This window comes from Anabrus simplex, chromosome 10, assembly GCF_040414725.1.
Source record: "Anabrus simplex isolate iqAnaSimp1 chromosome 10, ASM4041472v1, whole genome shotgun sequence".
NCBI classification, from domain to species: Eukaryota; Metazoa; Arthropoda; class Insecta; order Orthoptera; family Tettigoniidae; genus Anabrus; species Anabrus simplex.
In genome coordinates, this window is record NC_090274.1 from 129,765,971 (window position 1) to 130,919,403 (window position 1,153,433).

Consider the following 1,153,433-nt stretch of genomic DNA (forward strand, 5'->3'; position numbering starts at 1 on the left):
TTTCGCACTGAACGAGATTTTTGATCCAGTTTTTAGAGAGTATGGTGTGAAATTATAATTATGCGTGTTCTTATTGTGAAGATATAGTATTATGATGATGATCATGAACGTACTTCACATTGAACTACCTAGCTATTGCGAGTAAACGTCTGTGTGATTGTGCTTCTTACCTGCTGTTTGGAATAAATAAATTCAAAATATAAACTGTGTGCATTATGCTGTGTTTTACTTTCATCCTTTCCTTCTCGTGTTTTCCATTCCCATACATAAAAGTCGTGGGAAGTGTTCAACGAACGAACGAAATAATTAGGTTATGTTAGATCGTGATTTAGGCAAGTATGGGGGTTTTGGGGTTTTATATGAATTGCATTAACATTTTCAGTAATCAATGTTGCATTTATCACTTAATAGATGTAAATTTACATTAAAATGCGAACGGTGAAACAAGGATAAAAGCTAGCGTTATAACAGTATTGCCAACATACAAATACGGTAATTGCAATTTACTTTTCAAGTAAAAGACACGAGAGAAGCTTTAGATACAACTTTCCTACCGAAATACAATCACTATCTCTATCACAATTAAAATTTTAACAAAGTAACAACTATCATCATCGTGTTTACTACGAGGTACTATCGTGGGATTTATTTCCTTATGTTGGCAGAGAGAAAGTGGCCACTGTAGCTTCCATGACCTGTTTTCTCAGCCAACTTTATTATACAGGAGTGACGGATCTATTTCTCTTATATGATCCTTGCTTGCTCGGTAAATGGCTTTATTACGCCGCACTTCTTTGTAACTGTAATACATGTATATACATGTTTATTCTATAGAAGTGAATTAAAATGTCAAGAGAAAACAAAAACTATTATTACCACGGTTAAGTAGGTAAACTGTCAACATTTACTCCTCTGTCGAAATTCGCTTTGTTTTGTAGCTTTTTTATGTTTTCAGTTTTGTTATCTACCCCCCCCCCCCCATTATGACCTAACAGACAGACATTAACAACTGAGCAATTTCTAACACCGTACCAGAGCTCTAGCGCCTAAGGTACCTGGTCATTTCAGCTATTTCTACCGTAGCTGAGTTATTTCCTAGTTCTAATGACCGAATTTTAACAGCCAAATTACAATATTTAGAGCCTTTTTTGGATTTGCTCGCGTGTTCTCGCAAACAGATGAATCAAATGAACGGCCAGAAACAAAATGAGCAAGAATCCGTTCCCTAATACATCTGTATATTATTACTGTTGTCTAGAGATATCAATTTTGTATTGGAGTTACTTCCCAATAAAGCCATAGGTTACAACATTTTAGTAAACATTCTTGTTGACATGGCCTTTTATCGTGACAGAAAACAATGTGAAATTATTTTCTTAACACGGCAAAAGCTTATTATTAACGGGTCGTGAAAGCATTTTGTTGCTTAAATTAAACAATAATTCATTTTTAACAACAGCCTAGAGACTACCCACAAGGATACTTCCGCCGTCAGCGGAATTTTTGTCGCAAATCACACCAAAAGTGATGCACATGTTTTGTGGGTGTGTTCTAGATTTATCGCTTTCGCTCGAGATGACGTGCTGATTCAAAGCTCGTCTATCCGGTTTTACTGAGGCAACAGTCACGCTTCTGGCCTTGCTCTGACTTTAATAAACGAGGAGTCGAGGAACGAAGAGCTCGACGCTAGCAGCAATGCGACCTATGTGAAGTGAAAAAGAAAAACCGCTAAGGGTCAACTTTTGTTTCATCATCAGTGTCAGTTTCTGTGGCACGTGTTTCTCTCTCAAGACCTGGCCACACTTGCCGGGACTGCGGGTAATCCCGCGCTAAAAATGTGCACCACTGACTTTTTAGAAAGGACGTAACCCTTCACAGGGGGAATGAAAATAATAGCATGGTACACTGAAAAACGCTGCTCTGTGGTAGCCGGTGACAAAATGAACTCTCTTCTTAATTTCCATTCACATAACCTTATACATCATGCACCAGTATACTGAATACAAGTCGTTTGCGGACAACAATGCTGAATTATTCCAATTGATAGCAGAATGTTGTAATAAAATTAATACAAACAGAAAATATTGGGTAAGTTTCACGAAGATAAAATCGGCTTTCATACCTTAATAAGGGACATGAATGAGACATTCAAACGATAAAACATGAGATTGAATAAGACACAACTGTAGACATTTTTTGGACGTAATAAAAGAAAGTATTGGCAAACAAAAAAATCTGCAATTCGAGACACAATTGGGACTAAAGAAAGATTAGCCGTAAGGCTCTCACCACGCCTTAGTGGGGTTGCGGGTGCAAACTTTGTTGTTCACGTAGATTTAACTGTTTTGTAGCCGGATGCCCTTCCAGACGTATTTCTGTGCTGGATAGTAGTGTGTACAATGACCACACGTCCGCCTTTTTTTACCACTGTCCGGGATCCTTTTTTACTGAGTCTGCTTATTTTGAGGTAATCTGTTTTACTGCTTCGTTTTTACAAGTATTATTCATTACGCGACGCTCGTACTCGTAGATTAGTGATTATGGATATACAGTAGAGCATGCCTTGTATTGCGATAGTGAAATATGCCGGGAGTGTCCGAGGACATGGGTGTCAAATCAAAAGACCTGCTCTTGACGAGCCGAACAAGTCCTCGGACACTCCCGACACTAAAAGCCGTACGCCATTTCATTTTTTCTTTTTTTTTTTTTTTTTTTTACTTCATATGGCCATTGTGAGCCACATTTCGAATGTTTATTGGAGTTCGATAACCTATGAGTTTACGGAGTGTTTATTTGAATGTATTTGAGAAAAATGGTTTGTTTAGAACAGAAGAGAACAGCACCGGTAGTCTCTCTCTCTCACAGATGAGCATCAAGGAAGCCTCCAGGTTATCCTGACAGGTTTTTGTTTCCCTAGCCTGAAACCCTAGAACAGACGGTAAACAAAACAGCAGGTCACAGCACCGGTTTTATAGCGGGACATCCGGTCTACAGATGAGCGTGGGAGTACAGACGACTAAGTGAAGCACCAGACTCAAGAAAATAATTCTTTCTATTGCAAACTCAGCGCTCAGTTTCTCTGCAGCCTTTTGCTCTCCAACAACAGTTGTTACTTACGATACAAAAGCCGAAACTAAGTTGCGATGTTTTCTCTCCTTGGATTGTGTTTCCTTTTCGAAATTCCGCTTGGTTTCCTTCCCCACCTGTTCTATATAAACCACCGCCGTCTCGATCCTCTTTTCTGTGTACTGATGCACACCTACAGGTGTGTGCCCTAGCGGGTTTAATTCTAATTTCACATTATCAATATAAATTGTTTCTGTAATCACTTTAAGGGTGCACATATGGGGCAACTGATTTGTATAATAGCGATCTGTTGAAGACTCCAAGTAGTTCTTTAGCTTCTCATAATCAGCTAAATTTTATCAGCGTGATATTTGAATACCTGCCGGCAAAAAACGTTGTGACCCTCACTTTTCTAGAATCCTGGGTTTCCGTGCATAAACGATGTATGCGCTCAGAGTGAGGCATGTAGGAAGTTATGTTGGCAAACTTGAACGTTAAGCGCCTTTTTTATTTTGTTTAAATTTCGCCACGGGTCGTGCGGTGCAGAAGCGTTGAATCAATGGAAAAATTTTCATTTTCTAGGTTACAACGTTTTGCCGGCAGGTATTCCATTTCAGACGTTCACGATTTGTCAAATTCCACTATAAGAGTAACGGGCTGCATGGTCAGGAATTCGAAAAATTTAAGAAATGAGATTTCCACTTTCGGAGATGCACATGAGGCTGGGGACAAAGGCGGCCGGGCGTAGAGTGCCGAGTTATCGTTAATGAACTAACTAGTTCATTTGAACGACTCGTTTATTTGAACTGGTACGAGTTCATTCAAATATTTCGAACGTGTCGTTCACACCGCTCTTTGGCTAAGATAGCGCATGATAAACTACCTCGTTCATTGAACGAAGTGCCGTGAAAGGTGTTCCCTTGAAGACAGCACAAATGAACTACCTCGTTCATTGAACGAAGTGCCGCGAGAGCTGTTTCCATGAAGACAGCACAAATGAACTACCTCGTTCATTTGAACGACAAAATAAGCTCGCACGCGAATTGTCAATGGCGTGCCGTGTTATTGGTCACATGGCAGCACATTTCCTCTCAAACATCTCAACTGGGGGAAGGGGGGGGGGGGGAGGTTATAGAAAATTCGAAAGCTTACCTGCCTCTCCGTCTCTCGTGTATACTATTTCTCCATTTAAACTGGCGCCGGCATTCGGTAGTCGTTTTTCTGCTCGTGCTCATAATTAACTCGTTCATTTGAACGAAGTGCCGCGAGAGCTGTTTCTATGACATCACCTCATGAACTACCTCGTTCATTTCAAATAGTTCATTTGAACGACTCAGGCGAAGAACGGTGCCGAATGAACTAGTTCACGCAAATGAACTAACTGGACCCATACCTTCGTGCTCACCAAGGGGCCTTCATGGTCTGTACTGATGTGGAGGGGACTGCCATGTGGTACCATCCCAGGTGAAGTAGCCTCTTATTGCCGCTCAGGTGGCTGCTTCCAGCAAGCACATGATTTTTCCTGCGCCACCCTTCTGACCCTAGAGGGAAAGCTTGAGTTTGCTCTACTCACTGTTCTAGCCTTTACAATTGTCCACTCTTGGGTACCAGGGGTGCGTTTAGAATTTGACGTTATGACAACAGTTTTACTATCAGCAAAGGACATGGGCGGGGTACTTTTATGGGGTGTGGTGGTAAATATTTTTAATAACTGGAGGATTTCCAACTCTGAATCATTGGATTGCAGGAAAGGTAGGCAGAAATCGCTACAGCATTTTACACTTTCAATGTTCTATCCTTTCTTCACTCGATAACTTCAAGGAATATATCTATCAAATGTGTGCTTGCAAATTTCCAAATAGGAAATAAAATGAAACAATACAATACTTACCCTAAAACGTCCCTCTCCCACCGGTGGCTGAGCGTAGGGAATTCCCAGGAAGACGTCCACGTTGGCGAATGAGTTCTCGACGACAGTTTGCCCGGGCCTGTACCCTGACTTGGGATCGGGATTGTCGTACAAGTAGACCTTGAATCCTTGAATCTGTCCGTACGACGTCTGAACGAACACATCTCGGTCGAGGAGACGAGATTTAGGCCTCTCCTTGCCTTGAAGATCTGGTCTCCAACCTGCCAGGACTCCAGGCAAGGGCACAGGTGTAGGAGGGCCGTAGTTACCCTGAAACAATAAGGTTCAGATGTTTGAGATGTACTGTGGGCGAGGTGTAGGAGCGTAGTGGAATGGCCTAGGGAGCGGTGATAAGGGAACAGGGAACTGGAAATCAAGTAGGGATGACATAAAATTGTTAGTGTTGAACTGTAGAAGTATTGTAAAGAAAGGAATAGAATTAAGTAATTTAATAGATATATATTTACCAGATATTGTAATAGGAGTTGAATCATGGCTGAGAAATGATATAATGAATGCAGAAATTTTCCTCACGGCACTGGAGTGTGTATCGTAGAGATAGGATAGGAATGGTGGGAGGGGGAGTGTTCATTCTGATGAAAGAAGAATTTGTAAGCTACGAAAAAGTTAAAGATGAGACACATGAAATTCTAGGTGTAAGGCTCATTTCTAAACATAATAGGCAACTTGATATGTTTGGAGTGTACAGATCGGGAAAGGGTAGCACTGATGCGGATTCGGAATTATTTGATAGGATAGTCAGCTATGTGGGAAACGACATGGAAAGAAATGTGATTGTAGCGGGAGATCTGAATTTGCCAGGGGTAAATTGGGAAGGAAATGCGAACGACAGGAAGCATGACCAACAAATGGCAAATAAGTTAATATGGGAAGGACAGCTGATTCAGAAAGTGATGGAACCAAGCAGAGGGAAAAATATCCTGGATGTCGTGCTGATAAAACCAGATGAGCTCTATAGGGAAACTGAAGTAATAGATGGTATTAGTGATCATGAAGCTGTTTTTGTGGTAGTTAAAAATAAATGTGATAGAAAGGAAGGTCTTAAAAGTAGGACTGTTAGGCAGTACCATATGGCTGATAAAGCAGGCATGAGGCAGTTTCTAAAAAGTAACTATGATCGGTGGAAAACGGTAAATAAAAATGTAAACAGACTCTGGGATGGGTTTAAAGAAATTGTTGAGGAATGCGAAAACAGGTTTGTACCTTTAAGGGTGGTAAGGAATGGTAAGGACCCACCTCATTATAATAGAGAAATAAAGAGACTAAGAAGGAGGTGCAGACTGGAAAGAAATAAGAGTTAGAAATGGCTGTGGAAGTAAGGAGAAATTGAAGGAACTTACTAGAAAATTGAATCTAGCAAAGATGACAGCTAAGGATAACATGATGGCAAGCATAATTGGCAGTCATACAAATTTTAGTAAAAAATGGAAGGGTATGTATAGGTATTTTAAGGCAGAAACAGGTTCCAAGAAGGACATTCCAGGAATAATTAATGAACAAGGGGAGTATGTATGTGAGGATCTTCAAAAGGCAGAAGTATTCAGTCAGCAGTATGTAAAGATTGTTGGTTACAAGGATAATGTCGAGATAGAGGAGGAGACTAAGGCCAAAGAAGTAATAAAATTTACATATGATAACAATGACATTTACAATAAGATACAAAAGTTGAAAACTAGAAAAGCGGCTGGAATTGATTAGATTTCTGGGGATATACTAGACAATGGGTTGGGATATAGTACCATATCTGAAGTACTTATTTGATTATTGTTTGGTCGAAGGAGCTATACCAGATGAATGGAGAGTTGTTATAGTAGCCCCTGTGTATAAAGGAAAGGGTGATAGACATACGGTAAAGCTGAAAATTACAGGTCAGTAAGTTTGACGTGCATTGTATGTAAGCTTCGGGAAGGCATTCTTTCTGATTATATTAGACATGTTTGTGAAATTAATAACTGGTTCGATAGAAGGCAATTCAGTTTTAGGAAAGGTTATTCCACTGAAGCTCAACTTGTAGGATTCCAGCAAGATATAGCAGATATCTCGGATTCTGGAGGTCAAATGGACTGTATCGCGATTGACCTGTCTAAATCATTTGATAGGGTAGATCATGGGAAACTACTGGCAAAAATGAGTGCAATTGGACTAGACAAAAGAGTGACTGAATGGGTTGCTATATTTCTAGAAAATAGATCTCAGAGAGTTAGAGTAGGTGAAGCTTTGTCTGACCCTGTAATAGTTGAGAGGGGAGTTCCTCAGGGCAGTGTTATCGGACCTTTATGTTTTCTTATATATATATAAATGATATGAGTAAAGGAGTGGAATCAGAGGTAAGACTTTTTGCGGATGATGTTATTCTCTATAGAGTGATAAATAAGTTACAAGATTGTGAGCAACTGCAACGTGACCTCGAAAATGTTGTGAGATGGACAGCAGGCAGTGGTATGTTGATAAACGGGGCTAACAGTCAGGTTGTGAGTTTCACAAATAGGAAAAGTCCTCTCAGTTTTAATTACTGCATTGATGGGGTGAAAGTTCCTTTTGGGGATCATTGTAAGTATCTAGGTGTTAATATAAGGAAAGATCTTCACTGGGGTAATCACATAAATGGGATTGTAAATAAAGGGTACCGATATCTGCACATGGTTATGAGGGTGTTTAGGGGTTATAGTAAGGATGTAAAGGAGAGTGCATATAAGTCTCTGGTAAGACCCCAACTAGAGTATGGTTCCAGTGTATGGGACCCTCACCAGGATTACCTGATTCAAGAACTGGAAAAAATCCAAAGAAAAGCAGCTCGATTTGTTCTGAGTGATTTCCGACAAAAGAGTAGCGTTACAAAAATGTTGCATTGTTTGGGTTGGGAAGAACTGAGAGAAAGAAGAAGAGCTGCTCGACTAAGTGGTATGTTCGAGCTGTCAGCGGAGAGATGGCGTGGAATGACATTAGTAGACGAATAAGTTTGAATGGTGTTTATAAAAGTAGGAAAGATCACAATATGAAGATAAAGTTGGAATTCAAGAGGACAAACTGGGGCAAATAATCATTTATAGGAAGGGGAGTTAGGGATTGGAATAACTTATCAAGGGAGATGTTCAATAAATTTCCAATTTCTTTGAAATCATTTCGGAAAAGGCTAGGAAAGCAACAGACAGGGAATCTGCCACTTGGGCGACTGCCCTAAATGCAGATCAGTATTGACTGATTGATTGATTGATTGAAACATAACAAGGTTCAGTAATGTTTGAGATGTATGTGGGCGAGGTGTAGGAGCGTAGTTACCCTGAAACATAACAAGGTTCAGTGATGTTTGAGATGTACTGTGGGCGAGGTGTAGGAGCGTAGTTACCCTGAAACATAACAAGGTTCAGTGATGTTTGAGATGTACTGTGGGCGAGGTGTAGGAGCGTAGTTACCCTGAAACATAACAAGGTTCAGTGATGTTTGAGATGTACTGTGGGCGATGTGAAGAAGGAGCGTGGTTACCTTGAAAGATAATAAGGTTCAGTAATGTTTGAGATGTACTGTGGGCGATGTGAAGAAGGAGCGTGGTTACCTTGAAAGATAACAAGGTTCAGTAATGTTTGAGATGTACTGTGGGCGAGGTGTAGGAGCGTAGTTACCCTGAAACATAACAAGGTTCAGTGATGTTTGAGATGTACTGTGGGCGATGTGTAGGAGCGTAGTTACCCTGAAACATAACAAGGTTCAGTGATGTTTGAGGTGTACTGTGGGTGATGAAGTGAAATGTCCAAATAATCAACTTGCTGTACGTATTTCTTAGAATATTAGAAATGGTGAGTAAACAGGGGTCCTAGCTCAGTCTGGCATTGCTTGCAGAGTCATCTTTCCTATCCGACCTTCCTTGGTGAACCCTTGTTCTCTTCCTACCCCGACAGTTTTAGGTATGCTAGGCCCTGCCCTTTCGTTCTTCGAGTTTCACTTTCTCTTATAACAATGTTCACCATCACTAACAAGGTAATGATTTACAACAATCAATCGTCATTTCCCTCTCTTCTGATATTTTCCTCCATTTCACCAACTTTCTTTCTTACTTTTGTGGAGAACTGTTTCTACACAGTCTGCTCTCTGATGGAGGTAGATTCATCCCTCATGCAGTTCATAACTCGGAGGGCACACAACCCACATAGGACTTCATAACTGAATTTAATTACTGGTAGTTCGAGTTTCAGAATTTCAGGGAGATATTCAACATAATGTAACCTGTCAGCATTAGAGACACGTTCAGCACATCACTTTAAAATGGCGCTGGTGGTGTGGTGAATGTTCATTGGGAAGGGACGGATTTCGTGTTAGCGTAGTGAGAAAGCATGTAATACCTACTGAAATTTGGTTAATTCTCTGTGTGTGATCCATTTAGTGCTATTCACATTGATTTTTAGTGTTTCTTGAGAGTACAGTTATTAAAATTAGTGATATTTATTACCGGGCGAGTTGGCCGTGGGCGTAGAGGCGCGCGGCTGTGAGCTTGCATCCGGGAGATAGTAGGTTCGAATCCCACTATCGGCAGCCCTGAAGATGGTTTTCCGTGGTTTCCCATTTTCACACCAGGCAAATGCTGGGGCTGTACCTTAATTAAGGCCACGGCCGCTTCCTTCCAACTCCTAGGCCTTTCCTATCCCATCGTCGCCATAAGACCTATCTGTGTCGGTGCGACGTAAAGCCCCTAGCAAGTGATATTTATTTACATATTGCATTGAGTAGTTCCGTTGGTGTTCGCTAGATTACGTGTTCTACGTCATGTTTCGTATCTGGGTTGGAAGAAATACGAAATAATATTTCATTCTTTGGTTTAAATACCTACAGTTTTGTCGGTAGGATACCGGTACTTATAAAGATACCTCATTATATGAAGTTATATCTTCCGTACTTTCTACATTTTAGCCTACACTTGAATAGGTAGCATACCATACTAGACATGTTATTTCCTAAAGCACTTTAATAAAACCGACAAACTGCAGGGACTTATTCCTGACTGGAAATGGAGGAAAAAATGTCCCAAAAATGTCCGGAAATGCATCGTTTCGACGGTAGATGGCACTGACGAATGAAATTTTCTCTGACTACTTGCAGTGTGTTTCTTCTGTTGCAGATAGTGTGATTGAATCAGCGTACTGTCGGAAGCAGAAAGGTCCGGTATTCATGTCGGTAACAAGCCGAGATGGTGTTTATGTACGGCCGAGCCAATGGAAACGGTCGAGGGGCAGCACGGCTATAGCAAAACAAGTACCCTCACAGACACCAACCACATCACACAACGTTTCAAGCGATTTTTGGGCGTTTGTGTGATCATGGGTCCTTTCAGACAGCCGAACGTGCAGGGAGGAGGCAGACTGTGCGTAGAGGAACAGGTTCTACAGGACATTGAGACGAACCCTAGTACAAGTGGCCCGCCAACATGGTGTAAGCCAGACTACGATTATGTGTATCCTGCATGACAACCGCTATTACATCTATCATCTGCAAAAAGTGCAAGGATTTCCCTCTACGGGAAGGATATTGTCGATGGTTTTTCACCAGGCCATCACAGTTATGGGATTTCTGTCGTCAGTCCTCTTTACCGAAGAAGCAACTTTTATCAGAAATGGCATCGCCTTATCTGCATAATCTTCATCAGTGGGCTACAGAAAATCCCCGGGGAATGGTTGAAGCGTATCACCAGCATCGGTTCAGCATTAATGTTAGGGCAGGGATTCTTGGCGACGATATACTTGGACCAGTTATTATTCCACAACGCCTCAACGGAGAAACGTTCCTGGAGTTCCTGCAGAATACTCGGCCTGGATTGCTTGAGAATGTGACTCTGGAAATAAGACAGGTTACATGGTTTCTGCATGATGGAGCGCCACCCCACTTCCGCATCACAGTTCGCCAACACCTCAACATCTTCCCCAGGCGCTGGATAGGACGCGGAGGCCCTGTTGCATGGCCTCCTAGATCACCGGCTTAAACCCCCTAGATTTTTACCTCTGGGCACATCTGAAAAGCGTTGTGTATGCTGAACCAGTTCCTGATGTGTAGACCCTTCAACAGCGTGTTCACGGCGCCTGTGACGCTATTCGGTGAGAGGGCGGAACGTGCGAAAGAGTGAGGCAATCCATGATACGACGTCTGAACGCGTGCATTGCAGCACATGGAGGCCACTTTGAACATCTTCTAAGTTCAAAATAAGTAAGTTACGGCATTTCAATTTGGGTGAAAATACCATGTCTCCAGGAAGGTATTAGAAAAGAATCAACTCTAGAAGATATTTTTGGATAGTTATAAATAATTCGGGACTGAAAGGGTTAAGTTGCCTGAGGGTCAGTTTCGGCGTTTTATTTTGCCTCACCAGATGGCATAACAACCACAACTCTATTGGACGACGTATAACTGAGTTGAAATGACTTCCCCCTCTGAAAGCGGGTGGTGCGCTGTAACCCTGAGTTACTCAGTGTCGACCTCTCTCGGTCAACTCTTGTTCTCTTCCGGCCCCGAAGGTTTGCGAGTCTTCATTTTCACGTCCTTCGTAGGCCTTCCCTTTATTTCGCCGATACCTTCATTTGTTGAAGTGTGGAGCTCCCCACACACCAAAGCGAACATGACCACATGTCAGAGAGGACGGGGATCCTCAAATAGCACCACAAAAAGCGATGGGACGCGAAAATGAGACATATTAGCCTGGATGAAGAGCGAGGTAGTGGCTCAAGGGCCACACTGGAAACGATCGCGGACCGCCAATTTTCGTATAATGTTGCAAATAGAACAGAAGTAAACCCATCTCCGTACAAGACATGAAGGCCCTTGGAGGGGTGGAAGCTAAAGGCTTCCACTAGATGGGGTAGTGTGGTTAGATCTACGCCCGGCCGCCTTTGCTATAGGTTGAGTGCATCTCCGGAAGTGGAAATCTCATTTCTTGAATTTTACGACTTCCTGACGGGGATTCGAACCCGCCCTCGACCAGGACAGAAGTACCGGTACGAGTATGAAATAATATGCGCAGTTCAATTGAAATGAAGGTTTAATTGCTTGAAACACTATTTTACATTGTATAAAAGAGTGAAATTAAAAATGAACACTATTTTAGCCAGGACAGCAGTTGAATTCGGAAGAAATCCACCCAGCAATTGCATTTCATTGAATTAATGAACACAATGACAAAGTTTTAAAAAAGACGAAGTGAAATGAATAATGTAGTCAAAACCGAAATCAAAGGAAAATTTAGTGCAAGTAGTGTGAAGGAAACAATGATATTCAGCAATGTCACTGCCTTCGTAATGTCCAGGCCGTACTGTACCTCTGATGACGTCACGCTTTGGGGGGAACTTGAAGGCGATACGCATACGCTCCGCTTGAATAACACACTCGTTTAAATTACTTAAAGAACCGTTAACACCTTATAAAACCAAAACCTATCGTCAAATATTTGTTAATTCTGACATCCAATGCATATTCTTCTCCGTAACGTTCTATTTCTCGCGTATATACGTTCGTTTGCGTGAGTACAGCCTAACACTTTGAGACATATTCTTGCGATTTTATCCATTTTCTGGTCAACTGGAACATTCATATCATAAACACTCACAGAAAACATGCAGCCAATTACCATACTATTTATTACAAATATAAATTATTTCTGTACCTCACTGTTTCCACTCCATGAACACTGCAGCTTTCCTGGACCTCTTCCAGGAAGTTACACGAGTATGCAGTAGGTCTGCTCTCTTTGAAGCACTTTGTTGAATACACAAGTCGGTGTGAATTTTGGAAAAGTTATTTAAAAACATATTCACCCAAATATATATATACACTGTCCGGCCAGGTCTTCCAATTTCTTCCCGCAGTCACAAATGACTAGGGAATCTGCCAACTGCATTGACTCCAAAGCCAAGGATTTTGTGACACACTCAGGATTGTCTGACTTTAGAAATACCATCTTATATGCATCTGACACTAACACACAAAATACTTTGTACACCTCAATTCTAAGTTCTATTGACATGTCTGATGGATACTTTAAGCCCCCTCGATTTAGGAAATTCAGATATCTTACTTCTGGAGGTAATTCATATATAAGATCTGAATCTGTCAGAAGATAAAATTTACATAAATCACACTGCTGTTTGATACTCTTTTTTTTTGTTGCTATTTGCTTTTCGTCGCGCCGACACAGATAGGTCTTACGGCGACAATAGGACAGGAAAGGTCTAGGAATGGAAAGGAAGCGGCCGTGGCCTTAATTAAGGTACAGCCCCAGCATTTGCCTGGCGTGAAAATGGGAAACCACGGAAAACCATCTTCAGGGCTGCCGACAGTGGGGTTCGAACCCACTGTCTGCCGAATACTGGATACTGGCCGCACTTAAGCGACTGCAGTTATCGAGCTCGGTGATACTCATAAATAAGACTTGCATTTTCAAATACACCGAATTTAGATTAGCCGTAGGTCTGATTACATAAAAATATAGGGCCTACCTAATGTTACCCATGTTTATGACATAATAAAAGAAATTAACTCACCATCTGGACGGGACACTCTTATTTCTCTCAGGATGTGATTTTCAGGAAAGTGCTTGATACACACAACTGTGTTTTGATTAACTATTAAATTTTCCCTGGGAATAGCCTTCTTCCATAACTTAACTCGTTCTTCATCAGAAGGAAACACAAATACCGGAGTGTACTCTCCTTGTTTATAATTGGCTTTGCAGCCAGGCACACAGCAACTCTTAGGCATGGTGATTTCCCTCACTGATCATCTTAATTCAAGTATATACAATTCGTGATTAATAATAAAACACAGAATGCACAAACTCAATTAATTTTGCACTATAAATATAAGTTTACACAAATAAACTACAAAATTAAAACACCGAAGAACGATCTTCTTAACCTATAGCTTCACATAAATACACGCTCACACTAAGTTTTCTTCACTAATTAACGACTTTTCACTTAATAATGCAGTCGATGACGACTTATTCTCACACATATCTGAGTGAACATGCAGCCATCGTTAAAGGTTTCAATAAAACTGCGAAAATCTATGTTTAACTCTACTAACTCATGTGCTAAACTTCCCCCCTAACGATCAGCTGATTGCTTTCCCGCGCTCATTATAGTACGGCCTGGACATCACGAAGGCAGTGGCAATGTGTTCGCGTGTGCCAGTGAGAGAAGAACCTCCTCTTACACCAACGGCAGTTAAACTACTGCGTGCTGCGTTGCATAAAATGTCCACAGTGAGGTTGGAATGGAGCTCTACATTTGGTATGAATCCCATAGATATCTTTATAATGGTTAAGACCTAGCTCTGGCATTTGTGAGGGCTCATTATCCGCCGAAGTTTGGATTTCATTGTTTTAATAAAAATAATCTATTCGGTCCCAGTGAATACTTAAAACCAGGAAATAATAATAAAGAGTGAATTACTTCTGACTTGGGGCTATAAAGGCTATAATACATTTCTGAACGATCTATGAAATATTTTTCGTAAATTTTCTTCACAATTCTGAAACTATATGTTTTTCTAAATCCCTCACGGGCCGCCATTTGGGAACCCTTGCTCTACATGTACTCAGCTCCACCGAGACTTGCGTGGAACCTACAGACAGCGAAGAGTCTGTAAACAATCGACTGGGAGGCTTGGACAGACCATTCACGTGAAGTAAACAAATTATACCGAGGGAATTAGCCGTGAGGTTCGGTGCGCGCAGCTGTTAACAGTGGCTTCCAATCTCACTGTCGGCAGCCCTGAAGATGGTTTTCCGTTCTTTTCCATTCTCACACCAGGAAAAGTCTGGGGCTGTACCTTATTAAGGCCTTGGCCGCTTTCTTCCCACTCCTATCCCATCGTCGCCTCTGAGCGACGTAAAACGACTTGTAAAATAGAATGAACAAATTACGGTAGATATTCGTTCGTAGATCATCGCATTGTCCCCAGCATTCCAATGCATTTGTTACTGTCGACATGCTACCGTCCTTTAGTATACATAAGCAACAACAATAATATTCAGACCTGGTATTTCCGGCGACACCCACGCCCTCTGTCCGTTGTCGTCACATGGGGTCAAACTGCCAGCTGAGCTATGACCTGCACAGTGGCAGCCAATACTACTACTACTACTATGCTTGTTTAAAGGGACCTAACATCTAGGTCATCGTCCACTACTACTGCTACTTCTACTACTACTACTACTACTACTACTACTACTACTAATAATAATATAGCCTCAGCTAACATGTGCCTAGGCCTACTATCAGGAGATGTGTCACCAGATACTTCTGTTTCTTTTCTCTACCATTTGCTTTACGTCCCACCGACACAGATAGGTCTTATGGGGACGATGGCATAGGAGTGGCATTCGGCTGGTGTGAAAATGGGAAACCATGGAAAACCACCAGTGGGGCTGACCACACGGACAACTCGCTCATTCACAAGATCTTTTACATACCGACATCGCACGTCATGGAGTGACACTTTTAAAAACTCTGACAGTCGACCAGTGGGAGCTCATTATCGATATTCAGCTTGTTATGAAGGCCAACACCCAAGCAGACGCTAGACAGACAATAACGGCTATTTGTTTCAACAAATCCATAACATTTTTCGATGTGTCTCTTTTCCTGAAATGTATCCAAGTAAATAAAAACCATAGGAAAGAAAAATACGCAAGTATATTAATTGTTCGCACATCTAGCGCAAAGCCCGTAGCAACCCCCCCCCCAAAAAAAAAACTCAAATGAGCCTTGATAATAATGCTATTGTTTTTACGTCGCACTAACTACTTTTGACGGTTGTCGGAGACGCCAAGGTGCCGGAATTTAGTCCCGCAGGAGTTCTTTTTACGTGCCAGTAAATCTACCGACACGAAGCTGATGTATTTGAGCACCCTCAAATACCAGCGGACTGAGCCAGGATCGAACCTGCCAAGTTGGTGTCAGAAGGCCAGCGTCTCAAGCACCTGAGCCATTCAACCCGGCACTCTCTTGATACATGTGAATCTGAGTGTTAGTTATACTGCTCCAGTGGGGAAAGCAACGGCAAACTACATCACTCCTCAGTATGCCTGGCTTTTGCGTCACATTCCGTTTTTGCGGATTCCCAATAACCACACAACTTCTTGTTATGTGAGGATCCAAGCAACCTCTCAGCAATAAACGAAGTTTAGTATCTGGCAAAAAAAGTGAAGAGACAAAATAATTATTTTATTTATAGAAACATGATCCGATGTCGGACTGTTGACCTCATCCGTGTCAATTAGCCTCACTTTAGCGGTCTGTACAAATATCAGCCAAGAAGGACCAGCTGAAAGCATTCCTTGTGTTTAAAGTCACGCTAGCTTGGCTCGCGTGGGAAGGTTCTCGCAAGCGGTGAAGTAAGACAAGTTCACGGCAGCAGAAAGAATGTTTACAACGGAACTTGACGTACATCTGTTGGTTCTATTGTCATCATTTTAACTTCTCTCGACGATAGAAAGAAAAATACGGATTGAAAAATAAAACCATTACACTCGTTTGAATTAAGGATTGTTCCATGTCATTATGATCTCACCTAATAATAATAATAATAATAATAATAATAATAATAATAATAACAATAACAATAATAATTGTCATCTATCCGCCATGGCGCAACAGCTGTGAAGGTCTTTGGTCTACCACGAGACCGCTGGCCTGCAGATTACGACATAAAATGAACTGAAGAGTGAGGTTTGTATGTTCAGGAAATGTGATACTTTCCCCCAGTCTGTTTGCTGGAATGGAACGTATTTAGCCTTACAGCATATAAATGCATATTTTGTTATTGTTTTGCTCATATTTCCGCCATTTTAGTTGTTTATATTTGGTTGATTATATTTTTCAAGAAAAAAATGTACTGTACTTAGAATGTGATGTCAGGAGTTGCTTTGTGGCACTGACGGGCCTCAAGGATGAACAGTGGACAGTTTACATCACTTTAGAGTAGCCATGCCCAGGGATGCCACCCTTGTTAAGAGACAAGGTCTCATCTTAGCACTTGTAGCTCGTCATCACTTCAGGTAGCGCCTTCTCCCCTCACCTGTCTTTAAAATGCCAACAGAGACCATTTTCAAGGCTTCATTATCGGCGATAAAGTTGATTTAAGGATACCTAAAGAAAATATAGTGAAAGTATAAAATTAAGAAATTGCGTTAAGGAGTTTACGCCGAACAGCACGGATCAATGGAATGTGTTAGTGCTAGAAGGCATGATCCCGAGTGCATCCTATTGCCATGCGAGGTCATCATTAGCGACCGGATTTTTTGAAAATGCATATCTGCAAACGTAAATGCATATCTGGTGGGTTTATTGGAGTTACTACATGTTCTAAACATATTTCAGCAAATACATTTGAAATCAAGTATAATTTAAAACATGTGGAGCATAATTGGTTTCACCTCCATGTTGGACATCGCTTGTAAGCAACTTTCTGAGTAACAGTTAACGCAAGCTCGCAAGAAAGGGATGGGTTGTAACACAGCACACCTCACCGACTGTAACTTGAGCACATTTGAAAGAATGAATGCATCAACGTATTGGTATTAATGGAGTACCATACCGCAATTGCTTTTTAAACGGACTATGATAATAACTGCACCCACGTGGTCAAGTGCGGTAGCTCCGCATTGGCGACACTACTGTCATACCTCGTGCTGACATATGGCAAGAAACACGCGCTCTCTTGTCTTCTGGCCAATAGCCCTACTGGTGGAGGGACACCACACAGGCCGCTGTCACCCAGTGCCCATGTCTGGTTTCCCTGTATACCTGATATCACTGTCACTGTGTCACAACTCACATGGTTGACAGGGCACAACACCCCGCGGTTTTTTTCTTCGTGCATCTCGAAGATCCCTTAACTTACCTTATGGACATGAATGTAGCAATCGAAATTAATTGAAATAGATTGTATAATGAACTGTATATTTAATATAAAAGAAGTAGTTGCTGGAAGTACATATGTTTGGTTATATTTACCACACTAACCTGTCTAGTAGCGTCTAGCACCACCGTTCACCCTGATGTGCTCAATAGGATTGAGGTCGGTGACCTCAGGGACTAGGCCCGTGGAGTGTTCAAAGAACCAATCAGCCACAATTCAAGAGCGACTGGACGGTGCACAGTTCCTCGGTGAGGGACGTAGTCACCCACAGTCCCCATCTCTGGACTCCCCGCTGATCCGTGTACAAACTGGCACCACATGCTTTGAGAGTTCAATAGTGTTCTTCCTGTGCTGTGCCCTGTCACGTGCCCGGAGCGGCCTTACCCAACCTCACACGGCCAGTTCGACATCTGACGACACGGCAGTCAACATCTTTCCAATTCCTATTTCAATGTTCGAAGGGAGCAAATTTATTTTCTTAAGAAAGGCTTTCCTTGCTTGTGCTAGTCCTTACTTCTGCCATCGTTAGTTATTTTACTACCCGAGTAACAATATTCATCTACTTCCTTTAAGATCATTTCCTAATCTAATATTTCCTGCATCACCTGACTTTGTTCGACTGCATTCCATTACTTTTGTTTTGGACTCCTTCCCCAAGACTTTGTTCATGTCATTCAGCAGACTCAGAGAGGTATACAACATTCCGAGTCTGTTTGTTAATGACATCGCGGGAAAACTTCTCGGTTCAGGGATATGTGACGGTGCCTCTGCTATGGACTGATCTGGTTCAGTCTCATCCTTGGCTTTGACAATAAGAAAGTGACTGAGATACGTGTGACGCAGCCAGTCCCTGTTATGAACGGTGTAAAAATGTCAGTCGACTGGTGTGGACATTTCAGTGAGCTGTGCAAATAACTACTTCTGTCTCGGCGAAGAAAGCAACAGGAAAGTATTTCACTCGTTCCCCTCTTCATTGACGCCCAGGCCATGGTTCATAGCGGAGCTGTTGAGGATTAAATCAACATTCGGGCTGAGTACACAGTGACGTGTTAATATTAGCCTGGAAAATACGAACGTTGTGTGAAACTTACAAAGTACGGAAAATGACACTTTATCGTTTACCGATGATATTATTTTATCTGAGACTGCAGACGATTTGGAGAAATTGCTGAAATGAAATGCGTATGGCTTTTAGTACCGGGAGTGTCCGAGGACAAGTTCTTTTGATTTGACTCCCGTAGGCGACCTGCGCGTCGTGATGAGGATGAAATGACGATGAAGACAACACATAAATCCAGTCCCCATGCTAGCGAAATTAACCAATGATGGTTAAAATTCCCGACTTTGCCGGGAATCGAACCCGGGACCCCTGTGACCAAAGGCCAGCACGCTAACCACTTAGCCACGGAGCCGGACGGAGAAATTGCTGAATGGTATGGAAGGAGTCGTGGGGAAGAAGTGCAAAATGAAAACAGTCGAGTGATGCAGGATATTTTAGATTAGGAAGTGAAGTCTTAAAAGAAGTAGATGAATATTGTTAGTAAATTAACTAACGATGGTAGAAGTAAGGGGGACATCTAATGCAGACTAGCACAAGCAAGGAAGGCCTTTCTGGCAGGAGGGCGAGGAGGAATTAACTCTATTTGGGGTCATGTAAGACGAATCGATGAGGATGATTCCTATGACACGATTTCAGTTTTTTAATTTCGTGTGGCTATTTCTAGCCGAGTGCAGCTCTTGTAAGGCAGACCCTTCGATGAGGGTGCGCGGCATCTATGACACGATGATGTAGGGTAAGAGAGGTAGTTGCAGCTAGTTGCAAACAGAGGACTTTGGAGAGAGATAGTTAACTCGGAGAAGATGTGCAGACTGAACGGTGAAAGACATAATCGTCTATAATGAAGATATACGTAATTTATTTACGCTTGAACTTTTGCTGAAATCATGCTATTGTCTTCATTAGCTGACGAAACCGTAGGCAGTGTTAAGACTTGGCTGGTCAATCTGCTAACGGGCGGACAGTCTCCTTTCATTTCTCTGAAGGAAATATTAGTTCCCTCTGTTTTATGTGTTGTTATTTATCCTCCAGGGTCGGATTTCCCCTCCGACTCGGCGAGGGATCCCACCTCTACCGCCTCAAGGCAGTGTCCTAGAGCTTCAGACTCTGGGTCGGTGGATACAACTGGGGAGGATAACCAGCTGTACCATGGTCGCTTCCTTCTTACTCTTATACCATCGTCACCATAAGACTTATCTGTATGGGACAGGAAAGGGCTAGGAGTGGGAAGCGGCCGTGGCCTTAATTAAGGTACAGCCCCAGCATTTGTCTGGTGTGAAAATGGGAAACCACGGAAAACCATATTCAGGGCTGCCGACAGTGGGGTTCGAACCTACTATCTCCCGAATACTGGATACTGGCCGCACTTAAGCGACTGCAGCTATCGAGCTCGGTTGTAATTTATGAACCACCGTAGTAAAACATATTGCGCAGTTGTTCCATCATATTGAGAGAAAAACTGTAGACTATTACACGTTTCAACATGCTGAAGTACTGAGAAACGCACGCGGAGGCGCGATATCTGAAACAACAAAACGAAAGTTTTCATAACTGGAGGTATACTTTCGAAGCTACCGTCAGCCGTTTGACCACTGGGAGCGCTGCGGTCACGTTTGTGTTACGCTCTAGCATAACTTCTGTTATAAATATTTGCGTTCTGTGGTGCAAGCCAAACCGGTACTGGAAATTAATTGAGGTCACCCGGGGGTGGGGACCCATACCGTTACATTTGGCGCCTCAGTCAACACGCATCATGCCAACCCTTAGGCGACTCGCCTTGGACACATGTCACAATCACAAGCAACTTTCCCTTCTGAACTTTGAAGACTTCGTGTTGGTGTTCAGGTCACGAACTGAGAGAACTCCCCAGTACCTGTCGTCAAACCTCTTTTCACCGCATAATACACGCTCAGTTAGGTCAGCTGCCTATAATAGATCATTTATTGCGACCTCAACTAGATTATAGAACTCTGTACCAAATAACATCCGCAGCAGTAACTCTTTAGTGTTTCAAGTCATAGTACAGAAAGTACCTCTTAGATTCATAAACCAACGGTGTGAATATTCATGGAGGGTGTGTTATTTATTTCATTTTCATTAACTTAATTTTCATTTAGTAGTTTCAGTAACTGACATGTACATATTGTAATCATTACTATGTTACATTTATCTTCTTCTTCTTCTTTATCTGTTTACTCTCGAGGGTCGGTTTTTCTCTCGGACTCAGCGAGGGAACCCACTTCTACCCCTCAAGGCAGTGTCCTGGAGCTTCAGACTCTGGGTCGGGATACAACTGGGGAGGATGACCAGTACCTCGCCCAGGCGGCCTCACCTGCTATGGTGAACAGGGGCCTTGCGGAGGATGGGAAGATCGGAAGGGATAGACAAGGAAGAGGGAAGGAAGCGTCCGTGGCTTTAAGTTAGGGACCATCCCGGCATTTGCCTGGAGGAGAAGTGAAAAACCACGGAAAACAACTTCCAGGATGGCTGAGGTGGGAATCGAACCCACCTCTACTCAGTTGACCTCCGGAGGCTGTGTGGACCCCGTTCCAGCCCTCGTACCACTTTACAAATTCAATTTCCGTGGCAGAGCCGGGAATCGAACCCGGGCTTCCGGGGGCGGCAGCTAATCACACTAACCACTACACCAGAGAGGCGGACTGTTGCATCTATTCTGAATTTATATAACAAATGAGTTTCTTTAAAAATATTCTCCATTTTTTCTGTACAATGATGTGGTTAAGTGTGAGTTCTAACTTCGGCACTACTAAAGACAAATAAATAAATAAATAAATAAATAAATAAATAAATAAATAAATAAATAAATAAATAAATAAATAAATAAATAAATAAATAAATAAATAAATATAATTACTTTAAACCAGAATGTGCTGAAGATCCTGTTTCCTACATGTGTATGTGTACCTCGGCTCTACTGTCACTTGAGCATTCTGAAGCTCAAAATGACGTGGGTGACAGTGATGCTAATTTGTCTTTATCTCAATTACTGCGAAAAATAGACTGTGCCATTCTCAAACGAATGAAATAATGGACGATGGCCTAGCTTGAAGGAACTGTAAGTGAAGTGACAATGAAGAGTCCCCAACAGCGAGTGATGCTCGAACCAATCTAGGGGAAGGTGTATTGAAATTGTGACGCAAATTATGAACAAGCACGAGAGTTTAACTGAATACTGCATTTTATGTTGTGTGCACTTTGTGAGACTCAGCTCACTCGACTATACCAGGTCCCTTGGATGTCGTTACAACTAACACAGTAGCTTGTCAACACTTACTGAATGGTTATGAAAGCATTTTAGTAAAATATTACTTACCTTCTAATAAACAAGATCAACTCTCCGGTTTTCCGTCGATAAGTCAGGTAACAATTAAGAAAACAAGACGCGCCTGTGATGGTCAACACTCACTGAGAGAAAGGCACTGATCTCTATTCTCAATGTCAGGGAAAGTACGACTACTGAAGTGTCCAAGTAGGTTCGAAGTTGATTGTCGTACGGGCCGGTTGCATAAAAGTTAAACTGAGTTCAACCACCCGAAACTGATCTCCAGTCAAGCTGAACTTAGAATTTTGGTTGTATAAACATTAATCCAAGATCAAATCTGACTGGTGAATTTTCTCAGATTAACCTGGTTGAACTAAGTTCAGCAGAAGGAATATAATTATTATTTTTGTGAGAAATAAATCTGTTTAGGTTTCTATGACATAATAACAAAGAAAAATAATAAACAGGCCTACTGTTGATTAAAGTAAAATGATAAGTAGGCCTAATGCTAATTGTAATTATTTGAACAATAATCCTACTATTAACAAGTTGTTTGTTCTCCACTGTTTTATGCTTAGGGCCTATAGGTTATGGTATTTTCAGATTTCAGATTACTCTGACGTTTCATCCGAGAATGGAGAGTTTGAACTCCAAAGAGCTCCTCGCGTGTTTCAACATAGAAGGAATCCCTTGTTAGAACTAAATGATCGACAATTTAAAATACGGTTTCGATTAGGAAAACGTGTAGTTGAAGAACTAGAACAAAGATTACATCTACAATTAAGGACACAAACTAAACGAAATCATGCACTGAATCCAATGTTCATGATCCTTCTCACACTAAGATTTTACGCAACTGGAAGCTTCCAAATAGTAATTGGAGATGTATTCAATGTAAATAAAGGAACTGCAAGTAGGACTATACACAAAGTCACTAGAGAGATTGCAGCTCTAAAACCTCAATTCATCAAGATGCCTGCTGAGGAGGGTGAAGTAGGAAGGAAATATCTTTTTCCTCTTTCTTAAAATTTGCAGTACGCGTCTTCTTGTTACTCATCTTTCTTCTCCATTTTGCGGCTTTGTTTACGTATCGCAGACAAATGAATGTCGAATGGCGTCGAGAATTGTCGATCGTTTCTATCTAAATCGCATGTTCGATACAACTCGATTCGATACAATCGCAATTATCTCTCTTGTTTAGCGATGTTGTCAACTCTGTTTCGTCGACCTTAGATCAAAACTGAATTTGGTTCAGTGATCTCAGATTAGTGTTATACAACTCACACAGAGAAAAGAACGAAGTTCGTTTCCGATCTTCGATCAAAACTGAACTACAGTTAGCGATTTTTATGCAACCGGCCCGTAGCGTGCCACGATGTTCAAAATCTGAACACAGATATCTCTGCTCAAAGACACAATACTTCCTTTTTGACCCCTAAAAGCAAGTCCCTGAGAATCTAGCTACATAATTTTCCTGTTCTGTTTAACAGTTTTATTGTACTTTCCCATAACTATTTTATGCTGGTCTCGTAACCAAAACTCAATTTGCGTATTTTTTTTTCAGATAACGGAAGCTTTTTTAAAAAGTGTCGTTTATCTGCTTTATAAATTTTATTCAGATCATCGTGCCCATGCGTGTTCCATACGTTCCTTTCTTTTGGAAAATAAAAGGCAGGGCCAATACATTCTATTTAATTTTTTACAGCCACGGTATAGCGCTCACTGAAATGCTGAGTAAATGCCTTTGTTTTTGTGTTTTAACAAAGAGTTTTGGTGGCTCACTTTCAACAATATCTAATTTCTCACGAAATGGTAACAAAAAGGAAGGAGCCTTCCAACTACTTTCTGTAATCCCTGTACCGCAGTCCGTACTTTATCTTCCATGCTGGGTTCAGTAGGACCTGAGTTCACAGCGTACTGCAAGACTCGAATGTGTGACTTAATTTACCTCTAGCGCAACATAAAATTCACTTCCCCGATATACATAACACCATGCTCTAATTAAATGTACTACTAACTGTGAGAATGCACTAAACAGCAATACGGAAGTGAACTTCGTCATCTTGCCTGTAACTTCAGAATCACTCCATAGGGTCGGGAGTTCTTACCTGCCACCCGACGGCAGACCTTGCCAATGAGTCTGCGCTAGCCAGCATGCGGATTTACTCGAGGAAGTTAAACGAAATTACAATATCGGATACAAATTCTAATTCAATAAATGTGAACACAGCGCGCCTCGTTATAACCAAGTTCTACTCTAGGAGCTGGTGAGCAACATGATCGCTGTTTGAACACAGCGCGCCTCGTTATAACCAAGTTCTACTCTAGGAGCTGGTGAGCAACATGATCGCTGTTTGAACACAGCGCGCCTCGTTATAACCAAGTTCTACTCTAGGAGCTGGTGAGCAACATGATCGCTGTTTGAACACAGCGCGCCTTATTATAACCAAGTTCTACTCTAGGACCTGGTGAGCAACATGATCGCTGTTTGAACACAGCGCGCCTCGTTATAACCAAGTTCTACTCTAGGAGCTGGTGAGCAACATGATCGCTGTTTGAACACAGCGCGCCTCGTTATAACCAAGTTCTACTCTAGGAGCTGGTGAGCAACATGATCGCTGTTTGAACACAGCGCGCCTCGTTATAACCAAGTTCTACTCTAGGAGCTGGTGAGCAACATGGTCGCTGTTTGAACACAGCGCGCCTCGTTATAACCAAGTTCTACTCTAGGAGCTGGTGAGCAACATGATCGCTGTTCATCCTGCGAGACGCCTTCGAGCTGACACAACCGGACCACGCAGTTGTTATCTGTTAGACGGGGCTAGGACCGGGAAGGAAGCCTAGTCTGATAACTGTGAAGCACTGACAACCATCTTCAGTGCTACCGACGTCCATGCTGGTCCAAGAGGTCCCAAGTTCAATTCCCGACCAGGTTGGGAATTTTAACTTTGATTAGTTAATTCCGATGGCTTGGAGACTGGGTGTTTGTACTGTCTTCAGCATTAGAATTCTTTCCATGTAGAGCCCAATCGCGTCAAACCCAAAGACCTGCATCAGGTCACACGCCATTTTATTTAGTACTACCGACAGTGGGGTTCGAACCATCTCCCGAATGTGAAACAGCCACACGTCTTGAACCGCGAAGACAACTCGTTCGGTTTTATCATTGTTCTCTTAAAACAGTGCTTGTACTGAATTAGTAGCAAAATCAAGCTCAACAAATGACAGAAACCCGTTCTGTGCATACCTATCTATCTCATGAATGCTCAGTTGTTTAAGATATTGGTATTCCTCGGCCAGATATCATACAAACAGCGCTCAGCCTGCAAACCTCTGTGAATTGACTAAGCGTGTCCGCTCTGATAGTTTCACACCTCTTCTCATTAAAAACTCAGTCTAAACATCGTCCCTTTGGTCTCCCTCGACTTTTCTTACCCTCTATCACCAAGTCAATTTTTCTCCTAGGTAATATTCGTCCTCCATTCGTCTGGCATGACCAGGTGTTTCTTTTTCGTACAGCTTCATCCATGGAGTTAATTTCCAAGTTAACCTCCTCCCATTGTTACCTGTAATCAATCTCGGTACTTTCGTGTCTCTTATTTCCAACTTCCTGACTCCTGACTTCGTGACACTCGCGCTCCTTTCTCACAGAATACCGTTGAGAATCTGACGCGGGCCCTCTTCTGCTCCTTCCCTACTGACATTACTTTAGTGCGTGAAATTTTGATTTTCATACAGTCGTATATTCGTTTTACCTTGAAATATCTACATATTAAAAGAACATCTCGACATCCACATATGGTTTCGTACAACGAGCTTCTACTAAATTTAGAAAGAAAGGGTTAGAAGACCAAAGCCAGAAAGATGAGGTATAGTTCATTTATAAAATAATATTCGGAAATTAATAATGCTGAGTTCCTTTCCCTCCCGAATTTCGATCAAGATTTAGTTTAACATTTTTAAAAATAAAAATAAACTTTGAACATATGCCCAAAACAGATGGCCATATTTTAGCATTGGCATGTACAGTATATTAAACTATGTCTGGGATGACTTGTGAGCCCAAACCCAGGATAACAGGATGGATTGGATTTAATTGCGTTAGACTGGGTAATATAAATTACTTGTAATTCTACTTTGTATCACAAATAATGTTGCACATGCAATAAATGAAAGTAAACCTCTTTTCAAGCTATGATATTATTATTAATTCTGTAGGGTTCGTGAACTGAGGTGAGAAGTAATTGAGTAATTTACTTCTTGAATTATAATTGTAATCAGATATACTGCACATAGCATGGGAGCAGAAACGGGTTTTTTTTAAAGGCAGTGGCCGCGGCTTAATTAAAATACAGCTCCAGCATTTCCTGCTGGTGAAATAGAGAAACCACGGAAAATGACAATTTATAAGAGGTGCTAAAAGTCACCAACTAAAATAAGAATTATGGGAAATCGTCATTTAGAAAGTAGCATGCTCAGTCTTGCTTACTAATAATCAGAACCACTTATTGTCTCTGTGCTAAAAAGAAAAGACTACATAAAATGAACTATTTTTTGTTTGCAAACTTTGGTATCACTCCAGCCCCATGAGAAAATAATGTCGGCGTTCTCCGATGCAATTGTAATTTTACTTGTTGGAAATATAATTTGTAACCGAGTACAACATTTCTCAGCTAAGTTACTTGTTGCCATAACAGCTGATACAGACACCTGGTATTGTGTCCTACACTGGACCGACCTTGAACGGAATACAAATACGCTCGAGTTCAGTAACCCACGAGTAGACAGACTGTGTCCAACCTCACTTTTCTGTGAACCGGAAACTGAAGCCTTTGTAAAGGTGTTGAAAAATTATAGAGAGCATTCATGCAAGCCAACATTCCTGTAAAGAATAGGATAATCCTGGCGTGAGGAAGAGAATGAATATAAAAGGAAAGATAAATAATACTGTCTTTACTGTAAAACATGACGGTATTGATAGGCCTATTGTAAATAAATCGCCTGTTTAAGTAGTAATAATGTTATTGTTTTTATGTCCCACTGACCACTTTTACGTTTCCCGGAGACGCCGAGATAGCGGAATGTTGTCCCGCAGGAGTTCTTTTACCTGCCAGTAGACTAGTGACACGACGCTGATGTACTTGAACTCCTTCAAACAAGACCGACTCCAATCCTCAGACCTTAATGCTACTCTCGATCGTTCAAAGATGGCGAATCGAGTAGCCGAAATTGTTGGAAATGTGGGTTTGTTTTGGTTTGTTGTTATCGTATGTAGTCAGTGTAATTTTATATTCTACAAATAAACTAACATTTATCGTCAAATGTAATGAGTGTGCGAGTGTATTTATATGAGTCGGTGGGTACATAGGATCTGTAATTATACGCAGTAATGTGAAAATGTGCTTGTTTTGATCGTATTTTTACTCATTAAAAAACATGAGTGCACTAGGTGGACCAGTTTTTAGTCTAACTATGGCAATGCCTCTCATACAACTATTCTTAAGTTTCCTACGAAATAGAGCATTAGAAGGGAAATCGATTAGGAATATACATCGTGATTATTTTGAAGTCCATGGCAAAACCGTACCGTGCATACATCATTTTGAGAATAAGTCTGAGGTTAGGAAATCTAGTTCTCTACTTCCAAACTATTCGTGTTCCTTGAAAAATATTAACTTAGACACTGACGGAATAACACAATATCAATTATATTCTATCTATGTGCTTCAAAGTGTCTAGTGATTTAGATGCAAGTGTATTTTACAATAATCTGTGCTTTGCCTGCGGAAATGTTTGGCTGGAACTTGGAGTATAACAAAACTTATAAGTATGACAGATGGAGCAATCTGTATACTGTTACACAAAAGAAATAGTGACTTAGAGGGATTAGCTGGGTTTGTAACGTAGGGTTTTACACTACCAACACCTTCCGATTCATGCTATGTCTGTTATCAAGCAGACTGTGTCGAACTGAAGCTCATGCATGTGGTTAAATATCAATGTTTAGTCAATAGAGTTTTTCCACTTATGTTATTTAATGGGTAAAAACCTATTAGGCTATATTTTTAGTGTCTGAACGTTTCATTACTAAGGTTACTATCATTGCGTGAAGTGCTGTTATGTCATATGTCAACATTATATTAACATCATGTTAACAATCATTTAGGGTGTACTTGATCTGAGTGACACCGAGCTCGAAAGCTGCAGTCGCTTAAGTGCGGCCAGTGTCCAGTATTCGGGAGATAATAGGTTCGAACCCCACTGTCGGCAGCCCTAAAGATGGCTTTCCGTGGTTTCCCATTTTCACACCAGGCAAATGCTAGGGCTGTACCTTAAGGCCACGGCCGCTTCCTTCCCACTCCTAGACCTTTCCTGTCCCATCGTCGCCATAAGACCTATCTGTGTCGGTGCGACGTAAAGCAATTAGCAAAAAAACTAGCAATGATCTGAGTGACTTGGCCTTCTGATCCCAAGTTGTTGATTCGATCCTGAGTCAGTCCGGTGGTATTTGATGGTGCTCAAACACGTCAGCCTCGTGTCGGTAGATTTACTGGCACGTAAAGAAACTATTGCAGGACTAAATTTCGGCATTTCGACGTTTCCGAAGCCCGTAAAAAATGTAGTTAGTAGGACGTAAAGCGAATAACATTATGATTTCGGGTGTACTTCCCATTCATTGGGTGGTGAATTTAAGAAATTATCTACCACTTCAAAACTAAGGCAACAAGTTATGTTTGTGTTTCACAGTTCTCACGAGAGCGAATAAATCGAGGAATTTCGCACCTTCGTTTTGAATATTTCAGAATAAATTATGCTAGAAATATCATTATAACAGTTTTATCACGCATTTTCATCTATCCAGCGAAGTGAAATCTAAGAGAAAACGTTATTTGACGAATTGAAATGTCTAAATAATCAGCTTGTTGGTCTCTTTTCTAGTAGAATATATGTGATTCTAGTTGATTATATGTGGTGCGTACTTGTTGGCGAAGCGTTTTCATACGTGTAAAAGTGATTTTCCTTACGATGTTACATTTATCATATTAAATTACCGCCGTTTATATAAAATGCACGTGATATATTCGTGTTAGCCAATACCAGCAATCCGGCTACTTCGGCCGCCATGTTTTTCTTATATTACGGTCTGAGGATTGGAGTCGGTCTTGCTTCAAATACCACCGGACTGAGCCAGGATCGAACCTGACAAATTGGGGTCAGAAAGCCAGTGCTTTAACCATCTGAGCTGCTCATCCCCGACCGGGGAAAAAGAGCATATCAATGAACATCTTCCAGAGCTATATGACTTTGCAAAATGCAATGAAAGCACGTCTGGTTGAGGAAGTGAAAGAAGACAGTGTTAGCAAGGTTTTAGAAGGTTTTATAAAAGACCACAGTGAATTTGCATCCAAGTGTTCGCAAGCATTATGGTTTCGGACGTCTAATGTGGTCAGCGAGAGGAGCTTCTCTGCTTACACAAAGACACTTTCTGCCTGTCGCACAACTCTGCATCCTGATAATGTTGAAACCATGCTTAGTCTGTACTTTGGAGACAAGTAATTCAACGTCTAAAATGTAGGCTATGTATAAATATGTATCACAGGGCAGATCACCTAACTTCATTTCGAAGTGTCAGTGATTTATATATTTATTTCTATTACAATTTGCATATTTGGTTTTTCTAAGATTTAATAACAATGATACATTACAAGAGTTTACTTTAAAACCCCTTATCACAAAGTTAGTTACATTTACACCATACACTACTACAAGGAGGATTTCGCAGGAAACATCGATCAGTATAACAATTTATTTCACGAAATAATACCGAAATAGTGTCAGTTTTAACACCGAAATTAACAATTTTATTTCACATAAAATAAGGCCCTAATTACATCCACTTTGATATTTCGTTTTTTAAAGCTTTTCTCAACGAACCTGCGCCATGCGGCGCGCTTTCTGCGATACCAGTTATTGATTATTTCACCGATATCGGTAAACATTCGACTTATTTCAGTGAGTCTGTCTTGGGCCATAGTTCTTAATAAGTTCTACTGATCGAAATCAGATACAAGGAAAAAAGAATTATCTATAATCTGTATAAAAATGAGTGTGGAGCGATAAGAATCGAGGGTTTTGAAAAAGAACAGCAGTCCAAAAAGCAAAGAGACAAGACTGCCGTTTGTCCCCTCTCCTTTTCAAAGGCAAAGGAAATCAAAGACGATTTTGGAAAGGGAATCACAATCCAAGGAGAAATCAAAACCTGAGATTTGTCGATGATATTGTTATTGTATCTCAGTCTGCAGAAGATTGGGGGAAATAGCTGAATGGTGTGCACAGAGAAGCACAAGATGAAAATAAATCAATCCAAAGCAGGAGTTATAGAGTGCAGTCGAACAAAGTCAGGTGATGCAGGAAATATTAGATTAGGACATAGTCTTAAAGGAAGTAGATGAATATTGCTATTTGTGTAGTAAAACAATTAACGTTAGCAGACGTAAGGAGGACACAAAATGCTGACTACCACGAGCAAGCAAAGAAAATAAATGTGTTCACTTCAAACACTGAGACAGGAATTAGAAACATATTTTTGAAGACTTTCATCTGGAGCGAGGCATTCAGAAGCGTAGCCAGCGGGTGGGGGGTACTGGGGGTTAGGAGACAGAATTATAAGACACAAAAACTAAGACACCCAGGACTTGTTCAGTTGGTATTTCAGGGAAGTGTAGGCGGTAAGAACGGTAGAGGCAGACCAAGGTATGAATATGCCAAGTGGATTAGAGCAGATGTAAGATGCTGTAGTTACGTAGAAAGGAAACGGTTAGCACAGGATAGGGTGGCATGGAGCGCTGCATCAAACCAGTCTGTGGACTAATAATTCAAACAAAAACAACAAGAATAATATATACTAGCTGATGTACCCGTGCTTCGCTACGGGATTCTCAGAAATACTGGCTTGGTGGTTTTCCTAACTGAATTCAACATAGGTCAGGAGGAATGTAGCGAGTGAAAGCAATGTTATCATATAAAATACTCGATCAAATGAAAAACCGCACACTTTCTCACATTCAACGAACAGTACTACGGTGCCGATCTAACAGTCCAAAGTTCCAGAGCGGGAATAACCAGGTTGCAGACTGCCGTGAACACTCCTCTGTCATTATTCCGTTAAATATGCACACCACTCATTCCAATCGGTGCCTCAGAGTAGGGATTGAACAGCTCGAATACTATGATGAACCAGTGTGTTTTCAGAAAATGTATGAACCAGAGGAATGGCATGCTAAAGAAGAAAGTTATCTTACTCCCCAGCTACTTCCCGCCAATATACAGGCAGGCTGTTACAGTCGGTACGACCAGGCGAGTTGCCCGTGTGCTTGCATCCGGGAGATAGTGGATTCGAACCCCACTGCCGGCAACCCTGAAGATGGTATTCCGTGGTTTCCCATTTTCACACCAGTCACACCAGGCTGTATCTTAAAGCCAAGGCCGCTTCCTTCACACCACTATTAATTTCCTATCCCATCGTCGCCATAAGACCTACCTGTGTCGGTGCGACGTCAAGCAAATTAAAAAGACCTCGGTACGCTGCAGTAATCCTATCTATCGGGGATGAGAGGAAACAGAAGACAAGAAGTACATAACAACAAACAATGGTCAATGTAGTGTTATTGTTGTTAACGTTTATGAGCTTTCTATATTGTAGGCCTTCACATTAGTTTTCTTTCGACTCTGTGATACTAGGGTGTCTTACAAAATTATTTATATCGTAGATTGTAGTTCCTTATTCTCAGACTTTACATACGGATTTTCACTAAATTCTGTTTACCCATTTTCTCGTGACTCGGCGCTGATATGGACTTAGTAACAAAAATCCAAATTCATGAATATCTCTGATTATACGCGGTACGGTAACAATGTACAAGACATAAGTGATCGGAAATTTAATAACTTCTTACATAACTACTACTAAGTTACGACATAACTAAAGTTATGTTAGTTATGTAGTATTTATCGATACGACCACTAATAACATAAGTAACTTATTTGAGAATTGCATTTCAGGCCATCCCCTAAACTACCATTTCACTCAACGTGAATAAAATAATTTGTAGCCTAGATTGCAGTGGTTCGTCACCCGACATTACATACCGTTCATTAAATTCTCTTCAGCCGTTTTCTATTGATGCGTGTACATACATACATACATACATACATACAGACAGACAGACAGAAATTACGGAAAAGTAAAAAATGCATTTCCTTGTTACTATCGACATGACAGATACAGAAATTACAAGTAACAACTCTCATTATTGTTCCGTATTGAAGATGACGTTAGGCATAGATATCAAGGATAATTTAATAAAAAACCACCTATTCAATACTTTCCACGTTTAATGTGGTTATTATCTACATGATTTTATGTAGACTTATTTGGTCAGGTACATGTTTCACCCATTATTTTGGGCATCTTCAGCCTGATACGTCAAGAACTTAATATGATATAGGGGTCACATAAACCCCGATATGCAATCCTCTTCACCGAAAAGAAGATCCATTTTAGTTTTGGACATTTTCCATATTAGATAGATTAGGACCAAAAAACTTTACTGTATTGACTTATGTTTGTATATATTGTATATAATGTATATGTTGTATATAGTGTATATATTGGTATGTTTATATTGGTTAAAAAGGGTCCCAAACCTTGACCTAAAGGTTGTTTACAGGCTGAAGATGCCCAAAATAATGGGTGAAACATGTACCTGACCAAATAAGTCTACATAAAATCATGTAGATAATAACCACATTAAACGTGGAAAGTATTGAATAGGTGGTTTTTTATTAAATTATCCTTGATATCTATGCCTAGATACAGAAATATCATTCATTTTAAATTCTGAGCAATGCACAGGCAAAACACTTATTTTATATACAGATTACATTTCAGGCCTTCCCCTAAACTACCATTTCACTCAGTGCGAATAACATTATTGACAGCCTAGATTATAGCGACCTATTCCCCGACTTTGCATACCAATTTTCGTGAAGATACGACCACTAATAAAATAAATATTTGACAATTAAATTTTAGTTCTTCCCCTAAACTACCATTTTCTCAGCGTGGATAGCCTATATTGTAGCGAATTATTGCCCATCTTTGTCTAGAGATTTTCATTAAGACACGACCACTAATAACACATATTTGAGAATTAAATTTCAGGCATTCCCCTAAACTACCATTTCACTCAACGTGATTAAAATAATTTATAGCCTGGATTGTAGCGGTTCATCACCCGACTTTACACTCCGATTTTCATTAAATTCTCTTCAGCCGTTTCCTCGTGATGCGTGTACAGACAGACAGACAGACAGACAGACAGACAGACAGACAGACAGACAGACAGACAGACAGACAGACAGACAGACAGACAGACAGACAGACAGACAGACAGACAGAAATTACGAAAAAGTAAAAAATGCATATTCTTGTTATTGCGGACATGACCGATACAGAAATACCATTCTTTTCAAATTCTGAGCAATGTACAAACAAAACTCTTATTTTATATACCGTATATATATATATATATGACGTATGGCTTTTAGCGCCGGGAGTGTCCGAGGACATGTTCGGCTCGCCAGATGCAGGTCTTATGATTTGACTCCCGTAGGAGACCTGCGCGTCGTGGTGGTGGTGGTGGTGGTGGTGGTGGTGATGAAGACGCCACTGGCATTCAGATAACATTATTTATGTATGCGCGTATTTATTTATTTGCGGAGCCCCATAAGCGCCAGCTCTAACGTTACACCATAGAAGTAGGAAGTAGCACGTTGTTTCTGGGACATGAGAGAGGCGGATAGAATTCACGATCGGAAGAGAACAGAACAGACGATGAGGGGAAGCAGAAGCAAGAGTATGGTGATGGAAGTTCCAACAATAACAGTACAGCGATAAAAGATGATATCTTAATTTACTTGTCAAAAGCTAAACCAATATCCAATGAATACACCTGCATCACTGAAATTCTGGTGACTTGGAGCTTCTCAATTGCGTCGTGATTCATGAGCCCACCATTCTCATGGCCATATGAAAGTTAAATGGAGTGAATCATCAATGGATTACACACACAGACAAACACACGCACGCCTCTGATCATTCATAAACTATAGGATGAATGCAGAAGTTCAAACCTGACGGGGTCGCTGCCATCTCGGTATCGTATCGAACTAGTCATGGGTACGGAAATTATCGATCCAAATACTGCCCTCAATATCCAAAAGCATTCGCTGTTCTCTTGGAATACATTATATCGTAGAACCTCGTTTGTTGGGCCTACTTCTTTAGTCCGGGCCCTTCAGGTAACTCAATGTTGAAAACAACCTAGGGATATGAACTATGAATTTTAGGTAAATTTTGATTCAATACTATACAATAAAACATTCACCAAAGAGACAATATTACACACGTATTTCAATTAAACAGAAGCACGGCGTGATTATAAAATTTAAAAAATCATTTAGTATTTGAGTACACTCTAAGAAACTAACAGAGACTGCCAGACTGAGGACTGCACGCGGCAAGCAGGTAAGTCATACCTCAGTGTCTACGAACTCCGAAAAAAATATACCCCTGTTACCCTTCCTCATAGCATTTGCGAAGTCTCCACTACTTGCTGTGGCGCTATACAAATAGGTTAGCCGCTACTATCGATATTTTGTGCGTATTTTCGATAATAATTTTGTTAATATTTAAAAATTTGCACACATTCTTTTTAAATAATTATAATTTCTAGTTTCAGCCGGCCAAAATAGAATAAAAATGTTATGTTTTCTCTACAAAGTGCCCCCGTCGCCTCCCCCCCCCCCCCTCCCGCTATTGAAAACACCCAGAAGGAGACAAAAGCACAGCCATTCGTGGGAGAGTATCAGTGGCTGCGTCCTGATCCAACATGTGAAGAAAGGGCAAACTGTAGCATTTTCTTACCTCTAGTAACACGTTTCAGTCTGATATGATTCATATTTGCTATTATTGCACGCATTCTATTGATTTTAGTGTATTTGGGTGAATATCGGTACTGCACGGTTTTACAATAAACGATACGGATTATTTTGAATTTCTCTACGGTTTTTCAATTTTCGGAGGTTGGGATGAACAGGCTTGCCATCTTTAGTACCTTAGTACTAGATCTAGTACTTCGTGATATTTTTAGTACGTTACTTGTTTTTATGGGAATTTTTTGAGAATCTGTTTTACGTTGCACTGTCAGATAGGTCTTATGGCGACGATGCGATAGGAAAGGGCTAGGAGTGAGAAGGAAGCGGCCGTGGCCTTAATTAAGGTACAGCCCCAGCTCTTGTTTGGTGTCAAAATGGGAAATCACGGAAAACCATCTTCAGGACTGCCAACAGTGGGGTTCGAACCCACTATCTCCCGGATGCAAGATCACAGCCGCGCGCCCCTAAGCGCGCGGCTAACTCGCCCGGTTTTGTGGAAATGAGTAGAAGCTTCTCTGCTGCAGAAGAACACGAAATAAATTTATAGAAAGTTTCAGAGCGAAGTGGCTATCTTTTCATGTTGAATTCTGTGAACACACTTTTAAGACGGTGGATATTTGTGATTTTATCGTAAGAAATCTGTCCATGTGGAACCTACAAAATTGCAAAAGAGATGGCAGTTCCATCAGTATAATCCCATTAGCTATATATATTTCCCTGATATAATTACAGAATGGTTCATGGTGCGAGTTACTGTAGTAACGTCCTAGTCCGCGAAGCACGGGCAACGGCTGAGTGGCCTAGTAAATGGTCCTGAGAGTCGGGATACCAGTTGCTATGGAATGGGAGTGGGCATCTCAGACATATTCTGAGTCATGGCCCTGCTTGTGCTCAGGTGGCTAGGACTATACAATCCACCGGTGGTCCATAACCCGTTAGAGGAGAGATCCTCACTTGGACTATGTGCAAGTAGGGTAGCATCCTGCTTCATGAATTTACCGAGCTCAGAACATTTTAAGCAAGCCTCGGACCTATGGGAGTAACGGAGTCCCACTCCCATTTGACAGGCGAGGGACTCCTTGGAAACAACTTGGCGAACAAAATTAAATTCGGTGGGTGTTATCAATATTAATGGGGCTTGTGGAAGAAAGAAAGAAAGTAGAACTGGCTGAGTCAGCAAAGAGGATGCATTTGGATGTGCTAGGAGTAAGTGATGTTCGGGTAACGGGAGATAACAAGGAAGAGTTAGTAGATAATAAAGTGTACCGGTACTTGACGGGTGTTAGAAAGGGAAGGGCAGAGTATGGAGTAGGGCTCTTTATCAGGAATAACGTAAATGAGCGAATGATGTGGGTGGTTGGAGGGATTAGGACTAAAATTGTCTACGTGTATTCACCATGTGAGGGTGCAGATGAGGATGAAGTTGACAAGTTTTATGAAACATTGAGTGACATCGTGGTCAAGGTCAACAGCAAGGATAGAATAGTGCTAATGGGCGATTTCAATGCGAGAACTGGAAATAGAACTGAAGGATACGAAAGGGTGATTGGTAAATGTGGGGAAGATATGGAAGCTAATGAGAATGGGAAGCGTTTGCTGGACTTCTGTGCTAGTATGGGTTTAGCTGTTACGAATACATTCTTCAAGCATAAGGCTATTCACCGCTACACATGGGAGGCTAGGGGTACCAGATCCATAATAGACTATATCTTGACCGACTTCGAATTCAGAAAATCTGTTAGGAACGTGAGTTTTTTTCGAGGATTTTTCTATGAAACAGACCACTATCTGATCTGTAGTGAACTAAGTATCTCTAGGCCTAGGATAGAGAAAGCGACATCTGTTTGTAAACGAATAAGGATAGAAAATCTCCAGGATGAGGAAATTAGGCAGAAGTACATGGATGGAAAACGAAGTTTCAATATTCACCGCTGAAATACTTGCCATTCACTCAGCCAGCACGTACGGCGTCCAACACTTCAGCAGAATATTAATTCTCACGGACTCCAAGAGTGCACTTCAAAAACTAGAACAACCATGCAGGAACATGCGTTCGAATAAATACATCATGGACATCCTAAGTAGTATATACCAAGCTAAGGAAAATGGAAAAGAAATTCATCTTATGAGGATCAAAGGTCACACTGGAATTATACACAATGAGACCGTAGAGCAAGTGGCAAAACAGAGCATTACAGAAGGCCACTTCCAAGCACTACGCCTACCATACACGGACTTCCAAAGCCACATCAACGAACAGGCTTTCACAGAATGGTCAAACCACTGGGCAACAACTCAACTCATCAAAGGCAAGCATTACGCCGCTATCCAGAACACATACCACAGAAACCATGGATCAATCTACTGTATCTAACTCGCCCCCAAATTACATCAATTATCAGAATGAGACTTTGACATGCATCTTACCCCAGTCATCTGTTCAGACTCAAAGTTATAGACTCCCCAAATTGTCCCTCTGACCCCAATCAAGAAGCAGACCTCAACAATACAATTCTAGGATGCACTAGATACAAACCACAAGTGACCAATTTAGGGCCTATATCAAACGCTTATACAACTCAAAGTTCCACTTCCCACTTCCGTTTCGTCGTTGTTCAGCAGCTATGACATCCGTATATATCAAGCAATAGCCAAATTTTTAAGTGAAGCCGATTTAACATTGTGATACGTTTGTTCTGTAGTTAAACTGTTCTCATCCAACCAAAGTTCCTGTACCATGGCTTTCTATCACCAATTAGTCACAATGCCATGAACGGTCCCATGTTAAAGATTTGCTCTTTTACCTTCCAGTTTTCTAAATGTACAGAGCTGGCAGCATGGTCTTACGGACCAAATGCCAAAATGTTATTTTTAAAAAAAAAATAGTAGGAAGTTCCGAACAGTGGATAGTAAGAAGGTTCCAGATATATAAAGAGAAATGGGTGGCATACAGGGATGCGAAATTAAGAACAGCTGTAACTACCTCATATCTATGAATCTGTGAAAACTCAAATTTCGCAAGTGAGATTTCCGATGTGCTTTTGACAAGCTATTGACAGGCAGCATCCAGTAAGCAAATGAACAGGCATTCAGTTGGAATAAGTAGACAACACATCATGTTGCTAAGCGAAGTTCTTGACAGTTCTACGCTCTTTATTATTGGTGGCACACAAGCTACGTAAACAATGTCGCTCATACACGGAAACAGATCTTTAGGAATATTTTTCAAGATTTTGATAATGTTTACCCTCTGTATACATCTTTCAACTTGCTACACTCTGAGTTTGTAACACTTCATCTTCTGTAAATCTCCCATTGTGAAGAAAAGGCGGCATAACAAGTAAAGAATGAGGTGACTGTGTTTTAATGCCGGGGAATCCCTTGTCGGCTAATATAACGTCCTCTTCACTCAAAAGATTTAGGAAGCCTCAATTGTTAATAATAAAATATCACTAGTTCTTCCACCATAACAAGGGGAAACAAAAACAATAGTTCCGTTTAGGGCCACAGCTAATAAAAATTTAAACGTATAACATGACTTGTACGAAGAATGCATGTAACATCTCTCATCTATTCTTGCTGGCTTTTCTGATTTCATTTCTGTGCAATCTATTAAAACTCGTACGTCAGGATAAAACGTTTTAAAAGCGCGAGGCAAAGTATTATGCAGGGATAGTTTGCTAGGCCAGAAAATAAAATTACAAGTGCGTTTCTAGACTACTCCGAGAGCAGTAGTAGTCCGATGTACACCAAATATGACTGCCAAGGCAGCAAAGGTTATACCCAATTTCATTTTCATTAAAAAGAGTAAACAAACATCGTTATTAATTATATTTATAGACACTTTAGAAACAAAGAAAGAAAGTAGTGCGCCTTTGCGGTGTAGTGGTTAGTGTGATTAGCTGCCACCCCCGGAGGTCCTGGTTCGATTCCCGGCTCTGCCACAAATTTGAAAAGTGGTAAGAGGGCTGGAACGGGGTCCACTTAGCTTCTGGAGGTCAACTGAGTAGAGGTGGGTTCGATTCCGACCTCCGCCATCCTGGAAGTGGTTTTCCGTGGTTTCCCACTTCTCCTCCAGGCAAATGCCGGGATAGTACCTAACTTAAGGCCACGGCCGCTTCCTTCCCTCTTTCTTGCCTATCCTTTCCAATCTTCCCATCTCCCACAAGGCCCCTGTTAAGCATAGCAGGTGAGGCTGCCTGGGCGAGGTATTGGTCATACTCCCCAGTTGTTTCCCCTGACCCAATGTCTCATGCTCCAGGACACTGCCCTCGAGGCGGTCAACCCTGGAGGGTAAACAGATTAAGAAAGAAAGAAAGTAAAAAACTGAATGTTTTAAATGAAACACTTGTTATATCCTTCAACTGTGCCTCGCTGCTTATGCTGTGGTATCCACGAAATCCTCTGCATATGTCCAGGGGGGTGTAGGGACCACAACTTTCATCCACCTTCTCCGAAATACTTGGAAGTACTGTGCCTGAATTACACTGTGTGCCTACATCATTTCCACTTAAAACACAAGTGAATTCGAAAGTCGTTGCTTCAGTCTGAAATGCTGCTTGCACCGACTTATGTAGTTTCTCACACTCATTTCTCACAATAAATTCATGAGTTTCCTGATTAGAAGACGTATGTATATTTCAGCATTTCATTCATTTACTCGCTCTTTCAAACCGAGATACATCACATTCTCTTTTCGGTTTCTTTTTATAGCTCTCATGCAACACAGATGATAGTATATATGATGGATGATTTTCAATATTACTTGGCTTTCCTCCAAGAAAATGTTCACTGCAAATGACAGAGTATTTGGTGGGTTCCCATAGAGTTTCATCTGCACTGAAATGCAGGAAAACATTTATTATTATTATTATTATTATTATTATTATTATTATTATTATTATTATTATTATTATTATAAATATTCGGCGTAGTCAAGACACGTGCAGGAAGGACATGAATGTAAACATAGGAACCTGCTGCAACGCATACTTGAAATGAAATGTACTATTTCAAAGTGTACTTAAATGAACGTGTTCTTTACTTGGCATACCTGGTATGTTTGAAATGTGCGATATGAAATGTGTGATTTAAGTCGCAAATGAAATAAGGTACGGTATTGTACTTATTTGATTCTTCCCACAGCCGAAATCCACTTCTTGCGTCCGTCCAATTTCCATGGACGACCAGGAAATGTGTGAAATGTAATTCTTTTTCCATGCGTGTTTCTTTTTATGTTGTGGCAGTTCACTGCACAACAGTTCCTATTTGATTTAGGCATTTTGATACACTACTACTACCACCACAATTTCACACCCACAGTTACACAGCCTGGACTGACCGCTCAAGGCAAGATCACCGAAACGTTACCGATTTCTTCCGCGAGAGGCGCTGAGAGCGGCCGTGCACGTTCCCTATAGCGCCACAGCAAGTATTGTCGCGGCCACCAAATTAGGCGGGTGAGGAAAACTGCGCTGTCGCACTGCCTTCGTAATGTCCAGGCCGTACTGTACCTCTGATGACGTCACGCTTTGGGGGGGACTTGAAGGCGATACGCATTCGCTCCGCTTGAATAACACACTCGTTTAACCCCTTCAGACCTACGGTGCATAATTATGCACATCAGTTTTAAAGCTTCTTAAATGGAAGCATGTTATTCTTACAAACGTTCAGAAGATTTGTTCACAATTCTGGACATGAGCTGAGACTCATAACAACAGCAGTGGTGCTTCCTGTGTGGAAAACAGGGAACTAAGCCACATTGAAGAAAGCATGGCTGACTGCTACTCTACTGACCAAGGTAAGCTCACATATTGTTGCTTTTATATAATATAATCCAACTGCAATTTTGAAATATCTGTAATGAATATTACAGAAGAGAGTTATTAAGATAGTTGTACGTCATAATATTCTTAATTTGAGCCAGGTGATACTCTAGTTTCTCATCTTGAAAATGATGTGCATTATAATGACCACCCAGGCTGAAAGGTTGCATTGCTTAGGTAAATTGTTTACTTGTAGTAATGGTGTGTTACTAGCCTAATTCGACTTCTTGTATATTATTGTGTGGTGGAATCATCATATTTCCTATCATTTTGCTATATTTTAATTCTTAATTAATCCCTTATTTATTTTAGAGATATTAACTACCTTTATTCAGCTGACACTGCCTTTGAAATCAGTGTGAATTCTGTAAGTGTGTCAACAGAACTGTTTTTACAGAGATGTATTTTTTTTTTTTTTTTTTTTGCAGAGGTGTTCCGAGCAGATGATGTGGACAAAATATTACAGCTCCTAGAATCTGGAAACCTATCGGATTTGGATCTGAGTGATGAAGGTGATAATGTGGAACCTCATGTACAGTCCAATAAATTTTTTATTCGTGAAGGAAGTGATAGAGTGCTGCCTGAAGATACAGTGCAAGAAAATGGTGCAGCAAGTAACTGGGATAGGGATTTTTCTAGTGACAATGTGGATAGTGCAAGTAATGCTAATTTAGAGACGACTGAAAAGCAAAATATAAAATGGAGAAGGCGTTCATTTGACAGACTTCACAATCCTTGGCACAAGTCTGAATCTGAAACTGACATAGTGCACATGAATCCTATCAATTATTTCAAGTTGTATCTTCCTGATAGTATTTTTGAACAAATGGCAAATTTTACAAACATTTATGCCCTACAGAATAATATATTGAATTTTAACCCTACAGATATGCTCGAAATTCAGACTCTAATTGGCCTCCACATTGCAACTGGTACTTTGAAGCTTCCAAGGATTAGATTGTTTTGGGATCAGTTCGTTGGAATGAATTTATTCTTAGATTCTATGTCTAGAGACAGGTTTTTCAAACTACGTACAAACCTACACATTGTCAACAATCTTGACAGACCTGAATCATGTCAAGATAAAATGTTCAAAGTCAGACCTTTGTACAATTCTGTTAGGGAACGATGTCTTCAGTTAAGTTTGGAAGAAAACCTTTGTGTAGACGAACAAATAGTACCCTTTAGAGGAAATTTGTCATTTAAGCAGTACGTTAAAGGAAAGCCCACTGCTTGGGGAGTAAAGATTTTTGTATTGTGTGGGAAATCAGGTCAGGCCTATGACTTCCTGGTGTATCAGGGCTCAACAACTGAGCTTGATCAGGATACCCTCAAGAAATTTGGATTGGGAGCTTCTGTTGTTCTACACCTAGCAAAACGAATAGACGGAGAAGGTCACAAACTATTTTACGACAATTTCTTCTCATCATACAATCTTCTTCAGCTATTAAAAAGCAGAAAGATATGTGCTGGAGGTACTGCAAGGCTCAACAGGTTTGCTAACCCTCCTCTCCTATGTGATAAAGACTTGAAGAAGAAGGGGCAAGGAAGTTTTGATCAAGTTGTTAGTGCTGATGGTGATGTAGTAGTGGTTAAATGGATGGACAATCGGTCAGTAGCACTTGCTTCCAATTTTGTTGGGTCTGGTGAGTTAAACTTAGTTGAAAGGTGGGACAGAGTACTGAAAACCTACGTAAAAGTTTCACGACCAGAGATTGTGAGACTGTATAATCATGCAATGGGAGGTGTCGATCTATTGGATCAGCTGATTGCTCTGTATCGTATTTATATTCGCTCAAGGAAGTGGACTTTGAGACTTATTTTCCACATTATTGACTTTGCTATTGTTTGCTGTTGGTTGGAATACAAGCGCGACTGTGCTGCAGTTGGAGTTCCAGTGAAAAACGTTCTTGATCTTCTGCATTTTAGAATGCGTATTGCAGAAAGTCTTGTAAAGGCAGGAAAACCCCAATCAAAGAAACGTGGAAGACCAAGTTGTGCAGAAAGTCAACCTAAAAGCAATCCCAAGCGCAGCAAAGAGGAACAGCGTCCTATTCCAGAAGTTCGTCAAGACCTTGTTGACCACATGCCACATTTAGATGGAAACAAGGAAGGCAAACGGTGTAAAAACAAACTTTGCAATCAGAAAACACATTTCTATTGCGACAAATGTATGGTTCACTTATGTATTAAGAAGGACAGAAATTGTTTCGTTGATTTCCATCGTCCTGGCAGAATTACAGTGACACAGTAAAGTGACTTGTTAGTTTCGAAAGACTGCTGTGACGTATAACAGGATTGTATTCTTTTTTAAACATAATATATTTCTAGTATTTCATTGTTTCTAATGTGTTGTATATAAGCTATTGTAACATATAAATAAACATTTTGCAACTAATAGATGAATTTGTATTACTGATCAAACAGGAGCAGTTCACCTTGAATATGCAACGTTTGGGTAGAATTGTGCACAATTATGCACATCAAAATTCGGCAATTTAGAAATTACACCCAGAGAAATTAGGTAAATCATGTTACATAATTGAGTATAATAAACAAAAAATAGTATTAAAATATTTTTTTCCATTGCACAAAATAATTCAGGTTTGAAGGGGTTAAATTAATTAAAGAACTGTTAACACCTTATAAAACCAAAACCTATTGTCAAATATTTGTTAATTCTGACATACAATGCATATTCTTCTTCGTAACGTTCTATTTCTCGCGTATATACGTTCGTTTGCGTGAGTACAGCCTAACACTTTGAGACATATTCTTGCGATTTTATCCATTTTCTGGTCAACTGGAACATTCACATCATACACACTGACAGAAAACATGCAGCCAATTACCATACTATTTATTACAAATATAAATTATTTCTGTACCTCACTGTTTCCACTCCATGAACACTGCAGCTTTCCTGGACCTCTTCCAGGAAGTTACACGAGTATGCAGTAGGTCTGCTCTCTTTGAAGCACTTTGTTGAATACACAAGTCGGTGTGAATTTTGGAAAAGTTATTTAAAAACATATTCACCCAAATATATATATACACTGTCCGGCCAGGTCTTCCAATTTCTTCCCGCAGTCTCAAATGACTAGGGAATCTGCCAACTGCATTGACTCCAACGCCAAGGATTTTGTGACACACTTAGGATTGTCTGACTTTAGAAATACCATCTTATATGGATCTGACACTAACACACAAAATACTTTGTACACCTCAATTCCAAGTTCTATTGACATGTCTGATGGATACTTTAGGCCCCTCGATTTAGGAAATTCAGATATCTTACTTCTGGAGGTAATTCATATATAAGATCTGAATCTGTCAGAAGATAAAATTTACATAAATCACACTGCTGTTTGATACTCTTTTTTTTTTGTTGCTATTTGCTTTTCGTCGCGCCGACACAGATAGGTCTTACGGCGACAATAGGACAGGAAAGGTCTAGGAATGGAAAGGAAGCGGCCGTGGCCTTAATTAAGGTACAGCCCCAGCATTTGCCTGGCGTGAAAATGGGAAACCACGGAAAACCATCTTCAGGGCTGCCGACAGTGGGTTTCGAACCCACAAACCCACTGTCTCCCGAATACTGGATACTGGCCGCACTTAAGCGACTGCAGCTATCGAGCTCGATGATACTCATAAATAAGACTTGCATTTTCAAATACACCGAATTCAGATAAGCCATAGGTCTGATTACATAAAAATATAGGACCTACCTAATGTTACCCATGTTTCTGACATAATAAAAAAAAAATTAACTCACCATCTGGACGAGACACTCATATTTCTCTCAGGATGTGATTTTCTGGAAAGTGCTTGATACACACAATTGTGTTTTGATTAACTATTAAATTCTCCCTGGGAATAGCCTTCTTCCATAACTTAACTCGTTCTTCATCAGAAGGAAACACAAATACCGGAGTTTACTCTCCTTGTTTATAATTGGCTTTGCAGCCAGGCACACTGCAACTCTTAGGCATGGTGATTTCCCTCCCTGATCATCTTAATTGAAGTATATAGAAGTCGTGGTTAATAATAAAACACAGAATGCACAAACGCAATTAATTTTACACTATAAATATACCTTTACACAAATAAACTACAAAATGAAAACACTGAAGAACGATCTTCTTAACCTATAGCGTCACATAAGTACACGCTCACACTAAGTTTTCTTCACTAATTAACGACTTTCCACGTAATAATGCAGTCGATGACGACTCATTCTCACCTATATCTGAGTGAACATGCAGCCATCGTTAAAGGTTTCAATAAAACTGCGAAAATCTATGTTTAACTCTACTAACTCATGTGCTAAACTTCCCCCCTAACGATCAGCTGATGGCTTTCCCGCGCTCGTTACAGTACGGCCTGGACATCACGAAGGCAGTGGCTGTCGTCAGATATGGGAACGGCAAAACGACAGATGGTCGAAAGTCGCTTACCTCCGAGAACGGATTGCCAACGCTGATCGTGCCGTGCTGTCTACTTGAAGCCCATTCGCTCCAGACCACCTTAACCCGAGTCATTCCCTGTCATGCAACTGCTAAGCTCGCACCGTTGCCTACGTTATAATACAAGGCCTGGAAACAGAGCCCGTAAAATGCTGTCGAAGTGGTCACACTCAAGTTCAATGCCGGGCCGCTAGGATCGCTTTCTTGCCCCCAGTCTACCAGGTTAGCGCCTTTAAACGTGTTTATTAACTGAGTTGGTTGTGAATGTATTATGTATTCGTCTGATGTTAAGCATTCGCAGTTCCAGCCATGGTTTATTCACGAGAAATTAAAGGTAGTGGAATTTCGTTTCACAAGTTTCCAGTGAATGTTCTGTGTTCGAAAGATTACACAGAGGAAGTATTACGCATGAGATACGACTTCCATCTGATGAAATTAGGCCTCCGTTCGTAAGTTTTGATCCGAGTTACGTCATAAGAATCGTGCGATCCCAAAATTGTTCACTGGACATTTTTGTAAACAATGCTACCGTGACCGGCGATCATTTGAGAGGCCTCTTCAAACTCGGAAATCTTAAATTAGGAAGCCAACCAGAAAAATAAATTGCCCAACAAATTTCGAGAAAATGAAGATAGCAGGAGCTAAAATATTGTATTTTCCCCTGAAACAATCTCTGGTTTTAAAAGTATGCAGGTGGTTTGTTCCGAGAGCATTAAATACTGTTTAAAATAAACCATTTGTTTTATGGAGCATTTTATGAAATTGTTCCATGCGCATGACGTCTGCAACACCTTACATGGGACATATTCCAGGAATGAGAACAAACGACCATCTTTTAGTACTGTTGAACGCCTCAGTTGGTTAATTAATGATTCCCTGTCATATATTAAGAAGATTCAAATGCATTCAGAGAAAGTAAAAAGAAACCATGAGGGAAATGCATCAGGCATAGATCTTGACTACCCAGTCCACTGTGGCCTGCGTGAAATACCTCATAATTATATATTTGCATTATGCATTGACGAGAAACCTAACAAGCGATGACACCGAGCTCTTCTTCAGCTACCTAAGACGCCAAGCGGAATAAAATGACATGGTTCGTGCGGCAAAAGAACATACAGACTGTAAAGGCTGTTTAGAACATATCTCTTCTCCAGCTATTCAAAGTCCAACATTGTGTCTTATTCGTTTTCAAGATTGAGGAGCCCTCAGATACCGAAAATCATCGTCTGTGGCACTTCTGCAGTGAACGACGGAATTTGTCACTTCCGCTACGAAGTACTTGTCCCGAAGAGAGTTACTAAAAGGTGTACGTTTATTTTTTTGAAAGACATATTCAACAGTGAAATTAAGTGTAGAAAGCGTAAAGGCGACAAATCACCTCTTTTTCTACTATGAAAATTTCTGAGACCTTTATTAGACAACATTGCTTCGAGCTAATGTAGTAGAAGAAAGTTTTGAAACTTGATAAGAAGCCCCTCAATAGGAAAGTTTTGAAACTTCAATGACATATCCAAGCCAGTGCAGCACCGCTCTATAAGTAAAGCACTGTCAACACTCGTAAAAACATCCAGTTCTTTTTATTTAGCATATAATTTACTTATTCACATATACGGCCATGCGAATACAACGCGGTCTTAGCGGCTGAATGGTGAACTAGGATGCCACCTGTTTCCATGAGTGCATTTCAAGGCCTTGTATTATAGCGTAGGCAACAGCTCGCTGGTGTTTCTTCGGGTCTATCATCTCAAGAGGACGAACAAGAAACTCCTCTGAAGCGTTGTCGGTTGGAAGGGCTTAAGAAGAAGGATTTAGCCAGCCAGACAAAATCCTTAACAGTGAATGTATTGCAATACGTGCAGAAGTTGGCCGAATAAAATATTTTGCAGACTGTGAACTTCAGGAAAAGCCAAGAATTGACTGCAACAGTGTGTAATGTTAGCTTTTGTTCAGTCCAGAGATGTGTTAATGAAGCGAAATATTTACCCATCCAAAAAATACTTTCATCTCCAAGGAAAAACTTGATGAATTAGCTCTCTCTTGGAGCTCAACCCGTACCCAGCGGCATTCAAAGAGTTCGGCAAACGTTTGGTCACCCTGGCCACTTACGGGCCTAGCAGGGGGTGATTTATGACGGCAGTGGGCTTTAAAACGAGAGTTCGCATTCCCCTTCAGAAATCCTCACAGCTCTGTTGCCAATGCACCTCTTGTTAAATAGACGTCAGTCTCTCTTTTCAGCTCAGACAATTCACACTTGCTTTGTTCGCTGTTTGAAAGTGTTGGATTATTTCTTTGCTTCGTTAATTATTATTTGTGAAGTGTGTTGTTTTTCACTTCGCTTCACGCAGTAATGTGGAGGCCGTGGGAATCACACCTGGAAATTATCGCATCAGAAAATCCTGAATTAAATCTGCCAGTGCAGGCAAACGATCCTCAACCGAGCACCGGTAACAGTGATATTCGACCGAGTAGTACTGGTTCCGTGTCCGCGAGTGATACTCAGCCGGGTAGCAGTGGTTCCGCGCCCGCGAGTGATATTCAGCCGAGCAGCAGTGGTTCCATGTCCGCGAGCGATACTCAGCCGGGTAGCAGTGGTTCCGTGTCCGCGAGTGATAATCAGCCGGGTAGCAGTGGTTCCGTGTCCGCGAGTGATACTCAGCCGGGTAGCAGTGGTTCCGCACCCACGAGTGATATTCAGCCGGGTAGCAGTGGTTCCGTTCCCACGATTGATATTCAGCCGAGCAGCAGTGGTTCCGTGTCCGCGAGCGATACTCAGCCGGGTAGCAGTGGTTCCGTGTCCGCGAGCGATACTCAGCCGGGTAGCAGTGGTTCCGTGTCCGCGAGTGATACTCAGCCGGGTAGCAGTGGTTCCGCACCCACGAGTGATATTCAGCCGGGTAGCAGTGGTTCCGTGCCCACGATTGATATTCAGCCGGGTAGCAGTGGTTCCGTGTCCGCGAGTGATACTCAGCCGGGTAGCAGTGGTTCCGCACCCACGAGTGATATTCAGCCGGGTAGCAGTGGTTCCGTGCCCGCGAGTGATATTCAGCCATGACGAAATGACAGCTCAAGTTTTCGAAAACTTGTTTAGGTCTCATCTTCTAGACAACCTGCCACGTGACCGAAAATGTGTAATCGTGATGGACAACGCAAGCTATCATTCGCGGCAGCTGATTAGGTTTCCTTCCATGATCACTAATATTAAGGACATTATTAAGTTTATGGAGTACAATAACATTCCCGTGCCAAAACCTGTACCCTTCAAGGCAGTTATGTTGCAGGAAATCAAATCAGCCAATATCAGTCAAAGGTACGCTGTAGAAGAGATCGCAGCCTCACGTGGACACGAAGTTTTGCGACTCCTTCCATATCACTGTATTTTAAACCCCATAGAAATGATCTGGTTTCAGCTGAAGACATATGTTAGGAAAAATAATGTTACGCCAACTTTGAGTGCTAGTGTGTGTCAACTTCTTCGTGAAGGAGCTGGAACGATCGGTCCTGAGAGGTGGTCTGCTTGTGTTCGAAGCACCATTAAGACAGAAGAGAAGTACTGTACGCGCACTTTTTAGTGATAGATTTTTGTACTCGATGGGGAGTAAGAAGGGAGCACTGCCGGTTCCGGTAAATACTGCCAACTAAATGGAAATGAAATCTCAATTGAATCGATAATATGATCGATCGATATGAATTTTCTAAACCTTTATTATCTTAACGCCAACAACTGTGTCACACACACAATATATAATACTATATAATATTTCCCGATGCGAAACGTGTTCCTAGCATGAATTCTATAGTTTGGCCAGGACGAATAGAAGTACATAGTGTGACGACTTCTGCTGTTTGTTATGTTCCTACACTACGCGGCGCTGGTGTAGGTAAACAGGGATCAGCTGTCCCTGAACATGTGATTTTAAATGAGATCTGATGTGACTTAATTCGGAATTCATCGTTTAAATAAATTATTCAAAACCGTGTGTTTATTATTGCTATGTTTCAGGAATGTGCATTCTCTTTACTCACCGTTGACTGTGTTTATGTGCGATCTGTGTTTCGTGCAAATTAAGATATAGTGTTCCTTGTTTTGAAAGTAATATGTGACAAATTCATAGGAAATATTTTACATTTAGTAATGATTTAATGACATTACTTCTGAAATTGGCTCGTCAGTGTCTTAACGAATATGTCAGAGCTATTTCATTAATTCACCACAAAAGCAAGTTCAGTTGCAATTATCCGCTATAACCTTTAAAAAACACATGTTCGACTGTTAGTGTACATGCTGCGTAATATAAACACATTAAAACTCGATGGATAAATAAGATAGTTGGATGCGTTAAAATATTCTTCTAGACTTGTTAGGTCCTCCTCTGTATTGTTTTGCATAGAACCAATACATGCTGTACAGCCTATCACTTCGCTTGCATGTTTAACAATATACCCACAGAACTGATGAATGACATTAATTTTTGAACTGGTGAAAGGAGCTATTTGTTCATCTTCCCAACTTGATAATGGTGGACCGAGCTAGTTGGCCGTGCGGTTAGGGGCACGCGGCTGTGAGCTTGCATCCGGGAGATAGTGGGTTCGAATCCCGCTTTTGGCAGCCCTGAAGATGGTTTTCCATGGTTTCCCATTTTCCCACCAGGCAAATTCTGGGACTGTACCTTAATTAAGGCCACGGCCGCTTCCTTCCAACTCCTAGGCCTTTCCTATCCTATCGTTCCTATAAGACCTACCTGTGTCGGTGTGACGTAAAGCAACTAGCAAAAAATGAAAAAAGATAATTGTGGCTGATCAAAGGTGAAAAAAAAATGAAATGGTGTATGGCTTTTAGTGCCGGGAGTGTCCGAAGACATGTTCGGCTCGCCAGGTGCAGGTCTTTCGAGTTGACTCCCGTAGGCGACCTGCGCGTCGTGATGAGGATGAAATGATGATGAAGACAACACATACACCCAGCCCCCGTGCCGTTGGAATTAACCAATTAAGGTTAAAATCCCCGACCCGGCCGGGAATCGAACCCAGGACCCTCTGAACCGAAGGCCAGTACGCTGACCGTTCAGCCAACGAGTCGGACTGATCAAAGGTAAGCGTGTTGCAATTTTTTTCCTGAGCTGTATTTGTGATTTTGGCATTCTCTTTGACAACAGCTTTTGCCATAGCTCTAATCTGACTGAAAAATTATGTTAAGGGTACTATCACTTTAAGAGCAGATGTTGACGTGGGATAGCCTTCGACCACTTTGAGAACAGAGTGGGATCTTTTGGGAGTGAAACAAAAATGACGCTTATAATTCGAATGTTTATTGTAACCCGAATTACAATCCGGGACATTGCAAGTTGGCATATTCACATGCAGTAGTAAATTGAAGCATATGTCAAAGTATACGTCCTACTTCTCAAATGCATAATCTTTTTCACTTTTCAGTTCATGAAAAGTTAATGCCAGCTATTTTGCACTTATACACTGGAGGACGTATAAAACTACTGAAAAAGACCACAAACTGTTTGCACACTTCCACAGTAAGCCGACGAAAAGCGCGCGTACTTGGCCCTTTTATCGACAGCAGCGCTGCAGGTGGCGGAGAACATGTACACCGTGTCTGTTAACATGTGATTCAGAGGGAGTCGTTACACTATTCATTTCTATTCGTCCTGGTTTGGCTTTGCTGTGTAAACAACAACAGTACGAGTACGTCAAGTGTACGCCAGATGTCGCACAGCGATGATAAGCGATTCTTAGTTTGTGTTTCATAGGTTGCCAATACGAATCTCGAAGATAACCAAAGTCGACCGATTCAGCATTAAGGTGTAAATCTATCACTAAAAAGTGCGCAGATAGTACATGAAACATGACACGGATAGCAACCAAGATAGATTTGTAATTCGCCTAGCAGACAATGACGAGGACGACGAATAGAGGTAAGGTAAATACTGCATTTGTTTTAAAAGTAGCTAAGTTTGCTGGCTATTTTTTTGTCCGAACTACATACTCCGATATTTATTATTATTATTATTATTATTATTATTATTATTAATAATAATAATAATCTGCTTACCCTCCAAGGTTGGTTTTCCCTCTGACTCAGAGGGATCCTACCTCTACCGCCTCAAGGGAAAGTGTCCTGGAGCGTGAGACATTTGGTCGGGGGATACTACCGGGGAGAATGACCAGTACCTCGCCCAGGCGGTCTCACCTGCTATGCTGAACAGGGGCCTTGGTGGGGGATGGGAAGATTGGAAGGAATAGGCAAGGAAGAGGGAAGGAAGTGGCCGTGGCCTTAAGTTAGGTACCATCCCGGCATTTGCCTGGAGGAGAAGAGGGATAACACGGAAAACCACTTCGAGGATGGCTGAAATGGGAATCGAACCCACCTCTACTCAGTTGACCTCCCGAGGCTGAGTGGACCCCGTTTCAGCCCTTGTACCACTTTTCAAATTTCGTGGCAGAGCCGCGAATCGAACCCGGGCCTCCGGGGGTGGCAGCTAATCACACTAAACAACTACACCACAGAGGCGGACAATTATTATTATTATTATTATTATTATTATTATTATTATTATTATTATTATTATTATCCCAGTCCCTAGTTCGTGATTTTACTTTTCCTATGCCAGGCGAGTTGGCCGTGCGGTTAGGGGCGCATAGCTGTGAGCTTCCATCGGGGAGATAATGGGTTCAAGCTACACTGTCGGGAGCTCTGAAGATGGTTCACCGTGGTTTCCCATTTTCACGCCAGGCAAATGCTGGGGAAGTGCCTTAATTAAGGCCACGGGCACTTCCTTCCCACTCGTAGACCTTTCCTAGCCCATAGTCGCCATAACACCTATCTGTGTCGGTGCGACATAAGACAAATTGTAAAAAATTGTTGCACTTTTCATTTCTTTACTGAAAGCGAGACACTGATATTAGCAGCATAAAATTAATATTTTAATGGGCCTACTTTGGTATCAATTTACGTTTAGTCTTTGTCGAGTTTATTTGCCAATGCCTTCCTCCTGTTTCTTTCTTTCTTTCTTTCTTTCTTTCTTTCTTTCTTTCTTTCTTTCTTTCTTTCAACATCTGCGACCACCGCATGGGTTAATCACGAAACAAATTATTCTGCGATATTGGTTTGTGCTGTGGTTCATTATCAAGTTTTTATATTTATATTTTGACTTTAGAATAAATTAAATGTTAACATGTTTAAATAATCGACGCAAAATATGACAACCTTGCTTTTGACAGAGCTCACTTGCCTTTTAAACGACACGCGCCTCTTGTGTCCAGAGGAAAGGAGCCGACTGTCAACCCTCATTATTACCAGGGTGGGCCAAGTTTTGAGATCAGAAGATACCGCTTGGGTATACGTTGAGCGTCAGGACTATAGTAAGGTTGCCACCCTACCACTGCCAATAAAACCCAATTGAATTGATTTGTGCTCAAGTCAAGAGAGAAGTGGCAGAGAGGAACAAGACATTCAAACTAAGGGTCGCAGAAAAACCCACGTCAGAAGCCATAGACCGTGTGACTGCTGCGGACTAGAAAAAAATGCTTCAATAGCCCGGAAAATCTTCAAGCAGACGATTGGGCCAAGGAATAGTAAGGGACGAAAGAATGGAGCCATTCTTCTTCAACGTAAATGACCACACGACAGACAGTGAGATGAGTGATGACGTAGACTGTAGACTGCCGATTCTTAATTCATTGCAAAGTAATGTAAACCCATTCTTTAAAGTAGTTATTTTTCTATATTACTCAGTCCAATATACAGTATTCTAATATTTGAAGTTATAATGTAATAAAACTGATACAGATTAATATGTAATCCGAAAGCATTTACGGCGTCCTGCAACCTGTGCTGGCGCGCGCGCCCCGAACTGCCTCAACTAAGCGACGTTTACATCATCGCTTTCCGAGCCATTTTCCAGGAAAACTACAAGACTCACGGAAATATGTTTCAGATAAGAAATATAAGTCGGGCAATTCTTTACATTTTTCCCGCAGATAATTTTTTTTGGCTGAAGAAATAAAAACTTGGCCGCTCACTGAAATTATCAATACATGTTTCTACGGATTTAAATGTACTCGTTCAAGATTATATTTTTAATAATTTAGTTAAAGCGGTTTATATGAAAAATAGCTATACCACTGAAATCAGCAGTCTTTTCTGAAGCTTGTAGTATAATTTGTTTTCAAACATTATATGAAGTAACATCAAGAGCTTGAGAGAGAACAATCTTCCTCACGCTCCGAAATTATGTGTTCAGTTGGACATTTCTTCCCCAGTTGCTGCATAACCTTGGCAACAGCGTAATTTCTCTGACCGCGACAATAGTGCATGTGCTACGAGCAAGGGGAGCAGGGGTACATTTCGTCAACGGTTGCAAAGTGGTCTTTGGCTGGTCCGATGGCTCTGCACTCCGACCGACCAGCCGAGCAGAGGAGGGGTGCATTCGGGAGACGGCTGTTCTGAGAAGGGATTTCCGTGGTTTTTCATTCTCTTGCACTAGGGCGAATGCTGGGACAGTTCCTAGTATGGGCCACACCTTCTCCTTCAGGGGAGGAATGAAAACAACTGTGAGGACTCACTGCAACACGTGCTGCAAGCCAGGTATAGAAAAGTGCGAGATATTTCAGTGAATAAGTTGAATTTTCTTTGCTTTCAGTTCCTAAACTCAGTTCATTGTGTGTTGTGTACTTCAAGCATGTATCTTATGCGGCTTGATTAATTTAATAGTGCAGCATGCCGTACTGCAAGTGAGGCTAAGGTAGAGTAGTTGATGATATGCGATTCTTTTCGCCACCGAAGGAGAGAAATCAATTTGAAAACTGGGCAAGAGCTATTCCACAGAAGGATACTGAGTTAACGCGTAATAGCAGAATTTGTCACGTTCATTTCGCTGATGATTTGATAGTAAAATCATAATTTGTAGTGAATGGTGAAAAAGTTGATATCTTTCGCGTGAGATGGAAATTACGTTCAATGCCTCAGATTTTCCTTAATTTGTCGAAATACCATTCAAGTGAGATTAAGTCCCGTGAAACTCCCAACAGGAAAAATAACCTAGAAACCATCAGGAAAAGAGAAAGAAGAATGAAGACGGGAGTGGAGCAGCGAATGGGGAATTAAAAGGTCAGTCTAATGTTTATCAAAATTTGGGACATTTTAGTGTACTTTCTGTCGCCGATCGCTCAAAAGGCGCTTAAAAAACGCTGATCGAAATTTAATTCGAGCTTGATCTTGTCTCAACTTAGCAAAATCGAGGATTAATTTCCCTGAAGTAGCTGATTAGAAATACACAGGCATTTAATTATAGAGATAAGTAGATAATAGTTCACGGGGGTTGGTTTTAATATGCTGGGAGTTGTGTGCTACGTATCTGTGTCACTCCAGTAACCTCTCCTTTCCGCACCATGTGATGAAGGCCGTAGCTCTTATTTCCTGTATGATTTTTTTTACATTGTACCCTGCCGTGGTATTTTAATTGTAATCTCTCATTGTTTTTAAAAGACAGTGTGTATACTTATCAGTTACGTAGTAATGCGTTTCCTCTGGCATGATTCGTAAGACGAGTGGAGCTTGTCCACTCTAGCGGTAGCTGACGGGGCGGGCTTGAACTCGAGGAGTCCCACATGACACTCATGACGCTATGTCTAAGCTATCCAGCCCAATGGTTTTGTCACTAACCTAACACACTGAACCCGGTCCGCATGTGCGTTTGACCATTCCAGTGTTCCAGACGCATCCCTCCCCCACCCAGGGCCGGCGACAAGGGGTCCAGACGGGACAAATGACCAGGGGCCCGGAACGAAAAAAAAAAAAAGTGAAGTTCAAATAAATTTAAATGCCAATAAGAATACAAAGTTCTGGTGTTTAAAAAGTGAATAACGAAAAAGAAATCAAGGTAGAGCATGTGTAAGTGCGCAGCAGAGAAGTATGACGTTGTTCTTACCATTTTATACCAATTTTGTATTATATTTTTGGGGGTAAATGCGAAGGAAGATGCACTAATTTTGCAACAAAGTGGCAAAAAGGTTACTCCTCAAATGTAACACAATGCTTACCTAGAAAGATACACAAAAAATACGCCAACTTTAGACCAAGATTACACCAATTTTGAATCACATTTGCGGGTTACGTACGAAGAAAATTGCACAAAATGACACCAAGGTGATTCCACAAATGCAGCCAAATCCTTGGTGTAACTCTGGAGCAGTTCAACAGTGGCGTTGACAATGAAAAAGTTTGAAAGAAAAACTTTGGTGTATTTTTGCGTTAACTTGGTGCAGAAATTGTCTGATTAACGAACTGGTGTAAAATGTCATTTCTCTTGCACCAACCTTGTTGGTGTAAATTAATGTGAAAAATATGTAGAGTAATTATGGTGCATTGTTGTTAAATCCACTGTCACTTATACACCAAATACATCACATTTGTACTGATAAACATTCTGCACCAATTGTTGGTGTAAACTCCGCCGCCAGGGGCTGATAATCACGTAAGTCTTGGTTATAAAATAACCTGCAAGTTCGCAGTTCTGGTCTAAATTAAGGGGGTGGGGATTTAGGGGAGCGAGAATATTGTCAATGGGCCTGCCCCCATCTTACACAACCATTACTCTCGTGAACTGGGGACTCGGGGTGTCATTCCATAGTTAGTCGCACTAGCGACATTTGGTCTCGGATTTTCCCCCCACAATAATCAACAAGAAGTCAGTGCTGGGTTTCGGCTTCGGGAATACGGGGTAGTCGACGCTTGTTGCTTTAGTGATGTTAAACGCGGTGGCCGGTTCGCTTCTTCCCATGCCCAGGTGTCTGGAGACGAACGGATCCACTCACTTCGCCCTTGCCCTGGCCTGGTGACCATACCTCTTCCTTAAACTCAACCAAATATTCAAGGCAACCTCCCCAAACCAAAATGCTATCAACTCAACCCCCCTCCTCCCCCTACAATCTCAACCAAGTAACTTTGAACCCACGACCTAAACCAGATCAATCAGGGCTTCTCGGTGGATAGAGTCCCCAAGCTCTCCGCTTCACCCTCCCAAAACTAACAGCCCCCGTGACCGAGCGCGTACGGATGTCAGAGTCCTTCCATTGAGCGCACTGATCTCTATACCTGGATGGCTGGTAGCTTGGGTAGCAGTAAGCCGAATAGAAGATGACTGGCGTAGTAAGATGGCAGCGAGCGCACGGTGCAATAGACCACGAGGAGCGCGCTTGCTTTGTTTATGCTTAGTTCAGTGACGCCAGGCCTCTTGATTGTAGTTTCACGAGTGTTCTGTGCTGTGTTATTGCAAAGTAAATAGTAGTGTATTTTACGAATTTAGGTTCGTTGCCTTGTAGTATGCTTGTGAATTACAAGATTAAATTTAAATATGTATGTGTTTACCTGAAATATGAATGAAGAAACATTCTACGAGGTATTAACATACCGCAGTATTCAGCTTATGGATTTACAAACAGAACCGATCAGCAGAAGGAGAAATCATTTCATCGGGGAGTTTTAATAATAATGTTATTTGCTTTACGTCCCACTAACTATTTTTTTAAGGTCTTCGGAGACGCCGAGGTGCCGGAATTTAGTCCGCAGGAGTTCTTTTACGTGCCAGTAAATCTACCGACACGGGGCTGTCGTATTTGAGCACCTTCAAATACCACCGGACTGAGCCAGGATCGAACCTGCCAAGTTGGGGTTAGAAGGCCAGCGCCTTAACCGTCTGAGCCACTCAGCCCGGCTCGGGGAGTTTTATACTGTACATAAGAATCTTCCTAGGGTAGTGTTTTGAGTTTTAGGTTTATTGTATCTTATTTCGCATATTCCGGGAGCAAAATGGCAATTAATTTTTGTAGGTTTCCTTTCTCGAGACCCGAACATCTAAGATCATCGATTAGGAGTATCAGGCGGGAGAATTGGGAGCCTTCTAAAACAGCTGTTCTCTGCTCGGATCACTTAGAGGAAGACTGTTTTGATAGAAATGGACAAACTGTACACCTTAGAAGTGATGTACAGCCAACTGTTTTCAATTTTACTTAACATTAACTGCAAGTAAAGATTTGCTTTTTTTTTTTCTTCTCATAATTAAACTGACGGTTTCGATGAAATAAGTGATGTGACCTTATAACAATCTTAGAAAATGAAGTCTGGAGGAATTCTAGACCTTATTTACATCAGTAATAATTATGGGTTTCAGACACTGGAGTGGTGGGAGAAGGGAAAGTGTGGTGGGTGTTTGGGGCTATTTCATTATACTATTAGTGGTATTTGGGACTCTTTTAACTGGTGTTACATATTTCTGATGATGACTATCAATATCGCTTTGCTAGCTGAATTTAATTAAAGAGGTTTGTAATAGTACATTAAGCTGCAGGCAATGTGATATATTGACTAGTTTTGAATATTTTCTGGTTTTATAAATGTGTACATTTGCTTCAATGATATTTTAATTTGATAATATGCGCGTTATTTCTTGGAAACAGGAAACAGAAATTCATTATCAAGCACCGATTACGATATGTCGAATCTAGGCCTGTATATTGAGCTACGTTTATAGGTACATCATTTTAAGAATGCATAATTTCGTGGCATGCATGTATACAATTTACAGCAATGTTTCCAGAAACTGGTTTTCACTCGTATTGTGTTACCGATCGCTAATTGCATGTATTCAGCAGCTAAGTTAATATTTGCCGGCCGTTATTATACACTCATGTTTATTGCTATCCCGGAGATTTACTGACCTCGGAATGACGTGTCAGTGATCCCAATGTCCTTATGCTTTGAGTGAACATGTCTCTATATTTTTAATTATTCCAATGCACCATTAATTGCGACTTAAAATTGACTATATTATCATTGCTTCCCCATAAGGAGAGCTCGAGGTTGGGTACGCCAACATGGCGAACCGCGCGTTCAACTTGGCGTACTTTCTCCTGCAGCGGAGACCTGCCATCAGCGATCCATGTATAGAGATCAGTGATTGAGCGCTAGTAGTCTCACCCCCTCAGACTTCGCCCAGCACGTCATGTAAACATTACCTTGCCACAACCACATCTCAAATCACCCAATGGTCGCCCCCAACTCTTCCAAGAAACACTGAAATATGGGGGCACTTCACTTGTCGCAACGACGTTTAGCGACAAATATTGGAACTAAACCAAAACAGTTGTAATTCACCACATCATCCAGCGTGGTGCTACTCGAGTGTGACTGAACAATGGCTTTCGGCCTAGCTAAACTGATGACGTTCATTCCAAAAACAGATCCATTATTTGAAAATGCTAGTAGAACGTGACGGAGGAGCGGTGTCTGCTTTCTTACGGTAATACTATTTGGACTACCCGCCAATGACGGCGATCTGAGCAATAAAATCTAGGGCAGAAGTTCCGTTAACACAGCTCGCACGGGACGTAAAATATTGGAAACTGGAATTTCTACATCTTTTGTTATGTACAGCTTTTAGATAGAACTCATCCTGTCGATAATTTCATGAATAGCTTGAAGATGGTTACGGGATAGTCTGTTGAGCCCTTGTCCCGTCATGTAACAGACTTGAATACATAATCGTGTACAGACAAATTTGTAAGTTTAAATATATATCCAGGCCTACCGAATGAAACAGTGTGGAACACGAACACACAGTCAACTAAATCTGGGCGTACGTGTAACCTGCTGTGAGGCTTTTAGGCTTTCGTAAACATCACACAGAGACGATTCCAAATTATAGTTACCACTTCTTTAAAATACCACATGCATTTTTACCTTTCAGGTGTTCTTTAAATGACAGACTTACAATTCAACATTTAAACATACTTTTTGATATTACAAGTAGACTTTATTCGGTTTGTTTCTCCCTTTCTTAATATGTTTATCGTCCAGTGTTGTTTTCTCCCTCAGGCTCAGCAAGAGATGCGACCTCCACCGCCTCAAGGGCAGTGTCCTGGAGCGTGAGACTTTCGGTCGGAGGATACAACTGCGAAGAAGGACCAGTACCTGCTGAACAAGGGGAGGATTGAAAGGGATGGACAAGGAACAGGGAAGGAAGCGGCCGTGGCCTTACGTTATGTACCATCCCGGCATTTGCCTGGAGGAGAAGTGGGAAACCACGGAAAACCACCTCGAGGATGGCTAAGTGGGGAATCAAACCCCCCTCTACTCCGATGACCTTCCAACGCTGAGTGAACCCTGTTCCAGCCATCGTACCACTTTTTCAAATTTCGTAGCAGAGCCGTCAATCGAACCCGGGCCTCCAGGGATGGCAGCTAATCACACTAACCACGACACCACAGAGGCGGACAATTTGGTTTGATGCTTTATTGTAATTCGGTCAATCTGAAGTATATTTTCACTTACTTACAATGGCAATTTAATCTGGAAGTTTAGATGTCCAATACATTTTGTAATTTCAGTATCGATCAGCCTGAGTTCCTATTTTTCACTTTTAATAAACCACGTAAATCGACTTTGAAAATTGTGTAATATGAGCCGTACTATACACCAGGTGTCGGTATATGAACCAACAAAAGTGTGTCCGTACTGACCTTTTACAGGACCGGTAGAACCTTCCATTTTATTATTTCCTTATTTATTTAAATTGTAGGGATATTGTGCCATATGTACAACATTATTCGGAAGACCGAAATACAAATAACAACGCACCACATTGTGCGATGTTCGATCTTCTTCAGGTTTCTGACGAGTTTTGCGGCTACACAAAGCAGGTCTACGTAATAATACAAAGAAATTAAAATATCAGAATGAATTTAATTTCGGAAAGGAGCCGCCATGCGAAATAAGTCGATGTTTAATTCTATATTGCTGACAATGTGAAGGATCTACCTTTAGAATATATTTCCCAACCGAAGCACTGAAAAACCACGCACAAATCAAGGAGACTGTGTACTGATGTCTAGAGAATAACTCGTGAACGGTTAAAGATACTTCATTCTGATTTCCCTCTCAGAAATGGTACTAAGGGGCCCATAATCGGACTTTTTCATGGCGTCAGTATATTCTGAAATAATGGTAATAGCTAGAGCCTGGAAGTTAGGCCAAGCCGGCCTCGTGGTGTGCCTGCCTCTTACCCGGATGTCCCGGATTCTATTCCCGGCCAGGACAGGTATTTTCACCTGGATCTGAGGGCTGGTTCGAGGTCCACTTAGCCTACGTGCTTACAATTGAGGAGCTATCTGACGGTGTAATGGCACCCCGGTCTACAAAACCAAGAATAACGGCCGAGAGGACCACATGACACCTCTAATATGCAGGCCTTCGGGCTGAGCAGCGGTCGCTTGGTAGAACAATGCCCTTCAGGGCTGTTGTGTCATGGGGTTAGTTTAGGAAGTTAGGCAAAAGCTTTTTTTTTTTTTAAATCCGGGTGGAAGTGTCACACGAACATGCTTCCGTACGACGAGTTGTGCCTATTTTTGTTTCCGTAGTCTAATGCCTTTTAAAAAAGTTTTTGTGGATATTTTCTGCTGTTAATTAGGCTATGTATTAAAATTAATCAATGGAAATAAAAACATATAATTCCAATGTACTGCATCTATAAGAGTTTTGTCTGTACGTTGTTCAGAATTTGAAAAGAATGGTATTTCTGTATCGGTCATGTCCACAATAACAAGGAAATACACTTTTTACTTTTCCGTAATTTATGTCTGTCTGTCTGTCTGTATGTATGTACACGCATCACGAGAAAACGGCTGAAGGGAATTTAATGAAAATCGGTATGTAAAGTCGGGGGATGAACCACTACAATCTAGGCTATAAATTATTTTGTTCACGCTGAGTGAAATGGTAGTTTAGGGGAATGCCTGAAATTTAATTCTCAAATATTTATATTATTAGTGGCGCTATCGATAAATATTACATAACTAAAGTTATATAAAATTGAATTTCCGATCATTTATGTCATATACATTTTTACTCTACCGGCTATGATAACAGAGATATTCGTGAATTTGTATTGTTGTTGCTAAGTCCATATCAACGCCGAGTCACATGAAAATGGGTGAACAGAATGTAATGAAAATCGGTATATGGAGTCGGGGAATAAGAAACTACAGTACAGTCTGTTATAAACAATTTTATTCACCCTGGATGAAATTGTAGTTTAGGGGAAGGTATCAAATATTAATTTTTAAGTACCTATGTTATTGGTCCTATCGAAAAGCACTACATAACAAAGGTTACAGAGAATACAATTTCCGACCATTTTGTTTTATTCAGTTTTACCGTATCGGCTTTGATAAGAGTGGTATTTCAGAGTCGGAAGAAAACTGAATGTGAAGGCCTACAATATCGAAAGCTCTTAAAATTGATCAACTATTGACCCTTGTTTGTTGTGATGTTCTTTATCTCTTATGCTGCCACTGAACTCCGGTAGATGGGACTACTGCTGCGACCAAGTACAACAACCTGACTAAATATTGGCAGGAAATAGGTGGGGAGTTAGAAAACTTTACCATGCCATTCTTCTGTTTCATACATTTGCTGATACTACTGGTACGTAACACACTGGTTCATCACAGTATTCCAGCTATTCGATCCTTACTCTGGCGCGCTGTTTTGAATGAGCAGTGTGCACAGTTATGTTAATGGCTCATTTAGTAGTAGTAACTTAGTACCGTAGTAGAAGTAGTACGACCTGGTCTAGAATTACAATTTAGGCCTATTCCAAATTATTACACAACCATTTGCTAAATAACTTAAAATTCAACTCCGAAAAGAGCTGTTTCTTAAGAAAAGCGTCTTCCTCTTCACTTTTATTAAATTCTATGTTCATTTTATTCCAAATTAGCAGTGAAGAGGAGGTTTCTCCTCTTGCTTGGAGGAAGAATTTGCCTCCAATTCAGATAGTTCTTTACGCCGCCAGTGTAGTGAATTGTGATTTTCCGATTCATCGGGTACTCCTAGGAAACATTAGCAAAAGAGCATAGTTTTTGGCCTGGGACTCTCCACTATTCGACCCCCCGGCTGCCGGAAAAAGACGAAGAGCTGTCTGCGGCTTGGTAATTCCAGCTCTGGAACTTTGGACTGTTAGATCAGCAGCGTAGTACTATTCGTTAAAAGTGAGAGATTGTGTGGTTTTTCATTTGATCGAGTATTTCATATGATAGTATTGCTTTTAATCGTGCCATTCCTGCTGACGTCATTGTAATGACCTATGTCCATTTCGGTTCGGAAAACTACTAAGAAAGTCTTTTTGAGGATGTAAAAAGGCGGGTGGAGATTGAGTGCCTACAAATTATAATGCAAACTCCCCAGCTTGATTGTGATTGATAGTAGGCAAGCGGGCCTACCGTTACAATGAAAATTTCCTAACCCAGTCTTCATATGAGTAGATACGTCTGGTGACTTCCCCGTCGCATTTCTAGGGTAACGTTAAGCTTTTTTTTTTTTTTTGGTAGGGGCTTTACGTCGCACCGATACAGATAGGTCTTATGGCGACGATGGGATAGGAAAGGTCTAGGAGTTGGAAGGAAGCGGCCGTGGTACAGCCCCAGCATTTGCCTGGTGTAAAAATGGGAAACCACGGAAAACCATTTTCAGGGCTGCCGATAGTGGGATTCGAACCTACTATCTCCCGGATGCAAGCTCACAGCCGCGCGCCTCTACGCGCACGGCCAACTTGCCCGGTCGGTAACGTTAAGAGCTATGCAATTTAATACAACGTGTACTCTACCTAAGCTAGAATTCTGTATACAATGTAGAATTCCGTAGAGAAGCACAGGTACATCAGCTAGTTAATCTATATATATAAAATAAGAGTGTTGTCTTACATTGTTCAGAATTTGAAAAGAATGGTATTTCTGTATCGGCCATGTCCACAGTAACAAGAAAATGCATTTTTTACTTTTCCGTAATTTCTGTCTGTCTGTCTGTCTGTATGTATGTACACGCATCACGAGAAAACGGCTGAAGAGAATTTAATGAAAATCGGAGTGTAAAGTCGGGTGATGAACCGCTACAATCCAGGCTATAAATTATTTTAATCACGCTGAGTGAAATGGTAGTTTAGGGGAATGCCTGAAATTTAATTCTCAAATATTTATGTTATTAGTGGTCTTGTCTTAATGAAAATCGCTAGACAAAGATGGGCAATAATTCGCTACAATATAGGCTATCCACGCTGAGAAAATGGTAGTTTAGGGGAAGAACTAAAATTTAATTGTCAAATGTGTATTTTATTAGTGGTCGTATCTACACGAAAATTGGTATGAAAAGTAGGGGAATAGGTCGCTATAATCTAGGCTGTCAATAATGTTATTCGCACTGAGTGAAATGGTAGTTTAGTGGAAGGCCTGAAATGTAATCTGTATATAAAATAAGTGTTTTGCCTGTGCATTGCTCAGAATTTAAAATGAATGATATTTCTGTATCTGTCATGTCGATAGTAACAAGGAAATGCATTTTTTACTTTTCTGTAATTTCCGTCTGTCTGTATGTATGTACACGCATCAATAGAAAACGGCTGAAGAGAATTTAATGAACGGTATGTAATGTCGGGTGACGAACCACTGCAATCTAGGCTACAAATTATTTTATTCACGTTGAGTGAAATGGTAGTTTAGGGGATGGCCTGAAATGTAATTCTCAAATAAGTTACTTATGTTATTAGAGGTCGTATCGATAAATACTACATAACTAACATAACTTTAGTTATGTCGTAACTTAGTAGTAGTTATGTAAGAAGTTATTAAATTTCCGATCACTTATGTCTTGTACATTGTTACCGTACCGCGTATAATCAGAGATATTCATGAATTTGGATTTTTGTTACTAAGTCCATATCAGCGCCGAGTCACGAGAAAATGGGTAAACAGAATTTAGTGAAAATCCGTATGTAAAGTCTGAGAATAAGGAACTACAATCTACGATATAAATAATTTTGTAAGACACCCTAGTATCACAGAGTCGAAAGAAAACTAATGTGAAGGCCTACAATATAGAAAGCTCATAAACTTTAACAACAATAACACTACATTGACCATTGTTTGTTGTGATGTGCTTCTTGTCTTCTGTTTCCTCTCATCCCCGATAGATAGGATTACTGCAGCGTACCGAGGTCTTTTTAATTTGCTTGACGTCGCACCGACACAGGTAGGTCTTATGGCGACGATTGGGATAGGAAATTAATAGTGGTGTGAAGGAAGCGGCCTTGGCTTTAAGATACAGCCTGGTGTGACTGGTGTGAAAATGGGAAACCACGGAATACCATCTTCAGGGTTGCCGGCAGTGGGGTTCGAATCCACTATCTCCCGGATGCAAGCACACGGGCAACTCGCCTGGTCGTACCGACTGTAACAGCCTGCCTGTATATTGGCGGGAAGTAGCTGGGGAGTAAGATAACTTTCTTCTTTAGCATGCCATTCCTCTGGTTCATACATTTTCTGAAAACACACTGGTTCATCATAGTATTCGAGCTGTTCAATCCCTACTCTGAGGCACCGATTGGAACGAGTGGTGTGCATATTTAACGGAATAATGACAGAGGAGTGTTCACGGCAGTCTGCAACCTGGTTATTCCCGCTCTGGAACTTTGGACTGTTAGATCGGCACCGTAGTACTGTTCGTTGAATGTGAGAAAGTGTGCGGTTTTTCATTTGATCGAGTATTTTATATGATAACATTGCTTTCACTCGCTACATTCCTCCTGACCTATGTTGAATTCAGTTAGGAAAACCACCAACCCAGTATTTCCGAGAATCCCGTAGCGAAGCACGGGTACATCAGCTAGTAATAAAATAAATCACTTTAACTTATTAGATAAGAAATAATAATTACACAAACTATATTTTCACATTACACAAATCTCTACTGAAAACTTCACAAGCCAAATTGGTCGAGAGGGTTGCCAGGTCCCGTCCTTGCTACGTTAAATTAAGTGATGGTGGTGAGTATTATTTTAAGAGGAGGGACAATTTGGTGACCTTCCTCTACTAACACTAATCACAAGGAAAACGGAAGAGATCCGAAACTTCGAGAAATGAAGATATCGGCAAAGGACCATGAAGAAGAGTAAAAATTAAAGACTCCCCAGGCATCGCGAATTTAATACCGTCGGGGCCGGAAGAGAACAAGAGTTGATCAAGGGTGGTCAGACAGGAAAGGTAAGAGCGAGGCACCTGACACAAGTAAGACTCAGGTAGGGGAACCGTGGTCGCCAACCTTCACTCCAAAATTAAGAGACCCTGGTCCCCCTCTTAGTCGCCTCGCACGACAGATAGCAGATACCGTTCACCCACAGGGGGTACCAAAATGTGATGCAGATGTGTGTTATGCAACTTACATTAAAGCATTATTTTCGAGCCCATTTTTTTCATTATAAACGCCTATTTTAATTATTTTACTGTCTACTTCCTAAATGTGAAGTGCTTATTTGGCTGCCTATTTTAGCAGAAGTAAATGCCTGAATTTTTGGGTTCCCCTTGCTTTTGAAATAGAACTACAGTACACTGTTTCCTACACACAGCCTTACAAATTCAGCACCGTGATTGTTTTGAAAATCGGACAAGTGGCCTACTTCTCGAGAAAATGTGATATCTACCAGCTGCGGACTCCCCTGTTCCCCGAGCGAGTTGGCCGTGCGGTTAGGGGTGCGCGCAGCTGTGAACTTGCGTTCGCGAGATAGTAGGTTCGAACTCCACTGTCGACAGCCATGAAGAGGGTTTTCCGTGGTTTCCCATTTTCACAGCAGGCAAATAGTGTAGCTTAATTAAGACCACGGCCGCTTATTTCTCTCTCCTAACCCTTTCTTATCCCATCGTCGCCGTAACACCTATCTGTCTGTGGGGGGGGGGGGAAGTGAAGCAAAATTAAAAAAAAAAAAGTCCCTCTGTTCGATTCGCGCTACGTGTGAAACATGAACTTGCTGGTGTCATACAGAGTTGCTTCGCCTTCTTATAGAGAGGTGTTCTCTCTACTCTACGATGATAACATGTATCATTTCACCTTTAATGTCGGCGTAGGTAATAGGATACGTGCCTGGTTCGATAGCTGCAGTCACTTAAGTGCGGCCAGTATCCAGTAATCGGGAGATAGTGGGATCGAGTCCCACTGTCGGCAGCCTTGAAGATGGTTTTCCGTGGTCTCCCATTTTCACACCAGGCAAATGTCAGGGCTGTACCTTAATTAAGGCAACGGCCGCTTCCTTCCACTTCCTAGGCCTTTCCTACCCCATCGTCGCCGTAAGACCTATCTGTGTCAATGCGACGTAAAGCAAAAAAAAAAAAAAAAAAAAGGTTCTGTGAGACTACATTTTTATCCTGGCGTCTCATTGAGGACCAAACGAGCTAGCTGCGTGGTGTGGGGCGCTTAACTGTTCCGGAGATGGTAGGTTGGAACCCAACTACGTGGTTTGCCATTTCCACACCATTTTTACTTCAATAGGCCATGACCACTGTGTTCCCGGTTCTAGTTCTTTTCTAACCGATCACTGAAAACCCACCTGATGAGTTGCGACTGGAATCGCGAAGAGTCTATTCCATATGCCTGGAGAACCGGGTACCTGGTTCCGTGGAACTGACCACACGACACCTCGTAATCTGCAGCGGTCGCTTGGTAGGCCATGGCCCTTCCGGGCTCTTGCGCCATGCGGTTTGGTTTGAATTACTTTTGTTTTCATCGCTGCTTAACAGTATCTAAGGTTGTCTCTGTAGTATAATTGTTGAAGTAGATGTTTTATTAAGTCATAATTGCCGTGCACGTTTTGATTTATTGAGAATCCATACCATTTGATTAGTTTAAAACATAGAATCGTATATTCTGATCAAATTTGCTGATACTACTGGTACGTAACGCACTGGTTCATCACAGTATTCCAGCTATTCGAACCTTACTCTGAGGCACTGATTGGAATGAGCAGTGTGCCGTCGGGATCAGAAGGGTTGACTGAGGGGACTGGGCTAGGAAAGGAAACCCGTTACGTACGGCGTTAACGGTGTTAAATCATACATTTTATCACAGAGTATTTATGAGCACGCTAGAGAGAATAGCTAGCTGCCACAAGGTTCATACGTAATGTTGTGTTTAAAGTGTATATCAGGGATTTTCCCAAAAATGTTTCATCTGTTTCCCGTATTGCACACTTCTTGGCAACGCTTAATATGTTGATAACATTCGTCCGTCTGATTAATTCTCCTGGTTCGGGGACCGGGTGTTTATGTTAGTTCCAACACTCTCCTCTTCCTATTCAGACAACATGCCACAGAAACACAAAGGGAGGAAGGGCATCCGGCCGTAAAACAGGGCTAAATCAACATAAGATAACATACATACAATGTGTGTGTAGGTGGGGGGGGGGGCGTAGTAGAAGAAAAAAGGATTATAAAAAAGAGTAATCAACGTCGGCGATAACAAGAGACACCGTCATCCAACGCAACCCAGCCTTGTTTTGCGGCAGCTGGTCGTGAAATACTATTAGCACGGTATTCGTGGAGACGTTAAGATACAGAACTAAGGGTTCTGAATAATAATATGTGGATAAAATAATCGTGACATCGCCAAATGGTGCTCCAAAACCGAAATAAGAACACAATCACGAATTACCACTACCGTATTTTTTATAGCTAATATCACATCGACGTATTTAAAAGTATTTGCTTCTGCAGAAAGTTTTATTGTTCACTTGGATTTAAGTTATAACCAGAAACGGGATGAAGCTCCTTGCATATCTCTCGATTATCAAACCACGGAAAACCACTTCGAGGATGGGTGAGGAGGAAATTGCAACCCCCTCTACCCACTTGACCTCCCGAGGTTGAATGGACCCCATTCCAGCCCTCGTACTACTTTTCACATTTCGTGACAGAGCCGGAAATCGAACCCGGACCTCCGGGGTTGGTTATGGTATTACGTCTTCGGTTTCGGCACTGCCGTAAATCAAGGGTGGGTTAGGGACGACGGTGTCTGTCATTAGCATGTTTAATTGCAAACAAGAAAATATGATCAATGAATATACCTGTGGATCTTAAGTATCTAAAATATTCCGTAAATCAATTTAAATTGTAGTATTAACGTAAAAAAATACTGTAGATATATCGGGAAGAGTATTAAAATGTATAACAATATTATTAGTATGCTATCGCCAAAGTGTTAATATTTACAGTTGTACAATTCATAGTTTTAAAATCATATCGGATCATTACCAGGATCCAAGGAGTCCTTAATGTTAATTACTAATTTATGGCACTGGAAAGTATAATACTCATATTGATTTAATACTCCAGTTACAAAGTAATTGCACTTTCCGCAATTTCCCATACATCTCCCCCAAGAGTATAAAAACATCTCCAACGACATCAATATTATAAAAAAGGAAAAGAAACATAAGTGATAATATCAATCTTCATAAATACCTCCCCTGGTGATAACGACCTTCTTCTTAATGCGTTTACCGTCAAGGGCTGCTCGGCGAGGGGACCCACCTCACCAGCTCTGCTGAACAGGGGCCTTGTGGGGCGCTGGGAAGATTGGAAGGAAGCGGCCGTGGTCTTACGTTAGGTACCATCCCGGCATTTGCCTGGAGGAGAAGTGGGAAACCACGGAAAACCACCTCGAAGGACCACCGGGAGTGGCAGATAATCACACAAGAACCACCTACTGGGTAATTTCCCTTGATGGCGAGAGCTAGTACACTGTCTTCTGCTATGGGCTAGAAAAAGTTCATTCATTGTTTCAGTCTCATGCTTGCTTTTGCCAATATCAAAGTGACTGGGGAATGAGCAATGCCATGCATATCACTGGGCTTGGCACACTCGTATGTTATATCAACTTCTGACTCAGTGAAGAAAGCAATGGGAAACTCCTAATTTCCCTTGTATGCCTCTTCAGTGATGCCTAGGCCACTGATGACAGCTGATGGCGGGCGAAGCTGTTGGGGATCCGGGTTCACCCCAAACAAACACACACACTGTGTATGCAAGGGAAACAAAGTATTTTATGATTTTGCTTTACGTCGCGCCGAAACAAATAGGTCTTATGGCGACGATGGGATAGGAAAGGACTAGAAGTGGGAAGGCAAGTACCGTGGACCTTGCCTGGTGTAAAAATGGGAAACCACGGCCATTCTCAGGGCTACCGAAAGGGGGGTTCGAACCCACTATCTCCTGAATGCAAGCTCACAGCTACGCGACCCTAACCGCACAGCCAACTTGCTCGGTAACAAGGTATTTATTGTTAAGAAAAAGAACCGTGCTAAGAACAGGTACTTACATTTGAGAGGGGGGCGATGGAACTAATTGCCAAAGAAACCGACCTCTTACCACTTAAGAAAGGTTCTGGTGCTTTGACAAAACAGAAACTCACCTGGAACCGGTACGGGTCTTGATCTGAACCCCTTCCTCTATTGAAATTGTAGTTGGCGTCCCCTTGCTGCGGTTGCCCGTAGCGACGGTTGTTGTACACATACGTCCTCTGAGTTGGGCTCATGTAATCACCGTCATAGCGTCTTCTGGAGTCATACTGGCTGTACTGACCCACACAGATGCCCACAAGGAATCCAGACCAAACTACTACACGTAATATCGCCATTTTAATACTCCACAGCCCATTAAAACACTTGATATTTCGAGGAGGTGAAGGGGGCAACGCCCCAAGTGGTAGAAGGCTCCTCTACCCACACGAACTCACATGCCTACACAAGAACACACGCACACACTTTTGTTCTAAAAGCCTTCGCAAATCAAATCACTACTGTTACATTCGTCATAACGCTTTGAGGTAAAATGGACTTGAACTAACAATGGAATATTTCCTTATCTAGCTGTTACATGTCATCCTTACACTTTTATAAGAAGCGCACGTCAGATAACTTATCAACCAACTATTCACTTCTGATTCACTGATAAGGACTACAACTCAAACAATGTTTATAAAAAGGATGCAAGCCGTTCCCTTCCGAGACCTTGAAAATTCAGGTAAACGTTAGGAGAAATTTCTCCGTGCGCTACCTATGAGCGCTGATACTCGTTTGACGCGTGTTAGGTGTATTATTTTGAACGTTAGTTCTCATGTTTCGTAACAGGTGGCAGACGAGCACAAAGTGGAGTGTCATTTGAAGCTGGTAGCATCTACCGTAAGATGGCAACAAATTCGCTTTTGATCTTCATTCTTCATGACGTCGCTAATTAGTCGCCAAATTAAAGTTCTGTACTGGTCCTCGCTGGTTTGTGAATATTGGTTTTAAGGACAAAATTATGTTATCAAGCTGATGCTCGGCGATCGTTAAACAAATAATAAGAGTATTATACGTACGTTTCAATCATCGCACACCTACGACCTGTTTTAACACGAAATAACTAAATAACTCAACGTTAAACCCCTGAAAGGAGCCCTTTGTTAAGAAGGGACGTTTGTCCCCACCATCTTGAAAGTAGCTCTCCGACTCAAAATTAGAACCGTTCCCCAGCGAAGAGGGAGTTTCTTCTGTGACGGGAGATGAATATCGCCTCTCAGCCAGATCGATTTTCCCCCGCCAGTGAAGAACCAAAGACTTTTCCGACTCATCAGCATTTCTCGGAAACAGATGAGGAAAGGGGCATAGTTTTCGCTCTGGGAATAATAATAATAATAATAATAATAATAATAATAATAATAAATTGCCCAATAAGTGCTGGGATTACAAAATCATTCCATCTATGTAAGTAAAATTCTAATAGATTTTTCACTTCCAATTCTTGACTCTTATTTCTTTTTTAATCTCATATTAGATGTACGAAAATCGAAAGCAGGTTCGGTTGAGCTTTGGCTGTTTTACATCACGGCAAAATTTTCGAAAATCGGTGTTGAAGTTCAGGGATAGCTAGCTATAAATTACTTGACAAGTATAGAATGGGTCCGTCTCTGTGGTGTAGTGGTTAGTATGATTAGTTGCCAACCCCGGAGGCCTAGGTTCGATTCCCGGTTCTGGCACGAAATTTGGAAAGGTGGTCCGAGGGCTGGAACGGGGTTCACACACCCTCGGGTATTTGATTCCTACCTCAGTGATCCTCCAAGTGGTTTTGCATGATTTCCCACTTCTACCCCAGGAAAATGCCAGGATAGTACCTGTCTGTCTTAAGGCCACAGCAGCTTCCTTGTCTATCCCCCCTCCCACAAGGCCCCTGTTCAGCATAGCAGGTGAGGCCGCCTGGGCAAGGTACTGGTCCTCCTCCCTGGTTGTATACCCCTGACCCAAAGTCTAACACCCCAGGACACTGCCCTTGAGGTGATAGAGGTGGGATCCCTCGCTGAGTCCGAGGGGAAAACCAACCCTGGAAGGTAAACAGATTAAGAAAAAATGAAAGAAGAGCATACAGTAGCACAGGACTCCTAATGTCAACGTTCTCCATTAACGATGTTATAATAATTTGGAGATATTAGGTCGCGTAATGTAAATTATCTGCCGGCACGTTTTGAATCTGCGACCAGGATTGTCTTCTTATTTAAATTTTTTGTTTTTGCTATTTGCTTTACGTTGCACCGACACAGATAGGTCTTATAGCGACGATGGGGCAGGAAAGGCCTAGGAATGGGAGGGAAGTGGCCGTGGTCTTAATTAAGGTACAGCCCAAGCATTTGTCTGATGTGAAAATGGGAAACCACGTAAAACCATCTTCAGGGCTGCCGACAGAGGGATTCGAACCCACTATCTCCCGGATGCAAGCTCACAGCCGCACGGCCAACTTGCCCGGTAGGATTGTCTTCAGAACAGTAACAAAGATGTTAGTGGAGACACACACACAGGTTTCCGCTGGGCGTCAACTAGAAAGACCTGCAACAGGCCTCTCTGGAGGTCACATCATGTCACCGCATGTGGAATAATCCAATAATGGAGATATTTGTTATTATTACAGTTTTCACAAACTATGATATACAGTGGTGGTCAAAATAATAGAGCCACCTGGCAAAGGTTTAGAATAAAGTGCAAATTTATTACTAGACATGTTTGTACTATGATGGAAACAAAATTTTATGTTGTACAGGAACCATTACAACAGAGTCACATTGTACCACAGTCAGTTATATAGATAACACAACTGAAACTAATCAATAATATTCCAAATAATACCAGACCACAGGGTAAAAAAAAATAGAGCCAATTGACACAAATATTTTGTACTTGATCTAAGTCTTATGAAATTTACAGGAACAGTCGTTTTTCATAGGAGTGCATTAGTACTTCGTGGTGTAACCCTTATTTTTGAGGATTTCCCTGCACCTCTTACCCATAGAGTCGACTAAACGCCTGCATTCGTCGCTGCTGAACGCATACAAGGCTCTCTGGATTTCTTCCCAAAGTTTATCTAAAGACGTAGCTTTTGAGCGGTCAATTCTCTCGTCTACAATCTCCCATAAGTTCTCGATGGATGATGCGTCAGGGGATTGAGGTGGCCACTCTAATACTTCGATATGGTGATATTGAAAAAACTGCCTTATGATCCTTGCAGTATGCTTTGGATCGTTATCGTGCTGAAATTTCAATTTCAGCGGCATTTCCTCTTCAGCATAAGGCAGCATCACATTTGCTAAGATGTCGTTGTACATTTCTGCGTTCATTATGCCGTTGATACGGTGTATTGGACCAAGGCCATACCATGAAAAACATCCCCATACCGTAACACTTCCGCCACCGTATTTCACAGTTTTTAAAGTGTACTTGGGATTAAATTCCTGGTTTGGTGGGCGGCGCACATAGACTTTTCCGTCTGAGGCAAACCTATTATACTTGGATTCATCGGACCAAAGGATGCTCCTCCATCAAATATTGGGTTTGTGTTCATTTCTCCGGGCGAAGGCCAACCTTTTCCGAACATTAGCTTTTGAAACATGTGGCTCCTGTCTCGCAATGCGCCCATTCAATTTTGCGGATCTCAGTCGTCTTTGAATCGTTAAAGTTGATGGTTGAACATCATTTTTGTCGCTAAACAAAATGGCTTTCAGTCGTGGTGGTGACAAAAATGGGTTTCTTTACTTCCCTAGTGATGAGTCTGTCTACGCGAGGAGTAGTTACACGAGGTCGCCCCCTGTTCCCCACCTGCGGCTTTGTTTGTTTTGCCAGTCTAATGGCGTTCTGGACTCGTTTTCGCGAAACGTGTAAATCTTAGGCTATTTGATTCATGGATATCCCACTTTAGAACATCCGGAACATTTCTATACGACCATCATCACTTGTATGCTCTGCTCTGCCCATCTAGAAGAATGTAAACAAAACCAAACGTCAGTATACATACAAAATAATATTGAGTGGAGGTTTGTTGACAAATAATATCACTAGCCCCCAAAACAACTGCAAAAAATCAATTTGAACGGGACTTCTGTAAAACGGCTCTATTATTTTGACCCATAAGATTCTTACCTTTATGCCTCTTTTCGAACGTCTAGCTCAAACGCTTCCTTTCGCACGACTACAGACAGCAGCGACGTCTTCCCTGATATTGTCTAAAAGGGACTGACAACACGGTACTCGTGGAGATTTTGTGAACTAATAGATATCCTAGTTCTTAATCTCGTCAATAGAGGTGGCTCTATTATTTTGACCGCCACTGTATGTCTGAAAATACTGTTCTATCTAAAATGTGTATTTAAGAAAGATGATAATTTTCATCTTTTATTTCTGAAATATTTTATACCATACAAGCTATAAGCTAATTATGGAAACATTCACAAATTGAGGAACTTCTTCAATGGCAAGCCAGCATACTTACATAGTTTGATATATTCAGATACCATTTTGGGAAAAGGACTTCCATGTCACTGTCCTCCATTGACGAGAAAAGCTCTGTGGGGGGCAAGTCCGTCCTGGTAGAGTGCAGGGAGAGAGACTGGCGGGAGATTGCTTCGCAGGCGTGTTGTCCGACCATTGGTCGCTTTGAGTGAGTTTTGGTGCGTGTCATTTAGCAATAACATTAATAGTAACCCTATGGCTTCAGCTTCCATGTGCAGGCCATCTGGCTGCTTGCTCATCAATTTTGACGTTCCGTTTTACTCTAGCCCTTCTAGAGGGCAGAGTGAATCTCTCTTGGGCGTCTATGTTGGGTGAACACCAAATGTGCCATCAGAGATCTTTTACAAACCAACATCGTACAACGTGGAGTGTTGAATGGAATTTTGTCTGCCCTTCAAAAATCTGACTACCTTTGCTGCGTTTGTACCCGCTATCTTGGGATTGGGACGCCAGTACTCGGCCAAGATACACAGATGGAGATATCTAGAACTGTCCACAATGAAGCAAGGGAAGTAATTGCCATCATCATAACGACAGAAAGACTTCTGCTGTCTCGTGCAATGGCAAAATGCTTTGGGGTTTCACAATTCCTGACAAAAACTATTAGGCACCAAGCGAAGGAGTGTGATGAGGAGATTCAAGTCTCCTCTGCGCACACCTGAAAAGCATTGTCGTAGACCAGGGATGGGGAACTCATGACACGTGAACACATCTTGTGTAGCACGTCAGAGAATATGCTAACATATTTTAATGCTATTGACATGTAATAAATAAGTCAAACACTTACCAACACATTAACATTACACTTGATTAAAGAAGTATGTCTCAATTAATTCTAATGCCATATATTATACAAATGTTACTAGGTTAAAGCAAAAATTTTTCTTATTCGTAAAATTTGCCTGTTTTTAAAATGCAATTTTCAGTGAGTTTTGCAAAATGAAATCATGAAACATTCAGGCGAATGTTATGCAACCTAACTGAAGTCAAATTAGGGATTTAAACGAAAATGACCGATGGCGCACTAGAACACAAGACCTTAATTGACCCACTGGCCTAGACCGATATCACAGTGTTGATGACTTCAGCATGGCAGTAAACAGTCATGATAGGACCTGTTTGAGTTGGTGCGACGTGAAACAATAATAATATTATTGAAAGCTTGTGTTCCATGTTTAGGCCTTCTTCAGCAGTGAAATACTCTTGTGGTTACGGGAGAAAAATGCACTTAATGTTTGTTAAGAATTGAGACATTGAATAGGGTGGAACTTCAATACTTCATATAACATTTAAAGTAAATACAGAACAAAAAACATAAGATTCATAAATTGTGACCCGTTACGCACAATGTCGGCAGAGCTGAACAAAAGAGTCTTCACCGCTCGGTGTGATGAGACAGTTAGTAAGAAAATTAGAGAAAGCTGTAAAATGCAGTCTTCTTAATAGCAACAGTCAATAATTAATATCTTTGAAGTATTGCATTCTTCTTTCATGCCAATTTTAGAACCACAAAAATCACAAAAAAAAATCGGATTTTAGGTGTTTTTCGGCCCAACAGGTCGCAATTATAGTGATTTTCGATTCTAGCCATGGAATCCTCTTCCGGTTCTAAGAGGTAACCAAAAGGGAAATCATACAGTCTTAAGAAATATAATAAAGAAAATGGTCCCAAGTTGTGATAAATTATTAAGGTCTGGTAAGAGAAAAAAACCTTCCCATAGGGAGTGAAATCTCTGAAGCTCATTTTACACACACTAGGTTTTAAGTGGAAGAAATGTGTAAATAAGTGGAAAGGCCAGATATCATTAGGTAGTGTTCTAGATATATAACAATTTTTCAGACCTTCAAAGAGAAAAAAAAAAAAGTAGATATTCTACCTGAATAAAAGCTGGCTGGACACCAATCTGATGCCTGACGATGTCTGATTTCATGCTTAATACATCTAAACATTTCCTCAACACTTTCTCGGATTTTGATCATTTCTAGGGATCTTGGGGGATCTCATCTTGCCTGGTACAGGGTTTAAAGTTTTCTGCATTTCTGGAAGTAATTAATGTATTTTTTATTTGTATGTGTATGTCGGTACACTTCCATTTATTAATATTGTTGGATTAGGAGAAAGGTGGTAAAAATGTTTTCAGTAGTGCCAGGACAGCTCATGAATGGAGGACATTCTCCTGCTAACCTATGGCTGTAAGTTGTTCTATCAGTGACAACCAGTACAGCTAGTAAATCAGTAATCTTATGAAGGTGCAAGCTGTAAACAACAATTTACTTTTTCTTCACTGTCAGGATGTTAACGCTGGGAGAAATGGAAACCACTGTTTGTACTATTCCTAGACACCGGAAAGGCTTATGACAACATACCTCAGGAGTGTATCTGCGAATGCCTACAAGAGCTGAAGGTTCGCATACTTATATGATGCTACAGTTGACAATCGACTCTGTACAAGTTCTTGACACACACAAAAAGCTATATACTGTATAATTGACTCTGTGTCCGGCTCCATGACTAAATGGTTAGCATGCTGGCCTTTGGTCACAGGGGTCCCGGGTTCGATTCCAGGCAGGGTCGGGAATTTTAACCTTAATTGGTTAATTTCGCTGGCACGGGGGCTGGGTGTATGTGTCGTCTTCATCATCATTTCATCCTCATCACGACGCGCAGGTCACCTACGGGTGTCAAATCAAAAGACCTGCATCTGGCGAGCCGAACATGTCCTCGGACACTCCCGGCACTAAAAGCCATACGCCATTTCATTTCATTGACTCTGTATCAGGTGTGGCTTCATAATACGATTTGCAAGAGACAAGAGGTTTGTAGTGGCTCGTATTGAATAGGAGGTGGTACAGTAGATAAATTATTTTGTGATAATTTGCTTCATAATACGATCCTCAGAGCTGCAGAACCACCAGAATGCGCGATCCCATCCTTCATATTGTGTGTTATTATCAAGCCAAAAATTGATACCCATTCAGATACTGGTGATCTGGCAACTTTGTTAGGATCTGTGAATGACAGAACATCAGGAGAGCACACTTAACTACAGCTCTCTCCAATAGGTGGCTAGGATTCACAACTAAATATTTTTATTTTCCACCTTGTAGATACACTAAATTGCTCAAGGCAACTTATTGGTTAAAAGTGGTACATGTTTCGTATATTATAAAGATCTTCATCCAGATGACACTGTTTAGATGAAAAATTCATATGACAAAGTATCAGTGCTTTAGAGGAAGTGTCCCTAAAATTAACATGAGAAATTTAGTGTATCGACACAGTGGAAAATAAAGATACTTAGTTGTGAATCTTTGTATGTGCGATACAGACCATGAAGCTGATTTTAGGTGGCTAAGAGTCGTCCATAAGGAACTGCACGCCTTGCAGCAGAGCTGGCCTATTTGCATGTGTCGCTGAGACCATAGAGTTAGTTCTACACCAGATCCACCACCTGCGAGATAATCACTGCAGCGAGCGAGCATGTTGAAATCTCAGCCCCCATCACTGCACTCATCAGTGTAAATAGAGAACTTATAAAACTGTGTGGATATTGCTTAAAATTCTTACATATCAACATTCTCAGATGCTACAGTATAGTTGTGAAGTTTCTGTTCAGTAGAAAGAAAGCCTAAATAGCTTAAATCCAGGAGATAAACGTGATTCAGTTGTGATTAAGTAACAGAAAATCAATTTACTGTTCATATTAAGTCTTCAAACAACATGCTTTAAGATTGCGTGTTCGCATATTTTTCTATCTTTTGTGTAAATGGCCAGGACATAAGCATAATTCTATCCATCGACCGAAAACTTCTCTCTCATACGAAGTGAATGAGCGAGTTCTTAGGCCTACAAGTAATCGTGAATATGTTTCTTCATAATGGTAGCGAATTCTTCCGAGTTATGTAGCCATCAAAATGAAAACAGGAATGTTAGTACCATCAGATGATGTTCCCCCTCCATTAAGAAAACCGGCTCCTGAAGATGTATGCAGGTCTCAGAACCTCCATAAATATGAGTGTGTCGATATTAGATCAACATTTTTTTGATAAGCAGAAGAAAGGCTTTTTTCGAAACATTTTAACTGTTGTTTTTTGTACAAGTTGATGTCCCTAGAAATGGGGGTCTTACAATTTGAGATTTATGTTAACCTGTAATTTTTCTGTACATTTTTGGGAACTTCAAACTGATAGGACATGGAGTAAGGCGTTTCTGCGCAGTTGGAGGACGGATGCACACGAGCTTGCTGGCACTTCCCGTATGCAGAAGGAATTTAAATTTTTCTCTTACACTTACTGCAATGGACTGGGCGTCACAGAGCAGAACCACTAATATATTTCACCATGAGCCACCACTGCTCTATATACACCTTAAAAAGTATACATACAAAGTCCACATTAAAAAAGGTTAATGTGGAGGGCTTTCAGTCTCTTATAGACATATGTCCAGCTCTTCCAACCAAAAGACTACCTCAGGAGTCACATGATGTATGTCCTCGATGGAAACAGCAAGAGCTCGCAGAGGGCAGTCCTTCAGAATGTGCACGATGGTTTCCACTTCAGCACCAGAGTTGCAAGCTCGAGAATCTTTCCAGCCCCACTGATGCAGAGCAGAAGCACTTTTTCTGACTTCGCAGCGTATCCTGTTAAGTGTGGCCCAGGTGGAGGAAGGGAGGTTGAACCCAGACAACTTTATAGTTGGATCCATGATGTTGACAATGCAGTGAGGGTGTGATTGAGACTATTCATGTTTCATCAGGTTTAAAATGTGAATTAACTAATTCCTTTGCAAAGACCAAGATGCTGTATGGAATAACCAGAAGTTGTGTGCAAGTGATCTGCCAGCTGCCCATCAAAACAAAGAGAGGAGTACAGCACAGTCATCCCTCCTATTTATCACTGTGATGGATGCCATAATCAAGGCACTAAAAAGGAAGGGGCAGCAGGAGTGACTGCAGATAACGTGATGATCTGGAGCTCAAATTGAAAAGGATGTCAAGGATAGGCTGCAGAGATGGGGTTGAGAGACATGATTTAGACATCAACAAGGCTAAGATGGTGCTTATTTATTCATTGTATGATGAATCAATGTTATTTACATGTATGCAAAGTTGTGGACAAATGTGCACAGTCACAAGCTCGTACAATCTTACAATTCAAGGTCTAGTTCTCTGACCGATTCTATTGCTTCAACTGATGTATCATGGATGTCCGTTATCGTTGCTCTGAAAGCACGAAGAGGGCAGTCAGTGACAATGTGGTGGACAGTCTGCAAGGAGGGACCACAGTCACAATTTGCAGAGGTAGCCTATCCCCTTTGTGTAGCAGATACCCACATCTGCCTTGTCCAGTTCGGATCCGGTTGATGATCCTCCACTGACGCCTGGGAAAGTATTTGCTTAGAAGGGTCTTCAACTAGATGTATATTGACTACTGAAGACTGCTTCCACTGGTCATTTGAAGGAGGATCTTTTAAGGTTAACTGCTGTATGCCACAGCGTTGATGTTCTGTGTGTGCAATATCTTGGCGAATGAGTAGCTCTGGATTCTGTGTTTTTCTACACCTTTAGAAGTGCTCGTCATCTTCTTAGGGCTGGAGGTGGAATATTGCCACAGTGTGTTCGAATGCATCCCGTGATTATTCGCATAGCTTGATTGAGTTATAGATCTATTCTCTTAGTGTGAGCACTACTGATGCAGGTTAGACAGCAACAGAATATGACAGACTGTTGATGGCGATGAAGATATAATCACAACTCATTCTAAATGACACCAAACTGGACAAAGTTGAAGTAGTTGGGTTGTACAGTATCAAAAGACAATTTTGCAAAATATGAGGTGGACAACAGAATTGCGGGAGAAACAGGTACGCTGAAAGCTCAGGACTCAGTGATGGGAGAAGTACAAGAAAAATGTAATTAATTGGGTTTGATTACAGTTTCATGAGAAATATTTTAATGAATTACAAATTACTTTCTCAACAAGTAGTCCATAAAATGAGAAATTAACTATTGTTTTAAGGGAATAACTCACTACGGAATAACACGAAAGCTTGTGAGGAGAGGATGTTGGTTCGTTCTGAAAACATCAGACTGTCATCACTAAACTTGATACCTTGGAACTTCCCGCATCATTTTTATTTTAGTGTCTCGAACAGTTTGACATTATTGCAAATTTATTGGTTCTTAAAATTCTCATGACTAATCCTTGACTTTTTTTTGTGGGGGGAGGGGGGTCGTCTTTGCATTTACTGCACTGAAAATACACCCCTACAGGAGCACTTGTGAGAATATCGCTGGAATTGGTATGATGTCTTTGAAAGTACTGGAGCGGTAATAAGAGAAAAGGGAGCTGGAAGTCAAGTAAGGATGACATAAAAATGTTAGTTTTTTTTGTAAAATGCTATTTATTTGGGGCGTCAACCTAGAAAGATCTTCTGCCCCTACTTCGGACCATATGTTATGAACCTGCGTGTATTTGGAAATTGCGGAAGTGTAAAGTGTTGAAAATTAAGGACGACATAAACAACCAGTCCCCGGGGCAGGTATATTAATCATTTACAATATAAAACCCCTGACCCGGCCGGGAATCTAACCTGGGGCCGCCGGATAACAGGTGGACGCGTTGCCCCCTACACCGCGAGGCCGGACAATGTTAGTCTTAAACTGTAAAAAAAAAAAAAGGGAATAGAATTGAATTTAATACAAGCAATATAAAAGCAATAATAACTAAACTTATGTCGTAATGGTCCACCTTTCCAGTACTATATTATTCAATGTTTACATTACATTTTAAATCGAGGAACTAGTTTCGGCCTTGGCTGGCCATCATCAGACTTAATGAAAAACTGTAGAAACACATCTAATGACTAAAACAAATGTACAAACACACACAAAAGATGTTAAAGGCATCTGGGATGAACTATGTGCACAGCACGTAAAACATGATGAAATTAAAATCAGGCTCTTAGTGTTCTATTAGTGCTTCTTGTTAAAATATCATGAAAATGCTGAAAAGTTCTCTTGTTGGAAATTGTCAATGGCTGAATCAAGGACGGCATACAAAGCTGGCACATTCTTAGATTGCAGTTGGTAGAGATTCGCAATTCAGTGCGGTGAAGTTAACCAGGCAAAGATTAATAAACTAAAAAGAGAGAGTGTGTTAATCAAATGGCACAGGTTATATGAGACTTATCACGTGGTGCGTGGCCTCGTACTAATGGGGAGGAGACGAATTGTGAGATTCAAAGAAAAGAGAGAGGGCGGGGAAGGGGGATTAAGGCGGGGACAAAGGATGTGGGAAAACAGATGGCTGCTGAGGAAAGGTGCTGTGAATAGTATGAAAAATTGAATTACGACTTTTTGGTTTCACGTTTCTAAAAATGGGAATTAGAAAGTCTAACAGGATATTTGGCTTTTCTGAAATGTATGAAGCAGCTTTCTATAATGTTAAGGAAGGGTCCTTTGTTGATGATTTTGAGAATTACCATATCTCGTTTTATGCCTGTGAATTTGTGATTATAGTCATGCATATGCTGTTCCACAGCCAACGATTTAACCAATAAACGGTTAATCTGCGAAGGACAGCTGAATCAGAAAATGATGTGGTGCTGGTAAAATTGGAGCTGTTCAGCAATACTGAAGTAATATATGGTGTAAGTGACCATGAAGCTGTTTTCGTCGTAGTTGAAAAATACATGGAATGGAAGGTTGTAAAATTAAGACTTTTGGGTGGTACCATATGGTTGATACAACAGTTTTAAAAAAGTAATTATGACTGGTGGAAAATGGTAAATAGAAATATAAACAGTCTGTTGGATCGGTTTAAAGCAATTGTTGAGGAATGTGAAAACAGGCACGTACCTTTAAAGGTGATAAGGAATGATAAAGATATTCCACCGGTTACTGTAACAGAGGAGTAAAGACACTAAGAAGGTGCAGGTTGGAAAGAAATAATTATAAATGGTTGTGGAAGTAAGGAGAAACTGAAGGAACTTACTAGGATATTGAATCTAGCGAGAGAGTCATAACATATTGAGGAACGTACTGAAATTGCCCACAGTCTAGGTAAAACCAAGGACAAACTGTCCCCACCTTTACATCCTGGGGTATACGAAATTTCCTGTACTTACGGCAAGGTATACATTGGCCAAACATGCTGGTCCATTGGTACTTGTATCAAGGAACATGAACAAAATATTTGGTTCAACCAGCCAGGCAAATCGGCAATAGCTGAACACGCCCCATTGTCAGGTCATGATGTTGTGTGCCAAAATGTTTGAGCTCTTGCCCACACTAGACACTACAGGTCCAGGATTATACAGGACGTTGTGGAAATTCGTAGAAATCCTAACACTTTTAACAATTTTAACGTGGTTGCCAGCCATTAAGGATTTACGTAGGTAGTTCCCTTCCCTGTCCCTTCACTACTGTTATTTCGTTTCGGTATTTGCCAAATTCATACGTTCCTCATCGCCAGATGTTTCATTCCAAGTGTGTGTCAATGTCATGCTTTCATGTGTATGCACACCTGTTATGCAACCCCCTCTCCCTGATTCTGATGGTTCCTTCAGCTTCCGCTTCAAATGCTAGCGCAGTGCTGCATACAGTAAGCCATTTGGTGATGAATGAACAGACCACTTATACTTCTATTATTAACGTCTAAATTCATACATCATTCTTGGAGAAGTCTCCCCCGTGAACAGTCGAGATTTACTTCTGAAGACGCAGAGCACAGTTCTCTGTGAAACGTAAAGCCATATCAATATTTACTGTTTCGTGCATTACAAGGTGAAGTATTGTTGAACACAGCCAGTATAAAAGCTCAAGTTCTCTACTGTTCAAACACTAAAAATTGTAAGGTAAGAAGAAGGAATTTCCTGAAATGATTGTCTTTATCTGCTATCATTGACCTGCAGTAGATGAAGAAGAAACATGCTGGATGTGGTTGAGCTTCCTGCAAGGAACATACATGTGAGAGTCTAAGAAGGTGATTTGACAGATGGAACAGAGAACATTATAACTTGCCCTGTGCAGGTCAATAAGTATCTGCAACTTTGCTCTAATTAGCTGCTAGATGGCACCGTTGTCTATGTCTGTGCTAGATTTCAGGATTATCAGATCAGTACAGCTTGCGCTGTTGCGACGTAAAGATGGCCATGCCACTCTGTTTGCACTAAGAAAGAACAGCGATCCGTTTTTTTTTTTTTTCATGGTCTGAGGGTCCGGCTCTATTGCTAAATGGTTAGCATGCTGGCTTTCGGTAACAGGAGTCCCAAGTTCGATTCCCGGTAGGGCCGGGAATTTTAACCATCATTGGTGAACTTCGCTGGTGCGGGGGCTGGGTGTATGTGTCGTCTCCATTATAATTTCTTCCTCATCACGACGCGCAGGTCGCCTACTGGTGTCAAATCAAACAGACCTGCACCTGGCAAGGCAAACATGTCCTCAGACACTCCCGGCACTAAAAGCCATATGCCTTTATTATTATTATTTTTTTTTTTTGTGGTCTGAGGGTGTACCAGGAGTGGAAATTCATAGAACAGTCACTCGTCTGTTAGTCAGGATCATATCACGCACTTGTTCACGGCTGCAGATGGACGCCACGCTCGTGCTCGTTTTCAGTCCACTGTGTACCCGTATTGTGCTGCAAGTCTGATCCTGGTACACTCTCAGACGCTGTTCTTCCTTGGTACAATCAGAGAGTGGTGCGGCGCAACAGCGCAAGCTGTACTGATCTAATAACGCTGAAATCTACCACAGACGTAGACATCGGTGCCATCTAGCGGCTGGTGAGCAAAAAACGCCATAGAGACAACCTAAAGACAATTAGAGCAAAAATGCAGATACTTATTGACTTGCCCTCGTATATTAGCAGTTGTTTGCGTGAAACAGATCTTAGTTGAAAAGGTTCCAAGTGTGCAAATATTTTTCATTGTTACATTTTCATTTGGTACAGGGTATGATAAGGTGAAATTTGCAACTGTTAGTGATGTGGGTAAATAACATGTGGAGCAAATGAGTTATTTTCTATTATTATGTGGTGTTAAAGCATGGGCTATGAAGTACACCATGAGCCTGTTCCTGCATAATGCCTGTTGGAGGATTAATCGTTACCAAATATATATTATTTGTTCCCCTCAAGTAACTATTATAAAATAAAATGTAATATGCAGAATGTTATTTTCATCTATACTTTTGGAGATGTCGTCGTCTTCATTTATCCATGCAATCTCCGTTCTGAAAATGGAAATAAAAATGAGCTTCAGAGCGACCCGAGTAGATTGCGTTGTTGAGCATGCTACAATAATCAGGAGTTTTCCAGTCATTTTTCGTTATCTTTTGAAATTGATAAGCCGAGACGGAAAGCGAAGATACTGTAGGTCGTAGCGTTTATCACATAACAATGAAACTGACCAACAACGGGATTCTAAAATGTCACCGGACATAGATAGAATTACTTCACAAATACAAAGGGAGTCATCTTTCTCCAAATTCACTGCCCAGCTTGAAGTAAAGACAGTAGTCGACAGTGAAAAAGTTGTTCATTACCATACAGAATTTCTAAATTCTTTACATCCTTCCGGCTTGCCACCACACAAGCTGATGTAATCTACACCTGCCAAAGATGCAATGGGATGTGACTGGTAACAAAAATCTGTGTGGTCTTACAATCCCTACGATCTGCCTATTGATAGGGACGTGATTTTTTCGCATTAATTTATGTTCGATTTCATGAAAAGGAAACAATTTTTGCGTTATTTAGCAAAATAGGGCTAACCCTATCACTTTAATCATTTCCTAAAATCATTCATAAAAAGTTTAATTCATGAGATTTGTGAATTATTTATGCGAAAGATAGATAAATAAAGAGAAACAATAATGATAGTCATTCATTATTGCTTATGTAATCTTCTTTAGAACTATAATATATCCCTAATCAAGATTAATAACAAATTGCTCCTTCACTCTACACGGCCGTAGATTTCACCCTTGTATGGCCATAGTGAGAAGAGATTTCTTAGAATATTAATAGAAATGAGAAATCCTTATTCTGTCTTCTGTTTCCTTTCACACAAGTTATGTTGGAATTTTATGATTTTATGATTCAGGAGCCACTTTGTATTTGGACACATACCAGCAAAATATCATAGACGAGAAAAGAGGCACCAACCTGCATGTGAAATATTTACGCATAACAGAGACTACATTCAATACTTAATGTATCAATCACAGTTGCACATATCTACCTCCGTTCATATACTGGAATTGCTATTAACAATATGATAAACCTATTAAATATACAAGTGGATATATCTTAATATATAGTAGAACCCCCACGAGAGCACTGCCCATGAACGCAAGTACGGACATTCTTCATCTACACTGGACTCAAACAAGAATATAGACATACGCAAGATGTATAAATCCACTCCAATGAAGTGACCTGAGCCATCATCAAGGATTTTAACACGCACTGTATATTTTAACATGTGTTTAATATACCTGTACTTTTTAAAAATGAGCTAATTTACATGAATTTTAGGCCTAAAAACAAACTCGCTTTTAACCATCTAGAATGTACCATATAACCAGTTTTTACTCTTAAACATGCCCAATTTGAATGCTTGACATAGTGCTTCCCCACAACTTCTCCATTTGGAAAGGCAATTCAACCAATATTTGACTTATGTAAAGGTACCAATGTACAGCTGATGATGACTGTTCAAAAAGTCGAAACCGGTCCTGTAAGTTAATCTTATATAAATAAAATTGGTATTGATAAGGTGGAACCTTTTCTTATCTATATTACATCTCCCAAATTACTCATAGAACAATGAAATGGCACAGTATATTATGGTTCGAGACCTCCTCCTCCTGCGTCTGTTCTGTGTTCCTAGTCTTAACTATCTGTATTCATCTTTTCCCTTTACCTGTATGTATCTGCTTTCTTCCTGCCTTTAAATAGGTCGAAACTGCTCCCATTAAATGTTTATTTAATAAACACTAATTTGTATCGAAGAGGTGCAATAATTCACTTATTATTTTATTTGGTTTAATCAAAGTTCAATACGGACCCACAAAATGAAATTCATTTCTCTAGACTGCCGGCAGTGAAAAACAAAGTGGGTGTTTCCCTTTCTAAACCTTGTGCTGCAATAACGCCCCTCAAACATTGCATTACAGTTGGTATTGAGTGCCTTTCCATTTGTTTGATTTGCCGTGATGCATTTGAAGCGAGCAGGATGCAGGCTTAATCACCCGGCTCAGTTTGTGGCGTAAACCTCTGTACAACTTGAAAGAATAATTAATTTTCATTCTGATTAATTTGGCGTTAAAAACCTTTCTTTCCTTACTGTATGCATGCTCATGTTTGGGTACTTGGGAAAAAAAAAGGTAAAATACTATAAGGCTCTATTTCCCATTCTTCAGCTGGATTTCTCTGCAAGTTTGTGAAAATTCAACCTATCAATGTTTGGTAAACCGAAAACTTTGAAAATATACGCAACACCTGCAGAATTCAACATTTTAACATTATTTTTTTTTTTTTTTTTTACAAGTTGCTTTACATCGCACTGACACAGATAGGTCTTATGGCGATGATGGGATAGGAAAGGCCTAGGAGTGGGAAGGAAGTGGCTGTGGCCTTAATTAACGTACAGCCCCAGCATTTGGCTGGTATGAAAATGGGAAACCATGCAAACCATCTTCAGGGCTGCCGACAGTGGGGTTCGAAACTCACCTGGTTCAACATTTTGGGAACTATATCTGAACAGAGTATCTACAACTTTCAAAATGTCAGAAACATATCTTCTTTAAATTCAATTACCGAGTGTGTACAGTTTCAAAAAGAATACATCAAGAAACTATTAAAATTCCATGGATTTTTGTATCAAATTTTAAATTAAAATGATTTTTCATTGTGTCCGGCCCCACAGTGTAGGGGGCAACGCGTTTGCCTGTCAACCGGCGGCCCCAGGTTCGATTCCCAGCTGGGTCAGTGGTTTTTAATTGTAAATGATTAATATCCCTGGCCAGGGGACTGGGTGTTTGTGTCATCCTTAACGTTCCTTTCCTCACATTCAACACTTCCTCCATTCCAATTACACGCAGGTTCATATCACATGGTGCAAGTAGGAGCAAAAGATCTCTATAGGTCGACGCCCTGAACAAATAGCATTAAAAAAAAAAAAAAAAATCGTTGTATATTTCAATTGTAATAATTTCACTCGAGTTCTCTGTAACTGCCGAGAGAAGCCGCTGTTCAGTCCGTAACCTTACGGTGATTTTTATTATCTTCTGCGTTCTTGGGAATTGTCTTAATGGTTCAGCATTTGGGATTTTATCCTGTGTTATTATGGTTTCGCTTTCGTACCTGGATTCCTTTTCTTGTTTTATGTTTTGCTGATTTCTTATATATTTTTCTTGAGGTACCACTTTGTCTTTCATGTTAGTTGGCTTTGGGTTTATTATTTAATTTGAAGGTATTCACAAAGTTGTGTTGTTTGCATACACCTAAGAGCATGACTATAGCTCGTTATGGGATGTAAAAAAGCTATATTGTAATATGGTGACTGTAAAAGTCTTAACTAGTCAAAATTTTAATTAACGGTTCTAGTGAAGCGTCCTCAGTGGAACCTGAAGTGGTTTGAGTTCTAACAATTCAATTTTCCTTTGCGTTTTCTTATTTCTACCATTTTTTCCTTGGTTCAAACACATCACTTTAGTTCCTTAGTTCTTTATTTTCCCACTGACACCTACCATTGCTGTTGTTGTTGGTCCTTTGAGAGTTTACATAATGTTCGGATGGGTGAAATTTTATTGTCTTGGCGATGTGGATCCTTTATTCGCGTGTTATTTATGAGAATCAAGAATGACCGTCATGTATGTTATTTGATCATGAATGAATTATTTTGAGTTTTCTCTGGTTTTAATTACTTTTCTTTTCATGGGTAAAAAAAAACAACTGTAAACTCGTTTACGTAGTATTCCCATTGGTGTTCTCTCTTGTTAAAATATTTTATTTTAACTTAATAATTTTCCTTCTATATTGTCCTAAATTTTTGAAGTTTAAGATTTTACTGGCAGCATTATTTATTACAAGTTATCAGTAACCAAAAATGTAATAATCTCAGCCTACTGTCCTGATGAATAATAATAATAATAAATAATAATAATAATAATAATAATAATAATAATTGGTAACTAACAATGAAGTATGAAGTTTTGAAAGTAAGGTTCACTAAATGTGCTGCGTACTACATCAAGGCCGGCCTTCACATTTAAATACTGAAAAGAACAATCATTAAAATAACCCTGTGAATAAGTTGGTTACTATCGAAGAGTCTGAACAATTATGGTACCGGCACTGGTAAATCATGAAAATTTATCAGTGTAAAGGTTGTTTACTACATTAAAGAGTGTAATGAATTTGTCAATAATTTCTTTTATAGACTTTTAAGATAATTTCTCTATTATCTTGTATTGCCACTTGACGCCTTTTAATTTGATGAAACTTATTTTCTCCTTTATTGTTTATTGATATTTTCAGTGGAGTCATGGAGTGTAACATAAAACTGCATTCACCCTGTGTTCCCTTGTGCTTTGTTGGTCATAATTAGGCTGTATTCTCCTCTTGTTGGTTGTTACCCCATGCTTTCCACAAAGAAATGGCCCCTCACCGAGCGTTGATATTCTCAAATCAAATCAAATCAAATCAAATCAAAATCTGTTTATTTGCAAATGAGGTGTCTACCTCGGTGGCAAATGGTACACTAAAATACATTATTGTCAAGCACTAAATAATAAATTAACAAGAGAAGAAAATTTTTCCTATAATACAATATTATACAATTTACGCTTACAATTTTTTCTATTAAATACACAGCTCATCCTTAATAAATTTATATTGTTTACAAAATTCTACTTATAATATCTCCTGTACTACTTACAAATATAGTCAACTGATATACAGTATGTGGAATTACTTCAAATGATACTATACAACTGGTATAACATTAATATTTACATTGCATTTATTTATTTACTATTTTTTTTTTTACCCGTTCTGGATCCTAAGTAGCATAACGACCTGCTGCCTCTTAACCAGAGCCCCTTTTGCCACCACTTTTCAGAGTTCCTGAAGGGCCTTCACAGCTACCGTAGCGGTCCCAGGGCCCTCGAAGTCCCCACTGTACTTCACCCCTACAGGCAGTCCCCTACTTTGGCTGTCCAAACTCCTTAGACCAGGGGATGGAATTAATTTATTCACACACATTTTTTTAAATTTACAATAACCTGCACTGGTCGAATGCCCTTTAACACTTCATTTATTTTCTCTGTTGCTGTTTATTCTCTTCTTGAATATCTGTACAGATTTTGGAAAAGGATCAAACACTACCCCTGGTAAACTGTTCCACTCCTTCACACCCTTCCCAATGAATGAAAATTTACCCCAATCGCTTCTGCTAAAATTCCTTCTAATTTTATATTTGTGGTCAGTCCTGCCAATATAATTATTTTCCAACTGAAGCCTCTCACGGATATCTCCCCATGCTTCTTCTCCTGTATAGGCTCTATATAATCCTGTAAGTCTAGTTTTCTCCCTTCTCTTACTTAAAGTTTCCCACCCAAGTTCCTTTAACATTTCTGATACACTACTCTTTCTCCTGAAATCCCCTGTTACAAATCTTGCTGCTTTCCTCTGCACACTATCTATTTCTTTTATTAGGTATTCATGGTGAGGATCCCAAACACTGTTTGCATATTCCAATAATGGACGAACCATACTTAAGTAACTTTTTTCTTTTAATTCTTTGTTGCATCCTTTAAGTAGCCTCATTATGACATGTAATGATCTGTATGCTTTCCCAACAATGTCATCAATATGACCCTTCCAGTGCAAATTACTTTCAAATCTCACACCTAAGTATTTGCACTTGCCATCTTTTGGGATAACTACCTCATCCAAAGTATATTCAAATTCAGTTTTAAAGCTCCTGTTTGTAAAAGTTGTAACAGTTGATTTGCCTCCATTAACCTTCATATTATTTTCTTCAACCCATTGTTGGATACTTTCAAGGTCCCTTTGTAATTCTGAACAATCCTCAATGATGTTTATTTCCCTATAAACAATTATGTCATCTGCATACAATCTTATTTTTGATGTTATATTGTTCCCTAAATCATTTGCGTATATTAAGAAAAGTAACGGACCGATTATACTACCCTGTGCAATTCCCTTCCAAACTTTCTCTTCCTGAGATACATTATTTCTTACTTTGACTTTCTGAACCCTTGAATTTAGAAATGCTTTTATCCAACGTGTAACCCTTACGTCCAATCCTATTCCCTCCAATTTCTTTAATAATATTCCATGTTCCACTCTATCAAAGGCTTTGGAAAGATCTATGGCTATGCAATCTAACTGACCTCCTGAATCCAACTGATCTGATATGTCCTGCTGAAATCCCACCAGTTGTGCCTCACAAGAAAATTTCTTTCTAAATCCATACTGGCTCCTCATGAACCAATTTTTATCATCACATATCCCTCTGATGTACTTCGATATTAAACTCTCCAGAATTTTACAAACTATACTGGTCAGGCTGATTGGTCTGTAGTTCTCTGGTTTCCTTTTATCACCCTTTCCTTTATAAATTGGTATTATTATAGATTCCTTACATTCCTTTGGTATTACACTATTATTTATGACATAGTCAAAGAGAAATTTTAAATAAGGCACTATGTACCACCCCATTGTCTTTAATACCTCCCCAGTAATTTGATCACTTCCTGCAGCTTTTCCTTGCTGAAGCAGTTGGATTTCTCTGAAAATATCTTCGTTTGTGAATGAGAAGCTTCTTGTTTCCCTCTGTCTCTCTCCCTCTCTATCTTCTCTTTCGGTTTCCAACTCTTGACAATCATCTACTGAATCTTTAAATTCCCTACTAAATAGGTTTGCTTTCTCAGTATCTGTTAAATAGTGTTCACCCCCTTCTCCCACCATTGTAGGAATTTGGATTCCTTTTCCTTTTTGATTCCTGATATATGAATACAGCTTTTTCCATTTCCCTTTGTGGTCATTACCCTCTTGAAGTATGCCATTCATATAATTCTCTTTTGCTTCCTTTTTCACTCTATTCAGTTCCCTCATTAGTTGTTTTCTAGTTTCTCTACTCTCCCTACCCTCTTTGATTTTCCTGTTTACTATTCTACATTTTCTTTTTAATTTTCTTATTTCCCTTGTATAATAAACAGGGTCTGAGGTCATTTTACCCTTCTTAACAGGTACAAATCTCTTCTCTCCTTCCCAAATAATTCCTTTAAATTTAGCCCAGAGTGTATCCACGTTACTCCCTTCACTTATCCAACAACTGAATTGTGATTTAAGGTAAGTCCCAAATTCATCAACTTCAGTTTTTCTGTATAATTCTTGTCTTGTGTGACCCTCTTATTAAGCCTTTTTGGTACGAGTCCTACATCCATTATTACAGCCTTATGGTCTCCTATTCCTTCAATTACCTCAGTTTTATCAACAATTTCCCATGGTTTAACCAAGAATACATCTAGTAAGTTATTGAGATAAGTCAGTTCTTGTACTACTTGTGTAAATCCTCCCTCCCAAATTAACTTATTTGCCAGTTTCTGTTCATGGGCTTCACTTGCAGCTCCTTTCCATTCAACTTCAGGCAAATTTAGATCTCCCCCAATTATTACCATATCATTATTATTGTCTTTACGAGTATAATCTATTATTTTTTCAAAGATTTCCATGTCTCTTTCCTCTCTTCCAGGCCTGTATGTTCCTATAATTCCCACCTCCTTCATATTATCACAAACTAATTTTATCCCTAATATTTCATCCCTTTCATCGGTAAACCATTCATGTGAACAGTAAGTTTCCTTCACCAGAATAAACACCCCCCCTCCCTTTTTATCTCCTCGGTCTCTACGATAGACTGTGTACCCTTCTGGAAATACTTCTCTATTACCCACCCCTTCTTTCAACCACGATTCCACTCCTATCACCACATCAGTCTCATAAGATTCCATCAATGTACCGAATTTTAATTGTTTATTTACTACACTTTGACAGTTTACCAAGAGCAATCTCAGACCCCCTTCCTCCCTAAAACTTGACTGTTGCAATTGGGTAACTTGAAATTCCTTACTATCCTGAGTTTCTTTTTCTAGTTGACTGAGCCAGCTTGAAGTACAGCTGGCTCTTTCTACTAGTTTTCCTGGTCAGTATTATAACTCAAGGGAGTTGCCTGTTTTACAGTACATATCTTAAGATTAATAAAATCTAGTACAATATTTGCTATCTATCGTTTACCTGAATTGTTTAGATGGAGGCCATGTTTTGTATAACAGTATCTCTCAAAACTGCTGCATTCAATAATCTGAGTATTCTGAAAATGTTTACAAATTTTAACAATATCTGTATTGGATATATTTCTCCGGTTGCTGCTATATTCTCGTCGTTAATCACTCCCGCAATTCCCCTTCCTTGGCTATCACCAAACACAGCTACCTTCGCTGATTTAGGCCTAACTGGGTCTTGAATCTGAATTCTAGGCCTAAATTTTAAACTCGGCACGGCAACGGATCGCGATGATTTGGTTTCACGCGCGCGATCACTTTCTTCCAAGATTAAATTATTTAGGGCAGAAAACCTATTTCTAATGTTTATTTCCGGAAATTCAGTTGTAGATTTCTTCTTAGCCGGCCATCCACGAACTACTTGACACCACGTGCTCGAGTTTGTTACTTGTACCGGTATATCACTCGAAGAATGGTCAGTCCCAAATTCTAGCGATCGCAGTCTTTCTTTTAATTCTTGATTTTCAACTTTAAGAGTCTCATTGTCCTTTTTTAGAATGTTTATAATTTCTAATGCACTTTTATATTCCTCATCGACTGTTTTCGGTGCTTCGTCAACGCCGTCCCCAACAACAACATTCCGAACACACTGCTCACAAATCCAGTCAACATTTTCATTGGTTTTTACGTCTCTAGGGCAATTTCCGCACTTATAATGCCACCATCGATCACATGAATCACACAACATTCCATTTTCACTAATTTTCGACATTTTCCGCACTTTTCGTCACATTTTACGGTTAATTTACTCGGAGAATAAAACACTACGTCGTCATTACCGGGCGCCATTTTGAATCTCTCTTCTCATGATGCTGGTAAGGAGGAATGAGACTCATCAGGGGCTGAGGAAAGAAAGATTGATGTTTAGGTTTACTTGTTATGTTTTCTGAGGGGGTGATACTTGCTTACGAGTTTTGCTTTTTGTCGTGTGTTACTACGAAGGATCTAAGAGACATGTATGTAGAGTAATTACAAGTAAAATTGAAAAAGTGAATTGTCTATTAACTTACGAGAGTTAAAGTAGGGCCAACGAGAGTTGAAGTCTGACGTTTAGCGCCACCGGCGAGAAAAAGTTGACTAACGCTGCTCGAAAATGGCCTGTTGCTATGGCAACGATAACAGAGTTGCAACATTTTAGGACGCTATCACCACGTGGGTTGGCTTGCTCTCAGTCCCTTTTGTCATTCATATTCTGACGATGAAGTATCTTCTTCCTATTGTGTTTATTATACCGTAGATTATTTTTGAATTGTACAGGTACCGTTAACAATCGGAGTTAAATAATAAAAAACTATCAATGTGGGTAGTGTTGTTCTATTCTGTGATTAACATGTGCATTTGTTGAGGTTATTGTCAGAAACTGATGATTTTGTTAGTGATTATGAAATCTTTTATATATATATATATATATATATATATATATATATATATATATATATATATATATATATATATATCGACTAGCAAGATACCCGTGCTTCGCTACGGTATTATACTGAAATTTATAATTGAATGATTATTGTTTTAGATATATAATCCGCCGAAATTCGCGATCTGACTCGTTTTCTGCGAGAATCCACCAAAATTCCCGATCTGACTGGTTTTCTATGATTTTAGGGCACGTTTCCTCCCATTTTTAAATCTTCCATTCCAGCAATCGATTTCGTACTTCCCGGGCTAAACTCAGGTATTCCTCCCGGTCAGTTGGGTTCGTAAATCTTTGCCATCTTTTCCTATAATATTTTTAATATGGATAAAATCCTTCAGGAGATCCGGCGTGGTGTCATATTGGGTGCCTTGGTGGCACTGAACCCGCGTCCGGACTGCATTCTTAGTCATTACCCGTCCAGGAGCCGTTTCCAGCGCGGTCCGCGCATTTGACGACGGTCCGGAATATTATTATTATTATTATTATTATTATTATTGTGTGTTGCTGGAATGGCTGATGACAGGGAAAACCGGAGTATCCGGAGAAAAACCTGTCCCGCCTCCGTTTTGTCCAGCACGAATGCCACATGGAGTGACCGGGATTTGAACCACGGAACCCAGCTGTGAGAGGCCGGCGCGCTGCCGCCTGAGAAACGGAGGATCCTGATAAGTACATTAATAACAGTAAAATCAATTGGTCTCACCTCCTTCTACACCCCACCCCCCACCGCCGTTAAGTTTAATTACCGCCACCCCCACCCCCACCAACAAATTTAAAAGAATGCTTGTTTCTTTATGTTTAAGGGAGATTCCAGACACCAATGTTCACGTCTATTACCTTCGGTTTTGAGATGTAAATATCCCCATAAAAATAATTCAATTTTTTTCACTTCCTTTCACACTCCATCCCCCCCCTCCCCTAAGTGAATTTTCCCGCAAAAAGTACTTGTTTCTTTAATAGTAAAGGATCTTCTAAATACCAATTATCACGACTCTGACTTCTTCAGTTTTTGATTTATGTGTCCTCATGAAAGGAATTCAACTCCTTTACACTCCCGCCCTCCAAGATGGTTTCCCCACCAAAACGCGTTCTTCTTTTTTTTTTTTTTTTTTTTTTTGTTATTTGCTTTACGTCGCACCGACACAGATAGGTCTTATGGCGACGATGGGACAGGGAAGGGCTAGGAGTGGGAAGGAAGCGGCCGTGGCCTTAATTAAGGTACAGCCCCAGCATTTGCCTGGTGTGAAAATGGGAAACCACGGAAAACCATCTTCAGGGCTGCCGACAGTGGGGTTCGAACCCACGATCTCCCGAATACTGGATACTGGCCGCAATTAAGCGACTGCAGCTATCGAGCTCGGTGCGTTCTTCTTTGTTTTTAAAGGAGGTCCAAATACGAATTTTCACGTCTGTAACAACTTTAGTTTTTATTAGATGTATGTATTCTCATACAATTAAGTCAATTAATTTTTCAATTCTTTCACCCCACGCCCCCCTCCCCCTTCTTTGGATTTTCCGAGAATACGTGTTTCTTTACTTTTAAAGCAGATTGCAAATATCAAATTTCACGTCTGTAACATCTTCATTTTTGAGATATTAGTAGCCTAATTAAAAGAATTCATCACCATTTTCAGTCACTTTTACCCCCCCCTCCCTCCAACCAAGTGGTATTTCCGAAAACTAAAAGTACACTTTTCTTTATGTTTAATAGAGATAAAAAAATACCATTTTTCTCTTCTGTAACATGCTAAGTTTTTTTAGATATACTGTAAAAATTCTCATTTTAAAATTTCACCCCTTTTGAGTTCCCTTTAAGTGGAGTTTCCAAAAACAAATCACCTATATTTTTTTACATTTACAGGAGATTTACACCCACTCTTTACGTCTGTAACATTTTACGTTTCCAAGATATTCTGTAGATAGTCTTTCAAAAAATTCATCCCAATTTGTCACTCCTGTTTAACCGCCATTAATTGGCTTTTCCAAAAACTAAAACATACGTGTTTCTTTATTTTTAAAGGAGATCCCATATGCAAATTATCAGTTCTGTAATATCTTTCGTTTATGAGATATGTGTATCCTCATTAAAGGCATTCAACCCATTTTTCACCCTTTTACACCCCTCCTATTAGGATTTACGGGAAACAAAAAAAATACGTGTTCCTTTATTTTTAGAGGAGATTCTAACTACCAATTTTTACATCTGTAAATTTTAAAGTTTTAAGATGTAGACACACTCATTTTAAAAAATTCACCCCCTCTTTTCACCCCCAATATTTGGATTTTCCAAAAACGAAAATATGCGTGTTTCTTTACTTTTAAAGTAGATCCAAAATACCAATTTTCAGGTCTGTAATATCTTCAGGTTCTGAAATATAAGTAGCCTCATGAAAGGCATTCAACCCATTATTCACCCTTTTAAACCCTTCCTATTGGGATTTTCCGAAAACAAAAGAATACGTGTTTTTTTATTTTTAAAGGAGATTCTAAACACCAATTTTTACATGTATAAACTTAAAAAGTTTTGAGATATAGATACACTCATTTTAAAAAATCACCCCCTTTTCAACCCCCCCCCCAATTAATTATATTTTCCACAGACAAAAATACGTGTTTCTTTATTTTAAAAGGAGATCCCAAACACCAATTTTCAGGTCTGTAATATCTTCAGGTTGTGAAATATAAGTAGACTCATGAAATGCATTCGACCCCTTTTTCAACCTTTACCACCCTTCCTATTACGATTTTCCGAAAGCGAAATATACGTGTTTCTTTATTTTTAATGGAGATTCTAAATACCAATTTTTACATCTATAACTTTTAAAAGTTTTGAGATATAGATACAATCATTTTAAAATATTACCCCCTTTTCACCCCCCTTAATTGGGTTTTCCAGAAACAAAAAAATACGTGTTTCTTTATTTTTAAAGGAGATCCCAAACACCAATTTTCAGGTCTATAATATCTTCAGTTTCTGAGATATAAGTAGCCTCATTAAAGGCATTCAACCCCTTTTTCACCCCTTTTCACTCCTCCTATTGCGATTTTCCGAAAACAAAAAAATACGTGTTTCTTTATTTTTAATGAAGATTCTAAATACCAATTTTTACATCTGCAAACTTTAAAAGTTTGGAGATATAGATTCACTCATTTTAAAAATTCACCCCCCTTTTCACCCTCCCATTAATTGGATTTTACAAAAACAAAAAAATACGTGCTTCTTTATTTTTAAAAGAGATCCAAAGTACCAATTTTTAGGTCTGTAATATCTTCGGTTTCTGAGATATAAGTACCGGTATCCTGATTAAAGGCATTCAACCCATTTTCCCCCATTTTCACCCTTTTTCATCCCTCCTATTGGGATTTTCTGAAAACAAAAAAATACGTGTTTCCTTATTTTTAAAGAAGATTCTAAATACCAATTTTTACACCTGTAAACTTTTAAAGTTTTGAGATATAGATACACTCATTTTAAAATCTCACCCCCCTTTTCACCCCCTTAGCGACGGAATATCCAAAAATCCTCTCTTAGCGAGCACCTACATCATAATGTGAATATATCCCCAAAATTTCATTTCTTTATGTCCAGTAGTTTTGGCTCGGCGATGATGAATCAGTCAGTCAGTCAGTCAGGACAAGTTATTTTATATATATAGATAATGTCGTGTTCTGTCTTAAATGCTGGAATTATTAACACGCGCTTAGGAACCGGTTAAGGTAAATGAATTGTAGTAGGCCTAGGCCTACATGTTTTATTAAACACTCAGCCTGTCTGAAAGGGTGGTAGGCTGCAAATGGAGGTAACTATGACAACACAGCGTACTTCGTAGTTACAGCTTTCGCCGCTCACCTGTCAGACTTCAACTTTCGTGGGCCCTACTATAAATATTTATCCCTCACTTCCCACATCAAGACTGCTGTAGGTAGGAAGCAGGAACAAGCTTGTCAGATGTAGAAGAATCAGCGAGAGCCGTCTCCTCTTTCATCACTGACCTATCATCTGCTTCCTATGAGGCAAGTACTGTAATGTTGTTTTAGAAGGGGAGGTGCTCCAAATGCCTGAAAAGGACCTCTCACAATGTCTTATGCTGAAAATGATATAGATGTTGATTCCGATAGGGAATCTGAAATATTTGTTCCGAGTGAGTAAATTTATAATACCAATATAAATGGTCCGTTATTGGACATTATACATTAGTAGGTGTGCTAGGTACCAACTGATGAGCCCAGCCTAGCACATGGGGGCGAAATGCTGGCAACCAGGAATGAGTTAGCTGGAAAATTTATAATGTCCAATAACGGACCATTTATATTGGTATTATGCTGAAAACTCACCAAACACCATCGCTGAAATGGAGAACAAGTAGAATGGTTGTAACATAATTGATTAATGTTACAAGAAACGTAGCTGATGTGCATCGCAACGCTGCCCGTTGGCGTACTGAAGCCTCATCTAGTTGGTGGCGCTCCTAAACTGCGACAATGACGCAAATAATTGAGACGGACAAGTGACGAAGGTTGTTTGTAGTCGACGCTATCATGGAGGCGCAATGTGGCGTTTCTCGCTAAAAGGGATGGTAAGAGGAATGAAATATGATCCTGGTAAAGGATCGTTTTTGGGTTAAGGGTTGAAGACCCTTCGCTTCAGTTTATTTTATGTTGGGCTAAAATTTTTCTACGCCCATTTAGGCTTAGTAGAGTTTTTATTTGCTTATGTAATTCTACTGTATTTATTCCAGAAGCTCTAACTTAATGTTGTAATACTATTATTATGTATGGCTATATTCGGTGTCGATTTTATCGCATATATCTGATGTTCAGGTGTTATTCTATTCAAAATCAGTCATATTCGCTAAAATCAAATTTTTTCTTCTGCTAACATCGTTACTAGTAAAATTTGAATGCGGTTTCCTTACTTTATCTTGGGTAAAGTTTATTCAAGGTCTATTGATGTCCTTGTATATGTGAGGTTAGGCCTAATAATGAAGGATATTGTATATCACATTCATTTCTTCTAATGTAACTGAAACCTCAAAATTATTACCGTAGCTGCCTTTAGCCAAGTTTTTGGTATGTTACATTTGGTCTTGGCTATTGTTCTGGTTGTTGCTGGTTTCTAACATTTAGTTGATGATGATTTGCTTTTTTGCACCTTCCCTTTAAAAAAAAAAAATAATGAGAGACTTCAGATGTTACTGATTGAAATGAAGTATGGTTACCGGGTGACTATTTCTTGTAGTCCTTAAGCTTGTGACTTCGTGGTAGTATCCTAAATGGTTATCTGTCTCAAACTTAAATGATTCTCACTTGTATTCTTGAACCTTAAAAGGTGGGAACTGTTTTTTTAAATTCTGATCTTACATTACTGATCTCACCAAGCAGAAATAATTTTGGGGTTCCGGATGTTATGTTCTATTTAGGAATAATCTGTTTTCTTCAAGAGATAATTTAAGTAAATGATTTTCTTTTGATTGAGGTACTTCACATAAGGTTTTCAATTTTGATTATCAGCAAACTTTAATATTCCAAGTTGGTCATTTAAGATTATTTTTTATAATCAACAAACCTTAGCATTTAAGGTTGTTTATCTAACTACATATGTAATACTTGTTAATTTCAAATAATTTATTAAATTTATTTTATATTAACTGGTCTCATTTCATGAGACATGGGTAAGAGAGACAAAACTTTAATTTTTGTTCCCGGCCTTTTGAATTATCTTGCTTTGGGGTGGGTTGCTCTGCTTCTACATATAATTATTGTCATTGTTAAGTATTATTTGTTCTGTGACAAATGGTCATGGACAACCCCTCTTGATGGCTGTAAAACTCCATTACCTTGCTTTCCCCGCAGCTGACTCTGGATGTCGGGGGATGGTTCGTGCCCCATATTGTCCAACAGTAATTGAGGAGCTAGATGCAATAACAGCGTAAGTCTACTTACGCTGTTATTGCATGAATACTGTTTTCAGATTCCCTGGTCCCTTCACTACAACCCAGTCCAGGTCTTAGTTCGCTAGGATGCCGCTAGAGGTCAGGAGCTCACTAAAACTGGTACCATGCGCTACGCTGTTATTGCATGATGCATGCTTCACGAGTGGCACGTTCAGTTGCAGCCAGTTCTCTGGCTGGAGAAGATGTCACCGAGTGGAAGAGAAGGTTTCGTGGTGTCACATTTAATAAAAGACTGGGTATCAGCACTTTGATCTATGTTTCTAAGAATGCACTCTGCTAAAAGCAACAGATTCATGATACAGAAGTTTGTGTGACTTTATTACCATAATGATGTTGTATCAGAGCCATAGTCCTACACTCTTAACTATGTGCCATTTACCTTCTTAAAGAGGAATGATAGCTTTCTCAGTTTAATGATTTGAGGCTACATGATGTAAGAAAGTGTGGCGTAAAGCAGACAAAAGGGTTGATGTTATTTCACTAATGAAATACTTAAAAACTGAAAATGTTGAGTGGTATGTGAAAGTCATGTCTGTGTGTAATGATTCCCTAGAGTCTGCTAATGCAGCATGTGAAGATGAATCATCCTGATTTTGATCAGTGATGCATTTGAGTATTTCAAACAAGTAAGACACACAATGTCTAAATCCCAATTATATACCTTGTGATCTGTGTTTTGTTCCTTTTCTTTTCTTTTAGGTTTAGAGAATCATTTTGTAAATGAAAATAAGAATAAAAGTTGTTCAGAAAGGAATGTTACTAATGACCATAACCTAATACCATAATTGGAGAGAGAGCACTAACAAAATTCTCTCGACCCAAAAAGAACAAAAAAGGTTAATGTTAAATAAAGAATAAACTTAATGGTTTTACTTTTCTTAATTCACAATTTTTTTTTTTTTAGGAATTTGTTCTTAATTTTAGTAAGTTTAGACATTGTGGAGAACTGAGGTGGGATAAACAGCCACTTTTGTTCCTCTATAGTGGGCGATCATGATTTCCTAACTCCCTGATCAATACTGGTGTATGGCAAAATATAATATTCCTGCTCTTCATGCAATAACAGCGTATAAAAGGAAATTTTAAATAACTCTGTCTTTCTTATTAGCTAACAGATCAATAAAATTCTTTGGGAAATACATTTCCTGGCTCTTTTAAATGTCCTTAAATGAAATTCAGGTTGATTCCTAATATTACTTTTAACTCAGAACATTTGTAAACTTCAAGCTTCTGTTTCTCAAAATAATGTAAGTCTACTTACGCTGTTATTGCATCCAACTCCTCAATTATAGAAGGACACATTTCTTTCACCCTGTACCAGATGGTACAAACATACATGGCAAAATTGAAGGGTTGGATCTCTCATATGTAGTGTAGGCATAGGTCTGAGCTATCATAGCTGGAATATTATTTACTGTGATGTCTCTATATCTGAGGAATCCAACCCTCACATTTTACTGTAAGCCCTTGATGGAGAAAGAATACACATCAATCAAAGTATTAAATATTGATAGTTTATTTTTAAAACATTTAAGGTAAAATGTGATTCTAAGGATCAGATTGTCTTACACATTTTATTAATATGAAGGTACAAAGGCTATTTCTTAGACTACAAATAACTTATACTCAAATATACAGAATATATAAATTAAATAAAATTTTGGGTTAGATACAAGTTGCTTTTATTCTTGTCACTCTGCATTACAAACTGATCATTTGGAGAACATTTTAATATTATTTTACTCAGTAGACACAATCCTTTGCCAAGATATGAGTGTTTCCCCATAGAATTCTTGAAGTACAAGCTTGTTGCTGCAAGTTTGACAGTTCTGTACTTCCTGGGAAGCCTCAGCCTTACCAGAATCAGTCTTCAGTCAACACTGACAAAACATACGATAAACTCGATAACTTATATTAGTGTCAATGTTTCTGCTACACTAAGACAGAACAGTTATTTTGTTTCGACATTCAACACTTACATGGCCTAATAACCTAAAAAACAATCTAAGCTTTTTGATTGATACCAGTCTTGAAAGCGTGCACCAGTATATTTTGGATACTGTTATTCTCATTGTGCTATTTTCTCTTGTTCGTACACTTACGAGGGAACACATACCTGTGTTACGCTCGGATTCGGTTGAAATTTGGTAGGAATATTCGTGGGAGGCAGTAGAATGCTAAGGTGGAAACTGCATGTGCCCAGCACAAGTTTAAATGCCAAAATTGAACAAATAAATAGTCATAAAAAATTCACGCCCGAGTTCTTGTTACTCGTAATTTTTCAAACCTTACTGGCATCATTGTTCAAACATCGTCCTTTGTACTCTTGTTTCATGTGCTGTTTTCATATTTACGTTTTGCACATCTGATCGGGAAGCTAAGGTGAACGCGCTAACTATACGCTGCCTGGCTGCTGGCGCAGCTCGACACAGCCCGGTTGGTTCACGTCCGCTGCTTCGCTCCTCCCTACCTCTCCGTTATACCCCGATACTCCCGCGGCACTTCTAATTTTACGACTATTTATTTGTTCAATTTTGGCATTTAAACTTGCGCTGGGCAGCACATGCAGTTTTCACCTTAGCATTCTACTGCCTCCCACGAATATTCCTACCAAATTTCAACTGAATCCCAGTGTAACACATCTAGTTAGTACGGTGAGGCAGTTGGCGATCATCACAAAGTAAATGCTATGAACAGAAACCATGTGGAAGTAGAATTCCTCTCCGAAGCAATGGTAGCTCCTAGCCCCTTCCTTCAATGACACTGCTGAAGCTTCTCAAAGAACCGAGTTGAATTCGTGGAGGTGTTAGCTGTAGTGTCTCGTGAGTCCCTCATCTAAGTTGCCTCACATAGTTTTACCGACTGAATGCAAAATCAGTACCAACTGCATATAAAATATTTCTCTTCAATGAAAGTGCTTATTTTCAATACATATGATATTGTTGATTTTTAAATTTCCAAAATTTTGAAGACTCCGTACAATACTTTTATCTTGGGTAGTCTTCCCTATAGGGATGGACGGTGAAGAAAGTAGGTGTGAAGGTGAACAATACACGGTACTGAATTGATTCCGAACTCCAAACTCATTGTTGCTACATGCTTTGGAAGTAATTCTGAACAAATGAAAGCAGTTCTTGGTCTAGAGCAAGAATTATATGTTCTCGTCATGCACACAACTCCAGCTGAAAGGCACTAAAATTAACCTTATATTTCTTAGATTTTATGACAAATTTAAGGAGTATGAGCAATTTAGAAAACCGTGACCTTTTTGGTGGTAAAATGACAATATAATACTTTACAGAACTCACTGCCAGTCAAATCCTTTCCCAGCACTACAGTAAACCCCCTGTTATTCAGGCCAACGAAAGGGAGAAAGTGCATGAAATATCAAAGAAAAACAGTGATAATTCATGGAATAACTTCACTTTCTCTGCACACACAACACTGGTGAAATAACTTGTTCTTCCCTTTTAATTTTTGGCCAAACAACTGCAGCTCTTCATATGTGTGTTTTCAAGGCCGACCACCATCACTATTCAGCACAATTGTTTAGTTAACAGATGTATTACATGAAGGCCAAGCCCAAAACTAGTCCCTAGTTTAGTAGTGTAACAGTACTGTGTACCATTACGACAATTATTATTGTGATAAAACACAGTAGTCAAAGTGGAATGTCTAGTACCGAATTACACGCTGAATAAAGTGCAAGTACTGGCCTGCTAAGAACTACACAACTCTGGAAATCAAGAAGTAACGACGAAATATACTGGAACATAGAAAACACTGTGGAAGGGACATTTATACAGAATGGATGACAACAGGTTAACCAAACAGATCTTCAAATATCTTTGGAACAAGAAATCAACCACAACCTGGATTATGAAGTCAAGAAAGATATGGAAAGAAACAACATAAGGGAAGAAGCAACAAGGGGGGGGGGGGGGGGGGGGAGAGAGAGAGAGAGAGAGAGAGATTTTTAGAAAGAAAGTGTTAAAAATGAAAGGATACGAATCCTTTGCCAGCACTACAGTAAACAGGCTCGAAATGCTCTGAGAAGAGGATAAGGAGACATAGTGAGGATATACAGGAGTACTGGAGGAGGAAGACCAAAGGATGAAGCATTGAAATTGTCTCATGGTCTCTAGAAGAGCCTATCAGAGAAAGAAAGAAAGAAAAATAAAGAATAATAAATTTTATGGCCTTAGCTGGCATTTTAATTTGATGCCATCTGGCTGTATGCACATCAATTTCAATGTTCTGTTTTATTCTAGGCCCACTAGATGTATCATCGGGTAAACTGCTTCTGCTGGCTGTGAACCTGCTACCTTCGGATCTCTACTGATCCGCAGAGGCAGCTGTTATGCTTTCACGGCCCGTACTTATAGACGTGCCGTGTCAAGAAAATAAGGTGGAATTCTTTACGTTTTGCAGAGAACTGTGCTCTGCGTGATCAGAAGAAAATCTTGACTGTCCACGAGAAAGGCTTCTTAAACAATGACCCTTTAAAATGTAGATGTTATAATAGAAGTGGAAACGGTAAGTTCATTCACCACCAGATGGCTCCCAGGACGTGGCACAACGCTAGCGTTCGAAGAGGAAGCTGACTAAGCGGTTCACATAACGTGTGTACGTAACATATGACACTGACAGGTGTATGATATAGACACAAGCCTGGAATGAAACATCTGGCGATGAGGAACGTACGAATTTGGAAAACACCGAGACAAAATAACAATAGTGAAACGACAGGGAAGGGAACTACCTATGTAAATTTTTAATGGCTGGCAACCAGGTATAACTTAATTGATAGCCAGTGTCCCTATTGAACTTGTTAGCATTTCTACGTATTTCCACAGCTTCCTGTATAATGCTGGACATGTAGCGTCTAGTGTGGGTAAGAGCTCGAGCATGTTGGAACATGACATCATGACCCAACGATAGAGCATGCTCAGCCATTGCCCATTTGTCTGCTTGGTTGAAATTAACATTACGTTCATGTTCCTTGATATGGGTACCAATGGAAAGGCATGTTTGGCCGATGTATACCTTACCGCAAGTACAGGTAATTTCGTATACCCCAGGGTGTAAAAGTGCGGTCAATTTGTCTTTGGTTTTGCTCAGACTGTGAGCAATTTTAGTGGCGGTGCCAAACACGGTTTTCATATTGTGTTTGCGGAGGACCTTGGCAATTCGATCTGTGGTGTTGTGAATGTAAGGCATGTGTGTTTTGACGCCATGAAGAGAGTGGTTATCAAATGAAATTTTCGCAGAGAAACTAGACCAATAACGAAGGATTTGGTACGCTCGTCATGTGGCATGGGATTTATTGCTGTTCTTAAGAATTCAGCTCAAAAGCAGGAAAAATAATGTACACTACAGTACACTTTTAATTTTTGTTTTTCATTGTTTAATTATTTTTGGGATGCACAAACCGCTTAACCCACTCACGAATTAACTGGGAGTTTACTATATATATCTCTTACAAGTTGCTTTACGTTGCACCGACACAGATAGGTCTGTGGTGACACAAGCTGCCAACAGTGGGGTTCGAACCCGCTATCTCCCAAATGCAAGCTCACAGCTGCGTGATCCTAATCGGATGGCGTACTCGCTCAGTGTTGCTCCCTCCCCCTACAGCGACCTGCCATTATGTTCCTCTCTATATAACAACATCATTTTACAACTTCCGTAATTATGTTGATGTCAAAATAATGCATTTGTCTTTTCCTGTTCAGAATAAAACAGCATCGTACCAAGTGTTCAAAATCAATATTATAGAACGTATTTTAGAAAAGTACTGTCAGGAAGGTGAAGATACGCTGCGGCGCGATCTCTGGATTTAGTCAATGAAACTATGCGAGGCCCCAGGGCCAGACGGTAACCGTTGTAATTTGTCTTAGAAAGGGAAATTCCTTACCACAAGGCTCGTGACGCTCTACAGCTAATGCTTTCATGGGCTCAAAGTTTGGGAAACTTCAGAATGGTTCATCAAAATCACCAAAAGCGGGAACTAGGAGCCGAGCTAACCTTGCTGACAATATGGATTGCTACAGAGAACCGAGTCGAATTTGTGGAGATGTTAGCCGTACCAGCTCGTGAATCCTACATCATCAATCACCCCACCACTAAAAGTACAAAGAAGAGAATCACTCAATGGGTAATATTTCAACAGTTTCCAAAATTATAATATATTTGCTAGTATTGCACAACTCCCCATATATTACTACAAAACATTACAGAAATTCACTTTTTGACCCCCTCAAATGTATATATCACCATCCACCACATCAGTATTTGAAATATGGAATCTGTCCTTACCAAAGTCATCAGTGAAGAATGTTCTGAAAATGATCATAACAGTATATTGTAATAATAGAAGAGTTGAACAATTAATAATCCACAACAAATGCCTTAACACTGTATTGTGGTACAAATCCAATACTCAAACTTCCAGCGACTATAGAAGAGACCAAAACAAACTGATAACGTACTTTTTGACGTGATTGAGAATTTAACTGTAATACTTCACAAAAACTTTTCAGAAGTGGGGGCTTGCCCGAGCTGCTCCTCTTGTTACTCGACGTGTGTTGCAGTGAAAGTCTTCATTTCTCTTGTAAAGTATCAGATCGTTTGATACACAGATTCCGTTAACAATCGATTGGCCTGCTCGTTCTCCCAACCTCATCCTCACTTGATGTTTTTGTGTGGGGCCTCTTGCAGAGGCTCTAAACAAATCGTAGCTCACGACTTTACAACACACCATGGAAGAACTGGATTGCAGAAGGACAATCAGACACTACAATGTCCCAGTTGATAAAGTCGCATTATACTTTATAACGTGCATGTATTGATTCGACATCCATACAACACTTTTACAATAATATAAACATTTATTGTATCCTCCTTCATTGGAGTCTTCCTCAGTGGATTAAACATTATAAAATATTACTATGTTTATATTGCTGAAAATTATCTGCCCATCTTTGTGTAAGCTCCATATGGCATATTAGTAAAAGTGTAAGAATAAAAAACAATTTTGCGAGTTGCAGTCGCATGACATCTTATTATATGTTGTAAAGTCCATCTTGAATTTCTTCTGCTGTCAAGGTTATGCTCATCTACCAGCATTCTATTTGGCCATTTACAGTCTCATTTTCTATTAAATTCATATTACCTAACAGGTAAAGTCATGTACTAATTCAGTATTGATAAGTAAACGAAATAAATCTCTACTTAGCATAAAATGAAGTCCTTGATCCTGTCTGTCTGCTAATCTCAAGAACTATTGGCTGGATTCTGATGCAGTTTCCACTATTCTATTAAGCATTTCTTGAGAAAAGTTTATGTATAGAAACATTCATCCCTAACCGATTTGAGTGAAGCAAGTTGAAGAAAATTCGTCGTCCGTGCACCTTTTTAGGTTATGCTGGTTAAACCATTTTCTTTTTTTATTGTTTCATTTACGTTGCCCCGACACAGATAGGTCTTATGGCGACGATGGGATAGGAAAGGGCTAGGAGTGGGAAGGAAGCGGCCGTAGCGCCCGGGGCATTTACCTGGTGTGAAAATGGGAAAACACGGAAAACCATCTTCAGGGCTATTAACAGTGGGGTTCGAACATACTCTCTCCTGAATGCAAGCTCACAGCCCCCAATCACACGGCCAACACGGTCAGTTAAAAAAAGTTTTATAAAAAGTCTGCGACAGCATATAATCTGTCTTTAACCCACTATAACTAATTTTATCTTACAGTTTACAGGAAAAAACTCCAAATTTAATACGAATTTTAAAATTAGTTAGTCTTTACCAAATATATAATTATTATTTGCTCCCCTCAAGTAACTATTGTAGAATAAAATGTTATTCACAATATGTTATTTTCATCTCTACTTTTCGAGATATCGTCATTTCATTTTTTTCACGCAATCTTCATTCTGAAATATGGAAATGCAAATAACCAGCTTCAGAGCGACTGAGTAGATTGTGAGCCAGTGCTTTGGTCAGCATTTGCTGAACATGCTATGATACAATAATCAATCGTTTTCCAGTGATTTTTCGTTATCTTATAAAATCATGCCGAGACTGAAAGAGAAGATACTGTAGGTTGTAGTACATTGCATTAAAAAAGTGTGTTTATCACATAACAATGAAACTGACCAACAAAGGGATTCTTGAACGTTACCGATCATAGAAAGAATTACTTCACAAAGACGAAAGGGGTCATCTTTCTACAAATTCACTATCCAGATTCAAGTAAAGACAGTAGTCAACAGTGAAGAAGCTGTTCATTACCCTACAGAATTTCTGAATTCTTTACATCCTTCCGTTTGCCACCACACAACCTGATTTTGAAAGACGGGATGGCTATTACGAAGGGAGTTCAATATTAAATGCAACACTTTTTTTCTCGAAATGCAGGTTAGTTTTATTAGGGATTCAAATGCACCATGTTATTTCCCAATCCTTTTGCAACAATATCCTATTTTTCAACATAATCTGCCTTCAATGCTACGGCAGTACGCCAACGTAATGTGAGGGTGTGTACGCCTGCATGGTACCACTTGACTGCTCGATGTCGGATAACTTCCTCATCATTCACGTAGTGCTTCGCGCCGAGTGCATCCTTCATTGGGCCAAACAAATGGAAGTCAGAAGATCTGGGCTGGAGGGTGGATGAAGAAGAACAGTCCATTGAAGTTTTATGAGCTCCTGTCAGGTGCACAGACTGCCAGCTCTCCATAGACATTCTGCAAGCGCCATGGTTTTCTGTCAAAAGAAACTCCATAACCGCTCCCTGTCTGGAACGCACCTCCGTTGCAGACGGCATTTTAAAGGCTAGTTATAGCGCTGCTACCTATTGGAAATCAATGAATATGAGACGAAGTGGAAAGATTCAAAGATGTCCCAAATAAAATTCAGTTTAAAAAAAAACTAAAATGGGCCGAGAAATAAAATAGAGTGCATTATATATTGAGCGCCCCTTGTATATTGTTACGTAATCTACACCTGTCAAAGTTTTGCAATGGGATGTGATTGGTAATGAAAATTTTGAAAAACTGTGTCATTGAATCTACTAACTTAAATGGCTGTGGCACAGGAGAAGTGGTCTTAATACTGACTCGGTATGATTGCTTCAGATTTGCAACGAGTCCAATTCTTGGCAAGAGTCTGCTTTGGCACGACAATAAACAAATCACAGGGTCAGAAACTTAGCATGGCTGGAGTTGATCTCAGTAGGGAATGTTTTTCTGATGGACAGCTCTACATGTCAAAACAAAATCTTCTATTGTTCATTAATGGAGAAAAACAACAACTAATGTTGTATACAAGGAAATCTTAAAAGTAATCTATCGCTTTAAATGTGTAACTGCTTCTGTGCGAAGGCAAGGCAGGTAGCTAGTTGAGTTATATCAAGACAACGACGAGCCCTTGAATTGCTGATTGAAACCGAGTGCAGAGCCTGACTGACGAGGGGGAGGCCACTCCTCATTCTGCTATTCCCACTTCGCACACTCACACGTCAATTTCGCATTGTTCCATGTAAAAAAATATAAAGAAATTATTTTCTGGGCTTGTAGGCCCAATTACTAGCGGTTGCGAAGGGCAGCCCTCTAAGCCCGGCTGTCTTCAATTTTACATGGAGAAGTTTGCACAAATCAGAGACACGGTTGCACTGTGTTGATGCATGGAGAGTAGGAGCTTGATATCGATCATCAGTGATGTGCACTTAGGGCGGTCAACCAGGTGGCAGATTCCCTGTCAGTTCTTTGCCTTAAACGTCTTCAAAGAACTTGGAAATTTATTGAACGTATCAATTATTCCGATCCCTACTCGCTGTCCTATAAGTGAACATTTGCCCCAATTTGTCCTCTTGAATTCCAAGTTTATTTTCGTATTATGTCTTTTGTACTTTTATAAGCAGCATTCAAGCTTATTCGTCTACTGCATCTCTCCAGTGAAAGCTCGAAACATTTACAATTACATTAAAAATTAAGAGTAAAATATTTCCACCTTTTCAGTACATAATCAAGTAATGTGTGTTACATTACGGAAGAAGCATTTATTAGAACTAGTAACGACCTATTTTTTAAGGTCATCATAAGCCAAACTGCGAGTTTCACAATGTATCTGATAGTTCACAGAAATTGTAAAAAAAGTCGTGAAAACACAGTGGTTTGACATTATAAAGGTGAAAAAGTTAAATTGTGTAAAAGTTTTGGATAATGCATAAATTGATGCACTTAGCTGTTGTTAAAGGAAAAATTCAAGAATAATAATTTGGGCATTGAAGATTTCCGTAACAACCACCCAGAACAAACTGTGCTGCTTTTCCAGTATCAAGTAGCCCTGGTGTGGGTCCAATACTCTTACCAGAGACCCCTGAATGCTCTCATAGCCGTGTGAAGACATCTGTAACCTGTAAAAAAAGAAAAACACCTAAAAGTACGGTTCAGCACGTCGCCAGTCTAGCCAGGACGAGTACGGACTAACTAGCCGACGGCAGAGTGCCGGTATTAGAGAAACTTGCAATCTACGTTAGAATCGGGAGAAGCGAGGACTGCATTAAGATAACTTGCAAATTTCAAGTTTTTATGGATTTAAACAGAATTTAGACAAATGTTTATGCATTTCTAAATATTTTCAGTGTCATTTGATAGAATCTGATGATGTTCTTTAAAGGCGAGGTATAAGAAGTTTTCAAATAGTTGATAAATTTATTTACTGAAAATTACTTTGAGCAGGCTGCAGAACACATACACACAACGCTCAACAAGAACTCCACTCCACCCTGCGCGGCAGCACCGGCTTTTCACTGTAGTACCACAGAGCTGTACAATCCCAGTTCCACTCTCCAATTGCTCAAAGAATATTTTCATCTATCACTTTTTCAAGTGCATATTAACCATTTAGCATTAACTTATGAATCGGAATTAACTATACAATTGTGTGCGACACTCTCATCTCCACGCGAGTATACGAACAAAACAGAAGTAAGCGAGTTAGTCGCAATTTGCTTTACGTCCCGACACAGGTATGGCTTACGGCAGTAGGAAGGAAGTGGCCTTAAGGTACAGCCCCAGCATTTGCTTGGTGTGAAAATGGGAAACCATTTTCAGGGCTGCTGAGAATGGGTTTGAACCCGAATGCAAGCTCATAGCCGGGTGCCTCTAAACAAAACCAGAAGCGCATTCTACATTAATAAACTTCAAAGCTGAAATTTACCAGTCAGAAGAAATACATGACTGAAAATACAGAAATTAAAAATGGTATCTGGAAAGTGTTTAGAGGCAGTTTATTTTCAATTACTTGTACTCTCCCATCAGCTGGAGTTGAGAGTTTACAACCACAATACAGTTTAACATTTGTTAAAACAAACACACACCTGAAATACAAAATTATGTACACAAAATAATAAATACTTAATTCTCCTCTGACCTCAGTACTACAGCTTTAAAAAAAGCAACCATTCCTCCGCCTATGGTTCTTTTTCTTTTTCCAGTCCCTGAGTAGTTTATCATACACAACCTTTGTAACACAATCACCAAAAATATTCTGGCCAGCAAATGATCTTAAAGCACAGTAGAGCTAATGCGAGTCTAACTTTGCCTTAAGGGGTACTCATATTTATGGATAAATTTCAGTTTCCTTTAGTTTTATCTTCCTACAAGCAAGCAGCCGCTGCTCAGGCCGAGGCGACGGGAGGTCTCGCGTGGGTCAAGTGTAACTCCAAGTAAGAGACAACAAGTGTTTTACTTTGAGAACTAGCAGCACGGGAATTTACACGCCTGTATTCAAACGTTGAATGTGGCTGATATTCTTGTAGGAAAGCAAGTGGCAGGAACGTGATGAACACAGAGAGTTTATTGGTGCTGTGGCGCCTATTCTATCAGGAAAAGTTCTTCCCGTGAACTAACATGCACCAAGTGTTTCACAGGACTTGGACTAAAAATCCAATTTCTCGAAAGCATCTCCGTTATGTACCATCGTACAATAACTCGTATACGATATGAAATAACGGAAATAACATATATATAGTAATTTTCTCCATCATGTGAAGAGTAAGCGAAAGTTGTTTAAAATGAACGATGTTCCAGTTCTAGTCCACAGATAGTAGAAGAGAAAATGGAAGAAAACTGTTCTGGTTTTCCTATAAACCCCCAGTCTATTCAGTGATTTTTAAATCATATGCATATATCAACCTTTTTCTAGATGAGAATGCTCTAAATATGAAGTTTGGTCGAGATTTATCCAGCCATTTAGCTGTGATGGTGGAACAAACAGACAAGAAAGCTAAAAACCACTGATATGGTCAAGTTGACTTAAAATGGATATATATCTGAAAAATTGGCAAAACAAACAAAATTACAGACAGTGAACCCCCCTACAACTTTATTCATATAGATTCGGATCTATTGGACACTTTCTGGGGATGTTTATTGTTGCATGGCGTTACACCTGTCGACTTCTTTTTCTACACCATATTGTTTGTGCAAAGATATATGCTGACAGAAGTTTCAATGGACTCAGATTTTATTTTAACTGCACAAAGAAAGTGGAAAATGACTAAAAACTAACGGTGCAACATTTATAGACAGAATGGGCAAATTTCACTTCGTCAACAGGCGTACCTCCGACCTTCCACCGTTGAGAGAGTGCCTTCAAAGACATGATTTAGAAAAATTCAGTTTCCATTTGTCAGTAAATTACAGGACATCTTTAATGTAATTTAAATATAATCTTACATTAAATTTCAATACATAAATCCAATAATGTTACCGTTTGCAGCAGTCCTCACCACCCTATCCTGTTGTGTCTATTCATGGAGACATCAAGCCCCTGGTTTCTGCCTAACTGTTTAATGATGAGTTTGATATCAAATCTCTCCACAGCTAGAAATGACAACTGACATTGAAGAAATTTAAGACAGAAAAGAAAAGAAATGAGATGATGTTTTAAGAAAGGATTTGAATGAGACGATGATACTGCCGGGTGTGAAAATGGGAAACCACTGAACACCATCTTCAGGGCTGCTGACAGTGGGGTTCGAGCCCAGTATCTCCTGAATTCAAGCTCACAGCTGTGCACACCTAACCGCATGGCCGACTCGCCCGGTAATGTAAAGTTTTAATTCTCACCCAAAAGTTATTATGGTATATTGATGAAATTTTGTCACTGGTCCATGATATTGAGAAAACGAGCTGATTATTTTAATTACAGATTGTGCCACAAGTGACTGATGATAAAGCATGATAAAGTTCCTGCATTCGAAGGGTAATAGTGCCTGCCAATTTCATGACGAGATGCTTTCAGTTTATTGAAATGGTTGCCCATTTTATGACATTATATTTAGGCGGAAAAGGAATTTCCAAAATGGTCACATATCCGTCACAGATACGCCATGACCAGTGAGACCATTGTGGAAGGACAATGCTGAAGAAAGTTGAGTGTTCAATCCTCGCAGAGAGACGATCATGAATGTAACTGGTCTCAGTTATGGTACATCCATACATCTTCGTTATAGACCACTGTGCCTTTCAGTTATGGCAGTGTGTGAAACTGCACATGTCTGCATGCTGGGTTCCCTTTCCCGACACAATAGTCGGATAACCATGGATCTATCAGCAGGAGCATGCAGATTCCCTTCCTCCCAAAAGTCAGCTGCAAAGGTCATGCTGTCAGTTGTTATGGAGCCATGCTCACAGATTACCTTACAAATGGACAAACCATCAACGGAGCACACTACAGCAACAAACTGAAAGATGCTCTGGAAAAGAAAGGCTCATAATGCACCAGTTCATTCATCTCAAGTTGGAGTTGACAAAGCAAGGGCATGTGGTTTTGTGATCTTGCAACATCTACCACCAAGCGACTTCTCTTGTTCCCAGATATGAAAAGTCCATTGCAGGATCGCCAATTTGATGACTCAAATGACTTTCTTGAAGTATTATTATTATTATTATTATTATTATCATCGTATGGCATTTACAAGCATAATCTGTAAAAATATACAATTAACATACACATTAAAATATAGAGGTAATTAAAGTAGAATGTCCAGCTTCGACAACCAGTCCACTGCACTTGGTGTCAATTCATGCAGAGTCCGTAAACCGTCCTTAAATGCTGACAGTGGACAGCTCTCAACAACACGGCACCACACTCACACGCAGCACTTTCACAATATCCCCACTTTTTCAACATATATCGGCACCTGCCGTGGCTTGTTCTGAAACGGTTGAGTTTTGACCACTCCTGTCGAGGAAGATCGAAACCTGGCACTTTCTTCGTTGGGTCTTTAATCAGAAAGGCGTTAGTGGGTGGACATTGTTCCCATCGCTCTCCATTCTGCTGTTACACTGAATTTTTCATAGGAGTGTAGATCAGCCCAGAGTGGATTCCTGGATTTTAACCTCATCACAGGTGGATCTCGTAAGGCATTGAACAAAAGTGAGTTCCTGTGTGCAAAGGTCTTCTTGAGCAACTGTACTTTTGCTGCTTTTCTCCTCAGATCTGGAGGAGCAATGTTTGCTAAAACAGGCAGCCACTGAGTAGGAGTCGACCTCACTGTACCAGTAACAACTCTCATGGTTTCATTGAGCTGTACGTCAATCTTGCTCGAATGTACGCTGTTTTCCCACACAGGAGCGCAGTACTCACCAGCCGAGTATACTAGAGAAAGTGAAGCAGTGCGAAGAGTGTTTGCATCTGAAGTGCAAGAGTGGTTTACAATAACTGCATTTGGAGGGTCAAGAAATGCTGCGGAAAATATGTAAATCTGGATGGTGACTACGTAGAGAAGAGTCGACAATACAATCAAAATAAAATTTTTATTGATTTTTTTGAAAAGGAATAATTAGACCCCTTTCTGTATGTCCATCCACATCATCATTTCCTCTTGTCCACTTTATTCCAGGTTGGGCTACTGTGGTATCCATCAGTCTTCTCCTCCAGCTGCAGTTCCTGTTCTGTCATCTTTCCACTGCTCATCCGTTTGGTCTCTATATTAACATTCAGTTTATCCACATACAGTAACTGCTTTCCTCGTGTCCTCATTTTTAACTCACGGGAACGGTACGAAGTCAGACGGCGAATTTTGATTTGAGTTTTACATATTCGTGAAGGTCTTTATAAGCTCAAACAGGTAGTGGAGGTCTAATTTTTTGCTGATCCTTTTTAAGGGAGCATTTGGGAGCTCCAAGTTGGCGGTGCATGCCCTGAATCGTACAGTATATGCCGGCACACGTCAACGCTCACAGCCAGCAGTCGTCTTGCCTCGCCTTTCCTCTCCACTATCCCCCACCACGTAAGGCTGCCTACAGTTGTGTACTGACGTTAGTTTGGATGTTTCACGAGTTCAATAGAAATGGTTTACAAATCCCTACTTATCATACAAATAATACATAATAAAATATCATCTGCATCATCATGACAATTCCAAGTGTTCAAGAAATTACTTTATTCTAACACAGTCTGGCATTGGTTCATTGTTCATGGCATGATGGTGAAAATCTAGCACAAAATGTGAATAACAAAACACAAGAAAACAATGTGCGCACCTTATAAATGAAAATTTGGTTCAATCATTTCCAGCACACAGTTTATCAGTGAAATCATGAAAATGACTTTGCGAGAGAGTACGAAATTGTGGTATATCGTCAGTAATGGAATAATCACCCGCTTTTCAAGCATATTTCACATTGGTACAAAACAATCAGCTTGTAATTGATTATGCGCTAGCATTTGACTAGTTATCATGAAAAGTCTGTTTTTTGGTTTTAATTTTGACTGGCCATGTAAATTCCTTACTCTGCAAATGTTATCCATTCAACGGACTAGATATTTTAGTTGTTGGAAGAGTCCAAGTTCACACGGCTGGCAAAGATACGTAGTTCCTTTCTGTATGTATTCAATTTGTACAAGTTTGTTTGTCAGAGATTCAAGTTGTGCATTTTTGCCCTGGCCACTGTAATTCCTGTAATTACGGATGGAAAATGTTTTGGAACCAGTCACGTACATGGAAGACAAACAATCAATGACAACATATTTATTGTACCTCCCATTAATTTCTTGGAAAACAATCAAGAACAAATGTCCCATTTCTCCGGCTTTGGAAATGTGATGTTGCACTGTGTGGGAGTGCGTAAAACTATTTCAGCAAACAACCATAGCAAGAACATCTTTCACTCCACGAAAATCATCTTATCTGTGTTGCCATTTAGTACTCGAATCGGGACTGGTCAGAATTCCAGGTATTTCTCTTTCTCTTCTTGCAATTCATTAATGTATGTTACACACTTTTTAGCCAATTCATGTCGTACTTCGTCGTCTGTTTTAAACATTTTTCCGACTAGTTTGGTTACTTTTCGGAACCAAATTTTCAAACGCCTTTTAAGGTTTGTCAAGTAGGAGTCACTCTGGAGAGTGTGTTTGGGCCAATACAACTCTCTACCCTCACCAATCCAGCGCTCAATGTTAGATTTTTTGACATAACACATCCTTGCCTTGGTGAACTCTTCTTTCACATAAGCTCGAACCATTACACATTTCCCAATTTTCCATTGTGTTTAATGTGGTTGACGATTCCGTAACTTTGTCTCAGAGTCTTCTTATACTTCTGTACAGTGTACATAGGTCCTCGTTCTTTTATTTTTTTATACATGTACAACACTGATTTGAAATCATAATCTTCCACTGACTTACAGGGTCTTCCTCGGCCATCACAAGACGTTATCTTCGTTAAAAAAATCCCCGTGTTTGGACTTATTCCTCCAGAATAAGTTCGCTTTTTTCCTCCGAAATTGCATCAAACGTCGTCTTTATTTGTGTGTACACGATTTGCTCTTCATCAGAAAGCTGAATAGCTTCCTCAATATTAACACCGTGGGCATTACTAAGAGCTGCAATGATGTTCAAGCGGTCATAACAAAGCAAAGAATTCAATGCGATTGCCTGTATGTGGAATAGCCATCAGTCGTGGAGAACTTGACTCGCCGTCCCATACACACAACTGTAGGCAACCGCATGTGACGGGGGATAGTGAAGAACCGAACGAGTGGAGAGGGAATGCGAGGCAGGATAGCCGCTGGCTGTGACCGCGCACTGCCAACTTGAAGCTCCCAAATTGCTCCTTAAAGAGGACCAGCGAAAAATTAGACCTCCGCTACCTGTTTCAGGTTAAAAAGACGTTCACAAATATGTAAAAATCAAATTCACTGTCCGACTTCGTACCGTTCCCTCGTCAGTCTCTTACACTCCTCAGTTGCCTTTATGTGACAGGCCTAGTCAATGGTCTGTTTGTATATCTTTATTCCAGAGCAGGTTTCTTACACTGTGGTAGAAAGCTGACTTCTACATCTTTTTTTAACAAGTTCACTTCGTAGGTAATTAAAGCGCTCTACTACTTCTAGATCACAACCTCCTCCTCCTCCTCCTCTGGTCATTCTACTCTTCTCTGCACTGATCTTCATTTCCCATTGTCCACTCCGTTCCTGAGACTCGTCCTTCTCCCAGATCACAATATCAGCAGCACCTTCATTTTCTTTCATATGGTTTTTTCCTTGCTTCCCTCATAATCTTTCCACATAGTACACAAATTATCTCTGTATTCTCCTCGCAGAAGGCTGCGAACCATCATGGAGTAGTTGTCCTATTTTGGGTTTCCCGTAATGAGGTTGCCATATCGTGACAGAGTGAAGAAAAATCTGTCATGTTAGAGGCAAATTGTACAAAAAAATATGAAAATCTTAAAATTCGCATTGAGTGTCCATCTCTAGGTAGGCTTATTGTAATTAGTGAAAACTGTAGTGTAAAACAGATCTGACAGTAATAGACAACCAGTTAAACTGCATTCATCACAGAATGGACAAATCAATGAGGTGATGACAATATATTTATTTTATTTTACATTTTATGGCCAACATAGGACCACTCCAGTTAATTATAGAAGGAACTTTATTGGCCATTTCACCTTCTCTTTGAAGGTTGTACTGTTTGGCTCTTGTGATCTGAGCAGTACTTTTTCATTTGTTCTGATTGTAATTTTCTCAATTTATTCATCTGAACTCTCTATAGCCCTTTTATGTATCATTTTTACTGAAAATTTGCAAGTCTTCAGAAGGGTGTTAATTTTACTTATGTTCTGTGCATCTGCTATCTTGAGTCCAATTGCTTTGAGATCTTCTTTCCAAGATTTCTCATCACTAGTTGTCATAAAATCTTATTTCCTGGCAGTCACAAGATTTGAAAGAAACAAGAGATTCTTCTTCACTGTGCTGGTGAATGGATCAATCTCTCGACAGATAGTTCCATTAGGAAGGATTCTTCAGACTCTAACCTGGTATCAAGTTCTTACAATTCTTCTTTCGGTTTTGAGGAGCTGATCAGTTGTTTCACTTTAAATTTGGAACAGTAAGTGGCTTTCGGGAGAGTTGCAGCTTAGAAATTGGTTTTTTTTCATTTGGTCGTTCTAATTGTCAATGTTTCTTTTTCGTTTAACTTGTATGACGATTTCTCCTAGATATTTAAATTATATACATATGTTAATTTTTTGATCATTTATGAAAACATTTATGCTTAGTTGGTATGAAGGGCATGATCTCAGTTTTCTCGATGGATATTTGAAATCCTATTTTTGGGGTAAATTTTTGGAGACTGGTGATCTGGGCACAATCTTCTTTCAAGTCAACGGCTGAATCATCTCCAAATCCCGGACAGTTTATTCTTATTGAGTTTTGCTCCAATTTTGATTTTAAATGGGATTGCCATCTGTCGAATAATAATAATGGCGCATGGCTTTTAGTCCCGGGAGTGTCCGAGGACATGTTCCGCTCGCAAGGTGCAGGTCTTTCGATTTGACGGCTGTAGGCGATCTGCACATCGTGATGAGGATGGAATGATGATGAAGAAAACACATGCACCCAGTCTCCGCGGCAGCGAAATTAACCAATGATGGTTAACATTCCCGACCCTGCCGGGAATTGAACCCGGGACCCCTGTGACCAAAGCCCAGCACGCTAACCATTTAGCCATGGAGCCGGACTCCATCTGCCAAAGTTTTGTGATGTAATACAGAGTAATAATAATAATAATAATAATAATAATAATAATAATAATAATAATACGTCCTTAGCTGCCGAGTTAAGTGGTGCCATCTGAGCGGCATGTCTACCAATTTTGACATTCCATTTGAGCTGCTGTCTAGCAATGAAAAAATCTACAGGATATTTTTTGTGGCTATGTTAATGTAATTTTCTGGGGCAACATTGAATGCACTGCCAGAAATCTTCATGACAATAACATGGAGTGCCAAGATTTTTTACTTGAAAAACAGACTACGTAAGCCAGGACAAAACCCGTGAACTCGGACACTCTACCACTAATCTACCAAAGTACGTAATCAGCAGGTTTAAGAGATCTTTCGCAACTAGAGAATTTGATGGCGTCTCAATTGTTTCCATGTTAGGTTTCCCTTCTTTTTGTTTGACCGCTCTTGGTCAGATCTTATTCTCTCTCTCTTTCTTTCTTTCTTTTTGCTAATAGTTTAATGTCGCACTAACACAAAGATTTTTGGCAAGAAAAACACACACAAATACGGTGAGCTACTGGACTGTGGAGGGTTGTTTGAAGAACATGCAAGCTTGTAAAGGCATCACTCGAGGAGCATGAGAAGTAATTAGCAAGACTTCTAGACAAAAGTGATGTCGATTAGAGCGATAGTGCTAAGTGATGAAGACCCTTATATACGAGATGACAGTGCTGGTACCTCTACTGATGGCTCGAAGGATTGCAGTGACTCGACTTAGACTCCAAACGAATCCCATTTACAGATACCTCTCGTTATAAACCACACTAAGAGACTACACCTAAGAGTGAACTTTTATTATTTTCAATTATTCACGACTGATGGGTTATCAATTGAAATTGTGCACAAAACTAATTGGTATGTCAGTGTAAACATTCACAAGGTTATGCGCCTAAATGGTCATCTCCAAAGTGAAGAAGTGACCGGGAAGTGAAGGGGTGAGTGTGTTGAGAAGTAAAGCACCATTACCGCTGACATTGCACATGATATTGCATTATACTTTTATTATATTTATTTTGTATAGTTTGATTTTTATAAATATGCTGCCCATATGTTTGTGCCTCTATAAATGGAGCTGGAGAGGCAAGCGTGTTCACGATGAAATGGAGGACAAAGGACGTACATCATCATCATAGACTGCCGGCCTCTGTAAATTTTCTAAACGTCTCCACAATCCTCTATTTGCAACTAGTATTGTCGCCCCATTTAGTTTTATACATCTTATCTTTAAACTGGTAAGAAACTGAGTCTAACCATCGTCGTCTTGGTCTACCTCTACCTCTCTTACCCTCCATAGCAGAGTCCATTATTCTTCTAGGTAACCTATCCTCCTCCATTCGCCTCACATGACCCCACCATTGAAGCCAGTTTATGTATAAAGCTTCATCCATCGAGTTCATTCCTAACTTAACCTTTAACTCCTCATTCCAAGTATCCTCCTGCCATTGTTCCCACCTATTTCTACCAGCGATCATTCTCGCTACTTCCATGTTAGTTACTTCTAACTTATGAATAAATATCCTAAGTCCACCCAGCTTTCGCTCCCGTAAAGCAAAGTTGGTCTGAAAACAGACCGACGCAAAGATAGTTTCGCCCAGGAGCTAACTTCCTTCTTACAGAATACTGCTGATCACAACTGCAACTCACTGCGTTAGCTTTACTACACCTTGATTCAATCTCGCTTACTATATTACCATCCTGGGAGAACACACAACCTAAATACTTGAAATTATCGACCTGTTCTAGCTTTGTATCACCAATATGATATTCAATTCTGGTGAATTTCTTACTTACTGTCAAGTTAGTCTTAGAAAGGCTAATTTTCATTTACCATACTCATTGCACCTATTTTCAAGTTCCAAGATATTAGACTGCAGGCTTTCGGCACAGTCTGCCATTAAGACCGAGTCGTCAGCATAGCCCAGACTGCTTGTTACATTTCCACCTAACTGAATCCCTCGCTGCCATTTTATACCTTTCAGCAGATAATCCATATAAACTGCGAACAGCAAAGGTGAAAGATTACAGCCTTGTCTAACCCCTGTAACTACCCTGAACCAAGAACTCATTCTACCATCAATTGTCACTGCAACCCATTTGTCAACATAAATGACTGATTGATTTTAATAATCTACTCTTAATCCCATAATCCCCCAGTATGGCGAACATCCTTTCCGTCTGTACCCAGTCATATGCTTTCTATAAATCTATGAAACATAAACAACTGCCTATTCCTCTCGTAACATTTTCCAATTACCTGGCGCATACTGAATATCTGTTCCTGACAGCTTCTCTGTGGCCTGAAATCACACTGGTTTTCATCCAACTTCCTCTCAACTATTGACTGCACCCTCCCTTTCAAGATGCCAGTGAATACTTTGCCTGGTATACTAATCAATGAGATACCTCGATAGTTATTGCAATCCTTCCTGTTCCCTTGCTTATAGATAGGTGCAATTACTGCTTTTGTCCAATATGAAGGTACCTTACCAACACTCCATGTTAATCTTACTACTCTATGAAGCCATTTCATCCCTGCCTTCCCACTATACTTCACCATTTCAGGCCTAATTTGATCTATTCCTGCTGCTTTATGACAATGGAGTTTATTTACCATCCTTTCCACTTCCTCGAGTGTAATTTCACCAACATCATTTTCCTCCTCCCCATGAGCTAAGTTGTTCGCGACACCACCAGGAAGATTTCCTTTTACGTTGACAAGATTTACAAAATATTCCCTCCACCTGTCAAGTGATTCCCTGGGATCTATTATGAGTTCACCTGAATTACTCAAAACACTGTTCATTTCCTTTTTCTCTCCCTTCCTAGGATTCTTTATTACTGTCCAGAAAGGTTTCCCTTCTGCTTGACCTAGCCTTTCCAGGTTATTACCAAAATTTTCCCAAGACTTCTGTTTGGTCTCAACAACAGCTGTTTGTTTCGCTCTGTTTCATCTACGTACCAATCCCTGTCTGCCTCGGCCCTTGTTTGGAGCCATTTCTGATAAGCCTTCTTTTTACGTTTACAAGCTGCTCTCACTTCATCATTCCACCAGGATGTTTGCTTGTTCCCCACAGCATCCCTGTATACCACCCATTCTCTTTCTATATCCTGAACCTACTTACTCTCTACTGTTCGAAACTTCTCACTGAGGATTAATAATTTAATTTTCCTGCATATAAAACATAGTAAAGAAAAATATTGAAAATACTGCTCAAATGTGAAATCTTAGCGGATTCTAGTCAGTGGTGCTAAAGTGCAACTGTCCGCTGCATACTTCTAAAACAGTTTGTTTGCGAGTTGTGATTGTCAAGTTTTCTGATTATAATGAGCAGCACATCAACATTCAGTTCTGCTTCAAACTGGGAAAAATGCATAGAGAGACCGAAGAAAGAGCAGCAGGTCGATTCGAAGGTGAAAGTGTAATACCAATATAATGGTTCGTTATTGGACATTATGAATTTTCCAGCTAACTCATTCCTGGTTGCCAGCATTTTGCCTCAGTGTGCTAAGTTGGGCTCATTAGTTGGCTAGTGCATACCATGGAGGCTGCTTGGAGCCACCAGCAGTGAGACTTTGTCTCATTTTCAAACATTGATGCCTGCCTGGCCATCAGATGATACAGTGTATTCGACTGTTTTTTTTTTTTTTTTTTAACATCAGCGGTATTTTGCAACATACATTCCTATCTGAGGGTCAAACATCGAGTCATACTTTTGGAAGGGGGAAAACCCCCCCACCTTTCTGGAGTCTCCACCATGACAACAGATCGCTTTTAATTTGTGAATTTTGATTAACATGAAGATGATACCGCTTTCCCATCCACTCTATGCACGTGGCCTAGCCCCAGCAGAGTTTTTTTCCTATTCCCCCAAACCCTAAAAGGACAACGATTTCAGTCATCTGAAGTCAAGCTGAAATCACAGGCAGAGTTGTGCGCATTATCCCCCGAACTGCCTACAAGGACTTCTTCCATACGTGCAAACAAAATGTTCTTTAACAGGCCTCATATTTGTATTGCATAATGTCTCTGCAATTTAGGAATAGAATGCTGTCAATTTCTTTGCAACAGATGTACTAAGGTGCAAATACATATCAAGAAAGATACTGGAAACATTATTTAGAAACCCATGCAGGTGGATACTGCAAGAGGCATACGCCAAAACCTTGTGTTAACATTTTCATGAGTCTAATTTTCCTGTAAGGAATAATACTTGAAGGGATAGTGAAATACTATGCCAAGACGTGCAGACAAGCAAGTTTGTTCCAGATTACGCAGTAAGTTTCCAGCCTCTTGGCATAAAAACCAGATCAGCTGCAAAGTTTCCAGTAATAACGTGAACGTAACAGTTCAAGAACCAAGTTTTATTCAGAGCAACTGCACAGACATAGTGCATTCTGGAGGAGATATCACTCAAAAGTCACTGTTCCAATGGCTTTCTTCTTATTAGCTGCCTCTGTGGATCAGTTGGTAGTGTGTTGGCCTCCGGATCCCAAGATAGCGGGTTCAAACCCGGCAGAGGTAGTCGGATTTTTGAAGGGGGGAAAAAAGTCCATCAGACACTCCATGTCGTATGATGTCGGCATGTAAAAGATCTCTGGTGACACATTTGGTGTTTACCCGACAAAATTCATTAAATCTCAGCCATAGACGCCCAAGAGAGTTTCGGTTTACTCTGTCTGCCATCTAGTGGGCCTAGAGTAAAACGGAACGTCGAAATTGACGAGCAGACAGCCAGATGGCGTCAAATTGAAATGTCTGCACACGGTAGCCGAGGCCATACGATTATTATTATTATTATTATTATTATTATTATTATTATTATTATTATTATTATTATTATACTGACAAAGTAATTAAATTCCATTGTTTTGTAACAAGACTTCAAGGGGAACATTGGAGTCTTTATTCACAAATTGGAAATGCCGATCAAACTCCAGTTTTCTTTGTCGTGCAAATAAACCCAATTGGTGTGTCGAGCGTTCTAGTAAGAGATTCACAGTGATGCTGCCTGTGACTACTGAAGGCAGAAAGCTCCCACCATATTTCAACAATACAGTTTATTCCAAACAGACTACCTGAAGGAGGAGGAAGGACAAACAAAAGCAACTTTAATGAAAGACAGTACGAGAACGACGATTAAGACATCTTCCGTGGCCACTTGAAGTCAATGCCGTGAACGAACAAACAAATCGCAAGCAATGTTCTAATTCAGCACTGATAAGTCATTCAAACTGTGACCACAAGATAAGGGCAGTAAAATCAAACTGCCATGGGGCTAGTCACTCCTGATATAGTGGAGAAGAGGTTAAAACTGGAATCTCTTCTGCTAAGGATGGTGAAAGAATACCTTCTTTGGGAAGGACAGAGTGACAAAATTGAAGACTCAGAGTAGCCGAGTGACTATTACACTTTGCGATCTTAAGAAAATAACAATTAAAGTGAAGATGCCATGGAGTCTCATGAATATAGAATATATAAGGGAAACCCTGGTAAGAGAGTCATGATGAATGTACCCTTCCTGGGGACAGGGTTCGCAGTACACCACAAACTAGTTGCTAGCATACTTGGCTTCTATTCAGGTCTAGCAATAGGGGATACTCTCTGGTTATCTTCCATGCTCGAACCAATGACTCTAACAAGAAAACAAAAGAGACTAAAGATCAGTATTGGGACACCCTTGAGGAAACCCTAGACCACATCCCACATCATCATACGACAATACTGCTAGGAGATTTCAGTGCTCAGATTGGGAGAGAACAGAAATACCGGAAGATTGTAGGAAGATACCCCGCTCATAAGAGAACCAACAAGAATGGGGAACGGCTAATCAGTCTGTGCACCAAGTATGGATAACTCTTGAAGTCTACGGCTTTTAAACGCCTACCTAGGAAGGCCATGATGTGGTGCAGCCCAAACAGCATGATGGGCAAGTTCCAAATTTACCACGTAGCAATAGACAAGAAGCACCACTGCGACAATATGAACGTGAAGGTTTTACGAGGAGCTAACATAGACTCTGATCATTACCTGTCCATGGTTAAGATGAATCTGAAACCACTGTATAAGACCAAGGCTATGCTTATGAAGAAAAAGAAGATTCCTAGGTTTGATATCACCAAACTTAACGAAGACAATGCAAGTTACCAAGAGAGCCTGTACCAACACATCAATAGGATTAACACCACTACAAAATGTGACCCACTTCGGGATGCTATAACAGATGCGCCTCAGAAGACGATCCCCAACAGACCTAAAGGAAACAAGCACTCATGGTGGTCTAACGAATGTGATGAAGCTAGAGAAAAATGAAATGTCGTATGGCTTTTAGTGCCGGGATATCCCAGGACGGGTTTGGCTCGCCAGGTGCAGGTCTTTCTATTTGACTCCCGTAGGCGACCTGCGCGTTGTGATGAGGATGAAATGATGATGAAGATAACACATACACCCAGCCCCCGTGTAATTGGAATTAACCAATTAAGGTTAAAATCCCCACTTCGGGATGCTATAATAGATGTGGCTCAGAAGACGATCCCCAACAGACCTAAAGGAAACAAGCACTCATGGTGGTCTAACGAATGTGATGAGGCTAGAAAAAAATGAAATGTCGTATGGCTTTTAGTGCCGGGATATCCCAGGACGGGTTTGGCTCGCCAGGTGCAGGTCTTTCTATTTGACTCCCGTAGGCGACCTGCGCGTCGTGATGAGGATCAAATGATGATGAAGACAACACATACACCCAGCCCCCTTGCCATTGGAATTAACCAATTAAGGTTAAAATCCCCGACCTGGCCGGGAATTGAACCCGGGACCCTCTGAACCGAACGGCAGTACGCTGACCGTTCAGCCAACGAGTCGGACATGAGGCTAGAGAAGCCAGGTGACTAGCATGGCTCAAATGGAACCATCATAAAAACGAAACCAACCTACAAGCCTTTATTACACAAAGAAAGAACACCTCCAGCATCATAAGAGGGGCGAAAAGAAAATACAACAAAGAACTGATTAAGCAAGCTGAGGAGGATTTTGGAAGAAACAACTCCAGAGACTTATATAAAGGTCTAAAACAACAGACGACCCAGTTCACACCCCAAACTTTACACTTCCAGAGAACAGACGGATCACTGTGCCTCAATGATGATGACTGCATCAAGACCCTAGCTGATTATTTCCAAGGACTTTTGAATGCTGAAGAACCTGCGCAGCGCCTCCCAGTTAGAGAACCAGCTAACCTGGGCACCAAATACATCCCTCCTCCCACCTATGAAGAGGTAAGAGAGACCATTCAACTTCTCAAGAACAACAAATCTCCTGGAGAAGACAGAATAGTGGCAGAAATGTTGAAACAAGCTGGTGAGCAAACATTCAGGCACATACAAAAAGTAATCCTGGACATATGGGCTAAGGAAAGGCTCCCAGATGATTGGACATCAGCTGTTATCCATCCAATCCACAAGAAGGGAAGCAAAACAGATCCCAGCAACTATAGAGGAATATCACTCCTTTCAGTATCGTATAAAGTCTTTTCCAAGATTCTGGAACAGCACATAACAAGACAACTGGATAAAGAATTGGGAGAATATCAAGCAGGGTTCAGAATTGCAAAGTCTTGTGCTGAACAGATACAAAATCTGAAGACCATCCTTCAATATAGCAAGAAAAGATGCCGACAGTGGGTAGCTATCTTTGTCGACTTTCAGAAGGCATACGACTCCGTGGATAGGATTACACTCTTCAACACCTTAACCCATATGCACCCACCCGCCCTTTGCTCTGACATTGCTAGGAATCTGCCAACTTTTTAGTATGCAACCTGGGAGTTGCAAGCTTTCGGTTAAAACAGTATTATCACGGGACCTGTTTTATATTATTGAGAAATTCTACACTATTGCTCATGACACAAAAAACAGAACAATACAGAAATATAACACATAAAAAAATCCCTTTAAAATCCAAAATTTTTCATTAACTTCTCTCACCTCGGGAGTTCTTTAGTGTGTGTTATGGCCTTAATTATACGATAAGAGCCTAACATTTGCCTGATTTTAAAATAAGGAAATAATAGGAAACGAATACGACATGAGCCTAACATTTGCCTGATTTGGAAATAAGGAACTAATGGGAAACAAATCGCGAGTAAGTGAATGATGAGATTCGAACCTATATCCCAAATACGAACTTACAGCCATATGTCTCACTCTGTATTATTATTATTATTATTATTATTATTATTATTAAGATTCAGTCTGAGGATCAGTGGTAAAGTGTTCACATCCAGGTACCAAGATCGTAGGTTCAAATTCAGCAGTCGCAATCGGATCTTGAGGGGCGGGAGAAAGTTCACTTGGCATTCCATGTTTAGTTTATTGCCTTTCTTATATGGCGGGGCTCAGGCTATGAAGCCTGCTATTATGCCAAACCATATTATACAACAGCTTTATACAATTTACAGAATAATGTACATAAAATCATTTTTACATATATTTCTAAAAATCACTAAAATTAATTTACTTAACCTCTATAATTTTGTATCCTTATTGATAATTAAGAGCTAATTATTAAATTCTTACGTTAGTAACATCTACTTTTTACATATTTGTGTACCACATTAAACATTTCCTTTTAAATAACTTCCGATTGCCTATGCCTCTAATTTCAGCTGGGATTGAGTTCCAGGAACGTATGGTAACAGGTATGAATGAGTTGTTGTACGAGTTGCTGTGGTGAATGGGAATGGACAAGAGGGAACGTGTGGATGACCTTGAGGGAGCTCTATCGGAAGGGGAGAGGTATTTAAAGTCTGTTCTAAGATAATCTGGTTTGCTCGTTTGCAGAATACTGTGGAGAAGGGAAACAGCGTGTTATTTACGTCGTTCAGTCAATCTTAGCCACGACAGCTGAGAGAGGAAAGGGCTAATATGAGTTTGGATTGGGATATTTAATACGAATCAAGCACAAGCATTGTAGGCTCGCTGTAGTCGACATGAAAGTGTTTTGCTCATACTATTATAAACTACATCTCCGTAGTTAAACACTGGAAATATTAGACTCTGTACTAATAATTTTCTTGTGTTTCTTGGAAGGAAGTCCCTCATCCTTTTTGCAGAATGTAATGAGTAGAATACTCTTTGAAAATTTTTTGTGATGTGTTCCGACCAACTTAAATATTTATCGAATACTACTCCAAGGTTCTTTACATGATCGCTAAATGTTACTGGTATTCCACTGAGCATAACACTGGGTATAGACGTGTTTTGTATTTTAGCATGAGATTTATACGTGCCAATTATGATGGCCTGTGATTTTGATGGGTTCACTTTCAGGCCATGTCTGCTAGTCCAGTCATTAACATTTGCTAGGTCTTCGTTTAAGTGATTGAATTGTTTAAGTCATTAGGCTTTGCGTGAATATATAACTGTATATCATCTGCATACAGGTGATATTTACAATTGGTCAGCGTCTCAGATAAGTCGTTCATGTACAGTGAGAACAAAAGTGGTGACAATACTCCTCCCTGAGCCACGCCCATCTTAGTGGTTTGCCACGAAGATGTATCGTTTCCCACTGAAACGCGCTGCTGGCGATCACTAAGATAGGAGTGTACCCAGGTTAAAGTGCTGTAAGAAAATTTCAGCGCCTTAAGTTTAGCGAGTAATATGTCTCTATCTACACAATCGAGGGCTTTGCTTAAGTCCAAGAGAACAAGTATAGTCATTTGTCCTTTATCTATCGCTAGTTGCATGTCATTTGTCACTTTAACTAATGCAGTGGCAGTACTGTGGTTTTGTCTGAATCCCGATTGATATTTGTCAAGTAAGTTGTACTGGATAAGATATTCAGTCATTTGTTTATGTACTATTTTCTCCAACAATTTTCCTAATATAGGAAGGATACTTACAGGACGATAATCTTCGGGACTGTTGGGGTTGTTGTTTTTAGGGAAAGGCCGGATGATTGCATGTTTCCAATTCGAAGGAAATACTCCAGTCATGAGTGAGTTATTAATGATATGTGTGACCGTTGGAAGTATGATGTCAATGATTCTTTTTAAAAGAGACAGGTTGATTCCATCATGGCCTGTGGACCCTGACTTTATTTCACTGAAGACTTCCCTAACGTCACTGGGGGTCACATGAGAAAAGTAGAACTGCTCGCCATTATGTCTTGTTTTTGAGGATATTCTGTTAATTACTGCTGCTTTGGTCCAATCGTCAATATGAGAGGATCGTGAGCTAAAGTATGAGTTTAGGTCAGCTAGTGGTACATTACAATTGTTGTCATTTGTCTTGTTTTTGCATAATCCCATTTCGCGAAGAGATTTCCAAATCTGACTAGAATTTTGAGTGTTCAAAATATCATAAGAGTGACGTATTTTAGCATTTGTAATTAACTGTGTTGTTCTGTTTCGGAGTTTTTTATACTTTCCGAAATTGTCAGATGTAGGATATTTCACGTAATAATTATAGGCTGCGTCTCTTCTTTTCATCTGGTCGCGTATTTCTTGGGACAGCCATGGGTTTGAAGGTCTCTTTACCCTAACAGTGCGTAGTGGTGCATGTCTGTCATACAGAGTCAGAAGTAGTTCGTTAAAATGATTTACTTTTCCTTCAATGTCATTTATGAACTGAATATTGTGCCATGGTGTGTTAAGAGCATCGTCAAAAAATGCGTCTTCATTAAAGTGTTTAAAATCTCTATATGTAATTAATTTCGGCTTGAATTTAGGGCACTTCAAGGAATATGCAGCGTAAACCATGTCATGTCGGGAAAGACCGGGAACGGGCATTTGTCCATGAGTTAGGATTCGGTTGGTATTATTAGTAATTATTAGATCGAGGAGCGTACGTGAGTTGGCAACATGGTGTGTAGGGTTAAGGGGTAGTATTGTCAAATTAATGGATGAAAACATCTCAGTCAATCGTTTTGTTTCGGTAGATTTGTTTGTCAAGTGTATTATAGTCTCCCATTAAAATCAAATGCTCATACCTGGTGTTAGATCATGTAGGGCTTCCTCTAGATTTGCGATGTTACCAGTCTTCGGTGGACGATACACCACACCAAGCAAGCACTTCGTCCCGCGAACTATGAGCTCAACGAACAAGAATTCAGGGCTATTGGAGAACTCACTGGGGGATTTTAACATCACCTTATACTTCACATCATCCCGTATATACATACCGACTCCTCCGCCGAGCTTACCGCTCCTGTCATTCCTAACTAATGAATAACCATTCATACTAACAAGAGATGAAGGGATAGACTGACGCAACCACGACTCGGAGAATAGTATGGCATGCAGGTTGCAGGCTGAGAATATTTCAGAGAATTCCGGGAAATGCGGGAGAATGCTCTGAGTGTTTACATGAGCTATTTGTAAGGAGGTAGGGTAAGGCGAAAGAATGTCTTGAAGGTGATTAGCGGTACTTAGGGTGGGGGCTGAGAGATCCAGGTAGTGACCTGCTTGGGACTGTGGGTTGGTGAGGCTGAAACTAGAGGCATTTGTTTCCTGGTTACTTGTTGCTGCCAACTTAAAATTTAACTGTAGATATAAAAGGAAAAACTACACTAGATAAAATTAAGAAACTAAAAATTGAAATTAATGATAAAAATGTAGGCTATAGCTACAGTTGAAATTCTGATTAAAGTTCTATACAGCGGTATTTAGTTTACAGAATGTCGGCTCATGGTTAGCGAATACGATCGAGATCTTCGCGGTTTGACACAGGTATTTTACGAGTTCCCTGCTTAACATAAATTATGCCATCCTTCGACCACACGTTCCGCACACTGAACTTGCTTATAGCGTCCTGTAGAAGCCGCAGTCTCTCTGGGGTTAGGTCCTCTCTAATTGTTTTATTTGTGCCCTTGAGTTTCTTTTTGTTTGTAAACATCGCATTTCTTTTCCAGTACGAAACAAACTTCACAATTATGGGTCTTGGACGGCCAGTTTGACTTTTCCCTACCCTGTGCGATCTGTCTATTTCGTCCACTGAGAGTTCCACCCCAATTTCACGAGCAATATCAATGACAATATTGTCGGTGTTTTCTCCTGCAGTTTCTTCCACACCAAACACACGCAAGCACTGTCTTCTTTGGTACTGCTCTAAACTGTCTGTTTTAATTTGCAGCTCTCTTTTTAATTCCCTTATGGTCGTGTCTCTTTCTTCCAGCGTACGCTTTAGTTCTTCGATCACACTCGTATTGAAATTTATGGTTTCTTTCAGTTGCTCTACAACTGTCTTCGTCACCTGATCTTGGATGAGGTTGGCAAGAGTGTTGAGAGTCTCCTTACTGCTCAGCGCTTCCTGCACTGCTTGCTTCACAATGGCTTCCATTGGCACCTCTTTAACTTTGGGGGGCATGGTTGTTTTTGTAGATATTTCGCTTCAGGTTTCACTGAACGCTTCACGAACACAATGACGTGAATAACTCTACTAGTTCGAGTAATGTATCACACTTGCGACTGTCAAACTGCTAAAATTCACCTCCTAATGCCGCACAAACCACGAGCCTCGTATTTCGTGACTATACGCTATCCGCCATCACTAACGATATTACTACGCAAAAGATCTCTGGTGATATATTTCGTGTTCATTCATGCACAGGATCACTAATAACTTCTTCCTCACTAACACTGCTGTATCAGAGCCTAAAACATCAAATATGCTTTGAATTTTGCTATTACTGAGCATTTCGCACGAGCAAGCGACTTCCTTCTCAGCCATCTTGTCAACAACAGAATACAGATTTCTCGATCGATATTTTAATCAATTCTCTTTGCCGAAGAAGCATACCAGAGCACTCTGGTGACACTTTGAGACACCAAGAACAGATTTCAATTAGAAATGTTTCTGGAAAAAGCCAACAGATGTCACAAATGTCTCCAATATGCGACCTTGCATCCCGGCGTACCAGTCCGCTTGTGGAGTCCTGGCCCAGCCGCTCGAGCGCTTACCAGTCCGCTTACGGGTGCATGGGGGTTAAGAGAACTGGGACTAAACAAAAAAATTAATAGGTTGGTGCAAGCCACCCTGCACAACACCACTTCCAAAGTTAAGTTTAGAGGTCAATTATCAGAGAGCTTCACAATCAAAACAGGGGTGAGGCAAGGAGATGGTATCTCATGCAAATTATTTAACTGTGTCCTGGAAAAGATCATAAGAGAATGGAGCAGGTCATTACCTGAGAACACCGGATTAAGGATGGAGTCTAAAGCAGACAACTTGAGGATTGCATACCTGGCCTTTGCTGATGACTATGGCTCTTGAACAAAGGAAAACTGTATGCCTCAAATCATTTATCAAAGAATGTGAAACTGAGACACTATAATGCAGAAATCAGACCATCAGCCCTCTATGCAGCAGAATGCCTATCCCTAACTATAAAGACCCCACTGAGAGCCCTGGAAGTGCAAGAACGGAAATTCCTGAGAAGAATAATAGGGCCAAGGATCCTACCAGATGGAAGGCGACGGTACAAACCCAACAATGAGCTCTACTAGCATCAAGAAAACCTCATAGATGCCATCAGGAGAAAACGTCCGACTATCTATGGACAATTATACAGAATGGATCCTAATAGATTATCCCATAAGATCTTCAAGGTTGCTAACAAAGGCAAAGCTACTGGATTCCGCTGGACCAAACAAGTGGACAAAGATCTTGCAGAGCTTAATATTGACCAAGCCGCCGTTACTGACAGGAATGCATACCGTTTAATGGTCAAAACTAAACCTTTCCTAACATCTCTTTCATCAGCTAGCCACAAAGGAGCCGGGAATTGGTCCAAGAAGCGCAGGAAAGAATTCAGCGAGAAAATGAAGGAATACTGGGCCAACAGGAAGGCTCAAGAGGCTGCTAAGAACACAATCCAGTACACCAAAAGGGGCAGACGACGACAAAAACACAGCTAGAACACAGGCACCGTGCTCCACAGATGGCCTAAATGCAAAGAAAAAAATTATCATAGGGAAATACAGTATCAGAAGATGTTAAATTCAGTATTTTTCTATTTTATGCAGCTACCAGCCATCTAACCGCTTATGACCATTACAATGCTGTGCTTGCCATCTAGCAGCACACGTTCCGATGCAAGACATTTTATCCCAAAAGGGAGTCAATTTAATGTGTGCGGTCCTCTTTCCCACCTTCACGGTGAGAGACCATAGTATTGTATTGTGAAGGTTAAGGATAGGTCATGGACCATCTATGCACTCTTACCTCCTAAAGAGAGAAGACTCCCCAGTGTGTTCTTGTGGTGCCGAATTCACCGTGCGCCGATCTCTCTGGGCTAAGACTGAGCCTTGGTCTGCAGGAAGCACTCGAACGCATATTAGACAACGACGCAACTACTGTTGATCTTTATGTGCGACAGTCGATTAATGTGCTGTTACTCAGGGAACGCACGTTCCCTTTTGATTTGTTAGTGATTTTTCAGCTTAATTCAATCATTTTTTGTTTTATTTGTACTGCGTTTCCAAATTTGTTCATTGAATAAATAATTTTGTTTAATTTTAAATTTATTTTCCACTTAATTTGTTCAAAGAGGATGATTACAAAGTTGTACTTCGTCTTAAAACAAAAATCACCACCACCACCACCACCACCACAACCATAGTTAAACGAGTTTTGTTTCTTATTACGTCGTAGTAAATAACTTAAAATAATTTTTTTTGCATTGGTTGGATTAAAGGTCGAACAAGGCATATCATTTTGTAATTATAACTCTACCAAACCAACCTATTTTTTCCACATAATCAAAAATTAAGAAAGAAAAAAAAGGGGGATCTTACAGGCGAGTAAATATGGTGTATTCTAAACATTAAAAAAAGGAGTATGTACAGGTAGACAAGTAGGACAGAGGAAAATACAAAAAAAAAAAATTTAAAAAATCAGAAAAATAACTTTTAGAAACAATTTTCTTTATTATAATTAAACAAAGTGAAGTGTTTAAGATTAATCAACAGGTGAAACTGGTCGGTCTCTACCACACATTACTGCCACTTTTCTTTTAAATCTAAAATTAATTTATTGTGGTCCCATGGCAACAGTTATGCATTCAACACCTAATTTAACAATAAAGGTGAACTAACACATAACACATTAATAGACTTTAAAAAGAATAATAAAAATGTAGGTTAAAGGACAGTACCAAAAGCGAATCACTTCAAAAACCTCACAATCAAACAAATTACAATCATTTTCCACCAATTTTATCACAAGGTATACCTAACATCATTATTTACTTCCACAACCCGTATCAAGTTTTGTTCACAGAACCACATGTGATTTTCGGAATGCGCTCTTGACTATAGATGTGCACAGAAGGTACAGGCCAGCACACCACCAATTAATGTCTGACAATGAAGAGTAAAGAACTGGCATCTCATTTTAATACAAATTATTTAACTTTAAAAACCATGGGAATATTCCCTCAAAGAAAGGGCCAGTGATAATCGCAACCACTTCTAGAACCATGCTGAACTCTAGAAAAGTGAAGAAAAGACTAGCATGCAACAATGACAATCTAATAGTACAGCCATCATATCTTTGGTGATTCGTTGTAATGACTGGCAAAAAATAATCAACATACAAATATCTCGCTCTTAGTGAGAGTGTTTACATCTCTCTTGTGCAAAATATTTCTTTCTTAGAATACAAAAGTTAGCCAAGGATTGTAGACTACATTTTAATAGTAGTTATTATTATCATTATTACGGAATTGTACTAAAAAACTGTGGTGTTTAAATTAATGCTACAGCCACACGCACTTAACTGGCAAGTTCCATTGCTGTCAGTCTCACAAACGGATGCACTAGACATTCTCTTTGATGGCCTGCAAAGACACATACACAATCGTTAATATTGTCACTACAATATGCCCTAATATGAACTAAAAACTTGCAAGTTTGCAAGCTTTCTGTAGTATGGACACATGAAAACACTAGCAACACAACATAAAATATCCACTGTTTTACTCATTGTATTTTTGGTAAAATAGGGAAACTTATTTATCAGATGGCCTTCGTATATCGCATCATCCATTTCACCCCATTAATGTCTCTGATAAGGTTGATGCCAGGAAAGGCATCTGATCGTAAAAACTCGCTATATTATTTCATACCCGAGTCTGTAGAGAAATGGGACAAGGGTTGGACATACATACAATCATCCATCCATCCATCCATGACACAAGGAGAATCATCTACTAAATGTTATGTCGGTGCAGGCAATATATGAGGGGGTACCCAAAAATAACCGGATAACATTGCCATGAAAAACAATATATATACAATTCTCCACCTTATCAATACGAGTTTATTTTACATTACAAATATTCAAGACTAGTTTCGACCCCTATGGGGTCATCCTCAGTTGACAATTGTAAATTGTTCATAAAAACATCACATAGTAAAAGTTAGACTAGTTTAGGCTGATCATTAATGTTTGGTGTGTCTAGTACATGACTAGTGTGCATTGTTCATAAAGACACATATTACCTTACTGCTACTACTATCCAATTTTAAGTTATATAGTATGGAACACAGATATGTTTGTGTAACTCAACAGTGACAAGTTCAAATATTTACAGAATTGGCTGTTGATTAGTCACATGATATAATAGAACACAGGCTTGAACATTTTTGATTTAAGTATCAGTGCAACATCTTGCTTTTGTACATACTAGAAGCTAAATTCATTTTGTAAAGTCATTACATTCTGATTGAAACTTAGTGTGAGGTTAAAATTGAATAAAAATATATGCTAATGTGGACATTAAAATATTGTTAAAATGGGCATATAATCAAAAACAGTGGTATGTATGCCACACATGTCTGGTATAAAAACTCATTACACTGGTGCTGTTAGTGTGCAGTACAGCATATACACTGATTTGGAATAAATGGACTTGTATATATATCGTTCCAACAAAGTGGATCCATAAAAGTATAAGATATATAGGTAATTAGTATTATAATGATCCACTGCAAATTAGGTGATGCTGTTGTTTATCTGAAGATCTATTGGCAGCTACAGATGTTAAAGTTATTAAAAATGTTAATGGAGCATGTTTTCTTCCGTAGACGCGATGTTTAAGATTGGTGGCATTAGTCAAATATGATGAAAGTTATGCGTCTTGGTGCGTTCTGGAAGCTGGTATGTTATGAGAAACCAAGGTGGAGTGTCTGGAAATAGAAATAAAAGTGTGATAATGTTGTGGATAGAAAGTGTGATAGTGAAACGTATGTCGTTTACTTACGTAAAGTGCTGGAGCCGTGCGTTCTTAGTAGCTGCCTGTTGGGATCTGGTGCGCGTAGCTCTGAGATTGTAGTTAGCGGCGGTAGAGGGGAGGTTTGGGGGGATAGGTGGAGTGTTAGTAATAGGAGTGGGGTTGGAGGGGAGAGGGTTTTGAGGCGGTTGATTTGAACATATCGATTTTTGCTTGTTTATTCTTTTGATATAGAAATCTTTTAATAAGGGAATTACTGCATGAAAAAGGATGTTGTTTCTGTCTATACTTTCATTTAGGTTGGAGTTTGGATTCACATATTTGTCTAAATTTATATAAAATTCTTCTATTATACTGACTATTATATTACTAACACTCCACCTATCCCCCCAAACCTCCCCTCTACCGCCGCTAACTACAATCTCAGAGCTACGCGCACCAGATCCCAACAGGCAGCTACTAAGAACGCACGGCTCCAGCACTTTACGTAAGTAAACGACATACGTTTCACTATCACACTTTCTATCCACAACATTATCACACTTTTATTTCTATTTCCAGACACTCCACCTTGGTTTCTCATAACATACCAGCTTCCAGAACGCACCAAGACGCATAACTTTCATCATATTTGACTAATGCCACCAATCTTAAACATCGCGTCTACGGAAGAAAACATGCTCCATTAACATTTTTAATAACTTTAACATCTGTAGCTGCCAATAGATCTTCAGATAAACAACAGCATCACCTAATTTGCAGTGGATCATTATAATACTAATTACCTATATATCTTATACTTTTATGGATCCACTTTGTTGGAACGATATATATACAAGTCCATTTATTCCAAATCAGTGTATATGCTGTACTGCACACTAACAGCACCAGTGTAATGAGTTTTTATACTAGACATGTGTGGCATACATACCACTGTTTTTGATTATATGCCCATTTTAACAATATTTTAATGTCCACATTAGCATATATTTTTATTCAATTTTAACCTCACACTAAGTTTCAATCAGAATGTAATGACTTTACAAAATGAATTTAGCTTCTAGTATGTACAAAAGCAAGATGTTGCACTGATACTTAAATCAAAAATGTTCAAGCCTGTGTTCTATTATATCATGTGACTAATCAACAGCCAATTCTGTAAATATTTGAACTTGTCACTGTTGAGTTACACAAACATATCTGTGTTCCATACTATATAACTTAAAATTGGATAGTAGTAGCAGTAAGGTAATATGTGTCTTTATGAACAATGCACACTAGTCATGTACTAGACACACCAAACATTAATGATCAGCCTAAACTAGTCTAACTTTTACTATGTGATGTTTTTATGAACAATTTACAATTGTCAACTGAGGATGACCCCATAGGGGTCGAAACTAGTCTTGAATATTTGTAATGTAAAATAAACTCGTATTGATAAGGTGGAGAATTGTATATATATTGTTTTTATGTAAAGTAATATCCATCAATACGGAAATGAAACTTATAAACAACAGTAACATTGCCATGGGCGAAGCTTGGGTAGTACGCATTTCTGCCGCTAGGCATGTATAGAGCAACTCATTGCCAGTTTAATGCCGCCTGTGTTGTCTCCCTGGCTTGTTCTGTTCATCTTCAGCGATTGTTTTTGCTAGTGCTGTTTTGTTCTCGTTTCATTTTTTATGATGGCAAGTTTAAATCAACAATGTGCTAACCTTTAATTGGGAAGTTTTAAGAAGATTGCACAACAGTGTTTGTAAAAAAAAGAGACCCGATTTATGGCAGACAGGAGACTGGTTCGTCCACCACAACAACGCACCTGCACGCACAGCCATCTCTGTTAAGATAGTTTTTGGCTAAAATGGCACGGTTCCGCTACCCCACGCCTCACCTGTCTCCGTGCGGCTTTGGAGCATGAAAGTACACCAATGTGACAACATTGAAGAGGTGAAAAAAAAAAAAAAAAAAAAAAAAAAAAAAAAAAAAAAAAAAAAAAAACGAGGGAGGAGCCATCAGCCATTTCTAAAGATGACTACAAAAAATGTTTCAAACAGTGGAAGCACTGGTGGACAAATGTATTAGTTGTAATGGAGAGTATTTTGAAGGGGATAAAGTTGTTTCATAAAAAATTTGAAAATATATAGCTTTTAAAAAATAATTCTGTTTTTTTTTGGGTACCGCATCATACATAGAATTAGTCAGTGGTACAAATACACTGGCTCAATTTTAACACAGAAAACGGGAAACTCATCATAATTTTCCAACTTCTCTTTTACAAGCAGTCGCCACCTCCTGTTTTCCTACATCATATTTTCCAGGACATCTTCCCATTTGAGACCTCTCCTCTACTGTCATTCATCCTCAAAGACGCCAACTGATTGACGTTTTCTCCTCAGAAACAGCAAATGCCACCCAGGCTCACCGCTGTGGACTTGGCTGTGAATCTGTAAAGAAATGGGCAGGAAACTTCTCTTGTGGGCACGTAGTCAATGGAACTCTGAAGTGAAGAGGTTTCAATGTCAGCACATCTGCAACAGGAGATGTATTGAAGGGCCAAGTGGACGAGTACATCCAAATACTGGTGAGCAGCAGAAGTGGTTTCCAGATGATGATGATGAAGTTTTCAGCAAAATCTGGCTCCTTGCCATTCTTCAAAGAAAGTGAAAAATTCTTCAGTAAGAACAATATTAGTATCTTAGATTGGCTGCTGAACTTCCCTGATATTAATGGCAAAACTATGCTTGATAGTGTCTCTAGTTACACTTAGGTTTCATAATGAGAATTTAAAATCATCTACGCCAAATAAAGCAGAAAGGAGGACATATTACGTGTTAGTGAAGATTATATTATTAGGTGAACAAGTATAAAAGTGAATGTAGGATTTGGCAGAATGCTGTTATGAGAAGACAGTAACAAGCTCCACAACAATGGCTAACTGAACCGAGGTAGACTGAGTTTGCTGAGAAAACTTATTTAAAAAACAATGAATTTGTTCTTTGTGAATAATTAAAACCGTTACCAGTCACGAGTCTAGGCTCCATCATCAGGTGGTGAAATGATGCCATTTAATTGTTATATATGCAACAGGTGTTCACAGTCACAAACATGATCCATATTGACAAACATTCGCATTAATAAGAAGTTAAAATGAAGGTCTACCACCACTTGATATGATCATAATTATAAACCTGGATTTTCCACCTAATCAATACTGGATTTATTTTTGAGGTATTTAATAGATTTAGCAGTACCAGTTTAGAGGCCATATACAGCTGCTGAAGATAAAACATACAATAGTGTTTCTTGTCAAACTGGAGTCTGAAAGTTCCCTGATGCTCCAATCACAAAAAGTTTCTATATTAAAACAAGTACGTAGTTTTGAAGGATACAACGAGTTCAAATCTTCTTATCACTACCTCAGATTTGCCTTGTAAACGATATAAGCACGCAAGCGACCGGCTCGATACAACTCATTGCCAGCTTCTAGCATATCACAATTTTCGCAAACAAAATCACCATTTTACTTCAAACAATGGACAATTAAACCCACAAGACAAATCTGAGGTCAACAAGTACCCTGTCTATCTATATACGGTATATAAAATAAGAGTTTTGTCTGTACATTGCTCAGAATTTGAAAAGAATGGTATTTCTGCATCGGTCATGTCCACAGTAACAAGGAAAAGCACTTTTTACTTTTCCGTAATTTCTGTCTGTCTGTCTCTGTCTGTCTGTCTGTCTGTCTGTCTGTCTGTCTGTATGTATGTACACGCATCACTAGAAAACGGCTAAAGAAAATTTAATGAAAACTGGTATGCAAAGTCCCCAATCCCTACAATCTAAGCCATAAATAATTTTAAATTTATTCACGCTGGTGGAAATGGTAGTTTGGGGGAAGGCCGAAAAATTAATTTTCAAATATTTATGTTATTAGTGGCCCTAATTTAATAAAAATGGATATGCAAAATCGGGGAATAAGTTGCTACAATCTAGGCTATAAATAATTTTATTCACGCTGAGTGAAATGGTAGTTTAGGGGAAGGCTGAAAATTTAATTTTCAAATATTTCTATTATTAGTGGTCGTATCGATAAATATTATATAACCAAAGTTATATAGAATTGAATTTCAGGCCATTTATGTCTTATACATTTTACCGTACCGGATATGATAACACAGATATTCATGAATTTGTATTTTTGTTGTTAAGTCCATATCGACGCTGAGTCACGAGAAAATGGGTTAACAGATTTTAATGAAAAATCGGTATATAGAGTCGGGGAATAAGAAACTACAGTCTAAGCTATAAACAATTTTATTCACCCTGGATGAAATTGTAGTTTAGGGGAGGGCACCTAAAATTTAATTTTTAAATACGCATGCTTTTGGTACTATCAAAAAGTACTACATAACAAAAGTTACAAAGAATACAATTTCCGATCATTTATGTTTTATTCAGTTTTACCGTACCGACGATGATGAGTGGCATTTCAGAGTCAGAAGAAAACTAAATGTGAAGGCCTACAATATCGAAAGCGCATAACATTGATGAACAATAACATTACATTGACCACTGTTTGTTGTGATGTTATTTGTCTCTTGTGCTGCCTCTCAACTCTGATAGATGGGACTACTGCTGTGTACCGAATATAATAGCCTGACTGAATATTGGCGGGAAATAGGCGGGGAGTTAGAAAACTTTCTTTTTTAGCATGCCATTCCTCTGGTTCATGCATTTTCTGATACAGTTGGTAGGTAACACACTGGTTCTTCATAGTATTCTAGTTATTCGATCCCAACTCTGACGCATATTTTGAATGAGCAGTGTGCACACTTAAAGCAGACGCTGACTTAGTAGTAGTAGTAGTAGCAGTAGTAGTAGTAGTAGTATGGCCTGGTCTAGAATAACAATTTAGACCTATTCCAAAGTATACCACCACTGTTCACTAAATAACTCAAAATTCAACCCTGAAAAGAGCCGTTTCTTAAGAAAAGCTTTTTCCTCTTCACTTTTATTAATTTTACATTTATTTTTATTCCAAATTATCAGTGAAGAGGGGGTTTCTCCTCTGGATAGGAGGAAAAATTTGCCTTCAAGTCACATTTTTCCGCCGCCAGTGTAGTGAATTGACATTTTCCGACTCAATGGGTACTCCTAGGAAACAGATTAGTAAAAGGGCATAGTTTTTGTCCTGGGAGTCTGCACTATTCGACCCTCTCTCCGCCGAAAAAAGACAAAGAGTATTCACGAATCACGGGGCTCTGCAGCTTGGTCATTCCAGCTCTGGAACTTTGGACTGTCAGATCGGCAGTGTAGTCCTGTTCATTAAAAGTGAGAAAATGTGTGGTGTTTCATTTGATCGACTTTTTCATATTGCTTTTAATTGCGCCATTTCTACTGATGTCATTGTAATGTATGTTCATTTCAGTTGGGAAAACCACTAAGACTGTTTCTGAAGATGTAAAAAGGCAGGTAGAGAACGAGTGCCTGCCATTACAGTGAAAATTCCCTAACTCAATCTTCATATGAGAAAAGATGTTTGGTGACTTCCCCGGCGCATTTCTTTTTTTTGCTATTTGCTTTACGTCGCACCGACACAGATAGGTCTTATGGTGACCATGGGACAGGAAAGGCCTGGGAAGTGGAAGGAAGCGTCCATGGCCTTAATTAAGGTACAGCCCCAGCATTTGCCTGGTGTGAAAATGGGAAACCAAGGAAAAACCATCTTCAGGGCTGCCGTCGCGTTTCTAGGGTAACTTTAAGAGCTATGCAATTTAATACAGTCTTGCTCACAACGTATACACTAGAATTCTGTATATAGTGTAGAACCTTGGAGTAAACTATCACAGTGCTATCATATTTGATGCTAAATTAACGATGGAAAAATTTAAGAGTAAACTAGACGCATTAGCATCAACTCCACTATTCCAACCACACCAGAAATTTAATGTGCTATCAACCTACATATGCCCATCTTTGATCTATAAATTCCACACTACACCTTTACATCGTATACCTGCGAGTTTCCTAATTGATACTGAAACTAATCAAAAGTACTTTGAAAGAAGTTCTTCAACTTCCAATAGATACACCAGACAGCATGTTATACTCCGACAAAAAGTATAAAGGACTCTGTCTTTTCAAGTGTGGTTGGGAGGCTTATCTACAGCACATAAATGCATGCCAAGTTCGCCATTGATCCAACAATATACACATCAGTCATACCAGAGACCTCCATACAGAAACAAAGAAGTGCTTCGAAAAACTTGGCCTACTCCTGAATACTGAACGCTCCTGCGACAACAACTCCGTGAGAAAGAATTCGATGCCTGGTGTGCCTTACCACAAAAAGGTAAGGGTGTTATACTGTATAAGGAATACACTCCAGCCAATCAGTAGGTGAGAAAGCCCGAAGGTTTAACCAGCAGCGACTGGAGAAATGCCATAAAACTGACAGCAAATGTAGTTCCAGTTCGTGCATTACCTGGCAGCTCCTAAGACTGAAACACTTGGTCACGTCTTGGGTTCCTGTCCATTTAGTGACGCCCTGCAGAATTCACAACATCATCGAATAAGATCTACGATTGCCGAAGCCCTGAGAGAAAAGCACTATAGAGTCCACGAGGAGGTACATGGATTGTCTCAGACATGTCAAGCCGGCGGATTGACATGATTGCTATACCACCTGGCTCAAGTAAAGGGTTCATAATAGACCTCACAATTAGAACCGAAGCATCATCCACTCAACCACATGATGTACACAAGCAGAAATGTGATATATATGAACCCACAATTCCATACTATGCCGAGAAATATCATCTGGACTCCATAGATGTGTTAGGATTGATGATAGGAGCAAGAGGCACCATTACTCACACATTCCACAACTTTTGTAAGAAATTTAATCTGCATAACCAACTCATTAAGGGGTTAGCAGCCCTGAAAGGATCGTTAGCAATAGTAAAAAATCATTTATACTCCTAGTTATATCTTTGTCCTATGAGGAATTTCTCATGGATTTCATAACTATTGACTGATACATTTTTATTATTATTTAAGCTTTACTGTAGTATACCTATTTACAGACACATTTTAAACAGTCCTTGCAATTACTAATCAAAATTTTTATGTAACCTTTGTCTTTTTGACAGCCTCCGAATGGGTGAAGCAGAAATAAATGCATTTCTAAATAAATACATCAGCTAGTATTATATAAAAATAACACGTCCTGACTGACCGACTGAATGATTAATCATCGCCGAGCCAAAACGACTGGACATTTATATTACAGTGTAGGTGCTCACTAAGGAAGGATTTCTGGACAGTTTAATGATGTGAAAATTAGTATTTGAAATATCCTTTAAAAATAAAGAAACATATATTTTTTCGTTTTCAGAAAGTCCTCTTAAGCAGGTAAAAATAAGTGAAAAATGTGTTGAATCCTTCTTATCAGGGTACTTATATCTTAAAAACTAAAGATGTTAAAAACGTAAAAATTGATACATGGAATCTCATTTAAAAATAAGAAAATTTATTTTTTTGTTTTTGGAAAGTCCATTTGGGAGAGTCTGGTGTGTGTGTGTGTGTGTGGATGGATGGGAGTGAAAAGAAGTGAAAAGTGGGTAAATTTTTAAAATGAGTATACAGTAGAGTCTCGCTCATCCGACCTTCGCTTATCCGACATTCCGTGTTATCCGACACTGTTAGACTTAATTTCAACTTTTGGTGGAGACTAAATTCAGGCACACCCGCTGTGGAGGGTGCGACCATGGGACAAGCACTGGCCTGAACGCTGGCGGTAGGACTGAGTTTTTCTCAAGGACAGGTGCAGTGAGTCTTCAGTCATTGTAGTATTGGTTGGGTGCGGATGTTATGGTTTTCATATCCTCTGTGAGTATGGCGAGTAAATAGAAGAAAGTGATTGTTTCTATGGAATACAAATTGAGTGCATTAAAGAGACTGGACAAAGGGGAAATTCTTCCAAATGCGGCTTCAGATTATGGTGTTGGACGTGTTACAGTGGGAGACTGGAAAGAACAGAGGGAAGAAATTGAAAAGTTGTACTCTACCAGGATGAAAAATGTCAGTACGAAAAAGTAAGTGAAGCACTATTTCTTTGGTATCTGAACACCGGGAAAAGGGCCTGCCAATATCTGGCACCATTCTGCAGGAAAAGGCTGTGTATTTCCAGAAGTAGTTTAATGAAGGGGACCCTAATTTTCCTGCCAGTGCTGGGTAGCGTGATCAGTGGCAGAAACGGTACGGTATTAGGTAGCTTAATATCTGTGGAGAAAAGTTTCCTTTCGTAAAACATCTGGAATGTTTTCGTTTAATACTGCATGCAATGTACAATTGAATTGGTAATTCATTAAGTAGAGCACCGTAAAACATGTCATTATTTTAGCCTTCCGGTTTGTTTCAGTTCATTTTCAAAGTTATTCCGTATTATCCGACATTTTCGGTGATCCGACGTACTCCAGGTCCCGTTTACGTCGGATAATCGAGACTCTACTGTATCTCAAAAACTTAATGTGTTACAGGCATAAAAACTGGTATTTGGAATCTCCTTTTAAAATAAAGATGTCCACTTAATGGGGAAGGGGTGTGAAAAGAAAGGATATACAGTTCTAGCTTCTGTCAGAGGAACCAATTAATTATAGGAAATACGTGGTTCAGGAAGAATAATAGTCAGAAGATAACGAGGTATGGATGGGGAGATAAAAGAACAAAAACTCTGATAGACTATATACTAGTGTAAAAAGGACATCGGAAAGAGCTAATGGATGTTACAGCCATGCCAGAAGAAGCTTTTGGGGGTGATCATAGGGCAGTGGTAGCAAAACTAAGAGTGGGAAAGGTCATTAAACTGCCAGAGAAAAGAGAAAGAAAGATTAAGGTCTGGAGATTAAAGGAAAAAGAGGTTGGAGAAGAGTTTAAGAAAGATTTAAGACTACAAATACTAAGGACAGATAGCAGCGATGTGGAGCAAGAAGGAAAAAATTTTAAGAGGGCATTTGTAAGTAGTGCAGAGAAAACATGTGGAAGAACATCAGGAAAAGTAAAGGAAAAAGCGACAAAATGGTGGAATGATAGAGTGAAGGAAAAGGTAAAAGAGAAGAAGAAAACTTGGAACGAATGGAAAACAAAAAAGACTGAAGAAAGTACATACATACATACATACATACATACATACATACATTATCATTATAGACTGTTATGCCTTTCAGCGTTCAGTCTGCAAGCCTCTGTGAATTTACTAAACGTCGCCACAATCCTCAATTTGCAACTAGTGTTGTGGCCTCATTTAGTTCTATACCTCTTATCGTTAGAAACTGAGTCTAACCATCGTCGTCTTGGTCTCCCTCTACTTCTCTTACCCTCCATAGCAGAGTCTATTATTCTCCTAGGTAACCTATCCTCCTCCATTCGCCTCACATGACACCGCCACCGAAGCCGGTTTATGCGTACAGCTTCATCCATCGAGTTCATTCCTAAATTAGCCTTTATCTCCTCATTCCGAGTACCCTCCTGCCATTGTTCCCACCTGTTTGTACCAGCAATCATTCTTGCTACTTTCATGTCCATTACTTCTAACTTATGAATAAGATATCCTGAGTCCACCCAGCTTTCGCTCCCGTAAAGCAAAGATGGTCTGAAAACAGACCGATGTAAAGATAGTTTCGTCTGGGAGCTGACTTCCTTCTTACAGAATACTGCTGATCGCAACTGCGAGCTCACTGCATTAGCTTTACTACACCTTGATTCTATCTCACTTACTATATTACCATCCTGGGAGAACACACAACCTAAATACTTGAAATTATCGACCTGTTCTAGCTTTGTATCACCAATCTGACATTCAATTCTGTTGGATTTCTTACCTACTGACATCAATTTAGTCTTCGAGAGGCTAATTTTCATACCATACTCATTGCACCTATTTTCAAGATCCAAGATATTAGACTGCAGGCTTTCGGCACAGTCTGCCATTAAGACCAAGTCGTCAGCATAGGCCAAACTGCTTACTACATTTCCACCTAACTTAATCCCTCCCTGCCATTTTATACCTTTCAGCAGATGATCCATGTAAACTACGAACAGTAAAGGTGAAAGATTACATCCTTGTCTAACTCCTGTAAGTACCCTGAACCAAGAACTCATTCTACCATCAATTCTCACTGAAGCCCAATTGTCAACATAAATGCCTTTGATTGATTTTAATAATCTACCTTTAATTCCATAGTCCCCCAGTATGGTGAACATCTTTTCCCTTGGTACCCTGTCATACGCTTTCTCTAGATCTACGAAACATAAACACAACTGCCTATTCCTCTCGTAGCATTTTTCAATTACCTGGCGCATACTGAAAATCTGATCCTGACAGCCTCTCTGTGGTCTGAAACCACACTGGTTTTCATCCAACTTCCTCTCAACGACTGATCGCACCCTCCCTTCCAAGATGCCTGTGAATACTAGGGTTGGGCACTATGTCCCTGTTTCGGCACAATGTGCAGGTGCACAGTTATGCTCCGCTGTTCCAGAACACCGAGTGTCAATTGTTCCGAAACATTCTCAAGCGAGCCGGAGACACTTACTCGCTGTCCCATCAGAAGTGCCACTATGCACTGCCCTTCGCCTACTAGCTGAACTGTGCAGCGGGCACACGGGACGCGGGACTGTAACTGCGCAGTGTAGAGAGAACTTCGAAAGGCAACTTTACATGCTCCGCGCCAATGGGAACTGGGAATGTGCCTGTACGGAACGGGCTGTGTGGTGTGTGCCTGTGTGTAGTTATGGCCATGGTCCAGCATAAAGCTGCAGGGAACGTGAACGAACAGTCGGAACACTGAAATTCGCACCCACTAATCATGTTTAAAGGCTGCTTTTGGGTTAAGATTTTCCCGGTCAATATAAAATACACATAACACGGTTACAATGGCAGTGCAGGTGTTTAAAAGTAACCAATTCAAAAATATTTTCACCAGTTGAATGTATTGGCCTGTATTGTGAGTAATTAGTGAGTAATTAATATCTCGAAAATTTCCCTCAACACTTTCTCGGGGATTGACGTTAAACATTAATTTGGACTTTAAGGAAACTTTTAAGCCCAAGAAAAATATGGGTCGTCGCTTTGGAATTAAAAATATACCTGGATGAAAAAATTGTTGTACTTTGGTGCTGTTAGGCCGGGCGCACATTGAGAAGCAGTTGGCCGCAGAGCAGAACAGCGTGAAGCTTACGAAACTGCGAAGTGGACGCGAGCGCACATTGCCACACAAGGTCTTGTCGGTTTTCAGAAATAACATGTTTTCTTTAGACTCTGTGATACTGGGGCATCCAGTATAAAGAGGCTCTTCTTTTTCTTCAAGCATTCGCAATTTTTCTCATTTTGTTAGTCATCTTCACAATTTCCCTTGTGCTGATGGCAACGCGGTTATTCAGCTTAAGACAATCGCAATAAAAACAACCACCTTCGCCAGTTTACAAGACTGAACAATATTTCTATGTTACCGATGTTCGGCGTTCATATGGACTAAGCAAAGAATTTAATTCATGACTATTTTTTATATTTTTTACGTCGCACCGACACAGATAGGTCTTATGGCAACGATGGAATAGGAAAGGGCTAGGAATGGGAAGGAAGCGACCATGGCCTTAATTAAGGTACAGCCCCCCAGCATTAGCCTGGTGTGAAAATGGGAAACCACGTATCTTCACGGTTGCCGACAGTGGGGTTGGGGTTCGAACCCCCTATCTCCTGAATGCAAGCTCATAGCAAGGCGATCCTAACCGCACGACCAAATTGCATGGTAAATTCATTAATAAGATCACAGTGGGGGAGAGGGAAAAATATGTAGTATTTACAAATGTACTGCTAGATTTTCATCTAGTTGTCACAAGATACTAAAATCAATCAACATTGACAATCTGTTGTGAACGCGTTTGCATTTATATTTGACAAGACATAATAAATGATTTTCGGTATTTATCTCTTCACATAAATGTGATGATGGATGATGGCGACGGAGTCGGCGATGATGCTCTCCATAATCAGCATTAGATCTTTGTCTGAAATTCTATATGTTGCGAGAACTTGGGTCACGGATTGTTTCATAGATATTTGAGGATTACATTTTTTTTTGCTGTTTGTTTAACGTCGCACTAAAACATTGAAGGTTTTCGGCGACGGAAGGGTGGAAGATTGGGAAGGTAGCGGGCGTGGCCTTAATTAAGGTACAGCCCCAGCACTTGCCTAGTGTGAAAATGGGAAACCACGGAAAACCATCTTCAGGACTGCCGACAGTGGGGTTCGAACCCACCATCTCCCGAATGCAAGCTCACAGATGCGCGACCCTAACCGCACGGCCACTTGCTCGGTGGATTACATTTTAGGCCTTTCTCTAAACTACCTTGTTACGCAGCGTGAATAAAATGATTTATAGCCCAGACTGTAGTGCCTTATTCCCCGAATTTACATACCGATTTTCATTAAATTCTGTTCAGCCATTTTCTCACGAACATACATACATACATACATACATACATACATACTGCATTGCAGTCCACGCGATTCACATAGTACCTACAAAACATGGTGAGACTGAACGGCTGTGGTAATTTTCTCCTCCATTTCTTAACTAACTGTGTGACACGTGCGCAGGAAACTGTGTTTCGAAGACTGCGCGTGGTAGGCAGAAGTAGGTGCAGAACCGCTCTGCTCTGTCCTGCCCTGTCTGTCAACTTGTGATGGTGCAATGATTTGTGTGGATTACAAAAATCTGCTCTGCGCTGCACTGCTTTAGCTGCTTCACCTGCGTCCCAATGTGCGCTCTGCCTTATGCTCTCTGCACTTCGAATTCCTTCCCTCTCAACTTCCATTTACTTTCTTCAGTATCTCGAAAATTTCCCTCAACACTTTCTCGGGGATTGACGTAAAAATTAATTTGGACTTTAAGGAAACTTTTAAGCCCTGTCATATGCTTTCTCTAGATCTACGAAACATAAACACAACTGCCTATTCCTCTCGTAACATTTTTCAATTACCTGGCGCGTACTGAAAATCTGATCCTGACAGCCTCTCTGTGGTCTGAAACCACACTGGTTTTCATCCAACTTCTTCTCAACCACTGATCGCACCCTCCCTTTCAAGATGCCAGTGAATACTTTACCTGGTATACTAATCAATGAGATACCTCGATAGTTGTTGCAATCCTTCCTGTTTCCTTGCTTGTAGATAGGTGCAATTACTGCTTTTGTCCAATCTGAAGGTACCTTGCCAACACTCCATGTTAATCTTACTACTCTATGAAGCCATTTCATCCCTGCCTTTCCACTATACTTCACCATTTCAGGTCTAATTTCATCTATTCCTGCTGCCTTATGACAATGCAGTTTATTTACTATCCTTTCCACTTCCTCAAGCATAATTTCACCAACATCATTTTCCTCCTCCCCATGAGCTTGGCTGTTCGCCACACCACCAGGATGATTTCCTTTTACATTGAGAAGATGTTCAAAATATTCCCTCCACCTCTCCGGTGATTCCCTGGGATCCATTATGAGTTCACGTAAATTACTCAAAACACTGTTCATTTCCTTTTTCCCTCCCTTCCTAAGATTCTGTATTTCTGTCCAGAATGGTTTCCCTGCTGCTTGACCTAGCCTTTCCAGGTTATTACCAAAATCTTCCCATGACTTCTTCTTGGATTCAACAACTATTTGTTTCGCTCTGTTTCTTTCATCTACGTACAAATCCCTGTCTGCCTCGGCCCTTGTTTGGAGCCATTTCTCATAAGCCTTCTCTTTACGTTTACAGGCTGCTCTCACTTCATCATTCCACCAAGATGTTCGCCTTTTCCCATCTTTACACACAGTTGTTCCTAGGCATTCCCTTGCTGTTTCTACTACAGCATCGCTGTATGCCACCCATTCACTTTCTATATCCTGAACCTGCTTACTGTCTACTGTCCAAAACTTCTCACTAATCATATCCATGTACTTCCGTCTAATTTCCTCGTCCTGGATATTTTCTACCCTTATTTGTTTGCAGACAGATTTCACTTTCTCTACCCTAGGCCTAGAGATACTTAGTTCACTACAGATCAGATAGTGGTCTGTATCATCGAAAAATCCGCGGAAAACTCTTACATTCCTAACAGATTTCCTGAATTCAAAGTCTGTTAAGATATAGTCTATTATGGATCTGGTACCCCTAGCCTCCCATGTGTAGCGGTGAATAGCCTTATGCTTGAAGAATGTATTCGTAACAGCTAAGCCCATACTAGCACAGAAGTCCAGCAAACGCTTCCCATTCCCATTAGCTTCCATATCTTCCCCACATTTACCAATCACCCTTTCGTATCCTTCAGTTCTATTCCCAACTCTCGCATTGAAATCGCCCATTAGCACTATTCTATCCTTGCTGTTGACCCCGACCACGATGTCACTCAATGCTTCATAAAACTTGTCAACTTCATCCTCATCTGCACTCTCACATGGTGAATACACGGACACAATTCTTGTCCTAATTCCTCCCACTGACAGATCTACCCACATCATTCGCTCATTTACGTGCCTAACAGAAACTATGTTGCGTGCAATGGTATTCCTGATAAAGAGCCCTACCCCAGACTCTGCCCTTCCCTTTCTAACACCCGTCAAGTACACTTTATAATCTCCTCTCTCTTCCTCGTTATCTCCCCTTACTCGAATATCACTTACTCCTAGCACATCCAGATGCATCCTCTTTGCTCACTCAGCCAGTTCTACCTTCTTTCTTCCACAAACCTCATAAATAGCTCCCCATCGAATTCCATTTCGTTCGCCAAGTTCTTTCCTAGGAGTCCCTCGCCTGTCAAATGGGAGTGGGACTCCGTTACTCCCATAGGTCCTAGGCTTGCTTAAAGTGTTCTGAGCTTGGTAAATTCATGAAGCAGGATGCTACCCTACTTGCACATAGTCCAAGTGAGGATCTCTCCTCTAACGGGTTATGGACCACCGGTAAATTGTATAGTCCTAGCCGCCTGAGCACAGGGAGGGCCAGGACTCAGAAAATGTCCGTGATGCCCACTCCCATTCCATAGCAACTGGTATCCCGACTCTCAGGACCACTTACTAGGCCACTCAGCCGTTGCCCATGGTTCACGAACTAGGACGTGACTACAGAAACCCACAAGCATGAAAAGTAAAACAAAATATATAGAAGCAAAAAGAGATTGCAAGAAAGTAATTGCAGAGGAAAAGAAGAAAAGCCGGGAAGATTTCACCCAGGAAATCAGGGAGGATTTAAATTGTGGGAAAAAATTATTATTTGGAGTTGTAAAAAATAGAAGGAATGAGAAGGTGAACACTGGATTCATAAAAAAACAAAGGAGAAATATTGACTAAACCAGAAGAGATAACGGACAGATGGAAAGAATATTTCAGCGAGCTACTAAAGGTGAGACATCAGATAGGTGCAGAAATTACACAAGCAAACAAAAGTGAGGAGTAAAAAATAAAAGAGGAATCAGACATTAATATGGCTGAAGTGGAATGGGTAGTTAGTAAAATGAAGATGGAAAAAGCTGTGGGAATAGATGAAGTGTCAACAGAAATGATCAAAGCAGCAGGACCAGTGGGATTGCAATGGACATACAGACTTCTCCGATGTGTGTGTGTGCGGACAGAGAAGAAAGTTCCTGAAGACTGGAAAAAGGGAATAATATTACCAATATTCAAGAAAGGAGATAGGAAGATATGTGGTAACTACCAAGGAATCACAATCATTTCACAGACTGCCAAAAATAATGGACAGAAAAATGAATTAGAGTAAAAGTAGAAAGCCAAATAGAAGAACAATTTGGATTTAGAAGAGGCAGGTCAACAGTGGAACCCATTTTCATCCTGAGACAAAATATGGAAAAAAGTTGGGAATATGGGAACGATATGATAATGACCTTTTATTGATTTGGGGAAGGCTTATGGTAGCATCCCTGGAACAAAAGTTAGGGAATGCCTAATAAACAGAGGGATTGACAAGGAATTCAGAAACATAAATGCAATGTAAAAAGATTATTACAGTAGTGTAAAGTCTGCAGTCGGGGCATCAGAATGGTTTAGAATTGGAAGTGTGCTGTCACCCTTACTGTTCTTAATGGTGATGGATGACATCATGAAGGCAGCAATGAAAGATTGCAGTAGGAAGAAGACGAGGGTGATGTTGTTTGCAGATGATGTGGTGATTGGGGGTGAGGAGGAAGTGGAGGTTCAAGAACAGTTAGACGCAATAAATAAAAATATTTGGGGACTAAAGATAAATGTGGAGAAGAGTAAAACAGTAGTGATGAGTAGAGGCGAGAAAGGAGGAAAAGTAATTATCAAAGTGGGAGATGAGGAATTGGAAGTAGTAAAACTCTTCAAGTACTTGGGAAATGTACTGTCTGAAGATGGAAGAATAGATTTGGAAATTAACAGAAGAATACAACTGGGGAGTGCTTTCTATGAACAGATGGGAGGACCAGTATGGAACAAGGATATACCAATGAAGGCTACAGAAGTTCTGTATAAAGCTTATTATGTTCCTATAATGACATATGGAGCAGAAACTTGGACAATGACTCAGAGGGATGAGAACAGAGTACAAGCAGCTGAAATGAAATTCCTGAGAAGTATGGTACAAAAAACGAGGAGGGACAGAGTAAAAAATGAAGATATACGGAAAGAACTGGGAGTACAGAAATTAAAGGACAAACTGGAGCAAAACAGATTGAAATGGTTTGGACATGTCAAATGGATGAATGCAGTAAGACTACCAAGACGAGCAGTGGAAGGACGAATGACAGGGAAGAGAGGACGAGGAAGACCAAGAATGCGGTGGATGGACTTGGTGAAGAGTAGCATTAGAAACAAAACATGCATTGGAACATCGTGTCGGAAGAAGAATGGCAGAATGACAGAACAAAGAGGAGAGGAATCATATTTGCTCCCACCCGGTGTCAGCTGGAAATGGGAAAATTATGATGATGATGATGATGATGATGATGATGATACAGTTCCAGGAATATAATCTCAACATCAGCGAAACAAAGACAGTGGTGACAGCAGTCAACAGAGAAGGTCATCGAGCAAGTGTAAAACTAGGAGACCACCAGCTAGTGTGTGTGTGGATAGTTTTACTTATCTTGCAGGTGCAATCTCCACTGATAATTTGGTCAGAAAGGAAATTACAAACAGAGTGAAAAAGGGATCAGAATTCTACCAACAAGTAAGAACACTTCTATGGGATGAAATGATTCTAAAACTGGCCAAACTGATGATGTTTAACAGCTATTCCATAGCAATATTGACCTATGGTAATGAAGCGTGCACCCTCACAAAAAGAGATTCATCAAGACTGCAAGCATCAGAGATGAAATTTCTCAGATCCACCATCCAGAAGACCAACATGGACAAGTTAAGAAATGAGGAGGTGAGGAGAGAAGCCAGAATAAAGACATCCCTATTAGACAGAATTGGCACATCCAAACTACGGTGGTACGAGCATGTGATGGTGATGGAGCCTACAAGAACAGCCAGAATAAATTTGGAAAGAAAGCTGGAGGGGAAAAGACCTGCAGGAAGATGATCTAGTTACCGGTACGGACAGTGGATGATGATCTCCATGACAAGTTGTATATGGACAGGAAGAGGCTCATTAACAGTACCCGGGAAACTGGAACTGGATGATGATGATAATAATGACATATTACAGAAACTGAAGTGGTTACACATGTGAAAATTGGTACTTTGAATCTCCTTTGAAAATAAAAAAAAAAAACACGAATTGTTTTGTTGTCAGAAAATCCACTTAAGGAGGAGGGTGAAAATAAGTGAAGGAGGAGTTTATTTCTGTTCATGAGGATACTTATCTCAAAAACTGAAGATCTTCCAGATATAAAAATTGGTATTTGGAATCTCCTTTAAAAATAAACGAACATACATATATTTGTTTTCACAAAAGCCACTTAACAGGGCTGAAAAGAGGTGAAAAAAGAGTTTAATTATTTTTATATCTCAAAAACTGAAGATGTTACAGATGGGGAAATAGGTATCTGGAATCTCCTTTAGAAATGAAGAAACATGTATTTTTTTTTTTGACTTGAGAGAGGACCGTTTCTCACATGTACAGTTCTATGTCACATGTTCCAGAGTGCGCTCTGCCAGTAGCCTGGTTACCTTAGCCCCAAAAGGCAATACCACAAACGTGGTTTACAAAGAGCTTCTGAGAAACTGAATTTTCTGGTGTATTTTAGCTGTTTTTCTGATAATGTCTTAGTGCAGTACCGAGGAATGATTAATTTTATCAAATTATGAAATTCATGAAAGGGCTAGTTTTAGTGATAAGATTTCAACGCTTTTCAGCAAAGTTTGCATCCTTCAAAACATGCTAAAATAATACATGTTTTAATACTGTTTGTGAATGGAGCATCAAGGCCCTATCAGTGACACTTCACTCAATTTTATAACTCCAATTTGACAACAAATTGTAGTGTTTTAACATTATTGTATGTTGTTTTATAAAATTAACTGGTACTGCTATATACATCAAAAATAAATCAAGTATTGATTAGGTGGGAAATCCAGGTTTATAATTGTGATTGTTGGAACTATCAATATAGGGCTAATGAAGCTAATAAACTACGACATGGGTCATCTTCAGCCATAGACTAAAACTGACAAATTAACGCTTTAAAAAAATATTATGTACATATTACAAATTATTTTGTAAAATAGGTGTTACACCCAGGGTATGTGTGCGTGAAGAGACCTTACTGACAAACAGCTCGTCAATTACGATTTTGACTTTTGGTTTTGCAAGGTCCCCTCTAGCATATAATTTAATTGTAACATCTCAAGTCTACCCACTTTGTGTATAGCTGTTTCAACATTTGACACAACTCTGTTCCTCAGCAACACAGACTTTCACCAACTAAGCACACAGCTCAGCTCCTAATTGTATATATACAGGGGTTACTTATTAGCACTGTTCATTTTAGATTAATATCAATGGCAATGCTGCTTATGAAAATTTGACTAGTGGACTTTAAATTCACTAATTATAGTATTATAGACTGAAACATCTTTAGCTCATTATGGCAAATGAGTTTGCAAAACAATGAGAAAAACACCACAAACAAACTGTTGTTTCTCGACCCAGGCAAGCGACACGAGTTAGTTTGGGGAATTTCCTAAGTCTCAAATCTATAGTTTATTTCAGAGTACATACAAGGGGCAAGCACCAAGCTTGTCAAATGATTTAGAACCATAATGATGCAACTTTCAATTTCAAATCTCACTGTGTTGAAAGGGAATCAAACTGCAGGCTCTGGCTCATAAGGATGAAAGGTTCTACTTCTATTCATGTTTAAATTTAACATGTGCCACAAGCTAACGCTCTACTTACGACTGGATCCCAGCCTTCTACTTCGCCGGCCAGCTGGTAGTGTTGGCGTCTCAGAGCCGACAGTCTTAAACGTTCCTGCTGCAGCGAAGCCTCCAACTCGATGACTCGTACCTGAGATTCCATCTCGAGTCGCTTGGCTTGGTGCAGCGACAAGCCAGATACATCCAACTCCTCTGCAAAAGGGAGTAAAGGGTATAGGTGGCAGTGATTATCATCTCCTAGACATATAAATACACAGTAGTATGTCCTGAAGCTCATCACCTTGGTGAGATAGAGATGATCCAAATGAAAAAGACGACACCTGTTTTTACACTGTCAAAAACATTCCTTTCTGTTGGGTAAACATGCAATCTGCCAGAATTGTTCAATTTACAGGTTTGTGATATCTAATAATAATAATAATAATAATAATAATAATAATAATAATAATAATAATAATAATAATAATAATAATGTTATTTACGTCCCTCTAACTACTTTTATGATTTTCGGAGACTCTGAGGTGCCGGAATTTAGTCCTGCAGGAGTTCTTTTACGTGCCAGTAAATCCACTGACACGAGGCTGATGTATTTGAGCACCTTCGAATATCTGCCAAGTTGGAGTCAGAAGGCCTGAGCCACTCAGCCCAGGTTTGTGATATCCCTCTTCAGTTGATTTACAACTGTTATACTCTATCTCAAATAACCTGGGAGATAAATAAACTCGTGTTGAATGCAGTGGTACTATCTATATTTTAGTAAGGCGTTAAAAATACTTGACGTGTGTTAAGTAATGTTATTTCCATGTAAATGTTATGTACGCCATCTAAATCTGTTTTATCTTCACTTTTCAGTCTTAAAAAGCTGTTTAGTTTTAATTCATGATTGATAATCGTGCATTAAAATGCCTTTTGAGAGGGGCAATGTGTCAACAGCAGAACAGCCATTACACTATTCAGTAACGGTAATTTAGCTAACATACAACCCACGTGCTTTCTGTTTACTGCTGTGTTCCGGTTGTTCTTTGCATATTATTATGAGTTTCTTTCGTGCTAATATTTTGTAATATTTCATTGTTAATTTAGTTGGTGGTCAGTCTTTGTTTAGGATTTAGTTAACCATTTTAATTGAAGATGGGTGAGCCCGGCCATTCTCATGCAAAGCGTAAGAAGGGAGAAAAACAGCGTGTTCTCAACGTTTAGTGACTCAAATCCTTGTGACGCTACTTCGGCATATGACGCATATCGAGTAGATGATATCGCATTGCAATCGGGAAGGCAAGTTTTAAGGTTACCTCTGTACCATTGTCCAATGGAAAGTGTGTGGAGCCAAGTTAAGGGCTATGTGGCCAGGAAAAACAACACTTTCACCCTTGCAGAAGTAAAGAAAACTGTTGCTGGAAAGGATTGAACTAGTGACCCCTCAACGTGTAAAACACGTCATCGAGACAAAAGAAAAACGAATGTGCGATACAGGCCAGTTAGTAGTGATGACGGCGATATGGAGGGAATCGAGTAACCTATCTTTCTTCCGCGGGCGACATTGGTGAGTACATTAACCTTCAGAATTGTATTGAATATCACCTTGATTTATTCTGGTGATTGTATAAATGTTGTATTCATGTTAGTTACAGATTATTTGAACTAGTTATCGATCTCTTGAATGATGTTTTTATGCGACTAGTACTGCAACACGCACGCGGCCGGACTATGAGATAGGGTATAGGTTCTTCAGTCGACCGAGAACTGGAGAGAGTTTGATGTAAGTGGCCAAGTTCTTTAGGATCCATTTCTTTCTCTTATGTGAATGAGTTTCAGCATATGTAAGTTACTTGTTACATAAATGTATTGGTGTGTCAGACGTTAGGACAATCTCATGTGACCAGCATGGACACAGACGTGCCAACTTTTCAGGATCATATCCCGACATTTTACGATACATCATTGATGACGTAACTTTGAAGAATATTTAACACATTATACTATTATGTCTTGGTTGTGGCATTATGCACAACCATTAACCCACTTCCCCTATCCTTCACTTGAGTAATTCTTGTCTGGCGCACCCACGTTGCAGGGTCTGGTAGGCCGGTGTGAAGGAGAGCTAAGTTCGGGCAGGGACTCGGTCTCGTGGGTATAACGTGGAACCCGAGCCCAGCTTACGGGTGAAGACCTTAACAGCGAACAGGGAACCCATCCTCGCTGGGGAAAATTAGAAGAGGAAACCACTGCCTTGTGAAGAAGAGGGATCTTCAAAGGCTAAGGGAGTAAACCCCGAAAGAAAATCCTCAGATACGTTAGGCTTAGCAGGTCAGCAGATGAGTAAATTTGTACTTGCTTTCAACTATAACACAAGCCTCGGTTGGAAGTTTAAAAATGGAAATGGAATTGAGAAGTCTCTGGCTACAGTTGCACAGTATGATGGTAATGCTGATGTTCGTGCAAGTGTTAGATCAGAGAACAAAACCCGATTTGCGACAATAAATATTTTAACAATGAATGGGAAAGAAAATGAATTGACTGACCTAATGGAGAGACGAAAACTCGACATCCTGAGATTAAGTGAAGTAAAATGGAAAGGGTAAGGAATGGAGAAACTAAGAAAGGGGTACAACTTGTACTGGATGGGTAACAGTAAAGAGAAAAGAAATGGAGTGGGATTTATAGTGAATCAGAATGTTGAACCAATAGCTGAAGTTGAGTATGTAAATTAAAAAATTATAATAATGCACAAACATGTAAACAAGGAACATACAGGTGTATGCTCCACAGACAGGATGTAGCGTGGAGGAAAAAGAAGATTTCCTCAATGAACTGGAAACACATATTGTTGGAGATGGGATCATGATAATGCTCATGTGGAAAACAGAACGGGATATGAGAATGTTCTGCGCTCACATGGGTATGGCGATAGAAATGAAGATAGAGAGAAACTGTTGGACTTTTGTATCAGAAATAACCTGATAATAAAGAACACATGGTTTATGAAGAGCAATAGCCGATATACAGTAGTTGGGATGGACAGTATGGAACACGCATCGATGTTATAAAAACAGACCGAGGATGCGGAAGATATGTCATGAATACAAAGATAATCCCCAGTGAAAGTATGGAAGGTGATCGTAGATTATTAATTGTGGAATTAAAACAAGTAAAAATTCCTAAAATTGTATTGAAGAAGAAACCAAAGATCAGGATTTGGGAATTGGAGGGGGAGGATAAAAGAATGGCATTCCAGGATTGGATAAAAAGGAAGTTGCCTAAGACAGAAATACGAATTGGAGAAGAAGAGTGGGACAATTTAAGACAAACATTTGTGGAAGCAGCAACTGAGGTATGCGGGAAAACAAAAGCAAATGTTAAGGAAAAGGAGGGGGGGGGGGGAAGAGAGAGAGAGAGAGAGAGAGGAAATATAAGAAAGGAACAAGGTGAAGAAAGAAATGGATAAGGAAAAGCAAAAAACATATCAGAGGGATGAGAATAAGATAGAAAGGTTACATGTGGAATGCAAAAGATGGAAACTACAAGTAAGGAGGATTATCAAGGTAGAAAAGGAGAAATGATGGAGAGAGTTTACGAACAAAATTGACCAAGATAGTCAAGGAAATCAGAAACTATTATACAGGGTAATAAAATCGAAAAGAATAAATCAAGAAAAAAATCAAGGCATTAGAGAGAGAAGATGGATCCATAGTACATGACAAAAAGTGTCTTCAGAAGGTGATGGCAAAGTATTATGAAAAACTTTACAATGAGTATGAAGAAGGGGATAAGAAAATAAAAATAACAAATGGAGGAAAAGAAGAGAATCCGATAACATGGTTGGAACTTGAAAGGGCAGTGAAAGCAATGACCAAAGGTAAAGCAAGCGGAAAAGAAATTCAATGCGGATATGAATTTTTTTAAAAGTTGTTTTACGTCGCAGATAGGTCTTGTGGCGACAGTGGGACAGGAAAGGTCTAGGAGTGGGAAGCATTTGTCCGGTGTGAAAATGGGAAACCACACAAAACCATCTTCAGGGCTGCCAACAGTGGGGTTTGAACGCACTATCTCCCGAATACTGGATACTGGGCGCAGCTATCGAGCTCGGTACCGCGGATATGATTAAGGCAGCAGGAAGCATTGGACTACACTGGCTATACCGACTCCTCATTGCCATATGGAAAGACGAAAGAGTGGCAACAAGGAATCATTGTACAATTGTTCAAAAAAAGGAAATAGGGTTATACCTCTATAATTTTCACATTTCTTCCTATTATCATATGGGCTAAAAATAATGGAGAAAGTCATAGACAAAAGACTGAGGGATATAATAGAAACACAGAGGAAGAACAATATGGATTTAGACCGAATAGATCAACAAGACTTGATATTTACAGTGCGAACAATAATGGAAAAAACATCTGGAAAGGGACAAGGAAATAATCTTCATATTTTTGGATTTGGGAAAAACTTATTATTCAGTTAAGAGAAAACATGTATGGGACAAGGAAGTGCACTGTCACCATGACTGTTTGATGGATGTAAAACAGGGTATCAGTAGTGATGAAGTGAATGCTTTGGTATTTGCAGATGATGTGGTGATTTGGAGAAAGGGAGAAAAGGAAGTACAGAGGAGACTGGACATTTGGAATGAAAATCTGAATGAGTTTGGAATGGTAGTTAGTAAAAAGAAAACTGTAGTCATGCACTGTGGAAAAGAGAAGCCAAGTGAACATAGAACGGTTAGAGAATGTAGAACAGTTTACATATCTGGGAAGCATTATTAATGGAAGTAATGAAATCAACCCTGAAATTAATAACAGACTAAGTAAAGGTACAAAATTTTATCAGGTCAGAGAGCTTTTATGGGATGACAAAGTACCAAAGAGAACGAAATTAACATTATATAAACAGTATGTCATACCGGTTGTAATATATGGACTGGAAATGCTGGTGACTAATAAGATCCAAGCAGTAGAAATGAAATTTTTAAGAACATCGGTTAAAAAGGCAAGAAGAGACAGAATTCAAAATATTAAAATCAGAGAAGAGCTAAATACAGAACATACAGAAAGCAAGACAGATGGTTCGGACATGTAAAAAGATGGGAAAGGAACGGGTAGCAAGAAGGGAATTGGAAAGAGAAGTTAAGGGAAAGAGACCAGTTGGAAGAGCAAGAAGAAGGTGGATGGATCAGATTTGGAAGGACATTAGAGAAGCTGGATTGGATGTGGCAGAAGTAATGGAGCAGGAAGAGTGGAAGGACAGAAAGGAATGGAGGCGGCTTATTAAGCAAACCCGGGCGACTGGAGTGGGATGTTGTTGATGATGATGATGATGATGATGATGATGATGATTATGATATTACTCAATTATGTAATTTCTCTTATTTATTTTTTAATAAATACTGAAATACTGCTTGCATCTTAGCTTTAAAACACACAATTATTCATTATAATTCATAAATTTCAGAACTAGATTTATGTTTAAAGCACTGGGCTGGTTGAAGGGGTTTTAAGGTTAACATTTTTTCCAGAATTCTTTTTCGGGAAGCCTTGATTTGAATTGAGTTTTTGTCCTTGTAAGCATGCTAAAAAAATAGTCTCACAGTCAGCATTGCTATGTGGAAATGAACATTACATTAGAGATTTAGCCATATTTAAGAACACCACCAGCTGATTGCATCAGTCTTGCCAGTGCCCCCTGAATATCAATTCTCTTCACTTACTTAAAGAACCAAGAATTAAACAAATACAGGAATACTAAATCTGTTCTTGAAATAGAGAGATGAAGGAAGGACCAAAAAGAGGGAGTCTCACGCTTAAATCAGGGGAGTTGGCACGTCTGAAGAGACACTGTGCAGGACGAGAAGAAAGGCTGGACTGAGACGGGAATCAAGGCAGGAGGGTTTGAAGAATTGGAGAAATAAATATATGCCAGAGCTTAACAAAAGAAAGGTACAGGAAAAGGATAGGGAAGCACCAACAGCGGGCAGACAAGAAGCAGAAAGATGATGAACGGTTCTGAGACTAGGAGGAGAAAATCCACATAATGACAAAGCTACCCCTGGTCCCATAGAGGCTGTAATGAAAGGAGGAGTAAGAGGACCTGGGTATAAAGTGGTCTGGAGAGTGAAGATGAAGAACATAATTAACGCTTGTCAGCCTAAGTGGCGACCGCATGGATAGAGTGGAGGATAGAATAATAATGGTAGAGGTTACTGTTGTCAAAGTTAGGTAAAGCAGACAAGAGAATAGAAAAAAGGACAGTTATCTAATGTTAAGGCCAGGTGCTTCCCTAGACCTCAGCATCAGTTGATGCCCAACAAGGGCAACAGGGTGGGAAGTTAGGGTTTATTGGTGCCTGGTGCGAATGGGGACAGGAAGATACATGCAGGTCCTGCAGTGGCTGCAGGTATGTGTAACCAGCCAGTCAAGGCAATGTAGAAAGCTCGGCAGAGTCTGCACTGAAGGTGATAGACGATGATGGTGGTCATGACGACCTGGTCTGGGGTAAGAGTTACTGAAGATTCTGCTGCTGATAGACGTAAGCGGCAGGTCTATGTCCAAAGGGGAAGAGCCAGACGGTGGGGAGGGGCGAAGATTGGTACAGTTCATAGAGAGTGAGAATGGTTTTAAGGTTAGGTAGGCACCTGAATGCGATTATGGGGCTTTCTGGAAAACGCCCTGGTGTAGAGTGAGGATGAAAGAAGACTGGAAACTTGTTTTAAAATGCGATTGATTTCGTGTAGGCCAACATGATATGCGGTTCTGAAGGATGGTGGTAACAGCAGTAGTACGCACAGGCTTTAGAGGTTGAACACGTCCGTTTGCCCTAGACTGTAACAGATCATTTTGTGTGATATGGGTGATAATGGAGATACTGCTAATGGTTGGTGGGTTTGATTCTGCCATCCTGGACGTAAGTTAGAGATGTGGGGGAGACCTGCCAAGTGAAATCGGCCCTCTAATTAGAGATGAGGTGGTGCAGGAATGAATCAAATAGGCTTCCTTCCTCATGCCACGGGAGAAAGATATTGCCAATGAACCTGCCTGCACCAGACTAGTGGCTGGAGATGTTCAGTAGCAAGAAAATCCATAGAGTTTTTCCACGATACGTACGACGGAACAATCCTGGAGCCTGTAGCAGTGCCACAAAACTGATGGAATAATTCCCCCTTGAAGTTGAGAAAGGTGTGGGGTGTGGATGTACTGTGAGAGGTCAACAAGGAAGGAAGTATAGGGCACAAGCATTGGGATGCGGTATGTTCAAGAACTCAATGGCCCTAAGTCACCTACGTGAGAGATGATGATGTAAAGCGAAGTGACATCAATGGAAGAGTAGCCACACATTCTATTTAATGACCAGCATCACGAATGTAAGAGTCAAGGGACCGTAGAAAGTGTTGAAGATGCTGGTCAAACAATGCTGAAATGGATTCCATGAAAGAACGTTGCTCGGAAACAACAGGGCGTCCTAGATTGTTGGCCTTCTGTCTTGGGAAGCATGAGAAACTTTGGAATATGAGGCTCGTAGCTGGTTTGGGATGAGAAGAATAACAACACAGGATTCAGACAGACCCTCATGTGGTCCACAGAGTTTGATGTAAGAGCCCAAGTTCAGAATCTGATCTTGTGTGAGGTTTTCTATCCTCCACTCATGAAGGCTGTAGCTGAAAATATTGGACCCACGTCTTTCTTGTATGTGTAGACTTATAAATATTTTGCTCCTGCTGGTTTTCTTAGCTGAACATCTAATCTAGAATTAATTTTACATTAGGACATACTACTGTGATGTACTTACAGTATTTGATCAGCCACAAGATCGATTTGGACTGATACGTGGCTTTACAGAGGTAAAATGCTATTTGCATTTGTCTGGCTTCAATAATAACAACAGACATACATCTTCAATAGCGTTAAGTCTGCAAGCCTCTGTGATTTTATTAAACTTCACCACAATCCTCTATTTGTAAGAAGCTCTGAGGCCTTGTTTAGTTCTATACATCTATACAGAGTATAATCATCATCGCCTTGATCTCTCTCTACTTCTCTTACCCTCCATAAGAGAGTCAATTATTCTCTCAGATTCTCCCTGTACAGCTCATTGACAGCATCTGCATCTTTCCATCCTATTAAAATCACTTTAGAAATTGCGTTATTTGTAGCATTTTGGGCAAAAGGAACATCCGTGGGACTCGATCGGCATGTGCTCAGAACCGGACCCGTGAAAGATAGCCTAGCAAACAATGGAAAGGTGTAACCAAGGACAAGCCCGCGAGAAAAAGCGCTCTCAACTATGAGACAGAGTTGGAGATAAGATGTGACCCAATGACAGTAATACGTCTATTTTACAGGGTTCCACACTAACAGAAGAAACTTCCTGTTTTTTCCTGCATGTTTCACAGGTGCCACCGAAAAATTTTGGCACGCAAAATTATGTGATATTTTGATCCAGACATAGGAAAAATATGTGAGACACATCAATGAATAGAGCTGAATTTTCTATGTATCCCAGACTGAAAATATGGGATACTTTATTCACATGGTGAATCGAGGTCACCAGATGTCCGGTTGTAATGTATTGCTAAAACACGTGTCAATGTGTTGCATCTCCCAAGCCGAGAATTGAGCTCAAAGTAAGCCCCTCCTCCGATAGGACGCGAGTGATCTCATTAATTGCGGGAGCTTGATTACTTAAGAACTGCCGATTCGATTGCAATCACATCTGGCTCAACTGAAAGAGGGAATCGAGGTCTACAATACAAACTCTTTAAATGTCTTCAACTCCAGTTATTAACGCCGCAGATTTCCTTAATTAAGCGTGAAAGAGCCTCCCACCCCAAGGACCAGCAAGTTGACAATATAAGGCCGACCCTGGCCCACGCTGAGAACAGTCTATTGACCACTTACAAAGACGAAGTGAGTGCCCGTTGCGATCGTAAACTTCATAACGTGAACTGTGTGTTATGAACTTTAACAATAGCCAATCGAGCCTAGGCAAGTGTCTCAGTGCTGTGCATAAATTAAGTACGCTGCCAGAAAGCATTTGTATAAATGAACTGCAGGAGTTGGCTACGAACAATGCCAGCATAAATTGATATGTGCTATCAGTAAATTAGTGGTATCCAATTCGTAGCAATAACGTTCGGCGGTAGGATAGTGTCGACAGGGACAATCCGCTATTCGGAGTCAGGGTTTCTCAAGCTTTATAAGTCATGCTACTCACTGCGTTAATGAATGCCGCCCGTGATTAGAGTGACTTTTTTTAAATTTTAAATTTAAATCTAAGAATTTCATTTTTGTCCGTATTGAACTGAGAATGGAAGATAGGTAAAACTTAAAAGGGTCCACCTTTTCAATACAAAAATGTTATAGTTTATTTATAACATATATTTGCACTTGGAACTAGTTTCGACGCTGTTTGGCGTCATCATCAGCCAAAATGTGGGAAATAGGCTAGCATGTAGGCATTTATATTACACAAGGCGTTACATTAAACAATACACATCTTACAAGGAGATAAAAACAGGGACGAATATAGAAACAAATGAATCGTTGAGGAAGCAAAAGTTATACATATTAAAAATAACCTTAACCACACATCTTGCAGTGCGAAAATATTCGTCTTGAATGATTCCTGAATACAAAACACACGCGCACACATTTCTGAAGAGCCAGCAGGCAGGACAAAGTAAAGTGAAACCTTAAGAGTTCTTCTGAGAAGAGTTCATCATTTTTTCTATGTTCCGACTAACTAATGAAGTCTCCCTTGAGTTCCTGATAAACATGCACAACAGGAAATTCTCCTTCACTCTCAACAATAGCTATAAAGACCAACGGTAAATTTCATTTTAAATATTGTGCAGAGACGTGAAAGCATGATCTTGAAACATGATATAACTTCTTCATTTAACCCAATTTTTTTACACAAGGTGTTACATTAAACAATACACATCTTACGAGGAGATAAAAACAGGGACGAATGTAGAAACAAATGCATCGTTGAGAAAGCAAAAGTTATACATATTAAAAATAAGCTTAACCACACATCTTGCAGTGCGAAAATATTTGCCTTGAATGATTTCCTGAATACAAAACGCACGCGCACACACTTCTGAAGAGCCAGCAGGCAGGAAAAAGTAAGGTGAAACCTTAAGAGTTCTTCTGAGAAAAGTTCATCATTTTTTCTATGTTCCGACTAACTAATGAAGTCTCCCTTGAGTTCCTGATAAACATACACAACAGGAAATTCTCCTTCACTCTCAACAATAGCTATAAAAGACCAACGGTAAATTGTATTTTAAATACTGTGCAGAGATGTGAAAGCATGATCTTGAACATGATATAACTTCTTCATTTAACCACCTTTGAAAGTCTCTCTCTATATTACATAGCTTCATTAACACCACCATTCTGTAGATGCACAAAATAATCTTGTAATCTTCACAGGTCCGGTATTCAGCTCGACAAGAATATAAAATTGGTATTAAGGAATACGTTTTCTGAGAGTTTGGAGGTTGACTGTGCCAGTATTTGTGGTGTATTGTTGCAGCGTTACGTGTAGGGTGGGGGCAGGTTTCTATGATGTTTATTGCGGGACATGAGACGGTAAAGCTATGGCGCGAGATGAAGAGGAACAGAGCGTGTTGGATAGTTTAGGTCTGGGGAGCGGCCATTGTTGGATTAGGAGGGGAGAGGGAAGGAGCGGTAGGGGAGGAGGAGTGGAAGGATGGGAAGTATGGAGGCTGATGTGGTGAAAGTGTGTGGCGTGACGAAGTATTATGCATAATCTGAAAGACAGATCTGTTTTTCGGGATATTCATGTTTTTGAAAAATTCAATGAGAAAGTTGAATAGGATCTTTGGTTTCTCTGAGATATCATTTAAGTTTAGGTTGGGATTGAAATATTGGTCTAAATGAATATACAGGTTTTCAGTGACGTCTAGGAAAGAACCTTTGTTTAGAATATCTAATACCTATCTAGTCCTTTTTCTAAATCAGGTGTATATAGGTTTTCTTGCCAAGACTGCAAAAGTTCTTACCTAGGGCAAACAGGACGCAGCTTTAAAATCAGATATGCAGAACATGTCAATGCCATAAAACACAACCGTTTCTCCGCGGTCGGCCTACATATAAAAGAATTTAAGCACAACTTTACTGAAATAAATCAAGATCTTGAGGTATTAGATATTCTAAACAAAGGTTCTTTCCTAGACGTCACTGAAAACCTCTATATTCATTTAGACCAATATTTCAATCCCAACCTAAACTTAAATGATATCTCAGAGAAACCAAAGATCCTATTCAACTTTCTCATTGAATTTTTCAAAAACATGAATATCCCGAAAAACAGATCTGTCTTTCAGATTATGCATAAAACTTTGTCACGCCACACACTTTCACCACATCACCCTCCATACTTCCCCTCCTTCCACTCCTCCTTCCCTACCGCTCCTTCGCTCTCCCCTCCTAATCCAACAATGGCCGCTCCCCAGACCTAAACTATCCAACACGCTCTGTTCCTCTTCATCTCGCACCATAGCTTTACCGCCTCATGTCCCGCAATAAAAATCATAGAAACCTGCCCCCACCCTACACGTAACGCTGCAACAATACACCACAAATACTGGCACAGTCAACCTCCAAACTCTCAGAAAATGTATTCCTTAATACCAATTTTATATTCTTGTCGAGCTGAATACCGGACCTGTGAAGATTACAAGATTATTTTGTGCATCTACAGAATGGTGGTGTTAATGAAGCTATGTAATATAGAGAGAGACTTTCAAAGGTGGTTAAATGAAGAAGTTATATCATGTTCAAGATCATGCTTTCACATCTCTGCACAATATTTAAAATGAAATTTACTGTTGGTCTTTTATAGCTATTGTTGAGAGTGAAGGAGAATTTCCTGTTGTGTATATTTATCAGGAACTCAAGGGAGACTTCATTAGTTAGTTGGAACATAGAAAAAATGATGAACTCTTCTCAGAAGAACTCTTAAGGTTTCACCTTACTTTTTCCTGCCTGCTGGCTCTTCAGAAGTGTGTGCGCGTGCGTTTTGTATTCAGGAATCATTCAAGGCAAATATTTTCGCACTGCAAGATGTGTGGTTAAGCTTATTTTAAATATGTATAACTTTTGCTTTCTCAACGATGCATTTGTTTCTACATTCGTCCCTGTTTTTATCTCCTCGTAAGATGTGTATTGTTTAATGTAACACCTTGTGTAAAAAATTGGGTTAAATGAAGAAGTTATATCATGTTTCAAGATCATGCTTTCACGTCTCTGCACAATATTTAAAATGAAATTTACCGTTGGTCTTTATAGCTATTGTTGAGAGTGAAGGAGAATTTCCTGTTGTGCATGTTTATCAGGAACTCAAGGGAGACTTCATTAGTTAGTCGGAACATAGAAAAAATGATGAACTCTTCTCAGAAGAACTCTTAAGGTTTCACTTTACTTTGTCCTGCCTGCTGGCTCTTCAGAAATGTGTGCGCGTGTGTTTTGTATTCAGGAATCATTCAAGACGAATATTTTCGCACTGCAAGATGTGTGGTTAAGGTTATTTTTAATATGTATAACTTTTGCTTTCTCAACGATTCATTTGTTTCTATATTCGTCCCTGTTTTTATCTCCTTGTAAGATGTGTATTGTTTAATGTAACGCCTTGTGTAATATAAATGCCTACATGCTAGCCTATTTCCCACATTTTGGCTGATGATGACACCAAACAGCGTCGAAACTAGTTCCAAGTGCAAATATATGTTATAAATAAACTATAACATTTTTGTATTGAAAAGGTGGACCCTTTTAAGTTTTCCTATCTTCCATTAGAGTGACTTGCCTATATAAGGGAAAACCTGTGTAAATTCTGTGTGTGTGTGTGTGTGTGTGTGTGTGTGTGTGTGTGTGTGTGTGTGTGTCACTGTAGACAAAGGGAACATGTGACGAGTTCTGGAGCTGATACCAATTGGATTATTTCAAGATTTGTAGCAGCTGAACGAGCCAACCAGGATAATGGACTGTAGCAGACCAGGTTCGAAGGCTGATACTCTCGTCTACAGCGCCGAGAGGATGGACAAGTAGAACTCTACCGTGGGTCTCCCGTGGAAGGAAAAATGACCACCACACAGATGAGTTGGATTTTTCTTTAGTTATGTTAATGTAAAATTAAGAGACCTAATTCTCCAGACAAACCATTTCTTTCTTTTCGAAAAGTCTTTCGTGAGGAGTAGTTTATTGTCAATATCCTAGCAAGTACGAGAAACATGGATAGAATAGTATGAAGTGATGAATGAGGGATACCTGGTTGGTGGGGAGCTCAGCTGATATGTACTATTAAGGCATGAACATCAAGAGAGAAGAGTCCTCACAGAGAGATCCAAAACTGTGTTATTTAGGAAGATAATGTTACAGACAGTCAGCAAATTTCCCTTGATTGTTGATTATTTTACCAGAATCTGTCTGGAGTGTGAAGTGCGGTGGTACCGGATGCTTGAAAATGGTGAGCAAAGAGGAAGGAATAATGATAGCCCAAGGAACTAGGATTCGCAGTATGAGAAGTAGACGATAAGATGAGAAATTCGAGTGTTATATTGCCCCAAGATGAAGGATGAGAGAACAGAGAATAATATTTCTTGGGAAGTCTGCAGTAATATGAAATAAATGGAATAAAAAAATTAATTGAGCAATAATAAGTATCCTAGGAAGTGAAATAGCAGCTGTAATTAGGTTACGGTCCGCCTTGGTTCATGAATGGGGCGACCATTCTCCCGGCGTGACAAACGAACGTGCGCTTGCTTTTATTTTAATTTTTTTGTCCTCCCTTCGCGTAGACTGCTATGTATTGAAGTTAAAAGCTATGGACCTTTGGATTTCACACTGTCTTTTTTTTCAATGGTTCGGTTTAAGAACGCTTGTGTTAAATGACAATATCACGATAACTTAGATGGTAGTTAATAAATAATTACATATCCCCCCAATGTCCCGCAGTATGAGGCAACAGAGAGCTAGGAATTTTCAGATATGTATCAGTCAGAAGGAGCCCGCTTCGAACCAAAGTCAGAATGAGGCAGCATGTGAAAGCAAATAAATAACTTGCAAATAACGTGTTTAAAAACTTAGTGATTCACCTAATCTTAACAACAGCTGAAGATGTTCCCAATTGAGAATGAAACATGTACTGTTTACAAATAAAAATTTGCTAAAAGGCAAATAAAAAGTATCAAAAAGGTGGAAGATTTTCTATTATTGTAAATCTCTGTGATTAGATTTTGATACGGAAAATGAAGCTGATTACTTGCAATGGTGGTGACCAACCGAAGCAAGTAAATTAAAAATAAAAAGATAGATGATGTTAATTGCCAGACTTCGATTATACTTTATTCCCAAATGAAGCTTGTGCTGAGTGAACGCCTTTCAGGCGAGTCCATGTAATTTGCTTATTTCTTTTCTTTTTTTCTTCCGTGTGCGGAGAGTTTATTGTAACAACGTTTTTTTTTTCTTATGCCACAATTCAGGAATAAACTGATATTCATGACCCCATTACATGATTCTTGACATTTCTAGCAGTGCTAAGCAGTATCCACTAGTTTCACATTAGATAAGACTCCATCTGAAGTATTTTCCTAAGTTCCTTTCTTTCTTCAGAACGTTACCACCCCCAACTGTTTGAGCATGCTGAGGCTAGCACAGAAAGTAGGAGGAGGGCAGTTTGAAGCCCATGTTGGCAATTCGGGCTGCTCTTCGATACAGTCTCATCCGAGATTGATTGTCAGGTTACGCTGATGCATTATTATGCTGGGTCTCCCATCCTAAGCCCAGCAGGGCGTACTAACTTCCTCCATTCACCTCGCATCACTCCACCACCGAAGCCTGTTTAAGCGTACAGCTTCATTAATAGAGTTCTATAATAGCCATTTATCTCCTCATTCCGAGAACTCTCTTGCCCTTGTTCCCATCAGTTTGTACCAGCGATCATTCTTGCTACTTCTAACTTAAAAGATATGCTGAGCCCACCCAGCTTTCACTCCCGTAAAGCAAAGTTGGTACGAAAATAGACCAGTGTAGTTTTGTTCGAGACCCAACTTCTTTCTAACAGAATACTGCTTCGCTGCTTGATTCAATCTCACTTACTATACTAACATCCTGTTCCAGTTTTATATCACCAATATGACATCACTTGAGTCTTGGAAAGGCTTTCAGCACAATCTGCTATTAAGACCAAGTCATTGGCATACGCCAAACTGAATCCCTCCCTGCCGATCCACGTAAACTATGAACAACAAGATTACAGCCTTGTCTAGCCGCTGTAGAACTCCTTCTGCCATCAATTTTCACTGCAGCCCAAATGTGAATTGCCTTTGATTGATTTTTGTAATCTACTCTTTATCCCGTAGTCCCCCAGCATGGTGAACATCTTTCCCTCGGTACCCTGTCATACGCCTTCTCTAGATCTACGAAACAAACAGAACTGTCTATTCCTCTCGTAGCATTTTTCAATTACCTGGCGCATACTGACAGCCCCTCTGTGGTCTGAAATCACACTGGTTTTAATCAAATTTACTCTCAACCACTGACTGCACCCTCCCTTAGTATATCGATCAACTAAATACCTCGATAATTGTAGCAATCCTTGCTGTTCCCTTATAGATAGCTGCATTTACTGCTTCCATCCAATCAGTACGTGAAGCCTGCCTTCCCACTATATTTCATCTATTCCTGCTGTTTTATGACAATGGAGATTATTTACTGTCGTTTCCACTTCACGAACATCGTTGTTTTCTTCCCCATGAGCTTGGTTGTTTGCAACGTCACCATAAAGATTTCCTTTTACGTTGAAGATTTTCAAAATATTGCTTCTACCTGTCCAGTGATTCTCTGGGATCTATTATTTCACCTGATTTACCCAAAACACTATTCATTGCCTTTTTCTCCTACCTTTCTAAGATTCTTTATTACTGTCTAGAAAGGTTTCTCTGTTGCCTGTTCTCGCATTTCCAGGTTATTACCAAAATCTCGTACGACTTTCTCGGACCAACAACTATTTGTTTTGCTCCATTTGCCTATTCCTCTCATAGCACCTGGTGCATACTAACAATCTGATCCATGTTTGAAGCCATTTCTGATACGCTGCCCTCACCTCATCATTCCACCAAGATGTTTGCTATTTACCATCTTATATGATATAGACTTTTTTGTGGGGGCATGGATAGAGGCATGGACATTGAGAAACGAAGACGAAAGAAAACTGGAAGCATTTGAGATGTGGATTTGGAGGAGAATGGAAAGTATACAATGGATAGAAAAAGTAAAGAATGAAGAAGTCTTGAGAAGAGTTGGGGAAGAGAGAAATATATTAAAGGTAATCAAGAACGGAAAGCACAGTTGGATTGGTCATTGGATGAGGAGAGATTGCTTGCTTGTAGAGGCTATAAAAGGAACAGTAAATGGAAAAAGACGAAGAGGGCTGAGAAGATATCAGATGCTGGACAGTATCACGGTAGAATACAAGTATGAGGAAACGAAGAGAAAGGAGACAGGAAGAGACAGGCAAGAGACAGGATTGCAAGGAGAGCTGCCATGTGAAGACCTGCCATACGGCAAAACACTGATCATGATGATGATGATGATGATGATGATATTAATTTAATTTTTCAATACTGATGGATGTTCAATTCATGAAATGTAATGATAGGATGTTTCCACTTAATCCTTACGTTCTGTGAATTTAATTTCCCATCTTTACATTGTTGTTTCTACAACAGCATCCCTGCGTGCAATCTTTCTTTCTATATCCTGAACCTTGTTACTGTCTACTGTTTGAAGTATTTCACTTATATCCATGTACGTCTAACTTTCTCGTTCTCGAAATTTTCTACCCTTATTTGACTCTAGACACTTTTCATGTTCTCTATCCTAGGCCTGGAGATACTTAGTTTTCTACAAATCAGATAGTGGTGTGTATCATAAAACAAGGAGGTGGAATAAATTTTAACAGCTGGCTGTAGAAAGTTCTCCAAATACTACTGTCCTGACCCATCTGAAGCCCAACCACAGCAAACCCCAAGTATGTGAATTCTACCTCAGAAGCGGAGGGGTGAGACAACAGCTTGGAATATCCTCGGAAGGTGCCATAGTGGAACACAGCTATCGCCCAAAATACCTTGGAGTAACACTTGATCGTAGCCACTGCCAAAACACAAAACACGTAACAAAATAGTATTGCATGTTATAAATTTCATATTAGAGCCCGTATTGTCAAAGTATCAACTTATGAAAATTTGAATTTATAATTCCGACCTTTACAATAGTGTAATTGTCTTTCTTCTTCTTCTTCTTCTTCTTCTTCTTCTTCTTCTTCTTCTTCTTCTTCTTTTATGACCACATAGGATCACTTTAGTCAGTCCGTCGTTCAGGTCTCTTTGAAGGGATTGTTCGGGCTTTGCGGTCCTCCCAGTACTTCTTCAGACGCTCCGATCTTCGTGCCCTTTCCTCAGTTGAAAATGTGCGTGTTGTTGGTTTGTTTTGTGTAAGGGTAAAGCGGAGGTTTGTATTCTTGAGTTTTGTATTCAATTTTATCTTATTTTTGGTGTCTTCTGTTGTAAGGCCTATTTCCTTCAGATCCTCTCTTACTTCTCTGATCCATTTACATCCTGTTGTGGTATTTTTTGAGACGAGATTGTGTTGTACTAGTTGTTTCAGAAGTCTTGAGTCCTGCATCCTCATGATATGTCCAAAGAATCCCAGTCTCCTCTTACGCATAGTATCTGTAATGGGTTCTAGCTCTTTGTACACGACTTTGTTAGGTATTAACCGCCACTGTCCATCTTTCTGATATTTTTTGTTGATACAGGTTCTTCCAATCCTCCTTTCAATTTTCTGAAGTCTGTCAGTCTTTGATTGTTTATTCAGGTAAAAGAGTGTTTCTGCTGCATATGTAGCTTCCGGTTTTATAACTGTGTTGTAGTGTTTTATTTTTGAATTTATTGATAGACATTTCTTTTTGTAGATATCCCATGTTAATTTTTGTGCTTTAGCTAATCTATTTGTTCTTACTTGGATTGAGATTTTTTCATTTAAGTTATGTGTTATTACTTCTCCAAGATATTTAAACTGAGTTACTATTTTGATTTTATTACCATTTATGGTGACTTCTTTTAGCTGTGTTGGTTTTTGGGGCATAATTTCTGTTTTTTCAAATGATATTTTGAGGCCAATTTTATTTGCAATGTTTTGAAGTTCTGATATCTGGGTTTTTGCTTCTTTTATGTCCACTGCTAGTAATGCTAAATCGTCAGCAAAACCCAGGCAATTTGTTTTGATTTTTCGGCCAATCTTTATTTTGGGGGGACATTTTCTAAACCATTCCCTCATTACCATTTCTAGAGCACAGTTAAATAATAGTGGTGAGAGCCCATCTCCCTGCCGTAGTCCAGTTTTAATTTCAAATGTCTCTGATGTTTCACCCCTAAACTTCACTTTTGACTTGGTATTGGTGAGAGTCAATTTTATCATGTTTATTAATTTGGGGTGTAGTCCAAGGTGTCTTAAAATTTTAAACAGAGATTCTCTATGGATGCAATCATAAGCTTTCTTGAAATCTACAAATGTTATCACCATATCTCTGTTTCTTCTCCTGTTATAGTCCATTATCAACTTAAGACTCATGATCTGATCAGGACAGCTCCTCCAGGGTCTGAAACCTCCTTGATATTCTCCTAGTTCTTTCTCAAGTTGTAAACTTATCCTATTAAGGATGATTATTGAAAATATTTTGTATGTTATGTCTAGGAGAGAGATTCCCCTGTAGTTATTAGGGTCGGTTTTGTCCCCTTTTTTGTGCAGAGGATGAATGAGGGCTGTTGTCCAGTGTTCTGGTAGTTCTTCTTTAATCCAGATAGAGACAAGTTGTTGATGGAGGGCAACTTTTGCTGAGGTTCCTGCATATTTCCAGATTTCCGCAAAGGTCTGATCTTCTCCTGGCGCTTTGTAGTTTTTTAATTTATTCAGAGCTTGGTAGACTTCCTTTATTGTGGGGGGATTGATGTTTTCTGGTGATGTTTTTATCGGGGTGTTGGTGTCCAAATGAAGGAGTTCTGTAGGTTCCTCACAATTTAAAAGCTTGTTGAAATGTTTAGCCAGAATTTCTGCATTGTCTTTATTGTTATGGGCCAGCTTACCATCTTCATCTTTCATCAGTAGGGTCGGGGGTTCATATTTTTGGAGCTGCTTTCTGAAGGTTTTGTAGTAGTCCCTTGATTTAGTTTTACTGAACTGTTCTTCAATTAACTGCAGGGTGTCCTTATGATGTTGTCTTTTTATTCTTCTTAAGACTTGGGTAGTTTCTTTTCTCTGTTTTACTAGCTTTTGATAGGTTATTTCTGTCTTTTGGGACTGATGTAATAGCCATGCCTGATGTCTTTTCTCCACTGTTTCATCACATTCACTGTTCCACCATTGGTGTTTTTTACGTGGTTTAATTGGAGCTAGGTCTTCTGCAATTTGTTTAAGGTTGTGTACTAAGTCTTCAAGTTTGTCTGTGATTTTTATTTTTTCAGTTGCTTTCTGGTAATTTTTGTTGTTGATTAGCTGGGTAGGATCTATTTTTCTTTTAGTTTTAAGGGCTTGCTTTTGTTGTCTCCTCTGGGGAGTGAGTTTAATTTTAATTTTAACTACGTAGTGATCTGAACCTGTGTCTATTCCTCGGAGGACTTTGACGTTATAGATCTCTTTGTGGTGGTATTTGTCCATGCAGACGTGGTCCAGTTGCCATTCTCCTTTAGTGTAGTCAGGGTGTTTCCATGTTTTGAGTTTTTGAGGTTTCCTCTTAAAACATGTAGATTTTGAGATTAAATTATGGTTTCTACACAGGTCAACTAGTCTCTCTCCATTTTTATTTGTTTTCTTGTGTGCTGGCCATTTTCCGATGATGTCACGGTATTTTCTTTCTCTGCCTAGTTGAGCGTTGAAGTCACCTATTAATAATTTTATATGGTGTTTGGGGATGTTATCTATGGTCTGGTCCAATAGGTCCCAAAATTCTCCTGTTTCCTCCTGGTCTTTTGAGGAGTTGTTTTTATCATTAGTGGGAGCATGGGCATTTATTATAGTATAGATTTTATTAGATGCCTTTAAGGTGAGCGTTGAGAGTCGTGGAGACTGTGATCTGAATTCTTGAACTGAGTTTATTATTTTAAGGCTGACCAAAAATCCTGTTCCAAATTGTGGGACATTCTTCATCACTCTCTTCCCGGGTATACCTTTATAAAGTCTGTACCCTTGAGATTCCAAGGCATCCTGGTCAGTGTTTCTAATTTCCTGTAATCCCATGATAAGAATTTTGTGTTGGTCCATTATGTCGGTGATCACTTTTAGTTTACCGGTTTGCATGAGTGAGTTTATGTTGTGTGTAGAGAAGTATGTTATCTGCTTTGGTTTGATTCTTGATTTTGTCTCATTCGTGTATGTAGTACTGGGGTATTTCCGTGCCTCCGACTTCACGGTATCTTTCAGGTGGCAGCCCACCGTATCCGAATGCTGCCTTCTCTGAACTCTTGGTTCAGCCGGTGGAGTATTCCTTAAAAGACCTTCCATGGTTGACTGTCAAGGTGTCACCTGTGTGGGACTAGGTCCCGAATTACAACTCTGGATGTGATCCAGTGAGGTGATAATGAGGCCGCTCCTCTGGAGTACAGACGCCTTGTGCAGCCGCCCCTAACCTGGAGAACAGACGCTGCATAATGGATTCCAGTGGCATTTCCTCCACTGTGGGGACCATCACCCCACCCAAAGGGGCTCATTCGCCCGAAGCCGTTGGCCCCCTTAGGGAGTCAGGTTATTTCCCGCCGCCCAACACTCGGCGTGTAATTGTCTTTATTAAAAAGACTACATTAGATTATACACGTGATACATGGCATCACCATCACACTGTTTTATGTACAATATGCATATAGTTTTATTCGCACAGCCACTCACGTTGTTTTAAATTGGACAATTCGTTATTTTTAAAAACAATTTAATCTGCGATTTTAACTGAACTTCATGCTTCATATCATGTTCATGCCGCACCATTTTAACATTCAAGTTTGACAAGACACCATCACACCGTGTCACAGGATCCAAAGACTTATTTATTTCAATGTGTCCTTACCTTATTTTTACCGTTTTGTATTTGTGATTGAAGATGTCCCACAAGAGGAGGAAGCATGTATCACGAGTATGATCTAACAGACTATTTAATAAAGACAATTACAGTACTGTAAAGGTGGAATTATACATTGAAATGTTCACAAGTTGACAACACAAGATGAGGTGCACGTCCACAAAGTCTGCGGACAATTGCCTGCCCAGTATGGTGCCAATCCGTGCATGCCATGTTGGCAGATACAGCTCTGAACGAGTCATACAGGATCATCATAGGCTCCCTCAGACGAACAAAGTGCAATGACTCCTCATTTGATTAGAAAGGAAGCTGCATTGTGTCAGGAGAAAATTGAGGCCATGGTAAATGAAAAGCACCCTCTATATGGATATATTCCCTCACAGTAAATAGAAAGATGGATAATCCCCCTAGTCAATACTACGTATTAAAATTGTACATTTAGATCTAAAAATGTAAACAAATTTTTAATACATAGTATTGACTAGGCGAATCATCCACCTCTCTACTAAGGAGACACTTCGGAGATAAAAATCGATATTTTGGTCATTTTGGGAATTTTTTATGACAGATTGAAAGGACTGAATTTCTTCTTTCTTGTCACAAAGTTATTTCGTTGAATTCAAATAATTTATCACTGTAATAATGCTTTGTTTGCCAGTCTACACACAGTAGAAATAGGCGTGGCATCTGTTGAACTGCGCTGTTATGTAACAATGTCACCGTCATGTTTCCATTTAATCAGGTATGCCTATTCTTCGCAATTACACATCCATGGGATGGGCCAAGAGCCCCCCTCCCCTTCTCCCAATATATTTATACAGACTCAAACTGTAAGATCTACCATATTTCTGAACAAATTTATAAAGCCTGTTATGGACTAATATTTTAGTACTCAACTATCATTGAGCAACATTTTATGCTTTTATTGGTATTCCTGAAGGCAACTACAATAGTGCCGACAACTATAAGCTTTGTTATTCTTGTATGTTTAATCTTTTTTGTGGGTTCTGTGGTGGTAGCCAGCCTGTTATTTTTGTGAAGTATGCGCGCAAGTAACTTCTTTTAGTTGCGTATAAAGATACTGTTATTATTGAAAGACAGTGTGCAGTAATAATTGATAGCTTGTATTCAAGGGGATAAACAATATGCGTAAACATGAACCAGCCTTAGCTAAGCAACGAATTGCTGAACTTTGGATAGGAAAGAGATGGGGATCAGCTATTACCAAACAGGAGTCTCCATTGAAGAAATCAGGGACAAAAGGCCATGAAATGTTATCGGAATCAGATTGTTCTCATCAGGAAAATGTCGCATCAACTTCAAGCCATGCAGGTACTGCACCTATAGCCGACAATCATGACATGACAGAAACTACAATCCCAATTGTTGCATTGTGAAAAACAAAACACAGGTGAATCATATTCCGTTCTCTGGAGAAGGAGAAGAAGAAGAAGAAGAGGAGGAGGAGACAAGCTTCCAGTTACCAGTATTCGTACAGAAGCTGCTAAGAAATGAAGGGAAGGAGAAACATACGGTTCTAGTAAAAAAATGAAATGGCATTTGGCTTTTAGTGCCGGGAATGTCCGAGGACAAGTTCAGCTCGCCAGATGCAGGTCTTTTGATTTGACTCCCGTAGACGACCTGCGCGTCATGATGAGGACGAAATGATGTTGAAGGCGACACATACACCCAGCCCTTGTGTCAGCAAAATGAACCAATTATGGTTAAAATTCCCGACCCTGCCGGGAATTGAACCCGGAACCCCTGTGACCAAAGGCCAGCACGCTAACCATTTAGCCATGGTGCTGGACATGGTTTTGGTGACTTTTTGATAATGAATCAAGAAGAAAACTTCACTTGAACTTTGCTTTAATTTTCCTGCCAATTGTAATTTTTACACTTAAATTCAATTTTTCTCCCATAATATTCAGTCAATTGTAACAAAATGTGTATGGCATATGTATCACAGCTATATTAAGAAACCTGCATATGGAATCTTTGATTCCAGAATTTTTTCAGGTTGTAGAGATTTTCAAGTCCAAAATTTTAGAACGTAAAAATTACACAAACTTTAATACGATATATCTCCTTATATAAATTATGTACAGAAAAATTGATAAGTAGTGCTTTTAAAAGAAGTATTATCTACCTAATTACAAATTTACATTAACATGTTAATTAAATTTAATGAAAAAAAGGAATTAATTTCAATTTCTTAAAAAACTATTAATTGTATATGCATGAAATTTTCATGATATCTCTACTTTTATTTAGGCGACATTCCAACCAAGTTTCGTGAAAATCCATGCATTAGGTGAAAATATCTTGATCTCCAGAGTGTCTCCTTAAGTCAATGGTCAAGATCACATCTCAAAGGAGTTTCTTCCCAAATCCTCCAGTTCTCGACTAAAGCTCAGAAAGAACTAAAATAGAACATGGAGCACCCAGACTGCAGAAACCACCAGGTCACGAGTTTAACTGGAAAACCTAGAAGACCCTAAACAGACTCCAAACAGCTGCAGAAACGTGCATGTGACCTGCACCCAGAACGTGGCTGATGCCATATAACACAGTGTTTTACTGTTACATTTGTATTACACTATATTTTAATGTTGTACAGAAAAACGTTCATTTTTTAATGCTTCCATGTTGTAATGTTCTGATATGAATAAAGTAAGAAAATTCCCTCAAACTTTTGTGACAAAAAAACAAACAAAAAAAATTGAGAGCCCGTTTTAAATACTTTTTGGATACACATTATTGTAGGTAATATAGATGTTGATTCCCATAGGGAACATGAAATATCTGTCCCGAATGAGTAAATTTATAATACCAATATAATGGTCCGTTATTGGACATTATAAATTTTCCAGCCAACCCATTCCTGGTTGCCTGCATTTCGCCCTCGTGTGCCTAGTTGGGCTCATCAGTTGGTACTTAGCACACCTACCAAGACGCAAGGCTAGTGCATACCGTGGAGGCAACGACGACGAAAATGTTTTTATTCCCCGCTCGGAGGGCGAGGCGGGCCCCTTAAAGCGTAACACGTTCTCTCGGGCCAAGGGAAGCGAACAGAACTGTGTGAGACAAGGAATGAGTGAGATGGGAAGGGCGATGTGACAAATTTAATGAGGTGGGCTACGGAGATGTGAATTTTAGGGGATTTTCGCTAGGATTGAAATTTAGAGAGGAGTACTAGGTAAGGAGATGCAAGGACGTAGTGAGATTAGATTATGAAGGGAAGATATTAGGTACCAAATGATATCGAGTGGCGGAGGTGGGTAAGGAAAGAAACTACATGGGTGAGGAGGTGGACGAGGTGAGAAGTTGGCTGCCTGCGGGCGGTGCTGAGAATTGTTGGATGTCTTACAGAAATGGGGAGGGGGAGATGGACAGTTCTACTCTATGACGTTGGCCATATATGTGTAAGCTCCGTGGTCAATGAGGCGTTCAACATCTGTGGCGCTCGGGATGTGGATGTGTACCATGAATGTTGGCCCTCATGCATTCTTGATGCGGAAGACTCGGCGGACTGCGATGTCTTCAGCTTGTAGTTGGTGAAATATGGTCCTTTCGGAGAGAGCCAGGTCCACTCCACGCATGACACAGCTGGACATTCTGTGAGAAGTTGGGGATGGCTGCGAGGTCGATGATGTTGCGGAGGCTGCTGTTCTGGGTGAAGCTGGCGAAGGTGGTGCGTCGACTGTAGTATACGTTGTTATAGGAAGTACATAGTGATGTGGAGGTTGTGGAGGGAAGTGAGGAGTGAAGAGGTGGGTGGCATGTGACAACTGTTGTAACAGTGATCTGTGAAGTAGTGAGGGTAGATGTCGGAGTGGTCAATGTGATGGTGGTGGTCGTGGTGGTATAGAAATTTGACGAAGTCTGTAGTTGTGGTGGCTGGAAAATTTATAATGTCCAATAACGGGCCATTATATTGGTATTATTGTAGGTGATAGCGTTATTAAAAGAATTATGACCGAACGCGATAGCTGCATTCACTATAGTGCGGCCAGTATCAAGCATTCGGGAGATAGTGGGTTGGAACACTACTATTGGCAGGCCTGAAGATGGTTTTCTGTGGTTTCCCATTTTCACACAAGGCAAATGCTGGAACAGGCCACGGCTGCTTCCTTCTCACTCCTAGCCTTTTCTGTCCCATCATCACCACAAGACCTGTGTGTGTCGGTGCGACGTAAAGCAACTTGTAAAAAATGTTTTAAAAAATTATAATGTATATGACTCAAAGTAATACTGTACCTAAAGGCGTGTCAAAAATTTGAATGTAATTTGTTGCTATCTGCATGTATTTTGTTAAAAGATGAACACAGTTTGATACTCTTAGTTATGACCCAACAAAATAGGCTAAAAACATGTCAGGTGCCATTAATTAAAACATTAAATAATTAATTCAATCATTAGAAAAGCCTTTTGTACATAAAAAATAAAAATAAACCTTATTATCAAAGGATGAAAACAACGCAAATCTATATTCAATATTTGCTTTAAGCAGGTCTTGGAAGGCTGTATTTAAAACATACCATTGTCGTCGACCATCTGCGAACAAGACTTGGAGGTTGCTACCACTTGGCCCGTGGCCTGAGTCACTCCTTTGGATGCTTTGGACAGTTCCAGGAGGTTGCTGCTGTTCCTGTCTGCCTTCACTCGACTCGCCACCACCAGCTGCGCCGTGCTCGCCGCAATCTCCTGCGACGCCACCACTAGCTGCTCAAACTTGCCCTGGCCACTCACCACCTTGTCAGCCGCCGTGCTGAAACAAGACAGTCTTGTTGGTTTGAAGATGCATAGGAAAAAAGTTACATTTTTTCTTTACAGAATATACTTTCCTCTTATCAGCTAATGTTGGACGACTTGAGTTGCACACACTGTAGTGCCGAAGTCACAGACTGCTCAATGGGACGATGGGGTAGTCTATCCATTATCTAATGTGACCCACGAACTCTAACAGACCAAAAGCTGCCAACAACTGTTGTAGAACAATCACTACACATATTGAATGGCTAAGAAAGCTTCTTATACCAGAGTAGTTGTAGATTACAATGAAAGAGGTTAATTGTGCTAAATGTTATATTATAAATCCCGATCATTAATGATTTCAATTGAACTTGTTACGCCTTATTCTTACGTTACAGGTCACAACACTCCATAACCTTTTCCTTGCTACTAATCACAATGCTGTCATTTATGCCCACTCAGAGACCTGCTCACCCCCTTGAAGTGTCTGGTGCGAGATACATTAGAAAATGTCCTTTAACTTTGATTCGAGCCGCCTAGATGTAAAACTGGCCATGTTCAAGTGGTCAAAATTTTCAGAAGAGACTAAACAAGTGTTTACAAAATGTGTAATTGTTGTAAACATTTATTGAGTTTGGAGATGGCTGCTTTTGCAGCAGACAGGTTTACAACAAACTGAAAGGCGTATGAAGTACAAAAATGTCTTTTATCATCTTAGCGGAAATATTATTAACATAGATAATAATATAGGACGCATGTTAAACAGTTCAGCAATTACTGTATGGCAGACAGAGTAAACCGGAACGTCGAAATTGACGAGCAGACAGCCAGATGGCGTCAAATCGAAATGTCTGCAAACGGTAGCTGAGGCCATACGATTATTATTATTTTACTGTATGAACTTACCGTAGAACACACACTAACCCCAGTTTCTGATAAATATTCACATATTTCTTCCTTACAATTTGTCACCATGATTTGTTTGAGTTTTACTCATGAGTTTCTCATAAAAACTAAGTTTATACATGTTTTGCCAAATTTACTGACTTCAGTTTTGCTAGGACAGATCACAAATAAATATCCAATTTTAAGCTAATATCTAGTAGTGGGACTTATTAGTCACATGTTTGTAGTTTCCAAGGTGGAAAACTGTTCCATGTTCTCTCTCTCAATGGTACTGAAACCACGAACATGCACTAAATTTTTTTGATGTTGGGGCGCACTTTCCATAAACCAGAAAGAGAGCACAGTCGTTAGAACAGAGTTTTAGAAACTGACAAACATTCAGACGACCTGAATCCCATCTTGCTACACACAGGTTGACCCATAAACAAAATTGCCATAGGGAACCAAGAAATCAAAATTGTAGATAAATTTAAATATCTGGGAGAAATCATAACATATAACCTCAATGAAAAGCTAGCATGGCATAACAGAATAAATAAACTGACCAGAGCACACAATATGTCACCAAGAATACCTACAACAAAAAAGGCCTGTCAATAGCAACAAAATTAAAACATTACAAAACAGTCACTCAACCAAAAATAGCATACGCAAGCGAAACCATCTTCAAAACAACTAACACTGCACAAACAGACAAACTACTCAAGATAGAGAGAACGTGCATCAACAAATCATACCAAAGAGATGGACACTGGAGAGTAGCTTCTAATGAAACAGTCTACAAGGAAATAGAACCAGTAATGAGCTCAATCAGGAAGAAACACATTTCATTTTTTGGACATCTAATCAGGACACCAGAGAACAGGATCATCAGGAGAATAATAGAAAAATTGTGGAATAGTAAGTGCAACATTAAGTGGATTACAGAAATCAAGGAAGATATGGATGAACTACAAATTACAGTGGAAGACCTAAGAAACATAACCGACAAAATCAGGAAACTCGCAGACAAGCAAACCAGGCTGCAAATCAGAATCAACAAACAGACAACAGGAAGTGTGATTTCCGATGAAGAAAGAAGGATAAGATCAGAGAGAATGAAGAAGTTCTGCCTGACAGAAAACTGAAAAATTCTTTCTATAAATTTGGCTAGAGTGGTGCAATGAATGCCATAAAATGTAAATAATAAAAATCATAATAATAAAAGAACGCTCTTGTCCGCCATTGTCCGGTCCCAAGTCCGGAATGAGAAAGGAGGAGGGTTTGCTGGTCTGGCACCCAGCTGTAAAATTGCCAACGCCGAGTGTTGGGCGGCGGGAAATAACCTGACTCCCTAAGGGGGCCAACGGCTTCGGGCGAATGAGCCCCTTTGGGTGGGGTGATGGTCCCCACAGTGGAGAAAATGCCACTGGAATCCATTATGCAGCGTCTGTTCTCCAGGTTAGGGGCGGCTGCACAAGGCGTCTGTACTCCAGAGGAGCGGCCTCATTATCACCTCACTGGATCACATCCAGAGTTGTAATTCGGGACCTAGTCCCACACACGTGACACCTTGACAGTCAACCATGGAAGATCTTTTAAGGAATACTCCACCGGCTGAACCAAGAGTTCAGAGAAGGCAGCATTCGGATACGGTGGGCTGCCACCTGAAAGATACCGTGAAGTCGGAGGCACGGAAATACCCCAGTACTACATACACGAATGAGACAAAATCAAGAATCAAACCAAAGCAGATAACATACTTCTCTACACACAACATAAACTCACTCATGCAAACCGGTAAACTAAAAGTGATCACCGACATAATGGACCAACACAAAATTCTTATCATGGGATTACAGGAAATTAAAAACACTGACCAGGATGCCTTGGAATCTCAAGGGTACAGACTTTATAAAGGTATACCCGGGAAGAGAGTGATGAAGAATGTCCCACAATTTGGAACAGGATTTTTGGTCAGCCTTAAAATAATAAGCTCAGTTCAAGAATTCAGATCACAGTCTCCACGACTCTCAACGCTCACCTTAAAGGCATCTAATAAAATCTATACTATAATAAATGCCCATGCTCCCACTAATGATAAAAACAACTCCTCAAAAGACCAGGAGGAAACAGGAGAATTTTGGGACCTATTGGACCAGACCATAGATAACATCCCCAAACACCATATAAAATTATTAATAGGCGACTTCAACGCTCAACTAGGCAGAGAAAGAAAATACCGTGACATCATCGGAAAATGGCCAGCACACAAGAAAACAAATAAAAATGGAGAGAGACTAGTTGACCTGTGTAGAAACCATAATTTAATCTCAAAATCTACATGTTTTAAGAGGAAACCTCAAAAACTCAAAACATGGAAACACCCTGACTACACTAAAGGAGAATGGCAACTGGACCACGTCTGCATGGACAAATACCACCACAAAGAGATCTATAACATCAAAGTCCTCCGAGGAATAGACACAGGTTCAGATCACTATGTAGTTAAAATTAAAATTAAACTCACTCCCCAGAGGAGACAACAAAAGCAAGCCCTTAAAACTAAAAGAAAAATAGATCCTACCCAGCTAATCAACAACAAAAATTACCAGAAAGCAACTGAAAAAATAAAAATCACAGACAAACTTGAAGACTTAGTACACAACCTTAAACAAATTGCAGAAGACCTAGCTCCAATTAAACCACGTAAAAAACACCAATGGTGGAACAGTGAATGTGATGAAACAGTGGAGAAAAGACATCAGGCATGGCTATTACATCAGTCCCAAAAGACAGAAATATCCTATCAAAAGCTAGTAAAACAGAGAAAAGAAACTACCCAAGTCTTAAGAAGAATAAAAAGACAACATCATAAGGACACCCTGCAGTTAATTGAAGAACAGTTCAGTAAAACTAAATCAAGGGACTACTACAAAACCTTCAGAAAGCAGCTCCAAAAATATGAACCCCCGACCCTACTGATGAAGGATGAAGATGGTAAGCTGGCCCATAACAATAAAGACAATGCAGAAATTCTGGCTAAACATTTCAACAAGCTTTTAAATTGTGAGGAACCTACAGAACTCCTTCATTTGGACACCAACACCCCGATAAAAACATCACCAGAAAACATCAATCCCCCCACAATAAAGGAAGTCTACCAAGCTCTGAATAAATTAAAAAACTACAAAGCGCCAGGAGAAGATCAGACCTTTGCGGAAATCTGGAAATATGCAGGAACCTCAGCAAAAGTTGCCCTCCATCAACAACTTGTCTCTATCTGGATTAAAGAAGAACTACCAGAACACTGGACAACAGCCCTCATTCATCCTCTGCACAAAAAAGGGGACAAAACCGACCCTAATAACTACAGGGGAATCTCTCTCCTAGACATAACATACAAAATATTTTCAATAATCATCCTTAATAGGATAAGTTTACAACTTGAGAAAGAACTAGGAGAATATCAAGGAGGTTTCAGACCCTGGAGGAGCTGTCCTGATCAGATCATGAGTCTTAAGTTGATAATAGACTATAACAGGAGAAGAAACAGAGATATGGTGATAACATTTGTAGATTTCAAGAAAGCTTATGATTGCATCCATAGGGAATCTCTGTTTAAAATTTTAAGACACCTTGGACTACACCCCAAATTAATAAACATGATAAAATTGACTCACCAATACCAAGTCAAAAGTGAAGTTTAGGGGTGAAACATCAGAGACATTTGAAATTAAAACTGGACTACGGCAGGGAGATGGGCTCTCACCACTATTATTTAACTGTGCTCTAGAAATGGTAATGAGGGAATGGTTTAGAAAATGTCCCCCCAAAATAAAGATTGGCCGAAAAATCAAAACAAATTGCCTGGGTTTTGCTGACGATTTAGCATTACTAGCAGTGGACATAAAAGAAGCAAAAACCCAGATATCAGAACTTCAAAACATTGCAAATAAAATTGGCCTCAAAATATCATTTGAAAAAACAGAAATTATGCCCCAAAAACCAACACAGCTAAAAGAAGTCACCATAAATGGTAATAAAATCAAAATAGTAACTCAGTTTAAATATCTTGGAGAAGTAATAACACATAACTTAAATGAAAAAATCTCAATCCAAGTAAGAACAAATAGATTAGCTAAAGCACAAAAATTAACATGGGATATCTACAAAAAGAAATGTCTATCAATAAATACAAAAATAAAACACTACAACACAGTTATAAAACCGGAAGCTACATATGCAGCAGAAACACTCTTTTACCTGAATAAACAATCAAAGACTGACAGACTTCAGAAAATTGAAAGGAGGATTGGAAGAACCTGTATCAACAAAAAATATCAGAAAGATGGACAGTGGCAGTTAATACCTAACAAAGTCGTGTACAAAGAGCTAGAACCCATTACAGATACTATGCGTAAGAGGAGACTGGGATTCTTTGGACATATCATGAGGATGCAGGACTCGAGACTTCTGAAACAACTAGTACAACACAATCTCGTCTCAAAAAATACCACAACAGGATGTAAATGGATCAGAGAAGTAAGAGAGGATCTGAAGGAAATAGGCCTTACAACAGAAGACACCAAAAATCAGATAAAATTGAATACAAATCTCAAAAATACAAACCTCCGCTTTACCCTTACACAAAACAAACCAACAACACGCACATTTTCAACTGAGGAAAGGGCACGAAGATCGGAGCGTCTGAAGAAGTACTGGGAGGACCGCAAAGCCCGAACAATCCCTTCAAAGAGACCTGAACGACGGACTGATTAAAGTGATCCTATGTGGTCATAAAGAAGAAGAAGAAGAAGAAGAAGAAGAAGAAAACGCTCTTGGCTTGTCTACGTTTACAGTTTTCCGAGATGCTGAGGTGCCGGAATTTAGTCCCGCACGAGTTCTTTTATGTGCCAGTAATTCTACCGACACGAGGCTGACATATCTGAGCACCTTCAAATACCACCGGACTGAGCCACTCAGACCGGCTACACGTTGTTTCTGCAACTAAAACCACAGCCGTGATATGCTGTCGTTGGTAACGAACATAATATCTCAGAATTACCTAATTTTCATATTTCTGAAGATGGACACTTTTGCAACTAGATGGCTCATTCTTACACTTGCTTTCATTGTAATTAAAAAACTATAGACTATATTTGCACTGAATTTTACATATCAGTGTATTTTATTTATCTAGGTTCTTTTCTTTCACCTTTTAAAAAATAATTAGTAATGAAAACATTTCTGAAGGAATTTCTTGGACATTCTAGAGAATGGTGTTGATATAAGTCATTTGAATACACAAATTTTGATTTACTCTGTTTTTTAAAAATGCGATGATTATTTAATGAATGTACCGACACATTCACCAATGTATGTACCAGAAAGAATACATGGGTGATACACAGGCCTTGGAACTTGAGAAGCCCTGTTGAGCATTCAAGTCGTGGTTCAGAGATGCAGGGAGATCAGTTGCTTCCTTGACTCGGAAAAGACATTCAACAGAGCAAGTGATGACCACACTGAAAGAAACACAGAAGGCCTGTTTTCTAGTGGGACACAGGCTCGTGAATGAAGTCTCGATCAAATGAGGCGAGACGCATTCTGGAATATTGAAAGTACCTACTCCTCTTCAACCTGTACTCAGAAAACTCGCTGCAGGATATAGACTATAAACTTAACGTTGGATCCATATTATTAATTGTACAAATTATGTTAAATATCCTTCTAGTCAATACTTAATATTACATCCAATTAAGATGAAATTTCAGAGAGACGTTTCAACCCAACATACGGTCATCCTCAGTAAAATATATATATAATAAATTAAAAACATTAGACACACAATATGAAGTGCTTGTTAGAAAGTTTTTCCTTAAAAAACATGATGAAAATTTAAAATATCAGGTGAAAGTCATTAAAACCATTTTCGAGCTGGAGGTCTTTTTGTTGCAATATTCTCGTTGTCCTCTGATGTAGTTCAAATGTATCTGTACACTGTTGGCTTAATTACAGAAGAACCTCGATTATACATTCCCGGAAGCTATGTTTTCCCGTATTATTAGTTCAAATTACGTGGTCCCGCGAGCATCTTAATTAAATCACGTTGTCAAAATTCTGCATTATCCGTTACTCAAAGAAACAATTTCCTATATCAACCGTCCAGAAATTTCAGTCCCATCAATGCTAAATCCTCGATGATGTGTTTTTCAAGAAACGGTATCTCACAAAAGGACGGTTACGGAATACTTAGGGATCTTGGCGTTAACGTCGCGTCTTCGAGGTAATTTCAGAAAGTACTATAGCGGAAAAGCAATCGGTGGTGAACTTGCGTAAGGGACTATCTTAGCATTGCATTCGGGTGGTATTGTTTAGAGAATCAAAATCATAAAGCAGAGAGTGTCCACAACAATCACATTTCATCAATTGTTTGTACTTGAAAACGTCTACATTATGTCTAGGGTTAGATGTATCGCACTGTATAGTCACCGAGCTTTCAGGCAGCTCCTTCTTAGGCAACACAATGTTATCGAGACCAGAACAGGTGTTGCACCTTACATATATAGAGCCAAGGGAATTGCCTATTACTGTTTTGGTCCTAATTTAAGACCGCGAATTTCACGTTTTTGTGTTAAAATGTTACAAAAATCGCAGTTGTTTTATGTGCGCACGTTACATTTAAAAACTTTGTATCATTTCGCACTCTTACGACTTGTACAGCGAGCGTGTTTTCCAGCTGAGCTCAAGGTCATGAATAACAGTAATTTCTGAAGTTTTTACGATATATTTTTTTTTTCCAATTTGTGATTAGTGACGGGCAGAATTGAATATAATGCATTTGAGAACTTTAGAATTGATACTTACATTCAAAACCATATTTTTGAGTTCAACATTAACCTTTAAAAATCATGTAGACCTAATTTACACCGTACAAGATTTCCATACACTGACTATGAACAGTATACCAGTGAGCAAATTACAATGGAAGATTTAAAAAAAAAGAGATTTCGCCATCATGTTGGGCGCTTTTCTATCCAATGTGCTTTATTTTATAAGATTAGAGAATTAAAAACTACTTGTGTTCGACCGTTGTTTGGCCTGGTGTTATTAGGATTTTCTAACAGTTTGACTGATCAAAGTTGCTGAAGTGAAATAAGTTTTCAGAGGAAACCGACGAAGTTTCCCGGTAAAACTGAATGTGAAGGTTTGAAATTTTTAAATCGCATACCGGTAATTAATGTTTGAAGCTGGCCCCGCAATCTAACTTGCCTGCCTCTCACCCAGAGGGACCAGGTTCGATTCCCGGCCAGGTCAGACATTTTTACGTGGATATGAGGGCTGGTTCCAGGTTTGCTCATTCTACGATTACCTTTAATTGACGAGCTATTTAATGGTGAGATGCTGACCCCGGTCCAGAGAGCCAGGAATAACAGCAGAGAGGATTCATCACACTGACCATGCGTCACCTCATGATCTGCAGGCCTTTGGACCGAGCAGCGGTCGCTTGCTAGGCGGAAGGCCCATTAGGTGTTTGTAGATTATACATATAGATATTTCTTTTTTGTGATGTTTAGCTAAATTGTTGATCGTTTATTCGTTCCCGCATTTTTAGTTTTCCCGTGTTGTACAGGTTTTTTTTTCCCCGGGGTCCCTCCAAAAGCAGAGAATCGAGGTTCCACTGTATTGTGTTCAGTCATAAACTTTTTTTTTTGCTAGGGGCTTTACGTCGCACCGACACAGATAGGTCTTATGGCGACGATGGGATAGGAAAGGCCTAGGAGTTGGAAGGAAGCGGCCGTGGCCTTAATTAAGGTACAGCCCCAGCATTTGCCTGGTGTGAAAATGGGAAACCATGGAAAACCATTTTCAGGGCTGCCGATAGTGGGATTCGAACCTACTATCTCCCGGATGCAAGCTCACAGCCGCGCGCCTCTACGCGCACGGCCAACTCGCCCGGTCAGTCATAAACTGACGTTATGTAAGTTGTTATTGAAGTGGCCTGCTTGAACTTCCTGTGTTTTTTGACTGCGGAGTCCAGCTCTCGACTGACGTGCTCCCGCAGTCGAAATATTGCGTGTCTAATGTTTTTAGTTTATTATATATATTTTCGTATCTCATGCCTGCAAAATTTTAACACATATTATTTACAGAAGAATGGAAAGACAAGTTGAAGCCGAGTTGGGAGAAGATCAAACTTGGCTTCAGAAGAAATGTGGGAACACGTGAAGCAATCCTGACTTTCCGTCTGATCTTAGAGGACCGAATTAAGAAAGACAAGCCTACGTACGTGGCGTTCGTAGATCTAGAAAAGCCATTCGATAATGCTGAATGGACCAAACTGTTTGAGATTCTGAAGGTGATTGGGATCAGATACTGAGAAAGGAGAATTATCTACAATCTATACAAAAATTAGTCTGCAGTGATAAGAAATGAGGGCCTTGAAAAAGAGACAGCAATCCAGAAAGGAGTGAGGCAAGGATGCAGTTTGTCCCCTCACCTTCTCAATGTTTACATACAACAGGCAATAAAGGAAATCAAAAGACAAATTTGTAAAGGATATTATCCCCTACCACCTGACATCATCTCACTAATCTGCTTCAAGAACGGGGGTTAATGGCATAAATCACATATGGCGGTAGTAGGCATATGTTCCTGCCAGCTTCTCAGGGTAAAAATATCAACTTTGTACATAAAAAGTGTTAGTATAATCGCAGGTTCTGTTGAAGAGTAAAAATATCCGCATATCAATCATTCAACCCCCCATATTCAAGCAAGTAACCATGATATTGATCATATCATCTCAGATTACTACTCATCATCTTCATCCTAAACCACCTCCAGTTTCCTGGGTGTGGTATATGAGCCTCCTCCATCTCATCCTGTCCTTGTACCACTCTTCCTCCAACAACTTGTCCCAGACATGACCTCTCAGCAGTACATCGCTCTTAACTAAATCTATCCATTTCCTTCGTGGCCTTCCAACGGGTCGTCTTCCTTCTACTTTTCTGTCAAATTCCTTTCTTGTAGTTCTGTTTACTGGCATCCTCTTCATGTGACCAAACCACTGCAGTCTTGATATCTGAATCTTATTGAGGAGAGAATCATCTATTCTTACTTCTTCTCTAATTTTCTCATTCCTAATCTTTTATCTCCTGGTTTTCTGGATCATAGTGCGTAGGAATTTCATTTCAGCTGCCTGAAGTTTGGAATTATCTCTATTGGTCAGTGTTGTGGTTTCGAGACTGTATGTAAGGATTGGTGTATAATAGGACTTGTACAATGTCATTTTTGTTTTCATGGGTATTTGCTCATCCCACAGCAGGTGTCTTACCTGGTGGTAAAATTGTGTTGCCTTATTGATTCGATTGTTCACTTCATGTTTTGCTAGGTTGTCATTTGATATAACGCTACCCAAGTATTTGAAAACTGGAACGCTGTCCAGTTGAGCTTCATTTAACATGACTATTGGTTCTGCTCCTTCCCCATACACTTTCATCACCACCGTCTTGGTCTTGCTGATGTTTAAACCATATTTCTTAAACTCCTCATTCCAGCTTTGTATTCTCTCTCCCAATTCCTCTTCTGAGTCACTCCAGATCGCAAGATCATCTGCAAATGTGAAGGCTTTGATATCTCCATGTTCTTTCCTTTTAATAGATTTCATTACTACATCCATTACAATAATAAATAGAAGTGGTGACAATGAGCTGTCCTGCTGCACTCCTCTCTCTGTTTCAAACCAGTCTGACAAACCACATCCTACTTGAATACAGCTTCTGTTCCCACTATACAACATTTTCACTTTGTCTATGAGGCTGTCTCGCACTTGAAGTTCTTTCATGCATTGCCAAATTCTTTCCCTTGGTACACTATCGTATGCTTTCTCAATGTCCAAAATTATTAGAAATAAAGGCTTGTTCTTCTCCCAGTATTTTTCATTTAGCATCCTAATTGCAAATATAAGGTCTGTAGTTGACCTTCCTGGTCTGAAACCATACTGCTCTTCTTCCAAAATTGGTTCAACAATATCTCTGATTCTGGTCTCTATTATTTTTTCCAATATTTTCAGGACATGAGACAGTAGTGCGATACCACGGTAATTAGTACATTTTCGTCGGCTTCCTTTCTTGAACAGAGGTACAATGATGCCCATCCTCCAGTCCTCAGGAATAGTATTTTCCTCCCATATCTTGTTGAGCAGTCTGTAGAGCCATTGGATTACTGGAACTCCCGCTGCTTTCAGCATATCTGCACTTAGTTCCTCTATGCCCACTGCCTTTCCTTTCTTCATGCTCTTGAGGGCATTTTCAACCTCAAGCCATGTAATTGGTGGTTCAGTTGTGGTTCCTCGACTTGGCTCTCCTCTATCCGTTGTTATGTTTTCTGTATCTCCATTCAGCAGCTTTTCGAAATAGATCTTGAGTTCTTGTTTAATTTCTCCCTCTTCTTGTGCCAGAGTTCCATCATCACGTTCTATTGCTTTTATGGTCTCTTGATCCCTTCGCTTGTTTTTCACTAATCTGTATAGCAATTTCATATTTCCTCTACTGTCCTCTTCCAGTTTGTCTGCAAACTCATTCCATTTCTTCTCTTTTTCTTCCCTTACAATGTTCTTTACAGCAAGTTTCTTGTTCCTGTATACTCCTTGAAGTCTTTGTATTTCTTGTTCATTCATTTCAGATTACTACTATTATCATTTATACTACCTTATGGCTACATATCATTACCTATTTTCAGAAAGAAAACCCAGAAATAATCCTAACACTAGTTTATTAGCATGCTAATATGGTATCAAATAAGATTAAATTGAATTGTAAGCCGTAGAGAAAAGAAAATGAAAATATGTTACACATTCAACTTAAGTACATAAATTATTTCAATCGATATAGTTGAAGTTGGTTTACTACAGTCTTTCATTCATAACTTATCATTAATACTTCGCTGAATTATTTCAGTTCATTTTGCATTCAAATACTACATGGGGTTAATTCTTATGAGGACCGATTCTTTATTTCTGGTGGATGTGGGGATCCTTCATATTTAGTTTGGATTTTTGTATTAACTTTTCGAGATACGAGAAAATCAATAAGTTTCCTGAATGTGGTATCAAACTGTCACCACAATTTAAAATACTATATCAATAGTAACACTAAGTAAATATAGTCAAATTCATTCGTACATGCCAGTGGAAATCAAATATATTATCAATAAGTGCCACTCATAGAATAGCCAATCAGTACAAACTATGAAAATATATGTGCTACTGTAACTGAAATAAACTCTTATATAATTTACCGCTGTGCCAATACTATGTTGTAATTCAATTCACCAATCTACATTCTCATTGGGAAACATTCGTTCTGTTCCTTAATATCCCTACATTTACTCCATTAAGCATGTGAGATTCAATTAACCTTGCATAATCTCTCATGTTATACTTCCAATCGACATTTAATCACCTGGACTGTATCTCTATATTCATATGAGCATGACCTAACCTTGCAGCCTGCATCTTATTTATCATACAATATCCATAACTAACACATAAATGCGTAACATCATCTTCCTTCAATTGCTCACCCAACGAAACAAATAATACACCCCAATACTCTCATTTCTTCATATTTCTCATATATCTCTTCATCTGCATATATATATTCTCAATTCATTTCTTCTAAACAACATCTCTGTTACGGTTTACTAGTCCATCGACGACATATTATTCTTATTAACTGCGAATTCCCAATATTTAATCCATTTCTTCTTATAATACAGTTGTAATGGCCATGTCTGCCGATTTGGTCTCTTCAGTATCCAGGTTATACTCTGCAATTCATAGATTCTCTTCCTGATCTCGCCTAGTTCAAAACTAAATAATCTTTCCGAGTAGATTGGTACATTAACATCGATATACACACTCCATATATGCTTACAATAACCTAAAATCATGTTAGGAGCATAATTATTGCTCAAATGGGCACATGCTCGCAGTTAACTTCTTAAAATCTAGCAATGACATTCACAAACTGGCACATATAATTTATTTGTAGGCAATTCTTCACTCCTACTATTTTATTTCAACAACTACAAATAACTGTGAAGAGGTAATTTGGAAACTCGATTGGGTCAGCTGCTGGCTCCTGCTCGTGTGTTATGCCATCTCCGAGTGATCAGCTTCCATCTCCGTACACGTCACAGCTGGGCATCGTTCTCGGCAGGCTTGGTTTGAGTCATAGCATCTCTGGCAGTCCTCCACCAGTTTAAGCGTGTGTCATCACATCGCTGGTGTCCATGCAAGAAGAAAACATCATTAATTGGGCAGAATACATATCTAGTTCTTCCATCATAAGCCTTCTAGCAAATAGGAATGGTTGCTAGTATTTCCTAATACTTCAAAATTGTGCTCTATAGATATCCAATATAGCTTATTCTCATTAAATATATCGTCTGCCGAACGTTGACTAATGCTTCTAATTAATATTTCTGCTGTTCTTGACGGTATTCAGCCACTTATTATACTGTAATTTGCCCTTTTCTCCTCAATCTTACACTGGTCCGTAGCTTTCTTTAACTCCAATATTTTTAAACAGAAATGTATGCGTTTTCCTCTTGTCTCGGCTTATTTTGCAGCCGTAAATAGCTAAATTCTCCGCTAGAATGTAAATTAATTCTTGGCTTTCTTCTTGTATGTTAATAACACTCTTCTTGGTTTGCAATAAATTACTATTTTTTCAAATGCGATCTTCTTTCAAGGTAGTTAAGAATAGATTGAATTCAATGATTTTTTTTAAAATACCATAGTTGTTCTATCTAATTACAATCACCCTGCATCTTGGATACACTTCATATGTGTTTGCGTTGTCTGAAGCTGCTCCGCTCCATGTTAATGATCACCCCAACTGTAACGTAATGGTACAGTACCAAAGTTCCAGGAGAGGAAATCAAAACTCTCAGATTAGCCGATGATGTTATTTTATGTAACTTCAAAAGATCTGGAGAAATTGCTGAATGGTATGGACGAAGTCTTGGGGAAGGAGTACGAGATGAAAATGAATAAGTCCAAAACAAAAGTAATGGAGTGCAGTCGAACAAAGTCAAGTGATGCAGGAAATATTAGATTAGGAAATGAAGTCTTAAAGGAAGTAGATGAATATTGTTACTTTAGTAGTAAAATAACTAACAATGGCAGAAGTAAGGACTAGCACAAGCAAGGAAGGCCTTTCACCTCGAACATTGATATAGGAATTAGAAAGATGTTTTTGTATGGAAGTGAACCATGGACGATAACTAGCTCAGAAAGAAAGAGAATAGGAGCTTTTGAAATGTGGTGTTTCAGAAGAATGCTGAAGGTGAGATGGGTAGATTGAATTATGAATGAAGAGATACTGAATCAAATTGGTGAGAGGAGATTGATTTGGCTAAATAAGACCAGAAGAAGGGCACATCTTGAGACACGCAGGTCTTGTACAGTTGGTTTTTGAAGGAAGTGGAGGTTTTACTTTACGGTAACAATGGTAGGGGTAGACCAAGGTACGAATATGACACCCAGATTAGAGCAGATATAGGATGTAGTAATGTAGAAATGAAAAGGTTAGCACAGGATAGGGTGGCATGGAGGGCTGTATCAAACCAGTCTATGGACTGACAACTCAAACAACATTTTACTGAGGATGACCCTATGTTGGGTCGAAACATGTCTATTTGAAATTTCATTTTAAATGGATGTAATATTAAGGAGGATATTTAACAAGGATACAGATGTGAAGTGAAGATATGCTGACGACACTGTCCTTAGAGCCGACAGCAGACCCCATCGATAGTGGTGGAGGCGTGTAAAAACCTTGGTCTAAACTTGAATGCAAAGAAGACCAAATACACGATTGTGAGCATGGTTTGTCATAAACCTCAGTGTGTTGGTCAACAGAGTTTCAATACAGAGACTGAGAAGTGTAGTCAATGAACACCAGGACCATTCCGAAGGAATCAAGCGCTCCAGCATTTTCAAGCCTATGCCAAGTGGTCTGCAGCTTCCGGTTAGGATCGTATGAAGCTGTGCCTTCTGTGCCGTGGTGTGCGGATTGAGTCCTGGACTATGGCTAAAGCCATAAAGATTAGAAGCATGTAAAATGTGGGTTTACCCTTGCATTGGGTAAACACAGTATGGAATAAGGTGGTGTTAATAATAATAATAATAATAATAATAATAATAATAATAATAATAATAATAATAATAATAATAATAATAGTTGTTGTTGTTGTTGTTGTTGTTTGAGTCATCAGTTCATAGACTGGTTTTATGCAGCTCTCCATGCCACCCTATCCTGTGCTAACCTTTTTGTTTCTACATAACTATTGCATCCTACATCTGCTCTAATCCGCTTGTCATATTCATACCTTGGTCGACCCCTACAGTTCTTACCACCTCCACTTCCTTCAAAAACCAACTGAACAAGCCCTGGGTGTCTTAAGATGTGTCCAATCATTCTACCTCTTCTTCTCCTCAAATTTAGCCAAATTGATCTCCTGTCGCAAATTTGATTCAGTATCTCTTCATTCGTTATTCGATCTATCCATCTCACCTTCAGCATTCTTCGGTAACACCACATTTCAAAAGCTTCTGTTCTCTTTCTTTCTGAGCTAGTTTCCGTCCATGTTACACTTCCATAAAATGCCATGCTCCACACGAAAGTCTTCAAAAACATCTTTCTAATTCCTATATCAATGTCTGAAGTGAGCAAATTTCCTTTCTTAAGAAAGCTTTTCCTTGCTAATAATAATGTTAGAGTTAAGAGTCATTACTTTAAGTCATGAACACCTGTTAGCTGGAGTATACGTTCTTCCAAGTTATTCTGGTATGGTAGCGAAGATGCAATAAGAACACAAATCATAAAAGTGTCCATGTAGGGACTTCAAAAAGTAAGTTACACATGTCGTCCCATGCCAAGACCACTGCACAACAAGAGTGGCGCATAGTCACAAGAGAGTACACGTTCCAGGATTCCTGCAGACACATTTCTGCTGCGGTATTGATAACAGGTGCAAGACGGTGTACGAGTGAAATGGTGCGTCAACTGGAAACGTATTCCAAAGTTGAAGTTTGCGGGACAGTAAGATTCCTGTGGGCAAAACTGACTAAATTGCACAGAGATTCATCGTGAAATTCTGGTGATATACAGACTAAATTACGAACAGCTCAGTAGATGTGCACCTCAATAGGCAGTGCTCATTCAATCGTCTAAGACTGTCTTCAGTATTGGAAATTGGGCTCATGCTGAACTCTGGGATCACTGACACCTGCACACAAAGACGCAAGGTTTATGTCGTCTCTGGACTTTTAGCATTACTCTGTGCAAGACAATGTTTTCCTAAACCGCATCATCATGGGCAACGAGACATTTCACACCTCAAACAAAAAGAGCGTCTATGGAACGGAGACACACCTCCTCGCCTGTGTGGAAGAAATGCAAAGTTGCACCATCAGCAGGGAAGGTCATGGTCACCATTTTCTTTGACCGTGGAGGAGTTCTGTACACAGAGTTTATGGCAAAGGGCACAAACATTCATTCATGCTGATTTTTAATGCACAACACCACAAAGAACAAAAGGCATCGTTCTTCTGCACAACAATGCAACACTTTGCTTCAACATTTTCGATGGGAGATATGGAAGCGTCCGGCATACACTCCAGATCTTGCACTCATAATTTCCATCTTTTTGGAGAACATCTGGGAGGGAAAGAGATTTTCCAATGACGAGGAAGTTCTCAAATGGCTCCATGACCAAGGAGCCGATTTCTATCGTCGAGGAATTGAACGATCAGAAGAACGTTCAGACAGTTATTTACAGAGACTCTGTGACTGTGTTGAAAAATAGTGTCGTGTATCTGTGTCACTTTGTATTGTAGTGCAGCATTCAATAAAAGTTACTTGGCCTGCCATAATAATGTGCAACTTACTTTATGAAGTCCCCTTGTAGAACAAGGAATACATGCTGAGGTAAGACAGGTAATGAATATGAAGCAGAGAGCCACAATAAGCAAAACGTGAAACTCAAAACATAATGTATCTGACCTCTTTGGGAACGGGAATAACTGGAGGATACTTAAAGAAGAGGTGTTTGTTCTCTGCTATCCACATGAGTTTGGCTAAGAACCAAGGTCCTGCCATACTTACAGAAGGAACTTTGCTCCAACACCTACAGACTTGGCAGCTGAAATCAGGCCTTCTGTCCACTGATGGTTTCGCTTGTAGAATTCTTTGGCAGATGCAGTTCCCTAGAAAATGACAAACAGAATAATACATTAAAATATATCCGTGACAGCTCTCCTACTATTTTAACTTAAATTTTAAGATATATCTTTGTAGAACAAATCATTTAAAATGAAGCCTTTTCTGTGTTGAACCTTCCACAATCTCGAACATTTTTGCCAAAATTGTTACTTAATTAGCACCACCCACGGGACATGTACAGCTTAAGGAATGCTGCGGACATGAAACAATAAGTCTCAAACTAAAGAACTAAAGACTCCACAAACAGATCTCATTACAGTGGATTCCTTCTCATGTAGGAATAGCAGGTAATTTAGAGGCAGACAGATTAACCAAACAAGGTACCACACTACAACAACCTGCCAGTCAGACTGATTTTATGTCAGTAAAAAGGATTATTAAAAACAGGATGAAGAAATGGCAAAGAAAACAGCAGAAACAAAATTATGGAAGGATATTGATGCTAAATGGGGCCAGTATAAAATAAAACCAAGAAGAGAAGCTGTTGCCTTCTTCCGACTTAACACTGCCCACAACTGTCTTGCAGCTCACCTGAAACTAATCAACATCCTGAGATCTGAAAGAATGCACACTTTGCCATGACCCTGGAAGCAAAATGGATAAGGAACACCTGCTAAATTGCAACAAACTTGATGTGACAGCCAGAACTTCAGGAAATCTCACTCAACTATACTAGAACGCAAGAAAGCTGATGGATTGGAATCCAGGCTAGCGATAACATAACACCACCTTCCACAATCTGTTGTAACTTTCTGTGCTCTTGTTGGATCTTCCGGCACTGTTTATTTGTGTTAATGGTAACATTTTGGTTTTTGCCAACTCTGGCAATGAAGTAACAGTTCTGATGGATGGATGGATGGATGGATGGATGGATGGATGGATGGATGGATGGATGGATGGATGGATGGATGGATGGATGGATGGATGGATGGATGGATGGATGGATGGATGGATGGATGGATGGATGGATGGATGGATGGATGGATGGATGGATGGATGGATGGATGGATGGATGGATGGATGGATGGATGGATGGATGGATGGATGGATGGATGGATGGATGGATGGATGGATGGATGGATGGATGGATGGATGGATGGATGGATGGATGGATGGATGGATGGATGGATGGATGGATGGATGGATGGATGGATGGATGGATGGATGGATGGATGGATGGATGGATGGATGGATGGATGGATGGATGGATGGATGGATGGATGGATGGATGGATGGATGGATGGATGGATGGATGGATGGATGGATGGATGGATGGATGGATGGATGGATGGATGGATGGATGGATGGATGGATGGATGGATGGATGGATGGATGGATGGATGGATGGATGGATGGATGGATGGATGGATGGATGGATGGATGGATGGATGGATGGATGGATGGATGGATGGATGGATGGATGGATGGATGGATGGATGGATGGATGGATGGATGGATGGATGGATGGATGGATGGATGGATGGATGGATGGATGGATGGATGGATGGATGGATGGATGGATGGATGGATGGATGGATGGATGGATGGATGGATGGATGGATGGATGGATGGATGGATGGATGGATGGATGGATGGATGGATGGATGGATGGATGGATGGATGGATGGATGGATGGATGGATGGATGGATGGATGGATGGATGGATGGATGGATGGATGGATGGATGGATGGATGGATGGATGGATGGATGGATGGATGGATGGATGGATGGATGGATGGATGGATGGATGGATGGATGGATGGATGGATGGATGGATGGATGGATGGATGGATGGATGGATGGATGGATGGATGGATGGATGGATGGATGGATGGATGGATGGATGGATGGATGGATGGATGGATGGATGGATGGATGGATGGATGGATGGATGGATGGATGGATGGATGGATGGATGGATGGATGGATGGATGGATGGATGGATGGATGGATGGATGGATGGATGGATGGATGGATGGATGGATGGATGGATGGATGGATGGATGGATGGATGGATGGATGGATGGATGGATGGATGGATGGATGGATGGATGGATGGATGGATGGATGGATGGATGGATGGATGGATGGATGGATGGATGGATGGATGGATGGATGGATGGATGGATGGATGGATGGATGGATGGATGGATGGATGGATGGATGGATGGATGGATGGATGGATGGATGGATGGATGGATGGATGGATGGATGGATGGATGGATGGATGGATGGATGGATGGATGGATGGATGGATGGATGGATGGATGGATGGATGGATGGATGGATGGATGGATGGATGGATGGATGGATGGATGGATGGATGGATGGATGGATGGATGGATGGATGGATGGATGGATGGATGGATGGATGGATGGATGGATGGATGGATGGATGGATGGATGGATGGATGGATGGATGGATGGATGGATGGATGGATGGATGGATGGATGGATGGATGGATGGATGGATGGATGGATGGATGGATGGATGGATCGATCAATCAATCAATCAATCAATCAATCAATCAATCACTACTGATCTGAATTTAGGGCAGTCACACAGGCGGCAGATTCCCTATCTGTTGTTTTCCTAGCCTTTTCTGAAATGATCGCAAAGGAATTGGAAATTTATTGAACATCTCCCTTTGTAAGTTATTCCAATTCCGAACTCCCCTTCCTGTCCAGCTCCATGGCTAAATCCAGTGGGTGACCACGCCCGTTGTTGCTTTCAGCAGTTGTGTATATAAACTGTGTATTATAAATGGCTAAATTTATATGTGTATGTGTTTGTGTGCATTGGTGTGTATGTGTGTGACAAGGTAATCTGATCCATTCAGTGTCTGACTGGCACAGCAGTTACGTGTGTGTCAGCTGTGGTAGTTCTGGCCTATCCAGAAGCTAACCACGCCCGATTTGCGTTAGGAAGTCTGCAGTGGGTTTTTGACCGACGTCGTACAGCAGTGACTCACACATAGCGAACTTAACGTTGACTTTTAGTGCAAGTGTGCAGCGTTAAATTTAGAAAAAAAAAGCATAATAATGCAGCAGTTTGTTTGTGGTGCACCCGCCTCGGTTTCCGGGTGTTCCAGTGCTTTTAGTTGAGGTTTTAGGAAGTGAGGACTTTACAGGTTTGCTGGGCGGGGGTGATTTGCTTGGTGTGGGTCTAAAAGTATTATTAATTGTCTGCTTGGCATGGTGGGTGGAGGGTTCTTGTTTTGGGTCAATAGTAGGTTGAGTAGAAGTAAGTTAAGGAGGGTGGAGGTGTCTCGGCTAAGTTGGTTACTGGGCTGGTGAGTGAGGGGTCCGGGGTTTGAAGGAGGCTGAATTTTGAGGCTTAGAAGTGGAAGAGGTTTGGGGTTTGTGTGCAAGTGTTGTGGACGTCTGTAATGGTCCTTCACTGGCTTTTTAATTAAGGGACAGCCAGGGAATGAGGTGGCATGACTGCCTTGGCAGTTTGCGCACCTCGCCTGGTCCCGCGGCACCGTGCAATCAGTGTGAAGGTGTGAGCCTCCACATCTGTTGCAACGAGTAGGTTCTGAGCTTGTAGCTGCAGAATGATGTAGTAAAAGGCAGTTGAAGCACTGAGTGACAAGTGTGGGGTGGGAAGGGTGAGGGTTCGAGTCACTGTTGTGGTGGTGTGGTGTGCTGGTGCTTTTATAGTCCTGGGAGCAGGTTTTTTACGTCTGCTCGCAGTATGAGTGTACTTGTTTAGTGTGTCTTTGCCTGGTTGTGAGATTAATGGGGGTCTTAGTCCCGGGTTCGGTTTCAGGGAGGGGGAAATGGGGGAAGTGGGAGGTGTATCTGTTAGTGTGTCTTTTGTTTGTGTTGTTTTGTGTACATTGTTTGGGCTGGTTTGAGAGAACTTTGTGAAACTTGAATGGGGTGTTTGACTGTACTGATGGCTGTGTATAAGTGCTTTCGGTGATCGTGTAGTTCTCTCAAGCGCTGGCGAGTGTTGAGGTATTGGTCACGGCACAGGGGAATGGAGAAGGGATGGTAACTTACGTATCGTGCATTAGAGTGGATTTCAAGTGGTTGGTGGAAGGGGAGTTGGGGTTGCTGAAAGCTGTGGACATGGTTAGGAGTGTCAGTGTCCTGGCTACTCTCAGTCCACTGGAACGGGACCGGCGCGCTGTAAGGAGCTCGCTCAGTGGGCACGGTCGGAACAAATGTAGTTTTACCGTGTCACAATGGGACGAGTTCCGAACCAGTGACCACACTGAGGGCTCTGACAAATTGCTTTCAGTGCCTGCGGAAGATCGTGAGTAGCAGGCGAGCTTGTTTCTGCGCATTCTTGGCTGGCAGTTGTCTATTGTTGATTTGAACAGGCTGTGTTGCAGGTGGCCTGCTCAAGGCGACCTAGGGGCTCACTGGTAGCTGTGTTCTGGAGCTTGGTGGTACGGAGTACCGTAGATATCGCAGGAGGCGGCAGTAAGGCTAGCGTTCTGGGTACTAGACTCTCAATTGCCGGTGCTTGGTGCTGGCAGGACTGCTCAGTATGAGCGCTGGGCTGCGAATGCGTGTTCACTGCAGACTTCCTAACGTAAACTGGGCGTGGTTAGCTTCTGGATAGACCAGAACTACCACGGCCGACATACACGTAACTGCTGTGCCAGTCAGACACTGAATGGAGCAGATTACCTGGTCACACACAAACCAATGCACACAAACACAACTTTAACACATACACATATAAGAAAACCAGATAGCATAATATACACAATTGCTGAAAGCAACAACGGGCATGGTCACCCATCCAGTGGGTGACCACGCATCCACACACAACGGCTCATAACCAACTAAATGGTAACACACACACAGTCACACACACCTGAACTACACTCATTACAGGCCGACAGAGGAGCGCAGAATAGCGGACCGGTATCGGCACGTCACAAACCACCTATCCTCGAGGAGATAGGTGGAACATACAGATAACCAGGGTTCTATTTTCTAGAAATATAGCCACCCATTCAGCCACTCTTTTTTCTAGTCCAATAGCACTCATTTTTGCCAGTAGTCTCCCATGATCCACCTTGTCAAATGCCTTAGACGGGTCAATCGCAATACAGTCCATTTGACCTCCTGAATCCAAGATATCTGCTATATCTTGTTGGAATCCTACAAGTTGAGCTTCAGTGGAATAACCTTTCCTAAACCCAAACTGCCTTCTGTCAAACTAGTTATTAATTTCACAACATGTCTTATATGATCAGAAAGAATGCCTTTCTGAAGCTTACATGCAACGCATGTCAAACTAACTGGCCTGTAATTTTCAGCTTTATCTCTATCACCCTTTCCTTTATACAAAGGGGCTACTATAGCAACTCTCCATTCATTTGGTATAGCTCCTCCATGATCAAGACAAGGTGCCCTACACACTGCGCTGTGTGGAGTAACGGAAAGATGAAGAAAAATTTACTTCTCTCCCAAAACCAGGTCTTCACCAAAGTGTTTGCTGTACAGAGCGTAAAAGGCACGTACCATTTCCAGCATGTGTTTAACGCACTCGGCGCCAAGCACGTCGATTGACGTTTAAGTGCATATGTTGTAGCTCCCACAGATGTCACTCAAAATGAAGGAACAATGTATCTATCGATAAACATGCGACGGCTGAACACGTGCTATCTTCACTTGTTTGTTCTCAGTTAGTGTCTTTGCGCTCTTGTAAAATGCCTGTAAGTCGTACAAAAGTGCAGATTACTTGCAGGAAGGTGATATACAGGGTATGTTATGTCGATTGTGAGTCGGGGTAGGATGTCGCGAGTTCTGAACCTCCACGATAAGATATCTATTAGGTTCAACCTTTTCAATACTAATTAGGTACGTGTTTATGTTACTAATATCTTTTATTCAACCTGGGGACCGGTTTTGACATATATGTCATCATCAGCTATAAAATGAAATTTTCATGCTATTGTGTGCGCTACTTTTCTTATATATTTGTAATTCATTTTATGGCTGATGACTATATATATGTCGAAACCGGTCCCCAAGTTGAATAAAAGATATTAGTAACATAAACACGTACCTAATTAGTATTGAAAAGGTTGAACCTAATAGACATCGTTGATCTCAGTTCAATACGGAAACATTAAAGAAGTTCTTATCTTTAAAGTTCTGAACCCGATGAGATAGGTCCAGCAATATTAACGATTTATTTTCGAAGGATATATTTGGTGTTGAGTCAGACACATGCCCAATTATTCGAAGAACGCAGGTATGATAATTGGATTCCTGTTACTCTGGATGAGATGAGAATGTTTTTAGGAGTCTGGATGATGACCGGTATCATAAAATACTAACGTAGAAATGTACTGGACAACGAACGTGTTTGCTACTCCAATATTCCTGAAGTTATGCCTAGAAATTGCTTTCAGCTCATTTTAAACATTACTGAAGGTAACTACTATTGTGTGTGCTACTTTGTCACATCTGGCACATGATGCACATCCTGGTGTCCATCATCAGCTATGCCACTAGCTCTACATGAACAGCAACACAGAGCTTCTGGTTGATGTGTCACTTCCTGTGTATTTCAATGGAAAGCCACACATGGCGCTACCAGTTTGTGACCTGCGGAGCCAGTCACCAGCGAGTTTAGTTTCTCAGTTCCCAGTGATCAAGTGCCTTTTTACAATGGCGAGCGAACACGTTTTCAACATAAAGTGGGAGAAATTGAAAAACACCCCGTACTGTACAATTATACGCTGAAGGATTACGCAAGAAAGGACATTACGGAGAAAACATGGAATTATTTTCTAAGCTTTTTTTTTTTTGTAAAAATAAAGATCACTTTTCGAGCTTGGTAGCTGCAGTCATTTAAGTGCGGCCGGTATCCAGTATTCGGGAGACAGTAGGTTCGATGCCCACTGTTGGCAGCCCTGAAAATGGTTTTCTGGTTTCCCATTTTCACACCAGGCAAATGCTGGGACTGTACCTTAATTAAGGCCACGGACGCTTTCCTCCCACTCCTAGCCCTTCCGTCCCATCGTCGCCATAAGACCTATCTGTGTTGGTGCGACGTAAAGCAAATAGCAAAAAAAAAAGTTAACTTTTCTTACCTTCTTACCTTTCCTCAGAACTCACACATTCCCTCATATTTGTATTTTGCTGTCGAATGGCAGGCGCAATAAGCTGCACCAAGTCCATATAACTGTGTTTGGTCATACGATAAAAAGAAATAAATTTAGCATCCGTTTGTTCGAACTCCTTTACTGCTATGAATAATCTGCAGTGGATGTTCTTTTCAAGATATGGGTGAACCCAATCTCCTGAAATAATGAAACACAATCATGTCTTCTTCGTCACTTGAGTCAGTGATCTAGCGAGTCTGCAACAAACTTTACAAACGGCTAATCAGGAAGAATCCGTCACCGTACAGTAGCTTCGTGTGTGGAGCCGAGTCACTATTCAGTTACTAACCAATTATGGCGTATGCATATACAGTGGTGGTCAAAATAATAGAGCCACCTGGCAAAGGTTTGGAAGAAAGTGCAAATTTATCACTAGACATGTTTGTACTGTGATGGAAACAAAATTTTACGTTGTACAGGAACCATTACAAAAGAGTCACATTGTACCATAGTCAGTTATATAGATAACACAACTCAAACTAATCAATAATATTCAAAAGAATACCAGACCACAGGGTCAAAAAAATAGAGCCAATTGACACAAATATTTTGTACTTGATCTCAGTCTTATGAAATTTACAGGAACAGTCATTTTTGCATAGGAGTGCATTAGTACTTCGTGGGATAACACTTATTTTTGAGGATTTCCCTGCACCTCTTACCCATAGAGTCGACTAAATGCCTGCATTCGTCGCTGCTGATAATATACCAGGCTCTCTGGATTTCTTCCCAAAATTTATCTAAAGATGTAGCTTTTGAGTGGTCAATTCTCTTGTCTACGATCTCCCATAAGATCTCAATGGGTGATGCGTCAGGGGATTGAGGTGGCCACTCTAATACTTCGATATGGTGATCTTGAAAAAACTGCCTTATGATCCTTGCAGTATGGTTTGGATCGTTATCGTGCTGAAATTTCCATTTCAGCAGCATTTCCTCTTCAGCATAAGGCAGCATCACATTTGCCAAGATGTCTTTGCACATTTGTGCGTTCATTATGCCGTTGATACGGTGTATTGGACCAACGCCGTACCATGAAAAACATCCCCATACCGTAACACTTCCGCCACCGTATTTCACAGTTTTTAAAGTGAACTTGGGATTAAATTCCTGGTTTGGTGGGCGGCGCACATAGACTTTTCCATCTGAGGCAAACCTATTATACTTGGATTCATCGGACCAAAGGATGTTCTTCCACCAAATATTAGGTTTTTGTTCATTTCTCCGGGCGAAGGCCAACCTTTTCCGAACATTAGCTTTTGAAACATGTGGCTCCTGTCTCGCAATGCGCCAATTCAATTTTGTGGATCTCAGTCGTCTTTGAATCGTTGAGTTTGATGGTTGAACATCATTTTTGTCGCTAAACAAAATGGCTTCCAGTCGTGGTGTTGACAAAAATGGGTTTTTCTTTACTTCCCTAGTGATGAGTCTGTCTACGGGAGGAGTAGTTACACGATGCTGCCCCCTGTTCTCCACCGGTGGCTTTGTTTGTTTTGCCAGTGTAATGGCGTTCTGGACTTGTATTCGCGAAACGTGTAAATCTTTGGATATTTGATTCATGGACATCCCACTTTTGAACATCCGGAACATTACTATATGCTCATCATCACTTGTATGCTTTGCTCTGCCCATCTAGAAGAATGTAAACAAAACCAAACGTTAATTTACATACAAAATAATATTGAGTGGAGGTTTGTTGACAAATAATATCGCTAGCCCCCAAAACAACTGCAAAAAATCAATTTGAACGGGACTTCTGTAAATCGGCTCTATTATTTTGACCCATAAGATTCTTACCTTTATGCCTCTTTTCGCACGTTTAGCTCAAACGCTTCCTTTCGCACGACTACAGATAGCAGCGACGTCTTCCCTGATGTTGTCTAAAACGGACTGACAACACGGCACTGGTGGAGATTTTGTGAGCTAATATATATCCTAGTTTTTAATCCCGTCAATAGAGGTGGCTCTATTATTTTGACCGCCACTGTATATCACGCATTTCGAGTATGCAGGGACTTGAAAATTATTTAAAGGTTGTTCAAAGCCTGATGGAATTGTACACGATTCATTAGAAGCGGGTTCTTACTAGTAGAAAAGTCGGCTATCAGACTGAGTGTTCCATCTGAACTGCATCCTACTGCCATCTGTGAGCACAGCGTGAAGTTCAGCGCTGCTCATCGATCGAGTTCGACAATATGTGCGTAGTTGTGAACTTGATTGCGGATACTTGGTTTTTTAAAAGAAACCCGATCAATAAGATGAAGACGAGCGAGATGTGGTTGATTTTCGACCCTGGTTAAATTTGTGGGCAACCGGCCACAAATTCTAGTTGGATTTGTGGTTTGTTTATCAACTTATATATGCTTCCGAGAAATTGTAAGTACCCTGCATGATGAAATCTGCATGAATAGCCTTTCCCACCGAGGTATCTCCACAATCTGCAAGGACTGAACAAGTTTAAAAAATGTGAATTGCGAGTATGTTTTAAACTACGGTTATCAAGAGGAATTTCTTTATCATGCGGTAGCCTTTACTCTGGCGTTAGTAAGATGTAATTTGTTAAAATCGGGACTCAGATTTCTTATGTGTTGGTAAATTTTCATTTCAAAACTTCTTGTAACAGATAGTTAAGCGTTATTTCGGTGGATCACAGATGAAAATCGGTAAGTTGGAGTTGTTTGGTCGATGTCTATCTGATAATGTTTTGAAGCCATGCTTTAATCGCGGCACGTGATTCGTTTCTATGGGAACTGTTGTAAACAAAGATGGTTTCCGTGTGTTGAAAAAAACAGCTGATGGCTGTCGATTGTATCTTTGATCCGGTGTGTGGACCGTATTGTACTCCAGTTTACTCATTCTAAAATTGAAATACGTCTTCCTTTCCATTATTTAATTTAATTACTATTGGGTTCTATTTCGCCTAATCTTGGTAACATTTATTTGCCACTTCAGTTATTTCTGTGAATTATACTAGACGTGTCGAGAAACAAGCCTCAACTTACCGTTAATTATTCCATTACTGCTCTACTAATTGATTAATTTGGTTTTCAAGGATTGTGATCCCAAGGTTTATTTCTTATATTTTCAAGGGTCGACCCAACTTATTTTATCTTTTCTTTTAATGTGATGATAATTTTCTTCTTTTCTTTTAATCATCGAATTGTAAGTTCGAAAGTTATTACTGTCCTTTGAGAATTGAAGTCCAGATCCATTAAAGTTGGTTTAAATTTTTAATCTGTCTTTCCTTTATAGTTAGTATATTCTCTTGGGTTTTGATTCACATAGCCTCTGGCACCGAGTGTCCGTTTCTCATGCCTTTTCTTCTTTGGACATGTGGTAAGTATTTCATTTCCGTTGTTTTCTTGTAAGGTCCAGTGTTCCAACTACTACCGATTGGGAAGTTTTGGAGACACCAAGGTAGAGTTGGTTGTTGTAACACAGTTTGTGACCCCAGAGGGCCTTACACTATATATTCCTAACATACACCATTTTAAACTTATATCACCACCAGAATGTGCAGCTGGGCACCAGCCACTTGCGAGCACACTACCAGATTTCTTCGGGCCCATCACCCATCGCCCGCGTGTGGTGTTCGAGCCCCCTCCACCTGTGTCTGTCTATGAACCACTCTTCCCTTGCTCTCCTCGACATCCTTCTTCACCAGACGGGTCCATTTTTCTCTGGGTCTGCCCACTGGTTATTTTTCCTATTACTTCTCTTTCATATTCTCTTCTTACAGCCCTGTTTGCACTCCTCCTCACATGGCCAAACCACTCCAGCGTTGCTTTCTGGATCCTCTGTAGTAGGGAGTCTCCTATTGCCACCTCCTGAACTTGGTCTTCTGTAGGATGGTGCGTCGGAACTTAACTTCTGCAGCTTGGAGTTGTCTTGTTTCGTTAAGGTGGTAGTTTCCAAGCTATATGTGAGGACGGATGTATAATATGTGTTAACACATGGTCCCCAACTAAAGGGCAGGAGTCTATAAGCAAATGGTGCAAAGTTTCTTTGAGGCATCATCTCCGTAAAACTGTTTACATCGCACAGACACCGATACGTCTCATGGCGATGATGGGTGAGGGAAGGGCTAAGAGAGTGAACAAAGCGTCCACGGCCTTAATTAAGGTACAGCCCCAGCATTTGCCTGGTGTGAAAGTGGGAAACTGAAAACTATCTTCAGGGCTGCCAACAGTGGAGTCTGAACCCACTATCTCCCAAATCAGAGTCTTGGATAGGAAGTACAACATGAAAAATAAGTCCAAAACAAAATTAATGGAGTGCAGTCGAACGAAGTTAGATGATGCAGGTAATATTAGATTAGGAAATGAAGTCTTAAAGGAAGTAGATGAATATTGCTACTTGGCTAACGATGGCAGAAGTAAGGACTAGCACAAGCAAGGAAGGCCTTTCACTTCGAACACTGATGTAGGAATTAGATGTTTCTGAGGACTTTCACCTGGAGCGTGGCATTGTATTGACGGTAACTAGCTCAGAAAGAAAGAGAATAGCATCTTTTGAAATGTGGTCTTACAGAAGAATGCTGAAGGTGAGATGGGTAGATCGAATCACTAATGAAGAGATACTGAATCAAATTGGCGAGAGGAGATCGATTTGGCTAAATTTGACAAGAAGAACAGATAGAATGATGGGACACATCTTGAGACACCCAGGTCTTGTCAGTTGGTTTTTGAGGGAAATGGAGGTGGTAAGAATGATAGGGGGTAGACCAAGATACGAATATGACAAACAGATTAGAGCAGACAAAGGATGTAGTTATGTAGAAATTAAAATGTTAGCACAGGATAGGTAGGCATGGAGAGCTGTATCAAACCAGTCTATAGACTGATGACTCAAACAACAACATCATCCGAATGCAAGCTGATAGACAAGAAAAATGTTCCACCGATCAATACATTTATTGTGAATGAATTATTGCACTACTACCGGTTTCGACCTATCTTGGCCATCATCAGCTAGCACACAAATTTACAGTCATAGGACAAAATTACAAAGATGTTACGCAAGACCATCCGGATGTCTAATGAAAAATGGAAGTAAAATATATTGCAGTATGTTGCGTTAAAAATATCTCTGATTAAAAGTGGTGATGGTTAGAATAAACTAAAACCTATTGATTGAGCATGGACATGAGTACATAAACACATTAAAATATATATGCCACATCATAAGACACTAAAAATTATATAGCACATTAAACACATTAACCCTACACTGCATGGTGGGACGATTCCGGCACATAATACATATTTCACCGTAACTATAGTTACGCAAGATAAAGTGAACCTTTATGAGTGATGGGACGAAAGATTGTAACATCTGTGTATGTAAGCGAGCATTTTTTATATTTCATAAGGTTGGCAGCACAAGTGGAAGCAAATATTTGAAAGTCCTCCAGAGCGGGAGGGAGTTCATTATTCGCGCTAAAAATCACACGCAATAATAGCACGTAATTGTATTCTTGTGCAAATAAGAAAAATCATACTGTTACTGGTAAGTCTTCTGCTCATACTCAAATACACTAAAAAGCATTTTGATATTTGGTGTAGATTTATTTTAGAAAAATAAATATGTGACTAATTCGTCCCATTATGCAGTCTGTTCATGTGGTGGTATGATAACCTCAAACATGGAATGGCATATGCTGCTTACCTACTTTATTGCATTTTATGTGCGTAAATGTCAACAAATATATTAATTCCGTTTTGAATAATATTTTAGGTGAGAAACGTGATAGAAAATGTCATTCTTGAGAGAGAAGGAGATATTGCAGGCACTTGCATTGTCGGATGAAAGTGAAGACGAGAGTGAGCCTGGAGACTCAGATGATGAAACATTTACATTGCCGACGTTCTACTTGGATAAACCTGATGACCAGGGGGAATCAGCAACTACAGCACCGGATTCTCATCCTACTGAACAAGACCTCCAGAAGCCAAGTACTAGTACTGTGAATATGTTGATCGCATCCATGGTAACAGCAGCAGGACAAAAACCAAACAATACTTCTCAACCCATGAAATATAAAAATGTGCAGTGGAAAAAAGGTTCATTGTCAGTTTCTGCTGATGAAATCTCGTTTTTAGGTTCAGAGAAGCTTCCAGATAACATTTTGGCGTTATCTTCTCCACTACAATTTTTTAAATACTTTTTCAGTGATAATTTGCTTGAAAAAATTTGTGAAGAAAGTTGCCGGTATAGTGTACAGAAGACACCAGAAAAACCAATTATATTATCCCCAAATGAACTGCAGAAATTTATTGGAGTTTCTGTTTTGATGTCAATTGTGCACTTACCTAATGTAAGAAGTTACTGGAAGGAGACCATAGGTAGCAGTATTGTAAAAGAAACTATGCCAGTAAATGTGTTTGAGACAATCCGACGGTACTTACACTTCAATGATTCATTGTTAGCTGTACCAGCAGGCGAGCCAGGGCATGACCGACTATATAAACTTCGTCCAGTTATCGATTCCCTCAATGAAAAATTTAGGAGCATACCTCTTGAAGAATCATTGTCTGTGGATGAACAGCTTTGTCCAACTAAAGGTCGTTCATATCTCAAACAATTCCTGCCGATGAAGCCGCGAAAGTGGGGTTATAAACTATTTGTGCTTAGTGGAGTGTCAGGATTTGCGTATAACGTGGAAATATATACAGGACAAGAGAATCGTGAGGACTGTAGGCCAGCTGGGGAACCAGATCTTGGGGCAAGTGCTAATGTTGTAGTACGTTTGTGCCGAATTGTTCCTTGTGATGTTCACCATAAGATTTACTTTGACAATTATTACACCACATTACCCCTTATGGTTTTTATGAAAAACCGAGGTATTTACTGTCTTGGAACCCTACGAAGGAACCGCGTACCTATACTGAAATTGCAGAGTGAAAGTGATATGAAGAAAAATCCCAGGGGTACATGTGAAGAGTGTGTTGCTAAAGTTGATTCTGTTGATGTGTCTGCAGTAGCATGGAAGGACAACAAAGTTGTAACACTGATGTCCACATTTGTAGGCTCAGAACCAACCAAAAAAGTCAAAAGATTTGATAGGAAAGAAAGAAAAACAATCGAGGTAGACTGCCCAAAAATTGTCATTGTGTACAATCTACATATGGGAGGAGTCGACCTATTGGACTCAATCATGGCACGTTACAGAATCATAATGAGAACTAAGAAATGGTACATCAAACTCTTCTACCATTTCCTAGATGTCACAATTGTGAATGCCTGGATTTTGCATCGACGAGTTGCTGCCCAGCTGGGTATCCAAAATACCATGACACTGGCTGCATTCCGGGAAGATTTAGCCCTTTCACTCTGTCAAGTGGGGTTGTCAATCACCCCAAAACGAGGACGGCCAAGTTTTGAAGTAGAAGGAGACCTCGTAAAGAAGAGGAAGAAGTCCTCAGCAGCAGTTTACCCTCCACAACCAGTCCGTCAAGATCGCTTGGAACACTGGCCAAGTGACAAAGACACTAGACAACGGTGCAAATTTCCCTCATGCAAGGGAAAAACCCTTATATTTTGCGAAAAGTGTGATGTAGCATTGTGCATTACAAACAAAAAGAACTGTTTCAAGGACTTTCACCTCAAGTGAGCAACCTGAAAATGGGAAGTGCACCTTCAAAGCAAATATGTCGTCAGTGCATGGTGGGACTAATTAGGCACATGTTAGTTTTCATGCAATAAATCTCCCAAAATCATTTTAAGAATTTTTTAACTATTTTTCCCTTACTCTGTATTAGATTAAACATGTCTAGAATTAAAATAAAGAGAAAATAAAAAATCATGCAGTGTAGGGTTAAAACATGGTATATTTTAAAAACGTCTATTAAAATTTGAGTTCATGTTGCGTTGCATTCATTCTTCAATCCTCTTGTAGTTCTTGTGTTGATTAAGTTGAATATCGAGAATGTTCTATGGCTGATATACTTTATATTGGTATGTTATAAGAACTCTTGTCATTAAAATTTGAAAATTGAGTACTGTGCAATTCAACTGTTGATGTAGTCGGGTAAGATTTATATATACAGCAAGATAGGGTTTATTTTAGAGCAGTTGGTGGTGACACTTCTCTCGTCTATGCACGTTTACAGATAACAACCATATAACTAAAATGAGTAATTCCGGCTTGTAGAAGCCAGTTAATATCTGCCCGCAGGACACACCAGACCCACTTCTCCTGTAACGGCACAATGATAGTTTATTGTGTGTTTTTCGCTGGATATTCAAGTATTTTGCGGCGTATTTGCTGTAGAAGTACACTTCGGCATGCTGACAGTCGCTTGTTTACTACGTAATTAATACAATTACGTTATGTTAGGAAATATTGTAATTTGAACTGACTGAGAGAATGTTGTACCTCTTCCAAATAGTACTCAATTTATATCTGCTACACATGTATAATGCCTTTGCTGGCAGGACCTAGTGTTTACAGTGCACTATGTCTTCTGGTATAGGCTAGAGCAATTTTGTTACTTTCATAGATCTGTCTCTGTCTTATCCTTGGCTTTGACAATATGAAAGAGACTGAGGTATGAGCAATGCTAGTAATATCATTCCTTGTGCAGCCAGTCCCTGCTATGAATGGTGTGAAAAGGTTGCTCATAGGCTCGGCTGGTGTATGCATTTCAGTGGACTTGGCAGACTGATATGTAATAGCAACTTGGCTCGGTGAGGAAAGCAACGGGAAACTACCTCACTCCTCATTTCCCTAGTAAGCCTCTTCAGTGATGCCTAGGCCATTATGACAGCTGATGTCAGAGCTGTTGAGGATCCCACTAGCGGAATCGCTGACGGACTGAACATACATACGTACGTACATACATACATACACATGTATGCTTTGATAGTGTAAAAATATTATGTTTTGTATTATTTACATTTACGAATTCGTATTTGTGTTAATTGTAGTAGTACAAGCATGACTCCCTTGTTTGTTTATATTTTACTAACATGTAGAAGACCGAGCTCGATAGCTGCAGTCGCTTAAGTGCGGACAGTATCCAGTATTCGGGAGATAGTAGGTTCGAACCCCACTGTCGACAGCCCTGAAAATGGTTTTCCGTGGTTTCCCATTTTCACACCAGGCAAATGCTGGGGCTGTACCTTAATTAAGGCCATTGCCGCTTCCTTCCCACTCCTAGCCCTTTCCTGTCCCATCGTCGCCGTAAGACCTATCTGTGTCGGTGCGCCGTAAAACAACTAACAAAAAAAAAACATGCAGAAGTAACATGTGGATTCAATTCAGCGAGTGATATATCTAAATTAGTGATTTTTCATTGATGTATTTCATCTTAATTCCTTTGTAAATGGGAGGGGTATTGCAATAACACAGCACAGAACACCCATGAAACTACAATAAGGAGGCCTGGCGTCACTGAACTAAGCACAAACAAAGCAAGCGGGCTCCTCGTGGTCTACTGCACCGTGCACTCGCTGCGATCTTACTACGCCAGTCATCTTCTATTCGGCTTATTGCTACCCAGGCTACCAGCCATCCAAGTATAGAGATCAGTGCACTGTCCACAAGATCCGGACGTTTCTCCCGAACGCCACGTCGTAACTGCCGCACCAGGAAGTCCCTGTAGTACTGTGTGGTCACTGTTCTGCCATGTGGAACAAAGTGGCAAACAATGACACCTCTGACGTCATACGTGACGATTACCATCAATTTGACTGGGGACGGATTCTGACGGACCTTCTGCCTCCTTGGTAATCCAGCATGTAGCCACTCCGCGGACTGACGTTTCAGTTCTGGTTCGTGTGCCTTGGCCCAAAATTCATCGATGGCGATTATTCGTGACAAGAATTGATCGCCGTCCTGTTGCTAGCGTGCAAGGTGGCTGGAGCATATTGCATAGCGCACCCACCTTTGAACTTCCATCAGTGCACGAGGTACCCACTGCGATGCGATTTTGCGCAGTTGCAGCTCATTACGCAATATCCTGCGGACGGTGCGTTTCTCGATGCCACTTGCCCTCTCTAACTCCAGTAGCGACCATTGTCTGTCCTCATCCAGGAGCTGCTCGATGTCAGCACATGCCACGTCGGTCCGCACACTGACAGGTCGTCCCAAACTTTGCTCATCACTGGTTCACACACGTCGTAGCTGAAACTTTCCTACCCACCGTGCTACTGTATGGTATGGTAGGACATTATTCCCAAGGGCTTCCACTAATTCACTGTGACATTCCATCGCATTTCTCCCTCAGAGAACGGCTATTTTGATGTTAGCGCCCTGTTCAACACTGGTTACTTCCATCTTGCACAACACTCACCAACTGACTGATGTCCCAGCACTCGCTGCACTACTACCAAGTATCACAGAGCCATCTGTTGTTCTGCATACACACTATGCCTGCAGAACTTCCACACGACACATACGTTTGTGATCCGTTCACAAAGCCACAAGAAAAAAAAATAGTTGCCATGACTTTTGCCCCAATCCTCATAGAAAACTTACGGAAGAATAAGAATAATATTAGATGGATCACAGAACTTAAAGACGACATGAGAGAGTTGCATATTACAATAGAACATTTAAAATACAAAACAAATACACTCAAGATATTGAAAGATAAACACACTAGACTACAGACAAAAAACAACAAGTAGAGAACAGGAAGAGTGATTCCAGGAGCAGAAAGAAAATTATGTTCAGAAAGGATGAAACAGTATTGGGCTGAGAAGAAAATCCTCCATAAACCTGACTAAGTAGTCCTATGTTGGGTAAAAAATTAAAATAAATAAATAAATAAATAAATAAATAAATAAATAAATAAATAAATAAATAAATAAATAAATAAATAAATAAATAAATAAATAAATAAATAAATAAATAAATAAATAAATAAATAAATAAATCAATAAATAAATAAATGAAGTACTGGGAAGACCGCAAAGCCCGAACAATCCCTTCAAAGGGACCTGAACGACGGACTGACTAAAGTGATCCTATATGGTCATAAAAGAAGAAGAAGAAGAAATAAATAAAGACAAAACAAAAACTTCAAGTATACAATGAAAATTACTGTTCCCAGCAGAAATTAGATTTCACTGTATTTTAAAGGTGTCAACTCAAAGCGGAGGTGGGACAGGTTTTTCTCCGGGTACTCCAGTTTTCCCTGTCATATTTCATTCCAGCAACACTCTCGAATATCATTTCATTTCATCTGCCACTCATTAATCATCGTCCCAGACGAGTGTGACAGGCTTCGGCAGCCGGCATGATTCCTATCCTCGCCGCTAGATGGGGTCTTCATTCCATTCCTGATCCGGTCATTGACTGGAACAAGCTGTGGATTTTCAACTCTCAACTGATGTGACATTCACAACCCACCTCTCTTTTCTCCAGGAATCCAGATTTACCTTCTGCTACAGGAGTCATCCTAATACACTGTATTCAGGGCACAAAACTGCAGCTCAAGAACCGACATAAACCGTATTTAAGTTTTAGCGTAAAGTCACACGGTAAAATTATCCTTTTCTATTGCTTAACCGTATAAGGCAAGTTTTCGAACAAGAGCCATGGATAAGGTGAGTTATGGAACAATAGCATAACTTTGGTTACAGATTTCTATGGGAACTAGGCAAGATTTGATGCCTATTTTCGTGATACAATTACCACAAACCTAACCAAGAAGGCAATACTACCTCCAACTCATTTTTTTTTAAATGTTGGAAACTTGAAAAATGGCGGACGACACGGAAGCTCGTGTAGAAGATGCTATAAAGTACCTAACAGATTTAGCAGAAACAGGAGGTTATATGAAGAAAGAAAAGGAGGAAATCCTAAAAGCGGCGAGTGTACTGAAAAATTACTTCACTGTTCAGAAAAAGGCCCAAAAATCTAAAAATAATGATGAAAATATGCCATCAATGGAGGTTAAGGGAATACAAACGGACTATACAAACAGAGTATACAAGAGAAGAACGACAGCTATGCAGCAGGACAAGTGGCACCATCTAGCGACTGAGAACAAGAATTAACAAGAGGCACCCAGCACACGTTGTCATCTACCGGAGAAACGGCAAACGACCTGAACCCTGAGCTACATCGAACACTAGAATACAAAATTACCGAAAAAATCAACAATCAAATGAGAACAATGATAGAAGAGGTCACACACAATATGGCAGCTACAAAGCAGCAGAACCCTGTACCACCGGAATTTGTAAGAATAAATAAGAACGACATCATACGAGAGAGAATCAACCACCTCACGGAGGAGAGTAGTGGAAGGGGAAACCACTCCACCTGGGAGCAAGAACAAGTATCGCATCAACACCAGGAACATGATCAGACAACGGATGAAGAAGAAGAAGAGGAAAAATTGAAAAACGTAACCTACAATAGGCACAGACGCCCGGCAAGACAGCAACCAACCATGAAAGGTACAGGATCGGAGGGCGATGACATTCAAGCAAAAGGAGGGCCTAGTTTTTCGTGGGAAGACTAAAACAGGAGACTATGAAAGATGCCGTAAAAAGATTCCTAGCCAAAAAGGGAATCACAGAGAACGTTACTTGCGAAGAGACAGAAACAAGATACAGCACCAAAGCTTTCAAGGTAGGAATACCTTTCAACTCCCTTGAAAGTGCAAACAAGACGGAATTCTGGCCAACGGGAGTAACAGTTAGACGTTACCGCTTTATTCGGTCTTTTCGAAGCGACACAGGGACAACACTTGAATAAAACGATTCAGAAGCTCTAGAAATTTACAAGACTTGGAGAAATCGATAGGAGGAGAAGTATGAAAATTATGTTATGGAATGTAGAAGGATTAAAAAGCAAAGCATGCATAGCTCCACCAGACTTTCTAGAAGGATATGACGCAGCTATATTCATGGAAACCTTTCTTACAGACCATTGGCAACACCCGGAATACTATACCATACACCTGCTAGCGAAACAAGGAGAAAGAGGAAGACCCCAAGAAGGAATAACAGTCCTCCTTAAACCGTGGATAACACCAATTGTACCGACATCTGAGCAGAACCAAATAGAGACAAAATACATCACAATATTAGCAACCTACTTTCAGCCAAATGCAACGGCTATAAACATAACAGACAAAGTGGGCCACAAATAACACAGAGCAAGAAAGACATCCCTTTAATTATTGCAGGGGATTTAAATTGTTGGTTGGACATACCAAATCACAAAACAAAATTAGTAATAGATTCACTGCAAGAAGGTTTCATCCTGCTAAATGACACAAATATCCCTACATATATTTTCCACAACGGCAAAAGCACTATAGACATCGCCTTCATAAGAGGAGAAATAAAAGGGGATATCAACCCACTTTGGAACGCGAACCACATACCAACAAGAAAACACTTTCAATGAGCATCAATATACAAAGTGAATGGAAGGCAAAGAACAAACAAGAAGGAAGAACACTCTCAAGGAGATTGGATGTCAGGAAAGTGGAACAACAAATCAAAACACTAATTGAAAACTCAAATATAGAGGAAGCAGTGCATGAACTGGAGAAACTCTTAACACAAGCAGCCAGCCCCAGGAAAGTGCGAAAAGCAAAAGCATGGTTCGATCAAGAGTGCTTCCTACTAAGGAAAGAGGTGCTTCAAGCTCTACACTGACTAAAATCGGACATCGAAAATCATGCACTTCTTCAGACATACACCGAGAAAATAAGACGATACAAAACACTAACACGGGAGAAGAAAAACAGCATACAGGGAAGAAGAAGCAAGAATAATAATTGAGGAAGCCAGGAGAGACCCATTCATAGCAATCCGTCCTCGAAAGCAGGCTCAGACCCACTATATCAGCATGGAAGAACGGACGAGACATTTCAAAGACACCCTCAACAAAGAAGGAAGAGAAGGAACACCGGAAACCAACCAAGAGCATACAATGCATGAGACAGCAGCATGGTCTCCACTTACTACAACTGAGGTTCAAAACATTATTGAATCCACAAAAAGGAAAAAAGCTGCAGGACCGGATATGATATATAATGAATTCCTTAAGGACACGGTTCATCTACTAGCACCAATTTGGATGAAACTTTATAATAAATGCACAGAAACAGCCAAAATTCCAGATCAGTGCAGACAATCCATAGTAAAGGTAATGTTCAAAGGAAAACAAGATCGAAGGACACACATAAATACAGAGGAATAGCATTGGAAAACAATCCTTTTTAGGTATTCACAAAACTAATCACAGAAAGAATAAGGGACACAGTAGAAGAGCACCGCCCAGAATGTCAATTCGGGTTTAGGAGAGGAAGATCCACTGTCGCAACGGTGGAACTACTGTTGAACAACATATGGGAAGCAAAAATACTATACAATCTTTATAGACTTCACAAAAGCCTTTGATCTCCTGGACCGAGCATTAGTACAAAAGAAGCTTGAGGAAACTCCATAAATAAATAAGGATCTCTGACAGCCCAGATCTTTCAGAACCAATAATTCAAACAAACGGTGTACTCCAAGCCCTCTGCTGTTCATCCTGGCAGCGAAGGACAAAATGAAGGTGTAGCTCAGAACACTATTGACAATGTGGGAAGACGGTGTTCAGATCAGGAGGGCAAATACCAAAATCGACAAGAATCACCTTGGAAGGAAAAATAATATCTATCACCAAAGAATACAAATATCTATGGATAACACTTCAGCCGTCTGCAAAATGCTTCACTAAGCACACAATAGAGAAACGACACAAGCCATTAGTATAATATAACTATTCATAATAGTTTATTTAAATCCGCCTTGATCAATACACTCATTAAATGAAAGAAACATTATTTATTAAACCATACATGTTTCGGGAAATCTCAACCATTCCCTTCATCAGTGGTTAGAACAAAGAATAACACAATATGACACAATCTTTTGTTTTACAATTTGAAGGAGTATTGTGTCCCAATACATCATATCAAAGAGTAAAGAGAACTTAGGAAATATTATAAAAATGATCAATACATACAATTTTGGTTGAACTGAATGAGAATACTAGGCCTATATAAATTTAGGATCTTCAAGTTTTTCTTCTTTTCTTCTTCTTTTTGTTCCTTAAATGATTATATGCTAGCCTAAACAGTGGGTTATCTTCTGTACTTTTCTCATTTAAACTTGATTCAGAATTACATTTTTGTGTAAGATAAATTTCTAAATTTTCCAAAACATTCATCAGTTTTCCCTTTTTGGTCGAATGTAATAATTTCATGTCATTGGAAATGTCTGTAAATTTATGATTCATTTCAACCATATGTTCTCCCATTGCCGAAAATCATAAATTTACAGACATTTCCAATGACATGAAATTATTACATTCGACCAAAAAGGGAAAACTGATGAATGTTTTGGAAAATTTAGAAATTTACCTTATACAAAAATGTAATTCTGAATCAAGTTTAAATGAGAAAAGTACAGAAGATAACCCACTGTTTAGGCTAGCATATAATCATTTAAGGAACAAAAAGAAGAAGAAAAGAAGAAAAACTTGAAGATCCTAAATTTATATAGGCCTAGTATTCTCATTCAGTTCAACCAAAATTGTATGTATTGATCATTTTTATAATATTTCCTAAGTTCTCTTTACTCTTTGATATGTATTGGGACACAATACTCCTTCAAATTGTAAAACAAAAGATTGTGTCATATTGTGTTATTCTTTGATCTAACCACTGATGAAGGGAATGGTTGAGATTTCCCGAAACATGTATGGTTTAATAAATAATGTTTCTTTCATTTAATGAGTGTATTGATCAAGGCGGATTTAAATAAACTATTATGAATAGTTATATTATACATTCAGACCAGTCAATATGGACCAAACACAATATTAACCTATCATGGTTAACTTTATTAACAACAAGCCATTAGAGCGATAAACGAAATAAGCTTCATCAGAACAGTAAATCTTGACACAGCAATGGCGCTTTTCAAATCGAAAATCACTCCAATACTTACACATAGGATTGAAATTATATGAACACACCTGAATGAAAAGAACTTAGCAACACTGGAAAGAGTCAAAAGAGCAATTGGAGTGGCAAAAGCAACAAGATCCAGATTAGTCTACCTTCTCGTGCGGAAAACTTTCCTCAGAGGATTTGAGGACAATGTACCCCCTACCTAACACAACGGCATCGGAGAACCTACTAAGAACACTAAATAGGAAAAGAGAAGAAGTTCCCATGGAATTCTATGGAACTGGGGCCATGATCGATCGTACACGGACAGCAGCAAATTTCGAGACGAGGCACGTGTTTACAAGACTTGCAGTACAAGGATTCCACCATGCCATTTGCGAAAACCCAACGTACCACGAACCGTCAAACTCATGCAAGTGTACATTATGTGGACAGTTATGTGAACGATATCACTTAGAACTCTGCAACAAGAGGACTAGATCAATGCGTCCAATGGTGCAAGTGTTAAATTGTTATAACACCTTTCACTAATGTATGGCTATTTTGCTGCAATAAATGTTTTATTTAAATATTGGACGAGATGAGTTTTGGAATGGACCACCCAATAACTGAAAATTTTCCTTGTCTCCTCTTTCCATTACAAAAATTCTCTCTTATATTCTGTGTCATCACCATCATCATTGTACAGTTCCAGTTTTGTTAATGAACCTCCTCCACTTCTTCCTGTCCATATACAACTTGTCATGGAGAACATCATCCACTGCCCATCCGTTGGCAACTAGATCAACCTTGATCATGTCCATCCATCTGGTTTTAGGTCTTCCTGCAGGTCTTTTCCCCTCCACCTGTCTTTCCAAACTTATTCTGGCTGTTCTTGTAGGCTCCATCCTCATCACATGCCTGTACCACCGTAGTCTGGATGTGCCGATTCAGTCTAATAGGGATGTCTTTATTCCGGCTTCTTTCCTCACCTCCTCATTTCTTAACTTGACGATCTTGGTCTTCTGGATGGTGGATCTAAGAAATTTCATCTCTGATGCTTGCAGTCTTGATGAATCTCTTTTTGTGAGGGTGCACGCTTCAATACCATAGGTCAATATTGGTATGAAATAGCTGTTAAACAACATCAGTTTGGCCGCTTTTGGAATCGTGTCATCCCATAAAAGTGTTCTTACTTGTTGGTAGAATTCTGATCCCATTTGCACTCTGTAATTTCCTTTCTGACCAAATTATCACAGGAGATTACACTTCCAAGGTAAGGAAAACTATCCACACACTCTAGCTGGTGGTCTCCTAGTTTTACACTTGATGGACGCCCTTCTCTGTTGACTGCCATCACCACCGTCTTGGTCTCGCTGATGTTGAGGTTATATTCCTGGAACTGGGATTTCCATTCGTTGAGTCTGGTATGTACTTCCTCTTCTGTTTCACCCCAAATCATGGTATCATCAGCAAAGGCCACTGCATTCAGTTCACGGAACTTTTCCTTGACGTTCTGCATTATATTGTCCATAGCAGTGATGAACAGTAGTGGGGAAAGTGCACTTCCTTGCTGAACTCCACTTTTGGTATGAAACCATGACGATCGACCTTCCCCAATTTGTACACAGGTAGTACAGTCTTTGTTCAACATCTGAATTTTCGTTACCAGTCCTTCAGGCACATTTCCTTTCCTCAGGCACTCCCAGATCTTATCTCTTATAACACTATCATAGGCCTTTTCTATATCCAGGAATACAATGACCAGGTTCTTGCCTTTCTCCCATCAACATGCGGGTGCTAAAAATTAGATCTGTTGTTGATCTGTTACTTCTGAATCCATATTGCTCCTCCTCTAACTGTAGTTCAGTGACAGTTCTATGATCTCTGTACTACACCCAGAGGAATGGGTTGCCTCCTCCGTCAACTCCACCGTACCAAATCATATTCTTCGCTTTTGCTGGCATTGAGGTCTTCACTTGTTATCCTGTTACATACCGGGTCAGTGTGCTCTGGGACTCCCTATATTCTGTGTATACTGCTAAACTCGTGTTTATCTCTCTCCAACAGTACACATTTACCATGTGCGGAGAAATGTACCGGTGAAGGCTTAAGGGCTATTACTTACACAGCGACAATGACTCAGAGATAAGAGTAGAGTACAGGCAGGAGTTTGGTACAGAACATTGAGTGAGAAATAAGACATACAAAAAGAGCTAAAAGTGCAAAAAACTAAATGACAAACTGGAACAGAAGAGACGGATGGTTTGGACATGTCAAGCAGATGAAAGAAGAAAGACTCCAAGACAGATGACAGGGAAGAGAGGACGAGGAAGACCAAGATTATGATGGATGGATTCTGTGAAGAACAGCATAGGACAATGGAACCTGGACTTGGTGATGAATGAGGAATGGTGGAGAGACAGGACGAAGTGGAGAGGAGCAATATCTGCCCCCACCTGGTGTCAGCTGAAAAAGGAGAAATGATGATAATTATGATAGTAAATATTTGGTAAATAAGAAGTACATACAAAGAGAATATGAATTCACAAGAATCATGGCTGACAAGCCTCAAGATTTTCATGTGGCAACATTTGACAATCTCAAAGAATTAGAAAGTTCACTGCATTTTACACATTGGGAGATCAAAAGTGAAAGTTTATTTATACAACATATATGTCGCATGTTTGCCTTACAAAACAAATTTCACTTAAAGAAAGCCACGACTGTTTGCGCAGTACTTTACCTTGCCCTGTGCGACGATCTCCGCCTGCAGTAGTCTCGACTTCTGCACCAGCAGCCTAATGGCTTTCATCAGGTTCGTACAAGAGTCTAGGATCTTCTCGTTCACTTCCAACTTGATGCCCGAGTCTGCTTGCCGTGACTTGTTCAGCATATCCTGAAAACAAGAATTCTCTGTGTAACAACCAAGATGACATTCTCAGCTCTGAATTCAGCATTTCAGTTGGTCTGTACTATTCCAGCCTTTGGCCCAGCTACACTTCTACCGAGTGCTCGATTTCTAGAAATAGAGGTGCCGGAACTGTGATCTTTAAAATTACTGGCCTGAAAAAAAATACAAAAACGTGAATATTTAATTCCAAAACTTATTTTTTGCAAAACAAGTACAAAAATGTCCGGCTCCATGGCTAAATGGTTAGCGTGCTGGCCTTTGGTCAAAGGGGTCCCAGGTTCGATTCCTGGCAGGGTCGGGGATTTTAACCATCCTTGGCACGGGGGCTGGGTGTATGTGTTGTCTTCATCATCATTTCATCCTCATCACGACGCGCAGGTCGCCTACGAACGTCAAATCAAAAGCCTGCACCTGGCAAGCCGAACATATCCTCGAACACTCCCGGCACTAAAAGTCATACGACATTTCATTTCAGTACAAAAATGTGTTGTAAAGTAATAGAAGCAGTAAAAAAAAATAGAGCACAGTTTCATGATTAAGTTGTCTGCCCATCCTAAAAGATTTCCAAAACTTCAACATGTTTTCATCAAAGTCCTTGTCTTTTGACCTCTCATTACTCAACAGCTAATGCTGACTACGTCCGGGCATAAGCCAAGAGTAAACATACTCAGCTGGGTTAAAGAGCCGAAGAGGAAGTCTATCGATCTTTACAAACAGGCCAGAAATGTTGCAATATTCAGTGATGATCTCAATGGTGTGATAATTAGGTTCACCTTTGAGGAACTTCTTTCACATTCACTCAACGATATGGCTATCAAATTGATTGACTGTTTCAATGGAGTGAGAATTTCCGGGAACACTTTGGAGTGGAGATACTCTCAGAATTTTGTAATTAGTTGCCTTTTATTAAGTTTGAACTTGGACAAAAGTTTCCTCATTTCGTATTCCCCAAACGTTATAGACACATTTTGTGGGCAGTTTTTTTCATCCATTACTTCGATGGTGTCAACAAGCTCAAAGTCTTTTTCACTGAGCAGTCTTATCTTGAGCCATTGATGAGCAACGATTTTTTTTCCTCAAACAAAGTAGCTTTAACTTGTTAGCATAGCTTAGATCAACATTGCAAAGCTTCACTTAACTCAGAACTCTTGCAATGCATCAGCCAAGTCTAGAATGAAATCAGTTTCAGCAATTTTTTGAGGAGGCCTTCGAACATACTTTTTTCTTTGCTGTTTGGAGGTCGTTTGAAGCTTCTTTGAAGTGATGGACTAGTGCTTCAAAAGACCTCCAAACAGCAGACACAGATCTGAAACTAGACTCAACGCAACATGTGCTCAAAATTCTTGCAATTGTTAAAAGTTCTATCTCTAGTAAACTTGCTAACAATGTCTTTTGAAAAAGTAACAACTCTTAACTGTAATACAGAATACCTTAAAGATAAAAGATACACCTGTTGAGTGCGACAACGTCTTGCCAGATTGCTGGACTCAGTAAAATTATTTCAAGAATAAAATTTACTGTGTCCATCTATTCAATACAATTATATTGTGTAGTTGTTAAATCCTACATGAATTACGAACACTAATTAGGAACATGTTTCGCCCTAGTTTTGGGCATCTCCAATAATCGTAAGGTCAAGTCTTTAAACCTATTAAACATGGTCTTATGCTAAAAGTTGTGCTTTAGGTGATATTTACAATGTGTACAAGGAAGCAACTGAAATTATCTTACAACGACTAGAAATTGTCCAAAGCGTAAATTGGAACTTCTCCTACTGTATGGATGTGTTTCCCCGTGCTGGAGTTCGCCTCAGGGGAGCAGCTGAGGAAGGAGGCCGTGCTCGCTGTTGCAGCAGTGCGCTTCAATTAGATTTTGTGTTCTCCGGGACAGACCTCCAACACAAACAGTGGCCAGCTTACAGAGAGGAAGCCATGGGTGGCACAAACGATTTACGGAGGGTAAAACTGATCTTGAGGATGCTTCATTGCCCGAATTGATGTCATGTTGCAGGAAGACCATCGTTTAATCACTGAACAGATTGCTGGAATGATAAACATCTCCTATGGATCAGCCAAAGACATTATACACAATGTTCTAGTGTTCAGAAAAGATTCACTAAAGTTGGTGCCACGTGTGATGAATGATGAACTGACTTTTTGGACAGGGTTATCACATGTGATGAGTCCTGGTTCCATCATAATGACCCAGAGACATAACAGCAAAGTGCCCAAAGGAAACATCCTTCCAGTGCGAGACCCAAAAAAGCCGAAGTTCAGGCGAGTGCAGGGAAAGTCATGCAACTTGTCTAGTGATAAAGCAACGTACTGTTACTGCTCATTACTATTGTGAAGTGTTAAAGGGGCCAGTGAAAAGAAAACTTGCAGAAAAAAGACCAAACTTTGCTCAAACAAACGGATCCCGCAACAGGACAAATGCACCTGCGCATCGGGCAATCAAGACGAGACACAATAACCGAATTAGGCACTGAGGTGATGCCACATCCACCTTATTCACCGGACCTAGCACCATGCAACTTCCAACTATTGCTCGCAGTGAAAAAGGAACTTGGGGGTCGTCATTTTCAAAGTTATCAAGAAGTAAACAATGCAATTTCAGGTAAATTCAACGGTCTATCCAGTAAGGGCTTCAGGGAGTGTTTTGAACAGTGGACTGAACGCTGTGTCTATCACCTCGTAACATGGTTACACTGTGAAGGAGAATTACATTTACCCTGATGTTTAAGAGAATTCTGAACCCTTGACATGCAATTTGACGAAGGTAACTTAAGGAAGAAGTCACCCATTCACCCCATGACAAGCTTTTGTAACACCCAGCAGGTCCCTCTTTATACCCAACGTCGACCAGTAACAAAAGCAAAGAAAAAGGACATCGAGGATTGATTTTTTTTCATTTTTTTTTTTTTTCATGGTCGCTTCACCGTAACATAGGCTTTGTCTTTCTTTGACCATCGCCTGCATTCATCCTCTTTAGCCACTCCATCACATGACGAAGCCAAGACCACAGGCTTATTATCGAACCATTTTACTAGACTTATCTGACCATTATTTCTCACAAGCTGATCTGATGTTCCTTGCCCAAGACGCTTGATTTCCTAGTCTGTTTTGAAACATGCGTTTGATGGTTTGATGGATGATGCGTTTTTATTTATTTATTTATTTATTTATTGCTACACATTTTTTCAAAAATGTTTCTTGTAACACTCTCACAAGAGATTTCTCGGTTTCACAAGAGCGAGACAACAAAGGAGAATACATATTTATTCGAAATTAAATTGTACGAGATAAGTTTCTCTTCTGAGAGATACGGAATAAAATGATTAACGACTCCTAGTTTTACGGATAAGTGAATGTTTTAGTTTGTTATCAGGAATATTACATGTTTTTTACTATAATTGTATCAAGGCTGAAGATGTCTCATAAGAGAGATGAAACTTGTCGCTCTTTAAATAGAAAAAAGGAATAAAAATTGTATAGTATTGTAAAGGTGCAATTTATTTATTTATTTATTTATTTATTTCGTATGGCGTATACACGGTACAGAGAAACTATATACCGTATTTCACGGCATAATCGTCGCACTTTTTATACCAAAATTTTCGAAAAAAATTGTAGGGTGCGACCATTATACGATGAATATTTAATACCAGTATTTGTATTACTCAAAAAATGTATTTATAACTAAATTGTATTTGATACAAATTTAAGATGCACGTAATACTCGCGTTTATACATCAAAATAATTAAAATAGTCTAAAACAAAATTCATAATTTTTCGCAACAATTCGGCGAACGTTTTTCCAACCTGAAAATAAAAATGAACGTATTAAGTTAATTTGTCATTAATTTGAGTATTAAAGTTAAAATATTACACTTGCAAAAAATTATCGCTTTGTTGTGAAATGCGGACTTACCGGTACGCAATTTATTCCAAATCTTCGGTGTCGCTATCGCAGGTTTCGCTATCTGATGCGCCGTCCTCACCTCTGTTAATACCAGTATCAGATTCTTCGTCTCCCTGCCACACTGCGTCATCTTCGGAACCGTCTAGTGCATATTCTTAGGCATCGTTTTCCCCTTGAAAATGATGTAAGGCGGCAACTTTCTCCCGTCAGCTGTAATGGCTAGCATTGCCTGCATCGCATCTTCTCACTACCGCTAGTTTTCATTAATACACTCCGTGATCCTTTTAGCGCAATAGTGCTGTTGCGAGGCATATCAAAAAAGATTGGAGTCTGATCGGCATTACCGATTTGAGAAAGCAAGTACGAAGTTTCCTTGCGCAAACGTATGACAAATCGGTGAAAATTTACAATCTTGTCCGTGTAATCAGCAGGCAACTTTTGGCTTAGTGTTGTTCTCCTTCGCACTGACAGATTGTGTCGTCGCATGAACCCCTTAATCCACCCACGAGTCGCCTTAAACTGAGTTACCGGTATGTTGTGTTTGCGCGCTACCTCCTGTCCCTTAATTTGTAACATTTCATATGATACACTGCAGCCATTGTTACATATTTCACTGACGTACCTAAACACTTCTTCGTCAATTATAGGAAACTTCCCTGTTTTAGGACCTCTAAACGCGCGTCTAGAAGGGTTTGTGCTTTTTAGCTTGTTTTTTTTACTTTCCGCCAGTCACGCACCAACTTTTCACTCACAGAAAATTTTCTTTCTGCAGCTCTGTTCCCGTGCTGTTCAGCGAAGGCAATTACGCTTAGCTTGAAGCCCGCAGAATAGTTTCTATATTTACCCATAATCGCTTATAAATGCTTCACACGTTAATGTTTTGCGATATAAATGACTTTCCGTAATTGTTCACTATTAAAACAAATTATTTCTGCAAACACCCAAAACACAAATTAAAAACTTAAATTCTCACGCACACATGTCTACAGTAATCACGTAAATCTGAAACAAATAAATGCATCTGTGATCTGTCCATTCCAGAGCAGCCAATACTGTTAGGCAGCAAGGAAGCATGCAACAATTTATCAGTTTAGCTCGTTGGTTGCGACACACTACTGCACATGCGCAAAGCTCGCAAACCGGAGCTCTAGCTAGCGCGGAGTAGATCTACTGTATAGTTGACTGTATTCCGAGACGTCAGTAACCAACATTCATTTTTTTCAATTTCTTTTAAACATACGGTAATTAGGTTAATATTTCTTCCCAGTTATTGATGATTTTACATTACATTACTGACGAGTTTATAAAATAAAACTTTAATAGCATTGGATAATAATTATCTTGACTGCTTGGATAAAAGTTTTCATCCCATGCCCGGACACTTATGACGTAGTAGTAAGATAAGAGTCTAGCGATGACAACTGAGACATCGTAAATAATTCGGCTGAATAATTCCATGGAAATCTACGTTATCGTCTTGGATTTCACTTCGTGCGCAATAACACAGGAGCCGGCCCCATGGTGTAGGGGTAGTGTGCTTGCCTCTTACACGGAGGTCTCGGGTTCAATTCACGGCCGGGTCAGGGAATTTTACCTGTATTTGAGGGCTGGTTCGAGGTCCATTCAACCTACCTAGCCGGTATTTCCTGGCGACGTTGCCGATAAGCGATAACTTACAGCCTTACGTATTTCAAATGGGAACTCATAATATGTAGGTGGTGAATAAATAGTACACTGTCTCGCGACCACGTTGTCAAACTGCCGATAGCCTACCGGTAAGCATAATATGTAGGTGGTGAATAAATAGTACACTGTCTCGCGACCACGTTGTCAAACTGCCGATAGTCTACCGGTAAGCCATGCGTCGTACATATACCGGTATTATTTATTTATACGTTGTGCAACATGTCGCAAACGTGACTGTGTTGCCAAATTGCCCATAAACCATACACGTATTTAAATTGTGCATTCATGTGCAACTTACGTTGCAGTTCCATTTACCTTTTAACCAGATTAGTGAACAAAATTTGGACGTGCGACGATTATGTAATTAAAGGTTTAAAGTCCGATTTTTGTATTGAAAATAAAGGATGCGACGATTACGCGGTGGCGACGATTATGCCGTGAAATACGGTATATAATATACACTTAAAACTATATACACTTAAAGTAGATAGAACAACAATCGGACAAAGAATCAATGGATAGTAATATAACTTATAATTTAATGTCCAGAGAATTTAGCCAATTCACTGCCTCTTCACTTGTCGCATGAAGTTTGTGGTATCCTCCCTGGAAGCTCCGAAGTGGGCACATCATTACAACATGGTGGACAGTCTGAGCCATGTCACCGCAGTCGCAATGAGGGCTGGAAATTTTTCCCCACTTGTGGAGCCAAAAATTGCATATTCCAAGACCGGTCCACACTCTGTTCAATGAAGCCCAGATTCTCCTTGGCAAGTTGAACCCAGCAAGTTTCCTACAAGGGTCAGATATCAACCCGTCAGGGTTTGAAGCAGCCCCCTCTTCCCTGTGTGATCCCTGTTGATCGTTGCTTTACGTCCGTAGGTATAACCTTAAAGTGCCCTACACGTGTCCCCTGGGTGGTGCTAAGTAAGCAACAACATCGGCTGCTGGATCAAAAGAACTTTTCTTGCGGATATCCCAGCAAATAGAGGATACATCACAACCGTGATCATGAGTACAAACGGTTCTTCTCAGAAGCAAACAAAAACAAATGTGCAATTACCCAACCATTAACATGTCACATTCCGCGTCAAATATTAAAGCTCGTATTTCTACCAATATATATGTAAACAAACAGACCTCTTATCTGTGCAGTGTTAAGGTGTTATTAAACATATGCGCCATCCGGGCATCACATCAATTGTTAGTTACAATCTCTGTAGCCATTAAAAGTCGGCATACATTTCCGCGATGTCAAAAGGGAACAGTGAAGATTCAGACCCTCTCACCGGAAGAAACCCCATTTTAGTGGAATAAACAGGTGATTTGCAATTAATAATGATAAGTCTGGAAGCTCTCCTGAACGCTAGTGACAGTGACAGCATTAATAGTGACGACAGCGTGAAAAGTGACTGTAGCCAACTCTGAGTGAGAATTTTAATCACGGATGTGTGTGTCGAGTGTCTACTCCCAATTCTCACATTACGGAAGATGAGGAAGACGTAAGTAACATCTCATTTCCAAATTTCGCACCAAATAACATGGGCATTATTTCAGGGGTCATTTCTTGGAGTTCAGATTCGTACTCAATGAAACAAATAAACTTTATTGGTCGGCCGGGAATGAACGTTCCACTGCCAAGTGACGCGAAATCTACTGATTATTTTAGCTTGCTTGCAGATGACAACTTCATGAAAAACATTGTAAGAGAACGTAACGCATTTGCAGAAGAGTTATTTTTGTGAAAATGTCACTGTAGCACACTGTATTGTACAGCTTATGGAGTAATGTTAAGTATACACAGCAATAATAAGATTCTGCTGCACAGTATTTTCATGTGAAATGTTCAAAAACTTATTTTTCTGTTGTAAAGAAGTTCTACAATCGAACAAAACATTATTTTCCTCGTTCCACTTCATTACCAGTCATGACGCACATGCTGCGTCAAACGGCACCGAAGGCGAAAAGCTCATCAGTAATGCCGCTGATGCAGCATGTGCGTCATGCACATAAATAATACTGAAATAATTAAAATAATAATTAAAATGCATAAAGACACAGAAATGAACTCCTTTAAACAAAAAAAGTATCACGGTACCACGGTAATGGTTGCCGATATCCGAGCGGCCCCGGACGTGTTGAGAATCCCTAACTTGTTAAGGCTGACAATATGACTAACTAAGAAATTCATTTCTTGTGGTTTTATTTATTTATTTATTTATTTATTTATTTATTTATGTGTTCAAGAAAGGTGTTTTCTTTGCTGTTTCCTCAACAAAACCAAGAAATCTAGAATAAATACAAAAATGCAAGTATAATACATTCAGAGCACAAAAGAACAAGTCTAATTTTACATTTCCACTTAAAATATAAAAGCACTCAAATTCTCCCTTCTTTAATACGTGAATATATTATACAGAGTATCTTCTATTATTGAAACGTTTTAAAACACTAAGCTTTTCTCTGTAATTAAATATGCAGCAAAAACTTTGTCTACTTTTCTCAAAACTGTCTTGATACGCACCTCTATCCTCTTGGCAGCCTCCTCTATAGCCTTGTCCATGGCGGACAGCTCATCCTCCAGCATCTCCTCGATCCTCTCCACCGAGTCTCCCTTGATGGCGCCGCTCAGCTTGGCCACCATGTCCGCTACTTCCACCACCCTGGTCTTGACAGTCGTGACATTATCAGGAACTTGGTTCGCCTTGTCTGTGTCCTTCAGGTTCGCCAGGAGGGTCAGCGACTCGTTTCCCACCACCTTGCACATGTCTGCGATATCTGCAAGCACAAGTCTCTGTAGAATATTCTGCCACATACTAGTTATAATAACCACATCGCTCACTCTTCTAGATATTGTCGTTCCATTAACAAACTAACTCTTACAAGTGAAATTCTCCAGATTCTTTGGCATTAAGACTGGTGACCACCCACTCTTTTCAACTGTGTTCTTTGATGATGATGATGATGATGATGATGTTTACGTCATCGGCCCCTAATGGTACGAAATGAGACAAAATGCAATGGTAATTTAAAAGTACAAAATTCATCCACTGACCAGAATTCAAAACGTGACGAAGAATGAATGGATGAATATGCGTTTAAAACGAACAGTGGATCCGACCCACAATGCCTCACGTTCCCAGAAACAATATTACTGACCAAAGCACAATCCTGAATCTATGATGCTCGTTGTCTAAAGGGGTTCAATATTCAGGTCAATGGTAGCTCATAATTCACTTATCGCTAGTAAAGTAGAATCATGATATTTCTCAAGTTGCGGTACTAATCAAAGGTAGCGTAAACTCATGGCGTTCAAAACATTATAGTACTACTCACAAGTATTGTATGCAGACCTATGATGTTTCTCACATAATGGCGCCACTCGTAGGCAACGCAAACACATGGTGCACCTCACATAGATATACTAATCACAAGAACTCTTACTATCCCGTGGTGTTCCTCACCTAGCGAGTATAAATCACAGGCAATGCAGACTAACAGTGTCACTCATATAGTGGTACTAATCGCAGGCAATGCCCAGACCCGTGGTGTTTCTCACATAATGGTACATGTCACCGGTTGGTGGGACGGAGAATTGGAACTACAGTGTATTTAGAAATATAAATTTTAAAGTTTTTGTGTAACTGAAATATGTTTGTAAATTTTTTAAAATATGGAAACATCACGATGATATTGAACTGTATGAACATTGCAACATGCAAAAGTGTTTTGAAGTGATTTTTGTTTAAAAAGGTAGTTTTTATGTAATCTGATGTAAAATTTGTAAGGTGATTTATTTTGGAGCATCCTGTACCTGTACTGCAAGCGCGGTTTCCTATGATGAAATTTTGGTGTTGTAATCGTAATGTTCCAGAACTTGTGCAATTGCTAACGATGTTAAAATGACCATATATGGTCACGAGATTTCCTATTGGCAAAAAGGTCCAGGAATCTAGGGTAAGTTTGATCTTATTGTTTGATTGTAATCGGGCCATTTCCGGCCTTGTGGCCGGCTTCGAATAATGATGCGTGAGCTCGGCGTCAATTTCCATCCGACCGCCCAAGCGAGCGTTCGTGCTCGAGGGCTACTACCCTCGGGAGCTCCATCTTTCCGAGGTATGTGTTATTTCAGTGTTTTGCAAAGTTAATCTCAATGTTTTCTGGTTTCGTTTCATTTAGTTTAATTGCTTTTGTGTTTCATTATTTCTTTGCTTAATGTCATTTTAAAAGTTTAATTTAATGTGTCCGAGTTTACCCTAGGTTCCAATTGCCGTAGTTTCTATTCTTTCATCCATTAAATACTTTCGCTTTAAACTATACCTTTAAGGTAGCATCACCTTCTTGTTAAATCACATTTTATGTTAAGTTACTTAAGTATGTCTTGTTTCCATGTCGTGGAACTGTATTTTGTAAAACCTTCTTGTCATTTTTAATATAGTTGAGCTAGAGGGTGTTTCTTGTAAGTCTTTTCTCCCCCATAATAACGTTATACGTTTCCATGGACCTCAGTAGGGCTTCCCAGCACGTTCCACGATCCTGTCTTAGTTGTCATTTTTAGGCCTGTAAGTGTTCCGTTTTGGTTTATATGAATTCTCCGCCACTGCGTCATTTTCCTATCTCATCATTATTATTACTCTCTCTTCATCATTATTATTATTACTTTTTTTTTTTTTTTTTTTTTTTTTTTGCTAGTTGCTTTACGTCGCACCGACACAGATAGGTCTTATGGCGACGATGGGATGGGAAAGGCCTAGGAGTTGGAAGGAAGCGGCCGTGGCCTTAATTAAGGTACAGCCCCAGCATTTGCCTGGTGTGAAAATGGGAAACCACGGAAAACCATTTTCAGGGCTGCCGATAGTGGGATTCGAACCTACTATCTCCCGGATGCAAGCTCACAGCCGCGCGCCTCTACGCGCACGGCCAACTCGCCTGGTATTATTACTCTTATATTACTTTCTATTATTATTTTTATTTTATTATTATGTTATTTACTATTTCTATTATGATCATTATTTATGTGTAACTGTAGTTGTTCCCAAACAGCGGTTACATGTGATATCAGAGCGTGTGTTATGTAAGGAGTGAAGACTTACAATGATCATTCTCGGCTAACTTTTCTAAAATTAATTTTAAATCTTTTAAGTTTGAATTTAGGTTGTAAGTGTTCCGTGTGTATTCGTAATTCCCGGTTCTTGTTTTCATGATTCTTGCGCGAGTTTATCTCACCACGTGTTTTTCGTTCCGCGACGTGCAGTGTTACTGTCACTATTTGTAACAAGTTTTTGGTTTCGTTAATTTCAATAAATTTTCCTGTGTGGCAAGATTTCGCTTGACCCTGTGTTTTGTAGCAAAGTGATATCTTCACATTTCGTGTGCTGTGTTCGCTTTCCGAAAGTCTTCTTTGATAAATTTCAATATGTTTGATTATGTCTAGTTTTCTTCCATTTGTGTTCCGATTGTAACATTTGTATAATTTCCGGTTGTTTTAAACTACGTCGTGATATCATGCTAAGTATTGTCTCGATAGTGTATTTGGTACTGTACTCCCGTGTTTGAATTCATGTTTATCTCTTGAACAGCTGATGTGTCTTGAAAACAGCTGAGCGTTTGACCCATTGCGAAGTGTACACACCCTACATTCTAAGTTATCGAGTGTCCGTTCTGTTTGTTTTCTTTCTAGATCACGTAAATTGTAGTGTGAATTGTCAGAGTGATCATTGTGTTCTGGTTAAATTTTAGCACGGAGTTTCCTTAGTTTTTCTGTAATTTCTCTTTTGGTAATTTTTCGACAACAATTTTAAGGTTATGTTGTGAATTTTCGTCTATTTCTTCGAGTGTTTTCCTGTTCGTAAATCTCGTGTTTCCGCAAATTATTTTCTAAATTTTGTTTCTTGTCGCCTGGTATGTTATATTTGGTACTATTCTACGTGTGTGATCTTCTAAAGTAATTTTTACGTTGTATGTTAGCTCAGTATATATTTAAATTTCCGGTCATGTGTTGTTTTTGGTCTTTTGCTGGATCTGGGTTCGTTTCCAAGTAGGTATGGGACTATTTTGGTGATTAGTTTCCCAACTACCTGCTAATTTCGAAAGTTTCCTAGTTTGTTTGCTTTTCCATCGTGTAAGTGTCTGTTTTTTTGTCACGTATATTTATTTACCCGTGTATTCCTATATTTGCTAGGGAGGGTTCTATGAGGACTTGGATAGGCTCATAGGGTGACACGTGTTCACCATATCTTTAGACCAGGTAATGCTGAGGCTCATTTTGGGCAAAATTGACGGGTTACAGATCTGCACTTGTGCTCGTGACATGTTCGAAATCTAGTGTATCTGGTATGAGATTCCTCGTAATCTTTTTCTTGGTATTAGGTGCATAGATGGAAAATGATGTCCCTTGTTATTGTAGAGTGATTGCTCGGAAGATTTTCTGCAAATGTTCATTTTGGTGTTCTTACGCTGAGCTATAAATTATTGTTAAATTCTTACGTCTGCAGATGATCAAGATTTAATTTTCTGTTAGTTTAAATTTGTCACTAGCGAAATTTTGAAGGTATCGTGATTTAGCTAAGCCATTCAGTTAATTTTTCTGCTTGTTTTGTCTTGTTCGATTTTATCGATATTAAAAATTCCTTGCATTACGGGTTCGTGTCTTCTAAATTTATGTACTCAGTATGGGATTCTGTAGTCTGAGTACGGTTCTAAATTTGTAGCTGTGCTGTATCTGTCCTACGATTTTTGAATATAATTGTGCCTTTGGTAGGCATATGTGTGTGTGTACTGAGACTTGGAGTTAAGGTGCTGAGAGGCCGTTCCTCTTCTAGGAGTACGATATTGGCCCTAAGAGTCTCATTGTCGTGTGATAAGTTCAAGTGTACTTGAGGTCATGTTCTGATGTTCTGTCCTTTTATTTTGTGGGTACTTCTTGATGTGTCATCGCACGTGTGTGTGTGTGTGTGTGTATGTATGTGTACTGTGTTTGTATGTCATGTGATGAGAATCAGTATTGAGGTTGTCTGTGCCTTTTACCATTCGTCGGTTATGCTGATTCAGTGATCGTCGCACTTGTTTTGGTATTTAAAGATAAAAATTTCATTGTTCCGTATTGAAATTATTAACATTAAAAATTAAATGATTGAAGTTCAACCAATTCAATACATAAAAGAAAGAAATGTAGTAATTACATTCTTATTTAAATGGGACCGGTTTCGACCCTAGTCCAGGTCATCGTCAGCCGTAAAAACAAGTAGGCAAAATCACACAATGTTTATGAATATTGGAGAAATGGGTCAGTTTCACACTCTGTCAGGCACAAAGTCACAACACTATCAAATAATATATGAAGATTATAAATAAACTTGAAGTCGCAGACGAATAGATTTGTAGAAGCAAACCGCCAGTTCCCGGTGATCAGCGCGGCACATTCAAGGTAAATCTATCTAAAACAACTCTGAGTGATGCTGAAAACTCAATTCTTTCAAAGGGCTTCAAACACAATTGGCCCAATCTCAACACTTTCAATGTAGCCACCAATTTAATTATTGAATCTGAAATAGCCATTAACAAAATGCCAACAGATGTACAAGATGAAATCAGATATGAAGTAAAAAGGAAACTCGAAAAAGTCTTCATTAACAATAACAAAAACACTTCTCTTAATAATTATAATAATAATAATAATAATAATAATAATAATAATATTAATAATTTAATTAAAGATAATAAAATCATTTCAGATCTTAAAAAGAAAATCAATGTACCCTAGTATTCCAATTTCAAAATTATTCCCCATTATAAACAACAACCTAAACAAATTCAGTAACCTAAGTAAACTTGAAATTCAAGACTTCATGTCTATTTTAATATTAGTTCTCAACAATAATTATTTTACCTTTGACAACACCATTTATCAACAAGATGGCTTGTCTATGGGCTCACCAGCTTCTGGCATTCTTGCTGAAATTTACCTTGACTTCTTAGAAAACACTAAAATGAATAATAATAATAATTTCTCCAACATCCTCTTTTGGGCGAGATATGTCGACGACACATTAGTAATATTAAATGAGGAATCAACCAACGCAGCCTCTACACTTCTTCATCTCAACAACTTAGACTCTAACATTAAATTCACCCTCGAATCAGAACACAACCAAACTCTTAATTTTCTAGACCTAACTATTACTAGACATCCTTCCTCTTTATCTTACAAAATTTTCAGAAAACCAACCCAAACAGCAACTACAATAAGACAAGATTCTTCGCACCCCCAAGCTCATAAACGTGCTACTTATAACAGCTTAATTTTTCGTGCCTTCAACACCCCTATGTCCAAAAAAGATTTAAATAATGAATTAAACACCATCCGCAACATTGCTAAATTTAATGGCTTTAACAACTCCTTCATTAACCGCATCATCAACAAATTCAAACACCGTCCAAAAACCACTTTATCTAAAGACACAATAAAATCAACTGCTTTTTCCACCTTCACTTTCAAATGCAACAACTGCAATTCCTCCTACGTCGGACAAACTGGCCGCAACTTCAATATCAGGTACTCTGAACATGTCAACGCCATTAAATACAACAGATTCTCTGCCATAGGACAGCACATACAAGACTCCAAGCATAGTTTCACCAGTATTAACAATGACATGAATATACTTAAAATCATTAACAAAGGCCCCCTCTTAAACATTACTGAAAATTGCTTTATCCACCTTGACCAGTACTTCAACCCTAATTTCAATTTAAACGACATTTCTGAAAAACCCAATATCCTTTTTGACTTCCTAATTCTTCTTCTCAAAAATTCCAAATTCCAAAACCCCAATTCTATTTTCCATGCCTTACAAAGTTTCCACCCACATTTTCTACCTCCAATAACCCACCCTCCTAACCCACCCTAAACTACCCCTCCTTCATTTTCCCTATCTTATCCTTCCTCAATACCATCTAACTTCAATCTCTTTTATTTTTTTCTCTTTTTTCACTATCACTCTTCCTCTGTTAATGTATTCTACCTTCTCTATTTATTAAAAAAAACAACACCCAATCGACCTTCATTTTGTTTCTCCTCTTTCAAATTTTAACTCTTGTCTTGCGCCAACTTCGACTACTTCAATCATTGCAAGTCATAAAAATCATTGCTATCCGTATTGAAGATACTGAATGTAGGATGCTAAAAGGTTAGTTTTTTCCACCTATTCAATACATATAAATTTTATAAATTAGGAATTTATTATTGATTCCACTTGAGACATGTTTCGCCCTTCATTGAGGGCATCATCAGTCAAAAACAATACAACACCCAACACAAGCAAATAACATTCATCACATTAACAAATAGGCATCAATATTATCCGCGTAACTTTCGGTTCCTTATACCCCCCCCCCCCCCCCTCTTTTTATAAACCAACACTACATCAACCTGCACTCCCAATACACAACAAGCTCGCCCCTCCACTCTACCTTCCTCTATTCTGACAGCTCACCTTTGCGCATGACTCCGCCCATGCCCCTCCCCCCCAAAAGCTCTCCACCCCTCCCGCCGCCATTGCTAACCGCATGTGCGTATTACCGACTGAGCCGCCTCCTTAGTCCACCAATACTCATCATCAATCACCTCTCAGCGACACATCAGGTATGTAACATAACATTCACTCTTCATTACTTACCATAAACCTTTCTTACACACTAATTAATACTATTAACATCTCAATTACAGATAACTTCCACTGCATACAATACAACTTTCAACAACACGCCGGAACCCAGCGCACATCGGCACAAATATGGCGTGCCACTACGGCTCCTCTTCGCAGTCAGAATGAGAAGATGCCTCACCCCAGCTTTAACGCTCTGACTCTGCAGTTGCCGCATACATTCTAATCTCTCCACAGCAGTTCACAACACAAGCAACTCTATTCTTTCTCACCAGACCAGAAAAGAACAATAACTTCATCCCGAAGTCCACCATACTTTATTCCACGGAACAATATCAATTTATCTCACCGGCATTTCACACCGATGTCTTCACATCACATTCGATGCTACAGAAGTCAACTAAAAGAATAAGCGAAAGTTTCAACCCGCAACATTTTCATAATTAGCAATTACCCATATAACTAGCAATTGCCCACTAATAACTGTCACCATTGTTGCCGTTCAAACGCACGGAATACCCATGAATCTCCATCCACACTGACCAGTCTCCGTACCGATCTCGGCACTGCAACTGAAAAACTTCCAGCTTGATGCCTATAAAACCTCATTTGGCTATGAAATATTTCCCTACCCCCGGTGATTTTAACTAAATTAAACTGCTCTACATATTTCTGAAATGTCAACACTAATTCCTTCTTCCAACCTCTAAAACATCAGGACGCACTTGGTACTAAAAATTTTTTTTTATCCTTGCACACCAGCTGCTCTTTTGTAATTATGTATATATTTGTAAATTCTCAACTATTCAATTAGATAATGTAATTACTATATAGTTACCAACTATTGACATTAGTTTCTATTACAAACATTTATGCTGAATGTTATAATGTAAAAATATTTTTAAAACTTTATCTCAACTGTTCAATTGAACAATGTAAATACTGTATAGTTACCAACCTTTGACATTAATTTTTGGTTACAAACATTGACGCCGAACACTACACCTTTTCTCCCTTAATTGTTTTAATGTAAATATTTTTTAACTTTTTACTTCCCTATGATTGCGTCAACTGTTTCTCCAGAGCACCACTGCCGAACTCTACTATGTTAATTTTAGGCATTGGTGCTGACTTTTCATCTATAAACCTATATGTTCAACCATCACTTTTGTACAACTATTTCCCATACTTAATTTTTGTAATTGTATTAATAATATGTATTAATTTGTACTGTCAACTACTAACCAGTTACCTGATTTTTTACCTTGAGGTGATATTTTGACTGATGATGCCCTCAATGAAGGGCGAAACATGTCTCAAGTGGAATCAATAATAAATTCCTAATTTATAAAATTTACATGTATTGAATAAGTGGAAAAAACTAACCTTTTAGCATCCTACATTCAGTATCTTCAATACGGATAGCAATGATTTTTATGACTTGCAATGTCAAAGCCAACCAGGCTACAGTGAAAACCAACAAATACCTAAACCTCAAGGTAAAAATCGGCAAAATTTCAAAAGACATTAATTTCCTTAAAGAATGTGTTAAGCTAAATTTAGTACCTAAATTCTTGAGACCACTGCAAAGGAAAAGCATTCCGTTTCAAAACTCGACTATCACCCAAAACAAAGTCAACAACATCTGGTTGAAGGACGAGATTAAACAACTATACAGGAAAAAGTCATTCTTAAATTTACAGCTTTATCAAACACATTTAACCCTTGCACAACACTTATCCCCTCTTGAATGGCAATCTTTCCTAAGACATACTGACAATAAATTAACCAACGTACTAGAAAAGAAACAGGACACATTAAACCTCAAACTAGCCCATCTGAAGGGAACCAAACCAAGCACATCAAACCACAATAAGAACAATAATACTACATCCATTATTTCAAACAACACCCCTACTACCATCAATTTGTCTGACACCACCTTCTCTGACATAGAAATGAACCTCCTAAACAGAGGCCTAAAACACAATTGGCCTAACCCCAATACTATCGATGACCTAACCACCACTATTGCAGAATTAGAATCCAACATTAGTAAACAGATCACCACAGAGAAACAAAATGACGTCAGACACGAAATAAAAAAGAAACTGCCCTCCCTAGTTAATGAGTTAAAAACCAACAAAAACACTACCCTCTCAAAACAAATCCATGCTTTAAAGACCAAAATAAACACCAACAACGTTATAGTAACAAAAGCCGACAAAGGTAACACAACTGTACTCATGAACAAACAGGACTACATCAAAAAAACTGAAGAATTCTTTTCCAACACAACCTACACCACCATCAACAAGGATCCTATACCAAAAGTACAACGCAACTTGAAAACCCTTCTCAAAAATTCAACTTTCCTCTTAAATGACCATGAAATCTTTAAACTAGTCAACATGAATCCAACTTTACCCACAGCCAAGTCCTTACCCAAAACCCACGAAAAAGACATCCCCATCCGACCAATTATCAACAGTAGAGGCAGTCCAACATACAAAACTTCAAGATTTCTACACTACTTTCTCAAAAAACACTACAAATTCAACAACAAATACCCCATTAAGAACTCAATTGACCTATGTCAAACCCTGAATAAATTTACACTGCAACCAAACCACATTCTATGTTCCTTTGACATCACCAACATGTATCCGAATATCCCAGTTCTCGAAACCATCAACATCATAAAAAACAACCTCTCCAAACACAGTGGACTAAGCAAAATAGAAATTGATGAGTTCATTAAAATATTAACCTTTATTTTGAACAATAATTACTTCACGTTCAACAACAAGATTTACCATCAAAAGGGCTTAGCTATGGGAGACCCTATTTCTGGCATTCTAGCGAACATCTATATGGACAACTTAGAACACAATAAAATTATAAATTCCATCAATGGTATTCATCTTTGGCTCCGCTATGTCGACGACACACTAGTAATCATCGATAAACAGTGCAACAACAGCGACAACATCCTCACATTCCTAAACACTTTAGACAACAACATAAAATTCACAAAAGAAGATGAGGACAACGGCTCCATCAATTTTTTAGACATCAACATCACACGAATGGACAACGCATTTGAGTTTCGAATACACAGAAAACCCTCCTTCACCCCACTAACAATAAACAATAATTCCTTACACCCAAACTCCCATAAACAAGCCCCTTACTACAGTTTAATATACAGAGCTTTAAAAATTCCCCTTTCACCTACCAATCTGAAAAAAGAACTTGATTACATAACAGATATTGCCAAGTTCAATGGCTTCAACACCAACATGATCAACAAGATCATCAACAAAGTAAAACTAAAATTAACAACTAATCTTTCCCCAACAAAACCCAATAAACACAAATACGCAACTTTCACATACACTAATCCAGTCATCCACCAGATAGCCAACCCCCTAAAAAAGCACGAAGTCAACATTGCTTTCAAAACGCAGAACACGAACAAGAACATATTTTTCAACCAGAACTCTGTCAACCCAAGAAGAAACCACTACGCGGGCTCAGGTATTTACAGACTCACCTGTTCACAATGCAACTCCTCGTACATCGGACAAACTGGCCGAAGCTTCCAAACCCGTTATTTAGAACACTACAATGCCCAAAAACATAATAAATTTTCCGCAATGAGCACCCACATGAGGGACACTGGCCACCACTTCACCACAATAGAACAAGACTTAACAATCCTAAAAAAAGTCGAGAAAGGCAAACTAATGACTGAATATGAGAACCTATACATCTATCTAGACCAACACTTCAACAAAGATAAAAACCTCAACGAGATAATAGATTTAAAAAACCCCCTTTATGAACAAATTCCCACCTTACTACAAAAAATAAATTTTCAAGGCAACAACTTGTCTAAAATCTTCAATACCACATTAACTGACTCACCCAGCATGTCGACAATTACCCCCCTACCCCCCACCTCCCCCTTTCCGACCAATTCCCCCACACACAACGACAGCAAGCCCACACATCCTCCCACCCAAGCACCTCCCCCTCCACCACGACCCCACCGATACAACACGAGAAATAATAACCACGCGACCTTCAAAAACAATACAACACCCAACACAAGCAAATAACATTCATCACATTAACAAATAGGCATCAATATTATCCGCGTAACTTTCGGTTCCTTATAACCCCCCCCTCTTTTTATAAACCAACACTACATCAACCTGCACTCCCAATACACAACAAGCTCGCCCCTCCACTCTACCTTCCTCTATTCTGACAGCTCACCTTTGCGCATGACTCCGCCCATGCCCCTCCCCCCCAAAAGCTCTCCACCCCTCCCGCCGCCATTGCTAACCGCATGTGCGTATTACCGACTGAGCCGCCTCCTTAGTCCACCAATACTCATCATCAATCACCTCTCAGCGACACATCAGGTATGTAACATAACATTCACTCTTCATTACTTACCATAAACCTTTCTTACACACTAATTAATACTATTAACATCTCAATTACAGATAACTTCCACTGCATACAATACAACTTTCAACAACACGCCGGAACCCAGCGCACATCGGCACAAATATGGCGTGCCACTACGGCTCCTCTTCGCAGTCAGAATGAGAAGATGCCTCACCCCAGCTTTAACGCTCTGACTCTGCAGTTGCCGCATACATTCTAATCTCTCCACAGCAGTTCACAACACAAGCAACTCTATTCTTTCTCACCAGACCAGAAAAGAACAATAACTTCATCCCGAAGTCCGCCATACTTTATTCCACGCAACAATATCAATTTATCTCACCGGCATTTCACACCGATGTCTTCACATCGCATTCGATGCTACAGAAGTCAACTAAAAGAATAAGCAAAAGTTTCAACCCGCAACATTTTCATAATTAGCAATTACCCATATAACTAGCAATTACCCACTAATAACTGTCACCATTGTTGCCGTTCAAACGCACGGAATACCCATGAATCTCCATCCACACTGACCAGTCTCCGTACCGATCTCGGCACTGCAACTGAAAAACTTGCAGCTTGATGCCTATAAAACCTCATTTGGCTATGAAATATTTCCCTACCCCCGGTGATTTTAACTAAATTAAACTGCTCTACATATTTCTGAAATGTCAACACTAATTCCTTCTTCCAACCTCTAAAACATCAGGACGCACTTGGTACTAAAAAATTTTTTTTATCCTTGCACACCAGCTGCTCTTTTGTAATTATGTATATATTTGTAAATTCTCAACTATTCAATTAGATAATGTAATTACTATATAGTTACCAACTATTGACATTAGTTTCTATTACAAACATTTATGCTGAATGTTATAATGTAAAAATATTTTTAAAACTTTATCTCAACTGTTCAATTGAACAATGTAAATACTGTATAGTTACCAACCTTTGACATTAATTTTTGGTTACAAACATTGACGCCGAACACTACATCTTTTCTCCCTTAATTGTTTTAATGTAAATATTTTTTAACTTTTTACTTCCCTATGATTGCGTCAACTGTTTCTCCAGAGCACCACTGCCGAACTCTACTATGTTAATTTTAGGCATTGGTGCTGACTTTTCATCTATAAACCTATATGTTCAACCATCACTTTTGTACAACTATTTCCCATACTTAATTTTTGTAATTGTATTAATAATATGTATTAATTTGTACTGTCAACTACTAACCAGTTACCTGATTTTTTACCTTGAGGTGATATTTTGACTGATGATGCCCTCAATGAAGGGCGAAACATGTCTCAAGTGGAATCAATAATAAATTCCTAATTTATAAAATTTATATGTATTGAATAGGTGGAAAAAACTAACCTTTTAGCATCCTACTTCAATCATGTCCTAATAATTTTTTCAATTTAAAAAATAGCGCACTATGCATATAAGTTTTCATTTGTTTTCCGATATTGCGCTTTTTACTACATTTTTTTCTCTTCACAATTGTTTTTTCAAGTCAACTGTTTTCCAAGAACTTAGCAGGAGCACAAGTTCTCATACAATTATACTGATTTGCGTCGTATATTTTTTATATACGTACTTAACTTCCCGCAACTGAGACAAATATTGGACCTTCAAGACATTCTCCACTCTACTTTGGCGTTCGAGACCGCAGCGCATGACCTTGAATGTGCCGCGCTGATCACCGGGAACTGGCGGTTTGCTTCTACAAATCTATTCGTCTGCGACTTCAAGTTTATTTATAATCTTCATATATTATTTGATACTGTTGTGACTTTGTGCCTGACAGAGTGTGAAACTGATCCATTTCTCCAATATTCATAAACATTGTGTGATTTCGCCTACTTGTTTTTACGGCTGACGATGACCTGGACTAGGGTCGAAACCGGTCCCATTTAAATAAGAATGTAATTACTACATTTCTTTCTTTTATGTATTGAATTGGTTGAACTTCAATCATTTAATTTTTAATCTTGTTTTGGTAGTTTGATGTTGTCTGTGTGTATGTCGAAGGACAGATAAGCTTGGTAGTCTTGTGTGTCGTGCGGTTATCTGGTAATCTCTGGTATGAAGGTTGTACTTGTACCTTTTTATTTCTTATATCAGTGAGTAGGATTTCTGCATGTGCACTCTTGCATCGACATTGTTTTTTCATTTTTGAGTTCCTGTTGTTAAAGTAATATGATTTTGATTTGATATTCCTGGCTTAATTGCACCTTAATTTGACTGGTGTGACACATAATACGTAATGTGAGTTTATCTATGTAAAAATTTCATGAGTACATGACATGGTAATAAATAGTGACTTACTAACCTCAATTCATTGAAAGTGGTTACAAGCCAACGTAATTAATTATTTCTCGGTTTTGAGTTCCCTTGTAACATTCTAAATTCTTCCTTTTATTTGTTTCGTTCTGTTCCTTAATGTTGGGTGATTAAGAATGCACACAGTAACTTAATTTGGTAGTTATAAGGAATTAGTTGTAAGCAAATTTTAATTAATTGGCGCGCACCATTTTACGGGTTCTGTAGTTAATAATTTAGTTAAGTCACTTTAGTTGTAATGGGAAGGGTTATTTATAATCATGTTAGATATAATTTAATGTAATGTCTGTTGGGGTAAGTTTAGAAGTTTATTCATGATTAGTTAGGGATTTTATAATGTTTTTGGCACTAGGGTAAACTCTGGCAAATTTTCTTTTAGTTTTTTTTAATTTTCCTAAATTTTGAAATTCTGAAATAGCACTTGCCAGGAGGGCTGGGGTTTCCCAGAAACATGAGAGGGAATATCCCTAAGGAGGCTTGTTATTGTTAATGAAAAAACACCAAAATTCCACCCTCGAAACTCAAGGCTCCTTTTAAAGTCATCAATAGTTCAGGCCAGTGGTCTCATTTCTTCAATTCCAAATTTCTGCTGCGTATGTTTATGTTCCAGTTACTATGCCACTGACTTTTCAACCTGGGATATCTATTTGGAGTCTGCAACCCACCTATTGGCCACTAATATGGAAAGGTGTTTAATGGTGGCAGTAGTCTGTGCTGTGCCACCTACCTTCGCCAGTTATGGACCTGTTCACTAAGTTGGGTGGGCTGTGCTGAGGCTGTAAGTGAGCAATGGTTGGACTGCAATAGGGATGGAGACGTTGGCAACGGCCACGGTCAGTGCCTTCGTTTGACAGCGATACCCACGCTCTGTCTTTGATTGTATGGACGTTCCTGAACAGAACGATAAGAAATTGTGGTGTGGTGCAATTTGTGGCGTTGTGAAAATATTCAGATCTCCATTAAGCCTCCCTTTTAAGTTCATTTAAATTTTGTTATTTTCGGTAATCTTTTGTCGAGCGGAGCTCGACGTTGGGAGGAGGAGAATGTCACCAGTTGGTGGGACGGAGAATTGGAACTACAGTGTATTTAGAAATATAAATTTTAAAGTTTTTGTGTAACTGAAATATGTTTGTAAATTTTTTTAAAATATGGAAACATCACGATGATTTTGAACTGTATGAACATTGCAACATGCAAAAATGTTTTGAAGTGATTTTTGTTTAAAAAGGTAGTTTTTATGTAATCTGATGTAAAATTTGTAAGGTGATTTATTTTGGAGCATCCTGTACCTGTACTGCAAGCGCGGTTTCCTATGATGAAATTTTGGTGTTGTAATCGTAATGTTCCAGAACTTGTGCAATTGCTAACGATGTTAAAATGACCATATATGGTCACGAGATTTCCTATTGGCAAAAAGGTCCAGGAATCTAGGGTAAGTTTGATCTTATTGTTTGATTGTAATCGGGCCATTTCCGGCCTTGTGGCCGGCTTCGAATAATGATGCGTGAGCTCGGCGTCAATTTCCATCCGACCGCCCAAGCGAGCGTTCGTGCTCGAGGGCTACTACCCTCGGGAGCTCCATCTTTCCGAGGTATGTGTTATTTCAGTGTTTTGCAAAGTTAATCTCAATGTTTTCTGGTTTCGTTTCATTTAGTTTAATTGCTTTTGTGTTTCATTATTTCTTTGTTTAATGTCATTTTAAAAGTTTAATTTAATGTGTCCGAGTTTACCCTAGGTTCCAATTGCCGTAGTTTCTATTCTTTCATCCATTAAATACTTTCGCTTTAAACTATACCTTTAAGGTAGCATCACCTTCTTGTTAAATCACATTTTATGTTAAGTTACTTAAGTATGTTTTGTTTCCGTGTCGTGGAACTGTATTTTGTAAAACTTTCTTGTCATTTTTAATATAGTTGAGCTAGAGGGTGTTTCTTGTAAGTCTTTTCTCCCCCATAATAACGTTATACGTTTCCATAGACCTCAGTAGGGCTTCCCAGCACGTTCCACGATCCTGTCTTAGTTGTCATTTTTAGGCCTGTAAGTGTTCCGTTTTGGTTTATATGAATTCTCCGCCACTGCGTCATTTTCCTAACTCATTATCATTATTATCACTATCTCTTCATCATTATTATTATTACTCTTATATTACTTTCTATTATTATTCTTATTTTATTATTATGTTATTACTATATTATTGTTATTATTATTATGGTAACCGTAATTGTCCTGAATTACGGTTACAGTACAAATCACAGGCAATGTAAGCCCATGGTGTTCTCCACAGTGATACTACTTGCAAGTAAAGGCGACCCATGGTTTTCTGAGCGTGATGGTACTAATCACACGTAGTTTCATGGTTCTAATTCAATCGTCCCTTGGTCGCCTCTTTTAGTTGCCTCTTAGGACAGGCAGGGGATACCGTGGGTGTATTCTTTGTCTGAGTCTCCCAGCCACAGGGGGTCAACTGTGTTCTTTAAAAGGTCCTCTGTCAGCGGAGAAATTGACTGGTCTTTGACTGGAGAATTTCAACTGCCTTGCTTTTGCAGATGACCTCAACATTGTTCGCTTCCAGCCATGCATCTTAGTGGGTGTGCTATTTACCAAATGATAAGCCTAACTTAGCAAACTGTGGCGAAAGTCTGGCAACCAGGAATGAGTTAGCTGGAAAATTTATAATGTCCAATAACGGACCATTTATATTGGTGTTATAAATTTACTCATTCGGGACAAATATTTCAGGTTCCCTATGGGAATCAACATCTATATCAAGAAAGATGACAGCAGACTTCAGGCTTTAGAAATGAAGTTTCTAAGAAGCATGCTTCAAAAGACCAGGAAAGACAAAGCAAGAAATGAGAAGATTAGAGAACCAGCTGGAATAAATAAGTCCCTGAAGGAGACCATAACTAGGGCACGTCAAACAAATGACAGAAAGAGGAATTGCAAAACAATGGTTGCATACTGAGATTATGGGAAACAGACCTGTTGGAAGACCTAGGAGGAGATGGCTGGACCAAATGAAGGAAGATATCACATCCAAAGGAATCAACTGGGATGAAGTCCTGAAGGAGAAGTGCTACATGAATAGACTAAAATGGAGCGCGCTCGTAAACCACACCCGGGAAACTGGAGTGATTATGATTATTCTATGTTTAATTATGTAAGAGTAGAATCTCTTTTTTATTGTACCCAGTTAAATTTTTAATGCAGGTTGAACAAAGAAAGTGCCTTTTTTATTTTCCATTTCCAACGGAACGTTCACTTTGAAAATTCATTACTTTAAAAGTATTGATCTATTGGTTACCAAACTATAATGCATTTTAAAGTAACTTATTGTTGATATATACACCAAGTTTTTATTTCATCTCATATTTGGGAAAAAGGTTGTAAATTTGGTGTAATAATATTTTCCCATTACTGGGTGATCATAGAAGTTATAAAGCTCGTGAGAATGTCACGCCTGCATGCAACTGTTCATGTAATTGAGTGGTTGCAAGAGAAGAAAGCAGCGTATCGGCTGAGCAGTGTTGCCCAACTGAACTCTGTCAATGTTCTGTACGAGCTTCGCAATCAACGTGTTGTGTTTTGGAGTGAGAAAGTGGAATAAGGGAAGAACATGCTAGATAACGAAGCATCACCCGGAACTTTAAATACAAAAGGTTTCAAAAGTTGAATGCGACCCGCCATTACTACTTCGAATAAGCCCCGAGAGAGGATAAATTTCAACGACCTGGCCAGTAATCAAACTTGCGACCGTTGTATCCGAAAACCAACACGCTCCCTGTTCAGCTACGGAGTCTGACGAAGTAAAGAAAAAAATCCATAAAGCCGCACTTCTGGACGCCTGAAAAGAAACTCTAACCGATCATCAAGCACGTTTGTCCTGACGGTGAACTCGTCTGGCTCCCGCTCATTGTGAGCTTAACCCCAGAGAGTCGATGTGGCCATATGTAAAACATGAAATAGCTAAAGAGAGGAAGGTCAATGGAGGTGACGCCAAGAAACCTTGAGGTCTGTTACTCTGGAGCTATGGAAAAAATGCATTGGACACACCAAAAAAATTGAGAAACAGTATTGGCTGAAAGATGCTCTCAAGGAAGACGTCCGTACTATTGATCCTGTTATAATAAATTTAGCTGACAGTTAATCAGACAGTGATTATATTTCAAACATTAGATTTCGTGATTTATTTTTAAAGTTTGATCTCTGCAAATAGGCAATGAAAACTTGTCAATACTGTGTGATAGGAGTCACCAGTAGCTAGAAAACGTGAAGTCACAGTTAACAGTGAAGTGGCTTGTCTGATATTAGTGTTTTCGTTATTTATGAGTGGCCCAATCAACTGCAAGAGTATCTCACAGTCATGTGGAGACATCCGAGTAAAATTATGATACAAATAGTTATCAATACTGATGTCTTTAAGAATATTTAATGTCATACTCCGACCCCGCATGGTGAGTGGCTCCTGACCCCGACTTGTCAGGTTCAATCCTGGCTCAGTTCAGTAGTGTTTGAAGGTGCTCAAATACGTCAGCCTCGTGTTGGTAGATTTACTGACAGGTAAAAGAACTCCGGCACCCTGGTGTCTGTGAAAACCATAAAAGTAGTTAGTGGGACGTAAAGCAAACAACGTTACGTTAGGAAGTCTGACACGCATCACTTTCGATTACGTTTGTGTTTATTGGCAATAATTATCAGAGTAGCAGCAGTGGCACTAGCACATTTAAGCTGTTTAGAAGCCATTTTTGAATACAGCATGCAGTGTTGCACAAGAAAAGTAAGCAGCATTGTAAGCAGCTGAATGTAACTCTGGAACTAACGATTCTAGTTTTAAGAGTGTAATGTAAAAGAGAAAAAAAAATCCTTGTTTGAGGTTTAAGTAACTTCCAAATACATGACAGAAACTTCCCAGGAAATAATTCCTCCTGAAACGGTAATCCTCCGTCGTCTTAAGCAGCACAATTGCGTTTATGGATTCTGGAGAGCCCAAACCAACACGTAAGAACGAGTCTCAGCATTCTGAAAACACCCTGTCAAAATTCAAACCCAAAAACATTAAACACAAATTCAGTTGTAAAAAGGTAATAAAAGGTAACTTTGTGAGAACTACAGAGGAATAGCATTAGTGTCATTGCATGAAGATGTATGAAAAGATAATCTTACAAAAAAATCAAGAACAAGATACATTCACAATTAAGAGAAGAAAAACAAGGATTTTACCTCGAAGATCAATTATTGATGCCATATTTACAGCTAGACAAGTAGCAGAAAAGAAATGGGTATTTGGGAAAAACATTGCATTTGCATTCATAGATATACAAAAGGCTTATGACACGGTTAGAAAGGAAGAGATATGGCAAGGGGTGAATAGCTTTTTTTTTTCCTTTTTTTTTTCCTTTCAAAATGGCGCCCAGTAATGACGACGTTGTGTTTTATTCTCCGAGTAAATTAACCGTAAAATGTGATGAAAAGTGCGGAAAATGTCGAAAATTAGTGAAAATGGAATGTTGTGTGATTCATGTGATCGATGCTGGCATTATAAGTGCGGAAATTGCCCTAGAGACGTAAAAACTAATGAAAATGTTGACTGGATTTGTGAGCAGTGTGTTCGGAATGTTGTTGTTGGGGACGGCGTTGATGAAGCACCGAAAACAGTCTATGAGGAATATAAAAGTGCATTAGAAATTATAAACATTCTAAAAAAGGACAATGAGACTCTTAAAGTTGAAAATCAAGAATTAAAAGAAAGACTGCGATCGCTAGAATTTGGGACTGACCATTCTTCGAGTGATATATCGGTACAAGTAACAAACTCGAGCACGTGGTGTCAAGTAGTTCGTGGATGGCCGGCTAAGAAGAAATCTACAACTGAATTTCCGGAAATAAACATTAGAAATAGGTTTTCTGCCCTAAATAATTTAATCCTGGAAGAAAGTGATCGCGCGCGTGAAACCAAATCATCGCGATCCGTTGCCGTGCCGAGTTTAAAATTTAGGCCTAGAATTCAGATTCAAGACCCAGTTAGGCCTAAATCAGTGAAGGTAGCTGTGTTTGGTGATAGCCAAGGAAGGGGAATTGCAGGAGTGATTAACGACGAGAATATAGCAGCAACCGGAGAAATATATCCAGGAGCTTCTATCAGCAGTGTTGTGGAAAACGTAGAAGCAGCAACTAGGAACTTCGGGAGCGGCGATGCAGTGCTTATCATCGGTGGGACGAACGACGTAGCTCGCGACGACGCCAAGAATGTAAGATCACAACTTAAACATACACTAGGGAAGCTGACCCACACTAACGTTTTTGTAGTGAACGTGCCCCACAGGCATGATTTGAGTAGAGACTCGTGTGTGAACATTGAAGTGGACAAGGTCAATACAGATATTGTTAAAATTTGTAAACATTTTCGGAATACTCAGGTTATTGAATGCAGCAGTTTTGAGAGATACTGTTATACAAAACATGGCCTCCATCTAAACAATTCAGGTAAACGAAAGATAGCAAATATTGTTCTAGATTTTATTAATCTTAAGATATGTACTGTAAAACAGGCAACTCCCTTGAGTTATAATACTGACCAGGAAAACTAGTAGAAAGAGCCAGCTGTACTTCAAGCTGGCTCAGTCAACTAGAAAAAGAAACTCAGGATAGTAAGGAATTTCAAGTTACCCAATTGCAACAGTCAAGTTTTAGGGAGGAAGGGGGTCTGAGATTGCTCTTGGTAAACTGTCAAAGTGTAGTAAATAAACAATTAAAATTCGGTACATTGATGGAATCTTATGAGACTGATGTGGTGATAGGAGTGGAATCGTGGTTGAAAGAAGGGGTGGGTAATAGAGAAGTATTTCCAGAAGGGTACACAGTCTATCGTAGAGACCGAGGAGATAAAAAGGGAGGGGGGGTGTTTATTCTGGTGAAGGAAACTTACTGTTCACATGAATGGTTTATCGATGAAAGGGATGAAATATTAGGGATAAAATTAGTTTGTGATAATATGAAGGAGGTGGGAATTATAGGAACATACAGGCCTGGAAGAGAGGAAAGAGACATGGAAATCTTTGAAAAAATAATAGATTATACTCATAAAAACAATAATAATGATATGGTAATAATTGGGGGAGATCTAAATTTGCCTGAAGTTGAATGGAAAGGAGCTGCAAGTGAAGCCCATGAACAGAAACTGGCAAATAAGTTAATTTGGGAGGGAGGATTTACACAAGTAGTACAAGAACCGACTCGTCTCAATAACTTACTAGATGTATTCTTGGTTAAACCATGGGAAATTGTTGATAAAACTGAGCTAATTGAAGGAATAGGAGACCATAAGGCTGTAATAATGAATGTAGGACTCGTACCAAAAAGGCTTAATAAGAGGGTTACACAAGACAAGAAATTGTACAGAAAAACTAAAGTTGATGAATTTGGGACTTACCTTAAATCACAATTCAGTTGTTGGATAAGTGAAGGGAGTAACGTGGATACACTTTGGGCTAAATTTAAAGGAATTATTTGGGAAGGAGAGAAGAGATTTGTACCTGTTAAGAAGGGTAAAATGACCTCAGACCCTGTTTATTATACAAGGGAAATAAGAAAATTAAAAAGAAAATGCAGAATAGTAAACAGGAAAATCAAAGAGGGTAGGGAGAGTAGAAAAACTAGAAAACAGCTAATGAGGGAACTGAATAGAGTGAAAAAGGAAGCAAAAGAGAATTATATGAATGGCATACTTCAAGAGGGTAATGACCACAAAGGGAAATGGAAAAAGCTGTATTCATATATCAGGAATCAAAAAGGAAAAGGAGTCCAAATTCCTACAATGGTGGGAGAAGGGGGTGAACACTATTTAACAGATACTGAGAAAGCAAACCTATTTAGTAGGGAATTTAGAGATTCAGTAGATGATTGTCAAGAGTTGGAAACCAAAACAGAAGATAGAGAGGGAGAGAGACAGAGGGAAACAAGAAGCTTCTCATTCACAAACGAAGATATTTTCAGAGAAATCCAACTGCTTCAGCAAGGAAAAGCTGCAGGAAGTGATCAAATTACTGGGGAGGTATTAAAGACAATGGGGTGGTACATAGTGCCTTATTTAAAATTTCTCTTTGACTATGTCATAAATAATAGTGTAATACCAAAGGAATGGAAGGAATCTATAATAATACCAATTTATAAAGGAAAGGGTGATAAAAGGAAACCAGAGAACTACAGACCAATCAGCCTGACCAGTATAGTTTGTAAAATTCTGGAGAGTTTAATATCGAAGTACATCAGAGGGATATGTGATGATAAAAATTGGTTCATGAGGAGCCAGTATGGATTTAGAAAGAAATTTTCTTGTGAGGCACAACTGGTGGGATTTCAGCAGGACATATCAGATCAGTTGGATTCAGGAGGTCAGTTAGATTGCATAGCCATAGATCTTTCCAAAGCCTTTGATAGAGTGGAACATGGAATATTATTAAAGAAATTGGAGGGAATAGGATTGGACGTAAGGGTTACACGTTGGATAAAAGCATTTCTAAATTCAAGGGTTCAGAAAGTCAAAGTAGGAAATAATGTATCTCAGGAAGAGAAAGTTTGGAAGGGAATTGCACAGGGTAGTATAATCGGTCCGTTACTTTTCTTAATATACGCAAATGATTTAGGGAACAATATAACATCAAAAATAAGATTGTATGCAGATGACATAATTGTTTATAGAAAAATAAACAACATTGAGGATTGTTCAGAATTACAAAGGGACCTTGAAAGTATCCAACAATGGGTTGAAGAAAATAATATGAAGGTTAATGGAGGCAAATCAACTGTTACAACTTTTACAAACAGGAGCTTTAAAACTGAATTTGAATATACTTTGGATGAGGTAGTTATCCCAAAAGATGGCAAGTGCAAATACTTAGGTGTGAGATTTGAAAGTAATTTGCACTGGAAGGGTCATATTGATGACATTGTTGGGAAAGCATACAGATCATTACATGTCATAATGAGGCTACTTAAAGGATGCAACAAAGAATTAAAAGAAAAAAGTTACTTGAGTATGGTTCGTCCATTATTGGAATATGCAAACAGTGTTTGGGATCCTCACCAAGAATACCTAATAAAAGAAATAGATAGTGTGCAGAGGAAAGCAGCAAGATTTGTAACAGGGGATTCCAGGAGAAAGAGTAGTGTATCAGAAATGTTAAAGGAACTTGGGTGGGAAACTTTAAGTAAGAGAAGGGAGAAAACTAGACTTACAGGATTATATAGAGCCTATACAGGAGAAGCAGCATGGGGAGATATCCGTGAGAGGGTTCAGTTGGAAAATAATTATATTGGCAGGACTGACCACAAATATAAAATTAGAAGGAATTTTAGCAGAAGCGATTGGGGTAAATTTTCATTCACTGGGAAGGGTGTGAAGGAGTGGAACAGTTTACCAGGGGTAGTGTTTGATCCTTTTCCAAAATCTGTACAGATATTCAAGAAGAGAATAAACAGCAACAGAGAAAATAAATGAAGTGTTAGAGGGCATTCGACCGGTGCAGGTTATTGTAAATAAAATAAAATGTGTGTGAATAAATTAATTCCATCCCCTGGTCTAAGGAGTTTGGACAGCCAAAGTAGGGGACTGCCTGTAGGGGTGAAGTACAGTGGGGACTTCGAGGGCCCTGGGACCGCTACGGTAGCTGTGAAGGCCCTTCAGGAACTCTGAAAAGTGGTGGCAAAAGGGGCTCTGGTTAAGACGCAGCAGGTCGTTATGCTACTTAGGATCCAGAACGGGTAAAAAAAAAAAAAAAAAAAAAAGTAAATAAATAAATAAATGCAATGAAAATATTAATGTTATACCAGTTTTATAGTATCATTTGAAGCAATTCCACATACTGTACAGTATATCAGTTGACTATATTTGTAAGTAGTACAGGAGATATAATTAGAATTTTGTAAACAATATAAATTTATTAAGGATGAGCTGTGTGTTTAATAGAAAACATTGTTAGCGTAAATTGTATAATAGTGTATTATAGGAAAAATTTTCTTCTTTTGTTAATTTAATATTTAGTGCTTGACAATAATGTATTTTAGTGTACCATTTGCCACCGAGGTAGACACCTCATTTGCAAATAAAGAGATTTTGATTTGATTTGATTTGATTTGATTTGATTTGAATGGAACTGTCAAGAGAAATGTAATTCAGAATTAGAAACATGTATAACAAATGTCTGAAATGTGTTATAATAGATGGCAAAAAAATCAGAATGGTTTAGAGCAGGCAGAGGAGTTCGACAAGAAAGTGTACTTTCACCAGTGCTCTTTAATATAGTAATGGAGAACATTATCAGGAAAGTTCGCCAAGGGTCAACAGCAAATGTTATGAAAGTCACAGCATATGCAGATGATGTAGTGATATGGGGAGAAAATGAACAAAAATTGGAAGAACAACTAAATACCTGGCAGAGGGCAATTGAAGAAGCAGGCATCGAAATAAGTTTAACGAAAAGTGAGGTAATGAAAATCAGTAGATTAAAAAAAAAAAAAAAAATGGAGGATGTTACGTGTAATGGAAAAAGTAGAATCTTTTAAATACCTAGGAAGTAAGCTAAGTGGGAAAGGAAACATGAAGGAAGAAATACTGTGCATCAGACATAATTAGAAATTACCTAACAAAGCAATAATCATATTTGCCAATACTGACCTATGGACAGTAGAGTAGATTACAAGCGACAGAGATCTTGGGTAAAACAAGGAGGGACAGATCAACCCTCTCTATGGAGAGAAATGGTTCCGCCACATCAAGAGAATGGGACAAGAAATTCAACATGGAGGGATCAGGTAGGACTACAGTGATGAACGATACAATATGGGGAAAAAGAGAAGACTGGAAGAGGCTCTGTGAATGACCTGCATAAGCATAAACTCAGCCTAGCTCTAAAGTAAGAAAAGGCTTTAGAAATTGCTAAACAAATTGGAGTTTTAGATTTCACTGCTAGTAACAGAAGATTTCATGTTTGTTTTCTGCTCAATAAGTGATGAGGCCTTCCCTCTCTTATTGAAAGTTACAATATAGTTGAAACTGGGTTATTTTTTCAAGCTTTACCATCTAAATCATTGATGATAAAGTCAGAACAGTGAGCAGGATGCTAAACTGTGTCCTTGTGCATAAATTGGGCAGGTGAAAAAGAACCACCTGCAGCAATCATTCTAAATGTTTCAGCAATACTAACTTCAGACAGATGGCAAGCAAACCGGAAAGACTTTAAGACAGGGGAATTTCTGAAGGATGCGCACTAAATTTTGAAAAAAAATAAGTGTCAATTTAAAAATATCATGTTGAAATGTTTAAATTATAAAAACATGTGTAGTTAAAACAGAAAGGCTGATTTTTCATCAGATAATGTTCCTTGCCATGTCAATCAATTGAAACGGAAAAATATGAAACTCCATTTCCTAACACAACTGCAAAATTACAGTGATCAGTGAATTACCCAAGCTGATGTGATTGCACACATGGGTGAAGTTGCCCATTCATCAGATTTAGCAAAGAAAATAACTGTAGTGATGCTTCAGCTTCGGAAGAAGTACTTCCTGTGTCAGTGCTGCAAGAGCACTTAGATGTTCTTGCTCAAGTGGTAGATTCAGCAGCTATGATGACCTGAAGGAAAACTTTACAGAGCTGTAAGATTGATTTTAATTAATGCTACACCCCTAACTTATGCTGCTTGCAAAGTTTTAATACAGTGTGTTTTTTTTTTCATATGATTACAAAGACCAATGATCAATCTGTTGATGGCGGTAATGACGGATGATGATGCAGATTGTGTACATGAAACAAAGTCGCTTTATGAAGTTTTGTCTGCCACTGACAGATTTCAACAATCAGTACCACTGAAAGACTATACAACTGGACAACATACAAACTTCTTAACATGATGAAGGACAATTTAAAAAAAGATTAAGGTGAAACAAACTTCGTGATTTTCTACAGTGGAAGGAACAATATTAAGGGATAATTGCGTTTTCAAGCTGCATTCAGTAATTATGTTCAATAAATCATACCAGGCATTTTATTTTTCATTGTAGTATGGTAGTATAATATACATCACCTCAATAATGACCAGACTGAAAGACATTTTGTTGGAACAATAGTTTTCAAGAATAAAGAAACTTTCCTTCTGATAGCAAATACCAGAATCATGACTCCAGAGTCTTAGTTCTTGAGAAATCGTGCAAGAATTGGCCACCTCTGCCATGAGCTTCCTTGCCAATTTCAATACGGTGAACTCTGCTCAGCCACAAGATCCTGTCGTGCCCCTTTGAAGCGCTATAAAGACTGCTTCTTTTGGTGCCGAACCTTCTCTATTGCTGATGAACTGTTTGAGCAAGAATGTCGCAGGAATGAAGAATCTGAACAAGAGAACCGTGCAGCCCCATCCTCCCTCATACATTGGTGCAATCTTCGATAGTAGAAGCACTAAGAGCACCGAGTAACAGTTGACGACTCACAAAATGAACACCAGAAGAATGTCAAAGTTCATCAACATAGAAGAGTATTTTGCTAGATAAGGAAATTCAATGCAAACAGAGAGTGGTATGTCTGTGGCAGACGACTGACATCACTCTGAGTAGATGGGTTCAGTTGCTGTGAAGCCTACAGGATGTTGCAAATGTCCACTAGTAAACATGGAAAAGCAGGTCAAAATTTTCATAAAGAAAATAAAGTCAAGTCTCCAGCAGGGCTTCCCAAACTACTACTTTTTACAGCACTCAGAGGTCAGAACATTCGTTATGGTTGGTTAGTGTGCCTTAAGTTAAAATAAACAAATATTTTAAATTAAGAACCATTTTAAGTGCTAAACCAGCAAAGATTTTGAACAATCATATCACTGTTTGGTATTGATGCCTGCTTAGAAAAAACTTTTTTGTTGTATTATTTCTTTAAATTTTCTTTTGAAATAATTATTAAGTTTACTGACTATTTTTGGATTATTAATTTCTCAGTGCCATTTTAGTTTACTTGGTAACATAAATCCAAAATTCAAATAACTGTCATCAAATTGATGGTATTTCTACTTCCTACCACTAGTTTGTGGTGTGCCCTCATTCCTGTAATGCTTATTAGTGCTCAACAAAAACTTGTCCATTATTTAGAAAGTAAAGAACAATGGTTACTTCAACACATCGTTCACTAGGTTAGATATTCCCGTGAAAATGTATATAGAAACACTAGGTAATGAGCAAGTTTGATGCCTGAAACAAACTCTGGCTTTGCACTGACTAGATTTAGAAGAATCCAAAAACTCTGTTAACCCCTTCCCAGCGTCAACCGCTTATAAGCATCAGGATAATTATTCGCAAGGTGGGTGAACCGCTTATAACTGTCACCCAAGTTTGTGCGTTTATTACAGATTGCGTCAACCGTTTATAAGAGTCAGAAGTTTATAGATACTTCTGACATCTACTGGCCTTATTTTGCAATGAAGTATTACATTGTAATTCCGTATAATATCATATTCCTGGTAGAATTTAAGTGGCCACGCACACACATTTTCCGTGTGGTCAGGAGTCGAAGCTATATGGCTTCTATGCTAATCCCCCCACCCCCCACCGAGTGTAAACAAACAAAGTAATTTAGCAGCGATATTGAGCAAATGCTCTTGCTTTGCGATGAAAAGTGAAGATGAAAGTAATTATAATTATTCTTCCGAATCGAGTGATGAATTCCACGTCGATAGACATGAATGTGAAGAAACTGAAGACATTCAGACTGACTGGGTTATGTTCGGAGGGCTGCACAACAGATTCTGGTAATAGAGGGATTGATGCTAACTTTGGAGATAATCCTGAACCACTGACAATATGTGAACATTTTCTTAGTAATGAAAATGTATCTGAAGTATGGCTACAATGCCACTTACAAGTGAAATACCAATTTCTATAGTGTCCGTTTGTCTTGCTTCCTATCACGGAATGAACGAACTGATACAACAGTCAAACTCTCACACTGGCTAAAAAGTATCCATGAAAGTATCAGAATATGTGGCGAACAACTGGTCTACAGGATTAAGGATCAGACACACCTCGGCCTGAAGGAGCACATTGGGATCGAAGGAGGACGAGGAGGCAGAGCATGCAGAGTAACCACCAATATACTTACGTTCTCCAAACTCTATATCAGGCGACTTGTTAGAGGTGGTCTTTCCTTGGATTAAATAAGTCGACAACAGGTGGGCCATGAGCGGTACAGTGTTAACCAGGCCTTGCAATGATGTTCCATCAGAAATGAATTTAGCAAACGAACTGTCTAAATCATCTAGTGACTTCAAGACAGGCTCAGGTAAGCTTTGGAAGTAGTCTGTGAAATAGAACGCAAACAATTTAGTGCAAGGACAGAGGAACAAACACAACAGGGATGAAAGGGACACCATCAGCAGGAAACTCGATACACCAACATGCAAAGGATATCCACAACTTACTTTCTGAGAAGAAATTTTACAGATTTCATTTTCTTTAAGTACATTCATACATTTTCATTTTAAACTGTTACGTCTTTCAGCATTCAGTCTATATTTATAAAAAAACAACTACTAAGAACTTTAAACAGGTGGTTTTCAGTAAGAATCTAGAGGGAGAGTAGAGAGGCCCTCACCTGGAGTACACACGACCGCAGACAGGGCTGGATTGTCGACTTCATGGACAGCCTTCTTGACCATCGCCTCAGCCTGGGATATACAGGTAACTGTAAACAACAAGGTTCCCACATGTGAGATATTGAAAATCTGTTTTCACTTTCAGTAATGTTCATCATCAAACTTGCAGGGAATTGATATTCTACTGTCCACCTCTGTAGTGCCGTTAGCTGCTGCCGCAGGAGGCCCGGGTTTGATTCCCGATATTGCCAGAGGGGGCTATGTGCTTAGAAATGGGAGCGAGTGCCACCTCAGGAGAGGACAAGAATATACAATATCTGTCGAGATAACAATGCTAACTTTTTAACCCTAGAACTGGCAACTGTCACATATTTGACACTTTGGCCCCTGCTGTAGTGGCACTGTCAAATATTCAATACGTTCTTATTTCTTCTCGTAATTTCCTCATTTTTTCAACAGATGCCATAAAAGTCCACTTCTTGTCGTTCTCGATGTCGACAGCAGCCATGAGTTCACTTTCATTCATATTTACAACCTTTTTGGGCGCAATTTCACAGAAATAAATGAGTGCAGTTTTTCGATGATCTGCTCGAGTCCTATTTCTGTAGTGTTTGTAAACAAACCTATTCTTTTTTTATTTAGTAGTTTTCCATTTGGTGAGAGTTATTTTCTTCTCTATGTATCTTGTTATTTGTTTTTTTCTTTGCGTTTAGGCCATCTGTGGACCACGGTGCTTGTGTTCTAGCTGTGTTTTTGTCGTCGTCTGCCCCTTTTAGCATACTGGATTGTGTTCTTAGTGGCCTCTTGAGCCTTCCTGTTGGCCCAGTATTCCTTCATTTTCTCGCTGAATTCTTTCCTACGCTCCTCTGACCAATTCCCGGCTCCTTTGTGGCTAGCTGGTTTATAATATACAAATTTAGTACAGTCTGTGTCTAAACAAGGCATCTTCACTTCATTAGGGAAAGTAACTAATGACGTAGGACTAGCGCTAAATTTGTTGGAAGATGACTGAGGTTATTGAGAATGAACTAACAGATTTAGAGTCAGATTTGGAATGTTTATCAGCTATTTCTTCACATCAATATCAGAAAGTGATGAAGAACCTCCCATAACAAAGTAGTCCAAGAGCGCACTTCCAAATGATTGCATGCGAATATATTTTCCCTAATATTTTCAAGAATATACCTCTCAGAGTGATCAAACGTTTGCTAGTACATTACAGATACATTAATGATGATCTGTATATCTCAATTTGTTTGCGACATGTTCAGTTTTGTGTACATATGATCAAAAGTTTTATTCATCATCGTTGCCATCATCATCAATGTCCTGTTCCAGTCGCCTAGGTGTCGTTAACAAGCCTTCTCCACTCCTTTCTGTGCTTCCGCTTTTCCTGCTCCATTACTTCCGCCACATCTAATCCAGCTTCTCTAATGTCCTTCCAAATCTGATCCATCCACCTTCTTCTTGGTCTTCCAACTGGTCTCTTTTCCTCAACTTCTCTTTCCAATTCCCTTCTTGCTACCCGTTCCTTTCCCATTCTTTTTACATGTCTGAACCATCTCAGCCTTGCTTTCTGTATGTTCTGTACTAGCTCTTCTCTGATTTTAATATTTTGAATTTTCTCTCTTCTCGTCTTTTTAACCGATGTTCTCAACAATTTCATTTCTGCTCCTTGAAAGTTTTATTACTATTTTGAATTTAGGAATTACAATTTTTGAACAGACTGAACATTTTTGTAATCAAAACACTTATGCAATTCCATGTCACCACAACAATCCTCAGTGAATTAGTTTTACGTATATAACACTTTGTAGATTTATTTCATATCTTGCGGATATTTTGTATTTTATTTAGACAAGTAAAAGTTGCCACCACAGGAATGAGCACTGCCAGTTCTAGGGTCAACAAGCAGTTCAAGAAAAAATGTGGTTCATTCGCCAATCCTGGACTGCTCTATTAGAATAAATCACTAACTCTGATCTGTTGACAAACAGTGTTCCGACAGCATTGTGTTATAAAAAACATGGCATTTAACCAATGTCTGTGAAAGTTATATTTACTTGCTAATGACGTAACAAGAATACACAAAAAGGCAAAGGTTAATATTAGATATCAAGATAGTAATGGTATGCCCCTTTCCTAAGACGATATTGAACGAGTGGCTCAGCGCCATCATGGTTCATTTCGACATTTTCGGTGTAATGAGTAGAAGAGTTACCCAGTGGACAGCGACTGTGATGTGTGATCCATACAGTACATGAGAGGTCATTGGTATGATAGGACATATCAAATAGAAGAAAATACCTCTACTAATGAATCACGTATGTCTGGTATCTGGTCGACTGTCATTGCATCACCAAAAAAGAAGAAAACCTCATTTCCACATCACTCACATGAACAGCAGCATGTTCTATTCCTGCAAACAAGCCCAGAATGTGATCACTAACAGGAAAGCATCTATCGCAGGACAAAAAGTGCAGTGGTTCCACATTCGACATATTGTTCCCCATAAAGACAGTCCACTTAAGTTTGCAGCGTTCAAGAACTTGTTTCGGTGACCGTTGATCTCAGTAAGAAAACAGTTGGTCGCCCAAGTGGATTTAGGGACACAAACCCCCCTCCTCTTGTAACCTCAAAGGTACAGGATAACGCCTGCAAACAGGACTGACCTACTGAAGCTGTTGACGTATGTCCCTCCCATTGATCATCAGTGGAGGCAAGAGCAGATCGGGATGAAGAGGGGATATTATAGTTTAATTCCTGTGATAGCGTATGTTCAATCATCCCAGGAGCAAAAAAACACCTCCCCAAAACATGCTGACTGTCAGAGGGCATTTCTTTGAGGACATAATTTGTAGTACACATACTAGCATAAGAGTAACTTTGGAATACTTTTCATTATGAAAAGGATACTTTTCTCATTGTCCAGGTGCCTTGTTGACTTTATCGTTCATTTACTCTCAACGTGGCAGGTGGTGCTTAGTCATCTCTGGCACTGAACCCTCCAAATGTAGTTTCATGATACGCGAGTGTGGCATTTTCAAAAAATAACTCTTTAGGGGGACTTATTTGTACGCCCCCCCCCCCCCGTTAAAACGCTTCCAACGCTGTTTCCACTTATGGTAGGGAATTTGGGGAACCGAGTAGTTCTGTCTGCAATTTCAGTTCGATCTCGTCCATTAATTTCCAGGGTGAATTTCAGTTTGGGAAATAGAAAAAATTGTACAAGGACTAGGTCAGGTGAGTGTCCGTCCACAATTCACAAATCAACAGCGATGTGGTCTCTCACACATCGCATGACATTCAGGGACCGCTCAAGTCTCGGGTAAGAATTTGTTAACTAGTGAAAATTTAGATCTTATAATTCCACCTTTACAATACTGTAATTGTCTTTATTACAAAGACTACATTAAATTACACTCGTGAAACATATTTCGTCCTCTTATAGGACATCTTCAGTCACAAATACAAATACATAACATTAAAAATAAGGCGAGGACACATTAAAATAAGTAAATGCAAAGTCTTTGTATATTGTGACGCGGCGCGATAGCGTCTTGTCAATCTTCGATGTTAAAATGGTGCGGTGTAAACATGATATGAAGCATGAAGTCCAATTAAAAATCATATGTTAAAACTGTTGTTCAAAACGAATTGTCAATTATAAAACTCCGTAAGTGGCTATGCGAATAAAATTATGTGCATATTGCACATAAAACAGTGTTGTGGTGATGCCACATTGTGATAGATTTCTTGATTAGGAGGTGGAGTTATACTGATGCAAGTTGAACCTGATTGTGTGTTGACAATAGGGGCCTAAAAAGAAAAAGAAAATATGAATGAACTGAAGAATAAAATGCCGTTAAATGTGAACTAAGTGCCCATCCCGTCACTCACCTCCTTGCCCGTCCTACATCGACCACTCCACCTCAAGTGCTAAGGCTAACTGAGTGACGTCCTCGAAGGTCGTTGATGACTGACTGTGAGGGGAGGTTGAGAGGAGTTTGACGTAAGGGGAGAGGCGTGAGGTAAAGTATTACTCACGTGCCTTCGTGAAAAGAATTTACTGATTAACTCCTCGAAAAGTATATTAATATCCTCCAATATCTCATTAAGATTATAAATCGGGTTGCATTTTTGATCAATATTTATAAAGATGTTTTCTAAAATATTCAATAGATTTCCTTTCTTACATAAATGGAGAATTTGAAGGTCTTGTTGTATGCCCGTGAATGTATGATTGGTATCGTCCATATGAGAACCGAATGCTGAGAATCTGCCGTACTTTGACGCATTAACATGTTCATTATATCTTATGTTAAAATTGCGGCCTGTCTGTCCAATATAACTGGCGGGACACTGCTGGCACTTTAATTTGTAAACACCTGATTTCTGAAATTTGCTATTCCCGTTATTGATAGTGTGCTGATTGAAGAAAAGATGAGTGTTGTTATTGGTTGTTTTAAAAGAAACTTTCATATTAAGTTTCTTGAAAATATTCGTGATTTCGTATATTTTACTGTGACTATAAGTAAAAAGGGCGTAACTATCTTCTTTCTTTTTGGTATCCTTGGTTAATGTGGAAAATGATTTTTTTTCAATTTTGCTAATAATTTTATCTACAAATTGCCTGTTGAACCCGTTTCTTTTTGCTATAAAATAAATAGTATCAAATTCATTTTTACGATCTGCTTCTGACATGGGTATATTATAAGCTCTATAAATCATACTGTAAAAGGAGGCCCTCTTATGTGCTGCCGGGTGTACAGAATTTTGTTTAATTACGTTTGCTGTTTGAGTAGGTTTCCTAAATATTTTAAACCTAAATTTATTAGAGTCATTAATAATTGTAATGTCAAGAAAGTTTAATGCTTTATTATTTTCACTTTCGAAAGAAAGTCCATATTGTTTAATTGTTCTAATACCTCCTGTCCATTAGTAATGCTATGGTCAATTATTGTAAACGTATCATCTACGTATCTCAACCAGGTTATTATTCCTTTAATATTGTTAATTTTGCTATTTTCAAGAAAATCCATATAAATTTCCGCCATAATTCCCGAAGCTGGGGGCCCCATAGGAAGACCTTCCTGTTTATATATTTGACCGTTGAAAGTAAAGTAATTATTAGCGACGGCGAACTCCAAAATATTAATAAAATCGGCTATCTCTTGCCTACTTAAATTACTGTATTTAAGTAGATTATTCTTTACAAGATTTATCGTTTTTGATACTGGAATATTCAAGAACATATTTTTGACGTCGAATGAATACATCTTATGGTTCGATTGTTTGTTTAAATCTTTAATACGATCGCAAAATTCTTTGGAATTCTTAATAGATCTATTACCCTCAAATCTATAATGTTTTTTTAAGAAATTGTGCATAAATCTAGACGTCTTATATATAGGGCTATTTCTGAAATTAATGATGGGTCTTATAGGTATATTCTTTTTATGCACCTTCAGTAGTGCCTTAGCCGTCGGAATACCCGCGTTCATATTAATAAGTTTTTGAGACTCCCTTTCATTAAGGATGAAAGAAGATTGTTTAAGAAGTTTCTTAAAGTTTCTCTGAATGATATTCGTCGGGTCTTTTTTTATAATTTTGAAAGAATTCTCTGCGAAAAAGGTTTTGGTTTTCTGTATGATTCTTTATTCATAATGACTGTCGCATTCCCCTTGTCCGCCTTAGTCACAATCAAATCGTTCTCCTTAATTTTCTGTTCCAATGAAGCCATTGTTTGGTTATGATGTGTAGAAAGTCTATCTTTGTTATTACTTATTAAATTAGGAAGTTTTTTCTTTATCTTAAATCTCGTTTCTGTTTGGTTCTCTATCGGTAACTTTTGTATTGCACTTTCGGCTTCCGCCGTGATCGTGATCGCGTCTTTAAGTTTAAATTGAACGGGCCAATTGAATTTGGGACCTTTCTCCATAACACTTATTTCAGACTTATCAAAACAAGTCTCTGAAAGATTAATAACCGGCTCTTGAAATACAGGAATGGTTGAATGAGTCTGATTATTATGATCCTTAGATGAGGGAGGATATCAATATACTCTTCGAGGAGTTAATCAATAAATTCTTTTCACGAAGGCACGTGAGTAATACTTTACCCCACGCCTCTCCCCTTACGTCAAACTCCTCTCAACCTCCCCTCACAGTCAGTCATCAACGACCTTCGAGGACGTCACTCAGTTAGCCTTAGCACTTGAGGTGGAGTGGTCGATGTAGGACGGGCAAGGAGGTGAGTGACGGGATGGGCACTTAGTTCACATTTAACGGCATTTTATTCTACAGTTCATTCATATTTTCTTTTTCTTTTTAGGCCCCTATTGTCAACACACAATCAGGTTCAACTTGCATCAGTATAACTCCACCTCCTAATCAAGAAATCTATCACAATGTGGCATCACCACAACACTGTTTTATGTGCAATATGCACATAATTTTATTCGCATAGCCACTTACGGAGTTTTATAATTGACAATTCGTTTTGAACAACAGTTTTAACATATGATTTTTAATTGGGCTTCATGCTTCATATCATGTTCACACCGCACCATTTTAACATTGAAGATTGACAAGACGCTATCGCGCCGCGTCACAATATACAAAGACTTTGCATTTACTTATTTTAATGTGTCCTCGCCTTATTTTTAATGTTATGTATTTGTATTTGTGACTGAAGATGTCCTAAAAGAGGACGAAACATGTTTCACGAGTGTAATTTAATGTAGTCTTTGTAATAAAGACAATTACAGTATTGTAAAGGTGGAATTATATAATCTAAATTTTCACTAGTTGATACTTTGACAATACGGGCTCTAATATGAAATTTGTTACGCGCAATACTGCCAATGGCACGATGCTGACCTGTTGTGTCTCAGTAAAGTTTGAAGTAATACTGCAACACACACACAAGCAAACTTTAACTTTGCACCCGCACATGGGATAGGAAGCAGCTGTGGCCACAAGCTGCTCAGTACTCACAAATTAAGAACAGCTAAGTGATACTGACTGAGTTTATTAATGGACTATAGTGGTCCATATTCACTACTTACAGTGATAAACTTACCGCACTGAAAAACTGGACATACTACTCAAAACACAAATTGATATAGTGAACTAGCTTTACAAAATCTCCAATGACTTGATTAAAATTATAACAAAATTACATGTTCAATTGTTGTATGAGTCATCAGTCCATAGACTGGTTTGATGCAGCCCTCCATGCCACCCTATCCTGTGCTAACCTTTTCATTTCTGCATAACTACTGCATCCTACATCTGCCCTAATCTGCTTATCATATTCATACCTTGGTCTACCCCTACCGTTCTTACCACCTACACTTCCTTCAAAAACCAACTGAACAAGTCCTGGGTGTCTTAAGATGTGTCCTATCATTCTATCTCTTCTTCTTGTCAAATTTAGCCAAATTGATCTCCTCTCACCAATTCGATTCAGTATCTCTTCATATGTGATTCGATCTATCCATCCCACCGTCAGCATTCTTCTGTAACACCACATTTCAAAAGCTTCTATTCTATTTCTTTCTGAGCTAGTTATCGTCCATGTTTCAATTCCATACAATGCCACGCTCCACACGAGAGTCTTCAAAAACATCTTTCTAATTCCTATATCAATGTCTGAAGGGAGCAAATTTCTTTTCTTAAGAAAGCTCTTCCTTGCTTGTGCTAGTCTGCATTTTATGTCCTCCTTCTGCCATCGTTAGTTATTTTACTACCCAAGTAACCATATTCATCTACTTCCTTTAAGACTTCATTTCCTAATCTAATATTTCTTGCATCACCTGCCTTCGTTCGACTGCACTCCATTACTTTTGTTTTGGACTTATTTATTTTCATCTTGTACTCCTTACCCAAGACTTCATCCATACCATTCAGCAACTTCGAGATCTTCTGCAGTCGCAGATAAAATAATATCATTGGCAAATCTCAAGGTTTTGATTTCCTCTCCTTGGATTGTGATTCCCTTTCCAAATTTCTCTTTGATTTCCTTTACTGCCTGTTCTATGTAAACGTTGAAAAGGAGGGGGGGGACAAACTGCAGCCTTGCCTCACTCCTTTCTGGATTGCTGCTTCTTTTTCAAAGCCCTCGATTCTTATCACTGCAGACTGATTTTTATACAGGTTGTAGATAATTCTTCGTTCTCGGTATTTGATCCCAATCACCTTCAGAATCTTAAATAGCTTGGTCCAATCAACATTATCGAATGTCTTTTCTAGATCTACGAATGCCATGTACGTGGGCTTGTCCTTCTTGATTCGATCCTCTAAGATCAGACGTAAAGTCAGGATTGCTTCACGTGTTCCTACATTTCTTCTGAAGCCAAACTGATCTTCTCCCAACTCAGCTTCAACTTGTTTTTCCATTCTTCTATAAACAATACGTGTTAAAATTTTGCAGGCATGAGATACTAAACTAATGGTGCTGTAGTTTTCACACCTGTCAGCACCGGCTTTCTTGGGAATAGGTATAACAACATTCTGCCAAAAATCGGATGGGACTTCTCCTGTCTCATACATCTTACACACTAAATGAAATAACCTTACCATGCTGGTTTCTCCTAAGGCAGTCAGTAATTCAGAGGGAATGTCATCAATTCCAGGTGCCTTGTTCCTATTTAGTTCGCTCACAGCTCTGTCAAACTCTGGCCTCAAAATTGGGTCTCCCATTTCATCAGCATCAATAGCCTCCTCTTGTTCCAGAACCAAATTATCTACATTTTCACCGTGATACAACTGTTGGATATGTTCCTGCCATGTTTCTGCTTTGTCTTCTTTCCCTAGAAGTGGCTTTCCATCTGAGCTCTTAATATTCATACACCTAGATTTCCTTTCTTCAAAGGTTTCCTTGATTTTCCTGTATGCAGCATCTACCTTACCCAGGACCATACAGCCTTCGACATCCTTTCACTTCTCCTTCAGCCATTCTTCCTTAGCTACCTTGCACTTTCTATCCACTTCATTCTTTAATCGCTTGTATTACTTTCTGCCCTCTTCATTTCTAGCATTCTTGTATTTTCGTCGTTCATCAATCAGGTCTAGTATCTCCTGAGTTATGCACCGATTCTTAGTTGATCTTTTCTTCCTTCCTAACATTTCTTCAGCAGCCCTTCTGACTTCATTTTTCATGACTATCCACTCTTCCTCTATTGTGTTTCCTTCAGCCTTTTTATTTAGTTCTTTTGCAACATGTTCCTTGAAACAATCCCTCACACTCTTTTCTTTAAACTTGTCTAGATCCCATCTTTTTGCATTCTTTCCTTTCTTCAATTTCTTCAGCTTCAGATGGCATTTCATGACCAACAAGTTGTGGTCAGAGTCCACGTCTGCTCCTAGGAAAGTTTTGCAATCCAACACCTGGTTTCTGAATCTCTGCAGAATCATCTTCTTCATGTGCGATGTCCTCGCAGAACGTTGGCGATCAGTAGCATGATCTGTTGTTTGTTCATAGCTGTTCTGAACAGAGTAAGCTTCATCACCCCAAACCACTGGCTCAAGTTGCCGAGCCATGATGTCCTCCTTCTCCCCGGACCACGTTTTCCATTAATTTTCCCTTGGAGTATTACTTGCAGAAGGTGGTATTTAGAGTTCCGCAACATATGACCAAAATATTCTAGTTTCCTTCTCTTGATGGTAGTGTTCTTTGTTCATACAGTGCAAAACATCTCTATTGGTCATTTTAGCTGTCCAAGGTATCTTCAGCATCCTTCGGTACATCCACATTTCAAATGCTTGCAATCTCTTACACATGGTTTCAGTTAGTGTCCATGCCTCAACGCCATATAACAGAATGCTGAAAACGTAGCACCGGAGTAGTCGTGTCCGTTGTGAAATGAAAAGGTCACGGCTTGTTTCCTAAGTCTCTGAAAAGAAGTTCTGGCCTGCTCAATTCTGCATTGGATCTCGTGAGTAAGGTCCCAGTCATCATTGATGTGACATCCCAGTTATTTAAATGTTGCCACTCTCGCGATCTGGTCCTTCGCTGTTGTGAGATTACCTCAAATGCCATCTTCTTTCCTACTTATAACCATCCACTTGGTCTTCTTTGCATTAAGCTTCAAGCCCATTGCGCTGCTGGCTTCAGTGACAGCATTAAGTAGATCCTGGAGATTGGTTGCAAGTAGCACAGTGTCATCGGCGTACCTGATGTTATTTATGATGAAACCATTAACCACAATTCCTTGAGTCTTTCCGTAAAGAGCATCTCGAAAAATCTTTTCTGAATAGATGTTGAAGAGCATGGGGGAAAGAATACAGCCTTGGCGAACTCCTTTCATAATTGAGACTTCTTCCGAGACACGACCATCAACTCTTATGCCAGCACACTGGTTCCAGTAGAGATTACCAATAATACGAATGTCCCGTCCATCAAATCCTAATTCCCGAAGAATGTTCATAAGTTCATCATGGTGGACTGTATCGAAAGCCTTTTCGTATGATGTAGATGTTGATTCCCATAGGGAACCTAGAATATTTGTCCTGAATGAGTAAATTTATAATACCAATATAATGGTCCGTTATTGGACATTCAGGACAAATATTTTAAATTCCTTATGGGAATCAACATCTACATCATTTGATGGCCAGGCAGGCATCTATTTTTGGAAATGAGACATAGCTCTCATAGTGCATTGGCACTGCTGGTGGCTTCAAATAGCCTATGCAGTGGCCTCCACGGTATGCACTAGCCTTGCGTCTTGGGTGGTGTGCTAAGTCCCAACTGATGAGCCTAACTTAGCACACGAGGGCGAGACGCAGGCAACCAAGAATGAGTTAGCTGGAAAATTTATAATGTCCAATAACGGACCATTATATTGGTATTATAGCCTTTTCGTAATCGATGAAACAAGCAAAAACATCGACATTGACATCTCGACACCGTTGGACTAATACCTGCAGACTAAATAATGCCTCTCTAGTACCAAAAGCATGTCTGAAGCCAAACTGCGAGGTTCCGATATTCTTCTCACATTTATGATAAATTCTCGCATGCAAGACTTTTAGGAATACTTTCAGAACGTGGCTCATCAAACTAATTGTTCTATATTCAATGCAGAATTTTGCATTGGCTCTCTTAGGCAATATTATGAAAGTCAACTTGAGCCAGTCTCGAGGAATGGTTCCACTGCGGTGAATACTGTTGAATAGGTCAACTAATAATGAAAGGGATTTTTCTTTCTCAAGGAGTTTCAGTATCTCAGCATACATGTCATCAGGGCCTGGAGCCTTCCCATTCTTCGCTGTTCTTATGGCATATTCTACTTCTGCACGTCTGATATCCACACCATCGTCTGCCCAAGCACCATGATCCACATTTCTGCGATCCAAGAAGAGATTTTGAACATATTCCATCCATTCCTTCAGTTTCTCTTCAGTGCTCGCTAAGATGTCACCATTCTTATTAAGGAGGACTCCACTACCCTTCCTGTTATATGCACCAGTTACTTGTTTCACTTTTTTGTACATGTTGAAAAAATCATGTTTGGAATTTATTATTTCTATTTCGTTGCATTCCTCAGAGAGTTGTTGTACTTTTGCATTCCTTATTCTTTGTTGTATTAAATTCTGCAAACTTTTGTACTTTACAGGATCTTTGTTTTTAAAAGACCTTCTCTGGTCCATCAGCTTCAGGATTTCTTCTGTCATCCATGGCTTGTTTTTCCTTCTTCCAGCATTCATTAATTTTACTTGACTTACGTCGTTAATTGCAGAATCATAATGAAGTCTATTTGATACCTTCCAGTGTCTCCAGGTCTCGTCCACATAAAGCCGACGTTTGTGGTGTTTGAACGAAGTATTGGCAAGGACTAAATTATGATCAGTGCAGAATTCAACCAGCCTACTTCCTCTTTCGTTCCTTTGTCCCAATCCAAATTCTCTTACTGTGCTACCTTCTCTTCCTTGGCCTACCACTGCATTCCAGTCTCCCATCACAATTAGATTCTCGTCACCTTTTACATATTGTATTAAATCTTCTATCTCTTCATATATTCTTTCGATTTCCTCATCATATGCTGAGCTAGTAGGCATATAGACCTGCACTATTGTGGTGGGCATTGGTTTGGTGTCCATCTTAACGACAATAATTCTTTCACTATGCCAGTCATAGTAGGTTACCCGCTGAGCTATTTTCTTATTCATTATTAAACCAACTCCTGCATTTACTCTGTTTGATTTTGTGTTGATAATTCGGTAGTTGCCTGAACAAAAATCTTGCTCTTCCTGCCAACGTACTTCACTTATACCAACTACATCTAATTTTAGCCTATCCATCTCCCTTTTCAGATTCTCTAACCTACCACAACGATTCAAACTTCTAACATTCCATGCTCCGACTTGCAGAATATCAGTATCCATCTTCCTGATGATCGCCCCCTCTCGTGTAGTCCCCACCCGGAGATCCGAACAGGGGACTAGTTTACCTCCGGAATATTTTACCCAGGAGGAAGCCATCATCAGTACATCATTCATACAGAGAGAGCTGCATGTCCTCGGGAGTTAGTTACGGCTGTAGTTTCCCGTTGCTTTCAGTCATGTAACAGTATCAACACAGCTAAGCCATGTTGAGTATTATTACAAGGCCGTATCAGTCGATCATCTAGACTGCCGCCCTTGCAACTACCGAAAGTCTGCTACCCCCCTTTCGATGAACCATTCATTAGTCTGGTCTCTCAACAGATACCCATCCGATATGGTTGCACCTGCGGCTCGGCTATCTGCATCACTGGGACACGCAAGCCTCCCCACCGCGGCAAGGTCACATGGTTCGCATTATCATAACATTATTTAAACAATTGAAATATAGCTATTACATGATGTCTATTGTTTCATCTTCAAAGATAAAATGTTCTGCTCGTATACACTTGTCATTCAATCAGCAAGTTTAACTCTCATTGGAAGAGTGTTCTACACTTGGATAGGGATAAAGGCTGTAGACTCATTATTACTCAATTTTTTTGACACATTAGTTTGTCAATTTAAACAAAGAGTTTTCTTCTGAATATGTTCGCATGTAGCTGAATATCTTCTCTGCTTCAGTGCCTTCATGTGTTCTTTATATCAAATTTCTAACCTTCTTCCTGATTGACTGATGTACTATTTTTGACACTCCTTGACACGTCAAGATATAAACACCTGATTGATGATATTGACCAACTATCAACCTTGTGTGAATTAGATAATAATAAAATCTTATTTATTTATTTATTCATTTATTGGTTCATGGTGTGGGTTCCTCGAGTATCTTGGATAGATATTCACACTTAGCTCTACTAATGCCCTCAATGTTAAGCTGACAAATAGTTAATTGAGGGCCCAGGGTCCGAATATTGAATGCAGAGTCCTTAGAAGGACTTTTTGTCTTATTTCTACTGTCATAGGGCAGTATGGCGGCCATCTTATCACTGTTGCTTTCTTAGCACCACCTGCAGGACATGTAGGGCAATTTAAGGTTTTACCTACGGACGTGAAGCAACTTAGTAGGTTAGCTGGAACATCATAGGGTGCCGATGCCAGAACACTCAGGACTACTGCTTTGGCTGTTTTATATTCCCAGCTGAATATTGTGCAGGGATTTAGTTCAATAGCTCTCACTGCCATCTAGTGGATATTCAACTTCGCCAAACAATGTGTATCATCTCCGGTACTCTACGTTGTACTCCCTCCCAGTGGTTGCCTGTACTATGTAACATTACTCCACCCCATCTTAGGAGACAGCAAGCTCTTGTTCACCTGTGGTGTAGGATCTTGGAAAACGATCCTCTTCCAATTCATTATGATGTCAAACATCTTTCTAAACCGAGATTGAAATCAAGAAAGCCAGCCTGCAAGACGGCTACAGATCTTACGTCCACCAGGTTCAATCTCCAAAATGCCTGGAGAGATTAATGGTTAAACTCGACAACTCATGGCCTACTTTCAATCAGTGATCCCACTACAAGGCTTGCTGGCTTTAATCTACCTCGGACAGTCTGGTCAAGGTGTGGTACTGGTCGAACTGGTGCAGCCCTATATCAATGGGGTTGGATAAATTCTCCCCAATGTGATTGCGGTTTCGAATTGCAAATCATCAAGCATACTGTGCAGGAGTGCCATCTACATGCATATCCCGCCTCCTTGAATGAAGTCCACTCAACATCTTCAGACGGAATTACATGGATGGCAGACCTTTCTATCCATATTTGAAAAGTGGTCCTAATGCTGTGAATTGTATATATGTAACCATATAATTTAATGTAATTCTTATTGTCTTGCAAGCATCATACGCCTAATAATAATAATAATAATAATAATAATAATAATAATAATAATAATAATAATAATAATAATAATGGTGTGGGTTACTGTAGTCACGTCCTAGTTCGTGAACCGTGGGCAACGGGTGAGTGGCCTAGTAAGTGGTCCTGAGAGTCGGGATACCAGTTGCTATGGAATGGGAGTGGGCATTTCGGACAAATTCTGAGTCATGGTCCTCCTTGTGCACAGGCGGCTAGGACTATACAATCCATAACCCGTTAGAGGAGAGATCCTCACTTGGACTATGTGTAAGTAGGGTAGCATCATGCTTCATGAATTTACCGAGCTCAGAACATTTTAAGCAAACCTCGGACCTATGGGAGTAACGGAGTCCCACTCCCATTTGACAGGCGAGGGACTCCTTCGAAACAACTTGGCAAACAAAATGGAATTCGATGGGGAGCTATCAATATTAATGGGGCTTATGGAAGAAAGAAAGTAGAATTGGAGTCAGCAAAGAGGATGCACCTGGATGTGCTAGGAGGAAGTGATATTCGGGTAAGGGGAGATAAGGAGGAAGAGATACGATATTATAAAGTGTACTTGACGGGTGTTAGAAAGGGAAGGGCAGAGTATGGGGTAGGGCTGTTTATCAGGAATACCACTGCACACAACATAGTTTCTGTTAGGCACGTAAATGAGAGACTGATGTGGGTAGATTTGTCAGTGGGAGGAATTAGGACAAGAATTGTGTCCGTGTATTCACCATGTGAGGGTGCAGATGAGGATGAAGTTGACAAGTTTTATGAAGCACTGAGTAACATCGTGGTCAGGGTCAACAGCAAGGACAGAATAGTGCTAATGTGCGATTTCAATGCGAGAGTTGGCAATAGAACTGTAGGATACGAAAGGGTGATTGGTAAATGTGGGGAAGATTCGGAAGCTAACAGGAATGGGAAGCATTTGCTGGACGTCTGCGCTAGTATGGGTTTAGCAGTTATGAATACATTCTTCAAGCATAAGGCTATTCACCGCTACACATGGGAGGCTAGGGGTACCAGATCCATAACAGACTATATCTTAACCGACTTCGAATTCAGGAAAACTGTTAGGAATGTACAAGTTTTCCGGGGATTTTTCGATGATACAGACCACTATCTGATCTGTAGTGAACTAGGTATCTCTAGGCCTAGGGTAGAGAAAGTCAAATCTGCCTGCCAACAAATAAGGGTAGAAAATCTCCAGGATGAGGAAATTAGAAGTACATGGATATGATTAGTGAGAAGTTTTGAACAGTAGACAGTAAGCAGGTTCAGGATATAGAAAGTGAATGGGTGGCATACAGGGATGCTGTTGTAGAAACAGCAAGGGAATGCCAAGGAACAACTGTGTGTAAAGATGGGAAAAGGCGAACATCTTAGTGGAATGATGAAGTGAGAGCGGCCTGTAAATGTAAAAAGAAGGCTTATCAGAAATGGCTCCAAACAAGGACCGAGGCAGACAGGGTTTGTACGTACATGAAAGAAACAGAGCGAAACAAATAGTTGTTGAATCCAAAAAGAAGTTGTGGGAAGATTTTGGTAATAACCTGGAAAGGCTAGGTCAAGCAGTGGGGAAACCTTTCTGGACAGTAATAAAGAATCTTAGGAAGGGCGGGCAAAAGGAAATGAACAGTGTTTTGAGGAATTCATGTGAACTCATAATAGATCCCAGGGAATCACTGGGGAGGTGGAAGGTATATTTTGAACATCTTCTCAACGTTAAAGGAAATCATCCTGGTGGTGTTGCGAACAGCCAAGCTCATGGGGAGGAGGAAAATGATGTTGGTGAAATTATGCTTGAGGAAGTGGAAAGGATGGTAAATAAACTCCCATTGGCATAAGGCAGCAGGAATAGATGAAATTAGACCTGAAATGGTGAAGTATAGTGGGAAGGCAGGGATGAAATGGCTTCATAGAGTAGTAAGACTAGCATGGAGTGTTGGTAAGGTACCTTCAGATTGGGCAAAAGCAGTAATTGCACCTATCTATAAGCAAGGGAACAGGAAGGATTGCAACAACTATCGAGGTATCTCACTGATTAGTACACCAGGCAAAGTATTCACTGGCATCTTGGAAGGGAGGGTGCGATCAGTCGTTGAGAGGACATTGGATGAAAACCAGTGTGGTTTCAGACCAAAGAGAGGCTGTCAAGATCAGATTTTCAGTATGCGCCAGGTATTTGAAAAATATTATGAGAGGAATAGACAGCTGTGTTTCATAGATCTAGAGAAAGCATACAACGGTACCGACGGAAAAGATGTTCCCCATGCTGGGGGACTATGGAATTAAGGGTAGATTATTAAAATCAATCAAAGGCATTTATGTTGACAACTGGGTTGCAGTGAGAATTGGTGGTAGAATGAGGTCTTGGTTCAGGGTACTTACAGGGGTTACACAAGGCTGTAATCTTTCACCTTTGCTGTTCGTAGTTTACATGGATCATATGCTGAAAGGTATAAAGTGGCAGGGAGGGATTCAGTTAGGTGGAAATCTAGTAAGCAGTCTGGCCTATGCTTACGACCTGGTCTTAATGGCAGATTGTGCCGAAAGCCTGCAGTCTGATATCTTGGAACCTGAAATTAGGTGCAATGAGCATAGTATGAAAATTAGCCTTTCGAAGACTAAACTGATATCGGCAGGTAAGAAATTCAACAGATCTGAATGCTAGATTGGTGATAAAAAGCTGGAACAGGTGGATAATTTCAAGTACTTAGGATGTGTGTTCTCCCAGGATGGTAATATAGTGAGATTGAATCAAGGTGTAGTAAAGCTAACACAGTGAGCTTGCAGTTGCGATAAACAGTATTCTGTAAGAAGGAAGTCAGCTCCTGGACGAAACTATCTTTACATCGGTCTGTTTTCAGACCAACTTTGATTTACGGGAGCAAAAGCTGGGTGGACTCAAGATATCTTATTCGTAAGTTAGAAGTAATTTTTTTTTGCTAGGGGCTTTACGTCGCACCGACACAGATAGGTCTTATGGCGACGATGGGATAGGAAAGGACTAGGAGTTGGAAGGAAGCGGCCATGGCCTTAATTAAGGTACAGCCCCAGCATTTGCCTGGTGTGAAAATGGGAAACCACGGAAAACCATTTTCAGGGCTGCCGATAGTGGGATTCGAACCTACTATCTCCCGGATGTAAGCTCACAGCCGCGCGCCTCTACGCGCACGGCCAACTCGCCCGGTAAGTTAGAAGTAACAGACATGAAAGTAGCGAGAATGATTGCTGGTACAAACAGGTGGGAACAATGGCAGGAGGATACTCGGAATGAGGAGATAAAAGCTAATTTAGGAATTAACTCTATGGATGAAGCTCTATGCATACACCAGCTTCGGTAGTGGGGTCATGTGAGGCGAATGGAGGAGGATAGGTTTCCTAAGAGAATAATGGACTCTGTTATGCAGGATAAGAGAAGTAGAGGTAGACCAAGGCGACGATGGTTAGAGTCAGTTTCTAACGATTTAAAGATAAGAGGTATAGGACTAAATGAGGCCACAACACTAGTTGCAAACAGACGATTGTGGTGACATTTAGTAAATTCACGGAGGCTTGCAGACTGAACACTGAAAGGTATAACAGTCTTTAATGATAATGTATGTATGCAATGTATGTTATTTATATACACTCTAAACACGCACATTAGAGCACCAAAATCAAACCTTATGCAACGAAGTCTTCAAAGAATAAGTTCAGCTTTTAACACTTGACAACTTTTTCCTTTCCCAAAACTCCTTCGTTCTGGATGATCTTACAGCCTGTTCTTCTGTGGATATAACATACTGCTTACGCTGTGATATTTTTGTGATAGTCTTGTGTACTTGTTATTTAGAATCAGTTTCTCTTCTCTATTTTCAATTTAATCTTTAGTAATTTTCAATTCATCAAAATCCATTTGTATTTCTTTAAGCTAAGTGTTTTTTGTTTTTCTATTCCAAAAGAAATCAAAAATTTGTTTCAGGAGTCTAGTATTTGGTGATATATGTGTCCGAAGAATGCAATCCTCCGTTTTTTCATCATGTCAATGATCGATTCACTTTCCTTGTGAAGTATTGAATTTGGCAAAAGTCTCCACTGGCCATCAATCTTGTGTTTTTTATTAATAACTGTCCGACGAATTCTTCTATCAACTTTGTACAGTTTGTCTGTCGTTGAATGAATATTCAGTTTAAACAATGTTTCACTTTCATATGTTTGTTCTGGCTTAATGACGGAAAAATAATGTCAAAAAGAGACTGTTTCTTGTAACTCAATTTGCTGTGCTAGTCTCAATTTTTGAGTTCTACTATCTACGGATGTTGGCATTCCAAGTTATCTCACCAAGATATTTAAATTAGTCTGCAATCTTTATTTTCTGAGTATTATTTTGCATAACATTGGTCAATCAGGAAGAAGAATAGAAATTCGATATAAAGAACACACAGTGAAGCACAGAAGATATTCAGCTATGTGCGAACATATTCATAACAACAATCATAGTTTTATTTACGAATATAGAAAAGGTCATGAAATTACTGTACACAGTTCAGAAAGGAAATTACATGAATATCTTTGAGAAACTGATTATCTACCTGTCAAAAAAAAAAAAAGGTAAGAGTGCCTCAAATTTGATGAAATTTCGGCAGAAGAAAACTATGTTTAAATTGGCAAACTTGTATGTTAAAAAAAAGATTATCAAATAATAATGAATCTACAGCCTTTATCCCTATCAAGGTTTAGAACACTCTTCCAATGAGAGTTAAAAAGTCACAACCCCACTACTTTCCCGTTACCTGCAATACACTGCATGCACTAGATTTATATTTACAATCTTAGAAGAACAAGTGTATAGAGTTATCTGAGCAGTGGCGGTGATTAGTGGGGAGCCCCACCCTCTCTACTATTTGGAGAAAACATCAAATTTTTATTCCATTCTAGCTACCCGAACTAGGAATTACTTATCAGCTAATTCATTCCTTTATTTTCTTTAATTTATTAACGAACAGTACTTTCTGTTGTACTATAATCATCAATTTTTTTGCTCCCCACTTCTAAATTCCAATCACCACTACTGTACCTGAGTGGACCATTTTATTAGTTTGAGATCTTTGAAGATGAAAAAAAATAGACATTATGTAATAGCCATATTTCAGTTGTTTACCGTAATGTTATGATAATAACTGAACATCTAATTACCGTATTTACATACCCCCCACCCCCACCCTCGCCCCTTTTTCTCACTTTTTTTTTCCCGCTTAACGTCGCACCGACACAGATATGTCTTATGGCGACGATGGGATAGGAAAGCCCTAGGAATTGGAAGGACGTGGCCATGGCCTTAATTAAGGTACAACCCCGGCATTTGCCTGATGTGAAAATGGGAAACCACGGAAAACCATCTTCAGGGCTGCCGACAGTGGGGCTCAAACCCACTATCTCCCGATTACTGGATACTGATTGAGATCCCCCTCCAGCACAAAACTTCAGTTATAACACACGTAGCAAGAAGTCTACTGTTGCAAATACTTCTAACTCATAATGTTACAAGCTATCTTTGTCACCGTCAAATGATTCCACTTTTATATACTTTTTCAACTAGAATATCTACAAACTCACAATTTACAACATTTGAACAACACTTCAAATTTTGAGATGGTCCATAGTGATCCTATTTGAAACTGTTCTTCAACTTCTATTCACCAACTTCATATCCTCAACGTGTTCTACAACTTCACCATATGCATCTGACTTTCGTCTTTTATCTTCAAGATCATGATTAACTTCGGATCTCTCGACTAACTTTGACTTTTATTCTCTCTTCTTTACTTTGATTATATACGATTTTTCGCCATCGTCTAATTATAACCGCCAGACTATCAACTTTACTTTTATGCAATCTTACTACTTGTTGTATAACAATCTGTTGTTTTATCCATTGTACTTATTTTAACAGCCTTCTAATGTTAATTTTGTTAATACTTCCACTATTATATCTCATCACATTGTATTATCAAACCATCATTGTTATTTTTAATATTATTTTACTTCAAATCTCTTCAAGATTTTAAAATTCATTTCATTACTACATGTTATTTAGACGCTTATTTTTAATTTAAGGTTAAGACTATGGCTGATGATGCCTTCAGGGAAGGCGAAACATGTACCACTATTAGCTAACAAATTTATGTAAATCATCCAAGACGACTTTTGTATTGATTAGGTGGTCTAATAAATAACTTAATGTTATTATTTCAATCAAATATCATCAATACGGACCAAAAATGATATTTATTACATGTAATACTGGATACTGGCCGCACTTGAGCGACTACAGCTATCGAGCTCTTTTTTCCCCCTCACTTTTACAGCAAAAAAAGAAAAGAAAGAAAGTGGGGGGAGGGGGTGGGGGTCCAATATGCGATAACCTCATATTTTGTGCAATGAACACATGATTTCTAGGCCATAAAGAGCTATAAATTATTCATGTAAACATTCTACACTATTCTTTAAAGAAACCTATGAATGTTTGAGTTGTGTTAGCTATTTTTGTTGGAAGGCAATATTTCTTAAAAAAAAAAAAAGGTGAACACGACTTTAGGCCTATATATAAAGTGAATATAGTCAGTTTTAGTTATATCAGTAATTCATTTCATCTCATTAATTCCTCTGATTAGGTGAAGTCAGGAAGGGCATACGGTCGTAAAAACTAACTACGAAGATCCGTCTCGCTTTGTACTCGACCCCGTAGATAAAAGGGATAAGGGTATCATATTATGCAATACTGATACAAAAGAACTTATTGGCCAGCCATTTATCTCTGTCAGTTCAGCAGTAGGCCTGAGTAAACCTAATCACTGCTTACATTTGAATTATCGTCTTGTGCCGCCAACTTCCCTGTTACCGGCATCTTCACTGCCATCTCGTCAGCCATGCATCGAGACCATTCGAGGTCCTGCCTTTTTGAGACTTTTAAAAATAGTTTTGTTCCCGACTATAGAGCCCAAACAGTGAGAATCTATTCCCAAATGGTTTCTGGAGATGGTCTCTGATATTCCCAGTTGACGTATGTGCAGCAGAAGCCACTCCTTCCGAATAAAGCCATGCTGTAGAAAGCGTACCAAACCACCAGCTAATAACTAACATATCGTCGCTGCCAGGACAAAACCTCCTATGTGAAATATTTTAGCTTAGAACTTGGGCCGGTAAGGTTCAATATTGTGTGAATACTGTCAACGTATTCTCGCTCTTCATAATGTATGTGCTGCGGGTCAGTTTAACTCCAAAAATATTATCACATAGGAGGTTTTGTCCCGGCAACGACTATATGTTATGAGTTTTACTTCCGAATGTAATACATAGTGATTGGAAGCGTTCTTTGGATAAGTGCGACTGTTGAAAGACTAACCCTTATTTTTCAAGTACATTTCATGCTTGTTCTCCACATTTATCACATCAGGAGTCTGGCTGGCTCCATGGCTAAATGGTTGGCATGCTGGCCTTTGGTCGCCAGGATCCCAGGTTCGATTCCTGGCAGGGTCAGGAATTTTAACCGTCATTGGTTAATTTCGCTGGCAAGGGGGCTGGGTGTACGAGTTGTCTTTGTTGCCATTTCATCATCACGACGCGCAGGTCGCCTACAGGCACCTGGCGAGCTGAACATGTCCTCTTGACACTCCTGGCGCTAAAAGCCATACACCTATTTTTTCTTAATCACATCAGGATTTACCGTAACAGCTTTAGGTTAGGTATGCTATCAAGAGCCCGGAAATTGCCACAAGTTCCACGACGGAAAGATTATAATTAAATGACAGGAAAGTTTGCTGCATTTACGGATATCTATAGGTGTGGCGATGATGCGTTTTATTATCATAATGTTTAATTTCGTACGATCGTTGTCTCCATTTTTTATTAACGCATGGTATGTTTTGTTTGGCATCTCCAAAAATTGTTAATAGGGGACATAAAATTATTATTATTATTATTATTATTATTATTATTATTATTATTATTATTATTATTAGGTATGTTGGTGAGTAAAACAATCTTTATGATTGGAATTTTTAAATATTTTAAACCTACTTGTCTAAAAAATACCTATACTGGCCTGAGTTAAGAGATATTAAATGATCACGTTAACAATCTCGCCTGCTATATTAATAGCAACAACTGTGAATATTTCTCAACAATAGAAAACTTGTTTCCTTATCCTGAGGTGGTGCAGCTCTTTTTAGACCCCCAGTGCAAGGGAGTTGCACGTACAACTTGTGCTGCATATCAACCTTGCTGCCATTCATAAATCTCTGGCAGTATGGTACCGGGAATCAAACTCAGGCTCCTCAGAATGGAAGCTAATTTTGCTAACCATTACGCTGGTGAACATCCTTAACTACAAAACACAGACACACAGCACGACTGATGCGCGTTCACAATGCATGGTTCGGACACGAAACTATTTGTGCGAGGTCATCAGAGCTGTAGTAGGCCTATCCTACGGAGGCAGACATTTCTTAACTATGAAACAAAGATGTACCGCATGACTTGTACCCGCTTCCAAGTGGAATCTTTGTTCTTCTCTGACGAATTATTAAATGAACTAAAATTCCTTCCATCGAATGCATAACAAAGGTATAAACAAACATGTAATATCACTCCGCGAGGTCCACATGGTCTTTACGCAAATATGAACATGTAAATTTACGGATATATCTGTCTTGCCTGAGATGATTAAAATACATTATCATTGCTATGAAATATATTTGCCATGAAACTTAACAAGTAGGTCTACTTACGTGACAGATAGGCTGAATTCCCTGTAGATCGGAAGATTCGTTGTCTCTTGCATCACTAGAATCCTCTCCTAAATGACTTACAAATTCATCACACCTGACGTCTAAAACAGTTCTCACACGTTGTCTCTTTTTACGCAGATAGTAACACGACCAGCGGTGGATAATTCTTTTTGTGTAATGTAAACACTTGAAACAGACACGCTGGCGAATTAGGATGTTAGTTTTGCGATAAAATTAAACCTTGTTTATTCGAAGTCTTAGGAACGCAGAAAACGGATTTTGAATTACGTGATTTTGAATTAACCACCAACTTGTAATTCAGAAATGCCAACCTCGCCGCGTCACAAAATTTTCAAATAATACTGCACACAATTAACATCAATTCACAGTTTAAAACTTTCAAATGTCATGAAAAAAACTCTTTCCAACATTTATCTAACAGTATTCATTTATGCCAGCAAGTGGATTACTGTACTGTATGAATTTTAGATGCCCTGCATCTGATGCCCTTAAAACGTCGTGGCTCATGGAACTTTCTTATGACAAGGGGAGGAAGGATTTCGCTTCCGTCTGCATTGCAACACACTACAGTACCACAAGTCTGTTTGGGCTTGGTATTACAAAAAAATTGCAGTTTCATCAGCATTGACAATACTGTTCGGTGCATACGAATTGATTACAATTATGAGCCACGCTTTTTCGCCAATTGTCGGCATCGCCAGTTTTCACGGATTCTGCTTCTCGGCACACTGCCCACTACGTGATATTGTAGCGCTCCTTGACACATTCACCACCATATCCGAGTTACTGCCTATAGCGCGTGACCACGCTGTGGACCGTATCCGAGTTAGCCCGGATAAGCGCAACCTCGAACTGGAGCCGTTCCTACGCAGCTGGGATCTATGAATGCTTATGAATGCTTCTACTCACCAGAAACCACATGGCCACGGTGATTTTCCCTCCCAATGCACTTCTTTTGTTTTGTTTCTGAAGGTAGCCTTGCGCGGCGCAGTTGGTTTGTGATTGCACAAGCATGTGTATAATCGCGCTCTGAAGCGTAACCATGGCGAGTAGGGACAATATAAATGATGAAAGTGGTGCGAATTTACAAAGCACAGTTTTTCAGCTGCTTGAAAATTATCTTGGCCAGGGGTATATAATCTATATGGATAATTATTACAATAGTGTTGGAAGATAGGAAACTTAAAAGGGTCCACCTTTTCAATACAAATAAATGTTATAGTTTATTTACAACATATATTTACACTTGGAACTAGTTTCGACGCTGTTTGGCGTCATCTTCAGCCAAAATGTGGGAAATAGGCTAGCATGTAGACATTTATATTACAAGGTGTTACATTAGTGTGATTAAATGAGAGAACATGAAGACGCGAAGTACAATGTCAGTTTCAAAGTGGTCATGAAGGGCGAGTCAAAATTGTATAAACATGAGATAACATAATCACTTAAACAATAAAACATATAAACATATAAACTGTAACAAAACCATGCAGAAGTACGAGATGATTGGCATTGGAGATTTAAATTATTTCAGACACTCTTCCATTGAATGTTGCCTGCCGCGAGTGTAGTACAAAACATAGGTTATATTTCAATAAACACAATCTTCTCAAAAATGTGCATAACATTATAAAAAAATATTTGGGTTGAGGTGAAATTTGGCAGTTAGGGATTGAAATCACTTATTCAATAAGCGCCAATTCAAAAAACAGCTGTAAAGGGTGAGACAAGAATAGCACAAGCGTGAGTTTGGATTCGATAAATGCAAAAAACACACGAGACACACTCGAAAATGTAGGTTCGTAATGGATTTGGCACAAAAGGTCTGCGTTCAATCATTCGTTGAATGGCACCGGTGCGAGTGTAGTTCAAATGTGAGTTAGGATTTAACAGCCTCATAGAATTGCTGTTATCTCATGTTTATACAATTTTGACTCGCCCTTCATGACCACTTTGAAACTGACATTGTACTTCGCGTCTTCATGTTCTCACATTTAATCACACTAATGTAACACCTTGTAATATAAATGTCTACATGCTAGCCTATTTCCCACATTTTGGCTGAAGATGACGCCAAACAGCGTCGAAACTAGTTCCAAGTCTAAATATATGTTGTAAATAAACTATAACATTTATTTGTATTGAAAAGGTGGACCCTTTTAAGTTTCCTATCTTCCATTCTCAGTTCAATACGGACAAAAATGAAATTCTTTGATTTAAATAGCGTTGGACTTGCGAAACAATTACGGGAACAGAACACTGCCATATGTGGAACAATACTGTCAAATAGGGGTGTACCAAAAGATCTAAAGGAACATGAGGGAATTCGCAAATGGGGGGAAAAGTGAACCCGACATACAAGTACAGTCACCTCTCTCTGACATTTCAGCTTCATCTACTTCATCAGCTCCAAGTCAATGTCCCGCGATTTTGCCACCAAAAAGGGCACCGGCCAAGGTTCACCATTTTGGTTAGATGGGAAGAGAAAAGAGCATATTCAAATAAAGTTAAGTTCCCCTCAAGAAGGTGCCAAGTGTGCTTCAAAAATAAAATTATTAGTGAAACACGCTATTTTTGTGGAAAGTGTGGTGTTCCATTCACCCAGGACAGTGTGAAATTATCTACCACACTCTACAGAGATACTAGAGGACTTCATTAAGGTATGTGGAAAATTGTGTTTCCATATCTTGTTTAGTTTAGAACTTATTGTGAAAAGAATTCGTTGTTGTTTGGTCTGCCACTAACAGCTGGAATAGCTGGGCGAGCCCTTTAAATAGCCCGCTCAGATGATGGGCGTAAATATGTTAAAACGCTGAATACAAAAGAATTACGATTTCACTCGAACTTCAACTATGAAACACACTATACACATACTGAAGTGAGTGAAAGTGGGGAAAGCTACTCCTGCTCGTTCCGGAAGAAGCGTTCTATCGTGAGGCGGAGAAATTTTGAATTACTCTGTAAAATACTATTTTTTTAAAATGTAAAGGCAAGTTTAGAATTAAAAGTCCGAATTGGATTCTGTTTAACTATGACATATGGGGAGTTTTGTTCCGCCTGCTGTTACACAAAGCATAACTGTACACTTTACATCGAAAAACTAGGTGAGCCTGGAGCTTGTTGCCAATCTTGATGCAAATAAAACCCGCACCCCAATTTCGTGCCTCAATTAAAAAAAAAAAAATATTATGCAGGGATTATTCGTGCAAATACGGTAAATAATTTTTTGAGCAGTACTGACAAGGCGGACTCATTATCTCCTGTTTTTTATTGGAGTAACATTGTAACCAAATGTCTGGTAACAGATGAAGGAGAATCACTATACGTAGTTATCTTTCGAACAGGTCACTTACCCAGGAGATGGTAGAGTCTATCGAGGTTCTCCCTGTGCAGCCGAGTCTCCATGGCCTGCATGCGTTCCTCCATCTCCCTCAACCGCACGTCAAGATCCTCCTTCTGGGACAGTAGATCCTGCAGCTCCCCTTCCAGAATGCTCTTCTCGTTCACCACCCAGTCCATCTTGGAGGCCAACGACTGTGCATAACCAACATCCCCAATTAAAACTCTAGTACCGTAAATTAAAAAAAAAAAATTCTGGAAAGTATTTAACATAATGTATAGGCTATTATCAAACAAAGGAACATATTTATTATTTATTTAGCATATGGGATAAACTGAATATATTACAACAAGAAAACAATATTCCATAAGGATGTTCAGCCCTTCCATCTACTCCAACACTGCCTCTGATGGTATAAAGAAATCAACCGAGCTACCCAAGTTTGCCTGATATGACTCTTTGGCCGATGATGGCACGCCGTAAGTGCCGAAACTAGTACCTTATGTGATTAATTCACACTAATAAATGTCAATGTATTGAATAGGTGGACCCCTAATAATTTCAATTATTGTAAGCATGTAGCTTGCAGCTGCCAACCATGTGAGCAATGGTTTGCTGTGGGGCACCACAGTCTCATTCCAGTGACGTTATGCAGTCCTACTTGTAGAGTGAATCCAAACCCTGTTAAGAGTGACCCACTGCCTCTGTGGTAGATATAATTTGAGCACCAGAAAACATGTTGTGAAGGGACTGCAGGTCATGTCAGCAGCATGGCTCGACTTCAACCTTTGAAGATTGAGTGGAGGGATGTCTTCTTGTACCAGTAGTTGGGGTTTTTTGTAGATTCTACAGTACTCTCCTAAGAGGGCATTCGATCTGTGCAGATCAGGTAGCATTATTGCCATGAGCAGGGGGAGCCAATAGATTGGCGCGGATCTGATCGTGCCCGAAATAAGGCGCAGACTGTGTACCAACATATTAAGCCATACAGGAGAACAATACTCTGCACTCTAATAAACCAGACCAAGAGCAGAATGTTGTAGAATGCTTGCAGTAGATCCCCAAATTGTCCCGCACAGTTTCCGAAAAATATTGTTTCGAGTTTTCATTGTTTTTTAGATAAGTTCAATAGATGTTGCTAGGATGATAAAGTGTGATCCAAGGTTACGCCTAGATATTTAGGAAACCAGTAATGACGAACTCTATTGCACAAGCTTATGTTCAATTTTGTGTTAGCCAGTCTGTTATTTAAATGGAAGCATGACACACTGTTTTACTTGCACTAGGACTAAGATAGATAGATAGATAGATAGATAGATAGATAGATAGATAGATAGATAGATAGAGCCTTTATTTTCTGTGGCGAAGTTAGGGCTCTTGGCCCTTTCTTACACTTAACCACACACATATTGTTATTATTCCATACAATGACATTAACTTAAAATACCAAGAACTACAAATAACACTAATTTTTAAGACAAAAATATGAATATATACACGCAAAGAAGAATAAAAGAAAAAGTAACTGCCTACATAATACAGGTTTGAGGAAAAAAAAATCAATACACAACGAAAGAAATACAAATGTAAAAATACTAATAAGCTTAATAAAAATACTAAATGAAATTGAACTAATTGTATCCTAGATCTAAGTTAAATACTGTACTTACTACTAGCTATTTTTAGACTACTTCTACTTCGTAAATACAATATGGTTGTTTTTAATTTAATTTAAATTATCATATTAAACCAATATTTAATTTATTGTGCAATAATCTCATATCATTTTCACACACAATCACTCATTCCACTCATACAGGTCGACAGCTAACTCCAATGGTAGTTACATCGCGGGTGCATAGATGTCAGTATGACAGGCCAAGGCCGAGCGAGCGATTCCCCTCTCACCCTCCAGCGTCACATAGTCTGTCACCAGGAAGTTGTGATACAGTACTTGCACGGAGCTGATGGTGTTGACATTTGTACGGAATGCGAAACATTCCAGGAAATTATTGAGCCTGGGTTAGTGCTGAGCAAAACAGTCAAAATAAGGTACTGTTTCCGACAAATATAAATGAAATGGCGTATGGCTTTTAGTGCCGGGAGTGTCCGAAGACAAGTTCGGCTTGCCAGATGGAGGTCTTTTGATTTGACTCCCGTAGGCGACCTGTGCGTCGTGATGAGGTTGAAATGATGATGGAGACGACACATACACCCAGCCCCCATGCCAGAGAAATTAACCAATTATGGTTAAAATTCCCAACCCTGCCGGGAATCGAACCCGGGACCCCTGTGACGAAAGGCCAGCACGCCGGACACTGTTTCCGATGTTGAAATGAAGTAGAGCATCAATCCCGTCCCCGCCTCACGTCTTCCCTGTACCGGCCAGTCAGTGATACATAATATAATTCTATCCAATGAAAATACAAACTTATATAACAGAAGTTAATTCATTTACGAATTTTTTAGTCACACAGTGATAATTTGGACATATGATAAATATTGTAACGCGACCAAGAACGGAATTTTCCAACAACCCTGAGTAAAAAAAGAGCCTTAGAAATTTATAACATTTTTTTCCTCTTGGAAACAAACAGTTCTGAAATATATAAACAATGTATAAAACATCCCATTGTATATTGTGTTAAAATTTGAATTCGATCAAATAACTTGTTTTCGGAGACACAGAGGTGCCGCAATGTTGTCCCGCAAGAGTTCTTTAACGTGTCGACCTTCCAATAACACAGCCCTGAGCCAGGATCGAACCTGCCAAGGGGCAGAAGGCCTGCGTTCCCGAGCCATTGTGAGAGTCTCTTTGTCTTTACAAAGACGGATTTGAAGTCGTATGCTTTCGTATAAGTTTTAAATAATAAATGTTACCGCATCTAAATATCCATTAGTTCTGTATTTCATGACTTAAGTGGAGTGTAATTAGAGTAACTAAGCTCAAAAATATACTTCATTCTCGCTCTCGGTGACGTCAGGCACTTTAGCCAATAGCAACGCTGCTCACCGGAATGACCTATCTGACCTGTGAGTTATTCCAGTTGCGTTGGATAACCCAATTTCCAAGCAATACAAGGACTGTAAACGACGGTTTTGTATACCTACCCGTTATGAAACTCGGAAACGGTGCTGGTAAAGAACGCAACAGCTGAGGGGCACTGCAACTTCCCTCTGTAGGTGGGGGTAGTAGAATAACACCCACAGTATCCCCTGCCTGTCGTAAGAGGCGACTAAAGCGGGCCACATAGGCTCTGAACTTGGGAGTCTGGGTTGGCGACCACAGAGCCCTTAGCTGAGTCCTAGCTTTATTTCCACTTACTTGTGCCGGGCTCCTCACTTTCATATATCCTTCTTCTTCGAGTGACATCTCCTTTTTTTGCTAGTTGCTTTACGTCGCACAGACACAGATAGGTCTTATGGCGACGATGGGGCAGGAAAGGGCTAAGAGTGGGAAGGAAGCGGCCGTGGCCTTAATTGAATCGATTATTTCAGAAAGCAGTCAAGTGCCCAAAAATGAGTAATACGCACATTTTGGTGCTGAAACCAGTCAAGAAACGTCGTCCTATAATAGTCACGCATTACGTTGAATTTCGTATTTAGTTCAGAAACCAGTTAAGTGACACCGCTTGGTTGGTTTCTGCGATAAACTGCTGGTACCTTTCCGGTTGGCGCTGCTGTTCTGAATCCAGAATAACCAGCTGTTCATCTGCTTTTGTTGTCATTGTAGTGTTTCTGGAATCGTATGTTCCTAGTTTTGTGAACAACTGATTCAAAAAGTGTTTCTTTTGTTCAGTGCAGTGTTTTTTATATTCTTAGTAATATGTCTCGCCTCTGTGGTGTAGTGGTTAGTGTGATTAGCTGTCACCCTCAGAGGTCCGGGTTCAATTCCCGGCTCTGCCACGAAATTTGAAAAAGTGGTACGAGGGCTGGAACGGGGTCCACTCAGCCTCGAGAGGTCAACTGAATAGAGGTGGGTTCGATTCCCACCTCAGTCATCCTAGAAGTGGTTTTCCGTGGTTTCCCACTTCTCCTCCAGGCAAATGCCGGGATGGTACCTAACTTAAGGCCACGGCCGCTTCCTTCCCTTTTCCTTGCCTGACCCATCCAATCTTCCCATCCCTCCACAAGGCCCCTGTTGAGCATAGCAGGTGAGGCCGCCTGGGCGAGGTACTGGTCATTCTCCCCAGTTGTATCCCCGACCCAAAGTCTGAAACTCCAGGACACTGCCCTTGAGGCGGTAGAGGTGGGATCCCTCGCTGAGTCCGAGGGAAAAACCAACCCTGGAGGGTAAACAGATTAAGAAGAAGTGATATGTCTGAAAATTCAGAAGCGGGTTCGAATCCCACTGTCGGCAGACCTGAAGATGGTTTTATAAATGTATACACACAGAGATAATACAGAAACATTAGTAGCAACTACTATTCAGTATGCGGATTCTCAACCATTACTACATCTCTTTCTGTAACGTTACGCCGTTTAGCCATTCTTTTAGTGAGATATGTTGTAGCTTATTCGAACTGACGATTCACCTCCGACCTACAATTACCAATAAAAATAAGTTAATTGTCTTAGTTTGAATAGTAATCATCATTGCGTCACTAATATAACAAAGACAATTCAATAAAGTCGGATAACACCTACCTCAGATAAGGCAGCTGTTCCAAGTTCATTCGCAATTTCATGGTGTTCTTCACCAACATATTTGTCATATTCTTCGGCGTGTTTTAAAGAATAATGTCGATGAATGTTAATTTTTTTTTGCTAGTGGTTTTACGTCACACCGACACAGATATGTCTTATGGCGACGATGGGATAGGAAAGGCCTATGAGTTGGAAGGAAGCGGCCGCGGCCTCAATTAAGGTACAGCCCCAGCATATGCTGAAAATGGGAAACCACGTAAAACCATCTTCAGGGCTGACGACAGTGGGATTCGAACCCACTATCTCCGGGATGCAAGCTCACAGCCGCGCGCCTCTAACCGCACGGCCAGCTCACCCAGTGTTAAAATTTTTAATAAAGTTTAATGTCTTATTACAAATCAAGCATTTTGCCATTCCATTGCACTCGGTAAAAAGATACGGCATAATGAAACACGACAAAATATAACGTGCTATTGAAAGGTCATACCACAACTAGCGAGTAACAAAGTATTGTCAGCGTGTCCACTGCCGCTTGTTATGAAGCAAGGGTGAGGAAGCGACTGATAGCAGCTGAAGATCTCGCTCACCACATCCCTGCGTGGGTAAGAGCTAATCTGTCATCATCCCTCTTCAAGGACAAGGCGCTGCGGCATCTGACGGAAACTGGCTGAACTACCAGCACTAGAATTCGGCCGACACTCGTAAGTCAATAAGCAGAGCTTTATTAAAATCACGATTAAATATATAAAGAATCCCTAATTTTGAAGTATGTTAAAGTAGCCCCTTAGAGAAAAATATAAACTTCGCTACGGTATAGTTTGCTTCCAATTTGAACACCATCTTGACTTAAAACAAGTTTAGGAAAACCGCGGTTCAGAGCTCAATTTCATATGGAGATTCGTTATTTTAATTACCATTTTATAACTATATTTGAATTTCTTTTTGAAATGTTTTTGCACTAATGAAAAGTGTATCACAGATTACCGTGCGCTATAAAAACAAAATAATTTTACCTTGTTCCGTTTCCTTATAACAACTCTTACAAACTTTTGACCCATGTTACAACAACTACTGAGCTGGTGGCCGGCCGTTCCAGCTCCGGCCGCCTCTTAACTTGCGCTGACCAGTTTAGAGTTTCTGTTATAATAACACCAAGGTTTGAAACTGATTCACAATAAGGTATAACAGTATTATTTAAAGTTACGGGAGGAATGCAATTTAGTTTTAAAATGTGAAGATTCTTTGATGTACCGATGATAATGGCTTGCGTTTTATGGGGGTTTAATTTAAGGTTGTTTTTAATTGCATAGCTATTAATTTGCTCAAGGTCAGCGTTTACATTACATATTGCTTGTTGTATATTATTAGTTCTAGTGTGGTAATAAATTTGCAGATCATCAGCATAAAGATAGTACTTGCAGTGCTTAATTGATCTGGTGATATCATTTATATATAAAGTGAACAGTAGAGGGCCTAGGACTGACCCTTGTGGAACACCAATATTTTTTGTTCGCCACATTGATTTATTATTATTTGCAACCACACACTGCCGGCGGTTTGTGAGGTAAGAATAGAAAAATTCCAGCACTTTCTGGCTAAAGTTTAAGGACTGTAATTTGGAAAGAAGCAACCTAGGATCGACAGTATCAAATGCGCTACTGAAATCTAAAAGAGTAAGTATTGTCACTTGTTTGTTGTCCATTGCATATCTAATGTCATCTGTCACTTTCAGCAGAGCTTTCATGGTACTATGTTTTTTTTCTTAAAGCCTGATTAGTAAGAGTCGAGTAAAGCCTATTTATGTAAGTACGTAAGGATTTGCTCATGTACCAGGCGTTCCAGCACTTTGGACAGGGGTGGTAGGACAGAAACTGGTCGGTAATCTGAAGGAATACTGGGTCCATCCTTTTTTGGGATTGGGATGACGAGGGCATCCTTCCACGCCGTAGGGAAAATTCCTTGGGTTAAACAGTAGTTAATAATGTGTGTTACGATCGACAGAATGGCGCCAATGATATATTTGAAGAAAGACAGAGGTATGCCATCATGTCCAGCAGCATTTGATCTGAGAGAATACATAACTCGTTTTAAGTCATTTATACCAACCTCTTTAAACACAAATGTATCTTGAATTGGCATAAAATGATTATTATTACTGTTATAAAAATTATTATTATTCGTACAGTCATGAAAATTATTATTATTTGCTCTTACAGTGGATTCGGCCGACGTGAAGTGTACATTTAAGTCATCAACGGATACATTCGGCGCCTGCTTTAATAACTTTCGACCTACACCCATCGTTCGTAATTGTTTCCATATTTCTGTCGAGTTCTTGCATTTCGATACTTGACATATGTGTTTATATTTACCGTTTCTGATTAACTGTTTAACCCTGTTGCGGAGACCGCGGTAATTTTCAAAGTCATTAGCATTACCCGTTTGTTTAAACCTTCTGCACCATGAGTTACGCTTTGCCATTTCTGATTTAATCTCACTAGTCAACCACGGAGAAGGTGGTCGAGTCACCCGGATCTCTTTCTTTTTTGCTAGTTGCTTTACGTCGCACCGACACAGATAGGTCTTATGGCGACGATGGGACAGGGAAGGGCTAGGAGTGGGAAGGAAGGGGCCGTGGCCTTAATTAAGGTACAGCCCCAGCATTTGCCTGGTGTGAAAATGGGAAACCACGGAAAACCATCTTCAGGGCTGCCGACAGTGGGGTTCGAACCTACTATCTCCCGAATACTGGATACTGGCCGCACTTAAGCGACTGCAGCTATCGAGCTCAGTGATCTCTTTCTTGGGAGCAAATCTGTCGTACAGTTCTAACACCAGATCAGATAGTTTATTTATTTTTACGTCAATATCATCCATGTGTAAAATATCGTTCCACGGCAGTTAATATGCTTCGTGTCGTATTCTTTCCTTGTCCAGATTTTTTATATCCCTGCGTGTTATATATTTAGTTTCATATTTTGGCATCTTTAATGAATAGCAGACATATATTAAGATCATGAGTAGAAATACCTGGCACTGCAAGCTGTCCGTGATTTAAAACTTTCTGAGTATTGTTAGTTATGATCAAGTCAATCAAAGTATGAGTCGTCCGGTTTACTGTGTGTAGATGGTTAGTAGCATTTAGATGTAGGATGTTCAGGTCTAAGCTAAAGAACATATTTTGTAAATGTAATGAGTCGTTTGTTGCAGTCAGCAGATTTGTATTAAAATCTCCAAGTATAATTATATTTTCGTACAGTGGAATTAACTTGGCTAAGCAAATTTCAAGGTCCGATATATGTCTTACGTCTGGGGGTTTATAAACTACTCCGATCAGTACTTTTTGATTGTTAGCCAAAACTTCTATAAACATAAACTCAGGTCGATTGGGAATTGTCTGGTCTGAAGTAGCCACTATTTTACTTTTGAGGTCATTACGACAGTATATAGCACACCCTCCCCCTATATGTTTTCTTCAGTCTAGACGGTGTAAAGTCATGTTATTTAATTCAACCAAGCCTGAGTTTAGTGAGGGTTGTAACCAAGTCTCAGTTACACATATGCAGTGCAAGGTATTACTATCATGAAAGAGGGATTGCATTTCGTCAATGTGAGCCATTAACGATTGCCTGTTAATATGACAACACTGTAGGGCTCGCCGATATCTTGAAAGACTTTCCCTGAGAATGTTTCCCACTGACGTTGTTGAAGGGTAGGGTGAGGGTGGCGACCGGGGAGGGGGTGGGAGCGGGTCACTGACATCAAGGTCACTACAATCGGTAGAAATAGCACTTGTATTGTGACTAGCCATTATCTAGAAAAGACTTCTGCTTACTCACCTTGTTTTCACCACAAGTACTTCCAGGGGCACAATCACATTCACTCACACACATACACGCACATTTACTTAAAACTACAACATTATCCATTAATGCCATCTCAGTAATGATTCCGTATCAATGCTCACTCGTGTTTTACATTAAACTAACAAGTTGTACCATTGTAGTAATTAACACCTTTCGTCCATTGTCACATAGCACAACAATGCGACCGTCCTGGCTCCAGACACGATTTAAGCCAAGGTGATCTCGTGCACGATTTAAAATGTTTTTCCTGGTACCCGTGAGCGATTCCGTCAGGAGAAGGTGCGTGCCTTTTAGCCGACGTTTAGCCCTCCAAATGCGGTCACGATCCTGGTACCGCAGGAACTTAATAATCAGTGGGCGTTTACCCGTGGCAACCACATCAGCCGTTGTTCGCTTCGCAACACCTAGGCGATGGCAACGGTCAGTGTCTGACATATTAAGCTCGATATCCAGTTTTTCTTTAATAGTTGATAATACTTTAGCGTACACGTTTTCACCTGGTGCTTCCGGGACGCCATGCAAAATTAGACAGTTTCGGCGGCTGTATTGTTCCGCTTCGTCCATCCGTTCTCTTTACTCGTCCAGCTTTTCCTCTATTTTTAAAATATTGTTTTTTATGTCTTTCAGTTCAGCAGACACTTTCTCTTGAAACGCACAGAACTCCTCCTCCAGCCGCTGTAGTATCTCCTCCCGGTTGGCGCTGCTGGTCGCCTCCTTGAGTTGGGCGCGAAAATGCTGCATCGCATCTTCAATTGCCGATACCTTTTGAACTACATCCCGTGGCATCACGATTTTTGTCAGTATTGGACGGTGGAGATTAGGTCGCGAATGGCACTTCAGATTTACGAGTTAGCCTTGACACACGCTTTACACTATGACTGAGCTCTCCGGCATAGACCTGGGGCAAACACTGGCAACCAGGAATGAGTTAACAGGACTAACTATATTGGTATTATAAATTTACTCATTCAGGACAAATATTTCAGGTTGCCTATGGGAAACAACATCTATATCATAGACCTCTAGAGTGGACAGGCCGCTTGTTAGGATTTCCTCAGTTTTCTTGAGATCTTGGTGTTATTTATTATTCTATCTTTCTGAAACAGCTGCAGGTTGCTCAAGGACAGAGTACTTTAACAAAATTTCTTACAATTTGACTCAGAAAGATCAGAGATGTATAGAATGAACAGCAGAGAGGACAAAAAGCCATTCTTGCGTTTTCTCTCCGTGTCCTTACTGTTGCCTGAGCAAACCTGGAATCTCCTATAGTAAATCAGATGTGTTTGAAAGAATACTAATTGTTGTGTGTGTCTGTGTCATTTGAATGCCACAGGTTCCTTTTTATTTTTCTGTATTCAAATCAATTTATAGACAAATCTCAGAAGAAAGTGATGTGGAAAAGCTGGGACTGATAAGGAGAGAGCTCATCTATGTTAAGATGTGCATACTACTCTTGTCTCAGACTGGCTAAGTGTTCCACACAAACATTTGGTTCAATACTTCATACACAGAACTACTTCAGACTGTAGTCAAAAGTTAAATTGCCAAAATCTGGTAATGGATCAGCACTTGAAGAAAAAGAACCATGTTCTCATCTTTCTGTCTTTTATTTGAAGGTCTCAATCATAAAATGTAAGAGAATGTATAGCCATTTACAAAGTTCTTTCTGTTGTTATAAGGACTTTCTCATCCAACAGTTGTCTGAAAATAAGTCTCAGCACTGTTGTTACAGTAAGTACACTGTGTGTAGAAGATCTGGGATTGATGGGAAGACATCCTATCTATTTATGACCTATCATGTTTCTCCATGTTGCCAACCTTTTCACAATCCTTTCACATCTTGAGATTTACACAACAATCTGGAAGACTACTGTTTTAGCGTTAACCATTCCAACTTGTACCTCGGATAAATTTTCAACGTATTCTCACCTGATAGTGTTTTAACCAATTTAACTCAAGAAATAACATGAACTGTTCATTCCTGACCTAATTTCTACAATAGGAACATTTCTTTTATACATATCTTTTTCTTCAAATCTGCTTGGTGGTGAACACGACAATAACATTCACTTTCACCAAAAATTACAAGAAGTGGATCCCATTTCAATTCCAGACGAATGCCGATATATATTTTTAGACAATATTGCAAAAATGTACTACAATAGTTTTAACTTGTGTCTGTAACATTCGCGTCAAACTTTCTAATCATGACATCGAAAATATCTTTTAACATCACAACATCTCATTCCAATTTTATATGACCAATAATTGTAAACGTTCTTAGTTGTAATTATTTGTTTTAAGGTTATACATTGTGCTGAAGATGCCCATTAAGAAGGGCGAAACATGTTCACAACCTATCATTTATAAATATTTAACCACAAAATGTGGTATTGTAAGTATTGACTAGGTTAACATTAAATGCATATTTTGTAAATTGTATGTAATTTCACATTTTGTCAGAGTTTCTTGTTTTTTTAAATTTCTCAGTTTCAGAGTAACGCCACCAGCGCAGATCAGTGGCAGTGTAATGTTAGTGTTTTACAGGCTTAGGACATTGAAGGCTACCAACTTGGCATTACTAGGACATCGAAAGTCAAGGGAGTTGACAATTTTCACCTCCCTTTTCTTGTACTACAGTTCTAGTTTTTCTTCTCATTTTGATGGTTGTCTTCCTGATCAATTTATGCTGATTGCACCAAGGACTGGCAGCGATATGGAAGTAAGGCTGAATACCAATAACGAGCAAGGGAAGCGATAACACAGTCAGCAAAAACCGAGTCGTTGCAATGCTGAACATTTATTACAGTAGTAAGTGCGAACAAGAATAAAGTTCGTATTCATTGGGGGACCTGCCCTCCGACAATTCCAACACTACAATTCTCGATTCTTAGCAATTACAGGGGACTTAGGCCACATACCGATTCAACTATCACGAGGGCTTCACTCATTTTACCAAGAAATCGAGGCTCAGCCTCGGGAACAATGTCCTTTAGTGACAACATACCGAATTCCTTAAAAAACCAAGTTAACACATTAGCCTTTTCAGAAATAAGCCCTCTTACTATTTACTGAGGCCCTTAGCCTCTACTGACAAGAGAACAAATATGTTACATTCTGAATATTAAACAACTCCCTCCCTAAGCCTGAAGTTGGTTGACAAGCATTTCTCCTACCTACACGCTCACGGGTAGGCGACTAGACGGCTTGCTCACTCCAAGCGAACTGAACCAAGTTCTCTCCGAACTGCACAGCGTGCCCACCCTCTGCAGGGGAGAGGAGGGGCAAGGTGGGGAGACAACACGACAAGTGTGCAGGGCGGAGGAAGGCTTGCCAACGTAATATGGAAGGTGCCACCAGGGCGGAAATTTTTTTCATTTTTCCCTGGGGCCATAAGGGGGACGGGACAACATGTGTATTTATTAAGATACAAGGAGAAAACATACTAACTACAAATATACAATATACACAGATCGATCTGTATAAATTGAAGATTTAAGAGAATACGGCGAAGGAGAGTACCTCTTGGTACAGACCTCCCTCTCTAAGTTTCCAACCAGGTTGGAAAAAGTCTTTCTTCTTTTACTTAGACACCACAAGAGCTCTTGATAAAAGGTTCATTTTTCAAACCAATAAATAACAGTTTGCTTGAGCAATTGAAAAAAACACTTGGAGAGAGAGTCTTTGCTTAAGATACACCAACAACTGGCCTAACATTTCATTAGGTTAACACTTTTTAGCTTGGTCAAAGGCAATAAAAGCCAGTCCGTGAGAATCCATATTTCAAAATGAACATCTCAATAACAAGATTAGAATAAGTTGGAGTAGAATCGCCGGGCGAGCTACCGGCTTGCAAGTCCAAGTTACGACGAAACTGGCATGGCTCAAAATGAATGATGAATGCCGAACACGCGGCAACCAGGCACACCAAGATGCAATAAGCCAGATGGACGATGCGTGCCACAACTGGCGGCGGATGCTAGCCAGCGCAGAACATACAACATGCAGAAAAACGGCCCGAAAAGATGGCCGATGGAGTCAGCGCATGCCAAAACACGCCCACATGAGGGGCCCTTCTCACAGAGCGACAGCGAAGATGGAACCTCCATAATGCTGAAACATACAAGTTTAAGGCCAGCAGTTTTGTCTTCACAAGAGCCGATAAGATCTAAGAGTCAAGGTGGAGGGAGACAATCCCTGGTCAGCGCGCCGGGCGTGGAGGTAGGAGGCAAGGTAGGGCTGCAGGAGGGCTCGCATACCAAATTTAAAAACTCTTACAGACTAAGTAAAATACAACTCCCCATAAAATACAGAAGTTAGTAAAGCAACAGGGGAACAAACCCCGCAGAAATTAACACCACAGACGTATCGGTTCTCGCCAACCAATTAAAGCAAAAAACTTCACTGAGCAGACTGAAGCTGAGAAAGATGAACACGAAAAACTCCCTCGGTCACGGGGTCTCTCACCAACAGGGTGACTGAGGTAAGAAAATCAATAATCCGGAAAGGACCACGGAACCTGGGTGCCAGCTTACCAGAGGGAACAAAATTCTTAATGAATACCTTATCCCCGACGGCCAGGCTGGTAGGCTGACGCCTCTTATCGTAGCGCTCCTTTTTCCTCTGGTAGGAGACCTGAAGATTCTCTTTAGCTTTCTTCCAGTTAGCGCGAATATTAAGAGGATCCACCCTCTCAGGCAACAAGTCATTAATATGCCATAAATTGGAAAGCGGTGAGTTCGGAAGAAACAAAAACATGAGGGAGAAAGGGGAAAACTGGTGCGCCTCATGTACTGCAGTATTAAAAGCATAAGCCAGCCACGGCAAGGTGGTGTCCCACCTCTGAACATCGTGGTGATGGAAAGCGATGAGGGCCGAGCGTAAATTCCTATTAACTCTCTCCGCGTACAAAGGCTGGGGGTAGTAAGGGGAAGTCGTGACGTGAGTAATCGACAGGCTAAAACAGAAGTTCTTAAATAGATTAGATGTGAAGGCTTTAGCATTGTCTGAAACTAAATACTGACTAGGACCAAATGATGAAAATATAGTTTTTAAACATCTAATGGTTGTTTCAGCGTTGGCCATCCTCGTCGGAAATAACCATGTAAAACGAGTGAAGCCATCCACGCAGACCAAAACAAACCTATTTGATTCAGATTTCGATCTCGGGAGAGGTCCTACGAAATCGATATACAGACGTTGCATAGGACGGGTAGCTTGGGTAGAGGATAACAACCCTACCCGAGAATTAACACATGGCTTACTAATCCTACAAATCTTACAAGCCTTGACAAGTACGTGAACTTCTCCGTCCATTCCCTTCCAGATGAAATTTTCCCTGATCTTCTCCCTTGTTTTAAATACTCCCTGATGACCTGCAAGGGGAGTTTCATGAAAATACTTAAAGATCATAGGGACCAACACTGATGGAATTACAACCTTCATCTTACGATCATGACAGGAGGGGCAACAAAGAACTCCGTTCCTCAATACGTACGGATTAACAATTTTCCCATTCTTCAAGTCTTGGATGATAGGAGCCAAGACCGGATCTTCCAATTGAAATTTACCTATATCGTGATACAAGAGAGGGGTACCAGATAAAATCGCTCCAACCAAGGGTATTGCTAGAGAGGACTCAGAAAGACCTGACTCGTCATCAAGAATAGGTTGGTCGGAAAACATCCGGCTGAGAGTATCCGCTACAACGTTCTCAGAGCACCGAATATGACGGACGTTGAATTGAAAGGCGGAAATCCTAATGGCCCAACGAGCCAAACGACCAGTTTTCCGTGGTTTCCCAAGCACCCAACTTAACGCCTGGTTGTCAGTTTCAAGCTCAAACTTAACATGCTCTAGATACACACGAAAGCATTCTAGAGCAAAAAGAACAGCCAAACCTTCGAGCTCGTACACGGAGTACTTAGCCTCTAGTGAGGTAAGAGTCCGCGAAGCATAAGCAATGGGGCGTCTCCCTAACTCAGATTCCTGGAGCAAAACTGCTGCGACAGCTGACGAAGAAGTGTCGGTTTTCACAATGAAGACCTTAGTAAAATCCGGCATAGCTAACACCGGAGCGTTGGAAATAGCCAGCTTGAGATCATCAAAAGCAGCCTGCTGAGAAGCTCCCCATTGAAACCTTACTCCCTTACGCCGGAGTGCATTAAGAGGGGCCGCACGACTGGCAAAATTCGGGACGAATTTTGGGAAGAAGTTAACCATTCCGACAAAGCGGGACACACCTTTCACATCCTGCGGAGGAGGAAAGTCCTGAATGGCCTCAGTGCGGGACTGATCGACCGAGACACCGTTAGCAGATACAATATGCCCCAAAAAGGACATCTGGGGTTTGGCGAACGAGACTTTGGACAACTTGACTGTCAAGCCAGCCTTCCTCAGGCGTGACAATACTTCATCGAGGTGCTGGAGATGATCCTCGAACGTCTCCGAATACACAACTACGTCATCAAGATAGTGATAAAGGTAGTCAAATTTAATGTCGGAAAACAACTGATCAAGGAGTCTTGTGAGAACGGCGGCACCTGTCGAGATCACAAAAGGCAGCCGGCAAAATTCATAAAGGTTCCAGTCCGTCGCGAAGGTCGTCAGATGACGAGACTCCTCCGCGAGCGGAATCTGGTAATAAGCTTGATTGAGATCCAAGACAGTGAAATACCTCGCCCTCTTGAACCATGAGAAACACGCAAGTAAATCCGGGAGCGGGACTGACTGCAAGACCATCTTACGATTAAGAGCCCTGTAATCCAGTACAGGCCTATAACCACCCTGGGGCTTGGGCACCAGGAAAATGGGGGAAGAGTAAGCTGAAGTAGAGGGCCGGATGATCCCTTCCTCAAGCATGTTGTTAATGATCTCCTTTAATGCCTGCATCCTAAGAGGAGATAAATGGTAGGGCGGAAATCTGACGGGGACCGAATCCGTGACCTCTATTTTATACTCAAATATTCGTCATCCCCAATTTCTCAGTAAACACATCCGAGTAGGCCTCGCACAACTCCCTAATACGCTGCGCCTTATCCTCAGTCAAATGGCTAAGATCTGACACCACTTCGTCCTGAGGCGGCGATACCGACGACGCTGAAGCAGAATTACTAATGTACAAAGGGATTTTATTCATTTGTGAAAACTTAAACCAACATGAACGCTCCTGAATATCTAACACTAAACCAGAATGGTCGAAAAAATTTGAACCAAGAATGAAAGGATACGGTAAATTACTCGCAACATACAAGGAAAATTTCCAAGTAAAATTGGAAAGACGAATTTTACATTTTACCAGTCCCAGGACTTCAATTCTGGAAGAATTAGCTGACACAAACGAATGCGAAACTGGAGATAAATCAGGAAATTTACAGACAGCTTTATGCAAAGCAAACCATCTTTCACTAATAAATGACACTACACTGCCAGAATCAAGAAGGGCCGAAACGGACTCATTGTTTATTTTGACCTCAACCAACGGACTCGAACCTTTAATTTCCGTAGATATCTCTAAACAGCCCACAGGGCAAATAGGAGACGGTTCACCAAACGAACAAGATGTTTGATTATTAACAGGGGAAGGCAAAAATTGGATGTATGGCTTTTCAGGCGTTTGCTCTATTAACCAGCATTTCGTCTTAGGTCTGACACTAGACTCGTCAGAGTGGGATGTGTCAGACCCTACCCACTGATGCTGGGGTGTGGAGTTTTATCTTCCGTATGATGTTATCAGACTGTGCCACACAAGAGGCTTCTGCTAAGTTCACCTGCATACACCCCAGCATCAGTGGGTAGGGTCTGACACATCCCACTCTGACGAGTCTAGTGTCAGACCTAAGACGAAATGCTGGTTAGTAGAGCAAACGCCTGAAAAGCCATACATCCAATTTTTGATCTGATTTTTGATATGCTCTATTGGTGGAAAAATATCGAATTCCCTTCATGGGAATTTAGTATTACCATTTGGAATTGCTAGGCGGGCATTAATTCCATTGTGGAGTTTTATCTTCCGTATGCAGTTATCAGACTGTGCCACATAAGAGGCTTCTGATAAGTTCACCTGCATACACCCCAGCATCAGTGGGTAGGGTCCGACACATCCCACTCTGACGAGTCTAGTGTCAGACCTAAGACGAAATGCTGGTTAATAGAGCAAACGCCTGAAAAGCCATACATCCAATTTTTGATCTGATTTTTGATATGCTCTATTGGTGGAAAAATATCTAATTCCCTTCATGGGAATTTAGTATTACCAGGGGAAGGCAAGGCGGTACCATTGTCCTGCACCACCTCCCTCTGTAGTCAAGAGCTATTTGAATGGGTGGTACAATGTCGCGCAAGATGACCTCCGACCCCACACTGAAAGCATACAATATTAGTGGTTCTGGGCGGAACCTCTACCCTAGAACCAGCACTAGCACCCTGACTGTTGTTACAAGACCGAGAGGGGCATTTATTACGCAAATGATCAGAAGCACCGCAATTATAACACTTTCTTAATAAGTTAGGCTTACGAACCACCACAGACTCCCTGACATTAGAAACAACTGGGGGCGAGCTAGTAATACGAAGTGAGTCCGCATGGCGAACACCTTTAGCCGATACCACTATCGCTTCGAGCTCCGCAAAACTGTGAGGTTGAGCAGCAAAACAAAGACAGGAGCAGTATGACGGGGAAATGCCCTCTACGATCGTGAGAACGATCTCTTCTTCCGTATAATGTAACGCAAACACCCTAGCGTAAAATTTAACATCAGCAACATATTCTGTTAAAGGCTCGTCCGAGCGTTGAACCCTGAAATAAAATTTCAGCACTAGAGAGCTGAGAGCCCTAGCCGGAATAAAATGAGTAAACAAATAAGCATGAAACTGCTGAAGTGACAACTGATCAGAAATAGCACTAACTATTCTATTGGAAAGCACTCCTATAGTATACGGATAAAGAATTTGCAATATTTGAACGTGAGTTAGCCCGAACACAAGGGCATGATCCTGAAATTCCACAAAAAAAATCGCAAAAAGGTAACTACATCATCAGCGGAATTTACCAAATAACGAGGAACATTTTTCAACATACTACTTAACGGGTGAGGGATACTAGATAAAGGCAAATTCACAGAAGGCAAGATCGATTGCTGAACTGGGAGATTAGCCTGGGGGAGAATCCTAGATAAGGAACCTTGCTGCGATTCCAGCAAGCCTTGCGCCCCATCCAACTCAAGATTACAATTACCCTTATTGGGTTCCTCCTCAACCCTATGAAGAGAAGGAGTGACAGGTTTAGATTTAACGGAGAGTGCGGCCAACCAAGCCTCAACCTTTCCTACAAATTGGACTGCCTTGTCCTTCAAAGCTCCAACTTGACTTACTAGTTCATCCTTTAATTCTAAGGAGAGTAAATCTTCTGTCCGATGAACATAATGGGTTAGACGCCCTTGTACTCGTTTTAACTGATGAAGAGACGCTACATCGTTCTCTAAAAAATCCATAACTGAGGATATTTCAGTCAAATTGGCCTGAATAAGGGACGCCACACTTGCAGCCTCACCGTCAGAGACCTTGGGCACCACAACAACTTTATCTAAATTAGTTCGTAATAATAACTCATCCGCTTTAACTCTCCCTTTAGACTCTACATTACGAATTGATAATTCGTATAACAACTCTTCTTTTCGAAGAGACCCAGGATATGCCACGTCTCGAGTAGCCATGGTAAAAATATCTCCGGCCACCAAGCTGAACGGGAAACACCGTAACCGAAAGAGAGAGAGAGAGAGAGAGAGAGAGAGAGAGAGAGAGAGAGAGAGAGAGAGCGAGAGAGACCACGCACGCTCAAAATTGCCCGAAAGCACTGGTAGAAGCACAAATATACGCTCTGCTACCAGACTGCTGCACCAAGGATTGGCAGCAAAATGGAAGTAAGGAAGGTGCGGGCTTTAAGACCGAAGGCTGAATACCAGTAATGAGTAAGGGAAGCGATAACACAGTCAGCGAAAACCGAGTCGTTGCAATGCTGAACATTTATTATAGTAGTAAGTGCGAACAAGAATAAAGTTCGTATTCATTGGGGGACCTGCCCTCCGACAATTCCAACACTACAATTCTCGATTCTTAGCAATTACAGGGGACTTAGGCCACATACCGATTCAACTATCACGAGGGCTTCACTCATTTTACCAAGAAATCGAGGCTCAGCCTCGGGAACAATGTCCTTTAGTGACAACATACTGAATTACTTAAAAAACCAAGTTAACACATTAGCCTTTTCAGAAATAAGCCCTCTTACTATTTACTGAGGCCCTTAGCCTCTACTGACAAGAGAACAAATATGTTACATTCTGAATATTAAACAACTCCCTCCCTAAGCCTGAAATTGGTTGACAAGCATTTCTCCTACCTCCACGCTCACGGGTAGGCGACTAGACGGCTTGCTCGCTCCAAGCGAACTGAACCAAGTTCTCTCCGAACTGCACAGCGTGCCCACCCTCTGCAGGGGAGAGGAGGGGCAAGGTGGGGAGACAACACGACAAGTGCGCAGGGCGGAGGAAGGCTTGCCAACGTAATATGGAAGGTGCCACCAGGGCGGAAATTTTTTTCGCTTTTCCCTGGGGCCATAAGGGGGACGGGACAACATGTGTATTTATTAAGATACAAGGAGAAAACATACTAACTACAAATATACAATATACGCAGATCGATCTGTAAAAATTGAAGATTTAAGAGAATACGGCGAAGGAGAGTACCTCTTGGTACACTGATTATCACTTGCTTTTGTACCTTTTACTGTGGTGACTGAACAATATTTCATATCAGCAGTGTTCAGTGTTGACTGTCTCTCTGCCTGTGATAATGTGATAACTGGCAAAAGTGTAGAAAACTTAAGATATCAACTTTCATAGCAAACTTTTTGGTCCCTTACGCCACCGTACACATAGCCAAATGCAATCTCCACACATGTAAGTTTCCCGCGATGTTAAGAAAAGCACTGACCTGAACCCACTTTCAACTTTTGTACATCTAATCCAAGATGAAATCAAATCATGAAGCATAAAGATGGAAGTGCTCCTATCCAAATGTCTACCTTTGTAAGATGTTTGTTACTTGAGAATACAGTACCAGTTTCTCACTCTCGACAGCCTCCTGTGCCGCCTGTAGAGCCTCCAGCTCTGCCCTCGCCTGGCTCGATGTTTGCTGCAGCGAGTCCTCCACCTTCCTCTTCTCGTTCACTGCCTCCGTAAGTTTTGACACTGCCTCCATTTTAGACTTCTCCGCTTCCTCGTAGGAGGTCTTTGCTTTGTCCAGCTGCTTGTCCACGTCTGCTTTCTGGAAATAACATAAACATTCCTTCTCTAAACCCAATACAAATACAGGGCTACATTAAGTTTGCAGGTGTATGCTTCATCTGGACAAGAAGACAGGCCAGTGACACGAGGATGTCGGGGGGAAAAAAAAAAAAAAAAAAAATCACAGAATGGAAAGAAGTATACCAAGATGATTTAGAGGATGACGGAGGCTATGAGAACAAGAGGTTGGACTTTATCACTATATAAGAATGATTTAAAGTTAAAAACTTCATTATTGTTCCGTACTGAATAGAGAAATAAGATGTACAATATTATAGGTTAGGATCCACCTTTCAATACTCCGTAATAAGATGGTAAAAAGTAGTTACAACCTGTTTAATGGGACCGGTTTAAACACATTTTAAGTGTCATCATCAGCCAATTTGCGAAGATCTTAAAACAACTAGCACATTGAATACAGGCAAAAAATTAACATTGTATCATAACGTAGCAATTCAGTAAATGTTCAAAACACAATAATCACAGTCAACTCTCTTGACTGTGATTATTGTGTTTTGAACATTTACTGAATTGCTACGTTATGATACAATGTTAATTTTTTGCCTGTATTCAATGTGCTAGTTGTTTTAAGATCTTCGCAAATTGGCTGATGATGACACTTAAAATGTGTTGAAACCGGTCCCATTAAACAGGTTGTAACTACTTTTTACCATCTTATTACGGAGTATTGAAAGGTGGATCCTAACCTATAATATTGTACATCTTATATAAGAATGAAACTGGATTGAAAGACAATTGAGGAGCAGCAAAGTGGTTGGAGGGGTGCCATTAACGTCCCACCTGGCTAGAGCTACTGATGCTACACAGAAAACCTTTTCTTGTCTTTAACGGAAAATTATGCCAGTCTCTTAACCCGGGCATAAAATGTAATGCAAAGATTGAGCAGAAACGGTTGAACATGGAAACAGAAGCCAAAATATGCGCTTAAATGGAAAATTTCCAATCCTTCCAGTAAATCATTTAGCAATATTTCAACCATCCTATATATTCTAGATCAGGGGTTTCCAAATTATGGCCCACAAGGGATTTAAAAAAAAAAATATTTTAAGAAATGTGAAGATAATTTACAAAAATATATTTCATAGCTCGTTCAAAAAGTATTTGTTTTTATACCCTTTAGAGACCCGAGTCAGAACTAATTCATTCTTTAATATTATTTCCAATTTTTAATTGGGCTGAATAGATTATTTTTCATTAAAAAAAAAAAAATCCAAACTTTGGCGGAAAATGAGTCCTCACAAATATCGTCATAAAAATGGCTATGGGATCCAGACCAATTCTTGAACTCCATGCCAACCTCACTGTGGACATTTTATGCAACGTAGCATCCAATGAATACCAAGAAATACTTTAATTGCCATTGCTGTACGAAGCGGTTCATGTCTCATTGGCTGCTGCACTCAGGGAAGTACATTCTTCCCTTCACACTACTGCCACTAAATTGTCCTCCTTTAATTTCAGTTTGTCTTTCGCTATTTTTTTTTTAATTTTTTACTTTTTATCATTTGTCAGATATTAATTCAAATGAAATGACATTGTTGGATGATCTTGTTCCAAGTTCAATTGTCTTGCGTATAAGAGTGTTTATTTCTTATGTAATTGTAAAATAGTGTTTTAAGCAGTTAAAATTATTAAACCTTCATTTCAATTGAACTATGCATATTATTTCATACGGGTATGTCTGAAGTTTGCACGTCGTGCTGGGAAATCTCGCAAAATGCAGCCGGAAGCAGTGGGTGGACTCCCACCATCTCCCACGCAAGAGACATGAAAGTGATGCAGCAAGTATAATATGAAAATCAGTATTTCCATGACTAAAGGGAAATCAGTAGGTAAGAAATTCAAGAGTCAGTTTCAAGGATTTAGGATGCGAGTTCTCCCAGGATGGTAGTAGAGTAAGCTCAGCTGAATTGAGGTGCAGTAAAGCTAATGGCACAAGCTTGCACTTGCGATCAATGACATTCTGTAAGAAAAGAGTCAGCTCTTGGGTGAAACTATTTTTACAGTGGTCTGTTTTCAGTCCAACTTTAGCTGCCTCTGTACATCAGCGGTAGGATGTTGGCCTCCGGATTCCAAGATAGCGGGTTCAAAACCGGCAGAGGTAGTTGGATTTTTGAAGGGGGAAAGAATGTCCATTGGACACTCCATGTCGTACAATGTCGGCATGTAAAAGATATCTGGTGACACAGCTGGGGTTTACCGGACAAAATTAATTAAAACTCAGCCACAGACAACCAAGAGAGTTTCCGTTTACTCTGTCCGCCATCTAGCAGGCTTAGAGTAAAACGGAAAGTCGACATTGACAAGCACACGGTAGCTGAGACCACACGATGATGGTTGTTGTTATTATTATTATTATTATTATTATTATTATTATTATTAGTCCAACTTTGCTGTACAGGAGTCAAAATAGTATGAATTTGATTACAAATACAAACAGTTCGCAACAATGGCAGGGATAAAGGCTAAGTTAGAAATAACATTGATGTGTGGGGGCGGGGGGGTACAGGAGAGTAGAGACTGGGGTGACGTAGGTTATAATCAGATTTTAATGATATGAGGCCAAGAACTAAACAACAAGGCCACAGAGCTGGTTCAATTTCTGTACACACATTTTAAATATAGAAATGACACAGTTTAAGCAAACATTGAGATGAAACCTCACCACCACTCTACCCCATTATCGTGCAGCACTCATGTATACACCGTTAAAGTTGCTTTAAAATAAGAATATAAAAATTAAAAAGACACCAAAACATAACTAAAAGATTTGCAGCAAAAAATAATAAAGGAACTCAATCATTTCTACATATTTACAAGGGAGGGGACAAAAAGGGCTTGATGGACAACGCATTTACAAATATACAGAGGCAGTGATTGTCCAGGTAGTTTAACCACTTAATTATGTGGAAATAGGCTGAGATTAGAGATCTAAAATGGCCTTAACAAGTTGGCAATTATGACGACGATAAGATCGAGCGTGAACGCGAGGAAGGGACGTGTTTCCAGAAGACAAACTCTTTCAAGGTACACAGAACGCATTTAATGAAGCAAATCCGTGTAATGTTTCTGACACGAGGACAAACGATGTGTTTGGCGACACTTAGCACTCCTAACAGACATTGCAGGTAGGGTTTAAGCCTGCATGTTTTAACGCCCATTAACATCTACAACGGGGTGCCCCTATTGTCAGTTGGCACTAGCGGCCATAGTTCAGTTGATAGTTGAGGTTGTGAGGTTAGGTTGGTATGTATGCAGCGCTCTGTTTATACTGCAAATGTGGTGGAAACAGGACCATAATTACAGTGACACTGTCGAGTTGATTGCAGAACACCTCCATCTAGAGAAGTCATTTGTGAACTTAGCGATTCGAACAGAGCGGAATGGCAGCGGAACTTGCTCGATCAGCACATTACAACAGAAGGAAATTTAAGTATTGTTTTGCAATGTTTCATACAGTCCACAAATAAATCAACATGAAAAGCATCCCACTCGAACAAGCCAGAAAATGAAGTGGAGACTACTTTACTCCCAACATGAATACAGAATTCTTCTGTAAAACGTACAGAATACAAAACCATTCCTTGAAGTGACGAAGCTACTTTTAAGAAGAATGATGCAGTGAATAGCCACAACTTGGAAACTGCAAATCTACACATGGTGAAAGAGACAGAGTTAAACCCTCCAGACAGGGATATTTATTGGCGAGATCATCGGTCCCTACGCAACAGTGAATGCAGAAAGTGTCGAAGGAAAACAGTGCTGTTTTTTAACATCTGCAGCCAATTCAAGAAAAGTTAAGGCGGCAAAGGGATGGGCACCCCTTCATTATGGCCTGATTGTGAAAGACTTCTTGAATGGATTGGCAGACAATATAGTGTTGAATGGCCTCCAAATTTTCCTGATCTTACCCCAACGGACTTCTTAGTCTGGGGTATACTAAAAACTGTAATATATTTTGTGAAGATTTGTGATGTGAAACAAGTGAAGGAATGCATTCAATCTCAATGTGAACACCTACAGTTCCTGAATATTTTAGACATCATTTGTGCTTCAATAATTTCAAGATATCAAAATTTGTATAGAAAAGGATGGAAGCAATTTTTGTAGATCATGAGGATTATACTATAACTATATGCATGTTTTATCTGTATCTTTGTTGCACCTCTGCACTAAAACTACCATTTGCAATTTTGCCAATTAACTTATGGGGCACCCAGTAAATGGATATCAACTATTAATCTCCCTTAGCTCATAAACATAATTCAGATAGTAGCAGACCACATCTAAAAATTGATATTTCTGCCACAACTTTAGGTACAGTATTACTTCGGCAATGATAGCAATAGACGGGCTGACATTCTTCATATGCATGCATTATAGATCCCACCATCAGATCTGAAACCACGGAGCTAATCTGATGAACTCTATGCAGAAAAGAGAGATATCTACAAACCTTCTGTTAAATACATCAAGTCACTGGTTTAATGACAAGAGGCAGAGGCAAGTCTTTGCAGAGTCCTGTGAAAGGTTCAGTCTCACCAAAGCCTTTGTTACATCAGTCACCTTAATTGCACTCAGAAGTTCTATTTGTATAATAATGGTTTTGTCATATACTTAGGCATTATTTCTTACAAACTATCACCTACACATAATTGGTCATTCTTTTTTGCATTGGGTACTCTTTGTGATTAAGACAATTAGTTGCCTCAGGAAGGTTATAAATAAAAAATATAGTGCAAGTTAATAATGCTGGTACCTACAATACAGTGTACCCTATTCAAATGGGCAAAACAGTTCCTTGTTCCTTTGTGTAATGCTTTACTTCGTATTAACTGGCTTCTGACATGGCGAAGAACAACAACACTAATTGTACAAGAAAAACTGAAGGATCTAAACGACTCAGATGGTTGATAAGAAAGACGAAGTGCGAGCCAGGGAGGAAGGGATGTTGCAGATCAACTGAAGAGGCGCTGTAATACAAGAAGTCTCATGCTGATCAGGATAGTCTGCCCACAACCAAACGAACACCCTCCTCGTACTCCACTACCGACACCTGGTGATGGAAGATCATAACAACAAAAGATACCTTATTACAGGAATCAAGTCTCTTCTCCAAAGCAGCTTTCTGCAAACAAAAAACAATTGGTAACATGATTACAGTTAATGGAACAAATCTCAAAACAATGGGCAAATACTGAAATACTACATTCTGATCATAAAGTGGACTTTATAGCAGTGTAATTTTTACTCCCTTTCTCTCCACTATCTCCATCATGTGAGTGAAATATTGTCGCCTCTCTTCCCACACACTGTCAGTACTTTCAATACATACAACTACCAAATAAAACTTAGGCAAACCCATTAATACACATATATTCTGAAAAACCACAAAAAATGCTACAGAATGAACACACACTTATTTGAAATGATCACCATATGCGGCAACACAGCGGTAAAGACGTTGAGGCCACTCGTCAATAGCGGCACAATTCGTGTCAAGTGGAATGACGTGATCATTTTTGTTAACGTCTCAATGTTGCGGTACATTTTGACTGCTATCGCCTCGACCTTCTGCCACAGGAAATAATCCAATGGATTGAAGTCCAGACTTCCACTAGGCCCGTCAAAAGCAGCGATGAACCCATACTGGCTCTCCCAATACGTCGCTCACAAAGCCTGGGATCAAACCCAGTATATCTCCTTTAATTTTTCAGTTTAGTAAATGCTGTGTGTATCTTTTATATGCAGCAATACGTAAATCATCCTTCAAAATATGTGATGGAGTTCGTACAGATATATTCATTTCACAAGGCAAAATTGTTTGTTTATGCGAAGGATTGTGTTGAATCCTTGCACGAACAGCATTCACAACTTTTTTTTCTGTATACCCACCTAGGATGGGCCTGATATGATGCGATCAACAGTTGCACCTGTTGTTTAAAACGTGCTATTGTCCGAAACACAAATCGTTCATTGATAGCGAGAGGTTTCAATGTAGAAAAAAATTCCTTAGCTCTCTTTCCGCAATGAATTAATGCCAAAACATCAATACGATTCTAATACTCGTACACTCCCCACTCAATCTTTCACTGCTGCCTGCTGTTGGCATGCTGCAAGCCGGTTTTGTTTTTTTTGTTTGTGGCATCGACCTATGAAGATCTTTTGCCATTACTCACCATTTGAGAGGAAACTGCATGTAAGTAGAATTGGGGAAGTATAGAGTGTTGAATGTGAGGCAAGGAACATTAAGGACGACACAAACACCCAGTCCCCAGGACAGGGACATTAACCAATTACAATTAAAAACCCCTGACCTGGCCAGGAATCGAACCCGGGGCTGCCGGGTGACAGGAGGACGCGTTGCCCCCTACACCGTGGGGCCAGACAGCAAGCCGGTTACTGGTGGAGTCGTGCAGGTGATCTTGTGGACAACATACAGCGTTGGCCACGCTTCTTTATCCACAATTAGCATACTACAGCATGTTTAGATTTTACTGACAGAACTTACAGCAGTAAGTCTGAACCAATCATTCAATTTCTTTGTTGTTAAAGAAAATTCTCTGCAACAATTATACCTACATACGAGCTTGTACTGCTTAAGGTTGAGATGACTTTCTACATTAATTCAGTAATTAAGTGTCAAATTTCTTATTTCTAAAAATAATTATGATATGACCATATCAAGCGGAGTGGCTGCACCTCTTAATGTGCTAGCTCTAAGTTCGGGTTTGGAACTCACCGTTGGCTGTACGGAGAATGGTTTTCTGTGTTTTCCCAGTATTACATCCACGCAAATGCCAGGACGGTTCCTATTCACATGCCATATAAGATTCATTCCACGTCCTCACCCAATGTCATTCAGGAGGGGCATCCCGCCGTAAAATTTATCTTGCCCCATCCCCGACCCCACATCAGGAAATGGGCCTACGGGGTAGACCACCACCATCTGACCATCTTCTGCTAGCCTCTTCATGTTGCTATATGAGCTAATACCACTTTCTGGTGGTTCCCTCAGTCTAAGGGGTAGACCACTACCATCTGACGATCTTCTGGTAGCCTCTTCATGTTGCTATATGAACCAATACCACTTCCTGGTGGTCCCCTGGGTCTAAGGGGTAGACCACCACCATCTTACCATCTTCTGCTAGCCTCTTAATGTTGCTATATGAACCAATACCACTTCCTGGTGGTCCCCTCGGTCTAAGGGGTAGACCATCACCATCTGACGATCTTCTGGTAGCCTCTTAATGTTGTTATATGAACCAATACCACTTCCTGGTGGTCCCCTGGGTCTAAGGGGTAGACCATCACCATCTGTAGCCACATGTGACGATCGTCTGCTGACCTCATATTGCTATATGAACCAATACCACTTTACGTCTCTGCCTGGCACTAAAAGGGTTAAGGTGTCGCTTTGTGAGACTTTCTATTTCCCGGCGCCTTCAGTGTTTGCCAAAGTGATTTCTGCAAATATCTTAAGGAAACTCAGTTTGAGTCAAATAATTAAACCAATTACTATGAATCTGTCCTTTTTACTGTAGAATCAGCTGCCTCATGTGTCATGACAACATTTTCAGGAGATCCAATCGAGGCTGTGATTATGCCAGTAGGAGAATATTGAAATCCAGTCTTAATTTTGGCTGCAGGTGCTACAAGCTCTGACTCAGCTGATGCCTGTTGTCTCTCTCTCGCTGGAATATCCTTGCGAGCCTTGTGCAGCAGTGCATGCTAATTTAGAAACTGCTTCTCAAGCAATAGCATGCTGGTATTTACTGCTAGCAATTGAAGGAAGAATTTGATGCTGTTTATGTCCAATAAACGCTTCTACTCCATCTAATGATGATCCATTTATGGGTCTAATACGTAGGCAAGTCAATAAGTATCCGCAATTGGCTCTATGGCGTTGCGTGCTCACCAGCCGCTAGATGGCACTGTTATCTAGGCCTGTGGTATGTGTTTTTTTTTTTTTTTTTGCTTTACGTCACACCGACACAGATATGTCTTATGGCGACGATGGGATAGGAAAGGTCTAGGAAGTGGAAGGAAGCGGCCGTGGCCTTAATTAAGGTAAGCCCCGGCATTTGCCTGGTGTGAAAATGGGAAACCACGGAAAACCATCTTCAGGGCTGCCGACAGTGGGGCTCGAACCCACTATCTCCTGATTACTGGATACCGGCCGCACTTAAGCGACTGCAGCTATCGAGCTCGGTGTGGTACGTTTTAGCGTAATCAGATCAGTACAGCTTGCGCTGTTGCAACGTAAAGATGACCGCGCCACACTCTGTTTCCGTCAATGAAGAACAGTGTTCCGTAATCCGTATTTTTTGGTCTGAGGGTGTACCAGGAACGGAAATTCATAGACGACTTTCAGCACAATACGGGGAGAATGTTTTTCCACAGTGAAGTGTTTACCAGCGGATCGAACAGTTCAAAAGGGATCGCACAAGCGTGAAGGCACAGATGTTGAAAGGAGAGGAGCTGGGCTAATGAAGAGAGCAATAATGGAGGCCGAGTAGCTCCGCTGCTCAAGGTCTCCATGTTTCCATACTGAACTGGGAATCGTGACATTGATTCAAATCATGATCTTCACACGACCACATTGTTGGTTTTGCAACCACCTGAATTAAGCCTGTTAATTACTGCAACTTAAGAGAACACTGATAACAAATGTTGCCTTATGATCTATGCACCTCAAGCTGGACTATTCTCTTGTTTATCAAGACTCAACAACGGAGATATCTTCTCAAAAATGTGATGTTTTACGGTCAGACACACCACATCATTTCAACTGGTTATAGGCGCTGATAAACAAACAAACAAACAAACAAACAAACAAACAAACAAATAAATGTGTTTCAGATGTTCATATGCATCATACCCTCATCATTTTAAAATTAAGTGTTGTACACCTTATGTTCTAGAAACCTCAAGCTGGACTATTTTCTCGTGTATCATACCTTAACAATTGGGTTACCTTCTCCGATTTGCTTTCATGTGTTTTATACGTCAACTAGTCATAGTTTAACATTTGTCTTGTAGCTGCTATCATGTGGTATATATTGCTATTCGATAAGTTGCATTTTGCTAAATTAATTTGTTGGCTGATGATGACGCGCAACGGGCGTCGAAACTAGTACCAACCTTCTTTAAACATTATGTGATATATATTCACATCAATAAACATTCATGGTATTGAAAAGGTGGACCTTCAACATTTTCATTTTACTGTAATCCCAGAAGTTTCTAACTTTCACCAACATGGATGGCGGACGTAACCAGTCATCATTCATCCACTCCTTTTCCTGCACTCTCACTTGCATCCCTGACGGCAGCTTTTCCTTTTGCGTTGTTTTTTGCTTAAAAATTGCAAAAGGCGATAGTTTATCCCCATCGACAGTGATAGACAACGCTGCTTTTCTGTCCCTGCAGTTCAGAGTTGAACATTTATTTCGCCTGCATTGTTGACCGTAGTTTCCCCAGGCATTTTGACAGCATTTCCCATTGCTCCCATGGTGTCTTAATTAATCTTCCTTAAATTCAAGACGTCTCGCTGAAATGTGATCAGTTTCTCCTGGTACGTTTTGAGTAGCTGCTGAGCCAATGATTTTATTCTGCGAATCACCAACTCATGAAAGTTGGTAATTTTCATGTTCGGATTGATGACGATGTAATTATTGTAGACAAATGAGGTAATCCATCTAATCAATACAATATAAAATTAGTACTTCAATTTATTTGAATCTTGGTACCAGTTTCAGCGTATTGATATTAGGCCATCATCAGCAGTAAGATCATTAAACATTTACAAAATTAATTGGCCATACGTATAACAAAAATATATAACATAATACTTGAAAATTTTTCTGATCCAATATTCAATACCCACTAAAATATGTCACTGTCTTTAATGGCATCCTTGTTTAATTTTAATAGCATTTATTCTGTACAGTCGCTACTAAGTAGGTTCTCTAGCAGCTGAAGATGACCTATTTACAGGTCAAAACCGGTACTGTCTTTTTATGTAAAACACTGTTTGTTTGTTTGTCCAACCCTTGTCCCGTTTCCCTACGGGGTCGGGTATGAGGTGAGATGAATTTGTTGTGGCGGTTTTTATGACCGGATGCCCTTCCTGACGTCAACCTCATCAGAGGAGTTAATGAGAGATGAAATGAATGACGTGATATATGAGAGTAGGGAGAGGGTGAAACCCGGTGCCGGCACATAGCCTACTCCTGTCGAATAGCACCAAGGGGTCTGCTCAAGGCTTAACGTCCCCATCCGACGGACGAATCACCATCAACAGCGTCATATGCCCTCACTCCATATGAGCACTGCGGAGAGGTTTGGAATTTAATCCAGGCTTTTGGCACGCAATCTAGTGATTAGAAATTGTATACCACCACCTCCCCTACCCTGCCGGCCAACATTCTGATGGTGAAAATTTCTTCGACCAACGGGACTCGAACCGGCTAACCTCGGTGTTAGACCGTTTTTAGACTTCAGCGCCTTAACGATCATGGCCACCAGGCGGGCTTTTTTTTATGTAAAACACTATGTAAAATAAAGTATTGATTAGATGGAGAACTCATCCTTCATACTTGTGGATGTAACACAACACTTGAAAATTCTTACGATCTGTTGATAAACTTCAATAAATATAAATCACTGTCTTGAAGATATATAAATAATTTGTTGAACACTTGTATAAAATTAAAAGCAATTGGTGAAAAATTTAGAATAGATTGGTTATTGCTTTACGTCGCACCGACACAGATAGGTCTTATGGCGACGATGGGACAGGAGTGGGAAGGAAGCAGCCGTGGCCTTCATTAACGTACATCCCCAACACTTGCCTGGTGTGAAAATGAGAAACCACAGAAAACCATTTTCAGGGCTACCAGAGTTTGAACCCACTGTCTCCTGAATACTGGATATTGGCTGCACTTCAGCAACTGCAGCTACCAAGCTGGGTAATTTACAAATTCTGACAATAATAATAATAGCCTATATTGAATCCTGTCGTCTTGGAGGTTTACTGTACACTGGGTATGACAGCAACATAGATATTAGAGCAGAAATAATTTCTTTGCCACTTTTGGATTGTCTGGTCTGCCACAGCAGACTTCTCTCGCTGGCAAAGACCTAAGTGCTTGCAATTTGTAAAGAGAAACTAGAATAATTTGTGAGGTGATAGAATCTGCTAAACACCCAAATAATTGTACCAAGCGTGACGGCTACCCTCCATCTTTCTCCTGGAATGAATCACATTTTCAACAGGCTCTGGTTGCGTCCGTGGTTGTGAAGGTCTAAGTTTTAAGATTACTTGTCTTATGTTTAATGTTTACTAGATCTTTTTACATAGCTTGTGAAGAAGATAACCAAAGTAATGAACATGTATTCTGCTAAGTAAAATGTGCAATGTTTAAATGTCAGCCAGTGGTTTCCTTTACACCAGACAAAATAAAAAGGCAAGTGGCTCCAGTGAACCTTGTGTGTTACACATTTTACGTCAGTATTCTTATAAACCGTCTGCAAGGTCATTTCTAAGCTCGTGTAGAGGGCAAGCCGAATGACGAGGCAATACTTCACAGAATATTCGAGGTAGAGAGGTGACAATTGACACACATGATTGGCATGACATGGGATTGTTTTGACACCAATGTAAAGTACAGTAAACTTGACTAAAGGTAACGTAACGTCAACATGGCACGATTGCAGGTGCATCCGACAGCCTCTCTCGTGACAACTCCTCTTATACCGTACACGGGTCTCGTGCGCCATCACTGAAGCGTGCGTCCAGCGCCATCTGTCGGGCTGTTTGTGCACTCGTTTTGTGTGTCAATAAAACCCCATGTCATGTCAAGCATGTGTGGCCATTTTTACCAGACAAGTTGCTGTCCAGCACCGTCTGATGGTCATATGTGCCAATATTCCGTGAAGTATCATACAGGGTCATCCTGTATTTAGACATGCAGCAGAATGTGGACATTCACCTGTCTGATGAGCTGAACATGTTCTTCTCTCAGCTTGGTGTAGATGTCTTTCAACTTGCTGAACTTCTCCTCTGTTGCTTTTGTCCTCTCTAGAAAGAAAAAGAAACCCACCTGTTATTAAGGACAAACTTGCAATGTAACACAGCGAATGAGAAGCTCAACTGCTGGGGGTCTAACTGTCAAGTGCTACAGTTGAAACAGCAGGAAACTATTTACAAATGAATACCTTTTTTAAAAGGGGTAATCAAAAAGTTTCCGTTCGACAGCCGTACAGTCTTGAATGGAGATGGCAATCGGGCAAAATCACCGTGAGCATCGAGGCAATCACCCCACCGATGCACCAGGTTGAAGACCTCCGTGTAGTAAAACACCGTCTCCTGCTGCGTGAAGAAGTCCGTAAGTGCCTGTTGCACATCTGCGTTCGACAGGTTGCGTCCACCCTTCAAAGCCTTTTTGAGAGGACCCAAGGCATGAAAACTGCATGCGGAAAGATCAGGACTACTGGGCGGATGCTCGAGTGTCATCCACTTGAGATGTTATTGTCTGTAATGCAAGAGGCTGGCATCGCAGATCGTGTCGAAACACGACCCGCACGGAACATGGAGCACCATTCCACAACGATCATTTTCGACAGACGTGCTGCCCCATACACAGTCTTCATTTGTAGGGGTATAATTTGTAGGGAATATGTGGAATTACCGCTACACCTGAATTTAGTACATGTGGAATTTAAAAGAGAAAAAAAACAACCCTATCATTTAACTTGGCGCCATATCATACAACACAGCAATTGGCCGTAAATAGTTAATTATTATGCATTTAAAAGACCTGATTGGACTAAATTATAATATAACTGTGGCCAATTGCTTCGCCATTGGACTTTTATTGTATATGAACTTGCTATTGATCTTCAATTGTTCTGCATGGCGCTCCATAGCTCCCGACTTCTGTTCCAGCGTTCGACAAGAGCAGGGGTGATGCCGCTTGGCTTACTGCCATCCGCTATGGCAGGCGAGAATGATTTGAAACCACCGTAAGGCGCAAGCCTGTGTAAATAATTTTATATTTACATTTTGTTTATTTGGTAGTGTTGTAATTTAAACCTGTGTGTAAATTTGGAAAGCAACTCTATGCGTGACTCAGAGTGCCTGCAGCTGGGAATATTTTGAACAAAATTGTTAATCACCAGTCTGGTAAGTGATCGTCTCGCTTGATATTAACCCCAACAGACTTTATCCATGTAAAATACGGTGCATTTTTCTGCAGTGAGTAAAACGCGAAGATGTCTACCGTCGTCGATGTTTTAAATCCATATTTTTGAGAGACGTCTTGTGAACCACAACCTCAACTTAGTGTTCAGAAATGATTTTCGTGTTAACTTACAGTATATGAAAGGCTGGTATTTAAATTCATCACAATTAATAATAATAAAAATTGTTTTCTGTCAAAAACTCATAAAATCTAGTTGAGAGTCATGTAGGCCCTACTGGTTCCATAAACATTCTTGTGCTTTTTTTCTTTTTTTTAACTTCCAAAACTCGCTAGGGTTTAAAATTAATATCGTACTGAATCTTGATGATGTAATAAAGATGATATTCCAAGCATTAGTAATATGGAATTGTTTCGAGCCTACCGGATAAATGTACTAGCTGTTAAGGATACTCTCACATTTAATTATTGTAAAAGGTGAAGTTTTAGGTGGATTCATTATATTTTCTTCCTTCTATGGTATACTGAAGTTGCTAATTTTCTTATTTTGTCTTGTATGCACTGTTATATCAATCCTGAGAACATTAGATTGACTTGTCTTGATATTATCTATGATATTCCGTCACATCTTTCATTATTGTCTATTATTCTGGTAACGTCAATTATTGATGTGGGCTTGTTATTGTTTTGTTTGTTTGGTAAGATCCAAGGGATAAGGTATTTTAATTAGTTTTGAGTTTAAAAATTGGCACTTCAGTGTTCTTGAGGTATTGTTCCCTCAACCTTCAAGGCCTTAATTACGTTTGAAATAGTGCACCGAGGTAAACTAAAATAATCTTGTTATGGAGAAGGTAAATATGGTAATCTGAAACTTAATGTACTGGTTATTCTGAACTCTACTAGTGTTAATGATTTTATTAATCTGAATTTGAGTCCATACATTTTTAAAAAATATTCTTACATTAAAATTTTATGTGGTTAAAACGATTTAGTGTTCTGGGTATTTCACATGAATTGCTGTATCGTATTCCCCTGGATTCACCCTCTGTTGAGGTTACTTTTCGACCTTTGGTTCTGCCCAGATTCCATCGCTTCCCAGTCCTGTGTCTGTTTTTACCGAGGATTTCCCTAAGTAGTTGGCGTGATTTTGCACTGGGATGGCCTCTTGTCTCTTATGGTAGTGCAGGCAATCGAAGGCCTGGGCTGCGGTGTTTCTTCGATTGTTAGAACGCCACACATTGTCCAATGGATGCCCTTCGGCAGCCAAGAATAGAATAACAGCACACTGGTGCTGTTTGGACGCACTTGGTAATAACGTTGCCATAGTTTGCGTGGCCGCATTTAACGCACGCATCTCCACACGACATGACATGTCTGTGCTTGTATACTCGCGCTCCGTTGCATGTCCGCTGCAGCAACTCCCTCAAATGGAGACTTCTACCTTTATTCATTTTGACAGCAATGTGTATTTGCCAAAGGACAGAGAACAGAACACAAGTGGTTTTAAATAATTGAATAGCAGGTTTCGTAAAAAAGATCAATGAATATTATGAACACTGTTCATCATCATCATCATTTTCATTTATCCAGCTGTAGCTCGGTAGGGGCAAATATGGTTCCTCTCCACTTTCTTCGATCCTCCAACACTGTGTCCCAGTCCAGGTTTCTTCCTGTAATACTGTGTTGGATTGTGTCTGTCCATCTCAATCGTGGTCGTCCACGGCCTCTCCTTCCTTGCATTTGCATCAGCTTTATTTTTTGGCATTCTTTCATCACTCATTCGCTTTATGTGCCCAAACCATCTTAATTTGCTCTTCTCCATTCTATCATTCATTTTTTCCACTCCAATTTCTTCCTGGATTTTCTCATTCCTTATTTTGTCTCTTCATACTCCTCAAGAACTTCATTTCGGCTGCCTGTATTAGACTCTCATCCTTTTTTTGTCATTGTCCAAGTTTCTGCTCCGTAAGTTATGGGTACGTAATACATCTGGTACATAGTTTCCTTTACTTCCATTGTCACATTTTTGTCCCATAACATGTTTCTTACACTATGATAGAAACAGCTTCCAGCTCGAGTCCTCTGACTAATTTCAGCATCCAGTCGAGCATTCTCCAGTAATTCACTCCCCAGGTATTTAAACATCTCCACTAACTTCCAGGGGCTTGTCTGCAAGTCTAATCTGACCTTTTCCTTCTTTCTTCCCTCTATAGTCATAACAAGAATTTTACTCTTTTCTACACTTATTTTCAATCCACATTCTTCGATCTTCTCATTTACCACATCCAACTATTCTTGAACATTCATGTCCTCTTCTCCCCAAATCACAATATCATCTGCAAATAACATGTTAAATTTCTCCTCCTCCATATGCTGTTTTTGCTGTTCTCATGACTTAATTCATTACTATTGTAAGCAGGATTGGCGACAGAACACTTCCCTGTCTCAGCCCACTAGTGATTTTGCACAAACTTGTCCTGCCAACTTGTGTTTGCACGCAACTACAACATTCCTTGTACATTGCCATGATCATTTTTATTACTCCCTGTCCAATTCCTTTTTGCACCAGACTGTACAAACTTTAATCCTGGGGACACTGTCATATGCCTTTTCAATGTCAATGAATGTCATCACCGTATCATTCCCGTCCTCCCATTGCTTTTTTATTAGTTGTCTCGTAATGGAAATGGGCTCTATTGTTGACCTTCCAGTTCTGAAACCAAACTGATTTTCCACCCTCAACCTTATCCTACTTTCCAGTATGCTCTCCATTATCTTAGCAACATGGGATATCAGAGTAATTCCCCTGTAGTTCTTCAATACATTCTTATCACCTTTCTTGAAAACTGGAATGATTATTCCTTTTTGCAAATCCTCAGGGGCTTCCTTATTCTCCCCGACATTCCTGAGAACTCGATATGTCCACTGCAGGCCTACAGGTCCAGCTGCCTTTATCATCTCCACTGAAACTTCATCTATTCCAGCAGTTTTCCCATTCATCATCTTTCTTACTGCCATTTCAATTTCATTCATTGTAATTTCTCTATCCATTTCTTCATCAACTAATTGCCTTTCCTGGTCGTCCATTGAATGACTCATTAGTTCTCATGTTCAGCAACTTGAGAAAATACTTTCTCCATCTATTTCTTATTTCTTCTGTATTTGTTAATATTATGCTGCCTTCATCCTTCACAAGTCTGGTGTTTACTTAATCTCTCTTTTTGTTTAAGATACCATACAGTCATTTCTTGCTGTCCTTTGGTGGACAGAGTACAAATCGTCTAAACAACTGTGAAAGGGTCAGCAGGCATTTTGAAGTGTAGTGTGACTATCCATGTGGATTTTTATGTGATATTTATAGGTGGATCTGTGAACACCTTTATTATTTTTGAAAATTATTGGTGAATCATAAAATCACGGCTACTAAAAGGACCTGTGGTGTGCTGACAGTTTGTTTTGTTTGTTTAGAAAGTCTACTTCAAGAAATCATGATTGTTAGGGTCATGTATCGTTACTATCTGTACTGTGTGAGAACATTTTTATGGTTGAGCCACGAGCGTGGCTCGACTTTCGGGGGAGGAAGATGTCACAGGTGAACAATGTAGTGGAAGTGGAAAATGTTTATTGAAGACTTTATTTGTAAAGTGTGGTACAGGTGAACAACGTAGTGGAAGTGGAAAATGTTTATTGAAGACTTTATTTGTAAAGTGTGGTACAGGTGAACAACGTAGTGGAAGTGGAAAATGTTTATTGAAGACTTTATTTGTAAAGTGTGGTAGTACGTTTTATTTGTAATGACCTAACCTGTACTGTGTAATATTTGTAACATATGTATTTGTAAATAGTAGATTTCAGTTCTGTACTTACTGGAAGTATCTAGAAAATTGTTACATGAATTTTTGAACAGGGTGTGTTGCCTTTTGTTGGTAGTGTGTTCTAGAAGGCATTTTCTAACTATTCTGGAAATGGAAGATTCGCGAACGTGCGTATTCTAGACACTTATTTAAAGTTTGCGACTGTAGTAGGAATTGTGATCGGTGAACCTAGGTGGGGATAGGCAGACTCGTGCATTCCGATTGGCTACTCCTAGGCCAGGGTTTACCTTTATATAGAGTGAGAGGTAGCATTTCGTTGTCTTGTCTTGGTCTGTCTGAAGTTTTACGTCGTGTGCGACGCCTCCCTACCGGGATGGGCCACCTCCGGGTAGGCACTCTTGAATTCCGTTCCTGCTAAAATTTCCGTAATGTTCGGTTGTTATTTCGTATGGGAGCCTGCCCTAACCTAACCTAGATTCGCCAAATTAATTATTTATGACGCCTTAGCTTTTCAGCTGTGCTTGCCTGTTTGTTTTCGAGGCATTCCCTTTTCTTGTTTGACTAAATATGCAGATGTAGTTTAATATATTTACCTTGCGGTTTGCCTCTAGTAGTTTGGCATCACTTGATGTACGCTAGTGTTTTGGAGAGTACGTTTACTTCACAACTGGATTTGTAACTTTCGAACTTGTACGAAGGTATTATCAAAGAACCTCTAAGTTATGTGTATCACAGAGCTTATAGTTCGTAAGCGCAAGTTGGCACATTTTGTTCGGAATGTATTTGTAAAATCCTTTGGTAAATAATATTGATCATACAGTAAGTTCTTGCTGCCCTGCATATCATCTCTCAATTTCTGTGTGAATAAGGCCCAGCTTTTCCTCTTTTCTTCCTACACTACTTTCTTGGTCAAATTCTTTGCCTCCACATATTTTCTTCTACTTAGATGCTTTCCATGCCACTTTCTTTTCCTTCACTAATCTTTACCCCACTTTCCTGATGTTCTACCATATACTGTACCTTTGTGGCACATCCAAGCATTGCTTCCATAAATCTTTTAGATTCGTCTTCAACATTCCCAATCTCCGTTCTGGCTACCAGAGGGTATTATTTCTCTTTGAAAATCTTCTTGTAAGCTTTTCTCCAACTTCCATACTTTAATTCTTTTCCTCTTCTTAATGGGTTTTTTTTCAATCTTTCCCACTTTCAATTTTTCTATCACAACTCTATGATCTCTACCAAAGGCTTCTTCAGGCATGGCTGTAACATCTGAAAGGTTCATGTGGTGTTCCTTCTCAATGATTATATAATCGATTGTCTTTGTTCGTCTGTTTCCCCAACCATACCTTTTAATCTTCAGACTGTTGTTCTTCCTAAACCAGGTGTTTCCCAAAATTATTTGGTTCCTCATGCAAAAATCCACCAACAACTCGCCTTCTGGATTTACATTTCCACATCCAAAGGGTCCTACAACATCTTGCATTTAGATCTCACATGAATAGCACTTCCTTATCTTCTATCTGTCTCTCCACTTCCTCTAAGAAGTCCTCTAGATGTTCATCTATGCAACCCTTTTGTGGGGCATACAAATGAAATAGATCTTTCATGCCATTTTCAAACTGGAGTCTCATCACCATCAACCTATCGCTGACGCATTTTGTATATTCCACATATTCTTGGATTTCTTTTCTAAGTATGATGGCCACTCCATTTTTTGCCTCAGGTCCTCCACTGTAATACAGCCTGTATCCTTCTTTCAGAGGAATCTCTCCCGTACCCCTCTTCTTGGTCTCGCACAGTCCAAGTATGGCAATATCTTTTTCTTTCATGAAGTCGACCAGTTCTCCTGTCTTTCCCGTCAGTGTCAGGACATTTACTGTCACAATCTTGATGTAGTTTGGTGCTGGTTACCCACTTCTCACAGTTCCCCCAGCACCCGAAGAGCTGCGCATCGCTTTTAGCAGGGGATGCCAACCTTTTCCGAGGCACCATATCTGCTTTATCCATATAGGCTATTTTTACGATGGGCTTGCCAAACCCGAAGGCATTTTATACCTACTGCCAGGTTTAAAATTAGGCCGCCCCTAACATGGAGACAGGCGCCTTTCGTAGCCGCTCCTCTGGAGTACAGACGCTACGGGTTTGCCCCTTCTGCCATCTCCAGCATACCAAAGTCCACCTTCTCCATCGTTGAGGTCTTCATTCGTAACCCTGAGCTGGGACCCATACCAGATGTTACACACCAGATCAGTGTGCTCTGGGACTCACATAGGCAGTGGCCCCATTCCCTGGGTAGGGCTGCCTCGGAGCGGGGTTCCTACCTGCTACCTGTTAATGTTTTAAAAAATGTTATCTGAAGGAAATTAAGTATTGTGCTTTCCATACAAATGGTTCCGCATTATTACCACCGAGAATTTCAAACTGTAGTGAGAATTTTATCCTGCATATTTATGTCCAGCCTAAGTTTACTGCCATCCAACAACATTTCTGGGAATGGTCCAATAGGCTTGAGCGGAGCTTTTAAAAGTAGATAAAGTTGGAATTCAAGAGGACAAACTGGAGGAGGAGTTTGACACAAGTTCATTGAAAATATTTAAGAAAAAGGTAAGTAAACAATACGAGGTAAACCGTTGATAAGGAGTCTGCCAGCGGGGTGACGGTCCTTAATGTACATCACTGATTGTCTAGCACCCAGACATTACAGATATTGTAGGCTCTATGCAAGAAGGTATATAGAGTGTCTTCAAAACTTGTCATAGTGTCAATGATTTCTCTGGTTGATGGCAATTATGTCAATATGACTGCTAGATCAACGTTCCGCTAAATGGTGGACTTCCTCATGAACCTCGAGGATTTTCTCTTCAAGACAGAGTTATGTGAAGTAACTTGAGAGCAGCTCCTGAGCACATGTGGTAGGATTTCATACTCGCTGCAGTGGCCTGTAATCATAGTGAACTACACACTGGGATCACCGTTGCTGTCATTATGAGGATGTCAGTATGCTACGAGAACTCGCTCTGCCTTTGTGTCAACAGTTACTCCAAGTATACAATTCCTTTAATCCCAGATTCTCTCCGATCTTCTTAACACTCTTGGATCTGTTGTCAATACTTATCCGCAGCTCTCATAAGCAATAACTGCTGACAGCATTCATTATAAGTAATCTGTTGAAGATGCTTCAAAGATGTATTTTGTAGTATTTTCATCTTTTTATGTGCATTATTCATATTCTCATCAATTTCCACAAATACATTGTGTAAAAATAGAGTATAACATTCTGCTTCAGTCCATCAGGCATGTGAATATGTATAATTATTGTGTAAATGGAAAAATCAAGAGCTACGAGTACAAACATTCAAAGACATTTTGTAATTTTCTACTTATAAATTATGCATTTCTCTTCTATTTCAGGAGACAAAAATGAATAAAAGTTATTTTGTGTGTTATCTTTTACTGTCATTTACTTTACTCTATGTGATTTGTCAATGTTGTAAGATGTCTAGCCAACATAGACTGAGCCGAGAGACAGCTGTTTTCACCTAGCAACCAGCTGTCGCCTGATGAACTGGACAGGTGGGAATCTTTACAATTACCTAGGTGTCTGTCTGGTTGCAACGCCACGCCAGCTAACATGTTAAGGGGGCAATCGTACTGAGATTTACAAATTGAGACACATAATGGTACTATTTTTCTATATGCATGGTCAGTTTTAAAGGTCCTGCAGATACATTTAAGACACACCCACTCCAGGTTTATTTTTTTCTAAAATAAAAAATGTTCAGATTGTATTCCTTTGATTGGGTAAACTTACTTTCCATCTCCTGGTACTTGGACATATCTTCCGTTTGCAGCAAAAGATCATCCTTTAGCTGCCTTTCCTGAAGAAGTTCGCTTTCCTGGAAAATGCAGAAAAGGTTGCAGTCACTTAATATATTACAATAAGTAGAGGTATGAAAATATTGCAACATAGAAAACACTATTTCTGAACCTCTTTTGCACTTCTGTTCACGTCTCGTAACTGCTCTCTTTTAAGGCCAGTTCCTTTATGGTGACGACCGGATATTATGGGAAGTAACTGTATTTGCCATGACATAAGAGTGATTTTAAAGAATGCATAGAATATAGAATATGTCCATAGTTTCAGAATTTATAACTGGAAGACATGAGGAGCAGCCAGCAAAGCAATAAGAATAATCATAGTGGAAAATTCAGTAACCCAACCAAATTTTAAAACTCAAAGCTAATGAAAATCTTTAAAAATCAAAATAAGAAACTATTATCTAATAGTCACAAAAGCAGGTGAAAGGAATATGATCATAATAAAATGAATAAAAAATAATTCATACCAAAATCCCAGCACTAAGAGTACTCCCCAAAATAGATGTGTCCTTTCAAGACCAATAAAATTTTTAAAATGCTGAAAGAATCAACAAAAACAAACCAGTAAAAGAAACGATACCAACCAAAAACAACAGGTCAATTAAAACCACATTAGAATTAATGAAAGAACTAAATATAGTGAAAATAATAGGAAGCACAAGAATGATTATTATAGTTTTACATCACCAATATATCAATTAGGGAACTGATCAAATATGTTGTAGCGGGAACACCCGTACATTAATGTATTTCTTAAGAATTTACATTCTGCATAATTTCAAAGTGTCACAGAGCGAACAGCTAAGTGAGGTTACCTCTCGTACGACGTCTGATAGGGAGGGGATACATAACCTGCTGTGATCTTTGCAGTGAGCTGCCAAGGACATTCTCGATGTTTCAACGATGGAAAGTTTTACCAACTTCTGTAATAATCAAGTTATCGACATAAGAGTAACACCATTGTTGTCAACCAGTTTTCAAATGTCTGCACATGTTAATTTAACTGAGATCCATCCAGGGATAGCAAGAGATATTCTCAGTCATAGGATGATGCAATCACCGGGAAATCGGCTACGAAGGGTGAAACGTTGGGACTAACAGAGAGCCAGCGACGATGGACTTGTGTTTTTCGTGAATAAATTCTACTTCGCAACTCATACATTTCACGAGTAAGAGTCTTCAACGGACTTGTATTTTCATGAGTGAACTTGACTTTGAACTTTTACTTTTTCTGTAGAGTCGAACTGGTACTCGCATCCAGTTCCAACGTTTTTCTCAAGATATAATGATTTCCAATTCTGATGAACTTTGACTTTGATCAGTGAACGAGTGATAGATTTAAATTTCCAAATGGAGTGGTTTTGAATTCTTGAGTACAGGTGAATAACATTCAGAAATAAACTTGAACATTTCTAATGAAGTCATTTTACATTCTTTTGTGAAGTGAATAGCATTTCCATGAATGAGTGCAGTAGAACCTAATGCTGATGTCAAGTTGTAGAGTATTTTAGTGTTAATCATGTCATTGGACGCTCAAAAACCATGGCCGATGATTTATTATTTCAGTGCAAGTAGACTGTATGAATCTCAACTCAAAAGTATTTTCTTTCTCTAATTTTTGTGGAAAGCTATCACAGATTAGAGAAGCTTTGAACTTAGTACAGTTTCAAGTGGAAGCTCACCACTAGTTTATTTCATGTGTGAATTTGAAAATTCATTTTTCCCCACAGGACAAATGTGCAGGTTCTAGTAACCATAAAACCTACCCAGTGACCATAAATCGTGACTTATCACACAACTGATTCTGGTGTTTGGGAGACTTAATATTGGCCATTCGCACAAAGTAAAACAGCGTGTCATTACCCCGACTGACGTGGGAATATGGTACCGTGGTGATGGCAGCCGATGAGGAAACGTGGCTATGGAGAGACTCCATCCAGATCTATACGCACTTGCAAGCTGAGATGCATTAAACTGTTAGTGAATACGAAGCATGTTTTTTAAGTAAGGTCCATTTTGTTGTAGACATTAGTAGTTCGCATGCATATCGCAACGAGCGCATGCATCGAGAACAACCGTGTTCAGTTTCAGCTCTGTAGCTAACCTGTACGGTTCTGTTCTGTGCTGTGCTTTCAAAATGTTTAAGACTATCAACTCGCCCGCCGCGTGTGAGGTTCGGTCAGCGATACGTTTTTTGTCAGCAAGGAACCTGTCTGCTGCAGAAATTCATCGACAGATTTGCGAAGTGTACGGTGATACTGTTATGAATGAAAGCAAAGTGCGCAAGTGGGTACGACAATTCAAAGATGGCCATGAGGACCGCTCCGGTCGCCCTTTGATTACAGACGATTCGGTGGCTTCAGCTGAAACGAAGATTCGTGAGAACAGGTGCTTCACAATAACAGGTCTCTCAAACAAATTTCCTGACGTGTCGAGATCAGTGCTTTAAAACATTGTTTCTGAACACCTAAAGTTTAGGAAACGGTGCTCCCGTTGGGTCCCAAAACTCCTAACAGAGACCACAAAAACCAAAGATTTGAGTGTGCGATGAAGTTCTTGACTCGTCATGACGAAGAAGGTGACTGCTTCTTGAGTCAGATCATAACTGGAATCGAAACATGGGTTTCGCATATCACGCCCGAATCGGAGCAACACCCACTTGCCTGTAAAGGTGAAGGCCAAACAGACTCTGTCCCAGCGCAAAATCAATGGTGTCGGTGTTTTGTTGGTCGACTTCATGCAACAAGGAACCACTATCAATGCAGAAGCATACTGCCAAACCCTGAGAAAGCTACGCAGAGCGATTCAAAACAAAAGACGCGGCATGCTGACAAAGGGAATTGTCCTTCTCCAGGACAATGCAAGACCTCACACGGCAGGTCAGACCCGCAATTTATTGGACAGTTTTGGCTGGGAAGTTTTAGACCACCCACCCTACAGTCCTGATCTTGCGCTGAGCGATTACCATCTGTTCCTCCACCTCAAACATCACCTGAGTGGCAACCATTACAATGACGACGACGTGAAAACGGCAGTGAACTCATGGTGATCAGAGCAGGCGGCAAGTTTCTATGAAGAGGGTATTTTAAAACTGGTTATGAGGTATGATAAATGATTGAACAAACTTGGCAACTATGTCAAAAAATAGAGTGAAGTATGTACTTTCTGAAAATAAATTTACTTTTTTGAAATAACTTTTCCTTGTGTACTTATTTTCAAACAGACCTTACTTAAAAAACATGCCGATAAATTCAATTCCCAAGAAAGACTTAATTACTTTAGTTAGAACGTACACTGTTCCATGCCCCGAATGAAAATTCATAAAATAGTCTGCCATTTCCTGGTACAATATAGAAAAATGTGTAAACTACAACACACAAAATGAAAGAAATAATCAACCCCTTAAAAACAACCTTAAACCAAACCATGTTTACATTCAACAACAGAAAGGATTATCCAGTTCTGTTTTTCAGGTATATTCTGTTATACTGAACTACTTTTGAAGCAGCTCACAGTTATAAATTAACTGGAGCAACATAACAAAACTGAAGTTTCAGAACCATATGGGATCATTGTACACATGAAGCAAAAGCTACCCAGCATGTAGCTCTCGGCTCCAGCGCGGTCTTAGATGTCATTTGATTCGTCTCTGCAAGTTCTACATATAAACAGGGAAATGTCAAATACTGAAGTTGTGGTGCGATGAAAAGCGAAAAATGTATTTCTTTTGCAAAATGTTGCAATATATGGATGCCTTCGAAGTTAATGAAATCCCATTCGAGACATCAGCATTTTAAAGAGTTCAAGAATATCAATGTCTATTATCATCATCATCATCATCATCATCATCATCATCATCATCGGTTGTTCTGCCATCCGGCAGGTCCAACTGTGGCTGTGACCTCGATGTCTGTCGATCTTTTCTTCACTTCTGCATAATCTTCCTTTCTTTTTCTAATGCTGTCTAATAACTGATATCGTCTCTTTCCCCTCCCTCATTTTCCTTTGATCATCCGTTCCATTGCTACTCGTAGTAAAGTATTATGTCTTAGATTATGCCCTATCCTTTACTTTTTTTTGGATTACTGTCAGAATGCTCCTCACTTTTCCCACTCTCTTCAGAACTTCCTCATTTGATATTTTATCTTCCCAGCTTACTCCTTCAATTCTTCTCCAAATCCACATCTCAAATGCCTCTATTCTTCTCTGTTCTTCCCTCCTTAATGCCCATGTTTCAGCACCATATAGAGCTATACTCCATACGTGACACCTTGCAAATCTCTTCCCCAGATCTTTCTCTAGCGGGCCACAAAACAGTTTGAGCTTTTATGTCTGTTATAGAGTGAAGGTCTTCAGTCACAATACTACCAAGATACTTAAACTCCTTCACCTGTCTAGCATCAAAAGGCTTAAAAGAAAAGTATATTATCACATGTGATTTTTTACAAGTTTTCTATAAGACACGTTTGTGTACTGACTAACGTGGAATAATTATATACTTTTCTTTTACTATAGAGTCAATATGGAATAACCCAAATATGAGATTCTTAATTGCAATGCAAATGCTCAACAGGCTCAAAAAGTCTCAAATCAATACTTAAATCTAAAAATTCAACTTACTAAAATAGACATTGCCTTTTGAAAAATTGTTCAACTAATAATTTTACCCCATTACATTTGTCGTCCTCCTCTGCGAACCATGTGACATTGCCGCGGTGGGGAGGCTTGCGTGTCCCAATGATGCAGATAGCCGAGCCGCAGGTGCAACCATATCGGATGGGTATCTGTTGAGAGACCAGACTAACGAATGGTTCATCGAAAGGGGGGTAGCAGCCTTTCGGTAGTTGCAAGGGCGGCAGTCTAGATGATTGACTGATACGGCCTTGTAATAATACTCAACATGGCTTAGCTGTGTTGATACTGCTACTCGGCTGAAAGCAACGGGAAACTACAGCCGTAACTACCTCCCGAGGACATGCAGCTCCCTCTGTATGAATGATGTACTGATGATGGCTTCCTTCCGGGTAAAATATTCCGGAGGTAAACTAGTCCCCCATTCGGATCTCCGGGTGGGGACTACACGAGAGCGGGGCGATCATCAGGAAGAAGGATACTGACATTCTGCGAGTCGGAGCGTGGAATGTTAGAAGTTTGAACCGTTGTGGTAGGTTAGAGAATCTGAAAAGGGAGATGGATAGGCTAAAGTTAGATGTAGTTGGTGTAAGTGAAGTACGTTGGCAGGAAGAACAGGATTTTTGGTCAGGCGACTACCGAATTATCAACACGAAATCAAACAGGGGAAATGCAGGAGTTGGTTTAATAATGAATAAGAAAATAGGGCAGCGGATAAACTACTACGACCAGCATAGCGAAAGAATTATTGTTGTCAAGATAGACACCAAACCAATGCCCACCACAATAATGCAGGTCTATATGCCTATTAGTTCAGTGGATGATGAAGAAATCGAAAGAATATATGAGGAGATAGACGGTTTAATTCAATATGTAAAAGGTGACGAGAATCTAATTGTGATGGGAGACTGGAATGCAGTGGTAGGCCAAGGAAGAGAAGGTAGTACAGTAGAAGAATTCGGATTGGGACAAAGGAACGAAAGAGGAAGTCCGCTGGTTGAATTCTGCACTGATCATAATTTAGTCCTTGCCAATACTTGGTTCAAACACCACAAACGACGACTGTATACGTGTACGAGACCTGGAGACACTGGAAGGTATCAAATAGACTTCATTATGATTAGGCAGAGATTCAGAAACCAGGTGTTGGATTGCAAAACTTTCCCAGGAGCAGACGTGGACACTGACCACAACTTGTTGGTCATGAAATGCCATCTGAAGTTGAAGAAATTGAAGAAAGGAAAGAATGCAGAAAGATGGGATCTAGACAAGTTGAAAGAAAAGAGTGTGAGAGATTGTTTCAAGGAACATGTTGCACAAGGACTAAATGAAAAGGCTGAAGGAAACACAATAGAGGAAGAGTGGAGAGTCATGAAAAATGAAGTCAGTAGGGCAGCTGAAGAAATGTTAGGAAGGAAGAAAAGATCAACTAAGAATCAGTGAATAACTCAGGAGATACTAGACCTGATTGATGAACGACGAAAATACAAGAATGCTAGAAATGAAGAGGGCAGAAAAGAATACAGGCGATTAAAGAATCAATTGGATAGAAAGTGCAAGGTAGCTAAAGAAGAATGGCTGAAGGAGAAGTGCAAGGATGTCGAAGACTGTATGGTCTTGGGAAAGGTAGATGCTGCATACAGGAAAATCAAGGAAACCTTTGGAGAAAGGAAATCTAGGTGTATGAATATTAAGAGCTCAGATGGAAAGCCACTTCTAGGGAAAGAAGACAAAGCAAAAAGATGGCAGGAGCATATCCAACAGTTGTATCAAGGTAACGATGTAGATAATTTGGTTCTGGAACATGAAGAGGCTGTTGATGCTGATGAAATGGGAGACCCAATTTTGAGGCCAGAGTTTGACAGAGCTGTGAGTGACCTAAATAGGAACAAGGCACCTGGAACTGATGATATTCCCACTGAACTACTGACTGCCTTAGGAGAAACCAGCATGGTAAGGTTATTTCATTTAGTGTGCAGGATGTATGAGACAGGAGAAGTCCCATCCGATTTTCGGCAGAATGTTGTTATACCTATTCCCAAGATAGCCGGTGCTGACAGGTGTGAAAACTACCGCACCATTAGTTTAGTATCTCATGCCTGCAAAATTTTAACACGTATTGTTTACAGAAGAATGGAAAAACAAGTTGAAGCTGAGTTGGGAGAAGATCAGTTTGGCTTCAGAAGAAATGTAGGAACACGTGAAGCAATCCTGACTTTACGTCTGATCTTAGATGATCGAATCAAGAAGGACAAGCCCACGTACATGGCATTCGTAGATCTAGAAAAGGCATTCGATAATGTTGATTGGAACAAGCTATTTAAGATTCTGAAGGTGATTGGGATCAGATACCGAGAACGAAGAATTATCTACAACCTGTATAAAAATCAGTCTGCAGTGATAAGAATCGAGGGCTTTGAAAAAGAAGCAGCAATCCAGAAAGGAGTGAGGCAACGCTGCAGTTTGTCCCCTCTCCTTTTCAATGTTTACATAGAACAGGCAGTAAAGGAAATCAAAGAGAAATTTGGAAAGGGAATCACAGTCCAAGGAGAGGAAATCAAAACCTTGAGATTTGCCGATGATATTGTTATTCTATCTGAGACTGCAGAAGATCTCGAGAAGTTGCTGAATGGTATGGATGAAGTCTTGGGTAAGGAGTACAAGATGAAAATAAATAAGTCCAAAACAAAAGTAATGGAGTGCAGTCGAACGAAGGCAGGTGATGTAGGAAATATTAGATTAGGAAACGAAGTCTTAAAGGAAGTAGATGAATATTGTTACTTGGGTAGTAAAGTAACTAACGATGGCAGAAGTAAGGAGGACATAAAATGCAGACTAGTACAAGCAAGGAAGAGCTTTCTTAAGAAAAGAAATTTGCTCACTTCAAACACTGATATCGGAATTAGAAAGATGTTTTTGAAGACTTTCGTGTGGAGCGTGGCATTGTATGGAAGTGAAACATGGACGATAACTAGCTCAGAAAGAAGGAGAATAGAAGCTTTTGAAATGTGGTGTTACAGAAGAATGCTGAAGGTGAGATGGGTAGATCGAATCACGAATGAAGAGAGAATTGGTGAGAGGAGATCGATTTGGCTAAATTTGACGAGAAGAAGAGATAGAATGATAGGACACATCTTAAGACATCCAGGACTTGTTCAGTTGGTTTTTGAAGGAAGTGTAGGTGGTAAGAACTGTAGGGGTAGACCAAGGTATGAATATGACAAACAGATTAGAGCAGATGTAGGATGCAATAGTTATGTAGAAATGAGAAGGTTAGCACAGGATAGGGTGGCATGGAGGGCTGCATCAAACCAGTCTATGGACTGATGACTCAAACAACAACAACATTTGTCGTCACTGTGACACTCCATGGCAAATGGAGCCAAGTTCTCTGCAAAAAGTAAAGAATTGTCACCTCGTTTTCTTGACATGGTATGTCTATTGTTTACTAACACGGCAAGATGGTGACGTAAAACTGTGCGAGACAAAGCAACGGTCTGGTGTGTAGTCACATTTCCAACAGCCAGAGTGAAACGTTCCCTTGTCTTTGGGGTCATATATCAGTGCAAGGTTGTTTACTTCAGCTCATTCCGAGACCTTAGTTCCATTTTCGTCTTGCTTATAGCCCCAAGATGTATGGTGGCTGTTGAAATAACCAAGGATGATGATATTTTGAGAAGGCTGATGTTATTTTGAGAGGGTATTATGTGAATGGGATCAGGCCACGTTTCATTGGGTGGCTTGTAAATATTCGTTATCATGATGTCTTCTATTTGTACAGAGGTGGAGAAATAGGTTGGATGGTTGCTTACTGGTAAGGTACTGTAGTTGCAAATGTTATTTCTAATGTAAGTTGCAATTCCATATTTAGCATGGTCATGAGCTGCCATCATTTTAAATCTTTCCCCTTGTCAATAATTGTTCAGTGTTCTCTGTGCGAGTTTCCTGTAGTATGACAATGTCAACTGAGTGCTTCTGTAAAGTGCTTGATAAATACTCACTCTTGGCTCTACTAATGCCTTCGATGTTAAAATGGCAGATGTTGATCTGTGGGCCGATCTTCCCGCACAGCCAGCATAGACCAATAATCTACCAAATAGGAATTCAGATCCCAGGTACACACTCTACACCCAGAACTCGCTGGAACTTTCAGAAAGCAGACTGGGTTGCTTATGCCAAGTCTACTGATACCAATATCAGATGGATTAAACCTGTCCCAGAGAACTACATGAGGTTTGTTGGCTTAATAAAATCAGTAGCAAAAACATGTATTCCTAGAAGATTCCGTAAAGACTATATACTGGGATGGAGTGAAGAGTCCAGCTGACTGAGTAAGGAATTTGAAGAAAACAGCAGTCATGAGAAAGCATCAGATTTACTACAATCACTTGATCTTGCTAGAAAAGAGAAGTGGGTAAAGACTGTAAAAGACATGAATTTCACGCATTCTAGCAGAAAAGCATGGTCACTTATTCGGAAATTAGATTCCACATCCATACCACCAAAGCATCATTCCCCAATCAAGGTAGAAGCAATAGCAAATCACCTCGTTTCTACCTCTAAAACAACAAGGAATAAACTGACCACGAAAGGTGTTAAAACTGAGCTTAAGCAGGCAAAACGAGAAAAACAACCGCACGCGACCTATTCACAACCTTTCACGTCACAAGGGGTCGACGAGGGATTAAAATTACTCCGAAATGGCAAAGCTGCAGGACTAGGTGGAATCCACCCAGAACTACTAAACAGCTACAAGAAGATGGCTTGCTGCATTCTTCAGCTCCATACTTCAGTCAGGAAGACTTCTCCCAATCTTCAAGAAGTCAAAAATTATTGCCCTTCTGAAACCACAAAGCTATCGACCTATAGCTCTACTCTGCGTCGCCTACAAGTTATTAGAAAGACTGATACTGAACCAAACAGCACCAGCCATCGAAGCATTCCTTCCAGTTGACAAGCAGGATTTCGACCCGGCCGTCTGGAGGGAAGGTCTTATGCTTACACTGATTAAAGCTGTTCCTTGCTTAAAAATGACTACACTGATTGACAGAATGTTAAGCAGCTGACTATTTCAAGTTCACTCAGAACACAACAGAAGCAAATTCCACAAAGTCAACAATGGTCTGCCTCAAGGGTCGGTTCTATCTCCTACTCTCTTCAACTTATACATCCACGACCTGCCTGCAACAGTGTCCCGAAAGTTCATATACGCGGACGATATTTGCCTTACAATTCAATGACTCAACTTCGCAGAAGCTGAAATAGTTCTTAACTGAGACCTTGAACTGTTGGATGACTACTTTCAAAGATGGTATCTTCATCCCAACCCACAGAAAACAGTGACATCTACATTCCATCTGAACAATGCAGAAGCAAACTACCATCCAAGGGTATTCTTCAAGGCTCATGAACTACAATATTGTCCTAATCCCAATTACTTAGGAGTAACATTGGATAGGTCTCTTACATACAAAAATCACCTGCAGAAAACCGCCAACAAACTAAAAAGTTGTAATAACATTCTCCAACGACTGGCTGGAACTTCTTCGGGAGCGGATGGAAACACATTACAGACAACATCTCTGGCCTTGGTCTATTCTGCAGCAGAATACTGCTCTGGTGTCTGGCATAAGAATGCTCGCACACGGCTAGTAGATTCACAACTTCATCAAACCATGCGGATCATAACTGGTGCACTTCGTGCTACACCGATCCAATGGTTACCGGTTCTTAGCAATATATTACCTTCACATATCAGGAGACAGAAGGCCCTTTTCCAGCTATGGACCAGAATGCTGAAGAATGAACATCTACCTGTTCATGAGGATATCAGACAGAAATGCACACGCCTTAAGTTTCGCCAGTCTGCTTGGAAGAGTGCCGTGAAGACAACATCCAGCGACTTCAACCCCACCATTCAATTCAAGCCCATGAACAAAAATCTAGGCATTTGTATCAATAAATTGCACTTTTTGAAACATCGCGATATTTCATCGCTGCCGGGACAAAACCTCCTATGTGAAATAATTTTAGCTTAGAACTTTGGCTGGTAACGTTCTGTCATCTAAGGTGCAATATCGTGTGCATATTGTCAAGGCATTTTCGCTCTTCACAATGTATGTGCTGCGGGTCAGTATATCTCCAAAAATATTATCACATAGGAGGTTTTGTCCCGGCAACGACGATTTGTTAGTTTGTATTTTCTCTTTTGACAACTATTACAGGACTAGTTATTCAACTGACCATTGTCATTTTATCCCTCTCAAACAGATCTAATAAAATAGCAAAATATAGCTAATGAATGAAATTTCTTCCAATAATTAATGCTATAAAATGCTAATTCAATAGAATTTTAGCAATAAACAGAAAAAAGTGAATGCTTTAATTTCGCACCTCTGCAATGAGACACAAGGAAAACAAAGCAATGGAAAGGAAGAGAAAGACACGAATGTGATGAGAGGAGATGAAGACAAGCTTCCCCTAGCTGCAGTGTAAGCCTCACTCCAAGTGCACTCAGGCTGTCTCATCCTAGTGGACCTCAGGAACTTCGTGGTGCAGGTCTCGATGAAATACGAAGGCAGTTCAATATATAACACAACACATTTTTTTCTAAAAGCAGGTTGGTTTTTTTGAGGATTCAAATACACAATTCTTTTGCTACAATACCCTATTTTTGAACATAATATCCGTTCAATGCTACAGCCTTACACCACCATAATGTGAGGGCCTGTATGCCTGCATGGTACCACTCGACTGGTCGATGTCGGAGCCAATGTCGTGCTGCATCGATAACTTCCTCATCATCCATGTAATGCTTCCCATGGAGTGCATCCTTCATTGGGCCAAACAGATGGAAGTCAGAAGGCGCGAGATGCGCGCTGTAGGGTGATGAGGAAGAACAGTCCAGATCAGACGGGTTTGCTAGACCTTGTTGTGGTGACGAAACACGCCTCTGTTGTCTCTGGGGACTGCCACACCGTGGTCACCGTCATCATCATCATCATCATCATGATCTCAGTTTTACTGATCTTGGACTCCTGAAACTTGGCCTTCCATGTGTGGTCGAGTCTTGCGTTTCTCACCAAATCATGAAGTCATCAGGAATGGCAACTGCATTGAGGTTTTCTGAATGCTCTTCCTTATATAATCCATAACTGTGGACACAGTGCACTGTTCTCTCTGGTACAATCCTTGTACAGTACAGTAGAATCTCAACGCATCATTCCTGGAACTGTCATTTTCCCGTATTCATTGTTCAATTTATTCAGCCCCAAAAATGTTCCATATAAAGTAATGATAAATTTTCCCGCATCTATCTTTCTTCGAACGCTCGTTTTATCACATCGATCGTCAAAAGGTGTATTTTTCCTTGGCCACAATTTGCGTCGTATATTTTTTATATACGTACTTAACTTCCCGCAACCGAGACAAATATTGGACCTTCAAGACATTCTCCACTCTACTTTGGCGTTCGAGACCGCAGCGCATGACCTTGAATGTGCCGCGCTGATCACCGGGAACTGGCGGTTTGCTTCTACAAATCTATTCGTCTGCGACTTCAAGTTTATTTATAATCTTCATATATTATTTGATAGTGTTGTGACTTTGTGCCTGACAGAGTGTGAAACTGACCCATTTCTCCAATATTCATAAACATTTTGTGATTTCGCCTACTTGTTTTTACGGCTGACGATGACCTGGACTAGGGTCGAAACTGGTCCCATTTAAATAAGAATGTAATTACTACATTTCTATCTTTTATGTATTGAATTGGTTGAACTTCAATTATTTAATTTTTAATGTTAATAATTTCAATACGGAACAATGAAATTTTTATCTTTAAATACATACTTTAATGTGTCACTGCCCCAGCTTTATTATGCTGTTGCTCTTTTGTTTTGATGATGTATTTGACACATGGTGAGAATGGACGTATAAAGACTTTTAATGTACATATTTCAATGTGTAACTACACCAGTTTTAATTAATATGTCCTTGCTCCTTTGTTTGTGATTTGTTTATGGCTGATGATGACATTTAAATGTTAAAACCGGTCCCATGTTAAATAACTGTTGTAAATAACATGTAATTAGTATTGAATAGGTTGAACCTTATAAATAACTCATCTCTGTGACCTCTGACATTCAAACATTCTATGCGCCATCTCACGGGTTAAGAATTCTGTTATTAATGTGCTCTTTTACAGGGACATTATAGTGTTTTAAGTATTATATTTGTGCTGAGTCAACTGTCAAAAAATATGGCTTCCTTGTTAAAAAAAAAAAAAAAAACCATTTACCCCAAACTCAAAAATTTGTCAATCCAAAGATGCCTCAGTCCAAATTAGTGTGAGTCCACTGCATTATCTTAGTATCAACGAAGCCTTGAATCGTGTACTCCAAGTGAATCCCTACAAGATGCAGTACCTACCCTCGTCGCCAATGTCGTCTCCAGCTCGTTGATTCTCTCCTTCAGCTCTTCCACTTTCCTGTTATGCTCTGCCACCATCCGCCTTACCTCCATCCGGAGGCGACTGAGTTCCGTCTGGAGATGTTCAATCAAGTTGTCCCTGAAAGAAATACCAGTCTGTATATAACGAGCATGATGCTGCAGCAAAGGTACGCTACTGATACTGTCAGCCATCAGCAACTTCTAGCCACTACATCCACGGGCAGTTCAGCCGATAGAAAATACAGAAAAAGGGTCTACCCCAAGGAAGCGTACTGGGCCCAATACTTTTCAACATATACAGAGGGTCTCATATAAACTAAGACCGGCAAAGCAACGTTATTACTCTACAATACGTAAGGTGCAGTATGTAAGGCACGCGTACAGTTCTTGACCTTGCAAGCAGCCTGAACGAGTTCGATCTGACAAGCATAAGTCACCAATCTGAATCTCAGCTGTTAACATAGCGAGACAGTTATCACTTCAACACCATATTTTCATACCTAAAAGTTCTGGTTTCATCTTAATGGTTGTGTGAACTCTCGCTACTGGTGTTTATGAAGTCCCTCATTATGATAGGAAGAATAGTGTTTAGTCTGCTATTGGTGCAAGACGAATAATTGGGTCTATTTTTTTCAAGATGACAGTAAATGCAAGAGAAGTACCAATATGACATTTTGCCGCAGTTCTTTAATCAGTTAACGGAAGAAGGAAAACCGCGTGGGAGGTTTCAACAACATTCAGCCCCTACGCACACAGCAGAAGATTCCCTTCTTACAATCTCGGAAGCGTTTGCAGACAGAGTGATCAGTTCTGGTCTATTTCCCCCCCTTGTTCTCCAGATTTATCAGTGTGTGGTTTTTACTTGTGTGGTAAACTGAAAGAAAAAGTGTATCAAACAAATCCTCACACATTGGAGGAAGTGAAAGAATCCATTACCGTGACAGAACTCGCTCGCATCAGCCAGAATGTGGTTACCCAATACAATGCCTGTATTTTATAAGAGACCCTGTATAGAAATGACCGGCCAATAAGTCCAAATACCGGAAATTTCTTGCATACTGATGATCTTGTTATGGGCACACTAATTTTGAACAGGGCAAAGAAATCTTACTACTGCCCTCAAAAAGTTATCAATCTGTTACAGTGTAAACCAGCTCGCACCTACTGCTGTGAAATAACAGGATTTTGCTTTGCATCTGAGAAACAAGCACATCGAAGGCTGAAAGTTGTGTGGTGAGGTATTGAGACACAGTTCTGAGACAATAAAAAAAATCTGGGAGTAAGACAGAGCTCTGACTTTCGAAGTGCACTGCATAAACTGTAAACAATGTAAACACCTGTTATGCAAACTGGCTGGATGGAAGTGGGGTATGCACACATCTTACGACATGCTCTGCTCTGGACAACAAGCTCCATCAGACTGGACGGACCTTGTCATCACATATTCAAAGACAAAGGGCTGCGAACGAGAAAGTGCTCATCCAGCACATGGTGATGTACTCCCAGCTCAGGACAGTTTTTACGAACATCTCAGGTTTCTTAAGCGGACTGGCAGCCAATGAAGGAGCAACAAGTTTGTCAAACGCCATACAGTGTATGCTGGATTTGAAACAAGGTAGGACTTCATTAACACAAGTTCCAAATTTCAAATTCATAGGCATTTTGACAGAAATAAACATCAATATTTCCAAATACTGAAGGTGACTTGATAGAATCTGACATGTTGAATAGTGTGTTGTTTCTTTTAGTTCGGTTGGGTCGCTTGAGGACCACTGTGCTGTGTTGTTGCCATCTTTTCTGTTGGCACAGTATTCCTTCATTTTCTTGCAGAATTCTATTTTACGTTCCACGCACCATTTCCTCGTCTGATTGTGATGTTAGGAAGGGTCTAGTTTTGATAGATGAATGGTAGTCGCTTGTGTTAATTATGATGCCATTACTAATATGCCAGATTCTTCTCTACCTGCTGGATCCACTTTGAAGATCTTGGAGGACAGCCTGTACAGGTGTCCGGAGAAAGCTAGCCGTTTTCTGTCAGGGTTTCTTTGTGTTGGTAGAGTTCACGGTTTAGTTTGTACCATCGCCTTCCATATGATAGGATCTGTGGTCCTAATATCCTTCCCAGGACTTCCTTTCTTGTACTTCGACAGGTCTTAGTGGGATCTTCTTGCTTAGAGATAGACACACTGTTGTGTCGAGGTCTGACTACTGTATTTGACAGTCATCGATAGGTGTTTTGAGGCGAACAGTTTTCTGCAGGTACGGTATACCTTGTCTAGTTTGATTCTCTTCTGTTCGAGAGCAAGCAATTCACTAGGGTCTTCTGAAACCAATTCTCCAAGTTACTTCACAGGTTTTGCTCTCTTGACATGCTTGGTGTCACTGACTCATTGTTCGAGGGGCGTTTTTGATGTTGGTAATGAACTCGGGTTATCCAAGTTTGCTTTCTTTTTTTCCTAGTGGCTTTATGCTGCACCGACACCGATGGGTCTTGTGGCGATGATGGGATAGGAAAGGCCTAGGAGTTGGAAGGAAGCGGCTGGGGCCTTAATTAAGGTACAGCCCCAGCGCCTGGTGAGAAAATGGGAAACGACAGAAAATCATCTTCAGGGCTGCAGACAGTGGGATTCAAACCCACTGTCTCCCAAATGGAAGCTCACAGCCGCGGGATTCTAATCGCACGGCCAACTCGCCCGGTTTACCAAGGTTGATAAGGAGACATGTTTGGAGTTGAGTAGTAGCCTCCTGCATGTCCTTTGCTAGTAAGGCCAGGTCATCAGCAAAGGCCAGGTATGCGATCCTTACGTTTTGTGTTGGGAAGCTTTCGGAGAGTTATACTTTGGAAGTTGTGTTTCGCTTGCGCCAACCTATTTATTTCCTCATTGAGACCTAGTTTTTCTTTCTTCTTTTTCTTTTTATTTTTTATTTTTACAGGTATGTAATAATATTTATATTTAACTTGTGTGGTCGACAAGTTACACGGAACATCTCGAGAACTAACTGGATCAGCCGAAAAAGTAAGAAAACAAGGGCTTCCAACAGCAATAGCTGAATGCTTATCACCGGGCCACAAAAAGAATTGATCAATGTGACCTTCGTGAGATGGGGCTATCTCAAAGCTGACAAGATGGAAGACACATGCGGGGAAGACCAAGCACATGCTTCAAAGTCTGTTGTACTGATCTCGATGTAAAGAAGATAAACTCTTTCAAGACACACGGAAGGTATTTGACGTAGCTAAGTTTTGCTCTAAATGTGTGTAACATCACTCAGTATAATTGTAACTGTATATTCTGTTCTGATTACGTGAGTGTATTTAGTTTATGGCTGCCAAATGCAAGATCTAGTGTGGTGTAAAAGCATCAAAAATATATATATAAGGGGAACTGTGCTTTGTTAGCGACTTCCTGGCAGTATTTATGACACTGTGGCATATACGGTATTTACGCGAATAATACCCGCACATTTTTTGAAAAAAATTGGGGCACGAAATTGGGGTGCGGGTTTTATTTGCGTCAATATTGGCATTTTTTCAAAATCAGCCTTCCTAAATTTAGGGTGCAGGATTATTCGGTGGCGGGGATTATTCGCGTAACTACGGTATTTACTGTATGCGAGTGTTGTCTAGTGAATTTGTGATCATTTGATAATGATATTTTTAAGTCTATTGTGTTTTTTATGCCATAGGCGATAGTCATCTTGTTTTGCCCTCAATCCATAGACAACATTACTAAGAGACACACTCAATATATTTATTTACTATATTTGCATTTGCCCTAAGTGTCAGCCATCAATGCCATGGAAACTATGACAAAGACGGAAACTATGCATGCTCTTATTGACGTTGCCTGTTGGACGTATTTTGGACCATCTTTAAAACGGGCAAATCAGCAGCGTCTGTACTCTAGTGGAACGACTGTGAATGGCGTCTGTTCTCCATATTAGGAGCGGCCTAAATATCGCCTGGCAGTAGGTATAAAATGCCCTCAATGACAGACTAAGCGACCAGCCGGTTGAGGTAGACTTAGTCGCATCTATGGCTACGTCTTCTCTCGAAATTCAGAACATGCTAAGACGTTCCCCAAAGCAACATGCGCCACTTGCACTCGAGTGGCGTGAGAAGTGTGCAAGGGTTACCTTGTCGTGACACAGGTTTTGCCATGACGTGAAGTGATGAATAATCAGATTGTTTCCCCGTTCATTTTCCTTGGAGGTGACTTAAATGGACATGTCGGATCTCAACGGGATGGATATGGTCTTGGCACGCAAAATGATTAGGGATATCGTATACTTGATTGTGCAAAGGCTCATGACCTAGTTGTGACCAACACATTTTTCAAGAAAAGGATAACACACCTAGCTACATATACCAGTGGAGGTCATGCAACTCGCATCGATTACTGGATGGTTCAACAAGATCTAAAGATGGTAATGGATACCAAAGTGATCCCATATAACAGCATTGCCTTCCCAACACCGCTTGCTTGTTCTGGATATTCGAAAAACTGTCAAACGTTCTAAGACACCTAAAACTGGACCTGAGCGTATCAAGTGGTGGAAAATGAATGTCCACAAGAATGAAATGAAGACAGCATTAACCAACTTCTTAGTGAAGCCTGACCAGTCAGTTGAGGACATGTGGGAAGATGCTGTAAAACAGATACATTAGGCAGCAACAGTAACTCTGGGAAAATCAAAACCCAGGCGTAAATACATTGATATACAGACTTGGTGGTGGGATGATGAAGTCCAACAAGCTATTAAGGTAGCCTTTAACACGTTCACTGCGTATTAACAGAGCGTGACATACCCGCCATAACATAAGCATCACGACACAGTCAAAAATGATTACTGCACGTTATTTCAAGTTACTTATAAATGTGATGAGGAATAAATAACAATTATAAGTTCTTTCGTGTTATACACATGTATGATGCAAGAATAAACGACAATTACAAGTTCAGTTCTTTTACTGAACATATTGCAGTAGTGGAATTTATTTATTTCAAAAGCAGAACCACTCGTAATTCTCCTGAAGAATTAATAAACCGAAAATGCAGTGTCTTAGCTCGCACAGAAGTGGTCTTGCTGCTCAAAGATCCCATAAATGAATGATGACTTATGACGACAACTCTGGAGAGGAAATACGCAGGAAACGGAATACGCATGCGCAAATATGGCTACGGATGAATCTACTAGTAGAGTGGACTTACACGATGTGCGGGATGACAATTAGAGCCTTTCTTACCATACGGGAAACCTGTGATTCACATTTCCTGGCAACCGTCCCATGACGCGCTAGGTGCGTGCTGCGCACCTGCTGCGCCCAGCGCGTGATCCGCATTGAACGTGTTAAGACTTGGTGGAAGACACGCCTGGATACTGACCTTCAGAGGTATAAAGTGCTGAAATCAGCAGTGAAAGAGCAGTGGCTGCTGCAAAAGTTCGTTGTTACCAGGATCTGTATGACCAGCTTGACACACCAGCAGGAGAAAATAACGTTTATCGCCTTGCGAAGTCCCGTAACCGTTCAACCCAGGACGTTGGATACGTCATGCATATCAAGGGAGCTGACAACAAATTACTACGAGACCAACAAGCTATCCTTCAACGATGGTCAGACTATTTTACAGATATCAGCAACAAAGAATTTCATCATCCACCGATTGCAAGCTTTGATCCTATCTATGGACCCGTGCCCTTGATTATGGCAGAGGAAGTAATGATTACCATAAAGAAGATGAAGAATGGTAAAGCAACTGGCCCAGATGACATACCAGCAGAAATCTGGAAAATTCTTGGCAAGCCCGCTGCAGAATTCCTTGCCGCACTCTTCAACCAGATCATCATCGAGAACAAACTTCCCCATGCATGGACAACTAGCACGACAGCCCCAATCTGGAAGGGTAAAGGAGACTTGAGCGACTGCTCAACATACCGCCCTATTCGACTCCTCTGCCATACACTGAAGATATTTGAACGAGTGCTGGACAACAGGCTCAGAAACATTGTCACAGTAACATCCAACCAGTGTGGATTTGTTAAGGGTTGCAGCACAATTGATACCATCCATGCCACACGTCTATTGATGGAAAAACATAGGGAGAGGCAGAAGAGTGTACACATGGCATTTCTGGACCTAGAAAAAACATTTGACTGAGTCCCGCATGACCTCATCTGGCGAGCTCTTCGTAGTCATGAAGCCCCGGAAGCCTATGTAAGCTGGGTACAATTTATGTATCATAACACAACTAGTGTGGTTCGGAGTCCAGCTGGAATCTCTCCGCCTTTTGTTATCACCGTGGGTGTACATCAGGGCTAAGCTCTATTGCCTTTATTATTTATCCTCTGCTTGGATACAGCAACGGCTGACATACAGACATCACATCCCTGGACCCTTCTTTATGCGGATGATGTGGTACTTGCCCAGCAAACATGCCTTGGACTCTAACGCCAGACAGAAACTTAGAGTGACAAATTAGCTGAGAATGGTCTGCGCCTCAACACCCAGAAAAACCGAATACCTAGAATGTGGCCCCCAAACTAGTGGGACCATAAGGATCAATAATCAAGACTTGCAGAAAACCATGCATTTTAAATACCTAGGGTCAGTTGTCACTTCGAACTGTGATGTCACTTTTGATACCTGAGCGCGAGTAAATGCAGCTTGGCTCAAGTGGAGACAAGTCAAAGGAGTCCTCTGCGATAGAAAGATGCCTCACCGTCTAAAGGCAAAAATTTACAAGACGATGGTACGCCCAGCAGCTGTTTACGGGGCAGAATGTCGTCCAATGACAAAAAGGCACGAGCAGACTCTTCATACAATGGAAATGAGGATGCTTCGATGAACTCTTGGACTGACTCGATGTGACCACATAAGAAATGAAGATGTTCGACAAAGGCTGGGCATCGCTCCAATTGTGGAGAAAGTGAGGGAAGCGCGTCTCTGCTGGTACGGTCACGTTATGGATGGCTCGGTTGCTAAAACAGCTCTCCAAGTTGATCCGGGAGGATCACGATCACATGGAAGGCCTTTAAAGCAGAGGACTGACAATATCAAGGCCAACATGGAGGAGATGCAGCAAAGCAGCGGACCCCATAATTTGAGATGAACGCTAGAAAAGACAGAGATTCTGTTCTGTCAAGAAGAAGAAGAAGAAGAAGAAGAAGAAGAAGAATTGGAAATTTCAATAAGGCAGCAACACACTCAGCTGTCAGCTAACACTGCATTTCCAAAAGCAACATTTTTAAATATGTAGTCAAACTACCCTAACTACTACAAGGAAGCCTTGCAAATAGTATTTCTTGTAGGAGGACGAGGAGGAGGGTGCTAATGATCTCCAAAATTTTTACGAGAAAATGCATTTTTGTTTTTGAGCCCACTTTTTGACACCCAGGAGCTCTTACGATCAGCAAGAGAATATAAGAAGAAACCAGTTAAAAATCAATGCAGAGAACATGTTCTGTTAAAAGGGGGCTGAAGGGACACAGGGACCTTGGATGCAAGACATCTGGTGGGTACGAGTTTAACCGCGCAGTCAAATATGTGCGATATGATTATCAGTTTTAACTGCGAAAAGTTCTGAGTAAACTGAAAAAAGAAATAGAAGAAATTGGACATAATGTTGGCTAACGAAAAAAGGCAACTTTTCTCACATTAATTTGTTACAAGATTTGAGATTTTATTGAAATGCCGTAACTACCTCCCTAGCTTTTCTGTCCCTTAATTAGAGGTGGACGGAGACTTCCTCCAGGTCAATTTTATTTTGCACATAACAGCATTTCTCTCCTCACGATTGTACCGCCCTCTTCATTCACGTAGAGTGTGCTTCCGTTGTAAGAGCGAGATGTCATGAGAGAACTCGTTTCATCTGCTGATTTGACTGCACAGAAGCCACATTCAGACACGGTTCAAGTGATTGAAATTAATTATTCCTTTATATTTTCTTTTTCTACCTTCAGTGCAACAAATATAGGTTATTCTTCATGTTGTTACGAATAAAACACCAATTTATTTCAGGATGACGCACACTCACAATTCTAATGGTCACACTCACTAATTACAAGTCTCTCTCTTCTTTACGACACAGCAGGCTGTACCTGGGGACGCTCAATCCTTAGTTTCACTTCCCCAAGTTCAGTCACCTCGTACAGCAGTGGTGTGTAGACCAGTGGATCTGAACGCAGGGCTACCGGCCACACGACACACGATGACTGTTTGTCGTTTCGACTGCAGAGACAGTCCAGTAATTCACACAACTAAACTGCTCAGCAGTATCCAATACTTACAACAGCAAACATTAACACAGGTCCATTTGTCCCAACACTCACTATAGCGGCTTCCCGCGCTGACTCACGCCGAGCCTCGGTCCACAGAAATACACGAACACATAGTACAGTACTGCATTCCGTCGTCTGCAGGCCACTCCGACACCACAACAACAGCTCCTCGGTGGGACACTAGCGGCAGCCACCCAACAGTAACGCACCAACTTCACCGTGGAGTCCAACAAGCACCAACACTGGCTCCACCACGGAGTGTCCGTGGCTAGCGTCCCATTTTATAGCTTGGGTGATTTAAGACAGAATTTTCGCGTGGTGGCTAGAGGAAGAGTCTCCGAGAAATTTGCAGATAAACCGGCTGCCGAGAACAATAGATGGAAAGGCCGGCTGGGAGTACCAAAATGGGCCACACCGGAGCTGGCACATAACACAATGCAATGCTAAATTTAGAACAGAAATATTTATCTTCGTTAAACTGTAACTGCAACATGTCTTATCTACTTTCTGCAGAAAAAGCAATACTCAAGAGGAGGAACGAATAAAGTGAAGCCGAGAAAATTATCTAGTATTTTACAGCATGCTTAGGGGCTTTGAAGGTTGAGAACCTTGGTTTTTCCACTTTTTTTTTCTTCTTCCAAATTTGTAATTTAGCAGTTACTAATTTATGTTTCATATGGTGTTATTAATGTAAATCATGACTAGTGTTATGTATTTAAGGTCATTAGTTCATTTACAACTGTTAGGGACACAATACAGTGCTTTTTGTTTTGGAGAAGCATGTAAAGGAACCTACAGGTAGCTAAGATGGCATCATCTAATCACACTGAAAGACACTGCAAAAGAAACGTATCAAGTGATAAAAGACCCAGAGATTAGCTCGTTCCCATGCTACTAGACGAGCTCGCACTGCTACACGAGGAACAAAAGAGTGTCTGATCAAGTCAGAGAAAGGAATTGCAAGTGATGATGGGAGAGCCTTTCTATTTGAAGATGAAGATGATATTTCTCCTATTTCTGTTATTTGTGACACAATGATACAACGTAACCTATTATTTCCCTAAAGGATTTCACAGCAGAAGTTTGAAATCTATTGAGCATCTCCCTTGGTAAAGCCCTCATTCCTCTTCCTATAAACATGAAGAACTGGGAATGAAACTGTCCAGATGGATGGAAGGCAAGGAACAGTTTCAAATACTTAGAATCCACTATGTCTGCTGATGATTACTTGCTTGCCTGGTGTCCTCTATGATAATGAGAAAAGTCTATAAATGTGTGCCAAGACCTGCAATGCTATATGGTCGCGAAATTTGGCCAACAGTGCACTCAGAATGTAAGCGACTGGAAGTATCTGAAATGAAGATGCTGAGATGGATGTGTGGGGTTACAAGGAAGAACCACATCAGGAACACCTTTATGAGAGGCAGCATTAAAGTGACTGAAATATATAGAGAGGTCCAGAGAAGAGAATTGCTCTGGTATTGCCACGTTAAATGCAGGGATGAAATTATGTGGGAAGGAGAATGCTTGACATGGAGGTGGAAGGGAGGAGGGAGGGAGGGAGGTAAACCTAGAAGAAGATGGATGGATCGTGGGTGTGCGGATCTCAGGGAAAAAGTTAAGAGATAATGCCGTTTGGGATCGAGAGAAATTGGAATGACTTGTCAGAAAGTCAAGGAAAAGACAAGGAAGAAGATAAACAAGTATAAACATGGTATGTAGCAGAGGGCCTTGGAACTACTGTACTTGAAGAAAACTGTGCAAGAAAACTGGCAATTTTAACAAGGACCTGTGCACTTTAACATGAAAGATTGCTCAATGAAATCTGCTGTCATTTTCTCACAATATCCATTCCTAGAAATGACCTGCTACTGTTGCACATACAGTACAATAAATTAGCTTGTCACATGCAGCCATCAGCCATTTTCACAACAAAAATCAATCAATCAATCAATTGGCAGAAACCAAGAATTGCAAGTGACTAATCTCATGTTTTAATCCGTACTGAAATCTGTCGATATACAATAACAAAGTTTTACTATGAATCCACCTGTTCAATACATTATAATAATTTATAATAAAACTTTGTTATTATTGTATAAAAACCAAGAAACAGACACATCTGAAATATCTCACCAAGAGCAACTTCCAAGCAGAAATAATCACATCAAAAGTCCACAGATGGCATAATCATCTAGTACATGAAAGCTTAGGTCATCAGTAGAGCTACATCTTTCAAACCTAAACCGTTTGAAGTTGTAGCACAGGTAACCATGCGCTTGTCTTTACTCTGCGAGAATGACGCTTCGAGCTCCTCTACCGCTCACAGCATTAGCCACGCAAAGCTTCTCTACTGAAGCATCTGCAGATATACTAGCAAAGTACTGTTCATAAAATCCTTAGTATTGTCAACTATAACAGTGAAATGCCAGTATAAAGAACTTGAAGAAAACTGTGTTGTTTTAATATTTCAGAATATATGGCAGTCTGGTTATGACACACGAGCCGGTTTACACGAGTCACTTTAAGTGACCAATGCAGACCACAGCAATTAGTGTGGCAGATGTCTGCCACTCTCATGAGGTTTGCCCCACGACTGCTCTGAACAGTCCTTTTAAAAAATATTTCAGTTCAATAATAAAATAAGAGTTTTGTCTGTACATTGCTCAGAATTTAAAAAGAATAGCATTTCTGTATCGGCCATGTCCACAGTAACAAGAATATGCACTTTTTTACTTTTCCGTAATATCCCTGTCTGTATGTACGCGCATCACGAGAAAACTGCTGAAGAGAATTTAATGTAAATCGGTTTGTAAAGTTGGGGAATGAACCACTACAATCTAGGCTATAAATAATTTTATTTACGCTGAGTGAAATGTAGTTTAGGGGAAGGCTGAACATTTAATTCTCAAATATTTATGTTATTACTGCTCCTATTGATCATTTATGGCATACACTTTTAAGGTACTGGCTAGAATAACAGAGATATTCATGAATTTGTATTTTTGTTGCCAAGTCGATATCATCGCCGACCACGAAAAAATGTGTAAACAGAATTTAATGAAAATCGGTATATAGAACAGGGGAATAAGAAACTACAGTCTAAGCTATAAACAATTTTATTCACCCTGCATGAAGTTGTAGTTTAGGGGAAGGCGATTAAATTTAACTTTTAAATCCCTATGTTATTGGCCCTATCGAAAAGTACTACATAACAAAAGTTATACAGAATACAATTTCCCATCATTTATGTTTTATTCAATTTTAATGTACCGACTATGATAGGAGTGGTATTTCAGAGTCGGAAGGCCTACAATATTGAAAGCTCACAAAACTGATCAACAACAACATTACATTGACCAATGTTTGTTGTCAAATTGTGAATATTTTAGATTAACTTAAATATTATATTTAAGTGTGCTTCTGTGACTCACGCGGCAGCGCACGGGCCTCTCACCGCTGGGTTCCGTGGTTCAAATCCCGGTCACTCCATGTGAGATTTATGCTGGACAAAGTGGAGGCAGGACAGGTTTTTTTTCCGGGTACTCTGGTTTTCCCTGTCATCTTTCATTCCAGCAACACTCTCCAATATCATTTCATTCTACTGTATCTGTCAGTTATTAATCATTGCCCCAGAGGTGTGCGACAGGCCTCTGCAGCCGGCACAGTTCCTATCCTCGCCACAAGATGGGGGCTTCATTCATTCCATCCCTGACCTGGTCATTGACTCGAAAACAGGTTGTAGGTTTTTGATTATATTTAAGTGGTTCACCTATTCAGTACATACATAATTTATTACCTTTAGTAATAGACATCTAAAATGAAGCTGTTCAAGCTTCTTACATCTAATATTTGCTGTGATATTCTTTGTCTCTTATGTTGAGTTGATACTCATCTTCGATAAATGGGATTACTGCTGCGTAACGAGTACAACAGCCTGCCTGAATACTGGCGGGAAATAGCTGGGGAGTTAGATAACTTTCTTTCCTCTGGTTCATACATTTTCTGATAACACACTAGTTCATCATAGTATTCCACCTATTTGATCCCTGGTAGATCGGTAGCGTAGTACTGTTAGTTAAAAGTGAGAAAATGTGTGGTTTTTCATTTGACCGAGTATTTCATACGATAGCACTGCTTTTAATCATGACATTCCTACTGGCTTCACAGCTGTTTTCATCTTTCTTCAGCCACATAACAACTAAGACTCTTTTTGAGGATGTAAAACGGCAGGTGGAGCATGAGTTTCAGCCATTACAATGAAAATTTCCTAACCCAGTGTTCACATAAGAAAAGACATTTGGTGACTTTCCTGTCGCGTTTCTAGGGTGACGTTATGAGCTATACAATTTAATACAATCTTACTCGCAACTTGTACGCTACCTAACCTAGAATTCCGTAGCGAAGCAAGGGTACATCAGCTAGTAAAATAATAAAATAAAAACTGTATTCCCCTTCTCTCCGAAAGGTTCTACATTAAATTCTTTCAATACTGATCTATACAAGCACAGGGCTGGAGGAAAGAGGAAATTCTGGCTATACTTGCATTCTCCATGAAGAAATTTTACAGATTTTAAAACTTCACTCAGTTTCCAGAACCACGACAAAACTTTGACAGTCTTCACAATTTTCCTCCAGCCAACCAATAGTTCTGTTAAATATGGTTGGACCGAGCTCGATAGCTGCAGTCGCTTAAGTGCGGCCAGTATCCAGTATTCGGGAGATAGTAGGTTCGAACCCCACTGTCGGCAGCCCTGAAAATGGTTTTCCGTGGTTTCCCATTTTCACACCAGGCTAATGCTGGGGCTGTACCTTAATTAAGGCCATGGCCACTTCCTTCCCAATCCTAGCCCCTCCCTGTCCCACCGTCGCCATAAGACCTATCTGTGTCGGTGCGACGTAAAGCAAAAAAGGTTGGACCCACACCTGTTACAACTAAATTCATCCAAGATTGAAGCTATGAACATTTTAAACATAGATTTTCATTGCATTTGTTGACTATTTTATTTCATGGTTTTTATGTATTGCAGTTCTTGTATATGTCTTTCGGTCCCAAAAATGTTCCATATAAACCAAAGTTAAATTTCCCCGGATCTATTGTTCCTCAAACTATTGTTTTATCACATTGAACGTCAAAAAAATATGTCCTTGACCACAATTTTCCCACATGGATCGAGCGTACATAGGAAAAATATACGCAAAAGTTTCTTGAATTTAAGGAGACAGACTCTAGCATATAATAGCAGCAACCTGGTACATGAGAATGCACGAGCGATTCCAAGTTGCTAGTCTTGGGCAAGGATCTTGCAGGCTGGAGTGCTGTGCGCAGGTTTTTCACGTCCAACCTCACTACGAGCTTCCTGGCACCAACACTTCTCCTCGACCCACCCATCCCTACATGTAATCTTATTTGCAAGAATTAAAATGGAGGCACTGTAAAAGTCAAATTTTCCACCATTTTCTGTGTTGCTATTGGCTGGCTAGGGCTGTCACCTTTGTTGAAAATGAGAAAATCGCACAGTTTAAAATAGTTATGGCATGCGCCGGGTACGTTTTAATTAGTCACCAGGGTTATTAATTGCATCGTGCCTTGTGATGTGTGTGGGATGCTAGAGGCTGTTGACCACTTAAGCCACACCAATGATCTTTTCACTAGCTTGGTCCTGAAACTATTTCCTATGTTGGCAGCCTCACATAGTCCGCTGTGACATCCTCCAACGCGCACCATGTTGAATTTCTAACCTTTCTGACATCGTTCGATCCTCGCCGTGTGGGATCTCTAACCCATCGTTCGCGAAGGGTTATGGAATCTTTACCAAATTACAGGTAATAATAATAATTAATATGCAATAAGAGAACTGACCTCAAAAGGTTTTCAGTTATTACAAGATGTGAAGACAAGTGAAACAAAATGGGGCAAAAGTCATGCTTTTTATTTTCATTGGTTATATCATGGTTGCAATATTTTAATAGTGTTATGTATAGTATGAGTCTGTCCGGCTCCATGGCTAGATGGTTAGGTGCGTGTTGGCTTTTGGTTCAAGGGGTCTCGATTGGGTCAGGGAATTTAACTTTCGTTGGTTAATGCCGACGGTTTGGGGGCTGCGTCTGCGCACCGACTCACGCATTAGGTGGGGCTGGATTTTCATAAGCACGTAGACTGCCTATCGCAACAACTCGAAAGACCTGCACCAGTCTTCGGAGGCCACACACTATTATTATTATATTTACATGAAGAAAAATGCCCAAATACGTTACCCGTATTTTATTATTTTCCTTTCCCCCTATTGTTTGTCACCTGCATTTATCGTTTTCCTGCATCCATAGTCATTTCTCCCCCCTCCCACGAGAAAAACGGTGCATCGAGTTTTCACTGCACATGTACTGTCACAATCTTGTGCGCTAGTGTCATTACCTTTACACCATATACGATCAACCTTTGTTATACTGAACATTTCATAGCACTGGCATTTGTTTAACTACCACTTCACTGTACACTCGTCCTCCCTTTTTCTGCATTCTTGTCCTACATTTGCCACATCAAGTGGGAACCTCTCTCTACCAAGCAGAAGTGAGCTCGTAAGCACTCCGTGTCTCCCTTCCCACACATTCGTGTTCCTAGTGTACACAAACTGTCCATTTTTCACGCACTGTAACACGACATGTTTACTACGAGTGTACATTGAAATGGTCTGCAGAGAAGCAGACAGACAATTTAAAGAGCAACCTTTGGTACGAGAGCCTGGCTCCTCTCTCTGAACTACTGGAAGACGTGCAGTTTGAAGTCGAGCTGAAGACAGAAATGTTAAAAGTTAGTAGTCACCTCCAACAAAGCTGGTCAGTAATGTGACAACGAGGCACCATCACTTACCTCTCCGCCAGGACATCGGGCGAGATTGAGCCATTGTGGTGCACAAGATCCACCAGTTCACCCGTCGAACCCGTGTCCGAAGTGTCCACAAGGGACGAGCTATCCACGTTATCGCTCTCCGATGTGCTTGTGTCTTCGGGAGGCAAGATAACCACCGGCGTAACGTAACTTCCCAGGTCGGACTGGACCAGAAAGTTTGGTGGGTTCTGAAAACGAGTATAAAATCAACACTTCACATCACAGCTGACACAGAGCAGTCAATTGACCATGCACGTCCATACAGATTTAGAACACTCGTTCAAATATCTCGTTAAACAGAATGTCTAGGTTAAATGTGTACTAATATAAAATTTAATAACTTGAGAAGTAGTCAGTTTGTTTCTACAAATAGGGTAACATACCTAATACAGTTCGATATGCGCACCATTAGTGTCGCGACAGACATCTAATGTGTATTCCACTTCTCTCCAAGTCTTCAGCAGTATTGTTCTAGGCATAACATTCACGATAGCTGCACGAATGTGATCCAGTGCCATAACATCGGGGCTTCTAGGGGACCAAGCAATCGATGGACTACCTCTCCTATGCGGCGATCTGGGAACTCATGATTCAAGAAATCCCTCACAAGTTCAGCATATTGACGAAGTTCTGGCACAACATACAGCTCCAACACGTGTAGGCTCAACAATGCACACTACACATTCACTTTCGGAGAGTCCCATTTGTACTACGTGGGGGTATTCATTTCCCCACATGCGGCAATCGTGCTTGTTTACCGTGCTGGAACTATGGAATGTAGCCTCATCCGACAAACAGACCAAATCGAGGAATGCCTCATTTCCATCAGCTTTTGTCAGAACTGTCTCTGCGAATGCCTTCCGTCGCAGCCTGTCCTGAGGTTTGATTTTGTGACAAAGCTGCAGTTTGTACACTCGTAGGCGTAATCTTTCATGGACGACATCGTGTAGTGTCAAATGAGATAACTGTAACTACCTACTTGCTTGTCGGATTGACTTACGAGGGCTTCACTTGAAGGAGGCCTGGGTTAATTCAACAGTAGCCTCTGGAACTGCGTGCTTGGCGTGGTGCCTCGACATTGACAGCAAGCTCCCAGATTCCCAAAGGCGCTGTCCCATTTTTTGATAGTTACGTAAGTGGGAACATCGTCAATTGATAACAGTTCATACTCGTGTCACAATCTACATTGTACCAGTGTAACAGATTTTAGCTGAGCGACAAAAAGCACACAGAACACCTTCTGCTGTGGAGTCTACATGGCTAATGGCTACCGGCGTGCGCGTTGCAATTACACGCATGCACTCGCGGTACCACCTGCTGCAAGCGAACACAGAAAACATTTTCAGTTACCACACTTGTAGAAAGAAAGCGCCAATAAACATTTCAATTATTTCTCAAGTTATTAAATTGCTACATCAATCAATGAAACTTTGATTTCTGTGTTTAAGTTTCAACAGCAGCACAAAATGACTGATAATTCTGAGGGAACTGAGAATGTTTTGAACAAAATAAATGCATATGGCATTTCAGTTAATGAAAATATGATGCTGACTGACACAGTCACATTGTCTGCTCTGTACCTATATTCAATGTTCATACAAAATGGTACTTTCAAAGCTAGAGTGGTGATTTTATTGATTTTTTCAGCAATTTCGGAGTTAACTTCATACCTTTGAGAAAAAAATCAGTGTAATTTATGCAGTTTGATTTTACATACATACATACATACATACATACATACATACATACGTAATCATTATAGACTATTATGCCTTTCAGCATTCAGTCTGCAAGCCTCTGTGAATTTACTAAATGTTGCCGCAATCCTCTATTTGTAACTAGTACTGTGGACTCATTTAGTTCTATACCTCTTATCTTTAAATCGTTAGAAACTGCATCTAACCATAGTCGCCTTGGCTTCCCTCTACTTCTCTTACCCTCCATAACAGAGTCCATTATTCTCCTAGGTAACCTATCCTCCTCTATTTGCCTCACATGACCCCACCCCAGCTTCATCCACCAAGTTCATTCCTAACTTAGCCTTTCTGAGTACCCTCCTGGCATTGTTTCCACCTGTTTGTACCAGCAATCATTCTTGCTGTACCTGCAAAGCTGAAAGGGAATCTAATTTCCTTTCAACAGCACGCATTTTCTTCACGGTTTCGGACAACAGGTTAGTGGATTTTTCAAGTAGGTCTATAGTTTTACACAAGAAGATTAGATTGGCAGATATAAATGCCAAATCACTTTTCAAAGATCTGTCTTTCAGTAACACTTGAATTTCAATTGAAGACTCGTCATTTTTATCTAGTGCATTCACGACGGATGCAAAACTTTCAAAACTGGATGCATAGTGAACCACTGCGCAAAGCCAGGTACCCAACCACATGACAATAGGCAAAGGAGGAAGTGCAAGACCTGCGTTTTTGTCTTTACACTTTCTTGAGGGTGCTTTTGCAAAGACTTTTTTTCCATTCGACACTAATTTATCACTTTAGCACACTGAGCCCTTACACATATCCTGTATAGAGCATGAACTACGCAAGTTACAGTCGGCTGCACTGTAAGTAAGTAGAAGCAATACATTTTACACGTTTTGGTCAAAGTAAGAGCATGGCTGGTTTGCAGCAGGCATTTTTTTACACACTGGCAAACAAGAATGTTCACAAGCAGTTTTGCCATTCTTCAACACACCAACTACATTTCCTACTTTTCTGCCACTTGAATCAGTGGTTTTGTCAATGCTCACGCACAGTTTCTCCCTATCACATACTGCCCGAATTCTTCGTAACATTTTGGAAGATAGTTTTTCCTTAATGTGGATTCGTCTGGAGGCTCAAAATTAATGTATTTTGTTACGATATTTCTCAGTTTTGGATTATTTAATTTGCCTTGAGGAATGTCAGGGCAAACAAATGCCCTGCATAAATCTAGATAATACTGGGAGTATTTGGATGGACCTACATTTGAAGTAGCTGGTTCATCTATTAGTAATTGTCAGGAACGCACACGCGAAGCAGCCGCTTATTTCCAGACAAATGCTGGGTTACTGATCTGCACTAACTGTTTTACCATATGGTTGGCAAAACAATACTTTTCCTTTGGTAGTGAAAATGTTTTTAAATTCTATATTCCTCTACGTATTGTTGAAGACGCGATCTTGTACTCAACTTCACTCTCAACACTGTGCTGCAAGCATTTTCAGTGAATAGCTGTTTCAATAAAAAAGAATAGTAGCAGACACTGAACAAAATATTTCTTCTCTCTTAGAAATTCAGAAAAAAAGCACACGACCACGGGAATGTTATATAACCTTACTCTTAGCAGTGGCACAATCCCACTGAGAATATGTTTCCAGTCCCCAGTGCTCACCTTCACCTTACCTCTCTGAGATTGCCTTTTGTTGAAATTCTGTAAACAAAACCAGAGCTGGCTGACTAATATCAGCGACCAGCAAGTCTTCGAACTTCCGGAGAGAAGTCCATAAATAGCCACAATATTCAGAAACATACACTGTTAAAAAACAAGACCGCAATCATAAAATGAGAATATGAGCACCATTTTGTAACACAGTAGCATTTTATTGCAGATTTATGTGCTCATTATGGATTTTCTTAAAATATGTACTTACACAAAAAAATAGTGAAAATACGTGTTTTTATGTGAAACAAGATTATGTTTTAATGCTGAGGGATACACAATAGGAATAACAGACATTGTAAATTGTGTTAAAACATGCACAAAAAAATATGTTATTACACAGAAATCTGCTCCCTAATTATGAGCCCAGGATTTTGTTAGCAATTTTAATCTGAAACACAGGAAAGCAGCTGAAGATGCCTATAAAATTAGGCGAAACATGTCCCACAATTAGACATAATATCATATATGGTATGTAATTCACAAAAATCACAAAGTATTGAGAATGTGGACCCACAAGAGACATTCTTTCATAATTCCCCCAGCTTGGGGATGGGGTGTTTTGTGTTCATTTACATACACTGACTGACAGAGCAAATGCAACACCAAGAAGGAGTGGTTCGAAAGGGATGAAAGTTGGGGAAAAAACAGAGACGGCACGGACGAATAATTGATGTTTATTTCAAATCGATATGCAGGTTACACAATGCGCACGGCATCGACTCAGTAGGATGTAGGACCACCGCGAGCGGCGATGCACGCAGAAACACGTCGAGGTACAGAGTCAATAAGAGTGCGGATGGTGTCCTGAGGGATGGTTCTCCATTCTCTGTCAACCATTTGCCACAGTTGGTCGTCCGTACGAGGCTGGGGCAGAGTTTGCAAATGGCGTCCAATGAGATCCCACACGTGTTCGATTGGTGAGAGATCCGGAGAGTACGCTGGCCACGGAAGCATCTGTACACCTCGTAGAGCCTGTTGGGAGATGCAAGCAGTGTGTGGGCGGGCATTATCCTGCTGAAACAGAGCATTGGGCAGCCCCTGAAGGTACGGGAGTGCCACCGGCCGCAGCACATGCTGCACGTAGTGGTGGGCATTTAACGTGCCTTGAATACGCACTAGAGGTGACGTGGAATCATACGCAAGAGCGCCCCAAACCATGATGCCGCGTTGTCTAGCGGTAGGGCGCTCCACAGTTACTGCCGGATTTGACCTTTCTCTACGCCGACGCCACACTCGTCTGCGGTGACTATCACTGACAGAACAGAAGCGTGACTCATCGGAGAACACGACGTTCCGCCATTCCCTCATCCAAGTCGCTCTAGCCCGGCACCATGCCAGGCGTGCACGTCTATGCTGTGGAGTCAATGGTAGTCTTCTGAGCGGACGCCGGGAGTGCAGGCCTCCTTCAACCAATCGACGGGAAATTGTTCTGGTCGATATTGGAACAGCCAGGGTGTCTTGCACATGCTGAAGAATGGCGGTTGACGTGGCGTGCGGGGCTGCCACCGCTTGGCGGCGGATGCGCCGATCCTCGCGTGCTGACGTCACTCGGGCTGCGCCTGGACCCCTCGCACGTGCCACATGTCCCTGCGCCAACCATCTTCGCCACAGGCGTTGCACCGTGGACACATCCCTATGGGTATCGGCTGCGATTTGACGAAGCGACCAACCTGCCCTTCTCAGCCCGATCACCATACCCCTCGTAAAGTCGTCTGTATGCTGGAAATGCCTCCGTTGACGGCGGCCTGGCATTCTTAGCTATACACGTGTCCTGTGGCACACGACAACACATTCTACAATGACTGTCAGCTGAGAAATCACGGTACGAAGTGGGTCATTCGCCAACGCCGTGTCCCATTTATCGTTCGCTACGTGCGCAGCACAGCGGCGCATTTCACATCATGAGCATACCTCAGTGACATCAGTCTACCCTGCAATTGGCATAAAGTTCTGACCACTCCTTCTTGGTGTTGCATTTGCTCTGTCAGTCAGTGTACATCACACGACCACACAAACATGCAGTAGTAAACACATCCCTCCACACAAGTTTGTAATCACCAAGCAAAGTGCTGACCCTAAGAAATTGGGGGAGGGGGAAAGCCGAGAAGAAGAGGAAGAAGAAAACTGTAATACATTTATATAATTCAACAGATTTAAGTTGCACCAAGAGCAGTATATCCAGGAATTCGACCTCTGCTTCGCTGGAAAACATGAGTTTCCTGAATGGTGACAATATTGACGTTATTGTCCAACAGAAATTTCGACAGATAGTCACACTTTGCCTTGCTGATGCTTTCGACGTTCAGTTGTAGAGTCTGATAGATGGACCAATGTTTCTCGTTAACGAGTTCTGAGAAGAACTGTTTCTATTATTTTGTTGATATGTCACTGCCAGGAGATCCTGTGGATGGTCTGGCTGCCTGTTTTTGCTGTTGCTAACTTAACACCATCCAGGAGGCACGTGTAGGGCAATTAGAGTTTAAACCTATGGACATGAAGCACAAATTACTTTGTTTCTCATCTGTAAATATAGCCATACGCTAAATAAATAATAATTCAACAAGTCTAATGCTTCACTTTCCCTGTTCATTGAGTTTTGTTGTAGCGTTCTACATTATATCAACTGCTCTCACTGCTTTCTGCAGGCCATCCCATTTCAAACTCTGCCACTGCCACTTGCCATTTACCGAGCTCAAATGCTATTTTATTTGATGGTAAATAAATATCACATGAGAAGACGTTCACTTCCTTGTGTCACTGTAAGTCACAACACACAATTACAAGTCACGTCCCACCATCTGCGTCCAGAAGAGTTGAACAGCGGCCTCTCAGTACCAAAAGCAATGTAAGAGAAGGGGTCGTAGATTTAAGAAAAAGATAACTCAATCCCAAGATCTACGACAATGTCTTAGTGGAATACATAATCAGAAAAAGTGAAAGTGCCCAGTGTTCCATGTGATACAAATATATGAGAATAATTTAATACGTATATGAGAAACCACAAACCACAGTTAATAAAGGCTTGGAACATGCCAGGGCATGGCAAAATATTAGGACATATCACAGGATGTTTGGAGGCGCATGTTCTCTATGCTTCTAGAAAGCACAGATAACAACCACCTTCCTGGGGAAGGAAAAATGCCAACTCAGAGTCACAAGCAGGGCGAAGTCGAGCGCCGAACAGTACATTCGAGAAAATAAGAGGTTATTTAAGGAGGTGCAGAGGGAAAAATTAGGCAGGAAAGCCAGGGCAGACGAGTTGAGTCAAGTCACGTACAGGCCGTCAAGGTAGAGTCACACAGAAAGTAGTAGTTGGTTAGGCAGTCAAGCCGTAGTCAGAGAGTTGCTCACGCAATTACAGACAGTCCCAGGCTAGTCAGTCAGCAGTCAGTAAGACAGTCTCCGTCTTAGTCTTGAAGGTTGAACGAGAGACGGTTCGTGGAGGAAGCCAGGAAGTTAGCCTACAGGCTTTACAAGAAACAGTTCGAAGGAGAGCCAAGCGAGGTAGACTTCTGAACTAAACGGGAATAGGTTCAAGCAAGAAAGAAGGGACTTGTCAGACGTAGTATGGAAAGTTGGTTATGGGAAACCACGGATAGAGATGAGCAATTGTAGTAACCACATACACAGTAGAGTAAGACTCCAAGCCATAGAGGACTACTAGAATTCGGTAGCCCCAGATTAGTCTGACAGTAATCCTAGAGCACCGTACGGGCAGGTGAAAGCAGCCTACTACAGGGAAGAGTAATGCGATGCGGGAAGGTGAATCTAAAGACAGACCTAGAGCCCAAAAAGAACTGCTTTCCCTTGACGGTTAGCAAGGTGTGAAGTGCTGAGACCCATCAAGTATCTGTGTGTGCAAGAAAAGCCAGAAGAAAGAAGACGCCACAAAAAGATCATCTCTCTTGGGAGATAAGTATTTATTGAAACAGACTCTTTGAGGGACAAAGGGAACCAAAGACTTCTTAGGTAGCTTGAAGTGTATTCAGGTTAGGAAGTTCCCTTCTTAAGAAGAAAAAGTTCACTCATACATAACTGCATAGATTTTTGTATATATCTTTTGTATAGTATTTCTTGGTGATTTTAATATACTTTAGCTTGGCAAAAGGCCATTCAAATTGGTGTCATTATTGTCTCAAATAGTTGTGTATCGAACCCTTTTCCAGTCCCCAGCCTGTTCTATCCTTAGGATACAAAAGGTGGAGTTAAAATTTATGGTGTAAGGTGTGGGGTAATGCACAATTAACACGCGGTAAATATTAAAATTTATGGCGTCAGGTTGTGGAGTACTAATTAATTCACGATAAAGAGTAAAATTTCTGGTGTATAACTGTGATTGTTCAGAGGTACTTAATGGTGTCAGGCTAACAACTGATTCTGTGATTTGCTGTTTCAGAAGTCTTATATACTGCTGTTCGAGATATCACTACCGGACAAGGAGAGGAAGAATACTTTGCAGTCCACTGAGAGGCAGCCAGTATAGTAAGCGGAATTCAAGCCCAGTTCCAGAGTCTTGCAGTCATCAATCAATTTTAAAATGGAAGGATCTTCTTGGTCAGTTAGCCCCACCCCGAGTAATGTAGTTAATGAGCATGGCGAGGTGTTAATACATGCTGAACAGTATATGTCAATGACTGAGGCTTTATGAATAATAAGTACAGAGTTTGACAGCTCTCAACCAGCTAGACTAAGAGTTTTGAGAAAATGTAGAAACCACATTAGAAGTAGTGAGGCAAGACAAACGAGATTTGTTTTACAAATTAATTCTGAGGAAAATCAGTAAGGAAGCTCGTAGTAAACTTTTAGTACGACTCGATGTGCGGACTTGGGATGAAATTAAAGAATATTGTAGTGAAAAGAGAATGGTAGAACATTCATGGCTAGGCAATACGCAGGGGAAACTGTGTCCCAACGGGCACATAGAACACAGCAATCCAAGGGAACACCAGGCGTGATTTATTCAAAGGTCACTCAAGGCTAGTTTTGTAAAGGATTGAGCAATGAGAGAATACAAAGTAGAAATGCACAAACTCTCAAATAGGCCATAGATTACATGTTACAAATCTCATATTATGGTTCGTATTGAAATGTACTTCAAGTCAAATAATAATACTAGATTATAGATTCCACCTGTTCAATACATAAGAGTTTTTTATTTAAATTCAAGAAATAGTTCTTAACATATTACATATAGGGACACGTTTCACCTATAATGATGGCATCATCAGCCTAAAAATCTCATACGTGAAAGAAAGATAGATCAGGATCCTGATTGTTCTTATACCTAAATAGGAGGACACTGTACTCTTATGATAAAGTCTTATAATCAATCCTTATTGTAGATCTTTGCGAATGTCTCTCGTTTTTTAAAAATGTGGTAACAAGTGGTTAGTTAAGAGTTCAAAAATAACACGTAAATTGCTGCGTTGAAATAAAATTTGGTAAATGTGGTGCCTTATTCTGGAGATGGCGTTAGGAGCTTATAATATCTTATTAATTTAGGATAAAAGTCGCTCTTAGTAGTAGTAAGTTATGAAGAGATAATACGACAAACTTCTTGAAGCACTTAGGAGCGAGGACAAGCACTCATCAGAAAACGTGTCTATTTTTATAATTAGCTGGTAGACGTGGTTGTAGCTTCTTGTATTACAAGTGCGAGGTTGAGTAGAGCATTAACCAAATTAACACAACTGTCTAAGAGACGTAACTCCACAAGCTCTACTCAACCTCGCACTTGTAATACAAGAAGCTACAACCACGTCTACCAGCTAATTATAAAAACAGACATGTTTTCTGACAAGTACTTGTTCTCACTCCTAAGTGCTTCAAGAAGATTGTCGTATTATCTTCTCATATAAAATTTGCTGGCGAGATGTAGTGTTTACAGTGCATTATGTCTTCTGGTACGGGCTATAACATTGACCTGTCTCAGACTCATCCTTGGCTTTGACAATATGAAAGTGACTGAGGTATGAGTGATGCTAGTAATGCCATTGCTTATGCAGCCAGTCCCTGTTATGAATTGTGTGAAAATATCGCTCATAGGGTCAGTTGGTGCAAGCATTTCAGTGGGCTTGGCAGACTGATGTGTAATAGCAACGGCTGGCTTGGTGACGAAAGCAACGGGAAACTACCTCACTCCTCATTTCCCTAGTACGCCTATTCAGTGACGCCTAGGCTATTTATGACAGCTGTTGGCGGAGCTGCAGAGGATCAAACCAGCCTTTGGGCTGATTACCCAACATACATACATAAAACTAACAACTTACTACTACTAAGAGTGACTTTTATCCTAAATTATTAAGCTATTATAAGCTCCTTACGCCATCTCCAGAATAAGGCACAACATTTACCAAATTTTATTTCAACGCAGCAATTTACGTATTATTTTTGAACTCTTAACTAACCACTTGTTACCACATTTTTAAAAAAACGAGACATTCACAAAGATCTACAATAAGGATTGATTATAAGACTTTATCATAAGAGTACAGTATCCTTTTATTTAGGTATAAGAACAATCAGGATCCTGATCTTTCTTTCACGTATGAGATTTTTAGGCTGATGATGCCATCATTATGGGTGAAACGTGTCCCTATATGTAATATGTTAAGAACTATTTCTTGAATTTAAATAAAAAACTCTTATGTATTGAACAGGTGGAATCTGACTTTAGGCCATAAATAGCGCAAAGGAAGAGGAACATTACAAACTTGTTCCGTATTGAAAACAGCTATATCACTAAGTTTACACAAGGAGTATTTTTTACACCGCCTATTCAATACAATTAATTCCACTGTTGCGTGGTCAAATGAACATAGAAACTACCAGATTTTTACGGTACATGTTTCGCCCCTCTCTCATAGGGCATCATCAGCCTTATTTAATCCTAAAAACAAAATTTGATCCGAAGACCTTATCAGAGTAACGAACTCTTAATAGTATTAACACTGTGGATTTACAAAGATATTAGATAAAACATACTAAAATCACTTTGAAAATGTTTGTTTAAAATAATTTTTCGTCATATTATTTCTCAAAAATAATTCATGTCTGACGCTGAAATGGATCCTTTTCGTAAAAAGCTTGATTAACATATAACGCTTGGGGACCAGAACTGAATCCAAGGCTTCAATGGATAGGAATAGAATGATAACCTACATATATATATTAAAAAACTAGCAATTACCCGCAGCTTCACTCGCGTGGATTTCGTAATTTGATCAAAGTAATCGCTCCTCGGCATTGTACTAAGACATTATCTGAACATTCCTAAAGTATAAAAACTCACCTGAAAATTGATTTTAATTTACCCCAGAAATTCTTGTAAACCATGTTTGTGGTATTACCTTTCGTGGCTAAGACGTCCATGCGACACAGAACTGTACATGTGAGAAACGGTCTTCTCTCAAGTCGAATAATATTAAATACAAGTTTCTTTATTTTTAAAGGAGATTCCAAATACCTATTCCCACATCTGTACCATCTTCAGTTTTTGAGATATACATAAGTATCCCCATAAAAAGAATTCAACCCCGTGATCAGTCCTTCCCCCAACCCACCCCCATTTTAGTGTATTTTCCTAAAACAAAAATACATGTTTATTTTTAAAGGAGATTCCAAATACCAATTTTCACGTTCCAATACAATACTTGTTTCATTATTTTTAAAGGAGATTCCAAATACTAATTTTCACATCTGTAACATCTTGATTTTTTGAGACATAAGTATCCTCATAAACGTAATTCAAGTCCTTTTTCATCCCCCCCCCCTTCGTACCCGTTAAGATGATTCCCCCCTCCCCAAAAGTGTCTGTTTCCTTATTTTTAAAGAAGATTCCAATACCAATTTTTACGTCTAAACTTTTAAGTTTTTGAATATCCTCATTTTAAAAATTCACCCCCCCCCCCCCTTTTCACCCCTTAGCGCTGGAATATCCAAAAATACTCCCTTAGTGAGCACCTACACCCTAATATAAATGTATCCCCAAAATTTCATTTCTTTATGTCCAGTAGTTTTGGCTCGGCGATGATGGAATCAGTCGGTCGGTCGGTCAGTCAGGTCAGTCAGTCAGGACATGTTCTTTTATATATATATATATATATATTGTCCCCTTCAAAAGTGGTAAAAATCATTTACTGGAGAATATTTTATTTCTACTGTAAATTGGAACATTATTTCGTGAACCAGGAAGGGAGTTTTAGCACGTCGTGTCGACTAGAACCAGTCACCAGGTGTACGGAAATCCCAGCTAAGGGCGAGCAAGAGGGAGAGAGCAGATACCGCTAGCCAAGTAACCTTCAAATCAGCCGTGAATACCACGTGATCAGGCGAAATGTGTGTCAAGTGCTCGATCGATATTAGTAAAGGTATATGACGTCTGACTATGGCAGCCAATGAAGTAATCAATTTGGTGTGAAGTTAATGAAGTGACCAATCGTGTATAATGAAAAGACGCACCCCTGTCTTAAGACGGTGAATTATGGATTTTCCTAAGGAAACTTTACTCTGAATTTTCTACCTCTGAACGCGACGAGTGTGGATTATTCTGACTTAAACTACAGACGTGAAAAGACGCACTTTGCTTACTGGGGAACTTCGTCTTATTTAGAGCTTCCAACATCTTGCAGATAGCAGTTCAGACATTCACGGATTCTACTTACAATCAACTGAAGATATTAAGATAAGTTGCTTTTCCATCTCGTCAAACAGCGGTGTGTGTTTTGGACTTGTCTCAGACTTAATTTTCAGTTTCAGCTTTCACAAGAACTTCTACAGAGGAGATCATTGGTTCGAGTGCAAGTCAGGATGCCTGTCTTCCTACGAGATGAATGGTATGGTTTCCAGCGCGCCAGCATGTCCTCAATGAACGAGTAGAATGTAAAGCAGCTCAGACGGGCGAGACCAGGATCGATGGTGCGTAATGTGGTAATGCACTAGGTCATCAGCCCGAGTTCTACGATCGACAGTCACCACCAAGTAATATTTAAACATTGTTATTCTTTCTTCGTATTTGTAAATGTAAAGTGTAATGATATAGCCTCTACTTATTTGCTTAGAAGAATTTCTATTAGTTAGAATTTTTTTCCGCCTCTTCTTTCTTGGTGAAGGTAGTTTGGGAATGAGTGTGTGTATTTTGAACCTATTAGCTTGTTTGAGTGAATGTCATCGAGAAATGTTTCAACTGTCCCGAGTTCATTGTGGCAGGAGAAATAAAAGTAATACGACCTCAACGTTAAACTAGGATTGTTTGAATAATTTTTATACTTGAATTGAGATCAGATGGGACAGTAATTTCGTGGATTCCATTATATCAGAGTTCATTCCTCGATTATACGACGTATGGTTGGATTCCGAGTGCGATAGAGTCATCTGAGATATTGTTGTGCAGTAGCTTCCGCATGTATGATCTTGCGCGGCCAGGGATAATAATAATAATAATAATAATAATAATAATAATAATAATAATAATAATAATAATAATAATAATAAAAATAAATTAACCTAATTATCGCGTAAAGGAACACCTAAGGTCATGAGCATAATAATAATTATTATTGAATAAGGTTGATGTGTGCTCATTTATATTAATTTAGGCCTGGGAAATGGCAGTATCTGACCGATACATTTATATATATTTTTGCTGTGCTATTATAATTATTTGACTGATAGATGGATATTATTGAATTTAGCAGATAAGTTGTGCATCCATTATTGAGTCAATTTAAGAAGAAAATATGTTACCTGACGTAATTTCTTCGTTGTGAGCGCAGATTAATTGAGAGCCACAATTATGGTGGAGAGATAAAAATAAATATCGCAGCTCATGAACCGCGTGCGCGGAATGTTAATTCTGACCTGTGTTTAGACAATTTTGTCGATGATTTTCGGATGATTTTTGCTCGTAAATTTCCTTTGAACATAGTCGTATGACTGAGTTCTTCAATAAAGTGATAATCATTGCTCTATCACATCTCAAGTTGATGAGAGGAAGTCCCCACGATATTGTCATCATGAGAATATTTTCCCTGACTTTGACTAAACATGAAAATAATAATCAAGGGCTAGCATTCGTGTAAATATGTATATAATATTTCCGTGTATCTTTGTGTGAGTGTAGTGTGTGTGATTTGTCTGTATTTTGCTTATTGTAAGTTTACAGTCCATATTTGTGATGATGCTCTTCGTTGTTTCGTGGATTTTTTGGCCAATTTTATGCCAACTTTAGTGGTTCACTATTTGACAGAATTTAAACCTTTAGTGGATTTTATTCGTTTTTAAGGAAGGATAGGGTCTTAACTAGCGAATACATATAAATAAGTATAGGCCATGTCAGTGGATTGAACTCACAAAATCGAAGTTGTAAGAGTGACATAACTAATTATTTTCAATCAATGGATAAATGTAGGTTAACATGATGTCAAATTCCAAATTATTGTGTGAAGATCAACTACTGAATAATTATGAAAGGGAATTTATTAACTAGTTTAAAGGTCAAGGAAGACGATTCAACCATAATTTCATGGGAGAGAATTTTTTATTTAATTTTCAGAAAGGAGTGAAAATGATCATTTTCAAACTCGATTTCAATGAAGTCCATTGAGGAAGGAAATTTTATTTTCAAATCATTTAATTATTAATGGAAGAGATAATCTCAAATTAATTATTATTAATCATTTAATTAATTTTCAACTAAAAATCTAAATATTATATTTGCAGATTCAGGCATTTGCTGTTCCATTTATCGATGGAGTGTCCATGTTGATAACGACATAAAAGAAGACGAGTTACATGAAAATTCCTAGATTTTGTAAATTATTGTAGAATTTGAGAAGAGCAGTAGTTGTAATAAATGTGTGAAACCTATTTAGCTTTCTCTCATTTGCCACTAGTTCATCACCTATCCCTGCACTTAAAATTTTCGCACAGCCGATAAGCGAACGATCTACCCCCTGGAGATCCTCGCTCACCGGCCGAGCTGAGCCCGGCATGACGGGTGCAATAAATATATATATAAGAGTTTTGTCTGTACAATGCTGAGAATTTAAAAAGGATGGTATTTCTGTATCAGTCGTGTCCATAGTAACAAGGAAACGCACTTTTTAATCTTCCATAATTTCTGTCTGTCTGTCTCTCTGTCTGTATGTATGAACACACATTTCGAGAAAACAGCTGAAGAGAATTTAATGAAAATCGGTATGTAAAGTCCGGGTATAAGTCGCTACAATCTAGGCCATAAAAAATCTTATTCACGCTGAGAGAAATGGAAATAGAAGGTCTCAATTTATGGATACGCTTTGTAGATGGCACTTTTGTAGTAATAGATCATAGAGTGAACAACAGTGATAATATCCTCAATAAATTAAATGCATTAGATTCTAGAGTAAAGTTTACTGTAGAAGATGAAAAAGAAGGTTCCATAAATTTTTTAGACATAAATATAAGACTGGATAAGGAAGAGTTTGTTTTTAAGATACACAGAAAACCCACTTTTAATCCTATCATGATAAAGAACTACTCATTGCATCCGGAATCACAAAAAAGATCGGCTTACTAGAGTTACATATATAGAGCATTTAATATACCCCTCTCCCACACAGAACGAGAAAAAGAAGTGCTCTTTATCCGTAAACAAGCCCAATATAACGGTTTTGGACTAAATATGGTAAAAATAATCAGAAAATTCAGACGGAAGTTTCGCACTAATCTAACACCCGAAATAAAGAAGAAAGATAAATATGCCAAGTTTACTTTCAACAATCCTAATTTATATACAGTAACGAATTTGTTTAAAAAAATAACTATAAGATCGCGTATTCAACCAGCAATAACAAAGCAAAAATTCTTTAATTACAATAGGTAAAAACAAACATTCACAATCAGGAGTTTACAAATTGAAATGTCATCAGTGAGAAAAAACTTATGTTGGACAAACTGGGCGTAGTTTTACGGTAAGATACTTAGAACATGTCAATGCTAAAAGGCATAAAAAGTTTTCCGCGATGGGCCAACATACGAGTACAACCGGACATCAGTTCACAACTATAGAGCAGGATTTAACAATATTACGTAAAATAAACAAAGGAGCTCTTCTAAATACATTACAAAATCTATGTATTTATTTGGAACAACAAAGTAATCAGGATAATAACCGAACAATATAACTGACAACAGGAACCCTTTATTCGAAGGGATATTATCAAATCTTGGGCAAAATAAACAACACAGACAGTAAAAGAAAGAAAACGAACGAGCTTCCGCCATCTCGTTCATCCACTCCCCATACCCCTTCTAAAGCTGAAACCGTGACTGCAAGAGACACGCCTCCTCCCCTCTCCACAGCCTTACCTCCCCCGAAGGTGAAGCAAGCATTAGAACACACACATCGTTATTACACAAGACGGAAGGCTGCTTCAAGCGTAGCTCCTCCAAGGTCACAGTAGGAATGGATTTTGACAACATGTAATACAGCAACGTATGAAACCATTTTTATATACTAAGTTTCCTTGTACAGACACATTTTTTATCAAAAAGCAAATCCCCCATTTTATTTTATTTTATTTTATTTCATTTCAGAATATGGGGAAGCTCCTTTATTATCAGCAAACGGCAATCACCTTCAAGGTTTCGTAACTAACCCAATTCAAGATATATTATGCAAGTTCAAAAACCAATAGCAGCCACCTTGGAGGGAGTGAACAATATTCAGAACAGTGTCAAAGGAAAGACATACACTTTTTCAAAAACTTTTTACTGGAAGACAAGTGAAATATTTTATTGAAAAAGTGCTGGATACTTTTTAACAACAACTGTTCAAATGAATAGAAATAGTTTTTAAAATATGCTAACTATAAGTATATCCATTCCATCCCATTTAACCACCACATTGTTTTTAATTCATTTTAATTCAATTTACATTTACGTAGTATGTGAGAAGAACGAGGTACCTGATTATAATGTACTTAAAAAGATAAACACTTAGTGAATCACCTAAGCTATGTAAACAGCTGAAGATGAACGAAACATGTACTGTGTGTAATTAATTAATTTGCTAAAATGCAAATATAAGTATCAAAAAGGAAGATTTTTATTGTTATAAGTCTTTGTAAATAGGATTTGATACGGAAAATGCAACTGATTTCTAGCAAGCTAACCGCACGGCCAACTCGCCTGGTCGTACCGAGCATAACAGCCTGCCTGAATATTGGCAGGAAGTAGCTGGGGAGTCAGATTACTTTCTTCTTTAGCATGCCATTCCTCTGGTTCATAAATTTTCGGATACTACTGGTACGTAACAAACTGGTTCATCATAGCATTCGAGCTATTCAATCCCTACTCTGAGGAACTGATTGGAATGAACAGTGTGCATAATTAACAGAATAATGGCAGAGGAGTGTTCACGGCTGTCTGTGGCCTAGTCATTCCAGCTCTGTAACTTCAGACTCTTAGATCGGCACCGTAGTACTCTTCGTTAGAAGTGAGAAAATGTGCAGTTTTTCATTTGATCGAGTATTTTATATGATAACATTATTTAAAGTTAAGAACTTCATATTTAGGTTCCGTATTGAAGCAGAATTCACATCAAAGAAAAGTACAATAAGTTCCACCTTTTCAATACATTATATTATGTGACAGTTTTACGTTACAGTTAAACCTTCACATTTTTATACACTCGGGACCGGTTTCGACAGTGTACCTGTCATCATCAGCCAAGAACAATTAATCGAGGACAATAAGCCTTATAATACTTCAGGTATGATATAACAGTGAATATAAAATTATACATTATCTATCTACAAAAAGGTGTGAACATGTCCAGGTAAAAAATCACGATTTAAGAAAAATCATAGTCCTGTAGGGTGTACACTTATAAAATTTCTAATTAAAATAACGTGTTAAAAACCTGCTGTTATATTATAGCTATAGCAGAGATGTTTATAGGTGTAAATCTATGGAGTTTTGGCACTCAAGACATATAGCTATGTTTGACAAGTTAAAGTGTTCAAACATTTAGTTAAATGGTGTTCCACTTAGAATATGTGATACAGTTCAGCTGAGGTTATAGTAATATGTTTGTAGGCTTAGTTTTGGTATTTTAACACTCGGGACATATAGCCATGTGTGACAAGTTAAAAGTTGATAAAACATTTAGTTAATGGTGTTCCACTTAAAACATATGGTAAAGTTCAGCTGAAGCTACAACTTGGACTTGAGGAGCAGATAATTATGTAAAATATCAATATAAGTAGAAATGAACAATTTGAATGGGTCACTGCTTGTTGATATAGATGATCAGCGAGTCCTATTAAACAATTATACATGTCGACATGTGGTTGTATATCATCTTGCTGAGAAGTAACAAAGGTCCTGGCTAAAATGGTGCTTGTAGATCTTATGTTGTAGGTTGTGATTACATAAATTGACTAGAAGGGATCCTGATCCAAGTCGGAACCTATAAGAAATAAAACGCGATATAAAGTTACCGTATTTAAGAAACGAAAGGGAGTTACATTTCGCGAAGTATTAGTGAATGAGAAACTCACCTCAGGTGCCAAGTTGATGGTAGACGGAACGTAGTGGAACTGACAGGCTGAGGAGAGACGAGGCCTAGAAGGGAGCAGGGAGGGGCGGAGTTACTGAGTTAGGGGAAGGAGGCAACGCGGTAGAGGCGGGACTGTGATCAGGTGGGCGCGTGCGATGGTAGGGGAAATATGTAAGCGTGTTGTGTATTGTTTTGAAGATGGATCGGTTTTTTGGTATTTTAAGAGTGTTCATTATTTTAATAAAAGTGTCAAAAAGTATTGTAGGTTTTTCGGAGAGATCGTTAAGGTTAAAATTTGGGTTATGGTATTGATCGAGTGAGATGTAGAATTGTTCGGTGAAATCGAGTATGGGGCCTTTGTTTATTATTTCAATGATGTCTATGTCGTTATTCATACCATAAAATTTATGTTTATAATCATGTATATGTTGGCCTATTGCGGAAAATTTTCTGTATTTTATCGCATTTACGTGTTCAGTATATCTAATTTTGAACGATCTACCGGTCTGTCCAAGGTAGGTGCTGAGACAGTCGTTACAGTGAAATCTGTAGACGCCTGATTTGTCAGAAGGGTTAGAGGTATTGATTGAGTTAGAATTGTATAGGATATCTAGATTTCTGTTATTAGTTTTGAAGGAGATGTTAATTTTCTGTTTCTTAAATATATTTGTAATTTTGTGAATATTACGGTTGTAGGTAAAGGTTGAAAAAGATTTCGATTTAGTAGCTTCTTTAATTAGGTTCGATTTTGGGCGATGTCTGAATTTACTGATTATATTTTCTATAAAATTCTTGTTGTATCCATTATGAGCTGCGATATTGCGTATGGTATTTAATTCTTTGTTGAGGTCTGATTTCGACATTGGGACATTAAATGCTCTATGTACTAAGCTATTATAAGTGGCCCGTTTATGGCTTAGGGGGTGAATAGAGTCTTCTTGTATTGTAGTGGCAGTATGTGTAGGTTTTCTGTAGACATTATATTTGAAGGAAGATAGAAGTCTGGTGATAGTGAGATCAAGAAAATTAATAGTATTATTGGCTTCGGATTCCAGTGTGAATTTTATGTCTGTATCAATAGTGTTAAGGTGCGTTAAGGTGGTAGCTGCGTCTGTAGTGCGTTGGTCCATAATAATAAATACATCATCGATATACCTGGACCAAAGATGTATATTGCTAAATGTTATGTTATTGTCAATTTTTGTATGTTCTAAAAAATCTAAGTATATTTCTGCTAAAATGCCGGAGGCTGGGGATCCCATGGCTAGGCCGTCTTGCTTGTATATTGTTTTATCGAAGGTGAAATAGTTGTTATTGATTAAAAGTTTCAAGATAGACATAAAGTCAGTGATCTCAAGTTGACTAAGTTGACTATGGTTATGCAAATTTTGAGGGATAATTTTAAGAAGTTTTTCTGGTTTAATACTAGTGTACATATTAGTGATATCAAACGAATGTAAAGAGTGGTATGGTTGAAGTGTAAAGTCATCCAGTTGTTTGATAAGTTGTAGTGTATTCTTGATAGATTTTCTAGACTTAAAGGTGTAGTGTCTTTTTAGAAATTGTTGAGTGAATTGTGCTACTTTGTACAATGGGCTCAGTCTGTAGTTTACTATAGGACGTATCGGATATTAGGTTTATGTATTTTAGGTTGTGCTTTAACGGTGGGAAGTCCTGGGTTCATTTTAATTAGTTTGCTTTTTTCACTGTCGGTTAAAAGAAATGATGTGTTTTTAAGCGTCTGTTTTAAAAGCCGTTGGATAGTTTGTGTAGGATCTTTGTTAATTATTGTAAAAGTGCTGTCTGTGAAAAACATTTTGGTTTTGGATACATATTCTGTTTGATTCATAATAACAGTGGTGTTGCCTTTATCTGCTTTCGTGACGATAGTATGAGTATCTTTAATTTTATTTTTAAGTTGAATGATTTTATTTCTATCTTCGAGTTGAGATTTGGTCATGCTTTGGGTAGGTGATGTAAAGGTTTTCTTAAGCTGTTTGTTGGCTTCGTGTCTGAGTTCATCTTGTATATCATGAGGCATCTTCTTTATCGCTGTTTCTGTTTCTACTATTAGTGTTTTCGCAACATTTAATGGGTTATAATTAGGCCAGTTGTGTTTAGGGCCTTTTGACAAAATAGTAATCTCTTCATCATCAAATGTTGTATTAGATAAATTGATGAAAGGAGAGTGAAAGTTAGCTATAGGGTGACTGGCAGTGTTTGGGTTGATCAGGTTATTAGATGGTTTGTTGGTTATGGGAGATCTGTTGAGGAGGGTTTGAAATTTGTTATCTAATGTGGACTGTTTTTGGACAAGCAAAGTGGATAGTTTACTGTAAATTTTTTCTTGGAAAATGTTCCATTGTGAGTCTGATAGCAACATGGCAACTTCAAGGTGGGTTTCATACAATCGGTTGTTTAAGAGTGATTTTTTCTTATGTAGAAATTTCAATTCATTTTTGAGCCATAATTTGTTAGTTTTACGGTTAACTTTATATTGATGTGGTAAAACATGTTTCTTATTATTATTCTTTAGAAAGTTTGGAGTCAGATCGTAGGCGATGCATTTCTTTAAGAAGTCTATGTCTTTGATTAATTTTCCTATTTTGATTCTTAAGTTCATGTAATAATGAGCATTGCCTACGATCTGACTCCAAACTTTCTAAAGAATAATAATAAGAAACATGTTTTACCACATCAATATAAAGTTAACCGTAAAACTAACAAATTATGGCTCAAAAATGAATTGAAATTTCTACATAAGAAAAAATCACTCTTAAACAACCGATTGTATGAAACCCACCTTGAAGTTGCCATGTTGCTATCAGACTCACAATGGAACATTTTCCAAGAAAAAATTTACAGTAAACTATCCACTTTGCTTGTCCAAAAACAGTCCACATTAGATAACAAATTTCAAACCCTCCTCAACAGATCTCCCATAACCAACAAACCATCTAATAACCTGATCAACCCAAACACTGCCAGTCACCCTATAGCTAACTTTCACTCTCCTTTCATCAATTTATCTAATACAACATTTGATGATGAAGAGATTACTATTTTGTCAAAAGGCCCTAAACACAACTGGCCTAATTATAACCCATTAAATGTTGCGAAAACACTAATAGTAGAAACAGAAACAGCGATAAAGAAGATGCCTCATGATATACAAGATGAACTCAGACACGAAGCCAACAAACAGCTTAAGAAAACCTTTACATCACCTACCCAAAGCATGACCAAATCTCAACTCGAAGATAGAAATAAAATCATTCAACTTAAAAATAAAATTAAAGATACTCATACTATCGTCACACCGAGCTCGATAGCTGCAGTCGCTTAAGTGCGGCCAGTATCCAGTAATCGGGAGATCGTGGGTTCGAGCCCCACTGTCGCCAGCCCTGAAGATGGTTTTCCGTGGTTTCCCATTTTCACACCAGGCAAATGCCGGGGCTGTACCTTAATTAAGGCCACGGCCGCTTCCTTCCACTTCCTAGGCCTTTCCCGTCCCATCGTCGCCATAAGACATATCTGTGTCGGTGCGACGTAAAATAAATACCAAAAAAAAAAAAAAAAATACTATCGTCACGAAAGCAGATAAAGGCAACACCACTGTTATTATGAATCAAACAGAATATGTATCCAAAACCAAAATGTTTTTCACAGACAGCACTTTTACAATAATTAACAAAGATCCTACACAAACTATCCAACGGCAATTAAAACAGACGCTTAAAAACACATCATTTCTTTTAACCGACAGTGAAAAAAGCAAACTAATTAAAATGAACCCAGGACTTCCCACCGTTAAAGCACAACCTAAAATACATAAACCTAATATCCCGATACGTCCTATAGTAAACTACAGACCGAGCCCATTGTACAAAGTAGCACAATTCACTCAACAATTTCTAAAAAGACACTACACCTTTAAGTCTAGAAAATCTATCAAGAATACACTACAACTTATCAAACAACTGGATGACTTTACACTTCAACCATACCACTCTTTACATTCGTTTGATATCACTAATATGTACACTAGTATTAAACCAGAAAAACTTCTTAAAATTATCCCTCAAAATTTGCATAACCATAGTCAACTTAGTCAACTTGAGATCACTGACTTTATGTCTATCTTGAAACTTTTAATCAATAACAACTATTTCACCTTCGATAAAACAATATACAAGCAAGACGGCCTAGCCATGGGATCCCCAGCCTCCGGCATTTTAGCAGAAATATACTTAGATTTTTTAGAACATACAAAAATTGACAATAACATAACATTTAGCAATATACATCTTTGGTCCAGGTATATCGATGATGTATTTATTATTATGGACCAACGCACTACAGACGCAGCTACCACCTTAACGCACCTTAACACTATTGATACAGACATAAAATTCACACTGGAATCCGAAGCCAATAATACTATTAATTTTCTTGATCTCACTATCACCAGACTTCTATCTTCCTTCAAATATAATGTCTACAGAAAACCTACACATACTGCCACTACAATACAAGAAGACTCTATTCACCCCCTAAGCCATAAACGGGCCACTTATAATAGCTTAGTACATAGAGCATTTAATGTCCCAATGTCGAAATCAGACCTCAACAAAGAATTAAATACCATACGCAATATCGCAGCTCATAATGGACACAACAAGAATTTTATAGAAAATATAATCAGTAAATTCAGACATCGCCCAAAATCGAACCTAATTAAAGAAGCTACTAAATCGAAATCTTTTTCAACCTTTACCTACAACCGTAATATTCACAAAATTACAAATATATTTAAGAAACAGAAAATTAACATCTCCTTCAAAACTAATAACAGAAATCTAGATATCCTATACAATTCTAACTCAATCAATACCTCTAACCCTTCTGACAAATCAGGCGTCTACAGATTTCACTGTAACGACTGTCTCAGCACCTACCTTGGACAGACCGGTAGATCGTTCAAAATTAGATATACTGAACACGTAAATGCGATAAAATACAGAAAATTTTCCGCAATAGGCCAACATATACATGATTATAAACATAAATTTTATGGTATGAATAACGACATAGACATCATTGAAATAATAAACAAAGGCCCCATACTCGATTTCACCGAACAATTCTACATCTCACTCGATCAATACCATAACCCAAATTTTAACCTTAACGATCTCTCCGAAAAACCTACAATACTTTTTGACACTTTTATTAAAATAATGAACACTCTTAAAATACCAAAAAACCGATCCATCTTCAAAACAATACACAACACGCTTACATATTTCCCCTACCATCGCACGCGCCCACCTGATCACAGTCCCGCCTCTACCGCGTTGCCTCCTTCCCCTAACTCAGTAACTCCGCCCCTCCCTGCTCCCTTCTAGGCCTCGTCTCTCCTCAGCCTGTCAGTTCCACTACGTTCCGTCTACCATCAACTTGGCACCTGAGGTGAGTTTCTCATTCACTAATACTTCGCGAAATTTAACTCCCTTTCGTTTCTTAAATACGGTAACTTTATATCGCGTTTTATTTCTTATAGGTTCCGACTTGGATCAGGATCCCTTCTAGTCAATTTATGTAATCACAACCTACAACATAAGATCTACAAGCACCATTTTAGCCAGGACCTTTGTTACTTCTCAGCAAGATGATATACAACCACATGTCGACATGTATAATTGTTTAATAGGACTCGCTGATCATCTATATCAACAAGCAGTGACCCATTCAAATTGTTCATTTCTACTTATATTGATATTTTACATAATTATCTGCTCCTCAAGTCCAAGTTGTAGCTTCAGCTGAACTTTACCATATGTTTTAAGTGGAACACCATTAACTAAATGTTTTATCAACTTTTAACTTGTCACACATGGCTATATGTCCCGAGTGTTAAAATACCAAAACTAAGCCTACAAACATATTACTATAACCTCAGCTGAACTGTATCACATATTCTAAGTGGAACACCATTTAACTAAATGTTTGAACACTTTAACTTGTCAAACATAGCTATATGTCTTGAGTGCCAAAACTCCATAGATTTACACCTATAAACATCTCTGCTATAGCTATAATATAACAGCAGGTTTTTAACACGTTATTTTAATTAGAAATTTTATAAGTGTACACCCTACAGGACTATGATTTTTCTTAAATCGTGATTTTTTACCTGGACATGTTCACACCTTTTTGTAGATAGATAATGTATAATTTTATATTCACTGTTATATCATACCTGAAGTATTATAAGGCTTATTGTCCTCGATTAATTGTTCTTGGCTGATGATGACAGGTACACTGTCGAAACCGGTCCCGAGTGTATAAAAATGTGAAGGTTTAACTGTAACGTAAAACTGTCACATAATATAATGTATTGAAAAGGTGGAACTTATTGTACTTTTCTTTGATGTGAATTCTGCTTCAATACGGAACCTAAATATGAAGTTCTTAACTTTAAATAATGTAGCCAACCAGGCAAAAACTAAAGCTCATTATTACATGAACTTAAGAATCAAAATAGGAAAATTAATCAAAGACATAGACTTCTTAAAGAAATGCATCGCCTACGATCTGACTCCAAACTTTCTAAAGAATAATAATAAGAAACATGTTTTACCACATCAATATAAAGTTAACCGTAAAACTAACAAATTATGGCTCAAAAATGAATTGAAATTTCTACATAAGAAAAAATCACTCTTAAACAACCGATTGTATGAAACCCACCTTGAAGTTGCCATGTTGCTATCAGACTCACAATGGAACATTTTCCAAGAAAAAATTTACAGTAAACTATCCACTTTGCTTGTCCAAAAACAGTCCACATTAGATAACAAATTTCAAACCCTCCTCAACAGATCTCCCATAACCAACAAACCATCTAATAACCTGATCAACCCAAACACTGCCAGTCACCCTATAGCTAACTTTCACTCTCCTTTCATCAATTTATCTAATACAACATTTGATGATGAAGAGATTACTATTTTGTCAAAAGGCCCTAAACACAACTGGCCTAATTATAACCCATTAAATGTTGCGAAAACACTAATAGTAGAAACAGAAACAGCGATAAAGAAGATGCCTCATGATATACAAGATGAACTCAGACACGAAGCCAACAAACAGCTTAAGAAAACCTTTACATCACCTACCCAAAGCATGACCAAATCTCAACTCGAAGATAGAAACAAAATCATTCAACTTAAAAATAAAATTAAAGATACTCATACTATCGTCACGAAAGCAGATAAAGGCAACACCACTGTTATTATGAATCAAACAGAATATGTATCCAAAACCAAAATGTTTTTCACAGACAGCACTTTTACAATAATTAACAAAGATCCTACACAAACTATCCAACGGCAATTAAAACAGACGCTTAAAAACACATCATTTCTTTTAACCGACAGTGAAAAAAGCAAACTAATTAAAATGAACCCAGGACTTCCCACCGTTAAAGCACAACCTAAAATACATAAACCTAATATCCGATACGTCCTATAGTAAACTACAGACCGAGCCCATTGTACAAAGTAGCACAATTCACTCAACAATTTCTAAAAAGACACTACACCTTTAAGTCTAGAAAATCTATCAAGAATACACTACAACTTATCAAACAACTGGATGACTTTACACTTCAACCATACCACTCTTTACATTCGTTTGATATCACTAATATGTACACTAGTATTAAACCAGAAAAACTTCTTAAAATTATCCCTCAAAATTTGCATAACCATAGTCAACTTAGTCAACTTGAGATCACTGACTTTATGTCTATCTTGAAACTTTTAATCAATAACAACTATTTCACCTTCGATAAAACAATATACAAGCAAGACGGCCTAGCCATGGGATCCCCAGCCTCCGGCATTTTAGCAGAAATATACTTAGATTTTTTAGAACATACAAAAATTGACAATAACATAACATTTAGCAATATACATCTTTGGTCCAGGTATATCGATGATGTATTTATTATTATGGACCAACGCACTACAGACGCAGCTACCACCTTAACGCACCTTAACACTATTGATACAGACATAAAATTCACACTGGAATCCGAAGCCAATAATACTATTTATTTTCTTGATCTCACTATCACCAGACTTCTATCTTCCTTCAAATATAATGTCTACAGAAAACCTACACATACTGCCACTACAATACAAGAAGACTCTATTCACCCCCTAAGCCATAAACGGGCCACTTATAATAGCTTAGTACATAGAGCATTTAATGTCCCAATGTCGAAATCAGACCTCAACAAAGAATTAAATACCATACGCAATATCGCAGCTCATAATGGATACAACAAGAATTTTATAGAAAATATAATCAGTAAATTCAGACATCGCCCAAAATCGAACCTAATTAAAGAAGCTACTAAATCGAAATCTTTTTCAACCTTTACCTACAACCGTAATATTCACAAAATTACAAATATATTTAAGAAACAGAAAATTAACATCTCCTTCAAAACTAATAACAGAAATCTAGATATCCTATACAATTCTAACTCAATCAATACCTCTAACCCTTCTGACAAATCAGGCGTCTACAGATTTCACTGTAACGACTGTCTCAGCACCTACCTTGGACAGACCGGTAGATCGTTCAAAATTAGATATACTGAACACGTAAATGCGATAAAATACAGAAAATTTTCCGCAATAGGCCAACATATACATGATTATAAACATAAATTTTATGGTATGAATAACGACATAGACATCATTGAAATAATAAACAAAGGCCCCATACTCGATTTCACCGAACAATTCTACATCTCACTCGATCAATACCATAACCCAAATTTTAACCTTAACGATCTCTCCGAAAAACCTACAATACTTTTTGACACTTTTATTAAAATAATGAACACTCTTAAAATACCAAAAAACCGATCCATCTTCAAAACAATACACAACACGCTTACATATTTCCCCTACCATCGCACGCGCCCACCTGATCACAGTCCCGCCTCTACCGCGTTGCCTCCTTCCCCTAACTCAGTAACTCCGCCCCTCCCTGCTCCCTTCTAGGCCTCGTCTCTCCTCAGCCTGTCAGTTCCACTACGTTCCGTCTACCATCAACTTGGCACCTGAGGTGAGTTTCTCATTCACTAATACTTCGCGAAATTTAACTCCCTTTCGTTTCTTAAATACGGTAACTTTATATCGCGTTTTATTTCTTATAGGTTCCGACTTGGATCAGGATCCCTTCTAGTCAATTTATGTAATCACAACCTACAACATAAGATCTACAAGCACCATTTTAGCCAGGACCTTTGTTACTTCTCAGCAAGATGATATACAACCACATGTCGACATGTATAATTGTTTAATAGGACTCGCTGATCATCTATATCAACAAGCAGTGACCCATTCAAATTGTTCATTTCTACTTATATTGATATTTTACATAATTATCTGCTCCTCAAGTCCAAGTTGTAGCTTCAGCTGAACTTTACCATATGTTTTAAGTGGAACACCATTAACTAAATGTTTTATCAACTTTTAACTTGTCACACATGGCTATATGTCCCGAGTGTTAAAATACCAAAACTAAGCCTACAAACATATTACTATAACCTCAGCTGAACTGTATCACATATTCTAAGTGGAACACCATTTAACTAAATGTTTGAACACTTTAACTTGTCAAACATAGCTATATGTCTTGAGTGCCAAAACTCCATAGATTTACACCTATAAACATCTCTGCTATAGCTATAATATAACAGCAGGTTTTTAACACGTTATTTTAATTAGAAATTTTATAAGTGTACACCCTACAGGACTATGATTTTTCTTAAATCGTGATTTTTTACCTGGACATGTTCACACCTTTTTGTAGATAGATAATGTATAATTTTATATTCACTGTTATATCATACCTGAAGTATTATAAGGCTTATTGTCCTCGATTAATTGTTCTTGGCTGATGATGACAGGTACACTGTCGAAACCGGTCCCGAGTGTATAAAAATGTGAAGGTTTAACTGTAACGTAAAACTGTCACATAATATAATGTATTGAAAAGGTGGAACTTATTGTACTTTTCTTTGATATGATAACATTGCTTTTAATCGCTACTTTCCTATTGACATTTCTGTAATGGCGTAAGTTGACTTCAGTAAGGAAAACCACAAAGTTAGTCTTTATGAAAATCCCATAGCGAAGCACGGCTACATCAGCTAGTATATATTGGCATAGGGTGTGGTGACCCCATCGCCCAGAGGGAAACCACTGCAGTCAGCCACCTGAGTATTGGCAGGAAAACCATAGCTACTGGGGGGTATGGAGGAAATTCCTACTCCCAGCCCTGACCAACTACGGTGAACATTATCCTGGCAGAAGGTATAAAATGCCCTCTGGGGCTCACTACCTCAGTTGTAACAACACTACCGATACTGCGGTAGCCCAGCTTAATACTTTGACTTGTGAAGTAACCATGGAGCACATGATAATCGCTAGTTTACCCCAGGGGGTTAATCCTCCATTGACCTCGCTCGACGCAAGCAGGTTGTCGGATTCTGGGGAACCTGCATCATGTGCGGTGGGAGAGTCAGAGCTCCCCAATACCACAGTCTAACATATACAGTCGCGAAGCTCTAATAAGAGGAAGGTTCATCCACTTAACAGCTGGAGCGACACTAGCACCTCTAGCAGCGATAGAGGCAACTTGCTAGCAGACAAAAGGGAGCGAATTACCACTACAGTCTAAAATGGTCATAACTTCTGAACCATTCATGCAAATAATGTCCTGACAAGGTTATTGTAATCCTTATGAAATAGTGGAGGAGGTAAAAACTATTTATTTCGATGGGGAGTTCGAGGATAATATCAAAATATTTGTTTAATCTATAGGAATTATTTTTCTTTACCACGGACTATAATATAAAATCGCTTCTAGAGGGCAACCGGTTCGAAATACGTATATACCATCGCGGACTTTTTTGTAGACGTTTCTATGCTCTACAATTCTTATGCGTACACTTGGGGGTCTATCGTTGACAGTTCAGGCAGCGTAAGCCAAGAAAGCAAGTGACGACCATGGTAGAGCGCTGCGCTGGCCTTCTTAGCCCAACTTGGCAGGTTCGATGTCGGTCGGTCGCTTTCTTGGCTTATGCTGCCTGAACTGTCAACGATAGACCCCAAGTGTAAGCGTAAGAACTGTAGAGCACAGAAACCTCTACAAAAAAAAAGTCCGCGATAGTATACACCTATTTCGAACCGGTTGCCCTCTAGAAGCGATTTTATATTATAGTCCGTGGTAAAGAAAAATAATTCATATAGATTAAATAAAAATTTCGATATTATCCTCGAACTCCTCATCGAAATAAATTATTTGACCTCCTCCACTATTTCATAAGGATTACAATAACCTTGTCAGGACATTATTTGCATGAATGGTTCAGAAGTTATGACCATTTTAGACTGTAGTGGTAATTCGCTCCCTGTTGTCTGCTAGCAAGTTGCCTCTACCTTGCCGCTTGGAGAGCTGTAGTCGCATCGGATGAAAAATATCATCAGAGCTTCGCGACTGTATATATAAGACTGTGCCAATACCTCAACGTCCTCAATACGCCGGACAATAAAGATCAGACCCAAGAGAACCTTTAAATTAGGAACCATCAACATACAGACCATGATCAGAGCAGGGAAACTGAAACAAGTCCTAGATGCAATGAGAGAACATGGAATCGGCATACTGGCTCTACAGGAAATGAGATTCAGAGATGAAAATACAGTGGAATTAGAAGGATATGTAATATTGAAGGGAAAACCGGGTATCAGGATGAAGCAACAGCCGTTTATGTTTGGTACGGCGTTTATAGTAGGCCAAAGCTTCTTGAGTAGTATAATTGACTGGAGGGGTGTGAATGAGAGACTGTCATACTTGATGATGAAAATTGGCAATAAAACATATACTTGTCAATGCACATGCTCCCACAAATTATAAGAACAAAAAGACAAGGCAGGGACAAAACTTCTGGAACGCACTGGATAAGGTAGTAACGGAAGCAAACAAGAGAGGTGTCACGATCTTGCTGGGTGATTTCAATGCACAGCTAGGCACTGAAAGGATGTTCAAAGGCCCTGTAGGGGATTACCCTGCACACAAGAGAAAAAATAAGAATGGGGAAAGGCTTGCGAACTTGTGCAAAAGACGCAAGATGAGAATCATGACCACACACTATAAAGCCAAGGTGAGTAAAAAGACAACCTGGGTAAGTCCAGGCAATAGAATTGGTGAAGGGCAGATATAGCCCGTAGCGATCCAAGACAAAAACCATGCGGAGATCATGAACACCAAAGTCAGGAAAAACAGCAGAACGGAGTCTGACCACTTTCTCACTGAAATCAAATGTAGATGGATACCAAACAGAACTAGGAGAAACATGAACACAAACTCACACCAGATCGACAGAGAACTGCTGAACAAAAACCGAGATCAGTACATGAAGAACCTGACAGTGGAGAGTAAATGGGAAAACTTAAAGGACAAGGTTAGAGAAGAATCCAAACGACTGGCCTCTAATAACAAAAGAAGGAAGAATGAGTGGTGGACAGAAGAATGTGAAGAGGCGGTAGAGTACAAGAGGTAGACGTGGGTAAGGTGGCAGACTACTAAGATGGAAGAGGACCTGTCAACATTCGAGACAGCAAGAAGGATGGCTGCGAAGACGATCAGGAATGTCAGAAGGAAAAGGTGGAATGAGAGGCTGGAAGAGCGTTTAAGAAAAACAAATCACGATCCTTCTTTAAGGAGATGAAGAGCAGGATAAAGGGTTATGAGGCAAAGGAACCTTTTGTGAAAGGACAAGATGGCAAGCTGAAAATAAGTGAAAAAGATGTATACAAGGAAATGGCAAGGTATTTCATCAAAGATCTACTGAACACAGAAGCACCCACAGGGAGTATGACTCTACAGTACAGCAGAGACATCAACCAAGGATGAGCACCCACCAGAACAGAAGTTGTGAAGGCAATCAAGGGTCTCAAGAACAACAAAGTGGCAGGTAATGATGGTATATGTGCTGAGGAGATCAAATGGGGTGGTCCTGCAATGGAAGAAAGCATGTACAGAATATTAATGGACATCTGGATAAACAAGATACCTAGCGACTGGAAAGAAGTCATAAGTACATAAGAAAGGAGACAAAAGAATACTGGATAACTACAGAGGTATCTCACTGCTGAACATTGGGTACAAGATACTCTTGAGATTATTGCTGAATAGAGTGGAAGCACTGATCCACTGATGCCAGTACAGGATAGGTCCAAATACAGAAAGCTCACGGAAGGTCAGAGAAGGACGGACACGAGGATCCAGATTCAGATCACGGAAGCAGAGAGAAGGAGGAGGAGTGAGAGAATGAAGAGGTATTGCGAAGAAAGAAGATGTGCCGAACAAGTCATTTGTTATTCTCAGGGGTCGTAACGAACCAAATAGAATATATATATATATATTATACATATTATTCAAGCTTTTTACGAAAAGGATCCATTTCAGCGTCAGACATGAATTATTTTTAAGAAATAATATGACGAAAAATTATTTTAAACAAACATTATCATGTTCAAAGTGATTTTAGTATGTTTTATCTAATATCTTTGTAAATCCAGTGTTAATACTATTAAAGAGTTCGTTATTCTGATAAGGTCTTCAGATCAAATTTTGTTTTTAGGATTAAATAAGGCTGATGATGCCCTATGAGAGAGGAGCGAAACATGTACCGAAAAAATCTGGTAGTTTCTATGTTCATTTGACCATGCAACAGTGGAATTAATTGTATTGAATAGGCAGTGTAAAAAATACTCCATGTGTAAACTTAGAGATTAGGAAGAGGAAACCTCAAGTTGATTTGTATATTTTCAACCAGTGCAGTGTTCTGTGTTCCATGAACACATGACAATTAAGTTCCAAGTACCATGTGTACGTTACAAATCAAGGTGTATGTTTTGCAACCCACTGATGTGTTTTTAAGCACTCGCCATTATGTGTATAACTTATTATGATGTCTTATGTCAACCAATCGAGATGTATGTAGACAACCCTAATGATGATTGTTATCAGATTTCCCTTGATTTGATTTTCAACAAGAACTGATGATGACTCCAAGGGAGTCAAAACCTGTCTTCGCTCAATAAATTTAATATATTTTACAATGTGTTGAATGATGGAACATCCCTCAAACTCTTACATTAGTTATACGTCAACACAGAAATGAAAATCATAACCTATGATAATGCATTTTTGGCAAGTTTCGATGTGGAGTCCTTGTTCACTAAAGTGCTGATTGACTCGGTTATGTATCTCATTGAACATCTGTTCCCTAAAGACATTACTAAGCTATTTTACCACTGCACGACTTCCAGCTATTTGTTGTGGGGTGGGAATTTTTATGAACAGATGGACAGAGTGGCTATGGTAAGTCCACCTTCGCCCGTAGTGGCTAATTTCTTTATGGAGCATTTGGATGAGGCTATTGATTCGGCGCTTGTCAAGCCCATGATCTGGTAAAGGTATGTTGATACATTTATGGTCTGGACAGAAGGTCCTCAGAAACTTCATCTGTTTCTAAAACACCTAAATTAGCAACATCCTTCAATTAAATTCACTATGGAGATGGAGTCTGATGGATGCCTTCCATTCTTGGATGTTCCAGTAAGAAAGAAACCGGACGGCTCCATAGGACATAACATCTATTGTAAGCTTACCCACACAGATCGCCATCTTCATGCAGATTCTCACCACCATCCAGCACAAAAACAAGGCATTCTCACAATACTCACCAAGAGGGCGAGGCGAATTTGCGAGCCATCAAATATCCAGGTGGCGATGGACACACCCAAAGTTACGTTCAAGGGTGTGAACGTTCACAACGTCACCTACAGTATGCCATGATACCCAGGAGATGAAGTATGCCATTTTTAGCGTCATTCTACGGTAAAAATTGTCCAAGTTACGATTTATCCACCCGCTCCAGGATGCGATTTGCAGTATGCCAGCTCGCGCAACCCAACTCTCGTTGTTGGTAATTAGCAGCGAGGCGAGGCATTGCAGGAGCGCTGGTACTCGAAGTTTTCTCACTCCAACCATGAGCAAGACAGAAAGAGACGCGTTATCACGTGACAGAGAATCTAGGTCACTAGCAGAGTTCAGGGAGTATATCCAATGTGAGAACTAACATTATACCCTATTTCCCTCATTCACCCACCACTGCCAACTCATCGAGTTCAATTGTTTTCCCCTGATAATTTTTATAAATCACAAGATACTCGACGGATAGTCACGTGTAAATATTCATTTCAATCAGGGAATTTTACACATAATTATGAGACCGAAAAGTGCTCTACATAATTGAAAGAGCGGTAACTACGCCGTAACAAGGGCCTGTCTAAATGGTTACCAGATGTTGGGTCCCAACCGCGGCAGCCAGCTCGAGGCTTGCCCTGGCGCTCGTCATCATTCACCGACAGAGACAAAAGGACGCTTTTAAGATTGCTTGAGAATCTATGAAGCTATTTCATTAATATTCACTCAGTGAAAATGGGAATATAGGAGCTACAATTTGATATCCTGTTCGTCACTCTACGTTGCGTATTACCGGAGCACATTTTGAGAAGGGGATGTGTTTTACCCCCACTGCTAGTACCAGGGCATCTCGCCTATATAGTAAGGGGCTGTGGAATGGACACCACCAGTTCATTACCAGTTCGTTGTGATTTGTGTGCGAGTCCTTTACGAAGAAATCATTCTGTAATGTGAGCAGTGTAATGCAGCGATTTATTAAAGTCTGTGAATGTACATGGAAAGAATCACAATCTGAGTAAGTTGTTGGCGCGTACAGTGTGCCGCTAACAAATATAGTAGGAACGGTAAGAAACCATGATGATCGCTATCCGTGAGTCGAAGAGGTCGTGCATCGAGCCTCATATATGCCTAAACTAATACGGCTCAATTAACATAAATAGGCACGTATTTAACTAAGTGCGTGGAGCATGTGTACTCGATATGAATGTGAAATATAAGGAAAGGAAATGAACGGCTCATTGTCGGCATGATTACGGGCAGTGCCACGTCAGATCGATCCCTAACGCAGTAGAGAGCTCGACTTACGTATGACTAAGTGCAATATAGTATGCCTGAATTACTGTTGTGTAAAACGAGAGTGCTAACACATTAGTGGCCTAATCCGTGACGTCCTAAGTGAACCAGTGGAGCTTCAGGACTTAGAGTAGCTGTTAAGTAAAAATATAAGTGGATGAGAAGGGAATAATGTCGGGCTTCAGGGACACAACCGACGTTAGGGTGAGATGCTTGTGTTACTGAGTAGACCCAACCACATATTTAATCTGTGATGTGTAATATAAACTAACGCATTCACATGAGATAACCTCCCCTCATTTACATAAGGAGTCTACAAGAACGTCTGAGTGAACGAGACATCTATCTGCCTGCCTGCCAGAATTTTGCCTTGCGTAGCAGAGAGAATGAGACATCTAGCCGCCTGCCGGAATTTCGCCTGGAACTTCGCACGAGATCAAGCCACTATGTTTGTGACTTGCCAGTTGATCATCAAAGGACTTCACATCGCTGATGACGTCATGAAGGCAGAGTAAATACATGGGTGTGCCTCCCCCCACCCCCCCCAAATGCTGTGTTCGTGGTATCCAGAAGGATGAGTACATTTCCAAATTTTAGTAGCTTTGAAAGTCATATCCTATTGTAAATATAGAATAAATTTGCATGTAGACATAACGTAGATTGCCAATATGCCATTTCAGAGGGATAATAATAATTTCATTTTATTCTGGTTTTTTTTATGGAATACCTTCATCATGGTTTTTAATAATGCATGACGTAATTTTAAGGACCTTAGATTAATTAAGTGTGAAGCGCTGTCCAGTAAAGAGGGCTTAAATATTCCGCAGGAATGACTCCAGTTATCATCTTCTCTATAGCAAATATGAGTCGTCAAAGATCTCTCAGTAATGGATTTCCCTCTTTTTTTTTTTTTTTTTTTTTTTTTGCACTTCACACGCTCTTAGGGAGTCCTCCTAACTAGTAATTAAGGCTGCTGAAACAACGGATGGAGACATGACATTGGGGTATAATAAATCGTCGAATTATTTAGCTCGAGAGTATATGATGTAATTTGGACATGTGTGGCAGGTGTTCATCAAAAAATAGCACTGTATTCGAGGTACCGACAGGAGAGACGAGGCAACTCGGCAGGCTGTAGCCCTAATGTATATTGTGAAGTAGAAATATAAAGTTTCCCCTGGAATCTGTTATTAATATGCACAAGGTGCATACCATGCTTCGAAGATGACGATTAAGGCCGGATTTATAGCAAATATTTAATGTGCTGCCATTGTGGCTAGAAAAGAAAGAAGTGAGATTATTTGCCGTGAAGCAATTGGATGAGATGACCCGGTGGCCACTATTGGAAGTGGGTCATGGGCGACGCAGAGCTGGGTGATTTACGAGCCCGTCAAAAGGGACACAGTAAAGTGCTAAGTGAAAGGGAAAAGAATACAAGTAGTTGGTTCATTCCTCTCGGCACAACGATTACGCGCATCAATTTAAATATTACCAACGTCGCATAGATTCCAATGTGCATTAGAGGAAGGTTCTCTCCAATTTCTTTCCTTAATTATTTACCACATGCAGGGAAGTCCAGGTTAAATATACCCCGTCTCAGAAGATCCTGAGTTCATGCCAGGAGACAGTGAAAGCTTCCACTCACTGCCACCAGCAACAGATGATTTGTACCATCTGTGACTCATCGTGTGTGTTTGAAATGTATTTGTTCTTGTCCATCTCTTGCAGGAAGTGCTATGATACTCTGTCTATGATGTTAGGGTATTTGAGTTGCTTTATGTTTTGTGCGCAGGTAGCAACGTTGTGTAAATAATGTCGTGTTATGTGTATTGATAAAAATCCTAATGAAACGAGCGTGTGTATTATATTGCATATTCAGCTATGATTAATTTAGGGAAGTGTTGTGATACGACTTTCAAAGATTTGGGAATGTATACATAAGTAACATACGCCTACTTCAGTTCATACGATCATATTATATCGTAACTTGATACAATTTGAATACATTCATTCTCAACAGGTAAACAGAATTACAGCAGGGTATGTCCATACTAATCAAACGTGTGCGCAAAGTGATAAGTGTAAATGATTCGAGAGGAAACGCCTCTCTACGTTTAAAATAATGTAAATAATTCAGGATGAAAGGCTTCTCTGATTTTGAAGTAATGAGTTGTAGAGGGAGACTAACGAACACTCACAATGTCAAGATAAATTTATATAATATTTCTAAAGCGTTTTATGGCATATCCATGTTAATAAGATGTGTTTCACTAGTATATTAAAACTGTTATAAAAGATATTGTTTCTCTTCTCATTAGTAATGAAATAATGTTCCTCTCATAATTGATATTCCCCTACTATAGAGATTATTAGAAACTATAGCCCCATCGGACGCACCAGTCAGATCCAAAATGCAATACCGACTCAGCTAGTGAATCATTCTAGTAGGGGAAGGTGAGGCTTCGATAACCAGGCTGAGAATGGAATAATATCAATAAGTTAATTTATTGAATTTACCATCTAATCAAGACAAAATGTCATACTTTAGTTGGTTTACTTTGGCATATTAACTAAAATGGTACATGTTTCGCCTTGAATTCAGGCATCAACAGCCATTATCTTAACTTAAAAATAGAAACAGGCATCTGATTTATATATACATGAAATAAACTTAAAAAACCTTGGAGAGACTAAAATTACAATTAACATATAGTAAAAGAATTAAAGTTAAGTTGGTTCTAAAGATATTACAATGAGTCAGTAAAATTACAGTTGGTGAAAGTAATGGTGATATGACATTAGAAGGTTTCTATTATACTTAAACAGAAAGAACAAAGCAACAGTTTGTCATAAACGAGTGATAGGATTTCAACGAGTGATAGGATTGCTAAAAATTATGTTGGCCGACCAGCGGTTACAACGAAAATTACAATGATGGTCGTATTTAATAAAAATGTAGCATAAAATAATAGTGAAATACGGTCATGTGACCGTCAATACTTGTTGACTAGAGATAAATCGAAAGTCAATGGCATATGGTGATATGGTTCAGTTTAATAAAAATAAAAATACGAAGTTGAATAACGATGTTTAAATAGGGCCTTTATGGACCATCTCAATTTGTTGCAAATACTGCAATGTTCTTAAGAATGTGTGGATGATTGACATTCGAGTCGATACAGAAGTGTTACAGTTGAATCTGTAAAAGGAAACAAAAAACGTGGTGTTAACTGAGTGAAAAAACGTAATTGAATGTTAAAGTGAAGATTGTGTACACTTACCATTAGACTAAGAGAGAGTAGTTTGTTACGTTATTACGTTATTAACTGAACGTTATTGTCAACTGTCTGCTTCTTACTGCGAGTGTTGTAACAGTATGTTTGAGTATCTTTTTTATATATTACAATGCCATTGTAAAGTATATTTTTAAGTATCTTCACTTTAACATTCAATTATGATTTATGTTGACAATTGGGCTTCAGTGAGAATTGATGGTAGAATGAGTTCTTGGTTCAGGGTACTTACAGAGGGTTTTTTTTTCTATTGGCTTTACGTCGCACCAACGATGGGACAGGAAAGGGCTAGGACTGGGAAGGAAGCGGCCGTGGCCTTAATTAAGGTACAGCCCCAGCATTTTTCCTGTTACCGATATTTATGCATCCCAGTGTTGATATTGCATGCGATTGATTACCTTCGGCATCGTTTCCTCGCTATGTGCACTGCGAGTTCTCTCGTCGACATTCGTAGGCGATGTTGGAGTCGATTAGTAATACCCGTCGACTGCTATTCGTAAAGAAAATTTGAAATGAAAGAGAAACATATTTTCGTAATAAATGCGTAAATAAACGGCTGTTAACTCGTTAAAAATTAAGGCGGACTAAACAACGCTCTTAATTTTGAGGCTAGATACTGCAATTAAGTAAGAATGGGATACACCTCGAGATATGGCAGAGTGCTTAATTTTGATTTCGGAGGTTAGTTTATATTTTCTCGCGTGTGGTTAAATTTCGGAAAGGCTAATATGAAAATGTATAGCGAGAAGGTTATCATTTCTCTACTGGCGCTTGAAGTGTGTTTTCATCATACGTATAGTATGGTTAAGTTAGGATAGGTGACGCTGTTTGAATAAGAAAACTGAAACGTTTGCAACAAAATGCCATCGACCTTCTTCGGTACCGTACGGTATAGTTTTCTCACTTTGTGCGTTTGCGAGCTCTCTCGTCGACATTCAAAGGCGATGTTGGAGTTGATTAGTAACACCCGTCGACTGCTGTTCTCTAAAGAAAATTCGAAATGAAAGAGGATAACATGTTTCGTAATAAATGAATAAATAACGTGGCCGATAGCAGTTGTTAACTCGTTAAAAATACTGAATTAAACGATATCTTAATTTTAATGTTACCGGTATATACGGAAATTAAGTAAGAATGTGATACACATCAAGATATGGCAGAGTACATCACTGATTTCAAAGGATATTTCACATCTTCTCGCGTCTAGTGAGGAGGTTATCATGTTTTCTACATGCGTTTGAAATATGTTTTCATGATACATATACGGTTAGGTTAGGTGACGCCGTTTGAAGAAGAGAACAGAAACCTCTGGACCGATACCGTATTTCTCCGTATCCAAGACTTTTTTTTTTTCTTAGAATCTCATGCGAAAACTCAAGGGTTGCCTTGCATTCGCGGCCTAACAGTAAGTTAATGGATACCACTGGCAACTACCGTGGTAACCACGCTACTTCTTTTCACACGCACACAAAACTCGTTGACAATAAACGACCGGCTCTTTACTATAGCCTACATCGCTAGCCGCGGAGTGCCTATGTGTAACGTCACTAGATCTCAGGAAATAGTGAAGAGAGTATGGCGTTCCATTAGTCTCTACAGAAACGTTTCTCAAATCTGCAGAATGACATCAAAACATGCGAGCCTTCCAATTCTTAGAAAGGCCGTGGCTGCTCAGAGGCAGAGTTATAACGCGTCTATTGTACTTGACGCTTAGTAAAATTAAGTCTTATAGACAGCTGGAATATTTTCGTGATGGATAGTCTTATTGTAAAGATACGTGGAAAAGGTGCTGCCAGCAAATTTTCAACGGGTTCTAGTCGATGTTATGATGCCAATTTTAAGTTAATGGTTATTAAACATTCGGAAATGTAGAATAATTGTGCAGCCACAAGAAAATACGGCATAGGCCTAACTAAAGCCAATATTTGGCGTTAGCGTGAAGACGAAGTGCTAAAAAATGCGTACTGTACAAAAAGTGCATTCAGTGGCCCGCAACAAGGACGCTTTAAAGAAGTCAAAGATGAAATAGTGAGGTATATGCACGAAAAAAACAGGGGCGAAATGGCTTTCAAAGTCCGCGATTAGGCCTATACATCGCTAGCTGATGAATTTGGCCGAACCCGGCAAGCGAGACATGCATGTAGCGGTAGCCGGTTATATCCGACGCTGAGTAAATGTAACAGTTTTATAGACAGCAAGAATAATTTCCTGATGGATCATCGTAATGTAGAGACGCATGGAACAGGTAAAGCTGGCAAATTTTCAACGGGTTATCTTCGGTATTATGATGCCAATTTTATGTTAATGGTCCATAAACCCAAGGAAATAAAGAATAATTGTGCAGCCGCAAAAAAAAAAAAATACGGCATGACGAAAATCAATGTTCGGCGTCTAAAAATAGTCTAAAAATGCGAAGTCCTACTGTACAACAAAGGCATTCATATGATTTTACAAAGTACTCTTTGAGTCTGATTTAAATTTTTTGAAGGAAAAAGTGGGGTTCATCTTGGATTCGGAGAAATACGGTACTATATTTTTTTTCAGAATGTCATTAAACATACACTTTCACGTAGTATCAAATTTCGAAAAATAACAAACAAGTAAGCCGTAGTGTGGATATCATCTGCGGAAACGCAAGTTCTGAACAACATGATTGCCGTTTCATACCGATTTTTATATGCACGAGGGGTTTTCCGACTTTTATACAAAATCGGATGTAACGACAATCCGCTATAGCGAGTAAATTTTTCGACGTTATGAATTCTCGCTATAACGGACTTCTACTGTATTTTGTTCATAAAATGCTATTTGGCAGACCTGTATATTTGGTGTGCAGGCATTTGTTTTTTAACAGTGACTCCATTAAGCAACAAAGGAAGATTAAAGGAGTATTTTAAGATAGTTCAACATATTATGAGGTGAGTTTATACGGTATTTTTACTTAAATATATTTCAAATATCTTAATGTCACACCCGTCACAAAAATTGTATGCTTTTTTACATAATTATAACGTGTGTTACTTTATGAAGTGAGGTTGTGCAAGCTCTGAATCTATGACTTAAATAGCTGTTTCTGGTAAATTAGCTGTGACGGGTGTGACACATTCCTGTGACGGGCGTGACATTATATAAGAAATAATATTTACTACATTTTACTGCTTATAAGAAGGATAGTAATGGCCAAAACAGATCTTCTAGATAAGGAGCAGCCTGAATTTAAAAAGGATTAAATTAAATAGCATAATTTGTACATTAATTATTGGTTTAATGCTAACATGTTTAAAATTCGCAGTCTTCTTGTATTGCTTTGTATTACTGAAATGACTGACTCTGCTACTAGGAAAAGGCAATCACGTCAGAAACTCAAAGAAGATGAAGAAAAATGGCAGGAATACCTTCAGAAAGAACGTGAAAGAGACAAAACAAGACGTGTGAGAAAGAAAAGTGAATGGACTGGCAGTAGTTAGAAACTAAAATTTAAAAGACTGAAGGATTCTGAGAGACAAAGAAGGTGTCGTGAAAAAAAAGCGTATATCTCTTAGTGGAGCTCAAGAAATGTCCTTAACTACACCATCCAGTTCATCGATAGGCTCTTATCAAAGTAATCGTTCATTTGGTAAGGCAGTTTCTCGATGTCGTAAGACTATCAGATAGTCCAACAAAGAAGAGTGCGGAAGTGAAGAAATTAGCGATGGAAGTAATTCCTGAAGTTGCTAATGCACTTTTTAAAGAAGAAAAGCTCAGTACTAAGGCATTAGCAAGTGATGTGAAACAAAAGGTCATTGAATTCTATTGCAGAGATGATATAAGTCGATAAGCCGCTGGAAAAAAGGATGTGAAATCAGAAAAAAATAAGGATTCGGGGAAACATGAATTGATCCAAAAAAGACATATCCCTTTCAGACCTGAAAGAAAACTGGAGGTGTGAATTTTTGTTTGTACGCCAAAAACTGACTAAAATGCTTTTAAATACTTATATTTTTAGTTTATTCTACAGAATAAAAATTAACATCTGGAAAAAAGCACCCGCACAATTGTGCGTGTCAGGACTGAATTCACTACTTACAAAAAAGAAAAATTACCTCAATGCATGTGAATATACATATGTACATGATCAAATGTTCTATTGTACAGTGGGGAATAATTTAAAACAATTAAATCTTCGTTCAAACACAAGTAAACCTTACAATTTCTACATTGAGGAAGAGTTTTGCTTTTACTGCCCTTTTGGCAGCAGCAACTTGTTGTCAGACCTGAAATAAATCTGGAGGTGTCAAAACATCAAAAGCTTACTAAAATGCTCTTAAATACATGTTTTTACAGTTTATTTTACAAAATAAGAACTAGCGGCTGAAAAACAGAACCCACACAATTGTGTGTGTCAGGACTTCATTCACTACTTGCAAAAAATTTAAAAATTTCAACTCAGTACATGTGAATATGCACATGTACATGATCAAATGTTCTATTTTACAGTGTGAAACAATTTTAAACAATTATACATTACATTTCTCATGTAGAGTACGAGTTTTGCTTTCACAGTCCTTTTTGTGACAGCACCCAGCACTCCTGCATGCATTGCCTGTAAGGAAACCTAGCCCGCACATATGCGCGTATCAACATTCAAAACCTCATGGTATTACGTACGATGTTGTAAGTTCACAATTTACGTTTGCTACACAATTTACACACTTCATTGATTATATTCTGATATTCAGTAAAGCTTCTAGACTAACATGAATGCAATAAATAAATACTTACTTTAGGCATTACTGCTTCCCCCCCCCCCCCCCCCTCTTGCTAATGAACTTTATTTTTAAACTCTTCTTCCTGCCCCCTGGTGGTCAAGTACTAAATAAAAACAGCTGAAGTACATGCTACGTGTCAGGCACAAGCACTGCAATCTGGTCTAGTGCCAAAAAAAAATGTCAAATAAGCTCAGACGTAAATAAAATACGAACCCGCACAATTGTGCGTACACGGTCTGAAAGGGATATGCTGTTTACTATTGCAGAATCATATGCCATTTTCAAACAAGAAAATGAAGATCTTTCGATCAAAAAGTCAAAATTCTTTGAGCTACGTCCTGAATATGTCTTACCAATAGCACAAACACCACACAACGTATGTGTGTGTAAATATCATTCCAACTTCGAATTTCTTATTCAGGGTATTAAGAATGTGAAATCAGATTTTCCAGGCTGTGGAAGGGAACAATATGCTGTGATACAAATAATGAAAAATGCATGACTGGGCTCTGCTCTGAATGCCAAATCAGCATTGAAGCATTACTTGGAGACACTAAATTAGATACATTGATCACATGGAAACAATGGAAGGAAGTAGATGGATTTCATAAAGTGGTTTTGGCAGTTGGATCCCTTCAAGATGTTTTAACTGAGATGAAGAACCAGGTGAAATATTATAAAATTCACACGTATGTTAAATGTGTTCAGTCCCGATACTTTGAAGAGAGAAAAAATAAAATTGCAGCAAATGAATGTATTCTGCAAGTTGATTTTGCTGAAAATTTCAGTGCTGTAGCTCAGGATGAGATAGAGAGTGCTCATTGGAGATGGTGCCCCACGTTCCATGGCTGTGGTAAGTGGCACGATAGCAGTGTGTTACACAGACATTAAGACGAGAGTGATCTCTGATGGCTGTACAGCTCAGTTCAAAAATCGCTTTAATCTTCATAATCTTTGTTACATGGAGAGTGATTTTGGATTGGAAGGAGAATGGAGCTTTTTTGCTACTTCCCATGGAAAAGGGGCAGTAGAACTATAAAGCTAGAACTGCTGTGGTCAAGTCTATGGCAGGATCAGATCCGTAGTTGCAGATCTATTTTAGACCACGGCCATTCCTTATTTGCTGTCAAAACATTATATCAAGGTGTCTGAAAAAAGAGGCCACCTTCTGGTAGGAAGGACAGCACATGCAAGAAATAGAAGTAGAAGATTTACCAGTGGACATAGATACATGTAATGGAGATTTTGTTTTAGTATCTTTGCAAAGTTCAACTCGTACCAGAAAGGAAGCAGTACTTTGCCACTGTGCTTGAGATTGATTGGAGCTACAATACATGCATCCAAGTGGTACTTGCTGGCTTTGGCCAGATAAAGATGACATTTCATGTGAGAACTTTAGTGCTGTTATCAGGAACGTTTCCCAACCTATACCAATCAATAATCGAGGTCAGTTTCAGTTTTAGTTATGTTAACAGAAATGAACTGCATTATGAATACTTTCATTCCTAGTGTTCAATTACAAAGATTTTACAACAAGTTGTATGTCCAGATATTCAAACAGTATTGGAGTTCTATTATTTGCCATGTGATGAGAAATAGTGGCAACATCCTTAACATAAGTTATTGTAAAGACAACTACAGTACTTTATAATCACAGAAGGTCATTTAATTGCACTTTATAAATATAAAATGTACACCATGTCACACCCGTCACATGTTGTTTTATTTTTTTAATGAAATTCTGTACCTTGACGTGCTTATAATATTGAGAGAAGTGTGCTTTATGAAAAAAAAATACCTATTTGGCAATAAAACTTCATATCTAACAGAATTTTCCTAGTAATTGAAATAAGTCAGAAACTCTTGTCACCTTATCAAAAAATGTACTATCTGTAGTAAAAAGTGTGTGAAATTTTATTTTTTGCTCCAGCTGTAGACCTTACACACAAGTCAACTCAATATCAATAATTCAAAGAACTATCTACTCAGCGTAATGAAAAAAATCAATTACAAATGGGATGTATAATTGTGTAAATGTCACACCCGTCCATATGGAATGGCTGAATTTCAAGTATTTAGGTTGTGTATTCTCCCAGGATGGTAACATAGTAAATGAGATTGAATCAAGGTGTCGTAAAGCTTATGCAGTGAGCTCGCAGTTGCGATCAGCAGTATTCTGTAAGAAGGAAGTCAGCTCCCAGAAGAAACTATCTTTACATCTGTCTGTTTTCAGACCAACTTTGCTTTACGGGAGCGAAAGCTGGGTGGATTCAGGATATCTTATTCTTAAGTTGGAGGTAACAGACATGAAAGTAGCAAGAATGATTGCTGGTACAAACAGGTGGGAACAACGGCAGGAGGGTACTCGGAATGAGGAGATAAAGGTTAATTTAGGAATGAACTCGATGGATGAAGCTGTACGCATAAACCGGCTTCGGTGATGGGTCATGTGAGGCGAATGGAGGAGGATAGGTTACCTAGGAGAATAATCGACTCTGTTATGGAGGGTAAGAGAAGTAGAGGTAAATCAAGACGACGATGGTTAGACTCGGTTTCTAACGATTTAAAGATAAGAGGTATAGAACTAAATGAGGCCACAACACTAGTTGCAAATCGAGGATTGTGGCGACGTTTAGTAAATTCACAGAGGCTTGCAGACTGAACGCTGAAAGGCATAACAGTCTATAATGATAATTTATGTATGTATGTATATATGTACGTATGTAGTTGCTTTACGTCGCACCGACACAGATAGGTCTTATGGCGACGACGTCTAAATTCCACCTCATTATTTGAGAAGCCTTTCTTGTGGTCAGTCGAGATTTTCTTCTGAAGATGCAGAGCAAAGTTCTGTGTGAAACAAAGAATTTCACCTTATTTTCTTGACACATCATAAACCCGAAAGCCTATATCATGTCTACATGTACGGGCCGTGAAAGCAGCAATGGCAGCACTAAGACAGTTGAACCTGGACTGGATTGAGAGTAGCAGAATAATAGAAGAAAATAAAAAGGAACCCCTAATGGCCATAGCTTGAAAATAAGAATTAATGATTATGAATCATAAAGAAAAGTTAAAGAAGAGCAGTGTGGGAAGGTCCACAGTAGACCTTCTAGTCCCAGCAAGACAACTACATGATCATCATTATGAGTGGGGTTTGCGAAGAGCAGTGTGTAGAAACAAGGTATGGGAAGGCTTACAGAAAAAAGGTGTCGAGAAGCAGACAACAGAAAGAGTGAGGGAGTGTCAGTTGTCAGAGAGAGAACAGACTGGTTTGAGCAAAAATGTGAATTAAGACAAGGAAGTGCTCTGTTTCCTTTGCTCTTGATTGTAGTAATGGACGAGCTAATGACAAAAGTGGCAAGGAAAATTAAAGTGATGATGTTAGCAGATGACCTGTTAGTCTGGAGAGAAAAGGAAGAGGATATCCAGGAACAGTGAAAATACATGGGAAGAGGAGGTGAAACGATATGGAATGAAATTTAATGCCAAAAGAGCGAGATAATGATCACAACTAGAAAGAAGGAGAGATAAGGGAGGGTAAGGCTTGGAGGGGAACAGCTAAGGAAGGTGGAGAATTTCATGTACCTGGGAAGTATCATAGAGGAAAGTGGAAGAAATGATAAGGAAATCCCTCAGAGATGCAAAAGATGTACTACGTACCTATGTACGCAGCAGAAACTAGGGTAATGAGGCAGAGAGCCATGACTGGGATACAGGCAAGTGAAATGATAGGATGGGAGTGACAAGAATGGATAAGATGCGAAATGAGGTTAGAGATATAGTACAAGAAGAGCCAGTACAGAACAGGATAGCGGCATCTAGACTGAGATGGTATGGACACATGAAGAGAATGACAGAGGAAACGATACCCAGGATGATGTATGAAAGAGAGATGACAGGAAAACAACCAAGAGACAGGTGGAGTGGAAGAGTGTGTACAGAGAAGAGGAGAGAACTGGGTAAGAGTAACGAAGAAGAAGTGGTGGGAAGACAAGAGGCTTATGTTCCAGGCAGACTTGGCCAACAGCTCGAAACTGCATATGACTATGATGACGAATATTTTCTTTCCAAATCATTAAACTACACAACCTGTGTGAAGAACAAGTACACACTTACTTCAGGTAGAAGAGGTATTTGGATAAGGTTCTTGAAGTACTGCAACGTGTTGGCACTCAGGTAGAACTGTCGCAGACTGCGGAACTGCTTCAGGAACCTGTCCCTGTGGCCTGCTAGTGTGTCTGGAGGAAGACCTGCAACACACAACAACAGTGTCCGAACTCTGCTCACCATTGCCCAAACATCTGAGCTTCATAAGCCATAACTCAACACCAGATTTCAAGAAAAAAGCACGCAATGCAGAAAGTTAAGAATGTGAAAGGGAGCCAACAAATTATGTAAATAGAGCTGAAAGTATTAGCAGGCATCTTGGCAACGCAAACACTGCAATATAACTTTCTATGCCGCGAGACTTTACGAACACCCAGCAAATCTCAAGAACAAACCAGAGAACATCGATTGTGCTGGGCTGAAAGGCAGAGCAGTGACTACTTTGAAATTAGGAGACCACCTCTTCCAAAGAAACTCACATTGGAGACCATGAATCTGCTGATCTACAGGAAAATAAAGCCTACAAGACCCAAGCAATTTCAAATCAAGTTACCATCAACAGCAAATACAAACTGCAGACAACAAAGGGCAATGCAATAATATGCACCTATTAGTTTTGACAGATGAAGTTAACAGTTCTACATTGAGCGGCTAAAAGTCACGGGAAGGGATGTCCCATTAGAAAATGTGCCGAGTAAGACCCCTGAGGGTTGCGGCTAGCTGCGGCTGTCACAGGTACCAGTGTCGTGAAGATGGCAACATGTCGTGAGTTAATCGACTTTGAACATGGGATGATCATCTGCGCACGGGTCATAGCATTGTGGAGATTACATGCAAATTCGGGTTTACAAGGTCAACAGTGTCGAGGGTGGGTCTTCAATATCGCAGAGAGAATGTTACCACCTGCGGAAACCGCTGCACGGGAAGACCACAGGTGTTTAACGAACGCACATCATGTTGCCTCCGCAGAACCATACTGGGCTCTCGACGGGCTACTGAGAGATCACCGTCCAGTTGAATGTTGGGAGTCGGGAACCCATTTCTACTAGGACTGTAAGGAGGCAACTGCACCGTACAGGCTTGATAAGCCGACAACCAACTCGTGTCCCTTTGCTGACACTTCGACACAGTGCCCCACGAACATCAGCAACAGAATAGTGGCGACGTGCGGTGCGGTCCGATGAATCACGATTCCAGTTGTGTAAAGCTGATGGGCGCGTGAGAGTGTGGCATATGCCCCACGAAGGTTGCGTCCAGGCGGGAGGTGGCTCAGTTCCGGCCTGGGCGGCGTTCTCACGGTCGCAATTAGGCCCCATTGTCCGGCTGCAGGGAGCGCCGAAAGGTGCACGTTATGTGGACATTCAAAGACCATTCTGGCCCTAGAGTACCCTAATGGGGATGCAGGTGGTTGGAGGAGCACTCCAGATCCCCGAACTTAATCCAGTCTAGCATTTATGGGATGCTGATGTACGCTCCATGTAGAGTCGTATTGCTGCCGTTTTGAGGGCTTGCACAGGAGCAACATTCTGTGTCTTCGCATGACTTTTGGCTACTCAGTGTATGAAGATCTAACAACAGCAAAGTGGGCAGAAAATGTTAAAAATCACTAGCTTTGTTGAGGACTTAATGACAAAATCGAAGCAAAAAGCGCAACAGATCCTTCATATACTGCCACCTTTGGCTTGGTTGAACATATGCAGACAGGTTTTCTTAGCAGAGACAGAATCTGCTGCTTAAATACATTTTTAAAGAAGTAATGGAAGAGGACTGGATCACACTTTTCACTCTGGTGCTAGATGTTTTCTTCTTCTTTAGCAGTGATCCTGGTGAACTCTAAACAATGCTACAAGAGGTGAAGGACTGAAAACGAACCTGCAGAAAACAATTTTTTTTTTGCTATTTGCTTTACGTCGCACCGACACAGATATGTCTTATGGCGACGATGGGACAGGAAAGGGCTAGGACTGGGAAGGAAGCGGCCGTGGCCTTAATTAAGGTACACCCCCAGCATTTGCCTGGTGTGAAAATGGGAAACCACGGAAAACCATCTTCAGGGCTGCCGACAGTGGGGTTCGAACCCTGTATACTGGCCACACTTCAGCGACTGCAGCTATCGAGCTCGGTGAAAACTAAAATTATGAGCCCAAACATCATTCAGGCTACCGTCGACAATAACATCCTAGAGAAAGTTTACGAGTGTAGGTACCTCAGGCGCAACATTGAACCAGATAGCCGAGACCAACAGAAGAACAGGCTTGACCTGGGCAGCCTTCGGGAAACTCTGCTACATCCTCCAAGACTCAAGAAGTTCTAGAACATGTCACAACCTGTGGGCTTGAAACTACAATCATCACGAAGACTTCAAGTTTGTAGGCGAGTGATGGAGCACGAAATGTTAGGGTCCACTTACAAGACCAAATCTGGAACGTGATCAAGAGAGGAATCACAGATGTGACGGAGCGAGTGATCAGGCTCAATCCCTGTGAGGATACTTCCACTTCCTCAAACCCCACCCGCAGATGGTTATCCGCGGATACTGCAACTATTTGACCATATTATACCCAAGGTATTGAAACGGATAGATCTGGTTACATAATACAACAGGCCTGTTCCCTGGCACTAGACCCCTACAGTGTTCCTCTTACAACAACTACAGACATATTGAGCAGTTCTCTTTCACTAACTGCAGACAGTTAGGCTTAGGTCAGATTTACGGCTTTATGGATTCAAGGTTCTTTATATATCACCATTTTCCCACACCAATGTTAAGAGTGGACAACTACGGGCTGAAGGATAAGAAGAATAAGAAAGAAGCCTTTCTCGTTGACAGTTGAGATTTTCTTCTGATGACGCAGAACACTGTTCTCTGCAAAACTAAAGAATTTCACGTTATTTTCTCGACACGGCATAAGCCCAAAAGCCTACACGGTACCATGTCTAAGTACGGGCCATGAAAGCATCAATGGCAACATCCGATAATTTTCAATTAGTATTTAATTTTAAAAATTAAATCTTTCTTCTGATGTAAAATTCATTATTCAGGAAGAGAGTGTTTTCTATCAACATCCGGCAATCCAAAAAAAAAATGTCTACATCTGATTATATAATTGTTTATCTACTGCATGATAAGTTTTTGTAAAACACACATTCATGCACAATTAAATGTAATTGTGAAATATAGGCCTTGCATTAATTATGATACAGATTTATCACCTGCGGGGGGTAGCGAAAGACAAGGCTAAGTACGAGTACGAGAGAGACAAATACTACATTTAACTCCATACTCTCTTAAGGTGGAGACCTTGTCTTCATGTGGGAAGTGTAGACTAAGAAGAAAGATGGATTAACACAAAGTGTCTCTTCTATTCCCACACTGTGTTTATCATATTGTGTGTTCCTATCTATCTACACTCACTGGCAGAAAAAGCAAAACATTACATGTTTCAGACAAAATTAATGTTAGTCCATTTGAAACATTGTAAAAATTAAATATTATAACATTACTGCAATATGGCAAAGTATCATAAGTCAATCAGCCAATTTGAGAAGTTTCAGCATAATAATTGATAAAGATTGTTGATCGTGACAATCACAAAAGTCCACCAACACGAATTTGGAAATATCAAAACCTGGAGCTCTGCACAGTTTCATATGCACTCTATTTGTCCACATGTTTTGAACACATTTCCATTGCCTCAGTAACTGGTATTACCACCTCTAGCCACAGTTACAGATCAGGCATCCTGAGGATGTAATCTCGAATGTTCTCTTGTGGTAAAAGCTCCTGTTCTGCCTGGAATACAGCCCTAACTTGAGCCAGTATGTGAAGGGAACGAATCCTAGCACTCTCCCAAGCACATCCCAGACATGCTCTATCGGGTTTAGCAGGCCACACCATGCGCTAAATTCCGACTTCATCCAGGTACTCGCGCACACTAACAGCAACATGTGAGCGAGCATCAGGATAAAGTTCTCGCCGATGACAGGTGCAGAAGGCACACGTGATCCAGTAAAATCTCCTCGATCTATCAGTGGGCTGTCAAGACTTCCATTCTCGGCGAACACAAGCTCTGTGTGTGCATCAGTAGTAATTCCAGCCCAGACCAACACTGAGCCTCCATTGAACAGTGTCCTTGTAAAGTACAGGGTGAGTAATGTTCCCTGGACCTTCTCTTCTCCATACTCTCTCCCTTTCATCTGGTGCCCTCAAACAGAATTGCAATTCATCTGTGAACACCACTGAGCTCTACTGCTCCAAAGTCCTGTTTCGATAGTCATTGGCGAATTACATCGGAGAGGTGCGGAACTTACAGGTAAGAAGAGGTCTTGTGACGGGCCGCTTCATACAACCTCCTTCTTACTGCTTTTTCATTGATGTTAGTGCCCCATACTTTCTGCAAATGATCTGACCTCCACAGCTGCTGTGTGTCGATCACGAAGAACTTGCTTTATGAGAAAGCGATCATCGCACTCGGTAGTGCTTCTCCTACGATCAGAACCGGGCCCCCTGGTGTAGGTACTGTCCTCTCTGTACCTTTTAACAGTTCTGTACATGTTAGAACAAGACATGCCTATAACAACTGCTACATAGCGTATACTGCACCCGTCCTTCACTAATGCTACGGCCCTTGCTGCTTTTTCAGGCAAAAGAGCCATTATGGCATGACTTAGGAGCAAGACTAACTGTTGCAGACAAGCCGTAATGTCCATAAAAATAAGCGGCTTGAGAATTCACAGCAATAAACGTTAAGACAAATGTTTGTGGTTATTCTTGTCAAAAGGCAGGAAACGGCAGTATTGGTGTTGTGATTGTCACGATAAGTAATGTCTATCAATTATTGTGATGAAACTTCTCAAATGGGCTAATTAACTTACAATACATTGCCATATTGTTGAAATGTCATAACATATAATTTATACAAGGTTTTAAGTGGACTAACATTAAAGTTTGTTAAATACATAGTGTTCACCCCCCCCCTTTTTTTTTTTTTTTTTGCCGGTCTGTGTATTTTATAGTCTGTATGCAACCACCCATGGTCAAATGACACTGCCATGTTTAGGCAAGGAGGATTACCCGGGACATTATGCATGCACGTCCTTACGTCAACAGCAGTAAAGAGAAGCTTTGTGCAGAGCAACAAAATTCTTACTTGCATGAAGTTTGAAGAGGATCTTGACGCAGTAGTCGTACAGCTGCGAAGAATCTTGGATGCAAGGAATGAGCGGCGCTAGCCGGCACTGCCCAGAACTTGTCATGGAATTGGCTCTCGACATGTCCAGCGACCCAAAAACTATGGGGAAAACATTCGCTATTAATGATATGAAGCAAATGAAAAAAACACACATACTGAGATTGACATGATCTGGAGAACACCACTCTTCTACTCAGTCCATTTCAAATTGTGTTTATTATGTAGCAATGACCAAGTTTTGAACTTCATTGGTTTTGTAGCTTAATTTTTTTTTTTTAACGATTTGCTTTGCATCACAGACACAGAGAGGTCTGATGTTGACGATGGGATAGGAAAGGGGTAGGAATGGTACATCCCCAGCATTGGCCTGGTGTGAAAATGGGAAACCGCAGAAAACCGTCTTCAGAGCTGCCAACAGTGGGGTTCGAGCTTGCCATCTTCCGAACGCAAGCTCAACCGCAGGCCAACTCACTCGGTAACTTTAAATTTATAGGTTTCTACTGGTACTCAGAGCTCAAGTTTTATATCCGAGACTTTTTAGGTTCATTTTATGAACCACAATATCTTCAATGTAAATGATTAATTATTCTACTTAAAAAAAATTCAAATTCATTTTTTTAACAATATATTCACAAATATTGTAATAAAATAGAGAAACTGAATTTCCCATAATACAATGCATAGAAGTATGCAGATATCAGGTCTATTTCCTGTAAAAAATTAACTGTGATTGATTAATATTTAGGATGAAAACGTTGGCACTGAAGACAGAAAAACAAACTTACAGGAAAATGGATTTTAGTAAAATGCCCAACTTCTATACCAGGTGTCCCATTTAACATTGGGCAGGCGCCTTTTGGTGACAGTACAGCTTTCCTGGTAACTCTGCCTTGTCATCAATACATATAAAATAAGAGTTTTGTCTGTACATTGCTCAGAATTTGAAACAAATGGTATTTCTGTATTGGTCATATCCATAGTAACAAGCAAATGCATTTTTACTTTTCCATAATGTCTGTCTGTCTGTCTGTCTGTCTGTCTGTCTGTCTGTCTGTCTGTCTGTCTGAACACGCATCACAAGAAAATGGCTGAAGAGAATTTAATGAAAATCGCTATGTGAAGTCGGGGGATGAGCCACTACAATCTAGGCTATAAATTATAATTCTCAAATATTTATATTAGTAGGGGTCCTATCGATAAATACTACATTACCTAAGTTATATAGTATTAAATTTGCGATCATTTATGTCCTACATTGTTACCATACCAGCTATGATAACACAGATATTCATGAATTTGTATTTTTGTTGCTAAGTCCATATCAACAACGAACCATGAGAAAATGGGTTAACAGAATTTAATGAAAGTCGGTATATAGAGTCGGGGAATAGGAAACTACAGTCTAAGTTATAAACAATTTTATTCGCCCTGGATGAAATTGTAGTTTAGGGGAAGGCGCCTAAATGTAATTCTTAAATACCAATGTTATTGGTCCTATCGAAAGCACTATATAACAAAAGTTAGAGAGAATACAATTTCCAACCATTAAGTTCTATTCAATTTTACCGTACCGACTATGATAAGAGTGATATTTCAGAGTCAGAAGAAAACTAAATGTGAAGGCCTACAATACTGAAAGTGCATAACATTGATCAACAATAACATTACATAGACCATTGTTTGTGGTGATGTTCTTTGTCTCTTATGCTGCCGGTCAACTCCGATAGATAGGATTACTGTTATGTACCAAATATAACAGCCTGACTGAATATTGCCAGAAAATAGCTGAGGAGTTGGAAAACTTTCTCCTTTAGCATGTCATTCCTTTAGTTCATACATTTTCTGATACTGTACTGCTGGTACGTAACTGTAGTATTCCAGCTATTCGATCCCCACTCTGATGCGCTGTTTTGAATGAGCAGTGTGCACTCTTGAGGCAGAGGCTCATGACCTGGTCTAGAATTACAATTTGGGCATATTCCTCATTATAGCACCACAATTCACTAAATAACTCAAAATTCAACCCTCCAAAAAGCCGTTTCTTAAAAAGAGCTTCTTCTTCTTCTTCTTCTTCACTAAATTCTACATTCCTTTTATTCAAAATTAGCAGTGAAGAGGGAGATTCTCCTCTGGCTTGGAGGAAAAAAATTGCCTCCAAGTCAGATAGATTTTTCCACCGCCAGTGACTCATCGGGTACTCCTAGTAAAGAAATTAGTAAAAGGGCATAGTTTTTGCCCTGGGTCTCTCCACTTCTCTCCACTATTCAACCCCCCCCTCCCCGTCTGAAAAACTAAGTGTTCGTGGATCACGGCTGCCTGCGGCCTGGTAATTCCAGCTCTGGAACTTAGGACTGTTAGATCGGTAGCGTAGTACTGTTCGTTAAAAGGGAGAAAATGTGTGGTTTTTAATTTGATCGAGTATTTCAAGTGAAATCATTGCTTTTACTCGCGCCATTCCTACTGACGTCATTGTAATGACATGTTCATTTCAGTTGGGAAAACCACTAAGACAGTCTTTCTGAGGATGTAAAAAGGGAGGTGGAGAGAGTGCCTGCCATTAACCCCTCAGCGCCGACCTCCATGCGTTGTATAGACCCTCTTTTCTTCCATAGCCGCCGACCTCTTTATGTGGCATAGACCCATACATTTACGGCAATAGCACGAAGAGTTTTGGAGTTACTGATATGCAAGTTGTTTTGTTTCCAAGAAGAAATGTTGGGGTTTATCAGTGTTGTAAAATAAGAACGAAGATCGTTACAATATAGTTGTTTTTGCAAGGGTAAATATTTGTCAAATAAGTCTGAGCACTAGTAGTCTCTGCCTGTTTGCTTCATTCTTTCCCACAGAATAAAATAAACAAATGATGATCTGAGAAGTTTGTCTTTTCGCGTGATGTTCTTTGCTCTATTTGTACATTGGGAGTGCGAATTATTTATCATATTGTCTTTATTTCTCGGCTTGTAATATTTTCGTAACTCTCCACAAGCGCTCTGTGTAGGCATCAGTTAGTGCTGCTTTCTGTCATACGATACGAGAACCAGTTGTTCATGGTATATATCGCGCTTGAAAGACGTTGTCTCGACCTTTCATCTGAAACATGTATCGAGTTGGTTTGTTATTCCCCTCATTCGGTTTCGTCCTGCTGCAGCGTCATCGGTCCGTGTGACGCACCGCGCTCAGCCGTGGTTTGACTGACAGTAAAGTGCTTGAAATATTGTATAATTTAGAGGAAAGTTTAGTCGGAAGTAGTAGCGACAGTATTAGCAGCAGTGATAATGAAATAAATGATGCAGCTGTGGCGGATGCAGTGATAAATAATGAGAGTGACGATCAGGAGGAACCAGTACTTGGAAATTTAATGTGGGAGACTATGGATAATTATACAGGTCAGAGGGAAGTTTTCAACAGTGAATTTGGATTCCTAAATTCTCTAATAATATCCAGACAAGTCACAGGGACAAACACTGAGCAGTTAGGCCTATCTTATCAGGTTCAGCTGGAGGAAAGTTTGTGTACATAATAAGCTCGCTCGGCCGGGGAACGAAATATTCAAGGCCGGCGCGCATCAGATAATACAGTTCCAACGTTGCAGGAAAGACATTTTATCATGAAATTATCACATAAGGGTGAGAAAAACAAACCTCAGAGACGTTGTATCGTGTGTTCAAAACACGGAGAAAAGACGACGTCGGTGTACTGCTGCCAGGAGTGTGACGTGGGTCTCTGTCTCGAAGAGTGCTTTGAACTCTATCACATGGAACTAAATTACCATGACAACGTGAAATAATTATGTCATTATCTGCATGTACATAGTTATATCATAAGGAATTCAAAATTTCGTGAATATCGGGCCACTCTTATACTTGTAGTAACGCTTTAAGTGAATCAATGTATTTCAGTCGAGCGTAGTTGAAATCTAATCCGGCCGTGGGGTAGGAAGCTCCTAAAATGGTTGCAACGCTGAGGGGTTAAAAGGCAATTCCCCAACCTGATTGTGACTGATGGCAGGCAAGCGGGCCTACCATTGCAATGAAAATTCCCTAGTGCAGTCTTCATATGAGAAAAGACGTTTGGTGATTTCTCTGTCGTGTTTTCAGGGTAACATTAAGAGCTATCCAATTTAATACAGTCTTGCTCACAATGTGTACTCTACCTAATCTACAATTCTGTACACAATGTAGAATTCGGTAGCGAAGCACGGGTACATCAGCTAGTGATGAATAAGTTGATAGAGTCCAGTCAATAATGAATATACTGTAGTAAGAAGGGCGTATGAAACTATTTCAGTAAGCAGTACGCCTGATTATAATAGATTATGTATCTGGGAAGTCTTTCATTGTCGAAACCAAGGCATTAGGTCACCAACATGAAATTAGGTCGACAGAAGTGGTTTTGATATACTAACAATTTGTTGGTTATTTTGATCCACCTTTTCAATACAAATTACAGGTGGATCAAAATAACCAACAAATTGTTAGTATATCATAGCATAGTTCAATACGGGTCTAATAATGAGATTAGTTACATGTAATAAGAAGTGGTTTTACCAGATTCACTAATAAACGCGGCCCTTCAATAAGCTTCAGAACAACTAAGTACATTTCACAGGAAGGATATCTTTCTACTTTTGATATCAGTCACAGAGATGCCAACTTTCAAGAAAGGCAATTCGTAATGCAGCCGATCGGGCACGGGGGCCATATAATTTTTTTCGAGATCTTACTAACTTATGAGTAACAACACAGTAAAGGTTTCCACCAATTCAATACAAAATATATTCACAATATTTTAAAATTACATGGAACTAGTTTCGACCCATCTAGGGGTCATCATCAGCCACATCAAAGCTGATATTGTGAATACATTTTGTATTGAATAGGTGGAAACCTTTACTGTGTTGTTACTCATATGTTATTCTCAGTTCAATACGGACCAACAACATGAAATTTATAACCCTCTTACTAATTTACATATAATTGAAAAATCAATGAACAACATACAATTCAACCACACATTCAAAGACTGGAATATAAAGAGTGTATGATTCTTACGTGTTTAAGTAACAGGTGATCTGCAGTACATATCTGAGTGGAGGTTGAGGGATCATTTCTTTTGTTGAGTACTGTTGTTGCTCCCTTAGCAGCTTGTAGTTGCTGTTTGGTAAAAATTCACTGGTGACACGCTTTTCCTTTTGATATCATGTGCATCCTCTGCACTAACAGAGCACTTAACAGTTCAGTGTTCATATTAGCACGGCACTTAGTCTTGTTCTTCCTCATCATGCGCAACTGAAAAATCGCGGCTGCACGCACTACAAATCACGTGTGAATGAGATTCTGAGAAATGCAGTAAACAGGGCCATTTTTTTTAGTATTCCTCCCTAAATTTTGAACTATTTTTGGTTTATTACTAGCATCACTAATCACGGTAACAACACCACACGTATTTTCATGCATAAGAAATCGCTTTATTATTTCAAACCTTTTGCATTTTGTTACACATGATTAGCATATATCCTACAATAACAATATATGCAAATTTGGTAACAAAAATCGCTATAAATATTTCTTAAATAGTCACGCACACAGCATCCACAATGAAACAGAGTTTGTCACCATTTTGCCGCCAAAACAATGACAAAAGAACTCTCATACTTGCATGGAAGTCTGGTCATGTGACGAACAATGACAACAACTCCGCAAGATATACCACTTCACAGGTGCCTATTTTTCCGGTACTGGAAGCGCACACTGCGTTCGGCGCATGAAAACTCTAACTATTCTTAAAAGAGGGACAGGAAAGGGGTATAAATTATTACTGAGAAATCTGAAAATAATATTCTAAGAATTCAAGCCGTAATGGCATTCCTTGTGTATCGTTTTCAACACTTGTTACACTTGGATTTAAAAATCAACAAAAAATCATAATTTGTGGTGTGTGATTCGTAAAGGCGTAATTGTGATGGGAAATTCGTAATTATTACAATTGAATCGTAATAGTTGGCATCTCTGCATTCAGTAGTTCTCTGTTACTGTGTGCGCGTTGCAAAACCTGCTCTACTGTATTCGTTAAGGACTCGTGCAAGCTTGTGTGTTGTACCAACCCTTTACAGTAAAGATAGATAATCTATTCGATGCGATCTCACTGTATTTTGATATAAAGGATGACCCAAAAGTCCGTTAACATTTGACGAGGCAATACGTCACGGAATATTGGAGATAGAGTGCTAATAATTGACACACATGATTGGCATGAGATGGGGTTTTATTGACACCAGAATAAAGTGAATAAAGCTTCACTAACAGTTACTTTTCTGGTAACATAAACACGCTGAGATAGCACATGACAGCTCCTTTTATCAGGCAGATGTTGATTCCCAAGCTGAAATATTTGTCCCGAATGAGTAAATTTATAATACCAATATAGTTGGTCTGTTATTCTCCAGCTTACTCAGCGTTTTGCCCCAGTGCGGCATCACTGACATGTTGCTGTCCAGCGCCAACTGTTGGCCTGTTTCTGCACTTATTGTTGGTGTCAAACGTGTGGCCATTTGTACCCGACATGTGCCTCTGTTGGTCATTTTGTGTACTTCATTTTAGTGTCAATAAAACATCATGTCATGCCAATCATGAGTGTCAAGTATTACTTCACTGCCTCCAATATTCCGTGAAATATTGCGTCGTCAAATGTCAACAGACTTTTGGGTCATCCTGTATCTTTAAAAAGTCTAACTTTCTTGTGAACTTTATTATCAACTTTTTTTTCCTTTTTCTTTCTTTCTGATGTCCATTCTAACTCTCCAAAGTAAAATAATACCAAAAAATGAAGTGTTATCTTCTTGCTCCATAAACTGGATGAGGGTTTCTGCTGATTCAAGTGTAATTAGTAGAGGAATATGGAATCAAGCTATAGTCTCCTCTTTCCTGTCACTCCCCACAGCAACCAATTCACTGTTTTCAAATCCTTCAGTGTTTCAACTTCGTGTTTTCTCCTATTAACTTGCTGCAGAAAATGTCATGCTGAAGCTAACCCAACTAAAGTTGACAAGAACTGTTATAAATAAATAATCTAAACAAAGGAGAGTTCATCTTTGTAAGAGACGCAACGGTTTATTATATTCCAGCTCGGATTATTTTAAAATATGAAAAGACGGTCAAATAATCTGATGATTGGTTAATTGAGGGGCAAATATGAAGGTTCTACTAAATCCATGTAATTTGTCACTCTGTCTCTCTAAACCCTCCGTCAGGCACAGGAAAACACATTCTGGCATGCCCTCCCTCCACCTGACTCCAAATAGTTTCCCGACTCGTGGCAGTACATAAGACACCGTATCTCAGTTGACTGCCAGTCTTCATGCGGCTTGTGAGGTCGATTGCGCTCGATTGAGTCATAATTTTGTAGGTGAGTTTTTCAATATATTTTTATTGCAATGGTTAATTTTACTCAAAATAAGCTTGTTCTGTGTGGAAATTTGTCAATATCTTTATTCTGAACCTGGCCTCTCAGGTCGAGTGTGCCTCAATGTTATATCAATAACTAATTTAAGTATTTATGTCTTTAGTTTCAGATTTCCTGCTGAAATGGCCCAAAAAATGTATGTCTCCAAACCTAAGATGTTGTGGAAATACGAAGCATCCTCCTTGAGGATAATGGTGATGATCCTGCTTTAGTCGAGGATTTGAGCGAAGAAAACAACATTGCTTCTGAGGATGAGGTTGAAGAATGTGAACAGGAAGGAAGAGGAAGACGAAGGAGAACAGCACATAGTGGATGCCTTTTTTTCTTGGAACAGATAAACAGACAAAGTGGACCAAAAAGCCATCTCCAGCTGCTGTTCATCGTGCACAACATCACAACACACTTTCCAGGTGTAAAAGGAGATGCAAGATATTGTAAAACCATATTACAATGTTGGGAATGTTTCTTCAATACAGATATTTTGGAATTGATTGTCAAATATACCAACCAATATATTGACTCAGTCAAAGCCAAATTTGTCAGAGATAGAGATGCCAAGGAAACAGACCTCATAGAAATTAAGGCATTCATTGGTCTATTGTACCTGGCTGGAGCTTACAGAGCGAACCGTCAGAGTCTGGAGCAGCTATGGGCAACAGGAGGAGACGGGATTGAAAAATGAGTATACAACGGTTCAAGTTCCTCATACGTTGTATTCGTTTTGACGATCGTACGAGCCGTTCACAACGGAAAAAATATGATCGACTTTGCCCAATCCATGAACTGTTTGAGTGTTTTGTTCACAACTGTCAAAAGAACTACATTCCGGGAGAAAATGTCACAATTGACGAGATGTTGCCAGGATTTCGTGGAAAGTGCGGTTTCAGACAATACCACCACTTGGCTTATTGCTTACTGCATATGGCCCTTCAGGCTGTCTTCCTGCTTAAATTTCCATATTGTAGGTGTATAATATTCTGGCATCAACAAGGGAAAATATCTTTACCCCATACTTGGTGGGTATAGTATGTATAGTAAAGCCTGATGGGCCATATGTAGTAGGCAATAAGCCAAGTGACGTGGTCAAACAGGGTGTAACATAACCTGTGACAATTGGTTTTCAGACATTGATCTCGTAAATGATTTGAAAAAGAAGAAGCTGTCATATGTTGGGACAGCAGGAAAAAATAAAAAGCAGTTGCCACCCAGTTTTGTCAATGTCAGAGGGAGGGATCAACATAGCAGCCTGTTCGGACTTTGGTTTCATACACACCAAATGTAATTCTCGTTTCATCACTCTGCCATTGATCAATCTACTGGAGTGCCAGAAGGGATTACATTCTACAATATGACCAAAGGTGGAGTCGACAACTCCAATGGGAGCCGGAACACAAGACGCTGGCCGATGGTCATTTTCTTTGCCTGTCTGAACATAGCCAAGTGATTTCGATTGGAAACGGACTGGAAGCACTAAGAAGGAGAATCTTCCTCAAAACTATGTCTCATCAACTAGCCGGGCGAAGTCTGAACACAAGTGGAATGCCTACTCAGCTGCAATTCCGCTTGAAAAGGTCCCCACCCCGCCCCCTCAAAAAACCATGAAACGTCTTCCTCCATACCCCCCAAAAGATGCAAGTGTGGTACATGCATGGCTGTGCCAGACCTGTTATTGAGCTGCTCAGTGTATTGTACCTTTGTATTTTAGTTCTTTTCTTTTACAATGTTTAATTCGTCTAATTTTAAAATTTCTTTTGTGATAAATGATCAATTTTTGTTGTTTTAGTTTAAGCTTTATTTCATGTAATAAACACTTTCTTTCCCATTAGTTTGGTATATTTGCCTTCCTTACATCCTAGCAAAGTATTAGGTAGAGAGGAGGGGTTAAATATATGGGTCGGGCTGGCTGCGCCCGATTTTGTTTCATTCAGAGGTACGCCCGACGGAGGGTTAACTGCACTGTTTTGTTTTGAATGTTCTACAATACTAATCACAGTTGGCAGAACAAAAAAAGCAATTCCCCAAAATAAGATAATTTGGTAGAAGAGAATACAGCATGCAAACTTACTTGCTGATTGCAGGGTTAGGATTTCATCCATGTAGTCAAACATCTCCACCGACATCTGGAAACTGCAAGAAAACGAGTTCGGTGTTAACACATTGGATACATTCATTTATTTCAGTTCCTGGCAGACCTTAAATGGTCAGTGGGTACTAAAAATCTCTGGGTCAGGCGTCAAAATTGCAACATGGAATGTGAGAAGTGTTTATGTTACAAAAGAGATGAGGAGAACGAACAACTGACATTCTTGGCGCAAGAGGGTGGCCAGGATCAGAACAATGCGGTATTAATGATCCTAATCACAGACAAGTTGTTGTCATTATTTAAACGTCTCAGGTTTGTTAACTTAGGGTTAATATTTTAACTCCTTCTTATGAGTCACGAAACTAACTAACATCGTATTAGGCTGCCGTACCGATCAATGAGGCAGTGACTAAAAATCAGAGGTTATGAACACACTTCCCACGTGATTCTTTTGTACATTTCTTGTGCAGTATTTAGTTTTCCTCCTCAGGTCCGTGGTACATATTATTTTTTTGTGATCGTGAGAGAACTGATTGCAGTGATCGAAAAATGGAAGTTCAGAAGAGAAATAGGGAAACAAATTTTTCTGCTTTAGGAAAAACATGACTTATTGAATTAGCCACCAAGTACCAAAGCATTATAGAATGCAGGAAGACTGACAGTGTAAAACTAAAAGAAAAGGAGACATGGGGAAAATAACAGGAGAATTTGAAAATGTTGCCCAAGTTAGAAACCATCTTACAGTTATACGACGAATTTTGAGGTTAGAATCGGTGATTACTTGACAACTGACAGAAAAATAACCCTTGTTGTCTCTCACTGCTATATGAAATGACCCTATGGTATAAAACCTTAATGCAATCAATACCTTTAGTAAAGGAGAGAGAGGCCTGTTTTGGTCAGTTGTGTATTCTAACCTCTCTCAAATTTAATCGATGACTTTACTGACGACTGATTTGGACAGTGTATACCTCTTCAGAAATTGTTCCTCAGATAGATTTTGAAAGTTGTTCTTTCTTATTATAGACCCATTTCAGTTAGGAACACCATTCAACAAATCTAAATAAAGCAACACGTGATTTACGGCAGACATTTTGCTTTCAACCTTGAGTTAATAGACTAACCCAGGTGAAAAGAGGGGTTGACTTAACTCCGGCTTTGACCTCCTTGATGAAACAAAATGAATAGTCAAATTCAGAGTTAAAACTGTTTAACCCACGTGGATGAAAGCGGCCCTCAGACACGTGCAGAGGAAGTCTGTGAACCTTAATATCACACAGATACAAGCCAGATAATTGTATTGTAACTCATCACAAATAATGATTATGTTAACCTTAAGCAACATTTAATTTGCAGCTAATTAATATTTTATTTTATTTTGTGACAAGAGACCAAAACATTCTACGAAGAAAAACACCATGAACTTACAACAGGTGGAAAACAGGGTCAGAAACGACAAGGAAAAGCACGAAATACGTTCTGACCTGTCAGAAGAAAATCGCAATAAATTCACTGGAAGTCTGTGGACCATATAATGTATTTACACCAGAAAACAGGCTGAACCATAGACAAGTCAGCAAGGGAGGAGCACAATCTTGAGGCTTCAACATTCATTGACAGGTCATCCAAAGAAAGCCAGATAAACACAGGAAATGAGAAGAACAAAAAAGACAAAGATGAACCCAGGTGACAAAAGAGTAGAAACACAGAACAAACAAAGATGGAAGTGAGTGTTTATGTCTGACCTAGTGCTGAAGCTAGATGTAATGAAGAGGAACTGGGATTGATGATGATTTCTCCTCTTTCTCTTCCTCCCTCTGTCTTTACTCACCTGTCACTGTAATTACCCCATATTGTATGTTCTGTTCCATTAGTTTTACTGGCACACTGGGATCTCCCATCTTTGTCCTCCGTTCTTAAAATTGTAATTAGGCTAATACTTGACCCATCTAACTGGAAATTCAAGACACTGGTGACTTTCGTTATTACATTTTTGAAACTACAGTTGAACCTGCTTTATACGTAACTCTGTTCTACGTAATTCGTATTTGTAAGTAATTTCCTTTAGGTCCTGGCAAAATATAATTTAAAATAGTGTTAATTAAACCTTACTTATACGTAATCCGTTTATAGGTAATTCGCTGTTATACGTATTAAATGTCAGTGAAATATAACTGAGTTTTGCGTAATTGTAATGAGAATGTGCTTTTTAAAAATAAACTACTGTATTTACGAAGTTTCCTCTTTGTCGGCGTGGGCAGAAGTAGACTGATCGGGTTTCAGTGCTGAAACAGAACACAGAGTTTCGCCGAGTGACATTGTTGATGCTTACTTACTAGCGGCTTAACAAAGGCGAGTCCCCTTCGCTCCTCCTCTACCTTCGTCGTTTTTTGACACGCCGCCAAAGATTAAGATACATTACAAGCAAAGTGGGCGGTTTGGGTGCGGAAACAAGAAAATACAGTAAATTTGTTTGAATATGAGAATTTCTTTCGTGGAAACAACGGAGGAGTAAAATGTCCATGATGCCGGTATCTGGTGTTTACCGTTGAACAGTCATTTTGTCATTCAGTTGCTTTTGATTAGCCATGGAGAACAGGAAAAGGAAAAGTTATACGAGAAGTGGACCCTAATCCACACAAAACAAAAACTGAAATCGCTTCAGACTTAGGGATTGCTTATACCACGCTATGTACAATCGTCAATAAAAGAAACGCTATTTTGGATGAGTTCTTAAAACTGGGTTCAAAATGACCAAAACACAGCCCTCAGACGGTTAAGGCGCTGGCCTTCTGACCCCAACGTGGCAGGTTCGATCCAGGCTCAGTCCGGTCGTATTTGAAGGTGCTCAACTACGTCAGCCTCATGTCGGTAGATTTACTGGCACGTAAAAGAACTCCTGCGGGACTAAATTCCGGCACCTCGGCATCTCCAAAAACCGCAAAAGAGTAGTTAGTGGGACGTAAAACAAATAACATTAATTAATTATTAAAACACAGCCGTCAGCAAGAAGGGTGGTACGTAGATTTGGAGAAAGCACTTTTCACATGGTTCCACCAAAAGCGGGCTGTAGCTCTACCAATTAGTGGAGACATGCTGTAGGCAAAGGCAATAGATTTATCTGAAATGATGATTATCACTGCTGATTTCAAGGCTTCGTCAGGATGGTTGCAAGGATTTAAAGATCGTCATGGAATCAGAGGGAGAACAATTTCCGGTGACTCAAAATCCACGGACGACGTCACAGTGCAACACTGGAAAGAAGAGGTTCTGTCGGGTATTGTAAGCGATTTTCAGCCTCCAAACATCTACAACTGTGATGAGACTGGCCTATTCTACAATCTCATTCCTAATAAAACATTAGCTGAAAAAGGTGACTCATGCCATGGAGGGAAGAAAAGTAAAATTTGTGTAACAGTACTTCTCATTACGAATGAAGATGGATCTGACAAACTTCCTCCACTTGTGATAGGAAAATCGAAGAATCCGAGGTGTTTTAAGAGTGAAAAAAAAAAAACTACAGAATCCAATGGAACAGTGGTTGAAAAAACTGAAAAAGAAACAGAAGAAGATCCTTCTTCTTATGGATCGATGTGCAGCACATCCACCTCAAATCATTCTGGAGAGAAAGTCCGAGTGGAATTTTTCCCTCCTAACTGTACCAGTGTTCTACAACCACTTGATTTGGGCATCATTGCAAATTTCAAAGTGCATTACAGAAAAATGCTGGTTCAACATTAAATAACACTGAGTGATGCAGGAAATGAACCTCTCTCCATTAATTTGCTACAAGCCATGGATTTTATTTCGGCTGCCTGAAAGCAGGTGTTTTCCTCCACAATCAGCAACTGTTTCCCCAAAGCTGGTGCCTTACTAGAAGAGGCTGTCTCTAATGATAATTATGGGACAAAGTTTTGTCTGGCAATGAGCTAACGCTACCAGAGGGTGGAGAATTCGATACTTTTGTGCATTTCGATGATAATCTGGCCGTATGTGGAGAACTAACGGATGAAGAGATTATTGCTGACGTATGCCAACAACGCGGCGGTGATGGACCAGCAATAAGCGATAGTGACATTTGAGGTGGAGATAACGACTTGAATCTTGACCCCTGAACTGTGTGAAGTGTTAAGTGCAATTGAAGTGTGTAGGCGTTACATCAGTGCGAAAAGTTGTAGTGAAAATGCTTTGAATTCATTACTAAGTTTGCTAAAGGAGGTTTATACTCTTAATGCTAGAAAAGTGAAACAAGCCAAACTATCTTATTTCTTTAAGGCTGGACCAAGTTCAAAATAATATTTTCTGTCTTAATGTATTTATTATTTGCAAGGATTTACACATGTCGGTCTATTCTACTGGTTTTTCAGTAAATACGTGATGTATTGCGTAAGTCTGATTTCTAAGTAATTCTAAGTAATTAGGGGTTGTAGTAAGGATGTAAAGGAGAGTGCATATAAGTCTCTGGTAAGACCCCAACTAGAGTATGGTTCCAGTGTATGGGACCCTCACCAGGATTACCTGTAGCGTTACAAAAATGTTGCAATGTTTGGGTTGGGAAGAATTGAGAGAAAGAAGAAGAGCTGCTCGACTAAGTGGTATGTTTATTACAAGTAATGAAAATCATTTTATTTTCCGTATTGAAAGAATCTCAATAATAATAATATAAGAGAATTTATTGGACTCCAACCTATTCAATACATTACAGGATTTTAACATTTTTAATTAAACATCGTTAAAATGGAGACATGTTTCGCCCTCCATGGGGGGCATCATCAGTCATATCAAAGCACCTCAAAATTAAACCAGACGTCTGGTTGGAAATTATGAACATAATATGTAAGAAAGAATACATTAAAAACACGTACAAAGTCCTATCCTAAACGAAATAACAACAGACTAGTTACACATAGTAAAACACGCCAGTGGTTTCTTAATATTAAAATGAGGCCATCATATGCACAGTATAAAAATGGAAGTATTCAAAGTCCATAATGATATTGAGTTCGATGGTAGTTCTACGTAGTATATACAAATGTTGGCAAAATAAAACACAATTTATAATTACTGTACACTTATTTATAATTGTTAAAATTGATGAGGTAAAACATTCCAATTTGTCTATTTGTAATTTGGCTCCAACCAAAATAATTCGCCCTAGGATTCATGAGGTAGTCAACTCCGTTGGTCACTCTCTATTTAAATGGAGTGCACAGTGCAAGTGAACAGCTTTTGTTGATTATAAACTGAGGCTGTGCTAAGACAGAGTTAAAACAACACCGGCTTCAAATGAAGATAGTTAAAAACATCATTAGGTTCTTCCCAGTTGACTAAAGGTCTGCGTATATTTTGTTGTTGAAGTGTGGGAAAGTCAGTTGTTGGTTGAATGGGCAACGGTCGAAAATGTTGTGCAGTGCAATCGGTGTTTGAGCTGTCCTACATGTGGGGGAAATCTGGAAATGGAGGATTTGTCTTAATTAGTTAAGTGAAATGATGGAAAAAGAGAAGAAACGGGAAATCATTGAGAAATGAAAAATGTGAAAGTTAAAAATTTACCTTGAAAGCTGTTGAGCTGTTACCTCCTAACAATTAGGTAATAGCTCAACAGCTTTCAAGGTAAATTTTTAACTTTCACATTTTTCATTTCTCAATGATTTCCCGTTTCTTCTCTTTTTCCATCATTTCACTTAACTAATTAAGACAAATCCTCCATTTCCAGATTTCCCCCACATGTAGGACAGCTCAAACACCGATTGCACTGCACAACATTTTCGACCGTTGCCCATTCAACCAACAACTGACTTTCCCACACTTCAACAACAAAATATACGCAGACCTTTAGTCAACTGGGAAGAACCTAATGATGTTTTTAACTATCTTCATTTGAAGCCGGTGTTGTTTTAACTCTGTCTTAGCACAGCCTCAGTTTATAATCAACAAAAGCTGTTCACTTGCACTGTGCACTCCATTTAAATAGAGAGTGACCAACGGAGTTGACTACCTCATGAATCCTAGGGCGAATTATTTTGGTTGGAGCCAAATTACAAATAGACAAATTGGAATGTTTTACCTCATCAATTTTAACAATTATAAATAAGTGTACAGTAATTATAAATTGTGTTTTATTTTGCCAACATTTGTATATACTACGTAGAACTACCATCGAACTCAATATCATTATGGACTTTGAATACTTCCATTTTTATACTGTGCATATGATGGCCTCATTTTAATATTAAGAAACCACTGGCGTGTTTTACTATGTGTAACTAGTCTGTTGTTATTTCGTTTAGGATAGGACTTTGTACGTGTTTTTAATGTATTCTTTCTTACATATTATGTTCATAATTTCCAACCAGACGTCTGGTTTAATTTTGAGGTGCTTTGATATGACTGATGATGCCCCCCATGGAGGGCGAAACATGTCTCCATTTTAACGATGTTTAATTAAAAATGTTAACATCCTGTAATGTATTGAATAGGTTGGAGTCCAATAAATTCTCTTATATTATTATTATTAAGTGGTATGTTCCGAGCTGTCAGCGGAGAGATGGCGTGGAATGACATTAGTAGACGAATAGGTTTGAATGGCGTTTATAAAAGTAGGAAAGATCACGATATGAAGATAAAGTTGGAATTCAAGAGGACAAACTGGGGCAAATATTCATTTATAGGAAGGGGAGTTAGGGATTGGAATAACTTACCAAGGGAGATGTTCAATAAATTTCCAATTTCTTTGAAATCATTTCGGAAAAGGCTAGGAAAGCAACAGATAGGGAATCTGCCACCTGGGCGACTGCCCTAAATGCAGATCAGTATTGATTGATGAGTTACAAGTAGTTTTTTCTCTTCTCCTTGATATACGTATATGTCAGGTTCAACTGTATTACCAGTCACAAGTTTTAAATAATAATAATGTTATTTGTTTAACGTTCCACTAACTACTTTTTAAGGTCTTTGGAGACGCCGAGGTGCCGGAAGTTAGTCCCGCAGGAGTTTTTACGTGCCAGTAAATCTACTGACACTAGGCTGTCGTATTTGAGCACCTTCAAATACCACCGGACTGAGCCAGGATCGAACCTGCCAAGTTGGGGTTAGAAGGCCAGCGCCTTAACCGTCTGAGCCACTCAGCCCGGCTGTCAGTCACAAGTTTTATTAATCTGTATTCCACAATGCATTTCTATCATCGGGCAGTGAAATTGTTGCTCTATTTGACACACAATTGTTTTCAGAGAATGTTATATGAAAGGCTCATTAACAATATCAGAATATTATTAATACTTCTTGTAGCCCGCCTGGTGGCCATGATCGTTAAGGCGCTGAAGTCTAAAAACGGTCTAACACCGAGGTTAGCCGGTTCGAGCCCCGTTGGTCGAAAAAGTTTTCACGATCAGAATGTTGGCCAGCAGGGTAGGGGAGGTGGTGGTATACAATTCCTAATCACTAGATTGCGTGCCAAAAGCCTGGATTAAATTCCAAACCTCTCCGCAGTGCTCATATGGAGTGAGGGCATATGACGCTGTTGATGGTGATTCGTCCGTCGGATGGGGACGTTAAGCCTTGAGCAGACCCCTTGGTGCTATTCGACAGGAGTAGGCTATGTGCCGGCACCGGGTTTCACCCTCTCCCTACTATCATATATCACGTCATTCATTTCATCTCTCATTAACTCCTCTGATGAGGGTGACGTCAGGAAGGGCATCCGGTCATAAAAAAAACCGCCACGACAAATTCATCTCACCTCATACCCGACCCCGTAGGGAAACAGGACAAGGGTTGGACAAACATTAATACTTCTTGTACCATCTCTTAGTTATATTTCTGTCCTATAAGGAGTTCCTCATGGGTTTCAAAATATTGATTGATATGATTTTAACTGAGTAATAGGTACAATATGGCATTGAGATTCTCAAAACATTTCAATTTAAATATCTGGAATGACTTATCCAATCGAACACGCTCCCAGAGGTTCGAAGCAGAATCAATGCTGCCTGGATGAAGTGGTGCCGAGTCACAGGAGTTCTTTTTGATCAGAGAGTACCAATGTATCTGAAATCCAAAATCTATAGAACAATCATTAGACCAGTGGCGCTGTATGGAACCGACTGTTAGCCAGTCACAAGGAGACACGAACAACAGCTGCATGTCATGGAGATGAAAATGCTTCGCTGGCCAATGGGACTCACTAGACTGGACAACATCAGAAATGAGGATGTTGGGATGGCATTTGGTGTGGCCCCAGTACCTGAGAAAATGCAAGAGAACTGTTTGCGATAGAATGGTGACGTGCTATGCAGAAATGGTTCTTCAGTTGCGAGAAGAGCGTGCGGGCTGCAGACCATGAGGCGACCAAAGAAGCGTTGGCTTGAGAGGACCTGCATGTGGCAAAAGTCTCTTGTGAAGAGCACAAGGTGATAAAGATGTTGATTCCCATAAGGAACCTGAAATATTTGTTCTGAATGAGTAACTTTATAATACCAATATAGTTTGTCTGTTATTGGACATTATAAATGTTCCACCTAACTCATTCCTGGTTGCCAGCGTTTCGCCCCAGTGTGCTAAGTTGGGCTCATCAGTTGGTAAATAGCACATTCACCAAGATGCATGGCTAGTGCATACCAAATGCTGGCAACCAGGAATGAGTTAGCTGGAAAATGTATGATGCCCAATAACAGACCAACTGTAATGGTATTATTAAGATTTACAAGACCCCATCAAGTGGAAAATACCCTGCAATAAATGCTAAGAAAGAGAAGAACAGGTACAATACTATCCTTTATACACAATACTGTACCTTTGTAGTTGTCAATATACATTTTGTGTAAGCTTAGTCTTTTTGGCAGCCTCCAAATGGGGGGAGGAGAAATAAATGCTTTCTCTCAGCAGTTATCCCCGTGGGTGGGTGAGGTAGAATAACGCACGCTATCCCCGTCTGTCGTAAAAGACGGCTAAAAGGGGCCCCAAAACCTCTTAACCTGGGAGCAGGGCCCTCAACTAAGGCCTGACATTGCTTCCACTTGTGCCAGGCTCCTCACTTTCATCTATTCTATGTGACCTACCTTGGTCAACTCTTGTGCTTTTCTGACCTCAACAGTATTAGGTATCGAGGCCTAGGGAATGTTTCATTTTCACGCCCTTCGTGGCCCTAGTCTCTGTTTGGCCGATTCCTTCATTTTTTAAGTGTTAGATCCCTTCCATTTTTTCTTTCCAATTAGTGTTATACTGAGGATGGTCGACTAGTTGTACTTCGTCTTAAAACAATAATCACCACCACAACTCTCAGGGGTTATGGGAATTATGAATTTATTTTACAGTTATAGGCGTGTATACAGTTGCTATGGAAGCTTAATACTGTTTTTAAATATTCATTTTCAATTTTATCATTGAGTATGCATTGATGTTCATAAATTTCTACAGTTTCTAAAATGCTTTAATTGGGTGTGAGTGTAAAATTGTAAGAATTTTGTGTATCTGATACTTCATGACCTGTGTCATGCACGTGTGCAGCATGCTTATGTAGTGAAAATGGCTACATTCACAGTTTTTACACTAGTCTGTTTGAATGTATCTGGTGCCAACTTTGTCTGAATACAAATACTTACTAGTTGTTGATGTCGTTCTCTCCTATACTCTCGAGCTCTTCCTTGGTAACTTGCAGGTTCCCGGGAAAGCGCGGGTTACGCCGGTGGAAGTCCAGTTTTGTGATGAGCAGCTGGCAGTACAGCTGGATCAGCTTGCCGTAGCCTTCTCGGAGATGGACCTGTAATCGACATCACCATGTTAAGAACATCAGGTAATGTAACTAACGCTTTTCAGTCTGTGGAAGACACTGACTATAACACAACACTATAATAACATACCTGTAAAAAATATACAACTACAAGAACATCCTCAGATTCTATCAAATCACTTGCGTAATATTGTTTATGTTCCTTAATGATTGAGAGTTGGTGATATTATGAACAAATAAAAATAAACAATGCTATTCAACAGTCACCCTATTACCTCATAGAAATGTTTTGTATACTTATCTACGCAGCTAATGAGCAGTCACTCGCCTTCAACAATTGCTTCCGGACTGTGGTCGTGAGGTTGCTCCGTATCTACGCACAGGAGTGAGTGGCACTGAACTCCGTTCCTTGGAGTGGGGAGGGTTAAGTTGCTTCTTCATGTTATAATGTATTTTTATGTATTAGGGAGCAATGCAAGTTATAATGATTTGATTAAATAAAAGTACGGAATCAAATTAAAGAGCATCTTACAAGATGTTTTTAGTGATAAATAAAAACCTAAAAGACTTAGACTTAGACTCAGACCATTACCTATCTCTGGTAAAAACCATCCTACAACCACTGAGAAGGCCACCGAATGTCAGCAAAAAGGCTAAAATACCGAAGTTCAACATCCTCCGAATGTGCGATGAAGACTGTGATGTCAAAGTCGCTCTGAATGAAAACGCACAGAAGCAAGGGTGGCCCAACCTACAAAGAGCTCTACTGGACGCTGCTCAGAAGACCATGCCTGCCTCATCCAACAAAGGAAAACATCCATGCTGGACCACTACATGTGACCGTGCTAGATGCAGAACCTGGGTCACGTGGAATCAATGCAAAAATGAGGCTAACTACCAGGCCTTCCTTACTCAAAGGAAAATAACTGCCAGTATAGTACGACAGGCTAAGAGGAACCATAACAAGGTTCTAATACAACAGGCGGAAGAGGACTTTAAGAGGCACAACTCAAGAGATTTCTACAGCGAGCTCAGAAAACAGACAACGAAGTACACAGCTCCCAACCTTCATCTTCGTGGACCTGATGGGAAACTTCAGTTCAACAACAAGGGTTGTACCAATACTCTTGCAGGGTATTTCAAACAGCTCCTCAATGCAGAGGAACCTAAAGAGAGACTCGCATTCTCTGAGCCTCTTTCCAGAAACCAAGACTCCACACCGCCAACCATTGAAGAAATAAGAGAGATTATCAAGAGCCTAAAGAACAACAAGGCCTCAGGTGAAGACTGTATAGTAGCAGAGATGTGGAAACGTGCTGACGAACAATCCATGCAAAGCATCCATCAGATCATAGAGGATATTTGGGCAACAGAGACCTTACCTGAGGAATGGACCTCAGCGGTGATCCATCCTCTACACAAGAAAGGTCGTAAGATAGACCTCAACAACTACAGAGGCATCTCTCTAATATCTGTTACAAACAAGATCTTTTCTAAAGCCCCGCAAACCAGAGTGGTCAGTCAACTGGAATTCCAATTAGGTGAATATCAGGCCGGTTTTCGCGCAAAATAGATCTTGCACAGAGCAGATACAGAACCTCAAGACAATCCTGAGATACAAGAATCATGGCGGACACAAATGGGTAGTCATACTAGTGGACTTCAAGAAGGCATATGATTCAATAGATAGGCAGACCCTCTTCTCCACCTTATGGGAATTAGGCCTGGATGAGAAGACCACCACACTAATCCAGGCTACGCTGAAGAACACCACCTCCAAAGTAAAGTTTAGAGGTGAGCTCTCAGAGAGTTTCTCTATTCAAATGGGAGTTAGACAAGGTGATGGAATTTCTTGCATTCTCTTTAATTGCGTTCTAGAGAAGATTATCAGGGAATGGACTGCCACATTACCTCCAGAAAGTGGACTGAAAATTGGCTACAAGAAAGATAATCTCAGTGTACCTTCCCTGGCCTTTGCTGACGACCTCACCTTATTAGCCAACAACATAGAAGAAGCTACTCACCAGCTACAGAGCCTCTATGAAATAGCAGCTAAAACCGGCTTCTTGAGGGTCAATATAAAGAAAACTGAGTTCATGACTAACATAAAGGGAGTCCCACATACTATGCCATTGAAAAACACCACCATTCGTAAGGTTCCTACAGTGAAGTACCTAGGGGAGTGGATTTCAGCAACCGAGAATGACACATTAGCAATAGACACCAGATGCACCAAGTTGGAAAGGATCTACCATACCTGTAAGAGCATCTATACATCCAAGTGCCTCTCTAAGAACCTTAAACCCCAACATTACAATTCAGTAGTAAGACCGTCCATACTGTACGCCTCTCAGTGTCTTCTGATGAACAGAAAAGGTCCAGTGAGGAAGCTAGAGCTCAAGGAACGAAAAATACTAAGGAGGATTTTAGGACCAATAAGAGAAGGGGATGGTACCTACAGGATAAGGCACAACAATGAGATCTACGATCATCAAGAAGACATAGTTACATCCATGAGGAAGAGGCGATTGACTTTCTATGGGCATTTGACTTGTATGAGTACTTACAGACTTGCCAGCAACATCTTTACCACTATAGGCAGAGGGAAAGCGTCCAAAAATAAATGGATCACCACAGTGAAGTCCGACTTAGAACAGCTGGGGATTTCAGAACAAACCATACAGGATCGTGTATTATTCTGGCAGTTGACCTTTCAAGGTGTCTTTCCAGAGTCTCTCACCAGCAGACAGAGTACAGCCACCACCCGACCAAAGTGGACCGAGGAAAGGAAACAAGCACACAGCCAGAAGATGAAAGCTTTCTGGGTGAAGAAAAAACAGAATTTCCATACAAGGAGTCGAAACGAGCCCCATGGTCCTCAGTACGCCCAAATGACAAGAAGCAGAAGAAGAAGAAAAACCTAAAAGAACATATCAGATCATCATGACATTTTTATCTTTAAATGCAAAATTCGGTGCGTGAATTCCGAGATTTACTAAAGATAAGAATATTCTAACCCACATTCCAGACATTTAAGTCAGGGATTCCTGTGCAATTCATTAAGCACTAATGCAAAAAGTGTAACTGTTGTCCACATATTAAGTAGCATGAAGTAGGGAGAATATTTTAAAATGTATATGACCATTCAGGTCTGTTTTACTAGAATTTTTGCGATGTAAATTTTGATTGCTTCTTTAATATTCAAAGATTTACTTTTATTTTCGATGTGTAAAATGTTTAGATCTATGTTGATGTCTGAAGTGGTGTGAACTGTCATGTGCCCTCGAAGGATGAATGCCAATTATATCTGATGACGTTGGTGATCTTTGTATTTTGTGTGGAAATTACGTCTTGGTTGTCGTATATATGTGGCAATGCAGTTATGTTCTTGGCAATTGAGTTCATAAACCCCTGACTTGGAAAAAAGTCTTTCTTGCTTATGGTTGCATTTGCTGATGTGTCTTTGCAGTGTGTTATTTTTTAACTTGTTTTTCATCCACTCATAATTCCTTTTTCTCATTATAGATGTTACACACGTTTTAATCCATAGTACTGATGGTCTCACTACACTCCTCAGCACAGTGTTTTCATTTTAACAGTCAGCAAGTTTTATTTGACAATTCAAGAACGATCTATTAGATGAGAGGACTTTGTACCTCAATAGGTTTTTAATTCACTAATTGATGATCACTGTCACTTCACTTCACTTCATTACGATTTTTAATTTGTTTGTGTATTATGTAATTACTGTTCTGCTACTGAAGATGGCCTTGAGATTAGGCTGAAACATGTATAGACTTTGCTGCATCTCACAGATGACTTAATTTGTATTGATAAGGAGGATTTTATAAATATTTTCATTTGTAAAGTGATAACCGTTAATACGGAATGAGATTTATAACTTGCAATGGTAATGCCATCCAGGCTGGTAAGAAAGGAAACCTATATTGTAATGTGAAGATAAAGGTTGCCAAATTAGGTAAAGATTTATGTTTTTTAAGAAAATGCTTAACCAATGATGTCACACCTAATTTTTTAAAATTTACTAAGAAAACTCAGAGACACGGCTAAAACCTGCGCGATTCAACGAAAAACAGATAAAATTTGGATAAGAGGAAATTAAATTCCTACAAAAGAAAAAAAGCTCTTTTTAATAATAATCTTTACGACACTCGTTTAGAAGTCTCGACCTTATTATGTCCTCTCGAATGGACTTCTTTTCAGGCTCACGTCACCAATAGACTCGATAAGGTTTTACTGAAAAAAAAAAAGCACTTTTGATAAGAAGTGGGATAACTTAATAAAAGCTTCCCACAATATCCCAAACATGCAGAATTACATGTAATTGAACGTTTTTCACCCGCCGGTAGTGAACCTCAGTCAAGTTGACCTTGATCCTAAGGACCTCAAGATATTGAATAAGGGACCAAAACATAACTGGGATACGTACTTCAACCATGACAATTTAATCATTACGTTGGCTGAATCTGAATTAGCAGTTAATAGGTTACCTACAGATGTTCAAAATGAGGTTAGATATGAAGTTAAGCGAAAGTTACTTTCTTCTTTCTATCAGAAACATACCAGTACTGGCAAACCCAATAAAGAACAAGTCACCAACATACGCAATCTCAAAGAGAAAATTAAAGATAACAAATTAATAGTAACTAAAGCAGATAAAGGTAATGCTACTGTAGTTATGGAGAAAAGTGACTACGTAAATAAAGCACAATCCTTCTTTACTAACAATAACTTTAATGAAATAGAAAAAAGATCCTACTAAAAGAATACAAAGAGAACTGAAAGCTTTATTAAGAACCTTTTATTCTTGTTTAATGACCTAGAAAAAATCAAAATTGATCATCATAAATCCCAAGTTACCTACGGCGAAAGCATTACCGAAGATTCACAAGGCAGATGTCCCCATAAGGCCCGTTATAAACTTCAGAAGTAGTCCGATGTACAAAATGTCCCAATATATTCACAATTTTCTTAAAACACATTATTTCTTTCAAGCTAACACGTCAGTTAAAAATTCTCTGGATTCTACAATAGAATTTAAAATCTCACGTTACCGAAACATTACACCCTTCACTCCTTTGACATAGTCAATATGTACGCCAATGTACCCGTCAATAAAACCATTGAAATAGTAAAAAACAATCTTTCCAAATTCAGTAAATTGACTATAGGGGAGATAAGAGTTTGTTCAGATCCTCAAGTTTACATTAAATAATGGTTTCTTCACTTTTAATAACATCATATACCAACAGAAAGGTCTTCCTATGGGGTCACTGGCCTCGGGAATCCTCGCTGATATTTACGTAGATTTCCTTGAATACATTCATATTACAGGTAAAATTATCAAACACTGGACTCGGTACGTGGATGATACTTTTATTATCCTGGATTCTCACATTACTGATAGCAACACCGTTCTTGAATTACTTAACTTGGATCCACACATAAAGTTTGCGATAGAATCCGAGAACAACATTTCCCTTAATTATCTTGATTTAACTTACTCGCAATCAGAATAAAACCCTTTCTTTTAATATTTACAGGAAGCCTATTCACACAATAAACAAAATCCACCAAACTTCTCTACACCCAGGGACACAGAAGAAGACAGCTTACAATAGTATGATTTTCAGAGCTCTTAATGTTCCTTTATCCCGTAAGAATTTTAGAAAGGAAATCGACACCATTTATGCAATAGCCGAAGGTAATGGTTACAGTAAAACTTTCACGAACAAAATTCTCAATAAATTTAAAAATAAACCCAAGACCACCTTAGAAAAAGAATCTTCCCCTAAAGAGAAGTTTGCCATATTCACCTTTAATAATAATAACATATATCCTATTTCAAACATCTTTTAAAAAACACAGGTTAAAAGTAGCTTTCAAGATCGTTCACACCAATGCAAAAACTTTTTTTTATTCTCATACTGTCAACAGCAACAAAAAATTTTCAAACTCTGGGATATACAAATTAAAATGCCAATCATGTCTTTCTACGTATATTGGGCAAACAGGCCGCAGCTTCAATGTAAGATACTCCGAACACCTCGATGCCCTAAAGTACAATCGCTACTCAGCCATGAGCGAACATTGTAGAGAGAAAAATCATAAATACACAACAATTGGTCAAGATTTTAAGATCCTGTATTACGAACAGAAAGGTCCCTTACTTAATATACTAGAGAATATTTATATAGATATCGACCAACATAGCAATCCCGTGTACAACTTCAATGAAATCAATGAAAAGAAAAATATTTTATTGGAAACCTTTGTCCTGCTCATCTGTGAACAATTCATTAAGAAAAACGAGTTTCACTACCAACATTCTAGAACAAGACCCACCCTTCAATCAACACCCTCCTCCCATGATTCACATCGTCCCTTTCTCCTCACCCCTCCCCCTCCATTCCCCCTCCCAACCACATCGACACAGATACACAGTAAGCACCACACAGGCTTAGTTGACAATGTGACTTGAGGCTGACAAGGTCATCTCCATTTTATTATTTATAAGTTTCATTTTCCGTATTGATTGGATTCAATGTATAGACAAGAAAAGTGTTCCACCGATCAATACTTATTTATTGTGAATGGATTATTACACTAGTACCGGTTTCGTCCTTTTATGGCCATCATCAGCTAGTACATAACATTTATAGTCATTAGACAAATCACAATGATGTTACGTTAGGTCATCTGGATGTCTAATGGAAAATGGAAATAAAATATACTGCAGTATTGTTAGGTTAAAATATTTGTGATTAAAGGTGGTGGTGATGGTTACAATAAACTAAAATCTATTGAGTGTACATGGATATGAGTAAATTAAACACATTAAAACATATAGGCCACAGTATAAAACACTTAAAAATTTAACACATTAAAACATAGTATATAAAATGTCTATTAAAATTTGAGTTCGTGTTGCGTAGCATTCATCTTCAATCTTCTTGTGGTTCTTGTGCTGATTTAGTTGTATAAGGTGATCATGGAGAATGTTCTATGGCTGATATACGTTATATTGATATGTGGTAAGAACTCTCGTCATTAAAAATTTTGAAAATGTTTTTGAATACTGTGCAATCCAACTATTGATGTACTTCAGTAAGATTTTTTATATATAAACTGTGAGACAGGGTTTAATTTTGGAGTAGAACAGAACTCTCTTTACAGAAAATCCCATACGATATACGAGACGAAGTTAGACACGAAATCAGTAGAAAGATCCCACAATACATCAATAACATTTACAATAATAACTTAAACATGAATACCACCAATAAATCGAACCTAAACAAACTCAAAAACAAAATAAAACAGAACAGTCTACTAATAACAAAAGCCGACAAAGGCAACACTACGGTAATTATGGATAAGAATGAATACATAACGAAGACTAAAGAATGTTTCCAAGACAACACTTTTTCAATTAAATGCCGAAATCCAACTGATAACATACAAAGGAATTTAAAAAATCTGCTCAAGAACACACACTTTCTTCTCACCGAAACAGAATCTGCTAAACGTATAAATATGAACCCCCAATTACCATCCGCAAAAGCTTACCCTAAAATACACAAAGAAAATGTACCCATGAGACGGATTATAAACTATAGAGCCAGTCCAACCTATAAATTATCACAATTCATTCAAAAAAAATTGAAAAAGCATTATTCATTTTTAGCAAACAAAACAATACAAAACTCAACAGATTTTTGCAACAGAACCAAAGAACTAAAGATCGAACAACATCATACCCTTGTTTCTTTTGACATAACAAACATGTACCCTAACATTCCTATCAAACAAACAATCAAAATAATAGAATATAATTTAAGAAACCATAGCAACTTGAGCACCTTAGAAATAGAAGAGTTCATGAATCTACTTGAATTCGCCATAAATAATAACTACTTCAGATTTCATGATACCATATATCAGCAACAAGGTCTACCTATGGGATCTCCTGCCTCTGGAATATTAGCAGAAATATATAAGACCACCTAGAACACACGTCAAGCAACAAAATAGATAATATATATTTTTGGTGCAGATTTGTCGACGATATCTTCGTAATTATAGATAATAGATCCACTGACGCAGATACTTTACTAGACAAACTTAACACTTTGGACCCCCAAATTAAATTCACTAAAGAAACCAAAAATAACCGTATTTTAAATTACTTGACAATAACCAGACACGACAACCACTTATCTTACAAGATCTACAGGAAACCGACATACGCTTTAAATACCATAAAAAATGACCATTCATCCTAACACACATAAAAGAGCAGCCTATTATAGCATGATATACAGAGCTTTTAATATCCCAATGACAACAGAAAATCAAAATAATGAATTAAAATCAATCCACGATATAGCCAAACATAACGGATATAGCAAAGAAATGGTCAACAAAATCATTCACAAAATAAAATCCCAACCTAAAACTAAATTAACTAAAACAGCCAAACCCAAAAAAGATTATGTCCTATTTACCTTCAACGACACCAATATATATAACTAATATTTTTAGGAAGCACAACCTGAAAATAGCATTCAAAACCACACACAACAGCACCAACACTATACACAACACCAAAACAGTCAATAATAATAATAATAATAATAATAATAATAATAATAATAATAATAAATACAACCAATCAGGTGTCTACCGTATCAAATGTAACAACTGTGACACAAGTTATATTGGACGTGCAGGCAGAAACTTCACCATCCATTACAATGAACATACAAATGCAGTAAAACACAACCATTTCTCATCAATAGGCCAACATGTAAAAGAATCTAAGCATAGTTTCACAGACATCAATAACGATATGACAATATTAAAAATAAACTCTAAAGGCCCCCTGCTCAACATAACCAAAGATTTCTATATTTCTCTGGACCAATACGCTAATCCCAATCATAATATTAACGACATTACAGAGAAAACCAGCATCATCTTTGATAAAGCCATTCCTGGATTAAAGAACGACTATCTCAAAATAATAAACACATGCCCTAATGAACCGACTAATCACAAGCCCGAACCCGCCCCTACCTCCACAATAGCCACTCCTTACTCCTCCACCTATTCCTCCCCACAGCTAACATGAGCCCCAGACGTACTCGTAGTAGAACACAGCAAGTCTCCAGACATATCGGTACACAACCTCCACAATAACAATAGTAAGTACTCTTTTCATTTTCATACATACATCGGACATTCCTTCATACGCACACTATACTTACATTAGCTTATCTTTACAGATAACCACATAACGAGCATACACGAGAGAGGTGTCGCCACCAACTGCTCCAAAATTAAACCCTGTCTCACAGTTTATATATAAAAAAACTTACTGAAGTACATCGATAGTTGGAATGCACAGTACTCAAAAACATTTTCAAAATTTTTAATGACGAGAGTTCTTGCCACATATCAATATAACGTATATCAGCCATAGAACATTCTCCATGATCACCTTATACAACTAAATCAGCACAAGAACCACAAGAAGATTGAAGATGAATGCTACGCAACACGAACTCAAATTTTAATAGACATTTTATATACTATGTTTTAATGTGTTAAATTTTTAAGTGTTTTATACTGTGGCCTATATGTTTTAATGTGTTTAATGTACTCATATCCATGTACACTCAATAGGTTTTAGTTTATTGTAACCATCACCACCACCTTTAATCACAAATATTTTAACCTAACAATGCTGCAATATATTTTATTTCCATTTTCCATTAGACATCCAGATGATCTAACGTAACATCACTGTGATTTGTCTAATGACTATAAATGTTATGTACTAGCTGATGATGGCCATAAAAGGCCAAAACCGGTACTAGTGTAATAATCCATTCACAATAAATAAGTATTGATTGGTGGAACACTTTTCTTGTCTATACATATAGAAGGTCATCTCCATTCGAGACAACAATTTATATTTACAAGTAAGTTAAATGAGTTTTCTTTTTGTACCGGTACATTTAACTTGTTTTTCATCCACTCATAATTCCTTTTTTCCATTACAGATGTTACACACGTTTTAATCCATAGTATTGATGGTCTCACTATACTCCTCAGCACAGTGTTTTCATTTTAACAGTCAGCAAGTTTTATTTGACAATTCAAGAATGATCTATTAGATGAGAGGACTTTGTACCTCAATAGGTTTTTAATTCACTAATTGATGATCACTGTCACTTCACTTCATTACGATTTTTAATTTGTTTGTGTATTATGTAATTACTGTTCTGCCACTGAAGATGACCTTGAGATTAGGCTGAAACATGTATAGACTTTGCTGCATCTCACAGATGAATTGATTTGTATTGATAAGGAGGATTTTATAAATATTTTCATTTATAATGTGTTCATTCTAAAAGCTACTCTTTGACCTTGTTTTTTGAAAATGTTAGCTATTTTGTATTGTTAACGTAGTTGAGAACAATAAATTTTTCTTTTTGTTTTCCCTTTGTTTATTTAATAGTTTATCTACAGTGTCGGGAGGGTGGTTGTTTTCTTTTGCAATTTGTTGCATCATTTGTATTTCTTCACTCAAATTCATTGTACTTATTGGTACGGAAACTGCTCTGTGAGTCACTGTATACTTTGTGTTTGTATTGGTGGTTCGAATTGTTGTCAATAGTGTGTGATGTCTGAGTGGGCTTTGTGTATATTTTGTATGACAGGCTGTCATTATTAAACGTCATTACATTGTCATAAAGACTCAACCGGTATCGATAGGTGGTTTCAATAAATTAATGTTTAACATTTAATAACTGAACTTCAATACAGTCAATATGAAAATAATCACTTTAATAGGTTGACATTATTCGTACTGATTACGATATCCCCTCCACAAGGAGCAGAGTCGATAATAAAAGCAATCTTCAAATAATAAAGAAACAATCCAAATTGAAAAAGCAAAAAATGCTAACCAAGCCAACCTGAATGATACACATCTAAAATCCCCTCCCCACTTTTTGCCCTACTTAACATCCAAACAACATTTACACTCTTTGAATGAGTGCGTAATGAATCCCACAGGCGGAAATCTGACTTAAATGCCTGGAATGTGGGTCAGGATATTCTTATCTGTAGGTAATTCTCTGAATTCTCAAGATGGATTTTTAGGTTATTATTTATCACTAAAAATGATGTCTTGTAGGGTACATTTTCAATTCTATACTTTATTAAATCAAAATAATTACATTCCATTTACTCCCTAATACACGAAAATACATTATAACATGAAGTAGCGCCGGGCTGTGTGGATCAGACGGTTGAGGCGCTGGCCTTCTGACCCCAACTTGGCAGGTTCGCTCCTATTATTATTATTATTATTATTATTATTATTATTATTATTATTATTATTATTATTATTATTATTATCATCCTATTAGAGGACTTCAATGCCTAACTAGGAAGAGAAAAGAAATATCGAGATATCATTGGGAAATGGTCTCCACATAAACATACAAATAAGAATAGTCAAAGACTTGTGGGAGGATATCAGTAGACAAATAAATTTGGATGGTGTCTTTAAAAGTAGGAAAGATCACAATATGAAGATAAAGTTGGAATTCAAGAGGACAAATTGCAGCAAATATTAGTTTATAGGAAGGGGAGTTAGGGATTGGAATAACTTACCAAGGGAGATGTTCAATAAATTTTCAATTTCTTTGCAATCATTTAAGAAAAGGCTAGGAAAACAACAGATAGGGAATCTGCCACCTGGGCGACTGCCCTAAATGCAGATCAGTAGTGACTGAGTGATTGATTGATTAATTGATTGGACTTGTTGAACTCTGCAGAGAACACAAACTAATCTTAAAGTCCACCTACTTCAAAAGAAGGCCCAACAAACTTAAAACTTGGAAACATCCTGATTGGAGAAAAGGGTAATGGCAGCTGGATCACGTATTTATGGACAAAACCTTCCACAGAGAAATCTACAATGTTAAAGTATTAAGAAGAGTAGATATAGGTTCAGATCATTACATAGTCAAAATCAAAATTAAGTTCACACCACTAAAAAAGAAGAAAAAAATGCAATAAATGAAAGAGGAACTTTGATCCACACCAATTAATTAGGAATGTAAAATATAGAGAAGTCACACAAAACATAAAACTGATAGATAACTTAGAAGAACTGGTTCCAATTCTCAGGCAGCAAGCTGAAAATTTAGTCCCATTGAACACACGTAAAAGACATGCCTGGTGGAACTCAGAATGTGACAAAATTCATGAAGAAAGACATCAGGCATGGTTAAAATTTCAAACACACAGAACAGAAGAAAGTGCAACCAACCTCAAAAATATCAGGAAAAAGTTCACACAAATTATCAGGCAAACCAAGAGACAATCACAGAAAGATCTAATCAACTTGATAGAAGAAAACTACCACAAAAAAAAATTCCAGAGACTTTTACAAAATGTTTGGAAGACAAGTACAAAAATTTGCCCCTCCCACATTAATGCTGAAAAGTGAGGATGGAAAAACGACACACAATGACAAAGAAAATGCCGAAGTCATGGCAAAAGCATTCATTAAACTTTTGAATTGTGAAGAACCCCAGGAACTTTTAGCAATTAATACAGACACGCCCATCAAAACCCCGCCTGAACTCATAAATCCCGCAACAATCCAAGAGGTGGAAAGAGCACTCAAAGAGTTGAAAAATTATAAGGCATGTGGAAAAGACCAAGTTTTCGCAGAAATGTGGAAATATGCCAGTGATACAGTTCGAACATCCTTACACATGGCCCTAACAAAAATCTGGATAACAGAAAAGTTACCCAAACATTGGACCACAGCCATAATCCACCCACTCCACAATAAAGGAGATAAAAACAATCCAGATAATTACAGAGGTATCTCGCTCTTAGACTGCACATACAAGATTTTCTCCAGAATCCTATACAGGAGAATCAGAGAGCAACTACAGGAAGAATTAGATGAATACCAAGGAGGCTTCAGACCTTGAAGAAGCTGTGCAGAACAAATCATCACTTTAAAATTAGCCATAGCATATACAAGAAGCAAAACAAACCGCTTGCAATAACCTTTGTGGACTTTAAAAAATCTTACGACTGTATCCATAGACCTCCAATGTTGAAAATTTTAAGAAATTTCGGGCTCCATCCAAAATTAATCAAATTGATCGAACTCACCTTAACCAACACTAAATCAAAAGTCAAGTTCAGAGGGGAATTCTCTGAGCCATTCATCATAAAAGCAGGCTTGAGACAAGGAGGTTGCTTGTCACCACTGCCGTTCAACTGTGCCTTGGAATATATAATGAGGGAATGGTACAAGAGTAACCCAAAGAACATCTGAATTGGAAGACCCAAAGACAACATAAGTTTAAATTGCCTAGGTTTTGCCGATGACCTTGCTCTCTTGTCCAACAATATTCAGGAAACCAGACAACTTATATGGGAAATAGCACAGAAAATTGGTCTTGGAATATCTTTTGAAAAGACAGTAATCATGTTTGCTGACCCACCACTCATAAACAAAATTGCCATAGGAAACCAAGAAATCAAAATTGTAGATAAATTTAAATATCTGGGAGAAATCATAACATATAACCTCAATGAAAAGCCAGCATGGCATAACAGAATAAATAAACTGACCAGAGCACACAATATGTCGCCAAGAATACCTACAACAAAAAGGGCCTTTCAATAGCAACAAAATTAAAACATTACAAAACAGTCACTCAACCAAAAATAGCATACGCAAGCGAAACCATCTTCAAAACAACTAACACTGCACAAATAGACAAACTACTCAAGATAGAGAGAACGTGCATCAACAAATCATACCAAAGAGATGGACACTGGAGAGTAGCTTCTAATGAAACAGTCTACAAGGAAATAGAACCAGTAATGAGCTCAATCAGGAAGAAACACATTTCATTTTTTGGACATCTAATCAGGACACCAGAGACCAGGATCATCAGGAGAATAATAGAAAAATTGTGGAATAGTAAGTGCAACATTAAGTGGATTACAGAAATCAAGGAAGATCTGGATGAACTACAAATTACAGTGGAAGACCTAAGAAACAGAACCAACAAAACTCAAGAAACTCACAGACAAACAAACCAGAATGCAAATCAGAATCAACAAACAGACAATAGAAAGGGTGATTTCCGAGGAAGAAAGAAGGATAAGATCAGAGAGAATGAAGAAGTACTGGGCTGACAGGAAAATGAAAAATTCTTTGTATAAAGTTGTCTAGAGTGGTCGAATGAAGGCCATAAAATGTAATAATAATAATAATAATAATAATAATAATAATAATAATAATTACGGAGTTACACGTGGAGTAGAAGAGGTTAAAGAAGGTGCCGAGGTGAATGGTTTTAACTACAATGTCAAGAAAAGAATTTAAAACTTAAACTGAAGGTTATATTTTCTTAAATAACAAAATTTTCATAACAATGAAATGTCAGGTACACTGACGAATTCTTGACAAGACAAGAAATCCAAAATTTAGTGACTGTTTAAAAAAAAACTGGGCTTTAGGCCCCTCGCTTTACAGTTCTTGAGCTTCTAGCTCAAATTTACAAAAAGCACAAATTTACTCAATGGCAGAAATCCCTCAATACATGGAGCGCTTGCTCCCAACTCACAATATCAAGCCTCCCAGAGGCACTTGTACAACACTAGAAAAAAGTTGACGTGCTCTCAGTTCTCCAAGCCTTTTCAAGGCGATATCAGAAAATTACAATCACTCGCCATCAAGGCACAACTTACAAATTTGAAACAGAGGTATCTAGTACCCAAACTATTGGGCCATTGTGGAAAGAATGAGGGTAAGTAAATGGCCAGAAACACAAATTGACTGGAGGCATGTACTTGCACTCCTAGAAAAGAATTCTTAAAAGCGAAAGGGCCCTAGGCTATGAAACAGAGGCTATTTCCAAACTGTGGAGGTGACTCATATGAGAATAAATTAAGACATTACAGACAGGAAGGAAACCAGTTACAAAACGTAGTCACCTCAAACCAATATGAAGGGGAGCTCGAGAGGGTACATCACTCACTATCCCCGATTTACAGTTGAAAGATTTTATGAAGTTTTTACATTAACTGGCAGAAAGTTACATTTGTAGGAAAACTAGGTTACATAGTTAATTATTCGGACCTTTCCCAAAGGTTCAACAGCAGAGCTAGCAAGGAATAAAGATGTTATGTGGCCATTACCTTGTCGGTACACACACACACACACACACACACACACACACACACACACACACACACACACACACACACACACACAAGGTTAGATGACAATCAATTGGCCAAGAGACGAGAAAATCCGCAGTTTATAAACCCTCGGGGAGAGTTCGAGACCTTTCATGAATAAACCAGCCACACCCTCTCAATTTATTGGTCAGTTTGAAAGCTTACACTCCAAATCGAAGAAGAAGGCTGGGATTGGTTAGATTCAAAACTGGCGGAAAGAAAAGATAAATATTGCCAACCCAAAAATAAATGAACATCAATTAGTAAAAAAAAAAAAAAAAAAACCCTTATGAATACAAAACTTCAAAAGTTAAAGAAAGTCCAGACTTCTTGATGAATGACAAACAAAACAAGTAGAAATTCACACAGTACAGGAAACTTCACAATAACAAAATTATATCAGATTTTAGAGGTGACATCTTCAGAGTAAAGTTCTAACTTGTTGTATTATTGGTTTCACCTTTGGTAGATAGAGGAGTTCTTTTGGGCGCAGGATTTAAATACGCGACGTTAGTGTGTACCTCACGGTACAATTATAATTATAATAATAAAATTATTATTATTATTATTATTATTATTATTATTATTATTATTATTATTATTATTATCATGAAGTAGCAACACAACCCTCCCCTCTCCAATGGGCAAAAGCAGGATTCACAACACTACCCTCACTCCCCAACTTCCCCTCCCCGCTCCCAGAAGCCACATAAATTTTCCACTCGCCCCTCAGCAATCTCACGGAGAGCGACTACTCATTAGCACCGTACAAAACATTTCTATAAGTGAATAGGGTGACTACAATAATTATTTTTATTACTTGTTCATAACATCACCAACTCTCAATCATGAAGGAACGTTAAGAATATTACATCTGATTTACACTGACTGAGCAAATGTCATGGGATAACGGAGAGCTGATGCGCAGATGTGTTGTCTGCGCACCACACGCCCCCTGTACCAGCGGTAGTTGTATAGGAGACCTTGTGAGCAGTGGCTGTGCATGTGACAGATGTAACATGGAACGTCGTCGTGAGATGACACCGTTCGAACGGGGTATGGTGGTCGGTGCCCGACGGATGGGAAGTGTGATTTCGGAAGTGGTGCGGGAATTCGGCTTCACACGATCAACCGTGTACAGGGTGTATCGTGAATGGTTGAATGCGGGTGTCACCGTCCACAACAGACGAACGACCGGCCGTCCAGCCACCCTCGATGACCGTGACCGGCGACATCTGAGACGGATTCTCAATAGTGACAGACGGGCAACCGTGCAACAAATCACGGCTCAATACAACCACAGGCCGTACAAGACACGTCTCCCAGTGGACAATCCGTAGGAACATGGGTTCTATGGGGGTATGGGAGCCGGCGGCGCACACGGGTGCCACTGTTAACCCAACGTCATCGGGCACAACGACGCGCATTTGTCGCCAGTCACCAGGGATGAACACTGGAACAATGGCGTAACGTGATATGGTCGGACGAATCAAGATTTCAACTGCACCATGCCGATGGGAGGCACCGTGTATGGCACAGACCACATGAAGCGATGAATCCCGCCTGCCTCGAAGGTGTGGTCCAGGGCGCTGGTGTCTCTGTTATGGTCTGGGGTGCATTTTCCTGGTATGAAATGGGGCCCCTAGTTGTTCTGGAAGAGACTTTGAATGGTTCGCGGTATGTTGAGCTGCTCGGAGACCATCTCCACCCATTTTTGGCCTTCCAGCGCCCAGACGGTTCTGCGGTGTTTCAAGATAACGCGCAGCCACATCGCTCCTACGTCGCCCGGGAATGGTTCCAGGAACATGCAGCGGAGGTCCAACGACTGCCATGGCCTCCCAGGAGCCCCGATATGAACCCCATCGAGCATATCTGGGATGTCCTGGAACACAGGCTCCGTGCCATGGATCCTGCGCCCACGAACAGACCAGCACTGGCGGCCGCTCTGCAAACGATTTGGTGTCAGCTGCGTCCAGAGGACTACCAGGGACTTGTCGACTCACTTCCACGGCGTCTCACTGCAGTTCTCAGGGCTAGAGGAGGCCTCACACGCTATTAGGTGACTATCCCATGACATTTGCCAAGTCAGTGTAAAGTGATGTGATATAATCTGTGAATGTTCTCGTTTGTTTAATAGTATGTTACAGTGCTGTGTTATAGAGAGACTGAAAAGCGTTAACTAAGTCGACGCTGGAAAATATGGCTTCCATTGTAACAAAACATGAGACGACTGATGAATGTACGCACTAATGAGGTGATTAACCTGTGGGTTATGAGTCCCGGACACCATAATACGATATTTTAAACGTCATGGTCTTCTTGCAGGTATACTTTTCTCGGAAACAAGTGAATTTGTTGTATCGTATTCTGAAAATGAAAATAAAGTCGGCAACATATAGTCACACACTTTTAAACGACTATAGATGGCTAGATTTTAAACAATCTTGTCCGTACACTTAAAACTTTTGCATCACACTTTGTTTATACCACAGCATGTTGTAGGTTTCATGCAATTCCCGTCTTTATCGACGGTTACCAGACGTCCCATTTCTCTGGAGAAAGTCCCACAATTTTGTTTTATGACCAAGAGGAAAGCTGTCCTTGGAATGTCTGCGGATTTAATCGTTTGTCCCCAGAAAATGCCGAACTTTTAGTGTTCATTATTAGTATGGTTTTGCGTTAACAATTACAGTCTATGATTTCTTAAACTCGTGATCTTATTAAAAATACACGAGTAGTATTTCAGCGTAAACTGTGGTTGACAAGTCAATGTCGGTTGTTTATAGCGTATGCAATAGGCTAGGGTGCGGATGTTCAAGAAATAATCAATCAATCAATCCAATACTGATCTGCATTTAGGGCAGTGTCCTAGGTGGCAGATTCTCTATCTGTTGCTTTCCTAGCCTTTTCCTAAATGATTTTAAAGAAATAGGAAATTTATTGAACATCTCCCTTTGTAAGTTATTCCAACTCCCCTTCCTATAAATTAATATTTGCCCCAGTTTGTCCTCTTGAATTCCGACTTTATCTTCATATTGTGATCTTTTCTACTTTTATAAACGCCATTCAAACTTATTCGTCTACTAATGTCATTCCACGCCATCTCTCTGCTGACAGCTCGGAACATACCACTTAGTCGAGCAGCTCTCCTTCTTTCTCTCAATTCTTCCCAACCCAAACATTGCAACATTTTTGTAACGCTACTCTTTTGTCAGAAATCACCCAGAACAAATCGAGCTGCTTTTCTTTGGATTTTTTCCAGTTCTTGAATCAGGTAATCCTGGTGAGGGTCCCATACACTGGAACCATAGTCTAGTTGGGGTCTTACGAGAGACTTATATGCACTCTCCTTTACATCCTTACTACAACCCCTAAACACCCTCATAACCATGTGCAGAGATCCGTACCCTTTATTTACAATCCCATTTATGTGATTACCCCAATGAAGATCTTTCCTTATATTTTTTTGCTAGGGGCTTTACGTCGCACCGACACAGATAGGTCTTATGGCGACGATGGGATAGGAAAGGCCTAGGAGTTGGAAGGAAGCGGCCGTGGCCTTAATTAAGGTACAGCCCCAGCATTTGCCTGGCGTGAAAATGGGAAACCACGGAAAACCATTTTCAGGGCTGCCGATAGTGGGATTCGAACCTACTATCTTCCGGATGCAAGCTCACAGCCGCACGCCTCTACGCGCACGGCCAACTCGCCCGGTTTTCCTTATATTAATACCTAGATACTTACAATGATCCCCAAAAGGAACTTTTCACCCTATCAACGTAGTAATTTAAACTGAGAGGACTTTTCCTATTTGTGAAACTCACAACCTGACTTTTAACCCCGTTTATCAACATACCATTGCCTGCTGTCCATCTCACATTTTCGAGGTCACGCTGCAGTTGCTCACAATCTTGTAACTTATTTATCACTCTATAGAGAATAACATCATCCGCAAAAAGCCTTACCTCCGATTTCACTCCTTTACTCATATCATTTTTATATATATAAAAAAAACAAAGGTCCGATAATACTGCCTTGAGGAATTCCCCTCTTAATTATTACAGGGTCAGATAAAGCTTCATCTATTCTAATTCTCCGAGATCTATTTTCTAGAAATATAGCAACCCATTCAGTCACTCTTTTGTCTAGTCCAATTGCACTCATTTTAGCCAGTGTCTCGCATGATCCACCCTATCAATTGCTTTAGACATGTCAATCGCGATACAGTCCATTTGACCTCCAGAATCCAAGATATCTGCTATATCTTGTTGGAATCCTACAAGTTGAGCTTTCCTAAAACCGAATTGCCTTCTATCGAACCAGTTATTAATTTCACAAACATGTCTAATATAATCAGAAGGAATGTCTTCCCAAAGCTTACATACAATGCATGCCATGTCAATGCATGTCAATGTATGTTTTAACTAGACCAAAGAGGGCACCCGTCCATTAAATACCTCTAAATTACACCCTGAAATGGGCCGTTTGTTAAGAAGGCTCCTTCCTCTTCACCGCCACTAATTTTTAGAAGCATATATTTTCCAAATTATTGTAGCGAAGAGGGGGTTTTCTCCTCTGACTTGTAGGTACTCCACCTACAAGACAGATCGCTTTTTTCCCCCGCCAAAGCAATGATTGAGATTTTAAGACTCCTCGGCTATTCCTTGGAAACAGATGAGTAAAAGGGCATAGTTCACCCTGGGACTCTCCATTTCTTCGCCCACAATATAAAACTCAATGATAAATTTCGGTACCAAGCCACTCGGCGCTAGTAGTTTCAGCCTCCTATCAGAGATAGCGCCACAGTGCGCATTTTGTGCACTATCTTACTGCTATTATCAACAGATAGCGCAGAGAAGCGACGTCCGGCGCAGTGACGCACTTCCGGCTCTTCCCCCCTTCCCCTCGCCCCCCCCCCCTAACGGCGATAATAATGCAGTTCTACTACTTCCATACCCAATACATTGTAATTCATATATTTTTATTTCCAAGTACTTACTATGTTGTAAATAATGATCTGATACTCCTAGTTCTTATGTTACTGAGAACATAACCACACACCTCAAAGCAGCTTTCACTTCAAATGTATGATTGACACATTAACACGAAGTTGATATAACAAATTCCCTTCGAAAGCAAGACAGCAGAGCAAACCATATGCAAGAGGATGGGGTATCACATGAATATCCAAGTATCACATCAGAATTAAATGCACTGAGACAGGAAATATATAGAACTACATTAATAGAACCATTCAGCGTTCAGCCCCTGAGGTATACTCAAACAGGAAATATAGGACTGGCGAAGATATATTTCAAATAAACAAGCACATGAGCACTTGGAATTCAAACAACGCAAATACTGTGGCATCATGGGAACTATCGCTTAAAATCGCTATAAGTTCGAACAAGGTTAACTGATTGGTAAAGTCGGATTCAATGCAATCCAGGAATATTATCTCCATAATACTTGACGTGATACGGCTAATGCTTTGTTAGAAGGGCCCACTGATTGACGTTAGACGTGAAATACTTCACTTCGAGACAAACAGCTTTTAATTATTAATATCGCTCATTTCATGCCTACTTGCCTGCCATCTACAGAACCTTTCTACAACTATCTACACGTTCTGGATGATCTCCAGCGCCATCTAAAAACGGAGACGGAAACTACCTGAAGCAGCTACAGATTGGACAAGACTTTCACCGGGTGGAACTAGACTTAGGTTGAGACGCTTTTAGTGTTTGGGTAGAACGCGTGTATCGCCGGGAGTATTTAACCTTTAATGCCTCAGTTGACAGATAAAAGAGAACGTCACACGCATGGCGCGCTCTTGACGAGGACGTACGTGCCTCTCTCTCCGCTGTCACTCCCCTCGCCAGGCGCTCTGTACTTTCTAAGTGCTAGTCAGGCAGCTGTAATTGTTAGTACAGTTTCGAAAGAGCATTTATCAGAGCTGAGCACTTTCCAATGCTCACCTTTTTCAGGAGCTTTATTTCAGGAGGACCAGGATGACCACGGCGAACAGGAACATTTCCTATGGCATGGGGTTGGCGCGCGGAGTTATCTACAGTCGAGGGCGCTTCTAACGAACGCCACAATGGATGGAAGACAACCCAGAACCGAGGACACCGTCGCCACCGACGGAGCCGGAGCAGGAAGCGTCGCAGACCGAGGTGGAGACAGAGCCGTACAGGGACGGGTACGACCCCCCAACGGCTTTTACTTCTCCGAGGGCTACACGGATCCGGAGTACGAGGCGCTGCTCGTCTACTACAGGCTGCGTCGCCCTGTTCATTCCGAACAGGGCCTAGTCCTGGACAGAGTGCGAAACCCTCTCCACGGAGGCAAGAGGCTCCCGACGACCATGTCCGTGGAGAGCTTTCTACCAGGAGGCCTCATCATCAGGCATCACGACCAGGAGCTGATGCACGACGTGGAGAAGGAGCTCTCTACTGTTTCAGGTCGTCCGACTACCAGGGAGGGATGGCGTGCCAGGGACGATCGCCGGCGCCCTCAGGAGAGCCGAGACGAAGACCGGGGAGGCCATCACCCAAACGCAAAGGACGCTAAGGCATAGGGCGGTTAACACCGACCTAGTCCAAGCCACTCAGCCGGAGACCAGCGACGCCACCACGGAGGTGGAGCACGCCGCCCCCTGGCGCTGCGACTGTGCGACCAAGTCCGAGCGGCTCGGAACTGCGAAGTGGACGCAGACCACTCCTCTATGGACCACCTTCCCGAAGTGGACGCAGACCAAGGCCTACCAGGAAGGGCCTATCACCCGAGCGCAATCCAGTAAAGCGCTCCAGACGGCGGGCGGCACCAAGGCAGTAGAGGACGACGCCCCTGGCGTTCAGAGGCTGCCGTCCAGGCCCTGCCTGCCAGCGAGTCCGGCGAGGTGTAGACATCCATAAGCGCCCCACAGGACAGGGATCGCAATCAGGTGTCAGAACCGATCAACGCCACCGCCGCCAGCCAGGAGGAGGGCCACCAGAACGAGGCCTCTTCTCCAGTCAAGACACCCCCGGGGAGGAGACGATGCCGCCCCCGGACCAGGAGGAAGAAGACGACGCCGGGCCACCACGAGAGGGCCACCCAGCCACAACCTACGACTGTTCCTACGACAACAGTCGACCGAGGAGCCAACCAGGAGAGGATATCAGCGGGAAGCGGCAATCAGATGAGATCGAAAGGTCCCCCTCAGCAGCTCTTGCAGTGTTTCCGCTGCTTGAGGTGGGGCCACCGGGAGGAGAGGTGTGAGCTCTTAGTTAAGTGCAACCGTTGTGGGGATGATCACCACTACACGGCCTGCACAGCACTTAAAGAGGCGCCGGTGTGCGCCAACTGTGCGGGGGGCTACCCGGCCTCTCACCGCAGTTGCCCTGTGTATCGGGCCATGGCGCGGGCAGAGAGGAAGGAGGCCCGGCGTCATGACCTACCCCCATCCAGGAGGCCCCCGCCGGGGCGGGCTTGGCTTCATTCTCCCGGATCGGAGACTGGGTACGAGGGACCCCAAGGAGGCGGCACTGTGCGGCGGGCCCTAGTGGAACTTGACGCATGGCTCCGCAACAGGCAAGGCCCGCGCTAGTCACAGCAGTGCCCAGAAGGACTGATTCCCTGAAGAACTGGACTGGCGAGGAATAGGCTAATGACCTGTTCCCAATTAACGCAATTACCTGCACCTCTCCAGAACCACATCCTTGCATGTGCCACAGTATTTACAAAATGTCAGATTTTACATGTGGGCATCTTTCTATTTCCGCCTATGTGGTTTTTTCCTTACCCTTACTACCCGATTACACCGCTATTGATACCCACCACCACATCTGGCCTGGTAACATGCTGAGCATGGGATCAGGCAGACACTCCTGTAGTATCACTTCTCACTCTTCCGTGCTATCTCTTTTCTACTTAGAAATTAATAGCATGTCGGAGGCCATGTAGATTGAGTCGATGGTCACGCGGAGGGAACGGGCTTTGCCCTTCCCCCCCCCCCCCCCCCCCGAAAAATCTCGCGCGCTCAGTTGGAGGTTAGCTGTCGCATCGTGAGCAGTATAGAATAACAAATGTAATAATGGAAAAGAAATATTTTATTAGAATTCGGCAAAAGTGTGCGAAAGGAAAGGGAAAAGAAAAGTGAATGATGAAGGAATAAAAGAAATGAAGCGAAAAGCGCGTAATATGCGTTGATATGAGAAATTGAAACAGCAAAAACGATCTACAGTAAGTAACTATGTCTCTCATACCACAGACCCACGTACCAAGTTCTATTGAATAATATTTATTATCCCCATAATATTTGCCTTTTATTTCTAATAAGTAAGTCTACAAAGCCCTCACAGCCTAACGCTAATTTGATTTATTTCAGTCTTCGCATGTTAATTAGGCACGACCTGGACGTTTGTGAACATATTTCGCCTTATATTACCATTATTTATTGTTTTGCTCATATTTCGATCATTTCCGTCCTTGAAGGCCATATTTCGAAGGAAAAGTGTGATGACTGATGACCGATGTTGCTTGTGTAAATGTGTTTGTGGCGTTGTCACGAAACGCGAAGCTCAGGCCTCAACGCTCAATTGTTGACGCTGAGTTTAGAGGGCTAGTTTCAGAATAAGTTCCTTTAGACTTGAGGTGCGCGTATTCAGTTCCACTGGAATATAACCCTTGTTACGAGAGCAGCTCGTGATCACTTCAGGTAGCGCCAAAATTACCTTTCTGTGAGGCACCTCGCGAATATTCTGGTACACACCACCCGAGCTAGTGGCTTTACGTCGCACCGACACAGATAGGTCGTATGGCGACGGTGGAATAGGAAAGGCCTAGGAGTTGGAAGGAAGTGGTCGTGGCCTTAATTAAGATACAGCCCCAGCATTTGTCTGGTGTGAAAATGGGAAACCACAGAAAACCATCTTCAGGGCAGCCGACAGTGGGGTTCGAACCCACTATCTCCCGGATGCAAGCTCACAGCCGCACGGCCAACTCGCCCGGGAGTGTTGGAGTCTGTGTGAGAGCTGACATGAGGATACCTAAAAGCAATTGCGATAAAGAGTTCGGGAAGGAATGCTTCTCTACCGAAGGAAAAATCCTCTTCTGCAAAGCGTGCAAAGTTAAAGTCGCAATGCTGAGATGACGTCTGCAATCTACGGTACTGACCACAGCCCCTCTCGGTACTTCCTTGAAGGGGCTAGTGAATCAGACAACTTTTTGGGAGATGCAACCAGATAGCCACATCACCCTGGGCCGTGTGTCACGGTAGACATCCGGAACAGTTATTATCTAGGGGGTGTTGGGCAAAATCACCATATATGGTTTAAATAAACAATATTTCAATGCTTTAAGATTTTATTTATTTTGCTTATACTGTGTACGCCTATAGAGGGAACCATCGACTTCCCGTATGTACAAACAAAGGGCAAAGTGCACAATTGGCAACTGAAAATTTCGAAGTTATACATTAAAGGTAAGTTGATTGAAGCCATATTGAAAAACAAAAATGTGGATTATAGGTGACGTTCACAGGCTGCAGGTTCCCAATGAACCGCGTATTACAGATATGAGCATATGGCGATATCCGAAAATCCTGTCCTTTGCTACACTTAAGACTAGCACTTCCAACATTAGACCTCGATCTCATCAAGATAGTAAGGTATGGTTCGGTTTCTCAATCTTAACTTCTTCAGCCAGGCTCAAACTTGATAGTCGTACAATACACTATTATATATATTAGTATTTTTTTTAATATTTAGTCAGACTACTTGACAGATTCTTACGTGATATATAATAAACAAGTCACAATTATTCAAGATTTTAGGAATTGTGTGTTGGCAGCTAGGCCTACAATAATATTGATATTACTGTACAACACCCCACGTGGGAAATAAGAGTATACTCATTCTCTTGAATGCATGTCATGACTAGAGCCCGGAAGTTCAGACATTTACTTCTGCTAAAATAGGCAGCCAAATAAGCACTTCATATTTAGGAAATAGGCAGTAAAATAATTAAAATAGGCATTTATAATAACAATGGGCAAGAAAATGATGCTTTAATGTAAGCTACGTAATGCACGTCTGCATCCTATTTTTCTACTTAATCTCCTGTGGGTGGGGCACTCCTGCCTGTCGTAACAGGCAACTAAAAGGGGGATGAGGGGCTCTCAACTAGGGAGTGTGGGTTGGCGACCACGGTTCCCCTAGCTGATTCTGGCATTAGTTTCACTTATTTGTGTCAGGTTCCTCGCTCTTATCTTTCAAACCCGAACTCCCCCGGTCGACTCATGTTCTTTCAACCCCGACGGTGTTAAGTTTCCGAGGCCTAGGAAGTTTCCTTTCCCTTTCTTCTGCCGACATCTTCGTTTTTCGAAATGTCAGACCTCTTCCATTTTCCTTCGGATTAGTGTTAATGGAAGATGGTTACCAAGTTGTTGGTCCCCTTAAAATAATAACTACCACCACCACTTCATCTCACGCAGCAGGGTCGGGACCTGACAACCCTCTCGACCATTTGGTTTGTGGACTGCGTTTCCAGTAGAGATCTTGTTTAATATTAAAATATTGTTTGTGTAAATGTTATTTTTCATCTATTAAGTTAAAATGAAATTGTCTTTATTATTGACACAGGACATTGGAATCATTTTCTTTTTCTTCCACTGAATTATTTCAATATATAATGTACCCTTTAAATCCTTAGGGTTATCGGTGTAATAAATAACAGCAGAAAATATTCACAACACAAAAGGAGGGAAAAAAGGCAAAATAAACACTGGTCCTACCGTTCCCAAACGTGCAGAAACATGTTTGTCTATTCGACATTTCGATATAAGCACCCAATTAAAAATGGCATTTTGCCGAAGTTCCGGGCTCAAGGAGTCATCAAAAACCTTCAACATTACCATATCCTTGGTTACATCGTTTTACAACGTAATATCATCAAACAAATACATACATACATTACATTACATTACATTACATTACATTACATACATAACCATTGTAGACTTAGGCCTTTCAGCGTTCAGTCTGCAAGCCTCTGAGAATTTACTTAACGTCGCCACAATCCTCGATTTGAAACTAGTGCTGTGGCCTCATTTAGTTCTATACCTCTTATCTTTAAATCGTTAGAAACCGAGTCTAACCATCGTCGTCTTGGTCTCCCTCTACTTCTCTTACCCTCCATAGCAGAGTCCATTATTCTCCTAGGCAAACTATCCTCCTCCATTCGTCTCACACGACCCCACCACCGAAGCCGGTTTATGCTTACAGCTTCATCCATCGAGTTCATTCCTAAATGAGCCTTTATCTCCTCATTCCGAGTACCATCCTGCCGTTGTTCCCACCTGTTTGTACCAGCAATCATTCTCGCTACTTTCATGTCTGTTACTTCTAACTTATGAATAAGATATCCTGAGTCCACCCAGCTTTTGCTCCCGTAAAGCAAAGTTGGTCTGAAAACAGACCGATGTAAAGATAGTTTCGTCTGGGAGCTGACTTCATTCTTACAGAATACTGCTGATCGCAACTGCGAGCTCACTGCATTAGCTCTACTACACCTTGACTCAATCTCACTATATTACCATCCTGGGAGAATACACAACCTAAATACTTGAAAGTATCGACCTGTTCTAGCTTTGTATCACCAATCTGACATTCAATTCTGTTGAATTTCTTACCTACTGACATCAATTTAGTCTTCGAGAGGCTAATTTTCATACCATACTTATTGCACCTATTTTCAAGTTTCAAGATATTAGACTGCAGGCTTTCGGCACAATCTGCCATTAAGACCAAGTCGTCAGCATAGGTCGGACTGCTTACTACATTTCCACCTAACTCCCTGCTTTTTTATATCTTTCAGCAGATGATCCGTGTAAACTACGAACAGCAAAGGTGAAAGATGCCAGCCTTGTCTGACCCCTGTAAGTACCCTGAACCAAGAACTCATTCTACCATCAATTCTCACTGAAGCACAATTGTCAACACAAATGACTGATTGATTTTAATAATCTACCTTTAATTCCATAGTCCCCCAGTATAACGAACATCTTTTCCCTCGGTACCCTGCCATATGGTTTCTCTAGATCTACGAAACATAAACACAACTGCCTATTCCTCTCGTAGCATTTTTCAATTACCTGGCGCATACTGAAACCACACTGGTTTTCATCCAACTTCCTCTCAACGACTGATCGCACCCTCCCTTCCAAGATGCCAGTGAATACTTTGCCTGGTATACTAATCAATGAGATACCTCGATAGCTGTTGCAATCCTTCCTGTTCCCTTGCTTATATATAGGTGCAATTACTGCTTGTGTCCAATCTGAAGGTACCTTACCAACACTCCACGCTAATTTTACTACTCTATGAAGCCATTTCATCCCTGCCTTATGGATATTATTGTCATGGATGGCTCTGAAAAGAGCCGTTTCTTAAAATACAGATTGGGTGAAGTGGAGAGCACTGAACAGACGCTCTGGTGTTACGCGGTGCAGGGTAAACCAGAAGAAATGGGGTTTCGAAGTGGACAGTACCTTGTGTGTATGTGGAGAAGAGCAGACCACAGCCCATTTGCTGCAATGCGGTTCATGCCCATTCAGCTGCACAACAGAAGACCTGGTTAAAGCGAAGCCAAATGCACTTGATGTTGTAAGGTTTTGGGCTCACATAGTTTAATGTGGCTCTTCGCCATTGGAGTATTTATACTATGTTTTATGTTTTTTCCTTATCTTTAATTTTAAACTTATGTATGCTTCCGACACGAAATAAATAAATCCTTGCCTTCCCACTATACTTCACCATTTCAGGTCTAATTTCATCTATTCCTGCTGCTTTATGACAATGGACTTTATTTACTATCCTTTCCACTTCCTCAAGCGTAGTTTCATCAACATCATTTTCCTCCTCCTCATGAGCTTGGCTGTTCGCAACACCACCAGGATGATTTCCTTTTACACTGAAAAGATGTTCAAAATATTCCCTCCACCTCTCCAGTGATTCCCTGGGATCTATTATGAGTTCACCTGAATTACTCAAAACACTGTTCATTTCCTTTTTCCCTCCCTTCCTAAGATTCTTTATCACTGTCCAGAAAGGTTTCCCTGCTGCTTGGCCTAGCCTTTCCAGGTTATTACCAAAATCTTTCCAAGACTTCTTTTTGGATTCAACAACTATTTGTTTCGCTCTGTTTCTTTCATCTACGTACCAATCCCTGTCTGCCTCGGCCCTTGTTTGGAGCCATTTCTGATAAGCCTTCTTTTTACGTTTACAAGCTGCTCTCACTCCATCATTCCACCCAGATGTTCGCCTTTTCCCATCTTTACACACAGTTGTTCCTAGGCATTCCCTTGCTGTTTCTACTACAGCATCCCTATATGCCACCCATTCACTTTCTATATCCTGAACCTGCTTACTGCCTACTGTTCGAAACTTCTCACTAATCATATCCATGTACTTCTGTCTAATTTCCTCGTCCTGGAGATTTTCTACCCTTATTCGTTTGCAGACAGATTTCACTTTCTCTGCCCTAGGCCTAGAGATACTCAGTTCACTACAGATCAAATAGTGGTCTGTATCATCGAAAAATTCGCGGAAAACTCGTACATTCCTAACAGATTTCCTGAATTCGAGATCGGTTACGATATAGTCTATTATGGATCTGGTACCCCTAGCCTCCCATGTGTAGCGGTGAATAGCCTTATGCTTGAAGAATGTATTCGTAACTGCTAAACCCATACTAGCACAGAAGTCCAGCAAACGCTTCCCATTCCCATTAGCTACAATATCTTCCCCACATTTACCAATCACCCTTTCGTATCCCTCAGTTCTATTCCCAACTCTCGCATTGAAATCGCCCATTAGCACTATTCTATCCTTGCTGTTGACCCTGACCACGATGTCACCCAATGCTTCATAAAACTTGTCAACTTCATCCTCATCTGCACCCTCGCATGGTGAATACACCGAGACAATTCTAGTCCTAATTCCTCCAACTGACAAATCTACCCACATCATTCGCTCATTTACGTGCCTAACAGAAACTATGTTATGTGCAATGGTATTACTGATAAACAGCACTATCCTATACTCTGCTCTTCCCTTTCTAACACCCGTCAAGTACACTTTATAATCTCCCATCTCTTCCTCATTATCTCCCCTTACCCGAATATCACTTACTCCTAGCACATCCAGATACATCCTCTTTGCTGACTCAGCCAGTTCTACCTTCTTTCTTCCATAAGCCCCATTAATATTGATAGCTCCCCATCGAATTCCATTTCGTTCGCCAAGTTGTTTCCAAGGAGTCCCTCGCCTGTCAAATGGGAGTGGGACTCTGTTACTCTCATAGGTCCGAGGCTTGCTTAAAATGTTCTGAGCTCGGTAAATTCATGAAGCAGGATGCTACCCTACTTGCACATAGTCCAAGTGAGGATCTCTCCTCTAACGGGTTATGGACCATCGGTGAATTGTGTAGTCCTAGCCGCCTGAGCACAAGGAGGGCCACGACTCAGAATATGTCCGAGATGCCCACTCCCATTCCATAGCAACTGGTATCCCGACTCTCAGGACCACTTACGTGGCCACTCAGTCGCTGCCCATGGTTCACGATCTAGGACGTGACTACAGTAATCCACACCATGAACCAATATACACAGAAAAATACTGTTTATGTATCCCTTATCGGTAAGGTACCTATATCATTTTAGCATACGCAGAAAATAGAAAACTATTATAATCAATTAGGTCTGTATTAACCGATGGTCACACAAAATGATATTACCTACCTCCATATTTGATTGATTGTTGTTTAAAAGGGGCCTAACATCTAGGTCATCGGCCCCTTATGGTACGAAATGAGATGAAATGAGACGACAAATTAAAAACTCAAAATCCTCCACTGACCACAATTCAGAATGAATGGATGGATGGATGGATGGAATGGAATGGATATGAATTTAAAACGATCAGTGGAACCAACCCACAGTGCTCGGATGTACAGAAGCTGGAGTAAAACAATAGTATTACTGACCAAGGGACTGCTTCTATAGCAGGATACTGAATCGATGATGCGTGTAGTCGACGGAGTCCAAAATCCAAGTCGTCGGCTCTTCATAATGGTACTTATCGCTAGAAAAGTAGAACCCTGGTATTTGTCATGTTGCGGTACTAATCAAGAGTAGCGTAGACTCGCGGTATTCCACACATTATGGTACTACTCACAGGTAATGAAATTCGCACATGTATTACGGACCTACTGTGTTTCGCACATTGCAACGCAAACCTATGGTGTTCATCAGCTAAGTGTAGTAACCACAGGGACTCGTACTATCCCGTGGTGGGTACTACAGTAATCATGGGTGTCGCTCAATATAGTGGTACTCATCACAGGTACTGTAAAAGCCATCGCGCTCTCGTTTGCTACTGATCACAAACCTATTTGATACCTAACATAGTGGTACCACGCGACCCATGGTGTTACCGCGTGGTGGTACTAATGACAAGGCGTTTCATGGTTCTAATATAATCCCTTGGTCGCCCTTTTTAGTCGCCTCTTACGACAGGCAGGGTGCATCCCCCAGCGACAGGGGGTACGTTAACACAATGCAGTATACTGTACCAGTCATCTCGTACTGTCGTTGTGTACAGCGCTCTGTAAATGACTGTCAGTTGTCCTCGTCCCGGAGTATTCAGGGCTGTTACCGACCACTCGCGGTTCGATCCCGGTGATGTGTCGCGTTAATACTGGTGAATATTCTAAACATTCTATTTGTTAGAATAGGTTTTGCTATTATATTGTTGTTAATGGTATCATTATAATATATGGGGAAACACAACTTGATGCTAAGCAACATTTATAGCCATAAAAGCTCTTAAAAGGGCCATTGGACCTCCCAGGCAAGCCTGGTCAGACAGGAAAGGATAGGAATCAGGAAAGGATTTAACTTTAAAGTATAATATTGCATTACCAAACAGATTTAATTTTAATGAACTCTCTTTTGATTTTATATTACAACACCGAGTACGTGTCCCCTGCATAATTTAGCCTTGCTTTTAGAACACCAACATAATTTGTTAGCAGCAGTCATTGCGTCCTGTGATGCATAAGCACTAAGCAAGTATTCGTACACCTATGGAATGTGATGGAACATCATTACGGCTTACGAGCTGAAGTCGGGTTTTGACATCAGATACAAACTGCAGATCGTACCGCCAAGGAAGTCTTCGTACAGTGCGGTTAGGCCGCTGTGCTCGCAGGACGGGTTGTTCTGTGCTGTCGTTGCCGCAAGGGCTAGACAAGGTAAAAGTTGGAAAACCGCTCAGCATTTGCTTGACTACGGTGAGTACAATAGTTAACACAATCATAGCGGACAAAAGAACAGATGTGGTCGTCCAAAAGTGCTGACATCACGGGAGGGACGCATTATTGTGCATTCGGCACGAAAAGAACCGCTCCGAAGTGCTGCACCCATCGCTACAGAACTCGCTTCAAGGGGCAACAAAACGGTGAGTGTGCAAACTATAAGGAATGTATTGCACAGTGCGAACTTGCCCAGTAGATGTCCACGAAAGAAGCCACTTATAAGTGAAAGAAATAGGCAGGAACGCCTCCAGTTCGTGAAAGAGGATTGTGAAACGACAATGGCCTTTGGAACACCGTTATTTTTTCTGACGAAGAGAAGTTTATACAGTTTGGAACTGGTAGGAGCAGCAAGGTATAGCGAAAGCCAAACACCGAACTTAAACCTCAACACGTAATCCCCACGGTAAAACACGGAGGAGCGAATGTGATGGTTTGGGGCTGCATGGCCGCAAATAGAGTGGGAAACCTGGCATTTATTGATAGTGATATGGATGTCAGGAAGTACACAGATGTGTTGCGCCATAATTTACATAGCAGTGCACATAAGCTTCGTCTGGAAGGAGCCTTCCCCTTCCAACAGGACAATGATCCTAAGCATTGTGCCATGATAACCCGTGAATGGTTGTTGTACAATGTCCGAAGAAGACTTCTCACTCTACCGCAGAGTCCAGATCTCAATCCCATAGAGAATCTGTGGGGTCATCTTGGCAAAGAAGTGCAAAAACGCCATCCTACTAGCAAAGAACGTCTTAAAGAGATACTCTTAAATGCATTGTCCAACATATCTGAAGAGTACACCATACATTTAGTTAACTCAATGCCAAGACGTATGAAATAAGTCATCAAAGCTAAAGGCATGCATTCAAAATATTAAGACCGTGTTTGAACAAAGACTTCGGCAAGCGTTTGAATTATCTAGTAGTGTACGAATACTTTTTGTTGTTTATTACGTTAAGCGCTGTGAATATCATAGCAATTGTACAGCAAGGTGTATTTCCCTTATACACTAGTCTCACTGGATGTGTTTATATTAATTCATCGTATTTAATATACAAGGTATACGTTAAAATGTTGGTGTACGAATACTTTCTGTGGCTACTGTAATTCGAGCATATATCCATCATGATAGCTCATACGGTGAAAATGAGTGAAAGTGACCATTCCTGTAAATTTTGTTATGTGCAGGTTTTAGATAAAGATATTTTTTTTAAATTGGCAATTTTTGAAAAAATATAATAATCGTAAAAATCACCTTTACTCCCACAGTAAAACCGAACGAAACGTATAATACATGAAATTATATCCTAAACAACTTTTGTTATATTAACGGAGAATCTGACATTTACTGCATTGGCCTCCATTTTTTTTTTTTTTGCTAATTGCTTTACGTCGCACGGACACAGACAGGTCTTATGGCGATGATGGGATAAGAAAGGGCTAGGAGTTGGAATGAAGCGGCCGTGGCCTTAAGGTACAGCCCCAGCATTTGTCTGGTGTGAATATGGGAAACCACGGAAAAACATCTTCAGAGCTGCCAACAGTGGGATTCGAATCATGTCCCGGATGCAAGCTCACAGCTGCGCGCCCCTAACCGCACGGCCAACTCCCCCGGTAGGCCTCCAAATTACTAACTCATTTTGCTATTATTGTGACCATTATAATGTATGAGAATACTCCACTCGTCAGGTAAGTCTTACACTGACTGAGCAAATGTCATGGGATAACGGAGCACTGATGCGCAGGTGTGTTGTCTGCGCACCACACGCCCCCTGTGCCAGCGGAAGTTGTATACGAGACCTTGTGAGCAGTGGATGTGCATGTAACAGATGTAACATGGAACGTCGTCGTGAGATGACACCGTTCGAACGGGGTATGGTGGTCGGTGCCCGACGGATGGTAAGTGTGATTTCAGAAGTGGTGCGGGAATTCGGCTTCACACGATCAACCGTGTACAGGGTGTATCGTGAATGGTTGAATGCGGGTGTCACCGTCCACAAAAGACGAACGACTGGCCGTCCAGCCACCCTCGATGACCGTGACCGGCGACATCTGAGACGGATTGTCAATAGTGACAGACGGGCAACCGTGCAACAAATCACGGCTCAGTTCAACACAGGCCATGCTAGACACGTCTCCCAGTCGAAAATCCGTAGGAACATGGGTTCTATGGGGTATGGGAGCCAGCGCCGCACACGAGTGCCACTGTTAACCCAACGTCATCAGGCACAACGACGCGCATTTGTCGCCAGTCACCAGGGATGGACACTGGAACAATGGCGTAACGTGATATGGTCGGACGAATCACGATTTCAACTGCACCATGCCGATGGGAGGCAATGTGTATGGAGCAGACCACACGAAGCGATGGATCCCGCCTGCCTCGAAGGGCGCTGGTGTCTCTGTTATAGTCTGGCGTTCAGTTTCCTGGTATGGAATGGACCCCTAGTTGTTCTGGAAGAGACTTTGAATGGTACGCGGTATGTTGAGCTTTTCGGAGACCATCTCCACCCATTTTTGGCCTTCCAGCGCCCAGACGGTTCTGCGGTGTTTCAAGATGATAACGCGCCGCCGCATTGCTCCCACGTCGCCCGAGAATGGTTCCACGAACATGCAGCGGAGGTCCAACGACTGCCATAGCCACCCAGGAGCCCCGATATGAACCCTATCGAGCATATCAGGGATGTCCTGGAACGTAGGCTCCGTCCCATGGATCCTGCACTCACGAATAGACCAGCATTGGCGGCCGCTCTGCAAACGATTAGGTGTCAGCTGCGTCTAGGGACTACTAGGGACTTGTCGACTCACTGCAGTTCGCAGGGCCAGAGGAGGCCCCACACGCTATTAGGTGACTATCCCATGCCATTTGCTAAGTCAGTGTATAACGTGTTACTTAGAGCTGAAAGCAAGCAGTTGTCCAATTTCGTTTTAAAATCCTTTTCGGATCTACTTCTGCAACCATAAGCACAACAGCTTGACGTCCTCGCTCTTGAAAACTCAGACCTTAGAAATACCTAAATTCACACACATTTCAAAACGAATAATACCGAATAATCCCATGTTCTTAACAAAACATTATTTTCGGCACTATTAAAGTTAAATCACTGAAATTGTATGAAGAGTGATCTTGCCCTGTGCTGAATACAAACGTTTTAATCAGTTACGGAACACTTGGCTAAAAGATAGCGTTGGCCACACTGTCCATATACACAAGAGAAGCCATGCATACTCACCCATAATTTGCCAAGGTCCTCAATCTTCCCGCGGTGCCTCTGCGAGTGGGGTATGACGTGCGGGTGACCTTCTCGAAGGACCTTATGCAGGACATGGCAGAACTTCCAAGCCACTATACGATTCTCCTGAAGGGGGAGGCGTAGAACACACGACCAGAAGGTAGCACCTCCTTTCTCGTGGAATGTACCAATGATCGTACCTTTACTAGATGTTAAGGAAAAACAGCTTCACAACCACTAGCTTCGACATGAATTTCCAAGAATAAAGTAGCTACTATAACACTGATAAATATTTACGTTTCTCTTTACGCAAATGTTTCAACATTTGGTGTGAGGGAGTTTCTTAAGAATCCATGAGGGGTTTTATACACTAGTAAACGTCCAATATCTTTGAAACTACTGGAGTATTTTTGTTGAAGTTGGACCCGCATGTACATACGCAGGGTATTGCATTGTTAGTCGCATTACTTGCTATATAGATACAAACCCTCTCAGGCGACTATACATTACAGAGCATTTTTATGATGTGGAAAAACTGATTCTGTGTCAAGAGATTGGTTATAAACAGCTTTTCAAATTGTTCCCCCCTACTAAAAATGTCTTCAAAATTAAAGCAAAAATGGACATTTTACTGTTCTAGAAAGCGGAGTTTCCTTTAGAGGATGAACCACCGTGATGTTAACAGCTACAGTACATCTATATAGATTTTGGAAAAAGTCAGTCGTATAGTAGAATATTTTGGTGGCTTTTCACCTATAACCGCTTGAGTTTTTAATGTCTTGTGACAGTTTTGGTTCATCGTCTACGATAGTTACATCTAGAGAATTGTGCAAAATTTTAAGTGAATCACCTAACCGAGATGAAAGAATAGCTTGATTCTCTGTTTAGTCAATTACCAAGAGAGTAAACAATCAACAAAAGTCATGCTCTGAACGGAGCATACACATGTTCAACAACACGCAAATACAGTTCATGAAAAATATTTTTCTCAGAATTTTATTTTCAAAGATAGGCCCAACGAGTTTCTTTGTCCAGACCCAATTTCAGGGCCACTAAGTAGCGCTCGTAGGACCATTCTCTTGTATATCGTATACGTTGTATTTCTTCACTAATACCCGCAAAAAATTGGACTGAAATAGTCCATGCGTTACATTTTCGAGCGTGACCAGCGACGGGTTAAGAACATCTTTTCACATAACTCAGCACTCAAAACCCAAGAGATAACAGAGCTATAAGGAAAAAGGATACTTCTCACATGCTTTTCCTTCACTGGGTTTTCAATCTGGTTGACAGCCTTCCCAATGCTGATTGCCTGCAACAGAAAGAAATCTACTTTTACTGCACAAACTTTGTGTTTCACACTGGGGAACATCACAACATAACTATTTCCAAAAACATAATTGGTCCCAAATTTCTCTTATACACAGTCAAAACTTAAAACAACAGATTTCAACACCAAATACGAGGTTAATTTTTTAAATACAAATTTCCTAATGTCAAGCTAAAGAACACATTTCGGCATTTGTCAACATAATCAATCACGGAAACATCTGTTTAAGCACAAAGCGACGGCGATAGAAAGTGGGGTTCTGTTGCCCCGTTCGATTTCATCAATATCTCTGCTCTTTGCCTTTCACTCGCTGAACAGACACAATGCTCCGGTGTTCCGTGCTCTTATACGGAGCACATGCGGAGACCACTCGTTCGATAACTTCGCAATTATGCAACAGTCGCTGTAACAGTATTGGCAACCTCAGACGACGCGAAAATCGTTCGCGAGATAAGTGCAGCGTATTTACACCCAGAGGAACGAAGGAAGGGGAGTTAGGGATTGGAATAACTTACCAAGGGAGACGTTCAATGAATTTCCAATTTCTTTGAAATCATTTAGGAAAAGGCTAGGAAAACAACAGATAGGGAATAAATAAGTTACAAGATTGTGAGCAACTGTAGCGTGACCTCGAAAATGTTGTGAGATGGACAACAGGCAACGATATGTTGATAAACGGGGTTAAAAGTCAGGTTGAGAGTTTCACAAATAGGAAAAGTCCTCTCAGTTTTAATTACTGCGTTGATGGGGTGAAAGTTCCTTTCGGGGATCATTGTATCAAGGTGTTAATATAAGGAAAGATCTTCATTGGGGTAATCACATAAACTGGATTGTAAATAAAGGGTACAGATCTCTGCACATGGTTATGAGGGTGTTTAGGTGTTGTAGTAAGGATGTAAAGGAGAGGGCATATAAGTCTCTGGTAAGACCCCAACTAGAGTATGGTTCCAGTGTATGGGACCCTCACCAGGATTACCTGATTAAAGAACTGAAAAAAATCCAAAGAAAAGCAGCTCGATTTCTTCTGGGTTATTTCCGACAAAAGAGTAGCGTTAAAAAAATGTTGCGAAGTTTGGATTGGGAAGAATTGAGAGAAAGAAGAAGAGCTGCTCGACCAAGTGGTATGTTCCGAGCTGTCGGCGGAGAGATGGCGTGGAATGACATTAGTAGACGAATAAGTTTGAGTGGCGTTTATAAAAGTAGGAAAGATCACAATCTATATATTGAACCCATGACCTTTGTGCCCTAAGAAAATTATGCGTAAATTGTCAATTTAATAAGAAGTTCGATTCTTGATAGCATGGAACTGACACGTGGCAATGGGGTGATTACCTTCGGTCCCACGCTCTGGGATTCGTGACGTCAGTCGCACGTGTCAACGGCGGAAGAATGTTAAGTCATTTTTGTGAACTATTTCAAAGCGCGTGTATATGGCGTGCCCAAGTCAAGTCAAAAATATAGTGCCTATCAAAGGAGGTCATTTATCCCACAAATTGAACACGTATAAATTTTAAATGTCCATGAACACTACCGCCGGAAATGTAGCGAGTAGGTAGTCACTTTCAAAACTCTTGTAATTACAGTTCAGTTAAGTCAGAAAATTTATAGAAATTTTCTTGGCGGCAAAGGCAGATGCCCGAGGAGAGGGGGTAGCTGCTATATATAAAAATTGACGCCATGACGAAAGCTCCTCCTCCTGCATTTTGTGTTATGAAGCGGACGATAAAGTGTTGAGCTGCTCTGTGAAATCAAACAACAAAAGTAGACTAAGTTCAACCGCAGATTTTAGCCATTGTGGCTGGGGTCTTGACTCCATGTGGAGATAGTTTTCTCGAGTGGAAATAATTGTACCAGATAGGACGGTCAAAGTACCGAATAAAATTTTACATGATAAATAAATAAATTCGTGTGCGGAAGTAACTGCAGTCCATCGTGTGCGCTCAACAAAACAAGTGAAGGGTATTTTCTTTTTTTTAATGCTTTATTTCCAGGATACCTGAAGAAATATGATATGTAAAGCCAGAAATGTAAAAATGGCTAAATAAAAATGCCAGGGTCGCTGGTGAGCCCATTGATCACCGATGGCGTAACATAAGGTATGTGACTTAGCATCTTACTACCTATTATATCTTGTTTCATGATCTCTAAATGTGTATTTGAATGGGGTATATACGACGCAGTGGTCACCCCTATGTGATTTATGTAAATGTTAGAATACGACTAAAAAAAGAGTCATTTGTTTTATTTTCCACTTGGATAAAATTTTGATGTCTTGCGAGTGCCGTATGATGATGTGAAAGTTATTAAATAGGGTTTCGAAATGATATCACGTCCAATGTAGATTCGTCATTTCCGTGTGTTTACTGCCTATATTTTGTGATGTCAAATTAAGATGTTCATTAGACGTAAAATTTTTCGGTCTGAAATTTTGACGTAAAATATATAAGAAATCCATGGTTACTCATTTTCAATCGAGTGGAAGCGTGCTGTCGGGTGAGAGTATAGTGTGATGAATTTGGTCATGGAGTGAAACGTTTTTATAGGCCCATTTTAAACTGTGTCTGACTGACAATAAAAAGATCTAGTAGAATTTTTCAGTCATTTTCGTGAAAATCCCGTTATTAAAATACGATATCATTTTATGCGAAGTTATTCATTATTAATGCGCTGTGCGTATTAGACGTCGTGAATTCTAGTAAGGATTTTATTCCAGTTCTTTTGTCGGTGATAGTCGTGAGTTGGGAAACAGAGGTTAGTTTTGTCGTGTGAGTCGAGATGAGATTTGTGAATCAGGTTAGAGACCTGTCAATGAAGCCGGGACTTGTGGAAGCCCGAGGAAGATTTTATAATGTTGGGAATGGAAAGCAATATGCAAGGAATCCGCGGGGATATTGATTTGCGACGTGTATAATTAGTGTGGGACGTGTAAAGGTAAATCTAGGTGCATATTTGGTTGGTTAGAATACATCGTATTTTGAAATTAGTCTTTCTGCGAAGTTAAACGTTTCATTCTTTGAGGTCAGTCAGGCATGATGAACAGATGTTCCATATCGAGACTGACAGACAGGGAAGGGTCGTTTGTAGCTGAGACCGCCAGCGGATCGAAGGCAAACGGGTTGTAACGCGACATGTAGTGGTTTACGTGTAGGATTGAGATTTCATTCGTGGCGGCGGAGATAAATAATTATGGAATCTAGTTGAAATGTCCATCCGGAAATAACGTGCGAGTTGTTGGATACTGTGAATTTGTTTAATTGAGAACGTAATGAACATTTGAAACCACGAACTTAAGAGTATAAAGAGTACGATTAACCAAATTCAGGATTGTCCAAAATATAGAGCGATGGTAGTGATGATTGTTTGTCTGTGAGGGGTGCGCAGACTTTATAAAATGTTATGACGAGATATGACATCGTACTTATATGGCGAGTTGCTTTTGGTTTGCACGTAGATTATTAGGGCTATCCAAGTGTTAATAATGGCTACGGTTAGATTAGATTTAAAGTGTGAGGTCATGAAACAAGATACATAAACTGGACATGAATGATGTAATAATTATTTTCCAGCCAATAGGAATAAACAGATAAACATCACCGGATTTAAATTGTGAGAACACAATTGCGTAGGAATTAACCAGAGTCCGCGGAGATAGAATTTGTTGTCCTTTAAGATTTCATTAAATCATTTAAATTTATTTAATTATTAAATTCAGTGAAACCGCATTTCAAAATTACTTTAAATCAAGCGAATAACTTGGAGATGCATTCTAGAAATCTTAGTTTGGTTTCTGGGGGATGTGTAAATATTAACGTAACGATTAAGGGGACATATCCGAAGGTAATGGATTTTACTGCCACAAAGTTTGTGAACATTGCTATTGTTGTATTATTTAACTTTGATTGATTGAGCAGTGAATGTGCTGGGGATAGTAAAGTGGAAACTTTGGTCACCAACCGATGTAACTTAATTGTGTTTAGCCTTCAGCTTAGAAACTTGGATGGTCAGGGGGGCATCAACCTCAGTGACTTAGATTAGGGCCATATGCCACTGTAGCATCATTTTTCTCGCGGTCATCATCCACAATGACTTTAAAGTAACTTAGAAGTTTAGATCTCGGTCCATGACATAGACGCAGGTCACATCGATTCAATTAAGGGTCCATGCCGTAGAACCACTGTGTGGCACACACCGATTGGGCTGTCTTAATTATACCTAGAGTCCAGAGTTCGTGTTACGAGGGCTGGACCATAACGAATCACTATGATGGTACATCTGGCCTCACATGGAAGCCGAATTTAAGGATTTCCAGACTTTCCTTTCTTTAATAAAAAATGAGACAATGGTTTCTAGTAAGAATGCCCATCAGGCAGACACGTCAAAGGCTCACCAGTGTTCTAACCTTCTATGTAATAAAATGATTGTGGTGTCCAGTGGACACGATTAATTTCAATGATACTGTAGACAAATCAGGATGCATTAGAATTTCATGAATAAATAGGAATCTTTTAAACAGACCTTTCATTTAGTAGATAGATTAGAATTACTGAACCCTACCTTTACATCAGCAAGTGACGAAGAACCCGATACGACCCAAGAGACAGATCTCATGAACTTTGCTGATAGGTAAGAAAGGTAGGTATCCCTCAATATGGACTAAAAGGGTTCAATATATATATAATAAGAGTTTTGTCTGTACATTGCTCAGAATTTAAAAAGGATGGTATTTCAGTATCAGTCGTGTCCACAGCAACAAGGAAATGCACTTTTTACTGTTCCGTAATTTCTGTCTGTCTGTCTGTATGTATGTATGTATGTATGTATGTACACGCATCACGAGAAAACGGCCGAAGAGAATTTAATAAAACTCGGTATGCAAAGTCGGGTAATAAGTCGCTACAATCTAGGCCACAAATAATTTTTTTCACGCTGACTGAAATGGTAGTTTAGGGAAGGCCTAAAATTTAATTCTCAAATACTTGTTATTAATTGTCGTATCTTAACGAAAATCGGTAGGGGAAGTCGAGGAATAAGTCGCTACAACCTAGACCATAAATAATTGTATTCACGCTGAGAAAAATGATAGTTTAGGGGAAGGCCTACAATGGAATTCTCAAATATTTATGTTATTAGTGGTCCTATGCAAAGTCGGGGAATAAGTCGCTACAATCTAGGCCATAAATAGTTTTATTCACCCTGAATGAAATGGTAATTTAGGGGTAGGCCTAACATTTGATTCCCAAATAATTAATTAATTAATTATAAATTCTACTTAAGTTATGTAGTTATATTTCCGATTATTTATGTCTTATACATTGTTACCATACCGGCTATGATCAGAGATATTCATGAATTTGGATTTTTCTTACCAAGTCCTTATCAGCGCCGAGTCACGAGAAAATCGGTAAACAGGATTTAATAAAAATCCGTGTGTAAAGTCGGAGAATAAGGAACTACAGTCTACGCTATAAATAATGTTATAAGACGCCCTAATATCACAGTCTAAAGAAAACTAAATGTGAAGAACTACAATATAGAAAGCTCATAAAATTGATCAACAATAGCATTACATTGACCATTGTTCGTTGTGATGTGCTTTGTCCTCTGTTGCCATTCATCTACGATAGACAGGATTACTGCTGCGTACCGAGTATTTTTTAACATTTGCCTTACGTCGCACTTATACAGTTAGGTCTTATGGCGACGATGGGATAAGAAAGGCCAATGAGTGTGAAGGAAGCGGCCTTGGCCTTAAGGTACAGCCCTAGCAATTTCCTGGTGTGAAAATGGGAATCCACGGAATAATATCTTCAGTGCTGCCGGTAGTGGGGTTCGAATCCACTATCTCCCGGATGCAAGCTGCGCGTCCCTAATCACAAGGCCAACTCGCCCAGTCGTGTAAGTGCAACAGTCTGCCTAAATATTGACGGGAAGTAGCTGGGGAGTTAGGTAACTTTCTTCTTTAGCATGCCATTCCTCTGTTTTATAAATTTTCCGATACTACTGGTACATAACACACTGGTTCATCATAGCATTCGAGTTATTCATTCCCTACTCTGAGGCACTGATTGAAATGAGAAGTGTGCATATTTAACGGAATAATGGCAGAGAAGCGTTTACGGCTGTCTGCGGAATGGGGATTCCAGGTCTGGAACTTTGGACTGTTGGATCGGCACCGTAGTAGTGTTCGTTAAAAGTGAGAAAATGTGAAGTTTTTCATTTGATCGAGTATTTTGTGTGATAACATTCCTTTAATCGCTACATTCCGACTGACGTTTTTGTAATGACCTATGTTGACTTCAGTTAGGAAAACCACAAAGTCAGTCTTTCCGAGAATCCCGTAGCGAAGCACGGGTACATCGGCTAGTATGAAGAAAAAGTTGGAATTCAAGAGGACAAACTGGGGCAAATATTCATTTATAGGAAGGGGAGATGGGGATTGGAATAACTTACCAAGGGAGACGTTCAATAAATTTGCAATTTCTTTGAAATCATTTAGGAAAAGTCCGATTCGTTGGCTGAACGGTCAGCGTACTGGCCTTCGGTTCAGAGGGTGCCGGGTTCGATTCCCGGCCGGGTCGGGGATTTTAACCTTAATTGGTTAATTCCAATGGCACGGGGGCTGGGTGTATGTGTTGTCTTCATCATCATTTCATCCTCATCACGACGCGCCAGTCACCTACGGGTGTCAAATAGAAAGACCTGCACCTGGCGAGCCGAACCCTTCCTGGGATATCCCGGCACTAAAAGCCATACGACATTTCATTTCATTTCATTTAGGAAAAGGCTAGGAAAAGAACAAATAGGGAATCTGCCACCTGGGCGACTGCCCTAAATGCACATCAGTATTGATTGATTGACAATCGAATTTATTACGTAATCGCTTTATTTTTATAGCCTACTTACGATCATTTTTGCTGTCCTCACAGATAGTTTACATTTTTACTTGTAAAATAAACCTATTAATTATCTATCTATATAAAATAACATGTCCTGACTGACTGATTCATCATCGCCGAGACAAAACTACAGAACACATTTTCAAAGATAGGCCTAATTTTGGGGATACATTAGAGTGTAGGTGCTCACTAAGGGAGGGTTTTTGAATATTCCGTCGCTGACTGGATGAATTGTTTAAATGAGTACATCTATATTTCGAAAACTTTACAGGCGTAAAAATTGGTATTTGGAATCCTCTTTGAAAATAAAGAAACACGTATTTCTTTTGTTTTTGTAAAATCCGCTTAAGGGCGGTGAAAAAAGTTGAAAACCTTTTATGAGGATACAAATTCTCAAAAACTGGAGATTATGCAGACGTAATAAAGAAACATGTATTTTTGTTTTTGTTTTTGGAGAATCCAATTAATGGGGGTGAACAGGAGTCACAAAGTGGGCGAATTAAAAAAATACTATATCTACAGTACCTATACCTGACGAACGTAACATGTTACAGATGTAAAAATTGGTAGTTTTAATCTCTTTTAAAAATAAAGAAACATGTATTTTTACGGAAAATCCACGTAAGAGGGGGATGAAAAGGACTAAAAAGGAGATAAAATTATTTGTATTAGGATAGATATATCTCAAAAACTGAAGATGTTGCAGACGTGAAAAACTGGTATTTGGAATCTCCTTTTAAGATAAAGCAGCATATTTCTTCGTTTATGAAAAATCCACTGAAAAAGCGGGATTTAAAAAAAATGAATATATCTACAGTTAACATGTTATAGACCCGAAAATAGGATTTTGGAATCTCGTTTAAAAATAAAGCAACATGTATTGTTTTTTTTTCGGAAAAGCCACTTAAGGAGGGTGAAAAGGGAGTTGAATTATTTTTATGCATATATTTATAAATAAAAAACTGAAGATTTTACAGACGTGGAAATAGGTGTTTGCAATGTCCTTTACAAATAAACACTTTATTAAGAAGCCTGGTCATTCAGCCCAAACGTGGTTTACTACGGTAAATGAAACTCAATTATTTGGACAGTTTTTATACTTTAGGGATAATGTCGCACGCGGGTCTGTTTCACCCTCCAAAGGGACGTCGCTGCTACTTGTGATTTTGTGCTCGAACTGTGACTCTGTATTGTATATGTATCACTCGTCTGGTTTCAAAGTACAACTCACATTGTCGATTTTGATTTATTTATAACATTCACTTTCAAGCTCTCTCTCTCTTTCTTTTTTCAGATGCCCTACGTTTGAACCAGACGAACGATATATTAAATACTTTTCTTAGGATAACAGGCACATTAGTAGGCCTACATTTAGTGTACCTTCTATAAATATTATTATAAAAACATTAGTCTAATACGTAATACGTGGCGCACGACTTTCATTGCTGCGTTTTATTGTGTCCTTGTTACATATTTCGTAACATGTAGACTGTCTAGTTCTTGTCAAGTTCTTGACTTTAGTTTTTTTAATCGATTCTCAAAATGACGACACGTAAGATTTAATACATGTTCATTAATCCTACTACTGGTCCACGGCTAGGCATAATTTGATATTATTACTGCTGCAGGGCACATGTTATTTATTTGTGAAATAATTGTAATGAGAGTTGCTTATCATATCCCGACTTCACAGGCTGCACCAGTAACGCGGGTTCAGTAATGATTTTGAGTTGAAAACGCGAATGGTTACGTCGCGCATTCCTATCTACGAAATATCACTGTAAAATTTGTCACAAATGGAACATAATAATTGCTTTTATACAGCTGAAGTCTAAAATCTGCGGTAAATTGAGAAATATATTATTTTTGGAGAATATTATGTATACCTACCTTACTACTTTACAAGTACTTTTGGTGCTATGCTAACAGTAACACACGTATGTCTTATGTTTGTCTTACACTTTCAACAATTTCAAGCGTGATGTCTGTGTTCACTGAAGTTCTTTGCTTTCGTTTCGTTACTTCAGTTGTCAATGACATTTCCTGAATTGTATCGCGATATGCAAGATTTAATAGGCGACAAAAAGCTATGGCCAATGTACATAAGAATTCTGTGGATTTATTGATCCAGGGATCATGCTATTTTTCTTTCAACAAAAATCATTTTTGTGGTATTTACGATATTTCTCTGTAATGTGCAGCACCAAGTTGTTGAATGCGTCCTTAGTTTTTCCGCAGAGTTGGTCATTTGCCTCATTGAAGAACGAAATAACATCGTGAATGCTGTTGACCTCCACTTTGCTGTTTCAACTGGCCGCTCTAGTCATATGGACAAAGATAATGAGAATCCACAGACATAGCACTCCCATTCCTCGGTGCTACCCCCGGACCTCAAGAAATTAACAAAAGACGGCACCAGCAGCGGAATACGACGGTAAAGGAGTCCTGTCTACAGGCCTCAAGTATGTATTGATATTTCTCTAATAACGACGGTATTTCTTAATTTACCGCAGATTTTTCACTTCATTTAAGTAAAAGCAATTATTATGTTCCATTTGTGACAAATTTTACAGTGACATTTCGTAGATGTAATTGCGCGGAGCTACAAGTCACCAAGAGCCACCTCAAATCACATTGTCATTGAAGTAAACCGGTAACAAGCAGCCGACTGCTATGGTTCGTACCGGGGAATGAACTGCACTTTACTCCGCATGCATTGTTGGAATGTTTCGACACAGATAAACAGCGCCAGGATTTACTCTTTTCGGATGATTATGCAGAGCCTGTTTGTTTTGCCAAAACAGTTCCACACACGTTTTCGCAAAACGCTGACAATGAACACGCGCTGCACCACTGAACTGGCCACTTGACACACTGATGGAGATACGCAAGCGCACAGCAACCGATTGGTGCATCGAAATCACGGTTTCCTGTGATGGGCAGTTCCCTGTTCACTTCAGAGTCAGTCTTAAACCGGGCCATTTTATTTTGTCCACCCTGTATAAAAGCAGGAGCGAAAGCTGGGTGGACTCAGGATATATCATTCATAAGTTCGAAGTGCAGACATGAAAGTAGCGAGAATGATTACCGGTACTAACAGGTGGGAACAATGGCAGCCGAGTTCTCACAATGAGGAGAGAAAGGCTAAGTTAGTAATGAACTCCATGGATGAAGCTGTACGCACAAACCGGCTTCAGTGGTGGGGTCACGTGAGGCGAATGGAGGAGGACAGGTTACCTAGAAGAATAATGGACTCTGTTATGAAAGGTAAGAGAAGTAGAGGGACACCAAGACTACGACGGTTAGACTCAGTTGCTAACGATTTAAAGATAAGAGGTATAGAACTAAATGAGGCCACAGCACAAGTTGCAAATAGAGGATTGTGGCGACGTTTAGTAAATTCAGAGGCTTGCAGACTGAACGCTGAAAAATATAACTGTCTGTAATCATGTTTGTATAAAAATAAATACGAAAGCCGATGCAATATACTGTACATACATCATTGCCACTAGTTTCTTGTGCAGTTTGTATTTGCTCTCATGGTTTTAATTTGTTCGTACATTTGTATTTTATCAACATTTTATTCTTAATTTACTCGCAATCAATGCTCGTGCAATGACAAACGTGGGAACAGGGGTATGGTTCGCAGGAAATTCCTTAAGTTGTGACTTCCCCTCTTGGAAAACAATCACTGAACGAGAAATGCAACCATGCAAGCTAAGGGCGCCAATCTTTAAGTTGATGACTTAAAGATAAAAATTTATAATCAAGCTTGGACGGACTCTTATCACAGGGGTGGGGTGATAGTGCACTAATCATTAAGCAGGAGAATTAGAAATCAAAAGGCTAATTAAGGCAGATTGATTCAAGTGAACTAGGAAAATACTATTTATTATATTGAATATAAATGACGACGGTTTAACGAGAACTGAATTTAAAATAGGAAATGAATTTAACAAAAAGTTGAATGACTCTACTTCGCGAAAACTTGCAATATTTTTAACTCGCTTGCTCACCATGTAGTCTTGTTCTGCTGGTCCTTGGAAAGCTTCCATCCTTGTAGCTGGAACATCACCGGTCGTCTTTGAGATATCTTCATCTGCAGCTCATTACCATTCCTGCCTTGCTAAGTGCACCCACCACTAATTGGAAGATGGCTTCAACACTAACACTCCCTATTATGCTCTATCCCATATATTGGAGATGAGCCCTAAGTCATAGTTAGAAAAACCTCCTTGGGTTATGTGGAGAGGATACTCAATTAATAATCCTTCCAACTTTACTGAAAATGTGCCCTGAAGTTTCATTTCTATCTAGTTTAATACTACCTATTGTCTTAGACTGGTACAAACCGGTCTAGTAGCCGAGCTGTACGTAGTTCCTGATGAGAGTGGCGATACACCCCTCATTCAGAAATTCCTAAGTACCACGTCGTGGTAATGAAGTAATTAATGTAGAAGTGATAAACTATCACACTAGTCCACTATGGTACAACAACCATTAGACAAGTTCTCAGACCTACAGCGAAATACAAGATCGAAGAATCAAGAAGATTAATAATAACCAATGCAGAAGACGAATGCAGAATCAAGAAGAAGAATGAAGCCAAGAGCTCCAACACACCCTTTTATAACCTTCTCTGGCGCTAATTACAGGTCGCAACACGTGGTCCAATCAGTTGACACGTCTCTCCCCACTCCAGATATTAGAGTAGATGGGTCTTAACCATGATATCAACTGTTCTTCTATTAGCCCTTTCACTCAGTATCCATGGCAACATGACGCTCCTTTGAAAATATAGGCGTTGATCAGTTTGAATTATTCTGGTCGAAATACGGTAGTTGTCGTTACAACGCTTGAACACGTGCTCGCTTTTCCCAGAATTTGATGTCTAAATTTGTCCTTCCTTCTTCCTCGGTGATGTGGCAAGATAGAGGAAAACTACTGCAAGTTAAATTTAAACGAATGTCGCAAGAATCTAAGTGAATATTAGGATATTCAGCCCTCGTTTACAAGTCGTAGTTACAAAGTAATGAAATGATAGTGAGCAAATGATCAACCATGAATTATAATACAATTACATACCAAGATAAATATCACGACGTTAAATTCCTGAATTAATTACACATAATAACATTAACATAATTACACTGTGACGTCTGGAACGTTACAAAGTTATTAGGACAGGAACTGCTTGTGAATTTTATGAGATTCAGAGTGCACCGGACGAGTCTGTCAAAGATATTGAGGTCTGAAAATGATTTATACTCAAAGAAGATGAGGAAACTCACAGAAAGGCAACAACCCATTAGGAAGGCGATCGAAAAAGGAAGAGATATGAGTTTTGTCCCAGCAACAAGGAAAGAAAGACATGTCATTCCTGTCCAATTTGTAACAACTTTGTTTCTGGAAATCACGGGAAGCTGATATGTAATGACTGCGTGTAATGCACATAAACAGACGCTCTGTTGTCTAAACAAGACAAGTAGAAAGGACGTGTTTATAACAGTATTCCTGAACATTTTTGTATTTTCATTAGCTTGTTCTAATAAGTGTAACTTCGCAATCCATTTCCTTCTGATTTAATAATGTTATTGTAGATTGGTTAATAAACGCAGTTCATTTTAATTTTAATTCCACAACGTCTATAAACGCATGTCAATGTGTATGAATGGGTTTCTAAAACATCCCCATTGAGAACACGCATTGAGAGGGCCACTAGTGCTCCACTCACGGTTCTGAGCGTTTCTTCAGTAAAATCAATCCAATTAAAGTGAAACGCCGAAATTAACTCATTACGTCGACGGTTAGTGCAATTCGCATAACTGGAACAATAAACAAGGAGTCTCGAACAGTGAAGCACTGGCTGAATGGTCACTGTTGAGGCCTTCGGTTCGGGTCCCGCAATCGGGGATTTTAATCGCGTCTAGTTAATCCTTCTGGCTCAGGGACTGGGTATTGCCTATTCAGACAGCACACTACAGAAACACGCGATAGTGATTACATCCTTCAATGCAGGGTTGGCGTCAGGTCATGACTCAACAGCCCCGACCAAGCGACCGCTGCTCATTACGTGTGCCGTTCTAGACCGGGGTCGCCATCTCACCTCAATTGTAATGACGTAGCTTCCACCCGCGACTCGCTCACCATTTGTTTTTAAACGGCCCAACTTTTGTCTTTCCTTGGCCGTCAACTAGCAAATGCGACTTCCTGCGATCTCTGGCCTTAAGTACGATATTTCATTTTTGAAATTTTTGTGGTTCTAAATCTGGCATTAACTTCTAGGTGCACCACAGAAACACGCTACTTGTACAAAGTTTTCATGACATCTAGTGACAAAGACACGAACTTAGTTTGTTAAAAAGACAGCACAAAACACAGAAATGCAATGTTTGTTCAACTCTGCCGACTTTGGGTCACATACTCAGCGTGTCCGGCCCCATCTTCAGGCCACACGCCATTACTAACTGTGACATCAACGTGGCTGAGCTCAGAAAGCATTACGCTGTTGACCGAGCGACTCCAATGCGGCTGGCTTGCTTGCTGCTGTTGTTCGTAAGACCAGAATCAACCAGTTGGGAACATTGTTCAATCTTGCAAACCGCGTGGTCATCGGCCAGTATTGATCGCCTATCGAAATGAGAATGCGATAACCTTGCCAGCACCAGCTGGACAGGCAGCTGCTCATCAGGTGCGTATCAGCTGTCTCGCCATCAGTCAATACCAAGAAAGATGCTGGTAAACTCTCCACAAACCACTCTACACTCTTTGCCATCCTGGATCTCACTCATTTACTCCAGAAACGTGTACGTTATTTTGTATTCAAGGCTGCACAAATCCCAGGCGACGGAACAGAAGTTTACGTTCCTCAAATGTATGATGATCTTTGTTGTTTAAAATGGACGTAACAACTAGGTCATCGGCCCCTAATGATACGAGATGCAACGAAATGAAACGATAATTAAAACTTCAAAACGTATCCAATGACTAAAATCTAAAACGAATGATGAACAAAATGACCATGAATGCATAACAATCAGTGGATCCAATACAAAATCGCTGAGATGATTCTTGTCCAAAAAAGTCTAAAATCCAGGTCAACAAGTAATGTATCACACAGGTAACAAACCAACTCATGGTGTTGCTCATATACGATACGTACTCACACGCAACGCAGACCCATCTTGGTACTAATCACGGGCACCAGCCAAACCCGTGCTGTTTCCCACCAAGTCGTAGGGACCTGAACAATTAGCATCTATTTACAAAGTTAAAATAATCGCACAGATTAGGAGCAGCCATCTTGAAACTCGATGTGGACGTTCAATGTTGTATATAGGCGATTTTCAGGTTTTAAAAATGCATGAAGTTCACAAGAACTGTTAAAATTAGTTTTTTCTCTCAAATGACATGATTCTCATCTTATACTCCCGAATGAGGGGTTACAGCCATGTACACCGAGCTTGGTAGCTGCAGTCATGTCAGTATCCAGTATTCGGAAGATAGTGGCTTCGAATCCCACTGTCAGCAGACCTGAAGATGGTTTTCCGTGATTTCCCATTTTCACAACAGGCTATACCTTCATTAAGGCCACGGGAACCTCCTTCCCACTCCTGGTTCTTTCCTATCCCAACGTTGCCATAAGACCTATCTGTGTCGGTGCGACGTAGAATAACTTGTAAAAAAAGTTTTCCAAAAACCTGCGAATTTTGAAATAATTATAGGACATTATTTTGTCGGCAAAAAAGAACTCTGGTTTGATATAGGCTTACCGAGAACAGCTGCCATGGAATTACAAACAGGCTCTGTGACAAAATTATTATATCTTTTTTTAAGCACCTAACTCAACATTACGACAAATTCCCTTTTGGGAATCTCCTTCCTTCTGCTCTCTTTAGTTCGAATTGAGATTCCTCAAAACGAAGCTACAGGTCAGAAAAACTATAGTTTAATAATAATAATGTGTTACTGACAAAACAACATGCATAATCCAAAATCAGCCTCAGAAAGACTCACTCTGCCTCATTCTGATGGTGGTCATGGACTAATAGACCTTGAGAAATTACACAATGAACAAATTACATCACTAAAGTGCTACTTCAAACATAAATCAGAAACCTCTGCCCTACATAGTGCAATGGTTATAGCAGATAACGGTTTTACACCCCTCAATCTGAACACCCCGGCTTCACTTACAATGTTATTCTCCACAAATGAGGAAAAGATCGTTTGTGTTTTAATTTTGCTTTAGGCTGACGATGACCTATTACTAGGTCGAAACTAGTCCCTAATCATTTATGTAATTTAAACTATTTACATTTTGTATTGAAAAGGTGGACCCAAATAATGCATTAATTTACTCTATTGTACTCACAGTTCAATACGGATCTATCATTATGAAACTTATTTCATTTAATTAAAGATCGTTCTGTGGAAAAATACCTCTTCATGGACGGTATCCAAATGAGTTAAATCAGCCATATATCGACAAACAAGCATCGCATGAGTTGCTGACACACTCGGATATATACCCAGAAACAGAGGGCTTCATGTTCGCCATACAAGATCAAGTCACTGCCACAAGGAACTACTGCATGATCCGTCTGTCTATTCAGATCTGTGCCGACGATGTAATACATCTCCAGAAACCATCCAGCACATAACCGCAGGTTGTCAATTAATGGCAAACACAGACTACAAGTACAGACATGACGAAATTGCAAAAATCATTCACCAGAAATTAGCCCGACAAAATAACCTAATCCGCTGTACCACAGCTTATTGGAAGTACAAACCCCAATCAGTCTTGGAAAGTGAAAATTACAAAATTTACCGGGATAGAAGTATCATCACTGATAAAACTATTACCTGCAATAGACTAGATATAACTTTTGTAGATAAAAACAAGAAAATCTGCTTCACAATTGACATAGCATGCCCTAATACTCGCAACCTTCAATCAACATATACAGAGAAGATTTCCAAATACACAGATCTGGCCACAGAGATAAAAACCATGTGGAAACTCAACAATGTTATCATAATTCCAGTAGTGATTGTATGTAATGGTATTATAGCAAAGACACTTGTAACTTTTTTGATGATAATAATAAATAAATAATAATAATAATAAAATATAATCATGAATAAAAATATATAAATAAAATTACTCAAAAACTTAATAAAATTAATAAGCATAATTAACCGAAATGTCCGTAGTATGGGCGCCAGAGTTCACCAGAATGGATCCCTCGAATTTAGATAAGAGCATGATAAACTGTATATCCCAGGGCGTGTACATAATGGCTGCGTACTGGTACATCTGCTGCAGGCCTTACCTAACCTCCTGGAAACGACTAATTAGGTAGGAACTGCACCTAGGTTCATCAATAACACTGATTCTAAAATAGCTAACTATATTCTTAACAAATTCCGTGCATGAGCACCTCATCAACATACAACATTCTACATATAATACACACATAAAATACTGCTGGAAGACTCCATATTTACAACAACAATAATAATGAAAATCGTGGGAAAACGAAAGCGAGAACTAAGCTACCATTTGTAGATAGTCCGATGAACAACGTACATGTATGAAGATATAAATACCCTTCACTGTCTCTATATCAATTCGACTTACCGATTCTCATAATCGGCAGTTATCACATCACACAGATACTGTACCTTGTACTACTGTGTTCACATATTTTAACACTTGTTGTAAAGATATATACACACGTCTGTCGATCCTCAACATATAAATTTATGGAAAGTCTGAGATAGCTTTCACCAACATATAATGCTAGGCCGCCACAAGTGCTACAATACTTAATGCGCAAGCACTCTCCACAATCAGTCACTTTCCACGAACATAACAAGACTACGCTCCACGAACGTTTGAAGTCCAGTCCATTGCAGCCGTGGCATTCCAGTACCGTGTATCAGCACCACTTCCTTCCCGTACAGTGCGTCAGTTGTAGTTATCTTCCTTCTCGTTCCTTTACAATCACCTCTACAATCACAATTACAATGTTCCTTACAATGTTTTTAGGTTGCCGCCGTATGATCAACCTTTATAGACATCAACATCCCCCTCCTCTCAGATGATACGTCTGGATTGGTGCTTGCCAGCCAATCATGGGTGGTCCTCTTCTCAAGCCCAAGCCCCGAACTACTTCTTCCTCCCAAGACAATAAACTCTGGGGTATATTCCATGAGTCACCAAATTTTCCTAATACAACAACAAGCTCATCTCATCAGGCTGGGATATATACATGACTCATGAATTTCCCGACACAAGTACATCACAACAAACACTGGGGTAGCCATATGACTCATTCAAATTACCAGAGTTATTAAAGCAATGTTTTCCCACTCGTGCAAAACAAATTACTCATACCTACATATGTGGATATCTTCCAGCTTACCAATATAAATGGCAAAATATATAAATGAAATACTGATAATAATAATAATAATAATAATAATAATAATAATAATAATAATAATAATAATAATAAATCGAATACTGACAATAATATCTCTAACTTCTACATATAATTCTGGGGTGTGATATATGTACTATCACACACTACACAGGAGCATTGCAGTTCTTAATCTCCATCCTCTCACTTACAGAGAATTACAAAAAGAAGCAATCCTGGCCACTTGCCATATACTAAGGAACTTTATGGGCATGAACCATCCACCATACACAGAGGACTAATGAAAATCGTCCACTAATAATTTTGCCAATTTATGTATAGTAAATATCTCAAATATCTGTCAAGTTTATTTGTCAACAATGTAAGTATATACCGATATGTATGAAGCATATGTGCGTATGTACAAAATAGTACTTCTTCCATGTACATTGCACCGAAGAAGCTCAAACCCAATTATAAAATTGTGAATTATGTATAATAATAATAATAATAATAATAATAATAATAATAATAATAATAGTTACCGTTGTTTGGTGAATCCGCAGAGGTGAAAGAAGGTGCGGGCTGGAATGGGTCTAACTACAAGTCCGAAAGATGAATTTAAAATTTAAATAAAGGTTATATTTTCAACAGACAACAAAATTTAACAACTTTTCACTAGGTGAAATAACAATGAAAATTCAGGTTCGATAGTAGTTTTACAAACGAAAGCACAAGTTAAGAGGTCTTCACAAATTCTGGGCTTCGAGCCCCAAGTTACAATTCCTGAGCCCTCAGCTCACAACCACAAATTACCAAAGGGCAGAAAACCCCTCATTACATGGAGCAGTTGCTCCCCACTTTCAACCTCGAGCCTGCCAGAGGCACTTTTCAAAATACCAGAAAGAGCTGAGCTACTCTCGATTTTTCAAGCCTTATAAAGGCATTACCTAGACTTCAGAATTCACTGCCGTCAAGGCACAACTTACAAAAAAAAAGGGGTATCTCGTACCCAATCTACTGGGCCTTCGTGGAAAAAGAACAATTTAATTAAATGGCCCCAAAATACCAAGATGAATGGAGGCGTGAACTTGCACTCCTACATGAAGCTTGTTAAACCTAAGTGGCGCTAGGCCGATAAGCAGGGGCTATTCCCAAACTATGGAGGTGACACGCATACAGAGTAAATTTAACACATTAAGAAGGAATAGAAGAACGGTTACAAAAACGTAGTCACCTCAAATTCAAGACGAAGGGGAGCTCGAGAGGGTAAGTCACTCTCTATCCCCGATTTACAGTTAAAGTTATATGAAAATTTTACAAAGACCGGAAAGATTTTACATGTTTCAATGGATTGTTTACATATTAAAAGTTTCGGACCTGCCCCGAGGGTTAAACTGCTGAGCTAGCAAGAAATAAAGATGTTAAATGGCCATTACCTTGTTGAAGAACGGCTGCCTGAAGAAAGAGGCGTTTCCGCCCTCTGCTATGCTTCTATACACTAAGCAAGATGATGTTGAAGTGGCGAAGAGCCGTGAAAATTAGCAGTTTTTAAACCCTCGTGGAAGCTTCGAGACCTTTCATGAATAATTAAGACATACCCACTCCACTTTATTGGGTAGCTAAAAGTTACACTGTACATCAACATCAAAGAATTAAAGAAATTCGGGATTGGCTCAGTTCAAAACTGGCGGAAAGAAAAATTAATATTGCCAACCCAAAAAATGAAAGAACAAAATTTAGTAAAGACAAACTTTCGAATACAAAATTTCTTCAAAAAGTTCCTTCCCTTCGTACCAGGGTGCATGACCATAGTTTTTAGTAGAGACATCTGTCAGAGAAGGTCCACACTTCTGGATAATAAAAAAACATATCGAAATACACACAGTGGCATCTTGTGAGGAACTGTTGAATTAATTCAGTTGTTAAAGTTCAGAGTTTCAGCTGTAGAGGAGTACTTTAAGGCGGAAAATTCAAATGTGCGGCGTATAGGTGTACCAACCGGTACAATAATAATAATAATAATAATAATAATAATAATAATAATAATAATAATAATAATAATAATAATAATAATAATTATAATTATATATTATAATTATAATATTATAATATTATTATTATTATAATATTATATTATATTATTATTATTATTATTATTATTATTATTATTATTATAAATTAGGGCGATGCCTTCGGACAGGCCTGGTTCAGATATTTCAAGGTGACCTGCACGTCTGTGAAGATGGGGCCCTACTTATGATGAATTTTAATGATGGGACAGTCATCGGAGTTAACCAATAGAGGTTAATATCCCCGACCCTGTCGGGTCGAACCCTGGACGTCGTGGACCAAAATACAGCACGCTAACCATTTAGCCGGACAAAACTCGTGTCTTCGTCCCGACGTGGAGCACTGCCAATGGAGGTACCATTTTAACCACGGCCCAGCCCTCCTGGCCGCACCGAGGATCGAACCCGGCAGCTAATAACACTAACCCTTACGTTACGGAGGCGGGCTTCATTTTTATCAAGCGAAGTTATACTAACCTCGCACAGCTATTCTGCACCCATTTTCCCATCCTATTGTTCTCTCTCGGAAATCTAGTGTAGATGTGTGCATTTTACAATTTAGAGCGACACAATAACCCATTATAACTTCAAGCTAATTGCACTGGACAACATGCAGACGACAGTCTAGTCTCAAAATGGCCGCTGCCGCAAAGAATTCTGGGAAGTACCGGTATGTCATTAACTTACTGCATTATGAAATTGTGGGACATGAAAGGGATCCGCGTTTCGCTCGAGCGTGAGCGAGGATGGCTAGTACACCGCTAGATGGAGTGAGCGACTGAAACTTGTGAGTCACGAAGCCAGTAGTGTTCTCTATTGCAATCAATCATGATGGTAACCAGGTAGATTATGTAAACATGTGAACAGATCACACCACATCTGAGGTCACACGTCTGTAAAGTATGTGTCTATAGAACAGCTGTTCAAAATTGTTTACGCAGAAATGTGTAAAAAGGTGCACCTTAGGTCGTGTCTGGAGATGTATGGAAGAGTAAATGGGGATGATGTAGTAGCCCCCTCTAAAACGACCTCGCATAACAGAAACAAAGGCCGCTGAAAAAAGTGCGAAGATGCTCCTTAGGTGGATTCTAAATGGACAACGAAAAGCCTTGTTTTAGCGACATCCCTTTTCCCAGACAAGAGAAGAAACTAGAGAAAATATTAGAGAGGAAATCGAAGACAAGCTCACTGAACTGGGAATAGAGCCTGAACTTACACGAGATCTGTTTCACGTCCGATCGAGGATCAAATATCTTGAAGGCCCTTAGACCTTACCTAGTGTAAGGTAATTATTATTATTTGCAATTTGTCTCACGTCGCAGTGACACAATGATGTGAGAGAAAAGTGGTAGGTGTGGAAAGGAAGCGACCGTGGCCGTAATTAGGGTACAGCTCCAGCATTTGACTTGTGTCAGAAAGAGAAATGACGGAGAGCAGACGGTGAGGTTCGAACGCGCTATCTCCCGAATACAGGCTCACAGCTGCGCGACCCTAACCGTACGACCAATTTGATCGATCAAATCATTTTTTAAAGTGCATTTATTCTATATCATCGTTACTTTTTACCGCAAGACAATCTAATTTACGTTCGATCTAGTATACAAGAGTGGTATAATACAGGGATTCGGCCGCCGCCACCACCCCCACCGGCTCCCAGAGGCCACCTCCACCACCACCACCACAGCCAGAGGCCTCCCAGATGCCTCCTCCACCACCACCACAGCCAGAGGCCTCCCACAGGTCTCCTCCACCACCCGCGGGAAATTTGAATTTGTAAACAAAGCCACGTGCTTTTTGACAGCTATCATCGACAACAACGCATCGCTAACCTCAGTACTGCCATCTTGACGGGCCTAAACCTCAGTGGTACCAACTTAACCTAAATAGCGCGAGATAAACAAATCCACGTGTTTCTTGACAGCCACGTGCTTTTTGACAGACAACAACGCATCGCTAACCTCAGTACTACCATCTTGACGGGCCTAAACCTCAGTAGTACCAACTTAACCTAACTAGCGCGAGATAAACAAATCCACGTGTTTTTTGACAGCCACGTGCTTTTTTGACAGCTGTCATCCGCCATCTTTAAACTACAGAGCACTGTGCTGCCCTCTTTACCGCAGTAGCTGCAAATTCGTCACCTGTCATCCGCAGTGCTGCCATCTTGGCGGGCCTAAACCTTAGTGCTACCAACTTAACCTCACTAGCGTGAGATAAACAAATCCACGTGCAGCTGACATCCGCCATCTTTAATCTATAGAGCACAGTGGTGCTCTCTTTAGCTACTTACCTTTGAAATGTGGTGGCGGATAATTTGAAAAATGCTTTTTGACAGCAGCCATCTTGCATCGCAAGCCTCAGTGCTGCCCTCTTTAGCTAGATACCTGTGGTGGCAGACAATTCCACGTGACAGCAGCCATCTTTGAGCACAGTGCTGCCCTCTTTGTGGTGGCGGTAAATTCTACGTACTCTACAAACTCACGTGCTTTTTTCTGACAGCTGTCATCCGCCATCTTGCATCACAAACCTCAGTGCTGCACTCTTTAGCTAGATACCTTTGAAATGTGGTGGCGGCAATTTGAAAAATTCTACATTCTCTTGTTTGGAAACAAACCTATGCGCTGTCATCCACCATCTTTAAACCACAGAACACCGTGCTGCCCTCTTGCGTCAGCTGTCATCCGCCATCTTTAAACTACAGAGCACCGTGCCGCACTCTTGCGTAAGCTGTCATCCGCCATCATTAAACTACAGAGCACCGTACCGCACTCTTGCGGGCAATTCCGTCAGCTGTCATCCGCCATCTTTAATCAAGAGAGCGCAGTGCCGCACTCTATGTGGTGGTGACAAATTCCACATTCGCCATCTTTAATCTACAGAGCGCCGCGCTGCACTCTGTGGTGGCGGACAATTTGAAAAGCTGCCAAGAGAGCATCGTGCTGGTATCTTTATTCTTTGACATGTGGTGGTGGATAATTTGAAGAATGCTTTTTGACAGCAGCCATCTTCAACCAACAGAGCACCGTGCTGTGCACTCTTTGTGGTAGCGGTAGACAATTTAAAAGAACATGTCAAGGAATACCTTTGTTCTAAGAAGATATTACAAGAGAAGTGATTAAGAATATAATCGAACATGGTACTCGATACAACATATGATTAGAACATCGTTTGATGTGTTTACAACATATCTGGTGTATACCTTTGTTCTAAGAGAAAAAGTAAGACTAAAATTTTGAACAGCTTACGTAAGATAGCAACTCTTATAACTTCCTTTACATTGCTAAGGCATAACTTTATCGAATATACAACGCAATCTGATGCATAAGGCAGTGCACATATCGCGTACCTGCATGTTTATACTTAAACACATACTGCTGTTCATAGTTCGATGTTGTAGAACACTGCTTTGCAAGACTAGAATCAAACACTTTTGAGGAAAAAAAATTATGTTCTCGACATACTTACCGAACTAGACGATACTATACTTACGAATCTGCTCAACACCTTCTTTCTTGCTTTTCTTCTATGAGTAATAAAAAAAAACTCTATCTTGCAAATAAGGAGCGGGAGGAAGGTAATACCTAATCTAAAATAAAAGAATATGCTAATTCTACATTATTTATTTACATCTTGTATGTACAAGTTTTATCTCGAATCGTTTTACCGTAGTGATGTTTGCGTACTTCTCCCTTCTCAACACAATTCTTGTATGTACAAGTTTAAACTTGAATTATTTGCTGTTCTATACTCTCAGCGTACTACTTATTATCTTTATACAATATGTACAGTGAATTGTGATGTAAGACAGCTTAACGTATATATTTTACAAAGTACACACCTCTAGCATAATGTTTACACACACACACACACACACACATGCATCTGCTTTATGTAAAGTAGTACCGATCAATACTACTATGCCCCCAGGCTAGAGTGTTGGTAGAATTTGGAATGACAAACCGTTTGCAATCAACATTATTAAGGGCTACCTTACTAATTAAATGAGTGTACAACTGGTGCTTCTTGCTTCTTATGACAGACATTTGCTTATGCAAAATAGGTGGATTACTTTTAATGCAATTGTTATAATTTTCAGAACTTAGCTGATTCTGAACTACATTCTTTTTAATCCCCTTCAATCTCTTTATTTGTAGTTCATTTAAGAGTTTTATGCAATATGACTTGGATTTAGTACCTACAAATGAATCGATAATATTCCCAGCACATTCATCTTTCATTTTACCTAGAACCTTTTTGTTCACTAGGGGTAGATAATATTGATTATTTGCCGGATAGTTACTTGTATCAAACCTACCCAAGTCAGGCTTTATATCATTGTAATAGTCATCAGTTTTGATTTGATAAATAAACGAATCGGTATCTATGTAGAGCAATTGCGCATTATGCGCGTACTTCTTCATCATATAATCGTAATGGAATTCATACATGAGTGTTTTAGCCAATTCAAGTACTGCGAAGCCGACGTAGGTAGGTTTGTCATACTTAACCTTAACACGATTCATCTGTATAATAACTAAATTCTCATGTATGATGGTGCAGCTGTGGAAATTTGGTTTACTTATTAAATAGTTAGCACCATACCTTTTCTTAATATTCTCCCAGTTTGTAATCAATTTTACATCAACGCGTTTGTCAACATTTTCCATAGTCTTACCAAACACACTGTTATTCATGAGCTTGTAGAAATCTTTTTCAAACTCGTTAACCGTATTCGTTCATAAATTATTGTTCAGATCGATATATGGCTTTAGCCACGGTGACTGATTAAATTCTAGTACGCGATGAATTTTGGACAACTTCAAACCATGCTGCAAACACAGTTTTAAATTTCGGTAACGAATGATATACTTAGATTTATCACACAAATTAGCAATTAGCATTTTCGTCGTTGATACGATGTACGGGGACTTCATATTTTCAGGGCAGAACGGTAAGTCATTATGAGAAGTGTGTAACTCTTTAGGATACTGTAAGTCAACTTCGAGGAAATAGCCTTTATCAGCTTCATCGCCTAGGGCGTGCAGCTGTAAAGCATCAATTTCGCACTGCGTTAGCCAGCGGAAACCACTCACCGGTAGATGCTGACTCATCGCCCACCCATACTGATTATTAGCATCGAGATAAACGATATACTGAGATTCCTGACTAGAATCGAAACTCGGCATGTACTTATTATTTGCCTTGGAATACCGCCCGCTGCACTGACTTAGACCGCCTCGAATAGATGATTTTATAAAGTGCACCATATCAATATCGGTTAGCAGTTCCAAATTCACCTGCGTGTATTTTAACATCGCATCCCAACTTAACCCAGGCGCAGTAAAATACTGACATGGGTCAAGGCTGTAAGTTTTCTTACAAACACAGCGAAAATTTTCAAAAACATCAGCTAACAAAAGTACATCTGTCTTTAAATATAAATCGGTGTATTCACCCAGCGTTCGAATGTGGAACTGCTCCCAGATATGTTGTGCATGTAAATAGTCATCATCACTAATATCCGCTGAATTCAGCGAGCTGTAAAAGGATTGTTTCGATGGTAAGGCACGTTCTTCGAGGCGTTCTAAGCAGTCAAGATATTCATAACAAAAAACACCCTTACGCCGAAGTAAATTAAACCAACTGCGCTTCTTCGGGAAAAACGCGTCGAATTTCCGTAAATTGTTCAGGCTGTAAATGACTAGAAAGTTTATCGAGGCTACTCGCCATAAAGCGAAACGAGTCAAGGAATCTCAGTTTTATAGAATGCTCAGCATCTACTTTTACAGACTTTGCAAACGCAATGTACCGCTCTTTATTCTGAGGGATTATATCTACTTTTTCATCTGAAGCTCCAAATTGTGAAATGATGAAATGAGGGTCGTAACCAGATAAGTTATGAAAAATTACAGGGATAAATTTAGGAACTTTGTACTTAAGATTACAGCTATAATGAGCGGCACATCTGTAGAAACCAGTTAAATGATCATGATCAAAAACTTTAGGGTCATTTTCGGAAAATTCCTCATCACAAATGCTACACTTTGTAGCACGTTCATGATCATTTAACTGAATTTCGGTGAGTGGCTTCATAGGAATATTACTATTTAGAATACGACTAAGACGAACTGCATCACTTTCAAGTATTTCTAAAAATACTTTAGCAGCATCATGTCCTCGATACAGCTCTAACTTGTTAAGCGTACTATCATAACTACACTTGATGTAATACGCGAAGCTATACGGGACATGCATGTGCGTAGTATTAGTGAAAGAGTTGTCAGGATTAGGTGAGCATGTGTTGCATGGCGTGAGGATGGCTTCAACGTCTGCATAAATCACGAACGGTACCCACATCTGCTTGTGAAAATTTGTAAATTTTAAAATATTATTGCCCGTAGTAGGTATCTCTGTACGTACATGATTGCAGTCATTCTTGGAATGCTTCGTTAACTGATCCTCAGTTCTAAAACACTGCAAGCATCCATCACATAGCCACTTTTTACACCTTTCTTTGGACAACTGACTACCAACAAGTCTACTCAGATTTTTAATCCAGCAAAAGTGGCTATTTTCACTGTTTTCAATATAGAGTAAGTTAACATGAGTACTCTTCTTATGACATGTATAATACAGAGGACCTACTACAGACTTTTTCTCTACACCATACACATTAATGCTAATGTTATTTAGTTCCTCAAAGCGCTTAATATCCTTTATCTGCACAGGAAATTCTATACTATCGAAATTTAGCTGCGTTGAATAGTGTGGATACGATGATGTTCTATTCGCTACATTCGATTTAGCAGGATTTAAAGCCGACATCACCGCCCATGCAAAACATGCTTCGTCGTTGTTTTGGATGTTTACAACAGCTTCTTTTCGCTGAATCCATGTCGGCAGCTCGATGTGTGAAGATCCTCGCATAGGATTGTACTTATTGATGTTAACTTCTAGATACATTATTTCAACTAAAGCCCACCCTGATTCCTTTTCCTGAAATTCCTCGCTCTTAGTTGAAATAATGTTAGAGACATCCCTAAGTACATCACCAAAATTAGTCGACTCACTTATGACAAAATTCTTCGTATTAAATGATTTAATGTCCGTTATTTCGGATTTATCCGTGCTTTTAATGTACAAGGCGAAAAGTTCAAAATTAACTTTAAATAAATTATTATTGGACAAAGATTTAGCAAGAAGCTGTTGTACATCCGGTTGAACACAATTTAAAAAGTTTGAAGTGCTCTGAAACTTTTGACTGGTGCGAATTCTGTAACTAGAAATCCTACTTTTAAACGCTGTATTAATTTCATCGATGGTTGCGTTACTACCACTTCTACACGCATTATTTTTATGCGCATTACTCCGTAAGTGTCCCTGAAAATGTGAAGATGGTACATCAGTGTTACAGTGCTCGCAGTGAATAGTTTGAAGTTCATTTTTCCTAGGTTTTTTACTACTAGTACTTTCTACAGCTACATCAGTAGCTGCACGCTTTTTCTCTACTACCTGAGAGCAAGTAGATATTTGATGTACCTCTGCTAAGTGAGCCTGATATTGCTCTACATTAGCGAAGTACAGCCCACAAACTTCACATAAAGCGGATGTTATGCTAGGGTGTTTTACTTTTTTATGCCGCCTAAGGGCATCTACCCTCGTAAACGTCGCCTCACACTGCTCGCAAGTGAACGTAGTAGACGCTTCTCCATGTTTCATTTTTAAATGTCGTGTAAGAGCATCTCGTCTTGTAAACGTTACATTGCATTCCTCACAGCAGGGGAACATCTAAAAAGAGAACAACCAATAGAGATTAGGTGAAAGTTACGATGCTCGGATGAAACAAAGTTTCAACAGATAGAGGTCGGGCATGGCTGTGAGTTTGAAATTATAAGATTAACCTCGTCTATAGCATGAGGATTGAAGAGAACGACTATTTATCAATAGACTAAAGTTACGATGTTTTAGAAGAAACCAAGTTTCCGCCTGTTGAGGTCAGACATAGCTATGTATGTGTTTGAAATTATAAAATTAACCTCGTCTATAGCATGAGGATTGAAGAGAACGACTATTTATCAATAGACTAAAATTACGATGTTTTAGAAGGAACCAAGTTTCAGCCTGTTGAGGACAGACATAGCTATGTGCCAGCTTAGCACTGGCCAGCAGGTATTCATCGCTGATCGCGCGGAATTTAAAATGTCGCAACTTTTAAGCCCCGTAGTTAACGCCCTAATGAATGTTGGCACCCAAACTTGATGCCGACATCGTTTCCGATGTTCGGAAGAAACCAAGTATCAGCCTGTTGAGGTCAGACATAACTATGTGTGTGTTTGAAATTATAAAATTAATCTCGTCTATAGCATGAGGATTGAAGAGAACAACTATTTATGATTAGCTTAAAGTTACGATGTTCGGAAGAAACCAAGTTTCAACGAATAGAGGTCAGACATACCTTAAAATCTTCGCGCTGTAACTGTTACTCGGATGAATAAAATGCGTACTTTCAAGCCTGTAACTCGAATGATAATATTCTGGTCGTACCTAAAAGAAAAGAACAAAAACATATATGAATGTAGTGTAGGGTACATCAGCTAACCTAGCTATCTTCACAACTCAAAGTTCGAAAACATACCTTAAAAATGCATGTGCTGCAGACTGTTACTCGGATAAATAAAATGCGTACGTTCAAGCCTGAAACTCTAATGATAATATTCTGGTCGTACCTAAAAAGAAAAGAACAAACATATATGAATGTAGTGTAGGGTACATCAGCTAACCTAGCTATCTTTACAACTCAAAGTTCGAAAACATACCTTAAAAATGCACGTGCTACAGACTGTTACTCGGATGAATAAAATGCGCACTTTCAAGCCTGTAACTCGAATGATAATATTCTAGTTGTACCTAAAAAAAGAAAAGAACAATCATATATGAATGTAGATGTCTATTACCTAGCGTAGAAGTTGCTTTGCAAACAGTAACTAACAGTTCTGACTTACCTTAAGATAAAGGCTGAAGAATAATATTCACAGCAGACAGTACTTAGACGGAAGATGTGTACGTAATAATCGCATACAGAGAACTGTGAGCGCTTCACGCAGACTGCAGCGAGTAAATATGCTGCATGTTACCAAGCGGATGTGAAAGTCGCTGACAACTGCAGTACAGTTGGAACTAAATGTTCATGCAACAAGAGCTCTCCTGAGGATCTTACGCTGAGTTCTGCAGGCTGACGTATTTAAGACGGAATCGAACCTGCTGTTGATGCCGAGGTGTCAGAATTTAAGAGTTCTGCAGCGGATCGAGCCTTGGAAAGTTAGCGCGCGATCCTCGACCTCTGGACTTAAACGGGAGGGTACTAAGCTACATCCGCGGTATTCCTTACCTGTAGGCACTTAAAAGTATTGAGCTAAATCTACATTTAGCTAGATCATGTAATTACACGTTATGACGATCGCGCAGGCCCCTCGCCTAGCATTTGCTAATTTTTACGGCTTCCAACAGTAGGAGTTCAACCCGCTATCTTCCGAAGTAGCGAGAATGATTGCGGGTACAAGAGTGTTGAGGGTGATTCATTTGTCGGATGGAGGTGATAAGCCTTGTGCAGGCTTCTTCGGTAGGAGTAGGCTATGTGCCGGTACCGGGACATCTAGTTATAAAACCCGCTATAACAAATTTATCGCGTATACTGCGATTTAAACCTTGTACAGGCTCCTTCAACAGGAGAAGCCTACATGCCGGCGCCGTGCAGGCTCTTTCGATAGGGGTAGGCTATATGCTGGTACTGTGTTTTAACCTCTCCGTACAATCATAATATTTTATGTTAGGAACTTACACGAGCTAAATGCTACTCAGCTAAGACGACGTTCCGTGAGTTACAAGTAGCTTATCAGCACGCAGGGTCCCCGTTCAAGGTTAGTGAAGCCGGAAGATGCGTGTACAATTTCAGTCAACACATGCATTCAGCACCTCGCTCTGAATGACTGCGCCGATACAACTTCAAAGATAGTGCTCTATGCGGTAGAAGAAAAATGTAACCCATAGGATGCTACTAAAGCTTAACACTGTAAATGTTTGCAGCTCCTGTTTTACAGCTAGATGTAGTTCCTAACGTAACAGGACCGGGATTAAAAATATGTTTTACAGCCGAGTATCCCCTTCCATAACATGAGATTTTAAATCGCAAGTATCTGTTTTACGGCCGGCTGCCCTTCCTTACGCGAGATTTTAAATCACAAGAATCTGTTTTACAACAGGATGCCCTTCTAGGATTTTAAATATCAGTATCTAGCCTCTTACATCATACACTTGTTTTACGGTCGGTTGCCCTTCCTGACGTGGGATTTTAAATCACAAGAATCTGTTTTACAACTGGATGCCCTTCTAGGATTTTAAATAGCAGTATCTAGCCTCTTACATCATACACTATTGTTTTCGACCGGTTGCCCTTCCTGACGTCAAAGAACTGGGATTAAGAATCTGTTCTACAACCAGTTGCTCTTTTTAACACGAGAATCGGGGTTTTACAGCTAGATGCTCAAAGCAGTATCTAGCCTCTTACATCATACACTATTGATTTCGACCGGTTGCCCTTCCTGACGTCAAAGAACTGGGATTAGGAATCTGTTTTACAACTAGTTACCCTTTCTAACACGAGAATCGGGGTTTTACAGCTAGATGCTCTTCTTAGATTTTAAAAAAGCAGTATCTAACCTGTTACATCATACACTATTGTTTCACGGTATGGCCGGTTGCCCTTCCTGACGCTGAAAGACCAGAATTTAGCCAGTTACCCTTCCTGATACAACAAGACTAGGATTTTTTTAGACTGCACTTGGCTAGAAATAGCCCACACGGAATTATTATATAGAAAGAGAATTACCGGCTCCTACAGTTTGGTTTAGTGTGCTTGCCTCTCACCCGGCAGTCTCGGGTTCGATTCTCTTGGGATTAAAAATATGTTTTACAGCCGAGTGCCCTCCCCCTCCTGACGTAAGAGTTTAAATCGCAAGAATCTGTTTTACGACCGGTTGCCCTTCCTAACGCTGAAAGACCGGGATTTAGCCAGTTACCCTTCCTGATACAACTCTAGGATTTATTTTTAGACTGCACTTGACTAGAAATAGCTACACGAAATTATTATATAGAAAGAGAATTGCTGGGCGGATGACAGCTGACGCAAGAGTGCGGCACGGTGCTCTGTAGTTTAAAGATGACGGATGACAGCTGACGCAAGAGGGCAGCACGGTGTTCTGTGGTTTAAAGATGGTGGATGACAGCGCATAGGTTTGTTTCCAAACAAGAGAATGTAGAATTTTTCAAATTGCCGCCACCTCATTTCAAAGGTATCTAGCTAAAGAGTGCAGCACTGAGGTTTGTGATGCAAGATGGCGGATGACAGCTGTCAGAAAAAAGCACGTGAATTTGTAGAGTACGTAGAATTTACCGCCACCACAAAGAGGGCAGCACTGTGCTCAAAGATGGCTGCTGTCACGTGGAATTATCTGCCACCACAGGTATCTAGCTAAAGAGGGCAGCACAGAGGTTTGCGATGCAAGATGGCTGCTGTCAAAAAGCATTTTTCAAATTATCCGCCACCACATTTCAAAGGTAAGTAGCCAAAGAGAGCACCACTGTGCTCTATAGATTAAAGATGGCGGATGTCAGCTGCACGTGGATTTGTTTATCTCGCGCTAGTTAGGTTAAGTTGGTACCACTGAGGTTTAGGCCCGTCAAGATGGCAGTACTGAGGTTAGCGATGCGTTGTTGTCGATGATAGCTGTCAAAAAGCACGTGGCTTTGTTTACAAATTCAAATTTCCCCCGGGTGGTGGAGGAGACCTCTGGGAGGCCTCTGGCTGTGGTGGTGGTGGAGGAGGCATCTGGGAGGCCTCTGGCTGTGGTGGTGGTGGAGGTGGCCTCTGGGAGCCGGTGGGGGTGGTGGCGGCCGAATCCCTGTATTATACTACTTACAAGAATAAAAGTACATAGTACATGTATTTCAACAATTGCAACGGCAAGCAAAATATAAGAAACTGAATTAAATAAACAGAACGAAAACAATTTACTACTTTATTTCGATGTACAGAGTTCTAATTTATATATATTTTTTCCGAATGTACTGTTTAAAATAATAATAATAATAATAATAATAATAATAATAATAATAAATCCATCAAAAGAGATCCAACAAGGAAGTCTACAGCAAAATAGAGAAAATTACCGACACAATCAGAAAAAGACGGACACGATTTTACGGTCATCTGAAAAGAATGGACAGAAGAAAGTTAACTAAAGAAATCTTTCACTTTTTTGATTCAAACCCCAAAACCAAAATTCCTTGTGTACCGGGCCGTACACCTCCACGCCGCTAATTCAAACTTTGCGCCAGTTGAAACTCCCCTACTGGAGGAAGTCTGAACTTTATCTACTGTATTAATTTTCAAGTTTCTCAGAAGATGTCACTACTTGGAAATTTTGAAGTTTCTGAACTGGGTCGTTTTCGACGTATTTTGTTTTCCCTGTAGTAAGAAGTGTGAACATTCTCTTCTAGAGGACACTACTGAAGAACTACAATGGTGCACCCTAGTGCGAAGTGAAAGAACTATGTTTTTGGAGAAATTTTGAATTCATAAGTTTGTTAATTTTTTCAGTCATTGTTTAAGTTGGCAATATTAACCCTTTCTTTCCCCTTGTTTTGAATTTAGCCAATCCCGAATTTCTTTAATTAATTTTCCACCAATTATGTGTTTCTTCTTCATATTGTGTAGGGTTTTCTTGGTTATCCAATAAAATGATTGTGGGCGGGTGTTTTCATTCCTGAAACGCCTCGAACTTCCCACGAGAGTATATAAACTGCTGATTTTCGGGTCCCTGCGCCACTTCAGTACCAACTTTCAAAGTGTAAAGTACGTAGCAGAGGGCGGGAAGCGCCTCTTTCTTCGGGCAGCAGTACAACAACAAGGTAATGGCCGTTTAATAACTTCTTTTCTTGCTAGCTCAGCAGTTTAACTCTCGGGGCAGGTCCGAAGCCTTTCACCATGTAACTTTCCTCTAAAATGTAAAGACACTTAGTTTCAATTCTATCTTTTTAAACTAAAAATTTGGGATAGAGAGTGCTTAACCCTCTCGAGCTCCCACTCATATTGCATTGAGGTGAACTTATTTTATTTTTTTTCTCAACCGTTTCTTCCTTAACGTAATGTAAATTGTTTCACTCTAAAGTCACCTCTTTAGTATGGGATTAGCCCTTGTATTAGCGGCCTAGAGCCAGATTAGGTTTTAAACAAAATGTATTAGGAGTGCAGATCGCCTCCTCTCCAATTGGTATTTTAGAGGCCATGTAATTAACCTTTTCTCACTTAATAGGCCTCAGTAGGTTGGGTATTTTACCCCTGTGTTTATGTCCTTAGAGGACAGCTTGAAGGTGGAATTTGGTGTGGCCTTTGACAGGCTTAAATTTTGAGAGCGAGTTGCTCTTTCTTGAAAATTTTGCTTTCTGCGCGCCTCAAGGAGGCTTTACTGTGTAATTTGGAGCAAGTGCTCCTGGGCATGAATGGGGTTTTCTGCCCCTCTGTTGAAACTTGTGTTGGGGTAAAACTGGGCTAATTGCTCAAGAATTGTGAGTTCGGGGCTTGAAGCCCAAATCCTGTATATACTGCGATTGTACCTTTGTTGTCTTGCTACTCTGTACCTGCCATGCTTGTTATTTCTTGATTTTGCAAAGAAAATATAACCTGGTTAAATTTTAAATTCATTTTAATTTCGTAGCCTGAGACCTGTTCACCCCCGCACCTTCTTTCACCTCTGCTGTTCCACAGATACCTCGGAACAAGTGGTAGCAGAGCGTGGTTGAATGCGTCTCAATTTAGCCCCTTTTGACGGCTAAACATTGCTTTGATTACAACTCTATTTTCTCACTTGCTGGAATTTTTACTTTTTCCTTTTTCAAAATTGTTCTGTCATCATGCCCGGCCCTCGCGATGTTCTCCATCTTAACTATTTGCGCAAGGGGGAGTTGATCTATGAATTGACTATTAGAAATGTGCAATCTGGAGGCACGGTTGCGGTAGATACAAATAAGCTTAGAGAGTCCCTTGATTTGCCCATTTCCATCCCCACTTTGGGAGAGAAAGAAATTGACGACTCTCTTTCCACGATCACTGACAATACTACTGAGCTAGCATCTGTAGTTAGTTTTTTTGAAGAAAATGATCCTTCTCCTAATCAAATTAAGCGTGTGCAAGCCAGGCTATTTCATTTTTCAAATAGAGTTAACGATCTGTTGTCTCTGAAGTTGAATGACGTTCAGAGGAAGGAAGCTAGTATGGTTCTCGAAAATCTTTCTGAATTGTCCAGTAAAGTTACCCAATTGTTAACTGGGGAAGTTCCTCCTAAAAATGATCAACCCGTCACGGTGAATGTAGGTAGCGAGGAAGAGCCTCCTAAGGGAGACGTCAATAGGAAAACCGTTGCAGCTCAAACAACCTCTGCCCCATTGGACGAGTCTGAACGCCGAACCTCGTTGAATAATGTACGTTCTGAATTGACATCCTTGCCACTTAAACCTTTACCTACTATGTCACCTGGGTTCAGCAGCTTGCCTCATCCATTAGCAATGTTGCTTAGAGGTATCTCTAAATTTTCTGTTAACACTACCAGTGAAGTTATTTCATTCTTAAGGTTTTTAGTTGAGTTCCAGCATCATGCCCTTGTTTTTTCTCTTTCTCCATGTCAGATTTTGCAAATCATCTATCCCTATGCAATTGGTATTCTCTCAGACAAAATAGTAAGAGCCATTGCCGAGCAATCATCTATTGAGGACTTCCACGCCCACTTGTTATCTAACTTCATCCCGGCTAGGGCAAGGTCCTCCCTTATTCAGAAGTACTACTATCGTGTACAACGGTTGGATGAAAACTTGGCAGATTTCATCCAAGATATTAAGTTCTACACTAGGGTGTTTGCTCTTCACTTCCCGGAGGATCAGATCGTACAAGCTATTGTGGAAGGTATCTCACCATCCTATAGGTCATATTTGTGTTTCGCGGCGTGCCCGCAAACTTTCTCTGAACTTGAAGCATTGGCTGTCTCAGCGGAAGGAGTTAGATACGCCGATTCCTTGCGTGTCGCGAAAGAACCTCCTCCTTCTTTTGGTAATCCTCGGCCTCCTCCTCACCGACCTGTCACACCTCGTAAATGTTATGCTTGCGGGTCACCTGACCATCTTCGCAATAAGTGTCCATTGATCAAATCTAGTAGGGCAAATAATGGAGCTGGCTCGTCACCAGGCTGTTTTAAATGTGGGGCTTTCTCACATATCGCCAAGAATTGCCCAAATTCGAATAGCACCCCCTCCTGCTCAACGTCTGGTGCAAATTCCACCAATGCCAATATTAAAAAGTGACTAGTGGCTTCGGCTGAGTCGACTAATCCATCTTCCCGAGGCTCAGCCCCTGGTAAACAGGTCGAAAATTCAGGGAACGATCAGTCTTCAAATTCATCTTTTGAATGCCCCAAAGAATGTCTTAGGATTGCGGCGGATACCCCCGCACCTGTTCCTTTTCTTAAAATTGAGCTAAATAATGAACCTGTAACTGTTCTATTAGATTCAGGCAGTGTTTGTTCTATTATTTCGGCTGAATGGTATTCAAAATTGAAATCTGTTTGTAAACTACCTGACTATGGCTCATCTCCTGTTCATTATGTTTCGGCTAATTCATCTCCATTAGAAATTCTAGGTTCTGTAAATGTCAAAATCCGCATTTTAAAATTTACATGGAAGATTAAATTGTTTGTGGCCAAGCACTTGTCTTGCCCCATTATATTGGGAGCTGACTTCATTTCTCACACTGGTCTTGTGCTCGATCTTCAGAGTAGGTCGTGCACTTTCAGATTTGCGTCTAATTGTAAAATTCCATTATTGAAATGTAATTCTGCATCATGTTCATCTATTTCGCCTACCCAGGATGAGATGTTGTTAGACCTTAGACATCTACTTGAGGAGCAGGCTGATAGTATTCGTAAGCTGTGTCAGTCGTTTCCAGAGGTGTTCTCGGATACTCTTGGTGTTACTGACCTTATTGAATTCAAAATTGAGGTCACGGATTCGATTCCTGTCCGTTTTCCACCATATAGGCTATCTCCACCTAAAATGAAGGCTCTGAAAGAAATCATCGATCAGATGTTGAAGGATGGTATTATTCGACCCTCTAAGTCGGCGTATTCTTCACCTATTTTTCTAGTCCCGAAACCCCAAGGTGGCTTCAGGCCTGTCACTGATTATAGGACTCTCAATCGGAAGGTGGTGTTACAATCTGTGCCCCTTCCGGATCTTCATTCTTGCTTTTCATGGTTTCGTAAGGCCAAGTTCTTTACTATCTTGGACCTGAATCAGGCCTATAATCAAATTCCCCTAGCGGAAGAGTCTAAACATCTTACAGCGTTTGCCACGGATTGGAATTTGTATGAATACAACCGCGTGCCTTTCGGGCTCCCCACGGGAGCAGCTGTACTCACTAGATTGCTAGATAGGGTCTTCTCCGACATCAAATTTGAGTACTTGTATCACTACCTGGATGATGTCGTCGTATTTTCGGAGACCTTTGAAGAACATCTAGATCATCTGCGAGAAGTTCTCAATCGCCTTCGTAAGGCTGGGTTAACTGTTAAGTTGTCCAAGGTTGCCTTCGCTAAGCCCTCTATGTCATTCCTAGGGCATATTGTCTAGGTGCTGCAGTCGATCATTCTAGAACACAGGCCATCCGTGATTTTAAACCTCCCAAGGACATCAAAGGTATCGCCAGGTTCATTGGCATGGTGAATTTCTTCAGGAAGTTTATTCCTAACTTTGTTAATAGAGCGGCGCCCTTAAACCTTCTTCGTAGGAAAGGCATCAAATTCGAGTGGGGACCTTCTCAACAAGCCGCTTTTGAAGATCTTAAATTAGCTCTCTGTAATGCCCCTGTCCTTGCTATGCCTGATTTCTCAAAGAAATTCATCGTCCAAACCGACGCGTCGTCGTCGGCGGTAGCTGCAGTCCTTCTTTAAGAGACTGAACTAGGGAGGCGACCCATCGCCTATGCATCTAGGACTCTATCGGCTCAAGAAACCAAGTATTCTATCTATGAGCTCGAAGGGTTGGCAGTCTTATTTGCCTTAGAAAAGTTCCGTCTCTATCTGGAACATGTCAAATTCGACCTGGAGACAGATAATCAAGCCTTAAGCTGGGTCTTAGGTAGGCCGCGTCGTACTGGTCGTATAGCCCGTTGGGCCATCCGTATTTCTGCCTTCCAATTCGATGTCAGGCATATCAGAGGTACCGAAAATGTTGTTGCTGATGGACTCAGCCGTATGTTTTCCAACGACGTCGAGACCCATGAACTGGTCGACAGGTCATCACCTCCCGAGTCCATACTATCTGATGTTAATGCCATCTTAACAGATGCTCCCATGCTCTTCAGGGATATCGAGAAATACCAACGTGAAGATCCGACGCTGGCTCCGATAATGGAAACCCTTTCTTCTGGGGAACATGTCGTCCCTTATGTTCTGAGGAATGGTGTTCTATGTTGCCCTTCGAGGCATGATAAGATGATGAAAGTTGTCGTTCCAGCTGTTCTTGTACCTATGATCTTTAAGTACTATCATGAGACCCAATTAGGGGGGCATCTAGGCATCTTTAAAACTCGTGAGAAGATTCGTGAAATGTTCATCTGGAAGGGTATGGACGGTGAAATCCGTGAACTAGTAAAGGCTTGTAAATCCTGTTTGCTTAGTAAACCAACCATGTCCACCGAGGTAGGCCTGTTGACTTCTCATCAAGCGTCGCGCCCCATGGAACGCCTGTATATCGACTACGTCGGACCCTTCCCCCAGTCAAAGGGAAATGCCAACAAGTTCATCTTTGTATGCGTAGATGGTTTTACAAGATTTTCCTGGTTATTTCCGACTAAGCTAGCTACCGCTCAGTCCACCATTACTTGTCTAAATTCTATGTTTGCTTCTTTTGGTCCGTGTCAATACATTGTGTCTGATAATGCTAAGGCTTTCACATCAAATCTTTTTCGTAAATTCTGTTTTGACCTGTCCATCTCTCATGTGACGACTTCTGCTTATTACCCTCAACCATCTCTGGCTGAACGGGTTAATCGTAATCTCAGGTCCGCGCTTATTGCCTATCATCATGAAGATCATTCTAGGTGGGACACGTCCCTGCATTGGTTAGCTTTTGCTTTGAATTCGGCGGTTCATGAATCTCACAAGTTTACTCCAGCTTCTTTGATGTTCAAGTTCGTTCCCAACACGCCGCTCTCTAACCTCTGGTCTCTGAGTGACATTCTACCTGAGACAATAGATCCGGATAACATTAAAGATCTTTGGAAGAAGGCTAAAGCCAATCTTAAGGTGTCTCATGAAAAGGTTAGGGAAAGATATGATCGTGGACGGAGACCCACAAATTTGAAGATAGGTGACCACGTGATGGTCAAGAATTTTGTTCCCGCGGGCAAGCTTGCCCCCAGATTTCATGGGCCGTGCATAATTCTCGATTTTCTTACGCCGGTCACATTATTGTTAAGCAATCCAGCCACCGAGAGGATATTTAGGGTTCACCTGTCACAGATGAAACCGGTGTAATTTCTGTGTTAACTTGCTTCATATAATTTTGAAAGAAATAGGAAGGTTATTTTTTTTCTGAGGGGTTTCACTTTTAAGGCCTTCTGCTCTTGGAATCTGTTTCCTTTGTGCGTAATTATTTATTGTAAACCTTCCCCGCACAGTTAAACTGCCATCCTGTCCTTGCCACGGCCATTACAACGCTCCCGTCTCTTGCTCCACAACACACAGTGGCTTATAAATGCCATGAATATCTGCACGCCGCTGGCCCCTCAACCTCTCCACAAAGCCTGTGCCCTCAAAAATGATGATGGTCCAACAAAATTCTGCCGCCGAGCTTTAATGTTTCAGTGCCCCCGCAGCAGCGCGGCGCCGTACCGCTCCTGAGGCAGGGTACGGGCCCGCCCTTCCCCAGTGAGGCCAACCTGTGTACGGCGAGCCGGAGTCCTCCTCCCGGCCAAGGCTGATGTGCGGCGCACAACCTGTAACTGGCCCGCGTCCTGCATGTTCGCCGCGGGCGCGGCGTGCTTCAACTCCTCTACTCCTCTCATAGTGCGGGCGAGCGGTATCTCAGGGTACTTGAGGGGTCCGAGCGGCCTCCTCTGGACTCAAGCAGCGGCGGCTGGCCTGGCCGTCAAAGTCATCGGCAACTGATATACTTAGTCAGTTACATGGACGTTTCACATCAACAATTATTACCTTTTTGGATTTTAACGCAATATCTGGTGGACTTAGAAAATTTTCTTCTCTTCGAATTTAAAGTTTTTCCTTCTGAATTCAACTTCTACAGACATAAAGACATTACTTCAACAGTTACTACAAGAATTTGGATCCAATCATTTTAAGAAAATTTGTTGGTAAATACTTCTGCAATTAATATCCATATCAACATCATAACTTGGACCTTGTTTTCAAACAAATTTCATGTGTCACCAGTAGTATAATTGGATGGTTCGGCCGCCGCCTCCTCCTCCGGCTCTCGGAAGAGGCCTCCTCCTCAGCCAGTGGCCTCCTCCTCCTCCTCAGCCAGTGGCCTCCCAGTGGCCACCTCCTCCTCCTCCTCAGCCAGTGGCCTCCCAGTGGCCTCCTCCACCTCAGCCAGAGGCCTCTTCCAGTGCTGCCAACTTAACCTAACTAGCGCGAGATAAACAAAGCCACGTGCTTTTTGACAGACAACAACGCACCGCTAACCTCAGTACTGCCATCTTGACGGGCCTAAACCTCAGTAGTGCCAACTTAACCTCACAAGCGAGAGGTAAACAAAGCCACGTGCTTTTTGACAGCTGTCATCGACAACAACGCATCGCAAACCTCAGTACTACCATCTTGACGGGCCTAAACCCCAGTAGTGCTAACTTAACCTAACTAGCATGAGGTAAACAAAGCCACGTGTTTTTTGACAGCCACGTGCTTTTTGACCGATTTGTAAACAAAGCCACGTGCTTTTTGACAGACAACAACGCATCGCTAACCTCAGTACTGCCATCTTGACGGGAATAAACCTTGGTGGTACCAACTTAACCTAACTAGCTCGAGATAAACAAAGCCACGTGCTTTTTGACAGCCACGTGCTTTTTGACAGCTGTCATCCGCCATCTTTAAACTACAGAGCGCTGTGCTGCCCTCTTTCGTCACCTGTCATCGGCAGTGCTGCCATCTTGGCGGGCCTAAACCTTAGTGCTACCAACTTAACCTCACTAGCTCGAGATAAACAAATCCACGTGCTTTTTGACAGCCACGTGCTTTTTTGACAGCTGTCATCCGCCATCTTTAATCTATAGAGCACAGTGCTGCCCTCTTTAGCTACTTACCTTTGAAATGTGGTGGCGGATAATTTGAAAAATGCTTTTTGACAGCAGCCATCTTGCATCGCAAACCTCAGTGCTGCCCTCTTTAGCTAGATACCTGTGGTAGCAGACAATTCCACGTGACAGCAGCCATCTTTAATCAAGAGAGCACCGTGCTGCCCTCTATGTGGTGGCGGCAAATTGAAAAATTCCACGTGCTCTTGTTTGGAAACAAACTCACGTGCTTTTTTGACAGCTACCATCCACCATCTTTAATCAACAGAGCACAGTGCTGTACTCTTTAGCTAGATACCTTTGAAATGTGGTGGCGGCAATTTGAAAAATTCTATGTGCTCTTGTTGGGAAACAAAGCCACGTGCTTTTTTGACAGCTGTCATCCACCATCTTTAATCAATAGAGCACCGTGCTGCTATCATGCGGGCAATTTCGTCACCTATCACCCGCCATCTTTAATCTACAGAACACCGTGCTGCCCTCTTTATGGCTACTACCTTAAGCATGTAGTAGCGGGCAATTTGAAAAGTTCTGTTAGCTATCATCCGCCATCTTTAATCAAGAGAGCACCGTGCTGCCCTCTTTAGCTAGATACCTTTGAAATGTGGTGGCGGCAAATTGAAAAATTCCACATGCTCTTGTTTGGAAACAAACTCACGTGCTTTTTGACAGCTACCATCCGCCATCTTTAATCAACAGAGCATAGTGCTGCCCTCTTTAGTTTGAAATGTGGTGGCGGCAAATTCCACATGCTCTTGTTTGGTAAACATAGCCACGTGCTTTTTTGACAGCTATCATCCGCCATCTTTAATCCAGAGAGCACCGTGCTGCCCTCTTTATCGCAGTAGATGTAAATTCGTCACCTGCCATACGCAGTGCTGCTATCTTTAGCTAGATACCTTTGAAATGTGGTGGTGGATAATTTAAAAAGAAAAATTCTACAGCAGTCCTCTCTCGACGCTAATTGCATAAGATGGCGGCTAAACATGACTCCTTAAGGGTGCTTACGCAAGATGGCTGCTATACACAGGTTCTTATGAGACGCCCTTGGGATGCTTGCGCAAGATGGTGGTTATACAAGGCTCCTTATGAGACACCCTAGTGATGCTTGCGCAAGATGGCGGTTGCTCTTATGAGGCGGCTTAAGGGTCCTTGCACAAGATGGCTAGAGACGCCCTAAGGATGCTTGCGCAAGATGGCGGACACAAGATGGCGGCTATACACGTCTCCTTATGAGACGCCTTAAGGGTGCTTGCGCAAGATGGCTGCTGCTCTTAGCTTAGAGGCTAACGTGTCGTGCTAGTTCGATTCATTAAATTTAGGGCTTAAATGCAAAATGTTAAATATCTCGAAAGCAGTGCACCGTAGAGCAAAACGGACAAAATTTTTCTGCCTAATACCTAGGTTCGCAGTATGAGGAACAAGAAAATCATAGTCTAATGATGGGATCAACGGTTCGGTTCCTACTTAGGCCCTTTGGCATTTGCTCTGTTTTAGCTTGTATTGAAGCGAGTCTTCGTAACATGATCAGGTTTAGCTATGGTAGAGAGTATAACGTGCCGTGCAGGTTCGATTCATTAAATTTGGAGGCTTAAATGCAAAATGTTAAATATCTCGAAAACGGACAAAATTTTTCCGCCTAATACGTAGGTTCGTAGTATCAGGAACAAGAAAAAACATAGTCTATTGATGAGATCAACGGTTCGATTCCTACTTAAGCCCTTTGGCATTGGCAGCTATCTATTTCTACAAGATGGTGGCTGCTCTTATGAGACACAAGATGGCTTGAGACGTCCTAGGGATGCTTACGCAAGATGGCGGACACAAAATGGTGACTATACATAGCTCCTTATGAGACGGCCTAGGGGTGCTCGCACAAGATGACGGCTACTCTGATGAAGAAAGCTAGCTTAGAGGCTACTGCGCAACATAACAGCTGCTGTTATGCATGCAGTGGAGGGCAATTTGAAATTCTATGTGCTTAATCAACAGAGCACCCTGATGCCCTCTTTAGCTGAAATGTGGTGGTGGATAATTTGAAAAATTCTTTTGACAGCTATCATCTTTAAACAAAGGCGACTATACATAGGCTGTTAAGGCCTTATCATTCTCCTCCTCCTCCTCCTCCTCCTCCGCCTCTTATGTCAAGGCATAGCTTTATATCGAACAAGTTTAAACCTGCATCGCGAAGGCAAGCGTGTGCAGCGATAACATTATTGTGCATGTTTAGACTTTCGAAACATAAGAAGAGTAGAATCAAACGCTGTACTCGATACGACATGTGATCAGAACATTGATTGATGCGTTCAGAAAACAAAATAAGTGATCAAGACTAGAATCGAACAATGTACTCAATACATCATGTGTTTAGAATATGTCAGGGGATACGCTTGTTCTAAGAAGATCAGATTGAAACATAACAAGACTAGAATAGAACACTGTAATCGATGTTGTTTACTTCAACATGTGATCAGAACATTGATTGATGTGTTCAGAACACAAAATAAGTGATCATGACTAGAATCGAACACTGTACTCGATACAACATGTGATCAGAACATTGATCGATGTGTTCAGAACACGAAATAAGTGATCAAGACTAGAATCGAACACTGTACTCAATACAACATGTGTTTAGAACATGTTAGGGGGTACCCTCGTTCTAAGAAGATCAGAATGAAACATAACAAGACTAGAATCGAACACTGTAATCGATGTTGTTAACCTCAACATATGATCAGAACATTGTTTGATGTGTTCAGAGCAAAAGTACAATTTTGATGATTTGCGCAGCTAACTCGCTCGGTAAACGATATAGCCAAAGTATAACTTCAAATTATTTACCTTCCATCATTCGTCTTGTGTGTAAAAATCAGTCGAACAAGTTATCGCATAAACATGGCTGAAAAAAAATCGTGATAGGGTATGGAACCCAGGGGTTACATCTTATCAGAAGGGCAAAAAGGATGAAAGGACTCTTCCTCCTCCTTACCGCACATTCCTTGGCTAAAGGGCTAATAGGCTAAAGGGCTAATGGGCTAAAGGGCTAATGGGCTAAAGGGCTAAAGGTGCAACAACCTCATCGATCGCTATCAGCAAGAACGCTTGTACTTTGTTAAGTGTAGAAAATTAATCTTTATTGGTAAATGGTTTTATGTTCAGAACAAGGAATGGAACCTAGGGGTTACGTCTTACCTAATAAAATCCCCGAGGTGCGATGAGTTACGTTTTTCGAACTAGTGTTTGGAACACTGAACTTTTCAAGATGGCAAGAGTGAGGTTAGCAATGTTCTGTTGTTGGATTTTAAATTCCGCGCTACAACATGCATAAGGTGGCAGCCCTTGAGGTTTACTCCCGTAAAGATGGCAAGAGTGAGGTTAGCAATGTTCCGTTGTTGGATTTTTAAAATTCCCCGCTATAACATGCAAAAGGTGGCAGCCTTGAGGTTTACCGCCGTAAAGATGGCAGCAGTGAGGTTAGCGACGCTCTATTGTCCTTCAAAGTGAGGTTAGGGTTCGTCAAGAAGACAGATGTCAAAAAAGCACGTGGCTATGTTTACCAAACAAGAGCACGTGGTCGTGACGTCACGGTCACGTAGTATGTTGCCTCAGCATGTAAAGTTCAATGTCCACACCTACGTAGTTAACACTCTGCTATGTTCACAAGATTTTTTACACATAACTATTCTTTATGCTTTAAGTTCATGCACATAGGCTATGCTAAGATAGCAGTACAAACACATGCGAACTTTGTACATTCTAATGGAATAAGTTTAGTACTGTGTGCGTCATGGATACATGATGTGTGCACGCATTTAATCTTGACTATACGTAATGCTGCTGCTTTGTTTACAAGATTTTTATACATTGCTATTCTTTATGCTTTATGTTCATGCACGCACAAGCGATACTCGTACGCTCTAGCAGGAGAAGTTTAGTATGATATTCGATACATTATCGATAGGTGATGTGTACACGCTTTAGAACATAGCTCATCTTTATGCTTTAAGTTCGTGCACATGGGTTAGGGATACACAAAAGCGATTGCTACATGCTCTAGCGGAAGAAGTCTAGTACGATAGTCGATGCATGTAAAAATCGATAGGTTATGCTAAGATAGCAGCACACTTACATGATTTTAGCACAATCTAGTGGAAAAAGTTTAGCATGATAGTCGTTTCGTGCAAAATCATTAGGTAATGTGTAAACGCTTTGAAACAAGGCTATTCTTTGTACTTTAAGTTCATGCGTACAGGTTATGCTAAGATAGCAGCACAATCTAGCGGAAGAAGTTTAGTACGATATTTGATGCATGCAAAATCGATAGGTGACGTGTACACGCTTTGAAGCATGGCTATTCTTTGTACTTTAAGTTCATGGGTATAAGTTATGCTAAGATACCAGCACAATCTAGCGGAAGAAGTTTAGTACGAGATTCGATGCTTGCAAAATCGATAGGTGTTGTGTACACACTTTGAAACATAGCTATTCTTTGTACTTTAAGTTCATGTGTATGAGTTATGCTAAGATAGCAGCACAACCTAGCGGAAGAAGTTTTGTACGAGAGTCGATACATGCAAAGTCGATAGGTAATGTGTACACGCTTTGAAACATAGCTATTCTTTGTACCTTAAAGTCATGCGTATAGGTTATGCTAAGATAGCAGCACAATCTAGCGGAAGAAGTTCAGGGTGATCTGTACACGCTTTGAAACAAGGCTATTCTTTGTACTTTAAGTTCATGCGTCTTAGTTATGCTTGCGATAGTCGATGCATGTAAAATCGATAGGTTATGCTAAGATAGCAGCACGCTTACACGATTTTAGCACAATCTAGCGGAAGAAGTTTAGTACGAGAGTCGATGCTTGTAAAATCGATAGGTAATGTGTACATGCTTTGAGACATAGCTATTCTTTGTACTTTAAGTTCATGGGTATAGGTTATGCTAAGATAGCAGCACAATCTAGCGGAATAAATTTAGTACGAGATTTGATGCATGCAAAATCAATAAGTAATGTGTACACGCTTTGAAACATGGCTATTCTTTGTACTTTAAGTACATGCGTGCAGGTTATGCTAAGATAGCAGCACAACCTAGCGGAAGAAGTTTAGTACAATATTTGTTGCATGCAAAGTCGATAGGTAATGTGTACTCACTTTGAAACATGGCTATTCTTTTTTACTTTAAGGTCATGCGTATTGGTTATGCTAAGATAGCAGCACGATCTAGCGGAAGGAGTTTAGTACGAGAGTCAATACATGCAAATTCGATAGTTGATGTGTACACGCTTTGAAACATGGCTATTCTTTGTACTTTTAAGTTCACGCTTTGAAACATGGCTATTCTTTGTGCTTTAAGTACATGCGTGCAGGTTATGCTAAGATAGCAGCACAACCTAGCGGAAGAAGTTTAGTACAATATTTGTTGCATGCAAAGTCGATAGGTAATGTGTACACACTTTGAAACATGGCTATTCTTTTTTACTTTAAGGTCATGCGTATTGGTTATGCTAAGATAGCAGCACGATCTAGCGGAAGGAGTTTAGTACGAGAGTCAATACATGCAAATTCGATAGTTGATGTGTACACGCTTTGAAACATGGCTATTCTTTGTACTTTTAAGTTCATGTGTATAAGTTATGCTAAGATACCAGCACAATCTAGCGGACGAAGTTCAGTACGAGATTCGATGCATGCAAAATCGATAGGTGATGTGTACACACCTTTTTACTTTAAGGTCATGCGTATAGGTTGTGTTAAGATAGCAGCACAATCTAGCGGAAGGAGTTTAGTACGATATTTGATGCATGCAAAATCAATAAGTAATGTGTACACGCTTTGAAACATGGCTATTCTTTCTACTTTTAAGTTCATGTGTATAAGTTATGCTAAGATAGCAGTACAATCTAGAGGAAGAAGTTTAGTACGATATTTGTTGCATGCAAAATCAATAAGTAATGTGTACACGCTTTGAGACATAGCTATTCTCTGTACTTTAAGTTCATGCGTATAAGTTATGCTAAGATAGCAGCACAATCTACCTGCAGAAGTTTAGTACGAGAGTCGATACATGCAAAGTCGATAGGTAATGTGTACACGCTTTAAAACAGGTTATTCTTCGTACTTTCAGTTCATGCATCTTAGTCATGCTAAGATAGCAGCACAATCTAGCGGGAGAAGTTTAGTACGAGAGTCGATGCGTGCAAAATCGATAGGTAATGTGTACACGCTTTGAAACATGGCTATTCATTGTACTTTAAAGTCATGCTAAGATAGCAGCACGATCTAGCGGATGAAGTTTAGTTCGATGGTCGATGTATGTAAAATCGATAGGTGATGTGTACACGCTTTGAAACATAGCAATTCATACTGCTGCTCTGTTCCCAAGACTTTTAAGCATAGCTAATCCTAATGCTGCTCTTAGCGACGTCGAGCTAATGATTGATTACGTGACCGTGACGTCACGACCACGTGCTCTTGTTTGGTAAACATAGCCACGTGCTTTTTTGACAGCTGTCTTCTTGACGAACCCTAACCTCACTTTGAAGGACAATAGAGCGTCGCTAACCTCACTGCTGCCATCTTTACGGCGGTAAACCTCAAGGCTGCCACCTTTTGCATGTTATAGCGGGGAATTTTAAAAATCCAACAACGGAACATTGCTAACCTCACTCTTGCCATCTTTACGGGAGTAAACCTCAAGGGCTGCCACCTTATGCATGTTGTAGCGCGGAATTTAAAATCCAACAACAGAACATTGCTAACCTCACTCTTGCCATCTTGAAAAGTTCAGTGTTCCAAACACTAGTTCGAAAAACGTAACTCATCGCACCTCGGGGATTTTATTAGGTAAGACGTAACCCCTAGGTTCCATTCCTTGTTCTGAACATAAAACCATTTACCAATAAAGATTAATTTTCTACACTTAACAAAGTACAAGCGTTCTTGCTGATAGCGATCGATGAGGTTGTTGCACCTTTAGCCCTTTAGCCCATTAGCCCTTTAGCCTATTAGCCCTTTAGCCTATTAGCCCTTTAGCCAAGGAATGTGCGGTAAGGAGGAGGAAGAGTCCTTTCATCCTTTTTGCCCTTCTGATAAGATGTAACCCCTGGGTTCCATACCCTATCACGATTTTTTTTCAGCCATGTTTATGCGATAACTTGTTCGACTGATTTTTACACACAAGACGAATGATGGAAGGTAAATAATTTGAAGTTATACTTTGGCTATATCGTTTACCGAGCGAGTTAGCTGCGCAAATCATCAAAATTGTACTTTTGCTCTGAACACATCAAACAATGTTCTGATCATATGTTGAGGTTAACAACATCGATTACAGTGTTCGATTCTAGTCTTGTTATGTTTCATTCTGATCTTCTTAGAACGAGGGTACCCCCTAACATGTTCTAAACACATGTTGTATTGAGTACAGTGTTCGATTCTAGTCTTGATCACTTATTTCGTGTTCTGAACACATCGATCAATGTTCTGATCACATGTTGTATCGAGTACAGTGTTCGATTCTAGTCATGATCACTTATTTTGTGTTCTGAACACATCAATCAATGTTCTGATCACATGTTGAAGTTAACAACATCGATTACAGTGTTCTATTCTAGTCTTGTTATGTTTCAATCTGATCTTCTTAGAACAAGCGTATCCCCTGACATATTCTAAACACATGATGTATTGAGTACATTGTTCGATTCTAGTCTTGATCACTTATTTTGTTTTCTGAACGCATCAATCAATGTTCTGATCACATGTCGTATCGAGTACAGCGTTTGATTCTACTCTTCTTATGTTTCGAAAGTCTAAACATGCACAATAATGTTATCGCTGCACACGCTTGCCTTCGCGATGCAGGTTTAAACTTGTTCGATATAAAGCTATGCCTTGACATAAGAGGCGGAGGAGGAGGAGGAGGAGGAGGAGAATGATAAGGCCTTAACAGCCTATGTATAGTCGCCTTTGTTTAAAGATGATAGCTGTCAAAAGAATTTTTCAAATTATCCACCACCACATTTCAGCTAAAGAGGGCATCAGGGTGCTCTGTTGATTAAGCACATAGAATTTCAAATTGCCCTCCACCGCATGCATAACAGCAGCTGTTATGTTGCGCAGTAGCCTCTAAGCTAGCTTTCTTCATCAGAGTAGCCGTCATCTTGTGCGAGCACCCCTAGGCCGTCTCATAAGGAGCTATGTATAGTCACCATTTTGTGTCCGCCATCTTGCGTAAGCATCCCTAGGACGTCTCAAGCCATCTTGTGTCTCATAAGAGCAGCCACCATCTTGTAGAAATAGATAGCTGCCAATGCCAAAGGGCTTAAGTAGGAATCGAACCGTTGATCTCATCAATAGACTATGTTTTTTCTTGTTCCTGATACTACGAACCTACGTATTAGGCGGAAAAATTTTGTCCGTTTTCGAGATATTTAACATTTTGCATTTAAGCCTCCAAATTTAATGAATCGAACCTGCACGGCACGTTATACTCTCTACCATAGCTAAACCTGATCATGTTACGAAGACTCGCTTCAATACAAGCTAAAACAGAGCAAATGCCAAAGGGCCTAAGTAGGAACCGAACCGTTGATCCCATCATTAGACTATGATTTTCTTGTTCCTCATACTGCGAACCTAGGTATTAGGCAGAAAAATTTTGTCCGTTTTGCTCTACGGTGCACTGCTTTCGAGATATTTAACATTTTGCATTTAAGCCCTAAATTTAATGAATCGAACTAGCACGACACGTTAGCCTCTAAGCTAAGAGCAGCAGCCATCTTGCGCAAGCACCCTTAAGGCGTCTCATAAGGAGACGTGTATAGCCGCCATCTTGTGTCCGCCATCTTGCGCAAGCATCCTTAGGGCGTCTCTAGCCATCTTGTGCAAGGACCCTTAAGCCGCCTCATAAGAGCAACCGCCATCTTGCGCAAGCATCACTAGGGTGTCTCATAAGGAGCCTTGTATAACCACCATCTTGCGCAAGCATCCCAAGGGCGTCTCATAAGAACCTGTGTATAGCAGCCATCTTGCGTAAGCACCCTTAAGGAGTCATGTTTAGCCGCCATCTTATGCAATTAGCGTCGAGAGAGGACTGCTGTAGAATTTTTCTTTTTAAATTATCCACCACCACATTTCAAAGGTATCTAGCTAAAGATAGCAGCACTGCGTATGGCAGGTGACGAATTTACATCTACTGCGATAAAGAGGGCAGCACGGTGCTCTCTGGATTAAAGATGGCGGATGATAGCTGTCAAAAAAGCACGTGGCTATGTTTACCAAACAAGAGCATGTGGAATTTGCCGCCACCACATTTCAAACTAAAGAGGGCAGCACTATGCTCTGTTGATTAAAGATGGCGGATGGTAGCTGTCAAAAAGCACGTGAGTTTGTTTCCAAACAAGAGCATGTGGAATTTTTCAATTTGCCGCCACCACATTTCAAAGGTATCTAGCTAAAGAGGGCAGCACGGTGCTCTCTTGATTAAAGATGGCGGATGATAGCTAACAGAACTTTTCAAATTGCCCGCTACTACATGCTTAAGGTAGTAGCCATAAAGAGGGCAGCACGGTGTTCTGTAGATTAAAGATGGCGGGTGATAGGTGACGAAATTGCCCGCATGATAGCAGCACGGTGCTCTATTGATTAAAGATGGTGGATGACAGCTGTCAAAAAAGCACGTGGCTTTGTTTCCCAACAAGAGCACATAGAATTTTTCAAATTGCCGCCACCACATTTCAAAGGTATCTAGCTAAAGAGTACAGCACTGTGCTCTGTTGATTAAAGATGGTGGATGGTAGCTGTCAAAAAAGCACGTGAGTTTGTTTCCAAACAAGAGCACGTGGAATTTTTCAATTTGCCGCCACCACATAGAGGGCAGCACGGTGCTCTCTTGATTAAAGATGGCTGCTGTCACGTGGAATTGTCTGCTACCACAGGTATCTAGCTAAAGAGGGCAGCACTGAGGTTTGCGATGCAAGATGGCTGCTGTCAAAAAGCATTTTTCAAATTATCCGTCACCACATTTCAAAGGTAAGTAGCTAAAGAGGGCAGCACTGTGCTCTATAGATTAAAGATGGCGGATGACAGCTGTCAAAAAAGCACGTGGCTGTCAAAAAGCACGTGGATTTGTTTATCTCGAGCTAGTGAGGTTAAGTTGGTAGCACTAAGGTTTAGGCCCGCCAAGATGGCAGCACTGCCGATGACAGGTGACGAAAGAGGGCAGCACAGCGCTCTGTAGTTTAAAGATGGCGGATGACAGCTGTCAAAAAGCACGTGGCTGTCAAAAAGCACGTGGCTTTGTTTATCTCGAGCTAGTTAGGTTAAGTTGGTACCACCGAGGTTTATTCCCGTCAAGATGGCAGTACTGAGGTTAGCGATGCGTTGTTGTCTGTCAAAAAGCACGCGGCTTTGTTTACAAATCGCTCAAAAAGCACGTGGCTGTCAAAAAACACGTGGCTTTGTTTACCTCATGCTAGTTAGGTTAAGTTAGCACTACTGGGGTTTAGGCCCGTCAAGATGGTAGTACTGAGGTTTGCGATGCGTTGTTGTCGATGACAGCTGTCAAAAAGCACGTGGCTTTGTTTACAAATCTGTCAAAAAGCACGTGGCTGTCAAAAAGCACGTGGCTTTGTTTACCTCGCGCTTGTGAGGTTAAGTTGGCACTACTGAGGTTTAGGCCCGTCAAGATGGCAGTACTGAGGTTAGCGGTGCGTTGTTGTCTGTCAAAAAGCACGTGGCTTTGTTTATCTCGCGCTAGTTAGGTTAAGTTGGCAGCACTGGAAGAGGCCTCTGGCTGAGGTGGAGGAGGCCACTGGGAGGCCACTGGCTGAGGAGGAGGAGGAGGTGGCCCTTGGGAGGCCACTGGCTGAGGAGGAGGAGGAGGCCACTGGCTGAGGAGGAGGCCTCTTCCGAGAGCCGGAGGAGGAGGAGGCGGCCGAACCATCCAATTATACTACTGTCACCCCTGGAGGGACTTTTGGGGGGGGGGGGGAGGTCTGTACCGGGCGGTACACCTCCACGCCGCTAATTCAAACTTTGCGCCAGTTGAAACTCCCCTACTGGAGGAAGTCTGAACTTTATCTACTGTATTAATTTTCAAGTTTCTCAGAAGATGTCACTACTTGGAAATTTTGAAGTTTCTGAACTGGGTCGTTTTCGACGTATTTTGTTTTTCCTGTAGTAAGAAGTGTGAACATTCTCTTCTAGAGGACACTACTGAAGAACTACAATGGTGCACCCTAGTGCGAAGTGAAAGAACTATGTTTTTGGAGAAATTTTGAATTCATAAGTTTGTTAATTTTTTTTCAGTCATTGTTTAAGTTGGCAATATTAACCCTTTCTTTCCCCTTGTTTTGAATTTAGCCAATCGCGAATTTCTTTAATTAATTTTCCACCAATTATGTGTTTCTTCTTCATATTGTGTAGGGGTTTTCTTGGTTATCCAATAAAATGATTGTGGGCGGGTGTTTTCATTCCTGAAACGCCTCGAACTTCCCACGAGAGTATATAAACTGCTGATTTTCGGGTCCCTGCGCCACTTCAGTACCAACTTTCAAAGTGTAAAGTACGTAGCAGAGGGCGGGAAGCGCCTCTTTCTTCGGGCAGCAGTACAACAAGGTAATGGCCGTTTAATAACTTCTTTTCTTGCTAGCTCAGCAGTTTAACTCTCGGGGCAGGTCCGAAGCCTTTCACCATGTAACTTTCCTCTAAAATGTAAAGACATTTAGTTTCAATTCTATCTTTTTAAACTAAAAATTTGGGATAGAGAGTGCTTAACCCTCTCGAGCTCCCACTCATATTGCATTGAGGTGAACTTATTTTTTTTTTTCTCAACCGTTTCTTCCTTAACGTAATGTAAATTGTTTCACTCTAAAGTCACCTCTTTAGTATGGGATTAGCCCTTGCATTAGCGGCCTAGAGCCAGATTACGTTTTAAACAAAATGTATTAGGAGTGCAGATCGCCTCCTCTCCAATTGGTATTTTAGAGGCCATGTAATTAACCTTTTCTCACTTAATAGGCCTCAGTAGGTTGGGTATTTTACCCCTGTGTTTATGTCCTTAGAGGACAGCTTGAAGGTGGAATTTGGTGTGACCTTTGACAGGCTTAAATTTTGAGAGCGAGTTGCTCTTTCTTGAAAATTTTGTTTTCTGCGCGCCTCAAGGAGGCTTTACTGTGTAATTTGGAGCAAGTGCTCCTGGGCATGAATGGGGTTTTCTGCCCCTCTGTTGAAACTTGTGTTGGGGTAAAACTGGGCTAATTGCTCAAGAATTGTGAGTTCGGGGCTTGAAGCCCAAATCCTGTAAATACTGTGATTGTACCTTTGTTGTATTGCTACTCTGTACCTGCCATGCTTGTTATTTCTTGATTTTGCAAAGAAAATATAACCTGGTTAAATTTTAAATTAATTTTAATTTCGTAGCCTGAGACCTGTTCACCCCCGCACCTTCTTTCACCTCTGCTGTTCCACAGATACCTCGGAACACCCTGGTTTAGAAATACCAAAGAAGACCTGCAAATGCTTCATATCTCAGCTGAAGACGCCTTTAACAGAGATCTCTTCCGCAAGAAAATATTGACGAACGGGCTAAACCGAGACGAGCAACCGAAGAGAAGACACGGTGCCCCTTGGACAGAGGAGCGTAAGCAGGCCTACTCACAAAGAATGAGGGAAATTTGGGCTCTAAAGAAGGCCAGGTTCAGTGACAAATGCAACAAGACTTAACGTGGTCCTGGATGGACCCAGCTAATTATATAATAATAATAATAATAACAATAACAATAACAATAATAATAATAATAAAAATAATAATAATAATGTTAACGTTGTTTACAAGATAAAATGTATCTATTTAATTTTCACCGATTCAGTGTCTGTAATACGAAGATGGCAGCGAGAATAAAAAATTGTAAGTAATATAAAGACAAATCAGGACAAGCGTAAATGTTACGGCATTATTTTACAGGTGTCTAATAAAATTTGAAATGATTGCCTGCTATTTGTTCGCTCGGGGAAACCCCCTCGAACGAATACGAGCGAGTGAAATACAAATGCTCTAGCTGCCAGGCGATCGCAGATCACGAGGTGACGTCGTTGTCTCGGTCGATGCAGACACTGACACGAAGGTGGAGGAACAAGGGGAGAAGTGGTAAAATACGAGAGGAAGAACAAAGAAAGCAACACAGTCATTTCCTGCATTAGAGTTCACGAAGAATCTTATTATTATTATTATTATTATTATTATTATTATTATTTATTTATTTATTTTCCTTAGGGGTGGTAGATGGAGAAAGGGCAAGCCCCACATACACGGAAGTGCCTCCATCTCCGCATGTGTACATAAACTCTACTGAATATTTACATACAAACTTATGTAGACAATTTTAAATTTACATATTTACACTACAAACACTGTACCCTTAGAATATTAATTATCTTGATTTATCCTGAAAATATTAGATTATGAACACCCAGCCATTTATACTCTCACTCAGACCCCTGTATACTAAAGGTGTACAATTTGTACTCCAGGCTTGCCTGCCCCAAGCAGCTCTGCAACAAGCGAAGCAGCTTAGCTTGAACGTCAGCGAAGCAAGAGTGCACGCGTACTGAGCGCGCTAGTCATAGCAAACCAAAACCTGGGTTTCCCTAAGCCTGACAGGTTGCCTGGGACCCGTTCGGACTGCCGGACTTGACAAGAGTAAACGTGAAGTTCGCTATCGACGCGACGTGGATGTGCCGTTATATGTATTGCGTCGAGTGCAGCTCTGTTGTAGTTAGAGGTGCAACCAGCAGGAAAATGAACAAATCAACCGTATAGGAAGTCGAAGAAAAATTAAACAGTGGTGAATTTATTCTAGCAATAAAACAGAGCACAAATCTAGCATGGGAAAAATTATCATGTGTTTATGAACAGGTATCAAATAAGCCAGTAGGTTACTCGCAATGCAATTTTTGCAAAAAGCTACTCAACACCCATTCAAGGACCTCAAGTATGTTGCGACATGTCTGCAAATTTGATCCAAATTTTCCACAGTCTAAAAATATTTTGAAAGAGGACAAGGACTTCGTGACTGACAAGTGCGTGGAAATGTGCGCCAAGGACTTGAGACCGTTTAAAACTATTGAGGGTGAAGGATTTTTAAATTTAGGGCGAACGCTGATAGAAATGGTCAAAAAGTATGGCTCGCTAGATATTAAAAATGTTATACCCTCTCGAAGGTATAAACCTCCGCGGACAAAGTGCGCAGTAAAACGCTTCCCGATATAGTACATGCTATTAAATCTGGCATCTGTCCGAGTACCGCTGACCTGTGGACAGATAATTACAAGGGTGTGCACTATTTGTCTGTCACAATGCACTATATAAATGCAAATTGGTCTCTCAGTAAGAATGTATTAATGTGTTCGGCAGTTCCTGACTGTCCAAAAACTGGTGAAAATATTCGCAGTGAATTGGAAGATCGTTTGAAAGGACATGGCCTTTCTCATGAAGATATTTGCAAAATTACATTTGTAACAGACCAGGGAAGCAATATTGTTAAGGCCCTCAGCATATACAATCATCTTACATGCATGGCTCATATTATTAATACGGTCTTGAAGCATGTTCTGAGCGAACCCTTTTTGAAAGAAAGTGTTCCTAATGTGTTAGCTGTTATCCATTCAGTGAAATATCTGATTTCGTACTTTAAGAGAGGAGGCCTATGTGTAAGGTTACAATCATCTTCGAAACCGTATGTTTCTACTCAGTGGAAAGTTATTTTGACATGATGCAATCAGTTCACTCCCAGATAGATGCTGTGAGAACTGTTTTAGAGAAGGAGGGTGCCTCTGATAAAATGCTCGGTTATGATCAGGATATTACTGGCCTGCTTATAACATTTCTTAAGCCATTTAAGGAAGCCACAATTGATCTTGAGGGTGATGAGGAGCCGACTTTGCAACTGCTACTTCCGTGGTTTTATGCCTTAAAAGCCCATTGTACTCTACAGGATGACGATGAACAGGTAATATTTCATTTTCAAATTTTAACGCGAGTCTCCTGATATTTAAATTTTTCTTCTATTTGCTTTACGTCGCACCGACACAGATATGGGATGGGATAGGAAAGGCCTGGGAATTGGAAGGAAGCAGCCGTGGCCTTAATTAAGGCATAGCCCCGGCATTTGCCTGGTGTGAAAATGGGAAACCACGGAAAACCATCTTCAGGGCTGCCGACAGTGGGGCTCGAATCCACTATCTCCCAATTACTGGATAGTGGCCGCAATTAAGCGGCTGCAGCTATCGAGCTCGGTATTTAAATGTAAACATGCTTTCATACTAAATGGATTTTTAGTACTTGAAGCGTTTGAAACAAACCGGTGGTGTCTTCTTGCAGCAGAAAATGGAAGTCACTATGTTACGCAAAATTGCAACATTTTTGGTGCCTAAATATCGCACTAAATGCAGGAGAACAAAACGTTTGTTTTTGAGGCAGTTCAGCAAATGTGTGCTGAAGGTAAGATTCTGTGGTTATTTAATAATAATAATAATAATAATTAATAATAATTTATTTATTATTATTATTATTATTATTATTATTATTATTATTATTATTATTATTATTATACCTATGAAAATGAGATATTTTAATATTCTAACATAAGCATAAAATATCAAGAACTTGGGCATATATATTTTCAGAGCAGCTACCCAATCAAAATAGACAAGACAAAAAGTCCCATCTTCTTCAAATGAAGAAAATTCAGTGCAACGTAAGGAAGCGAAATTTGACGATTGGTCAGAAAATTCGCCAATGATACATGATGAGGTCAGTAGGTACTTGCAAGAAGGGTTTGTTAGTGACGAAAATATACTGCGGTGGTGGAAAAATAATTCGCACAGCGAAAACAGTGCTTAACATACCCGCTACGAGTGCCTCCATCGAGTGGGTATTGAGCTTCTCGGGAAATTTAATCAGCGAAAAGCGTTCCCTTCTTGATGCGCAAAGACTTAATGACCTCATAGTAATGTACACAAACGATAGTGTGTCCATGCATTAAATATTGGTATCCAGTATGCACAGTATGAGGCGACCACAAACTAAGAGAATAAGCGGTAAAATTACACTTCTGAACTGATTAGGTTTATAATTATTTCTTTTGGTTTTGTGGGGAAGGGGTTCCTTGAATGTATTTCAAAAAAGTTACCTCTAAAATTAATACTTACATTTATGACTTGTAAACCCTACCTACATTATGCATATCTTTGCTTCTAATTTTCTCGAATAATAAATAATATATTATATTTATTGTCATACTAGCTGTAGTACCCGGCGTTGCCCGGATAGTTTTTGAATGTTTACATTTAATATTTGTATTACCAGTTAGTTGAGTGTGAAGTAAATGCTTATAGAATTCTTTTTGAGATGTTGATTTTACGACTTATCATGTAGTTTTATAGTTATTTAAATGTATCTGACTTCAAGTTTTAGATTATTTAATTATCGAGTAAACACTAATCTCGGTCATTTTATACTATTTACTTTTAAGCCCTTCTCAGCTCCTGCCTCGATGGAGGCTGAACGTGGACTTAAACGCTATCCACAGCGTCACAGTTCGTATCAGCGACACATAAGCAATGGATTTCGACATTAATATTGGTTATTTTTCCTTATTTTTGCACGTCAGCCCCTCTCACTCCCCAACACCAGCGGGGGCTAGGTGTATCTGACCTCCACAGTAATGTTTTCTATATAGTAAGTCATGTGTATACCAAGTTTGATTGAGAGATATGCTAAAACATACACACATCCTTAAACTCTGTCCCTTTGGACGTTTTCAATTTTTTGCCAGTTCTCATCCGCCTGCCGAGTAGGATCGAGCTTTATCTTAAACGGCATCCAGAGTGTTACAGTTCATCTCAGCGACCCCGAAAAATATGGATTAGACACAAATTTCGGTCATTTTCGGTTAATATTTACATTTCGCCCCTACTTTAGAGGCTAGGAGTCTCTTACCCCTAGGGTATATTTCTCGAGACAGTAGGTCCAGTATACACACATGCGTCCATTCTCTCGGTCATTTTCGAAATTTTGTTTTTCAGTTTTTCTCACCGCTATGCGAAAGGAGGCAGAAATTTGACTTCTAAAAAAATTGGAGCGTTACTATTCATCTCAGCGACCCCGAAAAGAATGCATTCGACACTATTTTCGATTATTTCTACACCTCATCCCGTCGTAGGTGTGCTAGGGTTGTCATACCTCCACGCACTTTGTCTCCTGATAATAAGTCATAAGTGACCAAGTTTGTTTGAAATTGTTCCCGTAGTCCCGAAACTTATGGATTCAACACTAATATCGGTCATTTTCAGTCTTAATTACATTTCGTACCCTTATCTAAGGATTCAAGGGGTGTCTTTCCCCCTTAGTATTTTTTTCAGGTAATAGGTAATATTTGTATTAAGTTCTGCCGACAGTTATAATGGAACGTAGAAAAAACATCCTTATTTGGATATTTTCTGTTCCTGACTCCTTCTCACCCGCCTGGCAATTGGGGATCAACTTGGATTTAAACGACAACCGGAGTGCCACTCCTCATTTAAGCGACACTTTAAACCATGGATGTGACATTATTTTCGATTATTTTATCTCTAACTCCCTTCCTAACCAATCACCACAAAAGGGGCCTTAATTTGGACCTTAAAAGTCCAGAGTGCCACTATTCACCTCAGCGACCCTAAAAACTGTGGATTCGACACTAATTACGATTATTTTTATATATCACTCCCCCTTGCCCCCCGCCCCTAGTGGTTCCTGGGGTGACTTATCCCCACGTGGTTTGTCTCCTGATACTAAAAATCCGGAGTGTTGCTATTCACTTTGGCGACCCCGAAAACTTCGTATTCGACACAATTTTCGATTACATGTATATATCACTTCCGCCTCGCCCCCACGCCAAAGGGCCTGAACTTGGACTTAAAAAAATTGGAGTGTCACTATTCATCTCAGCAACCCAAAAAAGTATGTACTTTGATGATTTTCATATCTCAAGCCCCCCGCCCCCCACCCCTAATGGTTCCTGGGGTGTCTTATTCCCACGTGGTTTGTCTCCTGATAGTAAAAATCCGGAGTGTCAGTATTCATCTCAGCGACCCCGAAGAGTACTCGACATTCTTTTCGATTATTTTTATACATCACTCCCCACCTTGTCCCCCACCCTAAAGAGGGCTGAACTTGGAATTTAAAAATTCCCGGGATGTCACTATTCACCTAAGCGGCCACGAAAAGTATGGACTCGACACTATTTTCGATTATGTGTATATATCACTCCCCCCTCGCCCCTACTCCAAAGGGGGCAGAACTTGGACTTTTAAAAAATTCGGAGTGTAACTGTTCATCTCAGCGACCCCGAAAAGTATGGATTCGACACTATTTTCGTTTATTTTTATAAATGACCCCCCTCGCCCCCGCCCCTAAGGGTTCCTGGGGTGTCTTACCCCCACGTGGTTTGCCTCCTGATTCCAAAAATCCGGAGTGTCGCTATTCACTTTGGCGACCCCGAAAACTATGTATTTGACACTATTTTCGATTATTTGTATATATCACTCCCCCCTCGCCCCCACCTCAAAGGGGGCTGAACTTGGACTTTAAAAAAATTGGAGTGTCACTATTCATCTCAGCGACCCCGAAAAGTATGGATTCGACACTATTTTCATTTATTTTTATATATGACCCCCTCGCCCCCCGCCCCTAAGGGTTCCTGGGATGTCTTACCCCCACGTGGTTTGTCTCATGATACCAAAAATCCGGAGTGTCGCTATTCACTTTGGCGACCCTGAAAACTATGTATTCGACATTATTTTCGATTATTTATATATATCACTCCCCCCTCGCCCCCACCCCAAAGGGGCTGAACCTGGACTTTAAAAACAAAATTGGAGTGTCACTATTCATCTCAGCGATCCCGAAAAGTATGGATTCGACACTATTTTCATTTATTTTTATATATAACCCCCCTCGCCCCCCGCCGCTAAGGGTTTCTGGGGTGTCTTACCCCCACGTGGTTTGTCTCCTGATACAAAAAAATCCGGAGTGTCGCTATTCACTTTGGCGACCCCGAAAACTATGTATTTGACACTATTTTCGATTATTTGTATATATCACTCCCCCCTCGCCCCCACCCCAAAGGGGGCTGAACTTGGACTTTTAAAAATATCGGAGTGTCACTATTCATCTCAGCGACCCCGAAAAGTGTGGATTCGACACTATTTTCATTTATTTTTATTTATGACCCCCCTCGCCCCCCGCCCCTAAGGGTTCCTGGCGTGTCTTACCCCCACGTAGTTTGTCTCCTGATACTGAAAATCCGGAGTGTCGCTATTCACTTTGGCGACCCCGAAAACTATGTATTCGACATTATTTTCGATTATTTGTATATATCACTCCCCCCTCGCCCCCACCCCAAAGGGGGGCTAAACTTGGACTTTAAAAAAATTGGAGTGTCACTATTCATCTCAGCGACCCCGAAAAGTATGGATTCGTCACTATTTTCATTTATTTTTATATATGACCCCCCTCGCCCCCCGCCCCCAGGGGTGTTTGGGATGTCTTACCCCCACGCGGTTTGTCTCCTGATACCAAGTCATAAGTGTATCAAATTTGGTTGAAATCGCTCCGATGGTTTGGGAGGAGATGTGGTACAAACCCACCCACCCACCCACATACATACAATGACTTTTATATATATATATAGATTTCCATCAACTGTCATTATGTTTATTTAAATATTCAAACGTTTTTTTTCAGAGAACCTACTTTTTATTAAGTAACTATTTTTGACAGAGAGAAATATTATTTGTTAATTAGTTACATAAGACGTCTGAATTACGAAATAAATTTAAACATATCTTTGTAATGATTAACATAATACTAAATAACCATATATAATAATATTATTGTGTTGACAAATCCTATATCAATTCTGGCATGTAACAACCCCTTCCTGTCTGCATTCACGCGAGTCTCATATCACCACAATGAACGAACAAACATCAATTAACGCAGCAGGAAGAAGAAAGCAAGCAAGCAAGCTAACCTGTGGCCTGCCCAAGTTGGGCTGAGCTTGATCCGGCCAGGAGTGCAGCAGCCTGCTTGTACTGTTGTTTACGTGCAACTAGCTTGCTTGCCTACTCTCCAGGCAAGCATGGGCAAGTTAAATGCGGAGTTTGTACACCTCTACTGTATACACACTCATTCACAACCACTCCCACACGCGCACGCATACACATTCACCCACATTCACCTGTACTTGCACCCATCCTTCCTGCAATTCTAATTTATACAAGTTATATACACAGCATATGGGTTTCTATTTACATATACATTTTCTTTACTTCGCGGAGGAAGTGAGGAAGAGGAAGTAGCTTTACCTCAGATGGTATAAGGTTCCAGGTACGAGCAGCCCTGGAGTAAAACCCATTTGAATATGCAACATACCTAAAAATTCCATATTTTTGTACCAATAGTTCAAGTGTGAAATTCTCAAAAATATGTCTTATTAAGACGGTGTAGAAAATAGATGAAAGTGTTGCTTTGTGCATGTAGATGCACGAAAAAGTGAAAAAAATTATGTAAATTACATTTTACCGTTACAATGTTTTACCTTTCTCAAGTTAACCGAAAGCAATCAGTTCTTTAGTGTAATTATAAATATATATATTTTTGGTTAAGAAACGGGATAGTTAAACATTGTAATCATGTAATCTGCATTAAAATAAACTAAATATTGACCTATAACACTGTAATTGGAAATAAAGTATAAAATCTGATAATAAAACACTGAGAAAAAATGGATCTGAAAAAAATCCAAAGAAAAGCAGCTCGATTTGTTCTGGGTGATTTCCGACAAAAGAGTAGCGTTACAAAAATGTTGCAAAGTTTGGGTTGGGAAGAACTGAAAGAAGAAGAGCTGCTCGACTAAGTGGTATGTTCCGAGCTGTCAGCGGAGAGATGGCGTGGAATGACATTAGTAGACGAATAAGTTTGAATGGCGTTTATAAAAGTAGGAATGATCACAATATGTAGATAAAGTTGGAATTCAAGAGGACAAACTGGGGAAAATATTCATTTATAGGAAGGGGAGTTAGGGATTGGAATAACTTACCAAGGGAGACGTTCAATAAATTTCCTATTTCTTTGAAATCATTTAGGAAAAGGCTAGGAAAACAACAAATAGGAAATCTGCCACCTGGGCGACTGCCCTAAATGCAGATCAGTATTGATTGATCAGTTGATATGGCTTTTTTTTTTAAACATGCTGGACTTCGTTTTGTGATGCATTTAGCAGGTAGAAGACGAGCAAGTCGGGTGACGTCACACCGGATGTGTAGCGTGCTCATCCTGGCTGGTCCACCTCTCAATCTACACAGGATATCCGCCAGATACTTTCCTTCAGCTGGGGATCCCAGACGTCCCAAGTTCCCAACAAAGTCTAAGTAGTATGCAAAATGTCCCGGTTTTCGCCAATGCAGCTTAAATATACTCGTATAATGGGAAATTTATAAATTCCCGCCCTCTCCAGTTATAAGAACGTTGATCTTCTGCTTGAATCTGTCTGCCTCAACAAATCTAATCACACAGACGATTTTCTCACTGATGGATGAACAGCTTGTGGAGCAAACAGAAGAAAAGACTTCAAGTAAAAACTGCAAAGACAATTTTGCTGTCTGAGACATTTTACAATCATCTTTCTCGCCTGAAAACTGTTGAAAGTTGTTCTCTGTTGCGAAATACTGCACATCCAAGCACTCCGAAATCTAAATCTACAAATATATCCGTGACTGAAAAGAAGTATAAATAGACGTGTAATTAAATTATTTCCGCTGAAATTTAAGATTGTCCAGAAGGCTGGTATGTGGTTAGAAAGGTAACCTTGACTGGGGAGTGTGTGAAAAAAGCTGCACAACCTCGGGACGAGGATACCACTTTACTTATTGAAATTAATGTACCCGCACTTTAAAACAATAATTGGCCTTTAAGGATAGAACCTGCTCAGAGACACGCCCGGAGAATGGATCTAAACAAACGTTGCAATATGTCCCGCTCGTCACCGTAAGTGCTAATGTCGTATGTAAATTAATTTCTCTGTTTATCAGCTCACATGTTCCCTTTTTATTCTGTGGGTTGCAAATCACTCACCACCCCCGTTTGGGTACGCCTGATTTTTGTTTCCCTTCTCGTCATCCTCCTCCCTATTTCATGACTATCACCTGTTAACTGTTGGGCTGGGAACTCTACATCGCAGATGTAAATGCCCTCCTCTTTCTTCTGTGCTGTGCAGCCAGGGTCCCAGTCTGGCAGCAACTGGGATATTAAACCTCAGAACTCTTTCAGCTTGGAGGAAAGAAGCCGCTAACGGTTTATTTACGTCACTAGAATTAGTTTCCCTATTCCCCTTTCATGTCCCTTCCCGTACTGCCAGAATGAAGACCCTCCCTACTGCCATCTACCCGAAGTCCAACTATCAGTATTCCAGCAATGTATCTCAACAGGAACCTAGATATCTTATCACATCCTTCCTTCTGTCATATTTCTCATATAATTTACCTTCATTTTTTCTTCTTGTTCTTTGCTATTCTTCTCTTGTACTTAAGTGAATTTCCCTTTGTTTCTGTCGTTGTCAATGTAAATATGTAAAGTAACGTACAGGATTTTGCACTTGTGTGTACACGTTCGTATTTTTCTCATTTTTGATTAATAAATAACAGCTATCAATTCCAACCACATCAAGGATACCCATTTTTATGTCACAATAATATTACACAAATTACATCGATTGGAATTAAGTTTTCGTAATTATGAGAGAAATGGCAGCGACACCTGTGCCAGCGATCTGTTATGAAACAGTTGAAGCGCCTGTGTTCTTTGATCCAGGACGAGAGCTATGCACAGTAGGCCTACATATTATCGTAAACAAACGACAATGGCATCGTCTCTTGTCCTTCCGTTAGTTCCATAAGCTCCCTGATATTTTAGGCGCGGACACTCGATGTCGGCATGTAAACGATCTCTGGTTTGTTGTTTAAAGGGCCTAACAGGTAGGCCATCGGTCCCTAATGGCACGAGGTGAACAAAATGAAAATTAAAACCTCATAATCTATCCACTGACTAGAATCTAAGACGAATGATGAAACAATTCACAATGCCTTCTTTTGCTACCGCCTTTTCCCACACCTGTATATTTGGCCGTGTTTCACGGCCGGATGCCCTTCCTGACGCCAACCCTACATTGGATAATTATAATCACTTGCGTGTTTCGGTGGTAGTTGGTAGTGCGGTATGTTGTATGAATATGATGAGGAGAGTATTCGGACGGACACACACACCCAGTCCCCGAGTCAGAAGAATTAATCCGAAACTATTCAAATCTCCGACCTGGCCGGGAATCGAATCCGGGACCCTCTGGACCGAAGGCCAGTATGCTGACCATTCAGCCAACGAGTCGGACCCAATTCACAATGCCTTCATTACTGAGATAATACGCATCTTTTTTGCTAGTTGCTTTACGTCGCACCGACACAGATAGGTCTTATGGCGACGATGGGATAGGAAAGGGCTAGGAGTTGGAAAAAAGCGGCCGTGGCCTTAATTAAAGTACAGCCCCAGCATTTGCCTGGTGCGAAAATGGGAAACCACGGAAAGATACTCATCTAAAGGAGTCCAAAATCCAGGTCATCGGCCCATCGTAATGGTACTAATCGCTCGTAAAGCAGAACCTATAGTGGTACTAATCACAGGTAATGTAAACCCATGGTATGTCATACACAATGGTACCGCTCACAGGTAACAAACCTATGGTGTTTCGCACAAGGGTACACTTACAAGCAACGCAGACACATGGGGTCCCTCACATAGTGGAACAAATCACGGGCGCCGGTATTGGAACTCATCACAGACCTCGTATACTCACGGTGTTGCTCACATTATGGTAACACCCACAGGCAACATAAACCCATGATATTCCTAACATAGTGCACTAATCGCAGGCATCGTAGACACACAATTTCTCATAAAGTGGCACTAGTCACAGGTAACGCAGACATATTCTGAAAACAGTGGAACTCCCTGACCCGTAGTGTTCGTCACAATAGTACTGTTCCTCGGTAACGTAGACCCACGGGTTTCCTCCCAAGGTGGTACTAGTCACAAGTAACGTCCACCCACGGTGTTCCACACATAATGGCACACATCAAAAGTAATCTTATGGTTCTAATGTTATCATCCCTTGGTCGCCCCTTTTAGTCGCATTTTGCGACAGGCAGGAAATACCGTGGATGTAGTCTTCGTCTGCGTCCCCCACCCACAGGGGGTCATACGGTGTGTATCTCATCCATCTGCTAGAATATTGTAGACGTCAAAATTCAAACGCAGCCCTGCAGAAATAGCCCAGAACATTAGTTCATTAACGCAGACAAATCCATTTTGTTTAAAGAAAACTTATGCTATTTTGCAATCGAGTCGGCCTTCGTAATTCCTTCGCTTAGCGTCAATGGACTACCTTGTTTTTAAGGGCAATAAGTAAGTCACTTGAGGGCATCGTGATCTATTTAGTTCGACTTTTACGAACCACAGAACCGTTTCACACATCGTATATCTGACAAACCTTAGTCGGCCTGTGGAGGTATCTTAGTATTGTTATTCGTTATCTCGGTCGGTAACGTGCCCAGTCAGCAAGTTGAGAATGTAGGTTATTCGACCGACTAACTGTAGTATTTCAAGTTGTTAGCACAACCTCGTTCAGAGTCACGTCCACATGTGTTTTCGTTAGTTACTATCACAACACTGCATTCCTTACAGCAAGGAGGCCTTGAGCTTGGCTTTAAACAAAACTCATATACTGGATACTGTGTTGGCATTTGCTTTTAAAAGAGACCAGCAGTAAGTACAAAATAAAAGTAAATAGGTTCAATTACAGCTACCTGAGGAAAAAATGTACTCAATTGCAATTACTGACATTTTTTCATATAGGGATGGAATGATACCAAAGTTACTCCATTTTGTGTTCCTTACCATAGATACATTAAGTGGGTATCATCGTTAGGCGAGACAAGTCAGACTTTCAAAATGATTGCTGCCAAACAAAGTTTGCACGTCACTTTCGTGTTTGTATTATTTTCAGGATAAATAATTCATAATATTTATTCGAATGGGGGAATGGAAATGCCTTAACCTCTTCACCATCACATGGCTCCGTTCTCGACCACGTAACCTCCGTAGGTCGTAGAGGTATCCCCTGCATTTCGCTAGAGGAGACCTCTTGCTGGCATTGTTTCCACTTGTGTCGTGTCCTCGGTCAACTCTTATTAGAGCATTCGAGGCCTTCGTGGCCCTTGTCTTTCTTTGGCCGATATCTTCATATTTCGATATGTCGAACCTCTTCTTTCAGATTAGTGTTGTATAGAGTTGTATCACCACCACCACTTACGGAAACAGGCCATGACGAGATGTTGAAGGTGAAGGGTTTCAGACAACTGTAACGCCATCTACAATTCAGGAACCACTCTGGAGGGCCGGCTAATATCTACCTTCGTCACCACACCGAAATCATTTACGAAGAAATTTGAGGATTTCCGAACCATCAGCCTTATGAGTCACATGTTAAAAGTATTCCTGAACATCATACGTGCCAGAATGTATAAGAAGTGTGATAAATACACAGGTGAAACGCAATTTGGACTTCGCGACTCCACGGGCACCCGCGAAGCCCTTTCCGCGTTGCAAGTACTCGTTCAGAGATGCGGGGACATGAGCTGTGGCATGTTGTGTTAGCACCAAAAGATGATCCAGGCCCTTCGCAGATTGGGTATGGATGAAAAATACCAATCCGTATAGGTACCAGCGAACGCAATTGAAAGTCGAATACCACATAACGGAGTAAGTAGAAATACAAAGGGGCGTCAGGTAAGGTTGCGAATCAGCGGGAAGAACCTGAATAACCTACGGTACGCAGACGACTCGGTCCTCTTAGCCATCAGCCTGAAGGCTATGAGAACTGGAAGCGAAGAACTTATTACTAAGAAGACCGAGTTCATAGTGGAACGAGCAGGCCCGCTGATGACAGGAATCCAAGAAATCGATAGAGTGGACAAATCTGTCTACCTAGGAAGCAGCCTCAACGCACGGTGGGACCCCGATGCAGCAATCAAAGCCCGAGTAGAAATCGCCAGATCGATCTTCATTAAACTTGCTGTGCTCCAAAGATCTGAGCCTATCGATACCATCAAGTCTGTTGTAGAGCAGAGGCGTGGACACGAACTCCAGCAAATGAGAGAACAATAGAAGGCTGGATGAACCACGTGACCAACATCGCAGTACTGCGGCGTATCGGCCACTGAACTGATTAAAAAATTAGAATATTTCGTACAATCCAATTCATCATTCAAGGCAAGATATTCGAAGAGGTCCTGGCTGCAAAACCTCAGCCAATGGTTTGAACTGCCATCTGACGAGCTGCTCCTCTCTGATGATCGCCGACATCCGGATCGGATAAGACACAAGAAGAAAGAACGCCCTTCGTGGCCCTGTCTTCTTCGAAATGTCGGACCTTTTCAGTTTTCCTTCTTATTAGTGTGAAGGAAAACTGTTGCCCACTTGTACTTCCTGTTAATACAGTAATCGCCACACACATTCAAACTGAAAATAATCGTATGAATTTGGTGTTCTGGATCCTTGTGGTCACCTGCAATTCCAAGCAGACGAAAATAAGTTCCTGAGATATTTGGGAGCATAACAACCACGCGTATCTCCGTAATTGTTCCTGGTGTGGTAACAATGTAACGACCGCGAGTATCTCCGTTATTGTTGTTCGCGTGGTAACAATGTAACGACCGCGAGTATCTCCGTTATTGTTGTTCGCGTGGTAACAATGTAACGACCGCGAGTATCTCCGTTATTGTTGTTCGCGTGGTAACAATGTAACGACCGCGAGTATCTTCGTTATTGTTGTTCGCGTGGTAACAATGTAACGACCGCGAGTATCTTCGTTGTTGTTGTTCGCGTGATAACAATGTAACGACCGCTAGTATCTTCGTTATTGTTGTTCGCGTGGTAACAATGTAACGACCGCTAGTATCTTCGTTATTGTTGTTCACGTGGTAACAATGTAACGACCGGGAGTATCTTCGTTATTGTTGCTCGCGTGGTGAAAATGCAGGAAACATAAAAGATCGGGAATTGTGTTTTGCACAATTTTTGTTATGTTTTCGATAGAGTTAATGTTCTGATCCCCTCGCCAGTGAGTAATAGCCTAATGTACACCTTGAAAGTTTCCAGTTTACCCGTCATGGCTTAACAGACAGTTGAACCTAATTCGAAATAAAAACTAAAGCCTGTCTAATAAGGGAAAAAGTCTATCCTAGCCAGCGATTGGGGACAGACGTGCTGACTCGAGGTGCCGGTAGAGCCGGTGTGGAGTGTGACCGGTGAGTGGAAAAGTAAGACGGGAGGGAAGAGGAAGATGATTGGTGTGGATCAATATCGGGTAGTTATTGGAAGATGGCAGGGGAGATGGAAGAAGGAAACAGCCAGGAATGAAGGAGGTAAAGTGGAAACAAGAATGATGGGCGAGATGATACTGGTGGCAGCAGTGATCATGGTTCTGCTAGCTATACGGGGTGTGGAGGTTAACCCCGGCCAGACTTCCAGTGGCAACATGAACTGGGAAGACGTGGAGGTCATAAGAAGAGTAGTTAAAGAAGTTGTGAAAGAAGTATGTCCATTTGAGCAGATTAAGAATATGATGAAGGAACAAGTGAAAGAATTTGAACATATGAGGCGTTGGATACAGGGAAAAATATACGAAACAATGAACAAAGTGGAAATCAGCAAGAGAGAAATTATATCACTCAAGGTAAAAGGGAGATGGAGGAAGAGGTGGCGAAGCTGAAGGAAGAAATAGAAGACAGTAGCCAAGAACGCAGGAAGAAATGCTTATTTATATATGCAGTGCCGGAGGAAAAAAGTGAGGACAAAGTGCTGACAACCTACAAAGTTGTGGAAGTCATCCAAAAAATGATGAAAATTAAACTTCAGTGAAGTATATATTGATGATGTGGAAAGCATATGTAAAAAACGGGGTAACAGGCTGATAGAAGTGAAGCTGTTTTCCACCCTGATGGCGGAAGTAGTGATGAGAGGCGCACAGACAATATACGGAACACAAAAATTTGGATTAAAAGAGATATGGGAAGAGAAGGGGTAAAGAATATGAACACTCTGAAGAAACATTTGGTCAGGGCTAAAATGCAAAGGTTAAGAGCCTACATTAAGGGTCAACAATTAGTGGTAACCAATGGACAATGGACTAGATTTTAGACAGTGATGAAATTACGAGAAATGGAAGAGAATATGAAAAACGAAGTGGTTATGGGGAAGAGAGTGGAAGAAAGGCAAGTCAGAGGCAGAAAAGTTAGTGAAGACGGGCATGGGGACAAAGAAAAAAAAGAAAATAGGGCATTGGAACAGAACTTGCAGCAAGAAAAGATTAGCAAGACAGAGGAAGGTGTGAATGCTATCTTCAAATCCATCGTAGAAGGAACCAGGGAAGCAGCAACTGAGATGAGGAGGGAGATAAGGAAGGAGACCCGGGAGACCAGGGCATTAGTTAAGGAGCTGATGACGGAGGCCAGTGTGAGAGAAGAAAGGAAGATACAGGGAGTGATTGTGGGGGCGGAAACACAAGATGTGTCAAGTGCTCATAAACGAAGTGAAAATACGACTGGGAGACAGGAAGAAGAAGCAAGAGGTGCCTTGGCGAAAGGGAGAAGCTTGAGCCTAAGAGAGATATGGGGTAAGAACAACAAATTGGACGAAGGCATAGTGACAAGAAGAAAAAAATCAATCAGCAGTAGGAAGTAAATTGTGTATCACATGAGTATAGTGGAGTGTGCGTGTTATTCGTAACTGTGATAAGAGTGATTAAGTAGTTAAATTAGTAGGCGGTAAAGTGTGTTTATTAAGTTCTGGCACTAGATGGTATTGGAAGGCTGTAATCAGGATGCGGCAGGTATTTGGCTAGTGAATAAGGAAGAGAATGATTGTAAATTGGATAGGTGATAAGAGTAAAGCTAATGGTAAGAATACAAGTGGCTGCAGGATGATTTTGCTTCAAAGTTGCGAGGGCATGTGTGGTAACTTTGTAAATAATCGTGAGGTTGCGTGATAAAGTTAATATGTGGAGATGGGTGGTATATGAGCTGATGGTCTAAGTTAACTGTGTGTGAATATGGTTTCATTAAATGTGGAGAGTTGTCTGGAATTATAAAAGATAATAAGTGTAGCAGGATAATAGAGTTTAACAGTGGTCAGTATCAATGAAACATAATGAGAAAAATTGCACGCCGGCACTACAGTGGATGTAACACGAAGTCAGGTTTGCAATCAAGTAGAGAAACAGAGAGGTCAGTGTGCAGGAAAGATTGCGCTGAATTGCAAACCCGGCCGGAAGTGATATACACTTTGTTTAAAGTGCAGATGCCGTCTGCCAACACCATTGACTCTACACAGAATTATTGTTATTATTTTAGTTTCTTATTATCATACTGCCATAATGCCTTATGCCATGGCCAACAGACCACCAATAAGGGTTGATCTTGCGCCAAGCGACAGTGTTTATTCTACCACATTGTCATTTTATTATTATTATTATTAATATTATTATTGCCTTTTTCCCTTGTTTTCATTTATTGCTGTAGTATCATGGCTATCGGCTCGGTGCGCTAATTGGTAGGAGATACCGATTATGTTCGCTCTATTTATTATACGTGTATGCCAGCTTAAGCATTGTCACCGGTGGTGAGTTGATAGTCGGCGGAATCATTCTTGATTTGACAAAAGAAACTAAGGAACTAACATTTTTGAAGAATTCGACTAACATTTTTGTTGTTGTAAAAATGATGTAAAATTTGTGCGTTTTATTTCTGATGAAGTTGTATTTTAAAGTATTTTCAGGACTCACTGAAGAGACAATTATTTACTTAATCATTGACATTGATATTGGAGATCTCCAGTAATATGCTTGTTTGTAACCCATTTTTTGTATCACCCTGTAGTGCCACGTGGAGGCTTCGATCACGAAATCGCTGAGTTTCGCAATCGAAACCTCTAGAATGAATTTCCCACATTCCCATTATGGTGCTGTAATTCTATTGGTGAAAATAACACTAATTTGTATTGGTGAAACTTCGGATCGAAACATATGTAGCTTCCCTGATTGGCTCTTTGAGTATTTCCCAATTTCCGGCCTTTTGGCTCCTTAGCAAGAGCAAGGCTCTGTTCAGCGTCTTTGGTTTTCGTACGTCGTAACGATCGGACGCACCTTGTAAGGTGGTCCGCTCACCGGCTCCAGCCATCCCGGGGTAAGCATGTTTTCTGTTCTCAAGTGTTAAATTAAAATGTAAATTCATTCGTTCGGAGTTTGCCTTAGACCCTGGTTTTCACCGCTTTTGATTTGTAATGCCGTAGTTCGTCAGCTAGGCATATCCTTTATTTTGGAGGCAATTCCTTTTATTAACCTTTTGTGAATATGTAAACTTTAATTTATTTTTTCCGAGTTGCCTCCAGTAATTCCGTATCAATTAGTGCACACCTGTTGAGCTTTGCGTCCCTCACTGATGTGTATTAGGAGAGGACTGCTCCTCTATAGGCCTCTGCGCTAAATTTAATTTCCGTTGTTTCCTTCCCTTGTAATATTTTTCAACTGGCCTTATATGATGTTTGTAATTAGGTCATTGTTCCCTTTAAATTTTCATTGTAAATTTCAACATCGAAATTATGCTCACTTATTTAAATGTCATTGTAATTTTGTGTAAATATTCACTTTCCTGAAGAAACACTGATAGGAACCTCGTGGTTCGATTTGATTTTTTTAAAATTAATGATGTTATTTTACCTTGTGCACTTCATACCTTGGTTCTATTCTATATGTTGAGTAAATTAGACAAAGGGTTAATGTTCTCACGTTTCTTTCCCTACAACGTCACGTAAGATCTCGTCCTCTGTAGGGTTTCCCGGCCTGCTTCCCATACGTCCTTTCTCTAGTTGTCATGCTGGTTATCCTGCGAAGCCACGTGTTGGTAAAAGGTAAAAATGTTTTCCTGGTTTATCATCGGCTGATGGTCCGACTCGTTGACTGAATGGTCATCGTACTGGCCTTCGGTTCAGAGGGTCCCGGGTTCGATTCCCGGCCGGGTCGGGGATTTTAACCTTCATTGGTTAATTCCAATGGCTCGGGAGCTGGGTGTTTGTGCTCTGTCCCCAACATACCTGCAACTCACACACCACACAACACTATCCTCCACCACAATAACACGCAGTTACCTACACATGGCAGATGCCGCCCACCCTCATCGGAGGGTCTGCCTTACAAGGGCTGCACTCGGCTAGAAATAGCCACACGAAATTATTATTATTATCATCGGCTGATGTTCGTTAAGGTTTGTTATTTAACATTATCAAATAATTACGTGTTTTATATGTATCTTGTAGTATGTGCTCTCTTCTGTTAAAAGGGGGGTTACAGCATTATTATTTTTCTCCTTTAATAGATCAATAAGGTATCCATACTGTAGATGTGGAGATGCGGCCGTGACTAGAACTGCATCCATCAGCTGATTTGTCGTTGAATCTCCAAATGACATTATTTCTGACTCAGTTTTTGTAATGAAACTATTTTTCGCTTCCCTAATTCATTTCTCAAAACACAGAAAGAAAAGAAGCACTCAAAAAGCCATTATAACGAAGTTATAACATTCCTGCAATGAAATACTAATGGCGCCTGGTGCACGTCCGTAGGCGACCTGCGCGTCGTGATGAGGATGAAATCATGAAGACGACACATACACCCAGTCCCCGTGCTAGTGAAATTAACCAATTATGGTTAAAATTCCCAACCCTGCCGGGATAGAATCCGGGATCCCAGTGACCACACACAGTTTATTTTATTTTCGTTAGCTGTCTTTTACATCGTAATGTTCATTTTAATGATTTAGTAGGGAATTCAGGTTTGTTACCTTACCACTGTTTAGAAAGAGCTAAGTTATATTTGGTCTTGTCCGGCCCCGCGGTGTAGAGGGCAACGCGTCCGCGTGTCACCGGGTTCTTTTCCCGGCAGGGTCAGGGGTTTTTAATTGTAAAGGATTAATATCCTTGCCTGGGGACTGGGTGTTTGTGTCGTCCTTAATGTTCCTTTCCTCACCTTCAACACTTTCCACTTCCGCCATTTACAAAATACACGCAGGTTTCTCGCATATGGTGCAAGTAGGAGCAAAGGATCTTTCTAGGTCGACGCCCCGAACTCGTTATTTTTTAAAAAAAGTCTTTCAGGTCTATGTGGTCATCCGCAAGTGCGGACGGACGTTTCTATTTGAGATGTACTGTATACATCAATCAAAGAGAGATCTAACTGAAATATACCCACCATCCGCGAAACTTCTAGTGCTGAATCGGTACACCTCGGTTATCTTCGAGATACGGAGTTCATTAGCCTATACCTCGCCGGTAAGACGGTGTAATCACAAAACTTCGAATACGTGAATGAATACTGATCTGCATTTAGGGCAGTCGCCCAGGTGGCAGATTCCCTATTTGTTTGTTTTCCTAGCCTTTTCCTAAATGATTTCAAAGAAATTGGAAATTTATTGAACATCTCCCTTGGTAAGTTATTCCAATCCCTAACTCCCCTTCCTATAAATGAATATTTGCCCCAGTTTGTCCTCTTGAATTCCAACTTTATCTTCATATTGTGATCTTTCCTACTTTTATAAACGCCACTCAAACTTATTCGTCTACTCATGTCATTCCACGCCATCTCTCCGCTGACAGCTCGGAACATACCACTTAGTCGAGCAGCTCTTCTTCTTTCTCTCAATTCTTCCCAACCCAAGCTTTGCAACATTTTTGTAACGCTACTCTTTTGTCGGAAACAACCCAGAACAAATCGAACTGCTTTTCTTTGGATTTTTTCCAGTTCTTGAATCAGGTAATCCTAGTGAGGGTCCCATACACTGGAACCATACTCTAGTCGGGGTCTTACCAGAGACTTATATGACCTCTCCTTTACATCCTTACTGCAACCCCTAACACCCTCATAACCATGTGCAGAGATCTGTACCCTTTATTTACAATCCCATTTATGTGATTTCCCCAATGAAGATCTTTCCGTATATTAACACCCAGATACCTACAATGATCCCCAAAAGGAACTTTCACCCCATCAACGCAGTAATTAAAAGTGAGAGGACTTTTCCTATTTGTGAAACTCACAACCTGACTTTTTAAAAATTCAACTTGTTCGGTCATTATTATTTCCCATGTTTGACTACTGTGATGTAATTCTTACGGATATAACAAAAGAATTAAGCTTGAAGCTACAACGCACTCAAAATGCTTGTCTTAGATATGCTATGGATTTACGGTATGACGCTCAAGTTTCTCCCTACTATAAACAATTATCTTGGTTACGACTACATGACAGACGTAAACTACATGCAAATACTCTTGTGTACCAGGTACTTTCGGAAGACATCCCTGCTTATCTCTCCAGCAATTTTCGTCACCTTGGTTCTTTACATCCTCATGATACTCGCTCAGTGTCCCTCCTAGAAATACCAGTCCACTGAACAACCACATACCATCGATCATTTACTATCACCGCTTCGGGATGGTGGAATGCTCTTCCCAAAGACATCAAGGATGCTGCATCAAAAAGTATATTTAAAACCTCTTACCAGCAGTTCCTCGTTAAGTGCTTCCAGCAAGGTACAGTACCTGTATGAGTGGAACGAGTGATTGTGTGCGAAAATGATATATTATTGCACAATAAATTAAATATTGGTTTAATATGATTATGGAATAATAACAATATGTGTGTGGTTAAGTGTAAGAAAGGGCCAAGAGCCCTAACATCGCCACAGAAAATAAAGGCTTTATCTATCTATCTATCAACCCCGTTTATCAACATACCATTGCCGCTGTCCATCTCACAACATTTTCGAGGTCACGTTGCAGTTGCTCACAATCTTGTAACTTATTTATCACTCTATAGAGAATGACATCATCCGCAAAAAGCCTTACCTCCAATTCCACTCCTTTACATATACCATTTATACATATATAAGAAAACAAAGGTCCGATAATACTGCCTTGAGGAATTCCCCTCTTAATTATTACAGGGTCAGACAAAGCTTCACCTACTCTAATTCTCTGAGATCTATTTTCTAGAAATATAGCAACCCATTCAGTCACTCTTTTGTCTAGTCCCATTGCACTCATTTTTGCCAGTAGTCTCCCATGATCCACCCTATCAAATGCTTTAGACATGTCAATCGCGATACAGTCCATTTGACCTCCAGAATCCAAGATATCTGCTATATCTTGCTGGAATCCTACAAGTTGAGCTTCAATGGAATAACCTTTCCTAAAACCGAATTGCCTTCTATCGAACCAGTTATTAATTTCACAAACATGTCTAATATAATCAGAAAGAATGCCTTCCCAAAGCTTACATACAATGCATGTCAAACTTACTGGCCTGTAATTTGCAGCTTTATGTCTTTCACCCTTTCCTTTATACACAGGGCCTACTATAGCAACTCTCCATTCATCTGGTATAGCTCCTCCAACCAAACAATAATCAAATAAGTACTTCAGATATGGTACTATATCCCAACCCACTGTATTTAGCGTATCCCCAGAAATCTTATCAATTCCAGCCGCTTTTCTAGTTTTCAACTTTTGTATCTTTTAGTAAATATCATTGCTATCATATGTAAATTTTAATACTTCTTTAGCATTAGTCACCTCCTCTATCTGGACATTATCCTTGGAACCAACAATCTTTACATACTGCTGACTGAATACTTCTGCCTTTTGAAGATCCTCACATACACACTCCCCCTGTTCATTAATTATTCCTGGGATGTCCTTCTTGAAACCTGTTTCTGCCTTAAAATACCTATACATACGCTTCCATTTTTCACTGAAATTTGTATGACTACCAATTATGCTTGCCATCATGTTGTCCTTAGCTGCCTTCTTTGCTAGATTCAATTTTCTAGTAAGTTCCTTCAATTTCTCCTTACTTCCACAGCCATTTCTAACTCTGTTTCTTTCCAGTCTGCACCTCCTTCTTACTCTCTTTATTTCTCTGTTATAATAAGGTGGGTCTTTACCATTCCTTACCACCCTTAAAGGTACAAACATGCTTTCGCATTCCTCAACAATTTCTTTAAACCCATCCCAGAGTCTGTTTACATTTTTATTTACCGTTTTCCACCGATCATAGTTACTTTTTAGAAACTACCTCATGCCTGCTTTATCAGCCATATGGTACTGCGTAATAGTCCTACTTTTAAGACCTTCCTTTCTATCGCATTTATTTTTAACTAACACAAAAACAGCTTCATGATCACTAATACCATCTATTACTTCAGTTTCCCTATAGAGCTCATCTGGTTTTATCAGCACCACATCCAGGATATTTTTCCCTCTGGTTGGTTCCATTACTTTCTGAATCAGCTGTCCTTCCCATATTAACTTATTTGCCATTTTTTGGCCATGCTTCCTGTCGTTTGCATTTCCTTCCCAATTGACATCTGGCAAATTCAGATTTTTAAAAAAATTCCACAGCCTGTTTCGTCATTCGACCGGGTCAGGAATGGAATAAATGAAGCCCCTATCTTGCGGCGAAGATAGGAACTGTGTCGGCTGCCGAAGCCTGTCGCACTCCTTTGGGGCAATGATTAATGAATGACAGATGAAATAAAATTATATTGGAGAGTGTTACTGGAATGAAATATGACAGGAAAAACCGGAGTACCCGGAGAAAAACCCGTCCCGCCTCTGCTTTGTCCAGCACAAATCTCACATGGAGTGACCGGGATTTGAACCACGGAACCCAGCGGTGAAAGGCCATCGCGCTGCTGCCTGGGCCACGGGGGCTCCTCCTCGGAAATATCACAGAAAAATAAAAGCAAAAATAGAAGGTAGCTGTAATAGAGAAAAAACAAAATAAACCATTGCTCTTCAGCCTGAGCAAGTGGATTGAGCGGTCGCACATACGGGAAAATACTTCACCACGACTGAGAGGATTAAACTATTTTCTGCCTCTCATCCTAACAAATCTCTAGGCAACCCTGGTAAGAAGAGGTAGGCCAGGCTAATAATTTTATTACGGGTGAAAGCATTCTCGAGACATGATGTGATGCAGCCGTGGGTTTAAGACAAAGGTTTGGAAAATCCACACTCATACTGTAGATTCAATTCAGATTTCGGCTCCATTCAGTTGGCAGTTCTACTGAAACATGCGAGTTCCCTCCTTGTCCCTCACCCCCGTGAAACAAAGTGTCACTGAAAGTTTCGCGGATAGTACCTAATGCAGAAAATGGGTGCCCAGTTTCATGAAAATCCTGGGAACAGTTCTCTAACGTAAGCTAACTACGGAGTGAAGATTTTAAAAACTTTAAAGAAAATGAGGACCAAGAAGAGCAGAGCAGAGGATTATCAAGAAGAGGAAGAATAGAGTTATGTTCAAACTTCCCTCTCCTAACTGATTTTTTCAGGAACGACAACTCTCTCATTGTGAACCAAACCTCGCCATCCTGTGGATCTTGGTGAAATGAAGATTATGCCACCGTTTTCGCTAGAAATGATAAAACATCTCAAAACAAAGTGAACCAGCCGCAGACTTCTCTAACACGTCTATCAATTAAGTAAATATGTGAGACATCTTGAGAATAGGGCCAGGAACTAGCTCTGCTCGGGTACTTTTTTAATATTTACTTTTAAGATTTGAAGTTAATTTTTGTAGATTTCTTTATTGTGACGTTGACTGTTTGTTTACGAACACTTCTGTAGATTTAGAAATATTTATGTGTATAATTTTAAGTTTTGATTTCAGAGTATTTAGTTTCGCGTTAAACTATTTCCTTGTGGTATTCCAGATTGTCTCGAAAATAGTTGATCCAAGAAACTAATAAAAGTTACAACGGTATGCGTCGCGCTATGGATATTGTCACCAATCAGCGTCGAGACTATGTACAGTACGTTTTCTCTGAACCCCAGTGCCATTAAAGGCTGAACTTGGACTTAAACGGCGTCCAGAGTAACAACGCTGAGAACTATCGCTCATTATCGCTTATTTTTATATGTCAACCCCTCCTCTAGGGGTTCTAAGGATGTCTTAACCCCACAGTACTTTTTCCAGATAGTAAGTCATGTGTGTCGGCGGGAGCATCTGCTCCTGGTAGGGCCACCCAAGCCTGACACGTCTAAGGTGATGATCCAGACTAAGAGTGATACCCTGGTCCTCCAGGTTGGGGGTTGAGCGTAGGGTTAACTCCCCTACCTCGTAAATAAACAACTGTTACGGATACCTTAAGAATGAATAAAGCAGGACTGGAAAACTTGGTGACGAACCGGCGAGAAAAACGGCTAAATAGAAGGAAAAAGGATATTATATCAGCAACGTGGAATGTTAAGACATTGAAGAGACCTGGCAAGCAGAAAGAATTAAGGAATGAAATGGGTATGGAGTGAAAATAGCAGCTCTACAGGAACTAAGATGGAAAGGGCAAGCGATGATGACGATGATGATGATGATGTCTGGACAACATATCTTGATGTACAGTGGAGAAGAAGCAGGCAGTAATGGCACAGGATTCCTCATACATAAGTCGGTAAAGCAAAGCGTCATCAACGTTACTCCAATCAATGATAAGATGTGCTCTGTGAGAATTAGGGCAACATTTTTCAACGTAACTGTGTTTTGTGTGTACGCCCCTACTGAGGAGGCAGAAGATGAGAAGAAAGATGCATTTTATACTAAATTGGAGGAAGAAATTTATAAAGTTCAAAGACAAGATGTGAAAATTATCCTTGGAGATTTAAATGCAAAAATTGGAAGAGAAGAGGTGTCCAAACACTTAGTACGGAAAGAAAGCCTGCATGAAATTAGTAATGATAACGGATTGAGATTGATTGACTTTGTGAGTGGAAAGCAGATGATAATTAAAAGTACTTGGCATCCTAGGAAAAACATTCACAAGGAGACCTGGATTTCACCAGATGGTGTGACAAGAAATCAAATAGACCATGTTATCATAGACAGGCGACATGCATCAGATATTATGGATGTTAGAAGCTGCAGAGGTGCTGATGCAGATACAGACCACTATCTTGTTAGAGTCAAGTACAGACAAAAAATAGATCTTGCAAGAACGGAAAAAGTAAGAAGAAAGGCAAAGCACAATATTGAAGGTCTAAAAAATGAGGAATTGCAAGAGAAATACAAAAAGAAAATGGCTGAATATTTGGAAGTAAAAAGGGAATTATGGGGAAAAGGAGAAGTGGAAGATAAATGGTAGATACTGAAAACAACTATCAGTGAAGTTGCAGATAGTACCCAGGAAAAGAAGAAATTGGTAAAGAGAGCAGAATGGTTTGATGAGGAATTTTCAACATTAATCCAAGAGAGGAATGATGCTACGAACAGAATGCTTCAAAGGAGAACAAGACAAACAGTAGAAGAGTATAGAGAGAAACGAAGAAGAGCAAATCAGATATGTAGATATAAGGAAAGGGCTTTTGAAAGAAAGAGAATCGAAGAACTAGATGAAATGAAGGATAGAAACGAGGTACGAAAGTTCTATGAAAGAACAAAAGACCTTAAGAGAGGATTTCACTCAAGAGCTGTTTTCTTGAAGGATAAAGATGAAAACCTTCTGGGTGATAAAAGCTAAGCGCTTGGAATATGGCAGGAGTATTTTTACGAGTTACTCAATGGAAATAATGAAGATGATAGAGAGGAGGAAAATATAAATGTTGATGGGGAAGAAAGAGAATTGGAAGGGGAATCCGTAAAACAGCCAGACTTAGAAGAGGTCAAAGCTGCAATTAATGCATTAAAGAATAATAGAGCCCCAGGTGAAGATGGAATGGAGTCAGAGCTGTTGAGATATGGAGGAGAGGGAATAGAAAAGGCTGTTAATGAATTGATTAAGGAGGTTTGCACAAAGGAGGAAATACCCAACGATTGGACATTGGGTATAATTTACCCAATACATAAAAAGGGAGATAAGGCAGTATGTGGAAATTATCGAGGGATCACCTTGCTGGATGGAACGTACTAGGTTTTTTAGTAAGGTACTAGTCTTCAGATTGGAATTATGGATGGAAAGAATATTAGGGGATTACCAAGCAGGCTTTAGAAAACATCGCTCTACACTGGATCAGATATTTATATTACGACAAGTGCTAGAGAAGTTTTATGAATATGACAAACAGCTACATCAGCTGTATGTTTATTTTAAACAGGCATATGACAGTGTAGATAGGGGTAAATTTACAAGATTATGAAATAATTTGGAATCCCGAGGGAATGGATTAGATTAACAGAAATGACCTTGAAAACAACAGTATGCAAGGTGAGAGTGGAGCAAGGTCTGTCAGAGGAGATTTTAGTGGAGAGAGGACTAAGACAGGGAGATGTACTTTCCACACTGCTTTTTAACCTAGCATTGGAAAAAGTAATCCGCCAATTGCCCATCAATCGAGGGGGAACCATTTTGAACAGATTAGTACAAATGATAGCATATGCTGATGATGTAGCAATAATTGCAAGAAATGAAAGAGCTTTTGAAGAGAGCTACTCAGTATTAGAGGATAAAGCACGGGGCCTAGGACTAGAAGTGAATATAAACAAAACAAAATATATGAAGATGGGAGATACAGAGGGAGTAAGAAGAAGGACCACGGTAAGATTAAATGGGAAGGAGTATCAAAGAGTCACATCTTTCAAATATCTGGGCTCTGTAATAACAGAGGACAATAAAACCTCCGTGGAAATACAGGAGATGATAACAAGTGGAAACCGATGCTTTTACGCCTTGCAAAATATGTTTAAATCCCGGAATGTCAGCAGGAATACAAAAATTAAAATATACACAACAGTACTAAGACCAATAGTTATGTATGGATCAGAATCCTGGGTGATGACCTCCAGAGAAGAACAGTGGCTGTTACGGTGGGAAAGGAAGATATTGAGAAAGATATTCGGTGCAAGATGGGTGGAGAATGAGGACAAATGTAGAGCTGCAAGGAGTGTTTGGCCAGCTAGATATCTATATATATATATATATATATAAAATAAGAGTTTTGTCTGTACATTGCTCAGAATTTGAAAAGGATAGTATTTCTGTATCGGTGATGTCCACAGTAACAAGGAAATGCACTTTTTACTTGTCTGTCTGTCTCTCTGTGTCTGTGTGTGTGTCTGTCTGTACACGCATCACTAGAAAACGGCTGAAGAGAATTTAATGAAAATTGGTATGTGAAGTCGGGGGATGAGCCGCTAAAATCTAGGTTATAAATCATTTTACTCACGCTGAGTGAAATGGTAGTTTAGGGGAAGGGCTAAAATTTAATTTTCAAATATTTATTTTATTAGTGGTCCTATCGATAAATACTACATAACGAAAGTTATATATAAAATTAAATTTCCGATCATTTATGTCATACAGTGTTACCGTACCGGCTTCGATAATACAGATATTCATCAATTTGTTTTTTTTTTTTTTTTTTTTTTTTTTTTTTTTTTTTTTTTTTTTGCCAAGTCCACATCAACGCCGAGCCACGAGAAAATGGGTTAACAGAATTTAATGAAAATCGGTATATGGAGTCGGGGAATAAGAAACTACAGTCTAAGCTATAAACAATTTTATTCACCCTGGGTGAAATGGTAGTTTAGGGGAAGGCGCCTAAAATTTAAATTTTAAATACCGGTACCTATGTTATTGGTGCTATCGAAACGTTCTACATAACAAAAGTTATAGACAATACAATTTCCGATCATTTGTGTTTTATTCAGTTTTACCGTACTGACTATGATAAGAGTGGTATTTCAGAGTAGGAGGAAAACTAAATGTGGAGGCCTACAATATTGAAAGTGCATAACAATGATTAACAATAACATTACACTGACCATTATTTGTTGTGATGTTCTTTGTCTCTTATGCTGTTGCTCAACTCAAATAGGCGGGATTAATGCTGCGTAACGAGTATAACAGCCTGACTGAATACTGGCGGAAAATAGCTAGGGAGTTAGAAAACGTTCTTCTCTCCTCTGGTTCATATATTTTGTGATACTGCCGGTACGTTACAGACTGGTTCATCAGAGTATTCCAGCTATTCGATCCCCACTCTGACGCACTGTTTTGAATAAGCAGTGTGCACACTTAAGGCAAACGCTTACTTAGTAGTATTAGTATGACCTGGTATAGGATTACAATTTAGAACTAATCCAAATTATAGCATCACAATTCACGAAATAACTCAAAATTTAACCCAGAAAAGAGCCGTTTCTTAAGGAAATCTTCTTCCTCTTCACTTTTATTAAATTCTACATGCATTTTATTCCAAATTAGCAGTGAGGTGGGGTTTCTCCTCTGGCTTGGAGGAAAAATTTGTCTCCAAGTCAGATAGATTTTTCCGCCGCCTGCGTAGTGAACTGAGATTTTCCGACTCAACGGCTACTCCTATTCAACAGATTAGTAAGAGGGCATAGTTTTTGCCCTAGGTGCCTCCACTATTCGACACCCCCACCCGGCCGAAGGTAAGACGAAGTGTGTTCACGGATCACGGCTCTCTGCGGCTTGGTCATTCCAGCTCTGGAACATTGGGCTGTTAGATCGGCAGAGAAAATGTGCGTTTTTTTCATTTGATCGAGTATTTCATGTAAAAGCATTGCTTTTAATTGCGCCATTCATACTGACGTCATTGTAATGACCTATGTTCATTTCAATTGGGGAAACTACTAAGAGTCTTTCTGAGGATGTAAAAAGGCAGGTGGAGAGTGAGTGTGTCATTAAAATGAAAACTCCCCAACCTGATTGTGACTGATGGTAAGCAAGGTGGCCTACCCTTACAATGAAAATTCCCTAACCCAGTCTTCTTGGTGACTTCCCCGTCGCGTTTCTACGGTAACGTTAAGTGCTACGCAATTTAATACAATCTTGCTAACAACGTGTAGAATAATGTATACAATGTAGAATTCCGCAGCGAAGCACGGGTACATCAGCTAGTTGTTACTAAAATTAAGCAGGGAAGAATTAGGTGGGCCGGTCATGTTCAGAGAAACCTGCACCGTTAAAAAAGTGTTCATAGGAAAACGTGATGGAAGGAGGAGGAGAGGAAGACCCAGGAAAAGATGGATTGATGATGTTGAGGATGACCTTAGAAAGTTAAGAGTTAAACGTTGGAGAAGAAAAGCTGAGGACCGAGATGAATGGGGGCCAAGGACCTACAAGGACTGTAGCGCCGACCAGTAAGTAAGTCATATGTGAATCAAGTTTACCTGAGAACTGTTCTGGAACATGCATGCATACATCCGTAATCTCGGTCATTTTGGACATTTTTTCTTCACCTCTTCTCATCCCTGTGCCGACAGGGCTGAAGTATGACTTGAACGACATCTGGAGTGTCACTATTCACCTGAGCGACCCATAAAACTATGGATTCTAAATTAACATTGGTCGTTTTTATACTTCACCACTTTCCATCCCCGCACAAACGGGTGTTGTGGGTGTCTTACCGCCTACAGTGTTTTTTTTTTCATGTAGTAAGTCATGTGTATCAATTAGGTTGACAATTATCCATAATCTCGCTACTGTAGAATCGTTGAGTTGACGTTGCCATGGTTACGGCCGGTCGTTTCTTCATCAGATTTCTAGAGCAGGAGTAGTACGGTACCAATATTCCATAACGGTTGGTTTTAGAGCCTATGTTAATGCGCCAACGGAAAGGAGAGGACTGTTAAAATTTCTTGCAGATAGGGTTACCCGCACGGTTTTAAAAGGTAAGTATACTGGTTTTCCATTCTGCAATTGTATCTTTGATAGACATGAAAGCAAGGAAATGTCCCCCCAAGTAAGTTCAGTGGTGGCTCTGTCACCTTTCAGCTGCATGGTACTGCGTACTGAGATGGAATGGTTATACCGCCAGAGCCTCGTCTGTAAAAGCACGGACAGAACTCAAGTCACAAGGCGGAAAGTAATCCAGTGCGATGGCTATTTCACAATGAAAATCCTTCTAGAAAAACACAGGGAATTTAATGTAGAAACACATATTGCCTTTGGGGACTTCAAAAAAGCTCTTGACAAAGTAAACCGCAATACCTTATGTACCCGGAGGTACACCTCTACCCCGCGCATTCAAAATTAGCGCCTTAAGAAACTCCTCTATCGAACAAAAGTGGAAACTGACACAACATGAACTTAGAACTTTAATTAGAAGATGTCACGACTGAAAAATTAAGTAATTTTGTTACTGTGTAGTTTCCTAAACTGATTGAATTTCTCCTTGTTTTGTTTGCCATTCATGAAGAAGTTTGGACATTTTTCCACAGATGACACTACTAAAAACTCTGATCATGCACTCTGGTTCAAGGTGCAAGAACTTATAACTTAAAGAAGTTTCATATTTCTAGGTTTTCCATAACTGATCTATGTTCATTTATTTTTGGGTTGGCAATACTGCCTTTTCTTTCCACCAGTTTTGAATCTAGCCAATCACGAAGTTTTGTAATTAATTTTCAACCAATCCCGCACTTCTTGTTCACTTTGAATCTGCCAATAAAAATTAAGAGGGTGTGTCCTGATTAGTCTTGAATGATCTCGAACCTTCCCTAAGGGTAGATAAACTGCGGCTTTTCATGTTTCCTTGCCAATTGATCGTCGTGTAAGTGTGTGTGTTAAGGCAGGAGGCAAGGCGCCTCTTTCGTCGGCAGCCAGAACTTCTACAAGGTAATAGCCACATAATTCCATCTTTCTTGCTGTATCCGCAAATTATTCCGAGGGGAAGGTCCGAATCTTTAAACATGTAACATACTTTTCTAAAATGTAAAGTTTATTTCAGCTAATGTAAAACATAAAACTTCATTAAGTCTTCAACTGTAAATCAGAGATAGAGAGTGAGTTACCCTCTCAAGCTCCCCTTCATCTTGGTTTGATGTGACTACGTTTTGTAACTGTTTTTCCTCCTATAATGTGTTAAAAGTAATTCCCATGCGAGCCATCTCAGTAGTTTGGGAATAACCCCTGTTTCATCGGCCGAGAGCCCTGTAGTTTAATTTTTCATTATCTCGGAGCGCAGTGTACGCCTCCATTCATTTTGTGTTTGGACCAGCTATCTAACCTGTTCTTTTTCGTAAAGGCCCTGTAGATTGGGTACTAAATACCCCTGTAGAAGTAAGTTCAATTTGTACATTGTGGCTTGAGAGGCCAGAGAGTGGGCAGTAAGAAACTGAGAGCATGTTTGCTCTTCTTTAAACTTTTGTAAGATTAACGAGTGCCTCTGGAAGGCTAGAGATTGCATTTTGGGAGCAAGTGCTCTTGAATTAGGGGATTTCTGCCCCTGACTAAATAATTCATTGTTTTTAATTAAAGTTTTGTAAACTGGATCCGGTATCTCGGGAATTGTAAAACTAGGGGCTTGAAGCCCATTATCTGTAAAATTCTCTATCTTGGATCTTCCTAGTCTTGCTTCTAGATTGCTTTGTATCTGACATGTTATGTGAAAAGTTGTTGAGTTTTTTTTTAAAGAAATATAATCTTCAGTTCAAGTTTTAAATTAATCTTGGTATTGTAGATAGACCCATTCACCCCGGCACCTTCTTTAACCTCTTTCTGCTCCACGGGTAACCCCGGAACACCTTACTTAATATTTTAATATCTGATCACACCCCACAACAGATGGTACAGAACATAAGTAACCTTTATGAACATAACCTGATTTCCGTAAAAGTCAACGATAAATTATCAAAGTGGAAAACAATAAGCACAGGAACAAGACAGGGTTGCGGTCTCTCTCATCTCCTGTTCATAATCTATATGAATGCTCTCATACGATAATTTAGAGAAACAAGACATGGTTCCATCCGCATTAACAGAAATCTACAGCTGAACACAATATTATTTGCAGATGACTTAGTGCTGGTCGCCACCTCAGAAGATTATTTGCAGCGTTCAATGTACAACCTAAACATAGTCTGAGGAAACTATTCAATGGAAATACCCCCTGAAAAAACTAAGATAATGGCTTTCTGTGGCAAGGAACCAGTAAGAAGCAAGATCTGCTTAAATAACAACATTTTGGAAAGAGAAAATGATTATGAATACCTTGGCTACAAACTGTCTTTCTTTGAAGAACTGGACGTACCCGAGAAAATTTCCAAATTCAACAGATGTTTGGGAATCATCAATAAAGTTTTTAGACCATCATTAGTTCAAAAACACACCCGTACAGGAATGTACAAAACCTTGGCAAGACCTGTACTTTACTATGGAAGTGAAGTGTGGACCGCGAGGAAATGCGATGAGAGAAGAATAACTTGGGGTTTTTTTTGCTTTACGTCGCACCGACACAGTTAGGTCTTATGACGACGATGGAAGAGGAAAGGTCTAGGAATGGGAAGGAACCGGCCGTGGCCTTAGTTAGGGTACAGCCCCAGTATTTGCCTGGTGTGAAAATGGGAAACCGCGGAAAACCATGTTCAGGGCTGCCGACAGTGGGGTTCGAACCCACTATCTCCCGGATGCGAGCTCTCAGCTGCGTGCCCCTAACCGCACGGCCAATTCGCCCGGTAGAAGAATAAATACAGCTGAACACAAAACAAATACAGAAGTGCTGAATGATCTTAAAAGCAGACCTGTATTGGAATACCAGAGAAATTGGCTAGAACACCTAAACAGGATGGACAGAAGCAAACTACTGCCCCGGTGGGAAGAGATCTCTGGGACGCCCCAGGAAGAGATGGCGTGAAAACGCAAATATTTTTGTATTATAGACCGAAACAGTTCTTCTCCAGGACTAATACACGAAACGATGATGATGATGATGATGGTTTAGATTGGTGGAACGGTATGGATTTGTATTAGGAACGGGCCCTATCCGTACTGCTGAGTTCGACGGATAATCATTTGTGAAATGACAAAGCAACGCGACGGCTAAGCTACCGGATATCCTCCAGGCTGTAGTGCACCGCGGATACCAAACTTTCTGTCAATTTCGCGTGGAGTGGCGATGTTCCGCCCACATCAGCCTCAGTCAGACCGGTCGATTTGCTTCATTTTTAACTGAAAGATTTGTCATCACTTCACTTCCGCCTTCCTCAAATTATTTGATTTTTTCAATGTTTTGTCTCTTTGGTTCTAATTGAGGCAGGGAGTTCGTTTTGGCCTAAGAACACTCATTGGATCAAGCTCTTTCATTTCAGATCTTAACTATTCAAATTGGTTGCTTCTGAGGAAAGTTATGACTGCACATTTAATTTGACGTCTCATTTCTTCAACATTTTTTCTCACTGAAGCAATCATATCTTTCATTCTAATTGAGGTACGGAGTTCGGTTTGGTCTAAACACACTCAGTGGGTAATAACTACTAAAATTGGTACATTCTGAGAAAAATTATAAGTACATTTGTCTCCATGACGAAGATCTTTGAAGCTCGGCGCGTGGTGTTGTTCCAAGGAATGTTTAATTCAATTTCTTTGTGTGATATATTTTCAAGTGTTTTGTTGTCATGTGCTTTATTTCATTAACTCGAAACTTTGCAAATGCATCCGTGAGGATAGTAACGAACACCACCATACTTTGTACATTGCGGGCGGAGCCAGCGGGAAACTGCTAGTTATATTTTAAAATCTACGTCACACGGAAATTCAGAATCCACGAATTTCACTTAAGAGATCAGTGTAAGAAGTAGCCACCAGAGATCGTGTCATCACCAGCACAGACATGGCAAGACTCGACTGACGCTAGAACTATATTCCTACTGAATTTTGTATATATTTAATTCATTAATCGACTAGCACTTTTACTGAGACCTTCAGTTCTTGCTATGTTCCTTCTTCCTCTCCGCCCACATCTGTTTCCGAAGCTGTTCTATGGCTGTTTTCTCCTTTCTTGTTCATCCCTGCAGATCACGTTTTGAATTTTGTCCCTACACAATTTCCTATAATGTGTATCCTTATTGTTAACTAGCTGATGTACCCGTGCTTCGCTACGGAATTCTACACTGTATACAGAATTCTAGGTTAGGTACTGTACACGTTGTGAGCAAGATTGTCTTAAATTGTATAGCTCTTAACGTTACCCTAGAAATGCAACGGGAGGTCACCAAACATATTTTCTCATAGGCTACAGTATGAAGACTGACGGAATTTTCACTGTAATGGTAGACCCAATTTCATACCATCAGTCACAATCAGGTTGGGATGTTTTCATTATAATGCCTTTTTACGTCCTCAGAAAGACTGCCTTAGTGGTTTTCCCAACTCAAATGAACATACAATGACGTCAATAGGAATGGCGCGATTAAAAGCAATGCTTTCATATTACGAAATACTCGTTCAAATGAAACACCACACATTTTCTCATTTTTAACGAACAGGACTACACTACCTATCTAACAGTCCAAAGTTCCAGACCTGGAATGACCAAACCGCAGACAGCCGTGATCCGTAAACACTCTTCGGCGGGGAGAGGGTCGAATAGTGGAGGCTCCCAGGGCAGAAACTATGCCCAATTACTATTCTGTTTCCTAGGAGTACCCGATGAGTCGGAAAATATCAATTCACTACACTGGCGGCGGAAAAATCTATCTGACTTGAAGGCAAATTTTTTCTCCAAGCCAGAAGAGAAAGTGAAGAGAAAGAAGTTTTTTTTTTTTTTTTTTTTTTTTTAAGAAACGGCTCTTTACAGAGTTGAATTTTGCGTTATTTAGTGAATATTGTTGTGCTGTAATTTGGAAAAGGCCTAAATTGTTCTTTTTTTTCCTATTTGCTTTACGTCGCACCGATACAGATAGGTCTTATGGCGACGATGGGATGGGAAAGGCCTAGGAAGTGGAAGGAAGCGGCCGTGGCCTTAATTAAGGTACAGCCCCGGCATTTGCCTGGTGTGAAAATGGGAAACCACGGAAAACCATCTTCAGGGCTGTCGACAGTCGGGCTCGAACCCACGATCTCCCGATTACTGGATACTGGCCGCACTTAAGCGACTGCAGCTATCGAGCTCGGTAAATTGTTCTTCTAGGCCAGGCCATACTACTACTACTACTACTACTAAGTGAGGCTCTGCCTTAAGTATGCACACTGCTTATTCAAAACAGCGCGTCAGAGTGGGGATCGAATAGCTGAAATACTATGATGAACCAGCTTATTACGTACCAACTGTATAAGACAATGTATGAACCAGGGGAATGGCATGCTAAAGAAGAAAGTTTTCTAACTCCCCGGCTATTTCCCGCCAATATTCAGTCAGGCTGTTATACTCGGTACGCAGCAGTAATCTCATCTATCGGAGTTGAGCGGCAGCATAAGAGACAAAGAACATCACAATAAACAATGGTCAATGTAATGTCATTGTTCGATATTATAGGCCTTCCCATTTGGTTTTCTTCCGACTCTGAAATACCACTCTTATCATAGTCAGTACGGTAAAACTGAATAAGAGACAAATGATCGGAAATTGTATTCTCTAACTTTTTATATAGTACTTTTCGATAGGACCAATAACATTGGTATTTAAAAATTACATTTTAGGCACCTTCCCCTAAACTACAATTTCATCCAGGATGAATAAAGTTGTTTATAGCTTAGACTGTAGCTTCTTTTTCCCCGACTCTATATACCGATTTTCATTAAATTCTGTTAACCCATTTTCTCGTGGCTCGGCGTTGATATGGACTTGGCAACAAAAATACAAATTCGTGAATATCTGTGTTATCCTAGCCGGTACGGTAAAAATTTATAAGACATAAATAGTCGGAAATTTAATTCTCTATAACTTTGGTTATGCAGTAGGGGAGAAGGGGGCACATTTGAACAAATTTTGAGAAATTTTTTTTTCTTACTACCCAAAATATTTTATTCATCAAAATCACAATATTCTTGAAAGAGTAACATATTATACATAGTTTCAAATGGAATGAACCACAAAATTAAGGCTCTGATGCACCCTATTAATAGAAAACGATAAGGATGTAACATGTTCATAACTACCCCACCCCTGGGGTACCTTTGAACTACACATGGGGCACTAATGAACATACATAAATCGGTACAAAATACATCAATTATGTAAGATTTGTGTTGTTTGAAGGACACTTTTCACTTGATTACATAACTTTGTCCTTGCAAAAGTTGAAGTTCACACCGAAAGTTTTCAATGCTGCACTGCGTGCAGTTCCACCTGAAGTATATGGTGGTGGAAGTTTGACAACAATATCATCTCTTTCAACTTCACTGATATCATCTATTTCCGGAAATAGAAATTTCCATGTCTCCCCGTACCTGCGCATGAATTTTATCTTATATGTAAGACTGTCGGATATTTCGATTACTTGACCTACAAACAACACCTTGTTTTTCTTTGTAGCGTATCGAATTAACAGAAAGTCACCTGTTAATATTTTTTCATTGTCTGCCATCTCAGGAGAGACCACGATTTCTTCAAATGTCTCAAAATCTGATTCATCGTGAACTGAAATATCCTCATCACTTTCACTGGACGATGAAAAAGTCAGTTGTTTCTTAGGTTTCTTCTGACTTCCTCGAAATTTGCTGTGATTGTTAGCCTCCCTGCCATATTTGTTCTTTAGAGCAGCCCTCGCTACAGTTTTCTCCTCTATGCAGTCTTTAAATGGGGTAGCTGTTAAAATACGGGATTTGGCTTTCTTTCTTTGACTTTTTTCGCAACTAGGTCCAGCTTTCGGAAAGGGTCGAACATCTTGTGGTGAAAGGTTCTCCATTTGTGATCTTTGAGTTTCCTCGCAAGGTTTTCCAGTAGGCCTGGGTGTTCCAGGCCTGGTAGCAGAAAGGGCAGAGTTCTTTGAAACAGTGACTTCCTCACTGGTAACGCATGATGGCTCAAAATCGTCATCACTGAAAGCAAGCCTAGAAAAAGGCCATTTTCCTGTCTTAGAAAAAGCAGCAGTTATGTTCTTCACAGTGAAGGAAGCTTGAAAAGCAACATTCGTTAATGCTGCTAAGTCATGAATTGTTATTGTTTTACCAGGATTAGCAGTCATCAGTCGTGCTGTGCGATTCGTAGCTTTCCTTTGAATAGCCCCATGACTCCTACATCTAGTGGCTTTAGCCAGTGTGTGCAGTGCGGGGAGAAAGTGATCAAAACGATACCATGCTCTCGGGCATACAGAATAGAATCTAGAGTGCAATGGGACTCGTCATTTTCCATTAACAAAATGATAGGGTCTTCCTTCGAACACCTAGTCATTTTCTTGACATGCTCCAGTACCATTAAAAACAAAGGTCCTGTCATCCAGCTACTTCTAGGACTATTGACTAGGCCCAGGCTTCCAGGTGGTGCACCAAACATCAGTGAGTCAGCAAGTCTCGCCCTTGGAAAGACGAAAACAGGTGGTAATCTGTTACCAACAGCATTGATTATCATACAAACTGTTATCATTGTTCCACGCTCTCCAGAAACTACTTGCCCAAGCTGCTTCACCCCCACCTGTGCAACAACATTTGGAGACTGTACAACTGTAGATACCCCCGTTTCATCGAGATTCAAGATTCTGTTGCACTGATCGGCACCAATTTAAGTGCTTGCTCATAATTGTCATAAAATTCCATTCCATTTGGTTTGTTGAACGCACAGGCTCTGGCGAGACTTGTATTTGCAGGCTTACGAAGAGCAAGTTTCTTATGTCGCTTCATAAATCCCTGTACCCAGTCAATTCCTGCAATGTTGTTTTCATCCCAGGTAGTTGGATATTTACAGCCTGATTTCTTAGCATAATCGTACGCGAATTGACGGATTTGCATGTAAGTCATTCCGTAACTAATTTGAGAACACTTAACCATGTAATCTTGTAGCATTAGCTCTTGATTTTCACTGAACACTTGCCGACTTGCATACCGCGAAGAAAACACACGAGATTTGTTTAGGTCATTCTTCTCCTTTTTAACTCTATAGTACAATGCAGTGTGAGTCATTCCATATTTTGAAGCAGCCTCCCTCAACGAAAGACTTCTCTCCATGACAGCTCTTACAGCCTCCCTTATAACTTCCTCCGGGACATCCGGTTTGTTTCTCTTCTTAATGTACGTACGAACCATAGTTTTCCTCAGTTCTAAAATAAATTCTAACTAATCAGTAGGAGTTTTTTGTTATATTTTGCTTCATAAACATGTGTACTTACAGTGGGGCACATTTGAACAGTGTTCAAATGTGCCCCCAAAGGCAGTGTTCAAATCTACCCCGCATGCAGCCATTAACCATAACCTTAAATTCTGCTGAAAAGCAAGACCTTGCAACAGCTTTGTTCTACTGGCACGCTTCACAACCCATTAATATGTAGTACTGCAGAAACAAACTTACCTTTTATGGAACAACACAGTCACAAACACCTTACAATGTTCACTTGGCAAATTTACTTTCAATGCAGCGTAATACTTGTTCATTCACCCACACCAAACACAGCAAATGAACGGCGGGAAAACAAATGTCAGCTGAAGAGCAGGAGTGCCACTCTCAAATAATGAAATTAGATATTAGGACTTTCAATTGTTTGGTGGATTATTCAAATTGTTCAAATGTGCCCCATGTTCAAATGTGCCCCCTTCTCCCCTATTTATCGATACAACTAATAATATAAGTATTTGAGAATTACATTTAGGCCTTCCCCTGAACTACCATTTCACTCTTCGTGAATAAAATTATTCATAAGCTAGATTGTAGCGACGTATTTTTATGAAGATAGGACTACTAAAAACAAATATTTGAAAATGAAATTTTAGGCCTTCCCTTAAACTACCATTTCTATCAGCGTGAATAAAAGTATTTATAGCCTAGACTGTAGTGACTTATTCCCCGACTTTGCATACCGATTTTCATTAAATTATCTTTGGCCGTTTTCTAGTGATGCGTGTACAGACAGACAGACAGACAGACAGACAGACAGACAGACAGACAGACAGACAGACAGACAGACAGACAGACAGACAGACAGACATTATGGAAAAGTAAAAAGTGCATTTCCTGGTTACTGTGGACATGACCGATACAGAAATAGCAATATTTTCAAATTCTGAGCAATGTACAGACAAAACTCTTATTTTTTATATAAATTTTTGCTCTTTTCACGTCATTTAATGTCTGTGTGGTTGTGCTTTTAGCTTTATGATTTTATTAACGACTAGCTGATGTACCCGTGCTTCGCTACGGGATTCTCAGAAAGGCCGACTCTCTGCTTTTCGTAACTGAAGTCAAATATAAGTCATTACAAAAACGTCAGTAGGAATGTAGCGATTAAAAGCAATGTTATGGTACAAAATACGGGATCAAATGAAAAACTGCATATTATCTCACTTTTAACGAACAGTACTACGGTGTCGATCTAACAGTCCAAAGCTCCAGAGCTGAAATGACCAGGCCGCAGACAGCCGCGAACACTTCTCTGCCATTATTTCGTTAAATATGCACACGTCACATTCGAATCAGTGCCTCAGAGTTGGGATTGAATAGCTCGAATGCTACGATGAACGTGTGTGTTACGTACCACTAGTATCGGAAAATTTATGAAACAGAGGAATGGTATTGCTAAAGAAGAAAGTTACCTAACTTCCAAGCCGTGTGGTTAGGGGCGTGCAGCTGTGAGCTCGCATTCGGGAGATAGTGGATTCGAACCCCACTGTCGGCATCCTTGAAGATGTTATTCCGTGGATTCCCATTTTCACATGAGGCAAATGCTGGGGCTATACCTTAATTAAGACCAAGGCCGTCCAGCCCCGCGGTGTAGGGGGCAACGCGTCCGCCTGTCACTCGGCGGCCCCGGGTTCGCTTTCCGGCCGGGTCAGGGAATTGCAATTGTAAATTATTAATATCCCTGGCCTGGGGACTGGGTGTTTGTGCCATCCTTAACGTTCCTTTCCTCACATTCGACACTACACTTCCGCAATTCTAAATACACGCAGGTTCATGATATATGGTGCAAGTAGGGGCAAAAGATGTTTATAGGTCAACACGCTGAACAAATAGCATTTAATAAAAGGCCAAGGCCGCTTCCTTCTCATTCATAGCCCTTTCCTATCCCATCATCGCCATAAGACCTAACTGTTTCGGTGCGACGTAAGGCAAATTAAAAAAAAATACTCGGTGCGCAGCAGTAATCCTATCGGAGATGAGTGGCAACAGAAGACAAAGCACATCACAACAAACGATGGTCAATGTAATGTTTTTGTTGATAAATTTTATGAGCTTTCCATATTGTAGGCCTTCACATTTAGTTTTCTTTCGACTCTGTGATCTTAGGGCGTCTTATAACATTATTTACAGCGTAGACTGTAGTTCCTTATTCTCCGACTTTACATACCGATTTTCATTAAATCTTGTCTACCCATTCTCTCATGACTCAGCGCTGATAAGGACTTAGTAACAAAAATCCAAATTCATGAATATCTCTGATCATAGCCGGTATGCTAACAATGTATAAGACATAAATAATCGGAAATATAATACTATATAACTTTAGTTATGTAGTTTATCGATACGACCACTAATAACAATTACTTGGGAATTAAATTTTAGGCCTACCCCTAAACTACCATTTCATTCAGCATGAATAAAATTATCTATGGCCTAGATTATAGTGACTTATTCCTCGACTTCCTCTACCGATTTTCGTTAAGATACGACCATTAATAACAAATATTTGAGAATTACATTTTAGACCTTCCCCAAATCTACCATTTCTCTCAGCATGAATAAAATTATGGCCTAGATTGTAGCAACTTATTACCCGACTTTGTATACCGATTTTCATTAAATCTCTTCAGCCGTTTTCTCGTGAAGCGTACAGACAGACAGACAGACAGACAGACAGACAGACAGACAGACAGAAATTACGGAAAAGTAAACATGCATTTCCTTGTTACTGTGGGCACGACTGATACAGAAATACCATTCTTTTCAAATTCTGAGCAATGTACAGACAAAACTCTTATTTTATATATATTTGTTATGTCAGCCTGTCATTATTCAATCTGTACAAGTGTCCGAAAAAAAAAAAAAAATCTTCTCCGAAAAAGCAAAAACAAAAAACAATCTTCTTTAATGCATAATGTGTACAATATTCTCCACATCCACGTAGAATTATTTATTAGATCGTGGCCTGTTATATTCTGCTTCTGTTGTCCTTGGGCCAAGTGTGCTTCTAACCAGTCTTCTTTCTATGTTCACAATGTTGTTTATTTTACCTCTACGCATTAGTTTTAGTGTTTCAGGTCTCACCATTGTATTGCAATACTGCCTTTCTTTTTTGGTACACATTTCTAGTGATCTGGAACAGTACGTTCATCTTCTTTGCTCTTATATCTGAACTCTTTTTTCATTGTTCTTTATATTTATCCATTCACCTAAATATTTAAAGGAGTTGAGTTTTTGATTTTGTTTTGATTTATGATTATTTTAACAGGACAATTTTTAACGTTTGTCATAAATTCTCCCTTCGGGAAGGAGATTTGTAAACCTATTTTTCCTGCTTGCTCTATTACGTTTTCGATTTGGATTTGGATTTTGGCGTTTTCCGGTGTGTCCGTAATCAAGGCAATGTCATCCGCGAAAGTCAAGCAATGTATGGAAATATATATATATAATCTTTTTTATATTTCAATTTAATGCCTTTCGTGTCTGATTTTCTCCACACTCTAATCACCTTCCCCAGACCACAGTTAAAAAGTAAAGGTGGCAACCCATCACCCTGCCTGACTCCTGTATATTGCATTATTTTTTTATTTTTTTATTTTTTTTTGAGAATTCTCCACAGAATCCGAATTTAGATGAGGTGATTGTTAATGTATCTTGTATAATGTTTGTATTTTTTGAATCTAACTTGAATTCTTTACAAACATTGTTTAGGGATTCTCCATCAATGAAATAATGCGTTTTCTTGAATACAAAAAAAAAAAAAAAAAAAAGTTGTATCTTGGATTCTTAGTTGTCTCAATTGCAGAATTGTTTTTTAGATTCCAGATGTGTTTTTCCGATATTCACCTTGATATTCCCCTATTTGTAGGTCTAGCTGGGGTTCTGAACGACTGAGTAGTGCTGTTTATAGAATTCTACATATCGCCGGCACAAGAGACATGCCCCTATAGTTATTTGGATTAGTTTTAGGTCCTTTCTTATGCAGAAGGTGTATGAAGGCTGTTTTCCAGTCTCCCGGAATTTAGTTCACCGAGATTTTATTTACGTATCTGGGAAGCGACCTCAGGAGAGCCTATGCGATCACCTTGAGACTCTGGCTAAATGGGGGTGTGATGCGATTATAAGAACTCACCAAGAGAGTTCTCTCAGCCTCTCACACCTCAATTCTTCGATTACTACCTACACACGGTGCCCCTGTTAAGCCGAGCAACCCACTGGAAGATTGGGTATTCAATCCCAGCGGCAAACTGGGTCGGTGAGCAGACAGGAGTGGTGGGTCAGTGGAAGGCAACGGGAAACCACCACTGTTACTTTCCCAAGACAACCTCATGGCTTTACTCAATCTCAAATTAGATTCCGGAGTAAGTCCCCCAGTCGACTCTCCGGGGGAGGGGGGGGGGGGCGAAGACAAGGCTGAGAGGAGCCTCGTAATATCAAGAATTATCTAAACCATCCTTACGAGTCGTCAGAAGAATAGCAACCTGGACCGTACGAGGTCTCTTGCAGATGGAAAAACTTCACATCATTGAAAGAGAAATGAAACTTCATGATCTGGACATACTTGGACTTAGTGAGACACATTGGAGAGGCTGTGGTCATTTTATAATTCAAACAAATAATACAGTATATTTTTCTGGAAGTGAGGGTATGAGTCAATGGTGCCGTTGTAATGATTCCAAAGAATCTTAACAATGCTGTTATGAGTTATGACCCCATCTGTGATGGAATCAACTGTATTACCTTCTCCTTGTTATATCAACATCACTCAGGTTTACGCCCTCACTTCAGTTTCACTAGAAGAAGAAACAGAAGAATTTTATGGCCATCTGGAATTTACCATCAGCAGGATACCTAAAAAGGGAATATTAGTCATCCAAGGGGATTTTAACGCGAAGATAGGTAAGACTATATATGATAGACACATGAGACCTATGGTTGGACTGTACGGTATAGGGTGAGAAATGAACGCGGAGAGCGTGTATTAGAATTTTGTGAGAATAACAACTTATCTATCAGTAACACCCTCTTCCAACATCATCCAAGGCGTCGCTACACGTGGATTTCTCCTGGGGATAAGGTTAGGATTCAAATTGATTTCATTTTGGTGAAGCAACGTTGACAGACTTCAATCCTGGATTGTAAGTCCTACCCTGGAGCAGACTGTGGTAGTGATTATATACTGCTATCTATGAAACTGAAATCACTGAAGAAGGCGAGAGTAAAACAGGTACGCATTACTGACAAACATTTTCTCCATGAGTTTGGCGAAAGAATAAGAACAAAATTCCAGCGAGTAGAGGAGGGAAGAGCTTCTTCTCAGACATGGACAAGATGAAGGAAATCATCAATTCATTCCTACCCGAACAAGTTCCTAAGACCCCTGAAGCAAAACATCCCTGGATTTCAACATCTACACTACTACTGATTGAAGAAAGGAGCACATTGAAGAAACGTGGTATACAAACTGCGGAAGATAAGGAAACATATAAAGAACTTCGCCCAAAAATACAGCGTAATTGTAGAATTGAGATGACAGTATCTTACCAATATCTGTGATGAAATAAACCACCATCACAAGCTAAATGAAACACTTGACCTCATCACCCGAGAGTTCAAACCACGTACATGGGTGATTGAAGACGCACAGGGGAATGTAATTGGTGGCAAGAAAGAAGCAATATACAGGTGGAAACAACACTGCGAAACCTTATACTGCAAAGGCAATAGCATAAGAGAAGCGAACACGAGAGTCAATAACAAACATGAGGCAGATAATTGAAAAATGCCGCGAGTTCTGTGTGCCTGCCTAATTGTTTCCTCGATTTTAAGAAGGCCTTCGACTGTGTCAAGTGGGACAAGTTGTGGGAATTGCTCAATTAATGTGGAGTCCCAAAACACTTAACGTCATTACTGAAAGGTCTTTATAATAGTCATAATGCAACCGTAAGGGTGGATGCTCAGAATTGTTTAATGTGACAAATGGAGTCAGGCAAGGTTGCATATTGTCATCCCAACTCTACAACATGCATGTAATGAGAAGAGTACTGGATGCCTGGGATAGTGGAATTTCAATCGGTGGTAACAAAATCAACAATTTACGCTTCGCTGCTGATACTACACTCATTGCAGGAAGTGGACAAGAAGTTGATGAATTGCTCTCTAGAGTGAAATCATTAATTACTAGACCAAAATCCGAACTAACATGAAAAAGACCAACCTAATGGTTATCAAACCGAGCGAGTTGGTCGTGCGGTTAGGAGCGCGCAGCTGTGAGCTGTGGGTTCGAATCCCACTGTCGGTAGCCCTGAAGATGGTTTTCCGTGGTTTCCCAGTTTCACACCAGGCAAATGCTGGGGCTGTACCTTAAGGCCACGCCCGCTTCCTTCCCATTCCTAGGCCTTTCCTGTCCCATCGTCACCATAAGACCTATCTGTGTCGGAGCGACGTAAAGCAACTAGCAAATATATATGGTTATCAACCGACAAAGTCAAATTCCAATCCAAATAACAGGATTCCCTAAAGATGTGGAGTTGGTGAATGATTGTGTATATCTGGGCTCCATAATCAGTAACACGGGAAATTGTGATAAAGAAATAAAACGACGGATTGACCTAAGTCGTACCGCAATGGTTAAACTTACAAGGATCTGGCAGAACCGGGCATTATCCAAAACAGTGAAAATACGGTTGGTGGAATCTGGTGTTTTCTGTTTTCCTGTACGGTTGTGAGACCTAGACTGTGAATCCATTGCTAGTGACAAGATCGGAATAGATGCCTCTATTATAGAAGAGCTGAGCATCACAAAACGTTTATCTTCCCGCGTTAGTGAAAGTCACCAGTTCCTGCGACGCAGTTTGAGGAGAAAAGGAGACAATTTAGAAAAGACCATTCTGCAAGGCAACACTGAAGGCACCAGAACAACAGGTAGATGGTTAGACTAAGCAAAGATCACCGGTCTACCTCTTCACAATATCTTAAGGGCTGAAGACCGCTCAGAATGGAAAAATCTCGTTAAGGATGGAGTTACTAATGAAGTGAAGGAATGAGGTCACGACGCTCATCAATGAGTAAACCGAGTGATGATGATGATGATCTTTATGTTTAGGGATATCATCATCTAGCACTTCCCATCACCACCTGCTGCGTTTTTATTTTTCAAGGACCATATAATTTCTTCTAAATCTGTGGCTGTAGATTATTATTTTTTAGTATAATTTTCACTAAAGGTAAATTTGGATTTCGTGTTATGATCATTATTTAAACCTTCAGACAAATCTGCCAATATTTTCCCAGTATTCATCTACGTGATGTCGATAGTTGGAGCATGAACATTTAAAATGGTGTATGCTTTATTTGTGGATTTGAATGTTAACTGGATCGAAGCTCACAATTGAGTCAATTATTGTATTATTTTATAAATAATGAAACCACTGCCAAAAATAGGTGCATCTTTTAATATCCTGTTCCTTGATTTGTTCTAATTGATCCTGTATTCATTTGACTCGAAGGGCTCATTGTCTAGGAAATCTGTTGTTGTTTTTAACTTCCCAACTTTAATGAGAGACTGAACATTTAATGTTGCTGTTCCCTATTTAACACCGTACCATTGGGTATGATGGGAGATTGTCCCCCTGGGGTAGTTTATCAGCTGCAGCACCCTTCGGTGACGGGACACTCCGCAGCTACTTTCCGCCATTATTAGTCGGGACGCATCGGAGATGAGTGGCAGCGGAAGAAACAAATCACACCACAACAATGGTCAATTTAATGTTATTGTTGATCATTTCGATATTAGCATATTCAGAAATTGTAAAACAAATGACAATCTCCGATTACACTCACCCAGTCAAACGACGAGGGTATCGCCCTGCAAAATTGGATTTTAGACTTTTTCTACACTACGTAAAACTATATTCCAAGTTAGCAGTCACCCAGCGCTGAGGACCTGCCGAACACCGGTAACATCAGTTGTGATCTCAGTACCGCAGACTTGTTTTATGTCTCTGTATATGTGACGTACTTCCTGGAGATGTTCCATTGTGTTCCTGGGCAAGGCTACCTACCACGCTCTACTTGACGTAATTGCAGCTTGTTGGTACACGGCAAGGTCGTTGGCCTCTCATATAAATATAGTGGGCGACCACCTCAGTCTCTCTTTCTTGTGCCGATACCTCCATTCCAGGAAGTATAGGGCTGTGCGGATGGTGGCCCAGTTGTACTTCCTCACCACCTCATGACGCGTTTCTCTGAAGGGCACCCGATCCTAAAACTGGGCTAATTGGTACGCTGGCTATTCCTATCTTAATTCTTTGAAGGGTCGGGCACTCTCAGATCATTGTTGAGAGAGAATCGTTGCCTACACAAACTACGGTGAGTTACATTAAGAATGTCAACAGCTGCAGTCGCTTAAGTGCGTCCAGTATTCGGGAGATAGTAGGTTCGAACTCCACTGTCGGCAGCCCTGAAAATGGTAGGCATACGGTTTTCGGATCTCGATGAAAAACCTGCGCCTCTGGAATTATAGCACCAGGTGTTTCAGCCGTAAAGCAGGCTCCATCCCACGTAAGTCATCTGACTGACCTCTTTTGAAAAAAGTCACTGTGTGTGTGTGTGTGTGTGTGTGTGTGTGTGTGTGTGTGTGTGTGTGTGGAGTCGAGGACGCAATGCTGTTGTTATGTGTGGTCTATATATTCCATCTTGTCAAGTATCAGACCAAGGTATTTGACCTTGCTCAACAACACCAAGTCCTTATTGCGAATTTTGAGACGAATTCTTGGCCTTCTGTTCGTAAAGGGACCGCTTCAGCAGATGCATGGAAGATGGAAGTTACTGAGCACTTGAATACTCGTATTAGAGCAAATGCAGCCATCCACAGTTTTAAGACCGTGTACAGCCATCCTCTATCAACACTGATGGTGATTACAGTTTTAAGAAGAAAAAAAGGGGTGTCCTTGGAAGAGTGAGGGTAAGGCACACATTAGACGTAAAGTCCCAGTAAAGTACTGTAACAACAATGACGAAATATCAGATTCAATTTTATAAAAAAACATTCAGATATCAAGCAAACAATGTTTATTTAAATCAAATCATTTCATATGATGGACACAGTCTGAGTGAGCGAGGGAACAAGATGAAGTCGTCAGGGTCAACAGCAAGGGTAGGATAGTGCTAGTGGTAGTTTTCAATGCGAAAGTTGGAAAGAACTGAAGGATATGAGAAGGTGATTGGTATATGTCGAGGAGACATGGAATCAAATAAGAATGGGACTTCCGTACTAGAATGTGGGCAACTGTAATGGATACATATGAGAAGATTAAGATCTGGCGCAACACGAAAATAAAGTGGAAATGTAGAAAGGCTGAGTAACTCAACTGTGGCCGAAACGATGATAATGACAACAACAACAATAATAATAATAATAATAATAATAATAATAATAATAATAATAATATGCAATTATCGCTCAAGTAGACAAATTTAAGTATCTAGGTAAAATTATTGAACGAGCAGGATTAAATCTGTTACCTAACAAAGAATTGCAAAACTTCAAAAGAGCATACAAAATTACTTAGAACAAAGACCTATATCAAAAAACACAAAATTACGACATTATAACGAAGTAGTTAAAACAGAAGCACTTTATGAATCTGAAACTATTGTAATTGGTGGCAAATCTCGAATAATGATGGAAAAAACAAGAAAGAAAAATCTTCAGGTAAATCTTAGGACCAAAATGCGAAAATGGGATTTGGATGGGAAAAAAAAAATCACGATACCTATGACGTAACAAAATCACAGATACAGTCAGGAAACAGCGATTACAATTTTATGATTACTTATATAGAATGGATAAGAACAGGCTCACTTATCCTTATCAATAAAAAATCACAATAATTAGCTAAAAGAAGTCAGTGAAGACCTAAATTAACTTGGCATTAATGAAAAAAACCATTCAAGACAGAATAAAATTCAGAATTTTAATTCACAAACATAAATTTTCTGTAAAGCCCATCCGACTAAATACGAAATGGACGGAACCGCGTAAAAAGGAACACAGCGATATTGGAAAAAAAAAGTGCTGATAAATTCAATATTGGGCATAACGAATGAAAATAATAATAATAATAATAATAATAATAATAATAATAATAATAATAATAATAATAATAATAATTGTACCGGGCGGTACACCTCCACGCCGCTAACCCGTGAAAAGATCCGGGAGATGTTTATTTGGAAAGGTATGGACGGTGAAATTCGTGAACTAGTTAAAGCTTGTAAATCTTGTTTGCTTAGTAAACCCACCATGTCCACTAAGGTAGGCCTATTGTCTTCTCATCAAGCATCGCGCCCAATGGAACGTCTGTATATCGACTACGTCGGACCCTTCCCCCAATCAAAGGGGAATGCCAACAAGTTCATCCTTGTGTGTGTAGATGGCTTCACAAGATTTTCTTGGTTATTTCCGACTAAGCTGGCTACCGCTCAGTCCACTATTTCCTGTTTAAATTCTATCTTTGCTTCTTTTGGTCTGTGTCAATATATTGTCCGATAATGCGAAAGCTTTCACATCCAATCTCTTTCGTAAGTTTTGTTTCGATCTAGCTATCTCTCATGTAACAACTTCTGCTTACTATCCTCAACCATCTCTGGCTGAACGGGTCAATCGTAATCTGAGCTGATTGCATATCAACATGAAGATCATTCTAGGTGGGACACGTCCCTGCATTGGTTAGCTTTTGCTTTGAATTCGGCGGTTCATGAATCTCATAAGTTTACTCCAGCTTCCTTGATGTTCAAGTTTGTTCCCAACACGCCGCTCTCTAACCTTTGGTCTCTTAGTGATATTCTACCTGAGACAATAGATCCGGAGAACATTAAAGATCTTTGGAAGAAGGCTAAGGCCAATCTTAAAGTGTCTCATGAAAAGGTTAGGGAAAGATATGATCGTGGACGGAGACCCACCAATTTGAAGGTAGGCGACCAAGTAATGGTCAAGAATTTTGTTCCCGCGGCCAAGCTTGCCCCCAGATTTCATGGGCCGTGTATTATTCTCGATTTCCTCATACCCGTTACTTTATTATTAAGCAATCCAGCCACCGAGAGGATCTTTAGGGTTCACCTGTCGCAGGTGAAACCTGTGTAATTTCCGCGCTAACTTAGCTGGTTTTAATTTTTTACCTTTTGAAAGAAATCTGAAGGTTATATTTTGGGTTTCATGTTGAGGCCTTCTGCCCTTTGAATCATGTCCTTTGTATTTAAATATTCATTGTACAACCTCCCCCGTCAGTTGAACTGCTGTCCTGTCCACCTAGGCCATTACCAAGCTCCCGTCTCCTGCTCAAACACACCAGTGGCTAATTAAAATGAAATAAAAACTTCCACGCCGCTGGCCCCTCAGCCTCACCACAAAGACTGTACCCGAAAATCATTATGGTCCAACAAAATTCTGCCGCTGAGATCTTAATGTTTCAGTGCCCCCGCAGCTGTGCGGCGCCGTACCGCCACTGTGGTGGAGTACGGGCTCGCTCTACTCCAGTGAGGTCAACCAGTGTACGGCGAGTCGGAGCCCTCCTCCCGGCCAAGGCTGAAGTGCGGCGCGCCACCTGCAAACTGCCCGCGGACTGTAAACAATCGTCGCGTGTGCGGCGTGCTTCACCACCACTACCCCTCTCATAGTAACGGGAGAGGTGTATCTCAGGGTACTTGAGGGGCCCGAGCGGCCTCCTCTGGACACAAGCAGCGGCGGCTGGTCTGGCCGTCAAAGTAATCGGCAACTAATGTACTTATGCAGCTACGTGGACATGCCATATCCACAATTACTACGTTTTTGGATTAAGCATCAACATCTAGTGGACTTAGAAAAATGTTTTTCTCTTCTTCCAAGAATTAGTTTTCCTTTGGAATTCAACTACTACAACCGTAGAGACCTTTCATCAAAAGCTACTACTAAGAAATTCCAAAACTGGATTTTATTTAATCCCACTTATATCAAATAACTTCTGAGACCTTCGACTACTGCAAAATTAGATTTCTCTCTTCTAAATTCTGCAACTCATCAGAAAAACTTGGACTTTCTTTAAACAATTTTTTGTTTTCTCCTGTGTCACCCACTTGGATGGACTTTTTTTTTTGGGGGGGGGGGGAGGTCTGTACCGGGCGGTACACCTCCACGCCGCTAATTCAAATATTGAGCCAGTTGAAACCTCTCTACAGGAGAAACTCTGAACTTTAAAATCTGTATTAAATCAAAGGTTTCACGGAAGATGTCTCTACTGTAAATTTTGAAGTGTTTTGAACTATGTCTATTTCGATTTGTATTTGTTTGCTCTCTAGCAAGAAGTGTGGACATTCTCTTCTAGATGGCACTACTTAAGAACTATAACTGTGCACCCTAGTGCGAAGTGAAGGAACTGTTTTTTTTTTTTTGAAGAAATTAGGTATTCATAAGTTTGTTCTTTGTTAAATTTCTTTCATTCACTTTTTGGGTTGGCAGTATAACCCTTCTCTTTCCGCCAGTTTTGAATCTGATCAATCAGTAATTTCTGTAATTAATTTTCCACCAATCCTAGATGCCTTCTTCAGTTTTGACTTGTAATCTTTAGCCGACCAATAAAAGTTTATGGGCGGGTTGTTATCATTCATGAAAGGTCTCGAATGTTCCACGAGGGTATATAAACTGCTGATTTTCTTGTCTCGGAGCCACTTCAATAACATCTTTCGCAGTGTGTGAACATATATAGCAGGGGGCGGGAAGCGCCTCTTTCTTCGGGCAGCAGTTCATCCACAAGGTAATGGCCGTTTAATAACTTTATTTCTTGCTAGCTCAGCAGTTTAACCCTCGGGGCAGGTTCGAAACTTTTCTCATGTAACCTATCTTTAAAATGTAATAGACATTTGGTAAAATTTCGTCTCTTTAACTAGAAATTGGGATAGAGAGTGCCTAACCCTCTCGAGCTCCCACTCATATTTTTTGAGGTGACTACGTTTATACTATACTAGTATAACTACGTTTTCATAACCGTTTTTCTTCTCTTCGTAATGTAATAAATTTTTCTTATCGTGTCACCTCCATAGTATAACTGGCCGAGTGCCACCTAGGTTTTAAGAAGTTTCATGTAGGAGTGCAAGCTACGCCTCCAGTCAAGTTGGTTTGTTGGGCCATTTAATTAACCCAGTGTTTGTTTTCTTCATGTGAAGGCCATGTAGGTTGGGTACAAGATACCCCCGTTTCACTGTATGTGTGCCTTAAGGGCAGTTAGGAATGAAGGTTGTTGTAGCCTTTGATAGGCTTGTAAAATTGAGAGCGGGTCTGCTCTTTTCCTCTTAACTTGGTAATTAGGAGCAAATGCTCCTCGTACTTAGGTCCGGTTTCACAGTATACGCTTAAGCCTTGGATCGGGCTTAAGCGGGAGCTTAAACTCTGGACGAGTTTCACAGTGGGGAGTGCAAGTGGTAAGCCGAGCTTATCTGTGACTGGCTTAAGCTGTATGAAACTGAGGTTTAAGCTAAGGATTCAGTTCAGATGGTAGAGCGCTGGCCTTCTTATAGCCCAACTCGGCAGGTTCGATCCTGTCTCAGTCCTGTGGTGAAGGTGCTCAAATTCATAGTTAATGCGACGTAAAACCAATAACATTAAATAACTTATATTTCTGAATATATTTCGAGGCTCGTGAAATAATACAGTTTCCGTGTTCCGATATACAGTAAAAGAGACAAAAATGTCTGTCGGTCACTTGCTTTCTTGGCTTACGCTGCGTGAACCATCAACGATAGACCCCAAGTGTAAGTGTACGAATTGTAGAGCATAGAAACCTCTACAAAAATGTCTGCGATGGTATATACCTATTTCCAACCGTTTGCCCTCTAGAAGCCATTTTATGCTATACTCAGCGGTAAAAAATATAACTCCTTAGCATTAAATAAATATTTCGATATTATTCTCCAATTCCTCATCGAAATAAATTGTTTGACCTCCTCCAGTATTTTATAAGGATTACAATAACCTTGTCAGGACATTATTTGCATGAATGGTTCAGAAGTTATGGCCATTTTAGACTGTAGTAGTAATACGTGTCAGCAGGACGGGCGAGTGACCTTTTTTAAACTTTATTTTTGTTACTATTATTGGAATCACATTTCCCGTTTTTTCTTTCTAAATTATCTTGGCTGATAAACGATGTATAACCTACAAGTCAATCAATCATAGGCTACGGATGTAAACAAAGATGAGAATTGAATCATTGCGCATGCGCAAGCATTACCAACTTCGGAGATGTTCAGCTTAGTAAAGCTGCACATGGTCCCCCTACTGTGAAACTCGTAGTGTTTAAGCCAAAGAGTAAGCCTTGCTTAAGCGGCGTGCGTGGCTTACTAAAGCTTCGGCTTAAACTCAAACTGTGAAACCGGGCCTTAGGGGTTTTTCTGCCCTTTAGCTATTGTGGTGGTGAGCTGAGAGCTCAGAAATTAATCTTGGGGCTCTGTAAATTCTTAAATTGTTAACCTGCTACTTGGTACCTGTTACATCTTTGTTATTTGTTGTCATTTGTTGATTTTGAAAAGAAAATATAACCTTTGTTAAAGTTTTAAATTAACTTTAATTTCGTAAGTTGAGACCTATTCCCGCCCGCACCTTCTTTCACCTCTAACTACCACGGATAACTCCGTAACAATAATAATAATAATAATAATAATAATAATAATAATAATAATAATAATAATAATAATAATAATAATAATAATAATAATAATAATAATAATATCTCTTCATGGTCTGTTTAACTGATGCGGATTTTCAATGATGCCGGAAGAGATTTACGCTGCTACTTCGTGTATTCCCCGCGGTCCACACTTTGGGGTTTGGTAGTGTGATGCGAACCGAGAACCAAGGAGCGCGACCCTACTGTCACAAGGCGGGATTCGATCCCACAAACGAGAAGCGAGGCGACGCCGCAATTCTCGGAAGTGCGATCTGTTTAGCCGACTGCTCCACCCTCCAGCCAAGTTTATTTTTGTTGCCATTTAAACCATGTTTCAAGGCCACATCGACACCCTCATCTATATATAGTCCAGTTCCGGAGAAAGAAAACAGCTGTTGAAGTCAAAGTTCATACATTCATCAGCATGAGTCACGTACAAGGCAGCGCACACCACAGCTATCCGTGCCATATTAACAATTGTCAGCTCGTTTCTCTTTGACGACACTCCGCCCAGCACAGTTCAGACGATCGCGGGTTCGATTTTAGCCGCGTTTGGTGCTTGTGCTCGTCGCAACAAACAATGTACTGTACACACGAAACCAGCAACAACTGGCCGTACAAACAGGGTGTTGGAAATGCGGCGGAGTTTCGTCACAAGACTGACTGTACACGCTGTTCAAGCTGTTTCAAGGTGAATCACAGCCTGCCACGTGTGTACCGCCTTGTGACGTTGATTCCAGAGACTAGTAGAAGACGCCCAGATCGACTTCCTGACTGCCTTGTTTTGCTCTCACACGTAGGCACGGTGAGGGACACGATGTTCAAAATAACGTTAAAACATCAATGAAATAGAGATCGCTCGCCTCGGGACCTAAGCCAACCTGGGCCGCTCAGAGTTACTGAAACATGAACCAGAGAGATTTCAATGTCTCACTGTAAGGAGGAAGTTATATATATATATTGCTAGTCGCTTTACGTCGCACCGACACAGATAGGTCTTATGGCGACGATGGGACAGGGAAGGGCTAGGAGTGAGAAGGAATCGGCCGTGGCCTTAAGTAAGGTACAGCCCCAGCATTTGCCTGGTGTGAAAATGGGAAACCACGGAAAACCATTGTCAGGGCTGCCGACAGTGGGGTTCGAACCTACTATCTCCCGAATACTGGATACTAGCCGCACTTAAGCGACAAGGAGGAAGCAGTCCGCTGTACAAGTATAGGGCGAAATAAAAAAATCTTGAAGACAAGATGAGCGAAGTGTGAATGAGTGCGTGAATGAGCATATTTTCATAAAAATTAGAAATGTATTTGCTAGTTGCAGGTTTTTACTGTACTTCATTCTATTATTATTATTATTATTATTATTATTATTATTATTATTATTATTATTATTATTATATCATGTTCATTTACAGTATATTGTTATATTCTACATTCTATAATTATTTCTATTGCTATTTCCATATCTGCTATTAGTACTACTACTTTCTCCGTTATGCCCGTTTACAGAGCGCGTTGGAACTTGTTAGCTTGATGAAGGTCTTCCTTCCTTCTCCTCCTCCCAAAATCTCTTCATGAACTCGCTATGTTGTTTTTTGCGTTCTTCCGTCCATTGCTTCCCTGTGGTTCGTTTAGCCTTTTCCGTGAACGTGTGCTTTGCAACCAGATTCCCAAAAGCCTTACGATCCCTGATGATATCTTCTGTGATATTCAATTCTTTTAAGTCCTGTTATATTTCCTTCTTTTCCTTTATTTCCTTTATTTGACCTCCTTTGATTTTGTTACGGAGTTATCCGTGGAAGTCAGAGGTGAAAGAAGGTGCGGGCTGGAATGGGTCTAACTACAAGTTCGAAAGATGAATTCAAATTTCAAGAAGGTTATATTTTCAAAACTTAACAATGGTGACATAGAATTTTGAGCGTACAACAAATAACAAGTTAAATCAGGTTCACAACCAAGAGAAAAATTTAAACAGTTTCCAGTAGGGGGAAATAACAAAGAAAATCAGGTACAATGCCGCTTTACAAGAAAGCACCAGTTAAGTGGTCTTTACAAATTCTGGGCTACGGGCCCAAATTCATCAATCCTTGAGCTCTCAGCTCACAATCACAAAACACCAAAGGGCAGAAAACCCTTACTTACATGGAGCATTAGCTCCCAACCTTACATTTCAAGCCTCTCTAAGGCACTTTTACCACAACACCATAAAGAGCTGACCCGCTCTCGATCTTTCAAGCCTATAAAGGCAAGAACAAACTTTTACGCAAACTGCCATCAAGGCATAATAAAGAAACAGGGCTATCTCGTACCCAATCTACTGGGCCTTAGTGTGCAAAAACCAGGTTAATTTAAATGGCCCAAAACAAAAGGATGGAGGCGTGAATTTGCACTCCTAAATCTACATTTTAAAACCTAAGTGGCTCTAGGCCGATACACAGGGGCTAATCCCAAGCTAGGGAGGTGACTCGTATGAGAAAACTTTAATACATTAAGGAAGAGAAGAAACGGTTATGAAAACGTAGTCACCTCAATTTCAAAATGAAGGGGAGCTCGAGAGGGTAAAGCACTCTCCATCCCCGCTTTACAGTAAAAGAGATTTGCAGTTTTTATTTAGACTGAAACGGAATTTACATTTTAAAGAGATGGGTTACATATTAAAGGTTTCGAACCCTCCCCGAGAGTTAGACTGCTGAGCTAGCAAGAAAAAAGATGTTAAAAGGCCATTACCTTGTTGAAGAACTGCTGTCTGAAGAACGAGGCGCTTCCCGTCCCCTGCTACATATTCACATACTGAGTAAGATGTTATACGAGTGGCCCGGAGACAAGAAAATCAGCAGTTTTTATACCCTCGCGGAAAATTCGAGACCTTTCAGGGGTAATTAAGACCCGCCCTCTTAACTTTATTGGATAGCTTAGAGCTACATATCCATATCGAAGAAGACATACATGATTGGCTGAGAATTAAAGAAATTCGGGATTGGCTAAGTTCAAACCTGGCGGAAGGAAGGATTAATATTGCCAACCCAAAAATAAAAGAACAAAATTTAGTAAAGACAACAACTTTTGAATACAAAATTTCTTCAAGAAGGTTCATTTCTTTGCACCAGAGTGCATGATCATAGTTTTTTGTAGAGACATCTTGTAGAGAACGTACACACTTCTTGATCAATGACAAAAACTCATCAAAATTCACACAGAGCCATCTTCTGAGAAACTGTTGAGTTAATACAGTTTTTTAAAGTTCAGGCTTTCTCCTGTAGAGGAGTTTCAATTGGCGCAATATTTGAACTAGCGGCGTGGAGGTGTACCGCCCGGTACAGATTTAATTATACCGAGCAGTCTTTTTTTTTGTTTTTGTTTTTTCATATCTAGTGTCGTCCATTCTACAGATGTGGCCCGAGAATTTCAATCGTCTCCTGCGTACAGTATCGGTGAACTTGTCGATTGCTTTTTACAAATTTACAGTTTTCCTTTTGATCCATATTACCATTTACATGAACGGGGCCATATATTTTCCTAACAATTTTTTGTTCTTGTTTTTCAATTTCATCAATTTTAGAGTGGCCTCGTAGAGATGTGGTTTCTGGGGCATACAACGCTTCCGGAAGAACAACAGTCTTATAATGCCGAAGTTTTGCATTTCGTGACATCACTCTTATTGTAGTGGTTCCATGTTATTCGGTATACTTTCAGGAGTTTTGGGGGCTCTTTCTAAATTAGATTTCCTGTCCAATCCGGATGGTACAATGATTTCTCCTAGATATTAGTACTACTATATAATTAAAAATATATTTATTGTATTTTTAAAATTACATTTCTGTTGAATAATTTCTTAAATATTGTGCTTAAGTGTAAGGGAGGGCCTTGAGCCCTCACTTCGACACGAATAAAGATTAACTCTTGCAAGATTCGACAAAACTGCGGTGCGAAGAAGCGTGATCCCCTTATCACGAATATTGCCAATAAATGTCTTCACAATGATCGAAACACCATTCGAGAGATCAGACTTACTTGTATCGAGATCGTGACCTTGCTGCTGCCTTACCTACCATGCGCTTCCTATTCTGTGATACCGACACACTTCTACAGCAGGAGCTAATAAGGTAGGGGGGCCAAATTCCATCCACGCACCTAATTTCGTCCCCCTAAGGATTTCGAGTTTGCACGGTTGGTACCTACACGCGTTGTCTTGTTGTGAGAGTTGGTTGTGTGCACCACGTTTAGTTTCCGGTGTACAAGGAGGAGGAGCTGAGTTACTCCTAGAGTGAGCACTGATATGTGTATGAAATACTGGACTGCATTTCAGTCGTGTGGTGTAGTTCCTGGCGTGTAATTGCTACAGCGAGTTACTGTAGCGGCCATTATAACAAATCGGGGAATGTTCGTAATTTCGTCCCCCTTCAATTTGTTATTTATGAAGTTTATTATTATTATTATTATTTTCAGATGGGAAAACGCAAACAGTGGGATAAGGAGGCTATTAAAGCAGTAAGGGACAAGGTTACAAACGTGCAAGTAAAGCGTTTAACATCCCATGAGCAACGCTGAAAGATTATGTTAAAGAGAATACAAAGAAAACATTTTTCAAAAATGGCCTACAAGTAATTCATTGTAGCGAAAGTGTTTGGCAAGGTTAGAAATGAAAGGTATATTAAAATTAATTGTGCTTTTCGTCCGCCTCTGTGGTGTAGTGGTTAGTGTGATTAGCTGCCACCCCCGGAGGCCCGGGTTCGATTCCCGGCTCTACCACGAAATTTGAAAAGTGGTACGAGGGCTGGAACGGGGTCCACACGGCCTCGGGAGGTCAACTGAGTAGAGGTGAGTTCGATTCCCACCTCAGCCATCCTGGAAGTGGTTTTCCGTGGTTTCCCACTTCTTTTCCATGCAAATGCCGGGATAGTACCTAACTTAAGGCCACGGCCGCTTCCTTCCCTCTTCCTTGTCTATCCCTTCCAATCTTTCCATCCCCCCCTCAAGGCCCTGTTCAGCATGGCAGGTGGGGCCGCCTAGGCGAGGCACTGGTCATCCTCCCCAGTTGTATCCCCCGACCCGGAGTCTGAAGCTCCAGGACACTGCCCTTAAGGCAGTAGAGGTGGGATCCCTCGCTGAGTCCGAGGGAAAACCGACCCTCGAGGGTAAGCAGATTAAGAATAAGAAGAAGAATTGTACTTTGCATAAATTTGGCAGGGGACGAAATTACGAACACATTTCTGGTAGTTGGTTACGGTGCTGGCATTTGGTCACAGGGGTCCCGGGTTCGATTCACGACAGGGTCGTGAATTTTAACCGCCATTGGTTAATTTCGCTGACACGGGGGCTGGGTGTATGTGTCGTCTTCATAATCATTTCATCCTTATCATAACGCGCAGGTCGCTTATGGGTGTCAAATCAAAAGATCTGCATCTGGCGAGCCGAATATGCCCTCGGACACTCCCGGCACTAAAAGCCATACGCCATTTCATTTTTTCTGTATCAAATTTAAACTGAGTTCAAAATTAAACCTTCTATATCGTACGTTTGAACTGCTGTTCATATTAAACCTTCTTGACATGCTATTAGTGTATTTGTGATTTTCCCAGTAAAAGGGTTAGTTTTGACTACCAGTACTACACTATTTACTTAAATGCTAATTGGACTAAAACTAGAATGTAGTATTAACATTAGAAGATTATTTGATGTGCTAGTGAGGTTAAGAAGGCCCATTCCAACAAGAGTTAATCGTTTTGGAAAATGGGATGATAGATTTAGAACTGATACGCGAACAGCAAGCATTGTCTTGTATCAAATAAAGGATGCAAATAAAACGCTATTTCGCCAGAAGCATGATACTGGTTACTTTAAGATGTTATGCTGCAGGCAGTTTTCTCATTAACGTCGGAGACTAGAGAGATATTTATGTGTCAACAACAAACAGAATACAGCCCTACGACATTTATATCAACAAATGCCAGCTACACATCAAGAAACTGCTAGGGTTTTAAGAGACTGCTATTTTTCCTAATAGTATTAGTGCAATTGACTGTACTCACATTAAAATAAAATTCTGTTACATTTTCTTTACTTAGAATAAAGTACATTACAGGCAAATTTTCCCCATGACACCAAAACGATTACGTACTTTTAGGCGTTAAATTTCTTTCTCGAAGCAAACTAACCCTATGTGATTGTAGAGTAAGATATAAACAAAGTCTCATACTGTTGATGGCATGAATAGCGTACTATAATTGTGCGCATAAAACATATTCCTGCATCAATTGTGTAATACGTTAAAGCGTCACGTGTGACACTGATTAGTCCCGCTGGTCACCATCAGAATGTTGGCCGGCATGGTAGGAGAGGTGGTGGTATACAATTTCTAACCACTAGATTGCGTGCCAAAAGCCTGGATTTAATTCGGAACCTCTCTGCCGTGTTTATATGGAGTAAGGGCATATGACGCTGTTGATGGTGATTCTCTCTTCGCAGATGTAAACCACATATTAGTAAAGCTTGTAACCCGTCGAATTTGCTTATTCACTACGTATGATCGCATTATTGTACACAAACAGCTTATATTAAAACAAACTTATGGTCACTCTGAATGAGCAGTTCGAATCGACCCTGCCTCGACTATTATTTCAATGCAGCCAACACTAGCGCAGACTTGAGCTTCGAGAGACAACACTAATTTACACGACCGAGATGTTTAAACTAAACGATGGAGGAAATTGAAGCAGGTTTAAACTAGATACAGGTACTAAGGTTAAACCGGTTAAATCTATGCGAGGTTTAATTCAACTTGGTGAAAATGGCCCTAAGTTAGGGTTTTACCCGCGACAGTCCCGGTATCACAAAGAAGTCTAAGCAACGAATTTTAACTACGGTATAGTTATGCGGATGTTGCAGTAACATTTTTATTGAGTTAGCAATAAGGTGCAATTTAGCGCGGTGGTATACCTGTTCCCTGGTGCTCGTTTGTTTAACGCTATTCCTTTTGAAATTGTTTTACTACAGTCCAATATTAGACTCTTAATATGGAAGTTGACGTCCAGAAAAAATTACGAGTAAAATCGCCACATACGAAGAAATGTTGAAATTAATTAAAAATGTAATGAAACTCAAATCGCTGGACGTAAACGGTAAGATTCCTACCACACGATATAATGTTGTTCTTTGTGAAATACTAATTACGAGGATGCGCATTACGGCGAAAATAAAGTTCATATTCGTAATCAAGGCCACCGTATGCGGAGGAGGATCATTTATTGTATTAATTATTCAATTCATTGTTAATTTAATTAGGTAGGTAATTTATTTGTCCAATACAATGTTAGACCTGTAACCGGCAAGTATTTATCTCATTTTACTTGAAAGTAAGTTGTTATGAAGTCCTCATTCGACGTACGAATAACTATGAAAAACGTCGTGCTCCATAATTATGAGCGGCGCGGAGAGATTTGGAATAACAACCAAGCTTTTGGGCACACAATCTAGTTATCACCTCTAGTACCCTGCCGACTAACATGGGACTCGAACCGATAAATAACGACCATTGCGTGCAAGTCATAGTCAGTGGCAGGAAGTGATAGCTGGACATGAAGAGCTACATAGATTGCATTATAACAACTTATTTTTCCTATAGCATCATGTACATGTAGATTCATCACGAAGTGCCTCTCCAAATTCGTCATAGCTATACTAGAGAATATTGTCCCATGAACGGTAGTTGGAGTATGCGTTTTCAACCGAACTTCTAAATAAATGTCCAAACTGCCACATAAATGTAAACTGCACTTTTATCTGCGTGTCTTAGCATATACCCTAAATATATAATAGGTACGGTAATTTGCAGTTTCAGTGCCACAGCTCATCTTCTGATATCACGCTCTTTCACTCTTCCTTCAGTCTCCAAGTAAGATTTACCTGAAGCTCAGCAATGGATAGCAAATATTATGACAATTCACGAAGGTTCAATATCATATTTTGTAAAAATTAAATGTAAATATCAATTTGCAGCTAAAATAAATGCTGACAATTAGCTACTTATGTTTATTTTCATTTAGAAAATATGTCGAAACGATTTTCAAGGACAGTATCAAACCTAGTCAATACAATACACTTATGATGATGATGATGATGATGGTGCTATGCTTAATGTTTAAAGGGACCTAACATTTAAGGTCATCGTCCCCGAAATACACTTTTAAACCCCAAACATTTACATTAAATCTACATTAACACTGCTGTGCTAGTAAAATATTTTGTATACAGGCGTCCAAGTCTGATTCTGAAAATATGGGGTTCCTAAACAAAGTACACATATGCACTATGCTATACGACTGCTATACCTCCCGGATTACAATAATCTACACCGGGCCTTTTTGGGACATAAATGACCCAGTTTTGATCAAAACTCAAAATAAATACCGATTTTTTTACTTCGTGCAACGGGACGATAAAAAATTACCGTGCATTCAAACACGTATCTGTAGTACGTATAACTGTATGTGGAAACAATGAAAAATCCGGATACATTTCATAAAAAAAAGATCATACTATACAATCCTAAAACCGATTGGCTCATTGTTTGCGAATCACATGTTATTTTAATCTGAATTTAATGGAACTCTACGGCAAACAGCTGCTGGCTGATGTTCGGTGATTTAGGAAGTGAAATAAGGATGCTTTTGTTTTCTTGAAGTGTTTTGACTATTGTAGTGGCTCCTAAACGAGACTAAGTTCAATTAATACCCATACTTAAAAGCGGTATACGCACAGCAGTTTGTATTTGAAGTGTAATGCAGAGGCTCATGATGGGCGGTCTCGTATTGCCAAGTCTCAAAAATGTGAATTATTTCAGACTCCGCAATAAACTTACGAACAGGTCTGTTCCCCTTGAAAAACCTGATAGCGACTGTTACTATTAGGCAACGAGTGAGGATAAGTTCTCCTTTCACACGGACAAATCTAAGTTTTTATTCGATGACTCAAGTCGGAAATCGCTCGAGAACTAAAGTACTGTACTACCATCAACAACAACAACAAAATCTTTAAAATTTCAATTATCTTTAAAACACAGGATGCCAATCAGTTTCATTTGCAGACGTTTTTCATATACATTTCCTTTGCTCCACACAACTCAGGCACAATAACTGAAATTGGTTGTTTTGATACTCTATTTCAGTGAAATGTAGGAGTCCCCAGTAGCTAAGGAATCTTAAGGTTATACCTTGCCTGTCATTAGTAGAGACGGCTTTCCGATAATCTGTACCATTTCTTGCTATTTCAGGCCCAATTACTGTGAACAGGAACTGAAGTGATGTGGGGGCATTTTCGAGAAAATTTTGAAAGTCTGCTGCATCATGAATTACAAGTTGTGAACGCCTTTCCAATATTTTCTTTGCCACACTTTTTGTCTGTCTTCATTGTGCTCACTAAAGCTCCAGCTTTAAGTATTTTCTTCTTCCTGACCCTATGCATCGAAACCTGAGAAACAGCTTTTGTTGGTGTGGACGCAATGTTGAAGAGGTTTGTAAACAAAGTTTATTAACTATGTAAAGAAATGCTTTCATTAACTTTACTAATTTCGTTTTGTTAACCTTGTTTATTAACTTAAGTGTGGACTAGCCATAAGTTATGTGACAGGAGATCGGAAATGTCATTTTATCCATTTTTTAAATTATTTCATTTTAGTGCCGGGAGTGTGCCTAGTTCAGGACTTTCTATTTCACTCCCAGGGGCGACCTGCGCATTTGGGTAGAGAAAGGGTGAAACCCAGTGTCGGCGCACAAGGCTTAATGTCTCCATCCGACGGACGATATCACTCCATATGAACACAGCGGAGAGCTAGTATACCAGCAGCTCTCCTATCCTGCCGAGCCAGTTTAACCACGACCACGCTTTAAAGGCGGGCTTTATAACTTTTGTTACTTACAGATAGAACTGACACTTGAAGATATTGGGAAGTTGAGAAAGTTATCATACGGTACAAACGTACAAAAGGCACCAGGTCGGTATCACGTTTCACATAACTTCTATTATGTACAGCTCATATTGACAGAGACATATGGCATTTCTTGTTTTGGTATTGTTGCTAATCAAATCGCGCATCCCTGCACTGAAATACTTAGTTTCGAGAAATAAACATACAATAAACTCGAGACATCATCTCTTTCTGCTGTACCATTCTGTCCAGAACAGTACCTTTGCCGATTGATATGGCCTGTCTAAGAAATCCTTAGCATCCGACGATGCAATAGGCTTCCAGTTTGTGACTATCTGCATCAAGGTCCAGAACTCAACTACGTACAACAGTAGTAGGAAGAAAAAAAAAACATCTTTACAGTGTTGGACAGATGCATCAACATACTCAGAAAGGCCGCCTTGGACTTCTCTATTCCGCACTTGGATGACTGATCCCAATGTCGTTAACTGACGTCCATCGGTATGTACATATCTGTACCACTTCCACGGGTTGACTGGTTTCTATTGGTTCTTGGAATAATCATATATCTTCTTTTTATGGCGAGTGACAGTGCATAATTTTGAGATGTCTCAAGACAATTCAATTCAATTCTTCTTCATCATCATCATCATCATCATCATCATCATCATCTATAGGCCCACTACACTCTCTGCAAACAACGCTGTATTATCCGCATATCGAACGCTGTAAAAACATTTTGCATTAAAAATAATAACCGTAGTTAAAACAGAAGCACTTTAAGCACCTGAAACTATTATAACTGGTGCAGAACTCAAATAAAATTATTTAAAAATTATTATTATTATTATTATTATTATTATTATTAACAAGTACACTGCAAATGGGAAACATCCCGGTGGTAATGGCCACTTACAGTAATGTAATAATAAAGTAAACATAATTACACAACAACAAACAAATAATTAAGCAAAGAACAAGAGTACAACAAACAATTCCATGGAAAGCAAATGTTACAAGAAATACTACTAGTTTAATTTTCTAAATCCAGCATCATCACATACAAATTCACACACAACTTAAGTATTTCCAGTTCTTAACACCACGGCCTACAATACTATAGCCTGAACTGACTACAGTACTAGCTTAACATTACAACTGATAATAAAGTAAAGTTAAAAACATTGGTAATTACATCATGAGTACAACAAGCACTTCCCTGCAAAGAATGCCACAAGAAAAAACTCCTAGCATACCTGCCAATTTTCAAAAAGAGAAATCCCGAAGATCCTAAAGCGGAAAATTTTTACAACACGCGCATGCGTCGCAAAGTCTTGAGACATAATGAAAAAGGACGGCAGGCGGGGACACTGATACAAGTCAAATATATGTTATGATAACCCCTGAAATTAAATACGTATACAAAGTTACATCCTGATGAGTGTTCATCTGTTTCCACTTAACACTTTCCGTGATCGTATAAAACAAGGAAATTAAGCAGAATATGCCTCCCTAAAAGACTGATAATATCGTTTCTTCGTCGAACTCATTACGAACACCACTAAAATATTAAATCGATTAACAATTCGTGACACAATTCCACGATATTCAGAACTACTTTCCTGAGAAAATCCCTCGCAGGTAACATTCATATAAACCCTTTCAACCGCTTACAGCTGAACTATCGTTCCGCTCAAAGAGGTCGAGGTGTGTCCCTTTTCCCTCCATTTGCAAGAACAGCATCATATCAAAGTGGCTTCTTTAGTCGTTCTGCTCGGTTGTGGAATGAACTCCCACCGCAGATAAAAGAACTACCTGCAGAAAAATTTTGTAAAGACGTAAAAAGGATGTATATATAACGAATCCCTCTGTACAAAACAATTTATTAACTGTGAGAATGTTCAGTATGAGTGGGAGGATGGATGAAAGTTATGGGGTCCCGAGTGATTGAGACGGTAAATGGGTATGAGTGAGCCGGCCTAGCTAAAATATATGTGGGGTTTCGAGAGAGAGAGAGAGAGACTCTCTCTCTCTCTGTGTGTGTGTGTGTGTCGAATGACTTGAATGTTGAACAGGTCTTGTGAGTATTTTGTAAATATGCCTATGTAAATACGGTAACTGTAGGCCTATATAAGAACACCATGTAGAATGTAATTGTATATTTGTATATTATAATTTTAAGTGGTGATGGAGGCACTTTTGTGTATGTGGGGCTATGCCCTTTCTCCATTCACCATCCCTAAATTGTAACTACAATTAGTGGAAAATAAATAATAATAATAATAATAATAATAATAATAATAATAATAATAATAATAATGTTACACCCACACACAAAGCGAAGCACGACGCAGTTACTAAAGTTGTTATATCACAGAACACCAATATATAAGTGATATACATAAATTCACAGCCTACTACTTTTCACAGACTTCTTTTCTTCAAAATCACAGCCTGCTACTTGTATGGGAACATCTCAGTGAATGAAGGAGCACTTGAGGCCGAACAGGTGACAAGAGCACGGTGATTATCGATACATTTACCGGTCGAATTTCAAACACTGCATCTCGTATTACCAGTTACTATAGCAAGTCAAACAAATCCGATTTGACCGCAGAAAGCGAAACCAAGCGCGGATATTCAAAATCCGTACAATGACGTCGTTTATCCGTACAGTCGTAAAACACACTCAAAATCCGTACATGTTACGGAAAAACCGGAATACTTGGCAAGTTTCACAATCTAAATAAAGCACAAATTCAGAGTCTGTAATCTACAACTAGCACTAATGGTCTTCTTAACCCTCAAACACGCGCTTATGGGGTGGAATCCACCCCAGGTCATTTTATTTCCTAGTGAAATGTACAAATAACTCTCCCGTGCTCTGCCCGCTCTTATATATTTCTGGCTGGATCCCCGCAGACAGAGTCATTCTTATATAATCTATCTTAAAATCTCCAAATAATGCAGTAATTCATATTTTACAATACAATGATATGTGGGGTGGAAAGCACCCCAACGCGTGTGTCTGCGTCCTAAAATTTGGCGCGTGTGCTTGAGGGTTAAATGACGATACCGGAAGGGAATCTGCTGCAGCTAATTTATTCCAATCCCTTACGGTCCTGTTAACGTTCGTATGCTGGTTTCTGGCCCTAATTTTATGCTTATGATCATTTCTCGATTGCTATGAGGGAGGTTCCAACCTATTCCTAATACTACTTCAGGCAGGCCTTCCCGTATAGCTCTTATAAAGACCGCACAGACGAGCTCTAGTTCTTCTAGAATTAATGGTATTCCTCCTATTCCCGGTTACAAAACGCATCGCTCTTCTTTGAATTTTTTCTAGGGAATTTATTAAACCCATCCTGTACGGATCCCGGCACGCAGATCCATATTGGAGAATCGGTGTTACCAAGTATTCACAAGCTTTACTTTTGGCAACAGAATTAGCTTTCTTGAGATTCCGCATAATAAAATGTAACGATTTCCAGGATTTCTTAACTACATTTTCAACTTGCTCTGACCAGTTTTTGAGGATTTTCTAACAGTAACACCTAAGTACTTACAACTATCAATTTCAACAACACTTTCTCCTCCAATTTCGTAATCCCCCTTTCCTGTCATTATCTTTTCCGATTTTATCGAATCAGGCATATCATTAATGAAAAATATGAAAAGAATATTGGCCCAATAACACTACCCTGAGCCACACCAGATGTAACACTTATTGGCGAAGATAGCGTTTCCCCCACTCGCATCCTCTGAGTTCTTCCGTTGAGGAGTTCTCGTATCCATTTCACAACTCTGATGTCAATGCCCGTACGCGGTAGCTTGTCAACGGGGATGTCATGTGGCACAAAAACGCTATTTGATTTACGTCGCACGGAGAGACAGGTCTTATGGCGACGATGGGACAGGAAAGGCCTAGGAGTTCGAAGGAAGCGGTCGTGGCCTTAATTAAGATATAGCCCCGGCATTTACCTGATATGAAAATGGTAAACCACGAAAAACCATTTTTAGAGCAGCCAACAGTGGGGTTCGAACCCACTATCTCCCGGATGCAAGCTCACAACTGCGCGCCCCTAATCGCACGGCCAACTCGCCCGGTAAAGACATAAATGATCGGAAATGAATTTAATAGTAAACTCTAGTTATGTGGTATTTATCTATAGAACCATTAATAACACAGATTTTTAAAAATTCAATTTTAGGCCTTAGGACTGAACTACCATTTCACTCAGCGTGAATACAAGTATTTATAGCCTAGATTGTAGTTACTTATTCCCCGACTTTACGTACTGATTTTCATTCAATTCTCTTCAGCCATTTTCCGTTATGCGCGTAAATACAGACAGACGGTATTTCTTGTTACTGTGAACACGACCGATACAGAAATTCTGAACAATGTAGAGACAAAACTTATTTTATATACTGTGTATAGATTTGAATAACTAAGTCGTACGCAACAGAAATTTAATTCATTTGTTGTAATGAGTCTTTCACTGTCACGCCCTTTGCCTTTGGCCGATACCTTCCATCTTTTTTCTCTCTGATTAGTGTTATATAGAGGATGGTTGCACTTCCTCTTAAAACAACAATCCCAACTACCACCCCGCGAGTTACCGAACATAAGGCCGAGATGACACACCCACAAGCTTCTTCCTGCGTTATTTCCGGCATACTTAGGCTGGGCTGTGCACGTTGTATGGTTGCAGTCAAACGAGAGAAAGTCTTACTGCAGCTTACCCCAAGGCCGGTGACACTGCACCAAACAGAGCTTGGAGCAAGGTTGGGAGGAGGACTCTCCCAAAACAGCTGAACTTCCTTTAATAGCTGCGGCCAGTATCCAGTATTCGGGAGATACTGCGTTCGAACCCCACTGCCGGCAGCCCTCAAGATGCTTTTCCGGAGTTTCCCATTTTCACTCCAGACAAATGCTGGGTATGTACCTTAATTAAGGCCACGGCCACTTCCCTTGAACTCCCAGCTCTTTCCTGTCCCATCGTCGCCATAAGACCTATCTGCGGCGGTGCGACGTAAAGCAACTTGTGTTGTCTTCTTTTAATTGAAACCTAAATCTACATAATAATAATATAGAACACAAAAGCAATCAGAACACAAATTAGCTGAATATCAAGCAGGATTCAGACCAAACAAATTTTTAACCTCAAAACCATACTCAAAATGCGAGCTTTCAGACAAAAACCCCTCGTATGCACATTTCTAGATTTCAAAAAAGGCTTACGATGCGATCGACAGCCCTTATTGTTCCAAATTCTAGAAGAGAGGGGACTAGATCCCAAAACACGAGAAATCAAAACAAACGCTGACTGGCACGAAATCTGAAGTGGAATTTATGAAGGAATCTCGGAACCCTCACTCCATACGAAAATCGTTATACCCTCACTCCATCTGAAGACTGCGGAGATGTTTGAAACTGAATCCAAGCACGCAACGTGCCAACATTCGACCAAGGACTCGAACCAGCTCATCACGGTGTCAGAACTTAACGATCATGCCCACCACACAGGCATTATCATGCCGATATTCAACGAGTATAGTATACCTTTTAGATAGACATATTTCCGGAGATATTTGCAAACCCGTCGTCCAGCTCCTTGGTCAGCGTCAAGGCCTGGGTTCGACTTGATAATTATTCTGATTCGCACCCTGGCTGGGTGTTTGTATTGGTCCAAACTCCTACACACAACACTCCCAACCAGCACACAAACACACAACAGCGAATAAATCTTTCCACTTAGTGTTGGCGTAAGGAAGAGCACCCGGCCGTAAAACAGGAACAAGTCTAAAAGTGCGAAACAATTCACCAGGGTGTGGAGAAAGCCGAAGACATCTACGGCAGTTATTAATTTAAAAATAGCATAGTATACCGCCTGGAGAAACGACTTGTATATAAACTTATTCGTGGGATTCCCTGTGAAACCATCGCCCGCCTTATCAACAGCATGTTGACCAATAGAATGTTCAGAGTCATGACGGGTGATTCAACGAGTCACCGAAGAAGTTCAATAACGGTCTACCTCAAGGATCCGTACTTCCTCTACTCCTTTTCACTTTACATTGCCGACATGCGGACACCACATCCAGAATATTTGGTTATGTGGATGACTGGGCTAGGTATTGAAGATGTCGTCACTTACGATTTCACTGCCCTTATAAATTACTTTTCTAAATGGGGACTTCAGCCAAGCATGACCAAAACAGTAGTTTCTATCTCCATCTTAACAACCACGAAGAAATGTTTATTTTAGAAATATATCATTAAACCACAACACGTTTCCAACGTACCTTGGAATTATGCTACATAGAACTCTATCCTTCTAGCAACTCCTAACGTGTAGTACCACAAAACTAAACACAACATGGAGATGAAGTGCCACTACCCTTCGCTGCTCAGCTGTTGGTCTATTACTTTCTGCTCCGGTTTGGTTAAACAGTCCAGAGAATTGATGTACAACTCAACACATGTCACCAGCAAGCCAGCGGTTCCCTGTAGTGGGCTCAAAGCAAAGAATCCACCCCTATGCGCAGTCGAGAACTATATGCACCACTGGAACTCAACTTGTGCTTTTGAATTACACGGTAAGGACAGATCTACCCGGAAGGAAGTTAGCATCTCCCGCGTGTGTCAGACTGTGGCTGATCTTTGAGAGCTTACCATGGCAACCTCGAGGATTTTGTGCGCGCAACAGTTAAGTGAGTGGAGTATCTAAGATGATGATGATGATATTTGTTGTTTAAGGGGGCCAATCAGCTAGGTCATCGGTCCCTAATGGTACGAGGTGAAAGAAATGAAAACGAAAACTTCAAAATATATCCACTGACTAGAATTTAAAACGAATAATGGTGAAAAAGTGATAGCGAAACAAAACCAGATCAAATTCACAATGCCTTAATTACTGGGAGGGTCCAAAATCCAGGTCACCGGCCCCTCATCACCATGGTGTTTCTCGCATGGTTGTACTAATCACAGGTACTGTAGAGCCACAGTATTCGTCATAGGTAACACAATGAAAACGACCGGTGGAATGTACACGCTGACACGCCCAGACCCGCAGTGCTCCTCGCAAGGTGTTCCGCACGTAATTGTAGCCTTATGGTTCTGTCGATGATATTTACTGATTTACCTTATTTCACCACTTCACTGCTTTTGTGGTGTCATTTATGAACTATTTCCTACGATTTAATTCCTAAAAATTGGATTAAGCAGTTCCTTTTTGTTAATTAATTTGGTATTGAGCCAGTTCTGCACCTTGTTTAGGTGGGATACCATATGATTTATAATAATTCGGATACTGCTTGATATTCTTTCTCTGTTAATTTATGCACCCTGTTCTGTATTAACACCGTGCTAAGGATCGGATTCATTTCTCTCTATTTGTGCTTGAGAATTCATTTAATTAATTAACTACTCGCTCCATCCTTCTTGGACTTTAATTTCAGATAATTCACTGATTAATTTAACTTGGTGTAATGTTCACATTGCGTTGTTATTAAATTCAACTATTTCGAAAAACCTAATTCTATCCCTTTATGATTAAGGTTACTATATTCATTTTAAAGAAAGAGGCATGATTGCAATGATCCATTGTAAAGGCACCTTCCACATTTACACCTTTGAGGTAAGTTGTCTTGCCTTTTTACTTGTATTAACTTATTCCATTTACTGCTTCTGTGTGGTGACTATGTGATAATTTATTCTGGTTTTTCTGTGCACCGGGTTACTTACCGTTATTGAATTGTTAGCTGCCTGTCACCTGGTATCTTGAGACTTGAGTACCGCTGTGCCATTATATCTAATTTCTCTTAATTGGTGCCTTACGTTACAGCGGTACAGTGATTTTTATGTATTTGATTTGGAAGTCCGCATGTCACTGTGTTAATGTTGATTCATTCTGATTTGGCTCGTATCTACGCTAAATGGTTTACCAACTCGCAGGTCGCACTGGGTTTATGTGGTATGTATTCTAACCTGGCACCTCACAGTGTTAAAATGGTTTTCATGTCATCGCACACTACATATTAATGTTTTATCACTAATCGATCGTCACAGTTCTAATGTCATCTGTTGGTCGCCCCTTTTAGCCGTCTCTTACGACAGGCAGGGGATACCGTGGGCGTATTCTTCATCTGAGTCATCCACCCACAGGAGTACATTATCAAAGGAGCCTGGACATTCATTTCTGACTTGTGTAAATGTGTGTGTACCTATGCTGTTCTTGTATAATACACATGTTCATAAAAACTAGAACACCTTGTAAGACTAGAGATACGAAGTTCATATTCACCGGACATGCGCATTAGTATGTTCTGAAGAAATGATTAGTAGTTGAACCATGTCGGCCCTCAGGCTCAAGGTCGGCGCACCACCACCGACTGGTAAAATGTGCCTGCGGCTTTCGTTGGCGCTATAAACCGAAGGTGACTTGGGCAGACGTATGAGAGAACCGTACCGTCAAATGAGCGAGTTTGAAAGAGGGCCCATTATTGGTATGAGAGAACGTGATGCATCCATCCGCGAAATTGCTGCTCGTCTGGGTGATTCTCGGCAGGGTCGGGAATTTTGATGATGATGATGCTTCTTGTTTAAAGGGACCTAACATCTAGGTCATCGGCCCCTAATGGTACGAAATGAGACGAAATGGAATGACAAATTAAAAGTCCAAAATCATCCCCTAACCAGAATTCAAAACGTGAGGACGAATAATGAATGGATGGATAAAATTTTAAACAATCAGTGGATCCGACACGCAATGTGTCGCATTCACAGAAACTGACGTGAAATAATGGTATTACTGACCAAGGGATTGCGTCTATAGCATACTGAATCGATGATGCTTTTAGTCCAAAGGGGTCCAAAATCCAAGTCATCGGCCCCTCATAATGGTACTTCTCGCTAGAAAAGAAGAACCATGGTATTTGTCATGCTGCGGTACTAAACAAAAGTAGCGAAGACTCGCGGTATTCCACATACTATGGTACTACTCACATGTAATACAGACCTATGGTGTTTCGCACAGTGCGGCGCCATGGTGTTTATCACGTACTAACTACAGGGAGTCGCGCTATCCCTTGGTGTTCCTCATCATAGGCAAGCCAGCTCATCCCATGGTATAGTGTTACCAATCACAGGTACTGTAAAAGTTGGCAACGTACTGTTTTGTTACTAATCACAAACCTATTTGGTACCGAACATGTACGCGCAAGAAAAAGCGACTGATGGTGTTCCCCGCGTGGTGGTACTAATCACAAGTACTGTAGTTTCATGGTTCTAATACAATCATCCCTTGGTCGCCCCTTTTAGTTGCTTCTTACGACAGGTAGGGGATACCTTGGGTGTATTCTTTGTCTGAGTCCCCCACCCAAAGGGGGTTGTGTGTTTGGTCCGCCAGAGGTATTTTATTTCCCTCAAGTCCTCCGGCAAGCTGGTTAGGACCCCGCTATCCGCCACCTGGGACGTGCCACGTGGGAGTATCACCTTAGCCTTAATTGGTTAATTTCTCTGGCACGGCGCGCAGGTCGCCTACCTGCATCTTGTCCTCGAACACTCCCGGCACTAAAAGCCATACGCCGGAGTGGCGCGTCGTCCACATCCTAGACTGCAATGGCGTATGGGACGACGTCACTGGGGACAGGAATGGCAGCAGATAGAGTTTTCGGACGGATCTGATGATGATGATGCTGCTGCTTGTTGTTTAGAGGGGCCCAACATCTAGGTCATCGGCCCCTATGGTACGAAATAAGACGAAATGCGATTATAATTTAAAAATAATAAAAAATTCATCCACTGACCAGAATTCAAAACGTGATGATGAGGAATGAACTGATGAATATGAATTTAAAACAATCAGTGGATAAGCCGCGCAATGGGGGGGAGCCTGAAACCCCTACAGGGCGCGTCCCCAGGTGGCGGATAGGGGGTTCACAGAAATGTGGGCTGGTTCAAATACCACGGAAAGGAACCCGCGGACCAACAGGCAGCCCAATTCCTGGGGGTTGATAATACTGGGACACCCTCTCTCCAGGGGTCATAAATATGGAGGGCCCAACCCAGGGTTATGGGTGAAGACCTCAATGGCGTCTGCGGCAGAGAAGGTGGACTTCGGTATGGCGGAGAGGGCAGAAGGGGCAACCCTGTACTCAGGGGATTAAAACGAGTACAATATAAATCCAGAAGAAGGTCAACAGCTTTAACGGCGGATGAGGAATATAATTCCCAACGGCGAAGAAGGTGGAAGAACTATCTTTGAAACACATACAGCGTCTGTTCTCCAGGTTAGGGGCGGCTGCAAAAGGCGTCTGTTCTCCAGGTTAGGGGCGGCCTAAAATAAACTCTGGGGCTCACGACTTCAGTTTTAACACTGAGGTATGGGCTGTACCCATCATCTCAATTATTTTCAACTTAAGGCATGATGGAAACACTTTCGGTAAAGATTACTCCAGGGGGCAGCCGGAAACGGAAATCCCCCATCGCCATGAGCGATGCAATCAGGCCGTCGGATTCTGGAGAGCCTGAAACATCATGTGGGGAAGAGTCGGAGCTTCCCAGAACCTCATCACAGAAGGTACGACCCAAGCAAAAACACCTGCTTGGAACGTTGAATGTCAATACCCTCCTAAAAACGGGAAAACTGAAGCAGCTAACCAAAGTTATGGAAGAACGGAACATTTGCAAAATGGCATTACAAGAAACCAGATACCTTGATGAAAACCCAATGGATTCAGAAAGTTGCAGAATCTACAAAGGAAAACCTGCTATAAAGAACAACTCCAACGTAACGATTCTTGGAACAGCCTTTGTAGTCAAAAATAACATAATTGAATCCGTAATTGATTTCGCTTCACTATCAGAGAGGATCTCACTCCTCTCTTTCAAGTCGGGAAATAAGGTGTATACGATTATCAATGCGCACGCACCAATAAATGAAGATAATAAGAAAAACCCAGAAAAGGTGGAAGATTTCTGGGAAATGCTCGAAGATGCAACTTCAAACATCCCTCCACATCACACAAAGATCTTGCTTGGTGACTTCAATGCTCAGGTGGGCAGGAAAAAAAAGTACAGAAAAATTGTAAGAGACTACCCGGCACATAAACGAACAAATAGGAATGGTGAAAGACTCATTGCCTTCTGTAGACAATTCAGCCTCAAATTAATGTCCACATACTTCAAAGCACTCCCAAAGAAGAAGAAAACATGGATTTCCCCTAATGCAATGCTGGGGGAATTTCAGATAGACCATGTGGCAATAACAGCCAGAAATCGAAAAGAAATTCTTAATGTAAAAGTAAGAAAAAGTGCCAACATTGATTCAGACCATTACCTCTCGGAAATCAAAACAAGATTCCTACCGAACAGAATCAAGCCAAAAGCTAACAAGAAACCCAGAATCAATACAGAAATACTAAAGCAGAAGAAAGAAAAGTACATCAAGAATCTGTCAAACCTGGACATGAATAACTGGGAAGAAATGAAAGTATCCTTGATCAAAGCATCTGAAGGTTTGGGGAACCCTCCACGAAAACGTAAGCACAGGTGGTGGACTGAAAAATGTGATGAAGCACTTGAAAAATGATTAACATCTTGGAAGAGGTGGAATTCCAACAAGACAGAGGAGAAGTGGGAAGAGTTCAGGAATCAAAGGAAGGAATCAGCCAAAATCATACGAGGTGAAAAGAGAAAATATGACAGAGATAGGGTGGAAAAGGCAGAAGAAGAATTTAGAAAGAACACCAGAAATTTTTACAGAATATTCAAAGAGGAACTACAAGGTTATCAACCACCAAGTCTCTGCTTCCAGCGAATAGACGGCAGCATTGCTACCAATAACAAAGAAAACTGCCAACTCCTAGCAGACTATTTCAAAGAGCTGCTAAACAGTGAAGAACCTCTGGACAGACTAGAGACCCAGCAACCAATCCATGAGAACCCAGATTCTAAACCTCCAAATCTAGACGAAACCAAACAGGTATTCAAAGAGCTTAAGGATAACAAAGCGCCAGGTGAAGATGGCGTAGTTGCAGAAATGTGGAAGATTGGAGGAAAAATCACAGCGGAAGCAAATCGCTGTATAGAAGATATATGGAAAACTGGGAAGATCCCCGCACACTGGAAATGTGCGCTTATACATCCGCTTCACAAGAAAGGTAACCGAACAGACCCGAACAACTACAGAGGGTTCTCTTTACTGACAATTGCTTATAAGATATTCTCTAAAGTTCTACTAAACAGAGTTCAGGAACAGACTGACCACCTCATTGGAGAATACCAAGCTGGTTTCCGAAAAGGAAGGTCGTGCGCAGAACAAATTTTCAACCTCAAAAATATACTGCGAACAAGAGCAATAAGAAGTCAGAACACCGTAGTCATCTTTATCGATTTCACAAAAGCATATGACTCAATAGACAGACAAACCTTATTTAAAGTCCTAGAAGAGATTGGAATTGACAAGGAAACTAGAGAACTCATTAAACAAACCCTGACGGATACCATCTCGAAAGTCAAGTTCCTCGGAGATATATCTGACCCGTTCGAAATCAAGACAGGGGTCAGACAAGGAGATGGACTGTCCCCGATCCTCTTTAACCTAGTTTTGGAGAAAATAATGAAAACTTGGGAAAAAACTCTGAAATCGGAAGGGATAAGAGGAATACACCTTGGAAGAGAAGGCCAGAACTTGGAAATTAAATGTCTAGCTTTTGCCGATGACCTCGCCGTCTTAGCTAAAAATCGAGAAGACGCTATAAAGATGATAGAGAAACTGCACGAAATCGCCGGAAAAGCAGGTCTTAAAGTTTCTTACGGAAAGACGGAGTACATGGAATATAGGCACCGAAATGAGAAGTATATGGAGATAAAGTATGGGAAGTTTAAAAGGGCAGAGAAGTTCAGATACCTGGGAGAATGGATTCAACTCAATGGGCTAGACAAAGAGGCTAGCCAAGGAAGAATCAGAAAATTAGAATTTGCCTACAAACTAACCCAGAGTATATACAACAAACGGGCAATATCCTACATGACCAAAATCCGACACTATCATTCAGTAATGTAACAAGTTGATGATAATAATAAATAAAATAAAATCATAAAATATATCAATAAAATTACTCATAAACTTAATAAAATTAATAAGCATAATTAACCGAAATGTCCGTAGTATGGGCGCCAGAGTTCACCAGAATGGATCCCTCGAATTTAGATAAGAGCATGATAAACTTTATATCCCAGGGCGTGTACATAATGCTGCGTACTGGTACATCTGCTGCAGGCCTTACCTAACCTCCTGAAAACGACTAATTAGGTAGGAACTGCACCTAGGTTCATCAATAACACTGATTCTAAAATAGCTAACTATATTCTGAACAAATTCCGTGCATGAGCACCTCATCAACATATAACATTATACATATAATACACACATAAAATATTGCTGGAAGACTCCATATTTACAACAACAACAATAATAATGAAAATCGTGGGAAAACAAAAGCGAGAACTAAGTTACCATTTGTAAATAGTCCGATGAACAATGTACATGTATGAAGATAAATACCCTTCACTGTCTCTAGATCAATTCGATTTACCGATTCTCATAATCGGCAGTTATCACATCACACAGATACTGTACCTTGTACTACTGTGTTCACATATTTTAACACTTGTTGTAAAGATATATACACACGTCTGTCGATCCTCAACATATAAATTTATGGAAAGTCTGAGATAGCTTTCACCAACATATAATGCTAGGCCGCCACAAGTGCTACAATACTTAATGCGCAAGCACTCTCCACAATCAGCCACTTTCCACAAACATAACAATACTACGCTCCACGAACGTTTGAAGTCCAGTCCATTGCAGCCGTGTCACTCCAGTACCGTGTATCAGCACCACTTCCTTCCCGTACAGTGCGTCAGTTGTAGTTGTAGTTATCTTCCTTCTCGTTCCTATACAATCACCTTCACAATCACCCTTACAATGTTTCTCATACAATGTCCTAATCTCCAGGTTGCCGCCGTATCATCCACCTTTATAGACATCAACATCCCCCTCCTCTCAGATGAGACGTCTGGATTGGTGCTTGCCCACCAATGATGAGTGAACCTCTTGTCAAGACCAAGCCCTGAACTACTTCTTCCTCCCAAGACAATAACAAACTCTGGGGAGTTTTCATGAATCACCAAACTTTCCTGGTACAACAACAAGCTTATCTCATCAGGCTGGGATATATACACGAGTAATGGAATTTCCTGACACAAGTACATCACAACAAACACTGGGGTAGCCAGATGACTCATTCAAATTACCAGAGTTATTACAGCAATGTTTTCCCACTCGTGCAAAACAAATTACTCATACCTACATATGTGGATATCTTCCAGCTTACCAATATAAATGGCAAAATATACAAATGAAATAATAATAATAATAATAATAATAATAATAATAATAATAATAATAAAAATCGAATACTGACAATAATATCTAACTTCTCCATATAATTCGGGGGTGTGATATATGTACTATCACATAACGCCCCCTTGGTGAATCGATGATATCATATATTATGATTCACCATAAAACAGAACTTCATACATAACCTTATAATGACATAACTGAACACATAATTTACTGTAATAATGATATATACATTGCGTCTACTGCATTGTATTCGCACACACGAAATACAATTTGTCTAAACAATAATAATAATAATAGTATGGCTATATACACACAACTCTGATTGTTTCATATAGCATTGAACACAATCCCTTCTTGCTACTGTACACATACATTAATATTGATAATATATACATCCAAGGTGCAGATCCTATCTCTTATATCTGCGAAGGCTATAGATATTAAATGTCCCAAGAACCTTATTTTCAGCGGTTAGGAGCCTATAAGCACACTTGCCTATTCTACTGTCCACAGTATACGGACCCTAATATAAATGAAAAAACTATACATAAACTTAACATCAGCATCGATAAGCGAGGAATGCGTACCGTAATAAAAACTAACTACGTCTAAAATCCACTCTATCTCACACACAAAGATTCATCCCATTCGGTCACACAAGAATCATACAAACTTTCATTCGGAACATTCATAAAAAGGAAATCCCTCTTTCTGAAATGCGCGGGAATCTCACTACGTTTACTCTTCCACAAAACCATAATTAATGCAAGCAAACAGATCACATACTTTTTCACACATTCCACATCGCTATCACTCAGCAAGTCATTCAAATCTTTCACACAACTCTCAGACTTAAATAAAACATTACGCACTCGCTTGGATAGACTTTCTTTCATCTCACGCACACTTCCGTTCTCACTTACGCTCACTCTATTACTAAAGTTCTTACCATAATACACATCGAAATTGCTGCCATTACTACTTAATGACCCAACAATTAATCCATCTTCACCACCTTCCATATCAGCTACTACTTGTACCACTTTCATGCCAACAACACTGCTACTTTCGACTCTCTTATCAGAAGTTTCATTAATCTCAAAGTCACCATTTTCACACATAATGGACCTAACTTTACTCTCCTCACGTACACTTAAATCAACAAAAACATCCTCATGATGTATACTCCGTGAACATTCTTCACTTACTAAACAACCTTCATCAACTTCACAAAAAACTTCACTTACAATTTCAGAAACTTCTGTAAGATTATCGATCGCAACATCGCTATTACCATCACCACTAGTACAAAGTAAGTCATCCGACACATCTTTCTTACCTTCATCACGCCCCCTATTCTCAAAATCTCCCTGAACACAAAACACGTGGTCATACAATAATTCCTCTTTCACGTCTACCTCGTAACTTACCTGTTTCATCGCGTGAATAGGAATTTCGGTATCGGACTGCCTATCTGACCCAACTAAGAAGTCCGATTCCGGTTTAAATTACTTGACGTGGACTGTTCACTATTATCATGTCTCTGCACTTGATCTGGAGGTCTTTGATCCGTACGCCCCCTACTTTCTGATTCCTCTTGATTAGGTCTTCTGCCATAATATTCCTGGTGATTACCTCCCTGATTAAAGTGTCTGTTTTCCCTTCCGGAATTACCACCCTGATTCCCTTGCCTAGAATGACTGAAATTCTGATTATTCCTATCTCCCGCTACCTGATTACCTTGTCTCCCATTATCCCCGTAATTTCTACCTTCACTTTGCCTAGTCCTCCCCTGCCCTTCTAAAGCATCAAACCTCTCTAACAGCTGCTCTAATTCCTTAATCGTAACAATATTCTGCATACATGCAGCTAATCCGACCTTCTCAGGAAAATGCCTCAACATCTGGCGGACTGTATCTCTCTCCGATGCTAGACCTTCAATATTCTGGCTGATCAGAACATGCGCCAAGAAATATTCCGTCATAGACACACCTTCCTGAGGTCTATATTTGCCAAATAGCACGCGATCTCTTTCCCTTCCCTGAATAGCTTCACTCCAAAATTTAGAACTAAATTTCTCCCTAAATTCCTCCAAACTCGAAATACCTTGTCTATAAACTTGAAACCAGGATCTCGCTTCTCCAACAAATGCAATATCCAACATCTCATCAACCATACTCCACTCGATCAAACCATCGTCAAGATTCTTAGAAAACCGTTTCTCCACCGTTTTCAAGAATTCCATCGGATTAAACTGCCGACCATTAAACTTGGGTAATTCAGAGTCCTTCGTACAAGATACGTACCTATTACATATATTGCTACCTACTTGGATTTGACTGATCTCCTGCCTTAATTTCACATGACATGATTTAATTCCTTCTTCCACTATCATTCTGGCATTTCCTTCTACTGACTTGAGGTCATCTTTTACTGACTTAAGGTCTTTCTCCAATTTCTCATTCTTCTCATCTATTCGCTTCACTAAAACATTCTGACTGGTTTTCATTCTGTCTATTTCTTCGACTTTATCTTCCACTATTTTTATTCTTTTATCACATTCCTTGCTGTTTTCAACAAATTCTTTCCTAACTACATTAAATCGGCATTCAATTTTCTCAGTCAATTCCAAGCGTTGAGCTTCTACCTTATTGTTGACTTCCTGAATTTCCCTGCTTTGATGGTCAAACTTCTGGTTCAATTCATCTATTCTACCATTCACAGCACTACTTAAACTATCAATTTTACTAGACAATTCAACACTCACTAAATTTAACTCCTTACTTTGATTCTCAATCTTACTGGACAATTCCGTACTAACTGAATTTAATTCACTATTAATACTGTATATTTCATTACTTAAAAAACTCAATTCACTCTTCAACTCTTTACTCTGACTATCAATCTTGCTAGACAATTCAACATTATTATTATCAATTTTACTGGACAATTCAACATTATTATTATCGATTTTACTGGACAATTCACCCTTCAACTCTTCATTTTGGATAAGAATCAACTGTAGCATACTACGAATGGAAGCCTCCTCTAAATCCCCTACATTCTGAGTTTGAGACGGATTGCTCGGTTCCTCACCCATCGTTGCCAATAGATCCTTCCTACTATCAGCCATTTTGCCACTCTCACTTAAATTAGATAAACTCAATGTGGTGGAATTCTTTTGACTTCTCCTATCCTGATTCATGGTATCAACAACTTTAACAACCTCTCTACTTCTCAACTTTATAATACTAGACTCGCTACAACATTTCTTCATACTCCAAAATACACATGAAACATATAAAACACTTCACTGACATAGTTTGTAGAATTCCATCCACACCTGACAAGTGCACCTACGCTTATCAGCCTAACAGATGTACCAATCATTCAGCCACACGTTGGGAAGCCAATTGTAACAAGTTGATGATAATAATAAATAAAATCATGAATAAAATATATAAATAAAATTACTCATAAACTTAATAAAATTAATAAGCATAATTAACCGAAATGTCCGTAGTATGGGCGCCAGAGTTCACCAGAATGGATCCCTCGAATTTAGATAAGAGCATGATAAACTTTATATCCCAGGGCGTGTACATAATGCTGCGTACTGGTACATCTGCTGCAGGCCTTACCTAACCTCCTGAAAACGACTAATTAGGTAGGAACTGCACCTAGGTTCATCAATAACACTGATTCTAAAATAGCTAACTATATTCTGAACAAATTCCGTGCATGAGCACCTCATCAACATATAACATTATACATATAATACACACATAAAATATTGCTGGAAGACTCCATATTTACAACAACAACAATAATAATGAAAATCGTGGGAAAACAAAAGCGAGAACTAAGTTACCATTTGTAAATAGTCCGATGAACAATGTACATGTATGAAGATAAATACCCTTCACTGTCTCTAGATCAATTCGATTTACCGATTCTCATAATCGGCAGTTATCACATCACACAGATACTGTACCTTGTACTACTGTGTTCACATATTTTAACACTTGTTGTAAAGATATATACACACGTCTGTCGATCCTCAACATATAAATTTATGGAAAGTCTGAGATAGCTTTCACCAACATATAATGCTAGGCCGCCACAAGTGCTACAATACTTAATGCGCAAGCACTCTCCACAATCAGCCACTTTCCACAAACATAACAATACTACGCTCCACGAACGTTTGAAGTCCAGTCCATTGCAGCCGTGTCACTCCAGTACCGTGTATCAGCACCACTTCCTTCCCGTACAGTGCGTCAGTTGTAGTTGTAGTTATCTTCCTTCTCGTTCCTATACAATCACCTTCACAATCACCCTTACAATGTTTCTCATACAATGTCCTAATCTCCAGGTTGCCGCCGTATCATCCACCTTTATAGACATCAACATCCCCCTCCTCTCAGATGAGACGTCTGGATTGGTGCTTGCCCACCAATGATGAGTGAACCTCTTGTCAAGACCAAGCCCTGAACTACTTCTTCCTCCCAAGACAATAACAAACTCTGGGGAGTTTTCATGAATCACCAAACTTTCCTGGTACAACAACAAGCTTATCTCATCAGGCTGGGATATATACACGAGTAATGGAATTTCCTGACACAAGTACATCACAACAGACACTGGGGTAGCCAGATGACTCATTCAAATTACCAGAGTTATTACAGCAATGTTTTCCCACTCGTGCAAAACAAATTACTCATACCTACATATGTGGATATCTTCCAGCTTACCAATATAAATGGCAAAATATACAAATGAAATAATAATAATAATAATAATAATAATAATAATAATAATAATAATAATAATAAAAATCGAATACTGACAATAATATCTAACTTCTCCATATAATTCGGGGGTGTGATATATGTACTATCACAGTAATCAAACCAGAAGGATTGTATGCCTCAGAGTGTCTTATTTTGAATAAAAAAGAGGAGCTACAAGAACTGGAAAAGAAAGAAAGGAAGATCCTAAGGAAGATTCTGGGACCCCAGAAAACTACTGATGGAACCTGGAAAAAAAAGGTAAAACAAGGATCTTTATAAACATACGGAAAAGATCTCAGACACAATGAGGAAGCGAAGGTTGAACTTCTACGGACATCTAGTAAGAATGGATGAAAGCAGACTGACCAAAAAGATCTTTAAGTACATTGTAGGATTGAAGGCCACCACTAAGTGGGTAGAAGAGATCAAAAGAGATGCAGAAGAAGTTGGAATTACACTAGAGGTGATCAATAAAAGGAAAGTTTAGAAACAATCAACAAAATAAAATTGTTTGAGGACAAACCACCTAAAAAGAAGCCCGACCGGATAATCTCTCAGGAGGAGAGAAAAATACGAAGCGATAGAATGAAATGGTCCTGGGAAGAGAAGAGAAGAGAAGAGAAGAGAAGAGAAGAGAAGAGAAGAGAAGAGAAGAGAAGAGAAGAGAAGAGAAGAGAAGAGAAGAGAGGCCAACAAGCCTTAAGTTCTATGCGGTCCACAGTTGGCCAAATTCAGAAGAAGACGCGCAATGTCTCACATTCCCAGAAACAATATTGCTGACCAAGGAACTGCTTCCAAAGCCCAATCCTGAATTGATGATGCTTGTCTAAATGGGCCAATATCTATGTCAACGATCCCACATAATGGCACTTATCGCTAGTAAAGGAGAACCAAGGTATTCCTCAAGATGCGGTACTAATCAAGGGTAGCGTAAACTCACGGTGTTCCAAACATTATGGTACTACTCACAAGTATTGTACCTCGTACAGGTAACGCAGACCTATGGTGTTCCTCACACAATGGCGCCACTCACACCCAACGCAAACCGATGAGGCTCCTCACCTAGGTGTACTAATCACGGGCGCCGGTATTTCAGTGGTGTTCCTCATATAGTGGGTACCAATCACAGGCAACGCAGACCCACGGTGTCGCTCATATAGCGGTACAACTCACAGGCTACGCCCAGACCCGCGGTGTTGCTCACAAGGGTAAGACTCACGGGTACTGGAAACCCACAGTCCACACATACTGCTGCTACGATTCACAAACCTATTTTGTACGTAATATAGTGGCACTACTCGCAAGTAAAGGCGACCCATGGTGTTCCCTTCGTGATGGTACTAATCAAAAGTAGTATCATGGTTCTCTGACAATCATCCCTTGGTCGCCCCTTTTAGTCGCTTCTCACGACAGGCAGGGGATACCGTGGGTGTATTTTTTGTCTGCGTCCCCCACCCACAGAGGGTAGAGAGAGAGAGAAAAAGGAAAAAGAAAGAAGGGATCCGTCACTGCGAAAAATGAAGTAACGGACGAAGAAAGGCAAGGGCCACGAAGGGCGTGAAAATAAAAGACTCCCTAGGCCTCGAATGCTCTAATACCGTCGGGGTCGGAAAAGAACAAGAGTTGACCAAGGGAGGTCGGACAGGATAGACGAAAGTGAGGAGCCTGGCACAAGTAAGTGGAAGCAATGCCAAGACTCAGCTAAGGGCCCCGTGGTCACCAATCCACACTCCCAAGTTGAGAGCCCCTTCGGCCACTTAGTCGCCTCTTACGAAAGGCAGGGGATACCGCGGGTGTATTCTACATGTGCGTCCCACATCCGCAGGGGGTCGGACAGATCTTGACTGCATTCGCACAAGACATACAGCGCCTTAAGGTGTGGTGTGCTATTGGGTACAACCACAAATCACAGTTGGTGCGTGTCCAGGGCACTGTGGCCAGTTTGACCAATGTGAATGACATCCTGCGACCTGTAGCACGACACCCCAGAAGCCATATTTCAGGAGGACAATGCACGAACACGTGCCTTCTTGTCACAGGATGTCAGACTGTTGCCCGATCACCGGACTTGTCGCCAATCGAAAATGTGTGGGATACCGCGGCGCTGTGACCTAGTGCTGAACTGTGGAACAAGGTGAATATAACTCAGGACGCCATTCGCGCCTTACACCCGTCGATGCCATCACGCATGGAACCCATGGAGGACCCAGTGTCTACTGAGCAACAAGACACATGGTGAGCCTAGGTGACAAATGCTACTTGTTTCTGCAGAACATATTAATGAACATGTCAAGTGAATATGAACTTCCTATCTCTCGTCTTTCAAGGTGTTCTGTTTTTTATGAATATAAGTGTACTTTTATTGCATGCCATACGAGTAATAATAACACCCAATATCTCCGTTATGGGACATGGGTAAGGGCCGTGATTAGCTGACCAGCTTAGTTACTAGCTACCTAATCGGAAGTCTGAGGTTCGAATCTCGGGTGATCTTGGGTTGAGAATTACACCTCAAAAATCCCGTGGTGTGGGGAAGGACATCCTGCCTTAAAACTCCGGCCAAAATCTAGGTCGCTGAAGTCGACAATCTCTGAGACGTGACTTCGAGTTTCACTGATCGAGACTCGAGCCGCGACCACCTTGCTATGCTATTTTTATGTAAGCACACGCTGCAGCTACGAATAACGTGGAAAATTATAAGCTATTAGCTCACCCTTGATTAATGCCTATTCGTAGTCTACAGCCCGGCTGATTCGTTAACGATACTTCATTGTAAAACACATTTAAAATCCCACAGGGGAAATGATCAAAACATGCATCCCATCGTACGGGTTTCGACATGCGCGCGGAGAATAGCTTGGATTTGCGGTCCATTCGGCTCATCGCCACCATTCAGGGAACACACAACTGCACCGCTGAGAACATCACTTGATAATTACGTTTAAAAACAAGTAAGGTAAATTTTTGCTTTGAGTGATTGATGATTGTTGTTTAAAGGGGCCTAACATCGAGGTCATCGGCCCCTAATGCTACGAAATGAGACGAAATGAAATGACAACTTAAAATTCCAAAATCCTCCACTGACCAGAATTCAAAGCATGAGGACGAAGAATGAATGGATGGACGGATATGAATTTAAAATGATCAGAGGATCCGACCGACAGTGCCTCACATGCACAGAAGCTGGCACAAAACAATCGTATTACCGACCAAGCGACTGCTTCTATAGGACGATGCTGAATCGATTATGTATATAGTCGAAACGGGTCCAAAATCCAGGTCGTCAGCCCCTTACAATGGTATTTATCGCTAGGAAAGTAGAACCATGCTCAGTGTCATGTTGCGGTACTAATCAAAAGTAGCAGAGACTCGCGGTATTCCACACAGTATGGTACTATTCACAGGTAGTGTAATGCGCACATGTAACACAGACCTATGGTGTTTCGCACATTGCGGCGCTATTTGCAGGCAACGCAAACCTATGGCGTTCCTCACATAAGTGGACTAACCACAGGGACCATACTATCCCGTGGAAATTGTGGAAACTGAGTATAGGTAAGGCAGAACCATGGTGTCGCTCATATAGGGGTACGAATCACAGGTACTGTAGGACCCCCATCCTGATTCACACACTGTCGCTACTAATCACAAACCTATTGCGTACCTAACATAGTGGTACTACGCGCAAGTAAATGCAACCCATGGTGTTCCCTGCGTGATGGTACTAATTACAAGTAGTTTCATGGTTCTAATTGGATTATCCCTTGGTCGCCCCTTTTAGTCGCCTCTTACAAGCAAGGGATACCGTGGATGAATTCTTCGTCTGCTTCCCCCACCCACAGGGGGTAAATTTTTGCTTTATCCTCACAAAATGTGCAAAAAAGAATATGGCCATAGAATTGAGATATAGTTCTTTCTTTCTTAATATGTTTATCCCCAAGGGTTGGATTTTCCTCCGACTGAGCGAGGGATCCTACCTCTACCGCCTCAAGGGCAGTGCGATTACCTGCCACCCGCCGGAGACTTCGTTCTGCCACGAAATTTAAAAAGTGGTACGAGGGCTGGAACGGGGTCCACAGAGCTTGAGGGGGGGGGGGTCAACTGAGTAGAGGGGGTTCGATTCCCACCTCAGCCATCCCCGATGTGGTTTTCTGTGGTTTCCCACTTCTCCAGGTAAATGCCGGGATAGTACCTAATCTCCCCACAAGGTCCCTGTTGCATAGCAGGCGAGGCCGCCTGCGCGAGGTACTGGTCGTTCCTCCCAGTTGTATCCCCCGACCAAAATCTCACGGCCTTGAGGCGGTAGAGGTGGAGTCCGTCGCTGAGTCCGAGGGAGAGACCAACCCTGGAGGGTAGCGGATTAAGAAAGAAAGAAAGAAAGTTGTCTGACGTGGCACAGAAGTCGTGTTTGCGTGTCATAGGTTCGCCATCCTTGGCCTACAACGCCATCTAGTCCAGGCTTCATCAAAATCAATTTCTAGTTGCTGCTTGTCCACAACTTTGCACTTGTTCGCTACTTGGGAGTAGGTGTTTATGTTCCCTACACGAAGTGCCGACACGGCAGCGCGAGTCTTGTAGCCACACGATCCTTTTGAAAACACAGCCTTGCCTCCATCATCAAGGTCACAAACATGTGAGTCCAGTCCTTCCTTCGCCTTTTGAGGAAGGAGCTAAGTCTCTATGCTACCATACCAACATTTCTCCTTTGTGAATGCATACTGCATCACGGTGCTAAGTCCAAAACATTAAAAATATAGACACATGGCAAGCTGTATTCCAAGCGGTCAGCCGTAGAGATGGAAGTTTTATTTTACGGCATACACGGGCATACATACAAGGTCTTCCGCAAACTACAAGAGATGCAGTGTGGGAGGTCAGGTTCAATCTTCCATAGTGGTAATGCAGATCCTCCAAGATACAAGCGAGAACCAGTATGTTGCCTTATATGAGATACTGTATCGTTCTTATGGCCTGCAGTACCTAGGTGATAATGTAAGGAAAGATTTGAATTGGGGCAATCACACTAACGAGGTTACAGATCTCTCTATACGATTATGGGGGTATATAGGGGTCAGGAGACCAGGAATAAGCCACTGGTAAAATTCCAATTAGCTTAGTCTCTAACAGTGGTATTTAACATTTGGCTGGCGTACCACCAAAATTCGATTGTTTTTACCTTCGTATGCCCGAAGAACGAATATATTGCGATTATACCAGAAATAACAAATGATTGTTGCTGGATGGCAGATGTTAACTGTCATCATCATCATCATCATCCGCAGCTCTTCCCACTTGCTCAGGGTACCTGCACGCTGTGAGACATGAAAGAGTTGTGGCCGGAGATTTTTTTTTTTTTTTTTTTTTTTTTTGCTATTTGGTTTACGTCGCACCGACAGATATTTCTTACGGCGACGATGGGATGGGAAAGGCCTAGGAATTGGAAGGAAGCGGCCGTGGCCTTAATTAAGGTACAGCCCCGGCATTTGCCTGGTATGAAAATGGGAAACCACGGAAAACCATCTTCAGGGCTGCCGACAGTGGGGCTCGAACCCACTGTCTCCCAATTACTGGATACTGGCCGCACTTAAGCGACTGCAGCTATCGAGCTCGGTGGCCAGAGATTTACCGTTCCTGACACCACGGATAACACCGGCAAACAGCCGAGCTGCTACACCACCCTGTTCCTCATTGTATATACAGAAATATAATATGATCGTGTGCTGCTGTCAGAGAACACCGAATCAGATACAATGCAAGGTAGCAGTGAAAACCGGGCTGCAGATATCGTTTGAAAAGACCCATTTCATGACCAACATTGAGGAAGCCCCGAGATACTTAATGACAACAAAGGAGAGTAAGATAAACACAGTTGTTAAATTCAGGTACCTTGGTGAGATACTTCAGCCTAAGGGGCTCGATAAAGAAGGAAACCGTGAGAATCAGAAAAATGGAGCTTGCATTTCACCTTACGAAGAACACATACAACAAGGAAGCGATTTCTATTAGGACTAATCTACGACAACCTCAGGCAGTAATCCAGCCGGAGTGCCTGTATACTTCAGAATGGCTAGGACTAACAACCAGTAAAGACATTGAAGAAATCGAGAAGGAAAGAAAACTTCTCGGACCAAAACGATGTGCTGACACATACCAGTACGGTATATAAAACATGCAGCAGGATACGCAAAGGAAGGGTTCAAGACTCGCTAAGAAGATTACAACGAGCCCAATAGGGAAGGCAACTCTCTTATGACAAATAGACCAAGAGGGATCTGCAAGAAATGCACATCGTGATTCAAGACATCTTCACCAGAACCACTTTCAGGAACGAGATAGGCAGATTTGAGGAGTTCCCAGATCGAGAAACAGCATTGGACGGCTGTAAGCAAGAGACTACTGGCACCAAAGAAAACTGAAGTCATGAAGAGTTATTCACGTGGTCCATAACAACTGATTATGAATAAATAGTCGTGGGCAAAGAAAACCTTGTAACTCCTTCGCATTAAAGTTTGCAGAAGAAGGCCCAAACTGAGCGGTAAGCTTAATTAGAGTCCAATTATTCTGTTCCCCTCTCAGGCAAAGCGGTAAGCCTTCAGAAGGCAGATGGAGAAAGGTCGTTTTTTAGTGAGTGGAATTATGTGCCTAGCAATACGAGTATAATTACTATTGCTACTGAAGAAAAACAGAAGTGAATGAGTGAATTTCGAAGCAAAATTTTAAAAAAGAGCAATGCAGCATCTTTACAAACCTAACTCACATTTTAAATCAAAACAAAATGAGCAGACTGAACACCGGTCCACAGCACCCTCGCCCTCACCACGATTGCTTCAACTGGAAAAGATCCGAAGGAGAGCAGCACGATTTGTTCTCGGTGATTTCGAACAAAAGAGTACTGTTACGAAAATGTAACAAACTTCGGGCTGAGAAGACTTAGGAGTAAGGAGAGGAGCTGCTCGACTCAGCGGTATGTTCCGAGCTCTCAGCGGAGAGATTGATGATGCTCAACTGTTCGTGGGCCTCTAAGGGTACGAAAATGATATGAAATGTAATGACATTTTTAAAGTCCAAAATTCATCCATCCACTGACCAGAACTCAAAGCATGATAAAAAGAATGAAAGGATGAATATGAATTTAAAAACAATCAGCCGATCTTAACTATAGTTTTACTGAACAGGAACTCCTTCCGAAACAGAATCCTGAATCGATGAAGCTTCTTGTCTACAAGGACCCAAAATCCAGGTTATTGGCCCTCATAAAGGTACTTATCGCTACTGAAGTACAACCATGCTGCGATACTACTCAAAAGTAACCTAGGCTCACGGCGTTCCACACACTGTGGTACCACTACTGCTGATGCTTCTTGTTTTAAGGGGCCTAACATTCAAGGCCCAGGTACTACTCACAGGCAACGCAGACCCACGGTGTCGCTCATATAGTGGTACTACTCACAGGCAACGCAGACCCACGGTGTCGCTCATATAGTGATACTACTCACAGGCAATGCAGACCCACGGTGTCGCTCATATAGTGGTACTAACCACAGGGCAATGCAGACCCACGGTGTCGCTCATATAGTGGTACTAACCACAGGGCAATGCAGACCCACGGTGTCGCTCATATAGTGGTACTACTCACAGGCAATGCAGACCCACGGTGTCGCTCATATAGTGGTACTAACCACAGGCAATGCAGACCCACGGCGTCGCTCATATAGTGGTACTAACCACAGGCAATGCAGACCCACGGCGTCGCACATATAGTGGTACTAACCACAGGCAATGCAGACCCATGGTGTCGCACATATAGTGGTACTAACCACAGGCAATGCAGACCCACGGCGTCGCTCATATAGTGGTACTAACCACAGGCAATGCAGACCCACGGTGTCGCTCATATAGTGGTACTAACCAAAAGCAATGCAGACCCACGGTGTCGCTCATATAGTGGTACTAACCACAGGCAATGCAGACCCATGGTGTCGCACATATAGTGGTACTAACCACAGGCAATGCAGACCCACGGCGTCGCTCATATAGTGGTACTAACCACAGGCAATGCAGACCCACGGTGTCGCTCATATAGTGGTACTAACCACAGGCAATGCAGACCCACGGTGTCGCTCATATAGTGGTACTAACCACAGGCACTGCAGACCCATGGTGTCGCTCATATAGTGGTACTAACCACAGGCAATGCAGACCCATGGTGTCGCTCATATAGTGGTACTAATCACTTCAATGCAGACCCACGGCGTCGCTCATATAGTGGTACTAATCACTTCAATGCAGACCCACGGCGTCGCTCATATAGTGATACTAACCACAGGCAATGCAGACACACGGTGTCGCTCATATAGTGGTACTAATCACTTCAATGCAGACCCATGGTGTCGCTCATATAGTGGTACTAACCAAAAGCAATGCAGACACACGGTGTCGCTCATATAGTTGTACTAACCACAGGCAATGCAGACCCATGGTGTCGCTCATATAGTGGTACTAACCACAGGCAATGCAGACCCATGGTGTCGCTCATATAGTGGTACTAACCACAGGCAATGCAGACCCACTGTGTCGCTCATATAGTGGTACTAATCACTTCAATGCAGACCCACGGCGTCGCTCATATAGTGGCACTAACCACAGGCAATGCAGACCCATGGTGTCGCTCATATAGTGGTACTAAGCACTTCAATGCAGACCCACGGCGTCGCTCATATAGTGGCACTAACCACAGGCAATGCAGACCCATGGTGTCGCTCATATAGTGGTACTAACCACAGTCAATGCAGACCCACGGTGTCGCAGATATAGTGGTACTAACCACAGTCAATGCAGACCCACGGTGTCGCAGATATAGTGGTACTGACCACAGACAATGCAGACCCGTGGTGTCGCACATACAGTGGTACTAACCACAGGCAATGCAGACCCATGGTGTCGCTCATATAGTGGTACTAATCACTTCAATGCAGACCCATGGTGTCGCTCATATAGTGGTACTAACCAAAAGCAATGCAGACACACGGTGTCGCTCTTATAGTGGTACTAACCACAGGCAATGCAGACCCATGGTGTCGCTCATATAGTAGTACTAACCACAGGCAATGCAGACCCATGGTGTCGCTCATATAGTGGTACTAACCACAGGCAATGCAGACCCATGGTGTCGCTCATATAGTGGTACTAACCACAGTCAATGCAGACCCACGGTGTCGCTCATATAGTGGTACTAACCACAGGCAATGCAGACCCACGGCGTCGCTCATATAGTGGTACTAACCACAGGCAATGCAGACCCATGGTTTCGCTCATATAGTGGTACTAACCACAAGCACTTCAGACCCATGGTGTCGCTCATATAGTGATACTAATCACTTCAATGCAGACCCACGGCGTCGCTCATAGAGTGGTACGAACCACAGGAAATTCAGACCCACGACGTCGCTCATATAGTGGTACTAACCGCAGGCAATGCAGACCAACGGTGTCGCACATATAGTGGTACTAACCACAGGCAATGCAGACCAACGGTGTCGCTCATATAGTGGTAATAACCACAGGCAATGCAGACCCACGGCGTCGCTCATATAGTGGTACTAACCACAGGCAATGCAGACCCACGGTGTCGCTCATATAGTGGTACTAACCACAGGCAATGCAGACCCACGGTGTCGCTCATATAGTGGTACTAACCACAGGCAATGCAGACCCACGGTGCCGCTCATATAGTGGTACTAATCACAGGGAATTCAGACCCACGGCGTCGCTCATTTAGTGGTGCGGTTTTGATCAAAGAGTATAAAATGTCTTTAATTCTAACAAAAGATCACTCATCACAGCCATTTCCAAACACAAAGGCTGTCTTCTTACATCATATCAATTCAGAACGCAGTCACTGGTGCCGTACTAGTTTTCATTCACGAAATCATTCGGGAATTTAGTTGCATTTTCGGTCTATAAGGTATAGAAATCAAACTGCCGCACAAATCACTTTCGTTGTCCTTTAGTGAAGAGGAGGCCGACCTTGTGCGACGAGTCACGCACTGCACCCTGCCTGCCTCCTTGGTTCAGTTTGCCATCTTGGGCTACATCCAACCGGACAGCTAGTTCCATTACATTCCCGATAAACGTTTTTCCTAAATGAGAAATAATGTTACTTGCTTTTCGTCCCGCTAACTACGTTTACGGTTTTCGGAGACTCCGAGGTGCCGGAATTTAGTCCCGCGGGAGTTATTTTACGTGTCAGTAAATCTGACATGAGGCTGACGTATCCGAGCACCTTCAAATACCTGCTAAGTTGGGGTCAGAAGGCCAGCGCCTCAACCATTGAGCCACTCTTACTACCAGAATGCAGCTGTCGTTGTCTGCAGTTACTGTCTTTGGTTAGGTGACATTCACAACATGGTTGCACTTAAGCGCTAGTGGGGCGAGCATGGACATGGTACATTTCGGCTGAGAATTTGTGACTGCTACAATGTCGGGCGAGTGCAGTGACGTTAGAATGAAACGGACAGATTTATCAGTAAGGACTAACTGAACAGCGGGCGTAGAGCACGTCTTACCCTCCGACCCCGAGAAAGAAACACCAACAATTAAGATTAAGTCAGTCGTAATCCTAATGTTAAAACTTCCAACCTGCACTCCAGTGAATTTATCAGGAAAGGAAAACGAACATTTTGAAAGGAATAAAATTCCCAGGATTCAGTGCATTTTAAATTACCTAAATAGAACGCATCTTTGGACGCTATTGTTTCTGAAGATATTTCGAAACGTATGTTTTCGACCTAAAGTGCTTTGGTAGCTTTCAAAATATTCTTCTGAAGGAATCTGATTGGCCATGGAGGAAGCCGTTTCATTTCTCCACTTTCTGGACAGGCGACAGTGGCCTCGAACTTCCAATACGAAAGGAAAAGTAGACAGGAGGTTTTAGAATTAGGACCGTGCAATGTTGACAGAATTATTCAGCTAAGATGTCGACTTCAAGTAAGCGACATCTTGCGCAGAACGTAAATTAAAACTCAGAAGAGAATTCTGTGGTTGAGTATTTTTGAGAAGCGAGGATACGGGAAGATTCCTTTTCAGACCAGTTTCATGCCCCTTAGCGGACATCCAGTTGTCTGACGTACCCACTTTGCCCACAGATGTATGACAAAATTATAACGTGGCGGGTCACTTTAATATTAAAATAAATGATATGTCATTGTTTCTCCATAAACAGTATCCCAACGGCGCCAGTCTTCAAGCTTATGGCTTGAAAACAAAAGTAGATAATTAATAATAATAATAATAATAATAATAATAATAATAATAATAATAATAATAATACGTAATGAGACTCAAAAACTCCCAGGGGTGAGGTGAACGGAACACAAATCATTAAGTACACTAACTTGTAATTTAAGGATCATTAATAATCATTTCATAAAATACAAATTAAAACAGCTATTTATTAAGATGAAAAACGTGACGTAACGGCGTTTTAACGAAATCTGAACTTACGGAAGCAAAATAAAAATTGAATGAAATTAATTTTAAAAATGAACTATTGCGCGAAGACCTGCAGTAACTTATGTCTTTAGCTTACCATTTGTAGACTCTTATCATGAAGCTGATGATGGGTGGATCTCTCGTGCCGGCTGCATCCTCTGTTGTTGGATTCCAGTCCTACTTCCTGTCTTTAACACATCCTGCTGTACTCCTTACATAAAGTCGTAATGAGTCCTAATTTTAAATGCAAAACCACCATGGGTTATGTTCATGGAGAGAATACACTTGTATTCTTCCATATTACGGAACAGTAGCGTAGCTAAATTCATAATAAAAGCTCTCCTCCCCTAACTAGTCAAAACCGGTCTCCTGTGGACTACCTCTCGTCATTGAGATACCAAGTCCCAATGAGAGTAACTTTTGAGTAGAATATACTCAGATGCGAAGTGAACTAAGTTAAAATCTTCTCCGACGTGCAGACGTAGATTCGTAGTAAGAGTCTCTTCCAAGAGTGAGAATCAGAATGTCCAATAAGAATGTGAATGTGAATCTGAATAAGAATGCTAATAAGAGTGCTAATAAGAATGTCCTCTCCAGCTCTTGTCGGTGGTATATATCGGTTCAAAAGCCATATCACATGATCCAGTAAGATTCGAGGTCTCATCCCTTCTTCGATGTATTGCTGTGAATCCATCACGTTGCTTCATTACGTTCATTCACATAGGCTGAACTTTCCCACTGAAATAAAGCGTCCCGAAGCGGAGTTTGAAAAGTGGGTGTTAATAATGTATCAACTGTCTCTTCATGAGGTAGAGAGGGTAAGGTCTCTCGTAACCTAGATGACGTACTTTTCCTGGAATTGGGCTGAAATTAGCCTGCTGACTCTGGTCACTTCACAACGGCTATTGGAAAATTTACTGCAAGTTATAAATATGCATGATGTTGAAATACTTTACCCAATAATTTGTTCGTTCAGAATACGTTATAGCCGCGATACAAAGAAATGAAATAATGATTGAAATGGATGATAAAAACCCTATATATATGTACATATTAATTTAAACATGACCTATCCGTGATTAAATATACACATCTTATCAATTAATTACATAGTTCAATAATTAAAAACATGCAGTGATGTCCCAAACATCACAGTTGTAAGGGTATAAATTAATGATGAACCAAACTACACATTTTGTTAAACAAGCCATGACGTCTGTGCTGCGACAACACGTTCATTTAGAGTGAAGTGAGAGACTTTCTGGTACTCCCGAAGAGCTGTCTTTGTGCAATGCCACTCGTGCAGAAGGAGGACACACCTTTGAACAGTTTGTTTTTGTTTGTTTGTAAAAGATTACAATTACACTGACTTATTATCAACCAGCTCAAAATGAACTACAGCTATTGATTTCCCAACGATAGTTATTTAATAAAAAGTATTCGCTTTTGTCTCTCTGATCGTAGTATGTATAAAGGGCGTATAAAGTATGTATAAAGTGCACACAAAACAAGTAAACTATACTCATCAAAAGAGTATGCGCAGTATTCCGACAAATTAATACTGATGTTTCATTTATGGTTAGACAAAAAGTACGCTATTTAAATCATGGCAATACTGCCTTCTTCACTGCTAAGGGCATTCGATTCACGACTGGTAAACAAATACAGCACACTAGAGCCGAGATGACGTCCAAGCAACCTTGTCAGTGAGTTTCGCTTGTATGTACTGTGCACTAAAATGCCTCGTTATACGCTGTCTATGGCAGAACATGACAAGTTGACGCTGGCAACATTGTTCATGTGAATCAAAGTGTTGTTTCCAGACAGTTCCAAACCACCGCGCTGGCCATATGTACTCAACTACTACGAGCCACGAGTTATTGTACTGTACGCAGCAGACTACCCTCAGGACATCACAGGGTGGCTCGTGTTCGATCCGTTGTTCACTGATGAAGTGCGACAACTCTCTGCGCATATGGACGCCAAGAGGCGAACGTTACAATGAATCAGTCAATCTGAGTAGAACGTCACCAAAACTCGAATGTTCAGCACTATTGTGGCCAGGAACCATGCTTACCACTGGTTGACATTCAAGGAAACACACCCGTATAGGGGAGATGTCAGTCGTCCACATCGTGCAGCAGTCCGCCTGCGTAGCGTAACGGTTAGTGTAATTACCTGCCGTCCTCGGAGGTCCGCGTTCGATTCCCGATACTGCCAGAAATTTAAGAATGGCAGGAGGGCTGGTGTGTGGTTAAAATGGTAGCCTATATGCAGCTCGCCTCCACTGGGGGTGTGTCTACCTCGGGGTGAGGACACGAGTTTACCAGGAGGGTCGTGGTATCCTCATAATGGACTGGCCAGCCATTTCCCGGGACATGAACTGGATGGAGCACATGCGTGGACCTTTCTTAAAAGAGCAACACCCACCACCCAAGACCTAAAAGGTTGTTGCCATGAAGGAGTGGGACCGTTTGCCTCAAGAAAGGCACGTCCCGTCACTATCAAGAGTGCCTCAGGCCTCGTAAAGGACCAAAACGTTACTGACTCATGTGACTACACTGGAAACTGTGTGGTATGTGGCGTTCTAACCGGGAGTCACCTACTGAGAGTTTTTCTTTTCATATTTGGTGCAAAGTTACCGAGAAGTGTACGTGTTTGTTGAGTTTCACATTAAAAAATACATCGGTTGCGCCTTACCACAAGAGAATCTGGCATATGCTGAACTTTTTGACGAGTGTAAATACAAGAATTATAAAGGAAGAACATCCCGATCACATAATCAAGTCGTCTCTTCTGCTCTAGGGAAGAACCATTCCTCCAGAATGTGACAATGTTTAAACAGTACCACAGCCACATGCATTGTCCATGCAGAAAACCTATTTATGCTTTGGGTATTTGCACACTCCTTGACCATTACGGTACGGTACCTATTGAGCTGTACCCACACTTGTCTTGGTTGATTCAAACCAGGCACTCTAGCAGGTGGGTTGCGATTGACTGGCGAATTCTTGCGCTGTCCGCCAACCAGTCACGTGCCCATTCCGCCTTCGGGTCGGATCCACTTTCAAGCAGTCGTGTTAATTCTTCATATGTTAGTCGTGTGGACGTCAGCCGGTTGACAGGTAAAAACTGAAGGTGTACATTTAGATGGATGTAGAGACTTTTCTCGATTCTTTCACGAGCGCGGGAGGTAGGTAGGACAGAATGAATGTGAGTTAGAAAAGTGTAATGTATTTTTGTGTAGGTTATTATTTACTGTATAATATGATGTACTCAAACTGTATCACTACAGTGGTTAAGTGTAAGAGAGGGCCAAGAACCCTAACTTCGCCACTTAGAAAGGCATAATAAATAAATAAATAAATAAATAAATAAATAAATAAATAAATAAATAAATAAATATATGAAAGGACGGCAAGCCAATTAACGTGCCACTGACAGTTCTGATGGTTGAATTTATTGCACATCAACTCACTGGTGTCAGGTGCGGAATACACAAGAGCAACGGACGCTCCACCTTCGCCCTCTACTTTTCGCGGAGTATTTGAGATTATTTCGGAATGTCAGAGCTCTGTCGATAGTAGCGCTGAAGTTACTGAACTTTACGGTGCCTACAGGATCAAACTTTGGAACAATCTGAGCTGAGGTGAAGTGATTTGGAAGGTGAAAATATAATACTTCTGTTCTTTTGACATTCTGTTGAAGCTGAAGTAATTATGACGTGTGTCGAGAATAGACGTTAAGCGCTGTTCGCATACCTCTAAGGATCTTTTCCGGTAAGATATTGCAAAATCATGCATGTAGTGTGCAACGTAAACTCAATATCAACGGAAATATTTCGAATATTTTATATCATGTTTCGTGCAAACCACCAGTACATTCAGGAATTTAGAAATGATGCTTACAGAAAACTGTATCGTTGAACTCGGAACCGAGAGTGAATTCGCAAAAAAGCAGACGAACGCACCATAACCAAAGAAAGGTCAGGGATACACGCCGCTGACGTGCTTCAGGGAGGGGAAGTAGGCACAAGTTTCGCCGTTCGACTCGCACCCACAGTGCACTTGCTGCCACCTTCACTCACAATTAAATACTGAACGAAGGAAATGGTTTGATCCTACTGCGATGCACAGTTCACAACGGTGTACTAGTGACTTCTTTCAGGAAGCGTGGTGTGTGGCGAATAGGGAATTCGATCCCGGCCCTTATTTCTAATTCCGGCATTTCGGGATTACAGTTGGTCGTCCCGGGATTGAAGGTTACAAATAAAAAATAAGAACATCTTACAGAAATCAGCCGTTTAATTTGCGAATCGAAATTTAGACAAAATCAACATATTTTACGGTATACACCTACCTAATGTAATCACTCTAATCAGACTTAGGGTCAGACTAACCAGACATAAAATCACTCGGTCTCTATGTTAAAATTATTCATTTCCAAGAATCAGTGAGATCTCTTTACACTTACATAAATTTAAAAAAACCTTATGTAAGAAACTATGCAAATAAACTTTGGAAATTAACAACAATCTCTTTCAGCACAGACTAAATAGAGACTTTCATATAACAACACAATAAGTAGGTAGAAAGTTTCTTAGCAAAAAGTATTTAAAAACAACACTAATCAGTCACATTTCATATTTCTCGTAAACATAAGAAAACTAATTTAATAGGAACATTCTAATTTGAATTGCGAAAATATGATCTGAGAAATAAGAACGCCTCCAGTGTTTCATCATCAAGCCTGCTTCTCAATTTGTCATATGCTACAGAGGAGAGGAAAGCCAGCAACCAGTTCACTCGTTACTCTCCGTCAATATCGCTATTATTACAGCTCGCAAGGTCTAAGACACTTCCAGAGATAACCGCGTTCTTATTCTAGAACCGTTTATAGCGACATCGCTTATTACGACATATCGCACTATTTTGATCACATATCGGCTATAACGTCCAATGTCGATTTTTGTTTGCTACGTATTTGGGGATTGATCACAACAATGTAACACTTACTACTGTAGAATTCAAATTAGTCTGTCTGATAAACAGTCAATAATCGCTGTGAAGATGAAGTGTTTAATACCGAACACATAATATGGCGATTAGAAAATTGCGAAACAAACGTAAGACATAGCGAAACAAATAATTGTGTATATTACACTGAATGATTTCTACAATTTGTAAGGACAGAGAGGAAATGCAGTCTCTTTTCGTAGACAATTCTTTAAAAGTCACGCGGGCCATATCACCGGAGTACATCATTGGACCTCGCAGTCTCACTCCACTGTATTTACATGTTTTGAAGTTTTAACTTCATTTTGTTAACCATTTAAATGTGCAGACTAACACGTGCTCGTCCTGTCACTTGCGGCTCTGTACATGTCCACGTTCTGATGTTCTTAAGCCAGGCTATTCTTCTTCTGCCAACGCTTCCTTTTTCCTGGAATTTTTCCTTGCAGGATAGTCTGAAGGAGATTGTATCTGCTGTTGTTCCGCATCATGTGTCCCAGGTACTGGATCTTTCTTGCTTTCACGGTGGTCAATACTTCTTTCTCTTTCTTTATTCTTCGTAGAATCTCGACATTTGTGACATGCAATGCCCACGGTATTCTTAACATTCTTCTATATAGCCACATCTCAAAAGTCTCCAAGCGTTTACCCAATGATTCTGTCAGAGTAACGGCACTACACAGCCTGGACATAAATACCAAGTTAACGAGAAATTGTGTTCAGCCCGCTTCCACTTTTGTACACTCAAACAAGTACACCAACATCCACCTAACGTAGAAAAGAATAAGAAGTCAGGGGAATGCTTCCCGCAGGTGGACAGGTGCTACGGGAATTTGAATGTACCGCTGCTGAGCCGGTGCTTTGCCAGGATGTCTGCAGAATCGCTTTGCACGTGGAGAGCTGGGCTGCTTCAGTACGCCATGAGTGAGCAAGAGGTGCACACGTCTGCTGCGCAACGCGTCATTATTAAAAATTCTCACAAAAGAGGGCACCAAACCTTCCGAATTTTTGAGACGGCTCCGCGCACACTTTGGAGAAAAATCACTTTCGCAGACTCAAGTCTATGAGTGGGCTAAAAAAATTGTGACAGGAAGAGAAGCTGTAGGAAATGAACCTCGTGAAAGGAGACCGCGGACAAGCATCACTGCAGACAACATTGTTGCCATTCATGACATTACTGGTAAAGATCGGCGAATACAAATTTCGCAAATTGTTTTAGCCGTAGGAATAGTTACGGAAGTGTTCAAACCATCATCCGAGATCAACTCCATATCAGAAAATTGTGTCCTCAACCAAGAACAAAGACACTCCTGCGTCGCTATGAGGAGAAAGAGGATTTCTTGCGTCATATTGTGACTTCTCATGAAACTTGGGTGCATCATTACACCCCAGAGTTCAAGCAAGCAAGCATGGAGTGGCGGCGAAGAGACAAAGCAAGTCCAGTCAAGGCCAAAACACGCCCATCCGCCGGAAAGATGCCTGCAAACGTTTTCTGGGACTCCGCGGGCGTTTTGCTGGTGGACATTCTTCACGAACAAAGGACAATTAATGTAGCCTATTACTGTCGCCTTTCGGATGAAGCGAAAGCTGCGTATCGCAACAAGCCACGCCGGCAACCGATCAGAAACGTCACTCTACTCCATGACACTGCAAAGCCCCCATATTGCCGCTTTAACGAGGAAAACCTGGACATCTCAGGAACAGTCTAGACTAATATTTGTTGGGACCACTCAAACAAGACCTAGGAGGACAGTGGTCCGATGATGATGCAAGTGTAGAAGAGCTCGTGCACAACTGGCTCCGCACACGTCCCTCTTCTTCCTATCAGTACGGCATCAAAAACTTGCCAATCCGATGGAGAAAATGTGTCTCGAAGGTATGTGTGTATTTTTTGGTTGATGCAATAAATTTAAAAAATAAACCCCGTTAATATCTGATCTGCCCTATCAATGCTAGAACTATCTGCGTCCTTTGACGAGAGGCTTCAGGCCAGTTCTTACCTTGGAAGAAGACTATTGTATCTTGATGGCGTCATTTACCCCCTAGCACACCCATCAATCTCAAGAACAAGTAGCATTTTATAAGGTACGTCGGGCGCGGTGAAGTGTGCCTGTTTCAGGATACACGGCCAGCAAGCCAGTTCCTGTCACCTACTTCAGCGCTATTGCTATGAACTTGCCACAAAATGCAAACTTTTCCATCGATGAACTGACGTCAGTAAATAAGTTTCTTGGTTAATAATAATAATAATAATAATAATAATAATAATAATAATAATAATAATAATAATAATAATAATAATAATGTACGGTCGAACCCTTGTCCCGTTTCTCTACGGAGTCTGGTACGAGCCGAGATTTTACGATTGGTTGCCCTTCCTGACGTTAATCTCAGAGGAGTTAAATTAAATGAACGACGTGTATACGATAGTATGAGGAGAGAGAGGTCGGAAGCCAGTGCCGGCACGTAGCCTAATCCTATAGAATAGCACCAAGGGGTCTGCTTAAGTCGTCTCCGTCTCACCATCAACTCACTCCACTGCGGAGGGGTTTGGGATTGAATTCAGGCTTTGGCACGCAATTTAGTGGTTGAACATTGTATACCACCGGCTAACATTCTGATGGTGAACGGGACTCGAACCGGCTACCCTTGGTGTGAGATCATACAGATTTGACGCTCATGGCCACCAGGCGGGAAACAGGTTTTCTGCCTATCATCAGGTTTTCGCATGCATTTTCCACGCCGATCTGTCTTCTGCCATTCTGCCATCCTTTTAATCTTCGAATATCTTCCATTAATGTTCACACTGTCCATCATCTGATATCTCTTTCTTCCTTCCAATGCCTGTGTTAATAAACAGTGACCTCAGCAATTCTTTCTCTTTTGAAGGTTTCCTGTATTGTCGTCCTTGCTTACCTACTCTATCCAGTACTGCTCCATTTTTCTCCATACCCACATTTCTTCCTCAAAGTCCCATAAAAAACAACGCTCCTTCTTAAGGTGCGATCTCACGCCTAATATTTGAATGCAGATACTTGTTCTAGAGAACTATCTTTGCCTTAATCTTCTTTCTGTTAGTTTTCACACGATGTGCTCAATTTTTCCGTCATGACATTAATCATTTGCTCGCTTTCTGCTAGAGCCAACATGTCGTCAGCAATCCCACATTAACACCTTGCTTACCCTGATAACTTATAATTTCCTCAAGGTTTATATTAAACAAGGTGCAGGTCTTGAGTTTTGACTCCTACAGGGGACAGTCGCGCCTTTGAGGATGGGGCTTTATGTTGTTAAGGGGCCTAACATCTAGGTCATCGGCCTCTAATGGTACAAAATATAATGACAGTTTAAAAGTCCAAAACTCGTCTACTGACCAGGATTCAAAACGTGTGGTGTACAAGCGCTCGCCATCTCCTCCACATCTCATCTTACAGCTCTATCCAGCGTTTTCTTGCTGTTGGTTGAATATGAATTTAAAATAATCAGCTGGTACAACTCGAAATATTGGAAGTTAAAAATAATTCCAAAATTAACCCACTGACTAGAGACCATTAACAATCATTATGAACCTAAAATAACCAGCGGATTCGACCCGCAATCTCCACATGACGACAAACTATAGAATACACCGACCAAGGAACTGCTTCCAAAGCACAATCCCGAATCGGTGATGCTTGTCCAAAAGCCAGATCAACGGCGCCTCATAGTACTTAGGAACCACGGTATTTCTCATGTAGCGGTATTAATCATGAGTAACGTAGACTCAATGTGTTTCTCACATAATGGCGCCACTCACATACTCTAGGTGTACTAGTCACGGGCGCCGGTATTCCTCACACGGTGGGGTATTCATCACAAGCAACACCCAGATCCGTGGTGTTTCTCACATAATGGTACCAATCACAGGCAACGTAAGCCCGAGGTGTTCCGCATATAATGGTACTAATCACGGGTACTGTAAAACCCATCCTGATTCACGCTCTCTCACTACTAATCACAAACCTATTGTGCACCTAACAAAGTGGTACTACTCCCAAGTACCGGCGATCCTTGGTGTTCCTCGCGTGATGGTACTAATATTACAAGTAATCTCATGGTTCAAAATCAATCATCCCTTGGTCGCCCCTTTTAATCGCCTCTTACAACAGACAGGGGATACCGTGCGTGTATTCTTAGTCTGCGTCACCCACACAGCCCCGATCCGGCTGGGAATCGAACCGGGATCCTTTGGACCGAAGGTCAGTACACTAACCATGGGAGCGAACAGATGAAGATGCTGTGTTACTCCTGTCGTGACGCACGAAACCTTCAACCCGTTGGGATGTTCCAGGCACGTTACTTCATTCTCGTTACAGCAGAACCTTACCACACTGATATTATATCGAAGATTTTTTTGAATCTAAGACGTTTTCCTTGACAAAAAAAAAAAAAAAATCAATTCTACGATTATTCTGAAATAATTTTCAGTTAAAATGAATCATTTTTAGAATTTAGAATGTTTGTTCCGTTAATGAAATCCTCTTATTGTGAAAACAATCATTTTAAGAGTGCTACACTGTTATGCTTGTGTTACCTTCAATTACAAGAAAAAGCTGAACTACAGCGCGGACAGAACTGGCAGTGGCACTCACCTGGAACAGAAAAAGAAACAGCATTAGCATAAATTACAAACGCTCATTAACACAAATATTTTAAGTACTGTATAGAGGAGGATCGTCCATTGGGCGGCACAGAAAAATGTGGTTGTAACAGCTAGGTCATGGTACGAGGTGCATCGAAATGAAAATTGAAACCTCATAATGTATCCACTGACTAGAATCTAAAACGAATGATGATCATGAAACAAAAACATCATTGGATCCAATTACTGGAATGATTCTTATCTTAGGGGGTCCAAAATCCAGGTCACTGGTCCCTCGTAATGGTACAAATTACTGGTAAAGCAGAACCATGGCCTGCCTCCTATAGTAGTACTAGTCACAGGCGTTTCTCGCATGGTGGTACCAATCACAGGTAATGTAGACCGCGGTGTATCACACATTATGGTAACGCCAATAGGCAACAAAATCCCATGGTGTTGCTCATGAAGTGATACTACTCATAGGTAGCGCAGACTCACTCTGGACACATTCCAGCGCAGCGTGCGGCAGCCGTCCGTGGAATACACACGATGGTACAAACCACACATGGTGGTACTCATGTGCTGGTACTAAGTGCATGCGACCCTCGCCAGGATCACTGGCAGCTCGATTTAGTCTAGCTGATTTCCGACAAAGAGTAGCGTTAAAAAAATGTTGCAAAGTTTGGGGCTGGGAAGACTTGGGAGAAAGGTGGTGATAGTGATGATGTTTGTTGTTTAAAGGGGTCTAACATCTAGGTCATCGGCCCCTAATGGTAGGAAATTTAATGAAATTTAAAAGTTCAAAATCATCCACTGACCAGAATAAAAAATGTGGTGAAGAATGAATGGATGGATATGAAGTGGATCCGACCCGCAAACTATCACAAGCAATAACGAACCATTTCAAAAGCACAATCGATAATGCTTGTTGTTTAAAGGGGTCTCCAAAATCCAAGTCAACAGCCCCTCATAATGGTACTTATCGCTAGTAAAGTAGAACCGTGTTGCGGTACTAATCAAAAGTTGCGTCGACTCACGGTGTTCCACACATGATGGTAGTACTCACAAGTATTGTACGTCGCACAGGTAACGCAGACCTATCGTGTTTCTCACATAATGGCGCCACTCATAGGCAACGCAAACCCATGGTGTTCCTCAGCTAGGTGTACTAATCACGGGTACCGGTATTCCCGTGGTGCTCCTCATATAGTGGGTACTAATCACAGGCAACGCAGACCCACGGTGTCACTCATACAGTGGTGCTAATCAAGGCAACACCCAGACCCGTGGTGTTTCTCACAATGGTACTAATCACGGGTACCGGAAACCCACATTAAACCCTTCTCTGCTGCTACTAACCACAAACGTATTGTGTACCTAATCTAGTGGTAGTACTCGCAAGTAAAGGCGACCCATGGTGTTCCGCGCGTGATGGTACTAATTACAAGTAATTTCATGGTTCTAATACAATCATCCCTTGGTCGACCCTTTTACTCGCCTCTTACGACAGGCAGGGGATACCGTGGGTGTATTCTTCGCCAGCGTCCCCAAACCACAGAGGGTTGGGAGAAACGAGACGAGCTGCTCGACTAAGTGGTATGCTCCGAGCTGTCAGTGGAGAGATGGCGTGGAATGACATCGATAGACGAATAAGTTTGAGTTGGAATTCAAGAGGACAAATTGGGGCAAATAATCGTTTATAGGAAGGGGAGTAAGGGATTGGTATAACTTACCAAGCGAGATGTTCAATAAATTTATAATTTCTTTGCAATATATTTTTTTTAAATGCTATTTGTTCGGGACGTCGACCTAGGAAGATCTTTAACCCTTCTTGCACCATATGTAAAGAACCTGCGTGTATAATGTAAATGGCGGAATTGTAAAGTGTTGAATGTGAGGAAAGGAACGTTAAGGACGACACAAACGCCCAGTAATCATTAAAAATTTAAAAACCTTGACCCGGCCGGGAACTGAACCCGAGGCCGCCGGGTGACAGGAGAACGCGTTGCCCCCTACACCGCGGGGCCGGACTTGAAATAATTTAATAAACAGCTAGGAAAACAACAGGTAGGGAATCTGGCACCTGGGCAACTGCTCTAAATGCAGATCCACCGGGCGAGTTGGCCGTGCGTCTGTGCGCTTGCATGCGGGAGATAGTGGGTTCGAATCCCATTGTCGGCAGCCTTGAAGATTTTTTCCGTGGTTTCCCATTTGCACACCAGGGAAATGCTGGGGCTGTACCTTAATTAAGGCCACGGCCGCTTCCTTCCAACTCCTACGCGTTTCCTATCCCATCGCCGCCATAAGACCTATCTGTGGCAGTGCGACGTAAAGCAACTAGCAAAAAAAATTGCAGATGAGTAGTGACTAATTGATCACAAGTAGTGCCATGGTTCTAAAATCATCAACCCTTAGTCGCCTCTTACGACAGGCAGGGGATACCGTGGGCGCATTCTTCGTCTGCGTCCCCCAACCCCAGGGGGTACAGAAAGATATATTGAATATTACTGGTGCTACGTCCCATAAAGCCGGAATTTCGTCCTGTAGCTTATTTACATGTAATGAGGTGGAGATTACTCCAAGAGAAACAACCATCCTCTAATAAGAAGGGAAATAACGATGATACCGGCCAAAGAAAGAGAAGACTCGTTAGGTCGCAAACCTAATACCGTCACGGTCGGAAAGTGACAGACAGGCGCAAGTAATTGGAAGCATTGCCAGATCTCCCTTTCAGTTCCTTCTTAGGTGACCCGTGGCATCTAAGTTGGTCTTGGAACATTCTTCATGTTAAAACAATTAAACTAAAGCAAACCCACTGAAGACGAACTGCATTATACATCCAAGTCTTCTTGACTCGGAGACAGAGTCTAGCCTTCTAGAAACACACTTCCGATTACGCCTAACTTGATCATTAACAAGGGCTCATAGCACAGACCGGGAGTTTGTGCTGGACACCTACTCGTTCTGTTTGTCGAGAATTCACAACCTACAGGTAGAACATCAACAGTGAAATTAATTTAATGTGTCAATAAAAAATACTCTCATTTCACATCCGACGCTTAAAACCTGATTGCGGCCACGTCCCGACACAGCACGTACCAGCATAACTTTGATAGCCATTCAACAATGAATAAGAGCAATGATGGCAAAAGTACACGAAAAACCTTATTGGGCTCGTTACAAGCTGACAAATTACTGTACAGTATTTTGTGCGTGTTTCTTTAGCATATACAGCAGGGGTTCGGGAATGGCGGCCCGCGAAGGCGTTCAAAATCTATATATATAAAACAAGAGTTTTGTCTGTACAGAATTAGGAAATAATGGTATTTCTGTATCGGCCATGTCCATAGTAACAAGAAAATGGTCTGTCTGTCTGTCTGTCTGTCTGTCTGTCTGTCTGTCTGTCTGTACACGCATCACGAGAAAACGGTTGAAGAGAATTTAATGAAAATTGGTATGTGACGTCAGGAGATGAGCCTCTACAATCTAGGCTATAAATCATTTTACTCACGCTGAGTGAAATGGTAGTTTAGGGGAAGGCCTAAAATTGAATTCTCAACTATTTATGTTATTAGTGGTCGTAATTTAAAGAAAATGGGTATGCAAAGTTGGGGAATAAGTACTACAATCTAGGCTATCAATAATTGTATTCACGCTGAGAAAAATGGTAGTTTAGGGAAGGCCTAAAATATAATTCTCAAATATTATTGTTATTAGTAGTCCTATCTTGATGAAAATCGGTATGCAAAGTCAGGAAATAAGTCACTATAGTCCAGGCTGTAAATTATTTTATTCACGCTGAGTGAAATGGTAGTTTAGGGGAAGGCCTAAAATGTAATTCTCAAATATTTCTTATTAGAAGTGTAGTCGATGAATGCTAGATAACTAAGGTTATATAGTATTAAATTTCCTATTATTCATGTCTTATACATTGTTACCGTACTGGCTATGATCACCAAGATATTCATGAATTTGAATATTTGTTACTAAGTCCATATCAGCGCCGAGTAACGAGAAAATGGGTAAACAGTATTTAATGAAAATCGGTATGTAAAGTCGGAGAATAAGAAATTACAGTTTACGGTATAAAATATTTTACAAATCACAGAGTCGAAAGAAAACTAAATGTGTAGGCCTACAATAGAGAAAGCTCATAACATTGATCAACAATAACATTACACTGACCATTGTTTGTCGTGATGTGCTTTGTGTCTTCTGTTGCCCCTCATCTCCGGTAGATAGGATTACTGCTGCGTACAGAGTATTGTTTATTTGATTTACGTCGCACCGACATAGACAGGTTTTATGGCGACGATGGGATAGGAAAGGGCTAGGAGTGCCTTAGGCCTTAATTAAGGTTCAGGCTCAGCATTTGACTGATGTGAAAGTAGGAAACTACGGAATACCATCTTCAGCGCTGCCGACAATGGGGTTCGAATCCACCATCTCTCGGATGCAAGCTCACAGCTCACAGTCAACTCGCTCGGTAGTACAGAGTGTAACAGCCTGCCTGAATACTGATGGGAAGTAGCTGGGGAGTTAGATAGCATGCCATTCCCCTGGTTTATAAATTTTCTGATACTACTGGTACGTAACACACTGGATCATCATAGCATTCGGGCTATTCAATCCCTACTCTGAGGCACTGATTGGAATGAACAGTGTGCAAATTAAGCGGAACAATGGCAGATGAGTGTTCAAGGCAATCTGCGGCCTGGTCATCCCAGCTCTAGAACTTTGGACTATTAGATTGGCACCGCAATCTAATCGCAGCACTATTCGTTAAAAGTGATAAAACGTGCGCTTTCCACTTGATCGAGTATTTGATATGATAGCATTGCTTTTAATCGGTACATTCATACTTACGTTTTTGTAATGACCTATGTTGATTTCATGTTAAGAAAACCACAAAGTCAGTCTTTCTGAGAATCCCGTAGCGAAGCACGAGTACACCAGCTAGTATTTTATAAAATGGGAAGAAAATTTACAAAAAAATTCATAGCTTGTCCAAAATGTATTAGTTTTTACATATTTATAGACCCAAGTCAGAACTAATTCATTGTTTAATATTATTTCCTGTTTGTGGGTATTCACTTGAACTCAATAGATTATTTTTGATTTAAAAAAATTACAATTACTTCACAGAATGCCACTGTTTAGGAAATTATTGACTTGTCATCGGAAAACATGCGTACGGAAGTATAACCATTAGCAACCGTCCAGGCAGTGATGTAAGGTGTGGAGGAATGGTCAGACAATGTTAATTCGCAACTGTGCAGGCAGTGATGTAAGGTATGGATGGGTGGTCAGACAATGTTACCTCGCAACTGTGCAGGCAGTGATGTAAGGTGTGGAGGGATAGTCAGACAATGTTACCTCGCAACTGTGCAGGCAGTGATGTAAGGTGTGGAGGGATAGTCAGACAATGTTACCTCGCAACTGTGCAGGCTGTGATGTAAGGTATGGAGGGATAGTCAGACAATGTTACCTCGCAACTGTGCAGGCAGTGATGTAAGGTGTGGAGGGATAGTCAGACAATGTTACCTCGCAACTGTGCAGGCAGTGATGTAAGGTGTGGAGGGATAGTCAGACAATGTTACCTCGCAACTGTGCAGGCAGTGATGTAAGGTGTGGATTGATGGTCAGACAATGTTACCTCGCAACTGTGCAGGCAGTGATGTAAGGTGTGGATTGATGGTCAGACAATGTTACCTCGCAACTGTGCAGGCAGTGATGTAAGGTGTGGATTGATGGTCAGACAATGTTACCTCGCAACTGTGCAGGCTGTGATGTAAGGTGTGGATTGATGGTCAGACAATGTTACCTCGCAACTGTGCAGGCAGTGATGTAAGGTGTGGATGGTTGGATGGTCAGACAATGTTACCTCGCAACTGTGCAGGCTGTGATGTAAGGTGTGGATTGATGGTCAGACAATGTTACCTCGCAACTGTGCAGGCTGTGATGTAAGGTGTGGATTGATGGTCAGACAATGTTACCTCGCAACTGTGCAGGCTGTGATGTAAGGTGTGGATTGATGGTCAGACAATGTTACCTCGCAACTGTGCAGGCAGTGATGTAAGGTGTGGATTGATGGTCAGACAATGTTACCTCGCAACTGTGCAGGCAGTGATGTAAGGTATGGATGGGTGGTCAGACAATGTTACCTCGCAACTGTGCAGGCAGTGATGTAAGGTGTGGATTGATGGTCAGACAATGTTACCTCGCAACTGTGCAGGCTGTGATGTAAGGTGTGGATGGTTGGATGGTCAGACAATGTTACCTCGCAAACGTACAGGCTATGTCTTATGGCTGGTTGCCATCTGAAATTAGCAACCGTTGATGGATGGCCATGAGGCCGAGGCACATTTTCGCAAAGGGAAAGTTATTTTTTTACGTATAGACTGAAATGATACCAAAGTTGGCAAGGCAATATGTACAGTATTTTGTGCGTGTTTCTTTAGCATATACAGCAGGGGTTCGGGAATGGCGGCCCGCGAAGGCTTTCAAAATATTTTATAAAATGGGAAGAAAATTTACAAAAAAATTCTTAGCTTGTTCAAAATGTATTAGTTTTTACACATTTATAGACCCAAGTCAGAATTAATTCATTGTTTAATATGATTTCCTGTTTGTGGGTATTCACATGAACTCAATAGATTATTTTTGATTAAAAAAATTAAAATCCAAGTTCCGGCGGAAAATGAGCCCTCACAAATGCCATTATGAAAATGGCTGTGGGATCCATACCAATTCCTCAACTTTAAGCCAATCTCACTGTGGACATTTTATACAACGTAGCGTGCAATTAATACCAAGAAATACTTTAATTGCCATTGGTATGAGAAGTGGTTCCTCTCTCACCGGCTGATGCACAGTGCTGCACACTCCAAGAAATATTCAGCGAAGTACATTGCTGTATATTATTGTTCCCATCCTCTCGTAAGTTTTTTACTACATTATTAATTTTAGTTTGTCTTTCGGTATTTTTATTTTTGTCATCTGTCAAATAATATTAACATGTTGCAAGCTCTTCTTCCAAATTCATCTGTTCTGGGTATAATAGCATTTATTTTTAACTTCACTCTTATGCAGGTACATCTGATCTATTTACGGAATTTTACGAAAACTGGTCTATTATTAAAGTGCGGCCCTCAACCCCTTACAAGCTGGAAACCCCTGACTGAAACTTAACGTTCATAATTATTTTTTCCATGACATTCAGGCCGCCAGGTGGCCGTGATCGTTACGGCGTTCAAGTTTGACACCGAGGTTTTTTATAAGTTGCTTTACGTCGCACCGATTCAGATATGGTAGGTCTTATGGCGACGATGGGACAGGAGAGGACTAGGAGTAGGAAGAAAGCGGCAGTGGCCTTAATTAAGGTACATTGTGAAAATAGGAAACCACGGAAAACCATCTTCAGGGCTGCCGACAGTGGGGTTCGAACCCACTATCTCCCGAATACTGGATACCAGCCTCACTTAAGCGACTGCAGCTATCGTGCTCGGTCCATGACACCGGCCGGCAGGGTACGGGAGGTGGTGGTACACAATTTCTAATCAAAAGCCTGGATTAGATTCCCAACTTCTCCGCAGTGTTCATATGACGCTGTTAATGGTGATTTGTCCATCGGATGGGGAAGTGAAGCCTTCAGCAGACCGCTTGGAGCTAGGCCATGTGGCGGCACATTCTTACCTCGTCATGAGGTTGACGTCACAAAGGGCATTTTCGATCGTAAAAGCTCGTTACGAAAATTCATCTGACTTCATAGCCGACTCCGTGAACACACTAGTGATTTTCAATAATTTGTCCTTTACTCCCTCTGGGGGAGGGAGTATATTCTAGTATTTGATGAAGAGACGCGTGAACATCCCTAGCAGTACTCCATGCGATGTGTATCATATACTGGAATGTAACTACACACATCTTCATTATAGACCGTTCAGTCTGCAAGCCTCTGTGAATTAACTAAAGGACTCCACAATCCTCCATTTCTCACTATTCTCTAGCGTCATTTCTATTCCTCTTAAACTTAAATCGCCGTCTTGGTCTCCCTCTATCCTACATAACATCCTCCTCCAATCGCCTCACGTGACCCCGCCACCGAAGCGCACTGCTTCATCCATCGAGTTCATTCTTAACTTAACCTTTATCTCCTCATTCGCGGTACCCGCCTGTCATTGTCCCCACCTGTTTGTACCAGCGATCATTCAGCTACTTTCATGTCAACTTATGAATAAGGTATCCTGAGTGCACCCAGATTTCGTTCCCGTTAAGCAAAGTTGGCTGAAAACAGACCGATGTAAAGATAGTTTCGTCCGGGAGCTGACTTTCTTCTTATAGAATACTGCTGATCGCAACAACGAACAGAGGTGAACGGTGTCTAAACCCTGTAACTAATTTGAGCAAAGAACTCATTCTAGTCTCAATTCTCACTGCAGCCCAATTGTCAACATAAATGACTGACTGATTTTAATAATCTACCCTTACTCCCATAGTCCCCCAGTATGGTGAACATCTTTTCCTACGGTACTCTGTCATAAGCCTTCTCTAGATCTACGAAACAAACAACTGTCTATTCCTCTCCTAGCGTTTTTCAATTACCTGGCGCATACTGAAAATCTGATCCTGACAGCCCCTCTGTGGTTTGAAACCATACTGGTTTTCATCCCACTTCCTCTCAACCACTGATCGCACCCTCCCTTCCAAGATGCCAGTATACACCTTGCCCGGTATACTGATCAATGAGATACTTCGATAATTGTCTCAATACTTCCTACAATTACTGCTTTTGTCCAATCAGAAGGTACGTTACTAACACTCCATGCTAATCTTATTACTCTATGAAGCCATTTTATCCCTCCCTTCCCACTATACCTCACCATGTCAGGCATCATTTCATCTATTCCTGCTGATTCATGACAAAGTTTGTTGACCATCATTTCCACTTCCTCAAGCGTAATTTCACTCTCTCGCCATGAGCTCGGTTGTTTGCGATGTCACCAGGAAGATTACCTTTAACGTTGAGAAGATTTTCAAAATAATCTCTCTCCACCTCTCCAATGGTTCCCTGGGATCTATTACGAGTTCATATGATTTGCCAAAAACATATAATTTCCATTTTCCGTCCCTTCCAGAAAGGTTTTCCTGCTGCCTGACCTAGCCTTTCTAGATGAATACCTAACTCTTCCCTCGAATTCTTCCTGGATTCAACAATATTCGTTTCGTTCTGCTTCTTTCCTCTGCGTACAATTCCCTGTCTGCCTCGGATCTTGTTTGGAGTCATTTCTGATATGCCTTCTTTTTATGTTTGAAAGCTGATCTCACTTTATCATTCCATCAACACGTTCGCATTTTCCCATCTTTACACACAGTTGTTCCTATGCATTCCCTTGCTGTTTCTATTACAGCATGCCTGTATGTCACCAACCGTTTACTTCTAATTTCCTAATCCTGGAGATTTTCTAGTCTGCAGGCAGATTTCACTCTCTATCCTAGGCCTAGAGATTCTTAGTTCACTACAGATCAGATAGTGGTCGGTATCATCAACAAATCTCCGGTATGCCCGCAAATGCCCAACAGATTTCCTTAATTAAAAGTCGGTCATGATATACAGTAGTCTATTATGGATCTGGTACTCCTACCCTCCCATATTTAGCGGTGAATAGCCTTATGCTTGAAGAACTGCTAATCCCATACTAGCATAGACGTCCATCAAACTCTTTCCATTCCTGTTAGCTTCCATACATTCCTCACATTTACTAATCACCTTTTCATATCCTTTCTATTACCAATTCTCACACTGAAATTGTCCAACAGCACTACCCTATCCTTGTTGTTAACCCTGACACCGGTGTCACTCAAAGCTGCATAAAACTTGTCACCCTCACATGGTGGTTACATTGAGACAATTCTGGACCTAATTCCTCCAACTGCCAAATCTACCCACATCATTAGCTTGTTTGCGTGCCTCACAGAAACTACGTTGCATGCAATAGTATTCATGATGAACAGTCCTACCCCACATTCTGCCCTTCCCCTTTTTAATTAATACCCGTCAAATACATTTTAATATCACTTATGTATTCCCTCCACTTAACCGAATATCATTAACTCCTAACAGATCCAGATGCACCCTCTTTGCTTACTCAGCTAGTGTTTCTTTCTTTCATAAGCCCTATTGATATTGATAGCTCCCCATCGAATTCCATTTCGTTCGCCGAGTTGTAACTGAGGTCCAAGGCTTCTATAAAACGTCGTGAACGTGCTCGGTGAAAATTCAGTGAAGCAGAATGCTACTCTTAGTGAGGATCTGTCCTGCACAGTCCTAGTCACCTGAGCACAAGGAGGGCCGTGGCCCACTCCCATTCCACAACAACTGGTATCCCAACTCTCAAGACCACTTACTAGGCCACTCAGCCGTTGCGCATGGTTCACGAACTAGTAACCCACACCATGAACTTACATCGAGGTGTGCAACCGTCCTTAAATACATCCCTGATGGAACTAACCGGCTGCAATCGAATTAATAGAGTTTCACATGCGATTATTCCGATCAGCAAATTAGATAATTATGAGGTTACCTACGATATTAAAGTCGAGCTGGACAGTCAACGCAAAATATACTTTCTTAGTCACCTAGATATGGCGTCTATGGTTGTCGGGTAAACATGAAATGTGTCGCCAGTGACGTACGCCCTTAAACAATCCGTAGGAGAGGGAGCTAAGTAAATCCTTGAAACTGCTGTTACTGAGCTGTAACCGAACACGATCAACTGTTACTGCGACTATGATGTCTTTGCTCGACATGAACTGCGCTGTTGCCAGATTCATTTCCTTTTCAGATTTTCTATCAATAAATCCGAGCAAATTGATCGGGGAGTAGGATTTTTGCAATGCAATCAGAAATCAAATTGATGGACCTCGGCATCAACATTAGTTTACTGTGTTACTGTACATGTTTACGAATGGAATGAGAAGATATTAAATTATTCTTCGGAATTTGAGACTTTTGAAGAGAGACAGATTTTATTTCATGTGATGAATCTTCGAGTGCATCTTTTTGTTTTATGGCCATGCATAAATACACATTCGTACCTACTCGAGTATTCCTGAGGCAGGGTCTGCCACCCTTGCTCAGTTTGGATTTGGGCAGGGTTCACAAGCCCGGGTGTGATTTGTCCCATGAAAATAGCAACCCCCGTGTTACAGCACCATCATGCCTCCTACGTTATTATTATCCATACATTAAAAACGCCGGGCTGATTTTCGTTATATCGATTTTGAGGGAACGGCTGAACCGATTGACATTCTGACGAAAGCTCTTCGCCTGTAGAGAGCCTTTAAAAGCAAATACAATGAGTAGGTGGCACGCATGCGCTGTCATGCCGGGTGCAGTGCACTTCACTCCAAGACGCACATATTGGGTGGGGAACTAAAATGTTTTCATTCATTCCCTGAAGGGGGGGAGGGGGCTCTTAGACGGTAACGCCGTCTCTCAGGCCCGGAGATTTGTTACGGTGAACAAGATGCTCGGAGAAAATGAGGGGGCTAGGGGGCTGACGGCCGTGGCCTATAGTAACTGTCCCGGCATTCGCCTTAGTGCAGGGGAATGGAAAACCACGGAAAACCATTCTCAGGACAGTGAGGTCCAGCCCTGTCCTGTCTCCTGAATGCAGAGGCGTAGAACCACGGTAGAGCCGTGGACCAGCCGTGGCCAGTCTGCATTCGCCGACGATCTTTCTTCATTAATGAGCAAACGTTTTCCATCCAGTTGTGCCTGTGCAGCATTCGCGAGAAGATCGCGTTGTGTTTAATTTTTTTTTTTGTTTTATACAAATGTTCGTAGTTACCTGTGTACATAATGGTTAAGTAGAGTAGCAGTAGTGATGATGAATTTACGGTAGCAAGCAAACTGTAGTCGTTCTGACAGAAAGTACAGCGCCCATCCAATTAAGAAGAGAATGCAGAAAGTCGGTAAATTACACCATTTATGTTTGTCTTTGTCCCAAGAGAACACACCACACTACCAACCACAGCACAAACACGCATGCATGAGTCCTGTACTGTCGTGTGTCTTCGCGCTCCTCCGCACACGCAACAACCTGGATTGTTCTCGACTCGAGACGTCTGCACTGCGCTTGCCTGTTACATCAGCCTTCCAGCCACAGGCGAGGACTTGCCAGTGCCCAGCACCAGATTACGCCGAATGTCGAACACGGAGGCTATCCCTCTTAAAAAGGTGTCTCGAATAGGTGGACTGATTCTGAGTGTTTGAGGTTTCACCTCGGGTTGCTGCCTCCGCTCCCGTTTCCCGCAGCCGCGTCAGCCTCAGTCCCACCTAGGCTCAAACACATCAATTAGTATTCTACTAATTATGCATTTCAATGTCAGTTCCTGACAAGTTACAGAAACAACTAATATTCTATTAGTGCAAGCTTTCGCTACTGATTACACTTGTGACGGTATAGAGTAGATAGTTTTCAACTATCAAGAACTCTAGCTTTTCAATGGACTTTCGCATCAAGATAGATTCATGTATATATGTATATAAAGTGTACATTCTTTTTGAACTTCAGTCTACAAGCAACGTTAACTGTTTATAATTTTCATACTGCTTCGAGGAAAGTTTTATTTGAATGTATGTATATATGTTGTTAAGACTACCTGAAGCAATAAAATATAGTTGCGTTCCTGTATACCTGTTCTTGTATACAACATGTACCTTTACCATTTCCTATCCCAAACCAAACTGAAAAGAAAAAAAAAGTACCAGGAATGTCGTATATAAGGAAATCCTTCAATAAATATTTAACCATCGACCATCATGTCTTGACGGGTTTCAGCTAGTTATTATTATTTAGACCGAAATAGATCTCGTGAGTCGAGTAGAGTTTTTGTGTAAAATACGAGTAGTGCAAAGGAAGGGAGGAAGGAAGGATAAGGGGGCGGCCTAAGACCATCGCGCATTACACTTGTGGAGGATGGGACTAAGCACGTTGTGTAGTACTCGGGAACACTGTACTTGATATTAAAGGTCAAGAGTAATAAAATGGACTCAGATAAGATTAGAGCGTTTTATTACCGGGGCTGATAAGACAGAGACGATGCAGCAGATTCTAAGAAACAGGCCTCTGCTTCCAAGAAATCAAAGCGCACCGATGTAATTCATCGCCCAGCATCGCCAAAGAACGGACGTGTTGCGCGGAGGCTGGTTGGATTCTCAAATAGCACTAAAATGGGATGTACATGGTAACCCAGACCGTCCAGCGGCGTTTCTACTCTCAGAGACCTAAAGTTGCGGAACACGTGTATCGCGACAAGTCCCAGGGATGTCCTGCGACATTTTTTCCGTGTTTGGGACTGTCGCGACACAAAACCTGCATGTCGCAGGTCTTCCATTCGAAATGGGATACATGATACAAATGTTGCGCAAAATGATGTAGTCGGGACGTGTCGCGAGACGCCGATGCCAGTGTGCAGATAGCCGCCAAGTGTTGGTGTTGTGTTTCGTGTTCTGTTGTTTTGCGATGGAAACTACTCTAAAAATAATTGAGAATTTACACACTCTCCCTTTTCTTTGGGATATTATGTCTACTGAGTATAAAACAGAGACGAAAGGAGGGAAGCAATGGAGTCTCTGGCTAAAAGGTTCTCTATGTCCATTCACGAGATGGAGAAAAAGATTCACAACATTAAAAGCACACTAACTTTTCACCACACAAATTCTTGTAGCACTCCAAAGAGATGTTTAGAGAGAGAAACAACAGAACAGTCACCGCTTACATCACTGAATCTCAAAAATCTCTCTTGAATTTCGCCTCCGGAACATTATGTTCGTCAATTTTCTTTCTGTAAGCTGTACTCAAACAGAACTCTATTCTGGACCTTCCGAACCGAATCATACCGGCAAGAGCGTTGATGTGTGCCTAGGACACCTCATGGCGTCTCTTTAAAACTCTGAAAGTATCTACATTGTCGACTCCGTCTTTATTCCAAGCATTATTTTCTGAGGAAAATAGAATGCATGGCTAACAGCACAGTTTAATCATTTTTTCACAACCACATAATCAGTCCAGATTTATGTACCACGAGTAATGAAAATATAATACTGTTCTTTTCGATTTCTTGAATAAATTTAGAAGAGAATGCATGGGTCTACCTTTTTCAATTACGTTTTTGTTTTCTTCAAAAGTTCTTAACGAAATGGCGTGTTCATTAAGCTTTCTATTATACATGAACATTCTGTGCCCAACTCATTTTCGAGGTGGAACCGACAGCACTCTTTTTTTTTTTTTTTTTTTTTTGCTAGTGGCTTAACGTCGCACAGACACAGATAGGTCTTATGGCGACGATGGGACAGGAAAAGCTTAGGAGTTGGAAGGAAGCGGCCGTGGCCTTAATTAAGGTACAGCCCCAGCATTTTGCTAGTGTGAAAATGGGAAACACGGAAAACTATCTTCAGGGCTGCCGACAGTCCCACTATCTCCGGGATGCAAGCTCACAGCCGCGCGTCCCTAACCGCACGGCCAACTCGCCCGGTCATTTTAATGTTTAATACGTTGTGCAGTCCTATAGGCTATCCTTACCTAACAAATATAAATTCACATTTTAACAAGAAGTCACATCGAATTATAATAGAAAATAATAACACAATAATATAACAATGCACTGTTGAGTGCGGCGGAACGAACGGACGGAACAGCTCAGCACCGACGTTTCTCTTTCCAGTGTGGTAACATGACCGGAGAACGTAGTAGGATACATGTCAGTGCCGAGGGGAGAGGGGCCTTGCTTGGCGCAGGAATACTCGCCTAGCTGTTAGAAGAGATTCAATGCGTAACCACTTCATGGAGTGGTAACAGCCTCTCGCTCAGCCTTGAAGGTGGCAAACTGCTGCGACACGTCCAGGCGTACAAACAAAAATATTAATATTCAAGAAGATTCGATTTGTATATATTCAAACTGTTGCCAGTGGTAACAAGAGGATACTAGCACGCTTTAGTAGTAGAGGAGAAAAAGTAAAAGATGCTCTTTAGGTTGCACCAGCTCTAGGCAGGTCTCATGGCGAGAATGGGATAGGACAACAACCGTGGAGTCCCAGCATTTGTCTGCTCTGAAAATGGGAGACCAAAATGGGGGACAACGGAAACCCATTTCAGGGCTACCGATGGTGGGGTTCGAACCTACCACCTCCCAAATGCAAGCTGATAGCCACGTGGCCCGAACCGTGCAGCCAACTCGTTCAAAAAGGCAACGAAGTGCGAGAAAATAAAAGTACAGGTCGAGTTGGCCGTGCGGTTAGGGCGCGTACCTGTGAGATAGTGGGTTCGAGTCCCACTGTCGGCAGCCCTGAAGATGGTTTTCCGTGGTTTCCCATTTTACACCAGACAAATGCTGAGTCTGAATCTTAATTAAGGCCACGACCGCTTCCTTCCCACTCCTAGCCCTTTCCTATCCCATCGTCGGTGCGGCGTAAAGTCAACTATAGAAAAAAAGGAAATTGAAAGTACCTAGGCTTCGAAAACCTTCCAGTGATGGCAACCATCGTCTCTGCACAAAGAGAAAACACAATTTACGTATTATACAACGAACAATTTTCAAAATTAAACAAAACAAAACAAAAAAATCCGAAATGGACAAAAACTCGCAGGAAGAGAAGAAGAATCGACTAAAGGATGCCGTTCTTACCACCTCATGCTCCTACAACATACACGGGATATCGTGCGTGTATTTTACTATTAGTTAATACAAGTTTTAATTAAAAACTAAATGCCAGCACTTTTACTGAACAAGCAAGAAAACAGAACCTTATAAAAAGTTTTTTCAGCATCAGCACAATCATAGCGTCGATTTTTCCAGTCAGAACGAAAAATAAAATACGTAACAAAACTGGTAACTCATCTCAAAGAAGTCTAAATGCCCTACAAACGTTGAAACGTGTCTTCAAAATGCAGGAAGTAAAACATGGATCGACAAGACTACGGCAGAGGTTGATGGCCTGATGTTTTTGACACGGTCACTACACACCGCAGCTCGCTCGAGACGAGGGGATACATCTAAACCGGAAGTTGAATGGATCAGTTTCCTCTGCATCTAGTACGAGAAGCAGCTCCCTCCAGCACGATGCTGACACAGCTAGTTTAGCTGCGCATTGTTTTCAGGAGAGATGATTATGATGTCCAGTCTTCATTGAATACTATTAATGTTGGAAGCAGAACAGGATTCAAGTTGGTGCAAGAAGTGAAAGCAGTTTTAGACTATGAACAAACGCACCCCGACAACACTTCGACAGGGGACCCATGTCCGGGGGGCCATGGGCAGTCAAAATTTGACAACGCTTCGCAAATGGAGATAGTTGCGTGTTGCATATCTCGTCAAAGAACCTCCACCAATCCAACATGCACTGAATTATAGGAGGGGTTCGCAACTTGATTGCAGATCGGCCCACATCTGGTTGTGTATTTCAGTTCAGTCTGACCGGGCGAGCTGACAGCCTGCATCCGGGATATAGCGGGTTCGAACCGCACTGTCGGCAGACCTGAAGATGGTTTTCCGTGGTTTCCCATTTCCACACCAGGCTGTAGGCTACCTTAAGGCCACGGCCGTTTCCTTCCCACACCTAGGCCTTTCCTGCCCCATCGTCCCATAAGACATCTGTGTCGGTGCGTGTAAAAACATGTATTTCAGTCTATGCGTGGATTCGTTCTTACAACTTGTATGTACAGGTGAGTTCATTCCCAAATTACACTAAATCTCTTCATTCCGAGTACCGTCTGCCACCGTTCCCACCTTTTAATACCACCGATCATTATCGTTATGAATAAGATATTCTGAGTCCATTCACTCCCGTACAGCACAGTCAGACGGATGCAAAGATACTTCCGTCCTAGACCCTCAACTCAAGAGCTTCCGCATGTGAGCACGTCCCCGTCTTCGCCACAGCCAGCTTATCATCAACGCCGTATAGTTGGGGACAAAACAGTTCCTGGAACACCCTGCACCCTGCTGAATTAACGAGCTCTAAGTGATCCTTGTTTGTTCTGGAGAGGCTGCCAAACCACTTTCTTCCTCACTCTATAGTATTTACCCTTTCTTCATGTAGAGTGCAGTAGCCGATTTGGATACTCTGGCTGCAGTAGAGGTAGTAAATCCTATAAGTCGCTAATAGACACACAGCTGCCGCTGGAAAGTAGTGGTGTGAGTCGAGGTCGTCATGATTTGTCACAATCTATACGTCTATCTGACAAGTACTTCATTCTGAAATAGTGAGGCATCAAACGAAATCACTTGCTTTCACATAGCTGTACTTTGATTACGTACCAAACCTACTTATTCCTTTATTGACCATGTAAAACCTATTCCTTTATTGACCATGTAAAACCTATAGATTACTGACGAATACCGAGGCACGAGAAGCAAGGTTTATTTTTATTTCATAATGCAATTTGTGTGAGGCACATGGGGACTTACAACATAAGTATACGATTCCGCTCTCGTGCAACGACTGTCAGTGGCAGTTTCTCACGGTTCAAAAAGCTGAAAATCCCACCCGTGAGTAGGATTGCAAAATACAATGTTTCCAGGAATGTTGTAAATATTGTAGTCTCGTCATTCGGAAGGTAAAAACGAACTCATGATCCCCTCAAGACAACATTTATGCAGGTAGAGAACGGTTACGAATATAAAGTATTATTATTATTCTTGTTTTCGAATGGGTCTACTATGGACCACGTTAAGCATCATTCATTTACGGTTCTTCCTCTTTCGATCGGCCCAGTACTTCTTCATCCTTTCGGAGTGGGCTTCTTTACGTTCTCGTGACCAGTTGTTGCCGGTCCGTTTTTTGCTACTTTGATCTTGGAATCCCTTAATTTTGTTGATGATTTTTCTGTATTCCTGTCTGTTGTATACTACCTGCTGTGATATATTATTTTCCTCCATATCCTCCTTGACCCCTTTAAGCCAGCTAGTTTGTGTCTTCCTGTTCTCCATTTATTCCAGAATTCGCTTAGCTGTTCTCTCTGGTGGCATTCTTTTAATGTGTCCGTAGAAGCAGAGTCTTCTCTTCTTGAAGGATGTTGTGATTTTTTCGGTCCTTTTGTATAGTTCCTCATTTGGTCGCAGTCTAAATTCTTGACCCACTTTCCTGGGCCCTAGTATCTTCCTTAAGATCTTCCTTTCTGTCTTTTCAATGTTTTCTAGTGAGCCCTTCCTGTTCAGTGGAATACATTCGATCACATATAGACTTTCTGGTTTGATGACAGTGTTGTAATGTCTGATTTTTGCAGTGAATGAAACTGATTTTTTATTGTAGGCATTTCGACATAACTGGTATGCTGCTTCCATCTTTCTTGCCCTTTCCTGTAATGCTATTCCTGGTAGTCCTGTTGGGGTTATCCATTCCCCTAGATATTTAAACTTCTGTACTCTTTTAATTGTTCCATATTTGGTGACAATATTTTGTGTCGGATCCTTTTTGTCCTGAATCATTAGTTCCGTCTTTTCGAAGGATATCTGAAGTCCCGTCTTTACAACAGTCTCTTGAAGTGTTTCAATTTGTACCTTGGCTGTTTCAGTGTGTTCTGCCAGTATTGCCATATCATCTGCAAATGCTAGACAGTCAATTTTGACTCCAGATCTTCCCAGTGATATTCCATTTTTCACCCCTAATTCCGTCAGTCTCTTCCTCCACTCTCTGACCACCTTTTCAAGTATAACATTAAACAGGAGTGGTGACATCCCGTCCCCTTGTCGGACACCTGTTTCGATCTTGAATGGTTTTGACAATATACCCATAAACTTAACCTGTGATGTAGTGTCAGTGATGGTTTCTTTGATTAAATTTCTAGTTTTTTTATCTATCCCAAACTCTTCTAACGTGCTTATCAAGGTTGCTCTGTCGACTGAATCATAGGCTTTCTTAAAATCCACAAATATAATCACTAGATTTTTGGCTGTGAGTGCACGTAGTTGTATTATGGAGATTAGGTTGAAAATTTGCTCGCTGCATGATCTCCCTTTCCGGAATCCTGCCTGGTATTCACCAAGTTCTTTTTCTATTATCCCTTCAGTCCTGTTTTGTAGTGCCTTGGATAGAATTTTAGAGGCAACTGGTGGCAATGATATTCCTCTGTAATTGTTAACGTTTGTTCTGTCTCCTTTTTTGTGCAGCGGGTGTATTAATGATGTCTTCCATTCCTTTGGGATGCTCTCTGTCTGCCAAATCTCCTCAAACAGTGCTTCTAGCTGAGTCACTAAGTGTTCTCCGGCATATTTCAATAACTCTGCAACTATTGAATCTTCACCTGACGTCTTCAGTCCTGTTATTATTCCCCTGATTTCTTCTTTATTAGGTGATTCTGAGTCCGGTGTCTGGTTCTTGGGTTTCTCAAACATTAGAGTTTCCTCAGGTTTTTTACAGTTCAGTAGTTTCTGGAAATAATTTGCAAGGTGTTGGCAATTCTGTTCATTTCCAGTGATTAGATTTCCTTCATCATCTTTGAAGCATAGGGTCTGGTAAAAATTACGTGTATTGTTTTTCACGAAATCTTCTTCTAGTTTCTTTAGTTGCTGTGTGTCATAATGTTTCCGTTCACCTCTTATGGTTTTAGCTGTTGTTTTCCTTTGTGCTTTGAATGCCTCCCAGTCTTCTGGTTTCTTAGTTGAGTTCCATTCTGAGCCTTTCTTTGTAGTGCTTCTTCGCAAACTTCATTCCACCACGGATGTTTCTTCTTTTTACTTCGTAGGATTATTATTATTAATCATCGAATACGCCAAGGATCCTATTTACATACCGTGTTAAGGCCCTTCCTGTTTTATTTACGGCGAGTGCATAGTTTGAACTGAGCTGACACATCGACCTTTCGCTGGAGCCTTTGAGTTTAAATTCCACGCGAGCGGCGTAAACGCTGTACACAGAAACGCCGGTCAGCTGCGCGGTCTTTTTCACGTCTTCCACAGTCCACAGCGGATTCTCATCTCGTAGGCTACTGTAAACGTTTAAAACAAAATGGTTTAGATTTCCTACTTAATTTTTCTCCACTTTTGTTAGCTTTAAAGTATTTCACAGGGGACTCAAGCGTCACAGCATCGCACACGTCTTGCACACAGCTGGCAGCCATTATGAATACTGAACATGCTGCTGTAGCCAGTATTGCCAACAGTTTTCTTGGATCCATCTTCAACGTCACACATATTATGCGAACTTATCAGCAATAGAATGAACTCGAACAAAGCTTGCTAAGTACACAGTGCAATAAGACATCAATATCATATTAAATAATTATTATTTTGCTACATACACTCCTGAGAACAATAACTATTCATAGCCATCTACGTATGAAATGTAAGAGTTGGTAACGAACCCGAATAACATACAACCTGTGATATATTTTCCACATTTGTACAGGGCAAAAATGTTTTAATTCGTCAAGTCAGTTCACCAGAATATCTAACCAAACAGAAGAAAGCTCCTGACTTCAGGAAAAAGTAACAAACCTAAGGAACTATTTGGCGCTGCGGAAGCCGTTTCACCGACCAGAAGTCTAACATCAAAGGGACCGCTACGGTCTTGACTTGACTCTCAGTATTGACACCAGGGCAGAAGAAGTTGTGACACTTGCACGGAGATGGAATGCCAAACATTCCTGGAAATGACTAAGCATCGGCATGTCAAACAGTGACACTTCCACGGATGCCCAATGAGAGTTGGAAACCAGAAGCAGGGGAGAAGAAGCCTTTAGATTTCACTGCTACAGTGACGTCTAGAGTTCCGTGTTGAACGGCTGATAAGCCTTCGTTGATTTACGATGGACATCAGTGCATTGTGGACTATATCAATAAAGATCAACAGACTTATTATCGCGTAGATTTCAAGCAAAGCAAATCTAAAGAAATAATAATAATCGTCGCTCAGTCCGGTGCTCAAATACGTCAGCCTTGTATCGGTAGATTTACTGGCACGTAAAAGAACTCCTGAGGGACAATATTCAGCGTCTCCAAAAACCGTCCAGAAATAATTAGTGGGACGTAAAAGCAATATCATTAATAATAATAATAATAATAATAATAATAATAATAATAATAATAATAATAATAATAATAATGTACCTACACCAATATCTTCATTTATTTCAAACCATTCCTCATTTTTGCCACATCGTTTAACATTTTTGTGATGAAGCTTCTTTAATTCGCTTTCGGAACTTTTCGCTGAATTTATTGCAAGTTCAATTAAGTAGTGAAGTCGTGTATCAACTGTGTTGAACACACATTAGACCGTCCATCATACGAACTGTATTCTCAAATAAATCCTTGAAACACTTCAAAGAAGGGGTCCTGCAGGAGTACAGCCAAGCCGCAACATACAAGTCTTCTGAATAATGGAGTGGAAGAAACTACTTGTAGCAAAAACTTTTTTGTTTTTCACTAGTTCGAACAAAGTGACTAATCCGACTTCGCTTACTTTTTAGAGATGGTCCCTCAATGGATAGCTGATGCATAACTATAATGATCTATGATATGATCTCTCATATTTTGATGCTAAAATTGCTGAATCTGTCTCTGAATTCCGAACCTTATCGCCAGATGTTGCAGTGCACGTTATAAATTTCATATTAGAGCCGGTATTGTCAAAGTATCAACCTGTGAAAATATAGATTTTATAATTCCACCTTTACAATACTGTAATTGTCTTTATTACAAAGACTACATTAAATTACACTCGTGAAACATGTTTCGTCCTCTTATAGGACATCTTCAGTCACAAATACATAACACTAAAAATAAGGCGAGGACACATTAAAATAAGTAAATGCAAAGGGCCGATTGCAGAAACGATGACTAATTTTAAGCCTTAGACATCGTCTACCTAAACAACGTCTATATCATTCACGATCTTTCATTGCATAAACAATGTTCAGTAGATGTTTAACTAGACATACCTTAAAGTTTCAATGTTGGTTTGAAAATGGAGACAGAAGCATATTTCATGCAACTCTTTGCTTGTCGCAACCAATGAAATTCGTCGGTGCGGGCGCCGAACGCCAGTCAGCTGTTTGTCTTCCTACACATTACTCAAATATGGCTGAGCATGACTTGCCCACAGATAAGAGTATCGCTTTCGGTGGAAATTAAACATCATAATATTATGGACACTAAAGCGACACGCCACCGTACGGGGAAGTGTAGCGTTGTTACAGTGAGTGTAATCTATATATATAAAATAACTTGTCCTGACTGACTGACTGACTGACTGATTCATCATCGCCGAGCCAAAACTACTGGACATAAAGAGATGAAATTTTGGGGATATATTCATATTAAGACGTAGGTGCTCGCTAAGAGAGGATTTTTGGATATTCCTTCGCTAAGAGGGTGAAAATGGGGGTGAAATTTTAAAATGAGTTGCTCTATATCTCAAAACTTTAAAAGTTTACAAATGTAAAAATTGGTATTTAGAATCTTCTTTAAAAATAAGGAAACACGTATTTTTTTGTTTTCAGAAAATCCCAATAGGAGGGGTGAAAAAGGGTGAAAATGGGGAAAAATGGGTTGAATGCCTTTAATCAGGATACCGGTACCTATATCTCAGAAACTGAAGATATTACAGACCTGAAAATTGGTACTTTTGATCTCTTTTAAAAATAAAGAAACACGTAATTTTTTGTTTTTGGAAAATTCAATTAATGGGAGGGTGAAAAGGGGGTGAATTTTTAAAATGAAGGAATCTATATTTCCAAACTTTTAAAGTTTGCAGATGTAAAAATTGATATTTAGAACCTTCATTAAAAATAAAGGAACACGTATTTTTTTGTTTTCGGAAAATCGCAATAGGAGGAGTGAACAGGGGCTAAAAAGTGGTTGAATGCCTTTAATGAGGCTACTTATATATCAGAAACTGAAGACATTACAGACCTGAAAATTGGGGTTTGGGATCTCCGTTAAAAATAAAGAAACACGTCTTTTTTTGTTTCTGGAAAATCCAATTTAGGGGGGTGTGAAAAGGGAGTAATATTTTAAAATGAGTGTATCTATCTCAAAATTTTTAAAGGTTATATATGTGAAAATTGGTATATAGAATCTCCTTTAAAAATAAATAAACACGTATTTTTTCGTTTTTGGAAAATCCAAATATTGGGGGGTAAAAAGGGGGGAGGGTAAATTTTTTTAAAATGAGTGTGTATACATCTTAAAACTTTAAAATTTACAGATGTAAAAATTGGTAGTTAGAATCTCCTCTAACAATAAAGGAAAACGTATTTTTTGTTTCCTGTAAATCCCAATAGGAGGGGTGTAAAAGGGTGAAAAATGGGTTCAATGCCTTGAATGAGGATACATATATCTCAGAAACGAAAGATATTACAGAACTGAAAATTTGTATATGGGATCTCCTTTAAAAATAAAGAAACACGTATTTTTTAGTTTTGGAAAATCCAATTAATGGCGGTTAAACAGGAGTGACAAATTGGGTGAATTTTTGAAAGACTATATCTACAGAATATCTTGGAAACGTAAAATGTTACAGACGTAAAAAGTGGGTGTTTGTATCTGCTGTAAATCTAAAGAAACATAGGTGATTTGTGTTTGGAAACTCCACTTAAGGGGAACTCAAAAGGGGTGAAATTTTAAAATGGGAATTTTTACAGTTTATCTCAAAAAACTTAACATGTTACAGAAGTGAAAAATGGTATTTTTTATCTCTATTAAACATAAAGAAACGTGTATTTTTAGCTTTCGGAAATACCACTTGGGTGGAAGGGGGGGGGTAAAGTGACTGAAAATGGTGTTGAATTCTTTTAATTAGGCTACTGATATCTCAAAAATGAAGATGTTACAGACGTGAAATTTGATATTTGCAATCTGCTTTAAAAATAAAGAAACACGTATTCTCGGAAAATCCAATGAGGGGGGGGGGTGAAAGAATTGAAAAATTAATTAAATTAATTGAATGAGAATACATACATCTAATAAAAACTAAAGTTGTTACAGACGTGAAAATTCGTATTGGATCTCCTTTAAAAACAAAGAAAAACGCGTTTTGGGGGGAAACCATCTTGGAGGGCGGGAGTGTAAAGGAGTTGAATTCCTTTCATGAGGACACATAAATCAAAAACTGAAGAAGTTAGAGTCGGGATAACTGGTATTTAGAAGAGCCTTTACTATTAAAGAAACAAGTATTTTTTGCGGGAAAATTCACTTAGGGGGGAGGGGAGTAGTGTGAAATGAAGTGAAAAAAGTAAATTATTTTTATGGGGATACTTATATCTCAAAACTGAAGGTAATAGACGTGAACATTGGTGTTTGAAATCTTCTTTAAACATAAGAAACAAGCCTTCTTTTAATTTTTTTTGGGGGGGGGGGTGCCGGTAAATAAACTTAACGGCGGTGGGGTGTAGAAGGAGGTGAGACCAATTGATTTTACTGTTCTTAATGTACTTATAAGGATCCTCGGCAGCGCGCCGGCCTCTTACAGCTGGGTTCCGTGGTTCAAATCCCGTTCACTCCATGTGACATTCGTGCTGGACAAAACGGAGGCGGGACAGGTTTTTCTCCGGATACTCCGGTTTTCCTGTCATCATCCATTCCAGCAACACATAATAATAATAATAATAATAATAATAATAATAATAATAATAATAATAATAATAATAATAATAATGTTCCGGACCGTCGTCAAATGTGCGGACCGCGCTGGAAACGGCTCCTGGACGGGTAATGACTAAGAATGCAGTCCGGCCGCGGGTTCAGTGCCTTCTAGGCACCCAATATGACACCACGCCGGATCTCCTGAAGGATTTTATCCATATTAAAAATGATTATAGGAAAAGATGGCAAAGATTTACGGACCCAACTGACCAGGAGGAATACCTGAGCCTAGCCCGGGAAGAACGAAATCGATTGCTGGAAAAGAAGATTGAAAAATGGGAGGAAACATGCCGTAATCTAATAGAAAACGAGTCAGATCGGGAATTTTGGTGGGTTTTCGCAGAAAACGAGTCAGACCGCGAATTTCGGCGGATTATATATCTAAAACAATAAGCATTCAATTATAAATTTCAGTATAATACCGTAGCGAAGCACGGGTATCTTGCTAGTTTACTCATAAATACAGTAGCTTTGACGAAGGAAAGATGAAGCAATAGTAATGTGTAACCGAGTGTGTTGTACGGGCCATATAGAAGTAGCTTGCATTCTGGAGATCGTAGATTCGAAACGCATCATCGGCAGCCCTGAAGATTGTTTTCCGTAGTTTCCCTATTTTTACACCAGGCAAATACTAGGGCTGTAATTATGGCCAAGGCTCTTCTTCCCCAGTCCTCTTTAAACGATAATCACCACCACTTGCCTTTTCCTATCTGATAGTTGCCGAAAACCTATGCGATTATATATATAAAAAACCCATACAACCTACTTTTTAGTTTTCACTATTATGTGTGTGTACTTGGCAGTAAATATAAGTGAATCTATCCCGGTTGATGTATGTGACAGCCCTCTGACGATCAGGACACGTAATTCTGATATGTATGTAGTCGAAGTGACCTATAATTCCATAGAAATTACCCCATGTATATAATAAAATATATCGATTGCCAAGAAAATTGTATTTAAGTTGACAGTTACCGGACTGTCACTTTGTCAGTCTCAAGAAACAAGTCTCTCGTAAAGCGAAACCTTATTTTATGATTATCTCCGCGAGCATGTCAAACGAATTGCTGCGATTTAGCAGCGGGCGACCCACAGAAAGGCCTTGGGACTAACATTTCTTCCCGGAATCGTCTGAACATGATAATACAAATTACATATTTCACGGTACATAACCTCTGATTGTGAATTCACTCCTGTCATTTGAGGTTAACCAGTGCTCTCGGCAGTGTTTAAACATGACCGGTTGAACATCGGTTTTAGACAGTATCTAAGTGATAAATGACGTCTCTGCAATGCGGCAGCCATACTTAGGCATTGTTTAACCGTAGACATCGTCTAAATGCCGTTTCTGCAATCGGCCCAAAGTCTTTGTATCCTGTGACGCGGCGTGATAGCGTCTTGTCAATCTTCAATGTTAAAATGGTGCGGCGTGAACATGATATGAAGCATGAAGTCTAGTTAAAATCGTATGTTAAAATTGTTGTTCAAAACAACGAATTGTCAATTATAAAACTCCGTAAGTGGCTTTGCAAATAAAAGTATGTGCATGTTGTACATAAAACAGTGTTGTTGTGATGCCACATTGTAATAGATTTCTTGATTAGGAGGTTGAGTTATACTGATGAAAGTTGAACCTGATTGTGTGTTGACAATAGGAGCCTCCTTGCCCGTCCTACATCGACCACTCCACCTCAAGTACAACCAATGAAATAGTACGTAAACGTATTACAATGAGGTAAGTTGCCTTGTTTTCTACCATTAAAAAAATGTTCAAAAGTGCTTTTCCGCAAGGCGAGTGAAACGGCCTCTGACGTAAGCGGCGCGCTGTGACGTCACGATCCAGTACCGCATGCAGCTCTACCAGCCATTGTGCATCAGCCGTTACTAAAAGCCATACCGTCTTACTAATAAACAGTGTATAACTTTTATACAAGGTTTATACACCGTTTATGTGAAATTTGTTACTAATAAACCGTGTATAAGCCTCCTGTGTATACCTCTTTTAAATTTATTCATTGGATTGCTTATACAGACCAGGACCCTTGTATAAGCGTTGTATAGCAGCGAGTAGCGAAAAAAGAAACGAATGAGCAGTTTATTTTTCTGGTATTTATTGTCTACAGTAATATAATCGTGGTGAAATATTCGACTTACACATTGAAAGAATGGACGATAACGTCGATGATCTACGGTACACGATATTTTAAACATAGAAGACTTACACCGTTCAGAGGTTATGGACGCTAGACATCTTCGTAAAGTAAAACACTTTAAAGAGACGGAATGGCAATGAATAACTATAAAATAAATTATGGTTGGGCGTATTTTTGTGTAATAATGTGTTACTGCTTAATAGACTTTTGATATTGCGAGTTTATTATACATTATCTGCCCCTACAAAGATCTTTCTCAAATTTGAGTACCTATAAAATGGGACATATTCCTCGAGATAAAAAATGGCATAACTTGAAAACCATACGTAATATGATTTCCATACTTTGTAGTTGAATACCTAGAAATGAGAAAAAAAATGAAAACCTACAACCTGTTTTCCAGTCTTTGACCGGGTCAGGGATGTAATGAATGAATCATATAGGCTGTTATTACGATGGGGTCGCCACTCCCAAAGTGATTTATATTAATGAGTGATAGATGCTATGAAATGAGAATGGAGAGTGTTGCTGGAATGAAAGATGACAGGGAAAACCGGAGTACCCGGAGAAAAACCTGTCCCGCCTCCGCTTTGTCCAGCACAAATCTCACATGGAGTGACCGGGATTTGAACCACGGTATCCAGCGGTGAGAGGCCGACGCGCTGCCGCCTGAGCCACGGAAGCTCCGAATACCTAGAAATATGATGTATAAATGCCTAATAGAAACTTTTTTGATCAAACCTTCCTTTTAAGCTACAAAACAGTTTTTCCTTTCTCCTGAAAGGTAAGGATTTTGGAATGTGTACCCTTTTCAACTCGCCGATTCAATTACAATTGCTTACGTTTTCCGTACTATCCCTGTTAGGAGCTTTTGATCTTAGCTTTTCCATTTCTTCGTTCATTACACAAGCAAGCTGAAGAAATGTTGATATCAATATAAGTCAATTTCCAGCTGTCTCATGGAATGACAATGAATAACTAAGTTATAAAAGAAATGATGGTTGGGCGTATGTTTGTGTAATAATGTATTACTGCTTAATAGACTTTTGAAATTGCGAGTTTATTATACATTATCTGCCCGTACAAAGATCTTTCTCAATTTTGAGTACCTATAAAATGGGACATATTCCTCGAGATAAAAAATGGCATAACTTGAAAACCATACGTAATATGATTTTCATACTTTGTAGTTGAATACGCAGAAATATGATGTATAAATGCCTAATAGAAACTTTTTTGATCAAACCTTTCGTTTAGCTACAAAACAGGTTTTCCTTTCTCCTGAAAAGTAAGGATTTTGGAATGTGTACCCTTTTCAACTCGCCGATTCAATTACAATTGCTTGCGTTTTCCGTACTATCCCAGTTAGGAGCTATCTGATCTTTTCTTAAGCCTTTCAATTTCTTTTTTTTTCGTTCATTACACAAGCACGCTGAAGAAATGTTGATATCAGTATAAGCCAATTTCCAGCTGTCTCAGTGTTGCCACTGCCTTTTCGATATGCCGTGCTACTGTGCGACTTTCCGGAAAGTTTTGCTCGTAGATAACCAGCAGAAGCGATCATAAAGGCGGTGAACGTGCGAAATACGTCAGTGAACTGCAGGAAGAGATTCCTACGCCTTGGAACACGTGTATACGTGCTGTATAGTAATACAATGCGTATACCTCTTTTATTAGTAAGAAAAATGTAAAACGCTTATACAGGGTTTATTCACTGTTTAACTAAACAAGAGTTAAACAACTGTCTAAGGACTTTTTATTAGTAATACGCATATTGTTTATTATTCGTGATCGCGAATAACTTCAAAATGACAGAAGAAAGGTTCAAAACAGCACAGTCAGACAAGCTATCATGTGTAGATGTCATCATTCTTGAAAAATAGTGACTTTTGTGGCCGCAGATATTCGCGGATGAAAAGCAAGTTTGTAAGTGGCATCTTGTATATACGTGCAATGTAATTTAGGTCATAGTATTAGGATAACAACGAACCTGGATAGAAATCACATCACTTACAACATTTCCTTCTAGACTGATTCCCATATTAAAAAATAACATTACATTTTCGGGCTTTGAAAGTTGAAAACAAATAGTACGGGGTCTACTCAGTCTCGGGAGGTCAACTGAGTCGAGGGGTTTCGAATCCCACTTCAGCCATCCTCGAAGTTGTTTCTCGTATTTTCCCACTTCTCCAGGCACCTAAGGCCACGGCCGTTTCTTTCCCTCTTCCTTGTCTATCCCTTCCGATCTTCCCATCCTCCAACAAGGCCCCTGTTGAGCATAGCAGGTGAGGCCGCCTGGGCGAGGTAATGACCCTCCTCACCAGTTGTATCATCATACCCAAAGTCTCACGCTCCAGGACACTGCCCTTGAAGCGGTAGAGGTGAAATCCCTCGCTGAGTGCGAGGGAAAAACCAAACCTGAAGGATAAACTGATTAAGAAAGAAAGAAAGAAAGAAAGAAGGAAAGATCATAGTACTATAGGTCTATAATCTGTCATTCCCGAAAAAATATATATTTATGCTTGGGGCAACTGGCCTACCCACATCCGGGGCCCATGAAAGAGAAACATTAAATATCTTGGTGGAGGGAAAAAGTTAAACATGATAAAGATAAAGATAAATATGACTTCATCTAGTTTTCACAAGTCGGGTTGAGTTGTTCAGACGGTTGAGGTGCTGTGGCCTTCTGACCCCAACTTGGCAGGTTCGATCCTGGTTCAGTCCGGTGGTAGTTGAAGGTGCTCAAATACGTCAGCCTCGTGTCGGTAGATTTACTGGCACGTAAAAGAACTTCTGCAGGACTAAATTCCTGCACATCGGCGTCTCCGAAAACCGTAGAAGTAGTTAGCGGGCGTAATGCCAATAACATTAATTACATTTGGCTTTTAACAAGCTGAGCATATCACGCAAGAAAAGTGTCTTGGTGACATTTTAGTCGTTCAATACAGGAATGTCTTTGGGTACCGTGACTTTTACCTGTTTTTTTTTTCTTTTTGCTATTTGCTTTACATCGCACAGTCACAGATAGGTCTTATGGTGACGATGGGACAGGAAAGGCCTAGGAATGGGAAGGAAGCGGCCGTGGCCTTAATTAAGGTACAGCCCCAGCATTTGTCTGGTGTGAAAATGGGAAACCACGGAAAACCATCTTCAGGGCTGCCGACAGTGGGGTTCGAACCCACTATCTCCCGGATGCGAGCTCACAGCTGCGTGCTCCTAACCGCACGGCCAACTCGCCCGGTATTTTTATCCTTCGGTTTATTGACTTGGCTTGTATAACCTAAAACTTGGGCTAAGTTGGATGATGTTTTAAACACCAACATCACTATTTTCACCTGTGTGCAATTATGTTATTTATTTCACTAATATTATGATAATTATTATAATTGAGCATTGTTAACTTATCAGACCCCAACAGACAAGCATTGGTTTTGTGTAGAGATATACATTTGTTAAATTCACGTTGTGTTCTTTCATGACGTACACGCCTATTTTTTTGTTATATTATAGAGTAGGCCTATTTAGTTATAGCCTAAACTTCTTTACAAATATTAATAGATATAAATGTCTCATGCCAAGATAAATTGGTATAATTAGAGCTGTCAATATGGTTCATAACCCCTTTGATTTATTACCTTGACATAGATCTCCCAAAACATAGGTTAGGTTTGGAGAATACTTTAATAATCAGCATTAATAATGCACTGTTTATTACTTTCATATTCCAAGATGTAAATGAAGCATTTAACTAAAAGCATCATACATTAAAATTCAAAGTGTTACCAAGAACAGCTGACATGGAAAAGTGATTGAAAATTCAAACAAATTCAACTTACGTTAAAATGATCTTTAAAAAATTAAACTGTAGACTTTTCCGATATATCACCAGCATTTCTCCGGCTCGCCAAAATCCATTTCTCCCTAGTTTTAGCGTCGTTGGAACATTTATAAACAATTTGTCTGGGATGGTATGCGATGTGCTATTTCTCATTGGAACTATACACCATTTGTAAGTTTTCTGCCTCACTGTCTGCGCAGGATTCATTTTAAGTCTAAAATATACCACTCAGATTATTATCCAATGTATAGACTTCGAATTTAACCAAACCAGACACTAACAAAGTAGAAGTAGGGTTGAATTTCGAGTTAGTGATTTATGCTGCTATAATTAGGAATAGGTCTAAATTGTAATTCTAGACCAGGTCATACTACTACTACTACTACTAACAGAGCCTCTGCCTTACGAATGTACACTGTTATTCAAATCAGCGCGTCAGAGTAGGGATCGAATAACTGGAATACTACAGTATGATGAACTAGTGTGTTAAGTACCAGCAGTACGGTATCAGAAAATGTATGAACCAGAGGAATGACATGCTAAAGAGGAAAGTTTTCTAAGTCCCTAGCTATTTCCCGCCTATATTCAGTCAGGCTGTTATACTCTGTACGCAGCAGTAATCCCATCTATCGGAGTTGAGTGGCAGCATAAGAGACAAAGAACATCACAACAAAGAATGGTCAATGTAATGTTATCGCTGATCAATGTTATGCGCTTTCAATATTGTAGACCTTCACATTTAGTTTTCTTCCGACTCTGAAATACCACTCTTATCATCGTCGGTGCGGTAAAAGCGAATAAAACAGACATGATCGGAAATTGTATTCTCTACAGCAGTGGTTCCCAACCTTTGCCAGCCGACGCCCCCCTTTTCAGATACGGGTGGTCATCGCACCCCCCCCCCCCTCCCAACCCCGTCGCTTCTATAACCTCTCCGATAAAATGACGTGGAGGATATAGACCTAACCTAATGACACTACATAATGAACTATTCCATTATTCATTTATGAAAAAATAATATGAAGTACGCGCTTTATATCTATGACTACTAACTTAATTTTAGCACAATACAAAGAACACAGTTTTACAATAAATCCTTAAATCAGTCAACAAATGTCAGTGAGAGGGTTGACACCGTTTTCTCTTGGTAAGATTGGGTAGTTTGGTTTGATATTTGAGAGAGCACAGCGGGGATCACTTGCAACATCAAGCCAACAGCACTGCTTTGTTTTTATGACACTCAGCGTTGAAAATCCTGACTCGCATAAATATTCGTTGAAAATGGGACAGTGACACGCAATGCTACTTTGGCTATTTCAAGATACACTGCAAGAAAGTTTACCCAAAAGTCGCCCAGTTCTAATATTTTGTAATCATCTTTTAGCTGTGAATCACACTTCAAATCTATGGCTTCTTCTTGAAGTTGTGCTGGCAGTGCCACAATGTCAATGGCAAACGGATTTCTTGTTAACATCCAGGGCCACTCATATGACGAGATATCGGGAAAGTAGAAATTGAATTCTTGTGCCAGGGAATCCAAATGTGACTGAATTTGCACCTTAAGTTTATTGCGATAACGTTCATTTTCCGGCAAAATTTCATTAAAGTGGTGAAAGGATGAGAAGATATTCAACTGAAGCCGGCGTTTCCATAACTGTATTTTTTCCAGGAAAGCTCTGATGTCATCAAAAAGAAGCATAATATTGGAGATTTTGCCTTGGAGCTTTAAGTTCAAACTGTTCAAAGCTTCAAAAAATCGCAAAGGTATGCCAATGAGACGATAAAATTGGCATCAGTAAACGCTTCATACAGATCGTTCTTACTTTCACCAAGAAGAAAAATTTCAACTTCAGACTAATTCAAACAGCCGAGCTAACATGTTCCCTTTTGATAGCCAGCGAACCTCTGTGTGGGAAAGGAGAGTTTTGTGATCGGCTTGAAGGTCAACACAAAGGGCTTCAAACAATATTATCTGTAAAGAACTTGTCTTCACAGAGTTCACAATTCTTATAGCGACTTTTAGAGTGTTATTAAAATCCTGGGGCAAGGTTTTGGCCCCCAAAGCCTGCCTGTGAATTATACGGTGGGTTCCCATGATGTTTGGATTTTTATCTTTGGCCAGTTTGAGAAACCCAGAACGTGACCCAATCATAGTGGAAGTGGGCAACGACATAGTATGTGTCGTGTAAAATAATGTCAATTGAGGAATTGGCTAATACAACTCCTGTTAATCCACCGATAGTGAAGAGGAAAACAAATCCTAATACTCAAAGTAAGGCTGGACTAAGTTAATTGGGTTCCGTGAAGTGTAGCTAATCACCTAAAAATTTTAATTCCTGTAGGGACCGCAATGATTATAGTGGCGGATGTGAAATAGGCCCGTGCACCCATTGCCACTACATCAACTTCGTGATTAGGGGTTTGAATAGGATTAGAAATTAACCTCCTATCTTTTATTCCCCTGATAACTGACACAAAAAAACCTTATATCAACAGAAGCTTCCCTAAAATACTTCTTAGTGCAAGCCTTAGCATCCGCTGCACTACTTTTCTCTATTTTAATGTATATACATTAATGTATCCGTATATACATCCACTACATTTTCCCAAGAAAGTCCATGTTCTTGGAAAAAAACTATCAATGGGCAGAAAACACATCACAAGCTTTCGAAGTTGTTTTCGAACATTGGGAGAACACTACTTCTCTTAAAATTCCACTGTCGACAAATCGACAGTATACAATCAGTTGACAACAATTGGCCACATCGATTGTTTCATCACACTGAATTGAAAACACTGGAGATGCTTTCACCTTCCCCAAAATTCGCATTTTAATGTCTTCTGACAGTTCTTGAAGTCTGCACTTCACTGTGTTATCAGAAAGAGAAATTTTAGACAATTTCTACCGACTCCCTTCACCCAAAACTATATTTGCGGCTAATAATATACATGGCTTTACTAATGTTTCCCCGATTGTGTGTGCTTTTTTTGTCTTTCGCAATCAGAAGAGCTAGCCCATATGATGCTTCCACTGCTTTCTCATTTTCTTGGTTAAAAGTACCCGATGAATTTAATTTCATACGTTTTAGTGAGTAGAGTTTAGTTGCAAAAAATTCTGTGGGTTTGACTTTTAAGCCTGAATGATTCGTGTTTAAATGTCTCTCCAAATGCACAGGCCTCATCGAATCGTTACTCAGAACACAGTGGAAGATTACGCATTGAGGCTGTTGTATTCCGTTCCGTTCAACGACTGTGAAGCCGTAATTAATATAGTCATCATTGCACAGTCTCTTCTTGGACATCGTTATCAATTTTTTTTTAAAGTCACAATATTAAATAACACAATTCACACAGTCGCACGGTTACAGCGAAGCATACACAACACTCACGATAAACAACTTGACAGACACGTCTACTGCGAAAGTATACGAGGCACAGAATCAACAGTCAAAGGGCCTGGCAACTGAGCGTCAATCGGCGATGTGTTGTCATGGCCATTACTGCACCATTTCTGACAGGACAGTTGTACTATGTAACTCTCGCCAATTTGACTGCAAGGGAAGAATAAGAATGTGTAGGGGTGGGAACAGAGCATTCAGGACGAGCTACCAAAAAACGAGTCTATATGGCGCAGATTGAGAGGGAAGGAGGAACTTCCACTTCATTTGTTGCTTCTGAAACTCCGATATTCTTTGTTCTTCAGAGTTAATGTCGACTCCTGACTGTAGTAACTTATTGCCAGTAAAGTTCTTTGGTGAGAAAATGTCACTGTTACATTAATTGCTGTGGTCGAATATTAATTAGTTGTAGCCCAAAATACCAGTAGGCCTACATAGAATTTCAAGCTAGCAGTGAAAGCCTAACATGTTATATTTAAAAAAATTATTATAATTAAGCCTTCCTGTTGTTCTCGCTACTAGATCAATTTGATATAATACCGACATTTATACGAGTACCTCCTTCATGTAATATATGTTGTCTATCAAAAAACCATGTACAGTATGTAATAATAACACTGTAAAATGAAAGCAACTACTACACCGTTGATGAGTTGAAATATGTCGCGTGTGGTCATAGTTTACTTTCACGCAAGTAGCTCCATTAAACGTGCGATGAGTGCTCTTGTTCCCGCACCTGCTCTCAGGCTTCATGTCGCTCCTCACAACACGCCAAATTTCTTACTTCACCTCGAACCTCGCGGTTCTCCAGAGGTTTGTGCCGACAGTTGGCAACTACCACTGCTTTTGAACGATTGACTTGACCCGACATCACTTGGAGAGATTCAAAAAACGTTTATTGCCCAAAATTGTAATATTCGAGTTTTAAAAATATGAATTCGGAAATCATTTCACGCCCCCCCCTGATAAAGCCCCACGCCGCCCAGGGGGGCGCGCCCCCCAGGTTGGGAACCCCTGCTCTACAGTATAACTGTCGTTATGTAGTACTTTTCGATAGGACTAATAACATTGGTATTTAAAAATTAAATTTTAGGCACCTTTCCGTAAACTACAATTTCATCCAGGGTGAATAAAATTGTGTATAACTTAGACAGTAGTTTCTTATTCCTCGACTCAATATACCGATTTTCATTCAATTCTGTTTTCCCATTTCCTCGTGGCTGATATGGAGCTGTCAGACGATCAAGTAAGGTACGTCCGTGGTTAATTCGACGACTTGAAATAATCCTGGATCTGCACACCGGAACAAAAGGCTCTTCCTATCCGTTATTGACCGATATCCAGTTGTATACACGGATGGCTCTAGAGCTCTATGCTATCGCCGAAGCTCTGCGGTACGCGTTATCCGATGAATCCCGTCACTTTTTGCTGTGAACTGATGCACCTGCCGGCACCAGAATCACTTTCTTGTGGCTCCCAAGCCACGTGGGTGTAGCGGGATAGTGCTGCCAAGGAGACTGACGTTTCCCCCGTTGCCTTACAAGTTTCAGCCAGTGATATTCGTTCTCAGCTGAGACATTTGGTTATGTCCTGTATGGACCGGAGAGAACCAGTGGAATCATGTCTTCGGATCGACCAGGGTATAGCAACACACTCCTCCTTACTAGAGAAAAGCTTAACCGATATTTCTGAGACTCTACCTGTGATTCCGTCACCGGAAGCACGAGCAGATGGTTATCGTCATGGTCGCCGGCGCCAGTATGGAAATACTTTTGGTTGACATGAAGATAAAGTCGGGTAGTATTTTTCGGAAGTTTCGGGACATTAGAAGTGGGCAAAATAATATTCACATTAATAATTTGAAGTTTTAATCATGCATAGGGAAAAGGTTGTTAAGCTTGTTCCTCCACTGATGCGTCTACAAGTGACAGGTTCAGGGTGTTACAGAGGAGCGCATTTCAAGGAGGAGTCAATGAATTAGATATAGTATCCACCCAATAGACCTGGAGTTGAAGGAGTCTATGATCACTTATTTTATGGTACATTAAACACTGCATGTGTGAATTCCGGTATTAGTTACTATTTTTGCAAAGACAAAGAAAAACGAACAGTATTTCTTTTGACGTTATTAGAAGAATTAACAAGACCTGGGATTTCACGACGACTGGAAATTTAGTCACTACACAGATGAACGCGCCTTTCCATTGTAGATAAACTGAAGTTGACATGTTAAACGCTTTTATAACCCTCGCAAGGATAAGTAACATAATAATAATAATAATAATAATAATAATAATAATAATAATAATAGCTGACGATGGCTAAAATGGACTACCATTGATTGAATATTACGCCATTAAAACGTCGCTCCCATAATTTCAAGATAGCGAAAAGTTATAACCAACACAGGCGCTATAAAAACACCTAAAACGATGAGGCAATGTTACCGACAGAATATTCATCGATGTAATCAGGAGGAAGAATAGAAAGATTAGCATATAAAATTAATATGAATAATAACATCAGCCAATGGCAGAGTCCATTCGTGAACATGAAGAAAAATGAATACCAAAGACAAATAACATGCTTAAATAGTTGAGGGGAAGCGATGCAATAATTACGAATCTCAACACTGCAAAGCATAGATTGAGCCACTTATGATTTAACATGAATAAGATAGAGAGGACAAAAGCCTTTTCCCGGCCCTAACCTGGGGGCTTTCACCCCCAGACTCCCTTTCCTTGATCAAAGACCATTGGTTTTGTCACTTGCCAGACCTAATGAATCATGACCAATGTTTTCGTCACTAGCGCGAAGTAACGTATCCAGACCAATGGTTCTGTCACTAGCCAGACCTAACCTATCCAGACCAATGGTTCTGTCACTAGCCAGACCTAACCTATCCAGACCAATGGTTCTGTCACTAGCCAGACCTAACCTATCCAGACCAATGGTTCTGTCACTAGCCGGACCTAACCTATCTAGACCAATGGTTCTGTCACTAGCCGGACCTAACCTATCCAGACCAATGGTTCTGTCATCAGCGGGACGTAATGTATCCAGACCAATAGTTCTGTCACCAGCGGGACGTAATGTATCCAGACCAATAGTTCTGTCACCAGCGGGACGTAATGTATCCAGACCAATGGTTCTGTCACTAGCCAGACCTAACCTATCCAGACCAATGGTTCTGTCACTAGCCGGATCTAACATATCGAAATCAATGGCTTTGTCACTAGCCGGACCTAACCTATCCAGACCAACTGCTTTGTCACTAGCCGGATCTAACATATCGAAATCAATGGCTTTGTCACTAGCCGGACCTAACCTATCCAGACCAATGGTTCTGTCACTAGCCGGACCTAACATATCCAGACCAATGGCTTTGTCACTAGCCGGATCTAACATATCGAAATCAATGGCTTTGTCACTAGCCGGACCTAACCTATCCAGACCAACTGCTTTGTCACTAGCCGGACCTAACCTATCCAGACCAATAGTTCTGTCACTAGCCGGACCTAACCTATCCAGACCAATGGTTCTGTCACTAGCCGGACCTAACCTATCCAGACCAATGGTTCTGTCACTAGCCGGACCTAACCTATCCAGACCAATGGTTCTGTCACTAGCCGGACCTAACCTATCCAGACCAATAGTTCTGTCACTAGCCGGACCTAACCTATCCAGACCAATAGTTCTGTCACTAGCCGGACCTAACCTATCCAGACCAATAGTTCTGTCACTAGCCGGACCTAACCTATCCAGACCAATGGTTTTGTCCCTAGCCGGACCTAACCTATCCAGACCAAGGGTTTTGTCACTAGCCGGACCAAACCTATCTAGTCAAATTAATTTTGACTAGCCGGAGGTAACGTATCCCGGGGCCTCTGAAATGTAAAGTAATATTAACGGTCCAGGGTAGACGAATGCTGAAAAATAATTTGATTCACACACATAAACGAAGTTTAATGTAAATAGGAGGAGAGAAAGAAGGAAGGAAGATTTATATAAACATTTGCATACCTTATAGGAGAGCAGCTAAATAATAATTCGTTCTCCCGAAAATCACTAATTTTGACATAGCAACCTCCGCACGGAACAACATCCATATTTAAGAATACCTGGTTGATTACCTTAGCAACCAAGAATTTATTTATGACCGTAGCAAGTAACCACGAAAAAAATTAACAGCCGGACCAATGTTGGTACCAGGAACTAAGTGAATTTGGTATCACGAACTAATTACGTCACATCGGTTGGTACCAATCGCTAAGAACTGACTTACACCCCCAATGAAAAATTAACATTAAACAGCGGGTCTGCGCAGGTGAGGGTTAGAAAAAGTTTTCCAACTGACATATGTACTCAGCCAACAGCGGCCAGGACTCGTCACGTAAGGCTGTACACTAAGAGGCAAATATCGCTGCCCCGTTCTCTTTTGTTTTAAAGGCTCATCACTGCTGCCAACTTTCGACATACCCACTCAGCCAACAGCGGCCAGTACTCGTCACGTAAGGCTGTACAATAATAGGCAAATATTGCTGCCCCGTTCTCTTTTGTTTTAATGGCTCATCACTGCTGCCAACTTGAGTAGTTTCATATTGAAATCACGAGACCAGGGGGGTGACACTTCATAGGGAGCGAGGCCGACGAGAAAGACAGGCCGCGGCGCGCACGTCATACAATGAATGTCACGTGACTTGGCCGGTCTTGCTGTAGAGAATGCATCCTCAGGTTCACGCGAGAGACTATCGTAGCGTGGTAAATAAAATACATTTCAGCGTATTTCAACCTACTAAAATAACACTACTGAACTACAGATCAAATGAAACATAGTGTCTCTTACTATCCTTGGTTGAACAAACACTAAAAATCTTACTCAGGTACAGATATGCACACTCAATAATGTTAATGGTTAATGTACAAGTAATCCTATATTCACAATAGCATTCATGTACGAAATATCTCATTGAATCCAGGGTGAAACGTAGGCCTACTCTAAGCTATTTACAAGCCATACATTTGTTCCACTCCATACCTGGCTTCAGCATCATACATAATATACGTAAATTTTGCTACCGTCGTGGAAGTTACCTTGGAACCACCCTATTCATTTAGAAATTAAATAAAATACAGTGTATCTTACTAGCCTTGGTTGACAAAATCTAAAAATCTTACTGCAGTAAAGAGATGTACACTCAGATAAGTCAAATGTTGCTAATGAAAGTGGTTAATGTACAATTAAGCCTAGATTTACAATAATATTCATGTAGGCCTAAGGAATATCTTATTGAATCCAAGGTGAAAGGTAGGCCTATTGTAAGCTATTTTCAAGTTTTATATTTGTTCCATTCCATACCTGGCTTGAGCATCATAACTAATATTTAAATTTTGCGACCTTCCTGGAAGTTATCTAGGCCTATTTTAAGCTATTTACAAGTCTTGAATTTGTTCCACTCCATACCTGGCTCCAGCATCATATCTAATACTTAAATGTTGTTACCTTCCTGGAAGTTATCTTGGAACCACCCTATTCAATTAGAAATTAAATGAAACATAGTGTCTCCTACTAGCCTTGGATGACAAAAACTGAAAATCTTACTGCAGTAAAGATATGCACACTCAGATAAATCAAATGTTGCTAATGAAACTGGCTAATGCACAATTAAGCCTATATTTAAAATAACATTCATGTAAGGAATATCTTATTGAATCCAGGGTGAAAGGTAGGCCTATTGTAAGCTATTTACAAGTCTTACATTTGTTCCACTCCGTACGTGGCTTCAGCATCATATCTAATACTTAAATCTTAAATTTTCATTTTCATATATCTGTAATTAAATAGGATATGAATGCATTACCTCTAAATCGTCAGAACTGGTGTTGTAATTTATCCAACTCGTGTACTGCAGCCCAACATTGCTGAATGATGTGAACAACGTTGAGGTTATATACACATTTTTGTAAATTAATACTTACTTACACTTCCGCACACAACACCATGAATGTAAGGAACTGTTGCACAACACCAACATATTCACATAAACACAAAATCTCCGTTATTTCCTTCCATAATCCACAATAAACTAACAATAACACCGCAAGAACACATGTAATAACCGGCTGGGACTGGACTTGTCACGTGACTTTAACGGGCCGCGGCCTGTCTCTTTCGTTGGCCTCGATAGGGAGCGTCCGAAGCAGTTCTGAGATGGGCCAATCGATCTCCGCCAACTAATGAAAACTAAAATTCTCTTTTAGAGGGTTAATTTAGAAGGCAGAGGTTGGCATTACACATTCAGTTGCGTGGTACAGCAAATTCAAAACACAACACCGTTATCGTTGCGCGCGAAGGGACCTATGTAATAGTGCTTGTTAGACGAAAATTTGTTGAGATTCTTTCGCATTGAACGAGATTTCTGATCCAGTTTTTGAGAGTATGGTGTGAAATTATAATTATGCGCGTTCTTAGTGTTTTTTTTTGTTTTTTTTGCTAGTTTTACGTCGCACCGACACAGATAGGTCTTACGGCGACGATGGGACAGGAAAGGGCTAGGAGTGGGAAGGAAGCGGCCGTGGCCTTAATTAAGGTACAGCCCCAGCATTTGCCTGGTGTGAAAATGGGAAACCACGAAAAACCATTTTCAGGGCTGCCGACAGTGGGTTCGAACCTACTATCTCCTGAATACTGGATACTGGCCGCACTTAACCGACTGCAGCTATCGAGCTCGGTCATTCTTAGTGTGAAGAAATAGTATTATGATCATGAACGTACTTCACATTGAACTACCTAGCTGTTGCGAGTAAACGTCTGCGTGATTGTGCTTCTTACCTGCTGTTTGGAATAAATAAATTCAAAATATAAACTGTGTGCATTATGCTGTGTTTTACTTTCATCCTTTCCTTTTCGTGTTTTCCATTCCCATACATAAAAGTCGTGGGAAGGGTTCAACGAACGAACGAACGAACGAAAGAATGAGGTTATGTTAGATCGTGATTTAAGCGCAAGTATGGGCGTTTTGGGGTTTTATATGAATTGCATTAACATTTTCAGTAATCAATGTTGCATTTGTCACTTAATAGATGTAAATTTACATTAAAATGCGAACGGTGAAACAACGATACAAGCTAGCGTTATAACAGTACTGCCAACATACAAATACGGTGATTGCAATTAACTTTTCAAGTAAAAGACACGAGAGAAGCTTTAGATACAACTTTCCTACCGAGATACAATCATTATCTCTATCACAATTAAAATTTTAACAAAGTAACAACTATCATCATCGTGTTTACTACGAGGTACTATCGCGGGATGTATTTCCTTATGTTGGCAGAGAGAAAGTGGCCACTGTAGCTTCTATGACCTGTTTTCTCAGCCAACTTTATTATAGAGGAGTGACGGATCTATTTCTCTTATATGATCCTTGCACGAGACATAACCATCAAAAAACTAACCTCAATATAATGGCGATTCCCTTACCCGAGTAAATGATCGATCAAGATATTCATAATCAAGTCGGTTTTCAAGCTTAATGAGGACACGCTCTCTCTCACTTTAATGTTATATATTTCTGCCTTTATTTTGATATAGTCATTACTATAACCGTCATTCTTCGGTGTTTGCCTGATTCAGCTCCCTTTTTGAAATTTGCTATTATTTGCCGGAGTGAAGAGAAACCGCGCTGTTATAACACACACAAGCATACGCCACAAATACAAGAGCTAAGTGTGAAAACCGTACCAAAGTCGTCAAAACGTAAGGTTAGGTTGATAACGCAATTTCCTTCCATTTCAACTGAACTGATCGTTATGTTGCAGTTCTTGCTTCTATACGAAACAAGAGCGTAATGCAAGTCTACTTACCCGCAAATGTAACAATACAGCAGTGGAACCGTGACTGTGTACTGCCAACGTACGACGTCGTATCGACGAGTAGGGTCCCTATACTGCATGGAATCGAACCCAACAGTTGGGTACCTCCAGTGATGATGTCGTATGGCTTTGAGTGCCGGGATATCCCAGGACGGGTTCGGCTCGCCAGGTTCAGGTCCTTCTATTTGACTCCCGTAGGCGATTTGCGCGTCGTAATGAGGATGAAGACAACACATACACCCAGCCCCCGTGCCATTGGAATCAACGAATTAAGGTTAAAATCCCCGACCCGGCCGGGAATCGAACCCGGGACACTCTGAACCGAAGGCCAGTACGCTGACCGTTCAGCCAACGAGTCGGTACCTCCAGTACTGACACGGTAGTGGTGGTGACTGTTTTAAGAGGAAGTACAACTAGGCAATCGTCCTCTATACAACACTAATCAAAAAACAATGGAAGGAATAGGACACTTGGAAAACTGAAGGTATCGGCCAAAGAAAGACAAGGGTCACGAAGGGCGTGAAAATGAAAGACTCCCTAGGCCTCGAGTCCGGGTCGGAAAAGAACAAGAGTCGACCAAGGGAGGTCGGATAGTGACGAGCCTCGCACAAGGACTCGGCTAAGGGCCCCGTGGTCACCAACGCACGCTCCCAAGTTGAGAGCCGCTGGGGGACCCTTTAAGTCGCCTCTTACGACGGGCAGGGTTTAGCGTAGGTGTTATTCTACCCCCCCCCCCCCCCCACAGGGGAATGGCTTACGTGCCAGGGCGTATAACGTCTGCCCACTAGTGTCTGCAGTGAATGTAAAAAGTTCGTACGATATGTTGCTAGTGTGCCAAGTGAAGCATGTAGTTGTGTCAAATACCGAAAGGTTTACAAAAACATCGAAAAATGCATGACCTTATTTTCTTTCATTAGAAAGCTTATCAAATTTAAGAAATTGGTAGTCAAGTAGTGAAAACTTGACATTTCACTCATTCATGTGATTTTTAAATACGTCGTAAACGGTGGTTTGCTGCTCCTTTTCGAGCGGACTCCAAGTGCTTTCGATGCCCTGGAAGTCTTGGCCACTAACAGGTTTCCACTAATGTCATTATTAAAACGTTAATTAGTGGCAGCACGTTTCCTCAAACAGGGCCGGACACAGAACCACGTGTAAGACAGGCTGTATTTGAGCTTAAGTTGAGGAAACAGAACTCAATGAACGTCCGTTCTGTTTGTTATGGTCGCGCAAGTCAGCACCGTGACTAAAAACTAGCTAGTCTTGAATACTCACAGGATAGCTTTCAGACTAGGACTGAAAAAAATCACAAACTAATACAAGCTCGCTTGCAATGTACAACTATGCGTACTGGTTGGGCGGAATGTGCACAGTGGCGCTCGTCCAATAGGTAATTTGTTATTTACAAAATGTAACGTAAGATATGATTTTCCGGTGCACTGCATGGTTTTGTTTTTATTCACTTAATGTGAGTAAATGCAATAAATCATAACCTCTGCAAATGAGGTTACATTGCATAACAATAAGAAGCACGCAATAAGTTATCGATGTGGTTGCCCCTATTTACGTCATATACAATTTGCTAACATTGTGTGTTCAAAGGAATGCCATCTACATCAGATTTAGGTATGTATACATTCGTAATATACTTGAGTATTAAGGTATATAAGCAAAATACCGTATATACCGGACGAGTTGGCCGTGTGGTTGGGGGCACGGAGCTGTGAGCTTGCATCCGGGAGATAGTGAGTTCGAACCCCACTGCCGACAGTCCTGAAGATAGTTTTCCGCGGTTTCCCATTTTCACACCAGGCAAATGCTGGGACTGTACCCGAAGGCCGCAGCCCCTTCCTTGCCACTCCTAGACCTTTCCTATCCTGTTGTCGCCATAAGACCTATCTGTGTCGGTGTGACGTAAAAAAACAAATTGTCAAATATTGATATTATATTATTTCGTATTGGCCGACTGAGGACCACGTTTGGATGTTTGCCCAGGGTGTACCTGTCTTCCTTCTAGGTGGTTTGTCCAGGAACCTCCTGAAAGATGTCCAGTATTTCTGTTCCTGCAGATCTTTGTTTGCTTCCATCCACCATGGTGACTTGGTTTTCTAAACGATGCATCCTGTAGACGTGCCCATAAAATGTAGAAGTCTCTTCCTGGCCACGTCCGTGATTTTTCACAGTAATTGTAGAGCTCTTGGTTGGTTCGCTTCCTGGACTGGTCCTAATATCTTCCGCAATATTTTTCTCTCTTCCATTTCGAGCTTGCCCGCGAGTCCGTTCATGTTGAATATTAGAGATTCTGAAGCATATAAGGCTTCAGGAAGGAAGACTGTGGTAGTGCTTCAGGAGAGAGACTTTTTACTGTAGGCGTTCTTGGTCAGTTATGCCAGTTCTACCTTTGCTACTCCTATTATTATTAATATATTTATGTGTCATCGTACATCTTCGTTACGTATTGGCGGTACCCTAAATCTTCAAATTGTATCGAAAGGCAGCTACTGCCATCTCACAATGATAGCTTACCTAATATCAGTAAAACACATATCTTAGTTCTCCGTTTGAGATGAATAAACTTGCATTTGATCTTCTCTCCAGCGGTTTTCAATGCAGAAATTGCCTTTTGAAGGAGTTTAAGCGAGTCTTGGAGGAGTGCAAGCTCTCAATGGCTTAAGAAGGAAGGATAAAAAGGTGTGCAAGGATAAAATGTCCATCTTGACGGTGAGGGTGAGGCTCTAAAATCACTGAATGGCGTGGGGTAAATTAGTGGACATTTTTCACTTACCATCCTCTAAAATTAGACCTCAAGAACTTAAGGTACTCTCTGAAAATAAATGTCTCGTTTTGGGCTGACATGGTAGTTATTTTAGGAGATTCGTTTGTATTTAAGGTGTATTTGTTTTGCTGATCATATTCTGTTGTGTTGTGTATCATTTTCCAACACCACTCTTACCGAGAGAGTACGGGCCGCGTAGCTGTGAGATTGTGGCTCGAAGTCCACAGTCGCTTCCTTCAAGTCGCCCAAAGACTTGCCTGAGTTGACGCGACGTAAAACCAATTAAAAAACACGCTACTTTTGCTTCACGGGCACATGCACCATGGACCAACTTCTAAGTTTTTTCACCACTTTTTTTAACTGACAAACTCTCCTCATAAAATAAAACCGCAAACGATGTTAAAAACAGGCCAAAGAGATTTTATTATAGGCCAATAAAATTATCCCCAATTTCTAACTTTTTTTGCTTAAAAATCCTGTTATTTTTAATTCTAAATTCTTCCAACGGCTGTCATGGGGACAAAGAGTAGCCCACATCTTAACCCTGGAAATATGTATTTACGTATGCAGTTATAAGCTAGTCTTAGATTTCTAATCGACATGATAACCTTGAGACTAGGACTGAATATCAAACGAAACTTGCTTGATACTTAAAAAAAGAAAAGTCAGCCTTATACAATACACATAAAATGATTAAACAACTCGTTCCCTGCACGCCATGCGGCGAGTTGTGTGATATAAACTTTGTCTAAACTGAAAATATTAAGCCCCCTGTCCCGGTACGATCCCAGCAGACGCGATATGGCTACCCACTTACACACAGTATCATTGTTTGCGACAACTAACAGACCGAAAACTAACGTATTAGTGGACATGCCGGTGAACTCTTTACGGCCCTATTTACATAAAATGTCACTCATTTATGAACACTTAACCTTTACTCCTTGAGTTATAAGAAGACTCCATCCTAATAAGATTAAAGATTGCAAAATTGTAAGGAACAAGTACTCAGATAATACGAAAATCGGTTTTGAGTGAACGGATACCTGCCTAATACAGGTACCCGGGTATTATCGAACGCAAAGTAACCACGTACCCGAATACCCTTGAAACCACTAGCCAGTGTTTGGCAAACTAAGGAGTGACTATGACTAATGATTCAGTTTCGATCATCAGGGAAAAATATAGGAATACCTAATTAGCTTTTGTGTTTTTACGGAGCAAAGTTCTCTGTCAAACGTAAAGAGATTCATCTTTGTTGTTTATATTTTACATGTATCAGGTAGGAACGGATTGAGTTAGGTGGGAATGTTTGGTCTTAATCGCAGATTGTGCTGAAAGCCTGCAGTCAAATATCTTGGAACTTGAAAACAGTTGCAGGATGCCGCTTCCGTACCCGGTGTCCAGTCTTAGCTATGATAAAAATCATATACAATGATGTGGAGGGCCAAGGCAGACAGGGATTGGTACGTAGATGAAAGAAACAGAGCGAAACAAATAGTTGTTGAATCCAAAAAGAAGTCATGGGAAGATTTTGGTAATAACCTGGAAAGGCTAGGTCAAGCAGCAGGGAAACCTTTCTGGACAGTAATAAAGAATCTTAGGAAGGGAGGGAAAAAGGAAATGAACAGTGTTTTGAGTAATTCAGGTGAACTCATAATAGATTCCAGGGAATCACTGGAGAGGTGGAGGGAATATTTTGAACATCTTCTCAATGTAAAAGGAAATCATCCTGGTGGTGATGCAAACAGCCAAGCTCATGGGGAGGAGGAAAACGATGTTGGTGAAATTATGCTTGAGGAAGTGGAAAGGATAGTAAATAAACTCCATTGTCATAAGGCAGCAGGAATAGATGAAATTAGACCTGAAATGGTGAAGTATAGTGGGAAGGCAGGGATGAAATTGCTTCATAGAGTAGTCAAATTAGCGTGGAGTGTTGGTAAGGTACCTTCAGATTGGACAAAAGCAGTAATTGCCCCTATCTATAAGCAAGGGAACGGGAAGGATTGCAACAACTATCGAGGTACCTCACTGATTAGTATACCAGGCAAAGTATTCACTGGCATCCTGGAAGGGAGGGTGCGATCAGTCGTTGAGAGGAAGTTGGATGAAAACCAGTGTGGTTTCAGACCACAGAGAGGCTGTCAGGATCAGATTTTCAGTATGCGCCAGGTAATTGAAAAATGCTACGAGTGGAATAGGCAGTTGTGTTTGTTTTGTAGATCTAGGGAAAGCATATGACAGGGTACCGAGGGAAAAGATGTTCGCCATACTGGGGGACTATGGAATTAAAGGTAGATTATTAAAATCAATCAAAGGCATTTATGTTGACAATTGGGCTTCAGTGAGAATTGATGGTAGAATGAGTTCTTGGTTCAGGGTACTTACAGGAGTTAGACAAGGATGTAATCTTTCACCTTTGCTGTTTGTAGTTTACATGGATCATCTGCTGAAAGGTATAAAATGGCAGGGAGGGATTCAGTTAGGTTGAAATGTAGTAAGCAGTTTGGCCTATGCTGACGACTTGGTCTTAATGGCAGACTGTGCCGAAAGCCTGCAGTCTAATATCTTGAAACTTGAAAATAGGTGCAATGAGTATGGTATGAAAATTAGCCTCTTGAAGACTAAATTGATGTCAGTAGGTAAGAAATTCAACAGAATCGAATGTCAAATTGGTGATACAAAGCTAGAACAGGTCGATAATTTCAAGTATTTAGGTTGTGTGTTCTCCCAGGATGGTAATATAGTAAGAGAGATTGAATCAAGGAGTAGTAAAGCAAATGCAGTGAGCTCGCAGTTGCGATCAGCAGTATTCTGTAAGAAGGAAGTCAGCTCCCAGACGAAACTATCTTTACATCGGTCTGTTTTCAGACCAATTTTGCTTTACGGGAGCGAAAGCTGGGTGGACTCAGGATATCTTATTCATAAGTTAGAAGTAACAGACATGAAAGTAGCAAGAATGATAGCTGGTACAACCAGGTGGGAACAATGGCAGGAGGGTACTCGGAATGAGGAGATAAAGGCTAATTTAGGAATGAACTCGATGGATGAAGCTGTACGCATAAACCGGCTTCGGTGGTGGGGTCATGTGAGGCGAATGGAGGAGGATAGGTTACCTAGGAGAATAATGGACTCTGTTATGGAGGGTAAGAGAAGTAGAGGGAGACCAAGACGACGATGGTTAGACTCAGTTTCTAAAGATTTAAAGATAAGAGGTATAGAACTAAATGAGGCCACAACACTAGTTGCAAATCGAGGATTGTGGCGACGTTTAGTGAATTCTCAGAGGCTTGCAGACTGAACGCTGAAAGGCATAACAGTCTATAATGATAATGTATGTATGTAAAAATGATGTGGAACGATGCCTTAAGAAGCAAAGAGGAGAGATGTTTCCTTTATGCTTGCCAGAAACCCACCATCCCACCTCTAGAAGTATTATTACTTATATCGAAGAATTAAAACCGAGACTGTGTAAATCAGCTGAATACAACCACGTGCTGTTCCTATTCGCCGGTCAATGTGCGTAGCTCACATCGTGTGCAAGTACAGGGCTGTCATATTCGCTAAAAGTAAGAACCGCCAATTTTACTCTCACTTCTTGTAATTTTTGTCCAATCCATCCAGACCAATGATGGTTCCACGCGGCTCTAACCTGGGGGCTTACGCCAGATGCAGTGAGTATGATATGAAAATTCACATTCCCAAGACTAAATTGATGTCAATGAGGAAGAAAAAAAAACCTGAGATAAGGTGCAGCAAAGCTAATGCAGTGAGTATCAATTGAGTTCTGTAAGAAAGAAGTCAGCTCCCGGACGTACTTACACCGGTCTGTCTTCAGACCAATTTTGCTGTAAGGGAGTAGAATCTGGGCGGACTCAAGATATATTATTCATAAGTTAGAATGAATGATCGCTGGTACAAACCAGTGGGAACAATAGCAAGTGGGTACTCGGAATGAGGAGATAAAGGCGAGTGAAATTGATGGATGAAGCTGTACGCAAAATCAGCTTCAATGTTGGGGTCATATGAGGCGAATGGGGGAGTTAAGGTTACCTAGAAGAATAATGGACTCTTATGGAGGGCAAGAGAAGTAGAGGGAGACCAAGACAACGATCGCTGGACGCAGCTTTTAACGACTGATGTGAAACCAAACACGGCCAGAGTTAGAGGAGTTCAGTAAACTCACAAAGGCTTGCAAACTGAACGCTGAAAGGCACAACAGCCGATAACGAAGATGCATATGAATACTTTATTATATTTGAATCGAAAATCAAGGAACATAGAATACAAAAATCTAAAAGTGTAACAGATGAACTGTTTAGTTGAAATATTTTTTAAAGCAACTGAAATTCTTATTGATATATTTGAAATGAAAACGCAGATGGTAGAAGAAAACACAAATGAGCTCTTACCGTGTTTCACTTCGGTATCGCTGTAGACCGCGACTTCCTTGATCGTAATGATTTGAGCTCTGTTCCGAGGATTATTTGGAGATTCTTTTGCAGTCTGAACTCAAATCAATCAAGTCGGGATCTTACTCGTTATAATTTCCTCTGTTTGCAATTTCTTATACATTCATGCAGATTTCCATACGAAGTGTTGATTTTAATAGATTGTTACACATTCTATGGTGAAGAGGTACACAAGGAAGAATTTTTTGACACCTCATCAAGATGTCATTCTACTAAACTCATCATGCCTTTCAGCATTCAGTCCGCAAGCTTGCGAATGAACGAAGGGCTCCTACAATAACCACGACCCGCGAGTCTACCCTCCATGGTGGCATTCTGATACGTAATGAACACTTTCTTCATAATCGCAACTGCAAGCTTCCCCGCACCTCACTCTACTTGAAATGATCCACCTGTTCCCACTTTAGGTTTCTTCCCTACTGACATCACTTTATTCCTGGAAATGCTCAGATCACACTCGCTACAGCTCTTTTCAAGTATCAGCATACACCAAACTGCTTACAACACTTCCACCCAACTGAATCTCTCCCTGTCATTTTAGGCTATACATTTCAATAAATTATCAATATACACTAAGTTTATGAACAACAAAGGTGACAAAGATTCCGACCCCTGAAAGGACTGAGCCAAGTACCACCAATTCTCACAGCGGCCCGACCGTCAGCATAAATGCCTTTGCCATATTTCGTGTGCGTATAACCGGGGTTAAACATAATCCAAATTATTTTCAACCCCGGTTATACGCACACACTCGAACTCCACACAAACTTTATACTCCTACACATAATTAATCAACGACATTAATAAGACACTCAAATTATATAAAACAAACTTAACACTCATTACTGACCGACAGAGGCTCACCGGCATCGGTACCTCACAAACTATCTATCTCCTCGTGGATAGACAGAATTAAACAGTTAACCACGGACTGAAGCGGCATCTGATTGTAAGGTGCCGAGTGCCATGGCTGTCCATTTCTCGAGCACACTACAGGCAGTCACACCACCTCACTACCTCCCCCACTGCTAAGCCTTCCACTCATTCCACCATCGAACCCAAGACCCACCATCGATCCCTCCACCCCACCCCATTCATTTCATCACCAGACCACCACCCCAATCAAGTATTATCTCCCACCAAGCCACAGAAGCATTGGAACCTCGGGCACAGCCGAGGCGGAACACAACGACGAAAAACACCACAACGCTGCAAATCTACACATACTGTTTTTTCTAAATTAATAACAGTGTCACAAAGACCGACACACAAGAATATCGTTACAAATATTCTTGCTAACAAACCAGCGGCAAGGTCCTAAGCAACACTGGGCGTGGTCAATGCTGAGATGGGTCACCATTCAAGCATAGCCTACCACTTGCCGCTGGAGCATAAATTTATTAATTTACTTAATACATCAGCCTTGGTATCACATACAACGCGCGAATGGCAATCTGTAGCCATAAACACCTAATCCAGCACTCCATAATACAGAACTAAATTATTATTATTATTAACTCATATAAACTTATTCTTAGAATATTTTCCCGAACAGATCAGGTGAGCAGCGCACCGGTACTTGACCTCAATTAAGGTGACCCAAGGGTGCTTCCACGGTAAAATATGGCCTGGTATGCTGATCACTGAAACACCTTGACAGTTATCGGAATCCTTCATCTTCTCGTTATAGCTAGATGCAATCATGATTAAGCAGTACTTAAGGTTGTCGTTCCAAGGTGATTGGTCAATTGATTGAAAAAGAAGTACCTTATTTCACCCAAGTAGACTAGCTGTGGCCCGGCCACAAACTGTAGTACAAATATACTTACGAATTGGTAGTACTGTTTCTCATTCATCCTGGGCAGCAACTTCACTGCTTCCATATTGGCAATAAACACGCACACGACTACGCACAGATTAAGTAATTTACTGATCCATGGATATTGTAGCTTTTCGTTTTTTTTCCCGAGAACGTGACGACAAGGCAGTGTTCCTGGACACTCCCAAGTCGATAAGGAAGTTATGATAATGCTAAAAACAGCCGGGGACAAAGCCGATAACAGGATTGACGTCGCCCAATGAGACCAAGTCAGGTGACTCTCAGATTACCTATTGAACCTCAAGCGAGTTGCATTTCCAGAAATGTAAAGGTAAGTTTGACTGCATGTACGCTAAGTTATACACATTTTAAAGTATTAGAGTTATTCTGAGTCTTCTTATTTCCCTTCTTGATATCGTTCTAACAGTTTTATCATATCCAGTGAAGTGAAATTTAAGTGAAAACTTTATTTGACTAAGTGAAATTTCTAAATAATCAGCTAGTTGTTCTCTTTTACTGTGGGGCTATCCATCTACTCTAGTAGAATATGTAATTTCAGACGGCTGAGCCCAACTTGGCAGGTAATTACAGTACAGAATGAAACGTTAGGCCTTCCCCTAAAGTAGCATTTCACTTGGCGCGATAGTGGCACATTCCCCGACTTAACATACAGATCCATCACTCTCTCTTGTCTTATTCTTCAAACATTCCATTGCGATATTTTTTATTTTCTTAAGTCATCTTCACAATTTTCCATGCGGTTTTTACACCTTAAAACAATCATGACGAATACCATTGCCAGTGAACACGTTAGTAATGCACGGTGTTGATATGGACTAAGCAGCAGAAGTCTAAATTCATGAATTAGTGCTCGGAAATTGTTTCCTTTATAACTTTTGTTATTCAGCTCAGTACTTTTCGACAGGACCAATACCCATTTTTTGCATGTCATCCCCTCCCCAGAGACTAAGTCGTATGTGTACGAAGTTTGGTTGAGAGCTATGCTGGAACATACTTTCATCCATAATCTCGATCATTTTGGATATATTCTTTTACACCCTTCTCATCGCCGTGCCAATGGGACTGAAATTATATCTGGAGTGTGACTATTCACCTCAGCGACCCCAAAAACTATGGATTCTATCCCCTCTCCATCCCCGCCCAAAAGAGCCCTATGAGCGTCTTATAGAACAGTAAATATTATTTTTCCAGATAGTACGTCATTTGTGTACCAATTCTGATTAACTGCTGATGATGATGATGCTTGTTTAAAGGGGCCTAACATCGAAGGTCATCGGCCCCTAATGGAACGAAATGGACGAAATGATATATGATATTAAGAATGTAAAATGTATCTACTGACAACAGTTTAAAAAATGGTGGTGAGAAAATGAGTATGAGATTAAAATAATAGGTAGGTAGGTAGGTAGGCAAGTGTTATTCTGCCTGAAGGCAGGTCGAGGTGTTCCTGAGCAGGAGTTTACGTGCGGTAGGGTGGCCAGTTCCTTTCCGCTCTTCCATTCCCTTACCACCCCGCCAACAGCGCGTGGCAACCCATCCAACTCCTGACCACGCCCAATGTTGCTTAACTTCGGAGATCTCACGGGATCCGGTGTTTCAACACGGCTACGGTCGGTGGCAGATTAAAATAATCAGTGGATCTAATTCGCAATGCCTTATTTTCTAATAAAATAAGAGAAAATACAGGGGAAAAAAGGAATAAGGTATCGCCTGGTAGTGCAGATATATATACATAATTTACATTAGACGTTAAAATAACACATTAACATACCCAACACAAACTAAAAAAGTCAATAAAGTCAATGAGGTAAAAGCGCAATTGACACAAATACACGAGGACAAAGGACATCATTACACACGATAAAACAGACCATTAACCCTCATAAAGCGGATGACGAGGTCTGCTGACTGCTAGTCATCTCGCAAGATACGGGAGATTGTACTCGACAGGTTAAGACTACGGCGAAGATTGACCAGATCCATACACTCCGTAAGGATGTGTACCACGGTAAGATGGTCGCCGCAGGTACACACGGGAGGAAGTTCTCCTTTCAAAAGATGCGAGTGAGTCAGGATACCGTGGCCGATCTGAAGACGACATAATACCACTGCTTCCCTCCGCGAAGCCCGAAGGGAAGTCCTCCACACCTTCGTTGTTCCTTTTATCGCTCTCAGCTTGTTGGGAAGTGGAATGGCCTGCCACTCCATCTCCCAAGAGGACATAACCAGATGTCTCAGCTGAGAGCGAATATCACTTGCTGGAACCTTGAAAGGCAATGGGGCAAGTGTAACTGCCTCCTTGGCAGACTGATCTGCTAACTCGTTTCCCTTTATGCCCATGTGGCTTGGGAGCCACATAAACGTGATTTTGGTGCCGGCATCCGAACACCAAGCCAGCAGGTCCTGGATCCGCTGCACCAGAGGGTGCCGAGGGAAACAGGTATCAATAGACTCTAGCAAGCTCAAGGAGTCAGTACACACAAGAAAGTGTCGGCGCCCATTGTACAGTGCGTACCGCAGAGCTTCACAGATAGCATAGAGCTCTGCTGCGTACACACTATAGGTTTCCGGGAGAGCAAAAAGAAACCTATCATTGTCGACAACGAACGCACAGCCCACCTTCGTATCTGTCCTTGAACCATCCGTGTAAACGACGACTGAACCTGGATAGCGGCCTACAACGGACAGGAAGAGCCTCCGATAAATCGAAGGGTCCGTGTTTTCCTTCGGGCCAGTGTGCAGGTCCAGGATTATTTCAGGTCGTCGTACTACCCACGGAGGTACCCCACTTGGTTGTCTGACAAGGCAAGGAACCGAAGGTACGTGAAACAATCTGTAACTGCTATCCAAGCGTATTCCAACCAGCCGCGTTGCTCGAGGATAAGCAGCGTACAGCAAACGGCTGCCATTGTTGGACACGCAAGGATAGCTTGGATGAAGTGGCAACTGTCGCAAATTTGCAGCATACGAAAGAAGCATTTGCTGGCGCCTCAGGTGTAAAGGCGGCACACCAGACTCAGCGAGCAGGCTGGCAATGGTGCTTGTACGAAAAGCTCCCGTCGCCAACCTAACACCGCTGTGGTGGATGCTGTTCAGCTTCCCAAGCACACTTGGCCTTGCTGAGCCATATGCTGCACTGCCGTAGTCTAACCTAGATAAAATGTGTGCCCTGTAAAATCGTAGGAGCACAGCGCGGTCAGCTCCCCAATTAGTACTGCTAAGAAACTTCAAGAGATTAAGCCTCTTGGTGCATTGCACTTTCAGCTCCCATACGTGTGAGTCCCCTGATAATTTACTGTCAAAAAGGAGCCCAAGAAATCGGTAAGTGTCAACAACTGGAAGAACGACATTTCCTAAAAGCTCAGGATGGGGGTGAAGAGTACGTTGACGACAAAAGTGGACAACAGAGGTCTTTGCGGCAGAAAACCGAAAGCCATATTCTAAGGTCCACTGCTCCACCCTCCTAATAGCTTGCTATAATTGTCGCTCGGCGACTGCCATACTGCACGAGCTATAGTGCAGAGCAAAATCGTCCACATATAGAGACGGTATTACTGCTGGACCAGCAGCAGCTACAATACAGTTTATGGCAATCGCGAACAGAGTGACACTAAGAACCGATCCCTGTGGGACTCCATTTTCCTGAACGTGGTATTGCGAATATGGCCTCCCTACTCGGACACGAAATAGACGGAGGGACAAAAAATTCGCAATAAAGAACAGCAAGTGACCTCGGAATCTCCACTGATGCACGACTGAAAGGATACCATAACGCCATGTGGTGTCATAGGCCTTCTCTAAATCAAAGAAAACAACTACCAAATGCTGTTTACGGAGAAACGCATCATGGATAGAGCTCTCCAGACGTACCAAGTGATCAGTGGTCGAGCGAGCGGCTCGAAAACCACATTGGAACTCGGAAAAGAGTCCCTGTCTCCCCAGACACCACACAAGTCGAAGACTGACCATCCTCTCAAAAAGCTTACACAGGCAGTTTTGTATGACAAATCGGTCTGTAACTTCCTGCATACTTAGGATCTTTGTCAGGCTTGAGGACAGGAATAACTATGCCCTTTCGCTACTGAGACGGAAAATCACCCTCTATCCAAATTCGATTGAACAAACGAAGGAGATATAGTAAACTATCATTACTAAGGTGTTTCAACATTTGGTTATGGATGTTGTCTGGTCCAGGAGAAGTGTTCTTGCAAAGCACTAATGCGCTGTGGAGTTCCCACTCCGTAAAGGGCATGTTATAGTCCTCTGAAGCATGAGTGGCAAAACTGAGGTGATGACGTTCTGTCCCCCGCTCCAGAGCGAGGAAATCACGATGGTAAATCCCGGAAGCAGAGACATCCGCGAAATGGCTAGCTAGATGAGTAGCATAATTGGATGGTTCTGCGGCCACCACCTCCTCCGGCTCCCAGAGGCCTCCTCCACCACCACCACCACAGCCAGAGGCCTCCCAGAGGTCTCCTCCACCACCCGCGGGAAATTTGAATTTGTAAACAAAGCCACGTGCTTTTTGACAGCTATCATTGATAACAACGCATCGCTAACCTCAGTACTGCCATCTTGACAGGCCTAAACCTCAGTACTCCCAACTTAACCTAACTAGCGCGAGATTTGAATAGGTAAACAAATCCACGTGCTTTTTGACGGCTGTCATCCACCATCTTTAAACTACAGAGCACCGTGCTGCCCTCTTTATCGTAGTAGCTGGAAATTCATCACCTGTCATCCGCAGTGCTGCCATCTTAACGGGCCTAAACCTTAGTGCTACCAACTTAACCTCACTAGCGCGAGATTTGAATCGGTAAACAAATCCACGAGCTTTTCTGACAGCTGTCATCCGCCATCTTTAATCAACAGAACACCATGCTGCCCTCTATATCTTTGAAATGTGGTGGCGGATAATTTGAAAAATGCTTTTTGATAGCAGCCATCTTTAATCAAGAGAGCACCGTGCTGCACTCTATGTGGTAGCGGCAATTTGAAAACTTCTAAGTGCCCCTGTTTGGAAACAAACCACGTGCTTTTTTGACAGCTACATCCGCCATCTTTAATCAAGGGAGCACCGTGCCGCACTCTTTAGTTGAAATGTGGTGGCGGCAATTTGAAAAATTCCACGTGCTCTTGTTTGGAAACAATGCTACATGCTTATTTGACAGCTACCGTCCGCCATCTTTAATCCATAGAGCACAGCGCTGCCCTCTTTAGCTACTTACCTTTGAAATGTGGCGGCGGATAATTTGAAAAATCCTTTTTGACAGCAGCCATCTTTAATCCAGAGAGCACCGTGCTGCCCTCTTTAGCTAGATACCTTTGAATTCCACGTGACAGCAGCCATCTTAAATCAAGAGAGCACCGTGCTGCCCTCTATGTGGTGGCGGCAATTTGAAAAATTCTACATGCCCTTGTTTGGAAACAAATTCACGCGCTTTTTGACAGCCGTCATCCGCCATCTTTAATCAACAGAGCACAGTGCTGCCCTCTTTAGCTAGATACCTTTGAAATGTGGTGGCGGCAAATTCCACTTGCTCTTGTTTGGAAACAAAGCCATGTGCTTTTTGACAGCTGTCATCCACCATCTTTAATCAATAGAGCACTGTGCTGCTATCATGCGGGCAATTTCGTCTGTTGTCATCCGCCATCTTTAATCCACAGAGCACCGTGCTGCCCTCTATGTGGTGGCGGCAATTAGAAAAGTTCTGTTAGCTGTCATCCGCCATCTTTAATCAAGAGAGCACCGTGCTGCCATCTTTAGCTAGATACCTTTGAAATGTGGTGGCGGCAAATTGAAAAATTCCACGTGCTCTTGTTTAGTAAACAAACTCACGCGCTCTTTGTCAGCTGTCATCCGCCATCTTACATCGCAAACCTCAGTGCGGCACTCCTTAGTTGAAATATGGTGGCGGATAATTTAAAAAGAAAAATTCTACAGCAGCCATCTCTCGACGCTAATTGCACAAGATGGTGGCTATACATGACTCCTTAAAGGTGCTTATGCAAGATGGCTACTATACATAGGTTCTTATGAGACTCCCTTGGGATGCTTGCGTAAGATAGCGGTTATACAAGGCTCCTTATGAGACGCCCTAGAGATGCTTGCGCAAGATGGCGGTTGCTGTTATGAGGCAGCTTAAGGGTCCTTGCACAAGATGGCTAGAGATACCCTAAGGATGCTTGCGCAAGATGGCGGACGCAAGATGGCGGCTATACACGACTCCTTATGAGACTCCTTAAGGGTGCCTGCGCAAGATGGCTGCTGCTCTTATGAAGAAAGCTAGCTTAGAGGCTAACGTGTCGTGCTAGTTCGATTCATTAAATTTGGGGCTTAAATGCAAAATGTTAAATATTTCGAAAACGGTGCATCGTAGAGCAAAACGGACAAAATTTCCCAATACCTCGGTTCGCAATATGGGGGACAAGTAAAACATAGTCTATTGATGAGATCAACGGTTCGGTTCCTACTTAGGCTCTTTGGCATTCGCTCTGTTTTAGCTTGTATTGAAGCACGTCTTCGCAACATGATCAAGTCTAGCTATGGTAGAGAGTATAACGTGCCGTGCAGGTTCGATTCATTAAATTTGGGGCTTAAAGCAAAATGTTAAATATCTCGAAAACGGACAAAATTTTTCTACCTAATACCTAGGTTTGCAGTATCAGGAACATGATAACATAAGAGAAACATAGTCTAATGATGAGATCGACGGTTCGATTCCTACTTAGGCCCTTCGGCATTGGCAGCTATCTATTTCTACAAGATGGCGGCTATTCATAGCTTCCTATGAGACAGCTTAAGAGCGCTTGCACAAGATGGCTGCTGCTCTTATGAGACGCCCTAGGGGTGCTTGCGGGAGGTAGCAGCGACAAGACGATGACTATACACAGCTGCTTATGATACGGCCTAGAGGTGCTCACACAAGATGGCGGCTGCTCTGATGAAGAAAGCTAGCTTTGCATCGCGCAGGTATTTTTACAGCACTAAACCTCATACCTTTGAAATTTGGTGGCGGGCAATTTGAAAAATTCGACGTGCTTTTTCTTCACAGCAGCTATCTTTAGACAATAGCGGCTATACATAAGCTGTTAAGGCCTCCTCTTATAGCACGGCATAGCTCTATCGAACAAGTTTAAACCTGCATCGGAATAGCTAGAGTAAGCACGTGCTGCAGTGATGACGTCATTATGCATGTTTAGACTTGCAAATCACTAAAGAAACATAACAAGACTAGAATCGAACACTGCACTCTATACCGTGATCATGTGATCGGAACATTGATTGAAGTGTTTAGAACACTAAATAAGTGATCAAGACTATAATAGAACACTGTACTCGATACAACATGTGTTTAGAACATGCCAGGGGATACCTTTGTTCTAAGAAGATTAGATTACCGCACATTCCTTGTAGGGCTAATAGGCGAAAGGGCTAATGGGCTAAAGGGCTAATGGGCTAAAGGAGCAACAACCTCATCGATCGCTATCAGGAAGAACGCTTGTACTTTGTTAAGTGTAGAAAATTAATCTTTATTTGTAAATGGTTTCATGTTCAGAACAAGGAATGGAACCTAGGGGTTACGTCTTACTTAATAAAATCCCCGAGGTGCGATGAGTTACGTTTTTCGAACTAGTGTTTGGAACACTGAACTTTTCAAGATGATAGAGAGTTTAGCAATGTTCTGTTGTTGGATTATAAATTCCGCGCTACAACATGCATACGGTAGCAGGCTTGAGGTTTACCGCCGTAAAGAGGACAAGAGTGAGGTTAGCAATGTTCCGTTGGATTTTAAATTCCGCGCTATAACATGCATAAGGTGGCAGCCTTGAGGTTTACCGCCGTCAAGATGGCAGCAGTGAGTTTAGCGACGTTCTATTGTCCTTCAAAGTGTGGTTAGGGTTCGTCAAGAAGACAGTTGTCAAAAAAGCACGTGGCTATGTTTACCAAACAAGAGCACGTGGCTGTGACGTCACGGTCACGTAGTATGCTGCGTCAGCATGAAAAGATTAATATCTACACCTACGTAGTTAACACTCTGCTACGTTCACAAGATTTTTTACACATAAGTATTCTTTATGCTTTACGTTCGTGTACATAGGTTATGTTAAGATAGCAGCAGATACAAGCGATAGTCACACGCTCTAGCAGAAGATGCATGCATTATCAAAATGTGGTGTGTACACGCTTTTAAACCTCGCTATTCTTACCGCTGCCATGTTCACAAGATTTTTAAACATCGCTATTCTTTGTACTTTAAGTTCATGCACATAGGCTATGCTAAGATAGCAGCACAAACACATGCGAACTTTGTACATTCTAGTGGAATAAGTTTAGTACTGCGTGCATTTTTCAATTTGCCGCCACCACATTTCAAAGGTATCTAGCTAAAGATGGCAGCACGGTGCTCTTTTGATTAAAGATGGCGGATGACAGCTAACAGAACTTTTCAAATTGCCCGCTACTACAGAGGGCAGCACCTTGCTCTGTAGATTAAAGATGGCGGATGACAGCTGACTAAATTGCCCACATGATAGCAGCACAGTGCTCTATTGATTAAAGATGGCGGATGACAGCTGTCAAAAAAGCACGTGGCTTTGTTTCCAAACAAGAGCACATAGAATTTTTCAAATTGCCACCACCACATTTCAAAGGTATCTAGCTAAAGAGGGGAGCACGGTGCTCTCTGGATTAAAGATGGCTGCTGTCAAAAAGCATTTTTCAAATTATCCGCCACCACATTTCAAAGGTAAATACCTAAAGAGGGCAGCGCTGTGCTCTATGGATTAAAGATGGCGGACGGTAGCTGTCAAATAAGCATGTAGCATTGTTTCCAAACAAGAGTACGTGGAATTTTTCAAATTGCCGCCACCACATTTCAACTAAAGAGTGCGGCACGGTGCTCCCTTGATTAAAGATGGCGGATGTAGCTGTCAAAAAAACACGTGGTTTGTTTCCAAACAGGGGCACTTAGAAGTTTTCAAATTGCCGCTACCACATAGAGTGCAGCACGGTGCTCTCTTGATTAAAGATGGCTGCTATCAAAAAGCATTTTTCAAATTATCCGTCACCACATTTCAAAGATATAGAGGGCAGCATGGTGTTCTGTTGATTAAAGATGGCAGATGACAGCTGTCAGAAAAGCACGTGGATTTGTTTACCGATTCAAATCTCGCGCTAGTGAGGTTAAGTTGGTAGCACTAAGGTTTAGGCCCGTTAAGATGGCAGCACTGCGGATGACAGGTGATGAATTTCCAGTTACTACGATAAAGAGGGCAGCACGGTGCTCTGTAGTTTAAAGATGGCGGATGACAGCTGTCAAAAAGCATGTGGATTTATTTACCTATTCAAATCTCGCGCTAGTTAGGTTAAGTTGGTAGTACTGAGGTTTAGGCCTGTCAAGATGGCAGTACTGAGGTTAGCGATGCGTTGTTGTCTGTCAAACAGCACGTGGCTTTGTTTACAAATTCAAATTTCCCGCGGGTGGTGGAGGAGACTTCTGGAAGGCCTCTGGCTGTGGTGGTGGTGGTGGAGGAGGAGGACTCTGGAAGGCCTCTGGCTGTGGTGGTGGCTGTGGTGGTGGTGGAGGAGGCCTCTGGCTGTGGTGGTGGTGGTGGTGGTGGTGGAGGAGGAGGCCTCTGGCTGTGGTGGTGGTGGAGGTGGCCTCTGGGAGCCTGCGGTGGTGGTGGCCGCCGAATCCCTGTATTATACTACTTAGATGGTTAACAATTGAGAGTGGTTCAGTGACGATGTTGCCTGCAATGGAAATTCCCGGTACAGAAGATTATCTTTGGATACCCGAAATACGTCGAAGTTTAGTCCTCGCTTGAGATGGAGTATGTGACGTCTTAGACGACACATCTCTCTCCCAAGAAGCTTTCTTATTTTGGCGAATAAGGACTCGCACCTTAGCGCGGAGTTGTTTAAATGTTACCAAGTTGGCTACAGTAGGCTCTCTACGGTAACGTTTATGAGCGCGACGGCGTTCTCTGATAGCTGCTGTTATTGATTCGTTCCACCAAGGAAAGAGTTTACGACGAGGAGGACCCGAGAAGGATGGAATGGACTCCTCAGCAACAGCGAGAATAACTTGGGGGATGTAAGTTATTTCCTCGCCGACGGTCCGAATGATATCATCGTTAAAGACAGCTAGTGTTGCGTACTTTGGCCAATCTGCATGTTTAAGAATCCATCGAGGGGGAGCCTCGACGGATTTATGTATCAACAGAGTAAGAATGATGGGAAAATGGTCACTGTCACAGATTGTGTATTCCAGCGGAACCAACGTTCGGCTGCATAGACTTACGTCTGTGCGAGAATATGTGCCGTAACGTACACTGAAGTGTGTTGGTTCCCCTGTGTTCAAAATACATAAATCCACCTCTGTTACTAATGTTTCCAGCTCTCTTCACCGTGGGCAAGGCGTCTCAGAGCCGCAGATGGGATGATGGGCGTTAAAATCGCCCAACAAGAGGAGGGAGGTGGAAGCTGATCTATAAGATCAGTGACATTTATGTTAAGAGGCTGGCCTGGTGGAAAATAAACGTTACACACTGTTGCTATGACAGGCAGAGGAACCCGCACCGCAATTGCTTCCAGTGGGGTCTGTAGAGAATCCTCTTCACTGTAAGTATCAGAACGGACAAAAATGCCCACGCCACCAGACGCCTGGTGGGCATAATATCGTTCTGTGGGGCATAATATCGTTCTGTGGAGTATAGTCTGAAATTTCCCAAGACCATATGATGACCAGGTCTGAAGTTGGTCTCCTGAATACACACTATACTCGCTGCGTACTCACAAATTAGCTGACGTAACTCAGCAAGATGCCTGTCATAACCGTCACAATTCCACTGTAACAGTGCCATAGTGTGGACTATAAAAGGAGTGTTAGGTTATGAGCAACAAAATGCTCGCAAGCCTAAACACTATCAACATCTACTTCCGTAGATGTAGAGGACTGCGCGACATCCATCCCGTCATCAACAGACGGCGGGGATGCCGCCCAGAACTTCGACGTTTTTCGGGGGCGAGCACGTCCCCTACGAGAGCGCGCAGGTTTGGGAGCAGGAGTACCTCCTGGCGCAGACTCATACCCACCAGATGGGGGGCATGACTTCTCCTTCGCAGGGGAAGTGCGAGAGCGCTCAGCAAGGGCTCTTCTTCACCGCCTCCTTCTTTTCTGGTTTAGACGGGCTGGGAGATGGTTTCCCTGGTCGACGATGCCGCCCCCGCCTGGGGCACGGCTTTCGCCACAGACTTCTGGTTGGTCGAAGGTAGGATGGTCCCCCCCCCACCCTTCGAGCTTTTACTCTTTGCGACGCTGCTGGGAGCAGCAACAGTCGCCTTGTTTGCAGCGAACCTGGAACACTCAGCTATTATGCTGTAGTCGAGTGTACGGGCAGGTGTATTCGTGGAATTAAACTTACGGCGGGCTTCCTGGTAGGAAAGACCATCCAGGGTCTTGACCTCCTGGATCTTCTCACTCAGATATGTCGGACAGTTCTGATTCCGAGGAGAATGAAAACCGGAGCAGTTAGTGCACTTGTACGGAGTTGTGCACTCCTCCGCGCCGTGAGCTACTCGTCCACATGTACCACATACAGACTGATTCGAACAGCGAGATACCATATGTCCGAATCCCTGGCATTGATAGCATCGCATAGGAGGCGGGATGTACGGCCTCACATCGCAACGATAAGTTGTTACCTTGACTTTCTCTGGTAACACTGACAACTTGAAAGAGACAATGAAGGCCCCAGTGGAAACGTCTTCACCGTTCACCTTGCGCGTAATGCCCCGGACGTGTGCCACGCCACAGTTCTTAGTGTCTTCCATCAACTCGTCGTCAGTGTTCAAAATAATGTCGCGGTGAAAGATGACTCCGGGATCCAGATTCAAGGACTTGTGCTCCTCCACTTTGACGGGGATTTCGCCAAAGTGGTCGCACTTAAGCAACTGATCAGCTTGCAGTGCTGTACGAGTCTTCATAAGCAAACTACCATTGCGCATTTTCTTTGAGGTCCTCAAGTTCGCCGTAGACGCCTTCGTTGTGTCTACTAAAACGGATCGACTTAAAACAGCTTAAAATCATGCCCATCGGTTCTGATAGCGACCAGAAACCTATGGAAGCTGGATCCCACTCCTTCACGCTGCGCATGTTCCCAGGGAGTTGAACCTCTCAGGGAAGCAAAAGTTAAAGACTTCGGTGGGGGACCGCCTTGAGAGGGGCGACTTCGTTTGGAAGCCATCCCGAAAACTTCCTCCCCGAATTCGAATGCCACCCACTCCGATCAGGGGTCTCTGTAGGCGAACCAAGCAGCCAAGGCAATACCCACCTGGTCATAGCCGGTACTGCCCGCGTTCCGATGTTGGACGATGCCTAATACGGGATGACTGAGGCAATGAGCACTAAGACTCCCTTCAGTCACCCGCAATATCATGTACCCCATGGCACGTACAGAGCACTAAATATAGAGAAAAAATGAAAAAAATTATTAATAATAATATGTCTTTCTGGCATTCGGCTGTGCGGGGACCTGTGTTGTCAGGCGTATACCACTGCCAAGGTACATGGCGCTCCCACCCGCAATGTTCCTGGGTGGGCAATTGCGGGCTTTTGGGCGTAATCGCACACGTAAGAGGCCCATCTCCGGGCAGCACGCACATCAAAATTTTGAAATGGTCTACATATGACCCTCGGAAAAATAATAAAAAAATAAAGAGGGGACCATGGCCACGTGACCCTTTAAGTCGCCTTCTACGACAGGCAGGGATTACCTGTGAATGTATTCAACCCCTCCCATCCACAGGAGGTCCAACACATTATGCCAAACCGCATTCCATATCCGCGCCTAGGTCACCCCTTTTAGTCGACTCATACGACAGGCAGAGGATACTGCGGGTGTATTCTACATGTGCGTCCCCCACCCGCAGGGGTAGTGTGTTTGGTCCGCGAGAGGTATTTTATTTCGCTCAAGTCCGCAACCTGGGACGCCCCCGGCTACGCCAGCGTAGTAGGTTCGTGGTGATTAACAGCTATGCCCAAACGAACATGCATAATCTCGCTGCTGTAGAATGCTGGAGCTGACGTTACCATGGTTACGGCAGTTCATTTCTTTATCCGATTCCTAGAGAAGGGGTAGTGTGGTGCCAATATCTCCATAACGGTTGGTTTTAGAGCCTTAAAACATGGTTTTCGGGCCCGTAGGGCTTACCGAGCTTTGTCCCGTCCTTGCACGACAAATTCGTTATTTCGCCTATACTGGCCAATTATTTTTAAATCTCTCCCCCCCCCCCAATCGAATTGTTTTGAAAATAAAATACAGCCCATGTTAGTCACTGGCAATGCAGCTTTCTATAGGTGAAGTAATTTTTAAAATCGGTTCAGTAGTTTGAGTCTATCGGTTAGTATAGATATCGTTAGTAATGTCATTGCATGCAGCCACTACACGTGATGCCACTTCCTCTGATCAGGGAAGAATACTATTCCCTGACAGATACTCTTTGATTGTCTAACCTTTCTAATCTTCAAAATATTATACGAGAAAGAAAGTCTTCGTACAAACAGACCCCATCATTACCTATCGAAGGATAACCTAGCTACACTAGAATCTTTAAAAATGTTCTCTGGCTGGCTTCTACCAGACTAACCTATGAGCTCACAAGACAACCGTGTTATAAGGAAGAACTGCGATTAAACATACTATTGCCTTTTATGACAATAGCAAGCTTTACATCAAGAAGTGAAGGATTAAAAAAAACCGGATATGTGAACAGATTTTTACGGCATGATGACGCCAGAATAACGCACTTCTTATTACATGTTCATAAAACCATTGAAAAGTGCAAAAACCAAAATAATATGACTACGACGGGCGTCCTCTATAGTTAAATATTTACTATGTTTCTACTTCTTGCTTCACGTTTTGTCTCCACCGCTAACTACCTCCAGCATGGAGAGGAAAGTGGGAGGTATTCCAGCCAGTACGAGCACTCATCTCAATGACTCCCATTAGAAATAAATATACAAACAGAGGTATATATTTAGACAAATACCCGAATTAATTTAATACAATTATCTTCTTATTTTAATTGGTCCAAAACCCTACTAAGCAACCCGTTACACGGATGTACATATGAGTGAGTGTGAAAGCTCTCCCACAGCACCCGGGAACAGAACTGAAGGCTACGCGAGTATCAGTACCAGTAGTTCACATTTTTCAACTAAAACCCTCAGTATATATATATATTTGCTACTCGTTTAACGTTGCACTAACACATCGAAGATTTTCGGCGATGGAAGAATGGGACAGTGCTGTGACAATGGGCTAAGTCTTCCCGATGAAAGCTCAGAGCTGCGCGACACTAACCGCTCGGTAAGCATACACCGCTTATAATTCCGCGAAGATGTTCACCTCAACTCGTGAATCGTTCAAAATACCGCCATTCAGGGGCACAAAGTGGGACTTGCAGTGTGTCAATGACACTAACGTTATTGTTTCAATTAGACTTCAACTCACAAATATTACGAATTTAGCACAGTGATTATTTTGACAAACGGACAAGTACTTCTCGTGATCATTTGCCTTTTGTGAAACTTGAGCAAGCTATTTCTTCACCTTTCTCTGACAGTTCTACGGATAAATTTTATGACTTAATCAACACCCCCGTAAAGGTAAAGGAAAAGTAGGTATGCGATGGGTTTTCTTTCTTCTCCGACTTCACGTGGTCAACTATTAGAAACGTAATTGGAATTTGCGAGCCCCATCCACCAGATCTGGATTAATCGGGCACTGCAACTTCTGAATCAGAGGAGTGACACTTTTGATGATGACCCGGTTGTACTAACGACTTTGTCAGTAGCCTCCTAAACGCAATACTGTCGGGGTAGAAAAAGAATAAAAGATGACCAAGTGAGGTCGGATTGAATAAATGAAAGTGAGGAGCCTGGCACAAGTATATGGAATAAATGCCAGGATTAAGCGAAGTGCTCCGTGGTCGCCAATACACTTTCCAAAGTAAAGAACCCCTGGGGTCCCTTTTAATCGCCTCTTACGACAGGTAGGGGATACCGGGGGTGTAATCTTCGTCTGCGTCCCCCACCCATAGGGGGTTTTCCGTTCAGCATTGGACGTGGAGTTCCTCTCAAATAGTTACGCATAAGCCCGCACTTAAGAACGTGCGATAATTGGCTGTGGTCCTTCTTAAAGGAAAAGCTTTCCTCAACTCGTATGACTTCCGTTGAAGAACTGAGAGGAGATTACCCGTACCCTGAGAATGATCACTCCCGAAATGCTTCGCCGGGCAAGCAGACGCATGTAACAGCGAATCCAACTTTACGCGAGAATGATGGTACAAAAACCACCCTTATTAAAGTATACATCAAAATGGTTATGTAATAGCTGAATTTGTTCCAATGTATACGAGTGGTTCCCGAGGATGGTTATGGAACCCTTGAGGGTGCTGATTAGGCTCCTGTCTAGGCCAAACCGCCAGCAGAACTCGATAAAATGATGGGTGTTAGTTCTTCTAAACCGTATCATGAGGCCATTTATCCAGAATGTTCAAGTACGGAATCCTCTTGGAAACTCTGGTGTTTCTGATTCTAGACTAGTAGGCTTCTCTGTTGCTGACAAACACTTCCTGATATCATGGACTTAACGAACCATGGACTTAAAGTGACACCCTATGTGAATGAAATGAATATCGCGTAAATATGTAATAACCAATGAAAGCATCTAAGAATACGCCTACTTTAATTTTTTCAGATCTCTGCGTGCCGTAGATTTAGCTTGGGATCGCCCGCGCACTCTCCGTCCCGGGTATTGCGGATTGAATATGGTCCATCATGCTGGGGACCGAAAATGCCTTCCTACGCTATCAACTTACAATGGTTCCTTGACTTGTACGTTGGCTGGCGACAGTAAATCCTGATGACAGCATGTTGGACTGTCCTATCACGACACACATTTTCCGTTCATAACTCTCCAACAAAAGCTAAAATTAAAAATCCAGCTTCGAGGTGAATTTGGACGCCCATCCGTCTACGTATGTTAAACATTTCAGATCTCTGCGTATCGTAGATTTGGCTGGACATTGCGCATGCAGACAGACACTCTTCCTTTTGTGGTAATTGTTATTGCCTTGATAGTTTTATAGAACGCCCTAGGGTATATTGATCTTTGGGAAGTTGCACCGGCACTCAACTTATGCAATGAGATCGTCAATTACGGATTTGTTTAGGGAGCATATGTACATTTTGGTAATGATTCGAGATAAGTTTCGCACACCACTTAAAGGAGAATAAATATTGTTGTAACTTTCCTCCAGAGATTTAATCAAGTAGAGTGATTTAGGTTTATGTTTGTTCGTTACCGATTAACGACGTCATAAAGATAAGAAGAGGCTAATAAGATGCGAAGTGGCGCGGATCGTAATGTGAACATAACCGTCGCTTTCTTAATCTTAAAAACTGCTGCCTCGGCGGATGAGTGCCGTTCGATCGTGGCCGAGGTAGACGATTCTTGAACGACGGTCGAAAATCTTGGCATTTCAAATCATTGCTGTCTCAGTATCATCTGGCGACGACTTCCTTCTTCCCCAATATTGGGATCAGCACTCTTGGCCCCGTTTTACGGCCGGATGGCGCCAAGGATGTATTCACTACTGTGGTGGCTGGTAGTGAGACATGCACTCACCGAGCCAAACATACCGAGTTAAGATCCTCAGCCCGGGTGAAATCGAACCCGAGGTCCTATTAACCGAAATAGGAAAACTCAAACGTCACTGCTTTAAATGACAGAAAACAAACATTTCGACGAAGACGCATTAAGAAGATTTGGCAATGGTTCAGTCACAATCTTTTTAAAAGCCTGGGTATTCCATCGTAATCATCTACATACACACAATTGTCTGTCTCTTGCAATTGACAGGACAAATGTCGGGTCACGGAAGAATGGAGTGGTGGATTTTCATAAAACTTTGTAGTTACGTTTAGGGCAAGGACGAGTGGGATGTTCAGCTCACTGCATCTCTTACGATTGGTTTTACACAAAAACTAAACATCACACAGTTTATTTAGAACAGGTTGTTCTGCACCTTTTACCGAGAAAGTGCAAAATATATGTGGCGGTCGAGTAAAAAAGAGTAACAGTAACTGTATGGAGAGTTCCTGGCTGTATACATCTGTCTGTAGTCAACTTCTTAATATTAAATCTGACATTTAGTTTTTATACCAGAAAAGGAAGAGTGTGAAAGAGCAAGTCGCGTACATACTTGTTGAAGCACTCAATGTATCCCACAGAGCATACAAACCGTGCGCTCATTGTGGTAATGCACTCTTTCTCGAAATTGGGAGAGATTTCTGGCCACAGCCTAAGTGTATACTAAAAATGAATCAAATCGGTCGGGACAGCATGTCAGTTTCGCTTTTCGTTCTGCCTGAGCTCCTTACTTGCTAACACACTCATTTTCCATCATACTTCATCTCCCTGGCCTCGTGGAGTGTCCAGATCTCATGTCATATCTCCTTACACTCTTTTACTGGCCTCTATGCCCAATTCTGCGTCAGTTCGCTTCCCACGAACTTCAAGCTTTCCAGATCTTGCTTAAAAGGACCTTTCTTTCCCCTCTCATCTAGTGAACACGTCTGCCCAGTTCTCCTCACACCACAATCACCACCTTCAGCTCCATGTTTTATTTTGTCTCATCCACGAATTCATCCATTTCCATTATGAACAACGATTATTACACCGTCCTAAAAAAGAGCGCAACAATCGATATCTTTAAAATATCTAAGTTTAAGGTAGTAAAATTTATTTTCAAAACATCATTACAGAGTAAAATATTCCAAAGACAACAATGCTTCAAATATTTCGACCCGACAGATCTGATTACCGAAATTACCGACTTACATGACGTAAGTTTAAGGAAATGCATTAAAAACTTATTGGGTGTTGATTAAGTGGTCAATAGGAGGTACTGCCACCCCTGGCTGCAACTACCACCGCTAGTCTTCTGCGCATGCTCTTGATCATGCCCCGGATGTCCTCTTCTGGTACCTACTCCCATTCTTCTTGCAACCACATTGTTGGACGATGGCCATACAGGGTTGAGGTCTGGACTCCTTGCTGGCCAGTCCAGAGTGGGAATGTTGATCCACCGAAGAAACTCCGTCACACTGACCACGACGCCGTCTTCATCGAAGGAGAATGGAAATGGCATTATGTGATTAATGAGAATGTGTGCCCCGAGGGAATCCGTTCTCTATGAGTACAAGATCGGTACGGTTTTTTGAAGTTACGCCACCGCACACCAATCTCCTCCAAACGGTACAGGAGCAAACCCTTCTCGTCACTGAAGGTAACGTGTCCCCCCACTGATACTGCGTAGAATGTAGACAGTCTCATTTTCTAGACTCCAAGTTTGCCTCACGGAGCCTCCCACTGACAGTGTTCTCACTCACAGCTACGTCACAACCGGTCAACACTTGCGGCCTCAAAGCGATCTTGCTCTTAGCGTGGCCTGAACCACGTTTTCTTCGGTAGGTATTATTATTCTGAAAATGTTTCATGGCCCGATAGATGCGTATTGCTACACAACGGAAGCTACTGCCATCATTCACCAATGCTACTACTTTCACCAAGTTCACGGGCAAGTTGAGGAGTTGTTTAGGCCTCGTAATCCCCTCAGGTAAGGTACAGGACGGATTACAATGCTCAAATGATAGTTTTTATAATTGGCGCCAAATGTGCGGGAGCACTCCTCACCGTTGTCTGCATTTAAAACTCATCTGCTGTTATTCCTTGTTGCTCCTCCTTCAGTAATGTTCTTAGAACACAAGCCAAACAAAAATATTCGAGAAAGTATGGTAGTCTGTGACCAAAGGCCAGTACAGGGGTTCCGGGTTCCCGACAGGGTCGGAAATTTTAACCATAATTGGTTAATTTTCCTGGCACAGGGGCTGGGTGTATGTGTCGTCTCCATCATCATTTCATCCTCATCACGACGCGTAGGTCGCCTACGGGCGTCAAATCAAAAGACCTGCACCTGGCGAGCCGAACATGTCCTCGGACACTCCCGGCACTAAAAGCCATACGCTATTTAATTTCAATGTACAATAACTGCGCTTTCTACCAAAATATTCAGTATTATTATTATTATTATTATTATTATTATTACTGTGAAGCCGGCCTCGTGAGGTAGAGGTAACATGCCTGCCTCTTACCCAGAGGTAGAGAATGGTTGCCCAGTCGTTCCTCTTAAAACAACCACTACTACTCTTACCTGGAGGCCCCGGCCGGGACAGGGATTTTTACCTGGATCGAAAGGCTGGTTCGAGGACTACTCCACCTACGTAATTACAACTGAGTAGCTATTGACGGCGAGATAGCGGCCCCGATCTCGACGGAGAGGATTCGTCATGCTGACTACGCGACACCTGCAAGCCAATGGCCCCTGGGGGGAGGGGGACATTATTGTGCATCTTCAACATTCTCTGCTACACCACATTCCCAAGGCAGGTTCCTGCACCGGACATTGTCTGAGTTTCATGTCCATACAGTGCCAGGAAACAGAACATAATCGTGTACATGTTTTATGCCCACAAACTACTTTTACGCTTTTCGGAGGCGCCGAGGTGCCAGAATTGTGTCCAGCAGTAATTGTTTAACATGCCACGAGGGTGACGTATTTGAGAATCTTCAAATTCCACAGGACTGAGCAGGCAAGTTGGGGTCACAAGGCCAGCGCCTCAACCGTCTGAGCCACACAGCCCGGCTCCAAAATGTTAAATATCTCACAAGATCGAAACAGTCAATCGAATTATTTCTGTGATCTCACGTCGTTGTTGGTGTTCTGTTGTTCTCAAGGATAGTTCTTTGTTTTATACGTGACTGAGTGGAGAGCGCTCATGGTATAGATAACATCGTAAAGATACTCGGGTAATTAACTTCACGTTTTCTAATCACGAAACTTAATTTTGGTACTCCAGAACATTCGCGAATTCTCTTTAATAGACCCCGCAACGTGCGGTGTCCCCCACGTAGATTTTTCCTTATTTTGTTGCTAGTTCACTCATTCCTTTCAGTACCTTTCTAGGGCATTCTCGCCAATAATATCTGATTTCACTGTCCAATGTTGCAGAAGACGTTGAACACCGTTGTGTGACCGGTGTCCCCCACGCGCCTATTCGTGCTGCAACTTTTCTTTTTAATCACAGGAGAGTTTTATTCTTATTTCACTAGATATATGTTTACAAGTTTAAGGTAATGCCTACATATCCACTGTAAACTCATCAATATAAATGCTCTGGGACTACTTCTCGTTTTCGGAACCTTAAGCTCGCATGTTGTTGCGATGGCATCAGCAATATTCGTACAGCCTATTATGTCAACACCTAACACTGAGTACTGTGGATTCCTCGCCCATAAATGGATTGTTAAATAAATCATTTAATGATGAGGAGGAAATTTCTTCGGAAGATACAGAAAGCAGAAGTGGAGAGGTACATATACACTGATCAGCCAGAACATTATGACCACCTACCTGCTATCGATACAATCCCGTCCAGCCGATAGCAGCGTCACCTGACGACGAATGACAGAAAGTCAGACACACACAGGGTGCATGTAGGATCAGCGAACTTGTTGCCTGTGTGTAAAATACGGAAGGCGCGCGATCTTACTTTGATCGAACGTAGGATTGTGATGGGCCGGAGGCTCGGCACAAGCATTTCGGAAACTGCACGATTTTTCGCGTCTTCGAGGAGTGTTGTGGTGTCTTCAACAAGTGGCGAAACCAGGTGAAACCACGTTCAAACGTCGAGGTGTTGGGCGGGCTAGACAAACTGGTAAAACAGCACAGGCGGCGAACTGTGGCGGAACTAACATCAGACCTTAACGCTGGTGTGTGAACACATTGACCTCCGCAGCCGACGACGATCCATGCATGTGACAATATTAATATCACGACATCGGCAACTACGACTGAAATGGGCACGTAACCATCGTCACTGGACGTTGGCGGAGTGTTAAATCCCGATACCTCCATCATGCCGATCAGCGGCTCAACTATGCTCTGAGGAACATTCACGTGGGCACCCATTGGTCCAGTGGAAGGCCGAGCAGTATCGTACACCCCTTCACGACGATCATGTCTCAAGGCCAGGAGTGCGGTGGAGTTGCATTCCCCATACCAGGAATTTATGGGAATTAGGTGACTTGTGTGTGCAGATGTGGTGCAGCGACCTGCCAAGACGCGTCGCCGCTGTGATCCGTGCTGCTAGGTAGGTAGCCATAATGCCCTGGCTGATCAGGAAGAGAAGGGGGATGAAGACGCACCTGATGAAAGCGAACAGGATGAATTGCCGATACTTTTTATTGGAAAGAATAGAGAGAAGTGGTGAAAGGAACGCCTAAACACACGGGTTGGTCTAGGGAGCGGTGATAAGGAGACATATACTTACCATATATTGTAATAGTTGAATCATGGCTGAGATATGAGATAATGGACGCAGAAATTCTCAGGGAACTGGAGTGTATATCATAGAGATAAGATAGGAACGGTGGGAGGGGGAGTATGCATTCTGCTGAAAGAGGAATTAGTAAGCTACGAAAAAGTTAAAGATGACAAACATGAAATTCTAGGTGTAAGGCTCACTTCTGAAGATAAGAGGAAACTCGATGTCTTTGGAGTGTGCACACCGGGAAAGGGTAGCGCTGTGGCTGATTTAGTAATTATTTGATAAGATAATCAGCTATTTGGGAAACGACATGGAAAGGAATGTGATTGTAGCAGGAGATCTGAATTTACCAAATGTGAAGGTAATGCGAACGACAGGAAACATGGTTAACAAATGGCAAATAAGTTAATATGGGAAGAGCAGCTGATTTAGAAAGTGATGGAACCAACAACAGGGAAAAATATCCTGGATGTTGTGCTGGTAAAACCAGATGAGCTCTATAGAGAAACCGAAGTAACAGATGGTATTAGTGATCATGAAGCTGTTTTTGTCGTTAAAAATCAATGGTGATAGAAAGGAAGGTCTTAAAAGTAGGACTATTAGGCAGTACCATATGGTTGATAAAGCAGCCATGAGGGAGTTTAAAATAAGTAACTATGATCGGTGGAAAACAGTAAATAAAAATGTAAACAAACTCTGGGATGGGCTTAAAGTAATTGTTGAGAAATGTGAAAACATGTTTGTACCTTTAAAGGTGGTAAGGAATGGTAAAGATCCACCTTATTATAATACAGAAATAAAGAGACTAAGAAGGAGGTGCAGATTGGAAGGAAATAGAAATGGCTGTGGAAGTAAGGAGAAATTGAAGGAACTTACTAGGAAACTGAATCTAGCAAAGAATCAGCTAAGAATAACAGGATCTTCATGTGCCATGTCCTCGCAGAACATTGGCGATCAGTAGCATGATCTGTTGTTTGTTCATAGCTGTTCTGAACAGAGTAAGCTTTCTCACCCCAAACCACTGGCTCAAGTTGCCGGGCCATGATGTCCTTCTCCCCGGACCACGTTTTCCATTAATTTTCCCTTGCAGAAGGTGGTATTTAGAGTTCCACAACATATGACCAAAGTATTCTAGCTTCCTTCTCTTGATGGTAGCGAGAATTTTTGGTTCTTTGTTCATACGGTGCAAAACGTCTATATTGGCCATTTTAGCTGTCCAAGGTATCTTCAGCATCCTTCGGTACGTCCACATTTCAAATGCTTGGGTTGGGATATAGTACCAAATCTGAAGTACCTATTTGATTATTGTTTGCATTTTTAGTATTGTGAAGGAGCTATAACGAATGGAGAATTGCTATAGTAGCCCCTGTATATAAGGGGAAGGGTGACAGACAAAGCTGAAAATTACAGGCCAGTAAGTTTGACATGCGTTGCATGTAAGCTTTGGGAAGGCATTTTTTCTGATTATATTAGATATGTTTGCAAAATTAAAAACGGGTTCGATAGAAGGCAGTTGGGGTTTAGGAAAGGTTATTCCACTGAAGCTCAACTCGTAGGATTCCAGCAAGATATAGCAGATATCTTGGATGATTGACCTGTCTAAAGCACTTGATAGGGTGGATCATGGGAGACTACTGGCAAAAATGAGTGAAAATGGACTAGACAAAAGAGTGACTGAATGGGCTGCTATATTTCTAGAAAACAGATCTCAGAGAATTAGAGTAGGCGAAGCTTTATCTGTCCCTGTAATAGTTAAGAACGGAATTCCTCAAGGCAGAATTCTTGGACCTTTATGTTTTCTTATATATGTAAATGATATGCGTAAAGAAGTGGAATCAGAGAAGGCTTTTTGCAGATTCTGTAGAGAGTAATAAATAACTTACAAGATTGTGAGTAACTGCAAAATGACCTCGATAATGTTGCGAGATGTACAGCAGGCCATGGTATGACGATGAACGAGGTTAAAAGTCAGGTTGTGAGTTTCACAAATAGGAAGTCCTCTCAGTTTTAATTACTGCGTTGATGGGGTGAAAGTTCGTTTTGGGACAATTGTAACTGTATAGGTGTTAATGTAAGGAAAGATCTTCATTGGGATAATATAAATGGGATTGTAAATAAAGGGTAGAGATCTCTGCACATGGTTTTGGGGGTGTTTAGCTCGATAGCTGCAGTCGCTTAATTGCGGCCAGTATCCAGTATTCGGGAGATAGTAGGTTCGAACCCCACTGTCGGCAGCCCTGAAAATGGTTTTCCGTGGTTTCCCATTTTCACACCAGGCAAATGCTGGGGCTGTACCTTAATTAAGGCCACGGCCGCTTCCTTCCCACTCCTAGTCCTTTCCTGTCCCATCGTCGCCATAAGACCTATCTGTGTCGGTGCGACGTAAAACAACTAGCAAAAAGAAAAAGGGGTTGTACTAAGGATGCAAAGGAGAGGGCATACAAGTCTCTGGTAATACCCGAACTAGAGTATGGTTCCAGTGTATGAGACCCGCACCAGGATTACTTGATTCAAGAACTGGAAAAAATCCAAAGAAAAGCAGCTCGATTTGTTCTGGGTGATTTCCGACAAAAGAGTAGCGTTACAAAAATGTTGCAAAGTTTGATTTGGGAAGACTTGGGAGAATTGAGACGAGCTGCTAAGTGGTATGTTCCGAGCTGACAGCGAAGAGATGGCGCGGGAGGACATTAGTAGACGAATAAGTTTGAGTGGTGTCTTTAAAAGTAGAGGACAAATTGGGGCAAATATTCGTTTATAGGAAGGGGAGTTAGGGATTGGAATAAAACTTACCAAGGGAGAGTTCAATACATTTTCAATTTCTTTGCAATCATTTAAGAAAATGCTAGGAAAACAACAGACAGGAAATCTGCCACCTCGGCGACTGCAGATCAGTAGTGATTATTAGAATCGGTAGATAAAATACCACATTTATCAGGCGTATGGGGCGCTAAGTTCAAGTTATTGCAAGTTTGTTATGAATTTTAGGGCATAAATATCACTAAGTATAATTTTGTTTTAAAGTCTACATAAATATCTAATAAATCAGGTTATGCATGAAGGTCCCCCACGCGCCTGCTGTACGGTTATTAGAGACCGTTATAAACTTCCAGAATATGGAATGCAACGGCGTTCGTATTATCTTCAAGGAAATGCATAACTGATTAACGATAGGTAAGTCAGAAAAGTAGGCCTAAAACAACAATTTGAAGTTAATTTTCTTCTCTATTATTCTTACTGTTACTACATAATGTAGTATTCCATGTGCATAACGTCTCAATAATTAAAAATCTAACACCACGTGGCACATTTTTATTATTTAATCTTTGCGTCCAAGTTGAGTCTGGCGTTCCTCGGTCCCTGGAATTCCACTTGGTACCCTGGTATTAAGTGTTTTATGTAATCTCAGCTAACTGCTCCGAGCCGCCCACTGCCCTTGACTGTACGGTAGAATTATTATTACGGATGAATTTAGGATCCACTGATCATTTAAATCGGCCAGGTCCCTTGTCGCCCGAGCAGGAGCCATTTAAACTACCACAATGACCGTCCTAGTGGCTCAACCAAGAAATCTATGCAAATGAATCTAAATGCCCGGAGATCACATTTACGATTCCGTCTGAGCGAGCAGTGCAGTGATGGACATATGTTCTACTTCACGACGTGTATGAACAAAGATGACACTCCCAAATATGTGAAGGCTATCCAGCGGATTCCTTTCTTGACAGCAGCAGCCAAGTTAACAACAGTTTTTGCGTATAAGTATACGGAGAAATTACAGGGCTATTCACCGAAGATGTTACACGGAAATAACGTCTAAACTGTTAAAGATATCGGTATTCTGTTTTCATATTCGTAAATGATACCCAGGGGCCTGTAAAATAATGTGCCACTTATTCTCATGGGTAGTTACTAACCGAGATATTAATACTAACACCATATTTTTTAAATGGAACAGCACAAATTCATACAGCTGGCCTGAAAGTTCAACTACGTACATGTTCAAATATGTAATTATTTTCAAAATCGGACAGTTAATTTTTTGAGATATCAATAAGAATATTGTGCGTGGTTTTGCATGCAGCATCTGAGGGTGTTAAGTCGGGCATGGACACATTGACGCGCAGTTTCCAGAGTGTGATTTGAGCCACAGAATGGCTACCAGGCATGTAAGCATATCGTACACATGTGATGGGTTTGCAAAGTGTGTATGACAGGCAAACTCATGACAGGACAGGGAGGGTTGATGCTTTTATAAGGAACAAAATAAGTACTTTGGTACCTTCGAGATAGGCCTTCCCATTCCCATCCGTGGGGAAAAACGCCAAACTGAGCGCAACCTGTTAGACATGAGCATGTTTGTGTGTTCGCCAGTCATACAATAATGTTGTGACGGTACCTCACATTATGTGTACGATAGTTTACAATACATGCCAGGTATCCATTCTGTGGCTGAAATCAATGCCACGAAAGAATTTGCATGCCAATGCTTCTTTCATTTATCCAGAATTTATTTAGCAACTTTTAAGTTAATAACACTTTCTTTCTAGACGTAATTTATCTATCCATTTTCATTGATATTTGAATTTAGCGCAAATTTCCAGATCACGCCACCAGGAACGCCACTTGCGCAAATGTGTCCCACTTTAACAAGGCTAAATCCGGAAGTGTCGTGTATTGTCTCTACTGTAGTTGATAAAGGTCCAGGACATAGAGAATGAGATATTCAAATAATTCTAACCGAACACCATGGCCTCCTCAGTCCGTGTGGTCGGCTCTCTGCAACCATCTTATGATGCTTGTTGTTTAAATGGGCCTAAAATCTAAGGTCATCGGTCCCCAATGGTACGAGATGGACGACATGATTTGATAATTAAAATTTTAAAATGTATCCACTGGTTAGAGTTTAAAATAAACCGCGATGAAAAATGATTATGAGATTAATGGATCTAATTCGCAATGCCTTATTTTCTAATAAAAGTATAGAAAATAGAGGTTATATTTGGAATAAGGCATTGCCTGGAACATATGTGATGCATGTTTGAAGTTAAGATAACACATTAAAATACGCAAACACGAACTAAAATAGAGTCAATGTGATAAAAGCGCAGTTGACAGAAATATACTAAGACAAAGGACAATATTACACACGATAAAAAAGACCACTATCCCTCATGACGATGTCATCTCGCAGGATGAGGGAGATGGTACTCGGCAGTTTTAGCCTACGGCGCAGACCGACCAGGTCCACGCACTGCGTAAGGATGTGTATCACGATAAGATGATCGCCGCGAGTATACACCGGAAAGGGTTCTCCCTTCAATAAATGGGAGTGCGTTAGTATGCCGTGGCCGATCCGAAGACGACATAATACCACTGCTTCCCTACGAGAAGCCCGAACGGAAGTCCTCCATACCTTCGTTGTACATTTATCGCTCTCAGCTAATTTGCAAGTGTAGTGGCCTGTCACTCCATCTCCCAATGGGACATAACCAAAAGTCTCAGCTGACAGTGAATGTCACTTGCTGGAACCTTCTACGACAAAGGGGACAGTGTAACTGCCTCCTTGGCAGCCTGATCTGCTAACTCGTTTCCCTCTACACCCATAAACGTGATTCTGATGCCAGCATCCCAACATCCGGCCAGCAGGTCCTGGATCCGCTGCACCAGAGGGTGCCGAGGGAAACAGGTATCAATAGACTCTAGCGAGCTCAAGGAGTCAGTACACAGAAGAAAGTGTCGGCGCTCATCGGACAGTGCGTACCGCTCAGCTTCACCGATAGCATAGACCTCTGCTGTGTACACACTAGAGGTTTCCGCGAGAGCAAAAAGAAACCTATCAGTGTCGACAACGAACGCACAGCCCAACTTCGTGTCTGTCCTCGAACCATCCGTGCAAACGACAACTGAACCTGGACACCGGCTAACAACGGACAGGAAGAGCCTCCGATAAATCGAAGGGTCCGTGTTTTCCTTCGGGCCAGTGTGCAGATCCAGGATTATTTCAGGTCGTCGTATTATCCACGGAGGTACCCCACTTTGTCTGACAAGGCAAGGAACCGAAAGTACACAATCAATCTCTGACAGATATCCAAGAGTATTCCAACCGGCCGCGTTGCTCGAGAACAAGCAGACTACAGCCAACGGTGTCCATTGTTGAACACGCAAGGATAGCTGGGGTGAAGTGGCATGTGTTGCAAATTTGCAGCATACGACAGAAGGATTTTCTGGCGCCTCGGGTGTAAAGGTGGCACACCAGATTCAGCGAGCAGGCTAGTAGCTATGGGGCTTGTTGGAAAAGCTCCCGTCGCCAACCTAACCCCGCTGTGGTGGATGCTTTTCAGTTCCGCAAGGACGCTTGGTCTTGCTGAGCCATATGCTGCACTGCCGTAGTCTAACCTGGATAAAATATGTGCCCTATAGAATTGTAGGAGCATCGTGTGGTCAGCTCCCCAATTAGTGCTGCTAAGAAACTTCAAGAGCTTCTTGGTGCATTGCACTTTAAGTTGCCGCATGTGTGGCTCCCACGATAATTTGCTATCGAAAACGAGCCCAAGATATCGGTAAGTGTCAACTACGGGAAGAGGGATATTTCCTAAATAAAGCTCAGGATGCTGAACCAGCAGCAGCCACAATACCGTTCATTGCAATCGCGAACAGAGTGACACTAAGAACCACCCCTGTGGGACTCCATTTTCTTGAACGTGATATTGTGAATATATCCTACTCGAACACGGAATAGATGGAGGGACAAAAAATTCGCAATAGGTAACGGCAAGTGACCTCGGAGTCTCCAATGATGCAGGACTGAAAGGATACCGTATTGCTATGTAGTGTCATAGGCTTTTCTAAGTCAAAGGAAACAGGTACCAAATGCTGTTTATGGCGAAGCGCATCATGGATAGAGCTCTCCAGGCGTACCAAGTAGTCAGTGGTCGAGCGAAGGACTCGAAAACCACACTGGTACTCTGACAAGAGTCCTTGTTTCTCCAGACTCCAAACAAGTCGGCGATTTACCATCCTCTCAAGTAGCTTAAACATGCAGTTCGTAAGACAAATAGGTCTGTAACTTCCTGCATACTTAGGATTTTTGTCAGGCTTGAGGACAGGAATGACTATGCCCTCTCGCCACTGAGACGGAAAATCACCCTAAATTCAGATTCGGCAGAGCACACAAAGGAGATATAATAGACTATCCTCACTAAGGTGTTTCAACATCTGGTTATGGATATTGTCTGGGGCAGGAGACGTGTCCTTGCAAAGCGCTAAGGCGCCGCGGAGTTCCCACTTCGCAAAAGGCACGTTATAGTGCTCTGAAGCTTGAGTGGCAAAACAAAGGTGATGACGTTCTGCTTCCCGCTTCAGAGTGAAGAAATCACGATGGTAATTCTAGGAGCCAGATACATCCGCGAAATGACTAGCTAGATGGTTAGCAATCGAGAGTGGTTTAGTGATGATACTGCCTGAAATGGAAATTCCCACTACAGAAGATGATCCTCGGATACCCGAAATACGTCGAAGTTTAGTCCACACTTGAAATGGAGTATGTGGAGTCATAGACAACACACATCTCTCCCACGAAGCTTTCTTTCTTTGGCGAATAAGAACCCGCGCCTTAGCGCGGAGATTTTTAAATGTTACCAAGTTGGCTGCAGTAGGCGGCCTACGATAACGTTTATGAGCGCGACGGCGGTCTTTGATAGCTGCTGCAATTTCTGCGTTCCACCAAGGAACGAATCTTCAGCGAGGAGTCCCTGAGGAGGAGGGGATGGACTGCTCAGCAGCAGCAAGAATAACTTGTGTGATGTAATTTATTTCCTCGCTGACGGTCCACCTGGTATCGTCGTTAAAGACAGCTGGTGATGTGTACTTTGGCCAATCAGCATGTTTAAGAATCCATCGAGGGGGAGCCTCGAAGGATTTTTGTTTCAACAAAGTAAGGATGATGGGAAAATGGTCACTGTCACAGAGATCATGTGTATTCCACCGAAACATAGGAACCAACGTTCGGCTGAATAGACTTACGTCTATGCGAGAATATTTGCCGTAACGTACACTAAAGTGAGTTGGTTCCCCTGTGTTCAAAATACATAAATCCAGTTCTGTTTCTAATGTTTCCAGCTCTCTTCCCCTGGGGCAAGGCTTGTTGGGTATTAAAATCGTCCAATAAGAGGGAGGTGGAAGCTGATCGGCGACATCATTTATGTTAAGAGGTTGGCCTGGTGGACAAACGTTACACACTGTTGCTATGACAGGCAGCGGAACCCGCACCGCAACTGCTTCCAGTCGGACCATAGAGGAACCTCTTCGCTATAGGTACCAGAACGAACAAAAATACCCACATTACCAGACACCCGGTGAGCATAATATCGTTCTGTCTAGTATAGTCTGAAATTTCTCAAGACCGTATGATGACCTGGTCTGAAGTTTGTCTCCTGTATATAGACTATACTCGCCGCGTACTCACTAATGAGTTGACGCAGCTCAGCAAGATGCCTGTCATAACCGTTACTATTTCACTGTAACAGTGCCATAGTGTGGACTAGAAGGTAGATGTAGATGTCAGCTCGACAACCATCCTGCCATCGACAGACGGTGGGGTTGACGCCCAGAACTTCGACGCTTTCCAGGGGCGGGAAGTCCCGCTACGAGAGGAGCGCCCAGGTTTTGGAGCTTTTACTCCTTGCGACTTTGCTCTCAGGAGTAACCGTCGCCTTGTGCATAGCGATCACCACGGATAACGATGTCGTGAAAGACGAACCTCGGAGACTCTGAGCTATTATGCTGTAGTCGAGTGTACGGGCAGGTGTATTCGTGGAATTAAACTTACGGCGGGCTTCCTGGTAGGAAAGACCATCCAGGGTCTTGATCTCCTGGATCTTCTTCTCACTCAGATATGTCGAACAGTTCCGATCCCGAGGAGAATGAAGGCCAGAGCAGTTAGTGCACCTGTACGGAGCTGTGCACTCCTCCGCGCCGTGAGCTACTCTTCCACGTGTACCATACACAGACCGATTCGAACAGCGAGATACCATATGTCCAAATCGCTGGCATTGATAGCATCGCATAGGAGGCGGTATGTACGGCCTCACATCGCAACGATAAGCTGTTACCTTGACTTTGTCTGGCAACACCGACAACTTGAAGGAGACAATGAAGGCACCAGTGGCAACGTCTTCACCGTTGACGTTGCGCGTAATACGCCGGACGTGTGTCACGCCACGGTTCTTCATGTCTTCTATCAACTCTTCGTCAGTGTTCAAACTAAGGTCGCGGTGAAAGATGACTCCGCGAACCAGATTTAAGGATTTGTGCTCCTCCACTCTGACGGGGATTTCGCCAAAGTGGTCGCACTTGAGCAACTGATCGGCTTGCATTGCTGTGCGATTCTTCGAAAGCAAACTACGTTGCGCATTTTCTTGAGATCCTCAAGTTCGCCATAGACGCCTCAAACGTGTCTACTAAAAAGCATAGATTTTACCAGGTTAAAATCGTACCCACCGGTTCTGGTAGGAACCAGAAACCTAGGGAAGCTGGATCCCATTCCTCCACGCCGCGCGTGTTCCCAGGGAGTTGAACCTCTCAGGGAAGCAAAAGTTAAAGATTTCGGTGGGGGACCACCTTGGACAGGTCGATGACCCTTCGAAGCCATGCCCGAAATCATCCTCCCCGAATGCCACCCACTCCGATGAGGGGTCTCTGTAGCCGAACCAAGCAGCCAAGGCAATACCCACCTCGTCATAGCCGGTTCTGCCCGCGGTCCGATGTTGGACGATGCCTAATACGCGATGACTGAGGCAATGAGCACTATGACTCCTTCCAGTCACCCGCAACAGCATGTACCCCATAGCACGCACAGAGCACTAAATATAGAGAAAACATGAAAAAAATTATACTAATACGTCCTTCTGGCATTCAGCTGTGCGGGGACCTGTGTTGTCAGGCGGATACTACTGCAAGGGTACATGACGCTCCCACCCGCCGCTCCCTGGGTGGTCACTCCGCAGGCTTTCGGGCGTAATCGCACACGTAAGGGGCCCATCTCCCATCAAAAATTTGCAATCGGTCTACAACTAACCCTCAAAAAAGAAAAAAAAAAAGAAAGATGGGACCATGGCCACATGACCCTTTTAGTGGCCTTCTACGACAGCCAGAGATTACCTGTGAATGTATTCAGCCCCTCCCATCCACAGGAGGTCCAACACATATCAAACCACAATCCATGTCCGCGCCTCGGTCGCCCCTTTTAATCGCCTCTTACGACAGGCAGGGGATAACGCGCGTGTATTCTACTTGTGCGTCCCCCACCCGCAGGGTGTATTTCACCATCAGATATTTTCTGAATTGTAATTTCGTAGGCTGAGTGGACCTCGAAACAGTTATCAATTCCAGGTAAAAAATTCCTGACCTGAACTCTACTCTTAGTTTCGTTTAATAATAAGTGTATAATAATATACGAGCTTTTTTCAATTTTTTGGTTGTAAAGGAACGCCGTTTTTCAGTAAATACAAGCCAGTATGCTGAAAACGAACGTTCATCATCACAGCTTGTAATTGGGGCAAACTTATAAAGAGGAACTCGTGAAAGTTGCATAGGCTCTGTACCCCTTCAGAACAGATGCCACTTGACTGTTCTGCGTTTAGCTTGGTTCTCACTGCAATGAGATCCAGGACAGGAACATGAGCAGATCATTACAACAGTCGCTGAATGGTAAGCTACTTACCTGAAAGAAACAGTACCACAGAACATATTCCGTGCCAGTAGGGCCTACCTGAAGATTAACACGAAAGCATTTCAAAGTTACATACGTTACATGTACCAAGCTTTAACAGCTTCATTTCAGATAAAACCCCTGTTGACTATAAAATCAAGTAGCGAATATTTAAGAAAAACTTATATTTAAGTGGTCCGCCTATTCAATACATATATAATTTATTACATCTAGAACATGTTTCCTCCCCTAAGGGACATCCTCAATTAGAATAAATTACAACAATACATCAGAATACAAAAATTACATTATTAGATGGAATGACAAAAACACTTTTACATGCAAGGACATTTAAAATAAATTACTAGCAAACTTTGTTGAAGTTGCAAGTCTTCTAGTCAATAAAATTGGTGGTTCGAGGGAACTATTCATCTTATGAATACAACTGTTGGTTTCCACGAACTTTATCATCAAGAGGTTAATGAACAATTCAACCAATTTTATTGACTAGAAGACTTGCAACTTCCCTACTTGATTGTTTCATAAGTTGCAATGCACGAGCAATGAATTCCTTGAGCAGCACGACTTCATAAAGTCACTTCTCATTTCGAGGTATATCCTAAGCAAATTTGCCTGGAAAGTGTGAAAAATAGCAACAAAAAAGCAATTATATGCAAAATAAAATTAACATAAGCAGAACTCTATTATAGCCACATCCAAGGGACGTGAAAAATGGTGGCATCATAAACGTGTGTCGTAGTAACCATATTATCAGTCTAGTGAGGTGGGAAATAAAACCAACTTAATTAGGCTTCACCCACGTCGCTTCCGTTCAGGTTGTCGAACCATTCTGTTCAAATGCAGCAACAACTGTATCCTTCCTCTTCCAAATCGTATGGACCGTGGCGAAACTCACGACACACGGCAGCTATTTTAATTACATTTTCAATTTGGTGCGTCACTTTAACTTTCTTCCAAAGTAAACTTTTCTTTTAGTAGTCATACTGCGTTAAAATGTGTGCACTTAGAGAAATCTTCCAGTCAAAACTTTTTTTTTTTTTTGCTAGGGGCTTTACGTCGCACCGACACAGATAGGTCTTATGGCGACGATGGGATAGGAAAGGCCTAGGAGTTGGAAGGAAGCGGCCGTGGCCTTAATTAAGGTACAGCCCCAGCATTTGCCTGGTGTGAAAATGGGAAACCACGGAAAACCATCTTCAGGGCTGTCGATAGTGGGATTCGAACCTACTATCTCCCGGATGCAAGCTCACAGCCGCGCGCCTCTACGCGCACGGCCAACTCGCCCGGTCCAGTCAAAACTGACCACACGGAAGTAGCGTTAATACAGCAAGAATTCCGGCGGGTTACAATGGGATCTGGAATCTGCCTGAATTCCCGAGGTCTATGACAAAAGGGGGCAGGAAAGAATTTGTCGTATTTCAACAAAATATTTCTTAAAATATATCGAGGTAGTCGCATATAAGTTTGTTATTATAAGCGAGGCTGAAACACACATTCCTTATGTCCGTAGCACGTTACAGACGAGTTGTCGCTGAAACCGATGCCGTTATAACAAAGTTAAAATGCATTAAACTGCGAACTCTCAAAAGATGCAAAGTAAAATTTCTTTAGTTTTATTATATTTTGATCTATGTTACGTAGATCCCGAACGAAAGTAGCTTTTACGTTGGTCTGTTTTCAGACCATTTTCCTGTACAGGAGGGAGAGCTGGGTGGAGACACGATATGTTATTCATATATTGGAAGTAATGGGCATGACGGTAGCGAGACAGTGCAGGTGCAAACAGTAGGGCGGTGCCTGGAATGAACTCTATGCATGAAGCTACAAGGATAAATCGGTTTCAGTGACGGGGACATGTGAGGCGAATGGAGGAGAATAATGGACTGACATGAATGATTATTATTTATCGTATGATGAATCAAAGTTATTTACATATATGCAAAGTTTGTGGACAAATGTGCAGTCACAAGCTCGAACAACCATACAATTCTAGGTCTAGTTCTCAGAGCCATTCTATTGCTTCAACTGATGTATGATGGATATCTTATCGTTCCTCTGAAAACACAGCGAGGAAAGTCAGCGACAATGTGTGGATAGTCTGCAAGGAGGCACCACAGATAGCCCATCGCCATTCGTGTAGCTATTATCCACATCTGCCTTGTCCGGTCGATCATCCTCCACTGACGTCTGGGAAGGTCGAATCCTTATATTCGCTTAGAAGGGTCTTCAACGAAATGTATATTGATTACTGAAGACTGCTTCCACTGGATTTTCCATAAACTGGTAACTTTGAAGGAGGATCTTTCAAGGTTAAATGATGTGCGCTACAATGGTTTCACCTATTTCAAGCGTTGATGTTCTGTTGTACAATATCTTGGTGAATGAGTAGCTCTGGATTCTGTTGAATGTTTTTTGATACCTTTAAAAGTGCTTCTGATCTTCTTAGGGATGGAGGTAAGAGGAATAGATTGAGACCAAGACGACGATGGTAATGGTAAGAGCTGTGGAACTAAACTAGAGCATAAAGATGTTAGGAAATATAGGATTATAGAGACGCACATTTAATCCATGCAAGTTTGCAAACTGAACGCTGAACGGCATAACAGTGTATGTGTTTATTTATTGCTACGTGTCAGCCCTCTCGTGATCCCCTTCGGTATTTCCTGGAAGGGATGAGTAAGGCAGACCGGTGACCTCCCAACTGGCCCAAGTACATGCTGCGGCCTCTCATTCTACTCTGCTTTCGTTTCGTTTCCCCGTGTGCCTTCTCGGAAGTGAAACGAGAACGTTCCGTCTCTAGCTGAGGCCCGTCTAGTACGCCATCACCAAGATATAAAAAGGGGAGTAAGTACTTGTGGGACGGCAGTAGTGTTCCACGGGAGCCAGAGTATCTGAGCGGGGTACTGTGTGTGTGTGTGTTGTGAGGAGTACCGTACTGTTCACTTGGTCACCGCAGGTTGTTGACTAGTTCATTGTGTGGGCCAGCCACGTGATGTGATGGGACTGTTAGTCGTGTCGACCCAAGGAATAATCGTCGTGCGTTGTGACTGCTAACCGACTAAGTGTTCAACCTCATGTGTGAGTGGAGTGACTGAGGACGCAGAGCCAAGTGAAAGTGAGGCTCGAGTCCTGCTGTGAAAGAGAGCAATTCGTGGAGTATATCTTTCGTCTGTTATTTTTGTTACGTAACACGTTGACTGGTCACCTCTTACTTGCCTTTGTTCTTTCCTTATAGTTTACGACACCTAGTTGTATTTATTTTGGCATGTGCTCATTTCTCACTATTTATGTATAGTAAGAGATGGTAAGGAGAGATGCGTAGGTGGAGGGCAGGACATAACCGTAAGAGGACGGGGTAGAACGGGCCTACCCCAAATATATGCGGAGAACCCGAAAAAGAATGATAGAGGCATATGTGGAGCGAGGAGAGAGAGGCGAGGCACATGAGGAGATCGGTTTCCGATCATGTGGCCGGCCGCAAATGAAATGGTGAGAAATCTGCACTGTCAACTGGTAGGGGAGGTTGGGGTCTTCCTTTTGGGCCCCACGGATAGGCCCAGTTGTGGAGATGATGGACGTGGCATGTAGGGACTGAGGATGACTGCTGTGGTGACCCTCCCTAGGGAGTGAGACGTTTCCGGAGTATCTGATGGACCCCATGGCGTGGCCAAGGAGTTTCGTGTTTTTCTTTTCGCTGTAAATTGTTTGTGCATGTACGGGGCATTGTGAACATGTATCTGGGCCAAATGCCTGTAATGTTCTCAATAAATATTGAACACAATTCGTGAAGTGTAGTCACTCATAGTCGAATATATATTTATTGTCTAGTAACTGCGTCATAATTAAATTTATTAATTTATGTAATTACTCAATCTAGAGGTAACTCTCGACTCTGCACAAATGTTACATTTTGATGAGCGTTCAGAAAGAATTACAATACCAAACGACATCATTTTAAATTTTACAAAATAACGATCTTCTATCTTCACGCTACATTGACTTGTAATGCGAAAAAGACCGTTCAATATCGCAGGATGTTATTGGGGCATATTTGAAATACGTCCTATCATTTGAGTTCAATTGAGGCGCACTATTCTGTCTCTATACGCATGTCTCTTTCTATACAGCTTAACCTCCTAATTCGCATAAATATATATTTCTAAGAAAGATAATTGTAAGAAATTACAGACAACAATTAAGAGATGTGAAAAATCCGTCTTTGAGGCGACTTCAAGCAGGTATAAGAAAATGGAATCCAAAATATAAAACTATGAAAAAGAATATGAAAAATCGCCGGAAAATGACAAAAAACGTTCAAAGAGTCAAAATATGACATGACTTGTGAAAATTGCATAATTTTAGTCGTCGTAGATAAAATCATGCTTAACCTGTACTTTCCATGGAAATAATATAAAGAAAAAAATATAACATGTCAAACATCCGGGCTCTAACGATTATATTTCTGTCGAAACGCAGATATACCATTATTTTTGCAATACGATGCTTCAAGGAAAAACGTGCATTTACTGCACACGCAAATGTTCTACCTACACAGTACCGTTGCCGGAGGGGTCTGCCTACAAGTCTAACAATAGGCATACGGAATTATTGACGTACAATAAGTCTACAGTTTCATAACCGAGGCGCTACATAATATCAGACGAGAGCCGTCCATCTTGAGGTAATAAAAATAACCTCCGGCGTGCGAGCTGTGGTTTGATTTGTCTCTGTGGATTCTACAAGTGAACATTTGACAAAACGTCGCCGTCAAGAGGTGGATTTGTTTGTCTGTAAAATGTCGGGACATATGGACAATTAAATAGCTTCATATTTTTCGAAAATGAATAGAGCGGGTAGTCAGCAAGTGTCCAAAATCACCAATATAGGGCGTCGAAAGGCTTACCGGCCGAGCCTCGAACTCCAAATCCTTTTAGAATTAAGAAATAAAATATCAAATCCATACCAACTTTGACAATGCTACTCAGCCGAGCTTACTGTGGGACGCTGCAGGATGACCTTGGGCCTCTTAATTTCCTAGTTGGGCGATTAGAGGGCTATGTGCGGTAACCTGTTATTTTTCGTGGCCAAGGCATCTACATACATGTTCCTCACCAGGGAGGTGTCACGGCCAGACAGATTTAGGATAGAATTAGTATAGGTTTAGTGTACTAAGTAGTTAGTCATATGTAGGGGGTGCTCTAGCATGTGAGAGAGGCAGCTTAGTAGATTTAGTTAGGGGTGGCGCCTTGAATGGTGTCTGGTATTCCGCCCGTGTGGGGGGGCCACCAAGTTAGTTGTAAGATCAGAGGGTTCGTTACATGTGGACTGGTCATCCGCCTGTGTAGGAGGCCACTTAGTAATTTAATTGGTGTATTTTTAGTTATGTCTATAATTGTACAGTTTCACTGGGTTTAAGGGTTCTTTGTTTTATGCAATTCAATTGTGAACATGTATTTGGGCTAAATGCCTCCAATATTCAATAAATTACTTTGAATATATACGACACAATCTGCTGGGCCCGACCTGGCTTGCTAAGTTTCAAAACACAGGAATTGCATTGACTTTGTTGTCCCTCAAGTAGGTACGAAAGAGAAAATATTGGGCTAAGAAGTGGGTACTATACAGAAACGAATTTACTCGAACAAATATTGTTAAAGAACTAGAAGCATTCAATTTTAGAAACTTTCTACATTCAGTGAACTGCTCAATGAGACATCGGCCCGAGTTGCACAACCGCCATACACACGACCCAAATTGCAGAATATCGCAATAGTGAGTCAGTCGCCCCGACACGAGTTATGTGTAGAGCTGTTACAGCTTGATCATAGTGATAAAGAGAAGAGAGTTTTCTGTAGAGAGACTTATTGAAATGAAATGACGTATGGCTTTTAGTGCCGCGAGTGTCCGAGGACATGTTCGGCTCGCCAGGTGCAGGTCTTTCGATTTGACTCCCGCAGGCGACCTGCGCTTCGTGATGAGGATGAAATGATGATGAAGACACATACACCCAGCCCCCGTGCCAGCGAAATTAACCAATCATGGTTAAAATTCCCGACCCTGTCGGGAATCGAACCCGGGAACCCTGTGACCAAAGGCCAGCACGCTAACCAGTTAGCTATGGAGCCGGACCGGAGAGACTTATTAACATTCAGTAGCCGAAATTTGAGCAGGGCGACAGCCAAGTACTTGGAACTCGGAGACCAAGTGATAACTTCTCAAAGAATTTCAGACCGCCTTCGAGTCGGGGCCTGAATAATCCACGTTAAGGATGTTAGTGCTTGCCATGTGACCGCCGAGAGCATATACTTTAGCTTTCCGAGCTTTACGCATGTCTGAGTTCCGGATCACCTGCCGGATAAACAAGTCACGCAGTCGTTCTTTACGTTTGTCGTACCATCGGGCTACGCCGGTCACCACACTCCGCCACTTAGGCCTATTTCATCAATATTTGAGGACCCTGTCATTCAGCCACTGGTAGGCGAAGTTCTCCCGGTCACTCTCGATCACTGCGGCTATACCGGAGTTTGGCATGGACGCAAGAGGGTAGAAATCCGCGTCATTTTCAATTTACGTTGTAAGGAATAAGTTATTTATGTTCATTGTAGTTTATGTATTTTGACCGGATACAATAAAGAGTTAAGCTTACAACAAATATTACCGAGCTCGATAGCTGCAGTCGTTTAAGTGCGGCCACTATCGAGTAATAGGGAGATAGTGGATTCGAGCCCCACTGCCGGCAGCCCTGAAGATGGTTTTCCGTGGTTTCCCATTTTCACACTAGGCAAATGCTGGGGCTGTACCTTAATTAAGGCCACGGCCGCTTCCTTTCCAATTACCAGGCCTTTCCTCTCCCATCGTCGCCATAAGACCTATCTGTGTCAGTGCGACGTAAAGCAAATAGCAAAAAAACAACAACAAATATTTTTATAATGTACGTAATGAATTACAATTTTCACCATTACATTTTAAGAGGTACTTTAGAAAGTTTTAATATAATACGGAGTTAAGGTGGATAAGCTGCGGCTTGTGGTTTAAATTATCTTAAAAAGTCACCAACGATTCAGTCACGCTTACCGGAAATAACATCAGTTTGGTTATTTATTTGTCTACCCGGTAGATACATTTAAACTGTTGTTGTACTTTAATCTTGGATAGTAAATATCTATATCCTCACTCATAATGAAACTCCCTTGCGCCATTTAGAGGCGGACGCCTGTTAGATTTTAAATACTGTATTCAGAAATCCAGTGAACAGCGAAACACAACACTACAACACTGGGTAATATCAAACTTGTTGAATTATGTAATTATATTACTTTCTGAATTATGATCAACGGGATTTTTCCTTTCTTAAAAAAAGTCGAAGTACTGTCATGCCCATCCAAGGAATTGTAAATCGTAGCTTGTACGCTTAAACCTTTGTAGACTGTAACGCAAAAATTATAACGTGTCAGTTTTCTTTGAATGAATAAATATAAGGAAATAAAACTAACTGTTTATATAGAGTGCATTAAAAATCAAACGGAATTTCTTGAAAAGGTCACTTTTCTGCGATTATAGCGTCTTATTTTAAATACAATACCCATTTCAACATCCGCCACTGGGAGATACCACGGAAATCCCAGCGCCAGTCCCAAGCCTGGATAAAGGAGGAGGATCAATAGCTGGTAGATGAGTCTCAGTGTGGGTACACATGCCGAGTGGATGCCCATGGGAAATACTGAGAAACGCTCAAGTTGGTGGTTTTGCTGCCTGCGGTACTCCTTCGTGAGACGGATGAGGGCGATACCCTCGGCTATGGTATGGTAACCCTGGTCCTCCAGGTTGGGGTTGAGCATGGGGCTAACAACTTCATCTCGTGAAAACTTTACTTGTTTCGGAACTCGAAAGGAATAGCCGGACTGATCAACAACGACGAAATAGGCATGGAAAAGGTACTCGCAAACGGAAACATGACATTTCAATTGCAACCTGGAATGGAAGGACATTAAAGAAACTAGGTACCTCACAATCCCTGAAGGAAGAAATGGATAGGTACAAAATAAACATTGCGACCATACAAAAAGTGAGATGGAAAGGGAGTGGTACCTTTCAGAGTGGAAGTAATATTGGTACGGGTGGGGGCACAGGCTTTTTGATTGATAACAGATTTAGACCTATGGTGATGGATTTTAAACCAATAGATGAGAGAATGAGCAGCTTGAGGATGAAAGGCAGGTTTTTCAATACAACACTTGTATGTGTATATGCTCCGACTGACGAAGCGGACGAAGAAAATAAGGAGGAATTCTATAGCCAACTGGAGCAGGTAACACATAGTATACCAAAACATGACATTACGATTGTTTTAGGAGATCTTAATGCTAAAGTACGACGTGGAGAACCCTTTAGAGGGACAATTGGGAAAGCGAGCCTTCATGAGCATTCCAATGATAATGGATTGAGGTTGATAGATTTTGCCATAAGTAATGAAATGGTGGTTAGGAGTACCTGGCTACAACGGAAAGATGTGAGGAAGGCTGATTGGCATCACCAGATGCTATTACACAGAATCAGATAGATCATGTGCTGATTGACAGAAGACATGCTTCAGATATAATGCAGGTGGAAAGCTCCCGAGGAGCAGAATGTGAATCAGACCATTATATGGTACGGATAAAGTGTAGGCAGAGAACAGCTAATTATAGAAGAACACAGGTAGACAAAATCCAGAAGAGGTATGGCAGTAGAAAACTTACAACGGTTGAAATAGTGAAAGAGAGAGATAAGTCAAAGATAACTGAACAATTTCAAGGTAAAAAAACAGAGTGGCAAAAAGAAAATATTGAAGGGAAATGGAAGATTATAAAAGAGGTATTGCATAATACAGCAGAACAAATACTAGGTGAAGAGAAGACACGGAGACCAGGTTGGTTTGACGAGGAGTGTAGAAATAAAGTAATGGAGAGAAACGAAGCGCGAAAGAGAATGCTCAACAGGAACACTAAGCTAATACAGACAGAAGAGAGTAGAAGGCAGAAGAAAGAAGAGAGAATATGAAAGAACATGGATAATGGAACTTGAGGAGCAAGAGAAAAACAGGGATATAAGGAATTTCTATGCACAAGTGAAGGCGGAATGGAAAGGCTTTCAGCCCAGGCAGTGTTCTGTAAGGATAAACAAGGGAATCTGATTGGAGGAACAAAAGAAATATTGGTTAGATGGGCTGAATACTTTATGGAATTACTTAATCCCAAGGAAGAACATGAAAACCAAGACTGGTGGTGGGGAGAAGATGAAAGGGAGGAGCCTTCAGAGTCGAGGAAAGAATCAATTGTAGCATCACCAACTAGGGAGGAAGTGTATAATGCCACACAAGTCTTAAAGAACAATAAAGCCCCCGGGATTGATAATATTACTGCCGAAATGCTTAAGAATGGAGGAGCCCAAATCACAAATCACTTACAATCTGTGAGATTTGGGAACAAGAGGAGATGCCTAAACAGTGGAATCTTGCAATAATCTGCCCTATACACAAAAAGAATGACAAAACGTGTTGTAACAACTGTAGAGGGATAGCACTATTGAGTATTGTCTATAAAGTGTTCACCAAGATACTGGCTGGGAGAGTAGCATCACTTACAGAAGAAATAATAGGGGATTATCAATGCGGTTTTAGACCAAATAGATCCACTAAGGAACAAATATTTGTGGTACGTCAGTTAATGGAGAAATGTTGTGAATACAACGCAGATATCCACCAATTATTTGTGGATTTTAAACAGGCATATGATTGTATAATAAGGGGAAAGCTGTATGAAGTGATGAGACTTTGGAATCCCAGTGGAGATTATCAGACTTATGAAAATGACTGAGGGATACAGGAGGTGTGGTTAAAGTTGGAGGAAATATAACTAAAGAGTTTGCAGTAGTACAGGGTCTAAGGCAAGGGGACGTAATGTCAACACTATTGTTCAACATGGCCCTGGAAAATGTCGTGAGGAAAGCAGTAATTAGTAACCCAGGAGGAACCCTGCTCAACCGTTTGAGCCAGAATCTAGCCTATGCAGATGACATAAATTTGATGGCTCAAAAATTTCCAGAATTAGAGGAAGGCCTGGGGAGGTTGGAAAGAGCAGCTATAGAAATAGGTCTTCAGGTGAATCAGGAGAAGACAAAGTATATGTTCGTATCTCGGTCTGCGGAAATGACAGAACCCACAATACAACTGAATGGGAAAAACTATGACAAATGTAGGAGTTTCAGGTATCTCGGATCACGGTTACTATAAGAGAGGGGATAAAAGCAAGAACAGCAGCAGGCAACCGAAGCTATTTTTCATTAGTCAAGGTTTTTAGAACAAGAACACTTAGTAGGAATTTGAAGATTAAAGTGTATAGAACCGTAGTCAAACCAGTGGTGACTTGTGGATCAGAGACATGGACTCTTACTGGCACAGATGAAGAACTCTTCCGGAGATGGGAACGAACGATATTAAGGAAAATATATGGACCCGTATATGATAATGGGGTATGGAGGATAGGGAGGAATGAGGAAATAAATATATTATATGGGGAACCAGATATTGTGACGGATATCAAGGGTAGTAGACAGATGGCTAGGACATGTAGAACGGATGCCTGAAGAGAGCAGTTAAGAAAGTATATCAGGGTAAACCAGGCGGGAGACGACTGAAAGGAAGACCAAGAAAGAGATGGCTGGATGATATGGAGGAAGACCTCAGGAAGATGGAGAAGCATGGCGACCGACCGAGAGGAGTGGGCTACGATAGCTCGAGAGACCAAGCGTCCAGGAGGAAGTAAGTAGTACCCATTTCAACATGTCGCTGAGTAAGGGAGGATCGCTCTCTCGCTTCACTCTGTCGTCACGCCTGCCTGGCCGCAGCATTTAGACACTATAGGCACCGTGCGTGTCACTCTAGCGGCTGGGCGGAGAACAACACGTGAGGCAGACTCCAGACTCGCAAGTAGCTGTTATGTTATGACAGAGTCTAGTTACTCCGGTAATAATGGCAGAAGAAAGGAGATCAAGTAAATGCAATTGTTGTGTTGTCGGATGTTCCAGTACTTACGCAAATACGGGAAATGAAGTACAATTTTATTGTTTTCCAAAACGAGCGATAGAAGTGGACCAAAGGAGGCGATGGATACAAGCAGTTAACCGAAAGAAGTAGGCAGGCCTACACATACGCACTGCACATGTTTGTAATAAGTTCAATTGATCCCATTTAATTTAATTTTGGTTTTAATTTTTAGCACTTATGGATCACTTTGGCAACCTACGACTTACTCAAGAATATGTGCAGCCTATGTTCCGACAATATTTCCGGATGAATAGAAGAAGAGGAATGTGTCGCCGGGACCCAGCATACAGCGCTTTCACAGACAACTCAAACGATTAAAAAAGGAAGAATCAGACGGAAAATTTTCAAGTACAGTTTGCCCAAGTAACATAACCAAGGATGCATCCGTGGGAACAGATGCATCTGATTTTCGTTGTTCAGACTTGATGTTTTCTTGCTCAACAAATGAAAACGACATAAATACACAAGCATCAATTCCACTTAATTTCGATCTGGGAGGGGACATTAAAAAACATGATAAAATGTGTGGAACGGAAGATCATGCAGACATCAAGGGTCCAGGTTTCCAAGGCTTCAGTTCCATAAGGAACAATACACAAATGCGTGATTTAACAGGTGTGAACTTCAACGTCTTTGCCTTGCTGCTTGCTTTATTACCAAACTGTAACGTTTCGAAATTATGTAAAGAAACCAGATTATTGATTCTCTTAGTGAAAATGAAAACTGGACTGTCCTATTCTGCTTTGGGAGTACTATTTGGTGTTCACAAGACAACAATTTTACGTATTTTTACGACCGTGCTTATGCAACTGACACTGCGTACGAAACATTTCATATTCTTGCCTAGTAAGGAAAGTGTTCAAGGAAAAAAGCCTCCAGCATTTAAGAGAAATTACGGTAATTGTCGATTTAGGGTTAAACAGCCTCCCCAAGTAGATCAGAGAGTATATTTCTATCCTCAATACAAGGGTTACTTCACTGCAAAAGTTTTAATTGCAATCACTTGAGTGGTATGATCGCCTTTAAATCTTAATGTTACAGTGGAAGAGCTAGGGACTTGTTCATAACCGACAGTGGTTTATTAACTTTCCTTCAGCCTGGCAATGTGATAATGGCTGATAAAGGATTTCCTGGCATCAGACCTAACTTATCTGGCCGCGTTGTCTTAATCGTGACACCACCGTTCTTACATGACGGGAGATTAACAGCTGAGGAATTTGAGAGTACTTACAATATTGTGAGTGTTAGAATTCATGTAGAAAGGTGCATTCAAGGAATCAAAATATACAATATATTACAGAAATTGCCAACAGAGCTTTTTCAACACGTAGATGACATCGTGCATATGTGTTGCGTGTTAACGAATTTGCAACCTTCAATAATCAAAGAATAGTTTGAGAATTGTTCTACCATCAGTTTGTTTTATATATTCTTTGTTTATATTTTGATCTGTTCAACGTTCAACAAGCAAGAACTGACAAATAAATACTTAGTTGTTATTATTAGGAATACCGCTAATTTTTGGCAAGTAATTATTGAAATAGAACTTTGTCATTTTGGTGAGACATTCCTCGACATACTTATAGTCCTGATAAATAGGTATTGTCAACTTGTGTGCTTTGCTATATACCCAGTACATATAGATCACATTTTCCCAAGCCAGTTACGTACATCAGTATTTGTATGTGTGTGTAATACATATGACTTGTCTTTAACTGTAGGTTATTTTGCTCGTCAGAGTAAAGATAACGTACTCGCACATTTCCTGACTCATCTACTATTGGTTTATCTTTACAGGAAGATGGACACTTCTAACACACTGTCAGCTAAATTTCCTTTGAGAACTATGGCATCTGGAGATCCACAAATCCAAGGTTGTTTCTTGTGGATCATTAGCCCACATCGAATAACACGAACACCAAATTAACTTCCATAGCATTCTATTGCTTCACTTTCCATGTCACTTCCGTAAGAAAGATTGTTCAAAGCAGCTCCCCCAATTAGATTCAGTTACAAATGCGAGAGCTAAAGTATAGTTTTGATCCGATTTGCTTTCGTGCTAGCAGATATTCCTATCTTTCTTTCTTGAAACCATGGAGGGCTTCCTGATTTAGATAGTGTGTCCAGGGAGATTTTAATTATACAGTATGATCTGTATCAACCTGCACTTTGCTGGTAAAAACATTTCATCATTCACAGTGCGAAAGATGTATTTGTCTGGCAAGCGCAAATCGTTAGAGAGTTGTAAATGTAATAGCTGTGTCACAATTTCCTCACATTCTTCTCTCTCCATATCATTCATTACCCTATCTTATCAATGAGGTGACTACGGCCCTGCACGATTTTTCGATTTCAGTACTTGCTTCTGCTCGAAGCATTGTACGAAGACTGCAAGGGATGTGTTTTAAAATCTCCCCACTTAATTCGAAGGTGAGGAAGAGATGTCTCCAGAGTCTTTTTACCGAACAGTTCTTCTACGCGTTTGCCTTTTCTACATTTTTCTGTTGACATTGTTTTCAGGCTCGGTTTTCTCCATTGTTGCGGACGGTCTGTCTTGGAGACAACACTTTCATTATTTACATAATACACTACCGCAGATACATGTTTGCAAGTTCCTCTGGCGCCGGCAGGACAGGAACATTCGCTGATAGAGACATTACGATTCTGGTCAACCTGAACACAAAATAAAAATGCGTAAAACTTAGCAAACATGCATTAAGTAATCCTTACTAAATAAACTTTATAAATTGTTACACCTTGCCTACCTCAAGTTTCACGATATAAGGCTGCAAAGTGTCTGTCTGTGACTTTTCCTGTGATGTATCCGAACCATTCGAAATTAACTCAACGCCGTTCACGTGGCCACTGACAACAAGGTTTCTTCCTTTAATGCATGATCCCCGAATTGAATCGCTAGGCACCGTGCAGGTAGATCGAAATGCTACTACTAGCGCTACATAGTGGCCCGTTCTGAAACAAGAGGTGAGGCGTAGTGCGGGAGTCTCGGTAAACATGTATGACATTCCAACAATTTGCGGGTTTAAAGCGATTCAATTCGGGGATCATGCAATTATCACGTGTTGTTCACCGCCCGGCCGCACGGTGCCTGGGTTGTTCCAACAAGCAGTTTGAGTACGGTTTGGTATCGATTCATGAACTGATGTAAGCGCATGCGCGAGCTATGTACTCGTTGGGAACCGTCGCTAAACAGCAGTCTGTTGGAACGGTTCGTGAACGGTCAAGAAAAACTACAATGCGCGTTCACAATTACACGGGGGGAGATTCCTGTTTGAGGATAAACAAACAGCTGTTCTAGTTCATATCTGCTAAACAACTTGTTAGGCCTACTCAATGGAAGGTAATTGGCAATAAAATAAAATTATAAAAAATATAGACTAATGGACCTGTTCCTAAAATAATTTATTCCTGAATTACGTGAATTTATAATTCTACCACGAGTACTGGCAGCATAAAAACCGATGATGTAGATGGTCCTCTTCTCTGTCACCTAAAAGAAAATACTGATCACATTTTTTTCTCCTGAATTATTGCCAAGAGGTGAACTATTATCTCTGCTAGTACGGCCCCGCGGTGTAGGGGGCAACGCGTCCGCCTGTCACCCGGCGGTCCCGGGTCCGATTCCCGGCTGAGTCAAGGTTTTTTAATTGTAATGACGTCCTTTGTGGCGTCCTTAATTTTTCTTTCCTTACACACAACATTCCACACTACCGCCATTCCAATTACACGCAGGTTCATACAATATGGTGCCAGTAGTGAAAAAAGATCCACATGGGTCGACGCCCCGAAGAAATAGCATTAAAAATACTCAGAAACACGTCCAAAATATTTCCACTGTGATCACAAATAGCTTGCATTCATTAATTCTAATACCAGTGGTTTACTATGAAGACATATATTGATAAATAAAATACACCTGTATGGAATAGTGTCCTTTTCTATATATGTAAGAGTCGGGATCATTTGCAGCCACCTATGGCACCAATGACACCTTTCCCTGAATTGTTGCTCAATATTTACTTTCTCATCTTCTGTAGGCCAAGTGATCGATCACTTGTGGAGATAAGTTCCTAATGAAGACAGTCAATCGTTTGACAATTCTATGTAGAGAGCTCAAAGAAATGTCAAACCGATCTGCAACATCCCGGAAACGTGCAGTCTGATTCCCAATAAATCACAGGAAAATTTTAACCTTTATTGGAAAAACAACACTTAACGATTATTAAAATTATTACTGTCATTATTATTATTAATGAAGCAGCTGCAGACAAACCTGACTCAGTGCAGAAAGTTTTCAATATTGGCCAGACTGATGTTTGTAAATATTTTCCATTATCTCCCTACTGACGCAAAAATACTCCTTGAACGTTTCATTGTCATAGCGAGGTACTGTTTCTTCTATAGGCGGAGAGCGAGAGAGAAAGAGAATTTTGGTTACTAAATTATGAGTTATTCGTACATGTAGTGAAAATAAATATCATTTAAACATAATTGCAAACAAGTAAACACAAGATATAATAACTTGCCTAAATAATCTTCAGTTTTCGCTTTTGGGGTATTGTAATATATCCCTAGATCATCTTCACTGGAGTCCGAGTTCATAAGATCATCAGAATTTATTTATTTTATTGATTTATTTATTAGTTATAGAATGTCCCCGTGATTTAGTGGCTCAAGGAACCGCCTTCAAATATATATATTTTTTTTCTATTTGCTTTACGTCGCACCGACACAGATAGGTCTTATGGCGACGATGGATAGGAAAGGGCTAGGAGTACTTGTTCTGGAGCACGAACTGCTTTGCCCGTCCGCAAACTGGTTCAGGAACGGTCCATAGTCTGTTGGAACAACCGACTCGGAGTCCGCGCTTGTTTGAAGTTTGTTGGAACGCTCTTTCCGTATTGCGCATGCGTCAGCCAGTTTGCAAACAGTTCCCGTTCTTGTTGGAACAAACCTTATTTCAATCCCGCACTGACGGTAGTACATGCAAGAACGTGCCGGTAGATACAGAGTGGCCACGGCTGGTCCGTGATCCAACAGCTCTGCACTCCGACCGGGCAACCGAGCAGAGGAGGGCTCTACGCCTCTATTCGGGAAACGGGACAGGGCTAGACCTCACGACTGGCTGTCCTCCATTCCCCTGCACTAAAGCGAATGTCGGGACAGTTCCTAGTATAGGCCACGACCGCCAACCCCCTCCACCGTCACAAATCTCCCGGCCTGAGAGACGGCGTCACAGTCTAAGAAAACATTTCAGTAGTAGTCGTAGTACAAGAAAGTATCAACACTACAAGATCTAATAATTCGGTGTATGAAGCATACAAGCTGTACAACATTTTCATGTTATGTGCTGTCTCAGCTTCCGTGGCTCAGGCGGCAGCACGCCGCCGGCCTCTCACCGCTGGCTTCCGTGGAGAAAGCGGATGCGGGACGGGTTCTCCGGTTTTCCCCTTTCATATTTCATTCCAGCAACACTCTCCAATATCATTTCATTTCACCCGTTGTACATTATCGTTTTTTCATTAATTAATCACTGCCCCAGAGGAGTGCGACAGGCTTCGGCAGCCGGCAACAATTTCTATCCTCGCCGCTAGATGGTGGCTTAATCTATATAAGAGTATTGTCTGTACATTGCTCAGAATTTGAAAAGAATTGTATTTCTGTATTGGACATGTCCGTAGTAACAAGGAACTGCACTTTTTACTTTTCTGTAATTTCTGTCTGACTGTATGTATGTACACGCATCACGAGAAAACGGCTGAAGAGAATTTAATGAAAATCGGTACATGAAGTCGGGGCTTGAGCCTCTACAATCTAGGCTATAAATAATTTTACTCACGCTGAGTGAAATGGTAGTTTAGGGGAAGGCCTAAAATATAATTCTTAAATATTTATATTATTAGTGGTTTTATCGATAATTACTACATAACTAAAGTTATATACAATTAAATTTCCTATCATTTACGTCATACATTGTTACCGTACCGGCTTTGATAACACAGATATTCAAGAATTTGTATTTTGTTGCTATCAACTCCGAGCCACGAGAAAATGGGTTAACAGAATTTAATTAAAATCGGTATATAGAGTCAGGGAATAAGAAACTACAGTCTAAGTTATAAAAAAAATGTTATTCACCCTAGATGAAATTGTAGTTTAGGGGAAGGCTCCTAAATTTTAATTTTTAAATACCAATGTTATTGTTCCTATGGAAATGTAGTACATAACAAAAGTTATAGAGAATACAATTTCCGATCATTTATGTTTTATTCACTTTAACCGTACCGACTATGATAAGAGTGGTATTTCAGAGTCATAAGAAAACTGAATGTGAAGGTCTACAATATCGAAAGCGCATAACATTGATCAACAATATTACATTGACCATTGTTTGTTGTGATGTTCTTTGTCTCTTACGCTGCCGCTCAACTCCGATAGATGGGACTACTGCGTATAACAGCCTGACTGAATATTGGCGGGAAATAGCTGGGTAGTTAGATAACTTTCAAAGTGTTAATTTCCTCTTGTAGAGCAGACAATAGTTAGATAACCGTTCCTCTGGTTCATAAATTTCCTGATACTACTGGTACGTAATAAACTGGTTCATCATAGCATTCGAGCTATTCAATCCCTACTCTGAGACACTGATTGGAATGAGCATATTTAACGGAATATTGGCAGAGGAGTGTTCACGGCTATCTGCGGTCAAATCATTCCAGCACTGAAACTTTGGACTGTTAGATCGGCACCGTAGTACTGTGAGAGGATGTGCAGTTTTTCGTTTGATCGAGTATTTTATAACATTGCTTTTAATCGCTACAATCCTACTGATGTTTTTGTATTGGCCCAAGTTGACTTCACTTGGGAAAACCACACAGACAGTCTTGCACGGGTACATCAGCTAGTTCATTCTATTTCTGACCCGGTCGAATGACTGGAAACAGGCTGTGGATTTTCATCTGTGCTGTCCTGATCACACGTTTTATATTCGTATAATTCCCCACTAGAGACCTAATAGGCATGTACTTTTGCGAATGTAAATATCGAATTTTTATGAGGTATTTTATTCAATAGGTGAAGACTATTATATATCTTTCTAGAGCTGATTATAGTTCAATTGGGCCGAAACATGTACCGTACACTCTTAGATATGAGGTTGATTAAATAATCCATACCGGGCGAGTTGGCCGTGCGCGTAGAGGCGCGTGGCTGTGAGCTTGCATCCGGGAGATAGTAGGTTCGAATCCCACTATCGGCAGCCCTGAAGATGGTTTTCCGTGGTTTCCCATTTTCACACCAGGCAAATGCTGGGGCTGTACCTTAATTAAGGCCACGGCCGCTTCCTTCCAACTCCTAGGCCTTTCCTATCCCATCGTCGCCATAAGACCTATCTGTGTCGGTGCGACGTAAAGCCCCTAGCAAAAAAAAAAAAAATCCATAAGATTATAATAATTATATAGTACTGAACAAGTGGAAATGTTTTTTTTTTTTTTTTTTTTTTTGCTAGTTGCTTTACGTAGCACCGACACAGATAGGTCTTATGGCGACGATGGGATAGGAAAGGGCTAGGAGTGGGAAGGAAGCGGTCCTGGCCTTAATTACGTTACAGCCCCAGGATTTGCCTGGTGTGTAAATGGGACACCAAGGGAAACCATCTTCAGGGCTGCCGACAGTGGGGTTCGAACCCACTATCTCCCGAATGCAAGCTCACAGCTGCGCGCCTCTAACCGCACGGCCAACTCGGCCGGTTTTTAATATTTTAAGTCAGGTACAATAGAGATACGATAATTTAGAAGGCGTACAACTTCAAAAGACACGTGGATATTTAGCGATCACGATATGGCGCGTAATAAAAGAATATAGGCTATTTTGAATACGTACGGTAATACAAATGTTCAATGAAAACATAGCTACACTCACGAGCATACATCAAAGGAAGAAAATATTTTCATCATGCCGATATCAAGAAATACGTTAAATCATATTTTATATCTTTTTTTAAAATTCAATATTCCCTTAACGAAGAAGTCAGATGAAAAACGGTCCCTAATGGTACGAAATGACACGAAATTTATTAAGAATTTACAAGTCCAAAATTCATCCACTGACCAGAATTCAAAACTTGATAATGAAGAATGAATGGATGAATATGAATTTAAAAGAATAAGCTGATCCAACTTACATTAAAAATAATTCAAAAGTCTATCCCCTGACTAGAATTCAAAAGACGACGATGAACCATGATCATGAACTTAAAACAATCAGTGAATCCGACTCGCAATGCCCTACCTTCCCACAAACCATCTTCAAACAATAGTATTAATGATAAAGATAATGAATCCTAAATCGACGATGCTTGTCTCAAGGGGTCCAAAATCCAGGTCAACGGGTCTTCATAATGGTACTTATCTCTAGTAAAGTAGAACCATATTATTTCTCATGTTGCGGTATTAATCAAGAGTAGTGTAGACTCACGGTGTTCCACACAGATAACACAGACCTATGGTGTTTCTCATATAATGACGCCCCTCATAGGCAACGCAAACCCATGGTATTCCTCACCTAGGTGTACTAATCACGGGCGCCGGTATTCCGATGTGTTCAGCACATAGGGGGTACTAATCACAAATACTGTAAGACCACAGTGAATCAGTCTATGCTACTACTAATCACAAACCTATTGTGTACCTAACATAGGTAGTAAAGGCGACCCATTGTGTTCCCCGCGTGATGGTACCAATCACAAGTTTCATGCTTCTAATTCAAGCATCGTTTGGTCGCCCCGCAGTGGGAAGGGAGTTGAGGTGCTGCCTACTTGTGTACAGCAACAAAGGCATAGAGAGCTGGGAATTTGTGTAAACTTATTGCTCTTACGTCCACTACTTTTACGGTTTTCGGAGACTCTGGGTGCCGGAATTTTGTCCCGCAAACTACCGACACGCGACTGGCGTATTTAAGCACCTTCCGCCTGAGCGAGGCGACCTACCACCACTGCCTTCGTAATGTACCACTCAACCGCACAAAAAAATGGCCGTCGCAAAAGTTCTTATATTCAAAATCCTCTTGTACGCAGGTGATATGGTCCTGATATCGCAGAATAAATTCGAACTTCAAAAAAAGCCTTAAACTTGGGCAGAAAACAACAAAATATTCTGTATGATCTTCCGAAAAGGTGGCGGTGTAGCAGCTGACGAAAAGAACAAAACAACTGGATCTGGTCAAATCATTCAAATACTTAGGATGAACTATATAAACATCAGGAACGTCGAGCGACTACTGCAATAAGCTACGTATGATTTGGAGAATATTACGAAACTATCGTTGAATACGGCTATGACTGTTTGACACTACATACACATGGGAAAATGTTTTGCATCACCTTCGTGAACCTTTACATACACAAACAACATTTATTGCACACATTGCAAGTTGTGGTCCAGATTGCAGCATACACCAGTAGCACTGTATTCGTCGTGGCATACTATCCACTAGTTCATCAAGGCACTGTTGGTCCAGACTGTCAACGGCGATTCGGCGTAGATCTCTCAGATTGGTTGGTGGGTTATCTCGTCCAAAAACAAAACTTTCCAGTGTATCCCAAGCATTTTCGATAGGGTCTGGAAAACATGCTGGCCATTCTAGTTGAGTGATGTCGTTATCATGAAAACACATTCACAAGATGTGCACGATGAGGGCGAGAACTATCGTCCATGAAGGCGAATGTCTCTCCAAAATGCTGCCGATATGGTTGCACTATAGGTCGGAGGATGTCATTTCTGTATCGTACAGCCGTTTCGACGCTTTCTATGATCGCCAGTAGCGTACGTCGGCCTCACACTATGCCACCCGAAAACATCAGGGAACCACTACCTTGCTGCACAGTGTGTTTAAGAATTTCAGCCTGACTACACTGCCTCCAAACACGTCTCCGACGATTGTCTGCTTGATGCCATATGTGACACTCGCCTGACGGCTACATTCAGCAGGTTGTTGGGCCCATCAGTAGCAAAGGTAGACCTCGCCATGGACGTCGGGAGTGAAGGGTGCATCATGCAGCCTATTGCGTACAGTTTGAGTCGAAACACGACGTCCTGTGGCCGAATCGCCCTCAATTTTCAGTGCACCCCAATTAACATAAATACCTTTGATTGCTGTTGCCATTAATGCTTTCACGGCCCGTTCTTATAGACATGATAGTGTATAGGCTTTTGGGCTTATGCCGTGTCAAGAAAATAAGGTGAAATTCTTTACGTTTCGCAGAAAACTGTGCTCCGCGTCCTCAGAAGAAATCTCGACTGTCCACGAGAAAGGCTTCTTAAACAATGACACTTTGAATTTCGGAACGTTATAATAGAAGTGGAAACGGTACGTTCATTCGCCGCCAGATGGTCCCCAGGATGTGGCACAACGCTAGCGTTCGAAGCGGAAGCTGACCGAACCTTCACAATCAGACTAAGCGGTCCATATATCGTGTTTGCGTAACATATGGCAGGTGTAAGACAGACATAAGCCTGGAATGAAACATATGGCGACGAGGAACGTACGAATTTGGAAAACACCGAGACGAAATAATAGTGAAGGGACAGGTAAGGAAACTACCTACATAAATTCTTAATGGCTGGCAACCAGGTATTACTTAATTGATAGCCAGTGTCCCTGTTGAAATTGTTAGGATTTCTACGTATTTCCACAGCTTGCCGTATAATCCTGGACCTGTAGTGTCTAGTGTGGAAGAGCTCGAGCATCTTGGAACATGACATCATGACCCGACGATAGAGCGTGCTCAGCTATTGCCGATTTGTCAGGTTGGTTGAGACGAATATTGCGTTCGTGTTCTTTGATGCGGGTACCAATGGACCGGCATGTTTGGCCGATGTAATACTTTACCGCACGAACAGAGAATTTCGTATACCCAGGATGTAAAAGTGGGGACAATTTGTCCTTGGTTTTACTCAGACTGAGCAATTTTAGTGGTGGTGCCAAACACGGTTTATATATTGCGTTTACGGAGGACCTTGGCAATTCGATCTGTGGTGTTATGAATGTAAGGCAAGTAGCCAGTTCCCTTCACTTCTTCCTTCTGTGAGCTTTGCTTGGTCGTTTCTCTGGGATGTAGGGCTCTATGAACCTGCAAATCGCTGTAACCATTACCCTTGAACGCGACTTTGAGCGTGTCCATCTCCATCTGGAAATGTGCTGGCTCACAAATTCGTCTCGCCGTGTGTCGTGAGAATCTGCATGAAGATAGCTATTTGTGTGGGTAGGTTTACGACAGACGGTATGTCCTAAGGAGCCATCTGGTTTCTTTCTTACTAGAACATCCAAGAAAGGAAGGCATCCGTCCGACTCCATCTCCATAGTGAATTTTATTGACGGATGTTGCTGATTTAGGTGGTTTAGAAATAGATGAAGTTCGTCCTGGGGGCCATCTGGTGGCGAATGAACGTACCATTTCCACTTCTATTATAACGTTCCGAAATTAAAAGTGTCATTGTTTAAGAAACCTTTCTCGTGGACAGTCGAGATTTCTTCTGAGGACGCAGAGCAGTTTTCTGCGAAACGTTAAGAATTTCACCTTACTTTCTTGACACGGCACAAGCCCAAAAGCCTATACACTACCTTTGATTGCTTTTAATAATCTGCTAACATATGTCATATGCGTTCTCTAGATCTACGAAACATAACTGTCTATTCCTCCCATAGCATTTATCCGACGCATACTGAAAATGCGATCCTTGGCAGCTCCTCTGTGGGCTGAACCCAAACTGATTTTCATCCAACTCTCAACCACTGATTGCACCCTCCCTTCCAAAATCCCTTTTATATTATAGTATACTCCTCAATGAAATACCTCGTTACTTGCTGCAATCCTTCCTGTTCCCTTGCTTATAGTATGGTGCTTTCATCCAATCAGTAGGTGCCTTACTAACATACCATGCTAATCTAATTTCTCTATCAAGCAAATTTCATCCTTGCTTTCCATTTATAGGCCTATTTCAGGTCTAATTTCAACTATTTCTGCTGCTTTATGATAATGGAGTTTATTTATCATCCTTTCCACTTTCTCCAGCATAATTTCAGTAATATCATAGTACACCTCCCCATGAGCTCAGTTGTTTGCAATGTTCCCAGAAATATTTCCTTTTGTGTTAAGAAGATTTTCAAAATATTCCTTTCACCTGTCCAGTGATTCCCTGGGATCTATTATCAGTTCATCTGATTTACCCTAAACATTATCAATTTCCTTTTTCTCCCTCTTTCTAAGATTCTTTTTTTACTGTTCACAAAGTTTTCCCTACTGTTTGACCTGGCCTTTACAGATTATTATCCAAATTTTCCCATGACCTCTTCTAAGATTCAACAATTAGTTGTTTTTCTGTTTCTTTCATCTACGTACAATGTTCTGCATTAGTCCCTGCTTGAAGCCATTTCTGATAAACCCTCCTATAAGTTTCCACCAAGATGTTCACCTTTTCTCATATTTACACAATTGATCCTAGGCATTCCCTTGCTGTTTCTACTACAGCATCCCTGTATGCCACCCAATCCTGAACCTTCCTACTGTATTGTTTGGAACTTTTCACTAATCATATCTATGTACTTCCATCTAATTTCCTCATCGTTGTGATTTTCTACCCTTATACGTCTCCATCCTAGGCCTCGAGATTCTTAGTTCACTAAAGATCAAATAGGGGCCTGTATCATCAAAAATCCCTGGAATATACTCATATTTCCAACAGATTTCCTAAATTCAATGTCAGTTAAAATAGAGTCTATTATTATGAATCTGGAGGCCCCCCCCCCATGTGTAGCGGTGAATAGTCTTATGCTTCAAGAACCTATTTGTAACTGCTAATCCCATACCAGCACACAAGTCCAGTCAACGCTTCTCATTCCCATTAGCTTACATATCTTCTCCACATTTACCTATCACCTTTTCATAACCTTCAGTTCTATTTTCAACTCTTGCATTGAAATCTCCGATTAGCACTATTCTTTCCTTGCCGTTGACTCTAATATGATGTCACTCAATGCTTCATAAAACTTGTCAACTTCATCCTCATCTGCACCCTCACATGGTGAATACACTGAGACATTTCTTGTCCTAATTCCTCCACCAGCCAAATATACCCACAACATTCACTCATTTATGTGCCTAACAGAAACTATGTTGTGCGCAATAGTATTCTCTGCGCTTTCCCATCCAGTACACTTTATAATCTCTTCCTCGTTATCTCCCCTTACTCAAATATCACTCACTCCTAGCACATCCAGACACATCCTCTCTACTGACTCAGCCATTCTTACTTTCTTCCGTAAGCCCCATTAATATTAACAGCTCCCCATCAAATTCCATTTCATTCGCCAAGTTGTTTCCAAGGAGTCCTTCACCTGTCAAATGGGAGTGGGACTCTGTTTCTGCCATAGCTCCGCGGCTTGCTTAAAATGTTTTGAACTCTGTAAATTCATGAAGCAGGAGGATGTCTCCTCTAACGGGTTAGAGACTACCGGTGGATTGTACAGTCCTAGCCGCCTGAGCACAAGGAAGACCATGACTCAAGAATATGTCCGAGATGCCCACTCTCGCTCCATAGCATCCGTTATCCCGACTCTCAGGTCCACTTAAAAGGTCACTCAGCCATTGCCCGTGCTTCACGAATTAGGACAAATTAGGATGTGACTACAGTAACCCACACTACAAACAATCACGAAAACTTTATTGATAAATAAGTTACTGGTATTTAGGTTTTTCTTCTTCATTTATTGGTTCAGATTTTGTCCTTTCAGTCCCGGACACCTGTGGTATTTTGCGATGTCAACTTAAGTAGACTTGGTTATACCAAACAGGCTTACATGTCTCGCACAGAAAAAGCTACATGATCTCCTCACCCTCTTGTCAGCAATCAACACTTCTGCAATATTCATGAGCCTTCAGCTCAATGAAGGAAACAATGACTCCTATTAGAACTGCTCTTTTAGCAGATTTAATACTATTCTTATGAAAACGCCACTCCATTACCACACATGAAGTTCACCAGATAATCTAACCGCCCTGAAAAGAAAAATAACAGAATCTCGTACCTGTGAATCCATGTGGAAAATGCAGAAATGTTAGTCAAGTTTGATTCCACATTTATTTAGACTCTGACTTTTAGTGCCAGGAGTGTCCGAGGACACGTGTGGTTTGGCTCGTCTGGTGCACGTCTTTCTATTCAATAGCCTGGGCAACCCGCGCGTCTGGATGTAAGATGTCATAATTTATGATTTTCATGATTCATCTTTTAACACACCGGCATAAAGGTCAACACGAGTAAGGAGTTCCTGTTAATAAATTTAACCATAATAGCTTAATATTGTGTTTGGTCTGAATGTATAATATAACTATTTAAAATAGTTTATTTGAATCTGCCTTGATCAATACACTCATTAAATGAAAGAAAAACTATTTATTAAACCAAACATGTTTCGGGAAATCTCAACCATTCCTTTCCTCAGTGGTTAGATCAAAGAACAAAACAATATCACACAATCTTTTGTTTTACAATTTAAAGAAGTATTGTCCTAATACAAAGAGTAAAAAGAAATATTATAAAAATGATCAATACATAAAATTTTGGTTGAACTGAATGAGAATACTATATAAATTTAGGATCTTCAAGTTTTTCTTCTTTTTGCTCCTTAAATGATCATATGCTAGTCTATACAGTGGGTTATCTTCTGCACTTCTCCCTATTTAAACTTGATTCAAAATTATTTTTTTGTGTAAGGTAAATTTCTAAATTTTCCAAAACATTCATTTTTTCCCCTTTTTGGCCGAATGTAATAATTTCATGTCATTGGAAATGTCTGTAAATTTATGATTCATTCCAACCATATGTTCTCCCATTGCCGAATATCTTTTATGTTTAACCGCATTAACATGTTCTTTGTACCTTATAGCCAAACTTCTATCAGACTGTTCTATGTATCCTCGTTTACATGTTTGGCATGTTAATTTGTAAATTCCTGATTTATTGAATATACATTTATTCTCTATCTTACCTGAATAGAAAATTATCTTATTAGTATTATTATCCGTTTTATGTGTGACATTGATGTTCTTTTTCCTGAAAATTTTAGCCAGTTGATAAGAATGCTTATTTTGAAAAGTCAGAACTGCAAATTTCTTTTTCTCTTTATGCTCTAATTAAAGTTGTTTTTGGTTCATTTTTCACTTTATTTACCATTCTATTAATAAATTTTTTGGAATATCCATTGCTACGACCAACTTCATGGATTATATTTATCTCTCTATTATGATTCTTCTTAGACATGGGTATGTTCGTAGCTCTATTAACTCCTTTTTATGTTGACCTGGATGATTGGAGTCATTTCTTATAATAATATCTGTTTGAGTAGCTTTTCTGAAAAATTTGAAAATCAAAATGACCAGAATTTCTAGTCCTATTTAAAGTCCTATCATTTTCAGATTCCATTGTAAACTGCACTTGTTTATCCAAAGTATTTAAATACTCTAATATACCATCAGGTTTAACCTTTTGTTCATTGATAATAAATATATCATCGACGTATTTCAACTTGTAATGTATCTCAACCATGTAATCAATCCATCTATTTTATCAACTATTTTATTATATTCAATGTAATCCATGAATATGTTAGATAAAATACCTGAAGCCAGCGAACCCATTGCTAGGCCTTTAGACTGTTTGTAAATTTTGCTGTCAAAAATGAAATAGTTATTTTCCAAGGTAAATTCTAGTAATGTTAAAAATTCTTCAACTTCCACCTTACTTAATTTGCTGTGTTGCATTAAATTCTTTCTTACTATTTTTATAGTAGAGAGAAGTGCAGAAGATAACCCACTGTATAGACTAGCATATGATCATTTAATGAGCAAAAAGAAGAACAATTTGAAGATCCTAAATTTATATAGTATTCTCATTCAGTTCAACCAAAATTTTATGTATTGATCATTTTTATATTTCTTTTTACTCTTTGATATGGTGTATTAGGACAATACTTCTTTAAATTGTAAAACAAAAGATTCTGTGATATTGTTTTGTTCTTTGATCTGACCACTGAGGAAGGGAATGGTTGAGATTTCCCTGAACATGTTTGGTTTAATAAATAGTTTTTCTTTCATTTAATGAGTGTATTGATCAAGGCAGATTCAAATAAACTATTTTAAATAGTTATATTATACATTAAGGAGTTCCTTTCAAAAAATTCATTTTTGGGAAACCCAATGATAAAACGTGGTCTGTTTTCCCATTTTCATGCTGGTGCATTTGATTCATGAAACAACTAGAAATCTCTCGAGGACTTCTACCTTGGACAACACTCAACAGTTACCACTTAAAACTAACATATCCAAATCAAAACAAGGATATAGGGGAGATTGTTTCCTCTTACGTATTTTATATTTTAGACAATTGTTTTTACACATTCACACTTATCCATCGGCAACATTATAGGGTAAACCAAGAGGCTACTTTCATTTGAAGATACCATTGAGTAGTGTAAAACTTTAACAGTCATTATTAAAATTGGTGAAGACTAAGGTTTTAAACTGAATTTTAATGTGTTATCACATATTTGCAGGACAACAGCAGAGATTTTATTATGTTACACAATGGATATTTAATAATTTTTGAAGACATTACAAAGAAAAGGAATGTAAACTTTATAATATAGAATGTTTATTATTGTTTATAGTTTGTAATGTATGGTTCTCAAGATGGTCTAAATAATAAACCAAAATAGTTCTGCTGTAAACGAGATAGAATAAAGATGTATTACACAATTTATAGGTGTTGATTAGATAGAAGTGCCCAAAGCAAAGTTAAAGCTACTGAAAATGGTAATGAGTAATGGAGAGGGTGAAACACCGCGTTGGCACATAGCCTACTCCTGTTGAATAACACCAAGGGGTCTGCTCAAGGCTTAACGTCTCCATCCGATGGAGAAATTACCATCAACAGCATCACATGCCCTCACACCATATAATTTTTTTCTCTACCAACGGGACTCGAACCAGCTAAGCTCAGAGTCAGACCACATAGCCTTAAGCATCACGGCCACCAGGTGGGCCATAAGGCAAGTACCAGTGATTCATATTCTCGCCTAAAAGTTGTGTAGGAGCAGGAGACCAAGTAGGGAGGTTTATGTGCATGTTTATACTTTTCTCATGTTAGGCTTAACATGGTGTTGTAGAGGCCATTTTCTGTTAGAACTCTGGACAAGAAAGTGGAAATAAAATAGCCAGGTAGGCCCATGCCAGAGTGAGCAGTAGGCCTATATTTACAGGGTGGGTGTGATGTAGCTTTCTAGTTTTAAATGTCCATAAGTTTTACAATTGTTAATATTTATTAATGAAATTTGTTTTGTTTTGTTACAGTATCAGTAGCATCATCATTCAGGGAATGACAAGATGGCAAGAAGTTGACTTTAAAAGAACACACCCAGGTTGCTTCGCGGGTTTGAAATGTGTCGATCCGTAGCCTTTGTTCAGTGATGGTGGTGGGGTGTTCATGGCCCTCATGCCACACCATTAGGAAATGTCACACCAAGCTAATGACAACAGGGTCAGTTGTGGATAAACCAAAAACAGTATGACCTCTGGAAGTGAGATAACCAGAAAATGTAGCAGCAGTGAGGGAGATATTCACTCGCAGTCCTGATAAATCAACACACCAGGCAGCTTGTGAGAGTGGAATACAGTGCGTGTTGTGTTAAAGAACGACCTGGTCTGGCGACCCTGGAAACCCCATTATGTTCAGGAGTTATCGTTGGAGGATTATGACAGGCAAATGGAATATCGGGAAATTATGCTGTCACGGCATAATGATTGGCTGGATATGTTCAAAAACATTATTTGGAGCAACGAGGCGGTTTTTCATGTTGGGGGGAGATTCGTCAGTTGACACAACTGCCATTATTGGGCAGAAACAAATCCAGGAATTCTTTTTCTACTGCTTTTCCCACATCTGTGTGGGTTTGGCCCTGTTTTACGGCCGGATGCCCTTCCTGACGCCAATCCTATATGGAGGGATGTAATCACTATCTCGTGTTTCTGTGGTGGTTAGCAGTGTAGTGTGTTGTCTGAATATGAAAAACAAATCCAGGAATGGCAGTTAAAAAATTCCAAAATCAACCGAAACTGACAGTCTAGTACGATATGACTGTGGATCGTATCATTGGTCCATTCATATTAATGGTCACCTTTAACAGCGACCATCATCGCCAGATGCTGAATGAATGTGTGTGGCCAGTGATATAACAATGAGACAATTTTGCTGATATTTTTCAGCAAGACTGAGCACCACCTCATTTTGCCTTAATCATTCGTGACTGGCTGGATGAACACTTTCCAAGACATTAGCTAAGATGGTGAGGACCACATGATGGGCCTACTAGAAGTCCCGACCTCATCCCTTGTGACTTCTCTCTTTGTGGGGTTGGGCCAAAGAAGAAGTGTACCGAACAAAGCCACGCAATCTGGATGAATCAGAGTTGTCCTCTGAAATGTACCTCAGATTTTCTTGCAGATGTCAACTGATGACATTCGTATACGTTTATGTTGTTTGGTTGACAATAGAGCATATGTGGAATTTTAGTGTAATACACACATTCTTATGGTCCTTTATTATTTATTTAGTGTATGGCTAGAGATACAGCATCTATTGTTGTAAGATTTACACTATATACGCATGTCCAAATTGTTTTTAGTCTATAGCAGGGATGGTGAACCTTTTCCAGCTAGTGTGCCATTTTAAGTCTGGTTTATTATTCTCAACCGTTTACCGTACCACTTGTTACTTTCCTTTAAGGACTGGCCAGCCCCCCCCCCCCCCCCCACTTCCATTCCTAATTCCCAATTATGCTCCATAATATGTTATTAATATATTTATTTATTTATTTATTTATTTATTTATTTATTTATTTATTATATCTTGTAAATACATTTGATTGTGTGTTCCGTGGTCGTATTTTGCAAATTTATAAAAAATCCGTAAGTTTTGAGAATAATAAGCTCCCATTGTAACGCACTTCATCATTAAATCTTATTATATATAATAATAAAAAATACTAATATTGCCAATGAACTTTAAGTGAAATATCATTCTCAAATTTAGCGTGAAACTTGTTGCTGAATCTTAGTAGCCATGCCATTTATGTTAGGTTCATAACATGTCTTCAGCAACACACAACAAACATTTAGGTCTGAAACAAGACTGTTTAGAACTGTTGACTTCACAAAGTTCACTGTAGAAAATAGCTGTTCGCAGGCGTACGATGACCCAAACAAAGTAAGTAGCGCCGTAGCAAGTTTCTTCATGGCCGAAAACTTTTGTGGGAGGCTGTTCTACTATTCAAGTATTAAGTTCTCTGGCTTTTGGATAGAGTATTCACCATCAACAGCACACTTGATTTTCACCAGTGCTTCATTAAGTTGTACGAATTTGTTCACCCCATGCACTGCTTTCTTGAAATTCAATCAACTCCATTTCTAAATGGTCAATAAAAAAATTGACCTTAATGTCACTCATGAACAGGTCAAGAGAGTTGCAGACTTACAGCAGATGTGATCAACAACAGAAAAGCCGAATTGAGATCAGGATATCGGAAGGGAAACTACCAAAATACGTCATTTGAACACAGGGAACACAGAGCTTTATTGCTTCTTTCTATCACTCCGAATTCCTTTGTCCACTATTCTTGAAGAATCCGGTCACTACCATTCTTAAGTTTTTTTCGGCAGCGAAAACATGTTTGTGAAGTCCGTATACAAACTGCATTCAATAAACAGTTATACACAGAATAATTGACCGTTACTGGCTACTTCACACAAATCAAACTTCACTCACTCACTTACGGCCAGATATTCTATATTTATTTCTTACGCGTGAAACACTATGACTATACAATGCACGATGTATGCATAGTCTGTAGTAAAAGATGTATATAAAATCTTCAAGTGGCGTGCCACCGAAATCGTGTTCGCGTATCACCTAGTGACACGCGTAGCATAGGTTCACCATCCCTGGTCTATAGCCTGTGGAGTCGCAAGAGCAAAGTCCTGAAAACCAACCACAACTTGTTCCATGTGAAAATACTTGATAACAAAAAACTTATGGACATTTACAACTAGGGCGCTACATCGCACCCATGCATAGACAAATTCCAGGCAGCTAGTCACCTTGGCAACAAAGAAAGAAAAGGGTAGGTAGGTGCCTAAAATGAATGAATGAATGAATTATTCTCAGGAAACTCATAAGCGTTCTCAACAGCTTTATGTCAAAGGGGATTCAATAATATGAATCTACTCAAAAGCAAGTTGAGATCTTTCCTGCAAACATGAGGTATGAATCACCCAATGATGATCAGATGAATGAATGGTCCAAGCTTATATCATGTTCAACTGACAAAATCAGCAGAGCACAGGGATAACGACAGGTTAGAAGGAGGAAATAAAAAGCAGTGCGAAGATTGAAAGTGGTGAAAAAAATACTATAGAGTTAAAGAGGTGAAGTCTTTTATGCCTGGCCTCCTAAGAAGTTTTCCAGTCTCTTCGATATATTTCCGATTTGTTCAGCCCTGATTCATATTATACTGTTCATGTTTCTTGCTTTTTATCCCTTAGGACAGACATTTAAAAAATAGTGCAGCCTAACATCTGATTTCTTGCAGAAGCTGCCACTAAAGCAGAAAATCGAGGAAGATAAAATGAAAAAGGTGAAAGAGAGCACGAGCAATTCCAAAATTAACTCTGATGTTGTGACATTGCTTCCTAGATATTAATGAATCACGATTACTGCAGAACTTGCACATGAAATATCCTTATGAAAACTACAGGGACATTATTATATCTACTTGGGGAATTCTCACTCGCCCGGTACCCTGTGTTGCGAGCCTGTCTCCCGCCAAGCACTTTGCCGTAATGCGCTTCTCTGCACCACAAGCTCCCCTCCTATGCAGTCTGCTGAGAGCTTTATCAGCAGAAGGTTCAGTTTAGTCAAGTGTTCACATGTTTAGTGCTCAGTCTGTTGTTTCCAATGTCATTTTTATTAAGTGAGCGTGTGTATATACATAATACCTTCATAAAGTAGAACATATTACAACCAAACAAGCTCATCATAAAAGACATCCAAACCTCGATCCCGATACCACAGACAAATGGAATTCTGCAGGGTGATCCAGCCAGCCCCTTATTGTTCAATCTTGCAACATCAGACGTAATCCAATGCTTTGGAAATCTAAAGGAACAGGTTACTTTCTAAGCGCACTCAGACGATATGGCACTAGGCTCATCAAACCTCGAGGTACTACAGGAATGTATGTATCGCCTAACATTATGGGCAGAGAAGAATAAGCTAGAGATCAATGAGCAAAAGACAGTCCATATGATATTTAGGAAGGGAGGGAAAATAACGGCCAAAGACTAACTGTTCTTCACTCCAAACCAAGAACCAATCAATATAGCAAAGGAATTTAACTATCTCGGAATGACACTACAGACCACTGGAACGACCTACACTACGCACATCAGGAATAGAGCAACTGCAGCCATAATGGCCATCAATGCCATCCAACTCCTGCGTAGACTCTCTTTACCCACTGCCATAAAGATCTTCAACACCAAGATAATGCCCATAGTGACTTACGGACCAGAATTAATAAGGACACATCTCACCAAATCAAATCTCAAAGACATCGAGCAGATCAAAGCAACATATCATAAGAGGCTATTATGTGTATCGAAATTCACTCCCTCCAGACTAACATACGAGCTCGCCGGAGAACCTTTCTTCATAGAGCAATTAAGACAGAAAATGCCCCTAATATCCACAAAGGCATATCAGGAACTCTTAGAAGAACTTCAGAACAAGAAAAAAGAGATCTGGCTGGAATTCTACTCGACCGAAGCAATGATGTCTACAGACTGGAAAGGTGCGGACTACGATCTGCGCCACACGCTGACGCAGTGCAAGGGTTCCACCATTGCGTACGCAAGAAAAAGGGTTTCCACACTCCGGACGAAGAATCATGTGTATGTGAACAGTGTGATCAATATCATGCGCTATGATGTCACCAGAGACGTGTATCCCTAACACAACTTTGTAGCGACTAAATTGCTATATGCAGAACATCTATGCACGCTGTGTGCTTTTCTCATATTATTATTCATAAAGTAGAGGAAATCTTGCGCAAAAACACGCACTGGCCACATTATGGCAAAGTGCTTGGCGGGAGACAGGCTCTCAGCGCAGGCGACCGGGCGAGTGAGAATCCCCCGAATACATAAAATAATGCCCTTGTAGTTCTGTTAAAGTACCATCCACCATGAGAAATAACATTTTCTAAAGAGGCATAGCTTTGTTGGCCACATTAAACATTTATTTTAGAAAATGTAAACATATCTGTCCCAGGCAAACTGAAGCATAAAAGTAGATAGGTACCGGTAGTGTATAAAATCATTCCTTAGCAAAGACAATTGAAATGATTGAGGCCTATAAGAACTAGAGTTTTCATTGGACTGGAAGGATTGAAGAGTAATTTTTCAGCTGTACTAAAAACAGAGTGCAGATAAATTATACAATAATGAAAAAACATGTCAGACAAGAACTCCCTACTTACTTAACATGATCGGCAAGGACATTACTCAAATCACGAAGAACAAGACGTAATATATAAATATCTGGTTCGCCAGTAAGCACATCAATACAGAATTTAAAAAATCTTTTGGATGGAGCACTCTGCTTGCCATCTTGAAGCAGCAGAAATGTGGATATGGTGCAAAATGACAAGAATGGGAGAAACAAACTGAGAAGTGTTAAGGGGGCACAAGATTGTTAAAAAGAAAGGATTGTAGGAAAGTACCATTGAACATACCAGTAGGTAAATTTCATCACTAATATTTTCAAAGAAAAAGTGTTAAGGAAGAAAGGGAGAAGACAACCTAGGAAAAAGTATTTCGCAGTTATCAGAAGCAGAGGAGTGAACATGAATGAATGAAATGTATTTCCTTTATTTGAGCCACAACAACCTTTGGATCAGGTGACAACCAAAATAGGCTTGTCAACAAGGACAAGAAATGGCTAAATTTTCTTGGAGACCAAAATTCACTCAAGTGATAATGAACAGTCAGCAAATGGGATCTGAAAGACTTCCTAGATCTTTTATTTAAATATGAATGTAATTTTGTGTGCTTACATTCATGAAATACAAATAACGCATGCAGTTACAGTTTTTAGTCCCATACATAAATCCTGCATTTAGTGACAATTATGTTATTACCTTCCATTACACAAATATATCACTAAGAATCAGTAATCAACTTCTTAAGCCTATGAATCACAGTTTCCAAAAATCTTTAATATTTAGGAAGACAATTCAATTACCATAACTTTACCTTTGAAGATCATGAATTTTCTACTGAGCTAATGAAACTGTCAAATCCTGTGATGAACTCCAAACCATTTCTGTATGAATGCCCACTTACAAAAAGTCTACAATAACCTGCACCAACTACAGATCTCTTTGGTAATCAGACTTCAATTTCTAGAAACAAGCTGTCTGGCAATCATTAGAATACAGGACTTGCTGCTCTGCATTTATATGCACAGCCAATTCAAGTTCTTTAATAAATATAAATTCTTATATCCACAGAGACTGGGAGGATTAGCCTATTTACAGAACATTTAAAGTTGACCAAATCATCAAACATAACCTAAATAAAAAGTTACTCCTAAATTGCTTTCAGATAGCTTGCTGTACTGCTTTCATTCCAATACACCATCTTATCTTGCTCCCACCTTAATTTTCAAATTAAAGAAAACAGATCGCCTTCCTTTTAATGTCCACTGTAAAATCTAACCAATATATCATTCAAGGATCAAACCGTACGGAAAACATGAGTTTAAAAAAGAATAACCAGCACTGTTCTCAATCTCAACAGCAGCCACTCCTACAAAAGGATTTACTGCACCTGTCACTTAAGACATGCCAAGGGAAGGTGGAGGTGACTAATAGTTCAACAGCTCTGACCTATTGCTAGTTGGTCCAATCGATGTAGGGTTTATTCCGATGCCTTTCGGATATCAATTCTCTGGTATTTGTAGAATTCAATCAAGATGTGTTTCATGGTGTTTGGAAATTTAATTGGACAACATATGGCTTAATACGAACATTTAATCATTATACACCTATTACTGTCTACGATACGCGCCAATTGTACCATATTTTCTACTCATTACAACCACCAAGCTTCGTAGTATTGTATGACGTCTCGTATGAATTAATGAATGAATGGAGAGTGAAATGAACTGACCAATGGAAGGTACATAAACAGAGCAGTGATACTGAAATCACGAAATGAATACAAAACGCGCCACATACCTGGCATTTTTCGAAATTCTCTCGTTCAATTTCCAAACTAGTCTTTCGCTGTTGCAAAACTCGCGGCAGAGACAAAGATGCCATGTCCCACACCCCAAATTTCCACTGAAAAGCTATTAAGCAATCCCGCACATTTAGGTCCACACACCACCACACTTCAATGTCTTACTGAAAAGCCATGGTAAGCATGAGCGATGAACGGCTCTATGCACTGCAGCCAATGCTGAAACGAGAAAATTACTAACCTGGTCAGTGACACGACCTAGGTCACACCAGATATTGCTAAAACATCGTTAAACTCGGCGCACGATTCGAAGGTAACCTTGTTCGTATGAACACACTTTTAATGTGACGATCATTTTCCCATTAATCAACGTCCCATTCTAGAGGGAGCACTTTCCCCACCAAAACAAATGACGTAACATACGTCAAACTCAACCTCACCACATGTGTGACAGATGACGCTCAGGAAAGTTGCTATCGAAAAAAATGCAAGCTTAATGAGAATGAGGCTGTTAAGAATAGTAGGTACGGTATATCAAAAGGTTTGGATTGGAATTTGGAAATGACAAAAGTGAATTACTAATGTGGGTATCTGATTATGAAATATCTCTTCAATACTCACGCCTGTAATGTGTTTCCCTACTAGAAAACAAGACTGTCATTACGGTAATAATAATAATAATAATAATAATAATAATAATAATAATAATAATAATATTTCTAGCGTGGGGGTGGGGCAGCCCTTGTAAGGCAGACCCTTCGCGGAGGGTGTGTAGCTTTTGCCGTGTGTAGGAAACTGCGTTTTATTGTAGTGGAGGATAGAGTTGTGTGTGAGTTGAAATGAAATGGCGTACGTATGGCTTTTAGTGCCGGGAGTGTCCGAGGACAAGTTAGGCTCGCAGGTATTTTGATTTGACTCCTGTAGGCGACCTGCGCGTCGTGATGATGAAGACGACGCATACACCCAGCCCCTGGGCCAGCGGAATTAACCAATTATGGTTAACATTCTCTACTCTGCCGGGAATCGAACCCGAACTCCTGAGCACGCCATTTAGCCATGGAGCCGGACGGTTTGTGAGTTGCAGAGATGTTGGGGACAGAGCACTACGCTGACCATTCAGCCAAGGAAAGAGACAAAACTGTCATTGTTAAGAGAGAGTCATCACATACATTCTGCATCTTGCAGTAAAAAATGTCAGCAGACTGTAAAATCAATGCAAAATGCTACGATATGCGGGTTAGGGGCAAGGACAGATCTGCCTTTCGCATAAAGTATCATATTTGCTTTGTTTTGGAGTGTAGGTGCTTTTTGGAGGTTTCCCTCACACAGTAATTGACTCATCATCATCATTAGTTGTTGTGCTCATTCCTGAGCGTCGTGACCTCATAACTCTATCATTTCCGTGTTGCAATCTTCTTCTCATTATTTAGTAAAAAATGCCTGGGTGTGGCCAGGCATTAAGGAGTATGAGGGAGGAGTTGGATGGAGAGCTTGAGGGAGATAATTGGGATACTCTCAGAGGACAGGAAGGAAAGTAGGCCTCCAAACAATGTACAGGATACAGTAGGTGAAATAGAGGGATTGGAAGGAAATGGGGGAATTGTGGAAGACAGGTGGTCTAATGTTTTAAGGGGAAGGAGATTGCAGGCTAAGGGCTCCATTCAGGATCAAAATTCAGGACGGGTATCGGTGAGAAATCGGTACGAGTCACTGCAGGTAGAACAACCGAGGGAAGGTGAGGAGCAGGGAACTGTTGCCGAGAAGTTTGGAAGTAGGAGAAAGGGAAGAGGTAGGAAAGGGAAATGTAGAGTAGTGGATAGGAAAAGACAGGTGGAACAGGGTCATGGGATGGAGAAAAGGGAGGAGGAAGTAGGTTCTGCAGCTGTCAGGAAAGATAGACTGACCAGGAGGGGAGGGGATCAAATGAGGTGGGTAGGGTTGAGGCTCTGGTCATGGGGGATTCTATCGTTAGACATGCCGGGAAAGTGTGTGGAAGAAAGGGTACCGGGGTAGAGTTTTATCCAGGAATTAGGTTAAGGCAGATGTTGAAGAAAGTAGAAGAGAAGGAGGAGGGAAAGGAGAAGGTGGTAGTGTTTCACGTTGGTACTAACAACGTAAGACAAGCAGGTATAAGTACCAACATAGTTGGGGATGTGTGGGATCTGGTAAATGCAGCACGGATAAAGTTTAAGAAAGCGGAGATTGTTATCAGTGGAATACTGTGTAGGAGGGATACTGACTGGAAGGTGATTGGGGATTTAAATGAGACTACGGAGTGGGTATGTGGGAAACTGGGAGTGAAATTTCTAGATCCTAATGGGTGGGTAGGAGATAGGGATCTGCACTCAGATGGCCTTCACTTAAACCGCAGTGGTACATATAAGTTAGGAAATTTGTTCAGAAGGGTTATAGGGAGGTACATTCAGGGTAACAGGGTGCGCTAGGCAGCAGTGTTAAGGGAACAGGGAACTGGAAATCAAGTAGGGATGACATAAAACTGTTAGTGCTCAACTGTAGAAGTATTGTAAAGAAAGGAATAGAATTAAGTAATTTAATAGATATATACTTACCAGCTATTGTAATAGGAGTTGAATCATGGCTGAGAAATGATATAATGGATGCAGAAATTTTCTCACGGAACTGGAGGGTGTATCGTAGAGATAGGATAGGAAAGGTAGGAGGGGGAGTATTCATTCTCGTGAAAGAAGAATTTGTAAGCTACGATAAAGTTAAAGATGACAAGCACGAAATTCTAGGGGTAAGGCTCATTTCTAAAGATAATAGGCAACTAGATGTCTTTGGAGTGTACAGACCAGGAAAGGGTAGCGCAGATGCTGATTCAGAATTATTTGATAAGATAATCAGCTATGTGGGAAACGATAAGGAAAGGAACGTGATCGTAGCGGGTGATCTCAATTTACCAAATGTCAATTGGGAAGGTAATGCGAATGACAAGAAGCATGACCAACAAATGGCAAATGAGTTAATATGGGAAGGGCACCTGATTCAGAAAGTGATGGAACCAACTAGAGGGAAGAATATTCTGGATGTGGTGCTGTTAAAACCAGATGAGCTCCATAGAGAAACCGAAGTAATAGATGGTATTAGTGATCACGAAGCTGGTGCTGTTAAAACCAGATGAGCTCCATAGAGAAACCGAAGTAATAGATGGTATTAGTGATAACGAAGCTGTTTTTGTGGTGATTAAAAATAAATGTGAAAGATTTTTTTATGCTAGGGACTTTACGTCGCACCGACATAGATAGGTCTTATGGCGATGATGGGATAGGAAGGGCCTAGGAGTTGGAAGGAAGCGGCCGTGGCCTTAATTAAGGTACAGCCCCAGCATTAAATGTGAAAGAAAGGAAGAGATTAAAATTAGGACTGTTAGGCATTACCATATGGCTGATAAAACAGGCATGAAGGAGTTTTTAATAAGAAACTATGATCGATGGAAAACGGTGGAAAACGGTAAATAAAAATGTAAACAGACTCTGGGATGGGTTTAAAGAAATTGTTGAGGAATGTGAAAATAGGTTTGTACCTTTAAAGGTGGTAAGGAATGGTAAAGATCCACTATATTATAACAGGGAATAAAGAGACTAAGAAGGAGGTGCAGGTTGGAAAGAAATAGAGTTAGAAATGGCTGTGGAAGTAAGGAGAAATTGAAGGAACTTACTAGGAAATTGAATCTAGCAAAGAAATCAGCTAAGGATAACATGATGGCAAGCATAATTGGTGGCCACACTAATTTTAGTGAAAAATGGAAGAGTATGTATAGGTACTTTAAGGCAGAAACAGGTTCCAAGAAGGATATTCCAGGAATAATTAATGAACAAGGGGAGTGTGTATGCGAGGTTCTTCAAAAGGCAGAAGTATTCAGTCAGCAGTATGTAAAGGTTGTTGGTTACAAGGATAATGTTCAGATAGAGGAGGTGACTAATACTATAGAAGTATTAAAATTTACCTATGACAGCAATGACATTTACAGTAAGATAAAAAAGTTGAAAACTAGAAAAGCAGCTGGAATTGATAAGGTTTCAGGGGATATACTAAAGACAATGGGTTGGGATATAGTACCATATCTGAAGTACTTGTTTGATTTTTGTTTGCATGAAGGAACTTTACCAAATGAATGGAGAGTTGCTATAGTAGCCCCTGTATATAAAGGAAAGGGTGATAGATATAAAGCTGAAAATTACAGGCCAGTCAGTTTGACATGCATTGTATGTAAGCTTTGAGAAAGCATTCTTTCTGATTATATAAGACATGTTTGCAAAATTAATAAGTGGTTTAACAGAAGGCAGTTTGGGTTTAGGAAAGGTTATTCCACTGAAGCGCAACTTGTAGGATTCCAGCAAGATATAGCAGATATCCTGGATTCAGGAGGTCAATTGGACTGTATCGCGATTGACCTGTCTAAGGCATTTGATAGGGTAGATCATGGGAGACTACTGGCTAAAATGAGTGCAGTTGGACTTGACCTTGACAAGATGTCTCCATCCCAAGCGGTTTTCATATTTCGTTAATATGATCTGAAGTGGTAGCCCAGTGATCTTCTTCGCCTAATCTATCCATCTACCGGTACTTGCTGTTCTTCCTTGTGGTCTACTGCTTTCGATTTTTCCTTACAAAATTACCTTTTCAAAGTTCTCTCCATACATACATACATACATACATACATACATACATACATATCCCACGTCGTGCCATCTTAAGCGATGGGTCGCTAAACGAGGCTTCTCCACCCGTTGCGGTCCCTGAACTTCTCTCCTTCTTCAATGCTTTCCAAAGTATGTCCTCTCTGTTGAATGTCGATCTTCACCATGTCCTTCTACCTGAGTCTTGGTCGCCCTCTTGGTCTTTTGTCTTCAAGTTTTAGATCGTATATTTTTTTTGGTAATCTGTTATCACCCATGCGTCACATATGTCCATATCATCTCAGTCGCTGCAGTCTTACAACTTGAGCCTGCTTGCGGATTTCCTCATTACGGACTCTGTCCCTCCGTATTTTGCCGATCATGCTACGGACAAATTTCATTTCTGCTGCCTGGATTCTACTAACACCTTTGTTTCTCATGGTCCATGTTTCGCAACCATAGGTCAGGATTGGTACGTAATAAGTTTCATATATGACTCTCTTACATTTTGTTGGTATTTTCTTGTTCCATATTATGTATTTAACTATTTTGTAAAAGTTGCTACCTGTCTCAATTCTGTGGGAAATTTCCTTATCTATAGAACCAGTATCAGAGATAACACTTCCAAGATATTTGAATTGATGGTTCATCTGTAGCTGTTTCCCCTCCACTTCAATGTGTCCCATTGGTTGCCCGTATCTCTTCATGACTATAACCTCACTTTTCTCTTGGCTGAAGATGAGTCCATATTCTTTAGCAGATTCTGCCCAGGAGTTTATTTGTCCTTGAAGATCTTCTTTAGAGTCTCCCCACAAGCATATAACATCCGCGAACAATATAACTTTCATTTTCTTACCTCCAATGGTTTGGTGAACTTTTCTCTGAATCTCGTTCATCACAGTGATGAAAAGAAGAGGAGACAGAACACCACCCTGTCTTAACCCAGATTTTATATCAAAGGTTTCAGTCATTCCTACAGGTGTTTTGACTTTACTTCGGGTATCTTCATACAATTTCTTGATCCGGTGTATCATGTCATCCTGTATTCCAATTTTCTTCAGTGCTTCCCACACCTTCTCTCTATTCACTGCATCAAATGCTTTCTTGATATCCAGAAAGGCAAACCACAAATCTCGGTTGTGTTCATAGTATTTTTCCATTAACTGATGGACTGTAAAGATTAAATCAGTTGTTGATCTCCCATTCCTGAATCCATACTGTTCTTCGAAGAGGTTCTCTTCAATAAGGGGTCTGATTTTACGCTCTATAATTCTTTCATAAAGTTTACCAACTTGAGATGTTAAAGTGATGCCTCTATAGTTGGAACATTTCTTTCTGTCTCCTTTCTTGAAGATTGGAATTATGATGCCTGTTTTCCAATCGACTGGTATGTCCCCTTCTTTCCAGATCTTACGAAAGAGTCTGTGGATCCAATGTTTTCCAGAAATGCCCATTCCCTTGATCATTTCTCCATTAATTTCATCATCCCCTGCTGATTTTCCAGTTTTGATGTATTTCCAGGCATATTCTACATCATTCCATGTTAATTCTAACCTGTTGTCAGAGGCAGACTGGTACTGTCTTTTTGTGTAGGCAGCATGCAATTCACATTTAGTAATTCATCAAAGTAAGTCCTTCAAGTCTCTTTGATCTTCTCATCTTCAGTGATCAGATTTTCATTATCATCTCTTAGGTATTTGGAGTGTTCTATATCTCTTTTTCTATTTTTCATCATCCCATATAACATTTTCTTATTACCATTAACATCCTCTTTCAATTCATCACTCCACTTGTTCAACCACTTCTCTCGTTCTTCTGTAACAACTTTGTTTGCTTGTTTTTTAGCAACCCTGTATAGTTCCTTATTATGATCAGTCCAGTTCTTGAAATATTTTCTGAACATGTTGTTCTTGTTCAGGACAGCAGTTCTTGTTATGTCATTCCACCATGGAGTTTCCTTCCATCTTCTTGTGCCACTGGTTCGTCCACAAACCTTCTCAGTTATTATTACTAGATTTTCTTTCAGATCGTTCCATTCCTCCTCAACTGTTCTTTCATCTGTCTTTGGTATCACTGTTTTGATGTTTTCTTGAAACTCTATTATTCTATCATTGTCCTTCAGCTTCCAGGTCTTGAGTTTCTTTACCTGTGTGGTTCTTACTTCTTTTAACTTCTTAAACTTTAAGTATCCAATGAGGAGTCTATGATCACTTTCCAGGGAGACACTAGGAATCACTTTTACATCTAACAGTCTATTTTGTAGTTGTTTCTCGATCAAGAAGTAATCTATAAGAGATTCACTTTTTCCATCCCATCCATATCTTGTGACCTTATGGCTTTTTTGTTTTTGATACCATGAGTTCCGTATTATAAGGTTGTTCCTCAGGCAGAGGTCAAGTAGTCTAGTTCCTTCTGGGTTTCGTGGACCCCATCCATGTGCTTCTTCTAGAATACTTTCATATCCATCTCTCACAGTTCCTACTTGAGCATTCATATTCCCTATGATAATTGTTCCATCTCCTCTTTTTCTTTCCTCTATGTCTTCTTCAAAATGTTCTTTTTCTTCATCTTCACAACCAGTCTGTGGTGCATAGCACTGAATGATGTTGATGTTCTGGGAAGAATCCAATTTCAGCATTATGTGAAGAATCCGATCAGAAACATATTTTACTTCTACTACATGATCTTTCATTTGATGATCCATAACAAGACCAACTCCATTTTTTGCTTGATTTCCACCTGACCAAAATAGATGGTATCCCTCTCTGAGTTCCTTTGATCCTTTTCCCTTCCACTTGGTTTCACTGAGTCCCAGTATGTTTATGTTCCTTGTTTTCATTAAGTCTACACATTCCTCTATATTGCCAGTTAGTGTCAGAATGTTTAGCGTGGCAATTTTGATTTCAGTCTCATATCAAGTTTTGTGTGTTCTCCTCTTTGGTGTATATATAATATATATATATTTCGTATGGCATGAGGATACATTGTTACAATTTGGTTATTAACAAATATGTACAATTACACGAAAAACAGTTTCATCTATACACACAGAACAAGTACGTAATAAACAAACTATATTTATACGTTTGAGCTCAACAATATCTGCATTGCTGCTAAAGCTGAATGTCCAGTTTTGTTAGCCAACTCACAGCTTCATCACTAGCCTCGTGGATATCCTTTATTGTCCCACTGAATCTTCGGAGTGGGCACTCTGTGACGATATGTTGAACGGTCTGAGGCACGTCAGAGCAGTCGCAGTAAGATCGCTGGTAATCTTCCACTTGTTTTTCCAGAAGTTGCATCTGCCTCTTTGGTTGTGATGGAGCATCGGGTATTGAACCGTCATTAATATCATTACCAATGAGGGAACTAGAGTCATTATTCTGGTGATTACAATATTTCCATCCGAGGCCTTGTTTTGTTTTGAAAACAATTTCAAATTATTCAGAAGCTGACTTGCTGGGCCTATCACTTCCGAAGACTTTTCTGTCAGGGTTATCTTCCTTAGCCTTAAATAGTCCCCTGTCAACCTGCAAGGCAGAAGGCCCTGAGTCAGATCTCAGGGATCAGATATTGCCTCTTCCGCCAGATCCGCCGGACCAGTGATTTTCACTTCCCCCTTCACTGCCGTTGAGGTGTTCACCCGTATCCCTGATCATGGGTTCTGTGTTATACCCCACAGCACTGGGTCCCCGACTGAACTCAGCCATCCTATCACTCTGGCCTACTGAAGTGTAGGGTGCCCACCCCCGCGACGTGGACGCGCCAGACAGGAATTATTCAAGTGGAGGAATAGGGAAGGTGACCCTATCTCCCTTGAGCCGAGTTAATGGTTGTGTATGGTGCCACAACCAAAGGCGGTATGATGATAAATGGGGTTAAATTTAGGTTGTGTGTTTCACAAATAGGAAAAACCCTCTCAGTTTTAATTACTGCATTAATGGGGTGAAAGTTTCTTATGGGGATTACTGTAAATACATAGGTGTTAATATAAGGAGAGATTTAAATTGGGGTAATCACATAAATGGTATTGTAAATAAAGAATACATATTTACATATTTCTGCACGTGGTTATGAGGGTGTTTAGGGGTTGTAGTAAGGATGTAAAGGAGAGGGCATATAAGTCTCTGGTAAGACCCCAAATAGAGTATGGTTCCAGTGTATGAGACCCTCACCAGGGTTACTTGATTCAAGTATTGGAAAAAAACCCAAAGAAAAGCAGTTCAATTTATTGTGGGTGATTTCCAACAAAAGAGTAGCATTACAAAAATGTTGCAAATTTTGGGCTGGGAAGACTTGGGAGAAAGGAGATGGGCTGCTTGACTAAGTGGTATATTTCGAGCTGTCAGTGGAGTGATGGCATGGAATGACATTAGTAAACTAATAAGTTTGAGTTGTGTCTTTAAAAGTAGGAAAGATCACAATATGAAAATAGTGTTGGTATTCAAGAGGACAAATTTTGGTAAATATCCAGATCCATCATCCTTAGGAACATAGAAGACTTGGGAAAATGGGTGGGTTGGTAGGAGGGTCACTAACAGTATTCAATCACAGGGGAGTGGATGTATAGGATGGAGACGAAATACCATCTGCTCATTTATTATTACAACATTCCATCTTTCGTGCATCCTAGAACTCATCCACCAACTACCCACCAAGCTATTTGCATTCACGTCATTGCTACTTCAAGTCATCCACCACTCAGCCAAATAATACACTTCCCCTTAGCAGAGCGGTCAACAATTCATCACGTTCATGTTCATCTTTCTTCCTGTCTTACCCTCTATTTGGCGTGCCAATGAAAACTCTCTCAGACAGGTAGATAGAGACTAATTGCCAATTTTACAGAAGTGTTTATTTAATATTTAACCATACAACCTATTTGTAGAGGCATTACTGGAAGAGATGAAAACCAGCAACTCTTTTGCTTCTTGTGTTTAATCCCCGCTATGAGCAGCTAATATTTTACTCCGATTCAGTTGAAAATTCATGTTCTTTTCACCGGGTTGAGTTGTTTTAGATGGTTGATGCGCTGGCCTTCTGATCCCAACTTGGCAGGTTTGATCCTGGCTCAGTCCTGTGGTATTTGAAGGTGCTCAAATATGTCAGCCTCGTGTTGGTAGATTTACTCCTGCGAGACTGAATTCCAGCACCTCAGTGTCTCTGAAAACTGTAAAAGAAATTAGTGGGACGTAAAGCCAATAACTATTATTATTAATATTATTGTTGTTGTTGTTCTGGAGTTATCTGTGGAGCAGAAAGAGGTGAAAGAAGGTGCTGGTGTTGAATGGGTCTAACTATGATATCAAAAATGGAATTAAAACTTTAAAAGGTTATATTTCTTTTCAAAAAAAACCAATACAATCTTTCACTTAGTGAAATAACAATGACACCTTTGGATAGTAAGATAGAGAACCCCAGAAAAGGGAATTTAACAATTTTGGGCTTCAAGCCCCAGATTTTCAAGTGTCGAGCTGTAGGCTCCAAATTTACAAGTTTCAGATAAGGAGAGATGTCTCCAAATACACAGTGTTCACGAGCACTTGGCTCCAACAGTAATAATTTGCGGCCTTCCAAAAGCACCCCTAAATCTTATAGGAATTTCATAAAAGAGCTTACATGCTCTTCGACATTAACCAAGTTCTAACAGCCCACTTAAGGCAACATTACAAAACCTTACAATCTCTGGCGTCTCTAGGTGCAATTAACAATTAACAAAAGTTAATGCACAGGTGTATCTAGTACCCAACCTACTGGGCCTTCGTGGAAAATGAATAACATGTTAAATTACTGGCCCGAACATAAAATGAATGGAGGCGTACACTTGCACTCCTAGATAATGAAGAATAAAATCCTAACGGGGCTCTCAGCCCAGTGATACAGGGGCTAATCCCAAGCTACTGAGGTGACTCGAATGAAGGTTAATTGAGTACATTACAGGAAAGAAAAAACAGTTACAAAATCGTAGTCTACTCAAACCCAGTTGAAGGGGAACTTGAGAGGGTAACGCACTCTCTTTCCCCGATTTACAGTAAAAGACTTTATGGAATTTTACATTAGCCAAATGAAAATTTACATTTTAGAAAAGGTTGGTTACATAGTTAGACATTCAAACCTTCCCCTCAGATAAGTTTGTGGAGACAGCTAGATTGGTGGCCATTTCCTGGCTGTTGTTCTGCCTGCTGAAGAATGAAGCGTCCCGCCTTCTGTCTTAACACACACACTCAGAAAGACTACGTTCAGTGAGACAAGGTAGCCAGAAAAGCCGCAGTTTATATACGCGAGGGGACGGTTCTAGAAGTTCTGGACTAATCCGGACACATTCTCTCAATTTTATTGGCAAATCCAAAAGTTACACCCAAAAACTAACAAGAAGCCTGTGATAGGCTAAACAATAATTACAGAAAATTCTTATTGGCCAGATTCAAAACTGATGGAATAAGAAAGAAGTGTTGCAAACTTCGAAATATATACAAAATTAAATGAAAGTTAATTTACTTAAGAAAACCCACAAACACAAAATTTCTTTCAATAACAACTTCTTTACCTTGCACCTGAGTGCATGACCACAGTTTTGGTAACGGCATCTATGGAGAAATGTCCAAACTTCTTGATTTACAGCAAAATAAAACAAACTAAATCCAATCAGTTTAGGAAACTTAGAAATGATAAACTTCTCAATTATTCATTGTTGACATCTTCTGATGATGTCCCAACTTCATGCAATAGCGTTTCACGTTTGTTGGATAGGTAGAGTTCATTAAGGCGCTTCTTTTGACCTCCCGGTACAATTATTATTATTATTATTATTATTATTATTATTTTTTTTTTTTTTTTTTTTTTTGGCACACCCCCAAAAGAAGAGAGATGCCTGGCGCCTGGCCAGGAGAAGAGGTGTAGTTGACCAGAGTCCATAGAGTAATGGTTAGGGCTATTGTATATGCCATCCTTGGGGGCCCGGAACTGCCAGAAATACAAAGAAATGTGATCTAAATGAAGCGAGCTGTACTCTAAAGAGGCAAAAACAATTTAATTATAAAGATGTTGAACAAGTAGCTTAATTAATATCAAACAAGGTGATCATCTTTGCACAAAAGAATATTCAACATATACCGTATTTGAAGATATCAAACATGTTCAAGAAGATGGAGATTTATTTTTGCAGGGCAGAACTCAACACACCACTACAAGAGCTTTAACTCTATCTCATTGTCTAGCCCTGCTACACGTTCTGTCACCATGCAAACATCTCTAGGATGAAATATAATGCGAGATGAAGTAGTATAAGAAGATAATTTTAGTGTGTCTTTACCATCAAAACAGATTAAGTTTCTACCTACAGATCCCTTTACAGAAGCACTACATGAAAATAATCCCCTGTAGATGGGCGACACAGACAAAAATTACACCCATAGTATTCCCTGCCTATCGTAAGAGGCAACTAAAAGGGACTCCAGCGAGTGTGGGTTGATGATCAGAGGGCCCTTAGCTGGGTCCTGGCATTGTTTCCACTTACTTGTGCCAGGCTCCTCACTTTCATCTATCCTATCCGACCTCCCTTGGTCAACTCTTGTTCTTTTCTGACCCGACGGTATTAGAACACTCAAGGTCTAGGGAGTCTTTCATTTTCACGCCCTTTGAGGCCCTTACCTTTCTTTGTCTGGTCCTTCATATTTTAAAGTGTCAGATCCCTTCCTTATTTTCTCTCTCTGTCTCCCTGTGGGTAGGGGACACAGATGAAAAATACACCCATGGTATCCCCTGCCTATTGTAAGAGGCAACTAAAAGGGGTAACCAAGGGATGATTGAATTAGAACTATGAGACTACTTATAATTAGTACCATCATGCGAGGAATACCATGGGTCACCTTTACTTGCGAGTTGTACCACTATGTTAGGTACACAATAGTTTTGTGATTAGTAGCAACATGCTGGGGGTTTACTTTGGGTTTACAGTACCCATGATTAGTATCACTATATGTGGCTTATGTTGCCTGTGATGAGTACCATTATGTGAGAAACACCATGGGTCTGAGCGTTGCAAAGTTCGGGCTGGGAAGACTTGGGAGAAAGGAGACAAGCTGCTGGACTAAGCGGTATTTTCCAAGCTGTCAATGGGGAGATGATGTGGAATGACAGAAAGAAAAGTCTAGGAAAACAACAGATAGGGAATCGACCACCTGTGTGACTGCCCTAAATACAGATCAGTAATGACTAAAGTTTGAATCCTCAAATATCACCAAACTAAGCCGAGATTGAATCTTTCAACTTGAGTTCACAGTGCCAGTGCTTCACCGCCTGATCTACTCAGCCTAGCAGCAAGTTAGTTCAAGTCTCTGAGTCCGATGCAACCCAGACCAACCGCCATTTCCCTCTTAGCTCAAGGGGGGGTGGAGGAGGAGGTCATATGCTACTAAGTTTATGAGGAGGAGGAAGAAGAGGAAGTCATACACTGCTAAGTCTATGATGAGGAGGAGGATAGAGCCACTTCTAGTACACTAGTGTCCAAAAGTTAAGCATAATCACTAAACAATGCTATTTCGCCTGACAGGAATGTCAGACAGATTGCTGACTCACACACCATATGTTACACATCTTGTCCAAAAAGTGTCCGAAAGGTTCTGATAGCTAAGGCACATTTTGACAACAACAACTAACGAAACTTGGCAATGTCTTCCACAACAAAAGATGCTGTTAATAGGGTGTATGGTTACCCCTAACGGCCATGCATGCTTCGCAGCGACGTGGCATGTTCTCTATCAGATGGTCCAAGTACTTGTGTGGCAGTCGATCCCATTCCTCCGAAAGGGCAATGCGAAGGTCTTGGAGGGTCCTTGGTGGAGGCTGACGGGATGCAATTCTCCTCCCCAATGCATCCCATGCATGTTCTATAGGATTAACATCCGCAGACCTCGCTGGCCAGTCCATGCGACGAATGTCTTCTCCAGCCAGAAATTCATCCACCAGAGCAGCGCGGTGCGGTCGGGCATTATCGTGCATTAAGATGAAGTCTGGACCAACCGCACCTCTGAAGAGTCGAACATGTGGTCTCAGTACCGCATCCCTGTATCTACGAGCATTAACAGTGTTCCTCGGACCACCCATGAAGATGTGCATGTCCGTACCGCCCCACACCATGACGGCATCACCACCATACTGGTCCCATTCCACGATGTTCTTGTGGTATCGTCTACCCGGTTCTCTCCAGATTAATGTGCGACAGGAATCGTTCTGCAAACTGAAGTGGGATTTTCTGTGAAGAGCACATGCCTCCATTCATTCTTGGTCCAGTTTCAATGTTGACGGCTCCAAAGTAAACGGGCCCGTCTATGTGCTGGAGTGAGCGGGACGCAAACCGCTGGACGTCGGGTAAACAGCCCTGCTGTTCTGAGCCTCCGGTACACAGTTTGCCGGGAAACGGCAACCCTTGAGACGGCTACAAGCTCCACCGACAATTGTCTTGCAGGCGCACTCCGATTTCGTCGGGCGGTTAAGGAGAGATATCGATCCTGCTGTGCGGTGTTTGCCATTGGTCGACCTGGTACTGGCCTACGACTAACATCTCCTGTGTCTCGAAATCGTCTTCAAAGCCTGGAAATGACACTTTGTGGCACATTCAAGGATACGTCGACTTCGGTCTGTGTCTGGCCTGCTTCCAGGCAGCCGAGTATTCTACCATGCAAAACGGGGTCCAAATGGCAACGTTGTGCCATTGTGTTGTCACGCTCACCACGAGGCTAAACTCCGCACACTATAACAGGGCAAACACGACTGAGGGAAGATGGGGCGCAGGCACTGGCTGTGTTTACTTTGCAGTTACGCCGCTAGTAAAAGCAGGGAACACTCCTTTCCTATACAGAGCGAACACGTAAGGTTGGTATGTGCACATGTTGTGCGATTTGCGGTCTATTTCCTGTTGCCCTGCTTACTCGTAACTCATGCTTAACCTTTGGACACTAGTGTAGAAGAATTAGATATAGCCTTCAAGAATCGAAGACTTGAACTAAACTACTTCAGCCGGTGTTGAAGTCGAACTTGTTAGTCTACGAGGTAAGCTAGGAAGAGCCTGTAAGTTTAGGGTTAGGCAAGGAGTTGAACTCGAAGTTACAAGTTGTAAGCCCATAGGGAGCTCTCCAAAGTTAGCCTCATAAGAAGAAACTATAGCAGTTATCTTGTGTAGTAGTGGTTGTTACAGGTTGTGAACCCCTGAGGTAGTTTTCGAGAATTAGCCCCATATGAACATTTTATAACAGCCATATTACCCAGTAGCCCTAGCATCATTTTCCAAATGTTTGGCCGATAAGACTAAGAGGGCCTAAGTTATAAGTTCTGAGCCCCCTGATGTAGCTCCAAAGAGTTAGGTTCATAAGAGGCAATGTACAGTATGTGCATTAGCCACTGGACCAGCTACTTAGAGTTAGCCCCATAAGAGCAATGTATAGCGGCCACCTTGCCCAGTAGCCTTCGCGTCAGTTCTCAAAAGATAGGCCGATACTCCCTAAATTTAGTCCTAAAGGAGCAATATATAGAGGCCATCTTGCCCAGTAGCCTTTGCGTCAGTTCTCAAAGGTTAGGCCGATACTCCCTAAAATTAGTCCTAAAGGAGCAATGTATAGCGGCCACCGTGCCCAGTAGCCTTCGCGTCAGTTCTCAAAAGTTAGGCCGATACTCCCTAAAGTTAGTCCTAAAGGAGCAATGTATAACGGCCATCTTGCCCAGTAGCCTTTGCGTCAGTTCTAAATGGTTAGGCCGATACTCCCTAGAGTTAGTCCCATAAGACCAGTGTATAGCGGCCACCTTGCCCAGTAGCCTTCGCGTCAGTTCTCTAAAGTTAGGCCGATACTCCCTAAAGTTAGTCCCATAAGACCAGTGTATAGCGGCCACCTTGCCCAGTAGCCTTCGCGTCAGTTCTCTAAAGTTAGGCCGATACTCCCTAAAGTTAGTCCCATAAGACCAGTGTATAGCGGCCACCTTGCCCAGTAGCCTTCGCGTCAGTTCTCTAAAGTTAGGCCGATACTCCCTAAAGTTAGTCCCAAAAGAGCAATGTATAGCGGCCATCTTGCCCAGTAGCCTTCGCGTCAGTTCTCAAAAGTTAGGCCGATACTCCCTAGAGTTAGTCCCATAAGACCAATGCATAGCGGTCATCTTGCACAGTAGCCTTTGTGTCAGTTCTCAAAGGTTAGGCCGATACTCCATAAAGTTAGTCCCAAAAGAGCAATGTATAGCGGCCACCTTACCCAGTAGCCTTTGCGTCAGTTCTCAAAGGTTAGGCCGATACTCCCTAGAGTTAGTCCCATAAGACCATGTATAGCGGCCACCTTGCTCAGTAGCCTTTGCGTCAGTCTCAAAGGTTAGACCGATACTCCCTAGAGTTAGTCCCATAATACCATGTATAGCGGCCACCTTGCCCAGTAGCCTTTGCGTCAGTCTCAAAGGTTAGACCGATACTCCCTAGAGTTAGTCCCATAAGACCAATGTATAGGGCCATCTTGCCCAGTAGCCTTTGCGTCAGTTCTCAAAGGTTAGACCGATACTCCCTAGAGTTAGTCCCATAAGACCAATGTATAGCGGCCACATTGCCCAGTAGCCTTTGCACCAGTTCCCAACAGTTAGGAGCCCCTGTGGGTGGGTGGTGCTGATTAAGAATACACCTACCGTATCCTCTGCCTGTCGTAAGAGGTGAATGAAAGGGGCTCAACTTAGGAGCGTGAGTTGGCGACCACGGGGCCCTTAGCTAAAGCCTGGCATTGCTTCCACTTACTTGTGCCAAGCTCCTCACTTTCATCTATCATGTCCGACCTCCCTTGGTCAACTCTTTTCTTTTCCGACCCCGACGGTATTAGAGCATTCGAGGCCTAGGGAGTCTTTCATTTTCACGCCCTTCGTGGCCCTTGCCTTTCTTCGTCAGTTACTTCATTTTTCGAAGTGACGGATCCCTACTTTTTCTCTTTGTCTACCCCCTGTGGGTGGGGGACGCAGACGAAGAATACACCCACGGTATCCCCTGTCTGTCCTAAGAGGAGACTAAAAGGGGCGACCAAGGGAGGATTGCATCAGAACCATGAAACTACTTGTGATTAGTACCATCATGTGGGGAATACCATGGCTCGCCTTTACTTGCGAGTAGTACCACTCTGTTAGGTACTCAATAGTTTTGTGATTTGTAGCAGCAGAGCGGGGTACACTGTGGGTTTCCAGTACCTGTGATTAGTACCATTCAGTGAGAAACACCACGGGTCTGGGCGTTGCTGCGGTTAGTAACACAAGATGACCGACACTGTGGGTCTTCGTTGCCTATGATTAGTACTCACTATATGCGGAACACCACGGGAATACCAGCGCCCGTGCTTAGTACACCTAGGTGAGGAACACTATGGGTTTGCGTTGCCTATGAGATTCGCCATTATGTGAGAAACACCAGAGGTCTGCGTTACCTGTACAGCGTACAATACTTGTGTGTAGTACCATAATATTTGGAACACCGCGAGTTTACGCTACCTATGATTAGTACCGCAACCTGAGAAATACCATGGTTCTCCTTTACTAGCGATAAGTGCCATTATGAGGGACCGTTGACATGGATATTGAACTCCTTTAGACAACAAGCATCATCGATTCAGGATTGTGCTTTGGAAACAGTCCCTTGGTTCGTAATATTGTAATAGAGTTAGAAATGGCTGTGGAAGTAAGGAGAAACTGAACGAACTTACTAGAAAATTGAATCTAGCAAAGAAGGCAGCTAAGGATAACATGATGGCAAGCATAATTGGCAGTCATACGAATTTTAGTGAAAAATGGAAGGGTATGTATAGGTATTTTAAGGCAGGAACAGGTTCCAAGAAGGACATTCCAGGAATCATTAATGAACAAGGGGAGTGTGTATGTGATGATCTTCAAAAGGCAGAAGTATTCAGTCAGCAGTTTGTAAAGATTGTTGGTTACAAGGATAATGTCCAGATAGAGGAGGAGACTAAGGCCAAAGAAGTAATAAAATTTACGTATGATACCAATGACATTTACAATAAGATACAAAAGTTGAAAATAGAAAAGCGGCTGGAATTGATCAGATTTCTGGGGATATACTAAAGACAATGGGTTGGGATATAGTACCATATCTGAAGTACTTATTTGATTATTGTTTGGTCGGAGGAGCTATACCAGATGAATGGAGAGTTGCTATTGTAGCCCCGGTGTATAAAGGAAAGGGTGATAGACATAAAGCTGAAAATTACAGGCCAGTAAGTTTGACATGCATTGTATGTAAGCTTTGGGAAGGCATTCTTTCTGATTATATTAGACATGTTTGTGAAATTAATAACTGGTTCGATAGAAGGCAATTCGGTTTTAGGAAAGGTTATTCCACTGAAGCTCAACTTGTAGGATTCCAGCAAGATATAGCAGATATCTCGGATTCTGGAGGTCAAATGGACTGTATCGCGATTGACCTGTCTAAAGCATTTGATAGGGTGGATCATGGGAGACTACTGGCAAAAATGGGTGCAATTGGACTAGAGAAAAGAGTGACTGAATGAGTTGCTATATTTCTAGAAAATAGATCTCAGAGAATTAGAGTAGGCAAAGCTTTATCTGACCCTGTAATAATTAAGAGGGGAATTCCTCAAGGCAGTATTATTGGACCTTTATGTTTTCTTATATATATAAATTAATGATATAAGTAAAGGAGTGGAATCGGAGGCATGCGGATGATGTTATTCTCTATAGAGTGATAAATAAGTTACAAGATTGTGAGCAACTGACCCTGTAATAGTTGAGAGGGGTGTTCCTCAGGGCAGTGTTATCGGACCTTTATGTTTTCTTATATACATAAATTAATGATATGAGTAAAGGAGTGGAATCGGAGGTAAGGCTTTTTGCGGATGATGTTATTCTCTATAGAGTGATAAATAAGTTACAAGATTGTGAGCAACTGCAACGTGACCTCGAAAATGTTGTGAGATGGACAGCAGGCAATGGTATGTTGATAAACGGGGCTAAAAGTCAGTTGTGAGTTTCACAAATAGGAAAAGTCCTCTCAGTTTTAATTACTGCGTTGATGGGGTGAAAGTTCCTTTTGGGGATCATTGTAAGTATCTAGGTGTTAATATAAGGAAAGATCTTCACTGGGGTAATCACATAAATGGGATTGTAAATAAAGGGTACCGATCTCTGCACATGGTTATGAGGGTGTTTAGGGGTTGTAGTAAGGATGTAAATGAGAGTGCATATAAGTCTTTGGTAAGACCCCAACTAGAGTATGGTTCCAGTGTATGGGACCCTCACCAGGATTACCTGATTCAAGAACTGGAAAAAATCCAAAGAAAAGCAGCTCGATTTGTTCTGGGTGATTTCCGACAAAAGAGTAGCGTTACAAAAATGTTGCAATGTTTGGGTTGGGAAAAATTGAGAGAAAGAAGAAGAGCTGCTCGACTAAGTGGTATGTTCCGAGCTGTCAGCGGAGAGATGGCGTGGAATGACATTAGTAGACGAATAGGTTTGAATGGCGTCTATAAAAGTAGGAAAGATCACAATATGAAGATAAAGTTGGAATTCAAGAGGACAAACTGGGGCAAATATTCATTTATAGGAAGGGGAGTTAGGGATTGGAATAATTTACCAAGGGAGATGTTCAATAAATTTCTAATTTCTTTGAAATCATTTCGGAAAAGGCTAGGAAAGCAACAGATAGGGAATCTGCCACCTGGGCGACTGCCCTAAATGCAGATCAGTATTGATTGATTGATTGATTGGTCAGGTGAGGCATTGCAGGTCGGAAACACTGATTGTTTTGAATGCATATTCAATCCTTCATTCTTCATCATCACGTTTTGAATTCTGGTCAGTGGATGAATTTTGTATTTTCTGTCATTGCATTTCGTCTCATTTTGTACCATTAGGGGCCGATGACGTAGATGTTAGGCCCCTCTAAACAAAAAGCATCATCACCAAAACTTAGGCCAGTAATCACTAGAATTAGTCCCATAAGACTAGTGTACAGTGGCCACTTTGCCTAGTAGCCTTTGCGTCAATTCGCAAAAGTTAGGCCGATACTCCCTAGAGTTAGTTCCAAAAGAGCAATGTATAGCGGCCACATTGCCCAGTAGGCTTTGCGTCAGTTTCCAAAAGCTAGGCCGTCACACTTAGAGTTAGTCCCATAGACCAATGCATAGTAGCCTTTGCGCTAGTTCCTAAATTTAGGCCGATATCCCCTGGAGTTAGTCCCATAAGAACAATGTGTAGCGGCCACCTTGCCCAGTAGTCTTTGTGTTAGGCCGATAAGACTAACAGGTCTTAAGTTGCAAGTTGTGAGAACCTGCGGTAGCTCCCAAGTGTTTGGCTCATAAGAGCGATGTATCGCCATTAGACCCTGACCCAGTTCTGGCTTAATGCTATTACTTATCTGGACTGTCCTAGCCCTACCACATCAAGGAGTGGCAGCTTGGATCCCGCTGGGGTTCAAAAGAATCCACCTGTGTCGCCGGACTTCAGATAAGAAATCTGTCAACCCAACCTGTAGTGGCGATTAGAGGGGGCAGGGGGTAGTCGCCCCCAACTTTCTGGAGAAAGAAGGGCATTTTTACTCCATTTCAGCCACCTGGAAGTAGGAATGGTAAAGAAAGGGCAAGCTCTGTTTGTCTTATGCTAATTCTTTGCTTTCATTTCCTTAATTATTAAGAAAAATACTTAGCGGAAATACGCACAAAATGTCGTTTGTCGCGGCTAACCGAATTGTACAGCGCCACATCAAGTAGTGGAGACCCGCGCAGCAATGTGTAGCGACGAAGGGTAACAGGGGAATAGTTTTGCTAAGGTTACCAGCACTCGTCAGTTTCACTCAGTAAATGTGTCTGATACTTTGTTACTGTCTAGTTAAACACTAACCGTACTTCTATTTAATTGTAATACGGTACGTGTGTAATTATTGTTCCTTTGGTGAATGTTTTATTACCACTCATAAGTTGGTAGACCGTCAACCTTCATGTCTCTATCGAAATTCTCTAGAAAGCATTAAAAATTGCCATTTTATGGGTATTCTTTTTCAATTTTGATGTCTAACCCGCTTCATATTCCCAATCACCGCTACTGGCAATAGTCACCACGATTCTACTGTAGATCTCAATGTCACAACAATAACTGTAGCCATCTTGTCGTCCACGAGAGAGTTTGAAGGTGTTCCCAAGCAACGAGCGTGCATGAGTTATGCAATCGTGTTAATATTTCTTATAGTTTGATATATTCTGAAGTTTAAACATGAGGCCGTGCGTCGTGTAAGTACACATTACCTATTTCAAAGTCCTGAGGTCGCCAGTTTCGTTCACACATCGTGAGATGGATTTTCCAATGTCAAAATCATCGCATTCGTACATTTTCCCGCTACGTAAAAAATAGTAGAACACAAGACGAGAAGACGACAAATACTGTCGATTTATTGACATAAGATACACGAATTAAAGCTGGGATTGGTAAGATTTGTGGGGATATACTGAAGGTTAGGATATAGTACCATATCTGAAATACTTATTTGATTACTGTTTGCATGAAGGATCGATACCAAGTGAGTGGAGAGTTACAATAGTAGCTCCAGTGTACAAAGGAAAAGATGATAAGCATAAAGCAGATAGGAGGTCAGTCATGTTCACATGTGTTGTTTCTAAGCGCTGGGAAAGCATTCTTTCTGATTATATTAGAGATATTTGCGAAATTATTAAATGGATCGAAAAAAGCTCGGGTTTAGGAAAAATTATTCCAGCAAGGCTCAACTTATAGGACTCCAACAAGATGTAGCAGATCAGTAGCGTAGCCAGGATCGGCCAATGGGGGGGGTTACAGTTACAAAATTAAGATATAACATAATGAAAGTGCTTGTGCTTGTGCGTGTCTGGTACGCGCATGCATGACTGTCATAAGGATACTGATACAAGAGTGAATTACTGTATGTGATATTCAGATTGCAATACACTACAAAATTCTTACTTTAAAATACAGAACAAGAACAATGATCGAGGTCAGCAGTTTTATCTCAAACGGTATGTTCAGTTTACAATCTAAAATCTAATTTTCGAGGCTTCCTAGAAAATAAATTTAACACATCTGTTGGTTTTACAACTATGTCTCTGTGAATGTTCAAGGGAGCCAACCCGCTGAGTCGACTTTCACTTGTGGTATTTCTGAGGTAGGTTTTAAGGCGTCTTAATGTTGAAAATGATCTCTCACTGGCTGCAGTGGTGACAGGTAGGGTGGCAAACACTCTCAACAAGCAGTAGATTGCAGGGAGTTTATCTTGATCACATAAAAGAAGTTTATTGTTTACTGTCAGTTTCTATTTATTTTCTTTTTGTGAAAGTTCAATGGGGGGGGGGGTTCTAACCCCCAGTAACCCCCCCCCTGGCTACGCCCCTGTAGCAGATATTTTAGATCCAGTAGATCAAAGGGACTGCATCACCATTGCCCCAAACCAAGGCTTTTTATAGGTTAGATCATGAGGGAGATTACTGATGAAAATGAGGGCTATTAGACTAGACAAAGGAGTGGTTGAATGCGTAAGTAAATTTCTAGAAATTAGAACTCAGCGAATTAGAATAGGTGAAGCGTTATCAGATCATGTAATGATTAGGACGGGGAACGGCAGTATTATTGGACCTACACTGCCAGACAAAACAGTCAAGCACTCGGAAGGAGTGGTTGAAAGTGAATGGAACTACATATGCTGAACGACCATGTGCCTATATCGAACTGATTACAATATGGGATGAACGAGACAGTTACAGGCGGAATGTTGGCGCCAGGTCAGTAGTGTGTTGCACACCACCTGGCCGTAATGCATGCCGTTATACGGTTCGGAATGGTGTCAAACAGCCTTGGGATCCCATCCTGAGGCAAGTGCATCTATAGTTGTTGCAACTGTCCCTCCAGATCCCGCAGGTTTGTACTGGAACGGAGTCTCCTTGCAATGTCATCCCACACGTGTTCAATGGTGGAGAGGTTCTGGGATCTTACTGGCCACGGGAGAACCTCAACATACTCTAGGCAGTCCATACTCACATGTGCTGTCTGTGGACATGTATTGTCTTGTAGCAACACTGTCACAGTGTGTTGTGTCAAATGGGTAGGATTGTGCTGAAGCACGATGTCTGTGACGTATCGCTGTGCTGTCAAAGTCTGCGGGAGCACTATTAGAGGTGACCTGGACGCATTTCCTATGGCTCCTCACAACATGATGCCAGGAATTGCGCCTGTGTGTCTTTCCACAATATGTATAGGATCTGCCCTCGACGCCGGCAAACCCGCACGCGATGGTCATCGGAGGTTCGGGAGAAGCGAGACTCATCACTTAACATGATTCCACGCCAGTCGTCCTCTGCCCATGCCTCCCGGGCAAGGCACCATTCCAAACGCAGGGGTTGGTGTTCTGATGTCCATAGCAACCGACGGATGGAGCGGTAGGACCGCAATCCCGGGGATGTGAGTCGTTGAGACACTGTGCGGGAACTCACAGGATGTTGTAGAGTCTCCACTACATGTTCGTGGATGATGGGTGCCGAAGTTATGGGATCCAGCAGTGCTTGGTTTTACCCAGACTGTGAGCAATTTTAGTGGTGGTGCCAAACATGGTTTCTGGAGGACCTTGGCAATTCGTAAGTCAGAGCCTGTTTACAGACTGAGCTCACGTGACCCCACCACTCGTGTGTCCAACGCCACCGTGAAACTCTTAAGGCAATCTTCAATTCCAAAGGAGGAGGCTAAATATCTGTCCCCGGGGGATGCAGTGACTAAGATCCATAAACAAGATGTTCCCCTCAGACCTATTGTTAGTGCGATAGGTTCTCCTACGTATGCTCTGGCTACATACCTAAACAAATTGCTTCACCCACACACAACGTACTCAATCATACGTCAGGGATCTGTATTTCGTCAACAAACTGTCAACCATAACCCTTCAACCTAATGGACTTTTGGTGAGTTTCGATGTGGAGTCCTTGTTCACTAAAGTGCTGATTGACTCGGTCATATCTCTCATTGAATACCTGTTTCCTGAGGACATTACTAAGCTATTTTACCACTGCATGACTTCCAGCTATTTCTAGTGGGGTGGGATATTTTACGAACAGACAGACGGAGTGGCTATGGGAAGTCCACTTTCGCCCGTTGTGGCTAATTTCTTTAAGGAGCATTTTGAGAAGGAGTATAATACTTCGGCGCTTGTAAAACCTATGATATGGTGGAGGTGTGTTGGTGATGCATTTGTGGTCTGGACAGAAGGTCCTGAGAAACGTCATCCATTTCTAAACCACTTAAATCAGCAACATCCTTCAATTTAATTCACTATTTAGATGGAGTCGGACGGATGCCTTCCTTTCTTGGATGTTCTAGTAAGAAAGAATCTGGACGGCTCCTTAGGACATACCGTCTATCGTAAGCCCACCCACACAAATCGCTATCTTCATGCAGATTCCAACCACCATCCAGCACAAAAACAAGGCATTCTCACGGCACTCGCCAAGAGGGCGAGACGAATTTGTGAGCCATCAAATAACAAATTGAAGATGCACATGCTGAAAGTCACGTTCAAGAGTAGGTAATGGTACAGCGATTTGCAGATTCATAGAGCCCTGCATCCCAGAGAAACGACCAAGCAAAGCTCACAGAAGGAAGAAGTGAAGGGAACTGCCTACTTGCCTTACATTCACGATACCACAGATCGAATTCTCAAGGTCCTTCGCAAAAAAATATAAAAACCGTGTTTGACACCGCCACTAAAATTGCTCACAATCTGGGTAAAACCAAGGGCAAATGGTCCCCACTCGTACATCTTGGGGTATACGAAATTCCCTGTACTAAGGTATATATCGAGCGAAAATGCCGGTCCATTGGTACCCGTATCAAGGAACATGAATGTAATATTCGCCTCAAACAACCTAACAAATCGGCCATAGTTGAGCACGCCCTATCGTCGGGTCAAGATGTCATGTTCCAAGATGCTCGAGCTCTTACCCACACTAGACACTACAGGTCCAGGATTATACGGGAAGCTGTAGAAATACGTAGAAATCCTAACAATTTTAACAGGGACGCTGGTTATCAATTACGTAATGCCTGTTTTGTATGTGGCTTGATAAATAACACAAACTGATTAGAGAATCCATGTATTTAGATGATAAAACTACAGAAAAGTACGGAGAAGAACAAAACTCATGGTTAGTAGTTGCAAGTCTCTATGTGTCCACCATACTGCCAACTGTTGGATGTGAAATCGCGTTAGTTACACAGAGTATGAATACACAACATATCCTCCCACTTTTAAATTGTACTAGCTATGTCTATGGTGAGAATCTTACTGGTCTGCGACGTGTGCGTGATATGACTCGGGCAGCCGGTGTAGCTTTTGTTGGTGTTTGGTTTCCACGGATCACTTGTGGCATTCTCTCGACTGGTGGTGCTTGGATGAACCGAACACGTCGTGGCCTAGGTTCGTCACGGGTCGGTTTCGGGTTCCCTCTGTTTGCCTCTATTCCTGGAAATTGCCGAATTTAGTCGATGTGGCGCTTTATTTTTTCCCTGGTGGTTGATCGCATAATGTAGATCTCCAATGCGGGCTGCAATGGTACCGGGAAGCCACTAGTCCAGGTTTGGGTTGCCAGACAGAAAGTAAACAGACTGTCCCGCTTCCAGTGTGCGGAACGTCGAGTCCATTTCTGCTTTCTGTTTTTCGCAGATTCTAATGCGAACAACTTCGGGTCTCGCCAGGTTGAGACGTGTCTGAATTTCTCGTACCAGAAATAGTTGAGATGTAGATTGTCCCGTGGTAGAGTGCGGCGCTCTTCGGAATTGACGAAGGAACTCGTTCAGGTTTGTTTGCAGAGTTCCCTTGGCGGTCTTCTCGCGTAGAGGGCGTCCTTCTCTGTTTGGAAATACCGTTCTCCTTGGCCGTTAGTTGATGGATGGTATGGCGCTGTAAGCTTGTGGTACGTCGCAGACCAGTAAGATTCTCACCAAGTGGGAGGATACTCTCTGGGATTCATACTCTCTGTAATTAATGCGATTTCACATGAATTCTTCTGCGATGAACTGCCTACCGTTGTCCGAGACGACAGCCATGCGCTGTAAACAAGTCGTCCATTCGGGCCATTGTTGCTGCTGCTGTCGTGGAGGTTATCGGCTTGACCTCGAACCACTTGCTGTAGGCGTCTACAACAATCAGAAGCATGGTTTCGGCTATTGGGCCTGCATAGTCGATGTGGATGCGTTCCCACGGTGCCTTCGGGGACTCCCATTGATGCTCACGGAACTTGGATGGAGCGTGCGCACGATTTCGCGATCTCCTCAATTTCGGAGTCGATGCCTGGCCAAAACACGAAGGAACGGCATCCCTTAGTGCAGGCGCGACTACTAATCTATCAAGCAGTTGGCGGAGAGTGTGTGTTTCGCCTCGGGTGCCTTGATGTCATGGCGAGTGAGATCTTGGCCTCCTTCCAGAAGTTTGACAATTCCTTCCTCGTCTCTCGTGTGATGGCTTCGGCTTCGACGGATAACTGCTGCGCCTGGTGAACTGTAAATAAATCAAAATCATCGTAATCCTCTGTCTCTTCCTTCTGGTGCGGGATTGAGTTTTGGATCTTGTTGACAGTCGATGGTAACGGCGCTCTGGAGCAGTAGTCAGCGTTAGCATTTTGCTTCGACATTTTAAAAGACAAAGTGTAGTTAAAGTGTGCGAGGTAATCAGCATAATTAGCCATGCGACTAATGCACAGGACTAGTAGTGATTTCTCTAGGTGCAGGTTCTGTGTCAGGGGTTTGTGATCTGTGAACAACGTGAAGTGGTGAGCATACAGATAGTTGAAAAACTTCTGTACTGCCCAGACGATGGCGAGCGTTTCCTTATCAATCTGGGGTACCTCTGTTCCGTTGCCGACATTGTGGTAATGGTAAAGTGGTAATGCTGGATCATACCGCGTAAGAACCTGGGGCAAGGATAGAGCATCCTTGATATACTGGTAAGCCCTGTCACACTTCGGCGTCCATATGAGAGGATCCTTCAGCAGCATGTTCCTGAGTGGTTGATCTCTTGTTGACAGATTGTGGATGAAGGCGCTGTAATATGTTATTTTACCCGGAAACAACTGGAGTTCTTCTGGAGTCGTAGGTTTCGGCGCATCTCGTACAGCTCTGTTGTGCGCGCCAGACTTATGGATGCGTGATGCATTGATCTTGTGACCAAGAGCTGTCAGGACAGGTTCAGCAAAGCTGCACTTTGCTCGGTTGAGCTTCAGACCATGTTGGCGATAGCGCTCCAGTGTAGCGGTGAGGGTCTCTAAACTATCGCAAAACCAAGGGTGTCGTCAAAGAAACTTACGACATTTGGGAGGTTCAGCTGCCGGATGGCGGGGATGTTGGCTGCTCCGTACAGCACGGGTTGGGCGATCAGGCCATGGGTTGGAGTGTTGAGCGTGAGAGCGTGCCTGAATCTCGAGATAAGTGTACGCGTCCGTGACATCCAGTTGGCGCCGCGCATTCGGTTGAACAGGTAATCCACTTTGGGAATTGGATGTTCATCGATGATGATCCGCGGGTTGAGAGTAGGTTTGTAGTTACCCGTAATTCTCAACTTGCCTTTCTTCACGATGACATGAGTTGTTGACGCCCACTCTGTGTATTCTACTCTCTTGTAGAAACCAGATTCGATCTTGGTGTCGATTTCTCTAGCGTAGGTACCTCTCATGGCCACACGAACTTCACGTGCTCTGGATAAGATAGGGGTGGTACCATCCTTCAGGTGCATCTTCGCTGGTGGGCCGGACAGCTTCCCGGGGGTATCGCTGAAGACATCCTGGTACTCGTTGAGGGTGGCATCAAGTTCCTTTTGCTGGTCCAGGGACAGAGACTTCTTGGCGGAGAGTTGATGGATCTGTCCTGGTCTTCCAAAAAGCTGCTCGAAATTGATCTCTCGACCAAGGAGCCTCTCAAATTCATCGTCGCGCTGTAGCGGTCAAGGTTCCTGGAGGTGATGCCAATGGTGGCGATGACTGGCATCTTGCCAATGAAGTTAATACGGTGACCAGTGTAGCTAGCAAAGTTGCGAGCAGTCTTCTGCAAAGGAAAACCTGGTTTTATCATACCTAACCTCAATTTGCTCATCATCGAATAGGGGGCACCTGTGTCGCGTTGCATCTTGACGGTGGTTCCCTCTATGTTGACATCTATCAACTGCTTCCCTGGAGACTGTATCGCTCCGACGACCTCAACTTTGTTGAAATGATGTATGGCATCAATGCTGTTGGCTGGTGTCTCTTCTTCGGTCACGTGATTTGTCTTGCTCTGCTTTGGTTTGGACCTACAGACTTTAACAATGTGACCTTTCTTGCCATACGTCCGGGAATCAGCGTCGAGGAACCTGCACTGACTGTGGGGTGGTCCCCGGCACACCCAGAACACGACGATGACGATTGGTCCCGTGGTGTTCCTTGATTAGCTGGATTCGTTCCTTGTTGAGGCTTAGGTTTGTCAGACTTTTGTTGGCGATTGATTGATTTTTCCCGTCGCCATTGGTTGCCTTCCCTCCGCAACTGTGGCTTTGCGTAGCCTATCCGGGTGATTGAGTCGGGTTTTTAGGTTATGTTCGGGTTCTTAACCTCGTCAACAGTGTTCCGGATGGTTTCGAGTGTGCAGGCTGTCTCGTACGCAGCTGTGAAGCTGTCCGTTTTCTGGCAATAATTTCGTCGCACATGTCCCTCGACTCTAAACCGTTCAGGAGTTGTTCAATTAGCATGCGGTCTAAAACTTCTCCATACTCACAGTGTGTTGCTGCTTGTCTTAATCTGAGAGTGAAGCTGGCGATTGTCTCCCCTGTCCTCTGCATGACGCTCCAGAATTTTATGCTCTCTGCATATTTATTGCGACTGGCGTCAAAATGGTCCTTCAACTTCGACTGGATTTCGCTGTATGAGAGAGTTTCCGGGTCGATGTGGCTTACGAGAAACTTTAAAGCATCGCTGAGTTCGGCGCCCATGTGGGCACGGCGTACTGCGCGTGGTCTGAGCGCCCAGGTGAACCGCATTCGGCAGCGCGATGTGCTGGCATCAAGAACTGTGGTGGTCGAGGTTGTGTTGGTGGCGCTGTCATGTTCGCGGTGGCACTCCGCGCGGTCGATTCCCTGAGAGCGTTGGCGATCATCCCAGAAAGAACCTGAAGAAGTTCCGCGGTCACTCCTTGTGACATGTTGAAGGAAGATGGTTCACTCATCTACTGATACTCTTAACACGTGTGATGTTGAACTTCGTTCGGTAACACGAGGTCGCGTTGAGGTCAAGTTTCGCGTGCGAGTTTTACTTCACTTCACTTTTTCTCGAGTGCACGCGACGTTATATATCCATCCCACTTCTGACACCACTTTTGTATTTGTGGGTTGATAAATAACACAAACTGATTAGAGAATCCATGTATTTAGAGGATAAAACTACAGACAAGTACGGAGAAGAACAAAACTCATGGTTAGTAGTTGCAAGTCTTTATGTGTCCACCATACTGCCAACTGTTGGGTGTGAAATCGCATTTGTTATACAGAGTTTGAATACACAACAATCTGGTTGCCAGCCATTAAGGATTTATGTAGGTAGTTTCCTTCCCTGTCCCCTTCACTATTGTTATTTCGGTGTTTTCCAAATTAGTACGTTCCTCATCGCCAGATATTTCATTCCAGGCTTGTGTCAATATCATATGTTACGTACACATGTTACGTGACCTCCTAGACTGATTCTGATGGTTACGTCAGCTTCCGCTTCGAACGCTAGCGCTGCACCGCGTCCGTGGAGCCATCTGGTGACGAATGAACATAACATTTCCACTTCTATTATAACGTCTAAATTTCAAAGAGTCGCTGTTTAAGAAGCCTTTCTCGTGGACAGTCGAGATTTTCTTCTGATGACGCAGAGTAAAGTTCTCTGCGAAACGTAAATAATTTCATCTTATTTTCTTGACACGCCATAAGCTCAAAAGCCTATATCATGTCTATCATTTTAACAGTTTTATAATTTATTTATATCCATCCAGCGAAGTGAAATCTAAGAGAAAACGTTGTTTGACTAAGTGAAATTTCTAATTAATCCAGCTTGTAGTTCTCTTGTGCTGTGGTGCCGTCCATCCGTACTAGTAGAATATATGTGATTCTATAGTTGGCTATACGTGATGAGTAGTCGTTCGCGAAGCGTTTTCGTAGGTGGAGCAGTGACTTTCCCTATGATGTTACATTTATCATGTTAAATTAAACCCGTTGCAAAATATGTCTGTAATATTTTCGTAATTTCTGGAGAATTGAACTAGATATTGTGTAGCACCTGCAGTTTTATCAACGAAAGTAATTTAATGTGACGCATGGCTGAGTGGCTCAGACGGTTGAATCTGGCCTTCTGACCCCAACTTGGCGGATTTCATCTCGGCTCTGTCCGCTTTTATTTGAAGGTGCTCAGGTATGTCAGCGTCGTGTCGGTAGATTTACTGGCAGCTAATAGAACTCCTGCAGGACCAAATTCCGGCATCTCCGGAAACCTTGTGCAGTAGTTAGTGGGACGTGAAAACATTATTATTAAATTGCGACAGTTTATCGTCGAAATGAAGTTATTACGTGCTTCATCAGTCGACAGCTACGTCCACGGTATCGGCCTTGTACGAGGGTGAATCAATAAATAAGTCGCAAACATGTTGTGCCTTATACCATTTGAAATTACGCGAGCAAGTTTTGCCAGCAGATGGCAGCATATGTATGCTTGTCGTACGACATCTCGCAGGCACTCAGTCAGTCAGAGGCTGTTAGTGCACGACTGTACACGAGAAGACCAGCGTACAGTTGTGCGTTTTTGTGGGCCAGAGGACTGTCCACAGAAGAAGTGCATCGCGAAATGCATGAAGTCTATGGTGAAAACTGTTTCTCACGGAAAGCTGTGTTCAATTGGATCCAGAAGTTTAACCATGGAAGGAAAAGCATCAGAGATGGGGAGGGCTTGGAACATCCACCGTACAGTCCTGACTTAGCCCCCAGTGATTTTCATCTGTTTGGGTCCCTAAAATCATTTGGGTGGCCGTCATTTTGATATAGATGATGCCGTAATCCATGAGGTTACACGTTGGCTGCGACAGCAACCAAAGGACTTCTTTGCTGCTGGCTTTCAAGGACTTGTAAAGAGTGGGGTAAGTGCCTGAATGTACAGGATGAATATATGGAGAAGTGAAATAAATGTCAGAAATTTACTTTGTTTATTTTTGCCTCAATTCAGTTTTGCGACTTATTTATTGACTCACCCTCGTACGAAACTATCCAAAACTCTCAGGCGCGTGCGCACATGTACTTGGGTGTATTTGAAGCGTTCGTGCAGCCACCTGCTAGTCTGCTGTTCTTGCTGGCGTGGATTCTATTTTCCTACAGTTTGAGAACAGTCAACAGAATTAGGGATTGATTTCGGATTTTTAAATGAGGCGAGAGCATCAGGTCCCGTCACACGTGGTTCACAAAGCACAGAATTTATAAATAAATTGGTTCAGTGCTTTTCCTGAAAAAATAACGGTGGTATTATTGAATCAATTCTTAATTAAATATATCGATCGCGCATTCTGTTTAATGGACATATATATTGCAACCATACCACTCACCCCAATGCCCCATAGAACCGCACGACAGCATAATTGTCCCAGAAATTCCGGGCCACAACCATGTAGCACCATACGCTAAGGCGTTCGATGGTATAGGACCTTTTAAGTCTAGAGTCAAATGCCACCTCTTCTAGAAAGCGAAGGAAAATAAACTTAAAAGTGATGGGTGAATGAATGCTCTTTCGACCGTGCAAGAATCAACTGCACTCCTCCGTTCCATAGAATCAAACCAACGGCCTCCCAGGGCCACGCTGCGTTCGCGGCGTAAGTTTTAAATACAACACTAAACTAATTTAAAGGCATAAATGAACGGAGGAAAATTTAGGATGCATTTTTTACGGCAAAATGACAAGCAAAAAATGTTTTAAAACCTATTTATTATTCCTTGATAAAACCATGATTAATAGAAAGCAACCATGAATAATTCTACACAAAATATACAATGTCCGATGCACCAAATACAAATTTGGAGATGTCACTCCTTTCATTGAGAATTTTTGATAATTCATTATATTTGACCATTTATTCGGTTGATCACTATTTTCTCTTTTGACATGACAATTAGTACACCTATATTATTATTACTTTGAATGATTGAGAAGTAAAAATATCCTTGTAAATGCGACATTTCTCATTACAGCTTTCTTCACTATTAGATGAAAGACATTATGTACGGGAAAATTGGAGACAACTTGGAGTGGTCGCCTAACTAACAATTATACTACTAATTGAGTAAACAAAATAATAATCTAACACTAGTTGGCAAAATTACAACCATCAAATAAAATTAGGCAGATGTCGGGTCCAGAATCAAACCCACATCGCAATGAACCCGATAACAAAATAACGAGACAGAACCCGTTTTGGAATTCAAACAAAAACATTACAAATAAAACACATCTCAAGGAGCACATGTTATAAAACAGAATAGAACTGGCTGTACAACAGAAAAATACACTTATGTGTGCGACGAAAAATCAATGGTCTGCGTTGGACTTCGAACCGGTGGTCCCCAGAATGCCACCGACAAACGGGTCTCTAACAATTCTCTATCTCAATTATTCATAAGGTCAACAAACCATATCCCCCTGTGGGTGGGAGCGGTAGAATAACACCCACGGTATCCCCTACCTGTCGTAAGAGGCGACTAAAAGGGGCCTCAGGGGCTCTGAACTTTGGATCGTGGGTTGGCGACCACGGGCCCCTCAGCTGAGTCCTGGCATTTCTTCCACTTACTTGTGCCAGGCTCCTCAATTTAGTCTATCCTATCCGACCTCTCTTGGTCATCTCTTGTTCTTTTCCGACCCCGACGCTATTAGGTTTGCTAGGGCTAGGGAGTCTTTCATTTTCACGCCCTTCGTGTCCCTTGTCCTCCTTTGGCCGATATCTTAATTTTTCGAAGTGTATAATCTCTTCCATTTTCCTCTCTGATTAGTGTTATATAGAGGATGATTGCCCAGTTGTACTTCCTCTTAAAACAATAATCACCACCACCACCATCAACAAACCATACAATACTGGCGTTCCTGTTATTTAATTTCTTTACAGAAATAAACATGAACGAGTTAAAAAGAAATCCTCTAAATGCAACAGCATTTGTGCGAAACCCCAAGCATTTAGTCTTGGTGGACAAGCTTGAACAAGCTTGGCAGTGACCATTATAACAAGGGAGTGCTAACGCACCCTTTCTAAAATCGTAAATCATACTACAGCGCAGAACCACACCTAATAATGGGTGGCCGGAGATCATTCATTGTAAGAAACTTAAGGCGAGACGAACCGTCTTCCTGGGAATACATCGTGGTAAATAATACCGTTTCAGCTGATATCCTCTTATCATATTCCATAGCTCCATTGGCTTATTAATTCTCTGCCCGCTTACAATTCTTTAACTCATTATCAAGCCACTATTCATCTTTTCAGCGTCACATCCATAGACTTAGAATATCCAGGTTCACATTCAGTCGATTGCATAGATAAAATATCAGCCTATGTTTTCATACAGTTTGAACTCAGACAAAAATTTCAAAATTGGATTTAAAGGTATCCAAAATTTTATTGTAATATGAAAGAAAAGCATATACTTGTTGACATAAAAGGAAAACTTTATCTAAAATTGGGAGGGCGTTCGTTCGTGTCCAGGCTTGTTACAACTTACACAAATAATTAATACAGCCATCTACCTATTCTCTTCATGGAAAATATCATTAAAATAGGAGTGCCTTTCTAAGCCCATGATTATTATGCCAATGCTGGCATTTTGAAGACACTATCGCCATGCATTACCAATAATATAGGTTGAACATTCATAAGGAAAAAATATACATATTACGGTTTGAAATCTTCAATAACACAAATCTATTTTTTGCCCTCCTAATTCTAAAGCACTCTCAACCTTTCTGAAATTTCATCGTTAAATCACGCACATACGTTACATTAACTTTACATTTTATAGGCCTGAAAATTTAGCCTATATTATAGAATTTCAGTTCCCATCTAGGTGAATATATTTAAAACAATATGAAGACCACTCACAAGTCTCTCCCTAATTCAAGAATACATGTAATTTACATTACTCACCTAAGTTACCGTATGTGATCTACATATTACATAACCGTGCATTTATTTGGATAATATTTAGATTTTATGTCATCGTCATGTGAAAAAATCCATGGTTCGGACCTCGGGAAGGTCCTTATCGTCGTTTAGCCTCTCATGGTGCTGACGTGGATCACAGGTTCGAATCCTCTTCTAGTCCTGCTGAGCGCGTTCATAATCCCAGCGTCCTCTTCTTCACTGTGTTGAAATCAGTTGCGCCATTCACAAACACAATTTTCGAAACTGTAACACAGTTGTTGCGGTCACGTTAGTTAAAAATTTCAAACACTTTTAGTACATTAAGTTTATATATAACTTGTACAAAGTTTTTCGCACCGCGTATTGGCAAAATGTATATTAGCATTCCCGAACACAGGTAAGCCCAGAGCACCACCGTACCGTGTGTCTGCCTTCAATCTTTCGCGTCGAGTGAATCTTTTCTCAACATGGCGGCCCCTTATATAATTTCACTCCTACAAGAACATGAATTCTCGGTTTGCAATTCTCAACCTCTGATTCTCACGTTCAAGAATAAAACCAAGTTGACCCAAAATTTCCCGTCGTTGTTTTGACGCTTCACTATCTTCTCACCATTGGATGCCCACCACATTTTTGCATATCAGTGGTTGTGCGGTTTATGTGACATCGGTAATGCGCTCAAATGTCTGACTCAAACTTTTAAGTAATCTAGGTATGTACGGAAAACGCATCGATCGGCAGTTTATCTAATTTTTTAATCAAACTGATGCCTTTTCGGGGATCCCCATGAGGAGTCTGCGTACTTAGTTGGCGTGGGTACGCTACTGGTGCTTATATAATCATATGGTGGCGTAATTTTAGACACGTTAACATTTTATAAACAACTGGAATTTTGGCAGAGGTCTATTATGAAAACATATGACATGCCGAGGTTTCCCTTACTAATTATTATGCATATCTCGAAATCTTACAATACAAATCAAGCTTGCACATTGGCATTGCCGTGTTTCGACCATTTTTAGTGGGCGGAGTTATTACTATAGATTTTCTTTCCTTGTCATTTTTCTTTCTGGGGATTCTTCCAGCTATGACGGACTCGTGTTTACACCAAGTCGAAAGTGTTGTGCAAACTGATGCAACCTAATGACAACATTACTGTAATATGGACAAGGGAGCTTGACAAACTTTTCACTGCCTAAATTAATAAATATGGGTATGACCGATATGGTCACAATACGAACGGTTATTTTGCATCTATTACGTATCTTTAATCAGGACAATATCACGATAAAACACATGTGAACTGCCAATATAAGCAAGTCTACGTATTGTAGATGAAGTAGATACATTTTAATGCTGATGATGCTTTTTTGTTTTAAGGGGCCTAACATCGAAGTTCATCGGCCCACATTTTAATGATCTGTTAGTCTATACCGTTGCCTACGTTATAATACAAGGCCTGGAAATAGAGCCCGTAAAACGCTATGGAAGTGGTTACACTGAAGTTCAATGCCGGGCCGCTAGGATCGCTATCTTGCCCCCTGTCTACCAGGCTCGCGCCTTTAAACGTGTTCATTAACTGAGTTGGTTGTGAATGTATTATGTATTTGTCTGATGTGAAGCATTCGCAGTTCCAGTCATGGTTTATTCACGAGAAATTAAAGGTAGTGGAATTTCGTTTCACAAGTTTCCAGTGAATGTTCAATGTTCGAAACATTATACAGAGGAAGTATTACGCATGAGATACGACTTCATGCTGATCGAAGTAGGCCTCTGTTCCTAAGTTTTGATCCGAGTTACGTCATAAGAATCGGGTGATCCCAAAATTTGTCACTGGACATTTTTTAAACTGTGCTACCGTGACCGGCAATCATTTGAGAGGCATCTTCAAACTCAGAAATCTTAAATTAGGAAACCAACGAGGAAAATAACTTGCCCAACAAATTTCACAAAAATGAATGTAGCAAGAGCTAAAAATATTGTATTTTCCCCTGAAACAATCTCTGGTTTGAAAAGTATGGAGGTGGTTTTGTCCCGAGAGCATAAAATACAGTTTTAAATAAGCCATTTGTTTTATGGAGCATTTTATTTTATTGTTCCATGCGCATAACGTCTGCAACACCTCACATGGGACATATTCAGGAACGAGAAAAAACGAGCATCTTTTAACCGGCCGAGTTGGTTGTACGGTTAGGGGCGCGCGGCTGTGAGCTTGCATCCGGGAGATAGTGGGTTCGAATCCCACTGTCGGCAGCCCTGAAGATGGTTTTCCGTGGTTTCCCATTTTGACACCAGGCAAATGCTGGGGCTGTACCTTAATTAAGGCCATGGCCGCTTCCTTCCAACTTCTAGGCCTTTCCTATCCCATCGTCGCCATAATACCTATCTGTGTCGGTGCGATGTAAAGCACTAGCAAAAAAAACATCTTTTAGTACTGAAGATGAACTCCTCAGTTCGTTAATTAATGATTTCCTGTCATATATTAAGAAACTTAAAATGGACTCAGAGAAAGTAAAAAAGAATCATGAGAGAAATGTATCAGGCATAGATCTTGACTACCCAGTCCACTGTGGCCTGCGTAAAATACCTCATAAGTATACATTTGCATTATGCATTGACGAGGAACCTAACGAGCTATGACATCGAGCTCTTCTTCAGCTAAGACGCCAAGCGGAATACAATGACATTATGCTTCGTGTGGCAAAAGAAAAAAAACAGACTGTAAAGGCTGTTTAGAACATATCTGTTCTCCTGCTACTCAAGGTCCAACATTGTGTCTTATTCGTTTTCAAGATCGAGGAACCCTCAGATACCGAAAATCATCGTCTGTGGCACTTCTGCAGTGAACGACGGAATTTGTCACCTCCGCTACGCAGTACTAGCCCCGAAGATAGTTACTAAAAGGTGTACATTTATTTTTTCTTAAGACATATTCAACAGTGAAATTAAGTGTGGAAAGTGTAAAGGCGACAAACCACCTCTTTTTTCTGCTATGAACATTTCTGAGACCTCTGTTAGACAACATTGCTTTGAGCCACACGAGTAGAAGAGAGAAAGTTTTCGAAACTTGATAAGAACCCCCTCAGAATGAAAGTTTACCGAGCTCGATAGCTGCAGTCGCTGAAGTGCGGCCAGTATCCAGTATTCGGGAGATAGCAGGTTCGAACTCCACTGTCGGCAGCCCCGAAAATGGTTTTCCGTGGTTTCCCATTTTCACACAAGGCAAATACTGGGGCTGTACCTTAATCAAGGCCACGGCCGCTTCCTTCCCACTCCTAGCCCTTTCCTGTCCCATCGTCGCCATAAGACCTATCTGCGTCGGTGCGACGTAAAGCAACTAACAAAAAAAAAAAAAAAAAAAAAAAAAGAAGTAATGTTTTGAAACTTCAATGACATATCCAAGCCAATGCAGCACCGCTCTATAAATAAAGTACTGTCAATACTTGCAAAAACATTCATTTCTTTTTATTTAGGATATTCTTACTTATTGACATATACGGCCATGCGAGTACAAGGGGGCAAGACCGCGATCCTAGCGGGTGAATGGTGAACTGGGAAGTAACCCGTTTCCACGAGTGCATTTCTTGTCTTGTCTTGTCTTGTCTTGTCTTGTATTGGTTATTTAATGGGCTTCGCTTGGGAGCGGTATACCCAGCCACATATCAAAAAACAAAAAAAACAAAACAAAGCCAAAACGAGTGCATTTCAAGGCCTTGTATGATAGCGTAGGCAGATAGACATAGATTCACATATCAGAGTTCCTTGACGATATGAAAACTTGTATATTTTGAGATGTCAGACATTAGTTTTACGAGTGACTCCAGTGAATCTTCAACTGTTGACGACAATCTAGATTTATTTGATGATAATCTGAATAGAGCAAGGCCGAAGAATGAAATAATTGTATAGTATTATAAACGACTATTCGTTCATCCTTGCATCGTATTATTGTCACTGATTGAGCTAATAATACTATTCTGTGAATATCCGTAGAAATGGCATAATATAGGCCTACAGTAGACATCAAAATAAGTTGTTTTATTCGTGCCTTGCATGTTCCGTGCAAATATTCTTACTCTTCAGTCCAAATCAATCAATCAATCAATCAATCAATCAATCAATCAATCAATCAATCAATCAATCAATCAATCAATCAATCAATCAAAGGCGAATACCGAGACAGTTCCTAGTACAGGTGACGGACGCCAATCCCCTCACTTTCTCCAAGCATCTCCTTCACCGTAACAAATCTCTCGGCCTGAGAGACGGCGCCACCGTCTAAGACGCCCACCTTCTCCTTCAGGGAAGGAATGAAAACATGTTAGTGATAGTCGATCATCTTAGAACGCGACATAGATAGGGCGTGCTCAGCTATTGTTGATTTGTCTGGCTGGTTGAGACGGATATTACGTTGGTATTCCTTAATCAATCAATCAATACTGATCTGCATTTAGGGCAGTCGCCCAGGTGGCAGATTCCCTATCTGTTGCTTTCCTAGCCTTTTTCGAAATGATTTCAAAGAAATTGGAAATTAATTGCACATCTCCCTTGGTAAGTTATTCCAATCCCTAACTCCCCTTCCTATAAATGAATATTTGCCCCAGTTTGTCCTCTTGAATTCCAACTTTATCTTCATATTGTGATCTTTCCTACTTTTATAGACGCCATTCAAACCTATTCGTCTACTAATGTCATTCCACGCCATCTCTCCGCTGACAGCTCGGAACATACCACTTAGTCGAGCAGCTCTTCTTCCTTCTCTCAATTCTTCCCAACCCAAACATTGCAACATTTTTGTAACGCTACTCTTTTGTCGGAAATCACCCAGAACAAATCGAGCTGCTTTTCTTTGGATTTTTTCCAGTTCTTGAATCAGGTAATCCTGGTGAGGGTCCCATACACTGGAACCATACTCTAGTTGGGGTCTTACCAAAGACTTATATGCACTCTCCTTTACATCCTTACTACAACCCCTAAACACCCTCATAACCATGTGCAGAGATCGGTACCCTTTATTTACAATCCCATTTATGTGATTACCCCAGTGAAGATCTTTCCTTATATTAACACCTAGATACTTACAATGATCCCCAAAAGGAACTTTCACCCCATCAACGCAGTAATTAAAACTGAGAGGACTTTTCCTATTTGTGAAACTCACAACCTGACTTTTAACCCCGTTTATCAACATACCATTGCCTGCTGTCCATCTCACAATATTTTCGAGGTCACAATCTTGTAACTTATTTATCACTCTATAGAGAATAACATCATCCGCAAAAAGCTTACATACAATGCATGTCAAACTTACTGGCCTGTAATTTTCAGCTTTATGTCTATCACCCTTTCCTTTATACACAGGAGCTACTATAGCAACTCTCCATTCATCTGGTATAGCTCCTTCGGTCAAACAATAATCAAATAAGTACTCCAGATATGATACTATATCCCAACCCATTGTCTTTAGTATATCCCCAGAAATCTGATCAATTCCAGCCGCTTTTCTAGTTTTCAACTTTTGTATCTTATTGTAAATGTCATTGTTATCATATGTAAATTTTATTACTTCTTTGGCCTTAGTCTCTTCCTCTATCTCGACATTATCCTTGTAACCAACAATCTTTACATACTGCTGACTGAATGCTTCTGCCTTTTGAAGATCCTCACATACACACTCCCCTTGTTCATTAATTATTCCTGGAATGTCCTTCTTGGAACCTGTTTCTGCCTTAAAATACCTATACATACCCTTCCATTTTTTACTAAAATTTGTATGACTGCCAATTATGCTTGCCATCATGTTATCCTTAGCTGCCTTCTTTGCTAGATTCAATTTTCTAGTAAGTTCCTTTAATTTCTCCTTACTTCCACAGCCATTTCTAACTCTCTTTCTTTCCAGTCTGCACCTCCTTCTTAGTCTCTTTATTTCTCTATTATAATAAGGTGGGTCTTTCCCATTCCTTACTACCCTTAAAGGTACAAACCTGTTTTCGCATTCCTCAACAATTTCTTTAAACCCATCCCAGAGTCTGTTTACATTTTTATTTACCATTTTCCACCGATCATAGTTACTTTTTAGAAACTGCCTCATACCTGCTTTATCAGCCATATGGTACTGCCTAACAGTCCTACTTTTAAGACCTTCCTTTCTATCACATTTATTTTTAACTACCACAAAAACAGCTTCATGATCATTAATACCATCTATTACTTCAGTTTCCCTATAGAGATCATCTGGTTTTATCAGCACCACATCCAAAATATTTTTCCCTCTGGTTGGTTCCATCACTTTCTGAATCAGCTGTCCTTCCCATAATAACTTATTTGCCATTTGTTGGTCATGCTTCCTGTCGTTCGCATTTCCTTCCCAATTGACATCTGGCAAATTCAGATCTCCCGCTACAATCACATTTCTTTCCATGTCATTTCCCACATAGCTGACTATCCTATCAAATAATTCCGAATCCGCATCAGTGCTACCCTTTCCCGATCTGTACACTCCAAAGACATCCAGTTGCCTATTATCTTTAGAAATGAGCCTTACACCTAGAATTTCATGTGTCTCATCTTTAACTTTTTCGTAGCTTACAAATTCTTCTTTCACCAGAATAAAAACTCCCCCTCCCACCTTTCCTATCCTATCTCTACGATACACATTCCAGTGCCGTGAGAAAATTTCTGCATCCATTATATCATTTCTCAGCCATGATTCAACTCCTATTAAAATATCTGGCAAATATATATCTATTAAATTACTTAATTCTATTCCTTTCTTTACAGTACTTCTACAGTTCAACACTAATAATTTTATGTCATCCCTACTTGATTTCCAGTTCCCTGTTCCCTTATCACCGCTCCCTAGGCCATCCCGTTTCCCTGAATGTACCTCCCTATTACCCTTCCAAACAAATTTCCTAACTTATACGTACCACTGCGGTTTAAATGAAGGCCATCCGAGCGCAGATCCCTATCTCCTACCCACCCATTAGGATCTAGAAATTTCACTCCCAGTTTCCCACATACCCACTCCATAGTCTCATTTAAATCCCCAGTCAGTATCCCTCCTACACAGTATTCCACTAACAACAATCTCCGCTTTCTTAAACTTCACCCGTGCTACATTTACCAGATCCCACACAACTCCAACTATGTTGGTACTTATATCACCTTGCCATACGTTGTTGGTACCAACGTGAAACACTACCACCTTCTCCTTCCCCTCCTCCCTCTCTTCTACTTTCCTCAACATCTGCCTCAATCTAATTCCTGGATAACATTCTACCCTGGTTCCCTTTTCTCCACACACTTTCCCCACGTGTCTAACGATGGAATCCCCCATGACCAGAGCCTCAACCCTACCCACCTCATTTGATCCCCTCCCCTCCTGGTCAGCCCTATCTTTCCTGATAGCTGAAGAAGCTACTTCCTCCTCCCTTTTCTCCTTCCCATGACCCTGTTCCACCTGTCTTTTCCTATCCTCTACTCTACATTTCCCTTTCCTAACTTTTCCCTTCCTCCTACTTCCACGCATCTCAGCAACAGTTCCCTGTCCCTCATCTTCCCTCTGTTGTTCTACCTGGAGTGACTCGTACCGATTTCGCACAGACACCTGTCCTGAATTCTGATCCTGAATAGAGCCCTTGGCCTGCAATCTCCTTCCCCTTAGAACATTAGACCACCTGTCTTCTACAACTCCTCCCTTTCCTTCCCCTCCCTCTTGTACACCTACTTTAACCAGTACAATGTTTGAGGGAGTCCTATCTTCCTTCCTGTGAGAATCCTAATTATGTCCCTCAAACTTTCCAACTCCTCCCTCATACCCCTCAATGCCTCACCACACCCACAATAAGTACACTCGCGCTCCTTAGCCATTCTTTACGGGGGGGGGGGGGGAATTTTAAATTAAAAAATAAAATAACTTATTTGCAAAAAATAAATAAATGAACGGAGGGATATATTGTCTGGGATAGTACACAACAATAAGGTAATTAATATACGACTACACTACGATACTACTTAGTCGTGCTCTATTTTTTTTATCCTACAACCCCTAACAGGATAAAAGCTGCTGTTAATTACTGAATATCGAAAGTAATACACAAGAACTACACAATTCTAAACTGCAATTAAGCCTATCCTAATTTCAACAATATTTTATTAAGAGTTTCTACGGATACCTCTTCTACACCAGTACTACACAAATATTTTACAATAATAAAATAAGCACACTAAATTCTAATAGGATTTTACTCGTATACTACTGTACAGTACACTACAGTAATTTTTAAACTACTTTCAGACGTATCCTAATTACGATACCGGTACCGTACCGTATGTCACTACTAAGCACAACAGAAATGAAATTTGCAAGAACTACTGTACTCAAAGATTACCAACGAAGCTAAATGCTTAGACAAATTATTATTAGTATTACGGTCTAATAGATATACACGAAAGATAACACACGAATATAGCAGGCAAGATACGACACTATCTAAATGTACTGTATCTATACTACAATGTATCTACACTACACTACACTACACTGCGTTTGGTCAAATGCTTAAGTATCAAAAGGATTGCCGTACACGAAGAAAAACACGAATATAACTGGCAAGATACTATCTAATATATTATACCTTATCTTCACTACAATTCTACTGAAATGTGGTTATATGATTATTACAGCTGGTGGATTACTATTATTTTCCCTACTCCACGGGACGGAGAAAAAAAAGTGTCCTTAATTAGGCCTACTGAAAAATACGAGGTTGTCTACAATAATTTCTCAAATATTTCTATCAAAACTACTACTACTACTACTACTACTACTACTACTACTCCAGGGACTTGAACTGCAATTACTGGGATATATGAACTTTATTATTATTAGCTAACCGCTCACAAATACTGAAAGATCGATACGAGTACCAATGGAACCGGCATGTTTGGCCATTGTACACCTTGCCGCAAGTAAAGGGAATTTTGTACACCCCGGGGTGTATTTTGTATGGTTTATTACCAAGAGTGGTGCAGCCTTTGTAAGGCAGACCCTTCAACGATGACGGGCACCGTCTGTTATAAGTGCAATGTACCTTTAAAAAATAAGGAAACAAAGAGGGGAATTTCTCAGGGCAGTGTTATCGGACCTTTATGTTTCCTTATATATATAAATGATATGAGTAAAGGAGTGGAATCGGAGGTAAGGCTTTTTGCGGATGATGTTATTCTCTATAGAGTGATAAATAAGTTACAAGATTGTGAGCAACTGCAACGTGACCTCGAAAATGTTGTGAGATGGGCAGCAGGCAATGGTATGTTGATAAACGGGGCTAAAAGTCAGGTTGTGAGTTTCACAAATAGGAAAAGTCCTCTCAGTTTTAATTACTGCGTTGATGGGGTGAAAGTTCCTTTTGGGGATCATTGTAAGTATCTAGGTGTTAATATAAGGAAAGATCTTCATTGGGGTAATCACATAAATGAGATTGTAAATAAAGGGTACAGATCTCTGCACATGGTTATGAGGGTGTTTAGGGGTTGTAGTAAGGATGTAAAGGAGAGGGCGTATAAGTCTTTGGTAAGACCCCAACGAGAGTATGGTTCCAGTGTATGGGACCCTCACCAGGATTACCTGATTCAAGAACTGGAAAAAATCCAAAGAAAAGCAGCTCGATTACTTCTGGGTGATTTCCGACAAAAGAGTAGCGTTACAAAAATGTTGCAATGTTTGGGTTGGGAAGAATTGAGAGAAAGAAGAAGAGCTGCTCGACTAAGTGGTATGTTCCGAGCTGTCAGCGGAGAGATGGCGTGGAATGACATTAGTAGACGAATAGGTTTGAATGGCGTTTATAAAAGTAGGAAAGATCACAATATGAAGATAAAGTTGGAATTCAAGAGGACAAACTGGGGCAAATATTCATTTATAGGAAGGGGAGTTAGGGATTGGAATAACTTACCAAAGGAGATGTTCAATAAATATCCAATTTCTTTGAAATCATTTCGGAAAAGGCTAGGAAAGCAACAGATAGGGTATCTGCCACCTGGGCGGCTGCCCTAAATGCAGATCAGTATTGATTGATTGATCTTGCACGGAGAAACTTTAATTTACAGGCAAATACAAGAATACATAGTTGTAGAACACTGAACTTTTCAACATACTCACTATTCTTATGCAAGCACTTGTTCATCTACACCAAGACATCGATGTTGGCATGAACGAAATCTGCTTCCAGTCTCTGAAGCCACGTCATGACGTTAAATTGGTTACCATCCTCGTGCTTCATCAACGATCCAAAGAGATGGAAATCACTGGACGCCTGGTCGGATGGTCATCGCTCAGCCCAGCTCGACAAGGTTTGCCTCTTTCTACGTGAGATAAAGAGAATAGAGCTGTGTTAGTATGTGTCTTTTTCTGGGAGGGTCCGACGCCTGCCTCAAAGCCCGTGCTGACCTACCTGTTTGGACAAATGACCAGCAAGCGAGAGTACTAACGCCGGAACATAGCCTAGTGCAAGAGTGCAGAATAACTTGAGGTGCAAAGGCTAGTCTTTTGTCAGTTACTTCCACGCCCCGTAAAGGAGAAGTTATGAGAAACTTTCATAAACCCACCAGGCAATCCCATATCTTCTTTCGGCACTGGTTACTCTGTCGCGTTCAAACCAAGACATCCCCGGCGCTAGACCACTGCCGCTCAAACGCCACTGTCAGCCCCGGAGCATGGCCGCCTGCAAGGCTTTCAAGGTAGAAAATGGGGAAGTTAATGAAATAAAATAAAATAAAATTTTGATGCGCGGTCGGAGAGAATAAATACATAAAACGTAGTCTTGCAAACGACGATGCGGATGGCCAGTAATGCGAAAGCTCTCTTCGCATACACCTTCAAATTAGGATATTATTGCAGCCGCCACTTATAACATTGTTGTCACAGCGGTGGTGGTGGTGAATATTGTTTTAGGAGGACGTACAACTGGGCAATCATGCTCTCATAACACTAATCAAAGGGCGGGGGGGGGGGGGAAGTAGAGGGGATCTGACAATTAGAAAAATGAAGGAATCGGCCAAAGAAAGACGAAGTCCACCGCGGGCATGAAGACTCCCTAGTCCTCATGACCTATTGCCGTCGGGGTCTGAGGTGAACAAGGGTTGATCAAGAGAGGTCAGATGGGACAGGTGATTGGAAGCAATGCCAGGGCTCAGCTAAAGACGCCGTGGTCACCAACCGACGCTACCAAGTTAAGACTCTCTGGATCCCATTTAGTCGCCTCTTGTGACGGGTGGGAGATGTCGTGGGTGTTATTCTGCTGCTCCTATCCACAAGGCAAATTAAAGCATTAAACCTAATGACCAGGGGTTTCTACAGTATATTAAAGCTCCCACAATCCATACGTCTCATAGAGGAGAAATAACTGATATGGCGAGCTTCACATCTCGACTAGCATTTCGCTCTGGTCTTCTGGAATATTAACGTTGTTACTGCTGGTTGTTTGACTAGAAACTAACGAAGGGTTCAGGGCGAGGTATATCTCATTAACGAGGTTACAGATCTCTTCACATGGATGTGAGAGTATTTAGTGGTTGTAGTACGGATGTAAAGGAAAGGGCGTATAAGTCCCTGGTAAGACCGCACTTAGAGTCACCAGGACTACTTGACACGAGATTCAGATGAAAGCAGCACGATTTGTTCTGGGAGTTTTCCACAAAGGAGTAGTGTTACGAAAACGAGTAAGGAGACGAGCTGCTCGACTAAGTGGTACGTTACAAGCTGGCTTGGAATGACGTTAGTAGACGAATACGTTTGAGTGACGTTTTTAAAAGTAGGAAAGATCACGATATGAAGATAAAGTTGAATTCAAGAGAATAAATTGGGAGTAATATTCGTTTATAGGACGAGGAGTTAGGGACTGGAATAAATTATCAATGGAGATGTTCAACAACTTGCCAAACTTTTTAGTTATTTAAGAGAATACTAGATCAGTGGTGACTGAATAAAAATTAAAAATTAATTGGGAATTACGCTGACATCTAACGGCAATATGTACTACTACATGCCCATTCGCGCAGGGAAGAATCGGAAAGCGTTTCCGATTGTTCCCGATCCGCGTATGAGCTATTGAACAAATCACAAAGTATCATAAATTTGCTGCACGAACAAAGCTAATATAATCGATATGTTCTTTGCATAGTAATTTATTATCGATTTTAATTCCTAAATATTTGGTAGAATTATTGATACGAATCCCACGATGGTCTGATTTTATGTGCATCTCGCCATAGTTACTTTTTCTCGTAAAGATCATTGCTGTAGATTTTTGTATTCCATTTCTAAACCATGGTTAATGACCGTGGAATCGCTAGTAGTTGGTGATAACACGTGGTGTGTTCTGACTCTCCCATCCCTTGTAGGAGCGCAGGCGCATTCACCGTCCAGCGTTCATCCAATATTCTTACAAGTGCGAGTAATAACATTCACTGAGTGTTAAATCTTTCGCCGCCAGAGTAATTAACTCCACAGCTCCACGACGGCCAACCAGTGCACGATAGGCCACGTTTAACTGACATAAGGTGACCATTTTCCCACTGTTCCTTTTCTAGCTTTACAGTATTGGTGTGTTATTTATGATGTTTTCTTTTGATTTCAGTCAAGAAACAGCCTACAATGTGTGTTCAGAGCAGTAAAAGTGACATTTGTTAGGGGTAATAACACGGATTTTGATCCAAGCTTCGTACCCGGTTCAGTTTTAGATGCAAATTCTGACAATCCTTCATGCCAAAAACGAGACAGTTTAAATAATTTACCCTCTAATGAATTTCGCCAGCTGAATAATAATGACGTTTGAGCAACACAGTTGAGGTTAGCCCTGGGTCGGAGTCAATTAGAGTCCGTAAACGTACACGAGAGGGCACTTCAGAAGAAAAAGAGACTTTCTGGTGAAGAGATCTGACAACACAGTCACTGCGAAAGTCTTGAGTGCAAGAAAATGTAACGAGAAAATATCAGCAGATGAGAGGGATAACTCATTTTACAGTTTAACGAATCAGACTGAACAAAACATATTTCTCAATGGGTGTATCAAATCAAGAAGTATTATGCGACGTCGACCCACTGATCAGTCTAGACGTCCAAGAAACCACACCTTTTCATTTTTTCTTTGATTCAAGAACAGTGATATTCAGGTTTGTAAAACATACTTCCGGCAAACCTTTCAAGTGTCTGATGGCCGAATTCATTAAGGATGGTGTAAGCTGTATGATAGATGGAAGAGGAAAGTCAACCCCAGGAAATAAAGTTGATATTTCTGATGTTGTAAGCCACACACACTCATTTCCTGCTTACTTCAGCCACTGCACGAGAGCACACAGCTCTCAAAGAAAATATTTGAACCCTGTCCTTACTATAAACAAAGTGTACGATTTATATGCATTGTGGTGTGGCGAAAACGAAAAAGCTCCTAACAAAGAAAAATGCACCACCATGTATTTTCGCTTAAAGACACAACCCAAGTGTGCGACAGTTTCCAATGACAAATGAAGATGAAAGGAGCTGCATGTGAGAAAGGCCAGAGAATGTTTGAAAGAAGACCAGGGCAGGTGCTCTACGGATTACTCTGTGTTAACGTTTGAAGCTGTAGCTTATTGCATGTAATAAATATCCTTTTGATCCATATTGATGATATCTGATTAGAATAATAGCAGTAAGTTATTTATTAAATTGACCACCTAATCAAGACAATAAGTCGTTGTGTTGGATGATTTACATTGATCTATTAACTAAAAATGGTACATGTTTCGCCTAGTATGAAGGCATCATCAGCCATAGTCTTAAACTCGGAATAAAAAAAAAAACCACTTGTAATAACATATAATAAGATGAAATTGATTTAAAAAGTCTTGAAGAGACTTAAACTAAAATTAACATTCAAAATAACAATGCTGGTTTAATTCTTTTTACACTGTGAAGAATTACAAAGGTGAAAGTATTAAAATTATTGACATAAAAGTTGCTATTACAAGTAAAATGGACAAAGCAACAGACTGTGATGAACAAGTAGTAAGATTGCTAAAAATTAAGTTGACTGATTGGCGGTTACAATTAGATTCTGACGAGAATGACGATCATTCATATTTATTCAAAAAGTAATATTGAGGAAATTATGTTGAAGGTTGGTCAGGAGGTTTCTATATTCCTTCAGGATACAAAAGACGAAAGTCATAGGCATATGGTAGAAATGTAGAACACATTGATGAGAAGATAAAAAGTTGTAGATTAAAGGTTGAAGAACAGTGATAAAATTGTACCTCTGTGGACCATCTCAATTTGAAGCGAAGTTAAAATGTTGTGAAGAATATGAGTTTATTGACAGTTGAATCTGTAAAAGGAAACCAGAAACTTGGTATTAATTGTGTGAAAAATTTTTTAAAAAATTAGCGGAGATCGTGTATACTTACCATTTGACAAGGTGAAGGTAGTTTGTACGTTATGAATCAAGTGTATTGACAACTGTAGACTTCTTACTACAAGTGTTGTAGCTGCAGGTTTGTGTTGGAGGAGGAGCTGTTTGCGGAGGCGTGATTATTGGCTTGTTTGTAGTACTTGGAGAGGAGCCGCTATTGGTGGGAGAGAAGGAGGAGAATGTATTACTGCGCGTTTTGTATCGGCGAGGAGCCATTGGAGGGAGCGATATGAGAGTGGGTGCATTTGAATTAGAGGTACTAGCTGTGAGGGGAAGGGAGGGGAGTGTGTTAGCTGTAGAGGAGGTGGGAATGTTTATTAATTTGAGGTTGAACATTTTTAAGAATATATTAGTGAGGGGAATTGAATTTTGTAATAGAATTAAAATCTGTTCATATAAGGGGCTTTTTTACTCAATAATGTCATTTAGGTTCTTGTCTTTATTGAAATGTTGGTCGAGGAAAATGAGTAAATTTTCGTATTCTGTCATAAGTTTACTTTTATCGACTCTTTTGAGAATATAATAATACTAATGTTATTTGCTTTACGTCCCACTAACTACTCTTTTACGGTTTTCGGAGACGCCGAGGTGCCGGAATTTAGTCCCACAGGAGTTCTTTTACGTGCCAGTAAATCTACCGACACGAGGCTGACGTATTTGAGCACCTTCAAATACCACCGGACTGAGCCAGGATCGAACCTGCCAAGTTGGGGTCAGAAGGCCAGCGCCTTAACCGTCTGAGCCACTCAGCCCGGCTTGAGAATATGAAGGTCTTGTTCTATTGTAGTGGATTTATGTCCTGTGTTCCTCATGTGGTTGGCCATTGCGGAGAATTTATTATATCTTTGAGCATTGTTATGTTCGGCGTGTCTGGTGGAGAAGCTGCGACCAGTTTTTCCAACATAAGAAAACTTACATGTAGAACATTTCAATCTATATATTCCTGATCCAGAGTATCTATTGTCTGCGATGTTAATGGAGTTATGTTTAAATAATAAATTGCGATTAGTGTTTTTTGTTGTTTAGGCTATTTTTACATCGTGCTTTATTAATGGAATGGTTATCGGATAAATCTTATCGTCCCTGTTCTGCCAAAACGGCCATAAGGACAATTTTCATTGAGTTCAGTTTCCTATGCGGCTGTGTAAAGGAAAATGAACTTTACTGTGCCGTACTGAAGGAATGTATGTTTGCATGGCTTTTACCCACTCCTAGAGTGTGTTGAATTTAAGGTTCATTTTCCTTTACACACGCGCATGGGAAAATGAACTCAACGAAAATTGTTCTGATGAAATGCATATCCATATGTGGCTGGAAGGCGTGACCAGTCTTAAGGGAAATAATAGATAGGAAGAGCATTGTAACGTTCGCCGTTTTGGCAGAACAGGGACGTATGGTTAGTGAACGTGAATTTAGCGTATATGGGTTTAACGGGTTTCAATGGAGTTAAATTTGTAGCTAATTGTAATTGGTTTTGTTGTTGTAATTCTTCACATTGTAAAAAACAAATTTAAACCAACATTGTTATTTTGAAAGTTAATTTTAGTTCAAGTCTCTTCAAGACTTTTAAAATCAATTTCATCTTATTATATGTTATTTCAAGTGTTTATTTTTATTCCGAGATTAAGACTATGGCTGATGATGCCTTCATACTAGGCGAAACATGTACCATTTTTAGTTAATAGATCAATGTAAATCGTCCAAGACAATGACTTATTGTATTGAATAGGTGGTCAATTTAATAAATAACTTACTGTTATTATTCTAACCTATAGCTTATTACAAACATAACAGGTATGTCTACAATTGCGGTGTTGATGTTTTTAATGACAACAAAGCTTACATGTAGGAATGGTCCGAAGCTGAGCGCTCGAGAGGTTTGTCTAACAAAACATCTGACTGTCCATGGCAAGAATGCCAAACATATTGTTACGTACCCTGACTCATGCGGAGGTCAAAACCGCAACATGAAGTACCTGCAAAATCAGGGCGGTAACACTGAAACTATTGACTTAACGTTCCTTGTGCCAGGACATAGCTACCTTCCGAATGATTCAGACTTTTCTTTTATTGAAAAAAGAAGACCAAAAACTAGTTGCCACATCTATTCTCCAAGGGATTGGGTTTGATATCATTCTTGGCTGCAGGAAAACAAACAAATATATTCTCACAGAAATGAACCATAAAAACTTGCATTCAACGCAAAACTTAGAAAAGTTTATCACCAACAGGAAACAAGGTCTCGAAGTTGAACCAGTTAACTGGTTGATAATGAGATGGATCAGGATTGAGAAGGCTGAACCATTCACTATCACTTTTAAAACTACTTTCTTACCAGAAATGCCTTTTGGAAAAATTAATATCAAACTTCGAGAGGTTTAGAATCAATATTCAGAAGCGCTACAGCTGTACCTGTGAAATGCCACAAACTGTTCCTCATCTTTTATTTGAGTGTCCGAATTTTGATAAGAGTAGATATGAAATTATTAATGAATTTAAACATGTGTAATATAGAATACTAAGCACCTCTCACTATGGTATTTCAGAGAAGATGCTGTTATAAAATGTTTGTTATTTTTTTGCACCTCATTTATAAGTCATCTCTATTTTAAATTCAATTGTCATGTATTAACTTAGTCTCACTATCTGTAGCCCCAGTATACAACTTGCTTGTAAAATATGGTTTGTGATGGGATATTCAATAATAATAATAATAATAATAATAATAATAATAATAATAATAATCATAATAATAATAATAATAATAATAATAATAATAATAGTCAATACCTTTCAGTTGGAATGTGACTAACTCCATAGAAAGTGGCTCCTTTACGGGGGACAGAGGCACTGAAATGATTTTATATATTTATAAAGTGCTGAAAACATAACCTTAATTGTAAGAATATTAATGAGTGTATTGTAAAATGCTGAAAAACAAATTGAGTTCTGTACAGATCAATAACTTAAACTGTTTGTACTGAACACGTTAATCGTCGTGCTTCTGAACGCCTCAATTATGTTTCACCTCTGTTCCAGTCGCAGGAGAAAGCCACGGGTTTTGGCCCCCATCACCTACCTCTACCACCTGGACTACGGATTTGCAGTGACCATGTCCTTCTTAAGCATAATCTTCGCGACGTTATACATGGTGTGGTTCGTGGAGTTCTATTTGCACGGCATATTTCGGCTGGACAAGTTCACTTACCTCTACACGCAGCTCCCCATATACGTCTACTACTTTGAGAAGAAGTTCCAGTACTACACCCTGCACCCAGTTTATAACGTCATCGGGTATAACCTATTTCAAGCATCAGGTAGGCTTGCCAGAACTCCCGTATTGAAAAAGAAATCTTCCGTAAACTTTCCCTGAAATTTTCGCGGTCAGGGCCAGTTGAAGGAATGCAAGGCATTACTTTGCGCCCCCCATTTGCTCACCTCAGGATCCTGTTTCATAAAACATGTTTCACTAAAATTATCAGTAAAACGCATTAATATTAATTAAGGGTAGGAAGGAACAAGAAGGGAGTGTTAAACAAGGGGGTTGAACTGGGTAGAGGGTATATTAAATATAAATGGACAGAGAAAGTAAAACGGGATTTGGATACGATAATAAAAGAGGCGTTTCTAAGGCAACAGATCTTAGCCTACTGATGGGAGCCATCTTGGTGGTCTGTGAAAATATAATAAACTAAAGAGAAAAACGGTCAACGGCTTCTGAGGCGGACGAATATGGTTTACATCGTCCAACGGCAAGGAAGGCGGAAGAACCGCTGTGGGGAAGATTGGTCTCCGTTGTAAGCCTGGGAAGGCAACCAGTCTAAGGGAGAAAACCCTAAATAAACCTACCGGTCTCTAAAGCAGAAGAGGAAGATTCCCAATGGTTTAGAGGGCGGAAGAACCAAACTCTGGGGCTTGCAACCTCAGTTTTAATTCGGAGGAGCAGGCAATGTCTACTCTCCCAACTAACTTCAACGTAAGGCATGATGGAAACACCTTCAGGAAAGACTACTCCAGGGGGCAGCCGGAAACGGAAATCCCCCACCGCCGTGAGCGGTGCAACCAGGCCTTTGAATTCTGGAGAGCCTGGAACGTCATGCAGGGAAGAGTCGGAGCTTCCCAGAACCTCCTCAAGGAAGATACGAACCAAGCAAAAACATCTGCTCGGAACACTGAACATCAACACGCTCCTTAAAGTTGGAAAATTAAAACAACTTTCTGACGTTTTGAGAGAAAGAGATATTTACATACTTGCACTTCAAGAGACAAGATACCTTGATGAAAATCACATGGAATCTAATGGCTATAGAATTTACAAAGGAAAACCGGCAATAAAAAACAACGCAAATGTAACGATCCTAGATACGGCCTTTATGGTTAAAAGTAACATTCTGGAGTCCATCATCAATTTCACCTCACCAACAGAGAGGATCTCGTTTCTGTCCTTTATGTCTGGCAATAAAGCATACATGATCATCAATGCACATGCGCCGATAAATGACGATAACAAGAAAAACCCGGAGAAGGTAGATGACTTTTGGGAAATTCTTGAAGATACAACTTCCAAAATTCCACAACACCGTGCCCGGAGAAGGTAGATGACTTTTGGGAAATTCTTGAAGATACAACTTCCAAAATTCCACAACACCGTGTGAAAATTTTGGTTGGTGATTTCAATGCTCAGATAGGTAAAGAAAGAAGGTACAGGAAAATTGTGGGGGACTACCCAGCACATAACAGAACAAACAGAAATGGCGAAAGATTAATCAGTTTCTGCAGATATTTTAACTTGAAACTCATGTCTACGTACTTCAAGGCACTCCCTAACAAGATAAAAACATGGGCATCTCCTAACACGTTGCTGGGGGAGTTTCAGATCGACCATGTTGCTATTACGACCAGAAACCGAAGGGAAATCTTGAACGTCAAGGTAAGAAAAAGCTTAAACATAGATTCGGACCACTACCTCTCGGAGATTAAAGTAAGATTCCAACCAAACAAACCCAAACAAAGAATCAAGAGCAAGCTTAGAATAGATACTCTGAAACAAAGCAAAGAGACATATTGTGAAAAATTGTCGAAGCTGAATATGAACAGCTGGGAAGATATCAAAAACTCAATGTTTAAAGCAGCTGAAGGTTTGGGGAATCCAGCGAGGAAACGAAAACACAGGTGGTGGAATGAAAAGTGTGATGAAGCTTTGGACAGAAGACTACAAGCATGGAAGAGGTGGCATTCCAACAGAACCGAGGAGAGATGGAAAATTTTCAGGGAAGAGAGGGAGAAAACAGCTAAGATCATACGATCAGAGAAAATAAATTATGACAGAAGTAGGATGGATAAGATAGAAGATGATTTTCGAAAGAACAACACTCGAGCATTTTTCAAAACTTTCAGAGAGGAAGTACAGGGATACCAGCCATCAAGTTTGTGCTTCAAGCGGGAGGATGGTAGTGTAGTAACGAACAACAAAGAAAATTGTCAATTTCTCGCAGATTACTTCAAAATGTTACTGAATTGTGCAGAACCTGTGAAAAGATTGGATACGAAAAATCTATCTCAGGATAACCAAGATTCCAATCCACCGAGTCTAGAAGAGATCAAAGAAATAATAAATGAGCTTAAAAACAACAAAGCACCAGGTGAAGATGGAATTATTGCAGAAATGTGGAAGTTCGGAGGAGAAACTGCAGCAAAAGCAATCCACGCCGTCATAGAAGAAATCTGGAGAGATGAAAAGATCCCCAGTAATTGGAAGTGTGCTCTTATACACCCACTTCACAAGAAAGGTCTCCGGACGAACATCAATAACTATAGAGGAATCTCTTTACTCCCAATAACATATAAGATGCTCTCTAAAGTACTATTGAGAAGAGTTGAAGAACAAGCAGACCATCTCATTGGTGAGTACCAAGCTGGTTTTCGAAAAGGAAGATCATGCGCAGAACAAATATTTAACCTGAAGAGCATTCTCAGAATAAGAGCTTTGAGAAGCCAGAACACCGTGGTAATATTTGTTGATTTTAAGAAAGCATATGATTCAATTGACAGGCAGACTATATTTAACGTCCTAGAGGAATTCGGAATTGACAGGAAAACAAGAATGTTAATAAAACAAACCCTGACAGAAACTTTCTCAAAAGTCAAATTCTTCGGTGAAATTTCTGAACCATTTGAAATAAAAACAGGAGTCAGACAATGGGACTGTCTATCACCAATTCTCTTTAACATTGTTCTAGAAAAAATCATTAGAACATGGGAAAAAGCCTTGGAAGTGAAAGGAATAAAGGGAATACATTTAGGGAGGAAAGGACAGAACTTAGAAATTAAATGTTTGGCTTTCGCGGATGATCTTGCACTCTTGGCTCACAACCGAGAAAATGCCCAAATTATGCTGAATACTCTACATGAGATCGCAGAGAAAACGGGTCTCAAAGTGTCATATGAGAAGATGAAATACATGGAATATGGACATCAAGGAGAGAGACACTTAGAAGTGAAGCATGGGACTGTAAAAAGAACTGAGAAATTTAAATATCTAGGGGAATGGATAGAATCTAATGGATTGGATAAAGAGGCGATTAGGGCAAGAATTAGAAAACTAGAATTGGCTTACAGGTTAACCCAGAACAGATACAACAAAAGAGCAATATCTTACAAGGCGAAACTTAGACACTAGAGCACAGTGGTAAAGCCAGAGGGTCTCTACGCTTCAGAGAGCCTGACAATGAATAAAAAGGGTGAGCTTCAAGATCTCGAAAAAAAGGAGAGGAGAATATTAAGGAAAATTTTAGGACCACAGAAAAATGCTGATGGGGAGTGGAGGAATAGGAAAAATGATGACCTCTATAAATACACCGAAAAAATCACTGTCACCATGCGAAAGTGAAGGCTAAAGTTCTATGGGCATCTAGAAAGAATGGATGAGAAACGGCTAACTAAGATAATATTCAAGTACATCACTGGAGTAAAAGCTTCGACGAAGTGGGTGGAAGAGGTAAAAAGAGATGCAATAGAAAGTGGACTTACAGTGGACATGGTTCACAACAGAAAATAATTTAGAAGTCGAGTGGACAGCATCAAAACATTCCAGGAGAAACCACCAAAATGTAGACCCAAACTGGTCATATCTGTGAAAGAAAGGAAGATCAGAAGTGAAAGAATGAAGAGGTTCTGGGAGGAGAAAAAGAAGAAGAAGAAGAAGAAGAAGAAGAAGAAGAGAAAGCCTTAAGTTCGATGCGGTCCATAGGCGGCCAAATTCGGAAACAAGAAGAAGAAAAGAGGAGTTACAATTAGTAACGTATGGGTGGGAGGTTGCGTTGCAGGAAAACCACAGATATAGAGCTTTGGAACTGATGTTATACCCAATCGGAAGGGTGGATCAGAGAGACAGAGGCAGGAGGAGAAAGAGGAGATAGGGGGAAGCCAGGTAAAGTAAGGAGTGTGAGGATTTGCGAAATAGGGTTATGGATGCGTTAAGAGAGTATAGAAAAAGTGGGAGTACAGAAAGAGAAGTTTTCTGTAATTTAAGGAAAGAATACAATAGGGTAATCAGTGAGAGGAAAAGTTATGGATAAAAGAACAAATGGAAGCGATAAATAAAGAGTGTAGGACGAATAAAATGGAAAACATTGGGAGAGAATAAACAGAATTAACAAGGGTGGAAGGAGATTTGAGAGATCAAGTATTGAGGATGAGCAGTGGGTGAATTATTTTAGTGAACTACTTGGCGGAGCGGGGAAGGAATGGTATAGAGAGAAGTGGGAAGAAATTATTTGGAGAGATAAGGGGTATCGATATATGAACTGGACAAATAACTTTCGAAAGAAGAAGTTATTTAAGTGGTAGGTAAAATCAAGGGTAGTTCTGCGGGAGGATGCAATGGTATTAACAATAGGCTTTGGAAAGAATTTAAGCAAAATTGGGCTGATGATAGAGGGCATAGTGAAGTTATTTAAAAATATTTTTGAGGGGGACAAGTATCCAAAGAACATACGAAACTGGAATTGTATGTCCAATATACAAGATTAATGTAATAAAAACAACGCGAACAATTATAGGGATATAACGCTGTTTGATTCTTTGAGTAAAATTTATACAAGAGTTTGGCAAACAGATCAAGAGATTGGGCTAAATAGAATTTGGTTTTGTCAGAATTTCAACGGGAATTTAGAAGAGGAAAAAGAACGGTAGACAATATAAAGATAGTGAAGATGATTTAAGATAAATACATGAGTATGGGAAGAGGCAAAGTTTATGTAGCTGCAATTGATTTTGCAGAAGCGTTTGATAAGGTAAACAGAACTGCGTTAGTGGAAAAAAATGGGTAGGTTGGGGTTTCTGGGAGGATCATACGTACCGTGGAGGTGATATACACTGACTGACAGAGCAAATGCAACACCAAGAAGGAGTGGTCAGAACTTTATGCCAATTGCAGGGTAGACTGACGTCACTGAGGTATGCTCATGATGTGAAATGCGCCGCTGTGCTGCGCACGTAGCGAACGATAAATGGGACACGGCGTTGGCGAATGGCCCACTTCGTACCGTGATTTCTCAGCCGACAGTCATTGTAGAACGTGTTGTCGTGTGCCACAGGACACGTGTATAGCTAAGAATGCCAGGCCGCCGTCAACGGAGGCATTTCCAGCAGACAGACGACTTTACGAGGGGTATGGTGATCGGGCTGAGACGGGCAGGTTGGTCGCTTCGTCAAATCGCAGCCGATACCCATAGGGATGTGTCCACGGTGCAGCGCCTGTGGCGAAGATGGTTGGCGCAGGGACATGTGGCACGTGCGAGGGGTCCAGGCGCAGCCCGAGTGACGTCAGCACGCGAGGATCGGCGCATCCGCCGCCAAGCGGTGGCAGCCCCGCACGCCACGTCAACCGCCATTCTTCAGCATGTGCAAGACACCCTGGCTGTTCCAATATCGACCAGAACAATTTCCCGTCGATTGGTTGAAGGAGGCCTGCACTCCCGGCGTCCGCTCAGAAGACTACCATTGACTCCACAGCATAGACGTGCACGCCTGGCATGGTGCCGGGCTAGAGCGACTTGGATGAGGGAATGGCGGAACGTCGTGTTCTCCGATGAGTCACGCGTCTGTTCTGTCAGTGATAGTCACCGCAGACGAGTGTGGCGTCGGCGTGGAGAAAGGTCAAATCCGGCAGTAACTGTGGAGCGCCCTACCGCTAGACAACGCGGCATCATGGTTTGGGGCGCTCTTGCGTATGATTCCACGTCACCTCTATTGCGTATTCAAGGCACGTTAAATGCCCACCGCTACGTGCAGCATGTGCTGCGGCCGGTGGCACTCCCGTACCTTCAGGGGCTGCCCAATGCTCTGTTTCAGCAGGATAATGCCCGCCCACACACTGCTCGCATCTCCCAACAGGCTCTACGAGGTGTACAGATGCTTCCGTGGCCAGCGTACTCTCCGGATCTCTCACCAATCGAACACGTGTGGGATCTCATTGGACGCCGTTTGCAAACTCTGCCCCAGCCTCGTACGGACGACCAACTGTGGCAAATGGTTGACAGAGAATGGAGAACCATCCCTCAGGACACCATCCGCACTCTTATTGACTCTGTACCTCGACGTGTTTCTGCGTGCTTCGCCGCTCGCGGTGGTCCTACATCCTACTGAGTCGATGCCGTGCGCATTGTGTAACCTGCATATCGGTTTGAAATAAACATCAATTATTCATCTGTGCCGTCTCTGTTTTTTCCCCAACTTTCATCCCTTTCGAACCACTCCTTCTTGGTGTTGCATTTGCTCTATCAGTCAGTGTATAAGGAGGCCAGTTGCTGTGTTAAGTTAGAGGATAACACGTTAAATTGGCCAATAGAGTGTAAGGTGGGTTTAAAACAAGGTTGCAAATTATCTCCGATATTATTTATATTATTCATTAACTACAGTTTGCCAGCCCCGTGGTGTAGGGGTAGCGTGCCTGCCTCTTACCCGGAGGCCCCGGGTTCGATTCCCGGCTAGGACTGGGATTTTTACCTGGACCTGAGGGCTGGTTCGAGGTCCACTCAGCCTACGTGATTAGAATTGAGGAGCTATCTGACGGTGAGATGGCGGCCCCGGCCCCGTGTGCTGACCACACGACACCTCGTAATCTGCAGGCCTTCGGGATGAGCAGCGGTCGCTTGGTAGGCCAAGGCCCTTTAAGGGCTGTAGTGCAATGGGGTTTGTTTGTTTGTTTGTTTGTTTGTTTGTGGACACGGTGGGAATAACTGGGCGGCACCGGTTCTTAATGGGATGGAGATACCAGGACTGATTTTTGCGGATGATGTGGTATTGATGACTTTAACTGCTGGTGGGATGCAGCAGTTTAAATGTAGTGTCAGAATATGCAAAGGAATGGGACATGAAAATTAACGGGAATATATCTGAAGTGTTAGTAATGCAGAAGCATAAAGGGAGGGAAAAGGAAATGACGTGGATGGTCCAGGGAGAGAGGATAGAGCAAGTAAATGTTAGAGTATTTAGGGATGATTTTGTACAGAGGTAGGACATGGGAGGATCAAATTAAGAGAGTAAGTGGGAAGGGGATGGCAGCCTTAGCCTTAGTTAAAATGTTAGTGGCTAAATTTACGGGAACAAGCTATAAAACCGTGAGGTTAGTCTTACGATCATTAGTATTTGGCAGGGTAATGTATGGGGCAGAAGTATGGGGGCTGAAAGAAAAGAGGGCTAACTTAAGAGAAATTATGAGTAGATTTGGTAAGGCAGGTATGGGGCTCCCTCAGTGCACAGTAAATGCTGCGGTTGAATTAATGTGCGGGGAAGAAATAGAGATGGGGTGTATGAAACGGGTAGTCAAATATTGGATGGGTTTGAAAAGAGGGGAAGGAGGAAGGGTGCTTCAGGATGCGTACGAACAAGAAAAGAAAAGCATGTATAAGGGGTGCTGGCTAGAAAAAAATTAGCTATACATGGAGAGGGTGGGAATGGTGTGCATGTGGGAAGAGGTTTGGAAGAAGAAGGAAGTTAGAGGACAGAGGGCGCTTTTAAGGAGGATCAGAGATATTCAAAGAGATAAACTGATAGAAGAGTGTAGGAACAGAGGATCGCTTAGTGTTTTTAAGAACGTAATGGAAGTGGTAGTGTTAAATATTAGGAATGTCGATAGGAGGATTACTTTGGTGGCTGATTGGGTTATACAAGAACAAGGGCTGGATAAATGGGAAAAGAAAAGTCACTATGCGTATTATGTGGGTCATCAGGAAATGATCTGCACGTAATGGGCAATTGTAAATTAACAAAGAATGGGAGAACGGAGATGCATTCTAAAGGTGGAAGGTGTGTGAAGTGTAATTAAAATGGGGAAGTGGAAAGATATTGTAATTTTGGAAGGTTTACGTGATAATGATAGGGGATGTTATTATTGATATGGCAAGATATGGACGAAAAATTGAAATAGTAGTGGTAAGCAAGTTAGATAATGGAAGTCATGGCACAGCTGTTGGCGCACACGTGAACTGGAAGTAGGTCAGTGCATACATAATATTAGGAACTGCTAAGTCAGTAGGTGATCAGGTAGGCATATGCGCTGAGGATGACGAGCTGTTTAGTCAGCGGATATAGAAATGAGTGAGTGTAAGAGTTAAGGTAGATGTATATGAGTGGGTAGGGTTACTATAATGAAGGGCCGGGCCTGTTGTGCCTCACTAAGAGGGGACGGCACGGACGGCCAGTAGTTTTAGGGGTCGCACCTCACACGTGGTCTGGTCTCCGCCGGTGTGAGGTATCACTAAATATGCTAGGAGTTTAGAGTAAGATAGTTATAGGGGTGGTGCTCACACGAGGCTGGGTTTTTCCGCCCATTTGAGTGACCACACAGTAAACTTAGTATATCATTTTTTATTATTAAATTTGTATTGTTGTTTTGTAAGAAGAGGAGGGGTAGGGAACGTCATAAGAGGGAGAGATAGGCTGGTCCTATCCCTAGTGTGATCGGCAAATGTTAATAGATAGTGGTCGAGAAAGGAGAGAGAGAGGCAGGGTACATGTGGAGCTGGGTTCAGAACTCGTGTGGCCTGCCGCCAAACGGAATGGTGAGGTCAACTGTATAGGGGGCCGGACGTGTTGTTCCCTTGTTTCCTCACCAGGGTGGGACAGCACGCCGGGTAAGTAGTTATAGCTGTGGCGTCTCGCATGTGGATCGGTTACCGGCTGTGTGAGGGGTCACAAGATTAAGTGAAGATATTTGAAGCTTGCTTGCTTGAGAAGTTTTCATTCCCCGCCCCCTAGAGAGTTACGCTCTCTCTCGGGCTGGGAGAAGTGAAGAGAAGAGGCGGTTTGGTAGACGAGAAAGATGGGTAAAGGGGCTACGATGTGAGGAATAGGGGAGTTGTGAGACAGGATGCGTAGAAAATGAGCGGGTTTATACAAGAGTGCCAGGGTGTAGTTCATTGGGGAGGAGTGTGGCGGCGATCTGGTTTAGCGAAGTGGTGAAAAGTCTGAGGACAGCCTGCAAAAAGGAACAGATGGAGAGAGGAGGTGGGCGAACAGAATATCCATAATGTGGAGAAGGGGCTGGCCGGGTGCGACGTCGTGTGGGTCTAGGAGATGTTCGAGGAGGGGAGCGGGAAGGTTCAACTTTATGGCGATGGCTGAAGATGTAGACTCCGTTGAGAAGATGGCGGACGTCTGCTTCCGTAGGTAGTTGTAGCCGGACTAAGAATGTAGGGCCAGTGGGATTCCTGATTCGAAAAGCTCTGTGTGCCGGAATGCGTGCAGCGTGGAGTTCTCGCAGTATGGTGGAGACAGAGATGGAAGGGTCGATACCTCGGATGACGCAGCTATACATTTCTGGAGAAGACTGAGGTGGCGCTGGTGGCGATGGTAGTCCTGCGTCGGCGATCTGAACTGGTGGTGTGGCTGGTGCGTCTTGAAGTGGCTGACGTTGCAGATGAGGGGGGCGGTCCGGAGACAGAGTTAAAAAGGAAGACATGATAGGAGACGGATGAGAAGACGTAGTCGTGGTGAGAGGAGCAGAAAGATGGATGCGACTAGAGGTAGTGGTCTTGATCATTGTGGGAGGAAGGAAAAGATCGTAGATGGGGAGGCCAACTGCCAGTGCAGAGTCAGCCTATGTGCTTTGTGGGGATCGGCGGGAGCTGCAATTAAAGATGAAGAGCCACCCGGGCGAGCAAAAATAGAAGGATTTGCGTAGATTGGAGATGCCCAGTAACAGCGATGTCGATGAAAGACCTCATATTTAGAGTTATAGGGATGGCGCTTACATGAGGCACGGTTATCCACCTGTGGTGAGTGCCCACATAATAGATTTAGATTTTTATTTTTGTTTTATTATTTGATTTGTATGGGAACATATATATGGGCGGAAGCCTGTAATATTCAGAAAATAAATGTTCATTTGTGTAAAGGAAACATATTGTTACCTCCAATTTTAAACAAATCTTTGTGTCGCACTGCACACTCGTACTAACTTGTACTGCTCTGAAACTATTTCAAACTTTTCTTTCTGTAAAATATATTTGAAAGTAACAAAATGTTACTATAGTTTTTGTTTTCAGACGCACCCAACTTCTAACCCCTATAAAACTTTTCAGCCTGTCGAACATAAACAAGGAATGACATGTTTCGTTCTATCAAGTCACACTCAGTTTGTTTAATACCTCAATGATGATATATTTAACTGGAGTTTCATTTGTAACCAGCAGTTCGCATGACCGACCGTCCCCACTGCCAGGGACGTAGAACACACCCATGGATATTTTACAAAAAGAAACTGACAATAAAGTAAACAAAGATTGAGAGAACTAACAGGTGTGTTGAGTACGGTATTTTCTAAGCAGCCTGAACCTACCTTGGTCATATTGTTCTTGTTCTGTATTTTAACGTCTGAATATCAGGGGCGATGCGTGGTATTGTTGCTGTGTTGCACAACTCCCAATAAGTTTGCACTTCATTTGTCGTCATTTCTTCTAATGTTTTAGTTTAATAAAGCTAATATGTGTTCGAAAATATGTTGAAACCAACCATCTTTGGTCGTTAGCTGTACTAATTCTTCGTAACGGACCAATAAACGCTGCTGGTTTCGAATCAAATCAGGGGGTTTGCTTCCCTGCGGCAACTCCCTGGCGTACAGCGCGGCGCAATATGCCTCAGCAGGAACGAGCCTCGGCCTGTATAACATCAGGCAGCATGCTCACCAGTATCCTTGCACAAAAGTAGCAAGTCCCCTACCAAGAAACACTTCCAAATGGCCCCGTTAGATTGCGCCACTCAGCGAAGATTACTTCATTCCTACTTTCTCTCCTGTCGCAAAGGTAATTTCATTTTCACTTTTTTAATTTAAAAGTTTGGCTTTACGATCCACCGACGCCGGCGACGATGGTATCGGAAAGCGCTGGGAGTTGGGAGGAAGCGACCGTGGCTTTAATTAAAGCATAGCCACAGCATTTGCGTGCTGTGAAAATGGGAAGCATGGGCTTCCGACAGTGCTGTTCGAACTCACTATCCCCCGAATGCAAGCTCACAGATACGCGACCCTAACCACGTGGCCAACTTGCTGGGTAATTTATTTCCCACGCCATACCAGACCACCCACAATCTTGCTTGAATGAAAACCGGGACGGAAAATTTTCAATTCAAGTGAGGCACAGGTAACTGTGCCACGCTGAGTGGCTCACACGGTTGAGGACCCCGACGTGCCAGGTCCGGTTGTATTTCAAGGTGCTCAAATACGTCAGCCTCGTGTCAGTGGATTTACTGGCATGTAAAAGAACTCCTGCGGCACCAAATTCCGGCACCTCGGCGTCTCTGCAAGTCCGTAAAAGTAGTTAGAGGGACGTAAAGCAAATAACATTTTTTATTAAGAGTAAGTGTGGTTTCAGTGTATAACCAGCGTCTTATTTTCTGGTTTGTAATTGCCAGGTATATTTCAGTTTGAGTAGTTCATTACTTAACGATAATACAGTTCATTAATACTTTGTGTAAGCTATAAAAATGTGACTCTGAAAATGTTGGTGCAACACCCATCTTCAGATACCGCCAGCCGCCACTGCTCAATATCAACATAATTCACTTGTATCAGTATCGTTATAATGGCAAGTCCTACATTCATTGTGTTCTATAATCAGTACGTAAATACGTATACCTCGCCCCTCAATGGCCGATCCTTGCTATGCTGCTGCCCACAGCTAACCCAGTGCAAAGTGCAGTTCTAGGTTGCAACTGCCATCGCGCAATGAAAAACTGGACCTCGTTACATCCCTGTTCAAAGATTCAAGGAGATGGGCAATGTGGAACTGAATTTCCAGCAGAATTCCTCAAATGCAGTGGGAAAATAACAAACCATGCAGCTGGAACACCAGACGTGCCAGTCTGTGAAGCCAAGTAATGTATTACCATCAGCGCCAACTACCGCCCTCTTTGTCTCCTCTGCCACACCATGAAAACCTTTGAGTGGCTGATTGACGCATGCGTAGAAACTTCATCACGTTATTGTCTCATCAAACCAGTGTTGCTTTCTTAAAGGCCGCAGAACAACAGATGCTGTCCATGCTCTTCAGTTTCTGGCAGAGAGGCACAGAGAGAAGGGAAGAACCGTCCGTTTGCTCTCTAGATTTACAAACGGCATTCGACCTGGCCCCCATGAATTTATCTGGTGTTCGCGCCGTGCCCGTGGTGTCCCAGAGAAATATGTCCGCTGGTTTCAGCTCTCCGCCTCAAAGGAGCATTTGGCATTCGAGTGGGAGTTAACACTCCTGTTCATTCCGTGCCATCCGTGGACCCTTAAATTTGGAGTACGGTTAAACCTCGCAGAAAAATAATACCTGGAGTGCGGCACCCGGACAAATGGGACAATATTGGCCGACAACATTCCACCACCGAAAATATCTGTGTTCCGTTAGGCGCCAAGTCATGAAAGACGTCCTTTGTGACTGCAAGATCCCGCTGTGTTTCAAATGGAAGATCTGTATGGGGTGGAAGACAAGGAGGCGCGAGCATGTCGTCCACGTAACGGAGATGCGCATGCTCACGCCACTACACCTCACTAAGAACCACTCTTAGAGTTTCCCCGATTGAGTTGGTATGGCCGCATGACCAGAGCAGAGCTGACGCACCTGCAGCTTCGTGGCCGTCCTGAATATTGTGTGACGATCCTGTGGACGCTGAAGACTGGCCAAAGTTGAGGGCGAAATCCAAGAAAACAGATACTAGGTATACAAGATAGGCAGAATACGATGAGGAAGAGAAATCGACTACCTCTACCGGCTGTTAAGCCGCGATCGTAGGATCCAGTAGCACTCATAACCGAGTTGGATGATGAAGTCTCAAGTAACATCGAGGAAGACGAAAGTGCCAGCTGGGGAGGATTGTCATGCGTCATGCAATTACTAGGATTGAACCAAACACCAGCGTTAAAGACTTTTAGACACAGAAAGGCGACCAGATTGTAACGAAAAATGAAACACTGAAAATGGTAAAATCAAATCACAGCTCATAATATTAAATGAATGAATACCCTACTTAGGCGAAACATAGTAGGCCAATTTTTATCTTCTCGAATAATATTAAGATGATTGAATCGACCGGAGCTGGAAAGGATTAAGTCAACTTTCACTAGTTTTCAGGAGAGAGAAAAAGAATAATTGGTCGGAATAAAACTTGTAGGCACTGTATTAATGTTCTTTATTGTGAAGCAGCTACTCGGATTATATTTTTGTTAGTGGAAGGCCAATTTCAATTTAATAAACGATGTTTACAATCAATTTTGAAAAAGTCTTTCAGCTCCGTGGTCAGTTTAATATCGCGCAATCAATGCTTGACGTGATATTATGCCAAAAATGTATTTGTAACAAAATAACGAATGTTATTTGCAACACCATTCATGGCATTGATCTTTTCAAAGACTTCCCTTCATTTGCTGCATTTGGTTGCATGAAATCATACACTATCGTAACAAAATTCTCATTATCTTGGCATAAAGTTTTCATTTCTTGTAAACATCTCTATAATTTACGGCTCCTACTCTCAACATTAATTAAAGAATACGGCGCTCCTCCGATCATGCTACACGAAGCAGTGTTTTCTATCATAGGTGGACTTAATTGTTTCTTATGCCGTTCGAAGGCTCTTGGTTCAATACTTCAGAATACTTCAGAATACTGAATGTTTAAAAATGTGCTATTTTGACTGAATGGTGTTCAGCTTCGGCTGATTGAATTGCTTCTGGCAATGAGAGTTAAAATTTAAACCCATAAAACAAAAATAATACAATACGAAGATTATTAAGAATTTCCCTCTAATATGAAAACCTGGCAGACTATTTAGAATTAGTTCAAAATCAATTCTTGACAGCAGCCTTAACATTTCTGCAATGAGAAAAAGGACACATACGAGGACTTTAAGTGAAGTAATGGCAACGTAGTCTAGACACTCTCGGGCAGGTGGTGCTGTGTGGCGTTCAAGTGAAGAGTGTCGTATAACATGTTTTCAAAAGGTGATCAGCGTTCGTGGATTAACTTCGAGGTTCACCGCGTCAAAAACGCATCAGAATGTATCGACGATTTCGTGAAGCGTGTGGCGAGAATGGATTTCCTTACAGGACGGTTGCACAGTGGGTGAAGGCATTTCGTGCGGATCGGAAACAATGTCAAGCTCTTACTGCAAAGTTGGTATTAAGGGAGGTCTCCATTCTCAGCAGACATGTGACTTGGACCTGTTTCTGAGGCCGCTAGAACGCCTTGAGATTTGTACATCGAAAGAGTGTAATGCGGAGTCATGATTGAAATGTTACCATTAAAATAGAATTTTCAAACTTGACCTTAAAATTCTCCCAATTTTTCCTGTTTTAAATCCCGGTATCAGTTTTCCCTTAGGCTAATTTTAAAGCTCCAAATGCCAGGTGGTTTGGTAGGCCCACTCTTCTCTGTCGCTGTCAAAGTTCTTTCGGACTGCCATTTCAATAATACCTTGTTGGATTCCTGCCCTGTGCGTGACAGGAAAAAACACATCTGAGGGAATAATTTATAGTCCAGAAAAGTTTCATAGAAAGTATGCTTCTTAAAACTTTAAATTGCTTTTAACTACATTAAAGGCGTGAAGCGTTATCTGATCCTTAATGTATGGAAGGTGGGGGAACCTTCATGTTTTCTTATATATAAATTATGTGAGCGAAGATCTGGATTCCCAGATAAGGCTACTGCGGATGATGTTTACTGTATAGAGTACTAATGAGTAGCGAGATGGGATGGGAAGTTAAGACGTAAGTTTCACCAAGAGGAAAAGTCCTCTCAGTTTTAATTATTGTGTTGATGGGGTGACAGTACCACATGGGGAACAATGCATGTATCTTGGTGTTAATATATGAATGAACTTCATTGGTGTGATCATATTAACGAGGTAGTTAAGAAACGCACAGATCCCTTCACACGGTTATCAGAGTATTTAGGGGTTGTGGTAAGAATGTAAAGTAGAGGGCATATAAGTCGATGGTAAGACCGCAGTTAGACCCTCACCAAGACTACTTCATACGAGAAGGAAAGCAGCACGATTTGTTCCGGGTGGTTTCCGACAGAGGAGTAGTGTTAAGAAAATGTCGCAGACTTTTCGGTGGGAAGACTTGTGAGTAAGGAGACGAGATACTCGACTATGCGGTATGTTTCGACCTGTCAGTGGTGAACTGGCGTGGAATGACATTAGTAGAAGAATAATCTTTAGCGGAGCTTTCAAAAGTAGGATGAAGATACTGTATAGTTGGACAGACTGGGGCAAATCTTCATTTATAGGACGAGGGGTAATTATCAAGGGAAATGTGCAAGTTCGTAGAAAAGCTGAGTAAACAATTGAGCGACCGCCCTGAATGCAGATCACTGATGATGCATTCAATGCTCCTTGGAACAGAGTTCTTATCGGATTCACCTGAAATTCTCAGAGAATGTTTGAATAAGTACAGTAGTTCCGCATCTGATTAACACTTGTATATTACCTTCATATTTGTACTCCTGAAATAGCATAAGACTAGATTTTTCCCTACCAAATGAATGATGAAAATTGGAAAAAAAAAAGTCTTATCTCCAACAGTTTATACGTGACTGCGAAACGCGGAATTGTTCTTAAATATAAGAGTATTTTTGACAGCTGTGCCAAATTATAGCCCCAAAATATGAAAACTGTGACACAAGGAGCATTTTCTATGCAACATATAATAATAATAATAATAATAATAATAATAATAATAATAATAATAATAATAATAATAATAATAATAATAATAATAATAATAATAATAATAATAATAATAATTTGTTAATAACTTTGCAAACCAAATAACTTAATAGCTCCAAGTTTTGCGTGGTATAGTGTAGAAAGTGGTAAAGTGTGACTCCCTTGGGTTGTACTTGTTACTATATTAAATATTGCGTCCTGTCAATGTCGTACTTTATCTACAGCCCTCGTCATAAAGAGAGACTGTGAGTTTGTTCATGTCTAACGGGTGTCAGAAGCTAATTATTAAATTTCTTTCACCATTTGAAAAATAATAGCATTCCGGGTAACATAGGCTATGTATCATCTCGGAATATCAACGGGTCCCCGCGAGAACAGTGATTTAAGGAGAAAATGTCAGCAATAATACACCACAAAGTTTCTTCTCGTAAAATCTAATTGACTGATGGAGCTCGAATTTGGTAAACTTATAGCCTGGTTACAATCAGGCTACTTATCTTTTAAATGGGCCGAGTAGTGAAAGGAAATGTGAACAAATCAGAGAGATACGTGCGCTTAGGACCCTGCTTATTAAACGGTGGCGACCGGTGGACTCTCAAGTCAGGGGGGGGGGAGGGTAGCACAATACTTTTCCCCACAACTCTTTCTTGACAGTTTTGACAAAAAAAAAGAGCAAAATCGAGTTTATTTCATATTAAATTAAAAGTATCACATTAATGTTTTCACCGGGCGAGTTGGCCGTGCGGTTAGGGGTGCACAGCTGTGAGCTGGCATCCTGGAGATAGTGGGTTCGAACCCCACTGTCGACAGCCCTGAAGATGGGTTTCCGTGGTTTTCCATTTTCACACCAGGCAAATACTGGGGCTGTACCTTCATTAAGGCTACGGCCGCTTCCTTCCTACTCCTAGCCCTTTCCTATCCTTTCGTCGCCATATGATCTATGTGTGTCGGTGCGACGTAAAGCAACTAGCATAATAATAATAATAATAATAATAATAATAATAATAATAATAATAATAATAATAATAATAATAATAATAATAATAATAATAATATTTTCAAAACCGGATCTGAAGGCTGCGCTTATCAGATGTTTTTGTTATTTGGATATAAGCAATGTTCACACTAGTTTTAAGACTATTGCTTTTCTATAATGTAAACGCGAATCTTAGGGTACCATAAACTTTAAGGCCACTAGGTTCGGGGCTCTGACATAACTTTATGCTAAGAATTATTTTGGCTGATGATGCTTACGACAGTTAAGCGAAACATGTCCCAACTAACAACACCAATTGTAATGTTTATCTCCTAAATATAAGGAAATATAAGTATTGGAAAGGTGGTGTAAAATGAGTGTTCATAATCTGATGTCCAATACTGTTTACAATGAGATTTATTACTTGTAATGCAACTGCCAACCAGGCAAATGAAAAGTAACAGAACTGTTATGAAACACATGCAATCTCTGATCAATAGTGTTCGGAGGACGAAATATGAACCTAGGCCTCTAATCTAAATAATGTTAGGCTACTATCTCCATACCTCCAAGTGTGTCTAAATCTAAGCTGAAAAACGCTTGCAAATTGACAAATTATTACATTGATGAACTGGAGGATGTTAATTGATATCCAGTCACACAGTCTACCTGAGCCAGTTTTATTAACAGTAAAGTCGGTCTGCCGAGCCCTTTTGAAATCCTGACCTCCGCCCATGTCTACACGGGAAAACACAAAATCCTAATGAATTCCTGAACTCAATGATATGGATCACCTTTTGCTCCTTCGCCGCTCTCAAAGTTACCACAAATGATGCTGGAAATGATGGAAGAAGTAATACTATTCTAAATATGGGGTTCAAGAACGGAGTATGTACATGCCGTATCCTCAGAGCTATCGACCAAAAGCGTGTTGCTGCAGCCGAAACTGCACTTCTGACTGGTATGAAACAAAAGGCAACAGAAGAGCGGTTAAAAGAGAAGGGCAGAAGAAGAGGAAGGCAAATACTACAGTCCTGGAAAATTTTAGCTCAATAACTGGAGTTTTGTAAGTGACAAACTTTCATTGATGGTTTCCAGTATTTCCATATTTTTTGTAACAAATGTTCCCAACACTATGAAAGGTAGCTGAATGAAGTTTTTTTACACTTAATAAACTAATAAGAACACGTATGTTTCTGCAATAGAAATGGTATATCTGACAGAATAACATTTTCAAAAGGCATTTGTTAAACATTTTCACTAATTATTTAATGCAGCATTTTAAAATGATTTAAAGACGTTGATATTATACCAAGAAAATTATCCTTGCGCCTATTTATTTAAACACTATTGCCGAGATTAAATTTGAATTTTCAGAAAATTTGATTCAAAGTTTTCCCGAAAAATGTACATAAATTGGTATTCAAAATTAAAATTTTGAGTTTCAATATAAATTCGATATTTTGAGAGAGAAAACTCAAAACTGCAGAACTTGTAGCTAATTGTACTAGTAATGGGCCTATCAATTTTTATGTACATTGGGAGATATATGGTATTTTCCGTGTTCATGCATATTCGTTGACGTCCACCCTTAAGCGGGCCATGGAGCGAAAGAAAATGTAAAGTAAGTGAAAGGAAGACATACGCCTGGGACCCTTAAAAGTGAACAAGCCGCCTGAACGACTAGTCTTATTAAATTTTGGAGCAGAGCAGGTGCACTTAAACTTCGATTTACCAGAATTAAATTAAATAATTTTTATCATAATTCTATCTATCTATCTATCTATCTATCTATCTATCTATCTATCTATCTATCTATCTATCTATCTATCTATCTATCTATCTATCTATCGTAATATATAAAGAGAGACTGTTTATACTGTATATAATGTGTAATCTCGGGGACTATTGGACTGATTTTGAATTTTTCTTTCACCGTTTGAAAGATAACATATTTCCGGGTAACAGGCTATGTATCATCCCGGAATATGCGGGCGTTCCTGGGTAAGGCAAAGAAGCATGCCATTTTTGCAATGTAGACTTTGTTATTAAAGATATGCAGGGAGATCTCAATACCCCGTGGTTTAGGTTTCAAGCAAATAAATTAACAATTAGGCCTAATGTGCAAAAGTCTAACTATATGCTCATGACAAAACAGGGTCACACACAGTAAAATATATTTGCACAAAACTGAAGTAAAACTAGCGAGTGCTTGGGTTGGTAAATGACCGAAATTTGAACTGGATAGACGACGTTGAATATATAACTAAAAAGATCACAACTGTTGCAGGAATTTTAAAGAAACTTAGTTATCTTATCCCCCAACATCTTTTAAAACAGTTCTACTACTCTTTAATTCATAGTCACCTACAATATTTGAATGTTATCTGGATGCGCTGTATGAAGTTCGAGCTGTTCGAAATATACTTAATCTTCCTTACTTAACGCCAATCAAAATAAGAGCTAAGATACCACCTCAAAGCATGAATGCAGAATTCAGTGCAGCCATACTCTTGTGTAAAATAAAACATAGATCAATACACCATAACACTACATGACAACCATTCACGTAGTACAATGTTCGTTCCTGTCAATATGGTAAAAGAAGCTTTAAGTTATCTGCAATTCACATCCTGTGGAGGTAAAAACAGCACCAACATTGGTATCATACAAACAAGAGTTACTTGTGGGAAAGGTGCAGTGCTTTTTAAAACAAAATATCGGTTGTAATTTAGTTCACTCTCCCAGACAATTCTGCAAAGTGTCCGGATCTCTGCAACTCTTATGTAATATAAATACTCTGTAAATACAGTCAGAAATTATTTATGACATGCATAGTTCATATATTGTACACGTTTATATGCTCAACCACTTATTAATAATTTTATATATACAAACTATATTTAATTATGTAAGTGCCCGCCAGTATGTAATGTCCTGTACAATTCCTATGTACGGGCCTGCAGGTTCGTTCGAATTAATTGAAATAAATGAATGAATTTTGATTCAGTCTTACAACGTGTAGACTTGGTAGTTCATATACATTTCTGTCCACAATGTAGAACACGTACATCAGATGAGTGTATCGCTTTGTTTCCCTGGATACATCTTTCCTCTCCTACACTAAATCCGGCTCTCACTTAGAATATTTTTAATCTCACTGGTTTAGTCATTGCACTTTGTGTCAGGGATGCTGATTTTTCGTGTGTGCTGCTGCTACAACCGTTCCGTGGGGGTGTTCGTGCATGCCGCGATGACCTCGATGGCCCTTCCTTTCTCCGTCTTTGGTTGGATCATCATAAAAAAGTTTTATTTGGAGAGTCAATGGGTCTTCCCGCTAACGACTTTCCACTGCTATCTGGGCCTCATTACGTTCGCCCTCACCATCTTCCAGGTACGTAACTATGCCCTCACTATGTACTTATCTCAATACACGGTAACAGAGGTTCAGGATGGATTGGAGACGTCGCACAGTGCGGCGATCATATTGCCTGTGAAGGCACTGATTGGCCAATTAGATCTAAACAAACATGTTTGCCGTCGTTGGACTTCTATCTCGCTGGAGAGTCCCGTATCAAATTTACAAGGCACTTGTAAACATGGGTGGCTATATTCCTAGAAAATAGAACTCAGAGAATTAGAGTAGTTGAAGCATTACCTGATTGTGTAATTATTAAGAGGGGAATTCCTCAAGGCAAAATTATTGGACCTTTATGTTTTCTTTTATATATGTAAATGATATGAGTAGAGAACTGGAATCAGAGAGAAAGCTTTCTGCGGGTGATGTTATACTATATACAGCAATAAATAAGTTAGAAGATTGTGAGCAACTGCAACAAGATCTCAACAATATTGTGAGATGGACAGCAGGCAATGGGTTTTAGTGCCGGGATGTGTCCGAGGACGTCGTGATGAAGATGAGGGCGTCACATACACCCAGTCCCCGTGCCAGATTGTATGTTTCACTAATAGCAGAAGTACTCTCAGTTTTAATTACTGCGTTGATGAGGCGGAAGTTCCTTATGGGAATCGCTGTAAGTACCCAGGTGTCAACATAAGCAAAGATCTTCATGGGGGTAATCACATAAACGTGATTGTAATAAAGTTCACGCAGATTTGAGTGGTGTTTTTAAAAATCGTAAAGATCGTAATATGAAGATAAAGTAGGAATTCAAGAACACAAATTGAGGCAAATAATCGTTTATACCAAGGGGAGTTAGGGAATGGAATAATTTACCAAGGGGATGTTCATTAAATCCGGAAATTCTTTGTAATTATTTAAGAAAATACTAGGTAAACAACAGATAGGAAATGTGCCACCTGGGCGACTCCACACTGTTTATAACTAATAACATTGAAAATGTAATAAAAATTAACTAATTAATTAGATAATTTCAACACGTCTAGATTTTCCTCCTATCAGTCATCACCATCACACTCTACGAAATCATAGTTTGTATTTCCCTGTTTACTGAATTTGAAAATAGTATTTAAAACTTATGAGGAATCCGATGATAAGCGCTGGCCTCTATATGGTGAGGGATATTCACTATCCAAGATTCAATGTCAACGTATCTGCCAAAGAGATGTGCCTTCAAATAAATAATCTAACTGATGTTATTCCCGGTAAGCATGACTGGATTGTTAGTGAGTTTATCAGATAATTTAAACCCAAGCAACCACAGACTCAGCTTATCCATCTTAAATCTACTTCAAAATCTGGAGACTCCAACCCAGTGCGAGCAAAACAGAAGTGTCTTGCTTTCATTTAAATAATCGTTTGGCGAACGTGAAACTGAATGTTAGTTTCAGAGGGAGAGTTCTTCATCATAACTTGAACCCAAAATACCTTGGTGTCATCTTGGACCGTACACTATCCTCCAAACAACACCTCCTGAACTTAGCACAAAAGTTGAAGTCTCGAAATAACATCATTCATAAACTGTGTGGAACTACCTGGGGATCTTCAGCAACCACTTTGCGATCTTCAGCCCTGGGTTTGGTGTATTCAAGTGCCGAGTATTGTGCACCTGTTTGAATGAGCAGTCATCATACAAGGCTTGTTGACACCCAGCTTAATACCACAATGCGCATCATATCTGGCGCAATCACATCTACTCCAGTTCATTGGCTTCCACTGCTAACTGGTATAATGCCACCTGATCTACGCCGATCTAATGCCCTTATGAAGGAATTTCACAAGATCTCAAGAAATCCTAGTCTACCCGTGAATAGTGACCTGCCACTTCTGAATCTTAACAGACTAAAATCACGTCATCCAACACTGCGTGATGCCTCTAACAGGGATGCTAAGGATTTTAAATCTCTTGATGAATGGAAAAGTAGATGGGAAGCAGCAACGGATGTGCGCCTTCATACCTTCTTGTCAGGTCCCAGACTTCCAAGTGGATATCCCACCTACCACGCAAGACCTGGACTGCCCTGAATAGAATCAGAACATGACATGGTCGGTGCAGAGCCGCTCTCCATAAGTGGAAAAAACTACCTAATCCAGACTGTGACTGCGGAGCTCCTCACCAGACTGTTCGCCATATCGTCAGGGAATGTAAGATTCGAGCGTATCACGGTGATGAAGATGACTTCCTGCTGCTAACTCCGGATGCTGCACGCTGGATCGAAGAATTAGACATTCAATTGTGAAGCACAAGTTGCTTTGTTTCTCAGCTGTAAATATGTATGTTACTGATTATGTCTGTATAAGCCATACGCTAAATAATTCTAAAGGACCTCTTAAAATTTAATAAAGAATATTATAATTCATTACGTATTGAACTCTTAAACTTACCGTTCCATCGTTGGTCGTCTGCCCCGGCTACTTCAGTACAGCAATACCATACTCTTAGATCTTGGGCTCGTTGCGAGTTCTTTCTGTCACTTCATCGACCAAACGATAGGGTTCAGAAGAGAGCATAATTACTTGAATTGAGGAGCAAAAATGTACTTACTAAAATATTTATTCAAATTAAATCACGATAATTTTTTTTATTAAATTAGCCATAAAATCACTTCACATTTTCACATGATGTTTTAAAATACACAACGTGAGTCTTATCTTTTGTCTAACATTGTATTTCAAAGAATGAAAACGTAGTGTAAAATTCATGGACAGCAAAAGCCAGAAATAAAACCTGAAAGTCGGGCACCAATGATGCAAACGTTAAGTGAGAGTTAATCCACACGATCCGTGGAAAATCTGACCTTCAACAAGTAGAATTCCAGGTTTACATTTAATTAATGTTATCCACCAGTCAACTGCCCCATCAGATATCGGAACATCCCCCGAATGGACCCTCAATCGAACCAAATCGACTATCAGTTGCTTTGGGTAAGTTGCGAAATATTACTAGAAAGCATGGTGTACATTACAAGCAATATTGTCACAATAAAAAATAAAAATCCACCGTATATTGTCATCGCGTGACACCCTTAACCCCTCAGCGCCGACCTCTATACGTTGTATAGACCCTCTTTTCTTCCGTAGTCGCCGACCTCTATACGTGGTATAGACCCATACATGGTTTCGCATTTACAGCTATAGCGCGAAGAGTTTTGGAGTTACTGATTTGCAAGTTGTTTTGTTTCCAAGAAGAAATGTTGGGGTTTATCAGTGTTGTAAGATCGTTACAATGTGGCTGTAAGTCTGAGCACTAGTAGTCTCTGCCTGTTTGATTCAGTCTTTCCCACGTAATAAAATAAAGACAAGTTTGTCTTTTCGCGTGATGTTCTTTGCTCTATTTGTACATTGAGAATGCAAATTATTTATCATATTGTCTTTATTTCTCAGCTTGTAATATTTTTGTAACTCTCCACGAGCGCTCTGTGTAGGCATCAGTTAGTGCTGCTTTCTGTCATACGATACGAGAACCAGTTGTTCATGGTATATATCGCGCTTGAAAGACGATGTCTCAACCTTTGTATGAAATATGTATCGAGTTGGCTTGTTTCGTCATGAATGTTATTCCACTCATTCAGTTTCGTCCTGCTGCTTTCGGTCTCGCTTCAGGTTCATCGGTCCGTGTGACGCACCGCGCTCAACCGTGGTTCGACTGACAGTAACGTGCTTGAAATATTGTATAATTCAGATGAAAGTTTAGTCGGAAGTAGTAGCGACAGTATTAGCAGCAGTGATAATGAAATAGATGATGTAGCAGTGGTAAATGATGAGAGTGACGATGAGGAGGAAACAGTAGGCCTACTTGGAAATTTAATGTGGGAGACTATGGATAATTATACCGGTCAGAGGGAAGTTTTCAACTGAATTTGGATTCCTAATTTCTCTAATAATATTCAGACAAGTCACAGGGACAAACATTGCGCAGTTATCTTTTCGGGTTCAGCTGGTGGAAGGTTTGTTTACAAAATACGCTCGCTCGACCGGGGAACGAAATATTCAAGGCCGGCGTGCATCACATAATACAGTTCCAAGGTTGTAGGAAATATATTTTATCAGAAAATTAGCACCAAAGCGCAGGAAGTTCTAACATCAGAGATGTTGTAGCGTGTCTTCAAAACAGGGCGAAAAGAAGACGTCGGTGTACTGCTGTCAGGATGACTTGGGTCTCTGTCTCGAAGAGTGCTTCGAACTCTATCACACGAAACTAAATTACTAAGTAATGTGAAACAATTATGTAATTATCTGCTTGTCCATAGTTATATCATAAGGAATTCCAAATTTCGTGAATAACCGGCTACTCTTACACTTGTAGTAAGTTAACGCTTTAATGTATTTCAATGTATTTCAGTCGCGCGTAATTGAAACTTCATCCGGCCGCGGGGTATGAAGCTCTTTAAATCGCTGTGACGCCGAGGGGTTAAGTTACAGAAGAATCCCAATGCTGAAACATGCATCACCCCAAACAGATGTTCAGAACGAACCAGCAAAACTTGATCCGATGGGATCTTACGTTACGTCATCCTGAAGGAACAAAACTGCGAAATGCAGGAGAACATTAATTCATTATGCATTTAGAAGAAATGCCAAACACTGAAGTTAAAGAAAAGTGATAAATCACTTAAAAATGTTCTTACTAAACCACCTTTCATGTTATAGAACAATTACGTCATTAAGTTTGTTAAATTACAAGAGTAGTATAAGTGGATAGTTCGGCCGCCTCCTCCTCCTACTGCCCTCCTCAGAGGCCTCCTCCGCCACCTCCTCCACACGCTCTCGGAAGAGGCCTCTTCCTCCCGCGTGAAATTTGAATTTTGGTGGGGATTTGAATTTTGGCGCGAGATTTGAATTCGTAAACAAAGCCACGTGCTTTTTGACAGCTGTCATCGGCAACAACGCATCGCTAACCTCACTGATGCCATCTTGACGGGCCTAAACCTCATTGCTGCCAAGTAAACCTCACTAGCGCGAGATTTGAATTGGTAAACAAAGCCACGTGCTTTTTTGACAGCCATATGCTTTTTGACAGCTATCTTTAAACAACAACGCATCGCTTACCTCAGTGCTGCCATCTTGACGAGTCTAAACCTCAGTGCTGCCAACTAAACCTTACTAGCGCGAGATTTGATTTGGTAAACAAAGCCATGTGCTTTTTTGACAGCTGTCATCGGCAACAACGCATCGCTAACCTCACTGATGCCATCTTGACGGGCCTAAACCTCATTGCTGCCAAGTAAACCTCACTAGCGCGAGATTTGAATTGGTAAACAAAGCCACGTGCTTTTTTGACAGCCATATGCTTTTTGACAGCTATCTTTATACAACAACGCATCGCTTACCTCAGTGCTGCCATCTTGACGAGTCTAAACCTCAGTGCTGCCAACTAAACCTTACTAGCGCGAGATTTGATTTGGTAAACAAAGCCACGTGCTTTTTTGACAGCTGTCATCCGCCATCTTGCATCACAAACCTCAGTGCTGCACTCTTTATCTACCTACCTTTGAAATGTGGTGGCGGTAATTTCTACGTGCTTTACAAACCCACGTGCTTTTTTGACAAGCAGCCATCTTTAATCAACAGAGCATCGTGCTGCTATCTTTAGCTACATACCTTTGACATGTGGTGGTGGGTAATTTTACAGTGACTATCAACAAAGTGCTAGCTAAATCCACATGCTTGCAACTTTACGCAGGCAATTTGTTAGGCGCTACTTTCTTTGTTGACGGTCCCTATCCAACGAATTTGTTTTAGGATTCGAGTTAAAGCATGCAGAAGCAACTAAATGCTGCTCAGCACGACTTGCATCTGACATGCTCTTGTGCAAGCAAAACGAACGTCACTTGGCAAAAATAAATCCCGGTCTTTTGGCGTTGGGAAGGGCAACCGGCTGTAAAACAATGGTTTATGATGTAAGACACTAGATACTGCGATTTAAAATCCCAGTTCTCGCGCCAAGAAGAGCATTCGGCTGTAAAACAGATTCTTGCGATTTAAAATCTTGCATCAAGAAGGGCAACCGGCCATAAAACAGATTCTTGTGATTTAAAATCTTGCGTCAGGAAGTGCATCTGGCTGTAAAACAGATTGTTAAGAAGAAAGGGTAGCGGTCGTAGCCGCTCCCTAGCATTTGCTAACGACAGTGTAGTTCGAACCCCGCTATTTAGGCGTTAAGCCTTGGGAGTAGGCTATGCGGGTTTCGAATGAGGAGACTCTGGAGTAGTCTATGTTCCGGCACCGGTTTAAAGATGCGTAAGTCCCCCGGGGGTAAGAAATATCATAGGTGTGTGTTTTACAGAAACGTTTTATTAGAGTGGGCTTCAAGCTGCTGCAAGAGTCGGCCCAGCGCGAGCGCAGGAATGCGACGAATTAGCAAGTCTCTTCCGGTACAAAGTCCAACCGCTCGCTCGCCAACTGTACCATAAGTTAATTACACACAGCTCTAAAAACTTGAAAGTGTTGTTTTCTCTTGCCGGACCGGGCTGGCCTTTTAACATAACAGGTTCGATCGCGGCACAGTGATGTAACAAATAAGTATCTTACCCGAACTATCACCTGATATATTATCTGGATCGTAAGCAGAGTCTTCATCACTGTCATCTATTTCTGAACCCGCTGCTCCCGATGAAATATCCAAGATATCACTATCATTTGAGCCGGCGTGAGGACATGTTTGTACAGTAACACAGCTGACAGCGCGCTCAGCACCCGGCACATCGAGTGCTTCGGTTCAAGTCACGACAATTTCTATCGTTTAGGTTTGAACTTCCCGATAAAAGCTGCATTTTAGTGGACACTAGATGAATTGTTACTACCAAACAAGGGACAGAAACGTGCAGCTGAATACAAACGCGCGCGTATGGTATACGGGCGCCGTCCACAAGCAGGAGAGCAGTGCACCCGTATCCCGTACGTCAAGTTATTCAGAATGGTCTCAATAACTGCGGTACAGGGTGCTTCCTTCTTGTACGCCCATTGTTGTGTCAAACCATTGAGAGTAACTATCCCTAATTAGTACACCGTTTTTGCAATTGGTTAAGAACATTTGAATCTTCCTGACGAGTTACTCAGGTTCTGAAAGTTTTCTGAGACTCTTACAATGACTAATCTGGGAACATTACCACATTCCTTTTCAAGGTCCATAAAACAAAATATTTTATAATATAATAATTATAATAATATTATTTTATAATATTTCATAATATTATAATATAATATTTACTTGTGATGGCCAATGCTTACATGTGCTGTAAAGAACAAGCTAACGCAGGTAGGAGTACAAATAGGCGCTCAGACAATTTGACGAAACCAACAGACAGCGACGTCCCACTTCTCTTCCGTCTCCTCAACAACAAACACACAATCAGTGCGCTGAATCTCAAATCAAGATACAATCAGCCACTTACTGTTCTTAACAAAGTTTCTACGAAGAACAATTGTATTCTAGTTGCCCTTTTAAGTGTGCATTTTAAAATATTCTTAAGAAATGTTGTGGAATGTAACCAAAACAAACTGTCGCATAGACATTTTTTGCAGATTCCTCAGAAGACAAGTTGATGTACTCATTAGTAATTTTACTTTTAAATTATTATTTTTAGTCAGACGCTGTGGCTGAAAAAGTCTTCTAGTAAGACGAAACATGTACCGTATTACGCTTAGACACCAAAAATTACTTGTGTTTTCACTTGTGAACTGATGTGTGTTGATTAGGTGGAGACTTTAAAAATTCTTAATCAAATTACATCAATATCGACAGTTACAATGACATTTGTCAATTATAAATACCTGATATATATCAGACAGTTTAACCCCTCCGAAGAGGCTTATTATGTGTCTTGTTACAGATCATCACCGGGACCATCGTGTTCGTCGTCCTCAGGATTACCCACCCCTACGAGACGGCCGTATTTCGAACCAGGTTCACGCCCTACCACAACTACATCGGCTACTCCACACACCTCTTATCCATCGCGGCTACATTAAGCGGGCTGTCGCACGCTATAAACTTCACCCATCCACAGTAAGTATGACGTCCTTGCCCACACACTACATTCTGGTTGCTCCTAGAGTCGAAATTTTATTAAATATCCTGACAGTTTGAGCCCTATTTTACATTAGTAGGATTATAAAGTTGATCAGTTTTTAATTATTGATCTTTGACACAAAATTAGGAAACTAAATTATTGAAGATGTGGTGAATGAAGTTACAGAACTGTTTGTAGGAGCAGGACTTCCTAAGCAGGTGGTATGATGGCTTTGAAAGTTCCACACTGCAATTGTTTAGGTCAAATTCAAGTTCGAATTTTGTCCTTCTAAACATGGCATACTGGAACCATTTGTGATCCACAAAAGCACAAGTAATCGCCTGCAATGTTAATTTTGAAGCGTTCAAAGTAGCACTTAAACTTTGCATGGCCGGAGAGAAACTTACTGAGAATTAATTCGGGCACTAATGTTTTGCATTGAAGTCGGGTACATATATCGGGAAAAATAATTCTCTTGTGACGACCCTTTGGTACTTGATGTCCGGAGGTTGTTCCACTGTCTGTGTTTTGATTTAGGCTTTTGCATAGCTTGGAGTGATATGTTCTAAGCGATTTCTATGTTGGATGAGGAGGATGCTTTTGCGAGGATGTCTGCCTTTTTGTTTCCAGGAGAATCCATGTGTCCTCGGATCCAGGAAATACGAGACGTGCTCTAGATCTTAGAGTAGCAGCTATTGGATTGACATTTTGCTTGTCGTGTTCAACGCAGCCTGCGACTCACTTAGTATCCATTGTTGTGTTCACACCATAGCTCCCTGTCATTCTCGTAGACATGCCACTTGGTCAGATTCACTGTGCGAGAGTCGTCAGTGTAGATAGAGTAGTCATGCTTCAACGACCAGCTGGAATCGAACTTAGAGTGGCTGTTTACTCCCACATTTGCAATTTTTTTCCGTTAACAGTCACATTTATTTAAAATTGTAACGTCATTTAAACATCCGCTCATTCCGGCATTACGAAAACCACCAATTTCAAACGCTCCTTTTACATCCGATATCGACAGAATAACGGCGGTCTACAGAGCTATAGAGTCAAAATTTAGAAAACAAGAACTTTTCGTCTGAATTAATATTTGTAGATGAAACTTCATCATAAATTTAGACTACGAAAATCGTTAGACAGAAGGTCTGAAGCACTATACAAGTGAAGGAATAAATGCAAGAGCATTCCTACTTTAGGAAAATTGATAAACATCCTAAACGTTTTCAAAATTTTTAGAAAAACGTTATTAAATTATCTGTTGGAGCATAAGCATGGTTTCCACGAAGCGCTCTACACTCAGGGTCTTGACGGGTTCTTCTCGTTGTGAGGGCTATTTCAGAGAGTCGCGGTGCGTAATTTTGATGGTTCTAGTACCCGACCTTGAACGGTGGTGAATCGCGTCGTTTACGGAGGTCGAGTTGTGAATCCTATCGGGCGACCAGGTTTCCCAATTCTAATTTGTGGAATATCTTTCCGATTTCTCGACGAGCCTGTGTAATATAGTTTCAAATCCATCGATATCTTGCCTACACTCCCTATTATCATGACTCGTATGACGCTTACAACAAAGCTGATCTTGTTTCTAATGTTGGAAATATCTTATAATTCATTGTGACCATGAGGTTAGAATTTAATTCACAGGTAAGGTTGTTTACAGCTAATTACTAATGAAAGAATGAAGATATTCTGTATTGGATTCCGTTTATTCAGTGAAATATCCCTATCTAAGCTAAGACGAAAACAAAGCTTGCATTTAACCTTCCAACACATGTAATCATTGCAATCGAAACCAATCATTGGTCTGTCTCTACCTCAACATAATGCAGTGATATCGGTTTATGTAATTCTCATTTCCCAAAAGCTAATTGTGAATACAAACACAAGTTCACAATACCAATTAATTAATATTAACCTGGAGATTAATAACCATTTTGAGATCTCATTGTGCATGTTCTATCTGAATGAAGCAACCTATTGATAATGCTCTTTGCTTAATTGCATAGTCTTTGATACATTTTTGTCATATTTTATACCATGCATGGCTTACATTATAAGAAGTTTTGCATTTATCTACGTCGAATGGGTCCAGCCAATAATGCCTTTTCATGGATCGATTGACCTGAACTGAAATTAAATGATCACTACTACATCCGAATTACATTGCGTTGTCCTGAGGATGCTCGCCAATAACTGCACACCTATCCTCACACATACCTTCGAGGAATATTTTAAGCTAGCAATAATGGATGATATGAATGATGAGGAGACAACACATATATCAACAAGAAATATTTACACTCACATATCAAATCAAAGCACCATATGATATCTACACTACATTTCATTAATTACTATGTCCATGAAGTGCTACTGTTAACCTAACCGATATCAGGGTACGCATCCTCGTAGCCATGTGTGTGGTAAGTTCCCTATATGTCACAAACATATCGCTACCGTATTGGCCGAAAAGCATACTAACGAAAAGTGAATCTCGAATACGGTAATCATGAAGTCGTGGCAATAAATCGAATCATAATAGTCGACATAGCCTCGTAGTTAGTAATCATCAGCATTACAATCTCAATATACACTTACATATGTAACATACATACCGTATCCATTAACATTGTTTGATTCCAAAGTAAACACAACACACCCGAATGGCACGCTCTTCGTGGCGGATTATATGGTGAACTTTCAATACCACATCTCAGACTAATTCCATGACTTTCATTACACAGCACATTTCACAATAAGAATCATTACATGCACATGAGCTCACCACAAGCTTTGTTAGCACATCACAGTATCATATAGCACTGACTTATTAATTACCACCATAAATATCAACATTGCAGGAACTTAATATTCACTTGGCAAGCACATCATTATTTATATATTCACTCGCGTCATCTCAGATTATTATTATCACTCGTAGCTTCACACTAATTGTATTACTTACCTGCATAGTGTCTTCTCTAATACCACGATATGCCGTACTTTCTTGCTTATCTTCATCATAATAATAAACATGCTGCGATCAATTACTGGACGGATAATTCGCCCTTAAATTCACGAAGTTCACTGACACATTATACGCAACAAATCACATCTCCATTACCCGCTCGTACTGCACACTATAGATATGCCTAGATTATACCTTAACACGTGTCACATATGCTCGCATAAGCGCGTAAACCTCGCAGTAATTATGTAAACAACGCCGACGTCGACTCCCTTCCATAAATAATCACTCACGCACATAATACCGTGAAATTTATAACATCGTGTCGCCAAACGTGTATATAACTTACTACATGCCGAATAATTCAGTATCAAATAGCTTATTGTGCACTTATTCTCACGCCTCAACGAGCTACTTCAGGACATGTCTCAACACTCCTTTTTCTTTGCTAGGGGCTTTACGTCGCTCAACACTACTATCTTACAGTATAGCTACTAGGAAATGCAACAAAATCAACCATGAAAATGCATTATAAATGTGTGGATGTTTACTGACTTGCAGACCAGGGTGTTGGGTAGCTCATGGTCTATGTAATCCTTCCCCGTAACCACGCCATTGCCTCGGCTGGAGCCCGCTTTCACATTTTAACTCTCCAAATTATTATTACCTGGATTCATTTTCCGTATCATTATTACATTCTCAAGTAGATCACACCAGAAACAATCTGGCACTAATTTACCAAATTCACACACAATCATTATTATAATCAACAATGCATACGCCTTGATATAAATAATTATTCACAAGATACTGTCCTCTTTTTACCGGGCACGCTCAGCCGGAGAGCGAGGGTCTCAAGGGTGGACCGTTCGCTGTCAAGCTTTGCTTAATTTTGAGGACAGGGAAAGAAACAAGGACTGACGACAATAATACAAACATAATCAAACAACATTTATTATCAAATGGCACTAAGTGAAAATAACAAAATAACATCTTGTTATAAATCTTGATGGCAAAAAAATATCTTCTCAGCCGGTCTCTCTCTAGATACAGCTCTTAAATTTTTGATCTCATTTCGACGTTAAATAATTCTGTAAATATACAAATTAATATTAGCCCACACTTGGCTTGACAAAATGAAATAAATTGTACATTGGGATAAATTTCCTTTTGGTCATACTTGAATTATTTACAAGATGATAACGAGCAGATCTCAATAGGCTATTTGCTCCGCAAATGATTTTAAACCTTTGAATTGTCAGAGCTCTCCCTGACGACATTTATTACTTCAAAAATAAAATTTAAATTATTAAATAATTAAATAAATTACGGCGTCTAAGTCCGCTAGAAACAAATAATTAATCGCGCTGTTCTACTCACAGATAATTTTATGCCACATTATCTTGTTCATAAAACATGAAATTATTCAAATTAAGTCAACGAATCTTATTCAGAAAATCATCATTTCAGAACAGCTTAATCGGACTCATTTCCATTGAGCTGTATTATTCCCACAATTTCTCTAATATTCAATTGAACAACACGTAAAGCCTCTGACGCCTTGGTGAAAACTTACATCTTGAGCTTTGTCCAAACGATTGTCCTTATTCATTGGCGTTTGAAACTGTAATCTTGTCTCAACTTAATTTTTAAATAAAATTTACTAAAGATTAAACTCCAAATAAATTAAATCATCTCGAACAACGGTGTTAACAACCTGGGCCCAACCTGACAAAAACACAAGGCCAGGTCAAAATCACATTTCAAAAGAAGAAAATATATCGCCAGTCGCAGAAATTACTACAACACACACGTACCACATTCACACAAAGACACACGCGAATTATCTGCACTATTTACAACGAACTCTAGTTCTTGATTTTATGATTTTGATTTTTAACCCTGGGTATGCGAATTCTCGTGATGACGTATCGGCTAAAGAAAGATTTTATTTTCCACTCTCGGATATGTGACGAAACTTCAGTGGTCACTTGGTCAAGGATGATGCAAATTCCACAACGTTGGTTACAACAGCATTAGCAGTAAATATCTGGAAAGTTGGTCATCTACAGACACCCACATAATACAGGTCAAATATAGCATTCACGTTTATGGCTCATGAGCTACGACTTTATTATTACTCCATTCTACATTCTCAAATCAACACGTGCTCAGCAATTGACTACACGCAGATATTCCTCAATAAAAATTCAATAAATGGATTTCAACCATTCAACAACTACATTAATTGATCCGTCTGCATTCTGCCACATTCCAGGCCCATCTTCACTACAATTGAGCACACATGAACATCGACACAAAATCGAGCAATATTTACACTCATGACCCTTTATCCATTCATTTAACCCGAAATTAAATTCTTATTATTATTATTATTATTATTATTATTATTATTATTATTATTATTATTATTATTATTATTATTATTATTATTATTATTATTATTATTATTATTATTATATGCGCGAGATATTACGTGAACCAAAGCTTGACAATAAGCCAGATGACTCTAACACGTGTTAAATCCAACAAGAAGGAATTTACGTAGAAATTCGGGATGCAAAGAAAATGCCGGAAATCTGTCCCACATTGTTTCCTTTTTGAAAAAATTCCAAAATTCAAATTATTAGTTATCGTCCAGGAAGGAAGCTGACGAGATGGAACGACAAGAACGACAATCCACGCTGCTGGGTTAACGAATGTAGGCTCATCGTATAAATTGTACAGGGAGGTACACCTCAACTCCGCACATTTAAAAGATGCGCCTATCTAACCAAACGTGAGACTGCTACTAGATGAAGTTGGAACTTTAATCAGAAGATGTCACTACTGAAGTATGAAGTTGCCTAAACTGATAGGATTTATTTGCTTTGTGTTTGTTTACTTCAACAAGTTTAACTTTCCTCCACGGATGTCATTTCAAAAACTCTGGTCATGCAACGTGGAAAAGAACTTATAATTTAAAGACGTTTTGTGTTTCTACGTTTTCAAAACTGAATCAATGTTCATTTATTTTCGGGTTGCAACACTTCCTTTTCTTTCCGCCAGTTTTTGAATGTAGTTTTCTGTACTTATTTTTCAGCCTATCACAGGCTTTTTCTTGGTTTTTGGGTGTAACTTCTGTATTTACCAATAAAATTGAGAGGGTGTGTCCAGACTCGTCCAGAATCCTCTCGAACCTCCCCTTCGGGTATATAAGCTGAGGCTTTTCTGGCTATCTTGTCTCATTGATCGTCGTCTTTCTGAATGTGTGTGTTAAGGCAGGAGGCGGGGCGCCTCATTCTTAGGCAGGCAAAACTTCAGCCAGGTAATGGCCACATAAATTCTATCTTTCTAGCTGTCTCCGCAAACGTATCCGAGGGGAAGGTCCGAATTTCTAATTATGTAACCAGTATTTTCTAAAATGTAAAGTTTCGTTCAGCTAATGTAAGAATTTCATAAAATCTTTAACTTTAATTCGGGGATAGCGAGTGCGTTACCCTCTCGAGTTCCCCTTCAACTTGCTTCGAGGTGACTACGATTTTGTGGCTCTTTTTCTTCCTTTCTGTAATGCCTTAAATTAACTTTCATTCGAGTCATCTCAGTAGCTTGGGATTAGCCCCTGTATCACTGGGCCAAGAGCCCCGTTAGGATGTTATTTTTCATTTAGGAGTGCAAGTATACGCTTCCATTCATTTTGTGTTCGGGCCATTCTTTTTCCACGAAGGCCCAGTAGGTTGGTACTAGATACCCCTGTGTAAATCGTGCCTTGAGATGCCAGAGATCTTAACATTTTGTGTAATGTCGCCTTGAGTAGGCTGTTTGAAACTGAGAGCACCTAAGCTCTTTTCTAGTTTACTGTAACATTGAGGAGTGCCTATGGAAGGCTAAATATTGTAAATTTTGGAGTAAGTGCTCTTAAATAGGTACATTTCCGTCCTTGTCTAAACATTGAGATTTCGCAAGTTTGTAAACTGGATCCGGTATCTCAGAATTTGTAAAGTAAGGGCTTGTAGCCCCAAATCTGTAAAAATTCACTAATCTTGGATTTTCCAAGTCTTGTTTCAAGATCGCTATTTGTACCTGTAAGCTCATTATTTCACTGAGTGCAAGATTTGTTAAGTTTGTGACTTTAAACCTTTGTTAAAGTTTTAATTCATTTTCTGATATCGTAGTTAGACCCATTTAACACCCGCACCTTCTTTCACCTCTTTCTGCTCCGCGGATATCTCCGTAACATAAATAAATAAATAAATAAATATGCTAACTGGATTAAAAGCATTTTTATATATTTAACAAAAGCGAGCTTTTCGCCAAATTACATTGGCCATCATCAGGCATGTGAAGCTCTGCCTCCGACAATGAGCAAAGGAATTCTTGGAAGGAACGTGGAAGTCACGACCGTACTATCTACGGCCTCCCCACTAACTGTACTCAGGGATCGTCGCGCTGTTGGGAGGGAAGTTACTGATCCACCGCCCTTTGTCGACAGTTTCTTGAGTGCGTAGTGCTGAGCTATGGTGGTTTTTATGCCTGTATTTCAGGACTACAGATCCCCATGTATTTGATAATTTGAAGCCGTATTCCCTTTTAATGTCATTTGTGCTCATCTCTACCTCTGTGACTTCCCTTACAAGTCGAGGATAGAAGTCCTTCGCCTGGTCAAAGAGGATTTGATGGTCTGTACTGTAGAAGTGTTTTGCAATTGCAGACTGGCTTATAGCGTTCTCCGTGGGGGATGAAAGAGCGACATTCTTGATTTATCTGATGTGTTCCTTCACTCTGGTGCTGAGAAGCCTTTTTGTCATGCCAGTATATGAATAACCACAACCACATGTTTCAAGAGGTGGTTTTTCTTTCGTCGAAACAAGGACTTGAACTTCCGGTCTGTATTGAAAATTGTAATTATATTGTACTTCCTAAGAATATGCCCCATTCCGTCAGATATACCTGCTACGTAGTGCGGATCCATGGCTAAATTGTTAGCGTGCCGGCCTTTGGTAACAGGAGTCCGCGGTTCGATTCCCGACGGGGTCTGGAATTTTAACCATTATTGGTTAATTTCGCTGACACGGGGCTGGGTGTATGTGTCGTCTTCATCATAATTTCATCCTCATCACGAGGCGCAGGTCGCCTACGGGAGTCAAAAAACCTGCATCTGGCGAGCCGAACTTGTCCTCGGACACTCCCGGCACTAAAAGCCATACGCCATTTTATTTTCACCTGCTACGTAAGAAAGGAACACTTTTTCTTTTTACTGTAGTCCTGGTTGGTACTATCCCTGTCAGGCTTGTTGATCTTCACAGATCGTGCTATGTCCTGACGTATAGCCACTTTTCTTCATGGATGTTGTCAGTTCTCTTAATGCGTCTGCAACGTTATTCACCCTGGTAAGTAACGTTCGAGGGAAAGCTGCTTTTTGGCAGGGGTGGTGGTGTGAGGACTTTGTTAAGTTAAATATTCCAGAATTGAACTATTCCTGGAATATCTTTCGTTAAAATGCATAAATATATATAACTAAAATGTATTTACGTTGAATTGAACTTCTGTCATGCTAGTTAGAAGTCCTGTTCCCTCATCACTTAAAGGCTCTAGTAACAGTTTTAAGTTGAGTAAATTTTTCAGTACGTATGAATTTTTCAGAACATATGAATGATGGCTCACCGTCTGTTCGCAGCACATACATAATGATGTACATTGAAGACAAGCTGGTATCAGATTTCGCCTACGAGAATCTAGCCATTGCGATGGACCACTACAGCTACATCCACTTGACTTTCGGGATCAGCTGCGTTCTTGTCTATTACACTCTGGCGAAAGAAGACTTCCGTCATCGAGGAAGAGTGCTCGCGGCCAGAGACAACACGGATCACGAGTTCTATCACTGAATAAAATGTATTAACAGTAGTTATTTACAGTATTTTATTTCACGTGTCCAGGGCATGGATTTGTTAAGGTATGAACATACATTCAAAGAAACTTTTCCACTGTCTTCAGGGGGAAGGAACACCATAGCGTACTTCACCGCGAAATTACATCTCTTATGTCTCCCGTGTTCTGACCACGTTGAATACCTCCCTCTGTGCAGATGACGAGTGACAGATCATGGCCGTGCGCTTGAAGTAGTTCTATCGATGGAGAATTGAACCATATCAAAACCACGTCACCGGAGATCTTCTACGCCCACGACTGTTAGAGTCTTTCTTTTTCTGAAGGTGTCAAAACCTCCCACGATGTCTCACTGCGCGTCCCAGATATTGCATTTCATTTTCTTAACGGTTTTAATAATCTCATCATCCTTAACACTGAATGATTTGTTATGTTGTTTGTCCAGGAAATATGTGTCTGGAGACCTCCATTTCAAACGCTTTTTTTGTAGTATCGAAAGGAGAGGAGGGGGTCAACTACCGCAGCAGATGACCGCTACATTGTGCAGGTAGAGACTCAGCCAGGTTTAACAGGACTGCAAGGCACCCAATCTCACGAGGTGACGACCACGGTCAACTACAGCAGCAGATGACCGCTACACTGTGCAGGTAGAGACTCAGCCAGGTTTAACAGGACTGCAAGGCACCCAGTCTCACGAGGGGACGACCACGGTCAACTACAGCAGCAGATGACCGCTACACTGTGCAGGTAGAGACTCAGCCAGGTTTAACAGGACTGCAAGGCACCCAGTCTCACGAGGGGACGACCACGGTCAACTACAGCAGCAGATGACCGCTACACTGTGCAGGTAGAGACTCAGCCACATTTAACAGGACTGCAAGGCACCCAGTCTCACGAGGTGACGACCACGGTCAACTACCGCAGCAGATGACCGCTACATTGTGCAAAACGAGACTCAGCCACATTTAACAGGACTGCAAGGCACCCAATCTCACGAGGTGACGACCACGGTCAACTACAGCAGCAGATGACCGCTACACTGTGCAGGTAGAGACTCAGCCAGGTTTAACAGAACTGCAAGGCACCCAATCTCACGCTGCACAGAGACACGGCGACTGAATTGGGGCTGTCCGTTTACCCGACGACCATTATGTTGTGTTCCGTTGACACTCGCACATTGGCAGCACAATTAGCAATGGTTCCAAGAGCATCTGGTCTGGACCGACAAGGAGTGGGGTCGCGTGCTCTTCTCAGATGGGAGCAGATTCAGTCTGAGTAGCGATTCTAGATGTGCCCTCATCTGGCGAGAGATAGGAACACGTAATGCACCCAGGAATATTGTCGTTCAAGATCATTTTAGTGGTCCAAGTGTTATGGTGTGGGAAGGCATAATGTTGCATGGGCGTACCGACCTCCAAATGTTTGTACGAAATACATACACCGGTCAACGTTATTGTTACAGTGTAATGCTTCCCCACCTATGTCTTTTAAGGGGCGCAATCGGCCCTGACTTCATTTTTATGGATGGCAATGCACGGCCGCATCTAAGAGCGCAGGTTGAGAAACTCTTGAAATGAGAGGATATACGGTGAATGGAGTGGCCTCCGCGGTCCCCCGACTTGAATCCCATCGAACACGTGTGGGGCATGTTGGGCAGCATGGCCACATGCACCAGCGACCATTCAGCAGTTGTCAACCACAAGAACTGCTTACCAATCTTGTAGCCAGCATGAGAACACGTTGCAAACGATGCATCGCTGTCTGCGGTGATCACACACCCTTTTGAGAACAATGTTCCTTCTTCTGTGACGTCCAGGGGACATTATTAGTCGTAGTGTAATTTATTGCCGGCGTATAAAAGTGTAATTTCTGTTCGTCTGATTGCACATTCGTTTCAGTTGTGTACCGTACCATACTGTAGTAGTTCTTGCTCTGTGTGGTTCAAGTTTCTTGGCAGTGACACAGCACGCAAAAGTTACTTTCGTCCTTAACTTTTGCGCAGCAGTGTAGTTGGTGCCATCAAAATATTGGCTGGCATGCTAACATGTGCAGACGACACATTACATGCATAAGATAGAGGCACAGAACCACTCGACAACAGAGCAGGTGGGGAAACTTGGGAAATATTACCCACATTAGATTCGTACACTTGAGTAATGCCGGAAGGATAGGGCATCTGAGTGACATAATTAAAAGTAGCATTATTACCTACTTGTGAAAAGTTAGGACGATATTGCTGAATAACACCATTAGGACTCGTAACCACAGTACATGCTATAGAACAGGTAGGCAAGGGGAATGCGTACTACAGTGAAATGCCAGAAGTGACAGCTTGAGACGCTGTAGAAATGGAGACTTGTGTAAGAGTTCCAATTATCTGAGGGACAATTGAGGAGCCGAACGACTTAACGTATATTTGGCCAGTATATACTGTGATTTAAATAGGAGACAAACAATTTACATGCAAGCCGACGTTTAATATTGAAAACCTGTTTGCAGGTTGCTTTACGTCGCCCCGACACGGATAGGTCTTCTGGCGACGATGGGAGAGGAAAGCGCTAGGAGTGTGAAATTAGGAAACCACGGAAAACCGTCTTCAGGTCTGCCGACAGTGGGGCTCGAACCCACTATCTCCCGAATACTGGATACTGGCCGCACTTAAGCGACTGCAGCTATCGAGCTCGGTGAAAACCTGTTTAGAATGAGCTAAATGGTGCTTAAGTCGAAAGTAGTGCTGGGGAGTTAATGTTTTCCAGTATATTCGGAACAATGTGCGCTTGTTAAGGACTAGTTGGTGACATTCATAATGCTGATGATTTGTATGTCGGTAGTGACCAGGTTTAAAGGGGCGATGAATATCCAGACACTTTATGAAGCAGAAGCAAATTCAACCTGTAGGTGTGATTCCCTTGACATAAATATCACTGTCATAAAACATGTGTCCTAGGGCCATTGGATGGATTCTTCCAATATTATTTGCGCCATTCACTTCAACAAAAACAATGTATGGTTCGTGATGACATTGCGGATAACTTTCTATTTCCCCGGGAGGCGGGGGTTGAGGAATAGAATCATTTGGCTGATCTGCATCATTAGGCGCTTGCGAAGAATTTGCTGGAGTCACATTTAACGAGTCCGTTTGCATACGAACAGTTTCTTCATGATGCACATTATCACCGAATGCGGGATCCGGAGCTTCGTCACCGCGACTGTCTTCGTTCATAGTGACAAGTTTCTGTACAATACTTGTCGAAAGGCACACAATATATAGCACTAAAGACCACTTGGTCTCGTACACACCACACCACTATCACGATGTACTAAGCGCACGAGACCACGACCTGAACTTGAATCTATAACTTTCACAAAATGGTCGTCACTATCTCGTCGCCATATTGGAAACAGCTGACCGTAAGATCCTCCCACATTTCGGATGTCATTAAGGAGCGCAGAGAGGGGTCCAGTCGGCCGTGGGTTTACTGAAGCATCCGCAGCGCTATACGGAGTATTCGAGTTGAATCGATGAGTTGCCTTGTAGCATTCGTGTCGCGCAGTTGCATCGAGTTAGCGGTGTAGTGTGTCCGAGTTTACGTGGTCTGTAGCGGTCGTATAATGTATAGTCGTGTGTCACCATGGTGGTGATAAGGCTCCCGATCCAGCTTTACCTGTGAATGTGCATTATGAAGAAATTGTTCCTATGCAAAGTGACTCGTCAAATCGGTCTCCTCCAGTTAATTCTTTGCCAACTCCAAATAGTATCAATCAGTCTCCTCCACCACCTCCTCCTGCAGATATTGAAACTTAGCCGGTAAACCATCCTGGTCCATATATTGTATTTGTTGCGCATGGATCAAACAATCTCGGCAATCTTCACCCTATGGCCCTCGGACGTATGTTTTACGAACGTGATATACATGTCAAGGGGATTACGCCTAAAGGGCGTAACATATTACAAGTTGAATTTGCCACTGCCGTTCATGCTAATGCTTTCTTACAGCACCCTTTTCTGTCTACCCGCAAATGAACAGCCTATACTCTTAGTTCCAATATCTTTCGAGTTGGCATCATACGTGTTGTCGGGTAAGGTCACGTATGTAACCACGGGCTCCATTAAAATTGTCTTTCGCTCCCAACAATTGCCTAAGTTTGTTCTTATATATCAAGTATATTTGGAAGTGATCCCGTTTATCTTTTCTCCCATTATATCTGCCAAATGTCAACTCTACGGACACCCTCAAAAGAATTGTCAATCCACATCCCCAGATGCCGTAACTGTTCTCTACATCATAACACAATTGATTGTTTAGAAAATGTACGCAAATGTACACATTGCCAAAGGGAACATTCAACTGCATCCGCTGAATGCCCCATTCATAAACAAAAAATTGAAAAAAAAAGCTCATGTGTTTGGAAAATGTTTCCTTCTCCAAAGCTTCTTCACGCCTCCATCCTCAAGAATATAACGTCTATCATGATGTTCAACAATTCCCACCCCTTCCTACACAACCTATCTCTTCACCCGTGGAAACACCTCGAAAGAGGTAATTTACCCAGGTCATAGTGAAAGACCCACCTCCCATTCATCACCTGGCTAGGACAGGTCTGGGTATTTTCAACTAATTCAACCAACATCATTGCCCAAGTATCACCAGGTACTTTCCTCCCAGGCAACTACGCCTGCTGTGTTGCCTATAGGATCTTAATCCCGGCAGGTTTAATATCACCACCCAGCAAACCATCCCATGACCGCTATCAATATTCAGACTCAACGAGCCCAACTGCAAAGCAGTATCAATCAATTACTGTTTCAGCTGCATCATCTGTTAGGAGACCAACCCAATGTGATACAGGCATTATGTCAACTTCGTGATAGTGTAAATATTATGTTTACCCTTGATGGTTCCCATCCTCCAATGGAATGTTAGCAGTCTTCTCAACAAACAATACGAGTTAAAAACTTTGTTAAAGGAAACAACTCCACAAATAATAGCATTGCAAGAAATTGATTCACACCTGCAACAAATATCCTCTTAAAGGATTTTAATATAGAACGATATGACGGTAATGGTAACGGTGGGGTTTCCCTGTTTATACACGCAATGATTCTGTATACCCTATTGCATATTCAATACCACATTCCCAATACCTACGTAATAGGACTGAAAACGTACTGCCTTTTACCTCCTCTGTATTAAATAAAATGGTATATGGCTTTTAGTGCCGGGAGTGTCCGAGGAAAAGTTGGCTCGCCAGATGCAGGTATTTTGATTTGACTCCTGTAGGCTACCTGATCGTCGTGATGAGGATGAAACGACACGACGCATACACCCAGCCCCGTGCCAGCGAAAATAACCAGTTCTGGTAAATTCCCTGTCGGGACCCCTGTGACCAAAGGCCAGCACGCTAACCATTTAGCCATGGAGCTGGTCTCTTCTGTATTGTTTTGTAGAGAACCAATATATTCTGTAAAATCTGTCACTTTGCTTGCATGTTTAACAATATCCCCACAGAAGTGATGAATAACATTCATTTTTGAACTGGTGAAAGGAACTACTTCTTCATCTTCCCAACTTGATAATAGTGGCTGATCAAAGGTAAGTTTGCTGTAACTTTTTCCTGAGCTGTACTTATGATTTTGGCATTCTCTTTGACAACAACTTTTGCCATGGCTCTAATCTGACTGAAAAATGATGTTAAGGGCACTATCACTTAAAGGCACATCTTGACGTGGTATAGCCATCGACCACTTTGAGAACAGAGTGCGATCTTTTGGGTGTGAAGAAAAATGCCGTTTTTCATTCGAATGTTTATCGTAACCCGACTTGCAACCCAGGACATAGCAAGTTGTAGGCATATTCACATGCGGTAGTAAACTGAAGCATATGCCTAAATATATGCCCTACTTCTCAAATGCTTAACTTTAATCACTTTTCAGTTCATGAGAATATCTTGCACGTATAAAACTGAAGAATGTATAAAACTACCCAAAAAAGACCACAAACTGTTTACACACTTCCTCATAAAGCCGACAAAAGCGCGCGTACTTGGACTTTTATCGACAGCAGCGCTACAGCTGGCGGAGAATATCTACACCGTGTCTGTTAACATGCGATTCAGAGGGAGTCGTCACATTATTCATTTCTATTTGTCCTGGTGTAACAGAGCTTCGATATAAATCGAATGCTTTCGATCGATTGTCGAAATCAGGTCGAAAGAAAGTTTTAAATTATCCATGAATGCGTAAAGATGTATTAAAATTGGGTGTTCACGTGCTCCTGAGAGCCCACCGCCACTGCTCTTTACCCCATATAGTGACCGAGTACTGCTCCAAATCAAATACAGTACAGACAATACGCGACACTCTGCAAGATATTGAGGGATACCGATTAGAGCTCTGTCTAGCGGAGTGACCTGGAGTTACTGATTCTGTCAGAAGAGCACGTGTATTTGTTTGTTAAGTTTCCGGCGTTATTTATGCGTTTGCATTAAATTGACATAAGTAAATAGTAGCGTGTGTCATTTCTTTATATCTCCTGTCAATATGGGTGGAAAGATATGTGCTGCGTTTGGCTGCAATAACTGTAAAGTGCAGAAGGATTCGCGGACTTTCTTCCGTTTCTCTCGTGACAAGAAAATGTAAGTAAATATTGTGTTTGCATATATATTCTTCCAGTTACAAAGAGATGTTTATAGTACTTCCTAAACTTCTGACCTGCGCGGCCCATACTTTAACTGGCTTAAAATATAATACGCTTATTTTATTGTACTGCATTAGTGAAGCAGTTAACCTTCAATACCGATGTGTTTTTTTGCTATTTGTTTTACGTCGGACCGACACAGATATGTCTTATGTCGACGATGGGATAGGAAAGGCGTAGGAATGGGGAGGAAGCGGCCGTGGCCTTTGCCCCAGCATTTGCCTGGTGTGAAAATGAGAAACCACGAAAAACCATCTTCAGGGCTGCCGACAGTGGGGTTCGAACCCACTATCTCCCGATTACTGGATACTGGCCGCACTTAAGCGACTGCAGCTATCGAGCTCGGTCAATACCGACGTGTTGTTGTAGGTGTGATCTGTGGGTTTTTATTTAATTCAGGAAAATACATGTGTGTGGAACATCTCGAGTTAAAGTCCAACATCTCATTCGCACAATGGTTCAAATTTTTAAATTAATTTCCATCTGATAGCCAAGTCCATTCTTTTTTTGGGAGACATCAATATACATCACTCAGTGGGGAGCTCCTGTAGACACTTTCAAAGCCACACAGTTTTTACATGCTGTAAATCAATATAATCTCATGATTCTTAATGATGGTTCCCCCACCAGACTCACTCCTCCCGGTACGTCGCCTAGCGCAGTCGATATAACACTTTGTCATTACACTCTTGCCTCTATAACCACGTGGAGAGTATTAGGCGACACTCATAATAGTGATCACTTTCCCATCTTAATTACTTATGGACTTGGGCATATCACTAAGAACCCTCCTTCCCACCACTCCACTGGTCAAATTCGCTCCCTACAACATTTTAATGCTTCGTGCTTTAAGTCATTTATGGTACAACAACTGGAGATATGTCCAGTTACAGAATTATCCTATCACTCGATTATGCAAATAATAGTACAGTATCTTGACCTATACCACCCTTTTAAAACACCCTCGAATGCCATCAGTTAATATTCAAACGAAAGAGACTTTTCAGAATATATCGAAAAACTTTAACCCCTTCACACTACTTTCATCTTAAGCATCATAGTGTACATGTCAGACGTGTCTTCAATCAAAAAATAAGACAAGCCTGGAAAACTTTTATATCCTCCTTTAGTACTCATATTTTGCATCTCAGTTACGGAATGCCATACGTGCACTTTCTAGGGCTTCAAATCATATCTCACGCCCTCATATAACGTCGAATATTCTTCATGAATTTTTAACATCCCTAACTCCAGATCATGTGGTCCCACCTTAAACCCCAGCTCTCGCTTCTTCTACTAGTCAGTCTTCAGTCCTTTCCCGTCCTATAACTCTCCCTGAGCTTACGTCCGTTCTTAAATCTTGTAAATCGTCCACATCAGGTCCTGATTATATCTCTTATGCTATGGTACAAGAATTACCTATCAAAGCCCTACAAGTGCTTGTACAGTATTTTAATTTTGTGTTAACCACTACTACTCCTCCTTCGGAATGGAACACTTAAAAAGCCTCGTCTTCCAATGATCACCGCTCACAATATCAGGGGCATAATCTTAGCATCTTGTATGCGTAAACTATTTCTCACGCTCATGCTTCAACGGTTTCTCTGGTACTTAGAGTAATATTCCCTCCTTCCAAAGTACCAATATGCATACTGTAAAGGTAGGAATGCTCGGGATGCGATTAATATGCTTATCATCGACATATTATTAGCTAAATCTAGGAAACAGCACACTGTTGGTGTCTTCCTTGATATTCGAGGAGCCTTTGATTCAGTTCCCCTTCATATGTTATGGGACGTGTTATCACAGAAAGGAATCCCTACTACCTTCATAACTCTTCTGCGCCATCTGTTTATATATCGCACTCTTATTTTCAAACCTCCTCTTACTGCACATCCTCTTGTCAAGCTACTGTCGGGCTCTCTCAAGGTGATATCTTCAGTGGACTACTCTTTGCATTATATTTATCCGACCTTGAACAACTCGCCCTCCCATCTGCGAGAATCCTTATGTATGCTGACGACATAGTTATTTATTTTTCGCATAAAGACGTAGATGTTGCTCGGAATTGCATAACTTAGCTCCTGATTAAAGTCCTCTCCTGGCTACACACTCATGGGTTATCATTATCTCCTGATAAATGCTCTGCGGTAATTTTTACTAACAAGCGTCTCTATAATTCAGAACCCTTACTCTGCGATACATATGAAATTCCTATACGTGCGCATCATAAATATCTTGGCATTATAATTTATCGAAAATTTAATTTTTCCCAAAATTTGCAACGCCTACGAAACAGCACTGCCACATATATTAACCTACTAACCAGTAGACAGAAACTGACTACACACTCTGAAATATGCCTTCAAGCCTGCAATGAGAAAATGTGACAAATATGTTGTATTGTTTGATGTTTTACATATTATTTACTATTCTGGCCTGAAAGAGATCCATTAAAACCTTTTAAATATATATTCATTATATATCATAATATTCAATGTATTGTTGAAGTGTTCATTAAAATTATTATCCTCACGAGTTTTTGAGACTAACTCTATCTGATTAAATTGTCATGACCTTATAATCCAGTATTCTAATTCACAAATATAAATTCTTGTAGATTTAGTATCATATAGCAGCTGGAGTTGTAAACAGCATCATTTTCATTTCCCCTTGTCCAGCTTCTGCCAGGTCGGGGTGTTGCCTCTCCTCTTCAGTAATTGTATTCTACTCCAGTCTTATACTGTCCTTGATAGAGTCCATCCATCCTGCTCCGGGCCTCCCTCTAGCCTTCAACACTTGTTTTGGTATCCTCCATCCTCAAACCATTTCAACGTATTCTTCTCCATCCTGTCACTCAGTTTTTCTACCACTATCTCTTTTCTGACCTCAACATTTCTTACTCTGTCTCTCCTTGTCTTCCCTACCATACTTTTCAGGAACCTGAATTTTACTCTCATTTGTTGCTGTCAATCTCCAAGTCTCTGATGACCGGGCGAGTTGGCCGTGCGTGTAGAGGCGCGCGGCTGTGAGCTTGCATCCGGGAGATAGTAGGTTCGAATCCCACTATCGGCAGCCCTGAAAATGGTTTTCCGTGGTTTCCCATTTTCACACCAGGCAAATGCTGGGGCTGTACCTTAATTAAGGCCACGGCCGCTTCCTTCCAACTCCTAGGCCTCTCCTATCCCATCGTCGCCATAAGACCTATCTGTGTCGGTGCGACGTAAAGCCCATAGCAAAAAAAAAAAAAAAAAAAAAAAAAAAAAAGTCTCTGATGCATGCGTTAATATAGGGGTATAGTACATTGTGTACATTATCTCTCAACGTCTCTGTTCCACACTAGGTTCCTTACATGCTGGCAGAACATAACCTTGCATTATTTCAATTTCCAAATATTTGAAGTATTTAACAACCTCAAGGTTTTGTCTCCTGGTACTAACGTCTGTCTCTCCTTTTGTCATCACCACTGTTTTGCTGGCTCTTCTCCATACTGATTTTGATACCATACTTCTCAATATTATCATTTAAAGCTTCTGTTTTGTTGACTCCCCAGATCACTATGTCATCTGCATACAACAATATTTGTCATATCTCCTCCATATCTTGCCTTTGTTTCCTTTAGAATTTTGCCCATAACCATTATAAACATAAGTGGAGACAATGCACTTCCCTGTCTTTGTCCAGTTTAGTTTCTAAACCAGTCTGTTCTCCCAACTGGAGTCTGGGCACAACAGAAACAATTCTTATACATTGCCTTGACTGCCTTCCACATCCTTTTCTTTCCAGAGTTTTTCATACCTTTTCACTATTAACACTACCATATGCCGTCTCTAGGTCAAGGAATACCATGACCAAATCCTTTTGATATTACCACAGTTTTTCCATCAGTAATCTCATGGTAAATATAAGGTGTATCATTGACCTGCCGTGTTGAAATCTATATTGCTCTTCTAAATTTCTTTCCACTCTTCCTCTCATCCTCTTTTCTATTATTATCTTCAATATTTTGGCTACTTGTCACAACAGCATAATTCCTTGTGTTGCAAACATGTCCTAAAAATATTTTCATGGTAGTCTCAAGTCGCTTGGCTGGTTTTGCTGTCGTCATGAGCACAGCCCACCGCTGTTGCAGTATGGCAGCCCTTTATTGTCTTGCCTCGTCTCGTGTGTGGAGGTTCCTTCAAAAGATATGGCTCTTACTTTGTAAATTACTTCATCTCTACTTTTTCAACTTCCAGAATTTGCCAATAGGGAACTCATGATATCAGGCAACAGTTCATGTAATAAAACCTATTCAGGGCCAAAAATTTCTGATTGCCAAGAATTTGAAACAAGTGACCAAATTGCAACATTTGTAAATTATCGATTCTGCATGAATTACAGCAATAATATCTTGGTGGTTTATATTTCTGATACTTGCTTCGATCTTAGAAAAAATCTGGTTTTTGGTACATTTGATAAGCTCCTTGTTCAGTTAGGTTGACATTCATATGCATTTCTGTTCTTTACTTTCATTTGTTGCAGCTGTCAAGTAACTACCATGGAGAAAAACAAGCTAGTCTCTTATTTCATCAAAAGAACAAATTTGAACCATTTGGGGTCCAATTAATTTCCCACTTGCACCTTGCAAAGGTCTAATTTAACATTAGGCAATATGGGAAGGAAATAGTCACATAAGTAAAATGCTGAATTTTTGCATTAAAGGTGTGAAGTGCAGATTTCCTTACTATCCATCATATTAACAAAATTATCAGCAATATTTTGAGAAAATTTGATTCTTCGAGAGGGATTTATTTCGATGCAGTCCTGGGTTCTCTCATTTCTGCCTCCTTTTACTTCCCTGTCAAAATACACAGCACAGTCCTTTGTTCTTCTGGCCTTAACAAGCATCTATGATATGGTGCTTCTCATTCAGACAAAATTCTTCATCACAGCTGTTCTGTTGGCTGTGTTTCCAGGCATTTTTTGCATAATATCCCCCATGAGCTCCAAGAAAATTCATCTTCTTAGCATTTAAACTGCTGTTGTACAGTTTCTTTTCCACTTGTGCATTTTTAGGAGAGACTTTCGCCTGAAAGACTTGTGGCTCACTTCAGACTTACGTTCTGCATATTATATGACACTAAAACTCAGCTTCTTTCCTTTTTTTAGGAGGTGTGTGTTCTATAGTACTGTAGTGAGAATACTTTGGAAAGTTGTGGTGTCAACATTTTCACCACTGTCGTCCACCTCAATTTCATCCTCCCTCAAGAAATTGTTCTCAGACTTGGAACAGAAATTTCACTTTCAGAATTGGTCACCAAATCAACATCAGTACTCTGTCAAACAACTGTCGAAAAATGTAATGTTGATATTAAAAAAATATATACACAACAGCAATGAACTATCTCCAAAGGAAAAGCAACTCAGTAACTGTAGATTGCAGAACAGAGAAACATCTTGGCTAAATACTGTATAAACCTCGGTGCCATTTTCCATCCAGCATACGACGTACATAACCTTAAAGTTATCTTGGATTAGGTCTGACATAGGAGTCAAACAGAAAATAAATGATGTTGGACTGAGTCCGATGTAACATAATACTTCAGAAAGTGGCATCTTTTACACTTACGTTCAATTTTTTGGAACCATAAGAACTTCCTTAAATGCCGACAAGCTACAAGGAATACTTCGCAAACATATATTTGTACTATCGGACTAATCACCACCAATGTCTGTGCAAAGGAAATATTTAATTATAACGTTATTGGCTTTACAACATACTAACTACTTTTACAGTTTCTGGAGATCCCGAAGTGCCAGAAATTAGTCATGCAGGAGTTTTCTACATGTCGGTAAATCTACCGACATGACGCTGACATATTTAAGCACCTTCAAATACCACCGGACTGAGCAAGTATCGAACCTGCCAAGTTGGAACCAGAAAGCCAGTGCCTCAACCAAGTGAACCTATTTTAATAGAGTAGAATATGTTTTGGGTACACTTCAGTGTTATTAACTGACACAAAAAGAATTGTGACCCATGAAGCAGTAATACACCTGAAGTTATGGCAGAAATTTTAATATTTAAACATGACTTGTTGTTGTTTTGCATATCTGTTAAATGCTAGAAGGTGGTAGTTGATGTTAAGAGGTGAACGAAGTTTGGTATTCTTGGAACAAATATTCCCTTAGATATGAACCTGCAAATTGTGCTGAATGCAAATAGGTTTCATACCATGGACTCAGAAACAACAAAACAAATCATTCTGATAATAACAAGACATATGGAAAGAGACTGCTTGAGACCAGTCCCTGTTAGTAAAATTTACTATTATACCCAAATTTACTATTAGCCAAAAGCAAACAGACTCTAAATGGAATATTGGATGATCTGATCAAAGCTCGTACGGGATGGGGATTTATAAGAAGAATTCAAAAAGAGTATAAAGATATGAAGAAGAGAGAACAAGGCCTACCATAAGGATGGAACTTGAAAAAAATTGAATAAGTTCATAGGAATTATAATAAATGAAGACCAAAAATGTGACCTGCATTGCTGTCGCTAAGAGATGCTACAACAGGAGTAGTGGCCAGCTGGATGAAGAACTGAGGAAATGACTAGTCAAGTGTGGCACTCCTTGGAGCAGAGACATGGACACTGAGAAAAGAGGTGAAAGGAGACAAAGCATTTGAAATTGGAAAAGATAAACAGAGTAGACAGACTGAGAAATGCAGACTACTAGAATGAATTGGACAAATGAGACAATGTATGTTCTAAAAAAAAAGGAAGAGAAACTGGATTAGGCACTGGATGAATGAGTCTGCTTGTTAGTAGATGCTCTTGAATGGTGGGCGAGCACAAAGAGAAAAAGGAGATGGAAAATATATAAAATAGTGGACAGTATAAAGAGATAAACCAAAACGAAGAGTACATGGAGAGTTACCATAGACCTGCCTACACTTCCCTCGTGGAAATGGAAAGCATTACACCATGAACACCTTAACCAATTGCCACCAAAAGTAATACCCCAGTGTTTCTATGCCTGAAAATGTCATCCTAATACGACCAAACTGTTAGTACAGTAAAACACCATTCCTAAAGATGACAGCTGGTGTGTGTGCAATGGTACTGTATCTTTTTCAGGTTGAGATCTTGCAATCTTTCAGACTTTGTGAAAGGTTGAATCACTGGCATGAGGGATATGGGAGCATTATACCGACAGATTGTGCAGACAATTGGCTGCAGTGCAATGACTGTAGAACCAGTAGTGATGAGATGGACTCAGGACGACAGTGTGGCACGAAGAACGTACAGGTCCTTCAAGAAAAACTACACGAGAAGATCATAGGATTCTTCGGCTGGTTCTGACGAACAGCTGGATGACAACAGCTGAAATCCAAGTGGAGGTTACAGGCAGAGTGTCACCACTAACTGTCGGGAACAGATTACTGGAAGCTGGGTTGAGATCTTGAGTTGCCATGCGTTGTTTACCACTGACACAAAACCACAGACAGTGAAGACTTTCATGCTGTAAAGCCGAGTCAACTGGGACATTGACATTGACTGGCATTTTGTGGTGTTCAGCGATGAGCCTCACTTATTTTCTGGCAGTCAGATCGATGTGAACATGTCCGTAGATGGCCTGACGAAAGACCACAGGAAGCAGCGATTACTGTCACGTACCTCTCCAGTTCCTGGAATTATGGCATGGTGTGCAATTGGATATGACAACTGGACGGATTTGGTACTTGTTGAACGTAGACTAAATGTTTGCCATCTTACAATAAGATCTGCGGCCATGAAAGCCATTTTTGAAATTGTAACTCCATGGGGAGTACATATTTTGTAAACAGAGAATTCACTTCTCCTTTAGCAGGTTAGCAATCCTTCTTTGTTAACATGGCGGGACCATGCAGTTGGTCTGCCACTGCTAAGTAGAGTCCTGGAGGGGCGTGCCAATCCAGCTGATGAGGCTGATGGGCGAAACTCTGCAAATGCACACGGCCTAACCACCCAAAAGCTGATTCTATTCCCGTTATCGTACTAACTTATGAGCTCACAAGACAATTGTTCTATATGGAAGAACTGTGATTAAAAATACCATTGCCTTCTATGACACAATACCATCAAGAACTGCAAACAGACAACATGATGATGTTAGAATGGATGAATTCTGACTACAAACTGTGGCATACCATAATGCGTTCCTTGGTAAATGTTTGTAGAACCATTGAGAGGGCAGGCAAAACAATATGACTACGACAGGCATACCAAGACGAGTTATCTGACCTACTTATAATGAATGCTGGGGAGCAGTATGGCTTCTCTAATATTAACAAATAATTTATCTTTAACACGACGTTTGAAAATAGGAACATATACAGTGGCCCCATCATATTTAAATAACATATTTGTTTCAGGAACATGCAGCCTACTTTATTCAGAAAAACTAAAATGTAATGACTTTTCATGGCCATAAATTTTCACGTTCAAAAATATGTTGTACTGAAGCATAACTAAGTGAGAGCAGCTTTCCTATTTTCATTTCTAAAAAATGCTAATGGATTGGGATGAGAACTGCAGGCTTCTGCAGAATTCAAATCCGTTTCCTTCACTTTAGGCTTATTGGTCCTATAAATTAGCGAACACAAATTTTAATGTAATAAAACTAGTTCTTCTCTTAATCTCAATATTGAAAATAAATTAATTAAGATGGTTCCAGGTGAATTCGATTAGTTTTCTAAAAGTGCAGATTTTAAATAAATGAAATTCCAAAAACTTCAGGTAATATTCTATTAATTAAAATTTAATTTTATATTGAGATGAAATGGTTCTGCGTCAGCTGCAGAAATTTAATTTTATATATAAATTACTTTTCTCAAGAAAAATGTTTTAAAATAAATGTTTAAAAGCATATCATGTGATTTCTTTTACAAACAGAAATGTAATTTAATTTTTGAATGTTTACCATTTAACTTCATGTAATATTTTAAAAATGGGAATTGAATGCAATACCTTCAGCTGATATTTATATACTGTCGAACCTACTCTCACTCCGTTTTTAATACCAAAAGGTAATTTATTTTTCCTCATTCAGAACAAATATTCCCAATGGGAATCAACATCTATATCAGGGTCAGCCAACTGACTGATGTGTGGTGTAAGAGGGCCCGTGTGATGTCAGAGAGCCCATGTAACATGAGCGCAGAAGGTGGGGATCTGCTGTCGTAGAGTGAAACGAAGAGACAGCCTCGCTTTGTTGTAAACACGTGGTGCTGGTGGTATTGGTACAGTACGTATGGATGAACCGGGCACATCACGGTGCAACAAGCTACCTACCCCTCCGATCTTTTTATCTTTATGGGAAGATCTATATTTATTTGTTGAAAATGATAGGAATGCTACAGCTAAATGTTTAGTTTGTATATGTAGAAATAAAGATGCTTTATAACTCTTATGCTACTTCATAGCAAGGTTACGTTACAATAAGATATGTAGAGAGAAATATGTACTACACATACCGCATTGTACCTGCAGCCCTTGGGCCTCCCCCTACGAATAATGTGTTTCCCCTCGCTCCTCTAGCCATCACTCCTCGGTTACAGTGCTAAGTACTTCGTTTCGTTGCCCGAGCAGTGTGTGTTACCTGACATCACACATACACGCAGTTGGCTGACACTGATCTATATCAGCTGCCTTTAATATCATACTTGTTGCTCTCGTTACCATTGCAGATGATTAGTTCAAAAACAAATATATTTAATAGGTTAGAAGAGGGTACTTTAATATAAAATACTAATTTCAAGGATTAATGACCAAGAATTATTTTTCTTCTTGAGTTTTAGGAGATTTGACATGGGTGTACAGTGCTTTCTTTGTACCAGCTTTTTCAAAAACTAGTTTCCTTACATTCACCTGTTGTGCTGTTTGGTCAGGCTATACATAGCCTCCAAGGAATTTGAAGCTGTCTACAATTTCAAGGTTCCAAACTTCAATATTTGTGATGCTTTTCACTATTCTGTCACGTCATAACCACCACTGTCTTGCTCTTTTTTGACTCTAAGTTTCAAATGCATTTTGCAAGTTTCTCATTCAGTATATGTAGGACAAAACACATGACAGTATTAATTAATAGTCTCACAATTGAGAGTTTAAGAATGAAAATTAGGAATGAGAAATGCAAGAGATTTGTAGTAATACAGGAGAGAAATGGAAAAGAGTATGCAAAAGCAAATAGCTAACTACTAGACTTAGTGCCAAGTGCCCAAGGACATGTTTGGCTCAGCTGGTGCAAGTGTTTCTATTTGACGTCCCTGGGCAACCTGCGTGTTTGGGTGTGGGATAATGATAAAGAGGTAGGAAGAGGATCAAACCTGGTGTTGGTATACAGCCTTCACCAGCTGAATAACATGAAGTTTGCTCAAGGTTTGACATCATCATCTGACAGATTAATTGCCATCAAGAGCGTCTTATGTCTACTCTCCGTACAAACACTGTAGAGAGAATAGGAAGTGAATCCAGTCTTCTCACATGCGATCTGGTGATTATAAATTCTATACCATCACTTCTACCCTGCCAGCCAACATTCTGATAATGAATTTTTTTCTGCAAATGTGACATGATCGATATTGTCATATATAAAGATTTGACACCAGGCCTGCTAGTGGAGGAAATAAATAAGTTGAAATGATATTTAGGATGCAAGATATCAGAAGTCATAAGATGAGTAGCAGAGTGGAACTAGCAGGAGAGCTCTTCAACTGGTGTGGAATAATGATGAGCCAGTGGAATGTAAAGAACCCTTTACACAAGTTACTTTGTACATATCTCACTGTATAAATCTGAGTCATGAGTGACCACAAACCTATCAGGAAAGCAGAATGAAGTTGCTACAAAGTATGCTGGGAAAGACAGGAAGAGATCAAGTTATAGAGAAGTTCTGGTAAAGCAGTCCTAGTGAAAGAATGCAACAGTCATGTTTGAGATGGTTGGCGTAGCTGCAGATAATGGTGGAACTGATTTGATAGTAAAGTAACCCATATAGAGACCTAGAATATGGTTAGAGTAGGTTCAGGAAGAAGAATGAGAGGTTTATTTATTTATTGTATGATGAATCAAAGTTATCTATATACAAAGTTTGTGGACAAATGTGCAGTCACAAGCTCATACAATCGTACAATTCTACGTCTAGTTCTCTGACACATTCTGTTGCTTCAACTGATGTATGATGGATGTCCTTTATCATTCCTCTGAAAGCACAAAGGGTAGTCAGGAACAAAGTGGTAGATGGTCTGCAAGGAGGCACCACAGTCGCAATTTGCAGAAGTAGTCCATCCCCAGTTGTGCAGCAGATATCCACATCAGCTTTGTCTGGTTTGGATTCGGTTGATGATCCTTCACTGATGCCTGGGAAGGTTGAATCCTTGTATTCGCTTAGAAGGGTCTTTAACTAGATTTGTATTGACTACTGAAGACTGCTTCCACTGGACTTTCCATGAACTGGTAACTTTGAAGATCCTTAAAGGTGAACTGTTGTACGCCACAGTGGTTTCCTTGATTTCAAGTGTTGATGTTCAGTTTGTGCAATATCTTGGTGAATGAGTAGCTCTGGATTCTGTTTAAGGTTTTTCCATACCTTTACAAGTACTTCTGATATTCTTAGGGCTGGAGGTAGGGGTGTTTGAGCAGGATAGAAGAAGACGACTGATACTTGCTTGGAGAAATGAAGGAATAAGGTTCAATTTTTTTTCTTACTTCTGTACTAGTTATTACCTACATCACAACGTTGTCTACCTTTAGCAAATGCTTCTTTGCTCCTGTAATATTTTAGGTATTACCTATATACTACTCAATAGTTGTGACAGCACTTTTTCATTACTCCTAAGAGAATAATTATGATGTTCCACCTAATGAATACACTTTTAAAACTATTATTTACATTTTTACCAGGACATGTTTCAGCAATTTTGAGCCATCTTCAGCTGGTTAATAATTAAAAATTGACAAAAATAAATTCTAAAATACTATATATGGGTGAATGATGTGAAAATGAAAAAAAACCAACAACATACACAGCATGGCAATGCTTCAAATAATAGTGAACCTCTGACGCTACGAGAAACGTCTCGTAGGGGAGAGATGTGAAAATGAATGAACAAGTATCACAGGAAGCTGGCGTGTATAGGAAGTACATAAGAGAAATGGAAGTAAGGGCCAATTAAATAGGACATATTGTGAAAGACAACACCATGAGCAAGAATCCTACCTGACAGAAGAATGTGAAGCAAGAAATATGTCACGACAGGTGAAGATATGGAGATGCTTGTGGCTACCAGCTAGGTCATCGGCCCATAATCGTACGCAGGGCAACGAAATAAAAATTTAAACTTCAGAATTTATCGACTGAGTAGAATCTAAAATGATTTTGATAAAATGATCCAGGATGAATGACTGTAAAAAATGAATGTGAAACCAAAACAGTCAATCCAATTCACAATGCCTTAATTACTGGGATGCTTATTATCTGAAGGGATCCATACTCCAGGTCACTGGCCCCTGAAACCATGGTGTTCCTATCATAGTGATACTAATCACAAGTAACGTAGAATCATGGTGTTCCTCGCATGGCGGTACTGATCATAGATAATGTAGACCCATGGTATGTCGCGCATAATAGCACCACTCACAGACACATGGTGTTCCCCACATAATACTACTCGTAGGTAACACAGACCCATTCAGAACATAGTGGAACCAACCCATTTGAGCACAGAACTTGGCACCTATTCCCGCTAGATGCTAGTCTTTGTAGTCGAGTGCCCTCTCCCCTGCCTTGCCCAGACCCGCGGTGTTCATTACATGCTGGCACTGACTGCAAGTAACATCGACCCAGGGTGTTCCTCACATTACGGTACTAATCACTAGTCACATGCTGCTAATTCCATCGCCCCTTTTGGTTTTCTCCTACGACAGGCGATAGCGTGAGTGTATTCCCTCGCCCACAGGGTGTCAGCTGGTGATAAACGGGAATGGTTTTATCTCAGAATGTGACATGATAGGTTGCTTCCTCACATTTACAGAATAATGAAATAGATTACTTTTACATTTAAAAACTTGACCGGAAGCATTTCAAGAAAGAGGTTAATTTTAGTGCGATGCTTGGTGTTTATTTAACAAAGACTTGTTGTGGAAAACTTTGTCACATACTGTACAAGGGAATGACCTTTCGCTCGTGTGGAGAAGAAAATGTCTCGTCAAATTTCCCTTTTCCCTAAAGCCAGTGCCACATTTATCACAAAAATAGAACTTTTCTTCACTGTGTGTTGCATAGTGTTTGAGAAGGGTACTCCTGTGTCGTAAGGCTTTACCACAAATACTGCAAGAAAACAGGTAGTCAGAATTGTGAGTTACTTGGTGTTTCTTTAAGGTCCATAACCTTCCAAAGGCCTCTCCACATATGCTACATTGATGTGGTCTATTCCCAGAGTGACCTCGAACATGAACATTAAGGCTGCATTTTTGCGTAAATGTCGCGCCACATATCTTACAACTGTGGGGCCTTTCTCCCGTATGAGTTAAAACATGTTTCTTTAACTTATGTTTATCCCTGAATGCAAAACCACAAATAGGGCAGGTAAAAGGCTTTTCATCAGAATGTATCATTATATGCTGCTTTAGGAGGTTCAGTCTCCCAAACGATTTCCCACAAACTGAACAACGTCGTATAATTTCCGTGGCGTGCGACACCATGTGATGTAAGAGGGATGTGCGACTTTTGAACGTATCATTGCATACGACACAGTTTTTCTCTTTCTTAATGTGAGTTAACAAATGTTGTCTCAGACGGCTGCGACGATTAAATTTCCCCTCACAAAAGAAACATGAATACAACACCAGTTGGTTTGGATTCTCCATGCTGAAAAACAAGAAAATAATATATTAATCATCTATTGGTTGAAGGACTACAATTTCTGACAAAATTGTTAGACTACAATTGACAAAAGTATATTTTGTATCTTTTTAATCACAACACAGGATCAACATGTTCCACAACTGCAACTCATTGCTGATCAAATATATGCACTCTCATTGTTGACCCTCTATTCACAAGATGTGGGGAGATTTCCAGGGAAAAATTCATAATTCATTTAGTAATTCACAAATTCAGTAAGGATGTCAGTATATCATTATTTCTTCTATCTCTATATATTAGAAAAGTATATTATATACATTTCCATTTATTTAGGAACAACCTCCTGTATTTACAGGCTGCCACTAAGGACAAGGTAAAACACATAAAATTTCTGTACAGATCTATTAACTGAAGAAAACTCTAAACTAAAAGGAACAGGATAATTAGTGTGGCATTTCAGAGCTGTAGCTGTAGGTGGTGTCTCAGGATATTGATGGAGCCTTGGAGGACCAGGGTCTCAATTTCGGGGATGAGCTTCGTTGGGAGTTGGAAGCGTTTCCATGTGGTGACGAAGTGGCGACAAAGTGACGAAGTACGGTACACGAGCTCCGACCATTATCCCTATTATTTCGATTTCCTGAAGATGGTATTTAGATTTGTAGTAAGGGATAATGGGTTTGTATTTGCTAATCTTTTCTAGATTAACCTCCTCTGATGATATAGATGTTGATTCCCATAGCGAACCTGAAACATTTGTCCCGAATGAGTAAATTTATAATACCAATATAAATGGTCCATTATTGGACATTATAAATTTTCCAGCTAACTCATTCCTGGTTGCCAGCGTTTTGACCCCTGTGCTAAGTTGGCTCATCAGTTGGTACATAGCACAAGGGGGCAAAACGCTGGCAACCAGGAATGAGTTAGCTGGAAAATTTATAATGTCCAAAAATGGACCATTTATATTGGTATTGTAACCTCCTCTGGCTGACCGCTATGATGCTCGAACCTCACAGTTGGATTTAATATGAATCCTTGAGAGCTGCTGTCTTTAAAGGCTATTTATGGCTAGTCCGTGTACCTCCTCATGTACATTGAATCCTATCTTTATCAGTTCTTCAGCAATGAAGGATCTGATCAGGTGGTGCCACGTGTTTCTTAGGAGCTCCCGCGTGTGCAGAATCCCAGGACATGACCAAGAGTTTCTTTCTCTCTGTGGCAATGCCGACAGAGGTTGTTGTCCAGGGATCTGCCTGGCACCGAGCGCACTGCAGAAACATTAGCAGTCATCTTTATAGCCTCTCTCCACTCGTTACAGGACAGTCTGGTATGAATTTGCACCCAAGAGTTTGCTGGTGTGTGCTCTTTGTAAAGTTGTACTCTGGGTCCTTTTTGCGGTAGTGAACACCAGGAGGGGAATTCATGTTGTCGTAGCTCTTGACAGATCTTCTTAGTATTGTACAAACCGTTCTTGGCAGTTATTTTCCGGGTATCAGTGTTTGTTAGTTTTAGACATTCTATACATTACTGACTCTCCGCGTGTGAATCCCTCGAAGCGACGGCGAGTGGGTGTTTAGTCTTGAGCAAGATGTTACAGGCATTAATGCATTGTAGGTAAACTTCCCACAAGGTTTTAAAAAGAGTGAGTCCTTTGTATTTCAAGGCATTCTAGCCATTAAAAAACCAATATATAAAGTTAAAATTTGAGAAAACTGAAAGGTCTTATTGTGGTGTCAGAAATTGCCCTGTTTAAAACCAAAACTGTCACCTTTCCTTAGGTACCATTCATCAATACATTCCCAGCTATCTACAATCACTGCAAATGCTCAACGGCAGCTTGAACGCAGCAATTAGGGAAAAAGAGAAACTTTTGCTGGTGGTCACTGAATTCCCCAAGAGCAATGTTCCTGTTTCAGTACATACCAGCTGAGAAACACCAATTGCATTTTAAAGTTCAAGTTTATACTAAAGTAATTTGTTTCAGCAAGCTGTATAAAACTTATGAACACCTCACCATTTGGAAAAGCATTTTTCAGCAAATGAATTAAATATTAAGCTTAAACAGACTAGACCAATGATGTGCAGATGCTGGAAACTTTGCAGCAGGCAAAGGGGTGGGACATCACAGTCCGCTGTGATCTCATGCACCGCACAACGATAGGTTGCATTCGTAGTTAGTCTCAGTTAACACAATTGAGGTTACTGCAGAAGGTTCCAAGTGGAGACTCCCAACTTCGTCATCGTTTCAACATGAAGATTGTCTAGCACTCATACCTGCCAACTTTACAAAATCAGGAGATTATGATATGACAATAAGGAAAAGTGAGGAGATACAATTAGTCAAAACTGAGAATTCTACATGTCTTGTGCAATACAGAAGTACTATGGTATGTATTTATAACACTTATTGTCTGTTGCTACACCAGGCTAAAGGCTAAAAAGTACACATCTTTATTCCCTCACAGGAAGTATGAGAGTGAGACGATCGGTCTTTGATAAGTAAAGCCTGGATTTCTTTGAAAATGCATGTTTAAAAAAAAGCTGGTTACAGTTCTCAAACTTTGCAAATATTCGTTGTTTCACATAACGATTCCAAATAACTGTCATTTTCCCGTGCATGTTTTGGCCTTTTTAAGAGAAAATCATGCATAATGCACATTTTAAAGATTTTGGATTTAATAGCAAATATTTCAACATTTAGTATTGCATAATATGACTTTTCTTCTGAGTTTGGTCCATATATAATGTTAACTTGCATGATAGTGCCTTTTATGAATGTTGGTTTGCAGAATTCGAGACCATTTTTCCTTCTTATAAATTTGTCTATTACTGAAAGATGGAGAGAATGTATTCCTGGCATCCTATTTGACAACCAAGTCAGTCGTATAATCTAATTAACCAATCACTTTCTTATCTGTTGCTTGAGTAAACACTGACATAAGTCAGAAGGCCCTACATCGATCTCTGTAATTCTTAGGAATAAGGTGTCCCACTAATACATTGCTATAAATTGAATCAAATTGTGCATTAGGGCCTACTCATTGATGGAAGTGATCCATTGAAATACTTATTCTGAATTCATCAAGCTTATAGAAGATGTATTGTTGTGAAAATGCAGAAAGATCATTTTCTGTGTTTAAGAATGTGCTGACAGAAAATGGATGAGCTTAAATCAAGACAGTTTGGATTAATTACAGTAGTTGTACAAAGTTTCAAAAGGAACTGAATTTTGACAGTGCATATTTTTCTGTTTATTGTGCATGTTTTGCCATATGATAGAGCATGAATGCATGCATATTTTGAGATTTGATAATGCATGGAATTCCGGGCTCTACTGCTAAGTCTTACAAAACTAGTATGAATTCATACTCCACACATGTGAATCAGTCATGCACTTAGATGCCATTATTTAGCAAATGGCAAATGAAATAGATTAATATATTATATCTCGTACTTGCACAATTGTGTGAAGCGCAATACTATTTTTAACAAGAAATAAATTAAAATTTGCTAGAATTGTACAAAATGGCTCCTAAAATCCCTAGAAATGTCACTAGTGGCTATCTTTGAAAATCTGTCATTAAATTAATAAAAAAGACTCTAAATGTAGTGAATAGCCTCTAGATTCGGCTAGACTGATGAGTAGGATGCTAAATAGTTTATTATGTCACCTATTCAATACATTGAAAATTTTAAACATTTAGGAATTTATCATTATTTCCATATGAGACATGTTTCGCCCTTCTTTGTAGAGGGCATCATCAGTCATAGTACTACCTCAAGGCATAAATCAGGTACCTGATTTGTAATTAAACTGTACATACTAAGATATAAAATTGACATATTACTACGACTGATGATGCGCTCAAAGAAGGGCGAAACATGTCTCATACGGAAATAATGATAAATTCCTAAATGTTTAAAATTTCTAATGTATTGAATAGGTGACATAATAAACTATTTAGCATCCTACATATAGGCCTAGTATCTTCAATAGGGATCAATAATGATATTTATCACTTAGACTGATGTGAACATATAGGATCATAGCACACAAGAATGAGAGATTGACAACTGATATACATGTCGCGATATACAGGTTTCAATAAACATTTGTGTGCATTTCTTGTATTAATAAACGTCGATATTTCATTTGAAAGTAGCCCAATGAGTGAACAGCTTCCGACCACTGCCGTACAAAGCCAAATTGGTGGGATTTGAAAAAAAATCTGTTTGAAGTTTACCAAAAAATAAGCTAAAATCGGCAGTCTCCCACCTAAATTGGGAAAGTTGGCAGGTATGAGCACTAATGAGGCATCTGATTTTGATATGCTCTATTGGTGGAAAAATATCTAATTCCCTCCATGGGAACTTAGAGTTTCCATTTGATGATTTACTCATCGAGCACATCCTTAATGACACGCTTTAGACAGATGTGCAGTGATGGTAATCATCTGTTTCTAATACTTATCTTGACACAGATAGGGGAGTCCTCATGCCTCACCTCTTTGTACGCTAAAATGCAAGAGGATGCTTTAGAGATTACCAGAAAACCTGTGATGCGATTTAAACAAAAGTAGATCAGTAAGTAGAAGATGTCAAGATTTATAAAATGAATATGTATGACTCTTGAGAGACAATTAACAACAGAGCAATTTTTTTCATGGGGAGGAGTTTACCCTCTCCATAGCAGACGATCCATGTCTTCTATAAAAGGTCAACCTTGAGAAAGTTTGACTCTCAGTATATTGAGGATTGTGATAGCCAGAGGTCTGTCTGATAAGCATTCATAGTGCAGTTACATTTTCTTTGTATGAAGTGATAGTTGTGGTGTGAGGAACATGTAAAATACTAATCCCAAGTAGTCCTACTGCGGGCTAAATTAATATGTTTATTGAGAATGGGTGTCATTGTAAAATCGCCATGATATAGTGAGTTATGGGAGATAGACACCAGTAGTTATGGTACTGTGATTAATGTACACTATGTGCAGTCATCAGAGACAACCACTCTAACGAATAAATGTCATATTGGCCAGAAAAGTGTACCATAAATGAATAGTGACACTCATGTAGGAACAAATAAATCAGCAAACATTTCTCTCTATAATGTACAGGAATTGAGTGGCAGTCTTCCGGGACAGTAATCACTACTTGGGTAGACCATTTCGAGTCTATGAGTGGATCTATCAATGTTATATTATTCAAAGACATATAAATAGTGCTTCAAATAACCAATTCCTAATTTTTGTGCATGTATGTGAGTGCTCTTTGAACCCAGGATTCACCACTAAGAGAACGCGCCTGCTAGCGAGATACCAGTTATGGATAACTAAATCCATATGGGTACCACTAGATGACAGCACGTTACACACAGCAAATGATATGTACATTCCCATCATATTCTTAGCATGAAAATCAGCCACATCGCATTAATATGTAAACTTAACTTTTTAAATAGAATCTATCAGCATGCATTTTGATTTTTTATAATGTGTAGGTGATGCAATATATGTATTTCAATGGGGTAAAGTTTTCTTTATTAGTTTTATTTTCTTGTCTTCTGTCATTACTGGCTAATCACAAAATTATTTCACAGAATTTTGCATGAAGTAGTATATAAGGCCTATAGTTTGTTCTGTTTGAGTGAAGCATTCGTAAGGGTGGATTTAGATAATGCAGCATACTTCATATTCTAATTTCAGTCAGGTAATACGGAACTTCTCAATTTTTTCAAAAATAGATTATTCAGATGCTTCACATATTTAATGCATGATTACAGGTATTAGTCTAAGGGTGCTGACGACTGGAGAAAGGAAAGCTGACTCGAGGTGCAAACCATGACCTTAGATAGACACGCGAGTGAGTGAGATATTAAGTTAAATCCCTGTCGATTAGGATCATCTCAATGAGTGGATACTAGATACACGTGTGTGAAAGTGAAGGGTGAAAACCATATATGTGAGAATGTGCAAGGCAACAGATTTTTAGAAATATACTAATAATAATGAGGTGAACCAATACTGGAAGTGGTTGAGGTATTGAAATGAAATGATATTTGAAGAGTATCCGTAAACGCTCATATGTCTAGCGGACATGAGACAATTCAATGAAGACTTACGTGTTTATGTCCGGGTGAGATTGTAATGAATGGCAAGAGGGGTGAGTGCCCGACCCTCGGCTGCTTGTCCTGCTAAATGTCTGTCGACCACCTCGCACAAACTGCCTAAAATGTTTCCCGTTTTACACTGTACTGAATACTGAAGTATCATAATTTGTTGTTACCAGAGCTGTACATTTTTAATGATCTGATAGGTAATGTACACACCTCCAACTTATATATTTAAATAAGATCATAGTAGGGATTTTTAGATAGCACCTTAAAGTCAAAACAGTGTGGTTCGATACCCGATTTGTATCAGCATCCTTGGATCGACATCAGGAGACCTGAAAAGGGTCACAGATTTTTGGAAAGCATTAAAGTGTGTGGATTATATATTGTATTTACAGGATAATGCTTCACTGTAATACGTGCTTATAGTGTTGTGTATTGTGTCAGTGTATGTTGATTTCTGTGGAGTTACAGCCTAACCTATGTCGTGTGTCTGCTTTGTAAATATTAGAATAAGTTATTACCCTGGAGAAATGAATATATTCGATAGTGTGATGAGTAGGGCCCGGAATTCCATGCATTATTAAATCTCAAAATATGCGCGCATTCATGCACTATCACATGGGAAACTATGCACAATAAACTGGGAAATATGCACTATCAAAATTCAGTTCACCGAGCGCAATAGCTGCAAACATATCAGAAGTAAAGCTTTTCAGGTGTTCGCTCTATTAACCGGCGTTTCGTCTTAAGTCTGACACTAGACTCGTCAGAGTGGGATGTGTCAGACCCTACCCACTGACGCTGGGTGTATGCAGGTGAGCAGTCTCACTATCAAAAACTGATGCCTGCTTGGCCAACAGATGATACAGATGTTGATTCCCATAGGGAATCTGAAATATTTGTCCCAAATGAGTAAATTTATAATACCAATATAAATTGTCCGTTATTGGAGATTATAAATTTTCCAGCTAACTCATTCCTGGTTGCCACCGTTTTGCCCCCCGTGTGCTAGGTTGGGCTTGTCAGTTGGTACCTAGCACACCTACGAAGACACATGGCTAGTTCATACCATGGAGACGAAGTCTCTCATAGTGCATTGGCACTGCCGGTGGCTTCAAGTGGCCTACGCAGTGGCCTCCACAGTATGCATGAGCCATGCGTCTTGGTAGGTGTGCTAGGTACCAACTGATGAGTCCAACCTAGCACATGGGGGTAAAACGCTGGCAACCAGGAATGAGTTAGCTGGAAAATTTATAATGTCCAATAGTGGACCATTTATATTGGTATTATAAATTTACTCATTTGGGACAAATATTTCAGATTCCCTATGGGAATCAACATCTGTATCATTATATAAGTTCGACGAATTCAATGTCAAGATTTGAAAGGATCACTTTATTCAACCTATTTATAGCTGCCACAGCTACTTATCCATGCAATGATTGCAGACACTTTTGAATGTCCTCAAAAACTGGTAACTATTGCCAGCTCTGGTAACAAAGACGTGTGACGAGTGAGAATTCCGGGTAGGGAATTCCAAGATAACAACGGAAGATACTTCAGTGCAAAACCAAGGTTTGTAAGCTGCTATTTCATTAACGCGGCATCACAGAAGTGTGATACAAGTTTTGTTCATTTCACAAATGAGTCGTCAATGAGTAATGCATAATTTAATGTTCAATTCATAGCAATATATAACTGGGACACCTTATCCCTAAGAATTACAGAGATCGACGTGGGAACTTCCACTTACGTCAATGTTTACTCAAACAACAGATAAGGAAGTGATAGGTTGATTGGATTATAGGACCTCTACCATATGTACTAACTTTGGTTGTAACACAGGATGTCAGGAATATATTATCTCCGTCCCTCAATGACAACCTGCATAAAATGGAAAACTCCCAAGTTCTGCATACCAACAATTATGAAAGGCACTATCATGCCCCAAAGTCAGAAGAAAAGTCATATTATGCAATATTAAATGTCCAAATATTCCTTCTTAAATCCAAAATCATCAAAATATGGATTATGCATGAATTATCCCTTAAAAAGGCAAAAACATGCAAACATGCAGGGAAAAAGTACGATTATTTGGAATCGTTAAGCCATAAAACGAATATTTACAAACTTTGAGAAGTGTAACCAGCTTATTTAAAAACATGCATTTGCATGCAAATCCAGGCTCTAGTGATGAGTAATTAATGTGATAATGCAGATCTTATTAGCGACTACATTATTGCCATGACTAGATAAAAAGCGGGAGTGACTTATGTCAGAACACAGCGAGTATACTGTGCCATCCTTTTCATTTAATTTTGTGTTGCTATGTAATAATATAATGAGTTGATTTGGGAATGCCAGAATGAGATTCAGGAGTTATTAAACAAACTGACAATGATATTTAAGAGCATTACCCATATTTATTTATTTATTTTATTTATTATGCCTTTGTAGGTGGCAAAGTTAGGGTTCCTGGCCCTCTCTTACATTTAACTACTGTAGTGATACATCATTGGGAGCATTACACTTTTCTAACTCACATTCATTCGATCATCCAGTCATACAAGTTAGTCAGCAGGTAGTCTCGGCAAGCAGTCTTATGAGGTGGTATTTCTGACACTAACAGGCAGGGAATTCCGAAGTTTAGAACCTGTCACAATGAAGGAATTGTTGTACATAGAGGATTGGTGAACAGGAATAGAAAGGGAGGAACCAGAGCGGGCATTACTGCTGTGAAAGGAGGACAAATACTTAAGCTGGGATGAAATGTATAGTGGTCTGTCTTCAGAGAGCAGTCTGTATATCTGTATCAGTATGTGATACGTTCATCGTTTGTCAGGTTTCAGCCATGAAATAGTGTGGTAGTATGGGGTGACATACATGTGTATCGTAACTGTATATAAATCGAAGGCAACAATTAAGCGCTCACTGAAGTTTCAATGTCTGCTCTTTTGTTGCGTCTAGAAGAATGACATAACAGTAGTCGAGGACGGGAAGCACTTGTGTTTGTAAGAGTTTGACTCTCACATTAAACGGTAAAATATCGCTGTTTCTTTTAACTGAATGAAGTATTGAAAATATTTGTTTACACACATTTTAAATATATTCAGACCAATTTAAAGTTTCATTCATTGTCACTCCAAGATTTCTCACAGTTTGATAAAGTTCAGTGTTTAAAATTGCCACATAGGCAATAATATGGCATTTCTTGTGTGTGTAAATATTTTCATATGACTCTCTCAGAAATTAAAATTGTGTTTTTTAATTGGGAATAATCCATTCTTATCATTTAGTAGATTAGCGTATTCCTCTTATTATAGTGCCCTACTTTCAATATGTTTAGATTAAGTGCCCACTTTATTTAATGAACAGAACCATTGACCCGTATTTCCAAAGTTCTTCATCCAGAAGATTTCCATCCAATGATATACGAGGATTGGGGCAAAAGTCATGGCAACTGGTTTTTTTCTTTTAGATATGTGAACGGATCACAAATGTATATGTGTCTTGTGGAAATTCTGCAGGCATAATGTGTATGCAGAACAACAGATGGCTCTGTGATAGCTGGTAGTAGCGCAGTGAGGGCTGTGAAATCAGTCAATTGGTGAGTGTCGTGCGAGATGGAAGTAATCCGTGTTGAGCAGCGCGCTTACATAAAAATAGCCATTCTCCGAGGGAGAAATGCGATGGAATGTCACAGTGAATTAGTGGAAGCCCTTGGGAATAATGTCCTACCATACCGTACAGTAGCACAGTGGGTAGAAAAGTTTCAGCATGGACGTGTGTCAACCAGTGATGAGCAACGTTCGGGACGACCTGTCAGTGTGCGGACCGATGTAGCACTTGCCGTCATCGAGCAGCTCCTGGATGAAGACAGATGATGGATGCTACTGGAGTTAGAGAGGGCAAGTGGCATCGAGAAATGCACCGTCCACAGGATATTGCGTAATGAGCTGCAACTGCGCAAAATCGCATCGCGGTGGGTACCGCATGCTCTGATGGAAGTTCAACGGTGGGTGCGCTATGCAATATGCTCCGACCACCTTGCACGCTGGCAGCAGGACAGTGATCAATTCTTGTCACAAATAATCGCCATCGATGAATTTTGGGCCAGGGCATACAAACAAGAATTGAAACGTTAGTCCACAGAGTGGCGACATGCTGGATCACCAAGGAGGCAGAAGGTCCGTCAGAATTCTTCCCCAGTCAAATTGATGGTGATCGTCGTGTGTGATGTCAGGGGTGTCATTGTTTGCCACTTTGTTCCACATGGCAGAACAGTGACCGCACAGTACTACAGGGACTTCCTGGTGCATTATACAGACAAAAAATGTGTTCCACCTATCAATACTTTATTTATTATAAACGGATTTACATCACTACCAGTTTCGGCCTTCTACGGCCATCATCAGCTGGTATGTTACAATATTGTAGCCATTAGACATATATCACAAAGATGTTATTATGATTAGATCATCTGGGTGTCTAATGGGGTTAAAAATAAAATATATTGCTGGTACACAGCAAGCTTCCAAACACAACGCTACACGACCTCCACAACAACAACAACAGCAATATCTACAACACAAATACAAACGAGAGAGGAGTCGCTAGCAACAGCTCCTTTAATCAAAATTTTAAAACTCAAGACTCTGCAGTCTGTCACAAAACTTACTGAAGTATATCAGCGGTTGAATCACAACAGTACTTGAAAATTTTTTTACGACAAGGGTTTTCACCACGAATTAACATGACATATATCAGCCAAACAGAATATTCTCGAAGTTCACTTTATTAACATAGACATAGAAGTGCAAGAACTGTAAGGAAGCTTGAAGAAGGAACTCCACACAACACGAACTCTCAAATTTCAACAAGTGTTTTAACATACATGTACCTTATATTTTAGTGTGTTTAAACTTATCAAGTGTTTTATACTGTGCTTTACGTATTTTAATATGTTTAATGTGCTCAATATGTCTAATGTACACTCAATAAGTTTTAGTTTACTGTAGCCTTCACTGCCAATTGATCATAGATACTATTTTAATCCTACATGGACAAAACATTGCTACAATATATTTTATTTTTAACCCCATTAGACATCCAGATGATCTAATCATAATAACATCTTTGTGATATACGTCTAATGGCTACAATATTGTAACATACCAGCTGATGATGGCCGTAGAAGGCCGAAACTGGTACTGATGTAAATCTGTTTATAGTAAATAAAGTATTGATAGATGGAACATATTTCTTGTCTGTATAATGTAACCGATCAATACAGAAAATGAAACACTTCCTGGTGCGACAGGTACGACGTGGCGTTCGGGAGAAACGTCCGGATCTTGTGGACAGTGCAATAATCCTGCATGACAATGCAAAACCACATAAAGCAAGAGTGTGTAGAGCATCTACTGCAACGTTGGGGGGTGGGAAGTATTGGAGCACCCACCGTACTCTCCCGACATTTCGCCCTGTGACTTTGATCTCATTCAAAAGATTAAGGAACCACTGCGTGGTAGGCGGTTTGCAACACGAGAGGACATTGCTAATGCTGTGCGCCAACAGGTGACCCGATTCACAAATGGTGCGGCAAATGCTGAGGCAGATGGTATTCAGCGCCTCCCACATTGTTGGCAGCGTGTGGTGTCAGTAACAGGGGACTACTTTGAGGGTCTGTAGGCCCAGGTTTGTCATGTCAACTTTATGTATACTGTGTTTTCATTCTTTTGCACCGGGAAGGCCATATTGCCCGGTATACTACTGTAATAAATTAGTGTGTTACTTTATTTCAGTGCTATTCATTGTCCACACATGTAATTAACACCTTGTCCTTTCGTCTGTATATGTCCCATTTTCCAACCGGACTGGTATCTTGCTAGTTGCTTTCCGTCGCACCAACACAGATAGGTCTTATGACGATGATGGGACAGGAAAGGGCTAGGAATGGGAAGGAAACGGCCGTGGCCTTAATTAATTAAGGTACAGCCCCAACATTTGCCTGGTGTGAAAATGGGAAACCATGGAAAACCATTTTCAGGGCTCCCAACAGTGGGGTTCGAACCTACTATCTCCTGAATACTGGATACTGGCCGCACTTAAGCGACTGCAGCTATCCAGCTCGGTGACTGGTATATTCAAGAAACAAATAGCTGCCATGACTCTTGCCCCAACCCTGGTATTTGTGAAGTTAAATTTTATATTCAGCACTCTGTCGAGCCCGGGACAGGTGCAGTATGACCATGTGCACACTTTTTCAGTAACTGTACATCAGATAGGACCCAGAAAAATCAGTGGCGTATACTGACGTGGTAGTGGTGGTGGTGGTGATTACTGTTTTAAGAGGAAGTACAACTAGACAACCATCCTCTATATAACACTAATCAGAGGGAAAAAGGGGAAGGGTTCCGACACTTCGAAAAATGAAGATATCGGCCAAAAGAAGACAAGGGCCATGAAGGGCGTGAAAATGAAAGATTCCCTAGCCCTCGCAAACCTAATAGAGTCAGGGTTGGAAAAGAACAAGAGTTGACCAAGAGAGGTCGAATAGGATAGATGAAAGTGAGGAGCCTGGCACAAGTAAGTGGAAGCAATGCCAGGACTCAGCTAAGAGCCCCATGGTCGCCAACCCATGCTCCAAAGTTCAGAGCCCCTGGGCCTCTTTTAGTCACCTCTTATGACAGGCAGAGGATACTGTGGGTGTTATCCTACCGCCCCCATCTACAGGGGGAGCGTATACTGAGGGCTACTTGGGTTATCAATGAAGCCCAAACCTCAAATGCAAGTCATAGAAATCTAAAGCACATTATATTGTAAGCATCTGACACATTGTTCCATTTGCAAACCTTGAAAGCAATGAGGAAAGACGTCGCACATATTTCTGAGAGCAAGGCTTCAGAGACTGATATTTCAGCCCAGACTCTCGTCCCGCTCCCCTTGACTCTCCTCACGCGGCTTTCTGCTGTATGCCTACAGGCGCGGGGACCGGCGGAGGATAGGTATGCTAGGCTTTGGCCTGTCAGATCGCCACTGCTAACTATCAACCATGCGTTAATTATCGCATATACTTCCTCACCTCATCCTTCTGACTTAATTATATAGATAACGGAGTGCTAGTATTTCACTCCCGTTTACTTCTACATCCTTGTAGGAAGACACTGCAGGGCTGCTGTTATAAGAGTAATATAGTTTTATTTTTATAGGTAGATCTGCTAAAATGAAACACAATCTTTCAGTTTTAGTGTTCTCTTTTGTTGGTTGGAATCGAACCCGTGATCATGGGTCGGACACCACCACTGATCTTCCGAGGAAGATAATTAACCAGTGAACGATGGGTACAACTGCTGTAAAATTCAACATTGTTCTTTAATGATTATAATGATGATGTTAATAATAATAATAATAATAATAATAATAATAATGGTACATGACATCTGTATAACCGGGCGAGTTGGCCGTGCGGTTAGGAGCGTGCAGCTGTGAGCTTGCATCTGGGAGACAGTGGGTTCGAACCCCACAATCGGCAGCCATGAAGATGGTTTTCCGTGGTTTCCCATTTTTACACCAGGCAAATGCTGGGCTGTACCTTAATTAAGGCCACGGCCGCTTTCTTCCCATTCCTAGACCTTTCCTATCCCATCATCGCCATAAGACCTATCTGTGTCGGTGTGTCGTAAAGCAGATAGAGAAATTTTTTTTAAAAAAATCGGTATAGGCTTGGTGGTGACCTAATAAGGATAAAATGAATGGCGAAGACATCATAAACATTCAGTCCCAAAGCCAGGGGAATTAACAGTATGAGGGGGTTGATTCTGAATATTGAACCGGGTCCGTCGGACCAAAGGTAAGCATTCTATCCATTCAGCCTCAAAGCTGGACTTCAATTTGTTAAGCATTAGGCTACCAACTCGATTGATCAGGTGTTGAGTATTGGTGGTAGCAGAGGTCAGGGCAGTACCTTGTGAAGCAGGCTTCTCCGTTGGCTATTGGCTGCAGCTCAAAACGCTTAAGGCTTGACGTTCCCTAAACCAACTATCAAAAAGGGGTAACCTAAGTCTAGTGTCTTGATACCAGCATACGCCACTGCTGAAAATAGGCTTAAGTTTCTCTATGACAGCATATGGTAAACCATCCTTGTGTATAAATGGTTGGCGTTCTGCTTGTACTTACACCATGTATCCATTCGTTTGGAGCAGAGTGTGTGGTTCAGTGCATAATCTGTTGAAGCAAAGCTGTGAAGACTGCCACGCCCACACTGCTTTCTCGTAAATCGTTTCTTTAAAGCACTTCCAAGTTACAGATATGTATGCATTATACACCAAATTAAAGAGGCGATTCTCAAGATCAATAATTAGAAAGAAAAAAATAAAAATGATAAATTGAATCATTTTCCATGATACCAGAGCCCCTTAAATACCACCAGACTGAGCCAAGTTGGGCTCACAAGGCCAGCGCTCCAGCATCAGAGCTACTCAGCCTAGCAAATTTTGTATTAACTTCAAGATACTTTGATGGACAAAGTACAACTACTTAGAGCAATAAAGATGTTGTTATACAGTAAAACCTGCTATTTTGGAACCTCCATCAACTGGAAAGCTGTGCATAAAAGAAAATGTTTCCGGTCCCTTGAATTATGGTTTACCTGTATTTAACGGAACCTGTCTGACACAGAAACGGAAGAAAGTTTCGTTACTGTAATAAAAACATATAAATTTCCTGTCTAACCCTTTTCTGTACATGTGTATTCTGAATGGACCTTAGATGGCTGAGACACGAAATATTTGCCTGTGCTTGATGTTGTAATTTGCATCACAAAATTAGTGAAAGGAGTGTCGCCAAATACAGTATGCCAATGCTCTCACAAAGTCAAATTAGTCTCACACCCTGATGAACAAATCATGTTGTTGTTGTTGGAGTCATCAGTCCAAAGACTCGTTTGATGCAGCTTTCCTTGCCACCCTATCCTGTGCTAAACCTTTTCCTTTTTACCTAACTGCTGCATCCTAAATCACCAAGCGAGTTGGCTGTGCGGTCACGGGAGCACGGCTGTGAACTTGCTTCCGGGAGATGGTGGGTTCGAATCCTACTGTCGGCAGCCCTGAAGATGGTTTTCCGTGGTTTCTCATTTTCACACCAGTTAAATGCTGCGGCTGTACCTTCATTAAGGCCACGGCCTATTCCTTCCAACTCCTAGGCCTTTCCTATCCCATCGTCACCATAAGACCTATCTGTGTCGGTGCGATGTAAAGCCACTAGCATCCTAAATCTGCTTATCATATTCACATCTTGGTTAACCCCTACCATTTTTACCACCTACACTTCCCTCAAAAACCAACTCCATAAGTCGTGGTTGTCTTCCTCTAGTTAAATTTAGCCCAATTAAGAAATAATAATAAGCTAAAATACTGACTTGCTACAACAAACTCTCAAACAGTGTAGTTATGGTAATGTCAATGCGGAAGTTTGTGCCAATAGACCTAGAGGCTGCATTAGAAAACATCAAAGAGTGCATCACCCATCACCTCCGAGAAAAGAAAACAGGAACTGATGGCGATGATGAGAACAAAGACGATGAAGAAGATGGTTTGTGTAATGTTAAGTCTTACTAACATGCCGTATCAGCCATAAAGGACATTCAATCTTTTTTTTTGCTAGAGAAAAATGATGTAAAATTGTTGACATTATTTGCCATGTCCGCATTTTAATTGAGAACCGTGCTACCAGGGATAGTTGCATCTAGCATTCAATTCTGGATTAATGGAAGAAGTGAATGACAGTACTGTACAGTATTACTGTACAAAACATGGAATGTGTATGCACTGTACGACTGTGCACTGTGGTGATGAACTGGTGTATACAAGTGTGGGATAAGTGTCATTACTGTATCTACTACCACACAAAATCATGTAAATCTACTGCGGAATTATCTAACAGAAGTATATACTTCGGTCTCACTCAGCCACACAGTTACTTTGTTGCCACTTTCACGCGACAGTCTCGCAGTTCAGGATGGTACCCACTGTCCACACTCTCCGGTACAAGTACGCTCACAGCCCCATGCTGAATTCTGATGTTCTATTCTCCACCGCACCAGAACACGTGGCATTCTCTTCCAGCAGCCTGACCCAGCTCGGTAGCTGCAGTCGCTTAAGTGCGGCCAGTATCCAGTATTCCGGAGATAGTAGGTTCGAACCCCACTGTCGGCAGCCCTGAAGATGGTTTTCTGTGGTTTCCCATTTTCACACCAGGCATGTGCTGGGGCTGTACCTTAATTAAGGCCACGGCTGCTTCCTTCCCACTCCTAGCCCTTCCCTGTCCCATCCTTGCCATAAGACCTACAGGGTGGCGCACGAATAGTTGACACATGTACTTTTAGAATAACAACTTTATTTTTCAAAGAACACTAACGAAATTTTAAACACAGGTAGCTTGGACCCTGGAAATACGTTTTACTATATCACATGTTCAGTGTGGCCTCCACTGCTGCCGACAACCTCTTCGAGACGAGTACGCATGTTGCTGACGACTTTCGGGGCACAGGTCTTCATGAATTTCACTGCAGAGCTGCACAATTTGAGCATGCATTTCCATGTGACTTTGAGACCTTGTCTGGTTTTTCTGTAGCCCAAAATTGCACATTTTGTTTATTAACTGCCCTGTTTAGATGAAAATAGGCTTTATCAGAGAGCCAGGTGTTAAACAGTACTTCATCTTTATCTTGAGTCCATAATGCGTACTGCAATCTCTTCTGCCTGTGAAGATCTGTTAGCTTGTGTAGTACAGTCATTTTGTATGGGTACAATTGAAGGTCGCCGTGTAACATTGTTTGAACTGAACAGCGCGATATTCCACTTTCTCTTGAAGTTCGCCCTGTTGCAGCGATGTTTTAAGGAAACCGAACTGCTGGTGCACGTGGTCGCTTTTCTTCCTTCACACTGCCTTGTTCTTCAAAGTTTCTGTATAAGCGAAGGATAGTGTTCCTTGCTGGTGTCCACCTGGTCTGAAATACAGCTCGAAATTTTATTTGTGACGCCGTAACACTTTTCGATTCGCAATAAAAGATTACTGTTTTGGCGCGCTGCTGAATGAATAGTTGGCTGTGGTTGGCCATGGCAGAAGGCTCACTGGAATTCAGGCATTCGGAGACAAAGCAGCAGTGTCACCTCTACAGTTATTTCCATGAAACAGGGAAGGTGTGCACAAAATTTGAACAACATAGTATATAAAGCAACTAGAAAAAAAAAAAAAAAACTTCCAGCAGCCGACCTATGATGACAGACACACAGTTCGACAGATGGACACTCCACATGCTGCCTGACTCAACTCAGGGAGTCACTCACAGTCAGCTCAACTGTCACGATGGCTCTCAACTGCTGAGCCTACACTCAGCTCAACTCCAACTACTCCTGTTTACTGAACTGAACCCATGACTCTTTCCTCCCCTTCGCTCAATGGCAGAGCTCACACTGAACTACTTGCTCTCAGTCGCTTCTCACCGAGTCCACACACTGAACTCCTCGCATTGTCCACCGCCTTATATAAGGGGACCATCCTTTCAAGATATACTGGCCATTCGAAGCTCGTGGCAACCTCCAGACATTGTCGGTCTCCTCGTATCTGCACACCTCGAGGCCTCCAATGACTCAGCGACCAATGAGAGCACTTGGAGCAGTGTCTGACCAATACATGCTGATCCTCTCCCATGTTGCTATGGTACAGTGACGTCACAGGGTTTATGCACGCTGTACTATAAATAGGCTGAAATTGTTACGGTAACTATGATAACCACAAAGTACATGAATGGTTCTTGATAATGTTGTCCATGTATTGGTTTTAACCAAGTAGATCTGACTAAAATGTTCAATACAAGGAAATCATGGTTTCTAATGAATCATACTCAACTATGATGTCAAGCAAGAAAATATATATGAAATGTATTGATTACTTACTGTAATGATGAGCCTCCATTTATGTTATGGTTTTCTGCCTTCAGTATATCCTATGGAAATCAAATAATATATTAATTTTATTATGTATCAACTTAAAATCCTCATAAAATTATTGAAATTCTGAAAAAGATAAAATACCCAACAACTTGAATGATTCAGTTCTAACCTTAATTCTCTCCACTTGTATGTTGGATGTGCTCCGATGTATGCTTATATTCTAAAAACAGCCTGTGTTAACTGCAACTGTTGATCAGTATTTGCTTATAGTCTGTGGAAAGTATATTTTTTTTCAGTCAAGATGAGGGGCCACTGATTGGAGAGCCACTCTTCATCTAGGCACAAAGAACTGTGCTAGGTGCAAAGAAAGGTGAAGAGAAACCCACTTCTTCAAAATCTTTGCAATGAAACTAGATTTTTGTTTAGTTGTGTCTTTTGAGATATGCTATATAGAGGGGGAAAAAAAAAAAAAAAAAACCCTACAAATTCTTCATTTTCAGATTTACATAATCATGTAAAGAACTTCTCTTCATTTCTGTTTTTGCTCAGTTTTAGCCATAATGATAAAAAGCACTACACGCATATTTTTAGAGAAATATAACTATGAGTAGAGTTGTTTCACTAGACAAACTTAATCATAGGTAATAAATTTCATATTAATCCTTATTGAAGAGCAACACAGTGTAAAACAAAAGTTAAAGGTTTCCACCTATTCAATACAACACTAACAGGACTTCTTCGAGTGTTAAGGGTTAATGTACATTTATTAAAATACATTCCAGTGAAATTTTTAACTAATGAAAATCTTTAATATTATTCTCTTTTTAAAGTTTTTACTAATGACATAGTAAGTGTAAGTGAACAGTTTAGACACACAAGAAATATTTTAACGATTTCAAGATTTATGTTTAATTTGTTTTGTTGATGACTGTACTGTACAAATGTATCAACTCCAAGGATTTTGTTTGATGTCTGTGCACTGCTGAAGAACATGTACGGTAGATAATTATAATAAAATAATTGACAAGGTGGAAAAGTGTTTCGTAGAAATTGAATATAAGTCAATACGGACCAACATGGTTAAAATAATCAATATTAAGGCCTGTATTCACCAACAACATTATCTCAGTTTAAAATTTTACTGGAGAAAGGTTGGCCGGTAAAACAGGAAGTCTACGCCTTTCAAGATTAGAGCTTGTAGATGGCTGGAATCAGTGCTATGAGGAATACGGTGACACTGATTTTAAAACACATTTTAGGTCAGTTAAAGCTTCGACACTGTCAGAGTTATCCATGGTCGAACATAACCTAGACTTATTTAATTTAATTTCCGGGTTGAACCGTGTTGTACTTGTACGCACATCACGTACAGTTTGCCGAAGTTTCGAGTACATTGCAGTAAAATATCAGAAGAGAACAAAGAAAAGGCCGCCGCAGGAGAAAACAACGGGAAAGAAGAACTGACCCGCCAGAAAACAGCGATACTGCCATACATTAAAAACACTACAGACAGGATCGGCAAGATACTGGACAAATACAACATAAAAACTATCTATAAACCTCACCGTAAGCTAGCCCGTTATCTACCACCAGTAAAAGACACAATAGAATTACAGGCCCCTGGAATATATCACATTGAATGTAGCTGCGGAGCTTGTTATGTAGGTGAGACAAAATGTCTGATCTCCACCCGCCTAAAAGAACATATCCGTCACACCAAGAACCAAAACACAGATATTTCAGCAGTAGCGAAGCATTCCTACGAAACTAGGCATGGAATATCATTTGACAAGACCAAGATCCTAGCAGCTATCCCTTGGAATCTGGAAAGGAAAATCCGCGAGGCTATCGAAATCAAGAAACATCCGAACAACATAAATTTAGAAGAAGAATATAAAATCAGTAATTCTTGGATGCCTATCATTCATAGCTTAAGACATACAGACCACAACATAAACACACAGGCCGCAACCCCATTACATAACAGCGCGGGCATGCCTCCACTACCTGGCTGTGTCACATACTTTCCAGAATTCTCACGAGACAGCCAGGGCTTACGTCAGCCAGAAAGGCTAGGATATAAAAGGCCAAGATCAAGGCCACTCTAGTAGTGTAATTTCTGCCTGGGAGACTGATTACCTCGGATCGAGTAGGGGTATTTCCGTCGCCTTGACACAGAATACTGCAATGTATTCAAAACGTCAGCAAACTGTACATGATGTGCGTACAAGTACAACGCGGTTCAACCCGGAAATTAAATTAAATAATTCTTCACACCATGAAAGCTTCACTTCTAAAATAACCTAGACTTATCAACTAGATGAATTCTCGATTATACCTTATGTGTTCTATGGTACACGAATGGGTGACTTTCTAAGGAAAAATAAAGGAATACTGCCTTATTTTTTGAATGAAATATACAATGTGTAGGCTATAATCGGTTTTCTTATCTTAATGATGTTAATGCCTTCTGTCACCAAATTCAATAACACTTGGAAAGCCATATTAGGCTTCCTTCTTCATTTCTGGTCACTAGAGACATAATTTTTGATAAATTATTTGCAGACCCACAATGAAATGAAAGCTTGTTTACATTTTGATAGTGGCAACAGTACATAGTCGTATATTTTCCGGGTACTCCATTTTTCCTTGTCATCTTTCATTCCAGCAACACACTCCACTATCATTTCATCTTTCAGCCATTAATCACTGCCCCAGAGAAGTCGGACTGGCTTCAGCAGCTGGCACAATTCCTATTCTTGCCGCAAGATGGGGCTTCACTGATTCCATCCCTGATCCGGTCACTGACTGGAAAACAGGCTGTAGGTTTTCATTTTCAGTATGAAAAATTTGAAGTTCAAATTCAGATTGAAAGGAAAACTTAGTTTTGGTAAACCAAGATGATAAAATCTGTGGTGAATACAGAAGTGAGCGCTATCCGAGATTATGCGAGTTTGGGAAATATGAGATAACAGCAAAATTAATTGACGTTTGTGAATACAGGCCTAAGTGATAACTGTTGAGTCCAAAGACCAGCAGATTACAAGGCAACAAGTGGTCATCACTGTGAGGCTTCCTACATTGCAACCATTACCTCAACAGATTCAGTTAAGATCGCAAAGCTAAAGGAAGAAACAGTTTGTATGGTGTATGTTACTGTTAGGCACCTATTTTTACTTAATTCATGGTTTGTTTGTTACGCCTGTATTGAAGTGTCCTGCAAGCCTTCAACTTCTGACTGTGTCAAATAAGTTTCTATGTTATATTTGCTTCAATGCAGTTTTTTTTTAGTTGACGGAATTTCTGTACTCCGAGTGATTGTTGATAAACTTAACCATAATAGGTATTTTATTTGATGACTTGTCTAAATCTATTAAAGAGACTATTTAAAACAGTTTATGTTGGGTCCACCTTGTCAATACACTTTTTATGACTGACAATTATTTATTCTATCAGACATGTTTCAGGAACAATATGCATTTCCTTCACCAGTGAAGTCCTTGATTTGATCATAATAAGTGTACTGACAAGGTGGACCCAACATAAACTATTTTAAATAGTTTCTTTAATAGACTTTGAATTGGTAATGGCATAATCATGCTACAACCATTACACTACTTAACTGTTATAAAAAAATCTTGAATAGATTTAAAACTGGAAGAAATCAGTCAGAAGAAGTAATTGCTTAAAAGAACATATATGAGCCATCAGTTGGATATTTCAAGGAAAAATTTCATCTGAAATATTTAGTAATAGGACTTCTAATAGGGTCTTGTGGTGTCATTCCAAATTTCTTTGAATTATTTCAGAAGCAATCTGGATTATCTGAATCTTTATGAGATGAAACTGTCATAATGGTGCTGAAGTAATCATGTCAAATTTATGTACATAAATGAAAACAATATAAAAAAATATTTTGAGAGTATGCTGAGTCTCATGGGATTAGTTTTCATTCAAATAATAATCATAATCATCATCCTTTAACCAGTCGCCCGGGTGAGGTACAAGAGTGCTCTTCATCTTTGTCTATCCAGGTACATTTCTTCCTTTTCAATTTGGTGCCATTCCACTCCTCATCCTACAAGGTCCTGCTTTACTTGACTGATCCACCGTTTCCTTGGTCTTCCCCTAGGTCTTTTGCCTTCCAGTTCCTTTTCTAGCCATTTCCTTGCTGTTCTCATTTGTTCCGTCCTTTTTATATGTACGGTATATATGTTGGGTATTCAGCCCAAAGGCTGCGCCATTCGAGTCGATGTTCTTACATTTTTGCTTAGTGACTCCTTTACTTGTGTATTGTGAGGGATCTCTTCATTCCGGATCTTATCTCTTCCTGTTTTCTGTAGCACTGACCTCAGGAACGTCATTTCTGCAGCTTGAAGTCTGCTACTGTCTCTACTGTTGATTGTACAGGTTTCAAGGGCATATGTAGTTATTGGCACAAAGTATACCTGATAAAGGGTTCTCTTTGTACTTAATGGCAGTGGTTATCCCATAGAAGAGACATAACTTAGTGATAAAAATGGGCTCCTTTTGGGACTCTGTTAGTGATTTCAACAGAGGACTTTGTGTCACTAATGACAATACTACAAAGATATTGAAAATGGTTAAAGTTTTTAAATAACTTAATAAATAAATATTCTGTGTAAATTGTTGGAGACTTTAAAATGAATTGGCCATTATATTCCTCTTCTTTGATTTTCTATTTGAACAATTGTTATTTAAATTTTTCCTATTTTCCTGGTTAATTTAGCTAGTGCAATCTCAGATTTCTATTACCTTATTTACACGAATTGTATTCTAGAGATGCCTTTAATATAACTGAGGTTTACTTAATTCTGTTTCAGTCAAGCTAATCAACTTTGCAACTTAAAATCTGCAACTATTCTGAGCTTGAGTCTCACTGTATAACTTTAGCACCTTAATTTAATGGCATCATCATGGTTATTTGAGTTATTTTTCCAGGTTATGTTACAAAAGTTATACCGAATATAATTGGGTAGTGATTAGCTATTATGAGGAATGTTACCTGTACAGCTCACTTAATATTACTTTATGTGGTTTTATTTTAATTACCGGTACCTCTAATTATCTACTGTTCAAACTGAATATCAGCCTTGTAAGGGCAATTTCCTTATTCTTGACAGGACTGTTATAAGATGTAGTAAGATGGCGACTACTGTGTGTGAGTCTGTGATATCCGTAGTAGATAATGGTGTAAGATGCAGTGAAAAATGTGGCAAATGCAGAAGAGTAGTTAAAAATGGGATTCTGTGTCGTAAGTGTGATGAATGGTACCATTTTCGTTGTGCAAATATTGTAAATAGGACTGATATTGAAGAAAGTGAGTGGCTGTGTCCCGAGTGTAAACAAACCGAAAGTGAGGCAGAACAACAAGAAAGAGAGACATACGAAACTATAATTAAGATTTTAGGAGTGCTACAAGAAGATTTATGCGCTCTGAAACATGAAAATGAAAGCTTAAAGGACAGAATAAAGAAACTGGAAGATAAAGAAGACATTGGAGAAGAAAGATCGCCGTGGACGGAAGTGACGCGTAGCCATTTTAGGCCTAATGTTAAACATATGGGAGAAACTACGTACAACTTAAAACCGGGAAAAAACTCTTTGCAGTGCCAAAATAGATTTCAGTTACTTCAGCAAGTTCCAGAAGAAGACATACCAAGTTTTCCAAATAATCTTAAATCCAGTGGAGGTAACCTACAGAAGAAGAAAACCAACCGAAAGTCAAGATCGCCAAAGATTCATCTCTACGCAGACAGTCAAGGGCGGGGTATGGCAGAAGGCATCAAGGATGAGCTGCAGAATCCAGAAACTGAGGTTTTAGGGCTGATAAAACCGGGTGCCAAAACTGAAGACGTCCTTTCAAGTTGTGATCCTGTGTTAGAGAAGGACAATTATGTGGTAATTGTGAGTGGTACAAATGACATTGCTGCAAATGAAGGTGAGGAACTAATTATGACTCTCAGAGGTAAGATTTCCAAACTACCTGACTCAAAAGTAATTGTAGTTAATGTGCCACCTAGGTATGACCTTTTAGAGGACTCATGTGTGAACAAAGCTGTACATGATGTAAATATAAAAATCAAGAGATTATGTAAGAGTTTTAGAAATGTCTATGTAGTAGATACTTCAGGTCTTGGCAGGCAAATGTTCACTAGGCATGGGTTACATCTGAATGGTAATGGAAAAGCAACTCTCTGTAGACAAATTGCTACAATTATCAACAGAGATTTGCAAACTAATCTGTACTTAAGAAAACCCATACCACTAAACTGGCACATACAGGGAAACTTGCCAGAAAACCCAGACCCTTAAATCAAGATCTATGTACAAGGATCTGGGTTCCAGGGACGTTCTCAACTCGTGAGTCAAACGTTACCCAATTGCAACAGTCAAGTTTTTGGGAGGAAGGAGGTCTGAGATTGCTCTTGGTAAACTGTCAGAGTGTAGTAAATAAAGAATTAAAATTCAGTACATTGATGGAATCTTATGAGACTGATGTGGTGATTAGGATTGGGCACTATGTCCCTGTTTCGGCACAAGGTGCCGGTGCACAGTTATGTTCCGCTGTTCCAGAACACCGAGTGTCAATTGTTCCGAAACATTCTCAAGCGAGCCGGAGACAGTGACTCGCTGTCCCATCAGAAGCGCCACTATGCACTGCCCTTCGCCTACTAGCTGAACTGTGCAGCGGGCGCACGGGACGCGGGACTGCAACTGCGCAGTGTAGAGAGAACTTCGAGAGGCAACATTACATGCTCCGCGCTAGTGGGAACTGGGAGTGTGCCTGTACGGAACGTGCTGTGTGGTGTGTGCCTGTGTGTAGTTATGGCCATGATCCAGCATAAAGCTGCAGGGAACGTGAACGAACAGTCGGAGCACTGAAATTCGCGCCCAGTAATCACGTTAAAGGCTGCTATTAGGTTAAGATTTTTCCGGTCAATATAAAATACACATAACACGGTTACAATGGCAGTGCAGGTGTTTAAAAATAACCAATTCAAGAATATTTTCACCAGTTGAATGTATTGGCCTGTATTGTGAGTAATTAGTGAGTAATTAATATGTCGAAAATTTCCCTCAACACTTTCTCGGGGATTGATGTTAAATATTAATTTGGACTTAAAGGAAACTTTTAAGCCCAAGAAAAATATGGGTCGTCGCTTTGGAATTAAAAATATAACTGGATGAATACATTGTTGTACTTTCGTGCTGTTAGGCCGGGCGCACATTGAGAAGCAGTTGGCCGCAGAGCAGGGAAGAGCAGAGCAGAACACCGCGAAGCTTACGAAATTGCGAAGTGGACGTGAGCGCACATTGCCACGCAGAGTCTCGTCGGTTTTCAGAAATAACATGTTTTCTTTAGACTCTGTGATACTGGGGCATCCAGTATAAAGAGGCTCTTTTTACTTTTTCTACAAGCATTCGCGATTTTTCTCATTTTGTTAGTCATCTTCACAATTTCCCTTGTGCTGATGGCAACGCGGTTATTCAGCTCAAGACAATCGCAATAAAAACAACCACCTTTGCCAGTTTACAAGACTGAACAATATTTCTATCTTACCGATGTTCGGCGTTCATATGGACTAAGGAAAGAATTTAATTCATGATTATTATTTTATATTTTTTACGTCGCACCGACACAGATAGGTCTTATGGCAATGATGGAATAGGAAAGGGCTAGGAATGGGAAGGAAGCGACCGAGGCCTTAATTAAGGTACAGCCCCCCCCCAGCATTAGCCTGGTGTGAAAATGGGAAACCACGGAAAACTATCTTTACGGTTGCCGACAGTGGAGTTCGAACCCCCTATCTCCCGAATGCAAGCTTAAAGCAAGGCGGTCCTAACCGCACGACCAACTTGCATGGTAAATTCATTAATAGGGTCACAGTGGGGGAGAGGGAAAAATATGTATTTACAAATGTACTGCTAGATTTTCATCTAGTTGTCACAAGACACAAGATACTAAAATCAATCAACATTGACAATCTGTTGTGAACGCGTTTGCATTTATATTTGACAAGACATGATAAATGATTTTCCGTATTTATCTCTTCACATAAATGTGATGATGGATGACGCCCTCGACGGAGTCGGCTATGATGCTCCCCATAATCAGCATTAGATCTTTGTCTTAAATTCTATATGTTGCGAGAACTTGGGTCATGGATTGTTTCATAGATATATGAGGATTACATTCTTTTGTTTGCTGTTTGTTTAACGTCGCACTAACATATCGAAGGTTTTCGGCGACGGAAGAAGGGTGGAAGATTGGGAAGGCAGCGGGCGTGGCCTTAATTAAGGTACAGCCCCAGCATTTGCCTAGTGTGAAAATAGGAAACCATGGAAAACCATCTTCAGGGCTGCCGACAGTGGGGTTCGAACCCACTATCTCCCGAATGCAAGCTCACAGATGCGCGACCCTAACCGCACGGCCACTTGCTCGGTGGATTACATTTTAGGCCTTTTTCTAAACTACCTTGTTACGCAGCGTGAATAAAATGATTTATAGCCTGGACTGTAGTGCCTTATTCCCCGAATTTACATAACGATTTTCATTAAATTCTGTTCAGCCATTTTCTCACAAACATACATATATACGTACATACTGCATTGCAGTCCACATGATTCACATAGTACCTACAAAACATGGTGAGACTGAATGGCTGTGGTAATTTTCTCCTCCATTTCTTAACTGCGTGACATGTGCGCAGGAAACTGTGTTTCGAAGACATCGCGTGGTAGGCGGAAGTACGTGCAGAACCGGCCTGCTCTGCTCTGTCCTGCCCTGTCTGTCAACTTGCGATGGTGCAATGATTTGTGTGGATTACAAAAATCTGCTCTGCGCTGCACTGCTTTAGCTGCTTCGCCTGTGCGCCCCGCCTTATGCTCTCTGCACTTCGAATTCCTTCCTCTCAACTTCCATTTACTTTCTTCAATATCTCGAAAATTTCCCTCAACACTTTCTCGGGGATTGATGTTAAAAATTAATTTGGACTTTAAGGAAACTTTTAAGCCCAAGAAAAATACGGGTCATCGCTTTGGAATTAAAGATATAACTGGATGAAAAAATGTTGACACTCCAACACAGGGCGGCACACAGCCGGTATCGACAGGCAGACACAGCCAAGGCCAACTAATCCATCTAGTGCGGCCTTGGCACAGCACGTTCGGTTCAGGCACATTCCAGCTGAAGCGGAGCATGTCCTGTTGCCTCTCGAAGTTCTCTCTAGGACGCAGTTACAGTCCTGTGTCCTGTGTCCCATGTCTCGGCACTCTGTACCGAAACACTCCGCCTCAAGTTCCTAATGTTGCGGAACAAGTGAATGTTCCGGTCTGCCCAACCCTAGTGGTGATAGGAGTAGAATCATGGTTGAGAGAAGGGGTGGGTAATAGAGAAGTATTTCCAGAAGGGTACACAGTCTATCGTAGAGATCGAGGAGATAAAAAGGGAGGGGGGGGGTGTTTATTCTGGTGAAGGAAACTTATTGTTCACATGAATGGTTTACCGATGAAAGGGATGAAATATTAGGGATAAAATTAATTTGTCATAATATGAAGGAGGTGGGAATTATAGGAACATACAGGCCTGGAAGAGAGGAAAGAGACATGGAAATATTTGAGAAAATAATAGATTATACTCATAAAAACAATAATAATGATATGGTAATTGGGGGAGATCTAAACTTGCCTGAAGTTGAATGGAATGGAGCTGCAAGTGAAGCCCATGAACAGAAACTGGCAAATAAGTTAATTTGGGAGGGAGGAGTTACACAAGTAGTACAAGAACCGACTCGTCTCAATAACTTACTAGATGTATTCTTGGTTAAACCATGGGAAATTGTTGATAAAACTGAGGTAATTGAAGGAATAGGTGACCATAAGGCTGTAATAATGGATGTAGGACTGGTACCAAAAAGGCTTAATAAGAGGGTCACACAAGACAAGAAATTATACAGAAAAACTAAAGTTGATGAATTTGGGACTTACCTTAAATCACAATTCAGTTGTTGGATAAGTGAAGGGAGTAATTTATTTATTTATTTATTTATTTATTTATTATGCCTTTGTAGGTGGCAAAGTTAGGGCTCTTGGCCCTCTCTTACACTTAACCACTGTAGTGATAAAGTCTGAGTACATCATATTATACAGTAAATAATAACCTACACAAAAATACATTACACTTTTCTCACTCACATTCATTCGATCTTCCAGTCATACAAGTTAGTCAGCTGCATTTAGCAGGTAGTCTCGGCAAGCAGACTTGAATTTAGGTAATGAGGTGGAATTTCTGACACTGACTGGCAGGGAATTCCAAAGTCTAGAACCTGCCACAACGGAGGAATTGTTGTACATAGAGGATCGGTGGACAGGAATAGAAAGGGAGGAAGCAGAGTGGGTATTACTGCTGTGAAAGGAGGACAAATACTTAAGCTGGGAAGAAATGTATAGTGGTCTGTCTTCAGAGAGCAGTCTGTATATCTGTATCAGTATGTGATACGTTCGTCGTTTGTCAGGTTTCAGCCATGAAATAGTGTGATAGTATGGGGTGACATGCGTATCATAACTCAGACTGTATATAAATCTAAGGCAACAATTAAGCGCTCGCTGAAGTTTCAAAGTCTGCTCTTTTGTTGCGTCTACCAGAATGACGTCACAGTAGTCGAGGACGGGAAGCACTAGCGTTTGCATGAGTTTGACTCTCACATTACAAGGTAGAATATCGCTGTTTCTTTTAACCGAATGGAGTATCGAAAATATTTTTTTACACACATTCTTAATATATTCAGTCCAATTTAATGTTTCGTTCATTGTCACTCCAAGATTTCTCACAGTTTGGCTGAATGGAATAACTCTACCATTCAGTATAACTGGAGGAATAGTTTCGTACCGTAGTGTGGCCAACAATTTTTGAGAGCCAATAATGATTGCTTGTGTCTTGGAGGGGTTAAGAAGGAGGGAATTTTTCAAGGAGTAAGCATTAAGTCGCTGAAGGTCAGCATTGATGCCTGTTATGGCATGAGGCAAGTCAGAGGTCTTACAGTGACAATAAATTTGTAAGTCGTCCGCATAAAGATGGTAGCTACAATTCTTTAAATTAGATGAAATGTCGTTTATGTACAAAATAAAGAGCAATGGGCCTAAAACACTACCCTGCGGCGTGCCTTCCTTCCTGGTTAGCCAGTGAGAGGTTTGATCAGGGGTTATGATTCGTTGCGCGCGATTTTTGAGGTACGATGAAAAGAAATTAATAGTTCGTTGATCGAAGTAGTAAGATTGCATCTTATTTAGTAGAGTCTGGATGTTTATAGTATCAAATGCGCTACTGAAATCGAGGAGAGTAAGTACTGTCAGCAGTCTTTGGTCCATTGCGTGTCGTATGTCATCAGTCACTTTAAGCAGGGCAGTTGCTGTGCTGTGTCCCTTCTTGAAGCCAGATTGCAATTGGTCTAGCAGAGAATGGTTGTTTAGGTATTCCAACACCTGCTCATGAACCAGACGCTCGAGTGCTTTGGAAATCGCAGGTAAGATAGAAATTAGTCTGTAGTCGGATGGTAGGGAGGGGTCAGGCTTCTTAGGCACAGGGATAACATTGGCTAGTTTCCATAGTGAAGGAAAGGTTCCATTTTTAAGGCAGTAGTTAAAAATGTGGGTAATAATTGGTAAAACAGCACCAATAATGTTGTGTAAGAAAGTTATAGGGATATCATCCACTCCTCTGGCTTTTGATTTGATAGAATAACTTTATTAGCAGTAACGGGGCGAAATGTAAAATGTTCTTGGTCAGGTAAAGGGTTCATAATGGAGTCGGGTACTGAGTTTGGGGAATTTAGTACATTAGGTGGTGTTCTTTCTTCAGTAAAAAATTCATTTAACTTATCGAGTGGTATGTCTGGCACATGAGGTTGTTGCTGAGGTTTCCCTATGCCTAGGGAACGAAGCGTGTTCCAAGCACTGCCAGAATTCATGTTTGCAGTCATGTTTTGCAAGTAAGTAAATTTACGGTTTCTAACGAACTGTTTAACTCTATTTCTAAGGACCCGATAATTTTCGAAGTCACTTTGGTCACGAGTTCGTTTAAAGCGGCGGTAAAGTGCATCGCGGTGGGCCATCATGTTTTTAATTTCATTATTTAGCCAGGGACAAGATGGGCGAGTAACATTTATCTGTCGCTTAGGGGCGTGTTTATCGTACAGAGTGATTACAAGGGAGTTAAACTTGTCTACTTTCGCGTCTATATCGTCCAATAAGAGTATGTCATTCCAGGGTAGATTGTAAGCGTCATGTCTTAACTCGTCCATATCAATGTCTTTTGTGTTTCTGTAAATAACATACTTAGGTTTATATTTTGGCATTCGAAGGGAGTAGGATAGGTAGATAAGGTCATGAGTGGAGATGGCTGGGACTGGTAACTGGCCATGAGTTATAACTTTGTTTGGGTTATTTGTCACTATGTGGTCAATGAGCGTGTGTGTTTCGTAGTTTTCTGTGTAAATGTGATTAGTAGGCTCTAAATGGAGGATGGTCATATCACAGGAAGAAAACATGTCAATAAAATGTTTAGTTTCGTGCGTTTTAGTAAGTAGGTTAATGTTGAAGTCACCTATGGCAATAATATGCTCGTAACTAGGCAGTAGGTCAAGTAAACGAACTTCGAATTCAGTCATATTTGTTATTTTGGGCGGCTTGTATACAATAACTATAAGGAGTTTCTGTTGGTTAATAATGACTTCAACAAACATGAATTCTGGCCCCAGCTGTGCATTGTTAGATACACATATCACCCGGCTTTTTAAGTCGTTTCTGCAGTACAAGGCCACCCCACCTCCTCTTCTGCCATCGGATCTATCATGCCGTAAGAGGGAATACCGGTCAAGTTGTACCATACCAGAGGGTATGCTCGGTGTAAGCCAGGAATCATTTGGGAAGGAGAGAAGAGATTTGTACCTGTTAAGAAGGGTAAAATGACCTCAGACCCTGTTTATTATACAAGGGAAATAAGAAAATTAAAAAGAAAATGTAGAATAGTAAACAGGAAAATCAAAGAGGGTAGGGAGAATAGAGAAACTAGAAAACAGCTAATGAGGGAACTGAATAGAGTGAAAAAGGAAGCAAAAGAGAATTATATGAATGGCATTCTTCAAGAGGGTAATGACCACAAAGGGAAATGGAAAAAGCTGTATTCATATATTAGGAATCAAAAAGGAAAAGGAATCCAAATTCCTACAATGGTGGGAGAAGGGGGTGAACACTATTTAACAGATACTGAGAACAGTAGGGAATTCAGAGATTCAGTAGAAGATTGTCAGGACTTGGAAACCATAACAGAAGATGGAGAGGGAGAGACGCATAGGGAAACAAGAAGCTTCTCATTCACAAATGAAGATATTTTCAGAGAAATCCAACTGCTTCAGCAAGGAAAAGCAGCAGGAAGTGATCAAATTACTGGGGAGGTATTAAAGACGATGGGGTGGTATATAGTGCCTTATTTAAAATTTCTCTTTGACTATGTCATAAATAATAGTGTAATGCCAAAGGAATGGAAGGAATCTATAATAATACCAATTTATAAAGGAAAGGGTGATAAAAGGAAACCAGAGAACTACAGACCAATCAGCCTGACCAGTATAGTTTGTAAAATACTGGAGAGTTTAATAGCAAAGTACATCAGAGGGATATGTGATGATAAAAATTGGTTCATGAGGAGCCAGTATGGATTTAGAAAGAAATTTTCTTGCGAGGCACAACTGGTGGGATTTCAGCAGGACATATCAGATCAGTTGGATTCAGGAGGCCAGTTAGATTGCATAGCCATAGATCTTTCCAAAGCCTTTGATAGAGTGGAACATGGAATATTATTAAAGAAATTGGAGGGAATAGGATTGGACGTAAGGGTTATACGTTGGATAAGAACATTTCTAAATTCAAGGGTTCAGAAAGTCAAAGTAGGAAATTATATATCACAGGAAGAGAAAGTTTGGAAGGGAATTGCACAGGGTAGTATAATCGGTCTGTTACTTTTCTTAATATACGCAAATGATTTAGGGAACAATATAACATCGAAAATAAGATAGTATGCAGATGACATAATTGTTTATAGGGAAATAAATAACATTGAGGATTGCTCAGAATTACAAAGGGACCTTGAGAGTATCCAAGAATGGGTTGAAGAAAATTATATGAAGATTAATGGAGGCAAATCAACTGTTACAACATTTACAAACAGGAGCTTTAAAACTGAATTTGAATATACTTTGGATGAGGTAGTTATCCCTAAAGATGGCAAGTGCAAATACTTAGGTGTGAGATTTGAAAGTAATTTGCACTGGAAGGGTTATGTTGATGACATTGTTGGGAAAGCATACAGATCGTTACATGTCATAATGAGGCTACTTAAAGGATGCAACAAAGAATTAAAAGAAAATAGTTACTTAAGTATGGTTCGTCCATTATTGGAATATGCAAACAGTGTTTGGGATCCTCACCAAGAATACCTAATAAAAGAACTAGATGGTGTGCAGAGGAAAGCTGCAAGGTTTGTAACAGGGGATTTCCGGAGAAAGAGTAGTGTATCAGAAATGTTAAAGGAACTTGGTTGGGAACCTTTAAGTAAGAGAAGGGAGAAAACTAGACTTATAGGATTATATAGAGCCTATACAGGAGAAGAAGCATGGAGAGATATCCGTGAGAGGCTTCAGTTGGAAAATAATTATATTGGTAGAACTGACCACAAGTACAAAATTAGAAGGAATTTTAGCAGAAGCGATTGGGGTAAATTTTCATTCATTGGGAAGGGCGTGAAGGAGTGGAACAGTTTACCAGGGGTAGTGTTTGATCCTTTTCCAAAATCTGTACAGATATTCAAGAAGAGAATAAACAACAGAGAAAATAAATGAAATGTTAGAGGACATTCGACCAGTGCAGGATATTGTAAATAAAAAATGTGTGTGATTAAATTAATTCCATCCCCTGGTCTATGGAGTTTGGACAGCCCAAGTAGGGGACTGCCTGTAGGGGTGAAGTACAGTGGGGACTTCGAGGGCCCTGGGACCGCTACGGTAGCTGTGAAGGCCCTTCAGGAACTCTGAAAAGTGGTGGCAAAAGGGGTTCTGGTTAAGACGCAGCAGGTCGTTATGCTACTTAGGTTCCAAAATGGGTAAAATATAAATATGTAAATAAATTCAATGTTAATTTTAATCTTATACCAGTTGTATATTATTATTAGAAGTAATTTCACATACTGTATATGAGTTGACTATGTTTGTAAGATATTATAAGTAGAATTTTGTAAACAATATAAATTTATTAAGGATGATGTATGTGTTTAATAGAACAAATTATTAGCGTAAATTGTATAAAATTGTATTCTAGGAAAATTTTCTTCGTCTCTTGTTAATTTAAAATTTAGAGCTTGACAATAATGTATTTTAGTGTACCATTTGCCACCGAGGTAGACACCTCATTTGCAAATAAAGAGATTTTGATTTGATTTGATTTGATTTGATAAGCCGTAATCAGAAATTTTTCATTCCAGGGCGTTGCTACAGCAGACATGCAACGCAGCGCGACTCCAATGCAGATATATAAGCATGAACATGTTGGAAAAGGGATTAGAGTGGCAGTTATGTCGTGCCGAGGTGCGCGCGTTAAATCAAGCCATGTGAGCTATGCTGATATTATTACTGAATGCATCCAAATAGGACCAACGTGTTGTTATTCTGCTCTTGGCTACTGAAGGACAATGAAGATCATGTATGAGGCAGCGTATCTGTCGAAAATCACCGTTGTGGAATGGTGCACCAAGATCCATGTGGATCGCGTTTCCGCCACAAGATGCCGGTCTATCTGGGAGGCCAGTCTCATCCATTACGGACAACACCAAGCACGTGGTGGATGAGGCCTAAAGTCGCGATCTCTCCCCATGTGATTATCACACCTTCGGTCCCTCCAAAAAGGTCTCGAGGGGTCAACGCTTCCTGTCAGACGAGGATGTGCGGCAGGACACGGTACATCGGTGGGGTGAGCGCCTCAATGCTCACGGTGATTTTGCCGGATTGGCCTCCCGATTCAGGACTGCATGGCCATCGAACGAAAACTTTTAAATCACCACTTATATTACGCTTTTGTTTTGTTCTTCTATTATTATGATGTGTGCATGTGCCAACTTGAAAGAAGAGAAGACTAATGTGAATCATTCTATCATCATGTGCTTTCTGGGAATTACGTATTGATGTCTGAGGTTAAAACTCTTACCTCTGGTAGCTCCAAGTGATATATTTTGTTCATCCTGTTTGACGATTTGTTATTGGGAGATGAGTCGATATCATTTTGATTCATTACCTACTTAACAGCGACATTAATCTTTAAAATTAAGGGTGACCAATTGCTTAATTCTTTATTTTTACATCTGATTCATTAAATATAATCTGCTTGTATTTAAGGTAAAACCTAATTCTTTATTTTTACATCTGATTCATTAAATATAATCTGCTTGTATTTAAGGTAAAACCTTCTTGAAAATAATTTCTGATTATAATGGCAATTTATTTTCAGAAGCCTTCAAATCATTGCTTGTTTGTTACCATTAACACATTCACACAATTTGACGAGCTGAGCTCGCAATGATACAGTGTCTCGCTTATCTCCGTATATTAGATAAAGTTCTCACAATACACACTGTAAAGAACTAGAGGCATTACTGTTGGCAAACAGTTCTCTATGGATTTCTGTGTGACATGGGATTGTTGAACAACTTTACTTTCATTACATAAAATAAATTTCATTGTAAAGTCCGTATTGTCATATGTATACTTTAAGGTTAAGTCAATATTCCACCTTTACAATACCAAAAGTTTATTGTCTAATTACTTAAACAACATTATTTAAAATACGACGGGACATATTTTGTCTAACTTGTAGACATCATCAGCCATAAAATATTCAAGAAAAAGCACACAAAAAAACCAAGGACAGAATAACACATTGAAATAAATCGGGTTGCCGAATATGTCAATTAAAATAGTGAGGCTGTTCTAAATTGTTCCGAGCACAAACATTCAAAAGTTGTTGATGAACAAACTTAAAATTATACATATGAGATGATACAGTAAAACTTGGTATTAAAATTCTTCTTGAAGGTGCTGTTGACATGCAGTATTCAGGTCCGTCGGTAAAAGCTGATAATTAGGTGCACAATGTTATTTCTAGTAGAAAAAAGACGATCAACGAGCATGTGAAGGAAATCCAGAGAGATGATATAAAGATTGTGTAATTGGTGCAAAATTGACATTTCTTATTAAAAATTAGGTGGAATATCTGATCGTATGACGTATGTAGAAATACAGTGGATGGCCCTAGAATAAGAATAAGGACTATTGTAATTATTGAAATCAGGCAAGTTTTTTTGTCTCTTATGAAATAAGAATGAAAGAAAGAGAAGAATGCGGCACATCTGATTACTTGCGTTCTCGCCTCTCAAGAGTAATTAGCTTAGCATGGATGATTGTGGCTGACTGAAGACGAACTATGGAGGTCGTGTGTGTTGGGAGCTGGAGTGAGGGGAAATTAGGGGAAAGTTGGAATCAACAGGCGGGGAGCAATCACGTGGAAGCTTCTTTGAATGTTTGTCGAAATAGGAACTGTTAAGCAATGCCTCAAAAATTACAATCGTAGTTTCAGAAATCTCATTCAAATTAAGAGTGGGGTTGCGTTTTTGATCTATGTTGATATAAATGTTTTCTAAAACGTTGAGTAAACTGTCCTTATTATGAAAATAAAGAATGTTTAGGTCCTGTTCTATGGAAGTGGAGAAATGATTGGACTCTGTCATATGAGTGCTCATGGAGGAGTATCTTCTATGTTTAGCAGCGTTGACATGTTCCTTATATCTGATCAAAAAGCCTCTCCCGGTTTGCCCAGTACAGCTCGTGGAACATTGATTGCAATTCAACTTATATACACCTGATTTATTGTATTTGTTCATAGTGTTGTTGATTTTATGATGGTTGTAAAAGAGATTAATGTTGCTGTTAACTGTTTTAAAGGCAGTGTTGACCTTATGCTTCTTAAAAATGTTGGCGATTTTGTAAATCTTATTATTGGTATAGGTGAAAGAGGCATAGTTGTCTGTTTTTCTTTTTGTTTCTCTAAAAGGGGTTGAACTGGGTTTGTTGACAATTTTGTTGACTATCCCGTCAATGAAATGCTTACTAAAACAGTTTTTTCTCGCTATTAAGCAAATGGAGTCGAGTTCCTTTTTTTACGATCTGCATCAGATAAAGGGACAAGGAAGGCTCTATGGATCAAACTATAGAAGGTTGCTCTTTTTTGAGATTCCGCATGTATTGAGTCTTGCCGAATGGTATTAACAGTTTGGGTGGGCTTCCTCAAAATAGTGCAAGAGAATTTATTGGAGCTGTTGTTGATAGTGATATCTAAGAGTTTAAAGAATTATTAACTTCAACTTCGGAAGTAAACTTGATCCATGGATTGACCGCATTTAACTGTTCGAGAATGATGTCACCGTTGGAGATGTTACGATCTATTATGGCAAATATATCATCGACATAGCGTGTCCAGAATACAATACCTTTAATTTTATTGTGAATTTTGGAATTTTCCAAATGGTCTAAGTAAATTTCTGCCATTATTCCTGAAGCTGGGGAGCCCAAAGGAAGACTGTCTTGCTTGTAAATTTTTCCATTAAAGGTAAAATAATTATTGGAGGTTACAAATTCTAAAATATTTAAGAATTCTTCTATTTCTTGTATGCTTAATTTTCAGTGTTTTAGAAAATTGTCCTTGATGATCTTTAAAGTTTTTTGACCGGTCTATTAGAATACATGTTTCTTATGTCAAAGGAGTACATTTTTTGTTGTGGTTGCAATTCTACGTTTTTAGTCAAATTACAAAATTCTATGGAATTCTTAATAGAACTGGGGTTTTCAAACTTGTAGTATTTCTTCAAGAAGTTGTGGATAAATTTAGAAGTTTTGTAAGTCGGACTGTTCCTATAGTTGACTATGGGTCTTATGGGGATACCTGTTTTGTGGACTTTTGGCAATGCTTTGGCTGTGGGAATACTAGGATTCATATTAATAAGTTTCTGAGATTCATATTCAGTTAAAATAAAGGACGTTTGTTTTAATAATTGTTTTAAGCTCTTTTGAATGTTGCTAGTAGGATCTTTTATCATCAGTTTAAATGAATTATCGGAAAAGAAAGTTTCGGTTTTTTGCACATAAGTTTCTTTGTTCATGATAACTGTGGCATTGCCTTTATCTGCTTTTGTGACTATCAGATCATTCTCGTTGATTTTTTGTTTTAACGAGTCAATGGCTTTTTTAGGAAATAAGGGAGCTGTAGATTTGTGAACTTCAAATAAATTAGAAAGTTTTTTTACAAATATTGAGTCTAATTTCTGTTTGATTGTCAATTGGCAATTTTTGTATAGGACTTTCAGTTTCAGCGGTAATGGCAATGGCATCTTTCAATTTAAAGACAGTAGGCCAATTAAATTTAGGGCCCTTCTCCAAGATGTCGATATCTGAAGTGCTAGAAAGATTTACAACTGGGTCGTGAAACTTCAAGTCTCCCAAGTTGTTCCTGCTGTGAAAAGGGAAGTTTTTGTTGGAATTGTTATGAGTGTGTTGTCTAGAGTAGCCTGTTTCCTAATTATGATATTCTCTATTTTCGTAAGTGCAAATTTCTGAAAAGAATCACATCCTAAAGGGGTTAGGGAGGACGAAGCAATCAGATGTGCTTCATATAACTTTGTGTTGAGGAAAGATTTTTTCCTATATAGGAACTTGATTTCACTTCTGATTCATAATGCATTAGACTTCAATTGTTTTTTTTTTGTGCCAATAGGAAGTACTGTTCTTATTTTGATTAAACTTCAAGAAATTAGGACTGAGTTTATCATATAAACACTTCTTCAAGAAAACGATGTCCTTGCCTATTTTTGACAGCTTAATCTTATAATTCAAGTAGGTGTTAGCTTTGTTTGCCTGGTTGGCATAATCATTACATAAAATAAATTTCATTGTAAAGTCCGTATTGTCATATGTATACTTTAAGGTTAAGTCAATATTCCACCTTTATAATACAAAAAGTTTATTGTCTAATTATTTAAACAACATTATTTAAAATATAACGGGACATGTTTCGTCTAACTTGTAGACATCATCAGCCATAAAATATTCAAGAAAAAGCACACAAAAAAAAAAACAAGGACAGAATAACACATTGAAATAAATCGGGTTGCCGAATATGTCAATTAAAATAGTGAGGCTGTTCTAAATTGTTCCGAGCACAAACATTCAAAAGTTGTTGATGAACAAACTTAAAATTATACATATGAGATGATACAGTAAAACTTGGTATTAAAATTCTTCTTGAAGGTGCTGTTGACATGCAGTATTCAGGTCCGTTGGTAAAAGCTGATAATTAGGTGCACAATGTTATTTCTAGTAGAATAAAGATGATCAACGAGCATGTGAAGGAAATCCAAAGAGATGATATAAAGATTGTGTAATTGGTGCAAAATTGACATTTCTTATTAGAAATTAGGTGGAATAACTTATCGTATGACGTATGTAGAAATACAGTGGATGGCCATAGAATAAGAATAAGGACTATTGTAATTATTGAAATCAGGCAAGATTTTTGTATCTTACGATATAAGAATGCAGCACATCTGATTACTTGCGTTCTCGCCTCTCAAAAGTAATTAGCTTAGCATGGATGATTGTGGCTGACTGAAGACAGACTATGGAGGTCGTGTGTGTTGCGAGCTGGAGTGAGGGGAAATTAGGGGAAGGTTGGAATCAATAGGCGGGGAGCAATCATGTGGAAGCTTGTTTGAATGTTTGTCGAAATAGGAACTGTTAAGCAATGCCTCAAAAGTTACGTTCGTAGTTTCAGAAATCTCATTCAAATTAAGAATGCGGTTGCGTTTTTGATCTATGTTGATATAAATGTTTTCTAAAACGTTGAGTAAACTGTCCTTATTATGAAAATAAAGAATTTTTAGGTCCTGTTCTATGGAAGTGAAGAAATGATTGGACTCTGTCATATGAGTGCTCATGGAGGAGTATCTTCTATGTTTAGCGGTGTTGACATGTTCCTTATATCTGATCAAAAAGCCTCTCCCGGTTTGTCCAATATAGCTCGCGGAACATTGATTGCAATTCAACTTATATACACCTGATTTATTGTATTTGTTCATAGTGTTGTTGATTTTATGATGGTTGTAAAAGAGATTAATGTTATTGTCAACTGTTTTAAAGGCAATTTTGAAAAACAGACAACTATGCCTCTTTCACCTATACCAATAATAAGATTTACGAAATCGCCAACATTTTTAAGAAGCATAAGGTCAATTTTAATGACAAGAGTTCTTATAATGTACCAATACAAAGTATATCAGCCATAGAACATTCTCGATGATCACCTAATACAACTTAATCAACACAAGAACTACGAGAGGATTGAAGAATGAATACTACGCAACAAAATTTTAATAGACGTTTTTAAAATATACTAAGTTTTAATGTGTTCAATGTGCTATATTTTTTAGTGTCTTATGATGTGGCCTATATATTTTAATGTGTTTATGTACTCATATCCATGCACACTCAATAAGTTTTAGTTTATTATAACCATCACCACTTTTAATCAGAGATATTTCAACGCAACATACTGCAATATATTTTACTTCCATTTTTTCATGAGACATCTGGATGCTCTAACGTAACATCTTTGTAATTTTGTCTAATGACTGTAAATATTGTGTGCTAGCTGATGTTGGCCAAGAGAGGCCGAAACCGGTACTAGTGCAATGATTCATTCACAATAAATAGTATTGATCGGTGGAACATTTTTCTTGTCTATTACAACACTCCTAAGATATGGAAAACATTGTTTGAAATAGCACTGCAGAGGAACAAGACTGATCGTGCCTACTGAGGAAATTTGAAGTAATTTATACTGAAACTGATGTGTTGATTCCAGATTTATATTCAAAGTTATCTTAGCACGTCAGATTTTTGAGTTATGGGAATGTAAAATTAATTCTAAATGCTATTCAGAATATATTCCTGTACTGTAAACTCAGAGATAATTTATATTAAGTTAAGTTTGTACATTCTTTGCAAATTGTTATTATTTTACATATTATAAGAAGATATATACTTATAATATGTAACAAGCACTAAAAGCTCTGTTGAAAGTGCTTGAGATCTTTGCTTTTGTTGGCATGTGGTTGATCACTGTAGGAACCAGCAGAAAGCACGCACGTATTCGGACTGTATTGACCCTGGTACCTGGATGCCACGGCTGGTATGTCCTTACGTTACCTCTCACTAAGATCATCCCTTACTGCGAAGAGATCTGATGGGAAAATGTCAAGGTGTGAATGAAGAAAGTGCATTTTCAAAGGCATGCAACAACCAGATTCTGAAAAGCTCAAAGCCGGTTTATGTACTAGCTAAGCTTATTTATCACCTCCATAATTTTCCAAAAACCTAGTTGAGACTGGTATACTCGATGTGTCCCAAGCTTCAAGTTCAAGAGCACTCAATTTAAATAAAATGGATATAAGTGTATTAAAAATGTTATTATTTTAAAATTGTGACATGATAGAAAAAAATGGACTCCAGGATGTCCAAATTAGGGTTGGTACATTTGTTTTTGTTCAATTTTTTTTTTTTTTTTTTTTTTTTTTTTGCTATTTGCTTTACGTCGCATCGACACAGATAGATCTTATGGTCACGATGGGACAGGAAAGGGCTAGGAGTGGGAAGGAAGCAGCCGTGGCCTCAGTTAAGGTACAGCCCCAGCATTTGCTTGGTGTGAAAATGGGAAACCACGGAAAACCACCTTGCCGACAGTGGGGTTCGAACCTACTATCTCCCGAATACTGGATACTGGCTGCACTTAAGCGACTGCAGCTATCGAGCTCGGTCAATAGCAAAATGACTGCAGACAAATGTAAATAAAGGAAGTACAATTGGGCAACCACCCTCTATTAAATCTAATGATGGTGGTGAAGAAAACCCTATTTTTCATTGGTGTGTGCTAAGTGTAATTTTAAAAACATGTAAACATAATCACTAGTGAATAATAAGTAATGTTTGACAAGCACATGTCATAACATCACTCTTGTCAGTTGTAATCGTGCATGCGAAGAGGAAGGTTGTTCATTGAGTGAGTGCTGACATGGGGATTTCAACTGAACAGTACCGGGCGACATTAGGTCGTTGGCACGGTAGAGACAGGCCCACGAGCCACAAGAAGGAATAGAGTGCCGGATGGCAAGTGGGACTGACTGATGGCAGCTTCAGTGATGGGGGTGCTGTTGGTCATTGCAGGGGTGAAGATGAACCCTGGACCTGATCTTTCTGGTATGGTTGGATGGGAAGAGATGGAGACGATAAGGGAAATAGTCACAGGCCAAGCAGAACAAACAAGAGAGCTCCTACGAGAGCAAGCCAGTGAACTGAGATAAATAAAGGGCTAGACGAAAGAGGAGCTAATAAAGGTAACAGAACTGGTGGTTCAAAACAATAACAGAATAGCAAATTGAGGGATAAGGTGAAGAGAATGGAAGAAGAAATAAAAAATTTGATGTGGCAAGAGAAAAAGCTCCAGCAGGAAACTTGTAAGAAAAATATTTTTATATACGGGTTACCTGAGAATGCTAAAGAAGATATGGTATTTAAAGTGCTAGAGCTAATAAATGAGAGATTGAAGATCAACTGCAGGGAAGCTGATGATGAGACTCAGCGAAAGGGGAAGAGAAACGGCAAGAAACTAGTGAAAGTGAGGTTCATTTCAACCCTATTTGTGAAGAAGATTTTGGACAATACACGCCAAATGAAAGATGAAAAGTTATGGATCAAGCACGAGCTGGAGAAAGAAGCGCTTAAGAGAAACATTGCTCCTTTATACAGTGTGGGGTGGTAGTGATTTTTAAGAGGAAGTATAACTAAAGAATCACCCTCTATTAACTCTAATGATGGTGGTGATGGATATTGTCTCAGGGGGAAGCAACACTGGACAACCATCCAATATCATTGCTAATCAGAAAGGAAATATTAATGCTAATCAGAAAGGAAAAGGAAGAGATTTGACATTTTGAGGAAGTAATTGGAAGCAACGCCAAGACTCAGCTAAGTGTCCCAAGGCTGCCACCCCTCGCATCCCATTTCAGAGCCTCTAGGGAATACCTTGGATTGTATCCACCACAGCAAAAAGAACAGAGGTCATATAGAATTTATGGTTCATGTTTGTGGGTTACTGTAGTCACGTCCTAGTTCGTGAACCATGGGCAACGGTTGAGTGGCCTAGTAAGTGGTCCTGAGAGTCAGGATACCAGTTGCTATGGAACGGGAGTGGGCATCTCGGATATATTCTGAGTCGTGGCCCTCTTTGTGCTCAGGCGGCTAGGACTACACAATTCACCGGTGGTCCATAACCCGTTAGAGGAGAGATCCTCACTTGGACTATGTGCAAGTAGGGCAGCATCCTGCTTCATGAATTTACCGAGCTCAGAACACTTTAAGCAAGCCTCGGACCTATGGGAGTAATGGAGTCCCACTCCCATTTGACAGGCGAGGGACTCCTTCGAAACAACTCGGCGAACGAAATGGAATTCGATGGGGAGCTATCAATATTAATGGGGCTTATGGAAGAAAGAAGGTAGAACTTGCTGAGTCAGCAAAGAGGATGCATCTGGATGTGCTTGGAGTAAGTGATATTCGGGTAAGGGGAGATAAGGAGGAAGAGATAGGAGATTATAAAGTGTACTTGACGGGTGTTAGAAAGGGAAGGGCAGAGTCTGGGGTAGGGCTCTTTATCAGGAATACCATTGCACGCAACATAGTTTCTGTTAAGCACGTAAGTGAGCGAATGATGTGGGTAGATTTGTCAGTGGGAGGAATTAGGACAAGAAGTGTGTCCGTGTATTCACCATGTGAGGGTGCAAATGAGGATGAAGTTGACAAGTTTTATGAAGCATTGAGTGACATCGTGGTCAGGGTCAACAGCAAGGATAGAATAGTGCTAATGGGCGATTTCAATGCGAGAGTTGGGAATAGAACTGAAGGATACGAAAGGGTGATTGGTAAATGTGGGGAAGATATGGAAGCTAATGGGAAGCGTTTGCTGGACTTCTGTGCTAGTATGGGTTTAGCTGTTACGAATACATTCTTCAAGCATAAGGCTATTCACCGCTACACATGGGAGGCTAGGGGTACCAGATCCATGATAGACTATATCTTAACAGACTTTGAATTCAGGAAATCTTTTAGGAATGTACGAGTTTTTTGGGGATTTTTCGATGATACAGACCATTATCTGATCTGTAGTGAACTAAGTATCTCTAGGCCTAGGGTAGAGAAAGTGAAATCTGTCTGCAAACGAATAAGGGTAGAAAATCTCCAGGACGAGGAAATTAGACAGAAGTACATGGATATGATTAGTGAGAAGTTTCGAACAGTAGACAGTAAGCAGGTTCAGGATATAGAAAGTGAATGGGTGGCATACAGGAATGCTGTAGTAGAAACAGCAAGGGAATGCCTAGGAACAACTGTGTGTAAAGATGGGAAAAGGCAAACATCTTGGTGGAATGATGAAGTGAGAGCAGCCTGTAAACGTAAAAAGAAGGCTTATCAGAAATGGCTCCAAACAAGGGCCGAGGCAGACAGGGATTTGTACATAGATGAAAGAAACAGAGCGAAACAAATAGTTGTTGAATCCAAAAAGAAGTCATGGGAAGATTTTGGTAATAACCTGGAAAGGCTAAGTCAAGCAGCAGGGAAACCTTTCTGGACAGTAATAAAGAATCTTAGGAAGGGAGGGAAAAAGGAAATGAACAGTGTTTTGAGTAATTCAGGTGAACTCATAACAGATCCCAGGGAATCACTGGAGAGGTGGAGGGAATATTTTGAACATCTTCTCAATGTAAAAGGAAATCATCATGGTGGTGTTGCAAACAGTCAAGTTCATGGGGAGGAGGAAAATGATGTTGGTGAAATTATGCTTGAGGAAGTGGAAAGGATAGTAAATAAACTCCATTGTCATAAGGCAGCAGGAATAGATGAAATTAGACCTGAAATGGTGAAGTATAGTGGGAAGGCAGGGATGAAATGGCTTCATAGAGTAGTCAAATTAGCGTGGAGTGTTGGTAAGGTACCTTCAGATTAGACAAAAGCAGTAATTGCACCTATCTATAAGCAAGGGAACAGGAAGGATTGCAACAACTATCGAGGTATCTCATTGATTAGTATACCAGGCAAAGTATTCACCGGCATCTTGGAAGGGAGGGTGCGATCAGTCGTTGAGAGGAAGTTGGATGAAAACCAGTGTGGTTTCAGACCACAGAGAGGCTGTCAGGATCAGATTTTCAGTATGCGCCAGGTAATTGAAAAATGCTACGAGAGGAATAGGCAGTTGTGTTTATGTTTCGTAGATCTAGAGAAAGCATATGACAGGGTACCGAGGGAAAAGATGTTCGCTATACTGGGGGACTATGGAATTAAAGGTAGATTATTAAAATCAATCAAAGGCATTTATGTTAACAATTGGGCTTCAGTGAGAATTGATGGTAGAATGAGTTCTTGGTTCAGGGTACTTACAGGAGTTAGACAAGGCTGTAATCTTTCACCTTTGCTGTTTGTAGTTTACATGGATCATATGCTGAAAGGTATAAAATGGCAGGGAGGGATTCAGTTAGGTGGAAATGTAGTAAGCAGCCTGGCCTATGCTAACGACTTGGCCTTAATGGCAGACTGTGCCGAAAGCCTGCAGTCTAACATCTTGGAACTTGAAAATAGGTGCAATGAGTATGGTATGAAAATTAACCTCTCGAAGACTAAATTGATGTCAGTAGGTAAGAAATCCAACAGAATTGAATGTCAGATTGGTGATACAAAGCTAGAACAGGTCGATAATTTCAAGTATTTAGGTTGTGTGTTTTTCCAGGATGGTAATATAGTAAGTGAGATTGAATCAAGGTGTAGTAAAGCTAATGCAGTGAGCTCGCAGTTGCGATCAGCAGTATTCTGTAAGAAGGAAGTCAGCTCCCAGACGAAACTATCTTTACATCGGTCTGTTTTCAGACCAACTTTGCTTTATGGGAGCGAAAGCTGGGTGGACTCAGGATATCTTATTCATAAGTTAGAAGTAACAGACATGAAAGTAGCAAGAATGATTGCTGGTACAAACCGGTGGGAACAATGGCAGGAGGGAACTCGGAATGAGGAGATAAAGGCTAATTTAGGAATGAACTCGATGGATGAAGCTGTACGCATAAACCGGCTTCGGTGGTGGGGTCATGTGAGGCGAATGGAGGAGGATAGGTTACCTAGGAGAATAATGGACTCTGTTATGGAGGGTAAGAGAAGTAGAGGGAGACCAAGACGACGATGGTTAGACTCTGTTTCTAACGATTTAAAGATAAGAGGTATAGAACTAAATGAGGCCACAACACTAGTTGCAAATCGAGGATTGTGGCGACGTTTAGTAAATTCTCGCAGGCTTGCAGACTGAACGCTGAAAGGCATAACAGTCTATAATGATAATGTATGTATGTATGTATGTATGTATGTATGTATGTATGTATGTATATTATAGAGAAAGACTTCATAAAATACACCACACTGCATCTGAAAATGAAAATCCACAGCCAGTTTCCAGTTCTGACTGGGTCAGGAATGGAATAAATGAAGCCCCATCTAGCGGCGAGGATAGGAATTGCGCCGGCTGATGAAGCCAGTCGTACTCTTCTGGGGCAATGATTAATGACTGACAGATGAAATGATACAGGAGAGTGCTGCTGGAATGAAAGGTGACAGGGAAAACTGGAGTACCTAGAGAAAAACCTGTCCCGTCTCCGCTTTGTCTAACACAAATCTCACACGGAAGGACCAGGATTTGAACCACGGAACCTAGTGGTGAGAGGCCGGCGTGCTGCCACCTGAGCTATGGAGGCTTACACTGCATCTATGTGTGCATGCTAACTATTTCTTCTTCTTCTTCACTTAGGACCACTTGGAATCAACATTTGTTTGCCCAGTAGTTCTTTATTTTCATCGACTGTTGTGATTCCTGTTCCTCCGCCCAAGTACGTCACGTTGGTTTCTTCTCGTCTTCCTCAAATCCCCTTGTGTGAACAATTTTCCTGATTATATTCCTATCCAGCAGATTTGATGATCCTAATTCAGCAAGGTCTTTCTCTACTTGCTTATACCATCTTGATCTCGTACGTTTGATTGCAAACATTTGTGTATTTGATAAGTAAGTCTGTTGTTATTCGTTCTTCCCAAATAGATTATTTCTTCTATGAAAAATCCTGTGAAAAATTATGAATTCTATAGCACAAGCAATGAAGAACTCCTTTTGCCATTTGTTTTTCGCTGCGCCGACAGAGACAGGTCTTATGGCAACAATGGGATAGAAAATGGCAAAGACTGGGAGGGAAGTGACCACAGAAGAAGAACTGGAAGGTCACCTACCTTCTTGTCTGTCTCTAAATCAAGCTCTGGTTGTGGATCATCATTCACCATCACCTGGTGGACACTTGACTCCTTAAAAAAGAAATTTGAACACATTATTTTACTAACGAGTTAATACACTGACAAGAAGCAATCTGATTGTAAAATATATAATGAAGAGACAGTCAAGCCACAACGAGCAAACATGTCATAGAGGCCACCCAAGTTTTTCATCTGGAATACATTTTCTTCTGACAAGCTGAAGACACAGACAAGCTAAGTGAATAACAATAAGTGTTTCGTCCTTTAAGAGGAGTTAGGACTGAATTTTGAAACTTGTACAGATTTTAAGTCAAATAAACACTTGTTTTACCAAATTAGAGGTGTGTGGCTGTATTGGTTCAAATGATATTTATACTTAAAAAGTAGTCCATAAAGAAGTCCCTTGCATAATAGTTTTCATCTTATCAAGCTGAAATTTTGTTGACGTTTACCAAATGTATGGGCCTTTGGGAGTGGTGACCCCATCATAATAATAGGTTGAGGGTTGAAAAGAAGGTCAACAATAGAGCCCATTTTCATTATGAGACAACTAATGGAAAAGCAATGGGAGTATGGGAATGATATGGTGATGACATTCATTGACACTGAAAAGGCATATGAAAGTGTCCCCAGGACTAAAGTTTGGGGCAGTTTGCTGCAAAAAGGAATTGGACAGGGATTAATACAATTGATGGTGGCAATATACTAGGAATGTTGTAGTTGCAGGCAAACACAAGTTAGTTCAAATTAATTAGTGGGCTGAGACAGGGAAGTGTTCTATCACCAATCCTGTTTACAACAGTAATCGATGACGACATGAGAACAGCAAAAGCAACATATGGAGGAAGAGAAATGAACATCATGTTATTTGCAGATGATATTGTGATTTGGATAGAAGAGGACATGAAGGTTCAAGAACAGTTGGATGTGGCGAGTGGGAAGATCAAAGAATGCGGATTGAAAATAAGTGTAGAAAAGAGTAAAACTCTTGTTATGACTAGAAGGGAGAAAGAAGGGAAAGGCCAGATTAGACTTGCAGACAAACCCCTGGAAGTTGTGGAAATGTTCAAATACCTGGGAAGTGAATTAATGGAGAATGTTCGACTGGATGCTGAGATTAGTAAAAGGATTCAAGCTGGAAGCTGTTTCTATCATAGTGTAAGGAACATCTTATGGGACAAAAATCTGCCAATGGAAGCAAAGGAAACTATGTACAAGATGTATTACGTACCCATAGCAACTTACGGAGGAGAAACTTGGACAATGACAAAGAAGGATGAGAGTCGATTACAGGCAGCCGAAATTAAGTTCTTGAGGAGTATGTTACAGAAGAGTAGAAGAGACAAAATAAGGAATGAGAAAATCTGGGAAGAAATTGGAGTGGAAAAAATTAAGACAGAGAAGAGCCGACTAAGATGGTTTGGGCACATAAAGCGAATAAGGGACAAAAGAATGCCAAAAAAGGTGATAGAAATGCAAATGCAAGGAAGAGAGGTTGTGGACAACCATGATTGAGATGGAAGGACACAATCTGATGCAGTATTATAGAAAGAAACTTGGACTGGGACGATGATATGATATGGTACTAGTTGTACCAAGGAAAAGTACAAAATGTACTATGTACCTATACTGACTTATGCAGCTGAGACTTGCACTTTGAATAGCAGGCAAGAGAGTAGAATTCAAGCCAGTGAGATGAAATTCATAAGAAGTACGACAGGAAAGACAGAGTGAGAAATGAAGATGTTAGGAAGGAAGTTGGGATAGGAAGGCTAAATGAGAGAGTTGAAAAGAATAAACGAAGGTGGTCTGGACATGTAAAAAGGATGGAGGAGAATCAATTCCAAGACAGATGCTGGATATAAAGTGCAAAGGCAAGAGAAGAAGAGGAAGACCTAGAACAAGGTGAAGAGCAGCATAAGGAGCTGGATAAGGGGAAATGATGTAGTAATAGTAATGGGTTTTACTATGAGGTGAATACTATTCTGTTAGAAATGTTAGAAATTTTGTTTCTAAATTAAAAAACTACATTAATACAACAATCATCAAAATTCATATTAAAATTTAAAGTATTTTAAATACCATTACAAATTTAAATACCCGTATCTTTGAGAACAATCTCGCCAAGTTAAAACAAAAGAACTGCATCACAAGGAGCATTGTGTACAGAGTAAAATATTGAAAAATTGCAAAGCGAGAAAGAAGCAAAAGAATATCTACTTATTTCAGAACTCCCTGCACCATACGTCTCCCCTTTAGACCTCTTAGTTCTTTCTTCCTTGAAAATGTTCCCCCATTTCTGATGTCTTCACATTTACTCTTGATCACGGCTTCCCTTTCTGCCCTGAGGCACGCAGTCATAACACATTGTGCTGCTTCAGGGTGTGTCGAAGGATACCACTCTCCTTTTAAATGGTCACTAAGGGCACAGCGACTTAATTGATAACATTATCTGGTAGAGGAAGGAATGGACTATATTTTTATGAATAAAAGAAAAAAATAAGTGCTAATGTAGCTATAATATATAACAATTTCGTGTGCCTATTTCTAGCCAAATGCAGCCCTTGTAATGCAGACCCTCCGATGAGGGTGGGGGGCATCTGCCGTATGTAGGGAACTGCGTGTTATTGTGGTGGAGGATAGTGTTATGTGTGGTGTGTGAGTTGCAGGGATGTTGGGGACAGCACAAACACCCAGCCCCCGGGCCATTGGAATTAACCAATGAAGGTTAAAATCCCCGACCCGGCCGGGAACCGAACCCGGGACCCTCTGAACCGAAGGCCAGTACGCTGACCATTCAGCCAACGAGTCGGACAATGTAGCTATGACAGGTTGTTATTTTTAAAGAGAACTAAACCAATTTCTGTCGCACGCGTAGTAGATCGTAGGCAGGCACAGTCGTACGTGTAGCACCATCAGAAAGTGGTGCCAACATTCTGGATGTTGAAGAGAAAGCGAGCAATGTTCGGTCATGAGGGTTATGGTCTGGTTCGAGTCCGATCAATGGAAAAGATTTTTATCATAAGAAGGCCAACAGAGTAGGAGAGAAGGTACTATTTCCAATCACTACATTGCATGTCAAAAGCCAGGTTTCAATTCCAGACCTTAATTGTTCACGTTTATTATGCTGTTGGCAGTTATTCATCCATCGGATGGGGCGTTAAGCACTGAGCAGACCCCTTGGTGTTATTCGACAGGTTACCGATGCGAATCACCAGACCTCTGGAGGCCAGACATGAACATTACAGTCATACAGTATGTCAGGGATCACCCTACTAACTGATGCTGCTTGTTGTTTTAAGGGGCCTAACATCGAAGGTCATCGGCCCCACCCTACTAACACTGACCGACAGTTGTTCTTCATCTCTTCTGCTGCAACTCATCTCAGCTAAATGACATAATCAATGAAACTACAACCCGACACAACAGGTAGCGTTTTATAAAATATGTTAGCCTACATGTCTGAAATTGATGGCTTCCTGCATTCTATGAAGCTTGGCATAACTTTATTCTAATTCTATTGTCGTTCTGCTTCACCATTATCAGTTCATCTGAACATCAACAATTTTGTACTGTGAATTTTGCGATTAAATCCTGGAGTAGTTGAAGTCTTACTAAGATGAGACCAAATACCCATTCTCATCTGTCCATGGAAACCTTACCACGCTTCTGATATGACACAAATTTCACAGTAATAGGCTGTGGGTCATTTCTGTCTGGCTTCAAATTGACACCGATTTCTTCGGTAAAGTCGATTATAATCCGGTCTCTATTTCTTTCACATCTGACTGACTGATGTTCACGTTTCGATGATATTTTTCCTATTATTTTTGCATTTGTAGCATTCACACATTATCTCTGAAATCCATCTTGTCCTGTCAGAAATGTTTATTTATTTATTGTCTTGTTTTATATGGCGGGACTCAGGCTATGAAGCCTGCTATTCTGTACGACCATACATACACCTACATGAAGAGTTAAATATAGACTAAATAAATTATCTACAGTTTAATATCTTAAGGTATCAATTAAATGTTTTAATTAACATAATAACTTAGCTATGATCTAATCCTAGTATGTTATGAATAATTATTATTTATTAACCAGGTGTGACAGAGTTTCCTAAAGCGGAGGGGGTTTGACACGCTCCTAATTTCAGCAGGTAGGGAATTCCAAATTCGGCTGGCAGCGACTATAAATCATCTGCTGTAGCGAGTTGAGCGGTGAATGGGAATGAATGCTTAGTACTAAGGTGGATGATCATCTGGTAGGATTACTAGAAGGTGATGCTAGGTAATGGAATTGTGTGGCAAGGTAATTCGGCAGTGTTAAGGTTCAGTATATGATGTAACAGGGAAACCGTATGTAAATTTCATTGCTCTCTTAAACGGAACCATGAAAGTCTATCAAATGCGGGAGAAATATGGTTAAACCTTGGTATATCTGAAATGAATCAAACACATGTATTATGTGCCTTTTGGAGCTTGATGGAAAGTGAGGTGCTCAGGTTACTGCATACTACGTCACAGTAGTCTAATATTGGCAATACTATACTTTGGATAAGCAGTTTTCTTACATGTTGGGGGGGAGGGAGTTTTATCTGGAGAGTTTTCACAGAGAAATGAACATTCATAGCTGGGAATAGTGAAAAAGGGTTCATTCGTCACGCCCATTGTAATGATGCGGGTGACGAGTTACCTTGTCGCACCCATTATGCTTCCGCGAATGACGAAGAAACTCGTCCCCCCATTACGCGTGCATGCCTTCTTGGAATAAATACGATTGATCGCCATTCTCGTCAGATTCTAATTGTAACCGCCAATCGGTCAACTTAATTTTATAGCAATCTTACTACTTGTTCATCACAGTCTGTTGCTTCGTCCATTTTACTTGTAACAGCAGCCTTTTAATGTCAATAATTTTGATACTATCACCATTGTAATTCATCACATTGTAAAAAAAATATTTTTAAAACCAACATTGTTATTTTTAATGTTAATTTTAGTTTAAGTCTCTTCAAGACTTTTTAAAAATTAATTTCATTTTATTATATGTTAATCAAGTGCTTATTTTTATTCCGAGGTTAAGACAATGGCTGATGATGCCTTCATACTAGGTGAAACATATACCATTATTAGTTAATAGATCAATGTAAATCATCCAAGACAAGACTTATTGTATTGATTAGGTGGTCAATTTAATAAATAACTTACTGTTATTATTTTAATCAAATATCATCTATACGGATCAAAAATGATATTTATTACATGTAATACTGGATACTGGCCGCACTTAAGTGACTGCAGCTATCGAGGTCGGTAAGATGTCGTATAGAGATGGTAGGATTAAGTCTAGAGTTTTTTTACAGTAACTGTGGAACAATCTCATCACATCCTGTCGCATTTATCTTTATTGATCATGCAATTTGTCTCACTTGAGTGGGAGTTACGAGTGAAAAATATAACTGGTCTCCTCCATTGTTAGTATTGTCATTGTGTAGAATTTTGTTAATCGTCTGTTTTGTTGTCTTTTCAGTGTTAACAAGTCTTGTAGTAAAGTATTGGTTTAAATCATCCAGAGATAGTTTAATGTCAGCAGTATGTATTTTATTTCCACCTATGCCCATTTTTAAAACGATTTTCCAGATTGCTGTCATGTTCTGGGTTAGCAAAATGTTCTGTGAGTGTCTTGTTTTAGCATTCCTTATGGCCTGTTAGGTTCTATTACGAAGGGTCTTGTACAGGTCAAAATTGTTTGGTACTTGGCTAGTTTTAGATTTTCTGAAAGCTTTGTCTCTCTCTGTCATTAAGTCTCATATTTCCTGAGCCATCCATGGAGCCGCAGGGCATTACGAGGGCTGTGCGTTTTGGCATGTGTTTATTGAGAAGAGCTAGCAGTTGTTTGTTTAAGAGCTCTACTTTATCATGTAAATTATCAAAAATATGGACATTATGCCAAGGTATGTTTGCAGCATCTTCTAATAGGGCTTCGTCATTTATATTTTTTAGGTCTCGGAATATAATTAATTTAGGTCTGTACTTCGGACATTTAAGTGAATAAGCTAAATAAATTAAGTCGTGATTGGATAGTCTGCAAGCAGACATTTGCCCACGGGTCAGTACCCTGTCAGGGTTATTCTTTACAATTAAGTCCAGTAATGTATGTGATGTGTTGCAGTAAGCGGCAAAACCGTCATGTTACACGATTTAAATATATTGATTAATTGCTCGGTCTCAGTCATTTTATCATTAAGAATGTCAGTATTGAGGTCACCTAGTAATAAAATTTGCTCATACCTGGGTACGAGGTCTAGTAGGATGTCCTCAAGGTCGGTGATGTATCCAATCTTTGGTGGGCAATACACTACACTCAGTAAGCACTTTTCACCTAGAGCATCAATTTCTATGAAAATGAACTCAGGCCTTGTGCAGTATTCACTGATTGTTTTGTAGATTATTTTATATTTTAGGTCGTTCCTAACATACGTTACTACTCCACAGCCGGCTTTACCTCTGCGATCATTTCAGATCAAACTATAATTTTCGAGGTGGACAAGAGAATCTGACAACCAAGGTTTCCCCGTTCGTCACAATGTGAGGGTTGACATTAGCAATTATGTTACGGAGTTCGTGGAAGTAAAGAATTAGACTCTGAACGTTAGCATGTACTACCTGTAAGGAATTTGGGAAGTTGTTAAAAGCATTTGTAAGGGGATTAGTATTAAGGGGCTGGGTAGGTATGGAAGCGGAGATTCTGATCAGCTGACCACCAGTAACCTTGTCAAAAATAGAAGCATGTGCAGCACTCTCACTTAAGAGTTGCCAACCTGTACGCTATCTTGCCTAGTTATTATATGAAAATCTAATGAAGATATAATCTATAAGTAATAGTTGGAATAGTAATTATAGTAATACACTAAAGTCTAGTGTCTAATTTAGTTAAAACTGTAAATTGTATAATAATATTTTAGTTTCGGTCTGTCGGTTTATTTAGTCTTGTCCAATTCTGCTCGGCTCGACACATAATATGTCACACCATTGTGTTTCACAATAATCGTACCATCTATTGTCCAACAATTGGACACAGAAAATCTAGTGATCGCTTCTTGCAACAGTTTCATGTTAATTAATGTGAGGTCTTCCCTGAGTGTTTGGCCGTTCCTTTCAGTTTCTTTTTAGATTTGAACAGTTCGTTACATTTGTGGTACGACACAAACTTCACTATTATCGGACGCGACTTACCTGGACTCATCTTGCCTAGCTTGTGACTTCTGTCTATGTCCTCGTGTGTTAAATGTACTCCAATATTGTCAGCTAGCTCAGTGACAATTTTGTCCAGGTCCTCCCCACTCGATTCCCGCACTCCGAACAAACTCAGTGATTGCCGCCTCTGATATTGCTCGAGAGCAGCGGACTCAGTTTCGAGCTATTCCTTAAAATCTGATGTTGTCTTGTCTCTGGCCTCCAGCACTTCCCTTGTCTCCTTGATTACTCTGATATTAAGATCTATCGTAGCTTTAAGTTGCTCTATAATGGCCCTGGCTACCTGGTCTTGTATGATGTTGGCTAGCATGGCAAGTGTTTCCTTGTCTCTCAGAGCTTCCTTTAGGTCGTTGTTGTTGTTGCTACCTTTCCTTTCCCTGGCATGGCTGTTTACAAGAAACATTATGTTGTTAATTACTTGTGACACACTTTGAACTGGCTATTCATAGCACGGTGGTTTTACTTATCACTTAATTGAAAGTTCCACAAGTAAATGCTGATCTTACACCTTCAAATCACTCATAAAGCTGGAGACTGAAACACACGCTACTATGCACTGGTCACCATCTTGCAGGTCATGTAATGATTGCACTCTGGCAATTTATATGTCTGCTGCTTGCCCTGCTGCCCTCTAACCACTGCGATAAACAAACAATAGTGCCACCTCTCCCAAATGCAATTAATTTATGCTGCTCTAGAGAATAGCTTTTTTCCTTTAGTTCCTTTCTTGTTCTTTCTTTATACTAAAGCACCTTATAAATTGCTTTTAAATTGAAATCTGTTGCATTTTTCAGTTGCTCAGCTATGGTTTTTCCATACCTGGTCTCAAATAATTTTAATGAGCATGGTGAGGGGTGTCTTTGTCTCCCGAGACTTGATGCACTGCTCATTTCACTACTCTACACTGTCGCGCTGGGCCTGTGCCAGGTCTATGAGTGTGGGTACCTTCATTTGACCACTGCTGCCATACACGTTGTACCGTAATGCCTGTCGGCCAACACGTGCAGCAACAGTCCTTACCGATAATCCAGCCTCACACAGCCCAATTATCCAAGCCCTCTCAAACGGCGACAGTTGTTGATAGCGTGCTCTTCTCTGTCGTCGAGGCATGTTTGACGGGGAACACTTCACTGCACAGACTGCAAGTCAACTACGCTACACCAGAGTCTGTATACTGGAGTTGATTCCTCCGCGACCAATCACGTGGGGAGACCTGTAGCAACTATCCAATGGGTCTGACACTTTGATCGTTTACATACCTACATGGCATCGTTCCATATCCTGAAAATCAACACAAACGACCAATGCCTTCATGATGTTACAATTTTCATTTTCTTAAGTGTATAATCAAGAAGTAAGTATAAATAACCACCTAATCGATACTTTATTAATGCCTCAGGCAAAATTGAATAAAATTAAAACTTACAGGACATGTTTCGACCACTTAGTGGTCCTCTTCAGCTGTATAAATAAAGAACTGAAAAGAAAAACATTGATAATAAGCACAAATAAAAGTTCTTCGGAGACTCCTTTGATAAAAATGGAGGTCATCAGAATAGGTCATCTTGCCTCTCGTTCTTGTTTGGAAAAGATGTTTATTCTGCGCTGTCTAGAGGGTCTGTCTTTGAGCGCGACCTGGTGAAGTAACGATGTGATACAGTTTGACAATTCATGGAAAGCTCTGGAGAGAAGGGAAGTAGAGTTTTATCGTCATCTAAAATAACACGTGAGGGAGGAGGGAGATTGGGCTGTGCTTCTGCGATGTCGTGTTTGATTATATCTCTTGTTCGTCTAGTCTGTTTCATGTCTACCCATTCTAAGTATTTGCTAATATTCTCATATAAGATGTTTTTATGCTCGTTGTTTTCGTTGAGATTCTCTTCACCGTTTTCCAATTTATCAAGAACGATGTGGAGGTTTTCCAGGTTGTTCATAAGATTACCTTTATTAATCACATGTTATTTTAGATGACGATAAAACTCTACTTCCCTTCTCTCCAGAGCTTTCCATGAACTGTCAAACTGTATCACATCGTTACTTCACCAGGTCGCGCTCAAAGACAGACCCTCTAGACAGCGCAGAATAAACATCTTTTCCAAACAAGAACGAGAGGCAAGATGACCTATTCTGATGACCTCCATTTTTATCAAAGGAGTCTCCAAAGAACTTTTATTTGTGCTTATTGTCAATGTTTTTCTTTTCAGTTCTTTATTTATACAGCTGAAGAGGACCACTAAGTGGTTGAAACATGTCCTGTAAGTTTTAATTTTATTCAATTTTGCCTGAGGCATTAATAAAGTATCGATTAGGTGGTTATTTATACTTACTTCTTGATTAAACATCGATACGGTCATGAAATGGACAACTTGTAATAAGTGTATAATGTCGAACATTTCTTTTGTTATCGTGTAAGTCCTGAAATGGGCAGGAAGTAACACATACCTCTTTTACCAAGTCCATAAAAGACACCTCCACAGGGGATCGATGTTGCACATCCTCGTCATCATCAGCAGCTGACTCAACCTTTAACTCCTACAAAAACAAAAATCTTGTTCACTACAAAGTAAATATTCTCAAGATATGAATTCATGAAAATCATAATGGCATCCAATGTATTAGTGTGAGAGGTTATGGCAAAAACACTCACAGTGCTGATATATCAGCTCTGTCATTTTTAGGTGTTTTGGTCATTTGTGTGGCTGCTAGATAGCAATAGATGATTGCAACACTAACTTAAAGCATTACTTTTAATTTTACTCAACAGATAGATCCACCAGTCCTATGAAATATTTTTATTTTCAAGAAATGAAATCTGTTGACCATGAATGTTTATGTTGTGGCAGTTTGAAGTTGTCCATTTTTTTGTTTGACTTACAGATATGTTAATTTGATTTTGATACTCTATTTAGTTTAGAGTTTATTTTGTTTTATTGATATTGGACCTGTTTGCCTTTCTTTCCAAACCATAATAATATATTTGTATTAATTCTTTGCTACATCAGCTTGCAACAAATATTTTTATTTTTTAATAGCTGAGCGAACTTCTGTGCTGAATGATTCCAGAGTGCGTGTATATTCAGATGATTGGGACAGTGACAGCGACTTTATTTCCCAAAAGTGACTTCCATTACATGGCAAGTGACTACTGTACTCCTGAATATATCTCCACAGTCACAGCTACCCATCCTGAAAAAACCTGACATCGCTGAAAGTGATGTTTGCACTGAATAACTCTGTCATACTTCATGAGTGAATTGTATGCAAATCACAGAAATATAAAATTATATAGAATTAAATGTTCTTTCTTTCAGGTTTAATAGTGACGAAGTCAGATGAAATAATATGTGATGTTCCTGTCATTGAACACCAATTTTTATTTTTCAATTTTTTTTTTCAAAATTAAGTAATATTTTTCAGGTTGAAGATATTTATTTCTGAAATGCTAACTGTTTTTGTATTAGTGAGATTTCTTTGATTTTAATACGTGTTAACAGAAATCCAGACATCCTCCCCTGCTGCTGGCTCAAACACTGATGCAAGGAAACTACTGTGGACTGCTAAGGAGATCGAGCTTTGACCCTACGCAGCCCCCGCCCAGAGTGTATGGTCCCACTAAATGGAGTACGCACTGGGCAGGGAAGAAGTGGCTGTGCGATGTGTTCTTGGGGCCTTCAACCTTCTCCAAGCTTTGACTGTGGTGAAGAATTCCAGACAGTGGGACACATGACCTTCAGATAGCCACATGGAGTCTTCCGCTGAACTATCGACGACCTTCTAACACCTTCAACAACGCCTATTCAGTGGCTGCCACAACTGGACGTCCTCGTTTATTTTTTATTTTTTATTTGATCTATTTACTTATATTCATTGTTATTGTTAATTACAAACAGTCATATCAACACACTATTTTATTCCATAACCGGTTTTGAGATTGTAAGGTCCATCATCAGTATTAAAATTATTTACAACATTTGAGGTGACGTAATGTCATGCGCTTCCAGCGCTCTCGACACTTAAAGCTGAATGTCTGTTTAGTACTTCACCAAAAGCCTAGGCACCAGGACCAGCTAGACTTTTCCTATGATATGTCGCACCTTATGTAACAACATTCTAAAGTTTATACGTATTATTCTCACACTCTCTCACTTGTTATTTCTTTTCCTTATCTTACAGATGATCTCAACAGGGCTCCATTTTAACTTATTTTAATTCATTTTGACGACACACTCATGTGGACTTAAATGTTGTAAATAGTTTTTACACAGCTGATTGACCGTCGAGTCTGAAAGCTGGTTATGTAATGAAATAGTGTGCTGATATGACTGTTTGTGATTCAGAATAATAAAATAATTTTCATTTAGGATCCATATTGACAGTTATGTTACACAAATTGTAAAACTAGTATATTGGTTCCACCTAGTCAATACCTACAAGTTTATTTACAATTCAGAGTTGTAAAAACATCATATCAGAATAACAGGACATGTTTCGGCTGCATTAGGCCATCTTCAGCTGACTAGAATTAATATACTAAAAGTTACAAAATGGATAAAATTCACACCCATATGATATACGATACTCATAAATTAAGTGCATTTTGAGTCATCATCAGAAGAAGAAGTCGCTAGACGTAATGTGATGAAGTTATAACAGTTCTATTATAAAATGACGATCATGTAATTAGAAGTTTCTTCTGTCCTTAAAATTTGTTTCATGCAAAATAATATCAGCTGATTCAGTAAAACTGTTGTTCCGCTTAATATAAAAACATCTAAAGTGTTATGAATTCACAAATGTAGATCAACATGATTTAATGCCAGCCAGACTACTGAGTGGAAATCAACTGCCGTCCAGTCATGTTGTGCGAGTGAAATCTAGAAGGAAAAGTTACTAAGATGAGTATTAAAACTAGGGAAGCAAGATTGAGGAAAAGAAGAACCATGTAGATAAAAATATAGAAAAACAGACAAAATCTCATAACAGCTCTGTGTTTATGTCAGACACTGCCTAAGTTGACACTAGGTCGGTAACACATTCGTCCTTGTGTATGAGCAATGTTATTGGCAGAGGGGAGTGCGGGAGGGCAGAGGGATTGAGGAGTGGAAAGCGTACGTGAGACCAATATGTTGATGACAATAAATTGAACTTATAAAAATTTATGATTTCATCATATAAGACATTGACTTTCTCCAAAATTTCATTGAGGCTGAACTTTGAATTGTAAATAAACTTATAGGTATTGACTAGGTAGAACCAGTATACTAGTTTTTCAATTTATATTAATGACTAGCTATATTACCCGGCTTTGCCCGAGCATTTCTATGCTTGTTTACTTTTAGGGATTTTATTACCTGTTAATTATGTGTGAAGATAACTTTTGTTGTTGTGATGTAGTTTCCAAGTTATTGTTGTGTGTTTAATTTTAAGTCTGAACTGGTATTTAAACTGCATCCAGAGTGCCACAATACAACTCACCGACCACGGGAACTATGGATTAGACACCGATATTGGTCGTTTTCGATTATTCTTCAAGTGTTTTTTTTTAAAGTTTTCTTAGCTGTGACATTGATTGTTTATGAAGTCTTTTGCAAATTTAGAAATATGGTTATGTGTATATTTGTGTGCCAATTTTAGTTGAGAGCTATGTTGGAATATAACACATCGATAGTCTCGTTCATTTTGGACATTTTTTTTCAACGCTCCTCAATCTCCATTCCGACTGGGCCTGAACTATGACATAAACAGCATTCAAAGTATCATGATGTTGGAGGAGTCCTGTGCCGATGTGGGTGAACTTGAACTTAAACGAAACCTGGAGTGTCACTATCAATCTCAGTGACGCTGAAAACTATGGATTCTACTTTAATATTGGTGATTTTATATTATTTTTTACTTCATCCCATTTCCACTTCCGCTCAGGCGTGCACACACATAAATCCATACACTGGGCCATTTTGGATTTTTTTCAGCCCTTCTCACCCCCATGCCGATGGGGGCTGAACTTGGACTTAAACGACATGCGAAGTGCTACTGTTCATCTCAGCGACCCCATAACCTATGGTTTCGAACTATTTTCAGTTATTTTTATATATGCCAGCCCCTCCCAACTACAACCTCCAGGGGTGGCTTACCCCACAGTGCTTTTACTGAGACAGTGATATGTGTACCAGAATCTCTCCTTTGCGTAGCCTACATTTACGCACGTGCCTACTTCGAACACCAAGCCTGTATTCTACTTCAGAATCCTTGAGCTGACGTTGCCATGGTTACTGCTGCTCATTTCTTCATCCATTTCCTAGAGCGGAGAAGTGTGATGCCAATATCTCCAAAACGGTTGGTTTTAGGCCCTTAAAACATGCTTTTTAAGGCCCATTGGGCTTTACCAAGTTTTGATCTACACGTCGTGAGGCTCAAAATGAGTTTTGTCTCGTCCTTCTACGGCAAGTTGAAATTTCACATGTTAATGCGCCAAAGGGCTTAAATCTATGGAATGGAGAGGGAAGTTAAAATTTCTTGTAGATGGGGTTACCCGTGGGGTCCTGAAAGTTAAGTATACAAAATTTGGTTCAAATTGGTGGAATGGTATGGATTTGCATAAGGTACAGACAGATATTCTGCTTTATATACTGTATATATAGGTAAATACTATCATCAGCATTGGTTTTTTTTTGCTAGTTGCTTCATGTCGCACCGACACAGATAGGTCTTATGGCGATGATGGGATAGGAAAGGGCTAGGATTGGGAAGGAAGTGGCCGCGGCCTTAATTAAGGTACAGTCCCAGCATTTGCCAGGTGTGAAAATGGGAAACCACGGAAAACCATCTTCAGGGCTGCCGACGGTGGGGTTCGAACCCACTATCTCCCGGATGCAAGCTCACAGCTGCGCAGCCCTAACCACACGGCTAACTCGCCCGGTAGGATTGTTATTAAGATGGCTTTCGTAACTTATAACGATTACTTATATTCTACATCATTTCTGTCCTTTTGTATTCTTTCTCTTCCTATTTTTCTGCATTGCACATATCTCTCTTGATCTGTACTTTTTGTTTTACCTTGACTTTTTATATTTATTCTGTTTTGTAAATTACTTGTTTTTCATAATGTTACTCAATTTGTGCGTGGCTCAACTTATACCACAAGCTAAATAAATAAATATTTACCTGTTGATTTTTAAATTCTGCTTGCAAAATCACAAAAATTAGTCTGATGTCCTTCGAAGAGGCCCCAGCAGACAAGCTAAGCACTAGAGAATTAAGTGCACTTTAGATATAATGATTTGGCTACTGCTGTTTAGTGAAAGGCAGTACAATAACATTATTGAAAACCTGTAGGGAATGTCATAACGGTACAAATGACTCATATTTGATAGAGATTCTGTTCCAGATATCACTAATAGCTCTTTCACAAATATTCACTGTGGTTCCGAAACAAGTGAAGTAGATTCAGCTCGGGATGATGATTATATTCCTGAACAAGGGAATTAATGCTATGGCTATTTTGCATATGATGTAGCAGTGACAGAAGTGTGAGGTTTTTAAATTTTCAGTTGACTGTGTGGCACACAAAAACCAGGAAGTATTCTTATATAATTAATTAATGTAACAACTTTCTTCTGCAGAAACTGATGACTTGATGTCGTGGCTACAGTTCATTACTCCAGTACATTATGACTTCTACAAGAATCTAAAAATGAGTGAGATAAGATCAGAGCCCCAGTCATGTATATCTCGTCATTAATATGGACAACCATCCTTGTGGCAAAATGCAGAGCTTCACAGCAGCAGGTTATGAAGATGATGATGATACTTGTTTAAAGGAGCTTAACATCTAGGTCATCGGCCCCTAATGGTACGAAATGAGACAAAATATAATGACAATTTAAAATTCCAAAATGCATCCACTGACCAGAATTCAAAACTTGATAATTAAGAATGAAAGGATCAATATGAATTTAAAATAATCAGTGGGTCGAACTCAAAATGTTGAAAGTTTAAAATAATTCCAAAATCAATCTAATGACTAGAATTCAAAAAGACAATGATCAGTGGGTATGAACTTAAAACAATTAGTAGATCCAACCCACAATGCCCCACCTTCCAAAAAACTAACTTAAAATAAAGGTATATACTGACCAAGGGGCTGCCTCCAGAGCACAATCCTGAATCAAAGATGGTTACTGTCTGAAGGGGCCCAAAATCCAAGTCAACGGCCCCTCATAGTAAAGTAGATGATGCTTGTTGTTTAAAGAGGCCTAATATCTAAGGTCATCGGCCCTATAGTAAAGTAGAACCATGGTATTTGTCATGTAGCAGTACTAATTGAAAGATAAGAATTCCATTATGGTCCGTATTGAACTGAGATCACAATTAAAATTAATACAACCTATGGCAATAAAGTTCTGTAAATGAAGTCAGAATGGTCAATCCGGCAACACTGGCGACACACAACGCTGCACCTGCGAAGCAGCAGGTTTTGACCACCTGCTCTCAACGTTGTTCAGTTGAGCATTGTATATGTGCCATGTAAGACTTGTTTGATATAGTGCGTTGGTTCTGAACTGCAAACAGGAACACGAACGACCAAAAGATCAATGTACACTTTTGTGTTAAGCTTGGCAAGACACTGAAAGAAATGCATGCACTGCTGGTGTTTATGAAGATCAAGCACTGTCCTTGAAGTGTGAGTACGAGTGGTTCGCCCGTTTTCAAGGAGGCCGGGAAAGTGTTTCTGACAACCCCCATACCGGAAGACCGGTGACAAATGTCAGTGACGAAAACATTAAGAAGGTGAGGACATTAATCACGAACGATTGGCGATTAACTGTGCACATGATAGTGAATGAACCACAGATTAACCGTGAATCCGTGCGACAAATCGTTACCAAGAAGTTACGGAAGAGGAAAACGACTTCTCGTCTTGTGCCACATCACTTGATTGATGATCAGAAGCAGGCACGTTTAGAGGCTTCACAGGATTTTGTCGAAACGGCGGATGCGACACCAAATTTTTTGAACTGTATTGTCACTGAGGATGATACCTGGTGTCTCAGGTACGACCCTGAAACAAAACTGCAAAGCATGGAATGGCGTTCTCCAGAATCCTCTCATCGAAAAAAGGTCAGAGCCAAAAAGTCACACATCAAACTCGCTTTGAAAGGAAAGAGATTTGACGATATTCCCTCCTGACATCCAACAAAACTTGATGAGGCTTTAGAACACCATCCCAAAGGACCCCTCCTTGCAAAGTTTCCAGGACATGTATTTCCGATCTCAGCAGTGCCTAATTATGGGAGGGGACTATATCGAAGGACAGTAAGATCACTGTCATGCACTGTTCATCTATGTTGATAGTACAGGACTGTATTGTCACGGGTTGTAAAATTATGTAATGGTTCCAACTTTTCAATACATGTAAATTAGTAATGTAAGGTTACATCACTAGTTGATCATAAACGGTAACGGTTTCGACCCTAAATTCCGGGTCATCATCAGCCGATCACTCAAAAATAATAATAATGTTATTTGTTTTACGTCCCACTAACTACTTTTTAAGGTCTTCAGAGACGCCGAGGTGCCGGAATTTAGTCCTGCAGGAGTTCTTTAACGTGCCGGTAAATCTACCGACACGGGGCTGTCATATTTGAGCACCTTCAAATACCACCGGACTGAGCCAGGATCGAACCTGCCAAGTTGGGGTTAGAAGGCCAGCACCTTAACCGTCTGATGCGAGAACAGGGAACTGGAAATCAAGTAGGGATGACATAAAATTGTTAGTGTTGAACTGTAGAAGTACTGTAAAGAAAGGAATAGAATTAATTTAATAGATATATATTTACCAAATATTGTAATAGGAGTTGAATCATGGCTGAGAAATGATATAATGGATGCAGAAATTTTCTCACGGAACTGGAGTGTGTATCGTAGAGATAGGAGTATTCATTCTGGTGAAAGAAGGATTTGTAAGCTACGAAAAAGTTACAGTTCTAGGTGTAAGGCTCATTTCTAAAGATAATAGGCAACTTGATATATTTGGAGTGTACAGACCAGGAAAGGGAAGCACTGACACGGATTCAGAATTATTTGATAAGATAATCAGCTATGTAGGAAACGACATGGAAAGAAATGTGATTGTAGTGGGAGATCTGAATTTACCAGATGTCAATTGGAAATGAAATGCAAACGACAGGAAGCATGACCAACAAATGGCAAATAAGTTAATATGGGAAGGACAGCTGATTCAGAAAGTGATGGAACCAACCTGAGGGAAAAATATCCTGGATGTGGTGCTGATAAAACCAAACGAGCTCTATAGAGAATCTGAAGTAATAGGTGGTATTAGTGATCACAAAGCTGTTTTTGTCGTAGTTAAAAATAAATGTGGTAGAAAGGAAGGTCTCAAAAGTAGGATTATTAGGCAGTACCATATGTCTGATAAAGCAGGCATGAGGCAGTTTCTAAAAAGTAACTATGATCGGTGGAAAACGGTAAATAAAAATGTAAACAGACTCTTGGATGGGTTTAAAGCAATTGTTGAGGAATGCAAAAGCAGTTAGGAATGGTAAAGACCCATCTTATTATAATAGAGACATGAAGACACTAAGAAGGAGGTTGCAGACTGGAAAGAAAAAGAGTTAGGAATGGCTGTGGAAGTTAGGAGAAACTGAACGAACTTACTAGAAAATTGAGTCTAGCAATGAAGGCAGCTAAGGATAACATGATGGCAAGCATAACTGGCAGTCATACAAATTTTAGTGAAAAATGGAAGAGTATGTATAGGTACTTGAAGGCAGAAACAGATTCCAAGAAGGACATACCAGGAATCATTAATGAACAAGGGGAGTGTGTATGTGAGGATCTTCAAAAGGCTGAAGTATTCAGTCAGCAGTATGTAAAGATTGTTGGTTACAATGATAATATTCAGATAGGGGAGGTGACTAATACTGAAGAAGTATTAAAATTTACTCATGACAAGAATGACATTTACAGTAAGATACGAAAGTTGATAACTAGAAAAGCAGATAGAATTGATAAGGTTTTTGGAGATATACTAAAGACAATGGGTTGGGATATAGTACAATATCTGAAGTACTTATTTGATTAATTGTCTGCATGAAGGAGCTATACCAAATGAATGGAGAGTTGCTATAGTAGCCCCTGTGTATAAGACATAAAGCTCAAAATTACAGGCTAGTCAGTTTCACATGCATTGCATGTAAGCTCTGGGAAAGCATTCTTTCTAATTATATTATACATGTTTGCAAAATTAATAACTGATTTGATAGAAGGCAGTTTGGGTTTAGGAAAGGTTATTCCACTGAAGCTCAATTTTTAGGTTTTCAGCAAGATATAGCAGATATCCTGGATTCAGGAGGTCAAATGGACTGCAGCGCGATTGACCTATCTAAGGCATTTGATAGGGTAGATCATGGGAGACTACTGGCAAAAATGAGTGTAATTGGACTAGGCAAAAGAGTGACTGAATGGGTGGCTCTGTTTCTAGAAAATAGAACTCAGAGAGTTAGAGTAGGCAAAGCTTTATCTGTCCCTGTAATAATTAAGATAGGAATTCCTCAAGGCAGTATTATCGGACCTTTATGTTTTCTTATATTTATCAATGATATGTGTCATGGTGACAAGAAAGCTGTATTATTTAAGAAGTTGTGTACCATTTTATGTAATTTCGGAAAGCCGCAAGAAAATGGCATCAAGGACAAAAGTCATCATCTTCATTTTGATGTGGTAAAATCTGTTTGTTTTGTTTTGGCTTGAAAAATTGACTGAGTATGATATTTAAAATTATCAATTTGGACTGGAGAAGAAGAACATTAATTATGACTGGACAAAATTATTATTACTATTATTAATGTTTGGGCTTATGAAGAAAATGGACTCTAAAAGAAATTTAAAACTTGAAGGAATTATGTTAGGAAAACATGAACTATTAATTATGAAGATATTTCAATCTATGAAGAACGTGAAAATTGAATGTTGATTTGCAGAGATTTTGTAATATTATGTAATTATGTTTTAAGACTGAAAGCAAATTGTATAAAGGTATGTTCACCTTGATACTGTCCCCTTCAAAAGTGGTAAAAATCATTTACTGGAGAATATTTTATTTCTACTGTAAATTGTAACATTATTTCGTGAACCAGGAAGGGAGTTTTAGCACGTCGAGTCGGCTAGAACCAGTCACCAGGTGTACGGAAATCCCAGCCAAGGGTGAGCAAGAGGGGGAGAGCAGATACCGCTAGTCAAGTAACCTTCAAATCAGCCGTGAATACCACGTGATCAGGCGAAATGAGTGTCAAGTGTTCGATCGATATTAGTAAAGGTATATGACGTCTGACTATGGCAGCCAATCAAGTGATCAATTTGGTGTGAAGTTAATGAAGTGACCAATAGTGTATAATGAAAAGACGCACCCCTGTCTTAAGACGGTGAATTATGGATTTTCCTAAGGAAACTTTACTCTGAAATTTCTACCTCTGAACGCGACGAGTGGGAATTTATTCTGACTTCAACTACAGACGTGAGAAGACGCATTTTGCTTACTGGGGAACTTCGTCTTATTTAGAGCTTCCAACATCTTGCAGATAGCAGTTCAGACATCCACGGATTCTACTTACAATTAACTGAAGATATTAAAAGATAAGTTGCTTTTCCATCTCGTCAAACAGCGGTGTGTGTTTTGGACTTGTCTCAGACTTAATTTTCAGTTTCAGCTTTCGCAAGAACTTCTACAGAGGAGATCATTGGTTCGAGTGCAAGTCAGGATGCCTGTCTTCCTATGAGATGAATGGTATGGTTTCCAGCGCGCCAGCATGTCCTCATTGAACGAGTAGAATGTAAAGCAGCTCAGACGGGCGAGACCAGGATCGATGGTGCGTAACGTGGTAATGCACTAGGTCATCAGCCCGAGTTCTACGATCGACAGTCACCACCAAGTAATATTTAAACATTGTTATTCTTTCTTCCTATTTGTAAATGTGAAGTGTAATGATATAGCCTCTACTTATTTGCTTAGAAGAATTTCTATTAGTTAGAATTTTTTTCCGCCTCTTCTTTCTTGGTGAAGGTAGTTTGGGAATGAGTGTGTGTATTTTGAACCTATTAGCTTGTTTTGAGTGAATGTCATCGAGAAATGTTTCAACTGTCCCGAGTTCATTGTGGCAGGAGAAATAAAAGTAATACGACCTCAACGTTAAACTGGGATTGTTTGAATAATTTTTTATACTTGAATTGAGATCAGATGGGACAGTAATTTCGTGGATTCCATTATATCAGAGTTCATTCCTCGATTATACGACGTATGGTTGGATTCCGAGTGCGATAGAGTCATCTGAGATATTCTTGTGCAGTAGCTTCCGCATGTATGATCTTGCGCGGCCAGGGATAATAATAATAATAAAAATAAAAATAAATTAACCTAATTATCGCATAAAAGAACACCTAAGGTCATGAGCATAATAATAATTATTATTGAATAAGGTTGATGTGCGCTCATTTGTATTAATTTAGGCCTGGGAAATGGCAGTATCTGACCGATACATTTGTATATATTTTTGCTGTGCTATTATAGTTATTTGACTGGTAGATGGATATTATTGAATTTAGCAGATAAGTTGTGCATCCATTATTGAGTCAATTTAAGAAGAAAATATGTTACCTGACGTAATTTCTTCGTTGTGAGCGCAGATTAATTGAGAGCCACAATTATGGTGGAGAAGTAAAAATAAATATCGCAGCTCATGAACCGCATGCGCGGAATGTTCATTCTGACCTGTGTTTAAGCAATTTTGTCGATTTTCGGATGATTTTTGCTCGTAAATTTTCCCTGAACATCGTCATATGACTGAGTTCTTCAATAAAGTGATAATCATTGCTCTATCACATCTCAAGTTGATGAAAGGAAGTCCCCACGATATTGTCATCATGAGAATATTTTCCCTGACTTTGACTAAACATGAAAATAATAATCAAGGGCTAGCATTCATGTAAATATGTATATAATATTCCCGTGTATCTTTGTGTGAATGTAGTGTGTGTGATTTGTCTGTATTTTGCTTATTGTAATTTTACAGTCCATATTTGTGATGATGCTCTTCGCTGTTTCGTGGATTTTTTGGCCAAATTTATGCCAACTTTAGTGGTTCACTATTTGACAGAATTTAAACCTTTAGTGAATTTTATTCGTTTTTAAGGAAGAATAGGGTCTTAACTAGCGAAAACATATAAATAAGTATAGGCCATGTCAGTGGATTGAACTCACAAAATCGAAGTTGTAAAAGTAATATAACTAATTATTTTCAATCAATGGGTAAATGTAGGTTGACATGATGTCAAGTTCCAAAGTATTGTGTGAAGATCAACTACTGAATAATTATAAAAGGGAATTTATTAACTAATTTAAAGGTCAAGGAAGACGATTCAACCATAATTTCATGGGAGAAATTTTTTTATTTAATTTTCAGAAAGGAATGAAAATGATCATTTTCAAACTCGATTTAAGTTAAGTCCATTGAGGAAGGAAATTTTATTTTCAAATCATTTAATTATTAATGGAAGAGATAATCTCAAATTAATTATTATTGATCGTTTAATTATTTTTCAACTAAAAGTCTAAATATTATATTTACAGACTCAGGCATTTGCAGTTCCATTTATCGATGGAGTGTCCATGTTGGTAACGACATAAAAGAAGACAAGTCATATGAAAATTCCTAGATTTTGTACATTATTTGTAGAATTGAGAAGAGCAGTAGTTGTAATAAATGTGTGAAACCTATTTAGCTTTCTCTCATTTGCCACTAGTTCATCATCTATCCCTGCACTTGAAATTTTCGCACAGCCGATAAGCGAACGATCTACCCCCTGGAGATCCTCGCTCACCGGTCGAGCTGAGCCCGGCATGACGGGTGCAATACATAACTTGTGAGTCTGGCACATGTCGTTTCCTTGATGATGAAATTAGTGATGGGCAGTCTGAGACTAGGTCTCCAGATTTCTCGGGATTCCTCAAGACTAGCACAGGCACTATTTCTTGCGAGAAATTTTGAGAGATCTCGAGAGCGTTGTCCCCGTATTGTTTGGCGAGCAGCGTATTGTAGGCCTACAGGTAGTCGGAGCTGAATGTTGTTTGTGCCAAGCATGCAAATAGCCAACCATGGTCCTTCTCCATTTCGTAAATTCGTGTCAACAAGCGACTAGGGTGTTCATTTCTACCGAGGTCTATTTTGAGGCAGTATCACATAATTATAAAGGATGCGCATTCTGGCATTGTATGCACTGGTAGGTATACGAACCTGACGGCCACTGTAGGTACACGTACGTGGATACTAGAGGCGTGCATTATTCGAACTCGAGACGAGGCAAGATGCGCCTTGCTGCATATGCAACCACCATTACGCATGAATGGAATGTGTAATCTGCAATGCTTGAATATGCAGCCACCATTATGCATGAGTTGAATGTGTAATCTAAAATGCTTCAGATTGCTCCAATTCTTTCGACTGGTAGGTGTACAGCGTTATCAGACCCCACACCCAAACCCTGCTTGTGTTTACCGATATTTTAGTGATGAAGGAAATAATTCCTTACAATGTTATAGAGTATGCCCGTCATAATCAGGTACTTCGATATATGATGGTGCAATGTGAAATTGTACTAGTTGTACACGACAACTTGAAGACGATGTCCGAAACGCAACGTAAGTCGTGGTTGTCAGTTATATTGAAGAGATGGCACATAGCACAGCCCGCTGTGTTGTTTATTCAAAAGAAGTAAAATACGTCGGCAGAAATACTTCTGGGATGATCCGACACTTAAAAACACATAATGTAAATGAAGAGGAATAGTCACAGAACACCCCCGGCCCGGTCTGAATCACAAGAAGCTACCCTGTCGACAACGATTGTGAGGCATCCAGGTAGGTTTACATCCTAATAACAGTTATTAACCAATTATATGGGTTATTCTACAATCTGTATAAGAAACAGTCTGCAGTGATAAGAATCGAGGGCTTTGAAAAAGAAGCAGCAATTCAGAAAGGAGTGAGGCAAGGCTACAGTTTGTCCCCCATTATTTTCAATGTTTACATAGAACAGGCAGTAAAGGAAACCAAAGAGGAATTTGGAAAGGGAATCACAATCCAAGGAGAGGAAATCAAAACCTTGAGATTTGTCGGTGATATTGTTATTTTATCTGAGACTGCAGAAGATCTCGAGAAGCTGCTGAATGGTATGGACAAAGTCTTGGGTAAGGAGTACAAGATGAAAATAAATAACTCCGAAACAAAAGTAATGGAGTGCAGTTGAACGAAGGCAGGTGATGCAAGAAATATCAAATTAGGAAATGAAGTCTTATAGGAAGTAGATGAATATTGTTACTTGGGTAGTAAAATAACAAACGATGGCAGAAATAAGGAGGACATAAAATGCAGACTAGCACAAACATAGAAGAGCTTTCTTAAGAAAAGAAATTTGCTCACATCAAACATTGCTATAGAAATTAGATGTTTTTGAAGACTTTTGTGTGCAGCGTAGCATTGTATGGAAGTGAAACATTGATGATAACTAGCTCAGAAAGAAGGAGAATAGAATATTTTGAAATGTGGTGTTACAGAAGAATGCTGAAGATGAGGTGGATAGATCGAATCACGAATGAAGAGATACTGAATCGAATTGGTGAGAGGAGATCGATTTGGCTAAATTTGACGAGAAGAAGAGATAGAATGATAGGACACATCTTAAGACACCCAGGACTTGTTCAGTTGGTTTTTTGAAGGAAGTGTAGGTGGTAAGAACGTTAGGGGTAGACCAAGGTATGAATATGACAAGCAGATTAGAGCAGATGTAGGATGCAATAGTTATGTAGAAATGAAAAGGTTAGCACAGGATAGGGTGGCATGGAGAGCTGCATCAAACCAGTCTATGGACTGATGACTCAAACAACAACGGGTTATTCAGCTAAGAAGTTCACCTGAAATAACTCGTGAACAGTTTAAGATACTGGCATTCTGTCTTCACTTACATCTTCCCCATCTCAAGTTCGAATAATGCATGCCTCTGGTATCCAAGTAGGTGTACATCCTACCTACAGTTATTCACAAATTATGCAGAGTTATTATTATTAAGTACCAGAGGGTGAGGTCATGTGTAATAGCTCTGTACCTGACGTCCGCCTATACAGAAAACCTGTGCACGGGCCGATGACCTTCGATGTTAGGCCCCTTAAAACAACAAGCATCATCATCATCAAAACCTGCACTTCTTTCAAAGCTTCTGAGGAATATTTGTGGCTCATTTTGGGTGCTGAGTTGTGTTAGTGCTGTCCAAAGAATATACTCTCGTTTAATAGTGCTTTTAGTGTAATATTTATTCTAAATTTTGTGCAATAAGTGTCAGCCATCTTGTTAACTGCTACAATAGTTCCATAGATAACATTACCTAGACAGCCACTCGTTATGTTCGGCTAACATCTTTGCCCTCACTTTCACCCATTTTGTTTCTTTTGTCTTTGCTACCATGGAAACTATGATGAAGATTGGCACTCGGTTTAGTATTCTTCGCTTTGCTTAGGTCACACAGCTGGCCCATATTATCAGCCATCTTAACATGAGTAAAGTGAGCCTTCTGTACTGAACAGCATATTACACATTACCTGGTCAGCTTGCGTGGGGGTTTGGCTCTGAAATGAGTAGGAGCTAAACATAACCCTGCGTGAGACACTGGGGTAGGGGGCCTCAACCCCGACACGGCGCGTCCCAATGGCTGATACGGGACGTCCTGTAGATATGCAGGACAGGTGCGAATAAGGCATGGTCAAATAAGCACCCGCGGATCAAATGAGGCTAAAAAGAAAATGATCAACGGTCTCTAAGGCAGAAGAGGAGGTCTCCCAATGGCTTGGAGGGCGGAAGAACTAATTCCAAGTCTTACCAAGTTGGTTTTATTCTTGGATAGAAGATATGGACCGAATACCCTCCGGGATAAGGGACCCCCTTTACCAAGTGCCAACGGCCTCCAAGGAGGGCAGATGAGTGGGTATAGGGTAGGGCACTCTCTTGCCCTTGGAGTGGGAAACTGCTCCTAAAGGCGGATGAACCAGTATGGTCCACGGCATAGGATGGAGAAGGCCAGAGGGAAACCACTCCATTAAAGATCCACTGGATATCCCTTGTTATGCAGCAATGATGGTGGGCTTTGGAACTAAATGTAATTCCGAAGGTAAAATAGTCCCCAATTCGGATCTCCGGCTGGGGTCAGGGACAAAGTGTGGAAGAACACGAGAAATATTATTTTAGGAACTTGGAATGTACGATCCCTCAACGTTTGTGGTTAACTACAAAACTTAAAAAAGGAGATGCTAAACACGACATCGACATATTAGGACTGAGTGAAATAAAGTGGCCTGGGAAGGGGGACTTTTGGAGTGATAACTTTAGAATTATATACTCTGGAGCCAAAGGAAGCCATGAGTTCAGCGCAATGTACAATACAGTGATAGAACAATTATGGTGAGAACAGAAAATGATAATAATACAGGTGTACATGCCAACAACGAATCATTCAGATGAAGAAGTGGACCAGGTATATGATCAGTTAGAGGAGTTGATGGATACCATTAAGGATAACGAGAACCTCATTTTTCTTGGAGACTGGAACGCCTCTTTTGGTGAAAGAGAAGACGGGAAGACTGTAGGTCAGTATGGTCTTGGAGTAAGAAATGACAGAGGACAACAACTAATAGACTTTTGTAGAGCAAAAGGATTAATAATTACAAACACCTTGTTCAAACAGCCCAAGAGAAGAACTGGACCTGGAGATAAAGCGAGATATCAAATAGATTATATTATGGTAAGGGAAAGATACCGTGACCAAGTCAAACAATGCAAAAGTTATCCAGGGGCTCATGTAGCGAGTGACCACAACCTAGTATTCTTAAAATCTGATTTAAGACTAAGAAAGAAGAGGAAGAATGTGGAAAAATATTGCAGATATAATGTCAGGAAACTAAAACAAGAGAGAATCAAGGAAAACTATCAAACACTGATAAAATAGAACATCGCAGAAATACCTAATGGTACAATAAATGAGAAATAGATGGGCCTTAAACACTCTATCATAGAAGCTGCAAATCAGGTGATAGGGAAAACGACGAAACAAGCACGAGAACCATGGGTTACAGATTATGTGCTTTGAACTTATAGAAGAAAGGAGGAAATTTAAAAACTCAAAGAGTGAAGAAGGAATCAGAAACTATAAAAGACTTCGAAACCTAGTCAACAGAGAAGCAAAGAAGGCTAAGGAAGAATATATAATGAGACAATGCAAAGAAATAGAAAAAAGAATGGAGAAAGGAAACATGGAAACTGCTTATGAATTGATTAAGAAACAATTCAGAACAGTCACTGGCCGTAGTAACAGCATATTCAGTGAAAATGGGAAACTGTTGTCTGAGAGTAAAGAAGTGGGAGAAAGATGGAAGCGATATATAGAAACATTATATGAAGATCCTACTGACATAAATGACCTTGAAAATGAAGACAACATTACAAGTGATTAACTGGGACCCCTCTTTAACAAAAGAAGAATACCTTAAGGCTTTGAAAGAATTGAAACCTAATAAAGCGCCAGGATGCAATGAACTAACTGGAGAAATGATACAGAGACTGGATGATGAAACACACAGCTATATTTTTAAACTGATCACGGAAATATATAAAACCAGAGATATTCCAGAAGATTTTAAAAAGTCTCATAATCCCTATACCAAAGAAACCTGGAACTCTAAAATGTGAAGAACATCGCACCTTGAGTCTCTTGTCGCACATGTCAAAAATATTGACAAGAATAATATATAACCGAATAAGCAATAAAATTGAACCACATTTGGCTGAAGATCAGTTTGGATTCAGACGAAATAGAGGAACATGAGAAGCTATTCTAACGTTACGACAGGTTATAGACAAAACGCTAGACATAAGAAAGCCTTTGTTTATTGCATTCGTCGATTCAGAAAAAGCTTTTGATAATGTGAACTGGAATATGTTAACGAAGATTAGGACTAGTGTTGGTCTAGATTTTAGAGATAGACGAATAGTATATGAACTCTATAACAACCAAAGAGGCATCATAAACATAAATGGTGAAGTATGGGTGCTTATATAAAGAAAGTAGTATGACAGGGTTGTAATTTGTCACCAGTGTTGTTCAACCTGTATACTGACAAAGACATTGAGGAATGTAAAGAGGAAATGGAAGGGATAAAGATAAATGGAGTAGAAATCAAAATGATGAGATTTGGTGATGATATAGCTGTCATAGAGGAGAACGAAGAGAAACTACAAAGTGCATTAATAAAAATTAATAAGATATTGAGAGATAAATATAACATGAAAATTAATACAAAAAAGACCGAAATTATGGTATGCAACCGCCAACATATTGCAGTCGACATCAGAATTAGTGATATACCCACTAAGGCAAGTAAATGTCTTTACCTATTTTGGAAGTAAAATCACTCCAGATGGCAAAAGTTCAGTCGACATAAAGAGCAGAATTTCCCAAGCAAAGATTGATTTTTACAAGAAAAGGATACTACTTACATCAAAGAATTTAAATGTGGAGACTAAGAAGACATTTATTAAGTGCTATGTCTGGAGTGTGGCCTTGTATGGCTCAGAAACGTGGTCTATTAGTGCATGTGATAAGAAACGTCTGGAAGCATTTGAGATGTGGTGCTGGAGCAGGATGGAAAAGATCTCATGGACAGCAAAACTCACAAATGAAGAAGTTCTTCGATGAATTGATGAAAAAAGATCCATTTTAGCAACAATAAGAAAGAGAAGAGACCAATTAATTGGCCATCTCTATAGGCACAATGGTTTCATAGTTAATGTCATGGAAGGAATGATTCAAGGTAAAAGAGGAAGACCTAGACTGCAATATGCAAGACAGATCAGAGATGACGTAGGAACAGGCTCATATGTGCAAATGAAGAGATTAGAGGATTACACAGAAGAGTGGAGAAGAGTAATTGCTGCTAACCAACCTTAGGATTGAGAATTAAGATTAAGAAGATTCAGCTAAGATGTCCACCCCAAATATGTCGTGAACAGTTTAAGATACTGACATGCAGCACTTTTTCAGGCTTTTGACAAAATGTATCGGCTCACACTTTTTCATATGAGAACGTTATTTCATGCAATAACTGCCAATGGTATAGGGCTTACTATCAAGTTTAATGTCGTAGTTACTGGTACGTCGCAAAGCTTGCATTACAGGAGGATCGGTCTCGAGATTCTCGCGACAGTCTCGAGATCTGTGACATCGGTCTCGAGAGTCTCGAGCGAGAGCGTTGCCCATCACTAGATGAAATAGTATTGCATAGCGAAAAGTTCTCGATCTTCCTCTGTGGAAATTTGGTTATCACAATCATGATTGGTCAGAATAACGACTGTTTCTATTGGTGAATATGGAGATCTGGGAAATTTTCGTGTTTTCATTGGTTACCTTGTGTTCATTTGATTTCCGGTTTAGGGCTCCTCATGAGAGCGAAACAACTGTCTGCATCTTTGAATACTGATCACCTTCGCAGCCGGACGCGCTTTGCTTTCATACCGCCTTGGGACTCCAGCCTTCTGGGGTTACCGGCCTCCCTAGGTAAGTGCTATCATCTTATGTTTGATTTAAGTTAAATTCTTTCTTGCGTTTTGGCTCTTTCTCATTTAAAGTAAATTTCTGTGATAATGTAAATCTTATTTTGTGTATTGGAGTTTCCTCTAGATTTCCACATTCACCAATTTCAGGTTTTCTGAATGACAGTGCCTCGACAGTCATAGTATACTTTGTTCTAAATTTGTAATCTATGTAAATTGTAATTAATGTAAATTTAACAGTATTTGAGTTCCGCCTCACGAAATCCTGCCTCAACTTCTGTGTTAAAGCTTGAAGAGCTGAAGTATTCAATTGTACATCAGTATGTATCTCTGTTTAGTGTTTTTATGTTTTATTTTCTGCATTAATTTCTGGCCTTATTTTCTATTTGATTTTGTATCCTTTTCTTTTGTTGATAATTAATAGTTTGAGGGTGATTATCGAGAACGTTTTCTTCCCCATAAAGTTATACTTTCCCACGGACCTCAATAGGGCTCCTGCCACTTCCACATCCTTTCGTAGTTCTCATTTGAACTACCTGTAAGTTATGTTTTACCGTAGTATGGCTTTGAATTGCATATGTTTGGTTTGGATTTTCGTATATTGATAAGTTTACCATCTTATTCCCATTATTTTACGTAACCCTAACCTCCTGCCACTACAATATGTGTGAAGACGTGGAATCAGAGATAAGACTTTTTGCAGACGCTGTTATTCTGTACAGAGTAATAAGTTACAAAGGTAATCCCAAAAATAAGGTCTATTTTTTAAAAATAAATACATAGACCTGTTTATTTCTCCAATAGTTTACATCATTTTACAGCTTGAACATTTAGACATTTTTCTACATAATCACCATTTTGATTGATGTATTTTTGTAGACACTGTGACAGTTTTTGTATGACCATTTCATACCACCTTGCCGCCATGCTGTTCAGGAAGTTGTGAGCGGCGCTTCAGGAAACCTCAGGAACCAAACTGCAGAGATCATCCAGGGTGATCTGGCCATCTTCACGCATGATTTGCTCAACCTTCGCGACTGTCTTGACGGGAATTCGTGGTCTACCGCTTCTTTGTTCGTTTGTCGTGAATTTCAGTCTGACTGGCTGCAAACTCTCTACACCACTTTGCACATTTTCAACATCCATGCACGACTCACCATACACTTGCGTCAACTGGTGATGGATTTCAATAGGTTCAGTACCTTATGCGTTCCAAAAACCGAATAACTGCATGCAATTCGCACTTGGCGGTAACATCCAACGGAGATCTGCTCTCAACGGCTGCCAGGCCAAGAACGTATGCCTCAGCGCGGCGTGTGCATGTTTATATGCGAGCACGGTAAACACTCTTCACAATATTGTGACCAACAGCCACACGAACAGAGTTCTGTATTTATAAAAAAAAATAGGACACTTCATTTTTGGTATTACCCTCATACAAGATTGTGAGCAAAATGACCTCGATAATGTCGTGAGATGGACAGTAGGCAATGATATAATGATAAATGGGGTTAAGAGTCAGGTTGTGAGTTTCACAAATAGGAAAAGTCCTCTCACTTTTAATTACTGCGTTGATGGGGTGAAAGTTCCCTTTGGGGATCATTGTAAATACCTAGGTGTTAAGATCTTCATTGGGGTAATCACATAAATATGATTGTAAATAAAGGGTACATATCTCTGTACATGGTTATGAGGGTATTTAGGGGTTGTAGTAAGAATGTAAATGAGAGGGCATATAAGTCTCTGGTAAGACCCCAACTAGAGTATGGTTCCAGTCTCTGGGACCCTCACCAGGATTACTTGATTCAAGAACTGGAAAAAATCCAAAGAAAAGCAGCTCAATTTGTTCTGGGTGATTTCTGACAAAATAGTAGCGTTACAAAAGTGTTGCAATGTTTGGGCTGGGAAGACTTGGGAGAAAGGAGACGAGCTGCTCGACTAAGTGGTATGTTATGATAATGTAAGAAATTTATTTTTCTTCCACCTATTGAATACAACTCAATATGTTAGAGTTAAATCCTCATTAAAATAAGAATTGGTACATGTTTCATCCTTTCCTATGGGGCATCATCAGCCATATCATTACCTCAAACCGTATCAGGTAGCTGGTTAAAATTGATCTAAAATCTACTACAAAATTGAATACATTAACAAAACTTCACTTAAAAATGCCGTCATTATATGAGTAACTTGATTTAGGTACAAGTAAAAATTAATAGTGATGGCCTTGAGCAATGGTACTGTTGAATATGAATGAAAGTTTGACAATATTGTTACAAAATGATGAAAGTGTATAGAACAATACAAATGATTATATACAAAATAATAAGGAAATGCACTCCAACACTGTGCCATCTTGGCATGTGTACCTGATATAGTCTTATTCAAAAGATAGCGAATAAGTTCTGATTTTTTGTAACTAGCCCAGAAAGATGTTATATTTATGCCGTAGTTCTACTTGAGCACCTAACATAGAGAACAGCTTAATAAGGCTGTTGAAATGTCATTAGACCATCTTCTTCCGTACAAATGATTATGAAAATGAAAACCTACAACCTGTTTTCCAGTCAATGACCAGGTCAGGGATGGGATGAACGAAGCCCCCAACTTGCGGCGATGATATGATTTGTGCTGGCTGTTGAGGCGTGTTGCACTCCTCTGGGGGCAATGATTAATGACTGACAGATGAAGTGAAATGATAGTGGAGAGGGTGCTGGAATGAAAGATGACAGGGAAAACTGGACTACCCGGAGAGAAACCTTTTCTACCTCTGCCTTGTCGAGCACAAATCTCACACGGAGTGACTGGGATTTGAGCCACGGTATCCAGCGGTGAGCTACGGAGGCTTACAAATGATTATATAAAGAGTAATAAGGGAATGCACCCGAACACTGTGCCGGACCTTCATATGCACTTGATATAGTCTTATTCAAAAGATAACAAATAAGTTCTATTTTTTTTTTGTAACTAGCCCAGAAAGACGTTATATTTATGTCGTAGTTCTACTAGAACACCTATGTTGAACAATTTATTAGAGAACACCTTAATGAGGCTGTTGAAATATCATTAGAACATCTTCTTCTGTACAAATGAAGTCTTGTAGTATTGTAATGCAGAACAGTTGCAATGCATTTCCTTATTATTTTGTATATAATCATGAAGAATGGAAGAGGATGGTCTAATGATATTTCAACAGCCTCATTAAGTTGTTCTCTAATAAAATGTTCAACATAGGTGCTCAAGTAGAACTATGACATAAATATAACATCTTCCTGGGCTAGTTGCAAACTAAAAAAAAAAAAAAAAAAAAAAAAAAAAAAAAATATAGAACTTATTCGCTACTTTTGAATAAGAATGTATCAAGTACACACACCAAGGTCCGGCAGTTTAAAGACTGGAGCATAATTTCAACAAGATCTAAGAACAAGTTGAACAAACCACCGTATGTACAAAACAACATTGTCGTCATCATTTTAAAAGTATTTTATACTGAAGTGCAATATTATCAAGTACAATATTTTATCTAATATTAATTTATGCAGGTGTTACAGTGTGTTTTAAGGTTGTTTCTAGTTATTATGTTTGCTTGATTTGACTCGGTAGCTGATGATGGCACAAGTTTAGTGCCGAAACTAGTACCCCATGTGAACGACATGTGATTGATTCACATTAATAATTTGTTTGTGTATTGAATAGGAGGACCCCTATTAATTAATTTCAATTATTGTAATCCCACTTCAACAAGGATAATAAAATTTCTAAATATCAATATCTTAGGTGCACCTATCTGGGTACGCGCACACCCCAATAAAATTTCCCAAACAATTTACCAAATTGTGTTTGGAACAATTAAAAGCCAACAGGCATTAATAAAATAAATTATTACATGTTTGAGACCCCCAGTGCACACGGAAGCGTTTCAAATGAAAATGTCTAACCGCGTCCCCTAACAGACCGACAACGTCCTCAAGTAACCAAAGGTAGGCTAAAATAAAATTAAGAAAGAGCCCACATCAAAAGAAAAACAATAAACTAGAAAGAAATCAATAATAAGGTAACACAATAATACTGAAGCAATTAAAACTCATCTCATGACCCAGTTCATCACACCAACAGCATAAGTACACCACACAACAGCGAACGTCAGCACATTCTTACAACACTGACTATACTGCGATAATGCAAACTAATCAAACCGTTATCAAAAAAACAAAGTCGGAAGCATACCCCAACAATGCAATTAAATGGAGTGTAGCTTCAGAACCCGAAACAACACTCAAAATTTAAAGATAATAATAATAATAATTAAGGAATAAAATTAATTTTAAAAAAAATTGGAATTAAATTCAATTCAACACAAAACATGCTTCAGTATTCACCTGGGATTAAAATCAACAAACGTTACATTAATTTTAAATATTCATTTGCCCTTACGAGGCTAATCATATCACATATTACACCAAATTTTACTTGTCACAGCTCCAGTTAAAAGAGCAGCACGTTTGAAACCATACTGTTCTTGTGACGAAGAATTATGTCCTTTCAATTTAAGTTACTCACTTGCCCCAAAATAAAACATATCAGGTTGGGCATATCTAAATTGGTGGAATTCAATAATGTTAACTACAAAAAATTCAGTTCCAATGCCTTAACGTGGTTGTAAGTGCGAATCGATCTTCAGTCCACCACAAAAATAGTTAATGTCACATGACGACCCGACATGTTGGATTGCTTACAGCAGCAAAATGACGAAGTATCGTGGAAACATATATGGTATACAAGGTTGGACTTACCTACAGTGCTGAGGCCTTTTCACAATGTACAGATTTTATGTCTGTGGCGACGTTATATCCATGTATTACGGCATGCTTCAATTGTGAAAGGAATGGTCACATTAAAATAAGAACCGCACACTAATAATTTTAAAACCACCCACCACTAATATAGATTCAACTTGCGAAGAAACACTTATTAGGGTCGTTTGAATACACACACAGACCGTCTGCTAGCCATTGTAACAGGAGGCTGCCACCGAGACATCCTTACTCAAGCGAAGATGGCCACCAACAACGCGGTACCAGCCGCTTACGGCAGGGAGTGTTGTGGAAAACAGTCAACAGTCAAGTGGCTCGCTATCCAATACCAACTTCACTACAACAAAGCTCCACGGAATATCCAATGGTGATGGATCACCCCACTGTTATATTACAATATAAACCAATAAGATCCTCAAATGCACAACAATTAGTTATCACAGAGTTCCGTTCCATTGGGCAAGGTTAAACAACAGTTTCCTTTCACCTTTTCTTTTAAATTCCACATGAATAGATTTCCGGTGTAGCGGTAATTCCACATAGTCCTCATAATTATATCACTACAGCCTCACCCCCCAAGGGCACATACCACGGTAGGGTGATAAGTTGAGTTCGAGTACACAGGAAGATGCAGATAGTGACTGGCGGAACGTGACAGTTCACACACATCGCTGATTCAGAATTGAAGCATCACAGGACAAGTACTCATAGAGATGGAAGTTTTTACAATCTCTAGCCTCATGAAGCTAGTTGCTTTACGTCGCACTGACACAGATAGGTCTTATGGCGACGATGGGACAGGAAAGGGCTAGGAGTGGGAAGAAAGCGGCCGTGGCCTTAATTAAGGTACAGCCCCAGCATTTGCCTGGTGTGAAAATGGGAAACCACGGAAAACCATCTTCAGGGCTGCCGACAGTGGGGTTCGAACCTACTGTCTCCCGAATACTGGATACTGGCCGCACTTAAGCGACTGCAGCTATCGAGCTCGGTACCTCATGAAGCAATGGCAACAGCACAAAGTCAATGTCATCGACAGGATTATTAGTGGCACAGAAATGATGAATACCATGCTCATACTGCCAAGAAGATGTTGTTCACACACAGTGCATGGCTACAGTCATACAGCACAACAGAGTGGTAATCGGCTCATTTTCAGCACAGATGGCGGAGTTTACGTGCACATGTTGCCGACACATATCGAAGGAGTGGAAACACCACGGGTAACATTAATACGTAGCACCGGGAAACATCAATCAGTCACAAGATATGCATGCATGCCTTACGGACACTGTTCATGAATGTCAGTTCACCACAGTAGTATTAAAATTTTGCGAAATGCCTTAGATCACACAGAGGTCCAAATTTTCGCTAGACAATACCACACTTACACTTACATCACTATAATTACCAGAAGTTTACAATAGTGTATGTACAAGATATTACAATATGCCTCAAACAGACGAGTTTCCAATTATACAGTCTTCACTTGGCTCAGGTGAACCCTCTTTATTCTCCTAGCAACAGGGTCACTGACGAGGAAGGAGAAGGATTCAAACGTTGTAGGATGGTGCAAGGACCGTTGAAACGAGAAGCCAATTTGGAAATATCTCGACCATCACCAATAAAGCAGAAGACCATAGTATATGTAAGAGGAGAATGAGCAGTACCGGGATATGGCTAATGTGATGACCAGGGCGTATGGACTAGTGACCGGCAGATAACCTCTGAATGACAAGAAGGGTAGTAAAACAAGTGGTAAAGATGCTAAATATAATAAACCAACCTATCCATAACCATAACCGCAGAGATCATATGGAAAATCGACCCAGAATAAGAAACAAGCAATGGCAATAACTGGAGACTTTGCTACCATCATAATAGGTGGAGGGGTGATCTCAAGGTGCGTCCGCAAGGAATCACCATGCAACCATTACCGAGGTCAACAACCACATGACATCCGACAATCATAATCAGGACAATAGGCAACAACAGACAATGAATGAAAGTGTTATCAAATCAACCAGAACTAGCTCTACGCAGCATTAATATAGGCCAAAATTCAAAGAAAATTCCATCGCTATGTACATAAACCTTGAACATAATGAGCACAAGTGTTCTACCAAGACCATCAGGTGTTCAACAGAACCTCTGGAAAATCCAGGACTAATAATATGGTGGCATAATGACAGTCCACCCTGTGTGATTATGCCAATCAACACAGACACCCTTCCAGCCAGTCGGAATACACAGGATAAAATAAAACAAACGATGTAGAAATGACAGTTAACACGATGACCAAGCTCATGTGACCTAATTTATTCTCTTCACCACCTCAGGAACTGCCTGAGCACTCATCTTCTAGAAACCTTTGTTTGTCAATTGTGATTCTCAGTTGTTCTAATATTGCACTTTTTTTAACCTATTTCTCTTCACATTTGTTTTTTAATGTCAACTGTTCTGCATGACAAGACTACATCAAGCATACGATTACAATACTCATCCTCGAGCCATTTATTTTTCTTCTTCTCTTCAAGCTTTTCTAACACAGTGCTACAGTAACATGCGTTATATTGCTCTACATGAACTTACATATGCTGAAAAAAATATATCTTCAACATTACTGGTTATTTATCTGTGCATTCTTTTTCCTGTTTTTAAGTGAGCGGCTGATGATGAATTGGAATTTGGGGCTAAAACGGTACCGTTTATTTATTATTATTTTTTCTAGTTGCTTTACGTCGCACCGACACAGATAGGTCTTATGGCGATGGGTACCGTTTATGATCAACCAGGGATGTAACCTTACATTACTAAGTTTACATGTATTGAAAAGGTGGAACCATTACATAATTTTAATTGTGAAGCAGTACTAATCACAAGTAACGTAGGCTCACGGTGTTCCTCATATAGTGGTACTACTCGCACATAATGTACTATGCACAGGTAAGGCAAACCTATGGTGTTTCTCACATAAGGCCACCGCTCACAGGATATTCCTCACGTAATGGTATTAATTTAAAGAAAAGTTGATTCATGTTGTTCCTCACATGATGGTAATAATCACACTTAATCTCAAGGTTCAAAATTCAGGATACCTGGGTCATCCCTTTTAGTCGCTTTTTAGGACAGGCAGGGGATACCGTGGGCATATTCTTCACCTGCGTTCCCGACCCACAGGGGGTAGATGATGAAGAATACCTCACTGACATGGACGAAAGTGAGAAGTAAAGAGTTATTATGAATGCAAATATAAAGTTAACACTGTTTAAAGACACGATAATAAAATTCACATACAGTCATAGAGGGAACAAAATGAATAAAGTATTTCCAGTACTCAAGAGGTGTGTTCCAAAAGGCTTAGTGGCACAAGCAAAAGAATTTTATCTAGAAACCAGGAGTTGTGTCCAAGTAAAGGGACATCAGGGGACTGTTGCTCGACCGGTCGCCTGCGCTGCAAGCCTGTCTTACGCCAAGCACTTTGCTGTAATGCGCTGTTCGGCACCACAAGCTCCCCTCCTTTGCAGTCCTCTGAGAGCTTTATCAGCATAAGGTTCAGTTCAATCAAGTGTTCATATGTTTAGTGCTCAGTGGATTGTGCCATTTTCATTACATGAGTGTGTGTATATACACATAATACTTTCATAAAGTACAGGAAATCTTGTGTGGAAACACTCTATGACTCAGTGCCGGGCGAGCGCTGGCCGCATTATGGTAAAGTGCTTGGCGTGAGACAGGCTCTCAGCGCAGGCGACCAAATGAGCAGCAATCTCCTGAATAGATAAAAAAAATGTCCCTGTACAAGCTAGAAGACTAGAATTGCAGCAGTGATAAATTTCATGATTTTGTCCGTACTGACTTACACTAAAGTTATGTAAAATTTCTTCAAATGAAATTACAAGATCAATGCACTAATTAAATACAGCATATGATATTAAATAGAACATGTTTTGACCCTAATTTGGGCCTTCTTCAGCTTAATAAAATTTTTTTTTTTAAGTTGCTTTACATCGCACCGACACAGATAGATCTTATGGCGACCGTGGGCAAGAAAGGACTAGGAGTGGGAAGGAAGCGGCCGTGGCCTTGATAAAGGCCCAGCCCCAGCATTTGCCTGGTGTGAAAATGGGAAACCATGGAAAACCATCTTCAGGGCTGCCAACAGTGGAGTTCGAATCCACTATCTCCCGAATACTGGATACTGGCCGCACTTAAGCGACTGCAGCTATCGAGCTTGGTCAATAAATATATTAAATCAGAAATAAAAATAATTTAAAAGCTACATACCGATGTCGGTTAACAAGTCCTAATGCAAAATTCTATAATGACATAATCCAAGAACATATTAAAAATAGGCCAATGACATCATTTTACATCTAGTTAAAACATTAAATATGAGTCCTAAAATGCATCACTTTATAAAATTCTATTAAAAGTTAAGGACATAAATAACTAGAAAATAACTACAGAATAATTAAGGTAACACAGCACTAAGCAATCATCTTTCAGACAGATCTACAAGTATTGGACACACATAACTACAGCCAAGTAAGGTAACACAACACTCACCAATCATCTTTCAGACATATCTACAAGTATTGGACATACATAGCTAGGACATAACTACAGCACAATTAAGGTAACACAGTACTCACCAATCATCTTACAAGTACTGGACACACATAACTAGGACATAACTAAAGCACAATAAGATAACACAGCACTGAGCAATCATCTTTCGAAGATACCTACAAGTATTGGAGAGGAACAAACAAGTTATATACAGGGTGGCTCAAAAAACACTGACAGAACTTAGCATGTTGTAATGGACGGCAAACTGAGGGGTTCTGCTGCAGTGGGGTGTCAAAATTTGTATATGCTGGTACCCTTGCACTCCATATTTTGAAAAGAAAACTTTGCGAATGTTATCTGTTCATTATATTACAAAAGGGGTCCGAATTGTCAAACTTCAACTAGATTTCAGAGCCTCATTTGATGATGCAGATATCAGTAATTCAGTCACTTTTTGGATTCATGTGATGAGGACCTCTTTTGATGAAACTGAAGTCTCCTTCACCATACCCCCAACAGTACCACGAACAAAAACGTCTTTGACTTCTTTGAACAATCTAACAGTGTAACAACTGGTTGGCCACTGGGATGAGTCTTCTCTAATTGGGTCAATCCTGTGCAGTATGTTTTCTGTCTGCATGGCTCCTGCATCATGAATTTAAAAGAAATGTTATCATGACTGTTTTTCTTGGTCTTCCGCGATGGCATTTCCCTGGTATTTTAGCTTCCAAAATTTCCATCAACACATTCTTATTACATAAAATCAGCTTCATGGTCCGTATCGCACTTCAATAGATTCACAATTAAGTATTTAATTTATTTTCCACCTAGTCGATACAATGATTGCTTAAGGCAATTTTTAATGGTCAAAAGTGGTACATGTTTCGTATATTATCAACATCTTCAGCCACATAACACTGTTTAGATGAAAAATATATAAAATTGACAAAGTAATGCTTTAGAGGAAGTGTTAATTTTAAGGACACTTCCTCTAAAGCATTACTTTGTCAATTTTATATATTTTTCATCTAAACAGTGTTATGTGGCTGAAGATGTTGATAATATACGAAACATGTACCACTTTTGACCATTAAAAATTGCCTTAAGCAATCATTGTATCGACTAGGTGGAAAATAAATTAATTACTTAATTGTGAACACATTCTTATGTCGAAGGATCGAGTCCCACTGTCAGAAAGTTGTTTCTGCCTAATCTGACTCAACAGTTGTCTCTTTTCTTGGACCTTAGTGTTGGTATTCTTCTCCACCCAACTTATCTGTTGCAGCCGACGCCTCCAGGTCTCGGGACAATACGGCGCAACATACCAAACATACCATTTCATTATTATTATTATTTTATGTACGATGAGGGACACTATCTTTGCAGGCTTGATCTGCTATTGCTATTCACTGACCGACACTGAAAGATGGATTTCTGCTATGATTTTTGACTATAAGTGCCAATTTCTGTAACAGTGATGGAGGCCAACAATTCAGACACCTTTTGTAATTTAATGCAAAAGAGTTGGGAATATGGAAAGGATATGGCCGTGATATTCATAGATCTAAGATACAGGGAGAAGGTTTGGTAAATCGTGGTCAAAAAAGAGACTGGGTTCACAAACTGTAGAAATGTTGTGAGCAGTGTACAGACTCCGGTTGGAAAGACAGAACTCGACTAAGACAGGGGAGCTGTTACCTACTTTCTTCTTTACAATTTGCTTTACGTCGCACCGACACAGACAGGTCTAATGAAAGGCCTAGGAAGTAAGCAGCCACGGCCTTAATTAACATACAGCCTCAGCATTTGCCTGGTGTGAAAATGGGAAACCATGGAAAACCATCTTCCGGGCTGCTGACAGTGGGACTCGAACCCACTATCTCCGGGAAGCATGCTCACAGCTGCAGGGCCAACTCGCACGGTTTTCTAACGATTATCGATAAAATTGTAAAGGAGAGAAAGGAAGCACACGGAGAGAGGCAAGTTCAGATGATATTGTGGTCCTGTCTATGTACAGCAAGGAAGTACTGGAACATCCTGATGCACCCAAGAAGGGAAATAAAATCAGCAGAGAGAAAAGGAAGACCATGGTGATATCAAGAGGAGAAAGACAAGGAAAAGACATTGTGAAAAATGGTGGTTAAAACCTTGAAATTGAGGACAGTTTCAAATACCTAGGGAGGACAAGGCTAGACATGGACTGATACGTTCTACCAGAGTGTAAGAAACCTTATCTGGAATAAGGAAGTACCAAAGAAGTAATTATGTGCCTGAGACCTGGACAATGACAAGTACCGTACGGAGGAGCATAGAATTCAAGCGAGTGAAATGAAATACTGTAGTTAAGAAGTACGATAGGAAAGACAGAGTGAGAAATAGATCAATCAGAAAGAAAGTTGGAATAGAAAACCTAAATGAGAGAGTTGACAAGAATATACTAAGATGGTTTGGACATAAAAGATGGAGGAGAAAGAATACCAAAACAGATGACGCAGATGAAGTTCGAGGAAAAGAACAAGATGGAGACGTAGAACAAGGTGGATAAAGAGGAGTGGGAGAAGAAGAAACCTGGACTGGGACAAAATGATGGAAGAGAAATAGAGGGGAATGAGCAGGAGGATGATAACTCCACTTTATTAATAAGTTATCCTCAGTCTACTGAGTCTGTACAGTTTTCACTCCTGTAGAGCCACGAAAATAGTTCCATGTGTACCATGAAGCATAAAGGTGAAGATTACAGCATTATTTGTCCCCAAAACTACTTTCAAAGGTTTGGTTTAACAAAGTGCTCAGTAATTTGAATACAGAGAATATGACACAAAGTGAAGGAGAACAACTATAATGTTACTTACTTCCTTGACTGTGACTAGATCAAGCCCTGGTTCATCCTTCACCATCACCTGCTGCAGACCTTCGTCCTTAAAGGAAAGAAAAAAACAAATGTCTGCAGATTAGAAAAGAAGATAGAGGTGATGATGTGAAATTGCATAAAGATCTCTTACTTGACAAAGTAAACAATCAAATGAGAAATGCAGTGAAAGAAGCTGAGCAAATCGCTAAAGACACTTGACCTTCTTTTAAAAATTCATTTTATTTTTTGGTTTTTAGTTTTGTTATAGTGAAAGTTTTTCAGTTTTTTGAGTTAATCTGTAAATGTAAAGTCAAACTGATGCAGGATTAATAAAATTAGAAAACTTCTGAAAGAACTTATAATTGGAAAAGACAATATTTAATTAAAAACCAAATTAAATTATTTATTCTTGAAAGAACATCACTAGATTCTATCAAATCACCCTTTTAATTATTCAAAAAGGTTTTATGTGTAATAAGAACAAGTGTAAAATATTTCTGTTAAAATTCTGTATGCACTTTTGTAATAATTATGGACTTTATTTATTTGAAAGTACACAGGCAGGAGGCCCACTACCAGTACAGTACCTTAACACAACAATACTTATAATACATATGTAAGAAAAATAAAGACAAGGAAGAAGTAAAAATAAGAAAATAATAAACATATAATGCTGTTACAGATGCAGAGTCAGCCCTTTAATGTAAACATTGTGCAAGTATATGCTCCAACAAAACATGACGACATTGATGAGTTCTATGATATGCTGAATAAGGTGTGTAAAGAACTCAACAGCACTAACATAATAATAATATCAGGAGATTTCAATGCCAAAATTGGGCAAGGTAGAAGGTCTGACTTAGTGGGAGAATATGGACTGGGTTCAGCTAACCAAACAGGAGACAGTCTATTCCAATTCTGCCAAGAGCAAGATCTAGTTGTTTGTAACACTTGGTTCAAACTTCATAAACGGCACCTCTACACATGGATTTCACCACTAGAAAAGGAAACAGGAAGACCAATCCGGAATCAGATTGATTATATTCTGGTTAACAAAAGATTTAGAAATATTGTCAAACAAGCAACAATGTATCCTGGAACAGATATTGGGTCCGACCATGAGCCATATGTGGCAGATATCAGATTGAAATTGAAAACCACCACATCAAAGCAAGTGTCTAGCAAGTTTGATGTTACCAAATTGCAAGATGGTACAACTACAAAAGCAGTAATACAAGACCTGAACAACAAAATGCAAACCAACAATAGCAACAACAATGACAACAGTACAGAATATCAATGGAAAATATTACATGATACACTGTTAAAAGTCTGTAACGATCATCTTACACCAACAAGGCAAAAGAAGCAGAGATGGATGACTGATGAAATACTTGATCTAATGGAACAGAGAAGACACAAAAAGGGCAGAGAAGACAGCTACCAACAGACACAAAGGGAGATTAAGAAGAAAATCAGATTAGCCAAGCAAAGATGATGGATGACAATGAATATACAAGAAAGTAAAAGAGCTGGGCTGTACAGAAAACAGACGCCAATGACTCCCTTTGATGACACCAGCAAACCCATCCTAGATGAACAAAATATCATACAGACCTGGACAGAATACATAAACAAATTGTTCAGTGATGAAAGAGGTGAAATTGTGTACTTACACAATGCAAAAGGTCCAAAAATAACAAAAGAAGAAGTATTACATTCCCTTACAATATCACTTAATGGTAAAGCAGTAGGTCCAGACCAGATACCAGCTGAGGTTCTAAAACTAATAACTGAAGAGAATGTTGACCAAATTGCTAAACTTTTCAATACAATTTATGATACTGGAATAATCCCAGAGGACTGGTTGCAATCGACATTCATCGCAATACCTAAAAAGTCTCATCCAAAGAAATGCAGTGACTACCGTCTCATAAGTCTGATGAGTCATTGCTAAAAGCATTCTTACGTATAATACAAGCATGCATTAGAAAGAAGTGCGAAATAGACTTGGATGACAACCAAATGGGTTTCAGAAATGCCTTTGGCACACGAGAAGCCTTATTCAGCATCAATGTCCTGTTCCAAAAATGCTGCCAACTACACAAAGATATATTTGCATGTTTCATTGACTATGAGAAAGCTTTTGATAGAGTGAAACATGAAAAACTGATAAAGATTCTCCAACGAAAACATCTCGAAGGAAAAGACATACGCATCATACAGAATCTCTACTGGGGCCAACAAGCAACAGTCAAAATCAACCAAACCAAAACATCAGATGTGAAAATCGGAAGGGGGGTACACCAAGGTCGTATACTCTGGCTGCTCCTTTTTAATATCTATTCTGACATCATTTTTAAAGAAGCTTTGCATGATGTTGAACTGGGTGTGAAAGTAAATGGTGTTTTGATCAATAATATTAGATATACAGACGACACTCTGATTCTGTGCAACTCTATAGAAGGCCTTCATGAACTCCTGAACAGAATCCATGTCAAAGGTTTACAGTATGGTCCCAATATAAATGTAGCAAAAACTAAGTTAATGGTATTTAGCAGAAACAGTAATGCAAATGTAACCTTGACATTAAACAACCGTAAAATAAAACAAGTCCACCAGTTCAAGTAAGTCGGCAGCATAATAACAGACAGTATGGATCCAGATAAGGAAATCAGATGCAGAATTGAGAATGCTAGAGCTGCATTTCGCAGGATGAGCTCTTTGTTCTGTAATAATCATCTGAATCTGAAGCTCAGACAGAGATTAATGAAGTGCTACATCTGGTCAGTACTGTTATATGGAGCAGAAACATGGTCATTAAAAGCCACAAGTATCAAACGACTTGCCGCCTTTGAAATGTGGTTGCACAGAAGAATGTTTAGAATACCCTGGACAGATATGATAACAAACGACGAAGTCCTAACGAGAGCTAGGACGAAGCAAGAACTAATAACAACTATAAAAGTTCGCAAAATAGTTTATCTAGGCCACATATTAAGAGGAAAAATATATGGCCTCATAAAACTCATTCTCCAGGGTAAAATAGAGGGCAAACGGCAAGTTGGCAGACCAGAGATAACATGGTTACACAACATCAAGCGGTGGACCGGTACTGAGACAACTGAGAGACTCTTCCGACTGGCAAAAGACAGAAAAACTTTCTCCAGAGTAATCGCCGACGTCTGGGCAACCGGATATGGCACTTGAAGAAGAAGAAGAAGAAACATACAAAGAAAATAACCTAAAGTACACCAAGGATTTTTCCATACTATGAAAATACAAGAATTAAAACATATAACTAAAATGCAATAAGTGATTAAAAGACTACAATAATAAATACCATTAATATCAAAAAGCAGAGAATAACATCTGAATTTAGAAAGAGAAACACAAGCCTTGAAATGTTTAATGATAGTATTCGATTGTGAAATTAAATCTATTTCTGTAGCAAAATTCTTGTAACAATATAATATTTTAATGACAAAAGTGCAAGAATTCAAGTGATGGAATGTTCTGAACCTTTGAACATGAAACGAGATAAAATTCAACAGTCCTATGGAATCGAATTTATTGTTTATAATTGTGTTTAATGTTTTTAGAAAATATTAACTTTTCTGTTCTGCAGTATGTGAGATTAAACTTATTTTTAAATACTGTATTGATGTATTTTGTAATACAGATATCGTAAAAACTTTTTTTAATAACTTCAACAGCATGCTTTTGTTTTTTTAATTACAGATGCATGTTCTACTTTACTCCTAACAAGCAAAAAAGAAACTAAAAATCCCCATGTCACTACAGCCCTGAAGGGGCTTGGCCTACCAAGTGACCGCTGCTCAGCCCGAAGGCCTGCAGATTACGAGATGTCATGTGGTCAGCACGACAAATCATCTCGGCCGTTATTTTTGGCTTTCTAGACCGGGGCCTCTATCTCACCATCGGTTAGCTCCTCAATTCTAATGACGTAGGTTGAGTGGACCTTGAATCAGCCCTTAGCTCCAGGTAAAAATCCCTGACCTGGCCGGGAATCGAACCCGGGGCCTCCGGGCAAGAGGCAGGCATGCTACCCCTACACCACGGGGCCAGTACTTCTAACAAGGCTAGTGAACAACTATCGATGATTAAGTAAATAATCTGGAGCTCCTTATTATAAACCCAAGAAGTATGTTGTTATTCATTTCTTTTTTGATAAAGGTGTTATAATTTAATTTTTCATCAAATATTAATCCTAAGTCTCTAATTGTTGAAACTCTTCTAATTTAGATTTATCATGTAACTTGTTGAGTGATGAAGCAACATTTACAAATCATGACCAAGTAAACCTCCAAAACATGCAAAAAAATCCCCACTGCCTTCATCAGGTGGAACGTCAGCATCCACGGAGTTTGAATGTGTGGTATCGAATAGCGAAAATAGTGACTTTTTTTCCCCCCCTAGATTCTCAAAAGTATCTCAAGCTTCTAACAGACCAACTCCCACAGTTCCAGGATGAACATGTATCAGGATGATGGCTATTCAGTGCACAGTGCTTGATGTACTACAACTTGTCTTCACCTATTGTTTCCAAATTGTTGGACTGCATGAAGGGCCCAGATTTGACCCCTTTAGATTCTTTCCTCTAGGGAAGGCTAAAAGACACTGTTCAAAGGGATATGTCGACTACAGCAAATGATATGAAATGACTTATTACTGCACCCTGCACTGAAATTTCTGACGAAATGCTAGAATGTGTAAACCAACCCCTACATGACAGATTTGAAGTTTGTATTGAAGCTGCTGGTCATCATTTTGAACACAACCTTTGAAGGCCAATTCTCTTTCTTCTCCAGAATTAAAAAAAATAATTGTTTGTTCACTTTTTCTTTTCTTAGGTTAATGTTGACACATGGAGCAGACAACTACTGGCAAATACAATTTTCATAGCTCGTATACTACTTGTAGTGTAATCCTGGAGGGAAAAACCCAACATAGACATTCTAATTTATTCTAGTTTTATTTTGGTGTTTGTTAATGTCAATAGGCATTGCTTGATTTGAAGACTGTAACTTTTTACAACAAATACACATTGCAATAATTATTAAAATCTGTGTATGGGTTATAATCATGACTTGTTGGCAACACTTCATTTCTATGTAAACAGCACATCAACAGCACCTTCCATTTCAGAAATATTTGGGGCACAAATTTTAGGTAATTCACTCCGTATAGTAAGACGCAATCGTACATTTATTCTTCTGGTAAATGCTACACATTAAAATTTTTTTTTTAAACATTAAAAGCCGTATGATTCCCATCACACCATGAGCAGTGTACTACAGTACCTGATCCTCATACTTCTTCTTATTTATAGTTTTATGAAGTTTTACATTATGAGCCAACAGCATACAACTGGCATGGCAAAGACTATTTGGCTAGTCATTAATCAAGGCGACCCAAATTGGATCCTTGAGGAACACCAAAATAACTTATGACTATTATTATTTGAATTTGTTTAGGTTTTCTAACCAATGATCTTCATAATATTGTTCCATATTGAAGACCCAGTATGCAATATTATGTAATGACAGTAACGTTCAACATAACAAGGGAACATTTTACCCCTCAATTTTTAGTCTTCGCCATTGATTCTCCTGCTATTTTTAGAGAACAGCAGAACAATCAGATTTTTATTCCCTTTCTAGAAGCAAACAGGAAGTAGTTTATAAGATATTCTAAATATGTACATGTATTTTATTTTTCAATTCAAATGTCTTTGTTAATTTTAACTTGTATATTTTATGTGCTATTTAAAAATTAAACTATTATTACTGAATAGATGAACACAGTATTGAACAGGTGGATGTATATTTGAATAAAGTTTCCTTGTAAAAATTTCTTGATATTCAAACTGTAATTCAATGCGGAACAAAAATGAAATTCATCTGTTGTAAGCTTAGTTACTTCTTACAATCTTTTGCCAGCTCTTGTCAATTACAGAGATACTTATAGCAGTAGTAATGTTCACTTGTAATCTTGTGATGTCAGGAGCTTGACAGCCGAACAGTGTCAACAGCTGACTCATCATGGTCGAATCGTCAACATAAATGTAGAAGTTTCGAGAAATTCTCACTGTAGAGCAGGGCAAACAACAGGGGCTGTAAAGATTATAGTGTTGGTATATATGCTATACAGTGTTTTCACAAGGACCATTGTAGTGGGCACACCGCCCTGTCGTTTTAACAGACCGCCCGGCTAACATAACCTACATATATGTAAGTTACATACTATTAATACATATTTGAGTCATTGTATGCTACAAATTAATATGTAAGTACTGTAAAATTGTTCATTTGAATGATAAATCATCATTATTGTCAGCACAATTGCATTAATTACATAGGAGCTTAAATATTTAGCTTGACTATGACATAGTGTTTTGCACAAGCGGCGTCTCATTAGTGCAGAAATGCACTAGAGCACTCAATTCCTCATATCACAAACTCGTACGGCACTCCACAGCAAAGTCCCGGTGTTAAGGTGATTATGAACAGGCAGTACAACACTAGAAGTTCAAAACACTTTGTTACATCTCGTTAGTGATAACAGCACTAAAATCGCTATTGCAGTTAATGTTTTAACTTTTACCTGTCTGATATTAGTGTTAATGCCCTCTGTGGATCAGTGGTAGAGTGTCGACCTCGGGATCACAAGGTAGCAGGCTCAAACCCGGCAGAGGTAGTCGGTTTTTTGAAGGACGGAAAAAAGTCCATTTGACACTCCAAGTCGTACGATGTCGGTATGAAAATGATCTCTGGTGACTCATTTGGTGTTTACTTGACAAAATTCACTAAAACCGAGTCTTAGACGCCCAAGAGAGATTCGGTTTACTATGCCATCTAGTAGGCCAAGTAAATCGGAACATCGATTCTGATGAGTAGCCAGCCAGATGACGTCAAATTAAATGCTTGAATAAGTTAGCTGAGGCCATACAATTATTATTGTTAATGCCCTGAGGGGAATAAATTGAAATATTATCACAGTCATTTTTTACATAGTATTCTCTGCCTGGCTACTCATTCCTGCCAGTCGGCTGAAGAAAATTTCTGGGGAGAACACTGCTGTAAATACAGACTGGTATACATCCGCCTCCTTTTTCCTTATCCATCTTCTGCCGGGTCAGGGCTCCACCTTCCTCTCTCTTTCCACCATTCCTCTTTTTTTAGTCCAGGTTTCTTCTTCCTCTAAGTCTCCCTCTCCCTCTCTTTCCCTCAAACTTCAGCTCCAATCGCTATTGCAGTTAATGTTTTAACTTTTACCTGTCTGATATTAGTGTTAATGCCCTCTGTGGATCAGTGGTAGAGTGTCGACCTCGGGATCACAAGGTAGCAGGCTCAAACCCGGCAGAGGTAGTCCTCCATCCTCTTCATATGTCCAAACCATTTTAGTTTACTCCTATCAATTCTCTCATTTAGGTTTTCCATTCCGACCTCCTTTCTCACATCTTTGGTTCTCACTCTTTCTTTGTCTTTTCTATCATACTTCATAGGTCACTGGCTTGAATTCTACTCTCTTCCCTACTTGTCACTGTCCAGGTCAATATGAGTGTCACATTATCTCTTTGCACTTCCAGACAAGTTTTGTTACACACTGGTAGAACGTATCACCCTGTTGCTAATCTCCATGTCCAGCCTTACGTTCTACATCAATTCACTCCCCAGGTATTTGAAACTTTCCACAATTTCAAGGCTTTGATCACCAATTTTTACAATGCCCTACCCTTGTCTTTCTCCTCTTGATAATGCCAAGGTTTTGCTTTTCTCGGCGCTGATTTTCATAACATAATTTTCAATTCTCTCCTTCAGTGCATCAAGTTGTTGTTGTTGTAGTACTTCTTTGCTGTTCATTCCCCTGACCACAATTTTGTCTGCAAGCAGTAATAATTTCATCTCCATATTCCCACATGCTTCCTTTGTCTCCTTTACAATTTCATTCAAAAACAAAAATTGAGAGTTATATGATTCAGCTTTTGAAAATTATGTGGTTCATGCTGGGATGCATTTCGTTACATTTTATCCAACTAGAAAAATGAATTGTGAAGTCCACTTACTAAGTTACAAGGTTCCTCAATGTCTGGCTCATATTTCACGAATGGATGATCCTCCATCCTTCACTGCAATACTGAAAAAATATAAGAGAGCACAACAGAAAAAAAAATTAGTCTCGAAGAAAATTAACTATGAGATACAGCAAGTACAGTTAATTTGAAACTGAGTGCTCCAAAGAGAAATTTGACAACCACAAATTTGAACGAAAGAACACCACATTGTACTTACTTACCTGAACCTTGAATTTACAATGATTCCTACCTTTTCAGTGACTTTCTTTTTTTGAGTTGTAATGACAGGAGAATATGGCAAAACAAAAGCAGAACATAAAATGAACATGACATTTTGTAATAAAGAAAACACTTCAAAAACACACACCATCATTTGTCATTTGCTTTGTTTTTTCGTGTTTGTGTGATAAGCTGAAAACTATCTTTTGCTACGACTCCGACAGGTTTTATTGCAATGACTGTGTAGGAAAGAGAAGGATGTCAACTACAACAGCATTTACTTGGTGTGAAAATAGGAAACTACGGAGAATCATCTCAGGACTGCCGGCAGTGGGGTTCAAACCTACCATCTCCCGAACGCAAGCTCATCAGCAAGCCAGCTGACTCCGTAAGTGCAAACTCATCAAGTTTATTTATTGACTGAGACAGATAATCACTTCCATTTTATTGTCCCCCAGTAACAAAGCCTAGCTCTTGTTGCTTAATCCACTTGCAATACTTTAGCAAATGTCCTCAAGCCATTATTAGCCAGTGAAATGTTTCATTTCTTCTGCTGATGGCTGTCAATCAACTCCAATGGAGTTCTGCATTCAGATCTAATGAGCGGAATGTCCTGGTGACCAAAACTCAAAGTTAACTATCTAGAGCATGCAACATACCCTCAGGTAGCCACAAACTTGAATCTTTTCTTAGCTTCACAAATACTCCTCTTTCCAGCTTCAGCACAATTCTACACTACTTTACTCTTCCACACAGGCAGCATTTCATCACTCTTAAATATCGTTTTTGAAAGAATTAGAGTGGATTTTTACTTCAAATGAAAACAATATTCAAATTAAATTAATGTTCAACAGTGTGTTGCATAGGAATGTCAAGCAATCATGAGAAATGCTCATAAAAAACATTGAATTAAACAAATGCTATTGTGCTAAATAGACCAACGTATCCACCAAAATATTTTACAATCTTCAAGATGAATGTCAACCGTTTACCTTCTCTAGGCAGTGCACAACAGTGTCGGAACCAATTCAGCTAGTTGAATGTTGAAGTGGCTGCCTTTAGAGTAATTAGGAGAGTGAAGCAATAATTTGTTTCATCACTGGAGAAATGCCTGGAACAGAAATGTGGTTACTTGGTAACACCTAGATAATGACTGCACACTGGGCTGGTGGGCTATTTTAAAACTATGTATTGTTTTAAACACCTCCAGTTTATATTCAACTAACACATCAAATGAAAATGTTTCCAACAATGACAAGCAATAGCAGGGGTGGAGAAAGGAAATGTACCAGATGATATGAAGAGGATTCTGTTGCGGTGGCATCACAAGCTTTGACGTAAAATACAGTCTGTATTTTAAATACCAAGCAGAGTGCCAGCACGTGTTAATGCCTTGTGTCTATGAAACAAAGCTCTGCATCTGGGGAGGATGTGGGTTCAAAGCCCACTGTCGGCTGTTCTGAGAATGGTTTTCTCTGGTTTCCCATTTTCACCTCGAGGCAAATGTGAGGACAGTTCCTTTTCACAAGCTACATATCCTTACTCAGTTTCATTTACCATAATTCACTGGACCTAGCATGGTTCCATATCTAAATGGTTAGCATGCTGGCCTTTGGTCACAAGGGTCCTGGGTTCGATTCCCGGCAGAGTTAATTTCGTTGGCTCAGGGGCTAGGTGTATGTGTCATCTTCAACATCATTTCATCCTCATCATGACGTGCAGGATGCTTCGAGAAATATCAGTGGTAGGACAATTGTTACTTGGTTATACATTTACTGTACGTACTGCATAATGAATATACAATGATGTTTGTAACTGGAAGCTTGTCAGATGCAGATAGGGATGGCGAACCTATGCCACGCGTGTCACTAGGTGACACGTGAACACGATTTCGGTGGCCCACTACATGCACATATTAACGTTTTTATGTAGGTCTTGTACAAAAACTATATATATCACATTCATGGTATAGTTACAGTGTTGCAAGTTTAAGAAATATATACCGAAAATCTAAATTCTAGTTTCATTCGGACGTGCAATATGGCAACATTTCAACACTGATAGGTCCGGAAGTCATGTCAGATGCGTCCGACGAACCATTCGCTCACCCACATCAGCCAATTAGCGAAGTTTGGCTTGTGTGTGGTTGCCAGCATCGCGTAATTATTCGTAGTGTGTAACTGTTTATTGTTTCGAATTTTGTAAGACAAATAGTTGCCAAGAGATTATCTCAACTTCCAGATTTGGAGAAACTATCGCACTTTCAAAACCTCACATTGGACAAATGAGTGCTATTAAAGCCTAATTTTTTAGTGAAATTGATAGTTTGGAAATGGAGTTGACTGAATTTCAAGAAAGCAGTACATCGGTGAATAAATTCCTACAACTTGGTGAAGAATTGGTGAAAATCGAGTGTGCTGTTGATGATGAATATTTTTTCCAAAAGCCAGAGAACTTATTACTCGAACAGCGGAACAGCCTCCCACAGACGTTTTCGGATATGAAGAAACTTGCTACAGCGTTAGTTACTTTGTTTGGTTCATCATAGGCCTGAGAACAGCTATTTTATGCAATGAATGTGTGAAGTCAACTATTAAAAACCGTTTTAGTTCAGACCTAAGTGCTTCTTGTGTGTTATCGAAGACAACAAGTTAAGACCCTAACATAAATGACATGGCTTTTACGATACAGCTACAAGTTTCACACTTACGTTGAGAACGACATTTCACTTAAAGTCCTTCGGCAATATTAGTATTTTTGATTTCTATATCCAATAATACTCAATGACAAAGTGTGTTACAATGGGCGCTTATTATACTCAAACAAAAATAATGTTAGGTATTCTTAAAACTTACATGTTAAAAAATGTATTTTTACGGTATTGGCAAAATACGACCCTGGAATATGCAATGAAATGTATTATTTTACGGTGTATGTGTAATAACATACTATGAAACATAATTTGGAATTAGGGATGGAAGTCGGTGGTTGGTTGGGGGGGGGGGGGGGGTTGTAGCCATTCCAAAGGAAAATAACAAGTGGCACAGTATACAGTTGAGAAAAATAAACCAGACAAAATGGCACACTAGTTGGAAAAGGTTCACCATCCCTGCTCTAGCAGATGCATAAAAGGATCTGGGGACGCATAAAAATTTGCATTGAACATGGAGGGATGTAGATCCGTAAAAAGGTTTGTCTGCACACAGGTTTTTACATATCGGACTGTATATAGTGTAAAGGGACTTTTCGTACACTCAAAATCTGCATTTAGGGCAGTCACTTAGGTGGTAGATTCCCTAGCAATCATTTGATTGCAAAGAAATTGGAAATTTATTGAACATCTCCCTTGGTAAGTTATTCCAATCCCTAATTTCACTTCCTATAAATGAATATTTGCCCCAATTTGTCCTCTTGAATTTCAGCTTTATCTTCATATTGTGATTTTTCCTACTTTTAAAGACACCATCCAAACTTATTTGTCTACTGATGTCATTCCACCATCTCTCCACTGACAGCTTGGAACATACCACTTAGTCCACCAACTCGTCTCCTTTCTCCCAGTTCTTCCCAGCCCAAACTTTGCAACATTTTTATAACGGTACTCTTTTGTCAGAAATCACCCAGAACAAATCAAGCTGCTTTTCTTTGGATTTTTCCAGTTCTTGAATCAGGTAATCCTGGTAAGGGTCCCATACACTGGAACCATACTCTAGTTGGGGTCTTATCAGACACTTATATGCCCTCTCCTTTACATCCTTACTAGAACCCCTAAATACCCTCATAACCATGTGCAGAGATCTGTACCCTTTATTTACAATCCCATTTACGTGATTAACCGCAATGGAGATCTTTCCTTATATTACCACCCAGATACTTACAATTTATTACTCTGTACAGAATAACATCATCCACAAAAGCCTTATCTCTGATTCCAATTCTTTACTCATATCATTGATATATATGAAAATATAAAGGTCCTTGAAGGTCCAATCTGTAATTATGGGAGTAAGCAATTTAAATAACGGAGCATTCAACAATTTAAAAGTTTAAAACTGAATACACCCCCCAAAACATCAAAATAATACTTGCAACATTTGTGGCTGTTATTGAATAAAAACATTTAAAAAAAAAGAAAAATCACGTCAGCATGAATTGTTATGTTTGTCTTCAATAAACAACAAAGTGTATGGCTCAATATCATAAAGAACTTTTAAGATGTTACGACAATTAACCAGAGGGCCAGCAACACATGTATGTTATCTAGAAGGGTTTAATTTTACAAGTTGCATTAAGAAATGTACAAGCGGTATATCGGATACGGAAAACACACAGTAAAATGATGTTGTCTGAATACGAAAGTGACATACTGGATATGTATTTGGAAGTGATGCCTACATACTTTGCTTACGGATACACTTAAAGTCTCTGGTTAGTTACTTTAAACGTGAGATAACTAAAGCTGACACTGACTTCGCTGTTTCATTTTGGATTAAGTTGCTTGGAATTCTTGTCTGCCTACCTTAGTTGGCTTCACTTGTCCCAGATATGGGTCAGCCTTCTCTCTCTGCAGTAGATAAAATAGCAGGAACTAAGTGAATTTTTTGGTTTTGTTAAAATATTCATACATAGACGAAGAACTCAATGGTTATGCAAAAAAGGCGGATTTGCTATACCTAGTTTTCTTTCGAAGTGGCTGATTTGTTGATATTACTTTTGTACGACGCGTATCGGGTAACAACTTCCCAACTGATATTTCCATACTTATGTACTGTGGAGTACCGTAGCGTGAAACTACTTCTGGACTAGAATGAAAAGACATTACATTAATATGCCTCTTCAAGAAATTACGTTTACACTTTCTCCATAACCTTTAATATGCGAAATCACTCGTCGTTTTCAGTTAAATTTCACACATTTCTGGCCTTCATAAATGCTCTGTCACGGTTTTCATCGGTTATATACCGTACATGCAAGTTATTTAACAAACCTAGGAAACAATCATTTTAGCCTTTCTCCAAGTATTACTCGCATTTTTTTTGCCGATAATGCGAAGTGATTTTGTCTGCATTTGGTTATGTTTAACGTAGTATTCTTGAAAATAGTTTGTGGTCAAATGAAGTTCGAAGGTTTTGTGAACAGTAAGTTTTCAAATTAGAAACAACAAACAATATCAGAAACGTGGCCCAGTTTGCTGTTGGTTTTCTAAGCAAATTTTAGACAATATTTTTTATATACAGTGGACGCCGTTTATTGTAATCACGGATAATGTTATCAACCGTATTATATAATCACTTATATGAAGTCCCGTACGGACAAAAACTAAAACATTTAACATCCTCCGTTTATTGTGATCATGAATTCGGTTTATGTTATCATATTTGTTTTCAAGGATTTCGTTCTCAAGTATGCGAGTATTATCGTGTCTTGCCTGAACACACTTACTTCTTCAAATATGAAAGTAAAGCCTCCAAGGAACGAGTAAGAGTTTTATGTTGTTCGAGTATGTCTGGTGAAAAGAAAAGACTATTAGTGTTTGGAAAAAGTAAGAACCCGCGTTGCTTTTAAGGCATCAGTTAGTTTCCATTGGACCATCATTGCAACTCTAATGCATGGATGGCTGCCCTGATTTTCAAAGAATGGCTACTGAAGTGGGATAATAGGCTGAGCCATAAAATAGTTTTGCTGTTTGACAACTGTCCAGCACACATTGTGAATTGTGAGCTCAAGAACATCAATGTGGTTTTCTTACCAACAAATAAGATTTCATTAATTCACCATGCGATCAACGAATTATTCACACCATGAAAGCGTATTATGGCAGTGAAATGCGTACAAGGATTTTAGAAAACATAGAGGACTGACATAAAACTAGTGCCAATGCCCTTGCCAAAACAACCAGCCTTCTCGATGCCCTGCATCTTCTAGCCATGTCATGGAATAATGTCTGAGCACATAAAATAAGGAACTGTTTCCTGTTTGGGGGATTTTTATGAGAGTTACCAGAAGTTGACAAGAATGTTGATCTGTCCAACAGGCTTAGCGGAAGATGAATTTCAGGAATGGATGAACGTTGATGAGGGCTTCATTACTGATGCAAAACAAAGACAACATTTATGTGAGGCAGTTACATTCGCAGAATTAGATATGAGAGGTGAAGAACGTGGAGCTGAAGATAACGATGCTGCTGATGATGATGTTGTTGCCGAAACTTCCCGAACAACAACGAATGCTGAAATGCGACAGGCGCTAGATATTAATGGACTTTTGACAGACAACCAGAAGCAAGCAGCGATTAGAGACTATTTTACATAGCTGAAAACAGTTAATGGTATTGCAGTGCTGTGTACCGGTATTTGTTTCATTGTAGTGCATGTAGGTTATGAATAAATACAGTAGGCTGTCTATCAATTTTTATTATTCGGTTACTGTTATCAGCTGGTTAATGTTATCAAATTACTTGCGTCCCAGAGTGATCATAATAAGCGGCGTCCACTGTATTTATGTACCCTAACTATGGTCCTGAAGCACACCTATGTTCCATTAAGTTTATGAAATCTCCGTGTACTACCATTTATAAATAGCAGTGTGTTGTCATCGCTTCTGAAGTTCTAAACTACTCTGCCAACTACTGGCAGGGTCGGGAACTGCAGGTGTCTGCTTGACAATGCATGGCGGGAGCTGATTCATAAACATGGGGATGAATACTTTGTTCTTTGGTGTTCTACTTTCCATCGTACTGAAAGAAAGGTAAGTGTTACCTCAAGTGTGTTTTCTTTAGCCTATTTACATTGTTGCATATTAGGCACAAATGTTCGAAGTAAATTTGTCAATGCTGTTTATGAGAAACGAACAATATAATAAATGACTGCAACCTTGAGCACTAGGGTTCATCTTTGAGGGTGGACCATAGTTGTGTACAATGTAGTTGCCTGACAGTGCAAACTTATGCATGTGTATTTATTACCATAAACACAAACTAACAAGTCTTATGGCTTTCTTGTTTTTTTAGGCCTAGGCAGCAATGGTTGACAGTAAAGAAAAGAGATGGAAGATTGGCAGTCACTCGTACAGACCTTATTTGGAGGACGTAAAGCAACAGTGTTTGAAAGATATAAAGGAGAAAAGATTATCATCCCGTAAGGCTGCTGAGACTTCTGGAATTTCCTGTAGTTCTCTACTACTTTAGTTGAAGGCCATAAGGGAAATAAAGAGGCATTGCCTGAGTGTTGCTGTGTGTTTACTTTTGAAGAGAGGAATCATTTCTACAGCATGCCATCAAACTGAGCGTGTTCAATTTTCTTATTTCATCATTTGATCTTCTCTGCATTGTAAAAATGTATTTGGACGCTTGTGGCAATGAGGAAGTGGCATTTACTGCAAATTTTTCTGGAAAATTTTGGGCTGACTCATTTGTTCAGTGCCATCATTCTGCCTTATTACTGAGTTTTACCAGTTATATTTAGAGGAGTAGAGCTGCTGTGAATAAGGCCATAATAAATTCATACTTTGATAATATTCAGAAGGACTGAAAGGTATTCCTCCTGAAAATCAGTATAATTACAATGAGACTAACCTGGTTGATGGCCCTGGGAAGAAAAAAGTGTTAACAAAATGGGGAATCAATGTCATGATGTGCAGGAATGTAGCTGGGGAGATCTTGTTACCTTATGTTAATTATAAGGTGAAGAAAATACAGGACACTTGGACTGAGGGTGGCTCTGTGGAAGCCCAATATAACCGTACAAAAAGCACATGGTTTGATGAAACTACTTTTGAAGATTGATTTAACACTATACTTTCACCTGAGCTAAAGAAAAAAAGATGAGAGAAAGGTTATAATAGAGGACAATTTAAGTAATCGTATTAGCCCAAGAGTTATTGAGATGTGTGAATGCAATGATATTGCATTTGTTTGTTTACTACCAAATGCTACATACCTGACACAACCTCTGGATTTATCTTATTTCTGCCCAATGAAAAACCTACTGGCGGCAGATACTAGATGACTGGTAACAAACATCTTTGGAAGGAAATATCCAACAATCTCAAAGGACACATTTCCTTTACTATCCTGTATCCTAGCAACAGGAAGCCAAGCTGCCAAATGCTGAACTTGAGCCGTCATTTCCATTAGTGAGCTCATCCTTTATAACGCATCTAGAATGAGTCAGGCACAGGAGACTGTTACCAGTACAATCAGGAAAGAGCATAAATGCTACAGATATCCCAGCTCTCTCATAACAAGTTAAACAAGGATCTTCAGGAGTTTCCCAAAAGAGAAAGAACTTGATGGTAAGTTTGGTTTACATTTCCCTTCTTTACATTACCTTGTGCTGTTGAGATTAGATCAGTGTTTTATTGTTTTGATTTAACTTTTTTTTTTTGAATCCTAAGAAGATAGAAATCATCAGTAGTGATGATGACACTGTGTCATACAAACCTTACACAGCACAGACAATGACTTTAACCTGAGTCTATCAGAAAATGACGAAGGACTTGCACACCTTCGGGAAGAGACTGAACTACATGTGCCTGAAGTAATTTTTTTTTTTCTTTTTTTTTTTTGCAATTTGCTTTTTGTTGCACCAACACAGATAGGTCTCATGGCGACGACGGAATAGGAAAGGCCTAGGAGTGGGAACGAAGCATTCCTTGTATGATTGGTTAATGATTCTGACTTTTGACCTTAAGGTTACCTACAGGCTGATGATGCCCTTAACAAGGGGCAAAACATGTTCCTAAGAAGTGTACGTAGTGTTATGTAAATACCACCCACGTAGCATGTGGCTTGTATTGAATAAGTGGTATAATAGAATAAATTATTTTGTGATAATTTGCTTATAAGTAAGCAAGCGTCGCCTTAATTAACCATGGAAAACCATCTTCAGGGCTGCCGTCAGTGGAGTTCGAACCCACCATCTCGCAGAAGCAAATTCACAGCCAGGTGGCTCTAACCACACGGCCACCTCGCCCGGTACCTGAAGTAGATGATAATAATGTAATAGTTAAATACAATGCCTGACAAAAAGAAAAGTTCAGCACCCAGAAGGAGTGGTCCAATATTATCCCATTTTGGTGTACATGCGTACCATTGATGTGAGAGTATATGATTAGATTTACAAGGAACTATAATGTGTAGAGCGCCCACCAGAGTGCATTCGTGATGACACCAGTCAACTGCTGTGAGTTAAGCAAGACGTGTAGAGATGATTAGGTACAGTATGAAGCACCCGCGGAGCTTTGCAGATGTGTTAGACAGCCTATCCACCAATTGACAGCATTTGACAGAGGCCATATTGTGGGACTGCACGAGGCTGGTAGGTCGTATCGTGCAATTGCCAGGCATGTGGGCCATTCAGATGTCACAGTGGCCCGATGTTGGTCTCAGTGGGTACATGAGGGCACCGAATCATGTCATGCAGGTTCGGTCAACCAAGAAACGCCACTCCGAGGGAGGACTGTCGTATTGTGTTTTTAAACATCAAATCAATCAATCAATCAATCAATCAGTCACTGACCTGTATTTAGGGCAGTCGCCCAGATGGCAGATTACCTATCTGTTGTTCTCCTAGCCTTTTCTTAAATGATTGCAAAGAAGTTGGAATTTTTTAAAATATATCCCTTGGTGAGTTATTCCAATCCCTAACTCCCCTTCCTATAAACGAATATTTGCCCCAATTTGTCCTCTTGAATTCCAACTTTATCTTCATATTGTGATCTTTCCTACTTTTAAAGACACCACTCAAATTTATTCGTCTACTGATGTCATTCCATGCCATCTCTCCACTGACAGCTCAGAACATACCACTTAAAGACAAAGAATGTTACAAGTGTTTTAATTTCCACCTATTCAATACAAAGAGAGATGTAGTAATTAAGAATTAAATATCATATTAATTACAGGGATATGTTTTGCCCATTATAAGGACATCTTCAGCCTTAATCTCAAACCTGTAAGTTGAATAATCTGGATCCCGATTGCTTTCACAAAATGAGGATACTAACGTAGGTGTTTGTTTAACATAAACTTACAAGAATGTCCTTGGTTAAAACTGCGGTATCATGCTGCATGTCACAAGTTCTACAAGATTATATTCCTTGGAGCGCTGAATGGAACCTGGTGTAATGCGTCTAATACTTGTTGAGGTTATAAGAAAAATAATTTGGAATATGAAACAGCTTAATCTTTATAATGAAGTAGAATTTTTTTTTTTGATGAGTCCTAGTGGACGATATGAAAAAGTAAAGCTGCTAGACTGTTGAAGTCGTTAAAGGTGTTAATTTCGTATGTTAAGATAAGACAGTCTTCTTTAAGTTTGTTGTAGAAACAAGAAAGGGTCTTCGACTCTCTGTAGTCGTATTAATCTTTGTTTGAAGCAGCAAAAGTCGAAGGTATTTTGATGTTGATTAGAGCTTGTGGTGTAACTTGTAACATTCTTTTTCTTTTCATACATTTCAATACGGACCAAACTTGAGAATTATAACATGTAACATACCACTCAGAAAAAACTCGTCTCAGAGCAGCTTCAACCAGCACACTAACGTCTGTTTGCAATGGTTATATCAGATAATATTTTAGACCAATCAACTTAATGAGGATAACATCATAACATTTGCCTTTTCTCTTAGCCAATCTTTTAATGTCGGATTATAAACAAGATTTACCTTCGAGTTTTCAACCATTTTAGTCTTTTGAAAACTTATGTTGACAACTACCCCAGCCAATATATGCTGACTTTTATAACGAAGAAGATCCACTTCAGGACCAGACATGTGCCTTTTTAGAACTTTATATTGACACAAACTTTCTTTAAGACAAGATTTTAAATTATACAATAATTTTAGCATGTTTTGTACATGTCATGTCCCAACAGCATATTGTATAACTACTATTGTGTAAAGTTAATATCATAGGAAATCATAGTTCAGTTTTTAGAAATTATACAGTGTCTTTGTCCTCTAACTAATGTTTGTTTTAAGATTAAATTAATATGGCTGATGATGCCCAATAAGAAGGGCAAAATATGTCCCCATAATATTCAGATTTTCTATGTCTAATTGACCACATAACGTGGTACTGATTGTACTGAATAGGTGGAACAATAAATGTAGTCTTTTGGTAAACTAAGTGAGATCGCTGTTTTAAATGCAGATCAAAAATGAGAGTGATGGTTTGTAATAACATACTACATAGTTAAGCAGCTCATCTCCAAACTTTGCAACATTTTTGTAACACTACTCTCTTGTCAGAAATCACCCAGAACAACCCGAGCTGCTTTCCTTTTGATTTTTTCCAGTTCTTGAATCAAGTAATCCTGGTGAGGGTCACATACAATGGAACCATACTCTATTTGGAGTCTTACCAGAGACTTATATACCCTCGCCTTTACATCCCTACTACAACCTCTAAATACCCTCAGAACCATGTGCAGATATCTGTACCCTTTTTTAACATTTATATGATTACCCCAATGAAGATCTTTCCTTATATTAAGACCCAGGTACTTACAATGATCCCAAAAGGAACTTTCACCCCTTTAATGCAGTAATTAAAACTTTTCCTATATGTGAAACTCACAACCTGACTTCTAACCCAGTTTATCATATCATTGCCTACTGTCCATCTCACAACATTATCGAGGTCATTGTACAGTTTCTCACAATCTTGTAACTTATTTATTACTCTGTACAGAATAACATCATCTGCAAAAAGCCTTATCTCTGATTCCACTTCTTTACACATATCATGGATATATATACGGAAACATAAAAGTCCAGTAATACTGCCTTGAGGAACTTCCCTCTTAATTATTATAGGGACAAATAAAGCTTCGCCTACTCTAATTCTCTGAGTTCTATTTTCTTGCCACCCTTTCAGTCACTCTTTTGTCAAGTCCAATTGCACTCATTTTTGCCAGTAGTCTTCCATGATCCACCCTATCAAATGCTTTAGACCGGTCAATCGCGATACAGTTCATTTGACCTCCTGAAGCCAGGATATCTGCTATACCTTGCTGGAATCCTACAAGTTGAGCTTCCTAAACCCAAACTGCTTTCTATCAAACCAGGTATTAATTTTGCAAACATGTCTAATATAATCAGAAAGAATGCTTTCCCAAAGCTTACATGCAGTGCATGTCAAACTGACTGGCCTGTAATTTTCTGCTTTATGTCTATCACCCTTTCCTTTATACACAGGGGCTACTATAGGAACTCTCCATTCATTTAGTATAGCTCCTTCATGCAAACAATAATAAAATAAGTACTTTAGATATGGTACTATATCCCAACCCATTGTCTTTTGTATATCCCCCGAAACCTTATCAATTCCAGCTGCTTTTCTAGTTTTCAACTGTTGTATCTTACTGTAAATGTCATTGTTATCATAGGTAAATTTTAATACTTCCTCAGTATTGGTCACCTCCTCTATTTGGACACTATCCTTGTAAACAACAATCTTTACATCCTCCCATACACACTCCGCTTGTTCAATAATGATTTGTGGAATGTCCTTCTTGGAACCTGAGTGCCACGCGCCGATCAGATCGGCTTTCGCTCCTCGCGCAAAAAGTGCCAGAGCCGACTGAATCGGCGCGATGATTTCCTAGTGTTTAACGGCTTCTGCTAACAGATGCCTCCGGGTGTTTCATTCCGTTAGAAAGCTGAGGTTTCAAGCTTTCTTGAGAGTGGCATAGTTTTGGCCTTGGAGATCTTTGACACGAACGGAGGGAGTTAATTTATTTTTTTATTTAGCGTATGGCCCATACAATAAAGTTGAGTTTAGATATAAATTATATACGTATTTACATAACAAGAAAACAATGAACAAGAAAAGGCTCCTTACAACTGAATGTCAAGATCACTGATCCACTGTATTGCTTCTGGAGTTGCCATCAGGAAATCCACTTTGCTGCCTGTGTATGCCCTCGTTTCACACTCTCAGGGAGTTAATAATCTGTGATGTTTACAAGCTCTGAATTGTTGACAACATGGTGAACTGTAGTAGAGATAGTTTGGTTGCCGGCGTGGAGGACGATAAGCTAATAGCCTATTTAGATGAAAATTAAATAATAGCAGATGAATTAGAATCGGAAAGTGATTTTGATATTGACGTGATACCAGAAACACCACATTATCACCAGTACCGAAAAGGAAGTGCATTGGGTATTCAGTTCAGGTTAGTACTCAATTGCAGTCTGTGGAACTGACTAAAAATTCACTGCCAGTTCTGAGTTATTCAGAAAGTGACAGTAATGATGGTGGAGCTATGGAAGATGCGAGTGATAATGACAATAATAATGAAGGCAATGTGAATGCTAATGTTTGTTTCCGATAATTTTTTCCGAACCATTCCGATAGGCCTACCACTCCCGTCATTTACATGGAACTCGCTGGGCCTAAATATACGCCTCCACGTAATGCCCCTCTAATAGATTATTTTCAGTTGTTCTTCACTACTTCATTGCTAAATTTGATGGTAAATGAAACAAATAGGTATGCCCAACAATTCATGTCAATATACGCCTTTTCGCCACAATCAAGGGTTAAAGTTTGGCGGGCTGCTTCAGTATTGGAAATGAAAACATTTCTGATTGTAATTTTATATATTTGTATATTGTTGAAATATGATCATTGTTACGGTTTTCACTAATAATTATTGTGTACTCCAAAAGGGTTGTGCATTAAATTATTGTTCAATGCCTGGTGCGATTGACAGTGGAACAAAAATTTCAGTGAGGAAAATGGTGAGTGCAGATTAAAAAAAAAAAAAAAAAAAAAAAAAAAAAAAAAAAAAAAAAAAACTTTTTGGGGTGGTTGTAGTTAAATTAATCAAATTTTTAATGACGTTGTTTTGTTTGGAATTGAGTGAGTATTTTACCTATGTTCTTGGATTTAGGCAATGTCACAAACTGTATTTCCATAATTAGACTAAAACTTAAAAATAAAAATTAACAACTGTTAAATTGTTTCCAATTTAAAAATAAATTGGGTATGTTTTTCAAATTTATAAGCATTTCTTGGTAAAGTCAGAAGTATATTTTATATAATACTGCAAGAATAATTCATATATTTTTCAAAATAAGTATGTAATGAATATTTTTCTGAAAGTCTGCATAACCACTAAAAATAGCTTCGCATTCTTAGACAGAACTTCAGAAAATGGCTTGGCACTAAGAGGGTTAAAGTATCTATACGTACTCTTCCATTTTTCACTAAAATTTGTATGACCGCCAATTTTGCTTGCCATCATGTTATCCTTAGCTGACTTCATTTCTAGATTCAATTTCCTTGTAAGTTCCTTCAATTTCTCCTTACTTCCACAGCCATTTCTAACTCTATTTCTTTCAAACCTGCGCCTCCTTCTTAGTTTCTTTACTTCTCTGTTATGATACAGTGGATCTTTACCACTCCTCACCGCCCTTAAAGGTACAAACCTATTTTCACATTCCTTAACAATTTCTTTAAACCCATGTCAGAGTCTGTTTGCATTTTTATTTACCGTTTTCCACCGATCATAGTTCCTTGGTGCACCAAGCACTGCAATATCCCATACCTTCTGCACCTGCGATCTGTGAACATGTACTGGAGACTACAACATCCTGCAAGTTCCCGCACAATGCCCCGATGACTCGCATCCATTGGGTTGGTGTCCTACTGCCCCATGCGTCGTTTGCCATTGACACCAGAACACCAGCGCCTGTATTTGGAGTAGTGCCGTGCCCAGTAAGCATGGACAGAGGACGACTGGCATTGCATCATGTTCACTGATGAGTCCCACTTCTCCAAAACCTCCGATGACCATCGTGTGGGTATTTGATGGAGTCGAGGGCCCATATTGTGGAAAGACACAAAAGCATAATCTCTGGCATCATGGTGTGGGGAGCCATAGGATGTGCGTCCACGTCGCCTCTGATAGTGGTTCATGGGGCTAGTTGGCCGTGTGGTCAGGGGCGCGCGTCTGTGAGCTTGCATCCTGGAGATAGTGGGTTTGAATCCCACTGTCAGCAGCCCTGAAGATGGTTTTCCATGGTTTCCCATTTTCACACCAGGCAAACGCTGGGGCTCTACCTTAATTAAGGCAATGGCTGCTTTCTTCTAACTCCTAGGCCTTTCCTATCCCATCGTTCCCATAAGATCTATCTGTGTCAGTGCAACGTAAAGCCACTAGCAAAAAAGTAGTGCTTCAGCAGACTTTGATGGCACAGAGATACGTTACAGACATTCTGCGTCCGCGCTTCCTACCCCTTATGGCACAGCACCTTGCGACAGTGTTCCAAAGATAATGCACGTCCACACACAGCATGTGTGTCTATGGACTGCCAGAGCATGTTGAGTTCTTCCCATGGCCAGCAAGATTCCGGACCTCTCCATCATTGAACACGTGTGGGATGACATTGGAAGGGGACTCTGTCCCGCACCAGTCTGGAGGGACAGATGCAACAACTGTGGATGAACTTGCTTCAGAAGAGGATCCGAAGGCATATTGGGGGGGGGGGGGAGGGTGTGACACCCAACGGACCTGGTGCCAACATTCCACCTGTACCTGCGAATGGTCTTGTCTCTTTCATCCCATATTTTAATCAGTTTAGTAAAGGCACATGGTCTTTCAGCATATGTAGTTTCATTCACTTTCAACCACTCCTTTGGGTGCTTAACTTTTTTTTGTCAGGCAGTGTACGAAGAAGAATACTGGCCGGGTGTTGTAACCAAAGGGTACAAATCAAGCATCACAGTGAGTGAAGAAGTGGAAATTGTCTCAGGATGATTTATTAAGTTACAGTTTATCAGATGTACGTAAAATCAAGCCACCTACGAACTTTTCATTTAAGAGGGACTTTCATAACGTCCCTGAACTGGAAGGCAAATGGGGTACTGTGGAGTAGGCTGTTAATTTTCCTTAACATTAGGTCACAATTAAAGGTGTGCCCTGTTAAATTTTCAAATTCTATCCCTATTTCAGTTGATTGTCTAAAAAAATACCTCTATGATAATTGTAAGTTTAACAAGTGTAAAATATATGGTTTAAAGTACTTACAGCAATGGTCTAATATACAAAATCCTCAGTAGAATATAGTTGGGCACTTCAGCATACAATACTTTTTGCTCACTTTTATACTAGCAGATAGAAGTTTCTATGATCAACTGTTATAGTAATTGACCTTCTTATATCCTATTCTACATACCTAAAATTATTCATCTGATCTGTGAGAATTATATTACCAAGTTATGCATAGAAATATGAAAACAGTGATACATAGTTGTAGAAAATCACTATATATATTAATAACTTTTACGTCCTAATTTGGCATTTCTTAAGGCATACATGAATGCATATTTCCAGAGTTTTAGGTCATAGAAATCTGAGACTCATGAGAAATAAAGTTCGTACAGGATTTCCACACAAAAGAATGTCAGATAGTTCTATTTTCACCCTATCCTATCTACATTAATTATTATTCAAAGAATATATTCTTAATGGTATACGGTATAATTTAATGTGGCTATTCTGCATTTCCTGGACCAGGGAAGAAAACTGGAGAATAAAGACAGAGGAAAGTATGACGAGTTTGATAAGAGGATAAAAAAGGAAGTAAGAGGTCACAAGCAGAGTGGTTGATTGGGAAAAGCTAAAAAATTGAGGAGTACAAACAGAAGCCTCGGCAATGATGGAAACCTATAAACTGAAGAAAAACTGATCATAGGGAAGTCATGAATTGAAGAACTATTCTGCGATGAATGAGGAGAAAAACCAGACACGAGCAGAACATTAAGACCTCCTATACTCATGAGCAAAATGAAAAAGGCACTTGAAGAGTGTAAAAGAAGTGTAACAGGCCCTGAAGAGATCCCTGTAGAAATGCTGAAGTGATGAATGTAGTGAGAATCACACAACTGACATAGCTCTTCAATGCTCTCACTGCTAAAACTGACAGTTTTGAAGAGACTGAAATGACTTTAACCAGCACATTGGAAGATCATACCACATACTACAGGAGTAATCAATTGAAGGCAAATTCTGTGAAAACACAACATCACACGGCGAGGATCAAGCTGGCACATTGAGAGACCCCAAAATATCTCTGGGTTACTTTAAACTGCACACATTCTTATGGGAAACACGAAAGAACAAAGTGGCTGCCAGGAATAATGTTGTATGGAAGCTGACTGGAACAACCTGGGGAGCACAGGCAGACACAGTGAGAACCTCAGCACTAGCATTATGTTACTCAGCAGCAGAGTGCGCTTGCCCAATGCGGTACAGACCTTGCCATATGAAACATGTCGCATAATCACAGGCTGTCTAAGACCTAACCGCGAGAAGAATTGTACCATCTTGCTGGCATCGCTCCTCCTGCTATCCGACACAAGGTAGCAGCCCACAAGGAGAAGACCACATCATTAAAATCCCAGGCTCATCCGCTGAATGGACTCCAACCAGCACCATCACGGTTATGTTCCTGCAAAAGTTTCTTGAAGACTACACACAAACTTGAGGGAACACAACAACAAAGATGACTCACTTATGGTGAGCTAAGGTTGAGCATCTTAGACAATGCCAAACACCTGATGAAGAATTACCAGCCGTACATATGGAGTACTGGACGATTTGGAGATCACTAAATAGGCTGCGCTCAGGTGTTCAGGTGCAAGACCAATCTGCACAAGTAGGGATATTCAGTGGATTCTGTTTTGTGTAGCTACGGCCCATCTGCTAGAACGTCATATTTGTCCAGCCACATGTACTGATAATAATAATAATAATAATAATAATAATAATAATAATAATAATAATAATAATAATAATAATAATAATATGTTATTGGCTTTACATCCCACCAACTACTTTTTACAGTTTTTGGAGACGCTGAGATGCCAGAATTTAGTCCCGCATGAGTTCCTTTATGTGCCAGCAAATGTACCAACACGAGGCTGACATATTTGAGCACCTTCAAATACCAATGGACTGATCCAGGATTGAGCCTGCCAAGTTGGGGTCAGAAGGCCAGTGGCAGAACTGTCTGAGCCACCCACATCAGCACACATGTACTGAGAAAGAGCTGCTTGAGGCAACAAGGAACGCACTCGAAGCTGCTAATTTCTGGCGCACCATAAAGAGAGGCAAAAGTGCGTATGCCCATTTTTTGTGATTCTGAGTTATGGCCTTATTTGTGTTCGGTATAATCAAAGGCATCTATGGAATAAGGGTGGTTGTCCTGTTGCCATTCCCTGTGGATTTAGAGTGTGGCATAAAGGCGGTAGTCTAGAGTGCTTTTAGGAAAGAAAGGGCGCATGATGGGACATCGGCCTTTTTCTTCTAAGTGCTTACTATTGTGAACGTTGTTACAGTTTCATGTGTTACGGAAATATAAAAGACCTGCATTATCGCATGCAAATTAGTGTGAAAACAACAACAGCAAAATATTGTTAGCCACAAGAAGTTAAGTTTCGTGAGACTTTGGTGTTTGAATGTATGCAAAATGAATAGTTTTCAAGCACATGAAGTGAGAGGTTTCTTACTCAGGAGTTTCTGTATTGAACCACACTTTGTTACTATGTTTTGTGGAGTTTCGCCCTAATCACCAACTTCGATGTATAGAATGAAGCAACACTGACTTCAACTGATTGAAATTAGATCCCATTAACGTATGCTGTATTTTTAGTAATATCTTAATCATCGTTATTATAACTGTTTTAGTGCTATTTATCAACATAAAGTTAGCTCCTAAACTTCCACTACACATTGCATATTGCCAACATTTAAAAAAAAATTTATATTGTTAGGTGAAGAGACACTGGACAGTAAGCATTTGCATGAGAAACCTGTGGATGAAGAGCATATGGAAGACTTGCAGGATGACATTTGTGCCGGTTGTACCGGCAATTACTAGCACAAGTAAACAAGGGAAAGAAATAGACAAATCAAGAAAAACATTGAAGTGGAAGCCAAATACTTACCCTCAAAGACACCAACTGGACCATTTAACAGAGGCTACACAGATCGTTACTAGCGGTTTTCACAGTGGTAAATAATAAGAACGCGAAAGAAAAACCTACAATTTAATTTGAAGAAAGAAAATGTTTAATTACTCAGAGCAAAATTTACAGATGACTTTTAAAAGAACTTCATTTAAAGAAAAGGTGCACCTTCATGAATTCACAAATATTAATGACCTCAGTGCTAAACTGGTCAGAAAAATAGACTTTGAAAATGGTGTAATTATAAACGAGAATCTTAACTGGGGAGAGCACATTACAAATATCTGTAGAAAAGTGTACGCGTCCCTTCACCCACTAAAATATCATCAAAATATGCTGCCACTAAACATGAGAATTAGGCTTATAAATACTCTTATCCTCCCTATATTTTCCTACTGTGACGTAGTACTAATTGATGCCACGAGAGAACAACTAAACCGATTACAACGTGCTATGAATTCGTGTAGTAGATTTATCTTTTCCTTACGCTATGATATTCATGTTACCCCTTATTATCGACAACTTTCCCTTCTAAAATTTGAACAATATAGAAACCTCCACGTGGCAGTATTAATCTTTTGAGTATTAAAAGAGAATATCCCATACTACTTATCTTCACAACTCAATTTCCTATCCTCTTTCCACCAGCATAACACACGCTCTGGCAGTATACTTGCTATCCCTCTCAGCAGGTCAGCAGCATTCAGCCGTTCCTTTGTTGCAAATGGAGCTAGAATATGGAATTCTCTCCCCCACAACATTAGAGCCATACAATCCTTAAATTCCTTCAAGTTGTCTTGCCGTGAGCATCTCCTCGATGTGTGCCGCCAGGCTGAATGAATCTGGTAGAGTGAATGTGTGTATGAATGTACGTTTACTGTGCTTAGGGTATTTAGTGTCAATCAACTTTTAATTTGTAACGATAGTTTAAGACATGACTAAGAATATTTATAGAGTTTATGTTATTTTGTTTCATATTTTGTTTCTAGTTTGTAACGGTAGTTTTAAGATAAGATTATGAATATTGCTCTCAGATGTACTATGTTAATAAAGTGTGGTTAAGTGTAAGAGAGGACCATCAGTCCTAACTTCGCCACTACAAATAAAAGCAAATATAATTATAATAATAATAATAATAATAATAATAATAATAATAATAATAATAATAATAATATAAAAACTGATTAACTAAATTAAAACAACAAAACCTATTAAACGAGGGACGCCCTCTAGTACAAGAAATAAATTAAAGATTAATTTGAACCTGATCACTTACATATACCGTTTTGAATTAAAATCCATGGATTAAATTTTAACACTATGCACCCGCCGGCAGTAATATTACTACCTTTTGTCACCAATAAATAAATAAATAAATAAATAAATAAATAAATAAATAAACTCTTTCAAGATTAAAATTATTGTGTCCACCTTTTCAATACAAATATATATTTTTAGTTAACACAATAATTTTAATCTTGAAAGAGTGCGCCTGAGTGCCGCTGTTAGTAATACTACTACCACGATCTTTGAAATTCAGCCACTCGAAAGCTATTCATGTTATCGAATTCGTTTTTGCTTTGACGTGTTGTCGATTTCCTTTACTATTGTTAGGTGGTGTTGTCGATCAATAGTGATTGGTGGTGCAACTTTTAGGGATGATGTTTCGTAGCCACGTGCGCTCAGTTAGATCTTACGTAATTGCTGACATACGTACTCCTCGCACGCTCCGGTTAGATAAGATCAAATTTATGTGCATGTGTTCTAATGATAGATTATATTGACTTCACAGATTTAGAATGAAAGTGTAGCGAGGCAACAGTCTGCAATCATCTCTCAAGTAGTCGATTTATACTGTATAATTATGACCATCTGTGGGACTGTCAGACTAAAGCAAATCGGAAGGAATGCCAAAATCAGAGTTAGCGAAAAAACTGAAAAAGGGTGAAACAAGTCATTGCAGAAAGAACACCTTCTAGCAATAAAGTGGCGAGATGTTCGAGACGTGTATATGCGAGCACTGCACGTGATGACATGACTGAAGTACCTGCAGCAAGAGGGAGCCACGAGAAATCCAAACCATCAGCAGTAGTAGACTATAACAAATTCAATATTGGTGTTGATAAGTCCGACCAATTGTTGGCATATTATGCATTCACAAGGAAATCGATCAAGTGGTGGAAAAAATTATTCTTCCATCTGTTTGATCTTGCCATAGTGAATGCCTATATACTGTAATGTAAGGCTTCTTCACAAAAACTTCCCCGTTCAAAATTTTGTGAACGTTTAGCGGATGATTTGGTGAGTAGTGTTGGGGCCGAAATTACTGAAGAATCACCAGCATCAACTGCAGGAAGGCTAGTAGGTAGAGATCATTTTCCAGACAGAATACCTGCAGTAGGCGCGAAGAAGGAAGGACATGTGCAGCGTACGTGCAAGGTTTGCTATGACAAGTCCAATCATAACACCGGTCGTGCTGTGAAGAAAATGACAACCATATATTGTCGTAAATGTGACGTAGGTCTTTGCATAGGAGAATGTTTTGAGTGTTACCATACCAAAGCTAAGTATTGGGAATAACAATGTGTAATTCTATTATTCAGTGACTAAAAACTATCGAACTTTTCTAGTGAATTAGAAATTCAAGTGCGTGAACAAGGATATCAGAATGGACCAATATTTTAGCCTAAGTTTCTTTCCAATGCTGAAGGTAAGCATTTTTTATTTGATTTCGTGGGATAGCCCAGTCTTTGTACAATACGTATATAAATTTGTTAATTTTAACGCGAAAACTGACAGAACTGTGATTTTTTTTTCTGAGAGTCTAAATTACACTGGCACAGAGTAGGGACGCCATCTTGAAATGTCCGGGCTCATAATGTTAAAGTTCCCCAGATGAGTCCGAGTAGACAAACTTACAAAGATTTGCTTGGACATTAATAATTTATACAAAATTTTCTCTTAAGAAATAATTGTACATAAGAAGAGAGTTGTTTAAATGAGACCGCGAGATTCTCTGCTGAGCCGGATCACGAGAGTCACAACTAGAAATAAAATAGTAAGTACAGAAAATCACACGAAGCAGAAGCAGCACACTCGAGTAACAGATAGAGCACACATAGGTTCCCGAAATAGAATGAAAGATAGGGTAGCACAAAACACAAGGGAAAGATCCCACCTTCAAACCATAAAACATTAAAAGAGAAAAATATAGAGCCAAGAGGTCTCACATAATGACACGCACGTCAGCAAACCAACCGAACGTCAACACTTCAAAAAAAAAAAAAACATGGTGTTTAAAAGACATCCCAAAACAATCGCTCCCATGAGCAACGGTTGCCTAGGGAACGTCAAACAAACAACCATGCCGAAGAGAAAAGAAGAAAATCCCCACGAAAGAAAGACAGCAAAAATTAAAATAAACACAATTTAAAACCAACTAGACTCCGTTTCACAGAGATTATCTCGCGATCTCAACCATATAAGAAAACCCTTACATATTAAGTACCATTTCTTTTTCTTATTTTGTTTTAACTTAACCCAAAACAAATTAATCCACAAGTCCCTTTAACGTCTAACATTTTGCCGAAAAGAAAAAAATTGTACACATAGTTGATTTAAGCGGTACAGTCAATAGCCCGTAATTTCTTCCGTGTTGATTAATTTTTCCAAGTTCATTTAAGATGAAGTTCAACCGGAAAAGTAACTCATAGAACAGATCCACTAGTTTAGCTAATTTTTTGAGACGATGAAAACCAACTCCCGTAGAAAGGACCAAAATAAATAGCTTGTAAATAGACTTACTCTTTCAGCATCAGTAGTAAGCTAACCCATGGCGTCAGTTTGAGCTGTTCATTACCTACGGACTTGGAGAGTTTGAATTAAGTAAAGTATAGAAACGGGCGTCCACACGAGATAGTAGAAATTTTAAAAAACATAAGAATAAAACTCTTTGGGCCTTAGCCCCACATTCTTCACATTTTATCCGGGCTTGTACCGATGAAAAGAGGCCCTGTTGAAGAGCCCACACGCCAACCTTCTAGCCATCTTGAAGCTCGACAATGGAATCCCACTCACACTAGTAAGGCGATGTAGCGCAACAAAGAACAGGATAGTCAGCGGACCATACGAACTCGCTCTCTAGTTGGCGCGTCATTAGGCCATTACACCAGAGTCATGGGACCAGAAAATAAATAGTAGGACACATAATATGTAAACGATGCCGGTTACAATTAGCGGCCAAAGTCGAACCCCAAAAAAGGAAAAAAAAATTCAAACAGAGTAGGGATAAGATTCTCAAGTGATACACTTTTCAACGGCGTTTTGCGCAGGCCAAAAATGTTAAGGGGAAAGGCTTAAATTGTGTGCCGACTGGCACACATTGCATCAGACTTCTCTGACTTGGATCCAAATTATGAACCTGAAGGTAGTGAAAGTAGTGGGGTTTTACTAGACGGTCAGTTTTATTTTTGTACCACGAGATTGTGCTAATTATAATTAATATTATTATTATTAGTATTAATATTGTTATCATAAAGTTTCTTTTAATTTCAGAATGTCAAAATAACTACAGAGGCATGTGAGATACCTGCAACTAACGGAAAAGTAAAAGAAGGAGTAGTACATCATGGAAGGAAAAGGATCCGAGACCCCACAAGTTGGAAAAGAAATAGTGCTAAAAGAAGCAGGTTGATTGGGGCACCTTATAAATTAGTGAAGGGTGGGATGGAAGTACCAGCACACACACTTAAGCCTCCATGTAAGTGTAGGATGAAATGTGCCGAGAAATTAACTGAAGAGGAATGGAAAAATATATTTGACGCATTTTGGAAGGAGTCTAGTTCTTGGGATCAGAAACATCAGATAATAGGAACTTTGGTGAAGGAAGTTCCAAAACATAGACCCAGAACTCATAAAGAAATGGGCAGTTCTACAGAGAGAAGAAAGATGACAAAACTCTACACACTGGAAAAATAAACATGAAATAATTCATGTGTGTAAAATTATGTTTTTGAATACGCTGTGTGTCGCTGACAAGTTGGTCAGGGTTTCTATGTACAAAAATATGAACAGGGTAGTTGCATGTGATCGAAGAGAAAAATCTACACTGACCAATAAAATACCAGAGACAGTAATATAAAGGGTAAAATCTCATATTTCAAAATACCCACAATATGAGAACCATTATTCCAGACAAAGACAGAAAGGAAGTATTTTGGGCCTCATCTCATTATTTCAATTGTGTACAGAGCATACATCATAGAATGCAAGGAAAACAACATCCTTGAAGAAAATGTAGGCAAAGAATGGTTATATAGAAAGATTTTGAACAAAGATTTCAATCTCTCTTTCCAGTTCCCTAACAAAGACACTTGCAACAGTTGTGATCGATTCCATAAACAATTGAAAGACGCTGAAATGAGGAGGAGAAGCAGAAAATTGTAAACAAATTGGAAAATCACCATGCGGAAGCTGATGGCAGAAAGATAAAGAGGAATCAAAAGCAGATGCAAGAAAGAGGACAATTACCATGGACCTTCATAAATGTCTTCCTACACCTTGCCTATCAAACTGTCAATCATTTTATTTGTGCAAGCTCAGGACAATCCATGAGGACGCTTCAAATGATGGTTACTGTATGTTGTGGGAAGAAACAATTGCAGGGAGAGGAGGTAATGAAATAGCGTCTTGAAGTGGATTCAGTGTCATTTGTTGGATCAAACTCAGGTGTTTACAGTGTGGTCCGATAAATGTGCCGGTCAGAACAGAAACATTCAAATTTCTCTCATGTACAACTGGATTCTGACACATTTCCCACAACTTGAAGAGATCAACCATAAATTCCTTCTGAAAGGCCACACACACATGGAAATGGACAGCATTCATTCAATCATTGAAAGAAAAAATTTGAAACTCACCAACTTGGAGATTGCTGTACCACGCGATTGGGCTCGGTTCACAAGAACATGCCAGGTAAAGAAGCCGCTGGTAGTCCATGAAGTGCAATGAGGCGATTTCAAAAGTTTTACAACCTTAACTGAAAAATCTGGATCCCCTTTCACATATCGCAAGAAATCTACTACTGGTGAAATGTCAAAAGTTGTATTGCTTAAAGTTTCAGCTGACAAACCTGCAATTACTGCCTACAAGACATCCTTCAGTGACACCTGTCTTCAAAAAATTGATGTCAGAAGACATCGTAGAAATGCTCTCCTGTTACCAAAGGAAATTCTGACCGTACAAAGTGGACCCAAAGCAATTAGTTCAGCAAAATACACGAACCTGCAAATGTTAACTCAGTGGATTCCACGGCAGTGCAGTGCATTTTACAGTGATCTCCCCCATGGAGGAGGAGACGAATATCCTACTGATGAGAGTGATAATTCTACATATATAAATTGAAATTCTCTGGAGAACATTTCATTTGGGAAAAAGTAATTTACAATAATTATCTTACAGAGAACTTCAGTGACAAAAATAATTGTGAAAATTTTCTTAAAGTCATTATTATAATAAAGTTTTGTGTGTACTATATTATGTTTTCCTTGTTCAATTAACTACAGAACAGATAAAAATTGATATTACAAAAAACAGTTATTTATGTTTCAACTTACATTTACAGCATCCAGAAGTTTAATAAGAAATTAAGAAAAAAAAAGGCGTTATGTCCATGTTCACGGGTTTCCCGAGAAAATTTAGATTGGAATTTATGAATATGAATTTATTTCACATCTGCATAAATATATGATATGCAAATAAATATACATTAAACATTTATAATTCTACTGCATTTGTATAATGAGCAATTGGCATAAATGTGTAGCTAATTACTGTTTTTAGCTTATACTGTAAAATCATGATGATGATGCTTGTTGCTTAGAGGGGCCTAACATCGAGGTCATCAGCGCCTAACGGTACGAAATGAGACTAAATGGAATGACAAATAAAGTCCAAAAATCCTCCACTGACCAGAATTCAAACCATGAGGATGTAGAATGAATGGATGGATATGAATTAAAAACAATCGGTGGATCCGACCAGGGAGCAAGGGCTGATGATGCGTAATACATAGCCTCTCTCAGCCAAATGTCAAACCCAACCTTCTCGTGGTGCTCCCTGTTATCACAAACTGGGTAAATGGTGACCGAGTACAGGCGGTGTAACCGAAGTATACACTGTTATGAAGAGGAGAGGAAATGCTCTTTCTGCATTATATACACCAACATCCGTGTAAGGGCCAGTGCCTTGGCCTTAAGGTGGCAGCCCCACGAAGGCACTCGGAGTTTATGGGCCAATAACTCGTACGCTCTGAAATAAAATTATTAAAGAAACAGAGATGAAAAATAGCCGGTCGGACAAAAAGCTGACGACCTTTAGCGCGATACAGGTAACACGATTTGGATGTTGGAATGTTTGTACAGTGAGAGAACCTGGGAAGCTGAAACAGATCATCATAGAAATGGAGAATTACCGACTGGATTTTCTTGGTTTAAGTGAAGTGAGGTGGGATGACTTTGGAGAAATGAAGTGCCGGAATGGAATGACCCTCTTATACACAGGAGAGGTTGCAAGGGACGGTGTTGGACTGTTACTGAGTAAGAGAGCAAAGCAGGGACTTCTGGAATGGCACCCTGTATCAGAGCTAATTATCATAGCTCGTTTTCAGAGTAACATACGCAATATCTGCGTAGTGCAGTGTTATGCCCCAACCGAGCCGTCTGAAGAGACAGTGAAGCAGGAATTCTATGCAGCATTATCAGGCAGTGTAAAGAAAATAAAACGGAAATAAGTTGTCCTGCTCATGGGAGACTTTAACGCAAAAGTGGGAGAAGATAATGAAGGCGTGGGACACATTATGGGAAAGCATGGGCTTGGGGAGCGGAACGAGAACGGCAAATTATTCATTAACTTGTGTGCAGAACATGATCTGGTTATTGGAGGGACACTTTTCCCACATAAGGAGTGCCATAAAGTCACATCGGTGTCGCCTGACCATCGCACAGAGAATCAAATTGATCGTGTGGCAGTAAGTCGTAAATGGAGGGGCTCGCTTCACGATGTGAGAAATAAGAGAGGAGCGGATTTTGGATCTGATCATCACTTGGTGACGGCTTGGTTTAAGTTTAAGATATCAGCAAACACGAGAATTTTCTAGAGGTGAAGTAGACTTTATGACATTGGCAAGCTGAAGAAGGAACCGATAGTAGAAAACTTTAAGTTACAGTTGAAAAACTGGTTTGAAGTCCTAGATCTAGAAGCAATTGAAGGAGTAGAGGAAACATGGGAAGCCATTAAAAAGACTTTAACAGAGACCTGCGAAGAGGCATTAGGTCATAGAGAGTTGCTGAAGAAAGACTGGACGTCAGAAGAGACATGGGAGAAGATTAAACAGCGGAGGGAAACGAAGCAACTTATCCTCAACTCTAGGACACAGCACATTAAAAGAGAACTTGAGAAGAAATACAGTTAGACAGACAAGTAAAGAGGAGTGCTCGCAATGACTGACGTAGGCAGGTCGAAGAATAAGCAAGCCAAGCCGAAATAGCCGCAAATAAAGGTGATGTGAAGGAACTGTATCAGATAACAAGGACATTATCCAAGAGGAGTTATAGGCAGAAGCGTCCCATTCGTAGTAAAGGAGGGACTATGCTTACTGGAGAACATGAACAATTAGCTAGATGGAAAGAGCATTTTGAGGAAATACTCAACCGAGCAAATGATCGGGTAGATGAAGAGGAATGGGACAGTGATGCTTGCATCCGTGTTGATAAGCCTTCGAGAGAAGAGATTAGAAAAGCACTTAAACAGATTAAGAGCGGGAAGTCTCCTGGGCTAGACAACATTCCACCTGAAGCCTTAAAAGTTGAAATAGATGTAACAAAACTGCAGCATTATATATCTTATTCAAGAAAATTTGGCAAGAGGAAAAGATGCCAAAGGAATGGAAGAACGGGCTCATAGTTAAGCTGCCTAAAAAGGGAGACATAAGTAACTGCAACAACTGGAGAGGAATTACATTACTATCTATTCCCAGTAAGGTAATCACCCGTATCATCCTCAACCGCATTAAAACAAGAACTGAGCAGAAGCTAAGGAAGGAGCAGGCTGGCTTCCGAGAGAGTCGTAGTTGTGTAGACTTGATCAACACACTCCGGATCATCATTGAGCAGAGTTGTGAATGGAACTCTAATACGTATATGCTCTTTGTGGACTTTGAGACGGCTACAACACAAGATTGATACTGAAGCCTCCACCTTATCAATACATTTATTTACATACTATCATTCACAGTACCGGTTTCGACCCTTTAAGGGCCATCCTCAGCTGACAATTACAAATATAGTTCTTGAAACATCACAGTGGAAAATGTTGTACAGTTGTGACAATTGTCCAATTCAACAGACCGTCTAAAACAAATGATACAATTAAAATAGTAAAATATGTCCTCTCTTCTTGGATTGTAAAAGGGTTATGTACTATAAAAGGGCATGTCATTTGCAAATGTTTTTGTTGTTTTGATCAGCGTAAAAATTAAAACTTGCAATGCTATGTATGTACTGATAGTAGTATTCTTGAAGTGTCCACTATTTTGCGTTAAAACTTATGGCTAATTGGTTAAAACATTTCGAGGGTTTATTCTTGTAATAACTATATTGTTTGTTTCACCGTGTTCCTCTGCTGGTAGTATGAGCGTCTTGAAGTGACTTGGACACTGTTTTGAAGAATTGGGTAGCTGTCTAGTATTCAATTCGAGGCATATTCAATATATATGTACAAGACTCATAATATATACTAATGCTGAGTTGACAGTAAAATGCTTTTTGTAAGAATAAAAATTGTTTCAGCGACGTGCTCCTTTATTTGGTGTTGTATAATTTTATCAAGTGTCAATTTGTTTTTCAATACTTGATATCTTGATTTTGAAAGATAGCGTGAAGGCTTCTTCCTTATAGATAGAAACTTATAGATTATGATTTGAGAAGGCTTTTGACTCAGTCGACAGGGACGTCATGTGGCGCCTGTTACTGAAGTATGCAATTCCACGGAAGATAGTCAACCTGATTAAGGAGACATACAATGGGTATGAGTGCCGGGTGGTTCATGAAGGCAAGCATTTGGAGTGACCTCCGGAGTTAGGCAAGGGTGTGCCCTGTCGCCCATCATCTTCCTTCTGGTGATAGATGATATCATGAGGAAGTGTACGCAGAAAAGAAGGAGTTTATAGTTGGGGCTGCTAGAGAGACTTTCCAGTAAGACCAAAGACATGAAGCTGTTCTCAAATACCCAAGAACGATTTTGTCTAGATGGACAGGAAATTGAAAATGTAGATCAATTTTGCTACCTGGAAAGTATGGTAGATAAACAGAGGATGTTAAGTCACGCATAAGGAAGGCTAATGGGGCATTTGTGCAGCTCTATCCACTGTGCCATATCTCAATGAACTAAATTGAGGATCTTCAACAGTAACGTCAAGTGAGTCCTCCTCTATGCATGTGAGACCTGGAAGATGCTGCAAACCTTTGTAAACCAGTGTTTACGCAGGATCCTAAACATTCATTGGCCGGACACGACTAGTAACGAAGATCTATGAGAAGTGACTGGGGAAACACCCATTGGAAATCAGATCAAACAGCGGAAGTGGAGGTGGATAGGACACACGTTGAGACAGCAGGATGGGGCCATTGAGAAGCAAGCCCTGGAATGGAATCCGCAGGGACAGCGAAAGCGGGGTCGACCACGGCAGACATGGAAGAGATCCGTATTGAAGGAGGCAAGTGAGGCAGGAAAAACCTGGGGAGAACTACGTCGGATGGCCCGCAGCAGAGTCCGCTGGCAAAAATTCATTGAAGCCCTATGCTCCTGAAGGAGCCACAGGAAATAAGTCAAGTAAGTCAAGTGGATCCGACCGGCAATGTCTCACGTTCAGAGAAACTGATGTGAAACGACAGTATTACTGACCAAGGGACTGCATATAGCATAATACTGAAGCAATGATGCTTTTAGTCTAAAGGGGTCCAAAATCCAAGTCATCGGCCTCTCATAATGGCACTTATTGTTAGGAAAGTAGAACCATGGTATTTGTCATATTGCGGTACCAATCAAAAGTAGCATAGACTCGTGGTATTCCACACCGTATGGTACTATTCATAGATAATGAAATTTGCACATGGAAGACAGACATTTGGTGTTTCATACACTGCAGTGCTATTTACAGGCAACGCAAACCTATGACGTTCCTCACAAAAGTGGTCTAACCACAGGGACCCGAACTATCCCGGGATGTTCTTCGCATAGTGGGCACTAAGCATAGGCAAGGCAGAACCATGGTGTCGCACATCCCATGGTGTTGCTCATATAGGGGTACGAATCGCAGGTACTGTAGAAGCCAGCACTGTACTCTATTGCTACTAATCACAAACCTATTTGGTACCTAACATAGTGATACTTCGCACAAGTAAAAGCGACCCACGGTGTTCCCCGCGCAGTGGTACGAATCACAAGTAATCTCATGATTCTAATTTGATCTGCCCTTGGTTGCCCCTTTTAGTCACCTCTTACGACAGGCAGGGTATACCATGGGTATAGTCTTTGTCTGCATCCCCCACCCACAGGGGGTTGTGTGTTTGATCCGCGAGAGGTATTTTATTTCCCTCAAGTCCGCCGGCAAGCTGGTTAGGACCCCCCTATCTGCCACCTGGGACTCACCACGTGGGAATATCACCTCTCCCCCTGCTACACCAGCATAGTCGGTTCGTGGATTGAAAAATCAACAAAATGGACATAAGCCCTTCTCAGGTATGGATATGAAACTTTGATGCATACTTTATTTTTATTTCATTTCATCTTTTCTAGACGTTATTTCTTTAATATATTTATGTATATAAATCTGCTTCTGACATGATATAAATAAAAATGCTATCTACAATTCAGGAACCATTCCAGAGGACTAGCTAATATTGAATTTCATGACGTTGCTGAAGAAACCATCTGCGAAGAAAAGTGAGGATTTCTGAACCATCAGCCTGATGAGTCATGTGTTAAAACTTTTTCTGAAGATCATATATTCCAGAATTTGTAGGAAGTGTTATAAATACACAGGTGAAATGCAATTTGGATTATGCAACGTCCTGGACACCCACAAAGCCCTTTTTGTGTTGCAAGTACTTGTTCAGAGAAGCAGGGATGTTAGCTGTGACATGTTCTTCTGTTCATCTATTACACCAAAGCATTTGATCACTGTTAGCATCAGAAGATGATGCAGGCCTTCACAGAGTAGGTGTAGATGAAAAAAAAAGAAAAAAAAGATATCCAACATATTACCAATCCCTACCATTACTAGCGCACACTTCCTTACTACAAGCCAATGGTGAAGCATTCTAGTATCCACTGTTACCACTGGTAACAGTTTGAAAATATAAAAAAATCTTATATTCTTTAATATTAAAGTTTAAAATTTTTGTTTCTTTGCCAGGATGTGTCATGAGAACTCTATTGCAGTAGGCTCTCACCAGGCTCTTCTAACAGCTAGGTGAGTATTACTGCGCCTGTGCCAACCAAAGTCCCTCTCCCCGGACAATGAGATGTATCTTACTATGTTCTCTGGTAATCTTACCATAATGCAAAGTGGAAACAAAAGCTTATAATGTCGGTGCTTAACAGTTCTGTCCGTTCTTACCACCACACTCAACAGTGCTTAGCTATGATTATACTGGGTGAGTTGGCCATGTGGTCAGGGTCGCACAGCTGTGAGCTTGCATCCGGAGATAGTGGGTTTGAACCCCACTGTCGGCAGCCCTGAAGATGGTTTTCCATGGCTTCCCATTTTCACACCAGGCAAATGCTGGGGCTGTACCTTAATTAAGACCTTTCCTATCCTATCGTTGCCACAAGACCTGTCTGTGTTGGTGCGACATAAAGCCAGTAGCAAAAGCAATGATTATTGTGTTACTGTTGTCTATTATAATACAATGCCACTTTTCTTGTTAAACTGCAAGTTTATATTTAATTTATGTTAGGTAAGGATAGCCTATAGGACTTAAAATGAGTGCTGTCGCTTCTACCACAAAAATAAATGAATTTGCAGGCCCAGAATGCTCTTTTTTAATAGAAATTTCGAAGGAAAGAAACATATAATTGTAAAAGGTAGACCTATGCCCCCTCTTAAAAATTTAGTTAGGGAATCCAAAAGAACCGTGGTTCATCACTTGCATTGTTTATATGGTTGTAAGAAAATGAATAAACTGTATTATTGGTCATGAGTTCTATTTTCCTCAGAAAATAATGCTTGGAATAAAGATGGTGTGGACAATTTATATAGTTTCACAGTTTTAAAGAGACACTATGAGGTGTCTCAGGCACACATCAACACTGCTGCTCATATGATTCAGTTCGGAAGGCCCAAAATAGAGTACAGCCTACAGAAAGAAAACTGACAAGCATAATGAGGAAGTAAAAATAATAGATATGCTATCAATAATGTAACAGATTCTGCGTGTTTTCTTTCAAAGCAAGGATTACCTTTCAGGGTTCATCGAGAAACTGAAGAATCAGATAACAGAGTTACAGGGAATTACTAGCGTTAATTACTAAAAAAATTGATATATTTCAGCACCACTTAAATAACTGCAGTTTTTTTATCATTCCCTAAAAGGCCTGTTGCCCTTGATAAAGTAATACAAAAACAATTATGAACAGTAGCGCCTATCTGATGGATATATGCCGGCAGGCTGGTTGAAGTTGTGCCCTCTATATACATCTCCTTGAATACTTCAGAGGAATGAAAGATAACGCAGAAGAAAGGGACGATGGTATGAGAATTCAAGCTACGGGTTACTATTGTTACGTGTCAGCCCCATGGTAGCTCCTTTAGGTATTTCTAGGAAGTGGCTGGTGACTCAGACGACCTGGAATCTCCCAGCTGGCCTGTGGGTGGGGCCGGCCTTTCCGTGTATTGTTCTCGGCGGCCGGCTTACCTGTAAATTTCTTTGAGATTCAATGGGAATGTTCTGCCTTCGTGAAATTTTTGGATCAAATTACGTGAGATATAAAAAGGGAGGCGAGCCCCGGAGAGTCAGTCGGTGTTAGAGTGAACGACAGTTGAGCTTCAAGGCGGAGCCAGTGCGACACTCGGTGAGCAGGGGTTCGGTGGCGACAGAAGTGTTGGTTGTCGCTAGTGTCCCACTGAGGTTTGAACCAGGAGCTGTGGTTGTGGTGTCGGAGTGTTCAGTGAGTAGCTGCATGGGAGTCCTGTGTACTGCCTTAGAGTACTGTGTGTACTTCTGTGGATTCAGGACCGCCATGAATCAACGATTGAAGCAGTTATCGTGAGTGTGAGGATAATTGAACGGGTGTTGATATTCGCTGTTGTCAGCATCGTCCTTCTATTGGCTACTGTTGAGCTGTTGCTGATTGTTGCTCACTTCATGAGACTGTGAAGTACCGGACTATCATTGGATTCGAACCCACGAACAGTCGTCGAGTGTTGTATAGCCAGTGGCACTGTGTTCAAATCCAGCTGTCTGCACAGCAGCTGTATGAGTTGACTGACTGGACTAGCGGAAGTGAAAGTGAGGATTATAGACATTCCCAGGTAGCAGCCGGCCGGGACTCTTGGATGTGTGTACAGAAGAGAGATTTGTAAATAGACTAGTAATTAGTGTGTGGCCATTCATAATGTCCAATAACGGACCAACTATATTGGTATCATTCTAATTAGTTAGAATTGTTTGTGTTTAAATGTGTGCGTGTGCATTTATTAGGCCATCCTGAAATAAATTATAGTAATCAAACAGGAGTTTTATATTCGTAACACTATGTTACCCTGCAAGACTTCAATTTCTACTTCCTATTAAATTTTTTTGCTGAAGTACTCCCTAAATCTGATATTCTCTATCAGATACTTAAGAAGAAAATATGTAACATTGCCTTCTGCTCCAAAGAGATCCAGCAGTTTAAAGCATATTTGCAGACAACTAGAAATAATGCTGAAACTATGTGGTCAAAGTTGCAAGACAATGAAGGGAGTCAAGATTGGCTTAAGAGAACTGATTTTATAGGAACAAAGAAAACATCGCATCTCTGATTGTATTTGGAAATGACCGACATCATGTTCATGCAACTATAAGATGGATTTTTCTGATACTGACAAGCTGGAGTTCCTTCAGTTAATTGATACTGACCAGTTTGACAATTTTGCGAAGACATCCCCGAACAGTGTGTGTCATCAGCTTATTAGATTAAATTACCACCTAATCGATATTTTATTACATGCCTTTGGCAAAATTATAAAAGGATTAACAATCACAGTACATGTTTTGACCACTTAGTGGTCATCTTCAGCTGTATCCAAAAAAACCTTAGATGATAATACATGAATAGTAAGCATGTTAAAAACCTGGATCACCAGGCGAGTTGGTCATGTGGTTAGGGGCACTCAGCTGTGAGCTCGCATCTGGGAGATAGTGGGTTCGAATCCCACTGTCGGCAGTCCTGAAAATGGTTTTCTATGGTTTCCCATTTTTCACACCCAGCAAATGCTGGGGTGTACCTTAATTAAGGCCACAGCCACTTCCTTCCCATTCCCAGGCCTTTCCTGTCCCATCGTCGCCATAAGACCTATCTGTGTTGGTGCGACATAAAGCAAAATACCAACAACAACAACAACAACAACAAAAACCTTGATAATTTTTACCCATGGAAAGTTTAAAAAACTATTACTATTTATTATTATTATTTTATTATTATTATTACTATTTATTTTCCACTAATTGTAGGTACAAATTAGGGATGGTGAATGGAGAAAGGGCATAGCCCCACATACACAAAAGTGCCTCCATCACCACTTAAAATTACAATACTCAGATATACAGTTACATTCTACATAGTGTGCTTATATACATTTAACGTATTTACATAGGCATATTTACATAATACTCACCAGAGCTGTTCAATATTCCAGTAATTCGACACACTCTGTCTCTCTCTGTCTCTCTCTCTCTCTCTCACTCACTCACTCACTCTCTCACTCTCTCTCTCTCTCTCTCTCTCTGATCCCCACATATACCTTAGCTAGGCCGGCTCACTCGTACCCACATACAATATCACTCACGCGCGATCCCATAAGCTTTCATCCATCCTCCCACTCATACTGAACATTCACACAGTAGAAAAATTATGTTATGTACAGAAGATTTTGTTATATATACATCCTTTTTACATCTTTACAAAAATTTTCTGCAGGTAGTTCTTTTAACTGTGGTGGGAGTTCATTCCACAGCCGAGCAGAATGAATAAAGAATCCATTTTCATATGATGCTGTCCTTGCAAATGAACGGAAAAGGGACACACCTCGACCTCAAGCTGCAAGTGGTTGAAAGGGTTTATACGAATGTTACCTGCGAGGGATTTCCTCAGGAAGGCAATATCTATTTGTTTATGGAGAGATGTTATGGAGGGCAGTGACCTGTCTTTATTTAAATGACCGTGTTGAGTAATTGGTAGTTCTGCTCGGCATTGAACTCCCTCTAGTTTCATCATGTTCTCCACTGTAGTAGGGTGCCTGGAAGGAAGCCCGTACAACAGTATTGGCTGTACTAATGACAAATAGGCTGTCTGAACTGCTTTCTTCCTGGCTCCCAGTAGAGATCTGCGGATAAATCCTAGGACTCTGTATGCTTTGCACCTTATTTTCTCAACATGCTTGTTCCATTTTAAACTGCTGCAAATGTGAATGCCAAGCAATTTTATTGAGGTACAAGGCATCCGGATTTTACCACACATTGAAATTTGGTGTTATAACTGTGATCTTGCTCTAGTTAAGTGGATATATTTACTTTTCTGTACACTTATAGACACTTAATATTGAATGAGGAGAGGAGGGAGGGTTTAAGGTGTGGATATGAAAGGATAGATGGAGTATACTTAAAATTAAAATCTGTGTCTACAATGTGTTAAAACTTATTCTTCCAAATAAACATGTTTATTTTTATTTGGGAAACGTCTTTTAAAAGTCTATTGTGAAGCTCTTCTATATGATCACTGAATGACTTGAACTTATATACAATAAAAGTCGATCTGTATTGCACCATAAAAACAGTAGACACTTGAGGGCTGCAGCCACATAACAATGAAGATGATAATATACGAAACATGTACCACTTTTAACCAATAAGCAATTTAGTGTATCGACGAGGGGGAAAATAAAAAATACTTAGTTGTGAATCTGTTTAAGTGCAATACGGACCATGAAGCTGATTTTATGTAAGCCCAACAGGGAGTCGGGGATGAAGTGAGATTATATTTTACACAATATTTTTATGGCCGGATGCCCTTCCCGATGCAAATCTCAGTTGAGAAGATAATGAATATGAAATGAATGATGGTGATAAAAACTGGGTAAGGAAGTGGAAGGAATTCGCTGTGGTTTATGAATAGGAACTCTCCCGGCATTTACTTGGGAGTGCAACAGGGGATCCCCCCCCAAGAAAAAATATTCTCATGACAGCTGGGGTTTGAAGCCACTCGCCGAGTGCAGAGCTTTGCTCCATAGCCGTAGCATGTTTATATGCGCGGCTACTTCGCTCGGTGATACTTTTACTGAAATATAATATAAAATTGTTGATCCAAGAACTGGTATTATCAAAATCATTTACATTTGGGGAAAAGTAATTTATGTGTGGAAGGGATGACAATTTCGCATGAGATTCATCATTAGTAATTTGTTGCGCACTTTCTTGTAGTTCAGTATCGTCACTTGGATATTCTCCATCTTCATTATCAAAATATAGCTCTCCAGAATCACTATTTATGAGGAAACATTCTATTTCTTCGTCAACAAGAGATGAATGTATACTTCAAGACGCCATTATGGCTACACGTAAGCAGGAAAGATGTTCCACTCCAACGAAACTGAAATAACACCAGATCGCTTTCAAAACATGCGAAATGGAGTGGTATATCTGCTGTAGAGAACTTCTTTGAGCATTTCCATGGAATCTCAAAGCATGACTCTATATCGTTTACATTTGTAAGGTTGGTGAAGTACACACTGCACCAAAACGTATATATATGGGTTTGGTGGACAAAGCACGGCGTTCAATAATGTATATATACGGGTTTGGCAGTGAATGGGTTAAATTAGTTTTTTAAAGTTCCCATGGGGAAAAATGATCAATTTTTTAACATGCTTACTATTCATCTAAGGTTTTTTGGATACAGCTGAAGATAACCACTAAGTGGTTGAAACATAACTTACTGTGATTGTTAATGTTCTTATAATTTTGCCAAAGGCATGTAATAAAATATCGATTAGGTGGCAATTTATACTAAAAAGTTGACTTAATTCATCGATACGGTCATGAAGGGGACAGCTTGTAGTGCGTATCAGTTGTTAGTAAAGACCTATGGATGAAATTTCAATTGCATAAAACTTAAAGGTCTGTCTGTCCTCTACATAAGGATAGACCTTGGTGTGCATATGATCTTTATCAATGTTTGCACATCAGTGCTATTAGGAAAGCAATAAAATTGATTGACCTTGTTCCCAACATCAGAGCAATTAGCACTGCTGCTGAAAGAAGCTTTTCAGCCTTAAAAGATACACAACTTTCAAAGAAATTCAGAAATAGAGGACAGGCTCTCTGCACTTTCTGTGATTGTGATTGAGAAGAAATTTCTGAGTGACTTAATGAAGGGGTCTAATTTCTACGATGTCACAACATGCCACAGTATCGATCTGAAGTATAAATAAGAAATATTGAGGTAAGCCTTGAAGCTCTATTACAAATTAATTTTAAACTTTATGTTTATGAGTGCATGAGCAGCCTGCCATATGCTTTGCATGATGTGAACTGTTTTAATTAGTGCATGATCAAGACTGCTAGTTTCTATGTTGATGCTCACTAATGTTCACTACATTATGTGCCGTTTCATCATTTTCAAATTATGTTATCTTATACAAAAGTAATATCAATTATTAGCAAGTCTATCACTTTTACATCTGTATTACCCAGAAAATTGCTGCGATATGGAAACACTTTTCAAAACATCACATATTGCCACTGCTACAACCTCTTAAGTACCCTCACAACCATGGGTAGAGACCTGTACCCTTTTTTTACAATCCCATTTATGTAACTACCTGAAGGAAGATCCTCATAAGGAACTTTCACCCCATCAATGCAGGTCTTTTTGCAGTTACTCACAATCTTGTAACTTATTTATTACTGTGTACAGAATAACATCATCCACAAAAAGCCTTATCATATCATTTATACAGGGTGTACCAAAACTCTGTGGCAAAAGTTTAGGAATGAATTCCTCACATAGAGAGAAGAGAAAATGGTTATGACAACATGGGTCTGGAAATGTATACTTAGAGATTTATTCAAACTTTGTGACACAAATTAATGTTAATAATAATTTACATGTCCTGTTTGCTGCCAAAAAAAAAAAAAAAAATCGAGACACTGGTTACAATTGTTATATAAGTAATCATGTTGTGAATGAAACTGATGCGAGTCTTAAAATACCTTAGTTCTCACACATGGTATCAGCTTAGCCGTTTCTGAAAACACATGTCTGGTATCTGTGATTAGTGATTGTGCTTTTGCAGTCTGCTTACATAAATGAAGTTAAGTAGCCTATGTGATTTGTTGCATGGTGCCTTTCTATGGTTAACAGTAATAGTAATGGTGGTTTGCAGGCCGCAGTGCTCATATACATGAACGCAGAGCTTGCAAGCATGCATTATATGTATGGTTTGGCAGATGGTAATGCGCTGAAGGCACGTCACTTCTATCAGGTTCGATACCCAAGGCACAGACTGCTGGACTGAAAGACATTTGAAGGAATCCATCGCTGCCTCTGTGAACACAGGAGTTTCGCACGTCCACCAGGATCCTGGGGACAGTCAAGCAGTACAACTGTTGAGGAGGATGAAGCTGTACTTAACACCGTGGATGAAAGTCCTGGAATCAGCACTAGGAGGTTGGGCTTGCAAAGGAATAGCTCGCACATGTCGATCTGGAGACTGCTACGAGAAAACTTGTTGTATCCGTATCATCTGCAGCGTGTACAAGCCTTGTCTCCTGCAGATTATCCTGCAAGAGTAACATTCTGCCGGTGGTTCCTACAACAATGCGGCATGACGCCTAACTTCGCAGCTTCTGTGTTGTTCACAGATGAAGTGACATTCACAAGAGATGGAATACAGAATTTCCATAATCAAGATGTGTGGAGTGATACAAATCCTCACGCAATCATCCAATCCTCTCATCAACAGAGGTTCGCCATTAACCTCTGGGTAGGCACTGTTGCTGATTCCTTGTTGGGACCCTACTACACAAATTTCTTGCATACTACATTGCCTGATTACTTGGAAGGCATGCCAATTGCACCCCTTCGACAAATGTTTTTTCATGCATGATGGTGCTCCCGCACATTTCAGTCTTCCTGCCCGCAGGTACCTGAATATCCATTTTCCTGAGCGCTGGATAGATAGAGGTGGACCAATTGCTTGGCCACCATGCTCTCCTGACATGAACCCCCTGGACTTTTACCTATGGGGACATGTTAATTCTCTCGTATATGTGACTCCTGTTCCTGATGAAGCAACTTTTTGGGAGCGCATTGTGACAACCTGTCAGGCAGTTTGCATTATACCAGGCATTTTTGATTGCATGCATAACTCCATGCAATGATGAGTGGAGGCTTGTATTCAAGCTGAAGGTCATTACTTTGAACATCTCCTTTGATACATGCTCAAAGTGTTTCAGCTGCCGTTACAGATGTACGGTGTAAATGTACAAAAGTTTGAATAAATCTGCAAGTATATGTTTCCAGACCCATGTTGTCATAAACTTTTTCCTTTTCTCTATGTGAGGAATCTATTCCTAAACTTTTGCCATTGAGTTTTGGTACATCCTGTATAAAAACATAGCTCCAATAATACTGCTGGGCTGATGACCTTGATGTTAGGCCCCTTTCAACAAGCATCAATAATACTGCCAAGGGGAATTCCCCCCTTAATGATTACAGGATCAGATAAAGCTTCACTTACACTAAATCTTTGAGTTCTATTATGTAGAAATATAGCCACCCATTGAGTCACTCTCTTGTCTAGTCCAGTAGCCCTCATTTTTGCCAGTAGTTTCCATGATCTACCTGAACAAGTACCTTGAATAGGCCAATGGTGATACAGTCCATTTGACCTGAATCCAAGGTATTTGCTAAATCTTTCTGGAATCATACGAGTTGAGCTTCATTGGAATAATCTTCCCTAAACCCGAACTGCCTTCTATCGAATCAGTTATTTATTTAGCAAACATGTCTAATGTAATCTGAAAGAATACTTTCCCAGATCTTATGTGAAACACATGTCAAAGTGACTGGTCTGTAATTATCAGCTTTATGTCTATCACCCTTTGCTTTATATACAGCTCCTTCACGCAAACAGTAATCAAATATCTTCACTGTCTTTCGTATATCACCAGAAATCTTATCAATTCCAGGTGCTTTTCTGTTTTCAACTTTTGTATCTTATATTAAATGTTTCTGTTATTGTAAGTAAATTTCAGTTCTTTGGTAGTATTAATCACCTTCTCTATCTGGAGATAATCCTTGTAACTAACAATCTTTACATACTGCTGACTGAAGATTTCTGCCTTCTGCACATGAATGATTCCTAGAGTGTCCTTGGAACCTGGTTCTGTCTTAAAGTACCTGTACATTCACTTCCACTTTTTACTGAAATCTGTATGACTGCCAATTGAGAAGCTTATTTCCAAAAGGTACCAAATCCATAACATAATATTTTACAGGAGAGAGGAAAAACGTTTAGTGTGTAAAATTTCAAATGAAAATTCATTTGGGCACTTTTATTATGTTCAGATAGAATAAATGCATTTTGTACAAATTATTTCTGTTAAAGCTTTTGCGGTTTAGGAAATATTCAAAGAAAATGATTGATTTGGTACTTTTTTGGCACTGAAACTCTAAATATCTTCACCTGAAAGACATAAATTTCACTGCAGTCATCAGAATTTTTGACAAAACTAACTGTATTTAGTTATAAAATAGTCAGATTTAAGGTATTTACAGTGAAGGCATAGATTATTCAAATAATATTAAATAAAATTGGAACAAAACAATAAGAATAATGCAAAGTACCAGTACTGAACTAAAGGAATTCTCTTTCTTCTCCTTAGCAGCATTCTCAATTTTCCTTCGACTGACATTCAGGAGGCTTAAAAATGTATCCCGACACACACTGACAGCACCACTATCACTTCTAGCTTTATATTTAATCGTCATTTTCTTCGAAACACAGGTACATTGTGTCTTTTGATTAGGCCTGTGCCTTTCTGGTGATACAACATCAATATACGAAGCAGTGATTTTTTTGAGAAACAGCATCTTTATTCTCCCAGAAGGCACCATGAAACGCTACTATTTCTTGTTCTGTTAAGTCACGGGCTCTACAAAACTCACCGACATTGTGGAAACAAGCAATTTTTGGTTAAACACTCGGTTTACTGTCGTATTTTTGCACTTTAGCATGCGTCTTCTCCATTTATCTGGAGCTAATACCCTCTTCCTTGCTTTCTTTACTTCTTCAGGAGTATCACAGCACTCATCTGAGATATCTGATTCCATACTTTTGAAAAACAAATAGCACACAGTAACAAAACCAACTTCGTAAGGAAACTGTCACTTCACGTCATGTAAACATAGCGCGGCCATTTTGCTGCTGTTCACGTGACCCAGAAATGGCCTCTCATTGGCTGCATGGATACGGTACGTATTGGCACATTCAGGCCACAGGATTTGGTACCTATTGGCATCAAACAAGATTTTTAATGCCCTGTTTGATATGGATTTTGCTCGTTTTGGCTATTTCTTTTTCTTTCATACGATGGAGCTACCTACCAATGTACATTTTCCATCATAATTTCAATTTCGATTTTTTTTGGAGTTGGTACCTTTTGGAAATAAGCTTCACAATTATGCTTGCCATCATGATATCCTTAGCTGATTTCCTAGTCATCCACAAAAATGAGACCCAGAGTATCCTGATTTCAAGACTTGGGTAGTTTATGAACTATATAGGGGACAATGTACATCCCTGTTTCAGCCCTAGTTTGGAGAATATCTTCCCAAGTACTATACCGTCCATAACTTAACCTGAGCACTACTGAAAATACATTTTCCACAACTCTGATCATGTTATAAGATACTGCTATTCTTCTTATCTATGCTATAACAGCTCCTCTACTCACAGAATCAAATACTTTCTTGAAGTTAATAGCTTGCTCCTTATTTTAAAAATAGAATTGATGCATTATTGTTCTCACCACAAATATATAGTCAGCTGATCTCATAATTTCTCTGAAGCCTGACTAGAGTCCTCCAGGATTGAGCCCCCTCTGCCCACTTCGTAATACTTTTCATCAGCATCCCTGTGTATATTTTATTGTTATTTCTCTGTAACTATTTGGGTTAGATTTCTCTCTTTTCTTGTTATAGATTAGCAAAGTCTCTTTCCTAGATATTTGGTTTTTCCCTTTTTCAAACATTTTAGTAAATACTTTGTAGAATATACCTATTCTTTACCATTTGCTTTCAGAATTCATCAGTGATACCCAAAACAGATTCTTCTTTCCCTAAGATCTCTCTTCGGCTATCAATCTTTCTTGATGTAGTGTAGACAAAGTACATCCCATGTCACCACCCAATAATGTCTTATATTACTCCACATATCTGTTTATTTGTACTCCATACTTTCATTATGTTTAGAATTTCTATTCAGCTCAACAACTCTTTGCCTCTGCCATTCAAATTGTGGTATATTCAACAGTTCTCTATATTCTTTCCTTCTGATGCAGAAATTTATTCTTTGATTATCTCCTCCATGTTCATTGAATACCTTTAACACTTTAATTACTTCGTATGTCTACATTCAACATCATACCATCCCTTGCATATTATCCCCGTCGCCTCCTTTATCTGGGTCTTCCTCGATGCGATCTCAACAGGGTTTCTTAATATTACTGCCCCACACATTTGGTTATTCTCAATCACTGAGTCTATTCCAGTTTTCACTATTTGATATGTTTCTCCTTCATAATAATTCATAAACTCCTTCCACCTGTATTTAGCAACTGATCTTTCTTTAAATTTCCTTGTGCAGTTTATTAAGGCACTCATCATTGCATTTTCCCATTTACTGTATGTGGGGTCTGCCTTCTTGCAATGTTTCCTCCACTTCAATTGATCTATAGCATCACGAAGGCTGAGGTTGGTAAGCTGCATGTCATCTCTCACCCTGTCCAGCCAGCATATTTGAGGTCCACGTTCAGTTAAAGGGCAGTCCTTGCAACTGAGGTTTCACAGCTATGGAGTATATATCCATACATTTGCAGGCGTGATTCACACATTTTCTCTGCAATTGGGGCTACCTTGAACTTCTTCTAGTCAAGTCAAGCCATTTGGCCACTGCAGCATCTTCATTTCTACTGCACGAAGTTCATGTTTTGATATTGTAGGCCAGCATTCAGCTCTATAAAGGGTCACCAGACTGATCAATGTGCGGTAGACTTTAGATGCAATGGAATTTTTTACCGCACAGGATTCCAGTAACTTGGCGCCATTTCATCCATGTGGCTCCGACTCTTGTCTTGACATCAGGAATCGTACTGAAGTCTGAGGTGATGTATGATCCTACGTATTTGAACTGGATCACTTTATTATGTTGAACCTCACCCACAGTGATCCTGCCATCAGTTTGGTTGCCGCATTTTGATAAGGCACTGTTCTCTGTATATTTCATTCTGATAATAATTGACAAAAGTGACTCTCCCCAGTCCTCAAACTTCATCCTCCTTTCCATAGAACACACATTCTTGAACATAGCATCAAATGTGTAACATAACCCTTATGTCTCCCTTATGTATGTTAGGTTCCCCGTTTCATCCCCATCCTACCACCCATTTAAAATATGTAGGTAGTTCTCCAGTACCACACAACTCTAACAATATTTCTCAACTTGTGTTTTTACATTGCTTGTCTTGACTCACTCTCTTTTGAATATATACTTCTCTCTCTGCACCTTTGTCATTTAATGGTTTCTGGTTTGCAACCCTCACACTGAAGTCCCTCATCAGAACAATGCCTGCATTCTCAAAATTTTTTAATATCTGATTATTTTCTAGTGTTCCATTTAATCTGCACCTCTTTCCTCACCATAAACATTCCACCCACATATCTACCCGTCTGTGCTCTCCTTCCTTTTGCTTGTGTCTTACTTCCTAGTACAATGCAGCACTGTACACTGTAAGCTTCCCATCAACTATTTGAAATATTCATTCCCTAATTTGCTCATAAACCTTTCAATATTGATACACCCTATTGTCATCTCTAGTTAATTATTTTTAATGCTGCATTTCGCTCTGGCTGCGAGTCTTACGCCTCATAATCTGTATCACAACCCAATGTCTTTAGTATATCCCCAGAAATCTTATCAATTCCAGTTACCTGGTCGAATAAGGAATGTCATTATCAGGATTGCTCATACCTGTCACTTTCATTTGTCAAAGCCAAGGATGGAACTGAGGAAGGTCAACGAAAGTAACAAATTTGATCTCGGCCATACCACAGGACGCAGCGCAGTGTAAACATCAGCAAAGGTGCCTTATTTCACAGAGGAAAAATATACAAAGAACTTTAGTAAATATAGACCTGGCTTGCCAAGGCATTGCTATAATAAACCTTTATTTTCACATTGCACTTTACACTTGTTATGCAAAACACATGTTTATGTGAGTATTTAGGGGCTGTATTAAGAATGTAAAGGAGAGGGCATATAAGCCTTTGGTAAGACCCCAATTAGGGTACTGTTGTTGTATGGGACCCTCACCAAGATTACTTGATTCAAGAAGTGGAAAAATACAAAGAAACGCAGCTCAATTTGTGCTGGGTGATTTCCGTCAAAAGACTAGTATTCCTTACATGTTGCGAAGTTTAGGCAGGGAAGACTTGGAAGTAAGGAAACGAGCTGCTTGACTAAATAATATGTTAAGAACATTTAGTTTACTACTCCACCTAATAAATACACCTCACTTGTAACATGCTCCCCTACGTCATGATGTCTACCTTTTCAACTGCTCTACTTCTGCTCTGACCTCTGCATGTGTTCCGTTCGCTCACTCAGCCCACTGTGTGCTTCATGACTGCTCGCCCTCCATCCCCTCCCCTCTGCCGCTGCTCGTCTACGTCACCTTGCGCTCTGGTACTTTCTGAACTCTACTTTTACGATATAAAAGGCTCGCTCTGGCCTCGAACAGGCAGTCGGACTTTTTGCAACGAACTGTGTGGAGGGAGGAGTCCATCATTCGCATATACGGCTGGTCCATATGCGATGTTTTACTTTGTCTGCAACTCAAGATCTGAACCTATGACCGCTGGCTGGGTGAGCTTTGTGCTTTCCACTTCTCAATTCTGGAAAACTATTTGCTTTCTCTAATATGCCTTCCAGCTGAAAATGTAACACTACTCTTGTCGTGGCTACAAGACAACATTATAGACCTGTATGTTCATTCTCAAGTTCATAATTGAATTTTCCAAATTTCATTCTCCATCTAAAAATTGGTAACTAACTTGGTGAACAGATGCAAGAACTGACAGTTGTATCTGTGACATTCTTGGAACTCTCTTCTACGCCTGGTTTTAGGGAGTGAGCTTACTGCTTTTCTAATTTATTCGCAGGCTGTACCTTTTTCTTTCCCTTCGCCAGCCCTTGGACATAATTTTTTCGCCCTTTATTCTTCCTTTTATCCTATTCTGGGGGTTTTGCATATTGTACAGCGGCTTTGTAAATTTTAGAATTCCTTTTTTGATATAGTGTGGTGTACATTGATAGCGAACTTGACATTTGATTCTAGTCAATCTTTTTTTTGGTATCAGATCCCCATGTATACTGTGGCATACCAGCCTAATATTGATAATTTTCTTTCTTTTCCGCTTCAATCAGCAGCCTAGTCTTATGGCGTTACAATTCCTATTTCGGTAGTATACAACTGAATATAGTCACTTATTCATTTAATAATTGTAACCTTGTTCTTGTGATCATTTTTGTTGTTTCTATAATACATGTGCATTATGAAAATTTAACTGATTGTACCTTCCTGATTACTGTCCCTCCCTAATTCAAACTCCTTGTCAACTTATACTTACCACTATACTTCTGGAATTATCTCAGCATAATGCGTCCTTGTAAATTCTGCTTATTCACTACGATTTCATTCTGAATACTTATTTTAATGGAGAGGTGGTTAAATGCTGGCCACGCATTTTGTGAAGGTGTGCATCGTTTTCACTGAATACCATACCTCGCTTCGCCCATGGTTGCTTGCGCTACCACACTGGTCAGACTGGTGTCTTTATTTACTGTCCACTTTTCTGTGCTACGTGTTTTTTTTGATAATTGCTTATTTGGACTGTTCTATTTATCTACGATAATTAACATTACTTTTATTCGTCACGTCCATCCTTTTACTACCACCTTCCACTACCTACCACACAACAAAATATTTAAAGTATTTGTAGCACCACGTCCCACACTTTACAAGTGAAAATAAATTTATTCTTGAATTATTTACACATAATTTGGTATGTTTCATCTTCTTTTGAAGACACCCTCAGCTGTACTGTCTTAATAAGATAATTAAATCTCTGTAATGTCACTGTCCAACGACTTAACACTAATAAGTACAAGTCCTTTCATGGATATTTGAGACATTTTTGTCTGTACAAGCAGCTTTGTTCTACCACTTTCTTGAAATAATTTTAAAATTGCATGTTAAAAAGAATATTATAATATAATCCTCCTTTATAAAAATGTTGATTGAAGTTTGGTTTACCTTCAGAATACTGATTAAAAGTTGAGCTGTAGCTCTGGTCTGTTCTTCTTACACAGTGCAGCCTTACCAAAGGCTTATATGACTTCTCCTTTACATCCTTCATAACAACCCCTCGTATATCAATGTAGACCAATATGATGAAATTTGTTTATTGTAAGCAGTACTGTATGTTCCGAGCTATCAGTGGAGGGATGGTGTGGAACAACATTAGTGGATGAATAAGTTTGAGTGGTGTTTTAAAAAGTAAGAAATAGGGAAGACCACAATATGAAGATAAAGTCTGAATTTAAGAGGATGAATTGGGGCAAATATTTGCTTATAGGAAGAGTTAGGGGTTGGAGTAATTTAACAAGGAAGATATTCAATAAATGTTGACATTCTTTGCAACTTTGATAAAAGATTAGGAAACAACAGATAGGAAATGAGCCCCTTCGGCAACTGCCCTAAATGCAAAAAATGGAAGTGGCGTATGGCTTTTAGTTCCAGGAGTGCCCGAGGACAAGTTCGGCTCGCCAGATGCAGGTCTTTTGCTTTGACGCCCATAGGCAACCTGCATGTCATGATGAGAATAAAATGATGATGAAAATGACACATACACCTGGCCCCCGTTCCAGTGAAATTAACCAATCAATGAGAATGAAATGATGATGAAGCCGACACACAAACCCGACCCCTGTACCAGTGAAATTAACCAATCAATCAAACCCAGGACCCCTGAGACCAAAGGTCAGCACACTAACCATTTAGCCATGGAGCCGGACATCCTAAATGCAGATGAGGATTCATGTGCTCCATTTCTTGTTGGTGATAATGTATGAGATCTCTTTATACCACTGTGTAACTGAACCATACACCACGTAAAAGAAATATTTGGTGAATTTCCTTTCAACAGAAAAAGATGTTTTGATATTTTTGCAGTTTTCTTTCAAAGTGAGAGGCAAGCTAACTTGAATACTGCTACAGATCGATTCATTCTCACTGTTGTTTCAGAGCAGAACAAATAAATACTAATTAGGTCACCTGTTTCAAATTACTGACTATGAATCCTGTATATGGTTAGTATGGTAAATATCTTTCGAGTTTGACTCGGCTGAATCATCAGCATTTGAAACCTTCAGTTCAGAAGGTCCTGGGTCAGAGATTTTAATCATACATGGTTAATTCTTTTAGCTTGGGGACTGGGTGTCTGTTTCAACACTCTCTTCTTATATTCGGACAGCATAACATACTACCAGCACTACAGAAACACTTAATATTGATTACATCCCTCCACAAAGGGTTGCGTTGGCATCAGGAGGGTCATCCTGTATTAAAACAAGGTCAAATCCACATGTGCGACAGACGTACCCCCGACTCCATGGGTATGGGAAAAGCAGTAGAATAGAAGAATAACTGTCTTCTGAAATGTGATGTTCGTGGAAGTTGGGAAGGAAGACTATGAATGAAGTCACATGCTAGACAAGAGCCATGTACTTCAAAAGAAACTCCACATGTGAGACAGGAATATGTCTAGAGGAATTGGTCTCTCTCTTCTTTCTCCTTCTTTGTCAATATGAGGGCCATCAGCCACAAAAACAAAGGATGCATCTTTTCCCACAATGTACAGACATACATAATGATGCCACTATGGTCTACGTAATAAGCCATCAGATTGTGGACGATCAGACAGATATCAGAACTTTCAGTCCATGGGTAAGACTATGTTTCCGCAAATCGCTTGGTCGACGAAAAGCCTTTGAGCAAACTTTACAGGGGTATGGCCTGCTTTCGGTATGTATCATCATATGCATCCTCAAGCATTGGCGCCATTTGAACTTTCGATGGCAGATACGACATTCATGCTTCATCATACCTCTATGCATTTCAAGGTGATCTTTAAAATGAGTTCGCCCCTTTAGAGTTTTATTGCAAATGTCACACATATACGAACGAGACTGAACATTTTTTATTGGGGGATCTTTGCACAAGTGTATTAAACTATGCTTTTGCAAATCGCGGGATCGGAGGAATGACCTGGGACAATCCTTACAGACAAATGGGTTTTTGACAGGATGTATTATCATATGCTTCCTCAGGCTTTGGCGCCATCCAAACTTTTTATTGCATACCTTACATTCATGCTTCTTCACTCCGTTGTGCATTTCCATATGTTCTTGGTAATCTGGTCGACGCTTGTAAGTTTTATTGCAGAAAACGCACAAATAAGGGGACGACAAAACTTCTCTTCTTTTGGAATGTTCACAATGTACCAATTCATGTCGCTCAAGATAAATTTTTCGCCTGTAGATCTTGGTACACACAGAACATGGAAATATCTTTCCCCCAGATGGTGCTGACAATCGACTTGGTGAACATCTGCTGCCATCAGAGAGATCAACACTATCAGTGAACTCCTCCTTCAAGAAAATCTCATCAGCTTCAGCCACTGGAACACTGGACAATAGCGAGCTACCATGAATAAAAGATTTAAAAAACCTTAATTAGTCATTTCAAGAAGGGCACACATTACAAAATCATATTTTGAGCAAAATGCATTTTTATTCCTCACTTGTGATCCTGCCTACGCAATGGACCCTTAATACAAATGGTCAATTTTTCTGTTTTTACCTAGTCCTAATTTGGAAATAAATGTTGAACATAAAAAAGTTTGTTGTTTTATGTAAACAATTTATCATTTTGTATCAAAGAAAGTTAATACAAAATCATTAGTTTCTGGGAATATGAATCTTACAAAATATTAGGAGATTTTTGTGGAGTTTCCAGTAATTCAACTGGTGTAACAAATTTTGTACAAACATCAAATACCTTGACAGAATAACAATAATAATATTAATAATAATAATTCTTATTCTCTTTACCACTCCACCAAAATGAACCTATACTCTCTCCTTCCCTTTCAAATTTCTGTTCTCTTTTATTTCCTTTCATTTTTCCCTACTCTATAACTTGGCCCTGGAACGTCTGGGTAGACCATGTCAGATTCTGGGGTTGTCAACAGATGGAACAAACATCGAGAATGAAAACCTACAACCTGTTTTCCAGTCAATGACCGCATCAGGGATGGGATGAGTGAAGACCCCAACTTGCAGTGAGGATAAACAAACATCCAGAATCATACATAATTCCTACAAAGGGAAACAAAAACTTGTCTGTTTTCTGTGTGTGTGCAAATGGCATTCAGTTAAACAATTCTCATGGAATTTTGCTCTGAGAAACACACATTTTCACTCATCTGTCAATAATTTGTTGTGTTGACATTGTATTTTAATCAACTGCACCATCAAAAGTGGTCTCAAGCACTTCAATACCAATGAAGATTTCTCCAAACAGATTCTTCATAATATGACTATACAGAATGTCCAAGAATTCTCCGCACCCCTAGTTTCATATTATTATTTTCTTATATTATGAGATGGACTGCTGAGTTTGCATAATTGGGGAATTAAGTAGTCATATTTTTATCCCTGCTTTGAAGCTCTCAAAAAGTATTGTTGATGGTCTGATTTCAGTTGTGAAGCCATGGCTAATGTGGCAGACACAGTTACAATGTCAAGGAGTGATTAGTGGCATATGTGTGGGTACACATGTGTCGTCACTCAATCAATTGTGCAGTCTCCAATTAAATTCATTTGGAAATGAGCAGCTGAACTTCAAGTACCGGGGTCAGCAATGCATGATCACATTAACAGAGATTTAAAAATGAAAGGATTTAGACCAAAGTATGTGAATTAATTATCTGACAATGGCATGGAGCAGTGGCTTGCATCCTGCCACCCTTTGTTGGCACAATTTCCAAATGGCATGTCTTGTGCTCAAGAGTATTATTTTTCTGATGAATGTGCGATATATTGCAGTTCACAGAGGAGTATGGTTTTCTGGTCTGAGGAAATACCCCATTATATTCAAGAGTTGTAAAGGAACCCACCTCATGTTATGGTATGGGCTGGGATGTCATCACATTATCTGTTCGAACCATATCATTTTGAAGGATACATGAAAGGAAATATTTATTTGCACATTACAATGTTGGTTAACACCTCAGCTCCAAGCAAGGGAATCGTGGATCATGAGTAGTTACAGCAGAATGGGCCTGCAGCACATTCTGGTGTGCAAATTCCTTTATGAACAATTTCAAGGCCTCTGGTGTGGGCGTTGCTCACCAACATCTTCAGCCCCGTTGAAATGGCCATCATGAATCCTGGACCTTACCACCCCAGACAACTCATTATGGGAGTAATCAATTCCCAAGTGGTTCAACGATGGTACACGACTAATGAAGAATTACACCAAAGTGTGGAGAAAGCCTTTCGAAACAACTCTTGAGATGTCAACGAGGACTTGGAGAGGGATAGAACTCTGTGTAACTGATGATGGTGCACATACAGATCCCCCTGGATGCATCCTCACTATACAATATAACATATTAACATAGGGGTACAGGGACTTCTCAGACACCCTGTATATTTGACACCAGGATGACTTAATAAGTGAACAACATTTTAGAATAAAAGAAGGGTCATTTATTTATTTATTAAGGCCTTTTTTACAGTGGCAAAGTTAAGGCTCGAGGCCCTCTCTTACACTTAACCACTTACTAATCAAAATCTTAAATAAAATACTGATACTTAAAATAGTTAAAACTACATAAATTAATAGAATTGAAAATAAATTTAAATACATTACAAACTAAATTAATATTAAAACTAATTAATATTAAAAATGCTTAATAATGACTAATCCTCAGGCACGCACACATTCATAATTCAACCATTCAGTCAGCTGTCCTCAGCAGGTAGTTTTGGCAAGTGATCTTTGACCTGAGCAGGCAGGGAATTCCATAATTTGGCGCTGGTCACCACAAATGATCTACTAATTTTATTTGTGCGGTGCACTGGAGTAGAAAGAAAGGATCTGGAAAGTGTATTTAATTTGTGAAATTATGATAAAAACGTGAATTTAGAAAAATTTACAGTGGCTGACTTTCAACTAACGCTCTAAACACCACCGTTAACATGTGAGCTGCCGATGTTTATCAGGATTTAGCCATGAGAGAGCCTGGTAGTATGGGTTGATATGAACATCGTACCTGATAATGTAAATAAATCGCAGGCAGGAATTCAGTGCTCATTGAAGCTTAAGTGTTTTTTCTCTCGTCATGTGAACTAAAACGATGTCACAATAATCAAGAATTGGGAGAACCAGTGTCTGTATTAGTTTGGTTTCTAATTCAAATGGAAATACATCCCTTTGCTGTTTAAGAGGGTGAAGCACTCCAAAAAACTTTTTACGGATTTCTTTCATATGATCAGACCAATCAAGTGTTTCATTCATAATTATGTCCGGTTCCATGGCTAAATGGTTAGCGTGCTGCTCTTTGGTCATAGGGGTCCTGGGTTCGATTCCCAGCAGGGACTGGAATTTTAACCATCATTGGTTACCTTCACTGGCACAGGGACTGGATGTATGTGTCGTCATCATCATCATAATTTCATCCTCAACACAACGTGCAGGTCGCCTACAGATGTCAAATCAAAAGACCTGCACCTGGCAAGCCGAACATGTCCTTGGACACTCCCGGCACTAAAAGCCATATGCCATTTCATTTTCTCATAATTATGTTGAGATTTTTAACCGTTTTAGTGTAGGGAATAATGTTACCATTCAGTAAGATAGGCAGGATTGCAACATGGTTTGATCAGTTCAGTAATCTTTGTGATCCAATTATGATTGCCTGAGATTTTGTGGAGTTTAGAATAAGAGAATTCCGTTGTGCATATATACTGAGTCATCGGAGGTCACTGTTAATATCTTGTATTGTTTCACCTAAGTCTGAAGTCTTGCAGTGTCGATAAATTTGAAGATTGTCAGCAAAAAGGTGGTGTGTGTTATTTCCTGTCACAGATGGTATGTCATTGATATGAATACAGGAAAGTAAGGGCCCTAGAACACTGCCCTGTGGGGCACCACTAAGTTTCGTTTTATAATTAGAGGCTTGACGTTTACTGTTAAATGCTGTTGATGGTTACTCACATAAGAACTGAAAACCTTAGGTGCAGAAAGTCGAAATTTAGCAGTTCCATTTTCTTTGTCATAGTCTGAATTTCTATAGTGTCAAAAGCGCTACTGAAGTCAAGAAGGATAAGTATAGTGAGCAGTCGTTTGTACATAGTGTTTCTAATGTCTTCAGTAACCTTCAAAAGTGCTGTCGCGGTACTGTGACGCTTCTTAAATCCAGATTGCAAAGAATCCAAAAGAGCATTTTTATTTAGGTATTCCATTACTTGCTTGTATATCAAACGTTCAAAGGCTTTAGAAAGCGCAGGGAATATGGGCACAGGACGATGGAGGGTGATTGTGGGTCTAAACTCTTAGGTACTAGTATTATATTGGCTGTTTTCCAGACAGTTGGGAAAGTTCTGTTTAGTAAACAGTAGTTCAGTATGTGCATCAATATAGGCAGGACAGCACCCATAATGTTATGTATGAAAGTAATAGGTATATCACCTACACCTGTGGCTTTTGATTTAATCGAGTACGAAGCATTTTTAACGTGATTTTCTGTGAGACTGTGAACTGAGAATGGTGGATTGGCTGGAGGAGAGTGCGGGGAGTCGGTGCAGTTAATTGGGGTAGATTGAATGTTTATTCTACTAAAGTAATCGTTCAGTTTATCAGGTGGAATGTCAGGTGTTGTCTGTCTCTGTTGATGTTTTCCTATTCCCAGAACTCTAAGTTGGTCCCATGTGTGATTAGAATTTATATTATTAGCTACATTCCGGAAATATGTACATTTTTTATTTCTGATAAACTGCTTGTGCGATTTCATAAGATGTGATAAGATTCAAAGTCTGTGTCATCTAGGGTTTATATATAATGTCGAAATAACGAGTCACAGTGGGCCATCATTCTCTTGGTTTCTTCATCTAGCCATGGACAAGAAGGGCAAGAAACCTTTATTCGATGCTTGAGGGCATGCCTGTCATGTAAGTGTTTTACCGTCATATTAAACAAGTTAACTTTAGCGTCAGTGTTATTCAGACTCTGTATATCGTCTCATGGCAGTTGATAAGCGTCATAATTCACGTAATCCAAGTTTATGACCTTTGTATTTCTGACAGTTATGTACTTGGTTTTGTATTTAGGCACTTTGAGGGAATAGGATAAATTTATAAGGTTGTGGGTCGAAATGGATGCTACAGGGATATCCCCGTGGGTTATTACTTTACCTGGGTTTTTCATTATGAGATCGATGAGTGTGTATGGTGAACGGTTTGTTGCATACATGTGATTCGTGGGTTGTAGCGGGAGAACAGTCATCTTACTAGTAGTAAACAAATCTACTAATCGATTACTGTCATGATCTGTATTAAGTAGGTTAGAGTTAAAGTCATCCATAATGATTATGTGTTCATAAATAACCTAGAAGTCTAGTAAATATGTTTCAAATTCAGTCATATCTGTTACACACCAGGTGGTTTGTGTATGACAGAAATCATCACCTTTTGTCCGTTAATATTTACTTCAACGAACATGAATTCTGGCCGTGTTCAAATACCCTGGTAAGATGTACATATTACTTGGCTCTTTAGGTCATTCCTACAGTAAATCACTCCCGCCACCACGCCTTCCGACCGATCGAAACATATTAGATCATATCGATCGATATCAACCATGGAGGACGGAAGGCTAGGAGTCAGCCAGGTTTCAAAAATGCAGAGTATATGTAAATTATTTTCCGTTAGTATTGCGTGGATTTTGTCGTAATGTGACGGAAGAGAAAGAGCATTTACATGGCAACACTGCAGGCTGTGGCAATGCTTGTTTCAACAGAGTACCTGCTGAGAAGGGAGAACCTGGGAGGGAGGGAGGGAGGGAGGGAGGGAGGGAGGGATTATTAATACAGTCATTGCCAAGGTCAGGTCCAGGAGCACAATAATTGTCTAGCTGAATACTAAGAATACCAACAAGTAGATTATAAGATAACAATGCATGCTATTTAAAAAAAGGAAACTCACCTCAACTTCCTGAAAATTACTACACTGTAATGTTTATGTAAACATCACATGATTGTTAAGTATTGAGAAGGTGGATTAAAATATTGTATTTATTTTAAGTGTAATCTTAACTCAATACGGAACCAACTATGAAGTTTATAATCCTGAGAATGAGACAGCTTATTATCACCTGCTGGCACTTACACACACATTCACAAGAACACTATAATAATAACAACAATAATAATTACAAGAAACATAGTTGTTATTGTTTATCCCACTAAAACTTTAAAGATTTCAAAGCTGCATTTATGGTAATAATCTTCTTAGCACCATCTGGAAGCAGAACTACGATACGACCATCTAGTGTCCACACATTTCTCATGCCGAATTGGTCCCGTGCAGAATTTAAAATTTCCTTACGTGTCCTTGTCAGTGATTCAGTAATCAGGATTTTCGTGCCTCTGAGCTTGCATTTGGCACCCCACATGCATTCACATTCCCAGTAGTGAGAACTTCATGATAATCGGCCGCTTACCCATTGTTAGTACCTCAGCTGCTGTCCACAGAGGCTTTCCAATTCGGTGGATTCTGTTGATCCCTTGCATGGCCACTTCCAACTCTAGATGTTTGGAGAACACATCTTTCACTTTTCTATAAACATCTTCATTTGGCTCCTTGGCGATACCACGTATCAGCAAGCAGTTTCTTCTACTGTACTGCTCTGCTCGTCATGTTCCTCCAGTTTATGTTCAAGACTGTTTATTTCATCTCTAAGTAAATTGAGTTCACTGGTTATTGCGGACCTAAATTCCATGAATTCCTGTCTCAAGGAAGCTAGGGAGTTACCAGCAGGGTTGGTTGTGCTGGAGGCTTGGGAGCCAACAACAAGTTCTAGGCGTGCCTCAAACTTTTTCAGAGCTGCTTCAAATTTATCCAGTCTTTCGTGTGCACCTTTGACTGAAGGCATCTTCCAACATACACTAGTTGCTACTTAACACCGCTTTTCTCACAACTTATGGACTATATATGCTGTTATAAATGCAGTTAGCGTGGGATAAACATGGAGCACACTCACAGCGTTACCTCAAAGTCCGCCATCTTACCTGAATATTTCAGAAACAGCATAAATCATTTCTTGCTAAATCGAGTTAGCAGCAATTTCGTATTCTATGCATCTAAATACATCATTATTTACAGAAAAAACATAAGTCAGGCATGCTTGTTATACATAGACAGCTATGCAGATTTAGTGTTCATTACAAAAAACAGCATTAGTCACTGACTTATGTTGTTTCACTATGAAACTGTGCATTGGGTCACTGCAGCTATCATGTCGGAAGCAGTGCATGGAGTTGATTTGATCTTCATCCGCAAAACAAGAATTTTTGGTCGTCCTTGTGGAATAGGATTATGTAAATGATGTCAGTATGTGGTGACCAAATTTCTTCAAAAATATGACATTGTAGTTTGTTTGTAGTTTATTGCCGTTGTTATATGGCGAAGCTCAGGCTATGAAGCCTGCTATTATGCCAAACCATATTATACAACAGCTTTATACAATTTATAGAATAATGTACATAAAATCATTTTTAACATACATTTCTAAAAATCACTAAAATTAATTTACTTAACCTCTATAATTTTGTATCCTTATTGATAATTAAGAGCCAATTATTATTATTATTATTATTATTATTATTATTATTATTATTATTATTATTATTATTTTAACATTAGTGAAATCTACTTTTTACATATTTGAGTACCACATTAAACATTTCCTTTTAAATAGCCTCGGATTGCCTATGCCTCTAATTTCAGCTGGATTGAGTTCCAGGAACGTATGGAAGCACATATGAATGAGTTGTTGTACAAGTTACTGTGATGAATGGGAATGGACAAGAGGGAACGTGTGGATGACCTTGAGGGAGCTCTATCAGAAAGGGAGAGGTATTTAAATTCTGTTCTAAGATAGTCCGGTTTGCTTGTTCGCAGAATACTGTGGAGAAGGGAAATAGTGTGGTATTTACATCGTTCAGTCAATCTTAACCATGACAGCTGACAGAGGAAAGAGCTAATATGAGTTTGGATTGGGATATTTAATACGAATCAAGCACAAGCATTGTAGGCTCGCTGTAGTCGACATGAAAGTGTTTTGCTCATCTCCGTAGTTAAACACTGGAAATATTAGACTCTGTACTAATAATTTTCCTGTGTTTCTTGGAAGGAAGTCCCTCATCCTTTTTGCAGAGTGTAATGAATAGAATACTCTTTGACAAGTTCTTGTGACATGTTCCGACCAACTTAAATATTTATCGAATACTACTCCAAGGTTCTTTACATGATCGCTAAATGTTACTGGTATTCCACTGAGCATAACACTGGGTATAGATGTGTTTTGTATTTTAGCATGAGAATTATATGTGCCAATTATTATGGCCTGTGATTTTGATGGGTTCACTTTCAGGCCATGTCTGCTAGTCCAGTCATTAATATTTGCTAGGTCTTCATTTAACTTAGTGATTGAACTGTTTAAGTCATTAGGCTTTGTGTGAATATATAATTGAATATCATCTGCATACAGGTGATATTTACGATTGGTCAGGTGTAGTGAGACCGTCAGCATAGTGTTTTTATTTAACAGTCAGCAAGATCTATTAGACGAGAGGACTTTGTACCTCAATGTATTTTTAACTCACTAATCATGATCACTGTCACTTCACATCATTACGATTTTTTGTTTGTATATTATGTAATCAATGTTTTACTACTGAAGATGGCCTTGAGATTAGGCTGAAACATGTATAGACTTTGCTTCATCTAACAGATGACTTGACTTGTATTGGTAGGAGGATTTTATAAATATTTTCTTTTGTAAAGTAAGTTTAGCGAGTAATATGTCTCTATCTACACAGTCGAAGGCTTTGCTTACGTCCAAGAGAACAAGTATAGTCATTTGTCCTTTATCTATCACTAGTTGCATGTCATTTGTCACTTTAACTACTGCAGTGGTAGCACTGTGGTTTTGTCTGAATCCCGACTGATATTTGTCAAGTAAGTTGTACTGTATAAGATATTCGGTCATTTGCTTATGTACTATTTTCTCCAATAATTTTCCTAATATAGGAAGAATACTTACAGGACAATAATCTTCGGGACTGTTGGGGTTGTTGTTTTTAGGGAAAGGTCGGATGATTGCATGTTTCCAAGTCGAAGGAAAGACTCCAGTCATGAGTGAGTTATTAATGATATGCGTGACCGTTGGAAGTATGATGTCCATGATTCTTTTTAAAAGAGACAGGTTGATTCCATCATGGCCAGTGGATCCTGACTTTATTTCACTGAAGACTTCCCTAACGTCACTGAGGGTCACATGAGAAAAGTAGAACTGCTCGCCATTATGTTTTGTTTTTGAGGATATTCTGTTAATTACTGCTGCTTTGGTCTGTTTGTCAATCTGAGAGGATCGTGAGCTATAAATATGAGTTTAGGTCAGCTAGTGGTAAATTACAGTTGTTGTTATTCGTCTTGTTTTTGCATAATCCCATTTTGCGAAGAGATTTCCAAATCTGACTAGCATTTTCAGTGTTCAAAATATTGTACAAATATTGTATTTTAGCATTTCTAATTCACTGTGTTGTTCTGTTTCGGAGTTTTTATACTTTCGAAATTGTCAGATGTAGGATATTTCACATAATAATTATAGGCTGCATCTCTTATTTTCATCTGGTTGCGTATTTCTTGGGACAGCCATGGGTTTGAAGGTCTCTTTACCCTAACAGTGCGTAGTGGTGCATGTCTGTCATACAGAGTCAGAAGTAGTTCGTTAAAATGATTTACTGTTCCATCAATGTCATTTATGAACTGAATGTTGCGCCATGGTGTGTTAAGAGCATTTTAAAAAAATGCGTCTTTATTAAAGTGTTTAAAATCTCTATATATAATTAATATTGGCTTGAAGTTAGGGCATTTCAAGGAATATGCAGTGTAAACCATGTCACGTCGGGAGAGACCGGAAACAGGCATTTGTTCATGAGTTAGTATTCGGTTGGTATTATTAGTAATTATTAGATCGAGGAGTGTACGTGAGTTGGCAACATGGTGTGTAGCGTTTAGTCGTAGTATTGTCAAATTAATGGATGAAAACATCTCAGTCAATCGTTTTGTTCCGGTAGATTTGTTTGTCAAGTGTATTAAAGTCTCCCATTAAAATCAAATGCTCATACCTGGGTGTTAGATCATGTAGGGCTTCCTCTAGACTTGTGATGTTACCAGTCTTCGGTGGACGATACACCACACCAAGCAAGCACTTCGTACCGCGAACTATGAGCTCAACGAACAAGAATTCAGGGCTATTGGAGAACTCACTGGGGGATTTTAATATCTGTGGATCCGTGGTATTAAATCTCAGCCATAGACACCCAAGAGAGATCCGGTTTACTCTGTCTGCCATCTAGTGGACCTAGAGTAAAACAGAACGTCGAAATTGACGAGCAGACAGCCAGATGGCGTCAAATCGAAATGTGTGCAAATGGTAGCTGAGGCCATAGGATTATTATTATTATTATTATTATTATTATTATTATTATTATTATATCACCTTATACTTCACATCATCCCGTATGTACATACCGACTCCTCCACCGAGGTTACCGCTCCTGTCATTCCTCACTAATGAATAACCATTCATACTAACAAGAGATGAAGGGATAGATTAACGCAACCATGACTCGGAGAATAGTATGGCATGGAGGTTGCAGGTTGAGAATATTTCAGAGAATTCTGGGAAATGTGGGAGAATGCTCTGAGTGTTTACATGAGCTATTTGTAAGGAGGTAGGGTAAGGCGAAAGAATGTCTTGAAGGTGATTAGCGGTACTTAGGGTGGGGGCCATGAGATACAGGTAGTGACCTACTTGGGACTGTGGGTTGGAGAGGCTGAAACTAGAGGCATTTGTTTCCTGGTTGCTTGTTGCTGCCAACTTAAAATTTAACTGTAGATATAAAAGGAAGAACTACACTAGATAAAATTAAGAAACTAAAAATTGAAATTAATGATGAAAATGTAGGCTATAGCTACAGTTGAAATTCTGATTAAAGTTCTATACAGCGGTATTTAGTTTACAGAATGTCGGCTCATGGTTAGTGAATACGATCAAGATCTTTGCGGTTTGACACAGGTATTATACGAGTTCCCTGCTTAACATAAATTATGCCATCCTTCGACCACACGTTCCGCGCACTGAACTTGCTTATAGCGTCCTGTAGAAGCCGCAGTCTCTCTGGGGTTAGGTCCTCTCTAAGTGTTTTGTTTGTACCCTTCAGTTTCCTTTTGTTTACGAACATTGCATTTCTTTTCCGGTCCGAAACAAACTTCACGATTATGGGTCTTGGACAGCCAGTATGACTTTTCCCAACCCTATGCGATTTGTCTATTTCGTCCACTGAGAGTTCCATCCCAATTTCACGAGCAATATCAATGACAATAGTGTCCGTGATTTCTCCCGCAGTTTCTTCCACACCAAACACACGCAAGCACTGTCTTCTTTGGTACTGCTCTAAACTGTCTGTTTTAATTTGCAGCTCCCTTTTTAATTCCCTTATGTGCGTCTCTCTTTCTTCCAGCGTACGCTTTAGTTCGTCGATCACACTCGTATTGAAATTTATAGTTTCTTTCAGTTGCTCTACAACTGTCTTCTTTGGTACTGCTCTAAACTGTCTGTTTTAATTTGCAGCTCTCTTTTTAATTCCCTTATGGTCGTGTCTCTTTCTTCCAGCGTACGCTTTAGTTCCTCGATCACACTCGTATTGAAATTTATGGTTTCTTTCAGTTGCTGTACAACTGTCTTCATCACCTGATCTTGGATGAGGTTGGCGAGCGTGTTGAGAGTCTCCTTACTGCTCAGCGCTTCCTGCACTGCTTGCTTCACAATGGCTTCCATTGGCACCTCTTTAACTTTGGGGGCCATGGATGTTTTTGTAGATATTTCGCTTCAGGTTTCACTGAACACTTCACAAACACACTGACGTGAATAACTGTACAAGTTAGAATAATGTATCACACTTATGACTGTCAAACTGCTAAAATTCACCTCCTAATGCCGGCAGAAACCACGAACGACTATACACTATCCGCCATTAGAAGAGACATGTGGCAAAGAAACTGCAAAAGAGCAAAAAGTGCGCTTGCAAATTCTGAAGTTCATGCAGTTCTCTCACCATGTTAGTGACCCAGGACCTACATTGACAGCTTACTGGTTCATAAACCCTACTCCTGACCCAATGACCATGCCAACTGACGTAGCTTACCAAAAAGTTTCTATACCAATAAATTCCATGAAGATGGGTGACCTCAAGAAGTTCCAGGAGTACATACAATAGGAGGAAGTATTCAAATTTTTATGACACTGTGTATTCTTGGGAGACTATTAATAGAGCTATTTGTTCTACGTCGCACCGACACAGATTGGTCATATAGCGACGATGGGACGGGAAAGGCCTATGAATGGAAAGGAAGCGGCCGTGGCCTTAATTAAGGTACAGCCCCAGCATTCGCCTAGTGTGAAAATGGGATACCATGGAAATCCATCTTCAGGGCTGCCGACAGTGGGGTTCAAACCAACCATTAATAGAGAGGAAAATGAAGATGTTGACACTGAGCTTGTTAACTGCAATAGCTTAAGTGTGGCCAGTATCCAGTATTCGGGAGATAGAGAGTTTGAGGCCCACTGTCCGCAGCCCTGAAGATGGTTTTCTGTGGTTTCCTATTTATATACCAGGCAAATTCTGGGAAGTACCTTAATTAAGGCTACGGCCGCTTCCCTTCCACTCCTAGCCCTTTCCTATCTCATTGTCAACATAAGACCTATCTGTGTCGGTACGACGTACTGCAACTTGTAAAAAAAAAACAAGATATGGAGAAGATGAGGTTCTGTACCTTGTTCTATATGCAAGTGATCCCTGTTTTCATTGGACCTTTGCACAGTCGAGACAAAATACTTTTAATAGGACTACTTTTTATGAAAGTTCTCTCCATTGTTATGCTTTAATATCTTTGTTACTTGCATTAGTCTTATCACTGTAAAATACCTCACTACCCAATGAAAAGGACAAAAACATGCAACCATTCTTTGTATTGGTTTTTACAGTTTATTTAACCCATTCACATCCTATTTAAATACTGTAGCAGTTCAGTGAGAAAACCCATTTAAATCCTGCACTATGGCACACGCTGTGAGGATGTGGGCCACAGTGAAGTTGTCACCACAAAAACACACTGAGGGTTCTTACCCCTTTAGGAGTTAAAAGCGCGTAGATCTTCAATGACACATCCACAGCTTACACAAAACTATGGCCTCTCAGGAGGTCTCATGGTCTCGCCGTAGACTTGCCTAATGTCATCATTTGTATCACTTTCTGTGTCATCAGCACTACTACACGCATCACTCGAACTAAGACCTTCAGGATCTATTTCGTCCTCACAAACAACATTATCTTCAAAATGACTCTCTAAAACACTATCTATTAGCTTTCGTATTTCATCTTCATCAACACCAACACATCTGCTTGACGCCGTGATTGCAACTGACGTGAGCGAAATAATATGAACAAAGATTCTTTTATCTCTTGTTCCAGAAGTGTGTAATAACCTGGAGTGTGGGAAATAACCGAAGCCACATATCTAAACTTCAGCTCAGAATGCATACAAATGGCACCTGTGAGTACTGATACACAGCAGTGCATTGCTGCGAGATGACCTCGTCATTGGATTCATATGCCACAAATAACTTTTGTGAGCTAGGGTTGTCAAATGATGAGATTGGGTTACGACATAAACTGTATTCACTAAGGTGGAACCTTTTCACTGTTTTGCTTTGTAGGAATTTTGTACAATAGTCAGATGATACAGAACAACTTAAACATGAAATTTTTAAAGGGCAAGGAATGGAAATCAATGTTTTTTAACTTGGATTGCATTTTTTGATATAAGTAAAAGAAATAATTCTGTGTTGGCAGCCATTTTCTAGGCTGTGTCACAATTATGTACGAAATTTTGAACCAAGGTAGCATTTAATGTGAAGTACCACATACTTCCATGTATATGAACATTCCTGCATCTCCATCCAGTTGGGCCTTTCTGTACCAACAGTTAAGTTTAATAACAGCTAAAATTATTTGTTCTATGACTATATATGAAATATTTAAAAGCCATAATAGTTTATTTTCACTGGATGTCATATTTCAAGATTTCAAACAAACTGTACAAACCTACATAGAATATTATTTTATATTCACTTACTAAGTAAATGTCACACATTTAAGTTATAAATGCATAAATTTCATTTCTAAATGTTTGGTCCAATAATTATACAAACTGAATACGTGTAAGCAATAATTTTCAGTTAACTTTGTATAAAATGTATGTATTGATTACGTGGAATAAAAGCTCAAGTTATAAACCAAGATGGTAAAAGTGAGCAACTGAAGACTTTGGGTGTAAATAATGACAACCCGCAAGTTTTGTAAGTTCTGAGATATAAAGGAATGAATTTTCACAAAATATTTACTGCTAAAATGTTAAATCCTTGAAATATCTCACTCAATACAATGGTACATGTAACTGTTCTTTATAATATCATGGAGGAAAAATGCATACAGAACCAGTATTATAGGTAATTAGAGTATAATAAACACTGAATGTGGCAATACCGATCCAAGTAATGAACTGACAATAGAAAACATTTCAGTGTCTGAAGTGCTTTGATTACCGCCCTAGGAAAGGGAGGGTAGACTATTATGAACTAAGAGAATAAATAATATTACTGATTTTACATACCCAGAGGTGCCAGAATTTTGCCCTGCAGGAATCTGTTAACATGCCGGTAAATCTACCAACACAGTTCTAATGTATTTGAGCACCTTCAATCAATCAATCAATCAATCAATCAATCAATCAATCAATCAATCAATCAATCAATCAATCAATCAATCAATCAATCAATCAATCAATCAATCACTACTGATCTGCATTTAGGCAGTCACCCAGGTGGCAGATTCCCTATCTGTTGTTATCTTAGCTTTTTCTTAAATGACTGCAAGGAAATTGGAAATTTATTGAACATCTCCCTTGGTAAGTTATTCCAATCCCTAACTCCCCTTCCTATAAACAAATATTAATTTTGTCCCAGTTTGTCCTCTTGAATTCCAGCTTTATCTTCATATTGTGATCTTTCTTAATTTTAAAGACATCACTCAAACATATTCGTCTATTGATGTCATTCCACACCATCTCTCCACTGACAGCTCGGAACATAACACTTAACATGCTTACAATATTTCAAGCATATTATAGCAAATTTCAATACGGGTCTAAACATGAGATTAGTTACACGTAACATAACACTTAGTCAAGCAGCTCATCTCCTTTCTTCTAAGTGTTCCCAGTCCAAACTTTCCAACATTTTTGCAATGCTACCCTTTTGTCAGAAATCACCCAGAACAAATCGAGCTGCTTTTCTTTGGATTTTTTCCAGGTCTTGAATCAAGTAATCCTGGTGAGGGTCCCATACACTGGAACCATACTCTAGTTTGGGTCTTACCAGAGACTTATATGCCCTCTACTTTACATCCTTACTACAACCCCTAAAGACCCTCATAACTATGTGCAGAGATCTGTGCCCTTTATTAACAATAATATTACCACCAGACTGAGCTCAGGAAGCCAGCCATCTACTGCCTAAGCTTTCTAGCCCAGCTTGTTAGAGAGATTAGTGTGTGTTTTTTAAAAATTTCATATGATGCAGTTACCCAGTTGATTTTAATAAAAGGACAGGTAAACAAATGTACCGGTACATCAGAAGTGTAAAAAGTTATAACCCCCATGGTCGTGTCAAGAACATGCAAGGAGCGGTTATGTTAATAAAATTTCAGTATAATGACAACAGTTAGTAGTAAGTGTTATTATTTGATACTAATCATAAATACTAATCATTTTGAAAAAGGTATTTTATATCACAGAATGTAAATAGTTGCAACCAACATTCAAAACCACATGGTAAACACAGTTGCTAGCCATCTGGAAAACATATCTGTTCACTATTTTTTGATGAACTTCCATCATCTTCCAGTATTTCAGTGTGATCAGGATCCTTCAAACATAATCTCTTGTCAGTAATATCCTTCATTGTTTTATTTACCAAAAATGAGGAACACACAGAATGTGATCTGCCATATTGGAAATGTGGGTTATGATTATTTACTGCAGAGACATGTGGTTCGTTATGAAAATAAAACTGAATTGTGCTACAATCTCTTGTTAAAATGACTAACTTCATCATCATCATCATCAATGTCCCACTTCAGTCGCCCAGGTGTGTTTAACAAGCCTCCTCCACTCCTTTCTGTTCTTCCACTTTTCCTGTTCCATTACTTCCGCCACATCCAATCCAGCTTTTCTAATGTCCTTCCAAATCTGATCCATCCACCTCACGTTCGTAGAAATAACAGCGAACAGGATTAAAGCACTTGTAGGAGTAGTTCACAAACCTCCGAACATAGGCCACTTAGAAGATTTTGAAGCTGACTTAACTGAACTGCTGCCAGACTACCCTCACACAATAATTATGGGAGATTTTAATACAGACTTAATTGACGTAACTTCTCCTAAAACCACGCAACTTAAAACATTATTTCAATCCTATAATATGGACATCTTGCTTCTCTCTCCAACTCACCACACATCTCATTTGCACACACTGTTAACCGAAACGCTCCCAGAAATGTATTACCTATCGACCATTGAAAAATAGAAATAAAGATAGACTCTTCAAGGACGCAAGCAAGCACGCAAGATTGACAATCTTATGTTAATTTTAAGGACACTTCCTGTAAAGCATTACAACTACAGCCTTACTCAAAGTGACTGAGGATGTTCGACAAGCAATAGACAGAGGATGAATCACAGTTCTAGTACTACTAGATTACAGTAAAGCTTTTGACAGTGTAGACATTGACATATTACTTGTAAAACTGAAGGCTCTCCATTTTTCTCAGAGTACGATTGCTTGGATGCATTCTTATCTTCACGGACATGAACAATGTGTGAAAGGTAATAATGGAATTGTTTCCTCGTGGCACCACGTGAATAGAGGAGTCCCTCAAGGCTCTGTACTTGGACCTCTTCTTTTTGCACTCTTTGTGAATGACATATCATCGAATTTAAGACATTGCAAATACCACATGTATGCTGACGACCTTCAACTCTACACAGACTCTACAGCACAAGACCTTCAGGAAAATATACTCACTAAACATTGACTTCCAGACTGTTAATGAATGGTCTGCTGCCCACGGCCTCCAACTGAACGCTACAAAGTCACAAGTAATCCTTCTTGGCCATCAAAATAACGTTCATTGCCGAGAGTAATCCATCAGAATGTTGCAATTCCTTTTGTACCACAAGTGAGGAACCTCGGTGTTATCATGGATGAACACATGACTTGGTCTGAACATATCTTACATATCTGCCAAAAGGTTTTCTCTGCTCTTCATTCTTTATATAAATAAATACATATTTCCAATAAAACTTAAGCAGAAATTAATCGAGGCTCTTGTAATGCCACATTTCGACTATTGCGATGTTGTTTTCAATGATGTGAGGCCATTGTTGTCCCTAGGGCTACACCGTGCTCAAAATGCATGTGTGAGGTATATATGCAATCTAAAAAAATATGACCATGTGTCATCATCTTTTCTAGAACTAGAGTGGTCGTGACTCAACGTTCGCCATAATCATCATACTCTGTCCTTCCTCCAACCAGTCCTTACTACATACATCTTCCCCCATCTTACCTCTCTCCTCATTATTTCTCAAATGTGCATAACAGAGATACAAGGGCTCAAACATCAAAGCTGCTCGTCATTCCTCACCATCGAACTGCAACATATTATAACCCATTTTCTGTGTTTGTCGCCCGAGAATGGAATTGCTTACCGAATGACGTCAGAGAACTACCAACCACAAGGTCATTTAAAAGAGCGTTAAGAGGTACAGCAGGATACGAACGAACTGTGCATTTCTAGTCTTTTATTGATGGTGTTAGTACATTATTATCACTAGCTATTATTATTGCTGTTATTATTATTATTATTATTGTTATAAGTATGTTTATCTCAGTGGGGTGGAATTTTATTTCTGTTATAAAGTATTTAGATTGTCTTTAACTGTGCTATACTTAGTATTAATTATGGTAGTGTTAACTTTGATTCTATGTACAAATTGGTTTAGTGAGAGAAGGCCTGATGGCCTTAACTATGCCAATAAAGACATTTATCTATCTATCTATCTATCTATCTCGGTTTTCCAACTAGTCTCTTTCCCTTAAATTCTCTTCCCATTCCCTTCTTGCTATCCGTTCCTTTCCCATTCTTTTTACATGTCCGAACCATCTCAGTCTTGCTTTCTGTATCTTCTGTACTAATGGTTCTATATTTAGCTCCTCTCTGATTTTAATATTTTGAATTCTATCTCTTCTTGTCTTTTTACCTGATGTTCTTAAAAATTTCATTTCTACTGCTTGTCTCTTATTAGTCACCAGCATTTCCAGTCCATATGTTACAACTGGTATGACATACTGTTTATATAATGTTAATTTCGTTCTCTTGGGTACTTTGTCATCCCATAAAAACTTTATGACTTGATGATAAAATGTTGTACCCTTACTTTTTTTTTGCTACTTGCTTTACGTCGCACCGACACAGATAGGTCTTCTGGCGATGATGGGACAGGGAAGGGCTGGGAGTGGGAAGGAAGCAGCCGTGGCCTTAGTACATTTACTTAGTCTGTTATTAATTTCGGGGTTGATTTCAGTAATTCCATTAATAATACTACCCAGATATGTAAACTGCTTTACATTCTCTAACCGTTCTCCGCCTATGTTCACTTGGCTTCTCTTTTTCTCTTGTTTGTGGGTTACTGTAGTCACGTCCTAGTTCGTGAACCATGGGCAACGGCTGAGTGGCCTAGTAAGTGGTCCTGAGAGTCGGGATACCAGTTGCTATGGATTGGGAGTCGGCATCTCGGACATATTCTGAGTCGTGGCCCTCCTTGTGCTCAGGCGGCTAGGACTATACAATTCACCAGTGGTCCATAACCCGTTAGAGGAGAGATCCTCACTTGGACTATGTGCCAGTAGGGCAGCATCCTGCTTCATGAATTTACCGAGCTCAGAACACTTTAAGCAAGCCTCGGACCTGTGGGAGTAAGGAAGTCCCACTCCCATTTGACAGGCGAGGGACTCCTTAGAAACAACTTGGCGAACGAAATGGAATTCGATGGGGAGCTATCAATATTAATAGGGCTTATGGAAGAAAGAAGGTAGAACTGGCTGAGTCAGCAAAGAGGATGCATCTGGATGTGCTTGGAGTAAGTGATATTCGGGTAAGGGGAGATGAGGAAGAGGTAGGAGATTATAAGGCGTACTTGACGGGTGTTAGAAAGGGAAGGGCAGAGTCTGGGGTAGGGCTCTTTATCAGGAATACCATTGCACGCAACATAGTTTCTGTTAGGCACGTAAATGAGCGAATGATGTGGGTAGATTTGTCAGTTGGAGGAATTAAGACAAGAATTGTGTCCGTGTATTCACCATGTGAGGGTGCAGATGAAGATGAAGTTGACAAGTTTTATGAAGCATTGAGTGACATTGTGGTCAGGGTCAACTGCAAGGATAGAATAGTATTAATGGGCGATTTCAATGCGAGAGTTGGGAATAGAACTGAAGGATACGAAAGGGTGATTGGTAAAGGTGGGCAAATTATGGAAGCTAATAGGAATGGGAAGCGTTTGCTGGACTTCTGTGCTAGTATGGGTTTAGCTGTTACGAATACATTCTTTAAGCATAAGGCTATTCACCGCTACACATGGGAGGCTAGGGGTACCAGATCCATAATAGACTATATCTTAACAGACTTTGAATTCAGGAAATCTGTTAGGAATGTACGAGTTTTTCGCGGATTTCTCGATGATACAGACCACTATCTGATCTGTAGTGAACTAAGTATCTCTAGGCCTAGGGCAGAGAAAGTGAAATCTGTCTGCAAACGAATAAGGGTAGAAAGTCTCCAGGACGAGGAAATTAGACAGAAATACATGGATGTGATTAGTGAGAAGTTTCGAACAGTATACAGTAAGCAGGTTCAGGATATAGAAAGTGAATGGGTGGCATACAGGGATGCTGTAGTAGAAACAGCAAGGGAATGCCTAGGAACAACTGTGTGTAAAGATGGGAAAAGGCGAACTTCTTGGTGGAATGATGAAGTGAGAGCAGCCTGTAAACGTAAAAAGAAGGCTTATCAGAAATGGCTCCAAACAAGGGCCGAGACAGACAGGGATTGGTACGTAGATGAAAGAAACAGAGCGAAACAAATAGTTGTTGAATCCAAAAAGAAATCATGGGAAGATTTTGGTAATAACCTGGAAAGGCTAGGTCAAGCAGCAGGGAAACCTTTCTGGACAGTAATAAAAAATCTTAGGAAGGGTGGGAAAAAGGAAATGAACAGTGTTTTGAGTAATTCAGGTGAACTCATAATAGACCCCAGGGAATCACTGGAGAGGTGGAGGGAATATTTTGAACATCTTCTCAATGTAAAAGGAAATCATCATGGTGGTGTTGCAAACAGCCAAGCTCATGGGGAGGAGGAAAATGATGTTGGTGAAATTATTCTTGAGGAAGTGGAAAGGATAGTAAATAAACTCCATTGTCATAAGGCAGCAGGAATAGATGAAATTAGACATGAAATGGTGATGTATAGTGGGAAGGCAGGGATGAAATGGCTTCATAGAGTAGTAAAATTAGCGTGGAGTGTTGGTAAGGTACCTTCAGATTGGACAAAAGCAGTAATTACACCTATCTACAAGCAAGGAAACAGGAAGGATTGCAACAACTATCGAGGTATCTCACTGATTAGTATACCAGGCAAAGTATTCACTGGCATCCTGGAAGGGAGGGTGCGATCAGTCGTTGAGAGGAAGTTGGATGAAACCCAGTGTGGTTTCAGACCACAGAGAGGCTGTCAGGATCAGATTTTGAGTATGCACCAGGTAATTGAAAAATGCTACGAGTGGAATAGGCAGTTGTGTTTATGTTTCGTAGATCTAGAGAAAGCATATGACAGGGTACCGAGGGAAAAGATGTTCGCCATACTGGGGGACTATGGAATTAAAGGTAATTATTAAAATCAATCAAAGGCATTTATGTTGACAATTGGGCTTCAGTGAGAATTGATGGTAGAATGAGTTCTTGGTTCAGGGTACTTACAGGAGTTAGACAAGGCTGTAATCTTTCACCTTTGCTGTTCATAGTTTACATGGATCATCTGGTGAAAGGTATAAAATGGCAGGGAGGGATTCAGTTAGGTGGAAATGTAGTAAGCAGTTTGGCCTATGCTGACGACTTGGTCTTAATGGCAGATTGTGCCGAAAGCCTGCAGTCTAATATCTTGGAACACCGGGCGAGTTGGCCGTGCGCGTAGAGGCGCGCGGCTGTGAGCTTGCATCCGGGAGATAGTAGGTTCGAATCCCACTATCGGCAGCCCTGAAGATGGTTTTCCGTGGTTTCCCATTTTCACACCAGGCAAATGCTGGGGCTGTACCTTAATTAAGGCCACGGCCGCTTCCTTCCAACTCCTAGGCCTTTCCTATCCCATCGCCGCCATAAGACCTATCTGTGTCGGTGCGACGTAAAGCCCCTAGCAAAAAAAAAAAAAAAAAAAAAATATCTTGGAACTTGAAAATAGGTGCAATGAGTATGGTATGAAAATTAGCCTCTCGAAGACTAAATTGATGTCAGTAGGTAAGAAATTCAACAGAATTGAATGTCAGATTGGTGATACAAAGCTAGAACAGGTGGATAATTTCAAGTATTTAGGTTGTGTGTTCTCCCAGGATGGTAATATAGTAAGTGAGATTGAATCAAGGCTGTAGTAAAGCTAATGCAGTGAGCTCGCAGTTGCAATCAGCAGTATTCTGTAAGAAGGAAGTCAGCTCCCAGACGAAACTATCTTTACATCGGTCTGTTTTCAGACCAACTTTGCTTTACGGGAGCGAAAGCTGGGTGGACTCAGGATATCTTATTCATAAGTTAGAAGTAACAGACATGAAAGTAGCAAGAATGATTGCTGGTACAAACAGGTGGGAACAATGGCAGGAGGGTACTTGAAATGAGGAGATAAAGGCTAATTTAGGAATGAACTCGATGGATGAAGCTGTACGCATAAACTGGCTTTGGTGGTGGGGTCATGTGAGACGAATGGAGGAGGATAGGTTACCTAGGAGAATAATGGACTCTGTTATGGAGGGTAAGAGAAGTAGAGGGAGGCCAAGACGACGATGGTTAGATTCGGTTTCTAACGATTTAAAGATAACAGGTATAGAACTAAATGAGGCCACAACACTAGTTGCAAATCGAGGATTGTGGCGACGTTTAGTAAATTCTCAGAGGCTTGCAGACTGAACGCTGAAAGGCATAACAGTCTATAATGATAATGTATGTAATGTATGTATGTCCATTCTCCTTTCCCGAAATCACCTCATCATTACTGATACTGTTTTATACATTTTATGATTTCATCCATCAATATAATAAACAATAATGGCGACAGTGCACTTCCTTGCTTGAGACCTTTTTTTTGTATAAAATTTTCAGAGTTACCACTCCCCACTTGTACACTGCTTTTACTCTCATGATACAACATTTTTATCTTGTTAATTAATGATTTTAGTACATTCCTTTTCAGTAGGCATTCCCATAACATGTTTTCACTTAACTGTATAATAAGCTTTTTCCAAATCCAAAAATATGAAGATGATTTCCTCGTTCCTATCCAGATGTTTTTCCATTATTGTTCGCAATGTAAATATCAAAGTCTATTGTTGACCTATTTGGTCTAAAGCCATATTGTTCTTCCTCTAACTGTGCTTCTATTATATCCCTCAGTCTTTTGTTTATGATTTTCTCCATTATTTTTAGCCCATATGACAATAGGGTTATACCTCCCCATCCTTTTCAGTTTTTACATAGAGCAAGCAGTAAAGGAAATCAAAGAGGAATTTGGAAAGGGAATCACAATCCAAGGAGAGGAAATCGTGACCTAGAAAACTGTCGATGATATTGTTATTTTATCTGAGACTGCAGAAGATCTCGAGAAGCTGCTGAATGGTATGGACGAAGTTTTTGGTAAGGAGTACAAGATAAAAATTAATAAGTCCAATACAAAAGTAATGGAGAGCAGTCGAATGAAGGCAGGTGATGCAAGAAATATTAGATTAGGAAATTAAGTCTTAAAGGAAGTAGATGAATATTGTTACTTGGGTAGTAAAATAATTAACGATGGCAGAAGGAGGACATAAAATGCAGATTAGCACAAGCAAGGAAGAGCTTTCTTAAGAAAAGAAATTTGCTCACTTCACACATTGATATAGGAATTTGAAAGATGTTTCTGAAGACTTTCATCTGGAGCGTAGCTGTTTCGTCCTCTTAGAAAATTTATACAGAGCGTGCTCTTGGCCACGTCTCATTTGAATGACCAGAATGCATCTGGTTTCCGGCAATGAGAGAAGACAGACTTGATCAGTGACAACATGTCGGCTAGACATGCATTCATGGCCACATGGCCTCAAACTTAATCGATAGCCATCCAGGCATTTCATTTTATTGTTTAACGTAAGACTAGTTTCTATGCCTGTGTTAATCATGTATAATTGTAATAAAAGTTTTATAATAATAATAATGTTATTTGTTTTATGTCCCACTAACTACTTTTTAAGGTCTTCGGAGACGCCGAGGTGCCGGAATTTAGTCCCGCAGGAGTTCTTTTACGTGCCAGTAAATCTACCGACACGAGGCTGTCGTATTTGAGCACCTTCAAATACCACCGGACTGAGCCAGGATCAAACCTGCCAAGTTGGGGTTAGAAGGCCAGCGCCTTAACCGTCTGAGCCACTCAGCCCGGCAATAAAAGTTTTATTACATGTAATATTGGTGAATGACTGGCCCTATGGTCTTGTCACGTGCTTAACCAAAATACAGTCCACTACAAGAGTAATCATCGCTGTTTAGTAATACAACATGTGTGCTACAGCATTCAGTTCAACACTCCAACAGTAGCATTGTATGGTAGTGAAACATGGAAGATAACTAGCTCAGAAAGAAAGAGAATAGAAGCTTTTGAAATGTGGTGTTACAGAAGAATGCTGAAGGTGAGATGGATAGATTGAATCACAAAGGAAGAAATACTGAATCAAATTGGTGAGAGGAGATCGATTTGGCTAAATTTGACAAGAAGAAGAGGTAGAATGATAGGACACATTTCAAGACATACAGGACTTGTTCAGTTGGTTTTTGAAGGAAGTGTAGGCAGTAGGAATGGTAGGGGTAGACCAAGGTACGAATACGACAAGCAGATTAGAGCAGATGTACAATGCAATAGTTACGTCAAAATGAAAAGGTTAGCACAGGATAGGGTGGCATGGAGGGCTGCATCAAACCAGTCTATGGACTGATGACTCAAACAACACACCTCTATAATTTTTACATTTCTTCCTGTTTTTTTGAACAGTGGTACAATGCTCCCTTGTTGCCAATATTTAGGTATTATTTCATCTTTTCATATGGCATTGAGGGCTCTGTATAGCCACTGTAGTCCAATGTTTCCTGCTGCCTTAATCATATCAGCATTGAATTTGTCTTTTCCACTTGCTTTACCATTGGTCATTGCTTTCACTGCCTTTTCAAGTTCCAACCATGTTATCGGATTCTCTTCTTTTTCTCCATCTATTATTTCTATTTTCTGAGCAGTCATCCTCATTATAAAGTTTTTCAAAATACTTTGCCATCACCTTCTCAAGACCCTTTTCGTTACGCACTACGGATCCATCTTCTTTCTCTAATGCCATAATTTTTGCTTAATTTATTCTTTTCGATTTTATTACTCCGTATAATACTTTCTGATTTCCTCGACTATCTTGCTCAATTTTGTTGATAAACTCTCTCCAACATTTCTCCTTTTCTTCCTTGATACTCCTCTTTACTTCTGGTTTCAATCTTTTGTATTTCACATGTAACCTTTCTATCTTATTCTCATTCCTCTGATATGTGTTTCACTTTTCCTTATCCATTTCTTTCTTCACCTTGTTCCTTTCTTTAATTTATTTTTTATTTTGTCTGTCCACCATTGTGTCTCCTTTCTCTTAACCTTTGCTTTTGTTTTGCCGCATACCTCAATTGCTGCTTCCACAAATGTGTCTTAAATTGTCCACTCTTCTTCTCCACTTCATATTTCCGTGTTAGGCAACTTCCTTTTTATACAATCTTGGATTGCCATTCTTTTATCCTCCTCCTCCAATTCCCAAGTCCTGATCTTTGGTTTCATGTTCAATATAATTTTAGGGATTTTTACTGGTTTTAATTCCACAATTAATAATCTATGATTACCTTCCATACTTTCACTGGGGATTATCTTCGTATTCATGACGTATCTTCCCCACCCTCGGTCTGTTATAATAAAATCGATGAGTGTTCCATACTGTCCATCCCAACAATATCGGCTGATTTATGGCTATTCCTCTTCATAAACAATGTGTTTTTTATTATCAGATTATTTCTGATACAAAAGTCCAACAGTTTCTCTCCAACTTCATTTCTATCGCCATACCCATGTGGGCCACGAACATTCTCATATCCCATTCTATCAGTTCCCACATGGGCATTCAGATCTCCCATTACCATGATCCCATCTCTAACAATATGTGTTTCCCGTTCATTGAGGAACTCTTCTTTTTCTTCCACACTGCATCCTGTCTGTGGAACATACACCTGCACTATCTTCAGTAGTTCCTTGTTTACATGTATGTGCATTATTATAATTTTTTAATTTACATACTCAACTTCAGGTATTGAACTAACACTTGCACGAACATCAGCATTACCATCATACTGTGCAACTGTAGTCAGAGACTTGTCAATTCCATTTCCATTTTTAAACTTCCATCCGAGGCTTGTATTATAGTTGAAAGAAAGTACAAATTTACTCATCTGCTGACCTGCTAAGCCTAACGGATCTGAGGATTTTCTTTTGGAGTTTACTCCCTTAGCCTGTGAAGGTCCCTCTTCTCCACAAGATCTTCTAATTTTCCCCAGAGAGGATGGGTTGCCTCATCCACCATCTTCGCCATTCCCAAGGTCTCCTTCTCTGTCTAAGATGCTGTTAAGGTCTTCACCTGTAACCCTGGGCATGGGTTCCACGTTATACCCCGTGAGACTGGGTCCCTGCCTGAACTTAGCTCTCCATCACAACGACCTACCGATGTGGAGGATACCCACCCCCGCAATGTGGATGCGCCAGACAAGAATTACTCAAGTGAAGGATAGGGAAGATGACCCTATCTCTCTTGAGCCGGGTTAATGGTTGTGTATGATGCCACAACTTCTTGCATAAAAATAAATTTGTTTAATGGAAATTAATGTTGAAGTTTAAAATGAATAAACACCTCTTTGAAGGAAGTACATTGTACCTGAAAGAAAATCTGCAAATATTTGCCTGATATTTTTTCTGTTTGTGTTAATTACCTACAGATAGTTGCTGGTGGTCTCTGCTCTCTTTCACAACTTATGGTATCAAAAGTGATGATCAAACTCACAGAAATGTTCAAAAGCACAAATACTATGTCAAAAAATAACTCCCATATTCAACTGCTGTGACGATGGCTTTGTATCTTCTCATACTTTATTTAGCACAGCATCTGCAGCTTAGTAGTACTTTCTAATTTAACAGTTTCATGAACAACTATGAATACCACAAATGTTTAAGTCAACTTAACAAATAACTACAACATTACCATCATTCTTATTGAAGAAATAAGTTGCTGACTTTGTCATGATAATTTCAACTTCCCTATACTTTAGACTTCTACTTACACACAAAGCTGTGTCTCTCCAAGGTCGTCTTTGTCATCGCAAGTTTCTTCTTTCAAGTTCTGTAGAGAGAGTAGACACCATCCTTTATTACAATGAAGAATAACAACACTAAGTCTAGTTAGATACCTTTATTTATGGCAAAGTTAGGACTCACTGCGCTCTCTTACACTAAACCATTTTAAAATATGGAGGGTGTTTAATATATAATGCAACACTTTTTTTTCCTAAAAGCAGGTTGGTTTTATTGAAGATTCAAATACACCATGTTATTTCCCAAACATTTTGCTACAATACCCTATTTTTCAATATAGTTTCCATTCAATCCTATGGCCTTGTCACCATAATGTACAGGCCTGTATGCCTGCATGGTACCACTCCAATGGTCGATGTTGGAGCCAATGTCCTCCATCGATAACTTCCCCATTATTCATGCAGTGCTTCCTGCGGAGTGATCCTTCCTTGAGTCAAACAGATGGAAGTCAGAAAGTGTGAGATCAGGGCTGCAGGCTCTATGAAGAAGAACAGTCCACTGAAATTTTACGAGCTCCTATCGGGTATGCAATTTGTGTGAGGTCTTGTGTTGTCGTGGAGGAGGAGTTTGTTTGCATTTTTATTTATTTATTTATTTATTTATTTATTTATTTATTCATTCATTATGCCTTTTGTGGCTGTGAACACATTCAAGTCAATTCTTCAATTTCCTTAGAGTAGCGAAATACAGTTCAGAGTTGATTGTTTCACCACAAGGGAGGACATTGAACAGAATAACCCCACTCAGAGTCCCACAAGATTTTACGAGCTCAGCGTACGCTTTTGAACTTTTTCTTTGTCAGAAAGTTAGTGTGGCGCCAGTTCACGGCTTGCCGTTTTGATTTCCAGTTCGAAGTGATGAATCCATGCTTTATCGCCTGTGACAAGATTTGACAAGAAATTGTCTCCTTCAGCCTCATAAACGAGCACAGATGTTTCCTCATTGATCTTCATGGTCTTGTGTTAGGTGGCATAGATGTTGATTCCCATAGGCAACCTGAAATATTTGTCCCGAATGAGTAAATTTATAATACCAATGTAGTTGGTCCAATATTGGATATTATAAATTCTACAGTTAACTCATTCCTGGCTGCCAGCATTTTGCCCTAGTGTGCTAAACTGGGCTCATCAGAAGGTAAATAGCACACCCACCAAGACGCATGGCTAGTGCATACCATGGAGGCCACTGCGTAGGCTATTTGGAGCCACCCGCAGTGCCAATGCACTATGAGAGACTTTGTCTCATTTCCAAAAATTGATGCCTGCCTGGCCATCAGATGACATAGATGTTGATTCCCATGGGGAACCTGAAATATTCGTCCCAAATTAGAAAATTTATAATACCAATGTAGTTGGTCCGTTAATGGACATCATAAATTTTCCAGATAACTCATTCCTCATTCAATTTTTTTCTTCTCAATTTAGCAGTCCCTTTTCTTGAAGATTATTTCCAATGTTGGCTACTTGTACCCTCCTCCTTACGGTTCACTCACTCACTCGTCTGAAATATAGCAGTGGAGTCTCCCGCCTAAATTGGGAAAGTTGGCAGGTATCCATATTTTATATAAGCAACCATCTAGTTTTCGTAAAATTTAAATGAATATTGAAAAAGAGATACATTTTAGTAGAATGAATTAAGATTCAATATAAGAAATTTATGTTCCACCTTTTTTGCCAGTCATTGTATATGTATATAAAGTGGTGTATATCTGACTTCTGAGACATCATCAAGTCTAAGCTGTTGGGCGGAAATACCTGAAATTTTGCATGAAAGTTATCACAGTAAACTGTTTCAGGACTATGTTTCATTTCAAAATACTGCCCTGTCATTTGCAGAAAATACAATAGCTTAAACTAGGATAGTGTGTCCCTTCCACCTTCAAGCACCCCAAAACTACAGGACCAGCACAAATCAAATTTGGCATGGACATTTCCCACACATTCAGTCTTGAGCAGGTTTCATTCATGAAATAACCTTCATGAATAACCTCTTCCGGTCCAACGTCGAGGTGAGCTCGACATTATGTTTCGTTCTACTTGAGAAGTTATTTATTGAAATTCTTTGACCTCATTGAGGTCGATCGATATCCCTGGAGTTTCTAGAGCAATTTTTTGTGCACAAAGGAAGCCGTTCTCTTATCTCCACGGAAAAAATATGAGATATATGTAGCCGTGTATCGTCATGGTTACCCGCAGCCTGTCAGCTGTGTTTACATGGAGTAGTGCTGCACACGTGTCATACTAGGCGAATTTATCTGTGAATGCTAATTGTCTCAGTTGAATTTACAACATAAAAGCGGCAAATATGAATGAAGACCAAATACGTATGCACGTTTATTTAGATAGCTGTTACGATGATTATTTATTTGAATTAGACGAAGAGTTTAGAGAACTGTCAAGTGAAGATGAAGGTGTATTGAACTCCAGCATTGCACGTGAAACTTCATCGACTGGACCTCCGCGTAAAAAAGAACGGAATGATCCCGGACCATCATATGCTGTTTCTGAAGATTCAGAAGAGGAATTTCCAGTGACTGCTACAAAAGCAAGAAAACATGCGAAGAGAATGGTCCGGGGCGGAGCACACAGCAATGACGACGCTTTTCAGGTCAGTGTTGATAATTTGAGTAACAGTAATGCTGAAAATACTTCCGCACATAAAAATGGGCACGAAAATGATAATAGTGTCTACCGGAATGTAACATTTTACGATAGTTAGCCTCCTAGACTAAGTTATTTATCAGGTTGGGAAACTAAAAGACCACAGGTTTCTTCTAGCTGCATCACTCCACTTCAGTTTTTATGTTATTTTTCACTTCTGCACTGATGACAAAAATTATTATGTAAACTAATTCCCATGCAATAGAATATACTGTAATAATAATAATAATAATAATAATAATAATAATAATAATATAATTATAGTTACTAATAAAAGTTCTGAGTTTAATCTGACTACGTAAAAATGTGCATAATTAATTTGGACCAGACTGTTGGAACATGTGACAGAATATTGAACATGATTGATGTGTTTGCCTTTCCGCCACCAAGCGCACGTGCGGACGTTGGAAGTATCGTCCTTTCTGGGTTATATCTGAAATGCATCTTCTGACCGATATGGATGAGTTCTTCCACTGTAATATTTCTGACTTCATTCGTAGTGTTTTCCTTTAGATCCTGTTTGTTTGTGCTTGCAGTTCTTATTTTCAGTTGTGACAGTACTGTCAAATTTACTTATAAAATTGTGAATTGTTGATCTGGAAGATGCACTGCTGTTATGAAAGCACCTTTGCAAGTGAACAATCCAGGCTTCGGCCATCGATTGAGAACTCCTCGAATGAGCACTAAGCATCGCAGCTACAAACTAGCTTTCAAGGTCAGGAAAACGCCCTGTCATCAGTCAAGAGTTAGATATATAGATATTCTAACATACAATATTTTTTTTATTTCAAAAGAGGCACCTGAGCAAGGGCTGATAATGGTGCAGTACAACTGATTACATTTGGCAACAAAGATGAGATCTGAGAACATCAGCTTCTAGGACAAAAATATAATATACTGTACAATGAATTATAATAATATTAAGGTATCATAGTGATAGAAACCAAATATGAACAGCAGTGATATAGTACACTAAATCAGTACTCTAAAGGCTTGACATTTTTACTTTTAGAAAATTAACAAGCTAGGTTTTAAAGATGGGTAATTTAGCAGCTTCTCGAATATGCTCAGGAAGGCTATTGAGAAACTTTACAGAGTCATGCCATAAAGAATTAGTGCCATACTTAGTAGACTTTGATGATGATTTACAGTGAATTTTAGTAGATTCTCTTGTACTGTATGAATGTTTATCAGAATTCAAGTTGCACAGTGTGTTCGAATGAGCTTGTCCATTCTTCAATTTATACAACATAATGGCTGATGCTTTTTTACGAAGATCATCTAGTGACAGCACATTACAATACTGATAGACCTGTATGGTTGGTGGTAAGGTGGGTAAGTTGAAGAGTATTTTCAGTGCTCTTTTCTATAAGATACTGATCTTTCCAAATTGTTCTTTACTGCAACATGCCCAGATATGAATCATGTAATTCAGGTGCCTTTCAATTAATGCATGATAAATACTCTTCAACAGTCCACGAGAAACTTCGTATTTTAATCGGCTGAGTACACCAATAGGAGGAGTTATTCTATCACACAGCATTGTGATGTGATTCTCCCAAGTTAGCGACTCATGCTAAGTCCTAGAAATTTGGTTGATTGAACTCGAGGTATCACTTGGTCATAGAAACTTAAGTTGATGTCCAGAGGAAATGTACATAATGGTTTGTGAAATATCATATATTTAGTTTTAGTATAATTAATTCTTAGTCGGTTGATAGTAAGCCAGGTCTGAATTAAAGATATGTTACGTTGCATCTTTGTTTCAAGATTATACAACTCCCTGTGTGAAAAATATTTGTGTCATCAGCAAATAATGACAATTTGACGAACAGTGGCAAGTTACCGATATTTTGACAAATACAAGAAATAATATTGGTCCTAGAACAGAACCTTGAGCCACAACAGTTATTATAGTCTGCAATATGCGTTCTGCTCCCATACAACTAACAAACTGTACACTCTCTCTGAGATAATCTGTAAACCAGTTAAGTGCTAAACCTCTAACCCCTGCTGCTTCCATCTTCAGTAGCAAAATGTTATGACCAACTGTGTCAAATGCTTTCTGAAGATCTATAAAGAGGTCTGATGCTACCATACATGAGTCTAAGGACTCCTGTAGCTTAATAATAATGTCTTCCACAGCATTGTAGGTACTAGAGTTATGCAAAAATCCATACTGATATGGATAAAAATAGTCATTACATTGTAGGTATTTTAATAGCCTATCTTTGACCACTATCTCTAGGATTTTTGATACAATGGGAAAGATTGATATAGGTCTGTAGTTATTAAGATCAAATTTATCAGACCCTTTATACACAGGTGTGACCTTGGCAATTTTTAACTCACGTGGAACAGTACCTTCACTTAACGATTTGTTGATTAACTTTGTAATGCACGGAATTAAATGCACAGCTAGACTCTTAAGTAGGTTATTACTAATACCGTACACATCACTACTACGGCTATTTTTTAATTTTCCTATTATTTCCGCAACTTCAAGGTCATTAGTAGGTTTCAAGAACAATGAATTACTCGGCCCATTTCCAATATTAGGTGATTTGTGGGTAGCAGTATTGGTAGCTACTGTTTTTCCTATATTAATAAAATGGTCATTAAATAATTTAGATATTTCTACTGGAAAAGTCACAACATTATCTTGAACTATGAGTTGGAAATTTCTGTTCTTGTTAAAATTTGATGTTAAGATTTCATTTATGATTTTCGAAGGACTGTTTTTGCTATTACTTAATCTGTTTATGTTTTCCAACTCTCTTTTAAGTTTAGTTACCTGACTACATAATAGCTTATAGTCATTTATCAATTGCTGTGATGCATAATGACAGCCCATTTTTACTCTAAGTTGTTGTCTTTTATTTTACCGTAAACTTCATTCTTTTGGGCAATGAGGCTGCAAAGTGTCCCATTCATCCATGGGCGATATTGTCTACCTTTGAAAATCTTATTATTTGCTTTATAATTCTGATTTATCAGCCTACTGCTACTATTGGCTTCCTGCAGATAGTTGTTAAGTTTGTTTACTATCACATCACAACTATCACCTTAACTGATGATCATAGGATTGGTAGACATATAAACATTCATATTCTTCACATTACATGTTTTTGGTTTCATGTATGACTTTTTCATTCTTACTTTCGGTAACCAATTTATATCGCAGACTAATAAATTATGATCACTATAATCATTAATTATGTTATACAGTTTGCACTTACACAGCTTACTGACATAAACATGATCTAACAGACTACTAACTGCACTGTTAGTAATCCTGGTGGGAAATCTGCTGTTACATGGATTTTGGTTATAGCATTCACATAACCTCTTAAGTTGAGATGTTAGTAGACTATGCTGAAGTTTGTCAATATTCAAATCCTCATAAATTTGTAATTTAAAAAAATTACAATCACAGGAATAGAACCAGCTTTTGGGTGGTTAGGCCATGTGCATTTTGCAGAGTTTCGCCCAGACGTGCCATTTGGGCTCATCAGCTGGATTGGCACGCCCCTCCAGGACTCTGCTTAGCAGTGGCAGACCAAGCGCACAGTCCTGCCGTGTTAGCAAATAGGGATTGCCAACCTGCTAAAGGAGAAGTGAATTCTCCATTTCCAAAAAATATTACTCCCCATGGAGTTAGAATATCAAAAATGGCTTTCACAGCCGCAGATCTTACAATCTATTCCTGTGATATTAAAAAAATTAATTAAAAATTTAAATTTTCACTGCCAAGTTCATCAACTGTGAGATTCATGAGGAAAATGTCCAAGAACAAAACTGCATGAAGATAGGAATATTTGATATAAGGCGAGGCACAGTAATTTCAGCTGCTCGGGGAGAAAACAACAACACAATTCAAGCAAGAACTTCACAGTAATTTAACAGGCCATGGAAGCTTTACATCCAGGAGAGTTCCTTTCAGCCGAGATAAGTTTTAAAAGATCTCTTAATGACAACATGTCTTAGCAGACAAAGTAGGGTACCCAGAAAAATGTAACATTAAGCATTTTCCTCAATAGTGCAGAAAGTTGAAGGGCTAAGGGGCAGAGAAAGGTTTCAAATTGTGAGTCTTGGATAACTGTATTAAAAAAATTTAAAAAATTTAAAAATCACTTCCAGCCTAATTGCAGTTCCGGAAAACTGCCTAAAATTGCTTGTTTCTTTACTCGTTTCCTTTTTGATTAAAATCCTAGCCAAATTAACTTATTTACATAATTCTATCTGTAAGGTGCTCCTTGGTTCAATACCCTCAGGTGGATTTAGATTTTTGAAAAATTTCAGCACCAAATGTAGTTATAAGGGCTTCAGTAAAACTCTGCACTGACTCACATTAGTGTTCGTGGTGGTAGAAAAAAAGCAAACTGCTAATCTAATCAACCAGACAAGGATGATTAAGAAAAGGATTGCAATTTTTAAAAATAAATAAATAATATATTCTTGTACTTTATTATATTTTATTTACCTAAAATTTGCAGCTCATATCCTGGGATGTTCGCTTGCCTGAAGTGCTACAACTGGGGACTTTTGTTGTTGAAATGTACCATTCTTGTAAAACACAGACGTATGAGACCTCCTTCATACTATCCCGATATTATAGTCAAAAGAAATGTACGTAATGTTCATTCCTCCTGACAATAGTCTGAGAAAGAAGAATTCAAAACAAACCACACACACAAAAAAAAACCCCATTTCAATGTCTAGAACTAAGAAGTGGCTGAACTTACCATCACTGTGCCATCTTCTGTTCTGGAATCTAATGCTGGAGTCACAGAAGGAGCCTCAGTCTCAATCTTCACAAAATGTTTATTATCAAGAGCATTATTTAACTCTGAATCCTAGAAAAGGAAAAAGAAATTGGAGATTACATTTCATAATTAGCACAGTATCAAGACTGATGTCACTGTCGGCAGCCCTGAAGATGGTTTTCTGTGGTTTCCCATTTTTACACCAGGCAAATGCTGAGGCTGTACCTTAATTAAGGCCACGGCCGCTTCCTTCCCACTCCTAGCCCTTCCCTGTCCCATCGTCGCCATAAGACCTACCTGTGTCGGTGCGACGTAAAGCAACTAGCAAAATGTCACTCCTCCATGCAGGCATCCTACAGCATGGAGTAATCTATTCATCACTGCCTAATGTACCCTCCTTATCAGAAATTTTGATACTGACAGTAGTAATTCCTGATCTGATCTGCAAGCCACCGTGCTGACCACCCAGACAAGATTACTCTCCAATATTGGCTCTAATTTCTCGAACATGATCTGATATATGATCATGTTTGTCACTATTCCATTATGAGAGATATCAGACCTAGAGTTGTTAAACAGGAGTAAATTTCTCGCACTCGTTTGTGAAGTATGTTTCGACACCATACTTCCTGTAGTGCTCGTAAATTAGAACTCTTTTGACATACATTTACTCTAACAAGGGAAGGGTGTAAACCGGTGAATCACAGATGTTACCTAAATTCTGCAAATGAGGAAATAACACAATACTCGAAATATTTGTTTTGGAAATTAACTCATGCACGTATGCATTGCCGTGCTTGGCTATGCAGGATTAAGGCGTGTGCTAGGTTCACTCGTCGAGGGACTGCACCACTCATCTTCTTTTCTATTCCGCTAGTAATTGCGTAGCATGTTGTGAAAATGATGTAGTGTTAATTTAATTCCTGTATTGATTGTGGGTCTACGAAGGCAACAGAATAAGATTGTTATAGAGAAAATAAAGGTTAATCAATATAACAAGGGACATTGCCCACGAAAGGAAGTTACTCCTTATAGTTTTTTTGAAACAATCATTCTTGTGGTAGAAATGCTGAAATCACACAGCAGTTCTACAGCAACCAAACCTAATGAGGCAAGGATACACATGTGAATTATGCTGCATCCTCTTTTAACCTCAAGATCTACAGCAAGAGTGCTCAAGAACCTAAGATATCTACAAAATTATCTTCACTGAAAAGTGCTACATGAACTTCAATTATTAATTCTTCAAGGAAAGTGTCATAAGTGTTACAATTACCCTTTAATGTTTTTTGTGTGTTGACTTCTTGCCATTTTGTGTATCAGCTGATGATGACATGGAGATATGTCGAAACCGGTCCCATAACATATTAACCCATTGCCTTGCAATGACGGATAATTCCGTCATTGTCCGCGGGTTCCCATAAATGCAATGACGGAAATTTCCGTCCCCTCTCTTTATTGCTTTTGTTGAGGTTTCCATGGATTCATATCGATATTTCTTTGCAATACCAACATGTCTACGAGATGTTAGTAATCGTATTTCAGCTATCTTTGCCTTTCAGCTACGTATTTCACTGCCAAAGAGTCTCTAAATATGTTAAAAATGAAGCCATGTTTTCCAGTGTTGACTTAGTTAAATGTAACAAAGGCTTTTCAGTCTGTCAAACACACAGCAAATACAATGTAAATTAAAACACTATAAACATATCTGTAAAACACACACTAACATACAAAGAATGACATGTTTCGTTCTACAAGAACATCCTCAGATTCTATCAAATCACTTAAAAACAAGCTTGTACAGTAGAGTCTCGCTCAACCGACCTTCGCTTATCCGACATTCCGTGTTATCCGACACTGGTAGACTTAACTTTTAACTTTTGGTGGAGACTAAAGGGCCTGCCAATATCTGGCCCCATCCTGCAAGAAAAGACTGTGTATTTCCAGAAGGAGTTTAATGAAAGGGACCCTAAATTTACTGCCAGTTCTGGGTTGCTTCATCGGTGGAAAAAACGGTACCGCACTAGGCAGCTTAATATCTGTGGAGAAAAACTGTCAGCTAAATCCGATGAGGTTGTTGAATTTAAAAAGGAATGTCAAGTAATAATACTTGCTGAAGGTTTAACCGGTTATCAGATTTTTAATTGTGATGAGACTGGGCGAAATTTCAAGATGGTGCCATCAAAAAACTCTCGCAGCCCAAGCCGAGACGTCTGCACCTGGCTACTAGCGTAGTAAGGAAAGATTTAATGTTCTTGCCTGTAGTAATGTTACTGGGTACTTAAAAAGGAAAATTGCTTATGATTGGTAAAGCAAAGAAGCCTAAGGCATTTAAAAATATTTCTGTTAATGCTCTTCCAGTCCATTAGACAAATCAGAAGGCTGCCTGGATGTCTGCTGACATCTTTAAAGACTATTTCGTTACACAGTTTGTTCCAGATGTAGAAAAATTTCTAGCTTCAAACAATCTCCCTAGAAAACCTTTTCTTCAAGTAGACAACGCTCCATTACACCCAAATGAACAGCAACTTAGAAGTGGTGACATCAAATTCATGTTCCTCCCTCCTAACGTGACGTCATTATGCCAGCCAGTGGAACAAGGTGTGCTGGAAACACGGAAGAGGAAATATCGGCGGAAACTCCTTTCATCCTTGATTGTTGACAAGTTTCTTTTCGTAAGATATTTGGAATGTTTTCGTTCAATACTGCATGTACTGTACAACTGAATTGATAATTCAATAAATAGAGTGCTGTAAAACATGTTATTGTTTTAGTAATACAGAATGGCATTCCTGTTTGTTTTAGTTAATTTTCAAAGTAATTCTGTATTATCCGACATTTTCGCTGATCCGACATAATCTAGGTCCCGTTTAGGTCGGATAATCGAGGCTCTACTGTATATGTACAGTAATGTTTACGTAGCGTAAACTTGTCAATGATAGCGAGATTAGTGATAACAGGAAACAGTGATGACAAAAAACAAAATATATACAATTATTAATATAATGAAAAAACTTACATATTTATCTAGACTGCCGATGTTAAGTCTGTTGTCACCAAACACTATTTCAGTCCTGTTTGTTTTTTGTCATCACTGTTTCCTGTTATCACTAATCTCACTATCATTGACAAGTTTATGCTACGTAAACATTACTGTACATATACAAGCTTGTTTTTAAGTGATCTGATAGAATCTGAGGATGTTCTTGTAGAACGAAACATGTCATTCTTTGTATGTTAGTGTGTGTTTTACAGATATGTTTATAGTGTTTTAATTTACATTGTATTTGCTGTGTGTTTGACAGACTGAAAAGCCTTTGTTACACTCTCTAAATATGATCGAGTAAATTGCCGCGTAAAGCCTTAGTGAAGGTAAAGTCAACGTCATGGCCGAGTCAGATGAAGCTTGAATATTACGTTTTTTGGAGGAAAGCGATGTCAGTGACAATTTTTCCGATGAAAGTGATACTGAATTACCTTCCAGTGATGTTAGCATTAGTAGTTCCGAAGAATTAGATGACATTATTGGAGAAAATGAAGACGGGGACGCAGGTGAACATGTGCATAACCTAGAAACTGGAAGTGGACACAAACAGACAATGTACCAAATAATATGTGGTGTATTATAGATGGAGAACTGAACTCTGTGGTAGCAAGAAGATTAGGCAAGAATCCAGGGAAGGCTGAAGTGCTAGGTGAGTTTCTGACTGACGAATTCTGGGAACTTGTAAAGAATGAAACTAAAGCTAATGCGGCAAAATGTCTTCGCAATATTGAAAGTAACCCTACAAAAAAGAAAACTTATGATGAGGAGAACTGGTTTCCTGTGACAAAGGATGAACTGAAGGCTCATTTTGCGTTATGTATATTGATGTCTCAGACCAAAAAGTCTTCGGTTCAAGAATACTGGACTAGGAGAAGGGTTAGAGAAACGCTGATATTTTCAGAAACCATGTCTCATAGATGTTTCAGTATCATATCTAGATATTTGCATTTTGCCCCAGATTCTCCGGAAACCCAGTGTGATAAGCTGCGGAAAGTTAGACCTGTTTTGCAGCTACTATTAGACAAGTTTCAGAAATTGTACGTGCCTGGAAAAAGAATAAGTATTGACGAAAGTTTGATGAAGTTCAGGGGGCGTTCGGCATTCGTTCAATTCAACCCTTCAAAAAGAGCACGTTTCGGTATAAAATTCTATAAAGTCTGCTGCTCTGACACTAGCTATTGCTGGAAGTTTTGTATATATGTTGGTAAAGAACCTCAGCATGTAGATGGACAGGTGATGCCAGACGACTACTGTGTAGCGAGGCAATTGTTCTTGAATTGTGTGACGAATTGCTAGGATCATGCAGGACTATTTATATGGACAATTGGTATAGCTCACCTACTCTTTTCAGGGAACTGATAATGAAAAATACCAATGCCATTGGAACTGTACGTCCAACCGGAAATTCATGCCACCCCATTTTGCAGCAACGAACCTCAAGACAGGAGAACTGACTTTTGCCTCAGCAAATGGCATCCTTGCCACAAAATGGGTGGATAAAAAGAATGTACATCTTCTACCAACAGTGCATCAAAGACCAGATTTTGTGGAAACTAAAAGCAAAAGGGGCAAACTTGTTCTGAAACTAAACATGGTTGTGGACTACAATTCTGGAATGGGTGGTGTTGATTCACATGACCAATGCCTCGCATCATACCCCCTAATGAGACGATATGCCAAAGGGTATAAGAAAATATACTTCTATGTGCTTGACATGGCAATGCAAAATTCTAGCGTAGTTCATCACATGCTGAAACCAGGAAAAAAGAGGCCGAGCTTATCCAGTTTCAGGGTTGATGTTGCGGAGCAATTATTGGAGGATGTTGTTCTGCCTGATTATCGAACCAGAGGCCGGCCCAGTGCAGGAAGTACACCAACGAGGTTACAAGGAAAACACTGCGGTCACTTCCCTGTCAAAATAACAGCAACAGCAAGCAAGGCATCACCATCAAGAAGGTGCGAGGTCTGCTATGACTGCAGGGGAAAAAATCCCAAGGGAAAGAACAGGGGTGAATCCCATTATGAATGTGATAAGTGTAAGGTGGCACTGCATGTAGAAGAGTGTTTTAAGATCTACCACACTGTGTTGAACTATTGTTAGGATGTGAACTGTGTTTCAGTGTGTTAACTTGCTGTACCAAAAGTGTTCTCTTTTAAGCTAGATTAAATCGCAATCAGTGTATATTTATTTTCAAGAAAAATTGCAGTTCAATGGGTTAAACATGTTGCAACATTAATTTTGTGCAACAATTTATTATTGTATTGAAGAGGTGGAACATCTTTCTCTTTCTAACATTGTAATTATTAGTTCAATACGGATCAGTGATGAAGTTTTTAACTTTAAACAGATAAGGGAACCCAATAAAATTCTCAATGAAACAGTTGCAAGTAACATTCACAACTTTAAGGTGATGTAATGTGCACTCCACACTTAAAGCTGAATGTCTCTTTAGTGCTCGACCAAAAGCCTAGGCACCAGGATAAGCCAGCCTTTTTTTAACAAGTGCCTTTATGTCCCACAGACACAGATCAGTCTTATGGCAAAGATGGGATAGGAAAGGGCTTGGAGTGTGAAGGAAGCAGCCGTCGCCTTAATTAAGGTGCAGCTTGGTGTGAAAATGGGAAAATACGGAAAACCATCTTCAGGGCTGCCGACAGTGGGGTTCGAACCGACTGTCTCCCGAATACTGGCCGCACTTAAGCGACTGCAGCTATTGAGCTCAGTTAACCAGCCTTTCCTATGGTATGTTGCACCAACATTTTAAGGTTTATACGTATTATGTTCACACTCTCACACTTGTTCTTTATCTTACTGCTGATCTCAATTGGGCTCTATTTTAACTTATTTTAACACGTTGACTGCCAGGACACATAGCAAGAAATGTCGCAGTGGCCAAAGAATTTTTTCTTCTATGCATGTAGTAAATAAGTAGTAAAGTGTTCAATGTACGTACGAAATACAAGAAAAATTCCCAGCACCTCGAGGTACCGCCATGGCCTCACAGAAAAGTTCACTGCATGGTTTTGCCTAGACGGCCAGAGCGGTACAGTCTAGCAGTATTAGAAGGTTCCATTGCTTGATAGTACACATTGTAGATAACAGAGCGAGCCACAATTTGTTTACTAGCGCTTACGACTACAATCGCAAGGCACTCATTCTTTTACAGTAGGGTGTGTGTGAAATAATTACAAGATATTTCTAAGTTATTTTACCAGTGAACGGAGAGGTTAGTTATAAAAATGAAACCATTTTCTTCTCGAATTCGGAAGAATGCTAGAATAATAAATGCTAGAATGAGAATTCTGGTAAGTAGTGTCCATGTCAAACTGATCTATTGCAACACAAAAAACTCTTCACCAAATTAAATTTGAAATATATTTATTTCCTATTTACCCCTTGCCAAATGCTCAATGGTAATGTAAAATGTTGCTATGTTGTCAATTTAGAAAATGCTCATGTTTAGGCTATATTTACTGCGATAAGCGTAGAAATTAGCTCAGGTATGGGTACAACAATTTGGAAGGGATCAGTGTGGCCTATCGATTAGGTAAGCATAAGCTTGGGGTGGAAAGTGGAAAATCACTGAAAACCATAACCAGGTTTCCTGACAGTAGGATTCAAACCCACAATCTTCAAAATCATGAGCTTGTGAGTTAGCCAACTCAGTAAACCTGAGCGCATGGCTAAACTGATTGGACAAATACTCACATATTGCCAATAAAAGGAGGTTGGATTAATAACAAATGAAAACTATATTTTGGAAACAAAGCACACCAGGATTTGCTCCGAGGCTAGCATAGCGAATTCAACAGCTCAGAGAAAGTCTAATGAGACACTCACAATGTACCGCTCTGGCAGCCAACGTGTTAATGACATACTCATGTGGACTTAAATGTTGTAAATAGTTCTAACACAACTGATGGACCTTAGAGTCCAAAAGCCGATTATGTAATGAAATAGTGTGCTGATATGACTGTTTGTGACTAATAATAATAATAATAATAATAATAATAATAATAATAATAATAATAATAATAATAAATGCTATCATTGGCATGTCATATGACTTTGATGTTTTATAACGATTATAAGAGGTCTAGTTTGTCGTAGCATAACATAATTATAAAGTATATGCAGCAGTAAGTAGATGAATGAGCAGGCTAAGTACAGATACTGATGGCAACTGGACGCGTACATCAGATTCAATATCCAGTGCTTGTGTTTACCGATATTTTAGTGGCGTCCTTCTAATGTTACAGAGTATTCACATCATAATTAGGTAATTCAGTATATGATGGTGCAATGTGTAATTGTGTCTAATTGTATGCGACAACTTCAAGATGATGTCCGAAACGCCACTTAAATCGTGGGAGTAGGTTGTTTTGAATAGATTCCAAATGGCACAGCCCACTGTGTTGTTTATTCAAAAGAAGTAAAATATGTCAGCAGAAATATTTCTGGGATGATCCGGCACTTAAAACACATAACATTGCTGAAGGGGAATCATCACAGTGAACAACTGTGGTCCGGCCTGCATCACAAGAAGCTGTCCTGTCGACAACAACAGCGAGGTACCCAGGTAGGTGTAGCCTACATCCTCATCATGAATTCCTTCCAGTGAGCAGGCTAGGATGTTTAAGTATGATGTGCCTCCCTGGTATGCTTCTCTTCTCTCTAGAGCATCCCATGTTTCTCCTCTCTTCTCTAGGTCATCTCTTATCTGATCTAACCACCTTTATCTAGGGCATCCAATTGGTCTTCATCCTGGAGTGATCTTTACAAGAAACTTCCTTGGTGTTGGAGTCTCCTGCATCCGCTTAACATGTCCTTGCCATTTCAGCCTTGCAACACTCAGCCTTTCTTCCATGGTCAGGTTGACCTGCTGGTCTCTTCATATCTGATCATTCCTAATTCTGTCCTTCCTTGTTTCCTGTACAGCTGATCTAAGGATCTTCATTTCAACAGCTTGTAGTTGACTTTCTTCTCTTTTACGTATGACACAACTCTCGAGACTATAGTCATGATGGACAGGAGATAAGTCTTACACAGGGTCTGTTTAGCCCTCTGAAGAACTCCCTTGTCACATACTATGTTCCGTACTTGATGGAAGAAGTTGGATAATTTTTTCACCCTGTTCAACACTTCATTCTTGGCACTTCTGTCACTTGACATTGTATTCCCCAGCCTACATCCTATCTATGTTTTTAACAAATTATACAGGGTTATTAAGCTAAGATGTCCACCTCGAATAACTGGTGAACCGTTTTCACTTCTGTTAATGGTACTAAGGAGCTCAAAGTGGAACCTGCAATACTTTTCTAGGCTTTTGATAAATTTTATCAACACACACGTTCCCGTATGAGAACTGCTGATGGTATACTATCAAGTTTATGCTCATAGTTAATGGGACGTTTCAGAGATCACAACACAGGAGAATAAGACTTGAAGATTCCCGTGAGAGTCCTGAGATCTGTGAAGTCAGTCTTCAGAGTCTCGAGCGAGAACATTAAATTGTAATCCATATCAAGTTATCTGAAATCATACTTACGAATGAAGGATTTGCTGTTTCTTCAAACCATACTGGTTCCTCTTTGATGTCCACTTTAAGGTCCATTTCACATATTCAGACAGTGCTGGGGTTGTAAATTACTTCTGCTGACCTTGCACTGAAACATGACCCAGGAAAGTATATTATTTTAAATATTTTTTTGATAGTAGTGTAATGATATGTGGTGTTACAGAAGAATGCTGAAGATGAGATGGATAGATCAAATCATGAATGAAGAGATACTGAATTGAATAGATGAGAGGAGATCAATTTAGCACAATTTGACCAGAAGAAGAGAGAGAAGGAAGGGGAAAGGGAGGAGTGTGTTAGGGAGTAGGAGGGGGAGGGGTGACAGAAGGGGCTGGAGGCTGGATCAAGGGGTTTTAGAGGTAGGAGGGGATATTGCTTCAAAGAGTTACATCCTATCTGAAAGATTGAGCTATTTCCTGGAATTTTAAACATATTAAACACTGCAATGAGAACATCAAACAGGATTTTCGGTTTCTCAGAGATGCCTTTTAAATTAAGGTTTGAATTAAAAAATGGGTCTAACTGAATGTAGCAGTTTTCGGTAGTGTCTAAAAGGAGGCCTTTGGTAAGCATGTCAAGGATTTCAATATCCTGGTCTATTCCATAAAATTTGTGCTTAGCATCGTGTATATGCTGGCCTACTGCGGAAAATCTATTATACCTAATTGCATTTGTATGTTCTGTGTACCTGATGTTTATGTTCTGACCAGTTTGACCGTTATATGAGCTGCTGCAGTCATTGCATCGAAATCTGTATACACATGATTTTGAGAAAGGGTTAGAACTATTGATCAGGTTGGAATTGTGTAGAACGTCCAAATTTCTATTGTTAGTTCTGAAAGAGATGTTAACATTATGTTTCTTAAATATATTGGTGACGTTATATATTGTTTTATCAAAAGTGAAAGTCGAAAACAATTTTGATCTTGATTTATCCTTTATTAAATTTGATTTTGAGCGTTGCTTAAATTTATTGATTATGAGTTCAATAAAAGTGTTGTTATAACCATTGAACTTGGCAATAGCATGAATGATTCCTTATTCAGATCCCTTTCAGACATGGGGACTTTAAATGCGCGGTCCGTTAAGCTGTTGTAAGTGGCGCATTTTTGAGTCTGAGGATGCATTGAGTCTTGTTTTATTGATGTAGATGTTGATTCCCATAGGGAACCTAAAATATTTGTCCTGAATGAGTAAATTTATAATACCAATATAATGGTCCGTTATTGGACATTATAAATTTTCCAGCTAACTCATTCTTGGTTGCCTGCGTTTCGCCCTCGTGTGCTAAGTTAGGCTCGTCAGTTGGGACTTAGCACACCACCCAAGACGCAAGGCTAGTGCATACTGTGGAGGCCACTGCATAGGCTATTTGAAGCCACCAGCAGTGCCAATGCACTATGAGAGCTATGTCTCATTTCCAAAAAATAGATGCCTGCCTGGCTATCATGCATGTGAGGACCTAAAGAATCAGATTGCCAAGAGAGACAAGGAACTCGCAGAACTTAAAGCGGAAGTGAAGTCAAATTATGATAATTTGGAACAATATCAGCGTAGAAATAACCTCCGCATATTTGGCATTCCGGAAGAGTCGAATGAGGACACGGACAATTTAGTATTAAATGTTGCATGTGACATTGGTGCCGACATAAAATTGACTGATACTGACAGGAGCCACAGAGTCGGGCTTAAAGTTGGTAATAAACCCCGGCCTATTATCGTGAAGATGACAAGTTATCGCAGCAGGAAGGAGATATTCGCAAAGAAAAGGCATTTAAAAGGATCTCGTGTCACGATCCGGGAGGACCTTACGTCTGCCAGACTGACGGTTCTGAAGGCGGCTATCTCCAAGTACAGCGTCAGAAATGTCTGGACCAGTGATGGAGTTATCCTGTTTAAGACCGCTGACGGCAGCATGCACCGCGCTGTGCAGATGAGTGACATTCCATGAGCTTACTCATATCTAACCTGTGTTTAGTTTACTAACCCATAAGCTGGTAACCCTTTGTATTAAGTTTTGTTTCCTCTTCTAGGACACATCTCCCTCTCGCTATCTCTCTCTCTCTCTCTCTCACTCTCCCCTTCACTGCTCTTGCATTCCACCCTGCTTGGCTGAACGGCTTGTAGTCTACCTGCTTGACCTTCACTAGCTCATTAATTACGGTACCCCACTGGACACTGACCTTGTCCCAACCCTCTGTACAAACTCCGTACTTACAGTAACTTCCTTCTTAGTAATAACTAACAGCTGACTTTAACCTTTTCCTGTAAATAGTCAGAATAGGTCTAGAAGATGATTATGTAACATAGCAACCTCTTTCAGAGACGAGAAGGGGCATCAAAGATTGCACGAGTAGATTGCAGAAGCATGCGGAAGGGAAAAGTACATTACAAATTTTTCATACTAATATTAGAAGCATAAGGAAAAATAAGAACATTTTAGACGTCGTTTTGAAAGCATATGATCATAGGTTTGATGTCGTAATTTTAACAGAAAGTTGGTCACTGAGTAATGTAAATATAAGTAACCATGCCTTGTATACATCTTATTACAATGAGGGTTCAGTTAACAAATGTGATGGTGTTGTATTAATGGTAAAAAATGGTTTGGAGCATGAAATGGAAATTATTGAGTACGATGACTTTAAATTTCTCAGAGTAGTAATTAACTATGACAACAAGAAAGTAGCTATTACAGGAGTATATCGGTCATGTGAATATCACAAACAGCGGTTTCTCAGTGCGTTAGATCATTATATCCAAGATAGATGCCATGTTGAAACCGAACTGATAATAGGGGACACAAATATAGACCTTTTAAATGAACACGACTGTGACGAATATCTCAACATGGTACAAGAAAGAAATTTTCAGTCCTTAATAAACAATCCTACTAGAGTATCTGGTACAAGTAAATACTGTATTGATCATGCTTTGATTAAAAGTAGGTTGAGAAATGACGACATTCTGTCTAACATCTCCCAAAGTAAAATTTCAGATCATTATCCCATAATAGTAAGTCTCAACATTCAAAATGCCTTGGTCCCTAATAATATACCAAATTTTTGACGTAACTGTTTTAAAATAGATCATTTTGAGCTTAAAAATCATTTAAGTAAAATAAATTGGGGAGACATCTTAAACAGCAGTGATTTAGATATCAAACTTGATAAATTCGTAAATACAATTAAAAGCTGCATGAGCCTGTCCACTGTTAAACTGAAATCAAAGGAAGTCAAAAGAAGAGAATGGATTTCTTACGGTTTGGTAAAATCTATTCACACAAGAGACCAACTTTATCAACAATATTTAAAAAATAAGGATAGCTTGGAAATTAAAGAACAGTACAGGAAATATAGGAACAAACTAAATGATCTAATTATGAAAACGAAAACTGAGTACTATAGGAATCTGATCAATCACAATTCAAATAACCGGGGTAAGGTCTGAGGCATAGTCAATGAAATAACACAAAGGTCAGTTAGAAAAGAAGAGATCAAGGAAATCAGATATAAAGGTGAAATCTGGAAAGATGACATAAATATTTCTAATAAATTTAACAATTATTTCATTAACGAAACCACTGAGAAAGCAAAGCATCACAGACAGATTTCCGACTCCACATTAAATATCGCTCGCAACCCTCATACTTGCTTCCTTGCACCGGTAACAGAATATGATCTGAAGAGATGTTTGAGTGAAGTACATGAAAACAAAGCTGTAGGAATAGACAATATTTTGGCTCGAATTATTAAAGAAAATATAGAGTCATTAAAGGAACCGTTGCTGAATATTATCAATAATTCCTTCACCTTAGGTTACTTTCCAAAACAGCTTAAAAAAAACAATAGTAAAACCTCTTCACAAGTCTGGAAATATTTGTGACATTAGAAATTACAGACCCATTTCGATAACTACAACAATATCAAAAATATTCGAGAAATGCTTAAAGAACAATATTTACCAATTTTTAGAAAAACACCAAATACTTTCACCCAGACAGTTTGGATTCATTAAAAATCTCGGAACGACTGATGCTATATCCGCCTTAACAAAGAGAATATACGAAAGTCTTAATTCTACTCTGCTCTCCACAGGGATATTTCTCGACCTTGAAAAGGCATTCGATAGTGTGTCACACCGCTTGCTCCTCCAGAAATTGGAAAAATACGGCTTTAGGGGTAATGTGCTGGAATTGCTTGAAAGTTACTTGACAGATCGAGTACAGTATGTCAAAATTAATCAACATCTAAGCACACCGATGAGGATAATAAAAGGTGTCCCACAAGGCACAGTATTAGGTCCTTTATTGTTTATTATATTTATTAATGATCTAGAGAAAACAATAGCAAATGCTGAACATACGCACATCGTAACATATGCAGATGATACAGTCATTTATGTTGAGGGTGATAGCTGGAATCTCGTCAGACAGAGAGCAACTCGAGCACTGCTTAAAGTTAAGGCATGGTTAGATAATAATGAATTATTTCTAAACATTAAAAAGACAAAATTTATGAATTTTTCTGTAACAGATACACGAAAGGATTTTAATGAATTAATTGTACACAACATCAACTGTAAATTTAATTGTAACTGCCACACAATTTATAAAGTAAATAATGTTAAGTAATTGGGATTATTAATTGATTCGAACATGAAATGGAAAAGTCACATTACCGATTTAAGAAAGAAAATCAGAAGAACTGTTTATATATTTCATAATTTAAAATACATATCCAGTATAAAATTGTTAAGAGAGGTTTATTACGCTTTAGTTCAGTCTATTCTTAGCTACGGAATGTTGGCATGGAGAGGAGCCTACAAAAATGTAATCAATAAAATACAAGTTGTTCAAAACCTTATATTACGAATAATGTACCAGAAAGGAAAATTATACCCAAGTAGTCAATTATATGCTGAAGCAAATATATTTAATGTAAAACAGCTCTATGCCCTTGAAATATAAAAAAAATATATTAACAAAAACAAAAATATAATTGAGAACATTAAACATGAATATTCAACACGCAGTAAGATGAACCACCGTTGTATGTTATACAATCCCAAACTTAGCATAACAAAGCTCAATTTCTTGTACTTCATTCCAAAATTCTTTAATGTCCTTCCCGGTTCTTTACAAACTACTTTATTAGGTCAGAAAATGAGTCTGAAGTGTCTTAAATCCTTTGTCAGGGATAATAAAACTGTTATGGAGGAAATAACTAAATGAGAATATCACGTCACCATATTCAATTTCTATTCAATGCTCCACCATGTGCTGTTGATCATATCCGTCATTCACTCATACCCATACTCGTATTTCAGGCATCATTTAAAATATATTTCTCACTATGTAATTAATATTCTAAATTACCACACACAAGGTTTCACCTTACGTGGTATTTTACTGATATCTACTCGACTCTGTTGAGGTTGGTGTGATTTTGTATAATAATAATAATAATTTATTTAATGTGTGCAAGAAATAGTTAGAAGTTCAATTTATTTTAAGTATTAATATGTTGATAATAATACTACTACTTCTGTAATATATGTGGTTTAGTTATAAGATTAATATTTCTCAAGTAATAATGTTATTAGAAGAGTTATGTATATATAAAACAGAGTCCTGTAAATATGTAACCGACATGATGAATGAATAAATAGTACTACTACTACTACTACTACTACTACTACCTACACATAATAATGCATGCTTGGATAATATTATTGTAAATATTTTGAGAGATTTGTATAAACTTAGACTTGTTGGTGGGGATTTTGCAGATGACCCCTTGCTAAAATCATTATATCTTAATCAGCCTGACATAATTTACAATAACAAACCTGTTATGATGTGGGTAAAAAGTCTGGGTGATAATTATATTAACATATTTATTGAAAATCTGAAACAAATTAACTGGGGCTTTGTATTTGAATTTCAAATGGGAGAAAATGATATTGAAACTGTATATGGAAACTTGTTAGATAAATCGGTTGAATTGTGGCATTTATGTTCACCACTGGTAAAAATTAGTCATAATGGTAAACTTAAAAGCAAGAAGTTGAACTGGTATACTGAGGGATTGACCCAGTACAGAGAAAGAATGCTTTTGCTGTATAGAATTCATAAAAACTCTTCTCAAGTAGGAACCGAGCAGAATGGCTTATCTTCATTGTAAAAAGTTACATAAAAGAAAACTTATCCATGCCAAAACTTTAGCTTGTGAAAAATATATTGAGAATGCACCCAACAAATGCAAGGTGGCATGCAATGTTATAGTATAAGAAAACATCCCTACTTGAACTCAAGACACATTTCTCAATCCAGAAGGACTGAATAATTATTTCTTAAACTCTGCAAAAGAAATCGGAGATCAAATTAAGGCAACAGGTACAACTGCAAGTGACTTTCTTCGCAATCAACCCCCTTGCTGAAACACTTGCCATTGGGTTGAAATCACATTTCATGAAGTAATTAAAGTTAGCTTAAAACTATCACACTCTAAGAATATGGATTGTTATTGGTTATCTAATTACATCATCAAAAGAATAATACATTTGATTTCTGAACCTCTAGCTTTTATTTTTACTAAGTGCTTAGAGTTCGGAGATTTTCCTGATCTACTTAAAATTCCTAAAGTTATTCCAGTATTTGAAAGTGGTGACAAAGAATTTCTTCAGAACTATCGTGCAGTCTCAATTGTTCCAATAATTTCTAAAATATTTGAATCACTTTTGTACAATCAACTTAGCAATTATTTTGAAACTTTGAAACTTACAATCTCTGTTTTTGAAATTGTTAATCAGATATTAACAGCTTTTGAAAACAAGCAGGCGATCTCTTTGGTGTTAGGTGATCTAAGTAAAGCTTTTGATTGTATTAATCATGAAATTTTACTTGTAAAGCTTGAGATGTATGGTGTTGAGTATCCCTCACTGAACTTAATTAAGTCATACTTAAATAACAGATATCAGTTTGTTACAACTGGTGTGCCAGAGGCCTCTATCCTCGGTCCATTTTTATTCATTCTGGCAGTCAATGATTTACTGCAAAATGTCAAATGTCATGGTCTTATATCGTATGCGAACGATACAATGTTAATTACAAAACAACAGAGCATCTCAGGTTTCCATCAGATGTCACAGGAAGCTCTTGCAACTGCAATGTATTGGTTTTCATCTAATAGGCTGTTGTGCAATCAGGATAAAACTCAATTTCTCACACTAGGATTATACAAAGATATTGAAAGTCAGTCAGTCAAACTTTTGGGTTTTCATATTGATGCCAAATTGAACTGGGAAACACATATTGATCATGTTTGTAAAACAATATCATGAGTGGCCTATTTGATATGGAAACTGAGGGATTTAGTTAGGAGTGACATTGGTCTTTTCCTGTCACACATTACTTATGGACTGTTATTATGGGGGCATTCTTCTTATGTAAATATATTCTTCTAATACAGAAAAACGTTGTCCGAGCAATGTGTAGGGCAGGTGCAATTGACCATTGTCGACCTCTCTTCATTAAGCTTAAAATACTGATAATTATAAATTTGTATATTTATATATCTTTGACATATATTAAAAATAACATAAAATGAATTCAGTACTATGGGAAACGTTCACCTTCATGATACTCGGGGCAAAGCAGCATTAACATCCCAATTCACATGCTGTCAAAAACTGCTCACTCACATAAAATGAGTTGCTTAAGATTATTGAATAAATTACCACATTCTGCGCGGTCCAATCCTTTAAGTAATTTTAAAAGAAAATTGTATGATTGGTTAATGGAAAATCCATTTTATAATACGGTACCTACCTCTGAATTCTTAGAAATGCATAATGTTAGTATTAAGTTTTAATAAAAGGTGTATGTTCATTTAGCCTTAGTAATATTAAGTACTAAATTTTTATCAGTTGACGAAGACTATTTCATTTCATTGTATATGGTCAATGGCAAATAAAGATCTTGATTCTTGGTTCTTCACTCCAAGCCAAGCAAGTAGCGGCACTATCGACTTTCTCCCTGAAAACCGCAAGCTCTCCGGTATTGATGTATTAAAGTATTTGGTGTGGTTGTTGTTTAAAAAACTTCTTGAAATAAATATATCGGTCACATTACAACTGATAAATATGTATTATCTGAACATGTTTCCAACTGTCAAGCACGCAAAACAGTCACATGAAAGTTTACATAGAATAAAAATCTTCTTCGAAGTGTACTTCTGGTACCAACAATTTTCTATCATCAATCATCATCCACAAGAACAGAATATTAATACAATATTTATTTACGTGGGAAAGAGGTGAACAGTAGAACCTCGGCTATCCGTTCCCGGAGACCAACAAGAATGATACCGTACGCGATTATGAATGTTGGATGTTATGAAGGGAGCGCAAAATTCGTTATATTCCAGAGATGCATCACACTGAATATCAACATTCAGCAATAACATACCTAACACTTCAAAAACAAACCGGATTTATTGAATCGCGTTTCTTCCAATATTATAATCAATGCATTGTTATTTGTCTAATATTATAGATAAACCACCAGTTTAATTCTCTTAACACCTGGTAAGTTCGGAGAGATAAATCTAAAATAATTTATATGAGGTCGAGAAAGACAGAAAAACAAGCAACTTCTCCTAGGCCCTACATGAAACTCACAATTAACTTAAAATACTCGGAAGCGAAGTCCGTATAATCTTTCGTTAAAATAATTAACCAGGGACAAGAAATATATCAACAAGCAAGGTGCTTAGGTATCACTTCCAAATTAATAAAGGCCTACAGTGTATGTCAGGTCAGTACTCACACAGTTCGAGTTATTAGCTGGAATTGTGTATTTCGCTACTCACCTTTATTTTATTTTTCTTAACAGGCTACGAATGATTGTGCACGTACGTTTCGTTTTTTAACATGTAAAATTAAATAATTCCCTATACCTTCGCTGAATGTACTTCTGTCATATTTTCTTGGGCTTGTAGATTTAAGAATACTTTCGCCACCCTCGACAGCTGCAGGCTTAAGCTGCTTCTACTGCTTCGAAAGTAGATTGCATTTTGTTGCAAGACTCTCCTTCCAGTCACAGGCATTGTATAACTCGACTCAGATTTTCTTGTGCGCAATAAACACCGATGGGAAGAGTGGAAGAAAAAGGTCTCACGAAAATCACTTACTTTCTTCGCATGGGGCTGGAATGCCAGCACCACGGTCAGTAGCGGCGACTGGGGGGGGGGGGGCAAAAATGTACAGACAACAAGAAGTACCCGGGTTTTCGGGTTATACTTCAATACTGAAAGAAAGAAAAAACCTGAAAAAAGGTAGTGTCGCTCTCTGAGCGAATTTCGATAGAAACGTAAAGGTTCAATGAATCAGTCAATCTCTACTGATCTGCATTTAGGGCAGTCGCCCAGGTGGCAGATTCCCTGACTGTTGTTTTCCTAGCCTTTTCTTAAATGATTGCAAAGAAATTGGAAATTTATTGAACATCTCCCTTGGTAAGTTACTCCAATCCCTAACTCCCCTTCCAATAAACGAATATTTGCCCCAATTTGTTCTCTTAAATTCCAACTTTATCTTCATATTGTGATTTTTCCTACTTTTAAAGACACCATCCAAACTTATTCGTCTACTGATGTCCTCCCACGCCATCTCTCCACTGACAGCTCGGAACATACCACTTATAACATGTAACAAATATCATTTTTGATGCGTATTGATGATATTTGATTAGAATAATAACAGTATCAATCAATCAATCAATCAATCAATCAATCAATCAATCAATCAATCAATCAATCAATCAATCAATCAATCAATCAATCAATCAATCAATCACTACTGATCTGCATTTAGGGCAGTCGCCCAGGTGGTAGATTCCCTATAGTAGTATAATAGGGGGGTTCTGCCGCCTCCTCCTCCTCCCGCGGCGCGGGAAATTTGAATTCTGGCGGGAGATTTGAATTTTGGCGGGAGATTTGAATTTGTAAACAAAGCCACGTGCTTTTTGACAGCTGTCATCGACAACAACGCATCGCTAACCTCACTGCTGCCATCTTGACGGGCCTAAACCTCAGTAGTGCCAACTTAACCTAACTAGCGTGAGGTAAACAAAGCCACGGGTTTTTTGACAGCCACGTGCTTTTTGACAGACAACAACGCATCGCTAACCTCAGTACTGCCATCTTGACGGGCCTAAACCTCAGTAGTACCAACTTAACCTAACTAGCGCGAGGTAAACAAAGCTACGTGCTTTTTGACAGCCGCGTGCTTTTTTGACAGCTGTCACTTAATCTAACTAGCGCGAGGTAAACAAAGCCACGTGTTTTTTGACAGCCACGTGCTTTTTGACAGACAACAACGCATCGCTAACTTCAGTACTGCCATCTTGACGGGCCTAAAACTTAGTGGTACCAACTTAACCTAACCAGAGCGAGGTAAACAAAGCCACGTGCTTTTTGACAGCCACGTGCTTTTTTTGTCAGCTGTCATCCGCCATCTTTAAACCACAGAGCACTGTGCTGCCCTCTTTAGATGTAAAATTCGTCACCTGTCATCGGCAGTGCTGCCATCTTGGCGGGCCTAAACCTTAGTGCTACCAACTTAACCTCACTAGCGTGAGATAAACAAATCCACGTGCAGCTGTCATCCGCCATCTTTAATTACCGTGCTGCCCTCTTTAGCTACTTACCTTTGAAATGTGGTACGTCACAGCTGTCATCCGCCATCTTGCATCGCAAACCTCAGTGCTGCACTCTATGTAGTGGCGGCAAATTCCACGTGCTCTTGTTTGGAAACAAAGCCACGTGCAGCTGTCATCCGCCATCTTTAATCACCGTGCTGCCCTCTTTAGCTACTTACCTTTGAAATGTGGTACGTCACAGCTGTCATCCGCCATCTTGCATCGCAAACCTCAGTGCTGCACTCTATGTAGTGACGGCAAATTCCACGAGCTCTTGTTTGGAAACAAGCCTATGCGCTTTTTTGTCAGCTATCATCCACCATCTTTAATCCAGAGAGCACCGTGCTGCCCTCTATGTGGTGGTGGTAAATTCTACACGCTTTACAAACCCATGTGCTTTTCTGACAGCTGTCAACCGCCAGAGAGCACCGTGCTGCCCTCTTTATGCCGGTGGCAAATTCTACGTGCTTTTTGACAGCTGTCATCCGCAAGAGAGCACCGTGCCGCCATCTTTAGCTAGATACCTGTGGTGGCGGCAAATTCCACGTGCTCTTGTTTAGTAAACAAAGCCACGTGCAGCTGTCGTCCGCCATCTTTAATCAATAGAGCACTGTGCTGCGGGTAATTTCGTCAGCTGTCATCCGCCATCTTTAATCTACAGAACACCGTGCTGCTCTCTGTAGTAGCGGGCAATTTGAAAAGTTCTGTTAGCTATCATCCGCCATCTTTAATCAAGAGAGCACCGTGCTGCCCTCTTTAGCTAGATACCTGTGGTGGCGGCAAATTCCACGTGCTCTTGTTTAGTAAACAAAGCCACATGCAGCTGTCATCCGCCATCTTTAATCAACAGAGCACCGTGCTGCGGGCATTTTCGTCAGCTGTCATCCGCCATCTTTAATCCACAGAACACCGTGCTGCCCTCTTTATGGCTACTACCTGAAGCACGTAGTAGCGGGCAATTTGAAAAGTTCTGTTAGCTATCATCCGCCATCTTTGAGCACCGTGCTGCCCTCTATGTGGTGGCGGCAAATTCCACGCGCTCTTGTTTGGAAACAAACTCACGTGCTTTTTTGACAGCTACCATCCGCCCTGCTCTCTGTAGTAGCGGGTAATTTGAAAAGTTCTGTTAGCTGTCATACGCCATCTTTGAGCACCGTGCTGCTATCTATGTGGTGGCGGCAAATTCCACGTGCTTTACAAACTCACGCGCAGCTGTCATCCGCCATCTTACATCGCAAACCTCAGTGCTACACTCTTTAGTTGAAAAATGGTGGTGGATAATTTAAAAAGAAAAATTTTACAGCAGCCATCTCTCGACGCTAATTGCACAAGATGTTGGCTATACATGACTCCTTAAAGGTTCTTATGCAAGATGATCGCTATACATAGACGCCCTTGGGATGCTTACGCAAGATGGCGGTTATACAAGGCTCCTTATGAGACACCCTGGGGATGCTTGCGCGAGATGGTGGTTGCTCTTATGAGGCGGCTTAAGGATCCTTGGCTAGAGACGCCCTAAGGATGCTTGCGGAAGATGGCGCACGCAAGATGGCGGCTATACATAGCTCCTTATGAGACAGCCAGTACCCGATATAACATGTGATCAGAACATTGATTGATGTGTTCAGAACACAAAATAAGTAGAATCGAACACTGTACTCGATACAACATGTGATTAAAACATTGTCTGGTGTGTTCAGAACACTACATAAGTAGAATCGAACGCTGTACAACATGTTCTAAGAAGATCAGATTGAAACATAACAAGACTAGAATTTGAACACTGCACTCGATGTCGTTACATATGATCAGAACAATGATTGATGTGTTCAGATCACTAAACAAGTAGAACCGAACACTGTACAACATGTTAGGGGATACCTTTGTTCTAAGAAGATCAGATTGAAACATAACAAGACTAGAATTGAACACAGCACTCGATGTCTTTACATGTGATCAGAACAATGATTGATGTGTTCTAAGAAGATCAGATTGAAACATAACAAGACTAGAATTTGAACACTGCACTCGATGTCGTTACATGTGATCAGAACAATGATTGATGTGTTCAGATCACTAAACAAGTAGAACCGAACACTGTACAACATGTTAGGGGATACCTTTGTTCTAAGAAGATCAGATTGAAACATAACAAGACTAGAATTGAACACTGCACTCGATGTCGTTACATGTGATCAGAACATTGATTGATGTGTTCAGATCACTAAACAAGTAGAACCGAACACTGTACAACATGTTAGGGGATACCTTTGTTCTAAGAAGATCAGATTGAAACATAACAAGACTAGAATTGAACACTGCACTCGATACAACATGTAATCAGAACATTGATGGATGTGTTCAGATCACTAAACAAGTAGAAACGAACACTGTACAACATGTTAGGGGATACCTTTGTTCTAAGAAAATTAGATTGAAACTAACAAGACTAGAATCGAACACTGCACTCGATGTCGTTAACCTTAACATGTGATCCGATACAACATGTTAGGGGATACCTTTGTCCTAAGAACCGAACACTGTACAACATGTTAGGGGATACCTTTGTTTAGATTGAAACTAACAAGACTAGAATCGAACACTGCACTCGATGTCGTTAACCTTAACATGTGATCCGATACAACATGTTAGGGGATACCTTTGTTCTAAGAAAATTAGATTGAAACATAGCAAGCCTAGAATCGAACACTGTAAGAACATTGTTTGATGTGTTCAGTACAACTTCAATGATTTACCTAGTGTAAAACACGCACTGTGCACATATCGCATAGCTATCACGAAAATAAAAAAAAACACTGTGCACATATCGCATAGCTAACACTTCAAATGATTTGCTTAGTACGAAAATAAAATCTATACCGCGTAGCTAACTCGTTCATCTCACTGCTAAGACGCTTAGTAATTGTGAATAAACTCATACGAAAATCAAGGAAGCACACTGCGTAGCCAACTCGCTCGGGCCACTCGCTTAGTAATTGCAGAACACTGATACACACACGGATAAGAATGTTGCGAGATACTACATACTTACATGTTTTTTAAGGGGGGTGAAAGATCATAAATTATATGTACACATGTTGTCTCCTCCAAGTTGTAAGATGAAATAGACGCAGTACTGCGAGTTTCCGCTCTAGCTCGCGAGCGGAAGTAGCATGATATCTCAGCAAAAAAAAATATGCGTGAGCTTGCAAGTCAGACACAATGATGGATACCGCGATTCAAATCCTGGCAACTTATGCCGTCAGGAAGGGCATCTAGCTAGATCATGTTATGACGATCGCGCAGGTCCCTCGCCTAGCATTTGCTATTTTTTACAGCTTCCAGTTCGAACCCGCTATCATCCGAAGTAGTGAGAATGATTGAAGAGTGTTTGAGGGTGATTCATTTGTTGGATGGAGGCGTTAAGCTGTGTGCAGGATTCTTCGGTAGGAGTAGGCTATGTTCCGGTACCGGGACATCTAGTTATCGATTTAAAATCCTAGTCAGGAAGGGTAACCGGTCGTATAAAACTATGGTGTATGATCTAAGAGGCGGGGTGTGCAAAAAAGCCAGCATTAAGTAAGGGTTGTTGATGGGGGCGTTAAACCTTGTGCAGACTCCTTCGAAAATGATTTTGAGTACAAGACGTTGATGGTGATTCATCTGTCGGATGGAGGTAATAAGCCTTGTGCAGGCTTCTTCAGTAGGAGTAGGCTATATGCTGGTACCGGGATATCTAGTTATCGATTTAAAATCCTAGTCAGGAAGGGCAACCGGTCGTAAAACTATGGTGTATGATCTAAGAGGCGGGGTGTGCAAACAAAAGCCAGCAATAAGTAAGGGCTGTTGATAGGGGGTGTTAAACCTTGTGCTGACTCCTTCGAAAATGATTTTGAGTACAAGACGTTGATGGTGATTCATCCGTCGGATGGAGGCAATAAGCCTTGTGCTGGCTTCTTCAGTAGGAGTAGGCTATGTGCCGGTACCGGGATATCTAGTTATAAAACCCGCTACAACAAATTTATCGCGTATACTACGATTTCTCGCTTTATCACGACTATTGTTTTACAGCCGGATGCCCTTCCTGACGCAAAACTAAGGTTTTAAATCGCAAGAATTTGTTGAGTTGCCCTTGCTGACGCAAAACTCGCAGTATCTAAGCTCTTACATCATACACTATTGTTTTCGACCGGTTGCCCTTCCTGACGTCAAAGAACTCGGATTAAGAATCTGTTTGACAACTTCTAACACGAGCATCGGGGGTTTACAGCTAGATGCTCTTCTTAGATTTGAAATCGCTGTATTACGAAGTATTATTTTTACAGACGGATGCCCTTCCTGACGCAAAACTAAGATTTTAAATCGCAAGAATTTGTTGAGTTGCCCTTCCTGACGCAAAACTGGCAGTATCTAGCCTCTTACATCATACACTATTGTTTTCGACCGGTTGCCCTTCCTGACGTCATACATAGGCTAAATGCTACACAGTCCGTGGCAGAGCCGGGAATCGAACTCGGACCTCCGGGGGGGGTAGCAGCTAATCACACTAACTACTACACCACAGAGGATGACTATTTCAGTTTTACAGAACAGAATATTTTACAACCTTAATTGGTACTGTGTTTTAACCTCTCCGTACAATCATAATATGTTAAGAGCTTACATGGGCTGAATGCTAATCAGCTAAGAAGACGTTTTTGAGTTACAAGTCGCTTATCAGCACACCGTGTCTTCGTTCAAGGTTACTACTACAGCCGGAAGATACGTGTACAATTTCAGCTGTAACATGCATTCCGCGGCTCGCTCAGAATGACTGCGTCGATACAACTTCAAAGACTGTAGAACAAACCCATATCCTACAGTTTAGTTTAGTGTGCATGCCTCTCACCCGGTAGTCTCGGGTTCGATTCTCTTGGGGTTAAAAATATGTTTTACAGAGTTTAAATCGCAAGAATTTGTTGAGTTGCCCTTCCTGACGCAAAACTGGCAGTATCTAGCCTCTTACATCATACACTATAGTTTTCAACCGGTTGCCCTTCCTGACGTCAAAGAACTCGGATTAAAAAGCTGTTTTGTTTTAAGACTAGTTGTCCTTCCTGACGCAAAACTGGTAGTATCTAAGCTCTTATATCATACACTATTGTTTTCGACCGGTTGCCCTTCCTGACGTCAAAGAACTCGGATTAAGAATCTGTTTTACAACTTCTAACACGGGAATCGGGGATTTACAGCTAGATGCACTTCTTAGATTTTAAATCGCTGTATCACGAACTATTGTTTTACAGCCGGATGCCCTTCCTGACTAAGATTTTAAATCGCAAGAATTTGTTTTAAGACTAGTTGTCCTTCCTGATGCAAAACTGGCAGTATCTAGCCTCTTACATCATACACTATTGTTTTCGACCGGTTGCCCTTCCTGACGTCAAAGAACTCGGATTAAGAATCTGTTTTACAACTTCTAACACGGGAATCGGGGATTTACAGCTAGATGCTCTTCTTAGATTTTAAATCGCTGTATCACGAACTATTGTTTTACAGCCGGATGCCCTTCCTGACTAAGATTTTAAATCACAAGAATTTGTTTTAAGACTAGTTGTCCTTCCTGACGCGAAACTGGCAGTATCTAGCCTCTTACATCATACACTAGTGTTTTCGACCGGTTGTCCTTCCTGACGTCAAAGAACTCGGATTAAGAATCTGTTTTACGACTTCTAACACGGGAATCGGGGATTTACAGCTAGATGCTCTTCTTACATTTTAAATCGCTGTATCACGAACTATTGTTTTACAGCCGGATGCCCTTCCTGACACAAAACTAAGACTTTAAATCGCAAGAAATTGTTTAAAGACTCAAGTCTTGTTATGTTTCTTTCGTAATCCGCAAGTCTAAACATGCATATCGCTGCACACTCTTGCCTTCGCGATGCGTGTTCGATAATTGTTTTCGACCGGTTGCCCTTCCTGACGTCAAAGAACTCTGATTAAGAATCTGTTTGACAACTTCTAACACGAGAATCGGGGATTTACAGCTAGATGCTCTTCTTAGATTTTAAATCGCTGTATCACGAACTATTGTTTTACTGCCGGATGCCCTTCCTGACGCAAAACTAAGATTTTAAATCGCAAGAATTTGTTTTAAGACTAGTTGTCCGTCCTGATGCAAAACTGGCAGTATCTAGCCTCTTACATCATACACTATTGTTTTCGACCGGTTGCCCTTCCTGACGTCAAAGAACTCGGATTAAGAATCTGTTTGACAACTTCTAACACGAGAATCGGGGATTTACAGCTAGATGCACTTCTTAGATTTTAAATCGCTGTATCACGAACTATTGTTTTACAGCCGGATGCCCTTCCTGACTAAGATTTTAAATCGCAAGAATTTGTTTTAAGACTAGTTGCCCTTCCTGCCGCAAAATTGGCAGTATCTAAGCTCTTACATCATACACTATTGTTTTCGACCGGTTGCCCTTCCTGACGTCAAAGAACTCGGATTAAGAATCTGTTTTACAACTTCTAACACGAGAATCGGGGATTTACAGCTAGATGCTCTTCTTTGATTTTAAATCGCTGTATCATGAACTATTGTTTTACTGCCGGATGCCCTTCCTGACGCAAAACTAAGATTTTAAATCGCAAGAATTTGTTGAGTTGCCCTTCCTGACGCAAAACTGGCAGTATCTAGCCTCTTACATCATACACTATTGTTTTCGACCGGTTGCCCTTCCTTACGTCAAAGAACTCGGATTAAGAATCTGTTTGACAACTTCTAACACGAGAATCGGGGATTTACAGCTAGATGCTCTTCTTAGATTTTAAATCGCTGTATCGTGAACTATTGTTTTACAGCCGGATGCCCTTCCTGACCCAAAACTAAGATTTTAAATCGCAAGAATTTGTTTTAAGACTAATTGTCGTTCCTGACGCAAAACTGGCTGTATCCAGCCTCTTACATCATACGCTATTGTTTTCGACCGGTTGCCCTTCCTGACGTCAAAGTACTTGGATTAAGAATCTCTTTTACAACTTCTAACATGAGAATCGGGGATTTACAGCTTACAGCTAGATGCTCGCCGGATGCCCTTCCTGACGGCATAAGTTGCCAGGATTTGAATCGCGGTATCCATCATTGTGTCTGACTTGCAAGCTCACGCATATTTTTTTTTGCTGAGATATCATGCTACTTCCGTTCGCGAGCTAGAGCGGAAACTCGCAGTACTGCGTCTATTTCATCTTACAACTTGGAGACAACATGTGTACATATAATTTATGATCTTTCACCCCCCTTAAAAAACATGTAAGTATGTAGTATCTCGCAACATTCTTATCCGTGTGTGTATCAGTGTTCTGCAATTACTAAGCGAGTGACCCGAGCGAGTTGGCTACGCAGTGTGCTTTCTTGATTTTCGTATGAGTTTATTCACAATTACTAAGCGTCTTAGCAGTGAGATGAACGAGTTAGCTACGCGGTATAGATTTTTTTTATTTTCGTACTAAGCAAATCATTTGAAGTGTTAGCTATGCGATATGTGCACAGTGTTTTTTTTTTATTTTCGTGATAGCTATGCGATATGTGCACAGTGCGTGTTTTACACTAGGTAAATCATTGAAGTTGTACTGAACACATCAAACAATGTTCTTACAGTGTTCGATTCTAGGCTTGCTATGTTTCAATCTAATTTTCTTAGAACAAAAGTATCCCCTAACATGTTGTATCGGATCACATGTTAAGGTTAACGACATCGAGTGCAGTGTTCGATTCTAGTCTTGTTAGTTTCAATCTAAACAAAGGTATCCCCTAACATGTTGTACAGTGTTCGGTTCTTAGGACAAAGGTATCCCCTAACATGTTGTATCGGATCACATGTTAAGGTTAACGACATCGAGTGCAGTGTTCGATTCTAGTCTTGTTAGTTTCAATCTAATTTTCTTAGAACAAAGGTATCCCCTAACATGTTGTACAGTGTTCGGTTCTACTTGTTTAGTGATCTGAACACATCAATCAATGTTCTGATTACATGTTGTATCGAGTGCAGTGTTCAATTCTAGTCTTGTTATGTTTCAATCTGATCTTCTTAGAACAAAGGTATCCCCTAACATGTTGACAGTGTTCGGTTCTACTTGTTTAGTGATCTGAACATATCAATCAATGTTCTGATCACATGTAACGACATCGAGTGCAGTGTTCAATTCTAGTCTTGTTATGTTTCAATCTGATCTTCTTAGAACAAAGGTATCCCCTAACATGTTGTACAGTGTTCGGTTCTACTTGTTTAGTGATCTGAACACATCAATCATTGTTCTGATCACATGTAACGACATCGAGTGCAGTGTTCAATTCTAGTCTTGTTATGTTTCAATCTGATCTTCTTAGAACAAAGGTATCCCCTAACATGTTGTACAGTGTTCGGTTCTGCTTGTTTAGTGATCTGAACACATCAATCATTGTTCTGATCACATGTAACGACATCGAGTGCTGTGTTCAATTCTAGTCTTGTTATGTTTCAATCTGATCTTCTTAGAACAAAGGTATCCCCTAACATGTTGTACAGTGTTCGGTTCTACTTGTTTAGTGATCTGAACACATCAATCATTGTTCTGATCATATGTAACGACATCGAGTGCAGTGTTCAAATTCTAGTCTTGTTATGTTTCAATCTGATCTTCTTAGAACAAAGGTATCCCCTAACATGTTGTACAGAGTTCGATTCTACTTATGTAGTGTTCTGAACACACCAGACAATGTTTTAATCACATGTTGTATCGAGTACAGTGTTCGATTCTACTTATTTTGTGTTCTGAACACATCAATCAATGTTCTGATCACATGTTGTATCGAGTACTGGCTGTCTCATAAGGAGCTATGTATAGCCGCCATCTTGCGCAAGCATCCTTAGGGCGTCTCTAGCCAAGGATCCTTAAGCCGCCTCATAAGAGCAACCACCATCTCGCGCAAGCATCCCCAGGGTGTCTCATAAGGCGCCTTGTATAACCCCCATCTTGCGTAAGCATCCCAAGGGCGTCTATGTATAGCGATCATCTTGCATAAGAACCTTTAAGGAGTCATGTATAGCCACCATCTTGTGCAATTAGCGTCGAGAGATGGCTGCTGTAGAATTTTTCTTTTTAAATTATCCACCACCATTTTTCAACTAAAGAGTGTAGCACTGAGGTTTGCGATGTAAGATGGCGGATGACAGCTGCGCGTGAGTTTGTAAAGCACGTGGAATTTGCCGCCACCACATAGATAGCAGCACGGTGCTCAAAGATGGCGCATGACAGCTAACAGAACTTTTCAAATTACCCGCTACTACAGAGAGCAGGGCGGATGGTAGCTGTCAAAAAAGCACGTGAGTTTGTTTCCAAACAAGAGCGCGTGGAATTTGCCGCCACCACATAGAGGGCAGCACGGTGCTCAAAGATGGCGGATGATAGCTAACAGAACTTTTCAAATTGACCGCTACTACGTGCTTCAGGTAGTAGCCATAAAGAGGGCAGCACGGTGTTCGGTGGATTAAAGATGGCGGATGACAGCTGACGAAATTGCCCGCAGCACGGTGCTCTGTTGATTAAAGATGGCGGATGACAGCTGCACGTGGCTTTGTTTACTAAACAAGAGCACGTGGAATTTGCCGCCACCACAGGTATCTAGCTAAAGAGGGCAGCACGGTGCTCTCTTGATTAAAGATGGCGGATGATAGCTAACAGAACTTTTCAAATTGCCCGCTACTACAGAGAGCAGCACGGTGTTCTGTAGATTAAAGATGGCGGATGACAGCTGACGAAATTACCCGCAGCACAGTGCTCTATTGATTAAAGATGGCGGACGACAGCTGCACGTGGCTTTGTTTACTAAACAAGAGCACGTGGAATTTGCCGCCACCACAGGTATCTAGCTAAAGATGGCGGCACGGTGCTCTCTTGCGGATGACAGCTGTCAAAAAGCACGTAGAATTTGCCACCGGCATAAAGAGGGCAGCACGGTGCTCTCTGGCGGTTGACAGCTGTCAGAAAAGCACATGGGTTTGTAAAGCGTGTAGAATTTACCACCACCACATAGAGGGCAGCACGGTGCTCTCTGGATTAAAGATGGTGGATGATAGCTGACAAAAAAGCGCATAGGCTTGTTTCCAAACAAGAGCTCGTGGAATTTGCCGTCACTACATAGAGTGCAGCACTGAGGTTTGCGATGCAAGATGGCGGATGACAGCTGTGACGTACCACATTTCAAAGGTAAGTAGCTAAAGAGGGCAGCACGGTGATTAAAGATGGCGGATGACAGCTGCACGTGGCTTTGTTTCCAAACAAGAGCACGTGGAATTTGCCGCCACTACATAGAGTGCAGCACTGAGGTTTGCGATGCAAGATGGCGGATGACAGCTGTGACGTACCACATTTCAAAGGTAAGTAGCTAAAGAGGGCAGCACGGTAATTAAAGATGGCGGATGACAGCTGCACGTGGATTTGTTTATCTCACGCTAGTGAGGTTAAGTTGGTAGCACTAAGGTTTAGGCCCGCCAAGATGGCAGCACTGCCGATGACAGGTGACGAATTTTACATCTAAAGAGGGCAGCACAGTGCTCTGTGGTTTAAAGATGGCGGATGACAGCTGACAAAAAAAGCACGTGGCTGTCAAAAAGCACGTGGCTTTGTTTACCTCGCGCTAGTTAGGTTAAGTTGGTACCACTAAGGTTTAGGCCCGTCAAGATGGCAGTACTGAGGTTAGCGATGCGTTGTTGTCTGTCAAAAAGCACGTGGCTGTCAAAAAACACGTGGCTTTGTTTACCTCGCGCTAGTTAGATTAAGTGACAGCTGTCAAAAAAGCACGTGGCTGTCAAAAAGCACGTGGCTTTGTTTACCTCGCGCTAGTTAGGTTAAGTTGGTACTACTGAGGTTTAGGCCCGTCAAGATGGCAGTACTGAGGTTAGCGATGCGTTGTTGTCTGTCAAAAAGCACGTGGCTGTCAAAAAACACGTGGCTTTGTTTACCTCACGCTAGTTAGGTTAAGTTGGCACTACTGAGTTTTAGGCCCGTCAAGATGGCAGCAGTGAGGTTAGCGATGCGTTGTTGTCGATAACAGCTGTCAAAAAGCACGTGGCTTTGTTTACAAATTCAAATCTCCCGCCAAAATTCAAATATCTCGCCAAAATTCAAATTTCCCGCCAGAATTCAAATTTCCCGCGCCGCGGGCGGAGGTGGAGGCCGCCGAACTGTCCAATTTACACTACTCCCTATCTGTTGTTTTCCTAGCCTTTTCTTAAATGATCGCAAAGAAATTTGAAAATTATTGAACATCTCCCTTGGTAAGTTTTTCCAATGATTTACATTGATCTATAAACTAAAAATTTTATATCCCAGTAGAATGCGCGCATGTCGACCACAACATTTATATAGAAACTGTGTTATTCTTTGTAGAGGTTGCTTTATGTAAGTGCATCATGAGACACGTTTCAATACTGTATTTTGTGTAAGCAAGGTGTTCGTGTTTAATTATAAATGTCATTCGTGTACTGTCATAACAATTGGAGACGAGGAAAACTTTCAAAACTTCAGACGAAAATGATAATATTGTGTCTGAATACAAATATGTTCTGCGATTGGTGACTGCACGGGAATACGACTGTCGTGTTACGTATATAACCTCAACTACGTAAATATCATATTCCTAACATTCAATTATTTTTGTGGGAGACATAACTCAAACATTTCTAAATGGATGCTGACCACTTTAAGCAATTTTTGGCAGCAATGCATGCCAATTAACAGCCACTCTTAGATCAACTGAGAACTCAAGCACCAGTTCAATCTACTCAACCTATTATTAATTCCAATACATTTCTAATTCCACCCTTCGAATGTTTCAACCCACAAGCAGAGAACTTTCGAAATTACCGGCAACGTTTCGAAAACTATCTAAGTTACAATTGAAAAATGTGTTCAGCAACAAGAAATACGCCGCTCAGATGCTACTTAATTCGATTGGATCTACAAGTTATAACACATTATCTGCATTAGTGGCACCAACAAAACCTAGTGATTTCGATTATGACAATTTAATTGAAACCCTAGAAGAACATCTTTGTCCTAAGAAAAATGATCTGGTAGCCTAACATAGGTTTTTATCCACTTACCAGGTTGAAAATCAACCTATTGCTGACTATGTTGCTACATTAAGGCGTGCTACAATTGACTGCGACTTCAATTCTACACGTGAATGTAAGATAAGCATTGCAGATGTATTTCTAAGAGCACAGTTCATTAGGGGAATTTATGACAGTTCAATTCGTGAACAATTACTCCAGGCAAATTTTCAAGAATTTAACGAAATTGTAACAAAAGCTATCGCTCTTGAAGCATGTAAGTTAGACAGCAAGGAACTATCACCATCAGCTGTATACAAGGGTGCTTATAATGATTCTGTTAAAAAAAAAATCACAAATGAAGGCAGGACGTATCTCACGATGATCAAAGCCAAGCAACACCGGTAAACAAGGCCAGATCAAAAATTGACTACAATGAATTGGGAATTCAAAATATAATGCAGTTCATGTGGGGAAACTCGGCCACATTAAGAAAGTGTGAATACGTACTTTGTTAGCAACGAGAAGGAATTCCAAAATCGACTCTCATTTTCTTCAGGAAGAAGGTATTCCTCAAACATTCGGTGTTAGCCATATACTACGCATTTTTCAATATCACGACTATCCACATGCGAAGAAATTTTATGCTACAGTTCTTATAGAAGGAATACCCCAGAGATTTGAAGTAGAATCTGGGGCGGGTTTTGCGTTGCTATCACGTTCTAGTTTCAAAGCGCTTGAATTACGTGTACAACTCCAGAAATCATGTTGCATTTCGTTCTTATACTAAGAATGTGTTTTTACCTGATGGCAAGGTTAACGTTAGTGTTTCTTATCAGAATAGAACTTCATCTGAAGAGTTATACGTAGTACCGGACGACTTCGAACCGCTTCTGGAGCGTGTCTGGATCCGTCACCTTGGTATTAATCTTCAAGAAATTGACCGTGAAGCGGAATCAAATCTAGTCATATCGATATACAGTCAGTCGGTAGTATTACTGAGATAATCAAGAGATTTCCAAAAAAATTTCGAAGAAAAGATAGGGTGTGTGCCAAATTTGAAAGTGTCTCTTCAGCTCCGTAAGGATACCAAGCCAGTCTTTCATAAAGAACGTGGTGTTCATATGCCTTACGGGAGAAAGTAGAAAAAGAATTAGACGATTTAGAAGCAGGTGGGATAATCTCAAAAATCAATTACAGTGATTGGGGTTCGCCAGTAGTAGTGATTCCAAAGTCCGAAGGCGGAGTTCCACTTTGCGTTGATTTCAAGATAGGTGTCAATGACAAATTAGTAGCAGCAAACTACCCAATTCGGAAAGTGGATGACATCCTAAATAGCTTGAAAAACTCGAGGTACTTTTGCCGCCTGGACATACATAAAGAATATCTTCATCTCCAGGTTGATGAAGAAAGCAGCAAGATCCAAACCATATCAACACATCGAGGTACATATAGCATGCATCGTCTTTCCTTTGGTATAAAAACAGCTCCGTCTGAATTTAATAGAATCATAGATCAAGTTTTATCTGGGCTATCAAAAACTCATTCATATTTTGATGACATTATTATTCATGGTTTTACAAAAACAGAATATCAACAAAACCTATTTGCCTGCCTTCAAAGGCTCAAAGGATTCGACTTACATCTAAATCAAAGGAAGTGTGCTTTCTTCGAAACCAGCATCGAATATCTGGGCCATGTTATTGAATACAATAAAGTCATGAAGTCACCAGCAAAAGTTAAAGTAATACTTGAAATGCCTCGTCCGGTCAATACAGACGATGTTCGAAGATTTCTTGGAATGATCACATATTATTCAAGATTCATTCCAAATACTTCAACTATGACCTACCCCTTGAGGCAGCTTCTCCGCAAGAATAAGAAGTTTCATTGGACTAGTTCTTGTGAATCAGCATTTGCCAGATTAAAGGACGAGATTGCAAGTGATCGAGTGCTAACACCTTATAATGCAGATCTACCACTGGTTCTAGCTTGTGACGCCAGTCCTACAGGTATTGCTGGAGTCCTGTCACACATTGTTGATGATGTTGAAAAGCCTATCGCATTTGCTTCAAGGTCCTTGTCTTCAGCTGAACGTAACTACAACCAGCTGGATCGTGAGGCTCTAGCAATTATGTTCGCTGTCAACTAATTTTATATGTATCTATTTGGACGCAAGTTTACGTTGATAACAGACAATAAGCCACTTACCAGAATCTTCCATCAGAATGCAAGATTACCAGCTATGACTTCTGCTAGATTATTAAGATATGCTTCATTTCTTTCGGGATTTGACTATGAAGTGAGTATAAAAAATTTCAGAACATACCAACGTTGACTGCTTGTCAAGAGCAGCGACCATTCAATCACACATTTCAAAAGATATAGTGTTCAATGACGAAGTTCATAAACTCTGTTATTCAACCATCGCTGAAATAACAGCCACGGAATTAAATCCTGAGAGTATTCGAATTTCAACAGAAAACGACGAATTGTTATCAAAAATCAAAGCAGAGCTCATGTCATCTGAATCCATAGACAATGAATTCACGCTAGATGAAGGAATCTTATTCAAGGGTCAAAGATTCGTCACTCCGTCAAAACTCCAGCCATTAGTCTGAAGGAATTACATAGCACACACATAGGAATTACAAAAATGAAACAATTAGCAAGGCGTTATTGCTACTGGAAGAATATCGATAAGGATATTGAGAAAATGGTAAAGTCTTGTCAGGCCTGCGCTGACATTCGATCCTCTCCAGCGAAAGCACCGATTCACCATTGGGACGTCCCTACAGACAACTGGAGCCGCGTCCACATGGATTATGAAGGTCCATTTCAAGGTTCCTACTTCCTTCTAATTGTTGATGCAAAATCCAGGTGGGCAGAAATCAAAGTAATTCGAGAAGCTCCGACATCTGTGAAGACAATTGAGCTATTAAGAGAAATATTTTCATTTCATGGATTCCCAATAGCGACAGTCTCTGATAACGCTACAATATTTGTAAGTGACCTATTCGAACCTTTCTGTAGGGAACACGGTATATTCCAAAAATTCGCAGCCCCTGGACATCCAGCAACTAACGGAATGGCTGAACGAAACATCCAGACGCTAAAACGTCGACTAAAAGCTATGTCGAATGAGCCCTTGTCTATATCCAGAAAAGTGAAAGAGATCCTTCTGAAATATCGTGCCACCCCTCTAGATTGTGGAAAATCACCAGCTGAACTGTACCTGAACAGACCATTACGGATCAAACTAGACGTCATTCGCCCAATCAAACAGGAAGGAAATCAAGAGGAGACTCATGGACATCGCAATCTAAGTGTGGGAGACAGAGTCCAAGTGAAATTCTATGGAGGGAATAAAATGTCACGGAAGAATGGAGTAGTCATTGGAAAGTTCGGTCATTTACATTACCAGATTCAGCTAGACGATGGTTATAGCCTCAAAAGACATATTGACCAAATACTTAGGACGGAGGTTCCGAAGAAGACAGGAGAATCACTGATCAGAAATCAGGCCCAAGTCAACAAGAACAACATCCTGAATATAAACAACCTTTCATCTTCACTGACCGGATGAATGAGCCAATCCCTGGGAGTAATCAAGGACTCGAGGCAGAAGAAGACATGCAAAATCGAAGACTTGAAGCAGAAGAAAACGGACCTCCACCCCCAAACCTAACCTGCCGACCACATAGGACACGCCGTCCGCTGCAGTACATTAAGGACTACGTATTTTGATCACCAAATTCTCTTCTTCAAAAATAAGCATGGGAGACTGTTATATCTCAGTAGAATGGGCGCATGTTATTAGTTTTATATAGAAACTGTGTTATTCTTTGTAGAGGTTGCTTTATGTCAGTGTATCATGAGACACTTTTCAATACAGTATTTTGTGTAAGCAAGGTATTCGTGTTTAATTATAAATGCCATTTGTGTACGGTCATAACAAACAGTATTTGAAAAGTATTAAGTAAAAGTATTTGAACCTGAGTATTAAAATAGGCAAGATATCTAGAGATATGAAGTTTCTTAAAGATTGCTTAAAATTAGAGTTGGTACCTAAGTTTCTTAAATCTTTACAAATAAAAGGTCATCCCTATTCAAAATCTTATGCCACTCAAAAGAAAGTAAACAGCACATGGTTGAAAAATGAAATTAAGCTATTATACAAGAAATCATCTCTACTAAATTTACAATTATATAGGACTCATTTGACCATTACTCAAAAATTATCTCCACTTGAATGGAGTTCATTTTTAAGGTACACTGACTTTAAATTATCATACATATTAGATAGGAAACAGAAAACCCTAGGCCATAAATTGTTTTGTTTACAAGAAGACAAACGCAAAACATCTGACCGAAATACAAACAACAAAGTGTCCTCTTCGCATTTGACTAACATTCCTACCATAATTAACCTATCTAATACAGCATTCTCTAACCAAGAGATGAATCTATTAGATAAAGTTATCAAACATAATTGGCCTAATCACAAAAAAGAAGAGGACATTATCACTACCATCGCTGAAACCGAAACTAATATCAATAAACAAATCCCGATTGATAAACAAAATGACGTACGTTATGAAGTAAAAAAGAAACTCCCAACATTGATTAATGAGATAACTTCTAACAATAACTACAACACCTTGAAACAAATTCTAAACCTGAAATCCAAAATCCATGATAACAACGTTGTAATTACAAAAGCAAATAAGGGCATCACCACTGTAATAATGAACAAACAGGATTACATTAATAAAACTGAAATTTTTTCAAAAAAACTTTACCTTAATTTGCCATTTGTTGGTCATGCTTCCTGTCGTACGCATTACCTTCCCGATTGACATTTGGTAAATTGAGATCACCCGCTACAATCACGTTCCTTTCCTTATCGTTTCCCACATAGTTGATTATCTTATCAAATAATTCTGAATCAGCATCTGCGCTATACTTTCCTGGTCTGTACACTCCAAAGACATCAAGTTGCCTGTTATCTTTAGAGATGGGCCTTACCCCTAGAATTTCGTGTTTGTCATCTTTAACTTTTTCGTAGCTTACAAATACTTCTTTCACGAGAATGAATAATCCTCTCCTACCATTCCTATCCGTGAGAAAGTTTCTGCATCCATTATATCATTTCTCAGCCATGATTCAACTCCTATTACAATGTCTGGTAAGTATACATCTATTAAATTACTTAATTCGATTCCTTTCTTTACAATACTTCTACAGTTGAGCACTAACAGTTTTATGTCATCCCTACTTGATTTACAATTTCCTGTTCCCTTAACACCGCTCCCTAGGCCACCCTGTTTCCCTAAATGTACCTCCCTATAACCCTTCTAAACAGCTTTTCTAACTTATATGTACCACTGCGGTTTAAGTGAAGGCCATCTGAGGGCAGATCCCTATCTCCTACCCACCCATTAGGATCTAGAAATTTCACTCCCAGTTTCCCACATACCCACTCCATAGTCTCATTTAAATCCCCAATCGCCTTCCAGTCAGTATCCCTCCTACACAGTATTCCACTGATAACAATCTCCGCTTCCTTAAATTTCACCCGTGCTGCATTTACCAGATCCCACGCATCCCCAACTATGTTGGTACTTATACCTGCTTGTCTTACGTTGTTAGTACCAACGTAAAACACTACCATCTTCTCCTTTCCCTCCTCCTTCTCTTCTACTTTCCTCAACATCTGCCTTAACCTAATTCCTGGATAACATTCTACCCTGGTACCCTTTCCTCCACATACTTTCCCGACATGTCTAACGATAGGATCCCCATGACCAGAGCCTCAATCCTACCCACATCATTTGATCCCCGCCCCTCCTGGTCAGTCCTATCTTTCCTGACAGCTGCAGAAGCTGCTTCCTCCTCCCTTTTCTCCATCCCATGACCCTGTTCCACCACTACTCCACATTTCCCTTTCCTACCTCTTCCCTTTCTCCTACTTCCAAACTTCTCGGCAACAGTTCACGGTTGACCGTGTACCAGTTTAAGTGCGGTAATAATAGATTTTTGAGACTTTGAAACAATACTGAATGGAATGGAAACCTACAACCTGTTTTCCAGTCACTGACCAGGTCAGGTATGGAATGTATGAAGCCCCATCTTGCGGCGAGGATGGAAATTGTGCCGGCTGCTGAAACCTGTTGCACTCCTCTGGGGCAATGATTAATGACTAACAGATGAAATGACAAGATATTAGAGTGTGTTGCTGGAATGAAAGATGAAAATGAAAACTGGGCTTATCAGACACATCTTCATATATTTCCAGGCATAAATTGGTAAATTGGTGAGGCATTTGAATTTATGAACATAAAGTAGGAGACAACGAACGGTGATGGCTGATAATGTTATTCATCGAGCTGAATCTTCCGATGTTTACGATTAAACGTAGCTGCAGAGTTAAAGCTCACTGAAAGAATGGGGATATTGAAAAGAAGCCAAAGTACAAGGTATATGCAAGAAATCAGAATCCATACTCTAATGAGTGGAGTTAATCATTTAAGCAAAGGGCATACGGTAAACACCCGCTTATACCCTTGACTACAGACCTGACCACATTTCCAAAATTCATCCAATATTGGTCTGTGGTGAACACAGGTTTATAAGTAATGGCAGAAGATATCTGTCTTTATTTATGAAGGAAAGATTTTCTGGGGGCAGGATGGTGGGGTTCTGCCATTGGCGATTAACACATCTCTCCTCTACACGCATTTTAAGGCAACATTTTCATATTTACATATTTAATCCCGCAAAGTTTTGTGTTTACAGGCTGGAGACTCCTCCTAGGATTCTGTGCTGAAAATAAGCAAAGGAAAACAAAATCGCTTAGTAATATGAGCATAAAACATGTGAATACTTACAGAAAGGCTAAAATTCTTATTTCCAATATGCCCTAAAATATGCTTGCATTTGGTCAAATAAATAGAACTTGAATATAACAATATAAGGAAGTAGAAACGATGCACATCTCTCGTGGAATTCCTTTTAGAGAAGAGATGCGGTCACTGGGATGCCCCGGGACCCTCCAGAACATTTAATTTTATAACATAATAAAGAGAAACTCAGGCCATTTTGTAGAATAATTGTAGCAATGGTATTAGCTAACATATATTCGAATATGACATATTTCTCATCAATGATAAGAAATATATTCCATTATCAATCTGCGCAGAATAAAAGCACAAGTAAATGCATTATCGGCACACTTTGTCCGGATGCATTTGTGTACGGGATTGAGGAGTAAGGAGGTAGCTGTCCCGGTTCCGGTAGTGCTGCCAATGGAATGAAAATGAAAACTGAATTGAATCGAGAATATGATCGATAAATATGAAGTTTCTAAACCGTTATTATCTTAAGCCAACAACTGTGTCACATACACATTATATAACATTTCTCGATGCGAATCTTGTTCCTAGCATGAATTCTATAGTTTGGCTTTGCTGTGTAAACAACAATAGTACTAGTACGCAAAGTGTACGCCAGATGTCCACAATGATGCTTAAGCGATTCATAGTTTGTGTTTCAAAGGTTGCCAATACGAATCTTGAAGATTGCCGAGGTCGACCGATTTAGCACTAGGAGATAGTGTGTGCCGATAATACACTGAGTTGCCAGACGTCATGGAAAGACATTCAGTGCGATGTTAGTAATGAGTTGCACCTTCGCGAGCCCTCAAAATGGCAGCAGTATGGTGAGGTGTTGGAATTGTTCTGGAGGGATGTGGACTCGCGCATCTCACATTGCTACCCACAACTGGTCTTGTGTTGTTGGTGCGTACATCAGAACCGACAGCATCCCATGGATTAAGATCGGGGGATCTGGAGAGGCATTTCAAGGTCGTAACTTCACTGAAGTGCTCCTCCAACCGCCTGCGTCCCACCAGAGAGCAGTGACATAGCGCATTATCCTGTTGAAATGTGGCATCTGCATCAGGGTACTCTAGGGCTAGAAAAGGATGTAGATGATCTGAAAAAATATCCACATAATGTGAACCTGTCAGCGCTCCCTGCAGCCAGAAAATGGGGCGTAATTACGACTATGAGAATGCCGCCCAGACCAGAAATGAGCCACCTCCCATCTGGACAAAACCTTGTTGATATGTAGGATCCATACGCCACATCAGGTCGATACAACTGGAACCTGGATTCATCGGACCATACCACACGCCGCCACTTTTCGCGGGTCCATGCACGTCGTTGAGCCCTGTGTTCAGTTGTGAGCAAAGGACACGAGGTAGTCGTCGGCTGGTGTAGCCTCCTTACAGTCCTGATAGAAATGGGTTCCTAGCTTTCAACATTCAGCTGGGCGGTGATCTAACTCACAGTTACCCATCGAGTGCCCAAAGTTAAACTTCCTCCTCTGCGGCGATTTATGCAGGTGGTAACATTCTGTGTACGATATTGAAGATCCACCCTCGACACTCTCGGTCTCAGAAATCCGAATTCGCGTGTAATCTCCGCAATGCTATGACTCATGCGCAATGTGGCGACGATCATCCCACATTCTACATTGGTTAACTCGCGACGTGTTGCGATCTTCATTACACTTCATTCCTGCCGTTTTGAGGGCTCGCGAAGGTGCAACTCATTATTAACATCACATTGAATGTCTTTCCATGACTTTTGTCCACTCAGTGTACATTTACTTGTGCTTCTATTCTGCGCAGATTGATAATTGAATATATTTCCCATCATTGCGCTTCAGCTAGAATGTGCTGCTATTACCCCACAGAATGCTATTGGCTTTACGTCGCACTGACAAAGATAGGTCTTATGGCGATGATGGGACAGGAAAGGGCTAGGACTGGAAAGGATGCGGCCGTGGCCTTAATTAAGGTACAGCCCCAGCATTTGCCTGGTTTGAAAATGGGAAAACCATCTTCAGGGCTGCTGACAGTGGCGTTCGAACCCACTATCTCCCGAATACTGGCCGCACTTAAGCGACTGCAGCTATCGAGCTCGGTCCCTACAGAATGCTTCATGGCCCTAACCTTAAGACTTATGTCCCCAGGCCCCCTCCCAGGTCAATCTGTGCAACGAGAACAGTGGCTCTTTCGGGGCCACACTTCCTACAGGGGGGCTTTTTGTATGGCCGAAGTGCCTACATATCTTTATACATCTGTCATGAGAGCAGTGGCCCCTTCAGGTGTCCACAGTTTGTACTGTCTGCACAAGGAAAAGGGTCATCCGCTCACCTCACAATGTATAACCGTCTTGTCCCTAGTTCATAAACGGACAAGTTGGCAGGCTTGTGAACCTGTGATCACGTCGCCCGCAACAAAGAAAAAAACAACAGTCATACCGCTCCTAGATGTTTGTGATGCAAGTGGTGACCCATAGTACTAATGTTGCGAAATCCAAAGTAAAGTTTCGCCATCAAATATGACTACCAAGCGAGTTGGCCACGTTGCAGTAAGACCTGCCGAAGTTAAAGAAGCAAGTAACTTAAATACAAGTCGACAAATTACGCCTACAGTGACCAACAAAAAACCAAGCCATCTTGGTCACAAAAGCTGTAAATGTGTTTGATTATAAACAGAATAAACCAATATGATTTTTAAAAAAATCTGACGTGAGATATACGAGGTCTACTGATGAGATACAAAGGGCCGACTACCGAAACAGTATTTAGACAATGTTTAAGGTTAAACAGTGTTTAAAATAGGCTGCCGCATTGCGAAGGCGTTATTTATCACTTAGACACTGTCTAAATTCAATGTTCAAGACACCATTTTTAAACACTGTTTAACCTCAAAATACGAGCGAATCACAGTTGTTGGTTGTTTACTATGGAGCATGTAAATTATGTCGCTATACTGAGATGGTTCAAGAGAGGATTCTTAGTCAGACGGCCTTCTGTACGTTGACTGCTATGAGATCGGAGCAATCCTTTTGAAATGTACAGGGAGGCACAATTTAAAACACGATTTTGCTTTTCAAAGGAAACAGTAAGGAAATTATTGTGCAATGTGTGAGAACTTCTCGATTATGACACCAGGGGAAGCCCATTATTTGTGACCCTGCACCTCCTTCTGACTTGACTGTTCTTGAAAACCGATGCATTTTATACTATGAACGGCGATACGCTAAATGTCAACGCAGCGACTGTGTGCCAGGCAGTGGATCGTGTTGTGACTGCCATCAATAATTTGAGGAGAACATTCATCAATTACCCTAACAATGATGAGCTACCTGCTATAAGGAATGATTTTGCTGTCTTTTCCAGGTAAATAGGCCTAATTAATCTTCTTTCTGTAGACTGAATACAACAATCATCTCTGTAATATGTCTATAATGTTTCAGCTCATAAATGTGTTATACATTTACACAGTGGAAAATAATAGGTGCCATGACTTTACCCACTAACTTGTACCAGTCGTCAGGGAGCTATCACGTACATCAACCAGAAGGAATTCCATTCTAGTAACTGCCAACACTGATGCAAAACAGCACCTATTTTTCTGTAATGGCTGTTACTCCTTGTACTCATCCTAAGGACAATACTATTATCAAAGCTACACAATAGTGGACAAAAGTACAGACTGACGAGTTCACGTTAAAGCTCCTTTACAACGTGCAGTAACTACTATTCGAACCTACTTACATACAGCAGTTTTTATTTTATTGCAGGTGATATGAGACACAAAAATGAAAATGAGGAGTATTGTTGCTTGGCTGACAGCAAAATATTTCAAAATTAGACTTCTCACGACAGCCTGGAAAGAGGAGATGTTTGGGGACATTGCATAAAACTATTTCCATGTTTTTTACCCGTGTTGAACTTATATTAGTAAGTTAGTTAAAATTCTTGTCTTATTTCCCCTAATTCAATGCATAAAAATGTTTATTGTCTCCAGAATACAAGCATCAGGGACATGTTTCGCTCGTTATATCGAGCATCTTCAGCCTTTTTGAACGATTATCTCAAGGGTGAGTCTTTACGTTGAACGTTCTTATAATTCATTTGTTTGATAAAATTGTTTTACGTCCATCAAATATTACGACTAAATATAACATAATTAAAAAGAATTAACAATTAAAATATATCTGTGATGGACTAGACATTGATCATAAAATACTGATGTCCAAGTCATAGTAATGTTCTAAACAAATTGTAAGATTTGGCTAAAAATTATTATTAATTTATTTTCGTAGGTTCCCATTTTTTTCTAACACTATTTAGTGCCAAGTTACATGTCCTGTTTGAAATTAGTGATGTTAGAAGATTAAACTTGCAATGTTTTTCTCCTTCGTTGTATTTTCGTTTTAGTTGAGAAACCACAACATTATTAAAAGATTGCGCATTGAAGGTTTGTGGTTTACTGGATACGTCATACTAGTAGTTTTCACCGATCTTCATCTGATTTGAGTCAGCCTATTTTTACGCTGATGTGTTTGTTACTGAAGCGCGGTTAAAAGGAGCACTAAATAAATGATGCTTAGTTCTGGTGTGTTGATTTTACTGCAACAATTGAAGATGAATGTATCCCTCGCTTTAATGCCTACCTGTGTCTTTTGCAGTACTGAGACTATTTCAGGCTATGCTTGTAAGAATTACTTACTCACTCCGATTCTGAACCCCAGGAATGCAGCTAATACACGTTATAATTGAGCTCATGGCCTGGCCAGAAAAGTAGTAGAAGGCTGATTCCAGAGAATAGTCTACCCAAGTACGGAAAAAGTAAAGTTGAAAATAAAACTGAACAATTCTTTTTTTTATGATAGATAAAACATGAAATTTTATCAGTTTTATGATATGTATTCATTTATTGATGTCCATCAGTTTTTAATTGTGTGGTTAATTGAACCTTTATGTGCAGTCTAAATTAATTTGATATTTCTTAATGGTTCTAGGAATTGCTGATTAATATGATGAAAGGTATCAAAATTATACTGGAAAATGTTAATTCTAATGCTCTTTCTCTTCGTAGTACTTATTTAGGTTACTAACACTTTATATAGGGTGTAATAAATCGACAAATTTATTGCTGCAGACAATGTAAACACGCGACGAAAAAAGAAAGTATCTGTAGACGGAAGTGCATGGCTCAGTTTGAATAAAATTAGGTATGCAAAGCCAATACCGCACACCCTTTCAAGCTGCTATATCATTTATTTCAAATTTCAAATGGATTCATACGATGCTGTTAGCAAAATACGTCGCGTTTACAATGTTCTCGCGAGCACGTTCCCCGTCACATGGAGCCTCGTGTACAGGACAACATGCTGCTCAGAGGATTCAGTTTTCTATCACAATCACTTTAAAGGACGTAAGTTATTTCAACTGAGGTCATTTTTAATAATGCCGCTTACTCACAAGGAATGTTGTAAACGGTATCATGAGAAAAAAAGATAACATTTTTAAAAGAAAGGAAAAGGAAAGGCATGCAAGAAGAAGAAGAACGATGGCACCTGCCCAGTTACGCGCACGCCACCAACAGGTACGAGAATCTGTGAAGAAACTTCAGGGCTTTACTTTCTGAACTACAAGTCCAACAACAACGATCAACATCGATTACACGGCCGAGTACTGCTTATGTAAACAAACATAGGGGAAGGCTGTAAAGAGTTTGGAGCAGGCTTTACGGGAAGTTGTCTCTGCGTTCAGTGCAAAGTTTGGTGCAAGTTCATCCACCTCTGACAAGCGCAGCAAGTCTTCACCTCCAAATCTTGAATTTCTTAATCGGGATGTTATCAATTGGCCATCTCCTCGAGCAAGAGATTTACTCACCGTAAAGGACAGTTCTGGAGAAAAATTAAAAGAGGAACGATTCATGTGCATCACAATGTTTGTACCATAACTGAAAGTGATGATTATTTTGTAATCAAATTTCGCAAGTGCAACGATGGACCTAAACTGTTTTGTGAACCACTGACAAAAGATATGTGCTTTTTAAATGAAAATGAAAGAAAATTACCGGTGCCTCATTTTACTCGTGGGAAGAGGTATTTTGATGAATCCATATCAGAAGTATATCAATAATGGATGATTTTTCACTTTATATTTTTTCTGATCAAACTATGGGCTACTTAAGCGTTGAATGTTCAGTTATTTTTAAAATATTTTAGTTCGTTTTACATTCACTGTTATTAGTATTAAATAAACATGTGACAATTCATAAAAACACTATTAAGTAGGTCACATGTCAGTACCAGTATTATTATTATTGGGAGGAAGAAAGCTTGTAGTTTTACGAAACCGAAAATCTCACATCACAAGTCACGGGACCTCATTTTTACGTGAAATCCGGCTGAGTCAGCAAAGAGGATGCATCTGGATGTGCTAGGAGTAAGTGATATTCGGATAAGGGGAGATAATGAGGAAGAGATAGGAGATTATAAAGTGTACTTGACGGGTGTTAGAAAGGGAAGGGCAGAGTCTGGGGTAGGGCTCTTTATCAGGAATACCATTGCACGCAACATAGTTTCTGTTAGGCATGTAAATGAGCGAATGATGTGGCTAGATTTGTCAGTGGGAGGAATCAGGACAAGAATTGTGTCCGTGTATTCACCATGTGAGGGTGCAGATGAGGATGAAGTTGACAAGTTTTATGAAGCATTGAGTGAATCGAGGTCAGGGTCAACAGCAAGGACAGAATAGTGCTAATGGGCGATTTCAATGCAAGAGTTGGGAATAGAACTGAAGGATACGAAAGGGTGATTGGTAAATGTGGGGAAGATATGGAAGCTAATGGGAATGGGAAGCGTTTGCTGGACTTCTGTGCTAGTATGGGTTTAGCTGTTACGAATACATTCTTCAAGCATAAGGCTATTCACCGCTACACATGGGAGGCTAGGGGTACCAGATCCATAATAGACTATATCTTAACAGACTTCGAATTCAGGAAATCTTTTAGGAATGTACGAGTTTTTCGCGGATTTTTCGATGATACAGACCACTATCTGATCTGTAGTGAACTAAGTAACTCTAGGCCTAGGGTAGAGAAAGTGAAATCTGTCTGCAAACGAATAAGGGTAGAAAGTCTTCAGGATGAGGAAATTAGACAGAAGTACATGGATATGATTAGTGAGAAGTTTCGAACAGTAGACAGTAAGCAGGTTCAGGATATAGAAAGTGAATGGGTGGCATACAGGGATGCTGTAATAGAAACAGCAAGGGAATGCCTAGGAAAAACTGTGTGTAAAGATGGGAAAAGGTGAACATCTTGGTGGAATGATGAAGTGAGAGCAGCCTGTAAACGTAAAAAGAAGGCTTATCAGAAATGGCTCCAAACAAGGACCAAGGCAGACAGGGATTGGTACGTAGATGAAAGAAACAGAGCGAAACAAATAGTAGTTGAATCCAAAAAGAAGTCATGGGAAGATTTTGGTAATAACCTGAAAAGGCTAGGTCAAGCAGCAGGGAAACCTTTCTGGACAGTAATTAAGAATCTTAGGAAGGGAGGGAAAAAGGTAATGAACAGTGTTTTGAGTAATTCAGGTGAACTCATAATTGATCCCACGGAATCACTGGAGAGGTGGAGGGAATATTTTGAACATCTTCTCAATGTAAAAGGAAATCATCATGGTGGTGATGCAAACAGCCAAGCTCATGGGGAGGAGGAAAACGATGTTGGTGAAATTATGCTTGAGGAAGTGGAAAGGATAGTAAATAAACTCCATTGTCATAAGGCAGCAGGAGTAGATGAAATTCGACCTGAAATGGTGAAGTACAGTGGGAAGGCAGGGATGAAATGGCTTCATAGAGTAGTAAAATTAGCGTGGAGTGTTGGTAAGGTACCTTCAGATTGGACAAAAGCAGTAATTGCACCTATCTATAAGCAAGGGAACAGGAAGGATTGCAACAACTATCGAGGTATCTCATTGATTAGTATACCAGGCAAAGTATTCACTGGCATCCTGGAAGGGAGGGTGCGATCAGTCGTTGAGAGGAAGTTGGATGAAACCCAGTGTGGTTTCAGACCACAGAGAGGCTGTCAGGATCAGATTTTCAGTATGCGCCAGGTAATTGAAAAATGCTACGAGTGGAATAGGCAGTTGTGTTTATGTTTCGTAGATCTAGAGAAAGCATATGACAGGGTACCGAGGAAAAAGATGTTTGCCATACTGGGGGACTATGGAATTAAAGGTAATTATTAAAATCAACCAAAGGCATTTATGTTGACAATTGGGCTTCAGTGAGAATTGATGGTAGAATGAGTTCTTGGTTCAGGGTACTTACAGGAGTTAGACAAGGCTGTAATCTTTCACCTTTGCTGTTTGTAGTTTACATGGATCATCTGCTGAAAGGTATAAAATGGCAGGGAGGGATTCAGTTAGGTGGAAATGTAGTAAGCAGTTTGGCCTATGCTGACGACTTGGTCTTAATGGCAGACTGTGCCGAAAGTCTGCAGTCTAATATCTTGGAACTTGAAAATAGATGCAATGAGTATGGTATGAAAATTAGCCTCTCGAAGACTAAATTGATGTCAGTAGTAAGAAATTCAACAGAATCGAATGTCAGATTGGTGATACAAAGCTAGAACAGGTCGATAATTTCAGGTATTTAGGTTGTGTGTTCTCCCAGGATGGTAATATAGTAAGAGAGATTGAATCAAGGTGTAGTAAAGCAAATGCAGTGAGCTCGCAGTTGCGATCAACAGTATTCTGTAAGAAGGAAGTCAGCTCCCATACGAAACTATCTTTACATCGGTCAGTTTTCAGACCAACTTTGCTTTACGGGAGCGAAAGCTGGGTGGACTCAGGATATCTTATTCATAAGTTAGAAGTAACAGACATGAAAGTAGCGAGAATGATTGCTGGTACAAGCAGGTGGGTACAATGGCAGGAGGGTACTCGGAATGAGGAGATAAAGGCTAATTCAGGAATGAACTCGATGGATGAAGCTGTACGCATAAACCGGCTTCGGTGGTGGGGTCATGTGAGGCGAATGGAGGAGGATAGTTTACCTAGGAGAATAATGGACTCTGTTATGGAGGGTAAGAGAAGTAGAGGGAGGCCAAGACGACGATGGTTAGACTCGGTTTCTAACGATTTAAAGATAAGAGATATAGAACTAAATGAGGCCACAACACTAGTTGCAAATCGAGGATTGTGGCGACGTTTAGTAAATTCTCAGAGGCTTGCAGACTGAACGCTGAAAGGCATAACAGTCTATAATGATAATGTATGTATGTTAAATAAACATTTTATCATTCAGTGATCGTATTTGATGTAGAGTTTAAGATTTATTAGCCCCTCAAGCCACGTCGCCATAGCACAGATTCGCGTGTGTAATCCCGTGAGAGTGTCAAGTAAACACGCGACAACTGCTTCTAACTATATTATGCAGACATTATGCAACTTACACATTTGAATTTTTTTTTTTTTTTTTTTTTTGCAAAATGTACATTTGTCCTTCTCGTAAAACAATATCCTAACATTACCAATAAAAGTTACCACAATTCACAGAATTTAGAAAAGTACGCAAAGGTATACGAAGTTAGAAGTCCGTTCCATGTAAACACCGATCGCTATGTTAAAAATGTTATAAAATCTCATACATCAGGTTTTCAACAATGAAATTTGTGGGGGTTATTAAGTATCATCTAGACGTTATTATACATAAATCTCAATTTGTTTAGATGGTAAGATTCATACGAGATATGTTAAAAAGAAATTTACAAATGGAAACATGTGATGCCTGCAATTGGCCAGAAAAAACTTTAGGCTCATGGAAAAGATGAAATCCCTGTCTTGCACAGGTCTGCAAATCAGAAAACCCTGAAAATCATCATGGCCACTGCTGTACAACGTAACCTCACTGTGCAGTGCGGTAAACTTGATCCTGGAGGCAGACTTACCAGAAGATGAAGTCCCTGTTGATCCAGTAGTAGATGATATGACAGGAAACAGATATCATCAGCTCATAATTGATAATTACTTCACCCACTAGGGATCATGCTAAGACAAGATCACCTCAAGTGAAAGGAAAATATATCATTTAGTGTCAACTGAGCAAACATTGGACAGCAAAATGTTGGGGTAAAAGAGGGACATCATCATAGCTTCTTACAAGTAAATTATCTGTAAGCTTTATTAATGGCAATGCATTATTATCATGTGATGAGCAGGGAAAATACTGAAAACTAACACTCACTTTCAGCATTAAAAAAATTTTGCTTTCTGATAAGATATATTTATAATTTTTTTAAAAAACTCTTGTTGATACAATTACTTACATTTAATCTACATTTCAAAGCTAAGTATTTGTAGGATCAATATTAAGAGAGAAATTCTTTTTTTTCATATTCAGAGCAATTGTGGGACATGTTTTAGGGCATTCATGGGATAAAGTTGGGACAGTTGCTGGACCTGCTTTTAGGTTACTTTAGTTCAATCCAATCGTATAAAATAAAAACAAAAAAGATACACCACTACAGGAATTTTTCAAGACTACATTACACAGTTCTACAAAACGGTGAAGGAAAGGCCCCTTCTAATAATCTTGGATGGACATGTGACTCATTTAGACCCAGAAACTACCGGTATCATGAAAGCTATGGGTGAAAACAATGCATTATTAAATTCCCCTCTCACATGACAGATCTTCTGCAGCCGTTGCATAAATGTGGATTTCACGCCTTGAAACAGAATTGGGATAGGGCTGTAACAGAGTGGCAGAGAATGAATCAAAGAAGAATGAAGAAGGCTGAATTTGTTGACATCCATTGTGAAATTTGGTCACACCAAAGACAATTAAGAAAGGTTTTAAGAGTACTGGGATTTTCCTCCTAAATCGGAACCAAATATCCCACTGACAGACTAGATCTAATGAGGTTTGAAAGATACAACAACAGAGAACTGCAGCCATTGGGCAATATATCTGAATCTTCACAAGCAGCTAAAGCTGGCCCCAATTTTGCAGAACCAGATCATCTTGATGCATCATCTGATTCACAACAGAATCGACAATGTTTCAAACATTTGTTGCTTCAAAGGATTGAGAAAACGTCTGCACCTCCAATGAAGAGGAGAAGAAAAGGTCATTACCGCAGAAGAATTTTAAGACAAAAATAAATAGGACACCATGTAGTAAACAGAAATTTACTAAACCAGGAAATGAGAAAGCTAGACCGAAACCTAAAACATTAAGAAGGAAAGACATCAGCAGTGATAGTGGGGAAGACATGGAAGAATGGGAAAGCAGCAGAAGCAGTGGTAAGTTTGTAATATCAAGTGATTTGAAGACAGCTGTAACTTAATCAGTGAAAAGGTGACATCAGATGAAAAGTTAGGTATTTTAGATTCACAACAGTTGGATTTTGTTTCGGTGACATTTGAAGTAGCAACCAAAAATCAGTGAACACAGGTATGCATGTGTTATACAAAATTTAATTGATGATAATGTGCTGAAGTGATGTGTCTGAAGTGTGTAGACAAACAAAATATGGTATTCAGGCTAGATGAAGATGATGTGACATTAATTAGCCATTTGACTATTATAAAGAAACTGCCACAACCTTAATTTGTGTGTATTGGGGATCATATCCATTATGAATTTAAAGAGTCCATAAATGTAATCGAGAAAAAATAGGGCCTAGGTCATTGTATTACTTTGACATATTGTAGACTATAATAGTAGACTATTCATTTTGCCAAATACATATTTTATTAGGTGCCCTGTGGCATTTAACATCGATAATGTGTAGCGAGTGATCTTTTTGCTTATTTAAGAAGTATTTGATATCAATGTTGGCCGATATTTTAATTGGGATACGTGTAAGGACAGTGGTTATTTTTTATCCCAAGTTTTCTGTATTGTGAAATAAAAGTGATTATTCTTGCTTTTAAGTATCAGGTAATGTTTACCAGTTAAGAAGCCTGTTTTTTAATTAATAAAAAATAGCACAATATTGAGCCATTTTTTAAAAAATCAGTCACATAATATGAATACACCCTATCCCACTATTGCCTCAGTATTTGTCAAACAAGCTTCCTCATTGAATTATCACTGTGAACCTCTTTTGCCCCATGCCTGTCCCAACATTGTCCCAAACAAACAGGTAATTGTGGGACACAGTTTTCTTTGGAATTGCTAGACAGTTATAAGATTTTAACAAAATTTCTTCCTGGAAATTAACAGTGGGTAATAAATTACAATAATTTAACATCATGCCACCTTTCCAATTTGAGATTTAGTGCCCTAGAATTTGAAAGTTTTAATTTCCATCCCAGCATTACCCCAGCTAACCCTATTCATTAATAATTCTTTGACATAATTGTCAATTAACTGAATTATTATGCCATTCCGGCAAGTTATAACCTTTTCTTTTAATTTCTTGTTCAATTAAATAAATGTCCAACAGTGCCTTCCTTTCTTGTAATTCCAACACTCGCAACTGTTTTTTGTGGATTTCTTGCATCATTTTCACCACCTCGTCATCTTCATCTTCCTTGTGTCGGCTTTTCCTGGACTTGACACTGGAAGTACACAAAATATAGACCATGTTTAGAGGTTATACTGTACGTTAGAAAAGTTACATTCAGTAGAGAACAAAAATTAATTCAAATTTCTGACCACAACTTACCTTGGAGTCTGAGGTGAAGATGTTTCCCCTGTGGATTCGATCACGTCCTCCATTCCCTCCTCCTTAACTTCGATGTCAGGACAGTCACCTCCCTCTAACTCACGATCACTGAGCACCGACAGCTGAACGGCAACACCTTCCGCAGGAATCTTGTTTTCATAAAGAGCAAATAAAACTTCCGTCAAGCTATTTATTTACATTCCATTTACTACATTAAGAATAATGAGTCTTTAATAGCGCCCATTGTACGTACCTGAGCGACCTCTCCCTCATCATCATAAGGGTTATCGAGAGGTTCGCCTGTATTGCCTAACATTTCCAGTACATTCTCATCTAAAGGAGTTAATGGGCTTGGAGGAGTCCCACCTCCTGTTGTTTTGGATATTTTTCTTTTAGCCTGGAGCTTCAGCCTCCGCCACAGTCCTGTAAAAATACCCAAAACATTTTAGTGCATGCCTCTTGAGTCAGTTTTTGCCTTTGTTTTGATTCAACATGATTAGCTTTCCAATATACAACAGATACATTTCCACTGATATAAATAAAACCTTCAAAATTAACTTGGAACTTACCTAATAGATTCTTTGTGTCACGTGGGGGGTTCTGAGGAAAGCTGCTATTGAAAGCCTCCGTAATCTTCTTCCAGGCTACCTTCTTCCTTTGTAATGTATCCCTGTTGTACGCCTTACATTCCACAACATCATGCGACTTAACAATTTCGGAAAATACTATTTTTTCTTTGCTTGAAAAGTTTTCCGAACGTCTAGCCATTTTGACAACACACGACAGCTGATCAATAACGGCGCCCGCGCTGGTGTGTTTTCGTTGGTCCCAGGTGGCAAAGACTAGCTTCGAAGACACTTCTGTTCCCGTTTGGAGCTATTATTGAAACATAAAAGATGTCTTGCTAAACATCGTTTAAGCAACGGAACATCGAACATGACGTAGACGTTGTCTAAGACTTAAAACTACAAATCGTTTCTACAATTCGCCCCACATGTTGAGACATACAAGAATGACACATGATTTTGAATGTTAGATGTTATGAAGGGAGCGCAAAATTCGAGATATTCCAGATACCGTACGCACGATACAAAATAATCGAATATAAACATTCAGCAATGATCGAACACTTCGAAAACAAACCAGATTTAGTGAATAGCGTTTTTTTTTTTTGCACAATTATAATCAATGTATTGTTATTGGTCTAATATTATAAATACCCCCCCACCACCAGTTTAATTCGCTTAATGCCAGGTAACTTCAGAGAGATAAATCTAAAATAAGTTATATGAGGCCGAGAAAGACAGGAAAATAAAAATCTTCTCCTACATGAAACACACAATTAATTAAAATACTCCGAAGCAAAGTTGGTACAATCTTTCGTTAAAATAATTAACCAGGGACAAGGAATATATCAACAAGGAAGCTGCTTATTTATCACCAAATACAGTAGAGTATTTGGTATCACTTCCAAATTAATATACAGTGCATGTCAGTTCTGTATTCACACAGTTCGAGTTATTAGCTGGAATTGTGTATTTCGCCAACCTGTTACAGGCTGGCAGACTTGAGGAAACATTCACCAGCCACGCCGGCTGCAGACTTCTTCTGCTTCTACTCTCAATCACTATTGATCTGCATTTAGGGCAGTCGCCCATGTGGCAGATTCCCTATCTGTTGTTTTTCTAGCCATTTCATAAATGATTGCAAAGAAATTGGAAATTTATTCAACATGACCCTTGGTAAGTTATTCCAATCCCTAACTCCCCTTCCAGTAAACAAATATTTGCTCCAATTTGTCCTCTTGAATTCGAACTTTATCTTCATATTTTGATCTTTCCTCCTTTTAAAGACACCACTCAAACGAATTAGTCTACTGATGTCCTCCCATGCCATTTCTCCACTGACAGCTCAGAACATACCACTTAAAAAATTTGGAAAATTTATATTGTACAATAACAGACCATTTATATTTATACGTGTGTGCTGATACGACTGTATATATCAATAATAATAATAAAATAATTATATCAGCACTGTCAAAATGGCTTTGATATTTTATAATGATTATAATTCGTCATTTATATTGGTTCCATAAATTTACTCATTCGGGACAAATATTTCAGGTTCCCTATGGGAATCAACATCTACATCAACATAACACTTAGTTGAGCAGCTCGTTTTTCTCGCAAGTCTTCCCAGCCCAAACTTTGCAACATTTTTGTAACGCTACTCTTTTTTCGGAAATCGCCCGGAACAAATATCGAGCTGCTTTTCTTTGGATTTTTTCCAGTTCCTGAATCAAGTAATCCTGGTGAGGGTCCCATATACCGGAACCATACTCTAATTGGGGTCTCACTAGAGACAAATATGCTCTCACCTTTACATCCTTACTAAAACCCCTAAATACCCTCATAACCATGTGCAGAGATCTGTACCCTTTATTTACAATCATATTTATGTGATTACCCCAATGAAGATCTTTCCTTATGTTAATACCTAGGTACTTACAATAATCCCCAAAGGGAACTTTCACCCTATCACCACAGTAATTAAAACTGAGAGGGCTTTTCCTATTTGTGAAACTCACAACCTGACTTTTATCCACGTTTATCATCATACCATTGCCTACTGTCCATCTCACAACATTGTCAAGGTCATTTTGCAGTTGCTCACAATCGTGTAACTTATTTATTACTCTGTACAGAATAAAATCATCTGCGAAATCCCTTATCTCTGATTCCACTTATTTACTCATATCATTGATATATATATAAGAAAACATAAAGGTCCAATAATACTGCCTTGAGGAATTCTCCTCTTAATTATTACAGTGACAGATAAAGCTTCACCTACTCTAATTCTCTGAGTTCTATTTTCTAGAATCAGAGCCACCCATTCAGACACTCTTTTGTCAAGTCAAATTGCACTCATATTTGCCAGTAGTCTCCCATGATCTACCCTATCAAATGCCTTAGACAGGTCAATCGCGATACAGTCCAACTGACCTCCTGAATCCAGGATATCTGCTATATCTTGCAGGAATCCTACAGTAGAATAACTTTTCCTAAACCCAAACTGCCTTCTATCAAACTAGTTATTAATTTTGCAAACATGTCTTATATAATCAAAAAGAATGCTTTCCCGAAGCTTACATACAATGCATGTTAAACTTACTGGCCTATAATTTTCACCTTTATGCCTATTACCCTTTTCCTTTATATAGAGGGGCTACTATAGCAACTCTCCATTCATTTGGTAAAGTTCCTTCGTGCAAACAATAATCAAACAAGTACTTCAGATATGGTACTATATTCCAACCCATTGTCTTTGGTATATCCCCCGAAACCTTGTCAATTCCAGCTGCTTTTCTAGTTTTCAGCTTTTGTATCTTACTGTAATTGTCATTTTTATCGTAGGTAAAGTTTAATACTTCTATCTGGACATTATCGTTGTAACAAACAATCTTTATATATTGCTGACTGAATATTTCAGCCTTTTGGAGATCCTCGCATACACACTTCCCTTGTTCATTAATGATACTGGGAATGTCATCTTGGAACCTGTTTCTGCCTTAAAGTACCTATACACTTCTATTTTTCACTCAAGTTTGTATAACTGCCAATTATGCTTGTCATCATGTTATCCTTAGCTGTCTTGTTTGCTAGATTCTATTTCCTAGTAAGTTCCTTCAATTTCTCCTTACCGAGCTCGATAGCTGCAGTCGCTTAAGTGCGGCCAGTATCCAGTAATCGGGAGATAGTGGGTTCGAGCCCCACTGTCGGCAGCCCTGAAGATGGTTTTCCGTGGTTTCCCATTTTCACACCAGGCAAATGCCGGGGCTGTACCTTAATTAAGGCCACGGCCGCTTCCTTCCACTTCCTAGGCCTTTCCGTCGCCATAAGACATATCTGTGTCGGTGCGACGTTAAGCAAATAGCAATTTCTCCTAACTTCCATAGCCATTACTAACTCTATTTCTTTCCAAACTGCACCTCCTTCTTAGTACGGGATCTTTACTCTTCTGTTATGATATAGTGGATCTTTATCACCTTTAAAGGTATAAACCTGTCTTCACATTCCTCAACGATGGCTTTTAACCCATACCACAGTCTGTTTACATTGTTAATTTCCATTTTCCACTGATCATAGTTACTTTCTAAAAACTCCCTCATGCCTGTTTTATTAGCCATATGGTAGTGCTTAATAGTCTTAATTTTAAGACCTTCCTTTCTATCACATTTATTTTTTAACTACAACAAAAGCAGCTTTTCTGATCACTAATAACATCTATTCCTTCGGTTTCTCTATAGAGTTTATCTGGTTTTACCAGCACCACATCTAGAATATTCTTCCCTTTTATTGGTTCCATCACTTTCTGAATCAGCTGCCCTTCCCATATTAACTTATTTGCCATTTGTTAGTCATGCTTCCTGTCATTTGCATTACCTTCCCAATTGACATTTGGGAAACTGAGATCAAGTAACTATTCTCATTTTGGTTCCGTATTGAATTTATAAGATTAGAATGACTCTATATGTATTATTTTTAAGATTGATATAGGCTGATGATGCCCGTAAGGAGGGTGAAACACGTACCATTGACTTTTATGTATTATGTATAAATTTTTTTGACCATATGAAATAGTGGATCATATTGTATTGTATTGAATAGGTGGACTTATAATATTGTAATAATATTTGAGACAAACTGAGATCAACCACTACAATCATGTTCCTTTCCACATATTTTCCCGCCTAGCTGATTATCTTATCAAATAATTCTGAGTCAATGTCAGTGCTACCCTTTTCTGGTCTGCACAATCCAAAGACATCAAGCTGGCTATAATCTTTAGATATGAGCCTTACACCTAGAATTTCGTGTTTGTCATCTTTAACTTTTTTGTAACTTACAAATTCTTCTTTCACCAGAATGAACACTCCCCTCCTACCATTCCTATAATACGCACTCCAGTTCTGTGAGAATATTCCTGCATCCATTATACCATTTCTCAGCTATGATTCAACTCCTATTACAATATCTGGTAAGCATACATCTATTAAATTACTTAATTCTTTTCCTTTCTTGACAATATTTCTACAGTTCAACACTAACGTTTTTATGTCATCCCTACTTGACTTCCAGATCCCTGTATCCTTCATCACCGCTCCCTAGACCACCCTGTTTCCTTGAATGTATCTCCCTATAACCTTTCTAAACAAATTTCCTAACTTTTATGTACCACTGTAATTTAAGTGAAGGCTGTCTGAGCACAGATGGCCACCCATTAGGATCTAGAAATTCACTCCCAGTTTTCCACATACCCTTTCCATAGTCTCATTTAAATCCCAATCACCTTTCAGTATTCCACTGATAATAATCTCTGCTTCCTTAAACTTCATCCGTGCTGCATTTACCAGATCCCACACATCCCCAACAGGGGTACAGGTAATATCTCTTCATCATGGCATTTAACTACCAAACAGACAAGGCCGAATCACATTTAGAGGAGGGTGTTAGTCATATTAGTAAAATTATACTATGAGTTTGCTTTCCTGGAGGAACTGGACTAGTGACTCTGCCAGTTGAACTGTAGGGCTATATAATCGACAAGAGACATTCAAGGGCAGTTGAAAACTCAATTTCATTCTTTTTGGAAGGAAATTGTTCTGCTGATTATTGAATTTCCCACATTGGAACAAAATATACTTCTTTTCCACATTCCCAAATATTCGAATCAATCACCTTTATTCTAAAGAAATCCTCAGGAGTACATGCATGATTAAGTCTTGATCTTATTATCAAGGTTATATGTCGTCTTGTGAATGAACCTGTAGAAAACCATGGATGTTTGGGGATAGTCTGCAAAATATCAAATAGATGCTTGCCTTCATTCTGAGATTCACATTTCCAGTCAATCCAGAGCTTCCACAATCTTCCACCACTTCTCCCCATACATCTAAAAAAGGTACTGCTGAATGATATTTTAAGCCAAATCCATTAGTAGCTTCACTGGCAAGTTTATCAGCTTGTACATTGCACGTATTTTCTATAAGATCTGGAACCCACAAAAATATTACTTTGACATTACTCATTTCTAAGTCGTAACTTATTTTTTGAATGTTTAGAATATGTGGTACCAATTGGTAGGGTTTTCAACATGTAGTAAAGAGGAAAGGATACTACAAAGGCATCTGTTTTTTATACAGAAATATTTCAAAAATTTTTACGACGATGACTCAATGAAAATTTTATGAATAATAATGCTTGCCTGTTAGCTAAAATCTCTACAGTAGACGATGGTGCCTGGAGTGGTGCTTGCCTGTTAGCTAAAATCTCTACAGTAGACGATGGTGCTTGGAGTGGTAAGGAAAATTGCTTTGCTACAGTACATGTAAATCTGGTGGATAAAAAGCTGCCTCTACACCCGCAAGTTCTCTACGCCTTGATCCATCTGTATAAAATGGGACAAAATTATAGTGCTTCTGAATAGTGCTTCTTTCTTTCTGAACGGCTAGTTTGATTGAATATTGATGTCAATATTTCTGGCTTGTAATTACTTGCTTGATAGGAGGACAAATATTTGAAATGAAAGATAGTTTGGATCATACTATTTTGGTCATACTGTTTATAATCCTGAAGGAGTGCCGGGTATTACTGTTTGTTAATTTTCTTGTTTTGATGATAATAATTTAACAAATGTAGTTAAGGAATAATGGGGTGTTGAGTGTTTGACATTTTTTGTAGTACATATTTAGTACCAAAAATTATTCTTCTAAATTTTAGAGGTGGTTCGGGCAAAAGACTGCATTATTTGGAGATGTCACAGCACCAATAATTATCTTGATATTTTTTATCTGTAAATAATGTATCTTTTTAAATTTTTTTTTTTTTTTTTGCTAGGGTTTTTACGTCGCACCGACACAGATAGGTCTTATGGCGACGATGGGATAGGAAAGGCCTAGGAGTTGGAAGGAAGCGGCCGTGCCCTTAATTAAGGTACAGCCCCAGCATTTGCCTGGTGTGAAAATGGGAAACCACGGAAAACCATTTCTTTTTAAATTAGACTCCACAGCGGTGTCTAAGAAACTACTGCAATAATCAGAGACAGACCTAATGATATGTTTGTACAACAGTAACTGTAAAAGATGATCAGCACCCCAGTTTCTTTTTGCAAATGATTATATATATTACATTTTAGATTAATTTCTAAACATAGATGATTTGGTGTCTCCATAATAATTCAGTTTCTAAAGAAGATTCCTAAACATTTAGTTGAATTCTTGACTGGGATGTAAGTCCTGGTATGTTGCAATGGAGATTTTTTTCATAATTATACAGATTAGTGAAAATGACTGCAACTTATTTTTTGAATTCAGTTTCAAAACCATGATTCATAAACCAAATCTGTGCTCTCTCTCTCTCTCTAATACCTGTATTAATGAAGCCTATGACTTGACTGATCTATTGATTTATGTGGAACATAGATTAGGTACTATATCAAATGCGAATTGAATGATTCTGGCAGATTTGTTGACTAAGTATTCTAACTGGGAAGTATATAATAAAAATATAAAATAGGACTTAAAATATCACCCTGTGGCAAACCATGAGATACAAATCTTTGTTCTGGAATGTTATTACTATTTTTTAAGCAAACCTTATGCTTGGTAAATAGGTTTGTTAAGAGAGTAATAAACTGTGTTGGGAACTTCCATTTTAATAATTTGTTAAATACCATGTTTAAATCTACATTATCGTATGACCCATTTATGTATAGAAATGTTGCTTTTACCATCTCTGAACGTGCTTTCCCTAACAGAATATCTGTAATTAGAATGTTAATAGCATCGGACACACTTTTTCCCTTAGAAAATGCAAAATGATATTTGGGTATAAGTTTATAATATTCTGGACACCATAGGAGTCGTAGTAAAAAGTTTTGAAATATTTGAAATATTGCCTCTGTAGTTGAGAGGATCCTGATAGCTTTTAACTTTTTTAAGAATGGGGATGACTATAAACTCATTCCATAAAGGCTTGATATTTGATATTCAAGGATGTCATTCAATTTCTCAATTATGTCATGTTTTGCTATCTGAGGCAGGACCTGTAACATATTGTACGAAATGTTGTCTTGACCAGGGCAACAATTCTTTCTAGAATTCAATGCTAAATTAAATTCACTCTTGGTTATAATGTGGAAAATCTATTAGAAAAATTGGATATGCAATACTGAAAGGAGGTTTCGACGAAATCCGGAGTGATGTTTCGATAAAACTGAAGTAATACTGGGCAAATTAATATGCATATTTCTAATTGTTCCCCAAATTTATCATGTAGGTGTTTGCCTGTTTAAGGATGGTACATACTCTTTCCAGGAATTTCTGCATTTTTGATTAAAAATACTTGGAGTTTGCTTTCTATTCCTAACTAAAGCATCACATTCGTTATCTTCTTTTTTTTTTTTTCTATTTGCCTTACGTCGCACCGACACAGATATGTCTTACAGCAACGATGAGATAGGAAAGGGCTAGGAATTGGAAGGAAGCGGCCGTGGCCTTAATTAAGGTACAGCCCTGGCATTTGCCTGGTGTGAAAATGAGAAAACAGGGAAAACCATCTTCAGGGCTGCCGACAGTAGAGCTCGAACCCACTATCTCCTGATTACTGGATACTGTAATACCAATATAAATGGTCCGTTATTGGACATCTGGATACTGGCCACACTTAAGCAACTGCAGCTATCGAGCTCGGTCATTCGTTATCCCACCAATGAATTTTATTTGTCCTAGGTTCAATAATTTTTTTTTGTTCATTGGGATGATACCTGTTTAGATACAGGTGTATCACCTGTAATACATCCTCATATGTAAAATTATCCTTTTTAGAATAAGAAATTTGTTCACCAATACATTGTTGGAAGAAGTCATAATCTAATGACTGCATATTTCCTACTTCTTGAACTAATCTTGATTGATTACAACCATGGCCAGACTACTCTAAAGGTCGTGACACTGAAACTTGGCAACACTGTACTGCTACTCCTTGGAGTCTTACTTGTAACATATGGAAGTTAACCTTCAATAATGTTTTCTCAAATGAAACGTTGCTGGAAGAGCAGTTGTCATTGGATACATATAAAACAAGGTGAAAATTGAAATAAATACGTCAATGTAAATATGAGAATAAACAAACATATGGCTACAAGTAGAAAAAAAAAACAATACAATCCTATGTCCATCAAAATACATTTCTAACATTGGGAATCAACTTACAATATAATCACTCCAGGGTCATCAGTTTTCTTTTCTTGCCAGAACTCTTAACCATTCTTAACCATGGCATCAGCATCATTAACAAGTTTTGTATAGTTGTTGATCAAAATATTTGCAAAATATTGCAAAGATAGACAGAGAAGTTCATATAGAGGTTTTTCACAATATGAGCAGCACTCCCTTGTATCAATTACACTTTGCCTAGCAAGCTGAATCAATACACATTTCTGATTCTTACTCTGAAGGAATGCTACTTCATATTCCTCAGAGATTAAAATCTGCATGATCTTATATAGGCTACATGTGTAAACACATTTAAGAGCAATTCTGATGGAACCGATAACCCACCTGTGTTTAAACTATTAAACGTGTCATTTTCCACTGTTTCATTTGATATGTTCGAGATACAGTACCTGCAATTAAGTTTACTGGCTAGCTTACAAGCTAGATAACCTGAAATGTAAATGAGAGGAAACATGTTATCAAACTCTACTTCTATTTAATTTACTTTAACTAGCAAACTGGAAAATTCACTGCATATATCTGTTTCGTCAGTTATGTTCAATGAATCGGATTCTAATTCAAACATGTCCTTGCTTAAATATATTTCTTTATATTTTGCAGAACTTAATCCTAGGAAACACTGCACTCTTATCTTCTTCTCAGCTTCAAAAACTTGGCACCACACACCTGTCTATAAGAACTACATCTCTTCTCAAGTTTATCGGTTTGAAACTTCTCTAGCAACACATACTCGACTTCAGGTAGATTTAAACAAAAGCTTATCAACTCAATCATGGCACTTGTTGTTTGTATGAGAGCCCTGAAAGTGTCTACTGAAAGGTGACCATATTGCAAGGTGTTATTAAGCCATGTCCTCAACCAATTCACAAATTCTTCAAGAATCCGTAATCTGATATCATCTCTTGAAGTGAATGGAGAAACATCCACTTTTCTCTTTCTGATTCCAATTGATTTGCTCTTGATGTTCATAACTGTCCACCATCTATTAACCAAGTTAAGAAAATGTCCTACTTCAGAATAGCCCCTTGTAGACACTGCTGTAATTGTCTTGTTACAAAAAATATTACAAGCAAGAGCCACATTCTGCCTCTCTAAGATTGATGGAAACACTGAATTGTAATAAAGTCTAGAGGCACACTTCAATCTTGTTGGACTCTAACTTGTACAGTTCTCTCAACACTGAAAACTGGGCTTTGAAAACTGAATAACCTTGACCAACAACAGGATCAAATTTGGGATAAAAGAAGGTTTTAGTTTCATCACACAGATTTAACCAATTGCTTCTGACAGATTTAAGGAGATGAACAGTATCATATAAAAAGTAAATAAAAGAATCACACTTTGGGTTGGGCATCTTATAATTTAAACTTTCACCTAGAACAGAACACGTGTTGCAATTTATCCGATTTATTATCAGAAATAATGATAAGCACAGTAAAACTGCAATTTTGGACAGTACTAATAGCTTTTTTTGTCAAGATAGCTAAGTCATCACCTGTTAAATTTTTTACTGGCACCAGTGCAACTACAGCAGAAACACTCCCAAAAACAGAACCTATCATAAAGGCCTGAATGGTTCTAGCTAACTTTCCTGTTTGATTCTGAGCATTGCAGTGCACAACATCTGACTTATTCTGGCAATATGAGTTCACATACATTTCACCCAAAAGGAGATTTACATATCGCTGTCTTACAGAAAGACCACATGGTCTACTCTTAAGAAAACTGTCGTTATCTTTATCAGGTGACACATGTAATGCATTTGCTATGCATTTGAGATGTCTAGAATGAGGAAGGAACATAATGTTTTGACTGTGAATAGCAGCATAACAGGAAGAAGATATGTAGTAAATTAGAAATGAAAACTGAAAAAGAAGGCAGGAATGTAACTTCTTGGACACACACAGGAGTTGAAACTGATGGCTTAAAAACACTGCTTTTTCAAGTCTGGAAATTCTTCATCTGAGTGAGATTCAGTGAAAGTCTCAGGATGTGACAGCTGGCCTTTGACATGGTTAACCATTTTCCGGTAATGCACCTGAGGTTCCAACTCATTTTTTGCATGGCATAGGCTACAATAATTGTTCAGAATTTCCCTGAGTTGTGACCACTTATGTAACTTTCCCTTTAATAAGGAATCATCCTTACCTGCATTTTTCCCTTTCACAAACACTGATAGCTCCAACAACACTGACGCTTTTACTGCCACCTCACCTTTTGGTATAGTCCGCGCACCTTTTAGCGATATTTGTTGTTGTAGTTGTTGGTGATGTTTTTTGGGCTTTTATCGCAGTAATTTTGCCCAGCCTACAATCCTTTACTTGCTGAATAACACTTTTAAAAATTGAACACACCAATCTATGAAAAGGCTTCGTTTTGAAGGAACTCACAGCACTATATCACACTATTTCACTATCACAGAATACTCCACACATATGAGTAACCACCCCAATGGAATCAGAAGTATATGAATACGATTAAAAAAATAACCACATAAAATTTTATAATACAATATTTGCCTCATCCAAAAACGTATTTATGACGTTGTTTATATCAGCAGAAGGATTACATAGCAAACAAGAAGCACTGGTTAGAAAAACATGTTTAAGGCGCGCTAAACTACTAATAAGCTTTCCACGAGGAGACACACATATATATGGGACACTGAAAAAGTAGGTGATTCGCGTCTCCATCACCAAATAAACAGTTTGGCTCGTGTGTCTTTCTTCTTCTTCTTAATGATGTTGTTTGGGCTTTAATTTTATTTTTTCCATCAAGTTTGTATCATAATTTTACCTTCCGCAGCCCAGCACTCGCTACATCGTTGCCTTCGCTATAATACAAGGCCTTGAAATGCACTAATGAAAACGGGTGCCACCTTAGTTCACCGTTCAGCCACTAGGATCGCCCTGTTGCCCCCTTGTGTTCGCATGGCCGTGTATGTCTATAAGTAAATTATATCCTAAATAAAGAGAGCTGAATGTTGTAGGTGTCTACAGTTTTAAAACTTTCCTACTCAGGGGCTTCTTATCGAGTTTCAAAACTTTCTCACTTCTACTTGAGTTCCTCGAAGCAATGTTGTCAAATAGAGGTCTCAGAAACTTTTGGAGTAGAAAAAGAGGTAGTTTGTCGTCTTTACACACTCTACACTTGCTTGCTTGCTGATGCTTATGGGCTGTGTCTACGACATTTCACCCAGTCAATACTCGCTTACTCATGTAAACACACTTGTATAAATGAAAAACTTCAGTTCAATAATTGGTGCTTGAGCTTGCAAGTAGAAAACACAAAACACTATTCTTCACTATTTCACATAATAACCCTATTTTGCTAGAGCACACTGTTCTCATACGGGAAACTTCCAATCTTGCAATCACACTTCTTCTAAAGTTTCACACACTCTGATAATCCGGAATAGCACCCTCACGGAATACACTAATGATATGAGGAATCACTCAAATGGAACCTTCAAAAGCATGAGCAATTCTCACCCTATATTACAGACAGAATTATAACACGATATTGGCTTCATCTAGAAACAAATTTAGCACTCGAATAATCTCGACTGTAGGATTACAGAGCAAACAAGAAACACTGGTTGGAAAAACCTGCTTGAGTCGCTTGAGATTAGTTATAAGTTTTTTACGGGGGTTAGCATATAAAGAACATTCAAATAAAATGTGGTTGGAGTCGCCATTACGGATATTTGTACCACACAAACAGTTTGCATCCTGCGTTAAATGGAAACGTGATCGATATTGTGGTGTAAGGGCATGATTAAACCGTAACCGAATGATGTTAATAATATGTCGTCTAGTATAAGATCCTCGTATAAACCAAGGTTTAACTAAAAGTGTTGGTTGTAAATGATAATAGAAGTTACCTTTGACTTGTGCAGTCTGTCTATAGAAATTCTGCCATTCTTGACGCCCCTCCTGTCGGATAACAACTACATAATCAGAAGCTGGAACAATATTGTTAGTATTCGGAACAGGAAGACGAGAAGCTTGTTTTGCAAGACAATCTGCTTTTTCATTGGCCTCGATACCCACATGACCTGGAACCCATACTAAAGTTATGTAAATACCGACGTTGTCAAGCATATAAAGGAGACTCTTGACATTGTATATATACCAATTATAGGATAACTCATACGAAACCGAAGATTGTAATGCACTCAGCGAATCCGTATAGATTGTAGCTCGCGTATATCCCTGTCGCTGAACAAAAAGTAAAGCTTGCTGTATGGCGAATAACTCCGCCGTAAAAATCGAACAGTCACTAGACAAACCATATTGTTCTTTAACATTTAGAGAAGGTATATAATAAGCGGACCCAACTCCATTAATGTTCTTTGCCCCATCTGTAAAAATGTTTATGCTTCGGGGAATATTAGAAAATTTCACTCGCTTAACAGGACAAATCTCGGTCCCCTGCAGACAAGTAACGTTAGTAGAGCCAATACGTATAGGCCATATTATTTGAGGCTTATAATAAGAAACCTGATAGGGTAAAGTATAGGGTATTAAATTAACACTGTGTAATAAGGTATACTGTTTCGACTTCAATGTAGCAAAAGCATGAAACAGTACTGGCAATCTGCGTAAACCCTGACGCCGTACGGAATAATACTCCGAGAGTAACTGTAACTTCGGAATTAAAGGATGACTTGTTAAAGAAAACTTTTTAAGTAAATATTTCGTCGCAAGTATTTTTCGACGTACTTGTAAGGGAGCTTCGCAGGATTCGACTAAAAGTGCATTGGTAGGTGTGGACTTTAAAGCTCCAATACAGGAGCGTATTGCTTTATATTGACAAGTGTTAAGAATATTCAAGTTAGTATACGATGCCAAGTCAAAAATATGTGATCCGTAGTCCAATATCGATCTAATAGTGGTTTTGTACAAAGATAGCACCACAACGTGATCTGCCCCCCATTGCCTACGTGTTACAGCTTGTATGACCTGAATATACCGTTCACTCTTCGAACGCAAATATAAAAATGATGTTTCCATGTAAGTTTTTGATCGATAAATAACCCAAGATATTTATGGTGACTAACCACTGGTATTTCATACTGATCAAAAGCAAGTGGCGATCGGTCATAGGTTCGGTGATGTGTAAATATCATCGCTCGACATTTCGCTATGGAAATATTTAACCCATGGGCCTCTAACCATGTTCTAGCTTCATGAAGCGTGAAACTAACATGTTGTCTACAGAGCTGTAAATCTTCATGTGTATAATAAAGCAAAAGATTGTCAGCATACGCCTGTAGTCGAGCATGACGTAAAATGACCGTTTCGAAATCTTTCATGAAAAGAGCGAAAAGAATACCACTCAGAATATCGCCCTGTGGCAACCCATCACTTACCTGCCGGGGCTGGATTGTATAAGGTGTCATTTAAATCTGAGTGTGCGATAAGTCAGAAGTTGTCTGAGAATGATAATAAATCCCTCAGGAATCTTAAGCGTTGCAAGTTTTTCCCATAATATGTTCAAAGGTACGGAGTCATAAGCCCGTTGAATATCAAGGAAAACCGCTATGGTACTATGTTTTCTGTGACGAGCTAATAGTAAATCGATAACAAAACTATTAAATGCATCAGATGTACTGCGTCCCTTAAAAAAGGCATATTGATATCGAGGCGTCAAGTTATAGTATTCTAATACCCATATGAGTCTTCGAAGTAAGATCTTTAGAAAGACTTTACGGAGGCACGAACCGAGTACTATACCGCGATAATTACTAACCTCAGTGGGTAATTGCTTATTTTTAAGAATGGGAATTAGAAAAAAGTCATTCCAACTAACAGGTGTACTATGATTGCGAAAAATATCATTATACCTGTTTAACCCTTTCGCACTCAGCGCGCCGATCTATCGGCGCGAGAGGTTATGGCGAAAACACTCACGGCGCCGATATATCGGCTCTGTCCTATTTAGGCATTTTCGTCATTTCCGTGGCTGTTAAATCGTAACAGTTGATCGTGACGGTACCTTAAAACGTTGAATTTGCGTTTTACTCTACAGATATATCCACCAGCCCTACAAAATATTTTTATTTTCGCAAATGAAATCTGTTGACCGTGAATGTTTATGTTGTGGTTATTTGAAGTTGTTAATTGCGTGGATCTGTTTTGATTGGCTTATGAATACAACAATTTGATCTTGATATGAGTTTAGTTAAGAGTATATTTCGTTTCTTTGGTATATCGTGTGTTCGCTGTACTTCGCAAACTGTAACTTTACTCCATTTCATAACTCCGTTGTTGCACGTGCTTGTCTCATCTTTTTATCGTAATGGCTAGGCCATATTCAAGGCCGAAAGAGGCCGATATCCTTGAATTTTCAGATGATTTAGACAGTAATAATTACCTTCTTTTGCCGAAAGTGATTCGCATTATGTGGGAAATGACAGAGTCACAGCTGCTCAACGTGCATCGGACCGCGAGGACCTGACATCGATGACCGTTACATGTACAATGAATAACTATGTGCCATGCTTCATGAATGAATTGCAGCACACACATCATATTGATATCAAATTAATCAGAAATAAATGTTCTTTCTTTCACGTCTAAGAGTAAAGAAGGAATACGCAATAATGTCTGATTTTTCAGCCATTGAAAATCAAAAATTATTTTTTAAAATTTATTTTCAAAATTTAATAATTTTTTCTGGCTTTACCAATAACAATACGTTTTAGGTATGTTCATTTCTGAAATGCTCATAGTTTTCTGTATTAGTGTGATTTATTTTATTTTAATGTGTGTTAAACTCTTTACGTGTTGATTTTTTGTAAGTCGGTTTGGAAAATGACAGAAATTAGTCTGAGTGTCTTCGAGCAAACTTCTGTATATAGGCTGAGTGCCAAAGGGTTAATAATGCCTTCTTTGCTCTAATAGGTAATAATTTGAGCATTTGATATGATACATTATCTGGACCTGGGGAGGAATTTGAGCACGATTGGAGTACTGCCTCTAATTCCTGATAATCGCAGGGTTGTAGCAATACGGAAAAACGTGCGTCTAGTGGGTCTTGGAAATAGACATACTGTGGTACAACAAAATCTGGCGTCTCTCTTACAAGAAAATCAGATAATACTTGACCTGGGATGGTCTTGGCAGGGGAGTGCTGCGTAACTCGTGTGATTGCCCTGATGGCATTCCACAAGTCTGCAATTGGAACCTGACGCGTGAAGGACGATATAAACTCCCTCCAAGCGACACGACGTTTTTGATGGAAAATTCGGCGAGTTTGTGCTATGTGTCGTTTGAGCCGGAAGTATTTTTCAGGTGTTGCGTGCTGCCTATATTGTCGAAAAAGTACTTTGCGGGTTTGAATCAGCAAATGACATTCCTCGTCCCACCACTTAACATGCGCAGGTTTCCTAGAAGATATAGGGGGTGAAACGATGATGGGGTGGTGAAGATTAATATATTCTGTTAAAATCTGCAGTAAAGTTTGGTATGAAAAATTATTTTCCGGTATTTTTTGTAACGCATCCTCAATGTAACCGGTATATATTTGCGGTTTAAATCTCCTCAAAGATCGAATCATGTTATTTTGAGATGTGTGCTGCGGTGGAGAAAAGGGTCTGCCTACACCATAAGAAGTAACAATAGGGAAATGATCACTGGAATAAGTATCACTCAAAGTATGCCATGTAGCAATAGACACCATATTTCGCTTACACAATGTTAAATCTACTGCGCTAGGAGGGGCAGAAGGCGCAGTCAAACGCGTAGGAGAGCCATCATTCGAAATAGCAAGAGCATGGTTATTTTCCGCATTAAGGAACTGTGTACCTTGAAGTGTATCCAAATTTCCTCCCCACAGTGTGTGATGAAGATTAAAGTCCCCAAAGATAAAAACATATGGTTCGGTAGTAAATTGTTGAAAGAATTGGTTCCATTGTCTCTCATTAATGGGAACGTCAGAAGGATAATAGATGTTCACAAGTAAAATATGCATATAATATAATCCTATAACATATGTATGGGGTATGGCCTGAATATTCGAATGAATGCTATATGTCACTGAAGAGCGCACCAAAAAGGCAACCCCACCATAACCGGGTCCATCATTACGTACAACTTTGTAATTAGGATACGCAATGCGAGTCTCAAGGTTAAACCAAGTTTCTTGTATAGCTAAAAAGTGAGGTACAGTTTCCTGAATTAATTTAAATAGCTCATGACGCTTGTTCATGAGACTTCTAGCGTTCCATTGAGTGATTCTGATCATAGAATTGAATAAAACTGCAAACCTTGTCCCTTAACTGGAATACATTATGGGCTAGCGCGGGGTGATCACCCAATAATTGTACTAATTGCTGAATAGATTGATAAAGACCACTTTGAAGATATTCTCGTTGCCTATGAAATGACGAAAGCGGTTGCGCCATTGAGGCGCTACTCGTGGCAACAGGTTCGTCCAAAGGTGCCTCCATCCGACGGCTTGCGCCTTCGGAAACAGGTGTAACTCTTGAAGCTACCATCTCCATACGGGGAATCTCTCGAACCAAATTTTGATAACCTTCCTTATCATATCCTGGGGCTGGTACCGGTCTCGGTGATTTTAAAATTACTTGTGTGAATTTTCTCTTACGGGGATTCGACTGTGTAGGAGTCTGTTCCTCCCCAGTTAAAGGGGGAAAATTTTGGGAATTGTCTACTACATTATATTCACTAGGTTGGACTTTTTGTACAGCGTCCTTGAACGATAAGTTCTGATGGCTCATGATCTTTTTAATGTGGACTTGCTGTTGGTGAGTTGGACAGTCAACATCTCCAGTTGAATGGGTGCCGCGACAATGCACGCATTGCACGAAAGTTTCCGTACAGTTCGCCGTAGTATGGTGCAATGCACATTTCCCACACCTGGGACTTGTCGCTCTGCAATGCTTATCAACGTGACCGTACCGCTGGCATTTTTTACAGATGATGGGAGCAAAAACATATGGCTCCACCTCTAAATGCACCTGATATAATGACACAAACTGTGGAAGTTTCTGCGCACGAAAAACCACTTTTATAGATCCAGTAGGGACATACTGTGTTCCTTCTTCGTTTACAATTCTACGGTTCAAACGCTTTACAGATTTTATAACAGCAGGAGACTTTAAGTGCTTTAATATAGCATCCTCTTTCAAGGTCTTCTCTACTCCCCTGATAACTCCTACCCGCAATACATTAGAGCTAGGTATGTATGCCCGTAATTTAAGCTCAACTAATATAGGGTGTTTCAAAAATGAATTTGCCTGTACGGCATATACAAATTCTATTTGTACCCTATTTCGTCCCTTGCGGGCCACTGATTTGATGCCTGAAATATTTTTCTCATAGAAAATTCTACCCAGGGTCATAGGATGCATGTTACCGACATTGCCTGTTTCTGTGGACTCCACAAAAATAATGAAAGGTCCATAATGAGTACTAGGATAAAGATCCTGCGACTCAGTCTTCGAAATCGAAGCACCAGCGTCTTTATTCACCACTGCATTTGGTGTATTCGATTTACTCACTGTGCCACTATTCTCACTTGGACTATCATCCTCATCCTGGTCCATTTGAACTGTCTCTTCCCGAGCAACTGTGATGGTTGAAGGATCAGGAGACTCCTCACCACCACTTTGCTCCCCCATAACGTACGAATTACACTCGTAGAATCACTACGCAATACCGTCCACGCTACCTCTCCACAGCGACTGTCCACTCAACTGCACACTAGCACTGCTAAGAGGGAACTGAACTCTACACTTAATTTCACTGATGAACCTGGTTTTCAGAAAAAACGTACACATTTTTAGTAACTGTCGTCGAGGTAAATACTGCACAGCAGAGGTAACAAATTCCGTCATGCGCTGCAGAAGAGCCACAAACGATGATTTCGGGTATCTGAGGGCTCCTCGATCTTGAAAGCGAATAAGACATAATGTTGGACTTTCACTAGCTGGAGAAGTGATATGTTCTAAACAGCCTTCACAGTCTGTTTGTTCTTCTGCCACCCGCACTAAGTATCCTGCTACCATAGCTAGAGAAATACCAGGTATTGTAGCTGTTGAATCTGAAACAAATTAATCATATTTATGTACTAGCGAACACTTAAATAAAAAAGTATTGTTCACACAGATCTGATGTAATTTACCTTGCAAGGGTTTTGTAATGATAGACATTACGTGTTCAGGAAGCTGCGGAATTTGCACATCATCGCGACTTTCATTCCTTCTATACGGTACCGGTATCTTTCATCCATCTGGCACATTCTTGGTTGTAGTAAACTGGTTCGTACATTGCGGATCTTATTTTCATCCCTCAGCTCAACATTGCCATGTTTTGATGCCGCAATAATTCCTGTATGGAGCGTTGTTTCGATTGCGTTAAGGCATGACCTTGCGTCCATTGTATCATTGTATCCCGCTTTGCGTCGTAGGTGGCTAAAGAAAAGCTCGATATCATCGCTTGTTAGATTCCTCGTCAAGACATAATGAAAATTTATACTTATGAGGTATTTTACGCAGGCCACAGTGGATTGGGTAGTCAAGACCAACGCCTGATACGTTTCCCTCGTGAATCTTTTCTCTTTCTCTAGATGCATTTGAATGTTCTTGATATATGACAGGAAATAATTTATTAACCAACTGAAGCGTTCATTTTCAATGCTGAAAAATGCCAGTTTGTTCTCATTCCTGGAATATGTCCCATAGGAGGTGTTGCAGACATCATGGGCATCGAACCACTTCATAAAATGCTCCATGAAAGAAATTGTTTCTTTTAAACTCTTCTTGTCTTTAATGCTCTCGGGACAAACCACCTCCATACCCTTCAAACCAGCGATTGTTTCAGGGGAAAATACAATTTTGGCTCTTGCTACATTCATTTTCTCCAAATTTGTAGGGTAAACTACTTTTCTGGTTAGTTTCCTCACCGGCTTCATAATTGAAGATTTCTGGAGTTTGAAAAGAACTCTCAAATGATCGCCGGTCACGATAGCATTGTTTACAAAATAGTCTCGTGACAAATGTTGGGATCACACGTTTTTTATGACGTGACTGGGATCGAAACTTAGGAACAGAGGCCTAGTTTTATCAGCTGGATGTCGTATCTCATGCGTAATGCTTCCTCCACATCGAAACATTTACCTGAGAACTGTCGGTCACAATTCTGATCACTCTGAAACCACACTTTTCAACAGCATTTAACGCATCCAAGGTTAATTTTGCAAGTTGTGAGCCCGTAATGGATGAAGTGAAATAGAAAGACACCGGCATTCTGTAATATGTAGAGAGTCCCTTGAACAAAATGCAGAGTAGTTTATTGGCCAACCTATCTTCGATTCCAAGAGCGTCAATGTCAATGTCATTCAGTCCAATAAACATATCTAATTTCCTGTCATACATAAGTTTCGGCTTTATGGACATTTCATCTATTATAAGGGAACCAACCTTTTCGTTATCGTTCACTAACGACAGTTTTTCTACCAGTAATCGGGCTTTAGTTAGCGAAGTTATGCCGGTCTCCCCTCTTGAGTATCCAACATACGATTTCAACGTTCTTGGATGAGGAAGATGCAAAATATCGAGTGTTCTGAGAAGCCGATAACCAGTTGGCGACCTTGAAGATAATAGTACACAAATTTTAACTGTAGTCTCCTGGTATTTACATTTCTTTTTTTCCAAAGCTCTGAAGTTGTTCTAACAAAATGTTTGCTTTCATATTACCTCCCTCAGCTTCCTTCTGAATTTTAGAAACTCGACTTGCAAGATTTCCGGGATCCTTCTTTGCCTTACTAAGTTCTGCTTCCAAGTCACGAATTTTTACGCGCAACCTCTTAATAATTGTCACGTGCTTTCTATTTCTTCTGATCTCCTTCCTTAATTTCCTGGTAATGTATTTTGGTACTGTTGATTTTAGGACGGGAGAAAACTGTGTACCTACTGTTGTGGTGCCTACATTTATCAGGTCAGATTCTCGAGTATTATCAGGCACAGGAGAATCCGATTGTTCCACACATTTTCTCTTATTTCTTATATACTCATTTTCACTGTCCGTTTTTTCAAGCTGTCTTTTCTTAGGAGCTTTCCTACATTTTAAAGTGACTTGTTTGTGTTTGGGGAACTCTGTAAAAACTGAAGGGACTTTATTAGGCAGGAGCGTCTTTTTAGATGTACGTATACTAAAGTCTTCTTCTCTGAAGTGTTTACTGCACACCCTCGATTTTTCTGTAGGAACCCAGAGAGATCCCGGCTTGTCTCCTCTGCGAGATATAGCAACAAGCCACCGTTCTTTTAAAGCACTATTCACTGGAAACTTGTGAAATGAAATTCCACTACCTTTAATTTGTCGTGAATGACAATAAGGAACACAGCAATAAACCATGATTGAACCTGCGAGTGCTTATTATCACAAGATTACACACATTCACAACCAACTCAATACACACGTTTAGAGGCGCGAACCTGGTAAACAGGGGGCAAGGTAGCGATCCTAGCGGCCCGCCAATGAACTGCAGTGTGACCACTTCTATAGCGTTTTACGGGCTCTATTTCCAGGCCTTGTACTATAGCGTAGGCAACGGCTACAATCAGTTGCGCGCTGTACGACTGTCGTTTGTTTGCACGCTCGTGTACTATACGCGCACTTTTTCTTGAGCCCGATTTTTACGGGGTGAGGCAACTTCGAGTTGGCTGTGGATGAGGACAAATACAGTAGAGACAATACCCGACACTTACGGATTTCGCCTTGCTAAAATGGGAGACAATTCGACGGTGGCGCTCCTAGTGACTTGACCTGAACAAATCGCGCTAAATGCAAATATCAATGGAAATGTATATACGGAAATGGATAAATAAATTACGTCTAGAAAGAAAGTGGTATTGAGATATTAACTTCGAAGTTGCTAAAGCAATTCTGGATAAATGAATGAAGAATTATTTAAAAGGTTATTATTCAAAAACTGAAATTAGACACATAAACAAGATATGAAATGGGCTGCTGTGAAATGGCTTGATCTTTCATTTATGCATTACTTTTTTAGCTTTAGCATTCCTGCCTGAACTTTTACGGTTGGATTTGTCTTTTTTGTCATTTAAAAAACATTGTATGAGCACATTAAGACACTTGTCAATAAAAATATCGGCACATTCCTTGCACACATGATGCAATGAATTAACATTTAAAAGCTGGACAATTTTCCTCTTAACATGAAGCCTACTAACAGAAAGAAAATCTATAAAATTCCTTATTTAATCTGAGAATAGGGATTAAAGAAAGAAAAGTATGAAAATGTTGTCGATAGTGATACTTTGAGGAATATTTACGTACAATTAGAGTAAAAATGTAATATACCCTTGGCTGTATAGTCGAGGATTTTTAAAGTCTCTGGCCTGGAAATGATCTGAACAGATCTTATAATTCTTATACAAGCGTAACGTCCCTTCTTTCTTGTACATCTTATCCAAATCACTTCTGTGACATTTCAAAACCCACAGATCACACCTACAACAACACATCGGAATTGAAGGTTAACTGCTGCACTGAAAATGAAAACCTACAACCTGTTTTCCAGTCATTGACCGGGTCAGGGATGTAATGAATGAAACATATATAGGCTGTTAGTACAATGGGGTTGCCACTCCCAAGGTGATTTATATTAATGAGTGATAAATGGTATGAAATGATAATGGAGAGTGTTGCTGGAATGAAAGATGACAGGGAAAACCGGAGTACCCGGAGAAAAACCTGTCCCAACTCCGCTTTGTCCAGCACAAATATCACATGGAGTTACCGGGATTCGAACCACGGTATCCAGCGGTGAGAGGCCGACGCGCTGCTGTCTGAGCCACGGAGGCTCTTAACTGCTGCACTATACAATAAAATATGCGTATTACATTTTATGCCAGTTAAAATTTGGGTCGAGCAGGTCAGAAGATTATGAAGTACTATAAAGAATATATATGCAAACACAATATTACTTACATGTTCTTGTCACGAGGGAACCTGAAGACCGACCACGCATTTTTCTCTACTTCGTAATTACTGCAGCCAAACACAGCTCATACCTTTCCCCTCATGTTGAGAGGAGATATCAAGCAATGACACACGCTACTATTTAATTATGTCAACTCACTGAAAACGCATAAATAACACCAGAAACTTCACACAAAAATACACGTGCTCTTATGAGAGAATCAGTACTGTTCAGGTCTATCCGCTAGAGTGAGTTCCAATAGCTGTCCTTCGATATCTCGCTCAGTGTCGTGTGTTGTCTCTACTGTATTTGATGAGGAGCAAGGAGGGAGTGCTGCCAGTTCCGGTTATACCGCCAATTGGATGGAAATGAAATCTGAATTGAATCGATAAGAAGATCGATCGATTTGAATTTTCTAAACATTTATTATCTTACGTCAATAATTGTGTCACACATACATTATTTAACATTATATAACATTTCTCAATGCGAATCTTGTTACTAGCATGAATTATATAGTTTGGCTTTGCTGTATAAACAACAACAGTACTAGTTTGCAAAGTGTACGCCAGGTGTCGCACAGCGATGAATAAGCGATTCATAGTTTGTGTATCCAAGGTTGCCGATATGGATGTCGAAGATAACCGAGGTCTACCGATTTAGCACTAGGGAGCTCCGGGCTCAAGAAAAAGTGCGCGTATAGTAGAATGTTGTTGAGAGGCGATCGGGGCTGCCAACCTCTACACTTAGGAACTAATGAGTGTTCTTTCTTTCTTTCTTATAAGGAAGGAAGAAAGAAATAAAGAACGAAAGAAAGAAAGAATGTAGATAGATCTTACCGTGGACAAGACCATTGGTCTGGACAGTTAGGATTCTTGCCGTGGACAAGACTATTGGCCTGGACAGTTAGGATTCTTGCCGTGGACAAGACCATTGGTCTGGGCGGTTAGAATTCTTGCCGTGGACAAGACTATTGGCCTGGACAGTTAGGATTCTTGCCGTGGACAAGACCATTGGTCTGGGCGGTTAGAATTCTTGCCGTGGACAAGACTATTGGCCTGGACAGTTAGGATTCTTGCCGTGGACAAGACCATTGGTCTGGGCGGTTAGAAGCCGCGAAGCGGCGTTAGGCACCTAGTTTCGTGAGGAAACACGATTGGTCTGGACGGTTAGGATTCTTGCCATGGACAAGACGATTGGTCTGGGCGGTTAGAAGCCGCGAAGCGGCGTTAGGCACCTAGTTTCGTGAGGAAACACGATTGGTCTGGACGGTTAGGATTCTTGCCATGGACAAGACCATTAGTATGGACAGTTAGGATTCTTGCCGTGGACAAGACCATTGGTCTGGGCGGTTAGAAGCCGCGAAGCGGCGTTAGGCACCTAGTTTCGTGAGGAAACACGATTGGTCTGGACGGTTAGGATTCTTGTCGTGGACAAGACCATTGGTCTGGACAGTTAGGATTCTTGCCGTGGACAAGACTATTGGTCTGGACAGTTAGGATTCTTGCCGTGGACAAGACCATTGGTCTGGGCGGTTAGAAGCCGGGAAGCGGTGTTAGGCACCTAGTTTCGTGAGGAGCAGCCCTGTATCCGCCTCTACATTAACGTAAGTATTAAATTAAATTACTGCTGTTGTGTATTTCACATTGTTTCCTTTACATTGTGTTTTTTCTTTGTGCTTTTATTCAGCCGGGGTTGGTAACGCAATGCACCCATCAGCATTGATGGCAATGACTTCACATTACCTTCACGTTCACCAAAGAGAATGCGAGTAGTAAAGCTAGCCATGACCGATGGCGGCTGCTGCCCTTATTAGGGTATAAAAGTAAATTTACTTCTGGGGGCGGGATGGTGGGTTCCTAGACATCGCAATGAACACATCTCTCCTCTACAAGGTATTCCAAGTAACATTTGCATTATTTTAGCTTCCTTATAATGTTATAAACTCTGGGCTGCGGAAGGAAAAAGTTGCCCTTGATGCTTATGGGCTCTTTATATTATTCACCCAGTCACTAAGTATCACACAATGAGATCACTAGTACTGATGGCGCGTTCACTTCCTCTTCTCCTTCTTCTCTTCTTCTGCTTCTCGAGATTAGAGTAGAAAAATGTCGCAGAAACCGGAAAACTGTCTTATAGGAATGTAAGACTTATTGTTCTGATGTTCCGCTCGATAGACCACGGCCGACTGGATCCCTCGCTGCGCACCTTATACCGTACTTCGACCAGAAATTTTATGCAAACAAGAACAAAGTGATTTCTGGCTGTAACTTCGTCCTGAACAAGGATTTTAATTTATGCGCTAATTCGTTTTTTAATGGTGTGGTGATTTGCTTTTCTTTAACTGCGTTAGGAAATATTCGAATATATACCGGTATTGCTGTGTGCCTTTTTTGTATTCCGAACAGGAAAAGAGAGCAAAGGGACACTATCATTTCACGAATTCTCTGTAGACCAGGACAAAACTACGGAGTGGCTAAAAGCAGGTAGCACCCTCATCTTAGTTTTCCGTTTCTATTTCGGGCATTTACCTTCTTTCTTTCTTTCTTTCTTTCTTTCTTTCTTTCTTTCTTTCTTTCTTACTCTGTTTACTCCTCCAGGGTTGGCTTTTCTCTCGGACTCAGTGAGGGATCCCACCTCTACAACCTCAAGGGTAGTGTCCTGGAGCGTGAGGCTGCGGGTCAGGGATACCACTGGGAAGGGTGACCAGTACCTCGCCCAGGAGGCCGCAACTTCTACGCTGAACGGGGGTCTTGTGTTGGTGATGGGAAGATTGGAAGGCATAGACAAGGAAGAGGGAAGGAAGCAGCCCTAGCCTTAAGTTAGTTACCATCCCGGCATTTGCTTGGAGAAATGGGAAACTATGGAAAACCACTTCGAGGATGTCTGAGGTGGGAATCGATACCCCCCCTCTACACAGTTGACCTCCCAAGGCTGAGTGGACCCCGTTCTAGCCTTCGTGCCACTTTTCAAATTTCGTGGTAGGGCCAGGAATCGAACCCGGGCCTCCGGGACTGGCAGCTAATCACGCTAATCAGGTATATTTACCGATGAATTTTCTTTCATAGAATAATCCTTTAGGCGGTGTCGTATTTACCATATGACAGCAACACAACACATTTTTATCCAAGATAATCTGAACTTTGACATTTAAACATTGACAAGTAAGAATCACTACTGCTATGACGGTAAGGCCAACGTATGAAGTGTTGTTACCTGAGCAATGGGGCCGATGACCTAGATGTTAGGCCCCTTTAGATAACAAGCATCATCATCATCATCATCATCATCATCATCATCATTATCATCGAGCAGATAACAGTTTACAATTAATTTACTCAAAATAATTTTCTCTCGCTGAATTTTTATTTAAAATCCTTCTTCTTCTTTCGCTATTTGTTTTAGGTCGCACCGACACAGATAGGTCTTATGATGCCGGTGGAATAGGAAAGGGCTAGCAGTGGGAAGGAACCGGACGTGGCCTTAAGGTAAGATCAAATGCCCTATACCGACAATGTTAAATATTCTACATTTTTGACCCATTATCTCAGGAACTATTCAAGATAGAAAGCTGTAATTTTCGTCAGTTTTACATAGAACCTGTGACAGTTTACTGATTTAGATTCAAGGAGATCAGATGATTAGGAAAAAACTGTATTTTTAAAAAAATAGTTATTATTTTTTAAGAAAATATTTACTGTACATATTTCTCGTCATAAAATGAGGTCTACCGGTGAAATACAGCTGAGTGTAGATCTACATATGCAGTACCTTATATTGAATAATATTTTTAAAAATTATATTTCTGTTGTGTCTCATTTCTGAGAAAATGGGACAAATGTGCGGGAAAAAACTAAACTGACAAAAACTGGGTTAAAGTTTCATAATGTCAACATTCCTATTGTTTGTTGATGCCCTACTGCTAATAGCATCCTGCTTCATAGTCTGAGCCTTCTTCTTCATCCCTGATACCTAATTTCTTCCTTCTTATCTTCTTTCTTGCCACCTTAGTCATTTGTTCAGCCGCAATTTCAGCTTTGCGCACTCGTAATTTGTCAAGGTGCAGCAAGGCTCTTTCCGTGTTACGTCCTATCTTCACTCCCAGCTTATGGAGGACCTTGATCCTACCCTTATTGCCTTTATTGAAAGTGATTACAGCATCTGATACACTCAGCCTCAATGTTTTTATGCCAACAAAGGTATTTTTTGGTATTCGAGACCAGATAATATTGTTGAATGCCTCGTTAACATTCTGTGTCCGCCCATGAACACACTTTTTTAGTAAGTTAGGGTGTGCTAAATCTCTGAAAACTGGATTCACTGCCTCCATTACTGCCTCAGGAATGGAGTTTTTATGGTGGAACTCGTTCAATGTGCCAGCTGCCTGTGCTTTTATGTACTTACACCATGTGTTTGGTGCAGGTGGGCACAGGTGGTGAACTGGGTTCTTATCTGTAGACAACCTATGGAAGTAAGTTGCCCACACAGTCCTTTTCATTGATTCCAAATCATGGGTATTTTCTCTGATAGCTTTTCCATAGTAATCCTCGAATTCATCTATGACAATATCGGTAATAGGGTTGGGCAGACCGGAACATTCACTTGTTCCGCAACATTAGGAACTTGAGGCGGAGTGTTTCGGTACAGAGTGCCGAGACACGGGACACAGGACACAGGACTGTAACTGCGTCCTAGAGAGAACTTCGAGAGGCAACAGGACATGCTCCGCTTCAGCTGGAATGTGCCTGAACCGAACGTGCTGTGCCAAGGCCGCACTAGATAGATTAGTTGGCCTTGGCTGTCTGCCTGTCGGTACCGGCTGTGTGCCGCCCTGTGTTGGAGTGTCAACATTTTTTCATCCAGTTATATCTTTAATTCCAAAGCGGTGACCCGTGTTTTTCTTGGGCTTAAAAGTTTCCTTAAAGTCCAAATTAATTTTTAACATCAATCCCCGAGAAAGTGTTGAGGGAAATTTTCGAGATATTGAAGAAAGTAAATGGAAGTTGCACCATCGCAAGTTGACAGACAGGGCAGGACAGAGCAGAGCAGGCCGGTTCTGCACCTACTTCCGCCTACCACGCGCAGTCTTCGAAATCAGTTTCCTGCGCACGTGTCACGCAGTTAGTTAAGAAATGGAGGAGAAAATTACCACAGCCATTCATTCTCATCATGTTTTGTAGGTACTATGTGAATCATGTGGACTGCAATGCAGTATGTACGTATGTATGTATGTATGTGCGTATGTTCGTGAGAAAATGCCTGAACAGAATTTAATGAAAATCGGTATGTAAATTCGGGGAATAAGGCACTACAGTCTAGGCTATAAATAATTTTATTCACGCTGCGTAACAAGGTAGTTTAGAGAGAGGCCTAAAATGTAATCCACCGAGCAAGTGGCCGTGCGGTTAGGGTCGCGCCTCTGCGAGCTGCATTCGGGAGATAGTGGGTTCGAACCCCACTGTCGGCAGCCCTGAAGATGGTTTTCCGTGGTTTCCTATTTTCACACTAGGCAAATGCTGGGGCTGTTTCTTAATTAAGGCCACGCCCGCTACCTTCCCAATCTTCCACCCTTCTTCCGTCGCCGAAAACCTTCGATATGTTAGTGCGACGTTAAACAAACAGCAAACAAAAGAATGTAATCCTCATATATCTATGAAACAATCCGTGACCCAAGTTCTCGCAACATATAGAATTTAAGACAAAGATCTAATGCTGATTATGGAGAGCATCATCGCCGACTCCGTCGCCGTCATCCATCATCACATTTATGTGAAGAGATAAATACGGAAAATCATTTATCATGTCTTGTCAAATATAAATGCAAACGCGTTCACAACAGATTGTCAATGTTGATTGATTTTAGTATCTTGTGTCTTGTGACAACTAGATGAAAATCTAGCAGTACATTTATAAATACATATTTTTCCCTCTCCCCCACTGTGATCCTATTAATGAATTTACCATGCAAGTTGGTCGTGCGGTTAGGATCGCCTTGCTATGAGCTTGCATTCAGGAGATAGGGGGTTCGAACCCCACTGTCGGCAACCGTGAAGATAGTTTTCCGTGGTTTCCCATTTTCACACCAGGCTAATGCTGGGGGGGTTGTACCTTAATTAAGGCCTCGGTCGATTCCTTCCCATTCCTAGCCCTTTCCTATTCCTTCGTTGCCATAAGACCTATCTGTGTCGGTGCGACGTAAAAAATATAAAAAATAATCATGAATTAAATTCTTTGCTTAGTCCATATGGACACCGAGCATCGGTAACATAGAAATATTGTTCAGTCTTGTAAACTGGCGAAGGTGGTTGTTTTTATTGCGATTGTCTTAAGCTGAATAACAGCGTTGCCATGAGCACAAGGGAAATTGTGAAGATGACTAACAAAATGAGAAAAATTGCGAATGCTTGAAGAAAAAGAAAAAGAAGAGCCTCTTTATACTGGATGCCCCAATATCACAGAGTCTAAAGAAAACATGTTATTTCTGAAAACCGACAAGACCTTGTGTGGCAATGTGCGCTCACGTCCACTTCGCAGTTTCGTAAGCTTCGCGCTGTTCTGCTCTGCTCTTCCCTGCTCTGCGGCCAACTGCTTCTCAATGTGCGCCCGACCTAACAGCACGAAAGTACAACAATGTATTCATCCAGTTATATTTTAAATTCCAAAGCGACGACCCATATTTTTCTTGGGCTTAAAAGTTTCCTTAAAGTCCAAATTAATGTTTAACGTCAATCCCCGAGAAAGTGTTGAGGAATATTTTCGAGATATTAATTACTCACTAATTACTCACAATACATGCCAATACATTCAACTGGTAAAAATATCCTTGAATTGATTACTTTTAAACACCTGCACTGCCATTGTAACCGTGCTATGGGTATTTTATATTGACCGGAAATATCTTAACCTAAAAGCAGCCTTTAACGTGATTATTGGGCGCGAATTTCATTGTTCCGACTGTTCGTTCACGTTCCCTGCAGCTTTATGCTGGACACGGCCATAACTACACACAGGCACACACCACACAGCACGTTCCGTACAGGCACACTCCCAGTTCCCACTGGCGCGGAGCATGTAATGCTGCCTCTCGAAGTTCTCTCTACACTGCGCAGTTACAGTCCCGGGTCCCGTGCGCCCGCTGCACAGTTCAGCTAGTAGGCGAAGGGCAGTGCATAGTGGCGCTTCTGATGGGACAGCGAGTCAGTGTCTCCGGCTCGCTTGAGAATGTTTCGGAACAATTGACACTCGGTGTTCTGGAACAGCGGAACATAACTGTGCACCGGCACCTTGTGCCGAAACAGGGACATAGTGCCCATCCCTAATCGGTAAGCCTACCAGCATTTTTTATGCTTTTGCCATCAGATAATTTCGTGTCACGCGGTTTGCTTTTCAGTTGACAAAGTCGTGCTCCCAGACTGAAGATAAACAAAGGACAATCACTAGAACTCCAAGGAATAAATAGCAGAACAATCCACAAAGAAATAATCCAAACCACAGCCTTCTAGATCAAATAGTATTCTGTAGATGAACAGTTTTCCAGTGTGATGCCCAGAGGCCATATTTGCAGTCATGTCACATAATATTAAAAAATCTGTATAAAATATTTATAATTAGATTTTTATGATAAATAGTATACCAAAATATTCAGAAAAATCCAAATAATTATATAATGCAAAAATTCTCAATATTTTGAAAATTTGGCTGATGTGAAAATGGGAAACCACGGAAAACCATCTCCAGGGCTGCCGACAGTGGGGTTCAAACCCACTATCTCCCGGACGCTAGTTCACTGCTCACAGCTGCACGCTGCGCGGCCAACTTGTTCCACCTCACTGCATTTCAAGTAAAAATTATTGTCTGAATTTAGCACGGCCAACTTGCCCGGTATTTAATATTCTAGTAAATGGTATGAATGAAATGTAATCTGAAACTATATATATATATATACTGAAATTAAAATTTTAAAATGTTTGATTCAATATATTTATGTTATGCATACAACGAATATAGAAAAAGTAAGACTTTTATGTTTTGTCCAGCCTCCTTCCTGAGAGCAGCGCATGAAGAATTTTAAAACTCTCATTGAACAATGACTCTTAATCTCAATATTAACATCAGAAGAAAAAAGTACTGTGGTAAGTTCTGCTATGTATCTAAATGCCATGATTATAAAAACGATTACTATTATTCCTCACAATTAAGGAACGTCAGTTGGACTACTCCATCCTCCGCAGTTTCGTTTCACGACGTTATTATGGCAAATATCAACGAAAGTAACCTTTAGGATTAATCATTTTAACAGTATTAACCTATGTAACATTCTCCATAACTCTAAATTACGATAAAATAATCAGCAATCAAAGTCAATATATTTGCCCTAAAGAAGTATGCATTTCTACCGCAAATAAGTCGGCCGCCAGCGCCACGTGTCGAGCTGTGTAACTACTCCGATTACAGTGCGTGGACCCGATTGTCAAGGCCGGTAAGGAGCTAGCTAGGGCGACGCATCAAGTCGGCCGTGGATAGACAGTACTATAAGGATACAATTCAATAATAAACGGAATATTTACTAATAAAATACACCTAGGGTAAACCATATTTGTGGTGGCATCGTTACGGTTAGGGATGAGAATGATTATAATCCTACAAGAATTAAATGGGAGTACACATAGCAACATAGGGTACTAATCTTCACGCCAGAGTGATCCTTCTCGGCGCCTTTTGTACGTACACAAACTGGACCGGATCGACATATAAAGGATAATACAAAGGAGATTAATGATAAGAACCAAATGAAGGAACAAAATCAAAACAGACGTTACCAACCTAATGGGAATGTCGGAGGAAAGGCGAAATAGTTTACCAAAACTAGCAATGAATGAACGTATCTATTAAAACTAGCAGAAAAAAACGAGTACCTTATCTTAAAATATAGCACGAGACGGTAATGAGCCTGTCTACAATGAACTGTGCGCCAAGACATCAAGACTAAAGTATCCTATATTTTTTGCTATTTGTAGAGGGTCGATTGGTAGTTCGAACTACACGATAAGCCTAGCTTGATCAAGAAAATGATTCATTACATTAACTATGTGCGGAGTACCTTTGTGTCCCGGTATCCGAACCAGTGTGATATGTTGTCCAGCTTTTTCCAAATCAAAATTAATTTTTTAACGTTGTAAACATACCAGTTGGTGGATGTTTGGAGAGAGGATATCGACTGTAGGTAGCTTATTGAGTCAGTAAAAATGATACTCTTTTTGTGTGGGGAATGCTTAAGAAATAAAAGAGCCTGCCAGATAGCAAATATTTCTGCCGTGAAAATAGATAGTGTCGATGACAAGAACACTTTTTGAGAGATTGCAAGTTGGCGTATGTAAATTGCAGCTCCTACGCCAGTTTTATTCTTTGATCCCTTCCTATAAATATCCAGCCCTATAGCCATATTTGATACTCGAAGGCGTTTGGTAGCTGTCAGGGCAGGTTGAAACTTGGTAAAATCCGTATGACTGTACTTTATAGAGGGAAACATGATTTGAGGATGGTAATAGAGTATATCTAGATGAAAAGCTATATGTGGCAGGGATGTACTCTGAAAAATTGAATTTTAAATGGCATAATTTGGATGTACGCTATAATCAAGTCAGGGTGAGGCATGTTTCGCTGGGTATGGCATTGTAGAATTTCATATAAGAGTTGGATTTTGGGTAGAATGACAGTGCGTGCCATGGCCATTTTCTTTAGCAGATATTTTTGGCTAGGTATAATCTTCTTATATGTAATGGGTGCTCTCCAGCTTCTACAAGTAACGCATTAGTAGGTGTAGTTTTTAGGGCTCCTAAGCACAGGCGGAGGGCACTAAATTGGATGCGATCTAAGGTTCTGAGTTGTGTCACTGCAGCAGAGTCAAAAATATGAGCACCATAGTCCAATCTGGATCGGATTTTAGCTTTATAGAATGAAAGAGCAATCATTGGGTCTGCTCCCCATTGTCGTCTAACATCAGATTTCACTATATTGATATAATTATTTGCTTGCTGTGTTAGTGCCTGAAAGTGATATTTCCACGATAATTTATGATCAAATATTATACCTAAATAGCGATGAGAGGTTCGTATAGGAATTTGGATATTATCCAGCATGATAGGAGAGTTATCATACTGTCTGTGATGAGTAAAAACCAGCGTGGTATATTTAGAAGGGGACAGTTAAAACCCATTATTTAACAACCAGGCATTGACATTCCGTAGTGTATATGTTAAAATATTCCTACATGTGTCTATGTTTGCATGACTGGCGTAAATAAGGATATCATCTGCGTAGGTGATAATTCGGGCTGATTGGAGAACCAACTGAGGCAGGCCTTGCGACGAAGACCTAATTTGCAATGGGTGGCTGGGAACTTTGACAATCAACAATTTACGCACTAGAGTGAGGAAGTTATAGGGTAATTGAATATCATATCGTTTTCTTTAGAGAAGATCAATTATAACATTATCATAAGCGCCTTTTATATCAAGAAAAGTTGCTATCAAAGTATCTATATATTAAAAAATTGATGAAAACTAAAGTCAGTCAGTACGGCCATTCTATCCGGTCGATTTCCTTCATTTTTTAACTGAAAGGTATTCATGCACAGACTTGTCATCAGGCACTATAAATCACTTAACTTTCGCCGTCCTCAAATTATTTGATTTTTCAATTTTTTGTCTCTTTGAAGCTATCATATCTTTGGCTCTAATTGAGGTACGCAGTTCGTTTTAACCTAAGAACACTCAGTGGATCAAGATCTTTCATTTCAGCTCTTAACTATTCAAATTGGTTGATTCTGAGGAAAGTTATGAGTGCACATTCAATTTGACGTCCCATTTCTTCAATTTTTTTTTCTCATTGAAGCTAATAAATCTTTCGTTCTAACTGAGGTACGCAGTTCATTTTGGTCTAAAACAGTGGATCAAGCGCTTTCTTTTGAGGTAATAACTACTTAAATTGGTAGATTCTGAGAAAAGTTATGAGTACATCTGTCTCCATAACGAAGATATTTCAAGGACTTTTCAACAATTCAGCGCGTAGTGTTGTTCCAAGGAACGTTTAATTCAATTTCTTTGTGTGATGTATTTTCAAGTGTTCTGTTGACATAATATTACATTCTATTACCGCAGCAGATCATGTGCTTTATTTCATTAAGTAGGAACTTTGCAAATACATTCGTGAGGACGGTAACGAACAACACAATACTTTGCACATTGCGGGCGGAGCCAGCGGGAAACTGCTAATCTATATATTAAAAAAACTGATGAAAAATAAAGTCAGTCAGTACGGCCATTCTATCCGGTCGATTTCCTTCATTTTTTAACTGAAAGGTATTCATACACAGACTTGTCATCAGGCACTATAAATCACTTAACTTTCGTCTTCCTCAATTTATTTGATTTTTCAATTTTTGTCTCTTTGAAGCTATCATATCTTTGGCTCTAATTGAGATACTGAGTTCGTTTCGACCTAAGAACACTCAGTGGATCAAGTTCTTTCATTTCAGCTTTTAACTATTCAAATTGGTTGATTCTGAGGAAAGTTATGAGTGCACATTCAATTTGATGTCCCATTTCTTAAACATTTTTTTCTCATTGAAGCAATTAAATCTTTCGTTATTATTGAGGTACGCAGTTCGTTTTGGTCTAAAAACACTCAGTGGATCAATCGCTTTCTTTTGAGGTAATAACTACTTAGATTGGTAGATTCTGAGAAAAGTTTTGAGTACATGTGTCTCCATGACGAAGATCTTTCAGGGAATTCAGCGCGTAGTGCTGTTCCAAGGAACGTTTAATTCAATTTCTTTGTGTGATGTATTTTCGAGCGTTTTGTTGACATAATGTTACATTCTATTACTGCAGCAGATCATGGCTTTATTTCATTAATTAGGAACTTTGCAAATACATCCGTGAGGAGGGTAACGAACAACACCATAATTTGTACATTGCGGGCGGAGCCAGCGGGAAACTGCTAGTTTTTCCTAAATTTTTTCAGCAGAATGTCTGTTATAAAAACATTGTGGGCATCCTGTGTTCTTCGCCCTGGTATGAATGCATATTGATATTTAGGTAACAGGTTGTAATAATCCAGGCACCATAATAGACTATTTAGGAGAATCTTTAAAACGCTTTTCTCAGACAAGAACCTAAAATAATTCCCGTGTAATTGGTTGGGGTCATGGAATGTATATTTGTTTTCTGTATAGGTACTAAAAAGAAATCATTCTCTTCTGGAGGAGTCAGCGATGTAACCAGAATATGGTTGAAATAGTTAATCATAATCTGTTTGGCGTGTGTAGGTAAGGCATGTATCATCGGGGCTGAAGATTTTTTCTTAGCAATACTGAATTCCAATTCTCGTAAGGAAATGGGTTGCAGTAATGTGCTAAATTGAAAACTAAAATGCTGAGGATTCAGGGAGGATATAGAAAGAACTGTATCTGGCGTTAGCTGTTGATAGAACTCATCAAGGGTTTCTTGATGCAGTATTGCTGTTCTATTGGTATGATGAACATTAGATAATGATCGTATGGCCTGCCATATTACTTTGGCATTGGTGGCCACCGTTAAATTGGAAATGATGGATTTCCAAGCTTCTCGCCGCATATTATTAAAAATTCGTCGCATGGCGGCATTATGTTTCTTAGTCGAGAAATAATTTTGAGGGGTTAAGTCACGCCGATAGTCTTTGAACCGTTGCTTTCTCATCTGAAGTAATTGATGACATTGCTTGTCCCACTAATGTGTTTTGTTGAAGTATTCACAAATTTTGGTATGGTCACCACTACAGGATGATACAGATCTAAGTATTGTTTGATGAGGGTCAATAATTGATGATATGTGATGGTGGCATCTCTATGAGAATGCATGCCGGACGAAATATAATTACGAAAAGTATCAAGACTAAAATTTTTGAGTGATCGATGATAGGATTTATATGATTGACACGCGTGAATACGATTAAGTTTACTGAGTCAAACTGTGATTATGACAGGAAAATGATCACTCACATGGGTGTCCTTGATGGTGTTCCAGGATATTTTATGAGCTATTGGAATAGTATACAATGATAAAACAACTGCACTTGGTGCGGACCCAGGAACAGTTAACCTTGCGGGTGAACCATCATACAATATAAATAATTGATGTTTATAGGCTGTATTAAGTAAATTGTTGCCTTTGGGGGAGTCAAAGGCACAACCCCAGGAAGTATGGTGTGGATTGAAATCTCCTGCAATGATTAAAGATGGATGTTCTGCGAAATGATTAAGAAATGTATTCCACTGTAATCTGGTGAGGTAAATGTCAGGTGGACAGTAATATATTTACTACACACATATTTAGAAGATGGACAGCGAGCACATACAAGTTGGGGATATTATGCTGAAATGAGACTGGTCGATAAGACACATTAGATGCTATTAAAATGGCTATACCATCATGGCCATTGCCATCGAGTCTTTCAATATTATAACCATGCAGATGAAAATGCGATGTACACTGACTGACAGAGCAAATGCAACACCAAGAAGGAGTTGTTCGAAAGGGATGAAAGTTGGGGAAAAAACAGAGACGGCACGGACGAATAATTGATGTTTATTTCAAACCGATATGCAGGTTACACAATGCGCACGGCATCGACTCAGTATGATGTAGGACCACCGCGAGCGGCGATGCACGCAGAAACACGTCGAGGTACAGAGTCAATAAGAGTGCGGATGGTGTCCTGAGGGATGGTTCTCCATTCTCTGTCAACCATTTGCCACAGTTGGTCGTCCGTACGAGGCTGGGGCAGAGTTTGCAAACGGCGTCCAATAAGATCCCACACGTGTTCGATTGGTGAGAGATCCGGAGAGTACGCTGGCCACGGAAGCATCTGTACACCTCGTAGAGCCTGTTGGGAGATGCGAGCAGTGTATGGGCGGGCATTATCCTGCTGAAACAGAGCATTGGGCAGCCCCTGAAGGTACGGGAGTGCCACCGGCCGCAGCACATGCTGCACGTAGCGGTGGGCATTTAACGTACCTTGAATACGCACTAGAGGTGACGTGGACTCATACGCAATGGCGCCCCAAACCATGATGCCGCGTTGTCTAGCGGTAGGGCGCTCCACAGTTACTGCCGGATTTGACCTTTCTCCACGCCGACGCCGCACTCGTCTGCGGTGACTATCACTGACAGAACAGAAGCGTGACTCATCGAGAACACGACGTTCCGCCATTCCCTCATCCAAGTCGCACTAGCCCGGCACCATGCCAGGCGTGCACGTCTATGCTGTGGAGTCAATGGTAGTCTTCTGAGCGGACGCCGGGAGTGCAGGCCTCCTTCAACCAATCGACGGGAAATTGTTCTGGTCGATATTGGAACAGCCAGGGTGTCTTGCACATGCTGAAGAATGGCGGTTGACGTGGCGTGCGGGGCTGCCACCGCTTGGCGGCGGATGCGCCGATCCTCGCGTGCTGACGTCACTCGGGCTGCGCCTGGACCGCTCGCACGTGCCACATGTCCCTGCGCCAACCATCTTCGCCACAGGCGCTGCACCGTGGACACATCCCTATGGGTATCGGCTGCGATTTGACGAAGCGACCAACCTGCCCTTCTCAGCCCGATCACCATACCCCTCGTAAAGTCGCCTGTCTGCTGGAAACGCCTCCGTTGACGGCGGCCTGGCATTCTTAGCTATACACGTGTCCTGTGGCACACGACAACACGTTCTACAATGACTGTCGGCTGAGAAATCACGGTACGAAGTGGGCCATTCGCCAACGCCGTGTCCCATTTATCGTTCGCTACGTGCGCAGCACAGCGGCGCATTTCACATCATGAGCATACCTCAGTGACGTCAGTCTACCCTGCAATTGGCATAAAGTTCTGACCACTCCTTCTTGGTGTTGCATTTGCTCTGTCAGTCAGTGTATATTGAAACCATGTTTCTTGTAAGATGATGATATGAGTTAAATATTCCTGTATTAATAAAAGTAATTCATGTTTTTTTTGGGAGGATACTTCTACTATTCCACTGAAGTATTTTGATCATATAACTGGAGGAAGCTTGTTACCTTATCCCGTAGCTTATAGACCATAGGGGACCACTGATCGTAGGTCCGAGCAGTTGCAATAGTTGTAATACAGTATTAGTGATTTCCGTTTGAAGCTTTTTATGTTTCAAGAATGAGGGTGATGGCACACAGGTACGCGGTGGGAGCAGACGCCTCTTTAGCAGCCATGGGACTCACATTGTTAGCAGGGTACTAGTATTGGTGGCTTGGTGTTTATTATCACGAAGGACGGTTTGATATCCCTCTCTATCGTAGCCAGGCATAGGAACTGGCCTAGGTTCCCGAACAATGACCGAGGTCAATTTCCTTTTCCTAGGTGTTTCAAAGGAAGATTGAGGGTTCGGTGCAGAATGGGGTGGGAAGTGTTGGGGTGAAGTTGGGGATTATATGAAGAAGGGTATGATTTTTCATTAGCCTCCTAGAGTAATGTTATCGGTACACATTATTTTCTTTACACTGACTTGATATTCATGCACAGAACATTCGAGAACCTTATGGTTACCTTGACAATGTAGGCAGAGAAGTATATCTTGTTGACAGTTTTTAGCGAGATGTGGTGAGGCACATCGTCCACATCGAGGGGGTTTCGCTCGACAATGCACGGCCAAATGCCCATAACGTTGAAAATTCTGATATATTAAAGGATTGAAAATGAAAGTTTGGGCGTCCACGATAACGCTGAAAAGGGTGGTCTGATGAGGTAATTTTTGCGCACGGAAAGTGACCTTTACGGAACCTGTTGGCAAGCATTCAATGCCATTTTCCGTTACAACTCGCCGATTTAGTCGTTGCACTCTTTTCACTGGGAAAATCGACTCCATGTGCCCTTGTATTTCTTGTATTGTCAAGGATTTATCGACTCCTTTTACTAGACCGACCCTCAAAATATTCGAGGATGGAATATAGGCTTTGAGCTGCTTATCACGTAATAATGGGTGATTTAGAAAATCATTTGCCTGTTTAGCATGTTGAAAAACAACCTGGACGATATTTCGCCCTTTTCTTACAATCGTTTTAATACCTGGAATTTTAGTATCATAAAAGAGCTTTCCTAATGTCATGGGATGTATGCCTGCAACATTTGTATTTGCCGTGGAGTCTACAATTACTAAATAAAGACCAAAATGCGAGCGGGAATACGTTTCCTGTTCTACTTCTGGTGTATTATTCTCCAGATCCATACCGTTAGATTGATTAGTACTACCTAAAGTATTAGTAGGAGGCGAGTCAGAGGGACTGAGGTTAGAACTGGTATCTACGACTTTGAGTTCCACAACAAGATTAGGTGGTCCACTGGTCCCACCACCTCCACTGTCGGAATCCATCTTCGACGAAAACGCACAGAAGGACTCTGTTGCACAAGTCAAACACTGAGAAAAATTAGACACACGCACACACCAATACCCGTACTCTTCCAGAACACTCGAAGGAATGCTCCTGTATCAATTCGAACCGAAATTTGTATTTTAGCGATATTTCTTTGTACCGAGTGGAGGAGTAAAGAGGGAGCTCTGCCGGTTCCGGTAATACTGCCAACTGAATGGAATCGGTATGATCGATCGATATAAATTTTCTACTCCTTTATTATCTTAAGCCAACAACTGTGTCGTACACACATTATATAACATTATATAACATTTCTCGATGCGAATCTTGTTCCCAGCATGAATTCTATGGTTTGCCTTTGCTGTGTAAACATCAATATTACTAGTACCAAATACAGTAGAGACAATACGCGACACTTACGGATTTAGCCTTCTTATTTTTTTGCTAGGGGCTTTACGTCGCGCCGACACAGATAGGTCTTATGGCGACGATGGGATAGGAAAGGCCTAGGAGTTGGAAGGAAGCGGCCATGGCCTTAATTAAGGTACAGCCCCAGCATTTGCCTGGTGTGAAAATGGAAAACCACGGAAAACCATTTTCAGGGCTGCCGATAGTGGGATTCGAACCTACTATCTCCCGGATGCAAGCTCACAGCCGCGCGCCTCTAAGCGCACGGCCAACTCGCCCGGTGTTAGCCTTGTTAAACTGGGAGACAATACGACGGTGGCTCTCCTAGTGACTTGACCTGAAAAGTAGCGCTAAATTCTAATATCAATGGAAATGTATATACGAAAATGAATAAATTACGTCTAGAAAGAAAGTGTTATTGAGATATTAACTTCGAAGTTGCTAAAGCAATTCTGGATAAATGAATGAAGAATTATTTAGAAGGCTATTATTCAAAGACTGAAATTAGACATCTAAGTAAGATGTGAAATGGACTGCTGTGAAATGGCTTGATCTTTCATTTATGCATTACTCTTTTTGCTTTAGCATTCCTGCCTGAACTTTTATGGTTAGATTTGTCGTTTTTCTAATTTAAAAACATTTTATCATCACATTAATACAATTGTTAACTCACACATGATGCAGTGAATTAACATTTAAAAGCAGGACAATTTTCCTCTTAACATGAAGCCTACTAACAGAAAGAAAATATATAAATTTAGCCTCAAAAACATTCAAACTTTCCCTGTAAGCAATACTTGCCATAATGCCATGAAATTAAATGGCGTATGGCTTTTAGTGCCGGGAGTGTCCGAGGACATGTTCGGCTCGCCAGGTGCATGGCCTTTTATTTGACTCCCGTAGGCGACCTGCGCGTCATGATGAGGATGAAATGATGACACATACACCCAGCCCCCGTGCCAGAGAAATTAACCAATGATGGTTAAAATTCCCGACCTTACCGGGAATCGAACCCGGGACCCCTGTGACCAAAGGCCAGCACGCTAACCATTTAGCCATGGAGTCTGGTCCTCTGTAACAGGATAGGACCTGCACAGTTTGTTTGAGCCCTGTCGTCATGTTTAGACTTGTTCATGAGAAGTGGGCAGGTTACGCTGTGACGTCACGTTATTTGTCCGTCGACTGGGGACGTTAAGCCTTGAGCTGGGCCAGGCCCCTTCAAAAATGGCGTCCGTCCGATGGTGACGTAAGGTCAGGCCCCACCAAAATGGCGACAGGGAAGGGCATCTAGCCGTAAAACAACGTGCTGTAAGGTTCAGGCCCTCCAAGATGGCGTCGGGAAAGGCATCTAGCAAGATAGCGTTTCATGGTTTCCGATTTTCGGAATGGCGACTGGAAGGGCATCTTGCCATTAAACTATGCGCTATGCGCTGTAGGGTTAGGCCGCCAAGATGGCGACGGGAAAGGCATCTTGCAAGAAGGCGTTCCGTGGTTTCCCATTTTCACACCAGGCAAATATCATAGTGTTGGGAAGGTCATCTCGCAAGATAGCGTCAGGAAGGGCATCTATTCATACAACTAGGCTCATGATGGCGACTGTATAGTTAGGCCCTCGGAAATGGCGACGGGAAGGGCATCTGGCAAGATCGTGTCGGGAAGGACATCTGGCCGGAAAACTAGGCCCTGTGTAGTTAGGCCCCTCCAAGATGACGTATGTGAGGTCAGGGTTATTCTCTTATTCAAAAACCGCGCCTGACACGTGCTTATGTTTGTAATCTTGAGCACGTGGTCTTGTTTGTAAACAATAGCACGTGGTACTAGGGTCAATGACCTTGCCTAGGGTCAATGACTTCGTGAGAAAATGCTGATTCAGCACCCATTGTTTTAGAACCGCTGTTGCTCCACTACTCTCACTGCACATTTGGACAGATCTATTCAGCCAGTGTCTAAATTCAGAAACTTCGAGAATATCAACGCTGAAGGAGATACTGAGAACCCCGACTCGTATAGGAGCAGAGCGCTCGAAAGAAACCTTTCGCAACCATTCGAGCAAAACACCTGACCAAGGAAGTACACTGACTGACAGAGCAAATGCAACACCAAGAAGGAGTTGTCAGAACTTTATGCCAATTGCAGGGTAGACTGCCGTCACTGAGGTATGCTCATGATGTGAAATGCGCCGCTGTGCTGCGCACGTAGCGAACGATAAATGGGACAAGGCGTTGGCGAATGGCCCACTTCGTACCGTGATTTCTCAGCCGACAGTCATTGTAGAACGTGTTGTCGTGTGCCACAGGACACGTGTATAGCTAAGAATGCCAGGCCGCCGTCAACGGAGGCATTTCCAGCAGACAGACGACTTTACGAGGGATATGGTGATCGGGCTGAGAAGGGCAGGTTGGTCGCTTCGTCAAATCGCAGCCGATACCCATAGGGATGTGTCCACGGTGCAGCGCCTGTGGCGAAGATGGTTGGCGCAGGGACATGTGGCACGTGCGAGGGGTCCAGGCGCAGCCCGAGTGACGTCAGCACGCGAGGATCGGCGCATCCGCCGCCAAGCGGTGGCAGCCCCGCACGCCACGTCAACCGCCATTCTTCAGCATGTGCAAGACACCCTGGCTGTTCCAATATCGACCAGAACAATTTCCCGTCGATTGGTTGAAGGAGGCCTGCACTCCCGGCGTCCGCTCAGAAGACTACCATTGACTCCACAGCATAGACGTGCACGCCTGGCATGGTGCCGGGCTAGAGCGACTTGGATGAGGGAATGGCGGAACGTCGTGTTCTCCGATGAGTCACGCTTCTGTTCTGTCAGTGATAGTCACCGCAGACGAGTGTGGCGTCGGCGTGGAGAAAGGTCAAATCCGGCAGTAACTGTGGAGCGCCCTACCGCTAGACAACGCGGCATCATGGTTTGGGGCGCTATTGCGTATGATTCCACGTCACCTCTAGTGCGTATTCAAGGCACGTTAAATGCCCACCGCTACGTGCAGCATATGCTGCGGCCGGTGGCACTCCCGTACCTTCAGGGGCTGCCCAATGCTCTGTTTCAGCAGGATAATGCCCGCCCACACACTGCTCGCATCTCCCAACAGGCTCTACGAGGTGTACAGATGCTTCCGTGGCCAGCGTACTCTCCGGATCTCTCACCAATCGAACACGTGTGGGATCTCATTGGACGCCGTTTGCAAACTCTGCCCCAGCCTCGTACGGACGACCAACTGTGGCAAATGGTTGACAGAGAATGGAGAACCATCCCTCAGGACACCATCCGCACTCTTATTGACTCTGTACCTCGACGTGTTTCTGCGTGCATCGCCGCTCGCGGTGGTCCTACATCCTACTGAGTCGATGCCGTGCGCATTGTGTAACCTGCATATCGGTTTGAAATAAACATCAATTATTCGTCCGTGCCGTCTCTGTTTTTTCTCCATCTTTCATCCCTTTCGAACCACTCCTTCTTGGTGTTGCAAATTGCTCTGTCAGTCAGTGTAGATCCGTTCATACCGAAACGCCAAGTTTGCTTCCGTACAGGAAGAAGCACGATACAAGCAGAAGAGGCAATGGGACAACCTAGGTTGAAGTACTATGTCGTCTTTGTGGATTACAGAAGAGCCTTCGACCATATAGACAGAGATATCTTGATAGGAAACCTAAAGCAAATGACTCGTGTCCACCCACTCACGAGAATCATCGCGTCCATCCTAGACGACAACGTAAGAAAAATCGATGATGGAGTAAGTACATCAGGAAAGGTAACTCAGACCAACGGAGTATCCCAAGGAGACCCCCTAAGCCCGCTGTTATTCAGTATAGCAACAGCAGACATCACTCGAATAACGATGGACTCTCTCGAGACTACTCTATTAATGTACGCTGTCGATATGGCTCAGGGATCATATTCAAAGACGGAACTTGAGAAGACAATGCTAGATTTAGAAGCATGGGCATGAGATAATAAATTTGAGATTAACCAGGAAAAGAGAGTTCAGATGGTGTTCAGATAAGGAGACAAGTTAGCCACAGATGACACTATAACGCTAAAAACAACCATGACTTCCTCCAATTAGCACATCTTAGACGAACGACAGCAGCAATCAAGGCCATCCACAACATAAAGAACACAGTGATGGCATTATTCAAGACCACAATAGCTCCGATTGTCACATACGGAATCTGGGACAACCTGACAATTAGCGACGTGGAGAAGATAGAAATGTCAAAACAAGATTCCTCACTAAGACCCTAGGAGTGATTAAATCAGCTCCTTCCAGACTCGGCTACGTTCTGGCCCGGGAAACATGTTTCATAGAAGATCTACGAATCAACCTACCTCTGCCATCTACATAACCATTGCAAGCACTACAGGAGAAACTTCTAAGGAAACGCGCCGTGTAGACTTTGAATTCTAGGGCAGTGGCGCTATGATCGATCGAAACTGGACCAAAGAACTACAAGAAGAAAGACATGTTATAACCGGATATGTGATACATGGCTTCTACCACAAAATATGTGCAAAGACAAAGTACCATCACCCAGCGAGTGACTGAGTTTGCACACTGTGCAATGGCGTTTGTGATCGTTACCACATCCTAAGGTGTAAAAAGAGACCAAAAAACCGCTGTCTGAATATAGCAAAGAGTGAACCCATTAAGTGCTCCTTGTTGTTATCATTGTAATCGACTTTCAACCTATTAGGTGGTGTTACATAATTTTAGTACGTGTTGAAGAGATGTTAGGTACGGAACAAAAATGGCTAACCTGACACCAGTGGAGCAACCGACGCGAAAACGGGAGTGTGTGGGTTCGGATCCCACTGGTGTCCGGTTGGCCATTTTTGTTCCATATTTAACATGTCTTAACACGTACTAAATGTACATAACACGAGCTAATAAGCTGAAGGTCGATTTCGATTATATTGTGTGTTTATTTACAGGTATGTGTGCAATTTATTATGAAATTGTTGAGAGACTGGCAGGTTTTTGTTACATTTTACTAAGTCGACACTGGAAAGTCTGGCTTCATTTTTAAGGTCATTATTTTTAAATAAATTGGTGCAGGTCTCTTCTGCGGTGTTGAGAGAGAAGGCTGTGCTGTGCTAGCTGCAACCAAGTGGCACCTCCTCTACGTACAAGTTGTAAAGATGAAAATGTCGACTGATTCTACAAAATCATCCTGATCATTTCAGTGCATGGTGACATTGGAGTAGATATATATTATTTTTCACGAGAAGACCACGGGGCCCTTAAATACCGGGGCGAACGTTATGCCCCTGTTTTAAATTAATTTTTTAACACGGAAACATCAAGTGGCTATCACTAGGTGAAATCATATTTTGGAACTTGCGAAGTCTTTTCCCATAATTTTTATTTTACTTAATTACTCGTCATTTATTCCAGGAACAAAATCATTGGTCCTTGAAATTCTCATTAGGTACGAAGCCTCGACCTCTTTGGGGGAAAGTACAATTCTGTATTTACTAATAATAATAATCGTATGGCCTCAGCTACCGTGTGCAGACATTTCAATTTGACGCCATCTGGCTGTCTGCTCGTCAATTTCGACGTTCCGTTTTACTCTAGGCCCCCACTAGGTGGCAGACCGAGTAAACCGAAACTCTCTTGGGCGTCTATGGCTGAGATTTAATGAATTTTGTCGGGTAAACACCAAATGTGTCACCAGAGATCTTTTACATGCCGACATCGTACGACATGGAGTGTCGAATGGACTTTTTTCCGCCCTTCAAAAATCCGACTACCTCTGCCGGGTTTGAACCCGCTATCTTGGGATCCGGAGGCCGACACTCTACCGCTGATCCACAGAGGCAGCTTCTGTATTTACTGAAAAGAGGCCGAATATGGCTACTTGAACAAACGCCTGGAATTTTAAAAACAACTCTGGGATATGTGATGTATATCAAATACTAGAGTGTAACGAACATTATACGGGCTCGCCTGCAGGAAACTGTCAAAGAATTCGTACAAAACCTACCAATAACACAATCAGTCATAGCAGACTCCCCATCAATTGTTTAACTAGCTTTTTCAAGGAACTTGGACATTTATCGAACTCCAATCCCTTACTCCTCCTCCTGTTAATGAACATTTGCTGCAATCTTTTCTCTTGAATTCCAATTTTTAAATTCACTCAAGCTTATTCTTCCCTTATGTCATTCAACGCCAACTCTCCACTGACAGGGCGAAACATACCAAGTAGTCGAGCAGCTCGTCTTCCCAGCCCAAAGTTTGCAGCATTTTCGTAACAGTACTCGTTTGTCGGAAATCACCCTGCAGGTCCTAGCATTACACAGCTGTCCAGCTCACTGCACATTGTTAACGGAGGTTCATATAAGCTGTTGCATAAATTAAATGGTTGTTATACAGGTTGTATCAGTGATGATGGGGGACTGCTAATGGTTCAATTTGAGATAAGGAACTATATTCCGGAATCGACCGAGTCAAAAGTTAAGCAAAATGCTACTTATTTAAGTCCGTTTACCTTCAAGGGTTTCCATTTACAACAAATGTTCAAATGCAGACTTGGCACCGTCGCACGAAGTTCTGTCCTACCTGTTCAAATATCCCCGGTGTCGTTACAACTGTTAAGAACGGATCGACGTTAAACAACTTTTGACTTAACGTTTCCGGACTACGGTTCCTCATCTCCCATTAGCCGTCCTCTATCATCCCTAAACAGTTTGTAACATCATCGAGGATACGCCCCGCAATTTGTAAGATTTAAATATTATCGATAGGGCCTATTTGATTTTATAGATATAGTCAATTCGAGTGGACGTTGATTACCTAATGACTTCACCCTTGCAACGCCTATTAGCAAATAGCCTTACTTTCAGAAGGGCTGAGGAAATTTTGGATGGGGTCTGCTCCTACCCCCCCCCCTCCACTTCCTTCCGCCTGTAAATACGTCCTTGATAGTACCGGTAATCCATTTAACAAACATCATAATGGAATGGTGATTTTATTTAACGTAGCGTTGCATTAAGCGAAAACCGGCACATATGTTCAAATTTGATGAAATTCCGGCATATATATATCAAACCCTTTCAGGACAACCCGGAAGATGACTAATTCGGTAGGGTTACTGTCTCAGAAAGTCCAGGACGTAGAGCAACTGCAGTCCATACATAACTAAACCCTGTCAACTTCCAATTACAACGACAAACACAGCGATGAGCGAGCAGCTACACTTCCCGTACGATCGTGGGACTTTCCTCTCAATCAATAATAACACTCTTGGGATATTGTAGCTGGTACGAGCCTGGTGCTCGTGCCAGACGAGTGTTTCAAGTCTTCCGGAGGCCATAGACGTGTAACAGAATTGCCAAGTGCATGCAGCCAAAATATATTCCACAAGTTTGTTGCGGTACTGGTCTTTCGGTTTCACTGTAAGTACAGCAACTTATGTTATTATCAATCAATCAATCAATCAATCAATCAATCAATCAATCAATCAATCAATCAATCAATCAATCAATCAATCAATCAATCAATCAATCAATCAATCAATCAATCAATCAATCAATCAATCAATCAATCAATCAATCAATCAATCAATCAATCAATCAATCAATCAATCAATCAATCAATCAATCAATCAATCAATCAATCAATCAATCAATCAATCAATCAATCACCACTGATCTGCATTTAGGGCAGTCACCCACACGTAATATTTTCTTAAATAATTGCAGATAATTTAGAAATTTCAGCACGATTTATTCTGGCTGATTTCCGACAAAGTGTTGCCAACTAGGAATACTTGGGAGTAAGGAGAAGACTTTTCGACTAAGTATTAAGTTAGGAAAAGATGGCGAGGAATGACATTAGGAGGTACCGTAGACAAAGCTTGAAAGGAACTTTCAGGGGCGTAGCCAAGCTTGGGGGGGGGGGGGGGGGGAATTACTGAGGGTTAGAATCCCTCCATGGAAATTTTACAACAAGGAAGTACACAAAAAATGACAATAAAATAAGTAAATAAACATTCAAACACACAGCCTAATTGTTGAACGAACAGATCTGTTGAAGCTATTTTCTGACAAGCCTCGAAAGTTGGATGTTAGGTTGTAAACGGTTGACCTGATCGTATTATTCATGTTCTATATTCTAATGTAAGATTTTGTAGTGTACTGCAGTCTGAATGTCAACGTAATTCACTTGTATCAGTGGTCAGTGCCCTTATAATGACAAGCCTCGCATAATAATGTTATTTGCTTTACGTCCCACTAACTACTTTTTCGATTTCCGGAGACGCCCAGCTGCTGGAATTTACTCCCGCAAGAGTTCTTTTACGTGCCAGTAAATCTACCGACAAGAGGCTGACGTATTTGAGCAGGACTGAGCCAAGATCGAACCTGCCAAGTTCGGGTCAGAAGTTCAGCGCCTCAACCGTCTGAGCCATTCAGCCCGGCGTTGTTCTATAATAATTTTGTAATTATAGGGACCGTGCGTAACAACAAATTTTCGACCGCAGCGTCCCTAGCGGAAGAGACGATTATTGATCGGTAGGAGAAAGACCAGAATAACATCAGCTGTCGTCGTTTACGTATTGAAATGTGTTGTGGATCCGTATGATTTGAATTAATCAGCTATATCGAATGCTGTTATTCTTGTGGGTTTTCAGAAAATTACGTGGAGTTCACACTATTTTAGGAATTCTACGTTGAGGAAAGGAAGAGAGCTTAATGATAGCCATCACATATATCAGGTGAAAAAAAAAAAAAAAAAAAAAAAACATTCAAAAAAGTATCTGGTTTATGTTTGAGAGAGACAAATGTTAGTCAAACCCCATATAATATTAACATCAAGGTAAGAATAAAGAATTTTCTTAATTTAGATACTTTTAATATTTTATAAATTTGTATAATCTTAGTTTTAACATTATTAGCCCAAACATATAACTTTAAATCATCAGATTTATTTATTTATTTATTTATTTATTTATTTATTTATTTATTTATTTATTTATTTATTTATTTATTTATTTATTTATTTATTTATATTGACTGCAACAGAAACCTAGTGGAAGATGTCTGCACTTGCAAGGCAGGTCTACCTGGAAGATGTAAACAAAATACAAAATACAAATACAAATTGCAATGTTTACAATGTTTACAAAATCTCAATCACAATGTCAACTTTGGCACAAGCAGAGAAACCTGAGAATATCTGCTAGAATAAAGCCACACAAAATTAAGACACTAAAAACCGGAATGTGTGAACAGCTTGCAAAATCATTTGTGATGATTAAAGACACAAACACACCAGCAAATAAGTATAGGACAAGTAAGGAAGAAACTGCTATTGCAGAATATTGTGATGTGAATAAGTGCAGTGTAAAACATGCTGGTCTGTTTATTCATGAAAAAGAACCATGGCTCTGCTGTAGTCCTGATGGCATTGTGGAGGGACCTGATGGACTAAAATTGCTGGAAATTAAGTGCCCATTTTTATGTGCAGAAAAACCAATTATTGTTAGAAATAAGTGCAATGTTCCCTACCTTTTGTTGTCTCCATTGGGAGATATCTCTTTGAAGAAGTCACACATTTATTAGCCTATACACAGATTCAAGTGTCGTTATATGTTTTGAACCTGAGATTATGTGACTTATTCGTGTATAGTCCCCTGGGAAGTATAAATGTGAAAGTCCAGAGAAATGAACATTTTCTTGTACAAGTTATTCCAACATTGGAAAGGTTTTATTTTGAACACTATATAACACTACTGTATGGGCTGCATGTACAGAACAGGCTACCAATAATGTAACATTATGTTTTTTTAGTTTTCTTTGTGTCTATGTTTGTAATTTTATCATGGGAGAGTTTAAATTTGCTAATATTCCAGCAACATGAACAATTTTTCCACATGGGGCAATAAATCTATAGTAAATTTATTACAAAGTATTTTGTATATTTTCAATCTCTGAATAAGCCACTACGCATGAATACGCACTGATGCTATGTTATAAGTTATGTCTATTTCTTCAGGAGAAAACTGAGGGTTAAATGCAAATGGTGGCATCACCATTATTGCATTTTTGCTTTCTATACATGTCTTTACCTGAGGGAAACCTTTATCAGACATTATAATATCACCAGACTCTATATGATCAAGCAGACCAGAATTAAATGTATATAGCTATCAGTGGCTCTACCTTCATAGCATCTAGAAATAAAACAAATAAGACCAGAAGGTGTAATTGCCACAAGAAATTTCACAGTGAAACCATTAGAATTATCTGTAGAACACTCATTGGCTTCTCACAATGTATTTCAGTGCAATCAATAATGCATGTACAATATTCATAATGGGCCTTGAAAGAATTAGGCATAGTCTTTCTGATACTGAACCTTTGTGGCCAGAAAATACAACCTATTGTTTTTTGATAGGTGTGGTGCAAAACAAACTTAAAATTAGCTGAAGCTGTGGTTCTGTGACATGTAAAAATAACTGCAATAGCAGAGAAAGTCAAACCAAGTATTATTTTCATTAAAAAGAGTAGTAACATGTTTTGTTTGGTAAGAGTGCATTTGTGACTTATTGTAGGTAACAGGGACAACAAAAGCTGGAAGACTGCTACTTTTACACCAGCTATGTCGAACAAACTATATTTATTGCCCTCTACAGACTTGTATCCACAAAATAAAATTTTCACTTGTATGAGGTCAACTCCAACACCACAGTCTCTCTTGAAACAAGTATCAGTCATTACATTCTTATTAATGTTAGGTACTGTTAAAATTGTCAGAGTTTCTGAATCACATTTTGAATTATCACTGGGCAAATATAAATTACAAAATAGTACTGTACACTTACATTTCCCTGGTCATATGAAAATAGTTAAATTATCAGTCTGAATACCTACTGGTATACTACAAACGGTTTGGGGAGATTGTGATTCAGGAACAGAATTCATGTTTTCTTGCATTTCACTTTGTCTCCCTTTCCTCCTCTCGTACCTGACTGTCAGTTTCCTCTGTATTTTGTCCTCATTAGATCTTCCTGGTAACATATGCAAAGTAGGTTTATATCCAGGGCTACAGGGTCTCTGGTAGGTGTTCCATCAATGAAATGTCGGCTGCAGATTCTGGAATTACTGGTAGGAACCCACGGTTTTCCATCAGGTGTTGAACGTTTTAAAGATGTTATCCATGCTTCCCTTCTGATCTTATGGGCATCTGCGGCTGGAAAACGAAAAAGTTTCGTTGCTGGTGGGCTGTTTTCGTAGGTGTAATTACAACCGTACGCGGAACAGTTCACATGACATTTACTGCGTTTACTGGTACTATGAGTTTCGTTCATGCTTAGAGAATATGCTGAAAAAAACCTAATCAAAACGTAGGCTACCTCAGTAAGCAATGTGAACAGTCAAAGACTAGTAAAATAAAAAAAAAAACACTACTTACTAAATCGATAGTGAAAGATGCTCCTACCGCTCCTACCGCTCCTACCAGTTACTTCAGATTAAGCCACCAGTTGGCAGCACTCGCTATACGCACGGTCCCTATAATACAGCCCCACCCCCACCCGCCATCGGACGATCCTGGCTACGCTACTGGGAGCTTTCGAGGGTATGAAAGGTCATAATATGAAAATAAAAGGATTTAAGGGGATAAATTGAAAAAAACATAATTTACAGGACTTGGTATTAGGGTTTGGAATATTTAACAACAATATTTCAAAATCATTTGAAATAATTTGATAAACAACTGAGGCTTCTGAAACAACTAGTACAATACAATCTCGTCTCAAAAAATACCACAACAGGATGTAAATGGATCAGAGAAGTAAGAGAGGTTCTGAAGGAAATAGGCCTTACAACGGAAGAAACCACAAATAAGATAAAATTGAATACAAAACTCAAGAATACAAACCTTCGCTTAACCCTTACACAAAACAAACCAACAACACGCATATTTTAACTGAGGAAGGCACGAAGATCGGAGCGTCTGAAGAAGTACTGGGAAGACCGCAAAGCCCGAACAATCCCTTCAAAGAGACCTGAACGACGGACTGACTAAAGTGATCCTATGTGGTAATAAAAGAAGAAGAAGAAACAACTGATAGGGAATCTAGTACCTGAGCAACAGCGCTAAATGCAGATTCAAGATGTAGGTACATAACACAACATTTCACGAAGTAGAAGAAGAAGAACTCTTGATTTTTTTGTTTGTTTTTGCGGTAGGTCGCTTGACAGTTCGCGCTGGGTCCCGGTGGTGAGAAGACGGCTAGCATGTTATTGTGCGTGGTGTGCAAGTCGTTATCGGACTCGGTTTTGTGTTTCATTCTTTCCCTCTCTTATTGCGAGTGGCGATGGTTATATGTGTTGAGTTCCCACTTCACAAGTGGGGGAGATAGTATGGAGGAGGAGCCTGTAGTAGTAGACAGTCGAGAAATATCTATGGATGACACTATTGTGCTTAATGATAAAACCCTACCGAAATCTAATTCTGCTCTCCTTACTAATACCGGTTCCTCTGGTCAAAAATCTGAAGTGCCGACATACGATGCCCGTCGTACAGGTCCATATATAGTTTTCGTGGAAGCCGTTGACGACAGCAGACAAATGGGTAATATACATCCAATGTCTCTTGGAAAAAAATTTTATTACCGGAAATTTGATGGTGTTTCCCTAATTTCTCGTAGAGGTAGAGTTTCAGACACGAACCCAGGCCAATCAGTTCCTAACTAACCCTATTTTAAAGGAAAAGCACCTAAAAGCTTTTATTCCCTCGGCGTCTCTCTTTAAGGTTGGCGTAATCAGAGGGGTAGATAGGGATTTGACCGAAGATGAAATCTGCAATTTCGCTGAAACGTCCGTACCGACAGTAGGAGCTAAGAGGATGAACAGACGCTCCACGCAGGACGGAAAGGTCACATATATTCCAACAGGTACCAATAAGTTAACTTTTCGTGGCCAGACGCTACCTTCCTTCGTTTCGATCTATAGGGTTCGAACCCCTGTTGAACCTTTTGTGTTTTAACCTACTATTTGTCGAAAATGCCAGCGCTATGGCCATACAAGGAAAAATTGCAGAGCCCAAAACCTTAGATGTGCCAATTGCGCCCTCAATCATGAAACCCAAAATGTACGGATTCTCGTAGACAATGTATACACTGTTCTGGGAAACATTCAGTGGGGTCCCTTCACTGCCCCGAACACAAACGCCAAAGGGAATTGAAGAGAAAGCAGACTATGGAAGTCCCTACTTTAAACTCTGAGTCATTTTTCACACCCGTCGAAAATCGATTCGGCCCACTCTTGTCCCTCCAACAATTTCCTTCTCTCCCGCGAACTTTTCCAGTTCTACAACCACAGCCGTCCCGGAAAAGAAAATTCACGGCGGTTGTTACATCGCCTCCGCCACTACGTGATCGTACCCCAGGTTACGATGTTTAGGGCCATCGTGCTATCCTACACATGCCTTCCTCTTCCACGAGTTCAGTATCTCCCATGCCTTCTGTCTCTGGGAAGTGCATATAGGTTCCACCCAGGCGGGTTGATTCTAATGATCCTTCGTTCCAAGAACGAGTTCGGGACTCGACCCCGATAACTGCCATAATTACAGCTATTTCGGATAAAATATCTGCTTATGCTAGGGCAGCGGAAAAAGGTTCTAAATGGTCCAAACTACTCCTAACTAATTAATTAATGAATATTCAAGATAAACTTAAATATTATAACTAAGTGGTCCGCCTATTCAATACAATATATAATTTATTATATTTAGTACATGTTTCGTCCCCTACGGGACATCATCAGCTAATAATAAATTAACATTAATATATCAGAAACTATGCAGGAGGAAGTACTGGTTCTGCTCAACTCACTAGCACTCTCTGTCCCCCTCACGATAATTCTCCAGTGGAACGCACGTAGTGTCGTACATAAGAGACACGAACTATTTTTACTGATTGATTCATATCATCCTCATGTACTTTTGATTAGTGAAACTTGGTTGGCTCCAAACTATACTTGTATTCGCCAGGACAACTACGGGTACGACGGGGCTTGCATTTTGGTAGCTAACAACCTACAATTCTAATCGACACCTTTGCATTATAGAATCCCGGGTACACAGGTGGTTGCCATTGTGGTGGATAACATACATTTTATTTCTATTTATTGCCCACCGAAAATCCAAGGCACATATTCGAATTGGGCGAATTTTTTCGCGCAACTTCCGCACCCCTTTATCCTCGAGGGGGACCTAAAAAGGCACCATCAGAGCTGGGGATGCGAGGTGTCGTGTCTAAAAGGGAACAACATAGCTAAAATAGCGGCCTTATATCATTTACGCATTTTGAATGACGGCTCACCTCCTCGAGTGACATCTCCTCTTACAATAAGAGTGCTGTCGATTTAACCATCTGTACTAGCTATCTGGCACACAGAATCGAATGGGAGGTAGCCAAGGACACTCATTCGAGTGATCATTTCCCCATCTTTATTGGGTTCTCGGAGAGTCAACCACCCACTACCCCCCCTCCGCCCCTCCCCCCCCCCGCTTAAAGTGAGTAGGCGCATGTTCCCCTTCAATACACTCCAATTTCAACAGTTTTTGTCTCAAAAGTTAGCTGCATTTGAATGGCAACAGATGTCCTATGATACCTTCACATCAACTCTCACGGAATATTTAGATCTATACCATCCGAAACAGCCACATTTCCGACCCAAAACTATTCATTATGCTCGCTGGTGGGATACTGAGTGTGCGGCTTTAATAGCAAAACGGAAGACAGCCCTTCGCTCCCTTCACCGTTTTGGTACTTTCCAAGCGTACTTACACTAGAAAGTACTGGTTGCCCAAACTAAAAAGGTATTTAACGACAAACGCCGCGCGGCTTGGAAAGCCTTCATTTCCTCTCTCAATAGACAGTCATCGTCTAAACATAGTTGCCGGACTATCCAACCGTATTATTAGTACTCCAGCTACTCTACACTTCAACATGGATGCTATTTTAAGCTTGCTTCAACAACTTACTCCGGATTTTGTAGCCACACATTATAGTTTCGCTCTTTCTCCTAGCTCCAATAAATTTTCTTCGTTCATTAGCCCAATTGATATCGCCGAATTAAATCTGGCAATTAGTACATCTCATACTTCAAACCCTGGACGGGATGATATTTCGTATTCAGTACTAAAGCAACACCCCCGTTGGCTCGCCAGAAATTACTGCAGATATTCAATCAGTGTCTCGAGCCGGCTCAAGTCCCTTCCATGTGGAACGACTTTTACTTGGTCCCCCTGCTGAAATCAGGGAAAAACCCTGTTCCTCCCGACAGTTATAGGGGCATATACCTGGGACAATGCATTCGAAATATTTTCCAAAAAAATCTTAAAACGACTACAATGGTCTCTAGACTTTTATAATTTGCTGCCCAAATATCAATTTGCCTTTCTCCCGGGTCGCTCTGCCACTAATGCTGTTAACCTCTTGGTAACTGACATCAACTTCGCACGCTGTCGGAAAGAACCCTTATTGGCTATATATTTTTTTTTATCTACGTGGAGCTTATGATAAAGTTGACCTCCAAGTGCTATTCCAAAAGTTGCTCCATTATAACTTCCCGCCCTTTTTCGTTAATCTGCTCTTGAACATGCTGACGCACAGAACGCTTCAATTAAAACATTTTCCTCATATTCAGGTACGTTTGACGGCTATGGGCCTCCCTCAAGGAGACCTTCTCAGTCCTATTTTAATTACCCTTTATACACTGACTGACAGAGCAAATGCAACACCAAGAAGGAGTGGTTCGAAAGGGATGAAAGTTGGGGAAAAAACAGAGACGGCACGGACGAATAATTGATGTTTATTTCAAACCGATATGCAGGTTACACAATACGCACGGCATCGACTCAGTAGGATGTAGGACCACCGCGAGCGGCGATGCACGCAGAAACACGTCGAGGTACAGAGTCAATAAGAGTGCGGATGGTGTCCTGAGGGATGGTTCTCCATTCTCTGTCAACCATTTGCCACAGTTGGTCGTCCGTACGAGGCTGGGGCAGAGTTTGCAAACGGCGTCCAATGAGACCCCACACGTGTTCGATTGGTGAGAGATCCGGAGAGTACGCTGGCCACGGAAGCATCTGTACACCTCGTAGAGCCTGTTGGGAGATGCGAGCAGTGTGTGGGCGGGCATTATCCTGCTGAAACAGAGCATTGGGCAGCCCCTGAAGGTACGGGAGTGCCACCGGCCGCAGCACATGCTGCACGTAGCGGTGGGCATTTAACGTGCCTTGAATACGCACTAGACGTGACGTGGAATCATACGCAATAGCGCCCCAAACCATGATGCCGCGTTGTCTAGCGGTAGGGCGCTCCACAGTTACTGCCGGATTTGACCTTTCTCCACGCCGACGCCACACTCGTCTGCGGTGACTATCACTGACAGAACAGAAGCGTGACTCATCGGAGAACACGACGTTCCGCCATTCCCTCATCCAAGTCGCTCTAGCCCGGCACCATGCCAGGCGTGCACGTCTATGCTGTGGAGTCAATGGTAGTCTTCTGAGCGGACGCCGGGAGTGCAGGCCTCCTTCAACCAATCGACGGGAAATTGTTCTGGTCGATATTGGAACAGCCAGGGTGTCTTGCACATGCTGAAGAATGGCGGTTGACGTGGCGTGCGGGGCTGCCACCGCTTGGCGGCGGATGCGCCGATCCTCGCGTGCTGACGTCACTCGGGCTGCGCCTGGACCGCTCGCACGTGCCACATGTCCCTGCGCCAACCATCTTCGCCACAGGCGCTGCACCGTGGACACATCCCTATGGGTATCGGCTGCGATTTGACGAAGCGACCAACCTGCCCTTCTCAGCCCGATCACCATACCCCTCGTAAAGTCGTCTGTCTGCTGGAAATGCCTCCGTTGACGGCGGCCTGGCATTCTTAGCTATACACGTGTCCTGTGGCACACGACAACACGTTCTACAATGACTGTCGGCTGAGAAATCACGGTACGAAGTGGTCCATTCGCCAACGCCGTGTCCCATTTATCGTTCGCTACGTGCGCAGCACAGCGGCGCATTTCACATCATGAGCATACCTCAGTGACGTCAGTCTACCCTGCAATTGGCATAAAGTTCTGACCACTCCTTCTTGGTGTTGCATTTGCTCTGTCAGTCAGTGTACGATGTCGCTCGAGAAAATTATAACCCGCAGCGCTCGCATGATACAATTCGCCGATGATCTAGTGATATATCTTAGTCTCCCATCCCTTGAAGCTATTTACACGTCGTTACATACGACGCTTTCTGATTTTGCTACTTCGCTTCACGATCGTCACTTAGAAGTGGCTGACGATAAATATTGAGCGGTTTTTTTCTCTTGGTCCCAGCGTACTGTTCACCCGCCTATACGATTTCAAGGGTTTTCGATCCCGATCGTCCAGTTGATTAAATATCTCGGTATTTACCTCGACAGGAAATTATTATGGCACTCCCACGTTAAACATCTTGTGGAAAAGTCTCTTCCAACCTTATTTTTTGCCCTACGACAGAGATCTTGGGAATCGGTTCCCAGTACTATGCTCCTGTTATATCGCAATATTATTCGTTCGACTTTGGATTATGGCTCGGTGTTCATTGACATGGCGGCCAAGCAGCAGCTTGCTCAGTTGGATTCGCTTCATGTTCAATTTATTAAACTTTGTATTGCACCATACGGGTCAGGGTAACCACAGTAATTCCCAACTAGTCAGTTAAACACATCTCAGGGTATCCTTGCCTCCAGAAAAATGGTTAATTTTTCTATGTTTGGTTTTACGTGTGTCCGAAGAGAAATAACGGTACCATATGCGGTTCAGAGAAAGTAACGATGCCATACGCGGTTCAGAGACAGTAACGATACCATACGCTCAGTATTGTTTTGTAAACGCAAACTTCAGTCATCCTTTTAGAAAAAAAAATATATATGCGCACAACGAGAATCTTACATACTAACTAAAACTATTAACTACCAATATAAATGAAAACTCACTTCATTATATAAGAAACTAATCAAGAAACACATTTATTAAATTGTCAAGTTTCGCAAAAGAAATGGTTAATATCAGGTATGACTCATAAGCTTCAATTATCAACTTAATAAATAAATATTTTAATCGATGAATCAAATATGTTAGGTCAGCGCTGCCTATTTCCTAAACTAAGCTTTCATCTTAATACACTGAGTAACGTATTCCTGAAATGAATTATCTTTCCTTTAAAAATTACATTTGGTCATTTAAATATATTAAATCACAGTCTTTTGGCCACGGTCGAAATTCGTTATATCAACGAATTATTCCATCAGTCATGGTATTATTATATACCTCATTGAAAATACAACCATCACGTTGTTCAAGTTTCTGCGAAAATGAATTGAATTTGAATAATATGTCCTGAGTACAAATATCAGTGACTTAAGTTATGTTGAAAAGTATCTGAGTTCGTTGGTGCAGGTTAGCGTGAAGAAAATGAAATATTGAATGACGCACTAAGTACCTCGGTCCTATTGCCACTTAAATTACGGCTCCTAACTAAGTATTCGCTCTAACAATATTTCATATTAACAAAACATCGATGATATCCTACGTAAATGTCAAATAAATTCCCTATTCTAGCTAAATAATTTCTTATGTATCGTATTCCAGCTCGATATACATACAGCCAGTAAGCATTTATCATATATAGGTGTGCTAATGCCAACACAAAGATATTTCAATACTACATTACGTTACTACTTGCATACAAGCTTATTCTTCCATGCAATATCCATTCATTCAGTATATAACATAATCATGTGTTCATTTACTCATCACCGGTTGTTATTACTGTCAAACCACTTTCACACATCATTAAAATATACGTAATACTATTGTTCGTACCTTGCTGTAGTTCCTCGCTGGGGCATACTTATATTCTGTAATGGCACTGCATGTGCTCCAACATCACATTTTAAACATATCAAATATGCTTTACCTCCTATTACTCTGCGCAATATATCATTTCAAATACTATACACACTTCCATTATCTCACCATTAACCTCCAATTCAATTCATATTTAACTCATTTAGCATTCACAATTAGCGCGTTTAACCTCCAATATTTAATTACACAACGATATGTATCTCATCAACAGCGCAGAATTCGTTCCTTAAAAACGCATTTTTAACCTTGCAATTCCGTATATAACCCCAAACTCAGTATCTTTCCTTTCAATAAAATCATACAGCAAAGAGTATGGTAACTTATCTTAACCAATTTAGCATGCGTCCCTCTGTGACGTAACCGGGTTTGACTAGTACTACATCACACATGGACCTTCCTAATTAACCGGGATTCTTTGAAAACAGCTGTTACATTATGTCGTGCTTTTAAATCGTATTCCTTCATCCTTGGATAAAGTAATGTAGTAACACGTTATCACTCCGTAACGAGATGTCAACTTAAATATTTCACACTGCACTTTCCTATATTTACAAGCACACTTAATTACCCCATGCTTAGGCTATTCAAATCTACTGTATATACTGGTAATACTCCACATAAGAAATTATATTACTTAATACTATTACTTAGCTCGCCATTCAATATCTCGGGCCTTAGTTGCTTCTCGGTGTGGTCGTAGTCCTTGGATCAGGAACTGGGCAGGATTTTCACCAGTGGTATGTCAGGTAGATTGACCTCCTCCACACGGGTCGGGTGGTTTTAACGGCCGGGATGACATCTCCCTCCAGGTTGGTCTATGCCGATTTAGCAAGCCATCATCTGCTCAGCAAGACAGTAGACAAAATGCGATGATTCTGAAAAATATAAGCTCATCATAGTTCTGCGTAGAATATATATTTTATGGTGATTGCTTCCTTATTTGGTTTTCCTAGTGATTATTTTCACTAAGAGTGGCTTAATCTTGAGCTCTCTCGTCTCAATCAAGCTCCTATTTTCAAACGGCTTTGCGTCTGAGTATCTGGACGAATTATTCTAAGCTTCAGGATTTTACTTGCTCTTTCCAGTATTTTAACGCTTATCTAGTCAATTCGCTCAGTATTTCCTTCTTCTCAGCTTAATGTTTCTCGCTAAATGTTGCCAATATTGCTTATTTTAGAGTGCGAAGTTCGGAACGTCTTGTTCTCACCACGTCAATTTTTCAAGTCAGTATTTGTAATAATCTGTTTTTATCCTTCTTATTTTTTTAAAAACAATTCTATCGATTCTGGACCATTGTACACCGCCTTCATAGTGGTAGGTTTAAGTTAGTCAAGGCCTCCTAGCATACATCAATATCGATATCTTGTTATACATTTCTTTGCCTTGGCTGGCCTCTACCTTCCGTAGGCGCCATTTTGAATACGTCCAGTAAATGCATCGGGTACAGTATTGGGGCTCTGCAATCGTCCCCCAACAATGCAACATTGGTCGAGGCCGCGGAATTCCCATTAAATCTGAGGAGAAAATTGCTTGCCTCCAAGTTTCTACTGAGGACTTTCTCTCTCAACTCACACCCACTCCTCCCTAAATTATCATTATTTGTCCGTTACTATCAATATAAATGTACACCTCTACACCGTTACCCAGCACTTGTCTGGGCATATTATGACTTTAATTCCCTTCGCACTTCTATTATTCGTACCCCGTCAACAAGCAATTACATTCTTCCCTATCAAGCAAATTATTATGTCCCTGCTCTGATTTTATGAGCCTTATGTGGTTCTCCACCCATTGGCCCGGCCCGGACACACGGTGATCCGTCTAGCTTTGTCCCAGGATATTCATTCTCTTTCACCAATATTCTTTACTGACGGGTCCAAAACTCAAACCTCTCGAGGTGTGGGGGCGGCCTTTTTCTCACCCGAGTTTCTCATTTCAAAACAATTTTCACTTCCATCGGAGACAACTATTTTTACGGCGGAGGGTTTTGCCATCCGTCAAGCCGTACTATACATCAAGTATTCGCATCTAGATAGTGCCTACATTGCATTAGATTCCCTGAGAGTGCTCCAAGCCTTAAATAATCCCAGCTTCCGGTCCAATTAGTATATTCAAAATGTTCGCAAAATCTGTTTCGATCTACACCAACTAATTAAAATGATTACCTTACTTTGGGCTCCGTGCCACTCAAATATTGCAGGTAATGAACAGGCAGATGCTTTAGCTCAGGCGGCAGCTCAAGGTCAGGGTGTCGCGTACCATTTGGCGCTAACCTTCACTGATTATTGGAACGGTTGTCGAGAGAAGATAAGACAGTCATGGCAGGATGAGTGGAGCCACCCCTTGTGTCGTAGAGGACGGAGATTGTTTACGATCCTTCCGAACGTCCCACGCTCTCCGTGGTTTACTAAACATTCTTATACTAGACGTCACATTACTAATATTATCCGTTTGCGACTAAATCATATGTGCACGCCTGAGCAATTATTTCGTATGAAGTTGGTTGATTCTAACCTCTGTAAATGTCGTACTTCGGTTGGTACAATTAATCATATTTTGTTTCAGTGTCCGTTGCTCGAAGTTAGTAGGCGAAAATGGTTACAGCCGTTTTTTCGGAAACAATTCGCGTTACCAGCCCAATTGTCATGTTGGATACTCAATCCCACGCCCACTACAGTCGTTGCTTCATCGAATTTCCTTTCTGACACCAACACTTTCCTGTAAGTTATGTCCCTTAGTCACTTCCTTATGTATTGACCAGGTAATGTGCGTGTGTGTAGAAGGTCGCCAACTATCGATCGCTTTGTACCTTGTGTCCTTGTGTTACTCCTGAGTGTGTAGACATTGCCTACGAGATACACAAGACCGGGAAATACAGCACACTAAACTTGTCCTCAAGATACTTCCGACAAGCGCTGCTAGAGTTCTCTTTACTATTCTGTCTCGCCCGCTCATTGCAAAACGTTGGTTTGCGAAAAACTATAAAATTTAATTAAAACTAGTAATTTCAGAGGACACCAAACAGATATAAGATAAAAAATTGACTAGGAGCAATTGTATGACTTATTTTCTAGAACGTAGGCCTTTTTCTCACACTATGTTAAGACGAGATAAGTAATTCACGAAAACTTCGTGATCAATTAAGACAAATACATATCAGCAGCATTAATGTTCAAATGATCACAAGGAACAATTCATTCAATCTCAATGACGTACCGATACATAAGATTAGCAGGAAGTTATCACAGTTTAAGCACTTTGCGGTTCAGGGGTTTCCTTCTGAAATTCTTGAACGCATCATCCTGATCGGAAATTTCCTTCGCGTGATTGTCCAGAATTGGTTTTAGAAACTTTGTCAGTATTATTTTACCTAGTCTTTCCTTGTCACAACAACTAGTACAGTTAAAGCGTTGCAGGAACTTTGGCACAACATAGACAATTAGTTTCTTTACGAGATTCGTTTTTCCCAAGTCTAACATAAAGCAGAACACGTGAACTTTAAAATGTTTCTTAGGAAATTCACGAACTTTTTTGATGGATACCGTAGGGCACCCCGAACTTGCTTTCTTATTAAGTGTGGTAGAGTATTATCACTGGTGGCTGATGATAGTCCTTGTAGGCAGATTTCACAGTGTGCCTGCTCCTCAGCCACTCTCACCAAATAGCCAGCTATCATTCCAAGGGAGACAAGTTCCATGGTAACGGGTAGTTCTGAAAGTATAAAGGAATTAACATTATAGGTATATTTCGACAAACCAATTAACAATGATATTTACAAGAGATACTTAATTTTAAGAGGCTTACCTTCCAAGGGTTCATCCAGCAGCAGTAAAACTTCATTGGGAGGTGGAGTGTAGTTTATTTGTCCGACATCCTTTTTTACTGAATGTTGCCTGAGGGAACTCAAACAATGGAACGTCTGCCTTTCCACGTTCTTAGAGTCCGAAGGGTTTATTATGCCTGTTTTTAAAGTAGTTTCAATTGCGTACATAGAAACCACCCCTCCTTTGCAAGTGGCTAAGAAGAAGTTCAATATCATCGCTACTCAAGTTCCTACTCAAGATGTAGTGAAAACCAACTGAAAACAAATACTTTATACACTTCACAGTCGACTCTGTCGCAATAACTCGAGCGTCGTATGTCTTTTGGCTGCTTCTATTTACTTTTCTCTCTGCTTTCTGAATACTTTTTATATATGGTAGGTGTTCCATTCAAACCAGAAAACCTACCTGGCAGACTGGTTTGTCAAAAACGCAGGCACTTCTTATTTTCGGAAACAGTAACAACAAATTAATTTATTCAAGGTAAGACTGTATTTCCGACACATCTATATACACAACATAACCATAACTCTAAGATTATAACAAGTGACTGTCTCGTGTCCGTGAACCAAAGCCCATAAAACGTAAAGTTATTTCACTCAGCTAGATCTCTACAAAGGGACAGAACGTGACATACCACCCACCTTGATTTTTTGTTATACAACAAAATCAAAACGATCACCCCAAAAAATTGTCATCATTAGATTACTCCCTAAACCGAACTGGTACATTCACTGAACGCCCACTCCTAGTCTTCAAGACTGCAGGCTCTACAGCTGGAACGTCAGTTCTCAGGCTGACATCACTATCTCTTTCCAGATGTGGTACATGCTCTGGTGAAAACACCTCCAAGGGAAAAATTCGTTGAATAGGTCTGATGATATCTCTTCCTGCAACTCTAACTTTCACTACTCTCGCGTGACCATCTTGTCCTGAGATTACCTCTACCACTCTAGCAACAGGCCATTCCAGTCTTCTTTTATCATCAGAACCAACCAGAACTATATCACTCCTTGTGAACCTTCCCAGTCTGCTGCTGCACCAAAACACTCAGATACTCCTCCCGAAACCTTCTCCTCAGCTTCTCCCGCAGATGCTGGACGTACTTTGCTCTCTTCCTGGTATCTATAGCATCCAGGTGGTCCAGGTCTGCCACCCCAACTGAGATATTGTCCTGCAGGAACATTGCAGGGATCAGTGGTGCCAAGTCATCTGGGTCTTCGGACAGGTAGGTCAGGGGTCTGGCGTTGGCCACACTCTCCACGTCGCACAAGACTGTAGACATCTCTTCATAGTTCAAAGAAGCCCTTCCAAGTGTCCTCCTTAATAGTTTCTTTATCATCTGCACCACCCTCTCCCACCATCCACCCCACCATGCCGCAGTGGGTGGGATGAATTTCCACTGGATTCTCTGCGTGGTTGCAATCTCCTTTAGCTTGCTCCAGTCTAGTGAGGCCATCAAGCTATTTGCTCCGGTGAAATTTGTGCCATTATCGCTATAAATTACGCGAGGCCTTCCTCTTCTTGCGATAAACCTCCTCAAACCCTAGAGGAATGCATCTGTCGAGAGACTCAGAACCAACTCCAAATGTACAGCACGATAGACAGCACATGTGAATAGCACGATCCATGCCTTCTCACCACCCTTCAGGTAAAGCGGGCCGGCGAGGTCCACTCCAGTTACTTCAAAAACTAAAGCATCATTTACCCTGTCCTTTGGCAGCGGTGCAGGCTCAGCCATTATCTTGTTTGAATCAAATCTTCTGCAGGTAACAAATTTGGATATTACTCCACGAACTGTCTTCCTGCCTCTCAAAATCCAATATTTTTCTCTTAGCCCTCCCAACGTCATCTGAACTCCAGCGTGTGAATGTTTCACATGGTACTCTTCTATCAGAAGTTTTGTGATTCTGTGTTTGGAAGGTAATATAATAGGGTATCTGAAGTTTTCATCGTCCTCCCTTCGAGTAATTTTTGTTTTCAGCCTTAGAAGGCCATCCCGATCAATGAAGGTGCAAAGTGATTTCATACTGTCACTTTCTCCTTTTCCTAGTGCTTCTGTCTGGACGAGCTTCAGAAGCCTTCCTTCAGCCTCTTCTATTTCATCAACTGTGAGGTCATCGCTTTCACACCTTATCTGCCTCAGCGTTCTGGCAACGAAGCGTAGTATCCATGCTACAAGTCTAACAATCTCAGTAAATTTGGAAAATCATCGTAGATACCATGCTGCGTCTTGGTGCGAAGTAGTAACCAAGCACGGAGACGACTTTTTCTTCTCTTGCCGAATTTCGTCTTCGTCTGCATTAATACATGATAGGGGCCAGTCCTTTTCTTCCAGCTCTAACCAACCTGGCCCCTCCCACCATCGGGAGTCAGAGATCGCACAGAAGATCCTCGCGATGGAAGGTCGGCAGGATTCAGGTCATCGGCTGTCTCCAGTTTTGTTGCCTCGTCAGTGTTCTAATCTCTTTCACACGGTTACTGACAAATGGACCCCACGAATCATTTGTCTTGATCCAGTGCAAGGCCGTAGAAGAGTCAGTCCAGAAATACTCTGGGATGTTTTAACCTGAAGTCTCCCTCACACTGGCTGCCAAACGGCTCCCTATGCAACAAGACAGAAGTTCCAACCTGGGCATTGTTAAAGTCTTCAGAGGCGTAACTCTCGACTTCGCCATGACAAGTTGCACCAGGACAGATCCTTCCAGTCCACTTCTCAGGAAAATAACTGCGGCATAGGCACTTTTGCTGTCATCACAGAAGGTGTGGAGGCTCCAAGTTTCTTCAGTTTCACAAGCACTTATGCGTCTTGGTACCCTCAACTCAGAAAGCTGCGGAATATTTTGCTCCCACCTTTTGAATTTCTTTTGCATATCTTCAGGCAATGGATCATCCCAGCTCATCTTGAGGTTACAACTACTCTGTATAAGAAGTTTCGGGATCAAAGTAAACGGACATGAAAATCCAACGGGGTCAAAAATCCTTTGGGCCATAGACAGGATCTTTCTTCTGGTGATGGTCCCAGTTTCAGTCATCATTCGAACGTCACAGAACAGTTCATCATTCTCTTTATCCAATAGCAGGCCAAGAACGGGATTAACACTTTGCAGTCCTATAGTCCTTTCCAAGCAGTTACTTTCCCAGCCTCGAAGTTCGAACTTTGCTTGTGCAAGAAGTCGTGTGGATTCATTCTTCAGTGTCAACGGACGCAACACAATTGTCAACATAGAAAGATCTCTTTAGCATTTCAGATGTATTCCTTAATTCGGGTGGACTCTTCTCCAGAAGAAGGTTGAGTACAGCACTCAACAAAAAAGGGCTACAGTTGAGTCCAAACACTACTCTTCTATGCCTAAAAACCTTGAATTTCCCTTGGGAAAAATCCTCCCACCACAGAAACCTGAGAAAGTCTCTATCAGGTTGAGCAACAGAAATTTGAAGAAAGGCCTTCCTGATGTCAGAAACTACGCCTATTCTCCCACGGCGAAATCTTGTCAGAATATGTGGAATTTGCTCCAGTAAATTGGGACCCTTTTCTAGGCACTCATTCAAAGATGGAGATCCATTACCCTTGCTGGAGGCATCGAATACCGGCTTGACAGATGTAGTGGAGTTGTCTTTGAAAACTCCGCGGTGTGGTAAGTAGTGGCATTTCTTATTCATTTCTTTGAGTGGTACTTCTTCGATCACTTCTTCTTGTTGCCATTCTTTAAGTACCTCATCATAGTCACGATACTTTCCTTCAGAGATCAGTTTCACTGAAGTAGACCTGCACCTCTTCTCAGCAATCTCCAGGTTTTCTTGCAGATCCTCGAACCTCTCATTCGAAGGTAAGCTGACCTCATAGCGTCCCTCACTATTAATAGAAACGGTACTCTTAAAATAGTCAAGTGTGGCATTTTCCATTTCTTCTCGGGACTTCTTTTCCACAGGATCTTTGATTCCAAGAGTGTCTAATTCCACAGTTCAGTCACACTAGAATTCAATGTTAGCAAGGATGTTACAAATATGTTAGCGCTACAGGAGGAATGACAACCCGCCAAACTTCCCATAACAACCCATCCCAAACGGGTTTCTACAGCTACTGGCCTACAGTTCAAAGTTTTAATTCTCCCAGTCAGGAACAGCCCATACACGTCAGCTCCCAGAAGCAGTTCAATTTCAGGTCTATTGGGACCACAATCAGAAATAAAAATGTTGTTTTGTTTCAGTTCCTTCATTAAGGGACTCCTCTGGAGCCTAGGAATTTCACCACAAATCACAGGCTGACTGAGCACAGGAATCTCACAACAATATTTTCCATCCATGCTGCAGATCTTCAACTGGTAGGTCGAATGCAACTGCCTGTCCGTTTCGGTACCTCCAAACAAAGCATGAGTTAAGGTCTCTGTACCTGAGGATTGAAGTCCAACAGACAGAGCAGTTTTATCCAACAAATAAGATCGCTGCGATCCACTGTCGATCAAAGCCCTGACGATGCGTTCTTGTCTTCCGGATAGGATCTTCACCATTAAAGTTTGAAGAAGAACCTCTTGACCATAGCTTTGACTGCTCAAAGTAGCACTGTGTCTTTCTGTACTTCGCTCCTCCTTCTTCTGCTCTTCATTCGACTCCTTCGATGGCAAGTTTGGACACATAAGAACACGGTGTCTCTTCCCACATACCTGACACCGCACAGTCGCTTTACAAGCCTTAGCCGTATGACCTTGTTTCAGACACTGGTAGCAGCACCCCGTTTTCATCAATATACGTTTCTTCTCAGACAAAGTCATATTCTGTGCCTTGAAACAATCGTTCGTATCATAGTTTCTCTTACAGAAGATACAATTGCTTCCATTTGATGAACTTCTTGCTTCTCCAGAAAACAGTTACTAGCAGTAGGTATAGATTCAGGTTGAGATGACTTGCTCTTCTGCTTTCCCGGTTTCTGTGAGGATATGTGGAATCCCCCTTGGGCTAGAGAAATTCTCTGTTCTCCCTCCACTTCATTCTTCAGGAAAAGTGATAGCTGTGACAATTTCTCACAATAAAGATTCTCTGCTGTTTCACTGATAGGCAAAGAAATAGCAGTTCTTAACCACACTCTTAGCAGATCTTCTGGGAGCGATGATTCAACTAGGGGGAATAAAAAGGCTGCATATTTATCACTGGTCATTCCCAACGATTCCAGCGACCTAAGATGCGACTCTAATCGATCAAGTTGCAAGGGAGTGAGTTTCTGAGTCGCTGTGTATTTCTGAATGACTAATCCTAACAGTTCGCGAACATAAAACTCCACCAATAATTCTTCTCTTCCGAACCTACTCCGTAAACACCGAATTGCTTTCTCATAGTTATCAGCTGTAGGCGGAAAGCTATTTACGACGTCTCTCGCCCTGCTGCCCTCCGTAGTAGCTTGAATTAGGTACTGGAATTTATCTTCCCTTTCTATGTCCGGATCATCCTGTATCCTACGGAACTGGCTCCAGAAACCTAACCAGTCTTTAACTTCACCACTGAATTTCCTCAGTTCGATCTTAGGCAACTTAAGTTTTTTCTTACCGGAACTGGAATTGTCACTCAACGCATCGACACCTTCACTTGAGACAGTGCTACATTCACTGCATACGAGTTCTCGACCTTCTGACGTACTTCGTCTAATTTATCGCGGTATTCTTGCACTTTATTGTGTTCACTTTCATAATCTGCGTCATCGCTACTGTTGAGAAGCACGTCTAAAGCTTTATCATCAGCTTCTTTCAGCTCAACAGCCAGTCTTTCTAACTTAGTTAAATATAATCTTACCTTGTCGAGTTGTGTTTCCGTCATCAATGAGTCAAAAGTCTTCGTAAATGCTGCACGTATGGGTTTTATCGACTTTACGAGTCTCTCCATCTTGACTTGCTTACAGCTTCTTCACGTCGAATCAAATCAGTCCTGTCACGGTTGCCACTAATGTTCCATTCAAACCAGAAAACCTACCTGGCCGACTGGTTTGTCAAAAACGCAGGCACTTCTTATTTTCGGAAACAGTAACAACAAATTAATTTATTCAAGGTAAGACTGTATTTCCGACACATCTATATACACAACATAACCATAACTCTAAGACTGTAACAAGTGACTGTCTCGTGTCCGTGAACCAAAGCCCATCAAACGTAAAGTTATTTCACTCAGCTAGATCTCTACAAAGGGACAGAACGTGACAGTAGGAAAGTTTCTGTCAACCATCCCAGTCTTTCGTCGTCTGATTCAGTGAACACACTTTTGTCCGTATTTTTAGACACATAAGACTGCTTGATGTTGCATACATCGTGTATGTCGTGCAATTTTCGTATCACCACAGTCTAATATACACAGTCGCGAAGCTCGGCTTATTTTTTTCATCCATGCGACTGCAGCGCTCCACGTGGCCAGCAAGCTGCCGGTCTTCTGGGATGTGTAAGTTGTATACGTTTTGCGAGGTAAGCGTGAGGTAATTACATTATAGATGATCGGTTTTCTATTAAACTGACATGGTATGCACGAAAGGAGGTGTGTGTGGCTCAATAAATTGCTCAGTTACAAGAAGACACCAGAGCTATCATTCTTTAGGCTTTCTAAAGATCCTGTACATTAAAGCCTTAATTACTGTTTACATTTTCGGATAAGAGAACAATATTGTGAAGATTCAGAAATTTAACTTCAGATAAGTAGGCATTTCGTTCATCACTGATTCAGGAATGTAACTCATAGTGAAATCCATCCAATTATATGAACTTAAATAACGTTTCAACACAACCGTAACCTCTAACACGTAGCGGTGTTTTGATTTTCAATGTGTAGAAAATTGCTGTAGTGGTTAGTGTGATTAGCTACCACCACCCGGAGGCCCGGGTTTGATTCCCGGCTCTACCACGAAATTTGAAAAAGTGGTTCGAGGGCTGGAACGGTCCACTCATCCTCGGGAGGTTAACTGAGTAGAAGGGAGTTCGATTCCCACCTCAGCCACCTTCGAAGTCGTTTTCTGTGGTTTCCCACTTGTCCAGGCAAATGCCGGGATGGTACGTAAGTTAAGGCCACGGTCGCTTCCTTCCATCTCGCTTGTCTAGCCCTTCCAATCTTTCCATCCCCCACAAAGCCCCTCTTCAGCATAGCTGGTGAGGCCGCCTGGGCAAGCTACTGGCCCTCCTCCCCAGTTGTATCCCCCAAACCAAAGTCTCACGCTCCAGGCCACTGCCCTAGAGGCGGTACAGGTGGGATCCCTCACTCAGTTCGACGGAAAAACAACCCTGTAGGGTAAATGGATTAAAAAAAGAAGAAAGACAAGAAAATTGCTTGCAAATAGTAGGGGGATGATTTATTGAAGAAAAATGTGAACTATTTGTACAATAACATCACGTTATGTTCCAATCATTTTGGAGATAGCCAGTTTATGTCAGCAGAGAAGAAGTAATTAGTATGGAAACTCCGCAGATTTCTTCGAACCGAAAGTTATTGATAAGAGATGATTAGCTCGTCTCAAATGAGCACAACACACAGTCATACGTTGCACCCACTCAGATAGGTCTTTTGGCAACAGTGGGATAGGAAAGGGCTTGGAGCGAGAAGGAAGAAACCTTGGCCTTAATTAAGGTACAGACTGTTTTAACAATGGGAAACCACAGAAAACCATCTTCAGGGCTGGCGACAGTGGAGTTCGAACCCACTCTCCGAAATGTAAGCTGATAAGCCGCCCAGCTATTTGCACGTTTGTCAGAGGAGCCGAGAGAACGTGGGCTGTATGCTCACTAACTTCGATGTAGTATACTATTAATTCCCTAATGTTAATACCTGATTTCCCACATTAATGCTCTGAAGGTACTAAGTCATTAGTGTTGAAATTATTCTTGAAACTAAGATTAGATTACCTTGTGATATTTTGCAATGAATGTTTTCAGTGTCACAAAACAAAAAAGCTCAAAATCCAGCCATTTAGGTTCCTGAGATGTTTGAATATTATTTGAATTGTTTTTTAGTTCATTACTATTTTTATGATTTATGTGAAATTACCAAATTCAGTTCAATAATAGGATTTTCAAAATGTCTAAGACCTTAACTACAGTGGTATGATCAGCTGTTCCTTCGAAAATAAACTATTGTTGTTTTCCTTCGGTATTATTACCTCGCTCTAGTCTAGTGTATCAACGTATTTTATTAAAATGTGCGATTAACATAGTTGTCGAGGTGGTTACAGTTTATAATTTACGTGGAAATGTGCATTCAGCTGTTGGGTAGAGAATTGTTCCGGACAGTTAGAGCTTGCTGGCCGCTACGAGCGCTAGTGTCGTTCCGCCTGGCAACAGGATGCCATTTCATTACTAAGGAGCTTCGCGACTGTGTATATTAGACTGTGGTATCACTTCAAGGAACTCGATAGTTTTCTGAAGACCTTCCGGGTCTGAAACTTTCTCTGGGGCTACAATGGGTAATGTCTTCAAAGCAGCCGTAACGCTAATCGAAAATAAATGTTTCGTTCTCTGAACGTTCATTTCTTCAAGGTTTGACGGGAAGATGACCTTTCGGGTTAATCCTCGGACAAGTTTCACAGGAGACTCTTTCTGCATACCATACAACTGTTTTATATGGCTGCTGGAAATCTGTTTCTTATTGTGATAGAAGTCTTTCTCGAGGAAATGTGAACGGATGTTCTTCAACAAGTGGCTGGAGTCGAAACTCAGAAACAGGGGTCTTGTCTTGTCTACTTGATTTAATGGGCTTCGCTTGAGAGCGGTATACCCAGCCACGTAACCGAACAGAGAGACCAAAGTATGGAGGAGGCGGACAAATAAAGACAAAAGTGTAAAAAAGGTGGGAAATTAAGGAATGAAACAACACGACTACACAGGAAAAACACAAGGACACAAGGGGACTAACCTTCACGCCAAAGCGACCGATACTTGGCGACTTTCTACTAATCACAAACAGACCGTGTCAACACCGAGGGGAGAAAGAAAGGTATCGAAACTACTAGACTGGGTGGGAGATAGAAAAGAAATGGATAAGGTACCTACGGTTAGATAACGAGAATCGAACACGTCTATATTGTGGTACCGCGAAAGTGGGAATGAATAGGATATGAGGTAGATATACAACCATTATCAGAGGGAATACGTGTTATTTGGTTACATTACTACCGGCTTTCCTGGTAGACCTATTCTGTGAAGCAACAGAAGATTCGAGGTTGCGTAAAAGAGCCACAACTTCCTCCTGTAGAGTAAGGAGCCTTTTTGACCATGTGGCATCGTGCTCAGCTGCCTTAGCATACGCCCCAAGTTTATCGGAAATAGCTGGAATGAATTTCGAAACCGGGTTCGAAGCCCGGGATGTTTCTGGCTTTACGGTCGCAGGCGACACAGCCTGCTGTGAAGGAGAGGGAGTGTTCGTCCCGGATACAGAGGCAGTGGAAGATATGGCAGGCGTAGCCGAGGTAGGTATTTTGAGGAGTTCACGGTATCCCTGGACATCATACCCTGGTGACCTATCCGGACTCGGAGTGGGGGATGAGACAACCGCCGTGAATTTACGTTTTCTGGGCTGCTGATTCTGTAGAACCGGCGCAGATTTCTGGAGTGGAGGAAATTGTTGTAGTGTCAAAAGGGGGCTGAATCTATTGGACACTGGGGTAAAAAAGGACTCGGAGGATAAAGGAGAAACGTCCAAAGCCTGCTGTTTTTTCATAGCCTGTTGTCGTTTATGTTCTGGGCATTGTACAGATCCCACGGAATGCTCCCCGGAACAATTGAGACAAAGTCTGGTAAGATTCTTACATACGGTAGTTTCATGATTTTGTGCGCAATTGGCACATCGAGGGAGTTGAGCCCTACAGTTTTTTCTGGTATGGCCGTATCGTTGGCATCGCCGACAGATCGTCGGTTGAAAGACAAATGGGTCGACCTGGGTAGGAACCCGATAAATGGAGACGAAGGCAGGTAAAGTCTGGCTACGAAATGTGAGTTTAATGGTGCCAGTTGGAATATAACTGACCCGGCCATCCTGAACGGAGCGGCGGTTCATTCTCTGAGCTCCAACGATAGGGGCGGTCGATTCGGCAACCTGACAAATTTCCTCTACGGACAAATCTTTATCAACCCCTCGAATAACTCCGATCTTATATAGTGACGCGGAAGGAATAAAAGCTTTAAGATTTTTTTCCTTTAAGGGAGTATTGGTGAGAAAGTTATTAGCTTGTGTGCTTGTCTGAAACTCAATTTGAATCCTATGGCGACCTCGCCGAGCAATTTGAGTAACACCTGAAAATCTACGGTCATAAAAAAGTTTTCCCAAAGCCATGGGATGTATACTGCCCAATTTCTTACTTACTTCAATGGCCTCCACAAATATTAGATAGGGGCCTTTATGGGTATCATCGTATGTCTGCGTTTCAGGTTTAAGAGCATACACATCAACCTTAGTAGAGGAAGCACGGTTACGATCCGATGGGGGTGGGTCATTTAACACAAGTGTATTTTCCATAGAGTACTCACGATTATCAACTTCTACACACTCCTCCTCCATACTCTGTCCCCCACTCGACTCCACCATGATGTGGGGAGTGAGTTAGAATTTAAGACATATAATACAAAACCTCGTCTGTAGGCTCTTTCTTCTTTCTGCCTATGTAGTTTTTCCCTGACCCTTCAATACCATACCTTAACACTATCCAACCAATACAAACTTTGCCGTGGTAGCGAGTCTGACTCGGAAACCGGCAGATACTCCTTGTATCACCTCCCACTCCTCCCTGCTATCTCTTTCTTCTTCTTAGAAATAATAGCATGTCGGAGGCCATGTAGATTGAGTCGATGGTCACGCGGGGGGAGCGGGTTTCGGGAGCCCCCCCGAAAAAAAAAAAAAAAAAAAAGCTCCCAAGGAAGCTAAGTAAGACGAAACACTGAACACCTGAACCTACTCGCACCACACTGAGTAATATACTAGCCAAACAGGGGTCTAGTTTCGTCATTAGGATGTACAATGTCTGGCAACAGTGTCCCACCGCACAGTTCCTTCATCATGTTTACATTAACTGAAGAATTGTCCAGTCACGCAGTGACAGTGATACGGTACACTACTCTACTTGTGCGAGTTAGAGGTGCGCGGTAGTGGTAACCACTTGTGCTTTCGTTCGCGTGTGGTGCGGGAGTGCCGAGCAATGGAGACCGACAGTGGAGGGACGTCGGCGGTAACCGGGAATTCCTTACGAGTGGAGCGTGAAATCGTAGTACCTATGGAAGAAGAACCCATCACCAATTCATCCAGTAATACGACACGACAGCAAGATTCTCAGTCCACTGAGTCTGATATACAGGGAAGTAATACCGAAGTGGTAGACCGTTCTAATTCTGAACAATCTAATAATCAATCCGAGACGCCCCAAGTGGCTCCTACACCGGAATATTATAATCGATTTCATCATGGACCTTTCTTTGTCTTTGTTGAATCCATTAATGAGCAAAACATCGCCAATTTACATCCTATGGCACTTGGTCGCCGTTTTTATGAAACCAAACTCAATGTCAAATCGATTCAACGTAAAGGCCGTAATCGCCTGCAAGTTACCTTTCATACGGCTTCTCAAGCAAACGCATTTCTAAGTAATCCTATGCTTGAAACCCTCAAAATTAAAGCGTTCATCCCATCTTCACAAGTGTTAAGAGTCGGCATTATTCGCGGAGTCGAAAAGGGTTTATCGAATGATGACATATTACAGTACCTGGAATCCGAGGCACCAGTGAAAAGTGTGCAACGACTTAATCGCCGTGTCGTCCAAGATGGGGAAACCCAATACCTGCCTACGGGTTCAGTAAAAATTGTTTTTAGATCCCAAACATTACCCTCCCATGTCGCCTTATATAAGGTGTACATGGAAGTTGAACCATACATATTTTCACCCATTCGCTGTCGCAAATGCCAGCGATATGGCCACACCCTTCGACAATGTCAAGCGAAATATGCTCGTTGTGGGAAATGTGCTCAACAACATGAAACCCAGGCATGTACGGAACAATTTACGCAATGCGCGTACTGTAAAAAAAATCACGTCACAGGTTCATCAATTTGTCCAGAACATAAATATCAGGTCACCATTAAAAAATTAATGAGTACTGAACACATATCCTTTCCTGAAGCCAAAGCCCGAATCGCCCTTCCCGTTTATCATTCAGAGCAACAAGACCTCCAGTT

At 40.2% G+C, this 1,153,433-nt stretch overlaps 4 protein-coding genes and 1 long non-coding RNA gene across 11 annotated transcripts in view; 1 reads left to right on the plus strand and 4 right to left on the minus strand.

The window, feature by feature from the left end:
- The window catches only part of Gli (carboxyl ester lipase-like protein Gli), a 191,464-nt gene extending 120,997 nt beyond the window's left edge, over positions 1-70,467 (minus strand). Inside the window, exons 1-2 of one of the 2 annotated variants that reach the window (XM_067154886.2) lie at positions 69,819-70,467; positions 4,958-5,245 (exon numbers count right to left, since the gene is read on the minus strand). In XM_067154886.2, the coding sequence (XP_067010987.2) occupies positions 4,958-5,245; positions 69,819-70,043 (513 nt within the window). In that variant the 5' untranslated portion in view covers positions 70,044-70,467. Of the gene's footprint in view, positions 1-4,957; positions 5,246-13,512; positions 13,563-69,818 lie in introns of those variants that run through there. The other variant, XM_068229317.1, reaches the window with a different exon arrangement.
- A 63,494-nt stretch (positions 70,468-133,961) lies between these two features.
- Positions 133,962-738,828, minus strand: Hip1 (Huntingtin interacting protein 1). Of its 4 annotated transcripts, none has more exons than XM_067154580.2 (21): positions 738,648-738,828; positions 463,809-463,872; positions 462,561-462,760; positions 427,526-427,683; positions 417,909-417,970; positions 408,341-408,481; positions 403,200-403,333; positions 356,899-357,104; positions 341,727-341,865; positions 328,597-328,681; positions 319,762-319,850; positions 307,518-307,724; positions 287,900-288,080; positions 261,446-261,535; positions 260,954-261,151; positions 232,872-233,125; positions 224,572-224,724; positions 198,664-198,764; positions 181,387-181,616; positions 155,718-155,890; positions 133,962-134,896 (listed from the first exon to the last, which is right to left on the minus strand). In XM_067154580.2, exons 1-21 carry the CDS (start codon positions 738,729-738,731, stop codon positions 134,876-134,878), a joined length of 2,970 nt encoding a protein of 989 aa, XP_067010681.2. In that variant the 5' UTR covers positions 738,732-738,828; the 3' UTR covers positions 133,962-134,875. The 4 variants fall into 4 exon arrangements, with proteins under 4 accessions (XP_067010681.2, XP_067010683.2, XP_067010684.2 ...); XM_067154582.2 differs by lacking the exon at positions 738,648-738,828 and adding an exon at positions 670,941-671,099; XM_067154583.2 differs by lacking the exon at positions 462,561-462,760 and having other exon boundaries at positions 463,816-463,872.
- LOC136882076 (uncharacterized) lies at positions 671,161-732,888 on the plus strand. The gene is made up of 2 exons (XR_010861082.2): positions 671,161-671,261; positions 731,647-732,888. It is a non-coding gene; the product is annotated as an uncharacterized lncRNA (long non-coding RNA).
- Positions 738,829-847,101: 108,273 nt separating the features above from the next.
- LOC136882074 (zinc finger protein 501) lies at positions 847,102-1,045,030 on the minus strand. 3 transcript variants are annotated; one of them, XM_067154579.2, is made up of 10 exons: positions 1,044,937-1,045,030; positions 1,036,034-1,036,151; positions 1,027,418-1,027,528; positions 1,019,982-1,020,040; positions 943,897-943,967; positions 935,809-935,874; positions 904,355-904,444; positions 894,630-894,701; positions 866,095-866,144; positions 847,102-848,026 (listed from the first exon to the last, which is right to left on the minus strand). In XM_067154579.2, the coding sequence occupies exons 5-10, from the start codon at positions 943,951-943,953 to the stop codon at positions 847,258-847,260; spliced, it is 1,104 nt and encodes a 367-aa protein (XP_067010680.2). In that variant the 5' UTR covers positions 943,954-943,967; positions 1,019,982-1,020,040; positions 1,027,418-1,027,528; positions 1,036,034-1,036,151; positions 1,044,937-1,045,030; the 3' UTR covers positions 847,102-847,257. The 3 variants fall into 3 exon arrangements, with proteins under 3 accessions (XP_067010680.2, XP_068085419.1, XP_068085420.1); XM_068229318.1 differs by lacking the exons at positions 847,102-848,026; positions 866,095-866,144; positions 894,630-894,701; ... (1 more) ...; positions 935,809-935,874; positions 943,897-943,967 and adding an exon at positions 992,462-993,449; XM_068229319.1 differs by lacking the exons at positions 847,102-848,026; positions 866,095-866,144; positions 894,630-894,701; ... (2 more) ...; positions 943,897-943,967; positions 1,044,937-1,045,030 and adding exons at positions 992,462-993,449; positions 1,044,746-1,044,804.
- Positions 1,045,031-1,075,923: 30,893 nt separating this feature from the next.
- LOC136882466 (uncharacterized) lies at positions 1,075,924-1,079,491 on the minus strand. Its single transcript, XM_067155126.2, has 4 exons — positions 1,078,970-1,079,491; positions 1,078,654-1,078,823; positions 1,078,401-1,078,549; positions 1,075,924-1,078,293 (listed from the first exon to the last, which is right to left on the minus strand). Exons 1-4 carry the CDS (start codon positions 1,079,166-1,079,168, stop codon positions 1,078,095-1,078,097), a joined length of 717 nt encoding a protein of 238 aa, XP_067011227.1. The 5' UTR covers positions 1,079,169-1,079,491; the 3' UTR covers positions 1,075,924-1,078,094.
- Positions 1,079,492-1,153,433: the final 73,942 nt, after the last annotated feature.

What these genes read in the sequence shown, in the direction of transcription:
- Hip1 (XM_067154580.2), bottom strand. Translation starts at nt 738,731, where the DNA reads ATGGCATCTTTGTCTCTGCCGCGAGTTTTGCAACAGCGAAAGACTAGT. An exon ending in AGGACCTTGGCAAATTATGG is followed by an intron (nt 427,684 to 462,560) that starts GTGAGTATGCAT and finishes TGTCGATTACAG; the next exon opens with GTCCATCTCCGAGAAGGCTA. An exon ending in GTTGGAGCAAAGTTCCTTCT is followed by an intron (nt 181,617 to 198,663) that starts GTAAGTATGGCA and finishes GTCTTGTTTCAG; the next exon opens with CACGGCGGCTGACAAGGTGG.
- LOC136882466 (XM_067155126.2), bottom strand. Translation starts at nt 1,079,168, where the DNA reads ATGGCTAGACGTTCGGAAAACTTTTCAAGCAAAGAAAAAATAGTATTT. An exon ending in TGACACAAAGAATCTATTAG is followed by an intron (nt 1,078,824 to 1,078,969) that starts GTAAGTTCCAAG and finishes GTATTTTTACAG; the next exon opens with GACTGTGGCGGAGGCTGAAG. An exon ending in TCTTCACCTCAGACTCCAAG is followed by an intron (nt 1,078,294 to 1,078,400) that starts GTAAGTTGTGGT and finishes GTGTACTTCCAG; the next exon opens with TGTCAAGTCCAGGAAAAGCC.
- LOC136882074 (XM_067154579.2), bottom strand. Translation starts at nt 943,953, where the DNA reads ATGGAGGATCATCCATTCGTGAAATATGAGCCAGACATTGAGGAACCT. An exon ending in ATCTAGTCACAGTCAAGGAA is followed by an intron (nt 904,445 to 935,808) that starts GTAAGTAACATT and finishes TTGTTTTTGTAG; the next exon opens with GAGTTAAAGGTTGAGTCAGC. An exon ending in ATTTAGAGACAGACAAGAAG is followed by an intron (nt 866,145 to 894,629) that starts GTAGGTGACCTT and finishes TGATTTCCATAG; the next exon opens with GATATACTGAAGGCAGAAAA.